This window comes from Chlorocebus sabaeus, chromosome 18, assembly GCF_047675955.1.
Source record: "Chlorocebus sabaeus isolate Y175 chromosome 18, mChlSab1.0.hap1, whole genome shotgun sequence".
In the NCBI taxonomy this organism is placed as follows: domain Eukaryota; kingdom Metazoa; phylum Chordata; class Mammalia; order Primates; family Cercopithecidae; genus Chlorocebus; species Chlorocebus sabaeus.
In genome coordinates, this window is record NC_132921.1 from 43,128,369 (window position 1) to 44,281,801 (window position 1,153,433).

General features: G+C 36.7%; 1 long non-coding RNA gene and 2 other non-coding genes across 3 annotated transcripts; 2 read left to right on the top strand and 1 right to left on the bottom strand.

Moving 5' to 3' along the window:
* Positions 1 to 150,830: 150,830 nt before the first annotated feature.
* LOC103222513 (uncharacterized) lies at positions 150,831 to 707,182 on the top strand. The gene is made up of 4 exons (XR_005234775.2): positions 150,831 to 150,922; positions 151,472 to 151,503; positions 366,664 to 366,819; positions 705,340 to 707,182. It is a non-coding gene; the product is annotated as an uncharacterized lncRNA (long non-coding RNA).
* On the top strand, positions 220,653 to 220,758 carry LOC119618650 (U6 spliceosomal RNA). The gene has a single exon (XR_005235025.2). It is a non-coding gene; the product is annotated as a U6 spliceosomal RNA (small nuclear RNA).
* A 159,554-nt stretch (positions 707,183 to 866,736) lies between the features above and the next one.
* LOC119618745 (U6 spliceosomal RNA) lies at positions 866,737 to 866,840 on the bottom strand. Its single transcript, XR_005235105.1, has one exon. It is a non-coding gene; the product is annotated as a U6 spliceosomal RNA (small nuclear RNA).
* Positions 866,841 to 1,153,433: the final 286,593 nt, after the last annotated feature.

Sequence of the window (1,153,433 nt, forward strand, 5' to 3'; positions counted from 1 at the left end):
GCATCCAGATTCATAAAGCAAGTCCTTAGAGACCTACAAAGAGACTTAGACTCCCACAAAATAATAATGGGAGAGTTTAACACCCCACTGTCAACATTAGACAGATCAAGACAGAAAGTTAACAAGGATATCCAGAAATTGAACTCAGCTCTGCACCAAGCAGACCTAATAGACATCTATAGAACTCTCCACCCCAAATCAACAGAATATACATTCTTCTCAGTACCGCATCACACTTATTCCAAAATTGACCATATATTTGGAAGTAAAGCACTCCTCAGCAAATATAAAAGAACAAAATTTATAACAAACTCTCTCTCAGACCACAGTGCAATCAAACTAGAATTCAGGATTAAGAAACTCACTCAAAACCACTCAACTACTTGAAAACTGAACAACCTGCTGCTGAATGACTACAGGGCACATAACAAAATGAAAGCAGAAATAAAGATGTTCTTTGAAACCAATGAGAACAAAGACACAACATACCAGAATCTCTGGGACACATTTAAAGCAGTGTGTAGAGGGAAATTTATAGCACTAAATGCCCATAAGATAAAGGAGGAAAGATCTAAAACTAAACCCCTAACATCACAATTAAAAGAACTAGAGAAGCAAGAGCAAACACATTCAAAAACTAGCAGATGGCAAGAAATGACTAAGATCAGAGCTGAACTGAAGGAGATAGAGACACAAAAAACCCTCAAACAATCAATGAATCCAAGAGTTGGTTTTTTGAAAAGATCAACAAAATTGATAGACCACTAGCAAGACTAGTAAAGAAGAAAAGAGAGAAGAATCAAATAGACACAAGAAAAAATGATAAGGGGGCTATCACCACCGAGCCCACAGAAATATAAACTACCATCAGAGAATACTATACACATCTCTACACAAATAAACTAGAAAATCTAGAAGAAATGAATAAATTCCTGGACACACACACCCTTCCAAGACAAAACCAAGAAGAAGTTGAATAGACCAAAAACAGGATCTGAAATTGAGGCAATAATTAATAGCCTACCAACCAAAAAAACCCCAGGACTGGACAGATTCACAGCCGAATTCTACCAGAGGTACAATGAGGAGCTTGTATCATTCCTTCTGAAACTATTCCAATCAATAGAAAAAGAGGGAATCCTCCCTAACTCATTTTATGAGGCCAGCATCATCCTGATACCAAAGCCTGGCAGAGACACAACAAAAAAAGAGAATTTTTGACCAATATCCCTGATGAATATCGATGCAAAAGTCCTCAATAAAACACTGGCAAACCGAATCTAGCAGCACATCAAAAAGCTTATCCACCATGATCAAGTGGGCTTCATCCCTGGGATGCAAGGCTGGTTCAACATATGCAAATCAATAAACATAATCCAGCACATAAACAGAACCACAGACAAAAACCACATGATTATCTCAATAGATGCAGAAAAGGCCTTTGACAAAATTCAACAGCCCTTCATGCTAAAAACTCTCAAAAAATTCGGTATTGATGGAACGTATCTCAAAATAATAACAGCTATTTATGACAAACCCACAGTCAATATCATACTGAATGGGCAAAAACTGGAAGCATTCCCTTTGAAAACTGGCACAAGACAAGGATGCCCTCTCTCATCACTCCTATTCAACATAGTGTTGGACATTCTGTCCAGGTCAATCAGGCAGGAGAAAGAAATAAAGGGTATTCAATTAGGAAAAGAGGAAGTCAAATTGTCCCTGTTTGCAGATGACATGATTGTATATTTAGAGAACCCCATTGTCTCAATCCAAAATCTCCTTAAGCTGATAAGCAACTTCAGCAAAGTCTCAGGACACAAAATCAATGTGCAAAAATCACGAGCATTCCTATACACCAATAACAGACAAACAGAGAGCCAAATCATGAGTGAACTCCCATTCACAATTGCTTCAAAGAGAATAAAATACCTAGGAATCCAACTTACAAGGGTTGTGAAGGGACTCTTCAAGGAGAACTACAAACCACTCCTTAACAAAATAAAAGAGGACACAAACAAATGAAAGAACATTCCATGCTCATGGACAGGATGAATCAATACTGTGAAAATGGCCATACTGCCCAAGGAAATTCATAGATTCAATTCCATCCCCATCAAGCTACCAATGACTTTCTTCACAGAATTGGAAAAAAACTACTTTAAAGTTCACATGGAACCAAAAAAGAGCCCACATTGCCAAGATAATCCTAAGCCAAAAGAACAAAGCTGGAGGCATCACGCTACCTGACTTCAAACTATACTACAAGGCTACAGTCACCAAAACAGCATGGTACTGGTACCTAAACAGAGATATAGATCAATGGAACAGAACAGAGCCCTCAGAAATAATACCACACTTCTACAACCATCTGATCTTTGACAAACCTGGCAAAAACAAGAAATCGGGAAACGGTTTCCTATTTAATAAATGGTGCTGGAAAAACTGGCTAGCCATATGCAGAAAGCTGAAACTGGATTCCTTCCTTACACCTTATACAAAAATTAATTCAAGATGAATTAAAGACTTAAATGTTAGACTTAAAACCATAAAAACACTAGAGGAAAACCTAGGCAATACCATTCAGGACATAGGCATGGGCAAGGACTTCATGTCCAAAACACCAAAAGCAATGGCAGCAAAAGCCAAAACTGACAAACAGGATCTAATTAAACTAAAGAGCTTCTGCACAGCAAAAGAAACTATCATCAGAGTGAACAGGCAACCTACAGAATGGGGGAAAATTTTTTGCAATCTACCCATCTGACAAAGGGCTAATATCCAGAATCTACAAAGAACTTAAACAAATTTACAAGAAAAAATAAAACAACCACAACAAAAAATGGGCAAAGGATATGAACAGACACTTCTCAAAAGAAGACATTTATGCAGCCAACAGACACATGAAAAAATGCTCATCATCACTGGCCATCAGAAAAATGCAAATCAAAACCACAATAAGATACCATCTCACACCACTTAGAATGGCGATCATTAAAAAGTCAGGAAATAATAGGTGCTGGAGAGGATGTGGAGAAATAGGAACACTTTTACACTGTTGGTGGGACTGTAAACTAGTTCAACCATTGTGGAAGACAGTGTGGCAATTCCTCAAGGATCTAGAACCAGAAATACCATTTGATCCAGCCATCCCATTACTGAGTATATACTCAAAGGATTATAAATCATGCTGCTATAAAGACACATGCACACGTATGTTTATTGTGGCACTATTCACAATAGCAAAGACTTGGAACCAACCCAAATGTCCATCACTGATAGATTGGATTACGAAAATGTGGCACATGCACACCATGGAATACTATGCAGCCATAAAAACAAAAGAGTTCATGTCTTTGTAGAGACATGGATGAAGCTGGAAACCATCATTCTCAGCAAACTATTGCAGGGACAGAAAACCAAACATCTCATATTCTCACTCATGGGTGGGAATTGAACAATGAGAACACTTGGACACAGGAAGGGGAACATCACACACCAGGGCCTATCGTGGGATCAGGGGAGGGGGCAGGATAGCATTGGGAGAAGAGTTGGTGGGTGCAGCACACCAACATGGCACATGGATACACATATGTGACAAACCTGCACGTTGTGCACATGTACCCTAGAACTTAAAAGTATAAAAAAGAAAGTTATCATAAGACTCTACACAAAGAGGCCAGGAAGAAAACAATTAAAAGGAATTTTTAACTTAAAAAAAAGGAAAAGGAAACCTGAATCTTCAAAAATGAGTAGTAAATCTGCCTGATCTACATCCCAAGGGAAGACCTGGGCATTATCAACACGGACAGAAAAAAAAAAAAAAACCTACCCTCTGCTCTGGAGAGAGACACTAACTATATGTTTAAATGCTCTTTGCTATACATTTTAGAAAAGATAGTCCAGAATAAATGCAGCCAGTGCCTGTGCTTCCAAGGCTGTGGAAACACTGGAGACCCATAGAGAATTGTCTCCCAAAAGGTGTTCAACATACTTGCCACTTCTACTTCATTTGGTCCTATGTCTTTGGGGAAAGACTGAAGGCATCATTACCATATATATTGCCCAGGCTGTTGTAGGGTTATTCCCCACAGAGATCCAGTATCTCCTTCAGTTAATGGAATGCTGTAGAAAAAAAAAAAAAAAAATGGATGTTGTCTGGAGTCTTGGTAAGGGAATTATGACTTTTACTGAGACAGTAGGTGTTGCCTTCCTGATTCCCGTACTTGTATTTTTATTTCTGTATACTTCAAGCAATATTCTCGGGAGCCTATCTATCTAGCCCTTAGGATGGCTTGCAGTATGAACCATCTCTATAGCTCTCAACAATTATGAACAACTGGCTGTCACTGTGACTTTGCTGCATATGATGACAACTGTACCCAAGCATTTTCTGAATGTTGAACACTGACACCTGACATTTACTGAATGGGGCTACTATCAATTCCATTGTTTTTAGTGAGTTCAGTTATATAACAGTACCTCCTACAGTTAGCCCTGTTTCTCAGAGGACCACCCGCACTTAGCTTCTTAGTGATGCTAGTGTCACTGTCATAAGTGAATTCATTGTTTTGATAAGCCGAGTGTTCCTCTCTGTGTCCTCCAACAAAGCATGGACACTTTCAGGTCTTTCTAGCTTTAGGTAGCATATTCAGTTTCTGAGCCTCTTGATCCCCTTTTTACCCATCTCCCACAGTAGTAGCTTTGCCATTCCTAGGTCATTTGAAATGGGCATTTCTGTTTCCATCTTTCTGAAATTTATCCTACCAATATGTTAGCACTATAACCCAGGGTCCTTTCTAGAGTGTTAAATTCTTTTTTTTTTTTTTTTTTTTTCCTTGGAGACAGAGTCTCGTTCTGTCTCCCAGGCTGGAGTGCAGTGGCGCGATCTTGGCTCACTGCAAGCTCTGCCTCCAGGGTTCACGCCATTCTCCTGCCTCAGCCTCCCGAGTAGATGGGACTACAGGCGTGTGCCACCACGCCCGGCTAATTGTTTGTATTTTTTAATAGAGACGGGGTTTCACCGTGTAGCCAGGATGGTCTCAATCTCCTGACCTTGTGATCCACCTGCCTCAGCCTCCCAAAGTGCTGGGATTACAGGCATGAGCCACCACGACCAGCCTCTTTTTTTGTTGTTTGTTTGTTTGTTTGTTTTTGAGGTAGAGTCTCACTCTGTCATCAGGTTGGAGGGCTGGAGTGCACTGGTGTGATTTCAGCTCACTGCAACCTCCACCTCCTGGGTTCAAGCAATTCTCCTGCCTCAGCATTCCAAATATCTGGGACTACAGGCACCCGCCACCATACACGGCTAATTTTTGTACTTTCAGTAGAGACAGGGTTTCTCCATGTTGGCCAGGCTGGTCTAGAACTCCTGACCTCAGGCAATCTGTCCCCCTTCACCTCCCAAAGTGCTGGGATTACAGGTGTGTGAGCCACCATGCCCAGGCTGGAGTGTTAAATCTTGTATTATCAAATAGTGCTACTATTTCAATAAAGTCTCATTTATCCAACTTTATGTTCTATCCCCTGTAATCAACACTATCACATCTGTCTTGTACATACTCTCCTAGCTCCTGCCTCTATGAAGGCTAGGGTTTTTAGCTCTGTCAAGGTAAAGTCCCTTTCCTCTCCTGATAGTCCCAACAGTTCCCTTAATGTTGTGACTTAATTATTTCTGCCTATTGGTCAGAAAAAGAAATTAAGTAAGATCGTGTTGTCTTTCAAGGCAGAAGCTCCTGCATTATCTTCAGGCATGGAAAGTGTTAACCTTTAGCACAGAGTGGACTAAATCTGCAGGCAAAAAGATTCAGAAGAATGAGAGGATTCACATTTGAGTGCCTCAACTCCGATGTCTCCATCCTCTTCTTATTGGCACACTACTTCCATTTATCTCTACTAAAATTGAGAATGTAACTCTGCTATGGTTATAATTCAGTAAGACACCTGATCCTCAGCCTTTCCTGCTGTTGTGACAAGAGTGCTGTCTGGAAATTAAACTTAGCCTTTGATTGGTGTTGAGTCACTTTCAGCCTTTTGTTGTTTTTCTCAAGATATAAATTGCCCTAAGCACCAACCATCAAATTTCATAACCCTTATAATGATCATTTCCCCCATATTGTTAGGGCACTGTTTGCTCACTCCTTTCTGTCAGTTTCAGTTCATCTCAGTTCAACACCTATGAAAGTTTTAATAGTTGCCCTAATGACCATACCAGAAGTCACCAGTTTTTCTACTACTACAGGTGGTGGCCTTATTGTCAGATGATCCAGTGCTTCAGAATCTCAATTTTACAATGACCTTTTGTTAAAGTCATTCCTGGTATCCACTGTCATAGGTTGGTTTTTAAGCAAACAGACTCCGAGATGGAGAATACCCTTGAGACCAATACTTATGAGTGAGTGAAAGAAGCAGGATTTGGCAAAATTTGGCCTGCAATGAAATTATTAAAAGGCATTCAATTGACCTTTGTAGAATTCTGGAGGTGGGTTTGCTGTGTATGGTTATCCAGATTTGAGGCAAATGAAGTAGTCTTTTGACCAATCATTGGATGGCAAGACCTTGAGGTTGGGTGGTCTCTTTGGACCAAGACAACCTCTAAAGTGTCTCAGCTGAAAACTGCCAGTCATTGCCTGTGTCAATCCCATCTCTGGGAGTGAGTGCTTCTTTTGTTAAGGAGAAGATCTAGGTAACACAACACAGCATATATGATAGCAATAAAATAATTGAATCATATTATATGGCATAAAAGTATACCAAGTATTACAGAAGCAAACTAATTAATAAATTTCCAAGTTCCTATAAGACTCTATCCCTTCACTTTTGTTCTAGATTCTACACCCTGTTGTCAAAAGAACTTTGTGCCTGTAATTATCCTTCCCAGCCCAGCATCACCACTGTCACTCTTTTATCCCTAATGACTGTGTGAGCTCAATGAGCACGCAAACATACTCTGGTATCTTCTATCAATTAGGGAAGAAAGAAGAACGAAGCAAAGCAAAAGGTGTGGGGGAAAAGAGAGAAAAAAATAAAATTTAAAAATCTTCTGAACATACATATACTTCTTCCAGCATTTTTGTCTTTCTCTGCTTCCTTATATAGGAACATTCTTGAAACAGTTATCTAAAATCTGTCTCCTCTTCCTCCGCCTCTCTCTTACTACCTTCTTCCTTCGGCCTATTCTAAAGAACTGATGCCACTCCATGACAGTAAAACTGTTCTTATGAAACTCCCTAACAACTAATCTATTGTCTGTATTAATAATTTCTTCTCTTTATTTATTTTGAGGGTTACTCTTGATACTTTTCTACCTGATATTTACATTCATTCTTTAGGAAATATCGTCTAATCATCTGGCTTTAAACACCTTCTACATATTCTAAGCACCCAAAGCTCTATATCTAGGTCTGACCTCTCCTGTAAGTTATAGAACTCTTTATTCTTTCATCTGCATGGTATCTCCATTTAGATGTCTACTGAACACCACAAAGTTAACATGACCAAAATAGAACTATTGCTATCCTCATACAAATGTTCCTTTTTTTTTTTTTTTTTTTTTTTTTTTTTGAGACGGAGTTTTGCCCTCGTCACCCAGACTGGAAAGCAATGGCACGATCTCAGCTCACTACAACTTCTGCCTCCCAGGTTCAAGAAAGTCTCCCACCTCAGCCTCCCGAGTAGCTGGGATTACAGGCACCCACCACCACACCGGGCTGATTTTTGTATTTTTAGTAGAGATGGAGTTTTATTATATTAGCCAGGCTGGTCTCGAACTCCTGACCTCAGATAATCCACCATCTTTGGCCTCCCAGATTGCTGGGATTACAGGTGTGAGCCACCGCAACTGGTCAACTAATTCCTGCCAACTGTTTCTTTTCTTCTTTCTTTTTTTTTTTTTTAAAGCAATGGCATCACCATTAAACAAGTTGCTTAAGCAAAAAATCCATGTGTCATCCTTTATTCTAGTTTTTCCTTTTTTCCCATACCAAGTCCAGTTGACTTTCTCTTCCAAATCATAATGCAGTATCTTCCAAGTTTTATGTCTTCTCTGTGACCATCTTAGTTCAAGCCATCCTAATCTCTTAGAATATTTTAATAACCTTACTGTCAGACCATGTTCCTCAACTTTTGCTCCCTCCTATAAATTACTCCATGCACAAGATGATTCAAGATTATTTTGGAATTTTCAATCAGATCATAGACTTTCTTGACTTAAAATATTTCAATAGTATTTTTTGCAATTAGAATAAAATATAAACTCATACCTTGGAACACACAGATCCAGATAATCAGGTGATACCTATCTTAGCTATGCCTCACTTCTTGCTTCTGGCTTCTCTCCAGTTGGAACCATACAGGCCTGCAGTCAGTTCTTAGATGACCCGATACATGTTCTTTCCCAGAGTCACTGCACTGGCTGTGCCATCTGCTTTAGATTACTTCTCAGTTTGGGCCACTGCAAGTTCTATCTTATTATTAAATGTTTTTCAGTCTCTTGCTCAAAAAGCGCTCTCATGATCACCAATATAAGCAAGTTATCTCATTATACTTTATCATATTACACTGTTTATTTTCTGCATTTCACTCATTAATATCTGATTTTATTTTATGTATTCTGTTTCTCTCTAATACAACATAAGCTCAGTTAATTGATACTGTCCCTGAAATATTTACTGTCTCATCTTCACTGCTTTAGAATGTGCCATACACATAATAAATACCCAATATTCCTTGTAGGAAAGAATGGAGACAGGAAGGCAGAGGGGCTTACAAGAAAAAAAAAAAAGAAAGAAAGAAAGAAAAGAAGAAAAGAATAGAGATTATTCACCAAGTTTTATTTGCTGAAGTTAGTTGAAGTAAAAGGCTAAAGTAAGGTACACATCATTGCGGATCTTGAAATACGCTTTATTTTACTGCCTTGAAATTTTTTCCTGTAGAATTACACTAAAGATTTTCAAAAAGGGACTATTTCTGGCAATTATCACATTACTATATTGTGCATGTAAATGTTGCTATGTTCATTGAAAACAATGGATATAGCATTGCATTTAAAGTACTTATCAAGTTAAAGCACCTATGTTTTGAATGTGATTTCTTAAGTGTTGGGTTTCTGCGATCAGGGATGACATTACATTTTTTTTCTTCTGTTCAACTAACTGACAAGTAAGCATGTTCAAGAAATATTTGCTTAAAACTAAAGGATTATAAATGTAAACAACTTTTCCAAAGTTTTCTTTTTGAGAAATATCCTATACAGTTTGGATTATTTTTCTGCAAAATTGAACTTTTTCTTCTTGTAGGGTAGAATGAATTCCTGCTAGACTGACAGTCATGCAGGTAACAACTATAAAGTCTGATCATGTACAATCATACACACACAATTCCTGAGATGAAGCAGTTTTGGGAAGAGATTTGACATTTAGAAGGAACCATCACAAGGTATTAGAAAGACAACTTAAGGTACAGGGTAATTAGAATAACTGAAACTCCTTTAAAAACCTTTGTCTTTTGTGTTGGTAAGAACCACAGGACAGGAGCCAGTGCAACCACAGCACCCCACTATCCATCCACTCCAAAAATGAAGAGGAAATCCTGGGAAGAAGGCAGTTAAAAGTGTGTATATGAACTCTGGCCAAGTCTCTGTCTGAACCTTTAACCATATTTTTTGGGGGGAAAGGAGAACAGAAAAAAATTGTCTCAGAGCTGAAGCTAAAATAACAACAATTTGAGCAGTTACCTACTGCAAACAAGGCAGAGCTTGCAGTTTGATATTAATCAGGTTAATTGCCTTCTAAAACAAGAAATGAAAGCATCCACATTCATCAGAGGAATGTAACTGAATCTACGGTCTCAATAGCATAATATTTACAATGCATCTGTGTCAATGTGTCACATTCATTTGGCTATTAATATTTCTCCATATTGTACATCAAACACACAAAATAACTAGCCAATAAAGCTGTTTTTCTTATGATCATTGACTTGCTGAGGACATACTGTTATATTTTTTTTCACATAGTGTAGTTCTCACTTAAGGGATATATTTTATCCAGTTTAACTGTCCATTTTCTTTTCCTTGAGGTTTTCTCTACACCCAGTACTATGGGGCTGAAGAGTTACTGGGGACTTATTGGCCAAGCAGACATATATTCCAGCGTCTTTCAAAGACTAGAACATAAAAACAACCAAATAGTTCAGAACAGACTAACATTAATCATCTACATTTGCTCTCTTTCTCCCTAAGTCTTCCCTTTTATTTAAAAGTCCCTCCTTGCTGTGTGGAAACCATAACAGAGGAACAACTACAAAACATGTTAGCCAAGAGGACAGCAATTTTTTTTTTTATGAGAAGGCAACAGGGAAGTTAGTGAAGTGTGTTCATAATCTTAATTTGAGCATTTGCTACAAAGAACATTGTAACATGACTGATGAGGAAAGCTTTAAGCCTGGTGGCAACCAGCTTTTCTACCAATTTCAGAATTCCGCTAAGCAAGACATTGATAGGTATGTTGAAAATGTGCAGGGTTAACTGTGCCTATTTTCTTTTAAATTACCTCCATAGCTCCATAGATAACAGCTAACTGCTTATGTCTGATCAAGACACATTAAATATGTTCATCATACTTAATGAGTTGATGTTTCCTCTGTGATAAAGGTATCAGCCAATTACTCAACTAGTTTTTTTTTTTTAACTGAAGATAGATGATGATAGATGGATAGATGATAGGTTGACAGATAGATAGATAGATAGATAGATAGATAGATAGATATTTTAACAAAAAGACAAGTAATTAACACATATAATGATAGGCTTGATCTATTCTCAATTCCATATCACAACAGCTTTTTCCAAGCATTTACCCAGTGGGATATTAAAGAGCATCTCCTGGGTTTGATTGCTTAAGGTATATGTAATTATGTGATTGTCTGTATAATTAAGGTGGTGAACAAGTAGGTTAAAATATACCCTGATTTTGATTGCATACTTTTCAAAGAGGGGCTTTTAAGCAATATCCCAAGAGAGGCCTAATATAAAAGCTCAAAAGAAGGTGTTCTGCATGATGCCTATGGGAGACATGATGCAAACTCAGACAGCAAGCCTCATACTTGTGCGGTCTCTCATGTTGCTGTGCTACAATGTACCAACGATCATTTGCTCCCTTAAAAATCACCCTAAAACTTAGTAACTTCGAACAACAGTCATTTTATTTTATCACTGTTCTATGGGCCAGCAATTTGGTCTGGGTTCAGCAGGGTGTTTCTTCTGTTGTTCTATTCTGAGATCATTTATGTGACTGTACTCTACTATGAGTTAACTTGGAGATGACAGACTTAAAAAATATACTCTTACAAGGCTTTATTCCCTAGAAGACTAATTCAAGCCTCTTCACATTATAGCACCAGGTTTTAAGAGGAAGAAATAGAGGCCAGAAGGTTTTTGAGGCCTAAGCTTAGTAATTGTAACCAATTACATCCACCTAATTTTATTTGTCTAAGCAAGTCACAAAGCCATTCCAGAGGGAGTGAGAAAACACACCTCATATCAAAACCACATTGCAGAGGGCCTTGTGTACAGGAATAGGAGAAATGTTAAAAGTCATACTTAAAGTTTACTACAAACAGAAATTCTAATTTTCTACCACCTTGTCCTTCCCATAATCTTCAAGACAAATTCCTCTTAAGTTCTCACAGAACCCAATAGGAGAGAAAAATTCTACAGGAGAAACAGAAACAAATAAGAGTTCAAAATAAAAACAATAAAGTCAAAGTATTTCTTCATATATCCTCTGGACTATTCAAATTTAGTACTTATAAGACCTGTTTTTAAATTAATTTCTATTTATTTGAATAAACATACTCCAAAGTGTTGTAGGTTTAAGTTCCCTTCCTCAACCAAAGAATTCAAATGTCCTGGAGTCGAACTCTGGACCTGTAGTATATTTGTTCTATAAGAAAACATATTCCCAACAAAGATTTTCCAAATTGATTTAAACACTTTTCTTCTTGGTTCTGCCTGGATGTTCCCCTTTCACTGAATCATTTTCTTTTGTCCGTTGGGTTCCTTCCAAACCCCACATCCACCTCTACCTCCTAATAATTAACAAGACAACTTGTTTAAAGGCTGATATATTTATTTCAATAAATTCTCAAGAACTCCTTCAGCATGTTTTTGAATTTCATTCTTTAAAGCACAGATAATCCACTGATCATGTTTATATAGCACAGCTGTGTATTTTTATTACCTGGTAGTGGATATTGTCAGTGCTCTATTTGGATCTCCTTGGATCCTTTTTAATGTTTGCTTTATTTTGCTTGTAATGGCCTCTTTTCAGAGAAATATCCTTGAAAAAAGGGGGTGATTTCCTGTCCTCAGAGAGAATGGGAAGTACCTAGGAGTTTGGATTCCTGGGGCAGCCCTTGGCAAATAATGCAATGGTATGAAAGTTCAGCTCCCTTGCCTGTAGAAGTGGCCAATCTGAGGTGTACTTCATACACTCTAATCCCCCTATAAATCAGGCTGAAGTCACCTTCTGCAGTTCTTTGCCTAAAACTGTACTGTTGCTTGGAGTCCTTCCCTTTTCCACTTAGCATCCCTCAAGCTCATCTATTTCTCCCAGGAATACATTCCCTAATAGATCACACTGCACACAAATGCTTCTCTCAGGTTTCTGAGTAATCTTACCTCAGATAATGAGCCAAAAATCTGCATACTATTCTGAACTTTAAAAAGTTATCTGTTCTCAACCCCATTTCTGTCATTTTATTAGCTGTATTAGACTGATTATACCTGATGCTCCATCTTTTGTCTACGGCTGTTTAGAGTTGAATTTTATGATCTGTGCAAGCTTGTACCCTAATACATATGCTTTCTTTTTAAATATGATGTTAGATAACCTCTACTTAATACTCATAAATACTCTAGAGTTACTCCCAATGTAGCAGAGAAATTTTGCTGTATCATGTTAAATAACCACTAAATCATGTGTTACATCAATACATGAAAAGTAACTGATTGAGTTAAACATTAAGATTATTTCAGATACATGAAATAATCCTCCAGCCTAAAATATTTAATTCAAACTCAGAATTTCTGTAAATCTGTCCTTCCTAGGATCTTCACAGAAATATTCAACAAAGGTTCATGAGATTTCTTTTTTTGCAAATTCATTCCATAAATACTGGTGCTTATTGTTTGCAAGGCATAGATACAAGTTGGCTATAATGGGCTTTATCAGTGCTTATGCAGTTCAGCAATAGCAACCTAGAGTATTTCTAAACCAGTGCTATGGGCTGTCAAACATGATCAGACCAGTCAGTAATAGATGTTCCTAGTTCACTATTAATCTCATCAGTTGGTTGGTCAATCAGTAATGTAAAAGCATAAATTGAGTGCCTAGTCAGTGCTAATTATTAAGGCATTGCAAGCTTCTAGGAAAAAAAGTAATCACAGTATTTGTGCTAAGATAAGAATTTTACTTAACTTTGAAATAAATAATATATCAAACAATAATAATCGAAATAATGATTATGTGAAGTCTTTAAATTCTTTTGTATTGATGATAAGTGTTGGAGTTTAGAAGAAAAGTAATGAGGACAGAATTATGGACATCTTCACTGAGAAGTAGACAAAAATAGTGTGTTGGGGGTTCCCAAGACCACCCACAGGCTTCACAATTTTCTGAAAGGACTCCTAGAACTCAAAAACACTCTTATATTTGTCTACCATGGTTTATTACAGTGAAAGACTACAGATGAACATCAATTAAGGGGAAGGCCCATGGGCAAAGTCCAGGGAACACCAAGTACATGTTTCCACATGTCCTCTGGAGGTGTGCTTAGTCACCCAGAGACAATGTGTGACCATATTTGTGCAGCATTGCCAACCAGGGAAGCTACTCATGCCTTAGTGTCAAGGGATTTTATCGGGGTTCAGTCTTATGGCCATGTAGCTCCTACATGTCTGACATTTAGTCTGCTTAGACTCTGGACTACTTTTCCCTCCAGAAAAAAACACAAGCATTTACCAAAAACTACATTATCAGAATGAACTTACATGGTCAGATTGGTCTGCTTGACTGAAGACCTCAGGCATACCAAATCAATCTTATCAGGTAGAATATTGTCCAAGCTCACAGATTATCTCCCAGGAGCTGGTCACTGAGGATTGCCCTCCCTTTGGAAAGTCCAAGGTTTGAGTAACCCAGGCTTGCTGAGTGAATGCTTTCCTGCCCAAGTAGCTTGGCAAGGAAAGCTTGTAAAAAAAGTGATCAAAGTGCAATTTCAGCTTGAAACATTTAGTTTGACACGTCAATTACTACATATTCCACCATCAAGAGCATATCCACTGGTATTCTGCATTTCTGGAAAAATAAAAATATATATTAATGTTGCAGAAATCAGTTACAGGACTAGGTGGATCTGTGAATGGGGTGGGTAGGAAACTTGAGAACCCAGTTGTGTTTCTCTTATTTCAATGTAATAAACCTTCATGAATTTCAGTTGTTTCATTATATCACTTCTATCTTATTTACTCTATTTCATCAAATCTTGTTTTTAATATTTTGTTCTTTTTAGAAGATGGAACATTTGTGTCTAGCAAGTTGACATCTTATAACTGATGAAAATCCAAAGTGTGGGGTACATGAAACAAGCTCTTTTGGCTTCAAAATGTGCCACTCTCAGCTAAATCCTAAGCTTTGTCTCTATTTTCTGGTCTTCAAAAATATACTAGAAATGCTATTTGACAAAGGAAAGATAGTCTAATTCTGTAGGAAGAAATAAAATAAGAAGATCCTAGTGCCATTAGGGGCTTTACATATTTAATATGTACACATCTTATAACTTTTCAAATAAGAAGTAGATTCTGAATTAATAAGACTTTAAGAAAAAAATTAAATTCAGCAATTTTAATGGTCATATTTAGGTTAGCATAACTAAGTAATCCAATAACAAACAACACAAATGAAAATATCTTGAGCATTTAGTCTGTACATTTTATATGTGATAATTAAAAAACAAATGTCAATGTAAGCTGGCAGCATGGTTTTGTTTGTTTTTTGTATTTTAGAGATGGGATCTTGCTTTGTTGCCCAGATTGGTCTCAAACTTCTGGCCTCAAACATTCCTCTGACCTCAGCCTCCAAATAGCTGTAACTACATGTGCATTTCACTATGCCTGGATAGGAGCTTTTTTTTTTTTTTTTTTTTTTTTTTTTTTTTTTTTTTGAGATGGAGTCTTGCTCTGTCTCCTGGGCTGGAGTACAGTGGCGAGCTCTTGGCTCACTGCAACCTTCACCTCCTGGGATCAAGCAATTCTCCTACTTCAGCCTCCTGAGTAGCTGAGATTACAGGTGCACGCCACCACACTCCACTAATTTTTGTAATCTTTAGTAGAGATGGGGCTTTGCCACGTTGGCCAGGCTGGTCTTGAAATTTTGACCTCAGGTAATCTGCCTGATTCTGCCTAACAAAGTGCTGGGATTATAGGCATGATCCATTGCACCCAGCCCTGACAGCACTTTAATGAAAATAATGTACAGATACTTCACAAGGCCAAAGGAAAGAAGGGAAGGGATGGAAAGGGGAAGGGGAAGGGAAAGGGGGAGGGGAAGGGGAAGGGAAAAGCAAGGGAGGAGAGGGGAGAGAAGAAGGAAAGGGAAAAGGGAAAAGGAAAGAAGAGGAGGGGAGGCCAGGCACGGTGGCTCGTGCCTGTGATTCCAACACTTTGGGAGGCCTAGGTGGGCAGATCACAAGGTCAGGGGTTAGAGATCAGCCTTGCCAACGTGGTGAAACCCATCTCTACTAAAAATACAAAAATAAAGTTGGGCATGGTGGCTCACGCCTGTAATCCTAACACTTTGGGAGGCTGAGGAGGGTAGACCACCTGAGGTCAGGAATTTGGGACCAGCCTGGCCAACATGATGAAACACCATCTCTACTGAAATACACAAAAATTAGCCAGACGTGGTGGTGCACCTGTAATCCCAGCTACTAGGGAGGCTGAGGTGGGAGAATTGCTTGGACCTGGGAGGTGGAGGTTGCAGTGAGCCGAGATCACGCCACTGCATTCCAGCTTAGGCAAAGAAGGGAAGGGGTAGGGAAGGGGAAGGGAAGGGAAAGGGAAAGAGAAGGGAAGGGGAAGGGGAAGGGAAGGGGAAGGGAAGGGGAGGGGAGAGGGAAGGGGAAGGGAAGGGGAGGGGAGAGGGAAGGGGAAGGGAAGGGTAAGGGAAGGGGAGGGGAGAGGAGGGGAGAAAAGAAGGGAAAAGGGAAAGGAGAGGAGAGGGGAGGAGAGGAGAGGAGAGGGGAGGAGAGGAGAGGAGAGGGGAGGGGAGGGGACGGGAGGGGAGGGGAGGGGAGGGGAGGAGACAGGTAGGCATCTCCCAGTATAAGATAATAATCACATCTGTTGATTGAAAAAATATAGAATGGCCTATTGCAAGAAATTATATTTATTAAATTTATCTTTATTGTAGTAGTCATATTTATAAGCATTTGGGGGGGTATTTTTTTGTAGAAACAGGGTTTCACCATGTTGCTCAGACTGCTCTCAAGCTCCTCAGTTCAAGTGATTCACCAGCCTCAGCCTCCCAAAGTGTTAGGATTACAGGTGTGAGGCACCATGCCTGGCCTATTTATACATATTTAAAGGAAACATGTTGAAAGTATATTCATTGTTTAGTAGATACATGTTTCAGTGTGTATATAGAGCTACATGCAACTTTATTTCCACAGTCTTCCTAGCATCTAAAAACCAAAGAATGGAACCACTACCCTTGATTAATCTACCTTATCACTTAACTCGATAAAGTTTAGTAAATCATTATTCCCTATGGCATGATGTCTGTAATTGAATTAAATTCTTTACTGTCTCACAAACATGCGATACTGAGTACTGACTTCATGGCTTATTTTGTGCTTTACTTCCATGTAGTATTTATTCTCTCTATAAATTCAAATATTATGCAAGTTAAGACCTATTACCATTTGTGATACCCTACTAGATTGTTTCAGTTTTTATTGACTGTTTAAAAGGTAAATTATCATAAAGTTTAGATTTTATGATATATGCTTTAGCAATTAGACCTATCAAGTTAAAATAATTATTCACTATAGTTTTACATGGTAGTCTTCTCTAAAAATATAGAACAGGATCCCCCAACCCCTGGGCCACAGACCAGTACCAGTTCATGGCCTGTCAGTAACCAAGCTACACAGCAGGAGGTGAGCAGCGGGTGAGTGAGCAAAGTGTCATCTGTATTTCCAGCCACATTACCACCTAAGCTCCACCTCCTGTCAGACCAGTAGTGGCATTAGATTCCCACAGGAGCACAAAACCTACTGGGAACCACACATGCGATGGATCTAGGTTGCAAGGATCTAAATTCTTTGCTTCTTATGAGCATCTAATGCTTGATGATCTGTCAGTTTCCCATCATCCCCATATGGGTCCACATAGTTGCAGGAAAACAAGCTCAGGGCTCCCAGTGATTCTATTTTATCGTAAGTTGTATAATTATTTCATTATATATTACAACGTAATAATAATAGAAAGAAAGTGCATAATAAATGGAATGTGCTTGAATCTCCTACCCTGGTCCATGGAAAAACTGTCTTCCACAAAACCGGTCCCTAGTGCCAAAAAGGGTGGAGACCACTGATCTAGAACATGAGTTTCAAGGTCTGTAATTATAACTTCTACTTGTTAGGTCTTCCTTCCTTTAATACCTAATTTCATTCCTGATGCAGAGCACTATTGCTTTTCATATTGCTACCTATGAGGAAATCCTCAGAGGATGTTTGTTTTTTCTAACAAGAGTTGAGGGTTTAAAATATACTTCTTCTTCCACATAGCTTCTTGTTTAGAATTCTCTTCTTTTTGAGTCTACTAGTCATAGAAAAACTGCACCTGGTCTACCCTCTCCAATGGTAATCTTGTTCTCAGGTATTGATGTCTCATCATATTTCTTGTCTGTATTTTCCATTTGGAATTAGATTTTATTACATTCCATAATTCTTCATCTTTTTACACATTTTCTGTTTCTCTAACTGGATTAAGTTAAAGCATAGAGTCAGAGACTATGTTTTATGCTTTTAAATATTATCTGTAGCAACTAGCACAGTTATGTAAGAGGAAAGTATACTCTTGAAGTCAGTCAATGGTGATGCTAATGAATAGACACAATGAATATAGAAGATTATACATCATAGTATATGACATGGAATTTCACAATTTAATGAATAATAAAATTTATCTATTATAGTCTATTAAATGAAGCTACACACAAGAAAATATCTAATTTCTTGGTAGGCACAGGTGCATTATATAGTGGTGAAAATAATCAGTAAGTTGTTTAATTGTTTTAAAGAATGATTCATTTTCAATATTTTCTTAGGATTACTAACAAAAGGAGAAAGAAGCAAATAATTCTCATAGATAACAATATTTTCTTTCTATATAATAACATAAGAGCCTCTCAGACATGGAAGTCGGTCTGTAATTTTACAAATAATGACTTCTCCAGCCAAGAGACTCTGCTTTAGGCCCAACTGTGACCTGAAGTCTCTGGTGAAGAGGAACTACGCTTGCTGGTAGTGTCACACTGCTTGGATTTTTCCGTATCTTTTTCACACACCAAGATGGTTTGTCAGTGCATTGTGATTGTGTGTCAGGAGACACCTCATTACTGGTCTGCATGGAGACAAGAAGGAAGTGAAGGAGGCTGACATGGTCTGCATTAATTACATAGCTATCTGTTGTTCTTGCAGCCATCCAAGCATATAATCACTTAAGTAGAGTTTCACTCAGTTAGAAGTTGCAGACTCTTGTTATGTTTTAGCAAGCTGATTCTCTATCATAGCACAGTCAGTACTTTTATGTAAAGCCTGACAAAGAGCAACAGTGGCTACAGACCTTTGTTTTCTCCCGGCACTCCGTGCCATTAGGATGTTTTCAGTGTGCAAATACAAGAGAGGAGGTCATGGATTGTGCCTTTAGAGCCAGAGTTAACTCTTCTAATCGTACGAGTCAATTCTGTTTCCAACCAGAAATTTGATCCAACCGGAAATTTTATCCAACTAGAAATACGTTACACTAGATATAAAAAAGAGGCTCATCTATTTTTACATTATTTTTTATTAATTAAAGACATTAAAGGTAATTAAAACTTCTTTGAAGAATATATAGTTGCTCAAAAATCACTGGTGGAAATATGAGATACAGTGGCACCTCATGACGAATGGCAGTCTTTTTCATTCACAAAACGGTGTTGGCACTCACAGACTTTAGCAACAATGAAAGCCAAAAGGGTTTCTTTCACAGAAGAAATAGTGTATCAGTCAAAACGAAAACAAATCATGAAAACACATCTCTTAACATTTTGGAAATTCACATTTACTTTTTTCAGTTGAGTATACCCTAAGTTATTATTGGGAGCCAGTTACACCTGGAGAAAGCAAAGGTCAGCTTGAGAATAAACCTGTTAAATGGGGAGGCCTGAGGAAGTGGGGCCCCAGTGCTATTCTACCTAAACATAGTAGCAACAATGTATGACATTTGTACAGTCTCATTGAATCAGAGCTCAAAGTGCTTATCAAAGGAGAGTTAACACTCATCAATTAACCCATCTGGCTGCCCCTGTCTATGGCTCTAAAAATTAAGCAGCAGTTTCTTCATTACACACATTTCTAATTGCATTTATTACACTAATTAAGCATCCCTTGTGCTTTAATTAAGTGCACAAATGTTGGGGCATAGGACCCATCTCCCCCAGAATGGGAGACCATCACCTCCAAACTGAAAGGATAAACTTGAGATACTTAATAGCACTTTAAATAACAAAGATTTGGTAAAGTTTGAAAGGGAGAAAGAAGAATTCGATCTGAGAATCCTGATATTTCAGACACATACAAATAATAAAAATGTTCAAGTGTATGTATCAATCAAGAAATATTTACTAAGGTTTATTATATGCAAAGCACTGTGATGAAGAAAGTAAGGATGACAGATAAGCATAACCTACTCTGAAGCTCAACTTTTGGAGGAGGAAATGCTAATTTCATTATTGTATTTATGTCCCCAAACACACTCCAAAAATATATGAGGCAGCTTAGAAGCTAATGTGATCAAATAAAACAAATGAAGAAATGAAGACCTCTAGGGGAAGAATGAGCTAATTTAAAAATATTTAAACCCTCTAGAGCCAGAAGGGAGAATATATGAAAAGTGTGAAAGAGTTGGAATCAACAGTACCAAATCTCGATGTTTTATGAGTATTTAATTCAATTATCCTCTTATGGTTATGTTGGGGCACATTTATCAAGATTTCAGCAATTACTGATTTTTGTGACATTAGCCAGTTATAATGTGCAAAAAATAACTGCTTCTGGTCCTGCACTCTGCAGCAAATCAGAGAAGCAGAGCACCTAATTCAATCAAGATGTTGTAGTTAGAGTCAAAGTCATTGCTTGAATATGGGAAGACGTACCACAGTAACCATCCTGGACTCTCTATCTCCTAACTACTTCATGGACCAGAGGCTTAGAAACTTCCAGGTAGCTTGTTAGAAATGCAAAATCTAAGATCCCAGCCAAGACCTATTGTATCAGTCTCTTCACTTTAACAAAATACTTATGTGATTGACACACTTGTGGTTATGCTCCATGACCATTGCTTACTCTTCTCTATGAGAGGTGAAAGGGTTGTCTGCTTTGAGAATGTAGGAGAAGAACCTGAGCGTGTTTGCTCCAATACCTCTAGATTGTTCTTTGGCTCCCCTATGTGTAGAGAGGGTACCTTTTGCTCTGTGTTTCATCATGATGTCAACTTCTTGAGACAGATTCCTGTTGAAGAGTTCTATGGTAAATCAGCTTTGTCCAGGATAGACAGTGTCAGTAAAGTACTAAAGTGCTAGAATAGCAAATTAGGAAATCAATGCAGAAACAATTTTAGGTCAAGTGTTCCAGTCAGCTTTACTAAATAAATTGATTGTTTTATTCTCTGTGTCTGATCCCTATGAATGATTTTTAGACTATAACGGTTAATGGATGATCCCAATACTTTTTGTTTAAAAAACCAGCATATTTTTGGCCAGGCACAGTGAATCACATCTGTAGTTTCAGTACTTTGGGAGGCTGAGAGAGGACGATCACTTAAGGCCAGCAGTTCGAGACCAGCCTGGTCAACAAAGGGAAATTTCATCTCTACAAAACACTTTAAAAATTAGACAGGAGGCCTGCACCTGGAGTCCCTGCTACTTGAGAGGCTGAGGCTGGAGAATTGCTTGAGTCCAGGAGTTTGAGGATGCAAAAATATACTACATGTATTTTTTGACAGCTCTTAACTATTGCATTTTTTTCCTACTACTGAGTTATTTGTGACTTCCACTCTTTTGTCTAACTGGCGATGTCCCCCAAGAGATGTCTATTTCCTATTTCATTTGATAGGACTCAGATTTTTTAAAGATGACCATCTTTCCACCAGATCACCAGGAATTATAAAGCTTTCAAATCTCTTTAACCATTCCTTGTATAACTTATTTTTTATTTGTGCAACCACAATTTAAGTAATTTCCATAAATATTTCTAAGTATTTATTCCATATCTACCCAAAAGTGATAATGTACACTAGAGATAGATGTGAGAACATGTATTCGGCTATCTTATATAAGAATGTTTCCATTTTCCTCTTACCTACTGATGTTACTTCAGTAATAGGAGAATGTAAATATAGCTCCCTTTTTTGGGAATAGTATTAGTAAATTCAAATTAGTATAATTTAGTAACAACAAGGGAACATCTTGATTGGGTTTAGTCAGTTCTGAGTGTTCGATCTTTAGCTGTGAGTTCATAATATTTTAATATAAAGGAAGACTCAGCTTTGCCTAACCCTATGCAAGACAGTATACCCATCAGGCTTTGCAGGTCTGCCTCATAGTCAGTGTGGACTTTCTACAATCAGAACAATTCCTTTGGCTAACTTAGCAAGAGCAGCACAATTTCCTCCACAACAAAATGGTCACATTTCAAAGAGGGGGTCGGAGTATCTGGAGATATCCTCTTACATTTTCTATTCACAGGGTAGCACCAACTCCAATACCTGCTAATAACTAACTAAAGAAATGTAAAAACACAAAAGGATTCAATGCGTTTTGTTTGAGGGTACATTGCAGAGAACACATCATAACGCTGGTCAGTTTGGGTAGGACTGAATATGCAGTGTGAATCCACGTTACAGGAGCAGATGCCCAGTGGAAAAAATGCTTAGGAGCTAAAAGATCCTGAACTATAAAATATTCAGTAATGGACTCCGGAGGTGTGTGAAGAATCATACATTAATAAGGATTAAAGTCACTTTGAGGTGATTGCATAGAGGGTGCCTGTTTTTATATGGATGTAAGTTTTCAAGTAAGTTAAGAAAATACCTAAGAGAACAATTGCAGGAATGTATGCTAAGACTAGGTTTAGCTTTGTAAGAAATTGCCAAACTGGACAGGGTGTGGTGGCTTACGTCTGTAATCCCAGCACTTTGGGAGGCCGAGGCAGGTGGATTGCTTGAGCCCGGGAATTCAAGACCAACCAGAGCAAGATGGCAAAACTTTGTCTCTAGAAAAAAAAAAATACAAAACATTAGCCAGGTATGGTCGTCATGCACCTGTAGTCCCACTTACTCCGGAGGCTGAGGTGGGAAGATAGATTGAGCCTGAGAGGTTGAGGCTACAGTTAAGTTAAGAAGGAGCCACTGCACTCCAGTCTGGGCAACAGAGTGACACTCCCCCTCAAACAAAACAAAACAAAGAAAACAAACAAAAAGAAACTGCCAAACTCTTTTCCATTGTAGCTGTACTATTAGTGTTGTCACCAACCATAAATGAAAGTTCCTGTTCCTCCTAATTTTCTCTAGCATTTGGTATTGTTAGTACTTTAGATGTGACATTGTAAAAAGTATGTATTCATATCTTTTTTTAAAATTTTCAATTCCCTAATGACATATGATAGTAAGCATCATTTTATAGGCTTATTTGCAATCTTATATGTTTATTATTAAACTGTCTGATCCTATCTTTTGCCCACTCTTAAATGGTTGTTTGTATTTTTATTCAGTTTTCAGAGTTCTTTGAAAAACATAGTGACAATAGTTAATAACAATGTCACTTGAAAATTGCTGAGTAGACTTTAAGTGTTTATGCCACATATAAGTATAGAAAGTAATACATGTTAATTAACTTGATTTAGCCATTCACCAATGTATACATATTTCAAAACATCGTGTTGTACACTATATATGTGCACAATTTTTGTCAATTAAATAAATAATACTTTTTTTAAAAAAGAATTATTTGCATGTGTTGGACACAATTCCTTTATCAGATATGTGTCTGGCAAATATTTTGTCTGAGAGTCTATGGCTTGTCTTGTCATTCTTTTAACAATGACTCTCACAGAAAGGAAGATTTTGATTTCAATAAAGTCCAACTTATCAATATTTTCTTTCATGGATCATGCTTGTGATGTTATATATAAAAAGTCATAACCAAACCCAAAGTCACTTATATTTTCTCCTGTATTCTAGAAATTTTTTTGTCATGTGTTTTACATTTTGGTTTCTGATCCATTTTGAGTTAATGTTTGTGAAAGATGTAAAGTCTGTGTTTAAATTATCTTATTTATTTTTTGCACATGGATATCCAATTAATTCAGCACCATTTATTGAAAAGATATCCTTTCCCCATTGAATTGCCTTTGCTCCTTTGTCAAAGATCAGTTGACTATACCTCTATGGATCCATTTCCAAGCTCTCTATTCTGTTCTATTGATCTATGTGTCTATTCTTTCACCAATATAATGTTGTCTTGATTACTGAAGCTTATTGATAAGCCTCGAGGTTAGTCAGTGAATGTCTACAACATGAAATAATGGGCTAATCAACTCTCCTTGGTATATTCCTATGAGGACATTCATAAGTATCAGGGTTTGGAGGTCTTTTGTGGACACTGTAAGAATAAATAATTGTCTAAAAATAAATACTCAAGATAGTACATCTTAGGAAATAAACTCCTCTTTCAACCCATGTAAGCGAGTTTGTAGAAACACTACATTTTGCTAGCCTCCTTTTGAAAATTCCAAAATGGAGGAAATATAGTGTTCATATTTATGACAAGGAACTCAGAACTGAGTCTTCAAGATAATTCGATAAAATATATGAAACACAAATAAGACTTGGCAGCTGAAACCTTTTCTGCTTTTTTCTGGGTTAAAGTCTCCCTCCTGAAGTAGTAGATACCAATTGTCCTGCAAAGCCCACTTGAACACTTAAGAGATGAAGGTGATTAAACTAAACTTACCCCAATGGAGGGTTTGGCGTCAGAGAACAATAGCAAGTTCTAGTACAGCTGGTGGTGGAGCATCGCTTTTTTTCTCTGAAATGTCTCTTATCTCGCCCCATCCTCCATAATTCCATTCTGACTACCTTGGCCCTCAGATCCTCACGTTATGGGGTATGTCAGTCACTCCCTAACCAGTTTCTGTCTTGTCCAATTTTTCATTATAAATAACAACATATTTTCCTTCTATAATAGAAAACTTTGATTTCACTTACCTTTTCTTCTTCTTCCTTTTGGCACTTTGGTTTTAATTACCTTTTTTATGGTAGAAGCCTTTATTTTAAGATGGATTTCAAGTCCTTTAAGTTATTTGATCCGGCTTATCTTTCTCATCTCTTCTCCCATCACGGTGCTAAAGGTGTTTTATTCTCTAGGTACATAGGACTTTCTTATGTCCACTCAAAACAGTAGGAATAACACTCAAATCCCCAAGCATTTGCTCTTTTTCTAACAATCTACACCCCCATTCTTCACTATTAAGATTTATCTCAAAACTCACATCAAGCTCCCTGGTTGGACCTGTGTTTCTTTAGTGCATTTAGATTAAACACAATGTGATGTAAAAAAACACACATGATGGTGCTTGCTCTTTAACATTTGGGAAAGTTTAATTTTCTTGTTTTATCATATGTGTACTTGTCTGTCTTCCTAGGATGAGACCTATAATGAAGAGCATATGTTTTTTTCAATTTTTTATTACAAAGATCTAGCATATGAATGCATGAGGAATGAATGAATGAATTCATCAATGAACAAATGCAGTAGTATTGGTAGATCTATTTTTCTCTCTTTAATTGAAGGAAGCCACCATTAGTGTTTCTCTGTTCAGGCAAATACAAAAAAAAAAAAAAAAAACCCGTATTTCGCAAGTTGATCATCTGTGCATTGTTTAGGCCACAGACAACTGCAGGGTTTCAAGTCTGCCTCTTCCTACGAATAGCAGAAGCAGGAGGAGTTCGCATTTCTGCGGTTCACCTTCATTGAGCAGATGCTTCAAATGAGAGAATATTTAAAACTTGTTAGTTATAATTTACATTGTATTACTCCAAATAAAAACATGCATTATCAAAAGAAAAATTAAATGATCATTAAGTTAAATAGCTACTTTGTCATCATTGTGTTGTTTCAATTTTATCAGTGCAAACTAGCAAAAAAATTAATTTGTACAGAAATCAACATATTCATTTTGACCATTTTACGTGCATATCTTCATATTGAAATCATTTAAATAAAAACAACACTATGGGGTTAAGGTTTGCTTTAGATTTAAAAACCACAGAGGACTACAACCTTCTTTTACAGGATGTAGTGACTGAAGTTCAAAGAATAGCTTGTTCAAGGTCATTCTTGAGCTCTGACCTGCCTGGCTTCAAGAGGGTAAGGCTTTGTGATTCATTCATATGTACATGGGCAAGTAGGAAAAGATGTTTATGTGATACTCATCAATGAACACCAGAAACATGTAAGTGAGGAATTATGTGAAGAGAGGGAAATGTGTATGTTTTTGGATAAAATACTAATGAATGGGATTAGACAACTGGGTTTTGGGCTCTGGAATTTTGGCTTAACCCCTGAGCAATTATTTAATTTATGGAGGCATTATTTTACTCATCCCTTTTCATTTTTCTCCCATTTGTTCTTCTCTTCCTTCTTATTGCCCCTATCTTTTACTATCAAACGCATAGTTCAGGCTCCATCTCCTTTTAGCTCTTTCTTGACCTTTACCCTTGTTAAATTTCTTCTCCCCTCTAATTTTATAGTACATAGAATCTAGAAAACACAAACAACTCTTATTTAATTTATTTTATTTTTTAATCAATCACTTTGAGCAAGGGTGTTTTAGAGGGACTACAGAAACCAGTATTCTGTACTGTGAAACAGTATTTTCTAATTGATTCATGTGTTACCTTGGTCTTCTAACTTCCCTTAAGGAAGCATGTATTTTCTGTTGCTACAACACTTAACAGAAGGATAAGTTCAGTTGGAAATCTGATTGATTGCTTCTGTCTTCCTTGTCTAAAGCCTTTTAAATACTGGAGGTACTTCCATGCATCTCACTATGGAGGCCAATTAAATGTCATTGATAAATTACACTCTTCTTGATTTTTTGCCCCAAAATAACCTGTCCCCTAATCTCTTGACCCCTGTTCCCTACTCTGGATTTCATTGTCCCTGAGACTTGACTTCATACCGAGCTTTTGACATCTGCTTCTTTTTTTTCTGTTTGATTTTTAAAAAGGGTTCTTCCATTTCTGGCTTTATTGACTACATTTTCTCCCCTTGGGTTCTTTATGCTTCCCAGGCCTTCTTACAGATTTATTTCTAAATATTCCATTGTGAGATCCAATCTATAGAATTCCCATTTGGTTAGTTAACCCCTACCGGAAATAGGATTCCACCAATGTCTGCACTTACAACAAAAGCAGAGAAATCCAGGTATAATAATGGAGAAAGACCAAGGAATAGAAGTATATGTAAATTCATACTTATTTTTTTTTAATCTGGATTTTTCAAGGGGTGATAGGATCATCAGAAAGAACCAGAAAAAGATGTATGGGGGAATTCTAGGAAAAGCAGTCTAAATAGACAGTGTATTTGTATAAAGGATTTAGTAGTTAGTGTTGAAAATGTGGACCGGAACAAAATTACGAAAGCTTGGTCATTCTTTTCACAGCCTCAAAAAGTATGGGAAATTTTTTGTTCCTGAAGGGCCATTTCCATTCCTGTGAGTTCGCCAATTATCTTAACATTTCAAGCTGGCTCTTTGGACCTTGAATAAGAAATTCTAAAGTTTGTGAATAATTTGGAATGTGGTTTGCTAACTTTTTTTTTTCTTTTTTATCTTGTAGGAGGGTGAATGTACTTCTTGCCATGATTCACTGTCTTATACTCCTTCCTTGTTTCCAGAACAGTAGTTAATAGCTACAATGCAATCAATATTACTTTACCCTCTATAGCATCTCCCATACAGGCAATATTGCAAACTGCTTTTTTCTTTAAATAATACAGTAACCAAGTTAAATAATAAATAATAGCCCAGAGAGAGGGGGGAAAATGAATGTTGTGTACAAAGGAGGAAAAATCGGCCTTTCTATAGGATTTGAAAGGAAGTTAAGAGTTTATGAGGTAGAGGCCCAGGAAGATCATATATCATGGGAATAACTGTTCTCTGTTTCAAGCTTTCTGGAATCTTCCTAATTTTATGAAGGCAGTTTTGAAATGTCACCTCAAAATGATGAGCTTTTCAAGGAATATGAGAATTTGCCACTAAAGTAACATAGTATTACATCATGGAAAAGAAATGGGCCTCAATTTTAACTCTGGATTTTGAGTACAGAATATAGTTTTATAAGAGATATCAACTAGTATTTAATGTCTCCTAAATTGTGTGGAAGGCTCTTGTTTGACAAAATGCAATTAACACCAAACAATGGATCTGATGAATATACTAAAGAATGGTACAGAGAATCAATATTAATATTCTTCCAAACAATGCATAATGATAGAAAGCCATGGCCCAGGCTCTTACCTGCTCAGGTTGTTCTGCCAGCTTGTTATATCTATGCAATTTTTGTAGTGCAAAACTCTGTTCATCCTTTGGAGTTCAGTTCAGGTGAAGTCTCCTCTGGAATGAAACTCCCAGAGGAATTGCCCTCTCACCCCTAGTTCCCTATCCCCATTCATATTACTTCCATTGAGGACTCTCTCAATAGAGTCTGGTATGATTGCTGTTATTTTTTGCTACTTCCCCTATTGAAGGCTCACCACTAAATTTCCCAGTTATTTAGGCATAATGATTGCTCAATGACCCTTCACCCTAATGAAAAATCAGCTGAAGACAATAGAGTTTAAGTCCAATAAGTGATGAAGAGATATAGCTCTGAGAATGTGAGCAGAAATTTTGACTGCAGGATCTTGCATTTTAAAAGGTAATATGTTTGTCAAAGGCCATTGAGTGGCTATTGAATACACTCACAAAGGACACATTTCCACCTGTGCCATCGCTGATTAGGAAAAAGTCTATTATATATTTCTAAGTTCTGACTCCTGGATTTATCAAAGGAATTAGTTAAAGAGCTGAGCCGTTCAAAATTATTTCATATCATCTGTGAAACACCTTGGATAAAAGTGGAATGAATGGTTTTTTCTCTTCTTACCCAAGGCGGACCATCTAGGGTCTTTCATCACCCTCATACTGTCTTTTTCATTCAGGTTAAAATCTAAAAGAAAAAGAAGTACAACATTCAGAATCCCCAAGATGCATATGTAAATCCTAGTAGAAAATGCTCAGTCTAAGGTAAATATAATTTAGCCATTAATATCGGATTCTCAATTGGAGGGTATTGTTAGGAGGGATTTATGCTATATTTGTTTTAGTCAGAGAGAGTATGTGTTTACTCCGGATGCGATGTAGGTAAAGAAATGAAACAATTTATTTTTCTCATGCATATTGGTACTTAAGTTTGTTTTCATTTCAAAGAAAAAATGAAAGTTTCCACAATCAATTTTAAGCTCATAGAGGTAAAGAATATGCCATATTTAACTTGTATTTTCAGGGTCTAGGACAGAGAATATCACATAGTAGGTAGGGACTATGTTAAGAAAATAATGAATAAATGGAGTACATAACTCTAGACCTCAATTGACTATGTTACCTACCTCAAAGATTTCTGGAAGGAAAAAAAAAAAAAGAAGAAGAAGAGTGCCCACAATACCTAACTCATTCTTTCCTATTGGTCCCAATTCTCTTCTCATTGTGCACATTGTCCCATCTTTGAGTAAGCACAGGAGAAGGACAAGCACCAACAAAGCTGCATGCAAAATGTGAAGGCTCAGTCTATTTTCCTTTTATTTATTTATTTACTTATTTTAGAGATGGAGTCTCACTCTGTTGTGCAGGCTGGAGTGCAGAGGCATGATCTTGGCTCACTGCAACCTCTGCCTCCTGGGTTCAAACAACTCTCCTGCTTCAGCCTCCCAAGTAGCTGGGACTACAAGTGCATGCCACCATGCCTGGCTAATTTTTGTGTTTTCAGTAGAGATGGTGTTTCACCATGTTGGCCAGGCTGGCCTCGAATGCCTGACCTCATGATCCATCCTCCTCAGCCTCCCAAAGTGGTGGGTCACCAGTGAGTTAGCTGCACACCAGAAGCAATCAGGAAGTTAGTACCTCTTAATGATCACACGAGATGTGAGAGACTCCAAGAGCTCCAAGCACTCAGAAAATGGAAATCTGCAGGCTGTAGGGGCAGGTAAAGCATTTAAGCTGGGATCTACTCCACTGTCACTCCTTTTTTAGCTCTGTAACCTTGTTTGCTAATCGAGGCACTCCAAGTCTCCTTTTTCTCATCCATGAAAGCAACAGCACAATACTTGCCGGGCTAAATGTCTAAGGTTGTGTGGAGATCACTGAGTTAGCTTATCTAAAAGTAATTTGAAAATCATAAGCACTAGTAAGGATGTAAATGATTATTACCAGTTGAGGAGGTTTCAAGGGGAATCTGTAGCGTTTGAATATGAAGGGAAAAAAGGGTGGGCCTGCATTGAAAGCACAGAAGAAACATCTGAGCAAACCTCTGGGATACAAATAAATCTTCCCATGTGCAGAATTTAAGAGTAAGGTGTTCTAGTAGGTGCTGAGGCAGAAGATGTGGGGAGCGTGAAATTTATGGGGGATCTTGATTTTGCTTTCCTTTTTTTTTTTTTTTTAACGCATCTGCTCTCCCAACCCCTCCATTGTAAATCTGTCAATGAAAGGCAACTGTGTCAGAGATACAGAGGGCCAGTTTCTGTCCCATTGGTTAGAACATGGGCTCACTATTACTTAGTAAAGCTATTGCTCTGAATCCTTTATCTGGCCTGTTATTCAATCTAGCTGTATTCAGAAAAAGAAATGCAGAAGAGAAATAGTGGGTTTTTCATCCTTGAATGGGTGTTTTGTCAAAGGCGCAAACCTATAGCTGAACTGTTATAATGATTTTCCAAATCCACTCTAGGATTTTCCATTAGTATTCATTTTCTCTTCATACAAATGGCTACCATCTCAAATAGAAAGAGTTGAAAAAGTTCCCTTCAGATGAAAAATTCTGCCTGAAGCCTGAACACACAAACTTTCATAATTTATTTTAGAAAAGAAGGAGGAAAGCTACAAAGTTTATATAAAAACATGTATGATTATATACATATATATACATATATTAACTTGCATGAAAGAGAGATTTCTCTCTGGCACAATGACAGCTAGTATATTCTAAAGAACTTTAGTTTGCCATTGATGAGAGACTAGGAAGAAGAATATATGTGTTCGTGAGTGTCCATGCATGTCTCTAAATATGTATGAGTTTTGGGGGCAGGGAGGCAAATAATGAAACAAAAGAAGTAGTATCAGTTTCTGAATTCTAGTGATTTTTAGAAAGTAGAGTAAATGCCTTTAACAAAAAAAATTACACATTTGTGATTTGCTGCAAACCCCATGACCAGCAAATAAACAGATAGTCATTTAAAAAATACACAAGGCAGCCTACGCTAGCAGAATAAGTGCCATGAGAATGCTAGGAGGATATCTAGTTTAAATCTTAGGTTAATCGTTAAGTCTCTCTGATCTTCAGTTTCCTTATCTATGAAATCACTGGAGTAGTTTCTACTCTTGTTGCCTGTCTTAAAAGGTTGTTTTGAAGCTCAAGTGAGATATCACATAAAAGCATTTGTAAATTGATAACAGATATTCAACTTTTAAGTGAAATGATATTTTGGGGTATATCTTCATTCACTGAAATTCTGCTCACAACAGTCACAAAATCCTGGTCCTTGAAAGTTAAGGTGTTAGAGAGGGTAGTTTCATAAAGGATTTGGCTGCCATTAGGCAGTTGTGGCAGCCAGCCTCTGAGATGGCCCCAAGTGATGCCTGCTTCTTACCCTTATGTACAGGGTCATCCCACATTGGACTTAGGTTGGTCCATGTGCCAATAGGTTATGATGGAAGCAATGGTATGTCACTTTCTACATTAGGTTAGGAAAGGCATTGAGCCATTGAATGTCATATGTAAGGCTTCTTTATGAAGCTTCAGGGCTTAGGAGGAAGATGTAAAAATTCTTTATAAAACATAATAACAGTCAGCATTAGCTGAGGGCTTACTATGTGCGTGGTCCCCTACGAGGTGTATTACAGAAATTGCCTCATTAGATCCTCACATCAACTTGTACAAAAAACATTAAAGTGACATTAAGTTTCCTTGTGCTTCTCTGTGCCCTTTCTATTAGATCTTAGCATTGGGTCTGTTTTAGGACAGGAGCCTCTATTCAGAATTACAGCCCCCTTTTTTGTAGTTGCCAAAGAATTAGTTCCAGGATATAGTATATTGTCTCTTTCTTTCCTACAGACAATTTTTCTTTTAACGTTGTATTGAAAGCAAAAGTGAAAATTACAATCATATAACATGAATGCAATAACTGTATTGCTTTTAGTGAAAGGGCTATTTGTTCCAGTGGGGATGTTTGTATCAGAGAAAGATTTGAGATGCAGTTTGAGCTTCCCAGAGAATGCCTTTATTAGGATAATTCCAAAATGGAAAAATAAAACAACAACGTTGTGCATTTTGGAATAGATGCACAGAAACGCGCGCACACACACACACACACACACAAACTTTCTTTCATCCTTCTTTGGGATAGGAAGGATGTGTATAAGTTTGTGAGAGCAGAGGAACATTTATCATATAGACAGTGGATGGGTCATATTTCAAAGTGGAGTGTTCCAGGAGGTGCCTCTTCAAACTTCATTTCTCAATTAAATGGGGATAGGAGAATTATGGGCATTAATCCTCTTTGAGCTGAGACAGGGATTAAAACAAAAACATGTTTCACCTAGTCAGTAACCCTAGGAATCCATGAGACCTGAGCTGCTCAGATCAAATTTATTTTGAGAGCTCATTGAAGTATTTAAGCTCCCCTTGATTAGATGTTATAATGATCAGACAGAGAAGTACAATGATCTAAACTTTGCTAAGAGCTTGACGGCATTACCAACCTAGTTTATTCTCAGACATGTGACAATTTCAATAATTTATTCATTTTAATTTGGAAAATTATTTGCTCTAGAAAAAAGACTTACATGAGGACTGATGTTCAATTTGTTTTTCGTGTTCTTTAAATGCTAATGATATGTATTAGTTTAAAGGGCCTGCCCTCTCACTGAATCCCCATCCTGTGATATATGATATAATTACAGTGGCAATTGATCTTTGACCGAAATGTTGGTAAAATGGAATGGAAGTCGCTTTTCATGTGCCAAGGTTACAGTTAAGGACAAAGGAGCTTGCTCAGGCTTAGAGATTGGCTTACAGAGCTCTGCCTAACTCCAGATATTAATTGCTTGCCTTTTATAGTCATCATGTTCACCTACCTGAACATCAAGAAGGGAATGAGGGAGAGCAAAAATGACTCATCATGAGAAGATGGTTAGGCACTATCTGAAAGAAGTCAGAGGCAAGAGCAAAGCTTGTCAACGTGGTTTGGTTTTGGAAGCTTATGGAGAAACTGGTACAAGCCTCACAATAGATAAGAATGACTGAAAGTTTTCTGCATCCAGAATGTGGAACCCACAAATCAGAAGACTGCACTCTGCTCTGCTGCTAAACCTTTCTGAGCCTCTGCTTCCTTTATTCTAAAATGGTGTTAATAATAAATGAGCTGCACTCCTTATGAGATTCGTAAAGAATCCATGATTGCTGGAGAGAGAAAAACCTAAGAGGTCATAGAGGAAACTTCTTACATTGTAGGTCAGCTCAAAGGAAACTTGAATTACATACATCATTATGGCTTCAGTAGTTCAGTAGAAACCTTCAAGCATAGCCAACTGAAAAGTCTTTCAGTTTTAGCAAGGTTGAGACTTGCCAATCATTTATACCTAAGGGTTGATGCTTTATGTCAATTCTTTTTCTTATACCTGCTTCAGCTAGAGAAGCCTTTGGAAATACTCAGCACCTAAGGGGAAGGGGACTCAGGATATAGGCGGGGGTGAGGATAGCTATATCCTACTAGTATGAGTCCAATTAGTGGCTCAGTACATATGATGCCTCAATCTTCCATTGACCTTACATGCACTTCATTGAGCCAATTTATCAGGGTAATCTATACATTTCATTGAATATTGATATGTCTAACTAGATCACCCATCATGAAAAGGAGCAACCCAGTGTTGAGTAAATGCAGGGTTAGACCTATATCTAGAATAGTTAATAAAACACACCTCATAACCGTAACAAAATATGAAGGGAGAAGTTAAGAAAAGTAATGGAAGTAGAATTTTTAATTGTATAATTTTTCACACTATTGGTTATTCAAAAGACTGTCACTGTGCCAATAAGATAAGTGCACAAAAACTGGTCCAAATGAAGTCAATGAAGAATTTGAGACTGTCTGAGTAACAAATAGTTTACTAGAACAGCTGAGGAGCCAAGGCCAGTGTTTGCCTCTGCACTATAAGAAAAAGGCTGTTTTTGGAGCCACACTAAAAATACAAAGAATGTCACTTCTGAATACAGAACATAATTTTTCCCCTACACACACTTACACACATAGCTGAGTGGCCTCCAATCTTCTACCAGCCACAAATATCTTTAGAAAAACTACCTCTTTCCAATATTTTGCTGATTTCGCCTCTCTTTTCTGTTGAGGAAGAGCTGGAGAACTAGCTGAAGGTCACTTCAGATTTTCCAAATCAATGATTCATTTAGCAATGTAGTCATGGCTTAGAAAGGCAGTTGCATACCCGAAAATGAAAGGAAATAGGAGATTTCTGCAGCCCCAATGGGATCAGAGTGAGCAGCCCATATTAGTCAAGAGCCTGAGCCAGGATTTGAAAAGACATGCTACTGAACATTGAGTAAGCCAGTTTCGTTTGATTAGACAATGAATGCTTACTTAAGAATATTTGCGCTAATGCTCTCTCTGATTTAAGTAGGTTAGACCTGAGTTCCCAACTCCCACTCATCTGTTTCCTAACAAAAAGCATCACATAAAAGAAATTAGCCATGATTTATTTTTAAAAGTAAAGACTATAGTTTGCAGGAAAACATTTATAAAACTTGGTGAAATTTTGCAATTAAACAGGTAGTAGGAGAAAAGAAAAATAATAATAAATAAAAATAAATAAAACTTGATGAAATATATAAGACCTTCTCCAATGATTCTATTGTTATAATAAATATTTTAATAATTTCCAAAACAGTGTCTGACCCTTTAGAAAGCATATGTTTATCACCATCTCTGTAGAAGTCATATTAAAAAGTATTCCTGGGGAAGAGAGTAAAAATTAAATTTTTAAATTAGCATGCTAGAAGTAGGTAAATAAATCAGAAGTGCATCTTTCTTTAAATACTAAATACATAGCTGTAGATAACTCACAAAAACAGACATGGAATACTTTATAGAAGACAATATTTTATAAAGTAGCTGGTATCAGCTTAGCATTCAAAGATTTCCTAGGAAAATGATACTGAAATGATTGTAATCAGCAATAACACTGACTCTAATACTAATAGCAAAATTAATAACTTCTATATTTCTCTCTGCCAGAGAAATGTATTCGCTAAAAGTAATAAGTAGAAATGTCTATAAGTGATTCTGAGGAAAACAAAGTATTCTGACTGATGAAGAAAAGTCTTAATGAAATATTGTTTTGCATCCATTTCTACAACATTTTAACAAAAATTGTGCATACATTTTAGCAACTATATTAATCACATATGTATATATTGAGGTAGTATTTTATAAAATATTATAACATAATATTTTGTTTACAAAATTTTGGTCCGAATAATTCTACATTAAATAAATATATTGGTCAAAATTTCTGAAAAATCTATCTGGATTGCAAATAAGTATTTAAAAAATCTGATGGTAGTATTTTATGAGGAGTTTTAGTCTACCTTACCTTTACTAGTAATTTCCCTTGAGGTTCTGGAGTATCATATCCTTTGGCTAACCACATCACTCAGTTTCTTCCTGCTGTCAATCTCTTCCCTGCAGCCATGTAAAACCCCTGCACTCTCTCCCTCTTTTTGTATACATATAGATGGTTCAGTGAAAAGGTAAATATATAATTGAAAGTTAGAACTTGCTTCAATGTGAATAATTGGTTCTATTGATCTAAATAAACTGACCTATCTGTAAGTTCAAAAACTAGATGTAGAAAATAAACTCACTTAAGCCATTTTTTGTTTGAAATAAAACACATACTTATTGTAATTTATGCAAAACAGTCAACTGAATTTAAAGAATTATTATTCAAATGGCTACTACATAGGTAGGACCACACTAGCACCATCATGGCATTCTGAATCATGCAACCGAAACAGGATGCGGTTCTACACCCAAATATTTGTACTTGGTTTAGAAACAGGGAATGCATCTGTGTAATAAAGAGCAATATAAGGCAACGCACAATTAAGTACCAATATGTCTGGGTTAGAGAAATAAAAACAACGAGATATCAAAAGAGAGAACTATTTTTAGACAAAGAAATCAGAAATGTGTCTCACAGGGACTTTGTAGTAGCATGTATATCCTTTCCTCCTAAAATTATCCCTTTGCTGTATCCATCTATGTAGCTTCACCAGAAGTTGCCATGTGCTTATGTAACTCAGCTTTCGGGAAACAGTATACTTGACTGTTGGATGACCTGTTATCAGCGCTGGACCAATACATCCCATTACCTGCCAAAAATATTTGAACTTTAGCTCAAGAAAGTTTCTGGAAGTTTGTAAAAAGAGGTAAAGGCTCCACTTTATACTTTGGGAATTGTTGGTGGATTTGTTTCTCTTCCTTAGATTAAAGAAATGTAAGTGATCATGCTGCAGAAAAGACTGAGGAAGGATTGAGAATCTATTTGGAATCTGAGTCCCTTTGTTTAGCTATTCTTAATGCTAAGTCAAATTCTTCTCCTTGAGTTCTATGTGACTTCTCGTATCTTTATGAAATGTCTCTTTCTTTTGAATTTAGATTGAGTCAAGAGTCTTTAATTTGCCACAAAAACCTTAATACAGAAATGAATTGGATTTTGTTTTTCAGTTCTAGTGCTTTATTCTTATTAGGAGTATCATGATCTATGAAAACTGTTTGGCTGACATGTATTATTATAGTTAAGTGACATATCCCAGGCCATTTTGGAGTCTCCTCTGTACAACAGACACATGATATATTTTAGTAATTCTGACAACACCAAAAATTCTCTAAGAATTTTGAGAATGAAGATGCATAGCCCGGCATCATCTTGGTACTGACGTTTGAGTGATAACTTCCTGTATTTGTTTCATTACTTAAAAGTAGAAAGTTATACCGTATTCAAGCAAGTCACAAAAAAGAGCAATAAAATACCAGTGATTGATTTTTTTTTTTTAATCACACAGGAAGACATATTTGTTTATTTTGGTTTTCTATAGGTCTATGAGATAACATGTCTTAAAATTACTAATAAAATGTTTTTAAATTATTACAGTGTATAATTTTTAGTAAAGGGGAGAAAGTCTAAGAATGACTTATCCAATGAGGGCGCATTATTTATCAATCTATTCATCTATATTTAATAAAAATCTCAATTTAGCTTTACAATAACCCCATTTTATAAATGGAAATATGTACACACATAGAATAAAAGTGTGCTCCAAGCTTATAAACAAAGTGGCAGATGTATCACTAGAATTTAGATTTATTGATAAAATTCATCATTTCCACCAAGCCATATTTAATTCTTCTTTAAAGTCTTAGAAAATTTTTAAATAATAATAAAATAAGAGTAAGTATGAAGTTTGTGATCTACTAATATGTAGTCTTAGAAACAAATTCTATTTCTTATAGTTGATAACTAATACTTGATTTTGGGTTTCTAGAATGAAAGAATGGTCCAGTTAGGAAGAGCTTCAAGGGGATAAACTACATCTGTTCTCTTAGAAACGAGAAGCTGGAGTCTAGAGCTCCTCCTCTGTTTATGTTACTTTGCTAAAATAATCAGTGGCTGGATAATCATGTGGATAAGTTCAGCATTTCCCAGAGTAGTACAGCCAAGCTTTTATCTCCCTCTCGGCTTTAAACCTCAAAGGGGTTTTCTTCCTCAGGTTTGTGACAGTGAATCAGTCTCATACACATAGTATTTGTTAACTATGTAATTCATGGATTGTCGTTCTAAGGGTGGAAAATAAAATGATTTGAGGTTAAATGTCTTATGTCAAAAATCACAGATTTAATAGATTCCTAAGAGAGTATTAAAGCAGTAGGAATGCAATTACCTTTTTTTTTTTTTTTTTTTTTTTGAGACGGAGTCTCGCTCTGTCGCCCAGGCTGGAGTGCAGTGGCCGGATCTCAGCTCACTGCAAGCTCCGCCTCCCGGGTTTACGCCATTCTCCTGCCTCAGCCTCCCGAGTAGAAAAAAAATGCCTGCCAAACAATAAAATCTGTGCATTTTCAACCCGTACACCTTGCCAAAGTTGATTCATCTGAAACATGTATGTGTGTGTACGTGTGCTTTGTGTGGGGTCATTGCTCATATTTTGTGTAGGGCAGCATATAAGAGCTCCCGGCAAAGAGGGACCCAAACTATCAAAGGTGTAAAAGCAAAATAATGTAAGAAGTATTTAAATAGTGGCAAAGAACCAACTATTTTTAGAAAATAAGTTTTATGTAGAAGAAAAAGAAAAAGTCACATAGGAAATGGAAATGGCACCGTGTTTTTTGCCCTTTGAGTATTGGACAAAATTTTGTACTTAATTTGTTAGCAATATAAGTAATCCGTGGCTTATAAACAGAGAAATGATAAAGATAAATCTGGAATGAATACATTATTAGATAGATTGATAAGGAGGTTGACTACAGTGGGAAGGTCAGTTCACAGACTACTACAGTTATCTAGGTAATAGCAATGGGAACAGAAAATAGAAGAATACATAGAACTTCTAGTTAAAGGACTTCATAGGATTTGCCAAGTTCCTTCTTCCCAGAATCTTAGACATTTTGCATAACATTCTGAAGGGAAAACAAAATGAGACATCCTCATCACCACCAACAACAAAATCCATTGATTCCCTTAAGTTGCTTATGTAAGTCTACACTACTACTTAGAGGCACACAGGCCTAGAACTCAAGATTCTAAATTGTTTTTCCCACAAACTTTTTGGTACTGCTTCTTCAAGACGGCCTTAAGTTTGCTAAGGTAGTTTTTCATTGTTAACCTATCAAACTTTTTGATATCCAGACATTTAATTTAAAAAAAAAAAAAAAACACAAAATTGAACACTTTCCTGAGAGGACTGAGTATATTCTTTCAGAGCAGCTCTCTGAGAAAGTGAGGCAAGCTATTCCCCCCTTGAATGTTAGCAAATAGAAAGCTACCTTTAATTCAACCTTGTGTCCTTTGAATAACTGTTTTGTTATTTCAATAAAGGTCAGAAGGCTTAATGCACAGAGAAAGGTTTGCTCAGGATTTTTTTCTTTTCTTAAATGAACACAAATGCAAACTTTGCTCATTGGTGGCTTTGAAAAACATGATTTCCTCAACCAAGAAACAGTTGTGATCTTTAATCAGAGAATGAAATCCAGAATATTCTCGGGAAGAGACATAGCCTTATTTTAGTGCTGCCTTTTGAGGACTTCAGCCATGCCTGGGATGATAGATGAAGAAAAAAAAAAATGGTGTTGTTCCTGCAGAAAAAAAATGTGTTATTTAATATCTAATTTTGGGTTGAATTACAAGTACCATTTTATCACTATGGCTATGTAGTTTAATTTTGTGTGATTTTATTGTTTGTTTTATTTTTTAAAATGAGGTCATTAGTCTGAATTTCAGGCTACATAATATGATTTTCTTTCTACATAAGGATACAACTTTCTCTCTACATAAGGATACAACATTCTATCTCAGGGAGGATATGCTATATCTATTCATGTTGATCTTTATAAATTAAAGCAAATGTCCTTTTGCTCCCTTTCTATATCTTGCTAGACATTTTTTCATGCATGTATCCAACTTACTTTTTTTTTTTTTTTTTGACGTGGCACGTATCTCTCTCTTCCAGATAGCTATTATCTCTACTAGCTGGTATCTATTGTTTCGGGACTAGTTGAGAACTTACATTCTTCCAGTTATTTTAAAAGTAGAATGTTAACTACTGGGAGACATTGCTGTGTAAAATCAACAATAATAAATATAAATAATTGCAGCAATACATGTTTGTTGATCATTTATGAAACACTAGACTGTATTAAAAATGCTTGGCAAATATTATTTCATTTAGTTATTAAAAAACACACTAGAGCATGCACTCTTTTTACCCCTATTTTGCAATGAAGTCAACGTAGAGAAAGACAGGTGAGTTTAGGCAATCCCCTCAAGGCCATGTAGCTTGCAGATGTATTGCTGTATGTTTTTTCACCCCTAGTCTCCTGTCAGCATATTTGGAATCCACTCTAAGAGCCTGCTGAGATGCTAGAAACAGCCCTACGTGCCTGCACGTTTTGAAGCAAGGCATAGTTTATTGATGAACACAAACCCATCAAGGAAATATCTTCCTGAATGATGAAAGACTCTTTTTATTTTATGTGCAGTTTCTGGAGTTTACGTATGTGGAAATATTACACAGTCAAATTTAATTTCTCAATTTAAATAGAAAATCAGTAAAAGAAAAAGACACTTTAACAGTCTTTAACTTAGGTGTACATTTGAGGGTTTTTTCCAAACTTCACTTCTTTCCTCTTTTCATCAATTACAAAGAGAGCTAATGTCAATGAATTAGTTTTTGTTTTTATGCAACTGATTTAATGTTGTAATTTTGGAGACTCAAGTAGCTTAATGTAAACCCTGTCATGATATGAAGGAAACTGATTTCTGATCTTAAAAGAGCTGAACTGCATGAAAGGGAAAATAAAGTGCAGCTTTGAATTAAGATTTTGGTCACAAACCTTCAGACTATGGAATTCCAGTTCCATTTTTGGTTTTGGTTGTCTAGTGCTCCAAGCAGGATCAAAGACCTCTTCCCAATTTCATTTTTAATGAGCTACTTCTTAAAAAGTAAAGCCTGCTGCACTCCTGGGTCTTCCATGTTGGGACTCCCCCATGAGCTGACTCCAGCTTCTCCAATGCCACAAAGAGATTTGTGTGTGATCTGTGTGTAGGCCAGCTCACAACCAACATTACCCCAAGTACCATGGACACACGTCCAGAGTGGCCTCCATCTGCATTTAAATTCCAATGTTCAGAACTTGGAAACCCACCAGAATAGACACCAGTCTGCCCTGGCATTGATTTTGGAGTTCTTAGGTGATTTCCATCCAAGATCCTCTCTGGCAAAGCACCACATGCCCTCTCTCCTGCCAAAGGGAAAGGGAAAAAAAATTTTCACCATGAACAAAGCGAGGCAAAACATTGTCAAAATAAACCAAAACCCTGGGACAATAGGGTTCTATTAAAAATGTATTCGTATGTGAGCATTCATTAATCCTTGGTAATTTGTGGCTATTTGAAACTTGTCACGTTATTTAGTTGTGCACTCATACATAAGATTAACTGTAGAAACCCATGAGTAGATTAGGATGCTTTTTTTTTTTAACCCACACTTATGCTTTTCAGTCCATTTTGTGTTTTTCCATTTTTCTTTGAAATAACATTTTAAAATATTGTTAATTGGATCACAGCACTCTATAAAATGAATAATTAGATAATCCCAACATGATTTGAATTGTGACCAAAAGGAAATCTCATTTTGCTGGATTCATTTTTTCATATGGTAAAATTGGAGAATGACAAAGAATGAATTGTGAAGAACAAAAATAGATGTGTGTGTGTGTGTGTGTGTGTCTATGTGTATGTGTGTGTGTGTGTGTGTGTGTGTGGGAGGATAGGAAAGGTTGGTTTCATTCTTCCAAAATTTGGTAACAGATGCCAAAATCTGAGGCAACAGGAAGAAGAAAATAATGAAAGCATGACAACATTCTACATAGAGGGTTCTCTTAGATTCACAAATCCTGTTACTGTTCCAGCTCAAAGTGGCTTGCAGTTCAGCAAACAAGAGAAACCATTTTAAGGACTAGATTACAATTCATATCTACAAACCATTAACTGAGCACTGTACACCAAGAACCATGATAAACCTGCCTGTCTCAGAATTGCAACAAACCCTTGCTGTCAGACTTTTTCAAATGCTGTTCCTTTTCTTTCTGATTAGAACTCACTTCCTTAAGCTTGCCGTCTTTTTTCCCAGCTGCTACCTGCACTCTTCATTTAGGTAACTTCTTCTCAGATGCCAGGATTCAGCTTAGCGACCACATTTTCTGAAGACATTTCCTTGATCCCTTCCCACTTGCCAAATATCTTTCCTCTGTGCTTCCAATGTATCCTATAGTTTCCTATTTGTGTCATTTATGACATTGTATTATGACTACCTATTATCGTATTTGTCTTCACCAACAAAACAAAAATTCTGTAAGTCAGCAGCCATAGGCTATCTTGTTTACAACTAGTACCTCAGTGCCTAGCCTAATATTTGATATATTGTGAGTTAGGCCAATATTTTTAGTCTAAGTGGAAAAAAAATTTTAAAAAGAATGCATCACACAGTTTATCTTGGAACTGATGATCTACTCAAGCCATATAACATGACCCTATATTCACAGGGAAACTGGAACACAGACTACACACACTAGAACTGCTCTACTTATATTTATTCTATCCACCACAGGTCAACAAAAGCCAGAACTTCTTCATTTTTCTCAGGCTTCACCAAGGGAAAGCTGGCTTTAAATCATTGCTCCCAAGGCCCTTACGTGATTCCTGATTCTTGTGTATACTGCTGGTCCATCTGCCAGTGGGTTTGCCCAGCCGTGTGGCTGAGTCATACTGTTTGAATCTTTACTTCAGTGCCTCCTTAAAGCATTTATCCTTCCTTTCCATTGTGCAGTCTTCCCACTTTCTGTTACCTCTCTGAAAAGCTGCTGTGGGAGCTGCCTCTGCTCTCATTTGAGGGCATCACAAGTCTGGCCCCATAGTACTGGTATGCAGAAACACAGTTTCCTTCATGCCAATATTGCTCAAGATGCTTTTGAAACATTTTCGGGGACCACTTCAGTGCTTCTTAGGGAGGCTATCTTTTTATTTCAGAAAGATTTCAATAACATCCAATTCTTCCCTTACAGAAGTTCCATTGAGGTGAAGCAATGATGCAAGGCTTTTGGCAACCATTCCCCAGCTCCCAGCCACACATCGCTCCACTTACTTTGAGTGACAGCCTCCAAAGAAAAGGTAGGATTGGCTAATCCCCCAAAAGGAAAGCTGGCAAATGCCATCCTGGGGCCTGATATTTTTTTTTAAAGTAGCTCCAATGACATTTTAAAAACAATTATGAAGGGAAACAACCAAAATATATTCCCTATAGATTTATTTCCAAGTGAGTGAATGCCAATAATTCTCTTCTGTTTCATGTAAAAGTTTTAGAAAAAGTAAAGTTGGCATCTCCTGCACATAGAAAATTTACAAGCACATGTATGTGATATATGCGCACGTACACACACACACACCCCTCATGAAATGTAAACATCTTAGAAAGAAAAATATACTTTCACACACTAATCCCCAAGGAAGTTACTCCTACTTGATGCAAATACAGCCTAATAAAACACTTCATTCAGATACTACTATAATTTAGAGATTATGAGACCACATTAATGGGAAGGTTAGAGAAATTAGAAGTAAGTGGTTATTTTACCTCTTAATGTCATGTTTCTTAAGGTAGCTCTTTAAATAGTTCCATGAGTTTTTCCTTAAATGAACAAAGATCACTCATATAGAGACATTTACGCTGGGAAATGTTGACAAAGGAAGCAGAATAATGCAAATAGGTTCCTCAAGAACCTCCTTTGTATACTATGAAGAATGAAGCCTCTTACAGAGTTCTTGTTTCCTCCGTAACCTTGTTTATCGCTCTCTTAGCTTTTTGATCTGTGTTTTAGCTCTACTGTTTCAAATGCCTCCCAAACTACTTCTTGAAGAACCTTCCTCACCCTGTCATCCCAGGTCAGGTGAAACCATTTTGATCTATACCCTTAAATAACACTGTATTTCTCCACAGCACTCAACAGAATTGTGAGTTAAATAATCATTTGTTTGCTGTTTTCCATGTGCTAGACAATAAAGCTCAATGAGAACTGGGGTGGCAGATATCTGGCTTGCCACTATAATTCCCAACATAGTTATATGTAGGTTTTCAGCAAATACGTCGAATGAATGAGTGACAAGCCAATATCCAGGTGTGTTTTGATCTCCGCATACTCCCTCTAACATGTTCATGGTTCCATCAAGGCAACAATAGGCTTTCCCATGTCTCCTGCCTTCAGAATTATCAAGATTCATCTTTAGTCTCAATGATTCTATGAGTTTCATATGGTTCTTTCCTCCAGAATGATTTTGCTCTTCTCAAGTTGTTTGCATTGGATATTTTGCACTGTTACTTAATTGTGCACTCACTATTCATTTTTTTCTCCCATTAGTCTGTCATGGTATATGTTAGTCCATTCTCATGCGTGTAATAAAGACTTACCTGAGACTGGGTAATTTATAAAGAAAACAGATTTAGGGGACCTACAGTTCCACATGGCTGGGGAGGCCTCCCAATCATGGTGGAAAGTGAAGGAAGAGCAAAGGCACATCTTACATGACGGCAGGCAAGAGAGAGCATGTGCAGGAGAACTCCCCTTTATCAAAACATCAGATCTCATGAGACTTATTCACTATCATGAGAGCAGCACAGGAAAAACCCACTCCCATAATTCAATTACCTTCCACCAGGTCCCTCCTGTGACATATGGGGATTATTACAATTCAAGGTGAGATTTGGGGGGGACAGAGCCAAAGCGTATCATGGTACTTCTTTTTTTCTATCTTTTTTGATGGTTCTAAGACAAAGAATATATGATGTAGGAGAAATACAAACACACATACACACACATGTACATGCACATACACAAACAGAAACCTGATAGACAGATAAGTGTTATCTTGGTGATTTTGTCTCATACTGATGCCCTGAAGTTCCCACTGGCCATTTATTAAACTTAAAGATGGTTTTAACATCCTGGGAACACCTCACTTTCTCCTCAGAATGGCATTTTGGCCAATTTAGCTATGCTAAATGACCTTGACTATATTCAATAAGTACTCCTATCATCCAATTATTTTCCTTCTCTCAAAAAAAGAATCACTTTCACAACAAAAGGTAAAACAGGGATGTGTTCAACCAATTTATATTGAACAAATGAATTATGGCCTACATATCTCCAGCTGTCTTTTAAATACATATCAGATATAAAACAAATAGAAGGAAGTACTTGGTTTTAAGTGCTATAATCCCATTGACAAGGTGGCCTATGATATCAAGGTTTTTGAGAATATATCAGCCAGGTTGGACTTGCTTATGTAAAGGTAAAAAACAACTCCCAAATCTCAGAAACAAACGAACAAACAAACAAAAAACAGTAATGTTTATTCCTTACTCATGTTATTTGTCAACCACGAGTTAGGTGGCTCTGTTTTTAACATACTCAATCAAGAGATTGTCTGAACAAGGCTTCTATGCTGTGCTTCTGATTCCAGAAGTGGGAGAGACGAGCCAGGAAAATGCACACCTTGGCCAAAGAAAAGTCAAGACAAACCTCAGAGGGGATGGGAAAAAAATGTGATGTGCCTGGAGGAAAGAAAACAGGAACCATTTAGAGCATAGCACTAATGTCTAGCACAGAAGGAAATTGCTGAATTTTGCAATGTAAATCATAGATTTTAAAAGAATAAAAGAACTAAGGGAAAGAGGGAAGACGGACTTTACAAAACAAAAAGGATATAGATCTTTGTGGTCAAGAGAGAATACATTGTAAGGCTTATTTTTAAAGGATTAAACTAGTAATGAAATGTAAATTATCTAATTCTCAAAAATTTAAGGGGGAATAAATAGTTGCAACTTGAGAGACTTCAGTCCTGAGGGGTCCTGAGATTTCAGTACTTTAAACCAGTGAGGAAGGTACATGATTTCAGGATTTAATGCCTGGAAAACAGACTGGAAAGGCAGTCAGAGAATCGTTGCTAACACTGAGAAGAGTGGTGTCAAATCATAGGATGCAGGCACGGAATCTGGAATTTAATTGAGAGGCGCTAACTAGCACAGTGGAGGGCGCTGGCGAGCATGGTGCTTCTGCTAACTCTCTCTATTTGGAGTGACTCCTCGCTTTGGTGGACTGGTAAATGATATGAACCTTCCAGGAGGAGCGCTTGCTGGCCATAGTGAGGGGATGTGTTCCACCCCAGGCTGACTGATAGGATTCCCAAATTGGAGGGCAATTTGAGGTGCTTGCCAGAAAACTCAGGCAGAAGACAAGCTGGATGGAGAAGGAAAACCTGGTGGTGTATGTGTGCGCATGCACGTGTGCGTGTGTGTGTGTGTGTGTGTGTGTGTTTACATTAAAGACATTTGCAAAGTTTGTATAGGAACTAGTTGTGTGCTAGGTTGATATTTACAAACAGCTGATCAGAAAATCAGATCAAGAGAGGGGTTCATGATAAAGAAAATATTTCTGTAATTCATAAACCACACATGGAGTACAAGGAGGATAATTAGGTAAAGATATCTAAGAATGTGTTTGCCTAGGGAAACCAAGCATGCTGAATTAAGTGCAGGGTAGTAGAGAGAAGAAAAGATGAAGACACATCAGATGTCTTTAAAGCAGAGGATGAAGCTGAAAAACTCTGAAATTTCCAAACAATACCGGTTGGGACAAGCATTTTCTATACCGAGGGTGTCCAATCTTTTGGCTTCCCTGGACCACACTGGAAGAAGAAGAACTGTCTTGGGCCACACATAAAATACACTAAGACTAATAGCTGATGAGAGAAAAAAAATTGCAAAAAATTTTTTAATGTTTTAAGAAAGTTTACAAATCTCTTTTGGGCCACATTCAAAGCCATCCTGGGCCACATGTGGGGCACAGACTGCAAGCTGGACAAGCCTGATCGACACCAAAGACAAAAAGCAAAGTGCTCACACAGAATCTTCTGCAAGACCAAGAGCACTCTGGCCTCTAACTCTGCTATCTCCAGTTATTTTCCTCATGGTTTACATGAAGCCGTACCACTCTTGTTGAGTACCAGATATTTCTCTATGCACATTTTTCCTTCAAAGGTTGCTATGGAGTCTGACTTAGGTTTCCCATTGAGTTACCCTGGTAATTTTCCCAAGGTCAGGTAGATGTCAGATATAGTCTTTGAGAAAGTTACACACCATAATTGTAACCCTTTTTGTGCTTTACTTGCCATTGTATCTCTGCCCAGATGATACCAACACCCTCAAATTTGCCTTCCCATGTGTGTAGTATGAGGTTTCCAGAAGCATCCTTCCTTATTTCTATTTAAAATTGAACTCTTAGTTGCTCAGTCATCCCAAATTCCAATGTCACCAAGTGAGTTTGAATGCCTCAGATGGCGAGGGGAAATTTTTGACTTCATTTTTTTACATATATAATTTATAAATCTCTACCAAACTTTTAACATTTGCATAAAATATTCTGGCACAAATGTGGCAAAGTTATTTGTTTAATAATCAGTGATTGAGGAATGACTGTGTTCCTTGATTTGTGCTTATTGGTTGAATAGATGTGAGGAATCCCATCTTTCCTGTTGAAGGGTTCACAGGCCAGTGTGGAAATCAAATAAATGGACAAATTGCTGCAGTTCAGCAAGTTCTGTGAAAGAAGATAGTGATGGTGAAAATGGTAAAATCTCCTGTAGCCCACAGCTACAGGACCCCAATAACGGTGCTCTCTGGGGTTCCACAGTGTAACTGAGTGGACATACTAGTGATCTGATACTTTTTACATTACTCAGGCTACTGTGAAGAAAGACTCATTTTGTTGTTGTTGTTTTGTTTTTTAGAGACAGGGTCTAGCCATGTTGTACAGGCTAGTCTTGAACCCCTTGACTTCTGAGTCTTCCTGCCTCAGCTTCCCAAGTATCTAGGACTACACACAGGTGTGAAGAATAACTGGTTTCTAACTTCCCTCTTAACTCTGCTCCCTCTGATTAATTTTAAATCTCACCGGGCCTCAGTTTCCATTTGCATTCACACAAGGGCATTGTTCTTCCTCTAAGTTCTGTTGGAAGGAATAATTAGGGGAGGCATTGAGCTTTATCAGAGAGCCTCTACATCTGGATGCCATACATTCTTCTGGGGGCAGCCTTGCCTCTGCAGTGAGCCAGGGCCCTACCTGGTTTCCTGCTTTGCTATTCAATGGGTTAAGATGAAACAAAACAAAATAAAACAAAACAGAAGAACAATAACAACAAAGAAACCCACAGGCATCTGTGTTGACAGAACAACAGTGAGATTCTTGACTGCAGAGGTTTCTGAAAACCAAGAGGCCAGGAAAAGTGTGACTTATACACCATTGGTTACATAGTTTGGCACAAGATGGGAGATGAAAGAACACAATCAATAGTCTGTGTAATTGTTGATTACCAGTGCTGCTCATGGCAATTATATTCCTGAGATGGTCAGGAAAATTGTATTTCTCTAGAGAAAGCTGCTTGGGAGTTATTTCATCTAGTACCCATATTGATACTATAAAATAAGAACTATGGGATACAAAAATTAGAAAATCATTGTTTAATCTCAGGGTTTTGTTATTTCTTCTCTTTCTTTTTTTTAAAAATTTAGCATCAATGTAAAGGATGAAAAGATTATGACTGACAGAGTTGTCTGCACTCTTATTTGCCAATATATTGGGAAGCAACAGTAAGGAATTCATCTTCTATTAACTGGACATAAAGACTGTTGGCATCTAAAGTGTTATGCCCAGGAAAGTAACACTGATGAAAAGGTTTGTGAGAGTGGCTTTCATTAGAACTTATCCAGAGGGTGCTGACATAATAAAGGCTAGAGCCTCAAGTTTCTCTGTTGGATTCCAAATCTGGAAAGAAATCAATCCTCTCTTCCTTTTTTTTTTTTTTTTTTTTGTTCTCTCTCTCTTCTCTCCCCTCTCTCTTCCTCTCTCTTTGTCTATTTTGTCCTGCAGAAACCGTGGTCTGTATGCATCACATCTTACCCAGTGACTGGAGAGATCTGAGCCCTAGAAATTCTGCTGAGTAACCATGGTGATTTTCTTTTCTGACATCCTCCCCCTCGACTTTCACTGACCGCACCACTAGTTGCTGATATGTAGAGCCACTCCTCCTGATGAACTTTATAAACTCTGACTTCCAAAATCTCCCACTGCTAATACCACCAGGATTTGCATAGTGCATGTTTCAGGGCAGGGCCATCATGCTGGATCTCCCAGTGGAACCACTAGGTTTTCCATCCAAGTTACCTAAATTTCAGAACATTTTAATTTGACGAACATTCATTAGATGCTTACCATAAGCTGAATATTGCATTTAAATGCATATTAACAGTAATTTACATATTTTTAATTAACATGTATGATAATGTGTAATAAAGTGTAATTAATATATAATATTGATAAGATATATTACACTAGAGATTGCAAATCCAATGCTTAAGAATAACAGTCTTAGCAACTGTTTGATTATTATATGGCTGGTGTTGTATAAAGCACTCTATATATTAGTGCATTTCATCTCCACAACATACCAATGGGACAGTTCATATTACTATGTTCTTGTTTCTCATGAGGAAATTGAGGTTTAAAGAGATTATATTTGCAGTCATATAGGTAATAATTGTAAAGAAGACTCAAACCCAGAGCTACTGCGAAGACCATGCTGTCGACCACAGTACTCTCATCTTTGCTTCAACACAGGTATCATGCCTCTTCTCTGTTTAGTTATTATGTGCTCCAACTTCCCGATGTGATTATGTCATTATTCTGTGAGTGCGGCCACAGATGCTGCTGCATTCACGTACTTCTAAATTATTGTAGAGATTCTTAGGTACAATCCCATAGCTGGGCTCACCTGTTCCTCATATTAGCTTGCAAAGTGTCACTGTCCTGTTCCTAGCTCTGAGCCATTCTAGGGCATGGTGACAGTAGTTGTCGCTTCAGGAGTCTGCATGCCATCTCTGTTCTTTACATGCCATAAAGATGGCACAAATCCCCTATCCAGTTCAACTAGCTTCTGCTTTTGAGAAGTCATCAGCTGCCAAAGCCTCCTGTTCCAGCTTAGTCAAAACCCAAGGACCAAAGAAGTCATCTGAACCCCAGATTACTCCCTTGGGACCTTTGTTCTTTATATTCCAACCTTAATCTGGTGGCCAGATCAAGAATTAAAACAAAATTCTAAGACACTACTATGCTTCACTGATGTCTACATTATCTTGCTCTCCACAGCAGAACTTTGCTAAAGTATTTAATTTATATTCAAAGTAAAAACCACTCTGTATAGCAAATACGGAAACCTATTTAGTAAACCTACATACAAATTGAAACCTGCTCCATCCTAGAAGTTTCTACTGTACATATCTGTCACTCAAACCCTAAATAGCCTCCAGATCATGCTTTATGGTTGAAGTCCTTAAGAGGTACCGTCTGTGGCATGGCCAGGGTAGGCTCCTCCTAGAAAAACAGGCTGTACAGTAGCCCCGGGGCATCTCTGCTGTTCTGTCATCACTAAATCCTGCCTTCTTGCCTATGGCTCTGATTTTCCTTTTTCATGCAGGGTTCTGCCTATAGGGTCATAATGTCTAAGAATATTCCCTACGTTCACCTTCTTCACTCACAATAGCTGACAGTGAACTTGTATATAACCAATAACTGATGCTAGGATTTTAGTATGCGGTCTCTAGCAAACAGAAATATTTGGGCTCATTATGATTATTTTACTGCACAGGTTCTCAATTTTCTGTCTCCCCCAACATAGTAGGACTGGGTTTTGTGGGATCCTGAGAACTAGCCAACTGAATATCTCTTTAAGGAAATCAATACAATATTATGAACAAAAAAATCACAAACAATATTTTTTAATTAGTATTTATTTAGTATAATGAAATAAATCAAAATAAACTATAATTTTTAAAAGTGAAAAATTCCACAGATATTACTATATAATGGTATAAATAACACTGATTTCCTGAAACAAGTACATAATATTTTAATTTTGAAAATATTTTTGCAATCTTCAAATTAATGTATTATGTGATTAATTTTGTTTTGGTGTACAGCTTATGTAACGTTTGTAGATACATGTAACTACAAACAAAATTGAGATTCAGAACAGTTAATAATACCCCAAAATTTCCTCATATTATTTCTTCATAGTTAAAACTATCTCTCAACCCTAGTCCCTAAAAAAAAAAAATGGTTTGTTCTCCTTTCATGTAATTTACCTTTTGCATAATGTCATTCAAAGGAAATCATATACTATTAAAAACTTGTCAGATTGACTTTTACCACTTAAAAATAAATCTTTCTGGCTGGGCACGGTGGCTCACGCCTGTAATCCCACCCAGCACTTTGGGAGGCCGAGGCAGGCGGATCACCAGGTCAGCAGATCAAGACCATCCTGGCTAACACGGTGAAACTTCGTCTCTACTAAAAATACAAAAAACTAGCCAGGTGTGGTGACCGGCTCCTGTAGTCCCAGCTACTTGGGAGGCTGAGGCAGGAGAATGGCGTGAACCTGGGAGGCAGAGCTTGCAGTGGGCCTGAGATCGGGCCACTGCACTCCAGCCTTGGCGACAGAGCAAGACTGCATCTCAAAAAAAAAAAAAAAAATCTGATTCATCCAAACTGTTGTACCTATTTACTGTTCAGTTGTTTTTATTGTTGAGTAGTATTCCATTGCAGGGATATACCCATAGTTTATCTCTTCATGTTTTCTCCACACTTGTGCTTATATACTATGCATAAGATTTTATAATATTCTCTCTAAGATAATAGAACATCAGACTTCCTTCTAACAAGATTGAACTTTCATTTTTACTGCTGTAGTTTTGAAAAATGTATTTCAGGGCAGGGTGCGGTGGCTCATACCTGTAATCCCAGCACTTTGGGAGGTCGAGGCAGGTGGATCACCTAAGGTCAGGAGTCCTGGACCAATCTGGCCAACACGGTGAAACTCCATCTCCACTAAGAATACAAAAACTTGCTGGGTATGGCGGTGTGTGTCTGTAATCCCAGCTACACATGAGGCTGAGGCAGGGGAATTGCTTGAACTCAGGAGGCAGAGGTTGCAGTGAGCCAAGATCGGGCCACTGCACTCCAGCCTGGACAACAAGAGCAAAACTCTGTCTTAAAAATAAAAAAAAAAGTAAAAAAGAAAAAAAGTCTTTCAGTTTTATCACGTTGTTTCTGGTGAATTTGAAAAACATTTTCAGATTGCTATCAAAGTTGGGGAAATCTCCATCAACTTTCCTTCATACTTGAGCAGTACAGTTTGGAAGAATTTTCTGCTGATTAGCTCTCGCTGCACACATTTCACTCGTTGATTTTCCTTCAGTTGCCCAATCCTTTGGGTGGCAGGAACTGAACAGCACATTCATAGGACAGTCAGCCCTTGACCCTATGCTTTCATCTTCACAAGTCCCTCAAGTCAGCACAGTGGGAAATTGGAATAGTCCTGGACAGCCATGAATCCTCTGAGCTGGTAAGAACTTAATCATCCATAAAAGGATTGCAAATCACTAACCGTATCCCGCTATATCAATCCAAATGTATCCTCAACTCAACTTTCCCTTAGCTCAATGCAAATTTGCCTGCAGCCATTTTAATGCCATCTTGAGAAAGAGCAAGTGTGATAGGGAGAAAAACTCAAAGTAGAAATAGATAATGGTCTTAATGGAAGTTCAAATATCTTACTCTGCAAATTTGTGAAGCTCAGAGGCTTTATTCTTAACCATTCTACTATAGCTGCCCTCCATAGAGACTGGGCCACAACATTAAATTCTGAGATCTGGTTGGTTTTGAAAAACTCATTCTAATCCCGCATCTCTCTCAGAGTTCCTGTCCTGAGGATGGGAAATGTCAGGAACTGCGGAGAATAGTATACTTCTAATTTCTCTCTTGGGTTTTAGAGAGTGGTTCTCAAGATAAAATTCTTACATGCATTCTCTGTTTTCCCAAGTCTCCCTTAGGGTTTCAGCTGGTTCCAATCCTATAATGCTTGTTCCCCACTCAGTCCATTTCACAGAAAAATATCTCATTTTTTCTCCCCTGAGGGTCTTAGGAATATTCTCCCATGTGCTCCTGAATGAATTATATTGGTTTCCCAAGTTAATCCACAAAATATTCATTGTTGATTATCTCTGTCAGGTATGTAGCATGCCAATGTTGTCAGTGGACACCACACAACACTCTCCTAGAAAACCAGCACCTCCAGGGGACTTCTGTGGGCTGCAGCCACCTCTCCTAGCTCTAGAAATGTTTCTAAAGGGGTCTACAGTGAAGCTATCTAAAACTTAGTGGTGCTGCTATACTGACGTAAAATAGAGAAATGTCTTGTTTCTTGTCGATGGACAATGTGATTAATTGTTTTGAAAAATCAAACCATCAAACAACAGCACAAACATGCTAAGGTGCTAACAACCTGACGGACCCTTGTAAGTATAATATTTCCGTTTCCAGCTGAGAGGGGTAGTTTTTAGAGGCAATTATCTGATCCTTATTTCCCCAAGAGGGATCCTCTAATTCTAGGAAGCAGCTTCTATACATTATTAAGATGGATGGAATGTGGTCTGAAAGACAGTAAGCCTTCTGCCCAGTGATGAAGCACCATGCAATCTGTGGGTGCATGACTGTTCATTGGAAGGGAGCCCTATAATTATGAACTTTAGGACACAATTTGGTCTTATACTTGGTCTTATTATGTTCAACATGGAAATAAGTAATCAAATGTATTACATTTGTGAAAAAAAGAAAGTTGAAAATAATAATATACTCTATGGTAGAATTAATAATATAAATTATTAATAAATTTTGGAACCAATAATTTTACCTCCAGCACTGATTCTAGGGAAAATAATCAGTGATGTGTACCAGGATGTACAAATGCTATTTATTAAATAAACATTGTGAGTAGTAGTTGCTGTACTAATTTGCTGGGACTGCCATAACAAAGTAACACAGACTGATGACTTAAACTGAAAGCATCTATTTTCTCACAGGGCTAGAAGTCCTAAATGAAGGTGTCAGCAAGATTGGTTTCTTTTGAGCCCTCTCGTATTGGCTTCTATTTGGCTGTCTTCTCTTTGTGTCTTTATTTGATCTTTCCTCTATTTGTTTCTGTGTCCTGATCTCTTCTTATGAGGAAACCAGTCATATTAAATTAAAGCCCACCCTAATGTCCTCTTTTTTAAGGTAATTTCCCCCTTAAAGACCTATTTCCAAGTACAGTCATATTCTGATATACTGAGGTTAGGATTTCAACATATAAACTGCAGTAGGGGACATGTTGAACACATAACAGTCATATAATGGGAGACTCATTAAATTCATTTTGGTACATTGTACTTGATACTCTGTAGCCACTAACAATTATGATGTTTTGTGCATAGCTATGGGCATAAGACAATGTTCATGGTAAAGAGTTAGTTTTAAAAATGTGTTATAAGTCAGGCGTGGTGGTTGTGTGCCTGTGGTCTTACCTACTCAGGAGGCTGGAGTGAGAGGATCACTTGAGGCCAGGAGTTTGAGGCCAGGCCACAGTGTGCTATGATTGTGCCTGTGAATAGCCACTGCACGTCAGACTGGATGACATAGTGAGACCCTATCTTGAAAATACATACACACACACAAAGTTGTTAAAAAGTTGAGAGTATAATATCAATATTATCAAATTAAAATAACTGTTACCTTATCTGCTCATGAACACCTAATTCCTTAAAAAAACCTGTCAAAACTTTCTGCAGGTTGCTTCAGAGCGATCCACAGATGCTCAGTTAAAAGTCAACATTCAAGGTGTTCTCCATGCCTGGCCAAACAGGGTCTAGGCCTGCCCTACTGGCCATGTAGTCTCTCCTGCTGTTTTCTTTCAGGCAGAACTACTTGCTTTTAGAAGCCACCACTCTTCTTGGCACAATGGTGATGCTGCCGTTCTACTCTAGGCCTTGCGTTGCACCCTGCCCTGCTTCTTCTCTCTGTATCATGTCAAGCCCCCAGGCACTGCTTGGCCCTAGTGTTTTCCTGATACCCTCCCAAGACCCTGCAGCATCAGGCAACTCTTGGAGGGCCAAGGCTGAGCACCATCCTATGGTGAAGTGGGAAAGGGTGTCCTGTTCCCATTGTGTTGCCAGTTAAGTTGCTTGGGTTCTAATAGGATGCAAGTTTGTAGGTGAAATAGCACTTGCTGTGCTGGGCGCAGTGGCTCATGCCTGTAAATCTAGCACTTTGGGAGGCCGAGGTGGGTGGTTCACCTGAGGTCAGGAGTTCAAGACCAGCCTGGCCAATATGATTAAACCCCATCTCTATGAAAAATACAAAAAAATTAACCAGGCATGGTGGCAGGCCCCTGTAATCCCAGCTACTTGGGAGGCTGAGGAAGGAGAATCACTTAAACTCTGGAGGTGGACGTTGCAGTGAGTCAAGGTTGCACTAGTGCACTCCAGCCTGGGCAACAAGGGTTGCCTCAAAATACAACAAGGCAACAAGGGTTGCCTCTGTCTCAAAATACAAAATAATAATCATAATAAAAGAAATAGCACGTGCTGTTTCTAATTACAGATTTTCTGTTTCCTACAGCTTCTAAACATGAGTCAAATGGAGATTAGGTTGGGAGACAACTCTAAAGACAGGAAGTTCTGAAGGATTTCTAACTATTAGGTTGGTGCAAAAGTAATTGCAGTTTTTGCCATTGAAAGTAATGGCAAAAATCGCAATTACTTTTGCACCAACCTAATAGTTTGCACTAAAGTGCCTGGGTCTGTCATCGTTCCAAGAGGTTACAGACATCTCCTAAAGCTTTATCAGATATTTCAAATCCCTACTTAAAACTAAGTTGGGATACCTGATGTGTATGTGTGTGTGTTTGCATCAACATTTGTTGTAAATAATACAAATTATAATATGGTCATATATTCAGGGCATGTGTATGTACAGATACAGATATTTATGCAGAGAGAAGGAGAGAAGGAGAAAGACAATTACTAATTTCTATTTCTTATGGGTTGTATAATTATGAGTGTTTCTTTCTCTCTTGTTTGCCTTCTTAGTTTATATACTTTTTTAAGATGAATTTATTATTCACTCAATTTTTTTAACTCTCTAACATACAGGGGAAATAATGTCAATAAAGAAGGAATAACAGGAAAAGTTCAACAGGTCAGAACTAATGTCGATTTTAATAGATTTAATTTTAAAGTTCTAAGTTCTATTAAAAATTATTTGCATTCATATACACAGGAAACTCTGGTCTATTTCCAGATGATATGTAATGGTTCTGAGGTTTTTCATTGTTCCTAGAAGAGAAAGAGTCCACATCCAAAGGACAGTCAGTACGGGATGCCTGAGTTTGTGTGCAGTGTCCTCTGTTGTGGATGCAAGAACTCCAGCCATCATTAACTTAAAGAAGAGAGGACTTACACATCTTAGTAGCTTTCAATATCTGACAGGCTGCCTCATGAAATAAAGATAAGATGGATTTATTGGATTAGATAGGTTTATCTAGAAAACAAAACTAAGGCCAATATTTTCTTCATTTTAATACAAATATATTGACCACCTACTCAATGCCAAGCATCGATGATAAGAAGAATAAAAACAAAAAGAAGGCTATAGAAGCAGGTATCTCTCAATACATTTTAAAATGATATTATGAAAACTTTTAGTCACAGAACAGGCTGATTTTTTTTTCAAGTGGCTTTTAATATAGTGAGTCTCCCATCCTTAAAATGTTCTGAGTGAGGCATCTCCCAAGGATGCAATATCAGGAATTTCTGAATTCAAATAGCCTAGAGCTATGATTCTCAAACTTTAGTGTTGAGCAGAATCACCTTGAGGACTTATTAAAACTCAGATCCCTGGGTGCTCCCCATAGATAATTTGCATTCTAATAAGGTCCCAGGAGACACTGATGCTGTTGATCCATGGACCACACCTGGAGGAGCAATGGCCTAGATGTGAAAGAGAGGGTGTACCAGGTTCTTCCTTGCAAGATTAGTCATTCTAAGACTACAGTTAGAAAAGAATGTCACCCTTCTCAAATTTATTTACTTCAGCTCACTGCAAAAGAAAAGATGGTTGAAGAAAAGAAACAATCTGCTCAAAAGCAAAAACTACCCAAAGTGATAGACCTGTTTCTGGGGCAGTGAGATGTTAAGAAGAAAAAGTTTCAAGCAAGCCTCCCCTGAAGATTCTTGTAAAATGGTTTCAAATATAATTTTTTTTCAAAGATCTCCAATTACACTTTACACAGCTCTTAGATTGCACTGACAAAGCTTTAAAATATGATGCATTTACTCCATGCAGGCAGCAGTCTCTGGAGCCGAAGCCTCAGCGTTAGTGATGTGTCGCAGCTGGTTTCAGGGCTGCGTTGAAAGCTTCAAGCTTTGGCACGACCGAGCATTAACTCAGCATTAAGCAGAAGCTTTGACACTGGAGACTACAAACTTGGATGGATTAAATACACATTTTGGATATCTTACAAAATACTAGCATTAAGGGAGAGAAGGAGATTGTTAAAAAGAGAGAGGAAGGAGGATATAAAAAGCATGCAATGTAAATGAGAAGAGACACTGGTCTGGTAAAGCTATCTTAACCTTTAACACAGCTCCCTTTTCTTTCGGACTTTAGAACACTTACATCCATCTTTTCAACAGGAGTGGCTTTTTGAGATATTTGACTGTGTGTGCACTTACCATCAAAAGACAATGCAAAAATTATCGATAATATGACAAACTCTGAACTAGCAGATTTTATTAAGAGATTCAGGCCAGTTGGAGCCCAGCTTCTGGCACCAGAACAGCAAAAAGTCACCATAAAGTAAGCATTCAATATATTTGGATAGGTTACTAAAATATAAGTAATAAATAATGTCTTCTAGTTCTAACATGCATGTAACTTTTTTCACAATTTCACAGATATTGACTCACCATAATCCATGTGTTAGATCAGCATTGTCTCACCCATTGCCTTCCCCAACACATTCCCTTTTAAAATACATATATGTATAGTATCCCAGAGATTTAGTTACTTGCCCAAGGTTATATAGAGGATTAAAGGAAGCACCAGGGCAAAATGCCAGTTTTACTAAAACCAAGTTCTCAGACTTTCTCTCGCGCTATGCATACATCAGTTCTAATTCCCAGTTCTACCACTGTAAATAAATTCTACTCATATATTTAAACTCCATATTCGATGAGAACCCTTTAAAGATTCTGGAGAATCTCTTTGTAGAAATATAACATAATAGCGATAAGCAGCAATAACCTACTATTCTCAGCATCCAATGTTTTAAAAGTAGGAATTTAAAAGTTTTCCTTTGGAATTGCCCAACTAGTTTGCCGGAATTCCACTTCAACTCCAGAGTACATGTATCTGTTAAATATGATTTTTCTTTCTTTTCCTTCCTTCTTTTTTTCCTTCCTTCCTTCTTTCTTTCCTCCCTTTCTCCTTTCCTCCCTCCCTCTTTCTCTTTCTATCTTTCATTTTAGTGGTAGTGTTGAGGACAGGAAGTTCTAGATTAGGTTAAGAAACTCAAGTGGACTAAGGAAACAAGTCATGCTATCAAATTTTCCCTGTGAGACTGTAAGCATGTCTTAAGTAAACAGCTTCACCAGCTAAAAGAATGTGTTGGGATGCACATGTGTATTCTGTCAACTTAGACTATGTAAAAATTCTAACACAATTGTTTGCAGGTATTAATTAATCCAGTCATCTGATTGCTTTTTTGCTGGCCCAACACAATGACAAATTAGGTTTTTATTACTAAATTGCTTGGAAAATATCTAGATATTATGCTAATACAGTCCCAGATACATTTTCTTTTTTATATTTCTTCAACCTCCAACAATTATTTATCAAACATCTACCCTTAAGTTCCTGAACTATAAAGTTGATAGATATGGTCCTTATTTTCAGTAAGTTTGGAGAGTGGGAAGGAGACACACGTATGTCCGATTATGTGCAACAAATTGTTACCAGCATCTAATAGAAGTTGGTATGATCTAAATGATTTTGTCCCCCGCAAAATGTGTATATTTAAACCTAATCCCCAATGCAATAGTTTTAAGATGTGGGGCTTCTGGGAGGGCTTTACATCCTGAGAGCAGAGCCCATATGAATGGGATTAGTGCCTTTATAGAAGAGGCCTAAAGTAGCTTGTTCAGTGACTTCACCACATGAAAAAATAACAAGAAGTCACCATCTGTGAAGCAGAGAGTGAGCCCTCATCAGACATCAAATCTGCTGATGCCTTAATCTTGGATTTCCCAGTCCCTATAGCTGTGACAAATAAATTTCTGTTGTTTATAAATTACTCAGTCTAATGTATTTTGCTACAGCAGCCTGAATGGACCAAGACAGAAGTTTATATCGGAAGAAGTGCTGCACAATGAAGAAGTCATTGTTATCGGGGCATGCTAAGAAAACTTGTATAACAGATGCAATATTTTATTGAAAATCTGTAAGAAAGAGTCCAGTAGGGCATAGCATATTGCATACAGGTATGGGTTGATAGAAATCTAAAAGGGTAAGACACAGATTTTGTCTATTCAATCTCACCAATGAAGATAATGCCACTAGGAGAACTTTGACACAGCTAGGTGGCTGTTGTTGCAGAGACTCTCTCTATCTTTGCATTCTAATGAGTTTAGAGAGTTGTAATGTTCTTCTCCACCTACCCTTCATTTAGGGTTGATCGACACATCTGATATCACCACAATATTACAATATTATTGAAAATGAAAAAAGGTTTAGGGGCCTGGTTGATGCAGGTGGGTTATCTTAGAATGAATTTAATTCACAATTCTGCTTCTTCACTCTGCTTATCTAACCAAAACGTTATTTGTAGGTATATTTAAAAGTTAAACCTGTGGTAAATCAAATATTTCCTGGTAGATAAGCCTATCATGGCTAGGCTGGTCCACAGGAAATAGATTCATTGGTACATCATAGGAGAGGATACACCCCTAGGCCCATACCTGGAAAATAAGGTGACAGATAGTAGACAGAAAGACCAAAGCAACTGGGCAGGAAAGCAACTGGCTTCAGGAACAACTGGCAAGTGAGTGTAGAAGAGCAGCAGGGGGCACAGGAAACACACACAGTGAGCATGAAGAAGCCTGGCAACAGATAGTTCTATCCCCAGGCCATTCTGCAGACCTCAGGAATACTGGCAACAGCAAGCCAGGTTTCCACTCCAGAAAACTGAACTTGTTAAGATCACCTAATCCGGGACAAGACCTAGGGAATGCGAGAAGAGGGTAAAGCATTCGTATGAGTTTGTTCTATTCATGTGGCCCCTCATGTAGTCTGAGTAGTGAATTCAGGAGGCAGATATGATGCCTGAAAGGAGAAAATTGAGTCTCAGGAAATCCAGACAGAGAACAGTTACTGGGCCAGGAGCAAAGCTAAGGATGCTAGGTCATTAAACTCCAGCCCAACACTTCCAAAATACCTTGTGACAAAAACTGACTGTCAGAACCCTATAGGGCTGTATCTCTATCTGTGGGGATGTGTGTGTGTTTCTGTACCTGTTTCAGAGGGGTATAAAAAGTGGGAGGGGTGACTGAAGATGGCCTGGTTATTACATTACCCTTTAAGGTTTTAAAATCCGGTGGCATTTATGACAATCATATTGTGATCCATCTACTAAAACATAAAAACATGGAGGCCTAATCTCTCTAGGTTTAGGATGCAATTCCGTCTCTGGAATATCAAGTAACGCAGTACCGAATGTAAAGACTGTCTTTGACTGAGGACACTCTGGGAAACAATTTTCCGCTGCATGTTAGCCTATCTGTAATCAAAGTGTGTGTGTATCTCTGATTTTTTTAATCCCTTCACTTCTTTCTTTCTCTTTTCCCTCATTGTGTCCTTACTTCCCCCGCCTCCCTCCGCCGCAAAACACTTTTCTCTTGCCTATGGAGATGGGAACCAAAAGGAAATTGATGCAGTGGCGGGTTTAATATGACATTTGAAAAGTGACTTTTTGATTTTCAATTAACCTTGCACAAAGAGGAAATATTGAAATTCGCCCCTTTGTTTTTGGCTGGATCTGCAGGCAGACTGGTTGGTACCAAGAGCTGAACCGGGTTTTGGGTGGGGCGATAGGGAAGGAAGAGGCAGGTTGAGGAAAGTAAGAGAAAATCTGGCACCTACCAAAGTGCTCTGCTTCTATTTGCACAAAATGAGACAAGACTAGCCTGTACTAATTACTCTCAGAAGGGGGAAACAGGTAGGAGAGAAAATGCTCTTGTCATTTGTTTGACTTAATTGTATGCTTTTATGAGCCTTCTGGCTGGAAGGATTAAAGTTACTTTTAATAACACTTCCTTTCAGAAAGAATGTGGTTTGAAGTTTCCCAGTAGGGCCTCCCAGTCAACAGCAGGACCCTTTCCCCAATCCCTGACCCCTCCCCTTTCCCCCTCCCGCTCCACCCGCGCCAGTCAACCCTCTCCCCCTTCCCTTGTTTGAAAGGCCCATTGTTCTGTTTGTAGAAGAAAGAGATGCTTACACCGTAACATAAAACAATAAAGTTAACTCCGTGAGTCTCCTCTTTCCGGATTTTCTATGCAATCTTTACTAAAGGCAGTAGTATCTCCCCCCGCCTACCCCGCCTCTCCGCACCCCCACCCCCCACCCACTTCCTCCACCACCCTATTCCCTGCACTCCCCCCGCCCCGTCCGCTCCTTTTTGCAAAAGGAAACCTTGAAAATCATATATGGAAAAGAAAGTAGCTTGACGCTTTGGACCTCATTAAGCTGCGTGTGGACACCAGCGCGGTGACAGCGACAAGGTTCCATAAACACACGCATCGCAGGTGATTAGGGCAGCCCGCTTCCGCTGATGGACCTTCCCCTTTTTGTCTCTGTTCTTGCAGGGTTTCTGCTCCTTGCTCCCTGGCTGTTTTCTCTCGCTCTCTTTTTACCTTCTCACTGTTTTTGTCTGTGTTTCCTTTTGCTCTGCGGTTTCCACCGCGCCAGTCTCGACCCCGAATGGCATAGGCAGGGTCCCCCGCGGCAGACCAGGGGTGTTGCGGGCTGCTGGGCGGGGTGGTCGGGGGACCGCGCGCTGCACGTGCAGAGTCGCCCGGACGGCTGCGAAAGGACAGCGGCGCACCCCGCCCGAGGCCCCAGCGATCCATCAGGGCGGCTGCATGCTGGAAGACGCTTCATCTCATCCCTAGATGGCAGCAGGATTCTGAAGCTGGCGCAGCCCTGGGCAGCCCTTTCTTGTCTATTTTCCTGAACAGATTGCCAGGGGATACGGCGGCTAAACAGCCCGGCGCCTCCCCCCGAGTGCAGCTCAGACCGAAGTGCAAGCCGGACTGACGCCTCTGGCCAGGCTTCTGGGGTCAGATCCTGAAGCTTGGACACCACATTCTCTCTTTTTGCACACAGATGTGCTACTGTGTAAAAATAAACAAACAAAAACAGAGGAGTTCAGCTTCTTGGAGAATGTGTCATGGTCAAGACCAGTGATTCTGGACGGTGACAAAAGTCCTGGAGGCCTGAGTGCACAGAGGACACACGCACAGATGCACATGAACTCATGGGGAAACACTGGTTTTCTCTACCAGGGACCAGGCCGGCCATGCAGGAAGGCAGCAGGATGTGAAGATTGAGACTTTAGCTCCAGCTTCACTACCATCCTGCCGTGTACTTTGGGGGAAGGTTCGTTCTGTCCTTGAGCCTCAGTTATTTCATCTGTAAAACTGGGGTTATTATAGCTTTCAGCTCTGTGTACATACAAAAGACTGTTAGGATTATCAAGAGGAACAAAGAAGGGGGGAAAATCACTTTGACAGGAGTAGGTTCACTGCTGCAGCTTTTGGCCCAGAGCAGGCATTTTTCTTCAGAGGAAACTTCCAAATGGTGCTACATTATTTATTTTGATCAGCCAGATATGACTTATTTGAAAACAAAGGGCAGAGGTTGTTTCACACCTTAAAAGCTGAGGGCTTTTGTCTCCAAACCACTTATTTGGTCCACACCCAGTCCCTCATCATGGACTTTGTCATCCCTTGGAAATCCTTTACATCAGAAATCTTTATCACCAGAAACTACACACAACAGCCCAATAGCTGCATCCCCGAGGGCCCAAGGATTAAATAGGAAAAGCTGAAACAGCTCTGGTTGGAGTATGCTATATTGGAAGAAGTTACTGTTAACATGGCATCTAACATACTGTGTGAGTCAGAAAATTTTCTCACCAAGTCTGACTCAGAGGAAAAAAAAAATCAAAGATTTTTTTAAAATCCTCATATTACGTACAGTACATTTTGCTTGTTTTCTATGAGTTCTGTTCTCTTCTAGCACCATGGCAACCTTTGTCACACAAGGAGCAGGAGGACAAAGGTGACAGATGTTTACCTCTTTATTTTGTCTGGGGTCTTGTTTCCTTCACTCTTACCTGATTCAAAATTTCAGCAAATGTACCAGGGCCAGAAATACTTCATCCTGACCCTGATCCCAGGAATTTTGTAATATGTGTAAAACCTTAAGTAACTTTGATTATTTACACCGAATAAAGTAGAGCTTCACAGTCTACAACTTTGCTTACTGGGGGTTTTATGGGACTCAAAGTAAAGTCGTTTCAAACTGATAAGGAGGTGGGACAAGGGGGAAAACAAGAAGAAAATATTATACAAAAGTCTAGCTATTGTTACCCTTCCTTTAAAACATTATGCCAAAACACGGGGCAGAAAACGGAGTCGAAAATTTTCGGTCATTTGACTACTTCCCCTGTTCTGTTTGAATATTAGGACTAATTTGAACTATTATTAGCTCTAGCCTCCTGTAGCATCAACCCCAGAATTATTGTCACATCAGTAATTCCAACAGTCTCATACTATACTGTTGATTCCCACATCACCTCATCTTATAGCTTTCTAATAGTCTCTCTCATTCCGCCAATTCTTCAACCTCATAAAGTCCTCTGCTTTAATGATCCTCACACTACCCTGAAAATCAGCTTCTCATTGTTCCCCACCTAGCTCTTGCCATAAGCCTTGCCAGCCTGACCCCTAAGCTGAATCATTCTAACTAAGAGCCCCCCGCCAACCTTCTCTTGTGGAAAAAACATAACCCTAACTGGAAACTTCTAGAGAGGATAGAAAAAGATCAAAACTGCAATCTGCATCCTTTCCTCCTAGAGCCAGAGAGCAAGACAATGTTGGTGAAAATCATCCAGCCTTGCTTATTTGTTGTCAACAAATTCATTGCAAACAGTCTTAGATGGACCTTTTATGCTGCCTAATATTTTACTTATTCTTGATTATTTATTTTTCACTGGTTATTTTGTTTATTTACCCATAGTGATTTTTCTTTCCTGTGATCTTTAGTGAATATGCCAAAACATTGGCCTTCTCTTCAAGGTTTTTACCACCCAATACACTCTCGTAGCAGGCAAGCCCCTCAACTACCTCACAGAAGAATGAAAGCCACTGGGGAGAATGGGCCTCATCACTCTGCTCCCCATTAAAATGTTTATCTACCTATACTGCTTTCTTTACTTTCTTTCCTCCGGTCTCAAGGGAGAGAAGCCCTTTATAGTAAGTAGCACTCCATCTAAGAATTCTCTCCATTTCCTTTTTTCTCATTTCCTCTAGGAGAGAGATTCATCAGTTCTTCTCCCCTGTTCTATGTCTTTAATCACCCACTCTGACCCTCAGTTTTTTCTTTCTATTCCCATTCCCTTCTCATTCATGTATTAATCATCTGTCATACTCTCTAGACGACCAGAAGTGCTGAACCACAGTCATGTGTCACTTAACTACAGGGACACATTGTGAAAATTGCATTACTGGGCAATTTCGTTGTTATACAAACATCATCATTTTCCTACACAAACCTAGATGGTTTAGCCTACTACTCACCTAGGCTAGAGAGTATGATCCATTTGCTCCTAGGCTGCAAACCTTTAACGCATAATACTGTACTGAGTAATGTAAGCAACTATAAAATATCGGTAAGCATTTGCACATCTAAACATACGTAAGCATCGAAAAAGTATAGTAAAAATACTCTATTATTATCTTATGAAACCACTACCCTAGCTATGGCCTATTGGTGACCAAAATGTTGTTACGCAGCATATGGTGGTAGTTGTAGAATCACACACACACACGTAACACACACTCCAGTCCTCTGCTACACTTCTCTACCTTTGTTCTTCATCCATGTCTCTGTGATGTAGAATGACTTTCTGACACTTTTTTTTTTTCCAGATTCTTGCTCATCCTTTAAGACTCAGGCTCAAGGATCATACTCTAAAGAGTAAATGTTTCTTAACATCCAACATAAGCTAAGATCCTTTTATTTTGCCCTTGCAAAGAGTACATACCTTTTGATAGCAGTCACACACTCATTTTATCTCAATGTAATTTATATTTAACACACTAGACTATGAGCTCCTCAAAGGCAAAAACTATGCCTTATTCGGCTTTATTTTCTTGGTGCCAAATGCTGGCCCAGGCATATAGTCTTAAACTTTGTTTTATATGAATCAGTCATATTGCCTTCTATACCTGTTGCCTTATAAGAAAAACATTTGCTTACATCAGCAGAATAGAGTTCCCTAAACTCTATTCTGTGTCATCAGGCCCCTCTGCTCATTTTGGCTGTTTGGACTGTACAGTGTACTAGTTTAAAGACCAGCCAACCTAACTGGTCAATTTTCTATAAGATGGACTAACAGAGACAGCTCTTCTGAAACAATCATGATATAACCAAGGGGTCTTTCAAATTTGAAATGGATGCTGTAAAGGAGGAAGATGGCAGCAGAAGCAACAACTTAAAGGTCAGGAGACAACTAGAAGCTAGGAAACTAGAAGAGTTATAATGATCCTTCAGTTAGCTGAATTTCAAGAGCAGAAGTAATAAACGTGTATTTAGATTCAAAATAATAATCCATCTCAAGTTCTCATAGAAAGTGTCAGAATGGGGACTGGAACCTAGGTCTCTTTCTATTAAGACCAGTGCTGTTTCTAGTTCAACTTACCTGTTTTGTTCATTATTTTATATAATTTAATGGGCAGTTTTAAAGTTAGGTGTAAAATATTCAGGCCTTACCTAGTAAGAAAGAAAGGAAGACAGATATAAAGTAAGGAAGAAAAGTTTAAAAATAACCATTGAAATAGAAAGGAAGAGTGTGAGTTTGGCAACTATGCTATTAGTTAATGCACTATAAATTACAGAAGGTGGATTTTTTTAAGTTAAAGAGCTCTGAATAAAGAATATAAACTAATGATCACAATCTATTGGTGTTTACTACAACCAGGCAGTCAGAATATCTCATCATCATCATCATCATCATCACCACATATACTTAATGGTCACTACTCAAAGAACTAACATGTATAAGATCTTCACAATATTCCCTTGAGTGGTTACTATAATCATGCAAACATTAAAAATCAGAAAATTGAGGCACAGGAGCTGAGTACATTGATTAAATTACACAGTCAAAAAGTTGAAGGCTAATAAATATACATTTATTCACATGAATTATAAAATTTAATTGTTGTAGCAATTTTTAAAAGGAGTAATATAATCATATTTTATAGTTATATAGCTATCATTTTATAAAGGAGAAATCTGAGAGATCAGTTGCATAACATTTTGTGCTCTTTGCTAGTATGACCCTATTCTATCTGATATAAAAACACATGTCTTGTCCAGGTGTGGTGGCTCATGCCTGTAATCCCAGTACTTGGGGATGCCAAGGCAGGAGGATCACTTGAGCTCAGGAGTTTGAGATCAGCTTAGTCAACATAGTGAGAACTTGTCTCTACAAAAAATCAAAAAATTAGTCATGTATGGTGACATGTACCTGCTGTCCCAGCTACTCGGGAGGCTGAGGTGGGAGAATTGCTTGAGCCCAGGAGATCAAGGCTGCAGTGAGCTGTGATCATACCACTGTACTCCAGCCTGGGCAACAGAGCAAGACCCTGTCTCTAAAATAAGAAAAAGAAAAAAATCCACATCTTCTCTAAAGCATATTATGCTTCTGTCTTGCATTTTGAATAGTGAGGAATAAGTAGGATGTTACTATGAGCTAGTAAATTATCTTCATATATGATTGGTTTTATTCACATGTAAATAATGTTTTTAAATCTTCCTTAGGAAAAATAATTTTGAAAATAAACTTGTAGCTCCCAGTCTGCTGTGGATCTTCAATATCACATCAGAGAGGAAATTTGCCTTTAGACTTCTCCTGTTACTCCTTTAGTTGTAGTTTCTCATCTCTCCCAACCTCCCAAAGTCATCTGTTCAGATTTTTTCCTTAGACAATAAAGTTATTATTTCCTTAGAAATATTTTTGCATCAGGGTGCCTCCTAAGCCTTGAATTAAAAGAGGACTCCTTGAGAAGACAGTAGAACCCTGACTCTCTCTCCTATATGTACGGATGAGGATCATGGGGTAACCTGAAACAGAGCAACAGTGATCAGAAAAAAACCCTCTGCAATGTATTTTCTCAGTACCACATATACGAGGCAGTAGTCACTGACTGTTCTTAGAAAATGCTAGTGAGTAACAGTTTCTATTTGTTGAGAAGCTTAGTAAACTTGCCTTTCTGTTGGCTGAGGGGGATAAAAAAGATTACTTTGGATAGCGAGGCATCGGTTTCTGGATATAAAGACCAAACTGATGTTTTTCTCCACCCACTGACAGGGAAAGTATCAAACTGTTCCCTAAAGTAAAATGTCCGGAAGGAAAGAGAATCTAGACTGGTATCCCAGCCCCAGTTTATGAGGCTCTAAGATTCTCAGGAATGTCTGATTTTTCTGTAAGGATTCGTTGGTTGTGCATGAAATGGTATGGTGAAAAGAATGGAAAGAAGGAAGGAGAGAGGGAGGGAGAAAAGAATGAATCTAATTCGAGATACTTCTGCAGACTGGGCAAGATCTGGGCTGCAGGAGCATCCCGTGAACAAAGAGAAATACTTCACTGAGTTAGAAGGCCCTGTCTTACAGAGTGATGCCTCGAGGCCAAAAATAAACAAACATAAGCAGAACTAATTCATTTCTCCTTGGCCACTTGGAAGAGAATTGAAACACTTCAATGGATAAATTCCCATGTCCTTAAGAAATTACAGAAGGGAAGTAGGTGCCAAAAAATATTTGCCCTTAAGCGGGATTGGGTGGGCAGTTGGATTAACTAAACACAATCAAAAATTGAAGTGTATACCAGTTCTGAATTTGTGGAACAAGTCATACTGATCATGGGTTGAAACCATAGGGATCCCCTCTTGATGACCTAAATAGCCCCTGTATACAAATGGATGTGTCTCTAGTGTAGGAAAAGGAGTTTTAGGAAGGAGCTCTAAAATCGCAACACAAAGGAGACCAATCCACTGCTGGCTTCCAAAGCCCTACTGCCTATATCAAGTACTGCCTTGAGCCATGATACTTGTCACCAGCAGCTCCATAAATATCTCTCAGTATTTATTTTTATGGTCATTTTAAAAATACTTGTTTGATAGGTTGGAAAAATTAAGCCTTATAAAGGCTGAGGGAAAATGTCTTTAGTTTCAGCACAATTCAGCCACAATTCAGCCTATGAATTGTGTTGGGCATATCTGACTGAGAAACCTCTGTTGGACCCACCAGCAACCTTTACGTCCTACAGCATATGGGTCCTAAAACATTCTTCCTCCATGAAAATTACCCTAGGTTTAATATTTCATCATCTTTGGATTATTTTCCTCCCTGAATTTCTGTAATACTTGTTAGCAGTGTAAGGGCCAAGGGAAACTCCACTTTCACCCTCTGAAAGTTCGCTGAAAATCAATGACAAGAAGCTGACTAATAGGAGAAACAGCACACACATTTATTAACATGTACATGGGAGTCTTCAGAATGAAGACACAAAGATACAAGGGAAATTGTCTATTTTTGTGCTTAGGTTCAACAACATATGGACAGCCATGTAGTAATATGATTGGACAAAAAGGACATGATCTAATGCTACTAGATCTAATGGGGAAACCAGCCAGGCTTGACCATCTAGATTCTTCTCGGCCTCTCTGAGCATGCATTCTTCCTTTCTCGGTATGGGGCAGGACCCTCTCTCAAATTGGGTTCTCATGTCCTACAGCCAAACAAGGTAGATCAGATAATTTTTATGGCCAGTTTTTGCAAAGAAAGGCAGAGGGAAAGTTAGAGTCATATTTTTAGGGTTTTTGGCTGGCTTTGGAAAATAGGGTTCAGGTTTCTATGACCCACCTAAAGGAAAGGGGATTCTAGTTTCTATGGCTAACCCTGGGGAAGAATAGGACTGAGAGACAGGAGGGCAGCAGAAGGTGACAGGAAAACTTTTGCTTCCAAGGCTTTCATTTTGGGGTATTGTTTTCTGAGTTCCAACAGCTGCAATATTCATCTTGTCACATTTTTATATGCCACTCTACCCTGTTGTTTGATAGTAAGTATAGGGAATCTTACAATCTTAGGACAATGTAAAGTTCTTAGCAAATATACCTAATGCAATGTTTGTCACATTTTTTTCCCAAAGATCACTGGAATCCCTCAGAGAACTATAGGTATTCTATGGGGGAAAAGGGTGATGATGTGTGCTCTTTTAAAGATTTTGACAAGCTGTCTATTAAAAAGCAGCTGACTTTCATTTGACTTACACATTCATAATTTTAACCCTTTCTTTTTTCCATAGAAACACAATTTTTAATAGTCACAAACCAAAAGGAAAAACAACTTTTTTAATGTTTTGTTCAACAATACAAATAAAAAATTCTTCCCAATGTTTTCAAATATAGAAGATGGATTAATCGGAACTTGAGTGAAAATGGTGGAACAACCATATACGTATTTGAAATTGTTATTGTCCACCTGGAAAGATGTCATTTTGTCGAAACATAGAATTTTACTCCTGGTCATCTCTGTTCAATATTCTTATCAGTGTTAATGTACCAAGAATTACTTTAAAACTGTAGATAGTACAATGTCATACCATACCTTCCACACCACACCAAGATATTGGATTTCATTTCTTCCTTCAAATGTCCCTAGCACTTTTTTGCCTCAGGGAGTTTGCACCTGTTGTTTTCTTTACACAAAATACTCATTCTACTCATTCAGTTCCTCCACTGCCTACCACATGTGACAGGCAGCAGAGGTGCTGGATGTATAGAATTCATGTTTTGTTGCCATTCCCACCAAAACACATAAAATGCTCACATAAATGCTTCAGATATATCCTAGCTGTCTTCCAGAGATTAGGGAACATATTTGTATATAAATGAATATTAAAATGGTGATGTCTACTTGTCAATTGAGTGAAGATGATGCTTGTATCAAAATGGTGACATCTGGGCTGAAATTTGAAATTGGGATTGCATACGATTTTTGTAGGCTAAAGATTGAGGACACTTATTTGGCCCACTATACTTTGGACTAGCCCATGACTCAAATATTTTATAAAGTTCTGACTGCCCATTTTAAAAAATGGGCATGGATAAATGGGAGTACACAGAGAAAAAAATCAATTAATAGTAAAGTACAGGATACATCACATAGGGCATTGCTGAAGGAATTGGATGTTGAACCTGAAGAAGAGAAGGAGACATGTCATGACGGTTTGTCACCATGATATCATGATACCCATAGAGAAGAGAGATTAACATTATTTCTTGAAGCCCCAGAGAGAATTTAACAGAAGGCCATTTGGTAGAAATTACTGGGAGAGAGAACTGGCCTCAGTATATTAAGATCCTTCTGTGGACTACAGTGAGTAAAACACAAAATAAAATACTGGAATCCCTGAGTCTGGAAGGAGTCACATGAGGACTATGTGACTTTCTGCCTAAAACTAATAGAGGGCAGCACTGAACTGGGTGCAGGACACAAATAGATAATCTAACCTCTTGTCAAATTCTCAGTGGTTTAGAGTGGCAGAGATTATGTTTATGCCTTGTTTTGTTTTCTCACTTGTAAAACTTGAGTGAGGATGATAATTATAATAACACTAATAAAAATAATAATAGCTACTTTATAGACTCCTAATAGAATTATATATTGTATGTGATACAGAGAAATAAAAATAGTAATAATTAACATTTATCAAGCACTTATTAGAGCTAGGCACTGCACTAATCATATTTTGTTCCATAAATATTTATTTGTTGAATTGAATGCATTAAATATGGTTGTTGATGTTAATGTTTTATACTAAAATAAATAGATGACCTTAATTGAATGATTATTATATCGTATAGATCATGATAGATTCATTCTGACTTTCTCTTTTTCCAAGTGTCATTGCTCACTCTGTAGAGAGACTGTCCCATCAGCAAGAGCAATGTGCCTGGGTCTTTGCAACAATGGCGAGAAAAGGCTGTAAACCCACCATAGCTATTCACACTTACACAAGCAATAACTGCATATTTCACATATAGAAATTGGCCCACAGTATAGGAATTAAAAACATTAAATAGGAATTGGTAGGCTAGGTTCTAGTCACCTATTTGTCATCAACTTGTTATGCCACCTAACCTCATAGGTTATGTGTGCACATGGGAAATGAAAGTTATTTATTTTTGCCTATTTTATTTCTATTATCTATTTTAGAGTCAATATTCTCTTTTCTCCTTAAAAAGTGACTCTGTGATAAAGTTGAAATTTTTAAACTTTATAGTTGCTTTAAATGGGAATCCAAAGAGCCAGCAAATGAATCCTAGGACTGGAAGATTGGTATGGGAACAAATTTATGCAAATGCAATACATAGAGTAGATTGGAGAGAGTCCAGTGCCTTAAGAAGAAAAATTATAAGACAAGGGAAGCAATCAATTTTGCAAAACCTCGTTTCGTCATTGGGTAAAAGACAATAGGATTTCTTACAGATAAGGAGTTCTGTGGTTACGTGTAATTTTTATCTATTCTCTTGTCCTTGTAGAAACTAAATATAAGCACAGGAGTCCTCTCTTCCCTTTACTTCTGAGCTAGTTTTAAATTTTCTTGCTAGGAAATACAGTCTGTGGTGGCGATGCAGTGGTGCAGAGGAGGGAAAGTTCTGGTACCGGCAGATTTCTGAGGAGCTTTAACAAAGTGCCAAAAGGGTTTATTGTGCAACTCTTCTCACTGTGATAGTTCCTCTCCAGCCTGATTACAGAACCACCGTCAGAACACAAAGTCATCGGCTGCAATTAAAAACAAAAATAAAGCCTTGATATTTGAAGAGAAGTGTACACAACGAACAAGTAGAAAGAAAAAAAAGAATATAATTCATGATAATTGAATTTCTATTTTCTGTGAGGAATTTAGGGACTTTATAACAATTCTATGATTTAAGTGTTACTATATCATTTTTAACCAGAGGAAACTGAAGTTCAGAAAGACAAAAATGTTTCCTGAAGTCACACCACTAGTGAGGAACAAAGGTAGAATTTAAGCAAAGACCAGCTCGTGACTACTCTTCCCACATACTGTTGAAATATAGTATTGTTCTCAAACTTTTTAGCAGCCATTCTTATTTTAATAGACAGTTCAATTGAAGAAGCCAATTATTCTTTAATTCTGAATTAAGTGGAAACTTTTTAAAATTAGTAGTTGGGACTATAAAATAGTAACTAAGGCATTGCCTGTAGTATGGTAGCAAAATTATCTAATTCCCAATTAAAGTACAAATGAAAAAAATTGAGTAAATTGATATCTTGGGTTTATTTTCACTTTTCTCACTCCCATTTTTTGAGTTATTTGTATCAGAAGCTGGTTATGACATTATTATAGACTACAAAGTATTACAGCTCTAAATCTAGAAGCTCTGTAACTAAATGATCAGATTATTGTCCCAACCTATCAATAAAGAAGCTAATTGCTTCAAATATGGTGACACTGGTAGTTACAGAATTAACACATTAATTCTGAAGATCAATGATTCACCAAATACTTATTGAAAACTAACACTTTTCTAGGCACTGGATATACAGTGGTGAATTGTAAAGACAATGATACCGTTCAACTAGAAATTATTTACTGATACATACTTTGCAGAGAATTAAAATGGAAAAGTCCTAAATTATAAGAAGGAACCAGCAGTGTAAAAATTAGGGAGGAAAGCATTCCTGACACATAAGGCATCAGGAATAATGAGCCTTAAGATGAGAACAAGATTGGCATGTTTCAAGAACAGAAAGAATGCTCTATGGCTTAAAAGCATTGGCTCAGGGGAGAGGGCTATTAGATGAGAGCAAAGGTAGACTCAGGTAAGATTATATGGGTCTTCATAGACCAGGGTCAGAAATTTAGATTTTATTCTAAATACATTGAGAAATTGTTAAGATTTTAAGCAGGAGAGACGTGATCCACATTACAATGTTTGCAGACTTCTTGGTCTGCTGCATGAGAGGATAGACCAAGAAGGAGCAGAAAGATCAGTCAGGAGATAGGGGATACCACGTCTATAGATGAGACTGGCAGAGACAGAGATGGAGTGAAGTCGACAGACAAGATATAATTTGGTGACAGAGTCAGCAGGTCCTACTTGTGAATTTTATGTCAAGGGAGAGGGAAAGAGAAGAATCAAAGGTGCCTTTTTGTTTGGCGTGAGCAATAGGGTTGGTTGACTGGTGAAGTAGGTAGCTGGGGAAATGAGACAAATTGAGGAAAAAGGAGATTGAGAGTGAGAGATGGGGAAGGTAGTGAAGAGTTCTGTTTTGAACATGATAAATTTGAGATGCATATTAGGCATACCTTAGAGATACTCGCCTGGAGAAGGGGGAGAGGTCAAGGCTAGAGATACAGTTTAGGAGTCATTATCATATAGATGAATTTGAGGCCATGGGAATAGATGAGATTACCTATGGAGAGGAGATAAAGGATCCCAGGAATGAGCCCTAGGGCACCTGAAAATTTTGAAAGCAGTATTTTTCCTTAAATAAATATCTTCCTATTTAACTAGTAGATTTAATTTTAGTAGTTTTCTATGAAAGGGTAATAATCCAAAGCAAAGCAATTATTATTTTTTCTTTGAAATTTTCTCTAATCCCTATGCCCTAAAGGCTATATATAAAGTTATAAGTAGTTTAATGAGAGAAATATGAAAATGTAGAAATAACACAATTGGTTTAAGCAGGTCTTCTTGATGATTGCTTTGCACTTGATAGCATTTCTATCTTTGGACATTAACTGTCATTCAGCCTTTCCCAATAATAGATTGTGATTGTGCATATTATACCTCTCCAAACTCAGAAGGAAGTGTTACGTTCTGTACCCTATGAACTATACCCTCATGAGTTTAAACCCTGTCAAAAGTACAGCTAGGGAGTACCTTTGTCACTGAGCAATTGCAGCTGAGTATTACTAAAATCTTCTTTAAGCTGCTCATTGAAGAGTACCACGGTGCCATTTCCATACTAAGGAAGTCCCAGTTCTGAAGCGCATTGTTATTATGCTGTATCAATTCTATGGCCTGCCAGCTGCAGGTTTGAAATAGCTGCACTCTGTGAAACCCAACTTTTAAATCCCAGAAAAGGGAGTTAAACCTTTTATTGTCCTAAAATGGACCAATGTGATATGACAGAGTAAGGGGTCTTTCTGATGGTGCCTTCAAAATTACCATCCTCAATGTTCTATGTGGGAAATAAAAGTCCAGAAGAACTTTTCGAAGGCAGGCTTTTGGCCTGCATCTCTTGAACAAAATCTTTTCAGTTTCTTCCTGGCCGTATACATCATGATCCATGATTGCTTATCAACCTGTGTTGGGAGAAGGAACTATTTATTTTATGAAGGTGCATATCTATTTTATGTGCAGGGCTATATCAAGTGGTTGAATTGCAGATGTAGTTTATGATTGATGTTAATAACATTGGTTGCTAGTTTTTAAATATCTAAAAGTGTTGCATAAAATATAATACTTCCATGATTGCACAGGAGAGAGTGTAGAAAACTCAGCTGAATCTATTTCTAATTTCAAGTCAGATTTGTGTCCTTCAGTATACTCCTCAACACCCCACCCCACACTGCCACTCCCTTTTGGGACTGTTTTTATACACACACACATATGCACACACACAGAGACACACAAACACACTTCTCTTAACTTTTCCTTTCCAACTATTTATACCTAACACCTTATTCTGACTCTAAAAGTAATGACTAAAATCATCTTCCTGGATTCTCCTTTCTCCAGGTGAAGGGTGTAAACGTTCCTGCTCCTGTAACCTGCCTTCCAGATCTGCTTCCGGGTCTGGGTTCTAATACTATCATGATCTTATCTGTGCTGCCTTTATTTGCAGACTTCTCTCAGGTTTGATGAGGATGTTCTTACCATAGCCTAGCTCCTCTGGTCTTAAAATTCCCTGTGATCCCCTTCCTCTGTGATATATATTTACTTCCTTCATCTTTGTGTTCCTCATTATCTCATTAAATTTTCTCATTTAACACAATTTCCTCATTAAATTTTCTCATTTAACACAATTTTATGATTCACCTGTCTTTGGATAGTAAACACACTTTTATGTCTGGCTCTAGAAAGTCAAAGTCCCATAGAGAGGAGAAGAATTCTCTTCACTTCCTTTAGGACACTCACTTGAATTCACTGCAAATGAAAATGAGAAGGTCTATGACAATATTTTCCTAAAGCATATACATTAATAATGTGTCTGATTTTCTATTACGTTTAGTAAAATAATTATCCATCTGAATGTTTCTTTTATTATTCTTATTATTCATATGCTTTTAAATATGATTTTAGGTTTCCCTTTGAGGATTAAATGGCTTAAAACAAGAAAAGTCTTGAGCATCTTTTTTTTTCTTTGTACATCCTTTGTAAATCCTTATCTCATTGATCTTTCCAAAGTAGAGGTGATGACCAGTAGTATTTCTTCCATACTGACCTTCCACTTCCTATGCCAGTTTTCAACTCTTTACAAGTAAAGAAGTTAATAAAGGAAGAAGAGGAAGCTTTCATGCTGCCAACTCTTAAGCAATTTAAGCTGTGACTTTACTAACCCTAAAGTAAATGAAGCCAGATCCAGTAGCTGCATGATCAAATGCTGTTACAGGATAATTTAGCCCAACTGAATATTACAGTAATGGGGGGAAAATATATTCTGTGCACATTGAAGTTTCTACTTCTTCAGGAGAATTAAATTGCTGAATGATGATGTACCTCACTGAAAGTATCTCAAATACATACGTTCAGAAGACTAATATAACCAGCAAATATAGGGAAAGATATGAGAGATATAGAGGAGTTGAATACATCTAATATAAAATCATATTTTATTAGTCTGTGTAGGATCACATAGTTATTTTCCATATTTTCAAAGAAGAGAGAAGAGAGATTACAGATACTTTTCATATATTGGCATCTTAAACAATTGTGTGACCCAGCATATGTAATTCTCCCAAACATATATGTTTCTAAATTAAGCAACTACTTATGAACTGCATCCTATATTTGAACATCAAACCATTTCCATGGTAGATGGGATGGATCAGTAGTGGGTGTTCAGAGGACATCCTAGCAGATGCTGATCAAGATCTGTCAAGGGTCAGCATCCAGATAGCAATTCCCCCTTGAAGGTTCATAACATGTTGACTTAATTCAAGCAGTTATGGGATTTCTTGTGTGTCTCTAGAACTTCATACATTAGGATTCTAACTTCTACTGCTTCCCAAATTCTAAGGTTCATCCCTAACTTTATATTGACTATCGCATAGGAAAAGTCCCTCCCATTCATCCATGTACCCATCCATCCATTCATCCATTTATCCATCCATCCGTTTATCGATCCATCGTCTATACTAAAGGATTATTTATTGAGCAGCCACTCTTTGTCAAATACATTGCTAGGTACATATAAACATATAAAAAATTTTTGAAATGGCCCTTTGCCTCGTATAATTTATCAACATTTTGCAAAGCTTACCTGAAATTCTCATTTTCATTATTTCTCCTTCTATTTTTTACCACATGAATATTATTATTTTTTATGGACATAATTTTCTTGCTCTAAGAGTTCCCTTGTTTTTATTTCATCCACTTGCCACTTTGCTTACTCTAAATCGTAACTAAGGATTGCCTAGCCTTTCATATTGTCCAGGAGCACCACTTCTCACACACCATTTTAGCAATGAAAATCTCTCCTTATGCCCTTCATTTCCTGCCCGTTTTTCAGTCTCTCTTCACTCGCTACAAAAAACAAATATCCCAATTTTATTTATAGTTAGATGTTTACAATTAAAATGCCACACTTCTTGTTAAGTTTCTTTAGTAATATCATTCTCTGCCAAAACCGTGGTAGCTGTAAATGAGGTTTGAAACTCATTTTTTTTTCACAGACCAAACAGAACCTAAATTTATGTGCACAATTGGTAGCCAGTTTTCTTACTGCTGTAAACAAGATACAATCAAGTGTTCAGGGACACGTTTCACCTTGATGCCTGTTTACCCAGTGGCGATTTGCTACCCTTCTTATTCTTTTTGTCCTCTGCGATGTTCTGTTGGCCCCCTGTTTCCTCGTCATAATCATCATCATTTCTATGAGTCTCAGGTATTCCAAGTTTAACTATCAAACTCAGTATTTCTAGACACAAAAGCCAGAGTCCCTGTGACTATGTCACTTTCTGTATTAGCAGGAAAGAAAATAAGTAAGAGAATATGAGTGAGTTGAAAAGAAACACTTAATAGAGTGCTTATTTAAACATATTCTAAAATATGTTTGTCTACTTGACCTAACTACTGACTTAAATGCAATAAGAAGGCATTTTAACACCATTAGTATCTGGATTTCTGCCAGAGAAAGCTCCTTGCTTTATATCCCCTTAGGCTGTACTGATGAAACTACCTAAAAATGGGGTTTAATAGCACTTAATTCATTTTAAATGCTAAAGCAACCAGTAAAGTGTATCAGATGATAAAAAAAGAAAAAAGACTCCAGAGGTTACAGAAAGTATTCCAGCCTAGACTTTCTTGCTTATATATAAAGTATATCGTGTTTTCTCCTGGAGTCATGGTGAAGACTTGTCTTTCACTAGGCAGTGATTCATGACAGACATTGTTTTGCTCCAAAAACAGTGACATTGCAGCTTTCACTCATATGTTTTTCCAGACATCACGGTCCAGTTCTGGTGCAGATATGGCTTATGTTGGCGGCCTTGGTGGTGGTTGGGGTAGCAGCATACTAAAATTCTTTCCACTCAATAAAATTAAGCAGTCCAAATTTCAGATGCAAACTGCTCAGGGACAAGATGCTAAGTGTTTCTAAGTGTTTTGTTGAGAGCCAGTGTTTAAGTAAACATTACAAATTATGGTTGTCTAGTAAATAACGTAGACTGAAACCCTTGAGAAATTTATTATTCATAATATACATCATTTTGTCAGCTGGATCATGTAGCTTTTTTCTCAAAGAAATTGATGGAGGTTTCGGTTTGATCGCTGGCACGGAACAGTAAGTGCTTTTCAAAGACTCAGGCAAGGGCAGGGCGTAAGAGTCTTCCAAGCTAAATCTTCATCAGAAAACGCAGTACAGAGAGGCAACCAGGTAGCCCATTCTCCCTGTGCATGCTTTGACAGGGTGGTTTGGTGTTTGGTGGGCTCAGCCACAGCATCTTCATAAGAATATATGGTTAGCCCAGGTTTTCTTTTATTGTATTTGCCCTAAGGAGCTGCATAGAAATTATTCCACAGAGCCTATGGATTAGTCACTTGGGTAGAATTTTTAGCTGAAAGTGTTTCTTTCCTTTCAAGCTCTGTCATTTTAATATGTGTGTGCACATGCACAAATTTATGCATGTAGTAAAGTGAAATAAAGTTTAATAATACACTAATTTCTAATACTATCAGGATGAATTAATGATTGAATCCATTTTTTTCTGCTATTGTCTTGTACAATGCCCTCTCTGCTCATATTTTTGTTTTAGCATGTATGAATATCTGATTCTACTCATGAAATTGTTCACTTATGCAGTGAATATTCCTCGAGCTCCAGCTGTGAACCAGCCCTGTGCTGGGACCTGGAGAACAGGTGAGCAGAGAAGTCAGTCCACAATTCCAATGCAATAATGTACATACTGTGGTGCCAATAAAAATAGCACTTATCAGAAGCGTAATGAAAAGACACTTATCTCAGCCTTTCAGGTCAGGGAGATCTTCCTGAAAGAGGTAACCTTTGAGCTGAGTCTTAAAATAGGAAATCTACAGTGAAAAGGAAGACATTCTCCCAACAGAAGGAAGAGTGTATTAAAAGTCCTGGAGAAGAAAGGAGAGGCCATGCAAGAGATTTGCACTTCACTGGGCCTGCCTGGAACTCTGCATTTGCTTGCAGATGAGGCAGAAAATGAGACATTAGAGAACGTGAAAGATGCTGGCTTTGGTACTTGTGGAAGAAGAAAAGAGTTCTATGTGGTAGAGAAACTAAAAAGAACTTTCTTAGTAGCCTTTGTGGGTCTGGGAAATCAGTTTTCAGTTTTCTTATGTGTAAAATGAGATATTTGGACTCTACAATCACCAAGGCCCTTTCCAGCTTCAAGATTCTGTGATTCTGTGAATTTTTGTTACCTTGCAGGAAAACATGAAAGTATTCATGAACATGCAAGTCAACATTCTCTTTTCCAGGAGACAACAGTTTCATTGAGATTTATATTTGGAAAATTGCTATTGTGCTAACCATGTTTCACAAGCAATCATATCATTAAATTATTGAATGGTGTCTCCTATTGGTATAAGGGAAAAAATAATTACAAATACATTGTATTTTTAAGAATAGTTCAAGTCTTTAGGAATGTTCTTTAAGAATAGTTCAATTCTTAAAGAAAATATGAGCCCTCTCGACTTGTGCTTAAAATTTCTTAGCAAATTGAAGTGTTAATTGAAGCTAGTTTCCTGAAATGAAGGGCAAAATATTTTAGGTAAAATACAGTGGTAAAAATTCAAGTAAATATTAGTCATCATTATTTTTATCAGAGTAGAAACTAGGCCAATAACTTTTAACTTTGAGAGTATTTATAAGAAAAGAAAAAATGTAACTTATAAATTTGTTTACTTTGTTTGTTGTGGAATAGAACTTCAAGTGTGCTATATTTTCAGCCTCACCCTTATTAGTAATTGCTACCTTTTTATTAACTGAAATTCGAATCAACTTAAACATAATTATATGTAGATATAGACATGTATATCCAGACATATACTTTTTTCCAGAAATATGTGATAACCATAAATCTCTAACATGACTACATATTTAATTAATGAGCTTTATCTCATAACCCTTTCCTTAAATCCTTTAAGAAGAATTGAGTAGTTTAATTATTTGAATACGTAAATGGAAAAAAAATTTTTAAAAACACAGGGGCCCTGCGTTTCCTATTGAGAATCACATTGCAATAACTATAAGGAGATGGAAATACATTTTGGTGGTGTAGGGCCATCTAATTAAACTTACCAGCCATACTGAACCCATTAATATCCTGTTTTTCAAGTATCCCATATTGTATCAGATAGTCTGGAAATTTTCAGAAAACCAGTCTCCCTCAATTACAATCAAATTTTATTCACAAATATTTGTGATGTGACAAAAGTTTGCCGACATGGAGTTCAGTGTTGAAGTTACAAGAGCAAAGGTAAGCCAATCCTTGTTTCCAAGAAATTCATAGTTCCATGGGGATGGCACCCTGTAAATTAGCAGTGATAAGATTTGAAATACATGCAAATAGGAAATAGGCTTGAGGTTCTTTGAAAAGTTACATTGGAAGGCATACAACCCTATTTGTGAAGGCTTGGGAAGATCCCCAATGGGAATGATTTCCAAGTTGAGATACATTGAAGAAGGGGAAGTGAGAGAAAGAGAGAGGAGTTTGGACCTGAGAAATATTAGTGTTTCTGTGTGGAGGAAGGGAAGAGCAAAGAAGCCAGAGCAAAAGCAGCCAGAAGAGTGATGGGAGATGCATGCAGCTTGAGTTTACAGAAGCCTAGGACAGGAGAAATTTCTGGCACAGAATGATTGTCAAATTTGAAGCCTATGGAGATAATAGGGAGAAAATGATCAGAAAGCAAATGATGGATTCAGCAATGACAATGCCATTAGTATCATTGACAGGGGTTATTCCATAAAATGATAGGAATAGAGCCCAAGGACAATAAGTTGAAGAGTAACTTTGAGATGAAGAAAGGTGATAACTCTTTTTTATAGTTATAAAGAGAAAAGATGTAGTTGGGTGGAAGGAGGAAACGGTCCTGTTAGTGTTTTTTTGTTTTAAATGATATGAGAGTCTGAGTATCTTTCAATACCAATGGAAAGGAATCTGGAGCAACTGTCAAGTAGAAAGAAATTCAAGAGAAGGCATACTTGACTAAAGATTGCTAATACTATAGGGGAGAACGCATACAGTTAGGGATGAGCATTAGATGGGAAAGGGGAACTCTTTCAAACACAAAGAATGATCTACTGAAAAGCTATCTTATGGGGAGGTGTTGCAAGGTGATGGTGTTTTAATCTAACAGCTTCTGTTTTCTCAATGATGTTGCATATGGAGCCAGCACTGGAGTAGAAGGAATTAAATGTTTGAGAAAAGATATTTTAAAACAATACCAGAAATGGTACATTTATCTAGTAGCACAAAGGGCCTAGTTATGACTGGAAACCCTGAATGTTAATATAATATTGACTAATTTTTTTCAATAGTGTTCAGAAATAAGCTATAGGAAAAGAAGGACTCTTGAATGGATAACAGTGTTGCTATGTTGAACAACAGAAGCCTGATCATATGACAAGAGACAGGAGTCAGGATTTATATGATAGATAGGAAAAAAAAAAACCCTAGATAGGTGATCATACTAGAGTATCAATGAGATTGAAGTTTAGATATATTGGCAATAATAACCAAGCAAGAGAGCCAAAGGGCATCAGATTGGAGCGTATTAGAATTTAATATTTTATAAATAGAACAGGTCAGCTTTTTGGTCTGATTTGGTTTGGCTTGATTTTGGTTTTATTGACAAAGCCTAAATTTTGGTCATAGGAGTAGATGGCTAAAATGTAAGCAATTATTTTCTGAGATGAAAATGTTAAGGAACTAAAAAATGAGTATGTTGGATGACTGGCCTTGATGTCATTTGGGACAATGGCAGAACTGTCTCCTTCTCCAAGTTCTAACAATGAGCTTAAAAAACTGGCAAAACCCCAGAGTGTGAAGGCTTGTAGCTACTCACTGTAGCACACATCACTGCTCTCTCACTGTCAGCCAACATTGTTCCATCGTTTCCTTTCACTGCTTGCTGTGGGACAGGGCATCTGCAACTTGCAGAGGAAAGGTGGCAGAAACAGGCATGCAGATAAGATGCTAGGAAAGTTACAACTCATCTGGACAAACATACCCAGTTTGAAACAAAACTCCAGGAGTGGACAGATGACTGATTAGCCAAAATGAAGTCTTTGAAATGTCCCAATGGATGAACAGAGAGCCAAGGGCAGAAGGCAGATTGGGACCCGGTTCTCTCTAGAAAGACTGTCTTGATGTGGATTCTGAGATAATTCTATTCTGGTAGGAAAGGACAATTGAAACATTTTAGTTCCCAAAACACTGACCATGGGTAAATTCTGTGTTTCCCTTACTTTCATGTCATGTTTTCCTCTCACCCCTTCTTCTGTCTTTCTCACCCTGTCCTCCCTTTTCTCTCTCTGTCTACCCTCTGTCTCTCTCTCTCTCTGCCCTTCTCCATACTCTTTTCTTTCTATTTCCTATCTCTTCCCCTATCATAAAAAAAAAAGCTTCATTAAAGTTCAGGAACAGCCTACTGTGGCAAAGAAATCTCTGCAGAAACGTTTGTTGCTGGGCTGTGGGCACTGCCTAGAAGTGTCCATGGTGCTGTCTGTCTGATTCAAGATGAACCAGCAGTTCCAGTTCAGCCCAAGGCCAGCAGGCTCTGTTTCCAGAAGTACCCTTTACCCACAGTGTTCCTTTCATTCTGCCTGCCCATGACCTTTCAACAAAATATAATTCTGCAGAGCTGACTCTGGTAATTTTTTGCCCAACCTGTAAGTATCATGTAGACACAGGAATGCATGCTCCAATGCAGCTGAGGCTGCCTGCCTTCCTCCTGTTTCTGCTGCTTGGCCTTTGCTCCTTGACTGCTTGTATGTCCCATTGGAATGGTACTTATCCATTTCCTTCACAATAAAATAAACTGACTCCGCATATGATTGTCAAATTCTGAAGGCCTTGGCCAGCTAGAGGTTGCCATCAATTGTCGAGCAGCTCATTGTAGGACATCACCGCTTCCTTATTTCAGATGAAGTGGCAACAGGAAGGAATTGGCAGGAGCGCTTTTCTTTCCTCTTTGTGGGAAAGATGAAAAAAAAAAAGAAAGAAAGAGTGATACCTTCATGAATCATGGAAGTTGTCTTCTACTATGCCAAGGAAATTATCTTCTCTACACTATCCATCAATACCATTGACCTTTGTCATAAAAAGCAGTTCACTTATATCTATATCCCATTAAAAAGCATCATCTTACAATCACTTCTTCAGTACTATTAAAGTCGTGTCAAAAAGAATCATTGACTTATTGTCAAACACATCCAACCTTCCACATTAATGTACCTAGAGACACCTCACTAATCAGCAGGCAAACAACGCTAGATATCCAGGAAGCCAGGGGAGCCAGGGGGAAATTTCTCAGATCTCACTCTCTCTGGCTGACCTGTGCATTTGCTTTCTATCCTACACATTGGCAGAGTTGATAATACTTAGTTTAGTCACTTCAGCGCATATAAATTTAGAATAAATACTACTTTTTCACTTTAGCAGTTCAAAATGTGTTGATGACAGAAATTCTGTTGTGTTCTAGAGGGTGCAAATAAGTTTTCATGTCCCCTCTGGTCCTAATATAGCAGTGGGCATTAAATGGGTGCCAAATGACGTGTGTTGAATGTATCTTTTGGTGAAATTAACTGGAAGCATAGGACTGTTAGCTTGCCATGTGGCAGAGATTTGTGTGTTATTCATATAACACAAATTTCCAGGAAATAAAACAATTTTTGGCTTGGTTTGGTCAAGTAAGCTTCCTGCTTTAAAAGGGACATAAAAGTGGGGCTTTAATATACATCAAATTGAAATATTTAGATAGGAATAGGAAGGGAGTTCCAGATAGGAAACTATATTAAGGAAAATCTAAATCTAGAAGAGGGAATACACAAGGAGGTGGGAAAAATTATGGAAAGAGAGACTTGTCTAAGGTTGGATGCATATTGGTGATAAGAAGATATATTTTCAAATGGGGAGAATATTTTAAAATATCTGACTTCCAGACAAATATCTTTTGATTTTCTTCAAAATGCAGAGAGTAATTTTCAGAGGTTTTTGAGCACAGGAGACAAATAATAAAAGGAAAGAGTGATTTGGGGTTATTCTTCAGGTAAGCTGGATCCATGAGACATAAATGAGATTGCTGCAAAAACTGCCAGAGTAAGGAGATGAGCACATGGATTTTACTTGGAGAGGGATGGAATTGATAAGATTTAGAAATAATTAGCTCATTGAACATGTAGAGTTAAGACACTATGTGCCACTTAAACCCAGAATTCTATTCAAGTTTTCCTTCCTTCCTTCCTTCCTTCCTTCCTTCCTTCCTTCCTTCCTTCCTCCTTTTCTTCCTTCCTTTCCCTTCCTTTCTTCCCCTCACCCCTCCCATCTCCTTCCCCCTCCTCTCCTCGCTTTCCTTCCTCTCTCTTCCGTTCTCTCAAAGGCTATGTTTTGATGTAGCCAATGTATGTTGGCTGAAATTGACTCTCCTATCCAAAATGAAAGGTGCTGGTATGATCAGAAATCAGATGGCAGACTGAAAAAGGCAGACATTCTGAAGTCAGAAAGACCTTGTCAGAAGTCCTGCCTCTGTACAGGATACTCAGTAGTTCTGTGATGTGGCATTTCTCATATTTTTGTACTCATTATGTCTAATCACTCTGACCTTACAAAGTGTGTGATGTGTGTGTTTAGGCACAATCATCAGCAATCTACCTTCACTTTTCCAAGTCCCTTGGTCACCCACAACTATTCAATTCCATGACTGTTTCCCTTTTTGAAATGTATTTTTACTTAGTTTCTGCATCACACACTCATGGCTTTTATCTTAACTCAATGACCATACAATGCATACAATCTCAACCCAATTGTCTGGGTCACCTATCCTGGTTTCAAACATTAAATGGTAGAGGGAATGAAGGCTAGGGCCTGAGTTCTCCTTTGTTGCTTATAATTTCTCCCAAACTATTATCCAATTCCATTTACATATGGATGATTTTCAAATGTATATCTCTCCCTCTCATCTTTACTTAGAGCTTAAGATCCCCTGGACAACGGTTTTTATCATAGCTTAAGTGGAACTTTTGATATACCCTCCAAAATCTGCTTCTCAACAAGTCCCCTGGGGAAATCAGTAAATGGGTCTACCATTGAGCAACTCCAGCTAAGAAACTGAGAGAAATATTTACTCTTACTTCTTGTAGCCAATCTATCAACAACTGAAAATGAAAACCAAAACATTTCCCTAATCTATCTGTGTTCTATGTCCATTTCTATCATCTTACCTACCTCTTTTTTTTTTTTTTTTAACCTAGACAGCTGCAGTAGCCTTTAACTGGATTTTTTGCTTCTACTTCATAACCCATTCTCTGTGTCATATCCCAGAATGAGCCTAGAAAATGGAAAGTAGATCATTGTTTCAATTCTCCCATGATCTCACTTAACAATGAGAATAAAATACAATTCCTACCACAGATTTTATAACAGAATCTTGACTCTGTCTCTTGCTCTCCTTGGATCACTATGCTTAAGTCACAAGGGCCTTCTTTCTATTCCTTTGAAATGTCTATCTCTCCCTGCTCCTAAGTCCTTTTCTAATAACCCCTTCCTTTGCCTGGAATGCTCTCCCTACACACCTTCAGTGTCTGGGTTCTCCACTTAACCATAGCCTAATCAGAAAAGCTGACCCATGTCTACACAGCCTAAAATCAATGCTAGTAAGTAGCTGAAGACTTGCTATTAAAAGTGTGGTCCAAGGACCACAAGGCATCACCTGCAAGCTTATTAGAAATACAATATCTCAAACCTCACCCCCAAAGACTACTGAATTGAATCTGCATTGTAACGAGATCCCCGAGTGATCTGTGTGCACATTAAAGTTTGAGATTCACTAACCTAGCACACCACTCTTTGTTTTTCTTTTACCACTTACATTTCCAGAGTTTCTCTTGTCTGTCAGTATTTATTTGTATGAGCTATACTTCTCCACTAAATATATACTCCAGTAGAGCCTGGGTCTTGTCTACTTTGCTTACCTCTAACGTGCTCAAGAACAAGAGTAATCCCTGACACTCTCATAATGTGTTGAATTAATAAAGAAGTATCTACATTTGACTGAAGCTTCTCCAAAGCCATACTCTTTAAGGAGGGGAAGAGTTGAGACCCAAACTCTTTCACGCACTTCACAACTCCTCAGTTTATGAAATAAATTATGCCTCCTTTTGGTAGGCTGAAAGAGTTCCACAATCCAAAAGGTGATTTGCCTTCAAACTGAATTGGGATTGAATGGAATGTCAGGGCTCTTTTAGCTTTTTGTTCAAGAATGGCTGTAATAGGAGGGTTTCTGAGTACTGTCCTCAGAGTTCTTATGAGTGACGCTGACCTATCAGTGGTGAAAGCTGAAGCTGAAGTTGTGTTTACCCCTTTGGCAAAAAAAGTGAGTTTATATCACTGAGATATTGCCATGTAAAGAATGCACTATAGCAGGATAGAAAACAAACTGGCATGGGACGGAGAGTGGAGTGCAGGTTGTGAGGAAATTAGGAAAGAGGAGAAGAAAAGGTAAAGGAGAATATCTCATAAGTGGGTGACAGAAAAAGTTAATTCCCTAAAGCTATATGTAATTTCATAAGAGAGAAAGGATGGGAGTGGTGGCTCACACCTGTAATCCCAGCTCTTTGGGAGGCCAAGGTGGGCAGATCACCTGAGGTCAGGAGTTCAAGACCAGCCTGACCAGCATGGAGAAACCCCATCTCTACAAAAAATTAAAAAGTTAGCCGGGAGTGGTGATGCATGCCTGTAAGTCCAGCTACTCAGGAGGCTGAGGCAGGATAGTTGCTTGAACCTGGGAGGCGGAGGTTGCTGTGAGCTGAGATCTTGCCATTGCACTCCACTCTGGGCAACAAGAGTGAAACTCTGTCTCAAGAAAAAAAAGAGAGAGAAAGAGAGAAAGAAGGCACAAACCTTTCCTTCCCCAGCATTATTTTGTCTCTCTGTCATCATAGCACGTTTTAATTTATCACTCCACACCCAAAAAACCAAGATTATTGGAAGAGTGAACCATTGAACATACAACGAGCTTTTGTTTACCCAAGCAATGACTTGAACTCTGCAAACAGTGCTAAAATACACATATTTTCCTTTTCTGCCTTCCTCATGTTCTCTTGTACCAGTACCTCCTCTGGTTTTTCACACAGAACTCTTCATTGCTGGACAGCTTACATCTCTGCAACAGAGAAGAACTAATTAGCAGTACCCATAGTCTTAAATTCAGAATTTTTATAAAATAACTTAGATGCATTGGGGGCCCTTCTCTTCTATAAAAGCATGCAGAAGGCGAATTTGATGTATGAAAAGGAGGGCTGAGGCAGAGATGGCCAACTAGAAGGAGCTATGGTGTGTGAGTCTCACAGAGAGGAATGAAAGAGGCCAGTAAATACAACACCTTCCATTGAAACAGATCAGGAAAACAGCTTTACCCAGGGAAAATGCAGAAAAGCAAAGCAGGGCGATGACCCACTCGGGAGCCACATGAAGCCAAGGTAACCTCTCTTGCCCAGGGAAGTGGAGAATGAATCTGTGATCCCAGGAAGTCATGCTTCTTCCATAGATCTTTGCAACCCTCAGGTCAAGAGATCCTCCTTATGAGCCACTTCACCAGGACCTTCAGTCTGACATAGAGAGTTGCATGGAATTTTGGCAGAGCAGTTGCTCAGGCATATGTGGAAACTAAGGAGCTTTGCATACTCTGGTTCTGGGCATCCCAACAAAAGTGACCGCAACTCTGGCAAGGCAGAAGGTTGGACCTCTGTACACACCCCTAGGAAGAGGAATGAGTTCAGGAGGCTAAGCAGCAATGGTCTGCAGGCCCTACTTCAGTGGTACCCCACAGAATAAGACCCACTGGTTTGGAATTCCAGCCAGCCACCAGCAACAGTATTGTGCCTACATGGGACAGAGTTCCTGAGGGGAGGGCTGGATCACCATCTTCACTGTTTGGGCTACTCAGCTGTTCCAGCCTGTGGGCTTTGTGGAATTCAAACCAACCTGGCGGTGAAAGGGATGCCCCAGTACAGCACAACTGTTCTACCAAGATGTGTCCAGACTGCTTCTTTAAGCAGTTCCCTGATCTGTTCTCCCTCACTGGACAGGACCTCCCAACCTGGGCCTCCAACCACCCTCACCAGTGTTCTTCAGCCAACAGAGGTCTGAAAACTTCCTGGAACAGAGCCTTTAGAAGGAGGGGCAGCCCACCATCTTTGCTGTTTAGGCGACTTAGCTGTTCCAGCGTCTAGGTTTTGGACAGCTCGAGCTGACCAGGGGCCTGAAGCTGTACCCCAGCACAGTGCAGTTGTTCTACAAAAACATGGCCAAAATGCTTCTTTAAGTGTATCTCTGATCCTGTTCCTCCTGACTGGGTGAGACTTCCCAGCAAGGGTCTCTGTGTTGACACCTACAGGTGCATTCAGGTCAGCAACGGCTTCATACCTAACTGGGACAGAGCTCCCAGAAAAAGAGATTGGTTGCCATTTTTGCTGTCTAGCAGCCTTCACTGGTGATACCTCCAGGTACTATAGAATCTGAAGCGACTGGAGACTGCAGCAGACCACCAGAAACCCACAGTAGCCCTACAGAAAAGTGGCCAGACTGTTAAATGAAAAAAATTAAAAGGTCAGCAACCTCAGAGATTGAAGGTAGATAAGTCTACAAAAAATGAGAAATAATCAGCACAAGAAAGCTGAAAACTCAAAAAGCTAGAGTGCCCTCTTTCCTCCAAATGATCACATCACCTCTCCAGCAAGGGTTTGGAACTGAGCTGAGGCTGAGATGGCCAAAATAACAGAAGTAGAATTCAGAATATGGATAAAAATGAACTTCACTGAATTTAAGGAGCATGTTGTAACCCAATGAAAGGAAGCTAAAAATTACAGTAAAACCTTTTAGGAGCTGACAAACAAAATAGCCACTATAGAGAAGAATGTTACCAACCAGATAGAGCTGAAAAACACAATACAAGAATTCATAATGCAATCACAAGTATTAATAGCATAATAGACCAAGTGGAGAAAAAGGTTCTTAGAGCTCGAAGACTGTCTATCTGAAATAAGACAAGAATTGAGAAAAAAAGTGAAAATAATGTAGAAAACCTCTGAGAAACATGAGAAATATGAGACTATGTAAAGAGACCAAACCTACAGCTGATTTGTATACCTGAAAGTGATGGGGAGAGTGGAAACAATCTAGAAAACATATTTCAGGATATCATCCATGAGAACTTCCCCAATCTAGGTAGACATGCCAAAATTCAAATTCAGGAAATATGAATTATCTGATTGATAAAATTCAATACCCCTTCATATTAAAAAAAATCTCAATAACCACAGCATTGAAGGAACAGACCTCAAAATAATAACAGTCATATATAACAAATCCACAGCCGACATCATACTGAATGGGCAAAAGCTAGAAGCATTCCCTTTGAAAACTGGCACAACACAAGGATGCCTTCTCTCACTACTCCTATAAAACATAGTATTAGAAGTTCTGGCTAGAACAATTAGTCAAGAGAAATAAATAAAGCACATTCAAATAGGAAGAGGGGAATTCAAACTATCCCTGTTTGAAGATGACATGATCATATGTCTGAGAAACTCCATCACCTCAGCCCAAAAGCGTCTTAGGTTGACAAGCAACTTCAACAAAATCTCGGAATACAAAATCAATGTGCAAAAATTGCTAGCATTTCTATACACTAACAAGAGTCAAGCTGAGAGCCAAATCACAAATGAACTCCCATTCACAATTGCCACAAAAAAATAATAAAATACCTAGGGATACAGCTAACTAGGGAGGTAAAATACCTCTACAAGGAGAACTACAAACCACTGCTCAAAGAAAGCAAAGATGGCACAAGCACATGGAAAAATATTCCATAATCTTGAATAGGAATAATCAATACTATTAAAATGACCATATTGCCCAGAGTGATTTATAGATTCATTGCTATTCCCCTTTAACTACCATTGACATTCTTCACAGAACAAGAAAAAAACTATTTTAAAATTCATATGGAACCAAATGCCAGCCCAAATAACCAAGGCAATCCTAATCAAAAGAACAAAGCTGGAGGCATCATGCTACCTGACTTCAAACTATACTACAGGGCTACAGTAATCAAAACAGCATGGCACTGATACAAGAACAGACCAATAGAACAGAATAGAGAACCCAGAAATAAGACCACAAGCCTGTAACTATCTAATCTTCAACAAACCTGACAAAAACAAGCAATGGAGAAAGGATTCTCTGTTCAAGAAATTGTGCTGGAATAACTGGTTAGCCATATGCAGAAGATTGAAACTGGATCCCTTTCTTACAACATATACAAAAATTAACTCAAGATGGATTCAAAACTTGAATGTAAAACCCAACACTATAAAGAACCTGGAAGATAATCGAGGCATTACCATTCAGGACACAGGAATGGGCAAAGATTTCTTGGCAAAGATGCCAAAAGCAACTGCAACAAAAGCAAAAACTGACAAATGGGATCTAATTAAACTAAAGAGATTCTGCACAGCCAAAGAAGATATCAACAGAGTAAATAGACAACCTACAAAATAGAAAATTTTTGCAAACTATGCATCTGACGAAGGTCTAATGTGCAGCATGTGCATGTGTAAGGAACTTAAACAAATTTCCAAGAACAAAACAAGCAATCCCATTAAATGTGGCCAAAGACATGAACAGATACTTCTCAAAAAAAGACATACATGCGGCCAACAATCGTATAAAAAAAAGCTCAACATCACTGATCATTAGAGAAATGCAAATCAAAACCACAATAAGATACCATCTCATATCAGTCAGAATGGCTATTACTAAAAAGTCAAAAAATAACAGATGCTAGCCAAGTTGTGGAGAAAAAGGGATGCGTATACACTGTTGGTGAGAGTGTAAATTATTTCAACCATTGTGGAGGACAATGGGTAGCAATTCCTCAAAGACCTAAAGACAGAAATATCATTTGACCCAGCAATCCCATTACTGGGCACATACCCAAAGGAATATAAATTGTTCTATTATAAAGACACATGCACACATATGTTCATTGCAGCACTATTCACAATAGCAAAGACATGGAATCAACCTAAATGCACATCATTAATAGACTGGATAAAGGAAATGTGGTACATATACACCACTGTATATATGCAGCCATAAAAAAGGACAAGATCTTGTCTTTTGCAGGGACATGGATGGAACTGGAGTCCATTACTCTTAGCAAACTAACGCAGGAACAGAAAACCAAATGCTGCGTGTTCTCACTTATAACTGGGAGCTAAATGATGAGAACACATGGACGCATAGAGGTTAACAACTCACACTGGGACCCTACTTGAGTGGGGAGGAGGAGAGGAAGGAAAGGATCTGGAAAAACAACTAATGGGTACTAGGCATAATACCTGGGTAATAAAATAATCTGAACAACAAACTCCCATGGCACAGGTTTACCTATGTAACAAACCTGCACATGTACCCTTGAACTTAAAACAAAAGTATTAAAAATAACAACACCAAAAAAGTATAAATAAACGCAGAACTGCAAATGTAAAAGATTAGCTCTGGAGTGAAAATGATCAAAGAGAATGCCATAATCTGAGAGAAAAGAAAGAATGAAAAACCATGACAACCAAAGAAGAAAGCGATGCTTGTCTTTTGAGCCCATGGTTCTGACTGGTCTACAGAAATTCTGCCATTCTATCCTAGCCATTGGGCTCTATCCTCAGGTAAAATCATTGGGAGATTAATCAAAGCTATCCAGAGTGAAGACTCATATTCTTTTGCTTGAAAAGAGAATTTGAATATCTCTATATCTGCATAATTTGTTTAATGTCTTTATATTAGTGAAATATAATGTCTTTTCTAATGATTATAAGACAATTATAAGGAAATTAAGAAAGTAAAATAAAACATAATATGGATTTTAAAATGACAGCCTATTTCTTCAAAGAGATAGGCCACATGATCTTTCCTGTGCACCCCCAACAACAGGTTTAATTAACTTCACACCTGCACTGATGTCTTTCCAGATGTTTTAACTCCTATGTTCATATTGAATAATCGTATCAATTACTTTTGGACTAGTCTGTGATATCTATTTGAAAAATGAATGCAGCCATCTGCACAAGTTGGATTTACACATACGCGCAGGCATACACATACAGGCATCATGTACACATGCTATAGGAAACACAGGAGAGCAATATTAAACTCAACTGAATGCTTTTGAAAACTATCTGTTACGATCCTGAAACACATTTCACTTTGTTGAGACACTGGAAAGGCAAAGATAGTGGTGGAAACAAATAATAATAATAATGATAATAATAATAAACAACAAATAGCAAATCTGGTGTTTTCCAACTCAAGAAGCCAGAGTTGATTTTAGAAGTGGCAGAATATATAAGCTGCTCCCAATTTTATTCAAGCAAAATCTCCCATCCTTGCCTTTGTATATGACTGGCCTCACACTTTGCAGTTACACACCAAAGCCCTGGGGAACTAGGGTTTTAGATCAGTGTCAGAGCATTTATATTTAAAAAAAAAAAACCTTGAAAATGCCAGCTCTACCCCAGCTAGGATTGCTTCTCCTGTGTTCTGCAGTTAGAGTTGTCAACATCAGTAATATACATGACGTTTGAACTTCTTCCAAGTGACTTGCCCACAAGCTCAGTCTCCTGAAAAATTTCAGTGTCTGCCCACCTGCTGTTCAAGTGTAGAGAAGAGATGAAAGATATTTTCTCCCGAAATTAAAAAGAACATAAAAACAAACAATTCCGATTGAATACCTTGATTTTTGTCAAGTCCTCCTCTGTCCCTTCTTGTCGATTTATCTTCTATAAGTAGTTAATTTCTTGTAACACTCTCTTTAACACAAGTAGATGCATAGGAAGACTGCTAGGATACAATTATGATGATATGATACCTAAAATATATTTTTGCACCCAAGGCTTTTTTTGATGGTGATAAAAATAATTGTAACTATGTTCATAGAAAGAATCAAGGAAGCCAATCTCACTCAAAGGAACTGATGCACAAATGCTAGTGTTTTGCTCATTAAAAAAACAAGAAATTTTCCTGTGCATTCCCCATGAACAATTTTATAAAAGCCTTTGAACTACCCTAAATTTACTAATTTATCTATCCATTCATTCATTTATTTATTTGATTTTTGTTTATTTATATATATTTTTTCTGTACTACTACTTTGGGGGATGATATGGTTTGGCTGTATCCCCACCCAAATCTCATCTTGAATTGTATTCCCCATAATCTCCATGTGTTGTGGGAGGGACCCGGTGGGAAGAGACTGAATCATGGTGTGGTTTCCCCCATGCTGCTCTCGTGATAGTCAGTGACGTCTCAGGAGAGTTGATGATTTTATAAGCATCTGGCATTTTCCCATTTGCACTTCTCTCTCCTGCAGCATGTGAAGAAGGATGTGTTTGCTTCCCCTTCTGATTGTAAGTTTCCTGAGGCCTCCTGAGCCCTGCAGAACTGTGAGTCAATTAAACCTCTTTTTTTTTTTTAAAATAAATTACCCAGTCTCGGGTATTCATAGCAGCATGAGAATGGACTAATACAGGGGATATCATATGATCACGATAAAAGGAATTCAAAAAATGCATCTGCCTACCCCACTTTCTGCTCTCAAATAACATATTTCATTTTTTTGCAGGGAAGATTAGATATATACACAGAACAGGTAAAATAGCAATGCACTGGTTAAAAATGCAATAATATAGGCATAAGAGGTGGAGTATTATGTGTAAAAATGATGGCTGAGGAATGACTGAGGAATGATCCAGAGATATTGTATAGGCAGAGTAATCAGGTGGTTGGGAAGCTTTCACTGGGCATTTTATAAATAGCTAGGTGTTACAAAGTTAGAGAGAAGTTGGAAAGACATTTTCCATGTGGAAGGACAACATGAGCAACTGGAGGGAGGTAGCAATGTCACACATGGGAGGTGGGAAAAATTAATGTCATGATGAAATTCCTATATTAGCTTAATTAATTCATTTGCTATTAATACACAGGTCTTCCTCTCTCTCCCCAAATGTTTCTAGGACATTTTATTTAGACTGAAAATGTTGGTTTGTTACAATAAAGACATTTTTATAGTTCAAGAAGTGAGGAATGCGAGAGAGAGGAGGAGACCTCAACTACTCCCTTGTGAGGAGCAATTAGGGCTGGGATTCTTTCAGATGGAGAAATTCTGGTCATACAGTACCTCTAGGAATCACAATGACAATAATTTGTGGCGGATCTTCTTTTTAGTTTTCTCTTTGTTTATTCCCTCAATCTTTGCTTTTCTGTACGTCTGGTCTTCTCCATTTATTCTTTGTTTCTTTACCTTGTCCTCTTATTTTTCATTCTCTATTTTGCTGTGTCTCCTTGCTTATGTTTTCTATAAAATCTTCTTTGTCTCTGTTTGTCTTTTGATATTGGTTCATTCACAACTGCTTACTCCCTGCTCTAACTCATCAACCAGATAGAGTGTAAGCTCCTTCTCACCACTAATTTCTCTCCCTATAGAATCCAATTGTCCCAGCTCACTCACCTAAAGCTTATATTTCATATTAGGCTATTCATGTGTTGCTGCCCAGTCTAAGGACTGGCTGCTTTTGAGTCTGGAGCAATTCCCATCCAATAAGGCATATCTAGGAAGTAAGTGCTTGCTTACTTTATGTAGGAAGTACATGCTTGACATCATTAAGTGTTTGCTTGCTTGGAACCTAGAGTTGGGGCTCCTCCCTCAAAAACAGCTGTGAGCAAAACAGTTTTCTTACAGGATACTGTGGAAATGAAGTAAGTCACAATGACTGACATATCAAATAGAAAGTGTAAAGAAAATGTTGAATTTATACTCTGTTTCAACAGAGATGGATCATTGGTATAGTAAGGAATTTATTGGAATATATGCTATGCCACGGATAGCATCAATAAAAGTACCTACACTCTATGTTATTAATCCTTTATTTTATTTAATATCTAAAACAATTTTGCAAAGTAGTTAATGTTCCCATTTTAGAGATGGGAAAACTGAACCTCAAATGCATTAAGCACTTTTCCCAAATGAAGTAACTAGTAATTGATGAAACTTGGATTTTAATGTATGTTTATTAGACTTGAAAGAATTGGTCAGTCTTCTGCTAGCATTCCCTACCTTCCTATTAAAAAACTTTAGAGAAAATTTAATTCAGTAAGTTGGTGACTTTATACTGATATAATCAAACATTTGATTAACCAAATAATTGATTTTGCTCTCTCACTTACTTTAACCTTGGACAACATTGGGTAATACTAGTTAATGTTTGTCAAATGTGAAACTAAAAACAAACACTTGTTGCTACTAACTTTAATTTTAAAGTGTCCTTTTAAAGTTTCTATTGATTTTATTTTCTCCATGTATGTCACTAATGATACTGCTTAATTCATATATTTATTTACGGTGAAATTTTTAAAAATGACTTTTTACACGTAAGGGCACCATTATCCTAAGCAAAACATATAGTAGTTAGTAGTAATAACTTTTCTGTTTAAGGGACGACGTCATGTATTTATAAAACTGGATCTGGTATTACACCATCCATTCGTTGTATGAATAAACTAAAACTTATTTGTTAATGATTTCAGTTTGAAACAGAAATGCATTGAGTACTTACTTGGGTACAGCTCCTTCCTAGGCACTGTAGAATGTCAAAAGTGGTATTCATAACGTCTGGCCTCAAAGTATTTTAAGCTGATTTCATGTGTGAAATATACTCAAAATTGACAGGGAATACAAATAAGGCATAATGTAAGCAACAAAATAAATAGCACAGAAAAGGTGCACAGTCAGAGTTCAGAAAAATGTGTCAGTGTGGTCTGCAAAAAAAGCAAGGAGAATGTGATGGAGTTGGTGATGGGAAGCTCAAGATACAGAATTAAAGGAAGATAAATACATAATAATACATCAAAACTCATTTAATGTATACGCTGCTAAATCCTAAGCATATTTTATAGTGAAAGGTGCTGAGTCAAATTAGTTAGGATATAGACTTTATTCTATTTTTAGTCCCAAAAATATATATTATGAAATCACTTTATTTTTAAAAATCACATTCCAATTAATTATCATATTCCTGTCTTCCTCCTCATTTCTACAACAAAGAAAAATTATTTGGTCATTAATAGCTTCTCTATAACAGGTGTCTAATTACCTTAAGAACACTAAGATTTGCTGGAGTAATGAATATATCACTCATATCTAGATTTGATTTTGAAGAGTACTTTAGCCTCTGTGATAAGTGAAATAACTCTCTGGCTTCCATCATTAAGTTTTTGCTTGCATGGTACCCAGAGAATGTGTGTACCAAGCTTTGTTCTTTTCTTATTTTAATTGTACATGATGATGAATGATTAGGGATCAAAGTCTATATTAGTCTTGCCTGATCAATTCTGTAAAACTGCTTAGGACAACAACCTGTCAGTTCCATTCTGGCCAGCAAAGCAAAGTAGAAAGAAGAGAACAAACAGGCCATTGACAATAGAAAAGATGCTTTTTCCAAGGGTGGGAGGAAATCTATTTAAAAAGGACTTTTTTCTTCTTTTAATATATTCTAAGTATTTCATGGACCTTTAATTTTGTTATGTAGCTTTTGGCTTTCTGGACTCTGAAAATGTAAGCTCTTTTCATTATCTGAAACCTACTACAGATTTTACTTTTTGTTAACTTCTTTTAGCATTGGAAGAAGTTAAATTCAAAAGATTTATTTTAGGCAAAAAAGCTGGAGATTTTAGAACTTTTAGTATTTGTGTATGTCATTAAAGTTAACTGAATGTAAAGATGTTGGTATAAACCCCAGAAGGCATTTAAATGTTTATATTGCTTGGGATTTGGGGAGGGGGGGGCTTCCTTTATCTAAGGATTTTTGTCTTTCAGCAAATTTGGTATACTTTCTTACGGTTTCTTTCTCATTCTATTGTGAGAATAGAATGTTCTGTGTTCTCCATAGAACTCTGATTACACTTATATTAGACTTTTCTCATTCTATCCTCCATGACTCTTGACTCTCTTATCTTTATTATCTCTCATTTTCTGAGCTGTATTACCGAAACAGAAAACAAATTAGTTTGTTTCTTCAGATTAATTTTCCATGTTTCCAATTTTCCCTTTAGTAGTGTCTAATCTTCTTCTCAATGCATCTATTGAAATTTGTTTTGAAATATTTCATTTATTTCTCTAAGTTTCATTTACTTTAAATCTAGCTAACAATATATATATAATCATATATAAACTTTAGATTCTTATTCTTATTTTCAAACATCTTTTTATTTAAATATATTAAACACAATTATTTTCTATTTTTGTCTGATAATTATAATAACTGAAATATTTGATTTCATTGGTCATTTGTTATTTTTAACCTATAGTGCTTTGATGTATATTTTATGAGTAAATATATATATGTATTTTTTGTACTATAAACTGCTTATTTTCCTTGAAACATTATAAGTGGAAAATCGTGGGCATTTAATAACATAGCATTATGTTATTGATGAATTACATCAATAGAGGTAGCATTATGTCATATATGTCATTACAATTCTTATAGTCATTAGAGAGGGTGTGTGTTGTGCACGTACTATTAGCTAAAAAAGATTTAAAATTAAATACTCTACCTGAGGTTTTACAGACCACAGAAGAAAAATAAAATAAAACCAAAAAAGTAACATCTATAATAGCTGAATTTTGATTATTCTCCAAAAAATAAAACACACACACGTATATTTGCATGTATATATAATATATGACATATATAATAAATGACACATCTATACATATGTCATATATGTCATATGACAATATCCTACATATCACGTGTACGTCGCATGTTACATATGTCACATATGATGCACACATGACACAAACATGCCACACAACAATGAAGCATATATGACATTTGTCACATGTCATAAACGACACATCCATGCCGTATGTATGTAAAATATGTGCCATATTATGTCACATACAAAACACATGACAGGCATTCACACGACAGACATACATGTCATACACACATACATGTCACACATGACACATGACACATATATAACGATTGTCACCTGAAACGTGATGCATTCATGTCACATGCAAAAAGACACATGATACATATGTGCCACAAAAAAAACACATGTGGCAATACATGCCACATGTGCCATACATGTGACAAATAAGGCACATACATGTCATGTATACATACATGTTTATAGGGTGCCCGTGACACATATCACATACATGTCAAGTATGAAAACATGTATGTGAGACATGACATGCATGTCACAGGACACACGACACATATATGACACACGCCCATGACGCATGGCACACATGATGCAGGTGGCACACGAATGACATACATGTCATGTATATGTCACACATGACTCATGAATGTTGCATGATACATACAGGACACATACACATCACTTGCTTGTCACACATGACACACGTGACACATGTGGAACACAGGTGACATTGTATATGGCACATGCATGTCACGTGTTACACTTACATGGCACATATATAGCACATACACTTCACATATGTCATAAATGACATTAATAGGGGACCCTCAGCACATATCACATGTCACAAATGATACACATGACATGTGAGTCATATTAGACACATGACTTACATAACACACGAAACGTACGTCAGTCATGTGACATGACATGTCAATGTCAGTCATGTGACATGACATGTCACACATCACATATAACATGTCACATGGGACACATAGCACATCGTATATGACATGTTGCATATGACAAACGAGACTCATGCATGTCACATATATGATGCGTGTTAGGTGAGGTATATATGGTACTTATATGACACGTTTCACATGTCACATGTTATATAACACATGCATGTCACACAGTTGTCCGATGACATAAAATGCGCGTACATGTCACGCATAACATTACTCATTTATGACAAATACATGTCACATAAGACACATGACAAATACATGCCATAAAATTCTGACACACGAGACATACAGGCCACGCAGGACATGCATGACACGTGTCATGTGTGACACATACGTGTCACATACATGTCACACACGGCACATATATGTCACATGTATGACACAAAATGTCACATGACACATATGGCAAACAGAACAATATGCCTATATTACACATGAATCATGTCACAGATGCGTAACACACGCAACACATACACGTCACCTGCATAACACATGTGAAACATATCCGTGTCACAGAGGACACAAGAACACGTATCACAAAAGACACATGTGACACACTTGTCACATGCATGTCACACATGACCAATTCATGTCACATATAACACATGTCATATATGAATGCTTGACATGTAAGACATGACACATGCTACCTGTAACACACGGAACAAATGCCCCATATTCCTGTTACATATGACATGGCACACCACATAGAACATAAATGAAACACGTCATATATAACATCGGTTTGACGTACATGTCACATAACACATGTTGCATATGCATGTCACATATGACGTGTGACACATGCATGACACATGATACATAGATGTCAGATATGACATGAAAAAGTCACACATGACATGTGATATGCATGTCATATTCATGACAAATATTGCACATGATCACGTAGGACACAAGTGACACACACGTGTCCCTTGCACGTTTCGTATTACACATGCATGACACATGCATGTCACGTCACACATGACATGCATGCCCATGAAACACGTCACACATAACAAACACCACAGATGTATGGTACATATATGCGATATATAACACCGATGACATACATAACACCTACATGTAACACATGTCACATATGACAACTGTGGTTTACAGAACACTTACATGTAACACGTCATATATGACACACGTATGGCACATGTATGGTGGATACACGTACGACATGCATATTGTATACTTGTCACAGATGGCACATGGATGCCGTGTACATGCTACATGTGATACACATACATTATAAGACACATGACATGTCACATGTGACACATAATTCATATGACGTGCATGTTACATAACTCATGTAACACGTACATGCCTCGTGTGTGTCACATGTGACACAGATGACAAGGATATATGAAACATGTGTAACACACATGCCTCATTTGACACGTTACATGACACATATGACACTTCACATACACATCACACATGGCACATACATTTTTACATAAACATTGTACGACATACCATATTCAACATGCGTCACATGACACATACATGTCACGTGTATGATACATGACATGCATGTCACATATGACTTATTGTTCTATATGACACACATTTTGTCTATAACACATATGACACACATTTGTCATGTATGACCCATATAACACTTGTATGACACACATCACATGCATGCCACATGTCATATTTCACAGTTATGTTACATATGTCACATGACTCCTGTCATATATGTCACATAAGATCCATATTTGAATTTTCATATTTCACATATGAAAAATGACATACTTATCACGTCTTGTATGACTAATGCATGTCACACATGACATATAACAAATATGTCACACGACACATACATCTATATGTCATTGTGGCTTATTTGTATCATATGTGACATATGTGTCATGTGTGACATGTCATTTTTGTCTTGTCATACAGTATTTCACACATGACCCGTATGTCTTATATGACACGTGCCACATATGGGCACATATGTAAAACATCTCTATATATTTCCTTCTAACCAATGCCAAGTTCAAGTCAGGCACGTTTTCTCAGAATCTTCTTTTGTTAATTAGTGGACCTCTTTGGGTTCCTACTTTTATGGAGTGGTTCACTTTTAGTGGTCAAGTTGACACTCCACCTTGAATCAGCCTTTTTTCGTTTCTTGCTCTTATGCCTTAGGCATATATTAGACAAAGCTGAAATATTCAGAGTTACAATCAGGTTTGAAACTCAATTACTTCCGTGGTGTCTAATTTTCACTTCATTTGGAGGAAAACAAAGTTTTAAAGTTTTTATGTAATACTTTAGGTCTTTTCTTTTTTTAATTCAGGAGGGTCACCATGTTATTATTTAGGAAAACGAGATTACATTTGACAATAGACCAAATAATCTACTTTTTTTCTTAATGTAGACATCTGGGCTATATCCAAAGTTGCTGTCTTAATTTGTGAATTAGAAAGAGATCCCTTTGAGCCAAATGACAGAAGGTCCCTGGAGAAATTCTAACCAGCCTCTGTACTGAGGTGAAGCCTCGGGGAAGTTCACCACGTTTGCAGCACTGAAGAGCCTGGCCCCTCCCCTTCCTGTGTGGAACTTGGGATTCCAACCGCAGGCGGGAAGCGCTCTAGCTGGCGGATCTGGCCTTGTGAGGGATACCTATGTCCCCCGACTTTTATTTCCTTTTCACCCAATAAACCCTACTTTACTTACGCCTTAAATCATCTGCGAGCCTAAATTTTCATGGCTGTGGGACAGACAAGAACCTTGTCTTTAGCTGAACTAAGAAAAAGTCCTGTAACATCTTTTGGCGCGCAGTGTCCGGGCACCAGAAGCGGTGAGTGAAATGGAGACTCAAAACCTCTCACTGTTGCTTGACCTTTTCCTTCCTTTTTTGGGACCAGCCGGTGAGCAGTGGCTCCCCTCCACCCGCCACCCTCTGCCGGGATGGGGAGCATGGCTCAAGGCTCCCGGGGCAGCTGGCTGTCATTTTCCGCCATGAACAAACAGCTGGAGCTTCCCCTTCCCCGCCAAGAGATTCAGCTCTATCCACCAGTAATCAAACTTTTCTCCCTGGTGGAGAAACCACTTGCGTAAGAGTCAGAGTTTCTTCCCCAGGCATTTTAACACTGTTTCTTTTCTTTCTCTTTCTCAACCCCATCAGCAAGTGAACTTTCACATTTTTTTTTTTTTTAAATTGTGGAAGATGTTTTGCTAGGCCAGCCCCTGCCCCCAAACACCCAACTATCACTGTTTATATTTTCTGCTGAGATTTGGTTGTGAAATCAAGTCTCCATCTTGCTTTATATCCTGGGGGCCTTGGCCGGTAACCACTTGGCAAAGCTTTGTTTGGCAACCCTGCCATAGGGGATGAGCCCTCTCTGGTTTGATATCTGCGTGTTTTCCTAGATCTGTCTCTTAAAGGGCCCCACCGAGCAACTGGGTGTTCTTCTGCCTGTGTGTGTACTGTGTGTGATGTCTGTAAGAAGAGCTCTGATTAAGTTGAACTAAAGAAAGACAAGTGCTTTGATCAGTATTTTCTAAGGGAAGTTAAAAGCCGTTTTACCTTTCAGCTCACGTGACTTTATTCTTTTAGAAATAAAAACAGCCCTAAAGACTATTAGTAAAATGCAGGTCAGATGCAAGGTTTGCTAAGTGTTTTGAGGTTACAAACTGCTTTTTGGGTTTTAAGAACTATTTGGCTTGCTGGCTTCACAATTGGTAAGGCCTGGGAACATATGGAATTAACCACACCCTTAACTAAGAAGGCAAATCTTGGCTGTAGTTAGCACACAATTAAAGCAACTTACCAAGTTTTACCTTAAAGTTAAAAATTGCTAGGCTACTAGAAATGGATTTACATACAAGGTGTGTAAAAACAGTAAAATGTGTTTTTTAGTAAAAGATTATACGAAGAAATGGAAATGTAAACTTTTGCCTAGGGTTAAAGAATTGTTTTGCATTAAATTAGGAAAGCTGAAGGTTCAAAGAAGTGGTGGAAGAATTGCGGAAATTAATCTTTTAGAAGAGGTTCTCTGTGTGAACATATTGACTAAATTCAAAAACAGAGTATTATATGGTTTTCTGTAAATTGAGCATTGAAATAAAAGCATAACAAGGTTTTCCTAAGGCATTAATCTGTTATTTGGCAATATTTGCAAAGGTTTATAAGAGGTTTTTTCTTCCTTAAAATTTCTGTGTCATCATTTTGGCAAAACAGTAACTTATGGTAATCTTGAATTCTATTTTGTAATATCAAGTGTTTGAAACCTCGAACATTTAACAGCCTTCCCAGAATCAAACTTCAGTTTCAAAATTGTCTTCCCTGGTACTTGGCTTTTTGAATACTTCAGAGCATCCCTGAAGTGTCCAGAAAAGAGAGGTAAATAGGATTATTTGACATGTTTAGCTACAAGGGATTGCCAAAATGATGCTCAATTTTTCTTAGGTTATGTCTTGGTGAATAATGCTAATATATGTTTCAAAATTGTATGGGATTTCTAAACTTTGAATGTCTGCATATATACTTAATTAAGGTTATGATTAATTATGATTAATTAACGTTTTTATGTTATTATAAACCTCAGAGATAATCAAACTTTTTGTCAATTGTGTTTCTAAGTGGAACTACCCTGGGCATGTTATTCACAACAATTGTTGTCTTGTTTTATTTCTTTTCAAAAGATGGTTTATAATAAGCTATAGGACTGTAACAGGTGCTCTCAAATACAAGCTTCAGATAACTTTGGAAATTGTAACATTGGAATAAAGGAAAATGTACAGGACTCATGAAGAGCTGAAATGTTCATGAATATCAAGCAGAACAACAGTTAGCTGAATGGACTGAACTCAGCTAAAGAAAACTTTTTGACGTTTGATTAGAATATTGCTGATCCATGTTTTATTTTTCATAGTCAAGGGAACTTATTTGAACTATTTATGGCTTTTAATAATTAAGCAAGGTGTGCCCCTATGGTCAAGGTTGGGAGTGTGTTTGTTTCTCTCTGCCTGGGTCCTCTAGAATTTGGAAACTGTGAATACGCTTAACTTACGGCAATATAGTTGTTTGCATCAGTGCAATAAGAATCCATTTCCTTTTGCAACAGAATGCAAATGGAAGAATTGGTTATTTTACTAAGGCTTTGATGGGAAGGCATGCTTCCCTTTAAGGAGTCAATATCAGCTTACTAAGGAGTCAATATCAGCTTACAGAACTGATAGAAGCCCAGTGGGGAAACTGGCCTGCTACCCTTGTCTGTGCAGTCTCTGTACAGGGTTCCTGACCTGTGGTCAGTAAAGAATGTCACTTTCTAACAGGTCTAGGAGCTCCCAGTTTATCTTGGGACCTTAAGAAGAGAGGATCATCCAACTCACAGGTATTTGAGGATGCAAACTCATGGTGGGGCTTGACTTTAAAAAGTCTTATCTGAGATTCCTTGTGGAAGAGAATTCCATCAAAGCCAATCCAAAAGCCCTATGTAGAAATAATTATTCTTGCTGTACTTTATGCAAATAATGAGACCAAGTATAAAGCTAAAGTCTATTTAAACAACTCAGTCCTATGATGATCTATTTTTTTAAAAAACATGAGGAATAGAGAGAGAGGAATCATATTTCAAAACTTCTATTTGTCATTAATTTCTAAACTCATTACTTGTTTTTAAGTTTTTGCCTACATTTTTAGACTAACCCTGCTTGTTCGTGTGAACCAACCAGCAATCTCTGGTTGCAGCTCAAAAAGAACAAAAGGGATGGTTAATGTAGAAATCCAGATTAATATTTTAGTTCTGAGCAGTTATTCTGCAAATCCTGCCAGGTGATGGAATAAATAGGGTCCCCAATACCCAGAGGTTTCCATTTGGTAAAGTAAAACCAAGGGAGGTAACCAAAGCCAAGCACCATGCACCCAAATCCTAGCAAGCAGAACTATGGCTACCAGTTAGCTGGGTGTGTCACATGACATCATTTTCTCTCCTTTGTTAGTGGAGGACTCAGTTTCAATTTCACCTTAACGTTTGGCTTATGATATGCAGTCCATGCAACCCCTCGAGATACATTTTTTTTTTCAGACTCAATTCCAAGCTTTGGGTCGAAGTCCTAGGAAAATATACTGGATTTGAGGGATCCAGAGGCAAATGACAACAGAGATTAAAAGGCACAGCACAGGTGAATGTGGCTGATTCCTGCTCATTAAGCCAACCCCAAGCTTTGTGTTTCATGGATAAAGGCCACGTTAGTATCCACAGCATAAATGGAACATATGATTCCCACCCTCTTCACCCCCTTGCTTCTTGGGTGCGAGCTGCTTTGACATTCATGGCAGCACCTGCCAAGATCACTGGAACTCAGGGATGCGAGAATGGAAGAGGGAAAGAGGATGCTCTTCTCTCTCTCCCTCACTTACCTCTGGATATCTGTTATAAAGAAAAGGGAACCAGGGGTGACTGCTCCCCTCTTTCTAGACATGTAGCCATTCATTTTCAGTCTGTACCCCTTTAGAATGCATTGTGAAACCCTGGGGCTTCTTTGAAAAAATGCCTTCTTTTTATTCCTTTCTCCTTGGTCCCCTCTTCCCTGATAGGTAATTGTGTCTCTGTACTATGCTGTTTTCAGATACATCTTCCAAACTGAAAAGAGTTAGTTTCCCAAACCTTAAACTTGTTGGCTTAAGATGGGGCCCAGGGGAAGGGAACCCAAAAGCCCAAGCCGGCAAAAGGATAAAAGTTTTTTTTTTTTTTTTTTTTTAAACCAGTCAGGCTTTTGGCCTCCCTCTCCCTGTGCAAACTGGTAAAAGGCCTCGGGATCTTTGAGCTGTCCTTACTCTTCCCCGTGTTTCATTTTAATACTTGTTTTCTAATAACCTGGTTTGTCTCTTCTTGCCTTCAGGCCATCAAACTCCAAACAGTCATGCAATGGAGCCTCTGACGATGGCCCCTTCTTCTGGGAACCTTTAGATAGGGCTCTAAGGGAACTCTGATTGCCGTTTCCCCAAAACAGTGCCCCCTGTCAGCAGGAAGCAGTTAAAATTAGTGTTCATCCTTATCCTTAATCTAATGGCAGTTAGATGAACTTTAGAGGGGGAATGAGAGAGTCCCTGGAGAAACTCCAACCAGCCTGCCCACTGAGGTGGAGCCTCAGGAAGTTCACTACATTTGCAGCAGGAAGGAGCCTGGCCCCTTCTCTTCCTGTGTGGAACCTGGGATTCAAATGGTGGGCGGGAAGTGTGTAGCAGGGGACTCTGGCCTTGCGAGGGATCCCTGTTTCCACTTTTCACACAATAAAACCCTGCTTTACTCACCCTTTACACAGTCTGCGAGCCTAAATTTTTGTGGCTGTGGGATGAACAAGAACCCCATTTTTAGCTAAACTAAGGAAAAGTCCTGCAACACCTGGGTGCTGACTTCAGAGGCCATCAATTGGTTAACCAGAGTAATCCTAAAGATCTGGAACTTGTGTTCATAAAACCTGTCCCTGATCACCAGCCTCATTACATCAGCACGAAGGGAAATTGTTCTCCCCTTCATCCCATATAATTTTTAAATCATCTTGGCTGAGATTTCTTCCTGCATGACTTCACTTGATGTAAAAATTAACTTAATTTTCACCTTTTAAAGAAAGTGAAAAGATCAGGGATATTTAGGCCATGACTTTGCCAGTGAAAATTCCATTTCTTCCTAAGTATGACTTTTGTAGAGATACAACCTGAGAAACACCCTTTTGGAATGAGAAGCAAAATACTGAAATATATTCATTCAGTGGTTTCTTGTCATCAAGGATATAATCTAAACTTTTACTTTCTCTGCTATTCAATATCCTCAAACTATATAATGTTATTCCTACCTTTCTTTCCCTTGCCCTTTTATTCTTGTGTGCCTACCTTTTAAATAGTGATAGATTGATATTTCTCTGAATATGCTAAGATATTTCTTGACTCTTTCTCTCTGAACATACTTTACCCTCCTCTTCAATATATCAAACTCTTATGCTCCAACGCCTATCTTAGATGCTTATTTGGTTATGGATCCTTCCTGAATTTTCTTTCCATCCTCTATTTCTCCAAAATTCCCAGTAGAAGTTAGGTCAGATATAGCTGTTTCCATTTTGTGAACCATGGCATTTTGTTCAGGAAAAGTCACAACGGCCAACATTAGTCTTTACATTCAGTTAGTATTTATTGCTGAGATTGACTTGCTAGCTGGACAGCCAGAACTAGCCTTTCAGTAGTCAGAATTACAGACTGAAAACAGGCTCACCATAGACAGCTGACTTCATATATCCACAGCCGAATATTTAGCCCAGTGATAGGTTTTTGAAGGATTTTTTGGTTTGTTTTTTGATCTCCCCATAAAATCACTACATTTCCAAATGAGGCTTCTAACCAGACATCTGAGTCTGTTTTCTGTTCTTGACATTGTGCTTGTGTTATAGTGCTTGCTTCTTAGTTGTTATTTTTTACTTTGTTTTCGTTTTCTATTTGTTTTGCTTTCTCTGGTATTTTGGTTTAAAAACAAATGACTTGCTCTTATGTGTTTATGGGGTAAAACGAACAACAAAAACTACCTTGAAGAAGGCTGCCCATATTTGCAATCATCTTTAGGCCCACATTCTAAATAGAAATGAAAATTGAACAAATGTCTGGTAGATACTTGTCAATGGTGGGAGTGAGGATGCGCTTGCAAAGGAAAGACTCAATTGCTCATTGGGCTGCTGGGCAGCAGCAGGGCCTGTAGGGTTTGGAAAGCTTGGTTGCTGAAAGCTGGTATGGGGAACAAATAGACATTTTTGTTTGAGTTGCCTGGGTGCTGGGAGGCATCCGAATGAATATGAGGTGATGTTCAACCCCATTGTGTTTATATGAATACACATTACCATTTCCCGCAAGGAAGCTGATAACAGCACCATGATGCTTTGCTATAAAATCAGTTGAAGATTTTCCTGCACATTTTACTCCCTTTAAAATGGTTCAGGAACAGACATAGGAAATGTCATTGCCCCTCTGTAACATTCTCTTTCCCCAAATGAGAACCCATTGGAACACACTGTAGGGGTGTTTCACTGCAGAAAGCTTGGCATAGACAACTGGAGCAAATGAGGGATTTTCCTTTAAAACCAGCAGGTTTGTGGGTTGTGTGTGGTGAGGGTGGGGTGTCATTCATTTTTTTTTTCTCCCTGTATCTCTGTGTTAAAGCTTACAGAAGCAGATAAAGAGCAAGGGGATTTAATTATGCATAAATAGAAGACAATGACGAGTACTTAGGAGTGTAATTAGTTGTGGATGTAGATATATGCATCCTTGTAGATATATTTTATTTGCATAAGAATATAAATGTTCAGAAACACACGTGTGCAGGACATGTGTAAGACCTTTGGCAACAGAGGCACATTTAGAGGTTAGCATGGTATTTTGCAGATACCTTGAGTTAGCACTGAATTTGCTTTAAAAAAATGAATGAAAACATGTTCCAGTTAACTACAACAACAGTAATATTGAACTTCTTCTGTAGCAGACTAACAACGTTTAAATATATCCCTAAAATATTTTTAAAAGTAAAAAACAAAAAAGAAAGAAGAAGAAAAGTCTTAGAGCTATGACTAGAGTTATGTTCATAATTTAATTTCCTCTGCTTCTAAGCAGTCCAGGGGTTGAATCTAGGGATATATTGATGCAATTGGAAAGTAAGATCATGTGACTTGATGGTTAAGGTTCTGGATAACAAATATATTCCTCTCTTGTACATATTTTATTAAAGAAATATCAGTATACATTGTGCTTGCTTAAGAGGGTGAATTCCTGTAGCCTGGACATTTCTGCATTTTTCATAACCATCCTTAATAACCTGTCCTAGTATTTAATAATAACCCCTTTCCTGTCAACAGTTATTGCTCAACCTAGATCACGTACATCTCTCCCGTTTTCCTCCCTGTTCATTTCCTCCTGTTCTGTCTTTTGTAAAATTTTGAAGATAGTTAAGCCTTCAATTTTCATGTATAACTGATCATATTTTGTCATTGTTTTTCTCATCTCAGGACAGATCCCATGAAAAAGAAGTCCAGCCAGTATTTTTCCAGGGTTGAAGAAGTTCTTTCACCATAGAAATAGACAAGCAAGGCTCAGTGACATTGGTCATTAAAGGACATTTAGCTGACAGACTTTCAAGTTGCTTAAGTAGTAAAAATGGTTCGTTGGTGACAAGAAAAGTTATTAGGGACATTAAAGAAGATATCAGTGAATCAGAACTAAGAATGAGTTGGATGATATAGGCAGGAATACAGGGAAGAATTAGATTAGGAACATCTTACTTGTATAGACAGGTCATAATGAGAAAAGCTGATGGAGAACTGGGGTTGGCAACCAAAGAAACAAAGGTTAAAAGGCTACATTTGGAGCTGGAGGGGCTGAGAAAATTTTGTGGCTGAAGTTTGCTTGAAGATGGAAGCAAACTACAATTTCAAACTTTACCTGAGCCTGTGCTCCCTATTCTTTTGTGTTCAACTAACTACAAAGAACAATTCTCTTCTCACGTATTTTGAGATATGGCCCATCTCCCTTCTTCCACATAACTCCAGTAAGACTCATGAACCACTTCTTCACCTATCTGCCTCTATAACAACGCAGGCCCTCTTTCTCTTCCTTGAACTGTTTTTCATTAATGACCATTCTCCATATTAAAAAACCTGATTGTCCAGTGCATTTTGTCTTTCACACAACAAGACACATATCTTTGAAAAGTTATCAGTTAAATGTACGTAGATTTATTGCTCAGTGTTACTCTCATCCAGGAAATAATAATTATGCCCTAGCCCTAAAAAAGGAGGAAGAGTAATTCAGGATTATTAAAATCTTCATCTTTTATGAAAGAAGTTTCTTCTAAGTCTGACTGAAGAGACAGAACAGTGTCCCAAAGCCAGGTGGATTGCTTAGTCTGGATCCTGATTCACCCCCAATTTCTACAGCATAGATAGATATGAGTAAGTAATATGGGATGAGAGATGGTTCTCAACAAGGATAATTGTACGTTCTAATTTGAATGTCCTTTCTCCTATAATAAGGATATAAACTACTGTGCCAGATAAAGCTACAGAGTTGATGGCCAGACTTTAGATTACGAAGCCCCAAAGAGTCTGAGGGTGGAGGTGAGAGAATTGATCAGCTGTAGGATGAAGAGCTTCAGGCAACAGAAAACTACAAATCCACCACCTTCACCAATCTATTTTGTTCAACTTGAGAGGCTTTTGAGAGAGAAGCAGCATCTAGAAGGGGCAAATTTGCTTAACATGTAAATAGATTGTGATTCAAGATGCTCAGATTTTATTCCTGAAGAATCTTATTTACTATAACTGTGCAGGACCCTCCTGCCCTAGGCCAGAACTAGCACCCCTACAGAGTCCAATTCAAAAGTGTCCCAACCTCCCTCAACTTGGTCACCCAGTCAGCCCTGAGCGCTGTCAGAATTTCCTGGGTGTCTTTGTGTTTTCCTTTTACAGGTCGTTCAGAGTGACCTTGAGGAGAGACCACCAGTCTAGAAAGTGAATTTGGTAGGAACTGGAAGCTCATTCGTTTTCTAGAGATGGGTGTAAACTTACTTACCCTCACACCACACTCAACCACTACTCCAACTTCAATCCCCAAGTAGGCTTCTTCCTCCAGTAAGATCTCAGTGTATCGCCTTGAAGTATACCTACATTTCACTGACTTCCAGCAGTAGAGAGTCTGTTATACTCAACCAATTCTCGTCATCATGTTGTGTTTTATATTACTAATTTGCCACATTGGATTAATTTTAGAATAGGCAATATATGTGCACATAAGACCACAAAACAAAATGATAAATATGCAAAAATATGTACAGTTAAAGTTTCTATTGCTTCCCTGCCCCTAATCTTTGTTCTGCTTCCCAGAGGCAAACTCAGCTTACAATGTGTTTTAGGCATATACATGGAGTGTGTGTGTGTGTGTGTAAAAAAAAGAGATGTGTATGTGTGTATATATATGTGTGTGTGTAATTATTACAAGAGATATTTGCATTTCTCTTTTAATGAATAATTACATTTTCTAATGTCTGTGACACCTTCTCAAATAGACAATGGCTAGTAAAAACTTTCAGGAGATGTATATGTGTGTGTGTGTGCACACATATATATCTCATGAATATATAGCTCCTGAAAGTTATTTAGCTATAACATATATATACACACACACACATATATACACACATATATATCTCCTGAAAGTTATTGCATTAGCTCATATTTATATGTGACATCTCTGATACATTTTATAAGGAAACATTATATGTTATACTGTCCTCTTTGTTCTATACTTTGCTTTTTGGTTTATTAACCAATATATATTGAACATCTTTTTAAATCCATTCATAAAAAGCTACCCCATTATTTTGAATAGCTACAAAAATTCATCAGATGAATGTGCCATAATATAGTTTGTGTGTATATATGTATGTATTTTTGTGTATATGTATATATGTACATATTTGTATGTGCCAAATATAAACTATCTGTACATGGACTTGTTTTGCTTATGAATCATTCTTGCCTGTGTGCCTATATAGCTGTAGGATAAATACCTTGAGAAGTAATTTCAAAGCCAAAGAGTAAATGTCTTTGTATATATGACATGTAATGCTAAATTGCCTTCTCTACGTGTTATACAATTTTACAATGCCCCAGGATATTTTCCCTCATATTTAAATGACACACTGTGGAATTAGCTTTGTGGTCTGAGTATACAAATAGTTAAAATATTTTTGTCATATGAAATTTACATTTATCTTGTAATGAATAATTACTTTTTCTAATGGTTATGACACCATCCCAAATAGACAGTGGTCATCTTGAATTTCAGAATCTTCCTCTGTATTACCCTCTCCCCCTCCACGGCATCTAGCCCATGGCTCTGTATGTGGAAGGTATTCAAAATTGTGTTATTAATAAATTGATTCTACGCCAAGCTTTGATTGGTTATCACCAGCATGTGAACTCATTGTGCCTGATTTTCACTCCTTTCTGAGTTCCCAAATTGGTCTCATTAGATAAAAAACAGAAAATGGTTCTCACCTACCCCTCTATGCTATTGATATATAATAAGGAATGTTTAATTGGAAGATAAATATAAACTCAGTTTTATGTGTCAATAGACTAGAAGAAGATGTATGCAAATGAACTTCTTGACAGGATAGAGGGCTTACAACTTCTTTGGATGGGACTTCTTCACTTGTGAAGCATATTTTCTCTCAAGGGAGGAAAACAATATTTAATTCTATTTTTTATTTTTTATTTATTTTTTATTTTTGAGATGGAGTCTCGCTCTGTCGCCCAGGCTGGAGTGCAGTGGCTGGATCTCAGCTCACTGCAGGCTCTGCCTCCCGGGTTCAGGCCATTCTCCTGACTCAGCCTCCCGAGTAGCTGGGACTACAGGCGCCCACCACCTCGCCCGGCTAGTTTTTTGTATTTTTTAGTAGAGACGGGGTTTCACCGTTTTAGCCAGAATGGTCTCAATCTGCTGACCTCGTGATCCGCCTGTCTTGGCCTCCCGAAGTGCTGGGATTACAGGCTTGAGCCACCGCGCCCAGCCTTAATTCAATTTTTAAAAAATTAAATAAAATGGTCATATGGTTATCAAAGGGAGACATACTTCAGATTCTGAAAGGATGATGAGTTACTCTAAAACAAGTAGCTTTTGAATAAATTGTAACTGCTTCTGATGAGATATGGGGGAGGGAGTGAGTTGATGTACTAGTCTAATGAGCAATATTGCTAAAAATCCATTCTAAAGATCAGGGTGTGTTCACGGCAGGTAGTTGAGTCAAATATTCACTGAGGAGTGTATTACCTCAGTAAATGCTACTGGTGTTGGTTTATTTTTTCATCAACCCTCAATAACCCCAGGAGATAAGAAAACAGGTAGGGAAGAATGATTATTTATTGTGAATCCTTAATCTACTAAAATACCTTTTTGTCTTATTTCATAATGATCATTGGTTTTTAATTTGACCAAATTAATGAGATCTAGTTCTCCTGAAATCTAGGTATTTTCCTACTCCCAACTATGTGTTGCAACTTTGCATAATATTTATAAAGAATTTATAGAATGTTTAGTAAGTGACTAGTCCTGAGGTATTTACTGTAAAAGTACGAGCAAAGACAGTTTCTAGATTTAAACACAACAAAGGGACATTGCATGCTCATATAAAACAAGTATGACCTCTCTAAGGCAATGAATGAAGTACTCATGTTTCTCAACTAGCTCCAAGTCCTCATTTCCTTGTTTCCATTCTTAATTTCCCCAAGTACCTAGACAGAGTTCATTCAATTCACACAGTTGTAAGATCATATCCCACCCACTATGCTTACTGTGTAGCATCCAGCAAATTAATTCGCTTCTCTGAGCCTAGCCTTTCCTTAGGTGTGATTTGAAAATAAATAAGATATTCCTCCCAGGTCTGTAAAATATATGTACAAATATATTTTACATATGTTATTTAAGCATAACATATGTAAAGCAGTAAGCACATAGTAGCTATGCTGGAGATTTAAGACTTCAAAATTATCACTTGAAATGGCTGCTACTTCACGGTCCTCAGTTAATCATTTAGGTTTCCATTGTCTCTGATTTCCATGATCTTTCTTTCCTTAGAATCCCTGATGTCAGCACTCTAGTTAGGCACATGTACGTGGCCTGTGATTTCTTCTCCTTGCTCACTCTGTTTGATATAGCAAGATTTATCTTCCTCAGGTTCTGCTTTCAGAGTGGCACTACCCTGGCTCTCGTTTCCTGCTGAAAAAAAAGTGAAGCCCCTAAGTATCTAATAGTTATCAAATTCGGGACCTGACAGATATGTCTGTTTTATGCTTGCCTCTTCCCCTTCATGTTGCCTTTCCTCAGTCATGCTCAACTTCTCACCACATTGTCGTTCTGTATGCTTCCTCTATTGAATCTTCTTTTATAATAAACTCTCTTTATAGCCTACACACCAGAATCCTATCAGCCTTCAAATCTACCTCAAATGCAACTTCTAACCATCCTACCTCACTCACATTTCCATTTCTATAACTTTTTTTACACCCTTCTTAGTTAGAATGCTTAACACATACTTCCTTAGAATTATAGCTAGTTGTTGTCATTCTTTATTTCTGCATAATGTTAGATTTTACTGAAAGAAGAGAATGAATATTTTCGGGAAGTGGGGGACTAGATTTTATTTGCCTTGAGATGCAATGTGGCACAGTGGCTGAGAGGAAATTCTAGATCAGACTGCCAGAGTTGCTATTCTCAATTTGTATTTTATTATTTGTGTTTAACAAGTTTGTTATCTTCAGCTCAGTTGCCTTAACCTAATTAATTAATTAATTCAACAAATAAATGAATACATAATGTATTCAAAAAATGTATTCAAGCAGCTACTATGTGCTTGAGTACAATGATGAACAGACTTCATAAGCCTGTGACTTAGGTGTTTACACAGGTCCCCCAAGTTTAGAAGGCCATGCACTTGGCTTAATGTTCTGCTGTCATTGTCTTGACATTTTTAGTATGTTCTCAACATAGGACCCCATAATTTCAGTTTTTACTAGACTCTAGAAATTATGTAGCTGGTCCTGATAGTAAATAAGATAAATATGACCCCTGTTCTTATGAGGAGACTGAATATAAATAAGCAGATGAAAAAGTAAGAAAGGGAAATATCAGACAGTGATAAGTGTTATGAATAGCTAGGTGCAAACTTTAAATTTGGTGGTGAGCAAAAGCATCTCAAGGTTACATTTAAAGCTGAGATTTGAATGATGAAAGGTACTCTGTAAAATGCCGCAGAACATTCCAAGTAGAGAAAATAAGTGTGAAGATGCTAAGGCAGGGATGAAATTGAAGACTTTAGAAAACATTTTTTTTGGGAAAGAAAGAGCAAGGTAGAGAATGATCAAGCCTAAAGATTGGTCGTGGCCAGATCATTAAGGCCAGGATACCAGGGTTTGCATTTTATTCTAAATGTGATAGGAAGCCATTATAGAGTTTATAGTGAAGACATTAAATTTGATTTATTTTTTAAAAGATCACTGTTTTCAATTATAGCGAGACAGAAATAGAAGCAGGCGTGCCAGTAAGAAGACTACTGCACATGTCTAGACAAGCAATGGTGGTGGATTGAACCAGGACAATACACAAGCAGCTGGAGGGAAGTGCAAGTGTTTAGGATATATTTAGGAGACAGAGTTAAGAGGACTGCTGACAGATTGGATGTGGAGGATGAGAGAAAGAGAGGGATCCAAGATAATAACTGTATTTTTGATGGTCATGTCATTTATTAAAATAAAGAAAATGGACAAAATTAATTTATGGAAAGATATGTATTCTCTTTCCATACAGAGAATGTGTTCTCTCTTAGGTATCATTGTGGGTAAGTAAAAAGAGAAAATGAGTATCATCACTATCAAAAAACAGGGGTAACAACACCCACCTCATATGATTAATATGCCTATTAAATCAGATCACGTATGTAAAGAACTTGGCCGCATGCTTGCCACCTAGAAATGCTCAGTATATGTTACTTATTTGTATTTCTAAAATGCATAGCCAAGTGGAATTGTATATTACAAATCAGAGAACTTCATAGGAGTGAAAGTAGCTCTAGAAGGTCAAAAGGAAAGCTGGAGGAAAGAATAGAAAGATTTTTAAATAAGATTTTTAAATGGAAAGATTTTTAAATAAGAGACAGCAGGTGGAAATTGTCCCTCTCTTTAATACATACTTTTTACTCATTAATACCTTCATACGTCTATGGGTCTCTTGTTAGGAGTGTTTCTCATAATCCAGGAACTGAAGATACAGCTCACACATAGTGAAAAATAAGCTGAGTGCAGTGGTGCACGCTTGTACCCCAGCTACTCGGGAAGCTGAGATGAAGGGATTGCTTGAGGCCAGGCATTCAAGGCTGCAGTATACTATGATTATGCATGTGAATAGCCACTGCACTCTAGCCTGGGCAACATGGTGAGACTCCATCTCTTAAAAAAGGTGAACAATAATAGAAAAGTATGCAGCAAAGAGAAAGTTCACATTCCATGATATGAGAAAGCAAGCTAAGTACAAGCACTCCTTCAACTAGTCTATAATTGGACCTGATTCAAATTCCCATTGCTATTCCCATCAGTGAGAAAAAAGGCCCATCAGTGAGATCTGACTTTATTTTGGAAGTCACAATATTCTTATTGTAAACATGAAGACTAGATTGAATAGGTAACATCTCTGTTTAAAATGTCCTGATGTTTTCCACATGTATAAGCTATTCTAACCTGTAGCAAGTCTCTAGAAAAAAAACTGTTTTAACATATTAATATCATTGGTTGGACAGTGTGGCAGGAAACAGTTACTCAGGACTGGACTTGCTGTTAAGCCAACAGAGATTTGAGTGACTTTTGATGTATCATATATCACTTATTTATTCATCTTAGGATGTGGAAACGGCACCTTGAAGAATTCTAAATCTTATAAATCATATATCATAGCATATGCAAGCATTTGTTGTCTAGCATAGAGATTGCTGACAGTTATTAAAATATTTAAAATTTTTATCTTTAAATACCATCTAAATATTGAGGTGATGAACCTGTTCTCAAGTGATAGCCTTGTTTTCTAGATAATATGTTAGCATAATTTGGAGTATAAAGTAGTGCAAGGGAACCCTCCTTGGACATCAGAGATGTGGCTCTAGCATTGTCTCCCATTTGTTCCTAAGGCTCTGAATCATTTAAGATCTGTAGAATGGATGTAAAACTATGCTTTTCTATCACTCTTGTACCAGATGAGAATTTTTTTTAAAAAAATTCAAAAGAAAAGGAAAGAAAAAAAACAGTGATAGTGAGTGCAATTTGTAAAGACAGAGTTGCCCACAGTGGAAAAGATTATTATAAATCACATTTCTGCTGTCCAGAGATCTTCCCCGGGTCTCCCCAAATTCATTTTCTGCTGACTGTAGTTCTTCTCAAGTATTTTCCCTGCAACACACTCACCAGGGTCCTTTGCATTGTCTCCATTCTATTGCTCTGCATAGGAAACTAAAAATACATATCTCGCAGATTTGTGTTATGCTAAATGATCATTTAAATGCTCAGATCGGAACCCCTGGAATTTTCCATCTGCCTTTCATCTGCTGGGCTGGTTCTGAAAGGGCACTGCTGAGAGCCTCCCTGCGGGTTGGCTTTGCCGGTGGGTGTGATTGAAAATCTGTAGCTACCACTCGCAGAAACAGGGTAAGGGGATAGTTAAAAAGGACAAAAATAGAGATCAAAAAGATATAAACATACATCATAGTTTGATCTCAATATCATTTTTTAAATAATACATTTGCACATTTTCAAGATCAGCCTCTCTGGGGTTTCTTGCAGGGGACAGGATATTCTTGCAAGTTGCAGGAAAGCTGATCTAGTTTTAAAGAAAAGGGTAGAGGTGGCAAATTGCCAATTAGATTGGGGGCAGGCCTGGGGTAGAAGAGTGGAGATGGATGGTCTTAATGTCCAGAAATTCATATTGATGACAGAGAGAGAGTGAAGACACACTTGAGGCCCGGGAAAAAGAAAGCATGCCAAATGTAGGAGGTGAAGCAAATCACACACATGCATTTTGTTTTCGCTCATAGAAAGAACACCCCCTCCCAAACGTGGAGATCGTTATACAGAATGTCCAAGGCAAATTAAGGAAAATAATTATTGTAGCTGATGAAGCAGAAACCCTATTAGAGCTAAATGCTACTTCACAGTACTCAGTGGTGGAGGTTCTGAAGTAAGTGCATTTTTCAGCATCTTTAGTGAGTATATTAAATTAAGTTTTTAACCACTTTTCTCCTCCCCTTTATTTTGCTTTCCACCTTCCTCCCCTTTGTGTAGTTTCTCAGGCAGGTGGGACAGGGTTGGAGTTTGTAGAATGTGCTACAAGAAAGAAACAGCTGGAAAAGAAATCTATTCCCCACCTCCTTTCCCCTAAGATGAAAAATAAATAAAAACTGAGAGGCACGATTAATGGGGAAGGGCTGGGGCTTAAAGTGACAAGGAGTGACCTGTCACTGCAGGAAACTGGGCAGAGAAGAGGCTATTGAGAAGCAGAGGGAATTCTTAAGTTTGTCTGACTTGTTTTCTGTTTTTCCTCAAGGGGGCTCTTGCAACCTGAAAAAGATTTCCTTTATCCCCTAGTTCCCATTAGTTCTGAAGAAAACAGGTCTGGGACGCCGCATAATTGCTGTTGATTTGGGATGTACATGTTTCCCTACTTTCTTAGCTTATGTAGCCCTGTTTTTTTTTTTGGTTGATATTATTTGTTAGTGCATTTTTCTGTATTATACTTGCTGTTTTTTAATCCATAATTTGTATAGTTCTCTAATTAGATGACAAGTTTTTTGGGATAGGGTATTGAGTCTTATACTGCTTGTATATCCCATGATGCTCCAGCAATATTTGCCATTATTAATCATATGATAGAGGTATTAGAAAAGAAAGAAGCAAGTTATTTTTTGTTAACCACAAATATTGATTTTTTTTTTCTTTAAGGAATTTTCTTATGTAAAGGAAGCCCTATGGATGTTCTATGATCACTCACTCTCACATCCATAATGGGTCAAGGTCAGTAGTCTCCGGAACTGTTTCGGCTTTACTTTATCTAGCCCTCTGTTAACCCAAATGCATAATTTTTGTGCCCACTTCACCCAGGAAAAGATAAGGCTTCCACGCAGGTCCTTCCTATCCCAGATGGATGTTCATACTCACCAGCACATATTATCAATGCCATGTGTTCATGTACTCCACCGTTGGTAGGTATATGGAGAGGAACTCTGTTGTAAGACGTCAGTTTCTCATTTCAGAGTCATTATCAAAGCTTTACACATAGCAGCTACTCAATGTCTTTTTTTTTTTGGCTGGGGAGGGGTCTCACTCTGTTGTCCAGGCAGGAGGACAGTGGCATGATCACCACTCACTGCAGTCTCAACTTCTTGGGCTCCAGCAAACCTCCCACCTCAGCTTCCCATCTACCAGGGGTAACAAATGTGCACTAGGAAACCCAGCTAATTAAAAAAAAAAAAATTTATAGCAACAGAATCTCCCTATATTGCTCAGACTGGTCTTAAACTCCTGGGTTCAAGTAATTCTCCCCACTCAGCCTCTCAGAGCTCTGGGATTGCAGGCATGAGTCATCGCACCCAGGCTCAATAAGTCTTTGATACTAATTTTGATGATTGAAAAAGGGTTTCAGATTAGATAATTCCACAAAAATTGAAATACATGTTTGCTAATAAGCCTCAACTCCTCCCAACCCCCACAAAAAAATCTGTTAAAGTGTTTCCATCAGCTGCAGTGAGTGCTTGCTTCCCTTTGGATACTTCAGAGGGATACAGATAATTTGAATTCTGTAGAGGGGAATGCCTGTTTCCTTTTTGACACTTTGCTGTGAGATCATGGAAAACTGTAAGTTCAACTTCAACCATCATTTAGATCAGATCGGAGTAACCATAGTGCTCCTGAATTTGAATGACTTCTAACATTGAGGCTTACTTGGTACCATTCCTCACCCTTAAGTGTGTTTTACATGTTTTCTTGTATTTATTTCTTACAACAACCCTATATGGCAGCTACTATTGTTATCCCCATTTTGCAGGTGGAATAATGAAGCACGGAATGTTAAATAACTTGACCAAGATCACAGAGCTGGTAAACAGCTGAGCAGAAATTCAGTCAGTCAGTTTGGCTCTGTCACTCAGGTCTTTAATCTACACACAACACATCCTGTGGTTGATGATTTGTTGCAAGGATCAAAACCAGTATTATATAAATTGCTATAGTATATTAGATTTCCAAAGATGGTATGAGGAATACTGAGGGTGCTTTAAAACAATGAAGGTGCTTACCAAGCTGGGCCATACTAAGCTCCCACTCCATCTGACTTTACTTGGTCGCTAACTGAAAATCCGAGATTTTCTCCTCACCATTAGCAGAGAGAGACTGTGGCAGCCACACATGCCTTGTTCAGCCCATTGCCTTCTGAGGACTGTTGTGGCTATTTGCAGGAGTGACATGTTTCTCCCTGTTCTCTGTAGTGAGCCAAGAGAACTGACTCTCAGAAGGCGTTCCAAGCTCTTTGTGCAGTGGTGTTTAAAATGCAAGATCCCTGTCTGAGAGAGAAATGACTTGAAGAGTGTTAATGCAAACCCCCGTTCTGCTCTTCAAGCAGCTGTGAGCCTGGCAGACCCCGTAGGCAGAGAAGGGACTTGCATGGGCCATGATGATACATATTCAGCAGCGAAGAAGACTTGATTCTGCACCTTGCCGGTTACGGCTGCCAGATTGTGAGCGATCGATAGAGAACTTTGTTAATGATGTGGAATTCACTTCTGGCATGCTCTGCAAAATACATATGCAATATATTATTAGTGCCCTCAACAACAGGCCTGTCCAGATGTGATTTAATTCAAAGCCTGATTACCTTTTTCTCTTTTTACTCTTATAATTGGAATGTTGTTGATCAGATTCTGCTTCTAATAAAAATGGCAAAGCATGCAGGATTTTTCTGAAACCATGTATTTGGCAGCAAACATCAGAACATCAGAGAGTGGAGGTAATGGAATGACATTACCAGTGGACGAGATGTTACTGTAGCTCTGGGGAGAGCAACTTAGAGAGTCCTGGAGTCCACATTTTTAAGAAACACGGCAGGGGATGAGGAGGAGGAGAGGATTATCTTTGGACATTATTAGAGAAGATATATTTATATAGATTCCTTTCCAAAAGATGAATCCAATCATCATCCCATAGACAAATGTGGAGTCTTAATGGCAAATGTTGATTTAATATTTGAGTCTGAGTCTTGCAGTAAAAAGACTGAATTGCATTAGAAGAGCTGGACTAGAACTGGGTAGACACGGAAACCTAATACCACAGCAAATAAATCTGGCAGTGCAATTTAAAGCTGAAAAGAAATAGAAAGATAAATGATGTCATAAAAGATTCACAGGGGCGTTTTTAACTGAACTGCTAAATATTTAAAAACAGAATAGCCAAGGCCATTTTGTATTAGAAACCCAAATGAGTGGCTCTATCAATTTATTACATTTAGTCCACTCAGTGTTTATCAAGCCTGTTCCATCTGAAAGGTACTGTACTAGGCACTGGGATGTTACTCAAGGAGATTACTGATTAGTAGGGGACATAAGGCAAGTAATAAGTTTGGAAAAATACTTTGCTGATGAGGCATCTTACATTGTCATTCCTGCAAGCCTATTTTAAGAAAGAAGTCTATACTCTACAGTATAGACTTCTTCTACTGTATAGAAGTATATTGTAATAGTTGCCTCCAACCAAGTTCCTGTACCTTTTGTTAAATGACCCAATGGCCCTTGGTGTAACCAGGGACAGCCAAAGACATTTGTGTATCAGCCATCATTAAGAGGTCAATGACTTACCGTTGAGTGACCGTTCCATATTGGATAAGAGCGAAGCCACCCCATCAGCTCAGGTTTTTTAGTTGGAACGCGAGTTCAAGAAAGAGGGTATGGAAGCAGGACAGTGGTAAAAGCACAATGCAAAAGGGTAGGGATTATTCCTAAGAAACTTACTCTTTGTGACAAACCAGAGTTCATATCTGGTGGGCCCAGAGTGCTACCTTATGATCCACCACTCTTATATTCATAGAAAACAGATTTTCCCATGGAAATTCATACTGCATTTGGACCTTGATGAGGAAATATGAGAAGTGCATGAAGTGGTACTAAGCAGAGACATTTTTAGCTGTTAAGGAGACTGCAATGGGAAAATCATTTGCCTAAGGCCCCCCACAGAATTTGCTGACTGAGGAGTAGGTTGATATGCTCAAGGCTGCTGTTATTAAAAAGGAGTAACAACACATGCGAAAGGATCCTAGAATCACAGCAGTTTCTTTTTTTTTTTTTTCTGAACATTTGCAAACTTTTAAAAACTGGAAGACTGTTTTAATAAAACTAGATCAAACTTTTAAAAGGTTTGAGCTACTTGTCTAGACTTGACCTGAGCGGAATAAATCATCAATGACTATGTCAAAGCAAACACCCTTTACTTAACTCCAGCCACCACCTCTGGTGACTTCATGTGTCACCCTGTTTTATTGTTCAGGGTGTATCAACATCGAAAGACTTGGAGTGTAGTTGAAAGAACTGGCCACTTAAGTAGTGGATATGCTTTGAGGGACAAAAGGGAGACTCCACCTGTCCTCAAAATAGCACAGTTTCATCCTATATTAGAGAGATGATCTCCTGCGTTAAGAAAAATAGAAATATCTCTGGGAAGAGATATTTTATCTCTCTCTCTTTTTTTTTCTTATCCATTGGAAATATTTTATCAGATTTAGTCTATCAGCAAACCAGGCCTATAAGTACATGGCAGGGGGCCATATGCAGGGCCTGTGATGTGCATGGGCAGACCAGGCTGGTAGGGAAGAAAGGCAGAGATATCAAGTGGGGGACATGTGTTTGCCCTGGGGCTCTGTTGGCCTGGAATTTTGTTGTAGGAGGAAGGCACAAAAAGTAGAAGAATGTTAGACTGGGCACGGTGGCTCACGCCTGTAATCCCAGCACTTTGGGAGGCTGAGGTCGGAGGATCACAAGATCAGGAGATTGAGACCATCCTGGCCAACATGGTGAAACCCTGTCTCTACTAAATAGAAAAAATTTTGCTGGGTGTGATGGTGTAGTCCCAACTATTTGGGAGGCTGAGGCAGGAGAATCGCTTGAACCCAGGAGACAGAGGTTGCAGTGAGCCAAGATCGTGCCATTGGACTCCAGCCTGGTTACAGAGTGAGACTCGATCTCAAAAAGAAAGAAAAGAGTAGAGGAATGTTGAATACAAGTTTCACTCATTTTTAAATGATGCTCAGGGCTGCTCATGGTATGAGTTTTCACAGATGAATATTTAAAATAAGTGTCTTTCTCATTTTTATACCTCACTCCTTTATCCAACCTTGTTCAGACTGAAAACATGCATCTTCATATTTGCTTCCCAACCTTTAAAAATCTATTGTCGGAAAGAATCTTAGGGCATTCGTTAATATTTGAATGCGAACTCCTTGTGGCTTACCCTACATTTGTTTCTGGGCACATTTGTAACTAAATGGCCCAATTTTTAAGATAAAGGAATATATTTCTAGTCATGCAAAATCATCAGAATAGGGCCTTTGAAAGTGACGTTGTCTTCCTGGTTGCCTCAATGTACCCAACAATGACAGGTTACTCTCACCATGCTTCAGGCAGGTTCAAACTTTACCAGGTTCATGGTAAACCCTTCTATCTCCTTCTCCCCAGGCTCTTCCTCCCTTATTATGGGAGGCATACAGGCCAGAACTGCAGACCTTGGCCTATACATGAAATTATTCTGTACTTAAATTCATGTATTCCGGAAGGTAAAACTCTAGTTCATTAAAGTGTGTTTCATAATAACACCTCAATCTGAAACATTTTAATAAAACCTTTAAATGACTAGATTTATGTTTATTTTAGATTTATGTTTATATGAATAAAAAAAGAAAAAGATAAAGACAAGAGGGAGGAGGAGACAGAGTAAAGCATCGTGATTGCTGAACTTAGACATAAGAAGAAAAATAATCGCTAAGCTGTGTCTCAGGATGAAGCCTCATTTGACTACCTTTGACATCTTCTTCTGATCTTATAATGTCTGAATCAGAGTGATGCATAGAGGCCCTGCAAGGTCTTATATTGGGGAAAAAAAAAGGAAAACAGAAAAAGAAAAAAAAATCAAAGATGTTTACAAGCCTCTCCATGCTGAAACCTGGAAGGAGACTGGCACATCAAAGTAATGTTTTCAATATCAAATTATGCCATTGAAAAATGTTATCGTCAATGACCTAGAGAATTTAATTCATCAAATTTCTCATAATCTTATTAAGAAGTGTAGGCAGTGACCCTTTGATTCTCTGGGTTGTATTGAAAATAGAAAGGCTCAGTGTCCTGAGAAAAATTATGGTTAGCAAAATAATCACTCTGATATCTACAGAGGTTCCTTGAAAGCCACTAATACCTTTGATCCATATTTTCCATGTCACATTTTTTAAAGCATATATATGTATCTTGAAAAGCAATACTGTGATTGCAATCATGTGCAGTTGCCTAGTAAAGAGTTACACTTTTAAAAGCTGTTTATGTCTAAGAAATCTTGGTTACTTCTTATTTATTCCATATTGCTACTTTTCTAAATCTGAACAGTGGTTATAAAAAATCACAAGAATATAAGAGAATAGTGAATACTTGAAACTACCTTTTTATTTCATTATTCTACCACACCAAATTATTCTATTATAAAACTACCAACTAGTTGGGTATATTTATACCTGTTTGTTTTCCACACACAATACTAAGAAAATTATGCATAAACTTGCTTCTGCGCTGTTACAGAAAGCATGAGTGATTTTCCCCTCACCGACTTGGACATTTTGAATGCTGTGAGATAAAGGTCTAAAAACTGTTTCTCTTCCCTAAACCATAAAATTGAAGACATTGAAAAGTTCTGCAATCATGTTATATCTAGGTGACTGACTCTGGAAATGCTTCACCAGCTTTACTGGAGGTGCTTAGTCAAGCAGTGGTCAGAGACAGCTCTACCATGTTCTCAGCATTCCTTCCCTTGAAACCAAGAAACCTAAGGAACAGGCAGCATACAACATTCAAATAGGGCTTTTAAATCTGACTAGGTCAGTGGTTAGTGATTTAAGTAATGTGAAGCTTCTGTCAGTAGTGACCTCTTTCTCTAGGCCAGAACTTGGCAGACATGCAGGACTTCCACACCAGTGTTCATGTACCCTGGCCCTAAGATGGATGGGGTCTGTGCATGCAACATCTCTGCAAAACAAAATGTAGTTTGAGGAAGCTGAGCCTGCGACATTCACCAAATCTCTTCTGCTAAGTGGAATTTATTTCACTTAAGAGTGTCCACCTAAGACACCCAGAGGACCCAGAAGCGCAACCCAGAGGTAGGGAGATATCTTTACTCCTTCTGAGTAGTTCAAGGTACTGGCCCCAAAGCAGAAACCAACGTATAGGAAGAGACCTCAGGTAATGGAGTGGTTTTGCACCCTTACTGCCACTGTTTTACCAAGCAATTCTTAAAACTGTGATCGTGATGCCTACAGTAATTTACTGATCCATATTTTAAAATAATCAATTGTACCACATTGTAGAACACCAGGGAACATCATTCCCACTGTGACCAGAGTGACTAATGCTGCCTAAGGTTATACAATCCACAAGCCAATGTTGGGGCCCTGTTGGCTCTTTCCCCTACATATTTTAGGAATTCTGGGTTCTTGGTTGTACACCACCAAAAGCTATCACGTTTTTAAAAATCAAGTTTACTATCGTAAATGTCACAACATTAGGGAACAAAACAGGGTTCTTTAGAATAGCAAGTACGTAATTTTAAGAAAGACAAGGATAATGGTGGTGGGGGGAGGTAATCATTTAAAATCCATAAGTGAAAAGCAGATATTGCATGACTGACTTGATCAAAGTTGTCAAGAAATTAGGGAGTAAATAAGTAGCTAGAGGAAAGTTATTTATGACCTGAACACAAGGACAATGTCTTTCTCTCCCTCTCCTCCTCTGTGAGATATCCTTACCTTGTTCCTTTTATCAAGAAGACATTACATTCTGTTATATTTCCACCTCCCACATTGTCCTGTTTACAGTTTTAATTTTTTTTTTCCAAATTCACCTGTGACTCCCACGGAGTCAAGTCAGAGGTTTGCACAAATAAAAAAAAAATAAAAATACTTCAGCAGACTTCCAAGAATTTATAACTCTTTACTAAAATATTTTCCAGTTGGTGATATCCGTATTTGACTTGATATCCTCCTCCATAACTCCAGGCTTCTGGTGGTATTTGCCAGGAATCACTGCTTTCACAAACAAAATCTGTATATAGGGGAGCATAAGACAAGGGTTTAATCTCAAAAGGGCCTTATCTTTTTCTCACATTTTCTCTAATACACAGCTTGGTGGTATTTGCAACCTTTAGATCATAAGGGAAACACATTTTTGCCACATAGTATACTAGAAATACCCATGGACTTGGAGTCAAGTGGGAAAAGATATGTATTAAACTTGGCATTATGACTCTGGAATGCCTTATTCAAACACATGCACGTCTGTGACAACAAAAGATTTGTTTCTGCACAACCCCACTCTGCATTCTTCTTTTCAAAATGAAAATGCCACACACAATGCTTCTGAGAACACAAACTTCACTTTATTCATCAAATGATAAGATACAACTTTGAAAATAACAGAAAGAGAGGGAAAGAGACAAAAAACTGGGGGTGGCGGTTGGGGGGAGGGCATACTAGATGAATCCAAAGACATTTATTCAGTTTTGCCTGCAAATATGCTGATGGGAGTGTTCCTAGGGGTCTGTTTTTCTATGAGTTTATATTTCTTTGAAAAAGGACACTCTAAACTATGCGTTTGCTTTTTGAGGGCAGTAGACATTGCGATAGGAAAGCCTGCATTTGTTCTGCTTTTCCAATTTTCCATGGTGTGACATTATGCACAATGATAGGTTTCAGGGACTTAGCAAAATGTGCGGTTGTCCTCAGCAACTTGGCCTTCCCTGCCTCATAGTTTAGAGCAGCATGGAGTTCAGTATACACTGTCCTGTATCACACCACCTGCCTGCACAATAAAATCTCCCCACACCCAGGCAGAGCTGGGGGAGGAGGGATTGTTCTTTTCTTTCTCTATCTGTTCACACAGTTTTTGTTGTGTATTTATTCCTGGGGTCTTCAAGGCAAGGTCCTGGTGCTCTCTAAATCACTAAGGCACATCCATTTTTGCGGAAATCTGGTGATTCTGCTGCATACCTGGTCACTTCTCCCAGCTGTCACTTCCTTTTTTGACAGAGGCTGAAACCTCATGAGACAGGGCCCTCATTCAAATTTGGATGGAATTAAATTACTTTAGTCCAGACAATGTATTTTCATGCTGTGAGTGGATGCAATTCCTCCAACTAGCTTGGTGGCATACAGACTGAGATGGTAAAATTCTACAGATAGTTTTGTTGTTGTTTTTTTTACTTTATCCTTTTATTTTCTCATCCTGTTGGGGAGCATGGAGGAGTACAAGGAGGAGTCAAAGAGAGAGGTGAAGATTTTTGTTTGTTTTTATGTATGTTGCAGGTAATTACCTAGCCTACCACTTAGATTGTCACCCAAAGGCCACCTCTAGCTTGGTACAGAGAATACACCACTTAACAAATTTTCTTTGACCTGCAGGCCCTTGGCCTTTTATGACTAGGTCGATGGTATTTCCTGAGACAGCTGTTACTTTCAAAGGTGACAATCTTTTCTCTCCCTGCAAGATAAGTTTAGATATGTATATATGTTGTGGTTTATTCTCCAAAAATTCCAAGTCCTGCAGTATCAACTTGTGCCAAGCAGTCATGTAGAAACATTTCAGACTTTCTCTCTGGGAAATGTCCCTATGCCAGGTCAGGGTGGCAGAGAACAGTGCTGAGGATGACGGAAATTGGATGTGTCTTTTGAATTAAGAGTCAGACCTCTCCTCCAAGCAGAAGAGGAAGTAGCTGCCATGGGTGGTGTGTTAGTCCATTCTTGTATTGCTAGGAAGAAATACCTGAGACTGGATAATTTATAAAGAAAAGAGGATTAATTAGTTCATGGTTCTGAAGGCTGTGCAAGAAGCATAGCATTGACATTGCTTAGCTTCTGAGGAGGTCTCAGGGAGTTTTTACTCATGGTGGAAGGTGAAGCTGGAGCTCGCATGTCATATGGTCAAAGCAGGAGCAAGAAAGAGAGAGACAGTGCATGGGTGGAGGTGCCACACACTTTTAATTGATCAGATCTTGCCAGAACTCACTATCAGCATCAAGACAGCAGCAAGCCATGAGGGATCTGATACCGTAATCCAAACACCTCCCACTAGGCCCCACCCCCCAGTATTGGGGATTACAGTTCAACATGGTATTTGAGTGGGGACATATATCCAAACTATATCAGGTAGCCACTGCCTGAGAACAGAGAAAAGGTGGTGACATGTCAGGGACATCTGAAATATCCCCTATTTTATATAGACCTCTCCCATAGACTGGCTGATGACCCACTGTCCACATTTAATGAGTCTTTGCTTAATTTTAAGCAATAATACAAAAGCCATATCATTGTGAAGGCGGGGAAAAGGCAGGAAAATACCATAGCATCTTTTTCTTTGGCGTTTATCTGTCTGGGAATGAGGTGCCTCCAGTTTGAGAACGGGCCCAACTACAATAGGAATGGAGACTGTGGCGGTCACTGTTCCCCTCCAATGACTATAGCAATGACCTTCATGGTAGATTTCCTAGATGGTAACAATGGTCACACAAAGACAGGAATGTTCCCAAATATCACATTATTTTCAAATAACTCACACTTTATTATTGTTTAGATACTATCATGTTGACTGGGAGAAACTTTAATCATAGTTTCTTGGGATCCACCTCCTATGACCCTCACTTCCCTAGGGTTGTGCCAGTTTTTGGCAGGTCTTGTGACTGAAGAATAGTTTTTGGTTGACGGCGGCTTAGATTCTTGGATGTTAACCCACAAAGGTCGCTATTGAAATGTCCCTTGTTCCTGCCTGCATGGCCTCTCTAATTTCCAGATTTCATCTTAGGGTACAGTAGTCTTTGCTATTACTTTACCAACAAGGGCATGGTCAGCTTGGAAGGCTATAAATGTCCTTTTTGATCCAGTCACAGTCATTCTTTCTGTGATATTTCCTTATTCTTTCAGGGATCTTCTCACTGTGACTCAATCACACCCTTGCTCGGCCCTCTTCCCCCTTCCTCGGCCCTCTTCCCCCTTCCTCAATCTATTGTATCTTTTATTCTTTATGACTCTTTGAAGCAGAAAGATCCTATCCCAAGTCGTTAGGTTAGAATGTTCTGGAGTGAGATTTCACCTTCCTTATTTCAGCAGTTCTTTCTGCTCTCTTCTCTGAACACAGAGGCCTTTGAATGGGAAAGAAAGGGGAAGGGAAAATATAAAGAGGCATAAAGAAAATATGAACATCGAAATACAATTTCTCTACTCAGGCCTCCCTGTATGTGTCTGCAGGATGGTAACTATACACTGGCCCATGGCCAAGGGGAATGAGTGTGAACAAAAATCTAGCCAGGCCTTAGCTTGCCATGCTGCATCCACCAAGAAGGGGCATCTCTTACCAGTTCATATGAGGTGACTTATGACCTATCAGTGGCCTCGTTCAGTCTACATCCACATCATCAGGAATTCCTGAAAGCCAAGAGGAACTTTCTATTCCTGGTGCCTTTGTCAACACACATCAGCCTTCTTTGGTCTTTGATCCAGTCTCTCCTCTAACTGAGCATAGATATCATGAATAAAAGAATGTGAGTTTATATTTGCCTAGTTCTGGCCTTGATTTTAGGAGAGCTCTGTTTGTGGAAAAGTGTATTGGTGTTTCAGGAAAAGAGAAGGTCATGACTGAAGGTGCGGACCACATTTTCTGTTAAGAAATGCCTTTTTATCCAGTGAAACAACAAACTATAACCTGGGCTTGGAAAAGGAATGTTCTCAAAAAATGACAATGACAGCTCCAGCTTTAATTCACTTCTCTGACTCTGACAATAAAGTGACAAATGAAATCAGTGACTGTCTTGGAAATAGCTATTGCTTTGGTGGTTAAAAATGCAGCCCTACACACCAATAGAAACGTGTCATCAGAGAAAATGGTTGCTCTTTACCAATTTTTCATTTATGTATTGAACTTTGTATTTACATATGAAACACTTGTTTTAAGGACTCTAGCAAATGCAAGTGTTTCTAAAAAGCAGACAGGTTACTGCCATGAAGTAGAAACATACTTTATGGTGGTCACATTTATACAGTGGAGAGTGGTAGGGACAGAGAAACCTGGAGAGGCATGCTAGGCCTAGAAACTTTCAAACCACAATGTTAAACACACTTTTGGCCAATATTAAGGGTATATTTGGGCCATGTTACTGCAATTCCTGCTTGAGAGGATATTAAGTTAGGAGAAGGAAATGAACATGACTATGCACATTCACTGTTATCAGGCACCTTAACAATCTACAATGTCTTCTCATTTTGTAACTGGGTAAGTTAAGACTCTGAGAGATTTTGTGACTTTTCTCAGTTGACCCTCTTCTAATGGGGCAGAGCAAGGGGTTGATCACAAAATAAATGTGCTTTTAATAAAAATATCATTTACACTGTCATGCTGCCTGCTGTAGAGACCTTATCGTCTTATTGAAGAGTAGAGAGGTATATATATGAAAAGATGGGCCACTTGGGTGAGTTGCAGTGAGAAGACCAGAGGTAGACAAGCTGCTTAAACTTAGGGTGGGTAAGAAAGGTTTTACTTTTTTCAGAGGTTGGAAGGTGGTCAAGAGCACATATATAATTGCATGAACAAATGCTGAAGTGACCACAAATGTAGGTACTAGTGCTGAAAGCTTGTATTTGGAGAGGAAGGAAGAGAGGTGGTTAAGCAAGGTGTATTGGGTAAAAGGAAGAAAGAACTATGTGTGATCTTTATTGGAAAATATACTTTAAAAATCATTGTTATTTCCAATCCATGAATAAAACCATAATTTGCTTCATCACTTCCAGCTTTAAAACTATGACTCTGTGATTTTATCCAATAACATTTCAATAGGTAAACTTTCCATAACTGTGTAAAACAAAGGAGTTGTTTTCTGCTCAATATGACTACTTAATTCTAGTTTATGTCAATGGGAAGAGAAGTGGAAATAGAAGAAAATGCGAAAGTGCAAGGGATTCTGATTTTGAAAAGCATTTGCCAGTGTTTCGTGGAATCTTATGGAAGAAATTAATTCAAATTGGCTTGGATATGAGCCTTGTCATATGCGTCAAAGACTCTCAGAAGAGTCCAAACCAATAATGATAAACAAGACTGTGTCTTGCTGGGAGGAGGTGGTTGTTACCGTGCCAACGGCTACATTTTCAAAACAGCAGTAATCAGTTAATTGCTCTAGTGTGTACCACACCGTGGGGAACCCTTTCAGGGTTAGTTAGACTGCACAGAATTTTACAACTTGAAGGTTTAAAAGACAGGAAGAGAAGAGTTTTGTTGTTGTTGTTGTTGTTTCTATTTTATTTTATTTTTTTAAGATTCAATAACACTTACCTAGCTTTGAAAATAGCCACAAGCCTACTAGAGATACCAAGGGGGTAACCCTGATCATCATTACCTGAGATCATGGAATATAGAGCTCTTACAATTAGATGAGTTTAGATTTAATGTACTAGCCTTAGGCAAAATAAAGTAGTAAGTTGTTGGGAATTTTCTCCAGTGTTTCCATACTTCTTCCTTCTCACTAAAATAGTTTCTATTTGTTGAGAGCTAACAGAACTAATAGAACACACTACACTTTTTCTACTAATTTAATCCTGAATATCCCTATAAGGTAGGTACTATTATCATTGCCATTTTACACATAAGAAAACTAAGGGTAAATGTCTTCCCAATCCCATAGCTCTTACATGGTGGAGACAAGAAGCAAACCCAGAAAAAAAAAATCTAGAACTCAGGTACCTAATTTCTGTAAGACACTAATGGCCAAAACAACCTGCTTGACTTTTCCTGTATATGTAATGGCTTTATTCTCTCCCACAATAAAACATTTAAAAAATAAATTCTGAAAGGGACAGATAGGACTTAACGTGCATGCCACTATAGTAACTTAGTATGAATATGACCTCTCTCAAAATCAGCATTTCATATAAAGATTAGAATCTTACATTAAATAAGTGAAGTTACTTTTACTGGTGAAACTTAAAGTATCACAAGCAATTTGTGTATGAGGGGCGTGGATGAAGGAATAGTGCTTTGAGATGGCAAGGTATTCATAATATGGGCCACTCCAAGGGGCAGCATTCATTGGCATTACACAGGAATGGCACCCATGAAGATGGGCATTATGGCTGCCACGGAAGTGGGCAATATGGCAGCACTGTTCACAATGCCTTTAAAATCGTGATACATAAGCTTTGACTTAGCCCTGAGGCTATGATTCTAAGACAATTGTTTCCTGCTCTCCTACTACCATTTACCATATAGGACATAAGCAAAACAATATTGAAAATACTTCAGATGCACCTGGAGTATGAGTAAAACCATAGGAGAAAATTAAAAATAATGTTTTTTTCCACCCCTGTAGAATCTGATATTTTTAAGAATTTTATTTTTTACACTAAATATAGTAAAATTGGCTTTTTTGTGGTGTACTGTTCTGAGTTTTAACACACATAGGTTTAGGTTGCCACCACCACAATCGGAATACATAACAGTTTTAGCAACCTCAAAAGTCTCCCTTGCACTGATATGTTGTCTATTACTCGTGTTTTGCCTTCAGGTAAATGGATTAAGACATTTATATGACCTCTGGAGACTGGCTTCTTTGATTCAGCATAATTCCTTTGAGATATATTGATGCTATTGCATGTATAATTAGTTTGTTCCTTTTCATTAGTATTAGTATTATTAGTATTTAAGTGTAGAGGCATACCACAGTTTATTAATTCATTTGCTGAAAACTATTTGGATTATTTCCAGTTTGGAGCTATTATGTACAGGTCTACCATAAATATTCATCTACAGGTTTTTGTATGAACATATGTTTTCACCCAGGGTAAATGCCTAGAGTTGAAATTGCAATGGCATATGATAAGTGTATATTCAACTTCATGAGGAACTGCCAAACAGTTTTCCAGAATGGTTGTACCATTTGAATCCCATCAGGAATATATGAGAGTTCTAAGTGTTTCACATCCTAGGCCAGCAATTGGTACTATCAGTTTTTTGCTTATAACCATCCTAATATCTGTGGTTTTAATTTTCATTTCTCTAATGACTAATGATATTGAACATCTCTCATGTCATATTCATCTTCTGTATATCCTCCTTGGAAACATCTTTTCAAGTACTTTGCCCATTTTTATTGAGTTGTTTTCTTAATATTGAGATTTGATAATCATGGTGATATTAATAATTTTATACTTTTTTTTTCTCCAGTACATAAAGTTAGGAGTATATGTGAATAATTTTTTACATAGTCTGGAAATATGTTGCGTTTCAGATATGTGCTTTCTCCGTGTCTGGAATTTGTCTTGTTCTTCTAACAATGTCTTTCACAGAGAATAATTATTTTTTAAATTTTGATAAGGTATAACTTATTTTTTCTTGTATAGACTGTGTTTGTTGTCATATCTGAGAACTCACTGCCTAACCCAAGGCCACAAAGACTTTCTTCTGTTGTTTTCTAGAAATTTTGTAGTTTTATGTTTTATATTTAGATTTATGAATCATAGTCAGGTGTGGGGTTTAGATTGAAGCAGACTTGCTGTTTGTTTGCTTATTCATTTACTTGTGGAGGTCCAGTTTTCTCAAAACTATTTTCAGAAGATGATCCTTTATTCATTGAATTGACTTTCATCTTTGTCAAAACCAATTTGCTATACTGTTGATTTATTCCTGGACTGTATTCTGTTTCATTGATTTATGTGACTTTACCTTCATCAATATCACACTCTTTTGATTTTGTAGCTTCATAGTGGTTGTTAAAATCAAGTTGTATGAGTCCATCATCTTTGTTCTTTTTTTCAAAATTGTTCTGGCAGTTAAAGGTCTTTTTCCTTTCCATATACATTATAGAATCAATTTGTATTTTTTAAAGTTATATTTTTCTGAGATTTTACGTGGAATTGCATTAGATCTAGGGATCAATTTGAAGAGAATTAACTTCTGAACTATATCAAGTCTTCTAATCTATTAACATGATATGTATCTACATTTACTTATGTCTCCTTTGATGTCTTTAATTAGTGTTTATAATTGTCAGGATACAAATCCTATACCTGGATGTATATTAGATTTATACCTAAACATTTTATTCCTTTAAAGCTATTGTAAATGGTATTAATTGTAAGTTGGGTTTTCAATTTGCTTTTTAGTAGATCCAATAAAATTTCCCATAAAGACAACAGTATAATTTGTGAGTAGTTAATATTTTTTCTTTGCTCTCTGTACATCTCATAGATTTGTTTTTCTTGCCTTATTGCACTGACTAGATCATTCAGTATGATGTATAGGAGTTGTAGAGCAAACGTTTTTGTCTGATTCCAGATCTTCGGGAGAAAGCATTCAGTTTTTTATCATTTAAAATGTCAGCTGTAGTTTTTCTGTGAATGTTCTTTATCATGTTGATGACATTCCCTTCAATTACTAATTTGCTAAGCGTTTTTTCTATCACTTATGTGAGTTGTTTTCTCAGATGAGTTTTCTACACCGATTCATATGTGCATGTGGTTTTTTTCTTCTCTATTCTGTAACTATAGTAGATTACATTGATTGATTTTCAAGGATTGAACTAGCCTCACATTTTCAGGATTAATCCCACTTGATGATGGTGTATTATTCTTTCAAATATTGCTGCGTTGATTTATTAGTATTTTGTGTCTATGTTTATGAAAAAAAGTTAGTCTTTAGTTTTTTTTGTTGTTTGGTTTTTGGTGAGTTCTTTCAGGAGGATGTATGGTTTGTGTTTGGTCTTGGTGTCAGGATAATCCAGTGTCATAAAATCATTTGGGAAGCGTTTCTTCCTATTTCCTGGAGGAAATTGTGTAGACTTGTTATTAATTCCTCTTTAAATATTTGGTAGCAATCACTAGTGAAGCTACCTAGTTCTGGAGACTTTTTAAAATAATAAATTATATGTAATTTTTATTGATTTTTTTTTTTTTTAGATACAGGGTCTCACTCTGTTGACCTGATTGGTCTTAAACTCCTGGGTTCAAAGGACCCTCTCATGTCAGCCTTTCAAAATGCTGGGATTACAGCATGAGCCATTGCACTTGGCTGAATTTATTTTTTAATAAGTATAAGATTATACATATTATCTGTATCTTCTTGTGTGAATTTTGGTAATATGACTATCATAAAATTGGTGTACTTCATCTAGGTTGTCATTTAGCATAGAGCTATTTGTAATTTTATTTTAATGTTTGTGCAGTTGGTAGTGATATCTCCTCTTTTTTTCTTGATTCTTATGATGTACGTATTTTTTTCTCCTTAAAAATGTTGAACATGGCTAAATGCTTATCAATTTTATTGATCTTCTTTTAAAAATTGACCTTTGTTTATTTTTCAATTTCATTGATTTGTGCCCATTGTTACTTCCTTTCTTGTACTTGCTTAGGTTTATTTGCTCTTTTTAAAAAAACTGTTTCCTTGGATAGAAGATTAAATTTTTTATTTGAAATATTTCTTCTACTCTAATATAATAATTTAATGTTATAAATTTTCTTCTAAAAATTGTTTGGCTCAATACCACAGATTTTGATATGTCGTATTACCATTTTCAATCAGTTCAAAATATTTTTTAAATTTTCCCCTGAGACTTCTTTTTTGAAAAACACAGATTATTTAGAATTGTTTTGTTTTGTTTCCAAGTGTTTGGAGGTTTTTAATTTTTCTTTAAATTATCAATGTCTACTTTAATTTCATTTTAATCAGAGAACACATGGTATGATTTCAATTATTTTAATTTTATTCAAATTTGTTTTATGAAACCAGAAATATTTTTTATTTTGATGAATGATCTATGAGCACTTAACAAGGATATGTATCATGTTGCATTGGGTAGAGAGTTCTGTAAATGTCAATTGCATCTCATTTATTGATAGTGTTAGTTAGTCCTTCTACATCTCTCCTGAATTTTTGTCTAGTAGTTTTGACAATCTTTGAGAAAGAGATATTAAAGTCTCAAAATATAATTGGGAATTACTCTAATTCTGCTTTCAGTTCTAGCAATTTTTTCTACTTGCATTTTGAAACTCATTGTTTGTTGCATATATATTTTGGATTGCTGAATTTGGGGTAGATTAATCCTTTTATCTTTATGTAACATTGTTCTTTATTTCTCGTAATTTCCTTTGCCCTGAAGTCTACTCTGCCTTATATTAATATTCTTTTGATTGCCCAATTCTATTTATTAGAGTTTGCATGGTGTGAGAGTGTGTAGTAAGAAATATATGTTTGGCTTTTGATCCTGGTTCCTGACATAGAGCTCATAAATTCCTTGGAATTTCCTGGGTGATAGGAACATCTTTTATTCTAATAAGGTGGCTCTTAAGGGGTTCCTAGATAGCCTGAGGATTGGGACTGGTTGCCAGGGGAACTAACCATATGATTAGAAGATTAAAACTTTCAGCCCCATCCCTCAACCTCTGGGAAGGGGAGAGGTACTAAAGGTTGATTTGGTCACTAATGGCCTATGATGTAATCAGTCACACCTGTGTAATGAAGCCTCCATAAAATCTCCAAAGGACAGAGTTCAGAGAATTTAAGGATTACTGAACACATCGAGGTGCCTAGATATTTTTGGCACTGGGAGATGGCATGGAAGATTTACCCTCCTTTCCACATGCCTTACCCTGTGCATCTCTATCATCTGGCTGTTCATCAGGATCTTTTGTAATATCCTTTATAATCAATCAGTTCATGTGTTTCTCTGATTACTGTGAGCTGTCTTAGCAAATTAATCAACCCAAGGAGGGAGTCATGGAAACCCTGATTTACAGCCACTCAGTCATAAGTGTAGGTGACAACCTACTACTTGTGATTGGCATTTGAAGTAGGGGGCAGTCTTGTGGGACAGAGCTCTCAACCTGTGGGATCTGATGCTATCTCCAGGAAAATAGTATCAGAATTGAATTGAATTATAGGACACCATTGTCTTCTGGAGTGATAGTTGTTAGTGGGGTGAAATCTCCACACATTTAGGTGGCCAGAGGTGACCTAAATTCTGTATTGAGAGTAGGAGTAGGAGCAAAACAGTTTTTTTTAATTCCTATTGCAAACACATGTTATATTTTAATTTCTAACTTTTTACTTCTAACTTACTTATATCATTTTATTTGAAGTTAGTTTAACATAGGCAGCATATACTTGAGTCTTATAAAAATTTATTCTAGTAATCTCTGTTTTTTAATTTAAATAGTAAGTTATTTGCATTCATATTATTGATTTGTTTGGATTTAGGTCTACCGTGTTATTATTTGTTTACTGTTCATTCTCCTTTTTATAATTGTTTTCTTTCTTTTATGACATTTTGAATAATTTGAATACTTTTAGTGTTCCTTTTAAATGAGTTTATTGAGTTTGTTAACATTGGTTTGTACATATTAGTGGTTTCTCAATATTACAATATGTATATTTAACATTTTAGAGTCTATTGAGAATTAATATTTTAACACTTCAAATTAAATGTAGTAAATTTACCACTTCAAATTAAATGTAGTAAACTTACCACTGTCTACATTCTTTTTCCCTTCCTCCTTCATGTTGTAGTTGTCATTTATATTGCATCCACATACATTGAAACTTCTTTACATAGGCCTGATATAGTGGCTCTCATTTGTAATCTCAGAGCTTTAAAAGGCCAAGGCAGGAGGATTGCTTGGGCCTAGAAGTTTGAGACCGGCCTGGGAAACATAGTGAGAACTCATTTCTATAAAAAAATACAAAAAATTAGCCAGGTCTGGTGGCATGCACCTGTAGTTCCAGCTACCTGGGAGGCTGAGGTGAGAGGATCCCTTGAGCCCAGAAGGTCGAGGCTGCAGTGAGCCATGATCACGCCACTGCGCTCCAGCCTGGGTGACAAAGCAAGACTCTGACTCAACCAAATAAACGTACAAACAAAAAAGAAACTTCCTCAGGTAATATTACATATTTTTTCTTTAAATAATCAGTTTTTAAAATTTAAGAAGTAGAGAATACACGAGTATATTTATTCTGATAGTTATTATTTATTCTGTTCCTTATTTTCTAAAGTTCCAAGTCCCCCTCTAGATCATTTGCCTACAATGTGAAAAATCTTTTTTTTTTTTTTTTTGAGACGGAGTCTCGCTCTGTCGCCCAGGCTGGAGTGCAGTGGCCGGATTTCAGCTCACTGCAAGCTCCGCCTCCTGGGTTTACATCATTCTCCTGCCTCAGCCTCCAGAGTAGCTGGGACTACAGGCGCCCGCCACCTCACCCGGCTAGTTTTTTGTATTTTTTAGTAGAGACGGGGTTTCACCGTGTTAGCCAGGATGGTCTCGATCTCCTGACCTCGTGATCCGCCCGTCTCGGCCTCCCAAAGTGCTGAGATTACAGGCTTGAGCCACCGAGCCCGGCCGAAAAATCTTTAACATATTTTTAGAGCATATCTGCTGAAAATTAATTTTCTTTTTCTTTCATCTAAAATTATTTTTATTTCACCTTCATTTCTAAAGAATATTTTTTTCCTGGAGATAGGAATACTGATATCTAATTCTTTATATGAACATTTTATAAATTTTATTCTGCTTTCCTATGGTATCTATGGTTTCTGATGAGAAATCCACAGTTATTTGAATCATTGCTTATTTATATGAAAGTGTTATTTTCCTCTTGTTGCCTTCAGGATTTCCTTTTTGTCTTTAGTTTTCAGAAATTTGATTATGATATGCCTGGGCATGGATTTCTTTGAGTTTATCTTCTTTGGGGTTTGACGAACATTTTGAATTGCATTCTTCATCACATTTGGGAAGTTGTCAGTCATTTTTTTCTTCAAATGTGCTTATTCTTCATTATCTTTCACCTTTCCCACTGGAACTTCAATGGATGCCAGACTCTTTTATATTATCTAACAGGTCGATGAGGTTCTGTCATTTTTTAGAATTTTTCTCTGTTGTTTAGATTGGATAATTTTTATTCCTATATCTTCAAGTTCATTGATTCTTTTCTCTGTCATTCCCATATGTCATGGATCCCATCCAGGATTTTTGGAAATTATATTATTTAGTTCTATAATTTCCATTTGTTTCTTCTTTATATCATCTCTATCTGTGCTGAGACTGTTGGTTCATGTAATGAATGTCTGTCCTTACTTCCTGGAGCATGGTTATAATAGCTGCTTTAAAGTCTTCTAATTGTCCCTACATCTGTGTCATTTCTGGATTGGTATCTGTCAATTATCTTTTCTCTTGTGATTTGAGATTTTCCTCATTCCTTTTTATGCCACATAATTTTGAATTTCTTACTAAACGTTTTGACAATTATGTTATAATAGCCTGGGTCTTGTTTAAATCCTAAAATCAACATTGTTGTCATTTTAATTTGATTTGGTTTGTTTTAGCACGCATTTGGCCATGTTACATTTGGGATGCAAGTTCTGATCTGCCTTTTGTGGGCTTGGATCCATTGTCCATTCAAGATTGTTGAGCATTTTCATTGTTATTCTGATTAGTCCCACGTGTGCACAAACCAATGGCCAGCCTGAGACCTGGATGGAGATCTACTCTGTATCTCAGTTCTCAAAGCCTGAAATTCATTATTTATAGTTGAATTCCTGCTACACTGCTGGCTTTGAAGATGGAGAAGGGATCACAAGCCAAGGATTTAGGTGGTGTCTAGAAGCTGGCAAATGTAAGAAAACGGATTCTCTTCTAAAGGTTTTAGAAGGAAACCAGCCCTATTAACACCGTGACTATCAGCTCAGTGAAATTGGATTTGGACCTCTGGCCTTCAGAACTGCTTTTGGAAGTGAAGCATACCCAAGTTAATTTGGGGAACAGGAGGCTGAAGATGAATAGAAATGAAGAAAAATAGACATAAGCAGGTTGAATAGCAAATATGAAGCAATATGCCAGGTTATAAAATAAATAGACAAGTAGGTACTGAAGTCACCCAGCAAAATGTTAGGAACTTGAGTGAAGAAGAGAACCCAAAGCACATCTATATCTAAAATCTTGACTAAATAAGGTAGACTGGGAGGTGCTCAGCTCAAATGGCAAAAGCTTCAAACGGGCAAAAATTTTTACAGAAAGAACAGGTAATTATTTAGAAGATGTACTGAGACCCAGCGTAAAAGCTGCAGACCCAAATTCCCAGCCTCAGATGCACAGAGAAATGGGCTCTGGTGGTAAATGAGAAACATGTTTTAGCCATATCATGTTGGATGAGATATGGTGAGGTCAGATTCAGATTAAGAGAGATCAGATAGAGATTTACAGTTGTTTTTAATACTCACAGTTCCCTGCAGAGAGTGCATCCATATGACACCGGGTCGTATGAGTACGCCCTTGGGTTGATCACAGGACAGAAGAAGAATAGGGGAAACTATGGCAAACACCTTTATAGTGGTGTCCACAGGAAGGAACAGGCAAAGCAGGGTAAACAAGTTTAGGATTGGTTAATTCCAGTAATTTCAGCAGCCTCTGGGGCATAGACACTGTCTCTGGTTATCTGGTACCTGGCACTGGGGATGATTAGGGCTGTGTTTAGAGTCAGAGCCTGACATGAGAGGTGGTTCAGGTTTGGAATTAATGGGCTGAGCGAAGGGGGAAACTGATTGACTTCCAGCCAGGGATCAAAACTGGGTCAAGACAGCATTAAAACAAAACGAAACAACTATATTGCAAAACTGTGTTATTGTCTGTGCTCTAAATACATCATTTTAAAAATCCAGGCTGGGCATGGTGGCTCACACCTGGAATCCCAGCACTTTGGGAGGCCGAGGCAGGCAGATTGCCTGAGGTCAGGAGTTTGAGACCAGTCTGGCCAACATGGTGAAACCCCCCATCTACTAAAAATACAAACAAAAAATTAGCCGGACGTGGTGGTGTGCACCTGTAATCCCAGATAGTCGATACTCAGGAGGCTGAGGCAGGGGAATAGCTTGAACCAGGGAGGTGGAGGTTTCAGTGAGCTGAGGTCACACCACTGTACTCCAGCCTGGGTGACAGAGCAAGACTCCGTCTCAAAAAAAAAAAAAAAAAAAAAAAAAATCTATCAGACCGTGTTATAATAACTTAAGTGCCTTAACCAAACTACTGAAATGTATTTCCTAAGAAAGAGAACTTTTTTATTTTGGATTCTCATATTACAATGTTTTAATAGTAGGTATGTTTTTATCCACTATGTATAAAGTGAAAGAAATGTCACATTTCTTTATCTTTTGAATGCAGTCATATCCAGCTCAGAAACCTCTCTCAGGAGTATATGTGTGGGAGAGACTTCCCTCTGGGCAGTCCAACATTACCAAAGTTGAGCTTCATTGTAGGACTCATTGTTCTAATCAACATGGTCCAGTAGAAATCAGAGGCATCCACCTCTTTCACTGCAGCTCCCAATGGCATGATGATTAATGCTCAGTGTCCAGGCATCTGTTCCCAGACCCTGCTGTGACTGGGTACTACTTCTATCCTGCATGAGCATTATGGCCAGTCACAGAACCCACTACCCCTCTGTTTTTCCATGGGCTTAGAACTCAACTGTCTCCCAGGCTGAGAGCAGTATCTTTCCCTAGAAATATCAGCCCACATCTCCCTAAAGACAATCCATCAATATTATTTCAATCACACATACAAATCAATGTTATTTTGAGGGTTTTTACGTTTGCATTTACAGCTTTTTTTTTTATTATGATTCAGAAATACAAAAAGATGTGAATTGACCTCTGGGATAAACGACCTCTAAATATAATAAGATTCGGCTAGAGTTCCTGGGAGAAGGAAGGGATAATTTGTACTTTTTTATGCATTTTAGGAAGAAGAGAATTTTTCATTCATTTTCACATAAGTACACAGCAACAAAAGAATGGAATAATAGTTCATTAAAGAAAATATTATAGTGAGGTGATAACTCATTCCTTCAGCATGCACATTGAGATGGGGTTGTAAAATTTATCTAAGATTTACAAAAGTTACTACATGCGTGCAGTTTGGTCTTGGTGAGGGCGGGCAGAAAAGCCCAATGTGCCTCAGAACAATGTACTGTTAATGCTTCAAATACACTCCAAATACATCATTTAAAAAATAATAAAACATTTAAAAATAAAACAAAAAGTTAATTCTTTTCAAAACAATAGAGGAACACTTAGTGTTCTCAACTATTGTTTAAAAAGTTTATACAGTTGGGATCAAATAAAAATAAATAACTTAGTACAGATCACAATTAAACAGTATAGTAATTTTATTATGAGTCAGTTTGCTTTCATGTTTTCCTCAAGATCCCTGAAGAACCTAATGTAGGGGTAGATAAGAATCATTTATAACCAGCACTTCTACCAAAATTCAAAAATAAAGATACTCATAATTTTCTCAGTACAGTTGGCTTTTGAACCACATATGTTTGAACTGCAAGAGTCCACTCATATATGGTTTTTATTCTGCCTGTGCCACCTCTGAGACAGCAAGGCTAACTCCTCCCCTTCCTCCTCTTCCTTAGCCTGTTAAATGTAAAGATGAAAAGGGAAAACACCTTTATGATGATCCAGCTCCCCTTAACGAAGAGTACATTTTTTCTTCTTTACGATTTTTTAGTGACATTTTCTTTTTTCTAGCTTATTGTATTATAAGAATACTATATATGTATATATACACACATGCACACTTATATATATACAAAATATGTGTTAATCAACTATTTATGTTATTGGTAAGCCTTCTGATCAATAGTGGGCAAGTAGTAGTTAACTCGTGGGAGAGTCAATTTATATGTGGGTTTTTGACTCTGTTGGGGGTTGTTGTCCCTAATCCCTGCATTGTTCAAGGATCAACTGTACCCAAAACAATTAACTTTTGGGGAAGCACCTATTTTCACTCCACTTTAGCAAATTTATTTTAACTTCATTCAAAAATATGAGGTTTTGTAGTTAGATATCGCAATGACCAACTTCAGTCTAATCAGTATCTGTATAATTCCATGTTTAAGATATGTAAGGTCCAAATTAATGAGATTTCTTACATATCTCTTTTAGGCACATTATTAGTTTTCATTTCAGTTTATTTACTTTTGCTTGTATCAGATTATATATGTTCACCTGCACTTGTGAAATATTTTCTCTTTTCAACCAGGAAACTTAACTTTACATGCAAAAATAATACGATGTTGAATGCTTAAGTTGGTGATACATTATATTCAATGCAATATACTTCATTTAAATTCTTAATGTAAAGCAATTTATAAAACAAAATATTGTCTTAATCTTATAAAGTTAAATACTTTACTTTTTTATATATTCTTTATTTAAATTCAAGTTACATTTATCAGTACTAAGTGAAGAAATTGAATATACATAAAGGATTTCAACACAAATTTATAAAGCAAATAGTCAAAATATCCTACAATTTTTTTCCTTTTGTTTTCCCTTCATCAACTCTTATTTTACCTTCTTGAGGACATGTGCAGGATGTACAGGTTTATTACATAGGTAAATGTGCGCCGTGGTGGTTTGCTGCAGAGATTAACCTATCACCTAGGTATTAAGCCCACAATCCATTAGCTATTCTTCCTGATGCTCTTTCTCCCCCACTCCAACAGGCCCCATTGTGTGTTGTTCCCCCTATGTGTCCATGTGTTCTCATTGTTCAGCTCCCACTTATAACTGAGAACATGCTTTATTTTGTTATCTGTTCCTGGGTTAGTTTTCTAAGGATAAAAGCTTCAAGCTCTATCCATCTCCCTGCAAAGGACATGATCTTCTTCCTTTTTATGGCTGCATAGTATTCCATGATGTATATGTACCACATTTCCTTTAACCAGTCTATCATTTATCTGTATTTAGGTTGATTCCATGTCTTTGCTATTGTGAATAGTGATGCAGCAAACATACACATGAATGTATCTTTCTAATAGAATGATTTATAGTCTTTTGAGTATATACCAGTAATAAGATTGCTGGGTCAAATGGAATTTCTGCTTCTAAATCTTTGAGGAATTGTCACATCGTATTCCACAATGATTGAACTAATTTGCATTCTCATCAACAGTGTAAAAGCATTCGTTTTTCTCCACAACCTCTCCAGCATCTATTGTTTATTGACTTTTTAATAATTGCCATTTTGACTGGCATGAGATAGTATCTTATTGTGGTTTTGATTTGCATTTCTCTAATGATCAATGACAATGAGCTTTTTTTCATATGTTGTCTGCGTGAATGTCCTTTTTTGAGAAGTGTCTATTTATGTCCTTTGCCCACTTTTTAATGGAGTTGTTTGCTTTTTTTGCATAATTTGTTTACATTCCTTGTAGACTCTGGATATTAGACATTTGTCAGATGGATAGATTGCAAAAGTTTTCTTCCCTTCTGTAGGTTGTCTGTTCATTCTTATGATAGTTTCTTTTGTTGTGCAGAAGCTCTTTAGTTTAATTAGATTCCATTTGTCAATTTTTTCTTTTGTTGCAATTGCTTTTGGTGTTTTTGTTATGAAATCTTTGCCCATGTCTATGTCCTGAATTTTATTGCCTAGATTTTCTTCTAGGGTTTTTATTGTTTTGGGTTTTACATTTAAGTCTTTAATCCATCTTGAGTTATTTTTTGTGTAACATGTAAGGAAGGGGTCCAGTTTCAATTTTCTGCATATGGCTAGCCACTCCTTCCAGCAGCATTTATTAAATAAGGAATATTTTTCCCATTGCTTGTTTTTGTCAGGTGTGTCAAAGATCAGATGGTTGTAGGTGTGTGGATTTATTTCTGAGTTCTCTATTCTGTGCTATTGGTCTATGTGTCTGCTTTTCTACCAGTGTCATGCTGTTTTGGTAGCTGTAGCCTTGTTGTATAGTTTGAAGTCAGGTAGTGTTTTGCCTCCAGCTTTGTTCTTTTTGCTTAGGATTGTATTGGCTACATGGGGCTCTTTTTTGTTTCTATGTGAATTTTAACATAGTTTTTCTAATTCTATGAAGAATGTCAGTGGTAGTTTAATTGGAATAGCATTGAATCTCTTAATATAAATTAAGTATGGCCATTTTCATGACGTTGATTCTTCCCATCCATGAGCATGGAATGTTTTTCCATTCGTTTGTGTCCTCTATGATTTCCTTGAGCAACGTTTTTTTTTTTTTTTTTTTTTTTTTTTTTGCCTTGAACAGATCCTTCAGTTCCTTTGTTATCTGTATTCCTAGGTATTCTATTAGTAGCAATTGTGAATGGGAGTTTATTTATGATTTGACTTTCTGCATGCCTGTTGTTGATGTATAGGAATGCTAGTGATTTTTGCATATTGATTTTGTATCCTGAGACTGCAAAAGTTACTTATCAGCTTAAGAAGCTTTTGGGATGAGAATATGGGATTTTCTAGTTGTAGGATTATGTCATCTGCAAACAAAGATAATTTGACTTCTTCTCTTCCTGTTTGAATATTCTTTATTTCTTTCTGTTGCCCGAAGGCCCTGAACAGTTTCCAATACTATGTTGAATAGGAGTGGTGAGAGAGGGTATCCTTGTCTTGTGCCGGTTTTCAAAGGGAATGTGTCCAGCTTTTGCCCATTCAGTATGACACTGGCTATGGGTTTGTCATAAATAGCTCTTATTATTTTGAGATAATAAGTATCTTATTGTGGTTTTGATTTGCATTTCTGTAATGATCAGTAATAATGAGCTTTTTTTCATATGCTGTCTGCATGAATTATGTGCTTTTTTGAGAAGTGTCCATTTATGTCCTTTTCCTTCAATAGCTGGTTAATTGAGAGTTTTAACATGGAGGGATGTTTAATTTTATCAAAGACCTTTTCTGCATCTATTGAGATAATTATTCGTTTTTTCTTTAGTTCTGTTTATGTGATGAATTACATTTATTGATTTGTGTACGTTGAACCAACCTTGCATCCCAGGGATGAAGCAAGCTTGATCATTGTGGATAAGCATTTTGATGTGCTGCTGGATTCAGTTTGCTGGTATTTTATTGAGGATTTTTGCATCCATGTTCATTAGGGATATTGGCCTGAAGTTTTCTTTTTTGTTGTTGTATCTCTGCCAGGTTTTGACATCAGGATGATGCTGACCTCATAAAATGAGTTAGGGAGGAGTCCTTCCTTTTTAATTGTTTGGAATAGTTTCAGTAGGAATACTACCAGCTCTTCTTTGTACATCCGGTAGAATTCAGCTGTGACTCCTTCTGGTTCTGACTTTTTTGGTTGGTAGGCTGCTTATTACTGCCTTAATTTCAGAACTCATTATTGATCCATTTAGGGAAATAAGGCACATACAGACCAGAGTTTTTTCTGGTGCAGTCTTGGGAGAGTGTATGTGTCTAGGAATTTATCTATTTATTCTAGATTTTCACATTTATGTGCATAGAGGTGTTTCAAGTATTCTCTGATTGTTGTTTGTATTTCTGTGGGGTCAGTGGTGATATCCCCCTTATCATTTCTGATTATGTCTATTTGATTCTTCTCTTTTTTTCTTTATTAGTCTAGCTAGCAGTCTATCTATTTTATTAATTTTTTCAGAAAAAACAGCTTCTGAATTTGTTGATTTTTTTTTTTTTTGGAAGTTTTTTTGTGTGTGTGTTTCTGTCTCCTTCAGTTCTGTTCTGATTTTGGTTATGTCTTGTCTTCTGGTAACTTTGACATTTGTATGCTTTTGGTTCTCTCGTTCTTTCAGTTGTGATGTTAAGGTGTCAATTTGAGATCTTTTTAGCTTTTTGATGTGGGCATTTAGTGCTATAAATTTTCCTCTTAACACTTCTTTAACTGTGTCCCAGAGATTCTAGTACATTGTCTCTTTGTTCTCATTGGTTTCAAAGAACTTCTCGATTTCTGTCTTAATTTCATTATTTACCCAGGAGTCATTCAGGAGCAGGTTGTTCAATTTCCATGTAGTTGTGTGGTTTTAGGTGTGTTTCTTAATCTTGAGTTTTAATTTGACTGCTCTGTGATCTGAAAGACAGTTTGTTATGATTTCAGTTCTTATACTTAGGAATGTTTTACTTCCAATTATGTGATCAGTTTTAGAGTAAGTGCCATGTGGCAATGAGAAGAATGTATATTGTGTTGTTTTGGGGTGGAGAGTTTTGAAGATATCTATCAGGTCCATTTGATCCAGAGTTGAGTTCAGGTCCTGAATACCTTTGTTAATTTTCTGTCTCCATGATCCATCTAATATTGTCAATGGGCATTAATTTTCCATCATCATTGTGCTGGAGTCTAAGTCTCTTTGTAGGTCTCTGAGAACTTGCTTTATAAATATGGGTGCTCCTGTATTGGTGCATTTATATTTAGCATAGTTAGCACTTCTCAGTGAATTGAACCCTTTACCCTTATTTAATGTCCCTTGTCTTTTTTGCACTTTGTTGGTTTCAGGTCTGTTTTGTCAGAAACTAAGGTTATAACCCTCGCTTTTTTGTTGTTCTTTTCTGTTTGCTTTGTAAATTTTCCTTCATCTCTCTTTTTTTTTTGAGACGGACGGAGTCTCACTCCTTCGCCCAGGCTGGAGTGGAGTGGCACGATCTCAGGTCACTCCAAGCTCTGCCTTCTGGGTTCACACCATTCTCCTGCCGTAGCCTCCTGAGTAGCTGGGACTACAGGCACCTGCCACCATGCCTGCCTAATTTTTTTGTATTTTTAGTAGAGATGGGGTTTCACCATGTTTGCCAGGATGGTCTCGATCTCCTGACCTTGTGATCCACCCACCTCAGCCTCCCAAAGTGCTGGGATTACCGGCATGAGCCACCATGCCTGGCCCTTCGTGTATTTATTTTGAGCCTGTATGTGTCTTTGATGTGTTATGGGTCTCTTGAAGACACCACACCAATGGAGGCTGACTCTGTATCCAGCTTGTCATTCTGTGTCTTTTAAGTGGGGCATTTAGCCCATTTACATTTAAGATTAACATTGTCATGTGTGAATTTGATCCTGTCATCGTGATATTAGATGGTTATTTTGCAAACATGTTTATGGTGTTGCTTCATAGTGTCACTGGGCTGTGTACTTCAGTGTGTTATTATAGCAGCTGGTAATGGCTTTTCCTTTACATATTTAGTGCTTCCTTCAGGAGCTCTTGCAAGGCAGGGCTGGTGGCAATGAGTTCCCTCCCCATTTGCTTGTCTGAAAAGGATCTTATTTCTCCTTCACTTAGGAAGCTTAGTTTGGCCAGATGTGAAATTCTGGGTTGGAATTTTTTTTTCTTTAGATTATTGAATATTGGCCTCCCATCTCTTCAGGCTTCTAGGATCTCCAGTGAAAGGTCCGCTATTAGTCTGATAGTGTTTCCTTTGTAGGTCACCTGGCCTTTCTCTATGACTGCCTTGACAATTTTTCTTTCATTTTGACCTTGGAGAATCTGATTTTTATGTGTTTTGGGGTTGATCTTCTCATGAACTATCTTACTGAGGTTCTCTGCCTTTCCTGAATTTGAATGTTGGTCTGTCTAGCTAGTTTGGGGAAGTTCTCCTGGATGATATCCTGAAGTATGTTTTACAAGTTGGTTCTGTTCTCCCTGTCTCTTTCAGGGACCCTAGTCAGTCATAGGTTCAGTCTTTTTACATAATCCTGTATATCTCAGAGGTTTGGTTTATTCATTTTCATTCTATTTTCTCTACTCTCATCTGCGTGTCTTGTTTCAGAAATGTAGTCTTAAAACTCTGAGATTCTTTCCTCCTCTTGTTCTATTTGGCTATTGATGCTTGTGATTGCATTGTGAAGTTCTCATGTTGTGTTTTGCAGCTCCATCAGATCATTTATGTTCCTCTTTAACTGGTTATTCTGGTTATCAGCTCCTATAAATGTCTTATCATGATTCTTACCTTCTTTGCATTGGGTTACAACATGCTCCTTAGCTCGGTGAAGTTCATTATAGCCACCATCTGAAGCCTACTTCTGTCAGTTCATCCATCTCAGCCTCAGCACAGTTCTGTGTCCTTGCTGGAGAGGTGTTGCAATCATTTAGAGGAGAAGAAATACTTTGGCTTTTTGAGTTTTCAGCATTTTTGTATTAATTCTTTATCATCTTTGTCAACTTATCTACCTTCAGTCTTTGAGGTTGCTGACTTTTGAATGGGGTTTTTGTGGGGTCTTTTCGTTGATGTTGTTGCTGCTTTCTGTTTCTTTTTTTCTTTTGTTGTTGTTGTTGTTTTTCAGTCTGTCCTATCTTCCATAGGGCTGCTGCAGTTTGCTGGGGTTCCACTCCAGACCCTAGTCACCTCACACTCTCCCATACCTGGAGATATCACCAGTGAAGGCTACAAAACAGCAAATACGGCAGTCTGCTGCCTCCTCTGGGAACTCCATCCCAGGGAAGCACCGACCTGATATCGGCCCCAAGGCTCCTGTAGGTGTCTGGAGACTCCTATTGGGAAGTCTCACCCAGTCAGGAAGAGAAGGATCAGGGACTCACTTAAAGAAACAGTCTGGGCCGGGCACGGTGGCTTATGCCTATAATCCCAGCACTCTGAGAGGCCAAGGTAGGTGGATCATCTGAGGTTAGGAGTTCAAGACCAGCCTGGCGAACATGGTGAAATGCTGTCTCTACTAAAAAGACAAGAATTAGCCGGGCATGGTGGCATGTGCCTATAATTCCAGCTACTTGGGAGGCTGAAACAGGAGAATCGCTGGAACTTGGAAGGTGGAAGTTGCAGTAAGCTTGAAATCAGCCACTGCACTGCGGTCTGGGCGACAGAGTGAGACTCCATCTCAAAAAAAAAAAAAAAAAAAAAAAAAAAAGAAAAGCCGCAGTCTGGCTGCCGTTGGCAGAGCAGGTGTGCTGTGCTGAGGGGAACTTTCTTCACCCAGGCTCCCCAGACATTCCAAAGCCAGCAGGCTGAACTGCAAAAATGGTGTCTGCCCCCCGCCGCCTTCAGTGGCTCCATCCCAGGGAGAGATCAGAGTTCTGTGCCTAACACCCTGGCTGGAATTGCTGAACTTCCCATGGGGACATTCTCCTCCCACCTGGTGAGGAGAGATGGATTGGGGTCTCACATAAAGAAGCAGTCTTGCCATAATCTGCCACAGCAGCTGTGCTGCGCCATGGGAATTTCCTCCCAGTCCGGACTGCCCAGACTCCCTGGAGCTGGCAGGGTGAAACGGCTGACTTGAGCCGCAGAAATGGCAGCTGTCCCTCCCCCAGAGAACTCGTCTCAGGCAGTCTCCAGTCTGCCGCCACTAGCTGGCTGGCCAGTGGGTCTTTAACTTGTGAGCTGCAGAGGTGCCATGGGAGTGGGGCCCACAGAATGACACCGCTTGGCTCCCTGGCTTCAGCCCCTTCCAAGGGGAATGCACAGAGGATCTCCTATCTCACTGGAATTCCCAGGGCCGGAGTATGCAAAACCTCCTGTCTCCATGCATGCCTGAGCAGCCAAGAATCCACACAACTCTATGCTTCAGACCCAAGGCCTTGGTAGCATGGGGTCATTAGGGGATCTCCTGATCCACGGGTTGCAAAGATCTGTGGGAAAAGCATGATTTCCCCGGGCAAGGTCGCACAATCCCTCACCACCTCCCTTGGCTGGTGTGGGGGCTCCCCAATACTTTACTTTTTACATGTATTTTCAAAATTCTTTTATGAGCTCTAAGAAGGTAGAAAATAATCATGCTACTAGATTAGATGAAAATATTTATGTAGAAATTGAGCCATTATCTATTTAGCTCAGATCCATAGAAACTGACATTCCCACAAGAATGGATTGTGGTTAGAATTCTGGAAGAGTAAGAACTGGTGAATACCTATGCTTTGTAAAAGAAGATTTAATTGTTTCATTTGCTTTAACAACATGCCTAGGATTGAATAGTGAGGGTGTACAAAAGCATCTTTGGGGCATTTTGGTGTCTGAAGATGGTGGGGAATGCAGTGCCTGTGGATAACAGAATTCAATTTTTACTTCAAATAATCTGGAAACATTCTGATCACCTCAGTCACTATTTGAGGACAAGAACAATGAGCTGGGAACCATGTGGGAGAATTGCAGCTGCTGAAGTTCTGCTCACAGAACGAGTTTTTTACATTAATAACAAGGGGTTTCACCATCAAACTTGCGAGTTGCAAGACTGGTTTTCTGAGTGCATTTTTAAAGAATACCCATTGGAGATATTTGCTACACAATGTACCATAATTTGACATTCTTTGAAGCAGCCAACAGCAGAGAAGGATCAGAAAGATACAAACTTTTAAGACATTGCTCATTCTAGCTTACTTTGAACTTTAAAGCCTCTTTTTCAGTGATAACAGAGTCTACAGTGGGCGATCAAACTTGGAAATCACAGCTTGAAATGCCCATCCAGATGAAGTCGTGCAGAAAATGAAACAAATCTGGCAGAACAAGACTGTGGTCAGAGAAACAAGACAATGTCAAAGGAAAGGGCAACAAGTAGATAATCAGGACCAATTTCTTTTCTTTCTTCCAACTCCCTCTTGCTCCCATGACCCAGTTTCCTGTCCAAAGGTAGGGATCCTAAGAGTGTACAGAAAAGAGTCACATGCAGACCAGATTTGAAATATGCAGAGAATTCCGTGGAGACTCTGATGGCTAGGTCGCTCACTGTAGCTGCACACCCACATCCAGAAGTTCAAGGAGACATCTCTGGGATAATAAAGATCTAGGAAGTATGTAGCTGCCATATATAAGTCAGAGCTTCAGAATTAAGCCACGTGATGATGAAAGATGTCTTGGTCCTCCTAACTGATTCAGAACATCTATGTATGTCTCTCTTTTCACCTAAATTATACATTTGTTGAGACAAGGAGTTATCTCAGAGCTCTTAATGTTACCCCCAGCACCTTGTACTTATGGGGCATTTGATATGTGAATTTATTTTAGTAACCACTTTTGCATGTATGTGTGTATCTGTGTGTGTTTTGTTGTTATTTGCTAACGAGAATTTAATATTAGATGATAATTTTTCCCAATTAACTGGTATTTATGGAGTTTTAAGGGTTTTTTTTTTTTTTTTTTTCTAGGCCACTGAAAACCTTCCAACCCATGAAATTTTTTCTCATCTTGCCCTATCTAGCTACATTTTGAATATTTCCTTGGCAACAATCATTAAGAATGAGTCATTTCTCTAATTCTTCTTTTCCAGGGCACCGTTGAGCTGTTGCAACTGTTCTGCTGGTAAGTACTTTTATGTGCTTGAGAGAAGTGGAGTGGAAACTAATTTTTCTGTGACCCATAATTTTATAATTTGTATTTTTGAGAAATAATCCATTTTCAAAGTGACTCTCCCTTAAGTCTTCATCTTTTGTTCTAACTTACTTCCTGTATTAGATTTGTCTTAAAATTAAATGAAAAGTGGAAGAGAAAAAAATAGTAAAATCTCAGAAGTAAACATACAGCTTCTAAAAATATTAGAACTGGGGACAAACTTGTTTGATACCTGGCAGCATAATCTTAGAGAGGTTGAGTGGCTTCTTTAACATAACGTGGTTGTCTGCTAATGGTTACAACAGAATTCAAAATTCCTAATTATTCAGTGTATTATCTAGTAACTGATAGTGGCTAATTCATGCCATAAAGTAAGTAGAAAATGTAAATATATATTAGGTACTAGAAAAACAAATTCTACTGAGGATGGTTTTATATTTGCATGTTATTATATTATAGAATACAATTATACAAAAAATGTTTATAATACAATTTCATATAATTTTATAATAGCATTTAATGTTAAATGTGCTTTCATATACATTATCTTTTGCATCTTTTTTCCCATGAAATTTATATATTTTTATTATTCCCAGATTAAACCTCATAAATATAAAATGGTTAATAAGTGATGAATCTGAGATTTAACTTTGGTTTTTAGTTTTTTTTTCTCTAGGAATCATGCCCAAAGACCCAGATTTCACCAGTTTTCTGGTGGAACAAAGTCTGTTAACTTTTATTCATGTTCATGTCCTTGAATGGCCTATGTCCACATTCTTTCTTCTCAGGAGGTAGAGATTAGTTCTCTGCAGACTCCACAGCTAGACTGTGCATCTAGAATTATTTAAATGAATGTGTGAGGTGGCATCAACCCTTGACTTCATTCCAAACTGTAGCTGACCTACACTTATATTGACCTTATTCTAAACTGGTCTATTTTTCTAAGTGAATTTAATATTATCTGTTAAATTTGTACAAATAGTTGGCTAGATTTTTTGTTTTTTCTTTGTAAGAACCAAAAGAAGTAAACCAACAGAAAAATAGATAGAAATGAATAGAATTATATTTCTCGAATTTCACACTGAGTGGGAATTCATTTAATACATTTAATGGGTGTTGTCTTTGTTTTGTTTTGCTATCACAGAACACCTGAGGCTGGGTAATTGACAAAGAAAAGACGTTTATTTAGCTCATGATTTTGTATGCTGGGAAATCCAAGAACATAGCACCACATCTGACTTGTTTCTGGGGAGGGCTACGTGCTGGATCAAAACACAGCAGAGAAGTGGAAAAGTGAGTGAGTGTGTGCAAAGAGATCATGTGGCAAGAAACAAAGCAAGACAGAATAGAGAAAGCAAAGCTCACTTTTATATCAACTTGCTGTCTAGTAACTAATACAGTCTGTGAGAGCAAGGATTCTTTCACTCCCTTGGGAGGGCATTCATCTATTCATGAGACATCTGCTTCCATGACCCAAATATTTTGCACTAGGACCTACCTCTCAACATTGCCAGACTGGCAATTAAGCTTCAGCATGAGTTTTTGTGAGGATAAACCCCATCCAAACCATAGCATTCTGCCCCTGGCTCTCTATAACTTGTCTTTCTCAGGTACAAAATATAATCATTCTATCCCAATACTCAAAAAAGTCTTATTCCAGTGTCAACTCAAAAGTCCAAAGTCCATGTGTAAGCCTGTAAAATCAAAAACAAATTATTTACTTCCTAAGTTTAATAGTTGTACAGTCATAGGGTAAATACTTCTGTTCCCCAAAAAAGAAATTTGTCCAAAGGAAGGAGTAATAGACCCCCACAAAAATCTGAAACCCAGCAGGGCAGACATTAAATTTTAAAGCTCTAGCGCAGTCTTACATTCCATGTGCTGTCTCCAGGACATACCGGAGCAAGGGCCAGATGTCCAAGGCCTCAGGGAATCCGATACCCATAGCTTTGCTGGATGCACCCCATGTGACTACTCACAGGTTAGAGTTCAGCGCCTGTGACTTTTTTCAGGCTAGAATTATACCCTGGCACTTTTACAGTTCTGGTATCATGGCAGCAGCCCTTCTTCAATAGCTCCACTAGGCTCATGGCTCTATGGTGGCTCTGGCCCTGTGACAGGTTTTCCCTGGGCTCCCAGGATTTTCAGTACATCTTCTGAAATCTGAGTGGAAGCCACCAAGCCTCCTTAGCTCTTGAATTCTGTTCATCTGCAGACTTAACACCATGTGAAAACCACCAAGACTTACATGGTTTGCACTCTCTAGGGTGGTAGTACAAGTCATACCTGGGACCGTTTGAATAATGGCTGCTCCAAGGATGTGAGGAACAGTGTTTCAAGGTGGGGCAGGGTAGCAGCAATCTGGGCCTGTTCCCCCAAAAATGTTTTGTCCTCCTAGACCTCTAAGCTTGTGATGGGAGGGGTAGCCTTGAAGAATTTTGAAATGCCTTCAGGGCCTTCAGGGCCTTTTTTCATTGTTTTGATGTATAGCACCCGGTTCCCTTTTATATATGATAATGTTCAGTAAGCAGTCTACTTGGCTGCACCTTTGGATTTCTCTTGAAGATAGTCTTTTATTCCCTATCAGACAGCCGGACTGCAAATTTTCCAAATCTTTTTGTTCTATTTCCCTTTTCTCTAAAAACTCACTATAAGTAGTTAGAGGTAACAATGCAACAGCCTGAGCACTTTCTTGTTTCAAAATTTCTTCCACCAGATGCACTATTTCATTACTCTTAAGTTCAGCCTTCCACAAACCCCTAGAGCATACACAAAGTGCAGCCAAATACTTACCCATAGTTAGAAAGGATTAACTTTCCCTCAGTTCCCAGTAAGTTTTTTATTCATTTCCATGTGAGACTTCATTAAAACAGACTCTGTGATTTATATTTCTTTATTTTTAATATTTAATTTATTTTAATTTCTGTTTTACCATCTATAATTCTAGCAGCATTTTGGTCACAACCACTTAACCAATTTCTAAGAAGTTCTAAACTTTTCCTCACCTTTTTGTCTTTCTCTGAGCTCTCACCAAAGTCACCCTTAATGTTGTATTATTGGCAATTCAGGCTTTTTGTAGTCTGCTCCAAATTTTTCCAGTCACTGCTCCTTAACCAATTCCAAAGCTGCTTTATAGTATCTTTATAGCAGCATCCCACTCCTCAGTATGAATTTTCTCTCTTAGTCTGTTTTGTGTTGCTATAACAGAAAACTTGAGGCCACGTAATTTATAAAGAAAAGAGATTTATTTAGCTCACAAGTCTACAGGTTGGGAGTTCAAAAGCATAGCATCTCATCTGTCCAGTTTCTGGAGAAAACCATGTGCTGGGTTGAAACATGACAGAGAAGCAGAAGAGTAGGCAGTCATGTGCAGAGAGATCCCATGGTGAGAAGGGAAATAAGAGAATATCCAGGAAGCCAAACTCATTTTTATCACAACCCAAACTCTGGTAACTAATTTAGTCTTACAAGAGTGAAAATGCACTCACTCCTATGGGAAGGCATTAATCTATTCAAGAGGGACCCGCTCATGTGAGCTAGATACCTTCTGTTAGACCACACCCTCCAATATTGCTTCACTGGCCATTAAACTTGAACATGAGTTTTAATGGGGACAAACCACATCCAAACCATAACAAATGTCATCTTCCCTAATAGAATTCTTCATCTGAGAGGAGCCATTCACAGTGTATTTAGAGAATATTAAATACTTATGCATTAAAAATTACAATAAAATATAATCAGATGAAATTCAATGTTGACTATTCCTAATTTTTCTCTTTTAGGGCCAAAATTCATGTTATCAGAAAATACACTATTGGAGTCCCTCTGGTTTGAAAACATTGGTTAAAATATTATTGTCTCCTCTAAATAGTTGTTGAGTACCTCATATGTGTCATGCACTGTGAGAGGAGTAGAGAGTCTGAAAGAGTTTCTGCACAGCGCTATCTGTTCAGGGGTGGTGGTAATTATTCCTCTTAAGGAGATTAAGATCTTTCAAAGAAAACAGAGACACATATAAGCAATTACTACATATTGTGGTTAGTGATATGATATAATACAGCAGGGACTCCAAAAGAACCCAAAGAATAGACACACAATCCAAAAAGGGAGAAAAACTGCAGAAAAATTTCTGGAAAAGAAGACCCATGCTCAGAAGCCTGGGGGACTGTTGGTCATTCTAGCAGAGGGATCACCGTGGACAAAGTACAAAAGGCATAGACAAACTCTGAGAAAATAAAAGGTATTTCAATGAGTCTGGAGTGCAACACACAAGGAGGAAAGTGGTGCAAATTAGATAGGACTAGACATGGGGGAGATCTGACCTAAATAGTGATAAAGAATAGAATTGGAGATATTCAGAAGGTGGAAGTGAGAGGACTTTCTGATTCATTGGATATTAGTGGCAAGGCAGGAATCTAGGGTGAGCTTTACGTTTCTGACTCAGATAGAGGATAATTTGCTGTGCCCTTGACTGGGAGTGGGAATGTGGTAGCAGGGAAAAGAAGGTCATTTCAGAAAGTAAAAGTGTGCAAGGATTAGTGTTACTTGAATTGCCCCAAAATATCCCCAAGACAAGCAAAGGGAAACCATGTATAAACATGTCTTTATGCCCCACAGAAAACATTTTAAGAGCTTCATCCAGCCTATGACCTGAAAGTGTGTTGTAGAAACGTGAATGTAGATATTTGGAGTCATTCACATAGGATTATTCTACCATTGCATTGGAAGGTGAAATGTTAGCATCTTTGTCTTAATAAGAGACATCTCTCTAAACACAAGTCTACCTTTTCCAAAATATGGGTAAAGCCCTTGTGTGACTCCCAGGCACAACAGAAATCAGATATATTATTGGCAGGAAACCAGCATAAGTACAACCCCACAGACCCACAGAGTTTGTTGTTTTTGACACTGCTTCTTTGGACTCTAACATCCGCTTCCCATTCCTACTAAGAGGTTGTCTGGTCCCTGAGGCTTTTCTGATCAACCCAATTGAACAAGCTAGTCTCCATCCTCTGAAGCCATGAATAATGTATGTCATTCTTAAACCTTGAGCATGGATTTCTTTGTGTTGTAGCTGCTTTTTGTTTTTCAGTTGTATATGTCTTGCCTGTCTGGTAGCCTGCTTGCTCTTTGAATCGAGTTATAATTTCTATACAGAACTCATTGGATCTTTATATCTGGCCATATAATAGATATACAATTAGACAGAGGATTTGCTAAATTATTTTTTTAATGATGCTTTATTTTTGGGCACTCATACTGGGAAATGTCATCAGTACTTCATATAGTTTCTTTAAAAGGTAACAGTTTTAATGAAAATACCAATCAATCTTCATGGCTGTTAAAGGGCATTGCTACTGTGTCTTAATAAATTTAAATGATGGGATGTTCTTTAAGAAAATCTTGCTAATAGAAGAAGCCTAGTTATTTCAATAAAAGTAATAGACAATGTTCTGCTGTAAGGAACAGAATTAAGAACCTAATTATAGTTCAACTATGCAGTAGTAGGCTACCCAATTTATAAAATTGATGTGTTTCAACAGGCGTGGCGTTTTCTACTCTGTGTGAGTGCGTGTGTGTCTCTGTGTGTCTGTGTCTCTCCATTTATAGCATTAAACTATGTTTTACTTTAATTTGAAATAGCTCTATGTTAAGAGGTATTGTGTGCTTGATGCTGTGGGCAGGCTGGTAAGGATTTTGGCAAAGGCATATTCCTAAAAAGGGATTGTAACTTTATTATTGCACTATACCTCAAGGCCCTAAGACGTAATAGAAATAAAATAAATTTAATGTATTAAAACATAAATCCATTCTGCCTACCTTATACTTTCCTGAAGTAGCCAAATATTCAGGAGGGGATACTTAGAACAAAAAAGGAGAACATGTACCGAACAGGCCAGTGAAATAATAAAATTCGGAACGACATTCACTAGGTCAATCTGCCACCAAATGTTTGCCAATTGACCACTTGGATGTTAGCTTTATATTTTGCACCATTGGGATTGCCAGGAAGGCAAAAAACAAACAAACAAACAGTTTTTTTCCCTCAAAAATCTATATAGCATTTCTTGGGTATTGATGCTGATAGAAAGCAAAAAATTGTATGTAAATAGTATAAGATATAGAAAGAAATTAATATTAATTGAGAATACATTAAGTGCCAAGAAAAAGAAGACCATTTAGTTCACATACGCACTATAATTAAACTTTATCCTGAGGAAACTGAAACTCATTTGATTAGGTAAGTTACTCAGATTCAAAAAGCTTGACTTTTGTGCTAACTAGATTGCCTCAGTATAGGAGCTAAACTCTACAGAAAGGGAAGCGGAAGATACCATATACACTGATATTAGACAAATCTGAATTTGATCAAAGTCCCTTGTTTTTCCAATTAAAAAAAGAGCCAGGTGAAATATTTTACCCAATTTAAATAATTAAATGCAAGATTTGGGGGCTGTAACAGAAATATTCAAAAGTCTACTTAAAACAGTTTAATTTAAACTTAGTATTATATGCTTTTTTAATGTTACATATTTAAAATGTGTTCATCTGGTGATATTGCAGTTTTCCACTCTCAATTACATGAAAGAATTTTATTTAAACTACTCTTGGTCATCTTTAGTCTTATTAGCTTCACTAGAGCTACACATTAAGTCATTGGATACACTTCAGTTTTCCAAGGCTTACTATATTTATGGATGTCTAATATGTTTGAGATAGAGTAATTTTTTGTATATAAGTATTTTTACTTTCAAACAATCTCAAATTTTTGCAGGTACAATGCAGCATATTTTCTTTTCTTTAACTACTTGATAGTAATTTTTTATTAGATTCCCCAATACCCTTTGGTAACTTCAGTGTATATATTTTTTTTATGAAAAAGGCATTTTTCTATATCAGGAGTCAGTGAACTGTGGCTCATAGGCCAAACCTCACCTGCTACCTGTTTTTGTAAATAAAGTTTTATTGGAACACTTCCACATTTGTTTACATGTTGTATATGACTGCATTTATACTACAGTGGCAGATTTAAGTAGTTGTGACTGAGGCTGTATGGCACAAAAAGCCTAAAATATGTACTCTGGATCTTTACAGAAAAAAAATTGTGTGACAATACTTGTCACACATAATACAGTACAACCATGAAAACTAGAAAAGTAACATTGCTGCATCACTACTTACCATCTAATCTATAGACTCCAGTCAAATGTCTACAATTGCCCCAGAAATATCCTTCAAGGAATCTTTTTCATTTACCTTCCATGTCTCTTTAGTCACATTCAATCTACAATGCCTCCATGAAAGCCTTTCTTTGACTTTCATGACATTGACACTTTTAACCATTGTAGGCTGGTTATTGCAATTTGGGTTTCTTCTGAGGTTTCCTTGCAATTAGAGTCAGGTTATGCATCCTTGGCAGGACTATCACAGACAGACACACCTGCTGGGTCCTTCCCATTGCACCTTGCATGTGTGCTCAGTTTGATCACTTAATTAGAGTGGTGTCCAGCAGTCTGCTCCACTGGGATATTACTTTTCTTCTCTTTATATTTATTAAGTATTGTGTATTTTGACACAATATATTTTAATATATATAATATATGATATTTATGTATTATATATACTACATTTATATCTTATATAGATATAATTTATTATATATAATATAATAAATGTATTATATAATAATTTATATATGATATTTATATATAAATATATTAATAAAATAATTTATTATATTATATATAATTATATAATATATAACAATAATTTATTATATAATAATAATTTATTATACATAATATATATTATATATGTGTTTATATATTCTCAGAGTATGTATATATGTGTTTATGTGTACTTATATACATGTTTATGTATATACGTGTTTATGTGTACTTTTTAAAGAAGGTATTTGTCTTAAACTGAAAATTATCTCAAAAGCAAGATCTTTTTTAAGATTAAAGAAATAACAGTTTGCTTATTGTGGCATTTCAGACACTGAGACAGGTGGTACATAAGAATCATGAAGACTAAAATATCAAACCCCTGTGTCATTTAATGAATCCTTTTAACTTCATTAAGTGTATGTTTAATGATCCCTATTCATGTGGCTCCTGTTATTTTCAGCCTGTAAGACAAATACATGAGAACATGTCTCAACATCACCATACAGCTCTAAAGAAACTCCTGTCCTCAAGTCTGAGCCTTCTGTGTTTTTCTTTTTAAACTTATACATACCCATCACTTCCATTACCACCTCTCATAGATAACAGTTGCTCCAAAAACATTTGTTAAATAAATGACCAAAGAATGAACAAATGATTATACACATGCTATGACTGGTCTTACAAGCCAGCATACTATATTTTGCAAAAGTACTTCTGACTAATTCTTTGGAAACTATATGTTGCACACACACTTGAGGGTTATTGAAAACTGCTATATAATTAAAAATATTGATTCATAGAAACATAAACCTAGAAGGGACAAATAAGCCAAGTTTCATTTGGTCTGTGTCTACTGCACTTTAAAAGGGAAGTTTATTTTTAAAAATCAAATAGGTTGTTTAGCATCCTACAAAATAAAAACCATTGACTAGATTATTTTAAAAAATCAATTCATTATCTTACATCTGGGTAGACACACACTTAGAGATTTCAGACAGGTAAACTAAAACATAAGCACACACTCAGCTATATATCCTGAGATGCCCAGGGCCTAGCAAGCACACAGCATTTCTTTGTTAACTCTTTGGTGAGGCTTACACACAGGAAGTTAAGCCTAAGTTTTTATATATTTTTTCTCTTTATCTCTCAAAGATATTTTAAATTTATTCTTCCTACCTAAATTCTGCCCTAAATCAGAAACATTCAGGGAAAACCAATCCACAGGCATTTTCTTTAACTTCTCCTGTGTTTCATCCATCTGTGAGCTAACTAAAATGAATTCCAAAGGCTTGGAAAGGATTAGGTTAAGATATAATCTTGAAAATACTTAATAAACATAGGGAACTGGAACACATAACATTCAGCCAGGAATCCAACTGACTTCGACTCAAAGTGGCCCCCTACGATAAGCCTACAGACTTGCAGAGCATGAATCCACAGATTTGATTATATTATCCCTCCATTCCCCTAGCCACAGGGGTAAAGCTTTTGCCTGCATGTCTCAGTGCCAATCCAAACAATGATATGACTTACCACTTACAGCCATGGCGCGTATTCCTCATCAGAAGGCTTTATGAATGGGAGCTCATTAATCAAGCAGTCATCCCAAGAGGCAGAGCAGAGGCAGAATCTGAGCTTGGAAGGTGTCCGGAAACTGCCAGGTGCAGAAGCAGGCATTTACTCGCTCGTTCATCAGTGCCTGGGTGTCAAAAGGGCTTTCTAAATAACTATGCTGACTAACGCTCCAATTCTAGTTTCTGCATTTCTACCTATTTCACAGCCTGTGCCTATCAGCTCCAAGACAGATCCTAACCTTTGCCTTTAGACAGACATCCATTTGAAATCCATCTTTAGCAAATATTAAGTTTGTGGGTTTGGACAACTTAGTTGAATGTTTTGATGATTAATTTTCTCATCCATAAAACTGGGATCTTTATTTTCTGGGGTTGCTGAGAAAATTTTATAAGATGACATAAGCAAAGAACCTACCAGGGTCTGATTACATGGCTGGCTTTCTATTAATTTTTTAAGAAAAAGTGTGTTATAATTGCTTTCCTGAGGCACTCTCATTTCTCCCTTATTTTGGTCACATCATCATCATCATATCTCTTTTATTGAGTGTGACTTTTTGCCATCCTATTGCATGTGTGGGGAATGTGTGTATGTTTATGTTTGCATGTATATATGTACGCATAGCAAATTGCCTTTATGTATACATAGTTAAGAAACCTGGAAGGGACTATGATTTATGTGACTTATTCATGTTAAACAAATAATATTCACATTAACTCTGTGAATACATATTGTTCTCATTTTACAGCTGAGGAAACCAAATCTGAACGAGATTAAGAAACATGAACAGTATCAAATGACTAGACAATAATATCTCAGCTGAATTCAAATCATCCTTTTTAACTCCACCATCTACCTGCTCCATCTGAGAATCACTAGCCACTCAATTAAATCACTTAACATCTTATCTTAGTTGCTCATTTCATTTGGGAGCAAGGAGAACAGGGTTCTCGTTCTTCAGCCAATGAGCTGGAGAAACCTGGACAAATAATTTAATTGCTTCAGGCCCAATGTCCAATCACTGAAATGTAAGAAAATAAGAAATAATCTTTAAAATTCTTTCAGTTAAATAAAACACTGATTCTTAATACGTATCTGAAAATATACTAGAAACTGAATGTGCAAATTAGGATAATGAATTGCACTCTAAATTTAAAATGCAGGAAAAGATGTATTTTATTTCTTATTTATACATATATATTATTTCAAGAATTGTATATATCAACATACTTTCTGTATAATAAAAATGTGTAATATATGTGTTTTGGCCCTTGTAGTATACAACCATTTTCCATCAAAATGTTCATCTAAACATTCACAACCACTCAGTGAAGAAGACATGGCAGTTGCAATGCCCCTTTTGAAGATGAAAACACCAAGTCATTGAGAGTGTGAATGAGCTCATGTTTGTGAATATAGTGTGTCTTCCTTAGGACTCAATTACTCCTACAGTGAGTTGAATAGTGTTGCCTCCCTCCACACACATAAAAAAGCCTTCATTTCCAACTGAAATTTCCTAATGTGACCTTATTTGAAAATAGAGTCTTTACAGATGTAATTAATTGATGTAAGATGAAGTCATATTAGATTAGGGTGGGACCCTAAATCTAATGACTAGTGTCTTATAAGAAGAGGAAAGGAGACACAGACACACTGGGAAAGAGACTATATAATGAAGGTGGCAGAGATTGAAGTGATGCAACTGTAAACCAAAGAATGCCAAGGGTTTCCAGCATCCACCAGAAACCAGGAAATGTAAGGGAAGGATTTTTTCCCCAGAGCTTTCAGAAAGTGCATGCCCTGGTGACACATTGATTTCAGACTCCTAGCCTCCAGAAGTGTGACAAAATAAATTTCTGTTGTTATAAGCCACTCAGTTTCTGGTATTTTATTACATCAGTGCTAGGAAAATAATACAAATACCAGAAGGTAGAAGTCTCAGCACCATGTTTTCTGATGATGTGAGCCTAGACTAGAGTGAGGACAATGAGGATAACACAAGTGAATAGATGTAAAGAATTTATTATTTCCTTCCACAACCATGTACTGAAGTGACTGGCATGATCTAATACATGATTTTAAGAGACTGTTAAAACAAAGGAACAAAGTTGGAGGCAAGGAAGCCAGAGGGAAGACTACACAGCAATGCGTTAAAAAGATTATGGTGGATAGATACAGGTGAATAATGATGAAGACGCTGAGAAGGTTGCTTAATTTATAATATACTGGTGTCAAGTCATGGGCATAAGAGAGCCGCAATAATAGAAGTTTAAGTTAAGAGAAAGGAGGTTTGAAATTGAGATTTTAGAGGGGTTAGGCTATTGATGGTGGTTTCGACAATGGCATTAAATGATTGAAGCAAGATGGAAGAAGAAACATTTGAAGTACAGAAGCAAAACAAAATAAGTCAAATTTTTAAAATTTCATTTTACTATGGTAAGAACACTTAACATTCAATCTACGCTCTTAACAAATTTTAGGTGTACATTATAGTATTATTGATGATAGGCACAATGCTGTACAGCAGATCTCTAGAGCTTATTCCTCTTGTGTAATTGAAATTTATGACCATTGATTAGCAATTTCCCATTTTCCTCTCCCTCAGCCCCTGGTAACTACCATTCTACTGCTTGAGTCTCTGAAGTTGGCTATTTTAAATAGTTTCTGTAAGTGGAATCATGCAGTATTTGTACTTTTGTGATTGGTTTATTTCACTTAGCATAATGTCTTTGAGATTCATCCATATTGTTGATTATTGCAAGATTTTTTTCTTTTTTAAGGGTGAATAATATTTCATCGTATTCTTCTACAATAGTCCCTGAATATGGCTGAATAATGTAAGTCATCTCTTCCTCAGCTTCTAAAGGGCAAACACTGTGTCCTAGTCATCTTTGCATTACTCATACTTGTCATAATCCTGTTACTAAAGAAGTTACAAAGTGCTTGCTGTAGGATTAAATTATTAGAATATTATCTATGTCTGATTAAACTGATTTCTAAAAGAGTTTCTACTTCAAGTAATTAATGATGTGCTAGTGTTTTAACACTTGTGGTGTAACTGGAATTAGACAAGATCAATATACTTACATACACACACACCCCTACTGATTCTGCACTTTGGAAGAGCACAATGTAATTTCCCAAAGTACATAAAGCAGAAAAGGAGGTAGTGTCGCTGTCTGTGACCCAAGGCACAAGGATTCTGCTGTCAGCATGAGCTTTCATGGAAGAAAAAGGGGTTGAAAGCCACTTTCTCCATAAGTAGTATGTTTATGTATTATTCACAGTAGCAAATAATTGCAAAATGTCAACATTTCATCTTCCTCTTAAGAGCTTCTTTAGATTAGTGACCTAATTAACCATTAAGAAGAAAAGGTTTTTTAAGTGTAAATATGAAAAGAGAGAGTGTTTCTTAGCAGCAATTTGTGATCTTAAAATGTCACAGGCAGGCACATCACGGAGGTGCTACCAACCAGCACTTTTCAAAATATGACTCTGTGTCAAAAGCGTGTGCTGTGGATTTGTATTTTTTGTCTTTATTCTGAAACAAGCAATGCAAATATAGATATGGTTGCCTGAGAGATTTCCTTCTCCTTTTGAAAACCCTTCAACATTTTCTCTGACAGCCTAGGAAAGGTTGTTTTTAATCTGTTTAATATGAGGCTGTATTCTCCACAGATAATGACATATTTTCTCTTTCACTTTCTGAGCATATACATAGGAAAAAATACAGAAATGTCTCTCCTAACACATACTACATTTACATATATATACACACACCCCCCTAAACACAACATATATACATTCAGTGCACACATACAACACACATGCACAGACACACAGCATACACTAATATACAACCCAAATATGCATACATAACACATATAACTATGCGCACAACACACATGCACACATTTATATGCTGTCACATACATACCACATGCATACTTATATAACCATAACATCTTCTACATGCACACAATCAAATGGCATATTTACATATGAATTTTAAAGTCATCTCCTTAAGTCCTGACACACATGTCAAGATGTGACATCTCCTGGGAGATCTCAGCTGGAAGCATTTCTTGAACAGTCTTTCTGACAATTGACAGTAACCTGACCTTTTATTCAGACAGCCCAAAGGGACCAGGAATGAGCAAGATACATAAAATGGGAAAACACAAACAAACATCTACAACCATGTAGATTTCTTTTAAAAAGGTCCAAGTCAGCTTTAAATCCATTCTACCTGGCTTGCATCTCATATTGAGATAATGAAGTTCTGTTATCAGAAACAAATATGTTTTAAGAACCTGCCTCTCTTTTGGGGGTGATGATCAAGGCAGAGTCTAGATTATACACTATATTATGCAAATCAACATAGATAAAATTACTTTGCGCTGTTTTATTACAGCATGAAATTTCTAAAATGTTCTTAAGTAGTTAAACTCCATCTCAAAATGTCCTTCCATTGTTACACACACACACACACACACACACACACACACACACACACTCTTTATAAATAAACCTTTTAAGAGTGTTTGCTTTTTCTATTTTTGTAACTACTGCCTTTGTAATCACCAAGCATAAATAGTGGGTGCTAATAATTTTTTGATGAATAAATTAATTCAACCTTAAGAATAAGAATTCATATTTAATTAAAGCATCAAATGGTAACTATAATATGTAATCTATTTAAAAACTACTGAGACCTTACTAGGAGCCAGGCAATATGCAAGACCTTACTAGATGGAAAATATGAGAAAATCCTGCCCTGCAAGAGCCTTCAGACTCTTGGGAAAGACATAATATTTAACGTTAGTGCTAGGATAAGGGAAGGCACAGAATACTGCTAGAAAAACGGAAGGGAAATCTAACCAAACTTTGAGAGTCAGGAAACTCTTTCTCCATCTCAGGTCCTTCCTTCCTTGCTGAACATAACTTTATTTCCAGAAGCAGGTACTTGAAGGCCTATGATCTGAGGCAAAGAAAGCCATATTGATGGTGAGGAATCAGAAATACACATTGTGGTATCGCAATGTCTGCAAAGGCTTGAACTTCCATTCTAAGCCCACACTTTGTGGCAATTTTTGACAGGAAAAAAAATAAACTGTTTAAGAAGCCATTTCAGATCTCAGTTTGGATGCTGTAACAATAATTCAGCTGTGAGACCAACTTGACTTTGTTGGAATTAATGACATCCCTCTATTTCTTTGCTGTGCTTGTATGAGTCCATTTTAATGCCTTTCTGGGTTAGGCAAAAGTTATATTGACAGAAGGCAGATCATGGCTTTTTAGAGAATCGAATGAGGGCAAACGTTATCTACAAATGGGTATGAGGGAATTTGGGGCCATGATAGCAATACAGTATATTCTGATTGTATGGCTGCAGTTATACATCTTTATGTTGTGTTCAAATCTCACATAACTATATATTTAAAAAGGTAACTTTTTTGTTACCAATTTATTATTTTATTTCAATAGGTTTTGAGGGAACAAGTGATGTTTGGTTAGATGAATAAAATCTTTAGTGGTGATTTCTGAGATTTTGGTGCACCCATCTCCCAAGCAGTGTAAGCTGTACCCAGTGTGTAGTCTTTTATCCCTCACCCCCTCCCACTTTTCCCCCCAAGTCCCCGAAGTCCACTGTATCATTCTTATGTCTTTGCATCTTCATAGCTTAGTTTCTACTTATGAGTAAGAACATGCGATGTTTGGTTTTTCATTCCTGAGTTACTTCACTTAGAATAATGGTCTGGAGTTCCATTCAGGTGGCTGCGAATGCATTATTTTGTTCCTTTTATGGCTGAGTAGTATTCCCTGGTGTGTGCGTGTGTATATATATACACACCACATTTTCTTTATCCACTCTATCTGACTGATGGGCATTTGGGCTGGTTCCATATTTTTGCAATTCGCCAATTTTGCTGCTATAAACGTGTGTGCAGGTTTATTTTTCATATAATCACTTCTTTTCCTCTAGGTAGATATTCCCCTATTTCTATGCCCTGTCTGTGTCCCTGTCTTAGATCTCCAGCTCTCATTGAGGGCTTCAGTTGCTGAGAACATTTTGCATGTATGTGTGAATATATCTGTGTATGTCTCTGCATGTGCATGTGTCCTTGTGTCTAGATGTCTGTGTGAGTGTGTATGTGCATATGTATGTGTATGGGTTTGTACTAAAGCACTTTGCTCATGACCAAGTGGTTCCAGCATGTGCCTTGAGTGACGGAGCAATGCTCACTCCAGAAGTCACTGGATTGCTCTGGTTCAGACACTGGCACTTCCAAAGGTTAGATAAACTAGTTTGTGCCAAGCCATCTCTGTGGAAAGGATGATCTCTAGAAACAGCAGAAGGAGAACATGTCTCTATGAGATTGAGTACACCAGCAACTAAAGGGACTGAGGTCACACACTCCACTTCTGAGCTGATGGCCACACCCAACTCTTACAAAAAATAACCTTTCTCTCCTGCACTCTTAATAGTTTGGCCAATTTTATATGGACTTGTGCTATTCCTTTACTTTTCAGCTTAAGCCTATGTATGACCCCCAAGGCCATGAAAGCCCTTGGCTGAGGGTGGTATTTTCAGGAACTCCACCAGTGAAGCAGAGACTATGTATTGGACAACACTATGTGCTCCTAATGACAGGATCTTATTCAAAAGACAAGTAAATATTGTTAGAAAATTCAGGCATAAGTTTGAGTGACAATAGTGACAAGAGGAAAGTCTCAGCCACTGGTCTAGCAAGGTTATCTATGATAGCTGCTTGTTGCAAGAAGCATCAATTGAGCGAGTTTACATGTTCAGTTCTGATATTTTCTCTAGAAGATATTATTTTTTTTCCTCTGAATTTTAGGTAAGAGACAAAAGACCATTTGGGATGGCACAGATGTTGTTCTTCCTCTTAGGGTTCCCCATTGGTTGTTTAAATGGAGATTACAGTGGGCCCCTAACCAATGTCATCATTTCATGTTTCTTTGCTCTCAGAGAGGTTTGGTAATCCTTGATTTGAAGGTGGTACTATTTATAGTACTATTCATATCAGGAGTAAGGAGAGTCATAAGATGCTGAGGATTGGGGGGAAAATGAGCAAACAAAAATGCAAGGAAAAGAGTTCAGATGTACATATTAGAAATTCTCTGGGTTCTGTCTCTTAAAGAAAAAGGAAACTTATCTTTCATAACTTGTAAAAAGAAAAAAATAAAAGAACCAAAGTTCTTGGCCCAATAGCCTCCTAGCTCTACCATCTAGAGAGGGCTCTGTTTGAAGTTGTGATAGCCCATGTGTGGAGTAGATAATGTCACTATCCACGAGAAAACAGCAATGGGCTGACTTCACACACGCTCCAGACTCCTGTAACCAGGCAATGTATAAGCAGATCATGCAAGTAAAAGATTGGTGAATCCCAACAGCAGAGACTGCTTTTCCCCTTTACTGAGTAAAACCAGATGGAATAATCCTCACATAAAAAGCAGCCAGAAATTCTGTACCAATTGCCTGAATCCTAGTCAGTTTTTTTTCCCTCATGGTTATGGTGTACTTCATTCTAATTTCAAATCTAATCTGTTTGGTTACTGAGCAAAACTAGGTGACTCCTCTGAACTCCTGGTCTGTAGCAAATGAGGGAAGATGTCCTCACTGAAAGCCCATTTTCCCTCCTATCAGCAGTGATTAAACTGTCTCTTATTACATTCTATTAGTTACTGCAGAATGTATGTCAGTTCCTAGGTTAGTTTCAACAAAACTCATCTCCCCAGAGATTTTCAAGTATGAATTCCAGCAATCATTAATTCAATTTACAGTTTATGGAAGTGAGACATTTAAAACTATGCTTCTTGTGGAAACAGATTCCCAAAGCAAATTCATTCTTGTAATAAAATGTATGTCTTTTTGAAATGATTTTGCTTATATTCTTGTTCAAGCAATTTTCCTGCCTCAGCCTCCCTAGTAGCAGGGATTACAGGCATGCACCACTATGCCTGGCTAATTTTTATACTATTGGTAGAGACGGGGTTTCACCATGTTGGCCAAGCTGATCTCGAACTCCTGACCTCAGGATGATTTGGCCTCCCAGAGTGCTGGGATTACAGGCGTGAGCCACTGCACTCGGCCTGAATTTCATTTTGCAAGGGGTGCAACCCTGTTGATTTGGGCACTGAAGACACTATATTTTCTGTTCTAGCAAAAACTTTACACCAAATCTGTCTTTTTCTCTTCACCTCCGCTGATGACCAATTCAGCCATAATCACTCACCTCTCAGCTGGGCAACTTCAAGACCATTTCAACCAGTCTCCAGGTTTCTAATCTTGGCAACATACCAACCATTCACCATAGAAGCAATTACTTAGAAACATGTAACTTCCCTGCCTGAACCTTACCAATGACTTCTTATTTCCCATAGAATAAAATCCAATGCCATATTTTGTACACTGCTAGCCTCCCAGGCCCTCTGGTGAATGATACTCTACCTTTTCCATTGTATGCGCTCTTCCTGGTTTTCTCTGCATTTTTCCAACAGGAACTCATTAGTTCCATCTTTAGGCTTTCCACTTGCTATTGCCTTTGCCTGAGCTTAAACTTTCTGGCTCCTCTGTACCATGCAAACTGGAGGTCAAATGCCCTCTCCTCAGGGAAGCCTTCTCTGATCTCCCATTTGACAGTAACTTCTCAGCCAATCCCTGTGACATAACCCTTTGCACTGTCTTTGTAGTACTAAGGGCTATTTGGAATCATGAGTACACAGGCAGTGACACCTAGCCATGGTATTCTCTCTATAGATATTTTAGGAAATTTGATCTGAACTTTTATCATTGGATTATAACTTTATTAGTTATACTATTAATCATTTGATATATTGTCTATATCTAAGGTTCATTCTAGCCACATAATCCCATGGTTGAACATAGAGTTATTTGGAAAGATTTTAAGACACAATGTTTTCCAATAAAAAAATTCTAGTATGCTGTCAAAGCATACGGCTTGCACTAGGCAAAGAATAACATGATTGTGAGCATAGAACAGACCAGGCTCCTAGCAATATGCCATAAAAATTTGCCACTCCACTGATATGTGACCTTTATAGCTTGTAGCTTTTAAAATCATACTTTTACCCAGTGCTGCATGTCATGCTCATTAAAGTAACAATTAACCCTATAGACTGCTGAGTGGCATTAGTATCTTTTACAAGAAAAGCACATGATTTCATTTCATGCAAAACAAATATAAAAGGTCATGCAAATAACTCAACTGTTTTCTTTCTATAAGTCACCATATGAGCTGGAAGAAAACCAGCACAACTTAATTCACAGGAACACAAGCCAACAACTTCATAAGGAAGATAGAGGTGAAGGAAATAGAGGCATGAAAATTTTACCTGTAGGGTGACACAGTAAAAGATACAGAATTGGGTTCCAGCAGCCATGTCTGAGAGAGATGGATAGAAATCCTCATCTGTGCAGGGATGAAAATTCAAACATCCCCAGACTGGATGGATTTATCTTGCTACTTTGTTAAGCAGCCTTGCATTCCTGGGTCATTCGCATTTGCATTAATGACTCTATATTAATGTAATAGCTTTATTACCACACATAACCATTATTTGATCATCCAGTTCACAAATAGGTGTTTCTGTTTCTAATAATAATAAAACTGTTTGAACTTGAAGATGTTGGAGTTAAGCTAACAAGTCCAGCAATAGTTAAGAAAAGACTCATGAATGAGATAAAAGGAAATATTTTATTTATAAATAGTTGAAATAGAACTCTACTGTATACTATCATTTTTGTAAAAATGCAAACACAGAGAGGTAGTTGCATCTTTCAAACCTGACATTCTTTAAAAATAGGTATACTAAACAGCATGATAAAAACTTAACTATGGTGATATATGTTCAAATTCAGAATTGTTTTCTTTTCCAAGTGGTGAAATTGTGGAAAATATTCTCCAAGACAGATAGAAGATTTCTAATTGACAGATGCCTGTTATTTCCTGTAGCAATTATCTGTTGTGGGAATCTTCAGACAATTTAGCACATAATTAAAATTGTATATAGAACTATTATTTGTTTAAGCTCAGTTTTATGGATGGAGTTAAAATATTAATAACATTGTATTGTTATAAAAACTTTTAAGTTCACATTGTGTAATTTCCCATCTAATATGAAGTCACTGTATGGTATAGATATAAACTGTGGTTTCTTTTCTGCTGTAATATTTCTAGTGATGGGGTCATCATCATCTACCAATTTATGTACTTCTAAGTACTTTAGGGTTTTTGGCATTGAAAATCGAAGTCCAATAGATTTCTCTGCAACCCACTCTTTCTGCGGTCTGTGAGAGTACTCTACTCCTCTTCCACATACAACTCTCCAACTATTTAAGGACCTGTTTTGCAGTAAGCATGTCAATCATTCCTTACAAGACAGAGTTTCTTGTTTCTTAATTACAAAACTAGTCTCCATTTTCACCTCTTGTCTGAATACAATTTTTAGTCTATTTGATTTGTAACCAAAATATGGTATCTGGAATTGAGTGAAGTTATTTAACCATGGTCTGTGTCCCTTCTTTTTTAAGATGCCATAATTCTATTAATGTAACCCAAATTTTGTTAGTCTTTACATAGTTACATACTTTGTCATTGGCTCATATTATTTTGCAGTCAAACTGTCTTTTATTATTTTTCTAATCATAAGCATGTAACTCTTGCAAATCTCCTCACCAGAAGGTGGTGACTGTGCTTAATACAATGCCCAAAGGAGCCAGGATGTGTTTTCCTCATCCCTTCTGCCTAGCATAGCTTCATCTCATTTCCCACACTGTATATCCACTGAACATTTTGCTCCCTAATTGTGTTTGTGCAATTTATTCTTATTTACATACCCAACATGATTGCCTACAGATTCTATCTGCCTCAATCTTACTGGACTTTTAAAGCTCATATCAAGTGTTTCCATCCACATCATATTTCTTTTTTTATTTTTTATTTTTATTTTTGAGACAGAGTCTCACTGTATTGCCCAGGATGGAGTGCAATGGCAATATCTCAGCTCACTGCAACCTCTGCCTCCTGGGTTCAAGCGATTCTCCTGCCTCAGCCTCCTGAGTAGCTGGGACTACACGAGTGCAACACCATACCTGGCTAATTTTTGTATTTTTAGTAGAGATAGGGTTTCACCATGTTGGCCAGGCTGGTCTCAAACTCCTGACCTCAAGCGATCCACCCGCGTTGGCCTCCCAAATTGTTGGGATTACAGGTGTGAGCCACAGCGCCTGGCCCCATGTCATATTTCTTGGTGAGAATAGTCCATCATGTTTTATTCTGTCCTCTGAATTTTCATAGCTGAATAATCCATTCCCTTTGAGATTAATCCCACACAGTTTTGTATTGTAATTGAGCTTTTTATAAAAAAAATGTACTCTGGCAGTCCAGCTAGGACATAAAGTGTTTGACAAAAGAAATTTTATTCTTTCAATTTTTCTAAATATACCTAATGAAGACTCAGGAAATTCACTCCATGAATACTTTAAAACTGGTAACAAAAATGAAAAAAAAAATATTGTCTATCACTGTGGCTTGAAGAAAATTAGACTTGGGTTTCCACCTTGAAGGAACCTTGCCATATATTTATGAGACCTTCTCTCATTTCATGATAATTTGATCTTTGCATTAAATGCTGGTCTGCAGAAGGGATTACAGAGAGAGAGAGTAGTTCCAGCACTGTTGCAAATTATCTATTCTGTTCATTATCAAAAATATAATGTTGCTTGTTGGGCATTGTTTAGATTTTTGTCCCTTGGTATATATATGCCATTTGATAGGTTTTAATGTAGGAATATGTTTTGCATAATGTAATTATGTCTTGCATAATTCTGGCTGGATTCTGGGTATTTTCTTTTTTCCTAAAGATTCTAAATCTTTATGTATGATCTTCTCTAAAAAGCACAAAATATATGTGCATGTGAGTCCCTGTGTGTCCACATATATGACATTTATTGAATGCCTACTGTGCACCACGCACCCTCTGCAGGATTTACTGGGATTGCTTTCACTTTGTAGATTAGGAAAGTGAACCTTGAAGGAGCTAAATAATTTCTTCCAAGGTCACACAAATAATATGGGGTGAAGCTGAGATCTGAGGTTCACATCCTTTTTGTCTTTCTTGACTTTTTTTTCACTCTGCTATATTGTTGGGACAGTGCTAAGGGAGAGAGAGGAAGTTACAAAGTTAGTTTATTATTAATAAAAATAATTGAATTTTAAGTGTGTATTTTTAGACCCAGGTTCTAATTTCTAGAAACCCTGAGGAATCAAAGGTGATTCCAACACAGTCCTTGTACCTTGTAGGCACTAGATGTTAGTTGAGTGTCTTAGTCATGCGGGCTCTCTAAGCATGGGTTTACAAACTACTTCATGGGAATATTTATGACCAGGTAATGAAATTCTTCCTTACATTACTGGTTATGATACTTGCAAACCTCAAATGCACTTGAATGGATTCAGAAATTGTAGGAGTTAGAATCCCACGTGGTATTCTGGTTAGGAAGGAAGCAGTAGAATTTTCAGCACACATTTCTAGTGCCTTTTCCTGTGCCTCATCGACCTTTCTTTCAAAGTAGGCAAGAGCATGCATTAACCCAAGCTGGACTTTAAAACCTCCTGAGAAACAGCCACACACTGGCACTGGATTGGCCAGGAGTCTACTTAAATTATACCTATTGAATGATGGAAGAGTAGAAAATATTCTCCAGTCTCTTTTTTTATATAGTGATTTGAGGTGATAATGTTTTATTTTGATTTATTTGAATTTCAACATTTTAACTACTTAAGACCAAAATAGCCACATATTTTTATTGCCTTTGCTTTTGAGGATGGCTTTTTTGAAAACCTGTCTTTGATGCGGGGCCGGTTTCCCTCTCCCTATGGGTGGGGTTTTAACACCACAGTTTTCTACAGCCACTCTGAAGGGAACCAATAAATCTCAGCAAGTTCACAAGGTTTCCCATTCTATTAGAGAAAGAGAACAAAGGAACAACAGAATTAGAGACAAATGATTTGACCGAGTGCCACGAAGAAGGTTCACTAGAAACTAAAGGCAAACCTATGAAACATTCACCTGAAAAATGTTTGCATTTTTATAGAAAGGTCTGTTCTGGATGCAGTGACTGATGTGTGGGGGGTCACAATGACACCAGTGAAATGGCATCCTTTGTTCACTGAAGCTGCCACCCAAACAACCTGAATTTTAAGTCTCTTTCATTTTGAAACACATTTTCCCTTTTTCTATGAACAGTCATCAGGAGGCTTAATTAATGAATTAGTATTTGTAGAAATCTTTGATATTCCAAGATGAAAGATTTTGCATAAGAGTAAAGCATCAGCACCAGCAGTAAAATGTCCTCTTGATGACAGAATGCGTAAAGTGCTAGGCTGGAATACATTTGACAACTGCAATTAAAGGGGCTTGATCCTGTTTTCCTGCTCTGTTTTTATCATGTACATTATTCTGGAGGATATGAGGCTAATAGGAAAGGTAGATTCTCATTGGCCAGAAATTGTGGATACCCACACATTCCCCAGCGGTTAAAGCAGGTGGGAAGTTTATGGGCAGCCTCTTTCTAGGGCAATAAAAGCTTCTTTTATTTCAAATTCTCTTTTTACACCAGTTGTTATTACTCTGAAAAGCTCCTGGCATTTGGAAGGCAATAAGCAGGGCATAAAATCCATTCTTTCCTGAACAGGTCCCATTCTTAGGACCACTTTTAAACTGACTAGTTTACAGCAAAGAAACAGACAGCCAGGTCTCCTGAAAAAGCTCTCAGGAAAAGCAGTGGACTGGAGACCTGCTAACTACCTGAGTACAGTACGTGGGTGATAGATGAGTTACCAGTAGCATCTATAGCGATTTTCTTACCCTACTGAAATTCTCTTGATCTGAAAAATTAAGTTGACAGAATTCATGTTGTTGTGGACAGAGGAAATTACTTCTAAGTCCCCATAATCTGCAGGATACCTCTTTCTTGCTTTAGGATTTTTTTGACAAAATCCAAGTTCTAGCTCCTTCTCTAGTTAGGGTATTGATGGAAGTAAATGCAGAGTTGGATTAATATTCAGTGCCTTTCCAGGGCAGTAGTTTCAGTGTTTCATCAATAAAATGATAGCCTATGTGATATTATTTTAGTGTAATAATCAAATTAAATCATGTCTCATTGCATATCCAAGTATCTGTGTCAACATTTCTGCACGCCCTCCCTAAAGTCAGTCTCTGTCTTCTTTTCTAAGAGGGAATGGTTACTCTCATCTCTAAGGGAGGCTGAGCCAATGAAACTGATCTCATTTGTTTGGGCCTAACATGGAATGAAATTCCGGCCCATGAAATATGTATGAAAGTCCACTGCTAAGTTTCTAAAGAGAATTTTATGTTGGTTAACAATAAGCTTAAGACAGGTCCACATCTTGCAGTAAGCAGCCGGACCAATTTCAGAACCACAATGGAAAATTTCTCAGAATAAAGGCAACTCCTAGGTGAGAAATAACTTGGGAACTCGGTGTGAATTTGGACTGATTGCTAGATTGTGCCATAAATTGGGTCCTGTTCACCTTTTCTGAATGATAATGGTACAAAACTACTTACTGAACACAGTTGCAGAATTACAATTACTAAAAGAAGTATTTTTTTTTCAATTTAGTAACCACTTTAGTAGAGAAAATTATATTAAATTTGTGAAATGACTTGCTCCAGCTGGCAGGATATTAGCCCCACTTTCTTCTATAGGTTTTTTGCACAAGACTGATAAAATTTACCTGCCATTTTTGTTTTTAAGTATAGTTGGGCAGCTTCCGACTCCCTTCTTCTGGGCAGAGAAAGTGAAAAGTATGTTTCTGAACACAAGAGGTTAACCTGCTATAAAAGATGGATCAGGGGAAGGATTTAGGGCAAGAAGTATTTGTATCTTCAAGAGAACTGTAAATTATTTTTCAAAAGAGCATTAATGAAGGAGTTGTCAAAAGACACAATTGATAGAGCCACATAGGGAGCAGGGCATGTGGCCAAGGATATGGTCAAGGTACTATTGATGGGGAACAGAAAGAATCCCTGCACCTACTCTAGAGCTGGTGGTTGGCCCAAGACCATGGTTTCTCAGTGTTTTTTTTTTTTTTTTTTTTTTTTTGAGATAGAGTCTCGCCCTTGTCACCCAGCCTGGAGTGCAATGGCGTGATCTCGGCTCACTGCAACCTCTGTCTCCCGTCTCCCAGGTTCAAGTGATTCTCCTGCCTCAGCCTCGTGAAGAGCTGGGCACCCAACACCATGCCCAGCTAATTTTGTATTTTTAGTAGAGATGGGGTTTCTCCATGTTGGCCAGGCTAGTCTCAAACTCCCGACCTCAGGTGATCCGCTCGCCTTGGCCTCCCAAAGTGCTAGGATTACAGGCGTGAGCCACCGCGCCTGGCCTCATGGTGTTTTTTGTTGGAATTCTTAATCTGACAGTGTAATGTGAGTTGATTTTCTTTCTCTTAATTTAAATTGCCTCTCACAATAGTGCTTTTGATGATTCCAAATGTGGCTATTCTATAGAGTTCTGCAAAAACTGATTAATAATTACTAGCTTTAAAATATATGTCCAACCCCTCAAAAATTTTTTATACTCACAAAACAAATTAGCTCTTCATAAGCAAAGGGATATAGTGACAGCAGTTTCATTATTAGCATTGAATACACACTACATCAATGACCATGTGGTTACATGACTTAATAAACTTAAATTTTGGATAGTATCTCAAAGTAACGTATCACCTAGGAAGGCTTGTAGTTAATCTCTACTGTTGTCAGTTGGAGACAGATAAAGACCAGGGCCCCTAATTCAGTGCCCTATTGATGAGATGGATATAACTCTCGAAATTTCTCCAAGAACTGCATTTTGAAGGTGTCTACGTACTGGATCCCCACCTCATTTCACCTCCCCACATGAGATTTTCAGAAACGGATCATTCGTACATGACAGCTAAAATGTGGTGTGTTTGAATGTCCTCAGATGCATGGTTAGTTTGAAGAAAAGAAGAAAGAGATAATTTGGGAAATACAGCCACACAAATGAATAAACAAGGAAATTGTTTCTACTTATAAGGTTGAATATAAAGCAAAATGGTAATTCTCATAATTTATTATGCTTGTCAATTTGATAAATTTTCAAGGAGGATATTTATTTATTTTAAACAAAGCCTTTGGTCAATAAGTTTATTTATCTACTAGTTTATTAGCATTTATATCAAAATTCTGAATTAGAACACTGTTTTTTATTGTATATTTTGCGGTCTACAATATTACCTAGGATATCTTATATTTGAAGTTGTTCTTCCACTCCAGTCACCAATGTATGTCCTTCCTCAAGCTCACACTTCTTTCTTCTCCCCATTGTGGGTGGTTGTGTGATATTTTACTCTCTCTAGCCTGCTCTTTCCTTTTGCCATCTTCTCTCTAATTCTTCATTTACTCAGTTTTCTAAGGCTGTTAACATATCAAAGCAGCATGCCTGTCCTGGAGAGTTCATATTTTAAAGGAGAAGATATTTAGGCTCAGGAAACAGGAGAGTAAAACATAGGAGAGATATGCTCAATGCCTCTGAAATCACATTCTATAGATGTTAATAAATGAAGAAAAATTTCTTCTTCAGTTCAAGGTGTATTTATGTGTTTTCAGTTCATAAATTTTTACCTCTAGTCTTATTAATGCATTCTAATAATGCTGAGACAAGAAAGTAAATTTGCATCACAGTATGAAGATGAGGAAATATGAGCCCTCAAGATGATTGTTAGAGAATTAGCAGCCACCTGCCAATTTCCTTAGGACCTAAACCAAGTGTTTTAATTTGAAATTTTATGATTATCTGTATATTTTAAATCCAAACTAGAGACAAATACTGGAGATTCTACCTCACCATAGTCTGTATTCACAATGCACCTACCTGTCTTCTTTGAGACATACGCAGATAACTTAGCCATCAACTTTTGTTTTCTCCAAGTACAATGATGACTAACTCACTGCTTTCTCTGCCCCTTGCCAACTTTCAGATTCTTGTTATAGAATCCCCTGGGAAAATCTGTGCTTCATACATAAGTGATTATCAAAGGGGTTAGTTGTTAATATCTTTATCATAGTTAAATAAATAAATGATGGCAGAAGCACAATGAGCACTAGGAAGCTAGTTTTTCACTATACATTTTGCAGTCTACAGTATTACCTAGAGTATCTTATATTTGCAAAACAGGTTTTCATTACTTCTGAAACTCTTTCTCATATACACACAACTTTTACAAGAGTAATACGTAAAATTTAAGTTTAAATAATTACCAACCTATTGTTATTATGGAATGCCACTCTTCAGTTAAGAACTGGCTCTAAGTAGATGCAGTAAACAATCAATGAAATAAAGCTTCTGACAAAAGCAGTAAAAGCCAGTTAATGATTTTAACTTCCTAAATAGGTTTCTGCTTTGGGGCTTAGAATTTCTTGACTCAAAGCCAAAGTTGGTTCTGCTTTTATCAGAATTGATATCGTTAAACCTATTTTAACAAGAATATTTTTGTCAAATCTTAAGACAGGCCATGTCAGAATAAGAGTTTAAATATATTGGCTGGAAGATACATCTCATTCTCAGTAATCAGCCTGTATTCTAGAAGAAGAGTTATGATTTGTGGATATTTATGCATTTGTGTAAACAGGTATATCTTTAGCTTATTATTCTTGTTTTATTTGGGATCTTAAAGGAATTAGCAATAATGGTTATATTTCTGATAATATTTATTATAATTATCAAATATATAGTACTTATCATCTCCAAAACAGTTTTTAATAAATATACCTTCAATGCATTGTGGCATAACATAGGCAATGACAAAATTTCCATTTTATAATTATTGAAACCTGGTCCCAGGGCAAGTTATTCACTCAAGGTCACTGCAATATGTTGGGGACTTCACGCTCTGACAGACTCAGAAGGTTCCAGGAAAAGCAGAATGGTTAGCTCTGCATATTTCAGCATGTTAGATGAATATTTTTAATTTATCTTCCATATTCAGGGATGTGTTTACTAAGTGGAGACTCTGGGACAGAAGTTGGGGAAATGGAAGTATTATAAATAAGTTCTACTCCTCAATATCGATTGTCAAGACAGACTTACACAAATAAATGAAAACAACCAACCAAACAAATACAAAGCAATATGACCACAACCATAAGAAAAGCATGTATAAGAAAATTATCCCACAATGGATGTACCCTAGGAGATCAGAGAGTACTTCATTAACGATGTGATATTTGTGTTTAGTGCTCTAGGGGGTATGTGGTTGCTAGGTAAGGGTTGAGGGAGAGTGAACAGAGAACATAGCATGCCTGAAGGCAGAATAATAAATGAGGGATCCATAGGACTATGGAAGTGCCTTGGTAAGGTCTGAAAATTGGGCAGAGAACAAATCATTAAAGGACCTACTTTACTGTACTAAGAATATAAAGTTTATTTTAAAGGCAATGGTGACAACTCATTGCAAGGAGAGGATCCATGGTGAGGTACTGGGAAATTATTAAGCTGGTACAAGACATAAAGTGGTTCTAGGTTAGAACACAGTGTGTGAGAATAGACAGGAAGAGGCAGATTCAAGAGATGATTAAGGGAGATTAAAGGATTGAGAGAGTTTGGGTGACATATAATTTGCTCGCTAAACCAAGACACTTTGGAGAAACATGAAGGATGCACTACTAATAATTATGCCAGAATAAAAGGCACAAATAAGGATTATCCTGGACCACCAAACACATATGGTCACCCTGATCATAGTACAGGTCATACTTGCAGAGCCTTGCCTGATACAGGATCAGGAAGACCAGAGAAAAGCACTCTTATTTTCCTTTTTAGTTGTTTATTTTTAATATTTTTTCGAGACAGGGTCTCACTCTGTTTTCCAGACTGAAGTGTAGTGGTGCAATCGTGGCTCATTGTCATCTCAACCACCCAGGACTCAAACCATCATCCCACCTCAGCCTGCTGAGTAGAAGGGACTACAGGCCCACACCACCATGCCTGGCTAATTTTTTTTTTCTTTTGTATTTTTGTAGAGACAGGAGTCTTACTTTGCTGCCCAGGCTAGTCTCAAACTCCTGGGCTTCAGTGATCCTCCTGCCTCAGCCTCTTAAAGTGCTGGGATTGCAGGCCTGAGCCACTGCACCTGGGCCCCGGATGTTTTCAATGCAGAACCAATGTTAGGGACCACTGGATTAGAATACAACATCCTTGAAAGAGTGGTTTATTTTCTAAATGTCATTGTATGTGTTCAAGTTCTTAAGGCATTACTTTATATTTGGTAGATACTCAACATTTTTTCATCCATTGTTTGGTAAGCAAGGCACCGAGTCCCTTCAGTTGAATACATACAACTCATTTGTAATTGCCATATTAATTGTGTGTATGCATATGCATGGTGTTAGGATACTTGAAAGAAAATTCTTTTAAGTGGTTAAACAGACCTTTATATAATCTTGTTTACATGAGTAATTTATTTAGCAAACTCTTTTTCATAGATAGTGCAAGGGCAAACTTCAGTCCCACCACCTTCTGAATTATCACAGTGTCCATATTAGTGAGGGTCCAAATTAATGAGTTTTCAGAGAGCAGATTGTTGAGCTGTCAAGACTGCAATGCTGATAGTGTTAATGCAGGGCTTTTTAATCTCAGGGAATAAATGAAGTTTTCCTAGATGGCAGCTGATCTACAAGATATTTGTATTTCATACCACTAATAAATGTTCATTAAAACATGTTTCATTATTAATTATAGAGACCAGCATTCAGAGCTCCAGTAAATTGTATCCCTATTATAATAAACGTATTTAATTACAGAAGTTCAGTAGTAAAGCTTATTTTTGTAAAGCAGTTTTATTAGGTATGTCATATGGTTTAAAAACCACAGAAGCAGACTTCATAATGCATCAAGACTGTTTAAACATACTGAAGAGGAGATTACTATGTTATGTGATAACTGATCTTGAATTTACAATTACTACTTTTTGTTATATTTTATCTAACATTAGTCTTGTTAAGGCATCATGAACTGGCCACTGGTGTTGAATAAATGATAGGCCTTATCCACTCTGTATCTTTGGTACCAAAACATCATCTGTGGTTTTCTGCATTTATATCTTGGCCCCTCATTGTTAAGCCATGGTAAATCACGGCTCCCCAGAATGGAAATCCTGTCTGGGTATCTGGGTGCTTCTACATGGTAAGAACCTCCTCTGAGGAATGTACTCTTGGGATGGTAGCTACTGTACAGCAAATAAACTTAAGGCTTACTGTATACATTATAGTTTTGTGCTAATAGGGAATGTTGACAGTTTTGAGCTAGAGGAAACTGAGCCCCCATAAGGTTAAATGAACAGCTCCAAATTGTACCACAAGATTAGGCTAGCAGATGGGGACAGAATCAGCACAGAGCGGCAGCATTTGTACTGTGCTTGGGAGATTCAAAGAGACAATGAGTTATACCTTGCCTCTGCTACCTAGAATCTTGTAACCTTGGTCAAGCTATTTCACCTCTAGGACTCAGTTTCCTTATATACATGATGGTTAAGTCCTATCTGCCTCACTGGCTTGTCAGGAAAAGACCTACCACAGTGTCTGGCACCCAGGAAACCTCAAAATATACTCCTTTACTTTCCACCAGAAGCTAGATTTCTCGGTTTGAGGACCCGTCTGTTTTTCATTGGATCTCAGCTGCTATTCCTCATTTTCACTGAGATTATGTTTTAGATTTATTATTTGTTCCCCAATGGCATATCTAAGAACAAATTCTAATGAGGGTATTTTGAGATGCTGGAAAATGCTGCTTCATGATATTGCAAATGCTCTACTTTTGAGGTGGGGCTCAGGATTACATTAATCCATTGCAGAGCATATTAGGGGAGAGGCTCATAAATAAAAAACTTTTAGCTAAGTGAGTTCTAAACTTCCCTTCGTATCTGAGTTTCTGCGGTAATATTTCCTTGACTTTTAGAATAAGATAGGACATTTGATACAATTTGGTCTGACCCATTCACCCAGATCTCCTTGAGGACTGGAGGAAGGTCTCATTCACTTTGTCCTTCCTCTACTTGTAACCAAGCCAGACACACAAAAGTTAAAAAACATCTATATTGCATAACTGAGGAGCCACTAAAACCTAGAGAGGTAAAGTGAATTGCTCATGTATCTACATACTTATTTGCAAAACTTGGAATCATCCCCTCACATCTATATATAAAAAGGACCAGTAGAATATTGAATTATCTATGGGCTCTAGAGGTGCATATTGATAATTTGAGCTGCTATTTTTTCAGCCTAGTCTCATTTGATCCTCAGTGTTCAGATCTTTGCATCCCATATGTGAGGGTTCGTTAGAGTATGTGTGTGTGAGTATGTATTTAATAGATTGGTTGACCTTCCTGGGAAATGACATGTAGGTATCATTTTTTTTTCCTTTTTTTCAAGGTCAGAAGTTTTCCCAGTTGATTTCAGTTTGTTGAGAAATTAAGCTGTGGTTTATCTGTCTCTTGGGCATGATAGAAGCAAGGTGACATAAAAATAAACAAGGAGAGGGTTTTCTTTTAATAAAGCTACACTCCTTTTACCAAAAGGCTATCTTAAATTTCTGTACTTTAAACTAAGGTATATTTTACCATAAACTTTGAGGGATTTTTGTGGGTTTTTTTCCCCTCTTTTCTCCTGTTTTGGCTCCAGGGAAGAAATAATCCCATTCTTGAGCCTTGTCTGTGAGTGGCTTGCTTCGGACATAGTGGAAATAATTAGCAGGAAGAAGTATCCAACAAGAAGATTAGTCATTCATATGAGTAAGAATAGCATCTGTAGTGACCTGATAAAAATGATACAGACCATTAAATTGCATACATCAGGGCACAAACTGATCACCAGCTGGGGTCAGAAAGAAATCTCCCCTCCTGGTATAATTTTGTACAATTAAGCAAATTTTTTTTTTTTGCCATCTTTTAGAACATTGATTTTCATCTAGGCTCAAAAACAAACTTCTGGATCTTGATTGTCTTCCTGTCAGCATTTCAAATGACTTAAATGCTCAAGTTTGGTGCTTAAATATCCACTGTCCTTACTACACACCCATGTCACATGGGCTTCCTGTTTCTGTCACTCCAGTCAATAGTGGAGTGGAGCTTTCTACTCTCGTGCTTGTCCTTTTTATGGCCAATGGTACTAATCAAGGAAATGGATGGCCAAAGTTTAATATGTAAGTTTGTAGCTAAGGGTTGGTGTATGTTCTAAAGCTGAACTAAAATGTTCCTGTATTCCTTCTTTCATGCATATGATGTGCCAAATAACTAAGAAAATATTGATATATTAATTATTTAATGATGTCCTATATGAAAGACATTATTCTAGATACCAATAATATAGCAATAAATACGACAATTTGCCTCATGGAGAAGACAAACAATTAAGGACAATTAGAGATGCTAAAACAAACAAAAACTGACAGAAGAAAAAGAAAGAATGGACAATCAATAATAATGGATTTCAATAATAGATTGATTGAACAAGCAGGCAGAAAGATCAACAAAGAAATAGAAGAGTTGAGCAATACTATAGCCAACCAGACCTAACAGATCCGTATGAAAACAGCAACAGCAGAGTATATTCTCCTCAAGTGCACATGGAATATCCTCTAGGATAAACCATATGTCAGGCCATAAAACAAACCTCAATAAATTTAAGAGGATAGAAATAATGCATGTGTTCTATGAGCACAATGGAATAAAGTTAGAAATCCGTAACAATTTATTTGGGAAATTTGTAATAATGGAAATTAAATAACACATTCGTAAGCAGTCAATGGTTACAAAAGAAATCAGAACATTTGAAAATACTTTTAGATGAACAAAACTGAAGGCACAAAATACCAAAACTTATAGGATGCGGATAAAACAGTGTGTACAGGGAAATTAATAGCTGAAAAACCTATGTTTAAAACAGAAGAAAGGCCCCAAATCAATTACCTTCGTATCTACTTTAACACACTGAAAAAGAAGAACTAAATCTAAAGGAGGAAGATGAAAGAATATAGTAAAGATTAGAATGAACATTAATGAAATAAAAAATAAAGAAAATCAATGAAATTAAAAGCTGGCTCTTTGAAAGATCAATGAGGTTGGCAGACTTTTAGCTAGATTGATCAAGGAAAAAAGAGAAAACACTCAAATTACTAGAATCAGAAATGAAAAAGAGCACATGACTACTGACATTACAGAAATAAAAAAGGTTATAAAGGAATACTATAAACAATTGAATGCCAATAAATTAGATAACTTAGATGATGTAGACAAATTCCTACAAAGATACAAGACACTGAAACAGCCTCAGTAAGAAATAGACAATCTGGATAAACCAGTAACAAGTAAAGAGGTGAATTAGTAATAGAAACTACCCATAAAAAAGTTCAGACCCAGATGCCTTCACCAATGAATTCTATACAACATTTAAAAAGAATTAATAGTAATTCTTCACAAGCTTTTTCAAAAATTACAAGAGGATGGAACACTTTGCAATTATTTCTGTGAGGCCAGTTTAACCCTAACACCAAACAAAGCAAGATACTACACAAAAACAAAAATGACATCCAGGTATCATTTATGAATATGGGCTCAAAAATTCTCACAAAATACTAGCAAACTGATGCCAGCAATAAATAAAAAGAATTATACATCACAACTAAGTGAGATTTTTCCCCCATAATGCACAGTTGGATCAACATAAAAAAAAGTAATATACCAAATCAGTAGAATATTAAAAGGAACATAAAACCATATGATCTTAATAGATGCAGGAAAAGCATTTGGCAAAACCAATGCCCTTTTGTGATAAAAACACACAAAAAACTAGAAATGGAAGGAAACATCCTCAAACTGGTAAAGAATATCTATGAATAACATAGGACTAATATCATATTCAGTGTGAAAGACTGGATGCTTTCTCCCTGAGATCAGGAGCACAAAAATGTTTGTTCTCAACACTTTTATTCAACACCATACTAAAGGTTGTAGCCATAGCAGCTACACAAGAAATATAAATATGGTTCTAGCCATAGCAGCTACGCAAGAAATACAAATATAAAAGCATCAAACTTAAAAAGAAGTAAAACTATATTTGTAGATGGCTCAATCTTGTATATAAAAATCCTAAGTAACCAGTAAAAAAAATAGATTATAACTATAAAATGAGCTCATTGAGATTGCAGACTATAAGGTTTATATACAAAAATTAGTTATATTTCTTTGCCGTATCAACAAAAGTGCAAAACTAAAATTAAGAAAATAGTTCCATTTACAATATCATCAAAAAGAATAAAATATTTGGGAATAAATTTAGCAAGTTAGTATAAAACGTATACTCTGAAAACTGCAAAATGTTGTTGAAAGAATGTAAAGGAGGTCTAAATAAATGGAAAAATATCTCATATTCATGGATCAGAAAACTTAATGGTGTCAGGATAGTAATAATCCCCGAACTGACCTACAGATTCATTGCAATTTTTGTCAGAATCCTAGCTGACTTCTTTGTAAAAACTGACTAATTCAAAATTCACATGGAATTGCAAGGGACTCAGAATACCCAAAACAGTCTTTAAATAGATTAACAAAATTACAAGACTCACACCTCTCAGTATCACAATGTGTAACAATAGTGATCAAGACAGTGTGTAACTGGCATAAGTACAGACATATAAATCAATGAAATATAATTGAATACAGATGTAAACCCACATGTTTATGTTTAGTTGATATTCAAAAGATGTGCTAAGATCATTCAATGAATGAAAGAATAGTTTTTTCAAGAAGTAGCTATGAGCCAAGTAGAAAACCACACATGAAATAATGAAGTTGAATCCTTCCCTAACACCATAGGCAAACATTAACTCAAATGGATCAGCGCCCTAAATGTAAAGGCTAAACTATAAAACTCAGAAGAAAATATAGGCCTGAAATAGGTAGTTCTATTGAGAAAGAAAGTAGATTAGTAGTTGCTTACAACTGGGAAGGGGAGGTTAGGTGATAGAAAAAAAGGGGAAAATAACTAAAGATCACAGGGTTTCTTTAGGAGATGATGAAAATGTTCCAAATTGACTATAGTAATATTTGCACACATCTGTAAATATACTTAAAACTTAGAATTGTACACTTAAATGGGTGAATTTTAAGGCATATAAATTATATCTCAATAAAGCTGTTTTATTAAGCCAACAGATAAATACAAATTTGTCAGATGGGTTGAGTTTTAGACAGATAGTGATGGAGATGAGTCACTATTGTAAATGTGGGAATGGCTTGTTCTGACATAGTTACTTACTGTGAGGTCCTATTTTCAATATACATTAGCACTGTGCTCTTATTGTTCAATATAGAAAGATCTCTTCTCATTTCCCTTGACAGATGTGGTAATTGGCTCCTCTGAAGGATCCATGGAAATGAGATAAAAGGAGACTTAGAGTACTCTTCTAATAATTAAAGATTTATCCGTAATCTTCATTATAATGAAAGTATAATTCGGATTATACTACCATCAGCCCATTTCCTCCTCCACTTCCTTCTTTTTTCTACTTTTACTTCTCCCTTTTGCCTTATATAATCCTCCCCTTACTTTCTTTCCCTTTGTCCACTTCACTCCCATGCCCTTTTAGCTCTCCCTTTCATTCTATTTGACTTTAGTTTCTTCATTTTTAGCATCAAAAATAAGTGAAAGTCAAAATAGGAAATATACTTCTGTACTATCAGCCAAAAGTCCCTTCCTTCACTTTATAGTTTTCTTTTCTTATCAAAGTAATTTGGTGATGTTAATTATATGGATAGTTCCTTGTGTGCTTCCTCATTACATAAAACACAGTCATAATTATAATCCAGGGTTTCTCAGCCTCAGCATTATGGACATTTTATGCTGGATGATTTTTGTTGTCATTGTTGAGAGAAGCTGTGCTGCACATTGCAATGTGTTAAGCAGCATTCCTGTTTTCTCTGTACTCGCTCGACCCAGAAACATGTCCGCCTACAGCACTGGCAATCAATAATATGTTCAGATATTGTTCAGTGTCACCTGGGGGCAAAGTAACTCCTTGTTGAGAACTCTTACAAATCAAACCTGAAGATATCTTTTTTTGATCAACTCACATTGCTTCTTTGTTGTAGGTTCTTTCACTCTTCTAGAAGAAAAGTAAACTTTGGGATGGATACATCTAAAGGTGAGAGAAGGCCGGGAAGGTGGCTTACTTTCGACTTTATCTTTATTATGGGATACAGATCCAGTGACCCTGTGAACAGGAGTGGAAATTTTCACTTCAACATTTGGACCGTATTCCACATAAGATAATTATGCTTTATCATCTTTGACTTTCTTGATGAAAATTCAACAGGGACTATCTTTCCCCATTGTTTCTCAGCCCCAACGCATAGTTTCAACATATATTAAGTAGTTTTTTGTTTCATTATAGAGCTAACTGGCATTCAGCATTTGAAAGAATTGACACAAATCTGGGCAAAGCATACTTAGATATGTCTGTTATAACTGCAGTGATGGGTTACCTAAATGTAAATAACGAAATAGCCCATAGTCTCTCCAGGACTTTATTCTTTGTCTGGCTATCAGTGGCATCTCCCTTTCTACCCATTTTATTTTGATCATCAGGATAATAGACACTACTGTGTACTTATTTTGTGCAAGGCAATATATAAGGCACACAAATTTCAATAAAAGATGGTAAGGAATGGAGCCAGCATTCAAGCACAAGACATTAGGAGAGCAGAGAGGGCAGGTGCGACCTTCAATATCAGTTATTCCCTGTACCCTGCAATGTTGTATTGGGATCAGGTCTTCAAAACACTTCTTGAGTATCCAGTTTTTCAAGGAAAATGTTGCCTCAAGGAAAGTAGTAACAATAAATTAATCCCATTTCATTATTCACACCATTTTAACTACTAGAAATTTTATTTTTTCTGGTATGATAGTTTTCTCTGTAAATTTTTCAACTCTTATTCATACTGGATCTCACAGAATAAGCCAAATTCTTCATATAAATAATAACTTTAGGCATATTTGAACCTATTTGTTGTGGTATTTCTATCTCCCAGCCCACATTTTTCCAGGTTAAAATCTTGTCTGCCCCCATTTCTTAGTTGACTGGCATGACTCTTTGCTCCATACCTTGGCCTTACTTCAAAGATTTTTTTCAGTCTCTTAAGTGTGGGGTGCTCAGATTTCAACACAGGACTGCACTTGCCACCTGACAGCAAATTGCCCCCAGTTGCTAAAGACAGAAAAACCTTAAGGCACATGTGCATAGGGCAGGGCCACCTCTGTAAAAGTCAGTCCAGCAACTTCTCCACCCATGAACAGAAAATAAAACAGAGTTCCCAGGGAGGGCAAACGACCAGTTTTTCTAGAAGCCCTACAGCTTTTTAGCAAAGCTAAATCATCCCTGAGATGAGGATAAATTCCAGCCCCTAGCATCAGTAGGCATATGTGCAAGGCCTTGCTATCCCTGAGTGCAATTGTCGAGCCAGCCAGGCAAAATATGTCCTTTGGGGTTGGAGTATGGAAAGATCAAATGAGTAATATTTCAAACATTTTTTTCTTTTGAATTAAAATGCATGGTTTAAGCCATATTTCAATTATCAGCTTGACATTACTCTTTAAGCAAATGACTAGAGTTAACAAGAGAGCTACTACATTTTGAATACATTGATTTTCTGCTTGGTGTAAACTCTAAATAGCCGATTAGAAAGCTGTGAATCAGACAGACTCAGTGCACCTAACACATCCTGCAGTATATTACAGACCGGAAACATTCGGATCTTTGAAGGTGAAATGAATTAAAAGCACATGATTGTTACAACTTCAATACATAAATAGTAGCGACATACTAGCTCTTATCTGGCAATTTAAAAAATAGTCCACATTTTGTTATGCACATCAACCTAATGCATAAAACTACTGAGCTTAAAGGTATAAAGATACACAGATTTATTTTTCAAAAATGACTGTGAAATGAAATGAATACTTAATTGAACAGTTTCCAGTTAAAGAATATGCTGATGTGGCCCTCCATTATTTTCATAAGCAGCAGGATATTTCCACCGCCGTGTCTCTCGCTTATATCTTGGTGTGACACTCTGGTTGTCCACACTGAGCTTGGGCCTCCATTTTATTGATCACAGGAAGAGCTCATCAGCTTAAATAGTATTATTTGAATTAAGAATTCGTTGTCTTTTCTTAGGGGTGTTCCTAGCACTGACAGTGTGACCTTGGAGAAATGACTTCACCTCTCTGTATCCTGAGTTTCTCTACCTAGAAAATTATATTAATGAAATGATAGCACGTACCATGTCATTGAGAAGGGTAAAAGGTGATTGTAACAGCTCGGGCTTGTTGTTGCAATTATAATGTCAGTAAAAGAATCCTTGTCATGTTTCTAAGACCTCCTCTTTATAAAACCCTAAAAAATATATTTCACTATATTTTTGTTCTGAAATTTAAACACGATAATAGAATTGAGAAACTGGAAGGAAACTTTATCTATTGATGTGATTATTTAGCATATAAATTGCATTTATTGATGCAAAGTAACTCCCTGTAATTTTTGCAAGCTGTTTTCCTCACACAAATCCAGGTATCAGATGGTCTTTGAGCTCAGAAAACTCAAGCATGGCAATTTTAAGCCAAGCACAGTGAGTAGCAGCATACAAAGATGGAAGCAAATCTGGAAGAAATATTTGTACCTTCAGCTACCTTAGTGGCAAAGACAACCTTATTCTCAGATGAATTGTGCCTTTCCTTTTACCTTCATTGGCCTTTACCCTACTTCTGGCACACCTTCGAGAGCCACTGTCCACTGTCAGATGTAATGACTTTGTACCACTTCTTTCTTCCCCAGTAGAGCCAGTGGAGTGTTTCCTCCCATCTAGTTTTCTCAAGCAGGGCCAGGAGCTCTAGAAATATTGATGTCTCTCCGTACTACAATATAACTCAGAAATCCAGTTTCAGGAATATGAAAACATGTTGAGATTTTAATAATTAAAAAGAAAAAACAGAACAATGATGCACTGCCCTTCCTATAGGCCATTTGTATTTTCCTACAGTTGAACAACCTTTAAAATCAGATTTCAAAATCTGGGGGAAAAGAAAGGAGCCATTTTATTGGAGCAATGAATAATCTGCATTTACTTAAAATCATGCTTTTCATGCAGGTGTGAATTGAACCTCAGGTGTTAGGTTAGCTATGATATTACCTTAATAGAAAGGTTAGTGATAACTCAGCCCAGTCCACCTTGCCAAGCTCCACTTCAGGAATTAGCCATGCTCTACTTGGTTGTGTTATGTTTAAACTGCCTTTTGTTTCAAAGATAGCTAGAGACAGTTTAGAGAATATAGCAATGAAAGTGACCGAATAAATGGAGATATTTTATTTGGGGATATCATATAATCAGGCTCTTCAGTCTGTAATAGTCAAAGCTGAATAGACTCAAAGTCTACAAGTCTATAAAACTGAAAAGAATAGAGAGAATTGAGATGGTCTTATTCATCAAATTCCAGAACAAAGGGTCCCCTTTGAAGCTTAAAAAAGGAGGATTTAGGATAAATGGAAAGAACTATTTTTTTTAACACAGTGGGGGATAAACTTATGGAGCTCATTATCCAAACTTTGCTATTCATTAAAAATATAAATAGACTCAGACAAAGATTCATATCTGAATAAAGATCAGTAATGGGTTACTAAGGAAGGTCTGGTTTTAGTTTAATGGTGGAGAGCCTTTGCCTTATTTTCATCCATGTCTGGTTTTAAGTTCTAGCTCAGCCCACACTGGAAAGATGACTTACCCTTCAGTGTCCCAGTTTGTATTAGAGGTAATAGTACTTATGTGTCCAAATTATTGGAATAATTAAATGAGATGAGGCACATTAACTTCATTGTAGCACATGATGATGATGATGAAGAGACAAAGGAGATGAAGGGGATGGAAGAGATAAAATGGAAGAAAAAAGGAGATGAAGAGGAAGAGGATGAGGAAATGATGAATGATGGTGATAAAATCTTTCCAGGTTAATGTCTCACCATTCTCAGTGGCATCTTGAACAGCATATTTCTGACATTTGCAAGAGAATTCTACCCAGCAAATAATTATACTGTACAGAATACAAATAGGACACCATTTGAGAAACACAGATTTAAATCATAGATCTGCATTGAGGAGAACTATTCTATTCATACCCTCTTAGTTATAGGTTACTAAGCTCTTTTGACAAAATTACACACACACATGCACCCACACATACGCATATACGTGTGGACAAACACATACATACACACACTTAGACTTGTTGGTCCAATGAATCATTAATTTAGTAACAGATTAAACATTTAAGTTTGTAACTTGATTTAACCAGGAAGACCAGCTAAACTAATTGAACAATTTCTGCTTTTTTAAAAAAGGCTATCTTTCACTATAGAGTAAACTCTGAGACATTTTCCCTTTGAATTGTGTTTTCACTCTCCTGTATTTTTAGTATCTTCTGGAGCTCTGAAAAGCCAGACAACAATGAGTGAAAAGAAAGTAATTCCATGTAAAACACCGAAAAGCACTGTTCTGTACACTCTCAGCCTTAGGTTTGTGTAAAAATTGGAGTCAAGCATTTTCCTGCATCCTCTTCAGCCCTTCCTGAGAATGGTCTGAAATGAAGTATACTATTTCTGATGGTTCACCAGTGATCATGCTTTGCTTTCCATGCTTGAGACGGCTTTTTTACCCTTCTTTTTTAATTTTATAATTTCTGATTTTGTTATTTGCTCATATACCATATGGCTCTTTTTTTCTAAAAATATATGTTTCTACCTTTTACCCTCTGTAAAACCAACGACACCTCCACAATTCTTTCTCAACAATCAATTAAAAAGACTCACCTGAAAAGGCCACCCCTTCACACACACACACACACACACACACACACACACACACACACACACAATCTTCCTCTCTTGTCCTCTGGAAAACACATCTCTAACTCGCATTGTGGTGCCTTCACACTTCAGGCTGAGGTCTTGACACTCAATCTGCATAGCTCTTATCTGTCCTACACAGGAGGAGGCAATGGGGTCTGGGGGTCAATGGAGAAAATATTTGTTACAGTTCAAAGCAAGCCATCTTTTTTTTTTCCTTCTCTCTTTTTTTCCCCTTTCAAGATAAATAGAAGTAGAAAGGACAAGCAGTTTTGATTAGCATTTAAAATGTTGTCAATTTTTAATGAAAGCATAACCTCCAACCATCAACTTCACACAAACTGGAGACAAGGTTGCAAAATGAATGCTAATATATTTGGCACACTTTCTCACACTTGTCCTTCCATGAACTTTTCTTGTTGCTAATTTGTTATGTCAGTCCATATTAGTAGGTTTCAAAAGTCCAAACTGGCAAGTGTGGTGACCCAAAGAGAACCAGTCTTTGGAAGATCTTTAAATTGAAACATAGGTAATGGGCAGTTTACTAGCTGTACCTATAGTCCTGTAAATGTGACTATATTAACCTGGAGGAGTTGCCAGGTTTCAGGAGTAATCTTCAGAGTCTTTCAAAATCCACTTCTTAATGTGACATTTTTATTTAGGAAATAAATGCTTGTCGGTCAGTTAACAACATTCATTGCCTGCAAATAATATATTTACCTATCTTCTATTGATGAAGCCCAAAATTCCAACATGATTGCATGATACAGTGATTTCCTTCAAGGAACTTACATTTTTAATAGCAAAATGAGGAAACGTACATGAAAAGGATATACAACCACTTGGAAAATATATACATAATTAGGAGAAGATCAAGAGCGAACTGGGAAGGGAAATTGATAATGATATTGTTAGGGACCATATACAACTGAATGTAGATTGGAATGTCTTTCTCAGAACAACCAGCTATAACATGAGAGAATGCAGGACAGTCTGCTCTCTTACTGATAAATTTACTTCGAAGTCGCCAGGTAGCAAAATAGATATATCAGGTTATCTCTGATAGCAGCACGTATTAGTCCATTTTCACACTGCTGTAAAGAAATACCCAAGGCTGGGTAATTTATAAAGGAAGTAAGTTTAATTGACTCGCAGTTGCACATGCCTGGGGAGGCCTCAGGAAACTTACAATCATGGCCAAATGGGAAGCAGGCATGTCCTACTTGGCAGCAGGAGAGAGAAGAAAGCAAAGGGGGAAGAACGCCTTATAAAACCATCAGATCTTTTGAGAACTCACTCACTTTCATGAGAACAGCACGGGGGGAACCACTCCCATGATCAAATCGTCTCTGTCCCTCAACATGTGGGAATTATAATTTGAGATGAGATTTCAGTGGGGACACAGAGTCAAACCATATCGTAGCACAAAATAGAGAGGGAAAACAATGAGTCATATTATACAACAAAAAAAGAGAGAAACATTTGATTATTGAGAGCTTTGCTTAAATCTTATTTAAAAGTGAAGGAAGGGAAAATAAACATACTCTTAACATATGGTCCTTCAATCATGCTCCTAAAGGTGTTGGAAACATGTTCACATGAAAACTTGCACACAAATATTTATAGTGTCTTTATTCATAATTTTCCAAACTTGGAAGCAATCAAATGCCCTTCAGCAGGTGAATAAATATATAAGCTGTGGTATATCCAGACAGTAGAATATTATTCAGCTCTAAAAAGAAATGAGCTACGAAGCATGAAAAAACATGGAGGAAACCTAAATGCATATTACTAAGTGAAAGAAGCCAAACTCCAAAGGATACATATTGTATGATTCCAATACGACATTCTGGAAAAGGTGCAACTATGGAGTCACTGAAAACATCAGTTGTTGCCGGGGGTTTACGGGGAGTGAGAGATGATCAGGCAGAGCACAGATGTTTAGGGCCATGCAATACTCGGTATTATACTACAGTGGTAGAAATATGTCATTATACAAAATATACCAAGAGTGAACACTAACATGTAAATGATGGACTTTGGCATACTTTCTCACACTTGTCTTTCTGTGAAGTTTTCTTGTTGCTAATGTGTTATGTCAACCCCTATGAGTGATGCGGGGTGGAGTCAGGGAAGTGCTGGGAAGGGAAGGGCGTAGTCCCTGGCTAGGGCTCCACCTCGGGCCTTTGCCCATAGAGGTAGGTGAGAATAGGCATTTCTGTTTTCATGCTCAAAAGTTGCATTTCCCAAAACCACCCTGGCCTGCCATGCCCCCGTCCTGTGCCTATAAAAACCCCAAGACCCTAGTGGGCAGAGATGCAAGTGACTGGACTTCGAGAGAAACACACCAGCCCAAAAAGACACAAGTGACTGGATGTCGAGAGGAACGCACCAGTGTAAGAGCACACTGACAGGTGTCTGCAGGCTAGCAGGCCATCAGCTGGCAGAATGATGTGGAGTTTGGCCAGGGCAGTCGGAGGAGAGCCCAGCTGCTGAGCAGCCTCACTCCAGAAGAAAACCACCTTCCTCTTCCATCTCCCTTTTGGCTCTTCCATCTGCTGAGAGATACCTCCACTCAATAAAACCTTGCATTCATTCTCCAAGTCCATGTGTGATCCAATTCTTCTGGTACACCAAGGCAAGACACCCCGGCGTACAGAAAGCCCTCTGTCTTTGCAATAAGGCAGGGGGTCTAACTGAGCTAACACAAGCCGCCTATGGTTGGCTGTACTGAAAGTGCATACTGTAACACATGCCCACTGGGCTTCAGCTGTAAACATTCACCCCAGACACTGCTGTGGGGCTGGAGCCCCACAACCTGCCAGTCTTCATGCTCCCTCTAGAAATGTGAGCAGCCGGACACCAAAGAAATGAACCACACCCTCATCGCATGCCCTGTGAGGAGGATAAGGTGACACGTTTCCCATTTCATTAGTAGATTTCAAAAATCCAAACTGGCAAGTATGGTGACCCAAAGAGAATCAGTGTTTGGATGATGTTTACATTGAAACATAGGAGATGGGCAGTTTATTAACTATACCTGTTGTCCAATAGGTCCTATATGTACCTACAGGACTTTAGTCTCCCTGGGAGATTATGATGTGTCAATGTTGGTTCATAAATTGTAACAAATGTACCATTCTGGCGGGAGATTGATAATGAGAGAGGCTATGCATGTTAGGGTGGGCAGGGGTACATAGGAAATGTCTGTACCTTCCAGTTAGTTGTGCTGCAAACCTAAAACTTCTATAAAAAGACAGTGAAGTCTTTAAACAAAAAGAAAGTGAAGAAAGTAAGTCAAATTATTTTCTACTGCAGGAGTATTTAAAAATACATGTATTGGTTAGGCAGAGTGGCTAACATCTGGAATCTCAGCATTTTGGGAGGCCAAAGCAGGCAGATGACTTCAGGCCAGGAGTTCTAGTCCAGCCTGGCCAACATGGTGAAACCCTGCCTGTACTAAAAATACAAAAAAAATTAGCCAAGCGTGGTGGTGCACACCTGTAATCCCAGCTACTCGGGAGGCTGAAGCACATGACTCCTTTGAGATGAGAGGTTGTAGTGAGCTGAGATTGCACCACTGCAGTCCAGCCTGAGGGACAAGGCAAGATGCCGTCTCAACAAATCATAATAATAAAAAATAAAAATATGTATATTATTTAGGTTAACCCGGGTTTACTGTTCTCTCTCCTTTCTCTCTGCTTCTTTCTCTTTCTTGTTTTTATTCACTGATATTTTCTACAAACCAGAATCCTGTTTTAGGGTCCGCTTGTGGCAGATAGTATATGAGTTATATAACTTGGGTAGATTTAGTGAAAAAGGCCTTAAATGCAAGATGTTACTTATTCCAGGGCTTTTAAAAAACTTTTCAAATTTTATATATATATATATATATATATATATATATATATATATGTAAAATTGTATGTATGTGTATACACATACATATACATATATATACACACACATACATATATATATGTGTATATATATAAACACTTTGTTTTGACACAGGGTTTTGCTCTGTCACCCAGGCTAGAGTGCAGTGGTGCAATCATAGCTCACTGTAGCCTCCAACTCCTGGGAATAACCAATCCTTCTACCTCAGCCTCCCAATTATTCTAGTACTATTAATAGGAAGTTCACATTCTCAGTTTTTATTGGGAATGGAGCTTGAGGAATATTATTTTATTCAGGTGTGTGGCATGATACTTTATCTTGTTGATCTATGTAGACCTATGGATATTAGCTCATCAAATGTAGTAAGTGCTTATTTGCTGTGTGCTTATGGATCTCAACAAGGATATGTGGTTCTTTCTGAGCAAATATACACATATTCACTCTCTTAGGGCCTATTCTTTTCAAATTCTTTTACCATCTTTTGGGAACTGTTTTATACTCTGGAGAAGGCTTTTCCATTGTTGTCATGGGAGAGTTTTCTATTAGTGACTAATCTTAAAAATAAAACACCTTGTCAAAAATAGAACTTAATGAGCTAGCTCTTCATTTTATTATAAATTGAAATATGCAAAGCAATAGAAAGAAAATCAAAGATTGAGGCTCTTAACACTGTAATGTGCCCCAGCACACTTTAAAAATAATAGTCTCTTAAAAGTATACAGTCATGAAAGTAATAAAGATAAGCGTACAATAAAAATAAGCATATTTATATTGCCATTTTCAGGCTTCTGTTTTTAATTCTAAAGTGTTAATGTATTAAGTGTCTAGGTTAATTTAGGCAGAAACACACACATACACACATACATACACACATCTTTATTAAAAATAGGAATTGCACACAAAGATAAGATGGAAGAATTAAAACTAAAGGTCATGAAATTTGATCATCTCCATATTTAAGGTTACTCTAAGTACTCTGCAAATAACAAGGTGCTTTAATGCCACGCTTGCACTTTCATCTCATTTAATGTGAAACCTGTGAAAGATTGTTCCTGAAGTCATTATCTTCAACTGTTGAGAGCATAGATCATGACTAAGTGACTGAAGTGCCATGGGAACTCTCAATGGGATCCTGCTCAGGATCTGATATATGTCTCTTGGTATCCATCAAACTCAAATGATGTGCAAAAGAAAAGAAAGACAGAACTTTAATTTTTATGTGTGTGGAGATTTCTTCCTGCTTTTGAAATGCAAGCCCAAGATAAGTTGGTTGAGAAACTGGTGTCCAAGAAAATTAAAAGGCAATTTTAAAAAGTCATGTGAGAGAATTTTTAAATATTCCTATGAGAAAATGTTTTCTGGCTCACTCAAAAGAATACATATTGCAAACATTTGAAATAGTAAAGGTTTTGTGAATCATACCTTACTTATTTCCACTTTTTAAATTTGGTTAATCTATGTAACAAATATGTTCTGAATATCTAATGCTCATAAGTGTACATAGAGGAATTTGCCATAAAATAATTTTACTTTAAGAAAAGAGGTAGCTGGCTTGAATGATCAGAGAAAGCAGTTGAGATGAACTTTAGAGAGAAGAATGTCTGAGGAGTGATTTCAAGGTTAAAGAATCATCTCAGTAAATCTACGAAGGGGAGTCTACAGGATTGCTTATAACCAGTAGAGATTATTAATAGCAGAAAATAGTGTGCCTCTGAAAAAGTAGGTGGGGACTACTTTAGTGGATGAAGGCTTAAAAATATGGGACTTAGGGTATTGAGAAACCACTGAAGGTTTTGAGGAAGAAAATGACACTAGTCAAAGTAATTGGAAAGGACAACTCTTCCAGAAGCATATACATGATAAGGTGGAACGGGGAGAGACTAGGGCCAGAGAAATTCATTAAGAGGTTGTTAAAATAATGTGAGGCACAGTACAATGGGGATTTTAACTGTTGCAGCCATTGGAAAGACACCAGGGAGAGCACAATTTACATCAAAGGAAGATTCTCTAGACTCTAACTGAGAAAAGTTATGGGGAAATGGGAAATGTCTGAGTCAATATTATCCAAGGCTCAAAAATAGGTAACAATGAAAATGAGAGATACTTTTCTGTCTCTGTGAGGGAAAGAGGAAAAATTATTTGATTTAAATTTCAAGTGTTTTCAGTTTGCTTTGTTCATACCATCTGAAGGTAACTGTACAACAGCTACTCGTAAAGTCAGGGTTGGGTATTAGATCAACAGTCTCCCCTGGATATTCACCATAGAAGTCCTCTGAATAAAGAAGGCAATCAGAGAGAGAAGATATTACCACAAAAGAGCATAAGCAAAAGATCAGAGAAAGCAGGCCATAATAGACTGAATAATGACCCCCAAAGATATCCATATATTCATGCTTTGAACCAGTGGTTGGTACCTTCTAGGACAAAAGAGACTTTTCAGGCTGGGTGTGGTGGCTCACACCTAAAACCTCAGTACTTTGGGAGGCTGAGGCAGGCAGAGCACTTGAGGTCATGAGCTTGAGACCAGCCTGGCCAACGTGGTGAAACCCTGTCTGTACTAAAAGTACAAAAACTAGCCGGGAATGGTGGCACCTGTAATCCTGGATATTCTGGAGGCTGAGGCAGGAGAATCGCTTGAACCCAGGAGGTGGAGGCTTCAGTGAGCCTAGGTTGTACCACTGCATTCCAGCCTGGGCGACACAGTGAGACTTTATCTCAAAAAAAAAAAAAAAAAAAAAAAAAAAGAGAGAGAGACTTTATAGATTTAATTAAATTGAGGATCTGGAAAAGGGAAGATTATCCTAGACTATTCTGGTGGGCTGTAAATGTAATCACAGGTGTCCTTATGGAAGGAGGCAGAAGGAGATGGACTACAGATGAAGAAAAGGCTATGCGATGATGGAAGCAAAGATTAGAGTGACGCAGCCACAAGTCAGGGAATGCTGGAAACCTTTAGAATATGGAAGAGTCAAAGAATAGATTCTCACCTAGAGCCTTCACAAGGAACCAGCCCTGCTGACATCTTGAATTTAGCCCAGAAATAACTGATTTCAGACTTCTGGCCTCCAGAACTGTAAGAGAATAAATTCTAATTGTTTTAAACCACTAAGTTTGTGGTATTTTTAAAAAATTATTATTTTTTACAGCAGCAAGAGGAACTTAGTACAAAGAGGTTACATAAAGTACATGAAAGAGTCAGGCATGGTGGCATGCATCTGTAATCCCAGCTACTAGGAAGACTAGGTGGGGAGGATCACTTGGGCCTGGGAGTTTGAGATCAGCCTGGGCAACATACATTATAACAAGACCCCTATATTTGTCCATTGTCACACTGCTATAAAGAACTACCTTAGGCTGGGTAATTTATGCAGAAAAGAGGTTTAATTGACTCACAGTTCCATAGGTTGTACAGGAGGCGTGGCTGGGGAAGCCTCAGGAAACACAATCATTGTAGAAGCTGAAGGGGAAGCAAGCACATCTTCATGTGGCGACAGGAGGGAGAGCGAAGCGGGAAGTGCTACACTTTTAAACAACCAGGTCTCCTGAGAGCTCCGTCACAACAACAGCCAAGGGGAAGTCTGCCCCATGATTCAATCACCTCCTACCAGGCCCTCCTTCAACATGTGGTGATTACAATTCAACATGAGATTTGGGTGGAGACACAGAGTCAAGCCATATCAACCCTATTGCAAACAAACAAAAACCTTGCAGTTTAAATATGTATTTATATGCTACGTATATTTATATGCCATATATATTTATATGCTATATATTTAGCATATATATGCTAGGAGGGGGAGGAACATGTATATGTGTGTGTGTGTGTGCATATATACGCACATACAGTAGAAGTGGGAGAAGAGGGATGAGACTGAGAAAAAAGAGTAAGAGGTGAATCAAGAGTGTTCAATGAGTCATAGAAATAAAGACAGGAGAGAATTTCCAAAGAATATACAGCTTTGAAAAGTCTGTATATTCAAGACTTGAAATTTCTGAAGAAAGAAATTCTTTACTTCTCAGATAGGAAGTTTGGGGTGCAGGAAGGTGGAGGGAGGCAAGTGCAAGAATTTTAAACTGAGTTGGGTTCTTCCTCAGGTCCATGGAGAAATCAACTTTCCAGTGTCCCAAGAGCAACTCTCTTCTGCTTTCTCGTGTTCAGGAGAAAATAATTTTCAGTGTATCTTATTGGGCTTCAAGCCTTTTATAGACACATTTGGAGGCAGCATAAATATGGTGGGGATCTCTTTGGGAAGATTTTCATATGAGCTCCAGTAAGCTGGTGAGCTAGGTAGGCTGAATTTCTCTGGTAAACTGTTAGTTTCTGAGTCATTTTGTTTGAAGTTCCAAGAAGGTGGAGTACAAACATTTTTATACCTAACTGCATAATTCCTTTACAAACCTTTATATTTCAGAAAATAATAGTTTAGGTGCAGACATATAAACATATACATTTTATTCAGTAATTATATGACAATAAATAAATTTACATAAACTCAGCTATATAGATCTCTGTCCATGAGGTTGTCCTGGCTTCCTACCTAATCTGACCATGAGACTGAGGAAGGTTTATATCCACAATGAGTCTTTCAGTTCTTGATGAATCACAATGTTTGTTTATATTTAATCATAGCTGATAGTAACAGCTGACAGGAAGACCTGAGGAGGGAAAGGTGAAAAAAAATCTAAAGCAACTCAATCCTATTTAACAAAGGAGAAAAAAACAATCTCCTTTTTTAAAGCAGATAATATTTTTTCACATACAGATGGAGTGAACTGAAGGTTATTCTGCATATTTTTATAAAGTGAATGAAGTTACAGAGGTTGCATTTATTTCCCTTTGAATACAAATCCTAAAAATGTTTCCTGATAAGCCTTTTTAATTTAAGATACCAGAGTGAATTACCCTTTTACTTTTTAGCATGAGAATTGTGTGTCCTAGCATTTTTAAGGAGTGGGAGATACTGTCTCATAGTCCAAAACTGCTTTTAATTGGGTAGAAGGTAGATGTGAGAAGGCAATTATGTCATTAATGGTCTTAGTCATTGGGGATGAGCAGGAACAAGATTTGTGTGCTTCCCTCGAAATACCATCCCTCAGCCAGCGATGCATGTGCCAAGCTCTGGTGGACAAATGATTGGATTTTACTGCATGGGAAACCCTTCACTTCTGTATATTTGACAAGGAAATTATTTCTTCACTCAAACAAAGCAGAGCAAAGCAACGTTACATCACCAGCCTGAACACAGAAATATTTTCTTCTCCATAAATGTCTTTAAGGAACTATGGATTCCTCAGCCAACCAGTTCTGATGGGTTACAGTTGAGGATGTTTTCAAAGGAATGCGTTTGTATTGATGCACTAGCTTTGGTGTAACCATGGCAACAACAAGCTTCTCCTCTAGAGTCTTAATTTGGGAGAGAGCAGGGAAAATAGCGTGTGACCTGGGAGACACTCTGATTTCAAGCTGGGCAGGGAAGAGGAAGCCATGGCTCTTGCAATTTGTCCTTTTCATACCTCATGTTACAGAGATAGACCCTGAGCAGCCTCTGAGTTTTTCTCCTTGTTTTTGTCATTCATTAGTGCTCCCAACAACAGACTGAGTTCTAAGCAGTGTTTGAAAAGTGGCAGGTAATGTTTCAATACCCCCAGTCCGCTACCTTGCTTCTACGTAGACTTAAAGCTGTTAAAATTTAGAATTAAACTCTCAGGCCAAGGCCCAAGGGCCAAGGTCCTCGAACCAGTTGCTCCACACAATTTCTTATTTCTTCACACCCTCCACCTCTGCATTGCCCTTCTCTCCCATACAAATACATTCCAGTCTCCTTTGTGACAAGCTGACCTAGGTCCTGATTCCAGGAACCTTGAGCACTTGTAAATTACCTCAGTCGTTAATTCCTCACCACTCAGCTATATGATTGGTTTTAGTTCCATTCTACACTTTCCAAGTTCCACCCTCATTTCTAGCCCATGAATGGAGCATGGCCCTCCCCTGCTCTGGTGGTTCCCCACCACCCCCACTGTGAGATGTCTGGTCAGGCAAGAATACAACTGGATGATGACAGTCTTCCTGTTTCCTGAATATCAGGTATTGTCTGGGTACGCTGTGTGTGGAGTGCATCTCTTGGAATAAGGTCTAAGAGTTTCTCTTGCTGTTGGCATTGTGGGTACAGTTGTCTTTGCCTGGAAGCCAAGTTAGGCCAGAGCCTGGGGAGTGAGCTTCTTACACTGAGGAAGGAGGCCACTGTAAGTCTGTCTCCTGTCTGTGCTGCATCTCCTCCTGACAGTAGCTCTCCTCTGCAACATGTACTTTGGGGAAGCAAAGAAGAGTGATGGATGGTTGCTTGGGTCAGGAATATCCTAGGTGGAAGAAAAAGGCTGCTCACTTCATTTTACCAGTATCACAGTAACACAGTACAATAACTTTGTTTGAGAGTTGTTGGCTTGGGATGGAGAAAGGAAGAGGCTAGTGCCAATGTGAGCCTTGGGAAGCAGGACTAGAACCAATGCTCAGTCTGACAGTGGATGCAGAGGATGACAGAGACATCACTGGGCTAGCCTTTCCATTATCCTCCTCTTCCACCTCAGCAAAGGCTTTTCCCCTTTAGGAGCAGGGATAGGTGGCTATGCACCACTTAATTGCCCTACATGCAGATAATTTCTATGTACTCAGTGAACTATCTCTGCACCATTCCAATGTGCAGATTTATTTCTATCATTTTATCTAAAGTGCAACATTTCCAAGAGCTGATTATAAGCATGTGAAAGAAGCCTTAGTTGCTATTTTTTCAAACTCCAATCAATTCACAGGGATGATTAGATTCAACTATTGAGGGAAGAGTTGACGTAATCTACCCAAACGTGTTCCTGAGTCATCGCTGAAAATGTGTGTATCCACGGACTGATGTATCCTGCCTTGTTGTTTCTTTCCCTTTTAATTAGCAATCTTCTCCTCTTGTTTTTTTTTTTTTTCTTTTTCCCTCCCCATCCATTTAAGATTTCTATCATGGAAAATATCCCTGCAAGCAGTCACCACTATTTGAATCGTGAAATCAGCAGCACAGCAAACATGGTTCTTAATGAGGTGAGACCTGTTGTCTCCTCAGTCTTATAAGAAATATTTGTGCACATATATATTTTAAATGTTAGGAAAGATTGTATGTAAAAGGCATATTGACTCCACCTTTTACAGATTGGAAAAATTGGTGCAATTCTGATCCAACATACTACTTTTTCAAAGGATCACTTTATAGCCATTTTCTTTTTCTATTACTTCATTATTCTTGCTTCTTTATTTAAACTCTTTGCCATGCAAATATTTAAGCCTTGCTCAGCTAATGTAGTGATTTTTAAATGTTTTAATGTTCCATTTGACATTCCTGCTGGTCCCATTTCTTGTGCTGAAAATGTATTAATTCCCATATCAATATATATGTATATACATTTTTTGCCAGTCAGAGGTACAAAAAGATATTTTCTGTGCATACATTAGAGAAGTTATTACAAGTAGATGATAGAAGAAGAGAGAGAAAGGAGGGAGATAAAAAGGCAAATAAAAAATTGAGGAAAATATAAACCAAAAGCAAATTAAAGTTGGAATTTCAACATATGGAAAGAGCAAGAAAGGTGGAAGGAATTCTCAAGGTAAAAGAAATGTATGAGGAAAAAAGTGAAGTAAATTTAGTGACAGAAAAAAATAAAGAGAAAAATCAAATCGTAACCAAATAAATCATCCAAGTAAAGAGGAAAAGAATCGGGTTAGGAACTGACAGGAAATCATAAATGAAAACATCAAAGAAAGTGGACTGCTAGTGCTGGGTCATTTCAATTGAACTAAAAAGCTCTATTTCCTATATTATCAGCCACCCTTTTTTTTCTAATTTTACCAAAAATATTATCTTCCATGTATTATTCTTATTAATGTTCTCTTCATTTCTGTAGGAGGCATAAAAATAACAGATGAGTGTGGGAACATAAGCTGTGTGGTTAGTGAGGCAGGGGTGATAATTAGAACATGCTGTACTATGCAGTAAACAGAGCTATTATGAACAAGAGAGTTCTTTGTAGAGTGTTTAAAAGAGGATGGAAATAATATACTTTTCCTTGACTGGCTTAAAAGCTCAGCTGGTTACTACCCTGAGAAATCAAGAAAACGGTTGGAGTTAATCGGTCAGTGGATTTGGACTCTAGTTATATGCATCTACAAATATTACTGATACATGTCTTATGCCATATAAAACTTTTCCTTTCATGATTCCTTTCCTGTCCAAAATTTTAGTGTTTGAACTAAATCTCAACAAGTTCTACTCAATAAACCTTCATAATTTTTGAAACCATTATTTAAGCTTGTTTTTTAGTAATTTTTGATGATTGTGATTTTGAGTTCTCAGAATGTGCAATACTATTTGTAATTTCTGATCTTACCTTGAATCTCCTAGTTTCATTTGCATTCATCTAAGTTAAATAAGTCTCTGATTCGGGAACTATACCTAGTCTTTACTAACTATATTAGTCAGGGTTCTCCAGAGAGACAGAACTAATAGGCGATAGATAGGTAGGTAGGTAGGTAGGTAGGTGAAGAGGATTTATTAGAGGAACTTGCTCACTTGATTAAATGGAGGCCGAGAAACCCCATGATTGGCCATCAGTAAGATGGAGAACCAGGGAAGCTGGTAGCATGAGTTCAAGTCTAGAAGTTTCAGAACCAGGGAAGCCAATGATATCTCTCAGTCCAAGGGTGAAGGCCTGAGAAGCTAGGGGGCCACTGGTGCAGTTCCTAGAGTCTGAAAGCCAAAGGAACTAGAACCAAGGAGGTTCTCACAGATATACCTGGAAATAATGCTATATCAGCTACCTGGGTATCTCTTAGTTCACTCGAGTTGACACCTAACATTAACTATCACACTAAGTAATTCTAATATGATTATATGACTGTATTTGGAAAAGTTTTTTTCAAAGCTACATCAAATTTATAAAATACTACAAAATGCTTTTTCTTTCTTCATAATACCCCATAAACCACAATTATATTTAAAAAAAAAACCTTGCATTATATTTTTTGCCATCTCATCTAGGTCAATGCTCCCCATTTTTTTCAGATGCAAATTCTCTTAGTTACTATAAAATACTATAGTAGTGTTTGACCCCAAACAAATAGAAGTGGTACAAAGTAAATAATATACCATTTATTCACTAAATGGTATAATTTGAATATGTCCCTCAAAATTCACAAGTTGGAAACTTAATTGCCTATATAATCGTATTAAGAGGTGGCGTTTTTAAAAGGTGATCGATTAGCTCATGAGGCCTCTGCCCTTATCAGTGAATTAATGCAGTTATTACAAGAGGGATTCATTATCATGGGAGTGGGATCCAGAAAAAAGGGTGGAGTTCTGCCCAATTTTCTCTCTCTATTTGACATGCCCACTTGCTCTTCTGCCATGGGATAAATCAGTACAAAGGCCCTTGCCAGATGCTGACAACACACTCTTGGATTTCCCAGCCTCCAGAACTGTGAAAAATAACCAGTCTGTGGTATTCTGTTATAGCAGAAAATGGGCTAAAACACTAACAAACCCCAATAATCCAAAAGTATGCGTAGTACTCATTTTGTAAAATTTCTTTCCTTGGTAAGCATTGGTTAATCACTTATTTGGTTTAGTCACCATGGTCTGAAGATAAAGTGATACAAATATGTACTTTCTTTGACCAAAAGCTCTGGGAAAGAACAGTAAGAGAATTATACTCACCAATGCAACAAACTATAAACTAGGTCTGAAAATGGTTTAGCAACATGGATAACAGGTAACAGTTGCAGATGGCCTAGTAAGAGAGGGTATACTTTAACTGACAAGTGGAAATGCAGAGACAGATCTCCAAGTTACTTTTTAAACAAGGAAATAAACATTACTGCCTTCAAATGCAGAGTTTTAAGGCCTGCCACTTGTAAGAAGGAGTAGAGAAATTCAGCCTGATTTTATTGAGGTATTCGTGTATGTGGCCAGGGGATAGGAAGAGAAGTAAATCATGGTCCTTACCTCTACAGAGCTGACGGTCTTCCAGGAGTGGTGGAGAACGACTTTTAAGCAATCAAGCCCACTGAAAGTAGATGGAGCTAGAGTAGAGGCAGGTACAGAGCATCACAGGCCCAGAGGAAAGATGATAGGTTGTCAAGAATGAGGTGTCTTGGAGATTCACTCAATTTAACTGGTCTCCTGATTTGTTTCCTTGCTTCTGCTAATTGCCTTTATGATCTATTCTCCACATAGCAGTCAAAGTGATCCTTCTGAAAACTTAATGCTAGTCATATTATCCATTGGCTGCAAATCTTACAGTGGCTTCTATCCTCCTAGAACATAATTCAGAAGCCTTAGCCTGGTGTCACATCCCCTGAGATCTGGCCTCTGACAACTCTCCAGCTGCATTTTCCTTTTATTTTCCTTTTTTTCTTTTTTTTTTTTTTTTTTATGTTGGGGATAATGGAAAACTTTCCCTTTGGCCTCTTGAAAGTTCATTGAAAAAAAGCAGGTTAATAGGAGAAAAAGATACAAATTTCTTAACATGTATAGGGGGAGAACCACAAAGTGAATACCCCAACTCCCCAGTCAGGTACAGAAGCTAATATATCCTTTCTCATAGGGGAGAGGGAGATGGAGAATGTAGACTATTCTTTTGAGGGGCAGTAAGTGATTATTAGGGAGAATGAATGAACCAGGGAGACAGAAATTAACTTGCAAAATGATTCTCCTTGGAATTCGAATGAATCCAAGAGGCAGGCATTATTTTGTGGAACAAATTATAAGATCTTAAAGAAAGGGAAGATAGTTGACACCTTTATACCACCTTGAGATTACAGAAAGAATAGGGTCTTGGATTATGGCAAGATAAGTTATGGTAGCAAAACAGGTTATGGGAGGGAGAGAAGAGGAGGACCGACTAGCAAAGATGGTCTTGTTAAACAGATGAAATTTCACAGGGAGCATCCTCAGAGAGAATAGATGGTAAATGCTTCTTTCAGACCTTTAAGGTGTCAGAATCTCAATTAATATTTCCTAGATCTAGAAAAGATGGGGCCTTCAGAGAAAGTCTGGCTGTATCAGTGCAGATTTTCTTTACAGTTGCAAATCTCCCCTACAAAAGACAGCTTTTCAAAATAACCATCTAGAAATATGTCAAATATATTTTGAGGTAAGATATTTTAGTTTTTATTCATGACTAAGAGCCTTTTGCTACTCCTCCAGTTCAGTTCATTTATGCTGTTGCGACCTTGCTCTGCATTCCTGCTGCAAGACTAACCTTCCTTTCACTTTTTTTTAGGTGTCTATTCAGATTTCTCCTACTCGGAGATAACTTCCCTAACCAGAATGCTTCAACAGAATTCTTCTGTCCCTTCTTCTTTCTCTATCCCTAAAACTGTTTTCTCTTTTTTTCTATATCCTTCATTACCACCTAATGTTATTTTATTTATTAATGCGCTTGCTTCATGTCTGTTTTTGAACATAGAATGCAAGCTCTGTGACAGCAGGGATTTGTCAGTCTTGTTCACTGAAATATCCCCAATCTCTAGAATAGTATCTGTCACATGAAAGATCTTCAATAAATATTTTTGAATGAATGAAAGAAATTGAAAGTGAATTTCTAAGAAAAATTGTAGTTAGTGGTTAAAAATGATTAGCAAATAAAATTTTCATTTAATCTGGATCTTTTTCCAAAAATTAACACTTTCTTTCACAAGTCTTTCCTCACAAGGTGGGATTTTTAAAAGACATTTAAGCAAATTCTAAGTGTTCATATTAGAGGAGGAAATCCATGCATTAGGCACAGATTTGGATTCAATGAGCCCAAGGTCCTTCTGATATTAATGGTTCATGATTCTGTATACATAAAATTAACCACAAGAGGCCTATGGTCTGACACAGGATATTTAAAACTGTTTCAGAAGACAATCATTTCTTGGGGCGTTAATTTTTGTGATAAATAAAGAGTGATACAATCACATTCTAAAAAATTTGGATGAAGTAAATTGAAATAAGCTCCTTGATAGAATGAACTTAACCACGAATGGGCATTGTTAATTTTGAAAACAAGAATAGTATGTATAACATTAACCAGTTTATTTGAATGTAAATATATTTGTTACAGAACAATTTATATACTTTAGGAAACACTTTTTCTAACAAAGCTAGTGAAGTTGATGGGACTTAGCACATGTGCAAAGTGTAGAAAATGTGTTCTCTGCTCCACATCTTGGTTTTCTGAGTACCTTTCCACCACCTTTCAGTGCCTTCTTACCTAAAGCAGCTCAGAATTTCAACCTTCTCTGTATTTCAGATATTATGAAGAGCAATCCGATAAACATTTTCCCCCACCCCCACCTGCCTCCCAGTGTGGTCTGTGTAGGGGAGAATAAATGTGGGCTCAGCTTGGGGACAGAGTTCCTCTTGGTGGGGAGTGGTCACCATTCCACTTATTTTTGTTTTCCTGCACCGAGTCTGACCACTCTGCTTCTCCTCCATTACTGTTAACAACAGCTGAAATAGAAGGATTGCTTTTAGTAGTGAAGATACAATGAAATGAATTTGGGAGCCTTGCCAAACATCTCCTCTTTCTGAGCCTCCACTGAGATTTTTTGCTACCAGCTATGGAGAAGGTCAGGAGAGAAAGGCATGATGATAAACTCACTTGTAAAATTGTTCTAACAAAGCATCTGTGAGCTACTGCTTGATCAAAATGACAGACATCAATCAGAATAATAACTTCAAATATGAGATTTTCAATTAGTGAGTGAACATAAATAAATGTGTCTGGAAAATCAGCATAAGGAATTTTAGACAGAGACAGCCCATACATAACAAGAGAGAGGAGGGCAGCAGGGAAAAGGTATACTATTCAGCAAATGTAAAATAGCCCCCCAGAACACAGAGTCAAAGACCTAGAGAAATCAGCATGCAGATCAACAAAGACCTATGCACACTTATCCTTGAGTGATGCTTTTGAGCTCATGTACCTTATTAGAGGTCTGCAAAGAAGACTATCTTCCATTTAATAAGAGGCAGAATAAACCTTCTTGGGATGCTTAACATCGTTTCCCAGACCTCCCTTACCAAATGCAGTAAGTTAGACAAATTATCAAAATAGAAAGTCTAGCACACAGAGGGGATACTCTGTTGGGAGTGTGAAAGAAAAAAGAAGAATGTTATGAAGGTCAGAGAATTTTCCAAAATGTTGACTTGGGCTTTTCAACAGACTAAATAATCCAGATCTTACCCCATGGTGTCTGACAGCAGAATAAAAAGTGATTAACACAACCAAGACCTATAGAGGGCAACAGGCTTGCTTTTCAAGCACAAACAAGGAAGGAGAAAGGAGATGATGCTTGGCTGGTGGTGTGTATCACACACTATACAGCTACTGTAATTATAACAACAACGGTAACAAAATAAAACCTTCCAAACTCTATGTATATTCCACCTTTCATCAGAAGGTTATTGTTATTTCGAACAATAACTCATTAGTCTTTACAATACCCTTGTGAAAAGAGTTAGGTATGTATATGTTATTAGCACTTTGCATTTCCATTGTATTTGTCCTTTAAGGAGCTCCAAGTAGGGTTGGATTCAGACTGTAAAGCAGAAACCACTGCAAATTGATAGATGGTTTGAGAGGAAGGTTTTGCCATAGCTGTGAATGGGCTCTTTCAGCAGGGGAAAAAAAAAATAAAAAAAAAAGAAATAAAGTATTTTGTGGAAGGAAAAGAAGGAAAAAGGAAATGAGTAGGTATCTGCCTTGATGATTCTTTGATTTTTTTTTTTCTCCTATCTGTGTAACAAATTGCTCTAATTCCAGCCACAGAACACTTGGTTACACTGAGGGGAGTCTCAACCCAGTTGTCCCATCTTAAAGAAGTAGAAAGCTGACTTTTAGTTCCTTTTCTTCCATAACTAGTCTGGTGTCCCTGTGTATTTCTCTAGTTTTTGGTAGCAAGTAACGTATCATGGTTCAAGAAACTCCTTTATTTTATTTAATTTATTTTATCTTATTTTATACAGTCTTGCTCTGTCACCCAGGCTGGAGTGCAGTGGCTTGATCTTGGCTCACTGTGGCCTCAACCTCCTGGGCTCAAGCAATCCTCCCACCTCAGCTTCCTAAGTAGCTGGGACTATAGGCACATGCCACCCCACCCATCTAACTTTTGTGTTTTTTGTAGAGACGGAGTTTTGCCTTGTTGTCCAGGCTGGTTTCGGACTCCTGAGCTCAAGCGATCTACCCTCCTTGGCCTCCCAAGGCGTGAGCCACAGTGCCCGGCCTTGGAAACATTGGCATTGCTCATTTCATGCTGAATGCCCACCCTCCTGGGTAGACACTCTTGGCCCTTAGCTGGGAAAAGCAGGTGAGGGCCTGAAAGAGTTGAATTATAACCACTGTAGACATTCTGCTTTGTATCTCATGCTACGCTTTTCTTAAGGAATTTTGCCTCACTGGTGTTCAAATTAAATGATCCTTTCCAATATGCAACTTCTCCAGGAAGTTTCTTAGATATTTCTTGTGATCTCAGCTTCTTAACAAAAAAAAGAATGAGAAATGTTTAGAATGATGCAGATGAATCCTCAGTTTGGTTAAATGGTTTTATCAAATATTCAGTAAGAATTTTTTAAACCCTATGATTTGAGGATACAATGTAAGATATATAAAATAATGGACAACGAAACAGCTCAGGATTATCATATGTACAGAAATAAATGAATATAACCAGTAATCAATGATCTAAGCTAATATCATAGTCTAATAGGAAAAAGAGTTCTTGGAATATGCTTGCAAATTCTCATATGTCCTTGGAGAGTTCTTTCTTTTTGTGATGCTGTTTCTGACTTGAGAAGTCAGGTCATTCTTTTAGACTGTACTGATTTATGATTTCTTTTTTATTATGTATCATGAAAATTTTAAAACATGAAGAACTGTGTTCTATTACCCAGATTTATCAAAAGTAAAATTGTTTTGAGGACTATAGTGTTGCAATTTCAATTGAAATGACCTTTACCATTCTAACTTATTTTGCTCTTTCCTTCCCCTGGGGTAAGCACTATCTTTTATTTGGTGAGTATCTTCACATTTGTGCCTTTATACTTTTATTATTTGTGCATATATCCATATACAACACTTAGGATTATTTTGCATTTAAAAATTTTATGCAACAGGCATTTTACCATGCAAATGAACTTACTTTTTAAGCCAATATTATCCTTTTAAGATAATTTTGATAATGTAGATATTGTGTTTTGATATTTATAAGAGTTTTAATCAGGCAATATTTTAATTAAATAGAAGTATGTACAAAAGTAATAAACGATGTCTCTGAATGAACAAGTTGGTATTAACACATGGAAATCTTTTTGCTGTATTTGTTTAGATTTTTCTCTTCCTTACTTTTTCTTTAATACTAGGAAATATGACCGATAGAGTAAATCTTCACCTTTCATCCCTTTCCTTCTCTCACTCCCTAGATGTAACCATAACTCTGAAGTTAATATGTGTCATTTCCATGCATGTTTTTATAATTTTATTAATATATCATTCTGCAAATAATGGGAGTATTTATAATATGTTATCAAATTCAACTATATTTAAAATATTCATACATACAACAAGTTTGAAATAATTTTACAGTGAGCACCTATATATCTTTTACTTAGACTTATCAACATTTTGCTGTTCTGGCTTTATTACGTACCCATTAATACGTATTCATTTTTGGATGCATCTCAGACTAAATTGCAGAAATCACATGTTCTTTCGCAATTGCATTTTTGCTCATTATATTTAGTTGATTTATTTCAACTGTTGGTAAGTAATTGATTAAAAGAGTAAACATTTACCTATATCTACTAGTGATTGGAAATTATATGGACTATAATTTTTCTCCGTTATTAACAATAGTGAAATAAATATAATTTCACATCATTCCTTGTGTAACTGCATAATTTTTAAAAATCATGTAGGTGTAGAAATTGAATGGCAGGTCATAGAGCATGTGTGATTTTACTTTTCCTGTATGTTGGTAAATTGCTTTCCAAGATAGCTTTACCAGTTTATATTTATATAACATGTCACTATTAAAGTTCCCATTTACCCACAACCATCCAAACTCTTGAAGTTGTCACTTTTTAAAATTCTATCAATCTAATGACTTTTAAGTAATCAAATAATCACACGTTTTAATTGACATTTTCCTCATAAAGGGTAAGGTCCGATATGTTTTTATGTTAGATATTTGCTTTTGTTCTTTGTGGAACTTTATGTTCAGATCCTTTCTCATTTTTCTATTGCAAATTTATTTTTCTGATTGACTTACAGGCATAAATTATATATCATGCATTGTAAGCTAATGTCATATATTCACTGTCAATACTTTTTCTAGTATGTGGTTTTTATTTTGTTTGAAGTGTATTTTTTTCATATGAAACTTTAATTTTATACGTCTCTAGTTGTGTTTTTTATATCTTCTTAAAGGTGTTCTTAAAATTTTTAGTACAGTAAAATTTTTCCAGTATTTTCTTCTGAAAGTTTCTAAGTTCAGCTTTTAGCACATAGGCCTTTTCCATGTGAAATTGATTTAGGTCTATTTTGTAACTCAGGGATCTATATTTATTTTTTACCAGTGAATAGCTATTTTCCAAATAGTATTTACTACATTGTCTCCCACTGGCTTTTAATAGCTCTTTTGTCATGCATCAAATTTTCACATACAAGTGGGTCTCAGATTGTTTTTCCATTCTGCTCCATCATTATAATATGTCTCCAATGCTCCAGCATTACAGTATTTTAATAAATCTTGGTAAATAATAAGACAAGTTTTTATTCCAGCTCCTTCTTTCTTTTTCTTCTAGAGTATTCCTTGTCCTTTATCCTTCCAAATAATTCATGGGTCAAGGTCTTCAAAACACTATTTTACAATTTTGTTTGTAATTAGATTAAATTTTTGTGAAGTTACAGTTAAAATCAAAATATTTTATGCAATTAACAAAATCTTATTAGATGTTCTTCAATATTGTAAATATTTCCTAAATTTTCATCTGTCATTTATGATATCTTTTGTTAGATTTATTTGTAAGTTCCTTTTCGCTGTTATTGTCATTTTAATGGTATCTTTTGTCATTACTTTACAGATGCATGATTGCCAAGGTGTAAGGCTGTTAAAAAAAATCATAGTTTTTTTAAGATAAATCTTATCTAGAGCAATGTTCTTGCTTATGCTCATTCACAGGTTATAACAGACTGTTCTTTGCAACCAATATGGCTTTATCGTTAAGTTTTCTGTCATCTGTTTAATTTGCCAATTCATTAGCTATTCTTTGTCAACTTAAGGATATGCTCTTCTATTCTCATGTTGCTATAACTTTTTGTTTATCATCCGTAAGTGCTTTATTTGATTCAATTTGTTCTTTGTATCTATTGAGATATTCTTAATATCATTGCACTTTAATCTGTTGATAAAGAACAGTAGGTTTTCTTCCATTAAACCATCACTGCATTACTGGTATAAACCCTAGTTCTTTTATTATGGTGCTGAATGTAGTTTTTAAGTTTTTATTGCGTTTTAATTTTTATATTCATGTTCATGGTAACATTGGTCGGTCATCATAGTTTCCTACATTTTTCTCACTCAGTCTTAATAAAAGTTCTCCTGGCTTTATAAAACAAATTGGGTATCCCTGTAAGACAGGGCTTACATATGCCTGTAAATCAATCTGAGTATAATACGTATAAAACTGGTCAGTGAAAAAAGGAAGAGGGAATTGTTGACTGTTACTTCCATAGTCTGTAATACATTGATTTTATTTACTCTTTCTCCTTGAATTTATTTTTGCAGTTTATAAGTTTCTTTCAGATTGTCCATTTCATTTTCACCAAATGTATTGGTATAAAGTTGTTTATACTTTTAAACTATGATTTTAGAAAATTAATACTCTATTTATAGTTCTTTTTATTTGTAATATTGTTTAGTTTAGCAATTTTTTATTTCTTGAACAACCTTGCTAGAGTTTTAAAATCCTTTTGTTAATTGTTTATAGGAAAAAACTCAATTTTATTATTTATTATATTGTTGAGGTTTTTTTGTTGCCCATTTCACTTGTATATGATTTAATTGTTATTTTTCTCCCTTTTACTGTTTGTATTAATTCTATTATTTTTCTGGCTTTATCAGTTAAAAGTTTACTCATAAATTGCCAATCTTTGTTTATGTTAAATAGAGAGTTTGGAAGCATATATTTACATTTATGTTTAAATTTAAATACCATTATAGCACAAAAAGTTTATTGATTTATTTGCTAATTACCTCTAAATACTATTTTATTTCTCTTTTTCCTTTAATTCAGAACTTATATAGGTTTATACACTTAAAACATTAGAAACTTTCTTCATTATCCAATTTTACATTGTTGATAGCTAAACTTACTAAGATGCTGTCAAAAAATATGGCTGATATGACATTAATTATTTAAAACATAGGCTGAGTACAGCGGCACATGCCTGTTACCCTAGCACTTTGAGATGCCGAGATGGGCAGATCATTTAAGCTCAGGAGTTCAAGACCAGCCTAAGCAACATGGTGAAACCCCGTCTCTACAAAAATTACAAAAATCAGTCAGGCATGGTGGCACACACCTGTGGTCCCAACTACTAGGGAGGCTGAGGTAGGACGATCACATGTGCCCAGGAGGTTGAGGCTGCAGTGAGCTGAGGTTATACCACTGCACTCCAGCCCAAGTGACAGAGCAAGACCTTGTCTCAAAAAAATAAATAAATAAATAAATAAACAAAATAAAATAAAATTAAATGTGTAGAAACTTCTTTTCCTTCTTAGAATGTAATCAAATTTTTAAAAACTGTTCCATGTATATTTGAAGAGGTCTATTTTATAAACATAGAGTTTTACAAATATTTAGTAAAAATTTTGAAATTGATTTTTGCTTCATATATTTTGACATATTCATTCCTATAGTTCTTATATATTATCAGAATTGCTCCTTTTATCACTATATCACTACTCTCTGCTGTCTGACGTATGTTGTATGACATTAATGTTACTATATTGTTAATAAAGCCTTCCTTTGGTTTTTGTCTTTCATATTATCTGTTTTTTAATCTCTTTTTCTCATTTTTAATAATTCTGTGTCACTTTGTTTTAATGTATCTTTTAAAACAGCATAAGGATTTTAAGACTGTATCACATTTTCTTATATTAATAAGAAAGCTTAATCTCTTTATATTTATTGGAGTTATTGATATATTTGAAATATTTCTATCATTCCTAGTGTTTTCTGTTTATGATATTTTTCTTTTTTACATTTTTATTTTCCTTCCAATATTTATTTAATTATCAGAATTTCATTTATTTCCTTTGTTTTTCTTTCTTCTTCTGGTTTGGAAGCACTGCATTATATTTATATTATTTCAAGTGTTTAGCCATAAATATATAGGTACATTATGCATAGATGATAATGTTACTGGAAGGAAGGTCATGAGTGGGAGTTGTCCAGGTCCTTGGTGTTTTGAACAAAGGACTGAACAAAACACACCAACAAAGTAACAGGAAGGAAGCAGGGAAAGCAGGAAGCAAGAAAGCACTCCACAGGGTGGGAGTAGGCCCTAGCAGGCAGCTCAAAGGGTCTGGGTACACAGTTTCCTGGGTTTTAAGTACCCTTTTTGAGGTCCCTTTGGGCTACCCCTGATCTGGATAAAGGATTTGGTCCATGGCTAATTAAAGACTGAGGTGAACTGGTGCCCTATGCAGATGAAGGGATGACTTATCCTTGGCCCGCTGCCGATCCAGGGCACTTTCCCATTCCTTCTGTGATGTGGTGAAAGGGGGAGGGTTGCAGAGAGAGTAGCCTTTGATCCTTTGTTACTTGGACAGCGGGAGATGAGCTTTAGGAAGTTGGTCTTAGTTGGCTTTAGGTTCCCTGTGCCCAGAACCAGGTGCTTCCCTTTTGATCCAGTTTTCAGAAATTATCATGAATTGGCCTTAGATTCCCTGCCTCTCAGACCTTGGTGTTTTCCTTTTATTCAGCTTTAGGAAATCTGCTTTTTTTGCTGGTCTTTTTAAACTTTGATATTCATTATTTTATCTGTCTAGGGGTCAATTCCCTTTTGTATATCCCTTTTTTAAATTTTACATAAACTTTCAGTTTCTAGACTTGAGCTTGAATTTCTTCAATTTGAAAACATTCAGCCACTGTGCTTCGGATGTTGCCTTTTCTCATTCTGTTTAATCTTGTCTTTAAGAACCGCCAGTATAAGTAACCATGTTCCAAGGCCACTTGCTGCAATAAACATGTAGCCATGATAGCTACAATATCAAAAGGAGAGAGGGTGAGGTATGCATTGACTCACCTTGCCATCTGGACAGAAGTCTGTTTTTCTCTGTAGCATTGTTTCTCCTGTTGTCTGGTTAGGACAACAAGGATTTTACAGAATGTAACACCCATCCTTTGTCACTGTTTCTAATTGCTGTATCCAAGATAGGGTGCTTGAAAGAACAGGATGCTGGCTTTGATTCTGATTCTTCCATTTGCTGCAAAGGGATACTCTGCTCTGAAACAAGATGCTACAACAAGGTGTTCTGATGAGCATAGGACAATACCTGGGTTTGTGTCCATTTCCACATCTGTAGTATAGACAAGCATTATTTCTTAAATAATATGACTCTTACGGCATTAAATAGGTTGATATTTTTAATGTGCTTGAAAGAATGTTTCCAGGTTCTATCCTTTCTTTCCCACACACCTCTATCATCTCACACTCCATAACTTAAAAACATTATTTCCTAAGTATCTCAAACCCCCATCTGCTGTCTACCCTACCTCTGCTTTAGCTCAGACTTCGTTATTGCTCACTGGACTGCTGTAATACTTTCCTAAACTGCCTTCAAGCCTCCAGCTTCATCACACTTGAATCCATCCTCCACAATGCCACCAAAATTCTTTCTGCACTGCAAATCTGTTGACATTACTACTATTCAGAATTTTCTGGTGGATTCTAATCGCTGTCATGTACCTTAGTGTTACCTATTTTAGCTTCTGGCCTTGTTTCTGCAAACTCCTCTCAACCTGTGATTTTCTACTTACCTCTCTTTTCGGTTCTCTTGATCTGTATTCAGTTCCCTAATTGTTTATGTTCTCTCTGTCCTCTGCTTGTGTCCGTGTTGTTCCCATTTGATATACCCTACCCAACCATGGCCACTTGGCTAATCATCACTCATTTCCCAAAGGTCAATGCCAGCAGCTCCTCTTCCTGACAGTGTTTCTACTCTCAATCCCTAGGATGAGGTCGAGAAACCTTGTTCATGTTGGATAAGTGCAGATACTATGGCACTTACTCCTCTGTATTGTGATTTTGTCTCAAAGATCATTTTGTTGCTTCTTTCATTGATTCTAGAGTGAACTCCTTGAGGGTAGGAACTAAATGCTTCTAATCTCTGTGTCCAAAAAGTAAACGCTTGGCACAGTGAGACAGCTTAACAAATATTTGCTAAACTCATGAATAAGTTATTCACTTAATGAATTTCAATAAATAATTCACATTGAGGCTTGTGGAATAAAGATGGCTATTATCAATGAATTAGGATCCTTTAAGACTTATTTTTAATATTACCTTATACTTTAAAAGGTGAGAAGTGAACACCCACCTGCTGATCAGCAATTTGCTAGCAGGCATATTGAGTCACATAAAGGATGTAAGATAATTTGGGGTACTCATGATGCTGAGACATTAAAAGAAACAGTTAAATTTTTCTATAGTAAAACACAGGTTGTTATTTTGAGCCTTAACGTCCCCAACAATTTTGTAAAATTCTTATTATGTTAGAGTCCTAGTCTTTTTCATCGATCTACTCCCTTGAAGTAAATGCTTAAAAAAGATATGGCCACCCCTACCTCTGCCTGCCCACCCACCTTTGTCACCGTCACCTCTGTAACCTCTAATACAGTATGGTCACCCTTAGCCTTTTGGTTCATGCATTCTATTCCTATTAATTTCAGAAAATGGCAACTGCCAAAGCAATAAGAGTGAATTTAATTTTAAAAATGCAATCATGTTCTGGCTTGTGCTGAACTGGACTTGGAAGTATTTGTGACTGTGATTTAGCATTATTTCTGGGGAGAGAGTCTCCCTGTTTAATACTAATAGTCTTCCCAGGAAGTTTCATTAGAGTGAACTGCAATTTTTATTGCTCAGGATTTAACAAACTCCAATCTAAAGTCTCAGTGCCACTTTCGTCCAGCCTCCCAGTCTCAGATGAAATTCTAAATTCTAACAATGTCAGCCCAGGACTCAGCGCATCACCCAAGTTTCTTTGCTAAATCTCATACACCAGAGACCTCACGCCTCTTCCCTTCTCATGAGCACCTTTCTCCTGAAATTTCTCTGCTCAACACTCCTGACAACAACCTGTCTGCAGATGCACCAACAGCTGCTCCTGCTGAAAAATGGGCTTGTCTGTCTCACGGGGGCTATGATTTCTGGCATATGCATGCCTCCTACTGTCTGTTTGGTTTTAAAGCAATTTTCGGCACACCTGCTTGCTTGAACTTTACTGACAAGCCCTCTTAAGAGTTCACTGAGGAAAAAAATATCTGTTTCCTAGGTACTTCCCTGTAATTCTAAATTTCACTTTAAATCTCCCAGTAAAGTGTTTACCCCTGTGAATGGAGAGACAATCTGTGTTGAGATGGTCCCGCTGCCTCAGGCAGGATCTCATCAGCTCTCATATCACAGCAGATAGAGAAAGGGATGATCCATTAGGGCAATAAGGCCAACTTGTTCCTACCACCAAAATTGCTCCTTAGAGTGCATTTGCTACTGCCATGTCCAGTCTGGTTTTTACTGTCACCTATGAAATTACATCTCACTTAAAAAATTCTCCAGTTGGATGGTTCTGCTCTTTTGGTTTTGACTCTACCAGCTTTTTGTTTGTTTGTTTTGTTTCTTTTTTTTTGAGTCAGTCTCTTAGAAATACCACTCAGTTCATTTTTACTCTAGTGTCTAGACTTGCCTTACAGGAGTTCTCCATAATGTTGCCCTTTTGATTATTCTCTTTAAGAGTCACCATTTAGTCTATCCATGGGTTATGCAAAAAGTGGGTATTTAATCTGATTGTAAACAACAAACCAACAATTGAAATACAAACAGACTGGTTTTTTTTTCTCTTCTTTTGGTTTAGGGGCCTTGAACTTAACGTAATTGTCTCAACGTTCCAAGGTAGTGCCTGTGTGACCATAGCATTGCTCAGTGTCAGAAACCACTTCTGATTATTTCTCCTGTGGAACTGGCAAGTGCTCTCAATTGTAGCCAAGGTTTTTAGGTCCACCCATCTCAAGCATTGCAAAGCAAGTGAATTTGGGAGTAAATGTACATTTCTGAAGCAGGTTCAAGTCAGCTAAACTTCATGCAAAATAATGAGCAACAGTGGTCTACATGCAATTGTAGGAAATTTCACTAATATCATGAAGGTAATGTGAGTATGGTTCATGAAAGATATCTCAAAACCCAAACCAATAAGCATTATAAAAGGAAGTGATGGGTGGACATGGATGGACTTTTGGACTTAGAATGCTGTCACAATGTCCAAATATATATATATATTTATATACACAGACACACACACACACACACACACACACACACACACACACACAGGAGAAGCAGCAAGACAGAGTCCACACAAGACAAAAGCCTTGCATATAGAATGTGGCCAATGATGTGATCGTTATTTAAATAAATATAACTACTAAGTGTCATATTTACTTAAACACTGGACGTTGGTATACAGTGATGCAATGGATATTATTATCCCTGATGACTTCTGTTATAATCAATGATGGTCAAGCTACTCAGTGAATCAGTCGGGATATGAACTCAGGCAATTCTGATTTTAAAGCCAATGCTCTTTACATTCTGTCTGAAGGCCCCTGTGGCTTCCATTTCTAGATAAAGCATAAGGTAACCTCAGCCACTAAAATCATGTTGCCATTGGTGCCGTCTCTCATTCTCTCTTCATCTTCTTTTATTCTGTTTCTGTGCCTGTACAAAAAGCCAGCTGCCCTGGGAGTGGACTCTGCAAGGACACCAGATGCATTCACACTCCAGCTCTGCTTCATGCGTGCTCTATGAAACCTGGGCAAGCAAAGTAACCTCTTTGAAACTCATGTTTGTCATCTGTAATGTGGGAATAAAAATCTTGAACTAGGCCGCTGAGAGATTAAGCACCCAGTAGACAATAGGTGTGAAGCAATTATTAATTCCCTTCTTTTTCCCTGTCAATTTGCTGGCTCCAGATTGGATACAATCTTCCTGCTTTGACCTTGAGTCTCCCTCCTTACAAAATTCAATTCCATTTACTGAGCATCTGAACATAATTGGCACCTAATGAATACATGTTCAGTGAGTGAAAGACCTCTTCAAAGCTCAAATATCCTCAGGACTCCGAAGCCCTGCCTGAGCCTTGTGAAGATCTCTGTAACTGCCTTATATCCCCACATTGGTTTATGCACATTCATTATCATTTACCATAATGGCTTCTAGTTTTTCCTAATACATCATAAGTTTCTCAAGAGCAAGGACTGTGTCTTACTTTTCTTTGTAAACTTAGCTATTACAAGATATCCTGAATATTTGACAAATTACTATTTGGAAGATTTAAATTGAATCATTATTCTAATATCAGTAGTTAACACTGATTAATCTTGCCTGTAATATTAATTCCTGGAAGTATTTGAAAATATGATGAAGGGAATAAAAAGGTTAGTGCTCACTTCTGCAGCACATATACTGAAAATAAAACAATACAGAAGGCTGGGCACAGTGGCTCACGCCTGTAATCCCAGCACTTTGGGAGGCTGAGGCAGGTGGATCACGAGGTCAGGAGTTCAAGACCAACCTGACCAACATGGTGAAACCCCTGTCTCAAAAAAAAAAAAAAAAATACAGTAAAGTTTAGTATGGCCCCTGTCCAAGGATGGCACACAAATTTGTAAAATGTTTCATAGTTTTTGCCAAGATATGGAATCAAACTAAGTGTTTATCAGCAGATGAATAAATAAAGAAAATATGGTATATGTACACAATGGAATACTATTTAGTCATACAAAAGAATGAAATTCAGTCATTTACAGCAACATGCAGCAATATGGATGAGCATGAGATATTATGTTAAAGTAAAATAATTCAGGCACAGAAAGGTAAATATCACATGTTTTCCCTCACGTACAGAAGCTTAAAAGGTTAATTTCGTAGTACAGTTTAGAATAATATTTATTTATTTATTTATTTATTTATTTATTTATTTTTTTTTTGAGACAGAGTCTTGCTCTGTCGCCAGACTGGAGTGCAGTGGCACGATCTTGGCTCACTGCAACCTCCGCCTCCCAGGTTCAAGCAGTTCTCCTGCCTCAGCCTCCCAGGTAGCTGGGATTACAGGCAAGCACCACCACGTCTGGCTAATTTTTGCATTTTTAGTAGAGACCGGGTTTCACCATGCTGGCCAGGCTGGCCTCAAACTCCTGACCTTGTGATCTACCTGCCTCGGCCTCCCAAAGTGCTGGGATTACAAGTATGAGCCACTGCGCCTGGCCCATAGTCTAGAATGATGGTTATTAAAAGCTAGGAAGGTTTGGGTCAGAAGATATGGAGAGGTTGGTTAATGGAAACAAAATTTCAGCTAGACAGGAGAAATAAGTTCTAGTCTTCTAAAACATGATAGGGTGACTAGCAACAATTTATTTTTTATATATATATATATACACATATATATATATTTTTTGTTGTTGTTGTTGTTGTTGTTTCTGTAGAGATGGAGTCTCACTCTGTCACCCAGGCTGGAGTGCAGTGGCACAATCTCGGCTCACTGCAACCTTTGCCTCCCAGGTTCAAGCAATTCTCCTGCCTCAACCTCCCGAGTAGCTGGGACTACAGGCACATGCTGCCACACTTGGCTAATTTCTTTTGCATATATATTTTTAATAGTTAGAAGAGAGGATTTTGAGTGTTCCCAACACCAATAAAAGATACATGTTTTAGGTGGGGGATATGCTAATTACTCTAATTTGATCATTACACATTGTATCAAAATATCACTCCAAACACCATAACATATGTAACTATTACGTGTTCATTTAAAAATGTACCATTAAAAATGGTACCAGTACTTTGGACAATAATTTCACAGTTTCTTTTAAAATTAAAACTATAGTTATCATATGGCCTAGAGATTCCTCTCTTATGTATTTACACAAGAGAAATGAAAACATGCCCACAAAAACATTTATATATAAGAATGTTTATTGCAGTTTTGTTCATAATCAAACGTAAACAAATTGCAAATATTCATGAACCAGTGAACCAAGTTGTGGTATGATGATGCGATATGTACTCTTTAATGAAGAAAAGGAACAAGCTACTGATACATAGCATAACATGGATGCATTTCAGAAATGTTATGTTTTGTGAAAGAAGCCAGACATAAAAGAGAACATAGAACATACTTTATGGTTCTCTTTATATGACATTACAGAAATCAAAGCAGCAGTTGCCTCAGAGATGGTATGGAGTGGGATATAGTGGTAAAGGGTAGGAAGGGAATGCTGTAGGGTATGAATACACTATGTATCTTCATTGCAGACTGATTATGTGGGTGTATACATGTCTCAAAATTCATTGAACTATATACTTAATTGAACTGTACACTGTATTTTATTGGATGTAAATTAGACCTCAATTTAAAAGATAATACACAATTCAAAAACAGAAGGATCTATGGAATAGATCTACAACGTAGAGCTAACCAAACTAATATACTCATACTCTGATGATCACCTAGCCAGAATATGGGTATATTAGTTTGCTTAGCTCTATGTCATAGATCTATTCCGTATTTGTGCAAAAATTATATTTTGATCAGTCTCACGTTTAATGATTTAGACCAAAATGTGTTCGGGTGGATAATGTACAGATATCTGTGTGGTAGGTTGGTTTAGAAAATGAAGCATTTTAAAAGGCAAATGACTTCTTTAATTAATCATGTAGTAAATATTGTCCATAAGATACATGCACATTATATATATACATAATATATGTATATGTATATATGCCTATATAATACATTAAAAAATATATTTTCTTTGATCGTCAACAAGCAAAACAAAATAAAAGAAAACATACCCCCCCTACCTGGTGAGGGCTCTCACATTCTCATGTTTGGGATCTGGCTGGTGGTCCTGGTGTTGCTGATTTTTTAGATGGTCCCTGAAAGCAGATGCCTCTGTCTGTTCTTTCCTTAGGAAACTCCAGAATAGGATAAGCTCAGAAAACCACCACTGTGCCCTGGAAGACATAAATTAGCTTCGGAATAGGGATAGGGCTCATTTAGCTCCTTTAAAAGGGGGCCTGCCAACCTCATCTAACTGTTTTAAGAATTCTTTGAATGGTAAGAGCATTGCATAAACAGGAGCATTCATTGCAATATCGGCTTTGACCTCAACTCAACCCTCTTCCCTTTACAAAACCACTGAAGAACGTTTTACTCCATTTATAAAATATGAAAGGGACCTTTTAAGGTTGTTACTTTCTCATTTTCCCAACTCATTCTCTTCATCCTGTCCCTGGTGGCTCAGGACAACTTCCTACCTTGCATTGCCTCTCATTTCATTCACCTCTAACCATCCCCTTAGATGTTAGCTGATAATTACATAATACCTTTACTGGTTCTCTCAGGCTTGTTTTCAGTTTTAAATTAATTATGAAAGTCCCTCAAGTAGCATTTAACCTCACAAATGTGGCCCTGCCATCCTGGGACCCCCTGAGGAAAGTGGCTGATGGCTTTGCCCATTCAGAAACTTGGCCATGCCGAAGGGACACCCTGTCTCTGATAGGACAGCAGTTCTTTTTGGGCTGAGCCGAGGGTGGGACATGACAGAAGTCAAGGCTGATTTCTATTTCCCTTGAAAACACTGGTCAGAATGGAGAGGCTGCCCCATTTAGTGAGCTTGGGAGGATGACTCATCCCTGGGAAAACTCATTACTTTCCCAGAGCCTTGATCTGTTCCCAAGTTCTCCTTTTTTATGGCAAATATAAAGTGGTTAGAACTCCCACACACTTTTCCTTCAGTGTCTCTGAAAATCGTTCAGCCCTGTTCAGGATTTTGCCAGTGATGAAAAGCTTATCCTACATATTTTCAGATAGCAAATGTCATAGAATGCACATAATGTGACTACCTATTGCATTGACATTCGTATTTATTACTCAAAAGCGAGTCATTTCTGAGGGAGGGAGACTGGTTTGCTCTGTAATGCCCTGAGACAGTCCTGTATCTCCTGCTGCGGCTCCTGACAGATCTTATAAAAGATCGTAAATTACTATCTGTTGAAATATATGAATTTAATGAATTCCATTAATGCACACCTGCACGGAAGAGATTTCAGGAGCCCAAAGATATGATCAGTCAAACAGCTTTAATAGTTATTAATTACAGAAGCAGACTATTTATCCCCTGCCTACATAGAAACCTGCAAGTAGTGTAATACTCACACTTCAAGGCTTTCTGGATGGAAGAGAAAATGGGCTTTGGTTGAAAGGATCAAATACTTATTTTAGCTAATGCATTTACATGCTGGGACTTTTATATTTATATATGGGAGAGCGGTCACTACTTTTGTATGTAGATTTTTAAGAAATTTAATATCATGAGAGGGTTTTTTTTTTTTTTTTTTTTTTTAAGAGTTTTAAAAAAAGGCTTTGGCCAGTATTTAAAATAGGCCACTTACTTTTGCTTCTACATGCATGAACATCAAAATGTGTAGATCAAAACCTAAACTAACCATTTAGGAAAGTCCAAATCAAAGTGTCCTATGTAGTATTGATAATACATCCATTGAAATGGTTGGGCAGGTGGCATACATGAGGTTTCCAGGAAGAGTAGCCTTGATCCAGTTATCTACGTTCTAGGGACAAAGATCTCACCATCTTTACCTAGTCATATGAATAATGACAGAGGTTAATATTTATCACGTTATATGCTTCATGGAAACTCTATAAAAGAAAAACGATTATTCCCCTTTTATAGATAAAGAAATTAAGGCATAGGAAGGCAAAGGATGCTACCCTTGATCCCACACATAGGGTTTGAAAACGAGGTGCCTAATGCTTGACTCCACACCCTTAACCACTGTGTAATGCTGCCTTCCAACCATATTAAAAGACTGCCACACAAGACCCTATTTCTGTTCCTGTAATAATGACTATCTACCTGGATGCAAACATTGTGACACCAGGTAGATAGAGGCACATGCCCTAGAGGAGGACAGAACACTCCTCAATATAGAATCACAGTCCCGAAGCCTGCAGGATCTGATGACACAAGCAAAGTCAGAGGGCCAAGAACCATGTCCAAAGACTGACTTCACTAAGATTCTTCTCCAATTACAGAACCAGTACAAATGTCTGCATTCTAGGAAAAGGATGTCTGTCCTCAAGGCTCAGCAAAAGTAAGAGTCAGAGGTGGATCATTGTGATGTACAGCCCTGGCCACTCTCCTGCATGTTGGATTCCATATCTGGATATTTAACTGGATAGCCTGTATCAGATATCCCTTCTCTGATATTTCTGTTGCTCAGTAAATTGATCATCCTATCCCTGGACCCATTCTACACTGTAGTACTTGTATTTTCGCATTATATTTAGCTAAGAAAGCTTTTCTCCCTGTTGTCTGCCTATAAATTCACTCATATTTTAAGAACCACATCAAACATCACCTCCTTCATAAAGTCTTTTCTTTCTCCCCAGGCAGAATTAAACATTCCCTTTTGTGTCTCCCTGTGTATCCTGCATATACTTCTGTCATAACAACTATAGTGTTTTATTGCCCTGATTTGTTTACATGACTGGCTTTCCTTACTATATTGAAAGGTGCTTGAGAACAAGGGCAACTTGATTAGCCTCAACATTCTCATATGTAACTAGCATAGAGTAGGTGCCTAGAAATTAGTTGTGAATGAATAAATAAATAAATATATAGTCATAGAAATGCAGGAAATACATTTTCAGGTGATGTGGGAGAGAAAAATGTGATGGAGGACTTTTTTACTTCTTTCAAGAGCTGAAAGAATATACCTGGTTTATAAACAAATCATTCCTCTTTCAAGAACAGCCGGGTAACTATCTCAATAATTGAAGGACATATATTAGAAAGGCATTACATTTTCTATCGACATTTCATTTACTGTCTTTTATTATGTGCCCATACAGCTGCAGTAACCTTGTTCTTACTATACTGGTGATTGGGAAAACAATTTCTATGCATAAAGTTTCTATCTGTACAAATATGGCTTAGAGTAGGTGGATATAGGGGATGTAGTTCTTGGTAATATTTGTGAGTTCCCCAAACTTACCTTTCTTGGCAAATGTCCTTAGAAATCATTGAATGTGTTGTATGTTATACTAAGTAGTATCACATCTATGGGGATAGCATGTTCCTTTTCATAAATATAGGGGTGGGTTTTTGTTTTTTGTTTTGAGACAGAGTTTTGCTCTTGCCACCCAGGCTGGAGTGCAATGGCGCAATTTCACCTCACTACAACCTCCGCCTCCCTGGTTCAAGCAATTCTTCTGCCTCAGCTTCCCAAGTAGCTGAGATTACAAGCATGTGCCAACACACTCAGCTAATTTTTGAATATATTTTTTTAGGGGAGAGAGGGTTTCACCATGTTGACCAGGCTGGTCTCAAACTCCTGACCTCAGGTGATCTGCCTGCCTTGGTCTCCCAAAGTGCTGAGGTTACAGTCATGAGCCTCTGTGCCTGGCTGGGGTGGGTTTTCATATTCTTTTATTTGACCAGAAAATTAATCCAGTAGAGGAAGCCAGAATTGTATTACTATCCATAAAACAAAAAATATGGCTAGTAATGAAACCAGAACCAGCACCAGCACCTGGCAGTGCTGACTTCACATTCTATCATTTTCAATATTCAAAATGATTTTTCCAATGGAAACTATATGGGAAGGGAGCACCACTGGCCAAATTCAGTGCACAGTTTAGATAGTAAACATATTTGGGCTCAACATGATGAAGAATGTTCTCAATTCATAGGTGCTTATATCTGAACTGTATGAAAGTGAAGAGCATTTTTGCATGTCTGACTACTTGAAAATTTCTTATCTTCATGATGGACATCATTGTTGTGACCAACATTGCTAGCAGTTTTATAGTATTGCACAATTCCTGTAACATTTTCACTTACATCATCCCGCCTAATTCTCAGAAAGGCCATATGAGATAAATATTCTAGTTATTCTACCCATATTACTCATGAGAGAATTGAGGCTGAGTAATTCAGGTGGTAAGCAGCATGGTTTGCTCTTCATCTTACGTATTCTTGCTTAAATTACATGCTTCTTGTGTACCTGTTGTATCCTCAGACTTTGCGAGGGGAGTTTTATGCCTTTTTTCTGGCATTCTCCCCCTGGGAGGATGCCTAAGTCACATAGTCTTAACAATATTTCTTTTTTTGAGCATCTGTTTAGGCAAATATATATGTCAGTTACTGTAGGGAATATTAAGATAAGGAGGGCACAATTCTGTCTTAAAGTCACTAATTTGTTGGAATAATTAAAAAAAACAAAATAAATATTTTCAAACTAAAATTAAAGACTACTGTGGCAGGAGAAAGGTAAATACTCTTAAGATATGAACTGCAAGAACTGTGGAAGTTAAAATGAAGTGATAGTGCATTATTCTCTTGGGATCATGGATCTTTGCAAATGAATAAGACTGTACAAAGGTTTGTGGTTTATATTATGTTCCTCATGGATTTAAGATCTTCCCATGGCTTCCCATTGCCTATAGAATAAAATCGAAAAATCTTCCACATCCTGGCCTCTCCACCTTTCCATCCTGATTTCTAACCACGACAGGACTCTCGCTGTACAGCATTTCTGACATTTCCCTAGTTAGAACACACCAGAAAAAAAATGTTATTTTCCATATCTGTTGCATTGCTTATTCTTTGCCTGTAATGGCTTGACTTTGGTTTTGCCTTTCTTAGAAATCCCAGGCTAAGAGTTACCCTCTCAAAGATACCCTCCAGCAAGGCTTTTGGAGAATGTCTGGCTCTCTGTGAATATGCCTTGTCTCTACTTCCAGTGTAGAGTTGTTGGTCATCCATCCATCTCCCTCACTAGAATGTCGGCTGATTCAGATATGTGAGGGAAAAGGACTTTAACTTATTTGACCTTTATAAACACATCACTTTATAACTTATTTGACCCAATATCTATCAAATGTTTGTTGAACTAATAATGAACAAATCTTAGAGATCATAGAGGGCAACTCTATTGTTAAATCAAACACATTAGTTTCAAATACATAAATTTATGTACATTAACCCTAATGTTGAGGTGGCTACTACTTCAAAAACTAACAGTAAACTCAAATTACTTTGTAATTTCTTGATTACTTTTATATATATATATGACACTTTAGAAATAATGAAAAACAGTAATAATACTCTCCGTATGTTCTTTCTTATCTAGAATAAACAACCATTGTTCATTCTACTATTTCAGGCATGATATAGCTACATACATTTTGCTTCACTATTCTCTAGTCTCAGAGAACTTTGCCAGGGCTCCATTTCAAATGGATTTCCTGGAGTCTGCTTGTAACACTCCTGAACACTTCGCAGAAACAAGGAGAGAAAAGTCAGAATTGGCCTGGAGCTCAGAGCCATCATAACATTGAGAAAGGGCTCAGAGGAGTCTTCTAAAAGTGAGAAGGGTAGATTATTATATTGCATTATTAATATGCAATGGATATGCATTTATTCATGTATGGTTGGCTCTACCTTTTCAACATTAAATTACTTTCTACCTTATGAAAACTTAGTTCCAAATGCTTTTCTGAAGTGTAAATTGTCTAGGGAGAAAAGATGGTTCTGTTAGGTTGGTATTCGAGGCCAGCCCTAGGTAAAATAGTGAAGCAGATGAAGTTTTTTTCTTGGAATCCTTCCATCCTAAATGAAAAATAAAAGAACAAACATAAAGCAAGCCCACTCTGCTAAAGTATCAGTGTTCTCATGTTACTTCCTTTGTCTATCATTGCTACTGAATGCATATCCCTTCCCTAAACTATTGCCACTGCCTGCCTGCCCCATACATATGCTACATACGTTATTGCATGTACACTCTTTTTTGAGGTAAGGATAGTACAGGAATATACCATAATAGCAAACTATTTTAGATCTCAGAGAGTTAACCCATAAAACATTGTTTCTTCCTCATGCAAATCTGCTGTAAGTCCAACAACTCCACAAGGAAGTCCTATGACCAGAGCAAGTCACACGATCTAATTTCAAGGAGACTAGGAAATGTGGGAGAGTTCCCCAATATTTAGTGAGCAGTAAACTATCTATGCTTCATTCTTTATCTCCAGCATTTTCTTAAACAGCAGTAGGCAGGAAGCAAAACTAAAACGAATCCAATAAGTCAAATTAAAACTTACCCAGTCATAGCTCTACTTTCTGATGGAGACCAGGGCAGACAACCAAACCAATTTATTGCTTCTATTGCCTTCACTCGCTCATATGTTTCTCAACATCTTAAACAGATTATATTTTTCACTGTTACGGGTGAAACTGTGTTTCTCCAAACTTCACATGTTGGAGTCCTAAACCCCAATAACTCAGAATGCAACTATGTTTAGAGATAAGGCCTTTAAAGAGGTGATTACATTGAAATGAGGACAATTGGGTGGGCCCTAATCTAGTTTGGCTTTTAAAAGAAGGAAATTCAAATACACAAAAACCACATATTCTCCTGCACAGAGGAAAGATCACCTAAGAACATAGCGAGTGTGTGGCCAATTGCAAGAAAAGGAGAGGCCTCAGAAGAAATCAACCCTATAGACACTTTAATCTTGGACTTCTATCTTTCAGAACTATGAAACAGTAAGTGTTTGCTGTTTGAACCACTCAATCTGTGGTATTTTGTTATGACATCCCCAGCAAATGCATTTTCAGCATGCCACTGTATCGGATGGGATGGGCTAAGTTACATTGTAGAAACAGCTACATCCAAACTCTGTAGTTGAAACAGGTTTATTTATTGATCCCTGTCCTTTCATAGACCAACTCTATGTGATGTGATACTTGCTTAAATCCAGACTCACAAAGCTTCCACTATCTGAAATACTAACAGCCAGTCTGATGCAGGAAAAACAAGGCACCAAAGTAGTCTTTGGCATCTGCTTTCTTGTCTATCGCACTGGTTTAGGCAAGTCACCAGGCCAAGTTCAAACCCAAAGGAAGCAAGGAGTGTAGTCCTTCCCCTTGCAGGAAGAAGGAGAACAGGACCATTTGTCAACAGCCCTGTGACTACACTACCACACCTCATGAAAGAGGAGGGTAGTAATGAAACATCTACAAATTTGGAGGGTGATAAAAGAAGGTAATTTAGTGGTCCATTGACACTGATTATTTGCTGGCAGCATGGTATCATAGAAAGCATTCTGGGTCAGGTATATGCCACCTCTGTGAACTGAACCTAAATCATTTATCTTCTTTCTAGACAAGTCACTTAAACTCTCTAAGTCTCACTTTTTTTTTTCCTTATTAAAAGATGGAACAAAGATAAGCACCAAAGATCTTTCCAGCTTTAAAATTCTGAAATTTTATAATTTTTTATGTGCTTTCTCTGTCAAGTTATCAACATACTTTTCCCTCCCTCCCTCCCTCCCTCCCTCCCTTCCTTCCTTCCTTCCTTCCTTCCTTCCTTCCTTCCTTCCTTCCTTCCTTCCTTCCTTCCTTCCTTCTCTGTTTATACTAAAAGTACATACATACTGAAGACCTACTGCACACTGGCCTCTGAGTAAGATACATTGAAAAAATGAAAAGATGCTCAAGCTTCGTGGTGGTTACTGCTAAGAGAGAGAAAGAAAGAGAGAGAAAATGGACACACACATGAGTAATTACTCTCAGCCATTCAATCAAGAGAAACCAAAGTCTTTAAAAATAATCAGAAAAGCATTCGTTGAGGCTTCAGTAGGTAATGAATCTATGCTTAGCAAATCAGGAAATGATTCATAGTGAAAATATCAATAGCTATAAACAATATGAAGATTCTCTAGGAGGAGAGACTCAAAAAAGCAAAGCAAGGAAGAGTCTAAGTCCGAGGGCTGCAGGAGGCAGAGTGACTGACTGAAGTCCAAGCTTGGTTTGGAGGGATATCAGGGAGTTAAATGGAGAGACAGAATGGGATGGAGTCAGATAGTGGGGAACCTGTGGATGTTATCTAGAAACGGACTGGGGACCCTCACAAGTTTTATAAAGGAAAATAACCTAATGAAAACAATGGAATTGATTTTGTGAATACTTAAGAACAGCAAGTAATAACAATGTTAAGAATGGTATGAAGAAGAAGAAACTGTGGTCATTTAGAGCAGAAATATGTTTTAAAGCACATTAATTGCTTAATAAGCTGCCTCATGTGTGTGTGTGTGTGTGTGTGTGTGTGTGTGTGTGTGTGTGCGTGCGCGCGCGCGCGCAGAAAACCTCTGTGGTTGCTGCAATTGTTAATTTTACACATCCACTTGGCTGGGCTATTGTGCCCATTGTTTAGTCAAACACTGGTGTAGTCTAGTTGTTACTTTAAAGATATTTTGTAGGTGTGATTACATTTATAATCAGTTGGCTTCAAGTAAAGATTATCACAGATAATGTTGATGGACTTCCATTAGCTGAATGCCTTAAGAGCAAAAACCTGAGATTTCCCAGAGAAGAAGTAATTCTGCCTCAAGACTGTAAAATAGAGATACTGCTTGGGTTTTCAGCCTGCCAGCCTGCCGGCCTTCCCTACAGGTTTGACTTGCCATCCCCCACAATCACATGAGCTAATTTCTTTCTTTCTATCTATCTATCTATCTATCTATCTATCTATCTATCTATCTATCTGTCTGTCTGTCTGTCTGTCTCTGTCTATCTATCTATCTATCTATCTATCTATCTATCTATCTGTCTGTCTAGTTTCCTGTTGGTTCTGTTTCTCTGGAAAACTCTGATTGAAACTGGTGGGAAGGGAAAAACAAAGGGAGAATCTTCCATCCAGTGCCCTGAGAGCAAACCTAATTGTGTCTTTACATCCCTTGCTAAGACTGACAGATATGATTTAAATTGTTTTTGGTAAGTGACAAGGATCGATTTCTGAAACGTCATTTCTCACAGGAATTCCTCCTCTTTTGCACAGCACTCTTTGCTGCAATGTTTACTTTGCTTTTCTTTTAGTGTCTTAAACTGCCACTCATATGTTTCATTATTTAAATTTTTACATGTTTATATTCTGTCTCTCTAACCATATTGCTGCATCGTGTACAAAATCTCACCCTGCTCCCAGCCCAGTTCTTTCAGATATGTTTGCTGATTTGATTTGAGAACACTTGATCCAGAATTTGAGCTCTTGGAATGCATCCTGGAGACTCTCCCCCAAGTCAGGCCCAGGGTGGCACTGGCAGGATTGGAGAGGGTATGAAATGGTTTGGATGTGTATCCTCACTCAAATCTTATGCTGAATCGTAATCACTAATGTTGGAGGAGGAGCCCATTAGGGGGTGATTGGATCATGGGGGTAGATTTCCCTCTTCTGTTCTCTTGATAGTGAGTTTTCTTGAGACCTGGTTGTTTACAAGTTTGTAGCCCCGGGCCAGGCACGGTGGCTCACACCTGTAATCCCAGCATTTTGGGAGGCCAGGTGGGTGGATCACAAGGTCTGGAGTTCAAGACCAGCCTGGCCAACATGGTGAAACCCAGTCTCTACTAAAAATACAAAAATTAGCCAGGCGTGGTGGCAGGCACCTATAATCCCAGCTACTCGGGAGGCTGAGGCAGAAGAATTGCTTGAACCCGGGAGGCAGAGGTTGCAATTAGCTGAGATGACGCCACTGCACTGTACTCCAGCCTGGACAACAAAGTAAGAGTCCGTCTCAAAAAGAAAATATAAAAAAGACGTAGTCCCTCCCCTTTGCTCACTTCTCTCCTGCTCTAGTTATATAACATTGCTTCCCCTTCTGCCATGATTGAAAGTTTCCTGAGGCCTCTTCAGCCATTCTTCCTGTACAGCCCATGGAACTGTGAGCCAATTAAACCTCTTTTCTTTATAAATTATTTAATTTCAGGTATTTCTTTATAGCAGTGTGAGAATGGACTAATTCAGAGAGGGTGTTTGCTCCCTGCTCTTCATCCACAGTAGCTGCTCAAGGAGGCAGGAAGGGCTTCCTCAAAGGAAAGGAACACCCATCTGTCTCGGTAGATCACAGAACCACTTCTACCGTTCCCCATGAGTGCCCTCATCTCACTCTGCATGGGATAAGTGATATGACTGACAACCGAGAAGCTCACCCAATCCATTTCCACAGACACTTCAATTTGGACTACAGTATAATCATAACCCAAATCAGATTGAACAGTTTCTTGTCTCTCAAATAGTGAATATTCAGACACAAAAATGATCAATTTAGCATATGCTCTTTGTCTGTCTTTGCCTTTGTTTGCAAACTTTTCCCAGGCAAATGTGTTAACAAAATTTGTAGCAAACGGTATCTAGATCAGGAGATTAGAACAGTCTTTCTTTTAAAAAATAGATTCTTCATCCCACGTGTTGTATCAAGGCATTATGAAAAGCAACAAGCTTTGCAATACAGAGCGAATTAAAATAATTTATTGTTGTTCTAAACTTCCTGCAAATTATCTGTGCATGTTGTTTCCTTAGGATATGTGTTATTTCATACTGATCAAGTTCTGCTTCTGACCGATTGTAAGAATGTAGTCTCTGTGTTACACATCAAGTGCCACAGTATCAAGAAGATAAAATGGTTTTTGCTCTTTGTTTTGTTTTGTTTTGTTTGTCTTTATTGTTTTTGTTTTTGTTTTTAGCTGACAGGACAGCAAATGGCTCAATGGAGAAAGTTCTATTTGGGTGGAATACTCAAACACAGGAAAGGTTTGAGCAAAGTATGTCCAAAAACACTCCTCCTTATTTTCTGCCTCAAAAAAAATCAACTTTCAAATTTCTTATCTATAGCAAGTTTAATGTACTTGCTTGTCAAACAGCTACAATAACAATAATATTTTCTTGTTTCAAATAATGGAGAAGGAGCCATATTTCTTTATGATTAGTTCATGTCTTGTTTAGATCCCCATCCAAGAATGTAAAAGTCCTAAAGTCTGAAGCCAAATTTTAACAAGATAATATTATCTTGAAGAGATTCCCAGAGTATGGACATAGTAGACAGAGTTAGAATTAAGCTCCAAGATAAGGTGATAGAGAAGTTTTGGGAAAAGTTAACAGAACTAAATTTGCACAAACAGTAAGAAGCATCTCAGCACAGAGACCAATTACAGTAAATTCCATATGCCATCCTGAATTCAATGTTTGGCTTGACCCTGACTAACATTCCCTTATGCCCTCCTTTTTACTTCTTAAATTGCTATGTTCTTCAAGGACCTGCTGAGGTCTCCTCCGAGCATTTTAATGATTAACCCCTTTGGACAGAATCATTCATTCATTTATCAAATATTTATTGAGGGCTTAATATTAAAGTCCTCTTACAAACACAGGCTGCATTCCATTCTAGAGTGTTTCTGTTCATTTCTTGTGTCTTCTTAATAAAAAAGTATATATATTCTCCCTGGAGTGGGGCATGTTATCTTATCTGGATCCCTGGAACTTTACAATAGGGATCATTATTCATCTCTGCTTTTAACCCTGCTCCAGATTCCGGGAACACTTGTGCTCCAGGAGGCATTAGAAAGAGGCAAACCCCTACTGGTTCACAAAGTATCAACATTGTTTGGACCTTAGAACTTCAGTTTCTTCTTTGTTCGTGGATTTATTGAACACCTCTCCTATTCCAGAGATGAGGATTGTAGTGGACATATAGAAACGGAAGATACATAGACACATTTCTCATTCACGGATGTCTAATTAGGTAGACAGGTAAGGAAAGGCATGATTTTTTTTTTTTTAATGTGAAAGGTGGTGAGACAGCAGAAGAACACTGTAATTTCCATGGTAGTATAAGAGGAGAAGGCACTTCAGAAATTAAGTCTGTCCAGAAAACATTTTTTTTTCTCCTGTGCCCTAATATAGCTGGCACTTCATGTTGTCAAATGCCCTTGAAACTATTTGTGTTTCTGTCTTACTCTGAGGATCCATACCAACTCTCTGTCACTTATTCCTCTCCTTTTTGCTTCTTCCAACTTCATCAAGTTTTATCAGTTTGGATCATACCTTGGTTCTGACTGTTAGCTAATGCTTCTTGCACCCAATTTAAATTTTCCCAAATAGAATGATCTTCTGGCTCACACTCATGTCCAAATGTGGCTACAGAATTCATGGCACATGTCTTTTGGGTTCTTTATATTATTCTGTCAATTTATCAATATTGTGTGCATCGTCCCACTCCACATGAGTCTGTAGAAAGCCTTTGGCATTGGCGTGTATTAAATACAATGTTTTAAAAAATATATCTGTTATTTCACAGAGTGTAAAGATGATCAGAATTTGAATCCTAGGCTGCCTATCTTTTGAAATCCATCTTTATATATTAGGAGAGAAATATAAAAAAAGAGAGCACATGAGGCAATCATACATTATTATTAGCTAGAATATTAGCATCTAAACTTTAAGTTAAACTTTCATCCTCTTGTGCCTTGTAGGCCCTCACGGACATCATTTGCTTCTCTAACTCTAACTACACAATAGGTAGGCCTAGGGGTTTACTGAATGTCCCAGTACAAAAAATCTTCCATCCCTTTGTTCCACCTGACATCCAAAGGGGAAGGGTAACCTCATGTGAAAGATACCCTAGGATCCACTGGAGCATATTCATGTCATTACACGAAAGAAAGCGGAAGAAAATTCTAGAAGGAAAACATAATGCATAAAGAATTAAAGACCTAAAAGGATAACATTTCTGCTGTCTGGATCTGTTCGTATTCACCTTATTTTTCCCATTAAAATACTTATTCAAATATAATCACTATTTGGGCTTCTTGAAGATTAATTTAATTGTTAATGAATATCAGAATCTTTCTCTTCCAAAAGAAGGCTGCATGTTTAAGTAGATTTGGAGAGAGTTGTCTGTAGAGGGGAGGAGAAGGGAGAGAGAGAGAGTAAAGAAACACTGTGGTTCACCCAAACAAATACAGTATTTCTCTCAATGTCTGCCTTTGGTAGTGGTATGTCCACTGATCCTCTTCTACTTATGTGGCACCTCAATGGCTAGAATAGAACCAAGAACTAGGAAAATGGTCAGGAAAACCTCTAAATAACCAGCACACTGTACATTCCTGAGATCACATACCATCCCAAGATAACCACTCCGGCCTTCAATCTGGGTCTTTACTTCATTACCCAGAGATCAGAAAAGGATGCATTATACCCATCATTTGATTTGTTACTTTGGAAAGTTTATGAAATACTTTACATAAAGTTTTCGAAACAAATTATTTCAAAATATTTTCAAACAATGCACAAGACTAAAATATTTTCAATTTAAAAAAGCCGTTTAAAAGAAAAAAAGATAATTTTTAAAAGTATTGTATACGCGTTTTTGCCGTGTTTCATATTATTAAAATAGTAATAAATATATTTCTTAGTGTGCATGGAATGTTAAAATCTCAGCCTATGGGAGGTATGAGGCTGAAGTCAAGCACTACATGTTGGGAGATGAGGTGTTAATTATCATGACCTAGTCATTAAGAGCTTGTGTTTAGGCTTAAAACCTGGCTCATCACTTATAAGCTCTGAAACTTTGGGTAAATTACTAAAGCATGCTCCGTCAAACATACTTTATATATATTTTTAAATGGTAATGATTATACTCTCCAATTTATGGATTATTATAAAGATTAAGTGAAATAATGTATACAAAGTGTTTAGAACAGTGCTTGGCACAAAAGAAGTACTTAATAAATATTAGCAATTTTATGGGATTGGCCCTTGAGGAGCGTAACTAGCAGCATTCATTTTGATGTTTCATGATGTGTCATTATCTCAGGCTTGCTTCAGGCCAATGTCTGTGTCTGAAGGTGTCCAGCCTTGCCTGCTGGGGCATGTGGTAGGAGGCCTTAGGCAGAGGCAGTAATGGCCATCAGGTGGATGGCAACACCACAGGTCCAGATGGTCCTTTGGCAGAGGGTCACATCCATGGCTGGAAACCCAAGTGATGGGGTCCAGCTCTCAGGGGATGGTAATGAAACCCTGATTAGTAATCCAAACTGAATACAATGATGCTTGGGGGAAGGCTGTGGCTTGGTAAACAAACAGATGTCCGAGTCTCACTCTGCACACAAGAAGCACTGGGCCATTGGCAGTGGAGACAATCCTACTCCCCACTGTGTCTCCATGATGATGCTATAATATTCTGCATTTGGGGGCGCCAATATTGACTCAAAAACTGGATTAGGCTAGGCCTGCAGTTTGAAGTGTCTGCAGGTGAGTGAATTGGGAAAAAGCCATTTTAGAAATTACAATGGTATTCAAAATATTATCTCATATATCTTCCAGTTTAAAAATGTCAGAGTTGGATAGGGCCAGGTTTAGAACCTCACTTGTTTCTTCCAGGGCTATCAACTATTCCTCCTTTTAGTAGGGGTGTTGCCCCAACTGTGGTTTTGTATATATTGAATACTCCAATGTATTGGAGTAAATGCTGTAAAGTGGACTATGCTGTAAAGTGGACTAAGCATTGGGCTACTTTAGACCTAGCCAAGATTGCTACACAATAGTGCTCCATAAATGATTATTGATTAATTCATAGATTGCTTTATTGTAGCCTAATTACCTCATTAACTGTGTCCACTTGTGCATGTAATAATTATGGCTTATGGAGAATGGTGATATTTAAACATTTTAAATGTAAAAATTAAGTTGTAATTGTAGGGTAGTAGAAGAAAAGTATACTTACACTGATAACTCTGCAAATTTTTTTTTTTAAATTCTTTAGTCAATATTTTATGGGTTTAGGTATAATTTATTCTGTGAGTCTCATGAAGTTCTGAATGGCAGTATAGTGAGAAAGCAGTCATATAGATACATGTCTGGGAGAGAATGTAATACATTAAATCCCAAAGTAGATAAAACAGACACAAATTTAAGACTGTTTCAGATAAATTAATTTGTGATGGCTCTGTGGTAACAGTTTGTCATAAACAGGGTTCTTGTTGCAGACAATCAAATTCACTTTTTCTAGTTTAGACAGAAAGAAAGAGACTCTCAGCCGAGCTTCCAGAAACACCGTGAGAATATTGCTCCTCTGCCATGATCAGGTAGTCACCCAATCAGGAAGATGCCACCTCCTGTGCCACCAACTCTGCTTGATCCAAAAACGGGTTCTCTGAAACTTCCACTTTCCCCACAGAATTCAACTACAATCAGTTTTGTAAAGGAACAACTGATTGACGGAACCTAAAAATCTCTTCAGGGGCAAGGAAGCTCAAAAATACAGTTTCATTAACTCTTTCATTAAAATTCTGTCCTGGGAAAGGAGAACTTACACTGCATGGAAACAATCCAACTATGGAAGGGTATTTTGAATTGTTCTGAATGTGGAATATTCACTTCAGAAGTCAAAGAAAGATGTAGACATTAGACATGTTTTCTCATCTGCATTTATTTCATGCTCAACAAAACATCCTCTAAAAGTCCATTTCTGTCCTCATCATAGACTAGACTGAATAGACTGTAGTTATCTAAAATCTACACAAAACTTTTTGATTAAAAAAATGCCAGATATCACTTTTGTTGTTGGTTTGTTATTGAATGCCTCCAACAGTGCTCTGAGAGAACTGGGAATTTGGATGTGAGCCTTCTGCTTTGGAAACCATATGAATTCTGATTATATCATCATCACATTATTTTTAAAGTAAAATCCTGAATCTTTATCTTTGACTGTAGGCATCAGAAATATGTTAAACTGAAAAGCAATATATATGTCAAGCCCATTCTTACCATTATTATTTTAGTACTTGAAAATATTTCTACATGTATACACAAAGCAATGTAGAAGCTCTTTAGTAACTTTGATAATCTGTCTGTTGCAAATTATGCACACAGTGTGATACAATGCAATGCAATTGCATTGCACACATTTCTTTGTTACACAATGCAATAAAATAAACCTTTAAAACTACATGTTAGTAAGAGTTTAGCATTTGCCACTTGATTGCCCAATTTTATTTTAGCTGTAAGCCAAATATTATGTTTAAATTAACATCCTTATTTTAGACAAAATTATTTAGATTAATGGTTCTCAGATGGGATGTTCAGGATGTTAAGCTAAATTGGGGAATGGCACCATGATATAAAAATGGAAGAGAAGTAAAACAAGTGTGAGGACAGAGAGCTATAGGTAATAAAGCTAAAAAGTGAATTATATGATGATATAAATATTTGTGGTAGACAGGAACAAATCAGGTCCTATGTATTTTATCAGTCAATATAAACTGAAAAACAAAAAACATGTTACTTATACAATTCATAGTGTTAGAAATAGAAATTCTAGTGTTGTCACGTGGGTTGCGGCAAATAGTTAACAAAGAGCGAATATAAGGTAATGAAGTCTTCACCCTCCCATCTAAACATGCATTTATTTACAAGATTTGAGATTTGTAGATGTCAGCCATCTGAGTGACTTCTCAATTGGAAGCAAGTAGAAAAGTCCTTAGACCTCCAGAAAGACGTACTATGAATTAGGATGAAAAGTCAGAATAAGGTCTTCTCTTAAAGGCTGTGTCTGCCTGGAAAAGAAGTAGCAACAAAAAATGCAGCAATCTTTACTACTCCACATCCTACCAGCCCTGCCCTCCTCTCTCTTTGTATTTTTTGCTAATACAAATTTTAAAATTGCAAACTTATGTCTACCAGAAAGCTGTAGATACAAGGCGAAATTCATCTTGACAATGTCTCTTACTTTATCTACATTAATAGAGAGAGGATCAGAAAGAAGAGAGATCCTGATTCCAACTATCCAGATGATTATCTTGCCACTTCCTACTTCCTATGGCAAACAAACAGAGCTGCTTTTTTTTTTCTCCTTTTCTCACAAGTTCCTTTCTTTTCTACTTACCCAAATCCCACCCAGCCTTCTTAACTGAGCTCACATCTCAGTGATTCTATTCTTTTCTTATCTAGTTCACATGTTCAAGTTCTACTTCTTTGCCAAATTCTGCGAGCATTTAAAATCTATAGCTTACAATTCATTACTTAATATATAATTTACTCTTTGTTGTTGTTTCCTGTATCTTAATCCTCTTTCTCCACTTAACAAAATTGCAAATAATACAAAGCTGTGTGAGACAGTTAATCACAGGGAATCAAATTACAAGAGGCAGGAGTAATGAGTCCAAGATACTATGCTAAATTTTGATAGCAACAAATGAAAAGTCTGGCCTTGGCCAATGACAATTGTGTGACATGAACTATGGAGTGTCCTTATGGAATTATGTGCACTTTAGATCTTTAAACAAAAATAAAACGATACAATTCCGTGCTTAGGAGCAAAAATGGAGTTACATAGGTAAAATAGTGATGAACATATTCAAAATAGTTTATATTTAAAAACTAGGTCTCCCATTTATTTGTCATTCAGTCATTAAGCATTTACAATGCCCTGCAAGTTTCCTTACATTAGAATTTAGGAATGTGTAGGTGGACAGTGAGTTGTCTCTCCAGTCGAGGATCTCGTACACTCCTGTGCAAACTAAAGACTGGTTTACAGTATGAGGAACACACAGTAGAGACATGGTCAAACTGCTAGGTAAAAAGCAAAAGCTCAGTATTAGTCATAAATGGGCAAATTGTAGTGGATAAATGCTGTGTGCAAACTGAGGTGGATTTCAAGATGCATAGTTCTGGAAAGAATAAGGGAGATGGTAATCCTATGGTCCTTAGGCAGTCAGGCCAGAAGAGGGATGCTTTTATATTCCAAATGACATGTATTATAAAAGGAATTAGGATATCATGTACTCTGAAGGTGGTCACATGAAATTAAAATGAATTGTGTAATAAAAGATGATAAAAGAAGAAAAGACATAAAGAAGAAGTTAAGATGATTATACTTACATACTTGAAGGGCTCATGTAGGAAAAAATATGTTTATACTTAATCTGAAAACATATACAGGACAAATGGGACTTGCTGGAAAAATGGTAAGGAGGCAGAATTTGGCTAAATATTAAGGAAATTGTTCTAACAGAAAAACGTGACCAAAATTAAAATGTGCTGCTTTTAAGAGAGTCCTGAAGTAAATGACGCATTTGTCCAGTTGGAATTTTATTGCATCATATCTGTAGTTTTTTTTCCATACCTAATAACATGATAAAGATTTTGATTTTGCTTATTATAACTATAATTATTCTCATAGTACTTATTAAGAACCTATAATATTCTAGGTATCATATTTGACAACTTAACATGACCGATGGAAAGTCACCAGTAGGCCAAGATAAAAGATATGGAGAAGGGAACTCAAGTAGTAGATGTGCACTCCCAAAAGAGGTACAGGCTTTCTAGGTGCTCTAACAGGCTTTCCAGGTGCCAGCAAGCGAAGTACCACAGTGAGGGGCCTGGAGTCCCATGGTGGTGAGAGAATTCTGACTCCATGTTTAGTACTGAGAAACATGTAATAAACAAGATGGCTAGCTTTCATCATTACCACAATATTGTAGGGTGCAGGAACTGTGAGCCACCATAGAAGACCTGGTTCTGAATTGATTGTGGATAAACTGTAATAGAATTAAAATTAAAATTAAAATTTGACAGCCAGTCTCCATAGCTAGAGAGGTACAGAAGACAATAAAAGAGGATCATCAAATAAAAGAGGATCATGAAGTTTACCCAAAAGATGTCATAAACAAAATATTTAAAGTAAACTAACAGATTGGAAAAAGATATTTGAAATATCCACTGGATAGAAACTTGCCAAATACACATGGTGGCTGAATGACAAATATATGGCTAGCTCTGATTGCCAGTATTACAGATTTAATTTCTTAGGTATGAGAGCAAATCTGATTTTTTTTTTTTTACAAAAATAAGTAAGTATGGCAATTTACTTATTGCTAATTTGAACAGTTGGATTTAAAAGTTTGATATGGTGCAGGGAAAATTACTGCTCTGCACTATTGGCTAGTGTAGGCTAATACAGTCATTACTCTGAACACTGATGCACTAAAAGAGTAGTTCATTTGCAACAATGTGATGTGTCATAATATCACTAAGATATTTATACACACATAAATTAAAGTCAGAAAATAAATCAGTAAACTTTCTAGGAAAAAAAGTTAAAAAATTTGTGGCACATTTAAAAAATCCTTAAGCTTCAGATATCTAACATAGGCAACTCTAAACATTATTTCAGTATTACTTAAAATTTCACCCTACATAGACTCAAAGGGATAAGAAATTGTTTCCTTAAAGTATACTTAAAGTATTTTCTTCTAAAGTTTGGTAAGTGAGAAAAAAATGGTTTGAATTATTTTATTTACCTTCTACTCTTCCTTCTAGTCTTTATAGTCCTTCTAGTCTCTGTTATGTTGAGATTGAAGATGATTTATCATGGATATTGTTGCACATGATTTTGCAGTTTTTTCTCTCTGTGACATTTAAAGGTAGCAAAGTTGAGATTCCACTTTTAATTCATCCTCACGAGATATGAAGACTTCTCAAATGAGACTTTTTTTCTTGAAAGACTCTGGCCTAAGCTGAATTAAATAACTAAAAATTAAATATAGCTCTTAATGCTTCTAAAGATTAGCATTGTGATATAATCTAATTTCTATTATTCTCCTGTTTTATTAGCATTTAAATTTTCATAAACATTTGCTGGCTTAAAACGGATATTATGTTCTTGTTAATGTTATCTATCTAATGCACTCTCTCTTACTCATAATAACTGCTAATATTGTTTAACTGTTTGAAAGTTCTTAATAATTTTTGTACAGCAAATTAACAGCTTTCAAAATCAGCATTATTTCAACATTTTATTATTGAAACACATAAATATGCTTATATTTCAACAGCCCAAAGAAGCCCATGGAGGTTTTTATTCCAAGTTACATTTAGACTGCTTTCCTAAGTTTGAAAACGAATACTTAATAAGTATTCAGATGTTAACAGCCAATTTGAGGGCTACACCTTGTTGGTATACCTGCTGTCACTGCCTTGATTAGAGATTGTAGGAATTTGAGTGGTTCTACCTCCATTGAACAGGCAGATGATGAAGGGGCCAGAAAAGAAGAAGATATTTGTTACTCTGTCTTTCAAAGTCTGAAGCCAAGGCTGAAACCAAGTATATCTTTTCCTGAGTGCTGAGGCCAAAGTTAAACTTTGTGGCATCTCTGTGTAAAGAATTCCTAGATACAATTAAGAAAAACAGAAAAATGACCAAAGCCTATCAACAACCCCCAGAGGGGAAAACTGGAATCGCCAATAAACCTATGAAAAGCTACTTAACCCTGCCAGTAATCAGATAATGAAAATTGAAACAGCAATGAGATGTCATTTCATACCCATCAAGTTGGGAAAAAAAATAGCAAAAAATATCACACATTGGTGAGAATACATGTAAATGGAGCGCTGCAAGCAATTTACTAGTAAACAATAAATGTGATGATTCATATTACGTGGCAACCAGCTGTTTGATTTATAGTCTATGTGCTAAATGAATACTTGCACATGCACGCCAAAGATAATACATAGGAACTGGGTAATATCCAAACAAGGAATGCTATATAATGACTAAAAAAGAATAAATGGAATCTACATTTGTCAAGTTTGATAAATATAAGAAGAAATAATAATTTTGAGTAGGAAAAGCAAGCTGCCAAATGATATCTAACACAAGATAACATTGATCTAATATGTTAAGACGTTAAAGGTTGCCAAATATGTCTTTTGTGGCTACAACCACATAGTAAACACAAAGAAAATGCTTAGGAAGATTGCATAACAATCTTAAGATGGTGATTATCCCTGCAGAGGGGGCTAAGTCTAGCTATCCCGTTACTTATAAAATGATCTGAAAAATAAAATCTCTGGGAAGCAAAAAATATTTAATCTCCTCTTTTTACAGATGAAGAAACTAAAGTTTACTTTACAGATGAGGAAACTAAAATTTACTTTACTCAGTGACGTAACTGCCCAAAGATTTCATAAGTGATTAGTGGTATTATAGGAATTTGAGTCAAAGGATTTTGGTTCCAAAGCTGGCACACTCAATTATTACCATACATTGTGCTGAATGATTAAGCACTGATAAAACACTGTTTCTATTTATTGTTATAGAGGTGATATGAATCTATTCTAGCTGACTCAAAATATATTTACTAATAGTATCCTCAGGGTCCCAGAGTTTTAACAGAGGGGAATATTCAAATATTTAGTTCCAATGAAGGAAAATATTCTTTTAATGAAATTAACAATCTACTGTGGACCATAAAGTACAACTGATCAAACCAGGGATTTGGTTGCTCTGATAATCAGTGTAACTGTATAGAAATTCTAGCCTGGCATTTCTCTGAAAATTTATGTGACTTTCCAGATCCTGAGAAAATTGAGTCAAGGAGTCAGAAAAACAGGGAAAAGTATTACAATTCTGTGAGATTTAAGGTTTAACAATCAGCATAGAGATCTTACTGATTCAAAGGAATCTGCTGATATCACATTAAATGCAAAAGCAAGAAACAGGACATTAGGAATGGAAGGATAATGTTGACATTTCTGGTAGTGAGGACAGGAGTGCCTAAGAGAGAAGTGGTCATAATATAATCAATTGCTCTTGCTTATAACTAGTGCTGTAAGTATGTGTTTATGGGCCTGTCTGCTGGAAACAATGAGTGATTCTTGCAAATAAAATAGATATTAATAAGTTTATATGCATTATATTTATTATACAAATTCTACGAGTGATGTTCCAGCAAATAAGTTTTGAAAGCAAAATAAATCCTTCAGTTGGCAATTTTGACATGACTGTGTGTGGTATTCTTAATGATGCTAGGAGATCTGAATGTATCAAAATTATGTTTGCTGGTGTTTTCCTGTCTTGAATATTTGATATAAGCCAAAATTATATATTTTAAAAATATAGGAAGTGACAACAATAAGAAATCATTCTTCTATGGATTATATAAAGTTTTAGAGATTTTTAAAGGAAAATATACAATAATAAATGTATAGTTTTACATTTTAAAATCTGCAAATAAATTATGAAAATATAGAATATCTTAGAACTTTAGGAATTTCTGAGGATTCTTGATAATTTTGGTGTATTATTCCTAGATCCTGAAGATAAATGTCTGTTTGGAATTTGGCAATACTAGGTTGTAATGTGCAGGGTTGTGACTCCTTTGCGGGGGTACAAAACTCGACTATGCTTTCTGAGTCCATGCATTCAACGCTATGTTCTCTAGAAAATGTAGTCTGTTAGACTTACTGTATCGCCCAAATCAGCACTGGTAGGAAATGAATTAAATGCTATAAACTAGAAAGACAGATTGCTGGAAAACTATGATACACCTATGATTAAAGTCATACTGATTTTATTGTCTCCACTGTATTGACTGAAATGTTTCACATCATGGCACCATTTGGTGCAATGAGGAATAATTGGAATAGATCTGAGAAAGTTAGCCTTATTGATGAATAACTATTCCTGAAACTGATTTCACAGTATAGTATTATCATTTGAGTCTCCCCATATTGTATATGGGAAAGCACAGGCTCGGAGTGGCTAAGTTTCTGACACAAATTCCCCAATTTCTACTTTTCTTTAGCACTCTCAGCCATTCATACAATTAATCATCTAATGAAATATGAGCACAGTCGTTGAATCAAATATTTCCAGAGTTGGGATGGCTCATTTTGTTATACTTTTAACTAGTGGTTTCTATGAATTCAGTGCTATCTAAATCAATCATTGACAAACTAAAACCTTGAAGAGGGTGCTCCTCATATATGTTTACCATTTCTATGACTGCAAGATCAGAGCGATCATCCATGCAACCATAGGTTTTAGACACTTTCAAACAAATGACTTAGATTATTTAGACAAAACCTCATGGTTCAACAGCTCCTTTTCCAGGGGATGAAATGGTGACCTTCGTGTTACAATGAAGTTTACACTGGGCATGATTGTTCCTTAGAAGCTAGAGCAAGGAGAAGGAATGATTTCATGAATTCCATCTTAAACACAGAAAACAACCTTCTACTCTGATGTAATTAGAACATTAATTTCTTAATTAGGAAATTAAGGTTATTGAAATTGAGATAATAAAGTAAAAAACAGAATCCATTTTCTTTATTTAGATGTCTGACAAAAATAGGATGATGGCACATCCATTGTGTAGTATGTTTAAAACAAAATCACAACAAACAAGTTTTCTGTGTCATTTGTGGTAATGCCTGCCTTGTTGGATCTTGAGCAGACTACTGAGACCTCCAAATATTTTGTATCCTCCTGTCTATAGTTGATGGCTACAGTCTATTCTTTCTCTCCTACTTTGAAGACCTTCCATAATCTACTTATCTATTCCATCTAATCCCCTTTGGTCTCTCAGAGAAAGTAGTATCAATGAGACAAATACCATGGCCTTTGATTAGAATAATTAAACTTTAATCACACAATGATTAAGCTGAAAAACACCTTAGTATTATCAGTTTCAACCCCTTGAATTTTTAGAGTTACAAAATTAGATCAATGTGATTTGGGGAGTACTGTATATTACCTTGAATCCATAATCCTTTCTACTTAACAGTAGATACTCTATTGATACTTATTTTCTTCCATTCTCTTTATTTTGATATATTTGAGCATGTCAGAAATCCAACAAGCATTTTTATTCCCATTGCTAACTATTATATTTTATTTGAAGCCCCAATCAATCTTTAAAGAAAAACAAACTTCAGATAGATATTTAATTGCACAAAAAAATAGCAAATAGAAGGCATTGATGAAGATATAACACTTCAATATTGTTATAAATCATCAAAAATATGCCGGGAGATACATTTCACAAAATGCATTTAAGTGTAATAAGCTTTTCTGAGGTATTCAATAGAGAATATTTTCATTTTCATGAATATGTTTAATTTGTTATATTCTCTCAAGTCAAAGTTAATTCTTCAATTAGAAAAAACAAGTTGTGCCCTGCAACTTAATTTTTTAAAACCAACGTGTTGCATTTTTTCTTTATATCATCCATCGCTTTTGTAACAGTACAATGACATGTGTAGCTGTTTGTTCTCTATAAGATCTGTATGGGCATTGTCTTGTCTGAAATCGTTAATTTTGAAATAAGTAATGTAATGCAATGGTATCAAATTATAGGAATATAAGTTAATTTTTCTATCAACAAAAAATCCTTTAATTTTCCATTGCAGTTATAGATTCAGGAGATATGTGGGGTTAAATTCAAGCTTCTATTGAGTGAAGATGTCTTAATGGGAGTATTACTCATCATGAATTTATTGAGCACCTATTACATGCCAGATTCTGGGTCTCAAAGAACACTTTTTCTATTTAACCATAAATTTAAATAATACAACATAGATCAGATTTAAATAATGTCATGAGTTGAACCGTGTTTCCCCAAAAGCTATGCTGTGTTCCTAACCCCTAGTACCTATGAATGTGACTGTATTTGGAAATAGGGCCTGCAGATGTAATCAAGTTAAGATGAAGTCATATTAGATTAGGGTAGGTCCTAACCCAACACAACTGTGGTCCTTATAGGAAAAGAAGAGATACAAACACACAGAAAGGAGAAAACACCATGTGAAGATATTTGAGTTTGTTAATAAAAAATGCTTTCAAACTCATGTACATATTTAATATATGGCAAAGATAAAAGGCAGAGATTGAAGTGATATGTCTAGGAGACAAGTGACCCAAAACATTGCCTATAAACACCAGAAGCTAGGAGAAAAGCATGGGACAGAATCTCCCTCAGAGTTTCTAGAAGAAACCAACACTGCTGAGGTCTTGATTTCAGATTTGTAGCCTCCAGAAATATGAGAGAATTTCTGTTGCTTTAAGCCACCAAGTTGTGATCTCTTGTTACAACAACCCTAAGCAACTACTATGAAGAGTTAGTGTGGTGTGGTAGAATCTACACTTGGGCAGTAGACAGTTGGGAGTTTGTATACCAGTTCTTCTACTCAGTGGCTGTGTGACTGGGCAAGTTATTTAACCACTTCTACCAATTAGTTTCTTCATTTATAAAATGAGGATTGTTATACATAACCTAAAACTTGCCATGAAAATTAGAGAAAAAACATAAAATACCTAGTACAGGCCAGGTGCGGTGGCTCATGCCTATAATCTCAGCACTTTGAGAGGCCAAGGCAGGCAGATTACTTGAGGTCAGGAGTTTGAGACCAGCCTACATGGTGAAACCCAGTCTCTACTGAAAATACAAAAATTAGCTAGACATGGTGGTGGGTGCCTGTAATCCCAGTACAGTAGGGGCTAAGGCACAAGAACTGCTTGAACCCAAGAGGCAAGGGTTGCAGTGAGCCAAGATGGAACCACTGCACTCCATCCTGGGCACCAGAGCAAGACTCTGTCTCAAAAAGCAAGCAAGCAAACAAACCTAAAACAGTGTCCAGCAATTATATATATATATGTATGCATATATATATGTGTGTATATATATCACAATTATATATATATATATTCAATATTATCATTGTTATTACCTAAAGCATTAGACTATTGGCAACTGTTGTATTGTTTAAGATTACAGTTGCAATGTTTTTATTTCACTTTTATCTTACATTGTGTGAACTACCACAGGAAATTGAGATACTTAATATATACTTCTTTGATTGATACAATAATTTTGAAATCCATCACAAAGGTAAATATCAGATGCCTAAGCTGTCTTCTTTTTTCATGTTTTAAGAAATTGGGACAAAATAATTGTTCTGTAATATTAATTTGTTTTGAAATGGACAAAGTATGAAAAGTATGAAAAAGTTTCAACTGGGCTTTGACCAGGAAGCATATGATGCAGAAGTCATCTTCTAGATAGTGATGTGCCTCATTCTCACTGATTGTCCAAGAAACTAAGCAGCAATTGTCCTTTATAGCATGAAGATCTGTCCATAGCTCTTTAAACATGTCTTAGGAAGCTGAATGAAACTCAGCATTTGTTAGTAGTGCTTGCTCATTAGTTCCTTTCCCTCTTTGCAAATAAGATATTTAATATTCATTGGGGAGGACTTCTGTCTTATCTTGATTGATCACTCTTTATCTACTGGGGATAATTCGTGTTGGTGAGTGAGAAACATAGACCCGTTTATCTTTACATCATATCTTTCGCAAATTAAACTAAAAATGTAGAATTTGCACACTAAAATGGTTCTACTGTGGAGCAATGTGGCTATAAAACAGCATGCTAACAAGCATGACATGATGAATGGAATAATAAACTGCCATGATTTCCATTTTACCTCCCAGTAGATCTCAGGACTCTCACCTATTGGAGACACAATAACAATACTCCGGGAAGCTCAGTAAACCATCTTAAAGGCAGCAACCCTCAGCAGGCCCAGGATAGCTGTTTAGCTAAGAGAGGATGAGAGACACTGGGCCTCACTACACATCATTTCCAGGTATTTACTCCCACTGCTTTAGAATGCACGGCCTGACAACTGCCTGGTGTGCAATATTGGTAGGGAGTGGGCACAATGTTAGAGAAAGAAGTACTTTGAGATAGTGTGATACAAAAGTCAGGGAGAAGGACTAGGAACTTCTTCCAACCTTCCCAAGAAAAAAGAGCCAAGGATGAGTTGTTCATTCCTTTCCTGTCTTTCAAGGTACTGTTTTAATAAAGAGTAGGAAAGTCATAACTTTTGAGAGATTTTAAATTTGAAAAGATTTCCCAACATAGATGAAAATCAGTTTAGTAAACTTCTCTTTTTGGATTCCATCTACACTCTATAGGAAGTCAGGACTCCAGAAATGTGACATATATGATGATACATATCCTTAAAATTTCTTCATTGTACTATGGATTTTTTTTTTTTCAATTGTAAGCTAAGTTCTAAGTTCTGTGAATCTACTGATTTTAAAGTCTGTGACTCACACTGTACCATACGGAGTTTGTCTTTTCTGCTTCCCCAGGCTGCTAACAATCTAAATTCCTCACATGATATCTCCCTGTCATCTCTAAGTTGTGCACCTGCCTGGCAAATGTCTTTACTTTCCTAGAATACTAAAGGTATTTGTTTAAGCTTTTTGAAAGGGAAAAAGAAAGGAAAGAAAGAAGGAAGGAAAGGAAAAAAGTAAGAAATGAGAAAGAGAGAGAGGAAAGAAATGAAAGAAAGAAAAAAGGGAACGAAGGAAGAAAGAAGAAAGAAGGAAGGAAAGCAAAGAAAAAAGAAAAAGGGAAGGAAAGAAAGAAAAGGATTGGAGGGAGGAAAGGAGGGATGGAGGGAGGGAGAGAGGAAACAAGGAAGGAAAGAGTAAGAAAGTTAAAAAGAAAACTGTTTGTGAAAACATCAGTTGTAGTGTCTAATAGATTCACAAAAAATACTTTAACAAGTTGATGTCAAACATATAAACTTACCAGCAAATCAAAAAGTACTCTGTTGATATTCTTGATACAAGTGACTTGGATCAATAAATCTTATAAAAAATACCGTGTTCTGGGTACTTCCCCTTTTAACCAAGATGGAGTAATTATAATTAGATTTATTCTTCTATCAGAAACAACTATAGACATAATTTATCTTCCCAGGAAGCTCAGGATCAACCTAGGAAGAAGAACAATCTCTGACATATGGGAATCAAATTACATAAGCCCTTGATTGCTCCTGCGTGTTGCTGGGAGAGTTTCCAAGCTATGACACAAAGTGTAAGAACCCAGAAAGAGCTTAATAGACTTCTTACGTTGAGGAGATAGGGCTGGAAGTCCAGGTAAACGAGATGACTAAAAATGCAGGGCAGAGTTTCTGAGAGGTGAGAGCTATACAAGAGAGAACTTTGGGGATCTGCTAATGAAACAGCTATGGTTTGGATATCTGATCTCTCTAAACCTCATGTTAAAACTTCATTCCTAATGTTGGAGGTGGGACCTAGTGGGAGGTATTGGGTTATGAGGGTGGATCCTTCACGCATGGCTTGGTGCTGTTCGCAAGGTAATGAATGAGTTCTCATTCTATATTAGTTCCCATGAGAACTATTAAAAAGAGCCTAGTACTTTTCCTCTCTCTTGCTTCCTCTCTCACCCTATGATCTCTGCACAAGCTGGCTTCCCCCTTCACTTTATTCTATGAATGAAAGCAGCCTGAAGCCTTCCCTAGAAGCCAATGCTAGTGCCATGATTCTTGTAACTGCCTGCAGAATTGTTAACCAAATAAACCTCTCTCTTAGTCAATTACCTAGCCTCAAGTATTTCTTTGCAGCAACACAAATGGAGTAAGACAAGAGCCACTCAAGTATTCAGCTAAGTACTGATCAACACATGAATGTGAAGTAACATTCTAAAACTAGGGAAAGACTTATCCATAGGATTAGAACAAACAACCAGTAAAGGCCATACAGGGCCAGGAATAGTTTGTATTGTCACCAGCCAGAGTAAAATTTATTAAAATGCACAGGACCTTAGGTAATGAAGGGCCTTGCCTCAGAGGTAGAGAAAAATCAACCCTAATATCATGTTTTACTTTTTCTAACTGATAATCTTAAAAGGAAAACCTGAAAGTATCATAATGTTTCCAGCTGACTCTACTCTGTTCCAGAACAAAACCAATAATATTTATAGGAGTATAGCAATTTTTGGTAAAAATTAAACAAGTTATAATCTATAATGTCTGACATGTTGACATGTATTCAAAGCAAGTTAAAAAGCAAGAAAATAAAATTCACAATGAGGATAAAAATTAATCAATGGAAGCTAATATAGAAATTACACAGATAATAGAGTTAGTATAATTGGACACTAAAACAGTTCATGTTCAAAAATCAGGATGAAAGATTGAACATGTTAAGTAGAGATGTGAGAGACGTAAACGCAGTCTAAATAAAACTTCTAGAGATGAAAATTTAAAAATCCATAATGAAAAGTATGCTAGATAGGATGAATGGCAGATTAAACAATGGAGCAAAAAGATTTGAAAATTTAAAGTCATTGCAATAGAAACATTTCAAAATGAAAAAAAGAGTACAAATAAAAAGAAGGGAAATGGGGAACAACACACACTGGGGCCTGCTGGGTGGGTGGGCAGGTGCAAGGGCAGGGAGAGCATCAGGACAAATAGCTAATGCATGCAGGCTTCATACCTAGGTGATGAGTTGATAAGCGCAGCAAACCACCATGGCTTATGTTTACCTATGTAACAAACCTGTACATCCTGCACATGTACCCCAGAACTTAAAATTAAATTAAATTTAAAAAAGAAGGGAAAAAAGTGAACAAAGCATAAATGAACTGTAATTGGAATCCCTAAAAGAGTCAAAAAGAAACAAATAATTTGGAGAAATAATGGCCATATATTTTCCAAATTAGATTAGACAAAAATCCAACAATCCAAGAATTTCAACAAACCCTAAGCTCTTTAAATTGAAGAAAGCTAGCATGTTACATCATAATGAAATTGCTCCAATGGTTAATTGAGTGAAAATCTTAAAAGTAGCTAGGTGGGGGAAGGGGGTGGTATATTTTGAATGGTGGAACAAAGATAAAGATTACAATGAATTTCTTGTTGGAAACAAGAGAGAAGACAGTGGAGCACCATCTTTAAAATAATAAAAGAAAAAATAACCTGGAAACAGTTACTGAATAAAAATATCCTTCATAAATGAAAGGGAAATAAAGACATTTTCCATTATACATTTCCATTATATGCAAAAACTCATCACCAGCATACTTACTTTATAAGAAAGTTTAAAAGAAATTCTATATGCAAAAGAAGTCTGCCTATACACCAAAAAATAAAGAAGATTGAAAATAGTAATTTGTTGAATAAATTTACATACCATTTTTTTATTACTTGAATATAATTAAAATATGCTGGAATGTTTATAGTAAAAATAATAATATGTTATATGTCTTATATGTAGAGGTCATATATGTGACAAATGTAGTATACAAGCCAGTACTCAATATAAGAAATAATACAGTTATAAGATTCTTATACTGTATGGTGTAATATAACTGGAAGAAACGCTATTATAAGTTAAAGTAATCCTAACTCTAAAAAAACTCGAATATCACAAAACAAAATTACCATTGACAAAATACAAAAGGAGATAAAATGGCATTATAAAAAAAAAAACCCAATTATTCCAAAAGGATGAAAAAGAGTCACAGGAAACAGTAAACATATCAGCCAAATAAAAAATAAGCAGAAATTTGGTAGAGTTAAACCCAACCATATCAGTAATCACATTAAATAATTTAAACAACCCAACTAAAAATAAGAGATTGTTAGTTGGATGAAAACGCAAGACAAACCAATACGATACTTCCAAGAAGCTCACTTAAAATAAATAGACATAAATACATTAAGAGTAAAAGGATGGCAAAGATATACCATTTTAAAAGTAGTCATCATAAAATATAAAGAGCTTTATTTCCTAATGATAAAGAAGTCAATTCAACATTAGGTAACAACAATTACAAATATTTAGACACAATAAACACTTCAAAATGCAGGAAGCAAAAACTGATATAATTGCAAAAGAAATCTACATTCTTTGCATATGTTCTGATATTCAATACTCTTTTTGCAATAATTGATACAGCATTCATATGTGAAATTAAAAAGCATATGAAAGACTTGAATAACATTATTTACCAAAGTGATGTAACTGGCACTTATAGAATACTCCACTGAAAAACAGCAGAGTGTGTGTGTATATATATATAATATATATAAAATATAGTATATATATTATATAGTATATATATTATATATACACATTATATATACACATTAAATATATATATTTATGTAATATATAATATGTATCATATTGCATATATATGTGTATATATAATATGCATAAAAAATGTATGTGTATATATATAATACATTTTCAAGAGCCTATGGAACTTACCAACATATACCATATTCTGAACCATAAAATAATTCACAATAAATCTAAAAAACTTCAAGTTATAGAAAGTATGTTATTAGACCTCAGTAGACATAAACTAGAAAACAGTAAAAAAAAATTCTCTGAAAAGCTCCCAAATATTTAGAAACAAAATAACAAACTTCTAAATAACACAAATGTCAAAGAAAAAAAACAAAAGCAAATTTTAAAATATTTTAAGTGAATTAAAGTTAAACATGACATATGAAAACTCATTAAAAGTACTTAAAACAACATTTAGAAAAAATTATCAAGCTAAATACCTATATTAGATTTAAAGGAAGATCTAAAACAGAAACCCAAAGTAAGTAGAGGAAAAAAATAGAAATATCACAGTGAAAGTCTAAATACAGAATGGCAAAAATAAAAGAGCAAATAAATAAAACCAAAAGTGGTTTCTTGAAGAAGATTAATAAAACTGGTATATCTTTAGCCAGACTGGTTGGGAGAGAAAGAGAGTAAGGAGAAAGAGAAGGAGAAGGAGGAGGAAGCAGAGGAGAAGGAAGACGAGGAGAAATTACCAATATCTGAAAAGAGATCAATGTAGATTATAGGGATTTTAAAAAGACAATAAGGAAATATTATGAACCACTGTTTGGCAACAAATTCACCAACTTAGATGGATTGAACAAATTCCTTTGTAGAAGCAATCTATCAAAGTATTTGTGTAAAAATGTATGTTTATTTGAAAAGCTAAAATAGTCAAAACAATTTGGTGAAAGAACAAATTCAGGTATCTTACACTAGTTAGCTTCAAGGCAGTATAAAGCTCTAAAAATCACAAAGAGATTAGAATAAAAAAATCCAGAAATAAATCCACATATATGTAATCTAAAGCAATTTATTAATTAGTCTTTTCAATAAGTGGTGCTGTGGAAAATCTGGAATTAAAGACTAACTCTACCAAATGTTGGAGAAGATAGGGAAGAACTGGACACATGGGCATGTAAAATGCTATAAACAGAAAAGACTAACAATGTTGGAAAAGACTAACAATGAACTAAAATATTGAATATACAACTACATATAATCTAGGCATTACTCTTTTGGGTATTTACCCAAGAGATATGAACGTGTATGTCCATGGAAACAAAGAGACTTGTATTCACATATTTACAGTTTTGTTATTATAGTCAAGAACTAGACACAACCCAAATAATCATCAGTAGGTGACTAGATATGCAAATTATAGTGTATCTACAATGTAGAAAACTACCCATTAATTTTCCAAATGAACTATTACTACATACCACAGATGGATAAATTTCAAAAGAATTATTCTCAGTGAAAGAAGTGACACAAGAAAGAGGACCTACTGTGTGATTCCGTTTATGTAAGATGCTAGAAAATCCAAACTAATTTATAATGACAAAAAACAGATCAATAGCCTTATGAGTGCTATGGAGGGTGAGGGAGGAGAGATGAAGACTGGCAGGTGGGAGAGATTACAAAGGGGTGTGAAAAACTTTTATGAATAATGTATATGTTTCTTGATTGTAGTCTTGGTTTTCATGGATATGTACAAACGTTTAAAAAATAAAATTTCACAAGTTAAATATATACAGTTTATCCTATGCCAATTACATACTGTGATTATAATTTACTAATTCTAATTTACTGTTTTTATAGCTAATTTTTACTCTTGTTATAGCTAACTTTACTGTTGTTATAGCTAAAATTATTTGGCATAAAAGGCTTTTTGTGTTGTACATGTTAACATTACCTAAAAATAATATGAGTATGTGTAGCCATCCTTGTATGTTATGTCTCCCTTTTCCCTTACAATAGCACTGTCAATTAACCTGATTTTTTTCATTTACTCTAAAATAGAATTAACTCTCTTTTTAATTTTTCTTTGAGTTAGATTAATGTTCTAGAGCTGCACTATCCAATATAGTAGCCACTGGTTACACATACCTATGTAAATTTAAATTAATTATAAAAATATTTTAAAACAGTGCTAAATCAAATCATCCACATTTCAAGTGCTCAGTAGTCAGTTGTGTCTGGTGGTTACTATCTTGGATACAGCAGATATAGAACATTTCCATAATCTTAGAAAGTTCTATTGCACAGGGGTGATGTTTATTATTCAATCGAAAGTACAAGAAGCATAGTTATTAGTTCGAGCTCTACCTTGAGACTGAATAGCTCTTGTGTAAATCAGAAAACCTTAGTCAGCCTCAGTTTTTTAATTACCAATATAATAGAATCAATTTTCATAAGGATTCTTACAGTGATTCTGAGATCCCTGTGTATTATCGGAGAAAATATTTATGGGTACTTTGGGACACCAACACGTGTCTCTCACACCCTATCATATAAACATCTGCCATTTCTTTTATACATTTTGTGTTTAGTGTTTGTAGGAAGAATGGGTAAATAACATCATTGTATCTTCCTTGCCCATCTAAGCCATCACCCATCTTTGAGGCAGAATATTATGAAGAGCAGAGACAACGTGGGTGGGTCACAGTTGAGACAGATTGGAAGAGTTAGTTTAGGAATTGAATATATTTTTTCCGTAAAGTTCATCTTTTTTTAAATTTTTATTATTTATTTATTTATTTATTTATTTGAGACAAGAGTCTCTCTCTCCCAGTCTGGAGCGCAGTGACGCGATCTCGGCTCACTGCAAGCTCCGCCTCCCGGGTTCACGCCATTCTCCTGCCTTAGCCTCCCCAGTACCTGGGATTACAGGCACCCGCCACCACGCCCAGCTAATTTTTTTGTATTTTTAGTAGAGACGGGTTTCACCGTGTTAGCCAGGATGGTCTCGATCTCCTGACCTAGTGATCTGCCTGCCTCGGCCTCCCAAAGTGCTGGGATTACAGGCGTGCGCCACTGCGCCTGGCCAAGTTCATTCTTTTTTTTTTTTTTTTAAATTTTGAAATGGTTTTTTTCTATCAGACCTCTCTTCCTACCACCCCCTACTTTCCTTCCCACCATCCTGACTTTTTTTTTTTTCTTTTGAGACAGAGTCTTGCTCTGTCACCCAGGCTAGAGTGCAGTGGCCGGATCTTGGCTCACTGCAACTTCCGCCTCCCACGTTCAAGCAATTCTCCTGCCTCACCCTCCTGAGTGGCTAGGACTACAGGTGCACACCACCACGCCCAACTAATTTTTTTTTTTTTTTTTTTTTTTTTTTTTTTGTATTTTTTACGTTTTTACTAGAGACGGGGTTTCACCATGTTGGCCAGAATAGTATAGATCTCCTGACCTTGTGACCCACCCGCGTTGGCCTCCCAAAGTGCTGGGATTACAGGCGTGGGCCACCACACCTGGCCCCATCCTGACTTCTATGAAGGTGATTCCTAATCAGTTTTGGTATTCAGCGACGTCATCATCCCTTCAAGGTCACAAGGACGTTTCACTGATACTCTAGACAAAGTCAGATCCGTCCTGTTACTCCTTGTACTTACTCCTTGAATTATTTCTAGTCTGGTTAAATAACACATATTTGACTATCTCAAGTAGATTGTTCAGTTGAAGAGGGCAGGGAACTTATTTACCTTGAACCTCTCTATCCCTGGAGCCTGGCTCAGTGCCTGGTACATAGTGAGCACTTAATAGATTTGTATCAAGTACAAAATAAAAGAACTTAAACACTTAATAGATTTGTATCAACTACATGTATTCCATTGGGATATGACAAAGTACTCCTAAAAAGAGCCACTGGCAGTTCTCTTATAGGAGTTCAAAGGCATCATAATATTCTTCTACACATTTTTTGAGATCTTACATTAGCTCTCCTGACTTTCTGTCTCCAGGGTTCTTTTGACCCCCTGCCCATACCTCCAATTACTGCACTTCCTGCCCCGTCTTGTAAATCATTTTTCTGATGTTCAGACTGAGATTCTCAAAGGGCACACTGAACACATTGTCTTTTGTAATCTTTTAGGCATGTCACAGGAGTTATATTCTTTTTTTTTTTTTTTTTTTTTTTTTTTTGAGACGGAGTCTTGCTCTGTAGCCCGGGCTGGACTGCAGTGGCCGGATCTCAGCTCACTGCAAGCTCCGCCTCCCGGGTTTATGCCATTCTCCTGCCTCAGCCTCCGGAGTAGCTGGGACTACAGGCGCCCGCCACCTCGCCCGGCTAGTTTTTTGTATTTTTAGTAGAGACGGGGTGTCACCGTGTTAGCCAGGATGGTCTCGATCTCCTGACCTCGTGATCCGCCCGTCTCGGCCTCCCAAAGTGCTGGGATTACAGGCTTGAGCCACCGCGCCCGGCCAGGAGTTATATTCTTAATAGATTTTAGTTCATAATATTTATGTAAATATAATGTTATTTGCCATTTCTAATCTAGAAAGAAAAGTTAAGGTGAATTCATAAAATCCTTGTGGTGCATTTGACTTCTGCGGCTTATCAAAACGCTTGATTTCAGAAGCAGATCAAAGCAAAAATGTGCAGTTTTCATATGATTTCAGAAGCTGACCAGAGGTACCAGAGATGGGTCAATTTCATAAATTTACACTATATTAAACAAAGCGTTTGAGTGGGAATTGTGTGACCTGGGAACACAGGAAGCCATGAGTTAAACATGGATTCCTCATGAGCCATCATTTATTCTTAAAGGGTTTTTAAATAAAAGTGAAAATTAATCCCTTAGTCCAATAGTTTAATGTGTGGTGACCTCTTCCGTTTATTTTTTAGTAATATTATGGAAAATTTTAATGCAATCATATGGGTTCCTGTTTCTTCATCTAGTGCTGAAATACTGAAGATGAACAGTATAGTGCAATGATATTTTACTAAATGAAATTAGTTCAAACCGGGCACGGTGGCTCACGCCTATAATCCCAGTACTTTGGGAGGCTGAGGCGGGTGGATCACCTGAGGTTGGGAGTTTGAGACCACGCTGACCAACATGCAGAAACCCCATCTCTACTAAATATACAAAATTAGCTGGGTGTGGTGGCCTGTAATTCCAGCTGCTCGGGAGGCTGAGGCAGGAGAACTGTTTGAACCCAGGAGGTAGAGGTTGTGGTGAACCAGAGATCGGGCCATTGCACTCCAGCCTGGGCAACAAGAGCGAAACTCTGTCTCAAAAAAAAAAAAAAAGAAAAGAAAAAAGAAATTAGTTCAAAATGTTTTGATGAACTAAAAGAGCCTTAAGAGCTTGAGCAATGGGTAAGGTTTGGGTTAATAGCCTCGGTATCTTTCGGAAAAACATCCTTTATTTAGAAAATATATTTCACACACTTTATATTTTTTTACATTAGAAGTGATCTCATAGTTTTAATTGTGCAAACCTGGTTTTTCAATTTATTTGTAAACTCTTCAAACACCAGTCCCATATCATCTCCTCTTACATCTGTTAAGTTACTTAACACAAAGCAGAGTATAAAAGAGAGATTTAGTCAACGATTTTTAAACAGCATTAAAGAGTTACCTTCTGTGACTAAAAAAGTGTATTTTAAAAACTCTTCATTTTAGTTCTGCTCTCCCTAAGTGAGATTATTTTCTTCTTTGATTTTCATGATTTTTTAAAGCAAGTACTCTATACCTATTGCCCTCTTTTCTTCAAGTAGTGTTTGCTAAACAACGTGTATAATTATGTGCAATTTCTTTTAACCCCTGATACCTGGTTTTCACAATCATAACTCTCAGATAGTTTGCCCATAAAGGAAAAGATAATAATGCCTGCTTTTCTTAGACAACTGAGAGAATCAAGTAAAATTGTGAATGAAAGATGTTTAAAAGTCTGAAGTATTTTGAAAATAATATAGACTGGGGGAAAAGGGGATATGAATCCAGAGAAAATATTATGAAATAGAGGCCAGAGACCAGATTTCACTGGCTTTCAATATTAGCAAACATAAAAATGTGACACATCAGGCCAAGCTCTCAAAAAAAAATGTAATACTTTAGGCTACTTTGGAATGATCTCCATTAATAGAGGCTGTAATCCCATATTGAAGGAAAAGCCAGTCCAGTTTCAGTCTGGGTAGGCAAACGTCTCTTATATATGCATGTTTCAAAATCCCACCTTTCAAGAGACAAATAGAGAAACTGGTTTTTGCCCTGAGGGTGGCCATAACAATTTTAATGTATCAATTTTCTAAAAGGATTTCAAGTTATAAAGGCCACCCGTATAGGAATGAGGCTTGGATATTACTTCATATGCAGGAAGTTTGAAGATAATGGAGTATTTAGTTTTAAGAAGAGAAGACGGAGATTTTTGATGATTTTCTTTAAATACATATAAGTTACTATATTTATTCAGGTTGTAGCTTGTGGTCAGAGAATTTTCAGAGATAGTTATAATACATAGAGAATATAGCAATTTCAGCTTAATTTAGAAAGAAAAGTTTAATAAATGGAACTGCAAGTGACTGTCTCAATATGAGCTGTCCATCCCTAAATAGGTGAAAACAGACAAAATATTAATGTAATCTTTTGTATTGTACAGATCAACCTCCAAATGAGTAGGTGAGCCAAATAAACTCCATGGTTTCTTCTAAAGATAAGACTTAATGTGTTCTGATGAGAACACTCATGGTAAGTCTTGTAGCTCAATGTCAGCTCTGTGTTTTCCAAATATTAAAAGATTTTGGAGCACTGCAAATTACACCCAGAACAAAGTCTTAACATTCCTTTTAGTTTATGAACAATCCTACCTGGCTTATTGCAATATGTGCATTCCTCCTTGTGATTTAATCAACACCATCTAAAATGATTATTTACCACCTCCCAAGATACTTTATTTTTGGATTACTACAATTGTTGGACATTGTGTTCTTAGTCTACTGAACCTAGACCAGTGAGTTCACCTTCTTGATCCCCAGTTTCTTTTATCTATAAAACAAAGTGTTTACTTCCAATTTCTGTGCTTGCAGCATAAGTCTAGTCACCATCAAATGCTAGCCATCTATTTAAAGAAAACTGCCATGCTTCGGTTTTAGAACTCTGTTTTGGAATTCCTCTCAGAGTCAATTTATGAGCAGCACAAGAATATAAGTCTCATTAGGTTATAATCAAATCTTGTTTTTAACCAAAAACTGCATTACCCAGCTTGATCACTCATCTTATTCACTAGACTTGGCTCTGAATGACTTTTAGCTATTTCTAAAAATTGAATCCATCTGCAAGAGATGAAGATTTACCACTATTGAGGCTTTCAAAAAAAAAATGTGCTACAAGCTTTGAAGAAAAATCCAAAAGAGGAATTCAAGCAGTGTTCTAAGTTAGGGCTCCATCATTAAAATAATTGTATAATTGCCCAAGGGACTGCAATCATTTCAAGGTATAAGTTCTGATACAAAAAGAAAGTGGTGATATTGCATAACAGTCATATTTTATTCACATAAAATACTAAGTAATAATGGCAAGCAGCATGTGAGTGAAAAGGAACAGAAGTCAAGGGGCAAGGGCTGGTTATCACTTTATACTGAGATAGTCAAAGAAGGTTGAATGGAAAAAATAAAATCTGTTCTAGATTTTGAAGGGTGTATAGATTATTAGCGTCCATTATTATCTCAACTTTAAAACTGCATTTCGTTTCATTAGACAGCAATAGTTGGTAACACTAGTGTCTTAGTTATTCAGGCTGCCATAACAGAATACCTCAGACTGGGCAAATTATAAACAACAGATATGTATTGCTCACTGTTATGGAGGCTGGAAGTCTAAGATCAAGGTACTAGCAGATTCAGTGTCTGGTAAGGGCTTGTTCTCTGCTTCAAAGATATAATATTTTTGCTGTGTCCTCACATGGTAGAAGGGGCAAAAAAATCTCCCTCACTCCTCCTTTGTAAGGGTATAAACGAAAAGTATCAGAGACAAGTCTCAATCAATTTAGAAAGTTTATTTTGCCAAGGTTAAGGATGCACCTGTGACACAGCTTCAGGAGGTCTTGATGACATATGCCCAAGGTAGTCAGGATACAGCTTGGTTGTATACATTTTAGGGAGACATGAGACATCAATCAGTACATGTAAGATGTGCACTGCTTTGATCTGGAAAGGCAGGATAACTCAAAGTGGGGTGGGAGGAGGCTTCCAGGTTATATGTAGATTTAAAGATTTTCTGATTGGTAACTAGTTGAAGGAGTTATTAACGTAGAAAGGAATTTCTGGATTATAATAAGGGATTGTGCAGGCCAAGGTTTTATCATGCAGTTGAATCATCCAGGCACAAACATTCAGACCATAGCACCTAGTGACCTCTCACTCAGGGAAGTTAAATTCTGAAGAATTAGATAAAAGACAGTGAAGCTTTGCCTAGGAGGGATCTGATAAAGCCAAAGTCAGGGGCCAGAGTTCTCAGTAGGATGAAGTGTGTGGGCAACCAGAGGGATGACCTTTGTTCTCTCTGCTTCCCTGGCAACATGTGCAGTTCTCCTGCCTATCAGGGTATTTTCCTAAAGAGGTAAAATCTCATCCCCAAAACAACTGCCACCACCAAGACTGCCCATAAATGATATCAATAAGAAACTGAAGCAAGGTCTGTTGTGCTTGTCAGGGAGGTGGAAAAGGACTTCTGGGACCCAGACACAGGATCATTATCTGTTCTGAATATCTATTTGGTTCTTAACCCCTACTTCCCTACCCAAATTTACAGGGTTTTGCTTTGCTTTGTTTATTTGTTTCTAGAAAGATGCTATGAGATACTATCAAATAGGACTTTTAATTCTGACTTTTATAACCATACCAGAATAATGGCTACCAAGTGAGAAGATTATCAGGCATTTAAAAATCTAGAGATGGGTTCACAAAAGAAGATTGGAGATGATTAAAATGACCTTCCTTCACTTAGAAGTGTCACTCGAGTGAAATCTATTTGCTTTTTCTATGCCTCAAACAACACAGGGATGGAGAATGTCAGTAAACCAGTGTGTCACATGTAAGAAAATCTCTCAGTGCCGTAAAGGTCATTTGCAACTCATGTGCCTTGATATTTGCCTTCCAGAACACTAGAAGTAATAACATATTCCACTAAAGAAGTTTAATCATATTAATTAGAATTTAGGCAGATCAAAATTTTTTAACCTAGTATCTGGAAACTGAAAAATACATAATACAGAAAACAGATAGTTGGTGTCACTTTCCATAGATTCCATAGTGAATCTATGTTTGCTAAATTATGGTTAAGAAGTTCTTGAAAAGGAGATCATAACTTACTGTAGAATAGTTTCACCTCATTAGAATTCAGTTTAGCACTCTGGTATTTTTTTTCTTGGCCCTTTTACCAAATTCTTAATCTGTAGAAAGTATGTCAAAAATGAGTCAATAACAACGCTTGCCACTGAAACAGGAGACTCAACAACAAATACTGCCCAACTGTCATTGTTTAAGCTACAGTTTACTTATGAGCAATTGAATCTCATTATTTCAGCCAAATTATGTTTTACTGCAGTGGGAAGCCAAAAAAAAAAAATAATAATTTAAACTGTTTTTTTTTCCCTACACTTCAGACTTTAGTGATATGGAAAAACATTGAGCTCTCAAGAAAACAGAAATGTCTTTTTACCCAAGAGGAATATCCCAGGAATAATAACCAGGAAGTGTTATTGATCTAGAAGAGAGGAAAAAAAATTGCATTTTAGCCAGATCTTTATCATCCATATAGTTACTCAGAGAGGGACTGTTACAATACAGAAAATAAACAATGGATACTTTTGAAAGTTGTATGTGTTTAACAGAAAAATGCAAAATGTTTTATATCTTTTAGAATATTTGTCTTACTAAATGTCTAAGCATTATAATTAATACTAATAAAACTACTTACATTGAGTGTGGCAATGCACTAAAATATATGCATGGATTATCTCCTTAAACTGTTATGAAAACACTGTGAAGTTCTACAGATGAGAAAACTGAGACTCCAAAGAGTTGAATAATTTGGTTGAGGTTACCCCCTCAGGTAATAAATGGGTTACACTGCTGTTTTAGTAAGCTGGAATATAATTTGAACTGGCTTAGAGTTAAAAAGAAAATCAAAACAAAACAAAAGGAATGTATTATTTCATGAGCCTGAGCAATCCCCAAAATTTATATTTTAACTGGGCTTTTACCTGAGCTTTGCTAGTCAGAATTGGGTAGGTTCCATTGCAATAACAAACAAGCCCCTAATCTCAGGGACTTTGAACAATTAAAGTTATTATTTTTTTTTTCTTTCCTAAATATACAAATGTAGGTCAGCTAGAAGCTGACTTACCTTAGGAAAAGAAAGTATGTTAGACTGATCCTCTTGAAACTTCCACCCAGAAGTGAAATCCATCCTTCTATTTATTCTTCTTTAGATACAACACATTTTGTGGCCATATCTAAACTCAAAGTTATAGGGAACTATTTAGTGAATAGTATTTATGCAAATATTCTGAAGACTTCATTTTGAGACACAGATACCACTTTTTTGATTCTGGACTAATTTTTTCATTAACACTTTACAAACCTGCCTTTGGTTTTTCTCTATAAATTTGGATATCCATTATTGATGCTGAATTCATCCTCCTGATTTCTAGATACAACAGAAATTCTAACTAAGTTCTTCTCTCCAGCTAAGAAGTCAAAAGGCATTTCCTGCTCAATAATTCAGTTGCTTTTATTGTATTTGTTAACACTCAACTTGTTCAAAAATCATTCAGTGTACCCCTGATGTACAATAAAATTTGATACTTTTTAGAAGCCATTCAACAATCAAACAGGGCAAAAAAATATATATATATCAAGAAAGTTAACTTTATCATCTCAGCAGAAGACAACTACCAACTATTTTCTGAAAGTTTGTATATAAATTAATTATTTGAAAATCTTTTCTGTTTTTCCATTGGGATGATATTAATTATAGTGATTGACATTTCTGGAAGACTATTCCAATGCCTAATTAACTCTTAGGCTGTGTGTTCAAAACAAAACAATGTAAAAATAAAACAGTATAAAATATAATACCTTTACTACACTAGTAATACAATAGAACAAAGAATGTAAAATTCAAATAATGTATTTGTTATGTGTATTTTATGCTAACATTGAGCAAGCCTTGTTAATTAGAGAAGAACGAAGAGGTAGGTAGAAATTTTGCTGATATTTCAAAGGGTACTTATGGGCATTTCCACGGGTTTAAATGTTATTGGTAGTGGATCTCAATTATTCCTAATTGCTGCTTCAAATTGTATGATGTCCTTGCTTTAGTACAGGTATATCAGAAACAATACTTTAAAATTTCAATTTATGATTAGCCTATTGTTGGAATCATGATTGCAATAATGAGAATGAGAATAAAAAAGTTAATGAGTAAGAAAAAAAAGGAGAGAGAAAATGTACTGTGTTAACTGGGACAGAGTTTTAACAGATAGAAGGGGAAACAATAAAATTGAACTGGATGTTTTTACATTGTGAAAAATTGTCTCATGGGAAATACCTGAACTATTTCTGGAAAAATACAGAGAAGAAAGAAAAGATGTGGTCTGTGCATGATCCATTGGAAAAAAAATAAAGTTGAGGTGGTATAAAAACATTTGAGTCAGAGAAGTTATATAACCGAAGATGGGACAAAAGGGGAGAATAGAATCGCTTGTTGGGTTTTTAAAGTAATGAGGCTGAGTGGGACTTGAGGTTGTGAGGTGACAGGAGGAAGTGAGAAGATAAAGGAGGAGACAGAATGAGCTAAAAAGGAGACTTAAACATGTTTTTGTTAATATTTAAGAATTACACAGGCTAAATGTCATCTCCCCACTTAAGCTTCCTGAAGATGGGGTAGGAATTCCCACCCCACAGTCATATCCTTTTTAATGGACCTAACCCAGAATCTCTATCTGCTTTTTATCTGTGGATCAATTATCTGGCAACTTTCTGAATAGCTTAAGTTTTTTGGACTTCACTACTTTATGCTCTCATCCCCCTTTTTCTTCTGCCTCACACCAATCCCTCATCAGACTCAATCCTAGGGAATGTTCCCAGAGTAGATCACAGATTAGAAGTAAAATATTAACAAACACAGAGGCAGAAAAAGTTGGAATGGCAGGGGTTCAAGGAGGACAGTGATTTGATTCAAAAGAATCAAGTATGGATGAGTGACTACTTCTGGGTCAGGCACTATACTATGACATTTCACATATACAATTTCTGTTTAACATCTAGTCAGTGTTTTAGTACTTATGTTCTCAGCAGCCATAGACAGGAGCTAGAGAGCTAACTGGCACAGTCTCAGGTTCAAATCAGAGGAGGCAGAAACCAGAGTAGGATGATGACAGGTGGAGACCGCTGGACGGTCAGCCTGAGGGTCAACTCTGGGGCCTAAAAATGTACCTTTTGTGTCCCTGTCTTTTCCCACATCTCCCACCTTGAATACCCCTTGAGGAACAATTACATATCAAAGCTTGTTCTTAAAGCCTTCATCATGTTGGAATGTAAGGGAAAATCAGCCCTAGGTGCCAGCAGTGTAAGAATACCAGGTAATTTCTTTTTAATTGAACCCCTAGGATAAGTAAATTCATTTATTTATATATTATACAGCCACATATTGAGTATCTTCTACATGCCAAGCACTAGGTTAGGCTTTATGGATACACGTTAATAGGTGCTAAGTGGCACACTGGAATTTCAGACATTAGTCAAGAAACCTGCGTTTGGAGGATGGAGCTAGCAAGGGCTTCCGTATCCTCTGAAATCAGAGGGCAATACCTTATTTCTCAACTTCCACTTTCTTGATTACATGTCCAAGGACATGAATAGTTAAAAACAGTAAGTCCAATTGCCCCATATACATTGGCTATACCTGAAACAATGGAAGAAAAAGTACATGAATGAACTCTGAAGGGAGAAGGCTATAGGGAGACTCACAAAAGCTTAAGGAGTCCATACAGCAACTGGCTCACACAGATGCAGGAGGAACAAGTCTACACTACAGGGAGTAAGTCTAAACTTTAAAACTAGAATAGACCTTCTTCTAAGAGTTTGGTAACAAGAATAAATACATGAATGAAATATAGTTTTATCCAATAGTCAGAAATTCAAAATATCATTTTATATATGTTTAAGAGCACATATATGTTGATGAGTAAGAATCTCATGACATTTTAGACAAAGCGATATCCTGAGACACCCTAGTTGGTTCCTGGATCGTAAAGCTATGTGTTGGAGCTCCTGCGCAACAGGGGCAGTGGGAAGGAAAGCCTAAGAAGCCCAGGAATGGCTGCATGAGAGTTCAGCTCAGCCTGAAAAGGTCATTTGGCAGGTCTGCTCTGTTCCAGCAATATCGCCTATCTTCTTCTGTCTTTGAATTGTATCCCAAGACATTCATTCTTCTCCCTTAGCAATATCCACAACCACCACTGCCATTTACTCTAGAAGTGCAGGTATTTCCTAGGAGGAGCAGCAAGCTGATGCAAGTCAGTCTGAGATGGCGAATTAGGTTATCAGAGAGCTATCCTCCCAAAGAGCGAGCTCGCCTCTCAGAGTAAGAGACAAGGCCAGGAAAGGCCAGTCTTGGAGGCTCTGCTGAGAGGCCAGCTTGCTCTCACCGGGCTTCTTGTGTCAACTAAGCTAACATTTGAAGAAAGCAGGCAGATCACTAGCTCACTGGTTCTTCAAGGCTAGTCCCCAGGCTGGTGGCATCTACATTGCTTCAGAACTTCATAGAAATGCAAATTCTCAGGCCCCACTTCACAACTGCTCAGTGAGAAAACCTGGGGTTGAGGCCCAGCAGTTGTGCCTGCACAAGACTTCCAATTTATGTGCAAGGTAAAGAGACACAAAGCAGGCATTTCTACTGCAGGGCCACCGTGTATTTAATGAGTTTATGATGCTTGTCTGAAATCATGTTTTGATATCCTGGAGGAATGGGCTAGAATAAAAGTTTCTAATGCTGAGGGTTGGGTGGGGTGTGTGAGGTGGAGGGGGAATGTGTGTGTTGTTAAAGAAAGCTCAGAAACAAAAGAATAGAAAAGGAAGGGATACAAACATATTACCATTTTTAAGTTTAGCCTTAGTTTGACTTCAGTCTTTTCCATGATAGAACTTTACACTGGTGACTGTGAGGTTGCAGATGTGGATTAAAACCGCACTGGGGATGATTTTACCTGACTTTTTGTTTGTTTATTTGTTTGTGTTTGTCTCTCAAGGCAGTAGCAGCAGGCTAAGCTGCTTCCCCATTTGTGAGTTTCCTTCCACCCCAATTTGTGTTTTTCTTTCTTTTTGTAATGAATTCTGATGTACTTACATCCTTCCAGGGATTAGGCCTGACAGCGACAGCCCACAATAAAGTGAGCACGAGGTCACACAACAATATATGAAGAAGAATGAACTATAATTAAGCCAACATAATTGCATACAAGCAACACCCTCCAAAGTAGGGAACAATAAATCTTTGGCTCAAAGTAATGAGGAAAGGGAGATGAGAACATTGAAACAGCTTGATTGAGCAGTCTTAAAGCTCATAGTGAAAGAAAAACACATAACAAAAATTGTCTTGGGTTCCTAATCCCAAGAAACAAGCCTGTCCCCCAAAGTGCAAGACGTTTACTTTCTAAGCTGCATCATTATTGCCAAGCACTTAATTCCTTCCTTGTTTGTTGTTGGATGAACAGTTGGCCCTACCTTTATTACTGGAGCCAGTGTTCAATTACCAGGGTAATGGGAATGTTGAAACCTAGGTTTAGATTCCTTCCTGGGATAGGGGGTCGTCTCGAGAGACCACTCAACACGGGAGTCACAGCAGAGAGATTTATTACTAGCGTGCTAGGGTCCTCCGCACAAAGGTGGCAAAGGACCCCGATTGCTTGTTACAGGTAGTTTATATAGGCAAACACCACCGGTTCAAACAAGGCGCGAAATTCAAACAAAGCTTAAGGCGCGAGATTCAAACAAGGCTTAAGGTTCAAAATGATTGGAGCCAGCTATGGTGCGAGCAGGGTGTGTCTTTTCTGATTGGTTGGGGTGGGCTCGTATGAGGGGTTTTTCCTGGAATTATTTTTCTGTTTGCGTTCCGGGGATATTGGGTGTTTACTAAGGGGCCATCTGGTGTTGAGTGGGTCTGAGTGGGTTGTTTTTCTAAGTTTCAAAATGGCCTAACTTAAGTTTCTAATTTTTATTAAGTTTCTAATTTTTATTCCTTTCAGGAAGAGCCTTATCAAGAATACCAAACCTGAAGCTAATCAGCACAAGATTCAAATTAAGTCACAATTCATTCTGTTTATTAGTATTTTCATTCCAACAGCCGGTTGAACGTATACTTACTTTGAAATGATTTTTTAAACTCCCCAGTCCCTACAGAACAGAGACAGGTTTGTGATCAAGTACATTTTCTTACTGCAAGTCATCTAGAAAACTGACCTGCTCTCAGAGAGGGTGTGTGACTATGAGGAACTTGGAAGCCCACACGAAAATGAATATGGTAGTTACTTTTTATCTCTTACTGGTGGAGGAAAAAAGAGGCTATAATATTGTCAATGATGGAAAAAGAACAGAGATGAGAACTTTCTTCACTTAGAAAGTATTTGACTACATGGAGATCCATAGCAAAGGATGATTTAACTTTGACTGAGTCTATTCCTATACTATCCACATAATAAAAATATTAATAATTAGGACATTAATGAACTATAACTTAATCACTGAGAAAATATTTGATGAGTTTTTACTAGGCTCCTGAATGTGGCCTAGTCATACACAAGCAAGTCATGATTATCAGTTCCTTTCCCAAAGAATAAATTTTACACTGTGGAGATGGGTTGGATCAAGGGTAAGACACATGGCAAAATCATAGAGTAGTTCAATTATGAGCTATAGATTATCAAATAATAGGGAATCATACAGAGAGAGAAATTACTGTAGAACAGAGAAGCTGTAAATATGGAAAAAGAGTTGGACTTCAACTTAAACGCTTGGCAAAACAGGAAGGAACCTGCTCCCTACTTCTTCCTTGTACTTTTCCTGCAAACTGGGCAGCAAGTTTTCATTCTACTTTAAAACTATTTAGACCATAATTACACCAAGAATTGTATACTATCATATTTGCCTTTTGTAGGCCACTGAGGACATCATTTGTAACTCAGTTCTTATCAATTGAGAAACTGGTAGAAAAACGAAGGAGACTAGATGGAACCTTAAGAAAGTGTGCCTTTTTAAAATGTCCCTACATGGAGAAAAAGACGAAAGAGAGAAAAGTACAGAAGAACAGAGATGAAGAGAGAGAAAAGTAGTGAGAAACAAAGAGGCAGAGAGAAAGGAAAGAAGTCAAAGTATCAAAGGAGAAGGAAAAAGGAGAAGGGTGAAAACAAAACAAAACCAAAACTGAAAGTTGAGGAGAAAAAAAAGTCAGGATATTTGAAATGTTTCAGAATTTTGTGTGGATTCTTACATTTTAAAAATACATTCTGTGTGTGTGTGTGTGAGTGTGTGTGTGTATGTGTGTGTTGGTGCTCTCTAACAGATCTCTAGCCCTACGAGTGATTGGTTTTACAACAGTGATTGGCCAGTTATGTTTGAAAACTGGTCTCATGTGGGAAAACTTGCTCTGCTCCCTGTACCAGAAAGAGCAGGGTCCTGGAGCCAGAGTTCAGGGCAATGAAGAAGAGTCTTGTCAAGAACTCTTAAGGCTTCATGACCCTGCATATTCAAGTCAATAGGTTGTCAGATACAGTGTTTGGTACCTACTAACCTATTGACTTGAATATGCCAGGTTAATATAAGATTGTATTTGGCCCAAAGTGAGTTGACTCCAAAGCCAGTGGCCATAGACTAGAAAGCCAGAGAAAAATGAGGTTGTAAGAACAAAGGAATTTGGGGGACCCTCTCTTACCCTAGAAATGGAGCAGCCATGTGTTGGAAATATTTGTGTATACTAATTAAATACATATTATTTATTTTTACATCTTTTTTTGCTTAATTCAGGAGGGGAAAATGTGCATTATTTAAAAGAACCAGACAGAAGGAAAACATGAAAAAGAAACCATTTGTATTCAAATCTTGGCAAATATCCAACTAGCAATAACTTGAAGATTTAATATTATTACATGCAAAAAAAATAAAGCCTAATGCTCATCCAAGCATATTTCAATCAAAGCTCTCTCTGGGAACATTCCTACTGACAATACAATTTCGTGCAAAATAAACAATAAGATGCAAAAACTACAGTAAGCAGTTTAGGAAATTACATATCAAATATCTTCCTAAGAGCCTGGGGGTCTTATAAGCAGAAGTTTTGCCTAACAGGTCTCATTGCATATGCAGATTTAAATAATTCACTTGTTTAAGAAATCTCCTATTCTCTATTTACTCAAGCACTTCAGCAGTAGGTTGTTGCTGGCAGTCATGCCATGAGTCAAAGGGAAAAAAGGTTATTTTTCTAGTTTTGAAGGGAGTGATTTGAAAATAAGTAGTAAGCCTAGGGTTTTGCGGTAAAGTCAGGTAACAATAGTATATTCAGTGAAAATATGTTCTAAGTGTGACTTCAGAAACCAGGGTAATTGCATTTGTCCATTCTCACACCGATATAAGGATACATTCAAGACTGGGTAATTTATAAAGAAAAACAAGGTTTAATGGACTCACAGTTTCACATGGCTGGGGAGGTCTCACAATCAATGGCAAAAGATGAAGGAGGGGCAAAGTCACGTCTAACATGGTAGCAGGTAAGAGAGAGTGTGCAGGGTAACTGCCTTTATAAAACCGTCAGATCTCATGAACACTCACTCACTATCATGAGAACAGCATGGAGGTAACTGCCCCCATGATTCAATTACCTCCCACTGGGTCCCTTCCACCACATGTAGGGATTATGCAAACGACAATTCAAGATGAGATTTGGGTGGGGTTACTCCCAAACCACATCAGTAATTCATACATATATGTAAGCATAAACACTGAATATTTGTGTGGGTATGTTTAACTGCCTAGCCAACTGGATAGCCTATCTGTCCCAGTATGCAGGTAAGGATTCCCAAAAGAGATGTTGTCCAGGTCACAAGAACAGTGAGTATAGGTCAGCACTGGAATTAGAAAACAAGTCTTCTAAATGTTGGTTAGTCTTTTCACTACACAAAACGACCACAAATGGCATTTGATATATACATAAAAATACATATATACACACACACACATATATATAATTTATACATATGTGCTTAGGCTTATACATTTATAAAATCTTAAATTTGTGTCTGTGTATCCTTTCAGACTCCCAAGTTATTTAGACTTTGATTAAGTTGAATAAATCTTCAGTTCTCTCATGCATTCACATATTTTCTCTGATGATTTGGCCAATAATAGCATAATAAAATAAAAAGACAACAATAATAAACTAACCAGATCTTCTCCAAAAGAAGAAAGTAACAAAATCAATGTCTGCAGCCCAAGTAGTAGTGAGGTACCTATTCACAGTTTTTGGTCTGAGGGTCTATATTGAAATGATCTTGGTATGGACAGGATACAGGGAAATACTGGGTATAAGAGGATGGTTCCCTGGCAAAGGCCTCACCCTCAAGCCTGAAAACCCATGGCCCTAAGTGAGAAAAGGCGTTCCTATTTTTGCACCCAAATGTTGCCTTTTGGCCCACCATGACCCCTCTATCCTGTACCCACATAAACTCCAAACCCCAGGCTCCACAAACAGTAGAGCAGCAGAGTGGCATGGCAGAGAAGGAGAGAAGAGAGGAGGCATCTGAATGTTGAGAGGAGTTTGGCTGGGGACAGTCAGAGAGGAAGTAAGCAATGGGAAAGTCAAACTCAAGGGAAAAATCATCTTCCCACTCCATCCCCTCTTCAGCTTCACATCTCACCGAGAACCACCTCCATCACTGAATAAAATCCCAACATTCACCATCCTTCAAGTCTGTGTGACCTGATTCTTCCCAGACACTGGACAGGAATTCGGGATGCACTGGGTGTGGGAACTCAAACAGGATGTTACACTGAGTTTTCACTGAGCTGTTTAACATTTAAGCCATTCCTGAATGGCAAGGCTAAAAGAGCACTGTAACATCCCTAGACACTGCCACAGGATGGAGCCTAAAACCACTCGCCTAGACTCCTGCACCTGCTCACCTGCATGCTCCCCCTTGTATAAGGAGTTTGAGCATGGAATGGCCAAATAAATGAGCCACAGCCCTGTCTCATGTGCCATGGGGGTTAGGGAACTTTCCTGTTTCAATCTGATTATAAAAATTCTTAAACTTTAAAAAGATGCATTTTTATTTTAGTCCTATTTTTAAAAAAGTTTTAAAAAAATCATGTATTGAAGACAATATAAGAACACTTTTTACTAATAACCTCTATTTCAGATAAATATAGCCCACAGAGTCTAAAGCATTGTTGATAACAAAAGCACGTAATAGAGCTAAACTTAGTTGAATGTGTTCTTTATGATTTCCAGGCTCTATCCACACTTTCAGTTTTTCTCTATACAAATCTCACAGATATTTGAATATATCTACATTCTTTATTTAAAAAAAAAATACACTGTGCCTAGGACAGTGGGAAATTCAAAGTAGAATAAATGATCTTGCTCTAGTAGAGTTCAGAGTCTTAATGGGATAAAGTGTCCTGTTTAGATGAAAAGTTAACTTTCAGTTCAAAGCCGTATGCCATTCAGCCAAAAGAACATCTTAGAGGAAAAGCCAGATTGTTCTGGGAATCAAGGAAGCTTTCCTTGGAAGATGGACTTGTGAGGAATAGATACTGATGAGAAATGTGAACTTTCATTTGAAAAAATTGTCTGAAAGGATGAAGGCTAAATTGTTAACAGCAATTTCTTCTGATGAGATTTGTGCAATTTTGGTGTTTAAGTGAGAATAGGCTTAAAGTTTGTTCTGTATATGTCTGCAGTTATTGAGGTTTTTCACAATAAAATATATAGTTAGATGTTACTGGTGTCATTATAAGAAAAATAATGTTAGGGTTTACAGACTGGGTGAACAAGTTGAACAAAGCAAGAGGCTAGATAATTACATACAAGTATCAGAATGTTGAAGAAAGTATGGTACTTAGAGTTCATGGTGACAGGAGTAGAGTGTGGTGATAGGATGGAGTTTAAGAAATGTTATACTATAAAATTGGGTCTGAAACTCATTGCCTAAGGTAAGTCACATGATGGCCGATGTTTATTCATTTAAACAGTCATCATGATTTTCAACAAATATGTATTCAGCATCTACTCTATCATTGTTCTTGGGGGAAAATAGCTCAGCTTTCTTGGAACATGCATTTCATGGAGAAAGAGGGGAAAGTAAGTAAATCAATGGTTAAACATTTTAAAATCAGACAAAGTTATGTTCAGTAAGGAAAATTAAGTCGGATGTGAAAGAGATGAAATGTGTAGCTACCATTGCTGATGGCTCAAAGAAAGTCTGTCTCAGAGGATGATATGAGCTATGATATTAATGATGATAAATTATAATGAAAAAAAAAGGTTAGGCCTGGCCTAAATAAGGTTTAGGTATTGACCAAAATATAATCAATCACCCATGCATAGAGATATAACATACCAATTGAAATCACAAGGCTTCTCAAAAACCTTAAAAATTGGTTTTGCTTTCTCTGACAACTATGTGGACCTAATTAAGGGCAAACTGCTCTCTCAATGGCCTTCATTCAATCAGCTTACTCAAGGGAAAACAACAACAACAACTAAGAAGGCCAATAAATAGCAAACAAATACAGGACTCTCTTTCACAGATAGTCTGCAGTTTTCACTTTTAAAAACTCATCCTTTATCTTTGTTTGGAGAGATGATCTATACAGGATTGAGCTCCCTCACATAGGTGCATATTCAATTACCCTCCAACTAAATATCTTTGAGTCTTTCCTTGACAATGCTAAAAAGAAACAAATAGGCTAAGAAGAAATGCAGATATCAGGAGGAGGCACATTCTTGATAGATGAAACAGCTGTATATAAGTAGTAAGGACTCTACCTTAGAATAATTTGTATTCAGGTAGAAACTGAGAGTGGAAATGAAGCAGATTAGTTTGGGGTAGGAAGAGGTGTTATCCATAGTCTTGTTTTGGCTACAGTAAGCATGGATACACTTCAGATTTATATATGGAGAGGGCAAGGATGTAGTAAAATGTTTAAATTTGGCGTTCTGAAAAGAGAGAAAATAAGGATATCTGAATTGAAGAATCACAATATATACAGATGCTTTTTAAAGCAATGTGACTAGATGATGTGGAGGGTAAGGGAAAGAGCATGTTGAGGGAAGAGATGGGAATCTACATTCATTTGTAACAGCAACAACATTACTCAGAACATGATTACCACTTAAATCTTCTTTCTTTTTTCTTTTCTTTTTTTTTTTTGAGACATAGTCTCTCTCTGTAGCCCAGGCTGGAGTGCAGTGGCGTGATCTTGGCTCACTGTAAGCTCTGCCTCCCGCCTCCCGGGTTCACGCCATTCTCCTGCCTCAGCCTCCTGAGTAGCTGGGACTACAGGTGCCCACCACCACGCCCGGCTAATTTTTTGTATTTTTAGTAGAGACAGGGTTTCACCATGTTTGCCAGGATGGTCTCGATCTCCTGACCTGGTGATCCACCGGCCTCGGCCTCCTGAAGTGCTGGGATTTGAGGCTGAGCCACCACGCCCGGCCGATTAGCACTTAAATCTTATGTAACCTGTGTGAAACTGCAAGCCAACGTGAAAACAGGTTAGTTAAATCAAACATAAAGTTACCTTTGTCCTATTTCCATTGGAGTTAACACAATACAAGTTTTGTTCTTCATCCTCAGGCTTACATGATTTAAACTAATCATTTCATTTAATACATAGTTAAGTGTATCCTGGCATAATAATTATCATTAATCAAACTTAAAAGGAAATGTTTTACCAGCCAGAATGCCTGTTTGTTACTTGGAAATGAGGATTTATTCTGGCACAATATCTTTAACTAGCTGTCCAGATGTTAAAATTGATTTCTGGCAGATCTAAGCTGAGATCTCAAGGCATATAAACCCCTAATTCTTACTGCGATTGGTAAGCAGTAATTCTCAATTTCTTAAGTTAATTAATTAATTCTGCCAAGAAAAGTGATCTTGGGATTCAAATAAACGTGACTTTGAATCTGAATACTATATATTACTGATGACTTTAGCCAAGTTACTTAACATTGTATGAACAATTTTCATACATCTAAAATGGTAGTGATAATGCCTACACTCTAGAATTGTTGTGAGAATTAAATAAAATAATAGATGTAAGAAGGGGTTAAGTATGTGACTGGCACATAGTAAGGGCTCAGAAAATGCTATTATTTTGTTAAAGTCAGAAAAAAGGAAACGTACTATCAGGGATTCAAACACTTGGAAACAGTTTACAAATATTTAGCTTCTTTAAATCTTGCATTGTATTTTAAAACTGTGTGCATTTTAACTTTTCCTCACAGCAGTCTGTTTGTATTAATATGAAATTCTCCATCAAATAATAGGTCATATTGACCTTTAAAGAAAAGAGTACGTAAAATTCTACTTCCTACCACCTAGAACACCATGCTTCAAAACAAGATGCTGGGATAGAGGAAAGCTCATTTAACAGTCTTAATATTGTCAGTTAGTATTAATGTAACATTCATATTTGTGAGAGAGAACACTGACTCCCAGATGAAAGAATGAAAATACCCTAATATTTGCCATATTTACCCATCTAAATCTTATGATCTGAATCTCAGTGACCTTTATTGATCAGTCATAGTAACCCTAGGAATACAGGAGCGAAAGTTTATTAAAAAGTTTTAGAGCAGGAATGAAAAGAAGTAAAGTAAACATGGAAAAGGGCCAAGTGGGTGACTTGAGAGATCCAAGTGCTCTCCATCCGACCCTTCACTTGGGGTTTTATACATTGGCGTGATTCTGAGGTTTGCATTTCATCTCCCTTGTTTTTTCCTTCGGGCCAGCTATCTGCACACACGTGCAGTGGTCTGCCAGCACTTGAGAGGGGCTGCATGCACAGTGTTTACTGAAATTGTGCACATGCTCATTTGAAGTATTTGAGGTATTTTTCCCTTGAATGTTCCTAGAGGAAGGTCATATACCAATTAAACTCTGCCATTTTGCCTTTTACTGTGCATACTGAAGCCTGCTCACCAAACTCTTGAGATCTTAGGAAGCTACTGATAACCAGTTTCGCGTGTTTTCAATCTTTTGGGAGACTGCCATTTCCTGGCACCAGCTGTGACTGATTATTATTTTAGAGAGACAGTGTAACGACTGCCTATCACTGGATGGTTGCCTGATATTCCGGGGTAGAAGGCCCTCTCCTGCTGTACTCATGTCTGCCTAGCTACCTATTCTAACATTCCGTGCACCTAAAGGATGAAAATGAAGCACAATTAATATAATTGGAGAGTTTATTTGGGCCAAGGTTGAGGACTGCTATCCAAGAGTCATAGATTCAAGTAGTCCTGAATATATGCTCCTATTAGCATTTGCAGCAGTTACAAGTGGTTTTTCAAAGAAAAAATGAATAAGAAGTTAGAAGCAGTTCCTAAAATTTTTTAAAATAAGATATATTGTTTATTGAAATAATAAGCTATTGATTATTATTGTTTTTATCATGAAGAAAATAGGAACATGAAGAAAATAGGTGAGAGTCACATTGTACAACTTGGGGTAATATTTTAGGAAGTTTATCAGCTAGTCTGGAAACTACACAGAAGGAAAGAAAAAAACCAAATGCCTTTAAACAATTACCCCCCAAGCATGGATGTGTGGGATGGGAGGGTGAGTGAAGTCTCATGTTCGTGGTTCTCTGGGCCTGAAAAATGTTACATACCTCACATTCCTCAGACTACTCTGGGGAATCTATAGATAAAAATTGGGGCAAAAAGGAACATTTAAATTCACGTCTGAGCTGGAGAGTAGAGAAAATGGTACAAAGAGACTCACATAAAGAAGGATGCACTTAGGGTTTGGGTTTCTATTCCACTCACTGTTAAAATATGCTCTTGGCTGGTGGACAAAATGGACTTCTCTCGGCTAACTGAGGTGCTCAAGGTTAAAACAGAACCAGGCAGCCAAGGCTGGGTGAGGAAGGGATCACACACTCTGCATTCTTGGAAAAAATGTTTTAGAAGTGTCACAGGACCTCTTTCTGCAATCAAAGTAAACCAGTTTCTGTTATTTATCCTGAGATATATTGCTGGTGAAAATTCCTCAGCTGACCACCCACAGACCACCTAAGCCAGCCAATAGAGTCTTGTGATGTCTTGCTTAAAGGCCATCCAACCTAGAGTCTATACCTGATTCCCCTTCATCCTATGGTTTTTGCCTTAATAATAATTTTCTACTCCTTGAACCCTCTTCGGTGTGTATTGTGGTTTGCACTGAAGGCTGAATCTCCCCAATCTGCAGATTGCTTTCAGAAAATAAGGTTCTCATTTTGCCTCTGTAAATCTCATTGGTATATATTGTAGGGGCAAAGAAAGCTTCCCCTCTGCCCTCTAAAGGTTTGCTGAAAATAAATTGAAAATAGGCAGATTAATAATAGAAAAAGGCATGTAGCATTTATTTAATGTGCAGGAGCATGAGGGAATCACAGGAGAATGATGGCCCAATAACTCAATGAGGTCCAGATTATTTATATAAGAAGGGACAATCAAGGTTTTAGCAATTTTGAGGGGTAGTAAATGATTTTTAGGGGGAATGAATGGACTCAACAGACAAAAATTAACTTGGAAATGATTCTCTTTGGAATTCAAATAAGGCTGAGAGACATTATCTTATAAAAATGTCCCTCCAGGTATGGTTGCATTCCTGTCTTCTTTTCTGTGATAGGTAATGAGATTTCCGAGCGGGAGTGGAGGGCAATTGTGTTCTCTTTGGCAGGTCCAGTCTTAAAGTAGATAAGGAAATTTCAGAGGAAAGCCTAAATCCTGTGCTTTGGAAAAGCATATTGTCATATTTTAGGGTATTGTTTTCTGAACCTCAATAATAGGCACACAGATAATTTTTCCAGTGAGGACTCCACATTTTAAATAATTTATTTAGCAATAGGCTTTTTGACATTTTTACTAATCATAGGTATATACTCTCCAAATTTTTTGATCAGCACAAGCTATATCACGTCAACCAGAGTTATTCCAATGAGTTTTACTTTACACAAAGCAAAGAAGCCTGACATTTGATCTAAGTCTGGGCAGGTTGTAGTTACCTGAAAAAGGTTTTAGTTTAGTGTTTTCTTGTTTGTTTGTTTTGTTTTCAATATTACAGACGACTTGTGAACCTTTATCACTTAGGCCCATGGGTCTAAAGACCATATTAGAATGACTGACCAGCAGTGAATCTTTCTCCTCTGGTAGCCAATATTGAAGGATTTGGAAGTGGTGACATGTCTGGTATTCAAGCCCTAGGAGATGTCTGAGAGATTGATCAAAGGAGCAGTGGAAGCCTGTCTCTTGTATGCCCCAATTTCACAGAATACCTCTTTGTATTTTATAGTCTTTTACTATCTGTTGTTGCACTTAGCATAGAATTGCAAATTCCTATTGATTGATTAAACCAATTTAGACTGGTTCACTTGCAGATGGCCCAAAGGGAAAAACAAAAAACAAACAAAAAAGGAAAAAAATATCTAAGTTATTTCACTTCAAGGGCCTCTGAATGTGTGTTGCAATACAGAGAACAATGATCTCCTCTGTCACGCAGTTTCTTTTTTCAAGATTCCTTATAGGTTGTTACTGTTTTCCACCACCACAGTTTATAAATAGCAGAATATGAAACAGCCAGTTGTTCTAGTAATTTGCAGTTTCAGACCTACGTCTTAATGCCTTTCCCCCCAAGTCATTAATTACAGCACAATGGATAAAAATCTCAAGCACACACCTCCTCCAGAGGACTATGGCTCGTTTCATAGTTCAGGAAAGGGCAGAGCCAACTGTCTTTTCTTCTGACCCTTATGAATTGCATGCACACCCAAGCCAACTTGACCTCTTTATCTAAAATCTTGAAGTTGTGACCCAGGGAGGGCCTGTGAAGACAAGATCTATAATGAATGTGTGACTTAAATATGCTTATACTATGATTGACTTTGTGGTCACAGTGGCTAAAAATGATATAGTTTAGATTAGAGCCCCCACACAAATCTCATGCCAAATTGTAACCTCCATTGTTGGAGGAGGAGCCTGGGGAGAGATGATTGGATCATGGGGGAGGACTTTCCCCTTGCTGTTCTCATGATACTGAGCAAGTTCTTATGATATCTGGTTGTTTAAAGAAGTGTGTGGCAACTTCCTCTTTGCCCTCTTCCTTCTTCTTTGGCCATGTAAGATCTGTCTGCTTCTCCTACACCTTCCACCATAATTGCAAGTTCCCTGAGGTCTCCTTAGCCATGCTTCCTGCACAGCCTGCAGAACTGTGAGTCAATTAAAACTTCTTTCTTCAATCAAACTAAACCAGTTATCAGGTACTTCTTTACAGTAGTGTAAGAACGAACTAACACAGAAAATTGGTACCAGGAAATAAGGTATTGCTAAATACCTTACCTGAAAATATGGAAGGAGCTTTAGAACTGGGTAACAGGCAGAGGTTGGAACAGTTTGTGGGGTTCAAATGAAAACAGGAAGATTAAAGAAAGTTTGGAACTTCCTAGAGACGTGCTGAATGGTTGCAACCAAAATGCTGATAGTGATATGAAAACAAAGTCCAGACTGAGGAGGTCTCAGATGAGATGAGAATTTTACTGGGAACTGGAGTAAAGGTCACTCTGCTATGCTTTAGCAAAGAGGCTGGTGACAATGTGCCCCTGCTCTAGGGATCTATGAAACTTTGAACTTGAACATGATGATTTAGGGTATTTGATGGAAGGAATTTCTAAGCAGCAGAGCATTCAAGATGGGGCCTGGCTGCTTCTAACAGTGTATGGTCATATGCATGATCAAAGAGATTATCTGAAACTGGAACTTATATTTCAAAGGGAAGCAGATCATAAAAGTGTAGACAATTTGCAATCTGACCATGTGGTAGTGAGAGACAGGACTAGCTGGAATTTCCTAGGCTGACTAAGAATCCCTAAGCCTAGCTGGGAAGGTGACCGCATCCACCTTTAAATACAGGGCTTCCAACTTGGCGCACACCTGACCAATCAGAGAGCTCACTAAAATGCTAATTAGGCAAAAACAGGAGGTAAAGAAATAGCCAATCATCTACTGCCTGAGAGCACAGTGGGAGGGACAAGGATCGGGATATAAACCCAGGCATTCAAGCTGGCAACAGCAACTCCTTTTGGGTCCCCTCCCCTTCTATGGGAGCCCTGTTTTCACTCTATTTTACTCTATTAAATCTTGCAGTTGCACTCTTCTGGTCCGTGTTTTGTTATGGCTAGAGCTGAGCTATCACTTGCTGTCCACCACTGCTGTTTGCCACTGTCGCAGACCGGCCACTGACTTCCATCCCTCTGGATCCAGCAGGGCATCCGCTGTTGTCCTGATCCAGGGAGGCACCCATTGCCACTCCCAGTTGGGCTAAAGGCTTGCCATTGTTCCTGCACAGCTAAGTGCCTGGGTTCGTCCTAATCGAGCTGAACACTAGTTCCGGGGTGTCAGGGTTCTCTTCCATGACCCACGGCTTCTAATAGAGCTATAACACTCACCGCATGGCCCAAGATTCCATTCCTTGGAATCCCTGAGGCCAAGAACCCCAGGTCAGAGAACACAAGGCTTGCCACCATATTGGAAGTGACCCGCCACCATGTTGGAAGCGGCCCACCACCATCTTAGAAGCTCTGGGAGCAAGGACCCCCTAGTAACAGTAGAAAATAAAAATCCATTTTTGGCCAGGTGCAGTGGCTCACCGCTGTAATCCCAGCACTTTGGGAAGCCGAGGTGGGTGGATCACGAGGTCAGGACTTCCAGACCAGCCTGACCAACAAGGTGAAACCCTGTCTCTACTAAAAATACAAAAATTAGCTGAGCATGGTGATGCTTGCCTGTAATCCCAGCTACTTAGGAGGCTGAGGTGGGACAATCACTTGAACCTGGGAGGCAGAGGTTGCAGTGAGCAGAGATAGTGCCGTTGCATTCTAGCCTGGGGGACAGAGCAAGATCTGTCTCAGGGAAAAAAAAAAAAAAAAAAAAAAAAAAATCCATTTTCGGGGGAGGAATTCAAGCCAACTGCAAAAATTTGCATAAGTGAACAGGAGCCACATGTTAACAAACAAGACAATGGGAAAAAATGCCCCAGAGGCATTTCAGGCTGGGCACGGTGGCTCATGCCTATAATCCCAGCACTTTGGGAGGACAAGGTGGGCAGATTACTTGAGGTCAGGAGTTTGAGACCAGCCTGGCCAACAGGGCAAAACTTTGTCTTTACTAAAAATATGAAAATTAGCTGGGCATGGTGGCACACGCCTGTAATCCCAGCTAATCAGGAGGCTGAAGCAGGAGAATTGTTTGAACCTGGGAGGCAGAGGTTGCAGTGAGTCAAGATCATACCACTGCACTCCAGCCTGGGTGACAGGGAGAGACTTTATCTCGAATAAAAATAAAAAAAGCCGTTTCAGATTTCAGAGACCTTCACAGCAGCCCCTCCCATCTGAAGCCCAGAGGCCTAGGAGGTTTTGTGGGCCGGGCCCAGGGCCCTGCTTCTCTGTGCAACGTTGGGACACTGCTTCCTGCATCCTCGCCACTCCAGCTTCAACAGTGGCTAAAAGGGCCCCAGATGTACCTCAGGCCACTGCTCTAGAGGATTCAAGTTGTAGGCCTTGTTGACTTCCATGTGGTGTTAAGTCTGCAGGTGCACAGAGTGCAAGTGTTGAGGCTTGGGAGCCTCTGCCTAGATTTCAGAGGATGTATGAAAAGCCTGGATGTTCATGTAGAAATCTGCTCCAAGGGCAGATTTTCCTCTGCTTCAGTGCAGAGGCAAAATGTGGGTTTGGAGCACCCCCGCCCCCCCGCCACAGGGGCACTACCTAGTGGAACTGTGAGAAGAGGGCAACCATCCTCCCTCCTAGAGGAAATGGTAGATCCACTGACAGTTTATACTGTGCACCTGGAAAAGCCACAAGCACTCAATGCCAGCCTATAGTATCAGCCAAGGGGGCTGTACTCTGCAGAGCCACTGGGGTGGAGCTCCCCAAGGCCTTGGGAGCTCCATCCCTTGCCTCAGTGTGGCCTGGATGTGAGACTTGGAGTCAAAGGAGATTATTTTGGAGCTTTAAAATTTAATGACTGCCCTGCTGGGTTTTGGACTTGCATGGAGTCTGCAGTCCCTCTGTTTTGGCTGATTTCTGCCATTTGGAATGGGTGTATTTACCCAATGCCTGTACCTCCATTGTATATTTGAGTCTGCAGTCCCTCTGTTTTGGCTGATTTCTCCCATTTGGAATGGGTATATTTACCCAATGCCTGTACCCCCATTGTATATTTGAAGTAATTTGCTTTTTATTTTACAGGTTCATAAGCAGAAGGGATTTTGCTTGACTCAGATTAGACTTTGAACTGTGAACTTCTGGGTTTATGCCGAGGGGGACTGTTGAGAAGGGATGATTGTGTTCTGTAATGAGAAGGACATGAGATTTGGGAAGGGCCAGGGGCAAAATAATATGGTTTGAATTCATGTCCCCACCCAAATCTTAGGTCAAATTGTAATCCCCAGTGTTGCAAGAGGGGCCTGGTGGGAGGTAATGGGCTCATAAGGGTGGACATCTCCTTTGCTGTTCTCATGATAGTGAGTGAGTTCTCACAAGATCTGGTTGTTTAAAAGTGTGTAGCACCTCCCCCTTCTCTCTCTTCTTCTGCTCCAGCCATGTAAGATGTGACTCCTTCCTCTTCACCTTCCTCCACAGTTGTAAGTTTCTTGAGACCTCCTGAGCCATGCTTCCTGTACAGCCTGCAGAACTGGGAGCCAACTAAACCTATTTTCTTTATAAGTTACTCTGTCTCGGGTGGTTTTTTATAGCAGTGTAAGAACAGACTAACACACCTTTACAGGAAAAACATCTTCACTTAAAATATAGCAGGCAAAAAGGAGAAAATATCACTTGGGAGTCAGTAACAACAACAAAACAACAAACAAGGCAATGTTTCTGTCCATCTTAATATTAATTTTTCAACTTATGAATATTCAGAAACATAGAAAATATTTCCAACTCAAGCCACACAGTTCCTTCGGTCTTGGGCCATAACTCTGATAAAAATCATACCCCTATTTTGGGAAATAATTATTCTTCTTGGCAACAACAGCTCCACATTTGGAGGGGTAGTCTTATGGAGAGGTTTCTTGATGGTCCACTTTAGTGCTATCAGCTACAATTATTATATATTCAGTATTATCTTTACATCACTTCTTGGAATTATGAGATTTGTCCCTCTATTTTCTAATGATTGAATGTATATTTTCTCCATTTTTTAAACTTTTAAACTTGTTAAGGCCTAAAGGTATGGAAAGTAGCACTTTATTTCCTAAATCATGTCCTCCAGGATTGCAGGAACATAGTCTAACTTCAACGACTTGATCTACAGGATTTAGAACAATTTCTTAAATGCCCACTCCAAGTGTTTATTTGACCATGAATTTTCAGTTGTGTTTTAGAGCCTTTACTAGGGTCTGGGCAAAAAAGAGAAAGAAAGCAGAATGAGACCTTTTCTCCCAACATAACCAGAGTATTTCCACTTTCATTATTTTACACATTGGGCTACATATTTGAAAATTAAAAAATATATAACCACTAGTCAAGAACACAAAATTTTAGTTCTTTTATTACATAATATGCATTTATTTATTCCATACATAGATATTGTTTTTTTCAAGGTTCCATTTATATGCAATAAAGAACATAAACTAAATAAGCAAACCTTTTTTAAATTCTTCCCTGGCCCATGCCAAGGCATAGCCTGGAGAGTGTTCCTTTTTCGGTGTCCAACAGCATGTTTTTTCCTATCCTCCACATAGTAACGTGAATTCTTTGGGGGCAAAGACTTTGACATTTTTCTTTGTATACATAATATCCATCAGAGAGGCAGAAACTAATAGGGGTGTAAATCAAGGAGCCAATTGAATTTGATCTAATCTGAGCAGAAAACCTCAAGAAATGATGTAAATTTTACTTAAAATAGGTAATCAAGTGGGAGAAAGACTTTCCTAATCATACAGAGATTGTATATTCTCTCCACAAAAGATTCTGTGAAAGACAATTATTATATCTTTGAAATAGTAGTCCATTGCTACTCAGCTAAAGACCTGATTATCTGAGTGATGAATTGATTCTTTCCTTCATTCTTTTGACAAATACTCATTACAAGCCTGCTATATACATAAGCCTATGCTAGGCACTGTGGGTGGAGGTGGGGGATGCTACAGAGATAAACTGTAATGTATATTTCTGAATTTCACAGAACATAAATGAAGAAATAAGACCTACATGGAAACAGCATCAAATTATAGCTCAAGGCAGACTATAGATGACCAATTAGTCCTAAGAAGAGAATATACTCCAGGAGGGTTCAAAGGAAGACAGAATGCCTAGGAACAGGAGCTTCCCTTGTGGAGTGGAGTCTGAGGGAGGTTTTTAGAAATAGCTAAGGTTAAGAGAGGCAAAGACATGTATGTGTGTGCGCCTATGTGGAGTTAGGGGATGCAGAGGAATCCCGAATAGATGGGGAGATGCAGATTGCTGTAGCCAAGCTCAAAATGAGCAAGAGATCATCAAAACAAGTGGAGTAACCTGCTAGGAGCAAAGGGTTCAGGTTCAGTTGCTTAGTCTGCAGCTAACTAATGAACGTGTTGTATGTGTCCAGTACTGTTCTAGACTTTTTGTGGGTTACCACCTCCTTCAAACATACTCATTAGAAAAATGAACAGGTGCACGCGCACACACACACACACACACTCACAATGTGTAACAAAAACGCTCAGGTTTCTGCATCTCGCCAAACAACAGCATAGAAAACATGAGCGCTGTGCTTCTGCAATAAGAAGAAAGCAGGAAAGAAAATGTTAAAACGTAGATGGAAGTTATTAAACATTGATATGGGTTAGCAGGGGAAGATATGAAATCTCTTCTTTTTTTGTTTGTTTTTGGTTTGATGCTCACCTGCCTACCCTGGAGGCAAGGAATGGAACTTTCAAGCTCCTTTTGTATAATTCTAAGAAATCGCAACAGAATAACCCCAGGATTTCTGGTAATCACACACTGATTTTTCTGAGTTCTCATCCTGTGACAGCCCAAAATGCTAGAGTTGAAAACAAAATTTGGGGCAGGCTCATTTTGTAAAAGAGGAATCTTAGAAGCAGAGAAGCATCTTTCTTTGTTTTGGAGATTTTCTATCGTATTATCTGAATCCATATCAATAAGTGCTTATTCTTTTGTTTTGATTGGCATGGCCAGCTACAGTTCCTGTGGCTGCCTTTGCACTCCTGTTTCAATCTGAGGACACACAGACCCACCCAGGAACCACACCCTGGATGCTAGCTGCTGCCTGTCCTCCAAAGTGGGGAGATAACTTTAGATTTGGGAATTTCAGAAGTCATCTGGCCTCTGTCCTCCTTGGAGATAAGGGCTTTTACTATAGTAATTTTCAGGCTGGTTTGCTATGCAATTGAGTTGTTATTTTGGGGTGTTTCCACCTGTAGAGTGAAACTGCAGTGAACCCAGATAAGGAAAATATAGGAAAGTGTATACATCCTTGAGATTGCTACCTTACTCTCCATCCCATGTATTGATAAATTTCCTCAGCCTTTTTAAAGAAAAAAACAAAACATAAGAAAACAAAGCAGTAATCTACAATTTGTTCTTTTATTTTGACTGATTTAAACTCTAAAATCAACACCATCCTGTGTGTTTATTTGTATTTTCTCCCCTTTTATCTTTTGATATTAATAAGTAGGTCATCTGAATGTCCTAAGAAAAAGTAAAATGGACAAATTTTGCATTTGAATTTTTCAGTCATTTTTTTCCCATCTATAAAAACATCAGATGTTCATTCAGACTTAGATGTAAACATTTAAAGTGTTAATGAGTCAGATTTTGCATTTTAAATACAGAGATCAATTTTTAAAAGAATAGGCATTTCCATGATGGAATATAAGCATCACTAATGTTTTACTCCAATATTTCTAAAATCAGATGGAGTGGGCAATCTGCTTGCCTTTCAGGCGAGAGAACTAACATGTCTAATGCTCAGTTGGACCAAAACATGTGTCTGCTGGAGTTTGCTGTCTGTTTTTCACCCTTAAATACTCAGTCTCAGTAGAGAAGTAGAGCTGTCTTTCAGTTAAGGTGCATGGATAGTTCTTTAACTCTCATTTGCCTGTAATTTGTTAAAAAGAAACGAAAAACTAAAAGAAAAAAATTCCAGACCAAAAACAAAACAAAAACTTTATTTAAAAAAAAGGAAGGCTTTCATGGGCTGGAATTTAAGACAGTTTAACTTGTCTTTTTCTTCTTCCATTTCCAAATACGCTCTTTTTTCTTTCTCTTTCTTTGATTTCTCCTCTTTTCTTTTTCTTCACATATTTTTTTTCTCCTCTCTTTAGGGTGTGCTGGTAAATGTTTAGCAACAAACTCTCTGAAAAACAAATAAATAAATAAACAAACCTGATTTGTGTGTGTGCGTGCGCCTGTGTGTGTGGTGTTGTGATTTCCGTGGTGTAACTATACTCGTATCATGGCTAATTTGACTTATGTGTTTAGATGTCAGTGGACTCCAGCACACCACTAATTCATTTTCTCTCTCTGTCTATCTGTGTCTGCCTCTCTCTCTCTCTCTCTCTCTCTCTCTCTCTCTCTCAATCATACACACATACACACCTAAAAAGCCATTCATCAGAGAGATAAAGGGATGAATAGAGAAGAAAACCTTGCAAGCAAAGAATATGTTCAAGAATTTCTCCACTTATTGAAGTATCATTTCGGTCTCCTGGTATCTGAACTTTGGGGCCAGCAATATTCTACTTCTTTTCCTGTTGAGTTGGGGGAAAAATTCAGATCTCAGCTGGGTTCTCACAGTTTTGTTTCTTCTAAGAAAAAGTGAGCCCTAGAGAAGAAGAAGAATCTCAACAATTTGTGTGTGTGTTTTTATTAGTGGCTTTGAGATTCAGAACTTTTGTTCAATTGCCACTTTTATATATATATATATATATATATTTATATATATATATAAATTTTATATATATATATTCAATTAATATTCAATTAATATGAGATCTTTTCCACTGTGACAATTATTTAAAAGAAGCTGCTTATGAAACAAGACCCGCAAGAGTTCAGTTTTGAAGAGAGCAGAATAGAGAATTGTCTAGGTTAGATGTGAAAACGGAAGAATGGGGTGAAAAGGAAGCCAGTGAAAGTTTTAGTATCAGGACATAAAGCAACAAGAGACCTGCAAGGCAAAAAAAAGAGACACCATAGAGATCAAATTGTGCCAAAGTCTCACGTTTGTCTTTTATATATATATATATATATATATATATATAAATTTATAAATATATATAAATATATATAAATTTATATATATAAATTTATATATATAAATATATATATATTTTATATATATATATATATATATATATGGTTTTCATACCATTTCCCGCACCCCCACCCCCACCCCCAGGGAGTTTTAAGCATGTTGAAATGTGCAAGTTTTGCTCTCAGTATTCATTTCCCACTGGCTTTCTTTCTTTTCAATATATTCTCCTTTGCCTTTTCTCTTTCCTTCCTTTCCCTTCTTTTCATTTTGCCTCTCTTTCAGTTCCCTCTCTTCTCTATTAATGTTTGACCAATCACCCTTTATCTTTGCTTTTTTTCAGTTCTCTTTCTAGCTTTCTTTTAACCTCTGACATCAGCTTTCAAAAAATCTTCAGACAAGTTTCTCTTACATAACATCATGAAATAATTCCCCACTGTAATGCATTGAATCATTTGGAGTAAGGAAAAAAGTCATCAATGCAAATAATGAGAATATCCCAAATAAGAAATGAAGCTGTGGGATGAGAGGAAATATTCAACCAAAACTTTAAGTTTGAGTCTAAGTAAATATAACTGTGGCTGTCATTAGCCTGGGTCACCACATATTTCTGCTGCCTTTTCCTGGCACATGATATACACTTCTTTCTCCTCTTAAGTTGGTTAGGACCATGGCACACACTTTGCCAGGTAAAATGTCAGTGGTAGCAAAATTACCTCAAGACAAATGTTGCAACAACTGATGTCATGATAATATACAGTGTTCAAGGTGTGGGGCTTAGTCAGCCTGAGTCCCAGGGTGAGGATAAAGCAGGAGAAAAACTCCAGAAGACTTGCAGTGGAAATGTAGCATGGGCAAGAAATGAAATTCATTTTAAGCCTAGGAGATTTGGAGGTTGGTTGTTACACTGTATATAACATACCCTATTCTGAGGAGTACAGTAACCAAGAGGAGAAAACATAAAATAAGCTATTGGCTTTCAGAGATAAGAGTGTAGAGGCTCAAAAGAAAATGAGAAATGAGGTTAAATTATTGTCACTTTAAGGAAGATTTTCCCAAAAGTGTAAAAGATGGCTGAAACTAATCCTGTATTTTGGATGAATGCAGAAAGTGCTAATTCCTGTTGTCCATGGACATGACGTATTTAAGATCCAAAAAATACTTCAGAACATTTGCAAATGTTGCTGCAGCCAGCCAAGAGGAAAATGTGCCCTGTCAAAGTGTTTTCTTCCATGATTTGGAAATCATTGCTAGATCTAAGCCAAGGACTATGTCAACCTGGACTGTTATGTGAACCCATTACCCTATTACCACAGGGGATAGGCAACATTCATTCCCTGTTTTCATACTTTACTCACTAAAAATTATCAGTTACCTTTTTGAGACTAGACTATGGACTTTTGTTTTTATTACAGTCAATGGAATATGCTAAGAAGAACACCAACAGAAAATCAGAAAAATTAAGTATCTGCTCAAATTCTGTCACTAAGTAACTGTGTTGTTTTAGGTAAATAAACCAGAGCTTCAATTTTTTCATATGTAGAATGAGGGATAGTTTCTAAGATCACATTCAGATTGAATATTCCTTGATAGCAAGTATGAAAACCGCAACTTACAACAAATACTAATAATTGATCCTCCAAATGACTCATTTGCTAAAGGAAGTCTATTCTACACTATTCTATCAGGGGGTTACCAGGAACCCTGAAGGGCCTGTAATTTTACCTTTTTTGCAGGCTAACAAGTTTACCTGCTATATCTTCATGGATACTGGCAGAAGTCAAGACATTCCTGAGTCAGAGACAAATGACTTTTTTTAAATACAACAACGGCAATAGTGAGAATATCAACATTTCTTATGCTGGTTCCCTAAGTTCCAGTTCCCACAGAGTGGGACCCCTGCACACACAGTGGGTTGCATTTTAGGAGAAGCATTGTTAGTTTAGGGAAGGCAAATCTCTTATAAAGAACAATAAGTAAGTCTGCTATTACCGCCAGAAGGAGGTATTATCTTTGTTACACTAGGTAGGAAGCACTGACTGCTCTTTTCTTTAGAGGATGGGTGTCCAACTTTTTGGCATCCCTGGGCTACGCTGGAAGAAGAAGAATTGTCTTGGGCCACACATAAAATACACTAACACTAACAATAGCTGATGAGGTTTAAAAAAAGATCCATGTATAATTTCTGTGATATTCATCACCAAACGTAAGCAAAAAAATCCTCACATTCAAAGGGTTGGACACCCGTGCTCTAGAGGGAGACACTATCTCTATTTGCAAGACAGTAAGCAAACCTGCTGTTTCTTGGGGGAGACACTAGCTCTATTTTTCTAAAGCAGTTCACTACACAAACATCTTTAAAAAGGTAATCCAGAACAAAGACAATCACTGTGTTTGCTTGTAGCACATGCAGAAATACAAGAGACCCACTGAGAATTGTCTCCTAAAAATATGCATCCATTTTTGTTTTCGAGATGGAGTTTTGCTCTCCAGGCTGCTGTCTTGCCAGGCTGGAGTGCAATGGCATTATCTCAGCTCACTGCATCCTCAGCTTCCTGGGTTCAAGTGATTCTCCTGCCTTAACCTCCCTAGTAGCTGGGATTAAAGGCATGTGCCACCATGCCCAGCTAATTTTTGTATTTTTAGTAGAGACAGGGTTTCACAATGTTGGTCAGGCTGGTCTCGAACTCCTGACCTCATGTGATCCACCTGCCTCGGTCTTCCAAAGTGCTGGTATTACAGGCATGAGCCACCACACCCAGCGTATCCATTGTTTTTATACCATCTTGGCATGTAGAACATTTTTTTCCATGAGTAAGCGACTCGATCAACCACTTTCATTAATCTGACCAACAAAGGAGTCAAATCTGTTCAAATTATCTGATATAGCATTCAGTTAAGGTTTCTACCAACAGGATTCCAAGAAACAGCATGATGTCAGTCTGTAGTAATTGATTTCAGTGATGTCCCAAAGTTCTTGTTGCCTACCAGCTGAACAAAGACCGTAAACCTTTAGGATTTACCTTAGAAACTCAGGTAGCTTTCTCCTTAAGTTTTGTATTGACCTTTCCATTTGATGCAAGATATGAATGCAAATACAGTAGAAGGTATTAAGAGATTACACATATACCACTTTGGACTGCGTGGAGGAAGTGTATGAAAATTCTGTCATCCCCAATGATAGCTAGTGACTAGGGGCTCACCTGAATGCCTTCTAAGCCCAACATGGTGTTATTGATCAGTTCAGGTACAGTCAAGCACAATTTTTACCCTAACTGTTCTAATTGAATGGCCCCTATTATAAGGATAGTGCCCAGCAGGTGCACATAAATAAAAAGAAAAGATAGTTATTTCTGTAGTAATTAAGGATAATTCCATACCCAAATATGATATATTTTAAAACCATATTTGCTTATGAAGTTGCTAGAACAATATATCATAAATGATATATTTAGTTTAGTATCTAAATATTATAATTTAAAGTTTCTTTCTGCTAAGTCTGCTGAGTAAAAATGTTTAGCCCCTAGGCCCCTTTATTTTAAAAATATTATTCACAAAAACATCATCACAAAAGGCCTTATCTACAGGCAGAATAGGTGTTTCCCCACACAGTGTGCAGATAAGCCACTCTGATCAGAAGAAATTCCTGCTATTTGCTTGCCATGATGTCTGAAATTCCCACCATTAGATATGTATTTTTTTAATATAAGGGAACGATTCCTGCTCAGGCAAATATTTATAGGCAGAAAAAATGCTGTCAGTCAGTGTTTATTGTCTGCAAACATTCAATTAATATGAGATCTTTTCCACTGTGACAATTATTTAAAAGAAGCTGCTTATGAAACAAGACCCGCAAGAGTTCAGTTTTGAAGAGAGCAGAATAAAGAATTGTCTAGGTTAGATGTGAAAACGGAAGAATGGGGTGAAAAGGAAGCCAGTGAAAGTTTTAGTATCAGGACATAAAGCAACAAGGGACCTGCAAGGCAAAAAAAGAGACACCATAGAGATCAAATTGTGCCAAAGTCTCACGTTTGTCTAATAATAACCTTTTAGGTTATAAGGACTTGCTGAATGATTGGAGGCTGGAAGCAGAGCTTTTTCTGTGATGGAGTGTACCATTAAAGCATACTGGCTCCGTTTATTTCAGAACAATGTTGACCAAAGTCCAATGAGATCTATCAACATCCCATCTCTGCTGACTCATTTAGCTGTAAAAAGGGGCTCACAAATCAATTCAAAGTAAGAAAACAGGGACGGTGCACAAAATAAAGGAGAATTGAAAGAGATATCAAGTAAGACTTCTAGCACCCTTTAAAAAATTACATACCAAAAAATGGAGGGAAAAAAACTGGTTTGAAAATCATTTTTAGGGGGGTATCTATGAATGCAAGACTCCCATGCCAGGTGCATAATAAGCAGAAGATATATCCTTTCATCTCTGAAAATGATAAATGGATGGTTGTAAAATTGTAAAATCTGGAAATGGTTTTCACTACCACTGCCTGAGTACCTGGCTTCTGCATCTCAGCATCCACAGCCCAGATTTTTATATTCCAGAAGCTAAAGGAGGCACGCTGGGCTCAGCTGTCAGCCTGTGTTGACACCACACAGCAAAGGCTGTTCAAATGGACAGATTTTCACTGGGATTATGCCTAACTCAATCGTTAGTCACTCACCCTTCATGGCTTATCTGTTTTAATTTGTTTATCTTGTTTGGTCATTAGTTTTGTCTAGATTTTATATTCATTATTCTGTATCGTATCTCTGACATTTCAGTTTAGGAGGTGATTGTTTACCATATACATTGATTCTCCCAGGCCCTCAAATATTCCACAATCGATGCTAACAAGATAGTAACTACAAACAGTCATTATTTGGCTATTTTGGGACACATTCTCCATCTCATTTTAATGCATTCTTATGTTTCCAGTCTCCTGGGGACTCTCACATATTCCTTTTGAACCTTTACTCTTTAATGCTACCCAGACAGAGTCTTTGTACCTCTATGGAATGAATAAATACAGACTATCTCGGGTGATTTAAATCTCTCTCTCATGTGCCTTTAAAAATGCACACTTTGCTTTTATCAACCCCATGTTTTGAACTTTCAAGAGAAAACACTGCAACTGGCATAGGTTCTCTTATCAGCCTGTATTATAGATGAGGGGACCAAGTCCGGACAGGCTTGTCTTCTAGGTTTCTAACAAGTCACAGACACAGGCAGAATGTATTATGGATGGTGTAGATCATTTGTCTGGTCTGTTTGCTATTGTAGTTTTTGTTGCTAGTTTATCTATTTACTGCACCTGGAGTTTCTATGTGGCCTTTAATTGGGACTGAGCAGGGGAACTGTTACTCCTGAGGCCCAAGTGTATTTACACAACAATGAATTTCCAGGGCATTTGCTAACTCTAGTACAACCAATACACTAGTTGTAAGGGAGAAAACCCAAATACAAGAATAATAGTCCCATCTATATCCTTTTTTGGGCTCCTTTGGCTTTAATTGACGTGTGTGCTTTTTTTCACAGTAGAATCACCACTGGCGTAACTGCTGTTGTCCCATGGCCCAGGAAGCCTGTGAAGGAGGCCCCTCAGCACATTTAGATATATCCTATATATTGGCAAAATATGTGCACTATATCTCTTCTCTAGTTTGTGTCCTCGTCTTGCAAATTTCATATAATATAATAATACAGGTAAGCTAGCTTTAGATGGCAATGGTTTTATTAGTAGACCTGAAGCATGTTCTGCCTCATGCCAATCTAAAAATATTTTACCTATTTATGTCAAACTGCTAAGACATACTGACAAAGCAATACATGAGAAATGTGACTGACTTCTGCGGGATCGTATAAGTAGTCAAGCACCTCCAGCAGAGTGCCACACTGACCAATACAAAGTCTCTTACATTGTGTTTCATTGCACTATGCACTGAGATTTGTATGTTTAGAGACATAAGATGGAGTAAGGGTGGGAAAAAGGGAGTCCTTCTCCTCAGTGTCATGTGAGGCCCATGCCCTGGTGGTTTAATTTTGAGCATAAATGAGCCACCTATCCAAAGGCAAGGTTTTCTTTTCAATATTCTGCTATTATCTCTCTTCACAATAGCCAAAACACAAAAACATTTTCAAGGAAATGATAAACCCCAAAGTAGAAGACAACTCAGTGTATAAGTAATCTAGATTAACTCTGTCAGATATCTAGTCCAGGGAACAGAATATTGAACCTTTAAATAAATACACAATAAAAATAGCACACTCTTACTATAGGGTTACTGGACTGTAGCAGTAAATGAACTGAATAAAATTTTATGGCTTCTTAACATGCTGAGGTTTTTGCAGTGTCTTCCATCTTGTAGCTTAACAACATTTTGCAGTCTGCTATCAGTGAAACTAATAGTGCAGATGAAAATTTTATGAAAAATGGGAAATCTACATTGGTTTTATATTATGTCAGTGAAATGAATAAAGATCATATTTTGGCATTAATAGCTTATGGTGGGAAAAGGAGTGGGGGCTGGTCGCTCCATTTTGGGCCCCGGAATTGATATTTTTTAAAGAGTCAACTGTAATTATGATATTTGAATGTCATTATCATTAAACTGATGAATTATTTAGAAAGAAGGTGAACAAAGCAAAGAGTTCCTCAGTGTGTTCATGCATTTTACTTGTATTTTGCCAGTTGAGGTGCTTCTTTCAGAGGGCGGTATTAATCTCACGGATGGTGCAGATATGTTGTGTTATTATTTCTCTCAGCAAGGTCAAAGTTTTCTACCACAGAGCATTTGAGGGTAGGAATAGAGGAAGGGTGGAAGAAAAACTGTGAAATAATGAGTCGTATTACAAATGCTGATAGAAAATAGTCTCTACCCTTTGAAATTGATTATTTTATATCTTCCATTTGAGTTGGTATAATGAACTCTTTTTAAACCTTCTGGTCTCCCACCATGATTGGCTTGAAAAAGGCTTTTTTGATAAGCAGGCACCATGATTTGAAAAAACCATTGAAATTATATCGTGTGATAGGAAAAATATTAAGTGTAAGATACAAACAACTTTGCCTGCGAACTTTTTCCTTGAACCAAATGGCAAATTAATAATGAACGACATTTATTTTCTCATTTCCTTCTCTTACATCCTCTCTCCAGGAAATAACATTTGCTTGTCTATAGTGCTTTTGTTCCTTAGGAGTCTGTAAAATAATTTTCTTTCTAGAGCTATTTGCAACCTTAAGTTTCATTTGCCTGGCCTGAATTGGTAAGTTTCTGCTTTTGAGAAGAAACTTGTCACTTTGAGTCCTTCACGCCAATTTTTGATTGATACTTATTGAGTAATCAAAGTACATAATTTTGTATGGCATACAAGATGGAACAGACAGAGTTTTTTACTTTTGGATGTTATTGTTAGCAGAATATCATACTTAAACTTCGTCCTACAAAATGCAAGTCAATATATTTTTGTGTCCTGTAGATTTTCATTCCTTTCCATAGTTTGTAGTATGAAAACTTCAGTTGAATCACATGCTGGATGATCTTACTTGGTCATGGAAATCCTTACTTTTCTGAAGAATCCCATTTATGGTTCCAGTAATGTGATATCTTCCAACTCCCCTTATATTTCTCACTTTTCTCTTATTGTGGAGCTGAGGACGGTTTTAACGGGGCTTCCCTTTGACTCAGTGTCCAGAAGAGAATAAACAAGGAGATGCATGGTTGTAGTAGATTTTGAGGGTATGATTTAGGGTAATCAATAAAGGGTAATTTTCTCCCAGGTTTCCTCTTTTCAGTCCAGTTCATCTAGAAAAGAATAAAAAATTCACAAGCAATGTCCTGTCTAGTATAAACAATATGCACTATCTTTCCTGCTCTAAGATTTGAGGAAAATGGAAATGAAGGTAAGAAACACTCAATAGCTAGGTAAACACTAAGCCAGTATAGCAAGATTAAAAGTGAATTGTTTTATTTCATTAATCTTTTTGTGGATTTGTTTTTCTTCTTATATTTTAGTCTTAAAAATTCTGGAAAATATTTTTCCCTTTTATATCTCAAGAAAATATCCTATAATCACTTTCTGTTAAGGTAATTTCTTGATACTTAAAAAGTATTCTTGTGCCACTTTTGTTTCTGCTCTGTACTTGCTTCATCTGTTTAACCAAGTTATTTTTTCTCTAGTGCTTCGAATATCTTGTGTTCACATATGCGCAGATACACTCACACACATACAAATACACTTATAACATGTAAATATTAAAGAGAGGCTAGTCAATTTATTAATTTATTCAGTGTTATTTGCATTGAATGAAGGAGATTTTATTTTCCCCAATAATATTTACATTTTAGACTGTTTAATTTACAATAAACAGTACAAACCAGCCACACATTTCATTCATGTGTGAATTTTTAAATACTGGAGCTTACACAAATTAACAAATGATTAGCCTTTACTGAAGAGTAAAAGCTGAATATTAAGAAAGTAATAATATTTTATTCTTTGTTACTAAACATGAATTCCTATAAGATCTTTAACTCTTATTTTTGTGTCTATCTTTTTTCTCTGAATTTTACATTAATAAACACATTCTAGAAATTTCATGTTGTCATCCAGTTTTGATTTTAGATTTGATACAAGGCTAGTTCTATCTATCTTTTCAATAAAAACACAACCTCCTACTAAAATCAGAATACTTTTCACATGGAATACTCATCATTTAGTCCATAAGAACCATATAAACATACACTATGTTTATATTCTCCTGGATAGCTTATATTATGTATCCAGTACCTCAAATTGAAGTATTAAAAAACTGTCCTAAGAAATAATAACATTTTGATTCCACTTATATGGTTTGAGTTTATTTATTTGCTTATTTACTTACTCAAGCATAGTTTAGTGGAACAAATTTTAATTTTTTTAAAGTAGTAAGAATTGATTGTTTTAACTGGAGAAGGATAAAAGAAAATCCAAAATTCTTATTTACTTCTTATACAACTGGATATGGAGTAGGGAGGAGGGATACAGAGATTAGGTGTTTCCTTCTGGAACATTTCAGAATCAGAGTTAGAAAAAAGCATTTCTTGGGATTTCATCAATCAATATTTACAAGATTTCCATGAAATGGTTAGAACTGAGACGCCATGCTGAACAAGTCAAATGTGGCTGAAATTCACCCGGGGACGAATGTTGCAGGTATTAAATTATCCATGGGCTCCAGTCAAGCAATTCAATACTCAATCTGCTCAAAGCCCAAGGAAATAAAAATCACATAAGGAATTTCAGTTTGAAAGAATATTTTCTTTTTAATTTCTGACGTACAATGGCAGGCCATCTGACATCATGTCACATCAGCTTAACTCCCTGGCTGCAACAAACCTGTTGTGCCATATCAGTGGGGGAAATGTACAAAGAGATTCTTGTCCTCAATCAGATTTCCCTGGTATCAGTCTGGACAGCAAGCAGTCAATCCCAATTGAGCAGGCAGATGGAGACAGAGCAGATTAATAAGTGGATCCTCTTTATCTGAAGAGCTGGCAGGCATCATGGTTCGCTAGGCACCTGAGTTATATTTTTAAATAGGTCAGCACATCGAGCGTTTACAAAGGGGAAATGGAGTTAGCTGGAAGATTGGCACCAGTGGGGAGCACAATGTGGGAGGTGGAGCTCAAGGTGTGCTTTGATAGAGTCTGAGGATTTGGGACAGTGGAGAATGAAAAATAACGAATTGCTGCCCCTTGTTTGATGAAAATTGAATGAACCATAAAAAGCACACAGAACATAACTGGGTAATGTCTCTGAACCTGATCAGGTATTTTAGTTTCTAAAACTTCCAATAACATCATCACTGCCTCTACACAACGATCATCAGGGCAAACTTCAGGCAGCTTGTTTCTTTATTTTGTACCTTTTATAGCATAGGATCCTCTGGAAAACACACACGAATTAGGAGAATTAGACCTTCAAGGCAAGGAAACAGGATCTATAAGGTTTAGCTATAAAACAATAAAATCTCTATAAGCGTGTGTGTGTGTCTGTGTCTGTGTGTGTGTATGTGTTAGCAAACTTAGTAAACTGTCTTTAAATCAGGCCCAGAGGAAATATAATTTTGTTTTTAACTGAGACAACATATCAACCAACATGTAAATAACATAAACTAACACTCCTCCCAGTGTGACAAATTTTATTATATCTATTCATTGATAATGTTTCTTAAATGAATTTAAAATTCAGTAACACATTTATAATGATATACAAATTTTTTCAAATAATATTTCATAATATTCCTTACAAATAGAACTTTTTATGCCCTCATCAACAATGTGGTCATTTGCTTACATTTTGAATATTAACCTATCTCAACTAGGAAATTTTAGTACCTAAAACAAACAGGGAAATCTTGTTGATACACTTTCCAAGGTGTGGATTATCAGGAATGGAATTATAAAGAGGCCTGAGTTAAATTCTTAACTGCAGTCACAGGGTGGTCCACTTAAAATATTCCATTTCAAACCTTCATCCTAACATATCAAAGAAGGCCAAGGAACATAAATGAGGATTCATGATTTAGCTACTAGTTTGTATGTGAATGAATAATGTTTAATGTATAAACAAGTATTTTTTCCAACTTTTAAAAAGTGTACCGTTTGCTGGCCGGGCACGGTGGCTCAAGCCTGTAATCCCAGCACTTTGGGAGGCCGAGGCGGGCGGATCACGAGGCCAGGAGATCGAGACCATCCTGGCTAACACGGTGAAACCCCATCTCTACTAAAAATACAAGAAAATTAGCCGGGCGAGGTGGCGGGCGCCTGTAGTCCCAGCTACTCGGGAGGCTGAGGCAGGAGAATGGCGTGAACCCGGGGGGACGGAGCTTACAGTGAGCCGAGATTGCGCCACTGCACTCCAGCCTGGGGCACAGAGCAAGACTCCGTCTCAAAAAAAAAAAAAAAAAAAAAAAAAAAAAAAAAAAAAAAAGTGTACCGTTTGCTTTTTACTTCTTTCTCTTGGTAGTAGGGGAGAATTCTTGGGACTGTGCCACATTACCCAGATTGAACAAGGCAAGATCGAGTGATTCACACTCACAGGGTTTGCCTCAACACTTTATTTGACAGCTGGAAGTCAAACTCCATTTGCTTGTGTTGTTTCCAAGAGTAGATAAAAAAGACATTTGAAAAGAATAATTTGGGACCTCTAGGGAGAATAACGTATTGATTGAGATGAAGTGTGCAAGGCTACAGGAGCAAATTTCTCCTAAAATGAGATTCAGGAAAATTAAGTAGCAAGGGAGCAATGAAGTAACAATAAATGCTTAATTTGGAAAGGTTTTTAAAGTTTCCCAGAGTTTTTTGAATCCTCTGATCTCGGTGTCTCAGATTTAGTCAGTGATTAAATGATTATTCGATATGACAATACAGTGTGGTAGGCATTTCCTCAATAACTTGTGTGGGAACAGCCATTTTCTCATCTTGGAGGAGAGGGAAATAAACATGGGGATTAGGATGTAAGAGCAAAATGATAGAATTCTGGATTTTCTTTCAAGTCCCTTGAGGAACCAAAGAAAACTGAGGATGTAGAAACAGTCTTAGCAATCCTGGAACCTGAAAAAAGTAGTCAAGTGGCCACTGGAAGGCTGCAGATGTTGTGGAGCAGAGATTATGGGCCAGACAGATACTATAGATCTAGGCTGGGTGGCAGGACTGGAGATAAGCTTGACAAATTGGTTTTGGGGAAGCCTGGAAAAACTGTTGGATCTGAAAGTGTTTCTCAGAGACCTCAAATTAGCAACCTAAGTACTTTTGTCTGTCTTAAATTCTCTGCATGCCCAGCAGGAAATCTCTCCAGTGTTTCTGGTTCTTATTATCCTTACTTTTCCCACACTCTTCCTCAGGAGTGTAGCTGTAAAAAAATGTTAGCCAAATGATTCTGCCGAAGGGACAAAAGGACATTGATCTATGAACAACGTCCAATTAAGGGTTGATTATATCTCTGACGATGGATGTGGGTACACCTGTAGATACCAACAACAATGAAAAAATGTAACCATGTAGGTTTTAACAGAAAATAATAAAAAGAAAATAAATTTGGAAGTTAAAAAAAAAAATTTCCTTGGGAGGCCGAGATGGGCGGATCACGAGGTCAGGAGATCCAGACCATCCTGGCTAACACGGTGAAACCCCGTCTCTACTAAAAAATACAAAAAACTAGCCAGGTGAGGTGGCGGGCGCCTGTAGTCTCAGCTACTCGGGAGGCTGAGGCAGGAGAATGGCGTAAACCCGGGAGGCGGAGCTTGCAGTGAGCTGAGATCCGGCCACTGCACTCCAGCCCGGGCGACAGAGCGAGACTCCGTCTCAAAAAAAAAAAAAAAAAAAAAAAAAAAATTTCCACTGCCCTAACATAACACTTTTCATTTCTTGAAGTCTTCATTCTTCAATTCGGTTCAGTTTATTAGACAAAGAGTGGGCCCTGTGACAGGGATAGAAAAATGAATAAGACACTATCACTGTTAATAAGAAATTTCAAATTTTAAAAACGGGAAGAAAATTTTCATCTATAATAAGCATGATATATTAAGTATTGTATTATTCATTTGAGAAATGGTGTAAGAAAAAAGAGGAAGCGGATATTGTAACAATTTCTTATAATAGGTTAAAATATTTTTCATATTGTACATAGACTTCAAAAGTATCAATCTTGAGAGTTTCATTGTGGGACTTTACTAACATTTTCTTAGATATTTTCCTGTTTGTTGTATATAACGATATTTTCAAAATTTTGTTAGTATATAGTGGTACTAAACATTTTTTAATATATTATTTTTCTCTTGTATTATATCTTTACACTCAATTGACATGAGATGACTACTATGTCAAAAGATAAATAAGCACATATTAACTTTTTTTTCTATGAAGAATCAGATATAGATCCATTAAAATCCATCTGGCTTTCTTTAATTTCTCTAAAAATATGCCATACCCCAGTAAGAACTGGTTTGTTACTCATAAAGGAAACATGGAAGAAAATTCTGAGGTGACTTTGATAAAGTTCTACTAGAATTTATTTTATGTATCTGGATACTTTCACTCTTAAAACAATTTTGCTAGTTTTCTCTCTTTGTTTTGTCTTTCATTCTCTCCAAGTTTTAGCTTCTCTTGACTTTACTAATCTAGTTAAAGTTAATGTTTTCTCCTTACTGCTCTACTCAACAGTTCCCCTCTGAACAAATACTCAAAACTTTCTCTGCTCCTTCTATACAAAGTGAATTCCAAAAACACCTTCTCTCAGCTTAATGCAGAACTTAGTTCTTTCTCTCCTATGGACAGCTCAGTAGGGCAAAACCATAGATGAGTTTAACAGCTGGCATACATAAATCTGGCTTTAGAGGTTGGCATTCACTCTGCCTTATTCCCAGTAAATGTGTGAATGGCACATAAGTGCTCAGTACATGTTAAACATCAAAAAATATTTTAAGAGAATTTCTAAACTTACCATTTTCGGTCAGCTAACAGTCATATGACAGCACTTCCTGTGAAAAAAGCCCTTTAAGTTGCTTTCATCTCTCAAAATTCCCTTCCCCATCAATTCACCTGGTTCTCCTTGTCCTCCTCAGAGTGTGAGTGAAATCACTGGATCAGAATATATACTTCTAATAACGTATCTTTATACTGAAAGTATTTGTAATTATTCATCAATTTTATTCATGTGTATGTGTAACATAAGCATGTGTAAGTATACAGTTGACCCTTGAACAACTCAGGAGTTTACAGGCACCAACCTTTCATTCAGTTGAAAAGTCACATATAACTTTTGACTCCCCCAGAGCTTAACAACTAATAGCCTATTGTTGACTGAAAGCTTCACCGATAACATAAAACAGACAATTAACACACATTTTCAATGTTATATGTATTGTATACTGTATTCTTACAATAAAGAAAATACAGAAAAGAAATGTTATTAACAGAATTATATGGAAGAGAAAATGTATTTACTATTTATAAAGTGAAAACGAATCATCATAAAGGTCTTCATTCTCGTCTCCATGTTGAGTAGGCTGAGGAAGAGGAAGAAGAGGAGGGTTGGGTCTTGTTGTCTCAGGGTAGCAGAGGCAAAAGAGGTGAAGGAGGTGGCAGGGGACACAGGAGAGGCAGGCACACTAGATGTATCTTTTATTGAAAAAAATCCACGTGTAAGTGGATTCACACAGTTCAAACCCATGTTGTTCAAGGTTCAACTGCATATTCAGTTCAAACTGGCTTTAAAAGAACATGAACATAAATAAGAAAATCCCACAGGAAAAACAGTACTGGGTTAAAAAAAACAAAAAACAAAAAACTAATCTTTCTCAGTCTCTTTGAACACTTTTCAAAACTCTTTGTCCAACAGTAATGTGTCCTTCATTTTTTTAAATCCATAGAACTCATTATCATAATATTTGGAAGTCATTACATACATATATGTATATATACACACACATTTGTATGTATATAACTACATATATAAGTAATATATGGGATGATATAATCACATACATTAGTTATAAATGGTTTTGTGTAAATTATTATCCTCATATATATGAATATATTTGAAGGCACATATTTTTGAAATGTTTAGAAGCTCCTGAGAACAGAGGTTTTCACTTGTATATCCCTTGTATTCCTCTCAGTTATTAGAAGAATACTAAGTAGAATAGATGCCAGCATATTAATTGGTTTTAGGAGTTAGATATATAACTAAGGTAGCCTTTATTCTATTGTCACAAATAGCCCTTAGATTGCATTTTCTACTGATAGATTCCCTAATTATTTTATCATTATTCACAACCCGTTGGAAGACCACAAAGAAGAAACATGTGTGTTTACAAGGGCTAGTATTAAAATTAGAGCACCAGAAAAGGTTGTTACTAAGAAACAAGAGGAAAAGTCTCATGGTGTGATTGGAATCAACTCTCCGATCCAATATTGAGCAGAAGTCAGAGCATAAAAGCATGCCTAAGGCCCTGCCTCTGTTGCATCTTTAATCAGAAAATGTGGCAACCTCCTTTTTCTTGCTAACTACTGGTCTTCACTTTCTTCCCAGCATAAAAGTCCACTTCATTATTTTTTCTTTGTTTTTCTTTGATAAATGATTCCATTTTCCCCAACTTGGTCGGCAGAATGGCCCACATTAAACGTTCATTTGTTTAAACTAACAGAGTGTGGTCAGCTGATTCCCGTGGGAGGAGAGGAAGCCAAACAGGTCTAAAATGGCATCATTTAAGAACACAATCAATTCATTATCTTTTTCATAAAGTTCACATATGTGCACATTAATCATTGTGGCGTGGCACTGGGCAGGAAGTTCTTACCTAAGCAAGTTCCACTCTACAATATATCTTTAGTGTTTAATGGCCTTTGCAGCTTAGATTTTATTGTGTGCTCACTCATCTGTTGTTTTATGAGCCAGTCTGTGTCTTTGTGATGAACTGATTAAGCAACTGATTTTGAAGTTAAATTCATAGGCAAATCGACACTCCATCCATATCTAACTAAGGATTTTGGCCTATTAGGATCTTGTCTCTTCTCTAGTAAATTAATGTTAGAGGTAAGGAGAAGCTTCTGAAAGAACTTAAGGCTGTTTAATAATTAAATAACTGACGAAAATCTGGAAGGTGACTGAAAAGGACGTTAAGGGAAAAGCCTAGTGGCCATCTTCACATAGGTACAGGGTTGTGTATGTTAAAGTGAAAAGTAAAGTCATCATGCACTGTTGCAGAGATCAAACAATAGTCCTATGGAAAAGAATGAAGGCAAGATAAGAAAGAACTTTCTCAGCACTCAGCAATGAAACAAATGAACTAAAGAGCTAAAGTCAAAGGAATGATTCCAGAAGAATCTAAACAAATGAACTAAAGAGCTGAAGTCAAAGGAATGATTCCAGAAGAATCTGCGCTATGATGGGTCAAGGATATTGAGGTGGATCAGGTATTTGCTCTTGAGATTGGACTATGTGACCTTCCCAGAAGTTCACTTTCTGAGTATTCTTACTTCTCACCAACCAATCAATCTGGTAAAATAACCAGATTGGTTGTTTTCTCTCTTCTTTTTCCTCTTTTTCTTCTTTCTTAATTTCCTCCCTCCATTCCTTTTTTTCACGAGTTTCTTGCTCAACATAAGCCTTTTAATAAAATGAGTATTTACTATCTTACATATAAAGATAGTCACAACTATAAGTGTTCCAGTGATGTAAACATAAAATTCAGACCTTTATACACTTCCCTGGTCAGCTACCTTTCCTGACTACTGGGAATCCACTCTTCAAACTAACTGGCTTATATTATCAAAATTCAGAAGAGAATATCTAATTATTTTTTTCTGAATGCAAAATTAAAAATTGCTTATTTTTTTGTTTCAAAAGTAAGCCTACATTTTCAGGTTATATATATTTAATAGATAGAATCCAAGAAAAGAAAAAAAAGAAAAGAAAAAGGGGCATTTCCAATTCATCCTAAAACATGCCAATTTCAGCTTTATGGCTCACCTAGAGAAGATCGTAGAATCTTTTCAAAGCCTTTAAAAAAATATGTTAGCTAAACAATATTCCCTATGTCCTTCGTTTAATCTAATTTGAGTTTCATTGGATATGCAAAATAGTTTGTTTCTTATAAAGATTTCTCCTATATTTGCAGATTGCAATTAAATCACTCCTTAGCCTTCACTTCTCTATATTAAATTAAAACTGTATCTCCTCCCCAGCACTGTTTTATGCCAGCTCTTTAAAGATTTATGCTGCTTTCTGCTGAATTCTTACTCAAAAGTGTTTCTATACAAGATTGGGTTGAATTCTTTACATGCTAAGCCCTTCTAAGATTGATGTATATCATCATCTATATTTTGAAAGTTGAGGAAGAAGTTAAAGAGGAATTAGGCCTGTCATCATTAATAGACTCTGAATCATGGCAAAGATTAGAAATCAGGAGCTCATACCACAAATAACAGTGAGAAGAACAGCAACTTCATCACTCACCAGTCACCTAACAGGTTGCCCTCCAATATCATCTTTATTTTATAGCACTATATTTCTTACCTCTGGGAATCTTTGTGAAATAGATGGGATGATCAGCTGGGCTGTGATGGATGAAACCATGTTGATTGCTTGTTTTCCAAGATTGAAGACTCTTTGAATGTTAAACCATACCCTATCAGTGGCAGACAACTCTAAAGTAGCTCTATGATGCCTACCCCACCAACTCCTGATGTTCATACTCTAGTATAATCTTCTCCCTTTGAGTGTGCATGCAATCTGTGACTTTCTTCTAACCAGTAGAATATAGCAAGGGTTATGGGATGTCACACCATGGTTATGTTATGTTATATATTATGTCTTGCTAGTGGATTTGCAAGTCAATAGGCAGTTCATAACATAGAAGCAAGCTGCTATGTTACGAACTGCCTATGGAGAAGACCACATAGCAGGGAGCTGAGGAGTAAAGAATGACTTTCAAGTGACAAGCAGCAAGAAGCTGAGGCTCTCAGTCATATGATCACAGGGAATTGCCAACAATTAAATGAGCTTGGAAATATATTTTTCCCCAGTTGAGCATTCAGATGAGAATGCAGCCTAGCTGAAACATACCTTTATTGCAACTTTCTGAAACCTAAGCAGAAGACCCAGACTTCTGATCCACAGAGACTGTGAAATAATAAGTATGCATTATATTAAGCTGCTAAGTTTGTGGTAACTTTTTGCATAGCATAGAAAACTAATATGCTGTCTTTCCAGATGAGACAATTGAGGCTATTGACTGCAATAAAGACATCTTTCCAATAAGCTCAACAAAGAGACCAAAACTCAGAGCTTCAAGACTGATGATAAAGTGTTTTGTCTATTTTTGTGTTTGTTTTGTTATGTTATTATAAGAAGAAACACCACAAGATAATCTCAGGATGAAACTCTGGACAGAAGGAAATGTAGGAAGAATGTCTGAGGTTGCTGCAGAAATGATGACAAAATGTTCTGGATTATAATGAAACTATGGTTTTATTATAATTCTAGAAGAAACTTTTAAATTCCTATCATGAATATTGGCCCACTTTTCAGATGGTTGTTTTTAAAATAAGAGTGAAAACATGAACTATGTCAGCATTTTACATACATGTATATATCTCTCAAATATTTTATATGGACATTTCAGCACTGGAAAAAAAATGAGAAAGAAAAAAGGAAGGGAGGAAGGAAGAAAGAAAGCCAATTAGGAAGGAAGAAAGGAAAAAGAAAGAAGAAAAGAAGTAGAGAGGAAGAGAAGGAACAAGGGAAGAAAGGACAGAGAGAAAGATTTGTAATAAGAATTATTCCAATAATATATAAAATACAATGGTCTACAAAACACTATAGCCAAGTAGTTACTTTGACTTTACATAAATATAGAATATTCACATAGAGCAAATTAAAAAAAAATAGAAATTCCTTATTGTATGTTATGGACATTATCACATTTAAATTAATATATATTTCTTTAAAATAAGCTAAAAATAAGTAAGTCACCTTTGCAGAGGTTCTACCACAATGTTCACAACTTCTGGATTCTTCTCACATTTTAGTTTATCTGAAACTTCTTGTAGAGTTTGTGTTACCAGCTACCCGCAATGAACACAGTCATTTAGATTTAATATCTACAGACTCCAAAATCATTTCTCGTCTTATAACTGTCTACCTGCAAGACTGGTACATGCAATCCTTGGTAATCAGCTGTAGTTAACTCTGCTCGCTTTATACAGAAAATAAAAGGGAAAGATTCTTTCATAAGCTTTGACACGCTACACTAGGCCAGTCGTCCTCAAGGCCTTCAGGAATAGAATTAAACACTTTTGACAGTGGTTACGCATGATTTCTCAGGGAGAGCAACATTAGTCATGAATTTTGCAGCTTATTACTTGCTCAGATTCCCTGGAGGGCTCAGACACTGTGGTAGATATTTCAGATATTGAGGGTCCCTCATACCTATCTTGGATAACCAAGGTTTTCTATGTGTGTTATTCCACCTTAAAATGCCCCGCTTCCTATACTTTCTCACTCTTTAACATTCACCAGTAGAAAATTCTTCCTCTTGTAGAGTGTTAGGTGATGTTCATTGTCAAAACCAGTACTCTTCCCATATTTGTCTTGATTTCCTCCTAAATGAATCTACTCAAACCAGCCTCCCACTTGGAATAGTCACTCCACTTTTCTATTTTAACTCATCGTATACAGACAACTGTCAAAGGAATGCTAAATTTGAACTTCACATGAATGCTCAAACACCTTCACATTTCAAGGTTCGACACTCGCCTTTCCTCTTCCATGTCTCTTTGTTGACCAACCTTGATGACCCAATTCTCACAAATATTTTTAATCTTGAATTTCAGGATCTATTTGAGGACTCTACAGTATTTCTCAAATATCATAATAAAAGTATTGTTCTCATATTGTGCATAGGTGTGCTTTGTGTATAACTATGCATCTGAAGGAGCCCAGAAAATTTCACCCCAACGTATGGCATCCCGATATGTGATTATTTTAAATTAAAGGCCCTTGAAGGTCGGCAGATGCTAAAAGTTTTACTCTGCTATTCCCTTATCTACCTTAAGATGGTCCCACCAAAGAGAACATGATTGCCTCCTTATACCCTCTTTGGAACTGGATTCTCTATCACTGGTAGAAGACTGAAGAATCTAACTACACCTGTATAAACTTTTTCAAAAGATAATGTCAAATTCCAAAGAGAATCATTTGCAAGCTAATTTCTGTTCCCCAGGTTCACTTATTCTTCCTAATAAACATTTTACTACCCCTCAAAATAATTGCCTACATTCCTCATCTCCTCTGCCACTATGAAGAGGGGTATATAATCATCTGACCTCACTGGGTTGTTTGGGTAATCACTCTCCTGTGATTCCCCCAAACTTGCACATTAAAGTAAAATTTGTATTATATTTCTCCTGTTAATCTGACTCTTATCAGTCCATTTCCAGCTAACTTTCAGAGGGCTAAGAGAACGCTTTTCTTTTTTGAACCCACACAGGCAGAAATAAGGTTTCAATGACTTTTTAATACCCACAGTCAAACAATATTGTATTTTGTTCATAGTAAATACTTAATACATCTACCATAAAATAAATAAGTACTTTAATAAAATAAATACTTGCTAATCACCAGTTAAAAACCAGTGAAAATCCAGTTCAAAACCAGTGGAAATTCTAACTCTTACGTGTAAACAGTTTAAAAAGGTACATTTGTTTTTCACAACTATATGTTGAAAGGCAATATAGCAGGCACTCAAAGTTCCCAATGCTAAATGTGGAAAATGACTCCCCAGGTAAAGGTAGTGAAGAAAATATTGTAAAGAAATAGGACCAGGTCCCTAGGAGGCCAATAAGGTTATGTAGCCTCAGCCTCATGATTCAGTGTTTGCCAAAGAGATCATCTGAGTAACAAATGTAAAAGAACAGCTGCAAGTTTGCATGGGGTGGAGGTAAATTTAGGTGTGAAAGAAAGCTAATTGCTTTAGTGTGTGCCAAACTTTTCAGGTGCTAACAAGATCCTGCTCAAAGACCCTGGGGGAGCTGGAAGGGGATCCCAGAATGCACTTGAACTCAGTTATTGACTTGTATCCTAAAATCAGTCATAATAAAAAAAAACAAAATACAAAGCCAACTTTAAAAAGACCTTGAATTTGAGTACAAGAAGAAAAGTTAATCTGCCAAATGTTAACCTATATAGATAAAATACATTTCATGTAATTAATCTACATTAACTCAGGGGAAATGTAGATTTAGTCTAAACCAAATGCTTTGACCAAAGTGGATACTTAGGACAAGATTTAGAATTTCTAAAATCTCTACTCTTGTCTGGAGAGTAATGAATATGTTGGCCGCAATTGCCACAATGTTTTGGGAGAAGAAGTTTCTAATTTCAGAAATAAATTAAAAGTTATTTCAGTTCTTCATTGTCACCTTGTAATGCATACATATGCTTGTGTGTGTGAGAGAGAGAGAGAGTGTGTGAGTGTGTGTGTGTAAAGTTTCTGGCTAAGAATCATATTAGAAAGCTTCCAGTGCTCGATTATTTATATTTAATGGGTTAGCCAACTATCAGCTTATAATTCTTTGAGATGATAAAGAGAAAAGCCAAAAAATAAAAGAAAATAATAGATTTGTTTTTAAGGTGATTAAATTCTTTGACAGCATCTGCAACCTGTTTCCACTGGTTGTTTTACTGTGGGCCTAGTCATATGAAGCATTTCTGCTTATACTACCACAGGTCAACTATGGGTTAGGCACAATGATTGGACTGATGAGTTTCCAACTCTGAGATCTTTAAAAAGTCATAAATTTACCATGCTTCCTGGTATCAGCATTAGACTAGTTTCAAGCAATAGCACAAATAGGTGTTACTCTTCAATTTGTTTGTCTCCTATGTAAATGATCCACTATCATTTGCATCAGTTCTTTGTTTGTAACAGATACAGATACTCAGTCGGGTATAGTGGGCAGTTATAAACCTGGAATTTTAAAAAGCTAACATTTGAGCCTGATCTCCTACAATATGAAGCATAAACTGATACTTGCGGAATGACTAAAACATTCTCCATAATTTTTCTAGAATGTTTTACTTCCCTTATCCATTTGCCCAACTTCTTTCTCTACCTTTGGACAAAAATCATTTCTTAGAAGCAGTCTTCCAAGATTCTCCCAGTCCTTATTGTTGCATAGTATTTTGATTACACATAAATTATAACTCACCTCCAGTGATAGAGCCGCCTATATTTTCCTATAAATCTCTGCTAGTTCCATATGGGACTTTCCACTCCTCAGACACAGAACCATGCTTCTCAGACTCAGACTCCCTGGATTCATGAAATGTCAAGGCACTCAGACAATTTGTTTTTCTTTTTCTTTTTTTTTTTTTTTTGAGACTGAGTCTCGCTCTGTTTCCCAGGCTGGAGTGCAGTGGTGCGATGATCTCGCTCACTGCAACCTCTGCCTCCGGGTTTCAAGCAATTCTCCCACCTCAGCCTCCTGACTAGCTGGGATTATAAGTGCACGCCCAGCTAATTTTTGTATTTTTAATACAGACGGGGATTTGCCATGTTGGCCAGTCTGCTCTTGGACTCCTGGCATCAAGTGATCTTCCTGCCTCGGCCTCCCAAAATGCTGGGATTCCAGGTGTGAGCCACCATACCTGACCAATCAGTCAGCTTTCCTTCCTTGTAGGCTTCTGTACTCATCCCTTCTTTCTCCTCTATAGTTTTCTTTTTCGCTAAGTGTGATGTTAGTCGACGGCACATTTTTCTTAGGTCTTGCTTTCTTGTGGCTTATAAATTCAAGCTCATACATCATTTTCATATTAGGAATTGTATTGTTTTTTAGGAAGAGAGAGTTAGGAAAACAAAAATAAGAATCACATAAGACACACTTCTTCTAAATTCTAAAGCTTTTATAATTATGTCCATTCTTCTTTTCTTTCTGCTAATTGTGTTGAGATAGGCTCCTGGCATAGGATTTAATTTCTAAGAGTGGGGATTACCAAACTCCCTGTTGATATCCTGACTTGGCTTTGCGGGAGGTGTTGTAAGCCCTCCACTTTTGAAGGCCTCATTTTTCACCTCTTGTCTTAATGATGCAATCAATGATGCTCTCCTTGTTACCAGTGATGAATTCTATTTTTGAAAAACATTCAAGTTCTACTCAGCTCTGCCTCAAATTGGGAGATTCATATCCGAGCATGTCTTCATTCCTCTTTAACATGTGTAATTTTGAAGAGGAAGGATCAGGGGGTTTTGTATTTTGTTATTATGTTGTATACTATAGGTTTACTGTATATTTACTCAATAATGTTATTTGGATGTACTAATTTTCCATAAAAGATATATGTGAGATGGGCTGGGGGCGGTGGCTCAAGCCTGTAATCCCAGCACTTTGGGAGGCCGAGGCAGGTGGATCACGAGGTCAGGAGATCGAGACCATCCTGGCTAACACGGTGAAACCCCATCTCTACTAAAAATACAAAAAATTAGCCGGGCGTGGTGGCGGGCACCTGTAGTCCCAGCTACTTGGGAGGCTGAGGCAGGAGAATGGCATGAACCCGGGAGGCGGAGCTTGCAGTGAGCTGTGATCGCACCTCTGCACTCCAGCCTGGGCGACAGAGACCCCATCTCAAAAAAAATAAATAAAAGAAAAAAAAAAAGAGAAGATGTATGTGAGATGATATCCAGGTTTTCTCTTATTTCTGTGAAAATACTTTGCCTTGAGAAACAATAATACATGACTGATGAATATGGTAATATGATAGAACTTGGAAAATGAGTAAGAGCTCTCTGTGGGGCATACATGTGATGGCTGCCGTGGTGGTGTTAAGAAAGAAAAGATACTTGCAATGATTCTTAGCTCACCATGAAGAATTAGAGTAAATTTAGGTTTGTTTTTTACCCTCTGAAAATTCCAGGACACTAAATAAAGCACATGCAAGCATTAACTGTTTCCTAGGGAAACTGTTCATACCACTGGGTTGCTTACTAAAGATTCAAAAGTAAATCCTATACAGTAAGTTTGATTCGGGGCAGGTACGCAATATGTTTCTTGATAGACTAAAACTAAAATATCTGGGGAAGATATTAGGAATATGAATATACGTATATAATGTTATGCTGTATACTGATACCAAGGATCTAATGAAAAAATGATAAAGTAATATTCAGAAAAGGAGTGGGGTTAATTAGGAAAGGCTGATTATACCCAAATCTGATTTTTCTATTGGATCAGTTTCCAATTCTTTCCTCACTGGAGATGAAGAACAGCTGTCCTTCTTTAAAGGATCTATTAAAGATGTCCTTCTTTAATAGACCATCATATTTCAAACACAATTCTCAGAGCACCCTTTAGTCTCCTCTTTGCCAAGCTAAACAATACCACTTTCTTCAACTTTTCCTGTGGGACCTGTTTACCTTTAAACCATAGAGCATACACTTGAAGAATATTGTCTTTCATAATGTCCAGCTTAAGCCTGCTAATTTTAGGCAAAATTTTAAAAAAATATATTTTGGCAACTATTATGCCTTAGTAATTAATCCACTCTCAAGAAAATAATACTTGCACCATGGATACATATAAAAGACAGTTTAACTTGAAAGATGTCTACTTAGATCTCTTGTTCTAGACATATCCTTAAATATGATTAGATAATAAGGGTTATAGTTGACTTGTCATCACAGTTGCCTTTATGGGTCTTAGTAATGGTCATAAGCGAATGTACCATATGGTGATCCGTATGGGGTAACAATGGAAATAGGTCAGCCAATCAACTGACTTTCTTAATTTAGAAGCTGATTTCTACCACAAGGCTTGAATCTGAGACCCCTGATGCTGTTCTTTAAGGGAGCATAGCCCAACCTGGAGACAGGAAGTAGGTTTTATTCCATCTGCCAAGTGGATTCCTTGACTATTTTCATGAGATGCAATGTTTTCTGAGGCTGCTTCCATGCTTAGCAGGAAAGCAAATCATCATTGATTAACAGTGTCTGCCATGCACATGGCCAAAGAAAATGACATATAAAATACCTATTTGTCACATTGGAATAGCAAAGGGACACTATTGTGAGGCATAAGCCTGAATTCTGGATCATTCCAACATAACTTTATGATCTTAAGATGCTTATCTTACCTTTTTTAACCTCAGGTGCAATAAAATGGAAATATTATTTTAACTTCCTGAAAGCAGTGTGAAGAACTAGAAGTCTTGAAGTTACTTAAAGCGCCAAAACATATGATTCTGTGTGTTGTTGAAGAACATTGCTGACTCAGGTTTCATCAACTCAACCAAGAGACTTACAGCTGGCATTTTGCCATCATATAGTCTTCTTGGCTGAAAGTGACTATTTCCATTATTGAATCCAATAATTTATTTCTGGCCCAGCTAAATCTAAAGTTACATACTAAAATATCAAAAACAGTAAAACAAGGTGGGAAAGAAAAATAACTAGTACAATTGCCATTTGATTACTACACTCAATTTTGGTGGTTGTCAAAAACAGTATCTAATTTACAGGATTTTATATTTAAGCATCTGGCAGTTTGATTAATTTGATTAATTAATTTATTAGAATTCTGTCAAGTCTGCTGCACCATAACTCACATAAAGAACTAAACAATAGAATATAACTTTAAAAAGAATTAAGGATGTCATGATTTGAGGTTTGATATAATTAAGTTCTCACCTGGAAAAGGCAAAATAAGGTGAAATTAGAAAATGAAGAGGCAAAAATGTAGATTTTCAAGCTAAACACGCATTGCAAAGATATTTAACAGATGCTTTATTTTAAGGCATTAGGTTTTATATATATTCTGAAGGATGCTATAACAGGTAATTGATTTTGTTAAAGGAGTATGTGTTGGGAAATGCTTTCTTATATTTTGGGGCTGGTCTTTGATTTCCAGTTAAAAATGAGGCTGCTGGAACTTTTGGATACTGCTTTCTGTTGGGCACTCAAGTGTGCTAAGTCCAGCAGGACCCTCATGGAGAAAGTCTGCTAAAGAAATGGGTCATATCCTTGGGTCAAACATTTTCCTCTAGGGGAGGGAAATCAATCTATTTGCTGCACTAGTTGTTATGCAATCTGCTATCTGGACATCATACCGCTGATATGTTGGAAACATCTCTCAACTGACAGCTTTCCAAACTAGTTTTTCTAGCTATCCAGCTGATGAGCTTCCAGCCACCCCACATTTTCCTGACCTCTGCAATTTTGCAAGCAGGGGCCTAGTGAAGTAATCACCTGACCTCAGCAAAACCATTGTATAAAGGGAATTTTGTTAACATTGTTGTCAGCGCAGCTGGATGGACTAACTGCTTTCCTTTGCAGATTTGAAGTCTGTGAATTCCAGCGGCTTGAAATAGTGTTCCTGGGTTCTTGCTGGCATGTGGCTGTGTCTGCCTCATGCTTCTTTCTTAGGTGGTTAAGAAAACTTCCCATTTCTGAAAAAATTCAGAAGCATGCACAAAAAGTTTCCATGTGGCCTCTTCCATGACAAGGGATTGCAGAATTAACCTATCATTTCAAAATTAAGGTAGGAGAGTATGCAAGGGGAACAGAATTCTCAATTCTTCTTGAGTGCCCATTTCAGGTGTGAATGCTTGTTAGGTCTATGTGAGCACTTGAATAGAGATTGCAGAAATTGACAAGTTTTATTTTTGCCTGCATAGATGGTTTATTCTGAGGCAAGATTTTCATCCAGAACAGTATGATCTTCTCAGAGACTTTGCAGGTTTTTTTTTGATATGTAGTTTCACTCTTGTGGTCCAGCTAGAGTGCAGTGGCACAATCTTGGCTCACTGCAACCTCTGCCTCCTGGATTCAAGCGATTCTCCTGCCTTAGCCTGCCGAATAGCTGGGATTACAGGCACCAGCTACCATGCCTGGCCAATTTTCTATTTTCAGTAGAGACGGGGTTTCACCACGTTGGCCAGGCTGGTCTCGAACTGCTGACCTCAGGTGATCTGCCCACCTCAGCCTCCTGAAGTGCTGGGACTACAGGCATGAGCCACCACGCCCAGCCGAGACTTTGTGTTTTGAATGATCTCACATTTATCTTGAAATATCTTTTATATTGATTGAGCACTCCCCAGACACAGGAGTGGGAAAGGGAATATACGCTGGGGAGGCCAAAGCAACTCCATCTTGGATGCTGATCTGCCATGTTGGCTTCTCATTAACCCCTGTTCCGAAAAGTCCTCTAAGATTTCCGGTTTATCTGTTGTTCCTTGTGTAAAACCAGGTACTTACCATAAATCCTACCCTCAGGCGAAACAACCATGATATTATCATACTTCAATTGTCCTACGCATCCCTTCTGAATCATCCTTCCCCTGTGGTGTATAAGCCCTGGATCTAGGGAATAATGGTAGAAGGTTCCACCCTTTTGTTTCACCATCGCCTGAGACACAGACATGGCTTCTGTTAGTAAGTCTGTATTAAATGTTTCTTTCTGAGACATGTCAGCCTCTTTCTTCAGTCTGTCAGCTTCCTTGGACTTTGAGGGTAGGTTTTTATTGACCTGCCCAACACAGAACACACACAAACTGAAGGCAGAGGAAGAAAGGTCCGGAGACCCTAAGGTTTTTTGAAAGAGTAAAGAGTTTTCTCTGGTTTATTGGGAGGTGAGGGAGGGGAAGTGAGATCCTAGACTGATGGCATGGTACTATCAACCTTATACGTACTTGACATTAGTGTTTGTGTTCTCTTATCATCCTCTTGTGCCTCATCTAAATTCCAAAGTCCCAGCTGTTTTCCTTTTTTCAGCACCCTACTCAGGCCAGGCATGCTTTCTTATGGCTGCAGATGAACAAACAACTTCACTTTCATCCCAGATCCAATGTTCCCGCCCTTCAGTTCTGACTTGCAGCTAGATTTTACAATAAGAGAAGATCTGATTAACAAATAACCTGTAAACAGATGCCTAGCTACCAGTGACCTGGAATTATAGATCTTGATGAGATGTATATCTCTAAAAAATTGGTAGAGATGGAGATACCTTAATAGAAATAATGGGTGACACAATCAGTCTCTGGTGCTATGGGGTGGAGGAGATGATTGGTCAGAAATATTATCCTGATGTTCCTCAAATCAATATACAAGTGTCTGTAAAATTACAAAGCACTGTGCAGTGTTGTTCAACAAATTCCATGTACAGCAATCAAGGAGTGCTCCTTAAGATGGAAATAAATAGGTTTTGCATCTAATAAATGGAATCTGCCTTTATCGTAATCGGACATGAAGTGAAACAAACAGAAACAGATACATGAGAAACAAAGAGGCTCTCACAGGCAGCTTGATGACATGCGTGGGTGTCAGCGGACAGTGTAGCCATTCAGTGCCAACATGGGGAAGTGAGGTTTGACCCCCTATCTACCACTCTTGTGTGGTTCTGAATCATATGGGCCACTGTGCAGAATTACTACCAGTACCAATGTGACTACATTCTAACTGTATTTGAAAGAATCTCCAAACCCAGAAATGTTTTACAGTCAAACAATTGTTCTCTGTATCCACTCCAAGTCATGACAACCTGTGAGCTCAGGGACATTGAGGCACACACCTGGACAAAGAATCCTTCTCAAGGAGTCAAGAGACTTTCTGCAGGGCTGTAGGTCAGTACTGGGAAATAATGTCCCTCTTGTTTTTCGTCTTGACTTTTTGAAAAAAAGCGTTACTGAGCAAGTATGTCTCTTCCCACAACAGCAGAAGATGCATTTTTCATACAACTTATATTTGGTTTCAGTACTGAAAGACCAGAAGCCTTGAGCTCTCTCTTCCCAAGACCACACTAAATGAAGTGTCTCGGATGTTATTTTTCATACATGTAATGTTTCAATGAAGTAATGTGCATGAGTTGCACTGGTCCATGGACCTATCTGTGGTTATTTGCTTCTGCAGTCATTCCAAGGTAAGTCTCCATGAAATAGTTTCAGCCTCTTTGTAATCCTGGCCTGGGTTGAAGTCATCTCCTTAATATTTGGTCCTTCACACAGCTTATTTTATTAATTGCAATTAGCATGTGTAGATGGACTCTGCATCCTTGCGTTAAACTCTTCAGCTAAGCAAATAAGAACATTTGCTGGATGCCCACTGTGAATAGAACATTCTATTGGAAATGGTGAATTTGTAGACAAAACATTAAAAATAACAAGAACAAATAAAACCCCACACTGCTCTCCTGGAGGAGAGATGCTAAAGGTGAAGATCCTACTTCAAATCATAATCAAAGCTCTAATAAAAACTCATCCTCTGGAAGTTGATTCCTCTACTGACTGAGACTTTCTCTCAGTCATTCACTGCTTTGCAATTATAGAGCGTGCAAGTTTCTCTGCTCACTTCTCACATATAATACATTTGATGGACTGATAATTATTGGTTTGTGCCTGCTACCTTTCCACTTATATGGTGATTTCTGAGAGCAGGAATCTAGTACTAACACCTTCTGGTATTCCTTACTATTGGCACAAGGCCCCACCCAAAGGATTCAATAATGCTTTTTGTCAAAATGCTACAAGACAGCCACTTTTCAGATGTAAGATCTCAATTTAAATGGTGCCTTATCAATGAGTCCTTCCTGGGATATCTGTCTAAAATATTGCCATCCTGTTAGTCTACTCTTAAACATCCCAGTTATTTCCTTCATAATACCTCTTTTGTAATCATTCATGTGCTTCTTTATTTTCTGTTCAACCTACTAGACTAAAATCTCCATAAGAATAGAGACTTTACTGGTTCCATTCCCTACCGTACCACCAGAGTTTAGCTAATTTTTCAGGGCATTAAACAAAAATCAATAAAAATTTTGAATGAATGAATAATATTATGTATTTGGATTATCAAGATGATGAAGTTGATGGTGATAGAAGTAACCCTTTTCAAAACCTCTCTTACATGTAATACATTAACTATAAATGAGCTTCTGGTCCGTATTCTTTAAAGGCAAAAGTTTGCTAGAAACAATTAGTGTATTTAAAGAAGGTAGAAAATTATGTAGTTATTGATGAGTATATATATAAAAATAATGTTGACTAGGGGTTATTGATCATTAAGTTCCATGGAAAAAAAAAGCTGATCCAGTCTGTATAGGCTCTGGCCAATTGGCATTGGCCTGGAGTCAAGGTATCTAGGAGTGTCCCATTTAAAAATGACCAAAAAAAAAAAAAAAAAAAAAAAAAGTGATACAAGGAACAGCTCTATCAAGACCAATTGTCTTCATTTAGATTTTTGTAGCCCATCAACCATCTTCATATTAGAAATACCTCTCCTTTTTTCCCCAAATACATTTGATAGACATAATTGTTTTTCTTTCATGCATATTCTATACTTGCTGCCAGTTAAATAGCTACACATGTGGGTTTCTTGCCAAAATGGTCCCATTATTAGATCCTAACTGTGTAACCAAGCACTATGACCCATGTATTTGGCAGTAGTCTGGAGATTTTCATTTCTATCTATGGCAAATTGAGGTCAAAGGAAAAGACCTGGAAATTTCATCAACCAAACACATGTATTCTTTCGTTTATTTCCTTGGTTGTGTATGCATACGTTCACCAAGGTTTTTACAGTGTTTTTGGACTAGCATAGACAAAATCAAACAGAAGTCTTAAGGTTACGCATATGTGGCCATTTTCATTACTGGTCTGTTATCAACATGACCTCAGGAAAAGCCAATGGGCTGAGTCATTGATTGCCTATTGTCATCAAAAGTAATCAGTTAATCAAGATTAGACACTCAGGGGGCTTTTAGGATAAAATGAAGTATAAGAAATTTTTCTAGAATCCAAGGAACTCACAAATCATGGGCTAGGGATGCTTTCTTGACCAATCAATACCATGGAATCTATAATCATAGGCCAGGAAGCAACATTAGAAATCATTGTAATCAAATCCCTCACTTTATAGCAATGCAAATTAAAGCCCAGAAAATGCAGGTGAGTTGTTCAAGGTTATTAAGTGTGCCAATGGCAGAGTCAGATTCAGGGCCCTTGACTCCCTACCGGTTAACAATTTAAAATAAATTAATTGACATCAACTGAACATAGTATAGGAACTGGGACAGCACCTTGGGGAGGACAAAAATGCTCAGGAGCTGACAAATAGAAACTAAGAGAAAGAAATTACAATAATAGCCACCATTTATTGAGAAGCTATTATGTGCAAGGCACATCACTTGCTTTTTTATAAAATGATCCCTAGTACTCACAACAGCCCTGCAAGGTAGATATTATTCATGTTATTTTCCAAATGAAAAAACTGATTCAGTTAAGTTAATGAAGTAGCCAAATGTCACAGAGTTAGAAACAAGATTCACACTGAGCTATGCCAAACCGAAGCTCATGCTCTTTCTGCTAAACCAGATTTTCTTGAGGGAATACTGATGGTAGGGCCATGTTTAGTCTGACCAGATAGCTCAACTAACGGAAGCATATGAGGAATATGTACAAATAATCTAACTGGACATGATTGTGGGATACTTTACATCCTGGACTAATGAGTTAGGACTTTAATAGGAATTTCCTGAGTCACATTTGAAAATTGGTGCTTCGGGAAGGAAATTCATGTCGTGAAGGCTGTATGATCAATTAGTTGGATGATTGATAAGGACATGAATACAAGTAGTAAGGGTTTGATTTTTTTGTATTTCTTTTTCACTTGCTTCCTCAAAACACTCAGAACTATTCTGGCAGGAGGATTTGAAAAGTGATCTCAAGTCCTCAGAGGCATTTTTCCTTCCTGCACAGCCAGCATTGATTTTCAGCATGTACTTACTTCCAGCAACTGTTTTGATTGGACACACATCTGTTCTGATGAAAGTGCCCATGCCACAGCAGATGTTTCAATTTTGCATATGACTCCTGTGTATATATAAAATAAATCCAAGCCATCCCAGCCCTACTTCATCATGTGTCTCTCTGAGCACCTCATGGTTCAACGTCTTCATTACTAAGTCTTTATTATATGTTAATGTAATATTAGTATTGCACAGGGCCCTGAAATTTTAAATTTTAGTCAGAAGCCTCCCCATAGGTAGAACAAAGGTATCCTTCAAAATGAGAGATGAAGAGACAGAGAGAGATTGACTAAATGAATGTGAAGTTCTATCATTTCTTCTTGTGAATCAAGATTGTCGTTGGTGGTAGTTTTTCCCAGCACAGCACATAAAGCTGTTCAGCATTTTGCTCATATCAGTCATTCACTCTGGATCTTTCTACCCTTCATTAACAGGCATCAGTCATTCCTAACCACTAGAGACCTCTTTGTCTTTTCTGCTCTATTCGCAGGAACTCCCTTCTCTCTTTATACTACCGTGGAATCCTATACTTGAACATCTCAGAACAATTACATTTTATGGCTGTTGATTTCATTGTATGTTTTCCCTTTAAACTGGAAATTTCTCATCAGTAGAAATTTTGATTTTAAAATTAGGTTTGCTTTTCAACCTACAACAGAATAGGCACTGCTGTATAAATGTTTCCATAAGGAAATATGGAAGAAAGGAAAGATAGAAGAATGGAAAGGGGTGGAAGAAGAAATCAATATCTATATGTTGCGGAATTACATCTACAAGTAGTTGTGGTTGTTTTTTCTGGGACTTATAATTTCTCAATTTGTGGTTGATAAAAAGAGTGAGATCGATTGTGTTACCTCAATGTGGAGACCAGGTCTATGGCTACCTCTTCTACTAACAAAGAAAAGCCTTTCCAGAAACATGTGGATTATTGGAAACACCAATCATATGAAAATACTGAATTAATAAGAGTCCTGACTCAAGTAGAATTTGGTCATTGTTTAGGCTAAAACCATGATCACTTTTAGCTATTACACAGTATTTAGCAAACGGCTGGAAACATGTGTCTTGAGGGAAGAGATGATAATTTAGTCATTATATTGTTTAATCTCTGGGCCTAGCACAGTGTCTGGATTGTAGAAATGGTGTTTGGTTTGGTTTGGTTTGGTTTTTTGAGACGGGGTCTTTTTCTGTCACTCACGCTGGAGTGCAGTAGCATGAACATGGCTCACGGCAGCCTCGACCTCCTGGGCTAAGTGATGTCTCCACCTCAGCTTCCTGAGCAGTAGCTGGGACTGCAGGTGTGTACCACCATGCCCAGCTAATTTTTAAAATTTTTTGTAGAGATGAGTGTCTCAATATGTTGCCCAGGCTGTTCTGAAATTCTTGGGCTCCCACCTCAGCCTCCCAAAATGCTGGCATTACAGGTATGAGACCCTACGCCCAGCTTGAAACTTTTAAATCAATATTTGAGTAAAATGGTGTTACATATTATGCTTATTGACTTGTTTCTGGTTTTGTTACCAAGTAGTTCTGTAATCCCTGCAAGCCTGTTTCCTCATCTGTGAAGCAGAATGAATATATGTCTACCTGTTTTTGTTATCCTGAAGATTATCAGGGTAATACACACACACACACACACACACACACACACGTTAACATGCTTAAGAAATGTGAGATACTATTAATGAACTGAAGTAAATAAACTAATTCTCCCTGTAAAGAATAGCAATTTTCAGAGTGCATAATGAGAAAGAATTGTTGGTAAGTATTATGTAAGTTGAGGCTGAGGGAAATTACCTTTTTCTCAGTTTTGCCTCTCAAGCTATTTTCATGCTTTATCATTTTTAGTAACTCAGTTAAAAGTTGTCTTTTTAAAATGCCTTCTTATGGTGTTGTGATCTGGCCTCACTTCACAAATACTAATTGAAAGAGTCAAGATATAGTTATAGGAGGTCCAGATGAATGGAGATGGGTCACTAGTAGAAGACAGTTGACTTTCTCCATGGGAATCTATCCCTGAAACAAAGGGACTATCACTTCAATAACCCATAAGCCTCAGTTAGTCACTAAGCAGACATATTTGAGAAACATGCCTTATCAATTACTTCAGGAAATAAGTATTTTTTAAAAATGAAAATTTATTAACTTATATCTGATTGGATAGAGTACTTTAAAGTTTATCATCAGAAAACTACCATTGACTGTTGGTTTATTCATTTGGTTTAGCATAGCTCTAAAGAAGATAAAGTTGTGGGTTAAGTTCCTAGACAAATACTTTCACATTTTCTCAAGAAGGAAGACATTCTCTCTGTGTATATCTGATATTAATCAAAGGAGAAACCAGGATAAGAATAAGAATGGTTATGGAAAACCGGTTGCCACTTGGAAAGGGAATGAGGAAAAAATCCTCTCTAAGTTCTTCCTTTGTTCCAGGCACTAGCCTTGGTGATACATCTACATTCTTTCATTTAATCCCTTTAAGGGAGAAATCTGAATCTTCATACTACGGAGTGGAAAATCAGGGCTGAGTGAGCCCAATTAACTTGCCTAAGGTAACTCATCTGCTAAGTGCCAGAGCAGATATGGAAACAAGTAGTGTTGGACACTTGCTGTAGTAATACAGTGTTACAGCTTACACAGGACATTTTTCTTTTGCCCCGAGAACTTTTCTCTAGCTTCTCCATTTTTCTTCCATCTGTAATGGACTGACCTACCTCTTTTCTTTTAATGTCTCCTTGGGATATCTGTGTTCTTAGAAGATCACTGCTTTTCTGAGGGTGGCCTGTTTACTGTGACACTGTCCTTGTGGATCCTGGTAACTTCTTCCTCTTGTTGCCCTTCAGGCATAGGGCTGATAATAACAGCTGCTTGACAGCTAATTCCAGGTCCCTCCCCTACTTACACTTCCTCTATACCAGCCCACATCTTGGTAATTAGATTCTCCTGGAATTATTCTAATTTGTGTCCTTCATTCCTTTTCTACTGGGATCCTGACTGATAAGGTGTATCTGGAATGTCTTCCTTGGATACAAAAGTTGCATTAAAAAAAAAAGGCAAAGTAGATACTTTGTCCCAAATTCACAGAGCCACAATTTTGTCCTAAATCTACGTATTTTGAAATGAATCAAAGTTTAAAACTGGTTGTGACTTAGGAACTCATAAGGAAGAATGACTGCTCTCCTAGAACGGTGTTCCGCAGACAAGAAGCATGCTGTGACTTTTAATCATGAAAAATGCATTCACTGCAGAAATTCAACACTAACTCCATGAAGTTTATGTAGAGAATGTTTTCAGTCAACAAAACACGTCAGAGCAGTGAGTAAAGTTTTAGAGGAAAGGCAGAGTTTGGGGATGCTGGGGGAAATACAAATTTAGGATCATACATTTTAAAATGTCAGTATCAGACTCCAACAAATAAACGTATCCTTCAGGAGTTTACAATGAAGTAGGAAAATCATTTAAATTACTGTTAAATGCTTGTGAGAATTACTTGCCCTATAATAAAATCAAGTTCTTAAGAAACTCATTGGAAATTTTTTGTTGGTGGTGGTAAAAATAAATAAATAAATAAATCGTCTTAGCACAAGCTATATGTTTCTTGGTGAAAAATGAAGGAATAAAGAGGAATGGTTCTTGGATAAGCTTATTTTTTCTTGTTTGTTTATTTCTTATTTTCTCTTTGTTAAACAAAAAGGCTCCAGATAAAAGCAAAAGCGTTAAGTAAAAATTATGAGAGCTTATTTGAAATACAATTATTAGTTTCAGGGCACCCCCATTAAGCAAAAAAATAAAATAAATAAATAAAGGTGGTTTTAAGATATGCAGATTGCAATTCTAATTCACTTATTAAGGAATACATATTTCTTTCCCTTTGAGGATTTAGACAAAGTCACATGCAGAGCTCCTTAAAGTGAAGAAGGAAAAATTTCTTTTCTTAGATTCATGTCAAGAAAGGTAATAATGTTTTACACTTCTTAGAAATGGAACCACATGCTTTAGAGTCGGCCTGTTAGTGGTACAAGGCAAGCATGTTACAGCAGCAAACCCATACGTATCTGCAGCAACCTCAGTTCGTGCCTCCTCAGAAGAAAGAATTGACTGAGGGGCATAAGTCAGAGTGGGAGACCAAGGCAAGTTTTAGAGCAGGAGTAGAAACTTATTAAAAAACTTTAAAGCAGGAACGAAAGGAAGTAAAGTACACTTGGAAGCATGCCATGTTGATTCCTCGAGAGGTCAAGTGCACTGTCTGACCTTTGACTTGGAGTTTTATATGTTGGCATACTTCCAGAATCTTGCATCTCTTCTCCCCTGATTCTTCCCTTGGGGTGGGCTGTCCACATGCACAGTGGCCAGCTGGCACATGGGAGGTGAGCATGCACAGTATGTTTACTGGAGTCGTACATGCTGACTTGTGGTGTTCTTCCCTCACCAGCTGAATGTCCTTAGAAGGTCATACACTAGTTAGACTCTGACATTTTGCCTCTTAATGCACATGCTTGAGCCCATGTGCCCAACTCCTGAAATCTTATCAAGAAGCTCTGATCATCAGTTTCAAGAAACTTCTGATCATCAGTTTCAGGTTTTTCTATCTGATGGGAGACTGGCTTTCCCTGGAGCTGGTTGCAACCAATTATAATTTTGGCGAGGCAGTTAACAACTGCCTCACCATCACCTGATGGTCGCCTAACATTCCGGGTGTGGGAGCTAAGGGATTCCTCTCCTGCCCTGCTCATATCTGACTAGCAAACTACTGAAATAAGTCTACCTGAATTGGAATCCTGATTCTGTCCCTTATTGTTTCGTTGACTTTGAATAAATTACAGAAACTCTGTGACTCAGTTTCTTTTCTGTATAAATGGTATGGCACTGTTAGTGAAAACTCCATCGCCCTGATGTGAGAATTAAATACAGTTACATGTATAAAGCACGTTACACAATTCTGGCAAAAAGTAAGTAGGAAATACGTGTTAGCTAACATAGTTATCAAAGAGGGTGACCTCACTGGATTACACTGTCTATTATCATCTTGTGGTAGAAAGAACTCTCCAGCTAGGTCTCTTGCCATTTTCTGTTCCATCCTGGCAGAAAAGTGCAGCTACACCTGACCTGCCCCATATCCTCAGATGATTGGCCACCTAAGGTCTTCAGCTGCTTGAGGACACTAACAATGTCTTTCTCATGTTGTTTATCCTTGTGTTTGACCTGAAATGAAGGATCATAAATAAGCCTGCATTAAGTTGATAAGCCTCCTAAAATGTCAAGCTAGTCTTTTAGGTGTCTCTCCATTGGCTAGTTTGCTAGAATTTTGCTATCACAAATGATTTGGTGAGTGTTATCAATTTCTTTGACCTAAACAAACAAACACAAAAAACACGAAGAAACTAAAGATGAAAAATATAAAGGATAAATAACATGATAAGGAAGAGGAATGGCATAGACAGTTCTAGCCCTTCAGTTATTCCCACTAGAATCATTTTTATGTATATGAGGTGCACATGAACTGGAAAGTACTGGCTCTTCAAAACCAGCCTATGTGGGACTGCATTTGGGTGAGCTGACATCAGGCAGATTGGGCTTTTGTTAAATTCCCTTTCTTAAAAAGCAGATCTTTCCCTGTTCACAGGTTTAACTGTTGTATGGATCCTTCCACAAACTGGGTTTCAAAGTTAGAGGACAGAAAAGTGTATGAGATGCTTACCCTGCATCTTGGCCTAAATAGAGTGACCGTTGTTTATCCTCTCTTGAGGTGTGACTCTGTATCATGAGATGCAGCAAATATTGCCTTACAAATTTGAGAGATTGCTGTGAATTGCTAATGTTGTATCCATCCCATACTTGGTGACTCTGCAAGGATCTTATTTGCTCCTCACTTCCTGAGGAGGTAACTGTGTTGCACAGGTATTTGTCCATCCGACTTAGCAATAGCCTGCAAGGTCTCTTGTGACATGAATAATGTCCCAGAAATCCAAACCACTGCAAGGCCCCACAATCAGCAGAGCATTTGTGGTCTTGGGGCTGGGCCTCAGTTCTGCCTGGGACTTAACTATGTAAATAAATGCTGAAAATGAGATTCAGAGAGCTTAATATTGCATTGAAAGAAAGGCTGGAGCCAACGTAAGCTCCAGACAAGCTTTCACTCAGAACTGCAATAAAATTTGACCATTTCAACTTTTATTTCTCATTATTTGTCAGAAACATGAAATAGTTTACCAAGAAAAAAGAAAACAAAGGAAAAGAGATGAGAAAAGACTAGTCCATATCCTCTCTGAAATCCTGTTCAGAGGATTTGCTGCAAAGGCGTTCCAACTTCAAATAAGACTGATTAAAATAAAATTACTCACTCTCCTGACCCATAGCAAATTTCATGAGCTGCAATTTGTCTAGTAGTTGAGCTGTGAGTACAATCTGATTGGCTATAATTTAGGTTTATAGTTCCTGCTTCTTTTTTTCTCAAACACAGTAGAATCCAGTGATCCTGAAATGAAGAATTAGAAGGGAAAATGGAGGATTTAGTATAAGCTAAGAAGAAACGGAAAGAAAAAAATTAAAAATATGATAATACTGTTTGCTTTTCTAAAAGCTTGAATTTGCAATATCTCTGGAGCTTTGCAAGAGAAAAATGTCTTCGCATTTGCATTTATGCCTTCCATCCTAAACTACCTCGCTGTTTTTGTCTTGCTAGGTTGCCCTCCTTTTTTTTCTTTCTATAGTCTTTGTTTTCCTTCTCTTTGTTTCCATCTCTGATCTCTAGGTCTATAAGGCATGAGAGTTCCCTATAGTGAAAATGCTGAAGACCCATAGTGCTAAGAATCTACAACATAACACCAAGGGAAACTGGTTCTTTCTTTCCAGGATCTGCCACTTTCACCTCCTTGCAGAATTATCAGCACTCTTGGTGACAATGTGGTATCTTCCAAAGCCTGGAAAGCTACATTAAGTTCACGGCAAGCTCCGCCTCCTGGGTTCACGCCATTCTCCTGCCTCAACCTCCAGAGTAGCTGAGACTACAGGCGCTCGCCACCACACTCGGCTAATTTTTTTTTTTTATTCAGGCGTGAGCCACCACATCCGGCCTGCAAATGCCTTTGACTTATTGTTGTCATCCAAGATGTTGGAACATCCAGAAAGAGAAATCCATGATAAAGCAAAGAGAAATATCAGCTAACAGGTAATTGTTTAATTTTCTCTTTTCCAAGCAAAACCACATACTTTACAAATAGAATGAGCCCTCTTTGGCCTTAGAACATCAGTCCTGCCATTCTGTCTCTGAGATGAGTTAGAGTAAGGCATCTGGTACAGGAGGTAGAGCAGAGAGAAATCTGGAATATAGGTGGGTGTTTTGACTTCTTAGTAATGCATCACTGTGACTGCAGAGGAATTATATACAATTTTAGCAACAGAATTTCCAACATTCTTTTTAAGGTGTGGAGACATTCTGACTCTTCTCTTTCCTTACCGGACCTTACTTGCTAGCAGTGTGGGACCAAAGGGCTTCCTTAGCTGTAGTGGCTAACAGCACGTGGATGTGGGCACCAGCTCAGCTATGGTGACCTCCTCTGGATACTGCAGTGTAGTGAGTTCTTATAAGGGGGGGAATTGGCAAGGCCTTCCTTGTGTCTCAGGTAAAGACATTTGTGACATTTCTTCTGACAAATACAGACTTTTAAAGAAATAACTCCAGTTTTATTTTATCACCATGGAAGTATATAATACATAGTAGATGCTCCATTAAAATCTGTAGCAAGGTGAATAAGAAAGCAGAGGCTCTGTTCTGTAGATTGTGTGTCTGTCAATAGGGAGAGTCCCAAATTGGTCTGCATACTTTTCATTGCCAGGGAGACTTAACAGACATCAGACCGCCTGCTTCCAGGACTTCTTAAAACCATCTAGTTTTAGGAAAACAAAGCCTTGACCTATTCTGCCAGAAAAACGGAGTTAGGAATTTCTTCCTCTTCACCTTTGCTCTCTAAATTAACAGTCTGTTTCTATGGAAAGAAAACAGACTTTGAGTTTACTGTGAGCTAGATCTGAATATTGGCTGTACAAGTTGCGTGTTAACTTGGACAAATTGCTTTGCATCTCTGAGGCTTAGTTTTCTTTTCTACAAAATGACAATAATAAAATCTACCTTGCAAGAATGTTAGGAGGATTAAACAAAATGAGGTATCTAAAACTCTTGGTACCTAGTAGGATCTTAATAAGTAGCACAGTTATGTTAGAAACTTATATGAAGAACGCTTGGCACTTTTCTGCAGAAATCCCTCTCCTAATTCACTTATTCTCATATATTGCTTAAGGCCACCTTTTTTTAAAAAGGAGAAATTTTATTAAATTACCAATGCTTATTCCAAAATATACAATCATGAGAGAGTCTAAAATGAGAATCAACCATTCTTATGTGTTCAGGATTGCCATAGAGTCCCATTAATATTTAGGGGAACACAGAAAATTGATTCCAACTGCAAGTCATTTAATGTTTTTATTATGAAAAGATTCAAACCTATGCACAGGTAGATAATGAACCCTATGTACCCATAAGCCATCTTCAGGTAGTATGGAAACCCAAACCCTGGTAACCTCATAGGATACTCAATTTCCTTCTCAAGTTAATAAAGATGACTTCTGCCCATATGCTTGTTATGTAGTTGAGAAAACTGAAGTTCATAGGGATTGTGATGTGTTCACAGCCTATTTCAAACTGAAAGGGAAGTCCAGCCCACGGCCTAGATCTGATGCCCACTGCACAGCATTTTTCTATTCTAACATTCCCTAATGGATAAAGGTGGCGAGAAGTGCCAAGAGGAAAATAAATCTGCTAGTTTGGTTAGTATCTCTTTGACTATCCTCTTATTGCAATATTCAAATTAATTAATGACTTCTACATAAACAACCTGTTTTCTAGAAAACTTTTACTTCGTGTAACCCAAAAGATAATCCAGATTTAAAAGCAGACAGTGTTCATATTACTTAATGCAAAAATGCAAAGATGAGGTGATACCAGTTCCCCTAATTAGATGATAGTTTGAGGGGAAATTTTTCTCAGTAGCTGTTTTCTTTAGTCAACAGGAATGGTAATGTCAGGTGAAAGAATTCCCTAGTCTAGATCCCTGTTCATTACAAGGAGATGGATAGCTTTGGGCGGGAATGCTCCTTTTAGAGTTTTTAAAACCCAAGAGTATTTTGGATGTTGGGAAGACTGGACACCAGAGGGTGCTAAAGAGCTGCATAATTTATTTCTGGGCCTTTGTCCACCAAGTTTTCTATGGTAACGGGGGTCATCTAGTGTTGAGAGAAGAGGTTGGATATGTTTGGTGTGAGGGGATGTGTTCCCTGGCTCAAGGCTTTTTTGGTGGTGTACACCCACCTGGAGCCACAGGCCACATTAATGAACCGCAGCTGGGCCATGCTCTTGCTGCTGACTTGACTGTTGGTTTGGTCAATCCCATTGATTGTAAGGAAGTCAGCTGTTAAAAATAGAATGAATGGTGCTACCACCAGCTCTCTAGCCATTTACAGGCGCTTATAAATAGTGAAAATGACTGCCCAGAGGCTGAGTCTCCAGGCTTCTTTTAGCTTTACTTTGAATTTGCTGCTTCTCGCTACATCGGCAGAAGAGAGGACTTGAAAGAGCTGAAAACAGCCCAAGCTGCTTATGTCTCTCAAGAAAGGAATTATTAATTAAACGTCAACTCCTGTGCATTAAGCTTCTTTTGAAAAACTTCCCTAAATTCATGAGATTTCAGGTTTGGTGCTTTTGACCTGCTCTGCATTCCTGGTACCCACCCTTCTGCTTCTCAAGAACAGATTACCCCCTTTTTACCTCTGAGATCAAGTCCATACTCTCACTTGAATGTAATTACTGAATGTTTACCATGGTGCTCAGCACCATGTAGAGTGCAAATAATAACAGATTCTGACCTCAAGGACCTAACAATGACTTAAACGTAGGAAACCATGCACTGAGCAATACAGACTCTTCTACAAGCTGCTGGTTTGGTTGGTGAATTGAGTGAGCACACTGATAGGAACTCAGTCTAATTCACATTAAGAATATGGAAAATGTATGTGTCTGTGGATACACACACACATATATATACATATGTATATATTTTCCATATTAATGTAAATTAGAATGTGAATTATATTCTAAACATATATACCTGCATGTATATGCATACAAATATAAACGATATATGAATATTAATTTGTGTGCATTGAACACTAAATAAAATATAATTTTGAAAAGTTTTGATCTCCATAGTCTGTTATCTTCCATCTAATTACTTAATATTTCATTACATAGCCATTTAATTTTAAACTGGTAATGTTCACATTTTAATGATTTTATTCATAAAGTACACTCTTCACCACTCATTCATTCATTCATTTTTGAATTTAACACATGTATGGGCCCCCACCATATGCTGGACCCAGGGTGAGAATCTGCCTTAGGATGCAATGAGTAAGATGCGGTTCCTGACCTCAAGGAGCTGACAGTGCACCTGGGGAAACAAACAGTTACAGAGATTGCAACAAGCCCTAAAACAGAGATACAATATGGAATGTTAGAGAAGAGACGGAGGGCTATAAACAGCTGATGCATGGCGTCAGATGAAACATCTTCAGGAAGGAGGTGGCATATAAACGGAATCTTAAAGGAGGAATTGAAGTCAGGTAAAAAAGCAGAGTAGGAATATCTGATTGAGGGAGGGATCGACGTGTGTGTCCCAACAAGGTGACGAGAACTTGGTAGTTTGTGGGAATGAACATTAGTTCCAGATGAAGATATAGTGTCAGGAGCTAGCAGAGATGAGGCTGGAGAAACAAGCAGAGAGGATACACCATAATGTGTGTACCATCCTACAGGGTTTGAAGTTCATGCTGTTCGAAATGGGGAGTTGAAGCATTTTAGAGAAGCAACGCGTAGAGTCACAGATGTAGTTTAGAAAGGTCACAGCTGGATAAACTGATCAGAAGAGGACAAAGTAAGAAACAAGAATATTACTTAAACAACTGTATCAACACTTCAAGCACAAGTTAATTGAGAACTACATTTAAGTAATAGTGGTGATGAAGATGAGTAAATGTTTGAGAAACATGGAGCTCTCTGTTGATATTGATGAACTCTGGAGCATAAGCAAGAGGTAAGGAGTCAAGAATGATGCCGTAGACTTGAATCAGCACATTCTCTGGGTGATTGCTGGTGGTGGTCTCTTGGAAAGATGAGGCCACTGACCATTTGGAAGGTTCAATTTTTGGATGAAACTTTTCTTCTCTGTTTCTACTAATTATATCTTTGAATTCATGACTTAACAAAATCTTATCACCAAACACGTGCCTCTCACTGTCTGTGTTATTCTAGTGTGCAATACAGACAATCTGTGGTGTAATCGTTGAAGGTTTAATGGGTCATGTGTCCACATCAATAGGCTCACAAAGAAGAATCTTCTAATTGGTGCTCACTTGCACAGCAGGATTTGTCACTGGAATACTCTATTTAGGGATTGTGTGATTTCAGCTTAGGGTTTGGTTTCAGAATGGGTGATTATTATTATTGTTTTTTAAAGGCAACCATTTAACCATAAGATGAGAATCTTCAAGTAGATTTCAAGGTTGTTCCTAACGGACCACCAAATAGCTTTTTTTTTCATATGCCACCCTAAATTCTTACGTGTCTCTGCCGATTCTCACTCAGGTTATTGAGTTTCAAAGGGAGGAAGAAAAATAAGTTAAAATCAATAATGGCATAGAAATGTTAATTTCAGTAAACAACCATTTATTCACAAACCCAGATAAACTCATGGTGTGGGGAAAAAAAATTTAAGTTTCTCTTTCTCTTTTTCTTACAATGCAGTTGGAGAATTCTTCCATGTAGCATCAGCACCTTTCAGCAGATAGCAGTCTCCTCCAAACCCCTACATCACATTTCATTCCACCTACACAGCCGCTTTGTCTGCTCAATTCTCTTTTGCTGGTTCTGTGAAGGGGTTAATAAGATGCACAAAATCAGAATCAATTTTTTTTTTTTTTTTTTTTTTTACCTCCTTTGAGTAGAACTCATAGATAACTACTCTGGTTTACTCAAATATTGAGCTGGCTACTCAAATATCCATTAATGCTCCCTAAATAAAAGTTTTCTCATGGTAATATGAAGAATTTTTAACTTACTATTAAAAAAGACTGAAATGTATTAAAAATTGTGTAAATCTTATCAAGTATTTTCATCACTGTTAACATCTCGAGAATATTTTACACTTATCCCCTTGTCTCCCTAAAATGTATTAGAAATTTAAAAAGAGAAGTAGATGTGTAAATGCATTTGTGTATGCACATCTTACTAAAAATGGGAACATACCCTAATTCTACTTCTTATCTACTTTTTCCCACTCAGTAATATCTGAAGACACTTCTCCATGACAATAAGCATATAACTGTATCATGATTTAATGGCTATGCAGCATATCACATGTGTGGGTATACTATAATTTATTTACTCAGTGCTCATTTGTAGGTATGCAGTGTTTTGCTAAACTTTTGCAACTGTACACTATGATGCCATGACTAAATGTATAGATTTATATTTGTACCCTTCTTAATATTTATTAATCTATATTTATACATCTATAAATGTATAGATTTATATTTGTACGCTTCTTAATATTTTTAAGAGTAATTTCTAATGGTGAAATTGGGAGTCAAATTATATGCATAGGTTTTAAAAGTAGATTACTTGCCAAATTAGCTTCTAGCAATATTGTACCCATTCACTGTTCGTGAAGAGTACAAGAAAGTGAAAACAAGTCAGGCATTGGCTCTCACCTGTAATCCCAACTATTTGGGAGGCTGAGGCAGGAGAATCTCTTGAGCCCAGGAGTTTGAGGCTGCTGTGAGCTATGATCATGCAACTGTATTCTAGCCTGTGTGACAGAGTCAGGCCCTGTCTCTAAAATAATAATAATAATAATAATAATAATAATAATAATAAGTTTTAGAAAGAAAGAAAGTGAGAACGTATTCAGTTTCCTTGTACTTTCACAATGTGACACAAAACTTGGTTGGTCTTTCTATTACTTATTAAGTCGAATATGAAATAATAGTTTACAGTTTCTTCAAATAATGGAAGTATTTATTTAATCTTTTCATTGTATTTTGTCCATTTATCTTTCCTCTTTTGCAACTGATTTATTTTCTTTGTCTCTTTCTATAGGAGCGTGATAAATATGTTTCCCTTGGACATGTCTATTCGCTCCTGGACAATCCCATGGTGTTCAAATTATTGTGGCTTTGCCATATGCTTATAAATAGCAAACATTTCACAAGAGATGTATACTTTGCAAAGTTTTGAAAGAAATAATCAATTAAAAAAACTCAGGAGGCCAAATTTTTACAAATTACTCTAATAAATTTCTAAATTTTCTCTATGGTTGAGTTTTATTTTTTCATTTAAAAAATCACTTTTGAAGTCAATTTTGTCATTTTCATTTTCCTAGTACATTATTGTAGTTATTCATATTTCCAACATAATTTTCACAGGATTTGATGAAGTTCTTTCTTTTGACTAGTTTAATTAATTAAATCTATGCTGTCTTTCTTTTCGATAATTCTTAAATTTATGTACTATTAGGTTTTAACACTTTTATTGTTGGACAAATTGGAAGTTTATGTATTTTTTTCTCTATGCAAAGAACCTCTTTCTGGTTAATTTATCTATCAACTTTAATTTTCAGAGACTTATAATTAATTCTAGCACTTTTATTAAACTTATTAATTTTTTTGTTTAACAATAATTGTACTTTTATGCAATTCTATAGTTTATTTCAAGAGCTTTATCGAGGCGTAATTGACAATTTATATTTAAAGTTTACAGTAAGACATTAGACGTGTTGTGACATAAGTATAAACCTAGGAAGCCATTACCACAGTCGAAATAAACATATCTATCCTTCCAAAAACTGCCCTTATGCTTCTATATCCTATTGCATTTCTTTCCTTCTGCTTTTCCCCATCCTCTATTGTTTATCTCTAGGTAATCACTGATCCACTTTCTGTCACTTTACATTTCCTATAACTTTATGTAAGTAGATCATACAGTATGTACCTCTTTTTGCTTTTTCTTCCACTCAGTATAATTATTTTGAGATTCATCTGTGTTGTGGCATGTATCAGTGATTTATTTCTTCGTATTACTGAATAGTATCCTAATGTATGTATACATTACCGTTTGTTTATCCATTTATCTGTTGAGGGACACGTATGTTGTTTCTAGTTTGGGTTGTTACAAATAAAGATGCTATGAGCATTCATGTACCCATTATAGACACAAGCTTTTATTTTTCTTGGGTAATTACTTAGAAATAAAATGGCTGAATAATATGTTAAATAATATTTTTTTTAACTTTTTAAGAAATTACCAAAGTTCCAAATGATTGAATTATTAAAAATCACCTTAACAGTGTTCAAGAGTTTCAGTTCCTCCATATACTCATCAACACTTTCTATGCTCGTGTTTTTAAACTTTGGCTATTTTAATAAGTGAATAGTATTTCACTGTGGCTTCAATTTGCATGAAATTCTACATTTTTATGTGTCCTAGATATTCTGTGATTTTTTTGAGATAATAATTATTAAAGAAAATGAAAAATTCCTAAAGTTAGATGTTTACTCATTCTTATTAGATTCTAATTATTATATAATATGCTAAGACTATAATTTGCAATGTTGTTAATGGGGATGATAATGGTATTTACTTCAACTGATATGATAAGAGTTATGAACCTAAATACGATAATTATATAAATCACTTAGCACAGTGCTGGAAATATAGAATCACATATGAATGGTTTCTGTGATTGCTGTACTTAGGTAATACTCTTAAGGGTAAATCTATCTTGCTTATACTGGGACATTGAATAGAAAGAACTGAATAATGTGAGAGGAACCCTAAATTGCCAATCTTGAAATTGGTTATTCTGTATTTATTTATTGATAGATAACCCCAGAATATCTCTCAACAAGACTCTCAACACTATTCCCATTTTCTTGAAAGATTAGCTTCAGTATTACACGTAGAACCCATCTGCCTTGAAGCATCATTAGAGCCCATGGATTCCATACTTAAATTTCATTTAGAATGATAAAAGAGTCATAAAACAATAGTTGCATAAATGTAATGACAAAAATTGATATGCAAAGTATCACTTGTAAAATATCCAGAACTGAAAATCATAAACATGTTCCTTTAAAAATTACATTTCCTGGCCAGGCGCGGTGGCTCACGCCTGTAATTCCAGCATTTTGGGAGACCAGGGCTGGCGGATCACGAGGTCAGGAAATCGAGACTATCCTGGCTAACACGGTGAAACCCCCGTCTCTACTAAAATTACAAAAAAAATTAGCGTGTAGTCCCAGCTACTCGAGAGGCTGAGGCAGGAGAATGGCATGAACCTGGGAGGCGGAACTTGGAGTGAGCCGAGATCACGCCGCTGCACTGCAGCCTGGGCGAAAGTGCGAGACCGTCTCAAAGAAAAAAAAAAAAAAACCTCTACTTTTTTAATGGCAACATAGACTTATGAGTACCCGAGAGTGAATGATTATATCCACTTAAGAGGCCTTGCACAAGTCAGACAGAAATTCTAGGTCTCCGTTTCCTCATTGTTAAAATGATGATGTGCTTACATGGTTTCTTTGTCTTTATTATTATTATTATTATTATTATTATTATTATTATACTTTAAGTTCTAGGGTACATGTGTACAACGTGCAGGTTTGTTACATATGTATACATGTGCCATGTTGGTGTGCTGCACTCATTAACTCGTCATTTACGTTAGGTATATCTCCTAATGCTATCCCTCCCCCCTCCCCCTCCCCACAATAGGTCCTGGTGTGTGATGTTCCCCTTCCTGTGTCCAAGTGATCTCATTGTTCAGTTCCCACCTATGAGTGAGAACATGCGGTGTTTGGTTTTCTGTTCTTGTGATAGTTTGCTGAGAATGATGATGGTTTCCAGCTGCATCCATGTCCCTACAAAGGACACGAACTCATCCTTTTTTATGGCTGCATAGTATTCCATGGTGTATATGTGCCACATTTTCTTAATCCAGTCTGTCACTGATGGACGTTTGGGTTGATTCCAAGTCTTTGCTATTGTGAATAGTGCCACAGTAAGCATACGTGTGCATGTGTATTTATAGCAGCATGATTTATAATCCTTTGGCTATATACACAGTAATGAGATGGCTGGATCAAATGGTATTTCTAGTTCTAGATCCTTGAGGGATCGCCACACTATTTTCCACAATGGTTGAACTAGTTTACAGTACCACCAACAGTGTAAAAATGTTGCTATTTCTCCGCATCCTCTCCAGCATCTGTTGTTTCCTGACTTTTTAATGATTGCCATTCTAACTGGTGTGAGATGGTATCTCATTGTGGTTTTGATTTGCATTTCTCTGATGGCAAGTGATGATGAGCATTTTTTCATGTGTCTGTTGGCTGTATGCATGTCTTCTTTTGAGAAGTGTCTATTCATATCCTTTGCCCACTTTTTGATGGGGTTGTTTGTTTTTTTCTTGTAAATTTGTTTGAGTTCTTTGTAGGTTTTGGATATTAGCCCTTTGTCAGATGAGTAGATTGCAAAAATTTTCTCCCATTCTGTTGGTTGCCTGTTCACTCTGATGGTAGTTTCTTTTGCTGTGCAGAAGCTCTTTAGTTTAATTAGATCCCATTTGTCAATTTTGGCTTTTGTTGCCATTGCTTTTGGTGTTTTAGACATGAAGTCCTTGCACATGCCTATGTCCTGAATGGTACTACCTAGGTTTTCTTCTAGGGTTTTTATGGTTTTAGGTCTAACATTTAAGTCTCTAATCCATCTTGAATTAATTTTCATATAATGAGTAAGGAAAGGATCCAGTTTCAGCTTTCTACTTATGGCTAGCCGATTTTCCCAGCACCATTTATTAAATAGGGAATCCTTTCCCCATTTCTTGTTTTTGTCAGGTTTGTCAAAGATCAGATGGCTGTAGATGTATGGTATTATTTCTGAGGGCTCTGTTCTGTTCCATTGGTCTATATCTCTGTTTTGGTACCAGTACCATGCTGTTTTGGTTACTGTAGCCTTGTAGTGTAGTTTGAAGTCAGGTAGCGTGATGCCTCCTGCTTTGTTCTTTTGGCTTAGGATTGTCTTGGCAATGCAGGCTCTTTTTGGTTCCACATGAACTTTAAAGCAGTGTTTTCCAATTCTGTGAAGAAAGTCGTTGGTAGCTTGATGGAAATGGCATTGAATCTATACATTTCTTTGGGCAGGATGGCCATTTTCATGATATTGATTCTTCCTATCCATGAGCATGGTATGTTCTTCCATTTGTTTGTGTCCTCTTTTATTTCACTGAGCAGTGGTTTGTAGTTCTCCTTGAAGAGGTCCTTCACATCCCTTGTAAGTTGGATTCCTAGGTATTTTATTCTCTTTGAAGCAATTGTGAATGGGAGTTCATTCATGATTTGGCTCTCTGTTTGTCTGTTATTAGTGTATAAGACTGCTTGTGATTTTTGCTCATTGGTTTTGTATTCTGAGAGTTTGCTGAAGTTGCATATTAGTTTAAGGAGATTTGGGGCTGAGACAGTGAGGTTTTCTAAATATACAATCATGTCATCTGCAAACAGGGACAATTGGACTTCTTCTTTTCCTAACTGAATACCCTTTATTTCTTTCTCTTGCCTGATTGCCCTAGCCAGAACTTCCAATACTAAGTTGAATAGGAGTGGTGAGAGAGGGCATCCCTGTCTTGTGCCAGTTTTCAAAGGGAATGCTTCCAGTTTTTGCCTATTCAGCATGATATTGGCTGTGGGTTTGTCATAAATAGCTCTTATTATTTTGAGATACATTCCATCAATACCGAATTTATTGAGCGTTTTTAGCATGAAGGTTGTTGAATTTTGTCAAAGGCCTTTTGTGCATCTATTGAGATAATCATGTGGTTTTTGTCTTTCGTTCTGTTTATATGCTGGATTATGTTTATTGATTTGCATATGTTGAACCAGCCTTGCATCCCAGGGATGAAGCCCACCTGGTCATGGTGGATAAGGTTTTTGATGTGCTGCTGGATTTGGTTTGCCAGTACTTTATTGAGGATTTTTGCATCGATGTTCATCAGGAATATTGGTCTAAAATTCTCTTTTTTTTTTTTGTTTCTCTGCCAGGCTTTGGTATTAGGATGATGTTGGCCTCATAAAATGAGTTAGGGAGGATTCCCTCTTTTTCTATTGATTGGAATAGTTTCAGAAGGAATGGTACCAGCTCCTCCTTGTACCTCTGGTAGAATTCGGCTGTGAATCCGTCTGGTCCTGGACTTTTTTTGGTTGATAGGCTATTAATTATTGCCTCAATTTCAGAGCCTCTTTTTGGTCTATTCAGGGATTCAACTTCTTCCTGGTTTAGTCTTGGGAGAGTGTATGTGTCCAGGAATTTATCCATTTCTTCTAGGTTTTCTAGTTTATTTGCATAGAGGAGTTTATAGTATTCTCTGATGGTAGTTTGTATTTCTGTGGTGTCAGTGGTGATATCCTCTTTATCCTTTTTTATTGCATCTACTTGATTCTTCTCTCTTTTCTTCTTTATCAGTCTTGCTAGTGGTCTATCAATTTTGTTGATCTTTTCAAAAATCCAGCTCCTGGATTCATTGATTTCTTGAAGGGGTTTTTTGTGTCTCTATCTCCTTCAGTTCTGCTCTGATCTTAGTTATTTCTTGTCTTCTGCTAGCTTTTGAATGTGTTTGCTCTTGCTTCTCTAGTTCTTTTAATTGTGATGTTAGGATGTCAATTTTAGATCTTTCCTGCTTTCTCTTCTGGGCGTTTAGTGCTATAAATTTCCCTCTACACACTGCTTTAAATGTATCCCAGAGATTCTGGTATGGTGTATCTTTGTTCTCATTGGTTTCAAAGAACATCTTTATTTCTGCCTTCATTCTGTTATGTACTCAGTAGTCATTCAGGAGCAGCTTGTTCAGTTTCCATGTAGTTGAGCAGTTTTGATTGAGTTTCTTAGACCTGAGTTCTAGTTTGATTGCTCTGTGGTCTAAGAGACAATTTGTTAAAATTTCTGTTCTTTTACATTTGCTGAGGAGTGCCTTACTTCCAATTACGTGGTCAATTTTGGAACAAGTGTGATGTGGTGCTGAGAAGAATGTATATTCTATTGATTTGGGGTGGAGAGTTCTGTAGATGTCTGTTAGGTCCACTTGGTGCAGAGTTGAGTTCAATTCCTGGATATTCTTGTTAACTTTCTGTCTCGTTGGTCTCTCTAATGTTGACAGTGGGATATTAAAGTCTCCCATTATTATTGTATGGGAGTCTAAGTCTCTTTGTAAGTCTCTAAGGACTTGCTTTATGAATCTGGGTGCTTCTGTATTGGATGCATATATATTTAGAATAGTTGTAATGGCCTTCTTTGTCTCTTTTGATCTTTGTTGGTTTAAAGTCTGTTTTATCAGAGACTAGGATTGCACCCCCTGCCTTTTTTTGTTTTCCGTTTGCTTGGTAGATCTTCCTCCATCCCTTTATTTTGAGCCTATGTGTGTTGCTGCATGTGAGATGGATCTCCTGAATACAGCAAACTGATGGGTCTTGACTCTTTATCCAGTTTGCCAGTCTGTGTCTTTTAATTGGACCATTTAGTCCATTTACATTTAAGGTTAATATTGTTATGTGTGAACTTAATCTTGTCATTATGATATTAGCTGGTTATTTTGCTCGTTGGTTGATGCAGTTTCTTTCTAGCATCGATGGTCTTTACATTTTGGCATGTTTTTGCAATGGCTGATACCAGTTGTTCCTTTCCATATTTAGTGCTTCCTTCAGGAGCTCTTGTAGGGCAGGTCTGGTGGTGACAAAATCTCTCAGCATTTGCTTGTCTGTAAAGGATTTTATTTCTCCTTCACTTATGAAACTTAGTTTGGCTGGATATGAAATTCTGGGTTGAAAATTCTTTTCTTTAAGAATGTTGAATATTGGCCCCCACTCTCTTCTGGCTTGTAGAGTTTCTGCTGAGAGATCTGCTGTTAGTCTGATGAGCTTCCCTTTGTGGGTAACCCGACCTTTCTCTCTGGCTGCCCTTAACATTTTTTCCTTCATTTCAACTTTGGTGAATCTGACAATTATGTGTCTAGGAGTTGCTCTTCTTGAGGAGTATCTTTGGGGCGTTCTCTTTATTTCCTGGATTTGAATGTTGGTCTGCCTTGCTAGGTTAGGGAAGCTCTCCTGGATAATATCCTGCAGAGTGTTTTCCAACTTGGTTCCATTCTCCCTGTCACTTTCAGGCACACCAATCAGACGTAGATTTGGTCTTTTCACATAATCCCGTATTTCTTGGAGGCTTTGTTCATTTCTTTTTACTCTTTTTTCTCTAAACTTCTCTTCTGGCTTCATTTCATTTATGTGATCTTCAATCACTGATATTTTCTTCCAGTTGATTGAGTCGGTTACTGAAGCTTGTACATTTTGTCACGTAGTTCTTGTGTCATGGTTTTCATCTCTATCAGTTCATTTATGAACTTCTCTGCATTGGTTATTCTAGTTATCCATCCTTCCATTCTTTTTTCAAGGTTTTTACTTTCTTTGCGCTGGGTACATCGTTCCTCCTTAGCTCTGAGGTTGTTCGACTGAAGCCTTCTTCCCTCTACTCGTCAAAGTCATTCTCCGTGCAGCCTTTTTCTGTTGCTGGCAATGAGGTGGCATCTACAGAGGCAAGCAGGCCTCCTTGAACTGCGGTGGGCTCCACCCGGTTCGAGCTTCCTGGTGGCTTTGTTTACCTACTTAAGCCTCAGCAATGACAGGCACCCCTCCCCCAACCTTGCTGCTGCCTTGCAGTTAGATCTCAGACTGCTGTGCTAGCAATGAGGGAGGTTCTGTGGGCATGGGACCCTTCGGGCCTGGCATGGGATATAATCTCCTGGTGTGCCGTTTGCTAAGACCCTTGGTAAAATGCAGTATTAGGGTGGGAGTTACCTGATTTTCCAGGTGTTGTGTGTCTCGGTTTCCCTTGGCTAGGAAAAGGAATTCCCTGCCCCCTTGTGCTTCCCAGGTGAGGAGATGCCTTACCTTGCTTCAGCTCTCACTGATTGGACTGCACCCACTGACCAGTACCGACTGTCTGACATGCCCCAGTGAGATGAACCTGGTACTTCAGTTGAAAATGCAGAAATCACCCGTCTTCTGTGTCACTCACTCTGGGAGCTGGAGGCTGGAGCTGTTTGTATTCAGCCACCTTGGGCACCCCCCTCCGCCCCCTGCTTACATAGTTTCTACATACCCTTAAAACTCTGGTAGTTTATGATTTTGTGGGCTTATGTGCCCTCCTTTTAGATAAGAGTTGAAAAAATGCATGACTTGAATAGAATTTCTTATTCCTACAATTTGGAATAGTGGCCAGGAAATGTAATCCTTTAGAGGAAAATACATAAAGAAATCCTGGAAGAATTGGGTCTCTTAGCCTGGAGAAAAGAATACTCAGGGAGGGTTTCTTATGATCTCCTGAGGCATTTTCTCAGCATCTAAGCCAGAAGTCTTTGCTGCTTCTTGTTTAGGCCATCTATAAAGGAAGTCATTAATATGGCCTGGTGACAGCTTTCTTTCTGCCTTACTGAGGCTGTCAAATGTTTGTGGAATACGCTTTCCCATATGTTTCCCTGGATCTGGGAGACAGGAGGTGTAAGTTCGTGAATCACCGAAAATGAGGATTCTCACTGAACAAAAAGAAGGAACACTTTTGACCGAACCCTGAAGTGCCTGGGCCAATAAACAAAACCTTAATTAATGTACAAAAATATGTCTCTGCTTTTGAATATGTACATCAGAGCCTTTGTTCAGTTAGACAGTGGATTATACCATTGAGATCTGGACTGCCCTAGTGTTACACACACACACACACACAACTACTATTATTGTAGTAAGAACTCTTCTCATAGTGAACACCTTGATGCATTTAACCACCTCCCTCAGAATTTTTTTCCTTTATCCATTTCACAAATGTCCTCGTAGAGAATGCTATATAGCCCACACTAGCCTAAGCACCTAGGATATTGGCAAGCAAAAAACACATGTTAGTTGTACTCTTGAAGCTTATGTGCAGGAAAAGTAATGACTAAACTTTTGCACAATTTAATGTAAAATTATTGTAAAAATGTTGTAAATGGAAATGGAATGGTGCTACAGGTGTCTAATAGAGGGAACCAACCTACGGATATAAAACATCATGAAGTAATGTTTGCAGTGGGTTCTGAAGGCTAAGCAGAAGTTATGGTGAAACAGAAAGGAGACTATTCCAAGAAAATGGAACAAGATGTTCTCGGATCCCGCAATAAGAGGGTAATTTAATTAACCCAGTGTGTATGGCAGACATTAGGTGCTAGCCAGTACCCGTTTATTCACTCATTCCAAGAGTCTACCATGTGCCTAGATGTAGGCACTGTATTCTGTGCTGGGAACAGGGTGATGAAAATGAAAGACTGGGTTTGGGACCTCATGAAAATCTGAATCTACGAAAAACATACCTATTAAGTTAAGTCACATGAAAAATAGGTTAAGTTATAATTATGAGAAATCTCAAAAAGGATGTTACAAGACACCCTGCTGTGGGTATAAGGCACAGTTGTGATATGGAATAGAAAGAATACCTTGGTGAAATGACATTTAAGTTGAAGTGTGCAAGATAAAGAAAAAAGGGTTGATTATTCCAAAAGCAAGAAGAATCGCTTTTAGGAAGGGAAACTTATTGATTCAAAATTGCTGAGACAAGAAATACCTTGGTGCACAAGTGGAAAAGAAAGATGGTCAGGGCAGCTGGAGAAGGTCAAGAGAGCTCGTCTGACTTTGAGAGCCAGGTAAGGTCTTATTTTAGTGGCACTAAGCAACCACTGAAATAGTTTAGAGGGCAGAAGAGAGCAGATATAATGAGATTTATATTTTCAGAATATTTTATGAGTGCTTTGTGGAAAATTTGTTAAAATAGGCAACTATGGAATAGGTGATCAGAGTGGAGGCTATTGAAGTTATCTAGATGAAAGAGGAAGGTAACTCGGAATAGAGATATAGAGCAGGAGTGAATCTGATACATGTTTAGAAAGCTGATCCAACTTGATTTTGACACCATGACCCAGATCCAGGCCCCCTTTTGCCAACACAAATAGACGATAGCATGTATCACATTCATTGAGCTCTCTCCATCATAGTATTACACAATGGAAAGGTAATTTTCCTACCAGTTATTGCTCAGTGAGTAAATATATTATGCTTCATTACAGAAGTGTCTTGCAAACATGCTTATATTAGTGTGCTAAAATTAAGTCATATGGTGCCCTACCACTTTTAAATAGGAAATACATTTTATCAGTAGAGATCAATAACGCCATAGAGCATGTTTAAAAAGTAATGTGTTTGGCAGTAAACATCTTCCATAAAACAAGAAGGATATGTTTCTATTTCAATAAAAATAATTTAGGTCAGAGACAGAAGAGTACTCTGATGAGAATTTTTAAAAATTCAATAGTTAAAGGAGGTAGGTTAAGAAGATACTGAGTCATGAAATGAGCTAAGGACCTTAAAAACATCCAGTGCTACTGCATGGGGCTCTGCAAATTGTTCATCATAATTTTCATGATTGGCCCTCCTAGAATGGGGCAATATGCAACTTGCCCAGATATTTGTGGCTATCCTGTTCTGCCTGTGCCCTATGACAGATCCACCTGTTAAATCTTCTAATTTCAAAAGGTTGGACTATATTGCCAGTACATGCCAATCTAGCTCTACAATTCTGTGATTCCAACCCAATATTTCTGTAGTTGAATATAGGCAAGTTCTTAAGGTGTTCAAGGCATATTTTCTTTCTAGGTGTGGGGTAGACTTCTGTTCATTCATATGTTCTTCTAAAAGTAATTTTAGCCAATCTGGGAGATTTAGTGAAACTGCATATCAGACTTACTTTCATTAGTAAACCTCAGCACAACCTCACTTTATAATCCTGTGGTGCATTCAGGTATGCTTTGTCTCTCTGAGTCCTAGATTAGCAAGTGTTTACATGATGAGGTGTCAGTAAATCTGCCAACACAAAAATGTGCAGTCCTCAATCCTTGAACTCAGTTTTCCATACAACTTGACAAGAGGTTTGCTATGAGACCAAAATATATTTTCAGCTGTTACAGACAGCCCTTAAACATTTGCAGCTTGATGCAGTTGAATATTCACACTGTGTTTTTAATTAGGCTAATGTATGCTTGCTCCAATGTATAATAAAAGACATAATCCATAATTATAACCCCTTTGCACTGCTTCATGTCAGAGGAATTGGTAAAAAAAAAAAAAAAAAAAAAAAAAAAAAAAATTCTTGTTCTCTCTTTCAATTTGTTAATGGGATTATGATGAGCAAAAAAGGCCTGATTACCATGGCCGAGCAGACATGTCTCAGCAAGGTGAAAGGATTAATACTACAGGTCATCAGTAATTTAAAGATGTCAATTGCCAAGCTCGTCTATGGGTTTCTGAGAAACCAGAGGATCTAGAAAATGTTTGCTCCTGAGAGGCAAGCACGTTAGTCACCCTTAATAAGTTCAGAGAGAAAACGTGTCATCCCACAACTCTGCAATTCAAAACTATGCACCAATCAAAGAGTACTGTTCCAATCATGAATCTACATATCAGGACAAAAAAAATATAAGTGAAAAAGAAAATTGCTTTGCAATGAATTAAGTTTAGAATGTATTCTATGTAATGTGTTCTACTTTGATCTTCATGGCTGTTAGCATTTATTATAATATACTGTTCTTTGACTTTTCTTGTGTAAGATTTTTTTTCCCCCTAAATGGATTTTAGACTCCACGCAGCTAGAGTGTTCAGCATGTAGAAGTGGACATTGCTCTCTGTGGGTGGAGCACACATGCTCGTTGATTATTATAATGAGAGTAAACCCTATGTTTTAATAGATATTTATGCCAGGAAAGGTCATTTAAGTTAATCTTAGTAGACTTTAGGGGTAGCTATATTAGGCAGTTCTTGCATTGATAAAAAGCAACACCTGAGGCTGGGTAATGTATAAAGAAGTTTAATTGGCTTACAGTTCTGCAGGCTGTACAACCATGGTACCAGCATCTGCTCAGCTTCTGGTGAGGACCTCAGGAAACTCCTACCCATGGCAGAAGGAGAGGCAACAGGAGTATGTCACATGGCTAGATAGGGAGCAAGAGAGGGGAACAAGTGCCACACACTTATAAACAACCGGATCTCTGGTGAACTCACTCATCATCACCAAAGGGATGGCACTAAGCTATTCATGAAGGATCCACCCCCATGATCCAAACACCTCCCCCTGAGCTCCTCTTCCAACACTAGGAATTACACTTCAACATGAGATTTCAAGGGCCACATATCCAAACTAGATCAATAGCTTTGTTTTTTAAAAGAAATGTATAAAATTAAAGTTCATGAGCTATAATACGAAGTATTTAACCTTATATCTTTTGCCATATATGTTTTTGTCCTCTTAATTCTTTGAATAAAGAAACCATGGCAGTCAGGTGCAGTGGTCTGTGTCTGTAGTCTCAGCTACCTAGGTAGCTGAGGCGGGAGGACCGCTTGAGCCCAGGAGTTTGAGACCAGATTGGGCATCACAGCGAGACCCCATCTCTAAAAACAAAAGATAGAAAGGAAAGAAAGAAGCTACTAAGGATGCTTGCCTACTTCATAATTATTATAACCTCGCGTTCCACAAGGATGACATGATGGTGCCAGCAGTCCTGGGATGGGCAGAATTGGTGTCCAGAGTCTCAAAAATAGAATCAAAACAAAAATTATCCTATTCTCAATCTAAGCCAAAATCTATTCCCCAATTGGTTAGGAGAGAGAAAGTTCTAAACTCCTGTACAAATTATTTTGTTAAATGATCTCCCCTTTTCCCAGTGACTGAGATGACTTTCTTATTAGGCTAGAGGACAGCAAGGGCATAAAGGGAAGCCAGGTGTAAGCCTCTGTTTATGCTATGGGAAGGAGAGCATGATGCACACTGGAGATGAATGAGTACAGATAAGCTAAACACTGGTTCTTTGGAGTATATGTTTTAAACCATTTCTGTTTAGGTAAATAAAATTCTGAAAATAATTATTTAAAAATAAAAGAACAGTAATTTAAATATCTTAAAGCCAATAAACCAAGCAGGTTATATTTTATTGATTCTGACACTTTATAAGTAATAATAGTTCCCTTTTCTAGGACTGTTTTTCAGTTTCCTTTGATGTATCTTTGTTGTCTTAGAGGAAAATAAAAGAGCAAAATTGTGTGGGTTTTTTTTGCATTAATTTTGTCAATACCGTCTGTTCGCTTTATTACACAATATAAGAACAATTTAGCCATTTTTAAAAAGAAAGTTACGTTAACAATTTTAGGTTATTGCCTTTCTTAAAAAAAAGTTGAGGGACCTAATAAGGAAATACATTTTATTACATTTATTATTGATGCTATAAAACACAATTTTAACAGCCAGAAAATGCAATGCAATTGATCATATGTTAGAAATGCATTAATTTGAGTTACTGTATTTTTCATATGTAATTTGAAATTATGTATAGACATAAAAATGTCTTATTGCATGGTATAAATCTATGCATTACTATTTCATTACATTAAATTAAAATCATGTCTATAAGAGATTTTCCCTAAATTCTCTAGTATCTGACATAATTTCCTGGAGGACGCTTTCTTAGACTGAACTGACCACGGTCTATTACTTGGGGTAATTTTCTTCATAGTTCCAGCTCTGGTCTATAGTTTGCTGCTTTTGACCTATTGTTTCTAGAAACAGTCACCAGACAAAAATAATGTCATTCATAAAAATGACCATTTAGTAGTAAAAAATAGAGGACTTTACTGAGGACAGAATAATCAAACACGAGACAGCAGTTTAACAGCCCTTTTTAAAGGCCACTTTGTTTTCAGAAAGGAGATGCTGCCTCCTAGTCCATCTCCATCACTCAGCATGTCAAGCAGTGGTGGCAAAGGAATGTGTTCCCCGTGTGTTTGGGTTTGTCTTGCACAACTAGCTCAGCTCAGAAGAAAAGGGCACCCTCTTATTGGCAGAGTCAGAAGCAAAGTTTTCAGATCACTTTCCAAAATAATAGCATCTTTTTGATTCAGTTATAATGAAACAATCAGTATGTTAACAAAATATCCTACTTTTCACCATACATGGGGCCCAAACTATTTGTTTGCAAAGTAATTGCAGCATGTATGCATGAGTGTGTGTGTCTGTGCTCTTCATAGCCCAAATGTTTTAATTAGTTCCTCATCCTGTCTTGGGCATAATTTCAGGAACATGGTTAGGCCAACATTGCACAGATCTACATCCCTCACCCGAGCTGTCAAATGTAGGATCATCTTGGTATCTCAGATTCTATCTCTGTCTATCAGAAACTTTCCTCAAGTTAAATTTTTAAGAAAGTGGAGTTTCTTTGGCTTCCAACTACTAACTGAAGAATGCTTCATATTTTACAGTTCCTTTTTCATGTGATGATGCAGTCTCCTGCTCAGGTTCATAACCTTGGAGGTCATCTTTCATCCTGAACACCCTTTGATTATAAATTTACATCACACAAATCTCCTTCTATCATCTCCAGAACATAGCAAGGCTGTGACCAAAGCTGTCGCAGGAAGATGCCAATTCAATAATTCATACTGTTATTATATCTCGGCTGGCTGCAGTAATTCATCCTAGTTGTAATGCCAGTAACTCTCTCAGCCCTGTATTTTAGTATTGCTGAAGAAGTCTCCCATCTCTTGCCAGTGCAGTGGCTCTAACATATCTGATCTATTTGTCTAAATCAATTGAATTATGCATCTAAGTGGCTCCATTCCATTAATTATTTATGTAGCTTTTAGCACCTCTGCCTAAATTCTTCAGTAAAGAAATACAGTCAATGGTTACAAGAATTGGGGGGTTACCATAACCTGAGAAGTACTCCAGGAAAGCTGAATGTTGACCCTATTTCTGTGAAAAGAATTACCTAGAATATCGCAAAGCAATCAGAAACATAAAAGAGAATAAATGTCAAATCAACGTGATTAAAAGAAGAATCTGAAAGTGCAACTCTAATAGAATAAAAGAGATCTAGCTGAAACTGCTCTTCAAAATTTTGAAGTCTTTACATTAAGCCAAGAGGGAGAATAGAGTGATAGGAAAATAGTGTATTTTTTATTCCATTATTCAAGAGCTGCCTAATATGTGCTGGAGAAACTGGAGAACCAACAGTTAACAATATAGACGAAGTCCTTTCAGCATTAATAGAAGTGAATGAATGAAGGGGCAATTACTATATGATCACACTTTACCATACCTGACTCTGCCACCTAAAGATGGCAATACCTTGCCACAGTTTGAGAATCGCACTCTCACTTCTTAATAAGCCTAACAGAACATTCTCTTTTGTCCTTGTGGGAGTTTCCTACTCACTTGCATCAAGGCAGAATATGGGCAAACAATTGCCTAATTGTCTAAAATAAATGCAAGTTGTCATGTTGTATTCAAGTCTATCAGAAGAAAGGGGCCAACAAATGAGGAAGAGAAAGGTAGAAACGTTTTAAAATTCAATTTGTGTCAATGCTAAGCTTAATATGCTGTGTAGCAATGGGAAACAAAATAATTTATAGAGAAGAGATGAGTTGGTAAACATTTTCTTTTTGATGAAGGTTTGTAGGGAGCCTTCAAGAGGAGATTAGTTTTTTCTATTATAATGCCTCTGAACACCTCAGTGAGAACAGGTTTAGATAAAAAATTTAGTAATTTGTTTGATTGTAAAGTGTAGACAGCTCTTTCAAGAAGTATGAATAAATATTAAAATAGACAAGGTGGAGTCAAAAGAAATAACATGGTTCAGAGTGAAATTTTCTGGAATAGGAGAGAGCTGAGCTTTGCTGTACTTTGACAGAGAGAAGTTGACTTGGAAGAAAAATGACAAAACAAGCAACAGTGAAACACAGTCCTACGTGAGTAGTAGAAGTATCACCATGCAAAGATAAGATTGAACAGTAAACTTGAATGTTAATACAGAAAGGGTTGGTTGGGATGGAGAAAGAATTAAAGTGGGATTTCAGGGTGGAATTGAGCTCCCCCTTTCATCAGATGTTTCAATATCTCATTAAAGAAAGTTACATGATATTTGCTGAGTATTGCATAAATTTACATAAATTTATAGTGGGCTTATAAAGAGGAGATGCTTTGACACAACCAGAGTATATGTAAAACTTTCATGTGAAATGTTTTAGTTAACAGTTTCTTTGCTGACCCTGCTAGACACTACAAGAAAACACATTTTCAGAAACATGTCATTTAACAATGCTGGTTTAATGAAGTCATCCAGCTGAAATTTACATAAGTTGTAAGTCTTGCAGTGAGGTGACACTTCAAGGAAATGTACCTGTAGCTATAAGCCATGTAACTATTTGATGTGGTGTTTATGTATAGTGAGAGAATCCAAATTCTAGCATGAGCTTGTAAAATAATGACCATCTCTTAACCTCTTCCTATCTTACACAACTTCAAACCCTGCGTTATGTACACACTCTGGAACTCCTCTTTTATTGCCCAGGAAATTTTCTATATTTATTAAATATCTTTGGAATAATTTGTACCTCTTCAACTACCCCAAACTCTTAGCTTTCTTTTAAGAGCACATACTTATAACCTTTAAGTGGCAGTTTTTCATTCTTCCAGGAGCATTCTCCAGGACCAATAGTAAGCTCACTGGGATGCAACACTTATACTAGCTCATCCTCCTGAGGCCACTTCCCTGAGTTCACTTTCTTGGAAGCCATTTCCAAATTATACCACCCTCATTGCCTGTCACTATCACCAATGATGTTCAAATCACATCCACAAAATCAATGAAGGTTTTAATAACTTTCTTGCTACCCATTCTTATGTCTGTCACAATCCCAAGAGAATTTAATATTCATAATTATGTTCTTTTAGTAACTCTGGGCTTTCAGTGTGATTCCAGTTGAATTTCCCATCTGCTACTACATTGGTGTTCCCAGGTTAGGTATACACCTTGTCTTGAAGTATTTTTAAGCCATCTCTTCAGTTCATCTCATACACTGTATGCACAGTAATATACCTAACATCCACGATCCTATTATTACCCCCAAATGTCCTATGGATCTCCAATATATTAGAACACATTAGTGATACCACTTAGCAAGGAACCAAAGGCCCTTGGCAATTTTGTTTTGACCTTTCCTATCCACTTCCCTCAAAACACCTTTTCCTCTAGAAATAAGGTTTTTTACTTTATGTTCTCTGAGTAAATTATGAACTTTCATGCCTCCATGGCTTAGCAGATTTTGTATTTTTCCATTAAATCTAAGCTTTTCTTCATTTTTCTCTCTTCCTCTATTCTGGTTCTTCTGGACTGGACTTTAATGCCTCACATTTAACCTTTCTCAGATCTCCACTTCTATCCTAACCACACTTGTGCTTCATTGTGATCTCACAGAATATGGCTTATGTCTCTCTCTTCCCTTTATTATGGTGAATTTATAAATAAAATAAGCGTGCAATACTGACTTAGTGATAACCTCCCTTGACCCAAGCTTCCACATTTATGAAATAAGAGAATTAGAATAGATAATACCTAATTCCTTTTAGCTCATTTTTTTTTTTATTATTTCAACAAAACAGACTATCAAACTTTTATCATTTCATGTCTACCAACTACTTCTTCTAAATAGTTTGTATGGCACTTGCATTGAAAGCCTGACCAGTTTCTGTTTGTTGAGAGTTTGTTGTATACAAAGCACAACATGAGGGGTACATGTGTGTGTATGTGTGCATGAAATCATGGGCCATAACCTCAAATGATTAAAAATGATTAAAACTGATTAAAAATCAGTACAATGTAATTATCTGTGCTATCTCATTTATGTGGACTCACTGGTTTTACAGACACTGCCAATTCTTTCTGTAAAACATACTCTGGAGTCCTACAGCAAAATAAAACTCCTATACCAATTGAATTGTATATTTCTCAAGAGTCAATTGTGTTCATCAACAAATTGACTCACACTCATTTAACCTGATACTCAAATTTCATATTTAGTTGTTTGATATATTGATGTATGTTTGATAAACTGATGAAAGATATATACAAAAAGGGAGTTAGTGTTTCTACGGAAAATAATTTAATTTGAATGTCTGTCATGAACATACCCTAAAGTGACCCCCAATGACTCATGCTCTTATATAATCTCTCACTTTTAAGTGCAGGGAAAACCTGTGACTTGCTTTTAACCAATGGAATTTCGCAAAGGTGATGAGATACCACTTTCTTGATTAGGTTGTGTTGTATAGTAAAAGTGGTGGCATGTTTCTCCCATGATTGTATATTACATAAGATTCTGCTTAGCATACTGAAGATAGAGATTGTTCTGCTGGCCATGAAGAAGCCATGTTTCTCCATGTGTTGGAGAAAGGCATTTGGCAGGGAACAGTGGGCCGCCTCTAGAGTAACCTCTAGCCAACAGTGAATAGGAAACATGGAACCTCAGTCAGAAAGCTAGAAGGAAATGGATTTGGCTAAGAAACTGAAGGAGCTTGAAGGGACTCCTCCCTAGCTGGGAATTAGATGAGAATGCAATCCGGCAGACATCTTGATTGCAGCCTTGAGAGGTTCTGAGAAACCAGTTAAGTTGTTCCAGGAGTCCTGCCCTATGAAAACTGTGAGGTAATCAATGTTGGTTGTTTTAAGCTGCTAAATTTACAATATTTTGTTATTCGGCAACATAAAACTAATACAATGCCGTAGAAAGGCTCCTTAATGTCAATGTATTAGTCACGAAAAAGAGCCAACACATAAACTTGCTGTCAAATTTAGTCAACGCAGGACAATAATAAATGTTTGAGGGGGTAAAAACTATAAATGTCTATAAAAAGTATTCCTACATATGTAGATTCTCATACAAATATATTTAGAATGTTGCTCCATTTTAAAGAATCTCTCTATATAATACAGAGACGTTTATTCAAGAAAAATAATGATAAACTGCAATCATCAGTTTTATATTCAAAAGATTTGTCAGTACTAAAAGATAGAATAATTATTTTATGTATATCTGTTTTAGGTTAGCATAAAAATTGAGAATATATCCTTTAAAAATTATTTCATACTTTAACTTTTTCAATTAGCAAACCAACAGGTATTGATTGCATTGCATTAGTTTTCGCTACACAATAATATGTAGGTTATGCATCACTATAATATCCCTTTTTACAGACATTTGTGTGGAGAGGAGAGAAACTCTAGCTGAGACTGTCAGAGAAGATTTCACAGAAATGAAGGCATTTAATATTGACAGTGTGTAGGGAAGGCCAAACGGAAATGCCTTCAGTAGAGTATGCTGGTGAAGTCCCAGCAAACAACATACTACAGTGTCAAATGCAATGGTAAGATACAATAACATGGGTTTCAGAAATGGTGAGACTCCAGCTTGAGAGTAAGGAGTCATTAAGTAATCATCAAACAAACGTGAGTGGACTTGAAAGTGTGTTCTTAGTCTTAGGACTCTGTCCTTCAGTTTGCAGGAAATAGCATGCTAAAAATTACAAAAATATTGAATCTATTATGTTTTTAGGCAAAATAACTGGGAAGTTTATCTATAAATGTAGCTAGGACTCAAGCCAATTCCTGAAAAGGATAATTTAAACAAAAGGACATCTCATAATCTGAGGAAGGAGCCCCCTAATATTATTCCAAGTGGGAAGAAAATTAGAGTGATGCTTGTAATGAATCAACCTACCCACGTGTCTACTATTGAAGAAAGCTCAGTTAGCCAAAAACTCCATTAAAAAGTATGGTATATAACCTTTGGTTATTGAAATTTTTATTGCTGCTATATTATCCTTACACTGAATGCCTATTATCCCAGCTACTGGTTCTCATAGGTTTTTGTTAGCAGCTTTATCATGTTGCATTTTATACTACTTAAGCAGGCCATGATGATATATTACAGTCAGCTGAAGTGTAGAACATTCTTAGATTTATTTTGACACCTAAAGCAACTTTTCATTAGGCTGGTAACAAGCCATATAGATGCCATAGTCCTAGCAAAAGCATCATTAGGATGTCGAAAAAGTGCTGACATAAATGTGGACATTCTCAAGAACATGTTTAAGAAACTGATAGGGTGGAAGCTCTTAATTTTCTCAGGTAGCAGTAGGGGGAAAATCTATATGCAAATGGCAAAGCAAGGATGCCCATTTTTCTTTACAGAAGAAGTTCCCATTATGTACTTGTAAGAGCTCCACCCTCCCCTGACTGACTTTTCATGAAATTACAGAGTGTGCTGGGACATTGTTTGAGCAATATCAAGTGCCTCCAATAGCTGCTTTGCCTTTCTTGAAATGGCACAAACATTTCATGGGATGCATAAAAGCCTTAGGATAAGGTAGGCAGAGGAACTCACTGAAATGTATTATTTAGTAATGAAACAGAAACAAAAACAAACCCATGCAGTTTATAATAAATCTCTATATAAATTTATTTCACCATCTAAATGAGGGATAAGAGGGTGCAATCCCCATGGACTGCATTCCACCATTAGTTACCAACGTGAGGGCATTCTCTACATATTACTGTGCAACAACTTCTACTAGAATTTCTGTAGATGTGGAATTAAGAGGGATTTGCAGCCTACCAGATGCATTGTTTTAATAAAGTAGGGTTTTTTCCATAATTTAAGTGAGATTGTTATGGATATATATATATTTCATAAATGATCTGCCAGAATGAATTAAATGTGTAAGACAGAATAGCAGTATCATTGAATACGCAGATATTCATGTTGTGTAACAGCAGTCATGGTTGTCCGTCCAAACTCCTCCACAACCCTATCCAAACTGAAAACCACTTGTCTCAATTGCCCTTCTTTTGCTAAGTTAATTTGGTCATTCTCCAACATTATTAATATTCCTTCAAACTTTGAGTCATGCTCATTTTTTTCTAGATCATTTCCCCCTCCACTGTGCCTAGTTCTTTTCTCAAAACTTAACAGTTTTGAAAAATCATTCTATTTTTATTCTCACTATTCTCAGTGTAACTCAATTTGAAGAGTTTTTATTATTTAACACTTACCATTCCATAAAAAAAGTTCATCAATTTTCTTTGTGAATGATTTGTCATGCTAAATATAGTACATTCTTAATGGAAGGAAGGTAAGGAATCACTTCGCTCACTTAACCCCCTCCTCTTTTTCCCCCAGAACTTCAGCAAACTACTTATTCTCAATTGTAATAGCTATTGGTAATAGCAATTAGTGATTAGCAGCTGATATTAGCATTATTGCACTATTCTGATGTTTTTTACCATACTGTAATTTTTTTGACTATGTTTGTTGGTACATATATAGACCCAGCCAGAGCACCATTGACAATATCTCTCAGTGTTTAAACACCACAACTTCAGGTCATTTTATCTGTCATGATAAACCTAGTATGCTGTATCATCTCTTCAGCTGTAACATAACTAGATAAATCAATATAATATACTCAAATAAGTTTAAATTTCTTGTTAAAATCATGTATGAGAAGGTTAGTCATTATCTATACTAAATGTTCACTCATCCATTCATCTTTTTTTTCCCCTCATTTCAGGAAATTAACCAGAAAATTAAGAGAAAGATTACTTGACACAGAACAAATGAAGCACAAATGAGATCTAGAGAAACACATCCAAGAGATACAGGAAGGTGTGAAGGGCATTAAGAAAATCCTTCTATGTGCATTTTGTTTTTATGATCTATTCTCAGTCTCTGTATACAGTTCCATGCAAATATCTTGATTCTCATCTTTCATTGAGTTCCATTGTGGTTGCTTGCTTTAGTTAAGCACAAAACCACCATGGTGTTGGCCTTCATGTATTATTTTTCCAAAGCGTAAGTGCCAGAGCTAATGCATGGCTTATAGTAAGTTCTATTTCAACTATGTGAAGAACTTATTCTTTTAACACATCATATGCATTCATAATATACAGTTTTTAAAAGTAGTTTATTTATTGGGAAGCGGTATATCAAAAGCCAAGTAATAGCACCAGTAGATGCCCTCTGATCGCTCAAATGTCCTCCTTATAAAGGATGCTTTTGGCCATAGAAACAATGACTTTCTTAGATAAATCTGAATCACTACTGGACTGCCACCTTCAATAATTTGTTTAAGGAAGAAGTCAAGGAGCTGAGTCAAATCTCAGAGCATCTTATGAGCAAACCAGTTGGTTATCATAACAGTTCCCGCTAGAGTCCAAGATTAAAGATTTAGTCTTTTGTCTTTTCTTTTTCTTCTAATTTATTCATTATGTTTCCTAACAAATGTTATAAGAAGTTTGGATCTGCTTAAAATGGATTGTTCTTCTGAAGATTGTTACATCAAAATAATATTTCATTCACATAGCCAAGTTTCCAGAAGAGGGGGCTGCTTTACTGGTTTGTATGCTTTATCTTGCAATTAGAACAATGTAGAGGAACCATAACCCCAAAGGGGGGAAAAACAAGCTTATGGGATTGCATATGTTTTTACTGAAAGAAACTAGGAAATTGAAACAAATAACAAATAAAAATGGTTTAGAGGCATTAGAAAGGAAAAAAAAAAAAAAAAAAGAAAAGAATTGTGAAAAGAAAACCTGACCAGTTCAGTTTTCAACCGGAAATAGACTGACCTGAAAGAAACTTAATCCCAAACCTAAATCACTTCAGTCTCTGGTCAAAGTAAGGTAGTATAGAATTACTAACTCCTATATAGTCTATAGTCATGGGAATTAAATTTAAATATTTTCTTGTGGCAAATAACATCTCCTTACACCTCAAAACATACAAAGGCTAATACTTAATAGAAAATAACCTGAAAAGTAAAAGATAAAATAGCAGGAGTTAAATATCAAGAGAAGCAAAACTTTAGAAACAAACTCATATGGTATTTATGATAGACTTAATGGTCATAAATTGTAAAGATGTACGTTTAAATATTGAAGAAAAAAATAAAAAAATTATGGCAGAAAACCAAAATACTATAAATATGAACCATAAAGAAAAGAAATTCTATACCTGAAAAATAAATAATTTCACCAAGGAATTGGACTATACACACATGCATATATACCTGTAAGTAGAAATTTTAGAAATTAAAAAGACACAAAGTCAGGAATTCAATAGATAGGATTAATAGCATATTAGATATAGGAGAAAAAAGGATTACAGAACTGGTCATTGGAAATTAAACTAATTAAAGCTCAAGAAGACTCTTGAATAGAATAATAAAAAGGATCATAAGAGGTATAGGAGACGTGGTAAAACACTCTCACATATAAATAATTGAAGTCCAGAAAAACATAGGAAATAAAATGGATTAGAAAGAATATTTTGAGAAATTTTGGCTGACACTTTTCTGAAATTGTTTCAAGATATCAAATTCCTGTTTCTGAAAACTATAAACATCAAACAGAACAAATGCAAGAATAAAAGAAAAACTACCTATAGCATATTGTAATATCAGAAAACCAAAGACAAAGAGAAAAATTATAAAAAAAAAAAAACAGAAGGGAAATACAGTCATTATTCTCAAAACACTAATAATAATACATACAGTTAATTGAAAGAAGAAATGATGACAAGAGCTAAAAGAATATAACTTGCAAGTTAGAATTTTATATGAAGCAAAAGTATCCACCACAAATGACAGTAGGTATTGCCAACAGATCTGCCTAAAAGATGTTCTAAAGGGACTTGTTTGGGCAAAAAGAAAATTACCTGAGGTGTAATCTAAAAATGCAAAAGGTACAGAAGAACTCTGAGAAGGTAAACCCACTGATAAATCTAAATTTTTATTGATAGTTAAAGCAGGGAATCAACATTTTTGGTAATGGGCCAACAAATCTTTTAGGATCTGTTGTATATTGTTCATTCTTCTTTTAACTTTAAAAATAATATTCTTAGTTCATAGGTAATACACAAACAAAGAGTTAGAGTAGGCTCATGTGCTGTAGTTTCCTGAAATGTGCTTCAAAGCAAAAACAATAATATAGTGTGGAATGTAAAATATATGTAGAATCACAGTATTAAAAAACCAGACCACAAAATGCAGACAGAAAAGGGGCATTAATGTAGTTAAATGTTCTTGCATTTTCTAGTTAAATAGTAAACGTTCCATTATAAGTTTGATTTTAATAAGATTTAGTAAGATTTTAATTTGAATAAGATAAATGCTAAAAATCTCTAAGACATAATAACAAAAGCATATATAATTAATAAGCTACTACAGGTTAAAATAGTATAATAAAAATACGTATTTGATTAATTCAAGAGGAAAAAGCAAAAAAACAAAAAATTTGTGGCATAAATAGAAAATAAATAGTAAAATATAGTTTTTGACTCCCCACATGTCAGCAATCATGTTAAATATATAATTTAAACTCTAATTAAATCACAAAGTTTGTCATACAATATTGAAACAAACCAGAAAGCAATGAACTAACTATATGCAACATAGAAGAAATATGTCAAATACAAACTTAAAGAAGAGTTATATATGCAAGGATGAGACCTCCACTTGCAGATAGAATGTAGAAAATTGTAGCAAGTGATGGATTTGTCAAAAATAATTAAGAAGACCAGACAAAATGCTGAAATATTCTGTATGATAAAATGAGAAATTTGTGGAAACAAATATTACAGAGACTAAAACTTTCTCATAGAAAAGGTAAATCAATAATCTGAACCTTTTTTAATTGGAGGCATTTTGCAATTTTGTGCATGAAATAGAGGCTCAGAATCTGGGCATGAAATGGCAAAAGATGACTGCTGGGGTACAGAGAACTCAGAAGAGGTGACTGCAATTTCAAAGTATATGTACATAAGTCTGTGTGTGTGTATGTGTGAATATATAATATACACAATACAAACATATATACATACCTATGACATATATACCTTTATAAATATACATATACATTACACACACACACACGCATATATACATCTCTCTATGTAGTTCCCATTACTGGTATTCTTTATCATGTAGACTCAAGCTACTGTATAGTATTCTTTTATTTCAGCCTTGATCCTATTACCATTTATTACTAAGCAAGTCTTCTAGCAAAGATAATTCTCAATTTTTGTTCTTTTGGGAAAGTTATCATTTTTCCTGTATTTTGAAGAATAGTTTAGGTTTAAATAGAATTCTTGGTTTACAGTCTTTGTCTATCAGCACTTTGAATATGTCATTCCATTGCTCTCTGACTCCCTGGTTTCTGGTTAGGAAGCAGCAATTAATTTTATCGATGTTCCTTGTACATCCTTGATCATATCTCTCTACATGCTTTCAAGGTTCTCAGTAGACTTGGTCTTTTAATGTTTCATTATAATGTATCTGGGAGTGATTATGAATTAATCTTTCTTGAAATTTGTTTAGTTTCCTGAATGTGTATGTTAATGTTTTTCATCAAATATTGCAAATTTTTGTTTGTTAATACTTTATATATATTTTTATATTCCTTTCTTTCTCTCCCCTCATTCTGTTATTCCAATTTTATGTTATGTTGGTATACTTGATTGTGTCCCCTGCATATCTGGGTATGTTCATTTTTAATATTTCTTTATTCTTTTTTTTCTATTCTTCAGAGAGAATAATCTCAATTGACCCATCTTCATCTTCACAAATTCCTTCTTCTGCCAAAGAAAATGTTCTATTGAGCCCTTCTAATGAATTTTTGATTTCAGTTATTTTAATTTTCAACTTCAGAATTTCTATTTTGTTCTTTTTTACACCATAAAAAAATTAATATTCTCTATTTGGTGTGACATCATTCTTTTTTTTTTTCTTTTCCAGACGCAGGGTCTTGCCCTGATGCCCAGTCTGGAGTGCAATGGCAAGACCATAGCTCACTGAAGCCTCAAACTCATGAGTTCAAGTATTTCTCCCACCTCAGCTTTTTGAGTAGTAGCTGAGACTACTAGGTTCCAGATATGATGAAGTGTCATCATAAGACTAATTCTTTGTGTTTTCACTTTTTGTAGAGATGAAGATCTACTTATGCTGTCCAGGCTCATCTTGAAATTCTGTCTTCAAGTGATCCTCCTGCTCTGACCTCCCAAAGAGCTGGGATTACAGGTGTTAGACACCATGCCCAGACCCTTTGTTTCTTAAGACACAGTATCTTTTAGATTTTAAGCATATTTAAAAATAGCATTTAAATTATCTGCCTCCTAAGTGTAACATCTGTGCTTCCTCAGGAATTATTTACTTTTCTTTTTCTCTTAACTTTTTTTTTCCTTATGTATGGGCTATATTTTCTTGTTTTTGTATTTGCATGTTTCATAATTTTCTTTTGAAAATTGTACATTTAAAATAATACAATATGAACACTCTTTAAGTCAGATTATCTTCTCTCAGGGTTTGGTGATAATGGTGCTGGTGGTGGTTGCTGTTGCTGTTTGATTGTTTAGTGACTTTCTAAACTAATTGCACAAAATCTAATTTTTTTGTGATATGTAACTACTAAATACTTAGATTAACTTACCTAGTGGTCACGTAGTTATTCAACAGTGATTTCTTTAAATTGCTGGAACCAATTATTCTCTCAATCTTTGTTGAGGGGTTCTGTGTAGATTGAAAACTCTACCTTAGTCTTTGCTTCCTCCTTGAACAGAGACATTGAGAGGTGAGAGCTTAGGAATTCCTGAGGTCTTTTCTAAGCCTGTGCACAACCATGGCTGTCCACACCATCCCGTTAATGTGCATGGGATTCTAGAGTGCTAACAATATGTTGGCCCTTTTAAAAGTATGCTATGAACAGCTCATTTTTTAGTTTTCCTTTTAAACGTTTTGCCAGCTTTGTTTTTTGTTCCAACTCTTATATCCATCTCAGGCAATTGTGTTGTTAAACAATTGCTGCTGATTGTTTTTAACAAATGCTCCCAGGGAAAATGGTGTTTGTACTGGGTAAAGTCTGGGTTAGGTCAAATAAAGATAAATTCTGGAAGTGGGTTTTTGGAGAGAACTACTAGACAGCACAAATAATGGTTCTCTGAGACTAGGGCTTGAGAGGAGCTCTGATGTCATTCTGGCCCTTTCAGTGACTGTCAGGCTGCTGGTTGTCCTTGTGATTGGAAGGGCTATTCATCTTCAAGAGCTCGGGGGAGAGAGATGTTAATAAGGAAAGTTAAAATGTCACAAAGCATGCTGTTATTACCAAGATTCAATCAGTTTTCTTTAATAAACACTCCCCAACTTTTTCAGTTCTTTGATTAATATCCAGAGTTCTGAAAAAGTTGATTTAATGACATTTAGACAATGTTCTCATTGCTTTGTTGGATAAATTTTTTTTTTGAAATTTTTCTACTCACAAGATTCAGCAATTCCTACTAACCTTGCTCTGCTTAAGGCCAATAAACATTATTCTTAGTGATGAAATAATACAAGCTTTTCCCTGAGATCAGGAAATAAAGCAAGGATCCTCACCTTTACTCTAAATATTTGGCATCATGTTAAAGTACCTATCTGATGTATAATGCAAAAATAATACTATGAAAATTTTCCTTATTTTATATATATGCAAAGAGATAAATATAAATGGATTTTTATTATTTATGCAATAGTTATGTTCTATGAGGTCATTATAAACACTTAATCAGCAAATATTAAACAATTGCTTTTAGGAGAAATATGAGGCTAGGTTCCTAGGAGCCTCTGCCCATGTTAGTTTTATGATTGATCAGTATATAACATAGTTTTGTGTGTATTTCGATTTAAAGACACGCTATTAATAATAATATTTACCACTGGTTTATTACATGGAACCCAGATCCAGTGGCACTATAACTGGTGCCAGAAGAAAGCTTATATAACAGTGGATTTTCTTCCTAAGGCACATCATAGCCTTCCTCTACTTAGGAGCACCAGACAGCACTTCAGCACTAGGCTTGGAGCCCATTTTATGCAATCAAATCATCAATGGAAAGCATAAAAATGCAAAAAAATGTGGCATAAATAGACTGCAAAAAGACACTTTTTTATAGTGTGTGACCTGAAACAAGAAGATAGAGCTGGGAATATGTGTGTTGGTGACTCAAATTGTTCACCACTCTGTGTTTGTTTGCAAATGGCCACAAAAGTGCCATTAATATTGATTTTACGAGTATAGATAAAGTAGGTAGGTTTATAATTATTGCATACGTGAATAATGAAATTCAATTATACAAACACGCGCACACACACACACACACATATATATATATAATTGTTTGTTTGTTTGTGACAGAGTTTTGCTTTGTTGTCCCAGCTGGAGAGCAGTGGCATAATCTCGGCTCACTGCAACCTCCGCCTCCCAGGTTCAAGCAATTCTCCTGCCTCAGCCTCCTGAGTAGCCGGAATTACAGGCGACCGCCACCATGCCTGGCCAATTTTTTGTATTTTAGTAGAGATGGGGTTTTATCATGTTGCCCAGACTGGTCTCAAACACCTGAGCTCAATCAATCCGCCCCTCTCGGCCTCCCAAAGTGCTAGGATTACAGGAATGAGGCACCGCTCCCAGCCACACATATATATTTAAATTAACTATATGAGTTAGTAAGTAAAATTAGGAAGGTTTCTAGATACATGGTTGATTTGCAGAAATCAATTGTTTTTCTAAATAACAGTAAATGGTAATTTGAAAATATTTCAGAAACATACTATTTTCTATGGCATCAATGAAAGATCAAATACCTGTAAAGAAATCTAATAAAAGATGTATAAGTCCTTGTCAGAAAAGTATAAAATACTATTATGGTGATGCACTGAAAGAGTCGATATTTTAGAGTTGATTCTTTGTAATTGATGCATAGATTTAATTCAATTATGTAACCAAATTTCAAAATTTTAGTAGTTTATTTTTGTGAAAAATGACAAACTTAAAAGTATGTGTGAAAATATGAATGGTCAAAAAGAATCAAGATTAAGTTGTAATGTCAACTAAGATGACTGTTCTGCACAAGATAATCAAGGCTTCTTATTGGAAAACCAAATACCACGTGTTCTCACCTGTAAGTGGGAACTGAGCTGTGGGTGCACAAAGGTATGCAGAGAGGCTTAATGGACATTGGAGGTTTGTTTAGAAGTGGGGAGGTTGGGAGCAGGGTGAAAGATTAAAAACTACCTGTTGGGTACAATGTACACTACTCAGGTGATGGGTGTACTAAAAGCCCAGACTTCACTAAACAGTTAATCATGCATCCAAAACTACTTATATCCCTAACGCTATTGAAATTTTAAAAACTAAAAACAAATCCAGAGTCTGGTTGTGTGAATACACATCTCATATGTAATGAAAAAATATATATTAAAAATATAAAAAATCAATCCTTCTTGGAAAGCTACAGTAACTATTGAGGATCATGTGATATTAGCAGAAAATTCGAAATTAAACTATTGGAATTGGATAGAGAGTACAAATTCGTATTCACACCCAATTTTGTAAAGATAGCACCACAGAACAGACAAGAAGAGACAATCTTCACTGAATGAACCAAATTGATAGGGCACATTAAAATGTAAAACTTGGCTTTATTAAATGACAACATCGATAAAGTAAAAATACAAGCTACAATGTGGGAAAATATACCTGCAGTACATACATTTAACAAAGCATGTGTATCCATAACATATAAATTATTAATGTATACATTAATAATAAGAAAAACAATTCTTATAAGAAGATACATTTATAATGAGAAAATAAATACTTACTTTGTAAATAATAAAAAGACTGTCAACTCACTAAAAACATGAGGAAAAGACTAAGTAGGTAAATCACAAAATAGTACATCTGGATAGCCAATAAATATTTTTAAAATAGCCTTCACCATAATTAGAAATGATGGTGCTGGGCACGGTGGCACACGCCTGTAATCTCAGCACTTTGGGAGGCTGAGGCGAGTGAATCACTTAAGGTCAGGAGTTCCAGACCAGTCTGGTCAAAGTTGTGAAACCCCATCCCTACTAAAAATACAAAAATTTTCCAGAAGTGGTGGCACACACCTGTAGTCATAGCTACTCAGGTGACTGAGGCAGGAGAATCACTTGAACCCAGGAGGCCGGGGTTGCAGTGAGCCAAGATTGTGGCACTGCACTCTAGCTTGAGTGGCAGAACAAGACTTTGTTTCAAAAAAAAGATGAAATTAAGCTATAATAATAGGCCATCACAAACTCACACAATGGCTACAATTTAAAAGAGTGACAACTGGTAAGGATGTTGGACTGGTAGAACTATAATATACTTCTGGAGAAAATGCACACTTGAACAACCATTTTTGGAATCTACCCAAAATTATCTGCTAACCTGAATAAATGCCTACTCAATACAATAGCATTTCTAAGCCTAGGTATCTACTCAACAGAAATACATTCATGTCTACGCCTAAAGAAGGATAAATGATATGCACAGCAATATTTTTTATGAGAGCCCAAAGCTGGAAGCTACTCAAATGTCCATTAACAGTAGCAGGGATTAAAAGAAAAAGTGTTTTATTCACCAAAGGTGTCATATATTACAGATAAAATGTGTTGCAGCTACAAGCAATGCCATGGATGAATTTTGCAAACATTGTAGTGAGTGAAAGAAACTAGACCTTAGAGAGTGCATGTTGTAACACTCCATTCACATACAGTTGAAAATCAGGCAAAAGTACTCTACTCTGTTAGAAGACAGGTCATGGTTTTCTTTTATGGAAAAAGGAAGGCAGCGATTGAGAAGGGCATGGGGAGAGCTTCTCTGATATTGGGGAATTTTGTTTCTTAAACTTGGTAGGGAATATGTGTGCGTGTTCATCTCTTAGAGACTCATTGGCCTATATTCTTACAATTTTAGTATTTTGAGTGTGTTTTATTTGAACAATTATTTTTAATCACCTCACACAATTTAACGGGCATGCTTGTAGGACCAAGTTCTGCACATGAGACAGGGTTAGGTGCTATGAGTGCAAAAATGAGTAAAACAAAACATCTTTCCTTAAAAAGCTTAGAGCCAGCTGGACGCAGTGGCTCATGCCTGTAATCCCAGCACTTTGGGAGGCCAGGGAGGGTGGATCACCTGAGGTAACGAGTTTGAGACCAGCCTGGGCAACATGGTGAAATGGTGTCTCTAACAAAAGTACTACAAAATTAGGGGAGCATGGTGGTGGGTGCCTGTAATCCCAACTGTTGGAGAGGCTGCGGCAGGAGAATCGCTTGAACCCAGAGGCAGAGGTTGCTGTGAGCCAAGATCATGACTGCACTCCAGCCTGCGCGACAGAGCAAGGCTCCGTCAAAAAAACAAAAAACAAAAAAAACCAAAACAAAACAAAACAAAAAACAACTTAGAGCCTGCATGCTAGGGCAGAAAACTGTTCTGCTTTATTCGGCTCCATAATTTTATTTTCCTTCAAAAGCAGATATTTGGCTACGTACAGAACTCAACACAAAAGCTCAAGAAAAATTACTTACCCGACATAGCTCTTAGTAGCCTGTTGTCACTCAATTAGGGGGTGAATGTAAGTGAAATAAATTTGGTGGCATTGAATGTACACATTTGGAGAAGTATTTGTATCAGAGAAACCAGGTATATTCTCAAAAGGTTACAATTTTTAATTTCCAATATTATAGAGGATAAAATCAATGAGTAATGGAAAACTCTCTCTTTCCATTTAATCATTAGTTATATCAAAGCTTCTATCCACGTTTGTAATTGAAGGATGATGACACTTCCTTATCCTCACAACTTAGCTTGAGCTTTTGCATGCTAGAAATGAAAAGAGTGGCTTGCCTTGTTACATAATATTCACTGCCTTAAAAATAAAACCATCACTAAGAAAAAATATGTGTATGTTTCACTCTGAATCAGTTATTAAGGGAGTTGAAAATGTGTATTCTGTTGCTCTCAACTTACACAATATTGACTAAGGCATGGACCGCGGGCTTAAGTGCCTGGGTCCGTATCCTGGCATTTTCACTTACTAGCTATGTTGCCTTTAGCCAGTTACTTATCCTCTGTCTGTCCCAGTTTTCTCATTATCAAAATAGTGGTAACAATAGTAGCTATCTCCCCAGACTGCTGTGGGGATTAAAGGACTTGGTACATGTAAATACTTGGAAAAAAATCAAATAAAGCTATGATTATTATATTTTGTATGATATTACTTAATGTCTGGAAAGAAGACATCATCTAGCAAAATAATTGTCTCATTCACACTCAGTATCATTAAGTAACCTCAGAAGGAAAACCATGACACAGGAAGATATCGCCCGTATTTATTGTAAAATGGCTAGCCACAAAGACATCTTAACTCTCAACATTTTGTAAATGAAGAAAACAACTAAATATCCACAAATCAATTTTTTCTTTTGACATAAATGAATTACTTGAAAGGGTAAAGCAAAAGAAAACAGAGTCCCAAATTATTTCCATGTAGTAGGTGTGATACTGTGAATTGCTGTAGGAGGTGGTATTGGGTCTTTGCTTTCTTAGTAAAGCAATGTCAAGTAGTAATTTATACTGAAAAACCACAACATAGAGTCAGTAAGTCAATCCTAGGATTTTGTTCTAGATAGAGTTGCGATTTTATAAATCAGCATCATTGTGATATTTATTTACAGAATCTCACTCTGTCACCGAGGCTGGAGTGCAGTGGCGTGTTCTTGGCTCAGGAGCAATCTCTGCCTCCCAGGTTCAAGTGATTCTCCTGCCTCAGTCTCCCAAGTAGCTGGGATTACAGGTGTGCACCAGCACATCCGGCTAATTTGTGTATTTTTAGTAGAGTCGGGGTTTCACCATCTTGTCCAGGCTAGTCTCAAATTCTAGCCCGTCTTGGCCTCCCAAAGTGCTGCATGCCCAGCTTATTGTGATATTTATAGGTGTATTATATATTTATTTAAAATGTGTTAATATTTGTGTTAGATATTTAGATACGGAGCTTGGGTAGGTGTTATAAGGTTTCCATTGGAATGTGAAAGAACATATAAATATTGGAATAATTGTTTTTTTGTTTTATTTTTGACCAGGATCAATTACGAGGACTATTGAAGTGAATATTTTCAAAAGATATTAACTTTATTACATTTTATAAGCATATGTAGAATGTAATCCTTTCGTTAGTTTAAATGAAACAAGCCCCAGCCTGATTAAATCACCTGGCAGAGGTCATCTAGATAGCCAGAGACGGAGTTGAGACTCATATTTTCACCACCTGTTTGTAAGTCTTGGCTTCTTTCCCCTTCACTCTGCTAAAAGTCAGAAAGAATACAACTACTGAAAAATGGTGTATAGTGGAATTAGATGACTACTAAGGTCTTTCATTCCTGGGCGTCTAGGAAATTCAGTAGACAATTAGCAATAATAGTTTCTGATTTTATCAGAAGGAAAATACCCTCAAGTCAGCATCCAACCATACGTTTAACCTTGATCTATTAAATTCAAAATATATCAGTAGCAGCTGGAAGCAATCCAAAGATGACTGAGTAAAGGTTTTGTTCTCAGAGATTTGCAATGATATAGCAAGCCAATGCCCTTCTTTCCAGGTGCAATGATTTTCGCCACATTCTGAGTTGCTAAGCCCTTTCCTTCTAGCCCTCTTCTCTTTCCCTTCAACCCCTCTTTTATGCTGCAATTATTTTTCTCTCCAATTACACTGCATTCTCATGAAGCTTTCTTTCTTCTGTTTGGAATAACAAAAATAAAAGCTAGAGTCGGCTTGCTTTCATGATTGACTGCTAAGGTAGTGAAACAAACTGAATGTCCAAAGGAATTGTGTATTATTGTATATTTGGTGGCACATGCAGAATAATTCCTTCAGATATTTTAAAAAGGAGAACATTTAAAATGTACTGTTAGAAAACCATTACCTCTTTCTGGTCTTTTAAATTTTTCCTGGGTTTTCTTTCCCTAGGGACCTAGAAGCTTCTCCATGTTTCCTCTTAGAAGATCTTGAAAAATTATTTTAAATCTTCTGTTTCTTCCTTAAACCTTTTAAACATTATTTTCATGTTGATATATGGTTAATACATGTATTTTTATCGTCCCCCCAGCAGACTTATGTATGTAGTTGAAACCACCTGTACTACTGGAACGAAGCACCTTTACAGAAGAGGCAATGCAAGTTGTATTAATCACATGCATAGAATGAATTAAGATTATGCCAGCTGCAAAGAAGAATGTTGGTTCACTATTTTTCCTCTGGGCATGTGAGTATTTTATACTATATAAATTATATATATATATATGTGTGTGTGTGTGTGTGTGTGTGTAGATAGATAGATAGAAAACACATAAAATATAATTCCTTACCCTCTGGGTAAGGAAGAACAGTGAGGAGGATGATAGAAATCAAATAAGCTCCTTTGGCTTCTCTATGTCTTCCTGTGTCCAGACTTCTAGGGTTCTCTTCCATACATCCAAGCGAAAGTGTTTTCCCTAATGCAGACTGCCTGGTGTATGGTTGAGAGTAAAAATGCCTCTGAAGGAGGCACTGTAGTTGTTTGCAGGATATTATTATATTATGTATGTTATATTATTCTAGACTCTCCCTCTAACTTTCTGAGGTTAAAACTTGAAATAACCGCTTTGATTTGAGGTATTCTTATCTGCTGAATGGAGTGAATATTACTATTTCTTTGCTTATAGGCTTATTGTGAGAACTAATATGAAGTAGAATGAGAACACTTGGAAATGAATAAAGAATACACAGATTTAGAGTGTTATCAACACTATTTCTTGTAATGATATATTCTGAATCCCCTCATTTCAGATTTATAATAACCTTAGTTCTTCATATGTCCCCAAAAGGGGTATGGCAGACACTTCCAAGTTTTACATTGAAGTGATTCACTAAAATTTTTGAATTACTACTAATAATAATCATATACTGTTCATCTCTCCATCTCTTTAAGTGCTTATCACAGCACCTGGCACATAGTAGGCACTGAACATATATTGGTTAAATTTAATAAACAAATTTCTAATTGCAAAAGTGATTTCAATATGGAGTAAAAGACCACTACAACAGAAAACCGAATCAATTACTAGTTGTGATGTATTTTCAGGTCAAATTTGAATACATTTGAAAACATTTTTGACTCCCCATAAAAATAGAATTGTGATCAATTGTTTCCTAGGCAAACTACAAAAAAGTCCAAAACTGTTGTTAAGGTACATGAAACAATCCTCTCTGCATTGAAAGGCTTCAGACTTCTTTGCTCATTTAGTTTGTTTTTGACCGTTTTCCGAAGCATGCCTTCTGCTTTCAAGAAAATAACCACCATTTGTCATTATGGAAATTCTCTCTTTCCCTTATAATTATCTCTAACATCCAACTCACTTTTTTTGTATGCTATGTTAAACAGATAATCAAGATTATAAATTCAGTGTGGTTCTTAGAAGGATGTACTTTATCTCTGAGGGAGGTTCTTAGAAGGATGTACTTTATCTCTATGAGGTTCCTTTGGGTACCTGGATTTTGTGACATCCTTTTGCTTGACTATAAATGTTTAAGGCCTATCCTACTCTTAGGCTGACTACCCCTGGAAGTAACATAATAAGTAACCTTGGGATAAATATATTATTATTATATATGTTCTGATCAGCTGTGAATTCAGTTCTTGGTCATCTACATATATATTAGATGTGTGTAAAATAAACAATTATGTTTCTAAATTTGTTATAGTATTCAAAGCTAAAAATAATATATTTTCTAACAATATTGTAATTTTATGTTTTGTTAGGAGTTTTCATCCAATATTGACTGAAAAGATCAATAGACTATCTCAGCATGTTATGCTGTGCATTTATTTTACTGTTGCCACTGATGCAATAAAATTAAATTACAGTACTTCATCAGCCCATACTATCCTGTACTTAATTTACTTACAGTGTCATTTCCAACAATATCTGATAGATCCTGTGAAAATAAAGAAAATTCCCTATCGAATGAGAGAAGTGGGAGTCAGTGGGAAACAGAAGGAATAAGATGTTGTGCAGTATGGAGGAGAAATACGTGGTCTCAGTTCAGTGTGGTGGCAGGGTGCATGTCTGTTTCAACCACCTTCGTCATCCTACTTCAATTTTGTATTTGATACCCAATGTCATTCATATCAGCATTCTTGAAATTCCCAATAAAAACATTATTGTCACTATCAAAATTAAATTGTAATTCAAATAATGCAGGATGTCTTTGCAAGAGCTTCTCAAAATATAAAGGATATTACCTGCTTTGGAAATTATGTCTGGAACCTAATGTTTTCCCCTTTGTGTGCAGTAATTTATTGGAACAGAACAGTGCAGGATATATTGGTGCAGATTTATTCATTAATTGATTCATGCATCAGACTACTAATTCAACAAATATTCATTTAATGTTTTTAATTTACTTTATGATGTGTTTGGTCTTGGGGATAAACTCAATCTTGTAGCCAGAAAAGTGGCACTATCAATTATAAGACAATAGCAGTAGATAATGAATTTAATAGAGGAAAATGCATTGTTGTCTGCCTAAGAGGGTCAATATTATAAAGTATGTGTTGATTGGCTAAGTTTTTAAGAAAGGATAGAAATATCCCAGCAGGAAGAAAAGTGGGAAAGTGTATTCTAGAGAGAGGAAACTGGATGTACAAAAATCATGTAGGTGTGAGAAAAAGAGAGATACACTGGGAACTCTAAGTATTAACACTTAGGTATTGTTGGAGCCTGGTACATAGTAATTGTCAATAAAATATCACATTGTTGTTTTTGTCATGCAGTGCAAGGGGGTGGAAAGCAAGAAAAATGCCTAAGCAGGTGCAGTATCAGCCCTTTTATTAATGGGATTGCTTCCCATATTAAAGGATGACTGAAGTTATTCCTTTTTATTTCATGTTAAGACCATGATAAAGTCAAGGTGACTTGAAAAAGCTATTTAATTCAAGTTCAGTTTTTACAAAAAAAAAAAAATACATAGAATTAGATTCATATGCATTCTCCTTCTCCTCTTCTTCCATCCTCCCCTTTTTTCTTTTCAGTATTTGGATACAACCCCCATCTCTGACTTTGACCTGATACATTTAGAAAGAGCTCAGATGTGTTTGTGAAAATCTAAGATAACATGTCAGCTTTATATGGGAGTGTTCAGGACAAGGCAGAGAATCTATTTTTTTATAGTATAAATTAACAGACTAATTGCCCCAACAAATTTCCAAATTATTTCTTTTCTTGCCTTTTACCTAATACCTTAAATTTTACTCTAGTGTCCTAAGTTCCCAAATACCACTCTCTGGCTCCACTCCAATCTTATCTGGGCTCTCTCTCACCAATTTCTCAGGCTTATTGGTCTGTAATCATTAGTCTCTTTCTTTCTGCTCTTTGTCAATGCCTTGCAAACTTCCACTCTCTGCCCTCCACTGCCCCAAGGGCCCAAGAGCTTGGGCAGACTTGTAGTTACACCACACCAACTTCTGCCTCTAATCCTGTCTGCATCCAGCTTTGGTACCAGAGTCCGTTTTTTTGATAATTCTCTTGCCAGTCACCTCAGTGCACTTCTTCTGACACCTCTCCATCACACCAGATCTCAAAAACATTAGTCCTGGTTAATGCTACCTTTTCCCACTCTTTGTTAGGGTTTTAGAACCACTGGAAAAAAAGACACATGTATGATGATTTGTGTCATTATCGATATGGACAGAATACAGAGAAATACTGGGTAGAAGAGGATGGTTCCCTGGCAAAGGGCCCACCCTCAAGCCTGAAGACCTGTGGCCCTAAATGAGGATAGGCATTCCTATTTTCATGGCCCAAAACTTGTCTTTTGGCCCACGATGTACCCCCATCCCGCTCCCATGTAAACCTAAGACCTTAGCGGACACACACACAAGTGGCTGAATTGAGATCAGCACACCAGTGGACCAACAGACCAGCAGACAAGCAACAGCAGAATAACGCAGCAGAGAAAGAGAGGAGGAAGGACATCTGAACACTGAGGGAAGTTTGTCCTGGGGTGGCTGGGGAAGAGTTTGGCAGCTGAGTGGCCTGACTCTGATCACCTTCCCACTCCATCCCCTCTTCTGGTTCCCCATCTATCTCACTGAGAGCCACCTCCACCACTCAGTGAAACATTGCAGTCATCCTTCAAGCCTGTGTGTGATCTGATTCTTTCAGGACACTGGGTAAGAGCTCAGAATACAGAAGGCTGTCACACTAGCCCTCTGCCCTTGTGATAAGATAGTGTCCGTTGAGCTGATTAACACACAAGCCATCTGCAGATGGCAAATATGAAAGAGCTTCATAAGACACACCCACTTGAGGTTTGGGAGTTGCAGACACCCACCACTAGACACTGCCATGGGGCAGGAGCCTAAAAGATCTCGCACCTGCCTCTGCACCTGCATTTCTGCGTGCTCCCCGTAGGCGTTTGAGTTGTGGGGTCATCAAGCAGGCAAGCCACACCCCTGTTGCACGTCCTGTGAGCAGAATCAGGGAACTCTCCCATTTCATTATAAATTCGAGTTATGGAAACTAAGCTAGAAGCTTCTATGTTTCAGATTTTTAAAAACTCTTCATGTGATTTCTCCCCTCCTTTTTCCTCTTCTTTTGTAAATAAGTGGAAGATTTCATTTAGTCATCTATGTTTACTATTGAAACTCTGGGAGTTAAAATAAATAATATCCTTGTCCTGTGAACTTTTTATATGTGATCAGGAAAAAAAAATGGCTCTCTCTTCTACATTGTTCTGTTCTGCTTCATTTACAGGTATCTACAGAAGCCAACTGCTATGTGGTTTCATGTAGATTCTCTTACCCATACTTTCACTTGATAGGGGAACTCAAGTCTCCAAGAATTGCATAATGAAACACTCTTGCTTTTTTTCTTATGGCTTTCTGTTAGATAGAATTCTTCACCGAGCAAAAATGACAACATGCTTGACACTCAACTATTCTCTATTTCACATACTAGCTGTACGAGCTGGACTTGGATATTCTGAAAATATTTCAGGTGAGGAGTGGAAACAAGGATTATGACATTTTTCTGACCATTGTCAACTTCAATTTCTTGGCTGCTGAGACATTTAGCTCTCTAAAGCTAAACTTTGGAATTTATTTTCAAGTTCAAGAGAATCTAAGTAATTTGAGACTCAACTCATCTGGCTTTTTGCCAAGGCTTAAAAATCACAGTCCTTGAATTAAATGTGAACTGTCCTGAATGCACTCTGAAAAAAGGTTGAAGTACCATAAGAACTCAACGTACTTCATTGGTAAGAAGGGAAAGAGTCATTCTAGAAATTTTAATGTGTTGCCACCTTCAACAATACTGCTCCACTAAGTCAATTTCCACTTTCCTTTTCAAGCAATCCTTTGGTAATAATCTCCCCAATTTGCCAAGTTTTTTTCTGGAATACATACTTTGGTACTTACTATGCCCTCACCCTGAAATGATCTTTTCTTCCATCTTGCTTAATCTTATTTGTATGTGTATTTAAGAAGTTCTTCTTTCCTTGAAGTTATATTTCTACCAGGCAGTATATCTGAAGTTAATATTTTATGTTGAAAACCTTTTATCGGCCACTTGATAAAAGGATTTCAACATAAAGTAAATAAGTAAAGAGTATTTAAATATTCTTTAATAAATAATTTCCTGTAATCATATGTTATAAGTATTAAGAAGTTTTTCTTGATTATCATTGTAATTACTATAGATTATATTTGATCAAAATGGTCTAAATACAGTGTTAAATTTTGGTAAATTATTATTTCACATATAAAAAGTAAAATATTCTTGGAACCAATGTATGGCATAAAAAAGCCCTTATTTATAACTTTTTTCAATTCATATATCTAATTATGAATATTAATTATTTCTAGAATGAGGGCAAATTCATGACCAATTCTCTTCCCAGTTTTAGTCTTAACAGACAGCTGGGACTCTCTCCACCCCTACAAGACTAAGCATGATAAACCTTTTTCAGGTAAATAAAACCAGCTGCAATTAGGTAATTCATTGTTCGCAGGATGTGGAACCTACAAATACCAAGAACCACCTTTTCTCATCTGCAATTTTCTCCACAGTGGATTGCTTTGAGTGTCTGTGGATTTTGGTATCCATGTGGGTCCTTGAACCAATTCCTTGTAGATACTGAGGAATGACTAGGAATAGATGGGGATAAACAGATTTTTGTTATGTCAATGCCTTTCAGTCCTTTGACTTCCTTCTAATTTTTAAGCAAAGAAACAGAAAATCAGTTGATGACCTAGCATTAAAAGTTGTTAATAATCTACACTCCAGCAATTCAGTTAGTCCTTCCTCAATTTTGTTTCAAGCTACGATCACAGAGAGAATAGATTCCCCTTTATCAAGTAAGATGCACCTAAAAGTTAAGGAAACAAAGTTACCCACAGGTCAAGGGTTCAGGGCCTGGGTGGCATGGCAAATTTCTAAATTCCTATGGCTAAACTCCCTAACAATAGGAGCTATCAGCTCTGATTTACAACCTAGATCACTACAACTCTGATTGGTCAGAGGACCAGATCAGCCTTACGAGCATTCTTTTGTTTTAGATAAGCTGTTGCAGACAAGTTCATCTTCTTACATAAAGAGCCAACTTCCACCTCATTTTAATGCTGAAATTCCTCCCCAAAGTGAACATGCGATGTACCTTACCTACATAGCTACCCATGCAATGTGCTCTGTTCCTCTCAAAAATTTGTATAGCTTTTCTCCCAAACCTGCTGAATATGTATGATACTGGCCCTGTGAGGCATAAAATCCAACCTGCCCTTCCCCTCTTCAAAGAGAGAGCACATTTGGTCCACACTGGAGACTTTCTCTTCCTGACTTGCAAACTGATAGTGCTGATAAAGCTCTCCTTTCTGCTATTTAGACATCTTGGAGGACTTTTGGATGACAAAGGTAAATGTTAGAAACTTGATTTGTAAAAGGATTTCTTAGTCATCAGAGTTATTCACTTTCTCAACCTAGAAACTATCAAAATTTTGAATTGTCCTATTGCTTGGTGACCTGGAGGCAGGTTCTGATACTTCACCTTACTAAGATAATATGCCATAGTAAGTCTTTCTTTTTTAAAGTTACAGAATGACTATTTTGAAAGGCTAGATAGAAAAAGAAAGCCTGGGACAGAGATCAGCTTCAGGACAGATGACATATGAACCACTGAAGATCTGGACATTGGTATCCAATTCAGCATAACGTTAGGAAATATATCATCCATGAGAAGTATAAGAATTTTAGCAGCAAGACTTTTGCATATATCATACACTAGTCTGCCTCCATAATTCCCTTTCTCACTGTGCATCATAATTACCGCATGCTTGTGTCTTCACTAGAAGATGCATTTCTTGAGGACAGGGTCTGTGTTGCTCAATTATCTCTGGTTTGCAAAGTGTAGCACGTATTTCATCAATGCTTGTAGAATGAATGCAATCAAAGAGTAGATTTTTAAAAATGACCAAGAAACTAACCTTTCTGTGTTACTTCCCATTTTGTGCCTTCCTAAAGAAAAAAATTCCCTTCTGGATGAAAGAACACATGATCTATCCCAACTTGATTATAAATTAGTTTAATACTTCACTTGCTGAAAGCAGCATGTAAGATTAAAATAAAGAGGACGACAAAGGAATCCTCCCAAATTGTGAAACAAGTTTACAAAGAGGAAGATGAGAGACAGATATGGCCAATTTTATCATTGGACCTTGAACACACCCTGTAGTGGAGATGAAGTGAAATAGCTAAGGGCTTACTAGCATCCTAGGGTAATGGAGTCAGAGAAACTGAGAAACCTTGAACTTAGTATTTTCTGAAGTGCTGGGGAAAGATAAAATCCCAATTAAAAGGTAAAAATGATACGCAGAAATTAAAGGCAGTTTTCATATCTGAAACTGCAAATTCATGGCAATAAAATTCTTCCTTTTCCCTGCCTGAGATCATTCTTTTTAAGGTGAGTTCATTCTCTTATAGCTCGAAGGCTGATCTCCTAGGATGATAAGGTTCTGGTTGGATTTCCATTGCAGTAGGATCAAGTAGAGGACCTTGTAAAATTAACGTTCTCTGCTGCTCTGAAGATAAGTACTTGGCTGACCCCAGAAGTGCAAAGCTGATTGTAAACCTCACCTTCTTTCCATATCCCAATGTTGAAAAAAGGCTGAAATGGTGAATTATTCATCTTGCAGTGATAAGGAAGGTGGCCTTGTTGGTAAGACTTTGTGATGCTATCACCATCCATTCTCTGCATGGAAACCGATCAAGCAGTTTTACTTTGTGTCTATTTCACTTCAGAAGCAAACAAAAGAAACTAATTGAGGTCAAAGTGTGAAGGTTCAATTGGAGTAACTTGGGTCATTTTTTTAAGGTCTGATATTATGTCATTGGGTATATTGATTATATCCCAAATGCAAGGTTCTCTGTGTGGAATTTCTTTATTTCCACCATCTAGCTAGTCAGTTAAACTACCATGATTTATTGTGGACCAGGGAAACCACCATTAATAAGCCTTTCTTTACAAGTACATTAGCCTTCAGTGTACCTGAAATTTGTGATTTCAATTCCCCCAATTTTTTCAATCCCCCTTCTTTCTCTTTCAGGGGTGTATGTATACCCATCACTAAAAAAACTTTCAGTAATTTATCAGAAACTTATTACAAAAGTGTAACTAGTCAACAACATCAACCCTGAGCACAGGCCTTGATTAATGGCAGCATATTTGGATCAAAGGGAGTCAGAGAAGAGGCAGTAAACTCAGGGGAGGACTTTAGTTGTTATCATGAAGAATCTGGGATAGCCTAGAAACATAAGAAAGAGGGACCTTTTCAAAAAACATTTATATTTAACAAAAGTTAAAGTCTTCAGGTAAACTAAGAAAATAATTCTTCTGACACTTAACTTCCTGCATCTATATAGGAACATTATTTGTGTTTCAGAAGCATTTTATAGTGCACGTAAAACTAACCAATACATTTTACTACCAATTCATAAGGCTGGCCTTCCTGGCATCATTCATTCATTCATTTATAAAACAAATATTTATTTTGGTTATAACATGTGCAAAGCACCATGTAGATACCATAGAAATCAATACAAATAAGACATGTTTTCTGTCCATAGGCCAGGGATATAATAAGCAAGCAGTTGAAACTCAAAAATACTGTGCTGCAATACAAAAATAATTGGGGGAATGCTGTGATATTTAGGACTGTCTGCGTATACCAGGGAAAGTTTTACTAAAACTGTTACATATAAGTGCATTTTGGTGGTAAAATTTAGATAGAAATGTATAACAAATAAAACAACAATAACATAATGTTTTAGGACAATGAGGAGGGGCATATTATAGGTAGTACGTGCATTTCATCCTTGCCTGAGTGTCCGGTATAAGGAAAACAAATGGCCATAGAGTGGGTTAGTTGGATAGGTGGAATGTCCATGTTTGTGTGTTGTGCATAGAATTTAATTTTATTCTGTAGGTGATGGGAAGCCCTGAGAACAATGATCAGAATTGGGGCCCAGCCACTCACCCCAATCTTTTCACACAACTCTTGTTGCTCTATGCACAGGCATTTTCACTCTTCATACAGGATCTGGTTGCCTTCCTTTAGTGTTTGTGTTCTTTTCCCCGCTGGGTGTATCTCACATTGTTCAAGCAAGCCATATATACGAAATATATACATATTCACTATTTTATATTTGCCTAAATCTACTAGTAGGATGGGATGGGACACACGTTGTGATTCTCTGAGTCCATGTCAGAATGTTATGAATATAGAAAAAGTGCTAAGTTGGGAATGGGATGGGGTGAGGCACAAACTGGAGAATGGAAATAACAATGAAGTGTAAGGGTGGATTTTCAATTTTGAAGGACATAATTACTGCTAATGATTTTTTTCCTTCCTTGCCTTCCTTCTGAATAAGGGTCTCTCCCCCACTTAATAGGTTTTAATCAAATTTGAGAAACACTGACCAAGATTCACAGAGGATAACATGGCTAAGCCCTTCCAAATCCATCTGGTTCTCTTGAAAAGTTTCTAGTCTACTTCCTGACTTATGCCTGCTAGTTTTTCCTCCCTACATGGGAGACGGTACAAGTTTCCTTGTTACCCTGGCAGGGTGTGCGATGTGGGTAGGACTTGCTTCTTCAGTGCCCCGCTGCTCAAACCGCTAGGGAAGCATACGGATGGGCAGGGAGCCCCAGGGCAGTGTCTAGGGGTGAATGTTTACAGCTGAAGCTCCAGTGGGCATGTGTAACAAGGTGCTCTTTTAGTTTAGCTGTCTATAGGCAGCTTGTGTTAACCAGTTCAATTAGACCCTCTACTTTGTTGTAAGGACAGAGGGCTGTCTGTAGCCTGGGTTCCTGTCTTGATGCATTGGAAGAATTGGATCACATCTGGGCTTGGAGAATGAGTGCAAGGTTTTATTGAGTGGAGGTAGTTTCCAGCAGATGGGGGAAGCCAGAAGGGGATGGAATGGGAAAGTTTCCCTTGGAGTCGGGCCATTCGGTGGCCTGGGCTCTCCTCTGACTGCCCTAGCCAAACTCTGCATCGTTCTGCCAGTCGGTGGCCTGCCGGCATGCCTGTGCCTGTCGGTGTGTTCCTCTCCATTTCCAGCCGCTTGTGTATTCCTTGCTGATGTGCTCCTCTCGACATCCAGTTGCCTGTGTGTCCACCCGCTCGGGTCTCGAGGGTTTTTATAGGCACAGGATGGGGGCATGGCGGGCCAGGGTGGTCTTGGGAAATGCAACACTTGGATACAAAGGCAAGAGTGCCTGTCCTCAGCTAGGTCCATCGGCACAGGTCCGAGGATGGAGCCCCAGCCAGGGACCCGCCTTTCTCTACCCAGCACTTCCCTTCCCCTGTCCCATATCGCAAGGGGCTCATCTTTGAACATTTTAATCTTACTTTTATGGTACATAAGTACCATTCATCTGGACTTCTTCCAGGCCTTAACCGTCTGCATTATTTTCCTGACATTCTACCATTACTGTTACTCCCATTCCTGAGTCTCTTTAGTGTTTTACCTGTCTTGCAGCTGTGAGACTTTCTTTCCATGAAACCATCAGTAATTGATGATTTTAGAGGTATAGGCTTAAATCTTAAGATATCTAGGAATATCACCATAATTGTAAACTTTTAAAAATAGTTCAGAAAACTATTGCTTATGGTTTTTTGACCAGAAGGCTTATATCTGCAGCAAAAAGTTATAGAAAAAATACTCAAATTGACTTAAGTAAGAAAGGGGATTTGTGGTCTCACATAAGTGGGAAGGGCAGGGATAAAGCTGGCTCCAGAATTTGCTTGACTCAGTAGCTCAAAGGTGCCAAGGAGACAGTTACTTCTGGGCTTTTTGCTTTGTCTTCTCTAATGTTAGTTTACTTTCATAATGGCAGAGTGTCTGTAGCAGTTTCAGACTTCATATTTTCACACCAAACTGACTGGCAGAGGTGCTGATTGGCTTTAGGGCACCGAGCTTTTAGCTAAAGCCGTAGATCAAGAGAGTTTTCGTGTCGGGGAATCTTTGTCTCTTAGTGAAAGACTTCCAAGCTCTGCCCATCTCCAAGGCCCTTGCTTTAAAGGTGTTTATAACAATGGTAACCTCTGCCTTTAGGTGATTCACAATGACAGATTCTGGTGCAGAGATACTGATAATTTCCTCTTGTCCCCAAACTGCATCTTCATGAGGGGTTCAGTTGTCCTGTTTGTAGTCATAGAATGAGGCCCCCACTAAATGGTACAAGATAGCAGTACACATGACACATGATACTGGTCAAATGAGACTGGCAAAAGTTTATTAGTCACATAACCTACAGCCTGGGAGTGGAGGAAACACATGCTTTGTCCATGCAGGGCACACAGGGCACCACAAAGCCCTTACCAACAAGGCCACCTTCCTCATCACTGCAAGATGAATTATTCACCATTTCAGCCTTCTTTCAACATTGGGATATGGAAAGAAGGTGAGCTTTACAGTCAGTTTTGCACTTCTGGGGTCAGCCAAATACTTATGCTTTGTCCGTGCAGGGCATGCAGGGGCTGCACTTGAGAGCAGAGTGAACCAGAAGGGGATGTGGGAGGCAGGCTTTGTAGAAACGAGAAAGTGAGCTGCCCCTCATTCCCATGGGAGGATGTGATTGGCTTGATTGACTGATTTTGAGGTCTAGCAGGGAGGTGAAACCCGATAGGTTGAGGACTGGCTGGAATGCAGTGGATCCGATAGAGCCGGGAATTTTATGAGTGGGGAGCTTTTCCCAGTGATTCGGGACGCATCTGACTAGAGCAGGAGAACTCCTATTTAGGGCTTTGGGACCTTCTAAGGACTGAAGATGTCAAAAATGTTAGATCTTACAATACAGGTGGCTGTCTGTTAACAATGATGTTTTCTTTTTCTTTTTTTCCCTCTGTTTTCAAAATGGCCAACATCAGGCTAAGCTTATACCTTTGTTTCTTTCTGAAGCTGACAAGAATTCCATTATACTGCTCCTTTTTTTCTAGGCAATAGTTGTGCTCGGTATGTACTTCTACTACATAAAAGTTCTGAGTCAAACATTGTTTATGCTATCAAATAATAAATATTTAAAATATCCCAGACTGGAATATTGAGACTTTCTCTCTCCTACATTTTATATTCTCTGGCTAGCCCATTGAATATTTTGGAGCTAGTAATTTGCAATATTTCATTTTTGATACATTTTTCATTGAGATATTTTGTTGCCAGGAACAGAAATAAACTCTTGGCAATTTAGGCAGAAAAGAAATTATGAGATATTAAATAGCTTATAGAATCAAAGGGAATTCTGGAGAACCAGCAAGAACTAAAGAAGTCTATACAGAAAAACACAGGCACATGATGGTACAAGAATAGTCTTGACCTCAATACTGCTGACCCTTTCCTGGCACCATTATCGTCACAGGCCCACTAAAAATGGGGTTTCTGCTCAACTCCTTCTATTGTCACCAGACTTCTGAAGACATCGCCACTGTAAAAATATTCCGATTGTCTAGCCTTTTATTCTTAGCATATATTAGAGTCATTACACACATAAACTGAATACACCTCAAATGTGCAGCTCAATGAATTTGTGCAAATCTAGCCACCTGTGTAAGCAGAACCCGTATCAAGTTGTTGAAGATTTCCAGCACTCTAGAAATCTTCTTCAATATTCCTTCTTCACTACTATTTTTCTCTTCATTTGTACTGCATTAGTTTTTGTTGTACTCATTATTTAGCTTTATGTAAATAAAATCAAATGTATATACACATGTTGTTTTTATTAACTATCTGTGAGATATAACCATTTTGTTGTTATATATACCATTTGTTAGTCATTTTTAATCACTGTATATTATTTCACTGTATTGATATATCACACTATATTTGTTCTTCTACTCATGTTTCTTTAACACACCACCCCTCTTTCCCCACCTCCAGTTTTTTTTTTTTCCTTTTCTGAATGAAGCTGCTATGAATTTTATTGTACCTGTCTTATGCTATACATTTATACTCTGTTCCACGATAGGCAGGTTTGTGCAAACCTACCTCCAAAGGCTGAGGGAGTTGAGAAGCTGAAGAAAGAGGCTGAGAATTCCACTTTCACTGGAAAGGTTAGCTAAGCATCTTTATGAAGGGTTATCTATGCTGCAGGCATTGTTTAAAGACCTTATTCCTGTTCACCTTGGTATGTGGGGGTCAAACGTCGGTCATCATTGTGGTTTTGCTTCAAGAAGGCATCACTCATGCCATGCAACAGGCTGTTTTCCCACACCCTCGTTTCTGTTGGGGGCATATCTAGAAGTGGATCATATAGTATGTAGATGTTCAATACTATTCGCAAATAAAAGTAGTTTTCAAATATGCTTTTCCAATTTGTATTCCTACCAGCATTGTAGGTGTTCAAGGTGCTCCAAATCCATTTCAAAAAAATAATAGTTAGATTTTTTATTATTTTTAAATTTTAGCCATTGTAGAGGGTGTGTAGTAGCACTTCTCCTTGGTTTTGATTTGCATTTCCCTGGTGGATAATGATGTCTAGCACTTTTTTATAAACTTAGTACATTTTAAAGTCCTCTTTTATAATTTTTGCTGGTTGCTGGTGTCTTTTGCTCAATCTTATCACATTGCCTTTTCTTTAATTCATAGAAGTTCTTGATATATATATATATATTCTCATTTGGTGGTCTTTGTTTATATCCATGAATATTACAGAATGAACTGGATATCTATACATGTAAAAATAAATCAAGACCCCTTCCTCACAGAATATACAAAAGTCAATTCCAAATAGGTCATTGGCCTAAGTGTAAAAGACAGTACAAAATAATATAGTAATATGGGAAAATATATTTGTGACTTGTAGTAAGCAAATATGTTATTTTAAAATTTACACTATAAAATCTAACACAACTTTTTAAAAAAAATGTTAGTTGAACTTCATTAAATTAAAAAAAAAAACTTCTATTAATCCAGGAGCATCTTTAAGAGATTGAAAGTGCAAGGCACAGCATGAGAGAAGGCATTTTCATTAAACAAATATGTCAAAAGAGTCACATAGAAAACATACCAAGTGGCCAGGCATGGTAGCTCATGCCTATAATCCCAGCACTTTGAGAGGCCAAGGCGGGTGGATTGCCTGAGGTCAGGAGTTTGGGACTAGCCTGGCCAACATGGTAGAACCCCGTATCTACTAAAAACACAAAAATTAGCCAGATGTGATGGTGCCTGCCTATAATCCCAGCTACTTGGGAGGCTGAGGCAAGAGAATCACCTGAACCTGGGAAGTGGAGATTGCAGTGAGCTGAGATCGTGCCACTGCACTCCAGCCTGGGCAACAAAGCAAGACTACATCTCAAATGTATATATATACACACCTACATATATATACATATATACATATGTATATATGTATGTATTTGGAGGTGACATCCACATTATATTAATTATCATAATGCATAAAAAACAGATAAAAAACAAAATCACAGCTTTTCTTTAGCCCATCAGAATAGCAGAATATTGGGGTGGCAGTGCAACCCAATAACCTAAAATTCTAAGGTGAAGAAGTTTCTCCAAGGAGAGCTAGAGCATGTGATCGCTTTTGCCTATGGCAGAGCATGAAGAAAGAGGCTTCTCGAAGCCACAAAACAAACAGGTAAGAGTAAGCTAAAAATTTAAAGAACCCTTGGCCACCAAAGGCCAATTGTGGCTAGTAAGTAAGAAATTGCCAGGGGCACCTGACGAGGGAAATCCGTACTCACTCTTAAAGTCCTCCACAGGGGCCTGTACTGGTTGCTCAGGAGCAACTTTGGGGCAGAGGTGGAGACTGAGCAAACTGACTGATGGTGCAAGTGCTGATGGGGCCTCAAGGGAGGGGCAGGTACAGGACATCTGTGGGCTTTGTGCCCCTTTTCTCCCATGAAGTGAAAGCTGTAGGCCCTTTGGTGAGGAACAGAGAAACTACTTGTCCACAGGCACAGGCAGTGAAAGTTGTCGCTGGTAGGTGGGTAAGAGAAATCTCTCCATTCCAGAGGCGGGAGCAAGAAGTTTTCTTGAACTGAATCTTTTATTGAGAAAGGTGTGCTACTGCTGAGTAAGGGGAGGGGAGGAGGGCTGGACCAGAATGCAAGACCTGCCAGGTTCAAGGCAATTGGGCTGCCACAGGGAGGTGAGGCAGGCAGGCTGAGAACCTCCCATTCTGAAACTGGTGCACACGCCTTTCTAAAACTGAGGTTGGGCCAAAATGGAGAAACCCAGGCCAGGTCAGAAGCCAGCTGGTATGTAGGCCACAGCAGTCACATGGAGCATGTAGATTTGCAGTTAGAGTTGCCTGATGGGAGGTGTTTTCACCAAGATTCTCCTGTGCATATTTAGAGATGAAGCATCTAAAAGGGAGATAAACTGCAACACCCTTTCCTTCTCCTTTTTAAAATTTCTTCTCCTTGTGTCTGCAGAATGCCAGCTCCAGTGTCCTTTCTCTCTGAAGTCTTCTACTTTATCTACAGACTGTCTTTCTTTTGTAGTATGGTGGATGGACCTCTCTCAAGCTTTCTTTGAGCTGTTTCTAATATTTGCATCTCAAAAACAGGACTTGTATACAATTCATCTTTGAAGTTTCTACAGTAAGTGGCATTGGTGTTATCTGTCATCTATTGATCAATTTATAGTAAATGAGAAAATGCATAGGTACGTAACTTTTGGCAATTTTCTTAAAATTTCCTACTTTCAGGTTTACAAATTAATAATACTCAAAGCCCTGTCTTTGTAATATATTAATAGCTCTTATATATCTGTGGGTCTTCATGCCAATGTCTGGACTCCTGATTTTATGTCCTCTGATTTTTTCAAGCATTTCTGATAGGCCACTGTGAATTCCAAGAAGTCCTGATGTAGCTATTGTATTAATCTGGATTCCCCATGTCCTTGGAGACCCATCCACACAGACACATTTTTTCCCATTTCTGCTCAATTGCAAATGATACCAATGCAGCCAACTTAGAAGGTAAGAAAGAGAACTCCTGCAAGGTGTCAAGGTGTGTGTTGTGGGGTAAATAAATGAGAAAAATGAACAGGTAATTAGGCATTAATCTTTTCCAGTTTTTGAAGTAAACATAGATCATTCTTATTTCCTCTTGATGAGGGGACATTTACACAGAGACATTTGCTGGAGTATGCTGTCTCAAAGAGGTACTTTAAGATCATAAATGTTCACAATTCCAGACTAAAAAAGGGGCAGGCTGATGGTGAAGCTAAGTAAGGACTGTTGACCAGTGAGTGAGTCACAGGTCCTGCAGTGCTGCATTTTTTTTGTCAGGTCAGGTCACTCTCTAGCTGGTGTCAAAGTGGTAGCTCTGGCCAAGTGCAAATAATGTTGCCTCAAACTGATTTTGAGAGAGGTCGTTAGGGTTCCCCCTTCTTATGTTGCATCTAGATATAATCTGATTTACAGAGAAGCTTCTGATTACAGGAAGCTGCCGAGAAAGTGAAGACCTACTACCTTATTTAATCAGGGATGAGTAGATATTTAGTATTGAGTTGCCTAAGTAAATCCAATGTAGTCAGTGCTTCTCTGGTCAAAGAAAAACAAAACAAGCAAAAACAAAACAAAACACCCATAACAACTCACTAATCCTTAAAAAAAAACAAAAACAAAAAAACTATGCCACTCATTTTCACATATAGCATATACATATAGTAACTAAGCTAAAATTTTGTATTGTGTGAAATATTACATAAAATATTATATGAAATATTGTATCTGTTCAGCCAGATTTATATTTAAATTTCACAAACTTTAACTGGAAAAGAGAATATGGTGAACTCTCACAAAATATTTTTTGGGAGAGTCTCTATACTTGGAAGTATTGTCCCAGGGATTCCTTATGAGAACAATGGAGTTGTTCTTGGCTATGTGAAGTTGACTGAGTTTAAGACTGGTGCACATGTAGCTGTAGATATATGTATTTATGTTTTTTTTTTTTTTTTTTTTTTGAGACGGAGTCTCGCTCTGTCGCCCAGGCTGGAGTGCAGTGGCCGGATCTCAGCTCACTGCAAGCTCTGCCTGCCGGGTTTACGCCATTCTCCTGCCTCAGCCTCCCGAGTAGCTGGGACTACAGGCGCCCGCCACCTCGCCCGGCTAGTTTTTTGTATTTATGTGTGTGCATTTGCTTTCCTCCTAGTTTAAAATAGAAATTCTCTGGGAATTTACTTTAAACCAATTCTAGTTACAAATTCATAAGGAAAATATATTCATGCTGCTTTAAAAAAAAAAAATGTATCTTAGGCCAGGCCAGTGGCTCATGCCTGTAATTCCAGCACTTTGGGAGGCCAAGGTGGGCAGATCACAGGGTCAGGAGATCGAGACCATCCTGGCTAACACAATGAAACGCTGTCTCTACTAAAAATACAAAAGAATTAGCCGAGCATAGTGGTGACAGGAGCCTGTAGTCCCAGCTACTCAGGAGGCTGAGGCAGGAGAATGGAGTGAAACCAGGAGACAGAGTTTTCCTGTGAGCCAAGATTGTACCATTTCATTCCAGCCTGGGGGATAGAACGAGACTCCATCTCAAAAACAAACAAACAAACAAAATCTTAATGAAAATAGTCTTCATCAAAAAGTATCTGTGGGGCCGGGAGCAGTGGCTGATGCCTGTAATCCCAGCACTTTGGGAGGCAAAGATGGGCAGATCACCAGAGGTCAGGGGTTCGAGACCTGCCTGGCCAACATGGTGAAGCCCCATCTTTACTAAAAATACAAAATTAGCTGGGCGTGGTGGTGGATGCCTGTAATCCCAGCTACTTAGGAGGCTGAGGCAGGAGAATTGCTTGAACCTGGGGGTGCGGAAGTAGCAGTGAGCCGAGATCGTGCCACTGCACTCCAGGTTGGGGGACAAGAGCAAAACTCCATCTAAAACAAAACAAATAGCAAAAAAAAGTATCTATGAATCCCATTTCATTCCCCACAATACAGACCCTTTACTCTCCTAAGATAGTGGAGATGAGTATATTGAAAACATGCATTAGTTTACAATTATTGTCCTGATGATACTTTCAAAGCTCAAGTAGCCTGTATTTCCCCTCTTTTAGAAAGACTAGTTAGCAAAACATTGAGCAAGAAGACTTGAAATGACATTAGTGAGTATGCTCTGTTTTGTACCACTAGCCTTTGCCTTTGAGATAAAACATCCACATGATTATTCCCTTCAGTTCTGAATTTTAAACTCTGCACCAAACCCTAGAATTCTTTGGAAATTCTCCCCTAAAAGAATTCTGCAGGATTGAATGAGTTTTGTGAGTTTTGTCTTCCATAATCTTAACCTTCCATGATCCCATTCTGTCTTTGTCCTTAACGTCTGGCACTGTGATGATCTCTCAGGCTTAAAAAAAAAAAAAAGAAATGAGCTGGCAATCTACTACTTATTAAATAAATCTAAAATATACTTTCCATGGATGTTTTACAAATAGAATAATTGCAATTCTTCCTCTACCTCCCCCACTTCAAACAAGGCTTTTACATTATTTAGGTCTTCCTTGCATATCAGTATTTTTTATTCTTTTTTTGTTTGGCTTATATGTCTGACTTTGAAGATCTATAGTTCCTTTCAACATTCAAGGTCTTTGGGCCTCTTACCTGTTCACAAGGCTATGTTATTGGAATTAATATTAACCATCAAAGCTTGCTGAATTTCATTGACAGTAGCCATCATGTAGTCAGCTTTGTTTAAATGCTTATTGCCCACATTGTCTTCTGGTTTTCAGCGGCCTTCTATCTGTATGACCAAAGAAGTTATTTGATTAAAAACCTAGTTGTTCTTCAATGGTGAAATTTCATGTCTCTGAAAAAGCAGATCTAGGATCACTTGTTTACTTTTTTAAAGATCATAGAGGATTGAGCAATGTATTATCATCTGTGATATAACGAAATTTAGTATTAAAAACAATACACTACTTTCAAAAAAGAATAATTTATTTTTTAAAAAGACAAGAAACTTGTCAGACTGGTGATATTTCAAAAGATGATTACAGATTCCCAAGTGGTTGGGGAAGAGGAGGTAAGACATTAAGCACTAATTTAATTCCCCACTCATTCATTTACTCCCTTATTCATTCAATTTAGTTTAAATATTTCCTGAAAACTCATGGTAGAAGACATTTTGCTAAGCACTGTGGGAACCACAAAAATACAAGGAAGAAGAAATTAAGAAAAGCAGGAGAGAGAAGGGAAAACATGGAATGATAATTAACATTTACTGAGTAGACCTCCATTGCTGCTTTTCTAAGTGTTTTTTGTTTTTTGTTTTTTTTTTGAGACGGAGTCTCACCCTGTTGCCCAGGTCATCTCAGCTCACTGCAACCTCCGCCTCCCAGGTTCAAGAGATTCTCCTCCCTTGGCCTCCAGAGTAGCTGGGAATACAGGCATCTGCCACCATGCCCAGCTAATTTTTTTGCATTTTTAGTAGAGACGAGGTTTCGTCATGTTGGCCAGGCTTGTCTGGAACTCCTGACCTCAGGGGGTCCACTCGCCTCGGCCTCCCAAAGGCTAGGATTACAGGCATGAGCCACCGCACCCAGCAAGTATTTTTAATAAACTACTTTGTGCCAGACGGGTTTGTCCTTTGAAGCCATTAGGCCATTTAATAAAAATACACCCAATACATTGCTATTATTATCATTAGAGTAAGAAGGTGAAATTGAGTGCCATAGCAGTTACATGACTGGGATGTGATAGGATGAGGATTATAACCCTGGATTTTTAGTCTGAAGTCCATGTGCCTTCAGGCTACCTCCTATTCTTCCTCCTACCCATGTCAAACCAATAAACAATAAACAGACACTTACACCTTCTTCGCACAAGACATTTGAGATTTATTCCTTTAAGCTGGTTTTGCTACTCACAGTTGCAGGCAGCCTGAGGGCACTTGAGGTTCAGTGAGTTGCAGTCAGAGAGGACAAGGGTTGCTAGGAAAGTAAAACAGGAGGGGCAAAAATATATTTTGTCAGATCTCCAATTCTGACTAGAGTTAGTTATAAATGCCCTCTTCTCATTCCTTTTTCTCTCTACCTTTGGTTCTCCCTCAAACTGTAGTTGGTGAGTCATCTCCTCTCCATCCCACCCATGTACTGAATGTTCTTGAATATCCAGTATGTGCCAGAAATGGTGCATATGCATTCCAGCAGGAGATATTACATTAGATGAATGCTCAGGTAATTCTAGTGTCAGAGGGAGCATTCGGGTTGCAGGCTCAGAATTAATACAGGAGTACATAGGGAAGAAGGAATAAAAGTGGAGACTGTGAAGACCCAGCTTCCTAACCTGCTTTTGGGGCAATGTCACTAAAATGTGAACTTGACTCAGTGGTAGGAAAAATATTTTCAAAGAAAAGGCAGGAACTTGGTTCTTTTGGTTTTGCCTTGTGATTGTATTTCTTCATGTATGTGTATCTGGGTTACAGACATTGAAATTGCTTTATAAGAGGAAGCAGAGAGAAGGCCTTTGGCCCTGAAAGAACCACTTAACTCAAGCTTGAGTGACTAAAAGAAAAGCCAGGCAAAGTCAGTGGCAAAAGGTGATTCTCCAGTAAGGGCTGTTTGGAGAATTGTGTCTCCTTTCTGTTTCTGTACTTCCCCGTTCTCCTTTTTCTGAACTTTCCCAGATCTGTCTTTCTCTTCATTTCTATCATTTTATTTCTTTTGCTTTCTATATCCTAACTAGTTTTTATAGACTGAATTGCCCATCAGTTCAAAGAGAGTAAACTTTTAAAAAAATGATTTACCAGGACAATCAATGTTCCTAACGAGATCATATTTACTGATACAGTGTGTATACATGTGTATGCACACATATATTACATTTATGGGGTCATGTGAGAGCACAGGACCTAGACAGAGCCCAATATCAACCTTTTTCTCTAATTAAATTGATTGAGCCATTTGCTTTCAAATCTGTCCTTTCTTGTATTAATGCCTATGTTCATTTTGATCCTTCATTCTACACAGCCCTCCTATATACTTAACTCCATTGATAAAATGCCTAGCCATCCTCAGAGGCCTAGCTCAGAGACAGTAAATATTTATTGAAGGATTTGTTGAATGAATACAGTGCTGTCCTCCGAGATGAGCTCTCATTTCCCTTCTCTATATGCTTAAAGATTTCACAATAAACAGAGAAACTTTATGGAAAGGAGTAAAGAAGAATAGTTCCCAAATATTCTAGTGATGGGGCTGCAACATCTGTCACTCATTCACTTATTTATCACACAAGTAATTCCAACTGACTATGCCGTTCTTCCCCTTTTAAGAATGGCTGCTCATTCTATTCCCCAGTAACTGTAAACCCAGAAGGAGTATCTGCCTATTACAAAAGATATTCATAAATATTATAGGCATTTGGGAATAATCTTCTGAACTAGATGACAGAGGAGGTTGAGAAAAGGAAGAAATAAAGGAGCCACAATCATTGGGTGATATCCTAGGGAATATAGGAAGACAGTGCTAAATCTGGGAATGTCTTGGATTGAAGTAGATAATAGACAGTATCTCTTCTTTCTATAAGAATATCTTGGTAACACCTTTGGACAAAAGATACATAGAACTGGATCAGTGAAATGGATGAGACCAATTCTGTATCTCTGATGATGAATTTAGTTTTTGCCTTTGCCCTCTTTTGCTTTCAGTCTTATTTAGACAGGAGGCCCACTGAACCGAAACAGGCATCAGCCACCCACCATACAGAGCGGGGTGTACTGTCACTGCTATATAAATTGACTTCTTCTTCAGGATAATAACAGTATAGATCATTCCTCTCTTCTGGGATGGCAAATCTCATGTCCATTTATAACATTTTGGACATTCAATTCAGTTTGCATCTTCCTATTTAAACACCTTTGCATTTGTAATAATACTAATAAACAACTGAAGATGGTTGACATATTTCACATTTGAGACATGGTTCTCAAAAATCCCAGGTGGAACTTTCTCTCCTCATTCTTTACTATGTTGTGCAAATATCATCAGGATGATTTGCTGGATGCTTATTCCTTATTTTTACTAATAGGTGGAATTTGGTCTTTGTTTTCGAAGGGAGTCTTTCTATTCCCCAAGTTAAATTGTCAGAATCATTGTTTATTCTATCATATATTTATGCACATATATTAAGATAATTACTAGAGAAGTTTCTTAAGTTTTGATAATATTTTATATATGTTTGAAACCCTCATACCAACTCCAAATGGTCTGATCATTTGAATTAAATTACAAATTACCCCAGGAAAGGTAGTTTTCTTACATTTTTCCGTATAAAAATATTTTTGTGTATAATAATTACTCTATATTTTTTCTTTATCCAAGTAATGGCTAACACTTTTCCGAACTACCACCAACATTTTAAATCATGGAAAATTCTTAGCATATCTCTTTATGAAGTTGAAACAATCAGTCTGATGTAAAAAGGCCTATGAACGATGATTTGATATCAAGCAGGCAAAAGCAACTTCTCATGCTATTTTACTGAATTGGAATCATGGTTTCAGTAATACATGGTGTTTGTATATAAATATCCTGAAGTTCTCAGCTGGAAAACAAGTCACAAACTATTCTCTATAAAACATCAGGCTACCTAGGGACCATTTTGTAGGTGTATACATCACCCAAAATAATCATTTTTTAGAAGGAAAAGGAAACATTACTCTGGATTGTATATGCCAACATATGTGTGAAATTGATATGACTTTTTTTATTTCTTGCTTTGCTAAATAAGTTGTATGCTTAAAGCATCCATATGTATTTACTCTTAAAGCATTTTAAATAGGTTCAGGATATTCCAAAAATGATGATGCAGTTTTTCCCTGTTGCTAGCACTAAAAGACAGCATGGATCAGGGGAACAAAGGTAAAGGTATTCTCTCTCACTCTCATTAGAAAAGATGAGATGATTTGAGGCACATCAGAGAAACTGCTGGATATATCAGTAGAGAGATAAAATGTAGAGTGTTTTGACTATAAAATAGGAACCTGGCTTGGGTTTCAAAATTTCCCAGTCTGAACCCTGCCAGGTGACAAACAATAGCTAACTCTTAATTTTATGCTCCTCAGTGTATGTTCAACTTCTGTTGCAACTCAGCTGCTCAACACAAAAGGCACAGTTGATAACCTGGTCTGCCTCTGTATTGCAGTGAAGTCACAGCTTTATAAAGTGACAACTGTCATTTTAGATTCTCACCAGGGAGAATAAGAAGAAATTAATCTTTGTCAAGTTTAATGTTTCCCCTTGTTTTATTGTTATTATAAACCATTCTGTGGAAAGGAAAAGTACAGTTTCACCACAGGTTCATCAAACTTGAAGCTAAAGGTTAAATAAATTTCTCATAGTGAGCTCATGCAGAGGGAGAAGACACACACATCTCTATATAACACACAGATTAATCTGCATTGACTGGACACCTAGCTTTATTTGGCAGCTCAGTGTTTGTGATTAGAATATTGAAAGCCATATATCCATTTATTGAAAGTAGTAGGAGAAAGTTAGCATTTAAATTTCTATCTACTGATTGGGTATGGTGGCTCATATCTGTAATCCTAGCACTTGGGGAGGCCAAAGCAGGCGAATCACTTGAGGTCAGGAGTTTGAAACCAGCCTGGCCAATATGGTGAATCTCCATCTCTACCAAAAATACAAAAAATTAGTGGGGCGTGGTGGCTGGCACCTATAATCCCAGATGCTCCGGAGGCTGAGGCAGGAGAATAGCTTGAACTCGGAAGGCAGAGGTTGCAGTGAGCTGAGATCATACCACTGCACTCCAGCCTGGGTGACAGAACAAGACTCTCTAAAAAAAAAAAAAAAAAAAAAAAAAATCTGTCTATCTACCTACCTACCTATCTATCTGTCTATCTATCTATCTCTCTATCTCTCTATCTATCTATCTATCTGACTATTGAATGAAGTATATACCATACAGCAAGCAAACATGCCAAAGGCTTTATAATTTTCCATGAATGATTATTTTTGAGAGATGTTAGTGAAAATTATCACCTCTACTGTCCTAACATTGTATTTGAAATGTCTGATTTTGGAAACATGGGGATTGATAGAATTACATTTTTGGAAGAGATCTCAGAAATTATTTACTTTAATTTTCTCTTTTTTTACCTACAGAAATGAATGGCTGCTAAAGTTCATGGATCTGGCTGGGGAAAGAGGGGGAACTGGAGTTAGTACTCCCAATTTCCTAGTCAGCTCTCCTTTTCTTGTAATTAAGAGAGATTCCTATCACTAACTCCAGCATGTCTAAGACCTCAGATGCTCACTTAAAAGGGGAGCACTTTCCATTACTATTCTTTAGAATTGTAACATAAAATAAATTTGCAGATATTTTCAATTATGACAACTGGCTAACAAATACGTCTCTGAGGGATCAGGATGTAGAATGGACATCTGGATAATTACGGTGCTAGAAGGAATGAGGGGATACTTATTTTTGCTTTTATTCTAGATGCAAGGAGAAAACACTGGTTAGTGAAGTCTTATACTTTCAATATGGCACACAACTATGGTATGCATACTCATTAGTATGCTTATGTGTATTTTCTGACCAACACAAAAGAAGAAAGCACTAAGCTTATTTTATTTATGTGCATATTTGCTTAGCCTTTAATGTTCCTTTGAAAACACAGTTAATAGTTTTTGCATCATACTGCACCAACCAGAGGGAACAGAATCAGGCTGCTGGTTTGGGAGAGATCGTCTAAGATTAAAATCTTTGACTATCCCATTGGTTTATTTCTCAAGTTTTTCTGCTTCCATCCCAATCAGTGTGTATCTGTATAAAAAGTAAATTAATTCAGCTTTTCTCAGCCTAATCACAGTCCCCAAAGACCATATAAGGACTGTCTGAATGAAATAACTAGCAAAGTCAGTAAGGGACACATCCGGGACCCAGCCTTTGAAGCGTAAGAATCAATTAAAAATGAACAAATACTATACTGAGTGAAAAAGTTGTTCTAACTTAACTCAGTTCAAGCTGTAGTAGATGGCATCAGGTAGTAAAATCAAGAGAAGGAAAACCTCCAAAGGTTCTCAGTTCTGGCTACTTAAGGGTTCTTTGTAGGTTAATCACAAATCTCCACGTTTGTTCAAGCTAATCACAGGGCCTCTGCTCTGTGTGCAAAATGAAGGGGACAACCCAATCCTGTAGATTGAAGAATTATACCCCCATATTAAATAAAGTGGATGTTCCTTTTAAAGCTGAACCTTGTTTTAGGAAGTCCTCATTTGGGAACCCACTTTCCAGCTCCTGAGACAAGACCCCGTGGGTGATTTTCTGTTGCAGAGTCCAGTGTCATCAGTACATTACTCCTTTCAAAGGCCCCAAGGCAGAGCTCACTTCCTGATCCTACCTCTTTCTACCCAGGAATAATGCACAACCTTTTTGACCCGTAGTTTTCTCATGTGTAAAACAAAATCATTCCAAAGATTAAATGAGGTGAAAGTAAAAATGCTTAGCACAAAAGAGCCTAAGATAGGGCAATGAGTGTAATTTGTTATGGGGTTAATTCTCTATTCCACATAGCTGCTACCACTCGTTCATTCCACATGGGCTTCTTTCTGCTCATTTCAGATGACAGGGGTGATGCTTTCTTCCTCTCTCATGTCTTTTTTGCTGTCCAAAGAATATACCCAGGGGTCCTTTTCATATAAATCCAATTATAGCAATTTCCTAATGAGAAAAGATTTTAGGAGGCAAAAATTACCAACAAATCTGGGGACCCAGCAATTTTACAAGTTTTCAGAAATACTATTACTAGATCTATCACTCTCTTACATTTAAAAAAATACCTTACCGTGTCTTACCACCAGTTTTCTTCTGTGATAACAAAATCATTTTGAATGTGAGTCTGCTTTTAAACCCTTGGGCATAATATACAGAATAGGCTTAGTTATGGCTAGTTATTTCCTGGAATATAGCATATTTTACTGATCCTCTACCTTCAGCATCACAGAAATTTCATCAAGCATTTTTGGGCTAATCTTGACAATCAAAGCCTAAGCTCGACCGAGCAGTTCTCTTTCAGGGCAACCCCAAATACCAGCAGCCTCACCTCAGAGCACTTCCCTGCTCAACAGGAGAATGTGTTCCTTTGTCCTTTGTTACATCCTTTCCCCATTTCAGACAAAAGGTCCTGGTCATTTTTGCAGGATCTACTATGAGACATTATTGGAGAAGGAAACATCTCTGGAGGGCAAAAGGCAGTACACTGATTCTTCCACCTGAAGAAGGTCAGGAACTAGAACTTGCACTAGAGCCAGCAAGGAAAACATTGACATTAGACTGTAGCACCTCTGGTTTAACTTTTTTAAACTAGTTAGTATTAATCTAAAGTTTGAGGAGCTGAGGCACTGACCAGGTAGAAGGGGAGGTCTGGGTAGGGTAGGTGAGTGACCTGTGAGCAGCCTGGCTTCCTGATGGCCCTGAGCAGGTGGTTGCCTGCTCTGCCTATCCAGAGTTTACTTCTTTCCAAATAAAGAATCCAAACCAACTTCTTCCTTCAAGAGTTCAGCCTTAAGTGAGTGTGTTCACTCCTTATTCGCCTTTGTAATCTGCCTTTCATGAGATTTCCTCTCATTCGGCAGAGTTCTGTGACTGATTTGCCTTTATTTCTTGGCAGCAATCAGCGTGTTTCCCTGCAGCTCAGCAGAAGTGCAAACCTGCTGCCTCCTGACTTTTGAACTGGAAACCAGGCTTTCATGGAGGTCCTAGGGCGAGCTATGCACTCAGCAGGTCCCTGGGAAGATTACAGAGTCCGGAGATGACACCAATGATAGGGCTGAAGATGTTAGCAAGCAGCAGAGACTTCTTGGCCCAGGGAGTCAATACAACACATTTGAAGTTTTCAGCCTATGCACACATTGGTATTGCATTAATAAGAGAACATTGTGATGGGGGAAAAGATAGCCAGAAACCTAAAGTTTTGCTGAAGCGTGTTCTCCTACAACTGGTTAATTAAGAGTGGGAAGAACACTCTGAAGTGTTTGAGTTCGTGTACCTACAATTATTCACCTTAACTTTATAATACGTCAGACAAGAAAATGATGTATTAGAGAAATTCTAGGGGAAAAAAAAAGTCATTTGAATGATTTGAATGCACTTTAAATCTTTTAAAACAACACCCACAGTATTTGAAATTCTACATTTAAAAATTTGTCTGTAATTGACTAATACCTGTGTGTGTGTGTGTGTGTGTGTGTTTTAATTCACACTCTCCCTATGGCCTAAGATTAAATGTACCATGAGGACAAGGATGGCATCTGGCTTGTTCACTTCATGTGGCCTGGAACTGAAGCTCTGAGACAGTAATGAGAAAACAGGGGAGAGTTTGGGTAGGATAGATGAGAGGTAGCTGTGCAATGCAGCCAACAGGAGCTCCTGGAGTTGCCTCATGAGGAATTGTCTGCCTTGTTTGCTTCCTTCCAAACAGAAAATAATACGACTTATCTTACTACTTCTTAGAGATTGCAGCCTAGGGCATAGAAGGGGCTCAGTAAATTCATATTCCCTGAATGAAAGCTACATAAGTGAAAATGGCACTTTGTACAGAGGTAAGCTCAGCAATCACTGAGCTAAGCACTTCATTCCTATGCACCAGGGAAGCTGCTTCTCAGCAAGAATGCAGTTGCTTCACTCTTGGGAGACTGTTGTCCTGTTGTCCAGACTCCTATTTCTGAGTCTTTCTGGCCAACTGAGTTGGTTTTCTTTCAGGTTCGTAATAGCTTTACCTGCTTCCTCTCATCTAAGATCAAAGTCTCTTCACTTTCAAAGCTCTGAAATCAGTCTCAGATACCAAGTAGGAATGGAAGTCACTTTGTTTCTTCTCACATGGGTTTTTCCCTTCCTCCTCTTCTTATTCTTCATCGTCGTCTCCTCCTCCTCCTCCTTCTTCTTCCCTTCTCCTTCTCCTTCTTCTCCTCCTCCTCCTCCCTCCTCCTCCCTCCTCCCCCTTCCCTCCCTCTCCCCCTCCCTCTCCCTCTCCCTCTCTCTCTCTCTCTCTCTCTCTTTCTTCTTCTTTGAGACAAAGTCTCATTCTGTTGCTCAGGCTGAAGTGCAAACATAGCTCACTGCAGCCTTCACCTCCTGGGCTAAAGCAATCCTCCCACCTCAGCCTCCTGAGTAGATGTGACTACAGGCACATGTCACCATACACAACTATTTTTTTTAATGTTTTATTTATTTTTTTGTAGAGATGGTCTCATTATGCTGCCCAGGCTGATTTCAAACTCCTAGCCTCAAGTGATTGTCTCATCTCAGCCTCCCAAAGTGCTGGGATTACAGGTGTGAACCATGACGTACGGCCTCTTACATGGATATTTTATCCTCGGAATTTCCCATGTGACTTCCCGTCTCCCCACAGCTTGGTCTTAGGTATCAGTGGTCTGCAATCTCTATCATTTTGCAGTTCTTAGGCCATCTTGTCAAAATCAGGTAATATATTACAAATCAGTAAAAATCAAGAAGACAATGCTAATTGCTCCTCTGAGTCTTTTGAAGAAAGCAGATCCAGGTGCCCCAGTGAAAATCACTGACCTCCTATAAACCACTTTGTTTCTCAATTTAAACTTCCCCTTTCCCACCTCTTAAATTCAGAGTAGTAAGAATGGTGTTTCTGACCAAAAACAAGCAAAAAGCAAAAACAATGCCAAAAACCAATCTTCAAGCAATCACCAGTTTCTGAAATAATATCCAATTCATCAAGGTAATCACTCAATTCTAAAACTTCCTGATCTTTCAGTTTTTCTCATCTCCTACTATCCCAGTATGCTGAGCCATCAATATAGCTTGGATAAATTCTGTAGCAAATTATTTATTGCTTTCTTCACATCTTCTCTGACTCTGAGTCTATGCTCAGTCTTCAGCCAAGACATCTAGAAAACACCAGTAAGATCATATCACATCTCTCCTGCCATGCTGGTGTAGCCTGTCTCACCAGTTTCACATCTGCCCACTTTTCTCATCCCTCACCGTAACGCAGCCACACTTGTTTCCAGCATTCCTTAGGACAAAATAATCTCTTTTCCACTCCAAGGCCTTTGCACACATTCAACCATAAACTGGGGACACTAGTACTCGATTTCTCCATGTGATGCCTTCCATTCTTCTTTGAAATCTCATGAATCACAGCAGAGAAGCTATTTCTATTGTTTTACTGTCCTGGACAAATTTTATCTATATTCGTATGTACTCCTCCAAACCTTTATTTATTTCCTATCACTGCACTGTTTTCATCATAGCATTTATCACAAATTGCAGTTATTTTACTTACATATTGTCTTCCTCACCAGACTCTAAACTCAATGAGGACGAAACATTTGATTTTTCAATATTCTATGGCCCACACATAGCATTGTGACCAGCACATTGGTGTTTATTAAACATTTGTTGAATGGAGAAATGGATGAATGGATGAATAAAATTAAAATCTAATTTTATTTTATGGGTATTCATGTGGTTTACCTGTAATTTGCATCATTCAATTTTGAGTCTCATAAAACAGTATAACATTTTATAACCTGGTTTTGGAAGAATTCCCACATTCCTTGATTAATCCAACTGAAACATCTCTCTCATAAAACGTCATGGTTTTCAAATATTTTTAAATTATTTTTCGAGTTCTGAATACTTGTATACATGACTTGACAAATAGGTGAAGTATACTTTTCCATATATATAATTATTTAAGGGACATTAGGGTCTCCTCTTTTAGGGGACGTATTGCTTAATATTACATTTCTAGAGAAAGGGCAGTGATTAAAAAGGGAAAAGGGACTACTAATTTCTTTTTCAACACTTCTATGTGTGTGCCAAATAACACTGGACTCTCTGGTTCTCTTCACAGAAGATGCAAAATGTATTCCAATCTTTCACCCAAAAGGAAAAGAAATAATGTATATTTGATCAAATACCAATTTGTATTGCCTTTCATTGTCATTAATATAGCAGTTGTAGATGGAACCAATCATTCCAATTGTGAAGAGGAAGAGAGGGGAGGAGGAAGAGAAGGAGGAGGAGCAGAAGGGTTGCTTTTCTGCTGCCATTCCTTCTTTCTATTCAGTCACTATATTCCTTTCCTGTACCTTTGCTTGTCCTAGGTTTTCATTTGACAATTTTATTTCATGAAAATCTTGTTCTCAAAGAGCACTGAGATAGATTTTCATGACTTTGGCATTAGGAAGAGCTGAGATGGAACATTGGTTGTGCCACTTACCAGCTTTAGACAGTTTCGTTTTCTATAAAATGCTCTCATTAATATCTATCTTCCTGTATTGTTGTGTCAATTAAATGAGATGTTGAATGAGCAGCAAATCTAATAAACCTCAGTAAAAATTTACCTATTTTTACTGATAGATATGTCAATGTGAGATCCAACTATCAGAAAATAACTATCCACAAAATAACTAATGACAAATTTTACTTATCAGGCATCACTATGAAAAGATGTTGGGGTGGAAGTTCAGGAGCTTAATTAGGTAGTTCATTTGTTCTCTAGCCCTTTCAAGAACTTCTTAGTTTTTTCTAGACATTCTCTAGACATAACTTCAACCTAACTTCATGTGCACAATTAAGCCTAGAGCAGTTTGTTTGACCGAATTGGTTATTCATAGATAAAAGGTAGTTAATAGGATATACTCTTACCTAAGAAGTCACATATTTACCTAAATGGATGGACCATAGTTGACTACAAACCACAGATTTTACCTGTGACATTAGTTAATTTTGGAGTTCATGCTGTAATTGTAGAGATCCTTTGCTCAAAAGTAGGAGACCATGTATACAATTGTTTATGGGTGATGGCCCCAGTCTATGATCTTGGTTTCCTATATTCCTTTGGGCAGGGATGGAATAAAAATGACAGTGCAGGATGGACCATACTGCCATTCATTTACAGTATTTAAATGAACGTCCTGTCTTTGTACTTATCTGTTATTCTTGGCCCCTAAGGACACTGGGCAGTATGAGGTTCTAAGTCACAATTCCATTCACTAAGTGTGTGCTGGAGCTTGTAATGAGTTTGTCTAAAGGCTTTCACACCTCTGCTTTCCATAGAAGGTTCATTTACCTTTCTGAAACAGAACAGAGCTGTTTTTAGATTTCCCTGATTTCCACAGACAAGTCACTCCTGGGAGCCTGCTGTAGAAAATGTTCGCTAAGGCACATTCTTAGCTGACTGGCTGATGGGTGAATAGGGAAAAGCAGCTAGAAAGCCCATGTCCTGTATGCCTCGTCCCAGCCTCAGAGTTATTAATTGTACATCACAGCATTCTCTTTCCTCTAAATACATGTCTAACTCCTTTATTAAAACTTCATACTAATTACTTCCATTGCATCCCTCAATGGGTTGATTCCATATGCAATGTATTAATTACTCTCTCTGCAAAGACTCCAACATAAATTCCTCTGGTGCCTGTCCCTTATTGCTTCTTAAAATTATGTCCCTTCATTCCCTTTCTTGATGATAACTTATTCTAGTTGCTTTCCCTCCTGCTCTGCCTTCATCTTGACACAGCAATTATATTGGTAGGGGAGATTTTCAGCAATGTATTGCCGAAAGTGAATCCATATCTTTGCATATATTCCTTTTTATTTCAGCAAACCCTAAGGTCTGCTGAGCATTTTTTGACTGGCTACTGCCTTTCCAGATCTTTGAAAGCTTGTAGACATAAACGGCTAAGATCAGAATCTTGAGTCATCATAATTGGACACAACTAACCTCCAGTATTAATGAAAGAGAGAAAGGCTAGGGCTATTGCCTTAGGAAGGAGGAAAGAGCATGAGGGAAAATGGAAGACAGATGAGAAAAAGGAGAACACTTCCTGGTGATTAACATTTCATAGGTTTTTACTCTTAAAAGGCAAGAAACAGTCATTGTAACCCCTTGGATTGATTACAGCAGACCATATATTCTGTCCATGGTGATAATGTGCATCACTATATATAAAATTAGAAAAGGCTCAGCTCTAGCAACAGAGCATCAAACAAATGTTCAGCTTTTTGCAATTATTTAATTCCTTTGCACTCAAGAAGAAACACAGTATTTGACTTATTTCAAAAATATATAGTTACCCTAATGACCCAAACTGGATGTTTACCTTGATCACATATAAATAATTTTAGAAAACTGAGGGTGTAACCACCCGATGGGTTCACCTTGCCCGCTGCTTAGATAGAACCGATTTATCAAACAGGGGAGTTGCAAAGGAAAAAGAGTAATTCATGCAGAGCCAGCTGTGCGGGAGACTAGAGTTTTATTATTACTCAAATGAGTCTCCCTGAGCATTTGGGGATCAGAGTTTTTAAAGATAATTTGGCGGATAGGGGCTTGGAAAGTGGGGAGTGCTAGTCGGTCAGGTTGGAGATGGAATCATAGGGGGTCAAAGTTAGGTTTTCTTAAAGTTAGGTCTTCTGTTCCTGGGTGCGATGCCAGAAGTGGTTGGGCCAGATTACTGGTCTGGGTGGTGTCAGCGGATCCATTGAGTGCAGGGTCTGCAAAATGTCTCAAGCACTGATCTTCGGTTTTACAATAGTGGTGTTACTCCCAGGAGTAATTTGGAGAGGTCCAGACTCTTGTCCAGACTCTTGCGGCCAAAGGCCTCATGGCCCCCAAACCATGACATCCAATCTTGTAGCTAATTTGTGAGTCCTACAAAGGCAGACTGGTCCCCAGGTGAGAAAGGGATTTTTTGCTGAAGGGCTATTATCCATTTTGTTTCAGAGTTTAAACTATAAACTAAATTCCTTCCCAAGGCTAGTTCAGCCTATGCCCAGCAATCAACAAAGACAGTTTAGAGGTGAGAAGGAAGATAGGGTTGGTTACGTCTGATTTCTTCCACTGACATGATTTACTCAGTTATAATTTTGTAAAGGCTATTTCAAGGGACAAATATGACTTTCTGTTAACTGTTGATTGGTTTGGAAATGTCCCATGGTTTTTGACATTTAGAAACTTGTAAAGTTTTAAAGACCACTACTGTGAAGTCTTGATTGTCATTTTTTCCTTGTAATGCAGGTTGAGCTATAAATGCTATTTCTTGTAAAAACTAACACAATATGGTCAGGATGTGACCAGTAGTCCAGAGGGTAATCTAGCCAGATGGGCATGGGGGAATAAACCATACTTACTATTCCTGTTGGCTTTGGAGCCATATAAAATATCAAAACCTATCACAGCACATGACTGGAATGAACAGAGCCTATTTCATAATTTATTAAATGAATACATTGCCTGCCTTATCTACATTTTAAGGATCCATTGTTTGATGATTATAAAACTTTAACACTAGGGAAATGAGTAATTATCATTGGCATTGGTCAAATTAGCCATTGCCTAATTGCAGACTAATCTTATATTTATATGTTACTTTTTTCCTTCTTTATTCCAAAAATATAGCTGCAAATTGTTTACTTTCAGGCAGCAATTGTTTGCTTCTATTTTGATTATTCTATTCTATTCTATTCTATTCTATTCTATTCTATTCTACTTTATGATTATTTCTTTGATGAATTAACTAATCTTATTTAGTGCCTGAAGCCTACAAATTAATTCTAAGAAGACTAGAAGATTTTTGGAATTATTGTGGAGCTCACATTTAATTACATGGAGATAGTTATTCTCTATGTATTCTGTGAAATAACTAGACATTTAAAATACCTCCCCATAGATCTGCATCTCAAAACATGGGGCTGATTTGAAGGAATGCTTCGTAAGAATTTGGGGCTGGAAATGGGATCACCATTGCTTTATTGATGTTATATGCCCGAGGCAACCTTCTAGAGAGTTTTTCTGTGTTGTATTTCACTATTATAACTCCATCATGGTCAATTAGCAAGACAGACTCCTGGCTTTTAGGCTCGAAAATGAGGCTTCTTGATTATTTATGTTTCTAAGATGTTATTGAGTAATTCAGCTTAGTAAAGATCTTCAATGTGTTCCATCATGATGACTGTAAATCCAGGTGTTAATACTCTCGGATGGGCCATCATCTCACTGGAGATACCTAATAAAGCAGCCATTAACCGACTGTATATGGCGATGTAAACTATACTGCTAGCTGAACTTCCCATTACCAAGAGTACCACTGTGGAGGTGGAGGAGATTATCTAAGTAGGGACTAGCCATGATCATAAAGAAACCTCAGAAACAAAGATGTTTCCTTTACCCAGGGAAGTGTATATGCATAAGGAATCAGGCCTGAAAGGTAGGTATGAAGGAAAGATTTGATCTATTACACTATAAAATTAGAAGGATAAATTACTTTCACACTGCAGGCATTAAGCAGGTGTTGAATGCAGTAGCTTCTACAGATGCTGGTTTGCCCCAGAGGGTATTCAGTTATTTTCCCTTTGGCAAATCTAGCATCACAGAGGACTGGAAAATCAGACTGCGGAGGCAAAGGAAGCTTGTTCTTCCACCTAGAAGGACATCAAGAAAAACCTCCTCTGGTATTATGAATATTTGTGTCAAAAGTTATCATTTAGCTTTATGCTTTTGGAGGATGGAGATAAATAAAGAATCCCAATGTACTGAACAAAATGGCATGTGGAGTATTCAAATAATGACCAAAGGCTAAATGTGTCCCTGCAGTGATAAACTCCAGTCTTGGGTCCTCCTTTTACAAGCTGTTAGGGATTAGTTACTTCACTCTAAGTCTTAGTTTCTTGACAGTTAAGAAAACTGAGATCAAACTAAGTTGAGATTGACAAAGACAGGGCTTATGTGCTATCATTGTCTCATCCCATACCAGGCAGACATTATTTATTACCTTTTTTTTTTTTTCTATAATCGAAACCCAGGGGTGGCATCACACATTGCTTCACAGAGCTGCTGCTTGCCACGTGAGCAGAATTGGAATATGGGCGTGGGGGAGGGAATTATTTTGGCTCTAATTATAGAACTGTGTGATCTGGCTCTGTGGTCTTTTCAGTTCCCAGTCTTAGTGATTAGCAAAGTTATTCAATCTTCTACCCGCATGGAATTAGAGGGCATTTCTCATATTATTAGAGTCTCTGTGCCTGAACAAGTCTATCTCATGTGGGCACCGTCTCTTCTCCCTCTTATTTTCCTTCTTCATCTTCCCCTTCTTTTAAATAACTTCTCATGTTATTGAACTCAGGGTACCAAAATCTCTAACTCAGAAAAAAAAATTATTTTAATTTAGTCTAGGAAAGACACTGTTACTTTGTACTTAGTAGCTTGAAATATTTGAATATTTCCCATCATTAGGTGGCTTTTCTACACTCCTAACCATCAAGAGTAACAGACCAACTCTGGGCTAAACACTGTGGGAAACTGAAAATGTAAGCTGAAAACACAGGCTATGCCTTACAGGAGTTTATAATCTAACAGAGGAGAGAAAAATATATACAAAACACCCCCAAGGAAACATAAAGTACTATAACAATATACAATCTTTAAAATAGCATCTATCCTGCAAACTGTTGACAGATTAATCTTCCCCAAGCACTGCTTTTATCATATCCTCTGCCTCTCAACAACCTTCACAGTCTTATTTCTTATTATATTAAGTCCAAAGTCCTCTGCTCTTTTTCAGGACATCTTTAATAGGGCTTCACCTGATTTATTCAAATTTATGTCCTACTCTTTCTCCGCCAGCCAGAATGTCTCCAGATCCTTGGTCGTGATGACTTTCCCAGTTCCTTTGTGGAAAGGATAGTTCCAACCCAACCTCACCTCTCAGCTCTTGGGAATATTACCCATCATTAAATACATATATTAAAAAATAAAATAAAGGTCAAATCTGACTTCCCCTTTGAAGCTATTTCTTAATGGCCATATTAATTTTTTATTTATCTGAATACCAAGACAGTGTCTACAGCTTTTAAATGTTTATTTTGGGAACATTTTCCTCATTATCTGAGTGACTGTGAACTGAAAGTTGCTAGTCTCCCTAAGCCTGGTTGCCTGAATGATAAAGTGGAGAGAGTCCTCACAGAATTACTGTTATGGTTATAGATGGTATCTTTAAAATACTGAGAATATGGCTTGACTAGTTAGTGTTGAATAAATAGCTTTAAAAACTACAAAAACAAAAAAGTAGAACAACATTAATATAAAGTTACTTTTATTTACTGTCTTCACAATATGGACACATGATCAAGATTATACTTGCGTGTGTGTGTGTGTGTGTGTGTGTATGTGTGGCTTCACATTGTCTATCAGAGATGCTTAATAAATATTTGATAATTGGTCGAAGTTTAAGTTCAATTTTGAATTTAGAGGCATCATTAATATAGTGGATGAGAGGCTGTACTCTGGAAGATTCCTGAGTTCACAGTCTAGCTGTTGCCCTCACCTACTGTGAGGCCTTTGGCAAGTAACTTCAACTCTATTCCCTGGTTTTCTCATCTATAAAATAAGGACAATAGTATCTATTTTGCAAAGTTGTTATGAGGATTATGTGAGTTAAAATTTATAGAGTTAATATCTTTAATATAGCAGATATGTGCTTAGATGGTGATTTGTAAATAGCAAGTTCTATATCAATATTAATTAAATACATTTCTAAGTATATACGACTTTCCTTGACCAGCCTTTCAGCTCTTACATCTTTTATGACTCCCTCTTTATCTCATAATTAAAATGTAAGTATCTTACATTCCATATTTAAATTGTGATAATTCTTCTAATAAATATGTGATGTAGTTGAACAGGAAAAATGTATAGATTATTTGATGCAGAGCATTTTCCAAAATTATGGAGTTAAATTACCAACAGGTATATCAATGTGTGGCAGAATACATTGGCCCTCACTTGTGTGTAAATTTACCTCAGATAATAAAGATTTACTGCAGAAAAACTTGAGAAAGAAAGGAAGAAGAGTAAAACATTCCAGCAGATCCTCTTCAAGGCTGTGTGGCACCTGGAACCTCATTTACAACCCTTATGGATGGAAGCAATTGTTAGCATTTATTTTTGGTTAACTCTAGATATCAGATGGAATCTCCTGTGACTCAACCACAAGACTTAGCATAGCCCCTCACCAAAGTTTGCCTGTGACTTCACAATAATGCTGTCCACTATGGTCATTGAATGTTCTCTCTTTCTGCTAATACCACTTCTCTGGTTATTAGCACCGAATTCACTTTTCTTCTGTTTCCTTCTAGTAATTTCTTACTCATGGTTCTACTTGATACCTTTTCTCTCCACATTGCGTTGACTATGCCATGCTGCTGTATTGATCCTTCTCTCTGTGTACTGCATTCACACGTTCCAACAAAGAATTGATCAAAGAGTTGAATGCATGACCAGTCACCACTATAAAATGCCCTCGTGGGCAGCGCTTTCATGTCTAGTTATCTCATGAGATGTTGGACAACTTTGATTTGATAAACAAATCAAAGTTTTCTTCTGTTCAGTGACTTTTCACCCCTTTTGCATCAACTGTGCTCAGAGAGGCAGAGAGACATGTCATAACCCATTCCATTTGTGAGTAAGGGGCCTTTCACAAGGAGTCTGGGGGCTTAGCAAGCACTCAAAATAGCAGAGACTTATCTTCAGTATAGTTAGTCCATCAACTTCTAATGAGAAAGTAGGTCATTGACAGGCTAAGACTTATGAGCTAGGGGCACAGGGAATTCTGGAATATTCTGTGGAGACAGTTGGCCTTCAGTATACAAGGATTCATGCACTCATGGAACTATGTCTTTGTAGAAGAAAGCAGACTATTTTAGGATAACATGATGGAGAGTTAAACTCTTAGAGCTGGTAAAGATTCTAGGCATTTGAGGCATTAAAGAGGAGTTACAGAAAGCAGCTTAAACTTGGTCACAAAGGCCCATGCCCTCCACTCTTCTTTTCTCCACATCTCTTTTTTGATTTTTCCATCCTCTGAAACTTTTTAAATTTCTTTTTTCATTGTAGTTCTGAGAACTAGGATTCTTAGATTAAAAAGAAAAATTATTTTGTTTCCACAGCAAGGTACTGGGCCAATGAGTTTAGACATAAAACACTTACTGACTTCCTTCCCAAATTAGAAATATGGTCAGCATGTTAAAAGTATCTTTGAAAGGAGAAGCATCATATTAGAAGAGATATACAATATATTTGTGTAAAAACATTTGAGTAAGCCAGACCAGAGGTACATGCAAGCCTGGGGGTGTACAAAGCAAGATGGGGGTGTACATTGTTCATCAAGAGACTGATGTGTCAGGCAGTTCCTTCAGCTCAGCGATGAGTATTGGAAGCAGAAAGAAGAATCACCTGGTTCTTGGGGAGCTGAACAGTTTTTGAATACATATTTTTTTCAAGCCAGGAGATGTCAAGGACATCTAATCTGGAGCACTGTGTCTCACTGCTACTTTGCAAAATTGCTCTTCAGTTTTGAACTAATGAGTATGCATGCCCAGGGAGAAACAGACAGAAAATGCAAATTATATTATTTGTAAAAATAATATATATTTGCATGATAATATACAGAGATGTGAGTGTTGGTTCAGGCTATCCCTCACACAGGCCATATGACCTTTGGCAACTGATCGCCATCTCAGGTCTCCAGGAAAGCCAGAAGAACTACTACATTGTTTCAGCAAGTCCTCTGGTTTCCACAGTGAAATGATTTCATTAATCTCTAAAAAACTAGGGAGAGTTAGGGCAATTCTTAACAACTCTTAACCTTGAATGGGAATTTTAAGGATACTACAAAGTGGTAGTATTTTGTCATGGTCTGCTGATTTATTTCATGTGCTCCAGTGGTTTGGTCAGTTTTACAAAAGACAGCAGCAGTTTCAAGTGCTAGACTTAGAAAGTCTGCATTTTCTCTATACGAAATCCTAGGTCTGTATGACAGCCAACATGTCAAACCCTTCGTCTGAAAGGACCTTCTTATTCTGTGTGTTTCTGTGTGTATACACATAGGTGTCTGTGCTTCACTAATTAGGTAGCTGAGGGACTGGAGGGAGGAAACTTGTCCAAGAATATTGAGTGATGAACAGCACACACCATTAAAGTAGGTGGAGGGAGTACTGCACACAATCTCATGACCTTTTTGGTTGAATTAGGGGCCCAGAAACTCTTAGCTGAGCAGCTCTGACTATGCTTGCATTTTTTCAATTCAAACACTGAAAACAAAAATGCTAAGGGGGCAAAACCACTATTATATTTATTGTTTGCACATCTGGTGGTGGGAGGATAAATTTTGAAAATGTCCTAATAAAAATTGAAGGGAAATGAAGTAACATCCAAGGAAAAAAATGTTGTTTCCAGATTAAAAGCACCTCGTTTACACCAGCTCATTCTAGATGCACAGCTGGTTGCCCTGCAACAGCCACTGTAACTCTGTAATAGCCTCCCTTGTAGGCTGTGTAGCCTGTCTGCTTTGCATCCCCTGTGGTGCCTTAGCCCCTTTTTACTGTTTCCGTGTTTATCCCAAGGAAAAGTAAAAGAGGAGACAAATATACTACTTTTTTTTTTTTTTTTTTGAGAGCACTTGTGCAGTGTGAAGCAACATATCTACGCTGCCTAGTTATTCAATTGGGAACTATAAGACTATACTACATGCCATAGCTTGGCCTAACTTTTATGGCTCAATAAATTTGGGGTTTGTTAATGGGTCTGCTATAAAAGATTAAAATTCACTTATAAATATTGATTCACAGTCTATTATATTAGGATTATCTACAGATTAAAAATGAAAACTATGTTAAAACAACATTAAAACATTAGATTCAGATCTCTGCCTGGCACAAATCATCTTCAGACTTGAGAGCAAAAGGAAAGAACAGAGTAGCTATTATTTTGTTGGAGAGAGAAGAAGAAGAAATCTTCTTAATATCCTGGTCCAATATACATCCAGTTAAAGGGTCCTCTGATAAAAATTTCTTCCCGTCTTATCCGATTCAGACTTTCGTCATTGAAGATAAACAATTATCATTTGGAGCAGAGTATTTTACTTACAATGTAATGGTAATGATCAAAAACAATGTCACATATTTTTAACTTTATGCTGCCTAACATTGGCCATTTAACTGACTTTGGTTATAGAAACACACTGTGTTGACCTGTCAGTGCCGGGTATACAGTCACAGGCATCAGAAATTATGAAACTCAGTCCTCATTTACTGAGCTTTTCTAGTTTTACCCTCACTTTTTATGGTTAGTAAAAACACGTCAATCTTGTGTTTATTGGTCAAACATCAAGTTGTGGGTAATAATGCCTGGTATTTGTAAAGCAATGGGTACTTTCAAAGGAGAGTTTGTCTATGCTGTCCTGATGACCCTCACCATGTTTCCATGAGGTGGGTGTGGTTGTGTTTAGACCATGATATAGATGAAGACATGAAGCAGAGAGAAGAGAGAGGCTTAGGTCAGCCCACCATTCCTTGCAGCTGCTGGCCTTCCTCCTCTACTCTCTGCGCCCTTACTCCCAAACCTGGCTCTTCCCAGCCCATTCTCATGTTTTCAAATACAAGTTCAAGAGTTTGTTCTTTGTCAGAGAAACTAAAGGAAATGTTTTCTCTAAAATCTAAAACTTCATCAGGGAATTTCATGTGCTGCGACTCTTGCCAGGTTAATATTATTCTACTGACAACTTATTTCATATGATAAACATGAAAACATGACTCCAGGTCACTCAAGAAGGGTTTATTTTCATTTTTTGCATGTGTGCACTTTAAATCTAGACTTCTAATTTCATATTCATTAAACCAATCATACAGAATCTTTCCTGGATTTGTGTGTATGTGTATGTGCACATGCATGCATGTTTGTATGTGAACAAGCAGGGGAATAACAATGCAACATTGTTATGTTACTGGCATAATTTTGTTTTAGGTAATTTTAGTTATTCAACTAATATGCGAAAGTGTTGCTGTTATGGTTTGGCTGTGTCCCCACCCAAATCTCATCTTGAATTGTAACTCCCATGATTCCCACATGTCATGGGAGGAGTTCCCCTGCACAAGCTCTTTCTCTTTGCCTGCCACCCTCCATGTAAGATGTGACTTGCTCCTCCTTGCCTTCCACCATGACTGTGAGACCTCTCCAGTCATGTGGAACTGTAAGTCCAATAAACTTCTCTTTCTTCCCAATCTCAGGTATGTCTTTATAAGCAGCATGAAAATGTTGTTTAAAACAACAAATATTAAAAAGCTACACCTGAGGAATAAGTTTCCTTTAACCAATCATCCCAATTCTGGCCCTCTACAGAGATGTCAGTTACTACTATGTATTTCTACATGTATGTTTATGTGTATTCTGTCCCTGCTTGCTTCACAATAAAGACATTGTATTTTGTGTAGTATCCTGACAATTTAGTCTTATTTTTACTAAAAAATATGTCTTGACAATCTGTAAATCTATCAACTTATCTCTCTATTGATCTTCTTAGAGTATGCCACAATACAAATACAGCACAGTTTTGAGTCATTTCACTGCTAAATTAACATTTGTATTATTGCCAGCCTTTCCCTGCTATAAAAAGAGCCAGGGTGAACATTCTTCTACATGACTCACTTTGCACATGTGCATGTTTTTCAGAGGCTGAATCTAATAAGTGCTGGTGCTAGATCACAGGATGTGACGGTTTTTAATTTAAATAGTTACTGCTCAATGGAATCCCCATCAATAATTGCCCCAGTATACACTTTTGCCAGTTCTATATGAAAGTACACTATGCCCCACACAGTTACTAATACATGATTCTAACAGACCTTCTGATTAAACACTTAAGAATAGTTGAAATAACAAATGTGAAAGTTATAAGCACTAAAAGTCGGCTATTATGTTTAGTTCCTGAGGTTACATTGAAGCGACAAAAGCATACTGGAGGCTCAGATGGGGAGAGCAGGGAGGAGACAGTTACATCCTAGAATGTGAGTCTGAGCTGAGAATGTTTATCTGGAAGAAGAGATTTATGAACAAAAACATATGACTGTCCCCAGATGTTTTAAAGACTTATACAGTAGGGCTCCAAGCATGTAAAACCAGCACCAAAGTACCAAAGAGGAAAGAACAGAGGCATGTTAATATGAAGCCAATGAAAGGCCCTTCACTTTCATGGGCCAAAATGTGGGTTTCACATGTCAGGGTCCTTCACCTGCATGGGCCAAAATGTGAAAAAATCCATGCAATTGTTCGCGTGATCATATTCTTTTGTAAAATTTGAAAGTAAGATATTTTTACCTCAGTAGGTTAAGACCATGTTTCCCCTCCACCCCCCAACTCTGACATCCATTGTATCAAATTAGCCCTTGTGTCATGTAACTAGAATGGCTGAAGGCATTTTTGAAATTTGGTAAGGGGAGGTGATTTGTAGCTACAGTTGACATGGATTTAGTGGGATATATTTATGTGGTGCACAGTTTCTTAGGTGAAAGGTTAAATTACCTCCAGCTAAGTTACATAGGTTAGTAAGTATAAGACTTGAGTTTGTGGAACTCAAATGCAAATGAATGTAAAGCTCTACTGCTTATGCATCATAATTCAAGAACTGACTGTCATTTCCTTAGCTTTAAAGACTGATGGACTAGAAGTCACTATCCAACGTTCAGCTCTCCTTCCACCTCCTTGCCTAGCTCCAAAGAGTGTGTCCCTTCACCCTTTGGTGCTCTCCACTCCACCCCATTCAAACTGTTCCCGTGTCTTCTCCAGGTCAGACCTTTGTCATACTCTTCTCTGTCTGACATGACTTTTTCCTTTACATCTATACAGGTTCTTATTAATTTCTTGATGGTTTGACATAAAGTACAAACATTGATAAAGATAACATACAACTCTCGAAAGATCACTACCCAAGAGATATTTACTACAAATTGGTCAGTGTGTGTCATCAATTCAAAGAGGATATTGTGTTTGTCACTGCACACATGCACACAAACATACATACTTTGAAATGCCCTGACATCTTACAGCTTGTATTAAAAAAAAAAAACTGAGAGATGTTTACCCAAATTTGACAACAATCTTAACAATTTACATGACATTACCGACAAGTTAAGATGCTGAAAGAAAATTTAATAAAGCATCAATGATTAAAAACACATTTCTGTCAACCTTGCTAAAGGTAAGACTGAATGATCTTCCTATTCACTCCATAAAAAAATGATGCCACAAAATCATTGTCATATGGCAATGTGATCAAAGGGCCAGCGGTCAAAAAAATTTTTTAAAAAATGATAGATTATTAACTGCTAGGCAGTAAATAAATAAACATATTATAATAAATATAAATATACTATTTTTTCTAGATTTTAATAGTTTTCAAAATGTGTAATGTATTATAGTTTCATTTATCATCTTAAATAAATATTAAGTTGAATACTTGATTTTGTATTTATAATTTTTAACATTTTCCTTAAAACAGGTCTTCAAAATTTATAGACCTGTAGCCCCACAAATCTTGAACATTTTCCTCAAAAAGGAATTACATTTTGGTAATTTTAAAGGATGTGCGTTGCCCCCTCTGGAGTCAGTGAACCTCATATATCTGGAATCAAGTAGAGGCTAAGTCTTTATAAGTATGGAATTTTAACAGAAAAATTTATGAAGCACTTGAGGGGTCAAAGTTTCATGACTCTTTTAGGGTTGCTCTATCTGTCCATTTCTCCACATGAGAAAGATTATCCTAAGAGAAAATGTTGATTAGACCCAGTGGCTCTTTTCACATATTAAAAGGAAAGAAAACGAAGGAGAGAAGGAAGGGGTCGGGGAAGAGGAGGAGAAGTGGGTAGAGAAGGAAGAAGGAAATAAACTAATCTTACGTCTGTATCCTGGTCTTCCTAGATTGAGATTAAAATTCTCATTCTGTAAAATAATATAGATTATAAAGATTGATTTGTGACTGTATAGAACAAAGGTGCCCATGTAAGCATACACAAAAAACTACCAAGAGCTCTCTTTTCCCCAATTTAGACATTACTCAGGATTCACAAGTTCAGAGTAAAGTAGCACCCTGCTTCCCTGGCATTCAGTATGACTTGCCTTTGGCGAAATGCTACTTTTTATATTAGGGAAGAAAAAAAAAGATTTTTCCAAAGCATGTTTGAAAAGCCCCAAGGGCTCTTGAATATCAAATAGCTCATATTAAACAACATGGATGATTGAAGTGTAAATGAATAAAAAAATGCATTTTTTTTTTCTTTTTCTTTACGTTAAATGTCTTCAAAAAGCTAAGAGAAGAGAGGGCTAAATATCTGAAAAAATATTCTGAAGTGTTTGATGAACAAAAACCAAACTATGCTTATCTATGCACACAAAATGGATGTGCATATATAGAGGCATGTGGATATATGTGTAAAGACAGAACTAGGTTGTATTTATTTTAGAGCCCGAAAAGGCTTTGATGATGACAATTTTGAGTACATTTTGATAGAATGGGAGGTGGTCTGTTCTGTTCTGTTTAACTATGAATAACAATGTACCATTTCAAACCTTTTTATTGAAAATAGTATTTGCAACTATAGTAAGTCAGACTCTCAGGTTTGATTTTCCTTATCACTATTATCACCACCATTCTCCTCCATTTTGCCAGCAATACTTTCTGGCTTTCTGATTAGATGGAGGCTACAACTGATTAGCAGGTTGGACACATAAATGCAAACACTAGCTTTAGCTTTCCTATCACAAAGAGGCCGGTTCTCCATATGAAGCTAATGGTAAGCATGTAGGTGTGGAAATGTACACACCTTCACTGGCCCACATGTATTAAGATAACATACAGAAGGCACATTCATTGCATTATAAACCCAGCTGAAGTTCAGGTACCCAGAATTGTACAAAGATTTCTTAATTCTTAGCGTTTTTTGGAACTAGCATTATGCAATGTACTTTGAGCGTTTTCTTCTTTTCTCTTTTTAAATCATGTGCATATTAAGTATGGCATTGGATAGAAAACAGACACATCTAACTTTTGAGTCATGAAACAAATGATGGACAATTTTAACTCATCAGAGTATATATGCATATTCAAGATTAGCCTCTGTCCAAAATGTCTCACGTTTTAGTCACTTTGAGAATTGTCTTGACCACAAGTTTAAAGTTTCATTTATGTCTCAGAGTTTTCATTAAGTTCCTCTTTTTTTCTATAAGCTAAAATGAATGTTAATCTTCTTGTTCACATCAGAGAAAGCATGAGTGCATTTCAAAAATGTGTGTGGGTGGTTTTGGTTTTCACAATGACTGGAATTGAGACATGGTACAAAGTGACAGGGGTCAGGTAGATATTCTGCAAGGAGCGGGGTGATCCTTCACAAGAAAAGATTTGTTTGCAGTTCAGGTTATTTTCATACATTCCATTGGACATTCACGTAGGTGAAAAGGCAGTTTATTAATACCTGAGGCTAGAAAACAACTCCACTTTAGATTTTAAACTCAAAATATTTTCCCCAGTGATAATATGTATGAAAATGTACAGAAGTCACATCTTACATAGAGGGTGGCAGGCAAAGAGAGAGAGCTTGTGCAGGGGAACTCCTCCCATGACATGTGGGAATCATGGGAGTTACAATTCAAGATGAGATTTGGGTGGGGACACAGCCAAACCATATCAGCAACATGTTCACATATTAGTTGAATAACTAAAATTACCTAAAACAAAATAATGCCAGTAACATAATAATGTTGCTAATCCCAGCACTCTCGGAGGCTGAGGCAAGAGGATTGCTTGAGTCCAGGAGTTTGAGACCAGCCTTGGTCAAACAGCAGAGACCCTGTCTCTACAAACAAATACAAAAATTAGCAGGGTGTTGTGGTGTGTTCCTGTAGTCCCAGCTACTTGGGAGGCTGACGTGGGAGGATCACTTCAGCCAGAGAGGTGGAGGCTTAAGTGAACCATGGTCACACCACTGTACTCCAGCCTGAATGGTGGAGCAGGACCCTGTTTCAAAATATAATAATAGTATTCCACATGATTAAGATCATGCAGTATTTGTTTCACTGTGCCTGGCTTATTTCACTTATCAATATGTTTCTCCAGCTTCATCAGTATTGTTGCAAATGACAGTATTTCATTCTTTTTTATGGGTGAATATTATACCACTCTGTATATGTACCACATTTTCTTTATCTATTCATCTGTTGTGGACACTTACATTGATCCCACATCTTAACTATTGTAAGTAGAGCTGCAGTGAACATGGGAGTGCAGATATCTCTTCAACATACTGATTTTATTTCCTTTGGTTACATAGCCAGTCATGAGATTGCAGAATCATAGGGTAGACCTATTTTTAATTTTTTGGGGAACCTCCAAACTGTTTTCTGTAATGGCTATATTGCTTCAATCCCACCAACAGTGTATAAGTATTCCCTTTTCTCCACATTCTCACCAACACTTTTTTTCTTTTGTCTTTTTGATAATTGCCATTCTAACTGGAGTGAAGTGGTATCTCATTGTGGTTTTGATTCTCATTTTCCTGTTGATTAGTGATGTTGAACTTTTTTTTTATACACTTGTTGGCCATTTGTATATCTTTTCTAGAGAAACATCTATTATGGTCTCTTGCCCATTTTTTAATTGGGTTATTTATTTTTTGGCTGTTCAGTTGTTTAAGTTCCTTAAACATTCCGGATATTAACTTTTTGCCAGATGCATAGTTTGCAAATATTTTTTCTCATTTTGTAGATTGTCTTTTTACCCTATTAAGTTGTTTCCTTTGCTATGCAAAAGCTTCTTAGTTTGATGTAATCCCATTTGTTTATTTGGGGGTATTTTTGCTTTTGCTTTTGAGTTATTTTATTAAGAAAAATTATTCCCCAGCCCAATGTTGTGAAACATTTCCCTTGTTTTCTTTTAGTAGTTTAACAATTTCAACTTTATATTTGCCTTTAATCCATTTTGAGTTGATTTTTGTATATAATGAGAGGTAGAGGTCCAGTATCATTTTTGGATGTCCAATTTTCCCAGAACCATTTATTGAAGAGACTCTCTTCCCCAGTGTGCATTCTTGGCATCTTTGTCAAAAATCAGTTGGCTGTAGGTGCATGAATTCATTTCGGAGCTCCCTATTCCGTTCCATTGGTCTGTTTGTCTATGTGCTGGTACTATGTGTCTTGGTGTAACTATAGTTAGTAATATATTTTGAAGCCAATAATATGTTGTCTCCAGCTTTGTTCATTTTGCTCAAAATTGCTTAGGTTGTTTGAAGTTATTTCTCTCTCTTGCCTAATTGCTCTGGCTAGGACTTTCAATAATATGTTGAATAGAAGTTGTGAGAGTGGGCATCCTTGTTCTGTTCCTGAGCTTTTCCCCATTCAGTGTGACATTAGTTGTAGGTTTGTCAAATGTGGTCTTTGCCATGTTGAAGTACATACCTTCTGTTACTAGAGGAAACACAAAATCAAACCATGTTTTTTTTTTCTCTGTTCTCACTCACAATGACAATAAATAGAGAAGACTTTGGTGACAAAATGTGTAGGAGTTTTTCCCCACAAACCAAGTAAGCAATCAATTCTGCAGCAGTTACCAGCTGGGTGTTCTCCAACATGATTCTAACACTATCAACCTGAAGATAGCATCAGATTCCACAGAGTGAGGGCTCAGTCCCCAAGACTGCCTCCCCTTCAGACACTAGTCACAAGTCTGGACTTCTAGAACATCTGACTAGTTTCAAGTTAGGGTTCCCACAGCCACATTTTTTGGTTCAATTAATTTGCTAAAATGGCTCACAGAACTTAGCAAAACATGCTTATCATTTTATTCTAAAGGATATTACAAAGGATACAGATAAAGAGATACATAGTATAAGGTATAAGGGAAGGGGCATGGGGCTTCCATGCCCTCCCTAGGCCTATCACCCTCCAGGAACCTCCTGATTCAGCTTTGCAAAAGCTCTCTGAATTCAGTCCTTTTGGATTTTTATGGAGGCTTCATTACATAGGCATGATTGATTAGACCCTTGGCCATTGGTGATTAAGTTAACTTTCAGCCTGTCTACCCTCCCCAGAGATTGGGGAATGGAGCAGAAAGTTTCAACCCTCTAAGTCTGTGTTGATCCCTCTTGTGACTAGCCCAATCCCGAAAGGTACCCAGGGGCTTCCAGCTGTCAATCAACTCTACATAGACTAGAAGTCAGATTTATTAAGTCTCTGAGCTCTCAAGGATCTACAATTATTTGATTCTGCCACCTTTCCAGTGTCCCTTATTCCTTCCCCATGCCCTCATTTTCTTCCTTACTTGAGATTCTTATTTTATTATCATTTCCTTGTTTACTCTTTCAACTCTGTTGATCCTCTTCCTCTTTATAATCACTTGGCAAAATCCAAAACTGGGTCAAATCCAGCTCCCACCCATTCTGACCACTAGAGCAAAAACTAAACCAAAACCAAAAATATATACGTAACCCTGATGACTGATATCACTTTAAATTCATGACCACCAACCTCGCAGGGATCCTTGTTATTGAGTGGCAAGGATAAAATATTTCTGTTTCTCTGCTTCCTGTACTCGAAGCATGCTTCCTCCAGATATCACATCACTTATTTCTTAAACTATTTCTCTGCTCAATAGCACAATATCAGTGAAACCTAACTTGATATTTGTACTTAAACTAGTGCACACCAGTCTTGACAAGCATCCCATAACCCCGTTTTAGTTTTCTCCTAACCTTATTACTGTCAGATGTGCTGTGTATTCTACTTATTTGTGTAGTGTGACTCCTTTAACTACATTCACAAGTAAGTTTGATGAGGTAAAGGTTTTCCCTAGAATGGTCCATAATATACATACATTTTTGTTTGTATGATTGCCAAATATCAGAACAGGGCTAGCTTCCTAATATGAAGAGATGAATTCTCTTTCTCAAGCCATTTCAATTGTTCTTTGGGTCCCTCAGTCTCAGGAAACTTCATGAACCATTTCATTTTCAAAAATACCATAAGAAGTTAAAGACTTTCATAAAAATGTTATAGATGTCTGTTTGCCATATTGTAATGCAATCACTTTCTAAATTTGTTTATTCTTTTCACTATAATAATCTATAATCCACAATGCACAAATAAACTCCCCTAATAAATAGGGGGGACACTTTGATGATGCTTTACTGCTGTTTGCATATTTATAGCATTTTGTGATCTATACCATTACCAATTAATTTGCATGCATTCCAATTATTATAATTATTTTCTCTAATATTTTGCATCACTATTTGAGCTTAAGAAGTTGTCACTAAGTATTTTACATGTATTATATAATACATATAAAATTATATAATATCTATTATTACTATTATATTATCATGGGGGAAAATGAGGTATCTGTCTGCGGAGGCATAGATGGCACAATGGGATGTGTAGAAGTAATGATATGAGCAATACCAAAGAAGTGAAAAGGCATATCATTTCTACAAGGCAGTGATTCTCAGGGCTGGAGCCCCAGAGAGGGAAAAGATTCCAAGGAGAAAGGCCACACTTAATCAGGCTGTACCACGGGCAGTTCCCAGGAAGTTACCACAGAGTCAAACATGAAAAACTTGGCAACAGAAAAGTCCTTAAGTTAAAGGGAAGGAAAGGAGAGAAGAGGAGAGGCAGAAGAACTAGAAGACTGGAGAATACAGCCAGAAACTATAAACTGAGAATTGAATGAAGTGAAGATTCAAATTTACAGTAAAAGGAGATCATGTAAGGAAAGGAAGGTTTAGGATAGATTTGGGGCACATCTTACATTCAGCAACTGTATTACTCTTTCCAATGGTGGACAGCCAGATCCGATTAGATGATAGAATGCTGTCTTTATTGTATTAGAATCATACTGGGTTCACGCTGTTTTTGGAAGATAATCATTAATGAATGTATGAGCACTACCACATGCCTAGGACTAGAGAATGCATTAAAGCTTTGATAAAGAAGTATAATGACAGCATCTTTCTTCATAAGAAGCTTATAATCTAGTTAAAGAGAAAAGGCAAGCTTTATACGGGACATAATCAGCAAACTAGCTAGCATATAACATAACACATTGCATGATAGGAAATAAGCTAAACTGATTATCATAGTTGGCAGGATCTAAGTTATAGGGCATTCAGAAACTCCCCTGAGAAGAGATAGGAGAGATGGTTCAGATAATAAGGTTGGTCCTCCTCCCTAGAGAGGGATCACCAAGCCAAGGGAGGAATAGAAAAATCTTCACCATGCAGATTAGGTTTGATATTCAAGTTGCTGCATGAGAAGTGACTGTGTGGGATTGAGAGCAGGGCTTCTAGGCAACAGTTATTATTGGAAACTATCGATTGAGTCATTGTTCGGAAAATGTATTCAAGACAATGAAGGGTCACCAGAAACGGTCTAGGATGGTGGAATGACAGGAACTAGATTAGCAAGTAAGAAATGATGTGAATAGATTGAACTGTGGGTAGGATCCTGAAAATCAATGCAACGTGGTTGTCATGCTGCAGCTGACTGTTCCATAGGTGATGAAAGAGAAAAGGAAGTCCCAAGTAGGACTGGTCAAATATCATTTAATGTTGGAACATGTGGCCCTATTGTACTTCCAGGATTGACTCTCTATGATTTGGTGATGATATAAGGTTGAGTTGTAAGTCGTATTCAATTTTTTAAAAAGAAAAAAAAAAATAGATAGGCAAGAATGAAGGCAAGAATGGACACTGACTATGCAGGCCAGATAAAAGCTCAAAGGTAAAGACTGTTGTGGGCTAGAGTTGTAGGGAAATATCTGTGAGGAAACATAGCTTGATGTTAGCTTACAAGGTTGAGTGGAAGCATAAAGGCTACAAGAGTAGGGCATAGAAAAAAAAAACCTCTTAGGTGGAGAGCAGGTTATAAGCATTTTCAAATAAAACATGGACGAATATTAAAACCAGCATGACCACGAAATGCTGAGAAGGCTTAGCTAGTGAGCAACAAAGGTAGCCAGATTGCTGATTCATTTTCAGGCAGATCTAGTTTGGACCTCACTCTGCTTCAGTTCTTATCAGTCTGGCTGGGTTAGCCCGGTGCTCAGGCAGGTGCATAAAAACTCCTAAAGTAAACCCATACACAGTCATTAGGAAAATGAACCAGGTCCCTGGGGAAGCATTGTGATATACAGTGTCTGAGCTTCTCCAATATCCTTATGTAATAAGGTGCCTTATAAATGTTATTAGCTTCAGGTTTTATGGCAAATTTTATGCCATTTTGATTATGATGCCGCTGGATGACAGCTAGTTTACGTTGCTTAAACATCCTCCGTATCTAATGTCGAAACCAAACTAATTAGCTATAACCATGAAAATGGCTGTGTCATGTGAAAAGGAAAGTATGTAGAGTAAATTTCTTTACCCCAGGATGGAGACTGTTATACAATGATTACCTTCAATTTTAAAACATTTACACAAGCTAAAAGTCACAGAAAGGAAATTTAAAAATGAGAATGTATAACTGTTGTTTTCTAAACACATTTTTATTTGTAGCAGGCATTCATGGTCCAAATTCTTTAACGGTTTATGGCCCAATGAATCACTTTCTCTTGGTCACCAGTTCCATGTGGTTGTGTGTTTATTAATGTTTCCTGATGGATCATCAGTCCATATTTCTTTAGAACATCCTTGACAACATATTCAGAACATTATTTAAGACTCATTATTCACTGAAATAAAACATGCAAAAGCACAAGTTGGGTAGTGGGGATATTTTATTAGTGTGTGCTGTATTCTAAGTCCCTCATCAACATAAAACACTGTAAAGAGTCTATAAATCTAATTAAGGGCATTAGAATAAGAAAAAATCACAGAGTATTTAGTAAGGATAGGCAAGCCTTATGCAGAAGCAAATTTTTCATTGCAGTCATAAATGGCAATTGAAAAACCTTCGTTACTTTTTAACACTTGAATACAGAATTGGCGGAGATGGTGTTTATCATTAAACAAGCATAAGCAACAGAACCAGGTAAAGGCTACTACTTCTTTTGTTGTAGTGACTAAATTTTTATCTAGGGAAAGCTAACTTCAAAAGATCAGAGGCACTAATTAAAAACCTTTTCTTATATTATTTAAAAAGATACTTCTTCAAAAAATATTTTTCCCTTTGTTCATTGACAAGGAAATTGACCATGTGGGCCTCCAATGAGCTGGGGATGGAAGTGGGTGGGTGGGTGGGGTGAGAAAATGAGAATTGCTCTGGTTGTAAGAAATGCAGTAAAGGGGTTAAGGGCCCAGACTTTCCACACATACTCTATCACACCACAGATTTGCCTTGTTTATATATACGTGCGCGCGCGCGCGCGCGCACACACACACACACACACACACACACACACACACACACACACACACACAAAAACAGAGTCTCACTATGTTCGCCAGGCTGGAACTCATACCATGATCAAGCAGTCCTCCCATTTTAGCCTTTGGAGTAGCTGGGACTCCAAGGCATGCACCACTGTACCGACTCATTTTTACCTTTTTAAAAATCAGAGGTGGCAAACTCATGGGCTATGGCCTGGATATGGCCCACAGACATAGTTTACCTTTAACAACATGTTAATATCTTAAGCCAACATTTGAAAAGTAGGAGATTTCGCATAAAACTTCCATTTTCTGGCTTTTTGTGAAAATCTGGCAACACCGAGTGTGCATTACGGTATGGCAATGGACCGCTGCCCCCTAGAGATGGGTCTGGGCTCTCTAGCCAGCTGCCATATCTGCCTCTCTCTAGTCATCCCCAATCTGGCTTTATACATGGTTTTATGAGCTCCCTGACCTTGAAGGGGCCTTTGCTTCAGGAAATGAGAGACTCTTTGACCTACATTTGATAGCTGAGAAGGAACACTCCACATAAATCTTCCCTGAACAGAGAATATTGGTTACTAGTGACCCTGTGACTCCCCATATAGGGGGATGTAGTTGGAAATTTCTTTCCAAAGAGAACATAATATGAACAGTGGGAGTCCATTCTGCCATTGAGGTCATCAGGCCTTATTGGATTCTTTGTCAGTAACAAAACCAAGTACCTAAACTTTAGAAAACTAATGAGTAAATGCAATCATCAAACAGATATCTATTGAGCCTAAGTCCCTGGGCCACAATGACCTTTTCACAGGGTGATTAAAATGGAAGTTACCTAATTAGTTTAATTTTAATTCAAGGCTGCTTGCCCTTAAAATGTCCTGCCTCACACAACTTTCTGTGGTCTGGCATTCCACAGAGAGTGATGTATCCCTTGAGATAATTATTCCTCATGCTGGAAATGAACTCCATTCCAAGAGCAAGAGAGTTTATCTGATGTTGTCTGGTGGATCTCTTTTGAAGAGAGTAAGAGTGAGTTCAGGGAGCCTCAGGCAGAAAAAAAAGTGGGAATTAATGAGGAGGAAAAAGAAGCATTGAGAGGAAACTATGTGGTATCCACTACAGTGAGCCAAATTTGCTCCCTCTATCCACCTAGTTCTGTATGGCCTTGAGCATTTTACTTAGTACCAGACACCACCGTATCCCTGCCCACTGGGGATTGTATTTAGGTTGCTCTAGGGCTTACTAGAGAGTAACTGGGCTTACAGAAGTCATTTATGTTTCCCTTCTTTCTGCAGCCCAAATGAAACAGAGGAATCCTATACACCTTTGCATTCAGTTTTCTCACTGCCAGCCATTGACACAAGTGACTTGTAGAGTACACATATGTATGAAAAACAAACCCCAAACCATATCTCAACACTAGGTCTTCCTGATTCTGTTTATTTATTGGAGCATTCTGATTGGCCTTTGACAAAAAAAAGTCAAGTGAGAAAAATCACTGAATGCCATTTTTTAATAATATCCAGATAAGCATGGGATAAGAAATTAAGTGAATTAACTTACTGCTTTATCTAAATTAGCACATGGCTACCTAATATGATCATTTTTCTCTCAAATTCAGCAGTTCAATTGTCTTGGAATTATATATTCATCGCTTGATGCTCTTTCTTTCATTTCTTCTAAGAAAGATGCCATCATAAGCAGTTCAGTAAGTTCTAAAATGACTAAAGCAAAGCCTCGGCCCTCAAGGAACTTACCCTACTGTGCTGAGAGAAAGTCCATGTGCAAATTGCTGTAACATTCAGCAAAATATATCAAGAGCCATGTGGTTGGCCCAAATATAAAAATAATATTTTTAAGGAAGGGCAGAGCCTATCGCAATGCCTGGCACATAGTAAACCATCAGTAAATGTGTGTTGAACAAGTGAATGAATGACTGACATAAAACTATTTCCAACTGGTTTAATCAGGTAACACCTTACTGGCTAAAGTCTGTGCTGTCTATAGAGGCTAAAATTTTCATAGATGAAGACAGGGTAGATAAGAAGACATTCTGGAGATAATGACATGTGAGAGAGTGTGGGAAATATTTGAGGAGAATGAGTAGGTAAATTTGGCCAATGAAGAAAATTAAAAATATTTAATGGAATAGTAGAGCTCTGAGTGGGGAGGTAAGTTAGAGATAATTTGTGGATATTAAAGTTGCATTATGTGAAACAAACCTAGCTTGAGAACACTGACAAGATCAAGCTTTGTATCAAATCTGTATTAAATGATCTGGGCAACAGCATACCTGACATCTAAACATGTTTTTCTGCCTGCATTCCTCCTTTTCATGACATCACACTGTCAAAAGTCAAAAAAAAAGAAGCATGCATGTATATCAAATCAACCAGAAAAGACATACGGCTAGAATATACTTTCTATACCCTTTATTTTCCCCCACTGCATTATCTGTTTTATTTTAAACATTCATCAATTTAATTTTTAAAATTGTTGTAACTTAATTCTTCAATGCCTATGCTATCTTCAGTGTAGGTAATCAAACTGGGCAACGACTGTGAGGTAGCCACAATAAATTGAGTATGTAAAATATTCCATTTTTCGCTAATTATTTTATTGTCAAGCAGACATTTACACAAAATGATTATCGATTGTTTAAGGGGCAATTTCCCAAAACGTCTTTTAAGTCTGTTTTTCCCCCTGACTTGGTGATTTTACTGTTCTATTAAAAGTAATTAAAAATAAACCTTCAAAAGATTAACCACTTAAGTCTTACTTTTGAAACAAAGCAGAGAACCTACTTATAGAGGAATAAGTGTAGAGGTAGACACGCAAAACAGGTATTTGGAATTTTACATGCCATTTCTCACCATCTTTTGTTATCGTTCCCAATTATAATAGAAAAATTTAAGAATGCATTCACAAATACTCAGAAGTTAGCTTGGTAAGCTATTCCCAAACTCTCTGGTGAGATGTCCCTTTAGTTGCAATAATTGGCACCACTCTGTTGTTTTATGAAGATGGGCTGTCTGTCCCTGGTTGCAGTCTTGTCAGTGAAATGTTTAATGGTTTTCTCTTGCTAGAACAGGGCCCCAGTGAGAAATGAGACTCTTGTGCCACTTTTGGAAATAAAGAAACGGACTTCTCTACAGTTTGCCTCATACTTCAGCAAAACAAACACACACCTTATGTGTAACTTACACAATCTTATGAATGAACCAATTACAAGTCTACTACTTACTTTTGGCAAAAGAATAAGAACCTTATAAAATCATGTGCCCCGGACATTCTTCCAGTATCAGAATATACTGCTGTAGCCCGCACTACTATTTTTTCTCTCTTTATAAATTTATTTATTTTTATTATTTTTTATCCCATTTAACAATACTTTCTCACAGAAGATGGGTGCACTTTCCAACAAGGGATTTAATGAATAGAATGCAGAAATGTATATATTTGTCTTTCTTTTCATTGCCTTAAATAGTTTCCCCTATGTTTAATTATTTGAAGTGAAAGTTCTACTTTAAATAAGTATTAGAATTAACCCAATGAGAAACACAATTTCTCCAAAAGGAGAACAAGAATCCCGATTGCAATATATCCATTAAAATGTCCCCACAAACTGTTCCAATCTAAATTATCTCAGACTGCTGTGTCTTTCCAGCCTTATTGATTTGAAAAATAACAAACAAGTATAAATGACATTTACAGCTCTTAATTGGTGTCATTAGCGGTTCTTATTATTCTGCAGGACAAGCACTAACCCTTTATTGAGAATTCAGTGATGCAGGTCTGCTTGGGACTCATCAGCCTTAAAGACAAGTAATAAAACAGCTGAGTGACTGACTTAGAGCCCTATTCATCAACAAAGGCCACAGGCAGCTGGGCCCTATTTTCCCTTGATTTGTTTTATGCAGTTATTTAGACCTTGGAACTCCAAAAGGAAAAAGGCACAGCAATGGAAGGAACTTGAATTGATTTCTCATGCCCTCTGGTCTCAGTGATCCTAGGAGCAAATTTTAGGGTTATGTCTGAGTCTCCAGTCTTTGCTCCTTAGTGGTTTCAACTAGATACAACAGACAAACGGACAAACAGTGGGTGAAGATGGGAACTTCCTTGCTCTTCTTGATTTGAAGTCATCTTTGACATCCACTAGGTTCTATTGAGGAGTAAATGGCTTACAAAGAAGTTTTGCCTTTTAACAGGGCTCAGGATCTACCTTGGGCTTTCCAGGTTCAGCCACTCACTGACCATGGGAAGATGTTAGGAGACACATGGCTTTCCTGTCTCCTTGAAGTCAGAACTGGCTTTCAGCTGGGCCATTAGCTGATTCCTATTAAAAGAGACTCAACTTCCTTAGCCTTCTTATGATTCTCAGCCTGGTGAATGGACAGGAGACACCTATATGGGTTTTTCAGGGCAGGTCATCTCCTCAGGCTTTGAGAGCTCAGTGACCTCCCTGTGCAATGATCTATGGCTCTCACACTCTTTTTCTTGTTATTGCCTTTTGATTTAATTTGGGCTTGCCATTTGTTCAGTTATTGATGTTCTACTTGGATAGCTATGATGAATATATGTTTTGTTTTGTTTTTATCTTTCATATTAACTGCAAGGTGATTGCTTCTTGATATCCAGGTAGCTGTTTCTTGTTATGTTAAAACACACACACACATGCACACACACACACACACAGAAGGGTGACAGAAAATATTCATCCTTCAATCTTGTAACCCTGTCTCCATGGCATTGACTGAGTAATTCAATGTAAATAGTTGTGCATAAAAACCTAACAGTCTATGAATCTATGATTCCTTATAAATGAGTTGCACAATACATATGTGAGCATTTATCTCTCTTAATTTCATAATTTATTTGCTGCAGAAATCTCAGCCGAGAAACAGTATCTGGTTTTCATCCACAGCCTGCTTTTTACCTAGTTGCATAAGCTGGACTGTATGAAGCAGAAACTAGGTCAAGTAGCACATGCTGAGGAAGTGGCTCCATTAAAACCTGGCGCCTGCTCCTCCATGTTCCTCCTCAATGCCCCTCTTTACCATTAGACCCCTGTGCAATATGATTACTCAGCCTTGCTCTCAAACTTTATTGTGGTAGCTCGCAATCTGCTCAAAATGACACATTCAAATTAATAATCCAGGAAGTTAAGAAAAAAAATACTACATTATCTATCCAGTTCATATTATATGAGACTGAGAGAGAAATGTATATATTGAGAAATCAAGGACGATTTGATTAGCAGGTTCAACATGTCATTCAAATATTGAGAAAAAATATGTATGTTTCTGATGAGTAATTTATATTCATTTCCTTACAAAGATGACAATTTGATGTAAATTTCTGCCCAGCAGTGAGGTGTTTACATTCCATAAGGAAAGGGTGGATGTCTTTTTTCATTTTCATTTTCCTGCCAAAACCAAGCTTAGAGTTATATGTGTTGCATGCTGGAGCCAATGTTATGACTTGTCTATGTAAAACAGGGTATAGGTGACAAATGCAAGCTGTTGTGGGCTTCCTACTGTGAATCTGTGAGCACCCGAGATTCTGCACTCCTCTTCTGGCACTTAAGCTACATAAAGCAGCACTCCTCAATTAGGAGGGCATGGTGACCAAGTGTGGGTCTTTTCTGCTCTCATGTGCAAAGGTCAATATGGGTCAGAAGACAATCTTAGTAATAAAAATGTCAAGTCTCCAAATACGGTCCTTCTGGTCTTTCCTTCACTGATGCCAGCAGGGTAGGATGGGTCTTATTTACTCCTGCATAGCACTGTATAGCAGCCAGCTGTTGACAGTCATCTCCAGAGAGCCAGGAAGCAGGACTGGTTGTAAGCCATCCAAACAGGCACAGCAGAATGAGCAAAAGGTGGGTTTCTGCATCCGAACGTAACTCTTTGTTCTTAGTCCTCAACGATATTTTTCATATATTTGCTGTTCAGTTGACCACCCCTCTTTTCTTTGCTTAATTTACTATAGTTAATGTTTATGTATTTCTTAAGACCAGCTCCATAATATTTATGTACCATTTATGTAGATGAAAAGAGACACATATCAGGTGATGGGAAGGGAGAAATGTCTTGGTTGCCCCAATATACTGCCAGCAATTCTGCACTTTCTCAAAGTTATACCTACCCAGAACTTGTTAGTCCTTCTTAAGGATTATTTTTACTAGCAATTACTATCACTACAACTTCTATTTGCTGAGCATTTGCAGCGGCCAGGTGCTGTGCAGATGACTTACATACACAATTTCGTATAACCTTCACTGAAACACAAAGGTGAGTGTTGCAACCCTTAATGAAGAGATGAGAAAACTGAAGACTCACAAAGATTACATGCTTTGCCCATTGTCATGCCATCGGTAAGTAACAGAGGCCAGATTTTAAAGCCCATGCTCAAATTCAAAGAGCATGTTTTTTAAAATTTATTTTTATTTATTTATTTATTTATTTTTGATCATGATTCTATTGGACTTCACCTTATTAGAAACATGTGAATGTTTGAGTACAGAGACAAGATGGTGGCACTCTGCAGATTCTCACAGGGAGCCTAACCCAAAATGGCTTGGGCAACTAACTTAGTTTTACTAGTCTCAAGTGTTAATGTTCGGGGGAACATTGCATGCCTATCACCTCAGGGCTCAACTGCATCCTCTCAAATGGAGGTGGTGGTAAACTGGTGGTAAGCATTTATGTTTAATCATATGCTGTAAACTCTGAAACTTGGAGGAGATGCAGACAGTGGAAATCAGCCTCCAGCTTCATCATGTTGTTGAGAGGGCAACTAACTCTAGAGGGACACTTCTTACGTCAACACATAAAAAAAAGTGGTTAGATATAAAGGTGGGAGGAAGCCAGAAGTTGATGATGGAAGCAGGACCATGGAGAGTTTGGGGAAGTGGTTCTCAACTCTAGATATCCAGTAGGGTTACCCGAAGAGGTTTTTTTTTTTGTTTTTTTGTTTTGTTTTTTTTTAAATTCCTATGACAGAGCACCATCCTAATTCAATAGAATCAGACTTTCTGGGGGAATTGGGCGTGGGTATCTACACTTCTGATGCGGAGAGGTCTGAGGACTACTGGTCCGGTGAATAGAGAGATCTGAGGACTGCTGATCCGGTGAATAGCTCTTTCAAGACAGAAAGAGCAAGGTCTTTGGGAGGCAGAGGACTGTAGATAAATTTTACTGTTAGAACCTTCTCTTGGGCCGGGTGCGGTGGCTCACGCCTGTAATCCCAGCACTTTGGGAGGCGGAGGTGGGCGGATCACGAGGTCAGGAGATCGAGATCATCCTGGCTAACACAGTGAAACCCCGTCTCTACTAAAACTACAAAAAATTAGCCAGGCGAGGTGGCGGGTGCGTAGTCCCAGCTACTCAGGAGGCTGAGGCAGGAGAATGGCCTGAACCCCGGAGGCGGAGCTTGCAGTGAGCCGAGATCTCGCCACTGCACTCCAGCCTGGGTGACAGAGCAAGACTTCTCAAAAAAAAAACAAAAAACAAAAAACAAAACAAAAAAAAACTTTCTCTTGATTTCTCATCGTATCCCAAAACATAAGTGAGTACACACACACATATGCACGCACACGCTTATATCCTTTGTGATGTCTTCTTTCTCCTGTTTCCCCTTTTTATCACCAAAAATTATACGAGAATATTTTCAAATAAATTCATTCATTCTAATTGTAAATGGCAGATGATTTGATACCTTTCCAGAAATACAAATTTGTAGGAGAGATGATGTTCATATGCTGAAATTTCAAGCATCCAAAAATATAGGATTGTAAAAACTATTTATTAGAAAGCACAAAATCACATTGCATTGACATTCATATATGGGTAACCTATGCAAATTAATTAATTGACTACAAAAAGGATTTACTTGGAAGAGAAGATGATGAGTTCAGTTTAAGATATTTCAAGTTTGAGGTTTCCATGGGAGATTGAAATGGAGATTGTGTGGGCTGATCAATCTTAAGAGAGAACTCAGGACTGATGAACATAGCATTTCAAACTATGGGTTTCTAATCTGATGAATTAATGGCAAAATATCTGTTCTACCTAATCCAACTTTTCTTTTGGAAAATAAATACGAGTTTCTCAGTGACTGGCCCTTTACATGGTAGCTTCTTATTTTTGTATCATCTTTCAGTGAAACTGTATAATCAACCACACTAACATACTCCATACTTAAACACCAAACATTATATACAGTAAAGACATAAACATCATCTGGCACCAAAGAATATTCATATATCTAGATCTACATGGCGTTTCCACAGTCTTGGTTACTAGCTTTTGAAAAGGGAGGATTCTAATTAAGGTTCCTCCCTGCATATTTCATTACAATGGGTGTAAGGCTTTTCTGCCAGGTTCTTCAGGTCTTCAGACATTCACAAACCTACTTAGTTGTGGTAAGAACTAGTTTAGAATCCCTGAAGGGCCAAAGTGAAGATTTCCTCTGATGGAAAAGTATACTTTAAACGGCTCAATAGAGGATGTCAACTCAGCAACATTTATTTCAGTGAGCCAATGTTACTTTGAGAATGGTACTAAACCCCTTCTTAAAACAGATCTTGATCTTTTGGATTGCTATGAAAAGCCAAAGTTGAGCAAGAGAAGGCTGAGTATGTATTGCTTAATGCAAACATTCAAGGGAAGCAGACAATAGATTTCTCCCAACTTGTGCAGCAAAAAAATGCATGAAACCTGTTATTGACAGACCATCGTAGGGAAAGGTGGGTATTTATGATATTTAGACACTATGACATTTGAGCCTTATTATTGTACAGGTAGTACCCTATTTTAAATGCTATGTCCTCAGAACAAACACATGTGAAGAGTGAAAGAAAGACAATCAGGAGAAGCCATATTTTAATATTTGATTTTTTTTGTTTATAAAATCCTAACCTCAAAGGAAAGGTGTCATTTACCCCAATGTCATTTCAATTGATTATTTAGAAGAAAGTACAGACAACCGGGATTTGTGAAAACCTGGGTTTTAGACCTGGCTTCCTCATGGACTGACTTGGTGACCTTGGACTATTTACTTAATATTTCAAGACTTCAGTTTTCTCATCATAAAATGAGGGAATCAGACTAAATGATCTCTAATATTCCTTTCAGCATTAACATTCTGCAAATTTATTCTTTGAAGATAGGAAACCTCAAATGAGCATTTGGTTTAAAGTGTGACTGGTTTTACAATCAGATTTATTGTCTATGACCTATTCAGAATCCAATATCTACCTGAGGGATTCTCAACTCTGGCTTCAGATGCCACAGCATTTTGAACTTTAGCACTGAGAGACTTAAGCAAGTTTCTATCCTGACTTTTTCTTTAATAAATTAGGGAGCTGGCATCAGTGAAAGGAAATGGCTGGTTAAGGCTACATAGGCAGTAGCCTGAGCTGGACACAGAACTGGAATATTTTAATTGAAAATCAGCACTCCATACAAAAATGTTTATTTAAAATGTATATGTGAATGTGTGTGTGTGTATATATATGTGTGTGTATATATATGTATACATACATGAGATTATATGATGTGTGTATATATATATCTAAAACCTGAAACCCAATTCTTGTATTCACCTGCATTTTAAGGAAAAGTGTCAAAGTGAAGTGAAGTGATGGTTGAAAGTTAGAAGTGTCACAGTGGCCAGGTCTAGTAGTCTTATACCTCCAAAGTTGCATAGACAAAATCTACAATTGATAAATTAGGAGCTGATCCAATTATTTCATATTGTTGTTAAAGTTCACATGAATTAATCATAGCTTTTCACTCTATCAATTTTATAAGTCTTCTCAAGTAAAATCCGTGAAGGTAGGGCTACTGTTTCTCTCTTTTATGATTTGCCCTGCACCTGAATTAAGGCTAGACAGCCAAGGATTAAGGATAGAGATCAGTTCTGGCACAAATCACCCTTGCAAACTTGAGCAAATCACTTCCTGTCTCAATACTTTCTCCAGATAAGTAAAACAAGGGAATTGGAATATAATGCATACTTTAGCTCTGAAATTTCAAGATTCCAGCAGATGGATGATATAGATGGACAGATTAGATAGATGATAGATAGATAGATGATAGATAGATAGATAGAGATGGCTGTTTTTTAAAATTAAACTAGATATTAACAAAAAGTCAAAGAAAATGAGGAATTCATGTTCTCAGTTTATGAGATTTTTTTCCTCAATTTTTCTTCCCTGATATGCAGTAGGAACTGGTTAAATTAGAAAACTTCAAGTTATAAATATTTAAACTGCTTTTTTACAACATGAAGCTTAGATGCAAAGGCGTTAAGCACTTTAAGAAATAGATTGAAAAGAAATGTCATTATCTTGATTTTCTGAATTGATTTGCTTAATAACAATACTTAGCATTTATATAGTGTTCTGTATTTTCAAATTGCTTTATAATCATTAATCAGTTAATTCATGCAACCTCTCTGCGAGGTCAAGATTATTATCCCAATTTTACAGACAAAGAAATTGAGATGTGGAGAAATTAAGTGACTGGCCCAAGGTCATTGAGGAAATGAGTGACAAGCTCTGGTTTAAAACTATGAGACTGAGTCTACACTGGCTGAATGAATTGTAGAATTGACATAACTAACTGAATAAGTAAAGAAGAGATAACCATATTCTCCAAAATAGAAATTTGATTTAAAGACGGTCACTTTCTAACTTTGAATTTTCTAAATGCTTTGTTTCCTGGTAGTTATCTTTTCATATATAGAAATAAACTATAAATCCAGATGTAAAAAAATCTAATTTGTAATGTGTTGTTCTCATTGTAACACTCTACTCCAAGCTTGCTGACCTATTTTTGCTCTGCAAAGCTTTTTCTTTAATATTTATTTGAGAAGTCCTCAAAACAGTCCTGTGATGTGTTGCATTCTAATATTTTCCCCTCCTCTCATGCCAATTTATGGGAGGAAAGTGGAAAACATCTGGACTAAAACAGTATTTTTGACTTCAAGCCTGGTGTCCTTAGTACTACACCACTAAGCTGAATAAGATGGGAGCTAAACATGGAGTACATGTGGACATAAATATGAAATAATGGACACTGGAGACTACTAAAGGGGAGAGGGTGGGTGCAAGGGCTTAAAAACTACCTTTTGGGTACTCTGCTCTCTACCTGGATGATGGGTTCAATTGTACCCCAAACCTCAGGATTACACAATATACCTTTCTAATAAATCTGCACATGTACTTTCTGATTCTAAAATAAAAGTTGAAAGAAAAAAAAGAGAATTATTTTGGTAGACCAGATAGATTTTTCACTTGGTCCTCAAAAGGTGAATCACATTCGGATAAAAAGTATTATTAAGGTAGAAGGAATATCTGAGTGAGAAGAAAAATGTGAGGCATAAATAGTCTGGATGTTAGAAGTTTTCAATACAGAAATCAGGCTGCATAGAAAGATGGTGCAAAAGTGTAGGAGATAAAACATAGACCAGACGGGCAAGGTGGTTGGTGCACATCTGTTGCTCTAGCTACTTGAGAGGCTGAGGTGGGAGGACCACTTGAGGCCATGAGTTCAATGCCAGCCTGGGAAACATAGTGAGACTGTGTGTGTGTGTGTGTGTGTGTGTGTGTGTGTAAACATACATACAATACACGATGAGGCTTATTAAGCACATTATAGCTGGATTCGTGGCAACATTGGAGACTTTCAGGTAGCAGAGTGGAAAGCCATTCACCAGTTTATTGATTTCTCTCAGTTACTGCTTACTGTTATTTTCTCCACCCTGTCTTTACTATTTTATAGTGAAAACAATGCTTGAAAGAGAGATACTTGAAAGCTTCTAGGCTTTTCCATGCTTTAAGTAGCTCTGGAACCTGGGACAAGTTGCTTTTGTTTTCTGGACTCAATTCCCTCCTTAAACTAGGTGGAGTAGAGGCAGGAAAAATCGGATCTGAGCACCGGATAGTAGGTATTGTGCTCCATCTTGTCCACTTACCTTCTCATTCAGTACCAGAGAACATTAGAAGGTAGTTGTTCTTTATCGATGAAGAAACAAATATTCAGAAATGTTCAATAATGTTTTCAAAGAGGTGGCAGAGTTGGTTTTTGAAGGTCTAAATAGACTTTAAAACCTTAGTTCAAGAATATTTATCTGGCATCCACCTATTTTAGAATAATAGAAAATTAAGATAAATTTAGGATTAAAGAAAATTAACTGAATAATTAAGTAAACCACTGGTCCTTAAATGCCTTGCACATTAGAATCACCTGGGAATCTTAAAAAACTACCATGCCTGACTCCTACTATAACTTATTCCTTTCCTTTCTTCTTTCCTTTTTCCTTTCCTTGTTCCTTTCCTTTCCTTTTCTTCTTCTTTCGAGATGGAGTCTCGCTCTGTCGCCCAGACTGGAGTGCAGTGGCGCAATCTCCACTCACTGCAAACTCCGCCTCCCGGGTTCAATTTACTCTCCTGCCTCAGCCTCCCGAGTAGCTGGGACTACAGGCCCCTGCCACCGCACCCGGCTAATTTTTTTTGTATTTTTAGTAGAGACGGGGTTTCACCATGTTAGCCAGGATGGTCTTGACTCCTGACCTCGTGATCCGCCTGCCTCAGCCTCCCAAAGTGCTGGGATTACAGGAGTGAGCCATGGCGCCCAGCCCCCAGCAGTAGGATCTTTCAAAAGTTTCCATGTGGTCAGGCGCGGTAGCTCGCGCCTGAACCCCAGCACTTTGGGAGGCCGAGTTGGGCGGATCACCTGATGTCAGGAGTTTGAGACCAGCCTGACCAATATGATGAAACCCCGTCTCTGCTAAAAATACAAAAGTTAGCTGGGCGTGGTGGGGGGCACCTGTAATCCCAGCTACTAGGGAAGCTGAGGCAGGAGAATCACTTGAACTCAGGAGGCGGAGGTTGCAGTGACCCAAGATCACACCGTTGCACTACAGACTGGGCAACAAGAGCATAACTCTGTCTCAACAAAACAAAACAAAACAAAAAAGCAAAAAACAAAATAACCCCACAAAAACAAACAAACAAACAAAAAACAAACAAAACAAAACAAAAAACTCCCATGTGTCTGGAAACCAAGGAAGTAAGCATATGATATTAAACTCATCTGAGACTTGTAGCAGCTAGCCATACTCAATATTAGAAATGAAAAAGACCTATTCTAGTTGAGAATTTTTTTAAAAAATCTTTAATACATTTAATATTGTCTATTTGCTGACTGGTATGATGATGATAAGATATATTGAATTCCTTAAAAAAAAAAAAAAAAAAAAAAAAAAAAGGAAACTATTTCACCTGACTCATGACAGTCTCATTTTCTTCCTCTGATCCTGTTTTTTTCCTCTCTATATCTATCCTATTTCATTCTGTCTCTGCCTTTCTACATCTCTCTCTTCATGAAATGGAGATCAAATTAGAGTCATCTTAAGTTCTGATAATTTTGAAAATGATCCCCAGCAATAATAATCATTCTCAATATCCCCTCAAGCCCCGCTCATGAGTGGGGAAAAGCAAACACTTTGAAATTAGACACACCTAGGCTGTAATTTTAATTCTACCAATTACATAATTGTGTGATCTTGAACAAATTGGTTAACCTTGCTAAACCTCAACCTCCCTACTTGTAAATTGAGAAAAAAAGATATTTAACTCATGGAAAAATTTTGGGGACTAAATAAGGAGGACTCATATGACTCCGTAATTCCAAACCTGGTATGCCCTGCTTAGTTCATTCCGCATCTTGTCACCAAATAAGCTGTTCAAAGCAGTAATCTCCTCCTTCTGTGACACTGTCTTTTCCACATCGTTTGGCATTAACTAATTTTTTTCATGCCATTTTGTCTCTTTTCAGACTTACCTTATTGTCTATTATTGTCTCTGTTACCTTTTTTTTTTTCACATTTTACATGTTTATATTTTGTGTGTGTCTTATTCAGCTACCTTGTCTCTGCAAATAGTTGATACGTTATTTAATGATAGGAGGATATCATGTTTGTTTGTTTGTTTGTTTTAATTTACTCCTCTAGCCTCCTCCCATCACATCTCTTTCCTCTCTCTGCTTCTGGGCATCATATGGATCTCAACACCTCAGAGGATCTGCATCTACAGCTAGGGAAATACATGAGAAACACAGTTTATCATCATATTTTCTAAAAAGCAACGAGGTTCTCATTATGGGCATCACTTCTCCTTTTGGTCTTAATGACAAGAATTTAAGACAACAGGGGTTTGGGAAGATTATCTGAGTCTGCAGAAAAGTGAGAAAAATCCATAGAATCTTTTTTTCTATGGCTATGCTCAAACAGGACATTGATAGCTTGATGTTGAACACAGCTGCTTCTTGATGTTAGGGGGCAATGAGACTGGGTGCAAATCCTCCTCATGGCCCTACAGCAAAAAAAACCTGATGCCCTAAAGCATCGGATTTGCTCCCTCCATCTTAGCACAAAACTTCAAATGTTGTTTGAATTTAGAATTCTTTTAAATCCAGCTACAGTGCATACCTGGAAGGAGGCAGTGAATTTCAACAACTGACATGTACTGTTGTCTAGGGAAATTTACCCATCTTTCATTTCAAATTTTCTGGCTAACGTTTTCATTCAAAATTCTTTATTTGAAATTTATGGGTAAAATAAATTGAAATTTCCCAGTTTCTGTCCCTATATAATGAATATTTGTATTGCATAATGCATTTTCATATCATTTTCTTTCTGGACACTGGAATCTGGAATGTTCTGACTCTTCTTTCTATTTATTCAAATCCTGCTGAGCCTTTAAACACCATTTCAAATATTCCTGTGAAGACGTTCAAAACTCTAGCAGTTCTCACTGATCTCCTCCTTTAATCTGTTATAGCAAGAGTGTGCTGCACCACAACAATTGAACAATTAATTATTATATGATATTTTTGTGCCCTGTCAACTCCTATTTTCTACACTGCATATGTTTTAGTTTCATGTGTCAGCATTGATTGGAAGATTCTGAATGGCAAGGAACTTGTTTTCTCAACATGCATTCTCTGTAATTATCTATTTATAGAAGGTACTCACAACTTTCATGCTTATTTATTGATCTTCAATGACTTTGGTTTTGGGGAGGAGAGGAATGGAAATAATTTTAAGAAAGAGAAGTTGGACTGCAGAACAAAGGGCAAATTTAATGAAATCTGGATTATTTACATACACATTTACTTTATGAATTCTCTAAGGCATTTGAAAATCTTATTCTGGTCCTCTCTCCCTTGCTTTTTTCTAAGTCCCCTTCCTCTGTTGTTACTTAGTACGTGCTTTGGGAATGCAAATTATTTCTTTGACATTAGACCAAAGCGAAACGTAATTAGAGAGGGAGATCAAAGATGCATCCTTTAATACGTCTCAAGGCCAAATATGAATGATTTCTGAATGATCTGCTATTTTACCAAATTGTGTCACACAGATAATCAAAAGTTATGCTCCCACATTTAATCTTCCATTAACCCCCGCATCTTGAGAAGGATAGTGTTGAGTCTGTCCAAAATAGTATTGATCTCCTTTAACTCATTGCAAGTGGACTCTGGTTTGTCAGATTAAGACTTGGTCTGAAAGCTAAAGAGCCTGGGGATATTTTAAAAGACATAAACAGAAATAAAAAGTGAAAAGCAATAAAAAAACAAAGCACTGACTAGAATCACCAGCTCTCATGATGCCTTTGGAATCTCTTTGGATTGGCAAGAGGGGGAAGTATTCATAGCAGTATCAGGAAGGAAGGACTATTCTGCATAATTTTCTGCCTGGCTTGGCCTTCCTACTTTGATGATAAAATGGTTTGCTGAAGTTGTGATGCTTAATGAAAGTATACTCAGTATTTTGCCTTAAAGGAAAACAAAATATAGCGTGGCACATCTATTTTAATCTTCATGTAAAAAAAAACGCTATAATAAATGTAAATGAGAAGACCCTTTTCCTGGCCTCTTTGTATGTGATAGATGGGAGCAAACAAATAAAATTGGGCTGGATATGTAATCTCACCAATTTGGGAGGCTGAGATGGGAGGACCATTTGAGTTTGAGACCAGCTTGGGACAATATAGCAAGACCCCATCTCTACAAAAAATTTAAATTTTTCTTCAAAAAAATTAGCTGGGTGTGGTGGTGGCATGCACCTGTAGTCTTAGGTACCCAGGAGACTGAGGTGGGGGGGATCACTTGAACCCAGGAGTTTGAGGCTGCAGTGAGCTATAATATGCCACTGCACTCCTGCCTGAGTGACAGAGCAAGACCATGTCTCCAAAAACAAAAATCTAATTAATTAATTAATTAAATTTAATCAATCAATCAAGACAAAGAGAACCTTATTTAGAGGTAGACCATACTTTGTAAATCAAGTAATCCAATTCCCTTATTCTGCAAATAACATTAACTGTATCCTAGGGAGGAGAAGTGATGTGCCTAACATAACACATTCTATTCAACTTGGCAGAAATATGGCAAAAACTGAAAACAGTGAGTTTTCAATTCATCATTCCTTTCACTACATTATCATGGAAAGAATGAATTTTGATAGAAGCAGTGGAGATTGTGGGAAGTATTTTCAAGGAACATGGGTGTTTTTTTCAGAAAAGCTTTTCAAAATATACATGTATAATGAATAGGCTGGCTCAATAGGCAGGTTAACAAGAGAGGAGACATTGATTAGATAGCATTTTACATGTCCTTCTACCCCAGAAAGGAGTTTCAGAATCATCTGTTTTGAAAGTGAGTTGGTTGAAATATCAGAAGACTTCAGAACTGATTCTATGTGCCAGTTTGAGGTAAATAGTTCCCCATTTCTGTAGCATGTTTCACTGAAGCACCTCACTTCCTAAGTAATGTCAGACTGGCGTGTAAAATGTTCAACACCCCTCCTTGCACCAGATTTTGTGGCTACGTGATATGACACTTCAGAGGATTAACCAGTTCTCAAATTTGAAGAGGCTGACACTGGGTCAAGTTAGACCTGAAAAACTTCACCATCCTGGAATTTCAGTAATGAACGTTGTGTTGCCTTCTTTCCCAGTGATTTGGGAAAGTTGACTTACTATTAGTTTCATTTCATAATTCATTAGTTTGATTTGATTGAGTGTCACCAAGTTGAACATCTGGAGACAGATGAAAGGTATATGAATAACAATCACATTTTTATGGGATAGGAAAATAAAAATCTATTTTGGAAAATACAATGGTAATGAGCTGCTCTTGCAACTGTGTAAGTAAAGGGAAGCAAAGCATGTTCCACATTGTCATAAACCCCAAAAAGTAGCCTGAACGGAAATATTTAGAAGATTCTACCTGGCTATATCTTCTATCTTGGTACTTTCTATAAGTGTGTGAATATCTTCCTAAAATAGATAATTGATTATATATTATGTATATAATAATACATGTACATTCATAGGTAAATACACACATCTAGATTTTGCAAAGATTTTTATGAGGTGAACACATTAGTAAAATTTCTTCTACATACTGATTTTTGCTTTAGAATCTTAAAGAAGAAGAGAATTGGAAAATCTGCTGACTATACTATGATTGTGCTGTCCACAGTGTCAGCCAGAGAGTAGAACCTTGTGCACACTCAACTGATGTATAAGCACATATCATTTCTTTCTTTAAAACATTCCAGTGGCTTCCAATTATACTTCAAATAATTATCTACTCCTTACTGTCATCATAGAACTTTACCTCATCTGGACCCTGCTGATCTCATTTCAAACCATTGTCTCCTGTTATTTATCCATTAGGCCCATGGAATTTTAAATTTTTTTTTTTTTTTTTTTTTTTTTTTGAGACGGAGTCTAGCTCTGTCACCCAGGCTGGAGTGCAGTGGCCGGATCTCAGCTCACTGCAAGCTCCGCCTCCCAGGTTTACGCCATTCTCCTGCCTCAGCCTCCCGAGTAGCTGGGACTACAGGCGCCTGCCACCTCACCCGGCTAGGTTTTTTTTGTATTTTTAGTAGAGACGGGGTTTCACCGTGTTAGCCAGGATGGTCTCGATCTCCTGACCTCGTGATCCGCCCGTCTCGGCCTCCCAAAGTGCTGGGATTACAGGCTTGAGCCACCGCGCCCGGCCTTAAAATTTTTTATTGAGCACTACTGCAACTTGTTCCTATGTTAGGCCTTTCATCTCTGCTGCTCTCTGTCTGGAACTCTATGGCTCCAGAAATGTTATGCCTAGCTCCTTCATACCACTTCTTCTTAAGAGCCTCTTCAGACCACCTCATCTAAAAGAGCCCATGCATCTCAGGGATTCTTCTCTGTCATCATCCTGGCTTCCTATCTTCACAAAATTTACCTTTTTTCTTTTTACATTTTATTTACTTTCACTCTTAAATAATAATGCTAATAATTATTATTTTTACTTTTATGTCTGTCTTGCTCAATAGGATCTGAAATTTCTGAAATCAAGGTTATTTTTTCCTCTTTATTTCTATATCCATAGTGTATGGAAGAGTGCCTGGCACAGAGTAGATCCCAAATAAATATGGATAGAATGAATGAATTCACTGAAATATGGGATTACAAAGATGAGAAAGAGCAAACATATCTACATTTCAGAGCAGCCTATAATATCACATTCAATATCTCTCACTCTTTCTCTCTCTCATTTTAGTAGGGGAGAGTGGTAAGGACTGAGCTCCTCTCTCTGCTGAAAGGTGGAGACTCACAACAAGTAGGGGAATTAGAAATAATAAATAAGAGGGGGGAGCAAGATGGCTGAATAGGAACAGCTCCAGCCTCTAGCTCCCAGCACGAGCGACACAGAAGATGGGTGATTTCTGCATTTTCAATTGAGGTACCGGGTTCATCTCACTGGGGAGTGCCAGACAATAGGGGCTGGTCAGCTGGTGCAGCCCGACCAGCGAGAGCTGAAACAGGGCGAGGCCTCACCTGGGAAGCCTCACCTGGGAAACGCAAGGGGGAAGGGAATCCCTTTTCCTAGCCAAGGGAAACTGAGACACACAACACCTGGAAAATCGGGTAACTCCCATCCTTATTAGGGTTTTACCAAGGGTCTTAGCAAATGGCACACCAGGAGATTATATCCCACACCTGGCCGGGAGGGTCCCACACCCAGGGAACCTCCCTCATTGCTAGCACAGCAGTCTGAGATCTAACTGTAAGGCAGCAGTGAGGCTGGGGGAGGGGCGAACACCATTGCTGAGGCTTAAGTAGGTAAACAAAGACTCAGGGAAGCTCGAACTGAGTGGAGCCCACCGCAGCTCAAGGAGGCCTCCCTGTCTCTGTAGACTCCACCTCTGGGTGGAGTCTGACCACTGTCTGACAGCTTTGAAGAGAGCAGTGGATCTCCCAGTACAGAGGTTGAGATCTGAGAATGGACAGACTGCCTGCTCAAGTGGGTCCCTGACCCCTGAGTAGCCTAACTGGGAGACATCCCTCACTAGGTGCAGACCAACAACTCACACCTCACATGGCGGGATACACCCCTGAGACGAAGCTTCCAGAGCAAGAATCAGATAGCAGCACTCGCTGTTCAGCAATATTCTAGCTTCTGTAGCCTCTGCTGCTGATACCCAGGCAAACAGGGTCTGGAGTGGACCTCAAGCAATCTCCAACAGAAATACAGATGAGGGTCCTGACTGTTAGAAGGAAAACTAACAAACAGAAAGGACACCCACACCAAAACCCCATCAGTACGTCACCAGCATCAAAGACCAAAGGGAGATAAAACCACAAAGATGGGGAAAAAGCAGGGCAGAAAAGCTGGAAGTTCAAAAAATCAGAGCGCATCTTCCCCTCCAAAGGAACACAGCTTATCACCAGCAACGGATCAAAGCTGGATGGAGAATGACTTTGATGAGTTGAGAGGAGAAGGCTTCAGTCGATCAAACTTCTCAGAGCTAAAGCAGGAACTACATACCCAGCACAAAGAAACTAACAATCTTGGAAAAATAATGGAAGAATGGATAACTAGAATAATCAATGCAGAGAAGGCCATAAACGAACTGACAGAGATAAAAACCATGACATGAGAAATATGTGACAAATGCATGAGCTTCAGTAACTGACTCGATCAACTGGAAGAAAGAGTATCAATGATTGAAGATCAAATGAATGAAATGAAGCGAGAAGAGAAGTCTAGAGAAAAAAAAGAAAAAGACATGAACAAAGCCTCCAAGAAATATGGGATTATGTGAAAGGACCAAATCTACATCTGATTAGTGTGCCTGAAAGTGAGGGGGAAAATGGAACCAAGTTGGAAAACATTCTTCAGGATATCATCCAGGAGAACTTCCCCAACCTAGTAAGGCAGGCCAACATTCAAATTCAGGAAATACAGAGAACACCACAAAGATACTCCTCGAGAAGAGCAGCTCCAAGACACATAATTGTCAGATTCACCAAAGTTGAAATGAAGGAAAAAATGTTAAGGGCAGCCAGAGAGAAAGGTCGGGTTACCCACAAAGGGAAGACTGTAAGACTAACAGCAGATCTCTCGGCAGAAACTCTACAAGTCAGAAGAGAGTGGGGGCCAATATTCAACATTCTTAAAGAAAAGAATTTTCAACCCAGAATTTCATATCCAGCCAAACTAAGATTCATAAGTGAAGGAGAAATAAAATCCTTTACAGAAAAGCAAATGCATAGAGATTTTGTCACCTCCAGGCCTGCCCTACAAGAGCTCCTGAAGGAAGCACTAAACATGGAAAGGAACAACTGGTACCAGCCATTGCAAAAACATGCCAAAATGTAAAGACCATTGATGCTAGGAAGAAACTACATCAACTAACGAGCAAAATAACCAGCTAATATCACAATGACAGGATCAAGTTCACACATAACAATATTAACCTTAAATGTAAATGGACTTAATAGTCCAATTAAAAGACACAGACTGTCAAATTGGAGAAAGAGTCAAGACCCATCTGTTTGCTGTATTCAGGAGACCCATCTCACATGCAGAGACACACATAGGATCAAAATAAAGAGATGGAGGAAGATCTACCGAGCAAATGGAGAACAAAAAAAAAGCAGGGGTTGCAATCCTCATCTCTGATAAAACAGACTTTAAACCATCAAAGATCAAAAGAGACAAAGAAGGCCATTACATAATGGTAAAGGGATCAACTCAATAGGAAGAGCTAACTATCTTAAATATATATGCGCCCAATACAGGATCACCCAGATTCATAAAGCAAGTCCTTAGAGACTTACAAAGAGACTTACACTCTCATATAGTAATAATAAGAGATTTCAACACCCATTGTCAACACTAGACATATCAATGAGACAGAAAGTTAACAAAGATATACAGGAATTGAACTCAGCTCTGCACCAAGCAGACCTAATAGACATCTACAGAACTCTCCACCCCAAATCAACAGAATATACATTCTTCTCAGCACCACATTGCACCTATTCCAAAATTGACCACTTAGTTGGAAGTAAAGCACTCCTCAGCAAATGTACAAGAACAGAAATTATAACAAACTGTCTCTCAGACCACAGTGCAATCAAACTAGAACTCAGGTCTAAGAAACTCAATCAAAACTGCTCAACTACATGGAAACTGAACAAGCTGCTCCTGAATGACTACTGGGTACATAACAAAATGAATGCAGAAGTAAAGATGTTCTTTGAAACCAATGACAACAAAGATACAACATATCAGAATCTCTGGGATACATTTAAAGCAGTGTGTTGAGGGAAATTTATAGCACTAAATGCCCACAAGAGGAAGCTACAAAGATCTAAAATTGACACCCTAACATCACAATTAAAAGAACTAGAGAAGCAAGAGCAAATACATTCAAAAGCTAGCAGAAGGCAAGAAATAACTAAGATCAGAGCAGAACTGAAGGAGATAGAGACATAAAAATCCTCCAAAAAATCAATGAATCCAGGAGCTGGTTTTTTGAAAAGATCAACAAAATTGATAGACCACTAGCAAGACTAATAAAGAAGAAAAGAGAGAAGAATCAAATAGACACAATAAAAAAGGATAAAGGGGATATCACCACTGACCCCACAGAAATACAAACTACCATCAGAGAATACTATAAACACCTCTACGCAAATAAACTAGAAAACCTAGAAGAAATGGATAATTTCCTGGACACTTACACTCTCCCAAGAATAAACCAGGAAGAAGTTGAATCCCTGAATAGACCAAAAAGAGGCTCTGAAATTGAGGCAATAATTAATAGCCTACGAACCAAAAAAAGTCCAGGACCAGATGGATTCACAGCTGAATTCTACCAGAGGTACAAGGAGGAGCTAGTACCATTCCTTCTGAAACTATTCCAATCAATAGAAAAAGAGGCAATCTTCCCTAACTCATTTTATGAGGCCAACATCATCCTGATACCAAAGCCTGGCAGAGACACAACAAAAAAAGAGAATTTTAAATGAATATCCCTGAGGAATATCAATGCAAAAATCCTCAATAAAATACTGGCAAACCGGATCCAGCAGCACATCAAAAAGCTTATCCACCATGATCAAGTGGGCTTAATCCCTGGAATGCAAGGCAGGTTCAACATATGCAAATCAATAAACATAATCCAGCATATAAACAGAACCAAAGACAAAAACCACATGATTATCTCAATAGACGCAGAAAAGGCCTTTAACAAAATTCAACAGCCCTTCATGCTAAAAACTATCAATAAATTAGGTATTGATGGAATGTATCTCAAAATAATAAGAGCTATTTATGACAAACCCACAGCCAATATCATACTGAATGGAAAAGAACTGGAAGCATTCCCTTTGAAAACTGGCACAAGATAGGGATGCCCTCTCTCACCACTTCTATTCAACATAGTGTTGGAAGTTCTGGCTAGGGCAATCAGGCAAGAGAAAGAAATAAAGGGTATTCAGTTAGGAAAAGAAGAAGTCTAATTGTCCCTGTTTGCAGATGACATGATTGTATATTTAGAAAACACCATCATCTCAGCCCAAAATGTCCTAAAGCTGATAAGCAACTTCAGCAAAGTCTCAGGATACAAAATTAATGTGCAAAAATCACAAGCATTCTTATACACCAATAACAGACAGAGAGCCAAATCATGAATGAACTTCTATTCACAATTGCTTCAGAGAGAATAAAATACCTAGGAATCCAACTTACGAGGGATGTAAAGGACCTCTTCAAGGAGAACTACAAACCACTGCTCAGTGAAATAAAAGAGGACATAAACAAATGGAAGAACATACCATGCTCATGGATAGTAAGAATCAATATGTGAAATTGCCCAAGGAAATTTATAGATTCAATGCCATTCCCATCAAGCTACCAATGAGTTTCTTCACAGAATTGGAAAAAACTGCTTTAAAGTTCTTATGGAACCAAAAAAGAGCCCGCATTGCCAAGACAATCCTAAGTCAAAAGAACAAAGCAGGAGGCATCACGATACCTGACTTCCAACTATACTTCTAGGCTACAGTAACCAAAACAGCATGGTACTGGTACCAAAACAGAGATATAGACCAATGGAACAGAACAGAGCCCTCAGAAATAATACCACACATCTACAGCCATCTGATCTTTGACAAACCTGAGAGAAACAAGAAATGGGGAAAGGATTCCCTATTTAATAAATGGTGCTGGGAAAATTGGCTAGCCATAAGTAGAAAGCTGAAACTGGATCCTTTCCTTACTCCTTATACGAAAATTAATTCAAGATGGATTAGAGATGTAAACATAAGACCTAAAACCATAAAAACCCTAGAAGAAAACCTAGGTAATACCATTCAGGACATAGGCATGCGTAAGGACTTCATGTCTAAAACACCAAAAGCAATGGCACCAAAAGCCAAAATTGACAAATGGGATCTAATTAAACTAAAGAGCTTCTGCACAGCAAAAGAAACTACAATCAGAGTGAACAGGCAACCTACAGAATGGGAGAAAATTTTTGCAATCTACTCATCTGACAAAGGGCTAATATCCAGAACCTACAAAGAACTCAAACAAATTTATGAGAAAAAAACAAACAACTGCATCAAAAAGTGGGCAAAGGATATCAACAGACATTTCTCAAAAGAAGACATGCATATAGCCAACAGATACATGAAAAAATGCTCATCATCACTGGCCATCAGAGAAATGCAAATCAAAACCACATGAGATACCATCTCACACCAATTAGAATGGCAATCATTAAAAAATCAGGAGACAACAGGTGCTGGAGAGGATGTGGAGAAATAGGAACACTTTTACACTGTTGGTGGGATTGTAAACTGGTTCAACCATTGTGGAAAACAGTATGGCGATTCCTCAAGGATCTAGAACTAGAAATACCATATGACCCAGCCATCCCATTACTGAGTATATAGCCAAAGGATTATAAACCATGCTGCTATAAAGACACATGCACACGTATGTTTATTGTGGCACTATTCACAATAGCAAAGACTTGGAATCAACCCAGATGTCCATCAGTTACAGACTGGTTTAAGACAATATGGTACATATGTACCATGGAATACTATGCAGCCATAAAAAAGGATGAGTTCGTGTCCTTTGTAGGGACATGGATGCAGCTGGAAACCATCATTTTCCGCAAACTATCGCAAGAAGAGAAAACCAAACACTGCATGTTCTCACTCATCGGTGGGAATTGAACAATGAGATCACTTGGAGTCTGGTAGAGGAACATCACACACCGGGGCCTATTATGGAGTGGGGGGAGGGGGGAGGGATGGCATTGGGAGTTATACCTGATGTAAATGATGAGTTGATGGGTGCTGATGAGTAAATGGGTACAGCACACCAACATGGCACAAGTATACATATGTAACAAACCTGCACGTTGTGCACATGTACCCTAGAACTTAAAGTATAATAAAAAAAAAGAAAAAAAAAGAAATAATAAATAAAATGCTTGTCCACTGACATTTTCTTTTACAAGGATTAAAGTTCATTATTTGACTCAGGCAAGTGGACTCCACATTTATTATTTAATACTTCTGTTCATATGATTATTCTTAAATTAGTAGGAGGTGATGTAGAGGCCATCAAGATTTTAACAATATTCCTAGTTGTTGCTGATGCCCTCACATTTTGGAAAGACTCTCTTTCCTTCTACCTTATGACACCTATATGCAACTGTCTTCTCTGGTGTTGTGTTATAAGGAAATACCTTCATTGAAGTCTCATATGTATTCATCTGTTGATGTGAGCTATTATAGAGGTAGTGTCAGATGTCTCAATTAAATAATTAATAGCTCTTGAGTACCTTTTACATTTCTTTCAATATGTTGAGTTCTAAGTGTTAAACAATTAATGGCATGGATTCTAGTTCAAGTAACTAAATGATATTGTGAGGAAATAGGTTTATAGGATACAATCAAGTAACTGCACAATCAAACTGAGGGCTGTACAAACCTAGCTCATCCTTCCTTGCTGTTTTCAAAATCATAATCCTGAACTAGATAGACTCTGAGTTAGGATATAGATGACTGAGCTTACTTTAAAAGTTGTGTGTGCATGTGTATATGTGTGTGTATGGGTGTGATTTGTACTGAGTGTAAGAGTGTTTGGATTCCAACCATGGAGCTATATAAAACAAAGAAGACTGAGCTTGGCCAAAGTTAGAAATCAATTAGTTCCAAGGCTCACTTATTTTAATGTTTTCTGGCCCCTTTGCATCAGTTTCCCCATTTCTAATCTTGAATAAACTTTAATTATGAAGTTATAAAGAAAATCACCGAGAATCAAAATCTTTTTGAAATAAAAATATAAATAATAATTTGTGATGTATAAACAATAAGATGAATATGATCAAAAGTAGCCGTAAAGTTTTGATTTTGGAGGTGAGGCTGTTGGTGGTGTCTGAAAGGCTGTTTGTATTCACATGGATAGAAATGAGTGAAGACATCACCTAAAGGAGTGAGAATGATGAGCATGCTACTAGTAGTGACAAAATGATATAATATGCCCTTTTTGAAAACTTCATTAAACTATATATTTTATTCATTTAACATTTATAAAGCACCTTCTGTGCATATACTAGAATATCAAGAAAGGCAATGTGGAAAAAGAACATGAACTTCAAGGTCAGATTCAAACATTTGCTAGATTTTTTGCCAGTTTTATGACCTTGGCTACTATATTAGTCTGTTCTCACGCCACTAATAAAGACATAGCTGAGACTGAGTAATTTATAAACGAAAGACGTTTAATTGACTCACGGTTGAACTTGGCTGGGGAGGCCTCAGGAAACTTACAATTGTGGTGAAAGGGGAAGCAAACATCATTCTTCATGTGGCAGCAGGAAAGGAAAAGTGCCAAGGAAAAGGGGGAAAGCCCCTTATAAAGCCATCAGATCTCATGAGAACTCACTCACTATCAAGAAAACAGCATGAGGGTAACTGCCCCCATGATTAAATTACCTCCCACTGGGTCCCTCCAAAGACATGAGGGGATTATGGAAAGTATAATTTAAGATGAGATTTGGGTGGGGACACAGACAAACTGTATCAGCTACCTTACCTAATTTCTCTAAATCCCATTTTTCTGTCTATAAAATGGGAATTATAACATCTACCTTTCAGCTTTAGGTAAAATAAAGAATATCTTCTATCTTGCTCAGTACTTGGCATATTCAAAACATTGTAAGAGGACAGGCATGGTGGATCATGACTGTAATCCCAGCACTTTGGGAGGCTGAGGCTGGCCGATCACCTGAAGTCAGGAGTTCAAGACCAGCCTGGCCAATATAACAAAACCCCGTCTCTACTAAAAAATAGCTGGTGTGGTGGTAGGTGCCTGTAATCCCCAGCTACTTGGGAGGCTGAGGCACGGAGAACTGCTTGAACCCAGAAGGCGGAGGTTGCAATGAGCCGAGATCCCGCCACTGCACTCCAGCCTGGGCGACAGAAAGAGACTCCATCTCCAAATAAATAAATAAATAAATAAATAAGAAAGAAGAAGATGAAAAGAAAAATTATAGGTACTTCACCCTAAGTTGCAGGGAGAATGATTGTCTCCTAAGTCATACATTAATTATCAACGTGTATTTAATAAAGCTGTCATCACCATATCAAGTTAAGGATCATCATGGTGTGATAGCACACATCACAGAACGTTCCTTATCTTAGTTACTAACAGCTACAATCCCGCTTCTCAGAGTTCAATTGCATTGAATTTATTTTTAAAGGGTTAACTGAATACTGCTGTGGGCCAAGCCACATGTTCACAAAGGAGCAGACAGCATTCTTCATACTGAAAAACAAATAGTCATTCATGAGGAACCAGGACCCCCAGTGAATACCAAAATTCATGACTGTTCAAATCCTACAGTAGGCTCTGTTGCGGAACCTGTTGATATGAAAAGATGGCCCATCATATCCACTGGTTCTGCATCCTGTTAATACTGTATTTTCAATCTGAAGATTGGTTGATCCCAGAATGCGGAACCCCAGATACAAGGGCCAACTGTATCTTCCTTAGTTGGAGAAACAACTGCAAATCAACACATAAATCAGGTAGTTAAGAGAATTAGAATATGATTAAGTCTCTGAGTGAGGGGTACAAATTTACAAAGGGGAGAAAGATTCCTGAAGGACATGGGTCTCGAACTGGTACGTGAGAGATCGACAACAAATGGGTACGCAGAAAGGAGAGTATGAGGGAAAGTAGGAGGAGAGGGAGAGAGGAAACATGGGAATTTTTCAGGTGACGGAAACTGCCAAGTGGCTGGAAATGTGTGTGTTCTGACTGCAGGAAGCAAAGCAGTTAAGTCTGACTGTAATGGGAGGAGTATAGAGGGAGACAAATTGGATAAGTAAAGTTAGGGTGACATTTTAGAGGGCTTTAAAAGCCAGGCTAGTGAATTTGGAGTAACTTCTCCATGAAATATAATAACTAACCTCACTTTGCAGATGAAAGATGAGAATCTGGGGTCAGTCAATCTCCTATCTCCAGTGATTGGTTCTAATGTTACAGTTCCCAGTCACACCAGTGAAATGCACAGCATTCAGCACTGTAAAGCTATCACAGGTAGGAGGCCCAGAAATAGCACCTCTACCTGAATATATTTAAAATATAATTTGAGTTCTCAGGTATTTTATTTAAACACTACTTGCATTGTTTGTGAAAAATATGGGTCTCTCTGTAATAGCAACAGGATATCCAGAAGAGAAAAAAATACTAATCAAGCTTATGTAATTCTATCTGATGCTCTTATCCTTCAGATAGTGAAAGTCTGATGGATTAAAACAGCATAATAGACTTACAACCTTTACAAAACTCCATGGGATGTTTCTGGGGTGAAAATCAGCAATTTCGAATTCTGGTGAGCAGCAAATATTGTTTGGGCAGACTTTTTAATATTTCTGGTCCTCAGAAACCTAATCTTTTCCCATTTGGGGGTGACAGTGACCTTAAATCAGCTATTCACAATCTGTTGGCAAGTGAAATCAAAATATATGCTTAGACAACCTTTTTTTTGCACATCTTCACAGGGGGGAGAAAAATAATAAAAGGAGTTCTCAGCCCAGAATATAAACTATGCTGACAATTACAACTCATCCTGCCTAGACATTTCCTGTGCTAAACTCCACAAGGGGAGTAATGCAAAGCTGCCTTGCACATGGAGAAAAATCAATTTCATAAGAGATATATCTTCATGTGTCATGATCCAGTGTATGATTGTGGCCTTTGATGTCTATTTAGCTGGCAGCAAATTTACAGCCATAACTTTTAATTCCCAGCAATGAGTGCAGCAAAAATAACTTAACAGTTAAATAGGAACCTTGTGCTCATTGGGTGACTGTAATCAACTGCCAGGAATGACCTTGAAATTGGACATTCCTCTCTGCTTAAGCACCATTAGCAATATTTTTCAGAAAACCAACCATTTAGCTGGCTGGCAAAAAAAAAAAAAAAAAAAAAAAAAAATGCCAATAAAATCTACTCTTGGCTACTCTCTAAATTGCATTATACTATCTGTTCACCAGCTGAGGGTGAAGAGCATTGTATATTAAAAGATTTTCATTGTGTAATAATGTGAATACCAGCAGCAGTAATTATAAAATCAATAATTCGTAATAAATATGTCCTCCTTATATAATTACTAAATGATTGCAAAACCAATATTATGCACTAGTTAGAATGGTAAAGGTTGCTGTTAAAGACTTTCTATATAACACATTATTGTTCAAATCTTAAACACTCTTGGTCAAATGAAGCAAAGCTTTACCCTCATCAGAAGCAAACTGGATACTCTTTCTTTTGAAATTACTAGGAAGTATTTGATTCATGAAGAAGTCAATTATTAGATTAAAATATCTGTCTTCCACTTGACTATGTATGGGTACCTCTACTGCCTTTTTTGTTTTGTATTGGGTCATTTTTTTAACCTCAGTGAAGGTATATGTATGTCCATTCATAAGCATCAGGAATCCATTTATTGCCATTTCTCATGTCATATAAAAAAATCAGACACATAGGAATATTATTATTAGCCCCTATTTTTCAGTTCAAAACTAAGGCAGCATGTTCCTGTTGGAAAAAAAATCAACAAAGTTCCCTTCCTGTAAAGAGGGAGTCTTTTTGGTCTTTGATGGCATTCCTTCTCCTGAATTGTCCATAACCCTGTGAGGTTACTAAGAAAGAGTCACTGATGTTTCCTACTGGTCCTACCAGCACCCACTGTTGAACACTCACTAAAGGGACCACTCGAAACACAGCACCACTGCCATCTGAAGATGTGGAGGTTAGTCTCCTAACTGTGCATTCTCTGTACAATTTTCAGATAGTATTTAATGTTTGTATTCATTAAGTTCCTACTCTACATGCAGCCAGCTTTGTGTTGGACACCATAAGGGAAAAAGGTCAAGAAACAGAGAGAATATGAGATTCTTACATTCAGGCAGTTTGTTTTCTAACTGAGGACACAAATGTTTCAGAAATGTTCTAGAAGAAATAATTTTTATGTCAGAGACTCTGTGAAGGTGGTCTTGAACTTCAGGAAGATAATATTAATTAGCCCACCTAAGGAAAACTTGTATATGACCACATGATACAAAAGAATCTGATCTACACATACCCAGATAATGTCAAAATCAAAATGGATCCTGTGGGCTACTAGCCTTGACAACTCAAATATGCATCATGGATTTCATATTTCTAGGGTTTATTTCTCTGACCATTCAGCACTAACCTGATAGCTCACCTTCCTGGCCTGCCATAGAACAGAACAGTCATCGGCCCTCACAGTATTTTGTCATATCCTTTTACTTATTGCATTAGTCATGGTTTTCTAGAGAAACAACATATATCCTGTTTGTCATCTCATTCTCTCTCTCTCATATATGACAGAGAGAGACAGAGCAAGCAGGTGTGCACTATTTTAAGGAATTGGCTCACATGGTTGTGGGGGCTGGGAAGCCCCAAATTTTTACGGCAGGTCAGTAGTTTGGAGATTCAAGGAAGAGTAGATAATGCAGCTTCAGGCCAAAAGCAGTCTGGAGGCCAAATTTCTTCTTCGAGAGAGACCTTAGTTTGTTTTCTTTTAAGATCTTCAGCTAATTGAATGAAGTCCACTCGTGGTATAGAGGGTAATCTGCTTTACTCAAAATCTACTGATTAAAATAAATGTTAATCTTATTTATTTATTTATTTATTTATTTATTTATTTGAGAGGGAGTCTTGCTCTGTCGCCCAGGCTGGAGCGCAGTGGCAGCATCTCGGCCCCTGCAAGCTCCGCCTCCTGGGTTCACGCCCTCCCCTGTCAGAGAGGGGGTTTCACCGTGTTAGCCAGGATGGTCTCGATCTCTGACCTCATGATCTGCCCGCCTCAGCCTCTCAAAGTGCTGGGATTACAGGCGTGAGCCACCGCGCCCGACCAATGGATAACTTTTTACAATGTTCCACTAAGTTAGAGGTTGGCAAAGAAAGCACAGATCTGGCCAGGCGGTGAGGCAGGTGAATGGCGTGAACCCGGGAGCTGGAGCTTGCAGTGAACCAGCACTCCAGCCTGGGCAACAGAACGAGACTCCATCTCAAAAAAAAAAAAAAAAAAAAAAAAAAAAAAAAAAAAAAAGCACAGATCTCCACCCAGTAAATAATTCATTAGTTGTAGGCACCTTTTTTTTTTTTTGCTATAGGAACTCATTCTGTAACCCAGAGTAGAGTGCAATGGTGTGCTCACAGCGCACTGTGCCACTGTGCAACCTTGAACTCCTGAATTGAAGCAGTCCTCCCACTCCAGCTTCCCAAGTAGGTAGGACTATTAGCATATACCACAGTGCCTGGCCAACTTGTAGTTTTTCATTTACTGTAGTAACAGGGTCTTGCTATGTTGCCCAGGCTGACATCAAATTCCTGGCCTCAATTGATCCTCCTGTCTTGGCCTCCCAAAGTGCTAGGATTACAGGCATGAGCCCACTGCAGCAGGCTGGAGGGACTTTTGACACGAATTCTCTTCAGAACTGTTCATTTTATAAACGATTAAACAGAGAACAAGAACTGTTGCCTAGCTTCCTGTAATCTGTATGGTACCTGGCACAATTTGGGGCTCACCTGTTCATTTGTTCTTCTTCATTCAATAAATATATATCAAGAGATAAGTCTTAAATGGAATTCCCATTTCTAATCTAGTCTTGTGACATGATTTATATATAAACATAACATGAGTGACTATAAAGCAACATGATGACTTGTTGGTGTCTAATGGAAGAAGAGAGATGATCATAGCAAAGAAACAGTGCCACATATTTCTCGTTCTTTGCTTGGTCTGGTGCAAACATTTGTAGTGAATAGAAGGATATGTGGTTGTTCCATGCCATTAAAAACTGAGTGACTAGACTCACTATTTTGGGAAAGTACATTAGTAAAGCTCTTTATAAATGGCTATTTGACATCAGTTTTTGAAATTTAAATATCAGATTTTGAATATTTATAATTTTTGTTCCAAAAATTTTATTTCTAATAATTTAGACTACAGTAATGCGTATTCACACACCTAAAAATGTATCTGCAAGCATGTCCAATGCATTATTTTTGTCACTAATAAAAAGGGAAACAATGTATATGTTTATCAGTAAAGTATCAGTAATTATAGTATAACTCTACTCTAAACCACCATTCAGCAAGTGTTAAGAAGGATGAGGAATATTTATGTATTTTCTATGGGAAAGAGGTCCAAAATTCCAAGACACATTTTTAAGCAAAACAAGAAGTCACAGAATATTATATGGAGTATGATCTTTCCTTTCCTTTTTTTTTTTTTTTTTTAAAAAAAAGGTAGTCTCATAAATCTAAATATATGCAAATGACTAGCAAAAAAAGTGTCAGGAGACATAGCAAACTCCTTAACTGTTATCACAAGGAATGAGTAGGATGTGAGTAAAATGAATATTTTGTATTTTAATTTATATTTATCTGTATTTTTGAATCAATTAAAGTTATTGTTTTAACTACTTTATTCACTTTTATTGCTGTGTAGCTTTCCATTTTATAAGTAAATACAAATATGATATTAAATGAAAAAAAGAAAAGAGACAGGCATATACTATGGTACCAGTTTTATAAAGTGTAAAAGCAATGAAAACCAAACTCTATTGTTTAAGAACACATACATAGTAGGTGAAGCTATAAAGAATAACAAAAACATAGTAACCACAGAAGCTAGGGTAGCAGTTTGCTCCAGAAAGGACGGAAGATATTTTTATTTGAAAGATGTAAACAGGGTGGGGAGTGTCTGGCATGTTAGCAAATATTCCATTTCTTTGATGTGTTGCAGTTTCTAGGTGTCAGTGTTGTAATTATTAGTGCCATTTACATAGATATTTAATGTAGTTTTCTGTCCACATGATGTATTTAAGAATAATATGCAGGAAACTATAACTGTGTAATATAAAGAGAATAAAATAAAAGTGAATGACCACTGTTTACAGAATTAATATAAATATGAAAGAAGAATAAGCAGGTATGTTAGAGACTTTTTCAAGTTTTACAGAACTCAAAAGTATTTTTGCATACAGGCATCACTTGGTTATCACAACAGCCTGGTAAGATATTTTTACAGATGAGACACAGACACTCAATAAATCAGAGACATTGCATAAAAGTCTGCCCCCTCTTCTAGGGTGATTTTATTATCAGAGGATGCCCCACTCCTATCAAGTTCTTTCTTTTCTTCAGGCCCAGCAGTGAATCTTGAGATGCAAGAGTCTGCTCTATCGCCCCTTACAGCTGACTGTATCCGAGAGGGTGAGAAATAATGGTTCCCCAGGCTCAACAATTACAGCCTTCAACAAAGAAACACTGAGTATTAACAAAAATCACACCCATTTTTGATTGGATAACAAAATCACAAAATATGCAAAACAATTATGTTACATTTTTGGTATTTAATTGGGCATGATGTTAAACTTTATTTTACTGCATATTAGTAATACCAGAGTTAATAAAGGTTTTTTAAAAATAATCTTAGAAACTCAGTTATTTGCTTTATATATATTATCAAATTTAATCCCCACTATCTTGTGAAATTGTTTTCTCCATATTACAGTGAAAGAAGATAAAGCAAGAGATTTTTGGAAAGTGGCTCACATTCCAGTTACTAGGTGGCAGAACTGGCTTCCACAAGTGTGTCTTTTGCAAAGTTCCACCTTCTATAGGAACCCCAAACTATTTGAAATGCATCCCATATTACCCATAAAACAACACTGTGGATTGAATTGTGTTCCCCACCTAAATGCATATACTGAAACCCAGACTCCGAATGGGACTGTATTTGGAGACAGAAACTTTAAAGAGGTAACTACAGTTCAGTGAAGTCGTATGGATGGATCCTGTATTACTTATTTCTCACACTGCCATAAAGAAATTCCTGAAACTGCCGAATTTATAAAGAAAAGAGATTTGATTGACTCACAGTTCCACAGGCTATACAGGAAGCATGGTGACTTCTGCTTCTGGGGAGACCTCAGGGAACTTCTAGTCGTGGTGGAAGACCAAGAAGCAGCAGCTATTTTATATGGCATGAGCAGGACTGAGAGAGATGGGGGAGGTGATACACACTTTTAAACAACCAAATCTCATAGTAACTCACTCATTCACCATCACAAGAACAGCACCGAGAGTTTGGTGCTAACCCATCCATGAGAACTCTGCCCCCTTGATCCAATCACCTCCAAGGCCCCACCCCCAACACTGGGAATTACAATTCAGCATGAGATATGGTGGAGAGACACAGCCAAACTGTATCAGCTCCTAATCCCATATTACTGGTGTCTTTATAAGAAAAAGAAGAGACACCAGTGATGTGTCTCAGAAAGCTTGCAATTATGGCGGAAGGGTGAAGGGGAAGCAAGCATGTCTTCACGTGGTGGCAGAAGAAAGAAAGTGAAGGGGGAAGTTCCAAACACTTTTAAACCATCAGATTTCAAGAAAATTCACTCACACTCTTAAGAAAAGCAAGGAGGAGATCCTCCTGCATAATCCAGTCACCACCCACCAGGTTTTTCCTCCAACATTAGGAATTATATTTCAACATGAGATTTGGGTGGGGACACAAAGCCAAACCCTATCACTGGTATTTTTAATAGAAGGGTAAGTTAATTAAAAATTTATTTTATGGAAAATAATTTAAACATTAAAAATGTGTGTATAATGAAATATTAATATAATTCTACTCATCTTGTTTGCCAAGAACATGTCCCCAAAATATTCTCTTTTACCTTTTCTTGCTTATATTTTCAGAGATGTTGAATGTATACCTAAATGTGTAGTATGTGTATTTACTAAAATATAAAATTATTATTTATATACTTTCTTCTTTTGCATTTTAATTTAGGCATATGTCAGAGATAATTCAATGATAACACATTATGTTTTAAAGATATTTTAAAGTTTTAAACGACCTTTTAAAAAAATAGCATGTAAGTATATAAAGAAATAGAAGAAACACCAGTTTAACACCTATTCCTCCCAAACACACACTGTATTTCTTGTAATTATTTTCCCTACTATTTTTTTCCTATTCCTTACACGATAATGTATGCTGATACGTCTTGATTCATACATTTCGAACACTATATCTATTGGCTATTCTTACTGGAGAGGAATGCCTTAGCACTCTTCAAAGAACTATTACTTGCCCTTATCCATTCTCCCAATGTGAGTATTTAGTTACTATACAAAATTTATAAAATAAATTACCCCAATTCGAAAAATCATGACAAAAATAGACAAGGTTTAATTAAAATTGTGCAAATATTGTATGTTGATTGGCCAAGTATTTTATCATAATTTTTAGAGTAACTTTTTGTTGCTATTTGTGTTATTATATTAACTGACTTTTACATTTTTATTATTTTCTTTTTATTCATATTTCTATAAAGCTACTATGTACCTATCAACAATTTTTTCCAAGTGCAGAAACACATCACATAAATTGCCATTTTTCTTTCTTCCTTTCCTCCTTCCTTCCTCTTTTTGTTTTCTATATATATGCATGAATCTATCTTTCTAGCTATCAATTATCTATCTATGTATCTATGTATCTATCTAGGTATCTATATCTATCTATCTATCTTCATCATCATCATCATCATCATATTCATCATCATCATCATTAATGTTGTATAGACTATCTTTGTCATACCTGTAACATTTAAGGGTTGTTTCTCTTTAGGCTTCTGACTTGATTGTTATTCTGGAATTCTGTTGGCATTTATTCATGTGGGAGTATCTATTTACTGTATCTTACACCTTCTTTCTTCGTTTTGATCTATTTTTTTATTAGTGCTTATCCTCTAACAGCTTTCTAAGACAGTGCAAGGGATATACATGTGGAGTACTTACATGTCTCAAAATATCCTTGGCTATTGAGGATCTAAAATAGCTAAGGATAATTTTCACACAGGTCTTTGGAGCCTTCCCTCTACTCTCTGCTACTTTCCAGTGTTGCTTTGGAAAAGTCCCACTTCTTCTATGTGCAATACTCCCCACTCTAGTTTAATTGATTCTTTTTATGTCTGTTGTATCATAATATTTCAGTGCTGTGCTTCATTGCACTCATGTCCAATGCTTACTCAGAAAATGTTGTCATACTCTTCGGCCTTGTAACTATTGAATTGGAATATTTCTAAGAGTCTTCCCTTCTGACAAGATAGCACAGTCTAGAATAACTCTTTTGAGAAACGTGTACTATGAAACTATTGAAATATATCATGAATAATTGTAAAAAAAAAAAAAAGACTTAAAGATGGATCAGGCTTTAGGAGAAGTCCAGGAGTTCATTTCAGACTTGTTGAGTCTGATCTGTCTGTGAGACTTCCAAGTAGAGATGCAGAATTATCATTTAGTGATGCACATTGGGAGTGACATGAATGGGAAAAGCAAACTTCGGAATTAGCACCTATGAGGCTTTAAAACTGCAAGCCAGAATGTTATCATCAAAGAAATCAATGTGGTTTGAGAATAGAAAAGCATTAAGGACTGGGTCCTGAGACACTACAAAACAAGGGATCAGCGAACGGAAAAGAGACTGAGAAGGAACAACTAGGGAAATAAGAGAAAAACTAAGAGAGTATAGAGTCCTAGAATCCAAGTAAAGAACATAAATAATGAAGAAGAAAATGTTCACCTGAGTCAAATTCCACTGATTGGTCAAGTAATGTGAGGGCTGAGACTTTACCATTTATTGTTGAAGAAAATGGTTCAGTAAAGAACAATAACACAAAATAGGATTTATGAGAGAGAGAAGAGAGTTGTAGAAGCCATACCCCTAAGTAAGTATACAAAAAAATAATTAATGTAAAAGACCTGAAATTGGTATCCGTAGAAAAGCCTGCTTTGCAATATTGGTCCTGGCATCTGGGAACCCGTATTAGAGAGGATTCTATTTATAGAACTAAAAAAATGCCTTACTATGTCTAAACTGTTTGAACAAGCAATGCAGTTTATGCTGAATACCAGCTTTCCTTCTGGGACTATGGAATTTTGCTATGTATTAGGCGTAAGGTGGCAAAGTGACTTGCCCTCATGAAGACATGGGGCGCTGAGTCTCTAATGAGATTCCCTAGCAGACAACCTTTCACATGTGTTGACTTACATTGTTGTGGGAAAACTGAAGTGCATCCTGTGCATCCATCCAGTTTGAGAGGACTCTCATCAACTTGCTTCTGGTTTCCTCTGGACGTTGCTTCATTCATCCTCTTTATTGTTTTTGCTTTTTTATAATTTCATTATAATGAAACTTAGTTAAGAATATAATTATTAAAAATCATGTCCCAGACAGTAAGCAGGGTAGGTTTTTCATTTGATATGTCCCTGAGTCAGCATAGATATTGTAGAGTACATGTGAATAGTAATGGTGCCTGGACAAATACACTCTAGTGTTCCTTTCAGTTTCCTTCTGTGTAGCTCAGAACTAGCAACACATCACATCATAACACAATGCCATCTTTTAAAACATATTGTATATCTTTCTTGCTTTCTCACTAGATAGAAAGTTTTTTTGTGACTTGAGTTTTTATGCTGCCTTTGTGTGCTTAACTCTACCTACCACTTTACAGAGATGTGCATAATTCTCAGTGGGTTTTTGTTGGTTGCTTTCTTGTGAATCCATTAATATAGTTTTTAGCTCTGAGCCTTTACTTGGATTCTCCAAAAATCATTCACAAGAAATGAAGCCCGGTCTTAGCAAAGCAGAAAAGAAGGCATCAGAGCAGACCTTTGATATTCTTCTATTTTCCTCTGCTCAAATATGCTTTCTCCCTTGTCTGCCCCCCTTTCGCCTATGCAGTAGATTTTCTTTCACTGTCACTTAACTTCTCAATGTCCTCAAACTAACTGCACTAACAGTGCTGGCCCTCTTGTCATCACCTTATCCTGCATTTTTTTCTATCCTTTCTCAGACTTTGTACCAGCATATGCAAAAATTTCTATCATTTTTTAAATTTTCCTGGATGTTTTATAAGTTATCTGTTCTTGGGTAACAAGTCACACCAAAATTTAGTGATTTCAAAGAACAAATACTTATTTCTCATGAGTCTATGGGAAATTGGGTGTGCCTGTTGACTTGACCAGGCTTGGCTGATCTTAACTAAACTCACTCTAGTATATGTGATTCATTGCTGGGTTGCTGGGGGCTGAGTGGTCTATGTGGCCTCCCTCACATGCCTGGATGTTGACTGGTAGCCAACTGGAATCATGGGGTGAATAGGTTCCTTGTCTTTCATCACCCAGCAGGCCACTCTGGGCTTGTCTACATCAGGACATAAGTGTTTACACAAGGAGAACAGACATACCCATAGGCCCTTCTGGCCCAGTCTTCAAACTGGCTTACTGTTACTGCTCCTGAATTCTCTTGGTCAAAACACCTCACAGGATTAGTTCAGATTCAAAAGGTGAGAAAATAGATTATGCCTCTTGACTGGAAAAGTTTCAAAGTTTCATTGCAAAGCAGTGTTGGTAAAAGGAGGAAATAATTGTAGCCATTTTTATAATCTGTTTATAACACTGTGCCCTTTGGTCACAATTATTCATATCCCTCCCACATTAAAGAAAAACATACCCTCTCCCAACACACTATAAAGGCCTCATTTCATAATGATCTCACACTTGAAGTTCAGGGCCTTGTGATCTCCATTAGGTCCAGAGGCAGGTTTTATTGTGCAACTTTTATTAGTTTCTATACTTATGATCAAAAAAGATAAATTTTCCATCCCCCCTTCACCCATCACACTCAATATACAATTGTGACACAGGGACAGGAAAACAAAATACATATTCCTGTTTTTTTTTTAAACGGTCGTTAATCCAGAGCATTCCTGAAGTCCCACTGAATCAATATTTCAGGATTTCAAAATCAAGAATAGAAGTATGCCAGGATTATTAGTTCTCAGCTTAGACAAGTACGACTTCACTTTTTCTGACTCTGTGTATCAAAGCAATCTACAAAAATAGCGCAGACTGAAAAACTGGGGAAATAGACTATACTTCTTGATGGTGAGAGTTGCAGAATCTCATCCATGGCTACGTGGACAAAAGCAAGAAGGTAATTGCAGCTTTTATTTTTTTCTTTGCAAAATCTACCATAAGGAGTTTCTGGGTAACAAAAGCACAGCTGATATGTTCATTCAACTGAAAATAACTATGAGTAATAATGTATCCTGACTTCATCTCATTTGCATTTAAACTAAGGACTTCAATATCTTAACACTTATTTAATAAGTGGAGAACTCACGGTCTCATAAACCGATCTTACATATTCTAACTCCATATTGTTGTCTACATGCATTTATTTTCTTTTTGACTCAATTTTATCCTTTTAAAAAATGTTTAAGGTAATACTTACTGCTGGAACAAACAAACCACCAAATCTCAATGGCTAAACCAATAAAATGTATTTCTCACTTTTCCAATGTCCAGTGCAGACATTTGGCAAACAGCGTTTTGTGTACTGATTCAGGAACTGGGACTGCTTTCAGTTTCTGATTGCCTTTCCCTCCATCCTATCTCCTAGTGAGAAAAGGTAAACGTAGAAGATACACTGTTCCTAGCTTATATACAATTCTGCTGATGAAATTTGTGCAGGACCCTTTCCCTGGGAGGTTGGAAAAGTGCCTTGATTAGGTCTCCTTTGGCAACGTTTCCTGTGCATTGTCTTGCAAGGCCCTTGGCTCACACCTCTGGAAAAATGTTCACAGTTCATTGTCCTACTTGGCCACAGTAACATGCAGTGTTCCTTAGAATCCACGCAATTTTTGAAACCCTCTTCCTGATAATGAGATTGACATCCAATGTTGTTTTATAATTTGAACACCTAAATCATATTTTAGTCCAGGCTTCAAATTCTTTGACAATACAGTTTTCTAAAATATTAGCAGGTTTTATATGTGCTGTTTCTAGACTTTTCATTGCACTAGTAATTACACCCACAGTTCTTCCAATCTAGGTTCCAGATGTACAGTTATTATCCTGACCCTATAAAGCCCTTATTTGTTTCTTCTCTTTTAACGTCTGTTTGAAAACCAGCCAATTCTCTCCTGAACTCACCTCTTTCTTGTAATAACTTCGCTAAAGGCCACAATTAGAAACTCACTCACTATTCTGCTGCATCTTTCCAACCCCTTCCCCTAGAGCCACAAGCTCAGTGGGCAGGTTCTTCCTTCCAAGTTATTGCACATGGCAATTTTACCAAATATTTTGCTGCCAGACTACTGTGTATGTTTTCTTGCTGCTGGCTAACACTACACTAAAGTAAAAAACTAAAGGTTTTTTATGGTGACAATGCCTAGCTTCTATTATCAATTTATTTATTGCTTAGTTTAGTTACACTAACTGCTATTAAAAAGCAAAACCCCCTATCTCAGGGCTTGACACCATTAAGAGTTTATCTCTAGCTCCAGCCAATTGCAATGTAAGTGTTTGGTTGCCAGCCTTCTACATCTGATTAAAAAACCCTGGGTCCATTTTTTTTTTTTTTTTTTTCCGGGATGGAGTCTTGCTCTGTCACCCAGGCTGGAGTGCGGTGCATGATCTCAGCTCACTGCAGTCTTTACCTCCGTGGTTCAAGTGATTCTCCTGCCTTAGCCTCCCAAGTAGCTGGGGATACAGGTGCATGCCACCGCACCTGGCTAATTTTTGTATTTTCAGTAGAGACAGGGTTTTTCTATGTTGGCCGAGCTGATCTTAAACTCCTGGTCTTAGGTGATCCACCCACCTCAGCCTCCCAAAGTGCTGGGATTACAGGTGTGAGCCTGGGCATACTTTTAATGGGAAATATAAAGAGGTAACATACACTAGACCCTTCAAGTTCTTATGAAGTACCCACATCGAAGAAATTTCTAGTTCTTGGAAGAAGTTACCTCCACCTACACATGCCTTCTACCTTAGTTCAAAGGCAATGAAGTGGTTGGACTTAGGAGGTTAATAGGTTAGCACTTGAGTGTACCCACCGCTTCTGTTTTCTTTCCTCCACCCCCATATGATTTGGGTTCTCTTGCTAAAACTTTCAGCATAGTGCTGTGCCTCTCAATATTTAGATGTATGTGTATGCGTGTGTTAGTGTGTATGTGCATGTGTGTGTAAGGGGTATGTGTGAGACAAGGAAAATTTCCTGTATCTAAGGAGAGGAAGGAAATTGAGAAAGCTTCAATGCGCATCACATGGCAAGGAAAAGAAACCCAAGACTGTGTCACTGGCCAGAGCAACAGTGAAGTTCACTCCGGACTGTGTTCTCCACTGAGAGCAGAACCAAAGACATGGCCCTGAAGCTATAACCTGAAAATGTTTTTTTCTAATTTGTATTTCTTCTTGATTTTGACCTGTACATGCCTCAAATTTTTGTAATATTTATCATCTTTGTCATTAATTTGGCAATTCATATAGATTAGCATCCTTGTTAAATATATTTTCAATTATTTGAATTGTCGGGTTGTTTCTTAAAGGTTGTTACCTAAACTAATTCATATCCCCACAAAATCTAGCACAATTTTTTGCCATGGTAGCTATCAAGTAATTTTTTTTTTATTAACTTACCAGTTATTCTGAGTCTTAGGGGACACACTAAGAGGTTTTTTGTTGTTGTTGTTTTGTTTTGTTTTGTTTTCTTCTCTGGCACCAAATGCATGTTGTCATTTTCCAACACCACTTCTTCAACTCTCTTACACCAACGGGGTGTAAATTTAATTCAGTTCTGAGGGTGGAAATTTCATTCAGTTCTGACACTGTCTGTCTAGTGTCAGATCCCACAAGAGTTAATGTCAGATCCTACAAGTTAAAGGGCTCAATCCCATAAGACTGTCCCCATTTCAGATGTCAATTGCATGTCCTAGACAACTCGTATTTCTGAGTGACCAGCTATAAATGAGGGGCTTCCATACTCCCACTTTGGTCTCAATAATTTACTAGAACAGCTCCCAGAACTCAGCAAGCCATTTTACTTATATGTACTGCTTTATTATAAAGGTTAAAACTCAGCAACAGCCAGAGGAGATGCATAGGGCAAGGTATGAGGGCTGGGGTGCAAAGTTTCCATGCGCTCTTCTAATGTACCACTCTCCCAGACCTCGATGTGTTCACAACCAAGAAGCTCTTAGAATCCCACCTATCATTTAAGGGTTTTTATGGAGGTTTCATCATGTAGGCATGATCAATGATGATGATGATGATCATTATTATTATTATTGATGTTGTTGTTGTTATTTTGAGATGGAGTTTCACTCTTGTTGACCAGGCTAGAATGCAATGGCACTATCTCAGCTCACTGCAACCTCCCCCTTCCAGGTTCAAGGTTCTCCTGCCTCAGACTCCCAAGTAGCTGGGATTACAGGCATGCACCACCACACCGGGCTAATTTTGTATTTTTAGTAGAGACGGGGTTTCACCATGTTGGTCGGGCTGGTCTCGAACTCTTGACCTCAAGTAATCCACCTACCTCAGCCTCCCAAAGTGCTGGGATTACAGGCGTGAGCTACCACGTGCCCATGATCATTTATTAATCAATCTCCTACCTTTCTGCCCTCCCCAGAGGTTGTGTGTGTGGCTGAAAGTTTCAGGTTTCTAATTAAGCTTTGGTCTTTCTGGCAACCAGCTGCCATCCTGAAGCTATCTAGGGGCCTGTCAAGGTTGGTTTATTTTGAGAGATGGAGAGAGAGAGAGAGAGCGAGAGAGAGAGAGAGAGAAAGAGAGAGAGAGAGAGAAAATAAAGGAACTCTGGAAATTTCAACAGATTTAGGTGCTCTGTGCCAGGAACCAGAAACAAAGATCAAATATATATTTCTTATTATATCACATCCTCCTACTTCAGTTGGTAAGTAAAAGGCAAGATATATTCTGGATATTGAGAAGTCTGTTTTTCTGTGTAGAGAAAAGTGAATCTGATTATATGCACACTATAAACAAGACAGTATTTTTCTAATAGACAAAGTGTACTCAGTAAATTAAAAGGGCTGCCACTGTGCTTTCATAATTCTTAGCCTTCAAAGTGAATGAAATAGAATACAGTAAGTAAATAAGCAAGTAAATAAAATCAACAATAAAATCTTTATCACTTCTGTCTAGAAATACATCTTTCATATTGTGATTTTTTTTTCTCTAGTTAATAGTGTCATTTCTCCTTTGTGGAATGATCTAAGGATGGGTCTAACAAATGTCATTTTAAATAGAAGGGTTTTTGTTTTTGTTTTTCTTAAGAAATTAATCAATAAGTATATGAATAAATATTTATTTAAGTTATACATCAACAGACTGGATGAACCAAAACGCTACTTTGTGAAGTACTTTGTAAATGCATGAAACCTCATTATTTCACTTATTTGGAATGATTAGTCCATTCATACTTGCTGGAATAAAGTTAGCACTTACTTTGACTATTAAAGTGAAATTGACAATGTTAAAATTTTTAAAAATATTCGCTTTTTTATTAGTGAGGACCATTAGGATTACCTCTTTAGCAGCACAAATAATATTAATGGGTCATTAAAAATGGCTCCTCTAAATAGATAAGTATGTCTTTGCTTTGTTAAAATCTTAAAACTTGTTCCAAGAATTCCCTCCAACTTTAGAACAGCATCACTTTCTTACTCTATACTAAACAAAGGTTTTCTATATAAAAGCTTTCATTAAGTTTTTGTTTTTCACCTATTTAATAGAGTAAATTTACAGGGTTCTACTGGGCTGCACTACTATTTGTGAAAATTAATCATTTTTATATTAAATTTGTAGATTGTCACTTATTTACTGGCCTGGGGCAAGACATGTTTTACTTTTCTTATCCCAGTATTTAAGAAGTTCCGTAGAGTAAATGAGTTTCTAATATTAGATATTCTAGAGAAGTGAAGGAAGAAACGATTCTGTGAGCTGGAACATAAATGGTTTGTCTGTGTTAGGCTGCATTAAACTATACTCAAATGGAAGTAAGAAAACTTACTTATAGCATGATTTTGTTTGGCAAAATGACAGGAGTTACAGGAGTTACAGGAGATGCATTATGTGGGATTTTTGGATACAGAAGTACATGAAAAAGATTATATGTCTTGGATGCTCTTCTACCTTTATTTTGCTTTTTTTTGGTCATTACAAACCCTACCTCCTATGACTGTATGTATATGTGTTTATTGCCTGTACTTTCATATTACAACTAACAAGCCTTTGAAGGCTTAATATGTCACTATTCCTGAAGACTATAACTGGGGATTCATATAAAATATGAATACTAAGACAAAACATGTCAACCTTTTTTTTCTTAATAAATCTTTTTTTTTACACAAGTTGATATTTACAGAAAAATGGTAGAGATGAAACTGGGATTCCATATGCCTCTCACTCATCTTCCTTTATTACTAACATCAATGTTCCTTTATTATGATGCATTTGTTACAATGAATAGATTAATATTGATGTATTATTATTATTAACTAAAATCAATATGGTATGCATATTTCCTTAGTTTTAATATAATGTCTTTTTTTCTATTCAGTCTATAATATTGGAGTTAGTCATCATGCCTCCATAGAGTCCTGATAGTTGTGACAATATCTCAGACTTTTCCTGTTTTTCATGATCTTGGCAGTATGACAAGTACTGGTCAACTGTTTTGTAGAATGTTGATGATTTGGATTTGTCTGGTGATTTTTCTCATGATTAGACTGGAGTTACAGTTTTCGGAGGATAACTACGGAGGTAAAGTGATATTCTCATCACATCAGACCAAGATTATGTACTAGCAACATGACTTATCAATGTTGATGTTGACTTTGTCCACCTGGTTGAGTGGTGTTCATCAGGTTTCTCAATGGGAAAGTTCTTTATTGTCTCCTTTTGCATAGTGTTCTCTTTGGCAGGAAATCACTATGCATAGCCCACACTTCAGAAGTGGGATTTTATGCTGCAGCTCTTCGATGAGAGAGGATCTGCATGGATTATTTGTCATTCTTCTACATGGGAAATTTCTCTTCCTCTCAATTTGTTTGTTTATTATTTATATAATTATAAATTCATGGGTATTTACTTTATACTTTAGGATATTTCCCAACAATATTTATTTTGTTTCTCAAGTTGTTTCAAAAATAGTTATAAGAGCTCTTTCAGTTGACTCCTATATTCCTTTGATATACACCCAGTATTGTGGGTCTTCTTTCTTTGGGCTTTTCTTTCTCTTTCTTTCTTTGATGTACAGCCATCATTGTGGGTCTTTCTTTGGGCCTTTTTCTCTCTCTCTTCCTTTCTTTCTCTCTCTCTCTTTCTTTCTTTCTTTCTTTCTTTCTTTCTTTCTTTCTTTCTTTCTTTCTTTCTTTCTTTATCTTTTTTTTCTTTCTTTTTATCTTTCTTTCTTCTTTATTTCTCTTGTCTTTTCTTTCTTTTTGTAACTCTTCTTTTCCTTCTGACATTCTAAGATGCTCCAGGTTCATCTTGCATATTTACTGCCTCCATCTTTATATCAGTTATCTGCTTTGTTGTTGTTGTTTTTGGAGACAGGGTCTCACTCTGTCACCCAGGCTGGAGAGCAGTGACATGATCTCGGCCCGTTGCAACCTCTGCTTCCTGGGTTCAAGCTATTCTTGTGCCTCACCCTCCCAAGTAGCTGGGATTACAGGTGCACGCCACCACACCAGGCTCATTTTTTTTTTTTTTTTTTTTTTTTTTGTATTTTTAGTAGAGACAGGGTTTCACTTTGTTGACCATGCTCGTCTCGAACTCCTGACCTCAAAGGATGCACCTACCTTGGTCTCCCAAAGTTCTAGGATTACAGACGTGAGCCACTGCGCCCAGTCCTTGTTTTTTTGTGTGTGTTTGTTTACTAGTTTTGTTTTTCAGTTTTTGTTTAATTGTAGAATTACATTAGAATCCAAGATTTGGACACTGGAGTGTTCATTTCTATTGAAATGTTGTTGTTTGTATGTCACCTCAGAGCAAGAAAACATGTATGTGTATACTAGCCCATGTGAATGCATACATCTAAAAATACTTGCATATGTAATTATCTGTATCAATATTAAAGTAAATGTAAGTTCAAACTGATATCTCCAACTCGAATCCTTTTTTAAATTATACTTTAAGTTCTGGGGCACATGTGCAGAACATGCAGGTTTGTTACATAGGTATGCACGTGCCATGGTGGTTTGCTGCACCCATCGACCTGTCATCTACTTTAGGTATTTCTCCTAATGTTATCCCTCCGCTAACCCCTCACCCCCTCTGACAGGCCCCAGTGTGTGATGTTCCCTTCCTGTGTCCACGTGTTCTCATTGTTCAACTCCCACTTATGAGTGAGAACATGCGGTGTTTGGTTTTCTGTTCTTGCGATAGTTTGCTGAGAATGATGGTTTCCAGCTTCATCCATGTCCTTGCAAAGGACATGAACTCATCCTTTTTTTGGCTGCATAGCATTCCATGGTGTCTATGTGCCACATTTTCTTTATCCAGTATATCACTGATGGGCATTTCGGTTGATTCCAAGTCTCTGCTATTGTGAATAGTGCAGCAATAAACATATGTATGCATGTGTCTTTGTAGTAAAATGATTTATAATCCTCTGAGTATATACCCAATAATGGGATTGCTGAGTCAAATGGTATTTCTGATTCTAGATCCTTGAGGAATTACCACACTGTCTTCCACCATGGTTGAACTAATTTACACTCCCACCAACAGTGTAAAAGTAACGTGATGCCTCCAGCTTTGTTCTTTTTGCTTAGGATTGTCTTGGCTATGTGGGCTTTTTTTGGTTCCATATGAAGTTCAGTTTTTCTAATTTTGTGAAGTAAGTCAATGGTAGCTTGATGGATATAGCATTGAATCTTTAAATTACTTTGGGTAGTATGGCCATTTTCACAATATTGATTCTTCCTATCCATGACCATGGAATGTTTTTACATTTATTCTGTCCTATCTTATTTCCTTGAGCAGTGGTTTGTAGTTCTCCTTGAAGAGGTCCTTCACATCCCTTGTTAGCTGTATTCCTAGGTATTTTATTCTCATTGTAACAATTGTGAATGGGAGTTCATTCATGATTTGGCTCTCTGTTTGTCTGTTATTGGTCTATAGGAATGCTTGTGATTTTTGCACATTGATTTTGTATCCTGAGACTTTGCTGAAGTTGCTTATTAGCTTAAATAGGTTTGGGGTTGAGACGATGGGGTTTTCTAAATATACAATCCTGTCATCTTCAAACAGAGACAATTTGACTTCCTCTCTTCCTATTTGAATATCCTTTATTTCTTTGTCTTGTCTGATTGGCCTTGCCAGAACTTCCAATACCACATTGAATAGGAGTGGTGAGAGATGGCATTCTTGTCTTGTGCAGGTCTTCAAAGGGAATGCTTCCAGTTTTTGCCCATTCAGTATGATATTGGCTACAGGTTTGTCATAAATAGCTCTTATTATTTTGAGATACATTCCATCAATACCTAGTTTATTAAGAGTTTTTAGCATGAAGGGTGTTGAATTTTTTCAAAGGCCTTTTCTGCATCTATGGAGATAATCATGTGATTTTTGTCATTGGTTCTGTTTATGTGATAGATTATGTTTATTGATTTGCATGCGTTGAACCAGCCTTGCATCCCAGGTATGAAGCCAACTTGATCATGTGGATAAGGTTTTGGATGTGATGCTGGATTCAGTTTGGCAGTATCTTATTGAGGATTTTCACATCGATGTTCAATAGGGATATTGGTCTGAAATTTTCTTTTTTTGTTGTGTCTCTGCCAGGTTTTGATATCAGGATGATACTAGCCTCATAAAATGAGTTATGGAGGATTCCCTCTTTTTCTATTATTTACAATATTGTTTCAGAAGGAATGGCACTAACTCCTCTTTGTACCTCTGGTAGAATTTGGCTGTGAATTCGTCTGGTTCTGGACTCTTTTTGGTTGGTAGGCTATTAATTACTGTTTCAATTTCAGAAGCTGTTATTGGTCTATTCAGGGATTCAACTTCTTCCTGGTTTAGACTTGGGAGGATGTATGTGTCCAGGAATTTATCCATTTCTTCTAGATTTTCTAGTTTATTTGCGTAGAGGTGTTTATAGTATATTTGTATTTCTGTGAGATCAGTGGTGATATCCCCTTTCTATTTTTTTATTGTTTCTATTTCATTCTTCTCTCTCTTCTTTTTTATTAGTCTGGCTAGCGGTCTATGTAGTTTGTTGATCTTTTCAAAATACCAGCTCCTGGATTCATTGGTTTTTGAAGAGTTTTTTTGTGTCTCTATCTCTTTCAGTTCTGCTCTGATCTTAGTTATATCTTGTCTTCTGCTAGCTTTCGAATTTTTTCGCCCTTGCTACTCTAGTTCTTTTAATCGTGATGTTAGAGTGTCAATTTTAGATCTTTCCTTCTTTTTCCTAAGGGCATTTAGAGCTACAAATTTCCCTCTAAACACTTCTTTAAATGTGTCCCAGAGATTCTGGTATGTTGTGTCTTTGTTCTCATTGGTTTCAAAGAACATCTTTATTTCTGTCTTAATTTCCTTATTTACCCAGTAGTCATTCAGGAGCAGTTTGTTCAGTTTTCATGTAGTTGTGTGGTTTTGAGTGATTGTGCAGTTTTGAGTGAGTTTCTTAATCCTGAGCTCTAACTTGATTGCACTGCGGCCTAAGAGACATTTTGTTATGGTTTCCTTTCTTTTGCCTTTGCTGAGAAGTGTTTTACTTCCAATTATGAGGTCAATTTTAGAATATGTGTGATGTGCTGAGAAGAATGTATATTCTGTTGATTTGGGGTGGAGAGTTCTTTAGATGTCTCGTAGGTCCGCTTGGTCCAGAGTTGAGTTCAAGTCCTGAATATCCTTGTTAATTTTCTGTCTCATTGATCTGTCTAATATTGACAGTAAGGTCTTAAACTCTCCCACTATTATTGTGTGACCTGATGGAGCTGAAAAACACAGCACAAGAAATTTGTGAAACATACACATGTATCGATAGCCAAATCAATCAAGCAGAATAAAGGATATCAGAGATTGAAGATCAACTTCATGAAATAAAGCAAGAAGACAAGATTAGAGAAAAAAGAATTAGAAGGAACGAACAAAGCCTCCAAGATACATGGGACTGTGTGAAAAGACCAAATCTACATTTGATTGGTGTACCTGAAAGTGACGGGGAGAATGGAACCAAATTGGAAAACACTCTTCAGGATATTATCCAGGAGAACTTCCTCAACCTAGCAAGACAGGCCAACATTCAAATTCAGGAAATACAGAGGACACCACAAAGATACTCCTCGAGAAGAGCAACCCCAAGACACATAATCCTCAGATTCACCAAAGTAGAAATGAAGGAAAAAATGTTAAGGGCAGTCAGAGAGAAAGGTCAAGTTACCCACAAAGGGAAGCCCATCAGACTAACAGTGGATCTCTCTGCAGAAACTCTACAAACCAGAAGAGAGTGGGGGCCAACGTTCAACCTTCTTAAAGAGAAGAATTTTCATCCCAGAATTTCTTGTCCAACCAAGCTTTAATACTTTACTATTTCTATCATTCTAGCTTTCTCCAAATACTTATCTATATACTTTCATTCCAAGACTGAGACACCTGACTCCTACTACCCTTGATGCATTTATTTGTGTTCATTCTATACTGAGCAACTGCTATATATAGCAGTGTAGCAGGATCAGAATTTTTAACTCCGTCCTTGTGAAAAACAACTTTCCTGACTATTATAGTGTTTATGTGCTGCTTCATTGCCTTTAGTTTTACACATTCCCCTCATTTCAAAAGTAACTTAAGTCAGCACATCCTGCCTACCATATGCTTTTGAGTAAGCTTTTTCATAAATTTGTAATACAGTTATATTATTTTGTCATATTCTTCGTTCTATTCTGTTATTCATCCAAGCTCATAAATATTTTTAATATGCTTGCATTATGGTCCACTCTTCTGTTGTAAAGTTCAGTGGGATTCGACAAATGTATAGTGTCATATATCCACATTATAGCACCATACAGAATAGGTTCAGCACCCTGGAAAATCATTTGTGCTTCAACTTTCTCCTCCTTCCTCAAAACCCCTGCAACATCTATTTTTATAGTCTCTAGAGATTTGCCTTTTGCAGAAGGTCCTGTAATTTTAATCGTATAGTATGTATCTTTTTCAGACTGGCTTCTTTCACTTGGAAATATGCACTTAAGATCTATCCATTTATTTTCATGGCTTGCTACCTCTTTTATTTTCCTGTTACTGAATACTATTCTGTTGCACAGTGTACCACAGGTTACATGTGTATCTATTCACCAAGTAAATGACTGGTTGTTTCTATTTTTTCTTGATTATTAATGAAGTTGCTCTGTGTGTTTGTGTGCAGGTTTTTATGTGGACATGTTTTTGAATTACTTGGGTAAATACCAATGAGTGTGATTGTGGTATGGCATGGTAAGACTATGTTTAGCTTTATAGGAAACTGCCGAACTGTCTTCCAAATTGGCTGTGCCATTTTGCACTCCCACCACTAATGAATGAGAGTTTCTATTAATCTGCTTCTTTGCTAGCAATTGGTATTATAGGTCTTTTAGATTTTAGCCATTCTCACAGGTTTTTGATAGTATCCGATTATTGTATTCATTTGTAATTCCCTAATAGCAAATAAATGTTGAAGATCCTTTGATGTGTCTCTTGCTGTCTGTATATCTTCTTTGGAAGTATCTTTTTAGATTTTCTTTCACATTTTTAATTATGTTGTTTGTTTTTCTATTGCTTAATTAAATGTTTAGTCTATTCTCACACTGCTATAAAGGACCACCTGAGACTGGGTAATTTATAAAGGAAAAAGGTTGAATTGACTCACAGATCAGCATGGCTGGGGAGGCTTCAGAAAAACTTACAATCATGGTAGAAGGGGCAGCAAACAAGTCTTTCTTCGCATAATGGCAGGAAGGAGAAGTGCCAAGCAAAAGGGAGAAAAGCCCCTAAAAACTATTAGATCTAGTGAGAACTCACTATCATAAGAACAGCATGAGGATAACCACCCCCATGATTAAATTACCTCCCACTGTGTCCCTTCCATGACACGTGAGGATTATGGGAACTATAATTCAAAGTGAGATCTGGGTGAGGACAGAGAGCCAAATCATGTTATTATGAGTAACATTTCTTTCTTAGATATGCATTTTGCCATGTTTTCTCACATCTTTAACTTGTCTTTTTATTCTTTCAATAGTGTCTCTAACAGATCAGGGTATTTTAAATTTAATAGACATTGTCTTGTCTTTTGTTTTTTATTTCATTGGTCATGCTTTTTGTGTTTGTCTGAAACTTCAGTGCCAAACCCAAAATCACCTATATTTCTAAGTTTTCTTCTACAATTTTTATAGTTTTTAATTTTATATTCATTTTATTTGACATTTGAGTTAATTTTTGCAAAATATGGATCTATGTTCCTTATTTAAAAATATAGACCCACAATGGTTCAGTACAATTTTTTGAAAAGACTACCCTGTTTCTTCTTTGCTCCTTTATTATTGTAACATACAAACAAATGTCGACTATATTTGTTTAGTTCTGTTTCTGAACTCTTTCTTTTGTTTCATTGTTATTTGTCCATTCTTTCACCAACATCACAGTGCTTTGGTTATTAACTTTACAATAAGCCTTCAAGTTGGATAGTGTGAATCCTCCAGCTTTATTTTTTATTTTCAGTCTTATGTTGGCTATTTTATTATGTCTTCTGCCTTTCCGTGTAAATGTACAAATGAGAGCGTATTTTCTGACTTCACAGTGAGAAAGTGATGGGAACCCTGGCAGTAAAACCTATAGTAATGTCCCCTCCTACTCACCTCCCCCACAAGCAAAAAAACCCTTGCATCTCCCAGGAGTTTCTCACTGTGACACTAGTATTTGTCCACGCTTAGCCTCCAGCAAGTTGTCAAAACTACCATTTTAGTGATGTCACCAGTTTATGACTCAGGTGATCTCACCAGTGACTTTGTATTAAATTTCTCTATATATTTTCGATTTGCCAGTGACCCCAGTTTTCTGATGAATTCAAAAGTCATTGAATTTTAGTTTGTTCAGTCTTTTCTGTTTTTGTTGTTTTGAGAACGGGAGTGTTAATTTCTAAGCTATTTGCATGTAGGATGTAAAACTAGAAGTCAGCACGTCAACAACTTTACGAAGAAAAGTGAGTTCATCTGCTTTTTCAAGAAAATATTCTTAGCTTATTGTGCATGTCTCATCATCACTTTAAAAGCATTCAATCAGTATCTCTACCAAGTCTTACCGTGTGATTTTGGTCAAGCAAACACTATCTTATTCTCAGTTTTTTCTGTGTCATCACTACATACAGAAAATGACATAAAAACTTGTAATTACACAACTTAAAACTTTTTAATTCTTGTATAAAAACACATTAACTTATTATGAATAAAAAATAAATCTATTTAAATATAAAAACAAGTCAATACTTTTCATATTCTTAAATTATCAAAAGTCTAAGATATTATCAAATGTAACTAATTTTCTTTTTTCTGAATCATTTTCATAAGCTATATTTTCTGGTTGTGGCCCCTATTTGTTATGTTATCTAATGTATAATTTTCTTTATTTGAAAAAGCATACCTAATGTAGTAATTACCATACTTAGACTAATTCAGGCAACAAAATTTTATCTCAGGAGGGTGTTCTTGAATTATTATTATTTTTGGCACTGTCCTATGTTGTTTCTTTGGTTTTCTTCTTTGAGGACTGCTATAGGTTGAGTTAAATATCTATGTACTTTTTTCTGATATAAATAATATATGTCTAAAATTGTAGGACTTTATAAGATTTCTTTAGGTATTTCCTTTTACATCTCTCAAATAAATGGGATTTATATTTTAGCACATCACTGAAAAAATAGCCATCTCTTAGCTAATAGAATACCCACAATAGAAGATTCTGAGACATAGAGTCAAGAAGTGGAGTAATTTGTAATGCCTCTGAATCCCCTGTTTAAGAAAAATATAGCAACAAGAATAATGGACATCTACAAAAATATTATGTGGTAAAATAGTCCTGTCAACTCCCAAATTATTCTAGAGAACAGCACTGTAGCAGGTTCCAGACAAGAGTAAGTGGAGAGAAGGCAAAAGGGGCGTCTAACTGCCCTGAAAAGAGGCAAATCCCTAAATAGCCAGAAAATATTCACTAAGAATGGCGTGAACAATCTAAGAAGAGACACATCTGCATGGAACAACTACAGATACAGTTCACAGGCGAATACCAGAGAATCAAGAAAAAGTATTCAGGGTTTGGAGTTGTGTGAGTGCTATGAACATACAACATATAATTAATGAAGTTCACATCAAGAACAAAACTCTTAAGAATAGAATCCAAATGAGCAGGGCAGTGATACTAGGGGCAAAGGAAAGAATGTGTGGATAAAAGCAGGAGAAATGAGTAGAGGAGACAGATCTCAGAATGCCCATGGTTATATACTTTTCATTTTGTTACTTCCATAAAACAGAAGGCAGATTGTGAGAGTTATGAAGCTAGAAAAGCCATCCTAGCTCATGTCCCAATTCTAGAAGAAAAATAATTTTAATTTAAAAACAACAGAAAAGTTAGCAGTCACATATCTTTCAATACTCTTTAAGAACAAAAGGAAGTAAAATGTAGAATAATGTCCATAGAGACAATGAATGTGTGCCAGAAGAAGTGCAATTGAAACAGATTTTTAAATATTTTAAAATGAGGTTAGATTGGGCGCAGTGGCTCATGCCTGTAATCCCCACACTTTTGGATGCTGGGGTGGGCAGCTCAGTTGAGGCCAGGAGTTTAAGACCAGCTTGGACAACACAGTGAAACCCTGTCTCTGCCAAAAAATACAAAAATTAGCTGGGTGCGGTGGTGTGCACCTGTAATCCTGGTTATGTGGGAAGTTGAGGCATGAGAATCACTTGAATCTGTGAGTCAGTTTGCAGTGAGCCGAGATCACGGCACTGCACTCCAGCCTGGGTGACAGATTGAGAGCCTGTCACCAAAAAAAAAAAAAAAAAAAAAAAAAAAATTAAAATAAAATAAAACAAATAACATAAAGTAAAAAGAGGTTAAATAAATTAAGAGAATGATAGAATCTATGAAAGGAAAACATGACTCAAAATTATAAACCCAGAAATACGCTGATTTTAAAAAATAAAGATTTGAAGATTAGTCAAAACTCAAGATTTTTTAAAAATAAAACATCTCAGAAATAAAAAAATCAAACTAGAAAGTAAACAAAAGTGAATGAACACAATGAACAATGCCTTTGGATAAATAAAATATGGAAAGTCAAAAATTCAAAAGAAATGAAGAGATAACTTGAAAGGGTGAGAAATACAGAAAGTAGGCTATAGTTTACCATACACATAAAAATACTTTATAAAAAAAATCAAATACATGGGATAGAAGAGAACTAACATTGGTAATTCAATTACAAATATCTGAAACAAACAAACAAAACATAAAGATACAAGTCAAAAAAGCATGGTGTGTACTAGAGAAAATTGGTACAGGACACATTCTAGTAAAAGTATTGATCCTTAAAGGAATGAAAGAAAAAATCACTTAAGAAGCTAGACACACACAAAATGGAGTCCATTAAAGGGAACATAATTTGTATTTCATCAAATCTCCAGAAGCAATATTTTAAGACACAACTGTAGAGTAGCATATTTATGAAAGTAAATGTGAACAAGGGATTTTATATCCAATGAAACTGATTTTTTCAGTGTGAAAGATATGGACAAACTAATGAATGTGCAAAATTTTATTTATATTTTAATATGAATGCTTTGAGGAATCTGCCAGAAATCATTCTAAAAAAAAAAAAAACAAAAAAACTAAAACTAAAGATAAAGCATCATAGAACTAGAAAAATATATTCCAAAAAATAAAAAAGGGAAGACAAAATTTTTCAATTGTAAATCCTGATGAATTAAGAAACATCATTATAAATGATTTGTATTACAAAAAATGACAGTATTACATACCTACTGTTAGAAATGCATAACACCGTCTCTAAAGTATTCTTTCCCAAAAACATTGAGTGTGAATGTGATCAAGTGTCTTTATCTAACTTCAGTTTACAGAAAATTCAGAGAATAGAAGCACATGTTGAACAACACCACCGAAATGCAAACAGCGAGCAAATCCATACTGTGGTAAGCCCTACAAAGAAAAAAAAATCCAGTGAATAATGACTGAATATTTATTGATATTAAGAAGTCATTGCTAATTTATTTAGGTTTAATAATATAATTAAATGTATAGGTTCTGAAAAGGTTTTCTATTTTTTGAGGTGCATACTAATATTTATAGTTTCAATGGCAAGATGCCTGAGATTTGCTTCAAAGTAATCTTGTAGGGAAGTGTGTAGGGGAGATAGAAGAGATCCATTTGGCGATGACTTGAACTTGAGTGATAGGTATATATGAGTTTTTTTTTTCTTTGGGTGTTTTGTTTTGTTTTTCAGACAGAGTCTCACTCTGTCACCCAGGCTGGAGTTGCAGTAGCACGATTTCGGCTCACTGAAACCTCTGCCTCCCAGGTTCCAGCTATTCTCCTGTCTCAGCTTCCCAAGTAGCTGGGACTGGAGCCTGCCACTGTGCCCGGCTAATTTTTGTATTTTAGTAGAGGTGGATTTCCTCTTATTGGCCAGGCTGGTCTCGAACTCTTGACCTTGTGATCTGCCCACCTTGGCCTCCCAAAGTGTTGGGATTACAAGTGTGAGCCACTGTGCCTGGCCAATTATGAGTTTATTACAGTAGTCTTTCTACCAAAAAATACAAACAAGTAGATAAATAAAAATTAAAACAAAACAAAACAAAAAAACTACTTCCAGTGATTGGGGGAGCATAAGAAATCAGGTATCATCTGTTGTTTAATTTTCTCATAGCTAATGAGCTCTCCAATACATTGAGTTAAAACAAATAAACAGAAAAAAAAAAAAAAATGGTAGAGGTGGCATTCCCATACGAATCCTCGTTAGGTTCTCTTAAGAAACCAATTGAAACTCCATGCCCTTCTTAGACTGGCCTTCTTTCAAATATGTGCATGCACATATTACCTTTTTCTCAGTACCAAACTTCTTCAATTTCCTTATTTGTCAACCGTGCTCTTGTAGTTGCTTTTCTCTGAATGCAATCTACTTTGACCACTCCTCTTTTTAAATGTATTTGCTTATATTTAAAAACAGAAGTTCTCCCATTTTCATGTCAGAATGCAGTTAGACTATTGTTTGTTTGACCTGTATATAATACTTCTAATTACCTCTGACAATATTACTTTTCTTTTTTCTTGTAGTGATTGTTTCAGACTAGGGTACTTAAGATTACAAACTGCTGGTTTCTTTTATTGGTTCTTGAATACAAAGAAACCAACAGCGTAAAATTTTATATTCAAGAGGCCACCATCTATGCTTCTGAAATATTTGGTGTTTGCTTAAAGTGACATTTTTTGAAAATCAATAGTTATTAATTGCAAAAAAAGAGATGAAGATTAATAGAGTATATCTTTTGGAGTGAAAACTTCATAAACACTAACTGCATAACTGAAATTTGTCATGAGTGTGCTCTCCTCTCTCAGGATAGAAAATATATCTGATCTAATTTTTGATGAGTAAAAGCTGTTTACTTCTTACCAATTAATGGTGGGGGCTAGGAGAAACAAACTAACGAACAAGTAAAAATAAAAGAAGTAGACGCTCTTATTTTTCCCTGTAATGGCTTCCCCTCTCACTGCTAATCCAGATTCTCAATGTCCATTTAATGCCATTTCAGATTTAACTCACTTAAAATCTTTCCTCATCATGGTAATCTATGAAAATCTGACTTTTTAAAAAATTTCCAGCTTTTATTTTAAGCTCTGGGGTACATGTGCAAGCTGAGCAGATTTGTCACATAGGCAAACATGTGCCATGGTGATTTGCTGCACAGATCATCCCGTCACCCAGGTATTAAGCCCAGCATCCACTAGCTATTCTTCCTGATTCTCTCCCTCCTTCCACCCCCTACACTTCAACAGTTCTCAGTGTGTTGTTCCCCATATGTCCATGTGTTCTCATCATTTAGCTCTTACTTATAAATAAGTGAAAACATGTGTTACTTGGTTTTCTGTTCCTGCATTAGTTTGCTAAGGGTAATGGCCTCCAGCACCATTCATGTCCCTGCAAAGGACGTGATCTCATTCCTTTTTATGGTTACATAGTATTCTGTATGTATATGTACCACATTTTCTTTATCCAGTCTATCATTAATAGGCATTTAGGTGGATTTCATGTCTTTGCTATTGTGAATAGTGCCACAATGAACATAAGTGTGCATGTATCTTTATAATAGAGAAAAATCTAACTTTTAAGGTTAGTTCAGTACTATAAGTTTTTTTTTTTTTTTTCTTATACTTTAAGTTCTAGGGTACATGTGGATAACGTGCGGGTTTGTTACATATGTATACTTGTGCCATGTTGGCGTGCTGCACCCATCAACTCGTCAGCACCCATCAACTCGTCATTTACATCAGGTATAACTCCCAATGCAATCCCTCCTCCCTACCCCCTCCCAATGATAGGCCCCCGTGTATGATGTTCCCCTTCCCAAGTCCAAGTGATCTCATTGTTCAGTTTCCACCTATGAGTGAGAACATGCAGTGTTTGGTTTTCTGTTCTTGCGATAGTTTGCTGAGAATGATGGTTTCCAGCTGCATCCATGTCCCTACAAAGGACACAAACTCATCCTTTTTTATGGCTGCATAGTATTCCATGGTGTATATGTGCCACATTTTCTTAATCCAGTCTGTCACTGATGGACATTTGGGTTGATTCCAAGTCTTTGCTATTGTGAATAGTGCCACAGTAAGCATACGTGTGCATGTGTATTTATAGCAGCATGATTTATAATCCTTTGGATATATACCCAGTAATGGGATGGCTGGGTCATATGGTACTTCTAGTTCTACATCCTTGAGGAATCACTATACTGTTTTCCATAATGGTGGAACTAGTTTACAATCCCACCAACAGTGTAAAAGTGTTCCTATTTCTCCACATCCTCTCCAGCACCTGTTGTTTCCTGACTCTTTAATGATCGCCATTCTAACTGGTGTGAGATGGTATCTCATTGTGGTTTTGATTTGCATTTCTCTGATGGCCAGTGATGATGAGCATTTTTTCATGTGTCTGTTGGCTGTATGAGTGTCTTCTTTTGATAATTGTCTGTTCATATCCTTTGCCCACTTTTTGATGGGGTTGTTTGTTTATTTCTGGTAAATTTGTTTGAGTTCTCTGTAGGTTCTGGATATTAGCCCTTTGTCTGAGGAGTAGATTGCAAAAATTTTCTCCCATTCTGTAGGTTGCCTGTTCACTCTGATGGTAGTTTCTTTTGCTGTGCAGAAGCTTTTTAGTTTAATTAGATCCCACTTGTCAATTTTGGCTTTTGTTGCCATTGCTTTTGGTGTTTTAGACATGAAGTCCTTGCCCATGCCTATGGCCTGAATGGTATTACCTAGGTTTTCTTCTAGAGTTTTTATGGTATTAGGTCTAACATTTAAGTCTCTAATCCATCTTGAATTAATTTTCGTATAAGGAGTAAGGAAAGGATCCAGTTTCAGCTTTCTACTTATGGCTAGCCGATTTTCCCAGCACCATTTATTAAATAGGGAATCCTTTCCCCATTTCTTGTTTTTGTCAGGTTTGTCAAAGATCAGATGGCTGTAGATGTGTGGTATTATTTCTGAGGACTCTGTTCTGTTCCATTGGTCTATATCTCTGTTTTGGTACCAGTACCATGCTGTTTTGGTTACTGTAGCCTTGCAGTATAGTTTGAAGTCAGGTAGCGTGATGCCTCCAGCTTTGTTCTTTTGACTTAGGATTGTCTTGGCAATGCGGGCTCTTTTTTGGTTCCATATGAATTTTAAAGCAGTTTTTTCCAATTCCGTGAAGAAACTCATTGGTAGCTTGATGGGGATGGCATTGAATCTATAAATTACCTTGGGCAGTATGGCCATTTTCACGATATTGATTATTCCTATCCATGAGCATGGTATGTTCTTCCATTTGTTTATGTCCTCTTTTATTTCACTGAGCAGTGGTTTGTAGTTCTCCTTGAAGAGGTCCTTTACATCCCTTGTAAGTTGGATTCCTAGGTATTTTAATCTCTTTGAAGCAATTGTGAATGGAAGTTCATTCATGATTTGGCTCTCTGTTTGTCTGTTACTGGTGTATAAGAATGCCTGTGATTTTTGCACATTAATTTTGTATCCTGAGACTTTGCTGAAGTTTCTTATCAGCTTAAGGAGATTTTGGGCTGAGACGATGGGGTTTTCTAAATATACAATCATGTCATCTGCAAACAGGGACAATTTGACTTCTTCTTTTCCTAACTGAATCCCCTTGATTTCTTTCTCTTGCCTGATTGCCCTAGCCAGAACTTCCAACACTATGTTGAATAGGAGTGGTGACAGAGGGCATCCCTGTCTTGTGTCAGTTTTCAAAGGGAATTTTTCCAGTTTTTGCCCATTCAGTATGATATTGGCTGTGGGTTTGTCATAAATAGCTCTTATGATTTTGAGATACGTTCCATCAATACCGAATTTATTGAGCGTTTTTAGCATGAAAGGCTGTTGAATTTTGTCAAAGGTCTTTTCTGCATCTATTGAGATAATCATGTGGTTTTTGTCTTTGGTTCTGTTTATATGCTGGATTACATTTCTTGATTTGCATATGTTGAACCAGCCTTGCATCCCAGGGATGAAGCCCACTTGATCATGGTGGATAAGCTTTTTGATGTGCTGCTGAATCCGGTTTGCCAGTATTTTATTGAGGATTTTTGCATCGATATTCCTCAGGGATATTGGTCTAAAATTATCTTTTTTTGTTGTTTCTCTGCCAGGCTTTGGTATCAGGATGATGTTGGCCTCATAAAATGAGTTAGGGAGGATTCCCTCTTTTTCTATTGATTGGAATAGTTTCAGAAGGAATGGCACGAGCTCCTCCTTGTATCCCTGGTAGAATTCAGCTGTGAATCCATCTGGTCCTGGACTTTTTTTGGTTGGTAGGCTATTAATTATTGCTTCAATTTCCGAGCCTGCTATTGGTCTATTCAGGAATTCAGCTTCTTCCTTGTTTAGTCTTGGGAGAGTGTAAGTGTCCAGGAAATTATCCATTTCTTCTAGATTTTTTAGTTTATTTGCGTAGAGGTGTTTATAGTATTCTCTGATGGTAGTTTGTATTTCTGTGGGGTCGGTGGTGATATCCCCTTTATCATTTTTTATTGCATCTATTTGATTCTTCTCTCTTTTCTTCTTTATTAGTCTTGCTAGCAGTCTATCAATTTTGTTGATCATTTCAAAAAACCAACTCCTGGATTCATTGATTTTTTGGAGGGTTTTTTGTGTCTCTATCTCCTTCAGTTCTGTTCTGCTCTTAGTTATTTCTTGCCTTCTCCTAGCTTTTGAATGTATTTGCTCTTGCTTCTCTAGTTCTTTTAATTGTGATGTTACGATGTCAATTTTAGATCTTTCCAGCTTTCTCTTGTGGGCATTTAGTGCTATAAATTTCCCTCTACACACTGCTTTAAATGTGTCCCAGAGATTCTGGTATGTTGTATCTTTGTTATCATTGGTTTCAAAGAACATCTTTATTTCTGCCTTCATTTCGTTATGTACCCAGTAGTCATTCAGGAGCAGGTTATTCAGTTTCCATGTAATTGAGCGGTTTTGATTGAGTTTCTTAGTCCTGAGTTCTAGTTTGATTGCACTGTGGTCTGAGAGACAGTTTGTTATAATTTCTGTTCTTTTACATTTGCTGAGTGCTTTACTTCCAATTATGTGGTCAATTTTGGAATAAGTGTGATGTCGTGCTGAGTAGAATGTATATTCTGTTGATTTGGGGTGGAGAGTTCTGTAGATGTCTATTAGGTCTGCTTGCTGCAGAGATGAGTTCAATTGCTGGATATCCTTGTTAACTTTCTGTCTCATTGATCTGTGTAATGTTGACAGTGGGGTGTTGAAGTCTCCCAGTATTATTGTATGGGAGTCTAAGTCTCTTTGTAAGTCTCTAAGGACTTGCCTTATGAATCTGGGTGCTCCTGTATTAGGTGCATATATATTTAAGATAGTTAACTCTTCCTGTTGAATTGATCCCTTTACCATTATGTAATGGCCTTCTTTGTCTCTTTTGATCTTTGATGGTTTAAAGTCTGTTTTATCAGAGACTAGTATTGCATCCCCTGCTTTTTTTTGTTCTCCATTTGCTTGGTAGATCTTCCTCCATCCCTTTATTTTGAGTCTATGTATGTCTCTGCATGTGAGATGGGTCTCCTGAATACAACAAACTGATGGGTCTTGACTCTTTATCCAGTTTGCTAGTCTGTGTCTTTTAATTGGAGCATTTAGTCCATTTACATTTAAGGTTAATGTTGTTATGTGTGAACTTGATCCTGCCATTATGATATTAACTGGTTATTTTGCTCGTTAGTTGATGCAGTTTCTTCCTAGCCTCGATGATCTTTACATTTTGGCATGTTTTTGCAGTGGTTGGTACTGGTTGTTCCTTTCCATGTTTAGTGCTTCCTTCAGTGTCTCTTGTAAGGCAGGCCTGGTGGTGACAAAATCTCTAAGCATTTGCTTATCTGTAAAGGATTTTATTTCTCCTTCACTTATGAAACTTAGTTTGGCTGGATATGAAATTCTAGGTTTAAAATTCTTTTCTTTAAGAATGTTGAATATTGGCCCCCACTCTCTTCTGGCTTGTAGAGTTTCTGCCGAGAGATCTGCTGTTAATCTGATGGGCTTCCCTTTGTGGGTAACCCGACCTTTCTCTCTGGCTGCCCTTAAGATTTTTTCCTTCATTTCAACTTTGGTGAATCTGGCAATTATGTGTCTTGGAGTTGCTCTTCTCGAGGAGTATCTTTGTGGCGTTCTCTGTATTTCCTGAATTTGAATGTTGGCCTGCCCTATTAGGTTGGGGAAGTTCTCCTGGATGATATCCTGAAGAGTGTTTTCCAACTTGGTTCCATTTTCCCCCTCACTTTCAGTCACCCCAATCAGACGTAGATTTGGTCTTTTTACATAATCCCATACTTCTTGCAGGCTTTGTTCATTTCTTTTTCTTCTTTTTTCTTTAGATTTCTCTTCTCGCTTCTTTTCATTCATTTGATCCTCAATCGCTGATACTCTTTCTTCCAGTTATCGAGTCGGTTACTGAAGCTTGTGCATTTGTCACGTATTTCTCGTGTCATGGTTTTCATCTCTGTCAATTCGTTTATGGCCTTCTCTGCATTAATTATTCTAGTTATCAATTCTTCCACTCTTTTTTCAAGCTTTTTAGTTTCTTTGCACTGGGTATGTAATTCCTCCTTTAGCTCTGAGGAGTTTGATGGATTGGAGCCTTCTTCTCTCATCTCGTCAAAGTCATTCTCTGTCCAGCTTTGATCCGTTGCTGGCGATGAGCTGTGTTCCTTTGCAGGGGGTGATGCGCTCTTATTTTTTGAATTTCCAGCTTTTCTGCCCTGCTTTTTCCCCATCTTTGTGGTTTTATCTGCCTGTGGTCTTTGATGATGGTGATGTTTTGATGGGGTTTTGGTGTTGGGTGTCCTTTCTGTTTGTTAGTTTTCTTTCTAACAGTCAGGACCCTCAGCTGTAGGTCTTTAGGAGATTGCTTGAGGTCCACTCCAGACCCTGTTTGCCTGGGTATCAGCAGCAGAGGCTGCAGAAGATAGAATATTGCTGAACAGAGAGTGTACCTGTCTGATTCTTGCTTTGGAAGCTTCCTCTCAGGGGTGTACTCCACCATGTGAGGTGTGGGGTGTCGGTCTGCCCCTAGTGGGGGATGTCTCCCAGTTAGGCTACTCAGGGGTCAGGGACCCACTTGAGCAGGAAGTCTGTCTGTTCTCAGATCTCAACCTCCATGTTGGGAGATCCACTGCTCTCTTCAAAGCTGTCAGACAGAGTCTTTTGCGTCTGCAGAGGTTTCAGCTGCTTTTTGTTGTTGTTTTTGTTGTTTAGCTGTGCCCTGTCCCCAGAGGTGGAGTCTACAGAGACAGGCAGGACTCCTTGAGCTGCTGTGAGCTCCAACGAGTTCAAGCTTCCCAGCCGCTTTGTTTATCTACTTAAGCCTCAGCAATGGTGGGCACCCCTCCCCCAGCCTCCCTGCTGCCTTGTGGGGAGATCACAGACTGCTGTGCTAGCAATGAGGGAGGCCCCGTGGGCGTGGGACCTTCCCGGCCAGGTGTGGGATATAGTCTCCTGGTGTGCCCGTTTGCTAAGATCCTTGGTAGAGTGCAGTATTTGGGTGGGAGTTACCTGATTTTCCAGGTGTTGTGTGTCTCAATTCCCCCAGCTAGGAAAAGGGATTCCCTTCCCCCTTGCACTTCCCAGGTGAGGCAATGCCTCGCCCTGCTTCAGCTGTCGCTGGTTGGGCTGCAGCAGCTGACCAGTGCCCATTGTCAGGCACTCCCTAGTGAGATAAACCCAGTACCTCAGTTGAAAATGCAGAAATCACCGGTCTTCTTTGTCGCTTGCGCTGTGAGTTGGAGACTGGAGCTGTTCCTATTCGGCCATCTTGCTCCGCCCTCCAGTACTGTAAGTTTTGACATGATTCCATAGGGTATTAAGTTAATCTTTAGTGATTCTATATGTTTATGTCTGGCTCCCCATTGAGATCATGAGCCCTCTGAGGGCAAGATTACCTGGTGCCCATCAATCTTTGAGTCTTTCTTCTTTGCATGTGCTCTTTGCTCTAGTCGAAATTGGGTATTTACTAGTTAAGTATACCTTATTGTTGGATTCCTGTCTCTGAAGCTTTGTCCTAATTTTTTTTTTTCAGGTAGAAACATTTTACTCCCCCTTTTCTGCTTATATGTCTGATCTATAAATTTATCTCATATCTCTCTTGCTCCAGAAGAACTTCTCATTTTATCACACAGAATTCACTACGATTGCAGTTATTATCTGTATAGAAATCAATTATATTTTGTGTTTTTATCATCTCTTGTGTTTTTTTGTGTTGTGATTTTAATTTCCTAAAATTGTTTCTCATCTCCAAAATGCAAAGATTATTTCTTTGATTTGTTATATTCTCCAAATACCTAATACTGAGGAATATAAAGTATGCAATTTATAATTGATAAATTTAATTTCTTTAACATGAAACATTTCATATAATAATGATTAAACAACCAGTTTATCTCAGGCCTAAATACATTGTACAGAGAGGTCAATGTTAAGAATATAAGAAAGTGTGAGGTGGGGAGTAATGAGTCTGGAACAACCTTTTAGAAATAAAGGAGATGGACAGAAGTGGGAAGATAATACATTTCTTCCTTTCCAAAGGCAAAATGAAGGTACCTGACTCAACTGAGAAAAATGGCTTGATTTGTGAGAGGAATAGAAAATTATAGATAAAAAGTAGATAAAACCTGAATCACTTATGTATAATAGTAGAAGAAAAATTGAATTCACAAAAAAGAAATCAGGAACCAACTTAACATTCTCAGCCTTTTAGTTACAGGTCAATACTTGATTACTTTCTCATCATTTACTTAGCATTTATTATGTACAATATATGATTCTAGGCATGGTGGTGCTTCAAAGATGTACAAATCATGGCCTTTGTCTTAGAGGGCCTTACAATTTCCTGATGAGGCACCGATGCCATCTCTGTTCCATAATACTTTCTGTCAAATCTTGGATTAGACACTTTGCCTCTCAGATTTCCATGTCCTTCTTCAGTAAAATGATGGTGTTGGACTAGTTGAGCTTTTCTTTTCTAGTAGTCTGCAATTGGATGAAACAAGTGGCCCAGTCATTTTCCTTCTTAAGATACTTCTGCCCCTCCATACCCCTAAACATTTGTTTGTTGTCATAGACAAAGCTTTTAACACTAAACTGAATCTGCTAAGAGGATGAAATTTTGACACTCACCATACCTACTGCCAAAGAAAGAGGAAGCCTCCAGGAAGGCTAACTGGGGTACTTGTCATTCTGCAGGCTTGGATGAATAAAAAATTAGGTGATACCCAGCGGGAGGTGTAGAGGGCTGTGGGTGAATCATTCAGGAGATGGAAGTGTTTTGGAACCTGCCAAGAGCAACCTGGTAGTTATCTCAGTGGCGGGAGTGAAGCTTGGGAGGGAAAGCCTTGTTGGAAAGAGAAGCATACATGTTGGAGAATAGGTGTGTATATACCTGCAGTGTACACAGGCAGAGGAAAAGTGTTGTTATGGCATCAGGATGCACCTGTGAAATGTCACATTGACATCTCTAGCTTCCTCTTAACGGTACTAGAAACAAGATTTCTCCAAAACCTGCAATGCAATCTATTGTTTTGGTTCTCATTTCTCCAGGTTCTACTAACAATTTTTCGGTTCTAGTTCATATAATAACTCTCTCCCCAAGTTGCAGTGGTCAGTCTCTGGTATGTGGAAGAACCTGGATAAAAACTTATTTTGTGCAGCTCCAGTTTCTGCATTTTACGTTTACTCCTTTCTCTCTCCCCCAAATCAAAACAAATGTGTTCCTCCCTTCTTTCCAGCCCATGATAATCCGATATATTCTCAGAAATGCAACCCCAATTTTATGTACGATGTTTCTATTCTCTTTACTCTCACAATATAAGGCACATCAGATATAATTTTTGAAGGGTGAGAAGCAACTGTTTATGGTTGTTTTAATCTATTTCTTCATTTTGGTTATTTGCTAATAAAGTCTTATGTTATTTTAGGGTTTATTGTGATTTCCCAACTAGTTAATAAGTATCTTGAGGGCAGATGGCAGGTCTTCTTTTTCTTTGTATCAGTGGCAGCACCTTGTATTGTCTGGGGGGCACATATGAGATATGTAAATAATAATTTTCAAGAGCTCGTTGGCTTGATTTTCTCCGTTAAAAATAGAGAGCCTACTACTCTAGGAAATCTTATGTTTGATTGACTGCCACAAAATGGACTGGACAGATTTTAATGATGTCAAGTCATTGAGAAAGGTTTACAAGGGTCTGGGTTAACCTTTTTTATTCCTTTAAAAGGGCAGATTACCTCACAGGCCACGGTGCAAATGTCAATGACTCACTGCATAAAATTGGGTCCAGCTGGTGCTTGGCTTAATCATTAGCTCTGGAGACTGCTAATGAAATATTGATCCCAATATAACACACTTTGGGAAACTGTGTAAGTTAATATCTGCCCCATAATACATGTGGGTATATTAAAATCACTGGGCTGTGAAATGTGCAGAGAGAGAAGTTCATGGCTCTCTTCAGCTTCATGAAAACGAGATTCTATTTTGTTTTATGGGGTTCACCCCTAAAGCACAGTTTTCTGTGGGTAATATATTCAAGCACATCAAAAAACCAAACAAAGTAGAAAGTTTGAGAAGGTTCATATAACACCAATGGTTCTGGATCAGACCAATATCTGATTCAGAACAGAATGTTATCCGATGAGGTTCACGTTCTCTTTAAGTGGTGGACTAACAAATTCGTGGACTAAATGGTATTTTAAGAGATCATGAAGCCTGATCTGCAGATAGAAAGCTGTTAAGTGTCTTTAGGGAAAGGATTAGAGATAAAAGATGAAGCAAGTACATGTTAATAACTTTCCATTTTTGAATTCTAGTCCCTTCCTGAGGACGGGATTTTTATTTCTAATCCAGCAAGAACATTCCCTGAATAATAATCTTCACCAATTTTTTTTTTTTTGTTTGTCTTAGCTTGAACCTGTTTCTTTATCTTGATTCAAATAGATTTCTATCCAATACAAATACTGGCAAAATAAATGAAGTAAAGTAAATGCAGAATGGACTGAGGTGAGTTGGCTTGGTCAATAGTGTAGCTTTACTCATCATAGAGTGAGAGTCAGAACATGCTATTGAAGGTGAAGCAGTCAGTTAAGATACTACTTGTCATCTACTGAGGTACCAGTCACATGACCACTCTTGGAAAGGTTTTGTAGAACTAGAATCGAATTAGCAGGAACACAGACTCTATTGATTACTCTTGGAGTCCTTCAATAAGGTACAACAAGAGAGAAACAAGCTGTGCACTGGAATTTTTTACTATTAATATAAGCTAATACAGAAAATCTGGATTGCCAGATTAAATTTACCCAATGCCAGAAACACATCATCTCACTAGAAGTTAATATTGATATTATTTGATTTCTTCTCCGTCTATAAATTAATATTCTCATCTAGAAATGCTAGTGAACTGGCAAATAGTATAGGAATGTTCAGGAGTAGAAAAAAGTGTTAGGAAACCAAACCTACCAGGGTCTCTCTTGAGTAGCTCCTGCTGCACCCTCCTGCCCCCAACTTCACTTTCCATTTTAAGTATACCCCATGACTAAACTCAAAATGCTACAAGGTGGCCACATTCTGAAAAGAAAATACAGTTTGATAACACAACTTTAGCACTTTATCCTGCAAGCAAGTCTTAAATCTAATGCAACTAAGCATAGAACAAGAATGGGCAGAGCCCTAGTAACAGCTGCAAATCAATTGTAGTTATGATGCTAACAGATCATTACACAGTTTGGTAATCAGGGCTCAGGGATTATTCTGACCAGCCAAGAAAGCTGGAGTTAGCTTTTAGAAAATAGAGTCTCCAAATTATAAAATTGGTGGTAAAATAAAGTTTATGAAAGTTTCATCCCCAGAAAATTGTAAGCCTGGAAAGCAGAGTTCCAGAATTAACTTAAAACCATTAGGACAAGGAGTCTCAATCCCTGCAATAGTACAGTTTGACCTAAATACTAAGCATGCCAGGAAAATTTGGACATGAACTGCTAAGTCAACAACATCCTCTACCAGGACATTCTTGGAAATCTTCCTCTCAGACCAAGAACAATCCTCTGAAGACAACAAATATATGATTTTTAAAAAAGTATTGGATAGCTGACCACGGAACTCATTTCTGTAATAAATAAATGAGACAACCTAAGGCTGTCTTTCAGCATCCTTGGTTCTGTCATTTACTTTTCTATGAGTGCCTAACAGAGTGCAATTTATTTTAACTGGTTGCTCTTTGAGATTTATTTTCTTTGCCTTGTTTATTAAAGAGGTGGCATATAAGTGCACACATATGCTATATTTTTTCTTTACAGCTATGTTTTTGATATTGGAAGACTTAAAACTTATGAGTTAATGCCATTAATTATAGGATAGGGTGAAGTTACATCTGTCTGGCTCCTGTCCCCACTGTAAATTGTACCCCATCAATATAATTGACATTCAAAAAGGTGGCAGATAAGAAGATTGACTAAATCACGTTCAGAGAGAAACCTTGGTATGAATTGTAGAAGAGTGTGTGATTATTCAACCTTTTCGTAAAGTATACAACAGAAGAGAGGAGTGGACAAGAATCCAAAATAAAGATGAGTCATGTCATCTAATTAGAAGCATCCTACCACCATCATGACAATTCTGAAATGTTGTGCTTTATCTGTAACATTTAGGTACATGTTTAATGCAATTCCCACTACTTACCATTAAATTAAGCTGACTTTAGGGAGATAATCTCTGACTGTCTGTGGCATTTTGCATCCCTCGTATATGGTTGGATACCCTTGTTTGAGTTGTTGGTGGTGAAATTACCAGACTTTTGATTCAAATAGCTTAATTGCAAAGGTTTCACTTGGGAGATGAGTTGTCTTGAGCAAGTTTCTTTCCTACTCTGATTTTCAGTTTTAACATCTCTAAATGTGCAGAAAGTATCTCATCCATATGATTGTTAAAATAATGAAATGACGTGTTGTATGCAAAACACATAGTACTGTACAGTGCTTAAAACAAATATGACACTTGGTGATTGGTACCATTAATTCCATCCATAGTTTTTGGCTTCCTTAGGGAAGTGTCTCCAATACGTAGGCATCCATTTTCATTAAGGACCAGTCTCAGATGATATGCTTTTGAACACAAATAACCACAAGGTTGCCCTAGGCTGTTTCCAAAATGCTTGATCCACTGTCTATATTCATTGTAATCTGACACCCATTATGTAAGACTTTTACATGAATATTGATCCTATTGGGTTATATTGTAAATCATTTGGCATATTGAAGCAGTATGGTAAGGCAAGCTACCCTGTAGAAGGGAATAAGTTTTCCTCTGAAGAAAATAGAATGTTTCCCATGTTAAGTCATCTGAAAAATAAACAGAGCCTCAAACTGGAAACAAAAATTCTGAAAATAATACTTTTGTAGACAAGATGAGTACTGTAGTGTCTCAACTTAGGGTCTCTGGCTTTGGATTTGAAGGATGGAAATAGGCTTGAGGACAGACATTCTTTGGGGATACAGCCAGATGATTCTCTCATATAAATACTGGCCATGAGTAGGCACAATGTCTTTTCACTAGATTTCCCTCAGTTGACTTGCATGTTACTTCTAAATCTACCTCTCTTCAATAAATTATCAGTAAAATTTTCCATGCATGCTTAGATGTGAAGGACTAGGTGGGCTCATTCTTGAACTGCATGGGAGCTATGACACTGAATTCATCCAGATGATGGCAAAGGTGCTCAGGAGAAGATCCCTAGAGAAATAAAATGTGTTCATCAAGCAACACTCCTTTGGTGGTGCCTGTTGATTTAGTTATATTAATAGAGTCAGCATGTTTTCTTAAAAAAACAATCTGTACATTTCTCAGTCTCCTACCTTCCAGCGTGACTTGGTCAACCCTAAGGCTTTCTTGCTAAAGCATGTATCTGCAAAAGCTACTCAGCTCCTTTTTTGAACGTAAAAACTTTCCTAACTCTGAAACTCTTAAGATATGGTCCATGTGACTCACAATCGTAAAATGGGAAAAACATAATTAGCACTTTTCAGCTTCAAAGAAGATGAAAAACACTGGCTAATTAAACTTTCCAACACCTCTCCGGTACCAATGTAGTTATTTCCCTTTTCTGGACAGGTTAAGATACTTATTCAATGAAGGAGCTGTATTAGCTGCTCCTCTCCTGCAGGGCAACAATAAAATCTTTCTCCACTCAGCAGGGGTCTAGACACAAAGTTAAGTTTAATCAAACATTTAATCAGCATCACTTTACTGAAAAGCTGTGTGCCTTACTTTGTGCTCTGTGGTTGCAGGGAAAACAATACATAATAAGACAAAAAGCAAAGTATCAGCATCTCCTGTCTTTGGAGAGTTGAACATGAAATTGAACAGAGAGCATTCAAACATTATACTAAAAATAATGCAAATGAGAATATAATAATGTATAAAATATCCTTTTATCAGACTGCCTTTTTGTTCTTCATTCTGGGTACTGGGTACATAAAAAATATCTTTCTGGAATGCAAATCCAAACACATTGCTCTTTTGCTTCTTTCATTATTTTGTAAGTTTCAAAGAATCTATTTCACACACCTGGAGTAATATTAACTAATCTTTGTGATCTTGGTCACCATCTACCTATTTGGGTAACCTTCCATGCCCACATTTGTACAGCAAGCCCCAGCCCTAGAAAATTTCTTTCTAATCTAGACGTGTGCTTTCTTCTTTTAGTGATCCCCATACCTGTATGATCATGCCCTCTTCGCCCAAAATGTTTTATCTTCTCCTCTCTTGTGAATTCCCTCTCTTCCTTTAAGAATAAGCTCAAAGGTCACATGTTCCCTGATCCTTTAAGTATATACACACACACACACACACACACATACACAGCTTCTTTTTCTACTCATTTATTGATGGGCATTTGGGTTGGTTCTATATTTTTGCAATTGTGAATAGTGCTGCTATAAATATGTGGATGCAAGTATCTTTTTTGTATACTGACTTCTTTTCCTCTGAACAGATACCAGTAGTGGGATTGCTGGATCAAATGGTAGTTCTACTTTTAGCTCTTTAAGGAATCTTTACACTGTTTTCCATAGTACTTGTACTACTTTACATTCCCACCGGCAGGGTAGTAGTGTTCCCTTTTCACTGAATCCACACCAACATCTATTTTTTTTTTTTTTTTTTTATTATGGCTGTTCTTGCAGGAATAACATGGCATCGCATTGGGGTTTTGATTTGTGTTTCCTTGATTATTAGTGATTTTGAGCATTTTTTTCATATATTTGTTGGTCATTTGTATATCGTCTTTTGAAAATTGTCTATTCATATCCTTAGCCCACTTTCTGATGGGGTTGTTTTTTTCTTGCTAATTTGTTTGAGTTCCTTATAGATTCTGGATATTAGTCCTTTGTTGGATGTATAGATTGTGAAGATTTTTTCTCCCATTCTGTGGGTTGTCTGTTTACTCTGCTGATTGCTCCTTCTGCTGTACAGAAGCTTTTTAGTTTAATTAAGTCTCACCTATTTATCTTTGTTTTTGTTGCATATGCTTTCGGGTTCTGAGTCATGAAGTCTTTACCTAAGTCAATGTCTAGAAGAGTTTTTGCGATGTTACCTTCTAGAATTTTTATAGTTTCAGGTCTTAGATTTAAGTCCTTGATTCAACTTGAGTGAATTTTTCGATAAATGAGAGATGAGGATTCAGTCTCATTCTCCTACATGTGGCTAGCCAATTATCCCAGCACCATTTGTTGAATAAGGTGTCCTTTCCCTGCTTTATGTTTTTGCTTGCTTTGTTGAAGACCAGTTGGCTGTAAGTATTTGGGGTTATTTCTGGGTTCTCTATTTTGTTTCTTTGGTCTATGTGCCCATTTGTATACCAGTACCATGCTGTTTTGGTGACTATGGCCTTATGATATAGTCTGAAGTCAGGTAATATGATACCTCCAGATTTTTTCTTTTTGCTTAATCTTGCTTTGGCTATGTAGGCTCTTTTGTGTTCCATATGAATTTTAGGATTTTTTTTTTCTAGTTCTGTGAAGACTGATGGTGTTATATTGGTGGTAATTGCATTGATTTTGTAGAATGCTTTTGACACTATCGTCATTTTCACAATATTGATTCCACCCATCCATGAGCATGGGATGTACTTCCATTTGTTTGTATCATCTGTGATTTCTTTCAGCAGTATTTTGTAGTTTTCCTTGTAGTGGTCTTTCACCTCATTGGTTAGGTATATTCCTAAGTATTTGGTTTTTTTGTAGCTATTGTAAAAGTGGTTGAGTTCTTGATTTGAATCTCACCTTGACTGCTGTTGGTGTATAGCAGAGCTGCTGATTTGTGTACAATAATTTTATATCTTGAAACTTTGCTGAATTTATTTATCACTTCTAGGAGCATTCTGAAGGAGTCTTTAGGGTTTTCTAGGTATGCAATCATATCATCAGCAAACAGCAACAGTTTGACTTCCTCTATACCAAATTGAATGTTCTTTAATTCTTTCTCTTGTCTAATTGCTCTGGCTAGGACTTCCAGTACTGCATTAAATAGAAGTGCTGAGAGTGGGCATCTTTGTCTTCTTCCAGTTCTCAGAGGGAATGCTTCCAACTTTTCCTCGTTCAATATCATGTTGGCTGTGGGTTTATCATAGATGGCTTGTATTACATTGAGATATGTCTATTGTATGCTGATTTTGCTGAGGGTTTTAGTCATAAAAGGATGCTGAATTCTTTCAAATGTTTTTACTGTGTCTATTGAGATGATCACGTGATTTTGTTTTAAATTCTGTTCATGTGGTGTATCACATTTATTGACTTGTGTATGTTAAACCATCCCTGCATCTCCGGCATAAAACCCACTTGATCATGGTGGATTATCTTTTTGCTATGCTGTTAGAGTCAGTTAGTTAGTATTTTGATAATGGTTTTTCCATCTATGTTCATTAGGGATATTGGTCTGTAGTTTTCTTTTTTTGCTATCTAATTTCCTTGTTTTGTTATTAGGGTGATACTGGCTTCATAGAATGATTTCAGGAGGATTCCCTCATTCTCTATTTTGTGGAATAGTATCAATAGGATTGGTACCAATTCTTCTTTGAATGTCTGATAGAATTTAGCTGTGAATCTCTCTAGTCCTGGGCTTTGTTTTGTTGGTAATTTTTTTTTTTAATTACCATTTCCATCTTGCTGCTTCTTATTGGTCTGTCCAGGGTTTCTAATTCTTCCTGATATAAGCTAGGAGGGTTGAATTATCCCAGGAATCTATCTCCTCTAGGTTTCCTAGTTTATGTGTGTAAAGGTGTTCATAGTAGCCTTGAATGATCTTTTGCATTTCTGTGATGTTGGTTGTAATATCTCCCATTTCATTTCTAATGGAGCTTGTTTGGATCTTCTCTCTTCTTGGTTAACTGTGCTAATGGTTTATCAATTTTATTTATGTTTTCAAAGAACTAGCTTTTTGCTTCATTTATCTTTTGTATTTTTGTTTGTTTGATTGTTTGTTTTGATTTCACTTAGTTATGTTCTGATCTTTGTTATTTCCTTTCTTCTGCTGGGTTTGGGTTTGGTTTGCTCTTGTTTTTCTAGTTCCTTTACGTGTGACCTTAGATTGTCTATTTGTGCTCCTTCAGACTTTTTGATGTAGGCATTTAAGGCTATGAACTTTCCTCTTAGCACTGCCTTTGCTGTATCCAAGAGGTTTTTATGGTTGCATCTCTATTTTCCTTAAGTTCAAAAAAATTTCAAATTTCCATCTTGATTTCCTTGTTGACCCAACAATCACTTAGGGGCAGGTTATTTAATTTCCATATATTTGCATGGTTTTCAGAGTTCCTTTTTGTATTGACTTCCAATTTTGTTCCACTGTGGTCTGAGAGAGTACTTGATATAATTTCAATTTTATTAAATTTATTGAGACTTGTTTTGTGGCCTAGCATATAGTCTGTCTTGGATAGAATGTATATGCTGAAGTTGTTGGGTAGAACGTTCTGTAAATATCTGTTAAAGTCCATTTCTTCTAGGGTATAGTTTAAATCCCTTGCTTTTTTGTTGATTTTCTGTACTGATGACCTGTTTAGTGCTGGTGCTGTCAATGGAGTATCAGAGTCCCCCACTGTTATTGTGTTGCTGTCTATCTCATTTCTTAGGTCTAGTAGTAATTGTTTTATAAATTTGGGAACTCCAGGGTTGGGTGCATGTATTTTTAGGATTGTGATATTTTCCTGCAGGACAAGGTCTTTTATCATTATATAATGTTCCTTTTTGTCTTGTTTAACTGCTGCTCCTTCGAAGTGTTTTATTATTATTATATTTTATTCTTTTATTATTATTATTATTATTATTATTTGTCTGGTATAAGAATAGCTACTCTTGCTCACTTTTGGTGTTCATTTGCATCAAATGTCTTTGTCCACTTCTTTACCTTAAGTTTATGTGAGTCCTTATGTGTTAGTTGAATCTCTTGAAGGCAACAGACAGTTGGTTGGTGAATTCTTATCCATTCTGCAATTCTGTATCTTTCAAGTGGAATATTTAGGCCCTTTACATTCAAAGTTAGTATTGAGATACGAGGTACTATTCCATTCATCATGTTATTTGTTGTCTAAATACCATACTGGGTTTCGTTTGTTTGTTTGCTTGCTTGTTTATTGTATTTTTGTTTTATAGGTCTGGTGAATTTCATGCTTTGAAGAGGTTCTGTTTTGATGTGTTTCCAGAATTTGTTTAAAGATTTAGAGCTTTTTTTTTTTTTAGTAATTCTTGTGGTGCTGGCTTGGGAATGACAAATTCTCTCAGCACTTGTTTGTTCAAAGAAGACCGTATCTTTCCTCATTTAAGAAGCTTAGTTTTGCTGGATACAAAATTATTGCCTGTTAATTGTTTTGCTAAAGAAGGCTGAAAACAGGTCCTCAATCCCTTCTAGCTTGTAGGGTTTCTGCTGAGAAATCTGCTGTTAATCTGTTAGGTTACCTGGTGCTTTTGCCTCACAGCTCTTAAGATTCTTTCCCCTTCATCTTGACTTTAGATAGCCTGCTAACTATGTGCCTAAGTGATGATCTTTTTGTGATTAATTTCTTAGGTGTTCTTTGAGTTTCTTGTATTTGGAGGTCTAGACTTTTAGCAAGCCTGAAGAAGTTTTCCTCAATTATTCCCCCAAATACGTTTTCCAAACTTTAAGATTTATCTTCTTCCTCAGGAACACCAATTATTCTTAGGTTTGGTCATTTTATGTAATCCCAACCCTCTTGGAGGTTTTGTTCATTGTTTTTATTCTTTTTCCTTTGTCTTTGTTGGATTGGGTTACTTCAAAAACCCTGTCTTCAAGCTCTGGAGTTCTTACTTTTGCTTGTTCGTTTCTATTTCAGACAAAAAAAAAAAAATCTTTGAAGCAACAGCAGTTAAAAAAAAAAAAAAAAAGAGGAACATTATATAATGACAAAAGACCTTGTCCTACAGAAAAATATCATAATTTTAAATATATATGCTTCTAACACCTGGAGTTTCCAAATTTATACGTCAAAAAAATCTGACTTTCCAGTACATTTTGCATTTCTCTAAGTGTGTTCTTTATTTCCTGAAGCTGTGATTGTTTTTTATTTACGCTATTTCACTGAAGATTTCTCCCCTCATATGTTGTATCCTTATTATTATATTTTTTTATTTCCTTAAGTTTTACTATGCCTTTCTCTGGTGCCTCCTTTTTAGTTTAATAATCAATCTGATTTTTTTTTTTCTGGCAATTCAGGGATTTCTTCTTGGTTTGGATCCATTGTCAGTGAGCTAGTGTGTTTTTTGGGGGGTGTTAAAGAACCTTGTTTTGTCATATTGCCAGAATTGTTTTTCTGGTTCCTTCTTATTTGTGTAGGCAATGTCAGAGGGAAGATCTGGGCTCAAGACTGCTGTTCAGATTATTTTGTTCCCTTGATGTAGTACTCTTACCCTTTTCCTAGAAATGTGGCTTCCTGAGAGCAAAACTTCAGTGGTTGTTATTTTTCTTCTGGATCTAGCCACCCAGCAGGGCAACCAAGCTTTGGGCTGGTACTGGGGGGTGTCTGCACAGAGTCTGGTGGTATGAACAATCTTCAGGTCTCTCAGCCATGGATACAGCACCTGCTTCAATGGAGGTGGTAGGAGAGTAAAATGGACTCTGAGAAGGTCCTTAGTTGTAATTGTTTTATGAACTAGTTTTGTGCTGGTTGGCCTCCTGCCAGGAAGTGGTGTTTTCAAGAGATCATCAGCTGTGGTAGTATAGGGCAGGATCAGGTGGTGGGCAGGGCCCTAGAACTCGCAGGAGGAGATAACCTTTGTCTTCAGCTACCCGGGTGGATAAGAAAAGACCATCAGGTGGGGGCAGGATTAGGCGTCTCTGAACTCAGACCCTCAGACTCTTCTTCAGTGGGGCTTGCTGCAGCTGCTGTGGGGGATCGGAGTGTGGTTCCTAGGTCAATGGAGTTATGTTTCCGGAGGAATTATGGCTGCCGCTGCTGTGTCATGCAGGTTGTCAGGGAAGTGAGGGAAAGCCATCAGTTACAGGCCTCACCTAGCTCCCATGCAACCCAAAAGGCTGGTCTCACTCCCACCTTCTCCCAATCCCAACAGCACCGAGTTTGTTTCTAGGCAGTGGGCAAGCTGGGCTGAGAACTTGCCCCAGGCTACCAGCTTCCTGACTGAGAAAGCAAGCAGGGCTTTCATGCTTCCCTGCCAGTAGAGTCTGCACAGCAGATTCACTCCTTCCCCCAAGTTCTGGTCAGGAAACTTCATGTTCAGTTGGAATTGTTACAAAGTTTAGCTGGAGGTTTCCTTCTTGTGATCTTTTCCCAGTTCCCCTGGCAGCCCTTCCCAAGGACCCCTGTGAGACAAGTCAGAAATAGCTTCCCTGGGGACCCAGAGAGCCCGCAGGTCTTTTCCCATTGCTTCCTCTACCCTTGTATTTCACTTGACTCTCTAAACTGTCTCTGCTCCAGGTAAGGTCAAATCCTTCTCCCATGATCTAGACTTTCAGGTTCCCCAGTGAGGGTGTGTGTTTTTGGGGGTGGATGATTCCCCTTTCCACTTTCACAGTTTGGACAATCACAATATTTGGGCTGTCTCCCAAGTCCTGCAGGAGCAATTCGCTTCCTTTAAAGGGTCTGTGGCTTCCTTCGGCTTTCCTGGTATATTCCTGAAGTAGCTCTTAGAGCAAAAGTTTATGATGTGAGTCTCCACACACTGCTCTCTCTGTCTAAGTGGGAGCTGCAACTTAGCCCCGCCTCCTATCTGCCATTTTTTCCCTCCACTCTCCCTGATGCTTTTTCTAACCCTGCCTTCCTTCTACTCCTGCCTCCTCTAAGTCCTCTCTGCACGAAATGTAAATAAAGCAAAATAAAACAAAGTAAAATGGTTATTATATTTCCACATTCTACTGTGATTTTTTTTCTCTCTCTCTCTAGTTAGGTTATAAATAAGGTCATAGCAGAAATCTGGTTTTATTTATTTTTATATCTCCAGATTCTGGCACGGTTTCTGAAAAATTGAACTTATTGCTTAATGACAAATTTGCTATCCAGGCACATCCTGACACTTCAGTCTTCTCACTGTACTGTATTTTCTTAGTAATTGTGCCCTGTCATCCCAGGGCCTTTGTATATGCTGTTCTCTTGGCCTGGGATAACTTTCATTTCTCCTGCATATTATCTGGCTAATATTTACTTATACGTCAAGACTTAGCTTCTCAGCCAAAGTGACATGCCACTCAACAGCATTCTGTGAGTAAATTAGGACACATCTTATGTCCTTTTATAAAAGCAGTGCACGGACATCCATATCAAAACCATTTTAACTTTTTATTCATTTCCTTATTTGAGCCACAGTATGGTGAGCTTGCTGATATCAGTCATTGGTCTTACTGATTTTGCTCACAACTTAGCACACAACTGATACTTTACATTTGGTGAGGGAAAAAACTAACTAAATGCATAAGCTAAGTGAATAACAGATTCACCTGTGTTTAAGTAATATGAGTTTTCATAGAAGAGGGGTACATTGAATTAATTTCTTAGTGATGGAAGCCATGTGGAATGCAGAGAGAGAGGGAATTATTCCATCTGGAAGAAACAACAGCAGAGACTGATGTGATAATTCATGTCATTGCTATAGGAGCCAAGGAGAAACCACCCTTATCTTTAGAAGGAGATTGATTATGTAGAAATGTCCAAGAAAGTTCATAGATAGGTATGTTGAAATAGTTAAGAAAGAGCCAAGGAAAACACACTCTGTTAATTAGTTTAGGCAAATTCTCTAATTTACATGCCTAAAAAAAAAAGTTTAATTTTCACTCCTGGGTCAGTCAGCAGTGGCTCAGCCACTGGGGAGATACTTATTACTCCACTTAGACCTTCAGGAACCTGGGTTTCTTTCATCCAGCAGCTTAACCATGTGCTAGGCCTATAACATCTTGATCAAGTCTACACTTGCTTCTCTGTATTTGGTAGTAGGTAAGTTAGGAGAGAAAGCTCGAAGGTAATGGGAAGGGGGTCCTAGGATTTAGACCTGGAAGAGGCATTCAGCACCTCCACTCACATTCCACTACCCAGAGCTCAGTTATATGCAAACACCTAATGTTAAGGGAAGCTGGGAGACACAGCACACCTCTGTTGCTTGTGAAAAAAAGAATTGGGAATTAAGAAGCCTTTAGAATTACCTCCGCTACAAACATAAAATAATTTTATTTCATGTAATAGAGAAGAGGGAGCCCAATTGTCATTTGCCAGTGGAAAGACAGCAGCATGAAAGGGTGCTAAAGGAGAACCAACCTCATGACAAAGCTCAGGAGAAAGGACGAAAGGATGAAGAAAACTAAAGCAGGGAAAATCATATAGAGTTTCTACAAGTTTAATAAAAATTATCACATTAACACAAATATTGAATGAGTTTGTAGGAAATGGAAGTGGGGGCCGGTCCATGTGCAGTAGCCCTGTGTTCGATGAATGACTCCTGTCCAGTGCTTTGGTCTTTTCAGGAAGGATAAAAAAATTTAATTAAAACATCCAAATTAGGCTGGGCATGGTAGCTCACACCTGTAACCCAAGCACTTTGGGATGCTGATGCAGGCGAATCACTTGAGGTCAGGATTTCAAGACCAGCCTGGACAAAATGGTGAAACCCCGTCTGTACTAAAACTACAAAAATTAGCCAGGCGTGGTTGTGGGTACCTGTAATCCCAGCTACTCGGGAAGCTGAGGCAGGAGAATCACGTGAACCCAGGAGGCAGAGGCTGCAGTGAACCGACATCACGCCATAGCACTCCAGCCCTCCAGCTGGGGTGACAGAGCAAGATTCTGTCTAAAAAAAAAAATTCAAATTATGTTGGAAGCCCTAGAATTGCAAGTGGAGTTACATTTTGGCAATATCTGACCTTTTCGGAGGAATGATACTGTAAAAAACATTCAATTTAAAACACGTGCAAATATCCAAATTACATAGGTATACATATATGCACATAAATATATATTGCATTTAAAATATATACATATGTAATATATATGTTTATACTACATAGACATTTATTTTCAAAGAAGTCATATAGTAGTAGTTGTGCAAGTGCCACCTATGCTCATATCACTAATGAAAAAACTAAAAGTGCTTTGTCACGCCCAGTATTCAAAATTGGTTCATGGCTGGGTCATGATGAGAACTTTGATCTCCTGATAACCAGCACAATGCACGTCCCATCCACTGGTCAATTAGATTGTTATTGTAAGGGTACCTTAATAGGATTATAAGTAGATATCATTTTAAAAATTATTTTTCCAAATGCTTAACATGTTTTAATTTCAACATATTTTATTGTGATTTTTAAGGACACTAACGCCGAGATAACAATATCTTGAAGGTACCATGGCATAAGGTGGTAGAGCTCAGATTTGGAATCACATTTCTGATGTAAGTTCACATGAGTTGTTCTGTCATGTACAGGCTTAGGAATAGGGTTCTCCTGAAAGTAAGTACCACACAGTGCTTACTATGAATTATATCACAGATATCATTTATAGTGACAGGGATTTGGGCTCATACTCTGATTTTCTCTTTTAGTAACTGTGTAACATTGGGGAAGGTAAATATACTTTTTGTACCTCGAATTTCTCAAATGTAAAAAATATTAGTGCGTACTTTATAGGATTGGTGTATTGACCAAAGGCAATGGAACCAGTAATGTCCCTCTTAGAACAATGCCAAACATTAAATAAGAGCATAATAAATTAAAATATTATTAAAGATAGTTGTATGTGCTCATAAACATCAACAAAAATGCCTTTGACACTGAGCTTCCTTATTGGGAACGGTGTGTCAGAACCTCCGCCTTTTGTTTTGCAGGATGTCTTCCTAGTTACCCTATTACAGAGACTCTCAAAGTGTGGTTCCCAGACCAGCAGCAGCAGAAGCTGGAAACTTGCAAGAAATGCAATTCTCTGGCCCCTACTGAATTAGAAACTCTGGGCATGGGGCCCAGCAATCTGTGTTTTAACAAGTCCTCCAGGAGAGCCTCAGGCATTCTGAAGTTTGAAACTAATGCTCTATTGGAAAGCAGAACTATGAGGATTGGTCTTACGGTTTCTAATATTTATGGTTTCTGACAACTTGGAAAACCTAAAAGAAGAGCCTCTTGTCCCTTGAGATCTATCTTGGCCATAACCACTTACGAATCAGCAAGCCTTCAGATAGCTTGAATTCAGTCCTGCCCAGACTGAAAATATGAATGACCGTGGAGGATGTTGCTGATTTTAATATGGTAGGTCAAATAGATGTTGCAGGGCTGAGGATCAGGGAGCTGTGCTTTTGCCTTATTTGTTTCATTAAACCACATGAAGAAAGGCAGAGTGGGAAGTCTGACAGTTTCAAACATCAGAAGGAGCATGATCATGTGATTGCTTCCTTGATCTCAACATCTCTGTATCTTTTCTACTACATTATTTTTTTATTTGTTTGTTTTCCTTTAGCCCTTGAAAAACTCCAAATGCTACTCCCTTGAAACTATTGATCTCATCTTAAGTTTTGTAGTGATTTTAGAGACTTCATTTGAAGTATAATATCAGTGGGTCTCAATAAACGAAGTTGACTGTTCAAATCCAATTTTGGCTTCAGATGAAGCCACTTTGGAAGTTAATTTTCTTAACACTGCTGCACATGAATGAGTAGTGTTCAGTTTTCCCTCCTGAAAGACCATATAATCCTATGCAAAAAGTACATGCCTTCTCTTAACATGATTTACAGCCTACTCCTTGAGGACTGTTAAACCTGTCATCCTTGTGTTAAGGTGCATTTTGACTTCGTTTTATTTTTTTTATTGAGATGGAGTTTCACTCTTGTTGCCCAGGCTGAAATGCAATGGTGCGATCTCAACTCACTGCAACCTCTGCCGCCGGGCTCGAGCGATTCTCCAGCCTCAGCCTGCCGAGTAGCTGGGATTACAGGTTCCTGCTACCATGCCCAGCTAATTTCTTTTATTTTTAGTAGAGATGGGGTTTCACCATGTTGACCAGGCTGGTCTCAAGATCCTGACCTGAGGTGATCCACTCACCTCAGCCTCCCAAAGTGCTGGGATTACAGGCGCGAGCCAACATACCTGGCCGCTTTTTGAGGTAGATTACATTTCAAAGGTCATCAAATTAGCTGAATGAACCTGGACCTGTTTGAGCCACATGAATTAATCCCAAATATATTATTCTTGATTCACAGATCTCTTCTGTGACAGAAAAAAAGAGTGAGAGGTGGCTTTCAGAATTAGCAGCAGTGGAATGATTCAGGGGAAGGGCCCCAGGATTTTTTAATGATCAGTCAACTACTCATTATGGCAAGAACCATTAAGTCCCTGAGGGAGATAAATGCCTAGAAGTGAGGCAAAGGAAATCCTAACTAGCTGGGGGTTTTGGCCCCAAACATCCAGGTGGTCTCTTGAGAACTGGACTAGGCCACATTAAGTCACAAAGCTCTTGCTTAAAAGTCATGTAGCTGCTAATTTGCCTCTCTTGGAGGTTAAGTATTTCTTAAACTTAATAGTAAATCAGATGTATTGGCCATGGAGAAGGGAATGTGCCGTGTAAAATACATTTATCGGGACTTAAATATCAGAAAAGCCAATTCAGAAGATGTGAGATGAGTTTCAAGAATTATTTACCCAGTGCCTCAGGGTTCTTTGAGGTAGATGGTTAGCGCATTAGACTATAGCCTTCAAGATTTTGGCACTGCAGTGGTATAGAAAGAAAAACAAAAGAAAGAGCACAATAAAAAGAAAAATAATGGGAAAAATCACTTGCCTTGATGCCAGAGCAAAACACTCTTAGTCCACTCTCAGGCAGGAGGCAACCCCTGTGAGCTTCACAGCTCCAGCTCAATGTCCTCACTCTTCTCCCATCACCTATTGTCCTTGAACTCATCAAAGCCTTGACAAAAGGAATCTTGAGTTCCACCTCATGGCCAAAGAAGCCTCTATTACAATTATGTTTATTTTGCCTAAGGCCAACTACTAAAACGTACCAAAAAAGAAACCAAAATGTAAACATTGAATGAGTCTTTTTGCTATCACAACCAGCACTTAGGAAACTTTAGTGGAAACCATTAGAAACAACAAAGAGGAAATGTCAAAGATGTTTGAACTGTGCCTTCCACTGACAGTTCGAACACACTGATGTTGGAACATATTCACCCGAATTCTTTTTCCTGGATCCTTGTCTTTGCTGTCTTTTGGGAAGAGTTTTTGTTTCTTATAGTTACAGATCTTTGACTTCAAGAAGTGCTAACTCAATTTAATTAAAATAAAATGAAAATTTTCTAATTCAATCTTTTAAGAATCCAGATTAGATTAAGTAGGGCTGAAGCCTGACTTTTGACTTGGTGGCCTACTTTTTTTTTTTTTTTTTTGATGAAATAAATTATTTGTCTTTGAGGTGCCTGGAACTCACCTCCTAGGAAAGGCTCTGGAAACAATAGAAAGAGCATATATTTGGTGTCATAGTCAGATGGGCAGGCTCTTTTTCTCACCATTAATTGCGTAGATAGCTCTGTAAAGAAATAAACTTTTTGTTACATCAACTTTCACATCTGTGAAATGAAAGTTGAAACATGCTAATTTCAATGGGCTCTATTGGCATCAAATGGATATGTGGACCAATTTAAAACTACAAAAATTATATCACATTTTTATTATTAAGAAACATCAGATTTCTAAATAAGATTTTTAATTCACCTGTAATTTCTCTTTGTATATGTTCTAGGGAAAGATTAGACCATTTATTCACTTCAGCCACATGTAGGTAAGCTTTACTTCCTTTTCCCCGAATACATTTATTTATGGAATAAAATCACATTATGTTAAATATGCTTTACTTTTGCTATGTTTCCTACCTTTCTGCTTCTGGTGCTTCTGCTGCTGCTGCTGTTCTTCTTCTTCTTCTTCTTCTTCTTCTTCTTCTTCTTCTTCTTCTTCTTCTTCTTCTTCTTCTTCTTCTTCTTCTTCTCCTTCTCCTTCTTCTCCTCCTTCTCTCCCTTCTTTTTCTTCTTCTGCTTCTTCTTTCTCTTCTTTTGCTTCTTCTTCCTCTCTCCTCATTCTCCTCTTGTTGTTGTTGTTGTTTTTCTTCATCCTCCTCCTCCTTCTCCTCCTCTTCCTGCTCTTCCTCCTTCTCACATAGGTCTCAGTCAGAGACCTCACTTCTGAAATTACATTTAGGGCAGAATTCTCTTTCTAGTTGGCTCTGTGTCTTCCAATCACATGTATTCTTTCACATGACAGACTTTTATCGAGTATCATTTGAGCTGGATTTAGTTCTAGGGCTGGAATTCTAAGAATAAAACAACACATTTGTCCTCAAGAAGTTTATAATGAAGTGGAGATCGAATATGAATACCATATAGTGGGCTATACTGTGGTGCACAGTGCCCTGTGGCAAAGAGAAGAAGACACGCATCCAGTCTATCCCAAGCAAAGGAAGTCTGCTAGGTGAGGTTAAACTGCATCTTGAAGGAAATCTTGAACAGAATCTCCATACTAAGGAAAGAAAAAAGAAAAGATGTATAAACATTGATATAAGCCTATCCCCCAAAATGGCTTATTCAAATAGCTAGTCTTGTTTATTGAATTGAAAGTAGTTTAGTATAATAAGCAATTTAGTGCAAGTTGAGAAGCAACAGGGAATAAAGCTGGAAAATCAGAAGAAAGAGAAATCATACAGAGTAAAGCAATACCATGCTATGAAAGTTGGTGTCCATATTGGAGGTAATGGGAAATAATGAAGGATTTTTTTTTGTAATATAAGACTTATATTTAATAACTCACTGTAACAAGATAATGACTTGTTTATTTAGTTTTTATTTATTTTTTGTGATGATATTAATAGGTGATCCACAATACATTTTCCTAATATCTTGCATATAAGATCAGAAAAGCCTAACAGAGTTTATAGTTTATTCATTTAAATATCATCATTCAAGGTTAAAGTACTGGTTGGTGACATGTTAGAGAACTATTAGGCTGGTGCAAAAGTAATTGCGGTTATACTTTTAATGGCAAAAACCACAATTACTTTTGCACCAACCTAATAGAAAAATTTACATATACACAATTTTGCATGAAATTGTTGAGATTTTGATGATCTGCCAGAAAGGAGATTTTACTTCTTCCTTAGTAATAAATACAGCCTTATGTTTGTATACATCATCTAATGATATATTATTATTATATGGCTGTGATCCCAACAGATTGTAACAGAGCTGAAAACTTGCTATGGCTACTAATGTCTGAGCTTTCTTAGCAACATAGTACAACGTATTATGCATGTGTTTGTGGTGGTGCTGGTGTAAACAAATCTAATGCACTGCTGGTCATATAAAAGTCTAGCACATACAATTATGTACAGTATATAATATTGATAATGATAAATGACTGTTACTCGTTTATGTATTTACTATAATTTTTTTGTTCTCTTAGAGTGTAATTCTTGTATTTTTAAAAAGTTAACCGTAAAACAGCTTTAGGAAGGTCCTTCAGGAGGTGTTTCAGAAGAAAGCATTGTTGTCATAGGAGATGAAAGCTCTGTGCATGTTGCTGCCCCTGAAGTCCTTCGAGTAGAACAAAATGTGGAGGTGTCAGACAGTGATATTGATGATCCTGACCCCGTGTAGACCTAGACTATTGTGTGTGTTTGTGTCTTCGTTTTTAACATAAAAGTTTAACAAGTTAAAAAAATTAAGAATAAAAAATAGAGTATGGAATAAGGATATAAAGAAAAAATATTTTTGAATACTCTACAGTGCGTTTGTGTTTTAAGCTGTGTTATTACAAAACAGTCAAAGTTAAAAAATCAATTTAAGTTTATCAAGTAAAATAGGTATAGTAAGCTAAAGTTAATATGATGGAAGAAAGAAAAGTAGCTTTTAATAAATTTTATGTAGCCTAAGTGTACCGTGTTTATAAAGCCTATAGTTGTGTGCAGTAATGTCCTAGGCCTTCACATTCACTCACCACTCACTCAGTGACTCACCCAGAACAACTTTCAGTAATGCAAGTTACATTCATGGTAAGTGCCCTACACAGGTCAGGTGTATCTTCTTCTTCTTTCCTTTTTTTTTTTTTTTTTTTTTTTTTGAGATGGAGTCTTGCACTATCACCCAGGCTGGAGTGCAGTGGCGTGATCTTAGCTCATTGCAGCGTTCATGTCCTGGGTTCAAGCAATTCTCCTGCCTCAGCCTCCTAAGTAGCTGGGATTATAGGCACCTGCCACCACACCCAGCTAATTTGTTGTATTTTTAGTAAAGACAGGGTTTCACTATGTTGGCCAGGCTGGTCTCAAACTCCTGACCTCAAGTGATCCACCTGCCTCGGCCTCCCAAAGTGCTGGGATTATAGGTGTGAGTCACTGCACCCAGCCAGGTATATCATTTTTTAGAAATCTGTTAGACCATATTTGTACTGTAACTTTTCGGTGTTCAGATACGTTTACCTACACAAGTACTTACCATTGTGTCACAATTTCTTCCAGTATTCAATACAGTAATATGCTGCATCAGTTTGTAGCCTAGGATCAATAGGCTGTACCATGTAGCCTAGGTGTATAGTAGGTTATACCACGTAGGTTTGTGTAAGTACACTTTATGGTACTCTCACAACTACAAAATCACCAATGACAAATTTCTCAGAACGTATCCTCATTGTTAAGCAATGCATGACTTTACCAATATAAAGTAGTCTGCTTTTTTTCCAAGTATGTCTCTACAAAAGGAGACACACAAACATGTATGTGACCTCATCACCGCATATTTGACCTGGATTCTGTCCGAACATTTCTCTTACGCGTGAATCCTCAGTCGAAAATATTCCTAGGCCAAATAAATAGATACACATTTTCCTCTCTCTCGCTTCACTCACTCAGGCTGCAAGCTGGCTCATTTGATTAGCATAGTTGAAGATTATCCTCAGGTTAAAAAAAAAACTTGAACTTTTTCAAACGTGTGCAGATGTTTTATTTTTTTTTCTAAAAATAAGTCCATCTCTTTCCAATAGATCCCTGATAGGCATTGCATTTTTTTACCCTAAATCAATTTAGCCTTAAGCTCAATTTTCCTCAGTTGAATGCTCATCTTGATAAACTCCTTAGGGCTTGATCCCTAGAGAATTTTGTTAAACCTAATTTTATTAAAACTTAGGATATAAAAACCTTGTTTGCATAATTATCTATATTAAATATTTCTACCTGTTTCTTTAGAGACTTCGCTGTAATCTCCCCATTAAAAAAAAAGAAAAAAAACTTTACTATATTTTCCAGGATTTCAGACTTACTGTTAGAACTAGGAAAGTCTAAAAAAAGAGAATGTGACAAAATTTAAAAAACTGAAATGAACCAAAACTACATGCAATCCATTGTGTTGGCTAGATAACTAGAGTTATCATTTTTGTCATATTGGGTAAAAAAAAAAAAAAAAAAGAAAAAAAAGAGCTCTTGTTTCTCTTTTCCTATAAAGGTAAACTAATAATACCTGTCCTATTATATCACACACACTTCTGAATAATGAAGGTGGTTTTATTTGAAAATACTCATGAGGTTCCAAAATGTCACATGTATAAAAATGTTATTATGTTCTTCTTATACCAAGAAGTCATGTAAGCAGGAATTGTGTTAGAGCCCTTTTCCAAGTCAGCTTACTGATGGGCACTTATTTCAAAGGTAGCGCGTGCCTACCACTGTGCTAAGTGCTTTGAGATGGTCTTAGTCTTTTCTCACAGTGAGTGAGCTGACTTACAGCTCAGTTTCTGCACCTGACCAATTTAAAACAGGAGATCCAGAAACTGAACTCTGAAGTCAAAGGAAGATGAGTCACCTTTCTATCAAATCACCTCTGAGTCAAACTACTATTCACAGTGTGGGCGTTGTCTCTCCTTAAGAAAATCATGTGCTGTCTTCTACCAATGCAGATTGTGGAGGCTCATAGGCAGAGGGCAAAAGAGGATAAATCTCTGTCTCAGTGGGGACTAGCCGTGCTAAATGAATGAGGTCTTTTCATGATGCAGAATGCCATCTAAGGGAGCTGTTCTGGAAACTAAGTATGAAGACTCTCCAATGCTCTTCAGATGATGTCAGATAAATTTCTCCTTCATGTAGGAGAAACTGCAACAGAGTTATATACTGGCTGTGGAGTTTGCTGTGTACAAACTTGAAAATCATGCTGTCCCCTTGGCATATATCATAAGTATATTACAAAATAATCAGAGCAGAAATACGCAAATCACCAAAGTCAGTGATCATAGAGTGATTGGAAAAGATAATATATCCCAAGAAACAATGCTTACAGCAGAATAGGTTAGCCAGAGATAAAAGTAGAGTAAAAGAGACAACATTTAACATTGTTGAGGTCAATCAAGTATCCCATTTTCCTGATAAAAACTGCCTTTCGTATACAGGTATCAGAATCTGGTGTTGTTTCCTGTGTGAATCTTGCTCAATCTCTCTTCCACTTCTCTCACAAGCCTGTCACTGCAAATGCAATCACATTAATGGTATCACTACTGGACGTCCACCACAGTACCCACCTGTGCTCACAAACAAGTCTCTCAACTACCAGTTAGTTATTTGTGTCTTCAAGGCCATACCACCACTGCTGAGCATTCGGCTATCACTTCGCAGAACCACATGGTTTCTAGAAGGACTATTGTAACTTTCACTATTTTCTAGCATGCCTACTTGGCGCCAGCCTTCCACTTTGAATTCTATGTATATTGCTAAGTTACATGAATTTCACTGGTCACTTCCACATCTCCTGGACACAACTATCTTCGCACAGTATTTTTTCCTTAGGAACTGCTGCCAATTTCTTAGATCCCAGTGGGTCACGGCAGCAGCCCTGATGTGTTACAGTCACAATTTATAAAATGTACTCATGTTTAAGAGAATTGTTTAATGGCATTTGTATTGTCCTTTCTTCAGAGTGCATGGCTAGTCACTCTTTATAAATCTTTCCATCTTTATGAAGGTTCAAATGATAGAATCCCACTAGTTTCTGTTGTTCTTCACAATCCTTTCTGAAGCCTTACTCAAATTTAGGTCCGTTCACTTTGAATTCATCGGCTTCTTTATTACGAAGATATAGTACACTATTGTAGAAGTAGCATGGCCTACGTTCTCTCTGGGTTCTATCAATCTGCTGGGTATCTATCAGTCTGCTCTGGATTCCAATTCTAGCTCTTGCACTAATTATCTATAGAACTTTGAAATAGTTTCTTGATTCTTTGAACCTCGTTTTTTTTCTTTAATCTGCAAAATTGGCATAATATATGCTGTATTTAAAAGGTCATTGTGAACACTTAACCAGATAATATCTGTTTAGGAATTATGACAATGCTTGGCTAATGGGAAAAGCTAAAAGTTTGTAGCTCTTATCATCATTGTTGTTAGCTGTATTCCCCTGCTCTATCCTACAAGCTTGTTTTTACTCCAAAGCAGACCTCTGTGAGACTTCCTGATTATAGAACAAGCAAATTTACTCTGATGGGTTGGTGACCTAATGTGGTGCTCTATGGGATGGTAAATAAGAAAGACTGGGAAGAAAAACTTTTATAGCAAAGACTGAATATCAGAGGTAAAGTATGAGGTTCTGGCTCTTCTGATGAAGTTAGCTTTAGTAACTGTGCTAAAGTGGTCTAGAGAAGCTTTACCTGAATGGGTTTGGATTCAAAAATCCTATTACTCTGCCCCCACCCCATCACACCAGCAAGAATGGAAATGGCCTATTTTATTACAAGCTAATTACTATTCACTTTTTATCAGCCAACAAATCGATTTGCACAGCACTTTTTAAAATTCAGGAACTGCAATATGTATTTGTTGAAACAAAGAGGGTCATTACCAAGTCCTATTATCCATCCTGCTGGCTCTCTCCTGGGTTTTAATTATTCTGGCCATGAGTAGATATTGGATAGGAAGGCAGGTCACTGAGGTCCTGCCAGTTTGAGTCATGGTGCTCCGTCTTTCTAAACCCCTGTCAGCCACCTAGTCTTCCTCGCCTTCAAGACCCAGCAATGGTATTAGATAATAGCGAGTCACTCCTACTCCTCCTTCTCCTCATCATCATCCTCAATTAACCAGCACTCAGCTCCCAGTAGTGCAGATTATGAAGCCAGTGAGTCCCTGGGGTTTGGAGAAATTCTAAAGGTCTAGAAGAAGGAAGTGAAGGAGAGAGATAATTGTCAAAGTGAAGCCTCAAAATTAGCAATGTGATTCTGTAGGTCTGCCAGAACACCTACCAGCACGTTCGATACCCAGCTGCAATTGTTTTGAGTGACTGCCTCAGGAGAGAGGAGTTTGGCGTTACGGCTCTGTTTGGTGTCTCAGAAACCAAAGCTAGTAACAGTAGCTGACAAGGAGAGAGTAATTAAGGTAGACTCTGACTGTAAAATGCTCCTTAAAAGTATTAGCACACATCACCTTCTAATATACTACACAACATATTTATTATGTTCACTGTTATTTTTTCCTTTTGCTAAAATATAAAGGTCAAAAGACAGAGCCTTTTGTTTGGTTCCCTAGTGTCTTCCAAGCACCTAGAAGAGTGCCTAGGACATAGTAAATGCTGAATAAATATCGGTTAGATAGATGCACCCTATTCATTCTCCTAAATAATTAAAGCAACTCTTTAAAGAACATATCCAGTCTATATTCCAAACCCTAGGTTTGTCATTTGTGGGTCTTGTATTGAAATGGTAATAAAGTAATAGAATAATAGTTTAATGCTTGCTTCCAAATTTTACTCCTAAATATGAAGCTAAGCCGATTTTTCTTCTCTCTTCAGCTTTGTGGAGAGTTAGGGGCTTGCTGAGCCCCTCATCATAATCTCTTTGACTATCCCCATCAACCTCCTTTAAGTCTTTACTTAAATTTGTACTTTTGCCACGTTTCTTAATCCCTCTTATAATCATTCCTTATATTTGGTACAATGTCCGATTGTATCGGTTCTGAATGGTTCATGCTTTTGGATATGGATGTCTAGTTTTTCTCTCTATCTGAAGATTATTCTATCTGAAGAGAAAGAGAAGTCTTTCTCCCTCTTCCTGTATTTCCCTCCTCTTTCTCTCTCTTTCTCTCTCTCTCTCCCCACCCTTTCTCTTTCTCTCTCTCTCTCTCTCTCCTTCTCTCTCTCTTTGTCTCTCCTTCTCTCTCTCCTATTGCTCAGAAGACTAGCATCAGTGTCAAGTAGACTTCCACACAGTTTTTGCATTGTCTCCCCTGGGAGCCTACCCTGAGCTGTGCCTGACAGGATAGAGGAGGGAAACGTGAATTCTGAATGTTGATCGTTGCAAAAAATCACAAGAAACTTAGTCTGTTTTATTTTGATCTTTTAAAGTGCAATAACTCCTCTATATCTTGCAGCAAATTGAGTATGAAAAGCAGGGACTTTATGTTCATCTAAGTCAGGGATCCATTTTTGATAGAGTCAAAATCATGATAAACTCTTTATCCACTGATACTCCAGTTCTGGATATAAGAGTGGCTCATTATTTTCCTAAATTTATATCTCTGGTTACTTCCAAATGAGGTGAAATCTTTCCCCTTTAATGCTGTCTCTTGAAAGCAATAGTCTTTAAATGCATTTAATGCAAAAATGCAATTATTGATGCTCCATAGTAGCCTGTAACCAAAAAGAGATTCATTTTTATACCCACTTTTGAGTTCACATTTGCAGTTACTTAAGTCAATCAAATCCCTGTGCTAGCATTTGAAGACATAGTTATAAAATTAAATGCATGTGCATGCATGCACACAAGTGCTCACATACACACACACCATTTATAAATAAAAATACATGTTTATCCTTTAAATCATTTATTATTTAAATGCTGTTTAATTAGAGCGATTTGATTGACAATGATAGCACCTATATGTCCCCATTTTGTTTCATATATCACTTTTTTTTTTAACATTAAAATATAAGGATCACTATTTTGTAGGGGAGAAACTATACTAAATATTTTGGACTTAAAAAATTTGTCAAAGCATATGTAAATTGTAAAAATTGATTTATTTTATTAAATAAATGATAAAGTGAAGTGAGTTTTTAAAAGTTTGTCCTCTTTCTCGTTTACCTAAAATTATTTTTTAAATATATCTATGATAATAAAGGAGAGCCTTTGATTTCAAGGTATAGATGTGAGTGTGTTAAGTGATTAGAAATGCCTGAGAAATGCGTGCTGTGCTTGTGTTCTTTCTCTCTACCATTATTTTACTTTCGAATAAGTGCCATCAGCTACCTGTATCTTTACTGAGGCTGACTCTCTCTGGGCAAACCTTGTCAGGATGTATGTGTAGGTAGAAGCCCTCCCGTATTTTGTGAGCAGAGCAGCCCCGCACATGTGAGACAGTTTTGGCTTATATTGACTGCGACAAGCCTAACAACCTTGAGTGATTCAGATGCCATCTCCCTAATTTAACATCTCATCCAATTTGTGAATGAAATGTAGCTTGGTGCTTTTGAAGTTTTGAATTAATGGAAGAAGAATAGGAAGCTGCCTAGAAGGCAAAATGTTCAAGTAATGGCTAGGTCTATTAAGTTGTCTGGTGGTGTTTGGGGATTCTCATTAACTAGGGTTGAAAAGGTTCTAGGCTACGTTTACCTTATCTCCCAATCTCTGTGGTGTCATACCTTATTACTATCCATTTTTGTATTGTTAGACTAGTCCTGTGGTACAAGTGAATTATGAATTCAACCTTATTTCCCTTTCCCAGATGTGTGGTGGATTAGACACAATTCTATTTCTCCCTGAGGGTTGTTCTAATGTTCCTAGATATGGTAAATCTGCTTGGTTTCCTTGTTTTGTTTTCAAATAATCCTGTGAAAGATCTGTTAGTAATGTTTACATGAGATACAGCTGGAGAATAAAACCAAAAAGAAAAATTATAATGCTGTGAGATAAAGACCTTAAACTTGTAGAGATCTTAAATTCTTTTTTTATTTTTCTTGAGTAAAGGGCCTTCTTTTATACTAGACTACAAATTCAATAAGAATATAAAATATGCCTTTTTCATTCAGGACTGAATATTCAATACCTAGAAGAGTGCTTGGCATATCGTAAAGGTCAAAAACCCTCTTAAATGAGTGAAAAAAAATATGTATATATGTATATCTGTATAAATATAGATATACTAGTGTGCATGTGTGTGCATATATAAATAAATGTGTAAGTGCTTCCTAAGTTAAACTTGCACCTAAATAGGTATCTCATTTAAAAAAGAGAGAGACTAGTTGGTACAGATAGTAATCGTCTAAGAAGTTTTTATCAGAGTTAAGAGATCAAATGGATACTGAAATATCTATTGAAGATACTCTCTATATCAAGAATTCCATGGGGGAAGTGTAGCCTGCCATTAAGTGTCTTCACTTAGAATTTAGTATTATATATGTGTGTGTGTGTATATACATATATAAATAAATACATGTAATACATAAAAAATGTATGTAATATATATGTGTGTGTATATATACACATATATATGTATATGTCTATTCCAGGGATCAAATATGTGGTCAAGAACAATTTCCTTGGTTTCACTCTAAAAGGAGAACCATATCTTTGGTATACAAGCCTCGGGCCTCTTTTCCATGTTTCAGTAGACCATGGGCAGAGCTGTTATAAACGGTGTTTAGTGAATGAATATGAGATCATGGAAGTCTCATAAGAGAGAATGTTTGCCCCAACTGAGTTCCCCAGAAAGTAGAGTTCAAAGCAGCAACTAGCAAACTATTGTGTTATTTATCAGTAGGAAAAATTTTATAGAACCAGGACAGAAGAAAATGAAAATTAAAAAAAGGAGAGAGAGCAAATACATAGTGCCTAATGGTGCTGAATTCTGCTCTCCCTCAAGCAAAGCTGTATTTTGTAGGATGGCCTTCCAAGTCCCAACAAACCATTGCTAATCTCAGGTTGGTAGGTCTCAAAGTTGGAGAGAGAAAACTTGACCCCTTGATTACTATTTTCTTATATGTCAATGACTCACCCACAAGAGGTGGTGCATACAAAATGCCTTTCAGAGTTGAGTCTATGCAGAAGCTAGGTGGGAATTCAGCATCTCAGTCTACAGTGGCATTGGTGAAGCCCAAAGTCTCAGTCATGGTCATTATCTCAACCACGGGTTGAGAGTCCAAGTGAAGGCAGTCTGATCTTATGCAGTGCTGGTTGCTGGAACGATGACTGGGAGAAACAACTGACTCAGGATTCTGGAGACAGGTGAAGCTAGGAGGCTATGAGGTGGTACCTAAGTAGTGTCTAATTCCCTATGGGAATTACTGATACATCAAGGAGCCCTGGACCAAATTTCTTTGGAGGAATGCCTCAAACACATGATCCAGGAGAACTAGGCGATAAAAATAATTCTGTGATGGTAGAGAGGCCATAAAAGAAAAGATGCAGGAAAATGTGACTCAGAAGTCAGTCAAGAAAAACAATTAAAGTTTGTGAGACACATTGAGTTAGTGAAAGGATGTTCTTTTGCGAGAAGAAAGTACTCTGTGATGGATATTACAATAAGGGTCGGCAACTTTGTAATTATTGCTTCAATCTAGTATTCTTGAAAGTGCCCAGTATACTACTGTTTATGCAGATCTGACACTCAAATGGCAGGAATGAGGGATTCCCAAAATGAGAAAGGGAAGAAAGCATGAAAGGAAACAGTGAAGAAAGGCAAAATGAAAGAAAGAATTTAAAGGTTAAGGAAAATTAAACTCAAACAAATCCTCTTTCTGTTGACGAAAATAACACTATTAGCACTTTTAACCTTTATTTTAAAAAGTAGATCATATCCTGAGAAACTGAATAAGTATTTGTGCTTGTAAAAGAATGGAAGTAAATGTAGATATTGAGGGACATTTATTGAAATCCAGGTAACATTCATCATATGCTACCATGGAGCACCATTGAAAAATAAACATCTGTGTAATTCCTGTAATTCCTGGAAGGTTTCTCTCATTATATATGCTTAACAAGTCATTAGTAGATTTTCTTTCAAAGTTTGCATCATATTACATAGTGTTAATAGTACCTAAACTGATGGAGAGTCATCATAACTTATTCTAAAGAGTCCCACAATTTCTCAGAGAAAAAATTATAATTTCAGAGATTCAGGGTGTTGAGAACTTACCAATATAGTTTTTCAAGCTTTACCAATACCCCTTAAGAGACCTTGAGCTTATTGACTAAAGGTGGCATTCTGGCACCCAATACCATTTCGCTATCTATTTGTTCAACAAATATTTGTTGAGCTCTGTGTCAGGCGCTATGCTGGGTGACGGTGAGACAATGGAGAACAAGATGTACATGCTTCCCAATCTTATAGAGCTCATATTTCAGTTGGGAAGATAGACAAATACAAATAACCTGAAATACATTTTAGAAGAGTATAAATTCAGTATGTACAATGGGAGAAATAAACAAGGAACTGAAGGTCAAAGAGTTTTTCTGAGGACCTAACATTTAAGCTGGAACATTAAATGTAAGTAGCAGTACACCCGTGGAGAGCGACGGAGAAAGTGTTTCAGCAGAAAAGGTAGCATCCAGTGTTTTCTTCCTTGAGAAAGAAAGAGCATTAGGTGTTTCAAGAACTTAAAGAAGTTCAGCATGGCTGTGGCATAAAGAGGTCAAGAAGGGTGGCTTACAATAACGAGAAAGAAATAGGGTGAAGTCAGATCATGCCTGGCTGGTCAGACCATAGTAAGAAATTTAGGTTTTAATATAAGAGAAATGGGAGACCACTTAAATGTTTTGAGTGGATTAGTAGCTTGATTATAATTTAGGAAAATTACTCTGGCTACTGAGATATGAATGAAACAGGGCCAAGAATGGATGCATGGAGACCAGTTAGGAAGCTGTTGGCATTAGTCAAGGTAAGTGATGGTGGCAGTTTAAACTGGGACACTATAGATTAGGAGATGAATCAATGTTGCAAATAATAATCAAATAGTAGAAAGAGATGTGTGCCATAAAATCATTCGCATGTACTATAATGGGAGATGAGAGAACAGCAAGATTATGTTTGATTTACGGCAAAATATGGATATAACAGAAGATAATTTGAGAAGATATGGTATTTGAGCTTCATATTACAGAATTGGGAGATGGAGGAAAGCCATTCAAATACAATAGACAGTATATGCCAAGCTGCAGAAGGAGAGGGCACAGCCTTTGAAGGCCTATTGAGCACTTCTATTTGAGTGGAGGGTGGGCTGGAAAGGGCACGATGGAAGATGGGTTCATGAGGCAAGTGCAACAAGAGTGTAGGGGACTTCAGTCCTGGGTGGAGGTGACAGGTCATTAAGCAAGGTGGCATTGTGGCCATAACTTTGCTTTTGAAACAATGGAGAAGAGACAGCACTGGATGAAGTTGATTCTATGGATGATAACAGAATTCATTAAATGACTGAGTATGCAGTGCAATGGTTCTGAGGTAGGAAGATGGAGGACTTGTTCCAAGAACTGAAAGAGGGAGTGCATAGTTAGGAGCAGATATGCAAAAGAAAATGATGACTCTAGCTCCTTTCATTTTTCACATATTTAATTCTTTCTTTGCTCTTCATGTTTTTGAAAGTCCTTGGTTGTGGGACAAAAACCGTTAAAGCACCATTCTCCCCAGTCTAACATGAGTTTGAATATATATTTCGATTTGATACTTCAGCCACGTATGTTCCTGCACCAGAACAAACTAAAAATATATAGCTGCTAGATTGGTAGCAACCATAGTAAATCATTTGTAATCTGCACTCCTAAATTCCTAAATGTAATTAATGCACTTGAGTTCAAAGTACTTCTTCACTTACATACTTACTCTATTTTGTCAGTGTCTTATTGTGAAAATCTCTTTATTCCCAATTATGTTGACAAGATTATAATTTAAATAAATAAAAATAATAAGTAGTTTACAATCCTGTTTTTTAATACTTTGTAGCTGTATCTGTTTCTATATTTATCCTGAGATCTTATATATATTATATCTACTATATATAGTTTATATTATATATATAAACAATAGCCATTATTCAATGAAGGTCTGTGAAGTAGCAGGTTTGGCACTAGCTACATTATTTAGATTACTTGTAATTCTTATAAAAACTGTAAAATGGAAATATTTTCAAACTCACTTTACTTCTTAGAAACTAACGTTCTGAAAAGTTAAGCTGCCAAGAGCACATATAATTAAATCCTGGAGTTTGCATTTACCTCCAGGTTTGTCTGATTCTGAAGCCTGTGCTTCCTTTTTCACTAAAATCCTTTCAACCAAAATGTTTTAACTGACCTAGAGTAGTGGTTCTTTAAAATATTGGTCTCTGGATATCTTTTATACTCTTAAAAAATATTGAGGGCCCCCAAAGAATGTCTGGTTATGGGGGTATTACGTCTATGAATATTTATTGCATGAAAATCAAAACTGGATGTTTAAAATATTTATTTATTTATTCATTCACAAATAAATAATAATCCCATTATGTCTAGCATAAATATCTTGTTTTGTATGAAAAAATAACTATATTTTGCATAACAAGAAAAATGTAGTGATAAGAGTGGCATTATTTTACGTTTTAAAAATCTCCTTACTCTCTGGCTTATAAAAGATGCCTGGAATCTCAGATCTGCTTCTGCCACTGAGCTGCAGGATATGTTTCTTTGTTGAGGTATATGGACAAAAGCAATCCTTACTCAAAGAAGTGTGAGGATGAATAAATATGAGTTACAAAAGGGAGGGGTATGTTAATAGCCATTTTGGATAGGTGTAGATATAACTATATATTTTTTAATACTATACCAAAAATCGACAAGTTACATATCAAGGTTGGGTGCAATGTGAAATATGAAATCATACCAATAAACTTACCATACTGTTTCATTAAATTCACTGATATATTTTGTATCTTGAATTAATCTTTTGCTCATGCTTAATTTTGTAATGTTATGCATTAGTCATTTGAAAAATATTGGTTTCCTGAGCTTTGCAGATCTTCCAAATGTTCATAAATTTATTCATTAATATTATCACTGATTCTATCAGAAAAGTCATTAACTATTGGGAAGCAGTTCTGTGCATGGTGGCAGAGTTTTCTACAATTTTAATTTTTGCTAGAAACCGCAGATTTGAGCAATGGCAAAAACTACTGTCCATTGCTTTATTTTAAATAACAAGTTCTCATAGTTAATTTTATGAGACAGTGTCTACTCAATACTCATGTCTTAATAGCCATTGTTTTGTGCATGTCTTTCAACATCTTTCAAAAATGACATTCCATTGTTTAAAAAAGTGGCTAGTTCAGCTTGCAACTCAATAGTACACGTCTTTTCCTTGAGACCACCACTGTGTTTGGTATGCAGCAGAAGTGTTCTGTGCATACCACTTACAGCATACACTCAAGATGGAACTTAATTAAATTAATAATTTTTACTACTTCTTTAAGGACATTCTTAGGTAAAATATGTTTGTTTGTTTGTTTTTCATCTAAGCTTATGTGGCAATGAGTAATACAATGACTACTATAGTTTGGTGCCACTGCCTTGTTACACATATTAAGACATTGTCAGTTCTACTCACTATTTCATTTATACCATTGGTGCAATTGTCAGCACAATCAAAAAGGCCAACATTACCTTAATTTTTAAATGAAATAGTTGGACTCTGCACTTAGCCTGAAAAACGTCTTGGATACTTCCAGGGATTCAGACTCCACTTGAAGACCTGCTGATCTGGATCACAGTTTTAGCCAGCTGAACAGAATGTATCAATATTTGCCCTATGCATTTTGTGGTGTTTTCCATTCCAGCATTATATAAATGTCTCTTGAATTTGACCCTTATTTTCGATGGACTGTGAAATTACATAAAACAAATTCATGTAGTATAGAGATATAAATGCTGCCCTGGTGAGATTTTTTAGCAATGCAAAAACTTCAGAGCTGCTTCTTCCTCTAAAACCACTTTTTATTTCTGTTAAAAAGGAATCAGCTTCTATTCCTATGCCCTTTCCTTCTGAAATCCTTGCATGCTTTCCCAAATATAATATTTAACATTTCAAACTGTTGAAATAAGTTTATTTTGTTGTTGTTGTTCTTGTTTCCAGAACACTTGCTTAGCAAGCCTTTGACCAAATTTTTTAATAATGGGCTTAACAATGTTTGTTTTTCTTTTCCTCTAAAATTTTTGACAAACATCAACTCAGCCTAAAAGTGAGCAGAATACATAGGCTGACTCCTATGGGAAAATAGCTATGGACTTTCTGTTGGAAAAATAAATAAATAAAAAATAAAAAATAGCTGTGGCTTTTCATATGATTATACAGGCAGCAAGAACCAGCATCCATAGAAATATCTAAAACTTGTCAGATGACGAAAATACATTGAAATCAGTCTTTGCCTGTTGTATTACAGGACCTTACATAAAGAAGATGTAATTATCTGGTTAATGAACATTTTGTTTTTGTTTTTCCTGTTCTCTATTCATTGTAACTCAGAATTAGTCCAAAAGATTTAAGATTTCTTCACCCTAAATTCCCTTTTTCTTTCTCATCTGATAAATACTGTTGATAACCAGAGTTTTTTGTTGTTGTTGTTGTTGTTTTGGTTTTTTTTGAGATGGATTCTCACTGTGTCATCAGGCTGGAGTGCAGTGGCGTGATCTCAACTCACCGCAACCCTCTGCCTCCCAAGTGATTCTCCTGCCTCAGCCTCCCGAGTAGCTGGGATTATAGGCGCATGGCACTGCATCCAGCTAATTTTTGTATTTTTAGTAGAGACAGGGTTTCACCATGTTGGCCAGGATGGTCTCGATCTCTTGACCTTGTGATCTACCCACCTCAGCCTCCCAAAGTGCTGGGATTATAGGCATGACCCACCGCGCCTGGCCACCAAAGCGTATTTCATGTAGTTTCTGAACATCTCTCCTCTGCATCATAATAACAGCTCACTGCGGCTTTGACCTCCTGGGCTCAAGTGACCTGACTTTATTCAGATATGCAGATATGCTCCAAAGAATGTGCTATTTATTAAGATAATCAGACCAACTTCTTTCCAGTTTCCTGGCATCAGAATCTACATATTACCTCTTCCTTCCTTTCTTCCCCTTTGCCTCTCCCCCCTTCCTTCTTGACTCCCTCTTTATTTTTTGAAATAATTTTTTCGCATGTTGCAGCCATTGCAAAGTTGAAACATCTCTCTTTTTCATGAAAAATGCAGCTTTTTGAAATTTTGTCTTAGAGTTGTAAAAAACAATAAACTTATACTTTTGAATTTACTTTTATATCAGATGTAAGTGGCAATGCTAGCTATTTTTCTTGGTTTAGCGAAACCAAGTTCATGCCAAGGTAGTCACTGTCTTCTTTTAGATTTGGCAGAATCTAACACACCGTTTCTTACACGTAGTAGGTGGTCAGTGAATATTCTTCGAATGAATTAAATTTTGAAGGAAAGATATCCAGGTTAAGGAACTCCTTCTCAAAAAAGAAAGGGTAGCAAGAAAACATGAACATTTGCACAAATGCATATTTCACATTCAGAAACAAGTTATTTTTAATTTAATTTTATTTATTTATTTATTGAGACAGGGTCTTGACCCAGGCTGGAATGCAGTGGCACAATCATGACTCACTGCAGCCTCAACTTCCTGGGCTCAAGCTATTCTCCTGCCTCAGTCTCCCAAGGAGCTAGTATTATAGGTGCACATCATCACACAGAACTAATTTTTAATTGTTTATAAAGATGAGAAGGGGGTAGGATGCCTCATTTTCTTGCCTGGGTTGTTCTCAAGCCCTTTGCCTTAAGTGGTCCACCCATCCCAGCCTTTCAAAGTGTTGAGATTTCAGGCGTGAGCCACCATACCTAGCCAGAGCAATTTATATTTGTATGCTGTGGAATAGCTCAATTCTATATTAGAGTCTGAGATATATCTGGGAGAGATTTTCTTTTATGTCTGTTCATATTGTTTATATTTTCAGATTTCCAAGGAGGTAAAAAAAAAAAAAAAAAAAAAAAAAAAAGAGAAAAAAAGGGGAGCACATTTGTCTCTAAAACACACACATTTGTTGCTTTGTCCTACTTATTCAGAACAGATTGGTTGCCAATGTGTAGGAAGCTGCTTCATCTTCATACACAGATTCAACATTTCAATTTCTGAATAACATTCATACTGACCATAGAACAATTCCTTATTTATTTTAATGCTATTTTAACCACCATTACGCTCGGCGTCTGAATCTGTATCATCCTACAAGGTACCAGAGTAATCTTCTCAGTTTGGTTATATACATATACATATAGATATACATATACATATACATATACATATACATATACATACATATACACATACACATATATACACATATATATTCATATCTATGATATATAGTATTATACATTTATAAAATTTAAACATGTGCAAGGTTAAGCTAAATCAACAAAATAAATGTATTTAAACCAATGCTAAATATTATTTTCTCTAATTGACTATATCTCTCAATAAAGTAATCTGAACTGTTAATAGTCCCAATTATCTTACAAAAATAACATACTTCCCTGGCATTTTTTAAAAAGTTGCTTTCAAAGATTAGCAGACTGGGATTCAGAGTGATTCAAAGAGAAATTACCCTCTGTATTATTTGTACATGATTTCAAAAGGAATTCATTGAATATTCCATGACTTCTCAAACTTGAAGTGGGACAAAATTGCCGGTATTTCATATGGACTTTCTCCTCTCTCTTTGACCTCAAATCTTTCTTTCTACCACACACTTCTATACATTTCCAGATACCACATCTGTTATGTGAGATTTCCCAATCTCAACCCTGGGAAGATCAATTGATCTCTGTGATGACTTATACACAAATTATATATTTTTACCTTCTCAAATTATATGTTTCTACAAGCATATAAAAATATAGACTATTTATATATCTATGTTGGACCAAATATTTTGGAGAAAAAATTATTTGCATATATCTCTAAGAGTGTGAATAATTGTATATTCATTTTATCTGCACGCTTAAGATATACATATTTATGTATACATATGAACAAACATAGTACTTTGTACTTGCCTCAAATACAGTAATTATTCATGTTACATATCAATTTTTATCACATAAAAATCCATGATTCTAAGTTCCTAGATGTAAATTAAAATAGTCTTTCTATTTTTTACAGTCACAGTTTCTAAAATAGTTTCCTACACAGAATAGGTACCAACAAATGTTTATTGCATAGAGTTGCCAACTTCATTTTGCATTGCAAACACATCTCTCCCACGCTTTTAGAAGAATCATTGAATTCTCAAAATCTGAAATTCGAAGCCAAGTCTGTGTGTGCACTCAGCATTTCTTCAGAGTGATGTACCCAGTTTCTTGTACGGTACTCATGTGTTGTCTTTTTTATCAAGCCCATTTTGTTCCTATAAATAGATCTACAAATTAGCATAAAAAAGAAAATTTCTCTTATTTCTCTGAATCTAGATGGCTTGACCCTACAGGTCAAAATGGATGTCTCTCTATTTTAGATGGAATCCGGGGACATGTGGTGTCTTGACCCCCATGACCACTCTGAACATGAAGAGTGGCACTGTTCACTATCTCAACGTACTCTCCCACATTGGCTTCCGTGGCACCACTGTCTCTCATTCTTAGACTCTCTTGACACACATTTCTTATTTGTTCCTTTGCAGTCACCTCTGCTTTTATCCAGCCCTTTAGTGCTGGTCACAGTAAGTACTCTAGTTGTGCGCCTCTCATGTACTCCCATAACTGCATCAACTCTATTAACCATGGGCTGAGTCTTTGCTCTCCTGCATTACAGAAGCTTCTCCTGCATTACAACAGCATCTGCTTCCATTTTATTTGCTGGAAAAGAGTCAAACTGTCATCTCTATCTGTGAAGGGACTAGGAAATGTAATATTGTATGTATTTTTATTTATTTATTTATTTTTGTTGAGACCAAGTCTTGCTCTGTCACCCAGGTTGGAGTGCAATGGCACGATCTCAGCTTACCGCAACCTCTGCCTCCCAAGTTCAAGAGGTTCTCTTGTCTCAGTGTCCTGAGTACCTGGGATTACAGGTGTGTGCCATTCATGCCTGGCTAATTTTTTGTATTTTTAGTAGACATGGGATTTCACCATGTTGGCCAGGCTGGTCTCAAACTCCTGACCTCAAGTGATCCACCTACCTCAGCCTCCCAAAGTGCTGTAATTACAGGCATGAGCTACCATGCCCAGCCTATTTTTTTTGAAACAGATTCTCACTCTGTCACCCAGGCTGGGGTGCAGTGGCATGATCAGAGCTCACTGCAGCCTCAACCTCCCTGGCTCAGGTGATCCTCCCACCTCAGCCTCCCGAGTAACTCAGGCCACAGGCCTGTGCTACAAAATATAGTATTTTTAATTGAAAACATCTGCTATCTTCAACAGATTTTTACGATCTCTTAAAAAGGAAGGAAAGAATGGATATTATGATAAAGAGAACGTTGAACAACTATGGTCACTAACTTCATGCAAAACAACTCCTTTTCTTCACGTGAACACTTGATAAGTCCCCCTGGCCAACTCTGTCAAGTTCTATTTTTGTGCCTTATGGTTCAAGCTGCTTCATAAAATGGTTGCACCTACAGCATAAGACCACATTTATGACTGCCTGCAACACATTACAATAGATCTGTCTCGACGGATTTTTGTCATGGCCTCATATACTCCTGTTCTTTCCTCATGTTATTCCCTTTTTTGGAATGTCTTCTTTCTTTAATCCCATTTCAAGGTCTAGCTCAAGTCTCAACACTAAAAGAATGACTTCAGGTCTGAACTGATGGGTTTTTTTGGAGATTTATTAGATGTAGGTAGTTCTTCTTTTTGTACATTTCATGTCTTTTATTTTTATTTCCATAACTAAAAAGTTGTTAAGGGCAAAGGTAATGTTTTATACCTGTTAAGATCTGCTGTAGTGCCAGTATAGTTTTGGGAACAACACAGTAGGTGCTCCAGAAATTTTTCATGACCGATATAGTGAAAAAGGTAAATGTAAACCTGGCATACTTTTTCGGTGTTACAAATAACAAATGCGGAAGGTTTTTCAGTATTTTGATATAATACATTTTAGTGTGGGTTTTTTTTGTTTTTTGTTTTTTTTTTAAATAAACGCTAGAATTGAGTTGCTGACATGTAAGTATACAAAAGTCCATGGGAACTCAACAATAGCTTAGATTTGTGTAGGGAGATTTATGTAATACAAAATATCTTTGTGAATTTTCTTTATAAATCCTCTTCTAACAGTCTTTATGATAACAATAGTAAAATACTTTTGGAATAACTAAGAACATTTTGTTTTGTGATAAGAAGTTAAAAAATAAAACAGAATAATGAATAATCACCTATATCCTTACAATCTTACAAATAATTGTAATTCAATGTGATTTAGTAAGAAGACTTTGAAAACTCCACTGGAAAGTGGGCACAGTGGTTAATACCTATAATCTCAGCACTTTGGGAGGCTGAGGCGGGTGGATCACTTGAGGCCAGGAGTTCAAGACCAGCCTGGGCAACATGATGAAACCCTGTCTCTACCAAACTAATAAAATACAAAAATTAGCCAGGTGTGGTGGTGCGCCTTGTAATCCTAGCTATTCGGGAGGCTGAGGTACAAGAATTGCTTGAATCGAGAGGCAGGGGTTGCAGTGAGCCGTGACCATACCACTTCCCTCCAGCCTGGGTGACAGAGTGAGACTCTGTCTCAAAAACAAACAAACAAAGAAAAATCTCCACTTATATCTCAGTTATCTTCTTACTTGAGGAAGGAAAGATTTGGTAAGTGATAGTAGTGACATTTATTATATGGTTGAGAGATAAGATGAAAAAGCAAAAAACAATGATAATTATTGGTTTCAAAAATATTTACCATGTTAATAATAAGTATTTTGGAAGTTTGTAGTAGACGCCTTAATGTAATAGAGAATACTTATAGACAGTTAATTCATAATGCCTGGCACACAGTCAGTATGCAATCTTTATATTTTCAACAAAAGTATAAAGGAGGGTTTAAATTTTCTTTGTCGTTCTATTAAGCATTTTCAATGTTATCTTGTGGACAGAGAGTTTGGTCTGATATTAAATTTTGTTGATCTTTGAGATTTCTTGTGTGCTGTTTGTGCCAGCTACATTGTAATGCAGGTCCAGGTATATTTTAAGTAAATCTATATTTTTAATTTGATGAATGCTTCATCTCACATGATAATTAAGTCAGATTTTTAATGTCTTCATCAAATCATCTACATTCTTGCTAAACTTTTAAAAAAGCTATACAGAGACATAATTGACATACAGTAAAATTCACATCATGTAGAATTTACTAAATTTGATAAATTTTGACATGTATACACCATGAAATTATCACTACGATCAAGATAATGAATATACCTATTACCCCTAAAAGTTTTCCAGAACCACTTTGTAATTCATCCCTGCCCTTCCCTTCTGCTTTAAAGCAACCACTGATCTTCCTGTCACTATAAATTAATTGACATTTTTAAGTTTTATGTAAATGTAGTCATACAGTAGGTACTCTTTTTCATCTGGCTTCTTTTGATCACAGTAACCATTCTGAGATTCATTCATGCCATTGAAGTATATAAATAATTCATTCTTACTTATTGTTGAGTAGTATTTCACAGTTTGTTTATCCATTCACCTGTTGATGAACATTTGGATTGTTTCCAGATTTTGGCTATTAAAATAACCTACAAGGAACATCTGTGTGAAAGCCTTTGAATGGATGTATGCCTTCCTTTGGGGGCAAATACATAGATGTGGAATGGCAGCATCATATAGTATATGCATTTATAACTTTTTAACAAAACCACTGAACAGATTTCCAATATGATTGCATCATTTCGTATTGCCTCCAACAGACTAAAAGAGTTCCAGTTGTTCCACATACTCCGTCATTGGTATTGTCAGGCTTCTTAATCTTAGCCATCTTACTGGTGAAGAGTTGTAGCTCACTGCGATTTTAATTTGTATTTCCCTAATGATTAATCATGTTGAACTTCTTATCATGGCTTGCTTTCAATGTGTACATCTTCCTTGGTAAAATCTTTTGCATATTTTGTGTTAGGTGGTTTATTTTCTTACTGGGTTTTGAGAGCTCTTTATTTATTACTTATACTAGTATTTTATCATGTATATGCTTTGCAAATATTTTTTTTTTCTCAGACTTTGGCTAATGTTTTTATTCTCTTAATAGTGAATATCAAACAGCAAAAAAACAGTAACTTAGATAAAATCCAGTTCAATTATTTTTTTATCTTATGCTGTTATACCCAAACTACTTTTGTCTAAACCAAGGTTATGCAACTGTATCCTGTTTTCTTCTAAAAGTTTTATAGCCGTAGGTTATATATTCAGTTTTGTAATCTACTTTGAATTAATTTTTTATATGGTTGAGGTATGGATTCAAGTTTAATTTTTTTGTACATAGAATTTCTAGGAATTCTAACAACATTTGTGAAAAGTTATCCTTTCTTCATTTAATTACCTTTACAACTTTGTCAAAAACTAGGTGTGTATATATGTGAATGGATCATTTTTCTGGACTCCCAATTTTGTTTAATTAATCTATTTGTCTGTATTTGTGGCAATACCACACTGTCTTAATTATTGTATAATACCACCATCATTTGATTAGCAATGTAGAAGACTTGAAATCAAGGAGTGTTTGTACTCCAACATTTTTTTTTTAAGAGACTCTGTTGCCAAGGCTCCAGTGCAGTGGTGCAATTTGATCACAGCTCACTGTAACCTTGAACTCTGGGCTCAAGGGATCTTCCCACCTCAGCCTCAGCAGCAGCTAGGTATATAGGCACGTGCTACCCTGCCAACTAATTTTTAAAATGTATTTTTAAAATTATTTAAATATATAAATATGTTATTTTAAAATAAATTATTATATATTATGTTATTACATAAATAATAAATTCATTTTAAAATAATACATTTCCAATTACTTAAATCTTCAATTTTTCTTTTCTTTAATTTTTTGTTTTTTATGGTTTTTTAAAATTTTTATTTTTATTTTACTTTGAGTTCTAGGATACAAGTACAGAATGTGTAGCTTTGTTACATAGGTATATATGAGCCATGGTGGTTTGCTGTACCTATCAACCCATCATCTAGGTTTTAAGACCCACATGCATTAGCTCTTTGTCCTAATGCTCTCCCTCCCATCACCCCCAACCCCCTGATTGGCCCCAGTGTGTGTTGTTGCCCTCCCTGTGTCTATGTGTTCTCATTGTTCAACTCCCAGTTGTGAGTGAGAACATGTAGTGTTTGGGTTTTCTGTTCCTGTGTTAGTTTGCTGAGGATGATGGTTTCCAGCTTCATCCATGTCCCTGCAAAGAACATAACCTCATTCCTTTTTATGGCTGCATAGTATTCCATGGTATATATGTACCACATTTTCTTTATTCAGTCTATCATTGATGGACATTTGAGTTGGTTTCATATGTTTGCCATTGTAAATAGTGCTGCAATAAACATACCTGTGCAGGTGTCTTTATAGTGAAATGATTTCTATTCCTTTGGCTATATCCCCAGTAATGGGATTGATGGGTCAAATGGTATTTCTGGTTCTAGGTCCTTGAGTAATTGCCACACTGTCTTCCACAATGGTTGAACTAATTCATACTCCCACCAGTGTAAAAGTGTTACACTTTTTACAGTGTAAAAGTGTTCCTATTTCTCCACAGCCTCACCAGCATCTATTGTTTCTTGAATTTTTAATAATTGCCATTCTGACTGGCATGAGATGGTATCTCATTGTGGTTTTGATTTCCATTTCTCTAATGATCAGTGATGTTGAGCTTTTTCCATCTGTTTGTTGACTTCATAAATGTCTTCTTTTGAGAAGTGTCTGTTCATATCCTTTGCCCACTTTTTGATGGGGTTGTTGTTTTTTTTCTTGTAAATTTGGTTAAGTTCCTTGCAGACTCTGGATATTAGATCTTTGTCAGATGGGTAGATTGCTAAAATTTTCTCCCATTCTGTAGGTAACCTGTTCACTTAGATGACAATTACTTTTGCTGTGCTGAAGCTCTTTAGTTCAATAAGATCCCATTTGTCAATTTTGACTTTTGTTGCAATTGTTTTTGGTGTTTTTGTCATGAAGTCTTTGCCCACGGCTGTGTCCTGAATGGTGTTAACTTTGTTTTCTTCTAGGGTTTTTATGGCTTGGTGTTTTACACTTAGGACTTTAATGCATCTTGAGTTAATTTTTGTATAAGGTATAAGAAATTGATTCAGTTTCAGTTTTCTGCATATGGCTAGTGAGCTTTCCCAGCACCATTTATTAAATAGGAAATCCTTTCTCCCATTGCTTGTTTTTGTCAGGTTTGTCAAAGATTACTTGGTTGTAGATGTGTGTTGTTATTTCTGAGGAATCTGTTCTGTTCCATTGGTCCACATGTCTGTTTGATACCAGTACCATGCTGTTTTGGTTACTGTAGCCTTGTAGTATAGTTTGAAGTCAGGTAGCATGATACCTCCAGCTTTGTTCTTTCTCCTTAGGATTGTCTTGGCTATATTGGGCTCTTCTTTGACTCTATATGAAATTTAAAGTAGTTTTTTCTAATTCTGTAAAGAATGTCAGTGATAGTTTGATGAGAATAGCATTGAATTATAAATTACTTTGGTCAGTATGGCCATTTTCACAATATTGATTCTTCCTATTCCATAAGGATGGATTTTTTTTTTTTTTCCGTTTGTTTCTGTCCTCTCTTATTTCCTTGAGCAGTGGTTTGTAGTTCTCCTTGAAGAGGTCCTTCACATCCCTTGTTAGCTGTATTCCTAGGTATTTTATTCTCATTGTAGCAATTGTGAATGGGAGTTCATTCATGATTTGGTTCTCTGCTTGTCTATTGTTGGTATATAGGAATGCTTGTGATTTTTGCACATTGATTTTGTATAATGAGACTTTGCTGAAGTTGCTTATTAGCTTAAGTAGGTTTTAGGTTGAGACGATGAGGTTTTCTAAATATGCAGTCCTATCATCTGCAAACAGAGACAATTTGACTTCCTCTCTTCCTATTTGAATATCTTTTATTTCTTTCTCTTGCCTGATTACCCTGGCCAGAACTTCCAATACTATGTTGAATAGGAGTGGTTAGAGACGACATCCTTGTCTTGTGCTGGTTTTCAAAGGGAATGCTTCCAGCTTTTGCCCATTCGGTAAGATATTTGCTATGATTTGTCCTAAAAAGCTCTTACTATTTTGAGATATGTTGCATCTACACCTAGTTTACTGAGCGTTTTTAACATGAAGAGATGTTAAGTTTTATCAAAGGCCTTTTCTGCATCTGTTGAGGTGATCATGTGGTTTTTCTTGTGGATTCTGTTTATGTGATGGGTTGCTTTTATTGATTTGCATATTTTGAACCAGCCTTGCATCCTAGGGATGAAGCTGACTTGATCGTGTGGATAAACTTTTTGATGTGCTGCTGGATTTGGTTTGCCTGTATTTCACTGAGGATTTTCCCATTGATGTTCATCAGGGATACTAGCCTGAAATTTGTTGCTGTGTCTCTGCCAGGTTTTGGTATCAGGATGATGCTGACCTCATAAAATGAGTTAGGGATGACTCCCTCCTTTTCAATTGTTTGGAATAGTTTCAGAAGGAATGATACCAGCTCCTCTTGTTATCTCTGGTAGAATTTGGCTGTGAATCCATCTGGTCCAAGGTTTTTTTTTTTGGTTAGTAGCCTATTAATTACTGCCTCAATTTCAGAACTTGTTATTGGTCTATTCAGGGATTCAATCTCTTCCTAGTTTAGTCTTGGGAGGGTGCATGTGTCCAGGAGTTTATGCACATATTTTTAGATTTTCTAGCTTATTTGCATAGGTGTGTTTATAGTATTCTCTGAGGGTAGCTTGTATTTCTGTGGAGTATATGGTGATATTCCCTTTATCATCTTTTATTGTGTCTATTTGATTACTCTCTCTTTTCTTCTTTATTATTCTAGCTAGTGGTATATTTTGTTAATTTTTTCAGAAAAAAACAGCTCTTAGATTCATTGATTTTTTTGAAGAGTTTTTCATGTCTCTGTCTCCTTCAGTTTTGCTCTGATATTAGTTATTTCTTGTCTTCTGCTCACTTTTGGATTTGTTTGCTCTTGCTTCTCTAGCTCTTTTAATTGTAATGTTAGGGTGTCAATTTGAGATCTTTCTAACTTTTTCCTGTGGACATTTAGTGCTATAAATTTCCCTTTTAACACTGCTTTAGCTGTGTCCCAGAGACTCTGGTCCATTGTCTCTTTGTTCTCACTGGTTTCAAAGAACTTCTTGATTTCTGTCTTAATTTAATTATTTACCCAGGAGTCATTCAGGAGCAGACTGTTCAATTTCCGTGTAGTTGTGTGGTTTTGGGTGAGTTTCTTAATCCTAATTCTAATTTGATCACACTATGGTCTGAGAGATTGTTTGTTATGATTTCAGTTTTTTGCATTTGCTGAGGAGTGTTTTACTTCCAATTTTGTGGTCAATTTTAGAATAAGTGCCACATGGCACTGAGAAGAATACATGTTATGTTGATTTGGGGTGGAGAGTTCTGTAGATGTCTATTAGGTCCACTTGATCCAGAGCTGAGTTCAAGTGCTGAATATAGTTGTTAATTTTCCATCTTATTGATTTAATATTGACAGTGGGGTCTTAAAGTCTCCCACTATTATTGTGTGGGAGTCTAAGTCTCTTTGTAGGTCTCTAAGAACTTGTTTTATGAATCTGAATACTCTTGTATTGGGCGTATATAGATTTAGGGCACTTAGCTCTCTCTTCTTGTTGAATTGATCCCTTTACAATTATGTAATGCCCTTCTTTGTCTTTTTGATCTTTGCTGGTTTAAAATCTGTTTTGTCAGTGACTAGCATTGTAACCCCTGCTTTCTTTTTTGCTTTCCATTTGCTTGGTAAATTTTCCTTCATCTCTTTATTTTGAGCCTATGTGTGCCTTTGCATGTGAGATGGGTCTCCTGAATACAGCTCACTGATGATTCTTGACTCTTTATCCAATTTTCCAGTCTGTATCTTACAATTGGGGGATTTAGCACATTTACACTTAAGGTCAATATTGTTGTGTGTGAATTTGATCCTGTCATCATGATGCTATCTGGTTATTTTGCACACTAGTTGATGCAGTTTCATCATAGTGTCATTGTTCTATATATTTTGGTGTGTTTTTTCAGTGGCTGGTACTGGTTTTTACCTTCTATATTTAGTGTTCCCTCCAGGGGTTCTTGCAAAGCAAGACTGGTGGTGACAAAATCCCTCAGCATTTGCTTGTCTGGAAAGGATTTTATTTCTTTTCTGCTTAGGAAGCTTAGTTAGGCTGCATATGAAATTCTGGTTGGAAAATTCTTTTCTTTAAGAATGTTGAATATTGGCCCCCTCTCTTTTCTGGCTTGTAGGGTTTCTGCTGTGAGATCCACTGTTAGTCCGATGGATTTCCCTTTGTAGGTGACGTGACCTTTCTCTCTGGCCGCCTTTACCATTTTTGCCTTCATTTTGACCTTGGAGAATCTGATGACTATGTGTCTTGGGGTTGATATTCTTGCAGCGTATCTTAATGGTGTTTTCTGTATTCTTGAATTTGAATGTTGGCCTGTCTTACTAGGTTAGGGAAGTTCTCCTGGATAATATCCTTAAGTGTGTTTTCTAACTTGATTCCATTCTCCCGGTCTCTTTCAGGTTCTTCAATCAATCGTAGGTTCGGTCTTTTTACATAGTCCCATCTTTTTCGGAGGTTTTGTTTATTCCTTTTCATACTTTTTTCTCTAATTTCGTCTGCATATCCTATTTCAGCAAGATGGTCTACAAACTCTGATATCCTTTCTTCCACTTGTTTGATTCAGCTATTGATACTTGTGTATGCCTCATGAAGTTCTTGTGCTGTGTTTTTCAGCCCCACAGGTCATTTATGTTCTGCTCTAAACAGGTTATTCTAGTTAGCAGCTCCTGTAACCTTTTATCTGTTCTTAGTTTCTTTGCATTGGGTTAGAACATGCTCCTTTAGCTCAGCGGAGTTTGTTATTATCCACTTTCTGAAGCCTACTTCTGTCAATTCATCCATCTCATCCTCCATCCAGTTCTGTGCCCTTGCTGGAAAGGTGTCTTGATCATATGGATCACAAGGAGGAGAGGCACTCTGGCCTTTTAGGTTTTCACAGCTTTTTTCATTGATTCTTTCTCATCTTCATGAGTTTGTCTAGTATCAATCTTTGAGGCTGCTGACCCTTGGCTGGGGCTTTGTGGGGACTTTTTTTGTTGATGCTGTTGTTGTTGCTGTTTGTTTGTTTGTTTTTCTTGTAATGGTCAGGCCCCTCTTCTGTAGGGTTGCTGCAGTTTGCTGGGGGTTCACTTCAGGCCCTATTCATCTGATTTGCTCCCACACCTGGAGATGTCACTCAAGGAGGAAGGCTGGAGAACAGTAAAGATGAGTGCCTGCTCCTTCCTCTGGGATCTCTGACCTTGAGGGGCACTGACCTGTTGCCAGTAGGAATGGCCTTATATAGGGTGTCTGACAACCCCTTTTGGAGGGTCTCACCCAGGTCCTTGAGCCCCTGGCTGGAGTTGTTGGAGTTCCTGCAGGGGGGCCCCGCCCAGTGAGGAGGGATGGGTCAGGGTCGGGCCTGAATAGGCACTCTGGCTGCAGTCTGCACAGCTGGTGTGTTTGGCTGTTGGTCATAGCTCTTGGGACCAAGCCGTCCAGCTTCCCTGGCTCCACTAAGAAAAAAGAAAAAGGGTGGCCTAGAGATGTAGAAATGGCTGCCGCCCTTCCCCCACTCTGGGAGCTTAGTGTGTTAGGCAGCTACCAGTCCCAGTGTTGGCTGTTGCCTCTCTCCCAAGGAGCTCAAAGGGCTTAGAGAGCAGGCAGCCGCAGCTCTGGTGCTGGCTGCCCCCACCCTGGGAGTTTGTTAGGCTTAAGCAGATTCTAGCTGAGTGGCTGTTCAGAATCTGCTCTGCTCTGTAGCTGGGACCCTAGGCCCTGGTGGCGTGGGTTCACGAGTGAGGTCTTCAGATCTGTGGCTTGCACAGCTCCATATATAAAGCATGCTTTTCCAGGCTGGGTAGCATGCTCACTCACCACCTCCCTTGGCTGGGGCGTGGGGGGCTCCTCTGCCCCATGTGGCTCTCAGGTGGGCAGCCACATCACAATGCTCTTCCTTCCTCTCTGTGGGTCACACCAGCTGCATAGTCTGTTCTGATGACAGAACCTGGATACTTCAGGAGCCTGTGCAGGATTTGCACGCTGTTATGGTTCTTTTTGAAGGAATCCTCCAATCACGCTGCTTTTAGTCGGCCCTGAGTCTTCAATTTTCATAAGTGAGACTTTGAAGTTTTTAGTATACATCATAAACATATTTTGTGAGATTTAAACCTAAGTATTTCATAATTTTTATGGTATATAAATGGGGTATGTTATTAATTTCAATTTCTGATTTTAAAAATATTTTAGTGTATAGATATACAATTGATATTCATATATTGGTCTTTAATTAGTCTTGCTAAACCCATTTAATAATTCTAGCTTTTATTTTAAAGATTCCTTTGCATTTTTCTTCATGAAATACAGTTTTAAATATTCCTTTCCAAACTGAATGCTTTTTATTTCTTTTTCTTGCCTCATTGCATTGGGTAGAATTACCAGAACAATATTGAAATGGAAGTTGTGAAAGCCAGTATCTTTGCATTTTTTATCTTTAAGGCAAAGCACCCAGTCTTTCCCCATTAACTATGATGTTAGCTGTAAGTTTTTCATGAAACTTCATGCAGTTGAAGAAAACTAGGAGGTGTTAGAATTTCAACATATGAATTTCAGGGGGGCAGACATTCAGACAATAACACTGGCTCTATGTAAGCACTGGGAATCTAACCTCTAATTCTCTCTATCGGTTCTGTCTCCAGACTCTGGATATTTTCTTCTACATACACACTTATCATTAATCAGCTGAATATTTAAATGAGACTCTGCAGTTTCCTCCAAAATTCAGCCTTTGTACAGCTGTCTCCCCTCTAGCTCTCTGTGCTATATATTCTAGCTGTTTTGGAATCTTAAATTCTTTTTCTCAACTCTGGGACTCCACCTAGAAGATTCCTCCCTGTGCATGTTGTCTGGAAACTCTTTTAGAGCAAAAAAGCTGGGGCAATCATAGGGTTCTACTCATTTTTCCCCATCTCTCAGGGATCACTGTACTTCTTTACATGATGTTCAATATCCTAGTAATCACTTTTTTTCATATATTTTGCCCATTTTTTGGTTATTTCAGGTGGAAATGTAAATCAGTCCATGTTACTCACCTCAGAGAAGAAATATGATGTACTCTTGTTGCTTGCCTACTTACTCTTTATCAATTTCTATGAGAGGTATGATTTTCTATGACTTTTCATTTTCCAAAATCTTGAATTTCCATTACATATTCATGTGTATATATGTGTTATATTATAATGTACAATAACTCATAATTATTTTTCTAATGGCTTCATGTTCCTGAATGACATAGTAGTAGTAACAATGCCTCAAGCTATAAAGCATATTTTTAAATATATATGATTGTGATTTTTAAAATTTTTTTTAATAATTGAATTCCATTATCCTAACAAGAATCTAGTTTTCAGGCAAGCTTTTATTTAATCTCTTTTGGCTTTATAGACAGCAATACATTTCTGCTTCCATTTTCTAAAGTGTTTGCTTGTGAAACATGGGATTTGGAAAATCTGAGTACAAAATTGTCAGGGAGAAGTAAAAATCTCTGATAATATATCACTTAATTATGATTTCTACATGAATTAATGCTGATCCTAGGCTTCAAGAAAACAAAGATTTTTGTCAGATTTTAAAATAATACATTGGTGGTGTCATAAACAAGGTGTGTCATAAATATTCATTGAATGAATGAGTAGATAAATGGATAAAGAAAGAAATTTAATATTTAATCAATAAGATAATGATTAATAATGTGGTAAATTGTGAATGGTTATAAATCTAGGAAGCAATCATTTGTGGTGTAAGTGAAATATTTCAAAAAGCAACTTTAAAAATTATGGTAAAGATAATTGATTTGGCCAGTAGTCAATTTATAATACATATTGGAAATACATTAGTCCTGTTTATAAATAAAACAAATAAAGTTGGCAATTAAAGTTATTGTCTGCTGGCATAATGTGATAGATGCCTGTAGTTCTAGCCACGTGGGAGGCTGAAGTGGGAGGATAGCTTGAGGTCAGAAGTTTGAGTCCAGCCTGGACAGTATAGCAAAATCTCATCTCTAGTAAATTTTAAAACTGTATAAATAAATAAATTTATTATTTATATAACTTCTGTTGTCTTCTTTTCACCAATCTAAATTTTCCAACTGATAGAAATTTGAAGTGTAGGAAAAAAAATATTTGGTTCTTTCAGCCTTTAATTTTGCTTTGTAAACATATCTATTTGAGCATAGTTGAATTGAACGTGATGGTAAATACAATTGTTTCACATCAATAGGGTTTGGAGAAAAATAACTTCCCATGGTGACATTGCTGAAGTGTCTATGGGGCTCTGTTTCTATCATTGCCAATAAAGAGAGTAGACACTTTAAAAGCAAACATTACTGTAAATACATCAAATTAAAGAATTACGTGATGGGACTTTACAGTTTCTTTACAGTGAAGAAACTGAAAGCTTATCAGTTATCCATAGCTTTACAATTATCTAAATACTTGATACTTTGTAAACAGTGTAATTTTCTAGTTGATGGTCTTTTTTGGTATTCATCTTGATACTTAGTATATGAATTCCTTCTTGAAGGAAATATACAGTAAGAGAGGGAGGTAAAGAAGAACAACAAAAAAAAGTATACCTATGCCTATTTATACCTAGTTAGTACATTCGTTTAGTAAATATTCACTGAGCACAAATTAGACATAGATATATATTTCTCAATGTTGGGAATTCATCAGTGAACAAAACAACAAATAAATAATATACATAATAATTAAGTTGATTATGTAAACATTAAATAATATAGATTATAGGAGGTGACAAGTACTGCATAAGTAAACACAGCAGGTTAAAGATCAGAAGTGCTGGAAGTAAGAGGGTGGCCAGGGCAGGCCCAAAGAAGGTGATTGTGAAGAAAAGACTGGAAAGCAAAGAGGAAGTGAATTTTGTATATATCTAGAGGAAGTGCTTTCAAGGTGGAGGGAATACCCAATACACAGCGTCAAAAACAGAAATGGAAGTGATTGTTAAGGAAACAAAGGAGGTCAGTAACGACTTCAGTAAGTGAACAAGGGTGGAAACATTTGAAGATGAGCTCAGAGATAAAATGAAGGGCGAGTTCAAGTAAGTCTCTGTGAGCCATGTCTAAACTTTGGATTTTATATTAATAAAAATAAAGGGTCCACTGCAGAGCTTTGAGCACACAAGTTGTTGCCTTTCCTTTTTTACAGGACAACTCTAGGTGCTGAGTTGAGAATAGTCTGTGGGTGTCAAGAGGGAAACATGGAACCAGTTAGGAAGCATTCAACCATGGCATTACGTGTGGGGGGAGACATTTGAAGCTGCTTATCCAATAATAGCTCTTCGAAAAAATAGAGATAATTTACACCTGTCCAATAAAAGAACTTATTTCTATACTTCAGTTTTCCATTTCCTCCTAGTCATGAAAATTAGTTCAAATATTTAATGGAAATAATAAGCAATTTTTCTCTGTGATCCCCATAAGCCTATTTAAACTCCCAATGAGAAAATATTGACTGTTGCCAGATATTATTTTTTTATCATTGTTTTGCAAATTGCTGCTACCTTGTATTGCAATGGAACCGAACAATATTCAGAAAAAAGGTGGAGAAAAGAAAAAAAAGATAATTAGTTCTGTCTTTATTTAAATTAAGTTAAAATGACCATTTTGTTAATTCAGAACATAGGTGAGGCCCCAACGATGTTTTTACCATTAAAGTGCATATAAAAGAAATAAATACCAGTCTCTGATTTCAAAGATATTTGTAATTTATCAGGGTAAATGCTGGGTTACAGTAGGAAGAGATGTTGTCTGGATAATGAAATGACTCAGCAGGTGGCATTGCCTGTAGAACATATAACAAGAACAAAACCATGGACACTAAAATTGTGTGGCATGTTAGGACTTGAACACTAGATACATCAAGGTGAAGATAAAATTGTGAAGGGAAGTTGGTGCCACACTGGGAATGCCTTCAAGACTAAGCTAAGTCATTTAAACTTTGTTCTATAAGTAATGGATAATTAATACAGATTTTTAAGTGAAAAAAAAAAAAACAAAGTGGTATCATTATAAGACATAATTTGAACAGTGCTTCAGGAAGAAAATGCCAACTACAGAGTTCAAGATCATCAAAAAACGGAGGTGGCAGTGAGTATAAAGAGCAAGGAAATGAAAAGGCCATAAACAAAACAGGTCAGTGTAATGTGTTAAGGGAAAGGTAAAGAGGACTTGAACCAAAGTGGGTGATGGTTTGAACTGAAAGGATGAAACAATTTATTATAAATTTACTATGTATCAGGCTAGATGATAAGTGCTTTCCATACATTTACATATTTATTTCTTTCAATATGCTTTTGATATACTCATTATTTTTCTGAAATTTAGAAGGCAAGATTAGAGAGGTTAAGTGACTGCTTAAAGCTCTATGGCTAAAAAACTGTCAAACCATGGTGGTCTTAAGTCACAATCACAGTATCCTGGCCTCTAACCTTGTTGCTTCACTATGTCTCAAGAAGTAGGATCACCAGGCGCAGTGGCTCACGCCTGTAATCCCAGAACTTTGGGAGGCCGAGGTGGGTGGATCATGAAGTCAGCAGTTCGAGACCAGCCTGGCCAACATGGTGAAACCCCGTCTCTACTAAAAATACAAAAAAATTGGCTGGGCGTGGTAGCAGGCACCTGTAATCCCAGCTACTTGGGAGGCTGAGGCAGGAGAATCGCTTGAAACCCGAAGGTGGAGGTTGCAGTCAGCCAAGATTATGCCACTGCACTCCAGCCTGGGCGACAGAGTGAGACTCCCTCTCAAAAAAAAAAAAAAAAAAAAAAAAAGTAGGATCTATTAGATGTAATATCTCACCCTAAGAAAGGTAGACACAAGGACTAGGACTAGAAGGAAAGAAGTAACCTTAATCATGTGGAAAATGCATATTTTTAAGAGATAAGAGGTAGAGATAAGAGATAAGAAAGTAGAACAGGATTTGATGGAAAGGTAGGAGGAAGGTATTGTGTCATGAAAGACTGGAGCTGAGAGAAGTTCCTAGAGATGGGGACAGTAATGAGTAATGCTGAAAGTTAAGGAGTATGAGAAAATAACGCATACGTTGATTGTTAAAGACTCATTGCTCTTCTTGAAAAGATTACCTTCTAAGCCAGGTGGAGGAAAAAATTAGATTGAAAAGACCTGGTAGACAAGACTGTACGAGATAAGAAAGTACATGTCAGAGGCTTCACTTTTTATTTCCCAAGTTGAGTCATGAAAAGTAGGGAAGACTAATGGAGGCAAATTGAAGGAATATGAAGGTCAAAACAGTTGTGGGTATTTTGCCATAGTAATGTCTTCATAAAGAGGTTAGTCTTCGGGTGCAGTGGCTCATGCCTGTAATCCCAGCACTTTGGGGGACCAAGGCAGGCAGATCACCTGAGGTCAGGAGTTTGAGACCAGTCTGACCAACATGGAGAAACCCCATCTCTACTCAAAATACAAAATTAGCTGGGCGTGGTGGTGCATGCCTGTAGTCCCAGTTACTCTGGAGGCTGAAGCAGGAGAATCGCTTGAACCCGGGAGGCAGAGGTTGCAGTGAGCCAAGATAGCACCATTGCACTCCAGCCTGGGCAATGAGAGTGCAACTCTGTCTTAAAAAAAAAAAAAAAAAAAAAGCCTATATTTATATACAAAGGAAGGTATTGATAGGTAGAAAGAATAAAGACCATAGATGGTGTGGAAATTTCTGATGGAGTAGGTTCCCTAACTGAATAGAAAATGGTAAAATTATATGAGAGTTACAAATGAATTCTTTATCTTTGGTAAGAAGAGAAGTGGCAGGGCTGCATCTGAATTACATAAAAAAGAGTAAGAAAGGTGAAAATATAAAAAAGAATTAAATGATTAAGAACATGACCTGAGAAGCAAGGCAAGGTCAATAGGAAGGAGAGTGGTCACTCTTCATAAGAGCAGCATTTTAAAATCATTTCTACTTACATTTATACGTTAGATAATATTCCTTCAGGTCCATAAGCCATCCACTCAAAGTTGTTGCCCCTTAAATAGGCACTAAAAGTAATTATAGATGCCACAGATTTTCGTCTAACCTAAACCTTACACAATTCAAGAACTGACCAAAACATGGCTGCCACCTTTCCAATTACCTTATGGGACTGGACATGATAACTGGCAGTCACAGGACCTTTGATAGACATTTTTTCCATTATGGCTTATAAGATCTATCTTGTTTCTTGACTTGAAGTTATTTCCACTATGAGGGCTTTTTTTTTTTTTTTGGTCTTTTTTTTGTAAATGAGAATTGAAATGTTCAAAATTTTCACCAAGCCATGAAGAATTCTATTTTTCAACCAAACTCCCTTTTTTTTTTTTTTTTTTTTTTTTTTTTTTGCGAGCAGGACACATAAAATTTAATTTCCTGACCTCTTCTGCTGATGTATAGCAGTCATTTTTCCACAACATTAGACTAGGTAATCTGTTCTTAGGGGAACCTTGTCAAGCCTGACTGATATTCAGCATTTTTCTTTCTTTTCCTTATTTCATATTTTATTTTTTGCTCTTTTTCCCCTTCATATTTTCTGCAGTGGAAATACGGTAATAGTAATAAAACACCTAGGAAAAAATAGAATGTATTTACCAATCCATGATGCTAAGCTGAAGCAAGAGAGAAAGGTCATGTTTTCCATTCCTAAAAGTAAAGTGAAATAATAAATTTGCATCTTGAGAAAAATCCATGGACTCCACTAGTAAGATCCCATCTGTAGATTGTTTGGATAATGATTTCATTTTGGAAGATGAATTTCAGTGTCTGTGAAAAGTACTAATATGATGACAGCTTCGAAGACCAATATCTTCTATTAATGCAAAGAAGACACAAGAATAATACTACTGGGTTTTCTACTGTCCTGTCAAAATTAGTCACCACATTTATTTAAGGGGACTGTGAGTATGCCGCCTTGTTTCCATGACAAGGCTGAGCACAGCACCAAGAGCTTAGAGTAAGCGTGCTCTCAATGGTCATGATAATGTTAGGCTCTTCCTGTTTTCATTATTTATCCTGGGGCCCATCAAAGAAAGGAACACAGTCCACATGTTGTCATTTTCTCTTTCGACAAACAAGACACTGGACGGCTGTCACATTGGAATAACTTCTACTCACAATTAATTTGTATCTGATTCAAATAACTGAGGTGAGAATGCAATGAGAAAAGCCCATTCTCGTTGCCTAGAGGCCTAGGCCAGATTTGCCCAGAAGGTGGTGAGCAATGAACTGGTGCAGTTGGTTGGTACAGAGAGTGCATCTTGTAACATGATAAGCAGCATTAAGCATTAATTGAGAATTTTCTGTGATTCTGGCATTATAACAGATACAGTGGAAGAATTTTACAATTTTGTTGGAGACCTATTTATAAAAAGATAACACAAAGCCATACACTCTCAGCATCAAATGGGTGATACTGACAGTGAAAACTATAGGTCAGGCATGGTGGCTCACACCTGTAATCCCAGCACTTTGGGAGGCCGAGGCAGGCGAATCACAATGTCAGGAGCTCAGGACCAGACTGGCCAACATGGTGAAACCCCGTCTCTACTAAAAATACAAAAATTAGCTGGGTGTGGAGGCGCACGTCTGTAATCCCAGCTACTAAAGAGGCTGAGGCAGGAGAATCACTTGAACCTGGGAGGCAGAGGTTGCAATGAGCAGAGATTGCACCACTGCACTCCAGCCTCGATGACAAAGCAAGACTCCATCTCAAATAAATAAATAAATAAATAAAATATAGGCCAGAGGAGGGAGAGCCCAGTGGGTACCCTGAGGTGGTCAGAAAAGTCCTCAGGGTCTTGAAGAATGTATAAGAATGAGATAGGTGGGATATAAGAGGAGAGGTTTCCTGGACTGATGGAGTGGCACAAGTGAGAGCACAGCAGACCAGCAAGTACAGGGGAAATAAGTCACGCCACCAATCTGGTCACAATACAGTCTTGCATTGTCAAAGTGCCCCCCAATTCCCACTCCATGTACTTCCATATTCAATTAAGATATATGTAGATAAATGCATATCCCATGTAATCTCATACAATGCAAGTGATTTTTAAACTCCTAGTTATATGAATTGGAGATCCATCTCATTGAATTTCACTCAATTATTTTATTTGGCTTTGTAGTCCAGGTAACATAGTGTGTCTTCTTTTTCCTATAAGAATATGTTGAAAACTTTATTATATATAATGCCACATATTCTGTTTTTATATACATTGAAAAAGGCAGTTAGTATTGCATTAGCTAAATAGAACTATAGCATTTAAAATAATATTAGCCGGGCACAGTGGCTCACGCCTATAATCCCAGCGCTTTGGGAGGCAGAGGCAGACAGATCATGAGGTCAGGAGTTGAAGAGCAGCCTGACCAACATGGTGAAACCCTGTCTCTACTAAAAATACAAAAATTAGCTGGGCATGGTGGTGCAGACCTGTAATCCCAGCTACTCAGGTGGCTGAGGCAGGAGAATTGCTTGAAGCTGGGAGGCGGAGGATGCAGTGAGCCGAGATTGCACTCCTGCCTGGGTGATAGAGCAGGACTCTGTCTCAAAAAAAAAAAAAAAAAAAAATTAATGGAGTTTAAGTACACTGAAATCTATGTAGAGCACTGGAAATATAGAAAAAACTATCCCCAATGTTAAATATGGTTTTTAACGAAAAGATTTGGGTTTTAGGCAAAATTGAGATATGCAATATACAAAATGCAAATGAAAAGCCAGATGAAGAGTTACACAGAGCAATGTCCAGAAGAGTCTGAACTCAGTAGCTTCTGTCCCCATGAGTTAGTGCGCACCACCCTCTTAGCATGTGAGTGTCTTCACCAACTCACAATCTGTCCGAACCCCTAAATTTAGGGTTTTATGGTAGTTCCATTTTGCAGGCATGATTGATTCAATAATTGGCCATTGGTGATTGAATTTCCAGCTCCTCTTACCTCCCCAGAGGTGTGGGATGGTAGGGAGTGAGGCTGAAAGTTCTAAACCTCTATTCATTCTAAACCTCTGGCAACCAGCCTGCATCCTCCAAGAGTTACCTCATTAATATAAACTTAGGTATGGTTGAAAAAGGCTTATTATAAATAATGAAAGATGGTAATCTCACTTCTATCACTCAGGAAGTTGCAAAGGTCTTAGAAGCTGTGTACATGAAACCAGGGACAAAGACCAAAGACCAAATAGATATTTCTTATTTTATCATATCACACAGCTTCTGGTTTTTTGGTTTTGGGATTTTTGTTTTCCTCTCATTTTCTTTTTCAACATTTAAAAAAACTGGACACCTGTGAATCTAAAGTAAGTTTTCATCCCCAATCTCTTTCCCTCTTGTCTAATTATCCACATTCTGATATATGTGGCACAAGGCTACCTTTTGGACACAGCAAATTTGAGATGAAAAATACTTAATTCAAAAGTGAAGAATATAATTTTTTTTCTTTGAGGTAAGGTAACTAAACTATGATTATTGCTACAGTAAATGAGAACCGAGTCCAAATATAAGTTGGAAAATAAGAATGAACGGTGCCTGGTATACTGTAAGTACTCAATATTAGTTGAATTACTGAATGAATGAATGAATGAATGAAATTCATCTATAACCCAGTTGCAATTAGTTTTGCTTGCTTCATAGTCCTAAATAACTTCAGAGATTTCCAGCAACTGTGTTAACTTCAGAGCTTTTTATACTTCAGCCAGTACCTGAAGTTTCAAACCAATGCAATCTCTAAAGGGACGTATGGAGAAACTGACGCTCAAAGAAGAAATGTTGGATGATAAATTCCTGTCTTTACGGCCAGAGAACAACAAGTCTCAGCTGTGTCAAACTCCCATCTACTGTGTAAACCCAATGAACCAAATGAAAGAGCAGAAACTGTCAGAATGATGCTCTGATAAGGAATAAGAAAGGCTTCTTCAAAAAAAGTCCATTGCTGGAACAAGACAGTTTGTCGAGGGTGGGTGGAAAAGAAGAAGTTGCCACATAAAACAGCAGAGCTCTGAGTTTAGATTTAAAAGTCTCCATGGTTGGAAGTGTTTGGGACTTCAATTGACAATGTATTCCAAAGAACTCTCCTCTGGCTTTGATGAATCGTGGAATTGTCTCCTCATATACTCATTACCACTTAAAAAAAAAAAAAGGAGATCTGACAATCCCAGCAATCGTCTTTAGCTTCTGTTGTTTTCCATTAGCAACAGGAGCATATTCTTTTAGTGAAACACAAAAGCTGGTATCCCAGGCTACCGCTGCGCCATGCAGCATGCAGGGCGATTCACTCATTCGGAGAGACGCTCAGAAAGATGGTTAGAGACTGTTTTAGCACTTTATTTGTCCCAATTATCTGTTCCTGCCTATTAGGGTGAATAGAACATCATGGCATTGTTTATCACGGGCTTTATATTTGCTAATAACACTGTTGTTTATTACCGCAAACATGCTGTATGCAGTCAGCTCCGCTTCTGTTAATCCCCACTGCTCCAAGTTCTGTTTTTTTCCTTTATCTTTTTTCCTACCCAAGACAAATTAGATCCCACAACCAACTAAGTTTCCCACAGCTTCTGATTGTAAAGATGCCTTCTTGAATTGGGCTTCAGGTTGATTGGTTTCAGGCTGAAAACCCTAAAGAAAATAACAGGGTGATACTTACATGCAGGAATGGCTCTCTAACCATATTTCAATGGCAAGTGCCTGCCTGGGCATTTCCTTCCAGGTGCTCGCAGCCTGAATTGCTCTAGTTCGTGTAACCGTCAGAGAAAAGAATGCAGCAAATAGTTGCCATTAGATCATTTAGACTTCCCCAAAGTCCTCTTCTTCCATACACTGTTTTATACAAACATATCCAGGGACTCTACATAGCCTGAGGCCTGCTGAACGTGCTTTTAAAAAATGCCCCTCATTTGGGCGTATGGGAAAGATAGTATCACTGTAGTCTATTATTCCCCGGACCACAGAGAAGTGCAAGAATTCTGTGTTGCTTCCTCAGCATAAGGTTGCTACATTTCTGTACTGAGATCTTTATTTAATAAACAATTAAGGTAGATGATTAATACCTAACTAGAAGAAGCAATTTCTTAACTATGCACATAGTAAATTACCTTTTGGGCCATCCCCTCCCTCTTGGAGGGTATGTGTAATATGGGCTACTTAAAGATGTGCAGGTCGTGATTAGAATACGGCAGTGAGGAAGACGGATCTTGTTAAACTAGAGACAGATGCTACTCGACATATGATGAGGTTACATCCTAATAATCCCATCGCATTTAAAATGTTGTAAGTCAAAAATGCATTTAACACACCTAAGCTACAAAACAGCATAGATTAGCCTAGCCTACTTTGCTGTCTTCAAAATACTTATATCAGCCTTTAGGTGGGCAAAATCATCAAACATAAAGCCAATTTTATAATAAAATGTGAAATATCTCATGTAATTTATTGAACACTGTACTAAAACTAAACGTGAAAAACAGAATGGTTGTATAGGTACTCAAAATATGGCTTCTACTCAATGGGTTCTTTCTTTCTTTCTTTCTTTCTTTCTTTCTTTTTTTTTTTTTTTTTTAAGATGGAGTCTCACTGTGTCACCCAGGCTGGAGTGCAGTGGCACGATCTCGGCTCACTGCAACCTCCGTCTCCTGGGTTCGAGCAATTCTTCCACCTCAGCCTCCCAAGTAGCTGGGACTACAAGGCGCCCACCACCACACCCAGCTAGTTTTTTTATATTTTTAGTACAGACGGGGTTTCACGGTGTTAGCCAGGATGGTCTCGATCTCCTGAGCTCGTAATACGCCCGTCTCAGCCTCCCAAAGTGCTGGAATTACAGGCGTGACCCACTGCACCAGGCCCTCAATGGGTATTTCTTTTGTACCGTCGTAAAGTCAAACAATCTTCAACTGAGTCAGAGTAAATTAGGGGATCTCCTGTAAATAGATTAGTAAGAGAAACCAAAAAGAATGCTTTGGAATACTTTGTTGAAAAGTATGTGCTAATTTACTGCAGATAATCAGAGACATTTATGTTTCTAACTGATATTAAAATATAAGTTAACATGCTTGGGGAATACATGTTTAGGTTTTTGTTGTTGTTATTGTTTTAATTTGCCACGGAAACATATGTTTATAGAAGACCAAAGGAGATCCCTGTGGAAGTGGAAAAAAAAATCTGTTTTTTAGATTCAGACAGTGTCTTTTACGCTTTGGAATCTTCATTAAGTTACTTAGTACTTTTTGGATTTCAATTTGCTTATTGTAAAAAAGGGGACAAAAACCATCTTATAATATTGTGCTAATTAGAAATAACTAATAATGATTAGAAATTATAAATACTTGAGTCTTAGTAGAAGCCTTCAGTGGACACTTCCATCTTACATACTTGAAATGGAGATGTGGAAACTGAGTAATAGTTCTACTAAACTAGCTGTCTTAACAGCATGAATCGAGTCTAACAATATACATTTAAATATAATCTGTTTTACCAGCTTGAGAAGGTGAAACAGAATACTTTTTAAAGCTCAGGTTATGAAGGACAATAAGAAGTTCTTCATGAATAAAAGAAATAATACAAGAAGGAAACAAGAAAGTAAGGTACAATTCAAAAGTATTGGGCATGAGGCAATGGCCATTTTAAAAGTTAGGAGAGTGTTGTAATTTGAAGTAGCTTGGTCAGAATACCCCACCCACAGAGAAAATTGATAAAATCGGAAAACAATATTTAACAACGAATTGTGGAATTTTGGAGTATATCTACTCTTGAAATATTGATTGTAGTAGGCTAGGATTTGTGAATTTGAAGCACTTCGCCTGAGAGCACTTCTGGTTAGCAGGCCTCAGAGCCTGAAAGACAAGGTATCAGACGGCAAAGTTTAAAGATGGCGACATAGTCAGAAATTTAGTAGTGGACTCCTTCAGGCAGAAAGCTGAAGAAATGAGTCTGAAAATATGAATATAAAAATCTATCCATACCCTTGGTTGACAAACTATAATGTGAGAAAGGAGGACAATTTCTAAAGAACTTAAGGACAGAAGAGTAGCTGGAAGGTACAATAATTATATAGAGATTCAGTAGGCAGAGTTTGGAGTTGAATCCAGAAACTTAATTTTTTTTCTAACACAGAAATCATTCTTCAGAGGAAGATTAGAGAATTCAGAGCTTCTGTATAATGTACAGAATCCAAAAAGAGAAATTAAAACAACAACAACAAACATAAACTCATAAAAACACTATGTATGTAAAGAAAATGAGAAAATGTGACTTGTATTTAGGGAAAAAAAAAAGTCATCAAATGAAAGTGACTCTGAGATCACCCAGATGGCTAAAATTAACAGAAAATGGCATTAAATCATCTGTTATTAATATGACTAAAAGCTTTAAGAATTATGTATAAAGGATGAGAGAAAAAATGAAAATTCCCAACATAGAAATTGGTTGAAACTACAAAAAAAGAACAAAATAGAAATTCCACAGGTGAATTTATAATAGCTAAAATACCAAATTAATTGAATGACATTAAGAGTAGATTGGAAATGACAAGGAATAAATATACTTGAAATTAATGAAGTTTACTTAATTTGGAAAAGAAAGAGAAAAAAAGTCTGAAGATAAATATCAGACTTGCAGAAATCTGTAGGATAAGTAGTCTAGCATATGTATAACTGAAGTTTCAGAAGAAAACAAAGAAAAAATAAAACAATAAAAATTTTGAAAAAAAGAGTCTGAAAATTTACCAAATTTGATCAAACTCACCAATTTCCAGATCCAAGAGGCTTAATAAACCCCTAGCATGAGAAATACAAAGAAAAATCACATGTAGGCCCATCAAAGACAAATTTCTGAAATCCAAAGATAAGAAAAGACTTGAAATGACTTATAGAAAATGATGACTGACATAAGGGAAACCAAGCAAATGATTGCTGATCCTCAGGATTAAAAAGGGAGACCTGAACACCGTGGAGGACCTTTAAAATACAGAAAGAAGTTAGAAGTAAAGCAGAGAGCCAAGAATTATACGCAGAGAGAAAAATCCTTCCAAAATAATAATGAAATGAATACATTTTCAATAAAAGCGAAACTAGCCCTCAAAAACGAAGATGAAATAGATGAAATGCTTTTCAAATAGATGAAACCTAAGAGCGTCATCAGCTGCTGTTCAAATAACACACAGAAGAGCACCAGCTGAAGACTTGAATCTATAGGAAGTGACACCAATCACTGAAAATGATAAATAGATAATAAATATAATATTTTAAAAATTATTTTTCTAAATTATTTGAACAAATATGACTATTAGAGCAAACAGCATAACACGGTGTTAAAACACTATAAACTTATTAATGTATTGTATATGGTAACACCACAAAGAATAGGGGTGATAAATAGAAATATGCTATTGAAAATTCTCATGTATCACATGAAAAAAGTATAATCCAATTCTGAATAGGAATAGTATAAACTGGCCGGGCGCGGTGGCTCACGCCTGTAATCCCAGCACTTTGGGAGGCCGAGGCGGGCGGATCACAAGGTCAGGAGATCGAGACCACGGTGAAACCCCGTCTCTACTAAAAACACAAAAAATTAGCCGCGTGGGGTTGCGGGCGCCTATAGTCCCAGCTACTTGGGAGGCTGAGGCAGGAGAATGACGTGAACCCGGGAGGCGGAGCTTGCAGTGAGCTGAGATTGCGCCACCGCCCTCCAGCCAGGGGGACAGAGCGAGACTCTGTCTCAAAAAAAAAAAAAAAAAGGGGAATAATATAAACTAAAACATACTTAAGTTTTGGAGAAACCACTTAAAATTCAAAGAGCTAAAGAAATATAATTAAACCAAAGGAGTCAAACTGTAATATTATTTATTTATTATTATTATTATTATTTGAGACTGAATCTCACTCTGTCACCCAGGCTGGAGTGCAATGGTGCGATCTCAGCTGACTGCAGCCTCCGCCTCTTGGGTTCAAGCGATTCTCCTGCCTCAGCCTCCTGAATAGCTGGGACTACAGGCTTATGTCACCACGCCTGGCTAATTTTTGTATTTTGAGTAGAGCCTGGGTTTCACCATGTTGACCAGGCTGGTCAAACTGTAATATTTAAAAAAAGATTTTAAAAGAGACAGAAATGAAAGGAATTAAAAACCAAATATGTAGTTACTTCTGGTTTGCTGTTTCACATGTAAGGAGTTTAGAAGTCATGACTTCATCCTAAAAACGAGTAAAACACTGAACGAATTTAAAAAGTCAGCTTCATAGAACCAAAAGAGAAGTGAGGTCACAGAGCAAGCTGCTGTTTCTCAAATTGGAGAGACAGACAGGCTGGTAAATAAAATTAAAACATACCTGAGCAGAAACCTTTACGGGAACCAGTGCTATAGTAGTAAAACCTGAACTGTAGTTGATTAATTACTAGAGTCTAGGTGTGGACAAATCTGAGTTAAAAACTTCAGGAGGCTGGGCATGGTGGCTCATGCCTATAATCCCAGCACTGTGGGAGGCCAAGGCAGGCTGATTACTTGATACCAGGAGTTCAAGACCAGCCTGGACAACATGGTGAAACCTCGTCTGTACTAAAAATACAAAAAATTAGTTGGGCATGGTGGCTCTTGCCTGTAGTTCCAGCTACTTGGGAGACTGAGGTGGGAGAATCACTTGAGCATAGCGGGAGGAGGTTGCAGTGAGCAGAGGTCATGACACTGAACTCCAGCCTAGTCGACAGAGTGAAACCTTATCTCAAACAAAACAAAACAAAACTTCAGGGAAACCTGGTCATGGGGAAGGAGGAGGTACATGCTTTCGTGAGTTTTGCCTCCAAGAGATCAATAACATTCTCATAGTAAATAGTAGAGACTAATCCCCAGCTCTGGCAGGGGGAGGGAATAAGAAACCTTTTCAAAATATAACAGAGCGCTATGTTTTTTCTTCACAAGGTCTTCCTTCAGGAAAAACAAGTTAACCAGGGCCTAGCTTGGTGGGATTTTATCTAACTGACCTGGAGGAAGGGAAACAAACTCCAGCTCACTCCAGTCATGCTGTTCCACCTGAGAAGGAAACAACAACAGCAACATCAACCACGATACTGAGAAACACCTGTGAAGTTCACACTCCAGAGGCATAGGCACACTAAAAATCAGACTTAGTCATAAGACTCTAAAACACACCCCCTGCCTCTGCACTTCACCACCACATTATTAAAGGCATATTTATAGCAGTTCTTTTTACCTGGTACATCATGTCTGGCTATCAAGAAAAAAAATTACAAGGCATACTAAAAAGCCAAAACCACAATTTGAAGAGACAGAGCAAGAATCAGAACCAGAGGTGGCGAGAATGTTGTAATTATCAGAGAGGAAAGTTTAAAACATCTATGATTACTATATTAAGGACTCTAATGGATAAAGTAGACATCCTGCAAGGATAGGCAATGTAGACAGAGAGATAGAAATCGTAAGAAAGAACTAAAATGCTAAACACAGAGAGAGAGATACTGTAATAGAAGTAAAGAATATCTTTGTTGAGTCTATTAATAGACTAAACACAGCTGATAAAAGAATCTCTGAGAATGATTATATACTCATAGAAACCCCCCAAACTGAAAAGCAAAGAGTAAAGACTTAAAAAACAAGCAAACAAACTATATCCATGAACAATGGAACAACTATCTAAAGGTATAACTTACATATACTGGCAGTATCAGAATGAAAAGAAAGAGACAGAAAAACAGAATAACTATTTGAAGCAACCATGACTGAGACTTTCTCTAAATTCATGCCCAACACCAAAGCGAAGATCCAGGAAATTCAGGTAATACCACGCAGGATAAATGCCGAACAAACAAACAAAAACAAACAAACAAGCCCACCTTAGCACACCATTTCAAAGTTTAAAAAGCATATCAGAGAGCAAGAGTAAATCCTGAAAGAAGCTAGAGGGGGAGACAAACAAAAGCAAACAAAATCTTATCTATAGATGCAAAAAAGATAAGAATGACAGCTGTTTCCGAAAACCCATCCAAGCAAGAGACTGGAGTGAAATAAATAGTGTTGTGAGAAAAAGAAAAAAAAAAACAAAAAACCAACCACTAACAAATTTGTTGACAGTAGGCCTGCTTTGTAAAACATGTTAAAAGAAGTTCTTTTGGAGAGATAAAACATAATATAGGTTCAAAGTTGATCTATATAACGAAAGGAAAAGTATTAAAGAAGTAAAAAGTGAAGGTAAAATTAAAAACTTTATTGTTTTTAAATTTTAAATTGATCTAACATATAATAGTTTGCTGAAAATAATCTTAGCAACAATACATTTAATTACATATGTTTATTTATAACATATTTGCTGATGTATACATAAAACTACTGACAGAAATGATACAAGGAAATGGCAGGGAGGAATTGTAATTATTTTGTTATAAATTATGCTACTCATGAAGTGGTACAGTGTTATTTGGAAGTGGGCTTGAATTAATTGCAAATATATATTGCAAATTCTGAATAGTCTCCCAAAAGGTTAAAAGAGAATAACTGATATGCTTAGACAAGAGGAAAAAAAAAATCGTATAAAATACTCAATGAAAATTCCAAAAGACAAAGAATATATACAAAAAACAGAAACAAAGAAAAGGGCAGCATATAGAATACAGTAACAAATGTGGTAGATATTAACCCCATTAAACCAATAATAATTTTGAATACTAATGGCCTAAATGTGTTTTCATTGTAATATCAATTTAAAAACTGAGATTGTCAGAGTGGATCAAAGACCAAGAGCCAACTATGCATTGTCTACAAAAAAAAAAAAACACTTACAATCTAAATACATATATAGATTAAAAGACAAATAGGAAAAAAATGAATGAAATAACAACATGGTAAATCTATATCCAGTCATATCAATAATTACATTAAATATAAGTGGACCAAACATGCCAATTAAATACAGAGATAATCATATTAAATAATAATTTAAAACACAAACACAGATCCATCTCTGTACTATTAAAAGGAAGAATATTTTAAATACAAGGGCAAAAATGAAGTGGAAAAGAAAAATGAAAAAAATCCACCAAACACCTATCAGAAGAAAAGTGCTGGCAAGGAGTTATCTAAGAGATGAAGAGGGACATTTTTCAAAATGTAAACAACAAAAAGTGTCTGTACTTCAGAATACAAAACGAAATCGAAATGTTTACATGATTAATTGCAGCGATTCATGGTTCAAGAAGAAACAACTAACAAAACAAAAGGGAAAACAGACAAACCCTCAATCATAGATGGAGATTTTCAAATCCCACTCTGTCACCCAGGTTGGAATGCAGTGGTGTGATCTCGGCTAACTGCAACCTCTACCTCCCGGATCCAAGTGATTCTCGTCCTACCTCAGCCTCCTGAGTAGTACAGGTGTGTGCCACCACACCCAGCTTAATTTTTTTGTATTTTCAGCAGAGTCAGGGTTTCACCATATTGGCCAGGCTTGCCTAGAACTCCGGATCTCAAATGATCTGCCCACCTCAGCCTCCCAAAATGCTGGGATTACAGGTGTGAGCCACTGCTCCTGGCCTGGATAACTGGCTTTTGATTTTATTTCCTCTATTGATTTCTTTTTTAAAATTTCACTGATATCTCCCCTAATACTTATTTTGTTTTCCTCTGCTTGATTTAGGCTTAAGTTGATTTTCTTTCTCTAATTTCCTTAGATAAAAGCTTATATCGTTGACTTTAGATCTCTCTTTCTTCAAGTGTGTATCCAGTGCTATAAAATTTCCTCTAAGTACTACTTTTGCTGCATCCCACAAATTTTGATAAGTTGTATTTTAATTTTTCTAAAACTGTGTTTTTAGATTTTTTTCCTTCAGGGTTCTTTTTTTGACCTTTGGGGTGTTTGTAGGTATTTGTAAGCATGGCTTTATTTTTATTTTATTTCCTTTTATTGTTATTATTTTAATTTAGAGAGTGAGTTTTGTTGTTTTGCCCAGACTGATATCAAACGCCTAGCCTCAAGTGATCCTTCTGCCTTAGCTTCCAAAAGTGCTGGGATTACAGGTATGAGCCACTGAACACAGCCCATAAGTACATTTTTCAATTTATAAATATTTTATACATTTTCAGCTACCCTTCTGTTATTGATGTCTAGTTTAACTCCATTGTGGACTGAGAATATATTTGTATAATTTCTATTTATTTTTTAATTTGTCAGTATATGTTTTATGGCTCCAAATATGGTCTACCTTGGTGAATATTCCAAGTGAACTTGAGAAGAATGTTTATTTCAATGTTTGTGGATATAGTGTATTAACATCAGTTAGATTCAGTTGATTGATGTGGCCCTTCAGTTCAACTATATTATTATTGATTTTCTGCCTGCTAGATCTGTCAGTTACTGACAGAGGAGTGATGAAGAGTCCAACTACAATAGTGGATTCCTTGCAGTTGCATTAGTTTTAGCCTCATGTATTTTGATGCTTTCTTGTTAGGAACATATACATTAAGGATTGTTATGCCTTCTTGCAGAATTGACTCCTGTAACATTATGTAATTCTTTCCTTTATTTCTCACAAGTTTCTTTGTCCTAAAGTTGACTTTGTCTGAAATTAACTACTCCAGGTTTATTTATTATTATTTTTTTTTTATTTTTATTTTTTTTGAGATGGAGTCTGGCTCTGTCTCCCAGGCTGGAGTGCAGTGGCCAGATCTCAGCTCACTGCAAGCTGCGCCTCCCGGGTTTACGCCATTCTCCCGCCTCAGCCTCCCGAGTAGCTGGGACTACAGGCGCCCGCCACCTCGCCCGGCTAGTTTTTTGTATTTTTTTAGTAGAGACAGGGTTTCACCGTGTTCGCCAGGATGGTCTCGATCTCCTGACCTCGTGATCCGCCCGTCTCGGCCTCCCAAAGTGCTGGGATTACAGGCTTGAGCCACCGCGCCCGGCCCTATTTATTATTATTAGTAACACTGGCATGGCATTCCTAATTTTTCTTTAACTCTTTTTCACTAGTTGTGGTTTTAATTTAGCATTTTATATGATTATATTTTCTCTTCATTCTTCGCATATCCAATGTTCGTCTTTTAAAAATTTGATTAGTGGTTGCCTCAGAGTTTGAAACATACATTTACAATTCATCTAAGTCCTTTTCAAATAATGGTACATCACTTCACTCATAGTGCAAGTAAATTATAACAAGAGTATTTCCAATTCTTCCTTCTGATCCTTTACACTATTCATGTAGTTCGTTACACTTACTCATGTAGCATAATTATCAAATACATCGTTAATGTCATTATTTTGAACAAACTATTCTATTTTATATCAATTAAAAAATTTTAAAAATTATTTAACCTTAATTTATTTTTCCTCTGACACTCTCCCTTTTTTACATCAATCCTGGTTTCTGATGTATGTTATTTTTCTTTCTAAAGAAGAACTTCCTATTACATTTTTGCAAGACTGTCCTATGGGTAATAAATTTCCTCAAATTTTGTCTATCTGAATCATTTTTCTTTTAAAAAGATTATAGTATATATTTAAAGTGTACAACATAATGTCTTAATATACATATACTTTTTTGTGATAATGGCACCTAAATCTACTTTCTTAGAAAACTTTCAGTATACAATATTAACTATAGTCCTCACACTGTGTATAAAATCTCTAGATTTAATCATCTTACCTAACTGTAAGTTTGTACTCTTTTACCTACTTCTTTCAATTTTCTTCCCCTCCTTGGTCCTGGTTGCTACATTAATGCTATTTGTTTCCATTTATTCTACTTTTTTAAGGTGTTACAGATAAGTGAAAGCGTATATATTTGCCTTTCTAGTCTGGATCATTTCACTCAGCACGATGTCCTCCAGGTCCATTCATGTTGTTATAAATGTCAATATTGCCTTTTTTAAGGCTGAATAATACTTTTTATCTAAGTGATATATATATATCTCTATGTAAAAAGATATATATTTATCTATCTTACATTTTTTATCCATTCATCTGTCAATGAATAGGTGGTTCTTTAAATATCTTGACTGTTGTGAATTATACTGCAACAAACTTGGGAGCCCAGACGTCTCTACCACATGCTGATTTATTTTCTTTGGGTATATACTTAACAAAGGGATTGCTGGCTTATATGATAGATTTTTTTTAATTAGTTAAAATCTTCAATGTCATTTTCCATAACGATGCACCAGTTTACATTCCTACCAACTAGTGTACAAGGATTTCCTTTTCTCCACAGTCTCATCAGCGCTTGTTATCCCTTAACCTTTTGGTAATAGTCATTCTAACAGGTGTGAGGTGATATCTCAGTGGGGTTTTGATTTGCATTTTCCTGATGATTACTAATATTGAACACTTTTTCACATACCCGGTGACGATATTTATATCTTCTTAAAAATGTCTATTCAGGTCCTTTGCTTATTTATATATCAGGTTGTTTATTTATTTATTTTTCTATTACATTGCGTGAGTTGCTTATATATTTTGGATATTGTACTTGTTATATATATGGTTTGAAAATTTCTTCTCCTCATCTGTATGTTGCTTTTTCATTTTGTGATTTTTTGGTTTGTTTTGCGTTTTCTGCTTGTTTTTTGGCTGTACAGAAGCTTTAAGTTTGACATAGTCCTACTTGTTAGTTTTTTCTTTTTATGTGATAGCCAAAAAATTCTTGTCAAGACCAATATCAGGAAGATTTTTTCTCATGTTTTCTCTAGAAGTTTTATGGTTGCAGGTTTTACATTTGAATCTTTAATCTATTTTGAGTTGATATTTGTGTATTGTGTAATGTATGCATTGTTTCATTCTTCTGCATGTAGTATCCAGTTTTTGTAACACCATTTATTGAAGAAACTTTTTTTTTCTCCCATTGTGTCTTCTTGTTGGATTTGTCAAAAATTAGTTAGCCATATGTGCTTGGGTTTATATCTGGGCTCTCTATGCTGTTTCACTGATCCTTGTGTCTATTTTTATGACAATTTCATACGATTTTGATTACCATAGCTTTGTAATATAATTTGAAATCAGGAAGGGTGGTGCCTCCAGCTTTGCTCTTATTGCTTAAGATTGCTTTGGTTATTCAGGGTTTTTGTGGTTCCGTATGAATTTTATAGTATTTTGAAAAATGTCTGTGAAAAAGTCATTGGAATTTTGATAGTGATAGCATTGCAATTGTATATCACTTTGGGATATTTTAACAGTATTAATTATTACAATCCATAAGCATGGAATTTTTGTTGTTGTTTGTTTGTTTGAGATAGGGTCTCGCTCTTGTAGCCTAGGCTGGAATGCAGTGGAGTGATCTCGGCTCACTGCAACCTCGTCCTCCCAAGTTCGGGCAATTCTCCTGCCTCAGCCTCCTGAATAGCTGGGATTACAGGCATGCACCACTACGCCCAGCTAATTTTTGTATTATTAGTAGAAACAGGGTTTCACCATGTTGGCCAGGCTGGTCTTGAACTCCTGACCTCAGGTGATCCGCCCACCTCGGCCTCCCAAGATGCTGGGATTACAGGCGTGAGCCACCACACCCAGTCAAACATGGGATATTTTTTATTTACTTATGTCTTCTTCATTTCTTTAATGAATGTTTTATAGTTTTCAATGTACACATCTCTTATTTCTTTGGTTAAATTTATTCCTAAGTATTTTATTGTTTTTTGCTATTGAAAATTGGATTTCTAAAATTTTCTCTTTCAGATAAAACATTATTGGTGTAAATAAGTGCAATTGATTTTTTCATGTTGATGTTTTATTCTGCTACTTTATATAATTTATTTATTTGTTATAAGTTTGTGTGTATATGTATGCATGGAGGAGTCTTTATAATTTTCTACACATAGAATCATACCCTCTGTAAACAGTGATAATTTCCCTTTCTTATTTGAACATCTTTTATAACATGTTTTAGTGTGATTGCTCTTGCTAGTACTTCCAGTACTACATTGAATAGAAGTGGCAAGACTGAGCCTCCTTGCATTGTACCAGTTCTTAGAAAAAAAATCACTCAGTAATTATCTATTAATTATAATGTTAGCTTTGGTTTTTTTTTTTTTTTTTTTTTTTTTTTACATAAATGGCCTTATAATGTTGAGAAAATCACCTTCTGTAACTATTTTGTTGAGAGTTTTTTATCATGAAATAATGTTGAGCTTTCTTGAATGCTTGCTCTGAATCTATTGATGTGATCATGTTGTTTTACCCTTCATTCCATTAATGTAATGTCACAATAACACAATGTTAGTAATGTAAGTCAGCATTATTATTCCATTTATATGAAGTTTTGGAACAAGCACAACTTTCCAAGGTGAAGAAAATGAATCCATCAGAATAGTAGCTGGCCTTCAGTTGGGAGAATATATGGTGAATGGATGTGAGAACATTCTAGGGAGGTAGAAATTTTTTTTTTTTTTATTGTGAAAGGGAGTGGGGGGGGGTTGTATTGATGTTTCCATTTATCAAAATGGTTCAGTTAAGATTTCTATGTAACTATATGTAAATTTTACTTAAAAAGAATTTTAGGCTGCTGTCTATGGAATAGATATTCTTTATTCCTTTACTTTCTTAATAAACTTGCTTTCACTTAAGAAAAAAGGAAAAGAATTTTAAAATCAGCCATAAAATATGTATAGAAGGTAGTTTGACATTCTGCACCAATAAAATGTAAAAAAAAAGTTATTTGAATGAACAAATATCATAGAGAGGAAAAAGCAGCAAACCAACTGAGATACACAAATGAAATAAGCCTTTTCTAAAGAGTGGTCAATCTGCATTTCCATGAAAGGTAGTAACATTTTATATTCTATTATACTGTAAAGGTAATTCATGCTTTCAGCAGAGTCAAGTAAAACTTTTAAAGGCTTTGAGAAATGAGAAACTGGCTATATAGATAGTGATAAAGAATGAGATTTTTGTTTAGTTTTTATTTGTTTGTTTGTTTTTGCTGACAATCATTTAAGGTGATACCTAGGGATGGAGTGACTACAAAAGGCTGAGAATGGTGTTTACAAGTGTTAGGAAATTTATTTGGGATCAAACTGGGATCAAGTCTCTCTGACCCTGTGACTCTGGTGAATTGCTTCATTTATTTTAACCTCCCTTATTTCACATACAAATGGATGATATTTCTACCCTACAGCATTGTTAGTGGAAAGAATATACGTGAAAGCAGCTAGGATAATGAACAGTAGCAGAGTAGAGCTCAAGGTTTTATGAACCAGATTCTATTGAAATATGAAGTTAAACTGAAAGTGAAAAAAGAATAAAATTAATCCCAGTTAAACTTAGAAAAGAAGTTATATATTTGTGTTAGATAAGCCCCCAAAGAAAGAGGATTTAAGAAATTTATGGAGTGGAGTGGGGGAAATAACAAAAATTAGTATTAGTTATGCATCAATTTTATTTGTTAACCATCTCTTATACACTAGGCACTGTTCTAAGCTGGGTAATTATAATGATGAAGAAAACAAAGTCCTTAATTCATGGGGCTGGTATTCTGTTAGGTAAAATATAGTACTGAAAGCCTCAGATAGTTCTGTATCAGTATGCAACATCTGGGTAATAAATTTAAAAGTTTATCTGATTTTTTCAAAAGACGAGGAAGTGATTGTAGTGATACAGTATTCTTGGTTTTCACATTGATGAAATGGAAATCTCATTTCCTATTTCTTCAATACCCAGAATAGTTTGTAACACAGTGAGTATTCACTGAATATCAGATAAATGAAAGACTCATGGAAAAATACCTCTTTAGAAGTCCATACAACTAAGAAGGGAGGAATTTTACATAGATAAGCGTTTTTGCACTAGAGAGACACATTTTGAAAATACTCACCTCTTCCCATGTCAGTTCCTTTAAGCTGAAATAACTGAGTCCAACTGATAATTGTTAGACTTGTAATGGCTCTGGGATAAGTGTGATCCTAGTAATCTACTGATTTTCCTTCCTTATTCACTTGTGATTCAAGCTAAAATATTAGGCTTCTGACTGTTTTTACCATGTGTTTCTATTTCCTTCTTTCAGGCCTAAGCTTTTTCTGAATTCCAGCTTGTTCATCTGTCTTGAATGTCTTTGAGTTTCGCTTACCAAGGAGTACTTATCTCTGACTATTTCAGCCACCATGTGAAACGTGGTTTCATTGTGAATTGTATGCCCAGATTCTAAAGGTAACCTCATATGACTTTGAGGGTTGCCATTATAGACTCCTGTACAACCCTCTAAAAAAATCACCTTTTGGCAACAATTTGACATTATGACTAAGTTTACCACTCTTTTGCTCTCCAGACACTGTAGTCTGAACTGCTATTTCCCCTACCAGCCTGCCCCCAGTATCTTATGCTAAGTCCTGTTAGCTGCAATTCTCAGCACACAAACTCAACCCTGTTTCATGCAGAACTACGGAGCCTCCACAGTCTGGAACACTGTGGATCACTGTCACAGGAAGCAGGCAAGCTTCTGCCTCGAAAAGTATGTGCAGTCTCCTTTCAAAGGTGGGGATCAAAGCAAGTCACATGGCCAGGGAGCAGAAGGCAGAGAACTGAACGTATTTAGTGATCACAACTAATGACTGCCAGGATGAAAAGCTGTTCATGATTTGCAGTTAAATAAAACATGTAGGGTACTGTAGGTGCTTGCTTTTTATTGTTGTTTTGTTTTTGTATGTGTTTGTTTTTTAATGGCAAACAAAGACATAACAACAATAAGTAATTTTGTTGTGCATAGAAACGAGACAGCTAAGATGCCACAATGTGAACAGCATTGGAACCAATCAGAGAATGGATAGAAATAACTTCTTTTTCCTATTTGCTTATTTTTTCCTAAATTTTGTATAATAAATTATGAGATAAATTATTTTAGTAAGAAAAGCATACATATATACACACAGGTTAACACACATACGTTTCTCCTTATAACAGCTCTAATGAAGAGAGAGTAATATATGTATTATTTTAAAAATGTTTCCAAGCTTGAAACAATCTTTCAGAGTTGAAGGAAGATCCCAACCTAGGATTAACATAAAATGATAGAAGCTTTTTCTTATAATGAAATAATAAAAATGAATGAAACAATGCTTAAATAAGGATGTATTAGGAAAACTTAATGGCTTTTTATAGCTATGCTTGAGACAGGGTGGATTAATTTAACATTAACAGAAAACAGCAGTACAGAAAACTCCTTGCAATCTATATTGCTGCATTCTGTTCAATTAATGATAATTATTTTAAAGCATGAAAGAATAAAACATATTTGCAAAAAATATACTAAAATCAAACATTTTCTAGAGAGTTTGTATTTACCAAGATTAAGTTAAATATCTTTGTCATCAAGTATTGCACTTCAGGGTATTGAGGGAATTTGCAGATAAGGGTATAAAATTAATATTGGTGATCTATGAAGAGTTTTGGAAATGGGAAGAGGAGATGAGAAATTAAAGTGGTCTATCAATATTTTCCCAAAAAAAACCAAAAATATCATGACTAAAGTGATTTGTGGGTAGAGCAAAACATTAAAAAGCAATGGTGGGTCTCATAGCTTTTATTTTCTGTTTTTTTTCCCCTAAATTTTGACAAAAACGTTTATGATTTCAAACCGGCAAATTCAATTCCATGTGCTGTAATGTTTCTACTCATTATCGTTGTGTATGTCTTTATGTGACATTGGGATATCAGAATCTTAAGAAGGGTCATGGGCAGAATGGGCCTATTGACATGTTTTCCCTTATCCAAAACTATTAGATTGGTACAAAAGTAATTGTGGTTTTTGTCATTAAAAATTTTTTTTTGCACAACCTAATATAATTGTGAAAGAGAAGATGTTGGATTTTATAAGCTACAAATAAGTGACTTTGATGTTAGTCTCAATATTTATCAACATCATATTTTTCATTATATTTGTGCTTCTTAATATAAATCATTTAGTTCAACAAAAAACAAGTAGTTCCAGATTTACCTTCTTTAATGCTATTTTTACCTATTGAGTAGATCAGATGAGTAGTGTGTATGCACTTCAGCAAAATATTTTTCAGCTCTGGGCCCTACATAGCACCCTTTAAGATAAATATGAAGATGTGGATTGAATTATTTTGAAACTGATTATAACTGACTGATGAAAAGGATTCTGATTAAAGTGATTAATTTTAACCTGGTAGAGGGTATTTCCTTTTGTTTCCAGGTCTCTATCATGAATCCTAGCTTTTTGTGCATTTATATTAAAGTACAGAAAAAGGTCAGTAATGGCATTCTGATCAGATTAGTAGATGACAGCTAAAAATAGGTAGAAAAAATTGTATGATAATAGCCAATTCAAATATAATAGATGGATTCTGATTAGACGTATTTAATAAAAATAAATGTTAGGTGGAATTCCCTGCCCTATCTCTACCTATTTTAGAACCTGTACAGTTTTGAAAAGGGCTTAATAGAAAATAAAAGAGAAAATCTGATGTTTTGATTTTAGGAAAATGATCACTTAACTCATACTTTACTCTTTCTGGAACCAGTCAACTAGAATCAGAATATTATATCTCCTTTTAACTACTACATTGCTGGGAAAGTGTTTATAAATACTGAAAAGGTGTGAGTGGCTCAGCACTAAACTTTACTGTAACTCAATAGAGGAGGCAGAAAGGCTAACACTGGAGAATCAGAGTCTAAGGAACACAGTGGAAATCTGAAATTATTTGAAGAACTGTGATGTGGACGAGATGTAGCTTCTATAGCTATATGTAAGAGTGAGGAGTCAGACTCACAAAAGGAATATAATTTTAGTTCAATGAAATTTAAAAATTAATAATTAACATCTAAAATTGAATCATCTTTCTTAAAAGAGAATGATATTTTTCATTTGTTGTGGGTTTTTTTTTTTTTTTTTTTTTGGTTTTTACGAAGTATGACTACGATTTATCAATGATGGTGAAGAAGAAATTAAACATCCAGTGTAGTAAATGTGGTAGGGTAGAGAGAGAATTTGTCATGTGTAACTTATATCGGGGTCCCAGAACCACCCGCTCCTCCATTGCACACAGCAACAGCAGGACATGGGCAGTGGGCGAGCATTACTGCGTGAGCTCTGCCTCCTACGATAGATAAGCAGCGACGTTAGATTCTCATAGGAGCAGCAAACCCTACTGTGAACTGCGCATGCAAGAGACCTAGGCTGAACATTCCTTATGAAAATCTAATGTCTGATGATCTGAGGTGAAGCAGTTTCATCCCCAAACCATCCCCCAACACCCAGTCCGTGAAAGAATTGTCTCCATAAAACAAGTGCCAAAAAGTTTGGGAACTGCTGACTGATATAATCTCCCCAATCATGTAATCCTCTTAGAAGTTTTACAATTTTTTCTCCCGAAGAGCTCAACTGACAATTTGAGAAGAGATGCGGAGGCTTAGAATCATTGTTTCGTAACTGGTATAAGAGGAACCTGAAGGTTGAATAGTATGCTGCAAATGACAGAATATACTAGTATAAGAGCAAAAGTTGGATTTGAGGCCTATGAATTTCCAATGGTAACTTAAAGAATATGGCTGTGACTAGTACTCTAAAAGTGAAACTGCTGAGCTGTTGAACCAATACATCTGGTTTGCCTTTGAAATTTAAACCCATTTTCTCCCTGTAAAGTCTGATATACTGGGAAGTAAATAAATGACTTACGTTTGACTACAAGGAATCCTTCTAGGTTGATAGTATATTCTGTATATTTTGTAATTTAGAACAGTAATTCTGATCATTTCCAATAAAATGAATCATTCTAAATTACCAGAGACTTGTATTCTAGGGATGCTATAGCTTCTGAATGTGAAATTCTAAAATACCAGAACATAAGCTAGGGCCACCTATTCTGGAGCAAACCTGGAGTAGTTCTGCTTGGGGGAAGTAAATTCCTACCTTCGGCCAATCACTAACACGTTGAAAACTCATGAAAACTCGTGTGACTTCTATAAAGATGTTGGACTAGCATTATCAATAAGAGTCTGCCAACTCTAATATTTTGTTGTTTTTCATGAAATTATTGGCTGTCATGATCTGAAATGAAGGTTACAAATTGACCACCAGTGGACTAGATCTGCTTCACAGATATGCTTTCTTTGCCTCTTCCCTCCATATTACTTTTAAGCAAATTGAATCAGACAATATTAACAATTAGGACTATCTTGCCACCTTTGCTGTTTAATCATCTAATCTAATTGAAGAAGTGACAAGCCCATCATATTCATAGGTCACACCATATTCAATTGGAGGGGATTATACGTGGCTTCTACACCAAGGGAAGAAAATCTATAAGCTATCTTAGAATTCTGCCTATTGTAGAAAGAAACATTTAATTTTGAAGATTTAGAAATCATGTTAGCGATTAAATTCCAGTTCCTTCTCTGAGCATCAGTTTCATCATCTGTAAAATGAAGATACAGCACTGTTTTATTTCTCTCTAATTTGGTCTTGAGCTCTCTGGAGAGTGGCTATACCATATAGCCCAGCCCTGACAAGGTTTCAGGGGATTTAGCTGCAGACATTTACAAAGTGCCTTTCATGGACATGTTTTTATCCAATGGACAGCCTAATGCCTAAGTATTCAACCCAATGCCTGTGTCCAACCTGGACTAGGTATCCTTTTCGCAGGAAATTTGTTCATACTGCTAAATGTCCATGTGGCTCTTGTCTGACCTATTTCCAGTTTACTTATGCTAAATTAGCCACTCTTTAAAAGAGTGCCATTGTCTATGTAGACCAAAATGACAAAGGCATCTCTCAAACATCCTTTCATCTTGTATTATTTTTACTGGTTGAATCTCTATTTCTACACTAGAAAACTCATTTTCCAGAATCACCTACATAAATTCCTTAATTCAGCACAATTATCAATTAATTTACTAAAAAGATAGTTTGTATGATCTTTTGCTTTAAATGCAATTAGATTCAAATGTGAATTGTATGCAATACTGAAAAGAAAATAGCCCAGATAACAATGATTATTCATCGAGTTACCATGAAATATGGAGTGGATCCTGCAATTACTAGTGTAACTCCATCTATCTACATGGTAATTCACAACAATGCGAAGTTCTATTGGCCATTTGTAGGTTGATACGGTTATGTAGTACTAACAGATGTTAAATTAGTTTATAAGAACACCTAGGAACAACTGTAGCAGCAGATTGCTTGTAAGTAATAGGCAAGATTACAAAATTCAGATAACATGGAATGCAATAGGTTTATACTGAGACAAAGAAAAAGTACATATAAATATTACAGACAAGGAGTGAAATGGACCAAATTAAGATAAAACTAAAATAAATGGGTTCAATATAAGTAAATAACATTAATAATAAAGATAGCGCAATAGTAATTTTCCTGCTAGGGAACTTCCACGCATCTTTCATGCATTTTTGAGATGTTTGCTTTGAAATTCATGATGGTATTTCTTACCTATAAATGTATATATCACATACAGAAGATTAGCATTTCATGAAAAATAATGAATACATTTTACCTGGAAATTAGAATATTGTAGAAGTTTCATATTTCCTCTCACTGTATTAATAAGGCAATAAAGGTAATCAATGAAATTGAGATATTTCAATCATATTCTGACAGAAATGCTGGTGCCACCTTAACCACAACCACATAAGCCACACTTCAGTATAATGAGGCTGGATTTGATTTCACTTTATTTATCTTCAAAGGCTGTGCTGTTTAATAAGAACTACAACAAAACAAATGCCAAACAAAAACAAAAACCCAGTAGCAACAAAAACAAAAAATAAGGAAGTATTCATTTCTACCCCCAGAAGTTGTTTTAGCTCACATTAGTTTAAATAAGATTGAAATTTCTCAACCTAAATTGCAGATAATTTGAGATAAACTTTGATGTGATGGAGGATATTTTTGAAATAAATAGTATTGTGGTATTTCTCTGTAAAATCATATCAGAATCTTTAATGGAAAAGATGTATACATGCTGAAAACTGTTAATTAATAAGCAGTTTTTGATTCCTTATTTTGTAAAGGAGGGAAGACAGATTGGTGAGAAATTCGAAAAAATGTGTACAGAGTATATTTTAAACGGCATTTTAATTCTGTTCAGTAAAATCATTTATTACTCCGGCTACAAAAGAGCCAGCCCTGTTGATTCTCAATGCTTTTTAATGCATTGTGACTAGCATTACAATGACTGATGCAACACAATGAGTGGAGGAAAAAGTTCTCTCTCCCTCTTCCTCTCTCTTGCCGATCAATATGCTGGAAGAAAATGTCACAGACTCCATTGAAGGTAATAGGTTTAGATCACCACTACACTTTCTATTCAATGAGCTGAGGCTGTTTGGGCCATTTCTGTTGGAAAATTCACCTGTTTGAAAAGATTCATTTTATTCAATGCAGTAGAACAAAACAGCAGAGCAGTGAGCCTGCTACACCTCCAGCTTACGTCGTCCCTTTTTTCTGCTGCACCCGCACTCCAGTCTTGCCTGTGTAGCCAGATGTAATTGAAATATATGAAAACTTCAGAAGGCGGGCCATTGAGAAAGGTAGTAGACAAAGCAGGCATGTCATTTTCTTTGTTACCTTCCCTCTACTTTTCAGCACTCTTTCCTCCCATTGTGTGCTGTCTGCAGTGCCTTCTTATGCTGTCCTACTGAAGAGATAGGACTAGCTAGATTTCCTAGGCCGACTAAGAATTCCAAAGCCTAGCTGAGGAAGGGTGACTGCACCCACCTTTAAACACAGGGCTTGTAACTCAGCTCACACCCAACCAATCAGGTAGTAAACAGAACTCACTAAAATACCAATTAGGCTAAAAGCAGGAGGTAAAGAAATAATCAAATCATCTATCGCCTGAGAGCACAGGGGGAGGGGCAATGATTGGGATATAAACCCAGGCATTTGAGCTGGCAGTGGCAACCCCGTTGGGTCCCCTCTCGTCATATGGAAGCTCTGTTTTCACTCTACTAAATCTTGCAACTGCACACTCTTCTGGTCCGTGTTTATTCCGGCTGGAGCTGAGATTTCACTCACTGTCCACCACTGCTGACTGCGGTCATTGCAGACCCGCCACTGACTTCCACCCTTCAGGATCCGACAGGGTGTCCAGCTGCGCGTCTGATCCAGTGAGGTGCTGCCCATTGCTGCTCCCTATTGGGCTAGAGGCTTGCCATTGTTCCTGGGTGGCTAAGGGCCCGGGTTTGTCCTAATCAAGCTGAATACTAGTCGCTGGGTTCCACAGTTCTCTTCCGGGACCCAGGGCTTCTAATAGAGCTATAACACTCACTGCATGGTCCAAGGTTCCATTCCTTGGAATCCGTGAGGCCAAGAACCCCAGGTCAAAGATCAAAAGGCTTACCACCATCTTGGGAGCAGCCTGTCCCATCTTGGGAGCTCTAAGAACAAAGACCTGCCAGTAACACTACAGGGCTTCTCTGAAGACCTCTGTCATAGTGCTTTATGAGGTCTGCTCTTTGCAAGAAGCCCTGGCCTGTAGTCACCCCATTCCTTTTTTTTATTGATGTCTGGGACAAGTCCTATGATCCATGACTCTGCTAGGAGATTAAAATAATACCAGACCTAGATTCAGATGTTAATGCAAATACTGGGGAAATGGTTATCCCTTCCAGATACTCCTGCATATTACAAAACTATTATCTTATCCTTTTTTTGATTTTTTTTTTTAATTTATTTATTATTATTAAACTTCAAGTTGTAGGGTACATGTGCACAACGTGCAGGTTTGCTACATATGTATACTTGTGCCATGTTGGTGTGCTGCACCCATCAACTCGTCATTTACATCAGGTATAACTCCCAATGCAATCCCTCCCCCCGCCCCCCTCCCCATGATAGGCCCCGGTGTGTGATGTTCCCCTTCCTGAGTCCAAGTGATCTCATTGTTCAGTTCCCGCCTATGAGTGAGAACATGCGGTGTTTGGTTTTCTGTTCTTGTGATAGTTTGCTGAGAATGATGGTTTCCAGCTGCATCCATGTCCCTACAAAGGACACAAACTCATCCTTTTTTATGGCTGCATAGTATTCCATGGTGTATATGTGCCACATTTTCTTAATCCAATCTGTCACTGATGGACATTTGGGTTGATGTTTTTAAAAATTTCATTTATTTATTTGTTTGTTTTGAGACAGTCTTGCTCTGTTGCCCAGGCTGGAGCGCAGTGGCATGATCTTTGCTCACTGCAACCTCTGCCTCCTGGCTGGAAGTGATTCTTGTGCCTTAGCCTCCCCAGTAGTTGGGATGACAGGTGCACACCCCCACGCCCAGCTAATTTTTGTATTAAATATTTTTGGTAGAGACAGGGTTTCACCATGTTGGTCAGGCTTGTCTTGAACTCCTGGCCTCATGTGGTCTGTCTGCCTCAGCCTCCCAAAGTTCTGGTATTATAGGCCACTGCACCCTGCCCATGTTATCCTTAATGAGCACCTTCTCCAAGAAGCTTCAGAGGATACACTTTTGGGAGAAGGAAACAGTCTATCCCATATTTGTATAGACCTAATTTGAAGATGTTTGGCAGCAAAATTATGGCCTTTTTTCTCACCTAATAATCAGTAGTGTAGAAAGGGTATTTTGTGTGAATGAACAGGAGTCTTCAGTGAGTTCATAAACTCCATCAGTCTCCCTACTTTCAGCTTTTTTTCATCTAGTATTTTTAAAAAACCGTGTAAAGTGATTAACAATTGCGGTTCCAAACTCTCTTTCCAAATAGGTTATTATCCCTAAGCCTGACTTAAAATAATACTGGAACCAAAAGTGGGTAGGAAATTAGGCTTTGCCTGTAAAAGTTTTATATTCATACTTTTTAAGATTTGTCCAAGATGTTTCCATTCCAGAGACTGAAGACAAAATCATTTGTCTGATTTTGTTATTTGTTTTTAGAGGCAATCTTCTTGCATAGTAGTTAACATCTGAGGTCAGACAAGGTATAGGTTTTAGGTCTCAGCTTGTTGACTTATTAGAAGTATAACCATGGAAAATAAACTGTTAAGTCTTAGTTGCTTCATTTACCAAATCTTAGAAACTGTTAGGTATTTAGGGATAAAACACCAAAGTTGGTGTGGAGTTGGGGGAAACAAGTGTGTATATAGGCCTGGTGCGGTGGCTCACGCTCTGTAATCCCAGCACTTTGGGAGGCCAAGGTGGGAGGATCACCTGACGTCGGGAGTTTGAGACCAGCCTGGCCAACATGGCAAAACCCTGTCTCTACTAAAAGTACAAAAATTAGCTAGGTGTGGTGGCAGACACCTGTAATCCCAGCTACTTGGGAGGCTGAGGCAGGAGAATTGCTTCTACCTGGGAGGCAGAGGTTTCATTGAGCTAAGATGGTGCCACTGTACTCTAGCCTGGGTGACAAGAGCAAGACTTTGTCTTAAAAATAAATAAATAAATAAATTTTAAAAATGTATGTATATAAAGCATTTAAAGTTCTTAGCAAATACCTTGTAAATAACTATTTTTAATTATTTTACTACTGTTATGAAGGAAACGATTAGTTAATATGATCTAGTCCATAATATGCTTATAAGAATCAGTTTTTTAGAGTTCCTTCATCTGATGAACAATGGATTATCAGATGGAGTTTGGAGTTTAGAGTGTTCACATTAAAAAGCATAAGCAGAATGGCAAAGAGGAATATGGGGAAATGGAGGCAGACTTGACATTGTCCCACTTTCTCCCAAGATAGACACCCGTAGGGTATTTATTTATGGGACACATTCCAGCCATTGCAAAATGCATTGAACTTTGTTATTAAAAAGCACTGTGGCATTATCATCCTATGAATGATGTTTATGTTGGGTAAGAATCATTAAAAGTTCAGATTCCAAAACTCTGGACATCCTTAGGCCCTCAAATTATTTAGTCAAGCAAAGAGAATTCTCATGCTAATGAGGGCAAAAAATTGGATTCCCCAGTTTACAGAGTATAGCAAACTGAACAAAATTGTCAGCAGAACATTTAAATTACTTTTTTGATAAGCTTGGCTATTTACAAATCATCAGACAATTACATCTTCCAAAAACTATTTAGCATCAATTCACTCTGCCTTTTCAACAGTGCACTTGACTAATTCCAAATAAATTGAAAAAAATTACCTTGCAGATTGCAAGAAACTGACCAAAAACAATTGCTAGGGTTTTAAATTGTATATTGTTAAGCAAAAGAGTTTTCCTTTGCTTCATCACCCGTGTTCCAGACATTAACCCATTCCGACAGAAAGATAAACAATGAACCTAACACCTAAGACGAAGCTCCATCTTAAGAATCCCTATGAAGCAATTTTCATGAACTTTGAAATGTTGCATTTAATGACATGAGGGGAGATCATTCTTTAACATGCCCTGGTCCTGCAATTTATTATTATTAGCCATAGTCTTCTTACTAAAAGGGAAATTAGAACTCATAGATTGAGGCCAATATTTAAGGGATCCAAATCTATGCCCTAAGAATCAATTATAGCATTCTCCAGCAAAGCAGTGAAACCGTAAAAGTTGATTCCGCTCCCTACACACTCTCAGAGATGCTCAGGACTCCACTCCTTACCACACCTATTGAGCTGTCTTACAAAACCAGCCCTGCGGAAAATATCTGCAAGGGAGAATTTTCCTCCTGAAATAGCAGCGCTTGGACAACAATTCCTCAGTCCATCTAAGAAAGTACAGAGGGCAGAGAGCAGTGCTGACTCTAGTGGATGGAGCTTGATAAACGCTATTTCAACATCCACAGATCTTAGGTGTATATGCAAGCATGAGGGATGGAATATTTTCTATTCAGATACGGGGTACTTCTTTTATTAAAATTATGTCTTAGTCAACCCCACAATGGTTGACTAATCTGGTTTTTAATCAGAGAAGGTTTATTATTATTATTATTATTATTATTATGTTAGCTTCAACATTCCTTAAGAAGAAAATTAAGACTGTTCACTTAAAAATAAATAAAATGTAATTTAAACTCAAGTGTCGGTAGTAAATAAGTTCATGCTTTATCTTTTTGTCTGGACCCTCTCCTGGCATTCTCTAGTTACCTTGGAAATGATGGCCATGTCTATCTGAAGACTGAAGTGATTGCACCAAGAAGTCATAATAGGCAGATTTCCTTCAGTCAGTGCACTGCCTTCCATGTAACCTTGTCTTTGAACATTTATGCCTTTTTTGAGCTGGACTAAACTGGTATGGTGTGGTAAATGATATGGTAAACCATTAAGATGATGAATTCTTCTGGATCAAAGAGGTGGAAATGTCAAAAGCCTGTTACCAAAATACCAGGGGTTCTGTCTAGGTTCTGCTGTTTAACGCACAGAAAGCCAATCTCTGAGACAATTAGTATTTCCAGGGAAGAAGGCTTTCATTGGATACTGCAGTAGAAGAGAACGAGAGATAGTCTCAAATCTGTCTCCCTGACTGACTGAAATTGGGGTGTTTATATAGCGAGGAAGGCAGGAATTAAGGAGAAGTATGGAAGCAGTCATGATAGATGAGGAGTCTAGTGTCTGGTTGTTTGGTTGCAGTGATCTCAAGAGTTTCAGTTCCTTGCCTGTGGGTTGGTTTCCTGGGAAAAAAAACTCAAGAGACAAATGTAAGTTTCAAGTTTTAAGACCAGGGAGCGTCAATTTCTATGTTTGTTCAAAAAACCTTAAATATTAGTTATATGGGACAATGGGTGGGTTTCATCTTGATGGATGTAATGTATATTAAAGATGTTTTAAAATCCAATCAAAGGAGAAAAATTCATGAGGTACTGCAAGTGGAGATAAAGCTGCAAGTAAAAGGCAGATATAAAGGTCATCGTCTTCTGTGGGTTTTATTCTGTTCCCAAAAAAGAGAGGCTTCTGAGGGGTAGACAGTTTTTAGCTAAACAATACATAACACTTTCACCCTGTAAATCAAGGTTTCGTGAGGACTTTAGGAAAGGTGAATAGATTGCTATTGCTCCAGTTCGTTTCTTCTATCAGAGGGATGGCATTATAGGACAGTGATTAAGTAAAGACGTATTAACAGTCCAGTGGCCAAATATCCTCCACTGAGGACAGTTTTGGACAAAAGTAATTAATTTGATTTACAACAGCTACTGGTCCTAGAATACACTTGGGACTTTTGTGTCTCTGTAGTTGTTAAAAATTTTCTTAAAAGATAAAGAAAACACAGACACACGTGTTAACCCTTTGTTATTTATAGTACAGTTGTCATTCTTATCTTGGTAGTTATTTTATCCACTATATGGTTCTAGGTTTAATTTCCTTCAAAAGTCATAATAGTCTTTAGCTGAAGTGCTTACAACTGATCATTAATTTAGCTTCAGGGCATGAATACTAAAGAAAAAAGATACCAATTAAATTTCAATTGGCTATTTTTTAAAGCAGCAAACAGCAGAATCCCCATTTCAATTTAATTAACTTGGGAGAGGAAGTTAAAGGAACAAAAAAGGTGGACTTCAATATTTTATACTTATACATACTGTTTTGAAGAAATTTTTCTAGAAATTTTTTCTATATAAACAGGAATTAAACATAAAAAACTATAAGGAAACAGAGAGTGCTGACTACACAGGATAATTACCATTGCCATTATTATAAATTTGTATTATATTTTGCCACAAACCCAAGCAATAGTCTCTGTGATTGTGAGGAATACTCGATTTTTTTCTTGTTTAGCTTCAAGCCACCTGGAATGACAGAGGTCTGTGCATCCCATACAACTTGAAAATTTTTCAAATTATTCCAGGGAGAAATGAAAAATTACATTTTTCAGTGCATGAAAGAGAGGTTATTCCTCATAGAGGAAAGACTATTCCTCTCTTGATGGAATGGTGAAGTACAAGAAAGGGGAAGAAAAGTAATGCAGAAAAATACTTTCCTTTAAGCCATTTTCTCCCTTTCTTTTTGCATTTGTTTTCCTGCCAGGCCACAACCAGCTTTATGTTTAGGTAAAAAATTCAGACCAACCAAATAATATAATATGAAGGTTGCAGATCTCTTCTTTTACCTAAAACAGTACTGTAAATTTAACCATTACTGCCATATTTTCAGAACTCTCTAAATGCAAAAATCTAGAAGTGTAAAATAGTAATAACTTAAGGTGAATTTATCTTATTGGATTCCTAAGGGTATAGTAAAGATCTGAGGGAATAGTTTTGTTGTTCATAGGTTTAATGGGATATTTACCTGTAAGGTGCATTACTTTTTTGAGAGTAGTGGAAAGAGGCACAAAGTGAAGGTAATTAAATTTAGAGGTGAAGAAATCAGCAATAGTACAGTTGAAAGATTTTATCTCTCTCTCTTTGCTTATCTGTCAATCAATAATTTTATACCTATTTCTATGAAGAAAGAAGAAAAGGAAATTTTGGAATGCTGTCTGTATGCATTAAGCACATATGGAATTGTGGATAAATTGATTTATTTAGAGATTAATAATAATCACAATGTGAACCCACAGTCAATAATTTTACATACCTTCTTTCACATTTGGCAGAATTACAATTTGAAGACAGAACTCAAAGACTTTAAGTTTTGTTATGAGAAGTTCTGTTTTCATTGTCATAGCCTAAGATGGTCTTGCTTCCTTCAGGACCATCCAGATAGGTAGTACTAGAAGATGGGCTCCTGTCCCATTTTCGTCGTAAGGCTGTGACTGGGGTAATTGCCTAAGCTCCCAAAGCCTTACTGACCCTATTCATATTATTCTTCAAGTATGTATTGAGCCTTGTTTTGTGCTAGGTTGTACTCTAGGTACTGGGAATACATCCGTGGACAAAACATACCACCTGCTAGTCAGGGAAGAGTGTTAACAAATGAATTAACACATAAACATATTCCAACATGGGAAATTTATGGAGAAAAGAAAAGTTAGGTGAGAGGATTGGCTGTCATTGTCTGCAGTTTCATTTCGGGAAATTACCAAAGGCCTTCCTGATAAGATTAAAGTAGAGAACTGAAGGACTCGAGGCACTGGAATGTGGGTGAGTCCTGGAAGCTCCAAAGCCCACCATGGGGTCACTGAGGAGAAAAATGTATCCAGAGTGCAGTGAGTGAAGGGAAGAGTGGTAGGAGATGAGGACTGAGAGGTGGGGGCTCAGGCAGGACATGGAAGAGGAAGGTCGAATCCTACCCAATGGGCTTTGCAGCCGTATAAGAACTCTGCTATTACTGAGCAAAAGAAGAGAAACTCTTGGGCAGAGAGTGAACGTGATCTTTATCTAATACAACGTGAATGATAACAATACCTAGATCCCTGGATTATTATAAAGATAAAATGAGATAATGCTTGAAAAGTCAGCACATAAAAATTGCCAATCGGCTTCATCAGTGCTAGCTACATCTAAAAACACAAACTGTAAAATCTGTTCCATAGGCTTCTCCACTTTCTTAGTGTTCTTTTCAGGTTGGGCTTTACCTCCCAACTAATCTATAAACTCCCTGAACACAAGCTCTGTCTTACATCTTTCTTTGTAATTTGCCCCAGTAGCTGATTTAAGATTTATGTGAATTGCTTGATTAGCATAAACAAAAGCAACAAACTGTATTAGGCATCAGCTCCTAATGCAAGCAAGCCTTATCACTGGTGAGAAGAGTGTGAAAACAAGGCTGGGAACAATCTCTTTGTAAAGAATTAGAGCAGTCCATTCCCTGCCAATTACTCATTCAGACCCTTATTCCTGAAAGTCTTTTCTTACTAATTTCTCTCATAGTATCCTGGGAAATAATTGGATATAATTGTAAACAATATGATTTAAGATTGTTTAATAAGACTGTGAATGTAAAGAAATAAACCTAAAGTAAATATTTATATTTTTACAAACTTAGTAAAAAAAATTTTTTTTTTTTGGCCTCCATTTCAAAACTGTAGTCTTTAATTTGAATTTTCTTTTTCTGAATCAGGCCAAAATATTTGTTGAGTACTTATAGCAGGTTCAGAAGGGCTGAGAGCATGCAGCTGGCCTCTCTCTTTCCACATGTCAACATGAAAGAACAATGAATTTGGTTCTAGGCTCAGCTTTGCTACTTTGGGCAGCAGAACCTAAGCTGCACTTTAGTGCCTGGTTTGTTTAACTATAAAAGCAGGTATCAAGCATATGCTATGTAATGAATCACAGGGATGTGGAGGTAACCAAGCATGGAAAAATATATAAAGCTACTTCTTAAATTGTCTCAATTAGTCTGTCACCATCCCCCCTGAATATATGATCATTTATAATTAGGGGGGAAAAAAGTGAAGTCAGTAAATTCTGACTTCTGTCAACTGACGAATGGTGAGGTTCAGACATTTGGAAAGGAGAGCTTTATTTCTCATAAATGCTTACAGCCTGCAAGGTGGCCATTCTGACAGGCTGGGAAGCATAGCCTCCAGTCAGAAATCTGAAACAGAAACTAAAGTGAGAGGTAAAGGGAACAGGAATTTATGCTAAGTGGGGTGGCTGATTATACATATTCAATAAACTATAGGAGGAGTCATGAATATTTATAAAAGGAGAAATGTGCTTCATACCCTCCTGGGTCCCATGCACAAAAAATGGCTGTGTAACCTAGAACCCAGGGTGGAGTTTTCAGCCCTCTGATGTCAAAAGGTGAAGCACAGGTCATGAAAACCCTCACTGCACATCTTCCATAGACTGGCCAGAACCACCCTGTGGCAGATGGTGTCTTACCAGGAAGGAATGTTGGTCAGTTAGTGTCAAAACTGCAAAAAGGGAAGGGCAGCCTCAGGAGGCTGGGTAATACCAGCAGTGGAGCTGGTGTTTCCAAAGGGTTGGTTTCTGTTTAGCCCTTAGGGAAAAAAGCCTAAAGGCAGTTAGGGAGGGAGGAGATATAATAGGGTGCATCTGGCCTGGGGCGGTGGCTCACTCCTGTAATCCCAGCAGTTTGGGAGTCCAAGGTTGGAGGATCACTTCAGCCCAGGAGTTCAAAATCAGCCTGGGCAAAATGGTGAGATTTTGTCTGTACTAACAATAAAAGATTGGCTGGGTATGATGGTGCATGCCTACTGTTCCAGCTACTCAGGAAGCTGAGGTGGGAGGATAGCTTGAGCCCAGGAAATGGAGGCTACAGTGATCCATGAATGCACTGCTCCATTCTAGGGGACAGAGCAAGATCCTGAATAAAAAAAAAAAAAGTCGGGGAGAAGGGAGGCATGTCTGACCTCTTATCCCTTCATAGCCGGAAACTTGGTTTTCAAGTTTCTCTGGGGTCTCCCTGGCCAAGAGAGGGTCTGTTCAGTGGGTTTGGGGGCTTAGAATTTTATTTTTCTTTCTTAATAGTACATTTTAAAAATGATTAATATGAATTGTAATGGCGAGGGAAAGCTAAGTGAAATAGGCAAGTTTTAAGATGAACTAAAGAGTCACAATTTTTTACTTTGCTCTGCAGTTTAATATCAGGCTTTTGGTGAAGTCACGGGTCTTCCTCCTCAGCTTCATTTAACTTGCTACCTTTGTCTTCGTTTTTGGTTTTTAAATCTTTTAAAAATTCCAGATGCATATTACATCCCATGTGTTTTATTAATTTAGCTAAGATGATCCTATTTGCTCTTTTACTTATTTCTCATATTTTTTTTCCCTTGGATATTATTGAATATTCCTAATTTTTCCCCTCCTGAATCTGAGGAGGAAATTCAAGGTTGCACCATCTATCACATTTCCCCTTAGAAATTCCTCCCGGAGTCCTGGTTTATGCGAGCACCATCTACTTCTGGCAGCCATTTTGCACTTCATGCTTCCCTTATTAATGTGCTAGAAATGTAGCTGATTGCCTCTGTGGCCCCTTAATTAAAGACAATTAAAAGTTGCTGGGTTACCATGGGGATGACTGATTACCCAGAGGAGTTCACATTTGAGAAGATGAACCCTCAATAGTCCTCTTGCATGAGAAACAAGGACTTAGCCCTCAGGCCCCTTTATTTCATTCCCACAATACTAAGAAGTTACCTAAGCTTTTATTAAGGCTGAAACTCCAGGTCCCTTTTCATACTGCAAAACAATTTATTAAGTGTCTCTTTATTCCCCTCTCCCAGGCCTCTTCTTAAATTTGTTATGACAGAATGCTAGATAGAAAGGTACTTAAAAAGCTAGTTAAACAAGCTAAGCAAACCAGCTCAGCTAACTAGAATCATCACAGTTCGTTTCATATCCCAGATCTGGAGAGGGAAACTTCCCCGGTCCTCTTGCTTCCAGCCCAGTTTTTATTAACTAGTATGCAGATTAATGTAAACTGTCCCTGACTCATGGCCTCAGTCCTGAGTTGGCAAAGGCAGGGACAAACTGCTGGTTTGCTATTTCTGGATCAGTCTTGTTAATTTTGTTAGGATGACTCCCTGAGTTTTGATAATTGGCCACTGTAAGGAGAAGATGAAGAAAGCAGAGGTAAAAAGTGAAGACTTCCATTTAGTCTGGTCCTTTAGAATGCCGATAACTGACTCGATTCCTTCTCCTAGTTCTTACATTACATGTTATTTTTATTTATTTTGCTTTACTGAGCACCATAGTCTGATGCCTGATCCTATTTTCTTCAAGTTTGCCATAGAGGAGAATCTTCCTTGAAATGTCACTGTTATCTCATGAATCAGTAATATGTTTACACGGTGCCACAGTTCCTGCTGGGGATCAATTGCTCAGCTCTCCCAATGCTATCTGACAGGCTAGGTCTTCTACTGACTCCAGCTGGACCTGTTCACTGAGTGGCTGCCCCACTCCTCTATCTGGTTCTTATCTACTCCTAGCACATGAAACCTCCTGAAGGGGAATCATCCTATACCTTGTAAAGTCCCAAAAGATTTTGCCTTAATTAAGTTACTGAGAAGATGTTAAACTGCTTTTGCCTTAAAAGACAGTTCTAAGGCAAAACTGTGGACTCATCTCCTGTCTGTGTAAGGAACTCACACTTCCTCATTTATATGGCTGAGCATCCAAGACTTTGGTCCTTGCTGTTTTCAATGGATTCTATCCTCAGGAGTTCTAGGTAGTTTCTCATGATGATTATGGATGTCTAGATCATTAATCAAGACCAAGGCGACTCCTCTGTTCTAATATTTGTCCTCAGCTCCTGCAGCAGCACTGATCCCCTGTGGAAGACAGACAAATACATCTTTCTGGTGTAGAAGATTATCAGTATGATTCGTACCCTTAAGGAAAGATCTCATATTATTGAAACAAATATTTTATTTGATAAATTGAACTACAGAATAAAGCACTTGTAAGAAACCGTACTTTCTGCAGTGGTTCTTTCTTTCTCTCGTTTCCTTTTTCTTTCCTTCCTTCCTAGCTGTCTCCCTCATTCTCTTCCTTTTTTCCTTCTTTCCTTTCACTTCCTTTTTTTTCTTGATTAGAATTCTAGAATTTCTACTTAAGTGCAGAGATTCCTACCATCTGAAATGCCTGGTTTCAAAGGGAGAGAAGAGTAACCCACATATTTTTTTCAATCCAAGGGAAATAATAGAAAGACTTGTGCCTTACATTTCTTCCCATTCTTCCTACGACTATATGTTATTCACAAAAGCACATGGCACTTGAATTCTAACAAAATTGTGATTAGTATTAAAGTGAGCTTCTCAAATGCACTCTGCACGTAACACTCCAACAATTCATGATGGATTTGCTGCCTTAAAAATAAAATAATCTTGATAATTTTTAAAACCAATAAGCAGAAACTAATTTCAAGAGCCTGCTTTGTGTGTTAGATTCGGAGCATAGCACTTAGTGTTTTCCTCAGATAATGGCAGCATAATAGGTGTGAAAGGCTGACAATTTGGACTTTGTGGGTGGTCAGGAAGGGGTCACTCATGGGGCCACCTGTCCTTTGTTCATGAGCAGCACAGCCATGTTTCAAGTAGTCCTGGGGTAAGGTTCCCTGGCACTGTGCTCTCAGCAGGATGCTAGCCTGACCTGTAGAGACCACCTCCGAGAGTGTGTGTAGTTCACTTTCCGGGACCGGCTCTGTCCTTGATCTCCGTGCTGTGACTGACATCAAGGTGACCAATTAGTGAGCACCATGATGGTGTTTTCTGTGATGTTGTAAGGGCACAGAGGTCACAGGCGATTCAAGCCCAGCTAAATCCCAGGAGGCTGCACAAACCATGCCTCTGAAGTCTGACTTCAACACAGCATCCCGCAAATGAAGGTATGGCTCCTTTTTTGAACTTGACCGGGAACCTGCTCACTGAGCAGGTGCCTGAAATGCAGCTGCTACAGCAATTTTCAATAGCAAAGACATTTACTGATTGCCAAAACCCAGCTTTACCCTGAGACAAGGTAACCTGGGTCATTCTCAAGGGGAGATGAAGGCTGAATGACTAGGAAGAAAAAAATAGCTTTCAGGGTTTTTAGGGTTTAGGGGCTAAACTGTACAGTGAGTGAGTGACCACCTATCAAACTTTTCTTTCAACTTCCTTCTCCACTACATAATTTGTCAATATTTATTTTATAACAGGGTAACAGTCACGGAATCTTATTTTGTTTCTTGTTAGAATTTGCAAAGAGCTTTGCCATTCTAACAACGTTCTGAGTTAAGGGGATTAATTGTCTTCAAATATCTGATGAAACAAATTGAGATTTCTAGAAGCTCCTAGCCTGTTCTTTTCCACTCATTTGTATTCTTTGCCCTGTTTCGTTGGCAACTGCATAGGGCCTGTTCAGTCAATCCAGAATGAAGAATTGGCTGTATCCCTGATGGAGAGGCCAAAGGTCTCTGCACCTGCAGGATGGGCTGCTCTGGGATAGTAGAAGGTAGGAACAGGAGGCAGCTATGATTATTGAGTCTGGCAAAAGAAAGATCAGAGATCATCAGCTGGGCACAATTCAAACTACAGGCCAATGGTGAATTTTTTACCTGTAGACAGAACAGTTCTGTCGTCTGATTTATTCTACTGAGCTGTATCTTTGGTAGAATTGTCAGATTTAGCAACTAAAAATATAGGCCATCAGTTACATTTGGGTTTCATATAAAAAGCAAATAATTTTCATATAAGTATGTTGCAAATATTACATGAAGCACATGTATACCACACATACATATGTGCATATATCTACACACATATGCATACGCATGCATATATATATGTGTGTTTGTGTGTGTGTGTGTGTGTGTGTGTGTGCTTCATTTATCTGAAATTGAAATTTAGTTTGCTGTTCTGTAAGTTACCTGGCAACCCTAGTTTCTGGGATCAGAAACTGACACAGGCATAGAGACCAAAGAGCTGGAAGGGTTCTGACACCAACTGGTAAAAGTGGCCAAAATTCAGTCAATGGTGGGGAGTAGGGGGAGCCAAAGGTCTGGATAAAGGGAGACACTGGTATTTCCAATGCTGCTTTATGCCACACACAGTGCTGGATTTTTCTCTTTGTTTGTTTTATTCTCAGTAGAAAATGTACAGAGAAATGCAATCAAACTATTCAATATAACGTGGGTGTCACCTGACTTAGTAGCACGGTTTATAGCATCCTTCTACTTTCTGTTTGCATCACCTCTTCCTCTGGTGTTGAGATCCTGCATAGGTTTTTATTTGGCTTCCACACTCACCCAGACATGTTTTGGGCATTTCTCTCCCTAGCACCACACAAAAAAAAGAAATTTGAAATCTGTTCCATGCCCTCTATCTTCTCAGTTTCTTATAAAGTGGTTAGAGCTAATTCTGTAGACTAAGTCATGCTGTCTTGATGGATGGTGGTAGTTTAAATTACCAACACACATGAATAGGGCCTTTAGGGACTTTATCTTGACTTAGTGGCTAAAGTGTGAATCTCTAGCAGTTAGGGAGAGGATATTTTCCAATAGAGAGCCTCTTCCTGTTTTTAAAGTCATGCCATATTGAATATTGCTTAGAAGTAGAGATGGCTCTATTTTCAGAGAATGGGAACAGTTTTGGACTCTTGGGTTACATTTAGGCTAACTTTCAAATGATAGTCTGTGTTCTCCTGGAGAATTAACACATAGCCACTACCTACCCTGTTGCTTAGGGCTGCCTTGTGAGTTTTGATCTCACACATTTCATCAAATTCTGAAAAGCAGCCTTTCTCAATCCTGATGGCAATATTCCAAATCACTTCCTGCCCTCCCCCAACTAAAAATTAAAAAAAAGAGAGAGAAGAAAGAAGAAAGAAAAGGAACACTCACTGAACTCACTGATATATACCCTAAAGCAACACACAAGAATCTGGTTATAATATAAACACAGCTCCATGATTTTCAGATGAGAAAGGCTATAAAATGTGCAAATGCCAAGTGTCATTATAATCACAGAGTTTGTCTTGCTAAAGAAGCTCATAATTTCTCAGACATTTACAACAGCTATTTCTGCCCCCATGGAGATGAGTTATAATCAAATGCAACCACAGGCCATTGTCTCTGAGCCAAACTCCAAGGCAACCTCCATTAAAAATTACCAGCATTTTTCATTTGTCCTTATTTTCTGTATGGATTATATCTGGGGAGCAGGATACCAGACCAAAGCACTGCACTATCTAGTGAGGCTGTGCTGCTACCAGATTTTAATCTAAGAACATACTACTACTATGATTGGCATTTGTGTGAACAAAGGAATGATAACAATTTACAGCTGAAAACCTCTTTATTTTCCCTCTTGACTATTTATACTTGCTCTTCTCTCTCCCTATTTCTTTCTGTCTAGTTTTCCCTTCCTATGTTTTTCTTCCTGTCTTATTCTCGCCTCTTCTCTCCCTTTTCTCTCTTTTTTCTCTATTTCTTTCTGTGTGTTAGTGCTGGGACTCTTATTGTTAATGCCAGAGGACTCTTCTTGAACTGACAACTGAATTGCCAGTGTGAATTTCCAGTGCTCTGGTTTATTTTCATTCAGAGTTGTTTTGGTAGGATTTCAAACTGTATTTACAAAATAGGAGAAAACGAGCCCATTAATCTCCTTTGCCTTCTCATTCTAACATTCTCACTTGCTCTATTTCTTCAAACTCTTTTTTTCTCTCTCTCTTTTTCAGAAATAGACTTTGAAAATAGACTTTGGTACTAATAAAATTAAGCTGATAAAGTTGCGTCAACTGGAATCCCAAGATGTGTAGGGTCTGATTATCATCCCTACTCCTGTTTTGTGATCATTCGAGTCTCCCATGTAGGTGAGAGCCCTGTAGAGACGAGAGGAGAACTTTGTACAGGATGCCACTTTTATGTGTAGACCTTTAACCCAGTTTGTCCTTCCCCACATATTTCTATAGCTTTGTCTTTTACTCTCCCCCTTGTCATTTGATCATTTTTTTCTTATTCAAAGGCTTCATTCCTATACTGCCAATTTACTTCTTGCTACTGGATCATTTCCATCAGTCTCAAGACATGTTATAATCTTAAAAGGAAACAAACAAACAACAGGAACAAGAAGCAATCCTCCATTAACCCACATTTCACTCCAGCTACTGTCTCATTTCTCTTCTCCCTTTGTGGCAAAACATTTCAAAACATTGTCTATATTTATGTGTTTGTGTCTTTTATGCACATACCCTTTCATGCTATTCTGAACCAATAGTCATTCCCATTACACCCAAAACTATTTTTGTCAAGGCCACCAGTAAGTTATTAAATCCAATGGCCAATTCTTATGACTTTGTTTATCTGTAGAAACGTACTCAGTGTGGACAACTGGAGACTAACAGTATAAAGAAAATAAACTTTTCATAGAAAAGAAGGCTTGATTCAAAAATAATGAGTCAGTACTGGAAGAATGAGGTGAGTTGATGCCTTAAATCCTAGTTCTTGTTTGGTGCCCATCGACTGAGAATTGAGACAATGAATGTAGGATTGTAAAATTGGAAAAGTCAGAAGCCAAAAGTACCATTTTAATGATGTTGCCATGGGACACTGCGGGTACAATTGTGGAACAGTGGCACTGGAAAAACTTTTGCAATAATGATTATAACATTAAGGATGGCATCTCCATATTGGTGATGCTTGAACGTTGTTTTGCAGAAGTACTTATGGAATCAGAATTAGGGGTATTGTTCATTTGCTTAGAGCGATTTACTGATTATTTTATCTATGTTCTTCAGTATAGTGCATATGGCCTATTTCTTAACCCAAACAGATTTAATAGCATGTAAACCCATTTATTGCAAGATTGTGTATTGACACTTGAGAGTGTTGCTGCTTTCTGGGTTGCTGAATTGTCACAGGGAGAGCTCACAGGGAGAGCTTTAGCTTGCTATCCATACTCAGGAGTTCTGTCTGTGTTTTTACCCTTTTTCTTCTCTACTCTGATTTGGTTGTCATTTCGTGTTGTCAGAGTATTTATTGCTTCTAATCTATTGTGAACTGAGAAAACAAAAACAAATGTGCTGAAATTGTGTCTAAAATAAGCCAAAGAAGATCTGATTGAAGACCATATGTCTTAGTCTGCTTTGTGTTGCCATGACAAAATACCACAGATTGGGTAATTTACAAAGAACATAAATTTATTTCACACAGCTCTATAGGCTGGGAAGTCCAAAATCAAGTTGCCAGTGCATTTGGTTGTCTAGTGAGGGTTTGGTCTCTGTTTCCAAGATGGCACCTTGAACATTGTGTCCTCTAAAGGGGAGAAATACAGAAAGCAGGATAAAAAAGACAAACTACCTCTGGCAATCCCTTTTAGAATGGCATCTAATCCCATTCATCAGGAAAGAGCTGTCATGACTCATCACTTCCCAAAGGCGACACTTTCCAATACCGTTGCATTCGGGATTAACTTTCAACATTATTTTGGAGGGGAAGAAGCGTTCAAACCATAGCACCATGAGAATGACAAAATAAAGTTTGAATTTTTTTTATTTTGAAACAGAGTCTTGCTCTGTAGCTCAAGCTGTAGTGCAGTGGTGCAATCTCAGCTTACTGTAACCTCCACCTCCCAGGTTCAAGGAATTCTCCTGCCTCAACCTCTGGAGTAGCTGGGACTACAGGCATGCACCACCATGCCCAGCTAATTTTTGTGTTTTTAGTAGAGACAGGATTTCACCATGTTGGCCAGGCTGGTCTTGAACTCCTGACCTCAAGTGATCTGCCCACCTTGGCCTCCCAAAGTGCTGGGATTACAGGCCTGAGCCACTGCGCCTGGCTGAAATTTTTGATTTTTAAGACCTTTAACTTCTCTAATCTGCCTAGCTAAGCACATATTCCCTTACTTATTTATATCATATGTAGTTTCATGCCTAGATGTTTATGTCCCACTCAGTATCATAAAACTGACTAGAGATTAAGTATTTAGAAGAGAATTCCATTCCAACTATCAATTTCACCTGAGTTCTACAACCCAGGTTAATCTCCCATCCTCTCAGGTACTATTGCTTTAAATGTCTAAAATGTATTGGCACATAGTACAGCCCTCCTTATATCTTTATCTTTCTCTAAATTTACACAGTCTCTGGAAGTAATTTATGGGCACCTTGAGGTCAGAAACCAGTTTCATCTCATTTCATTTTATTTTACTTTGTTTTAGGTATTTATATCTACCTTGTTCTAAAAAAAGATTTAAAGTGACTAAAAAATTACTCACAATTCTAAAAAATAAATGCATAAAGAATGAAAAATTAGGAGGACAGAAAGTCATGGTAGAAAATAAGATGAATTCAAGGGTGAGATTGATACATACAAGTGTTTGCTGTGAGGTTCTCTGCAATGTTCTAGATAGGTTATTATGCGTCATCTTTCTAACAGCAGACTCAAATATGAATTCTTGGTCAGGCACTTGGTTTACAATAGATATAACACAGATAAACAAACAATAACGTCCAGTTGCTCAGGGAGAGCCTACTTATTTCTCATTTTCAGAAATAATGTCTCTAGGGGTCTTTATAAACCTGACGCTGTGTCAGGTAGTGAATAAAGTTTTTTTATTTGTTTGTTTTTGTTTTTGTTTTTTGAAATGAAGCCTTGGTCTGTTTCGCAGGTTGGAGTGCAGTGATCTGATCTCGGCTCACTGCAACCTCTGCCTTCCGGGTTCAAGTGATTCTCCTGCTTCAGCCTCCCAAGCAGCTGGGATTACAGGCATGCTCCACCACACCTGGCTAATTTTTGTATTTTTAGTAGAGAGTGGCAAAGTTTTTAACAGCATCTCCACATTAAGTATCAGCCAAAGAGTTTCGTCTAGCTGTTTTGTATAATGGCCTTAAGCTCAGGCTAAGGCACACGATCAAGAATTAGATTTTCTACATTGTTATGCTCACATTGATTCAGGCCATTGATATAGACAATATTCAAAGGAAAAACAAGCTGCAGGATGCCTCTGGAATAAGCCAGTGCACAAATTGAACGCACACATATACATACTCTGTGAATGTTCGTTTCAGATTAGCTTGTGCTTTTATTTGGCTCTGGGAGTAAATGGGACATTTCTAATGAGTGCTCATCATTTTGGCAGCCAGACTACTCACAGATGATATGAGCCGCTAACCACCAGGGACAATGTTTGCCCAGATGTGACTCTATCTTATGCTACAAAGCATTGTAAATGTCAAACCCCTGGTTGGTATGCAATTCTCCGTTTACCATACACAAAGCCTGCTGGAGAACAAAAGGTGCCAGATATGGATGTGTAAATCATTATAATGGGACCAACAGATCAACAACATCCCCCCTTAGAAATAGGATGGCCTGAGGTCACGCTTCTTAGATCACTAGCCCCTTTTCAAAATGTCCTTTTTTGTTTGTCCTGTTTTTCAAGAGGCACCACGGGCTTTTTGTAATTAAAGTTGTATTGATTTTGTATTTTTAAAAAAGAATTATAAAAAGACTAGCATGAACCAGAACAAAGGCAGATAATGGATGGTAAACATGAGGAAAGATAACAGTCCAGCAATGCGCTCGTAATAATTCCCATATACCTGCTTTCCAAAGTTGATTCAGATGCTACTTTGTTTTAAAAGCTATCCTGTGTACCAGCAATTTTCAGCAGCGATCCTAGGCCGTTACTTAGGTTGATTATAGCAATTTTGCTACATCACGATATAGCAAATTGCTTTATTTTTGCTATATCATGCTATATTATGATTGCAGTCTTTTTATTTTCCAAATCTTTAATTCATTTTAAAAGAAAGGTTTATCCCAGGATGGCAATACAGTGGTTGAAGCTGGTGGCATGAAGATAAAATAACTCTTTAGAACTTCCGGATTCTTCATTGTTCTGGCATTGCTGCCCACCTGCAGAGGGGCAGGCTGACATATCTTCTGAAGGCATATGGAGGTAATGGTTAACTCTGCTACAGTGAAGACCAGGGCAAATTGGGTGCACTAAAGAGAAAACCTTGAGCACTTCTGCAGCTTTGCATCTGGAGTCTGGTAGGACCCTTCAGTCCCTTTTGGGACATTAATTATGATGTGTAATGCTAATATCAAATCTGTGGATAGACAGAAGTCATCAGAAAAAGTATGCCAGAAATCTCCCCAACTCCAATCCCCTGAAGATGTCTCCTGAGTTACATCTGTGTTCTCACCAGGATATGTCAATGGTCTAATCTTCTCAGTCTGTGGTCGCACTGTATGTCATCTGCCATGTCCTTCCTATCTCTCTTATTCTACTTCACTGACTCACGTCTTCTGTCTGAAGAACATTTGAGGGAGCCTTAGCCTTGCTTTCACTCCCATGACCAACCAAGACAGTGCCACATCTGGGGTGGTAGGATCTCCTGCCATTTCCAAAGCCACTCAACTGTATAGTTTTCCATCTAGGCTGTTTTCCAAGAGAATGAGGATATCACCCCTCTCTACCACACTTCATCAACATTTCTCATCTTGACCTCTATAGGACTGCTGTTTCCTCATTTGAAATCAGTAACTTTACTAACTACACTTGGGCATCAGGTCATGTAACTCAACTAAGGGCAGAGATCAGGCTGCTGTCTCTGCTTTCTCTTCTTTTCTGCCCTTTTACTGCCTCCCCTACCTTACTCCCCAGGGACTCATGCACAAATACCCTCTCCATTTCAGTCAAAACCTAAAGTCTTTTGCAAATCAATTTGGATAAATGAACTGGTGTGATTTGAATCTCAGTTTGTGCAGAAGATTGAAACTAAAGAGAAAATGGGATGTTAGATTAGCAATGGTTTCCATACAGCTATCTGGTGCTTACCAGCTAGCATGCATAATGCGGAGTTGACTAAAACAATCAGATGGATTGCTGGAATAGCTAAATGAAAAGGATTGATGTGACACTTGTGTAAATTATAGGGGGGAAACTTTAGCACTTTGAGTCAGGAAACCTGTGATCTAGTTACAGCTCTACTACCCACTAGTGGTGAGACCCTAAAAAATATAATTAAATTTTCTGAGCATAACCTTCCTTTTTCTATTAAATGCAATAAAATACACTCTCTCGAAGTCACTTCTTGCTCTCTGCATCTAGAAGAATGAACTCCTATGTGGATTCTTTAGTACAAAACAAGGATATATTCATTTTCTAGATATAGCTTTGAAACCTTCCTAGATCCTTAGGAGAAAGCCCATAGGCAATCGCTAAATCAATATTTAAGGAATATCTGCTTCACCCAAGGCCTTATGCAAAACACCATGAAAAAACCAAAGGCTCTTAGGACATGGTCTTTTCTGTAAAGTTATTTTAAGAGATAAAAGAGCCATGAATGTAAATGAAGTCAATCTCTGACTTCTGTGGCCAAGGGAATGGAGTATAGTTCTCTGTACTTGCATGGGATGATGTGACAAGAGAGGTTCTGGGACTGGGAATGGGCCATGCTAGGACTCTGGTAGAAGGAGGAAAGTGTGCAGCCGTGTTGATAGGAAATAATCAGTAGAACAAATTGGGGGTGTCTCTGCTGGAGGTGGTTTTCCAGGAGAAAGCCAGGCTGGCTGGCGGCAGTTCTGGGATTCTGAGGGAAGACATTTGGAGTTCATCCCATTCACTCTAAGGAGCAATCAGAGGTTTCTGTTTTTACCAGGAGAGTGAACAACTGTATTCTGGAGATAAAGGTTTCCCTGTGAAGAGTGAATGTTGATTTCATATTAACCTTTAAATTCTGAGGTGATGCTGCGAAAATCTGACTTAGAAAAATAAAGGAATGACATCACCAGAATCTTTTAAAAACATCTATGAAGGTAGTTTGAAAAAGCTCATGGGGAGTGTCTTCTCGGGGAGAAAGAGATGAAGAAACAAACATGAATATAAACTCTACATTTGGTTTGTGCCTTGAAGCCATTGGCATTAATTAAGATTCTATGGCTTCCAAACAATTATGACATAATTAAAGTAAGATTCTTTCTACAGTAAAACGATAAGAAATGACTTTTAGAAACCATGGGAACCATTAAAACGGCACATCAGTATCAAAATGAGCAATATTTACTCGTATTAGCACTATTAAAATGCCTTTTGAAGACAAACTTGGGCAATTATTACTCAGAAAAACTCACATTTGGAGATATAGAGCAGTGATAATTAATTCCCACACTCTATATATCTCTCTTTTTTGTGTTTGACAGAACAGAGTCTTTAAGAGATTCTATTTTAATGGCATTGAATTAGCAAGAAATTCAAACAGAGAAAGGGCACTTAGCAGGAGGTTGGTATTCAAGGAGACCCAGCCTTCATTATTATTATTATTATTGTTATTTTTATTATTATTCTTACTCTTTTGGAGGTGCTAAAGCTCCACTTGTGGGATTGGAACATGCACAAATAAGTTCAGTCTCTGGCTCATAAACTTTCTCTAATGGATGTAGCACACCCTTAATTAAAATGGACAATGCACAGCTAAGCTGGATGATTATGCAGGTCTAATAGATGGAGCACTGGGGACTTGGGTCATTGGTTCGGATCAAATGGTGAGCCTGTGTCCAGCTGGTCAAAAGCATCTTGCAAAACAAAGCCCTTCCAGTGAATTTTGAGGCCCTAAATTCTGAACTGGCGAAAACATTACTCCAATTAAAGACAGCCTTAGTAGAGGTCAAAGATGGCTTATTTTCTTTCTAGTATATGTGAGTTTAAACACATGCACAGGAGGTGTGTATGTGGAGGTGAGGAATAATTAAAGTGAGAAATAGACAAAAGACTGTGAGGAATCGTTCATTTCCACTCAGTGGGACCATCAGATTAAATCATGGTGGCCCTTAGGAGAGATGTACTTAAGGAAGAATGGGAACTTAGGTGCCACTTACAGCCCCCAATCACATTCCAGCATTTATTTTAAAGACTATAATGAGACTGCTTCTGAAAGAGAAAGCAAATATTCTCCAAAAGTGTTAATTATTCTAAAATAGATGTGGAATATATAAAATAAAAGCGGGATGAATGAGAAGGGAACAGACGCTATATACCTTGAATGGAATCTGGTTATGTTCTTTTTTTTTTTTTTTTTTGAGATGGAGTCCCACTCTGTCACCCAGGCTGGAGTGCAGTGGTGGGATCTCGGCTCACTGCAACCTACGCCTCCCAGGTTCAAGTGATTCTCCTGCCTCAGTCTCTCGAGTAGCTGGGATTACAGGCATGTATCACCATGCCTGGTTAATTTTTGTATTTTTAGTAGAAGAGGAGTTTTGCCATGTTGGCCAGGCTGCTCTCAAACACCTGATCTCAGGTAATCCACCCGCCTCAGCCTCCCACAGTGCTGTGATTACAGTCCTGAGGCACCGCGCCCAGCCTGGTTATGATTCTTTAAAAATATACATGGAAGGGACTAGAAGACATAACACCTGCTACTCTCAGTGACCAGTTATGAGGCCTGTCTATGTGCTGAAATTTCCCTGATTTTTCAGTTTTGTAAGGGCTGAATGAACTGGTCTTAACAATTGTGTATACAATTTTAATGCTATACAACATGAAAAGGAAAGCACATTTTATATAGTTCTGAAGGCAAGTTTTAAAGTAAAGTAAGACATTCGCAAAGTCATCTAAGACTGCCAGTGTTATAACTATGGTAGATTTTTAGTTAATTGTTTTCTGTGTTTTAATGTTGCTGATGTCAAAAAGGTCACCAGGTTGTAGAGAAAATAGTCTTAGATTTCAAAAGTGAAGAATCCAAACTAAGGAGGTGTTATATCAGATCCTAAGCTCTCAGAAGGGATAGCTGGGAAGGCAACAGCACTCAGCAGGCAGGGTGGAAGGTGGAATGCCTCCCTGGAAAGTTGGGTGGTGGGTTTGGTTACTAGTGAGGAGCCAAAAACACAATTCACATTTGGTATATGACTTTTCATGGTTGGAATGACATTTGTGTGCACGGTTTTCTGCTTAGACTTTAAGTTCCTAGGAGGCAGAAGGCAGGTCTGATGAACTTTTTGTATATAGGGCTTAGATCTGCCCTTTTTATACTTGTAGGATCTCTGGGCTCTTTTGAGTTCAGATTTCAGAATGACTGGCCCTGTAGAGACAGAACCATTTTGGAAACAGAAGGAGTACTGATAGTGATGAAATGAAGAAGGCCTATTTCTTGATCTGTAACTATTCACAGCTTACTTGAGGAAAAAAATTGTCTACATGAAAGAAATAGAGAACAATGATGATCAGGCTAAAAGCCTTTACCTGTTCAGTGGAGTGTCTTTTTCACCTGTTCTCACTGATAATTGTTCTCCCCCACCACATTATCTTGCCTATTTTCTTATTTGCTTTACGTTCCCTTTTCCGTCTCTTGGAATGCCTTCTTTCCTACTCTCTGCTGGTCCATTTTATCCCACTTGGAATTTTTACCTTCTTCATGCTCCTATAGTACTTAGAAACCATACCCCAAAGTTAATTCTTTAGTCATACACTCATCTGACTTACCCTATAATTCTTTTGTGCCTGTTAGCTTTGTCTTCCTGGGGATGTTAAAGCCTCATGGATGGCAGAGTTTCTCTTATACTTTCCTGTGGCATTGCACAACGTTGGGCACATAATTTTTATGACAGATAGATTGCCACTGAATAAATACTTTTACAGAATATTTACAAATATAGAATATTAATTAGGTTATGCTAGGCTAGCCTATGCTAGGCTATGCTGAGATAAGAAACAACACACAGCCTGGGGCAGTGGCTCACACCTGTAATCGCAGCACTTTGGGAGGCTGAGGCAGGTGGATCACCTGAGGTCAGGAGTTTGAGACCAGCCAGGGCAACATGGCGGAATCCCATCTCTACTAGAAATATAAAAATTAGCCCGGTGTGGTGGCGCACGCATGTAGTCCCAGGTACTCAGGAGGCTGAGATGGGAGAACTGCTTGAACCCAGGAGATAGAGGTTGCAGTGAGCCAAGATCATGCCATAGCACTCTAGCCTGGGCGAGAGAATGAGACTCTGTCTCAAAAAAAAAAAAAAAAAAAAAAAAAAAGGAACAACATACAAATTTCAATGGCTTAAACTAGCAAAGGCTTATTTTTCACTCACCCAAGGTTTCCTGCGAATCCTGCTGTCTGTAGGACAGTTATCCTCCACACAGTAGCTCAGTTTTACATTGCATTCGTAGCATAGAGGCAGAGAAGGGTATCATGCCGGAGAGTGTTATACACGTGATAAAATATTTCCACCATCTCTGCTTACAGTTCACTGGTTAAGGAGAATCATGGGGTGATGCCAAGCCCAAAGATTTAGGAAGGGACCAACCCTTTGATGGCGCAGAAAGAGAAGAGCCAGGAATACTGATAAGCAGCTCTAGTATTTTCACATATAAAAACTGGTAGCAGACCTCAAACAGTGAAAAAACAAGCACTTAGGATTCTATAAAGAGCACTAAATGCCAGAAAAACTGATGAAAATAAGCCGGAGAAAGAATTCAGAGGGAAAAATACGTGTCACGTGATTTTGGTAAGTGAAGTTGAGGAATGATGTTTTTGGTATGATGTTTCATTTATATTTTAGAAAACAAAACCAAACTGATTATTACATTGAGGGTGAATCAAAAAGAGAGGAAGGCTATATCGAGAATATGCATAAAAAACTAATAAACATATTAACAAATGAAATAAGTGTGACATTTGATGACAGCAAGACAGGTTGCAAATTAAATTCATGAAATAAAAAAGAAAGCCTTATGTGAAAAAGCAAAGTAAAAAAAAAAATGGCTAATTAGATGGTAACATAGACTTGGAAGGAGCAGCATCTGACAAGGAAAGATAAGCAAACACCTTGAATTATTGAGTGTATACAAATCAGCATGTCTCCACTCATTCCTGTCAAGGTTACCAGGAGCCAGACAAAGAGATGAATGACACACACCTTCATTATTTAGGCCAATTCTCTGCTCTGGCTGGAGGTGATTGGGTTGCCCAGATAAACCATTTAATGTTTATCCCCAAGCAGTGGGCCACATAGCAATTTATCTCATTTGGTCTCTAAAGGAACTTAAAATAGAGAGAGAAAGACCATGAAACTGCCAGCTCTGTTATCCAAGCATCTGAACTCTGCATCAGATTGATCTCTGACCATTTGCTTGATTGAACTGTTGCTTACTATATTAGCATATTCTAAATGTTAAAAATATTTTTATATATGTAGATGTGGCCAGAAAGAATACCTAAGTCTGGGGGGAGTGCCTCTTGGAAAAAAGTGAACCATTCTATTAGGTTGTTTTGACACAATATACCATCTCTGGGATAGCTTAAATATAGACTATTAAAAACAGAAGTCTGTATCCCCAGGAAACAAACCTGACAAAGCAATTAGTCAAAACACAGAATATTTCTACAGCCAAGTCAGTCATGGATGACATTGCTTATGGGTTACCAAACAGTGAAATAAACACTAATACAATTTTAGAATGTGTCAAACATACAGATTTCTAGCACCATTTAAGCTAATCACACCAATTGTTGCCTATATTCTCCCTTCCCCCTTTTCACTGTATGTTGACTTTTACTTTGTAGAAAGTGTCTTTGTCTAGCAGTTTTTGAATGTCTCGCTAAAACTATTGGCTTTGGGATTTTTATCTCCCTTTGCCTCCAACCATAATATTTTATGGCTTTGGGTGTTAATTAATTGTAGTTCTCTTTGCATGTGAAGGCATTTGGAGATAGTTCTGCTGTTTTAATTTATGGCTTTTTCCCAATTAAATGGAAAATCCTGGTTGGTAAGAGACATAATTTTCTTTGTGTTTGTATCCTACCCCTGACACACAATTCATGACACGGTGCCTTCTACATCATAGGCACTCCATGAATGTTTGTTGGGGTGCATTGAAAAGTCAAGCCCATTGTGAGTAAAACCACATCCCGATAACTTCATGCCATGCACATACTACCTTTGAGCTATCTTCTTTCCATAAGGCCGATTATTTATTTCCAATGACACAGGTAGCACCTCTTTTGGGCTTATTCCCAAAAGAGACCCACAGAGATATGAAGAAAGAAATCTTTGGCTCTCCTTTGTAGGTTGGCCATGTAGGGTTTCCGCATAAAAAAGTTACAAACCACTAGAGACAAAATTTTAAAAGCAGCAAAATATGTGGTTCATATCATATCAGAAACATTATGGAAGTTTACTTCAGGAAGAGGTTCATGCAGACTGAACAGGAAACTAGAATTCTTGCTAGTGAAGCCCCCAGTTAGAAACTCATCTCAGCCACATGTTCACAGTCCAATGTCAATGTCCAGCCATTCTCAAATATGTCAAAAATAACATTGGCGGTAGTATTTAACTATAAAGGAAAAAGAGACCTAGTTTTCTTTGAAGGTTATATTATTAGCAGTCATATTGAGAGAAGAAAATACCAAAAAAAATAAAAATAAAAAAATAGCACATGAAATTGTGGAAGAAGCCTTCTGCATCACTTATTACTTATGAGTTATTCAGATTCTAAGTGATATGTAAACACACACGTATGACCTCAAGAAATCTCTCTTTATGGTCAAGAAGACTAATGAAGGAAAGTTTTTAGAAACAGTTTTATCACAGTCAAACCCACAAATCCTGTGTTAGTTCTATCTCCCTCCTCCATAATATCTGCTAGTTAACTGTGAATGGTGTAAGCTCTGGCCAAGTATCATCATTTCAGATCTCTGAAAATGAACATTTTGCACCTTTTGTGTGACAGATTTTTTAACACTGCGCTTTGAGGAAATGTTTATAGAATAAATTTTACACTGATTAGATTAATAAGCATTGTCTCTCATGCCCAAATTTTCTAAATAAACACAGCTCATTTATATAACACTTTATCCTTAGAATTAAAAAAAATGCTTGTGCTTACATTAGTATATACAGTCTGTCTTCCGTACGTGTAAGTTCTGCATTCACAGATTAAATCAACCTTGCCTCAAAAATATTCGCCAAAAAAAATGGATGGTAGTGTCTGTGCTGACTACATACTGGCTTTTTTCTTTTTCATTATTCCCTAAACAATACAGTAGAACAAGTATTTACACAGTATTTACATTCTATTAGGTATGAGAAATCATCTAGAGATGATTTAATGTGTATGGGAGGATGCGCATAGGTTATATACAAATACTATGCCATTTTATATAAGAGACATGAGCATTCGCAGATTTTGATATCTGCAGGGGCTCCTGAAACCAAACTTCCCAGATATCAAGGAACAACTGCGTTGATAACTAGGTTGGCATTCAAAAGAATAGATATTCTTGGAACTTTTTAAGACAATTATCAAACACAAGCATAATTATATTTTAAGTAAAACTGTGTGTCTCTCCATGTCTCACACTTTTCTGATTCTGTGTATCCTTCAATGGCACTGCTTTTGAGACTCTATTACGCATATCCTATTCTCCCTCCTTGATAGTAGATTCTTTAAGGATAGGGGCTGTGGATTCCTCATCGTCTTTGTGCAACACCCTGTCTTCAGCAGTATTAGGTAAATCCTTGCTGAATGAGCTGATCCAAGTTGGTCTGTGGTCTTGACTGATAAAAATCCTCGATCAAAGTTGGTTTTCCTTCAAACATAAAAAAAAGAATGAACAAAGCTGAAAACATTGCTTTGAGTTGAAGAATGCCTAGAGCAGAGAAGACAAATTAAAAAATGAAATTATCACCACACTCCAGCTGTTTCTTCTTCACCTGTTATGAACCTTGGCTTAGAGAAGAAAAGGTAAATGTAATTTTTCATAAGGGATCAAACATACCCTTTTCTCCTATTAGCTGTATTCTTGGGTAGAATAGTGAGGCTATTTTTTCACTGAATTGCACTTTGGCTTTGCATTCTTTTTCTTCTGGACAGGTTTACTAACGTGCTTTCAGGTGACTGATACAATAACCTACTAGTCTATGGCAGTGGGTCCTAGCCCCACTCAGTTCCTGAGGCCCATTTGCTCCATGGTCTTTACTTCAACAGGACCAGCTGCCATTGGCCTCATTTGGTGAGCCGGTTGCTCGGTCATAACATCTGTGGAATCCTATGGCGGAACCCCTAGTATGTGTCTCATGTGAGGTGAAAATGCTTCTATATCAGATGATGGACCTTGTATTCAGGAAGTACAGTGTGTCAGTCCATGAGCCCTCTTACTTTTTCAGTTAAGCTCCAAAGCTTCAGGGATAAAGGTAATAAAAGACCACAATGGCTGCAGAGGATTGAGTAGCCCTCCCTTTTTATTTTAGTCAGCACTTCTGGTTTATTGCACCTTGCCTTCCTAAAATTGTGAGCTTTTCTGTAGCCTTTTAAAGATATGCCATCCTGCCAGCTGGCTGCATGGTCGGTTCTCATTCTTTATCTACTCTTTAGTGGTTTTATTTTTTTCTTAACCTGGAAACTCTATGGAATGAATCCTGCTTTAAGTTATGTAACTTATTTGTGTATCTTTTTAATGAACCAGATCTGCATGGAAAAATACAAAAATAGCTGGGAGGAAAAAAAAAAAAAGCAGAAATAAACAAAACAAAACAAAAATCCCACACCTACTTTTTCTCCAATTAGAGCCAACAGTTTACCAGCATTGGAGCACATTTCTGGCACCAGCCAGCCTGTGTTTGTTTTTAATACCACTGTGCCTTGTCATATAATATAACAGCTTTTTATTTTCAATGATATTAACTGTCTGTAGGGAGAAAGAGGCAGAAGACCTCTCCAGGACCTGAGAGTCTTATAAATAAATGAGTTTTTTAACCTCTGCTGTAATACAGATATCTTTTCAATATAATATTAAGACCCTTTGTGACAGGATCTGTCATTTTAAATGCAAAAACACTATGCACATGGAATAAAAATACTTACTTGGCAGATGAAAAATATTTATGCTCCATTTTTACTTCCTGTGGCTGACAGTACAGAATTCTTTGTTGTTTTACCCTGTTATAATCACAGGGGATAAATGAGAAGGAAAGACATGGCCAAGCTATAATCAGGTGGGTGCCAGCAGATTGAGGGTAAATCTCATTGCCAGAAACTCTTGGAAAGCCTCATTTCCTCAACCCTCAGTCATCTTCATCAAAAAGTATAACATAACTGGACATCTCTGGAAATACTCATGAGTTCCAGGAAGTTCTACATAAACAATGAAAATTATAATAAGCATCAGTAGGCTTCTCATTGAGTTCACTTCTTTCCCTCTCAAAATATCCTTCTTGCGGAAATAGAGAAGACTTCTGATTAACATCATAAACATCAACCAACTGCAGCATTTGCTGGGGTATGGAATTGTCAACACTGGGTAATTTGGCCAACACTAATAACTAGACATTTTTGGAGAGATACTATGTAAGAAGCCCTGTACGTGATACTATTGTGGATATAAAAAGGTATACCTGCTCTGAAGAAGCTTATATCAACCACATTTAAATAAAATTTAATATTCCCCAATTTAAATACATATCAAATTTTTGTGGCAATTCAAAATCGAAACAGAATATTATGTGTATCACACAGTACCAAATGGTTAGTACAAATGTGTATTGTGAGATTGGAGATAAGTAAGATGTCTGTGTTCTTTAATCTGTGAAAATTTAATAATAAGATCAAAAAAGAATGAGAAAAGTTAAATTATAAGAATTGGAGGGAGTCTCTTTTAGCCAACTCTGGCTCAGGAGGCTGCCTGATTCTTAAAATTAAAAAAATAAATGTATTTGACAGATGGTAGATGGATGGATAGATAGATAGGAGATGACCATTTCAGATGGGCCATTGGGCACTTTTAAAGGATGATGGTGTGTTCTAATATAGTGATTAGCTTGAAATGACAATAATGGTAACAGCTAATATTTTTTCACTAAAACTAAGTGTATGTAAATTCAATATCTTTTAAAATTATAGTTATTATTTATGATACTTTTGATAGAGTGAACTAGATTCAGTTAATTAACAGTTATTTAATTACAACTGAGGAAACTGAGGTTCAGGTAATTTAAGGGACTTTCTCAGTAATGCAGGTGGTAGCAATACTTGTTTTAGAACACAGAACTTCTTTTTTTTTTTTTTTTTTTTTTTTGAGACAAATCTCACTCTGTTGCCCAGGCTGGAGTGCCTGGTGTGATCTTGGCTCACTGCAATCTCCACCTCCCAGGTTCAAGCAATTCTCCTGTCTTACCCTCCCCAGTAGCTGGAATTACAGGTGCACGCCACCACGCCTGGCTAATTTTTGTATTTATAGTAGAGGCAGGGTTTTGGCATGTTGGTTAGTCTGGTCTCGAACTCCTAACTTCACGTGATCTGTCTGCCTCGGCCTCCCAATGTGCTAGGATTACAGGCAGGAGCCACTGCGTGTGGTCAGAACTTCTAATTTCAAAAGATTTGGCATCTAATACAGTGCTGTTTTATATCAAGAAAAAAGTATAATAATAATAAGAGGAGATGAAGGAGGAAGGGGAGAAGGAGAAAAGAAAGGAAGTGGAAAGAGAATAGGGAGGGGAGGAGGAAACAAGAGGAAAAGAAAAAAAGGACGAGAAGGAGAAGGAAAAGGAAAAAAGAAGAAACTGCTGCTACCACTGAGGCCATCACCTTGTAGACATAGAATATCAAAGGCCATTAGCTACAGGGAAATTCCAGAGGACAACACAAGAAAAAGGAGTCAAACAATCAAGCAGAACACATCTGTTTATTACTTTTTTCTTGTTTTTTTTTTTTTTTTCTTTTTCTTTTGAAGAGTTGTACTGCGATTATTAGCTCTTTTGACTAGATGTGATGCTAGACTGTCTTTGGTCCATTCTCTTTTGTTATCTTGGAAGAGAATAAATGAGGAGTAGTTCTCAGTCATTGCAGCTGAGGCATCACGACTGTAATGGGATTAACAAGATGATAATTCACATTTTGCCAAGACCACAAACTAATAGCAGGTAAGTCAACTGATGCTGCATGTCATTCAAGCCCTGCATTCATGTCTGCAATGGCCCTTTGCTTACTGGAAATGGACAGATATTTTGCAAAGTTGTCACATAATCCTAACTACTACATAGAAACACTAAACATCAAACAAAATCAAAGTCAGGAGACACGTAGCACAGGCTGTTACAATTTTCACCACTACCCTTTCTCCATGCTGATTAGCTCCCCATAAAGCATAAGTCCATTATTGAAGTGAAATCCCCTATTTTCTGGACGCTGGAGTGCGTGTTGGTTATACATTGAGAGTCGGAATCAGGTTCGTGGGTTTTAATCTTGGCTCCAGCACCTACATAAATGGTGGTTTTGGGTAAATTATTTTATATTTCCGTGTATTAACTTTCTCACCTGTTAAATGGGAATAATTGCAGTGCTTACTTTCTGCATGTATCTAAAGATATAAACAATATGTGAAATATATAGCACTAAGAACAGTGCTTTGTACTTTGTAGCTCGAAATTATTATCTGCTATTACTATTTGGTTGCAGCTTTTCAAGACACCCGTTGCAGCCAGAGAATGGAATTGGGGTAAAAATGTCTGGGATCCTCTGAGTCTTATATCCACATCCCCAAATAAGAATAGGAATAGTACTTACCTCTAAAACAGGAATAATGTTGGCATCCCTACTCTATTAGGTAGGGCAGACAATGTGAAAGTCATGTTAAGCCCAGGTCTCAGGGGCTGAACACGATTGTTCATTTCTTGCTCCTGTAAGAGTCCAGTGTAGATGTTCGGTGGGAGGCTTTCCTTGCTGACTCATGGCCCAAGATCCCTCTGTCTTTTGGTTCTGTCTTTCTGCCTTCTTTTATGATACCCACACTTTCTCACTCCTGTAGGTAGGTGGGAACAGGGAAACACGCAGATGGATTTATTGGGGATTTTTTTTTTTTTTTTTTTTTTTTTTTTTTAGTTCACGTTGTAAACAAAAAGAACTCTAAAGACAAGCATTTAGCAACTTCTTGTGGCTTAGGGACAAACTCAAGCCATTCTCTACATTCACACTTTTCGGTTCTTAGAACCACAATAAAAAGTTGTAAGGAGAAGAAATAAATTTTGGAAGGCTTTATGCTAGTTTTTCCTCTGGGGCCTGGTACTGTCTGACGGGGCTAGTCCTGGAAGAATAACTATTTTTCAAGCACCTCTAAGAATTTTTATTCTAAGGAAATATTTAATTAAATTAGTAGAGTTGCTACAGCCGCCTTGACCTATGAGCATGCACACTGGTTCATTGCTTTGGCAACAGCTCTGCTGGCCAGACCATCTTTTCACATAGAGCTGATGCTAGGGGTTCCTATCTATCACATGGCCTCTGTAGGTCAGGCAGTGCTCCAAGTACTTTATATGTATCAGACCATTTCCCGACCATATGCTTACAAAAACATTTGAAGGCAGGCACTACTACATTCATTCCTATTTTATAGAAAGTATGCCCCAAAGAGAGGATTAATGTTTCCAGAATTGCAGAGACCTAAGTGGCCAAGCTGAAAATCAAACCTAGGCAGCCAACAACTGAAGGCCATGCTCTTAATCCCCCTACTATTCTCTACATTATTGCAACATCAGCGATTCTCCCAGTTTTGATTTTATGATACATATGGACAAAACCTCTCCTCTCCTTACTGCTTCTGTAAATTATTTCAAAATCCGTATTACTTAGAGGTAAAGAGTCTTTTAGGGCTATTTCTGCTGAATCCCTGCGTCATACCTGCCCTCCCCACCCATCTTCCCTTCTCCAAGTCAAACTGCCTGGGTTTTCCAACCATGTTTCAAACAAGGCAGTGATCTGCTTTTGCCATACTTCTTGTCCCCGAGTTGTCAATGCCTCTTAAAATGTCCCAGCAAGGGATATGAACAGACATTTCTCAAAAGAAGACATGCATACAGCCAACAGACACATGAAAAAATGCTTGTCATCACTGGCCATCAGAGAAATGCAAATCAAAACCACAATGAGATACCATCTCACACCAGTTAGAATGGCAATCATTAAAAAGTCAGGAAACAATAGGTGCTGGAGAGGATGTGGAGAAATAGGAACACTTTTACACTGTTGGTGGGATTGTAAACTAGTTCAACCATTATGGAAAACAGTATGGCGATTCCTCAAGGATCTAGAACTAGAAGTACCATATGACCCAGCCGTCCCATTACCAGGTATATACCCAAAGGATTATAAATCATGCTGCTATAAAGACACATGCACACGTATGTTCATTGCAGCACTATTCACAATAGCAAAGACTGTAAATTATTTCAAAATCCATATTACTTAGAAGTAAAGAGTCTTTTAGTGCTATTTCTGCTGAATCCCTGCATCATACCCACCCCTCCCCACCCATCTTCCCTTCTCCAAGTCAAATTCTGCAGCCATAAAAAGGATGAGTTTGTGTCCTTTGTAGAGACATGGATGTAGCTGGGAACCATCATTCTCAGCAAACTATTGCAAGAACAGAAAACCAAACACTGCATGTTCTCACTCATAGCTGGGAACTGAACAATGAGATCACTTGGACTCAGGAAGGGGAACATCACACACCGGGGCCTATTATGGGGAGGGGGGAGGAGGGAGGGATTGCACTGGGAATTATACCTGATGTAAAGGATGAGTTGATGGGTGCTGACGAGTTGATGGCTGCAGCACACCAACATGGCACAGGTATACATATGTAACAAACTTGCACATTATCCACATGTACCCTAGAACTTAAAGTATAATAATAAAAATAAAAATAAAATAAAATAAAATAAAATAAAATGTTGCCCCCAAAATTAAAGAAGAAAATAACTCTAAAAATGATCCGACTAGACCATAATGACTTGGGACTTCTGTCTCCACAGATTTTTCCACTAAATCACCTTCTTCAGTTTCAAGAATGTATTCCTTCCCAGCAGCTGTGTGACAATGAGTTTGTGGTTTCTTTTATAGACTTACAACCTGCTAGAAACACCACACTCTCCCCTTCTTGCCCTATCTTTCACTCTTTTTCCAAACATTTTGCTGAGGAAGCACATCAGATTTTAAATTTTAGCTTTGGAAATAAGGCTTTCCATGCCAGACAATATTTTGTACTTTATGCTTTTATGAATGCCTAAATGATTCCTTTACCACAATGACCTTTCTCAAGTTTTAGGTTATTAAGGCAACTTTAAGTATCCTTCTTTAAATTACTGTACTCAAATGTAATACTAAATTCAAGCTTATTTTCAGCAGTTAAAAATTGGAAAGAGGTTTTAAACTTACTGAATTTGGCCTTTTAAAGAAGACAACAATCAAACAAGCAGTCAACCAATTTTCTATTTTCCAGGACTCAGATTGCATTGGAGTTTTAACTCAAATGTCTGTAAATGTCATCATGGAGAGAGACTAGAACATCTGGTTCTGTGACATCCTGACTTACTCTGCTGTCTTCCAGGTGGGAGGGGAAAGGAGGGTTTTGAAATGCATTAACCTTTTGTAATTATTCATCTATTACATAAACCCTGGAAGATGGAGCTGATTAAAGCTTTGTGGAATCCTATACAATCACTTTGTACCCTTTATCGGTTTGATTTTATTGGGTTTCTAGCCTGAGGAAACTAAATATCTCTCTCTCTCTCTCTCTCTCTCTATATATATATATATATATATATATATATATATATATATATTTATGAAACAAAACCCCGGGAAATCTAAGGAAGTGACAGAATGAGGTGTGCTGTTAGTCCTTTCTCTGATTTCTTATATCATGCCTTATTTTATTCTCCTTTGTGGCATCATCACACACCAGGTTGTATCAGTCAGATCTCTGCAAAGGGACAGAACCAATTGATACAGCCATAGCTATGGCAACATAGCTATCATATCATATATCATATCAAATATATCTATAGCTATTATCATATGTATGGCTCTAGCTATAAGCTATTATATCATATATATCACATATCACATATGTCATATATCTATAGCTATAGCTATGAAAATCTTCTGGAGGTCCAGATAGAAAGAAAATAATTCTTCTAGCTATAGGCTATATGTCCTAGCTATAGGCTATATGAGAAGTCCATGACAAGCCACCTGCCAGTTGGAGCCCCTGGAATGCTGGTACCATAATTCTATGGTACCAGCATTCTGAAGGCCTCAGAACCAGAGAAGCCAATGGTATAATTCTTATTCTGTGGTGAAAGGCTGGAGAACTCTGAAGGCTGCTGGTAAAAGTCCTGAAATCCCAAGTCTGGAGAGCCTGGAGTTCTGATGTCCAAGGGCAGGAGAAGGAGAGTCTCCCAGCTCCAGGAGACGGGAAATTCTTTCTTTCTTTCTTTCTTTTGTATCTGGGCCCCCACCCGAATGTCACCCACATTGAGGACGGATCTTCCCCATTCAGTCTACTGACTCACATGCCATTCCCCTCTGGAAACACTCTAAAACATACACCCAGAAGTATGCTTTACTAGGTCTTTAGGTGTTCCTTAATCCACACCTGAAACCTGAAATTAACCGTCTCACAGGTATACTCTCTTTCTATTTCATTAATGCAACTCTCTTTTGAATTATCTCTTTCTTATAAGGCTGGGAGTGGTATCTCATATAAAGTCATTATTAGACAAATGTCTGATTGCTATTTAGTTGTCAATGCCTTCTAAAAATGTTGCACTCAAACTTCTCAAAAATAAACAAACAAAAAATGCTTTAGAAGTATTTAATTCAACTAGAATTTCCCTGAGCTCATTGTTTGCTGAGTCTCCCTTATCTCAAAGAAAAAGTAGACTACTTTTAGAAACTCCTTGACACTTAACTTTTTGCTTATATTATAAATTCAGAGCTTTCTAGAAGCATTGCTCTTTATCCTCTTTCCCTCCCTTTCATGCAGTTATTAGAATGTTAGATTTTCAAGTCAACAAACGTGCCTTATATGTTCTCATAGCTCCACTGTGTATCAAACAGACCCAGGTACATACCAGGCACTAAATGTGAGCTTTTGATTCCAGTATTATGGAATGTTTACCTCCACAAATTAGTATCTTTAGAAATTCTGTCAGCCATGCTTTGTTGTTGTTGTTGTTGTTGTTGTTTTGTCTAGCTAGTCTTTAGTCTCACAAATTCCTGGAGTCACATAGTGTTGAATTTTTAAAATTCTACTATTTCCATAGACCAAAACTGTCCTTGGTATAACCAACATCAGTGATAACCTGACTACTATGGCCCAAGTACCACAACGTCATGCACAGTGTCAGTTGTTCTATAGACATTGTCTCTAGTGACTGGCAGCCGGTTCCTGTCATTCCACTTTCTCATCCACCAAAACAAAGAGTGCATACAACAAGCCACAGGGTTTGCACATCATTTCTAGAGTTTCCATAACACAAGCTCCCGTTTTCATTTGCAGTAATGAGAAAAGCTCACAACAACAGCTCTTGCCACTTCCCTCATTGTTCTTGTTTGGAAATGGGCTATAAAACTTTACCACCTCATCATTATAGATCACTTTAAAAAAATAAAATAAGATAAAATAAAATCTAATTTACATTTTGTTCCAACTGGTTTTCTTGACTGACAGTTGTCCACAGCTCAGTGGCTGCTCTGTTCAGTGTACTTTAATTTTGAGCTTTCAAGTATTTCGGAAGCCCATTCAGAAGTAAATTCTCAGAGAAAATTGAGCTCTGTCATGGATGGATTAGTACTATAATAGTTGGTCACATATCTTGCATGAAACCTTTCAGAAGCAAGGCAAATGAGAAGGAAATGAAATTCATTTCATACTTCTTCAAGCACGCTAAGAGACTTTCTCTCCAAGTAATCTGTGAAGTAGCGCTGGTTTATTGGAGGTTCGCATAACTACCATTACATTATACCTTGTCACAATCTCATGTATTGGGTGACTGCTTTTTCTGAACGGATGGTACCTGCAAAGTGCTCTCTGAAGGCACTGAACAGAGAGTGTCGTTTCTTTCATCAAAATGTATAGGTCTAGGGAATAGCATAAATAAAAGTACTTGAGCTAAATTGGACCATTACAGGTCAGAGGTGAATGAAATCTGAAAAGCAGATATGTGGGGGAGTCATCACATTGGCTTTTTGATATATTGATAAACCAAAGACCAGAAAGGGAGGGTGACTGGAGGAAGGAGTGAGAAATACAGAGAGAGAAATTGACAGAGAGAGAAATAGAATTGTTGCTAGACATGCCTCTTGGAAAACAAGGAAAGCTTTATTACTTTTAGCAATATTGTAACGTAGTATTTTGTTACTTTTTCGATGGCAATAATGCCAGCATTTCATTGGAAAGTATGTGTGTTGGGGGGTGCATATCATTTTACCATGTGATAAGCACTTTTCATATGTAGCAAAGACACATTGTGTAAAATTAGGAGGAGAGAATGCAAGTTTGCATGTGAATTTTTTTTGATTAATCTTTTTTTTTTTTTTTTTGCTTTTCAGCAATGTTATTTATGAACAACAAAATTATAGAAAAAGTGAGAAAAAGGTCAATTACCAATTATTTTCTGATGAACAACAACAAGACAAAAAATGGTGGGATTAATTTATTTTCCCCTGACAGAATTGATTGTTTCTTCAGGTTCTGTGCAACTTGCAGACTCATTGAGGGTGAACAGAATGTGCTGAAAAGCCTGACTTGGTAGCTCCAAGGAACACACCTCAATGTAGAGAAAGCAAGAATTCGAGATGAGGATTTTAATACCTGTCTCAGTTTTGCCTTACAGATGAACCACAATGAGTCTCAAGCAATCTGAGTTGAAGTAAGTTGGTATTAAGCAGGAGTGGTTTGGCCATGAGTATAAAAATCTGGTCGTGTCTTACCAGTGGATGAGGTGGCAACAGCCTGTGCTACCTGGTTTGGGAGAGGGTGAGCAATACCTCAGTCTGAAAGGTGACATGTATTCCCTCAATGGAAATCACTGAGTTCATACTCTACCATTAACGGCTTTATCATTTGTCTTCCTCAAGGCTGTCAGAGAACTAGTAACTTGTCTGGAAAGGAGTATGCAGGTATAGAAAGAAGAGAGTTTGAAAAAGGGAGTGGGTGGATATTAAAAACCAATCTTATCAGTCACATTTTGATGTAGGTCTGCCATGCAGGAACCAGTTACAAAAATATTTTTTAAAAAATTTAAAAAAAAAACACCAGAATTTACCCATTTTTATCCACTAGCTTTTGCTTAATTTAAAATTGTTTGGAGAGGTAATGGTATTTTGTGTCAACCAGAAAGAATGCAGTCTCTCGGATTATCCACATCTGCACCTGCCTTGCAGTGGACTTTCCCTTTACTTTCTGGATTTAACTTTACATTGCTTTCGGACACAGAGGCATTTTTGTGAGCTGCCTCCCACTGCCTACCATTGTGTCTTCCTCTAATATGGGCTACCATACCATATCTCTGCTTATGTAGCTAGTCTTCCAGGTTAAACAGACAGAATTACATCAGGTAATATTGTAACACAAGTCAATTCATCAATCAATTAATCAATCAATCCTGGGATATTTAGGAACAGTTTCTAGAAGCAAGCCATTTGGGGTGCTTGCTAAATGCTATTATTATCTCACATATTCTGATTCTGTAGTGCCTTCTTCTGTATTAGAGCTTTAGACCATGCATTTTTAATAAGTCCTTGGTGATTCTGGCCCCAATAATTTGTAGACTTCCTCTAGAATGACAATTAATGATGATTAATGGTAGGACTCAGGAATCTAGAATTCTAATTTATAAACTCTATAATCCTTAGTCTATTCATAGACAAAATGAAATAAACTATTCCTGCCATGTCATTTCACAAGGGTATGTGATTCACTAATGCTCACAAAAAACTTTGAAATATACAGTCACTAAATATGTGTTGAGTGAGTGTTAAATAAATTAATACCAATACAAGCTGTTATTAGTGAAACACCTATTATTGCTAATATGCAAAAATCAAATTGTGTGTTGACTATTCCACATAGTGTTAAGACATTTAGGGTATAACAATGTGTGTTGTATGTCTGTGTGTTGAGAAATCGTCAATATGAGGAATGTTGGCCTCAATTCCATTTGCTGTTTATTCACCCAAGTGACCTAAGCACTTGGACAGTGGGGATATTTGGCTCATCATAAATCATTTAACATGGAAGCTAATTCTTTCATAGCTGAGCGATGTTTTAGAGAAACAAACAAAGAAACAAAAGTTTTTAGTGAAAATACTAGTAATATTTCTCTGAGCTTAATGTGTTTGACACCTTATATTTGGAAATCCCAGCGGAAAACACAACAGGTGGGCCTTTCCAGTTCCTTTTAGACTTTAGCAGGATGATTGTTTTCAGTTGTGATGTATCAGTTGGCCAAGATATCTAATAGTTAAGTCTGTAGGGTAATAGTAGACATTTACGTGACTTTTGCTACTCTCCAGGTAGAAAGTTTTCTGTCACATGCATCTTTACTATCAGGAAATTATCCCTAGCCATGCAAAGTCCCTTCTTGCTGAAATGTTGTAAGTCTATTCACAGAACAAACTTCCACTAAGCAATATTTTATTCATTTTGGGGAATATAAGCACAAGATAGTTTTTAAAAACACATTAGAATGTACTAGTATCCACCAAAAAAAGTTATCTTTTTGCAAATACTTGTGAATTTTTGCAAGTATTTTTTCCCAGCTAGGAAATGTCACTGCAGCTGAATTTTAAATCAGGTGTTCATATTTCTTTGGGGAGTTTCAGATCAGCAAAAAAATGGAATATTTACAATTTGGTGCATAATTCATTTTCTGTGTGTAACTTGATTTTTTTTCCTCTTTTTTTAAAAGGCTGAATTATGCTGAATTTTGGACAAAAATGGAGATCATAAATTATTAAGAATCATTCCAGAGGCTGGAATAAGTGGCTTCTTATTAGCATCATTATCATTGTTGCTAATAAAAGAACTTAGCAGGAAAGGAAACAAAAAATAGGATGTAAGATTGCTGACAAAGGTGGCTTAATGTTTTAGTGCTTGCATGTTTATCAGAACCCATGTGGGACAGGATTTTCTTGAATCACCAGTCTGATCTGTCTTTTCCAGCTGCAAAACCCAGGGCACATTTCAGGGCTGTCAGCCTGCTTTCCCTCTCCCAGAAAGGCCTGTGTTCAGAGGGCTGGCAGGGCGATAACATCTTTTAGCAGATAGGTGTGAAATCAAGGCAGGTTTTCATAACAACTCCTATTCAATCTGGCTTGGAATCCACTGGAGTGGCACTGGACTCTCAAAATTCCTCAAGTTCTTCCTTTAGGCTTGCTGACATATGAGCAAAACAAGAGTAAATATCTTAGCAGGTAGTTTTATCTTAATATTCTCATTATTTTTCCTTTGGACCCAGGATCCCAGCTCCAAAACCTCTCCAGCACCAGTGTAGTTCCTCATATGGAATCCAATCATTAGTCATTCGTGACTTTTTGTGAAAGTGTTATCCTTTCAAAAAAAGGTTAACCGGCTTTCTAGGGAGCATCCACTGAACTGCTCCCAATCATCAGTGTTCTTCTATTTGCTGGCTGTGGCCTAGAGCTCATGAAGTCTGGTTTCAGTTCCTCTCACTGCCGTGTGTGCCACAGGGAAGGTCTCCTGGTGAATGAAACAGAGGGTGGCTAGGCTACATTTCCCTGGGGGACAACTCTCTACTCCCTCCACATAAAGTGCTGTAGGTCCAGCAGTCTTCATGAAAGATTAAGGACATTGCCACAAAATGAAATTAGACTATGTGAGGAAGATAATTTTGAATGTCTACCGACAGAAAAATATGCCCAAGTGGAAATGGGCAAAAAGGCTTACTGTATTGTCTTTCACTGGAGTGTTGGACATTGTCTAACAGATCCTTCAGTGATCTGAACCTGTCAGGATGTGTACCTTTGATTGTCTTTCTGTTGATGGTGCTACATTACAATTTTGTAGGGGAAGAAGTGAAGTTGTAGAACACTGATATTGATACAAATTATTCTCCTTCATAAGAATACAAATAATTTTTGTCAACTAAAGATATCATTGATTTCTATCCTGTAGAAAAGATGAGTCTAAACATCACATTGTATTGTCCTATAGACTATTAATACGTTTTACATCTGTCAGCAAGTTCATTCATTATTGCTGATTATATATTTTTATATATATATATATCTGTTTTTCTAATATTTATTTCAACTGACCTCAATATCTTGCTAGCTTCTCATTAATTAATGGCATGAATAAAATATTTGAAGCATGTTCATTTTGTATTTGCCTGAGAAAAATATTTTAACTATTTCAAAAGTATAATTTAGCATAATGATTAAGACTTTTCTTAATATCTAAGAGAAAAGCTAGAATAAGCTAAAATCACCTTAGAAGTTTTACTCATGATGTTCCCTGATTTCCAGTATAGCTCTCCTCCTTTCTCCCCAATTTCTGCCTCTTTGGCTTTAGGAAGTCTCTCTTTTAAAGTACAGATTCTCTTTTTACCTTGTGGGAAATCCATCCAAGTACTTTGGCAGTTATTATATGTAGCTGAACCGTCTAAGTTGAATATTAACATTTTAAGTAGAATCCTATTAAAGATTTTTCATTGATTTAACTTTCAAATTCTTAGACAGTCTACTCTCTGGAATGCATGCTTGTGCACACACAAACACGTACATTCCCACCTGCACACACATACACATCATTTTTCTAAAGAAAAACATTAACTGTCATAGACAGCAGCTCTGCAACCTAACTTTTCCTAAGTCATAAAAAGGAAAAAAAAAAATTCCTAATTGAATAATAAGTTGAAAAGCTAAAATGGAATATACATAATCTATTATTAAGAAAAATGGCATAAGCTTCTTTCATTTAAACATTTTGCCTTTTTGGACCCACCAGGAGTAAGAAATTGGCTAATTATTGGCTCATATGCATTTTAAGGACTCCTTTCTTAGCTGCACAAAGAACAAATTTGTGTAATGATAGCTACTAAGACCAAATTTTAAATCAAGGCACCATTTTCTCTTTATTCTCTGGATGTAGGAAGTTAGATAGTTTCATTCTCTCAGTGTTATAACAAAAGATAAAAAGAGAAACATTTTAAATACCAGGGCATAACAAACAAATTGAGAATATATATTCATGTCTTTTTCTTTTATTTAATAAGGAGAGTAGAGAAGAACTTAAGACATATCACAGTAGTTTGTCTCTGTGAGTGTTGTAGATAATGGTCTAATCCAATGTTACTCAAAGCATGGTGTTGAACCATAGAAACATCTGGGAGCTTATTATTTATTTATTTATTTTGAGACAGAGTCTTGCACTGTTGCCTGGGCTGGAGTGCAATTGCTTGATCTCGGCTCACTGTAACCTCCGCCTCCTCGATTCAAGCGATTCTCCTGCCTCAGCCTCCCAAATAGCTGGGATTACAGGTGCCCAACACCAAGCCCAGTTGATGTTTTTGTATTTTTCATAGACATGGGGTTTCACTATGTTGGCCAGGCTGGTCTAGAACTCCTGACCTCGTGATCCACCCATCTCAGATTCCCAAAGTGCTGGGATTACAGACGTGAGCCACGGTGCTCGCCCTGGGAGCTTATTAAAAGCACAAATTCTTAGGCTCCACCCTGGACAGACTGAATCAGAATCTCTGGGGGTGAGGTCCAGGAATCTCCTAACAAGCCCTCCAGGTGATTCTGATGCACTCGCAAGTCTGAGAACCAGGAACCACTGAACTGTGACATAAGTTTTCCTAATAGTGAGGAGCAAAGATAAGGATTAAAAAAAAACTACTGCACTTAGGGGGTAAGTCAGGGCAGTGGCCTAATATGAGTAGGTCTCAGACTTTCTATCCATTCTTCTACTCATAATTTTACCTAGTAAGTTTAAGTGGTTGTCTATGCTATACACTTATTCTCTACATAGAATGTGCTTTGAAACGAACCCCTATTCTAGAGAGAGAGCGAGAGAGAGAGAGAGAGAGAAAGAGAGAAAAGTTTTCAACCTTCTAATTTTGCACTTGGATTTAATTATTATAGGATTTGCTTTATTTTCAAATTATTTCTTGAATCAATTATATAGTTTACATATGGAGAGAAGGGGGATGCTATGGTGGAAAGCAGAAAGAATTGGCCAAGAAATGGCAGACATGCCTTCTTGCTTAGTTTCTAGTATATCCTCATAGTCACTTTCTTTCTGTGTGCTTTTGCTTTCCATTTATACAATAACGGTAAAAATGTTTGAAGAGCAAATAGGAAACAGTGATTGAGAAAACATACTAAAAAATAAAATGCAAAATAGAGAAAGAGGTATAAAAGAAATAAGATTAACTAGCAAAATAAAAATTAAAAATAAGATACATTAAGAGATAAGATAAAACAAAAATAAAAAGAAAAATATTTAAATTGGATTATCATGGTAAAATAAAGTAGTAAAATTGTTAACTTTATTAATTCAGAAAAACCACACATTTAATATTGAAAAGTTAATGTTATTTTTTATTGGTAGTTGCAATATTAAAAACCAAGGATTAAGAGCTATAGGTAGAGAGGCATTATAGCTTATAGTTAAGAAGATAATTTGGTTTAGATAGGGTGTTCGCATTCTAGATTTGTGATTTATACCGTGATAATAGGGGAATTTCAAAGTCTGTAAGACTTAGCTACATAATTGATATGATAGCAATAATTGTGGAACATTTTCTAGAGGCACTTTTTTACTTTAATGAGATAACATGGCGAAACACAGCACGATATGCAGCTCTTAGTAAATACCAAATTAATGTCAACTTTCATTTTTAAAATAAACAGAGGGCTTTTCTTCATCTTAGTCCCTCTCCTTATCTTTACCCTTCTCTTCCCTTCAGTGGTAAAGTCATTAGGTATGGTGAGTAAGGTAAGCTTTCACACAGAGGCTGGGAAGAGTCTTGGATGGTTCAGAGGGAGTGTCAAAATTCAAGTAGGTTTAGTAGTGCATTCTTCAAGAAAGGAAATTCAATGTGGGAAGTCAGACTTCAGCAAAGACAGAAGGCCATCATATGTGTTGGTGGCCTGGTATGTGTGTCAGAGCATAAGCCAGATAGGGGGTCCAACTATACAAGGGCGTATACCAGACTGGGTGTCAGAACCCAAGGGTGGTGATGAGAGAATTCACAGTGTCAGAGTCTAAGCAAGATTCAAGGTGCAGCTTTTGAAGTCTGAACAGAGTGAGCAGTGGAGGTAATTCCACACAGGGTGCTAAAGCCCAGATGGGATGATGTCAGCTTCTGCAAATGGGTGGTGAGCATGGCAATGGTTTTATATATACATGCACATACACATATATGTGTGTGTGCATGTATATATATGATAATAAAAAACTGGTTTCTCAGAGTCACAGAAGTATATTTATTTATATGAAAAAGAGTTTAGGATATACTGGTTAACAAAAAAAGTGTACAAAACACTTTCTACAATATGATGAAATATTAAAAACAGATAAAATATGCAATGAATCCTTTCTGGGAGCATATACTAAAATATCAATAGCATTTTAGTGTGGTGAGTTAGTGATCTTATTATTACCTTTCTTCTTCATTGTTATTTTCTTATTTTCTACAATATTCATGTTTAATTTTTGTAATATTCAAGTTTGTTCAGTCATTTACTGAGTATACCTCATGCTTTAGAAAAGCTCTGGCTGTACACATATGAATATTATCTTCCTTATCTTTGAGGAGTCCAGTAGACACACATTGTAAATTCTAAAAGAAGAGATGCCTGTATAAATATTTTTAACAAAGTAAGCTTAGAGTAATGTTAGTTGTCATCACATTCTTATAGCTAACGCATAGTCAAATATAAGATATTTTCATTGACAATTAGACGTATCTGTATATAAGTGGTCAGATGGACCCTGACCGAGAAAATATATTTAAATGAATGTTAGACTTTATACTACACAAAAGAGAGATAATGACAATGCAAACAAATTTTACATTCCTGTTGACTTAGAAAGAATAAATGCAATAATAACTCATTAGTAGCTATTTTTGATACTTCTAGTCTTCAATAGCTTTTCTGTAAGTATATGATAAGTTTGAAAGTTGAATCCACTGTTGTAGAAACAGATAGCTCGGCATGCGTAGGCCAGAGCAAGTAGAATCACCTTTGGTTATGTCTATAGGACATAAAATAAAGTGGAAATTTGGGAGTTATTAAGATCTAGTTTGATCTATGTAGATAACCAACCCAGATAATAAGTCCTTTGGGTGAGTTATTTGTACTGAATTATCTGGTTTGGCTATATATATGTAAACATAGATCAAATTAATAGGATAATTGTCAAACTTGTTCTTCACCTTGTGGTGTGTGGACTTGCTCTCAGGACGTAATAGGTACTCTGGGAGAATCTAGCTCAAAACTGAGTAAACAGGAACAATAACTAATGGAGATGTTGCTGATCTAGGAGAAAATGCAATGTATTATGACTGAGTCTAGTAATTGGGTTTTTGGAACCAGACGTTCTGAATTGTTAAGGCTAGTTGGTATTTAATGACATTTAAAAAAAGTTGCCTAACAGTTCTACAAATACAAATGTGGAAATGACAGCTTTAATTCTGATTTATGACGGAAGAGATAATATAAAAAACTAATATTTTTAAATGTACAAGTAAAAAAGAAATGGACACTATACAGAGGGCAGTTAAAACACAACTTTAAATAGCCTTAGTTAAAATTTTATTTTTTATTAGATAATTGCCCTTCGGAAGGCTGACTGACAAAAATGAGTTTATAAAAAAAAGTAATACATGAATATAACAATTATGCTCTCAGAAAATGACATTTATCAGCATTTGGATCTCGTTATGTATTCTCAGCAAAACACAAAAATGAGAGAGACTATAAATTATAAGGTAAAGGCAAGATTTTCCATTATAGAAAATTTAGAATATGCAGAGTGAGTGTTTCCAAGGCAACTGCCTATGTATTACTCTGCAAATAAACATGAGGAAAAGTTTTGCAAGTATCATTATTTGAGATATGTTATTTGAAAGATATGATAATACAAATATCTAAATATGCTCACCTCCATTTCCATACAGTAATCCAAGTTCACATAAAACCGCTGCCGTGGGTACAGTCCTCGTGGGAGGTGAAAGTAATGGGAGAGAAACAGCCACTGAGCTGACAGTAAATCAACCAGTCAAGTTAAACATACTTCCTCTACACCTACTACTGACTGGCATGCTTTTCTAATAGCTGTGGGAAGATGCAAAGAATAAGAAGAAATACCTCTTGGATTCAAGGGACTAATGGCTAGGTAGGAAACTGGATCTAAGCAACAGGAACATTAGCTCATACCAGAGGGAATGTTTGGCAAATGCTGAGGGAGCCCTTTGGGGTAGCGAATGGTGCTCCGTGTATGCTCTCTGGAGCAGCAGCAGAAAGATCATCTAGGAACTCATTAAAGTGAAAATTCTCAGGGCCCACCCCAGATTCCAAATATTAAACTCTAGAGGTGACGCCAAATGCTGTGCATCTTAATAGGCTCTTCAGGTATAGACAATAAATCACAAGAATGGTTCAAATAAAAGGGAATCACTAAGTATATATAGTTATGAGAGAGAATGATAAACGTGAGCTGAGGCTTGAAAGATAGAAGGATATCAGGATCTGGGAGCCTGAAACAAAGAGAATGCATTCCAGTCACAGAGGTTGATGTGAGAAACAATGGCACTCCATGCATGTCCCTGTTGAAGTCATCTGTTAAATTGTATGCATCTCTTCACATGCTTTTGTCCTCCAATAGACCGTAAAATCACTACAGACAAAGAACAAATTTTAACTTTCTTTTTTTTCAGTGTTTCACACATAAGGAGTGCTCAAAAAACAGGAAGAGAAGTAGAAAATGGGTCAGCAAGAGGAGAGGGGAGAAGGAAGGAACACATGTACATAAGCTCTGTGTTACGGGGAAGAGCACATTGGATTTAGAGCCAAAATATACTATATTTAAATGATATTTATAAATCTTTCTTACCATATGACCTACAGTATTCCTTTATTTTCAGTTTTGGTTTTCTCACCTACAAAATGACAGAGACAAATTCCACCTCAAAGATGTTGGTGCAGAATAGACTATAGTACATAATTTAATGGTGTCTGGCATTGTGTCTAGTCTGTGATGTGGCACAATAAATATTTATTAATACCAAAATAGTGATTTTTCCTTGAACGGTTGAGGGCATGGTGATCTAAAAAACTGACTTAGTGTCCTCTAAATATTCTTTCTTTATTTTTTCTCTATTCCTTTAGTTTTTACACTCATTCCTTTTATAGTCTTTCGCATGCTTATTACTTATACTTTCATCTCTGGATTCCTATTGAACAAATTTCCCTACCCATTTTCCATTTAAATTGCTAACATTTACAGAGCCCTTACTAAGTGCTAACAAAAGGGCTAAATATTTTGCAAGGATGATCTTATTTTAAAATTACAATAGAGGGATCATTATTATTTCTATTTTGTGGATCAGAATCCAGACTTTTATAATGATTCAAAAAAGATTTCCAGCATCACACAGTTATTATATGCTGGATGAGATTTGCACCCAGGCAGTCTGAGCTTCGAGACAAGTGCAGAACCTTCACATTACGCTGCTTCAACTCCACAATATTCCTCTATGCTCTAGTCTCTAGTAAGAAAATGAAGTTCGCAAAAATAGCATCAAATTATTTTAAATGTCTGTAGTTGTATCTCATTTAATTTTCGAAATATCATCTGTTTGGCTTATGTTGCTTTGCACCTGCAGGGCTCACGTAGGAACCTGTGAACTCCTTTGGAATAATGCCTTTACAATGTACTTACATGTCTTCATGCCATCCTTCTGTAGAAAATGGGAGGCATTACAAGAATGTGGTTACATTCTTAAACCAGGTAGTAGTTTCTGCGCCACCTTTCCCTAATAAAAGGTTTGTTTGTTTGTTTAAGTGAGAGAACTATCAAAATATAATCACATTTATAGTACTCTGTTTAACTAGAGAGAGGGATTAATAACATATTTTAAGTAAGATATCCATCCACAATAAATGCATTTTGAAAATGAAACATTTTGTACTTAAATGATAAGTTTTGGTGTTCTGGAAAATTCAGTTATTTGTAACTCTTCCTTCCCGAACAATGCTCAATAAATGACAACTTGTCCACATCCCTTTTTTGTGGGGCTATTGCCTCAATTATCTGTACAATCACCTCATTTTGTAACTTTACTTTGCCCTGTGTAGGGCATTGTCCTGGTTGGTAATTGTGTGGACTATTGTTTGCAGCACATGGATAATTATGATGCTGTGAACATCAATTTGTCGTATTGTGGCGCATGGCCCGATTTCCCGAGGGACATGATGATAGCTGTGATTCTCCTCAGTAGGGGGTGGGATGTTGCTCAGGGCTAGGGCTCTGCCCAGTAATTCCCTCTTTACAAGTAAGACTATACATAGTACATCTAGAAGTCCTTCATTATAGCATTTGTTTTCTGCTTGTTAACATCATTTCACGCTGGATGGGCACTAGTGTAATTTTCCATTTTGTTTCATCAAATTGAAGGAAGAAAGGAGACTGTCTTGCAAGTCTTTTATTTTATAGACAGTTGGTCATTTCATTAACACTTTTCATATTCTTGTTTGTCATGATGACTGACGATAGTAAAAAGATTTTCTCTCCATTAACTTATGAGAGAACAGCACATTTATTTATTTATTTATTTTTGGGCTGAGAAGTATTGATCGACCAAAAAGGACATTTATTAAAATGTAACCAGCATCTTGGCACTTGCAAGTGGTGCACACTTTAACCGATTAAATAGTCATGAAGAAAGAAATCAATACATCTTGGATTCCTCTACTCTGGTCTCTGCCAGCAAAGTGGCCTCACAAATTAAGAAAGAAATAAACAAATGTGTTTACACTGAACGTTTAAAGCACTTTGCACTTTAATCAGGAAATAAAAGGACATTACTACTATTGGTTGGGTAGGTGGTTTGGATGTGGTTACCTTTGTACAAATCTGATGAGAAATAAGAAATCTACGACTAAACTTCCTGACCACGATTGGAATGAAGTATGTCTATGGGAATAATGCAAATGCAGTTGGTTCTCCTATGAAATACAAGAGGAAGGTCATTCGAAGTCTTACAGGACCAGAAGCTTATTGAGTTATTGTTTGTTTTGTTTGTTTGTTTGTTTTGGTATTTCTAGTTTACATGGCCAAAGTGTTCCAAATCTTTGATCTCTAGGGTCAGATAATTTGATGACGCAGGAGTGAGGCAACATGCCAGGATACAAAACAAATATATATTACTAATGTCAGTGGCTTCTGAAATCAGTCACGGATAATTTCACACTAAATTCTAGAGTCTTAGTACACAATTCTTTAAGTATCAGTTCACATTTTCAGATGTGTGATTCAGAGATGAGGTGATCATCAACTAACAGAGCAGCTCATTTTAATTTCTGACATTGTGAATTTTTTGAAATGCTGTGATTATTTGGAATGATTTGTTATAGGTCTGTTAAGATCACACTAATTCTTTGCATTGATTCTTGTCAAATTTCATCTTCTTGGTTTTTAGTCTTACCATTTTAGTCTATGGTGGTGGTCAATATCCCTGCCAGGTTTGTGTCATTTGGACATTTGAAGAGTACCACTGAAACGGGAAAAGTTCTCTTATCCCCCTCTAGGGTGTGCAACAGGAGGGGTGGCTCGCTTCTTCAGTGTCCGCTTCTCAAACTGCTAGGGGAGAATACAGACGGGCAGGCTGTGGTTCTTTAACCCCATGGCAGTGTCTAGGGGGTAAAAGGTTACAGCTTCTGAAGCCTCAGTGGGCATGTGTTACAGGGCGCTCTTTTAGTTTTGTACATTGGCAGGCAGTTTGTATTAACCAGCTCAATTAAACTCTCTGTCTTATCTCAAGGACAGAGGGCTTTCTGTATCCCGGTTCTTGCTTTAGAGTATGGAAAAGTTAGATCACACGTGGCCTTGGAAAACGAGTGCAAGATTTTATTGAGTGGAAGTAGTTCTCAGCAGATGGGGGAGCCAGAAGGGAGATGGAGAGAAACTGTGGTTTTCCCCTGGAGTGGGGCTATTCAGTGGCCACACTCTCCTCCGACCACCCCAGCCAAACTCCAGGTGGTTCCCCCTGTCCGTGTCTTGCCGGAGTCTGTCAGTGCCTGTCGTTGTGCTCTTCTTCTGGTGTGCTCCTCTCGACGTCCAGCCACTTGCGTGTTCTTTCGCTGATGTGCTCCTTTCAACGTCCAGCTGCTTGTGTGCGTGCCCACTAGGATCTCAGGATTTTCATAGGCACAGAATGGGGGCGTGGTAGGCCAGGGTGGTCTTGGGAAATGCAACATTTGGGCAGTAAAACAGAAATGCCTGTTCTTACCTAGGTCCACGGGCATAGGCCCGAGGGTGGAGCCCTAGCTGGGGACCCGATCTTCTCTACCCAGCACTTCCCTGCCCCCCTCCGATATCACCACCATTCATCAAGAGAATAGGGGAACACCAGGAACAGGGCTTTACAAGTCTCCAGTATAGGGGCTAACTCATTATTAACTTTAGCTCAAAGTTATTTGACATTATTACATACTTTTATCATGCTTGATATAGAACTTATTTTCTCCAAGATGAGAACAGTTTTCCACTTAAAAAATAAAACTGGAACCTTTAATATATAATCCAAATGTATACACACAAGTATAGAGCACACAATCCAGCATTATGTACTCAACTTATTTATTAGAAGCTTTTTAATCTCAGAAAGGGATTATAAAGGTATTTTGTTGGAGTTGGAGGGTATTAGAAAGACACAGATTGAAAATATTACATTCTCAGGGAAACTGGGTACTAGTGAAGGCTTCACTGTACACAGTCCACATCTTCTATGTGCTTATAAGACTGCCTGCACCTATTCCTCTGGGAGGAAATGGCCTGTATCAGGCAGGAATAGACTGTATTTATATTAGCACAGATGAAGTGGACATAATGACTTTTGGTTAATCACATTTACTTAGCCTTGTAAAAAATGGCCACCTTAACTGTGACTTTAAAGTGTTTACATAACATAATTTGTGAAGGTTGCATTTCTTGATTTTAACTCTGGTGTTATCGCTTAGTTGTTACTCTTCATCTACCCTCCCCCTGCCTTCCATTATGTCTACAAAGGGAATGTCAAGCCTGAAAGTATGAATAGAGTACTGATATGGTTTGGATGTTTTGGCCCCTCCAAATCCCATGTTGAAATGTGACCTCCAATGTTAAAGGTGAGCCTCGTGGGTGGTGGTTGGATTGTAGGGGAGGATCTCTCATGAATGGCTTGGTTTGAACCTTGTGGTAATGAGTGAGTTATCCGTCTATGAGTTTGTGTAACATCCGGTTGTTTAAAAGGCCTTGCCGGAACTTCCTCCTCTCTCTCTCTTGCTCTCACTTTGCCATTTGATATACTGTGATATACTGGCTCCTCCTCCACCTTCTGCCATGATTATAAGCTTCCTGAGGCCCTCACTAGAAGCAAATGCTGGCACCATGCTTCCTACACAGCCTGCAGAGGCATGAGCCAAAATAAACCTATTTTCTTTGTAAATTACTCAGCCACAGATATTCCTTTATAGTGACACAAATGGACTGACACAAGTACTGTCTTCATGTCACCACATTCTACATGCATCTTCTACCTTCCACAGTGTGTTCCTGGACAGTGCTGCCATACAGGACAATCTACTCCCTGACTCCTATAACAACCTCCACTGCACATTTCCCCATGTAATTATATTCCCATTGGATTAATTATTTCTTGTTTTTCATATTTTAAAATCTTGTTCTCCAGCTAGATCATAAAATTTGGGGGAGAAAAACATAACAAATGTTGGTTATATTATATTCCTTGATACACTTAGCACATTTCTGGGAATACACAGGTTGAGTATTCCTTATCCAAAATGCTTGGGACAAGAAGTGTTTCCAATTTTGGATTTTTTTTCAGATTTTCCATATGCACATTATACTTACAGGTTGAGCATCCTGAATCTGAAAATCTGAAATCCAAAATGCTCCAACATTTTGGCCTTTTGAGGGCCAACCTAATGTTCAAAGGAAATCTGCTCATTAGAACATTTTGGGTTTTGGATTTTCAGATTTGGGATTCTAAACCTGTAGTATATGTTGAAGAAAATATTTTTTTCATTTGAATTCAATTTTATATCATCATGTTTAGGTGTAGATTCTTCATTCAAATTCTTATCCAAGTAAATTCTTTAATTTTAATAAATTAGGAAATGTCAACTTCATGCCTAGGTTATCCTCTAACCTTGGAATTATATACTGCTTGTATACTTTATTCTATCTGTTATAATTCTCCTGGTAAATAATGATATTGTTGGAACTGGCTTCCATCTCACAATACTAAATAATAATATATACTGATTGTGCCAGTTCTGAAACAGATGTATCAGCTTTATTCTAAAAAATAAAAATAAAAATGATTTCTCTACTTAAAATAGCAACATTTGCAATATGTGGTCAAGGATGAGAGATGTATATCTTACCAGTGAAGAAACAAACTGTAAGGTAATTACCAAGAAATAAAGAAAGCATAAAGTAGTTACAAGCACATCATATGGTCTTGCATTAAATTCAAAATCATCTTACATGAAAGAGACTTGTTAATTTAGATCAATTGAAAGAAATTGTGCTTTGACTAGGACAGATGATAAATGTAAGGATATCATTAAATGGCCAAAACAGTATATGAAAATAAATTCCAACTGTTACTGGTTTCTAAAGGACAGTTGAACTAACCAAAGAGGAAACAGAATTTCCATATACTTTGGACCAACTTTTTAAGTCAACCAGGTAACGATGAATAAAGTAGGGGACCAAAGAGAAAAAAATGTACCAAGTCCTGAAATCAGTAAAGATCTCATAACCCAATGAGATATAAAGAAGCAAAACAAAGCAAGAAATAAAGTCATTAAACTCAAAGAACAAGCTGAGACAGAAGGACTGTGGAGATAAAGGGGAAATATGAACAGAGTGAGGATCTTATCTCACTTAAACAGAAGAACAATAGAAGCAGGCTGCGTTTCCTTTTCTACTAGATAGAGTTAGGGATGAAGTGCACAGATAATAAAGGAGCCAATGACTATTGAAGGTTTTCTATTGTTAGGTTCTCCATGAAAGCTTTTTCTGGCCAAAGTTAGTGGTGGGTGTGAGTGTGTTGTGGGGGGTGGGTGGTTGTGTAAGAATGTGTGTGTGCTTGGATGCATGCATATGGAAATATTCTGTAATATTTAGTAGGATTTAGTGTTACATTTTTAAAGAAATTCATGTAAACCAAATGCAGTTTACAGTGTCGCTTACAAAAAATATACAAGACTTAGAACAGCAGACTGGGTTTAACTGGCCTTAGGCTTCAATTTTCATTCTGGGTTTATCCCTCTATGCTGTCTTCCCTTCCATGCATAACTATTTTCTGTCCACATGTATTTGTTTCCCTTTCCACATATAACTTTATTTCTATCATAAAGAAGTTCATTTTGGGGGATTATATTTTCTGTATTCCTTGTCAGTGAGGTTGGCTGTCATCACTTGTCCACTTTTTCTCAAGGTGAAGAATTATAAACTCATCCTAAGATATGCAAGTCTTTTGGTTTATTTAATAGAGTCCATATTACAAGGGTTTTTCAGAGAAAAAGAAACAATATAAGATAGATAGATAGATAGATAGATAGATAGATAGATAGATAGATAGATAGATGGATGGAAGGATAGATAGATAGACAGAGGTATGGACATATATATCTATATGGTCATATCTATCCATCTCTCTGTCTATAAGATGTATGCCTCTGTGTGTGTGTGTATGTGCAATCCATATATGTAGTTAGACAGCTATAGCTATAGATACAAGAAGATTTGTTATGGCAATTAGCTCACAGAATTACGGAAGTTGTAAAGTCTCACAATATGCTATCTGCAAGCTGGAGAACCAGGAAGGCTGGTGGTGTAATTCAATCTTAGTTTGAAGGCCTGAGACCCAGTAGCATCAATATCCAAAATCTGAGGGCAGGGAAAGATGGGTGTCCCAACTTAAGAAGAAAGAGAGAAAACTTAACCTTCCTTCACCTTCCTTTTTGTTCTATTTGGATTGGATGCTGCTGGCTCACATTGGTGAGGTAGATCTTTACTCAGCCTACTGATGCTAATGTGAATTTCTTCCAGAAACAACCTCACAGACACAGCCAGAAATAATGTTTTAACAGCTGTCTGGGCATCCTTTGGTCCACTCAAGGTGACACATAAAAGTAACCATCACAAATTTCAAAAGTGGAGTGACCATGAATCTTTTACAAAAAGTTTCCTGTCAATGAATTTCATAGTACTTTAGAATTTCAAGAATGATGTTGCTATTTATTCAATGGAAGAAAAGACTATTGAAGAGACACAAGCTTATTTCAAGTACATCAGGTGACTAGGTTGAGAACAGTTGTAGAACAGGATTCAGATAACTGCTTATCTAATTCTTCTCTTTGTGTAGCTACAGGGCCTCATGTCTGGGACTAGGACACCAACTCAGTTGGGGATTCAGTTTTACCTGTGTATCTGTAGTTAGATCGTGCCCCACAAAGCTCAATGGAGTCATGACTAAGTGGCAACTAAATGATTATTTCCAAAGATTTCCTGTAGTTACATGTAAGTGTGGCTACTTACACAACATAAACTCCAATCAATTAATATTTTTTATTCTTGTCTTATGTTATTTGTTCTGCAATGGTTGCTAAAGGAGTAACAAAGAAATGTGGGAAATTGTTTGTACACAAAGCAAGCTACATTCTTCCAAAGGGAAAAGGTTGTATCTAAATTAAGTGTAGATGCTTGTTCAACAGAGGCTTAAGAAAGAAGAAAATCTTGTTTAAAAGGGCTTCATGGTCTTCCAGTAACATCTTAGTCATAAACTTTCCATGACCCTTGCTTTTTAATTTTAATTTAATGTAAGTTTCTCCTTTTCTTCTTTCTGATAACTCAATATTTTCAATGTGTAGGATGTGTAGTGCTAACACAATACAACATGACTTGCAATGCAAGATTCAGACTCATTCCAGTGATGTGTGCATAAGGCATTAAATGTCATTGAATCACATAATGAGAGAGTTATTCTCTTTTCAATTCTGCTCCAATCCTGCTGGTTATGGGAAGATGAACGTCTCCTTTGCAAGTTGGGGTGTTTTATTCCATTTTCTGTTGCTATAACTGAATACCACAGACTGGGTAATTTATAAAGAAAAGAAGTTGACTCAAGGTTCTGGAGGCTGAGAAGTCCAAGAACATGGAAGTGGCATCTGGTGAGGACATTCTTAATGCATTCTGGAGGGCATTACATGGAGCGAGGGCAAGCATCTGCAGGTCAGCTCAGGCCTCTCTTTCTCTTTTTAGAAAGCCACCAGTCCTGTCATAGAGACCCCACCCTGATGACCTTATCTGATCCTAATTACACCTAAAGGCCCCACTTCCAATCAACATATGAAATTGGATATTAAGTTTCTACCACATGAAATTGAGGGAACACACTGAAACCATAGTGAGTATTCCTTTTTAAGAAAATTGGAGTAGATATTAGACTCCAATCTTTAAGCAGGCAATAGATAAGAGCTACAATTTTAGAATACTATTTTATTTTGTTGGTTTTTTTTTTTCTTGCTCTAATATCTTAAATTTAGGGAAAATTTGCACACAAAAAAATCTATTTATTTGATTAATTTCAAGGATATGAATTTTTCTGATTAAATTGTTTTATTTAAGTCAAGCAGAAAATTTATAGTAATGGAAAATAAATAGTGTGGGTGGCAGGTGAAGTTATGAAAACCTCACACCAACCCACGTCCTTGCAATTTATGTCATCTTTCTTGTAGAGGCTTTCTCGGAAAACATGCAGCCTGATTGGCCTCCTTACCCCTAATATTTTCTTTAGTCTTTTAATATATCCCCATATATAGTGCTCAGTAAATGAGCTGGATCCTTGATTGACACATATTTATTGTCTGGGGTAGATATTTACTTAAGTAGTGAAAGTGAGAAGGATTTGAATCATAAAGAGCAGAGAGGGGGCATTCTAGAATAGTAAAATGGGAGCATCCAAGGTAGAGATACCAGCATCTCTACATTTTGAGTTAAGGGAGTAGTACTACACCAACCACTGATGTTCTGGCACTCAATGTTCTTAAAAGAACAACAGGAAAAAAAATTAAATAGATAACTAACAGTTCTCAATGAACTGCTTGATGCATGTTGTTTTACTTTGAACCCGCCCTTAACCTTGCCAAACATTTTTGCCTAGTCATGGTTCACAGATGCTACCATTGGCTACAGGGCTTCTCATCACCACTACTTAGATATTAATATCATTTTAGCCCATCTGCTAAAGCTAAAGCAGCCTTTCGTGCACTTCTTTTTTTGGTATGCTTCCAGATTCACAGAAACACCATGTCTTGATATTAAATCTAAGTTATAATAGGTTTTGAAGTTTTACTCATCAATTTTCCTGAAAGTACACATAGGACACCCTGGTTATTTTCCATGCTCAGACCTAATGCTCAGAGTGGCAAGTAAAGATAATGCAATGAGTTTCCTTTGGTAATAGTTAGCATTATTTCCCAGTACCATGATCTGCCCAATTTTCAACATAATGTGAAAATCTTAACAAAACAAGTGATAAAAGGAGAAAAACCATAACACCAATAAAAACCTCATGCTTGGAGGATGTGTTTAATAGTTCTAACATGTATAACATTAAAATTTTATCAACAAATCAGGGAAAGGACATTTTGTACACAGAAATCAATTTACCTAGCTACTATCTGCAAGACTTGCTTGTAATTTATTTTGTCTCAAAGAATACATTGCTTTTAAACCTAATTCTACAGCATTTTAGAGCGTATGAAGAGGGAAGGGATATGAATATTTTTGCTCAAAGCGTAAGGAAAAGATTTAGAAGACTTCCAAGTATTACAGACAAAAAATAAATATTTTGGTGAAGTAAAATGAAGTTTTGTGGCACCAATTTTCTGAGTGATTGTGTCTTTGTTTAAAATTGTTTCTACATTGTAAGCTGCTTTAATGCTTTGTCTGAAGAGTCAATCTATTGATGAAAGAAAAGCATATAGGCCACAGGGTAAGTCAGGTTGAGGAAAGCCAAATGTAGTGGCTAAGATTATGAACCATTATTTCTACATGAGCACAATTGGAGTGGTCCCTACCGTTTTCTATCTAGTAAGACACAACAGCAATAAAAAACAATAAAAAGGAAAAAATCCCCACAACGTTGTAAGTCACATAAACCTGAGTTTGAGTATCAATAGCAATACTTATTAATTATGTGACTTCGAATGTTACCTCTAAATAGACATTATTATATTATCCATTAAATATGGAAACTTGATTGCAGATAAGCCATGTGATTTTTTTCAAGGCTTAAATGATGTAACAGTTGAAAGCTCCTAGCATAATGTCCAGACCTTTCTGGGCCACAATAATTGCTAGTTGATTTCTGACTTTACCTTTATTATGAGAGTGCTTTAGACCAGATAAAATCCAGGAGTCCCATGGCTGATGAGATCTCAGTCATTGTTGTTTTCCTTCAACAGTGAGCTAGCTTCTGCCTCTCTTACCATTAGAGCAGTGTTACTCAAAGAAAAGTAACCCCCATCAAGAGGGTGAGGGACCTAAATGTAATATCTGAATGTAGCACTTCCATGTGATGTGGCCCAACCAGCCATTCTGGTGCCTTCTATGCTTTGTCATAACTTGTTCTATACTCCAAACGTAGTCCCTCAGAGTGGTACAGGCGTGTAGTGATTTTGCAGAGCATAATAGCTATGATAGAAAGCAAGTCACTGGCTTGCATAAAGTGTCACAATAGGGAGGTAGAAGATCAATAATAATCTCACAGTTGGCTAAAGGCTTTTTATTTATGTGATGTTGCTATAGCCCTGTTATAGGAGTGAAGAAGGAGTCCCAGTTCACAAGCAACTTAGGATTCTGAAAGAGAAACCAGGTACAAAGAGCTAGAAACCTTTGGGAAATACACTTAGGAAGGCAAACCAATGGAGCAGTCAGTCCAGAAAATCTCTGGTGGAAGGGAATGTCGGCATTGGATTTGATAAACAGGGATAGGTTGGGAGGTTCTGGTATTGAGTTGACACTGAAGCACCCCCTCTTAACTTGAGCAAAGGTGCACAAGGTGTTCAGAACAGAGGTGCCCAAGAGAGAAGTTAATCAACTATACTTGTGAGAAACAAGCTTGAATGTTAAAAAGAAAAAAAAATGATTAAAAATAAATTAATGTAAAAATAATTTAAATTATCTTAGAGTGAGTTAAAATATGCTTCAAAGCAATTATTTCAATTTTGAAATAAAATTAAATTAATACTAGACCTTTAGGCCTATTCTTTCTTGACATCACACATATACACTCACACACAACTTATGTATGCATGGATGTATATATACCTACATACACGAATATGTGAATGTATATACATATACATACATATATACACACATGTACATATATGGGATTCCTGGCACTACATTTGATTTTGCATGCCAGAATCTTATATTTATATATTACATTTGTCAAAGTGATTTCACTCTTCTCTTTGTGAGTATTCCTCACTAAAGAAGCTGCATGAATGGTGTGGTAAATTTGTGGCCAATGAAACAAGAATTCTTGGGTGTGACCTCTAACATTGCTATAGACTATGTGACACTGGGCAAATTACTCAACATTTTGTATTTAAGGTTTCTATGAAATGGCAATAATAAAAGTACCGATGTTCTATGTTTAGTACATTAATTGAGCTTATATATATATATACACACACACACATACACACATATATATATAGTACTCAAAATAGGATCACTTAAGTAAACCTTAGTTCCATAAACACTGACTGTTACAGTCAATGTTATAACATTGCTATAACTACCAAAGCTATAACTTTCTATGGTAGGTAGGTGTGATATGATTATCCTGGTTTTATTAATAAAAAGCCTGGTTGGGAGCTGGTTATTATGAACTCGATCACTTGGCAATATATGACTCTACAGTTAGGAATAAAAAAGGGGAAACTTGTAAGAAAGCATTTGAAATACAAAAAGAAAGAAAATGAGGCATCTCTATTGATGTTGAAAATATAGTATTTGTAGAAAAATGAAGAAGGTAACCCAGTGGATTTGAAAACTCAGCCACGTTACTGTACATATTTGAATTGTTGGCCTTCACATGTCTAGAGGTGGGTGAAGCAGCTGGGGCCGTGAGCACAGCTGCATGTTGGCAGACTGGCCAAGGGCAGCCCCAGGCTGCACAGAACCCTGCAGAACTCCTCTCGGTCCATTCTCCAAATCTCATTGCTGCCTCGAAGGCAGAAGGAATTCTCAGGATGATGGACGTTGGCTGATTATAGTTTCGGTTTGATATATTTACATCCTGCACACCCCTGATGGTTACTGTTGTTTGTATAAAACCACACTGATGAAGAAGGATCCTGACATTGGTTGGCAGGTACAGGACAGCCTAGAGGGAAAAACATGGCGGAGAGCCAGCTCAGAGCCCCTCAGCTGCTGCCTACTCTGTGCCTGCTCCTGCACTCAGGAATGAGAATTTGAAATCATGACTGGGAAGGTGAAAAAATGTGTTTCTATCTCTATTTTCCTCTCAGGTATGGCTGGAGACCAGAAAACACCAGGAGTATACACTTTCAGACAGACAACACCATTTGCTAATATCCAGAAATGACTGAATTCAGAGTCACAACCTGTTTCTATTTCTGTTTTCTCTCTGCTTAATTTTATAAAGGATAAGACATTTTCTGGGTATTTCTATTGATTGCTTTGCCATTTTATATATTAACATTTCCAAAAGAAAATGTTATTTTGAAGGTGTCCATAACAAATTTGTATGGTAAGTACTAGGTGAGACAAAAATAAGTAGGTTGTGTTTTGAAGCACTTCTATTGTTTTGTAAAAAATATAGTTGGTCTTTCATACAGTTTTTTAGTACAGAGCTTCAAAAACCTTTGACATTTCCTAAGTAATAGTAGTGTCTTGTTATGCTAATGAGGTGACTTGTGGGAACCCCTAACTAGCATCCCTATGGGAGGCCGTTTGTCAGAAAAACCAACCACATGATGAGAATGTTTTAACTTTTGGCCTTATCTCTAGACCTCCAATGTGGGAAGATGCAGGAGGAGCAAGGGATTCAGCTCAACCACCAATGGCCAATGATTCAATCAACCATGCCTGCATCATGAAGCCTCAATAGAAACTCTTGAACAGTGAGGTTTGAGAAGCTTCTGCATCTGTGACCATATCAATATCCTGGGAGGCTGGCACACTCAGGGAGGGAATGGAAGTGCTGTGCACCCCTCCTGCATATATTTCCCTACACATCTTTTCCTTTTGGCTCTTTGTGAGTTGTATTCTTTTTTGTTGTTGTTGTTTTTGAGATGGAGTCTTGCTCTGTTGCCAGGCTGGAGTGCAATGGCGCAATCTCGGCTCACTGCAACCTCCGCTTCCCTGGTTCGAGCTATTCTCCTGCCTCAGCCTCCTGAGTAGCTGGGACTACAGGTGTGCACCGCCACACCAAGCTAATTTTTGTATTTTTAGTAGAGACAGGGTTTCACCATGTTGACCAGATGGTCTTGATCTCTTGACCTTGTGAACCGCCTGTCTCGGCCTCCCAAAGTGCTGAGATTACAGGCATGAGCCACCGCGCCTGGCCAAGTTGTATTCTTTATAACAAAACTGTAATGTTAAATATAGCAGTTTCCCATGTTCTGTGAATCATTCTAGTGAATTATTGAACTTTAGGGTGAAATGTTGTGGAAATCCCAAATTTGCAGTCTTTCGGAAAAAAAAGTGAAGTTAACTTGGAGATACCAAAAACCTACAACTGAAGTCTGAAGTGGGAGCAGTTTTGTGGGACTGAGTCTTTAACCTGTAGGGTCTCCACTAACCCTGGATACTTCATATCAGAATTGAAGGACTTTGTCTTTAACTTGTAGGGTCTGTACTAACTTCAACTTAAACTAAATTGTAGGACATCCCTTTGGTGCCAGAAAGTTGTTGTGGAAAACATGAATACATTTAGTTTTTAACAATTATTGATTTATTCTGAAAATCTTTGCTTGAGTACAACATCACAGGGACTTATACTATCTGGTACACACTTTAGGAAATCATTTGATAAAAACTGCTTCCATATACTTAATATTCGGTATCTACCTTATGTTAGGCGCTTGTGAATAAAGCAAGAGGAATAAAATGTTTAAATGCAGGTGGACGTTTTATTGTTTTATTTACCATCACAGCATTCCCAGACCTCTTCTTGCTTCTATTTCTAGTTTTCTCTTGAAGTCTTATTTCTTTAGAATTCTTTAGAAACCCAACTCTAAAATCCCTGAGTTGACAAAAATTATAATGAATCCATTGGTTTTGAAGTAGGTGTAAGAGGGCTTGAGGGCTACTTATTTATTATTTTTCTTAAGTGATCTTGAAACAAGTCAGGGCCTAGATCAAGTTTTGCCAACACAAATCATCAGAGATCAGTCACTGAACATACAAGAATGAGGCAGTTTGTGAAGTGAACATGTTTATTTCAAGGAGAGAACTCTTCTCCAGCACCAATCGTTACTAGCCAGAAATCCAGGCCAAATGTGGGCACCTCTTCTAATTTTTTAAGAGAGGCAGAAATTCGATGTAAAATCCCACTTTTCTTCTAAATTTAGTTGAAAAAGATTATGTGTGTGGACAATAAAATTTAAATAAAAAAGGATGTCTGTCATTTGAATTTGGGCCACCATCTGTGGTTTGCAAAGATTTTCTCTTGGAATACAATACTGTTCATAATGTGGCCCCTGACTTTTCTTCAGCCATATTGCTAAAAGTCCAACCTATTTATACTCTTTTTTGTTTTTGAGACTGAGTCTCATTGTGTCACCCAGGCTGGAGTGCAGTGAGCAATCTCCACCCACTGCAATCTCCACTTCCCGGGTTCAAGCAATTCTCCTGCCTCAGACTCCCAAGTAGCTGAGATTACAGGGGCATGCCACCACTAATTTTTTGTATTTTTAGTAGAGATGGTGTTTCACTGTGTTAGCCAAGACAGTCTCGATCTCCTGACCTTGTGATCCGCTTGCCTCGGCCTCCCAAGGTTCTGGAATTACAGGTGTGAGCCACCGCGACCGGCCCCAACCTATTATACTCTTAATGTTACTGAATTACCTACACTTCTACCTATATTTTTTTTCTTTATTTTTCTTGGATGCTTCTTGGGCTCTCATAACATCTAATGACCTGCTACATTTGTAAATAATTTTCTCAAACACCATTTCCTTTGTGAAACTTTTGCTAACTCATTCTTACGCCTCCATGATAAGGTTTGCCACTTCCTCTTTGTACAGCAATCATATATTAAAATGCTTCTATCATAGTCTCATAGCTTATATTGAATGCGTAGTTTTAAACATCGATCTTTCTGTAATGGACTATGTGAAAATACCAACAATGCCTGGTATATAATTGAAATGTAATAATTTTGAATGAATGGATGAATCAAAGAAGAGGGATATAATGACCAGTTAAATAGTCCATCATTGCCTTGATTTAAGCTTGACCTCCTTAGTATGCCACATGAAATTATTTTTGTATGATGATCAACAAGAAGATAATTTTTTTGTAGTCGCTATCCTTGACTGGTTATATAAATTTGTGTAAGATAATTAATGCTTTATATTTATTATTATTATCAATTTTCTTATCTGTGAAATAGTGATAATAGATGCCTTCTAGTATTGTTTTAAATGTTTAAATAATAGAAGTAGTACTTCTGCCACAGAAGGGTGATTTTCTACCTGCTACTTTATTTATCACCCACCCAAGCCTATGCTATTTGCCACTACAAGTCCTCAGTACAACATTTACTCAGCTATATTGAATTTCCTTGTTGTTACCACACAACGTGTTTATACACACAGATTTCTACATGCTGGTTCTTTCATCTGAAATATGTTCCACCCCTTTTCCAACTGGTGAAGTCCTACTTGTCCTTCAAGGCTTACTTCAAATTCTATCTCCCTTTCATCTCCCAGGGAGAGTTAACTTTTCTGTACCTTTGGGTTAACACTAGGACACAGCTTGGTACATAATAGGTGGATAATAAACATCAGTTTATCATATTACTTTCTTTCAAATTCTGAGTTATCCAAAGGTAAAGAGAATGCTTCATTTCTTCTGGAACTCTGTTGCCTTACACAGTGTAAGATGCCATGTATAAATATTCATCTGATGAATGGATGAGCGAAACCAAATTGGACTTTGGGAACTGAAAGGTAATATTATGGCTACTCTTGGCTGGCAGCACATTTTTTTGTTCCTGGGGAATTCTCTAGAGAATTAAATCCTCCACAGCTTTGTACTTACCAGTAGATATAATCCCTTGTTTACTAGCAAATGTATTTGTAGTTTCATTCAAACGTATTATATTTATGATTACAAATCAAGAAATTGTGGGCCTTACTTTCCTTATTATACCGGACTTAGATCAGTATAATCTGTAAGGTAGGTATCCAAAGTTAAGCACACTTTCCATTTCTGATAATGCCTATTAAAAAAGGAAGTAGGTCTAAAAACAACGTGTTTCAATCCTGAATGTGTATTTCCAAAATGACTGAGAAGATTATCTTTTTATTTGAACATAAACACACACAAACACACATACATACATGATTCTTGAAATATGCAGTTATATCCCAATTGTGCTATGTAACATGAACTGACAAAAAAAGAAATGTCAAAGTCACTCCCCACAGTTAACAACTTAAACATAGAATTTTCTTTTCTTTTTTTCTTTTTTTTCACTCTTGTCACCCAGGCTGGAGTGCAGTGGTACAATCTAGGCTCACTGTAACCTCCACCTCCAGGGTCAAGCAATTCTCCTGCCTCAGCCTCCCGAGCAGCTGATATAACAGATGCCTGCCACCATGCTTGGCTAATTTTTGTATTTTTAGTGGAGACTGTGTTTCACCATGTTGGCCAGGCTGATCTTGAACTCCTGACATCCAGGGATCTCCCCACCTTGGCTTCCCTAAGTGCTGGGATTACAGGTATGAGTCACTGCACCTGGCCAATTTAAACATATAATTTTCTACAACTTTATCATACAGTCTTATTTATGTTGCTCGAAGTTTCCAGTTTTTTTAAGTTTCAGGGTCATGTGCCTTCAGTGTCAGCATAGCAATCCTTTGACCCACGTGTATGTCAGTATTTTGATCCATACTAGGTTCCCCTGCACACCACTTTCCAAGTATTTCTGGGGATCTCTCTGGGATGATTATGCATCCAAAAAATCTGACCTGCTTGTCATATGGATCCAGACATCTAGGCGTTTTGCTTATATCACTGCTCTACTCCTTGAAGGACATCTGTAATCACGTTTTGCCTGGTTTCTTCTTTCTGTTTATCTGTGTTACTTCTCAGTCTGGAACATCTCAAGACAGAGTTAAGAACAGGTCACAATGGACAAGAAGATTTCACAGATCTGAGGTTAACAGAAGGGAATTAGAAGGCATGTAATCGAACCTACTATTGACTACTAAAATGACTTTTGCTAGAGGTATAGGTCATCCTCCTTCTAAAAGTAACTCTTACCAGCCACTCCTCCACTTTGCCTAGTGGTTGTCATACCTGGTAGGAAGGTATGCTTTTCCCTGACACTTGTGCCTCTAACTATGCTCCCTTACCCAGAGTTTGCGCTCTCCTCTCTCACTTCTCTGAGGACCAATGGGAATAGGAAAATATACTTTCCTTATTTTTTTCCTCAATTAAAGTCTGCCTTTCAGGGAAAAGCAAATCTTTTACATTAAAAAATTAATTGCATCTTTTCTAAAAATTCTCCAATTCAGAAGATAAGTTTTATCTTCCTCGGATAAATAAATGACTCATTTAAGTTGCTTACCACTCATTTCTCTAAAACAATGGTCTAGCTCAGTTTCACAGATGACTCCACACCTTTGTTTAGAACAACTAAAAAGTTGCTTCAGTTTTAAGAAGCAGTTTTAGCCCCACCATCACTGCCCACATCTCTGCCCTTCCAAACCGAAAGCCTTCCAAAACACTGTGCTTCATATTAAGTTACATAATCCTATTAAACTCCTAAAATTTGTATTTAATAGGGAGAGACAATCAATTACACATTTGAATCAATGAGGACAGACACAGAAGAGTTATTCTAGTGTTTACTGCTACAAGAAAATAAGAATTATATTTTATTGGAAATACAAAATGAGAAAGTTAAATATTCTTTCTTATAAAATTATTCTGAAAAGTACAGTGCAATGATTTTACATACTCCTCCAATGATTTCTAATGAGACTATAATTTTTGTGGATTTTTCCAGAAGAATTCAAAATGTGCTACTGTCCATGTAGTTTTACTTGAAAAACTCCCTTGGAAATTAACAATAAGGCACTGACTGGAGCTGAATTTGCAAATGTTTTAGGAAGAAACTTTACTGTAGACTATCCTTGATGCATCAAAATATTTAAAGCAAATGGCAAAGGTAGTGAGCAGTTCACTCTCATGCACATGAATATCACAGGGAGAGGGCTGAATGTTCAGGTGAGTTTTACTAAAGGCAATAACTGTAAGTCAAATGTTGCTCCATAGTTTCTAATTACAGTTTGTAATTTCTGGAGGTTCAAACTCTGATAACTTCCTATTTCTAGGCACTGAGCTAAATGGCTTTGGAAATGGTATTATAGTGAGATTGAAAACTGGAGCTATTAATACATATTTGCATGTTATTTATGAAAAAACTAATAGAAATATGATGAGAAATTACAAATAACAATAATAAAATATGGCATTATTACTATATCATAAAGTTTTATCATGTTGTTGATTTGTATGTGTTATCTTTGAAAATGAATATTAAACATTATGTGATTTAAAATCAGTTGCACAGCTGTCACTTGTGTATTAAAATATGGGACTGACAGCAGAATTCAAGAAACACCTGTTTCTGTTCACATCATTTCTCCAGGATAATTATATAATTTTTATAGTTAAAATTCCAATTCTGAAACACTAGATGACACAAAAAATTTGTGGAGAAAAATAAAAACACAAGATTCCTCTTTTTAAATATTCTGTTCGTTATAAAAATAATCCACGTTTCCTTCAAGAAAATTAGAAAAATTTAGAAATACAGAAAGAAGAAAATTCAGAAATAAATGAAGTTCAAAATTTGAGGCATTTCATAACCCTAATAGTTCTGCTTCATTGTTTGCATTTGCCTGTCTACAGCATATTTTGTTTGACAATGAACAAGTTATATACAGGGTTTTGGATAAGGGGCAATACAATGGTTATTAATCTATTTTTACTTTTAAAGATCATAAAGTATCTCTGGTAATTTAACCTTTGTTTTTAAAACCTTCAAATTATTTCAAAATTCCTTAGATTTTGTGGAGGGGAAAAATTATTTTTCTTTATAATTTTTCTGATAAAAGAACCACGTTTATGATTCTAGAAATGTATCAAAAAGAAGATGTATTTGCAGTTCTAAGCTTTGCCCTGGTGCTATAGAAACAAACCACCCTATAAAGTATAGCTCAAGTGAATTTTGGAGTTGAACATCACAAAATATACAAGTAGACCTAACACATTTTATACCTAGACCTACCTGATCTTGGCTTCTTAATTTTTTTTCAGACAACACCATGATAATTGAGTACAATTTAAAAACCCTTTCCATTATCTTTGCCTTTAATTACCTCAGAATATTTCTGTATTATCTTATAATTTGAAATACAAAAAGACTTGTCATGAATTGATGCAGTATAACCTTAATTATGTTATCTTCAAGTATTTTGCGTTGGAGAGGACAAGTCTGGCATAAAACAACCTGATTCTTTTTTCTTGATTCTATGTGGTTATTTGTGAAAATGTTTTATATTTTTGTAACTAAAACCATTTTTCAGTATCTATAAAGGTGTAATTTCTTGTTATTGATTTCTTGGTACTGAGTTTAAAACTCTTTTATCTGAATCTGTATACTCATCCCTTTTCCTCTCATTCAAGAGCAATCCCTTCATTTTTATTTTTAAGGATTTTAAAATTTATTACTTTTATAGTTTCTAAAATCTTTCTTTTTAAAATACTTCTATTGCAAATATCTCTCATCTGTCCATCTATATCCATTTATTTACTTGTTATATATTTTGAATGAGATTTTCAAATTCATGCTATTTATAAATTATATTCTTTTCCTCTGTGAATATATGCCTTTTTGCATGAACAGTTTATTTTTATTACATCCTTAAATTAGTTTTTTCTATTTAAAAAATTTAATGTATTCAATTTTTTCCTCTCATTTTTTTAAAATTTTTTATGTTCTGCCTATATTTCACAGGGAACAAATAATCTTACAAACTTTTGATATTTTCAGTTTTCTAAATTTTGTAATGGCTCTTGCAATAGGTAAGTTTTAAGAAGTCTTCTTCAGTTTTCAACTGTGTGTTTGAACCACTCGAAACCATTTAAACAGAAATCATTCATCATCACTCATGAGTCTATGGTTGCCTGTGGGTATTATCTGACATGGAAAGGGATTGACTGGAGTATATTGGGCATTTATTGTATTTGTGACTAATTGGCTGGCTCAGACTTACTTTTCTGGTGGTGATGACAGATATGCAAGAGGGAAAGCTAAAGCACACAAGTCCTCTTAGGCCCAGGCTCAGAAGTGACACACCATCTCTTTAAACTCATTCTATTGGCCAAATAATCAGGTGGGGAATTACACTTTTGTCCAGAGCAAAGTCAAAGGGTGGAAAAATACATTCTGCCTTTATGGAACACATTCTAAAGTTGCATGGCAAAGGGCATGTATATAAGGTGAGGTGAAAAATTCGAGTAAATAATGAAGTCTACCAAGAGTCTTACCTTTATTTAAAAATTCGTATGCAGTTTTCTTTTCCTTATAGTAAAGCACACCTATGAGTTTTTCTTTTAAAAATTTATCTTTGATCAAAATATAATATAACCAGATTAAATGGTTACCAGTAGATATGTTGTGTTAATTGACCTTAGCTAGAGTCAGTGTCTAACAGGCATTCATGTAATGTGGCTTAGTGGAACTGAATTGCAATTGTTGCCATTCTTCCTTACCTGGCTCTCTGTCTCTCAAGATAGATGAGGTTCCTGTGATATTCTAGAGCCCAGAATATTCTGCTTCTAGGACTTTTGCTGTTGTCATCTTGCTTAAACTATGTTTAAGAACAGCATCTTCCAGAATGTAATGTACCTCCACCGTCTCTCTGTGCTTCCTACCTACTCATCACATTATCCTTTGCTCTTTTATTGTCTATGACTTGCACATTTAAAGCAGATGTAAGAAACGATATATTGTTAGAAAAATTGAAAGAATAAGAAAACTACCCAAGGTTCTATCTTAAGATAAATAGGAGTTGCAAAGAAAGTGGCAGATATGCAGAAATTTTGCATTTTGAATTCAAAATGAACTTAAATGGAATAGGATGAAAGGTTTTTCTATATATGTTAAACAGTCTCTCTAGCTGCTCAGCATGGGCTCAATACTATCCAATACTTCATAGGATTTATCTTCAGATACTAATATTTGACTGAATTTTTCAATCCTAGCTTTAGCCATAATTGTGAATTATCATCTTTTCTGGTGCCCTCATAGGAATTATATATGTAATTTGAGAGTGCCTATATAAGAGGCTATTTTCCAAACACAATTTTAAAACAGTAGTCAAAATCCATAAAGGGATTAAGTTCTGACTGGCTAAAATGAGCTTAATTATTTGACTAACATATTCAGAGTTACTTGAGTGGTATGCTTCTTAAAGGTATGGAAAAGGCTTTCCCTGTCCCTCATATCTCCTAGGACAGTTCACAGTAATGTCCATGAAAAATCATATTAAGACCTACCAGTACAAAACTAGCATTAAAGCATGAACAAATTTACTGTAGAGATCATCTTTGAATAATGGGTGAGGTGGGGGGCAAAGAGTGGATATTGTCTCAGGGCAATGAGCAGTCAAATAATGTTCATAGCAACTGGTAAGGTTGGGGTATATTCAGTCAATAACCATGTTAAATTGTTAAAATATCTCTACATATAGAAAAAGAGTAAGATTATGAGATTTCTTATGGTGTCCACCACGTGACTAGAATATAGGTATTTTAATGGCCTGGACTACTATTGGATGTGTTCTAGGTCAGGATAACACAACAAATGTTTGCTGACTCCATGAAATCAAAATTATGTTGTACTGTTGTACATATTCTCACAGAGTTCTTCCATTCCAGTGCTGTTCTAGCTAACAGGATATAACATATCAACCTCATCTTAATATCAAAAGGTCAAAGTATGGTTTCAGCATTTACCATACCTATCAACTTTGATCACAGAACCTGAAATTTCTGTTATTAGTCATTGAAAAATGGTCACCACGATGAAATCAAGGACAAGTGTTGGAAGGGTAGGTTTAGAATGATGATAAAAGTGGACTAAGCAGGAAAAGGGAAACAGGGAATTGATATAATTCAAGGGTGGTTTAACATAAGGAAATACATTAGTACAATATCCTGCATTAATACAAAAAGGGGAAAAATACATGATCATATTATTTCACATAGGAGGGGCATTTGACAAAATCCAACACCCTTTCATGGTAAAAACACTCAAAAAACTAGAAAGTGAAGGAAATATTCAACATGATAAAGGACATTTACAGAAACCCACAACTAACTTCGCAGGATATTTATAGAAACCCACAACTAACATCATACCGAATGCTAACTGAAAGCTTTTCCCCTAAGATTAGAAAGACAAAGATGACCACATTTGCCTCTGCTATTTAGAATTTTACTGGAAGTTCTACGCAGAGAAAGTAGACAACAAAAATAATAAAAGGCAACTGAGTTGGAATGAAAGAAGTAAAACTACCTCTATTTACAGATGACATAATCTTACATGTAAAAAGTCCCAAATAATTTATAAGAGAGTTACTAGAGCTAATAAACAAATTTAGAAAATTTTTAAGTTGCAAGATCAACACACAAAATCAGTTGTGTTTCCATACACAATGAACAATCTGAGAAGAATATTGAGAAAACAATTGCATTTATGATAACATTCAAAAAGATAAAATACATGGGAATAAATGTAATCTAGGGGTAAAAGATATGTACACTGAAAACTATAAAATGTTACTTTAAAAAGACAGCATAGATAAATAGAAGTTCATTTTATGTTCATGGGTTGAAAGACTTAATATTATTAAGATCTCAATAGTACCCAAAGAAATCTACAGATTTCACACAATTCCTAGAAATATTCCAAAAGCCTATTTTTTTTTTTTTTTGGCAGAAATGGTGAAGGTGATTCTAAAAATCCTATGAAATTGCAAGGGGAACTAATTAGCCAAAACAATCTTAAAAAAGGAGAATATTGTTGGAGGACTTACATTTCTCCATTTCAAAATTTACTATAATGCTACATTAATCAAAACAATATATCATTGCTATAAATATAGCCATAGAAATCAATGGAATAGAATTGGGAGTCCAGAAACAAAATCATACACATATAAACCGGGCACGGTAGCTTATGTCTGTAATCTCAGCACTTTGGGAGGCTGAGGTGGGCGGATAAGCTGAAGTCAGGAGTTTGAGACCAGCCTGGCCAACATGGCAAAACCCCATCTCTATTAAAAATATGAAAATTAGTTGTACGTGGTGGTGCACACCTGTAATCCCAGCTACTCGGGCAGCTGAGGCATGAGAATCACTTGAATCCAGGAGAAGAAGGTTGCAGTGAGCCGAGATTGTGCCACTGCACTTCAGTCTGGGCGACAGAGCGAGACTGTCTCAAAACAAAAAACATACACATATAGTCAATTGACTTTTGACAAAGATGCAAAGTAGATTTATTAAATGTAAAAGGAAAGAATAGTCTTTTCAACACATTTTGCTGAAAACTGGATATCCACATGTAAAAGAATAAATTTGGATTTCTACCTCACATCACATGCAAATATTAACAAAATATGGAACAATGACTAAATATAAGAACTAAAATTATAATAATCTTGTAAGAAAACATAGGCTATATCTTCATAACCTTAAATTTAGCAATGGAATTTTAAATATGACATATAAAGCATAAACAAAAAAATTAGACTTCATCAAAACAAAAAATACAACTTTTATTTATTAATACACATTATCAAGAAAGTAAGATGTCCTACAGAATGGGAGAAAATAGTTGGAACTCATATATCTGTAAAGTGTTTGGTCTTCAGATTATATATTTATAATTCCTACGATCTGACAACAAAAAGACTAACCCAAATGAAGAATAGGCAATTGATTTGAATAGATATTTCTTGAAAGAAAACATAAAAATCACCAGTAAGCACAAGAAAAGATGCTCAAGATCACTAATCACCAGGGAAATGCAAATCAAACCCACCATACTACTTAACACCTACTAGGATGGCTATAATAAGGAAAAAAAGGAAAATAACAAGTGTTGGCAAGGATATGAAGATATTGGAACCCTTTTGTACACTGATGGTAATGTGATAGGGTGCAACTGCTGTATAAAACAGTTTGGCCATTCCTCAAATAGTTAAACACAGAATTCTCAGACACAAAAGAACAAATATTGTGATACCATGTATATGAAATACAGTCACACATAGCTTAATGACAGAGATACACTATGAGACATGTGTTGTTAGGTTATGTTGTGTGAACACCATAGAGTGTATTTACTCAAATCTAGATGGTTAGCCTGGTACATACCTAGGCTATATAGTATAGCCTATTGCTCCTAGGCTACAAACCTGTGCAGCATACTGTACTGAATACTGTAGGCAGTTGTAACACAATGGTAAGAATTTGTTTATCTAATAGAAAAGGAATTAAGGTGAGGTGAGATAAAAATACAGTATTATAATTCTGTAGAATCACTGTGGTGTATATGGTTCATCACTGACCAAAGTGTTGCTATGTAGCACATGACTGTATACAGAATAGGCACGTTCATAAATACCGCAAATAAATTAGAGGTTTCTAGGAGATGGGATAAAGGGGAGTGAAGAGTTGTTATTTAATACATACAGAGTTTTTGTTTTAGATGTTTAACACGTTTAAGAAGTTTTGGAAAAAGTGGTAAAGTTTATACAACATTGTGAATGTAATTACACTGAATTGTACACTTAAAGATAGCTAAAAATGTAAAATTTTGTTATGTATATTTCAGCATAATTTCAAAAATTACATAGTAAATTGGATTCTAATAATATGCCACTTTATAGAGCAGTTACTCCTTGATAACAAGAACCTAACAAAGTGGCTGATTCAAGAAAGGTCTTGAATTTGGTAAGTGTAAATTAGTAACTGTCCAGTTATAGAATAAATGAATGACTGTGTATATGATGATTGTGATATTTCTATATAAAGGAAGTGGGTAGGTGTATATGGATTCCTGGTATATCTACAACTATAAAGACTATATGATACCATGCATTTTGCAATTTGCCTCACATAATATTTTTGGAAATTAAATTATATTGTAATAATTTGGAATGCTACATAATATATATTCCAGAATTGAACAGTAGAGAAACTGATACATGAAAAAAATTATTTTATAATATTAATCATAAGATCCCATATTAATATATTTGCTAAACTTTTCTCTAATAAAAACAGCTTTCACATATTTAATTTAATCCTACAAATAACTGCATTGGATTAGTTGGTTATAAATTATTACACTCATCAAAAACAAGAGTAAGCTAAAGTCAAGATAAATTCAGCGATTTATCAAAATCTTTTAGTAAATTAATGGCAGAGGTAGGGTAAGAACTCACATAGCTAAAATTAAGATAAGTTGCCGAGAAATTCTAATCCCAGAGTCTATACATTAACGGAGAAGGTTGAGTATTTATGAATCTCTGTGAGAGGCTCTGTGAGATGGCCCTGTTCTCAAGTACCCTTTCCCCTAAGGAGTTACCTTATGGCTGGCATGTGCAACCATCAGAAAAGACAGCGATCAAGGGATGGCTATGGCATGCAGCACGTAGAGCTAATAAACAAATTTTATTTGGAGCATATACAGAGCATGCTTCCCTCAGCAGCTAGTATGAGCTACAGTGAAAAACTAGCCATTAACTGGTGTTCCCTGAGCAGTCTAATTCTCCCCTTCAGGATCTGTGGCATATTAGGAAATGGGGAATCAAAAGGAGTGGCGATGCAAATGTAACTTTCACTGGGGAAGTCTGTGTAAAATGGTTTCCAGGTACATGGGTTTGAAGTGAGGCAATATGTTAAATCACTTAAAGCTAAGTATGAAGCCTTAAATTCTAGGATGGAGGTTTAGGAACCACACCTTCAGGAAATGCTCTATTCTCTGAGGCAAGGAGCAGATACAGTGATTAAATCACATCATTTCCAGAATCCAATTGTCTGCTTTCAAATCCCAAACTCAGTCTCCCAAGTCCTCTGCCACAATACCTGACAGAACTCCCCATTGCCAGGAATGATTGGCAATGGTAGGAGTGTCTACTCTTTTTCAACATAACTGCTTTTTGACTCCTCCTCTTCTTGTTTTCACTCCCCCATGTCTTCTCTCTTACAGCCACAGTGTTCCATCAGCATGCTCCCTCCTCTTTTTAAAATTTTTTCTTCTTCCTGTCTTCTGTGTCATTCTGTATTTTCTTTCAATAAAACTTTTGTCTCTTGACTAAACCATATGTCTCCTTTCCCTTCAGTTACAATGCTATGCAAATCTGCCTCACCTAGGTTGTACTTTGCAGCTTTTACTATAATTGATTGCACAATAAATATCTCATGATGCTATTTGTTGACATTCATGCCTCCAGTGTGGTTGCATGTTCTCTTGAGCAGTTACACCGAGACCATTCACTAATGAATATGATTCTCGCCATATGTGATCAGGAACATCCAGAGCAAGTTTTTAAAAATGTGCATAATATCTATATCATATCTTATTTTGAAATGTTTTCCAATCTGATGCTTTTTACCATCTAATCTTAGGCCATATGTCATTAGACCTTGGGATACATTTTCGTGTGCTTCTCTCTCTGAAATGTTCCTGGCTATAAACTAACTATTCTAAAATCTGTGATTAGGTGCAGTGTTATATAAACCCTGGCCAATATGAAGGAAATGTCACTTGAAGATAAGTCTGGAAGATGAGGAGTTAATGACACAGAAATATTCGTCTGGCATTATTACCCTGAAATAAGAAGTAGACAATACAGCCAAAAACAGCACACCTGAACCAACAAACTTCTTTTTTAGTCAACTTCATTAGAATCGAACAACATAAGTTACACCCAAAAGCTGCCTCTCTCTGGGTCTTGGTTTTGGCATCTGTAAAATGAGAAGGCTCAGATCACATGTCTTTATACTGTACTCTGCAGGGTGCCAGAGGTCTTCAGGGGTTGCTCAGGGTGCTGGGGGCGAATGAAGAAAAAGAGATGGTGTGTAGGCACTTGGCTAAAGACAAAGTGGAACTGAAATGCCACCCAGAGCGGTTTTTGTATATTTTGGTCCCCAGTAAGGTGCCTGTATTAGTCCATTCTCACACTGCTATGAAGAAATAGCTGAGACTGGGTAATTTTTAAAGGAAAGAGGTTTAATTGACTTACAGTTCTGCATTGCTAGGGAGGCCTCAGGAAGGTTACAATCATGGTGGAAAGCAAAGGAGAAGCAGGCACCTTCTTCACAGGGCAGCAGGATGCAGTCAGTGCAAGCAGGGGGAATGCCAGATGCTTATAAAACCGTCAGGTCTCATGAGAACTCACTATCACGAGAACAGTGTGGGGAAAATTGCCCCCATAATCCAATTACCTACACCTAGTCTCGCCTTTAACATGTGGGGATTATGAGGATTACAATTTGAGGTAAGATTTGGGTGGGGACACAGAGCCAAACTATATCAATATCCTTTGATAAAGATCACTATTTTTAAAAGTTTGTAAACTACAAGTCAAAATAGTGCAGCAGACTTTGCCTAACCATGTAAACTGAAATAAATTGCTTTACATTAAAATATTAATTCATACTATTTTTTTTTCCAAAAAATGCTGCCAGATGCCTCTTTTGTCTGCCGTATTCCAGAGCATTAAACATGTGAGTAACTGACTGCCTTTCTTAACCTCCCTCTCTGGCCTATGTTCCAGTTTATTATGAAGGAGAAAGATAAACCAATTCCAATCCATCTATCCCAATGCTATTCACAGCCAAGCAATAACAATTATCTCTGTCTTTACATTTTCTCCCATCTATTGCTATTTCTTGTACAGTAATGAATTGTAACAGCTACTTCTTGCTGACTTTTCTCCCATATAATTAATGTCCTAAGATATTCTATTTACTGGTGAAGCAGTTTGAATCAAGAAGTGATTACTTTTAGGGTAAACAGAGCTGCTAAACCCTCTCCACAAACAAAGCTGACAGCAGTTTTATTTTTAAAATAATCAAATTGAAATCCCCAAAACATTCGAGTTTGGAACTTCTTATTTATTATGTGTATGTAGACATTTTATGTGTGTGAAAAGTATATTAATATTTAGAACAGACAATAGAAAAGCACATAGATCTCTGGAAAGAAATGGCTTACAAAAATCCATAACAATGTGACCCACTCAGGCTTTCTTGTTAGGCTTCACTGTAAGCCTTCACATCAGGTGAAAATAACAGAGAAGAGAGATTGTTTGTTTAAGAGCATAGATTCAATCCTTGAAAATATCAGAATTAGATATTGGACTTTCTGTGGTGGGGAGGAAAAAAAATTGTCTGGAATCAAGACTCCCATAATCTTTGAATAGAAAGAAAGAAAAAGGAAATGCTATTGCCAAAAATGTTGCAGTGTGGAGTTTAATCTAGCCAAGAAGAGGTCTCAAGGTTTCATTTTCCCTATATTGAAAGAAGTATTAGCCATAGCATTAGTCACAGCTATCAACTGAATAATATATGTCACTGGGTGACCGGTCGATTGCTCTGATGACCACATCTTAAAGTCTAGCCATTGTTTTTATAAGTGCCACAGTACCAGTCCCAGCTGCACATCTCAATGGATTCCCACTGCTTCAGGATTCCATGCCCCTTCCAGTGCATCCTTTTTTAGTATTGCAGGCTTTTGCCTTCGGCCTGTACTTCAAACACATTCCCTCAGATTTCTGTTCTATTAGGGATTATTTAGTGGTATCAAAGCAATTCTCCAAACTTGAAACTTCACGGTAGTTTTGAATTTCTTTCTCTCTTGACTTCTCTAATTCAATAGTTAATTCATTTTGATTATTTTACACATTTTTCCCTTTCCAATCCTGTCCACGTTCATCTTTTCATTACCTCAAATGTGAATAGAAAAATGACCTTCTAAACAACCTCCTTGTCAATATGCATTGCCCTCTTCACTTCATGCAATGCCTCACTCCTAGATTAATCTGAAATCTTCTCTAATCAAGCATCAGAACTAGTGACATTCAGAAAATGGAGAGATTATTGACAGTAGAGCAGTTAAGGAATATAACCCTGAGGAGATGGGCCTTAAAGTATGAATCGGGAGGATGTAGATAATCAGAGCAGAGGTTGGAAACCGTCCTCAGAAAAAGGAAGCACATCAAGAAAGCCATGGATGGTGAGCTTCAATAGCGCTCCTTGGATTGTTTCCAACCCTTCTAGCTGCCCTGACTTAACGCAAATTCAACTCATTTACAACTCCCTGACAGACATGCTCTTTTGCAAGGACAGAGAAAAGGTTTGACAGCGTGGCTTTTTTGAATGCCATCATTGCCCCCACATGCGACCTTGTCATATTTGCATATTGCTTCACAGGGAATCCGAACTTATTTTCTAAACTATATCCTCAGCAACAGGTACACTAGTCCAGTCATACTCCACATACCATAATTCTTTCCCATTGATCATTCTGTTGATTCATCTACAAGTTCCCTTTTTCCCAGTTCTGGTCTCTAACCTTATGAAATTTTACTCCAGACGGGAATTTCCTTTCACCTCGCTGTTGTTCTACACTAATCAGGCAAAATGAATGAGCTGCCTTATATTGTTAGTTACTTTTTAACATTGTTTTATGCATATATCAAGCTTGTCTAACCCACAGCTCATGCACGCAGCCCAGAACAGCTTTGAATGCAGCCCAACATAAATGTGTAAACTTCCTTAAAAAATTATGATTTTTTTTGCAATTTTAAAAAACTCATCAGCTATCATTAGTGTTAGTGTATTTTTTCCAGCGTGGCCCAGGAAAGCCAAAAGATTGGACATCCCTGCCATATATAGTTTTAAATTATGAGACACCTTGGTTCACTAGCTATTTGTAATAGGATAAAGGACGAATTCCCATACTCTATACCTTGTGTGTTACTGAAAAACCAAAGTAAAAGTTTCCAAAAATTTGTTCTTAAAGTAAAAGGTGAATAATTAAATATCTCAGGATGTATATAGTAACATAGACTACTGTATGTTGGTGATAAAGAATTCTAGCAGTTCAGTTGATCAGTCTAGTCAGTTGTTTAGATGAGTTGCCACCAACAAACACATTCCTACCAAGAACTTCACTGTTAGTCATAAATCTAAATGAACTTATAGCTTTTAAGACTATATATAGCCTAACTAAAGGTCTAATTTTTATTTTTTAAATTTTTTTGATACCAAAATAAATTACTTCTGGAAAAAGTGTTCTACAGGCCCAATTCTACAGTTTCTGTAAAATTGAGACCAGCCAGCTTGTGACTGGTCTCTATACGTATGCAGTTGCTCCACTAAGCCTAGGTAAGTAAAATAATGGGCTGAAAACGCCATGAGCTAGACTTTAGACAGCATCGATGAGTAGGAATAGTCATTTATCATGGATGATTATGACAGCAATGGATATTATAAGCAGGAAGAAAAAGAACTGGAAAACTGGATTTTAAGATTTTATGAAGAAATGGACTTTAGCCACAAACTTAGGCTATGTGTCTTTAGTCCTGAGGATAGAATTATTTTCCTAGTCATAGTGTTTTCCTTCCTAGGGGAGAGATGATCATGAGTTTCCGGAAGACAAGAGGGAATTTTGGCTGTGAACATGCGTCTCTATGTGTAGTAAGGATTAAATCAGGTCAATTTGATTACCAACACTAGGATGCATAAGGGATTTTTATTTCATCCTTCTTTATCTCATATTATCCTAGTCACTTATACAGTATCTTGTACGTAGATGTAAAAATAAGTACATTGTTTTCATTGTTGAACTATAATTTCTTTTGCTAAGTTATTCTTAATTATCACATCTATCCCCACCAAAATAAATAATAACTTAGGCGTTAGAGGTGTGTCTAGAGAGGGACTCATTAAACCATCACTGGTTGTCATAGTCTGTATCATGCAATCAATACTAGGGATTGCTGGCTTGGACTGTGAAGCAGAAAACGTGGGATGTGGGCCTCCATCTGCCATTTGGCAAGTGTATGATCTTCATGAAATCATTGAGCTTTTATGAACCTCTTTAGCTGTTTGGGAGGTTTGGTCCAAACAATTTCTCCTTATTCCTTCCATTTCGGCAATTTTGATAATCCATGAAAATAGTACGAGTGTGATTTCAGGAGTCTATATTTTGGTGAGGAAGTCGCATGAACAATTTTATGGCATGTTATACTACATTTGTTTTCTATATTTACCGTGTGTGTGCTAAATCTGTTTGACATAGTTATACCTTTTAATATCAAAGTCAATTCACAGTTCTTTACAAACTAATTTTAACCTATTTTTACAGTTTCTTAGGGTCACCAGTCTTTAATGTCTTCTGTCCAGTCAATATGGTTCCTTTACCATTTTCAAGTTAAATCTCACTATACCTCAGTTGTGGCAAGTACTGGGTCATTGGCTTGGAGCAGTCATCCCACTTAATTCATCTAATAACTGTAACAATGGTTAAATCGTTATTAAATCACAAAATTGTTTATTTAAAATATTTATTTTGAAATTTTGAATGAAAGATTGTGTTTATTTTGTAAACATACACAGTGCTTACTCTTTGCCAAGCACTGTTCTAAGCCATTTGCAAATATTACAAATATTAATTCCTTCATTTTATTTCTTAAGGTAGTGAATACGTAGTTCTGCAGTAAAATATTGTCTTTTATTACGATGCCTTTCACATCTAATGTGTAAGGGTTCTGATAAATGCCATAGTATTCATCTGTGCTTACAAAATGATTCACTAAGAGGAACCATAAAACCTTGGAGCTTCCCTTTATCTGCTTATCTTCTATGTACTCTCATTGAGTACCCATGTGAAGAAGATCTCCATATATAGAGAGAGAAAAGCTTGCCTCAAATCTTGGAAGATCAAGAAAACACTCATAATACAAACTTTTTTGAGCCCAAAATGGGAAGCATAACTATTCATAAAATATTTCCTTTGCCTGTAACATATGAAATGTTATTTTTAATATTGCAATTTTATTTATCCAATATGTGTTGACTTATCTAAAATAAAATTTAAATACCTCTGTATTTCAGTTACAGTTTTGTTGAGCTCTAACTATGGGCAAGTCACTTGCTAATCTTTGAGTGCCTATACCTTCTGTAAACTTAAAATCTAGTGAGTTGAAGGCATCTGCATAACTATGGCCTAATTCAATAAATGAAGAGTGTCATAAAGGAAAGTGCTTTGGGAAAGAAAAGAAGGGACACATTCTATGGTGCTAAAGAAAGACGAAAAAAACCTGCAAAAAGGTGCTAGCATTTGACCTGAATTTAGAAGGGTTAGTGTATAGGAGGAAGTAGGATAGGAATGTCAGCATTGAAGAAAAACATCAAAGCGTGTGTTCATGAGGTAGCTGACCCTTTGAAGGAAACATAAGTACCCAGGTCAGATGTGGCCAGTAGAAGTGTGAAATGGGTCAGGTAAGATAAGACCAAAGAGCTTTCCTTGGGCCAATTTGTTTAGGACCCTGGACTTTATTCTATGAGCACTGGGACATTATTCTACATTTGGATTAGAAATGGAATCACAGGTTCTCCTTGCACTCCTTGGAGGTCCAGGAGCACAAGAAGGAATGTGCCTACAAGGTTAGAATTTCAAGCATTTCTCACTAATTCTCAAATGTGTAAGAATTAGCTTATCATATTTCTGGCTAAGAGCAAGCACTATCAGTGGAATGGGAGACAATTTTGGAAGGAAAAACACTGCCTACATTGATTATATGCAGAAATAGGGGAGCATGGGCGTTACAAGAGACCTAGGGGTCCATGGTAGAAACTACTGAGTGAAAAGTAACCCAGACAGGAAGGCTGGTGGGGCTCTGCTTATAACCCTGGCCATTTCCGTTGGCATCAGCTTTGTACCTATGTGCTAACAGTTCTTAAAAGACTCTTGAGTAAACTGCTAGTACTCTCTCAAAACAGTGCTCATTAAATGATATAAAAAAGTAAACCACACCAATAAATTAAAATAAATTGACAATTTTATTAATAGGCTTATTCTTTTGATTCATTGTTCTGGTGACTGAGATAGAGCGAACATAGGTGGAACAATTCATTTCACAAAGGAGAACACTCTGCATTGTCACCTTCAGATCGACTTACAGGCAGAGACTGACTGAAGGCAAAGGCAGATGCTAATATCTTTCCCATGTAGGGTTTGTTTTGCAATGCTCTCATTTGAACTGATTAAGTGTCATTATTAAACAAGCTGAATGAACTTCGCCTGTATGGAAAGGCACATTGAGCATCCATACTAACTCTTTTGGTTAGTATAGATCTTCATCTGTGGCTCATGTATCTCATAGATTATATATATGTAATGCCATAAAGAAAGAGAAACAAGTAGTGACTCCATTCACATTTTCAAACTCACCACATTTATGCTCATATTAGATGCTATCTCTTAATTAGGTCCATGAACAGGTAAAACTATTTCTATTACCACAGGTGTATTTTTTTTCTTAACTTTTAACTTTTCTCTGACTTAACAGAGTAATCCATGTTTCTTTAAAAAAATTGGAAATACCAGAATGAAAATAATCAGCAGAAACAAAGCAAATCACACACAACATATTAGCCTGAAGAAAAATAAATTGTGGAATACTTCACAGGTTGATCTTAATATCACACTTTCACTGAAGTTATCCTCCATTAATATAAGCATTTACTAAATATTTATTGTGCAAATTTTTTGTGCCAAACATTGTGTATAGATGACTATAACATATCCCTGCATTTTAGGGAATTACTGTCTGGATAGAGAGAAAGATACATAAAAAACAGTTTACAGCACAACGTAACATATGCTATGATACCGGTATGCTGCTTGCCAGGATCGGGGCATATTATAGAGGCGTGAGGCATTCAGATATCATGTGGGCTAAGATGCAGGGTCTCTGGAAGGATGATACACAAGTGATTCATGCCAATTTACAAATCCTAGTCATGTTTCTAAAAGTAAATCTTGGTTTTGACTTAGAATTATATTGTTAGCTAGATTCCATATACCTCATACCAGGTTTGGTCATATGTAATTATTTAATGTTTCCAAAAGTGAAATTCATCCCTAGCATATCTTAGAATATTCAAAGAGCATTCCACAGGCTCTGAAAGCCATTATGCCATTTGTGGTTGCTTTACTTATCAGAAAGGGATTGCTTTACTTATATGTAACCAGATATTAAAGAACAATTTAAAGCATGGTTGTAGTATCTTCACTTCATTAAAGATAAGTCAAAGAGTAATTTTAAAAGGACTTCTACAAAGAATGTAACAGTTCTATAGGATTTAGAAACAAGAATTTCTCAAGGGCAGTGGCATATTTATAAGAAAGAGCAGAGTACTTGGCAATGGGTGGAAAAGAGAGACTAGGTAACAGGTGGAAGGTAACAGATATGCAGCTTTTCTTGGTACTATGGAGGAGAGAGAGAAGCATTCACTTTCCTCCAAGTTTTTTCAGACTTCTCTACCAGCAGCAGACAAGTAATAATTTTAGATCACCTACTGCCAGCTGGAAAAGATCTGATTAGAGATTGGATTGGCCTAACGAAGACCCTTTCCATCTCTCAGCCTCAGCAGTTCTGCAGGTCACATTGATTTCTTTATGGGCATGTCAAGTAAAGAGATACCCTGTGCATAAGGAAGAAGCAGGTTCACCCTGAAAGACTTGCATTTGAGGCCAGAGAGCAAGTCTTGCTTTCCAGGGCAAGATTAATAGATAAGGGCAAAGCGCTAAACAGTCAGGCAAATCCACAGCCATGAGTCTCAAGTGGAGAAAAGTGGAATCAAAGGCCAAGGGAAATCACACTTAGCCAAGTTAAGGGTAAGAGATGTATCAGAGCAAGGCATTCTAAAGGCAACTGGAGACTCAGTCCCAGGACTGAAGTCATACCCTGTGAGGCGGCTGCCAAACCTTTCACCACAACTCTTGCTTGTAAAATGGAGAGAATGATGCCAATGTACAAATAAACTCAAGAGAATCATAAACACAGAGAGCTTGTTGGAGCTATATAACCCTTTGTAGCAAAGTTACTATCTAGGGATAAGAATGGGAAAAGCAATAAAGGAGGGAGAAACTGTAGAAAACATAGAAGCACTTAATAGCTATATATTGTCAAGCTACTGAAGTCAGCTACAATGATAAATTGAATTATCCTAACAGTGTGAAAAATTTCTTCCACAGTGCAGACCCAGTATATATTTCTTATCTGATTTTCCATAATTTTCTCTATAGACCACACGATGTCCTGAAAATTCTTCCACAATATCTAACCAACACTTTCCAGAAAAACTTCATTTCTCCCCATGTACCAATGTTTTTGGGTCCAGCCCAATTCCTGTCGCTTCAGTGAAGCCTTCTTTAATTTTACCAATAAATAATAGCTCTCTTTTTTGAATACCTTTGGTAGTTATTATTTGAACAACTTACTTGGTGGTTATGATGTTAACCCATATCTCTCTCAACACAATTCTATGCCTCTTGGTGGTCAGACCCATGGCTCATGTAAACCCTCAGAAAACTGAATATATTGAAATTGTGTATTAAAAAGAGCAAAAGGGATTGACTATCAATTTATCATGATATTTTTATTTTGGGCCATAATATTCAAATAAATTATGTTTCTATAAATATCTATAAAATTTATTTTAAATTTTATTTAAGAAGTTACCTTATGTCTTAACCTCATTTTAATTATTATAGATGCAAAATAGAATTACAAAACTTATGACTGGACATCTTTTCAAGATATTCCCTGGCTTATTTCCTTATCATCATAGAACTCCTGATGTACTTAGTATGATGTCTTGTTCAAAATACCTGTTAATAAACATTGGTAGAGGATGGGTCAGATGCAATCCCATTGAGAAACAGCTCCTGCTTGCCCTGATGTTTTATAAAAGGCTAGACTTGCCATTTGTTGTGTGAGCAGGACTTCATTGCCTGAACAGTCTTCACTCGCTCCTCAGCTATAGTGCTCTGGACTGATCTCCACCTTTGGTTCTCTCCTTATACCTTGCCACTTTGGTGTCACATCCTTTATTATGATTCCCAACTACAAACCTGCCTGTTTTTTATGCCTCTGATTCCAAGTCCTGCTTCTGGTGGTCAGAACTCCATTCAGAGGGGAAGAAATAGAATTCAGGTAGGTCTGTGGAAAGGTGATGACTGGTGCAGGCTGGGGCTACAGGCTGCTGAAGAATTACACATGATGAGTGCATGGTTGCAGCAGAGAATCACAGGATATTCTGATACCCACACTGCTGACCAATCTTTAGGCTGCCAAAAAAACAGCAGCAGAGTCCCGTTCCTCCTCCAACGTCCCTCAAGCACCCTCTGCTGAGAAAGGTTAACATTGTGCTGCTGTGAAGCAGAAATGCTTGAAGGAATTCCAATTACTGCAAATCATGTATTGAAGGGTGAATTAGAGCTGAGAGAAAATACTTTGATAACTGGAACAGCCCTGCTCCCATGTTAGAATAGGTGTTTATCTCATATGCAATAGGTGTTTTACTCAGGAAGTGTACGTCAATTGATTTTTTTTTATGTCACAAACTATTTCAACCACATTAGTGAATACCTTTTGCTTAATTAAATTGAAAAATTAATAGAGACAGGGAAAGACAGAGAAGAGAGAGAAAAAGAAAATAGAGACTCTGAATGAATAACTGTTTTTTTCTCCAGAAACATACTTTTATATATTAAATTAATAATGGCTAAATTAGAATGATTAAAAAAGAAGTTTGGGCGTATTACCATTTAAATGCTCTTATTTATATAAAATATATATAAATGTATGTAAAATGTAATATATTCATCATGTATCAATATAAATATTTACTATCAGAAGACTGTGAACTTTTTAATACAACATAGATTTTGAGATTTATATTAATAATAGTAAAACTAAAAACCTAAAACAATTGCTAAAAATATAAGTATCTGTACAAGAGCCATGGGAAGCACAGTATTCAGGGCTCGTCTATGATCAAGCAATGTAAAAAGAAATAATGCTGGAGAGTACATGAAAAATGCAATTCTTATTTAGGCAGTTCTGATATATATATAGCAAGGAAGTCAACGTTTTCCTGTTTTAGTCTGTTTAGTGTTGCTATAACAGAATACCTGAGACTGAGTAGTTTATAAAGAAAAGACATTGATTTAACTCATGATTCTGCAGTCTACAAAGTTTAAGAGCCTATTGCCACATCTGGCTGACTTCTGATGAAGTTCATGTGCTGGCTCAAAACATGGTGGAGAAATGGAAAACAGTGGATATGTTAGGCTGTTCTTGCATTTTTATAAAGAAATAACTGAGACTGGGTAATTTATATGAAAAGTGGCTTAACAGGCTCACAGTTCTACAGGCTGTACAGGAAGCATGGTGCATCTGCTTCTGGGGAGCCCCTCAGGAAGTTTCCAGTCATGTCAGAAGGCAAAGGAAGGGTAGGCATGTCACATGGTAAAAGCGAGAGCAAGAGAGATAGAGAGAGAAAATTGCTAGGGAGGTGCCACATACTTTTAAATGACCAGATCTTGTGAGAACTCACTATCTCAAAACCAGCACCAACCATGAGAGATCCACCCCCATTATCCAAACACTTCCTTCCCAGGCCCCGTCTCTAGATTTGTAGGGAGACAAACATCCAAACCACATCAGTGGGCATGTGCAAAGAGATCATGTGGCAAGAGACAAAGCCAGAGAGTTAAGGAAACCAAACTCACTTTTTAAATAACTTGCTCTTGAGGTAACTAAACCAATTCCACAAGAACAAGAACTCACTCACTCCTGTGGGAGGACATTCATCTATTACTGAGGGATCCACTCCATGACAAATACCTCCCAGCAGGCCCTACTGCCCAACACTGCCACATTGGAGATCAAATTTCAACGTGAGTTTTGGAAGGGAAAAACCCAAACCATAGCATTTCCATTTTGGCCTAATTTTCCCATATTCCTTGTCTCTTATATCAGGAACAACCTAACTCAAAATGCCTTGTCCTCTACTCCCGATCTACTTAGGTAGTCCAGCACAGCCACCTCTTCAGTTGAAGTAATTGTGAACTTTGTTCTTTAAAGTCAGAATTTTTAGGTTTTCCAAGTTTCTTTTATGTAAGAAAACCTTAGAATCAATCTCAAACTAATCAAAAACCAATCTTAATTATGTCTTCAGTAAAGTAGGTGCAATTGTAGAATAGGGTGGTGATTTGGGATCTCTCTTATTGTGTCAGAATTAGCAACTAGGCCTTAAAACTGGGGACAAATCAGTGTGATCAGTCAAGCCTAGTTTTATAAGGGACACAATATAAAATTAGGGCCAGGGACTATTCAGAGCTTATTGAAAGATGGCAGAGTGAGCTCTCCTACCACTATCCCTCTCAGCAAGCCTCTGCCTCCTGTTAACATCAGAAGGTTGTAGAGGGAAGACACCTGATGGAACAGGAGTGTATGGAAGTGCAGGGTATGATGAGAGGTTACTCCTTCCTTGCTCCATCAAGGGGATGCCAAATGAGGGGGAGCCTCATGAGGATTACTTGCAGATACTGGCATCTTACCTGAGAGGTAGAGTTGCTGAGCTGCGCAAACTGTAGAAACACACAGTAGAGAGGAATTTGGTAAGGGATTTCCTATCTTTTAAAGTGATTCCCAGAGTTTGGTGGTCTATATGAATATGGACAGACTAATGCTGAATTTTCGCCTGCAAGTTTCTGAAGGCAATAGATTACAAAAGCAATTTCAAGAATACTGTGACTGGGGACTGTACCATAGCTTTATCTGAACACACTGAAGATAAAGAAGACAACCTCCTAGTCTCCAGGGTTTCATGTGAAGGGACACAGAGATAAAGGATAGGACCAGGTCATGGGGGAAGGGCTACTAGTGACAGCAAAGGGAGGCAGGGCTGCTCCCCTCTGAAGGGTGTCTTTGATGACAAAGTGGACCAGGATAAAGTTAACACAACTCCAAAAAGCAAGCACACAACACACATTTACATGAAGACTATAGTCATTTTTGCTGGAACGCGTTAAAAGATGTTTCTCCTCCCCTCTGAGATGATTGAAAACCAAGTTACATAAGAAAAGCTCTACATGCCTGATTATCCCTTCTATCATCCAACTCTTGAAAGGGAAACAAAGCATTGTCCCAGAGTAAGATCAGGCTCCAACTCCCCAGAGGAGACCTGGAGCAGGAGGAAGAGTAAAAGGACAGGCACCAATCCTCCACCTCTGCTCCAGTTTCCTTGAGTCACAACCTGACTGCCTCTAGGGGAAGGGAAAGACATGAATTTTAAATCAAATCAGAGTTTGGAACTTTTAATAGGTATGAACTTTTAATATTTGAAAGTGATCAAAAGTTTGAACAAAAAGCTGTGAGATCTGTTTGAGGTGTTAGTAAGGGATGGGGCATTGGACAGAATATAGTTGAAGTCACTGACAGGAGAAAAATAACATTTTGTATTTACTCTCCACTGAATTGAAGCTTCTTAATAAACTGGTTGCAGCAGCCTGGCTTGGAAAACAAATGAAACAGAAAAAAACCCAAGGCATACAGGTCTAACTAGAAACAGCAATAGGAGAAGGGACAGGTGAGGTGTGAGTATGGGGAATGAACTGGACGGGTGGGCTTTGGATCTATAGAGGCAGTGAGCCTAAAGATATAAAACTCTAACTCATCTAAAGTAATTACTTATGTGTCAAACTTGAACCAAGGCTTTGGGCTCAGGCTCAGTCTAGTTTGTGTACATCCCTCTGCAAAATGGAGAAAGGAGCCCTGGGAGAGCTCATTTCTAGTAGAACTATCTGCTGCCTACAGGTACTGCCAAGTGAAGTGGTTATACGTTCTGTGGTAGTCACGGCAGACACCAACCAACCCGAATGGTTGCAGTTAACTGCCAGGAAAATACCTGGAGCATCAGGAGAAGAGGAGCTAGTCAGAAACGTTTCTCTAGTCACCTCCCTGACATCTCATACCAACTGCACGAGCGCTGGGAAGGGGCAGTTGTCTGAGCTGCTTTAATATGAAGGTTATAAGGTACCAGAATTCTGCCTTTAGTCCATTAGATTGAGAGGTGTTGTGCAGCTCTTTTCACCTTCTCTTAAATAGTTATGCCAAATACTCATCCAATCTCCATATACTGACACACAGTTAGACCCTACTGACAGGCATGGCTTCTGAAGGTCAGTGACCTCCTTGATAAGGATCTATAATCTGGACATAATCTCAGCATCTCTAGTTATTGCCACCAACATATTCTGCACCTATTAAAAAACATTTTTCCCAACTTTCCCTTTATTTAATTCAAGCATTCTTTGGATTTACTAAACATGCTTATTAATATCAGATATATTGAAGTATCCCTGAAAAATCCAAGACCCTATTTAAAGGAAGGCAATAGAAGTGTATAAATTATAAAGTGATCGGAGAGAAAAATTACTGGAAGACAGTCTTCCAAAAGTGAAAGACCACAAACTATTTGAGTCATTGGCAAAACTCTTTGGTATTTTCCTGGACTTACCTGCTAGCATATATTTGGAATCCTAAATAATTTGCTATGCAAAAACAAAAACAAATTTAACAAAAAATACAGTTTTGCCTCGCTAATATCCTTATGTATTTGCAGCAGCTCCCCCATTTTATAGGTTTGTAGCATACTGCCTCTTGTCAACCTGAAAAACGTTTTTTTCAGAGCTGATTTTCCCCATCTTTAGCCTGAGGAACAGAATACTATCGGTCTGTCTTCTCTCACTGAGTAACAAGCAGTGGAGTTGTGTCAGCTATAAGGGAATGTATACTGTAAACCATAAGCGGCTATGGTTTATGGTTTACATTATACATATAGCATCTATTATGGAATACAGGTGAAATTGATTAAAATATGATTTTGTTTTCTGCTAGTTCATGTGTGCTTTACACACTGGTTTTTGTGTGCTTTGCATGTATTTTACATAGTAAAGGTCAAAGGAAAAACGGAAGAATATTATATTATTTTAAGGTAGATGTTTAACTTAGTCCTTAGGAGTTCCACTGCAACCTGAGAAGGTCTTTAAAGATTGGAACAGGCTGCTGTTGCTGAAATTCTCCCTGCACTGTGTTCTTTAAAGGAACTGATATTAATTCAACCTTCAAGGATGAATGACCAAAATCTTTAGGATCCACTTCTTTGTTAGATGGGCATATAAACACAATAATGAGGATGAAAGGGACTACTCAACTTAAGACAAGGCAGAATTTGGGGTATTATTGAGATGAATGGCTGAACAACATTCTGTTACACCAAGATTAAATCTCAACACCCAGAACAATTATCTCTTCAGTACGGGGCATGAAATAAAATTATTCAACTATTATCAAAAAACAAAATGCCATAACAAATACACTGACATGGTGTTTTTCATCCAAATATCGATTATATTTCTCAGAATCAGTATATCCTGTAGTAAAGAGGTCATACAAAACATTTGTGTTAAGAATTCAAATATTCAGTTAGATATTTAGTTTTTCTCTCTTTATATTTCATCCCTCCCTAGTCTCTCTCCCTCCTCTTTTCCACTGTGGTCTTAATTTTCTACATCATTATTTACAGGAGCATTTTATACAATCTATGACACATTTGTGCTTTTTAATTTTATAGTTACAGTGTCATAACTTATCAGAATCTTCCACATACGTTTTCCCCTTACTGTTGTTTATGAGATTTTAACCATGTTTTATATATGGCTCTATTTTATTCATTTTAACTTTTGTATTATGTTGTTTTAATTTATATATTTTATCTGTTCTGCTTTTATTTTTTAGTTTCCTCTATGTTGACATATATATATGTGTATATGTATGTGTGTGTATATATGTATGTATATATAAAGTTTACCCATTTTCATACCTGTAAATTATTCCACTTAGAATGGCCAACAATTTGCTTATCCATCATAGAGTTGATGGTATTTTTATTGTTTTTAGGTTTTTTAATTAAATTTATATTATTTCAAACCATGACACAATAACCGTAGTTGAGCATGTGTCTCTGTTATGAAATAGTCTTTATCCATTCGCCACTGATTAGCAGTAAGAATAAAACTTTGATTAGATTTTACAAACAGCATAATTTTATTTTACATTTCTTGAGGGTGGGGAGACTTAGCAGATGTTGACTTAGCATTTATTGAAGCAATATCTTATCATGTTATTTCCCACTGTCCAATTCTACAATCAATATACACATTTGTCCATATTTTAACATCTTTATAATTTGGATATATTTTATAATTGATGGCATCTTTCAAAATCTTTGCACAGAGGGCAATTGTGACAGAAAGTGTGCTACGTGCCTTAACTTAATTATTGCTCCAGTTGGTATGACAGGATAATCACTATTTACTCAAAGTTTTCATCACTACTTTAGGAATCAATTTCAGAAAAGAATATGGGTCCCAATAGTTGTCTGAAAATATTCAATTGATAATTTTTCTGGTAAGATCAACAAAGTGCCAGCATTAAAACTTGGAAAATGGGTATCTGTGGCTTGGGTGAAAATCCTGGAGATAATAGTGAAGCGCTTTTTAAAGAAATGGGAATTACCACCACTCTTGATGATACAGTGGATGATATTGTAAAGAAAAGCATCAATATTGATGACTCTAAATGGAAGAGTGATTCAAAAGATTTATATGATAAAATGAGAAAACATTTTAGTAATACCTTAACCAATTTATTTTACTCATATTTTTATTTATATTAATACGTAACATACGTGTGTGTGTGTGTGTGTGTGTGTGTGTGTACCTAAATGAACATAGAAGAGTACTGATAAAATCAGGTATTTTAAGTGTTGATATCTGGTATCAATCTCACGTTTCAAATTTGTCTTGATATTCAAAGACCTTAGTTCTACCATGTGAATTTTATGGTAAATTAGGCCTGTTGAATTTCTTTTGGCAGTCTTTCAATATACATTTATAGGAGAAATTCAATTCTATATGTTTTCCTCACTAAAGTTTTATAATTTTTCCTGTGAAGTTCAGGTATATTTTTGATAAGTTTATTCATAGTTACCCTAGATATTATATTTTTATTTTAAAGTGTATTATTTAAAAATTATCTTTCTAATGGCTGGTATACATGAATGACATTTATTTTTATGTATTGAGTCAGAAATAAGCAGCTTTGATAAACTCTTTTATTAATTCCAACTATTGATTGTCTTGGAGTTTTTGTATGAACAATCATAATGATGATTTTTTTTTAACTTTCTGATCTTTTAACTATTTGTTTTCCTTATATGGCTGCAATGACCAAAGCCTCCAGTACAGTATTCAGTTGAAATGGTGAGAGTGGACATTCCTTTTGCTTTTAACTTTAAAGCTAAGATTTTAAAACTTTTAAAGCATTAAATGTAGTGTTTGTTTTACAGTTTTGGTGGATAGTCTTCTTAAAGAAAAGGTTTATTAAAATTTTCTTCTTTCACAAAGGGTAGTTGAATATTATTAAACACTTTTCAGCATTTATTGAGATGATCACATAGTTTTTTTCTTCTTTGATCTGCTAAGTGTTGAATTTCACTAATAGATTTTCTCATTTTAAAACACTTTTATATTCCAGGGACATACTCAGATTGGCATGTGTATATGTTTGAACACTGCAATAATTGGTTTACTTCTATGAGAAAGGCTGTATATTACAGATGAACTCAAGTCCTACTATTTTGTTCCAATACTGGATCTCCCCCTTAGTGGCTGGTTACCTTTGAGTGAGTTACTTAACCTCAATGTGCTTCAGTTTCCTCATATATAAAATAAGGATGATGAAAATACTTGTTTCTCTTTCATAAGAGTAATACAAGATTTACATGGCATAATCTTTTATTCATTAGAGAAATGACTAGAATGTGGAAATCACCACAGAATCATTTCTTAATTTAAAGTAAATTATATTTTCCTTGGAATTTTAGTTAGATTTACCTTTATACATTTCTCATCTATCTTTTTCTGGTTTGAGTAAGAGATAATAGTAAGCTTTTAAATGATTTGAGAAGTATTCACCCTTTTTTAATGGCTGTATTGTTATAATTGGCGTAGAAGTTGCCTGTATTTAAAGTGTATAATTTGATGAGCTTTGAAATATGTATACACATGTGAAATCATCATTACTAACAAGATACACCCCTCTCCCAAATTTCCTTGTGCCCCTATGTAAATTGCTTCCTCTAAACCCCCTAGGTATATCTGTTCCCCAGGCAAAATTGATCTGCTTTCTGTTACCATAAATTAGTTTAGATTTTCTAAAATCTTGTATATGTGCAATTATATAGTAGGTATTATTTTTCGTTTTTCCTCTTTTTCTGAACACAGTAATTTTGAGATTTATCCATGTTGTTACCTGTCTCAATAGTTAATTTTTTAAATTCCAAAATGGTTATTTTATTATATGGGACATACTACAATTTGATTAATCATTCACCTTTAGAGGAATGTTTGGTTTGTTTCAAGCTTTCTGGCTATTACAATAAAGGTTATATGGACATTGATATACAAGTCTTAGATTTCATTAGATCATTGATTAGACATAAGATTTCACCATTTCTCTTGAGTGTTTGGGGTACCCATCACCCAAGTATTTACCATTTCTGTGTGTTGGGAACATATCAAGTCCTGTCTTCTAGCTATTTTGAAATATAATGTATTGTTGTTAATCACCCTACTCTGCTATAAACCATTATAACTTGTTCCTTCCAAATAACTTCTTGTTTGTGCCATTAACCAACCTCTCTTCATTTTGCCCACCCGCATACCTTTCCAAGCCTCTGGTATCTATCACTGTACTCTATCCCAATAAATTCAAACTTTTAAGTTCCTACATAAGAGTGAGAACATGCAATATTTGTCTTTCTATGCCTGGCTTATTTCACTTAATATAATGACCTCCAGTTCCATCCATGTTGTTGCAAATGACAGGATTTCATTCTTTCTTATGTTCAAATAGTATTCTATCATGTTATATACACAACATTTTTCTTTTTTGTTGTCGTTTGCTTCTAAACTTTGAAACTCAGGGGTACAAGTACAGGTCTGTTACACAGGTAGATTTGTGTCATTGGAGGTTGTTGTACAGATTATTTCATCACTCAGATATGAAGCCTATTATCTATTAGTTATTTTTCCTGACCCCCTCTCTTCTCCCACCCTCCCCGCTCAAGTAGGCCACAGTTTGTATTGTTCCACTTCTATGTGTTCACTTGTTTTCGTCATTTAGCTCCCACTTATAAGTGAGAACACGTGGTATTAGGTTTTCCACTCCTGCATTAGTTTGCTAAGGACAATAGCCTCCGGTTACATGCAAGTTCTTGCAAAATAATCTCATTCTTTTTATGGCTGCATACTATTCCATGGGGTATATATACCAATTTTCTTTATTCAGTCTGTCATTGATGGGCATTTAGGTTGATTCCATGTCTTTGCTATTGTGAACAGTGATGCAATAAACCTACACATATATGTATCTTTACAATAGAAAAATTTGTATTTCTTTGGGTATGTAACCAGTAATGGGATTCCTGGGTTGAATGGTATCTCTGTTTTTAGGTCTCTGAGGAACCAACACACTGTCTTTCACAATGATGGAACAAATTTACACTCCCACCGACAGCGCATAAGCATTCCTTTTTCTCCATAATCTTGGCAGCATTTATTTATTTTTTTACTTTTTATTAATAGCCATTCTGCCTGGTATTAGATGGTATCTCATTGTGGTTTTGATGTGCATTTCTCTAATAATTGGTGATGTTGAGCTCTTTTTTCATATGATTGTTGACTGCATGTATGTCTTCTTTTGAAAAGTGTCTGTTCATGTCCTTTGCCCGCCTTTTTTTTTTTTTTGAGACAGAGTCTTGCTCTGTCTCCCAGGCTGGAGTGCAGTGGCCGGATCTCAGCTCACTGCAAGCTCCGCCTCCCGGGTTTACGCCATTCTCCTGCCTCAGCCTCCCGAGTAGCTGGGACTACAGGCACCCGCTTTGCCCACTTTTTAATGAGGTTTCATGTTCTTTTAATGAGGTTCATGTCCTTTGCCCACTTTTTAATGAGGTTGTTTGTTTTTTCCCATGAACATTTAAGTTCCTTACAAATGCAGGATATTAGACCTTTATTGAATGTATGGTTGGAAAGAATTTCCTCTCATTTTATAGATTGTCTATTTACTCTGTTGATAGTTTTTTAATGCTGTGCCAAAACTCTTTAGTTTAATTAGATTCCATTTGTTAATTTTTGCTTTTGTTGCAATTGCGTCTTTATCATGAAATCTTTGTCCATGTCTACGCCCTGAATGGTACTGCCTAGGTTGTCTTTCGGGGTTTTTATTTTTGGGTTTTACAATTAAGTCTTTAATCCATCTTGAGTTAATTTTGTTATATAGTGTAAGGACAGGGTCCAGTTTCAATCTTCTGTATATGGCTAGGCAGTTATCCCAACACCATTTATTGGATAGGGAATCCTTTCCCCATTGCTTGTTTTTGACAAGTTTGTCGAAGATCAGATAGTTGTAGGTGTGAGGTCTTATTTCTGGGTTCTCTATGCTGTTCCATTGCTCTCTGTGTCTGTTTTTGTACCAATATCATGCTGTTTTGGTTACTGTAGCCGTGTAGTATAGTTTGAAATCAGGTAGTGTGATACATCTTTTTATGTCTTTTTTCTTTTTTCTTAGGATTTCTGCCAGGCACGGTGGCTCAAGCCTGTAATCCCAGCACTTTGGGAGGCCGAGATGGGTGGATCACGAGGTCAGGAGATCGAGACCATCCTGGCTAATATGGTGAAACCCCGTCTCTACTAAAAAAATACAAAAAACTAGCTGAGTCAGGTGGCGGGCGCCTGTAGTCCCAGCTACTTGGGAGGCTGAGGCAGGAGAATGGCCTACACCTGGGAGGCGGAGCTTGCAGTGAGCTGAGATCCGGCCACTGCACTCCAGCCTGGGTGACAGAGTGAGAGACTCTGTCTCAAAAAAAAAAAAAAGAATTGGTAATGAGGATTTCCTTGGCTATTCAGGCACTATTTTGCTTCCATATTAATTTTAAAATAGCTTACTGTAGTTTTGTAAAGAATGTCAATGTTAGTTTAATGGGAATAGCATTGAATCTATAAATCATTTTGGGCAGTATGGCCATTTTAATGATATTGATTCTTCCTATTCATGACCATGGAATGTTTTTCCATTTGTGTCATCTTTGTTTTTGTTTGTTTGTTTGTTTGTTTTTGAGCAGTGGTTTGTAGTTCATCTTATAGAGATCTCTGACCTCCCTAGTTATCTGTACTCCTAGATATTTTATTTTTCTTGTGGCAGTTGTGAATAGAAGTTAGTTCTTGATTTGACTCTCAGCTTGACTGTTGTTGGTATTCAGAAATGTAGAAATTTTTCACATTGATTTTGTATCCTGAGAGTTTGCTAAAATTGTTTATCAGCTTAGGACACCTTTGGGCTGAGACTATAGGGTTTTTAAGATACAGAATCATACCATCTGCAAATAGGGATAGTTTGACTTCTCTTTCTATTTGAGTGCCCTTTATTTCTTTCTCTTGCCTGTTTTCCCTGGCCAGAACTTCTAATAATATTTTAAATAGGAGTGGAGAAAAAGGGCATCCTTGTCTTGTGCTGGTCTTCAGTGGGAATGCTTTCAGCTTTTGTCCATTCAGTATAATGTTGGCTGTGGGCTTATCATAGATGGCTTTTATTATTTTGAGATATGCTCCTTTAATACCTAGTTTATTGAGAGTCTTTAAACTGAATGGATGTTGAATTTCATCAAAATACTTTTCTGCATCTATTGAGATAATCATGTGGTTTCTGTCTTTAGTTTCTTTATATGATGAACCACATTTTTTGATTTATATATGTTGAACCAACCTTGCACCTCAGAGATAAAGCCTACTGGATTGTGGTGGATAAGCTTTTTGATGTGTGGCTAGACTTGATTTGCCAGTGTTTCATTGAGAATGTTTGTATCAATGTTCATCAAGGATGTTGGACTTAACTCTTCTTTTTTTGTTGTATATCTGACAGGGTTTGGTATCAGGATGATGCTGGCTTATTATTAAGAGAATGAGTTAAGGAGGAGTCTCTCTGGCTCATTTTCTTTGGAATAGTTTCAATAGGAATTGTACTAGCTTGTCTTTGTACATCTGACATAATTCAGCTATGAATCCTTCTGGTCCTGGGCCTTTTTTGGTTGGTTGACTATTTATTACTGCCTCAATAGCAGAATTTATTATTGGTCTGTTCAGGGATTCAACTCTTCCTAGATTAGTTTGTGAGGGTGTATGTGTCCAGGAATTTATAAATTTCTTCTAGATTTTCTAGTATATGTACATAGAAGTGTTCATAATATTCTCTGATAGTGGTTTGTATTTCTGTGTGGTCAGTGGTAATATCCTCCTTGTTGCTTCTGATTGTGTTTATTTGAATTTTTTTCTCTTCTCTTCTTTATTAGTCTAGCTAGTAGTCTATCAATTTTATAAACTTTTAAAAAATAATCCAACTCCTGGATTTTTTGATCTTTTGAATGGGTTTTCTTGTCTCTATCTCATTCAATTCAGCTCTGATTTGGGTTACTACTTGTCTTCTGCTACCTTTTGGATTTATTTGCTTTTGGTTTTCTAGTTCGTTTAGTTGTGATGTTAGGTTGTTAACTTGATACCTTTCTAATTTCCTTATTAAGGCATTTTGCTCTCTAAATTTCCCTCTTAACACTGCCTTAGCTATGCCACAGAGATTCTGGTACATTCTATCTTTTTCCTCATTAGCTTCAATGAACTTTTTGATTTCTGCCTTAATTTCATTATTTAATCAAAAGTCATTCGTGGAGCAGGTTATTCAATTTCCAGGTAATTTAATGGTTTTGAGTGAAATTTTTAGTCTTGATTTTGAATTTGATTGTGCTATGATCTGAGATACTGTTATTATTTCAATTTTTTACATTTGCTGAGGAGTGTTTTAGTTCTGATTATGTGATCAATTTTAGAGTAAGTGCCATGTGTTGATGAGAAGAATGTATATTCTGTTGTATGGGGTTGGGGAGTTCTGTTGATATCTATCAGGTCCATTTGATATAGTGTTGTGTTCAGGTCCTGAATATCTTTGTTAATTTTCTGTCTTGATTATCTAATACCATCTGTGGGGTATAAAAGTCTCCTAATATTATTGTGTGGGAGTCTAAGTCTCTTTGAAGGCCTCTAAGAACTTGTGTTATGAATCTTAGTGTTCCTGTGTTGGGTGCACACATACTTAGGATAGTTAGATATTTTTGTTGCATTGAACCCTTTGCATTATGTAATGCTCTCCTGTGTCTTTTTTGATCTTTGTTGACTTAAAATCCATTTTGTCAGAAACTAGGTTTGTAATCCTGCTTTTTTTCTGTTTTCCATTTGCTTGGCAGATCTTTCTTCATCCCTTTATTTTGTGCCTATGTGTGTCACTGCATGTGAGATGGGTCTCTTGAAGACAGCATACCAATGAGTCTGGGTTCTTCATTTAAATTTTCAATCTGTGTTTTCTAATTGGGGCATTAAGTCCATTTAGATTTAAGGTTAATACTAACCTTTGATTTGATCCTGTCATGATGTTACCTGGTTATTTTGCAGACTTGTTTATGTGGTTTCTTTATACTGTCTGTGTCTGTGTACTTCAGTGTGTTTTTGTAGTGGCTGGTAACTGTCCTTCCTTTTAATATGTAGTGCTTCCTTCAGAAGATCTTGTAAGAAGCAGGTCTAGTGGTAACAAATCTCCTGAGAATCTTCTTTTCTGAAAATCATCTTATTTCTCTTTTGTTTATGAAGCTTAGTTTGGCTAGATATGAAAATCTGGGTTGGAATATTTTTTCTTTAAGAATGTTGCATATTGTCTCCCAATCTCTTCTAACTTGTAGTGTTTCAGCTGAGAGGTCTGTTATTAGTCTAATGGGCTTCCCTTTGTAGGTTACCTGACCTTTCTCTCTAGCTGCCTTTAACATTTTATCTTTCATTTTCACCTTGAAAAATCTTATGATTATGTGTCTTGGAAATGACATTCTAATGAAGTATCTTACTGGGGTTCTCTGCATTTCCCAAATTTGAATGTTGCTCTCTTTAGCTATGTTTGGGAACTTCTCAAAGATGATATCCTAAGAGGTGTTTTCCAAATTGGTTCCATACTCTCCATCTCTTTTAGGTACACTAATGAGTGGTAAATTCAGTCTTTCTACATAATATCATATTTTGGAGATTTTCATTCATTCCATTTTATTCTTTTCTCACTATTCTTGTCTGCGTGTCTTATTTTAGAAAGGCAGTATTCAAGTTGTCAGATTCTTTCCTCCACTTCGTATACACATTCACTGACCACTTCCATGGGTAGAGGAGGTTCTCTTGGCTCTGTGTTGCTCCCAGGTGACATGTCATCCTGCATTGCTTTTCTCTGTTCTCCATGGATTGAGTCATTTCCTTAATTAGTCTCAATGTGATACCTGGATGTTTCTGTTGAAGGTGCTGTATATACTCACCCTTTTCATTCCTCTCCATGAGAGCCATGCACCTAAGCTGCTTCCAGTCAGCCATCTTATGACTACAACATTTTTCTTATCCATTCATCTGTTGATGGATATTTTGGTTGATTAATATATTTGCTCTCATAAGTAGTACTGCAATAAACATGGCATTGCAGAGATCCCTTTGATATACTGATTTTGTTTCCTTTGGGAAAATGTCCAGTAGTGGGATTGCTATATCATGTGGGACTTCTATTTTTAGTTTTCAGAGAAATCTTCAAAATGTTTTCCATAATGGTTGTACTAACTTACTTTCCCACCAACAGTATGTTAGCACTTTCTTTCTCTGCATTCTTGTCAGCTTTTCTTATCTTTTGTCATTTTAATAATAGCTGTTCTAACTGGGGTGAGATGATACATTATTGTGGTTTTGATTTTTATTTCCCAATGATTAGTGATATTGAGCATTTCTTCAAAATCCATTGGTGATTTGTATGTCTTCTTTTGAGAAATGTCTATTCATAGCTTTTGCCCACTTTTTAACAGAATGATGATGATGATGATGATTTGCCATTGAGTTGCTTCAGTTGCTTAAGTTCCTTGTAAATTCTGTATTTTACTACAGCCATTTAATTTATTCTGAAGTCAAGTAGTGTGATGCCTCCAGCCCTGTCACTTTTTGTTCAAGATTGCTTTGGGAATTTGGGTTCTTTCTTGGTTCCATACAAATCTTAAAATGTTTTGTTATTATTTCTGTAAAAAATGACATTTCTATTTTGATAGGGATTGTGATGAATCTGTAGATTACTTTGAGCAATATGGTCATTTTAACATGAGTAATTAGTTCAATCCATGCACATGGGATAAATTTCCATTTGTTTGTTTCCTGTCCAACTTATTTCATCAACATTTTTGTGTTTTTTTCTAGTAGAAGTCTTTCACCTCTTTGGTTAAATTTATTCCTAAGCTTTTTTTTTTTAAGCTATTATAAGCAAACTTGCCTTCTTGATTTCTTTGTCAGCTAGTTCATTGTTGGCATATAAAAACAATACTGATTTTTTTTAAACTTTATACCTACAAGTTTATATTCTACAACTTAACTGAAATTATTTATCAGATTTCAGAGTTTCTTTGTATAGTCATTAGGTTTATATATATATAAGATCATGTCATCTATAAAGTGGGACAATTTGACTTTCTCTTTTCCAATTTAGGCGCCTTTTATTTCTTTCTCTTTCCTGATTGCTGTGGCTATAGCTTCCAGTAGTATATTCAATGACAGTGGTGAATATGGTTGCTCTTGTCTTGTTCCAGTTCTTAGAGAAAAGACTTTAAGCTTTTCCTCATTCAGTAGAGTCTTAGCTGTGGATTTGTTACATATGGCTTTATAATGTTAAGGTATGTTTCTTCAGTACCTAGTTTGTTAAGACATTTTTTTCATGAAAGGATGTTGAGTTTTATCAAATTTTTTTTCTGTGTCTACTGAGATGATCATATGGTTTCATCTTTCATTTTGTTGATATGACTTGCCACATTTCTTGATTTGAGTATGTTGAACCATTCTTGCATCCCTGTTATAAACTCTTCTTGATCATGGTGTGTTATCTTTTTGATGCATTTTAGATCCAGTTTGCTAATATTTTGTTGAATATTTTTACATGTCTATTTACCGGGAACATTGGCCTATAGTTTTCTTTTCTTATTATGCTCTTGTCTGTCCTAGTTGGCTTGGGATCTCCAAAGTCCACAGGCTGGAATGGCTAAGTCACCCAAACAGCAAAGATGGCAGTCCATCCCTCCTTCTGGAAGTTCTGTTTTAGGGAGTTTTGGCATCAGGGTAACGTGAGCCTGGTAGAACAAATTAGGAAGAAATCTTTTCTTTTTCGTTTTTTAAGAACAGTTTGATAAGAATTGTTGTCAGTTCTTCTTTGAAAGTTTGGTAGAATTTAGCAGTGAAGCCATTCAGGCCTGAACATTTCTATGTTGGGAGACTTTTTATTATGGATTCAATCTCATTACTCATTATTGTTCCGTTAAGGTTTTCTATTTCCTCTTGATTCAGTTTTGGTTGGTTGTATGTGTCTGGGAATTTATCCATTTCCTCTAGGTTTCTCATGTTGTCGGTGTATAATTGTTAATAATAATCTCTGATGATCTTTTGCTTTTTTGTGGCATCAGTTATAATGTCTCCATTTTCACTTCTAATTTTGTTTATTTGGGTAATTTCTCTTTTTTTCTTTGTTAGTCTACCTAGTGGTTTATCAGTTTTGTTTATCTCTTCAAAAAACCAACTCTTCATTTTGTTGATGCTTATTATTTTTTAGTCTACTTTGTTTAATTCTGCTGTGATAAATTTTGTTAATATTTTTATCCTACAATTCTGGGTATTTTTTTATTTTCTAGTTTTTTGACCTGCACTATTAGATTATTTATTTGAAATCTTTTTATTTCTCTGATGAAGGTATTTATTGCTATGCACTGTCCTCTTAGCACTGTTTTTTTTTTTTTTTTTGCTCCATGTCATAGATTAGTATGCTTTTTTTTGATTTTCATTCATTTCAATATATTTTGATTTTCTCCTCAATTTCTTCATTGACACTCCTGAGTATTCAGGAGCACATTGTTTAATTCCCATGCATTTGTACCATTTCCAAAGTTCCCCTTGCTATGAATTTCTAGTTTATTCCATTGTGGTCTGAAACATACTTGATATAACTGATTTTAAAAAAATGTATTAATATTTGTTTTGTGCCCTAACATATGGCTTATCCTGGAGAACGTTTCAGGTGCTGATGAGAATGTCATATATTATGTAGATGTTGGTTGAAACGTTCTATAAGCGTTAGGTCTATTTGGTCTAATATATAGTTTAAATGCAATGTTTCTTTGTTACTTTGTGTGTAGATAATGTGTCTGATGCTGAAAGTTGGGTGTTGAAGTTGTCAACTATTTTTCATTGAAGTCTATCTCTCCCTTTATGTCTAATAATATTTGCTTTATATATATATGAATGCGTTAGTGCTAGGTGCATATATTTATAGAATTATTATACCTTCTTGCCAAGTTGATCCCTTTATCATTACGTAATGACTTTTTTGTCTTTTGTCTTCTATTATTATTTCTGATTTAAAGTCTGTTTTATCTAAGTATATCTACTCCTACTTGCTTTTTTTTTTTTTTTTTTTTTTTTTTTTTTATCTTGAAACAGAGTTTTGCTCTGCCACCAAATCACCCAGGCTGTAGTGCAATGGCACGATCTTGGCTCACTGCAATAGCCGCCTCCCAGGTTTAAGCAATTCTCCCGTCTTGACCTCCCAAGTAGCTGGGACTACAAGTGTGTGCCATCACACCCAGCTAATTTTTGTATTTTTAGTAGAGATGGGGTTTCACCATGTTGTCCAGGCTGGTCTCAAACTTCTGACTTCAGATGATCCACCTGCTTCAGCCTCCCAAAATGCTGGGTTACAGGCTGCTTCTGGTTTTCAATTGCGTGGTTTATCTTTTACCATCCCTTTATTTTCAGTGTATATGTGTTTTTACAGGTGAGATAGGTTTCTTCTAGGAAGCATAGCATTGGGTCATGTTTTCAATCCATTCATCCAGTCCACATCTTTTAAGTAGAAAGTTTAATCTGTTTACATTTAAAGTTATTATTTATATGTGAGGGCTTTTTCCTGGCATTTTATTATTTGATTTCTGGCTGTTTTGTATATTCTTTCTTTCTCTCTCTCTCTTACTGTTTATCATGTGGCTTGGTGGTTTTCTACAGTGGTAACTTTTTAGACCTTCCTCTCCTCATTTGTGTATTTGCTCTATCAGTGGATTTCATACTTCCATGTGTTTTCATGATGGTAAATATTGTCTTCTAGCTTTTAAATGTGCAGTTGCCTTAAGTATTTCTTGTAAGTCTGGTCTAATGGCAGTGTTTTCCCTCAGCATTTGCCTGCTTGGGAAAGATTTTATTTCTCCTTCATTTATCAAGTGTAAGTTGATGGTTATAGTATCCTTGGCAAATAGGTTCCTTTTTTTTCCTTTCAGCACTTTGAATATATTCTACAATTATCTCCTAACCTGTAAACTTTATGTCGAGAAACCCACTGTTATTCTGATGGGGGTTCCCTTATAAGTGACTAGAAGCTTTTCTCTTGCTTTTTAAATAATTCTTCATCCTAGACTTTAAAAGTTTGACTATAATGTGCCATGAAAAACATCTTTTTGAATTGTATCTACTTGGAGATTTTTGAGCTTCCTGTATCTGGCTGTCTAAATCTCTTGCTAGACTTGAAAATGTTTTAGCTATTATTTTGTTCAATAAAGTTGCAATCTTTTTATTTTCTCTTTACCATTTGGAAAACTGGTAATTGTTTCAAAATACCTGTCTTAAAGTTCTGAAAATCTTTTTTCTGTTTGTTCTAGTTTACTGCTGAAGCTTTTGAATGTATTTGTAAAGTAATTAATTTTTCAGTTACAGGACTTCTCTTTGGCTCTTCTTAATGATGTATATCTGATAAATTTCTTATTCATATCCTGAATTGTTTTCCTGATGTCTTTCTATTATTTATCTGTATTCTCTTATATATCATTTAGTTTCTTTGATATCATCATTTTAAATTCTTTTTCTGGGATTTCATAAATTTAATTTTCCTTTGAATCTGTTGCTGGAGAATTATTGTGTTCCTTTGCAGGTATTATATTTCCTTGCCTTTTTATATTTCCTGAGTTTTTACATTGACATCAGTGCATCTGGTGTAATAGTTACTTGTTCCAGTTTAATGTATTTACTTTTAAGGGGAGGACATTTTTTTCTGAAAATATATTTTGTATTGGTTTGGTAGAGTACTTTGGCTTTGATTTTGGATACATGGAGTAATATAGTCTCTATATAATTTCTTTGGCTGTAAACAGTGTTATTGGTGTTTAATTTCCTCAGCGGTATAGGGTGTGGTTGTTAGTAGAGGCTGTGGCATAGTTTTGGTGGGGATAGGAATGCTAAGTGGGCCAGTCCTTAAGCCTCAGTGGTGGCAATGTCAAGCTGAGTATGTCTGGCCTTGGGGTCTAGGAAGGTATATGCTGGCACTGGTGTTAGCAGGACAGGCAGGCCAATTCTTGAGTGTCTAGTTGGCTTGCTTGTGTGCCAGTAGTGATAGCATTTGGCTGGGCGAGCATGTTCTTGGGCCCCTTGGAAGCAGGCATGTTGTGGCAATGGCAGTAGCAGTGGAAGGACAAACTTCTGACTCCCAAGTAGTTCTTGCTAGCATTGGAAGTGGCTGAGATAGGTTGGAGAAGGTGGGGGGTGGTGGGAGACAAGTCCATTGGCCTTCAGGTGGTACATGAGGGTGAGTACCAGCTGTGGTGGTAGCAGCAGGTCGAATGGGCTGAACTCTTTCCCTCCAAGCAGAGTGCTCAAGTGCCAATTGTGGTGGGGGCTAGGGAATCCCCAGACCTGCAGATGGCATGCTCAGGCACTAGGGACATAGGAGCCAGGATAGGTAAACATGTTCCCCAGCCTCTTTATGGTGCATGCAGTCACTGATAGGCAGGAGGAGTGTGATCTCCAGGCTCCCAGAGAAATGTTTGAATGGAGTGGCAACCACTGTGCTTCTTCCCAGCTAATTGGGTGGGTAGGGTTGTTTCAGTGGCAGCAGCTGTAGAAAGATATCTTGGGAGCACATGCTTTGACCCCAGAGAGTGGCTGTGGTAGTTTAGCCTGTCCTCACTGTGCTTGTAAATATATGGTAGCTCCACTGCTGGGAGCAGCAGGATTGTTGCCTGGGGCTTGTGCTTTGACTTACTTTTCAGGGCTGCATTTTTCTCTATGTCTATAGGCATGAATGGGAGAAAGAAACTTCTTTCAATTCCTTCTTGCTGACTGCTGTGGGTAGGAAAGCTTATCTTCAGGGCACAAGAAATACGCAGCAGGGCTCCACTGCTGGGGTAGTGGACTTGCTGCCAATGGTAACACTTTGACCTTGGCAGTATCAATCAGCTGTAGGTGGAGAATGTCAATTGGAGATGTAGGAGCTGCTGGGTCTCATGGAAGGATGTAGTCTGATGGGGGCTGAACTTTCAAAATTGTGCCTTGCTGTAGCTACTTAGGACTTGGAGGGAATGTGGGACACGGCATGAGCTCCCTCTCTGAAGTAATTCCAGCATACAGTCTCCAGGCAGCTCTCTATGTTAGTCTCAGGGTCCACAGGGGTTGAGAGGTGCTCTTATGGCTAGAATTACAGAAGTCTCTAGTGGGAATGTGAACCAGTGGATCTCTCACTTACCCTTTTCTCAAATTAGGGAGCCTCTCCAAAGGTCCCTGCTGATCCCAGCCAAGCAGGCTGCCTCACTTCCCTCTCCTTCCTTGCTTTAGATAGTTTCTGTCACTGTTCTGTTGAATGCTATTGTTCTCTCATAGATAATCTATTCAAAATGGAATTATCTACTCAAAATTTTGGTTTTTCTTTGTGGAGGAGGAAAGTAGAAGACACCAGATACTTCCAGTCAGCCATCTTGAACTAAGCCTATTTACATCATTCTGCTTTTTGTTTGGTTGGTTGGTTTTCCTTTTTCTTCCCCCACTTCTCCCTCTCTCTCTCTCTATTTTATTTTATTTTGGGTGACATGGCCTTGCTGTCTCCCAGGCTGGACTGTAGTTGTGTGATCATGGTTCACTGTAGCCTCAAACTGCTTGGCTCAAGTGATCCTCCCACTTCAGCCTCCCAAGTAGCTGGGACCACAAGTGTGCTCCACCATACCTGGCTAATTTTTAAATTCTTTTGTAAAGACAGAGTTTCAGTATGTCACTCAGTCTGGTCTCAAATTTCTGGCCTTAAGTGATCCTCCCATATAGGCCTTCCAAAGTGCTGGGGTTACAAGTATGAGCCACCATGCCCAGCCCCTCTTTACATTCTTATTATTGAGTTATAATAGTTCTGTAGAAGTTCTTTGTTTAAAAGTTCTTTATCAGGGATATACTTTGCAAGTATTTTCTTTCAAGAAAAATTGAATTTGTCTTTATGTTGTCAATAGTGTCTGTCAAAGAGCGTAAGTTTTTAATTTTGATCAAGTTTAATTTATCAATTTTTCTTCTATATGTGGTTCTTTTGGCATTAAATCATAAAATTTTTATGTTGCCTAATCTCAAACTATAAGAATTTTGCATTTAACTCTATGATTAATCGTGAGTTAATTTTTGTGTATGGTATGAGATAGGATTAAAATTAATTTATTTGCATGTAACAACCAAATTTTTCAGCACCATTGTTTGAAAAGACTCTACTTCCTCTGCTACATTGCCTTTATGCTTTTGGTGACAATCAATTCTGCATATATTTATGGGTCTAGTTGTGGATTATATTTTGATCATTAAACCTGTCTATCTACCAATACCACAGTCTCTTAGTTGTATAAGTCTTAAATTCACTTTGTGTTAGCCCTCTCACTTTATTTATTTTTTTTGAAAGTTGTTTTGGCTATTCTAAGTTCTCTGAATTTTTAAGATTTTGATTTAGCTTGCCAATTACTGCTAAGATTCTAATTCCAATTGTGTTGAACCTACAAATTAATTCATAGAAAATTGATTTTGAAACAATATTAAGTTTTATGAACTATGAGTGAAACATACCTATCCTTTTATTTAGGTGTTCTTTAATATTGCTCAGCAATATTGTGTAGCTTTCAATTTGCAGTTCTCACACATCTTTGTTAGATTTACCTGTAAGTATTTCACATTTTTTGATGATACGGTAAGTGGTAATTTTTAAAATTTAAATTATCACTCTTCATTGTGGGTATATAAAATAAAGTTGATTTTGGGGTATTAATGTTGTGCGTAACAGTCATATTAAACATACCCATTAGTTCTAGTGACACTTTATAGATTTCATCAGAATTTCTTCATATTTATTAAATAAAGTTTTTGTTTTTTAAATCTGGATTAATTTTATTCCTCTTTCTTGCTTGATTGCACTGGCTATAACCTCCAGTACAATGTACAATAGATGTTAAGAGGTTACATTTCTGTCTTGTTCTTTATCCTAAAAGAAAAGCAGTCCATCTTTTACCTGTAAATATGAGATTGTTCATAGATGTCTTATATCAGGATAAAGAAGATTTATTCTATTTCCAATCTCCTGACAGTTTTTATGAGAACCTGAAGTTGGATTTTGTCAACTTAATTTGTTAAATATGCATATGAGCTTTTATTTAATTTATTAATTTGGTGAATTAAATGGTTGATTTCCAAATATTAAACCAACCATTAATTATTGGTAAAAACATCCACTTTATTATGATGTATTGTCATTTTTATATATTGCAGCCTTTGCTATAATTTTGTCTTAAGTCTTTACATTTATAAGGGATTTTATGTGATTTTTATTTATTTATTTGTGATTTCTTAACTTATTTTAGCTTTAAAGTACTATTGAAAATATTCAGTCACTCTCAATTTTCTGAAAGATGTGTAAAATTGTTATTAATTCTTCCTTAAATGTTACAGAATTCACCAATGTGGTCATCTGGGTCTATAGCATTTTTTGTGAGAAATGTTCAACCTACAGGTTTAATTTTTATTAGAAATGGGATTATTTACTTTTTCTCTTTGATTTTCAAAATCTTTTGTACTTTGTGTCTTTCAAGGAATTTTTGCACTTCATCTAAGTTTATAGGCATGAAGTCGTTTATAATAGCTTCTTATTATTTTTAAAATAAGTATAAAATCTGTATTGATGTTCTTATTTCTCCGATTGGTAATTTGTATCTCTTTGTCTTTCTTTCTTCCTCTTTCTCTATCTCCTAATACGTCTCAATAGAATTTAATTCATTTTATTGATATTCCCAGAGAAACAGCTCTGGTTTGTTGTTATTGTTATTGATTTTTTCCTCTTTCTCAGATTTGTAAATTCATGGTTATTGTTTTTTTCTTTTGCTTATTTTAAAAATAAATATGTTTTTAAGGTAGAAGCTGAGATCATGAATGTAAGAGCTTTTCTTCTATTAATATGATTTTTTAGTACTCTAAATTTCCCCTAAAATACTGTACTAGTGACATTATACAAATTTTGATATGCTGTAATTTGATTATCATTTAGATAAAATTACTTAATGATTTTCATTTTTTTTCTTTATTCTGAGTTACTAAAAACAAGTTTTGGGTTTAAGAGAAGAAAAGTGCCATTTTCATCACATCATATCAGTGATACAAAAACTGTCACCAGTACTCACGATTGTTGATGCTAACCTTGATCGTTGGCTGAAATAATGTTGTTTATTCAATATAAAGTTATTATTTTTTTCTATACTGTACTCTTTGGAAGGCAATCACTATGCATAACCAACACTTATGGAGTGCAAAGTTATACTCCACCTCTTTGGAGGTAATCTACCTAAACTATTTAGAGTTACGTTTGACAAAAGATATTTCTATACCCTGATCACAAATTTATTTATTAAATTATTAATTTATACCAGTATGGACTTATGGATAATTATTTTATTCCCTGAGGTATAACCAAATACATTTGATTTTTTTTTCACTCAATCATTTTAAATTCTGCCAGTTTTTTTTTTTTTTTTTTTTCACTTTGTTATTCTGGTCTGACAGATTCTGCTACTGAAAACTCTTTTTAGTTTGTTCCTGTGTCTCTTTGACATAGCCCACTGCCAAAATGATTATTTTTTAATTTGCATGCTTAAGATTCACTCTTTGTGCTATAAAGGATTGTGGGTTTTGAAAAATGTATAGTGTCATCCACAATTACAATATCACAGAAGATACTTTTACAACCTAAAATATCACCTGTACTACACCTATTCAAGCTTGCATACCTTCCCACATCCTCCTGGCGACCATTGATCTTGGAATCCTGTAACCTTTTACATAACAATAGATATTTAAGATTTAGTCACGTGTTTTCATAGCTTGATAGTTCATGGCTTTTTATCATTAGATAATATTCTACTTTATGGGTATATCATAGTTTTCTTATTCATCACTTACTGAAAGACATCTTGGCTGCTTCCAGATTATGGTGGGGATGAATAAAGCTACTACAAACTATCACATGCAGGTTTTTGTGAGGATATATGTTTTCACTTCAGTTGGTTAAATACTTAGAAGAGCATCAACTGGATGGCATAATAAGACAATGTTTAGTTCTGTAAGAAATTGCCAAATTGTCTTTGAAAATGGCTATGAAATTTTACATTTCCACCAGCAATTATTGAGCATTTCTGTTGCTCTGCATCCTCACAAGAAATTAGTCTTGTGAGTTTGTGTGTGTGTGTTATGTGCATGTGTTTTGGTGTTTTGGCTATTTCGAAAGGTGGGTAGTGGCATCTCATTGTTGTTCTAATACCTAATTCTCCAATTACAAACAACTTTGAGCATCTTTTAATATATTTATGTACTATCTGTGTATTTTGTTTGGTGAGGTCTCTGTTCTAATTTTTGTCCATATCTTATGGGGTTGTATGTCTTCTTATTGTTGAGTTTAAGGGGTTTGGATATAAATCCTTACTTACATGCACAATCCGAAAATATTTTCTCCCAGTATGTGGCTTGTCTATTTATTCTGTTAGTAATCTCTTTCACAGAGCAGAAGTTTTTATTTGTAGTGAAGTCCAAATCTATATTTTTAAATTTTATAGATCATAGTTTTGATTTTCTTTCTAAAAACTATCGCCACATGCAAGGTCATGTAGATTTTCTACTAAGTTTTCTTTTAAGTATTTCATAATTTTGCATTTACATTTATGTTTACAATCTATTTTTGGTTAATTTTTTGAAAGATGCAAGGTTTGTTTCTAGGTTCATTTTTTTCACATAAACATATAGTGACTCCAGTTCTATTTGTTGAAAACACTGTATCTTTCTTCCATTGAATTACTATTTCGTGTGTGTGTGTCAAACATCAGTTACCTATATTTGTGTGGGTTTATTTCTGGGCACTCTATTCCATTCCATTGACATATGAGTCAATTCTTCTATCAATAACGTGGTGTTTTGATTACTATGGCTTTATAATAAATAATGAAATTGGGTAGTGTTAGTCTTCTATGTTTATTTCCTTCAGTATTGTGTTGGCTATTCTAATGTCTTTTTGACTCTTCATTCAAACTTCATATCAGTTTATAAAAATTCACAAAATACCCGGTTTGGATGTTGATTGTGATTACATTGAAACTATAGATCAAGTAGGAAAAACTGATATGTTAACAATGTTGTCATCTAATTCATGAACATAGAATATATCTCCAGTTTATGTCTTTGATTTTTTTCATCAGAATTTTGTATTATTCACATGTAGATATTATACATATTTTGTTAGTCTTATATCTAAGTATTTCCTTTATTTGGTATTGTAAATGACATGTTTCAATTTAATTGTTTATTACTACAATTTAGAAAAGCAATTAAATTTTGTATATTAATCTTGTATCCTGCGGCCTTGCTATAATTGCTTAAAAGTTACAGAACTTTTGTGTTCATTTGCATCAAGTATCAGTTAACTAAAATTGTTTATAATTTATTTGTTGTTCTTGCAAGAGTGTATATTGAAGAACATAAATTTATATTTCTACTATCAGGAAAATAAAGACTTAAAACATATCTCTTACTCATGAAACCATTCGTTTAGTAAATCTTGCCAGATCATCTGCATGGCACAATCAACGTCCCATGGAAAACAGATTGTAGTATGTAAGACTCTGGATAGAAAATCAAAGGAGTTACCAGAGACCCAGTATTTACTCTATAAAATGAGGTAGTCTTAAGTCATTTTCACTAAAGTATATTTTACCTTTAGTACATAAGAATAGCAACATTCAAAGGCATTTCTAGCTGTAACATGATTAATCGCAGTTCAAAGACTAATGCGAGACCATACACATCTTAATAAACAGTCTTTCTATATATAAACTGGGAAATGTGTGACCTAAGTAAACAATTCTATTGCTTTCAGCATTATAAACAAACCAATAAACAAACAAACAGATCAAAGCGGCACATAGCTGGTACTGTTCTATACCTGGCCAATCCTTTGCTCACATTCTAGGTGACACCATCGCTATTACAGAAAGAGGATGCCAAGAATCACCTTTTCTCATTGTATCCTATTGAAAGAGTGTATTCATGAACAAAGACATAAAACTCTTCTGAGAGGGTATGCCTTGGGGAATTTTTTACCTACTAGGTGGACTTAATACCATAAGAAACATTGATAATATATTCAGGATAGAAGTTAAAAAGTGAATAAAATACTCTAAAAACCATTGAATATTAATCAGGAGGCCACAATTAATCTTGGTCTGTCTTTAACTGGTTTGAGGACTTTGAACGATCATTAAGCTTTCTGGGTCTCAGTTTCTTCATCTGTAAAATGATATGCTTGTGTTAGATCGTTAAAATCCCTCTACACTTAATCTATTATTTCGTGAAAATTAGTCCAATAGGCTAAAATTTATTTTGATCAAAGGGAAGATGACCTTAGAAAAGCAGAGTGATGAGGGAGAGGTCGGGGCTTAGTGCTAGATGTGTTCATCTACAGCAGAACAGGCTCAGGCTGCAAGTATTGCCAGGGAGGTGGAACTGGGAGCATATGTAGCATGTCCTTGTTGTGTAACAAGTGCTTATGTTAAGAGTAAGCAAAAAGTCTGAATGAGAGATTTCTAATTGAGTTCCAATATTTTATTTAAAAAAAGGTGACATGAAAACGGTATCAGAAATGGTCAGTTTAGGAAATTGTATACTCACAAAACTGTAGAGCTGGGATTTAGAAACTAGTGTTCAAATTATTTTATGTCTATGAGTTAACTGAAGCTCAAAGAAGTAAAATAGCTTGCCCAAATTTACTAGGCTAACAGTGGGAGATTAAATGGGCTACCATGTAAAGTTATATGATTTTCTCATTTAAAAGTGGGGTGTTAATTCCTAGGAGAAGGGAAATCTCAGAAATTAATATACAATTTACATTTCATACATATGCAGATAATCTTATGAAATCAACAATGAATTATGGTGCCTCTGTAGGTCTACCCGATGTGTGTTTTGTGCTGCTGATGCAATAAGATTAAAAACAAAATCAGAGAAATAGTATTTCATATCTGCTCCTTTGTATCTTGTAATATCCTTTCTGGTCAAGCACCCTATCTCAGGAGCAGGTATTGATTTTTTTCCAGCTTTACTACAATGCTTCACCCTTACCACCTCATTCCAATAGCTTCTAGCTTGTAATTATAAAATGTTAAAGGCACAGTAAGTTATGTAGTTTCTTGTGCCTGTTTAGTATATTGAAAAGCTACCCACAGATTATTAGGAAAATCACATTACTAATAATAATGCATTTGGGGAGAGAAGCAGTACCACTTGCTTGTATAAACCATGTCATGCCTTCCACAAAGAAAAAGGTGGTTTTTTTTTTTTGTTTTGTTTTGTTTTAAGACAGGAGCTGGGTGTTACTCACCACTCAATGCATAAAATCCCATTTCTTCTGCTCTCAGTTCTGTGCTGCTAAGATTCTTTGAACCTGTGTCTCAAGGTGGGAAATCTAAAAATTCACCCTATGGAACACCGTGTTTTTTATGTCAAATTTTCTATTTCCTACTCCTACGTCTGTAACCAAGTGGTGCAGTTACTATTTTTCCTATCTGTGAAATGGGAAAAAAATATTTTCTCTAATCATCTCTAAAAGCTTTTATCAGGGGAAAATATGAATGCCTGGAAAGAATGCAGAATTTGGTATTGTTTTTTTCTAAGACATGATTTTCAAACGTATGTTTGTATTCCATGGAGGGACATTTTACAAATAACTTTAAAAAACCATGAATATTATTCCTGCTTCTTTGTCTGAATAAGAGAAATAGACTGATGTTTTTGTATTTTTGTAAGAGGTAATTCTATGGTTAAGAAAATGGAAGCATGATTCAGAAATTATGAGCTGGTCTTTCCTAACTAAAAACTCTGCTAACTTCTCTATGTGGGCTTTCTGCGAGTAGGTTTCCATTCTATCGAGAACACAGGGAACTAAATCTCAAGGATGGTTTTATCTATTAATAGTGCTCATTTACATTCTAGGGAAACCTGGATTCTTGACATTTTGCTGGGGAATCACACCATTTACAAATAATAGCAAGCTAAGAGAAAATAAATGTACAATCTCACTACGGCAAACAAAGAGAAGCTTTGCCTATGTTGTGAAAGCATCTGAACAAAAGTTAAAAAAATACATTTAATTATCCAGATATTTACAGTACATTTCAATGTATGTATAAAAATCAGAAATATGTAGATGACATTCTGTTTTCTTTTTCTCATCCAGGCTGTGTTTCAGGACTTTCTGCCGTGATGGAAATGATCCGTATCCATGCTTTCTAATATGCCAGCCACTAGCCAAAGGTGACCATATGATACTTGAAATGTGGCTACTGCAGCTTAGGAACTGAGTGTGTAGTTTTAGTGTTTTATTTATTTTATTTTAAAAATTTTTGATTATTTTATTTTATTTTTTTGTTGTGATAAGAACACCACCTTAGATCTATCCTTAACAAATGTTTATGTATGCAATGCAGCATTGTTAACTATAGGCACGGTGTTTTACAGATCTCGAGAACCTATTCATCTTGCAAAATAAATACTTTGTACCCACTGAATAGCAACTCTCCATTTCTCCCTCCACCCAGCCCCTGACAGCCATCATTCTGCTCTCTGCTTCTATGAATTTGACCATTTTAAATAGTGCATATATGTGGAATCCTACAGTCTTTGTCTTTTTGTTACTGACTCATTTCACCTAGTGTAGTATCCTCAGGGTTCATCTGTGTTGTAAAATATTACAAGATCTTTTTAAGGCTAAATAATATTCCATTGTGTAAGTTTATGCCAATTTTCTTTATTCATACATCTTTTGATAGACATTGAATTTGTTTTTCTTTTCTATCTTGGCTATTGTGAATAGTACAGCAATGAACATGGGAGTGCTAATATCTCTTTAAGATCTTAGTTTCAATTCTTTTGTATAAATACCCAGAAGTGGGATTCCTGGATCATCAGGTAATTTTATTTTCAATTGTCTGAGAATCTACATATTATTTTCCATAGCAGTTGCACCATTTTTCATTCCTACCAAGCATGTATACTTCCAATTTCTATACATCCTCATCAAACCTAGTTGTCTTTTTTTTTTTCATAACCATCCTAACAGATGTTAGATGATATCTTGTGGCTTCAATTTGCATTTCCCTGATAATTAGCAACATTGAGAATTTTCTTCATAGACCTGTTGGCCATTTGTATGCTTTTTTAGAGAAATGTTTAAGTTCTTGGCCCGTTTATAAATTAAATTTAATAACCCAGCTTCATTCTGTTTTTGTGTTTTTTTTTTTCTATTGAGTTGTACAAGTTTCTTATATATTTTGGAAATTAACCTCATATCAAATATATGATTTGCAAACGTATTTTCCAATTTTACAAGCTGTCAATTCACTCTCTTCGTGGTTCTCTTTACTATATAGAATATTTTGGTTTGATGTAGTCCCACTTGTTCATTTTTGCTTTTATTCCCTGAAAGCATTGCCAAGACCAATGCAGTCTTTCCTTATATTTTCTTCTAGAATTTTTAAAGTGTTAGTTCTTATTCTTAAGTCTTTAATTCATGCTTAGTTGACTTTTGTGCAAGTTATAAGATAAGGGCCCAATTCCATTCTTTTGCATGTTGATATCCAGTTTCAGAACTATTCACTGAAGAGCCTGTCTTTTCCCAAGTATGTATTCTTGGCACCTTTGTTGAAAATTAGGTGACCTTATATGGCCCGGATTGATTTACTTTTAAATAGCCTCATGTGATTAGTGACAACCATATTGTTCAGGTCACATGTAGATGTTTGGTTTCAGCCTGTATTAAAACTTCAAAAAAACTTTTTGAAAATAATCCTACCTAATGGCTGATTAGACAGTTGTTGCTTTCTCTTAATGATCTTTCTAATTTCAAATTCAGGAAACAAATTACTGTAAGAATGAACCCCTCTCTGATGTTAGTTTCATCATCTAATCTGATTATGAAACACTAATCCCTTTGAAAGTAGCTACTTTTATTTACTTAATGATTATAATATTTATTATTTTCAGTATAAAATTACTATTATGCTTCGCCAATAAAAATAAAATGAAACTTGACAGAAAGACTCTCTCAGCACGCATATAATCTTACCATTAAATATTTGTGATATGCAATGGGAAAATCATCCATGACTTCACAGACATGTAGCACACTAGAAGTACCTACTTCCCACACCAGACGCCTTTCAAAGCGAACCTCTCTTCGGAATGCAATTCATCACAGTTATCCCAGGTCACCTCATGTTCCTCTGTGTCATTTCACAGGGGAACACGACATGACATGGTGTAATTAAAGGAACGCAATGTGGTGGCTCCCATTAGAAAGAAAGGACGTATTTTCCAGATCAGCTCATAGGTCTTCACTCCAGCTGCCACGGAGAGGCTCAGAAGCTTTTGCGATGAAAGCTGGCCAATCTTGTGTGTTCAAATGTACAAGGTCTCTACATTTCTGCCCATTTCTATTAAAAGCCAAGTCAACCACTGTCAGAGAGTGTTACAGACCTTCTCCCTCAAGCTGTGATCTTGTCAGATCTCATAAGCCAAACAGGGTTGGGGCTGGGTGCATACTTAGATAAGAGACCTATTAGGGGAAAATAAAGGTATTCTGGGTTGAGGACAGGGAGCTGTTTTACCTTACCAGTCCAAGCAGGATTACCTTGTGGCTAATTCACTCCTGTTCTAGTACCTTGGCCTGTGAGCCTAGACTAGAAATGTACTCATGTATCACACATTGCACTCTCCTTCCCAAAGTTGGAAAGAACCTTGCCTTGCTTTCCTGGCTCTGTTCCAGTTCAGCTAATTGCTTCCTCTCGCTTTAAATTCCCCCTGCAGTGTCTATTGAAGGCTGTCTTCTTCATTTATGATTCTGAACTGTTGTGCCATGTTGCCGTGTGCTGGCAAGCAGCTGTTGCTCTCTACTCCAGCTGTGGTAGAATTTTTGTAGTGGCCAGAGTGAATTGTACACATGCCATACTCAACTGAGTAGAGGGAAGTCGTAAAGTCCTGGAGCTCATCCCAATGATGCATGCCATTTCAGTGAAAAATTATTCTATATAATCATATAGATGCAAATGCAGATATATACTCCTACAGTCTAGACTTGTTAACTCACTACCATCTGTCTGAGACGAATTCTCAAATGGAAGCCAGGGTGATGAGGCAAAGTGTGGGTTGGAAGTTGTGAAGTTGGAAATCCTTATTTTCATGAGTTTTATTCTTTTTTTTTGGTTTAGCAAGAAAACTCTAATTTAAATCAGTCATTGAAAAAACTTACCCATGTTGGTTTGTAGAATTTTCTTTAAACATCATTTCTCTATTTATTGATTTTTAAAAGGAGGCACTACTTTGCCATTGATGAAAATAACTTTTAACACACAAAGGACTGCAGAGAATAAAATGTTTTAATCGGACACATATATGAAGACCTGGGAAATCATTTGAAATGATTCTGTTTTGGACATGGGTTTTCTTTAGCCCCTTCCCATTCCCTTTTTTACCCCATTCCCAAAATAATCATACACTATTTGGCTCATTGGAAATTTCCCACTCTGATACCACCTTATTCTAATCTGCACTTCCTTGCCCCACCACAGCACCACATGCCCTGAAGTAACTTGTTTATCCATAAACTTTTCCTATTTTTAAAACCTCCATTTTCTCATTGACAGACAGTTTAAGAAGAAACAGTCTGCTTAAAATAATTTTTACTAAAATGAGTATAATTGTGTTTGTCTTCCTGGTCTGTGGTCTTTAATCCAGTTTAACACACCCAGGCAAGGACTTGGGGCCACTATTGCAGTTACTTCATTACCCTCTTCTTTGTTCCAGATCTGTTCTCTGTCAAATCAAATGCAATGTTCACCAAACTCTGAAATCCAGGTGCAGGATGCCTCACTGTAATTACATCTCAGGCAGTTTAGACTTGTGTTTCATCTCCTTGGCTGTTGAGTCTTGGGTTTCCACTTGTTAAGGCTGGACTTGGTTAACTCCTCTGATTCTCCTCACATCAAGAAGACAGTTTCTTTCTGTAGAAAGCTGCCCTTGCCATGAGCCACATGGGAAGGGCTGAGAAAGGCCACTTTTGAAAGCCTCCTATTGAAGTACGCAGCAAAGGGAGAGAGGGAGGAATAGATTCAGATGGAATTGCTTTGAACTCCTCCATGCATATTTACATTTGAAAAAAAGTGCTTGGAACTAAAAGTCAAGAAATCTATTTTCTACTACAAAATTTTATTTATTTTCTGTGACTTTAGGTAAGTCAGCAATCCCTTTAAATGAAAAATTTTTAATAGATTTAAAAACTAAAATTTGGCATTACTAGAAGTTATTTGATAGTTCTTACTACATGCAGAAATTTGGGGGCCATAACAGAGACAGATGCTTATCCAGATATGAATGTTTATGAGAAGTCAGAAACTTAATGAGCTCCATGTCCTCTATTTTTAAGACACTCACTCAATTGCTCAATTCCTTCTTTGGAATTAACCAATTCCAAAGCAGGGAGCCTGGTAATATTTACGAAGCATCTAGTATTGATAGGTTCTTTGTACATGTTATATCACTTTACCTCACCACAATCTGTTACAGTAAATATCATTTGTTGATGCTGAAGCTGAGGCAGAGATTTTAAGTAACTTGCTCATGGGAGTTCATAAGTGTGAGGAGAATGTTTGAATCCCAGTCTGTGAGTCTAATGTCCTTTCTCATTCAGGTATGCCACACCACATCTTGGAATTTCTCTTCCTCTTCAGACATGAATCTACAAGGAACACTGTACTTGTTTATACTGATACTTATTTGACGAGTGTCATTCACATATTAGAGAATCATAGAATTCTAGGATTGCAAAGTTCTTTAAATGCCATTTGGTTCTGCATTCTTTCAAGGTTTATATACTTTATATAATCATGCTATATAAAATGAACTTAGAAGTCTAAATAAGAGTATTCTTTATCAATAAATAATGTCTTCTTTGCCAAGTTACCTGACCAGCAGGAAATAGAGAACATGTGGCTACCATGCTCCCTGAAACTCACATAGAACTTTTTGCAAGATCCATTATTTTTTTCTTTCTAAAAATAGAGAATCGCCGGGTGCGGTGGCTCACGCCAGTAATCCCAGCACTTTGGGAGGCGGAGGCGGGCGGATCACCTGAGGTCAGGAGTTCAAGACCAGCCTGGTCAACATGTTGAAACCCCATCTCTACTAAAAATACAAAAATTAGCTGGGCTTTGTAGCAGGCACTTGTAATCCCAGCTACTCAGGAGGTTGAGGCAGGAGAATCGCTTGAACCCGGGAGGCAGAGGTTGCAGTAAGCTGAGATTGTCATTGCACTCCAGCCTGGATGACAAGAGCAAGACTTCATCTCAAAAAAAAAAAAAAAAAAAAAAAAAAGAATCATTAGGAATAGAAATTACAAGTGCTATGAAAGAAATAATTCTGAGGTAGTGTTTTCATTTCACAACAGGAATGTGTGCATATGAGTAAGACCAGACTGGAAAAAAAGTTTGAGTTTTGGTTTGCACTTCCCTAGTCTTAGGAAGCCATGATGTTGTGGCTTCATTATCATTCAGTTGAACCAGAGTGGAGGTATGTGACCCAAGCTCACTGCACTTTTGGTAGGTTAAACCTAATTATCCAAACTCTTCAGACTATTTAGCTTTCTGATTTGTGCCTGAATTTGGATGTCCACTTTTGGAGTTAGTATGAATATCTCCCACCCTCTCTTTGAATGGAAGTAATCTTCGTGGCCTCTCAATGACATTGCCTTACTTCCAGGCTGGTCAACAGGGTTGAGAAATCCACCTTTTGTTTCTGCCTATGAATTCTACTGATTCTTTAAGACCTAGTTTCTTCCATGGATTCTTGTCTAACCTCACCTGCACAGGCTGCTCTCTCTTACTTCTGAAGTCCTGTTTAGACTTATATAGACACTTAAACTCATAGTTTTAGTTCTCTGATGTGCTATTTTCTTTTCAGCATATGTTCTTCAAGGATAATTTCTACTTAGTGTGAGTGTGAATACTTACTACCATGGTAAACATTATTGCCATGGTAAACATGCAGAAGGTACTCAACACATGGTTACCAAATGAAAAATACACTTTTTTTTTTTTTTTTTGGAGACAGAGTTTCCCTCTTGTCACCCAGGCTGGAGTGCAGTGGCTTGATCTCAGCTCACTGCAACCTCCGCCTCCCAGGTTCAAGCAATTCTCCCACCTCAGCCTCCCGAGTAGCCACTGTGCTTGGCCAAAAGCTACACATTTTACTTACATGTCTGTAATCTCTGAATACAAAGGAAGACTTAAAATGGGAAATCTGGCTGGGCATGGTGGCTCACACCTGTAATCTCAGCAATTTGGGAGGCCAAGGTGGGCAGATTACCTGAGGTCAAGAGTTTGAGACCAGCTTGGCCAACATGGCAAAACTCCATCACTACTAAAAATACAAAAATTAGCCAGGCGTGGTGGCAGGTGCCTATAATCCCAGCTACTCAGGAGGCTGAGGCAGGAGAATCACTTGAACCTGGGAAGCAGATGTTGTAGTGAGCTGAGATTGTGCCATTGCTCTCCAGACTGGGTGACAAGAGCAAAACTCCATCTCAAAAATAAAATAAAATAAAAGACAGAAAACCAATTTAAATAGGAGAGATATTCTAAACACAAACCCCCCTTGTTTTGTTCAATGTGAGTGCATCCTACTGATAGTGACAGAAGGCACAGAAATTCTCGGCAGACAGTGGCATGTCCCTGGCAAAACCCCACCTTCGAGCCATAAAGCCTGGAATTCACAGTCCAAAGTGAGAACTTCCATCCCTGTGTTCCCACTCTTTCCCAATTGGTTCTTTCTGAATGTCTTTTTACCAGTTAAATGTTGCCTTTTCCAAAACCACCTATGGCTTGCCCTGGCCCCCATACTGTGCCCATATAGACCCCAGACTCAGCTGGCAGAGGGAATAAGCAGCTGGACATTGGAGCGAGGTGACTTTGAGATAGCAGCTGAATTAAGCAACATGACCTCAGAAGAAAGAGGCAGAGAGGTGGCTTGACTTCAGATAAGAGTGACCTGCTCTTCCCATTCCCTTTCCAGCTCCCCTCTCCACTGAGGGCTGATTTCATGGCTCAATAAAATTCTTCGCATTCACCATCCTTCAATTCATCTGCATGACCTCATTCCTCTCGGGCATTGGACAAGAATTTGGGATGCACTAAGTACAAGTACCCAAATAGGTTTTCACACTGGCCTTCTGCCCTTGCTGGCAGAGGACAGCCATCTCACAATGAGGCAAAGGGTCCACTGAGCTGATAACACGCTGCAACTGTGGACGGCAGAGCTAAGAGGGCAATGTAAAAAGTCCTCTGGGGCCTTGGGATCACAGGCACCCACCCCCACCTGGATGCTGCTGTGGGGCCTGCACAGAGTTTGCTCCTGCTGGCGCTAAAACTGCCAGCCCTGCTCCTGCACTCGTCTACACACCCCCTCCAGTGGTGGATCAAGGCAGACCCAGAGAATGGAGATTGCTCCTGCAGGCACTGAAGCTGCTGGCCGGTTCCTTCAATTGCTTGCTCTGGTTCCTGCACTCGTTTGCTCCCGTGCTCCCTCCTGGGAGAGGTTGAGTGGGGTGGGTTGAGTAAATTGGACACCCCTGTCCTGAGTCCCACGAAGTGGTCAAGAAAAGATCTTGCATCACTATGTTCAATGAATTCAAGAAAGGTGTTGCCTGGTGCTTCAAAAGCTTTGGTGAACATCTAACCAATAACTGCCCCAGTCACTGAGAGAAATGATCCCTGGTAATCTGAGTGGTATATTTCTTTCTGGATCAGACTGTCTATTTAATCACTTTCCAACAGGCTGTTCTATTCACATGTCCACTTGATCTACATTAATTATTTTAACCGACATCCTTGTTAAGTGAAATTGTTTTTCCTAGCCAGACTATAAATAGCCTCCACCTTATTCATCATTTATCTCTTTAGAGATCACACTGGCTGCATTTATAAAGAAAGAAAGGCACAACTTGGCCAAGATACATGAAGCAGCCCACTCTAAGGGCAAAGGAATTTCACAGTTATTGGAGAGACACAGCTTATGCTTTTTGTTTGTTTGTTTGTTTGTTTTGACAACAATGCCCAAACAGGGCATTGGCTTTCCTTTAAGTGTGAAAGATTGCTTTTTGTAATGTTCTTTTACTGCTTTCCAAGAAGGAAGGAAATGAGAAACACCAGTAATATTGAAAAGCATCAGAAATAACTAAAATTAATAAAACCTCATCTTCTATCACCCCTTCTCATCCACACACTCCCACACACAAAGTAATTAAAGGTTGAACTTTATTTTAAAAGAAAAGAACTAAAGGGAATAAGCTTACTGTGACTATGTAAAAGGGTTAGCATTAGTCAACTTCTCGTTATCTTCAAAAGAACCAACAGCTGAAAAGGAGACGAAATTCACTATAAAATATGTCTGAGATCCTAGCACATATTATTGCTATTTCTGCTGATGTATTAAGATCCCTTATGTCAGTCAGAGCTCAATTATACTACAGTAGCAAACAATCTCACAATTCAGTGGCTTCAAAAGGTGCTTATTCTATGTCTCCACCTATGGTCAGCAGGGTGTTCTGTCCCATGTCATCCTCAGGCAGACACCAGGGGAGACTTCACTTTTGAACACTGCTGGTCATCTGCTAGGGTACAGGTTAGGTAGCAAGTTGCATAAAGATTTGTAAGACTTTTGTCTGAAAGTAGCATCACTTCTGTTAACGTTTGATTAGCCAATGTAAGTCACGTAACCTCAACTAAACTCAGGGATGCAAGAAAGTGCAGCCTTTCCATGTTCTTAGAGGAAGAGTAACAATAGCAAACATGTTGGCTGAACAACATGAATGAGTTACACAAATCATTTCTCCCAGCATTGAATCTGCATTTGTAGTTTTCTTCCTGCATGTCTTTATTCCACAGGAGAGAACATCCGAAAATCCCTTATGGTCAAGCTCTAAGTCCAGCATTTCTTGGGAATGCAGAGTGGCTCTTATGTTAGGGCTGGATATGGTTCCTTTTGACCTGGACACTTATGAATTTTAAAAAATGGCACTTTCTATGGGCATCATATTGACTATGCAGAGGCTGGCCACCAAAAAAATCAATGAGGTTGTCACTTTCTCTTGTTAAAACAATTTTGCTGTCAAAATTGTTTTTTCACTGATCTTAATTAACAATTGAATTCCATGGACCAAAAATCAGTCTCCTTGGTTATGTGGCAATTACGTATTATGACTTTTGGGAAGATGCATTAAATAAAATAAAGGCAAAAGTACTCTATTTGACCAAAAGAGCTTTACAGACCTGAATATTATTCTAGTTTTTCTCTTGAGTAGTTTTTTCAAATGGTTTTAATGTTTCATTCTTGTTTTTCATATATAGTGGTCTACAACGTGTGTGTGTGTGTGTGTGTGTGTGTGTGTGAGATGGGTGGAGAATAGGTAGGGTGGATGAAAACTTAGTTGGATCATTTCTAACATTATACAAGTTAATAATGTGAGTTTTAGAAATTTGAAGTCAGTAGCTAGAATTATTGTGACTACTCTCCATCATTTGATATTACTACTCCCATTTATTCTTATTTTCTCAGCTTCTTGTGGTCTCAGATTTTATTCCTCAGCTTTTCTTACATCCCTCCTATCTATTGCATGTAAAATTTCAGAGTGAAATGAATCCTAGAATTTTCCCGTTAAAAAAAGCTCAGACTATTATTTCACAGGTTTATTTCAAAAAAATGAAAGTTTGCATATTAGTCAAAATTCTTTCAGTAGCAAGCAACTGATTCCTGACTCAAACTAGGTTACATTGTAAAAAGGCATATATCAGCTATTGGTCTGTATCAAACCACATCCAAAACTCAGTGGCTTAAAATAACAATAATTTATTTTCATTCAAGAATGTGTGGGTCAGCTGGTCTCAGTTGAACAGCTCAGCTTTAAGCTGCAGATATAGCTGAGCTTGGCTTCTTACTGTGGGTTGGGCTTATGTCTGTTCCATGTATATAAATTATGAAGCTCAGGCTGAAAGGATAAGTAATGCTTTTCATGGTGACAAAAGAAGCAGCAGAGGACAAACCCAATGGAGCAAATATCTTTTAAGCCATTGTTTACCTCACATTTTTTAACATCCTATTGGCAAAGCAAGTCATAGGGATTAACTCAGCATGAAAGTAGAGGGAAAGTATATCCCTCCCATGAAGGTGGTAGAAGGGGAAAACATACTTTTGAGCAGCAATCTCATCTTCCACAAAGGGCGTTATATTGGTTCATGTATCAGGGCAGTCCAAGGGCAGTAAATCAGACTGTGTGCACAGCCAGATCCAGGTCAGATCATTGCCTTTCTCTTTCTCTATTGCTCTCCCTCTGTCCATGTCCCATCTCTGATGCCTCAGTATGATGATTTTATTCTCTAGCGAGTATTCTAACATGGCTAAAAATATAACCTCTGGTAGTTTGGGGGTTATTTTCTATGTGCTATTTTCTAAATGCATAAAAAAGACCTTTCCCCACCTCAGAATTCATCTGTCAAACCTCAGAGAAGATTCTGATTGATGTAGCTGAAGGTCAATACCTAGTCCATATCAGTCACTAAGGTCACACGAATGACATGTAGGATTAGCAAACCTAGACTAACCCATTTGTTGAGAGAATGGGGTATAAGATTTGACAGTCTCAATAAAGTCACTTGGAGTTGTAGTTGGATGGTACCATATAGGCAAATTGGGTGGTTCTCACGTGCAAAATATGATTGATATTGAGTAAGCAGAAACATTAGATGCTCACTGCAGTAATAGTGTATAATTAATATGCACACATTTTACATAAAATATTAAGTAGATGGTTTCACAAAAACACATAGACATGGAATGGAATTTAGTGGAATTTACCCATTTACAAACACTCAGATTAACCCTTTATCTGTGTTTTCAGAGAGGGAAACCATTCTCTAGGTTCAGAGCTCAAAGCTCACTTAATTCTTATGTGAGTCTTAAGATTATTTCTACTTTACTTTTAGATATTCAAAGAGAATAATATCAGCCTTTTAATTAATATATTTCCAGTAAGATTCTGATAAAAACTACTTAGTTTCCAGAGATTTTAGACATCATATAATATAGCACCTTCATTTAAAGAGAAGGAAATGAAGGCTTCAAGATAAGAAGTCAATTTCCTAAAGTTGTAGTTACATATTGACAGAACCCACCAGACCAGATCACGTCAGTCAAAATAAACAAGCAAAAAAGAGAACAAAAAAGAAACTAATTTGGAATTAGATTCATCCAGACCCATTACCTAAATGGATCACATTACCAGGAGATTAGGGAGTCTCCTCTGCATTCCTTAATTTATAGAAGCAAACTATCCGTTTTGTATTAGTCTGTTTTCACACTATTGATAAAGACATACTTGAGACTGGGAAGAAAAAGAGGTTTAATTGGACTTAGAGTTCCACATGGCTGGGGAGGCCTGAGAATCATAGTGAAAGGTGAAAGGCACTTCTTAAATGGCAGTGGCAAGAGAAAATGAGGAGGAAGCAAAAGCAAAAACCTCTGGTAAAACCATCAGATCTTGTGAGACTTATTCACTATGATGAGAATAATATGGGAAAGACCAGACCCCATGATTTAATTACCTCCCTGTGGGTCCCTTCCACAACTCAGGAGAATTCTGGAAGATACAATTCAAACTGAGATTTGTGTGGGGACACAGCCAAACCATATCATTTCACCCCTGGCCCCTCCAAATCTCATGTCCTCACATTTCAAAACCAATCATGCCTTCCCAGCAGTCCCCCAAAGTCTTAACATTTCAGCATTAACCCAAAAGTCCACAGTCCAAAACCTCATCTGAGACAAGGCAAGTCCCTTCCACCTATGAGCCTGTAAAATCAAAAGCAAGCTAGTTACTTCCGAAATACAATGGGGGTACAGGTATTGGGTAAACACAGCCATTCCAAAAGGGAGAAGTTGGACAAAACAAAGGGGCTACAGGGCCCATGCAAGTCTGAAATCCAGTGGGGCAGTCAAATTTCAAAGCTCCAAAATAATCTCTTTTGACTCCAGGTCTCACATCGAGGTCACACTGATGCAAAATGTAGGTCCCCATGGTCTTGGGCAGCTCTGCCCCTGTAACTTTGCAGGGTACAATCTCCCTCCTGGCTGATTTCATCGGCTGGCATTGAGTGTCCGAGGCTTTTCCAGGTACACGGTGCAAGCTGTCAGTGGATCTACCATTCCAGGGTCTGGAGGACAGTGGCCCTCTTCTCACAGCTCCACTAGACAGTGTCCCAGTAGGGACTCTTTATGGGAGGCTCTGGATCCACATTTCCCTTCCATACTGCCCTAGCAGAGATTCTCCATGACGGCCCTGCCCCTGCAGCAAACTTTTGCCTGGGCAACCAAGCATTTCCATATATCTTCTGAAATCTACGCAGAGGTTCTCAAACCTAAATTCTTGACTTCTGTGCACCCGCACACTCGACACCACATGGAAGTTGCCAAGGCTTGGGGCTTCCACTCTCTGAAGCCACAGCTGGAGCTTTCTGTTGGCCCGTTTCGGCCATGGCTGGAGCAGCTGGGACACAGGACACCAAATCCCTAGACTGCACACTGCGTGGGGACCCTGGGCCCAGCCCACAAATTCACATTTTCCTCTTGGGCCTCCAGGTCTGGGATGAGAGTGGCTGCTGTGAAGGTCTCTGACATGACCTGGAGACATTTTCCCCATAGTGTTGGGGATTAAGATTAGTCTCCTTGCTACTTATGCAAATTTCTGCAACTGGCTTGAATTTCTCCTCAGAAAATGGATTTTTATTTTCTACTGCAAATTTTCTAAACTTTTATGCTCTGTTTCCTTTTTAAAATGGAATGATTTTAACAGCACCCAAGTCACCTTTTGAATGCTTTGCTGCTTAGACATTTCTTCCCCCGGATACCCTAAATCATCTCTCTCAAGTTCAAAGTTCCATAAATCGCTAGGGCAGGTGCAAAATGCTGCCAGTATCTTTGCTAAAACATAACAAGAGTCACCTTTGCTGAAGTTCCCAACAAGTTCCTCATCTCCATCTGAGACCACCTCTGCCTAGATCTTATTTTTGATATCACTATCAGCATTTTTGTCAAAGCCATTCAACAATTCTTGAGGAAATTCCAAACTTTTCCACATTTTCCTGTCTTCTTTTGAGCCCTCCAAAGTGTTCCAACCTCTTTGCCTGTTACCCAGTTCCAAAGTCACTTCCACATTTTCAGGTATCTTTTCAGCAACGCCCCACTCTACTGGTACCAATTTACTGTACTAGTCCATTTTCATGCTGCTGATAAAGACATACCCAAGACTGGGAAGTAAAACTTACAGTTCCTCATGGCGGGGGAGGTCCTCAGAACCACAGTGGGAGGTGAAAGACACTTCTTACATGGTGGCAGCAAGAGAAAATGAGGAAGAAGCAAAAGCAGAAACCCCTGATAAACCCATCAGATTTTGTGAGACTTATTCACTACCACGAGAATAGCATGGGAAAGACCAGCCCCCATAATTAAATTATTGCGCCCCCCCCCAGGTCCCTCCCACAACCACAAGGGAGTTCTGGGAGATACCATTCAAGTTGAGATTTGGGTGGGGACACAGCCAAACCATATCACCTTTCTAGACCATGTTCCAACTACAGAAGAATGGAAAGTCTAGTCATCCCAATTTTCCACAATTCAGAGATTAGCAGAGATACTCAAATGAGTACCCTGCTGCCCCATGCCCAGAGTTGTAAATAAGTGCCTACCCCTCAAGCTCTTCAGACTCCATCAAGCACTTCTAGATAGAGCCATGCCTATAGTTGGGATTTGACAAAATTAACCTCAATCTTTACTTTCGTGATTTAGCTCTTGTAGGATGTTTTGGGATGAATGGAAGGTATGCAAAACAGAGGATCAAATTGAAGAATAAGTAAGTTTAGTCAAATAAGGAGTATATGTGTTTGAGTGAGAAAATCACATCATAGGCATCAGAATGGAATCTGTTTCCTCTCTGGGAGGGCAGGCATAATACCAAATGTGTGGTATACATATACCCACCTGACAACTTTTAGAGAATAAGAGGGAAAACAAAGACGTTTAGTTCAGCTAGAGTGTTAGCTGAATTGTATTCTGTTCCTTCTCACTTTGGCCAGAGCCAATTTAAGTAGATCTTCATTTTCTTCTCATGCTCCATTTCCACCAAATGTCTTTTCAGTTCAGATAAAGCCTCTCTCAGCCAGACTTTACTTCTGTCTTGCACTGGCATAATTACAGAAAATTGCACTGTTTGCTCAATTTTTGCAAATTGAGCTAATGCAAAACTATGTAAATTATTTACCAAAAAGAAGCAAAATCAAACAAGTAAATGGGTTTGTGCTACGCATTAAGGGAGCACAGTGGCACAGCCGGCATCTTGGTTCCAGAGCCAGCTTGATGAGCTCAGCCCTGGGCTATAGAGTGGGACTACTATTGCCTGGCTCTGGTGAGCATTAGAAGGGGCATTCCTTTCCTGCCACTTCAAAATCTTAATCAACTTTTTTTTCAAACTCTTGAGTTAGCTGAAGGATTTGGAGAAGTCAGTATTTTGCAGTCTGATTAAGGCAAAGTTCTACTACTGTTTCAATTCCTTCTCATTCTTTCCACTTCCTACTTTGTCTTGCCTTTCTCTTTTCCCTTTCCTCGTCTCCTCCTCTGTTATACAACACTTGGTGCTCTACAATAATGATTAAGAGTGCAACTTTTAATTCCACAGTTTTGTTTTGATTTAATTTGTTTTGTTGTTTTCTGAAAGATATTTGTACTTGAGTGGACTTCATTACATTTGAAATACCAGTTTTCTAGTTGCGTGGTCAGTACAAGCCTCAAAAGTGTCCTGGTGGCAGTGAGTGTTTCACTCACACGTAACCTCTCAAACCCACACGCCACACATCCTGTCTACCTAAATCAGCATTTATTGTTTCCATAGCTGTCTTCTGTTCTTGATGACTGTTGGTCTCTCTCCCACACTTAACTTTAACAAGGGGGTATAGAATTATGAAAGAATGAATTTGCAGCTGACATTGAAAACAGATGTTTGATCATAGATTTTACATTCATGTTGGTGCTGGGAAGAGAAGCTTATCTTTTTATTTCAATTCATGTTAATTCAATTGTCCACATCTTTCAAATTCTTCTAAATGTCATGTGAAGAAAGAAATTATATGTAAGAGAAAGAAGCCCAAACCAAATAAATATGGTCTATAGTAATAATATAATGGATCTAGTTTACATGTGGTCTAGGGGTTCAGAAAAGGAATGAGTTGGTATAGACTTATGGATTCTAGTAATTTTAAAAGGTACAATCATAACAGTAGTTATTCAGCATGTACTCTGCAATGCATACAGTGGTGAAAAAGACAAACATGACCCTTTCATGAGAAAAACACAGAAGAAAGTGACCTAAATTAGATTTGAGTAACAGGTAAGGTTGAATAATTATACCAGAGGTTTAAGGGTATTACTAATAGAGACAATGGTATGATAAAAGATATTGGAATGTGAGGGAATTTTTCAGGGTCTCTGGACAGGAAGATCTGTCCGGAAAAATAAAAGTTAACTGTGTATATGTGGGTCACACACACATTCACATTCACATTCTAATTTACACACACACACATTTATATATGTGTGTTTATGCGTGTGCTTCAATATGTAAAAGGCTTAACATTTTACATAAGAAGGCAATGTATCTGATTAATTAGTGGGTTAGGAAAACTAATCTTGAGAAATCCTCACTTGATTTTCGTGTTTTCTTCAGTGTCTGGTTGCTTATGATTTTTTTTTCTATTGCTACAACATTAGCAACTTTAAGATTCCTTTTTGAAACTAATGACCTATATGTACACAAAAGTCATACAACCTAAGATCCCTTGCTATGTTTTATGGACCAGAGATTGTTTTCCTTCTCTCTCTTCTGCCTATCATGTTTGTAGAAATCAAAATAAAGGAAACAAAATATAAGCTCTCCTAGGTTACTTATCACATGTTGTCAAGGATTTGGAATTTTGTTCTGATGTACATTGTCAATCTGAGAAGCACAGTTGAGGCAAAAACTTCAATGAATGCATTATATTTCATTCAAATTCAATTTGAAAGCTCTTCTAGAAATGGTTGATCCCTTAAGTAGTTACCGTGATTATTTTAATAGTTGATATTTAAGATATTAAGATAATATTTTGGGATTGGTTTTAATTAGTTTAGAAGTGACATTCATTTATGGGACATTAAGACTTTAACCCTCCAAGTATATTGTTAGAACTGCTTTACAAAATTCATAAAATCTCCAATCAAAAAAAAAAAAGCAGTGATTTTGTTGAACCTGGTCATCTCAATTTCAGCATTCTCCTCTTACACATAATCTCTTTGTTTTGATTATTACTGCTTCATTTGTGCTATTTTTATATTGATCGTCTTTCTTTAAATTCTTCTCTAGGTCTTTTGCTAACCCGTGATTCCTTGAGGTTTGTGTTCTACATTTTCCTCTTCTCTCCTGAAACAGTTCCTTCAAACAGTCTCATTGATTGTCACGGCTTCAACTCTGAACTCCAAGGAGATGACTAACAAATGTGACAACTTGTTATAATCTGACTAATTCTCTGCATTCCATTTTTTCTCTCAATCTGCCTGCTGTTACTATCTTGATGTGTGACCATCTACGCAACTTCAAATAAAATTTTCTTGCAAACATTTTTCTTCCTATTTTCCAACTTTTTACTAATGAAAGTTTCACTCTTTTAGTTAACTGGACTCATAGTCTCAGAGTCATATTTGATTATCTCTTCTTTTTTGTCAAGATAAATCAATGTTATTTAAAAATCTTTCTTTTTTACATTGTTTGTTGTTGTTGATGATGTTCACATCCAATAGATTTCATTCCCTTATTGTACCTCTACTTTAAGCCCCTAGCATCCTTTATAAAGTGATTCTACAAAGTTTGATCTCTGTACTATGCTCATTGGCCATTTCACTCATGACTTTGTAAGAGATAATTCTCTTTTACATAAGACTCTACCCCAATTCTTGGTCAGCCTGATTATGCAATAAATCGAAGTGTCTATGACTGTGAGAAAGTTTAGAATCACACTGGGAAACATCTTTGACAAATTTAGGGGATTTGCCTCATTTTACCTTTCTTTTAGTTTCCTGTTTAAATTTTCTCCACTCACTTTTGAATTTTTAAATTGTATTTAATAATGTTTTTAAAATTTCTGAAAGATTTCACAGATCCAGATACTCCAATCATCTAACGCCTTACAACAGACCACATCAAATATTGTGGCAATAAACAAAACCTGCCATTTATTATTATGTGTCAAGGTTTTGGGCGGTGGATGACTAGAACCAGTTAGGTGGTTCTTTGTCAGGGTGTCTCATGTAGTTGTAGTTAGATGATGGCTGGGGCTGCAGTTGTCTCTGAGTCGTCCTTATCACATTTTTAGCATCTGATCTGGGAAGATGCCCATGGCTGATGGAGGAACAGCTGGAAGTCCTCAAGCGTTTCTCTTTATCTCCATGTGTTTTCTCCAGCATGACAATTTCAGGGTAGCTGGACTTCTTATGGGATGAATCAGGGCTCCAAAATTGCATATATTGAGAGAAAGTCAGGCAGAATCTGTCAGGTAGAATCTGTATCACCTTTTATGACCTAAACTCATAAGTTACATAACTCAACTTCTGTACCATCCTATCAGTTGAGGCAGCCGTAAAGGCTGACTCAATTTAAAGACGAACCAATGTAGACTCCACCACTTGATGGTGGAGTGGCAAGGTTCTGGAAGTTCATGTGTGATGTTAATGTTGGAAAATACAATCTGCTATACTGGGTTAAAGTGTAACATATGTAAAAAAATTTTTTTAAATAATGTATCTTGTCACCTCCGGTGTTTGTTCCTACTAACACAGCCTGCTAAAGTTTAATTTTCCTATAGCATAACACTTATCCTATAGTAATCTTCCAGTTAATAGACAAACATTCCTACTTTTGTGATGTCTTTGCATCTTGTGATGAAAAGATTTCTGTGGTTAAAAATTGTTAAAACATTTAAATAGCCTTCTACACTACAGGACTTGTACACGTGCATTGTGAATGTTCAAGAAGGACAGATATCACATAAATGATTTTCACAACAGTTTATAGAAACCTTTTTTCAGTGTCCCTATTAACATTTTTAGTGCCTTTATTCTGTAGGATGTACTGTGGAAAGCACTGATCTATACTACCGTGTCGCAGTTCTGTATGTACAGAATAATCACATATTCTGCTAGTTAAGCCACACACTTTTGAGAGACTGGAGGTTGCTATTAATGGTAATAGACATTAGCCATTCCAGACACCCCAGCGTAAGGGTCACTCTACTTAGGTGGCATTACAGGCTCTCCATGCTGGTGCCTAGCTAGCTTTACAACCTCTTTCTCCTGTCCTTAGCAGCCCATTTTTAATCTCTTGCTACTCATAGGCTTTTGGACACAGCACATACTTTTTATTCTCTGTGCCTTTGTATTTGCTTACCTCTAAAACATTTCCACTCCCATTTAGAACTTTAAGAAGTTCTCCAGTGAAAGGTAAAAACCTTTCAATGAACAATCATACCGCTTCCCCAAGGCAAACTCTGTTCCATCCTATATTATAGCCAACTATGATCTAGGCTTCCTCTTTCCTTTACATTGTGAAATGCATGTGTTTAGGGATAATTTTTTACAGTATTGAATTGCTAAGCATTACGCTATATCATATCCAAACTAAAGAAAGTTATGTATTTCTCCCATATTCAATATATGCAGATATGTATTGAAATGTTAGAAGTTATTTTTACTCTAACATAACTATTTAACAATGGTTTTATGGATCAACTATCAGCCTTTCCTAGTACTGGATGTCAAGGGAGATTTGAATGAAGATGTTTAAATCTTCAAAAAGGGTAGAAACACACACATATGCTATGTTGAGTTTATGCAAGTGTTCAAAGCAACCAATCAGGTTAATAAAAATATACTGACATTACGACAATTGGCATAAAATCTAAACAATTATATTGGTATTATCATAGTTTTGATTTATAGGAAAGATAAGAGAAAGGGCAAATAAGAAGGGATGGGCTAGACTATTTAGAAGTGTGACAAGAAGGAGAGGATTGACATACTTTAGATAGCAGTGACATTTCCTACCTCTCCTTCATTATCTTAATTATAGTACCTTTCATAAAGACAGTTGCTTATTTTCAAGTTGGAAAAGAGGAATATTTTCCAATATCCTATACTCAACCTTAACTATAAGAAAACTGAAGAACGAGAATATTTATGGATGTCTACTTTCCCATTTTCCCACAAAGCTTTGGACAACCACTGTGTTTAGTTCACATATGGCTCACAAGTTTATCTTTACAATGTTGGGTCTATCTCTGAACCCCTAGATGTTGAAAAAGAACTCACTTTTGAAAAAGAATAATGAGAATCGGAAGATTTGAGCTGCTGGAGAGCCCAATGGCAATGATGGGAGAGGATACAGGCAAGTGATAGAATCTAGAAAAAGGATAGAAAAGAAAGACCTACATAATTAAGTTGGTTTGAAGGCAGCAAAGATACTGCGGTTGCTGGGAGCCTAGAAACCTGACAGAAATAAATACAAACATGAACAAAGTAGGAAGAGATGCAGAAAGCTAAAGAAATGAAGTTTACATTTTAAAAAGGATATGAGATGCTTAGTTTGAGGGAAAGAATGACCTGACTATTAGAAAGCAGGTTGAGTTTCCTTGTCAGAAACATTCAGAATTCAGGGCAAAAAAGAAAAAGCTATGAGAAATATTTGTTATAGGAGTCTTTATATAAGGGACATTGAGCAATATTGTTAATAATATATTTACCAGCTTTATTTATAAACAAAAGAAGTATAAAATTAACACATGATCAGTGATTATCTTGATTGTCAGAAAAAGTCAAGAGTTAAATTTCAAAGTTTCAGTCTATAGAGACAAATCTATAGGGAAAATAAACAAATTTAGTTACAAGAAAAACTATTGTTCAAATTCTCATGTGCCTTTTACCCAGTCATCTGGATTCTATTTTTAATTCAGTATTAGGCCATCCTAGACCCTGGATCCATAGTTTAATGGCGAAGCCTGGGACTCATAGTCCAAAAGTTTTTCAAATTCTGAAAGCTGAATCCTCCTCCTGTTTCTCTTATCACTCATGGCTGCCTGTCTCAGCAAGTTAATCCATTCCTCTATTGAAATTAGTAGTTATTTTATAATATGGTAACTATAATTATGAATTATAAGATAACTCACATATATATCTTCAGGTGAAGACAAATATCTCTATAACCCCAGATGTGTGTCCAATGGTCTTCTCACCTGCCATCTCCTCCTAAATATTTCAAAGACATTTTAAACTCAATATGGTTAAAACTAAATTTGATAAAAATCATATGATTTCTTACCTCTCCAAATTTATATAATCTTGAAACTAGGAGTAACCCTGACACTAATGAGATATGTTTGATACCCATATCTCTTTTATCCCCTTATTTCTCTTCATACATACACCTACTACTTTTGCCCAGGTTGTATCCTTTTTTCTTTTTTTTTTTTAGTCTAAGACTTTTATATTAGCCACTTTACTGTTCTACCTGTATTTTTCTCTTTTCCACTTTGACTTCTCCATATTCTAGATAATCATATTTTCAAAATGAAAATTTGAATCATATTCTCTTTCTGCTTAAAATCACTCTAATCTCATTGTTCTTAAACTCTATGTGGCATCCTGAAACTTGGCCTTCAAGACCTGGTATGATGATATCCACTTTAGGAGTTCCTCTTCAGCTTTATTGTACAGTTTAATCTATCCCACGTTTTCTGTTTCAGAGTCTGTAGTCTTCTCCTTCTCCTTTCAAGCTCCATGCTTAAACCCCATGCATCTCAATGTTGGCACATCTTATACCACCAATATGAAATGTTTTTCTCTGTCATCAGTCATTGTTTTCATAACTGTTCAATTGCCATTGCTTCAAAAAAGTGTCCCTAACTTTCCAGATTGCGATCAAACAAATACTCCTGAAACTTATGAAATCAAGCACTTCAACTTTAGAGTATTGTCAATGTTACAGTTTTACATTGGTTTGTGTGGTTGATAACATTTGTCTATTTTACTGGCATAAACATTCTATAAGATCAAGAACTCTGTTTGCTTTTGTTCATCGTTGTACTGCCACTACCTCAGACTGTACTTGGCATATATTAAGCATTTTGTGAAGACTTGTTACCTGGATAATTGTATTAAACAATGAATCAAAAGGTACATCATAGCCCAGATAAACACAAGTATTGTATCTTTTTGCTCTTACTAGAAATATGGTGAGAGCTCAGTCAATATGCATGATATTAATATAAAAAGTAATTAATTGTTGAGGTTCTTTTTCAGTAAACTTGAAAGGAATGCATTATTCCAGTGAGGATCTTCTGGACAGTCAAAGTTGATATGCAATCAAGGGCGTCAGACTGTTTTCAAGTTATGCTATACAAACTTAGAGTGAGGAGGCAATAGAAGAAAGAAATGCAGCAGGCCAGAGTCAGTTGGCAGTAATGAGGAAAAGAGCAATTGCCAACAACTGCACTTTTCAGGGAGACAAAAATGTGATCAAAACCATTAAAACCTCAGGGATCAAGTCAGTGTGCTTGCCAGTCAGCAATCAAATCTTTATCCAGTGTACCAGAAACACCACTGGCAAGGTACCAGATCCAATTTGTATTTGGTTATGAAGTGTCTTCATTGTTATCAACCTTAGGAATGTAATATTTCACCTGCCAATTGTCCTAAAAAAGTTGTTCAACGGAACATCCAGACGAAAGTCCCTGCCATCGGTCCTGAGACAGATAATGCAAACACAGATTAGGAACCCCAGAACACATGTATCACTGAACTCTCTTAAGTCCCAGTTTTGTGTTAGGCACTGAACTATTTTCTAGGGTGTGTGTATTTGTCAGGAGGAGGGGGCAGTTGAAGGAGGGAGAATTAAAGTCCTTGTCTTTAAAGAGCTTTTTAAATCTTAGCATTAAATAATCTCATCTTCCTTCTGAAACCTGAAGTTGACTAAGAAATTTACAAAGGGTTTACCGTGCCCCATGCATTGTTATAAGTGTTTCATGTAAATTACTTAAGTTAACCTTCATGACAAATCCATATGATAGATATCACTATCTCCTTTGAGAAAATTAGGAAACAGGGGCATTGGGAGTTTATAAAACTTGTCTGAGGTAGGAATTGTACACAATCTGTGTTACTGCAAAACCTGTGTGTCAGTCACCACAGGATTTAGCCTCCAACCTCTTTGCCAACTGCAAATATAAGCTATACTATACATTTGGTGGAAATCTTGGGGAACATAATCTAAAAATAGTGGTTCTGATATATCATGTGATGCCTTACATTTATGTATTAATTCAATGGTATGCACAGAGAAGAAAAGCAAACTAAATATTTGAGTCTCATAAGATTTATCTCTGTTGATTTTCATAAACACAAGTAAAACAGATACAAACACCTTAGCTATCTATATTATTTTGCTCATGGTGGAATCTTAAGTGAAGTTATTCACAATTACCTTAGTTGGTCTTGTAACTTGGCAAGCACTCATGCAATCTCAGTTTGTCTCTGAAGCAGAAATCAAACTACAGTGTAGTTAAAAACCTATGGCTACTTTCTACCAGGTTGATCTTTTTTGGACTATTTTAGTTTGAAAGTAAAAGGTGGCATGTCCCTCCTGGTCACCAACACATAGTTATTATGGGAACGGACTAGAAACCAGGTATTAGTACGTGGGATGTGATGGTACAGCATTGTAGAGCTAGAGAAATAGTAATGACAAAATGATCCCATTTTGAATGATTCAGGAGATTCACCAAGAGAAGTCTGGACACACTACAAAATCATTATTATTTCTGGGTAACAGTGTTAGGTACCTGAAGTCTTCATTAGCTCACTGCCACTAGCCCCTGAATATGAGTCTCTAGTGAAGAACTAGAAGAGACTAGAAAAGCCATGTTTACTGAATTATCTTCATCATCATCATCCTGCTTGATATAATTTTTTTAAATCTTTTGTTAAACAAGGATCTCATGACTCAGTAAAGTGAGCTATAAGTTGTATATTAACTATGGGACCTGAATGTCCATTTGATATATTCTTCAGACCCAGGGGAGTCTTTTAACTTCTTTGGTTGTCTTCATCAATGGTATTCAACACCTCAAAAGCCTTACATGCTTATTTAAATAGTTTGAATGACAAGTGATAGGGAGTCAACAATAGCTTTACTTAGTGGCTTCAGGAGTGAATTTAAAAAAACATATTCTTATCTCTCCCCACCCACTTTAGCTGCCCCATTTCTTTAATGATACATAGCCCACAATGCATTTTTCTTTGAGAAGCAGAATACCCATGATTTATAATGATATCTGTATAAGGAAGATTTAAGTCAGCATGTGTCCTCTGCAGTGTTTGCTTTTTTGTACATTGTTTTTCAGTTTTGAATTTTTTAAAATTTTTTTTGGTAGATGTTTAAGAAACATCAGACATCTATAAGACAATACGTAGATATTGTGTGTGTCCGGGGTAGGGGGATGGGGTAGTGAAAGGGCTTCCAGTGTCCCTGAAATCACACAGCAGACAGACCCACTTATCTGCCAGTGACTGACTAGCTGGCACTGTAGAGGGGGGACAGGCAGAGAGAGATAAAGTGGCTCTCACTCGATGCACTTGTACCTAAGCCTCCAAATGACACCCACAACATCCTTTCCATGCAGCAGGCTCCCTTGACATTAGAGAAAATATCACCGATACCAGCTTGCCATATGGGCATCTCCAGGCAGGGCATCTGCTGTGTGCTGTGGCGGCACATGGTGGAGACAAGAAAGGTTTAACATTTTTTATTAGTGTATGCCATAGACAGTTGAACTCCATTATAATGTCTGCAGGAAGACTCTGATCCATTCCATTATCACAGTGACAAAGAGAAAGGATGGCTCATGATTCCAGAAAGGTCAGAGAGAACTAGTATTCAGCTGTAAGCACTCAGGGTATGATGATAATAATGGGAGAAAGGCTTTAAAAGATGAAGTTTACAGTCAGATGAAAATTAACATTTAAAAAGAAAGCCTGATCTATGAGATATCCCTATTCCTCTCTATTTCTTTCTCCTAGAAATTGCTGGTTGTTAGTGCATTTATATAAAAATATGTTCTTTCTCCTTCAGAAATCCATATCTGCTCTCTGATTCTTCCCACACTGAAGTATTAGAAGGAGATGCCTGTTGCTATGGGAGTGATTTCGATGTCACAAATGGAAGATAATTGTTTCATTGTGTGATTAAACAAAGGAAGGAAATGAATTGGGAAGGGAAAGCAGGTGGCTTATCTGTGTTTCTGGCTATAGGTAGCTAATTATTAATCCTTTGGCAATCCTGGGAATAACATTAATCATAAGAAAACTCCTGGGGTACAGAAGTGAATGGGGTGTGTTGTGTACTTGAACCAGAATTCACATTTTACAGTGACATGTCTAAAATAGTGACTAAAAACTACTTACTTGTTTCAGAACATTATCTACATGACTGACAATAAATTCGGACAACTGGTTGCTCCCTCCTGAAAACTTCTCTGATGAATAAAAACCTCTGTGATATGTGTTTACTCTCACTCATCCACTTCATTTTTTTGACAAAAAGGGGTAAAAGGGTCATCTGAATTCATAAAGTACTTCCCCCATCATTACATGGGCTGAAGGAATAAGCGTCAGAATTACTCACACAAATTTTCCCCCTCTCTTCACTTGAAGCCCTCACCCTCATCCCAGGATACCTCTTTTCATCTTTTTAATTTAATAGTCAGGAGGTACTGTGTGAAGTGAATCTAATGTTAGGCGTTTGAGACTCTGCAGCTTTAAGATGACTGAATCAAGTCTATATAGACTGCAGTTTCCACCTAATCAAAATAAACAAAAACATGTTAGCACTGTTTGTTGCAAACAAATTAAATCTTAAAATGAAGATATCACCCTAAATCTCACCCTCATTATTTCATCTTAAATTGAACTTTCAGTATCAACCCTAATGTTACCAGCCTTTCTGGCCAGTAACCAGTTTATCTGAGTTCATCATGACCAAGGGTGCTATGCTGAACCTGACAGGCATACAACTGCTGTATCCCTTTGACTTTTGTCCCATGTACTCAATAAATTCTTGATCTTACAATCCTCCTCCTCCACTCCTATAATGAGATGTCCATCCAGATAAGATGATGCTCTTGCTGCTGAGATAACTGCTCAATCCAAAGATATTAGTCCTTATTGCTCTAGAGCAATATTTAATACTATGGACCAATATCTTTGTTTTCATTTTTTTCTCCCTTATATTTGCATTAGTATTCTCTCCTTTTACCTTTCTAGACATCTCTTGATGTATTCTCTCACCATTCATTTATTCTAACCATACTCAAAATATATGTAGGACTTTAAGTCCGTCTGTTTTTTTCTGCTCTTCTCTCTACATATTTTGCAAAGAAAATGGCATTTATATGTTGCCCATCCATGGTTACATCTACCATGTATTTCCTCAAACCATGTGGACCCTCAAATCAAAATATCAAGCTCAGACATCTTGGTTACACTCTGACTTCGTACAGCCATCACTACCTGAGTATCACATGGGCAGCTCTTATGCAGTTCAACTCCTATATGAGTTCATTAATTGAATAAGAACTTGACTTTCTCCACGCTCAAAGCTTTCTTACCTTAGCAATCCCTTGTTTCAGTGCATGGCCAACTTATGTCATGATTTGCAAAGTCCAATTAATTTCATATTCTGCAGGGAAGAAAAAGGAAGCAAAAAAAAAAAAAAAAAAAAGTAGACCATAACAAAAGCAGATAGCAAGAGGGCCAATTAAAAAAAGTATATTTGTAATTACATTAAATATAAGTGGTCTAAAGTAACGGCAGAGATTGTAATGCTGAATAAAAAATGTAAATTAAAGTTAATGGAACCTGGTTGAAAGACACGGTGAGTAAAAGGACCTAAATAGCTTAAAAGTAAAAGGATAAAAATACGTATGTCATGATAAGATTAATCAAAGGGAATTGAAGAGTCATGGTTAATATTTTATATTTTATTTTTGAATAACTTTTATATTTTATAAATATTTTATAACACATTTTCATTGGTGTTTATTTAATAGTTTAAAATTTGTCTCCTCTTTCCTTTACATATGCTCTCCTGGTGCAAAGGTATTACTAACAAATAAAAGACTGCTTCTGTTATACAACAATAAATTTATTGAACTAAAAGTTGAGACTGACACCTGGACATTTTGGGCTCCTCATATCTCTGAATAAACACGCAAATAAATGAGTTACTCTACTGGCAGAGGTAATTGATCCTGATTATCAGAGGAAAATTGAGTTGCTATCTATCACAAAGTAAGTTTAAGGTACAGTATGTCCGGAATATAGAAGATTCTTCAGAGCATCTTTTGGTACGGTCATTTCCTGTAATTAAAAGCAATGGAAAACTACAGTAACACAGTTTAAGCAGAATGTATAACTGCCGTAATCTTCCAGCACTAAAGATTTGGGTAACACCACCAGGTCAAGAACAAGGTACAATCATATGACCTGCTGCAGAAATAAAGGCAGTAATGATAACAAACATTTCGACTTTATTTTTTTATATCAGTATTTTCCTATTTCTTGCCCATTTGAAATAAACTTGGGAAAATAATTATTTCTTTAAAAAAATGCTACACTCTAAGTTTCTTTTGAAATCGTATACCCAAATATTTTCTACATTTTTTAAACTTTTGAATTGGGTCCATGCTATTGTTGGTCTTTTCACTGTGCACTGCAATTTTTTGTGTACATTTTTCTCTCCTACTGTTGTGTTTGCTCTGGGGCGAAGATCTAACACAAATACATGTGAATCAGTTACTCTTTTATTGAAGTGAGGTTTTACTAATAAAATTATGATTCATGGTCACCCTTCTGATATCTGAGCTCTTGTCTGCAATTGGTCATAATTTCTTATGCACATCTTGCTGCCAGAGACATCAGCCCATTTCTTGAGCAAAATTTCTGTTTTTGGGGTCTTAGTGTAGAGTCTTGCAGGAGGTCTTATCGGGTTCATTTTCTGCATGACAATTTTAGGAGAAAAGCATTGAGAAATAGAAAAGGTGAGAGGGGGATGGGACAAATAGAGTTCAATTTTCTTATCAATCTGCAATACCACAGTTAGTCCCAATCTAAATATTCCATCTCTCCTCTGGAGTTGCTGTGTGTCAGATCTTTGATATTGAAATACCAATTATGTGACCCAAGAAAATGAAACATCTGTGGTTAAGGACAACAATTAAAGGAGGTGTTGTGAATAGTTAGTCTAAATACTACAGTGTGAAATGGACAAACAACAGAATCACAACACATTGATGTGAGGGGTTGTTGGCTGCATGTCTCTAAACGTAGCACTTGCCTACTCATAACCAACTTAAAAAATGGTTGCTTGTAGTAGTTTGCTAAGCAAGTTTGAAATACTTAACATTCACATACACAGGTGTGAGCGCATGCACTCATACACTCACCCATACCCACCCACCCACACACATATATATACATACACATATATGTTACATGTCATTTTCCAACATAAATTACTAAGTATGCAGGTCTGTTCATAAATTACTGAATTTTTGAAGTACTATCCTTCTCTTACATTGACTCAATTGATCTTTTTAGCTAAAGGTATAAAGATCTTCCTTTTAGCCTAAGAATATTCAGGAAAAATTAAGAATAGATATAAACCTAAGTGGTTATTTAACATTAGAATTATCTGGGGAACTTCGAAAAAATATCTTTGCCTGAGCTTCACTTCTAAAGGTATAACCCAGGAATGAGTGTAGGCCTCTCAGATTATAAACCCTATTTCCTGTTCCTTTAATTTCTGGTGAAATTTAGGATAGATCTGATTCCTTCATCTCTAAGTTAAGAGGCTGGATTATGTTAAATACAGAAAAGAAATAGTTTTCACAAAGGTTAACTGTATGATTTGGAGCTCTAAATAAAACAGAACAAAACCATAAAGCATGAGGAAAAAAAAACATACAGAATCTTTTCAGTGATTTTAATGGGACAAAATACCTGGAAAAAAGGATTTGACAGCCAGTATCTTAGGCAATGCACCAAAAGATGAGTTCATCAATTTTGCAATAAAATCAAGGTTATTAAGATAGAAAAATTATTAATAGAGATGAAGAAGATGTAGAGAGTATTTACATTAATGAACTGGAGGGTAAGGACATTTGAATCACATGGACTTAGGTAAAGGAAAAAGGAGCAGACATACTATTGTTAAACTTCCATAGGCTGTCCATGCAGAAAATGGATGTTGCATCTCACATTTGTGATGTAAAGTATGATTAGAGAGCATTAGTTTCTGCTTTCCTTTTTGAGCTAATAATTGCATGTCAGACAACTGCTTATACTTTCTGTCATGATTTCATACTCTAGAAGGTAGAAGATAAATATTAGAAAATTCCCAGTGGGCCTACTAAATCCTATCATTTATACTTCTTCTCTTCCAAACAGCAAGGCTGATACTGACATGAGACATGACGTATCCAAGCCCTTTTGGGATCAATATATGGTTCCATCATGCCTCCCCGACTGACTGTTCATCTAAACCTATTGATGTTTTCCTGTCCTAAACACCAGTCTTCCTCATTCACATACCTTAATTCCCTCTCTTACCTCCATGAGTAAGACTGCTGGTAACAGAGTTTTGCACTACAACCCAGCGCCAAACACTACACCTCTCCACCAATTTGGCAGCATGCATATTTAGAATCCTCTAGAACTGTCGTTCTGCTATGATCATAATCACCTGACTTGTTGTCGTAGCAATAAAGCTTAGCCTGATGGCTGGATCCCATTTCCTGTTGACCTATCATCCCTAGTCATGATTGTCTGCCTGCTTGTATTTGTCCATTTCCTCATATATGTGTTCCTTTGACTTTGGGGTAACATCTGTTTGCTCAATATGTAACTTCTCTTTTACCTTCCATCTTCAACCTAGTAGTTATTTAATCTAGGTGGTGAAATGTGCTGTGATGATCTCTGTTTGTACCTTAAAAACTCGTCAGCCTTTTTTTCTATCCATGTCTCCTAGGGGTACAACCAATTTTCCAGTCTTGGCCCCTTATCTGTTGACCAAGCTAAGGCAGAAACCAGCTAAATTCTGGATTTAATCTTGAGCAACATAAAAGATCAGCTTTTGAAGTGAATCTGCTTTTATTCTTGGCAAAAGTTCGGAGGAGACCAACCAGAGTGGTGACAAAGTTCTTCAACATCAAGCCAAATGTAATACAAGGAATTATGGATAGTGCTTAATCTAAAATAAAGAAATTCCACATCTCTCTAAAAAGTTATTGGCTTCAAGAATGAAAACAAAAGAAGCATATTTGTCTCAATCCAAACATAGACACCAGAAAGACAAACCAGGACTATACAGCAAAGTAGCTTGCAGGATAGTACATTGAAAAATGTAATTGTGCATAAATCATGCACAAAGTAGGAACCACAAATTCTGTATTTGGCAAGGCTTCCATTCCTTTGCATAATTCTTTCATTTTCTTCTTGCTGCTTCCATTCTCTTTTCATCGAATAAAGCTGTATAAAACAAAGACATAAACTGTATGCAATTAAAATGAGAAAATAGCTGAAAGGAATGTATTGATAATTATGTTAAAATCTATACCATAATTTTTCTTGCATTGTTAGGCATCTACTTTGTCATGTGTTGACGTCAGCATCTCAGTTCTCTCCAACATCTGAAAGCTTTTTTTTTTTAAGGCAACTTCTTTTAGAGTGAACAAACTTATGTACCACTGAGTTGACAAAGGTATATCTATATCCTACAGAGAGAGACCTCAAGTAAACCTCCAGCATCCATCTGGACTTCCATGAAAACAGAGCAATCAGTGAGAGGCAGAGCTTGGAGGAGACGGTTTCCATAGACTGAAGCAGGTGCTGAAGCAAAACTCACACTTGCAGGATTGCAAGAGGTTGACCCAAAGAAGGAAGGACATTGACAGCTACGTTGTTGTGGAGACCCTGAGTCAAGTGGGTTTGTCTGGACAGAGTGTGTTGCCTTTACTTATAGGGAAGGCACCAGACACAGATAGTCTCAGGGACATTTGTTCTAGCCTTTCAGTATCCTTTCTCTTAATTATCTCACCTCATCCATGAAGCTGGTATGTACGATTTTTCCTTTCTTTCTCAATCCTTTAAAAAATTAAAGCCCTAAATCTCATTTCCACTGAGGTTTTAATGTTTCATTGTAACTTAAGATAAAACCTTTCTCTGATGTTAAAAATATTAAAGAAAGAAGCAGTATGGCATGGTGCTTATGAGCAGAACTACATAGTTCTTTCTGAAGACAAATCTCAGACAAAACATTATCTCAGTGATCAGCCAGGTTAAGCAACCTTTTTAGTACCTCAATTATTCCATTTATAAAATTGTAATAATGATAGCACTAACTTATAAGATTGTGGTGAGGATTAAGTCGGATAATACAAAAGAAGCGTTTAGAGAATTACCTGGCATTATCTACCATTTATTGAATTTTTATGGTTAAGAAGAATAAGGAAAAGCAGAAGAAAAGAAAAAGAGAAAAAATAGGAAGAAGGAAGAGTGGTAAGTTCTAATAAATTACAACAAATGGTAATGTAGAAAACATTTGTTAGCCCTTAATATAGGCCAGGCACTGTGTTCAATGCTTTTAAACCTCATTACTGTTCTTTGAAGCGGATAACATTATTCCTTCCATTTTAAAGATAGGAATCCTAAAGACGACTTTGTCAATATTATTCATGTTATAAATGACAGAATTTGACCAAGACAATAGAGAATGAACTCTTAATCACTGTATTGTTTTATTTTTTGAAAATAGATGTTAAGTTCTTATTAAATGTTAATGAATCACATCAAAATAAAGCCAATCAAAACTGACAGCAATTTATTTGTATTTCGTGCTTTTCTTCCCCCTCCCCCTAGTGGGATATAGTGGGAAAACATTCGAATAGGCAATGAAGATACTTGTGTTTGGGCTGGGCATGGTGGCTCACGCCTGTAATCCCAGCACTTTGGGAGCCTGAGGTAAGGAGTTCGAGACCAGTCTGGTCAACATGGTGAAACCTTGTGTCTACTAAAAACACAAAAATTAGCCAGGCATGGTGGCACGTGCCTGTAATCCCAGCTACTCTGGAGCCTGAGGCAGGAGAATAGCTTGAACGCAGGAGGCAGAGGTTTCAGTGAGCCGAGATCGCGCCATTGCACCTCAGTCTGGGCAACAGAGCAAGACCCCATCTCAAAAATAAATATATAAATAAATTAAAATAAAAAGATACTTGTGTCAGTTGTTAATTTGTTGAGAGATCTGTGTGTGACACATGAAAGTGGATTGAAAACATGTAGAATACCATACACATGAAAGATATAACACAACATTTTGCAGGGACTGTTGGGGAATTTGGTATGCTAATGGTATCCAATCCTATTTACTTTGCACAAATCTGCTGCTTGAATCTTACACCGCATAGACTTGAAAAGATAAAGCAGAGATTGAAAATGTTATATTCCAAACATTCCAGATACTATATTCATTAAAAGTATATCCTCTCTGCTTCTCTCCCATTAACTATTTTTCGGCTGCTTACATTCCTCAGTGTTTCTCAGTCAGGTGAAGCTTCCTGTTGTCTTTGCATCCAGCTATATTGTCACATTTTCTCCTGGATTAGCAGCATCCAGAAGAGTACAGGCACCTAAGGAGATAGAAAATCTACTTCAAGGAGCTCCTGTGTATAATTGTTAAAGTTCATTATGGTGGCAATGGAGAGAAATAGAGCATTCATAATTTGGTTAAAGAGGAACTTGAACATCAAAGCCGACTACTATGGTGAAAGCAATGTCAGAGCAATGAGGTTTGCTCTGCTGTGGAGTGGCTTGTGCACCAATCAACACACCCTTATGTAAGCACTGCATAGAGCGTGTCCAGGGCAGAAAGCAGCAATTAGATCAAGGTTTTGTCCCCCCAGGGAGCTAAGTCACAGAGTCAGAACTGAGTCAGAATTGGTGAAATTAGGAAGTAGACACTGTTTTTACAACTCATCATCTCCTCATTTTTGTTTTTCTACTTATTTTTCCCCATGTTCCTGAAACTAGTGTCTCACATTGACCTCACAATCCACAGTCCTCCACTGAGTCTGGTTTCACAACCTTAGACCAGTAGCTCATTTGTCTGGCCTTTGTCGTTTAACTTGCTTTGTGTCATGTACTATCATTAAAGGCAGCAGCCCCCCACCCACCCCCAATCAGGAGAGGTGGCCTACCTCTCTGATGCTCCTACATAGAAATTGCTATTTATTAAGCACTGGAAAATGTGTATATTTATGGTTTATTAATGATATTTTACAAATAAGAAAACTGAGATTCTCATTAACAAAGTGACTGGCCCTACATTACATAATCAGTAAAGTCAAAATTCAGAATCACACCAAACCAAATGCAAAACCTAAGCATTTTTTTCTGACATCATGTTTGTTTGCTGTAAATAGGCTGTGTAGACACAATAATGCCCTCTTTCCCCAAACATTTTAGGAAAAGTGCAAAGTTCATTATTCTGTAGGTGTAGATTGGTTTCTGGAATTCAGCATTAGTATAAGAAATACAGGAAAAAGAGAAAAGAAAAGAAAAAAAAAGACAAAGAAGGAACCAGCATGGGAAACAACCTATTCTCGTATTTTAAGTAACAAGCTTTGATGTTTCAGAGTATTTTCGTTTTGTTTTGTTTTGAAAGTCATAACCTCTTCACTGAGACGTACTATTTATTTGCAATGATGTAAGCCAGAAAATCTCTGTTCTATACATCGTAAAAGCATGAGTTAATTTGGCAAAACTCGTGCAAGTGTTCTACACTTTCTTGCTCCTGTTTTATTTCTGTTGTCATATTCCTGTTTTTTTTTTTCCCCCCACTGAGTTTCCTAAAATGCTGCTTCCAACCCCTCCTATGACTCTGAAAATAAGTGGCATTTAAAACCTATAACTGATTAATCAATTCTTTTTTCATATCGGGAATGGGTTTGGGACAAAAATGTTTCCATCAAAAGAAGTTGCTTGTTTCTGCCTTTTCCCTTCTTGAAGGTGTGTGTGGTGATGGTGTATTCTGGAGCCTTGAGATGGCATTGAAACTGACAGAGGGTCACACAAGACTTGGGTACAGTGTACAGGGGAGGTAAGTACCTCACTTTATTATATCAGCATTGCAAACAAGGAAGGGAATTATCTTATATTCTACCAAACTTGAACTTCTTGAATAAGTAACTTTTAGAGAAAATAAAGAACTTCAGAAGTTTTGTAGCATTTTTATTGAAAAAAAAAATCCATTTTAATACTGAAATAATTCCTCTGCAATTAAATGGAAGATTCTTTAAAGGATGTTTATGCTAGGGGTTTTATTGTGCTAGCAAACTAGTTTCCCTTTTATGGCTTATCGCAGCAGAACAAGGAAAACCCTGCCTAGCAAAATGCTTCCACGTGCCAAATGACACAGTCTAAGGAGCTTTCAGGAAACCAAGAAATCTGATCGCTCCTGGGGGTGTTTTAATACTTTAAATACAAACATCATTTAAGCTTTGCTTTCTCACTGCTGACTGTCTACTAGAATGAGAGTTCAAAATGTATTTTGACGGTCATTATTTTTCTCAGCCCCTATTAGCACTCAAAGAATTTTGGCTAATAAGTAGTATCTCAATAAATATTTATAAATACTTATTTTGTACCAAGCTCTTAGCAGGATATTAGGAGAATACATAAATGTAAGCATATTTGCCTTTTAGAGTTGTGAAAATCAACAAGGTATAAATAATGCTGTTTTTAAAATGGAAGCAATAAGGAGAGTGTCCAGAAATTGGTCCAGGGAAGACACATTATGAGAGTGCAACCCAGGGTGGACACACATAGCCCATCTCCCAGATGGGAACTTCGTAGCAGAGGAACCTGATGTAGTTGGAATCATGAGCATTTGGAATAGTGTCATTTGGACCATGTAACATAAAAGAATGGCTGCAGTGACTTTTTTTTAAATTTAAACATTATGTCTGTGTTCCCTATTCTAAGAGACGAAGTGGTTTGCCCAAGCTCCCAAGCAGGATTAGAGATCGGGTCTTCTGACTCTGAGGGCTATGCTTTTTGTGGGTCCTCCATTTTTCCTCTTGTTCACATTGCCAGCAATATGTAAGGAGGATTTTGGCTGATCCTCAGCATGGAGACTAGCACAAGCCTAAGCTTCAAAATAACTCAACTTGAGTTGGCTTTTAGCTCTGATTGGAGCCACTGTGGCAATGTGCAAGTTGAAAGGAAATGAGAGCAATCCTCTTACAGGGGACCAGATAGAGAGCACAATGAAAGCATCTAGAACAATCCTTGGCATAGACTTACTATTCATGTCTATTTTTTGTTGTTGTTATGTGAGCTAAACCATACTTACCTGTTTTAATGGGATTTTTTTGTTTAGGTATATAGGGATGGGAGACTATCTTTCATCTCAAGAGTATCAGTTCTCTCAGGACCCATGAAAAGAGTAAACATAAAGTGTTTAAAGGATATTAAGATTGTTTATTAATAATTATAATAATAATACATTATTATTTATACAATATATATTTGAGAAATACCTACTTTGTGTCAAGTATTTGGGCAATAGGAGAGAATAAGACAGTGAGGTCTTTATACTAACTGCTAAAAAGTGATGTTAGAATTAATAAATGAGTATGATAAGAGAAACCCCTGGACTCTGTAAATACATAAAAGGGGAAGCTACCCCAGATATGGAGTAAAGTGGGGCAATAGGGAATGATTTTCTGGAAAAGAATCTTTAATCTGAAATCTGAAGTAGGCAAAGCAGAGGAATTGGAAAGACAGAAAATGCTCCAGTCAGTAGAAACCCTAGGCATAATTGAGGGACAAGAACATGAAGAGGAAGAACAGGCTCTGTGGCCTGCACACAGATCAGGCGCTACCATTCTGCCCGCAGAATCTCTATTCTAGGTCTTTCCATGCCAAAATCAAAGTCTGACTTCAGCAGAAGAGGTCAGAAGCCAAGACTCGACTATCTCTGTGCCACTTACTCTTAAACACATACAATTGTATTTTAGTTCAGTGATGTACAGTTCCACTTGCTGCCCCCTCAAGCTGAATGGAGCCAAAAGTTTGTGTCTGGAAACCCCTGGAGGGGGTCTCTATTTATTACTCTCAGCCTCTGCTACTTGCACCAGTCGTTCTGCTAAAGGTTAGCTTTCCTATTTGACCTTTTGCCTCCCATCCAAAACCACGTGGCTTGACTTTACTTTTTAATGTGTTGCCCAGCAGATAAAGTAGTTATCTTTACCAACTGTCTTTCAGACATGAAGAACAAGGGTACTTTTAAATAATGAGATACAATGCGATTGCAGTGGTACAACATGTATCAGCCAGAGATACTATCCCCTCATTGATGACTAACAAAGTTGGTTTCACACCCGGTCTCCAGAATGCCTCCATCAAAGGGAAATTGGAAAATGGTCTTGAAGAGGAAAGAACCGGCTCCAGTCAGGATTATCTTCTGCACAACTAAGGACTGTACCTCAAAATGTTTCCTTTTTCACCTGGACAGTCCAACACCAGGGAGCAAAAGAGGAAAAAGTGGAGAAGACTATTTCTGCTGGGCTCCAAGAACCAGAGTGAGTTGTAATCTTGCTTTGTTAGCATCACAGAGAAGTAGACGTAGATACAAGTGGTTGAGATAATGTGCGTCATATCGGAATATACCATGGAAGGAATTACTTTGTCATGCTTCTCTATATCCTGTTCAATGAGTAGGACCCTGACCCTAAACTGAGCCCATGTCATTGATTCTTTGTTAGAATGGGGTCTACTTTAATGGTTACTGAGTTGGAGTGGAGGCAAAGAGTTGGGAGGTCAACTACCTCAGCATTCAAAAGCGCTAGCCATAAAGTCTATGTATAAGTGCGTGTATGAGAATGTATATGTGAAACGTTTGCTATAAACCTTATTAATAACAATGTGAATCTTTAGAAAAATCCTGTGTGTGTAAAAATCGCATAGCCTATATCTGTTTTGATCAGCATCATGACCAAGAGATTAAATGGTACTCTTGGTACAATACATCTTAACTCTCTCACAGTGAAGATGCGTTATGTATGCCCCAACTCAGGCAGCAGAACACACAGGGGTGTTTCCCTGTGACATTCATATCCAGGTTAGGATAATGTACGTAGGAGGAAAGAAAGAAAACAAATAACAATGATTTCACTAGTACAGGAAAAACAACAACAACAGCAACAAAGAAAGCCCTGAAGTCAACGACACAAAAACCAAATCAAAATCTACCTGACTCACCAACTCTGTTTTCTTTATCTGTGTGATTAATTTTCTCCATGTACATTGTATAGTTAGCTTTATCCACAGTAGCTACATTCGTGTTTAAAATAATGGCAGTATTTAAGGACAAAAAAATACACACTGATTATCGCATTCCCCTTCATAAAGGTTACTTACTGAGTGGAGCAGCACGTAGACCTGTAGACCCATTTTCTGTGGCAAACCTTAATTATTCTACTCCCTCGCAAGATACCACTAGTACTTAAAGCATATTATTTTAGAATAAAGGTTTCACTTTGCCTAAGCATTAAGACTTAAAAAAAACATTTAACTTTGACATTTCATTTATAGGCATTTTAATTATCTGGATGGTTTCCTTTAAATGCTAGATGTAGGCAGAGAAATTTTATACTTGTATAGAAGAAAGTGCTTCCAGGACTCCCTAATTTTCATGTGTTATGAATTTTAATGCCTTATGCGGGTCAGGTTTTCATAGCCATGAAGAGGGAATACATTGACCTTAAACTATTGTACAGTCGTAACAGTGTTTTTAGTCTGTGTTTGTTATGGGCAGATAGGAAATATATTTTGTTTATGTTTTCTTTTTCAAAAGTTCTTGCAGCAGAAGTAACAGAGCCCCAGGCATCTCAGAAAGGTCTCACATTTTTGCTATTTTCTCTTTTTATTTATTTATCTATTTGATGATGAAGTAGCAACAAGACAGACTGGATCTGCATCGTTTAAAATCAATGGAGTACTACCTAGCAAGTAAGTGTGGCTAGGCTGGCAGCGGGCCTTCCCTGCAGAAAGGACTACGGTGCAATGCACATAAAATTGGTTATCTGTGACCTCCACTTTTCTACTCTCTGACCCCACTCCTTCAAGATCGTTTCTCTCAGGTGTCCAGAGTCCCTCTTGCTCCTCGACACTCAGGAATTTTACTTGGCTGCCCTACTCAGGCCTTTCTTCCCAGGGTGTCAATCCTGACTATGCGTTTCTTGTGTCTTCTCCTACCTTATTACAACTTAACCATCCTCTCTACTATTATCTCTCTAATGTCTTGACCAGTGATATAGCCTATGGAATCAGAATAAGCTAATTAGGCATGTATACTATCTCAACTACTTTTTCGGTTATTGCAGATAGGGACAAGTGAATGTATGGATGGATGAAAAGAAAGATGCCAGAATATTGTTTCATTTGTCATTATTCCCAGACAATACATGCCCTTCAAGTTTGGGTACCTGGAGGCACAACAGTTCTGCTATAGTAAGTGATTCACCAATGGTGTATTTTCCAGTTCTTAGCAAGGATATGTAGGGCATCATCTGTGCAGGTAATCAAATGTTCTTAAAATAATAGCCTGGCCTGGCTACAGTCAGGTTGACAAAGTGACAATTTTGGTTATTAAGACAATGGAAGCCAAATTTGTGATTGTGCACAAATAGCTTAAAAAATGGGCAATCAAATTTTTTTAGTATGATAATATAATATTTTCCTTTCTTTACTTCCAGAGTGCATATATCCTGTACCATAGAATTTGGTTCATGGTAAACACCTGAGATTTATTATTCTCCAACAATTTGGGCATGTAAATATTGTCTCTTCCGGGTGATCTCTTAAATTGCATCTTTTGTATCCCCAAAGTATCCAGGACAGGGCTGAGCATGTGGCAAACCATTAATGAATACTCGCTATGAATACTGTTGGACTCCCTTTGTGTTTCAAAGTCCCTGTGTGTCATGTAGGCCACTGCCAACAAGCTTACCATGGCCCTGCAACTGCACATTTGCATCATCCCAGGGAATCCATCTAAATGAAGTCTTCTGAATCTTAAAATAAAACTGTGCCAGGTTCTTTTATGACGAAGTTAAACCACAACCCACAAACTTTAGTAAAATGGAATATTTTTCAAGGTCAGAAAAATCCAGGAAGGCTCTGTCCCCCACCTCCTGAACCCCCTCCCTGGACCTGGAATGGCCATCTGTTGCTCTGGCAGATTTACAGTTCATTCACACTGTGAGTGATAGGAGGAGGAAGTGAGCAGAGCTAATCAGAGCTAAGTAGTTAACGAGCAGAAGGCTAACGAGCTGGTGAGTTTACGAGCTAAGCAGAGAGTTAATGAGCTGCTGTTTCCCACTACATGCAAGCAAATATATCTTTCAGGTGATTGTTTACATTTAGCATTCTTAGCCGATGTCCATAATGACATAGCTATGTCTTTGACGGTTCCCCAAACGTCTCAATTTAAAGCAAATTCAGCCATACCTTCAGCCTAGTCTTATGCACCTTCCATACTACCTGTGTGACCTTGAAATGAAGCCACCTTACTTTTTGACTCAGGGTGATGACCATTCCATCATGTCTTTTTGCATAAATACTGTGGTCATTTACATAAAATTAATGACCATTATCTACAGGGCACCCATTCTGTACTAATTAATAGGTATAGTACTAATGATGTAGGAGAATAACAAAATTTAAAACATTAGTTTCCATCCCTCAAGAATAGGCCATCTAATTGGGAAGAGACATGAAGGACAGTTGAACAAATAAAGTAGAGTACTGGGTATAGGTGATGATTGTTACTAGGAATTCACAGAGATCACATTGTATAGGGGAGCCCAGAGAGGGCCTGAGGGATCAGGGAAGACTGTGCTTTTTCTGGGCCTTGAGACTGAGGTCAAGTGATATATTCTAGAGATGATATTCTAGAAGAGAGAAAGGGTAAAATCATGGCCTGAGTCGAAAGTGGCTAATTATGCAACAATTACCCCAAATGTAATTTTGCATTAATTAACTGTGAAGTGCTCCTATTGCCACCTGTGTCTGAGTCAGCTTGGCAGAATTGCTAGCAGAGGGGGCTCACCCGAGGCTGCAGGAGAGCAGGCCAGGTTAGATGAGGGCTCGATGACTCACCCTGCTATGCATGTGGAAAAACATGTACAGTATGGATTAGTGCATTTTAACTTTCTACTGTGGTTGAAATGGTGATTCAAAGTCTTCCTCAGCTATGTGATTGGCAAAGAAGAGCTAGGTGCCGTGTTGCTTCTTATCATCTAAGTTGGTGGTTGTCAAATAGGGATGATTTTTGCCTCCCAGGATTACATTGGAGAATATCTGGAAACATGTTTGATTGTTACAAATGAGAGTGAAGGCTATAGCCCCCACAAGGAAGACTTATCTAACCCAGGTACTAATAGTGTCAAGGCTAGGAAACTCCACCTAAATTTACACCTTGAAAAAGGACCATCTTTTTTTTCTCACATAGTTTGAGTCTCACAATGGTTCCTTTGTCGTTTTCAGACGCTTCTTCATTTTGTTTGCTACTTACTTGTATCCTCCAAATTTGTCATCATATCCAATTTTTAACCATTTATTTAACTAATAAACATTTCTGTACACAAAGGGTGCAAGCCTTGTGTTTGAAGTTGTAGAGAGGAAAAACTATAAGTTGGTTGTGCTATTCCTAGAGTTAGAGACAAAAAATCTGCACTCTCAAAGATCGAAGAGCAAGAGTTAGTTACCAATTCAGATTGGCAATGCAGTTGCACACCATGATGTTTATTTATATACTAAATGAATCACAAAATTGCATTTAGATGTAACAGTTCCAGATTTTTGCAAGAGACTCCTAAATGACCTTTTTGTCTTCTGATTTTTCTTCTGCAATCTTTCTTCATTAAAGAAAAATTTAATTGAACCTATTCTAAGGCAATGACTGTTCTCAACACCAAAAATAAAAGTGGTGAACAGGGAAAGCAGATGGGCTCATAGAGTTGATCTTAAATGTGAGCAGCAAGAAACAAACAAATAAAAAATAAAGAATGTTTTTAAAATAAGTGCTAGGACAATAAACAAAGCAGAGTGAGAGGAAAGAGAAAGGGATTATGGGGTGGAGGGAGAAGGCTGTTTTAGAGAAGTGGTTAGGTTAGGTCAGGTCAGGGAAGCTCTCATTAAGCGGGAGATATTTCAGTAGAGACCTGACTGGGGACAGACATAAAAGCTTAAAATAATCTGAGAGAAAAGAATTCGGGTTGATAAAACCTCAAGGGTGAAGGATTAGATAGGATACTAAACAGGATTGAGGTGTTCACCAGTGGCAAGAAGGCCAGTGTGGGTGAGTAAGGGATAGGAGATGATCATGATCGAAGACAGTGAGCAAGGGTTGCCATAGAGGAGGGGTCCACAACTCCCTGGGCCACAGACCAGTACCAATTGTCCTGTTAGGAACTGGGCCTCACAGCAAGACGTGACTGGCTGCAAGTAAGCCAAGCATCATCTGTGCTTTCAGCCGCTCTCCATCACTGGCATTATCACCTGAGCTCCATCTCCAGTCAGGTCAGCAGCGGCATGAGATTCTCATAGGAGTGTAAACCCTACTGTGAACTGTGCTTGTGAGGGACCTAGGTTGCAGGCTCCTTAGAGAATCTAATGCCTGATGATTGGTCACTGTCTTCCATTACCCCCAGATGGGATCATCTAGTTGCCCGAAAACAAGCTCAGGGATCCCACTAATTCTATATTCTTGTGAGTTGTATACTTAGTTCATTATACATTATAACATAATAATAATGGAAATAAAGTGCACAATTAATGTAATGCACTTGAATCATCTGCCTCCCTGCAACCACAGGTAGAAAAATTGTCTTCCACAAAATCAGTCCCTGGTGCCAAAAAGATTGAGGACCACTGCCATAGAGGATTTTGTGAGTCAAAGAAAAAAGGTTAGATTCCATTTAAAATGGAATAGCCAGTTATTGAAGAATTTATGCTAGAAGAGTTTCATTAAAGAGTTTACATTTTAGAACACTTTTTCCAGTTAATCCATGTTTAAAAATGTGTTGAAATTTAAGCATTACCAAGATGAAAGAGAATGGGGGAAGAGTAAGTCTCTTGGCTGGTGAAGTACACGATGAGATCACAAAGATTTTTTTATTTTCAGATTTGTTAACTTTGAGAAACTTACAGAACTTTAGACTGCATGCACATGCCATTGGATTCCTCTTCCATTCCATCCAGTTGTCACTTCCCCCCACTGAAAACGAATTTTTTTCTATATCATCTCATTCACTATAGTTTTCAAAAATTACTGTCTCCTCATTTATTGTCAACTGAATAAATTTCAAGTTATTTAGAATGGCATTAATGTTACCCCATTGCTTTTGTCAACCTGATTACCTTTTTTTGTGATGCCTGTTTTCATAATTATTAAATAACTCATCAAATCAAATGAATTGTAGTTGCTCATATGCTGCCTGTGACTTTTATTTGCTCAGGAAGTATGTTTTTCTTGATATCTCTCTCTTCAACAATTTTTCTATTTTTCCCAACTTTGCTCAAGAATGGCCTCTACTGGCAAGCATTACACAACCTTTCCTTCTTCTAAATTCTCCACAGTTTTGAGTCAGTGGGGCTCTTCTTACTTATTCCTTGCTCTGCGCTCCAAGTCTCTTGAAGGCAGAGACCATTATGCCTGTTTTATCACCACTACTTAAGGGGAGCTGGGCTTGGTTCCTTGGACGTCTTTTTTTTTTAAATATAATATTTTGTCTAATGACTAGTCAGGAAAATCATAGAGAAAAGAGAAATTGATGTGCTGCTGAAAGATAATATAAGATTTGGATGTGTAGGGAAAAGAGGAAGATATGATTATGAGGGAAACAAAGAGAAACTTAGATTTGTGAAAGTGAGGTGTACTTGCAGAATGACCAGGGAGAACACAGAACATTTCTAGAAAGACAGTTTTGGTTCAGATTATATAGGATATTAAACAGTAAGCTGAAGAGTATTGAATTTTTATACTCTATTTTTCCGCCTTCTTTTACTTTAAAATAGGCTGTCATAAAATGTCACATTGCAGCCAGATGGAAGCTGAAACTGAGCACCTTCAAGAAGCTAAATAGATAGTTGTCATTCAAGATGGTGTCAGAGAGCATGGATCCCAATATCTTACATACAAGAAAATTCTATAGGGCTCACAATAATCTGAAGCTAGTGAACATGACATTGTCGTAAAGGAAACCCTGAATGCACTCTGGTATTCAAAGTACAGATAGAATAATGGCTTGAAAATAAGAGTTGGCATGTAGGCCTGCATTAGATGTGAATATATAGGGATGGGTTTAGAGAGCATAGCCTGGATGTGTGAATGACCAAAAAAGGCTGAAGACCAACTCTCTAAATTAAAATATTATTTACAACCAGTAAATACTCATCTATTCTGTGCTATATCAATTCAATCATTCATTTCAAACTTATGCATTATTTCCATGTGTTAGGCACTGTTATAGCCACTGGGAATGTGGTAGTAAAAACAAAAAAAAATTAGAGACAAAAGTCTTTGAGCCTATGGAACTTATACTCTGGGCAAATGGGTCTGATCCAGTGAAATAATTGTCATCAGTAGTCAATAAATCTCCACAGAGGTTTTCTTAGTTTGCAATTGAATCCAGGCCATTGCTGGCATCACTAGAAGTGTAGTTCAATCTCTAGGGAAAACAAAACAAAACAAAAACAAAATAAAAACCTGGATTGGAGGTTAGTCTCTACTGTAGAAAACCCTGTAAGTGTGACTCTTAATACCTACGGGGCATAAATATCAAGAAGTAGGAGAGAATGTAGTAGCAACTTAAGTATTTAGGTATATACCCATACTGAGCCTGGGGCAGTCAGATTTATTTTATATCATACCTCCAGCTGGGAATGAATAAGAATTTCTATAGGGATGAAAATGAGCTGGTTGAAGACTCCTGTTTTCATGTGATAACTGGTGAAGTGGCAGTATTGGATGGTGGTCTCATACATGGATTTTACCAGTACCTACATCTGGTTTTAATTACTCATTGCTTGATGTTAAACGATTTATCTAAAACCCCTAAATTTTAATTATCTGTTTTGTACAATGTCCTTGCTTCACAGAAGTGTATGTACATGTGTATGTGTGCGTTCATACTCATGTGAAAGAGAATGACATAAGATAATTTATTTAAAATGTTATAGGCCAGGCACAGTGGCTCACACCTGTAATCCCGGCACTTTGGGAGGCCAAGGCAGGTGGATTACCTGAGGTCAGGAGTTCGAGACCATCCTGGCCAACATGGAGGAGCCTGCTTTCTACTAAAAATACAAAGAAATTGGCCGGACGTGGTGGCGTATGCCTCTAATCCCAGCTACTCAGGAGGCCGAGGCAGGAGAATCGCTTGAACCCGAGATGTGGAGGTTGCAGTGAGGCGAGAGTGCACCATTTTACTCCAGTCCAGGCAACAAGAGTGAAACTCCATCTCAAAAAATAATAATAATAAACGAAACAAAACAAAACATAGTAATGGTATGGAATCTGACACATAACAAAACTCAAAATTGACAGCTCTTATTCTATTTTAGTAGAGACAATTAATAACAATAGAAACAACTGTAATATAATGAGATTGGCCTTGAAGCAGTGAGAGATTTAGAAGATGAGAAAGATGTTAAGGTTAAGGGAAGTAAAAAGGGAAGTTTGATGGATTGTGGACTGCACACAATGTAATCTTTCCTGACTGGGGAAGTGAAGGTGCGTAGACCTTGTGTCATGACACAGAGTTCCATTCATAGAAATACATAAAAAGACAGTCCCCTGGGAGAGTTGTGACCAGGATATTTGATTTGCATATAATCAATTAAACCAACTGCCTTCAATTTTCTCATATGTAAAATGAAGATAATATTAAAATTTCTCCCACAAGATTATCTTATGCAACTTTAAAACCTTGAGGGTTAAAGTGCCCATCCTGATACTTAATCTGTGATAAGTACTCAAAAATATTTATTCATTGAAACCTGTTTGGAGTTGGATAAAAAGAAAGATAATTAAGGGGAGTATCAGTTTTTGACATAAAGCAACTGTGATGGTAAATTTTATGTGTGGCCTTTGCTGGACCACAATGCCCAGATATTCAGTCAAATGTCGTTCAAAGATTGTTCTGGATGTTTCTTGGAAGGTGTATTTTTGGATGAGATTAACATTTAAATTGGTGGGCATTTAGTCAAGCTGATTGCCCTCCAGAATGTGGGTGGCCATAATGCAATCTGTTGAAGATCTGAATAGAACAGAAGACTGACCTCCCCTGAGCAAGAAGGAATTCTGCCAGTCATACTGCCTTCATACTGAAACTGCAATTCTTCCCTCGGTCTCCAGCCTGGAGATTTAGGATTTACCATGCAAGCCTTCATGATGTGTGAGTCAATTCCCCAAGATAATTTATCTGTCTCGTCATATATATATACATATATATAGTCACTATGTATGTATATATGTGGGTTGGTTCCCTTTCTCTAGAGAACCCTGAGTAATACAGTAACTTGAGTGTTATAGTCTGAGAGACAGAATTTCCAGCAGCCAGCAGATTGTCTTCTTTCTTTGTAGACCTGGGAGGCAGTAATGTGGCAAAAGACTGGCAAAAGTAAGAACAGATGTTGATGAGTACTGGGATAAAGATACCTCCCTAGCCAAAGGGTTTCCCTGAAGAAGCATTGGTAGATAGCAAATGACAGGGCCCTACTGGGAGAATAATTATGTATTGTTTGAATATATGCTGAAAGTTTTTATAACTCATAGCAAATTATTTGTTCATTCCATAGTTAAATTTTGCTCTTCTTAATTCAAGTTCATAGTTAAGAGAACTATTTCAGATACATATTTTTAATTGAAATGCTTGAATTGAGTGTGAGTGGAACTTAATGGCATTTTAAAACTTTTTATGGTATCTTTATTTTAAAGAATTCTGAAGTGTTATTATGGACTGAATATTTGTGCCCCCCTAACATTAATGTTGAAGCCAAAACCCCCAATGTGATGACATTTGGAGGTAGGGTTTTTGGGAGTTAATTAGGGCTAGATGAGGTCATCAGGGTGGTGCCTTCAAAAGGGATCAGTGCCCTTATTAGAAAAGACCAGAGAACTAGCTCTCTCCCCACCTCATGATGGCACAGAAAGAAGGCAGCTCTCCTCAAGTTAGGAAGAAAGCCCTCTGCAGAAATTGACCTTGCTGGAACCCTTATTTCAAACTCTCAGCCTCCAAAACTGTGAGAAAATAACTTTCTATTGTTTAAACCATCTAGTTTAGGGTACTTTGTTATGGCAGTCCAAGTCAACTAGGACAAGCATGTCATCAATTTAAAAAATGACATTTTAAACTAGAGCAATGAAAAATTCCTATAAAATCATTCTTCCATCTTTTCGTATTATAGTGTAATATTTGTCCATGTACATGGACATTTTTAACATAGCTGTTGATCATAAAATTGCCCACATTTGAAGTCATTATCCCTCTGATAACACTAGGTAAATCAAGTAAGTGCATGACTTACAATTATGCAACAATCTTTTTAAGCAGAATTTTATGAACATGTGGGACCCAACTGATATACGGTTACTTAAAAATTTAATTTATCTTAACCCAGTAAAATTTTATGATCACAGATAATGATATGATGAATAATAAAAAAACCACCATATATATGCCCTGGATGGTATCATATGCTAACATTTGCATAAATGATGTATGTTAACTCCATTTACATAAATGGTTTAGATAAATTGTGACTATTACTATAATTAGGTGTATTAATAATGTGTGTCTGGTGGCAATTTTAATGGAGTCTGTTTGCAATTGGTGACCCTCAATTTCATCCTCTTTTTACTTTTCCTTCAAAGCAGGATTAAGTATCTATCTACCCTTAGAACAGAATGAAACACACTGACTTTCAAAACCCTTTTCAAAAAATGTAGTCATTAGATGCTCCTCTTTTATGGCAGGGACATAGAATTGGAAAATGTAACAACTTACTTCCCACAGGTTTTAGGGAAGTGAGAAAGAGCCCTGGGCATGGCTCACGGGAAGTCATTGTGAACCAGCAGAGCCAGGGACTATTGCCTGAAAAGTCACGAATCCCATGACCAGTCAAGACTATTCTGCCAGGTGTATGCTGCAAGGATGCTGCAACTAGACGTGGGCTGGTCTCTCATTAAGCTCGACTAAGGTCTTGGTCAGGCTGCGAGTTCTACCCTCGGCTTTGATCTGTGGTCATGGATTCCCTGTCATGTCACATTTGCATAATGAGTGGAATATCTATTAGTAATAAACCTGAGAATATGAAACAAACACAGTTGCACAGGGAGCATTCATACTTTGTAGATATAACATCTTAGTGTTAAAAGGGTTAGGCCTTGGTGTTTCTGAGAGGATCTAGGAAGGAAGGGGTTTGAGGTAGAAATTAGTCATCAAATCAAAGTGCTAGAACAGAGTCTCTCTCTCTCTCTCTTCCTCTTTCTCTCTCTTCCTCTTTCTCTCTCTCCCCTCACCGTGTGTGTGTGTGTGTGTGTGTGTGTGTGTGAGAGAGAGAGAGAGAGAGAGAGAGAAAGATTACACAGTAGAGAGGGTCTTTTTTATTTAATCTATTCCTCTCCTTCTGGCTAGGAAGACAATAGCAAATCATGAATAGCAAGTATTTATTTCATTTGCGATGCCTTTCAAGAAAGATATCAGTCTCTTCATATGATACATAAATAACAATCACCCCTCAACTGCCCCACATGCATTTTGATACTTGTTTACAATGATTAAGACCCTTGACTATATAGTTGTATTTTCTAACTTTATCATGAAGTTACGCAGTGTTGGAAGATAGCTGGAAACTCAAACTAGATGTTTTTGGGGAAGCAGCTGCTATATATCCAGAAGAGTGTGAAATATTTTCTCTTCTATCTCTTACCTTTTCTGTAATTTTCTTAACTTCTGGTTATAAAATGATTAATAGAGGGTACCCTCTGAATCCTCAGCTCTTGGAATATCCTTGGTCCTTGGAACTTGGTCAAGTGTAAAAGAAGACACATAAAAGAAGCAGTCAAAATGTGGTTCTGCAAGATACGAAAAGACATATATATATATATATATGATTGTAATTATACATATATGTATGCTTGTGTGTGGGGGGAGGTGTATACACATACACACATGCACACACACACACATCGATAAAATGGGAAAAAAATTGTGCCTGGTGTGCCTATATTACATTTTGTTTTTTAAAAAAATCAAGTAGAAGGATGTGTGAGAAAGCTTTTAAAAGCTCTGAGACACTATAGAGATGCAAGGGACTATTATTTACACTAGAGTTTATATATATACATACACACACACGCATATAGTATGTATAATAATTATGGAACAAAACAAAGTGCAACCTGTTCTTGCCTTATGCAACAGAAGATATAGAATTATGCTGGAAAAGTTGGTAATTACATAGCATAATCTATAAATGCTAGAAGGAATAGGGGAATGAATGTAATATAGGGAGGGGTGCTGCAGTTTAAACATGCTTTCATTTATTCTAAAATTAACTCTAGTGTAAATAATAGTCCCTTGCATCTTTACAGTGTTTCAGAACTTTTAAAAGCTTTCTCACACATCCTTCTACTTGATTTTTTTAACCAGAAGGTAATGTAGGCACTGCAGGCACTATTTTTCCCCAGAACAGTTTAGTGATCTGTACAAGGTAAACGACTAAGACAGGATAGAGCTACCTCCCTGTAAGCCAGTATCAGTATTTATTCAACTGTCCAGTGTATTCCAGTCGGAAATAATCAAACCTGTCTGACTGCCTCACAAAATTTGGTCATTAGGAAGAGATTAACTTAGGTGGTTCATATTAAAGCATGGAGTTTGAATAGTTAGGTTGTACACTAGATTTAATAATTCTTCAATTGCGGAGATATGGACCCTTTGAGGATCATGTGATATTTAATTATTTATCGTACAGGTCCACCAGTAAAAAGCTAAAGAAAGGAAACCCCTTTTAAATAATCAAAGAATATGAAAAAGGTAATAAAGTTTAAGTATGTGGAGAACACAAATATATACACATGTACACTACTAGTTTATGAAAGCTGGTACGTTCTCCCTCAACATATGCTGTTCTCCCAGCTCTCAGTTGAATGCCTTATTTTTAAAGGTTTCAGAATAATTGCTGAGGCTTTCCCCCAACTTGAAGGACACAGTTGGCAGCACTTGTTGGAACACCTGTTCAGAGCACATCCAGGTTCTAAGAGCCTCTCTGCTGGGAAGTGATTTCAGGCTGTGCTTCTCAGTGGGAGGTTTCCTGCTGAGAACTCGTTGAAAAATCTCTGACATTCAATTGCAAAGCACTTGTTTACTGATGATGATGTTGTTGTTATTGTTGCTGTTTCAGTAACATCTTCCTCCATTAGTGTTTCATAAAGTCGAGAAAAGGATTCATATCCATGCCTTCAGCTCAACCCAACTGAGGCAACTCAAGTTATATCAAAGACTCTGAAACTGCTTGGGAAGAAAAGACAATGGAATATATAGCCGTTTTATGGTCACTTTCACTTTTTAAGGGAAACATTTACTTTTTAAAGAGATAATTTAATTCAATAATACTCAAAAGTTCCTTTGGACTTTACATTTTTTTCCTGAGAACAGTCACCACCTTCTGTCCTTGCTTCGGTTTAACCTGTGGTTCATCTCTCATTTGCTGAGTAAGAGCACAGCCTTTCTTGCACATGTACTCTTGTGGCCTTCACGTGTTACATGTTTCTTGCCCTTTTATCCTGAAGCTAAAATTGTGGATTCTTCTTATTCTCTAATCAACACAGAAGTTCTCTGTTTTAAAGCCCATTTTGATCATATTGTGAAAGGTAATTTACTCTCTTCCTGGATGATGATGATGATAATGATGACACATCTAAAACTTCAGTGGTATGTGACAGACTATCAATTGAACAATTTGTAAATATTACCACACTTAGTTTATAAGACACACCCATGAAATACATTGTTGTCTCGTCCATAAGATCGGTGTGGAAACTGAAGCGTAAAGGGTTGATTATCCATGTTCACCCAGTTATGAAGTGGCAGAAACAGGCATTAAAGGACAAATCTCTCTAGAGCCAAAACTAAGCTCTTGATATTTGCGTTGTTTGAACTCTGAGCCTGTTTCATGAAGGCAAAATTTTAATGGTTCCTGTATAAATCAGAAAAAGCTAGACTCTACACATGATACTCACTCAATGACCCGGTGGACAGAGGCTTCCTCACAACACATGACTATCCATGGAAAATGCAGGAAAAGAGGAGGAGGCAAGATCTGCACAACCTCTGAGAGCATCTGTCCAGGTGTGACTCATGTTACTATATTTTATAGGCAAGAGCAAGTCCCACAGGCAATCCTATCTTTAGTGGCATGGGGAATAGTAATTTGACATGTACCTACAGGGAAAATAGACCTGAATTTCTGTAAATAACCCTCAGGGTACCCACCATGCTTTGTGTAACTCTTTTCTCAAAATAGACTTGTTTCTGAAACTCTTTTATAATAGCTGCCTCATATGTTCTTCTATTATTTTAATCTCTAAGTTCCTGAAGTTCACTTATTTAGGAAACCTCTTTTCATACTAATCGGAAAAGTAGGTTTATGTTAGATAGTATTGGGTCCTACCTCAAATGCACACAGACCTAATTATTTCTTCATTTGGATTATGATGAAAATGGGACTTATAGATATGAGATGAGAATAAAATCACATAAAAACATAAAAGTGTCTAATGTGAGCCTGAAACACAGTAGACACATGGTAAATGTTAGAATATATCTTGATGTTAACTCATCTTTTTCTTTTCATTCTGTATTATATCCCACAAAAGTTAAAGAACATGATTTTCTAAAGTCCTTTCTAACATATTATTTTTATGAATTTAAGAATATTTACATCACTGGAAAAAACAGTGATGCAGACGGTTCAATATTTAAAACTCTAGTAAGGGACATCTGTAATTCTAGTCTTCATTAAAGTCCTTTTAACTACAATAATTCTCTATAGAAATAAGAACAAGAAATTATAAAATAGAGGTCTTATGTTTACTGAGTTGTCACTTCTAAGACAAGCCACTGATCCTCACTAACAGCACAGTTTTCTCTTCCCATGGGGCATAAAATAGAAAAAAGCTTGAACATTAGTTGTAAAAAGTCAATTAACTGTCTTCAATTTCTGGGAAATACAGTGTGAAATTAATGCCCAAACATGAGATCAAGCAGCCAAATGCAGATGGATTTTACACACATACAGGAAAGGGGAGACGTTCTTTCACATACTCCCTCATTCAGGATCTTCTCATTTCACTTTAGTTCAAAAATTTCCACGTCACGTATGTTCATATCAGAAGAGTGAAACCTACTATGACCATGATAAAAATTGTACAGATGTAAAATAATGTGACTACAAATCTATTATTTGCATAGCTTATTTATTAAAAATTCTGAGTCATTCTAACCACCGTGTAGTAACTTTTCAGGTACTTATTATTAGAAAGCTGTTATTTTACAGTGGGTGACTCAGGACTCTTTGGAGTTGGACACTGCGGTTACTAGATCTAGAGCTTTGAAATTTGTATCATGTGCATTTGTTTAACATTCAATAAACAACCAGTGACTTGGCAGCTGCTTTGAAAGCACCAACTAAGTAAAAAGTACTGAACTAATAACTACAGGATACAGTCTAATTGGGAATATAAAGGTGATACATGGCAAAGAAATCCTATTAATACCAACACGAAGAAATCTTGGTTCGTCTCAGAGGTTGTTTCTGGCTATGGCTCAGGGCATGGAGTCATCTGCTCTGCATTTTGTTTTCTCAGATTCTCTCTAACATATATGCCTTCATACCTGGGTCTCAGGACACTATCTCTGGACAAGCTGGCTCCAACTTACCCTCAATATGAATGTCCTAGATGTTTTTCAAGGGTTTATTTGTTTTGTTTGATATATTTCCATTAGCATGCTATTGGGGTAGTTATCCACTTAACCACAACATCTAAGCCTCCATTTTGGACATTTCTCTCCTTTTGGCAAAATAGATTATTGTTTTTCTAACCCACGTAAACTTCCATTACTTAGGGGCATTTGTAGCACTCAATGCAGAGTCTGTGCTTAATCAACCCTTGTTAAATCACTGGTAGGAAAATATTGACCAACAATAGGTCTTGACTCCCAGAATGACCCAGTCTTCTGTTCTACAAGTAACCACCTCTGTTCCTTGTTCAGAATCTCTCTCGATGATTTACTATTGAGATTTTTTCCCATGGGAGCTTTTTTGTTTAGAATATTGTCACTATCATTTCGTTCATTTTTTAAAAATGCATGTAAAATATAGGAAATATAGCAAAAGCAATTCCTACAAGGGAGAGAAGACAAATAGCCTAGTATATAAAGTCTTGTAGATCTTCCAAAGTAAGTTGCATTTGTAGAGGCAGATCCACCAGAGTATAGAATCCCTTTCTACAGCAATACTAGAGGAAGTAACAGTTTTCCCAACAGTTCAGAAGCCAATAAATTCAGGCTCACTAGTTATAAACTCCCAGAGACAGGGAGTATATCTTCTTTTCCTTCTGACATACTTAGTAGTGCATCTCAAAGGACAATAAACACACTATAAGAGATCAGAAAAAAAAAAAAAAACCCAAACAAACAAAAACAAACAAACAAAAACAAAAAAACAAGGAAACAGGATAGAGGGGGTTGAAAGAAACTACATTATTTCTAAAATGCATCCTCAATGGGAAGTTACAGGAGGAAAAGGTTACTCTCTATGCACTGTAATGGAGGTTTCTTTATCATTTTCCCCCTTTTTCCACCACTAAGACTCCAGTCAATGCTGGTTAAGTCAGTGGTTATGCTATTAATTAAATTCCTGTTTGCCATAAACCACTGGTGCCTCAGATAGCACTGCGATGGAAAATGCATATAAATACATAATGGAAAAAAAGAATCCTCTCTAAAATCTAAAATAATTAGTTAATATATTCTGATATATTTAATGAAATTTTATTTTCTTTTGGAATAGTAGCTAATATTTTTGAAAACTCAAATACTCAAGAATCAAAAATTTCCAAGCAGCTGTTCACCCATATCTGGATACACGAATATACTATATTGTAAAAAATACAACTTTCTTGTATTTATTAGAAAATGAAAAAAGGAATTACATGATATCCAGGATATGAGAGATTCCCTGAGAGATGTCCCTGTCCTTAATGAGAAATCACAGAGAAGGCTGCCATCGCTTGCCTGGACGCCTGGGCTTATCAGCAGGTCTCAGAGTTTAGGCTTCTGCGATATTGAGTGAAGATTGTAAGCCAGATGGGCCACAAATTCTGTCAAGCCTTCTTGGCAGCTGTTCTCATTACAAAAGGCAGCCAGCCTTTTCCAAAAATAAGAATGTGAAGCAAATTGGGCTTATAGACCCTTATAATGCAATTGCACGCAGAGATAGGGGCCTGAGCGGGCAGGCAGAAATATTATTGATGGCTGGTGAAAACAGGGAATAAGATGTTATTAAGGCAACTCAGAGATAGATATCGATAGCTAATATAAAGGCTTTATTGGTTTACAGGCTCTAGGAAAAAGGGTTCATAGCTTCAACCCTTTACTTTGCTTTTAATTTCACTGGAGGTGCAAAGTTTATGAATAAAACATATCTTCACTCATGATTCTGATATTAGTCACTACTTTCTCTGTCCCTTGTTCACCAGGAGCAAGAAAAGTACATTAACAACATGAACCTTAGAGGTTTTTTCTGGGAAAGGGACTTCTATGTATGTGTTGGAATGAAGAGGGCCCATTTTCTAGATACATTGAAACTCAAAAAAAAAAAAAAAAAAATTGCATTAAAAAAATTTTCCAGAACAAGATACTAAGTTATAATATAACACCCCAAATAAACTACATGATAAAAGAGAAAGTAACTTTCATGACACAATATCTCAAATTGGGAGACTTCAGGAGAATCATCAAAGGTCCCCATGAGTCATACTTCTAATGCTTAAAAAAAACATGGTTCTGAAATGATATTGACTTGAGAATAGGGGATCAGATGGAAGAATTAATTATTAGTTTCTTCAGACTTCTCATATTACAAGTGAGACAGATCCTTGGTTCCCATCTGCCAGGCATTACCATGATGATGACAATTTTGTTCAGTTTCTTCCATTCTAATAGAAAATAATAGCTAAAGTGCATGCAAAACTAACTAAGCTAATCAACCACCCATTTGATGTGCTATTATGCAATCACTACATTTTGTTTCAAAGTATTTATAAAAATCAAGGGTGATGCAATCCAGTCTGTATTACAATTAGAAATAGAGCTCAATTTGCACTAATCCTTTCTCTCTTTCCTTCTTGCACTCCCAAAGAAATGTAGAAAGCATAAAGATAATATTCTTAGCTTATACCTGAAAACAACTCATTGGATCAGGCTCTGCAATTTGAGAGAATGTGTTTATCTGTTGTATATCTCAGACTGGGTCAGGAATATATTTTTAACTAGAAAGCCCCTTGTGTATTGCTTATAGTCCTCCATGAAACTGTTGGGACACTCTATAATTGTCACTTGAGACATGTTCTTCACACACATCACAGTTAAATTATTGCCGTGTATGCTTATGAGCACTTGACTAATATATCACATATCAACTCCAAGAATATCTATACCACGTTAAATTATCTGAAGAAAACATGAGAACTTCAGGCAGCTTTTTTTTTCTCATTACTATTTAAGTTTGGTTGAAATTTTATAAGAATTTTATTTTTCTTTTAATTTCATCAGAAAAATATATATTGTTCTTTCAAACTAATCGCAATGCTTTGCATTTTCAAATTTTTTTTTTTTTTTTTTTTTTTTTTTTTTTTTTTTTGAGACGGAGTCTCGCTCTGTCGCCCAGGCTGGAGTGCAGTGGCCGGATCTCAGCTCACTGCAAGCTCCGCCTCCCAGGTTTACGCCATTCTCCTGCCTCAGCCTCCCGAGTAGCTGGAACTACAGGCGCCCGCCACCTCGCCCGGCTAGTTTTTTGTATTTTTTTTTAGCAGAGGCGGGGTTTCACCGGGTTAGCCAGGATGGTCTCGATCTCCTGACCTCGTGATCCGCCCGTCTCGGCCTCCCCAAATTTTTTTTTACAAATTGTTTTATAATGACTGCCAGTTTTTAGATTTTCAATGAGTTTGGAACTTCTGTTTCTATTTTTGTATGTGCAAAGTCGTAACTGGTGTGTTTGTGGTTGTGTGTGTGTGTGTGTGCAGATGTGGATTTCTTTAATGGTTGCTGCACTTATGTCATTTCCAACAACTAAACTATAAAAAAATCCAAATATCTGGTACCTTTTTCTTTCCAGCTTTACTGAGGTATGATGGGCAAATAAAGATTGTATATATTTGAAGTGTACAACATGACTTGATATACATATACAACGCAAAATGATTGCCACAGTCAAGCTAATTAAATGTCTATTACCTCACATAGTTATCCCTTTTTCTGTATGTGTGGTGAGAACACATAAGATATACTCTTAAAGCAAATGTCAAATATACATCATTATTTACTATAGTCATCATACTTTATATTAGATCTCCAGAACTTTCTCATCTTAAAATTGAAAGTTTTTACCCTTTGACCAACATTTTCCCCATTATCCCAACTTTCACTATGTGGTAATCATTATCCTACTCTGTGTCAGTAAGTTCAATTTTTATTGATTCCACATATAAGTGACATCAGCCAGTTTTGTCTTTCTGTGCCTAGCTTATTTCACTTAACATAATGTCCTCAAGGTTCATCCATGCTGTTGCAAATGGAAGGATTTTATTTCTTTTTTAAGACTGAATAATATTTCAATATACGTACCAAATTCCTTTTATCAATTCATCTGTTGGTAGACACTTAGGTTGTTTCTATATATTAGTTATTGTGAATAATGCTGCAAAGAACATAGCGGTGCAGGTATCTCTTCAAGCTAGTGATTTTAGTTCTTTTGGCTATACACCCGGAAGTTGAATGGCTGGATCATAGGTAGTGCTATTTTTAATTTTTAAAGAAATGTCCATAGTATTTTCAATAATGACTATACCTATTCATATTTTCATAAACAGAGTACAAGGGTTTCCGTGTATCCACATTCTTGATGCATGCCATCTTTCGACTTTTTAATAATGGCCTTCGTAACAGGTGTAAGGTGATGTCTCATTGTGGTTTTTTATTTGTACCTATCTGATGATTAGTGATGTTGAAGAATTTTTTATATATCTTTTTATATTGACCACTTATATGTCTTTTTATATTGACCACTTATATGTCTTTTTTGGAAAAATGCCTATATAGGTCCTCTGCCAATTTCTTAATCATGTTTTTTAATTATTATTATTTGCAATAATATTATTTTATTTGTTTGGTTGGTTTTTGTACTATTGAGTTGTATGAGTTATTTGTGTATTTTGAATATTAACCCTTAGCCAACATAGAGCTTGCAAATATTTTCTCCCATTCTATAGGTTGCCTTTTTATTTTGATAATTGTTTCCTCTGCTGTGAAGAAACTTAAGTTGATGTAATGTCATTTTTTAAAAATTTTTGCTTTTGTTGCCTGTGTTTTTGGAATCATATTCAAAAATCATTGTCAAGCCAATTTCAAGAAGCTTTTCTCCTATGCTTTCCTCTAGGATTTTTATAATTTTAAGTATTATATTTAAGCATTTCATCCATTTTGAGCTGCTTTCTTTGTACTATGGTAGGAGATAAGGGTCTTTGAGTTTATTCTTTTGCATATGGATATTCAGTTTTCCCAACATCATTTATTGAAGAGACTATTCTTTTTTCACTGTGTATTCTTGGCATTTTTTGTGGGAGATTAGTTGACCATATATTGTGGGTTTATTTCTGGGCTTTCTATTCTGTTCTGTTGGTTTATGTATCTTATCTGTTTGTGCCAATTGCATAGAGTTTTGACTACTATCGCTTTGTAATAAAATTTGAAATCAGGTAGTGTGATGCTCAAGTTTTATTTTTCTTACATAAGATTGCTTTAGCTATGTGAAGTCTTTTCTGCTTTCATAGCAATTTAAGGATGGTATTTTACTGTTTTTTTGAAAAGTGACATTGGAATTTTGTCAGGAATTACAGTGAATCTGTGATCACTTTGGGTAATATGGATGTGTTAACAATACTAATTCTTTCAATTTATAAACATGGGATATCTTTTCATTTATTTTGTCTTCAATTTGTTTCATTATTTTTTTAGTTTTCAGAGTACAGAGTTTTCAACTTCTTGGTTAAATTTATTTCTACGTTTTTTTATTTTGTTATAAATGAAATTATTTTCCTAACTGATACTCAGAGAGTTCATTGTGACTGTATAGACTCACAACCGATTTTTGTGTTTTGTATGTTAATTTTGTGTCCTGCAACTTTACTGAACTCATCTGTTAGTTCAAACAGTATTTTTGATGGTGTCTTTAGGGATTTATACATATAACATCATGTCATGTGCAAATGGAGACAATTTAGTTATTACTTTGTGATTTGGATGCCTTTTATTTCTTGTTCTTGCCTTTCATTTCTTGTTTCTTGTGTGTGTTCCTTGATGTTTTGTGTTGCTATCTTTATATTTGAAGATACAGTTACCTCCTTCAGTCTTTACTGACTGGTTTTGGGAAGGAAAAACCTTTACCAGTCAGCCTGTCTAGGGATTATGTGACTCTCATTGTCCTTTTCTGTGAATCTTCTCATTCCACTCTTCTTATTCCTTCTGGGAGAAAGAGGAGAGTTCTTGAGATTGTATGTCTTTTCTGAATCCCACAAATCAGGCATGGTTTTGAGAATCTTTCATTTATTTTCCTTAGCCAGTGCCCTAAAATGTTTGTTTTTCTACCTTCTCCTAATCTCGCATTATTTAGCTGAGTGACTGCATGTGCTTATAGGCCATCTGCAAAAGCTTGTACTTACCATTTGCGGGCATATGAGAAAATTCCGCCATCCATGGGTGGGAGGAACACAGTGTGTCAGGAGGCTCTGTGGCCATTTAAGGGGTCCACAGGCAAGCCAACTCAAAGGGATCATGTGCGGGCCTCCTGGTACAACTTATGAAGTAGTCGGTAAGATATGCAGCCCTTTTTGGAGTTCCATGACCTGATGGCTAAGTCCCTTCTTCATATCCCTGATTCAATCTCTAGCGGCCATTCAGTCATGAAGATTTCCTTAATATTCTGGATAGATTGAGAAAGAGATAGTCCTCTTGGGTAGCATCTGCAAAGCTGTGGAAGACAGGAGCTCACCCTCAAAGCTTGTATTTTCTCCCATGGAGGAAATTACAGGTTAGAGGGTTATCTCTTGGCATTGGGTTGTGCCACTTGAGGAGATAGGTGACATGGGGAAAGCGAAACTGTTATTCTTACCCTTTTCAATGGGTCTATTCTTAGATTTTTTTCATTCCAGTGGTGTACTGGAACTTCTCTGCTGAACTCCCAGACTCCCAAAATGGCACTTTCTTCAGTGAGTAGCTGTCAAAATCTGTGTACTTTGGAAAGATAATGGTAGAAAGTTTCTATTTTGTCATCTTGCTGATGTGACTTCTGTTTTAAACTATTTAGATAATAATAGTCACTGCATTGGTTGGACTGGCAGAGATAGCATATTATCATCACTTTTATTCCATCTAAGTCATTTAACTTATATTAGCAAAAATCTGTAATATTTAATTGACTCATTGTTCTTTAAAAGTTCTAATAATTCTGGGTTATTAAGGTTACTGCATCCAAATAACTAAACTACTTGGAAGTCCTTTATTCTCTGATGACATAACACTGGTCATTAAAAGTGTCACCAAATAGTTAAATGCAATGTGTATATTAAGTTTAAGCTCACTTCAATAATTACTTCACTTATGTGTGTATGACTGACTATCAAAGAATTCTGAGAAATAATTACCCAACATTGTTTAGAGTATTTTAGCCTAGACCCTCCAGATAGATTGCAAACTCATGGAACAGAAGATTAACAATTTTAACTTTGAAATTTTTTATTTTTTGTTCTTTTTATGATGAAAAACCTAATAGTAAACTGTATAATTATCAAGTACAGAATATGTATTATAGTGATTGCTCATTTTCACCTGCATTTCTTTAATGGAAACTCCTCAGACCTTGACCTTCCACTATTGAGTGTTATCTGGCACTGAAAGAGACTTGTATTTCTTCTTTCATCTAACTATTGGTCCTGCTCACACAGACTCAGTCTTTTGTAAAACATATCCAATAAAATAATTGGAACTGAGTAAGTGTCTTTTATAAGAGAACAGGGTTGTAGTGGAAAAGAAGGGAGTATATCAGATAAAAAAGGGAAACATATCTATTATGCAAAGGCATATCCTTTTTTCTTTGCAATGTGAGCTTAGGAATGGTATAAAATTATAATAAAAATTATCATGTCATCACATGTAAGCCAACAGAGAAGCACCTTTTGTTCTGATAGTTGCTTTATTTCTTCTCCCAGTGACTCCAGGGAAACTGCTCTTGCTTCCTTGCTCTATGCTTCCTGGCTCTTTGACCTCATTTTTGTACCTTGTAGTGTCTATGTCCAGAGGGCCACTCAGGGGCATAGGATTCCTTTCGTACTTTTCTGCTCTGTGCTGTCAGGTCTTCTTAGCATCAAACGTCATGTTGCCTATGAATTGGCAATTGTTTTACTTAGAGATTTGGAACAGACAGATTATTGAAGTATCGAATATGAAAGAAAAAGCAGAAAATACGTTGAGTATGGGAGAAAAAACAGAAAACACATTTTCATCTTCCCTATTCTTGCTGATTTACAGATTTCCTTAATTACATTGAAGCCTAATAATTTATAGACAATATCACACAACTCTTGCATTTTTCATTTTCACTGCTACCCTCCAGGATAAAAGTTTGGTCCAAGTTTCATTGAGTGGGAATACTGTAAGTCAAACACTACTCTAGGTACGTTTTGCATATAAATGTTAAGTAAATGAATACCAGATTTCCTATGCCACATATCTAAACACTTATTTTTAAATTGAGGATTGGAGATTCCTCACAAATGCTTGAAATCTTCATTGTTCTTGCTCAGCAAAGATATTATTGAATTTGAATACAGAACAAGTTCTGAGAGTTTCTTAATGTTGCTTCTTTTAAACTGAAAAAACTATTTTTCATATTTGACTAAAATTAAACTTAATGTCTTTAATGTGCAAAAAGTTATCTGATTTTTTAGAAAGATCTTAATAAAAATTAAAATGTGTAAGTAGAACATAAAAGAGTATGAAAAAATGGACATTCTAGATTATTTTAGATCCACAGTAATACTGCCAAAAGAAAAAAAAAACCTCTAAAACTTGTTAATATTTTCTCAGCAGTCCTTGCAAAATGAATGAGAAGATCAAGTGAATACTTGCTCTCAGATAAATAGAATATAGGAGGGCATGGGTTTACCTATGAATATTGTTATAGAGAACAGTTTTTTGGTTGTTACTGAAAATAAATTATACTTAGATTTCTTCGAATTCTGGTTTTATTATGGCAGAGAAATAATATATCTGCCCCACCACAAATGAAAACAATAAAAATAAAAAAGTATATATTTTTTGTGATGAATCTAGGAGAAATCTGTAAATCCGAATCACAATGTAGGAGAAATGATTATCATATGCTTAGCAATGGGTGCGTTGAATGAGAATAGATACTGTCAAGGGTTCCCTATGACCATGCATTATAAGGTGAGCTGAAGAAGAACAGAGCATTCGCTCCAGAAATGGGACAATGATGACTGGAATAAAAGCTCTGTATTTGAAATAAGAGGTTTTGGAGTACACAGGCTGACTGCTGAAGATTCTTGGAGCCCCACTTGGCATTATAAAATAGCGGAGAGAGAAAGATATAGTTCACTGATGTGATATTTTTGAAGACTCTGCCTGTCACTGCAGCAAGGTCTAAGAGAAACTGGGCTTTTGTCAGCAACCTCATAGCTGCCCCACTTTGTTATGAAGAAAAGTGGTAGATTAACTCTTTTTCTCTGACTTTTTCATTCTCGATCAGTCTTTATGGGTTTCAGTCTCTATCTTTCTCATCTATATAGTCAGATATATGTGCACAGGAATTAATAATAATATGACTTTAATGAACAGATAGAAGAATGCAATTCATTGAAAAGATAAGAATAGGACTAATTTTCTTCCAAAAATCAGATACATTTGTAAAAATGTATTTTTGAACAAGTTCAGAGATTTTAACAAAATAAATACTCAGTATAAATACAAGTCCATGAAAAGATAAATGGTTTTGAGAAAGAAATACTAAAATAACAAATAAATTTAATATCTTAGGCAAGATCTGGAAAATACAAATGAAATGAAAAAAATAGTAAGTTCAACACAGGAGAATGACTACCATGGAAATCATAGCCAGTAAGATAAGAATAAACCTAAAAGGGAGATTAAAATTAAATTTAAAATATACAATTGAAAAGGACTGGAGATATAAAGGCAGATATGAAAGATAGGCAAAGTAAATAATATAAGCATAATTGATACCCCAGTAGAAAAACAACCAATAAATAATAAAAAATACATAACTGAAGAAAATTTCCAGATGAAAAAGAAAGCCTAAAATCTAAAAATTGATAGGGGAAATTATTTCCCAGGGAAAATTGGTATATATCACTCCAGAGATATGCTCTGGCAGTATTATTGGACTTCGAAGTTAAAAAAGAAACTTAGTGGCATATAGGCCAAAAAAATTAGAAAATCATCTCCTATGTAAAGGCAGAAAAAGTAGACTGGCTCTAAACTTCTGCACAGCAACATTCAAAGTTAGAAGATGGTAGAGTACTTTGTACATTGTTCATATTTTCAATACGAACAATAAGAAAATTTCTTTTCTTATTTCACAACGAGAAAATTGTCAGAAGAATGAAAATTTATTTTCATTTAAAACTTTATGTATGTGCAAAGGCAATTGATAGATCAATATTTTCAGGCTATAAAGTGTTCAGACAATTGTATCTTATGAAAAAAGAAAAACTAAAAGTAATATTCATCCAATCTAGAAGCAAATGGATAAATTAGTAAAAGAACAAGTAAAGAACACACAATATATTTAAAAGTAACACAAGGAGTAAAACAACTGTCTGAAGCCAATGAGCATTAGATTTAGGATCCCTCCCTTGCAAGTGCAACTTCCAAGGCAGGTGTGTATGTCTGTATTTCAGGGCCAGGGACTCCTAGCATTGTGTTCACATGTTCATATATTTTAAAATTTACAAACAACAGATATAACTACTACGGTTTAGGACTTCCATCTCTACTTCAGCTTCCCTTTTGACATTTTTTTTCTTCTGTTGAAAAACCACAACCACTTTTGGGAACCAGCTAAAGGGAAGCTTACTTGGGAATAATGTTTAGTCGGGGTTTTATATTATATACTCTTGTGACTCACTGTCATTTCCATGGCCTATGGTGGAAATAACTGATTCCTATCACCCACTATACCCAGTGTCAAGTTACAATGTTGTAAAGCCACAGGACATTATATGATAATGAAAATGAGCAAGCACCAGAGGTGACCTGTTAGCAAAAGAGAACAAGGTTTGAGAGCTAGAAGCTAGTCCTTGAAAATCCTTAAAATTATGAAACATTCTATCAATACCTAGTCAAAAATGCATGTTTTCTCACATCAGAAATACACTCAATATGCAGTATATACAATTAAAAATGCACTGTGCTAATTTAGCTGGAATCATGTGAAACAGAAATTCTATGTGGGTAGAGCATTAATCTGTATCAATGCTACCAGCAGCAAGTAGGTCTGTGTGGGAAGTCACACTTTAAATCATTTTTTAGTGTACATTGTGACATATCTTGGCCTGATGTCTGAGGGTTCCAGATAAAACCGAAAGGAAAATGGCCACCAGTGCAGCAAATGACACATAAATGACAAACAGGTTAACATGCGTTTTCATTTAATGCAGAGTTTAATCATGGCGTGAAGAAATTTAAAATGCTCTGATATGTTACAGCTTGTTTGGATAAATGTGATCCTAAATTTGATAAATATGCAATAAATTTATTTATCAAATTAAAAGTATGTAATCAATAGCAAATTAGGAAACTGCAAGGAATTTTCTGGCTATAAAAAATGCATTGACTATTCCAGAAAGTAGGCTGAGTTATAGTTTTGTTCATTTTATAGGAAATATAAAATCATTGTCATATGAAAAGATGATCAAAGAGTATACTTCACAAACATAAAAGGACAAAAGTATTTTAGTGGCACATTTGGCTATTGGTAAAAATATACAATTTCTATAGATTTTGGGATAACAGTATTTACTTGATTTTTGAGATTTCTTATTTGTTTTGATTTCTCAGTCAAAAGAAAAGTACATTTACTCTTTTAAATGTACTTTTTCAATACTAGTTTTAGATTTTCTTAATTAATGAGGGATATATTTTTTATGCTTTGAGCACTACCAAACCCAGATCTACATTTTGGTTATAGAAAACAAAATCTTACATCATATGAATACTGACAATGTGGAAAAAACAGATGGTCAGAGTCTGCGTACGTAGGCTGGCTCAGCTGTCATTTTTGATAGGTGAGGGTCAATAGATATTTTAAAAACCTTATAACTCAAATTATAGGAGTATATTATTGACAGTCATGACTACAAGAATATAACTTTCTAAGAATGAATATATAAAGTGTGAATGAAGAAAAAAGCTGTAAAAATGAACAAGGATGGTTCATTTACTTTTATCTCATGGTTTGGTGCCTAAAGAGTTATTGATAAAGTTGGAAGACAAAAGGCAAGACATAGAAGCATAAGAATATTTAAAAATCTTTGAAATCGTTTTCATATGCATTTATTGAACTTCGTATATTTTAGGGCAATATTAACTTTCAATGATGGGAGGGAGAATGTGGGATATGGGGAAATTTAGTAATTTGTTGTTATTTGTATTAGGGTGCTAATAAATACCCCTTGGAGAAAAAAGAAATTAAAGCTATAAATAAAATATATAAAATAGACTTTATAAATATACAAATACCGAACAAACAGGAAAAACACACCTGTCAGACAGATATTTATGTATTAAGGACCGCTGAAAACTGAAATTGTAACAGAAATTTCAATTTTGAATGAACATTGCATGGAATCTCTTCAGAAAATATAGTTTGAATTCAATTTATTGGGACCCTTCTTAGTCTAATTGCTACAGATGAAGTTTTCACAAACAATGCAACTTTCCAAAGGTATATAATGAATCTAGAAAAAAATCTCTGATTACTACTACATCTTGTAAAATTATAGATAAATTTTAGAAACACTTTTACCTCAAAAGTGGGTACATTGCATGTGCATTTTGCACGTGTGCATCAAAAATGAAAAACAAGTATTCTATTTTGTATGATAGGATGCTTTTCCTAGCCAGCCATCTCAGGGTAATATAAATTGGATTCTGTTTGTATTTATAAAATAAATAGTAAATGCAGTTGCAAATATTTGGAAACCTATCCAGTGAGTAAAGCAGAATAAACCCTTACCTTGGTTGGGGTTTCAGTTTTAGGGCTGAGTGAATAGTTATTTTGGAACCATGTTAACCAGTAATAATAGACCTGTGTAAGAAGCAGACAGAAATGGAAGGATGAATAACGATTTTTTTTTTCCTCCGGCTGAGCTTCAAGAAACAGTCATTGTTTCATCCATGACATTCCTACATGATGACTGTCCTATCACACCTACTTTGAAAAATCCACATCAAAGTCAATGCAAACAGACAGAAAAATTCACCTTCAAAACTCTTGAACTAAATCACAATTTGCAGGGCGATGTGTGGGAGCAGTCGTCTATTTATTTCCAATTACCTGCGAATAGCAAGAAAAATTTGCTTCCAACATTCTTGTACCCCAGCTGGTCCTCAGCTTTCTGGGATGTGACATCGAGGGTCATTAAAGCCAGAAGCACTTGTTTTTCAGGAGATCGAACTAAATGTTTCACTGTGCTGGCTGCTGTTGGCTCAGCTGCTACTTGCTCTGGGTGTACTTCAATTTCTCTTTTCATTTTAGATTTCAGTCTCCCCTTTTTCCATTATACTGAGTAATATATAACTCTAAATGATTTGTGTAATGGGAAACTGATGTTATGTATGTACTTTATTGACACAGCTGCCCAACAAACAGCTTGGCCCATATCTCTAAGTGATGTAATTTATTGTTCACTATCTCCCTCTCACCCACATATAATGGTAAATGAAAGAAAGGGAATGATATGTTGTAATATCAACTCTTTCCCTAAACACTTAAATATTATCCAAGCCCCAATAATTAAATCTGAAGCATGTAGTTCTTTCCTCTTGGATTTTCAGGTCCTGAGATATAACTTCCATTGCAATACAACTGTTCACTAGCTTTGGTGGTTCCTTCTCACCCATCAAGGGGACAAGTTGAGGCTCAGTTATCATCATTGTGTTACCAAAGAGCCAGAGGCTACCTTGGAGAGTATTCCCATATCCTTTACTGAGGAGGTGAAGTGATACATCACTCCTTTCACTCAATATAGAAACCTTTCAGCATCCCTTATGGGCCTATGGTGATGATGAGAAAAAAACATTCTTCAGTGATATGTTGGAAGAAATTGTCACTTTGTGTTTTCAGTTTGTATCTATGAATTATACTTATGATGCATTGACTGGCTAATGCCTATCAGTATCTCCCTAGCACAGGACAAATAAACTTCTGTTTTCAAATAAATAAAATTTTATATTGAGAAAGGTTTATGTGCTTAAATATTTGTGTTAGAACAGTTAACTAATTAATTTATTTAATTAAAGTAAGTATAAGGCAAGAATCAACCTTGGTAATCAAAAGTGTAAGTGCTAGCATTATGTAACATTTGCCAGAGATAAAAAAAAAATGTTACTTTGTGTGTCTGGCGATTGGAGGAAGTGGAGGATCCAAGAGCTTATAATGAGGATAAAAATTATCCATCAAAAGAACCAATATTCTTATAGACTAAAAGACCAAGCTACAATTCTGCTGGTTACTGATAGATTGTATCTACTTGCTCTGAATTAAATGTCTCCTTAAAAACTTATGTTGAAATTCCAGTATAATTTTCACAGTATTAAAAGGTGGGGACCTTTAAAAGATGATTAGGTCATGAGTGCTCATGAATGGATGGATGCAGCTATCATGGGAGCTGTTTAGTTAGCATGAAACAACTTGTAACCAAAACAAGTTTGGCCTGATTTCTTTTTTTCTCTGTCTCACATGCCCTCCACCTTCTACTCCTTCACCATGAGATGACCCTCATCAGATGCAGGTGCCATGCTCTTGAGCTTCTCAGCCTCCAGAACCACAAGCCATATAAATCTTTCTTTTATAAATGACTCAATCTGTGCTGTTCTATTATAGCAGCAGAAAATGGACTAAGATTTTACTTGATCTGAGATCGTATGTGTATTATTTTGTATGTGAACTTTGTTTTATGTATAAATATATCTATACGATAATGAGTATTTTGTGTATATTTTGAAGTATTAAAAGAAGAACACATTGAACTTTGCAGAAAGAAATCTAATCTGAAAAAACCCTGCTTGGAAATGAGATGTAAAAATAAAAATACTATGTAAACGGTAATATGTTACATATGTGCTAATAATTGCTATTGTTATTGTATTTGATATTGTTATTATTAATGCATAGTAAAATGATCATTTTCTCATAGAATTGTGAGCCACTTCTTTAAGTAGTTTGCTGAAATTTAATTTGTCCTACATTTGAGTGTTACAGTTTTGACTGTGAGTGCATGGCCCCTCTGCAGTTCCTCAAATCCTTAGATTAGATTTAGAAAACTTAAATTTTTCTAGTGCAATGGAATCATTACTAAAATATCTTGGTTATTTTCCAGAAGCTTTTATTTTAGGTAAATATGGATAAATTATTTTTATTTTTATTTTTCACAGTTTCCAAGTTATAGGATATGCTTTGAATCACCAATGCACAGTCAAGGCAGACCTTGGTCTACCTTGGATAAAATTATTTAATTATTTTCAATAGAGCATCTATTTTTTCCCATATATTATCAATCCACTGAGTTCTCTATGTTACTTTATTCAATCAATATATATTATATATTATTACTCTGTGCCAGGCACTCTACTACCACTGCAAATAAAGCTGTGAACAAACAGATACAGTCTGTCTTCCTGACACATTGAGTCTAATAGAGATATAATTAAATACCTGTTTTAGTCTGTTTTGTGTTGCTATAAAGAAATACCTGAGAATGGGAAATTTATAAAGAAAAAAGGTTTATGTAGCTCATAGTTCTGCAGGCTGAGAAATTCAAGAGCTTGGCCTTGGCTTCTGGCAAGGGCTTTCATGCTGCATCAAAACATGGTATAGAAGGTCAAAGGGACACGAACATTTACGGAGAGAAGCCTGAGGGACAACCTGGCTTTGTAACAACCTACTCAAGGGAACTAATTTATTCCCATGAGAACTAATCCTGTCTTGCAAGAGTAAAAATTCGCTATCTTTAGAAAAGCATCAAGCCATTTATGAGGGATCAACCTCCATAGCCCAAACACCTCCCACTAGGTTCCACCAGCCAACGCTGCCATACTAAGGATCAAATTTCAACACAAGATTCAGTGGAAACAAGCAAAGCATATTAAACCATAGCAATCCCCAAATGCATATTTTAACCCAATTACTATTAAGTACCACTTGGGAAGAGTAAAGAGTAGAGTAAAATAAGACAAACTGGATGTCTGGTAAAGTTAGAACAAGAGAGACGCAACTGGCTAAAAGCAGTTATTAGGTGAGAGTGGTGGAAATAACAGGTGTGAAAGTCCTAAGGTAGATAAGAGCTTGCAGTGCTCAAAGTTAGCACAGAAAGGTAAAGAAAGGCTTCCTTAGCAAAAACACAGAAACAGCTTTGATTTTTTTCTTGGTGAGATGAAAATCAATAGCGATTACAAAGGAAACTTGAATGAAATTAGGAGTGGTATGGAAATAAAAATGAAGGCATTTCTATCAATAAAATAATAATTGTATAAACTAAAATGCAGTCTACCTTCTGATTCCCTAGTGATGGCAGTGGAAGAATGTCTACTGAGGCCAGATATATTTTGGAATAAGAAGATACAGTATTGACTACAGATTGAATATGAAGAATAATGGAAAAAGCATTTCAGTACTATCTGTTAAGAGTCACAGATAAAGTGAAATGTACTGAGATTGGGAACACTGGGGAATTATAACTGTGGAGCAAGATCAAAGGTTTATTTTGCATCTCTATTTAGTTTGAGATGCCTCTGAGCTATCTTCATGGTGCCAGAGATGTGCATCCATTCCTCATGTAATAAAGTCCAGAAAGACAAAGTCCAGAAATCCTGTAGATGCTGCCCAACCTCATCAGTGTCCGAGACTTCTTCAATCTTTCTTCTGTTCACATATTGTTTCTTTCATCCTCATGGCCATATTATGTTCACAAATGGCTAGTCTGTCTCCAGTTTCACATCAACATTCCAAATAGGAAGGAAGAAGGAAAAAACAGAAAGGAGGAAAGTGAAGCAAGTATATCATGAAGCGTCTTTTCCAGCAATTATCCATAGATTGCCAATCACAATTCCTAAGCTTCAAAGGAATGTGTGTAATTTTTTTTTTTAATTAAGCTGGGTACATTGTTTTCCTAAACATTCTTTCTCTCTCTTTCTACCTCTATTTTTTCTCGCTCTTTACTGACTTAGTAAAAAAAGAAGAGGGAAATGGATATTAGAAACGCAACTATCAGAATCTGCCACAGATGTCGTTTCTGATCTGAGTGAGAATACTGTCAGTGGTGAAGTGGAGGCAAAAGTCAAATTTAAAACTTTAGAGAACTAATTGGAAGAGAAAGTCTCGGTAAAAGCAAGCCTGGGCAGAAGCTTGCCTGAGAAGAAAAGGAGAGAAAAGGGGCCATATAAATGGATATAGAGGCAAATCCATTCATGTTTAAATGTGTAGGAAATAACTTTTGTTTTTTCTTGCTCTGTATGCCCTTGACACCTGAAACTTGAGCAGCCATTCAACAAATACCTGTGAAATTAATGAGTAGTATTGTATTGAGATCAATGATTTTTTTTTTTTTTTTGGTCAGCCTTTCCCACATGTAGGCACAAATAATGTAAAAAACAAAAATGCTATGAAATGCATGAAATGGAACTGAAATGTTGGGAAGCATCAGACCATGAAGAGCTATGTAAACCCTGCTAAGGTTTTTTGTATTTTAACATGGAAATTATGAAAATCAATGAAGGGTTTACACTAGCACAGACATGATATTTACAATTTTAAAAGGACTCTCTTTGGGTCCAGGTAGAATTGGAGGTGGAGAGTGAAACTGGAAGTCAAGAACTCTGTATCTACTGCAATAGAAAAGGTAAGAGATAGGAATGCATGGAATGTACTGATGATGGTGACTTGAACTTTCTATGTTCTTTATTATATAATAGAAATATTAATGAAGAATAATTTAAGTGCTGTATATGTGCTAGTCATGATTCTAGTGCTTTCTGTCATTTATATTACAAATAGATAATATAGATACTTATATAAATCAAATTCCAATATGTAACTACCTTTGATTAAGTGACATATAGATAACAACAAATCACTGCAAGTTCTTGCCAAAGCCAGAGCCAGGATTTAAACTCAGGTCAATCTGGCTGAAGAGCCTACTAGCTCACTACATACTTCAATAGGCAGCAGCGTTATACTGTGGCTTAGGGCCAGGTTTTCTTTGTGCATAGTGTAGCAATTCAGAGCCTGCAATTCTGAGCTGACACGTCTGTGTTCAATTCCAGCCTCCATCCCTTCCTCATTGTATGAACATGAGTATTTGTTTACCAACCACTCATTGCATCAGTTTTCTATTTTGTAAAATGAAGATGATGATAATAATATCTAACTCATAAAATTGATATGAAGATTAAAAGAGTTAATATTTATAAGTCCTCTTAAAGTAAACATGACATATAGAATAATATAGGTCTTATTTAAATAAAATAATTTTTTTCTGTGTGCTAGCATTTAAACCCTCTGTGCAAGTATTACTTTAATGAGCCTTATTCACTCATATATTTTACTTTTAAGTGGATATGAAAAATTAATATTTTATTTGACTGTGTCCTTTGTTTTTCTATGTCAACTTTGACTTCAGTTCCTCAATTGACTTAATAGCTTCCCAAAATGAAAGATATTTAGTATTTCATGCTAGTCTACAAATTTGGATTATCTTGAAATTGTGGCAAACAAGCTTTCTTTTACTTTAATTGCTCATGCAGGTGTGGGGAAATAGTTTTTATACCTTGGGTAATTCTCATATGTAACTAGCCTACATGTAACTAATATTTTCTTTTAACTCCTTCTGTTAGTAGATACTGTGTCATTTTTCTCAGAAATTGTCTTGTGAAAGCAAGACCCAGAGAGAAAATGAAAGTGTAAGAGAAACAAACCTGTTTCATTGCTTGGTTTTTACTTCTAACAAACAGAAAAAGAAGTTACTTCTTCTCTGGCTGAAACAGTTTTAGCTGAGACCTGAAAATTACATTTTATGTTGGTTATTGCCACTATTGAAAAGTTCATCATTTTTTTTTCTCATGTGACAGTAATGATGTATCTGCTAAACCAATAATTAATCTAACTATAAGAAAACAGTACCCAAGACTACCTGAGACATGCCTGTAAGTACTGGGATGGATGTTAAGCCAGGCATCCAACTAGAACTGAATTTCAACACTCTCAGCTTCATTGTGATAACTCAAGATTTTATCAGTTACTTGGATCTGGTATTGGGCAGATTGTTGGGCTGTTATCTCCAAAGCTACAAGCATCCAAGAAAATGGGAAGTTTCTTTAAAGACCCAACACAATTCTTACTCTCAATCAGGGTATCTGTCTGGAAAACGTGCATTCGTGGAGTTGGGGAGGGTTATCAGGGAGTATGGCTGAGATTCTTTCTGTACATATCCTCATGCACTTATGGTCTCGAATCATTCTCTATCTCTTGTCTAGATCTATTGATATCTTTTTGTCTTGGACTACTGTCTCCATGGTGACAGCCATGGAAATAGCAACATTGAAGAGAACTTTAAACTTTAGTAAATTCATAGGGAAGGAAGATAGAGAAGGAGACATAGATGTTAAAGGAAAAAGAGAAATTTTTTTATTTTACATTCACACCACTACTAACACCAAATGTCTGGAGTTTTTATACAGGAAGCATTTCTCCAATTTTCCTAACACCAACCGGGTATTTTACAATTTAATTCGATTCTGTTATGACCTACCTGAAGTTGTGGTCAGATCCCACAAGTTAAGGGGTCAGTTTCTTTAGACTGCCCCCATTTCAGATGTCAATCACAAATCTGGGCTTCCAGTGCTTTTGATCTACTGGCTATAAATTGGGGATTTCCATGATCCCTTCCCTTGGGTTTAATAATTTGCTGGAATACCTCACAGAATTAAAAAATAACTACATTTACTAGTTTATCACAACTGAGAAATTGCCAAATGAAACAGCTGCATAGGGCAAGGTATGGGAAAGGGGAATGTAGTTTCCACACCCTCTCTAGGTGTGCCTGGCTCCCAGCACATCTATATATTCATCAGTCTGGAAGCTTTTCAAACCAAAATTCAGGTTTTTACTGAGGCTTAATTACATAGGTAAGATTGACTAAATCATTGGTCATTGGGAATCAACTCAATCTCCAGCCCTTCTCCTCTCTCTGAAGATAGGGGGACTATAGGGATTGCTGAAAGTTCCAGCCCTTTAATCACATACTTGGTTTTCCTGGCAGCCATTTATCTCCATCCTTAGGGACAGTCCAAAGGCGAGCTCATTAACAGATGCTCAGGTGTGTTTCAAAGGGGCTTGTGATGTATTGCAGAAGACACTCCTTTCACCATTATCTCTCTGAGCTATCTCAGGAAACTGGGGAGAAAAAAACCCCATGTATTACAACAAAATATGCTTCTATAACTCTTGTCAATTAGGACATTATATGAGTTTTAGAAACTCTGGCCAAGAGTTGGGGATAAAAACCAAAATATGTATTTATTATAATATTTACAGATGTTATGATTTGGACCTTTTCTGTTGCCTAAGCATTGAGGAGTAAAGCCTTCAAAGCTCACAAAAATGGGTTGTCAAGCAGACTAAGGGTATCTGAACTGGAAGAGACTGCAGATAGCAAGATAGAAAGATTTGAACGCATGCTCACGTAACAAGATTTTTTTTTTCCTGCATGTGAAGACTAGATGAAATTGAGGTTGAGAGAAGGAGAGGTGATGTAGTGAAAAGAGGCAGGTTTGGATAAGAGGGAGTTACTGGGGTGGTTGATCTTAACAAAAATGCCATATTCAAAGCAGAAGAGATTTGCCTGGTTCACCCTTTTCCCCACCCAAAGGCCAATAAGATTCTGAGGCACCCTTCCTATAATATATGAAAGCTACTCTGTTTACTTTTTGAATGCATGCCTAGGTTTTAGATTTGAGTGCTACCCCTGTGCCTATCAGAGGAGAGCAGAGAAATAGAAAGAAATGGCAGGACCTGGAGAAGGAACAGCTTCTTCACTATGCAATGGCAATAAATTTTCACTGAGGCTAATGCATATACTTGAAAAAGTATCCTGGATTGAGCCACACTTCATCTATGTGGACTACCCCCTCGTTGAAATGACCAGAGCAGCAGAATAGACTGAGGTCGATAAAAGCCATACTATGTACACATCTTGTCTACTTACTGCGACTAGAACTCCAGTTCAAGATTGTACTGGAGAGAGACAGCAGGAAATAGGATGTAAATTGAGTTTAAGATTAAAGTATTAAACTGGCTTGAGTTTTTATTGCTGGATCAACTGGAAAGTTACAGTTTCCGCCGAAGATGTCATTAAAGGACAGGAAAAGGAAGATTTAGGAAAGCAGCATTGAAACCAGTGGTTGGGGAAAACATTCATATTTATACACTATTGCATAATTTAGAATCATCAATAAAGTGTTGCTATATAATATGTATCATATATGTAGTAAAAATTAGTCTTAAATCTTCTTGTTTATTTGAGTGTTTGTTTATTTTCTTTCTCCTTCCACTAGATTATAAGCTCCATTAAAATCCCCAAAATAAAATAATTTTATAGGTATGCTGCATTAAATCAGCCTAACAATGGTAAAATATAAAAAGCAAATTTTCTCAATCCATCAATGTTTATTATTATACATTTAAATTTCTAAGAATCTCCTACTCTTCTGCTGTCCTGAGACTTAGTAATTCAATTGCTCATTTCCCCATTTATTCACTCAATAAATATGTATTAAACTTCATGCACATTGCAGTTTGTTAGGTAGTATGGGGACTGCCCACAGACTTAGAAACAGATTTTTCCAAAGAACATAAAATCCGAGCTGGGCTAACAAGATGGAATTCAACAAATCAGTTGAGAAGAAGGTGTAAATTGTCAAATGAAGTTGTATTTACAGATGCTGCTAGCTTTTCAGAAGATGGTAGGCTGGTCAGATGCATGGTTATCAAGGAAGCAGTAACAGACCTGTGGAGTGTGAAGAGGGAGTGGAAGTTATTTGCATCAGGTTAGGAGAAGTGAGGAAGTAGAAGAAATAAGTTGGTGTCATTAATGAGATTTGTGGGCCTCTCCAAGTAAACCATTAGTTATGTATAGGGTCTAATAGCAGAGGACCTAGAAAACAGGACTGAGAAGTTTGACTTAACTGCATGGAAAACCTTGTACCATCTTTCCATAGGAAATCCACAAAACACAGAATTAGGATAAAGACAATGAGAAGAGACTGCTGGAAGCCAGCTTGGATGTGTTTAAGATCAGGATTGGGCCTAGAAATTGGGGTAAGAGTCAGGATTCAGGTGGAGGTAAGCTGCAGGTGGTAGAAGTACATAGAGGTAGAAAAACAGGCAGTTGTATTCTTCCTTCTTCCAATCACTATTAGAAAGCTAAATTTATAACCTTGGTCATAGGATTTCCAATATAATTAACATGATTTTAGAATGTCATTGGGGTAATAAACAGATAACAGTGATTCTAACCCAAATTTCCTTAGCTGACTGGTGTAAATTAAGAAATTTAGAGGGCTATGGAGAAGAGTTTTTCTCCCCATGGTATAATCCAGGAGATGTGTTAATAAAAGACTGTTACATTTGATGTAAACAATAGGGGCCGTATTCATGGAGTTTGCAACTTCTGTGGTTTTGTGGCTCAGCCACTGAAACATCTACAATATGAACAAAGTGAATTTAAGACCTTTTCATGTCGCTTTCACCCTTAAGAAAAGCTCAATAACTGCTGATCAATATGCTGTGCAGAGCTCCTTCCTGAAACTGCTGGATAATTTTTACTGCAGTTATAATTATAACATTTACTCATTTTTTGGTGTAATTACTGATGTTCACAGTAGCTCAACTTGAATATTTCAAAATCATTTGAATATTAATTTAACATATATTTCTTCTGTTTCTTCTTCTTTTATTTTTAGCTGCTACAGTTGCTTCCTTTCTAGAAGGAGCCAAGGAAATGTCACTTCTTGGAAGCCTACCTTGACCTTTGCCACCAAATGATGAAGTTGTACCACATGAATTCTTCACTATCCATTTGTCATTGTGATATTGTGATACAATAATAAATACATATTTGGTCCTCATCCTGAGCTCCTGGCACAGAGCTCCTAAAATGCTTGGAATTCCTGAGTGACAGGGGTGAGAAGAGTGTCTTTTATTATTCATGACAAATCACTTTAAACCATACCTGAATTCATGCTAGTGAGGTGACTGTGGAAGGATGGGGTCTCCTTGCCAGAGAAATTAATCATGTGATTAGAAGGTGGAAGTTTAGTTCCAATCCCTCCCCTCCAAGGAGAGGAGCTGGGAATTGAGTTAATCACCAATGGGCAATGATTTAATTAATCACATCTACATAATGGAAGCTTTATAAATATCCTAAACTATGGGTTTAGAGAACTTCCAGGTTGGTGAATGCAGTGACATGCTGGGAGGGTAGTTCCTCCCACTAAAGCTCCGGCACTCAGGACCTTTCTAGACTTCACCCTATGTAACCCTTTAAGGTAGGAGGTGGGACTTGACTCCAGAGGTCAGGCTTGGGCTCCAAATCAGATTGAAGACTAGCTGAAACAGGGAAGAGGTGCTTTCGCCACTGCCACGGCAACATTCAGGAGCTACCGCCCCGTTTCATGGCAACAACTCGAAGACCCAGAGGTTACCACCCTTTTCCTAAAATATTCTGCATAATCTGCCCCTTAATTTGTGTGTAATTATAAGTACATACCAATATGACCACAAAACTGCCTCTGAGCTGCTACTCTGGGCACATTGCCTGTGAGGTAGTCTGGCTCCTCAAGAAGCAGTACGTCTGCTGCTGCTACAAACTGCTGCTTCAATAAAAATTGCTGTCTAATGTTACCAACTCACCCTTGAATTCTTTTCTGCAGGAAGTCAAGAACCCTCCTGGCCTAAGCCCCAGTTTTGGATTTGGGGCTTTTCTCCTGTTCTGCCTCACCTTCCTCAGGCTGTTTATTGGTACCTTTATAATAGTTTTGTTCTTTTCTTTTCTTTTTTTCTTTTTTTTTTTTTTGGAGGTGGAGTTTCACTCTGTCACCCAGGCTGGAGTGCAATGGCACCATCTTGGCTCACTGCAACCTCCAGCTCCCAGGTTCAAGCGAGTCTCCTGCCACAGCCTCCTGCGTAGCTCATATTACAGGTATGTGCCACCATGCCAGGCTAATTTTTTTTTTTTTTTTTTTTTTTAGTAGGGACAAGGTTTTGCCATGTTGACCAGCCTGGTCTCAAACTCCTGACCTCAGGTGATCCACACACCTCGGCCTCCCAAAGTGCTGGGATTACAGGCCTAAGCCACCAAGCCAAGCCCCTTTATAATAGTCTTTGTAATAAACTAATAATAGGAAAGTGTTCCCCTGAGTTCTGTGAGGTGTTTTAGAAAATTATCAAACCCCAGGAGGGGGTTGTAGGAACCCTCAATTTGTTGCCAAGTTAGAAATGTGAGCAACATGGAGACCCTCTGCTTGTGATTTGCTCCCAAAGTAAAGAGGCAGTCATTTGGACCTCCGTCCTTCATCTGTGGGTGTGCACTAACTCTAACTAGTGTCAGAGTGAATTAAATTGGAGGGCACCCATTGGTGTCTGCAGAAAAGTAGATAATGTCTTTTTGAAGAAAATTCATACATTAGGTGTTAGAATTTTGCAAGTAGAGTAACATTTTTCCATTTAGTCATTAATTATGGAGTGAAATGTATAAATTTCTTATGTTGCTTTTCAATCATTAGTTTTAACTCTGTATATGCTTGTGAATTTAACCAAATTTTAAATTATTTGAGAGAAAAAAGGTGGACTATCAATTACTGTAGCCAGAAAGCATAGTTGTTATTTTTTTAAAAGAATATGCCTGAGTTGTGTAAAATATGGCCACTTTTCCTTGAGTCATTTTCACTTGCCTTACAGAGACAGCAAAGGGGGCTAATTTTCTTTTTGTAACGCTACTCAAATATTCACACACCGTCTGAGTTGTCTAAAACCTCTCTCTTTTTCTCCCACAAAATTACCTACTGAGTGCAATGTCCATTATTTGTGTGATGAGTATAATTGAAACCCAAACCTCACCATCACGCTATATATCCATGTAACAAACCTATGCATGTACCCCCTGGGTCCCCTGAATTAAACATTTTAAAAAAATTTTTGTTTCCTAGCAGTAGCTTTATGAATCTCTTCTCAGATACTTTCACTTGCAGCCATCCTGTGCTCTGCCTGAAAACCAAGACACTAGTTTCTGCAAATATGTTAAATAAGCAGTAATCTTACCCAGGTAATACAATGACATAGTGACTTAATAAGAGAAATTATGTCAGACATTTTAGAAAAATGGTTGTATTGGGACAAGTTTTGTTACCAATAAAATCCAGTTGTATTGGTAGTTATCTACTTCACAACCTGTACAGCTTAAAATCTTGGTAATCCTAAAAAACCTTTATTTACAGTGCTAATATAAAGCTCTTTAAGTTAGTTTGTAGAGTGTTTCTTTTTAATTTTTGCAATAATGCCATTCTCTTTGCACCGACTTTTCCTTCTGATGAACAGAAAAGTGTGCACAATAGGAAAGAGATCCACGGTAAAAACAAACAAAAACACAAACAAAAACAAAAAAACAAAAAAGAAAAGAAAAATAAAATTAAAGTGTGGCAATTAAGGCCCCAGAGAAGCAAATATGGATTGCTGCCTACATTAAAATGTTTTTGAGGGCACACTGGCTCACACCTGTGCTTTGGGAGGTGGGAAGATTGCTTGAGCCCAAGAGTTAGTTTCAGGTTGTGGTGAGTTATGATCATGCCACTGAACTCCAGCCTGAGAGACAGAGTGAAACCCTATCTCTAAATAAAAATGAAAATAAAAATAAAATGCTTTTGGCTCAGAGCAAATCCATCTGGTGTGAAATAGCAATCTATAAGTAGTATGACAGAAGAAGATGACCCTATACCACTTATAAGGTGTCCACTTATTTCTTATAACTCTGCTGATCTTATACATACCAATGCACAGGGCAGTCATTTACACTATGCCTTTCCCCTGTGTGATACATTCTGTTGGGCTAGAAAAGTGACTTATGTGACACACAGTCTCACCTTAACTGCACGACATAGTGCTTGGTAATTAACAAACAATCCATCTGCTCATCTCTTTTAAAGAATAATTTTCATTTCATAACAATTCAAGTGTTTATTTTTAAATCAATGATCTGAATTAGATGCTCCAGGAGGAATTGCAGGACTTCAAAATACAACATGCTGGTAAGATAGAGATGAAACCTACACAATTGTTCTGTAGAACTTGTATTTATGGCTTCTTTTAATAAACATAGAAATTGATCCTCCCAGTGTTAAAACTTGAGAAAGTTGCATTTGTCTTTTTTGAGTTCCTTTCTCATGAAATCACCCATCAGACCTCCCAGATAGTATTAAGGAGCTAAAACTTATCGGATCACCACATCTGGGCAATAAGGAGCCAGACCCCTCACTTACCATGATTGTCTATCCAACCACCTGCTTCCTATTGACCAACTCCTCTTCCTTACTTCTCCCTAATTCCTGTTTTCCCATACATGGTTACATTCCTTCCCTGCTATATAAACCCCTAATTTAGTCAAGGAGATGAATTTGAGACTGATCTCCCTTCTCATCAGCTGCAGCAGCCAATTAAAGCCTTCTTCCCTGGCAATAACTTTTATCTTTGTGATTGGCTTTCTGTGTGGTAAGCAACAGGACTTAGACCAACCCTCTGAGATTTTGGTAAAAGAGATAGTTTTCCTGTTTGAAATGATTTGATCTAAAATAAGAGAGTTCTAGAATGTTCCTCAAAGTTTCCTGTGACCTCCAAGTACCTTTCCCCACCATTGACCAAATCCAAATAATCCTTCAATAACATATTTTGATAGTCAATTAGTCAATTAATATGTTGTGTGGTAGCCAAAATAATTGCTCAACTTTGTTCATGGTTCTAAGAACAAATTTCTGGCCATCCCACACACTTTGCTCAAAATGTTATTTTTATTTCTTCAACTATAGAAATGTAAAAAACAAAGCACAATGTTGGAAAAAATATATCAGTTCAATATAAATGTTTATATAAAAGTTGATCACTAAACTCCATATCAGCATTCAATGGTTCATACAGTTTATTTCTGTAAAACTGCCAAATCTTATTATTTCAGATGTTAAAATAGCCAAAGCAGATTGAGAATTTAGCCCCTTGGTGATGAATTCAGTCTGTAAACATTCAGCCTGGTGGTACTGTCTTTAATGGTGCAACTAGTGAAGAATGTGGGTGGAAAGAAAGGTCAGAAGAAGGTTACTGACCCTTGATGAATTTGCTATAATCTCTTCTCAGCAAGAGTATGAAGTGACTATTATTATCTTAATAACACATATGAGAAAAGTGATTTTTAAAAATCTTGTGGTTTACTAAATATTACTCAAATAATGATGAATGGTTAATATCCAAAGCCCCTAATTGATGATGAATCTGCTCTTTATTGGCTAATATTAACTGCTTCAATTTTTCCTGGCCATTTATACGTGCATTTTTCTCATTTACATCTCCAAGAAGATTTTAAATTTGGTTCCTTGTTTCTATATTATGTTTGATGTAACAGAGATCTAGAAAAATTCTGAAACTTGATTGCTAGCAAATGATGGGTTGAATTTGAGGCCAAATCTATCAGATTTTACTCTGCTAGTATGTCACACTGTATGCCACCCACAAACCAACAAGAAGGAAATGTTATTTCCTGAATTTTTCGAAATGATTGCAGTGTTACAGATTCATGATCATGGGCACAGCTTTCTTAAGAAGTGTGAAAAATACACCATTTTCTGTTTTAGAAAAGAGACTATAAAACATAGAAATACTAATCTAGTATATTAGGGCCTAGAATTCTTATTCAGATATATTATCTTGTATGGTTGTTTCTATGTTATCACATATGATAAATAAGTACTTTCATTTTATTCCTTTTGTTTTGTTCCTTTTAAATTGGAAAAATAGTATGTGATTAATTCAGGAGCATGTTTCTGCTCAGTTTCATGGTTTTCTGGGACCAGAGGCATTCTCTACCAGGGAAGCACCAAAGCAATCAATGACTTCACAAAAACATGACTATGCCCCATTGCCATTCATGTCAAAAAGAGATGCTTGTAGTGTTAGCAATTCAAGTACATATACATGCAAATTTATAAGAGCTGCTATGCTTTAAGCCATCTTTAAACAACGTATATTTTCCCCTCTACCATCACTTCAATAATGAATTCAATAATAAGTTGAGAACTAATTTGTTAAAATGGTACCTTCATTTAATTACACTGTAACTCACTCAAACTTCAAGTCTTCATAAGAGAGAAATATGCCTTCTTTTTCTTCACTTCTGTGTAGTTACTGCAATTCTGTTTCTTCTCTTGAACTACAGTCCTATTTTTACATACTAAGTTCTCTTACCCTCTATTTATCTCTGCCTCCTTCACAAATAGGGTCTCATTGCATATTCTCTGAAACTTCCTTACATTTGTCATTCCATTGATGTAAACGTACTATTAGTCAATTCAACATTCAAGGTGAGTTCATAACACTGACTTACAGAAGAGCATTACAGTGTTTTTTGTATCATTCTCAATCATATCCTCATTTTTTTGCCAACATTGTACATTGAAATACTCACAATGATGCATAGATCCTTTTCCTGAGAGGTTACAATGCAGGGTGAAATAAGAATACTTTCTGGTAATATATTACATGTCACACAGTGATTTCAAAGCACTTTGTTAACAAAGAAAGATTATTATCATCAATTTAATGGAGACTGAAACACACAAGTTAAATGACTTTTTTCAAAGTTGAACAGAAAGTAAGTTACTACATTATGAAGATAATTCATATTCTTGTCATTATGGTGTTTAATTCTATCTACTGGAATACACTTCCTTTCAGGCTGTCTTCTATATGACAATTTACTGCCCACTTGGCAGAGCAGAGGCTCAAAATTCATGAATATGAGAATCCGCCTGTATGTAGGCAGCATCTGGGTTTATCTAATCCGTATGGTGACATGGTTTGTCTGGTTGGAGCCAAAGTGGAACTGGTTCACTACATCTGAAGCTGCTCACATTTTCAAATGTGCATAGTTTTAAAATTTGGATAAAAGAATATAGTAAAAAACTAAACAAGATTAAAAATAAAAGAACAAGCACACATTTCATCAACTGAAAATCAACACTGAACAAATTTTGGTATTACTCTTTTTTTTATTATGTGCATATGCACATAGGTGTGCATTTTAAGAATTAGGATTACAATTTATATATCTGTGTCTTTAAAATTTTCACATAATATTATTTATGAGTATTTAAACATTAATGAGCACTTTTCATAGTATTTTAATGAGCCACTTTTAATGGGTTCTTAATTTTCATATATATGTGTATATGTATACATGCATAGTTATACATAATTTATTTAAGCAGTCCACTACTATTGACCATTTCTGTTGATATTTACTATTTATTAAAAACTTTAAAATTTATTATGTGTTCATCAAATTATCAATTTCTTCCTTCTGGACTTGCCATTTTTTATCTTGTTTAGAAATATGCTATCTTCAGGTAGCTGAGATATTATCCTATATTTTTTCTAAAAAATGTGTTTGCATTTATTTTCAGTAATATATTTTTTAATTTTTTTGTTCTAATGTTTATGGATATACAATAACTATCATTGCACACATTTATGGGATACATGTGATTTTTGATAGAAGCATCAATGTGTAATGATCAAGTCTAGATGGGATGTCCACCATCTTAAACATTTATTCTTTGTGTTGGGAACATTGTAAATCTACTCTTCTAGTTATTTTGAATTATACAATAAATTATTGTTATATAAAATAAATTATTGTTAGCTATTGTTGCCCAGTTGTGCTACTGGACACTAGATCTTATATATTCTGATGCAGGATTTTTCTCAGTTACTTTGCCAGCTGGAACCTCTGGCTGGCAACACCCCTGCCCATGCCTCACTTGGGCATGCTACCTGCTGCAGGAGGTGCCCTGCCCACTCAGCCTGCCCAGACCAAGATTGACTTGCACACCAACTCAGCCCATGGCTGGGCCTGGTGTGCCCCAGTTCACCTGTGTTATAGCTTATACCCACATTTGGCGATTCCCAAGCTCTTGTTTTGCATCCAAGAAGAATGAGGATACACTGAAAATCGAAGAGTAAGGAGGGCAGAGAAGAATTTTATTGAGTGATGGAACACCTCTCAGCAGAGAGGGGATGCAGAGTTAGTCCCCCATCCCTGCAGTTCAATGATTTCTCTTCCTGGGTGGCTGAGTCTGGGACTTTTATGGGCTCGGGATAGGGGAGTGCATGCTGATTGGTTTATGAGTGTGCAAAGAATGGCTAAAGCAAAGGTACCACTGAAAGGTGGGCACAGCAGTGTAGAAAAGCAATTAGAAAAGGGTAGGTATATGTAAAATATGTGAAGTGTGGGGATCAGTCAGAGGAAAGCACACCAAATGGGAAGACAGGTACTCAGTCTAGTCCATGGATTTGATTTGTAGCTTGGCTTTCAAGCTTTAAACTGTCTCTGGCTTGGAGATTGGGTTTCATGGAGACTTACCCCTATCTACCTAGGCATTTGTCTACCTCCTGCCACTGTCACTTCTATCTTACTACTTTTATACCTATTAACTACTACTTCTATAACCTCCCTAATGCCCCCCAACTACACTTCTCAATCTCTAGTAGCCACCATTTATAATGGTGGTAATTATAATAATTTTTTAACTCCCACAAATGAGTGAGAACATGTGATATTTTTCTGTTCCTGATTTATTGCACTTAGCATAATGTCTTCCAGTGCCATCCATTCTTTTTTAATGGCAGAATAATATTACATTGTACATATATCTACACACATTTTCTTTATCCATTCATCCATTGATGGATACATAGAATGATTCCATGTCTTGGTGATTGTGAATAGCACTACAATAAACATGGAAGTGCAAATATTTCTTTGATATACTGATTTTCATTCTTTGGATATATACTTAACAATGGGATTGCTGGATCATCTGTTAGTTATATTTTTATATTTTTGAGAAACCTCCATATTATTTACCATAATGGCTGTACTAATTTACATTTCCACCAAAAGTGTATGAGAGTTCCTGTTTCTCCTCATCCTCACCAAAATGTGCTATCTTCTGTCTTTATGTTAGTAGCCGCTCTAACTGGGGTATGATGATATTTTACCGTGATTTTGATTTGCATCTCCACGATAATTGGTGATTTTGAGCAAGTTTTTAATATACGTGCTAGCTTTTTGTGTGTCTTCTTTTGAGAAACAGCCAATCAGATTTTCTGTCCATTTTTAAATTAGATTATTTGTTTTTACTGCTATTGAGTTGTTTGATTTCATTATATGTTCTGGTAATTAATATTTGTCAGCTGAATAGTTTGAAAATATTTTCTCCCATTCTGTAGGCTGCCTCTTTACTTTCTTGATTGGTTCCTCTGCTGTGCAGAAGCTTTTTAGCTTTATGTGATTCCATTTGTCAGTTTTGGCTTTGGTTGCCTGTACTTTTGAAGTCTTACCCAAGAAATCTTTGCCCAAATCAATGTCCTGAAGCATTTCCCCAATTTTTAAAAGTAGTTTCATAGTTTCAAGTTTTACATTTTAATTTGATTTTTTGGAAAGTGAGAAATAGGGGTCTAGTTTCCTTCTTCTGCATATGCATGTCCAGTTTTCCTAGCATCATTTACTGAAGACTGTCCTTTCCTCAGTGTATGTTCTTGGTGACTTTGTGAAAAATGAATTGACTGTAAATGTGTGGATTGATTTCTGTCTATTCTGTTCCTTTGGTTTATATGTTTTTATGCAAGTATCATGCTGTTTTGATTACTATGGTTCTTTGTAGTAGAATTTAAGTCAGGGAATGTGACTTAAGCTTTCATCCTTTTTTCTCAGGATTGCTTTTGTGGTTTCACATGAATTTTAGGATTTTTTTCGATTTCTGTGAAGAATGTTATTGGTAGTTTGACAGAGATTTCATTAAATCTGTAAATTGCTTTGGATAGTACAGACATTTTAGCAATATTTCTTCTTCATAAGATTTACTCCATTTGAAATTTATTTTTATTGATGTAGAGTTACATCAAACAAAACCACTGGCACTGGGAGCCAGGTGTAATATATTTTTAAAACTTTCCCAATTGATTCTAATATTCAAGGAGCGTAAAGTATGAATGCTTCATATAAATAAAAAATGGGAAGTTATGTAAATATAGAAAGTAGTGATCTTTTGTCAAAATGTTATTGATATTAGTATGTACATTTTTCTCTATTGTATAATTTTTTGGCTAAAACCTACAAGCTTTAATACTTAATAATTTCAGTATATTTTATACAAAACTTTTAGGTTTTAATTTTTAATTTTCTCATTGACAAAGTGTTTTTTAAGAGAAAGTCACCCATTTCCTAATGGTAGGTCCTTTTTGAAGTTAATTTCTGATTGTGTAATAGTTTTTTTTATTTTATTGCATCAAGAGCAGAATAAATAGTTCAATAATCAATCAATTATTTTAACACATTGGATTTTACTATTATTTTATTGTAATCTAATATTTGATAGGATTTAGAGAATGTTCTTTTATCATTTGAAGGAGTGGTGTGTTCTTTAATATGATGGTTTAGTATTTAGTATATACATTGACCAAATATATCTGATTTACTGTGTCATTTAAGGCTTCTATACCCTTAGTTGAATTTTGTTCAGTTGATATGTCCTGGATTGAAAAGAAAAATCTTATTTTGCTTGTTTGTGTGGTTTGTTTTGTTTCCTTTTCCTTTTGTATTTTTTAGTTTAATCATTTTTATTTGAAGTGTATTTAAAAAATCATAAATGGGGTTTCATAATCCAAAGTTGAAACATTTATTTTTCATAGCTTCAGAATTTGACAAGAAATTGTAGACCATGCTTTCCAAATCCAGTCTTCTTCGCTATTTTTCAGACTTCTGAAATCCTGTATTAAACTGCTCCAAATCCAGTCTTCTTCGCTATTTTTCAGACTTCTGAAATCCTGTATTAAACTGCTTCTTTCTAAATGTACAGTTGTTTCCTTTTCTTTATGAAAGTTTCTGCCTTGCTATGTGCTGCATATATATTAAAAAATGTGATAAACTAAAAAGTATACCTTATACCTTCTTCATCTCATTTTCTGTGTTTTTGTCTGTATTCAACTTTATCTAATTTGAAAAACATAATTTCTTTTTTTCTTTTTCTTTATATTTGCCTAGTAGAACTTTTGTCATGTCTACCTACACTTTTAAATTCTTTATTTTCGTTTCTTAACAATTTAATTTTAGGGATACTTTTTGCTCTATGAAATAGACTGAGATTTTGTTTTGTGATCCAATCAGTAAGGAGTTATGTGAGATTATTTATAGATAGATATGAAAAAAGTTGTGTTTTTTTTTGTCTCAGTGTATATTGTTATAAAATATATTAAAGTCTTTTACTACACATTTTTTTCCATCCTCAGTTATTCTGAAATTCAGAAAAATTTCTTTTAGGCTACGGTCATCTTAATATAATGTCCTTAGCTTCTGTTTCTTTAGGTAGTATCCTTTGGTTTCTTAGAATGAACAACCTGAAATGAGCTTTTATCCTGTTTTTAATACTTCCTACTCTCCTTTCCAATCTATTCTGTAAATCACCTTTCTTAGTATTTTCCTTTGTATTTTTAAATATTCTTTAAAGTCTAATACTTATTTTATTAATTTCTAGCGGGGTCTTTGAGTTTTGGTTATTATAAGTGAGGCAATGAAAAGGCTTATTCCACTTTTCATCTTTTAAACTAGTTCCCCATTTTTGTTAGCTGAGTAATTTCTACCTTTACAGATAGCTGGCATTTAAAATTATATTCTATCACTTCTTTTCCCATCTAAGTTTTTGTTTTGATGTGGCAGTTCTTCTGTGGAGATACCTTCCAGGAATCTCCGAAAACTCTGACCAATATTTTTTCGTTTATTTTATGTTCAAAACAATAGCTTTTGTCCTTGAGAAAGAGTTTATTGGGACATAAAAATATGGGGCCCCACTTTACCCTCCTACAGTACTTGTGAACAGTATTCACGAACTCTGCATTGATTATTACTGTAGAGAATTCAGACACATCCATGAACGTTTTCTTTGTGTGTGTAGTTACCTAAAGAATACATTATTTATCTATGAAGTCCAACTGACATAGGAGACCAGCATGTGTTATTTCCCTGTTCTGACAGGATGAAATAAAAGAGAACTGGGCAAAACCAGAAAATGGTGCTGAAGGCATATTATATTTGCCCCTGATACTCATCCCCCTAAGAAACTCCCACTAGTGCCATGACAGTTTACAAATGCCATGGAAATACCTATTAGCTACCATGCCTTTTCTAGAGATTTCAGAATAAACCACCTCTTAATTTGCGTATAATTAAAAGTGGGTACAAATATAGCTAACCAACAGCCCATATGCTGCTACTCTAAGTGCGCTTTCTATGCTCCCTGCTCTGCACGGAGTAGCTACTGTGCTGTACACTGCCCCTTCATAAAGCCTACACTCATCTGCTGCTGGCTCACTCTTAAATCCTTTCCTGAGCAAAGCCAAGGATCCTCCCATGCTAAGCCCAAATTTTGGGGCTTTCCTGTGTTGCATCATCAGGTGCCCAACAAGAAAGCAAGAAGTGAGAGAGTGGGTGAGGCAGTGATCTGGCAATCAGTAAGATGGCAAGAGATGATGAGGCAGTAGTTGAAGCTACAGAGCTGTAACCTGAACTATGTAACTCTAAAGAGCTGCCAACACTGCAGAGCTGTATATTAACCAAAGGTTCTTCCGAGGGCCATTTATTTCCTGGCAGAATGACAGAACTCAGCAAATAAACAAGTGGCTGCAGTGCTGCCACTTCTTGTGGGACCCACTGCTCTGGCTGGCAGGTCAATAGTCTATACATAGATTCCCTTGTGGCAGATGAGCCCACCCATATCAAGGGAACCCGGTGGAGACATTTACTGGGACCCTAGGTTGGAGACTGGCCAGGGCCATTTTGACTCCTGAAGACAGGTAAGTGTTCCCCCTGCCCTGCCTTTGATATTGAAGGAAACAGCATACAACCCCTACTGCTGCTTTGTTCAAGTCAATTTTTTTCTGGGATTTCCAGACCCCTAACTTGACAGACGACTGCCTGCAGCAACAGACAGGTGGCCACCTAAGCACTTTCTTTGGTGTCTCTATTTCTGGATGTGTTCTCTGGTGGTTTGGGAACTACAGGGCACCCTTTGTGCAATTCTATTTACCCTTTCCTTCTCTTCCTTCATTAAAAAAAAAATGAGATAAAAGAAGTTTTTAAAATCAAAATTACCATAATAACCACCTTACTCATTTTCTGGTCTATAGCTTTCCTTGGATTAACTAACAAGGCAAACAAAGTTTAGCCATGTAGACAGGTGTTAATCTTGTCAAAAATAATTTGAAATTCCGTTATTTTTTATAAAGTGGTGAGTTTATATTGCCATCTTACAACTAGAATTCTGAGGTAGATGCTATTGAACCTTTGTGTGTATGTATATACATTTAGGTATTTTTATGTGTATGTATGTGTATTATATGTTGTATCTAGCATGCTATCAAATTGCTTATAAGTAAGTGAATACTCATAAATTAAGTAAGCTCATATGCTTTTCTAGTTTATATGAATCGTGGGTAAATAAAATTGATTTTTAAATTATTGATAAAAATATAAATGTCTTCAGAAATACACAAATAAGACTAACTTAAGATTGTAGGCTCAATAAAGACAGATGAATCTTCTGAGTTATTGACAAAATAGTCATATGTTCAACTTTAAGTGTCGTACTTAGTGGTTTACCTAATGTTTAGACTTTAAAAATCATTAACCAGGATATAACTTTCAGTGATTATTAGCTTTGTCTAATATTGCATTTTTTTCATAAACAATTTCAGTAAACTCCTAAAAATTAATAATGATAAATTAGGTAAATGAAATGAGATAAATCCTTATAGATGAACTTTTTGTGTAATTTAAAATTTTTAACTTGTTTTGGATGCTTACTGAGTGTCTGGCTCATTGACACTTAAGAGAGGATTTTTATATGGGAAAGCTTCTTTTTTTTAATTATTAAATGTTTCTTATCTATAAAATATTAACATCTGAAAGACAGTTTAGAATTCCTTGTTTCCTAGGTTCATATAAAATGTGCCAAAGACAATGTGTTTTTATTGAGAAAAAGAACAATTTTTTCTATTTCAACATTTATTGAAGATTGATTTAAATTATGGACTTTAAAAGATTATGAAATCAGGTAGAGTAGGGGATAGAAATGTGAAGAAAATTGTGGATATAAAGATGTATTTTTGGTAAGGAAAGATAGAAATAAAAGAGTAATTTTAAACAAGAAAGTATCTTCTACAGTGACATGGTTTTGCTGTGTTCCCACCCAAATCACATCTTGAATTGTAGTCCCCGTAATCCCCATGTGTTGTGGGAGAGGGACTTGATGGGAGGTAATTGAATCATGGTGGTGGTTGCCCTCATGCTGTTCTCGTTATAGTGAGTGAATTCTCGCAAGAGCTGATGGTTTTATAAGCCACTTTTCCTGCCTCTTGCTCATTCTGCTTCTCCTTGCTGCTTCCATGTGAGAAGGGATGTGTTTGCTTCCCTTTCTACCATGATTTTAAGTTTCCTGAGGCTTTCCCAGTCATGCTGAACTGTGAGTCAATTAAATCTTTTTCCTTTATAAATTACTGAGTTTTGGAAAGTTCTTTATAGCAGCATGGGAATGGACTAATACATATGGTAAGTTATTTTCCTAGAGTAAAACGACTGGTTATTAAGAGATAGTATAGGACAAGTCAGAAAGTCCAAGCATATCATAGATAACCTGTGTAAGTTCTGACAATGTTTGTGAAGGGCAATTTGTGAAGAAATTTTGTGTGTGATTAAGTTGACTGAAATTATAAGGGAATTGTTTTTGTTTTAATAGTCTTTGTAAAGACTGGTCTCCTATATTAAAAACAAGTTTTCTCAAAGTATTGTGAACGCCTGAGATGATAACTCTCTATTTCAGCTTTTTCATCAGCTCCCGAAATTTTTTCCACTCCGATTCTAACTATTGCTATGGCCTGATGCTGAAATATTTTTATCTTAGAGGTCCATAAAAGCAATCTTTTTCTCCAATATAGCTTGGTTCTAGATTATTGGTTATTTGAAATGTGTACTTTTATTTTTGCATTTTAGATTTTGACTCTCATATTGCTTAAAAAGGATTTTAAGGGTTAATGAGTGCATTCCCACCCTCATTCTCATATGGCCTGGAAAATTTAGTTGACTATAAGAAACCTGAAGAACTAACTTAAGACATTACAAAAAACAGGGGGTCAGACTTGCATCATTATGCCCCCCATTTTGGAATCAGGTCAGGTTCAAAAGGCCCTTTGAAAAGATGAGATGAAATATTACCTCCTCCCACAAGGGAAAGAATCAACTCCCCTGTTCATCCAGGGAATTAAGCTTACTATAAACTTGGAAAGAAGTATCCCCTGAGGATTAATTTCAACCAAAATGGGAAGGCCCTTATCAGATATTGTTAAATACTTCCACTACTGTTTAACTTCTGGGGATCACTAACTGGGCACACTTGTCCAGAATATGTACATTTGCAAATTGGTGGAAGATCTCCACACCTATTTAAGATAACTAACATTCAGCCAGAAATGGTAAAATGATGCTGTGGGTAGGCATAAAAGCATACATTTTTCTGTTCTTTCTAATTGTAATTTTTTTATTCTACTATTCTAGACAGTTTCTCCCTGGTAAAGACCTCTTTTATCCCTGCTGTTGGAATTCAGTAAATGGATTTCTAGTCAGTCTCTTGGATTTTACCTCTTCTAGGACCTTTAATAGCTATCTTGTTACAACTAATCATTAGTTCTTGCTTATTTAACCACTTATTAAAATTTGTATCATCTATATCACAACAATTCAATGTAAAGACACTGCTGGCACATCGCTTCCAATGTGTCCTGTTTTCTGATCTGGAAGACAGACATCCTGCCTTTGGGTCCCTTAGATCCATAATCCAAAGGTTTATACTCCTCCAATGCTGGGCTGGGCCTACCCTCAGAAAATCAGCAGGCAGCAGTTAGAGAAGACAGACCTTTGCCCTTCTACAACCCTTTAAGATTAAAGAGGAGTATATAATCTGTGACGGGAGAGGGAGATAGGAGACTGCCAGTACTTATTTCCTGTTCTTAACAGGATGAAATGAAGAAACCACCTGAAACCAACAAATGGTAGCAAAGGCATCCTCTAGTTGCACTCATTGCTCATCATCATAAGATCCTGTCACCAGCACCGTGACAGTTTACCAATGCCATGGCAACACCTGGAAATTACCATGTCTTTTCTAGAGATTTCTAAATACCTTGCCCCCTAATTTCCATATAATTAAAAGTGGGTATACATATAGCTAGCCAATAGCCCATACACACAGGGTACACTACCTATGAGTTAGCCCTTCTCCACAAGAAACAGCCACTTTGCTACATACTGCCACTTCAATAAATCTGCTTTCTTCAACCATCAGCTTGCTTTTGTATTCTTTGTTGAGTAAAGCCAAGAACCCTCCTGAGCCAACCCCAGCTTTGGGGCTGCCCTGCTTTACATTGCAACAACTTTTTTTTACATATTTAAATTTACACTTATATTAACCTGTTATTATGAGCCATTCTGAGTCAACTTCACTTTGCATATTACATGAACATCTTTTAGATGCAAGGCTTCTTTCATTTCAGGAAAGATTCCTTAACTTATATATTTAAGTATTTTATTTTGCTTTATTATTTTGATTTCAGTTGGATATTCCTGTTAGGGACACATGGTATGTTATTCTCTTTACTCTTTTTTTTTTTTTTTTTTTTTGAGATGGGGTTTCACTCTTGTCACCCAGGCTGTGGTGCAATGGCACAATCTCGGCTCACTGAAAACTCTTCCTCCTGGGTTCAAGCAATTCTCCTTCCTCAGCCTCCTGAGTAGTTGGGATTACAGGCATCTGCCACCACATCTGGCTAAGTTTTGCAGTTTTAGTAGAGATGGGGTTTCACCATGTTGGCCAGGCTAGTCTTGAACTCCTGACGTCAGGTGATCCACCTGCCTCTGCCTCCCAAAATGCTGGGATTATAGGCATGAGCCACTGTGCCTGGCCTAGTCTTCATGTTTTCTTACTCTTTTGACCTTTATTTCTTTTTTAGCTTGTTTTTTTTTTTTTCTCAATTATATTACTTGTAGTTTATAATGCAATATCTGTGGGATCTATTTTCCTTTGCACTTGTGTTAGTTTAGTATTCATTTCTCAAATTGCTTTCTTTCCCCCCTCTATTTCTTCAGTTCTGTAAGTTTTCCTTTCACCCTCTCATTTGGCCTGTATACTGCCTCTTGTTTTCCGGTATTTCTATTCCTGATTTCCTGTCTTGGTGTTTGGTCTTCTGTCATAGCTAGAATTGCTTCATGTACTTCAAAAATTAATATATAAAATTCTTGTTAGAAATTTATTTTGTGTACACTGCACACACACACACACACACACACACACACTCAGTGGCTACATTTTCTCCTAATTTCATTTATCTTTCCTTACTTTGTATCTTCTGATGGTTACTGTCTTTAGTCATTTTTATGGTAATACAAATATGTAAATGATATGATTTTTTTGCAGAAATATCAAAGGCAGATGATCCCTATGGAAAAGGTTGAGAAATCAAAGAAGTTGTCACATTTATATCTTCAATGTTGTCCTCCCCTGTAGATACAGGGATAGGTACTTCCTTAAGAATATGGTCCCCAGGTTGTAATCTCACTTAAGTACATTCTTCCTCCCACCAACATTCACCTGACTCCTTCCTTCACTGGCTATTGCATCAAATAATAAGACCTTTCCTTCCTTCTCTCAGTCTTGGGCCTCTCTTAATGTTTTCTAATTCTAGCTCTTCTCATCATTCATGCTCTGTTCAATCCTGGGCCTGATCACAGAAGTGCTAGTCAAGGTGAGGCCTGGACCTTTGGGTAGCGGTTACTGGCTTGTCCTTTCGGAGATCTGTTACCTACCCACCTCCACCCCACTGCAGCTGCCTCCTTTGTTCCTTTCTTGTCACCCAGCTGTAGTCTTCTGCCTTGATTCTGCTGTTGTTGGTTCTTTCTGGCCCACATACATACAATTAGAGGAACATATTTTGTTTGTTTGTTTGATTTTTATACTTTTTTGTCATCTAAATTTAACCTAGGTTAAAAGAGTGTCTGTCTTTGTATGTGTGCACTTGCCTGTCCTTGTAGCACTGCAAAGGTTTTAGGACACTAAATAGTAAACTTCAGAACTAAGCTGACTTTATTTCTAGTATATCCTCTCTCTCTCTCTCTCTCTTTCATGAAAGAGTTTTGCTCTGTCACCTGGGCTGGAGTGCATTGGCATGATAGCTCACTGAAACCTCCACTTCCCATGTCCAAGCAATTCTCATCTCTCAGCCTCCCAATTAGCTGAGATTACAAGCATGTACCAACACACCTGGCTAATGTTTGTATTTTTAGCAGAGACAGGGTTTCACTATGTTATCTAGGCTGGTCTCAAACTTCTGGTCTCAAGTGATCCACTCTGCTTGGCCTCCCAAAGTGTTGGGATTACAGGTGTGAGCCACCACACACGGCCCCTAGTGGACCCTCTATTTAAAAAACAATCTTCATATATAATATAAAACTGAACACATCATTACCTTATTAAAATATCTATGCATTATGAAGAATTAAATGTGAAGTAACACTTAGATGTGCATGAAAGAGGTGTGTCTTTCTGGTGTGTGTTAAACTGTGGAATGTTCAACCTTAGTAACCCTGGACTATGATTTTTAGTGATTGAAGTTAATTAGGTGTGCTTCTTCTTTAATTTTTACATTGAAGGAAACATCTACCTTCTAAACTTATAAAAATTCTATAAGTAGTTACATATTTTTCTGGTAAGGTAAAATAATTCTGTGAGAGAAAAAAGTGGAACATTGATTTTGCAAAAGGGGAGTTTTAAAATAAAACCTGATCAAGAATATAACAAGGCCGATTTATCTTAGGTTCAGTTGGCACAATGTCTAGATTAGCACAAATTATTTTTCAACTAAAGCCAAACATACTGGACATAGATACCAAATGGAAAAAGTAAGTAATATGCTGAAATTTCTCACATAAAGACATGCTGAGTTTCTTTGTTGTGTTTTGTTATCTTAAGTTGGATGACAACTAATTGTCAGTGAAAATGTTCAAAGTCCTCAACATATTGGAGGTAATAGAATTTTACAAAATGTTTCTATATCTTGAAAGAAAATAGAGTCATTCTGTAGGGAAGCTACTTAGCTTCTTTCAAAGTTTATTCAAAACCTTAAGGTTACCATTGAAATTAATCAAATGAAACTTAAGTATTACAATGAAATGTACTTATATTAATAACCTCAGAAAAATGAATTGTTACATTCCATATGAAAGCAAGACTCATAGTGGAGCAATTGTGCTATTGACCTTAAAATGTTTGTTATGTGGTCAAGCTACTGATACAATTTTATAAGCAGACAGTTTCAGAACAGAATTAAATATTTAAATGCAACTGTATTGGTGAGCTATTAGAAAGGCAGGGAGAGATGTAGGAAATCTTTTCATCCTACTTGAAAGAGAGTAAAGCTATGAATGTTTACATCTTACTTTGCTTTTGTTTGGTATGTACATGCTGGAAACTCAAGAAAAATTCATAGTTAAAAATTTTTCACACATTAGGAGAAAAAAAATTAGATATTTGGATATATTTTTATTTTATTATGAAAAGCCTAGGCAAAAATTAGCCAATATTGATACTGAAACTGAAAGCTATGGCAGAAACACACACTCTAAACAACGCACGCACACAAACACACACACGTATACAAAAATGATGGCTCCTCCAGAAGCTGTTGCCAGCTTTATTTTCCCAAGAAGATGGGGAAAATATCATGAGTTTTTGGCTTCTTCCTCTATCCTCATCTAAATCCAATCTTGCAATCATACAGAAGGAATTTGGAGATTTTCAGATCTGTGAAAGTAAATATGAAGTCTCTGAAATCTTTGTGTAAGAATAAAATGGTTGGTTGCCAGTGAGAGATGGAAGAAGGGAGCTGAAAAATGTGCATTCCATAACCAAGGACTTCTAGCTAAAGAATAAGAAAAGTAAGATCTTTACACTTGTGTTTATTTCTTGCCCCCAAATTGCCATTAGTGTATCACTACTCACCACAGTATTCTAGAAGCAGCTGAATCAACTTACAACAGACCAAGGAGGTCCTTAGGGACTAGTTAGATTAGGGCACAGATTTCAACAGATTCAGAGGAAGACTCTAGTTTCAGAGAGCTGTCTTGTCCCCAGAACATACAGCCTACGGTCCAAGGCAGTGTTCTTTGTTTCATTTTGTTTGTAAGATGAACACCTCTAACTTATTAAGGGCAGCATTTTCTGGTATGTGTTGGCGAAAGTGGTTGGAGAGAGCTGGTGAATGGGTAGCACTGAGGCACAAACCCTAATACCAGCCAACTTAGTTGACAGCTCAGGAAAACAGGTCAAGACAACTAAAAGGTGGAAGTGCTACATAAAGACAGAAAACCAAGTAAGCTATGTGTTATGGCAAAGAATTAATGAGATGAATAAACAAAAATCTCAATAGACTTTATCCACAGGAAGATATAGAAAGATATTGGAAATATAACTTAGGCCAAACAGCTAAGCATAAAGAAGGTCTATTGGAGATGCTGGGTGTCTACAAAATTTAAAAATAAGGCCAAAATGTGATAAAATAAAACTAAGAGAAGCTTAAAGCATTGAATGAACACTGCCAAGAAATGAACTTAATCTATTTAGTGAGAGAAAAAAAAAGCATAGTAAAATATTGCATATTTTGAAATGAAGCAGAAATGAGTTGTAATATTAGAGTACTGCTAATGAATAAAAATAGACTATACTCACCAAACAAAAGCTAGAGACATAAGTTTGCATAGAAAGGAAACATCTGTAAGATGGGTAGTTCATAAGAAATACATCAAATAAAAATAATATAGAAAGCTTGAAAATGACCAATTGGAAAAAATATAACAAGATAACATTAAAATGTGCAAAAATATGCAGCAATTTTATGTTAAACAATACAAATTTTTGATAGAAGTTATAAATATGAATGAGTATTCTATATTAACAAAGTAAATAATATAATCAAGAAGATATAATTAACATAATTATCATTAGCATATAAATACATAACAAAATAACTTAAAAACCAAAAAACTGACAGCACTAAAGACGAAATAGACAAATCAGCAATTCTTGCTTGATATTTTGTCATAAACTTTACAGAATCTGAGGGATTAAACAGAGAAAATGTAATAAACATATTGATTATTGGAATAACATGATTAAGAAGAACAAATATTCTACATATTTGTTGGACATAAAGTAATAAATATTTCTAAATAGTGTATTTACAGTCATGTTTTTACATACATAAAATTTTTGTCCAACAAAGACAACAGTCATAATTTCCAAGAATACATGGAGCATTCATGAACAGTAGCTGTGTCTTGACCTACAAATGATACATCAAAAATTCCAAAAAATGGAATAGTTTTTCTCATGCATTCTCCGATCAGCATACAATGGCCTTATTAATTAATAGGCATAGTCTAGCATTAAAATTATATGTAAATTTAACTTGAAATTTTACTACTACACTTTTGAGTTAAAGAGCAACCTAATTCCAAAAGAAACTATAAAGATCTTACAGAAAATTGACTTATAATTACTTATAATTATATATATAATTACTAACATATATAATATATTATATATAATATAATATATTTATAATATTATATATATTATATATATTATATATAATATATACATATATTTGAAATGGAGTCTCACTCTGTCGCCAGGCTAGAGTGCAGTGGTGTGAACTTGGCTCACTGCAACCTCTGCCTCCCGGATACAAGCAATTCTCCTGCCTCCACCTCCCGAATAGCTGGGATTACAGGTATGCACTGCCAAGCCCAGCTAATTTTTGTATTTTTAGTAGAGACAGGGTTTCACCATGTTGGCCAGGATGGTCTCGATCTCTTGACCTCGTGATTTGTCTGTCTTGGCCTCCCAAAGTGCTGGGATTACAGGTGTGAGCCACTGCACCCAGCCTTGAATCTATTAAACACAGTTAAACCGGTGGTACATACAGAAAAATTCATATTTAGCTATAAAAAATACAAAAAAAAAATCCAGAAAGACAGAAACTAAATAAAACATTATGAAAAGATAACAAAGGGAATCATAAGGATAAGGGCAGAATTCAAAAGGTTAAAAATTTCAAGATTATGGAAAGCCAAACTGGTTAGGGTTTGGGTTCCCTTTAAGACTAACCTTTCAGCCATCATTTAGTGAATTTAGTGGATATGACAGAGTAAAAAGATAAATAATAGACTGCAAAGAGATATTCCAATGCCTAAACTCCATAAGGAGTTAATATTTAAAAATATAATAAATAGCTCAAACAAATTAGAAAAAATCAGAAAGCAAACAAAAAATGGACAAAATATCTGAATAGATAATTACTACTAAAGTGATCAAGAGTTCTGGAACAAAAAAGTATTTCTCACTAATAATCAGATAAATATACATTACAACAATGTGATACATTTTGACACCCTTCAGACTGTTGAAAATAAGTTACTCAAATACTACTAATTTGGCTAACTTGCAGAGAAAAAGGAAATTTCATGTGTTGCTAGTAAGAGTGTAATATGATACGTCCATTTAAGTAAGCAAACTAGCCATATTTAGTGAAAATGATTGTGCATACCCTATTTCTTTTCTTGAGGAAATATGCTGCAGAGAATCCCCTGCAAAGGAACTATAGATGAATTGGTTTATCACAGCACTATTTGTGGTTGCAGAGAGTTGGTTACAACTGAAGTGACCATTACAGGAGCTGGGGATATTGTTATTGCCAGCGAATCCATATGAGTCTGTAGCAACTTCAATTCTTGCCTCCTCAGAAGAAATAATTTGACTGAGGGGCATAAGGCAGAGTGAGATACTGAGGCAAGTTTTAGAGCAGGAGTGAACGCTTATGAAAAAGCTTTAGAGCAGAAATGAAATGAAGCAAAATACACTTGAAAGCAGGCCAAGTGGGCAACTTAAGAGATCAAGTGCCCTGTTTGATCTCTGACCCTGTTTTATATGTTGGCATACTTCGGGGGTCTTGCCTCCCTTCTCCCTAATTCTCTTGGCATGGGCTGTCCACATACACGGTGACTGGCTAGCACTTGGGAGGTGACCATGTGCAGTGTATTTACTGGAGTCGTACGCATGCTCACTTGAGGTGTTCTTCCCCTACCAAATGTTCCTAGGTCATACACCAGTTAAATTGTACCATTTTGCCTCTTAGTGAACATGCTTGAACCCACTCACCCAACTCCTGAGATCTTCTCAGGAAACTGCTGATCACCAGTTTCAGGTTTTTTTCATTAGCAGACTGCCTTTCCCTGGATCTGGCTGCTACAAATTACTGTTTTAGTGAGACAGTTTACAACCATCTGACCATCACCTGATGGTCGCCTGACATTCCTGGTGGGGTTGGGGAGCCTTCTCCTGCCCTGCTCATGCTCATGCTGACCTACTGTAACTGTATGAGCGACATTAGATCTGTGTATGTGTGCATGCGTGTGTAGAATCTGTGAAAGGAAAATAAACCTTGGAACCCCCAAATCACTAAGCCAAAGGGAAAAGTCAAGCTGGGAACTGCATCAAGTACACCTGCCTCTCATTTTACTCCTAAATAAGATAGCTACAAATATTTTTTGTTTGTTTTACAATAAGCTACATACCTCCCTCACAATTTGCCCACTAGGAAATACCTTGTGGGCCCCATGATCTTTACTGTAAAACGGTTCCGTTGAACGTCACTATGACAATGTATATCAATAGCTTATCTTCACAGATGCCGGAAAGGACAGAACTCTAAGTCATCTCTCGGCTCACCTGAGACAAATGCATATCTGATTGTTTCCTTTGATGTAAAAATGCAGATTCACTGAGCTAAAGGAAGGCATAAGTGTCAATTCCTTTAATCGTCTCTTACATGTAAATTATGTATTTGGTGAAAGGCTGATCAGAGATTCAGAAGATTCAACCGTTTGGTTTCTTATTTACCCACACCTTTGTAGAATTTCTTCCTTTTTCCCCAATGTCCACGTTTTCCCTTTTAAATATTGAATCTCTCAAAATCATATTTGGAGAAGGCACAGACCTACTTCTTGGGTGCATGTCCTTAAACTTGGCAAATTAAACTTTCTAAATTGATTGAGACCTGTCTTAGATACATTTTGGTTCACAAATCCATGCATGTAATGAAATATTATATGTATTATTATGTTAGTAACAAAATCCCAGATGCTGTAACAAAATCCCAGAGACTGAGTGACTTAAACAACTGAAATTTATTTTCTCACCATTCTGAAGGCTAGAAGCCCAAGATCAAGGTGTCATCAGGGACAGCTTCCCTGAGTCCTTTCTCCTTGGATGACAGGCTCTCTTGTTTATTATTCACATTGTATTTTCCCTGTGTACACCTGCCTCCAACGTCTCCTCTTCTTCTTATAATCCACCAGTCATATTGGATTTGGGTTTCATTTTAACTCAACCATCTCTTTAAAGACCTTTTCTTCACATACAATTACATTCCAAGGTACTGGAGATGTAACTTCACCAAATAAGTTGTAGGGAGACACAATTTGGTCCATAACATAAAGCAGTTAAAATTAGATGCTCCAAAGTATGTCTGGCAACCCAGATAGAATTTGAAAACTGTTGAGTGAAAAAATATAAGAAATATAATTCTACCTATAGCTCAATAAGTTTTTTTGATAATTTACAAACACATAGACAATAAATAATTACTATATGTTGTAGAGAAGGCGTATATGTATATATACACACATATATATGTGTATATATATGATATTTGACATAAAAGTTGGAGCCAATGAAAGAGTGATAGAGTAGAACTGAAATTTGGGTAAAAAGAGAATAAACACTTAAAGAAATGGCCTTGTACAGACTGATGATGATTGCATCCTATAAACTGAGGAGTTTGATAAAATCAACTTTCAAAATTGAGGTTAAGATTTTTAAAGCTGACAATAAAGTGTGTGCAGATAGCTATGTTGCATAGACTTACATTACATTCACATTTGAAGGCATTTTTAAACGTTTAGTTGACACTGTCACAGTCATTATTAATTTTATTGCTGTAGTATCATTAAACTACATAATAATTATTGGGTTTATACAGAGGGGACACAAACAGGTAGAAGGACATTAGTTTTAGAAAAGAGGTTGGACAGAAGGAATAAAATAAGAGCCCACAGTAGACACTGGGGTACAAGATTAACGTGTGGTTACAACAAAACTAAATTGACATCAAATTCTGTTGTTGCAGGGGTGAATATTCTTACAAAGAAAAACACGGTAGCAGAGTCTGTTGCTGGACTTGTTTTCATCTATAAGAGCTGGGGAGCTAAAGGATAATAGAGGACATTATTTAGAGCCAACAGCATGGAGAAGAAGAACAATAATATCTTCACCTGAATTTTTGTCTGGTATCCTGGCCAAACTATATGGGTTGAATAAATTCAAAGCTTGACCCTGAGCTGTTAGAGATTATTTCATTTTTCCCCTACAATAAAGAGAGTTCTGTTTATACATAGCATTTAAATACAGATAATCTCACTGGGGCCTCTACCTCAAAATGACTTTATGTTCCAGCTAGATTTCTTTCTATTCTTTTTTTTTTCGTACAAATTAAGCATAATTTGAGCTTCTTTGAGTTTCTCACCTAAACATTTAATTCTTTGTGATCATGTAACAAAGCAATTATTATACATAATAGCTACTACTCATTTGTGAAATAAATAATCATTGATTACCTACTGCGTACCAGGAAATATCCTAAAAACAAAATATTAAAGACACGCTGTCAATAGTTTATCTCATATTCTTATAAAACAAATAAACTAATACAAACATAGCATCATTTCCAGCACTGAGGAAGGTGTGTTCTAGTTGAGAAGCTGGTGGTAAGTCCAACTGGAAATGTTTTGGAGGCAACTGGCTACATATGTCAGAACCTTAGAATGCGGCCAGGCTATATAAATTTTGAAGTCATTTACATCTGAGTGATGGTGAAGCCACAAAAGTAGATTAAATTGCTTAAAGAGAGTTTGTGGAATACTTGATTTAACATTAACTTCAATTTAATTTAATAACTTGGTTGTTTATAATCCATGTTTGTAATATATTGTTTATGGAACCATCTTACCTGTTCATGACTTAATAACTATGAAGTGTATTTTTCTATTTGGATTTTGTTATAATTTATAATGGGAAGCAACATTATGCCATAGAAACAACCTTGTCTTTCCAAACATGCTGACAAGGATTGAAATCTAGTGTGACACTTGATTTCTGAGTGGATACAATGAGGAACCCAATGTAAAATGCATAGCACCTACTTTGAATTAACAGTGAACATTTTATTAAATATTATCAGATTTAGTTCTTTGTAAATTTGCCATTTGTGTGGACATGGAACAATAATTTGATTACAATCAATAGTTATGGATTATTGTAAGATATTGAGTGCCTCAATAAGAAACCAAGATTTTAATTGACTCTAAACAAAGAAAACATCCAGGGGCAAATGAGACAGAAAAGAAAGGGTTCTGTATTTCCATCCTCCATGAAGCATTATTGTTTCTTCCCTTCCTCTGAACTTTTGGTTATTCTTGCTCTGAAGCTCAGTCAAAAAGCCTGTGATTTAGGCTTTTAGTGCCTCTAGAGTCTACTAGGAGAAAATTATGCCTGGCATGATAGAAAGAAAATGGATTTAGAAATCAAATCCTGTTTCAGGTCTTAAACTCATGTTAACACACCATGAACTGAGAGGCATTACTACATTCTGGGGGTCTTCAGTTTTACTATCTGTAAACGGAGGTTGTATATATTTGCACTGCATATGTAATGGAGCTGTGATGAGAACAAGATAAAATGAGTATATACTAAAGTGGTATTAAAAACATGATATTATACATTTACTTATACTTAAAGGGCCTATTACCAAGTTCTTCTCAGTATTTTAAAACAATATGAGAATGTCAACACTTTATTTTATTTCATCTAATTAAATATGCTGTCATACTTGCCAAGAAATGAGACTGACTCTACTTGCACATGGAGCTTTTCATCTCATTTTTTTTTTTTTTTGCTTTTTTTCTGTGTTGTCATCGGTCTATGATTACTTTTTTTGCAGTCAGTTTGCACAAATACTTCTTTTATATGAAGTTGTGCTATGAATTACTGAAATTTATAATAATTATACTTTTTTTTCACTGATTCAAAGGTACTATTACTTAGAAAAAAAGCACCATTATTTTATGTTGAACTAAGGAGACAAAAAAAGCATGAACACTTAAACTCCAACACACCTCAATCTTAACTTCGGAGTTGTTAAAATTTCAAGAACTATGCCTATAGGGTATGTGGTAAATGTTAATAAATGGTGTCTTAAATATGTATAACTATTATAATTTAAAAATCAGTTTTTGCATACATTGTCTCATCTCACAATGGCAGGATATTCATATTTCCCTTGATACAGAGCGTTGGAGGTCAGGCTTGGTGGCTCATGCCTGTCATTCCTGTGCTTTGGGAAGCCAAAGCAGAAGAACCACTTGAGTTCCAGGCCAGCCTAGGCAACACAGGAAGACCTCATCTTTACAAAAAGATGAAAATAAGTAAAGTGAAGTTAGCTGGGCAGGGTAGCATGCACCTGTAGTTCTAACTATTCAGAAGGATGAGGTGGGAGTATTGCTTCAGCACAGGAGTTTGAGGTTACAGTGAGCTATTGATATAGGAGTTAAGAAAAAAATCACTTAGGCAGAGAATGAGGGTATAGAAGTCCTTGCCAAGGCTTTTCTTTTTAATGAAAAGCAGCCCCAAATCATTTTCTAACAAAGAACAGCCTGTAAAGTCGAACTGCAGACATAGACAAGCTGGGAGCTTACATAGGTGAATGATGCCAGGTACTAGGAACTAGACATGTTCAAGATGGTGGCTCCATCTTCTCCTCTGTCAGCCACATGTACTGTAAGGAACCGATAAGATGGCCCCAGTCAAGTGGAGAATTCATTTGCATAATAAGATTAGAGTGGGGAGACCAGCCTTCCCCGAGCTCTATGTAAACACCACACCTGATTGAGCCAATCTGTGAGCCAAATGTTAATCTGACACTGCCTCCTCAAGCTGGACTGTAAAATCCCCCACATCTACTGCCAGCCAGTCTTCCCTCTTGGAAGTGATAGGTGACAATGTGCTAGCAGCCCTCACTCTCAGCACCTCCTCCGCCTCGGCGTCCACTCTGGCGGCACTTGAGGAGTCCTACAGCCTGCCACGGCACTGTGGGCGCCCCTCTCTGGGCTGGCTGAAGCCGGAGCCCCCTCCCTCTCCTTGCTGGGAAGGGTGGAGAGAGAGGATCCTGCCGGACCCAGGGTTGCGAGCCAGGCTCGCGGGCCAGTGCGAGTTCCGGCAGGCGCAGGCACGATGGGCCCCACACAGGAGCGGCTGGCCAGTGCCACCGGCCCAGGGTAGTGAGGGGCTTAGCACCCGGGCCAGCAGCTGCGGAGGTTGCGCCGGGTCCCACAGCAGTTCCGGCCCGCCAGTGCTGCACTCAAATTCTTGCTGGGTTTAGCTGCCTCCCCACGGGGCAGGGCTCCGGACCTGCAGCCCGCCACGTCTGAGCTCCCCGCCTGGAGTGGACCGCTCCCCCGTGGTCCGTTCACACTGCTGCACTCTAGCCTGGTCAACAGAGCAAGATCTTATCTCCAAAAAAATAAAAATAATAAAAAATAAATTAAAAATAGTGAAACTATAATTTACAAAACATAATTTACATAACATCACAGAGTATAGTATATTTTGGGAACAACCCAGGTTTTCTTGTAAGGGATTTGGTCTTTCTTTTGTATCATGGTTTTTTTTTTTTTTTTTTTTTCTTTTGAGACGGAGTCTCGCTCTGTCGCCCAGGCTCTGTGCAGTGGCACCATCTCGCCTCACTGCAAGCTCCACCTCCTGGATTCACGCCATTCTCCTGCCTTAGCCTCCCGAGTAGCTCGAACTACAGGGGCCCGCCAACATGTCCATTTATTTTTTTTGTATTTTTAGTAGAGACGGGGCTTCACCGTGTTAGCCAGGATGATCTTAATCTCCTGACCTGGTGATCTGCCCGCCTCAGCCTCCCAAAGTGCTGGGATTACAGGCGTGAGCCACTGTGCCCAGCCTGTGTCATGTATTTTAATGGAAAAGTGAGAAGATACAATTCGACAGTCACAGAAACTTGGAAGTGAAGGGAATAATTGAGGCACTAGTTTACCTCTCCACTAAGGCAGAGATCTATTCTATTTAGCAGTTTATTTGCTGGCTTAGATTGAGCGCTTCTCCCAATATTAAAGTTTGACTTAGGCAATTAGTATGACCCAGTGAATAGAGAGATTTAGGAGTCTATCAGTCATGATGAAATGAGAATGCTACTGGAAATACACGCATGCACACACACACAAACACACGTATCTTAGTGTGGATGCACTCAATCATATTTTTCACAGATAACCACGAACAAAAGAAAGATGGTGAGATAGTCGAAAAATATTAAGACCTGAAGGCATCTATAAATAAAACAAACACAGACTGTTTGTATCTTGCTCACAGAAAAATTCTGATCTCACTCAGTAGTTTTTTTTTTTCTAATACCCAACATGAATTGTTCTTTATCAAACAGAATATTAAAATTACTTCTCACTGTCTTAGATTTAGGTGAGGAATGAAGCCAATAGATGTTACATTTCAAATTTAGACTGTGATACTGGCAGCAAATCTTCTTCACATAGTCAGTGACAAACTGGCACAACAGGAGGACCTGCCCCTTCCTAAACCTTCCATAGCAATCCTTAAGCAATTAAATAACAACACAGCAAGAGATCGGGGGCTTTTGTCTTGAGTACCACCCACACTGTATTCAGCTATGCCTGACCCAATGTTCTCCCCATGAGCTGGCTGGAGAAACTCATGTTATACCTGTGCTCCAGTTCTGTTTTTGAAGCAGTACCATGTAGTATTTACAGTCTTTTCCTCACTGCTTAATCACTCACTATAGATCACAATGCAGAATATCCAAAAGAGATGTCTTGGTTTTATCCAAAATATAGGAGGCATAAGAAACAGGCTAGAACAAATGCAATCAGAAGAGACAAAGCAATCAAGAGAACTAGATCATGTTAGAACTGTATGAGAGGGAATTAAAGCTATGATTGATATATGAAGCTTTCAATAGAAATATTAGGCAACATGTGCTATCAGATGAGTAATTTCAGAGAGAGATGAAATCTATCCAAAAACATTAAAAATATGAGAAATAAAAAACAATGAGAGTGATGAAGAATTGTTGGCTTTTTTCCATGAGTTTATCAGTAGATTGATCTGAGTTAGAATTAGTGAGCTTGAAGATGGGACAATAGAAGCTACACAAATCAAAACACAAAGAGATAAAATGCTTAAAACACTATAACAGAGCATCCAAATATGGTGAGAAAATGTTAAATGTTCAGACATATTTGAAATTGGAACCATGAGGTGTAGCAAAAAAGAGAACAGAAGAAATGTTTGAAGAATAACATCCAAGGATTTGTCAAAATTAATTACAGACAATAAAACAGAAATCCAAGAAGCTTAGAGAACATCAAATAAAATAAAAACAAAAAACAAGCAAATAATCGATTTGGAAAAAATACAACTAGCTATATAAAAAAATATAAACTGCTAAAAGCAACAAAGAGAAAACTCTGAGGGCAAACAGAGAAAAAAATACACATTGTCCATGAAAAAAAAAAAAATGCTAACGATTACAGCCAATTTTTTTTTTAGAAACCATATAAGCAAGAAGACGATGGAGGTACCTGTTTAAACTCTTAAATAAGAACAAAAAATAGAAAGCAATTAAATAACAAAAACTCTTTTTAATCCAAAGTGGTACAGTTAGCGAAAACATTCTTCAAAAATTAAGGAGAAATAAACTAATTACTAACTGACCTAAACTACTCTTCAATCAATGGTAAAGGACAAAATATATAATGCCCATCAGCACTGTGGATCTGCACTAAAAATCAAAGAGAGTTCGAGAACGAATTGATCAATGAAAAATAAAATTCATTTTCTTTTAATTTTTGATTAATAGATGAGTGACTTTCAAAAGCAAAAATAGCAAGAAGGTATTGTGTGCTTACAACATATAAAAGTTAAAAAATGACAACTATTACACAGAGGCAAAGAGGGAATCATTACGAATGTAATATTGTAAAGTCCTTAGATTACATATAAAGCACTATAATTTTATCTTAATATAGATCATTAATTGTAAAAAATATGTATAAATAATAACTACAAAGCAGACATAGAATCAAAAAGTATTCAACTCAACATAAAGCAAAAAGAAAGGAAGATAAACAAATAATTAAAAAAAAAATTACACGCAACTGGCCAGGTGCGGTGGCTCACGCTGTAATCTCAGCATTTTGGGAGGCTGAGACAGGTGGATCACGGTGTCAGGAGTTTGAGACCAGCCTGACCAACATGGTGAAACCCCCGTCTCTACTAAAAATACAAAAATTAGCCAGATGTGGTGATGCACGCTTTTCATCCCAGCTACTCAAGAGGCTGAGGCAGGAGAAGCGCTTGAACCTGGGAGGCTGAGGTTGCAGTGAGCCGAGATCACGCCACTGCACTGCAGCCTGAGTCACAGAAAGAGACTCCATCTCAAAAAAAAAAAAAAAAGAAGACACATTACTTGGATAAATTTCAAAGCTATGCTTACAATTTGCATATTCTATAATTCCATTAATATAACATTCTCATAAAGACAAACAATAGTGATGAAGCACAGATCAGTCATTGCCAGCTGTTAGGGAAAGAGAGAGGATGACTATAAAATGATGTATGGTATGATTTTTTTTAGAGAGGTTTAACTGCTTTTCATTCTAATTGTGTTGGTAATTACATAAATCTATAGTTATGTAAATATTTATAAATTATGTAAATATTTATAAAAGTAAACATCCTAAAAAGTAAAGCTTTTGGTATGATAATTTAGAAAATACAATTTAAATATAAAAAAGATACAATAAGCGTATAACAGAGTTGAGCATGTGTTATCAGAATACATCCTAGGGCCATAATTTCATACAAGTATAGAAATTGATAGTGGTGTTACTTATAAAGTGAAGTGCAGCAAAGTTTCCCAATTGGGTGGTCATGAGTAAGAAAATAAAGAAAAATATTCTTGATTTAAAGAAGGTCATGCATATGTGAAGACAGGAAGTAAAGAGCCTGGGCCATTCATGGATTTGTAAGTAGTTCTATATGGAAGGACAGTAAAGTGAAAGGGAGGAGAGCAGCGAGTGGAAGTGTACAGAGGTCAGCTCAGGGAGAGCATAAAACTTATCCAAAAGATCTTATTTTATCCTGAAAGCAATGGGGGAAATCCTGAAAGATTGGAGAGCTGGAAAGGAACATGAAGAGTTTAATATTTCAAATGAGCAATTTGGTAAGAAATAAGTGCTTTGCAGGATACAGGGGTGATATGGTTTGGCTCTGTGTCCCTACCCAAATCTCACGTTGCATTATAATTCCCATTGTTGGAGGTGGGGCCTGGTGGGAGGTGACTGGATCATGAGGGTGGTTTCTAATGATATAGCACCATCCCCTTAGTGTTGTCTCATGATTGAGTTCTCATGGGATCGGTTGTTTAAAAGTGTGTAGTATCTTCCCTCGTGCTCTCTCTTTCTCCTGCTCCAGCCATGTAGGATGTGTTGGCTTCCCCTTCACCTTCTGCCATGATTTTAAGTTTCCTGAGGCCTGCCCAGTCATGTTTCCTGTTCAGCCTGTGGAACAAACTAATACAAGGGGGAAGGTGGTCCAGTCTGTAAAGTAGCATGAGAGATTTTTTTGTGGTGATGGGAGAATTGTATATCTTGAGTAAGATGGTAGTTAAATGAATGCATATGTGTGTCAAAACTCAAACAGTATACTTAAAAATGGGTGCAGTTTATTGCATGTCCAACGTACCTCAATAAAGTTGATTAAAGAATACTATAGGGCAATTAAAAAGAACAAGTGCCTCATATATGTCACTACAGGGGTGGACCTCATAAATGTATTGAATTTTTAAAAGGTTATCTATTTATAGCATGTTGAAAAAGTTAACCCCTGTTACTTAAGTCAAAATAATATTTTTTTTTTGAGAAATAATGATCCAAAGGGTCATAAAGGAGGTTCAAGTGTGTTAGTGATCTGGAGATGTACTCATAATTTGTATGTTGTATATAAATCTGTTATACATAAGTTTTCAACTACAAAATAAAAAACAAAAAGGATGGTTGGAGAACTCTAGTTGGTGTATACAATACATGAAGAAGGAAATTAACTATATCACAGATACATGACATAAGCTCACTGAAGCGGAAGGAAAGGAAAGGAACTCATCTAAATACCTTGGTAAAACAATATTTTGACTAAATACTGTTAGGCTAGAAACATTGTACACAAAAAAATTTACTCTTATGTTTAGATTTATTTTTCACAGGGATACAGTTTAGCAGTTCTGACTACATTTATGCAAGGTTTGAACAAGTAAATATATTATAGATAATGAGAACCAGTTTTGCCCTTGTAGGAGCAGTTAACAAAAAATAAGCAAATAGAAAAAGTGACAATGAATTCTGAGGTGGTTTTTCAGAGTGGGAGATATCAGAATAAACTCATGCTTCTTTTAAAAGATAGATGATAGATTAGATAGATAGATAGATAATAGTCAGATAAAGTAAACATAGATTGTGTGTACACATGGGTATGTATAAATACGCACATTCCCTACCATGTTGGCTGAGAGGGTTTAAATTAGTTAAACCTCAGGAGAAATGAACACACCATTTGTTTTCTGAAGGCCATTTTCCAGGACCTTTCTACTTGATTTTTGCAGCTTTTGTTTCTGTCTTGGCAATAAGGGTTTTACCAGTGTTAATAGTTAGAAGCAGAGGTATGAGGCTCTAGATGTGAGACAACATTGTCTCTTAGGGATTTGGTTCTATTTAGATCCATGGCCTCATCACCCTGCTTATCTCACCTCTGAAATTATTACTTGGAGCAATTGCGGTTCAATGTTGGAGTGCCTCCAAATGATCAATGCTTCAAGCCTCAACCACATATTTGCCCTTCCTCAATTATGGATTTTTAAATTAAAGGTTTATAATAGCAATACAGCCTTTGTGCAGTTGTCTTGAACCTGAGAAATGTAGTATATGTAATGACAAGATTTATTGCCTAAGTAAACAGGCAAGAAAGTCTATAATGAACTGCAGTAATCCAGCCAAGATGTAATGGGGACATGAATTAGTGTCTCATTCTCCTCTTGAAGACAGCAGAGGTTTCGTGCTTCAGAAAAGAAGACAGTGAGAATTACTATTGTTATTTAAAATGGAGTTAAGATGAGCATTAGAGTTAGAATTTGATGTTGAAAATTTTTCTGAATTTTTAATGAAAATTTCTGTTAAGCGTTTATTTCTTACGTTTAGTATATTAAATATACGTTTAGTATATTAAAGTTAGAAGAGAGGAGAAAAAGAAAAAAAACCTTTCCCACTTTCAATGTCATTTTCTAACAATTTAACTGCAAGACATTCAGACACTCAAGACTGAGTGTCAATTGACTGGAAAGAGCTTCCTTTTGGTCAGGGAAAAATAATTCATATATCAATGTTATCTTAAGTGATTCCTTTGAGTGATGATATGTAACCACCTGGGAACAAAGAAGTGAACCCTATCGGACTATGCAGCACATTTATAACTAGTTTGGGAGAGCTGAGCCATGATTCCAAGTGGTGTGCCCTGCATAAAATAAGTCCTGAAATTTTCTTTTCTTTTCCTTTTGTTTTGAGACAGAGTCTCGCTCTGTCGCCCAGGCTGGAGTGCAGTGGCGCGACCTCGACTCACTGCAAGCTCCACTCCTGAGTTCACGCCATTCTCCTGCCTCAGCCTCCCGAGTAGCTGAGACTACAGGCACCTGTCACCACGCCCGGCTAATTTTGTTTTTGCATTTTTAGTAGAGACGAGGTTTCACCGTGTTAGCCAGGATGGTCTCGATCTCCTGACGTCGTGATCCGCCCGCCTCGGCCTCCTAAAGTGCCGGGATTACAGGCACAAGCCACCGCGCCCAGCTGAAACTTTTTTTTGAAAGTGTCCTAATAAAGTAATGTAAAGTTCTAGGTATTTTAATAGTCCATAAGAACCAGACTGACAGGAATTTGTAACTTTTTCTTATAACGCCATTCTCTTCTGGATTTGTAAGTTTCCGTCAGGTACCAAGCAGCTAGCTCTCCTCCTGTGCCCTTTTCTGGGTTCTCAGCCACAGGATCTCCTGTGTCAGCAGCAGGGAGCAGAGAATGGCTGACAGCATTGACGGGGAATAGTCAGAGCGTCTGGGTGGGAGCTAGGGCAGGAGATACTCTGGAATAGTTATTTCCTAAAGCTTCACGTTCCACTCAGAGGCAAGCTATATATAGTGTAATCCATGAGTGTAAGCAGAAGAAAATTTCTCCATCTACTTGCCACTTCCGGAAAATTTCAATTTCACTTGTTTTTCACTAGCCTAATCTCTGTCCTCAGGTCAATTTTCTGAAGAGCAGATTACATTAGGCTAATGGAAAACAAAGTGAAATTGAAATTTGCATTGAGTCTTTCTTTTCTTGGTTTCCACAGGTTTGCATGAAGGGGATGTGATCAAGGGCAGAGCTAAAATAGTTAAAATAGTCAAGACTGTCCAAGAATTTCAGTTACCCATATAATTTTCTTGTTCCTTGATGGTATGTTGTTGGGATTTTTTTCATTAAAAAATAGAATCCTTATTGCATACAAAAAAAAATGGTATGACTCCTGTGTTTGAATACTGGCTCCTCCCCTTACTAATTGTGTGACTTTGAAAAATTTCATCTCAATTCTCTCATCTTAAATCAGGGAATAAAAATAATATCTATCTCAGAGAGCTGTATGCGAGGAATAAGTGGGTTTTATATGTGTAAAGGTCTTCTAAGAGTGCTTGACACACAGAAACAGTAAATAGTATCTATTTTCAAACAATCATAGTTTTTACATTTGAGTTATTTTCTTTGCAAATAACATAAAACACAATCAAAGGTGACTTATAGAAAGGAAAAAAAGTCACTGGATCACAGAACAGTACGGGAGCATGTATGCATTCAGTCACAGCTTGATGTAGGATTTCAAATCATTTCCGCAAAATCTGATTTTTGTCTTTCATGTCTTGGGCCTACAAACTCTGCAAATATTTCACTCTCATACATGTGTTGAATTTAGTCACAGAATGGCTGTTAGTTCTCAGGGGTGCATGCTTTCCAGTTGATATCAAGTGGAAAAAAAACAAGAGACTGTGTCCCAGCATTTTCAGCTAAAGTTTTATTGCAGGCCAGTTCTTGAGCAAATATTTGAAGTTGAGGAAATGCAACGCTGATTGGCTTGTATCTAATTCATTTCATTTGTCTCTGAGGTAGAGTCAGGGCCTCTGTAAACATATGAACAGATGTGGACTCAGGGTAAGGAACAGGATAGTTCCAGAAAGAGATTGAGGAACCATTACCCAGAAGAGGATGTGTCTGCTAGTTGGCAGAAACAGATGATACCCATAACAACTGAGAAATAAGAACATAGCCAGAAAGAAATAAGATGATAATCTCAACATATGCATGAGATTCATTGGAATGAGAAGGTAGAAATTTAGAACAGTGTAGAAATGATGATGGAAATAATAACAGGATAAAAATTAATAGTGAATACTATGCTTTCATATTCAAGAATGTTTTCCAGTTTTTTTTAAAAAAAACCACACGTGCAATCTTATTTTTTCTGTGCAACATCCTGTGAGATGTCCGTGCCATCATATTTACCATTGTACTTCGAAGGAAACTGAGGCTCAATTTTATTAAACAATGTTTCCTAAGGCTATACCAATGACTAAGAAGAACTAAGATTGGGACCCAGATCAACTAACTTTTAGTCTCATACCACTTTCATGATATCTCTCTATTTTATTAGAGCAGTTTAACCAGTGGTTCATACTCTGAGATGTCAGAAGGAAGGTTTACCTATATTAGGTATTGACACCTTAGCAAGATATATGAAGTGGGTAGCAATTGGTAAGCACTGTCTGTTTGATGCTTTAGAATTATGCTGAGGATACAGCTACAAAAATCATGTCACTCTCTCTAGAGTGGGCAAAAAAAAAAAATCTTAGTTAGTGGAAAAAATGATTAGAGTTAGAAAGCTGCTCACCAGCTCTAATGGTCTCAATTTTGTTCACAAAATAACTTATAAACCATTCATACTATTCTACCAGTACCTCTTTCTCTTGATTTATAATCTCTTTTTTATGGTTTCAGAATGGAATCAATGGTCTGGAAGAGCACAGAAGGGTAATGTTTCCCAGAAGAGATGATGTTAGAAAAAAAATGTGCTACCCCTGCAGCTTTTGATGCACTTTCTCATTGGTCTACAGGTTGTTTTCTTTCTTGACTGTGATCTGGAAATGTACCATCAAAGGATCTCAATAAATGCTCCAATGTGTGACCAGCTAATTTTATTAACATCAGTTCTCTATGAAATGATGCTGCATTTACTTGGTAACAGAAGGGAGTGGCATGAATGAGAGACAGTGGACACGAATCTGTGACAGAGAGAGGAGCTACCACCTATGAAGACTGATCATCTGGGTTTCACATTTCTCTGTGAATGAACAGTTTTGAAAGACTAAGGCTCGTGTATCTGTTCTCCTTTAAAAGCATTGCCTTCCTAAGGGAAACACCCTCAATGTATTCATTTTGTTTCAGTTCTTTGTCTGGAGCTGTTGCTCCAACTGCTTTAATAAGACAATTTTTTTTTTTTCTATCATCCACAGTGTCTTTTCCAGGCCTCTTTTGAATTAATAAAATGCATTTTCAAAGTGTTTTGTTGGACTTAGAAGTGCTCTTATAATCCTCCACAAAGTAAAACTAACCATAACCTCATGAACCATTTGATAAACTAGTATGCAGTTATTCCAAAGAGCTATTTATTCATTCATTAAGCCAATTATTAAGCCTTGAGATACATAATTACCTGGAATTTAAGAGACTGTATTCGCATTGCTCTTACCAAAAACTATCACCTCAAATTTCACTTGCAAGTTACTGTCTTCCTTGCTCAAGACAGTTATTTGTGATAACAAAGAAGTGTATCGCCTTCTATGTAAAAGAGTCTAACCGCTTGTCAAAATCCATAGTATGTTTGTCACTCTTGCCATGGGACACAGTAACGGAAAGTAATAATAATTGCTGTTTTAAATATATGATTTATATCAGCTTTTGCCTTAGGGTAATTTAAATAAATTATGCTAAAATAGCAAATTTTCTCTTTGACTTTTGTCTGGTTGTTATAAAAAAGTTAAAACGATAAATTAATTATCATCTACTAAACTCTTATATCATGTTAGGATTACATTCTAAGGATTGAGAACTTATATCATTTGGTGAATTCTAAATGCAAAGATAAAGCTCATGCATATGTTGTGATTTCAGATACTGAAATACAATGATCAGACTTTTGATTGTGGTGTTAAATTATGTTTAATTTTTAGAAACTGAAGAGAAGACCTCCTAAACTTTTAGACAGCAGTGTCCTGAATGCCACAGAAGCCTGTATGATGGCCAAGGTGGGAAGCATACTCTCTAATGATTGAAACTAATCCCTGCATGTTCCAGAAATGACTACCAAATGTTGTCAGAAGCATCTATTGTATTGTTGCAGGAAGAAAAAACAAATTCACACTTGACCAACCAAAGGTGCAACGAGAACCATAAATCAATGTGAGTCTGGTCTCTGTTCTTCCAGCATTTGAGCACAGCTCTCTGGCAATTCTTATGGTTTATGGAAGTTATCTTTTTGTCCTACCCATTCATGTAGGAAACAGATTTTCATTAAGTGCACAAGGATGTGGACATCTCTTTCTTTACCTCTCCCCCTGCAATCCCCTCCATGGTAGCAAAAATCATAGAATATTAAAACTGGCTGCCTTCTAGTTCAGAAGCTCTTACTCACCTGAGACTGTGTGCAAAATGATTGTGCATTTGTGATTAATACCTTTTTTCTTTTTTCCAGTGGAGAGGATCCACAGATTTCATTTCATTCGAAAGATCTCTCCAAAAGTTCAGAATGACTGGTTTAATTCAGTGCTAATGAATCACAAAAGAAGAGAGGAACATAGATAGATAGGTCTCAACAGAGACAGTTTGTACCCACAGCCTGTTTGAGGCAGAGGCACAACTGCAGCTCACGTCTTCCTCACTCTAATACTGTTAGATAAGTATTGTTGCTAATACTGTTGCTACTTTGACATGTCTTGGAGGACCGTGCCAGTGGCAGCCCAAACAAAATAAGTGAAAGAGGAAGAAAGGGAGAAATGGAGGGAGAAGGGGCTGGAGAGAAGTATTGGAAGCACAATGCCTCCAAATGTACAGGCTTCAGAAGCTTGTATCTTCTATTGTTAGCATAATCTTTCATTATTTGCACATTCAGCATTCAGGGTTATTATTTAAATTAAAAATTCCCTTCCTTTACAGAGAAAAAAATTAAGAATTGGTTTTTCTGAAGGTGGCTCTAGGCCCTCCCTAAAGCTAAAACAGACGCTAAAATTGTAACTCTATTAAATGGAAAAGCTATTGATAAAAATATTAATTAGCATATAGTGGTCAGCTACAAATAAATATATTTTTAAATTTCAACTTTTAGTTTCCCTCTGTCAAATTTCAAAACTCATCACTTTCAAATGCAAGATAATATATCAAATAACATAAATATAATATATGCATACTTTGGAAAATGAACTCACATGTGTAAATATGTATATTAACACATATATAGACAGGCATATTTGTCTTAGGAATTGATTAATGCATGCATACTAAATTCTGGTCATAACAGCATATGATTTATGTGTTATATGTAGGTAAATTGTCATTTACTCAGAAGGTGGTTAACCCTACCACCTTCTCCTCCCAATTTTTGAATCTTTTTTTCTAGAGAAGCGAATTTCAAAGCTTAAACTCAGAATTTATATTAGAATCAAGTGAAACTAATGTGGTTTTTCTGCAAGTACTGTTTTTTCTGCAATTATTGAATCAGTAATTGTAGAAATTTTTCTGAAATTACTGAATCAGTATCTCAGGGAGTAGTCCCAGAAATCGGAATTTTGGCAGAAACTCCACAAATACTACTATTGCATACCAATGTTTGACACCCACCGCATCCCTTCAGCAGCTTTCATATGCCCTATCCCTGTAGGGCACTGTCACCATTGAGGAAGAGGTTACAATCTGATTTGTCATAATTATTGAAACTCAAGTTCATATTATGCTAATGAAAAAGAAATTAAAATACGTAACTTAACAAAAGAGAAAATTAATGCAATACTGACTCTTCTTTAAAAAAACACAATGCTACAAAACACAAAAACAAATAAAAATCCCTGAAATTGGGCCTATTTCTTATCAATTTTATAACAAAGACATAATGTTTTTGTTTTCTTGTTTTTAAATAGCTTTATTGAGGTATAGCTGATATTCAAAAAATATACATTTTAATGCATACAATTTGATGAATGTAGACATAGCCATACACCCAATAAACCATCATCATAATGAAAGTAATAGACATATTCATCACCTCTAAAGGTCTCCTTATGCTTTTATTAAACTGTTTTTGTTGTTATAAGAACACTTAGCAAAGTTTATACTATTTGGGGAAAGAGACAAATATTGTTACCTGTCCCTATTTCATTTAGCATTTGTAAAGGTAAGTTTCATTTTGTTTACTTTTTCCATCAATAAAAATGTCATTACTAGAAAAGATTTATAAGGTCATCCCAGTAGGTTTATTCACTTGAAAAACAGCTTAGCTGTTTTAAACAACTTATAGAGGTGGTCAATCTCTGTCCTTTAAATGTCTTAAATTACAATTACAGGAATGGATATAGCAGGAAGTAATATTACTTAAGTGATTCCATTTATCAACCATGTAAGAAATTGGTATTTGACTACTCTCTGACTGGATTCATGCAGCAAGCAATGTTATGTAAAATCATGATTTAAATCTATCTATCTAAATCTGTCTATCTATCTATCTATCTATCTATCTATCTATCTATCCATCCATCTATCTACCTACCTACCTATCTAGTGTGCATGCGTGAGTGTGTGTGTGTTGTGTATAAGCAACTACTTGCAAAATCCAAAAGTCAGTTTTCAGTCTTCTTACTCAGCTTTCCCATATCATTTTACAGAACTGGCTACTCTTTTATGTCTGAAATATTTGTTTCAGAATTTTTGAAACCACATTCATCTGGTTCTCCTCCCACCCCACTGGCTATTCTGTCTTAGTCAATTTTACTTGTGCCACTTTCTCATTGTGACCTCGAAATGCTCTTTATCTATATACATTCCTTAGGTGAACCGATCCAATCTATATCATTTAACTGCCAAAACATGCTTCTCACATACAAATTTCTACTGCTGATTGTGAGCTCTCCCCTGCACTCTATACTCATATATCCAATTGCCTACTTACCATTTTTTCTTGGCTGACAGTTCAAGCATCTCAAACTTCATTGCAAGTAAACAAATCAACAGAAATATATTATCTCCAAATACACTTTCTCTTCTCTACACTTTTCCACTGCTAGTAGTTGCTCAGGTCCAAAACGTAGTGTGTTCCTCAATTCTTCTCTTTCTTCACACTACTCTTCCCATGGCCTTTTCCATCAGCAAATGTTATTGATACTGGCTTCTGAATGTTTACTATATTCAACAGTTTTTTCAATTTCTAGCACTTTCACCTCTGACTAAATCACCATTATTGTTCAGAGACTACTGAGATAGCCTTTTCTTTGTTTTCTGGGTCTACTGTTGCACTCGTGTGTTCCACTCGCCACATAACAGCCAGGGCAATTTTATTTTACTTAAGATCGTGCTATTTCCATGCTTAAAATTACTCTATGGTTTTCAAGCATGTGTAGAACAAATCCAAACTTCTTGCCATGATATTCATGGCCGTATAGGATCTCACCCTTGCTTACTTCTCCAATATCATTTCCTAATACTTTGCCTCTCATTGGCAATGCTGTAGCTCAAAGACGAACACTCTTTCCTACTCTGATAACTGTGAGTCTCATCACAATTTGCACCACTTGGTCCCTCTGGAATTATACTTCTTGGATCCCTTCCCATCGTTAAATATTAACACAAATGGTATCAGTGCTGATTGTAGAGCAGATCATCCATTACTATCTCATACCACTTGATATTCTATTTGACTATTATTTTATGACTTAATTGCTCTTTAAACTCATAGTTTTTATTATTGTTCAATTCCTCACAAACCCCTATTATAATGGTTCTTGCTATGGGGCAGAATTTTCTTTTATTCAACATTGACTCCCATTATTTAGATTAGTGCTTATATATGATAGATACTCAATGAATAATTATTGAGTGACTATATTTATCATTGTCCCTCACTATGAAAAGAATTTTCATAGTAAACCCACTATAACAAAATTTGGCTTAATCAAAACTCTGAATTAAGTATAAAAATGTAGATATAATCATCTTCTGATTTAAACCAAACATCTAAATGTTAGGGAAAAAGTCACAAAAGGCAACAGATATCTCTATAGTAATTTAATAAAATGTTTAAAAATAAATCTAATTCCATGAAACCTTTTCAAAATAATGACCCTGAGGCCTTGTGAAATTTATAGTGATAACACCTTTTATTTTGACCTTGACTCATCTATTTAAGGTAAGCAAAAGTATTGGGAAATTTTGAAATGTGTTTTGATAGTCAGAAGAAAAATGTGTATTTTCACCCTTACTGATAATTTTGTTTAAGGTGTTACTGTAGAAAGATGGTTCTACAGAGTATTTTAACTGTTGTTTAAAGTCCCATAACTGTTGTATCAGGTTATTTTTATCTTTTCATCTGAACAATACTCAGGCGCCCCAGCAGCAGTAAGAAAGGACCTGACAAGAGCATCACTGTGGCAAGTCTGTACCCCAAACTGTTGTGGCATTGATACCAGGTATATTAGCTCATTCTCAAGCTGCTGTGAATAAATTCCTGAGACTGGGTAATTTATAAAGAAAAGGGGTTTAGTTGACACACAGTTCCACACGGCTGGGAAAGCCTCAGGAAACTTAAAATCATGGCGAAGGCACCTCTTCACAGGGTTGCAGAAGAGAGAATGACTGCCAGCAGGAGAAATGCCAGATGCTTTTAAAAAAAAATCAGATCTCATGAGACCCACTCATTATGAGCACAGCATGGGGGAAACCACCCCCATGATTCAATTACCTCCACATGATCCCGCCCTTGACACATGGGGGTTGTGGGGATTACAATTCAAGGTCAGACTTGGGTGGGGACACAGAGCCAAACCATATCATCATGTTTACTCCAACCAAGTAGTGTGGCACACACCCATCTGACAAGTAGTTAGGCAGATACTTGCAGAAGATACTCCATCCAGACAGTTACAGCACAGCTGTGATTGATTAGAACTAGCCCTAGATATAAGTCTTATCACTTTTTAAAGTGCGTTTATTTTCACGGGAAAGCAAATAATTCCAATAAATAAAAATTGCTCATTTCAGCCAGGTGTGATGGCTCATGCCTGTAATCCCAGCACTTTAGAAGGCCGGGGCAGGGGGATCACCTGAGGTCAGGAGTTCAAGATCAGCCTGACCAACATGGTGAAACCCCCTCTCTACTAAAAATACAAAACATTAGCCAGGCATGGTAGCAGGTGCCTGTAATCCCAGCTACTCAGGAGGCTGAGGCAGGAGAATTGCTTGAACCCAGGAGGTGGAGGTGGCAGTAAGCCAAGATTGTACCACTGCACTCCAGCCTGGGTGACAAGAGCAAAAATCTCCATCCAAAAAAAAAAAAAAAAAGGCTCATTTCACCTACTTACCCAGATTTACTTAAACATAATCTTAAAAATAGTGAAAAAAAAATTGTTTTTGTCTTCTAAACAAACGCTCCCAAAATTTTGGCTGTAAGAAGTTAAGGTTACAAGGTCGCTCAAGGTCTCATTCTGAGAGGATATTAAAAAAAAAAAAGTGGGGGGAGGACTTTGTAAATCATGTAGGTTACAGAACTGAAAAGAGAATCCTTTGAAGAATAGGTCACTGGTTTTGATATTAGGGAATAAGGTATCAGATGCACTTTGAGGAACTGTAACCTAACCAAGCAGCTCACACATAGTGGTTTCCATTAAAAAGTTGCCATTTATCTTATCATGGTGAGTTTATCTTACCATGAGCTGTCATTGAAAGGATAGAGAAATACTATGACTTACTACAGCACAGTAGATATCAAAAAAAGACAGATGGCAACTTTTTAATGACAGACACTGTTCTCCAGGCCTTATTCACATCTCCAAATTCAGGAGCAGCCACCATCAATATCAGCCTTTGAGACTGGGCTGAAAGGAGACACTGATAGAGTGAAATCTGTATTAGTATTATAATCTGGAAGTCTTGGGGAAAATTTGCTTTCTTTTGGAATTACTTTTGCTTTCATTGAAAAAAAATTAGCATGATGATGAGAGACAAATTTGTATTTTAATGTTTTCATTTTAACATTTTTAACAATGTATATTTTAATAACATTAGTGAATTTTAAAAATATGACTTCACAGTTAAAAGCCTACAGTTTTGAGCCACATACACTTGGAATCAATCTACTTTTTTTCTGTTTCTCATTTTCCTCATTTATAATGTGGGAAAAAAGAAATGTTCCCATCTCACGGGGTTGTGTTAAGGACTCCAGAAGATAGGGAATAGAACAATAGTGCTGTTATTGTTTTTGCGGTTAGCATTAACTAATGACTTCCATTGTACTTACTGCCGTATTTAGTGAATCAAATATTAACACTCTAAGAAAAGTAATTCTATTAGTGTCCCCCAAACAGAGGCACATTTCAAAAAATTTGATTCTTAAATCAGTCAGTTAAATGCCATACACCCGTAAATTCCAATTCTGCACTCAACGGCAGGCAATTTTTAGTTCTTTTGTACACTCAAGTCCTGATTAACCATTTGGAGAGAACTTTCCTTACTTTCATAGTCTTTCCATTTGGGATAGCTTAGGGTCATGTCTCTTTTTCTTGACCCCTGAGAGCACTTGTTATTCATGCACACATTTTGGTCCTTCTTTATACATTGCATTCTATTGTTCTTTATCTGAGTCTTTCTTTCCTAACTAGATATAGATTATTTGAAAGTGAATATACATGACATTTTTCATAGGCTTTCATAGGCTTTAATATTTTAACTTAAAATAATATACATTAATTTACATAAACTAAATTTATAATGCTATCATTATATGTGGCTTCCTTCCACTCCTCAATCGAACAGTGTGATGAAGAAACAAAATACTATGCTCAAAAATTGCCAACCCTGTATTTTAGAAGATGACTTCCCCAGAAAAACCACTTATCCTTTCGGGGCCTTGGTTTCATCATCTGTTGAATAACAAAATTGAACATGTTACCTTAAGATCTCTTCCAGATTGAATATTATTGAATATCATTTAATTAAATTTGACAATATTTGGAATATGCTCACTAATTTCAACATGCATTTCAAGAAAGTGGACCAGCGTATGTTCTAACCACATGTAATGGCATTAGCCATAGTCTTAATTTGAAACAAAGGTAAAAAAACAGACTGCATGACCACTAGTCGTTTTACTTTAAGACAGAATAATACTGAAAATATTTAAAACCTGAAAGTCATTTCCTGTTAGACTGCTTTTCATTTCCTTCAGTGTTTCACTCAGAGAGTTTTTCTTTCTCCATTTATCAGATGCTTAAAAACTCTGAAGAATGAAGTTAACTAATTGTCCATTAGATGCCATGGATCTTTCGTCTATTTAAGGATGTCTCCTTGATGCAGTTCGTCTCATTAGACAGAGCTGTGAGCTTTGCTGTGCACTCACAGATGGGATCCTGGCTTCTGCAGCAATGGGCACTTAAGCTCCAGGAAGCCCTGTTTAGACAGGGATGTTTTAATAGAGCAGTCCACATCCAACCTCTCACTCTTGTCTAAGTACCTGCTGGTGATGATCACTTTGCTTCCTGCTGCTCTAAGTGGAGTCATTAAAAGAAATGCAAGTTTCAGCACGATTGGAAGAGGGTGGAAACTTCCTTCTTCATGAGAAGGTCAGCTCCATCAAGCGTTTTACCTGTCCACCTCCATTAATTTAATCGTTATGAGAAAATCAGATAACCTTATTGTTGAAGTGTCCTAAGAGATTAGTAAGTCTATTTTTCTTCCTAGCAGTTGAAAACAAAAATTTGGAAAGTTAATAATCTTTCTTGCTTTTTAATTTTAAAATAATAGTGGGACTATTATAGTACTCTTCAGAATATATTTCAATGTTTGATATAATTAAATTTTGGAGATACTTTTTCTCCAACATCTCCTCAGCCCTCTATCCTGTGGCAATAGAGGAGACAGCGATAGTTTTTTAAATTTGCTTGAGATTATCGTATAAGAAGTGCAATGAAAGAGAAAGAAAAAATGGTAAATGAGTGATTTACACTATTTATGACATTAGTTTTATATGCATGCTTTCAATTAATTGTACAGGTATTTTTCAAGTAGTTATGGACATGGAGCTATGCTACTTCCTGAGAGATGTCCGAAAGACTCACCTGCATGACATCTACTCTCATTCTTCAAATGAAATCCATTTGGATAAGATGAGACAAATATATATAAAGAATATAAGGTATAATTCAATATAAAACAAGCAGAGCAAAACTATCAGCTAGCATACAGTCAGGTACTACGTTTAGTATCATCAGTTACAAAAATAAAGCCTGCATCTTATATTTGCCATAAGTAGACAAGAGATTCAAGATATTATGATTATTTAGGTTAATGTCTCATATAGAATTTTGGATTTTAAATGATTTTTGAAAAAGCAGGAGAGAATTTTTAGGTGACAATTGCAATGAACAGAAGTTATGAACTTCTTTAATTCAGGGATTGTAATGCAAATACTCATCTGGGAAGAGCTCTCCCTCTTTATCTGGCTCCTGAAGGACTTTATCACTCATTATCCACAAGGTCCCTATGCCCATCTGTTTTATTTTTTTCTTATTTCAATTGTATATTTATAAAATTGCACCCTACACTTTCAATAGCCTCAGGGTACAAGCACCAATAAAATTTCCATTGATTAAAGTATTAAAATACATGAAAAGAAACAATAGCCAGCAGCAATAATGATTAAACACATAAGTATCAAACAAAGCAAAATTATATTAAAAACAACAGTCCCCTCAAATCTATCCTTAAAATGGAGCAGGCTTGCTTATACTGTAGGAAAAATTAGGTGAATTGTAACTATATACAACATCTCTGGCTGTAATATATAGTAAAACTCTCGTATTATTATTTGACTTAGTTTCTAAAGATTCTTGGTATAATTTCTTTCGCCTTTATGTGCCTCCATCTCATTAGCTATCAAATAGGAAGGACACTGTTCATCATAGAAAAACACTGTCTCCTAGGAATATTGTAAGAAAGAATAAAATAAGAAGTTTAAAACAACTTAAAAAGTGGATCAATACAAATATTAGTCATTCCTAACCATTCCTATCATTCCAATATTTTTGGAATATCTAACCTTTGCCTGTGACCTTACTCTGATAATAGAGTCTGTATTTTCAGAGATGCACTCTGTGGTTGCAGATGTTAAATGTCGTACATATAGGAATACTTATGGCTTTATCATTTTGTAAATTCTTATGGCTAATGATGATATCAGAGGTAAAAATGACTCTCCCTTCCCTGACACACTTCAAATGTTGCTTGGCACATTTATAAAGTTCTTATTGCCTCAATAGAGACTGAATTGTACCAACTTTGCATTACAAATTCAACAGCCAGGAGCATGTGTCTACCTAGGCCTGTAAACACAACTCTAAAAATGAACCTATCTTCCAAGAAGAATACCGGTCTTATTTCCTTTCAAGCCTTAATTTCCAAACTCTAGGAGACTATTGTAGCTTTCACAAATGCTTAGCGGACACTCACATGCGCAAACATACACACAGCATTTGCCATTCAGAATGTCCTGGAAAGAGTAAACATCATTGTTTTTTTACCCTCATTGCAAAAGTGTACTGGAAAAATAATTCAACAAAAATCGGATCAAGTATGCATGCTATTTAGCAACAACAATAATGACAGTAGAGGAGGTTAATGATTTTTATGTTAACTTGTAATCAAAACACTGGAGTTCTCGCTCTTTGTTGGAAACTGGTGAGGTGGTTACCGTGCCAGTGGCAATCATGAAACATTGCAAGAGTAGGGTTTCATAAGAATGTCTTACATACTGAAGCTATTCTTCAGTATGTTGAAGGCACTACAAACTCAGATGCATCTCTACTGACACTTATGATGTATCTTCTGGTTAAAATTAATATATATTATATAATTCTAAGATTGTACTGAATCTGTTAGAAGCAAGATTATATATAGTAAATGTGTCTTTAGATGCTTGGCAAATTTTACTTAAGCTCTGAGTTCTTATAGCAGGGACATAGAAATGCACTGCTGTAGAAGGAGAGAGGTCTAACATGTAAGGTTAATGCCATATAGGTGAAGAAAGTGCTTTCATGTAAAGAGGATAAAGAAGCTCTATTGCACATACAACTGTATCTTCATCTACAGTAATAAAAACTGAAATCTTAATTTTTTGTGCTTGCATAAGTCTTTGGGTTATAGTTACTTTTACTACATTATGAACATACCATGATACATTTAATAAGAGAGAGATTTATTGAATGCCTGTTAATGGAAGTTATTATTTCAAAATAGAAGTCATAGTAGTAATTAAAAGATAAGACTCTCATCTGAGGAGGCAAAAAATGTACAGACGCAAATATATATTACATCAGGTGATGGTAAGTGTTGGGAAGATAACTAAAGTGTTGTAAGAGAATAGAAAGAAATGGAGATGGGAGAAAAATCATTTTAGGTAAATTGGTCAGAGATGACATTGTGTAGAGATCTGAGAAAGTGAATAGGTATTTGTGAGAAGACTGTTTTGTGGGAGAAAATACATTTTTCAGAACTCTACAAATATTCTTGGGACTTTTATGAAATAGGAATAGCCAATCAAATTGAGGTGAGTGAAGAAAGTTTATGATTTCAATGCAAATTCCTATAGCCCCATATACATTCTGAAGACTTTTCATCTCATTGTCTGATTTTAGTTTACAACACTCAAGTACATTACATAGCACGATATTGTGAATATTGTCCTACAATTTTCAGATAACAAAATCTGAGTTTCCAATATTTATTTTTATTTTCCAAGCTGCTGGTGTAAGGATGGCAAACCTTGAAGCTAAGTTTATTAACTTCACATTTAGAACTTCTTCCAGTACACCACACCTTTCCAGTTGGTAGATTACTTTCCACTCTAGAAGTCTACATCTTTAAGGATTTATTTTTAAACAGCGTATATAAAATCTTTGTATGTTCATACAAATTGTCACAGTAACATATAAATAAAGAAAAATGATACATATCAAAAATAAAGCTTTTGTATAATAGAATATGGATAACAAAAGACTCAAAGAGAACATAGGCCTTTATGAAAAAAGCAAATTTTTTAGGGGAAATATACATTTGAATATTTATTGTCCATGTCAAATGCCATAAAACAAAGGGCCCCACGAAGGAAGCTTCAGGGGCAAGTAGGCAAAAGACCACTAGACAACTTGAAAATAGTGCATTACAAGATGTTTAGGGCCTCTAATGAAAGCTTAGCTCAGAGAGACCAGTTGTAGCTATAAAACAGCTCTTAAATTCTATACAGTAAGAGGCTCTGCATCCAGATGATGTCCGGAAAAAGCAATGAAATAAAAAATACAATAAAAATACTATTACAAAATACAATACAAAAAAATACAATTAAGAATTCAGCAATGAAATGAAAAAACTCAGAAAAATGTAAATACAATAAAATACCCATTTTATTTGTTGTTAGGAAGAGCATCCATTAGTAGCCCAGTCACTCCATTAGTGCATCAACAGCGACAATAATATCTGTACTTCCTCATAATGGCCTGACTCGCCTACTTTTTGGCAAACTCAGCCAACTCATAGCAAAATGTAAAACTGACTATATTTGTCTAACTCAACCTCACCCTTACACACTTTAAGAACACATACATGTGTGTGCACATACACGCATTTGCCTCTATTTGTCTGTCTTCCATTTTCGATATGAAGTATTCTTTGCTATGTATTCACTTTCCTTAATCTTTCATCCTAATACAAGAATATGAGTGACAATGGCTATTGGTTTAAAAGATATACTTTCATATGCAAAATATATATTGTCCTCACAAATGTGAAACTACTTTGTACCCAAGTAAATTAAATTGGGATATTAGTGTGCAGATAAAGGGGTGTGTGTGTGTGTGTGTGTGTGTGTATCTGAATGTTTCTGGAATCTCTTTAATAAATAACTTGTTTATAAAGCAATGACCTGTTGTTCTTCTGGAATGTGTAGTTTTGTTCCTTTAGGCAATGCTCTGAAAGGAGGGGTAGGGGGAGGGGATTTTTCTGCCCGATGAAATACGCCGCATTGAACAAATCCAAGAAACTTTGGAGAGGATTATATACTCCTGACGGCCCAAATGTGATAAGTATATCAAGATTTAGTGTCCCTTTATTAGTTTCTCTTACAAGAGAATACCACAGCTGCCAAATCTGAATCATTACCCTCATTTTTCCTGATATAATCAGTATGAAAATGGTGACTACTTGGATATTGCCTCAATGTGAGCTTTTCTAACTGAATAAGGTAAGATCAACCTTATTGTATCACTCACTGATTAGAGTTCTGATTAATGCTGCTTCTTTTATTTTCATTCCCCAGGTTGAGATCATGCATATGCTCCTGAATTACTGGGCCCAGCACCTGTCTCAGAATCAGGCCTTTTCTAATATGTTCGCCAAGGGTTTGGGAAATGCATAGGCTTCTCAGAAAGTTTAATTACTGCCAGTGTCTTCTCTTTCATCCCTCATTTACTTCTCACAACTTTAACTAAAAATAAATAAATAAAAATGCCCTAAAACTGCAGAGTGTGTTTATTTCATTATGTTGAACAACATCCTGGTCCAAACATCACTGGGTCAGCAGCTCTAAATACAGACACTTTACATTTTCTATTCAAACACTTTTGAAGAAAGAAGACAGAAAAACACTGAAAATTCACTACCCCCCAAAATTCAACTGACAGAAAATCTTTTGCTCTTATCTGAAAAGATTTGGCATTAAGTATACAGGCAATTGAGCTGGGTTGAGAAAATAATAGGTGGCTCTCTCGTTGTTCACTTTTCTGAAAGGAATAGTCTTGTCCCCTGAAAGTAGAATGGGGAGAAAATGTCTCCCCCAGAAGCCTAGGAAATATAACAGATAATAAAGTAGCTTCTTGTCCATTGCAAGAGGATTACTTTTTTAAATGGAAGATTACTGTACACTGTGGGAGACACAGTATCACTGTTGTCTAATGCTCATTATAATACTTTTTTTACCTGAAAAAGAGTAGTAAGTATAGTAGAAATTTCAGACTGAGTAATTGCAGAGAATATGCTGTGCAATATATACTTTCTATAGAAAAGTCATTGAAAGTTTTTTTCTAAGTGAAGCATTTTATGACAGCAAATAATATAAATACAATTATAATTCAGAAAAAAAGAAAATTTTTTATTTTATATTAGAGGTTGACAAACTATGGCCTGAAGCCACTACATATTTTTATAAATAAAGTTTTATTGGAAAAAAGTCATAGTCATGCCTTTATGTATTGTTTATTACTGTGTTCCCACTACAACAGCTGAGTTGAGTAATTGAGGCAGAGACCATCTGGCCCTCAAAACCTAAAATATTTACTGTATGGTCATCCATTTATAGAAAAATTTCGCCAGCTCTCCTCTTCCTTCTTATATAATTAAATTATGCAAAGATGATTCTAAATTCAGAATGTTTAGAGCTTAAGGCCTCTCTCCCCCACCCCCATTTCTTTCTTTTCTTTCTCTCTCTTTCTCCCTCCATCTCTCAGTACTGTATTTAGTACGTTAGATTCATTCCTAGGCAGACTTTTTCAAAAGGGTGACAAAGAAACTACCACTGGTAGTTTAATATTCTTACTATCATGTTAACAATACTGCAGAAAGCAAAGTGTCTTTTAAACATGTGAAGCAGAGCCCATGGTGGCTTCTGGCCTGATATGGCTAATATTTCCATCCTTGAACTATTTACAGATACCAGGGAAATTGAGTAGTGAGATTTGGCAGGTCTGCATTACACATTGTCTCATTAGTGGCATGTGCAGAGTAAGGCTAATTCAAACGTCATACATGGAACATGACTGCTATGGACTTATGGAAGAGTGGTAGACCAAGGAGAAGTGGGGCAGATACAAAACATGTCCATGTCAATGGTGATGGAGAAGAAAGAAGAGTGCTGGTAACTCAGCATGCAGAGGTTTGTGGATTTTGCTTGCTGTGAAAGGGTTAATCTGATTTCTCGTGTGTTTCAGTCCCTCAAACCTTTAGACCCTGTATTTGAATGACCATTCGGTACTGTCGATTAGACAACTGGCCCTCCTGCTATTACAATAAGAGAAGCTTGAAACCAGGATCAAAATGAAAAATGTGAGACTTGCTCACCCATTCTAGATACTGACGGGCCTAATGTCTGTATATTTTTGTACTGCGTTAATATAGTCATGCAAAATAATAATTTTTGAGTCCAATTATGATAGAGTCATGTCCTGGTTTCAGGTGCTCATTATAACATGAGAAAACGTGAAGAAACAACTTATATGACTATAGACAAATTCCCAGCAAATTTATAGTAGCTTCTAATTGTTCAAAGGCAGTGAAGTCCCCGTAAACTCTCTGTGAAAGAGAAACATATGCATTCTGAAGTGTCAAAGTAAGAGCATGCTATGATTTGAATGTGTCTTCTCCAAAATTCATGTTAAAACTTAATCCCCATTGTGGTGGTATTAGGAGGTGGGACCTTTTGGGAGGTGATTAAGATATGAAGGCTCTGCACTCGTGAATGGATTACCACCTTACAAAAGGGCTGAAAGGAACTAGATTAGGCCCTTTTGCCCTTCTGTATTCCGCCATGTGAGGACTCAGTGTTTCTCCCCTCCAGAGGATGCAGCAACAACTCACCATCTTGCAAACAGAAAACAAGGCCCTCAGCAGACATGGAATCTGTCTGCATGTTGATTTTGAACTCCTCTGTCTCCAGAACTGTGAGAAAGAAATTTCTGTTTTTTATACATTACTCAGGCTGTGGTGTTTTGTTATAGTAGCACAACAGACTAAAGCAGAACATATTTCTGATTTACTAAAGTTTTCAAAGAAAACTTTAGAGATTTGTATGCTGTCATAACAGTATGCTACGTGAATATGTTAAATAGAAGAAGAACATCTCATGGACAGAGTGAATTAAGGTACAATGATCCGATATAAAAATATGATGAAATAAATGCAAAGATAAGGAATAGAAATGAAACAGGAGATTATTGACCTAAGAAATATCAAGATACTATTTAAAAGAATGAGCTTTGAGGTTTTACAAATCTTGCTTGATTTCTAGGCTTTTGTGTTATTTAATGTCACAAAGCTAGACAGCTTCAGCTTTCTAGAAAATCAAAATATGTATAGTAACTACTTAATAATTTAAAGTTAAGGTTAAACTAAACTGTCTAAATATATGTGTGTATAAATATATACATATATGTAGAGAAACAGAGAATGTAACAAAAGACAAATTACAACAGAAAGAAAAATAAATCATAAAATATTTAAGAATATAGTCACAAATAAAATCAAACATTAATTATTAAAACAAATATACATTAATTAAAATTTACTTACAAAGATATTAACTCTCAAATTGGGAAAGGAAGTATGGCTAAGAGGAAACATTATTTTAAAAGGTGACATCATAGAGTTGAAGTAAATGGATAATATCCACTGGGTGCTATTAACCATAATAAAAATAAAATAGCAGTATTATTTTTAGACAAAGTAAAATCTAAACCAATTTCCATTAAAGTACAATGAAAAGAGTCTATTAACTCTCTCTCTCTATATATATATATTTATACACACATCTATAGATGGTTTAATTTAACCTTAATTAAACACTTAATATATACAAAATGTTTTTAAATTTATAAAACATAAAAATTTATATTTTATATATATATGTACACACACACACTGATATGGTTTGGCTATGTACCCACCCAAATCTCATCTTGAATTGTAGCTCCCACAATTCCTACATGTTGTGAGAGGGTCCTGGTGGGAGGTAATTTAATAATAGGGGTGAGTCTTTCCTGTACTATTCTTGTGATAGTGAATACAACTCCTGAGGTCTGATGGTTTTATAAAGGGGAGTTTTCCTGCACAGGCTCTCTTGTCTTGACTGCTGCCATGTGAGATGTACCTTTCACCTTCTGCCATGATTGTGAGGTCTCTCCAACTACGAGGAACTGTGAGTCTATTACACTTCTTTCCTTTGTAAATTGTTCAGTTTAGGGATGTCTTTACCAGCAGTGCGAAAATGGACTAACACACACAAACACACATACACACATAAAACATGCATATATCTTTCATACATGATAGTCATGCAATTTTATGTACCAACTCATTTATCAACTATATATACATATATAAACTCTATAAAATACGAAACCCTGAGAAACTCAGTCTGTATAAAACCTCAAACATAACTCCACTAGCATTAGACGTATAAAGTATATGCAATAAATATTCAATATGGAAATAGATAATTTAACATAGTAATTTAAAAAGAGTAAAAGGCTTCCAGACACAAAGTAAAAAGTGCTGGATATAGCTACTCACTATAAACAACCCACCTGGACTAAATGCATGAAACTATTTTTAACTATTGGATGACAGAAAGCTTAGCACTGTGATCCTGGGTAGAGGGAAACAAATAAGGTGAGCTCTATAGTCACTTCAGTTTTTTCTGGTGAGTAAATTTGAAACTACGGAAGTATCCACAACATTTCCAAATGGATGGAGAAACGTACTCAGCCTAGTGATGCTGCTGAGTTGAAGAGTTGGAGATTGTAATTCAGAGGCTGAAGGAGCTGGAACACTGTAGACAAAAGAGACAGAAAGCATGGACTATTCAAAGATCTCCAAAGTGAGTGTAAGATCCTGTTGGGTTTTTGCTAAGTACTGCATCACGTATAGAGTGCAACTTCACAAAGCTGGTGAAACAGATGTCCAGGGATGATATGCTTTGTAAAAAATATTTTTTTCCCTTCAACACTAGATGATGCAAGGAAGTCTGACATAGCTTCTATTGAACATTGCATTTGTGTCCTATTCTGGGCATAAAGTAATAATGGAAATAGACAAATTATTAATAGAAATTAAGGAGAATGTTTCATAACAAAGAAATATTGACAGTAGTAAAGGTATAAAGACCTAACCAGGCCGGGTGTGGTGGCTCATGTCTGTAATCCCAGCACTTTGGGAGGCCAAGGCGGGCAGATCACAAGGTCAGGAGATCGAGACCATCTGGATAACACAGTGAAACCACATCTCTACTAAAAATACAAAAAAATTAGCCAGACCTGGTGGTGGCTGCCTGTAGTCCCAGCTACTGGGGAGGCTGAGGCAGGAGAATGGCATGAACCCGGGAGGCGGAGCTTGCAGTGAGCCTAGATCGTGCCACTGCACTCCAGTCCGGGCAACAGAGAGAGACTCTGTCTCAAAACAAAAAAAACAAAAAAAACAAAAACAAAAACAAAACAAAAGAAAAACGTAACCAAAGATATATTATATACACAAAATTATAATTTAAGTTTTAATACCCAACTGTCAGTAACTGATAGAATATTCAATATGTCGTATATGTTCAAAAAAATTTGAAAAGAACTATCAAAAACATACCTAAATGACATTCATACACTACTAAATTCAACAATGCAAAATACACAATCTATTTAAATGCACATGGAAAAGTCCCAAGGTAGTCCATATACTGGGCCATAAAATAAATCTCAATAAATTTCAAAATCATAAAAAATGTATAGTTTGTTTATGCTGACAAAGAATATTTGAAAATAAGAACCTGTACTAGTCCATTCTCCGGATGTCATGAAGAAATAGCTAGTGAGTAATTTATAAAAAAAGAGGTTTAATTGACTCACAGTTTTGCATGGCCAGGGAGGCCTCAGGAAACTTACAATCATGGCAGAAGGGGAAACAAACACATTCTTCTTCACATGACCGCAGGAGAGAGAATGAGAGCCCAGAGAAGGGGAAGCTCATTATGAAGCAATACAATCTCATGAGAACTTACCCACTATCATGACAACAGTCTGGGGGAAACCATTCCCATGATTCAATTAACTCCACCTACTCCCACCCTTGGCACTATATGGATTATTAAAATTCAAGGCAAGATATAGATGGGAACACAGAACCAAACCATATCAGCAACACATTTTTAAATAATGAATGGGTCCAAGTAAATTTGTAATAAAATAAAGAAAATAGTTTAATGTAAATGATACTAAAACACAATATACCATAATTTGTGAAATGTTGCTAAAGCAGTTATTAGACATTTATAGTTTAAAATGTAAATATTAGAGCAGAAAGAAGTTTTACAATTAATGGTCTAAGCTTTCAACTTGAGGATTTAACAAATATCAAATAAACTCATAATAAGTAGAAAAAATAAATAATAAAAATATAATAAAAACAAGAGAAAAATTAATTAATTGGCAAATGGAACAACAAAAGAGGAAATCGAAAGAAGCCGAAATAATTTTAATATAAAAATTGATAAAATCTGGAAAAAAGGAATAGAAGAAGAAAAATAAAAATTTTAAGTATTAGGAATGAAAGTGAAAACAACACTAGAAAACATAAGAGTATTATAAGAAAATGATACATCAGACCAAAAAAAGCACAAGAAAACAGTTATTCTTAACAAAAGATTTGCAAAACTAATCCAAATCTTTATTTTACAAAAAGGTGTCAAAGCAGTTCATTAGAGAAAGAAAAAAACAAACAAACAAAAAAACCCATAGGATGCCTGAAAAACTGGGTATGTGGATCAAGGAAAGTAATGAAACTCAATTATTTACCTAGCATCATATACAAACATTAATTTAACACTCATCATAGATACATTTAAACATGAAAGCTAAAGCTATAAAGCTTCTTGAACGAAGTATAGAAGAATATTACATAACTTTGGGGTAGAGATTTTTTGCAGAAGAAAATAGAGGGTTTTTTGCAGAAAAGAGAAAAATGAACTAAGCTCAAAAGAAAAAAAAACTAGAATATATAAAAATTAAATATATCTTCTATTCCAAATAAATCATTAAGAAAATGAAACTGCAGACCAGATTGGGAGAAAGACAGTATTCTTAAATACATGTGACGAAAGATTTTTTTACATCAGAATATACTGATAATTGCTATACCTCAAAACAAAGACAAAAATCCAAAAATGCAAAACACTTGTGGACATCACAAAAGAAGACAAAAGAATAGCTGATAAGCAAACTTAAAGGAGGTTAATATTGTTAGATATCAGAAAATAGTAAATTAAAATTACAATGAAATATCACTTCACGTCAACTAGAATTGATAAATACTGGAATCTAAGTACCAAATGCTCTTGAAGAAATAGAACGTAGAACCTCATAGTTTTTTGGTGGGAGTTACAAATGTTGAAACAGCTTTGGAAATCAGTCTAAAAGAGTTTATTTAATTTATTTTTTTATTTTTTCTTGTTCGTATTGATTTGTTGTTTGTTTTAGTAAACTTAAATATAGTCATGCCAATCTACTCTTAGTGGATAAATGAAAACATACATCCTGAATGATACTTTATTCATAATAATTCTAAACTGGAAATAAAAATACTAATACCCATCACCAAGAGAATGGAAAAAATACAATTGTGGGATATCTGTATGTAAGATATTCACCAAAAATTGCAAATAAAAAGAGAATGAATTGTAAATCAATGCAACCACATGTACGAATATCAAACGTTACGTTTGGCTAAAAAAGTCAGGCACTGGCCAGGGTGCGGTGGCTAACTACTGTAATACCAGCAGTTTGAGAGGTTGAGGTGGGCAGATTACCTGAGGTCGGGAGTTCAAGACTAGCCTGACCAACATAGAGAAACCCCATCTCTACTAAAAATACAAAATTAGGCAGGCATAGTGGTGCATGCCTGTAATCTCAGCTACTTGGGTGGCTGAGGTAGGGGATTTGTTTGAACCCGAGAGGCAGAGGTTGCGGTGAGCTGAGATTGTGCCATTGCACTCCAGCCTGGGCAACAAGAGCAAAACCCTGTCTCAAAAAAAAAACAAAAAACAAAAAACAAAAAACAAAAAACAAAAAAAAGCCAGGCACTAAAGAGGACTCAATTTATAAGAAGTCTTAGGTAAAACTCTATGCTAATATAAATCAGAGCAGTTTTGGGGAATGAGAATTGCTTGAAAAAAGTGTACGAGGGAATGTCTGGGTTGATAAAAATTTCCATACTTTTTTTATTTGTCAAAACTCATCAAATAACATTATTTAACAACTGTTCATTTTAAATTGTGCAAAATTTACAATAGATAATCCGACAAACAAATGGGTAAATAAATGTAAATAAACAAAACAACATTTACTCCTGGTGACTGTCTCTTTCTAAAGGAGAGCATTCTGGGCAAAAACAGTTAAATTGTTTAACTTGAAATTCCAGGTGCATCACTTTGAACTACAGCCTTAGCAAGTTACTCTATTGTTCTTTGCAAAAATTTTCTCATCATCTCTAAAATGGGACTAAGAAATGATTAAACATACATCAGCAATATACAATAGAATTTATCATGTCAAAAACTGCCTATTACTATTTTTTAAATGACTTTTAAACAAAACTAAAAATAAACATATATCAAAATGCACAAAGTTAGGCCAACATATCTTTACGATTTTATATACTTTCATTATTAATAAAAAGAAAAAGTACTAAAATACAAAGAGCAAAGAATACTGAAATAAACATGTTCCCAGGAAGCTTAGAAAATAAGATAAGATGACCTGATACACAAGAAAAACAAAATAAATTAATAAATATGTAAAGTTAAAATAAGAGGTAGGTAAATTAAATTCAAAAATTTCTTCTTTAAAACAAAGTAAAAATACACAAAATTAGGACACTTTAATGACAGACAAAATAAAAATAATCTATAACATGAAGTTTTAAAATAATATAAAAAATATGCATATACTTCATAATATATTTACTAAAAATTTGATGTTTTTTAAAATATGTTAATTTCTGGCAAAATATAAATTGTCAAAAGAAATACAAAAGGTAAATAATGCAAAAATTCACAAATATATAGCAATTTATTATAGATTTAACTTCTTACAAGAAAAGACAGTGTATCATTGAGTTAATTCAAATTGCTAAATAGGAAATAATTTCCTTAAGATTATTTGAGAATATAAGAAAATTTTAAAACTCTTCAATTAAGTATTGAAACTTAAATTACATAATCATTTCTGTTTTTATGTGTATATTCAAAAGTTTTAATGAAATACTTGAATAATTTAACAATATATCAGTTGAATCATTCTGGAGAAATAATCTTAATTCCATAATTACTAGGACATTTAATATTATAAAAACTATTTTATCATTTGAAAATCTTAAAAAGCACGAAAAGAAGAAATATAATATTTATATTTTTAATATATTGCTATTCAAATAGTATTTACATATTTATATACAGTGATTTTTAACATTATCTAAAACTAAATATTAAATTAACAACTTTTAAAACTAATAATATGAGTAAATCTTGCCTCTCAATATTTGAGATATTAAATAGGTTATATATATGACATGACAATAATTAAAATAACAATGTTATGAAGAAAAACATAGACTGTTTTTCTAAAACAGTCATATGTGTTTTTCTGTGTTTGTGGCATAATATAAAATGAAGATAAAATTCACCATAGTGAGAAGTAGAATTAAAATTTAAGAAAGCATCTAATAGAAAAGTAAAGTTAGAGTCATATTTCAGACCATATTAGAAAACAAGTGTGTGGTAGGTTAAAGAGAAAATTACATCACAAAATTATTTGAAATATAAACAGTAGAATTTACAGATAAAAACTGATCTTAAGAATGACAAATGTTAAGGGTGTGAATACACTATATAAGAAGATATTAATATGTTTACTACTCCAAAAAATCTCTGTACTTTAAAACTTGACTCAATAATAAAAGCCTAAATGAAAAACTGTGGAAATATTTTTAATATATTTGACAAAAGTTTATAAGTAAGAGACTTTAGAAATTAGAAAAGTCTAAGTTGATTAAAAAATAGCTTAAATATTTCAGTAAAAACTGGAAATTCCTAATAAAATATAATAAATTAATAATCGAAATAGGTAAATTAGACATTTTTATGCATTAGAAGAGGCACAGTAAAGGTACATTAAAAAGTTTTTTTAATCCCCTTTCAATGAAAGAGTAAGTTAATATACTGTTTCAAAATATCTATTTTTCAAGATAAATCAAGAAATTATAAATGATAATATCCTGAAAACTCATGATTTTTTTTTACCAGGATTATATAAAAATAATAATCAGACATATGGAAAAAATTAATGTACAAAAATAACAAGTTTCATATTTATTAACAATAGGAAAGTGAACCAAATAAGTGATGATTAATATTGAAGTGGTTGAATAAATCAATAAATAAATCATGGATTACTGAGTAGTTAAAATCATGTGTTGAAAACCATTTATAAACTTGGAACATTCTCACATTTCTTAGGGGTAATCAATATATTAACATTTAAATAGATTTGATTATACCATATGAAATGTCCAGGGTTTAGCTGCTTTTGATCAAAAAATGATAATATCATAAGATTCAGTTTCTATAGAAATTTTAGAATATTTAATGATAATTAAAATATAGCTCAAAATATTTAAAGAATTTCAAATTGTTCTGAAACAGATATTATTTCTATATTAGTAAAATAATTTACACTGTATACCCTGTTTCCAAAATGAGGTCATTAACATTTACACGTGCACTCTGGTGTGCTCTCGCTCTCACACTCTTTCCTCTCTCTCTTCCTTACACACACCACACACCACACCACACACATATAAAGATATTTGGAAAACCCAGTCTACTCAACAAGTCCTATATGATTCACACTAGGTTAATTCTTTAGAAAATTCAAAGAGCAACAAGTCCGGGCGCGGTGGCTCAAGCCTGTAATCCCAGCACTTTGGGAGGCCGAGACGGGTGGATCACGAGGTCAGGAGATCGAGACCATCCTGGCTAACACGGTGAAACCCCGTCTCTACTAAAAAAAAAAAACACAAAAAACTAGCTGGGCGAGGTGGCGGGCGCCTGTAGTCCTCGCTACTCGGGAGGCTGAGGCAGGAGAATGGCGTAAACCCGGGAGGCGGAGCTTGCAGTGAGCTGAGATCCGGCCACTGCACTCCAGCCCGGGCGACAGAGCAAGACTCCGTCTCAAAAAAAAAAAAAAAAAGAAAATTCAAAGAGCAACAAGTCAAAGAGTACAAGTCACATATTCTGGTAATTTGCTAGGAAAGATTAAGCATATAAATGTAAAATATTAAATTAATAATCTGTATTTTACTTATATTTACATCAAAATAAGATGGGTAGATTATAAATATTTACATAAATCTATAGATGTAGAAAGAGACCTTTTACTGAGCTTGGGACTTGAGTTTGTTCCTGAAAAATGAAATCTGGGTAAGTAGAGGTTACAAAGAGTTTCTAACAGAAGTATTTGGTTAAATCCTTAAGAAACTAGGCAAGATAACATAAACCCATAGATAAAATCTATTCTCTGTACATATGCTCTGCCAATGGCGGGTCAGCAGAATCATCTTTTGCTGTGAAAGATGGCATAGTAATTGTGGGCCCTTCAATAGTAACATAAAATGCAATCATGAAGCAGCCTCCAGAACCAGTCAGCTGGAAATGCTGAGATGTATTCTGCACCAGAAAATAGCAGCTGTCTTAAAAACAGTTTCTTATTGATTAGAGAGTAGGGCAGGCCATTTTTAAGGCTCACTCCGTGGAAAGTTTACCATGTTGTTTGTCATCATGAAAATGTGTGTGGTTTGTTCCAGAAAAAAATTCTTGTAACAATAGAAAAAATGTTAGGATTAAGAATCCAGACACTTGCTTTCTTTCTGTCGCATATCAACAATAAACCTGTTTTATAATACCTCCCCATCCCAGGTATTCTAGGTAGATTTACCATCTATGGCTGAACCTGTATCTCCATCCTTGGTGACTTCCTGAATCACCAAGACTGCATTTATTCTTTATAACCTTACGAATCTACACTATACCAATCAAACAAGCTCAAGGAACTGCTCCTCATTTATACCACAAATCTGCACCCCAAACACATCTTTTTCATCGCCATAAGTAGACACCTTGTTTTCACCGAAGACAAAAATGTAAATATTATCCTTCCTTCCACAACGAATCTCTCGAGAGATACAGTCAGTTTTTCCTTCACATTATAAATGAATCCACTTCTCCCCATCTTGACTACTATCATATCAACATATTTCCTAAAAGACTACAGTTGCCTTCTACTGGGTTCTCTCTTTATTGCGCCTGATATTCATTTTCCATATAACATCCAGACTGATCTTTTAAAAGTGAAAATAAGATTACATGATCATTTTAAAGCATCTAATAGTTTCCTATTATCCTTAGGATAAGATCCAAACAACTAACCCTTGAATTACAGAATCCTTAAAAAACCTTTAACTCTATCTGCAATCTCATCTCATGCCACTTTCTCCTCCTGTCTGCATTCTAGTACTCTCTAATTGTATTGTGTCCCTTAAATTTATCAAGCTGTTTCCCTACCTAGGCTAGATATTATGAGGGTTCACCACTATCCAGTTCTTCTCTGACTAAGCATGTTAGGTTTCATTTCTAAGCCCCCACTTTCAATTGAGGAGAATGTTTGATAAGATCTAGCCATAAGATGAAAGCAGAAATGACACCTAAATTCCAGGCCAATTCAGACAAAGCCTATATGTGGTTCCCTACTTTCTCTTTCCTTGCTTTCCCATCTGTAAAGGCCTTGTGTTGCACATGGCACAGCCAAAATATCAGTAGGATCTGAGTCAGGTGAAGCCTACACAAGATTCTAAGTGGCTTGATGAAACAACATTTTCCAACGCCTGTTGCATAAGCATTTGAGAAGTAATCTTTTACATGTTAAGCCATAATCATTAGCTTTCCCTAAATAATATATTGCCTTAGGGTCTTTGAGCCATTTTCTTTGCATTAAAAAGTGCTCCCTTTTATCAGTCTATTCCTTACTTCTTGTCATTTAGTATCTGGTTTAAATAATATTCCATCAGAAATATGTACCTATGATTACACAATCAAAGTTAGCCCCACTCCTATCCCACACCCTGACATTCTATATTTTGTCACTCTTTCCAAAATTGTCTACATAACTTTATCTGATATTTTTCTGGTCCATTTGTTTATCTGTTTGTTTGTTTACTCTCTGTCTCCCCTTACTCTCAATAAAATAACCTTCAGTTTTGTTTGCTACTTTACCTCTAGGAGTTTTCTTGTAGCTTGGAACACAGAAAGTGATGAACAATACTTCTTGAAATATTTGTCATATTAGTGATTATTAGTTTTCTCATTTAGTATTAAAGATTCTTACTTTATGATTCTATTTTATGACATTAAATTAACAAATACATAAATTCAAAAGGTCAGTAACTACCTGAATAGTCAATTCAAGTAGTTTCTAAAATCTTATGAAATTATATATCTAGGTTTATTGGAAGAGGTACAATAGTATTTTTCATGTGTATTATTTAAACTTTTATATTTTTTATAGAAGAAAAGTATATTCTCCCAGAGGTGCTTACATAAGTAACACAGTATAATCATTTTGATATTTGAATAATAATATCAAAAGAGCTTCTTACAAGCCCCAGAAAGTATCCCCATAAATAAAGCCATATTATGCATATACCTTATGTGCATGATGCCTGAAGGTACCTTAAAGGGATACTACAGAAAGTGTGAAATTGTCGAAAGCCTTTCATTTCTGAAAGCATCCAAGGCAAACATCAGAGATAAAGATCACTTGAGCTATGTTTGTCTGCCTCATGGAGTTAATTAAACGCCAATATTTTTTTCTCTTGAGAAGCTCAGAATTAGATTCATATTGTCCTCTGAGGAAGACAAGATCATCAAGTATGCTTGTCACATCGTATAGGCCTCCTATCCTTGTGTGTAATCCCCAGGAGGTATTTTCCGTTTACATATTTTTCAACTATTATATAAGGTTGCAATTTTTAAATTACTGTATATATTTATCAGAGTATTAAATCTTGCAATTTTATATAACCTAAAAATAAAGCAGATTTTTTTGGTTTAATGTTAAAATTCAATCTACATCTTTTATTGATGATAACACTATATTTTTTTACAGTGTACATACTATGTATGTACTTATAAAATGTGCTAGGCGCTATTGATGATAGAAAAGAAGTACAACACAAAATCTTGTTGTTAAAGAAAACTTAAGGCTATGAAGTTAAATTTAATTGTATAAAGTCATAGGACCCCAGTATAAGCTAGCATATATTCAAGGGTGTTGCTGAAGGCAGGGACACTTTCAAGGATGTCATTAACAATTGTTAAGATTTATAGGGATAAAGATGAAGACATATATAAAAAATTCTAAGTGATAAGACAAATATCCTAAAAAGATTAAAACAAAACACAGTTTTATGAAAGGTAGCTTCAAGAATACCATGAAGTATGTGAAATGTTATACCATTGTTTCAAATGAAATGATGTCATGTAAAAACTACTGTAATAGTCCAGTTATCTGGACTTCTGTTTCTAGCCAAGATGCAGAAATAACCAGACTACTATCTACTACAGATTGCATGTCCCATCCAAAATTTGTGATGAGATTTAATTGCCATTGTAACAGTATTAAAACATGGACACTGAAGATGTGACTAGGCCAGGAGGGAGGGCTCCATCCTCATGGATGGCATTAGTGCTGATATGAAAGGGCAAACCTGACCCTTGTTGCTCTTTCTTTACTCTTCAGCTTTTCTGCCATGTAAGAACAGTGTGCCCTGCCCTTCACACCTCCACACCCACAGCAGAGGATGCAATGTTCAAGAAACCATTTTGGGAACAAAGACTGAGGCTTCAGTAGACATAAAACCTTCCATTGTTTTATCTTGAACTGCCCAGCATACAGAACTACAAGAAATAAACATCTGTTCTTTATATATTACCCAGTCTCAAGTATTCTTTATAGCAGTACAACATGGACTAAGGTACTAACCCAAATGATCTTCACCCCCAACCAAAAAGAGACAAAGTTAAGGGTAAAACAGTTTTTAAGACACTGGACCTTAAGAAATAGAGGATAGTCTTTTCTTGACAGATTAGGGGGAAAGTGAACCAGGGGATTTATCCCCAGATTACTTTATTGGGAGAATTTCTAGTCTACAGTACGGGGAAGTAAAATTCAGGCAAAGCCAGACAGTCATCTTGAGTGAAAAATACAGAACTGAGAGTCCAGGAAGACTAAAGCAGCTGGTGTTTTCAGGACAGAGTAACTCAGATTTGAGACAGAGCAGTGAGAGAATTCTAACTTCTGCAGATGTGATTATTCAGCAGGGTACAGTTTCATGCATGTATGTCAGGTAACTACTTGAGTCCAGAAAAAGAACCACCAAAGGCCAGGCTCAGTGGCTCACGCCCGTAATCCCAACATTTTGGGAGGCCGAGGAGGGCAGATCACCTGAGGTCAGGAGTTCAAGACCAGCCTTACCAATATGGAGAAACCCCATCTTTACTAAAAATACAAAAATTAGCTGGGTGTGGTGGTGCATGTCTGTATTCCCAGCTACTCGGGAGGCTGAGGCAAGAGAATCTCTTGAACCCAGGAGGCAGAGGTTGTGGTGAACCAAGATTGCACCACTGCACTCCAGCCTCCTGGGCAACACGAGCGAAACTGCAACGCAAAAAACAAAACAAAACAAAACAAAACAAACAATCAAACAAAGAACCACCAAAAAGAACCAAGGGAACAATAGGAGACACTAGCACAGAGCTGAACATGGTTTCTGTTTTTACCAAAATGAATGGAAAATGTCCTAATTTGTGCAACACTGGCTAGAGTAATAAGAGGGGTCTGGCCTCTCAGTTCACATTGCTGAAGTATTTCACAGCTCTGGTCCCACCCGACATGTTAGAAAAAGGCCAAAACAATTCAACTATTTATAAGTAACTTAAATTGTGCTAAAAGAAAATTCAAAAATATAGTTAGCACCACAAAAATGTATTCATAATAGCTGTTATTTAATCAAAAATTGTTAGGCACACACACAGAAGCAGGAAATTGTGATCTATAATAAAAAGAAAAAACAACTAATCAAAATTGACCTAAACTAATGCTAGTGAAAACCTTAAAACAGCTAACTACATCTTTTCAAAAACTAAAAATGATGTAAGGTATTTTTGAAAAAGATACAAATCAAACTACTAGAGAGAAAAACAATAATAGCTAAAATTAAAAATAAACTGGAAGATATTAAAGACAGATTAGATATTGTAGATAAGATTAGTGAATTTCAGCACATTAAAATATAAATTAAAAATAATGAAAATGGAGAAAAGAATTTTACAAATGAGCACAGAATCAGTGACCTGTGAAAGAATTTCCAAAAGACCGTTATATATATAATTGGAGTCCACAAATACAGAGAAGGGAGGGGAGACAAAAATATTTTAATAAATATGGCCAATTTTTTCCAGACTTAACATAGCCATTTTTTCCAGAAAACTACAATACTGCAGATTTCATTAACTCAATAAACCTTAAGCGTACAATAACGTAGACTACATCACAGTATATGAAAATCAATGTTCTCAAAATCAATAATTAATAGAACTCTTCAAATTGTACAGAGAAAGAAAACCCATTACATGCAGAAAAACTATTATAGGATGTCAGACAATATTTCTAAAACAATGTAAGCCAAAATAGATTAAAGCAGCACCTTTAAAGGGCTGCAAAGACAAAAACAAAATACCTACCAACCTATAATTATGTATCAAGTAAAAATTTTATTTTAGAATACAGACAAAATGAAGATTCTTTTAAATAAATAAAAACTAAAAGAATTTATCAATACCAGCCCCTCCGTACCATAAATGTTAAAGGAAGCCCTTCAGGAAGAAGAAAAATGTTAATGAATTAAGATATGTACTACCTTTCAAATAAATGTGAAATACCAAAAAATAATAACTATATGAATTAACATATAATCATTATTTCTTACCATTTGAATCTCTTTTAAATATAACCACTAAAAATTAACAATGTATTATAGGCTTTACAGATATGTGAAATAAAATGTGTAACAATGGAATGAAGAATAGAAAGTAAGATTTGGATGTGTACTAATATAAAGTCCTTTGCTTTATAAGTGGTGTAGTATCACCAGAGGGTAAATTGTGATGAGTTAAAGACACACTATAAATCTTAAAGAAATGCTAAATGGCAGAGAAACATATAAACACATAAAACTGGCATAGTTAATCAGGTGGCAAATTAGATAAAATTAAAAAATAAACAGGAAGGAAAACAGGTAAAAGAAGAAATAATAGGACAAATAGAAAATTAATAGCAAGATGAAGTATTTAAACTTAAGCATATATAATCATATAAGTTTCAAATAATCTAAAGACATTACTAGACTGAATAAAAAGATAAGACTTGACTGTCTACTGACTACTAGAAATGCACTTCAAGAGATTCCCAGGATAAAATATGAAAGTAAAACAATGAGTAAAGGACATGATAATAATATCAAAAAAAAAAAAAAAAAAAAAAGGCTGGAGTGCCATTATTAATATCAGACAATGAAAATATCAAAGGAAAATGTTATCTGGGATAAAGAGGTCATTCTATAATGACAAAGGATTCAATGTATTAAGAGGTCACAATAATGGCAAATGATTATATGTCTGATAGCAGAATTTCAGAATATTATAAACAAAATTGAAAGAACATCAAGAAGAAGTACATACCTCCACAGTTAAACTTAGCTATTTTTACATCTCTCTCTTAATAATTGACAGAACAAATTGACAGAAAATCAGTAAAGGTATAAAATGAACAGTATTTAACAACTTGACTTAATTGACATTTATAGAATGTGCCAACCAATAAAATCAGAATACACACCTAGACCATATGCTGGATCATTAAAAGTAATAATAATAAAATGATTTAGAAACAACCTCTCAACAGATTTAAAAGATTTAAAGTCAAACTAATTGCATACTCAGATCACAATGTAATTAAATTACCAATTAATAATACAAAGATTTCTGTAAAATCCCTAAATATTTGAAAAGTAGATAACATATTTCCAGATAATATATGTTAAAAGAAAAAAATAAGCAAAAATAACTGAAAGTATTTTGAACTGAGTTAAAATGAAAACACAACATATTAATATTTATGAAGTTTCATGGACACTTTGTAACGATTAAAGAATCAGTTCATTACAAATATATAACAACCCTAAATCTCTGTGTCCTCAATAACATAGTGTCAACATGTATAAAACAAAAATAAAATAAAATATTTTTTCAAAAAAGATAAAACAGTAAGTCCGTGATCGTAATGGAATATTTGAACATTTTCTTTTCAGTAGTCATTAGAGAAAGCAAACCAAAAAAATCAGTAAATTTATATAGAAGATTTGGACAATACAATTAACAAACTTGATTTTAATGCACAAAACAATGACAGAATGCATCTTCATTTCAAGTGCAGATGGAATATTCACAGAAAAAGTACCATATGCTGTTCTGTAAAGGAAGATCAAAATGTACATATTTTTAAATTAAACATATTCATCCTCTGATATGTCATCACAGTGAAATTAAACTAAAAATCAATAACAAAAACATAACTAGGCATTGATCTACTGCTTAGAAAGTAAGCAGTATACTTCTAAGGCACCTATGACTCAAAATAAATGAGAAAATATTTTATCTATATGTAACTTTATAACATGTATATACTATACACATTACAAATACGTATTTATAAATATATAATGTATAAGAATATTTTCCTTTATCTTACTTGAAGTATTTGTATAATTTTAGAAAAAAATGATAAACTGCTTTTCAAAATTAATAAGATCAACTCTTCTTCTGTATCCCCTTCAGTGCAGTGATGTGACTAACTTGTAATATGGTTAGATGCATTTTTCACAGTCTGCATTCCATCTTGCCTTCTCCCAATGTCCTGATTGACACTTTCTTTTGATGTTCTTGCTATAAAAGCTAACATTTTTGGCGTGCAGTTCTATGGGTTTGACAAATGCATAGACTCATGTGCATACCATTGTAGTACCACAATAATCAATTCCATAACTGCAAAAATGTTCTTATATTACCCTTGTAGGCAAACCATTTTCCTACCCCAAACCCCAGGCAACCACTCATATGTTCCCTATAGTTTTGCCTTTTACAGAATAAATAAAATTCAAATATGTAGCTTTTTGAGTCTAGCTCCTTTCACATAGAAATATACACTTAAATTTAATCCATGTTATGTGAATTACTAATTCTTTCCTTTTTATTGCTGAATGGTATCCTATTGCATGTATGTAAACAAAATATTTGTGTATTTACCTGTTGAAGGAAATATGGGTCATTTCCAGTTTTGGGTAATTATAAATAAACCCGCTAAAAGCATTAGTGCACACATATTTTTCAATTCACATGAGTAAATATCTAAGAATAGGATTACTGAGTTGTATGATAAATGCAGGTTTAACTTTAGAAGAAACTGCTAAACTGATTTCAAATGTGGCTGTGATTTTCTATACCAGGCAGCAGTATATGAGAATTAGATTTATCCTATATTTTCAACATCACTTGATATTGACAATCATGTTAAGTCATTTTAATACATTTTAATTTATTTCTGATTTGTGCTGAACTTTTTTTAATGCTGGAACATGTATATTTCCATCTATCTTTTCTAGTTTTGTTTCTGTTTATGTATTTTGCCCATTTTTAATTGAGTTGTTCAATTATTACTGAACTGTAAGAGTTTAAAATTTCTTTAGTAGATATTTAATTTGTCAACATTTTATTCCAGTTTGTTGACTTCTAAAATTATTTGAATAGTAACTTTAACTTAGAAAACATTTTTAAATTTTTAAAAATCCAATTAAACTTACTTTATAAATCATATGTGACATATAGAAAAACTGTTTACCAGACTGGGTGTGGTGGCTCATGCCTGTAATCCCAGCACTTTGGGAGGCTGAGGCGGGTGGATCACCTGAGGTCAGGAGTTCAAGACCAGCCTTGCCAACATGGTGAAACCCTGTCTCTACCAAAAATTTAAAAATTATCCAGACATGGTTGTGGGTGCCAGTAACCTCAGCTACTTGGGATGCTGAGGCAGGAGAATCATTTGAACCCAGGAGGCGGAGGTTGAGGTGAGCCGAGATCCTGCCATTGCACTCCAGGCTGGTTGCTGAGAGCGAGACTCTGTCTCAAAACAAAACAAAAAAACTGTTTACCCAACCCAAGAGCCCACACATTTTCTTCAACATATTTTCCTAAACTTATGGTTTTACATTTTGCACTTAAATTTATGATTGTTTTAAAAATTTGTGGTTTGTTTAATTTTTCTTTTTAAAAAAATTTTCCTTGGGATTACTTCTTTTTCTTAAGGTTATACTAAAGCGATATTTAAATTTTTCAACATTTTTCGCATTGTTCAGATTACCTTTCTGATTGCTATCTAATTTACTTCTGTTATGGTCTGGTTAACATATTTTGTAGGAATTCTACTATTTTAAATTTGTTATTGTTTATATTATGGCTCAGAATGTGGTCTAACTTGATTAATTTTCATTGAGAAGTTTCCTATGAAATATATTCTGCTTTTGCTGGGTGGAATGCTTTATAGATGTAATTTAGATCTACTTTGAAATTGTTGCATAGCCTTTTTAGATCATAAATAATTTTTTCTAATTATTTTATCAGTTACTGAGACAAAAGTGTTAAAGCCTTCACCTATAAATTTGGATTCTTCTGTTTCTTTTTTTAGTTTTATAACTTTCTGCCCTAGGCATTATGAGGTCCCTTTGTTGGATGCATGCATAAGTAGTCTTTTTAGAGGACTGACCAATTTTTTACCAAGTAATCTCTTAATTTAGCCCTGATGAATTTCCTACTTCTAAATTCTACTTTATGTGCTATTACAATACTTCCATAAGCTTTCCTCTGGAAAGTGTTTGCATAGCATAACCATTTTCATACTATTACTTCTAACTTATCTATTTATATTTAAAGCTGAATCCTTGTAAACTTCATGTTCATGGATTTTATTTAACACACTCTGACAATCTCTGCCTTTTATTTCATGTATTTAGACCATTTATATTTAATGTCACTGTTAATATAACTTGATCAAAATCCATCATTTTTCTTGATGTTTCCATGTAATGTAAATTGAGAATTTTAATGACTCCATCTTTTCTTCTCTATTGACTTATTATATACAGCCTCCATTTATAATTTATTTTTGCCCAAGGGTTTACTTTATTAATCTTTAATTAATCCAAGTGTGTATTCACAAAATATAATACTGCTTCATGTCCACATAAGTACTTTACAACTATATGTTACAACTTCATTCCTTATCATTCTTTATGCTACTTTTGTCATACAAGTTACTTTTTTGATGCTATGAGCACATACTACATTGTTATTGTTTCTAGATATGCATTAACATTTCAGAAAAATTTAAAGTAATAAAAATTATTTTACTTCATTTGTTTTCTTTCCAGTACTCATCACTTTTTAACAAAATGCAAAATTTCAGTCTAATACACACACACACACACACACACACATATATATATAATATTGTTTTTCTGAATAACTTTACTTATTTATAGAATAATTTTTTCTGGGAAAGTGTTTTTGAAAGATATTTTCACTGAGTATAGAATTCTAAGTTGACTTTGGTTTCTGTTTTTGTTTTTGTTTTTCATTCAGCAGTTAAAAAGATGTTTCTTTGTTGTCTTCTGGTTTTATGACCTCTGGCATAAAATATTCTGTAAATCTTATCTTTGTTCTTCTACATATGATGCTTTTTTTTTTAATCCATCTACCCTCAGGATTTTCTTGGAAGTTTCATCAGTTAGAAGATATATTATATTCAATATTCAGGTTGTTTTAAAAAACAGTCTTTATTCTGCTTAATTTTTCTCTGAGATTTTTGAATATGTGGTTCAATATTGATGTTGATAAATTATTTTATTAATGTTGAGAAATTCTTGGCCATTATTTTTCTCAAATAATTCTTCTGCCTTGCTCACTCCTATTTGTAAAGCTATTTGATACAGGCTCCAGGCTTTAGATATTCTTTTCTTTCTTTTTTTCCTCACTCATTTTTCTTACTATGTTTCGGTTTGGAAAATTTTTATTAACTTGTCTTATAGTTCACTGATTATCTCCTCCACTTTGTTACATCAACTGGTTAACATATCAGATATTCTTCGTCTCTGTTACTCTTGTTTATTTCTAGTATTTTCATTTAATTTTTCCTTACAATTTACATCTCTCTGCTGAAATTACTTATCCATCTCAATGTTGATATCATGTTCATCAATGTTTTATCATATTAATCATACTTATTTTATGTTTTCTCTCAGCTAGGTCTAATATCTTTGCTCTCTTTGAGTTTTCTTTTGATGACCGTTTTACCCCTTGGGAGTGTGCTTCATTCTTCACTTTTTGCACACCTCCTACTCTTGTGGAGAGCAAGACATCTTAGTCAGATAGCAGGTGACAAAGGTACATTGTTTGCTTGTTTGTTATTCTTGACCTGGAAATGGACAAACCTTCCTTCGGTCTGGCTTTTCAATAGGGGTTTGAGTTTGTCTAGTTAATATTCAGGCAAGTTTTAGGTTTATTATTGCTATGGTTGCATTCACTGCACTACTACCTTCTAATTTCTGTAGGAATAAATTTGTATTTAGGGTAGTTGTTGATTTGCCAGAGTAATAACTGTTCGGCACCATACCTTAGGCACTACCTTTGTGCTTTTCCTTCAAGAAGGTTTTTGGCATTTTCTTGCTTTTCTTCTGTCCATTCCCCTAGAGTGTTCTGCAGCTGCTTTTTATTTAAAGCATGTTATCTCGATATAAGTTTAGGGTGATGTGGTTATTTTTTGCTGTTTTTTTTCTTAATTTTGTTTTATTATACTTTAAGTTTTAGGTTACATGTGCACAATGTGCAGGTTTGTTACATATGTATGCGTGTGCCATGTTGGTATGCTGTATCCATTAACTCATCATTTACATTAGGTATATCTCCTAATGCTATCCCTCCCCCCTCCCCACACCACACAACAGGTCCTGGTGTGTGATGTTCCCCATCCTGTGTCCAAGTTTGATTTAGTCATGCACGGTGTCTGACAGTGTGATCATTTCACTTCTTCCCCTCTCTCAATAGAGTTCCAGGTACAGCATATATTAATTTCTCTCTTTCAGGCACAGGGGCCTTTTTCTATTGACTTTCCTCAATTGCAATTAATTTTGACAATTTTCTTTAAAAATATTGTGTTTTCTGTACCTCTTTTCCCAGATTGAAGATTAGTTTCATAAAGGAAAGGAGATAAATATCTGCGTACAGCTTCTTACTCCTCCTTCCCTGCCCTCTACTAGGTCTGTGTCATAATGTACACTTTCTTAGAGCTGTTAATATGTTCTGTAAGCATCTGTGTGGGGTGTGTGTTTTTTATATAACTACCAAGCTGTAGGGTATCTAACCTTAATACTTTTCAAATAAATTTTTACTATTTCCTTTAATTTCACAAACTGGCTTTTCAGAAAATATGTTTTTCTCTAATTTGTGGACATGTAAACTGAGGCTCAGAACACTAGTTTAGTGATGTGTTCAAATTTACACAAATACTGATTGACATATTCATAATCAGGGTACAATATATCTGATCCATTTATCAAGTCATTCAATCATTCATTCATTAGTATGTACTAAGAAACTATTATGTATCATGTTCCAGAAGGTAAAAAATAAAGTTTCTCTTTGAAAAGCTTATTTCTCTCACAATATTGATACCTCTGTTGTCAGGTCTTCAACCTAGTTTTAAAACTGTTTTTTACCTTGATTTGAAGTCAAAAACAGAAGGCTATACTTTTTTTCATTGTTCTATATTCATTTTGAGTTTCTATTAAAACAATACCTAATTTTAAAAGGCAGAAACTAGCAGTAATTTCCTTGATAATAGTAAGCATATGGAATAATGTTAACTGACAGGAAGTGAGATTCAATGTAAAGTACAACAGTGGCAGAAGTAAGAGCTAATCTATTGGAAGTTCTTGGGTAAGTCTACATATTCAGAGCCAACATGTCTGAGACAGGGCCAAAATAAGATGCTAGATTGAAAAATATGAAAATTAATGACAAGATTAGTAAACTAGAATGAAATTCTTTGTGCCTTGCCTCCTCAGAATACTGGCTGGTTCCAAGACTGGACCCTAATTTAATTTACTAATTTTGCCAATCTCTTACGTGACAGAGAGGAAATAAGAAACATACTCCAGGACAGAAGGCCCAAGCTACAATAAAATAATGATAATAATAATAATAATATGTATTGGTGGACGGAATAGAACAAAGAGCTGAAAATATTTTTCCATACAAAAGTGTGACTTTCAACTCACTTTTTGGGCTCCACTTAGTAGAAGTTACAGCCTGATTAACAGCCTAGAATCAAGGCAACCATGGTGAATAAATGACCTGAACAAAAATAATTTCAAACCTGGTGTGACACAAATATATATATTAAAAGGGTGTATAAATAATCATTGTAAAGTGTATATATAATATATACAGTATATAAAATGTATATATTTTATATAATGCATGTATTATATGTATTATACATTAATATAATATGCGTTGCATATTATAATATGCATTATGTATTATATCAAATATAATATACATACATATGTATATATAATATGTATTATATATTATATGTACATATACATATATGTTAATATACATTATATATTATAATATGCATATGTTATAATATGTATTATATGTTAGGTATTACAACATGTAATATTATATGCATAATTATAATTATAATATGTATTATACATTATATATAATATATACATGTACAATATACATGTATAATGTACATGCACATACACATATATCTCATATTATATATAAATTTATATATATAAATTTTTATGTGTGTATATGTACACAGAAAATTTATAGACACAAAGTGTACATGTAAACAAACAAAATATATATATATACACATACACATTTATCTTCAAGAAGTGTCTTCAAATTACGTTCATTACACATCTGTCCATCATGTTCACACTCATGGTCATTTTGCAATTTATAGAGATACAGAAATCATGAAGGCTTTTCTTGCATGACATAGGATAGATAAGAATAAAACACTTGTTTTATTTCAAACCATTCAAGTTTATAGCTGTTTGGATGTGCAGGACAACTGGATGAGGATGATGGTGTTTACCACGTCTATGCCAATTTTCATGGGCCAGAAACTGTGCTGAATGTTTTCTATAAACTGTACAACTTAAAAGTTATTGAAATCCTAAGAAATATTTTTATTCACATTTTATAGATAAGTAGACAGAGACTAAGATTATGCTACTGTAACTTGTATATGAATGATCCAATATTAATGCACACATTTCTGTCTCTTGTATTTACTATTAGTAATCAGTGCCTTGCACATTCTCAGTACAAGTTCTCAGTTTGTAACTTCCTCAACCAAATCAATGTTTTGTCACTTGTTAAGACACTTAATACCTAACATCACCATATGTATACACAACAGATATCAAAATATTTAAAATACATATGTTATCATTACTGTCTTCAAAGTCTTAGAAGAAAATGATTAGTTGCAAGAGAGCTCTTCTGGGCCAATCATAACAAACATGATGAAAACCTTTAACAAGTGCATCTTGATTGGGGAAAACATAACAGAATTAGTGGGAAAACAGAAAGTTAGGGTAGCAAATCATATACTTGTTAAAGTCATCATTGTGGATTTTGTCATTAACTACTTATGTGATATAATGTTAGGGACAGCATTGAAGACTGCCAGACCTGCAGATGTCTTCTTCACAGTGTAAGACCTGAAATTTCACTTTCAGAGTACCTCATAGTTCCACTTAAAACTTGATAATTGGTAAAATGAAAATCTTCTTGAGGGGAGTGATGTTGAAATTCTCTAAGATGAATAATCTTGAGACATTTCCTACAGGACAGCTTTTGAAAATAAGATAACATAATCATTTGGAAAATTTAAACTAGTTGTTTATGGGTGGGGAAATGGATACAACAAACTTCTAGATATTTTTTTATGCCTGTGGCCAAAAATCATTTTATCAAAAGATTCAGTTTTCTTCCAAATCTTCCTGTAAACAAAGACAGAATCCAATTCATGCCTGAAGTCTGGGATTTGAATTAACTATTAATATAGTTTATATAATTACTGGCTAAACACAAAAGTAGGTAGAAAACAGGTTTATTGTATATGAGAATGAATTAAAGGGGGAGAAAAGACTTTGGTCAATGTTTGGCTTCACATGTTTAATTATTCATCATATTCATTAGAAAAACAGGTACTTTATCAAATAGCTGGGTGACTAAATTTTAATTATACTCAAAATAAACAGACTATAAGTTGCATGAGTGAAGTGATCTTCATTGACTTGTTCACCTTTATTTACTCCTGTATTTCCTATGCTTACAGCAGTGTCAAGTACATGTAACCGTTAGATGAACTCTATATCAACATGGCCCTAGATGTGGTAATTATTCTCCAACTTGCTGGCACTTGCTGAGCATGTGGTCTTTATTAGTCTGATGATAATACCAATCTCACTGGATTGTGGAAAAGATTGAGGAGAAGTAATACATGTTAAAGGTTTAGTCAGGGTCCGATCCATGGTAAGCACGTAACATGTTTCAATTAAAGAATTTTTAAAATTTTTAGAATTCTATTATTAGTCATATGTCTTTTAATTTCCAGTTGCTTTTATTATTTTTCGTTGATGCTTCAGTTTGTTGAGAAGTGTTCTCAATACTATTGATCTGCTTTTACCTTGATGACCAAATAAATATTTATTAAATCTCTACGTTCAAGGACATATCCTAAGCTCATGTAGTCATGATAAGCTCCTGCTCAGTCAAAATCACATATATAATTTCTCAATAAAGCTAGAATAAACTTATTTATTTGTTCCATTCCCCCCCCCCCATTAACTACCCTACTGGGATAAACATTTTTAATATGGAGGACTTGAGAAACTTCCCCAGCCTATGAGAATTTCATTCATGTTAATCCAATAAAATCAAATATAACCGCTCACGCCTCTAATCCCAGTACTTTGGGAGGACAAGGCGGGAGGACCATGAGGTCAGGAGATCCAGACCATCCTGGCTAACACGGTGAAACCCTGTCTCCACTAAAAATACAAAAAATTAGCCCTGAGTGGTGGCGGGCGCCTGTAGTCCCAGCCAGTCGGGAGGCTGAGGCAGGAGAATGGCATGAACCTGGGAGGCGGAGCTTGCAGTGAGCCGAGATCGCCCCACTGCACTCCAGCCTGGGTGACAGAGTGAGAATCCGAAAAAAGAAATATACAGAAGAGCTTGTAGGAAAAAAAAAAAAAATTTGACATACTATAACCGCTAAGAACTAGTAAGATTGAGATTAATTGGAGTCACAATCTCAAGAATTCAGAAAAAAAATGAAATAATTCAATCCAGTATCGGTGGTTACAGATCTCAAAATAACTCATACCCATGCTGTGAGTTACAAACTTTCCACATTCCTGTTGCATTTGACGTCAAGTAGCCTCAGCCTTTCCCTTATGGTTCTGTAAGAAAATACGATTTTATTCTATGCCCTGGTGAAGTTCCCTTTCAAATCCAGGCAGCAGACAAGATGGAATTGCTGCATGACTCTCTTCTCCTTAAAAACGTATTATCCCCTAATGGGTATATCCTCACCTTCCAACCCTTCCCTAGGAGAGAACAGTCTGTGGCATTTTAGAAATATGTGCTGTAAATTGGCAGGCACAAGCACCCTAAAAGACTATAAAATAAACATGAATCCCCTTTGAAAAAAACTTTATATTTTCATCACATCCCTTGTAAGCTAACACACTGCACTGTTTACAGTCTTCCACTACAATATATTTTGAAACGATTACCTTCTTCTGAGTCATTTGTGTCATAATGCTCTCCATAGGTACCCATAAAATGAAAATGTAAGCCGTTTTATTGGCCACACTACATCTTAATTGAAAATATTAAAGGGGATCGCTCTCCTACTGATTTTTTTCTCTCCATTTAATTGGCTAATCATATGATATTTTTAATGGAATAATCGTGAAAGAAAATATGAATCTAATTTAAATTCAAACTGGATTTGGGATATTTAAGAGATTATCCCAGAGTAGCAGAGGGTGCATGAGGCAATAAACATCTGTTCATTCCTGACCACTAGCCTTGGTGTTTATGAGCTTGGGGCATATTTATTTTCAGGAGACATGATTCTCTACATTTGAGCTTCAGCTGTTTTACTGCTGTGTTTTTAGTGAAAAGTTTTAAATTTATCAGCAGATTTTTGTATATTTTTTCACTTGTCTCCTTGCATGTATATCCAAATGCAATTCTGACAAATGAGAAATTGTTCCAGGGAATCACTACACCCTACCGAGAGGAAGCATTCAACCATTTATTTATTATTGGCTACGATTTAGTGTAAATAGATGAACCAAACCATGTAACAGCAACTGAGCATGTCTCTGTGTAACATCATCATGGACTTAGTGATGGAAAATTAAATATTTCATTCATGCATTCTGTCAAGTGCTTTTGAGTATCTACCATTGTTATAGCATAGGATAAACTACTCTAAGTTAAACAAAGAGAAGTCTGAACAGCATTGGAGAGTTTAGAGTCTAGTAAGAGAGATAGAACCTACTTTTGTGTGTAGAATATTTCTGCAGTTTTAGGCATTTAGGACAGTAATACAGACAATGACACACACAAGGATATAATAAGCTCATTAAATGAATGGTACAGATGATAACTGATATGTAAATTCAGAGAACAGACACAGACCATAGTGGACTCAGGTAGCCAAGAAGGTGTTCAATCTAGCATATTGGCTTTGAGTTTCATATATGTAAAATCTGGAATTTTGATAAAAAGAACTCGGAGATGGTACAGGGTGTATAAATTCTCATGGATGGCTAGCTAACAGTAGGAAACAAAACCTACTGTATATCAGGTGAAGTTTCCTCAGCCCTATCAAATTGTGAGTACAAAAGAGTTCTCATTAACAGCACTATGGCATATATAATGGCTTTCCATCTTGTTTCTAATACAAGTTGAAGTCTGCTGCAAAGATTCCTAAAGTATATTTAAGAATCTACAGGTGGCATCTCACCCATGTTTATAATCATTGCTTTGTTGGGAATTTTCCTTGAGCAAAGCTATTGCTTCTCTAAGTCTTCCAATACTTTCTCCAGTTTTCATAGTCTTACTTTTGGCACTCCCATTGCAACCCTGGGCACAGTTATTTCAGCCAACTCTCTGCTACACATCATTATCTCTTGGGATGTTTTGCTGCATACTACTGGTAAGAAGCCATACGCAAAGAAGCCTATGGTGTCCCAACTTCGTCTTTTTCCAAGGTAAAGTGGGGCCTACTTCTCTCCACTTTGCATTACACTCACTTAGAAGAATCTCAAGAATATATCATTTATATTCTAAAGACCTCAAAAGCTTTTGGTGAAGGTACTCTTCTATGTTTCTTATGCCTTCCACAATAAGGTTCCTGAAGCCTCAGGCATTAAGCCAATGGGTTCTGGGCCATCTGTTTATTTGAAGCCAAAGCTTTGCTCTGGATGAGCTCATCAAACTGGACTTCTCACCCTCAGATTAGTTTCAATCAGGTTGATATTTTCATTCTTTTGTAGAAATACATTTCTGTGGAATCTTTCAACAGATTACCAATCCTATGTAGTGAAGCCTGAGGACTCACAGCAGTATTTAACACTTGCACTTGAGATAATGTGCAAAATTTAGTATTTCACTGGAAGCACAAGACATTGATGCATACCAGACATTATCTTTCTGTTGGACGTATATTTTGTCAACTGAATTATTCTTACAATAGTCTTTAATATATGAATTCCATTACAACATAAGGAATCTATTTTGGGCCCCTTTGGGCACTTCCAAGTGATTTGTGTGAGATTACAAACCAGCTTCAGAGACTGGCCTTCATATTAGCATTTGGTTTGAGAATAGTTACAAAGAAATGCATGTGATTTTAAATGGCTTTAGAGAACTTCAAGGAAGAAGAGCAATGGCAATTTTGGAATTGTACATTACTCTATTAAATAGCATATACTCCATCTTTGACTTAGATCCTTTACTGCAGAAAAGAAATACATTGGACAGGGGTTTAAGCAACCAAACTGTTATTGATTGTCGGTGGTTTAAATTATGATCTTAGTTCACTGTAGTCCATGGCAAAATTTCTTCCCAAGGTGAATGCCTCATAGAATGACCATTCATTTTAATTTGGGGCCAGGATTTCAGTGATATTCTTCCTCAGAACACAGAAAAATAAGTCTTTAGAAATAAAAAAAAAAACCATATATATTGGGTGAGGGATGAAAGTTAGTTTAAGTGAATCATGAGGCAGAAAGGAGTAAGCAACTATGGTCTGACACCTCATAATATTGTTTTTATTCTTTTATATCTAAGGTCTGTTATTTAATGTCCTTTGTGAAACCAAGGCCTTGGGAGGGGTAAATATAATAAACTTCTTAAAAGGGGGTTACACGTAATAATATTCACTTAACTATTCACCCTTAATATTTACTTAATTTTCACTCTTTGGATATTACCACCACTAACCTCATCTGACAATTTAGATAGCCTAGCTGGAAGTTAGGGGGTGTGGTTTCATTCCAGGTGAAACTTAAACTTATGTTTCTCTGGGCGTACATTTTTCTTGTCTGGTCCTTAGTTTCTTCGTTAGAAAATGAAGACAGAAAACCAAACACCGCATATTCTCACTCATAGGTGGGCATTGAACAATGAGAACTCTTGGACACAGGGGGGGAAACATCACACACCCGGGCCTGTCGTGGGATGAGGGGAGGGGGGAGGGGGAAGCGATAGCATTAGGAGATATATCTAATGTAAACGACGAGTTAACGGGTGCAGCACACCAACATGGCACATGTATACATATGTAACAAACCTGCATGTTGTGCACATGTACCCTAGAACTTAAAGTATAATAAAAAAATTTAAAAAAAGAAAGTGAAAAAAAAAAGAAAATGAAGATTATTGAATCTCAGATTCAGAGGTGTTCTACCCTAAGATTCCATGATGCTTTGATTCTTGACTATCATATTAGCTAAGAACCAACTATAATAGCTTTGGTGTCTGCCCCATAAGAACTACATAGATGATTAGAGCATGAACTTTCTGGATCAGTCCAGTATATTTATTATTATTTTCTTTTATGTTGCATGTATATATTTTTCCTGGTCTGCAATTACTTATGTAAAAATTTGGGTTGACTGTGTAGTGGAGCCACTTTTCGAAGTGCCTTCCTGATTTCTTAAAATTTTGTTTTCTGTTCACTGATGCTGTTGTGAAACCCAGGTTTTGTGTGACTTTTTTTTATATATGTCGGCTAAATTGATTTTTCTACACTCTATATTCCTAACATTTGATACATTCTAGAGATGAGACAATTTTTAATGCCCACACCTCAAGGCTGATGTATATGTTTTCTGCTTTGTGTATGCTGTGTTTAAAAGTTATCTGGATATAAGTTTCATATTTTCAAAACCTCAAAGTATCATAATGATAACAACAGTGGAATAAAAATTCCAATTTTATAAACTGTAAGATTTTAGGTTTAGAATGTTAAGAAGATAATATGAAATGCCATTTGTAAAGTCTCCTGGCTACTCTTAAAGTTCAAAAATTTGAGATCCTGAGGTTCTGATTTCTTGTCAGTCCATGTAATCAAGCAGTCTTCCATTTTCGCTATAGTATACATGTATATATTGGGGAAAATTAATATTCTCCCTTCTTTGAACCATCTCAAATTTGAAAACAGAAGACACATGGCTTTCTAGACCCCAGAAAGGGTGAGAATACAGATAAGTAATTTCATTTAGCAACAAATGTCCATAATTCTAGCGTACAAAGCAAAGGGATTCTCTTCCAATCAGCTTTATGGTTCTTTAGCCCATAACTCCATATGTGACTGGGCACACTATGGGACATTATGAAGATACATTTTCTTTTTGTATATTTGTAGTAATTATTATTCTGAAAAATATATGCTTTTGCCTTATTGTATATTAGTGCAAAGGTATTTTTGATCAAATAAAATGTGAGGCTGGGCTAGAATATTGCATGACCTACATATTTTAGCCACACATTTTACTCTCTGGATTCCCAGCATACTTCACTGGGACTCCTCTTCCTGAGGCTGATAACTCAAATTGTGTAAATATACAATATAACCCAAGGAAACAATAAAGAAGCGGCAGAGAAAAGGGTAAAGATCAGAACCCAGGGGGCTGCTTGTACTGAAAGATTATATTAATGAGGAGTAGCCAAAGAATACAGAGTAGTAGAGTTATAGAAGGAGAACAAGAAGACTTTCATGAGATAAAAGGCCAGGGAGAAGAAAAATTTAAGAGATAATAGTGTCGAATGCTACAAATGGTAAAGATTTTAAGGACAAGAAGAGCACAGCAAATCTAAAAACTTGGAGAAAATTATTTTTGTACTATCTCTGGGGAAATACGACATATTTCTTTGAATTATTTTACCCCTACTACAGCACACTCAGCATAATATAGGGCAGTATTTTGTATATAGACTGAGTTTATAACCACCTGCTGAGAGGAAAATTGACAGTCAAATGTATGACAAGTTAACTGATTATTTCTCTCTTTGGAACACAATGGAGAAATTGTACAAATGAATGAAAATTAATTCTTCAGAATTTGGCCCTAAGATACTCATCCATAAACATTAAAATTTGGTGCACATCCTATGTCTTCCTTAGACAATATCATTACATAACCTCTTTTTAATGGTGGACACTGCCTCCAAGCCTCTCACTTACACTCGCACATACAAATGACCCACCTTCTTATGAAGCTCATTACTATATTGAAACTTTATAGGACATGAAGTGACAGAAAATTTAGAGTCCCCCACTGTCATTATGATCACATTAATTAAGCAATAAGACCCAGCAGTGCAGGAACTACTTTGTGCTAATTCATATCTTGGGATGAATGTTCAAAGTGGTGCTTGGGAATGAAGCCACAGGACTCCCATTAATGTCATGAGGCTATGTGGATTAATGCCGGACACCTGCTCCTCAGCTCTGCCATTGCTGTTAACAAGGAGTCCAGGCTTAACTCCTTGTGGAAATGTGAGTGTTCCCCACATTTCTTTTTAAAGCCTCTGTTCAAGACCATGTGAATTGCCAACAGGTTTTCGTCATATTAAAGATATAATTCAAAAGTTGTAGGTAAATTAAAATGTGAAATTAGAAAATAAGTCATTTTTGTGTAGACATGTTATTGGTTTCATGAGAAGACATACTATAATGATGTAATATTAACATGTTGGTATAAGCAAACAAAATAGGGCTGGAGTAGAAACCCATCTAAGGATATATTTGGAATACATTATAGGTTTAAATAAGAATATAGACTTCTAAAACTGGGAAATATAGCAGGTGCTCCAGATACAGACAAGTGAGTTTCAGAATCTGGAAATGTATCCATCCAGTTGATTTTCAAATTCCATGAATCACTAAGGAATCTCAGCTTTAGGCAAGGCTGTTTTATTCACCTATGTTTTCTACCCCTGCTTTACTGTCGGTGGCTTTGAATCAATTTGTATTAGTAAAACTTCAGAGAAGTTTTACTCTAATTCAGGGGTTCTCAAGCTGTACTCTCTGGACCAACATAATCATTATTACCTGGGACTGTGTTAGAATGCAACTTATGATGCCTTATGACAGATATACTAAATCAAAAACTCTGGAGGTGGCCCATAAATATTTGTTTTAATAAGCTCTCTGGGTGATTTTGAGAAATGCTAAAATTTTATAAACAAAGCTAGAATTGAAGCAATAATATAAATGCTGTTATTATTTATGCATAGACTCTGTCATTTGCTTTGTCTATGAGAGAGAGAATTTTGGTTATGGGCCCTCTAGAAAACTCTTTTAGGTGTTTAGGTTAAATTTTAAAATTGCTTTAATTTTAGTAGGATTCAATAAGTCAGTTTAGCTCTCTCTACAAAATATGCCCATCTGGATCTTCCTAGATTTGTACCCTCAAAGGTCTATAGACACCTAGACAAAAGGAAGATGTCTATAACTCTACTTAACTTGGCCTTAAAATATGCAATTACTGAGCTCATCATCATGTTAGTATTGTTTCTAGTTCATCTCCTACCTTGTACCTTTTTCTGGCACAGTAAATGCCTGTCTTGATCCTGAATACAAACAGTAACTTTTTTTTTTTTTTTTTAATCTGGTCACTGGATCCTTGCCTGATATAATCTACTTCTGACCCTTTCTTGATACATAGTTTCTATAGAACCAAAAATGTACCATTCACTAGTAAATTTATCTGAGAGATAATCAGCCCCAGAACTGAACTTCCAATCCTATTTTACTGAATTTCTGAATATAGCTCTTTTCCTGAAACATTTTCATGCCCCATTGTTCTGTTAAGATCCTCACTTTGTGTTGAATTTGCCTGATATTGGCTGCTTGTCTGGGCATGATGTATAAAGCTACTCTTTCTAGACTCCATGTCGAGTCTTCCTCCCTGCCTATCTCCTACAATAAACCCTGTCTCCACTGCTAGACCTTCCCTGTGCTTATATCCATATCTACCCTTTCCCATGCAACACTACTCCATTCTGATTAGATCTTGTTATTAACCCCAGCTTCCGTAAAGGACTCTCTCCATTGCCTAGCTAAAATAAAGAGAACTATTACCACAGAAGTGTCAAACTGTATCTCCATGGACAAAGTGTACATTCCCATCAGGACTACCGTATTCATAACACGGAGGCTAAGAGTTGAGTTATGAAATCAGACAATATTGTTTCAAAACATAGCTTAAGTTCTTGATAGCTATGTGATTTCAGTAAGTTGCTGAATCCCCCTAAACATCACAGTTTTGCTTTTTTTTTTTTTATGTTCTGCAAACTAATAATAATACTACCTTTGACACGAATTTGTTGAAAAGAGTGAAAAAAACAAGGAGAGAGCACCTGGAATACATTAGTCTCCAATAAATGTACATTACTGTTGTTACTTCATTCATTTTCTGAGGATACTCAGGTGATTTACATTGTGGTTCCTGTTTTTGAGACACTGACAATGAAGTAGAGGCAATTAAATCAATCTTTAAATAGTAATAAGTATTAACAAAGATGTACAGATAAATTATGTATTAGATTGAGGAAGCAATATTTTTGACTAGGGGATTTGGGAACAGAATCTTGGGGGTATTGGCATTTAACTTTGTCATGAAATTTGGGAGTGATTATCTTTTCAGCAAAGCTGAAAACATAACAAGGGGTGACATGAGGGGTGGGGATTACAATTGATCCCACATGCTAAACTATGTATTGTTAAGGTACTATGCAATTTAATACTCACAGCAAAACAGCTTTACGTTTTATTATCTCCTTAAAGATGAAGAAACTGAAAGCTTAAAAGTCAATGTGAATAGGGAGGGTTGAACAAAAGGCTGGGAAGTTATAGCCAGAAACCAAAAAGGAGTCTTGGAGTCCAAACCGTGGTTTAAATCACAATTTCCCTTTTGGTAGCCTGGAAAGAACAAGCAGGTAACCACATCTCTCTTTGAATCCCTTTACTAATGAGGAACTCATGAGTTGATTTATCCTATCAATGGAGAGTTCTAGTTTTCTAAAAATATTATTTATAGAAATACCAGTTCTCTGGTTACTCTTGATTCTCTGTCTTTATAATATTATATTAGAAAAAAAAAAACAGACAGTCTAAGGCTGAATCCTTGTGACTGTAGTTGTAGAGCTCAGTCAGATGTGTACTATCTGAAGCAGGACGGTTTTGAGGGGTTTTAGAGTGGAACAGATTAATTTGAATAAGATGCATAGCATTTATTTTTCAGAGAATATTTGGTGCAGCACTATAGGGTGGAATAAATGCAGCTAATATATTCATTTTCAAATTAAATCATGTATTGCACACAACCTGTATGACACAGGTGAGAGAAAAACAGAATGGTAACTATTGGATGTACATGAAAAAAATCTGTTTAGGTGCTTTATCTGTTAGGATTGTATGCATTAAAAATAAATTTTATGCATTAAGAAAAGTGTTTGAATCAAGAAGAAAAGGAGCTAGAATGGAATTAGATTGTGTTTTAATCCAAGATATAAATTGCTTCAAACTGAATTTTAAAATCACATTATTATACATTATGATCGTTCTCATAATCCAGTTTAAATATGAGTTTTATTCATGCCAGGATATTTTTATGCCTTTTTGCCTCTCCTAGGCATTCTTCAAGGTTCATCTGATGCCCCAATCCCTGATTTGTTAAATATTCTAGTCTCTATGTGATTTTCCTCTTTATAACACTTATTTTCTATCCCACAAAATCTAATAACAGATTAAATATAGTCTAGTTTTTCTCCAGTTTTTGTATGTGTTTGACTTTCTTCCCTAGATGACTATAAAATAATCTTTGAAAACAAAAGTTATGTCTTGTGCTTTTTCTCTGGATTTCAGTAAACATTTGATTGAATGGTGGAATTGATGGATTGAAATTGTGTGTGTGCAAAAAGAGTATGTGTGTATGTTTAACTTCTCAGTACATAAAGAAAGAAAATAATGCAGAGAGAAGTAGAATTCCAGCAGAACCTATTACAAAATAAAGATACAAAGTGGTATAGTTAGTATACATTATATAAAAACACAGGGGTGGCTAGATTTCATTATTTTTAATAACTATCTTTGAGATTGTGAACCATACCCCCTGCAATCTTGTTTGTGAATGTGTTTGCTTTTGAAACTTTTTTTCTCACAAGATTGACTTTAGCATTTATTTCAGGCAGTGTGCAAATGAGAACAACCTTGGATTTATGGTAGTACTTTATGGATGTGTGTGTTTATAGCTCTGGTTCCCAACTGAAGGGTGTAGTGGTGGGAGCATGGGATTCCATCTTCTTGGTGAAACCATTTCTCATCATGAAGAGGAATACTATGTGGTAGTTAATTTTTTGTGTTAACCTGACTGGCCCGCAGGCATCCCTGAAGGAAAGTAGTGAAGGGAAATATTCCTAGTGGGCAGAAATTCAGGCAGTATACCTGGTCATTCACTTTGCTTGGAAGAAGAAATGGCTAGATGTTTGATTATATATTGATTCATGTGTTTTGCTCAATGGTTTGGCTGGATTGTCAACAACGTGGAAGGATCAGGATTGGAAAATTGATGACAAGAAAATTTGGGGAAGAAGTATGTGAATAGACACCTTTCTGAATGGACAGAAATCATGAAGACATTTGTGTCTCAACTTAATGCTTAACAAAGGGTGAGGTCAGCAAAGGGGCATTTTAATAATCAAGTTGTTCAGATTGCCTGTTTTGTTGATTCCAGTCAGTCTCTTTCCCCAGTAACACCCATCACTGCCCAATAGGCTAATGAAAAAAAGGACAAGGATGGAGACTATGCTTGAGATCAGCTACATAGACTTCTACTCACTAAGGTCAATCTGAGTATTGGCCACTTCTAAGTACCAAATCTGCCAGCAGTGGAGACCAACACTGAGTTCCCAGTGTGGCACTATTTCCTGGGGGGATCAGTTTGATTACATTAGACTGCTTCTATGGTAGGAAGAATAGCATTTTGTATTTACTGGATTAGACATCCTGGATAGAGATTTGCCTTCTCTGCACACAATGCTTCTGCCAAAATTGCTGTTCATGTACTTAAAGAATTCCTTCTCCACCATCATGTTATACCACACAGCATTGTTTCTGATCAAGTGAATCACTTCGCAGCAAAAGATGTAGGGCAATGAGCTCATGCTCATGGAAATCACTGGTCTTATCACGTTTACTACCACTGTTTTAAATCAGCTGGTTTCAAAGAACTGTGGAATGGCCTTTTGAAGACTCAGTAACAGTGCCAGCTAGGTGACAATATCTTGCAGTGCTAGTCCAAAGTTTTCCAGAAGGTTGAATATGCTTTGAGTCAATATCCAATATATGCTATTCATTCTCCTATAGTCAGGATTCACAGGTCCACGAATCAAGGGGTCTAAATGGGAGTGTCACTACTCACTATTATCTCTCATGAACCACTAGCAAAATTTTGCTTCCTTACCTTTTGTTATCTTATCTTCTCCTGGCCTAGTGGTCTTGCTTCCAAAGGAAGGAATAGTTACTAGGAGCTACAACAATAGTTCCATTGAATTTGTAGCTGAGAACACCACCCAGCCACTTTGGACAACTGCTTCTAAATCAATAGACAAAAAAGGAAGTTATTGTGCTGGCTGAGGTGATTAATCCCAAATACCAAGGGAAAATGGAACTATTGCTCCACAATAGAGGTCAGAAAGAGTACGTCTGGAATACAAGAGATCCCTCTGGGTGTCATTTAGTATTAGCATATCCTTCAATTAAGGTCAATGGGAAATTCTCACAACTCAATTCAGGAAGGACTACTCATGGCCCAGGCACTTCAGGAAGAAAGGTTTACATCACCCCACTTGGTAAAGAACCACAACCAGCTGAGGTGCTTGAACTAAGCAAAGGGAATACAGAATAGGCAGTGGAAGAACGTACTTATATTGTAAACACCAACTACAACCAAGTGATCAGTTACAGAAAAAAAAGACTATGATTGTCATGAGTATCCCTCTTTATTTTGGTAGGAACGTGTGTCTGTGTGTATCAAATAGTTTTCTTCTCTCTCGCATTTTCTCATTATGTAACATAAGATATATTGGCTATATATCATAGTATTTAAGTATTGTTCATTTTACATCATTGTATTTAAGTTGTGTAATATCAAGGAGAAGAGTAAACATTACTCAAATACTTTATCTTCTCTCCTGGAGAAGGTGTTACTGCATTTCAGATTGCGCACAGGATAGTTGTATCAGGTTAGCTAAAATTATGACCTTGTTAGCACCTTTATTTGGAGTTTAAGTATGCTTTGTAAAGTTTTATCTGGGTGCCAAATTGACAAGTGTTGGACTCATGATTAATTTTATGTGTCAGCTTTACTAAGCTACGGACCGCCCACATATTTGGTTAATCTTTATTTCTGTTGTATCTGTGAGGGGCTTTTGGATGAGATTAACATTTGACTTGGTAGACTGAATAGGGCAGATTCCAAATGTGTATAGGCCTCATCTAATTTTCTGAAGGCCTGAAGAGAAAAAAAAGGGAGAATTTTTTTCGCTACTTGATCATCTTTGAGCTGAGACATTGCTCTCCTGTCTTCAGATTTGTGCAGAAACTGGCACCATCACCTTTCCTGTTTCTCAGATCTTTGGACCAGGGCTGGTACTATACCAGTACAATCACAAGCTGCAGATCTTGAACTTCTCAGCTTCATTAATTACACAAGACAACTCTCTCTCTCCTTCCATATATATGTGTGATATATAGTCCACTAAACTGAAAGTTAATAAAATGTATTTTATTATATATGTGTACGTATATAATATGTACATATACATATATACAAATCTATGTGGATATATATGAAAGAAATAAATAGATATTATATTACATATATAATTTTTTTTTGTGTGTATATATATATGAGTATGTTTGTAAGAGAGAGAGGAAACATAGACTAATACATACTGATTCCCACTTTATGATTCCCAATAAAACTGATGAACTCCAGCCTAATGTCCCTGGGACCAGAGGTTAATTTTTCTAGGGGTTGGTACTTACCATCAGGTGACTTTGTGGCTCAACAGAGGATCCCTCAATGAGTTCTTCTGCCTCCTCAGCAGTCTGTCAAAAAATTTTACTCACCTGAAGTCTTGAATAATCTTTTTCTCTTTCTTTTTCTTTCTTTCTTTCTTTCTTTCTTTCTTTCTTTCTTTCTTTCTTTCTTTCTTTCTTTCTTTCTTTCTTTCTTTCTTTCTCTCTCTCTCTCTCTCTCTCTTTCTTTCTTTCTTTCTTTCTTTCTTTCTTTCTTTCTTTCTTTCTTTCTTTCTTTCTTTCTTTCCTTTCTTCTTTCTCTTTCTTTTTTCTTCATTTCTCTTTTTCTTTTTCTTTCTCTTTCTTTGTCTCTTTTTCTTTCTCTCTCTTTCTTTTTTCTTTCTTTCTCTTTTTCTTTCTTTCTCTTTCTTTTTTCTTCCTTTCTCTTTCTCTCTCTCTTTCTTTCTTTCTGCCTTAATTTTTCATTAGTTTGGTTTTTAATTTATTACTTAGCTGATAATATGTCTTTCTGAACATAATTCAATAAAATATATTTGTAAAGTAGGGTGGAATAGTAGAGTCATCTTGCTTCAAATACTTGAAAGTATAGAAAATTTGCACTTGTACATGTATGTGTTTGTGTTAGACTTCTTATGTGAAAGTTAGTTCTACTGAGGACAGGCTTCCAAGAGCCTGTTACATGCATTAATACACACCTACATGAATACATACACACATTTAAATTAAGGATATTGTTGAATTTCATTTTAGATTAAAAATAATTTTTTATTTTCAGAATTTAGGTCTAAAGAAAGTTTTATAAGTGCTTTTAGATATGTCTCTTTATTTATAAATTAGATCAGAAAGACCTAGCAAAATCAATATTCTTTCCAAGATTGTACAATTAGTTCTGGGGTTGAACTAAGAGCTCTTGAACCCTGATTTATCTTCTTTCCAATATATCATGTTATGTCAAACAAGAAGTAATTGACCACTTACTAATATGTCTCAGGTGTTATTCTATGTTAAGAGAGAAGTATGATTGTTTCTTTTAAGGGTCTTACAATGTAACTGGGTGAATTATAATAACTAACATTTTCTCACACTTACTATATGCCCACTGACATAAATGCATTTTGTAAGTCTTCAATTTCCTTACAAAATAAATCCCATGTTCAAATGAACACACTAATGTTCAGTCTGGTAAACCAAGAATTCAGAGTAAAGGAATTGATATTGAATCCAGTTTCTTTTCCTCTCATCACATCGAGGTCTCTCAACTCTGGCCAAGAGTTAGTTCCAAATAAGGGAACTTTCAATGCTCAGGAAAAAAGAAAAAAAAAGAGGGGGTTGCCATTTTTCTTTTACTCTTGAGCTGGGCTTTTAGAACCGATGAAAAAAGAATAAATAGAAGGAATTATGCGTGCAAAAGAAAGAGCCCTGCTGTCTCTCTCCAAGTTGAAGACATATTAATACTCAAAGCTAGAATATGTTCACAGTGTCTTGTAAGAAGTACGTTTCTATTTAGCTTGTTGTACCTCCCTTATGTAACCTGTGCTCATGTAAGTCCCAGACCCTTGAGAGAGTATGATCACATTGTGTTGATTTAGACCAAACCATATTGCCTTTGCACTGGGCAATGGTGCCTGACCTACTACAAAGTAGGAATACTTGATTGCAAACATGCTGCATCCCATATATAAATGCATACAATAGCTTTCACTTAGGCAAATGTAATGAAACCAAACCTGCCATGAATTTTCTCAAGCCAAAAATTGTCTTGGGGTTGAAGAGAATCAATTTATAATTTGAAGAGCAATTATTTGAGCCTCTAGATTCCCAAAGGAATGAAGTTGAACAAACAGTTACAGCAAGAAAAAAAATGAAGCATTTCACCCTCTCCTCACATCTAAGCTTGAACTTCAGCTCTGGGGCATAACTCAAGATTTGATATTTAAGTGTTTCATTTGCAGCCAATTAGGCCTAGGATTAGATTCTTCAGCCTTCTTGCATATGAAGACAATAGTATGATTCCCAGCAACCTCATTTCCACTCCCTCAGCCCTTCACGCATTCCTTCAGCAACATTGCTGCCTTCATCAAAACAATTTCATTTGTACTTATGAAAGCGTTGCAGCAGGTAAGCGGAAGGTACAGAACAAGCTTAACCACTGTAGCTTTTCTCCCATCTGAATATCGCGAATCTTGTATCTCACCGTGGTGTAAGGTCTCTGATTACATCAACCTCTCCAAATTATGCTGAAATGAAGGCCATTCAATTTGCTACAATCAGTAACTTTCGAAAAAGCCCACATAATTGATTTCACAGTAATATAGGTATAGGTGACTGAGAGCCTCAGCTTCATTTAGACAATGTTTTCTTTCATTCCAAAGTGCAGTATTCAATAGAAATCAAATTTTTTTTCCCCCAACAGTTGGCAGCTAAGCTTTGGCACATATAAAGGTTTTTTTTTCTTTCTTTCTTTTGTGGTGCAGAAACATGAAAATTGAAATTAATGCCCAGGGTGATCTAATAGAAGTCGACAGGCTTTAGGTGAAATAAGTTCTTTTTGGAGCTTGCCCTGATGAGGATTTCAGCCAGCAGGCAAGAAGCCATTCTGAATGCCATTCAGATGTCCAGCAACATTTGTTACTGAGGTAGTTTCTCAGCACCCAGCCAATGGAGAGCTTAAATGTGTACGTGGCAATTATCTCAAATGCCACAATGTACTGTTTGCCTACTTATAGCGTGATCTTGTTTTCACTACTTTTTTGACCTGTGACTGCTAATGCTCTCCACTGTTTTCAGATGCACATGTGACTTTGAATCAGCTGAACTTCCTTCTCTGACCTTCAGATGGATAACAATGCATGTGGAGTTCTTATTTTGCTGCCAATAATGGGAACTAGCTGCCAAATTATGAAGGAAGAAGCAAGTTCTGACCCAAAGAAGCTTGTCATCAAATACTCTCTGACTTTTCATTTGGGAGCTAGGCAGGTTATACAATTTTAAATTCATGACTTTAGTAGGCAGACATTTGGTTGAGAGTAGGAAGAAAACATACTGTAGCTTGAGAAGCTGACAACCATAAATTCACAGCCCAGATATAACTGTGGCACCTATATGGCCTTGGGAATGCCATTTATTTTCTCTGAAACCAATTTACTCATCTGTAATATTAATGTGATACTTACTTCATAAAATCATTGTGAAAGTTATCTCCTCAATCATTGATATTCCTGATTACTCTAGGATATGTATTGGGTCTTAGCTGGCTGGTCCTACACAATCCTCTGAACCTGAATTTCTTCCACTCTAACATTGGAATTATAACAGCCCTTCCAGTTCTTAAGAAGGTGAAATTAAGTCATTTCTATCAAGATTTTTACCATGGTATCTGGCATTAATCATAAAAGATTTCATAGTTGCTGTTATTGTAAAATTGTATTGTATTGTTCCAAATCTCCTTGCTTGATGACTCAGTGAGTATGAGTAAGCAGTGAGTAACGTTATATACTCAAATTCTAGAGTTGCAAATCATATTGTGCACTACATTTTCAAGGCAAACATAATACAAAAGAAAGCATGTTCATTTAACTTATGATAGAGTCATAATGTATCATTTTTAAAGATTATTTTTCCTTCGGATACTGGAGGCTTGAGAAATCAATTCTGATAATTTGGGCATTTGCAGAAGTCATGGTTGGCTTTGATCCAATGGGACTGGGAGGCTGATGGCAACACAATGAGCAAGTTCGTAAAACTTCATCAAGGTTTAAAGAATAAGCCAGCCTGTATGCTTGTAATCCCAGCACTTTGGGAGGCTGAGGTAGGCGGATCACCTGAGGTCAGGAGTTTGAGACCAGCCTGGCCAGCATGGTGAAACCTCACATCTACTTTTAAAAAATACAAAAATTAGCAGGGCGTGGTGGCATGCACTTGTAATCTCAGCTACTCCAGAGGCTGAGGGACAAGAATCACATGATCCCAGGAGGCTGAGGTTGAAGTGAGCAGAGATCACGCTATGGCACTCCTGACTGGGTGACAGAGCTAGACTCCATCTCAAAAGAAAAAAAATAAATAAATAAAAAGAAGAAGAAGAAGAAGAAGAAGAAGAAGAAGAAGAAGAAGAAGAAGAAGAAGAAGAAGAAGCAGCAGCAGCAGCAGCCAGACTGTGTTGTAACTTCAGTATCTTCCATGAAGTGGAACATTTATGATAATAAAAGTGCCCTGCATTTTCCCCTCTCATATAGATTTTGTTTTGTCTGTGTACCATCATACTTTACCACACACAGCATCTGAAAGTACACCATTGTTTCTTATTTTATGTGTTATTTTTAACTCTAGTTCTTCTCCAGTTACTTTTAATATCCACCACATTAAAAAGACATTAGTCTCTATATATGACAAAGATAATTTTATTATCAAAAATCTTTATGTGGTTATGCAGTATCCATAAAATAGAAGCTATAAGCTAACAGCGAGATTTATAGGATATATTTCATAGATAATCTAGGAAACAAGTGCAGAGAGTCATTCTTAAAAGGACAAAGTTTAATATGGCCTTACAAAAAAAAAAATCCAAAACAAGACTTCTGCATTATTTAATATTAGTCTGTTATTAACCTGAAGGAAAAAAAAAGGAATGCTAAGAGTATCAATTTTGCCTGCTGTAAATAACAATGGTGCACATATTTAATGAGTTGTTTACAAAAGGTAACATAGTAATTGTAAATAAAAATCTACCACGTCACATCATTAGAAAATAAGCTTTTGTTTTACCCAATAGCCTTAATGTAAAACATTGCATGAGTCTCATGACCAATGACTTCAGGGAAAACCACAACTGATCTCCTTGGATGCTCAAAGTGGAGACTACTGAGGTGAGGGAAGTAAGATTACGGGCAAAAGACCAGCAAAATCCAATCAAAGATCTTATTAACCATAAGGAGACTATTTTCAGGTGATTCTACTATTCATTCACTCATTCATATATTAACATAACAAAATAGTTTTTGAAAATGTGTATTGGTGAGGCATCTCAGGTTTTTAAAAAGTAGTCCAAAAATATTTGACTAAACTGCATGATTCATATGGTTCAAAAAAATGCTTTGACCTTCAAAGTAAAATCAGAGATAGTTCATAGTAAAGAGTCACACTAGATTTTCAAAATCATAATTTTAAAATTTCAGAACAACATTTTTATTTGGAAAATATATAATCTTCCTCAGTGAAAAATTTGCTAACATTTCAAAAAGTTGTTTCTTGGTCTCACCTGGTCACTAATTTGCATAAGTTATTTTCTTTTTGTTCCTCCAGATACACTCTTCACACTTCCCCATCACACTTTGTGCCACAAGGAGCTAATCTTCATGAAATAAAGGAAATGGCACTAGCCTTCTGGCTTCCTGTTGGGCTTGGCCAATAGAAATTACCTATAGATGACTAGAGGGCAGTGGAGTGTTGAACTGGGATATTCATTCTTGCTCCATCTGACCAAGTTGCCACAGGTTGGCTGTGTTCTTCTACCAAAGGCTACAACTCCTGCTTGTGTTCCTCTCCTATATCTTGCCTTTTCAAGTTAAGATGAAAATCAATTAAGAGAGCACCATCTCTTACTGGTTTCTCTTAATCCTGCTTGTATTTTTGTACATAGTCCTTTATTAATCTCTCCTCAATTATCCATTTGAGTACACCATCTGTTTCCTGATGGGACCCTGAGTGATACCCTGAGGTGGGCGATGCTGATTCTTCCCAGAGGTATAGCCTCCCCCAGGTTGTCCAATCGACTGGCCTAAATTGACATTCTGAGATGCAAATTAAGAGACAAATGAGAAAATACTCCCAATAGCAAAGTAAATCAATCTGGGCTCTAGGAAGTCCTGGAGTGGGAAGGATGGCCAGGAGGAAAAGAAGTGACAGATTGTCATCCCATATGCACATACCAGGCATCATTAGAATAGCAATTTTATAGCTTGCTTTTTCACTTAACGTATGATTTAATCATTTTGTCATATTCTTAGGGATTCATTGTAAACATAATTTTGACTACATATTATTCCAAATGATGGACTAAGTTTTTAGGATTCATAAATTCTGGAAATATAAAAAACGTCTTTCAATTTTATTTGCTGCTCTCTTTCTCCCATTCCTAGCATGCACTGTACAGTTGTACATGTTGCAGATCTCCTGTAAAGCAGCCTCAGTAGGTGAATGAATGCATAAACTGAAGTTTTCGCCAAAGATATCTGCATTCATTCTAAGCACTCCTACCTAAGATTCAGGTGACTTTTCCCTTTCCCTTGTTTCATACAGTTGGGTCAATAGCTTTAGGAAAGGTCTAATATTCTAGATTAGTCACATTTGTCAGTACATTAATGATATATATGAAAGGAGGTTTCTGTGATTTACCTTACAAGAGTGAGCAGTGGAAGGAATTACAAACACAATGGTAGGTAGAAGTGAGTAGATTCTTTGGAAGATTTTATAGCATATTTTAAGGTAGTCAGATCTCAAAAAGAGAGGTTTCTGGGTGCAATGTGATTGTCTTTTAAACCTGTGTCTAGCACAGAGAGTGGAACTCATGTCCAGGATATCAGAGACTGGCCGGAGAGAGGAAACATAGGCAATGGAACATTCACATCCAATTGTGAAGAAAGATAGAATCAATAAACAAAGTAAGAATTTTTAGAAGATAGTTTGGGTTATCAGCTGTAGAAATTCCCCAATCCCTTAAAAAGGAATGGAAAGATTATCCCACAATTGTTTAAAGGACCAAAATTACCTATGACCATGTATAGCAACGTTTACGTAGTTGAGTATAAAAATGGCTCGTCTCTACTTCTTCTCGTTTACTAGGGCTAAGCCAGGCATCCACTGCTTTGAGATGCTGGCAATCATTAGTCTTCAGGTTCCTCGACATGCAGAGACCTCAGCACATTACCATTTTGACACATAACTATCCCTCCCCCATGGGGAATCTTTCTGAGTGTGCAAAGCTAGTTAGACAAGTAAACCTTCTCCTATGTCAATCCCATTTTTAGATACATTTGAGAGTTGTTTAAATAAACAGGTCGCCCTCTATTCTGGAGGCTTTGACTTTAGAAGAGTCAATAATAAAAAAAATCTTGTGAAATTTACTTCCACATCCCACTTGGGTTCAGAAAATCTGGCCTTTTCTGTGCGTCAATCTATGAAAAAAAATTTAAGAGTTGTTTGTTGTTGTTATGTGTGGTTTTTGAGCATGGGAGTGCAATTATAAACTAGCCAGGAGATATATTTCTACACAACAAATTTGAGCAGCATTAAAGTTTATGCTGCTTAAATCACTTCAGATTGTGGGATATTCACATCTCTGAATTTTATGATAATGTCAAGAGAGCGTCTGGTGAGTCCCATTAATTTTTTTGGTATTGTTTAATTTTACATGAGTAAATATAATTACTCCTTTTGTCATGAAGAGCAAGTTCTAATACCAATTTATAATTCATGGAGCTAATTATGTTAACGAGGAGGCAATCTTTCCTCTGCTATCTCCCCTGTAATTTTAAAGGATTTTGATTTTTTCCCCTTTCCTCTACAATTTCTCTTCCAGCTATGAAAAGGAAGTGTACACAATTCATCTGTGATATAATTATTTACCATGGCAACAGTTTGTGAATGGGATTGGGAAGTTGAACAGAAGGAGAAAGCAGCTTAAGGGAAACAGCCTAAAAAATCCTTTCAAGACAAGTGAAGAGGCCTTTCAGGTGGGAACAGTTTTTGTCTTCGTGACATTTTAAGGAGGAGCTTAGGTGTGCCTAACATTATAAAAACTGTTGTTGATCCTAAAATAAAAGAGTCTATTTTCTACAGTTGCATTTCAGAAAATCGCCTTGATTAAGAGAGTGGCAGAAAAGACAAATCCACATTTTTCACCTGCATTTGAATTAACAGCCCCCAGGAAGACAGAACAAAAGTGTTTGCTGCTGTATTATCAAATGGCATTGCCAGAAGACCCTTGGAAAAAGGAGGCTCCAGTTCTTTGTAGTCCTGAGACCAGTAACAACCTGGAACCCCACTCATCAATACAACCTCTTTTCAAGGGTGACTTGATTGCAAGGAAAGTAAAAAATAAATAAAATCTATCTTAATCCAGTGGTAAAATCTTTGGGCTTCACCAGAGGCTGCCACAAATTCTTTCCCCATCTTCTCTGTTCAATGGGACATTGATCATTTTATCCCCTTTTGTATAATGCCAATCAACACAATCAATGTATTTCCAAAGAACACTAACATGCATATTAACAATAATATGAAAACGCAAGCCACCATCTCTTAAGTGTTTACAGGCTTATGTGCTTTTGCTCACCTGTGAGAAATGTTACTTCTCTTTTTCTTATAGTTTTCAGTGATAACTAACATATAACCCTAGCTGAAGCATTCTTGATTGCATGATAAAATTACCTCTGTTTAATATTCCAGGATGCTAATTGCATCAAGAGTTGTGGGAAGAGCTCACAAGTAGGAATTGCATGAGTAGAAGACTTCAGACAGCTTGACCTCCTCAGAAACATATATAAGCAAGTAAGACTGGAAAGATGTCTGGTGATACATGTTAGAATAAAATGGTTTTTTTTTTAAAAGAAATAAAGTGTTTCTGCTGAAGTACAGAGTTCCTACATTTTAGTTGCAGAACCAGCAGCCCAGACGCACAACCTCATTGTGGGGTGGTCACATTGGGTTAAGCTTTTGCTGCTGCTGCATGTGCTAGGCCGCCATTTGAAAATACCTACGGTGTGCCTGGAGCCCAGTACCAAGACTTGTTCTTGTAATATTTACTTAAATTGAATTGAACACAGGCTGGTGCAAATTAAACAAAGAAAGATAAAGATATATATTTTCCTTTCCATCTTTCATAGTTCTCTAGGAAAAAGGAATTGGAGCCAAGATAATGCAATCACCTTTCAGACTATTTAGCTTGATTAAAGAACTTTGAGGAAAATTTACACTAGAAAAAAAAAAAAACAACTTTAAAGACCATTTTTAGAAACATATATTTGAAAGTGATAAAATAACTCACCCCTGTCTAATAAAACAAATAATTATGAGCCTGTGATTTATTCCATTGTCCTTTCCTATTGCATCTGATAGATTTAGGATGACAAGAAAAGCGTCACAAAGTTTCACAAAATACTAGAACTGGAAGAGAACTTTGAGGCTTATATTCCCATTTCCTTATCTTACTAGATAAGAAAATTGAGTTTCCAGGAGGTTAAAAGAGCAGCTTTAGGTCTCAGAAACTTCTTACCTCCAGAGTTTAATTGCTCATCCAAGCAAGGTGTATAAATAGGACATACAGAAAGGACTTCAAAATCAAACACAAACACTGGTGATACAAGAGTGAGAAATTGTACAAAAATTTGGAGAAAGAAAAATCACCTGTGCTGGGGAATCATGGGAGCCTTCACAGAAGAGGGGGTGTTAAACCACACATGATGTGTGAAATTGAGTTTTGGGGAGAAAAAGAAGAGGTTTATTTTTCAATTATAGGAAAGTAAGGACTGTCCCTCAGTTTGCCATGAGCCGCCCCAATAATAAAATCCCTTATTAGTTGCAGCTTTGCCTTTTTGCCTTAGACAATAAACAAGTGAGGTTACTGTCTTAGTCCACTTCCATACTGCTACAAAGAACTTCCTGAGACTGGGTAATTTATAAAGAAAAGAGGTTTAATTGACTCACAGTTCAGCATGGCCGGGAAAGCCTCAGGAAACTTACAATCATGATGGAAAGCAAAGGGGAAGCAAGGCACCTTCTTCGCAAGGTGCCAGGAAGGAGAAGTGCCTAGCAAAGGGGGAAGAGCCTCTTATAAAACCATCAGATCTTGTGGGAACTCACTATCATGACAACAGCATGGGGGAAACTGCCCCTATAGTCCAGTTACCTCCACCTGATCTGTCCCTTGACATGCAGGGATTATGAGGATTATAATTCAAGATGAGATTTGGATGGGGACACAAAGCCTAACCATATCAGTTACTCTTCCAAAGTAAAAGTAATTAATGTCCACTGGAAAAGAGAAACTACCCTTAATTTAGTCTCTGCAACTAGGAACAGTTGAGATATATGACTAACAAATTAGTTTATTCATTTAACCACGCTCTATCTAAGCAAACCAGACACCTGATTCATTACTGTTGAGATCATCATTTCAGCAACCACAGTGTCCAAGCCACTACTTACTCTGTCACTATTAGTTTATAATAGGCATAATTTTAGCCCCCTTGATATATCTATTTTTTGTCTCTCTTCTAACGTTGCTATATAATCTCCTTATGAAATTATTCATGTTCTTCCCTTAGATATTCTCGTTCTGCTACCTTATCACCAAATTTCTCAAATTCAACTGCTTTTCTAGACTCTTCCCTCTTTGGAACTTCCTGCTTTGTACAAGAAACCATCCTTAAGGTGCCCATTCTATTATTCCACTCTGTAGTGGAAGAAAAATGAGTTACGAATTTATTCACACTAAATTGTTTTTGTCCACAAGTGATTTGAAAAGTGCCTCTTTGGGGGCATTTTCAGTCTTGACAGTGGCTTCCTCTAAGAATTAGAAGAGCAGGAAAACACAATTGCCTCCTCTAAGGTGAGCTGTGATACCAACATGTAATCTTTCTGGTGGGAAGTGGCAGGTGGGCAGTGGGAGTGGTGTTTACCACTGAGATTGAACAAAAGAGAAGAGAGGAAGCAAGGATTGGCAGAGCCCATCTCAGCACCACTCAGGAGAAAAAGAATTGTTCTAGGACCCTAGCTATCTCAGCGCATTAAGATAGTCCTGGATTTGGGGAAGGTAACCCTTGGCCACACCACCCTATCAGTAAGGAGGTGAAGACTTAGATTCCTTTTTACTCCCCTTTTTCCTGTTCCTTGAACACAAGAATATCTTCTTTTCACGATTGGGCTGGCTTACCTGTAATGTCTGCACTGGCCATTTGGAATTTGAATATTCCAAATTTTGCTGCATTATGATTTCTCAATATATGCTACCTAAATCAGCATTCTGTTTCCAAACATAAATCCTACACATTTAGTGGATGCGAGTGTTCTGTGAGTGATGGGAGCACAATCTGCTGACAGAAATCAGGCTTCAGCACCAGCAGGACTGAAAGTCAGTTTCAGGTCCAGAGCAGATCCCCAGAACAATGAATGCCACCGCTCGGGATGCCTCCTGGCTGAAAGCCTGCTGATCGTTCCTAACAAAATTTTCACTATGTTTTTATCTATCTTTGGCTGTTTGAGAATTTTTTTTTCCAAGAAAAAAAAGATGACTTTTTAAAGGAATCCTTGGAGGCACAATGTTTTTATTTAAATTGATGCTTTTTGATGACAGACTTTTATACATTGAGGCAGATTAGTGGTAAAGATAACTCTGATCAACCTTTGATCAGGTTGATTCCTGGGGCACAGCTAATTCCTAGTGCTCGGCAGCACTTACTCTCTCTGTACATTAAGTTGGCTCTGGTGATCACTTTACCCTTCTGCGAACATGTGGCTCGAGATTCCTGAAAATCTTAGATGGAGCCTATCGTGCCAGACATCTTTCTGGGCTAAAAGGGGTGAATATGCAGACTGGGCTCCTGCAATAACCAGAAGCTTCCTTGCCTTTGGGTAGGAAAAAATAGGGGGAGAATATTCTTACTGTAATCACAGCTCGTCTGTCCGCAAATCAACAGTTCAGGGCCACCCTGTAATTATACAAAAGTGACCTTCTGTGAAAAATTTCTCTGGTCCTTTCCCTGACCTCCAGGTAAAGGGGAAGTGGTTGTTTAAGTCTCATTGACCATCTATGTCCATCCCCATCCACAAAGAAGTCCTTACCACGCAGCAACTTGGGCTGTAGCAGTTGCAAAATGGTATTTCTCAGTCCCTTCTGTGTCCAGATGGCTGGTTTAAGCATCATGAGGTGAAAGGAAAAAAAAAGGAAAACATTAGCACAGACAGAATCGTAGCTTGTTTGCAGAAAATTAGAAGATGCGCGCTTTGATTCCTCTGCTTCTCCCTGTCCCCACCTCCAAATGGCTTAGAATTAAAATAGGGACAAAAAACATCTCCAGATTTATTTGGCTCTGCCATATTAACCATAAAAAAGATCTAGCCTGTTCCAATCTTAACCCAGCAGTAAACTATAAATCCAACTTCCCCTCTCTGCTGGGGAAATAAAATCCAAATACAGTAGCATCCAAATAATTATCAAGAGTTGAGCTGTGCTGGCAGGGTGCAATGTACAAGATTCAATTTTAACTAGTGATTACAGACCGGCAACCTTCTAGCCCTGAATGTCAAACGGCCATGTCACTTTCTCCTGTCACGGAGTATGTCAGGACTCACCGCAGCCTGGTGACTTTTCATCAGAGGTAATGAATCTTGTACTCCTGAGATGGGAAATGTCACAGTGCCTCCATCCCCTCCTTCTCCCTCCACCCCCACCCCTCATTCCCTTCCTGCCTCCTGGCCAGGTCCTAATAATTAGGAAAAAGATGTTGTTTGTGACATTGCTTTTCCCATCCGCACCAGGGCCCTGCTGCTCTCGATTTACATTGTGCGGTCAGTACTCAGCTTGCAACCATACGTGGTGAAATGGCCACCTCAGTAGACAGTTTATGGTGCTGGAGTCTCATGCATCATGTTCTCTTGTCCTTGAGCAATAAAAAGGAAAAGCAGTTAAGCTCTGACCTTACAGCCTATATGGTTTGGGGCTCCAGTCTAACTCCTGATAACTTGCCTTTAAATCTCATGAACTTGGTACCTTTTGTTTCTGACCTTTCTGCTTCTGAGATGCCATTTGGGGCACGAATGAGGATGGAACCTAGATCTGCATGAGTAGTGACAGGGAAAGAGGGTGTGTGGTTTTCAATGATGTCTCTTAACTCTGAAAGTTTGGTATCCAACATAAAATGAAACTGGACATTTTATTGTTGTTTATTTTTGTTTGTTACCTAATGAAAAAACAGATGATAAAAATACAAATATAACCACTGCTTTTGAAAACTATTGACTATCTTAAACTTTTAACACTGGGATCTTGGAGGCTTGGAAGGAATATGTATGAATTAAATAAGAAAAAATAAGTGTATCTATGTGTACTAAGAACATTTCCTTTACCTTTTATACATTTCATCATTTTAAAACACACTGAGTATCTATCATGTTCAACATAATATGCTAACCTTTGAAAGATATAACATAGCAATGTACAGCTTGATTCCTGCCTTCACTTAATATGAGCAGGACGACACGTGCCTGGTAGGTATAAAACAAGGAAATATGTAGTAAGTGGAAGGATATAGTCTGTCCTGTCCCACAAATCACAGTTAAACTCATCCCAGATAATGGAAAAGACACAAAGCCAATATAATCTGAAGTCACAGAGTCAACCTAAGAAAAGGCATCAAAGAAACACAATATGTGTCAACACAGTACAACACTGGATGTTAGGGCTAGGAACATCTCTGCATTTGGCTGTTGTAATGAGGTATCCCATATAACACAGCAGTAAATTATAGCTGAGGTCTGTTGACCCACTGTCATCGAATGAAAGTCAGATGAGACAGAAAAATCAAGGCTAATCATGGTGTCAAGAATGGATCCAAAGGACCTGCGGGTCAACTTGTTTCCCTTGCTAAGTAGGCACTTTGTTGTTTTTCTGAACATCTTAGTGCTCTCTTAGCAATAAAGATTCTAGGAGAAACACTCAAACCTAATGTACCAAGGCCATGCAAAGAAAGTTTATTATTTCTAAATTGGAGACTCACCTGCCTGCCTTCCTACCTTCTTTCTTTTCCCCCATATGATGTTCCAGACTTCAAACTAAGCCCAAGAAATGAAACACTAAGCAAGACAAACAGGATCCTTGTCATAATATAGCCTAAAACTTGGTGGAAAAAATGGGCAAGTTTCCAGGCAATTAGAACACAGCGATAGGAAAATGAGAGAGGCTGCCACATGCTAATGGAGCCTTAATAAGGGTACCTGCCCCAGACCAAGGAGAGTAACAGGGAGAGCATTCCAAAGGATTCTCAAAAGTAAACAGAATGCCTTTTTCCTTGATTCTCCAGGGAGCCATGAATCCCTGGATACATTTGAGCTTCTTTTATGAGGTGTAAAATCTCCTCCCTCAGGCACTAGAATGGGTGTCCTCACTGAGAGAAATGGAGGATCCCCCTGATTAACACCAGTGTCTTTCTGCTCAGTGGTTAACTGTGAAATTTAGAGGAGACGTTCAACGACAAAATGGGGCTGCATTTGAGGCAAGTACAATATTCTGATCAAGATTTCATGAAATCATAACACAAAGCATAACATACCTTCTCCTTCCTTTTATCTTCTCTGTGCCATTACAAATTTATTAGGAATTAGGATTGGGCAGTAAACTTAGGCATTTTTCTTTAAACCATCCCTTGAAGTATTATAGCAAGTTGATTTTCAACTTTATTCTCCTTGAATCTATATTTTATTTGTTTTTATTTTATGTTTTAAATGTATTCAATAATTGAAACCCTGACATGTGGCAGGCAAAGTTCAAGTCGTTGGGGGATCCAAGAGTAAATAAAAACAATAGTTCTTTTTTTGTTGCATAATTAGCAGTCTAGAAGGGGAGACAGATGTGGATACATAATTACATTGCAATATTATGCCTGTTTTGATATGGGAAGCAACGAATTGTGCTAGACATTCTCCATACACAAAGTGTGGGATTGTGGTCCAGCAAAGTTTATGGATCTTAAACAACAACAACAAAAAATCAAATGTAGATTAGCCAGTGTATCTATTTGGTTTAAATAAGCTGCAAGCTGCCATTTCAAAATACAGAGGTGATTCTCCCCTGACAATTAGGGCTATTTTTAGCTTCACAGGTGGGGGAGATGCAGCTCTGGTCCTGGGATGGTCCTGGATAGTCCTGAAGTGAGGGAGGGTACAGGTGTGGCTAACAAAAAGAATGTTCCTGCATGCTCCCTAATTGGACAAGTTGTATGACAGGCACATATATTTGGGAAAGCCTCTTTTGAGTCAAACTGAATTAAATTGCAAATGTTCTCTTTTCATCACCAACCCTTAGTCCCTGGTCTTATCTTCAAGTCAGATTGATTGAAATGCATTTCCCCTGAGACAGAGACGCCCTGACCAATGAAGCTGAGAGGATAGGTGAGTATTTGTACAGGAAATCACCAAAGGAACACAACCTCCTTGCAGTGCAGGTATGTCTGGGATGATGTTGAGTTGGCATAGAAATCAAACTCTAATTAGCCATGTCACAGGAAATTATTCTAAAGAGAAATTATTCTGTGTGAAACTATCATGCTAGATGCACGTCATTACACATCTGTCAAAACACATACAATGTACAGCATAGAAAGTGAACCCTGATGTAAACTATAGACTTTAATTAATGGTAATGTATCGATATTGGCTCATCAATTCTAACAAATGCATATACTAATGTAAGATGTTAATAATAGGGGAAACTCCAAGTAGTGGGTTGATAAAGGTATATGGGAAGTCTCTGTACCTTTATTCAATTTATTCATAAACCTAAAAGTGTTTTAAAAATGTCTATTTAAAAAATGATTTTTTACTGGGTTATACTCATGTAATCAATCACTGGTCCTCTTGCTAGTCATGAGCTATGAAGTAGGGTCCATGTTTTTAATTTTTAATTTTCTATTGAGTTACTTAATGAACATTTATTGAATGAAAACAAGAATATTAGGGTTTTAGAAATAACTTCTTGTTAAAAAAATATGAAACTGAGATGCATAGGAATCCAGACAAAAGAGGATGGCTGCAGTGTGAAAGAGATGTCAGCCTGCTTGGTGCAAAAGTGGGGTTCATTGGACAGCATAAAAGTGCCTCCACTTGACTGGAGAAGAACCAAGATCTTGGTCCATGGCTATGGAAATGTGCAAATGTAGCTCCTTCTACCTCTCTACTCAAGGTCCTGAGATTACCTTTTCTGGAATGTCCATATAGCTACATTCATCTTATTATCTTGAATTCTGACAAAAAAAATCTGAGAGTATACAGAAAAAAAAAAAAAAGCTATCATACTTGAAGCCAAGAAATACCATCATGAAAATTCAATTTAAATGCAAACTTCATAAATTATGTTTCAAATAGTCCTAAGAGGACTAATTAATAATTGCAAAGTGCTTTGAAGATGGAAAGTGCTAAATTAGCGTCAATATTTATTTATTAATAATCAGAGAAGGTGATGCTGCCATCTTGAACTTGCGTCTTTTACTATCAAGTGCTGACTACTACCATGATTTAACCCTCTTAATTGCCCTCTCTAGCCACTATTGCCATGTGGAAATTCTACACTTTATGGTTGTGTTTAGTATTTCATTATTTTAAAATATTGCCAGTTCTATGTATATGATTAGAAAGAATTTCTGCACCTTTCATGCAGGAAAGCTGTGCTTTACAATGGCACCTGACAAATTTGACATCATATAAAAACAAGCTGGGGCACAGTGGCTCACGCCTGTAATCCCAGGACTCTGAGAGGCTGAGGTGGGTGGATCACCTGAGGTCAGGAGTTCGAGACTAGCCTGACTAACATGGAGAAACCTCGTCTCTACTAAAAAATAAAATACAAAATTAGTCAGGCATGGTGGCACATGCCTGTGTGATCCCAGCTACTCAGTAGGTTGAGGCAGGAGAATCACTTGAACCTGGGAAGCGGAGGTTGCAATGACAATGAGCCAAGATCACACCATTGCACTCTAGCCTGGGCGATAAGAGCGAAACTCCATCTCAAGAAAAAGAAAAAAGAATTGCCCTTAATAATTAGCTCTAAATACAGTGACCATCACAAAGTAGGTGCTCAGTGACCAGGTTTGAGTTGCTAAATAAATAAGAAAAACAACAACAACAAATTAGTCTCTTTTATACACATTGAAATGTTAACTTTAGACACACTTCATAACCATTTGTAGCATTGGGAAACTTGCTTCATATGTATATATTGAATCTAAAAAAAGCTACCATTTTATTCATTTCATGAATGCTGGTTTGTAATTTTCACCACCATATATGTTTTCTAACAGTCCACATGTAAGTTCTTACTTCCAATTATGGTTCAAGGTATGCCTGTGGAAAGAAGACTATTGCATGCACTGAAGGTGTGCTTTACAAAGGTACCTAAAGAAATTGACTTTCATATAAAAAGAAGTTACAATTCGTAGTTAACAAAAAAGCTCAACAAATAAATAAAATGTTAAATATACCTGAATAGCTATCATACAAGCTCAAATATCAAGAGGGTTTCTTGGATTTTAAGTGAAAGTTAGCTGTTTTGTATTGTCCAGAGTGGACATGTTGTAGGAATTGCTAGCAGAGCTTGGAGGCCATGACTCAATTTCTGTCTTTCAGTCTCTCACTAATTACTAACTACAGAGAGTTAGGACTGTGGTGTGGAAGATGCTCATCTGCACCAGTTGGGTTTTTTGTTTGTTTCTTTGTTTATAATTTCAACTGTTATTTTAGATGCAGAAGGTACACATGCAGGTTTATTACATGGGTATATTGTGTGATGCTGAGGTTTGGATTATAAATTATCCTGTCACCAAGTTAGTGAGCATAGTAACAAATAGGTACCATAAAAAACCTACCCAACAGATTTTTCAGGCCTTGCCTCCCTCCCTCTTTCCCACCTCCAGTGGTCTCCAATGTTTATTGCTCACATCTTTATATCCATGTCTAGCCAATTTTTAGCTGTCACTTATAAGTGAGAACATGTGGTATTTGATTTTCTATTACTTCATTAATTCACTTGGGATATTGGCGTCCAGCTGCATCCATATGGCTGCAAAGGTCATGATTTCCTTCTTTTATGGGTGTGTAGTATTCCATGGTTTACAAGTACCACATTTTCTTCAAAAGTCAAAAATAACAGATGCTGGCAAGGCTGCTGAGAAAAGGGAACACTTATACACTATTAGTGGCAAGGTAAATTAGTTTACCTACTGTGGAAAGTAGTTTGGAGATATCTAAAGAACATAAAACAGAACTACTGTTGTACCCGGCAATCTCATTTCTGTGTATATAGCTAAAGGAAAATAAATCATTTTCTCAAAACACACATGCACTCGCATGTTTATCACAGCAGTTCTCACAATAACAAAGGTATGGAATCAACCCAGCTGTTTGTTACTAGTCAGAAATCACAATCCTCTGTAGGGAAGAGCAGCTATCTGTAGTTGACTGTACATTGGGACAAGGATTATCACTCAGAAAAAAGGGAGCTGGCAGAAGAAAAAGGAACAGCCAGTAAAATTTTACCTAAATGAGATAAAGTTGTAGTCTTCAAAACCAAGATTTAAATCAATATAGAAAGGAATGAGTAAGAGGAATGATACGTGGACCAGCAGAGAAATTCCACTTTGAATATGGCACAGTAAGTCCTGTTTGATAGGAAATGCTGAATGCCCTGGCTTATTTATTGAACAAATAAATATACGTTAAGCACCTGACATTCAAAGCCCAAAATTTGGCTTTGTGTCTGACACACTTACATGTTATTGTGAAGATTTGAAATGCTGTTTGTTCTTGAAGAATGCTCACCAACCCAACAGTATTTAGATGGAGACACTCAGCATATGAGTGACAACACAACCACCTGCGAAACCTTGCCACTTCCATGGGGCTTTGCTTAGTTCCTCAACACATATTCAATAACTCCCAGATAGTACTCTTTTGGTTAAAAGCCCTCAAGGATAAGAGAAAATTAAAGGTAGCTAAATTTTTTAAAGGTAGTTTTGTACATATTGAATGCAGATGTCTTGGTAGAAAACTGATCCTGCAGAGAGCAAGAAACCTATATGATCATTTCTATATGGGCAAATTAGAGAGTGTACAAAAAGCTAAGCATGTCCTCTTTGTAATCAGCAACGTTTTCTGGTCTAAAACACCATTCATCTATTACGTGTGACAGGTTAATGCAAATTCTAAGTGACGAGAATACAATTGTAATGACATAGTTGTTTATTTGTTTTTCACGTGTATCTGATCTTATTTATTTACCAGATTATACGTTCCTTAAGGATAGGGGCCAATTCTAACTTAAAATTTGTACATATTGCCAGATACACACTCAGAACAGACTATGGTTGGCCCATCAATATAAAATAGACAAGAAACAATATACACCAGTCTGCAGCTAAATTCTAACATCAGTACTACAGATGCATGAAAAACCATGAGAAGAATCTTCAGTTTTACTATTTTGAAAGATGCTGATGCTCCACTTCTTAGTATGGAATTATAGGATGAAATGTATGTGTAAATCGAGGTTTAATTCCTGAAGCCAACTCAAATTGTTCATGATAAAGACAATCCTATTAAACTTATTGTCCTATCTTCATTTATACTGTTGTAATGTTAGTGCCACATCCATAGCAGCTGGGTGCTGTTGGTGGCTATATTCACATTAACAGCCCAATTATTCTCTAAATATTCATTGCTAATATATTTGGGAAATAACAAGGCATCTTTTAACTGTCTGCTACTTCTACTGCAAATATATTTTCTTTCCTCTGGTTTCCTATATATCCATCCTATTGGTTAAGAGGTGAATTGCTCTCAAACAGACATTTTAAGAATTTTTTTTATGGTTTGGCTTTTCCGACACACTATTCCCCCACATATTTGCAAGCTATGTACAATGGTTACCTATACTCTGCAGAACATGGCACCACATTCTCACCACCTCCCGCCCATCTGTGAGGTAAGGCAGGGCAGGTGAAGGGAAGGGTGCTGTAAGCTGCTCTAAAATGTCATCAAATAAATTACTTGTGAATGTCAACATTATGTCTCAGCCTAATTCCTAAGAGATTATATTGAAATAAAGTTAATTGAAATTCTCTGGAATTTTATTTTAGGAAGAAGCATTGTTTCAGTCTGAGGTACATTTTTGACTATTTTAATACCTTCTACATTTTACTGCACATTTTTCTAACCGTCCTCAAATCTTTACCACCACATTCATGTTTCCTACTAAATAAGAGCCCTTACCCATTGTCTGCCATCCATTTTGCAGTTTTAATACTGAGGATGTTTCCTTCTAGAGGGAAATCAACTACCTTAAACTGCTGGATGTTTCACCTCTTATGTCCTTTATACTCCCTTCAGTTATGTTCTCGTTCTTAACTCCTAAGCACTCTTGTTCATTCTCGTGTTTTCATTTTAAAGTTATGTTTCCTTATAAAGGCTTGTTGAGTTTTCCAAGAAGGTAACTGTCAACCTTGGAAAACTTTCAAAGGTTGGAATTATGTCCTATGATTTCATATGTTCTATCATATCTGGCACAGTCCTGGGCATATTGGAAATGAGCATATTTTATTAGACATTTGATTGATTGAATCTCTATGGTACAGAGCACACCAGAGACAATCATTATTTCAATTTGTTGTGGTTCTGTGCTTGGTAGATAGGTAGTCTAAGCACAGTCAAGACAGAATTCTGAATACAGCATAAGATAACTACCTAAAATTTTTGGAAATTATGTGATTTAAGTTATAATATAGTTTCTATTATACTTTACAACTTCATACAGATTAACATGCTTTTTTTCTTACTTTTCAAAAAGAGAACAACAAAAATAAATAACATTACAGAGGCATAAGAAAATTGTGTGGTCTCTCTCTCTCTCTCTCACACACACACACACACACACACACACACACACACCTGCCTGTATATATCACATAAACTCCACATGAAACACTGAGCATCTTTGTTGGGGCTTTGACAGCTAAATTAAATTAAGTTAAATCAAATACCTTGCATTGTATGTTTAAGTTGCCATTCAAGTAGTACAGATTTTTCTGCCTGTCATTTAGAATGAATTCAGTACCACAAGTTTTCCATTGAATGAACAGAGCTAACTGAGGGTATCCAAGAAGAAACCTTCGTAGATAATTGGCTAGATCTGGGAGCTAGTGTAGCGGAACATGATTCCAGATTGAATCAAATTCTGGAGCTTTCCTTAAGAGAGGACTGAAGGATGAAAGGGGAAGTTTATATGCCAATTAAAAAATGATTTGTAATTTCATTTTATCAAACGTTATTATTTTTGCCTGATATGCAAAAGATTTCATGAATATAGTTAAGAAAACTTGGTATCTGGTTTTATATATTATGAATTAGAACAAGGGCAATTTTCTGGAAATTGGAAGAACAATCAGGATTCTGTCTTTCAATTTTTTTTTATTTTGAAAGAAAACTATTAGCTTCATGGAGACGTTGACAGAATTGTCACCATAACATTAAAAATGCACAGAGAAGTCCTAGGCTGAAAGTTATCTCATATACAATATAAACGCTTCATTGGCAATACAGAGATTAAAATTATTTTAAGTCCAAGCAAATATCTTTGTATTTGATGCTAAAAAATTAAATACAATTACACTTAGTAAATCATCAATTATTTTTCATGTTCATGGATATATCACTAAGATTAAAATTGGTCTCTTTTAGTATCTACCCCAGGTGTTCAGTTTTTCTTTCTCTCTTTCTCCCTCCCTCCTTCTGTAATTCCTTCCTTTTCTCTTTCTCTCTCTTTTTTCTTTTCTCTTGGTCTCCATCCACTCATCCTTTTTTTATTTTCTCATCATAATCTCTTTACATTTCAACCATGTATTGTGTTCCCCATTTATATTTTCTTTAATTTATACTTTGGTTTCTATTATCTGTCTACAGCTACACAATATCATATCTAAAGGCATAAAAGCAGGCATATTTAAATATATCTGAGTGTTCTGTGACTGCGAAGATATTTATCATAAATTATTCTGCTGGCATACGTCATATGTGGTCTATATTATAAAATTTATGTTTTGTTTATTTTTTTGTAATTTTAAGGCTAGGTACCTCCATGTTCAAATCACAGTTTGATTCTTTAGCCTTCTTCCGTTCTTTAGTCACTCCATCAAATGCTTATTTAACTCTATTTTCTGTCAGATCCCAGGTTCCTTTGAGGGTACTGTCTTACTCATCATTGGATTTTCCATAACATTTAGCATAATGCATTGTACATAATGTGTGCCTATTGTGTCTTTGATAAGTTAATGAATCATTTATGTTTGATTTCAATGGATAAGATGAGACCAACGTTTCAATTGTAAATATTCTTTTCTATTTTTCCTATAGGCATACTAAGGTTACTAATATAGCATACCCTGAAAACTCAATGCAACTTTCTGTTCTATGTGGCAATGGAATTCTGTTTTTCCCTAAACAACCTCAGTGTCTACTTTTGCTGCTTGTGGCCAAAGAACAGAGGGTCTATAAGGCCTCCAGAGAATTTCAGAGTTTCATTCACTATAGTCTTTGTGAATGTCACACTTAAATGTTGTTCAGTGCTCAGTATGACAGCCAGAGATGTAGAGTCTTACCCTCCCTCACAATTCACCCAACCTCACAATTCAGAAACCAAGTTGGTACCAATTGACCTTGCCTGGGTTGTGAGCTTTGTAGCCTGTGTTGCACACTATTGTTGTATGAGACATTTTCTTCTCTTACTCTGTGCACTTGGAAGTTAGAAATGAAGACATTTCTAAATTGTTAGAACATTGAAGACATGACAAAGGAGAAAGCAACAGTTCTTCTGAGTAGAATAACTCAGCCATGTATAATGGGAGCATGGGGTGTTCTCTCTATGAACATAAGTGACGTTCACAGAATGACCTTTCCCTTGGCAAGATGCCTAAGTGGAAGACTCTATTATAAATGAAATTCACTGTAGGTGTATAACCCAACACATTAATGAATAGAATTTTTTAATGGCATTGTTGTCTAAGGAAACGTCCAGAACTGAGCCAAAGGATCAGCAGTGATTTATGGCTCTTGTTAATTTTTAAAGACGACTTAAGGAATAGAACAGTATCTTCAAACTATTCCGGGAGAACATCAATGGAAAGATTTGGACTTGTAATTATGCAAGATAACTTACCAGATGGCCTAATTAAAAATACTTTTATTAAGTAAGTGCTCTTATTTGACAAACAAACAAGTGTTATTAATAGGAATTTATTTTCTAGCTACCCTCAGTACTTCCAATAAATGGAAACTCTTTCTTATCCCCTGCCATGGACCATGATAGAGCTTACTGGAAAGTTGTCCTTGTCATCTTTCTTCTCCGGTGTGCTCCTCAGAGGTATTGAGGGTTGCCTTGATTATATTGGCTCCAAAACTAGGGTTTAAAATTCTTTTTTTTCTATCTACAGCCATAGTCACAGGGTATCCTTTCTAGTCCAAAAGTACTTATGCTGCCACTTACAAAACATTGACACATCTTTCTTCTTTTCTCTTTCTCCATTAAATGTAAACTCACCTCTCACTTCTCTGCCATTTGCCAGGTTTCTTCAAAGGTAGTACCTTAGTTGTCATTGAATTTTCCATCATATTTAGCACAAAGCATTCCAAGCATTCTTGGTAAATACATGAATCGTTCATATTTGATTTCAATGGGTAATAAGTGGGATGAAACTCAAATTTCAAATTCAAATATTCTATTTTATGAAGTATCTCCATGCACAAAAGCCCAGCTGTGAACACTAGCCTCTGTCTCTTTTAATCACCGCCACCATTTTCAGTTGATTTTTTTCCCCAGCAGATGTTTTCATGCTCCAGTATTCTCTAGCACTTCACACACCTTGCATTACAACTACTTTAGCTTGACCAACAATTCTTCTCCCTCAATGTAACGTAAAATTTCACTCTGGCTTGATACACAGAGATGCAGCTGGAGAAATGCCATTTGTTCTTCTTCCCATCCCTATAGGACTCTAACCATCAGTTTTATGTTTGGGAAAAATGTTAAGGAATGTGGAGTCAAAGGAGGTTTGGACATATAACTTTGAATAAGACAGTCATGGTTGATATAAATGAAACCACGATCCAAATGGGATATAGAAGTAGGGGGAATGAGTGATATATACCAGGAACTGGACTACATCACTGAAATCCCAGAAATTTAAGAAGGACAAGAGCAAAGGGAAGTTAATAAAAGCAGATGGACAGAAGGGAGGCCTGGATAGATTTTGAAAACCATGTTGCTGTCAACACTGAATATTTTGAGTAGACACGATTTTATACACCAAACATAGGATGGATTTAAGCACCAATAAATCACCCACAAGTACTTGTGAAAATATTTTTCAGGAGCACCATATGTATTCTTATAAGAACTGAGGAAAATGACTGGGGAAATATTTATAGAAGCAGGAAATCACAAAAATAAAACCTGAATTTGAGATTTTTTGAGAAACAACATCTAAAATGCAAATAGAAAACCTAGTAAAATGTTTTAGCTTTTCTGATACTCACTACTATCATTATTTTTTATTTTCAATTCCACTAAGTCATTGCAATTAGTTACATTTAGAAGAAGAACTGCGAGTTTAATAATGGAATTTGGGGATGGTCATGTTCAACTTTGTCCTGAGACCCAGTCAAAAAAGAAAAAAAAAAAAAAAGACAAAGCAGGAGAAAGGGCTATTGACTGAAATCCTGGCTTTCATTTGTTTCTCATGTTCCTACTGCTTTATTATCAAATGGTTTAAAAACTATTAAAACTATCATGATGTACTTTGTGTCTAGGTAACACTAATAATGCCTCCTTGCATTCTACCTGTTCAAACTTATCGCTTGTGGCTCTCACTGAGGACATACTGTGTACCACTGCAGATGCAAAAAGTGTGATGTATTTCTTAATTTTCCAAGTACATAACACGATCTCTGGTTGAATATGGTGATAAAGTACCTGCACTTGCCTCTATTTCTCTAAAATGTGGGAGAATAAAAACAGAATTAAATCCATAAACCTGACCAGCAAAGAGAATGGGAGAATAATCGTTATCCAATATCAGATTTTGAAACACTATTGAGAGATTAAAAAATGAATGGGAATGATACATTTGAACAAAGACGGTTGAGGAATCGACAGTCAAAAATTAACATAGAAAGGAATGGTAGGAAAAGAGGGAGCTAATCTTTCAAGCAAACCCCAAAGGGTTTTGGAAAAAATTGGTAGTCATAGAGGGTGGAATTACAAAAGGGGTGCAAAATTGGTAGGGGAGAGTAGAGGGTCTGATTAAAATTTCGTCCCTGGGACAAGAAGCCAATCAGCTCTCTGCTCCTCTCTTCTCTCTCCCACGTTCCTGGATATAAGAAGGATACAAAAATGTTCACATTGATTCTAACCAAAATAAAACCAAGCAAAATGACAATAATCATTATAACGCAAATAATGACCTCTTCATTTAAAAAATGTAATGTATTGATTGGGTTGGACTAGAAGCACTAGTGAGTGCTGGTATCACAGAATAAATTTCTTCCTGCTTTGGCAATCCTTTATTAAAAGCCTGGCGTCTTAGTGATTTATATGCCTAGCTGGCCAGGTCAGATTTCTGATTGAAGAAGAAATATTGTGGGGAAAACAAGCTTACCTACACAACAGTAGAGAGCATTTAGTTCAGTACTTGGAAAAGTCAGCCAATACCTCTTGTTTTAAATATGCTAAAAATAACCTATAATCACTCAGGAATATAAAAAAGCAGCACCAAATTGAGAAAATAAGTACATAAAACAATTATTGTGAAAACAGAAATAACTCACGAAGGAGAAGAAACTCAAAAAGAAAATCTATTCTTTTCAGAGAGATTTGAAAGATACCACCAAAAAAAAAAAAATCAATAAAACAAAGTGAAGGAGCTCAATATGAACATAGAGGAAAATGGACAATGAGTCAGAAAATATGACAAAATATACAATGGGTAAAATAAAACCTGAGATAGCCAACATCTAATAAATGTGAGCTCTGGGAGAAGAAAGTGGAAAATAGAAAGGAGGAAATAAGCAAAATAAAATACAGGAAATATTTGCATATTAGAAAAAATACATAAGTTTTTCTATTTAAAGAGGACCTCAATTACACAAAAATCATAGATGGAAAAAAATCAAACAAACAAATCTCCTACTCCTAAAAATATCATTAGGCAATTTCAAACATACAAAAAAAACCAAACAAACAACTACAAAAAAAACACCCATCTCAAACTGTGCCAGTTGCTGTGGCAGAGGAATTATAACTTTGCCTATAAATGCCCAGATCTGATCATGACTCTATTTCCTGTTCTTCAATTCATTTGCCAAAAGTGGTCACCTGCCTGCATCAAATGCACAAGGTCCAGAAAGCTCAATCACTGCATGCGCGTATAAGAGAGAAGGAAAAATTATTTGGTAACAGCACCCAAAAATGTCTGCAACTATTGTTTCTACATAACTTTATTAAAAAGTATGTGCATAGAGATCTAGTATAATGAGTGAAAATTGAAAAAAATATGGAGAAACATGTTAATTTTACAAAGAGTAAATCAAAAGATATGGGTAAGAGCTAAATTATATGCTACATGTATAATATCTATAAATAACATAAAATGTACAATTTTGACCATTTTTAAGTTTGTGGTTAGGTGGCATTAAGTTCATTCAAAATTGTTGCGCAGCTTTCTCTACAGTTCATCTCCAGAACCTTTATCTTCCCAAACTAAAACTCTATAATCATTAAATGACAACTTCCCATTCACCTCTCTCCACAGTTCCTAGCAAACATCATTCTACTTTTGTCTCTATGAATTTGTCTACTTTAGGTATAAGTAGAATCATATAATATTTGTTCTTATGTATCTGATTTATTTCACTTATCCTAATGCCTTCAAGTTTCATTTATGTTGCAGCATGTGTAAAAATTTCACTCTTTTTTTAAAGGCTGAATAAATTTGAAACACTTCCCAAATTCCTCATAAATTTGAAACACTTCCCAAATATGCATGCCATCCTTGAGCAGGGGTCATGCTAATCTCTGTATTATTTCAATTTTATGGTATGTGCTGCTGAAATGAGCACTAAAGATTTTTTTAAAAATTGTTTAATAACAATGATAAGCAACTGAAAATCTAATAATGGAGAGGAAGATTAAAAGTAAGGGTCATATAAATGGGTTTAATATTTACCTTCAACAGATAGGAAATGGTAATACCTATATGTTATAGATCAAAAGTCATATTAGTGCCTTGGAAAAGTTATGAATGTTACCTCTACAAGAAGCAAAATTTTTGAAAAAACAACAAGGAATTACCCTTAGAACAGGGACTAGGTAGTTGTAAAGATAGAGCAAGAGAAAGATGTTTTTATTTTAAGGTATTCTGCATTTTTGGTTTTATTACATACACACACACAAAAAAATTATAAGCAGTGTCTCCAACTACACTACTACTTAATAACTAGAAGTGTAATCCAGTACTCTTCACATTTAATTGTATTTTTATGACACCAGAGTGCCTCTCCCAAAACACTTTTATGAAGACTCTGCCAACCTGAAATAATCAAAAAGATCAGAATTCAGATTATTCAAGCAAAAATCTGGGGACCGCCATTAGAGAGACACAGACTCCAGAGAAATGGGGTCAGTGTTCCAAAGTTAAAAGTTAGGTTCTTGCTTATATAGGCAGAAAACAAAGAAATTTGAGAGGAATACAAAATGTTCTATACAAGATTGTCTTATGAGTTACAACAATTTAATTAGTACAGTCTTTTTCATACAGTTCATTTTCATTTCCTTTCCAGTTTGAAAGAGTATACATAACATTCCATCTAAATACAATACAATAGCCATGAAGTCTTTGTGTGGGACCGGTGAGAGGGAAATTAATCTATAATGAAGATCAACAACAATAAAGGGAGAAAGGATCTTCCCCAGAACCCTTCAGTCATTTGTAATACTTTACAAAATAGTGAAGGCAAGAAAGAAGGCTTAATCTATAATCAGAGAAACAAAGCTACAACTGCCTTGGTTACAACTGCCTGTCACATAAACCAGGCCCCGTAATCATGTTTCTTGAAGACTCAAAATAATTTATACTTCCAACAGCTTAGATTTTGATTCACTTATTTTCACAAACTGTATTGCCATAGACAACAAAGCCACATAGAAAAATACATGGAAATGCATAGCAGTAGCCTGACTCCAAAGCTCCCCTTTTGTCCTTATCTTCATGTAGGACTCCTCATATTACTGATGTTATTCTTTTTCCATAGCAGTATCATTTTATAATGATAAAATAACTGCTGCTACTACTGTTTATAAAGCTAAAATAACTGCTGCTGCTACTGTTCCTTTTAATGAGATCTATATGCTTCTTTTTGCACCAGCCTTGTTACTTACCTGTGTTTTGGCTCAGAAAACAATACCATAAAATGAAAGCCTCAGAAGCAACCTCAGAAACAAAAGTTTTTCTCCCATTCTTCCTCGAGGTTAGCCATAGAAACTGAAATTCATTTTCTCCATGGCGGGCCATAGAAACAAGGGTCTCTTTCCCCAAAGCCAGCCAGAAGACTTAAGAACATCACTCTCCCTTTCCCTCCACACTCTCTGTAAAAGCTTTGTCAGAAAGAAATTCTTTAACCTGCCTTGTTTTACTTTGGGTCATAAGATCCCTATTCCAGTGAGAGTCCTGCCCCATACCCAGAAGGAAAGCATGCTCAGAGATGCCAAGAAGTATCTCCATAGACAGACCTTGCTGGGTTTCCCCAGTCTATGAGCATTAGATCCTACCCTTTTTGTCTAATCATATTTCTACATAGCTGTCCATACTTTGTTGGACATAAGCATAAAAACGAACAATTTTCTCTGTATTTTTGGGTCTTCATTCTGAAGGATCCCATGTATACATGTTAAATGAATTTGTGTGCCTTCTATCCAATTAATCTGCCTTTTGTGAGTTGACTTTTTGGAGAAACTTCAGAGGGCCAAGAGAAGAGCTCTCCCCTGGCCCCTATATTGGAATGTGTATGAGTTAACTGAAAGCGTGCTAGCTTACTTCCCTATCTACCCCTCAAATTTTTTCAAAGGCCCATTCTTGTTCAGTACAATTTCCACATCAACCTCAGAGCTCACCTGACTGTGTCAGGGAAAGGCTTCCACAACCAGAGACTTGTGTAGTGACCCTGACTTCCATTATAGCTGTGTAAATAAATAGTGCCTATGCATTCTCTGGCGCCCTGCCCTTTTTTTGGGCCATCCAGAGACAGTCACACCTAGTTCATGTTTATCTTCCTGACTATTTTGAAAGCCTGAGCTCCTCTTAGCAATGTTACCTTTGTCAGAAACTTACAATGGAGCTCTCGAATCCACAAGAGGGGTGCATCCTCTGTGTGGTTGCATCCAGGCAGCTGAGACAGAAGCACATGAACCCCAAATTTTGACAGATGGAGGGAGATGTCGCACTACATCCCCAAATGGACTAGAGAAATTATTTAAACCAAGTCCATACTCAGTTTTACAGAGAAAATTATGATGTTTCAAACAAATAAAAAGAACCCTTCTGATCTGAAACCCACAATAGGGTTTTCTCAAATATGTGTTTTTTTCTCCTTAAAGTTTTATATTTTGATGTTCTTCTGATGTCAATTATCATCTTTGCTATTAATAATTATTGCAAAGGCAGAACCTTGGTTTGGAAAGGTGATGAAGGGTAGCAATAGAATTTTCTATGTGCCTCACCTGTCAAACCACATTTTTGGGATTTTTTCCAGTTCTAGCTTCCATACATTAGAAAAGAAAGCTAGAAACTTCTAATATAAAATCTACCATAATCATGTGGCAATTGAAAGTTATATTAAATACGAAATACTTAAGGAAGCTGAGATGTGCAATCTGGAAAAAAGAGGAGTAAGGACACAGTGTAATTGAAATGTGTTAAATAAGGAGCTAGAGGCATTTGTGTATGTCCAGTATATCGAGTCCTGTAACCAAACAGAACTGGGTTCGAGTTTTAATTCTCCACCTTTGAGTATTGTGGCCCTCACGAGGTCATTCTAACACTCTATGTTTCAATCCTTCCTTCTTTAAAATAGGAGTAAATCATAATTCCTATAACATATAAGTTTTATGGTGATAAATAAGAACTTAGACACATGTAAATTTTTATTACATGCCTAGCACATAGAAAAAAAGTTCTGTTACTCATCAGCATCATCATCATTACAATTACTACTCTCGTCATACATCATTATTATTATTCCAAAGGGGAAAGTAAATACTAATGAATGAATGCCCTAGCTCGATAAAAGGCTTTCTTAACAAATGAAACAACTTAACCATGGGATGGAGAGTTCAATGAAATAATGAGCTTCCAATGGCCATCTCACAGGAATTCTGTAATTAAAAGGAGTTCTTGCATTAAGAAGTAGGTTACACTTGATGATCATTAAGGTCCTTCTTACCTTTTAGATATAATGTAATGATTAAGTTCACACAGCTCATTAGTGACAATAAGTTTAGGGGTATCAGTGTGGTCCCAAACTGTTCTTTCTTCTAGTTAGTGAGGAGAGAGGTTGATCAGGGAGTTCCCAGTCACTATTCTGCACAATGCTGCCAAACAAAGTTGTTTCTTGCAGCCCACTAGCAGGCAAGCCTCATTCTCCTTTTCTTTTTTCATCACGAAAGCCATAGGAAGCAGAGACTGCCTGTTCTTCCCCGTACTCCCCCAAGAAAATGACAAAATGACATTCTTTCCCACTCTCTGTGAAATGATTTCTGTTAACAGCTCTGGAAAATGCTGCAAAGATGTGAGTGAAATGATGGCAGGATTTGTTGACAAGAAGGCAAAATGAGGGAATTCAGAAAAAAAATCACCCACATTAGTGGCTGAGGGTCCTGTGGGTTCCATATGTTCCTTTCTCCTCGGGCCTGGGATTGTCTCAGAGTCATCTCCAGGGGATGGCAGTCTTATTGTAAATGACTCAGCCAATGGGGATTCTAATAGAGTCTAATGGATCTCACTATTAACAATTTTTTTATGTTCAGCCTAAATTTTTCCTTTGATTAATTTAATCTATTTTTTTCATTAGATGATGGCAGTAATTTTGAAACAAAGGGAAGCACGCACATTTGCAAGAAAGACATTGTAAATTCTGCATAGGATGCTTTTATTTTTGTAGCAACACAGGGTATAATAAAAAATCTTTCAGGTCTGGGAGGAGTGGATCATGCCTATAATTTTAGCATTTGGGGAGACCAAGACAGGATGATCAATGGAGCCTAGGAGTTTGCCATCAGCCTGGGCAACAGAGGAAGACTTCATAGATACAAAAATTTTAAAAATTAGCTGAGGTTGAGGGATAAGGGGTAGAGCACACTTGCAGTCCCAACTACACTGGAAGTCAAGGTGGGAGGATCACTTAAGTCCAGGATTTTCAGGCTACTGTTAGCTATGAGGGCAACACTCCACCCAAGCCTCTATCTCTGAAACACACAAAATAACCTTGGACCTGAGAGTCTACTGGATGAGCATATTCCTGTTCTCGAGGCTGTGCTTAGAGGAATCCAAAGAAATGTTACCTACCCATTCAAATCAGGCCAGTTTGCCTAAAATTCAACCTGCTAAGCCTCACTCCAGACTATTCTAGACTTTTTGTTGTTGTCGTTACACTACAAAATCCTTGAAGTTGTTACATGAACTAGCGAGAGGATCAATGAAAAATATATCACTCTAGGGGGAATAGTCAGTAGGAGATAGGCATGGGCATTTGGGTCAAAGTTTTGTGGTTCGTGACTCTGCCATGATTGTCTTAGGCACATACTCATCTCTCAAAGCCTCAAATTTTTGTCCTATAAAATGGCCATGATAATCTGTACTTCACAGAGTAGATCCAAAGCAATTTTTCAAAAGTCCTTGGCATAAAATGTGGCAGAAGTCTAGCGCTCAATAAAGATTAAAAATAATTATTTCTTCCTTGTTGTGAATTAGGTTATCATAGATATAAGTGTGAGATTTGAGAAAGATTTATTGAAAATGTTTTAAGGCTACTGAAATCAGGCAATAATAGGCAGAATGTAATTAATTATGAATTTACATGAGCCTGAGGAAAGGGAAATCATTTAAGAACAAAGTAATAAAGTGGGATTCCAGAAAATTCCAGGGTGGAAGGAGGATTAAAACAAGAAATTTGCATTTCAGGTAGGAAACACATGGAGCTTTAAGCTGAGCATGGGGTAGTGAAAAAGTTATCTGATTTAAACAAACACCGGTATTGAAAAATGAGTAGACAGAAAAAGAGATGGAATAGGTGAGGAAGGACCAGGATGGCAAGTGTATAAGAAGCCAGGCAGGCATCATCAGAATCTGAGACATTCCATTTTGCAAATGCTCGTGTCTCTTGTGAAGAAGCCACTGGTATGTATCCTAAGAACTATTACAAGTGTATTACTTTGTGTCACAGGCATGAAATGCTATGCGTCTAATATAAAAGCATTCAACTTGGAATCAGGAGATTTGATTTCAAATCTTTTTTCTGCCAGAAAAACCTAGGCAAGTTATTTTAGTTTGCGTGAGTCACCTAATTTCTTTGTGCCTCAAATTTTATCTGCAAAATGGGTACAATGCTAGTGCACTGCCAATAATGATGTTGTAGTGAGAAAATAAGGTAATGTATGGAAAGTGTTTCACACAGTTTCTGGGACAAAGGATGATCTCAGTAAATGTTGGATTAAAAGAAATTCAAACACACAAAAACTCTTAGCTCAGCAGGTTAAGCCAATCACTTTAAATGTAATCATAGCTCACAGAAAAGCTCCTAAAATAATGCTAGTGAAATTCTCCAGTGCAGTGGCTAGTAACTGATTATGTTGACTGTAATGGATATGTGGAAACGAGTATGATGTTGGGGCAGGCTTTTTGCAGGATCGACCTATAAAATTTGGGATATGTGGTTTCAGTACACAAACACAGGTGCTTAGCACATTTAGCAGAATGGAATTGAATAACATAACGGAGTATGAAGTACCAGAAAAACATTTCACAGGTGTTACATGGTAAGTGGCCATTGAGAGATTTTATTAAATGATGTTTGAACAAAAATAGTTTGCTCCACCAATTTTCTGATGCTTGCACTTTCTGATAATAATCTAACCACATTGTTCCTGACCTAGACAGAGCTCACCTTTCCTGGCGCATGTTTTTTCTTATCATTCACCAGACATTTCTTGCCCCATGAATATGATTGGTTGGACTTATTAATTAACCACACAAGTGTTTTGCTGAAGATAAAATTCTAAGATCTGTTGTAAGGCAACTAATATCCTCATGTTTTATGTAATAAAATCATTGATCACCAATATAGAGCAAACAATGTTTATCTGAATCCGTGTCCACCAACCATCCCTAACTCCCGAAGGATTTATTCATAGGGATAATACTTACCTATAGGAAATTAGCTGTGTCTCTGCTTTGCTGACTCTGGCCAGTAATGCCTTGTGCAAATGAATTTAGAGATTTTCTCAGCTTGTGTTCATATGCTACAAAAGGGAAATAGCCCAAATTGCACCTACTTGGGCCTGAATTATCGACTTCAGCTTTGAAGTGCAAATGAGCTGAGTGAAAACATACTTAGGCTGCAACACAGAAACTATTCTTACTAGCTCACTGATGGTGTATTAACTGTCTTGTATGGAAAGCCTTGCATTGCAATGGATTTGTAGCCCTCTGGTCCAATTATCCTACAGATGAAGGCAAACACCATCCACTGTATGAACCAGTCAATAGTGGTTTTCTTATAATTATTTACTTTCTCTTTTTTCTTGCAATTCTAGTTACTGGATCACCCATAAAATAGTTCTTTCATGGTTTATTGGCCTTGCTACTTCTAAAGCTAGACTTATGGACTTGAGTTAAGAAAATAAACTGCTATAAACAACTTCTCAGTAGGCTAAAATCATTGATATTTATTGTGAATACAAACTCTGTGGAAACTTCTAATCACCATAATTCGTCTGTATAAAAATAATCCTTGACTAAATGAATATATCTGGAAGGAAAAATGAACAGAGCATTTACACAGTCACACAAATGTCATGTGTGAACAAATTATTAAGGAATTTTCAATATTTTGCAACTTCAAAAACAGCATTTTATGGAGCCTAAACATGTATGATTGATTTTCGAAAATAATACTAGAAATTTTGGTAAATTTTTCATGAAATCATAGATATTTAAATGAAGAAATACACTCTCTGTTCACCACTCCCCAATTGTATCATCTTAAATCCTGTTTCAGGCATAATTGAGAGGCTCTGCATCAAGATGTCCCCAGAAAATCTCCCAATGATGTTACTGTAGTAGAATTTATTTTTGAGGAATGTTTGCTTCTCTGTTGCAAGAGTGACAGAAAAGAGCATCCATTTATGTTAAAAGTATTATACACATTTCTTTTGTAAGATGATGAATTTTAACAAATCACTCCTTTGTTTTTACTACACTTCCAAGAGAAATTTAAATATCCTAGAAATAATGCTTGGAGCTTGTAGAGAGGAGAGAAAGGAATCAGAATGAAAGAGGGACAAATAAGGTTGCGTCCATTTTTCCTTTTGCAGACTCCCTTGTTAAAGACAGTATTTATATTATCCCAAGAAGTAAAATTCTTTGTGAGAATTTTAAAATACTGTCTTTAACAAAGACAAAAAATTAGAAAGTATTCACCTTTTTGTTTTTAAACACAAAGCTTTTTTTCCCCCCAGAAATGGCCCTGGGGGATGTTTGAATGGAGACTCTAACCTTGTGTCCCCCAATAATAACAAAAGATTTGGTCTGAGAGTAATGAAAGGTAGAAACACACTTCAGAATGTCTAGCACTTTACCCAATAACTTTAGCCATTTCTCCCACAGCATATTCATGCATAGAGGTAAGAGAAGAGCAAGATTCGTTTAACTGATTTCCACATTCCTCACAAAGAACAGAACAAAGAGGATTTGCTAACCAACAAATGAACTAATCAAACTCCAAATAATTAGCAGGTATCAGTTCAATGGTGCCAAAGTTTGAACTCCTTAATAAAGGGGTAAAATTATCATGTGATGGGAACCAAATGAGAAAGAAGGAAAAAAGATGAACCCATTTGACTATAAAATTGTACCTGGGCCATTCCCTTAGATCAGATAGACCTAAAATCCAACTTTTCGCAGCTTTAAAATGGTTTCAGAAAAGTTTTTATTATTATCATTGTTCAATTTCATGCATCTCTGCACTTGAACTTCCAGCCAGGAAAAGGAGTCGAACTGCCAGAAACACTGTGAAGAAGCTGGGTTTTTTTGTGGCATTTCCAGTCAATATTTTCAGGCCCAGGAAGTTTGAAGGCACATCCAAACTTTTGAGTACTAATATGATTTGAACCTCTGAGTCTTCTGAGATTTTTCTTTCCCAATCAGAACGAAATTATGAGCTAAGGAAGTTAAAAAATGGAACACAATTTCAGAAGTCATTTTCCGTACTGGATTGAATATCTCCCAATTTCTGTTATGTTTCTTCTCTACTCTGAACATTAAATGTAATATCTATAAAACTAATTATGATGTGTACTATCAAAAGTGACCGATGTTTCTTGTGAATAACCTCTTTGTGAAATTTCAATCTCTATTTCCACGAGTATTCAGTTTAACAAGGAAATGTATATGCTTAATGATCACTATAGAACAGCTGTGTTCTATACAGAACATATTAAATTATCATTTAATTTATCTGGCATTATAAGGGGTATTTTTTCAGATAATCAAAAACTAGTTTCTCAAGTCAAAAATGAGCTCATTTCGATATAGTGTGATAGAGATCTTTCTAAGCTTTTTCATCACAGAGAATGCTAAACATCATTTAACCATTGCTTGATAACTCACAGTTACCACTATGATTATTTCAGTGCTATCTGAAAATACATATTTTGTTTTTAGTCTGAATATTTTGTAAAACACTTTATTGTTATCATCTATAATTTCTTGCAAATGCCAGTCTACCTGATTCAAACAAAACTTCCACTCCTTCTCTAATTTCAAACTTAAAACATGTTCTGATAAGAACAAGCAGATAATCAAGCTCAGTGTGTTAAGTCAAAGTCATTATGTGTTGAAAGGAAAGTCCAAGTACCTGCCGTTGATGCTGGAGTTTTATGACAATTAATTTGTGTTGTCGGAGGATTTCTTTTTTTCCGTTTATTTCTAGAAATGGGTTTACATTCCTGTGAGACAGGATTACTGCAAGAGTAATCTCTGCACACATGTATTTAGCAAATATATTCATCACTGATGTGCATCTTAGTTAGGACACTGGTGGTATAAAAGTTATTTTACGCTTTAGAAAAAGAAATTGAGCCTACATGCACAAAGACAAAGAAGACAGCTATCTGCAGAATGTGATTGGAGTGACGCTGGCGAGTTCACACCTGCTCCTGGATATGTTGTGTAAGGTCATTTTCAGAATAGCCTCAGCATATTAAGCATAGCATTAGACTTTCTCCACATAGAAAGTCATTATCTTCAAAAAGTTAAAATAATCATGGAAAGACTGAAGTTTCTGGAGTCAGCTTGAGTTCCAATGCAGGGACAAAAGTTTTCTAGATTTTTATCACAAGCAAATAATTTAATATCTACTATTAACATTTTTTAGGATGAAATAAGTTAATTTGTGCATTAATATCAGTAAGCCCTATACACACTCTATATATATCAGACGTTGTTCTGAATACCTTACATAATGAGTAATTCAATCTTATAAGAGTTCTATAAAGGGGTTTCTACTGGCACACACCTCAATTTCACAGCCAAGGAAATTGAGGCACAGAACTTAAGTAACTTCCAAGATGCCACATGGCTAGTAAGTGGAGTAGTCAAGATTTGTACCCAGTGAGTGTGATTTTAAAACCTATGTTCTTAATCATCAACGTATACTATAATTAGGAGAAAACTGAGTAAGTTTTAAAATGATTAATGGTCTCTTAACTACAGAAGGAAAGGGAGGTCTGCCCTGTTATATTGCCTTCTTTTGTGACCTGCTGAATATGTTTGTCATGCTGATCAGCTATCTCCTTGAAATACTTGGGATCAAAGCCAAAGGGAACTGAACACCTTCTGATAAAGCTTTTAGGTCTACTGTTGCCGTTAACATGTTGTGAGGAGCAGGGGAAAGACAAGTTCAAAGTGGAGAAAAGCAAAGAGGAAAGAAAAATGATTCGGAGATTTGCAGTCTGAAGACAGTATAAAAGAGGCAGGCACTCTATCTAGAGAAACTCGTGGGCAGAGACGTGAAGTGAGAAGATTGCTTGGGCACAAGGAGAGGGATAGAATTTGAGATTTCCAAGAAACTGAAAATTCTCCATTAGGTAAACCTTTATATCCTTCTCCTCTCCATCTGTGAAATGATTATGGTACCAGAAATGATCAACAAATTTGACATTTCATCTACACTTAATTGTACCTGGCAGAGATGTCTCTTAGTATAAATTAGGTCAGTTTTGTGTTTTAAAATATATGTATTGAACTAACTAATGATTATACTATATATTTACATTGTTTAATTTGTATTTTGAGGAACAAGGCTAGGTATAATGAAGAGCTTATTATCTTTTACTTTTATGTGTAAAAGATAAACACACATACAAAAACTCACACTACCTATAGTGTGAAATTATTACAAACCAAAAATAAAATAATTTATATAAATGTGTGTTAGGAATATAAATAATGCTGCATAATTGGTACTACCTCAATGAGATTCTTCTCCTTCACAGCCTTGGACAATACATATCTATATGTGAAAAGTGGCTCTGTGTGAGCTTTTAAGAAAGCATATCACTATCCGAAACTAACATCCAGAACTTTACCTAACTCCAAGGACATAAATCATACTGTTGTCACTCTAGGGAATAAAAATTGCATTTTGTAAATGCAGTGTAACATGTTCCTTCCTTCTTCATCACCATCCTGATCAAATAACTGTGAAGAACATGACAGTAAAATCATGGTCACATGATTGACTGATCAGGAAACAAGACTTATATGTATTTTTCAGTTCTTTGTCTTACTTTTGTCCTCAAACCTTATTTATTTCATGATAGGTTTCCAATTTACAGTGGGTCTAAGGGTAGCTCAAAATACATAAACATAATGACAAGGGGCCCACATCACAATGGGTATGTCTAATATCTGGGATAATATATCTTTAAAAATGGAACATTTTGTTTATTTTATTTGGAACATGTATTTTGAATATTTCATTTATTGTCAAATTCATAGCAAAAGTCAGGAAAGCACTTGTTAAAAGACATTAGTTAAAAGGAAGTTTAAATTTTGTTTATGAAAAAACTATATTCAGTCTTTGACATGTGGTGTTGAGTTTCTTTTGTCTCTGATAAATTTTAAATGGTTTATTTTATTGAGGGCATTTATTTTTTATTTTGAGAGTCTTAAGATAAATAGAAAAAGGTAAAAACAAGGCAGTGTTTTAGAAAGCACACTAGGCTGAATGAGGAGACTCCTGGATTATAGACTCTGATTTCTACAAATGTACTTAGTGCCTGACTTTAGTTTATTCATATATCAAATGGGGCTGATAAGCATGTTCTCTCTGACTTTGACAGCCGTTGTGAATATGAACTCAACTAACATCCACAGATCCTTTTTTCAAACATACTAGGAATGAGGAAAATAGTAGTCTGTAATTGTCATTATTCTTAATTCCCAGATCCCAGCTCAGCTACTGACATATAAAAATAGCCAGTAACGGAATGCAACTGTGTAAACAAACAAAACATGCAAACAAATAAGAAAACAGTTTATTCATTTAAATGTCTTGGGTAAAATGACAGTTTCAATTCTGGAGTATTATTATCAGAATGTTTTTAAATAAATGCAGCATTTCTGATGCATTCAATAATAAATTTAACATACTATTTCTAGCTATAGGTTCCAGGGAAATCATCTTAAAGAATAAACAACATTTCATAATTAATAGATCAAACTAATACAATGGAAAGTGATGTGTCTAAAACATTTGGGAGTGATCGATGAAGTTTTCCAGACCTTCTTCTGAGAACCTAATCAGACTCTGAACATACTGTGTAAGTTTGATTTTATTACATGTTTTACCTGCCCTATTCATGATTCAGACAATTACAACATTGATTCCAAATAAGGGAAATATCATGGAGGGAAATAGTTATTAGACTTAGTAGAGTTTTGCTTTTTTGATATTTTCATCCGAATTGTAGTCCTTACAGCAAGGAGAAGGTACCAGAGAAAATGTATAGATGATGTAATAAAGGATGAAAGTCAGTATTCTTCGTGACCTCTTCTTTCCTTATACTCTCACCTGTATAGGTTTCCCTATCCCATACTGACACATTTTGCCTCTCCATTGGGTTTCTAAGAACCCATATCCACAGTCTACCTTCAGACCAAACCAGTTGTGAAATGGCTATTTTCCACATTGGCCCCAAGCAGACTGATGGGACTAATGAATCTATCAATTTTAGTAGATTTTCTGCCCACAATGGCTATAGAAGCATAATTTTGTCAGACCAGGGTTAGTATAAAACTACCTCCGTATGAAATACAATACTGAACTTAATGGAACAATTTTATGTCTTGATTGTTTACTGTATTTTAAACTGTCTTCAGGCATTGTTTTTATTTTATTTGGTTTGATCTGGCCATTAGCTGGCAGCCTCAGCAATCCAGGGGCTATTTGGTATATATTGGCTCTGACTATATAAGAAACACTAGAGGATCAAGTCTGTTAGGCAAGTGAAAGAGAGTTCGGTAGCTGCATTTTTGGTGTAAAAGTATGTTAAAAAGCCTCATGTTCTCACTCACAAGTGGGAGTTGAACAATAAGAATACATGGACACAGGGAGGGGATATCACACACTGGGGCCTGGCAGTGGGTGGGGGAGCTAGGGGAGGGATAGCATTAGGAGAAATAGCTAATGTAGATGATGGGTTGATGGGTGCAGCAAACCACTATGCCACGTGTATACCTGTGTAACAAACCTGCACGTTCTGCACATGTACCCCAGAACTTAAAATTTAATCATAATTTTTGAAAAGTCTCAAAGGTGAAGTATTGCAGGAAATACAGCCAACCAGGTTGACTTTGGTTATTCCAGAGCTTCTCAAATCAAGAGAAGCATATTACAATAAACCTGGTATCTTCCACAGAAGTAAATTACTCATTCCAGAAAAGACTCATTTTCAGTGGACCTTTGATCATGAACATTCTGTTAGAAATATGATTTGCTTGGTCAAAAATATATAGCAATTATCTATCATCTGTCTGACCTTGAAATTTGATGGTCCTGTGGCCCTCTGAAATGAAGGAAATTTGGTGGAAAAGAATTGTAAACCATTGCTAGGGAAACTAAAAAGCTAACAATGTTGAAACTATTCTGTGCCTAAATAATCTTGCCTAATGTTATACTTATGGCTGAATTCATAACGGATCCTTATACAATACAATTGCCTATCTTCAAAGTTCAGATGTTACTTTGTAATGGCAGAATTAATTTCCTTGATTGCTAATCCATCACACCTAAGTGTGATACATGTGGTATCAAACATGGGTATTTCTGCTATCATTAATTGTGGCATATTGTCACAACTGATAAAGAAATGCAGTAAGAGGAAAAGAAGAGAGGGCCTGGTATTGGCAGTTTAGCCTTGTTTTTCCATAAGCCATGGCAGGTACAGCCAGAGTCCTCAAAATAAAAGGAGGGGGCCCTTGCAATTCTCACAAGGGGAAAAGACAGGCATCCAGAAGCATCAATCACTGGGCGAGCCTTGCTCTCCATTTGCAAAGCTGTTGTTTATTGTGAGATAATGATTGATAAGGTCTAAACAAATGCTCTGAGAAATCACCGAAGGTGCAGGCTCTTAAGAGTGACATTTGGCCACAGGAAATCTGCAGGGAACAGGCCAGCTGGCAATGAGGATACTGAGGAAATTAACACAATGCATTTAAAAGAAGAGCAAATAATAAACCGTTGATTAAATGACAGTAAGGTAAAATAGCAGTTATGGATAACAGGTAGACTATATGCCAGAGAGGAAAGAAAATGGGAAGGAATTGGGACAATATTAACTATTTGGGTAGATTTCATTAAGAAAAGGATAGACTATATGCCAGAGAGTCAAGAAAATGGGAAGGAATTGGGGCAATATTAATTATTTGGGTAGATTTCATTAAGAAAAGGGCATCTTTTAAAGCAGTCACTTAATAAAAATGGAACGTTCAGTTAGAAGGGCAGAGGATTTAAGAGATAAAGTGTAAATAAAAGGCGTAGGCTTGGAAATTTTTGTTACGAATATAGGCACAACTGGAAAGAGAAAAGAATGTGAATTATTGATATACATGTTTTACTCCATTAAAATTAAATGAAAGAAGGATCAAGAAACGCAGGAACGCTTGTTTGCCAGCATCAGGATCATGGGCTCTTAATGCAATCTCAGCATCCAGGTACTACCGAGAAAGCTCTGCAGGCTGAGGACGCGTAGATAAACATGCATGCCATTGACAGCATTTTCCTTTTTACTAGAGAAGAGAAGCATTGTGCAGATCAAGCTCTAGGTCAGAACTTTAATACAGGGACTAACTTAACACAGGCTAAAGACGACCTTTCTCTCAGGTACCCTGTTTTTTCTAATACCCACTCTTCAGTTTTGATAGCTTTCATCAATAGCAACAATCAGCTCAGCTGTTCTCAACCAATTTCACCTCATCTGTGCTTTAGGCATGCATCTCTCTGAACAATCCTTTTCATTGCTATCTTTTGCATATGGCATCCCTTTTCTCCGCCATTTATTCCTGGTATTGCTCTGCATTCCATGCTTCTCCCAAAAAGCGATACCAAGTTTCTTTAACCAATCCCAGCATTGTTTTATCTTCTTTACATGAGAAAGTGTGGCACCTACACATAGAGCTATAAATGTTGTAAGAGTTAAGCTGCATAAAACTTGGTGCATAACTCCTGGCTCAACAAATATACCTGTCTTCTGCTGTCTTACACATTTCTTAAAGTATTGTGGTTGAGGTGTTGTAATGTTGTTATGAGACATTCTATTATGTGGACATAGAGCAAATGTTTTTATATAAGAGAAACAGAGGGGGTTCTATTTTATTTTAAATCCCTTTTCTGACATTGTTGTGGCTAGGAGTTGACCCTGCTTGTCCACAACAGCACATGGCGTCGTATCTACACTTACTACTATGCCTTTTCAGCATGTGAGGTCTCAGTTTGTCCTGTGTGGATGAGTGCTAATGGCTGTGTTGAAAGCCATCTTAAGAAAGAGTCATGAGAGGGAAGGCAACATGTCCTCTGAATCTTATGTGGAAGCTCACCCATCAAATGGTGGTGAGAAAATGGAATGGAATTTAGAATGTATTTTGCCTCATCAAGTCTAAGAGAAATTTCCTGAAAATAGCAGGGGTATTTCTGTTTAACAAATTCTTGTTCCAGGCCTTTCAATAAGAAAACAAGTAAACATGAACAAATACATACTAATACACATCCTGCTGGAAAGGAGTAAGAAGGAAGTCAAAATCATGCAGGCAAGTCTAAGAAGTTTTTGCACAAACTTCAACTTCTTCGTGTGTGAACTGGGGGGAAAACTCACTTAATATTTTTGAATTACAGTGGGTACACATGGTAAATAAGCACAATAATTAAATCAACATCTTCTTACCAGCACAGCATAAGTTATTGAGAGAATTAAATACAGTATTTTTCATGAAAGTGCTTTGGAAATTAAAAAAATAATAATTATTATGAAGAAAGGAGGAAAAAGGGAAGGAAGAAAACACAGTATAGGCATGAATTTTTTTATTGTGCTTTGCAGATAGTATTTTTAAAAATAAATTAAAGGACTGTGACAATCCTATGTTGAGCAAATCTACTGGTGCTATTTTTCTAACACCATGTGCTCACTTTATATCACACTGTAGCAATTCTCGTAATATACCATATTTTTATCATTATTATTGTATATCTGTTATTCTGATCTGTGATCAGTGATTTTTGTTTTTTCTCTTGTAATTGTTTTTGGGCACCGTGAACCCTGCCCAGAAAAGACAGCAAACTTAATAAACATTGTATGTGTCCTAACTGCCCCACTGACCAGCAGTTCCCACTTCTTTCTTCCTTCCTTGGGGTTCCCTATTCCCTGAGACACAGCAATATTGAAATTAGGCCAATTAATAACCCCACAATAGCCTCTAAGTATTTAAATGAAAGGAAAGGTCATACATCTATTTATTTCAATCAAAAGCTAAAAATGATTACATTTAGTGAGGAAAACATGTCAAAAGTTGAGACACTCTAAAAGCTAGGCTACTTATACCAAACAGACAAGTTATGAATACAATAAGAAAGTTCTTGAAGGAAACTAAAAGTTTTACTTCAGTGAATACACAAATTACAAGAAAGCAAACAGCCTTATTGCTGATATGGAAAAAGTTTTAGTGGTCTGGATAAAAGATAAAACCATCTATGGCATTACCATAAGCCAAAGCCAGATCTAGAGCTAAGTCCTAACTCTCTTCACTTCTATGAATACTAAGAGAAGTGAAGAAGCTGTAGAAGGAAAAAATTAGAAGATAACAGCACTTACTTTGTGAGGTTTAACAAACAGTCTCCATAGCATAGAAGTTCAAGGTGAAGAAGCAAGTGTTAATGGAGAAGCTGCAGCAAGTTGTACAGATACTCTAGCTAAGACCATTGATGAAGGTGAGTACACTAAATAATCTATTTTCCGTGTAGATGAAACAATCTTCTGTTGAAAAAAGATGTCATCTAGGAGTTTCATAGCTAAAGAGAAGTCAGTGCTTGGCTTCCAAGCTTAAAAGATAGGCTGACTTTTTTGTTAGGAGATAATGAAGCTGGTGATTTGAAGTTAAAGCTTATTCACCATTCTGAAAATCCTAGAACCCTTAAGAATGATGTTGAATTTGCCCATACTGTATAAATGGAATAACAAAGCCCAATGACAACACATCTATTTACAGCGTGGTTTGTTGAATATTTTACGCCCACTGTTGAGACCTACTGCTCATTAAAAAAAGATTCCTTTAAATTAATTATAGCTCATTAACAATGCACCTGGTCACCTAAAAGCTCTGATGGAGATGTACAAAAAGATGAATGGTGTTTTCATGCCTGCTAAAACAGCAGCCATTCTGAAGCCCATGGATGAGAGTAATATTGAATTTCAAGTCTTATTATTTAAGAAATACATTTCATAAAGCTATAACTTGCATAGACAGTGATTCCCCTGATGGATCCAGGTAAAAAAAAAATTGAAAATCCTTCTGGAAAGAATTCACCTTTCTGGATACCATTAAGAATATTTGTGATTCATGGGAAGATGTCAACATATCAACATTTACAGGAGATTGGAAGAAGTTGATTCCAACCCTCATGGATAACTTTGAGAGATTTAAGACCAGTAGAGGAAGAAACTGCAGATGGAAATAACAAGAGAACTAGAATTAGAAGTGGATCCTGAAGATGTGACTGAATTGCTGCAATCTCATGATAAAACTTGAATGGATGAGGAATTGCTTCTTATGGATGAGCAAAGAAAATAGTTTCTTGAGATAGAATTTATTCCAGGTTGAACGTGAGGGCAATCTAGCTGAGATCTGTCACCCCATTGATTGCCAGGGTTGATTTGACTGATGTGGCTGGTTAAGTCTTTCTCCTGCACCACTCCATGTCCATCCCTCCTGAAGCTGTGCACTGGGTCAAAGTAGATGACCATCCACGATAGAGGTGGACTGGTCTTCAGTCAAGGGTGTACAAGTAGCTGCACTTCCCTGCTGGAACTTCCAAACAAACTATCAAGAATTTATTCCAAGTGAAGATGCAATGAAAATTGTTGACATGACAACAAAGGATTTAGAATATGATATTAACTTAGTTGATAAAGCTGTGGCGAGTTTTGGGATGTTTGAAAAAAGTTCTACTGTGGGTAAAATGCTATCAAACAGCGTCTCATGCTATAGAGAAGTCTTTTGTGAAAAGTCAATTTATGTAGTAAACTTCATTGTTGTCTCATTTTAAGAAATTGTCATAGCCATCCTAACCTTTGGCAACCCTGATCAGTCAGCAGCCATCAACATCAAGGCAAGACTCTCTGCCAGCAAAAAGTTTACAACTTACTGAAGGATCAAATAATCATTAGCAATTTTCAATAAAGTATTTTTAAAGTATGTACATTGTTTATTAGACATAATGCTATTGTACAACTAACAGACTACAGTATACTGTAAACGTAAGTTTTATATCTAATGGAAAACCAAAAAGGTTGTTTGACTTGCTTTATTGTGATACTCTTTTTACAATGTTGGTCTTGAACTGAACTTTCAGTATCTCTCAGGTATGCCTATATAAAACCATCAGTTAAACATAGTTAATTAAGCTATTTGCTCTTACATACTCAGCTAAACAACAAAATAAGTAAGGAAAAAAAATGGAAGAAGATATGATAAAGACTGTTGAAAGGTTTCACCAAATCCTTTGTTCTCTCTTTCAGAGGAAAGGAAGGAAGGAAATAGGGAAGAAAGGATAGAGGAGAATAGAGAAGCTTCCTCTCAGAAGGAAATAGGGAAGAAAGGATAGAGGAGAATAGAGAAGCCTCCTCTTAGACTCCACTTTCCAGCCTTCCAGTTAAACCTGGCTGTTTTCTGGAGTTCTGATCTACGGAATGAAGATGGAAGAGAGATGCACCAACTCCAGTTAGGTCCTTTAAAAGTCTTCCCTACTAGTGCTGGAGTTATCAGTGAACTGACAACTTCATTCAGCAACAGAAAATATTGAACAAGAAAGAAAATGTGCTCACAGCACAAACATAGCTCAGTGACGAAAAATTATTACAAAATCTTGTGCAAAGTAAGGACAAATTAGACCTCAGCCTGTGCCAAAACCATATTGGGAGGTGGAGGAAAGGAGCGGCACAAAACATGCAGCACATAAAGCACTGAATCTCCACCTCCAGCGACAGAGAGGAATCAACACAGTGAAAATTGCCATCAAGTTATAGTACTAGAAGTAGATTATTTGGAAGTATGTAGGTTAAGAAAATCTAGCTAAAAGGGTAAGAATCTGTTGCCCAGGGAGTAGAAATTGGGAACATAAAGGTCCTATAATTTCTCATTATAATTCTTATACTATGATTTGACTTTCAAGAGTTACCTAAATATATTAATTATTTTAAAATACTTTTTTTAAAAAATGAAAAAATAAGGTGAAGGAAAATATTATAGCATAAAAAAACATCTAAGGCACTACAGTTGAGGATAGGTGCACCAAAGACCACTTACTGGGGTTATAAGATAGATTCCAGCCTCCCCAAAAGGAACAACTAGACAACTTAAATAGTCATACAATTATCTTAAGGCCAAATCTTATCACACAGATCCTGAGTAGTAATCCTGGCTCTGCTGTAGGTTTAAACTTGACCTTAAGTGAGTCTCCTTTCTTTCCTGACTCGTCAAAAATAAGTAAAATAAAATAAAATAGGGTGCAAGGGAAATAATGCACCACGAATTTCAAAAACTGAAAAATGGCTTTGCCCACTTAAACAGAATGAAAATAGTCCTGCTGATTGCCCATATCCAATGTCAAAATATTCCCAGAATTTTCTATTAAGAAAGTTTTCTAGGGAGTTTTATTTTACAATGACTAAGGAGCCTCATGAATTCAGTAAAACCCTTAACCACATCCAATCTTCCCAGGCTCCCTTTCATTTAGTTCATGGATGTTGGCATCAATTGAACAATATTTTGACCTTTTTTAAAGGGCAAATATAATACTACATCAGCTTGGTTTGCTGAACTTTAGACTCCTCTGAATTGGAGAGTATTTGGGAGCTCCTGGGTAGATTTCATATATAATGTCATGGCAGAATTAATGATTCATTTCTTGTAGGAATTACAAAGCTTTCCTTTTAAAAACAAGTTAAAATATATATAATTTAAGCTTGAACATTCATACCTATTGTTGAATCAGCAGCCCTCAGGATAAGTAGAACTAGATTGAAAAGAAAACAATGATTGGATCAAGAAAAATATGCAAGATCAAAGGCATATTGTTCACATTTTTAGAGAAAGAACAGGAGTGGCTCTAGGCATAAATAGAAAAGGGCTAGCACTTATCAGCAATTGAAAATAAATTTTTGTGACCCTCTCACTTGATTTATTCTTTTCTCTCTGTCCAAACTCAGTGTCTTATCCTTGGCATTACAGATTTTTTCCTAAAGTAGATTTTCCCTCATTTAAATTTACTCTTTGAGTATCTCATCCCATTGAACTTTGAACACTTCAAAGTGAAATACAACCATTATGATAAACTAATTATCCTCATCTTCATTGTGAATATCATCTAAATTCATAGCTCAATTCACAGGATATATCATTTAGTCCTCACAATCAACCTGTGAATATTGGTGCTAATAATCTGTTCATTTTGAAGTTGATGCTGGTAACATGTATACAATTTTAATTATAGTATCTGACATGTTATAAGTACTTAATAAATACTAGCTATTAATTTAACATTATTTTATCATCTTCCATGAAACAGTAGAGGGAAAGAAACTGTGTGTTTAAGGAAGAGACAATTCTCCCATTTATGTAACCCCGAGATATATTAAAGGAAGCACCACATGTTCAAATCAGATGTGAAACAGTTCTAATTATAACCAGTAAATGGGTCTTTATTGACACTATTGTTTAAAGTTCCAGGTAAAGTAAAACGAAGACAATGAAGAAATAAAGAATACCATCTTTAGAAATAGTCTGATCTGGAAGTGAAGCCATACATGTGAAATAAATTAAATTTTAAAAATACAAGAGGAAAGACCAGAAGACAAAAGAAACACCATCCTATAGCGAATACTTGATTGATTAACAAGTGGAAGATAAAACAACATTATGTTCAGGAGGAGAAGCTGCTGTGGAATCAAGTGGCATGGGAAACATACATGAGGGAAAGAAGGGAGAGCTGAGCAGGAACGTGCAGCAGCTCTGCGGTTTGTAGCTCATTGGTGGTATGTGAGCTGGAATGTGAAAGGAGCTTATCTCTGTGGCTCTGGCTCTGCTGCTGTGGAGACCCTCCTGTACTCTGTATCACCAAAGCCCACTTCCTTTTTTCTTCTTCATCTTTTTTTTTTTTTGGACAGGGTCTCACTGTCGCTGAGGCTGTTGCCCAGGCTTAGTGTCTAACTCCTGGGCTCAAGCAGTTCTCCCACTTTGGCCTCCAAAATGCAAGGAACACAGATGTGAGTCACTGTGCCTGGCTCCACTAGAGTAGCAGCAGGCTTATCTTAGAAGCCAAAACACTCATGGTGAAAACCTCAGAAGAACCAGGCAAAATGGTTGTGGAGGACTCTCTAGCCAAGGGATGGTAGTTGCTGACTTCTTTTTGCAAAAAGTAAGCTTGTCCTTGATGGTAGTAGAGAGAAAGGAATCCTCTAATCATCTGCTGTAACACCACATGATCAGTTCCATACTAAGTCTCCTCTTCAAAAGGAGAAGCGATGGCCCTTGATTACAGGGAGTTATGTTAAGCCTCTAAGACCCATGGGAAAAATAAATATATTGCTACGGAGTAGGGATAATATCAGACTTTGCTCTGTCCCCAGCTAGTGTTTGATACTGGATGAGTCCTTTCTGTCCTGTTTACTCTTTTATAAAGTGAGAGGTTGAGTGAGTTGTTTCTTGGCATCCTCAACTATGTCAGTCTTTAAATAAAACTAAGTGTGATACGTAGCAGCACGAGGGACATTTGGCTCTTGGGGTTAAAGAAGATAGAAATGTATAGAGGATGGTTAAGAATATTGTGATTACTAGGGATTTCTGCCGTAAAAGTTGTTTGGTGCCGTTCCTTCTGAAGGTAGCTAGCAAATGGGTGCAAAGGAAGCTGGGAGTACACCATTCCAATAATTACATGCTTTGGGAATTAATTTCTGTAATTATGGTTATTGCCTCAAGTCCTCCCATTTGACTAATATACGTTGCAGCCACACTGCCCTCCAAGAGACCTTTCTGTCTTTTCACTTTATGCACATACCAGTGTGCCAGGGAGTAGAAATGTCTTTGGGAGAGACACACAGTGTGAGAGGCTGGTTCCTTGGGCCGCAGGAAGCTTTGGCATGGTGGAAGTCACTGAGACAAAGTTTCTAGCCTTACTCATTTGTCCATGGTTTACATGCCTTCTCAAACTCAAACCTCAACCACATCAAAGTCTAATATTTTCGACAGAAAGAAATAAAATCACAGTCCAGGAAAACTTCACAGAAGGAAGGAAAAAAAAGTGTTGCATTTTCAGGACGTAACAGCCAACAATTATTTTCTCTTAGTTATGAAGCAGAAGAGAAAGATAAGGTAATGAGATTTGGAATTACAGGTCTCAACAAAATGAGAATGAAACTGTATTTCATGGACCAATTATGACTTGCACTGTCCTACGCAGTCTCCCAGGAGTTCACATTGTCCCTCTATCTACGATGCCTCAGCAGCAGGCAGTGTCCATGCTCCTTGGATACGCCTCATTCTTAATCGCAGCGAGCTTCTGCCGGAAGCCCCCACTTCCTCAGTGGTTGGCTCAACTGTAACCTAAAGTGGCAAGAACAAGCCAACAGGCTAGGTAGTTCTTTGTTATTTGCTTTGGCACAGTCCTGCTTAATGATACCCATATAAGACATGGTATGGGGGTATGCAGAAGAGGACGGATCAAGGACATCTGAACATCTACTGAGTGCCAAATACTATGCAGGCACTTAAAAAAGTTATTTGATTTAACTTTCTAAGATTATTTTCAGGCCGGGCACAGCAGCTCATGCCTGTAATCCCGGCACTTTGGGAGGCTGAGGCAGGAGGATCACCTGAGGTCAGGAGTTCAAGACCAGCTTGGCCAACATGGTGAAACCCCACCTCCACTAAAAATACAAAAATTAACCAGGTGTGGTGGCAGGCGCCTGTAATCTCAGCTACTCAGGAGGTTGAGGCAGGAGAATTGCTTGAACCTGGGAGGCAGAAGACTCAGTGAGCTGAGATCGTGCCATTGCACTCCAGCCTGGGTGACTAAAGCAAAACTCTATCTCAAAAACAAACAAACAAACAAACAAACAAACAAACAAAAACACATACAGAAAGAGAAGCAGGCTGGGATGAAATTCAAAGAAATTAATTTGGTTCTATCTAGACATCTCCATGACAGAGAGTCTAAGATTTTCCTCCTGTAGCTCTAAGAAACTGAAAGGGAGTAATAACAACAAATACACTGTAGAACTAATTATAGGCCAGAGGCCATTTTACATGCTTTACAAATATTTTATTTGTCTATATTAACTCATTCAAATTTCAAAATAACCCTATGAAATGAGGTGCTATTATTATCTTCAGTTTTATGGATGAGAATATTGAGGAATATATAGGAATTTGGTGGAGCTGGGATTTGAGCTAGGCAATCCAGTTCTAGAATCCATAATTCCAAACTGTATACTACACTCATCAACTGAGACACATAATTTTACATTTTCTCTTTTATACTGAGAATTGTAGACATTCCTTGAGAATAACAACAACAAAAAAAAGCTTAGCATTTCCTGGATATTTCAGAGTTGAGATTTGTGGAGAGTTGGGAGGGTACAATTACACATTCATGACAACCTAGCTATGACAATTCTCATTCAAAGCAATCTTAAGCTATATGAATTAATCAGCAGAAGTATGTGGGGACTTAGCCTAGAAAATTTATTCAGTAGCTTTGTGACTCAGGGAAGAATTATTCTGTGTTTCAGTATTCTCATTTATAAAATAAAGGGTTGGCATAGGAGATACCACAGTCCTTCCAAACAGACCACTCCACATTGTAATGTCACAAGGCATGTTTCAGACTTAGGTTCCTACATACAATATTTGTACTTTAGTAATCAACAATACCTTCAATGAGGGAGATCAATAAACAAGAAAGAGTATAAAAGAGTATAGAATCAGAATAAAACAATGATGCCTGAGCACAGTGGCATATGCCTGTAATCCCAACACTTTGGGAGGCTAAGGCAGGAAGATCACTTGAGCAAGTCCCTGTTGATATGGTTCAGCTGTGTACCCACCAGAATCTCTACATGTTGTGATAGTGATCTGGTGGGAGATAATTGAATCATGGGGGCAGTTACCCCCATACTGTTCTTGTGGTGGTGTGTAAGTCTCACAAGATCTGATGGTTTTATAAAGCCTTTATAAGGTTTTATAAAGGCTTTATAAAGGTTTTATAAACCCTTTCACTTGGTTCTCTCTTTCCCTTTTTGCTGTCTGCCATGGAAAACGTTATATTCACCTCCTGCCACGATTTTGAGGCCTCTCCAGCCACATGGAACTGAGTCCATTACATCTCTAATTCTTTGTATGCCTTTATCAGCAGTGTGAAAACAGACTAATACACCTGTCTTTACAAAAGTGTTTTTTTCTTTTTTTTTTTTTTAAGGTAGTGAGGCATGGTGGTGCCTGCCCACAATTCCAGCTACTTGGAAGCTGAGCTGAGTGGATCACTTGAGCCTAAGAAGTTGAGGCTGCAGATGATCCCCACTGTGCTCCATCCTGGGTGATAGAATGACACTCTGTCTCAAAAAAAAAAAAAAAAAAAAAAAAAAAAAGAAGAAGAAAAAAAGAAGTGATGAGGTCAAACCACCAAGTTAAATATATTTCTTTCTGGAGATAAAATTTGATGTAGGTATGTCAAAAGAGTTATTCAAAGAGAGATATATGTAAATGAATTCAACATAAAAATGTATATTTAAGATCTAGGGATCATATATAGGGGAGAATTCATAGCAATAAATAATTTTAAGTTGAGAATTCTTTAAGTTCTATCTCAGTATCGTAGTGAACCCACCTTAACATCCCAGTTTTTCCAGAATATAGCACCCACAATTAGAGATGTGGCATTGTCTATCCAAAGATAATCTCCAACCTGGTAATATATAAGTGCTTGCATGCAAGAGAAACAATCTTTCCACAGGCTTACCTAATGTTAATTAGATAGTTAGGCAGATAGAAGCAGGGCAGGAGAGTCTTCCCCCATCCGCCCCAACCCCAACATGCCCCAAGAATGCCAGGTAACCATCAGGGGATGATCAGGTAGTTGTTCAACTGTCTCTCTAAAATAATAATTGGTCACAGCTGGTGCCAGGGAATGCAGTCTCCCAATAAATGGAAAACACCTGAGACTGGTGATCAGTAGCATCCTGATAAGATCTCAGGAGTTGGGTCAGTGAGTTCAAGCATGCACAGTAAGAGGCAAAATGGCAAAGTTTAACTTTCCTCTAGGAATGCCCAACTGGTAAGGGAAAAACACCTCAAGTGAGCATGTGCACCACTTCAGTAAACACACAGCACATGCAGCCCCTTCCAAGTGCTGACAGGCCACTGCTCATGTGGACAGCTCACCCCAGGGGAAGAATCAGGGGAGAAGGAACACAATATTGGAAGCGTGCCAATGTATAAAACCCTAAGTCAAAGGTTAAATGGGGCACTTGGATCTCTCAAGTTGCCTGCCTGGCCCTCTTTCAAGTGTACTTTACTTCCTTTCGTTCCTGCTCTAAAACTTTTTAATAAACTTTCACTCCTGCTCTGAAACTTCCCTTGGTCTCTCTCTCTGCCTTATTCCCTTCAGACATTTTTTTTTTTCCCTTTGAGGAGGCGAGAATCAAGCTGCTGCAGACCCATATGGATTTGCTGCTGCTAATACTAAGATTTCTCTTAAGAGTATGAAAAAGACATTATGCGGGATGGTGTGTCTATGTAAAGGGTCCATAGAAGTCAGCAATATTTATAGGGAGGATCTGAATGTTTTGGTTAAAATACACTAAGGAAAAATACAGTATTGTACTCTCTGATGTTTTTGCAAAAAAAAAAAATGCCCTTCACGAAGTCATGTTTGAAACATCCCAAATCTATCTTCCTAACCATGTCCAGAATGTGTCACGTCTGCCAGCCTGGCATCTAACTGTGATTCATTGGAATGTGTTGGAGATACGATTTTTGTGGGACTCAAATAAAAATCAGATTGCCCCCATCCCTTATATCTATATCTCTCTGTATACATTTGGCTTTGACATTCATCAAATTATTCTGTCCTAACAAAGCTTTCTTACACAAAGTAATCTCAAGCGACAGTGAATAGCTATGTGTATAATATGAAAGGAGATGAATGGCTAAGTAGTCAGCTTGACAGTATCGCTGAAATCTTTTATTGCATATATTAGAGAGTTAAACATTGCAATCTGCTTTTCCTGTGAGACCCAATGAGTAAGGAAAAAGCCAGGTTTACTCTGGATTAGACTGGTTTTCCTTTGTTTTCTTGCCAAAAAAAAAAAAAAAAAAGTCTTGATTAGCTTATGGAAAGCAAAATTTGCATCTTTGTGCTTAGAGGGGTAAAGCTTTCCTGCTAGAAATCCATTTTCAGAAGGATCCTCTTGAGCTACATATTTCATCTCACTCTTCTGTCTCCTAAATTAAAAACAACTTTATTTTCATTTCTGATTTTGTCAATGGGAATTTTATCCACTTCATGAGAATGACTCATATATGAAACCTACACTTTGGAGAACTGCTGAATCGAAGGGTTTTTTCGTTTGTTGTTTGTTTATCTCACTCTGGAAGCAGCTCTTTGCTCAATCCAATTTTCCTGGACACGTCAGCCTCGACACACTCTTACAAATGAGATGAAAATAAATGATAACAATGCCCATAATAATAGCAATGGAGAATGAAGAGGAGAGAAAAGATTCCAGTTCTCAAACCACCACTGATAGTCTGTGACCAAAATATCGGCACATTGGAAAAAAAAAAAAAAAGTGTTCATATACACATACACATGCATATATATAAACAAAAATTTTCGTGACACATACCACTTCATTTTAGATCGGAGTGTGCTCCATGGGGAAGCTGCAAGAACTCTTCTAGCCTTTCTATAATTTTCTAGAAATTTGACTAATTTTCTTAAAATAACTTACCCCTAATTAAGCATATTCTGACTCCAGGTACTCTGTGATTTCTGGTTTTTTGTTTATTTCCTGAGAGCAAAAAGAATACGGCATTTTACATTACTACAAAAACTGTAACACCAAATCCAGGATTAATTAATTAATTATACTTAATAAAGCTTGTAAAGTATATGTAAGTTGCCAGATGCATTGTATTCTAAGTTTTTACTAACTATGACTCATCTGATGCTCATAAAGCCCCTGTGGGGGAGGTGTAATTATTATGCTCATATGAGGTACAGGGAGGTTCAGTTACTTATTCAAGTTCATACCAGTAGGAAGTCTCAGGGCTTCCCTTGAACCTACACAGTCTGGCTTTGGAATCTATTATCTTAACCACCCTACTACAGTCAGAAACTAGAAATCTATACTGAAAGACTAAAATATAAAGAATAAGTATCAGAGGGCAGGGCGCAGTGGCTCACGCCTGTAATCCCAGCACTTTGGGAGGCTGAGGTGGGTGGATCACGAGGTCAGGAGTTTGAGACCAGCCTGGCCAATATGGTGAAACCCTGTCTCTACTGAAAATATAAAAATTAGCCAGGCGTAGTGGTGGGTGCCTGTAATCCCAGCTACGCAGGAGGCTAAGGCACGAGAATCGCTTAAAACTGGAAGGAGGAGGCTGCAGTGAGCTGAGATTGCCACGCACTCCAGCTTGGGTGAAAGAGGGAGACTCTGTCTCAAAAAAATAAAAAATAAAAAAAATAAAAAAGAGTAAGTATCACATTGGCTAGAAACATTATGTGAGACTGACAAGTCTCATGAAGAGTATCTCCTCCATTATTTGGAATTATACTGTTAAACATTCATTGTAGAGTTATAATATTATAGAATTAAAAGACAGGTGAGAGTTTACCTGCTGTTCTGGCAGATAATAAACTGAGAACTACAGCCGTTGAGCAACTTATACAAGAAGATACGACAAATAAATTGCAGAACTAGAGCGCTATTCTTGTACTTTGTTTCTAGCAGAAATTTCAAAAAGGAATCATGTGGGAATAAAATAAATCTTAATAATCATATATTTAAGAGGAACAGTTGTGGCTATTTCACACATGTGAAGATTGCCTTTCTACCTCAATCATTCATAAATACTGCACACTACCAAAGCAGGCTAATTACATTTTTTTTTGGTGACAATAAAAGATCATGAAGACAAATGCAAAATATTCTAGAATGAATGGTTCATAAACAGTATAGAGAATATTTCAAAACACAATTTTACTTCTAACTAGGAACTCTGAGAAGTTATCATACTTTCCCATCTCACTTCATCCATTTTATGTTTTTAGATTTTTATATTTAACTCTTGTAAGAAAACAAAGCACTATTAGTGAAAAATTAGGAGGGAATGTATTCCAAGGAGGTGAAAAGAAAGAAGAGAGCAAGTAACAAAGCTGATAAATCAGAAAAATCTAATCCAGAGATAAACATAATTACCTTTTTTTAACTTTCCATTTTGAACTATAGACTCCCAGAAATTTTGCAAAAATAGTAAAAAGAGTGCTTACATATGCCTCATCCAGCTGCCCCCAATATTAACACCTTACATAATTATAGTAGAAATATTAATACCAGAAAACAAACATTGTTACAATACTATTTACAAAAATGTAATCCTTATTCAAATACCATTTTTTCCTACCAATATGCTTTTTCTATCCCAGGATATTACATTACATTTCAATGTTATTTCTTATTTTTCACCTCTAATTTATAACATTTCTTTGATATTTCCTTTTCTGTCATGTTGTAACAGTGTAAAAAAATGTCTATTTTGTAGAATGTCCCTCAATTTGATTTGCATGACTTTTTTTTATGGTTATGTTGAAGTCACGCATATTTGGCATGAATACCACAGAAATAACATTGTGTTCTTCCCAATGCATCTACCAAAGAGTTCATGATATCAATTTGTCTTACTGTTGTTGATATTAACTTTAATCATGTGATTTTACTCACGTCTGCCTGAGTTTCTTCACTGTGGAGATACTAACTTTACTTTTGTAGTTAATAAATATTTGTAGGTAGATATTAAAAAAATAAATAAATAAAAGCCTTGTTTCTCCTCAAGTTTTCACCCTCTAATTTTAGCATCCATCAAGGCACCTTGTCTGCAACAGTTATGCTCTATTGTTTACTTGATGCTGATTTTCTATTTTTGTTTTGTTTCTACACCTGTTAGTAGAAAAGTATCGGAAGAAATTGTCTCTTCTTCCTCATTATTTAATTACTTATTTATACCATAATAAACTAATAAGTATTTGTTTCGTTAATATTCAGTTTTTTTATTACTTATTTTGTTGCCCAAATTGTTCCAGCTTTACCCATTACCAGCTTCTTCAGGTTGGTTCTTATATTCTTTAGGCAAGTGCCTGTCCTTACTAGAGAACTCTCTTTCTGATTCGCCAAGATGCTCCAGGCTCATCTTTAATTTGTCCTGTCCTAGAGCTAGAATCAACCACTTCTCCCAGGAGTCCTGGAATATGCTGTTTAGCAATCAAAATTTGTATGCTACATGTACTTATCACTACTGGGATATTATTGGCTCTATGCCCTCTTGACAAATATAAGAAATATTTATTGATATACTAATCCCCAAAATACATACACCCGTCTTTCTTAAGAATACGTGTTTATATGTGTATGTATATATACATACACATATACACACATACACACATACATATATATACCCATACACACAGATATATTTGTATATATATATTTATCTAAAGAGATCTTTACAGATCTATATATTCAGATAGTTTGGTAATAATTTAAAATAGTTCATAATTATAAACAATGGTGAAAATAATTTATGCAAATATATTTGTATATTTGTAGAGTTATAACTCCAGGGAAGATACCTAGAAGTAGGATTTCTAGGCCAAAATGGAAGTATTATTACTTTCTGGCAGGTATTTCCAATTTGCCTTCAAAAAGGCTGTATCAATTTGTGAACCAAAAACCAAACAGCCACATATTAACCATAACTGTTCCCTCCACAATTTCGAACAGTGTTGTCACATTTTAAATATTTGTCAGACTGATGTTTTAGAAATGGCATTTCTGTGTTGTTTTAATAAGAATTTATCTAATTATAAATAAAAATAAAAATTTATTTCATAAGTTTGAGGTTCAACTTAATCTCTTTTATTTCTGAACTGCCTATTCATATTTGCCACCATTTTTCTATTGGTTTTTGGATCTCTGCTCCTGCATTTTAAAGGTGTTATATATTAAGGGCATTAGCCCTTTGTAGGTGGGTCTATATTGTGAGTATTTTCTCCCAAGTGGTCATTTGCTTTTTGAAGTATAATAGTGTTTCTTTTCTTTCATCTTTCTATTTACAGAAATTTAAATTTATCAATTTTTTCATTGTCTCTGGATTTTCTGTCATAGTTGGAAAGCATTTCCCTGAACAAAGTTTAAGGAGGACTACATCCATGTTTTATTATGGTACTTTCATAGTTTATTTTGTTTATTAGATCCCTAAACTGTTTGGAAATTATACTCTCATGGACCTAATTTTGTCTTTTTACAAAGGGCTACTCAGTAGTTTCAGCATTCTTATTAGAAAATCTCCTTCTACCTGAGTGATTTGAAGTGGCATATAATAAATCCCCATATATAGTTGAGTCTATTTCTGAGCTTCACATTCTATTTATTTATGTGTATATTCATGCACAAGTATTATCAAGGCCTAATAACATACTTTTATTTAGAGTAAGGACTAGCTCTCCCCTGTAATAGACTGAATGGTGGCCTCCTAAAAGATATACTTATGTTCTAATCCTCTGAACCTGTGAATACCATCTTCTGTGGACAACAATTGAATATTGCATTATGTGACAAAAGATGCAATTAAGTTAAAGAGCTTGAAAGGAAGAATTTACACTTGCCTACCTGGGTGAGCCCTAAACGATAATACATGTGTTTTTATAAGAGACCAGCACAGACAGTTGTGAAACAGACACACAGAGAAGAGGGTGATGTACAGACGAAGCAGAAAGATTGTTCCACACATCATAGAATTCTGACAGTCAACAAAAGTTGGAAGAGTAAAGGATCTAATTCTCAGAGCCACCTGGGGAGTACATCCCTGTTGATGCCTGGATTTCAGATCTATGGCCTTCAGAACTTTAAAAGAATAAATTTTCATTGTTTTAACACATCTAGTTTGTAGTTATTATTATTATTATTATTATTTTATAGCAGCCATAAGAAAGTAACATAACTCTTACAGTTATTATTTTCAGTGTTTTCCTAGCTATTCATGCACACTTTTTTCCATATGAATTTTAATGTCAGCATTTCTGAGACCATAAAATATTTTACCGGAATTTCTAATTAAAGTTGTATTTTAATTTTATAAATTAATTAGAAATAATCAACATTTTTATAATGTTAAATCATCCTATCCAAGAGAAGAGGATACTTTTCCACTTTTCAAGTCTACTTTTCTGTTTTTTAGAATTAAATTATTTTGTATATATTTACTTTTTTTGTTAATTTTATTTCTGGGTTTTTAATCTTTTTTACTTTCTATTATAAAATGTGTTAACATCATATTTACACAGAACAAAAAATAAAAGGATTTCAAGTATTAAATTTTTATTCAAGTAATTATAAAATAATTTAAGGCTACTTTCTTTAAATATATAAAGTGTAAGCTGGAAAATATTTGCAGCAAAAAAGTCTAAGGAATGGTACAGCAAACTAAAAAATGAAGCAAATGTCATTTCTAAAAATATTAGATGTAATAAGTAAAATTATATGTTTATTGGATCCATTTAATAGCCTATTAAACACAGTTGAAGAGAAAATTAGTGAAAAGTAATGAAAAGCAATAGAACCTAGAAAACGTCTCATTTTCGGAATGTAGCACAGAGATACAGACACAAAAGGAAAATAACAAACCTAGACTGAGATTTATGAAGGATAAATATCTAAGCTATGCATAATTGGCTCCCTAAAACAAGAATGGGGAAATATCAATATTTAGAGACTATGGAAGAAACTTTATCAGAATTTAAAGACAAAAATGTATACAAATCATAGCAATAGAAATTAAAAGAAATCCAAAGCTATATACATATTAGAATAAAACTTTAGAACAATAATAAAAGGAAGATAAACTCAAACTGATTTAAAAAAAGCATGAAAAGACATGCTAATTTCTAAATGATAATCATGAAAAATATAAAACAGAAATGAGAATTTTAGTATGTTCAGAGAAAATAACTTTAACTTATAATTCTACACCCCAAAAATACTGTTGGTAAAGAAAAGAGATAAAGATTTTTTTCTCATGCATGAAAATGGAATTTGTCAACTGTAGACCCTCAGTGAATTAAAAACTTCAGTTATAAGAAAATTGAATTTAAGTATAAGTTCTGAAAAACAAGAATGAACAACAAAGAAAATTATTATATCTTTAAATCTAAACATCATTGACTATATAAAACAATAATAATTAAAATGTCTTGTGTGAGTAAGTCAAGACAGAATTTAATTACACAAAACCAAAATATTTAAGTATGAATACAATGAATAAATTTGATAAAACTTTGTGTTATTAAACAGTTGATTTTTTTGCTTTAATAAATGTTTATGCTTTAATAAATTGATTATTTTATGTCTAAGTAAGTTAAGTGTCCTAGAATAGCCTCTAAAATAATAAAAACCAAAGTTATAAATTCCAGTTAGCAATGATAAAAGAAAATAATTTTTTAAATTAATGTGAAAGAAAGCAAATATGAAAATAAAATAGAAGAGACAAAAGAGAAACAAAATAGGATTAACGAATGGTAGACATAAGTCCAAATATCAGGAATGACTATAGATATCAATGTAACAAAAAATGCAGCTGTAAAATATCAGATTAGATTTTTAAAACCCAGCTTTGTGGTTTACATGCTCCCCTTTCAAATCATAAAAATATAAATAATCCAAAAATGAAGCAATTAAAATTGTTATACTGGTTAACTACTAGACAAAATAAAGCTGGCACTGTTATATGAATATCTGATAATATATGTTATGTTAAAAAGCATTATAAAAAAGTTTAGGCTGGGCATAGTGGCTCACACCTCTAAGCCCAGCATTTTGGGAGACCGAGGTGGGTGAATCGCTTGAGGCCAGGAGTTTGAGACCGGCCTGGGCAACATGGTGGAACCCTGTCTCTACTAAAATTACAAAAATTAGCTGGTCATGGTGGTGCACACTTGTAATCCCAGCTACTAAGGAAGCTGAGGCACAAGAATCACTTGAATCCAGGAATCAGAGATTACAGTGAGCCAAGATTGTGCCACTGCACTCCAGTCTGGGCAACAGAGCAAGACTCTCCCAACCCACACAAGAAAAAAAAGTTCAAGAGGACCACTTTATGATGGAAGATTTAATGATTGTATGTTGGTGTACACTTAATAACATCGTATTGAAATGTATAATACAAATATTAGCATATGTACAGGAAAAAGAAAAAATATAATAGAACTGTGTTAAATTTTAGAATATTTAACATAGATTTCTTAGTAATTGATGAATTAAATAACAAAATCATTAAATATATAAAAGATTTTAACAATCTTGGTGTAAAGAATTACACACAGTATACACACACAGACACACACATACCTACACATATATACACACAGACACACATATGTCATATGTATATGTGTACACACGTACATATAATGCATGACATATATGACTTACACAGTATGTGTCACTTTACACTTTACCTAACAACCAGAAAGTAAATAATTTTTACGTGCATGTTTGAAATTTTACCAAACAAAATCACCACACAATTTAACAAAGGCACACCTCAATATCCTTTAAGGGCACTGAAGTTAAGTTTAAACTAATTACTAATAATATAGAAAAAAAATTACATGCATTTGAGTATTAAGAAATACATGTCCAGACTTTCAGTTTCATGTTCAACATTTACTCATCATTTCCATCCTTACAACAAGAAAAAGTTCAGCAGGTTTTCTTGGACCTCTCAGATAACTGAGGTCATGGGGCAAACTGTCACTCCACAATTTGGAGAAAAGTTGCCTCTAGGGAGTACAGGATCTGAGAGTTGCTTACCTAGAGCAAAAGCTGCCAGATGCCATAAACTTGTAGAACATGGAATTAATAAGTTTGGTGAATTGCTGTAATCTATGTGTGGACTGGCTAGAAAGAAGCTCCTGGAAGCTGTAGAGTTTTATTGTTTGTTTTTTGGTAGGGGGACAAAGGCAGCTCAATTATCTATGCTTTTGCTTCAGGATATACTCCAGACTTTTGCAGGGAGGATCCAAATAAACCCACTATGTGATGCCCACAGAGAAGTGGACAGAAGCCATTGTGAAACACCACCCATCCCCAGATGCTTCTCCCTTATAAGGACTTAACCTTTAGGAGGAAGGACTTTGCCAGAGGAAATACTAAAATATCTTCCAGGGAAGGCAACTCTGTCCCACTCCAGGCCTTCCTCTAGTCTTTTGGTCTCAACTAAAAGAGCAAACAAGCCCTAATCATCAGGGAATAAAGGGTCAAGAAATGAGATTGGAAACTCTGCAGTCAGGGAAGGGAATGGGGGTAGGGTGGGAGAATTGAAGAGAGAAACAGAAACACTTGTGAAAGCCACATCCCCAAGTCACAGGACCACTGGGCACCCATACTTGGAATCAGAAAATTGGTGAACATCCCACCATCACCTCTCAATGGATGCTTTTGTTAACGTGGTGATATTAAGAAGCTTTCACTTGGATCACATCTGAGAGCTTCAAGACATAGCTTCTTTCTGAGAAGCAGGATAAAGGAAGCCCTAAAGACAAAAAGAGAAAACAATTCAAGTTCACGAGTAGAATTTGAAGATTTTGGCGCTTATAACTACAAGAAACAATATACACAGCCTTTTATATCAGACAATAAATTTAAAATAGCAATTATTAATATATCAGATGCTTTACTGAAAAGCAAAGTAGACAACACTCAAGTCCAGAGGGATGACAGTAGAGTAGAGAGAAGAATTATAAAAATAAACCAAAAGAAATTTCTAGGAAACACACATACATACACAATAACAGAAATAAAAAATGTTTTTCACAAACTCATCAGTAGACTTGACACAACTGAAGAAATAATCAGTAAACTGAAAGACAAGGTAAATAGAAACTGCCCAGTCTGATGCCAAAAAGAGAAGAAAATGAACATAATATAAAAGAACTATGAGACAGTATTGAAATAGATAACATATGAATAATCAGAATAACAATGAGAAAAAAAAAACAGGGCAAAATAAGTATCTGAAATAATACTGGCCAAGAACATTAGGAAATTAATGACTGACATCCAACCACAGACCCAATAAGCTTAAATAACACCAGTCAGGAGAATTAAAAACAAATACACACACATACACACAAACACACACACACACTCCTTCAGACATACTGTATTCTAAATTTGGAAAACCAAACTCAAAAAGAAAATCTTGAAGGCAGTCAAAACAGTTAAACACCTTACCCAGAGGAACAAGAAAGTAATTACATCTGAAATCATGCAAACAGAGTGTAGCTAAATCTTTATACTGTCAGAAGAAAAACAAAACAAAAAAAAAACCCAACCTACAAATCTATATATAGTCAAATCATTTCACAAAAGTGAAAGAGAAATAAGGACTTTTCCAAACTATTTATTTCTCAGATAAAAATCTAAGGAAATTCATTGCCACTAGAAATGTTAAAAGAAGTTCTTCAGAGGAAAGGAAACTAACATATGTCAAAAACCGGCATTCATATAAAGAAAGGAAGACTGTTAGAGAGGAAAGTAAATAAAGATAAATTATTTTTCTAAACTTTAATTAACTTAAAAGATAACCACCTCTTTAAAGTAACGATAACAATAATACCTTGGGTATTTGTAGAATATACATAAGTGAAACAAATGATAATCATGTCAGAAGAGACAAGAGAAGTGGAAAATAATATTATCATATGCTTACATGACAGTGTAATATTAACAGGAGGTAAAATTAGTTAAAGTATGTGCTACAAACCCTAGAAAAACCACTAAATAGGTGTCTTTTTAAAACCATAAAAGCTATGCTCAAGGTATAAAATAGAATCGTATAGAATGCACAATTATAACTAAAGAAGATATTAAAAGGGTCATTAAAAAGGAGAGAGAGAGAATTAGGAACAAGATGGTGGATAGGAGACAAGGATAATGTGCAACTCCCACTTGGGCAGGCAGAACAGCATGTGGAGACTCACACTGTGATCTTTTGCTCGAAAAATCACAGCAGGAACATACCAGGAAAACCAAAAGAATTAACAAATCCTTTGGAAGAAGTGACATACCACTGCAAATTTCACAAAACAGGTAAAAAACTGTGAGTTCCCAAAGTGTGAGAGGGGAAAACATGCCTCTGAACACATGTCCCTGCTGGGGATCTGAAAATCCAGATCAAGAGAGAAGGATTTAACCTTACCTATACCCGAAATATATTTACAGAATCACACAAAATATAAAGGTAGAAGCAGCAGAGGGAAGTGCCTTGCACTCCCTGTCTCCAGCTAGAGCCCAGGGAAGCCATATCTGATTACATCTCACAGGGACCCTTAGGAAGGCAGCCAGCAGAACTGGGAAGGGGTCATGAGGCAAAGGACGCTCCCAACTGAAATTGGTAGTGATTTTGACTGGGCATAAATTTTCTTGAGCAGATTCTGGGGACAAGAAGGAGCTTCTACAGATACGAGTGCAGGAGTCACTGATAGAGTGGGCAGATGGGGTGGGGTGAGGTCTAAAAGTCGTGCTTGCTTTCTCAGTGGGGAAGGTCACAGCTTGGGGCAAGGTCTGAGCTGGGTACTGCAGGAGCAAGACCAGTCTCACCAAATGTATGGGAGCTGGGTGAGGCCTCTTGCTACTGGGTATCCCCCACTTCCTCAGTGAACAATATGACACAGCAGAGGCTGCCAAGCTACCCTCTGGAACATAACCCATTGGCCTGAGAACCACGTCCTCATCCCCAACAGTGGTCGTGGCAAGCCCCTCCCATGGAGAGTCTGAGCCCAGACCTGCCTAACCCTGCCTTCACCTGATGGTATTTCTCTACCCGTCCTGGTACCAAACACAAAAGAGAGGTTCTTGGGAGCTTTAAGAGCCCGCATATCTGAGAAACCAAAATACTTACCTTAGCCAAGTTAATGCAAGCTTATATCCCCCTACTACTACCGCAGCTGGTGCACTCTTCAAAGTGCCACCTACTGGCTGGAGGCCAGCCAACTCAGGCCAATACAGCAACTGACAACAGAATAACCCTGGTCTCAGGAAGGAGAAGACAACACCTAATTCCACCTCCTGCAATATCCTGGCTAATCAGAGGCCCTGAGTATGTTCACATGATGACTTCACTGCTAATATAACCAGCATTTGAGAAAGCCAGCACACTAAACACACCTACAACTGAGTACTCTCACAGAGTCTACATCACTTCTCTTCCACCTTCACCAGAGCAGGTGCTGGCATCTGTGACTGAGAGACCTGAGGACAGAACACATCACAAGACTCTTTGCAGACATTCCCCAGCACCAACCCAGAGACTGGTAGCCTTGTTGGGTGGCTAGACCCAGAAGAACAATAACATTAACTGCAGTCTGGCTCTCAGGAAGCTCCATCTCTAGGGGAAGGGGGAGAGCACCACATCAAGGGATCACCCTGTGGGAAAAGAGAATCTGAGCAGCAGGACTTGAGTTCCAGGCCTCTCCACTGAAATACTCCACCCAAATAAGAAGGAACCAGAAAAGTATTTCTGATAAGGTGATAAAAGAGGGTTCTATAACACCTTCATCAAGTTGAGCAGGCTGAAGAGGAGGAGGAAGACGAGACGTTGGTCTTGTTTTCAGGGTGGCAAAAAATGGAAGAAAATCCAGGAATTATAAGTGAACCCATGAGATTCAAACCTGTTTCATTCAAGAGTCAACTTTGAGGGAGAAAGCATCAGTTAAGACCAAGGAAATCCAGGTCTTAGTTTGACTTCACTGCTTGCTTGATCATATTTAACCTCATAGTATGCCAGTTTATTTTAACTCTATTTTTTTTTTTTTTTTTTGAGAGGAAGTTTCACTCCTGTCATCTAGGCTAGAATGCAATGGCACGATCTTGGCTCACTTCAACCTCCACTTCCCAGGTTCAAGCGAGTCTCCTGCCTCAGCCTCCCAAGTAGCTGATATTACAGCCACCTGCCATCATGCCTGGCTAATTTTGTGTATGTTTAGTAGAGATGGGGTTTCGCCATGTTGGGCAGGCTGGTCTCGAACTCCTGACCTCAGGTGATCCACCCACCTCTGCCTCCCAAAGTGCTGGGATTACAGGCATCAGCCACTGCACCCGGCCTTTAACTCTATTAATAGAAAAGAATCACATTAGTTTGATTCATAGTATTACTCAAATGATTAACCTCAATAGTGATTATGACAGTTTTAAATGTATAACATGCAATATTAATTTAAATAATTTGTTTAGACAGTGGGGGAAGCTGTATTGGTGAACCTTAGAAAATAGGGAACGCGGGGTGGTGTGGTGGTGGGAGTAACATAAGGTTAGAGGAAATAAAATTTGAAGGGTAGAAAATAACTACAAATCCAGGAACAGAGGTAAATCAGTCCATCTATCTTTTTAAAATTACTGGTGGTGGAATTATTGTTTCAGGAGAATTTTAGTCATACTCCCTCCTTTATTCACATTCACTGTCTTTGCCCATCATGCAACAAATGTTCAGTTAAGCAAGAGGTTTCAAGAACACCAGCAAGAATGCTTCCAAGACACAGAATGCAAAGGCAACTCCAGCATTCAGTTTTCAAGATTTAATTCACTGAAAACTCCTTGAAAAACAGGAGTTTCAATAAACACACCGGCAGCTCAAGCAATTTCAGTGATGGAGGTATTGTTTTGGAGATTGACATGTAGCTTATAAGTATTAGATGGAAGGATCATAAAAAAATCTTTATTAAAAAAGGAATTAATGAAAAACTAATTAAAGTTTTATAGCAAACTTTCCCCGCAGCTGGAACTGCCAGTATTCAGACCTGGAGACTAAGCGGTACCAAGGGGCCATGAGGAAGACACAGCAGTAATGACAGGGGGAGAGATCAGTAGAAGGATAGACAGATCAGGTCTCCAGGATCAGTTCCAGGCTATAATTGTGATAAGCAGCCTTAGTTGCAGACTGTGGGAACCCAGGGAAGGTATGGGTGGCACCAGCTTTCTTGACTTGTTTAATCCATCCCAGATTATCAGTCCACAATGGCTGACTGCACCCCATCCACTTAAAAAGAAAGTTTGTTCAAAATTCTCTCTGCTGCACATTTTCAGCTACCAGTTTATAATTTTCCCATTATCCACCCCCCTTTGCTTGAGAGTGACACACAACACACCTATAGGGAAGTATCTAATGGAAAAATTGTTATTTATTCACTCACAAATTCATTCATTTGATACTCATATTGCAAGTGAGAGACTAGGTATGATTTAAATAATACAATGTTAAAAAAAAAAAAAAAAAAAGGCAGTCATGGCCTCCACTCCAAAGAAAATTTGGTTTGAAAATAGTCAGTTAAGGAAGAAGTGTTTTAAATAATGGAAACTTGTACAACTTTATGCTATGGCTGGCCAGCATTACTTCCAATCTCAGCCTGCTTCTCCCTTGCTCACTTCCCACAATGGGAAATATAAAGTCATGCACTGTGGCTGGTCCTCTAACCTCTTTTGCAGCTAGGAGAGGCATGAGGTCCAGTTTCTGATAAGGAGGTGAAAGAATAAATATCTGGTAGTCTTCTTTTAATTTCCTGATAATAAAAGAAAAGACACAAGAGAAAGCATGCTGGCCCTAGCTCCTTCCTTCTTTCTCTGCATTGAATATAAGTGTACAACTGAAGGTGAGTCAGCCATCACGTGACCTTGGGCAACAAATAATAGTCAAATGCCGTGGTGTGATCTGATCATGATAGCAGAGCAAAAAAATAGAAAATGACTTTGTTTTTATTACTACACAGCAGGTGAACCAGTGTCAGCAGATTTTCTGTTATGAGTAAAAAACAAACCCCTTTTTCTTGTGAATACTGCTCACTGGTTTGTTGTTGCTATTGTTGCTTACACCTGATAATTAGAAATAGATCTCTTAAAACAAAATAGCTTTTCATGTTGGCTACTTTGAGGAGGACTAGTTTTTTCAAATGGATATGTTTTAGTATGTTTGATTAAAAAACAATGTCATTACATTATATTACCTCAAATACCAACACGCCTTTTACCAACAGAGCTCCATGTTTACAATCACTGACTCCATAGCAGTGAACAAAGTATCCATGACCCCTAAAATAGTATTGTAAGTTGTATTAAAGACATAAGAAATTAAATGAGTATTTTATTCCTCTGCTTCCTCTGTTGAACAAAGATTCCATGGCCCCCAAAATAAATATTTTTGTAAGTTGTATTAAAGCCATAACAAATTAAATGAGTCTTTTATGCCTCTGCTTCCTCTGTTGACGGTCTGCAGAAATTTGGAATTGTGTTTTTACGTTTCTTCCCTATGGCACTGCCCCTATTAACTCAATAACTAAATTCTGTTTAAAAGTGTAAGAAAGTTTAATTTTGAATATAAGTGTTTTCTTACTTTGTGTATAGAACACAAAAAAAAAAAAAAGAAAAAAAGAAAAACCTGCACCCACCACTCATCTTGTACTTATTAGTATTAGTTCCAGGCCCAGTGCTAACTCAAGTATTTGGAGAGGCTGGTCCATGAATAATAATGTCATCGAAGCACAATAATTAACAGAACAGGAGAATGCTCCCGGAAGGGGAGACACAGCACTGCAAGGGGAGAGAAGCCCTCGCCTTTCAAACGCATCTGATACGGATGCTTGAACTTTGATTTCTAAAGGTGGGGGCGAGGTAAAATGAATTACACTTTATTAGCAATGTGGAGGGAGACACAGCCTCCAGTCTCTAGAGAAGCAGCCTTTAATTGTTAAACTCCCAGTATTCTCTGGTGGATGGCAAGCCGGATTCGCTGTCCTGATTCTGCTGAACACAGGTAGTACTTTTTTTTTTTCCATGGTTGGCTATAATTTTTTTCTCCTGTCTTTCATCATTATTGCTTTTATTTATTTATTTAACTATATGCAGCACTGCTCATACATAGAACACAGAGCTTCGTAGCCACATTGGCAGCTGATAATCACATGCCCGTCTGTTACCCTACAGCGCCCAACTGCAATTCTGGTTAGGCAGCATCCCCAACTAAGTTTGCTCCCTCCTCTCAAGGCCTCATCTATAAAATGCAAAGACACAGAATTATACTTAGTGCTAGGTGAAGAACAGGATTTTCCCTGTGTTACTTACTTTCATGCCATCTCCCCACAAAGTAGATTTTAGGCAGCCTGTAGAATTTATAAGGAAATACGTATTAGATGTAGAGTTAGGTTTAGGGACAATAAAATAAAAATAAACACATATATTAAATAAGGTAAATAAAAATAATGAAAATAAACAATATGTAAACTTGGTATTCTGAAATATGTACAAGGAGAATTTGTAAAACTTCTTGGAAAGATTAACAAATATATATCTGTGCTACAAGTAGAAATTCAGGAAAGGCATAGATGAATATTCTACTAGATACAGAATTCACAAATAAAATAAGACTGTCAGTTCATTTCTCAAAGACCTAGAAAGAATATAGAACAACTATGATTTTCTCATAAGTTATACTGTGCTAGTTCCAATTCACACAAAAAAGGGCCATGATATAGACCTTAAAATTGAACGCAATAGAAAGTGGTCTCAAAAATTGTATCTTTTATTATGTTTTATTTTTATTTTAGATTCAGGGTGTACACGTGCAGGTTTCTTACATGGATATATTACATAATGGTGGGGTTTAGGCTTCTACTGAACCCATATCCAAATAGAAAACACAGTACCGAATAGGTAGTTTTCCAATCCTTGCCCTCCTCCCTCTCTTCCTCCTTTTGGAGTCTCTAGTGTCTATTGTTTCCATCTATGTATCTCTGCATCCGTATTGTTTAGCTCCCACTTATAAGTGAGAACATGCAGTATTTCATTGTCTCTTTCTACATTAATTCACGTAGGATAATGGCCTCCAGTTCCATCCATGTTGCTGCAGAGGACATGATTTTATTCCTTTTTTGTGGCTGCATAGTATTCCATAGTGTATATGTACCACATTTTCTTTATCTAATCCACAGTTGATTAATAAGTAGGAAAATTTTCGAAGTAAGTCACTCTGGCCCTCAGAAAATCGCAAGCATGTATCTGTAAAATCTGTAATTTAGGTCATATATCTTGGTGAATCCTTTGTGATAAATTTCATACAAACTTTATCTCTCAATAATTAAATGAATAAATGATTTTAAGCTATGGGGATTTTAGATAGAAGCCCAATACATTTTGAAGGGAGTTCGACAGGAAGGTTGATTTATTTTTTCAACATATAATCTGGAGCCAATCTTTCAGGACAGGGATTTTGCAGCATAAAAAATTAATATGACAGATTATTGACAGTTAATGATACTAACACCACATTATCAGTTTTTATGGAAACAATCAACTTAATGTTTTTATAGATTGATGGAAGGAATGGGGGTGGAGAGGGTGGAAATAGAGGCCAGGATAGTACAGTACATTATTCACACATATAAATAATTGTTTTAATCATGCCATAGTTTTGCTCATACAAAATTATTTCACAAGAACTTTGGTACTTATAAAAATATTAACGTTCCAAAAATGCATTAACATTTACTGCTATCAATATATGATAATAGTTACAATGTAAAGCTTTATCCAACCATGACTCACTCTTTGCCCCTGAGCCTCAGTCCATCTTTGATTCCACAAGGCACTAACGTATCACATAGCCTTTACTAATTCTCATTCCACAGAGCTGCTAACCCTACTTAAGCCTATTTGCCCGCATTTGAACATGCTAGGATCTCTCCCTTTTTTTTTTTTTCCAATGTCTATTCACTGGATGATTATCTTCAGTGTTTATTCTCTATTGAGTTGACCACAGTTGCTACCCTTCTCAGGTGCACCTGTGACTTCCTCAGTGAAGCCTCCAACATTTCCTTGTACTCCAGTGGCATTTTGTTCAATAGCTATTGGAACTTTAAAAATCCTCTATTGTAATTGCTTATATATTGTATCTTCACTATATGTTATTCTCTTTAATTTTAATGTTGAAGAACTTATCTTTGAATTGGCAAAATGAAACAGAAATTATAAAATATGATGGTTGCTCTAAATCTTTTATAAAAAGGAAAGAAGAAAGGAATGGATGAATGAAGGAAAACAGTAAAAGTCAGTGGGATCTTTTCAAGGAATGTCAAGAATCAACTTTCCTGTAGGAAGAAAATGCAGGTGGAGTGAGAGAGACTCTTAGGGCCTCTAAAGTCATGTAGCTTGTCCCCTCCACTGCCATGTATACTAGACCCTGACCAGGAGCATTATCTCTTTCAATGAAGGATGGCATATTTCTTTTATCTAAATCACCAGACACCAGATGAATAATAAGAGTTTTCATCTAAAGCCAACTATTTTCTTATGGCACTGTAAGAAACCCAAAGAATCACTGGCATTGGGCAGGTGGAAACTACAAGGAAAATGATAACCTTCTAATGAGAATGAGTATATATGATTGGACATAATGAAATGTTTTTAGGTACAGTCAGTAAAAAGACATTGTAGAAAATACAGTTCAATGATATGGTACAATAAAACGTTCTGGTTCCAACCATTAACCAACTTCCCTCGAAGTAAAGACATCTCCACTGGATGACTGGCCTTGAATTAGGCCATCCGTATAATGCACAGTGACATAAATTGCCATTACAAGCAAAAGAACATTTACAAAGTGGGACATGGGGGAATAGTCACAAAGCTGAAAGGCTAAGCCTAGGAACTTTTTGTCTGATGGAGATAATTTTCATAAAAAGACAGGGAAACCACAAAGAATAATTGACACTTCTAAAAATAGATGTTAATAGTAACATTGTATTTACGTGTGCTACTATTAATTTTTAATGTATTTATATTCACAAAAGAAATCAGGCTTTTAAAAATAATTAAATCATAATATTTGACATTTATTATATTTTTCAAAATAACATATATATCATTTTCATTGGGAAAATTTATATTTTGATTTTAATGCCTGAAAATAATTGCATGTTTATAACGAAATTTATTTGACCCGTTGGGAGGATGCTTTTGATGACTTGCCTTTTTGTCATACAGAAACTTCAAAATAAATCTAGCTTACTTTATAAGATAGAGTCTGCTACTACCATATAAATCAAAGTTGAGGTGAAAGGTAAGAGCAATTTTTAAAACCCTCACATTTGTGAGATATCTATCAGGTAATTATTGATTATTATACTTTGTTATTCTATATCTAAGCTTATGTAAGCTTCATGTAATCATGAAGATAATCTGACAAGGTACGTATCCTTTCAGATGAGGTGTGTTAGTCTATTTGCATGACTATAAAGGAATACCTGAAACTGGGTAATTTACAGAAAAAAAAAAAAAAAGAAGAGGTCTATTTTGGCTTACTGGACTGCAGACTTTACATGAAGAATGGTGATAACATCTTCTAGTGAAGGCTTCAGGAAGCTTACAATCATGGAGGAAGAGGAAGGGAAGCTAGCATGTCACATGGTAAGAGACGGACCAAAAGAGAGAGGAGGGGGTGCCAGTCTCTTTTAAACAATTACATCTCAAGGTGAACTATGAGAGTGAGAACTCACTTATTACCATGGGAATGGTACCAAGCCATTCCTGAGATATCTGCCCCCATCACCCAAACACTTCCCACTAGGCCTACCTCCAGCACTGGAGGTCACATTTCAATGAGATTTGGAGGAGGCAAAACATCCAAACCATATCAGGAGATTAGTGCTCAGAGAGGTTAAAAAACAAACCCAAGATCTAAGATTTACTATGTGGCTAATCCAGCATTTGCATACTGGTGTTTCTGGCTTCAAACTGCATGTTTTGGCCACTACCGCTACTATATTTCATCCCCTACATGTTCAAATGAGATAAAAACTTTCTCCTGTGTGAGAACAATGGAACAAGTGTGCAATCCCTCATATTCCTTGTTCTTTCCACTGCAAGACAAATCTCAGGACACAACATGTAAAAGAGAAGATAAGAACAAATATCAATCCAGATATCTCTTTCCAAACTCTATTAGAGTACTTGGAAGCAACACAGACATTTTTGTCCTCACATAGACATGTGTGTTAACGTTTTCCCTAGCATTACTGGCAGGAGGAATTGCCTGAAAGATTTCATGCAAATCTTGGGTGCAATCTCCCAATCTTTTACTGCTATGGCTCCAGGGAAGTAATAGCGTTATTCTAGCTAGCCAGGTGTTAGTTACCTGCCCAGCTCAGAGTATAGTTCAAGGGGCCAGTGTTTCCTTTTCTTTTATCTCCCATTGTTTCTTTTTTATCATCAAGATGTCAAGTGAGGAGTTCTAGCCTGTGGTTGGTCATTCAAAGTCCTTTATTACTACATATAGTGTTCTTTTTGGTTGTTTAATTTTATATTTATAATTAACATATAATAATTTACATATTTTGGGGATATATTGTGATGTTTCAATGCCTGTATACACAGTATAATGATCAAATTGGGATAATTACCATATCTATCACTTTAAACTTTTATCATTCATTTGTAGTGACAATGTTCAAAATCTTAGCATCTAGTTATTTTGAAATATATACTACATTTTAATTGGCTAGTCACCGTGCTGGTAGTAGAACACCAAAACTTATTATTTCTGTTTAACTGTCATTTTGTACCCATTGACCAACCTTGTCAGGTCCCCCTCTACCCTCACTACCTTTTCCATCCTCTGGTAATCACTATTCCACTCTCTACTTCTATGAAATCAACTTTTTAAGATTCCACATATAAATGTGATGATGTGTTATTTGTCTTTCTGTGCGTGGATTATTTCACCTAGAATAATCCTGTCAGTTTCACCCACAGCACTGCAAATGACAGAATTTCTTTCTGTTTTATGGCCAAATAGTGTTCCATTTTATATATATAGACCACAGTTCCTTTACCCATTCAGCTGTATATAGACATTTAGGTTCATTCCATATCTTAGTTATTGTAAATAGTGCTGCAATACGCATGAGTGTTCAGATGTCTCTTTGATAAACTCATTTTATTTCCTTTGGATATATGTTTTTTTAATGGGATTGCTGAATCATATGGTAGTTCCATTTTTAATTTTTTTAACCAACCCTCATAGTGTTTTTTATAATGGATGTACTGATTTACATTCTCACCAACAGTGTATAAGAGTTCCCTTTTCCCTGCAGTCTCACTAGCATCTGTCATTATTTTGTCTTTTTGATAATAGCTGGTTTAACTGGAGCAAGGTTATATCATATTGTGCCTTTGATTTGCATTTCTCTGATGATTAGTGATGTAGAATATTTTTTCATATATCTGTTGGCCACTTGCATGTCTTCTTTTAATAAATGTCTATTCAAGTGTTTTGCCTATTTATAATTAGATTTTTTTTTATTGCTACCAAGTTGCTTGAGTTCCTTATATAATCTAGATATTAACTCCTTGACAGATAAATAATTTGCAAATACTTTCTCCCATTCTGACTAAGTACCCCCTCAAATACTGGGAATTACAATTCAATGTGAGATTTGAGTGGGGACAGAGAGTCAAACCATATCACTAGACAACATTTATTTCTACTTTTTAAATTATATTTATTCTTGTATTTGGAATTTATTACATTTTTTCCTATATATCAAGAGTAATTTAGTTTGCTATGGCATCCACAAGAAAATAACATAGACTAGGTGGCTTAAAGAAGAGAAATTTATTTTCTCACAATTCTGGAGGCTGGAACTTTTTAGAGTGGGATGCAGTATGGTTGCGTTCTGGTGAGGGCTCTTTTTCTGGCTTGCAGATGGCCACCTTCTTTCTGTGTTCTCATGTGGTAGGGACAGAACTCTAGTTTCTCTTCCTATTCTTATGAAGTCACAAGTTCTATTTCATAAGGGCCCCACTCTTATAGACTCACCTTCCATAATCATCTCCTTAAAGACCCTGTTTCCAATAGAGTCACACGGGGTTTAGGGCTTCAATGTATTAATTTTGGGATTATGCAGTACTCTCCATAGCAAATGAATTTTGTTTTAGGCAGGTTTTCCTGGCATGTTTCATCAAATCGTCCACTTTGAACCCTCTCAAAAAATTAACACTGCAAATTTGATTGTATAGTTATGAAATATAGGCTCAAAAATAGCTTCAGAAACACTGTGATGCCAAAGTAAAATTTTCGTAATGGAGGCTACTGCTGCTAATCCTGTCTCACAATAAATGTGTTTTTTGTTTGTTTGTTTGTTTGATGTTGCCAACATTCAAAGTTAGACACATGGGTGTTTGTTCAATTCCACTCTACTCTAGCACTGGTACCATTTTAGCACATTGATAGAAAGATAGGGGATGGCAGAAAGAGATTGTGTGTGTGCATGTGTGTGTTACACACACACTCCTGCCTGAATAGTGTAATATAAATGCAAATAAGCTGACTGATTGACAAAGGAGTCCTTGATTAAATACCATAGGAGAGCAGAACTAAAACGTAACTCTTATTTTTTGAAACAACAGTTTATAATTCAAATAATGCTCTTCTAATCAAAGCACATGAAATGAATCCAAATTGTAATTCTGATAACCTTTATAACTTAGGCCTAGCCAGTAAGATGAAAAAATATGGAAAACATGGCTCTAAACTCCCGTAGGCTGCAAAGGAAATTATTCACTGAGGATAAGAGAAGAAAGCTGTCTTTCAAGCACCTCAAAATATTATTCAGTCAAGTAGACCAGGCAAATACAAGACAGGTAGCATTCAACACAACCTCTTATTCATATTTAAAGGGCAACTGGGTCAAAGCTAAGATCTCTGGCTCCAAGATAAAAGGATTTCAATTTTCAAAAAGTGTTCTGCAAAGAAATTACAAAAGAAGAAGATAATGTTATCAAAAGAGATTCTAGCATCTTTGTTGGGCCCTAAAGAAAAAGTCTCTAAATCACCATTGTGTTTTGCACTAGTGCGGATTCTGTTTCAGCATGACCAGATCCCCAGATCTACTGCTTCAGAAAGCAACAGGGCCAGGTCTATATAAGAAGGAGAGGGAGCAAACTTATTAAAGGAGAGGGTAACTGAAATCTCTGAGGGATTTCTGCTGTCGCACGGGTGAAATGATTAACCCTCCATGCCAAACTCAAATACTTTACTTTTTTTTTTTTTTTCTACAAAAGAAGTACCCAGCAAGTAGGAGACACTTTCTGGAAGCCCTCATAATACCAGTTAAGGAAGCTGCTTAATCCAATGGGCTCATAAATTTCATAGCTGAGTTTGCAAATAGATGTAGTTATAATTATAAGATTTAAATGAACCAGTAGTCTGAAGCCTTCAGTGACTTGGAGGCTTTCATGATGCCATCCACCTGACAGTCTTCTAAGGAAAATGTAAATGTACAATGATCCCCACAGTGAAAGTCGAAGCTATCTAGCCAGCATGGCCTTGGTGAGTACCTCCATGTGGTTCCTCATGGTCCAGGCACTGTGTAGCAGCACCAAGGGCAGGGGGAAGAAATGACCATCCTCCTCACTTTGTTTATTGTGCAGCTACAGGTGAAGCTCTGAACTGGGAAAAGTGCAGCCACTAATCTTTTGCAAAAGAAGTAACCAGCCAGACCTACAGGTCCCTAGAAAACAATAAGAAAAAGAAAATTGCCATGAACCATGAGGGTGTCAAGGGTGGTTTAACAAAATATAAAAATGAGGTTTGGCCTGGACATTGGAGAGCAGCATGATCTTCTGTAAGAGAAACCCCATGGGTAATGGAATGGAATGTAGTGCGATTTTACTTTGAACGTAGAATTAGCACAGGCTGGAAAGCAGTTTATGTTACGTAATTAAGAGCAATAGCTAAAGCAGAAGCTATTGCTAGTATGAAGAGCATTTTAAGGCTTTCAGTGAGAATTCAGAATTCAGTGCTATAATTGAGAACTACTAGCTTTTGAAAAGGGGACTGCCATTCATCAGGGAGTATTCACAGGAAGGACTGGTAAATTTTATCTTAGAGTGGATGGGTAGGAAACTGAAGGGGTTAAAACAGTTTCTCCAGTTCAACCTGCCTTAATTTTGACCTCAGTTTGACCTCTTCTTGCTGTGAGATCCAGGAAAAGTTATTTAATCTTTCTGAGCGTTAGGTCCTAATATATAACATGGGACTATTAGTAGCCTCCATGTGTTTCTAGGGTGTAGAGTAAAAATATATCTACAAAGAAAGTCAACAAACAAATGCTTCAGGACCCCTTATTTTCTCCATTGTCCCTAGGAAAATCTCTAGCAATTTTGTGTCCATAATTTTCTATCTGGTTTTCTAAAGAGGGATCCTCAATTTGTATAAGTTTTAAGCCCCACAGAATGTAGACTCACCCTATGTATGTAGGGCATTTAGCTCATATAGAATTCACCCAGAAAATAATAATTATACATCAAAATTATATTAATGTTCTCTATGTTTCTTTATGATTGTCATCCTCTCCTTATGAAACACTTGGTAATTGTTAGCAATAGATGATCTAGCTAAACTCTTTTGTGCTTCTGGAAAATATGTATCCACTTCTTTGTGAGAAATAATGCCAAATTTGTGTGTTCTCTAGCATTTTCTTTCAAATAAATTAAAAATAAATTTTGGAAAAAAGAGAGAAATATTGTCAAAATATTTATAAAATAAAAAAGGTGCTTGTAAGTATTTCATTTACAATCTTTCCAGAGGTAAAAACATTTAGGGTGCTATTGCTTAATCTAGGTAATCAATGGTCAAGAAAACTACAAGAGAGAAAGCCCCTTCAGACATGAGTTAAAAACAAGTTAGACTTTGTTATAGGTAGACAAAATGGCTCCTACCTTTCCACTTCAAATTGATGGGTGTGGGATCCAGCAATCTGAATTTTAACAAGTTCTCCAGGTGATTTTCATGCACACTAAAGTTTGAAACCATCAAGCTAGAAGAATGGTATCAACCAATTCAGTTGGTGTGCAGAACAGAGAAATGCTTGGAGCTGTGACCCAGTAACCAAATAAAAACAAATAGATAAAGAGATAGGAGGAGACTCCGAATAAATTGATGCCACAAAATCTAAAATACCAAAGTTCAAACAAGGAGGTTGAGGTTCAACAAGTGACCAGTGGACAGAGACATCAATATTTATAGACTGAAAACATGTCCTATTGTTTTAACATCCTAGAGGCCACTGTTGATCACAAGAAGGAACATGCCACTGAGTGCTTGGGATGCAAGTCAGACTGCAGTGGGCTGATGAGCAGTGACGTTGAACTATAAATGTCTAGGTATTTAAAAATGTGTGGATCCACAAAGAATAGAAAGATGATAATGTGGGAGAATTGTTGAGTCAACAAAGAAAAGACTCCCCCCATTAGAATAAATTTGAAGATGTTAATATATACTAAGAGAAGGGGTTAAGTCTTTAGAAAAGAAGACTATAGTGGCTTAAAAAAGAGAGGTAAGAAAGGAGAAATTTTAGGAAATTTGTCTAATAAATTGGTGGTCCAAAGATTGCAGGTAGAAACACACAAAATAATTACAAAACACTATTTTAAATATATATACACCCACTCATATATCTACAGATATATAACACAGGTTTTATATGTATGTATGTATATAAGCTTTTTTGGTTGATGGAGAAATCCTGGTATCTCCTACCAAGTGAAGTCCATGAGTGATTTGTCCTCTGGTCCTGCCTCAGTGCCCACATAGGTTCCATTAACTTGCCCATTTTGACACCCACCCAAAGGGGCATGTGTGTGTCTGTGTGTGTGTGTGTGTGTGTGTTTGTGAGATGTACCAGATTTTGAAAAGGGAAGTTAGTATTAAAAGATGAAAAAAGCGGCCAGGCGTGGTGGCTGATGCCTGTAATCCCAGCACTTCGAGAGGCCAAGGCGGGTGGATCACGAGGTCAGGAGATCGAGACCATCCTGGCTAACATGGTGAAACCCCGTCTCTACTAAAAATACAAAAAATTAGCCGTGCGTGGTGACGGGTGCCTGTAGGCCCAGCTACTCGGGAGGCTGAGGCAGGAGAATGGCGTGAACCCGGGAGGCGGAGCTTGCAGTGAGCCCAGATGGCACCACTGCACTCCAGCCTGGGTGACAGAGCGAGGCTCATTTCAAAAAGAAAGTTGAAAAAAGCATAGTCCATGCCGTAAACAAGATCAAATTAATATATACATATGTTCACAGTTCCCATTTATTCTATATCCTGCAATAGATGTTGAAATTACATTTAGCCTAATAATTTGAATAACTACGTAGTATTATTTGAGATAGTCCCAGAAGATTTATCTGTCTCAGCATATCTCACCTACCTCTAAGTGCCAGGTGAAAGTCCCTCTAAATTCAAATAATTTCTGGGAAAGCATACCAAAAAATAGAAACCATGAACTACTTTCGTGAGCAATTTTCATCTGTGCTTTTCACACCCCACTCCCCCATCACTTTTTATTGTGGCCCAAATCATAAAGCCGAAGTAGGATGATAGGGAAAGGGTGTAAATTAATAAAGTTCAGGTTTAGATCTCTAGCTTCCTAAGTTCATGAATATTTTGCAAAAGAAACACTGCGGTGTAAAGAGTTGAATACTTTTACTGTCAGTTGTGGCCCCTTTATTCAAGTCTTATTTTCACAGCCCCATCAGTCCCAGGTGCCATCCATCTTCAGCCAGAAAGATTGCTTTATTACCACATTCATCAATTTGTACTCTGGGCTTGTGTTAGAAGTGACTTGGAAAGACAAAACTGTTACCTTAGTAATTGAATATGAAAGTCTTATTAGGATCCACTTTCACTAATCTGATATGAAAGTCACTAATGCAATATGACTTAAACACTGTATAAGCAACAATAAATTCTGATATGATATGAATATTAATACAATGCAATGGGATACTGCTAATATGTTAATGTGACGAGATACTACTAACAAGACATGAGGATCTTGATTGAAAAAATTAATATTACCTCGCCATAATTCTCTGAAACTGCAGTCACCAGTTTCCAAGATAGCTCTTGTCTAGATTTTAGAAATAAATCATTTGCTTTTGGAGTCATAGGCAAAATAAAACGTCATATTATTTGGATATTCCAGGTTATGAAATATTTGTGAATATGGTAAATGATTGCTGCTTGCGTTCTTCTTATTCCAATTGTGTGCATCTATTGATTAAGTTACATAAGTTATATAAAATGCAAGTTAACAGTGTCTCAGACATCAATATAGACTTATCTACACTCTTGGAGGAAAGATAAGGAAAAGTGGTAAGGCACGTGAGTACCCCCATACAACACCAAACAGGCAGATAATCTGTTACTCATTAAAATATTATGATTGTGTTGTCTCTCCATTTTCAAACTTTTTGCACTTCTTCCTAAATAAGTGCAATTCTGGACTTGTATCTGTTAGATTAATGCCACTCCAAAAAAGATGCAGGGGCAAGCTAGTGAATATTTTATCGTAAATCATGATATGTGAATGACCTTCTTTTCACTCTAAGTTTTGAAAAGTTTTACTGCTTCAATTCTGTTTAATAACAGATTAAATTATACAATATGTCAATATTATATGTCAACAGACAATTTATATATGATTTATATATATAACAGACAATATGATATGTCAACAGACAAATTATACAATATGTCTCAGAACTCATAATGACAAATGTCAAGATTCCAGGGCTGAACACCACTAGTACAGATATCCAAGGAGTGGCCCAAATCTCCACTATTTAGCTTAGTCTTGTAATTATACAAGTTAGCCATAATACCTTTAAAGATCTAGTAAATTAAAATAAACATTACCATGACCAATTATAAATATTTGAATTGAGAGTTAAGGGGTTTTTTTTTAATAGGATGCCTCATAGACAAACAAATTGTGTAAAGTCTTGCCAATCCACGACTGCATAAAATTTCAAGGCATAGGGTAGCTGGGGCAAATATTAGCATTTCTAAATCAGTTTATTTTACTTAGAGATTTTTTTTAACAAGAAAATATAGCCACAAATTATAGAAACGGACTCAGTGGAGGCCTGGGAGTGAGGGGATTGTTACATAATTGGTATATTTTTGTGGTAGTAATACTTACTTAATAGGTCATGCATAATAAGGAAAGGAAGTGAATTCTAGGTCCAAAGAAGTAAATGAACTGAAAAACATTGGGTCTGCTGGTTGGTGGTGACATTTATTGTTGGCACAGGTAGAAGCTAAATTAAGCTAACACATAATTTCATAAACTCTGATAAATCAAAAATGTTAACACAATTTCTTCCGCATTTGCTGAAAGAAAATTGAACCCTAGTTAGCATACAGTAACAAATGCTTCCTTCTCATTTATCTATCATCTGGATGAAACTAGGTGATATCTACATAATAACAACAAATTGACATTTTATTTATAATAAAAACAAAAAATTAATGATAAGGGAAAATAAATGTCTCTTTTTTAATTGAAAAAAAAAAGAAGTGAATTTTTAAGAGGATTAAATTAGTTGATTATTTTATCCACTACTGCCAATTTCAGAGTGGCTAGAACTGTTTAGTAGTTATGGCAAATTCTACAATTGGTACATTATTTGATGTATATTTCTTACTGACTAAATATATCTAATTATCAATTTGAATTGTCAGGGTGTATATATATTATGATTATTTACAATTGCAGGTCTTTAGATTTGTTGACAGTTGTTTGATGGATAATTTGATGTATTTGGGTTTTGCCAGGGATCCTCCTCATGGTGAGCTTGCACTTCAGCTGTTAGTATTTTGATCCTGTAGCCTCCCATGAATGGCAGCAGCACTTCTCAAACTCCCTGCTGTGTCTTATGAAGTTGACATACATATTATCTAGTAAAAATAGTGTTTAAAGTCCTGGATCATTTTCTTCTTTTTGTTCTTGGCCTAGTCATTCTTTACTACTTTCTTTTATATATACATCATTTCAAATATATATTATATAACAATATAAATTACACATATATGTATTATATATTATCTATGATACACAATTATGTGTATATAATTTATATATGTAATTATGTATCTAATTATGTACATATATAATTTGTATCTATTTAAATTATTATATTATATATAGATATATATACAGAGAGAGAGAAATGTACACACATAATTTTGAGCTATTTAGTTTTTCTAAATGTGAGGAATGCTTCAAATTTCCAAGCCTAATGATAATGGCTCCTTCATGTCTCTTGACACTTTTCTTTTTTTGCACAGTTTCTGTGTCTTTGACTTTATATGAAACTTTCTGAAAAATTTTATAGGCAAGGTTTTTTACATCATTAATTTTCTTTTCTGCTGTGCCCATTTTCTACAAGATGACACAAATTGAGTATTTAATTTTTATTGTCATTTTTATATTCAAGCTCTCTAGTTAGTTCTATTTTCCTGATCCCATTTTTATAGATGTAATGTTATTTCTGATCCTTCCCAGAAAATTTGTTATGTTTATGTTTTTATGTTTTGTGGAGTATTTCCTTGGCTATAACTTATTTAATCTGTCAAAATTCACTGTCTTTGTTAACAAATTGTAGGGAGTTTTCATTTTGTCAGCACTTTTGTAGTTGTAGTGCTTTGTACTTCTATTTGCTGCATCTTTGGATCATGCTGCCTTCTTGGGGTTATGGTCCAGAGATCCTGCTTTGTCTTGCATTCTACAATGCATGCAGACAGAGTCAGAAAGGGGAAAACCAGACTGTCAGTTAGTGGTTTGGTTGCCTTTTATTCCCCGTAAAGCATCACCAGCACCTGGAGAACTGCTTCATCTCCAGTCCGAGATCCTGGAGTGTGTGTGGCTTCTTGGCGGCAATCAGCTCACAACATGAGGGCAGTGGGGTAATCGGTAACCATGTCTCTGACTGCTCTAATTCTGACACCCCAAATGATCACTCTGCTTAATGCCCCTCTCCTTCGCTTGCTCTAAGCTCCACCAGTTGGGAAACAGCTCTCTGCATGTTTCTGTTACAGGCTGTCTTCTGCTTACCCTGGACTGTGGCTTCCTCTTCAATCCTATCCTCTGTTTTTCTCCTTTCATGGTTCTCCCATGGTTTCCATTCCTCTGAGGTCACCACACCATTTTTACCGTTATTGGTTTATTTTCTTTTTATTAATCTGCTCCACTATTTTTAGGAAGGTGCTATGAGATAAATATTCTGCAGAATAAACATAGTACGTCTTCTTGAAATGAAAAATCTCTCTAGATAAGAATGATTTCAAGAGGTGAAAGTAGATAAGGGTGTTTCTGGGTAGACCAGAACACCTAGAAAACATAGACCTAGGTGAGTCACTACAGTGGGAGACACTGAAAAGCAAGACTTAATGTGCGGAAACAGAGTGCCAGGGGCCTGGGGAGAAAAGGCTGAAAGGAAAAGGTGAGAGAGGAAGGTAGAGAATTTACACTGGTGGGAGTTTTTTGTGATCAGAGTCAGAGCCACCGTTTTGTTTCTGAATATGAGAAAAATGGTAACATGGCAACAGGCAAAGTCCTTGAGTTTTGTTTGTTTGCTTGTATTTAATGCAGTTTCCATTTCATCTGTAAATGATGTCTCAGCTGGAGGATACTGAGATTGATAATACTTAGTTATAAATTAGCAGAAGGACTAACCAAGTATAGTGAGATGGAATCCAAATGCCTGGACTATCTAGTCTTAAGAAAGGCAGTGAATATCAGAGCATTCACTGACCCACATATTTTCTATCTGCCATGACTACAGGCTCCCACAAAGTCTCATGCATTGAAGTTTCATTGCCTCCATTAACAATTAAATAGTAAGTTTTCACTGACTGTAAGGCACTAGGTTAGGCATTTTTGAGGATAAAACATGAGCAAATTGTTGTTCCTGTATTCAAGAAGCCTACAGTCTTGGAGAAAAACTGTTATGCATAGTAAAAGTGATAATTTTAATTTTAAAAGGCCAAGAAGTTATACCACTTTAGATGACACAAAAATAAAGTCTAAAGAATCACTGTTTTAGAAGTGGAACATTGCAAAGAGAAATACCTCAAATAGAGGCAAAGCAATAAGAAAGGCTTGGACATATTTGGGGTACAAGAGTTTATTTACTCAGGCACAGAATTCTTTAGAGAGAAGAGTGTGCCAGATTTTAATGTAGAATAAACGTAGTATGTCTTGGACAATTTCTTGCAAATCCTTGAGTGTCAGGCTAAATACTTCTAGCCTGATTCCTACCCAGTTTGAAATCAAAATTGATGGATCCTTATACTGAAGACTGGAAATCTGTGAAGCAAATATTGACCCTATCTCTCTCTAGCTCACCTCAACTCTGGCGCACCCAAAACAGGGGGCTATGGTGAGCGGTAGTTAATGAGTTAATTCCATGCAAGGTGATAGATGGTTGGATTTCTCACTTTCACTCTGTTGAAGTAAGGTGAGTGAAGGGATGAAGGCAGAAGATGTCTTCTCCATACTTAGCTGTGGGGGAGGTTCCCAGTGTGTGGGTTGTTGTAGAAATGCTTGCATGCATGTAAGAACTTTGCTGATGAGAGCACAAAGTACAGTTTGCAGGGGTAGCAGGGTAGAGTAAATTATTTCTATGCTGTATTATAAGTTTGAGTTAATCAGGTGCACAGAAGAAGAAAAATGGCACAGTTGAAGGACTGAACTTCTGGATTCAGAAGAGAGAATTTAATGAGGCAAGATTCCACATCTGGCTAACAGTGCACAAACTATCATGGTCTCGGTAATGGTCCCAGCTCTTGAATTCTCCCCAGCCAACCCCACTTGCTTCAGCACAATAGGCACTTTGCACCCTCAGGGATCAGCCTCCTCCATGACCATCTCCACCCTCTGGGAAACGGATTCATTCCCACACATCACAGCTCTCAAATGTTTCCATCCAAGGACATGGTCTTGGAACCAAAATTAAATTCACCAGGAACCATAATATATAATGTAAATAAACTCAAATTTAAAGCGGAAACACTAATGCTGTTAATTTCTATTTATCTTTGCAAGCATTTAATAAAGAATACATTTTGTGGTTTTTTTAGACAACAACAAAATAAAAGTTTGTTTAAATGTTGAGTAAGATAGAAAACATAATCATAGTGATGGGGACTTGAATCTAACACAGGGGAAAATTTTGGCTACATTTGCTAAGGTTCTAACTCACCTTCCTCAAACACAGTTGAGAAAACTGAAGTTTGGATAATATCAGGATTGTTGTCAGATTTTTTTGTTTGCCTGCTACCAAGTTGTATAAAATAAAGTGTTCCCTTTGATCACTGTAGAAGGTAAGAAGAGCAACATTGGGCCAAACGAATAAGAAATGTTTCTTCAGTATTTCTAATTGTTATTCCTGTACAGTATATAAATCTACCAGAATTAGCATTGTCTTCTAGAGATATAAGTTGTATTTCAGTAGCAGGCAACTTTGTAGATAATTTGCCTACTGCTTATCATAAAAATTAAATGAGATACTGACAAATGTCAAATATTTATGGTCTTGTAAGAACCATGAGTAACTACAGTAAAAAGAACCTTGAAGTTAACAGCCAAGTCTAAACCATGCGCTCCATTCAGAATAAATCACTATTTCAAACTAAATTAAGAGTTTTTCTACATCTTATCCTACCCACAGCAGGTGAAATAATTGTTTCTGGTATTCCTGATTTACAGATAAGGAAACCAAGGCCTAGAGGATGACATATGGTGCAAAGTCATAGGTCTATTATGTAGTGGAGCTGGAATTTGAGGCCAAACTCTCAGACCCCAGAGCGTGTATTTTAAACCCAATTCCACACAGTCTTCAAGAATTGGTGTTAAGCAGTTGAATGAGAAATGTTGGTCAAAGGCTCTCTCATGCTGAGAATACAAGACTTCCTAAGCTGATAAGAAGATAGAGGAGAAAGAGCTGAAACCCAAGAGAAAACAGTTTTTCAAATAAAATCCCTAACATATCTCTCACCCACCAACCAAGGTCATGATAAAGCTTGATCTGTAGAGCAGGAGGCCATAAGATGAGTTAGCCTAGTGCTAACTCTTCATATTTTCAATCTGACAGTAGGTCAACCATGCAAACTAGGGAAGTTCCAATCAAAAGTCAGTATGACATACCAGAGCAGGGCTAGGTAGAGAGGCACAGTCATGACCAGATCCAAAAGAGATGCAGTGTTTTCTAGTTGCCAAGGGGCCAAATAAACTAATTGTAGTTGGAGGATTTGATGGTAAGCCATGAGAACATTGCTTAAGTTCATCTGTAAAATAGGAATAATCATAGTTCTTGTACAGAATTTTATAAATTCTAAATCAGATATAATTCTTGAAAGCACCTAACACATTGCCTAAAGCTGTACCCAGACATCTTGTTTAAATTCTTGCTCTCACAGTGTATTTGTTTGCTTGTTTTGGTGTGAAGCTCATATTCCACTTCTTGAATACATGGAAAGGGCAAAGGGACTCGTGGCCATTGAAATCTGAGGGTAATATGGGAACAAGTGTGAGCGTGAGTTGGGTTGGCATCTCCTAGGCACAGCCTTGGAAAGTCATTTGGCAGGAGGAACTGCAAGTTTTACACTTCGAGAAGCCAAGAAGAAAATAGACACGGAAGTGAAGGAATCATTGTTACATGTGACTCCGTGAGAGGAAGATGAAAGCCGAGATCACAGGAAATGCAGCAGGCAGTAGTTTGTTAAAAATGAAAAGTAACTAATTTTAGTTAGAAACTTTCTTTGGCTGCAATTACGTTCGTCTGAAACTAGTTGTTGATTCAAAGTCAAACGTCTGTAGTGTTAAAATTATTCATGATATGAAAAAAATCACCCAAGTCTCCTGCCTATATAAATATGTATGGAGGGATGCAGGCTGTTTGTATGCACAATAGGATAGCAGTGGCTAAAGCTTTTCTCCCATAGTGATCTCCCATAACCACCTACTGCTAAGTCATTTTGTAATGCAGTAGTTCCCCATTATTTGAAGTTTCACTTTCCACAGTTTTGATTACCTATAGTCAACCGTGGTCCAAAAACATTAAATGAAAAATTCCAGAAATAAACAGTTCATAATTATAAAACTGTACACCATTTGGAATAGCCCAGGGTATGAATCCTCCCTTCGTCCAGTGTCTCCACTCTGTCTACCCTCCTGTCCATGAGTCACTTCATAGCAGTCTTGGTTTTCAAATCAACTGTCATGCTATTGCAGCACCTGTGTTCAAGTCACCCTTATTTTACTTAATAATGGTCCAAAAACACTAGTATACTCTGCCTACTTTATAAATTAAACTTTTTATAGGTACATATGTATAGGCAAAATCATAGCATATGCAGGGTTCAGTACTAACCACAGCTTCAGGCATTCACCAGAGGTCTTGAAATGTATCCCCCACAGATAACCTGGAGGATTAAAAAATGTGTCAGAGCTGAAATACCAGCTTAGTCTTACAGAGATGTTGCTTTAGGTAAAGTGTAAGAAGGAACAGACGTAAAAAGGTTAGTGTCACACATTCTTCTCTGCAGGACTTCTCCCCTTTCCAGAAAGCATTTAGTAAAAACAGGAGTCTGTGGAGTGCAGAGGGGAGTGAGGGGTCTGCAAGTACTATACATTAGTCTGTTGAAAAGCAGGTTGGAGAAAACATTAAGGCACATGGCTTCAAATAGCAAAAGGACTGTCTCGTATAATAATTAACTTTGGTTTTCTTCAGAAAGCAGAATAAGAATGCAAAGAAACAGAGAATGAGTTCAATATTTTCTCAGAATAACTTTCTAATGAACTCCTCAAGACAGAGCAAGTATTAGGGGAATGTTGAGTCTCTTGAGATTTGCAGTCTTCAAATGACTTTCATGTATGATCTCTTCACACAGAAGCTCTAGTGTGATCCTTGCCTCAGGTAGGGAAACCCTTATTCCAGACTTTGCAATGTAACTCTGTGCAGAACCCCAACGGTGCCCATGCTTACTGGTCATTCTGAAGGCCATTCTTCATGACAGGAAAGACCAAAGCCAAGTCAGTTATTGTGAAATTCATCACTGTCATACACATAAAAGAATAGGAGTTTTAAAGTTCCCCACAAGATCTTCCCTTTCAAATTTAATGAAATAGAACAAAACAAGTCCAGTTACCCATATCATTTATTTGTGTTTCTCCATTCACCAAAGGCAGCCATGATTCTGATGCTTATATATCTGTGTGTGGCTCTGTCTGCCTATCTATCTATCTATCTATCTATCTATCTATCTATCTACGTATCTATCTATCTATCCATCCATCCATCCATTCATCCATCCACCCATCCATCTATCCATCCAGCCTCCTGTGTGCTTTTACATTTTGTCTTTGTCTATCAAATTTTCCGTAAACAATGTACAGTACCATTTTGTCTGGCTGAAAAATGTATGTAAATTTTCAACTTCTTTTACACAGCATTGTTTTTAGATCTATTTATTTTAATACAAATTGATCTACACCATTCATATACTGCTTCATTATAAGAATAATGTTAGCTATTTTTTCTTTACCAGACTGATAAGCAAAGCACACTCTCCCATGTATTTTTCAGTTTTCCACAGTGTTGCAATAAACATATTTGTATGAATCTCCATCAGCACATGTTCAGACAAATGTTTTCTAAGGTAAGATGCCAGAAATCGGAATATACATATCATAAACTATAGACAGTTTTGACTTCCCTGCATTTCATCCAATCACTCTGCAAAATGGTGGTACCAAAGTACAGTGACATTTGCAATTTATAAAAAGTTTTTACCAAACATGGTTATCAGATTTATGTAATTTTGTTCATCTGATAGGTATGCAATTTTAGAGCTTTTGATTTAAATCTCTCTTATTATTAATAAAGTTAGGTGGTGTGGTTTTTGTTTTTTGTTTGCTGGTAGATTTCTTCTCTGAATTGCCTATTTAAGTCCTTTACTTATTTTAAAACACCTTTCTTAAGGGATTGTGAATAATTTTATATGTTCTAGATAATTTATATTAGTTCATTGGGTAGTCATGCAGGAACAGCTCATTATTAGTTTATTGTAAACAAAAAATCAAGTCTAACCTTTGTAATATATTAAAGTTTTATTTAAAACATTATCTCAAATTGTTATAAAGAAGATATTCTCATAGATTTTCTTTTAAAACTGTCCATTTTAAAAAATATTTTTACATTTTAATCAATTTGAATGGGAGTAGAATTTTCAATAAGGAAAGTAAATTGTCACTATCCAATTACTAAATTGGCTGTCATTTTCCTGCTTACTTGCAATGCTTCCTATGTCACATAAAACATTCCTATATTGTACTCTATGTGTTAATGCTTTGGCACTCTCTCATTTGGTCTACTGTCTATGACCTATCATACTGTGTTAATAACTTGTTTTAAAATAAATTTTTCTTGGCTTGGTCCCAATTATTAATTTTTCCAAAATAGTCTTGACTGTTTTTAGTGGTAACACTTTTCAAATAAATTATGTGATCAGTTTGTCAGATTGCAATGGAAAAATTGTTGGGAGATTTAATAAAATTGCATGCTCCTTATGGATACATTTATGAGAGAATTTTCATAATTGCTATAGTAAAAGCTCCCACTGATAGAGTCGGTGTATATCTCTCCAGTGATTTTGATACTATTATATTTTCTCAATAATTTTTCAAAATTGTTTTTGTAAACTATATATCTTTTGTTAGATTTATTTCTAGGTTCTTTGTAGATGCAATTATAAATTGCTATATTTTTAGAAATTAACATATTTAATCATTACTTGAGTGTGGAAATATTACCAATTTTTCTTTATATTGATCATTTTGATTTCAATAACTGTACTGAAATATTCTATTAGTTAAGTGGACTGCTTGTGTATTCTCTTCCCTTGGATATTTTTTGCCAACAATTATAGGATCTATGAACAATGAATATGTTATTTTGTCCTTAAATTACTTAGAATTTTAATTTTACTTAGAGCTTCCTTTTAGTTCTGTCCAGTTCTCTACTGAAATGAAGAGCAGCATTGCATTCTTCAGTCATTTCTATGAACTCAAAAATTGTTTTCTAAAAATCGTCTTTGTATTTACTAGTTATTTATGGTCTACCAACAAGTTCCTCAGAGAATTATATTTAAAACCCTCAAATAGAATTTTAGAGCTTTCCATTTTCCTTTTATTTCTGTCCATTTCTTTTCTGGTCTTTTTTCTTTTTTTTTCTTTTTTTTTTTTTTGAAGATGTGGTCTCACTCTGCCACCCAGGATGGAGTGCAGTGGCATGATCACGGCCTACTGTAGCCTCTGCCTCGCCAAGCTGAGGTGATCCTTCCATCTCAGCCTCCCAGGTAGCTGGGACTACAGGCATGCCTCATCAAACACAACTAATTTCTGTACTTTTTGTAGAGACAGGGTTTCTCCATGTTGCCCAGGTTGGTCTCAAACACCTAGGTTCAAGTGTTCTGCCTGCCTCAGTCTCCCAAAGTGCTAGGATTACAAGGTTGAACCACCCTGCCCAGCCTCTATTTCTTTTGATACTTTGTTTTTTAAGATTGTAATGTGTCCCTTATGACTTAAATATTTTAGGGTTGTACAATCATCTTCTTTAATACTATTTTACTTTATTTTTCTTTTCTTACAGAAAGTTTTGGGTGATATTTTAAAAGTTCCTCTAGATTTCTTCTGGCTAGTCTTTGCCAATAGGTATCTTTTCAATCATTGTACTTCCAAACTTTTTCTTGGTTCTTCATGTTTTACATTTCACTCATATAAATAGCATGAAGAACATTTTTCCTTGGGTTGTAGCCTGCAGGTCCCAGTTTTATTTTAGAAAATCCCAATTCTTAGTTCTCATTTAGCTCAGGCCTATGGCATTGTCCCTTCTTTATGTAAGTAGATTAAATTCCAAGGTCTGAGCTGTTATTGGCCCCCTTATCTTCACTGCTTTCTCTTTGCTTTGGGAAAGTGAATATTTCTCTTTCTTTTGTACAAACTCAGCCATGTATTAAATATTTTTGGTCATATTTTATTTCATTTTATATAACATGCTGTAGTGGGAGAATGTCAGCACTATTTTAGTCCACCATTTTGCTAGAAACAGACCACTCCAGACCCAGTTCTATTTTGAAATTACCCACAGCCTCCTAAATCATACTTTCCATCTATAATTAGACTTATTGCCTGGTGATCAGACATTTGGGTTAACAAAGAACAGTTAAAAGCCTGAGGCTTGGCCAGGCATGGTGGCTCACACCTGTAATCCCAGCACTTTGAGAGGCTGAGGCAGGTGACGTCAGGGGTTCAAGACCAGCCTGGCCAATATGGTGAAACCTCATCTCTACTAAAAATACAAAAATTAGTTTGGTGTGTTTGCACACCCCTGTAATCCAGCTACTTGAGGGGCTGAGGCATGAGAATTGCTTGAACCTGAAAGGTGAAGGTTGCAGTGAGCTGAGACTGTGCCACTGTACTCCAGCCTGGGTGACAGAGTGAGACTATTTTATCTTATGGCAATTTTATATTTTAGGGTCCTTTTTTTGTACATACTCAACTTGATACTAGTAAGTAAAGCAGATACACACTATATTTGCTATTTTATAGATGGCAAAATGGAAACTTAAAGAGTAGAATGAAATGATTGAGAACGAAAGTCACAGTCTCTCCATCTCTCAGTCACAGACCTCGTCACTACACAGCACTTCTGGCATGCCATGACTCATTGCATTTAAGACTGAGTCAAAAGCCTGTCTATCCTAACATTGGAAGCCATGGGGAAATGGTGAGTAAAACTGGGAAATGGAAAACATCACAGTCCAGTGGGATGTCCCACCAACTTGGAAGTCTATTTTTAATTTTTGCATTTACAATATACTCAAATAAAGCTTAAGGTTTATTGAACCAAATTAAGATGATTTTATATTCACCTATTTGGGAGATTGTCAAAAAGACGTAGTTATGGTAGAGAAGATAGAAATATGTTTAACTTTTTTTTGAAACTCATTAAACCTCAATAGTGTATTCATTCTTGTTATTAACAAGAATTAGAAAATTTGTACTGTGAAAAATAAAAATTATAATTTATCATTGGTAACATGCTTTTTAACTTATCTTATAATTTTTACTTGAATTGTTTAATGTTGCAATATAAATATCCTTGTCTAACAAGGATTGCTTAGTGACTGATTAAGGCAATCAGTCACTAAATCATGTCTCGTTTGTTACTTGAATGTTCACTGTGTTCAGGTTCTTGGTCTAAATACTGAGGAATGTACAAAGAAGAATTGAGCCTGATGCCTACTTTCCAGGCTCTTAAAACCCAACAAGATTAATGGGCGCCTATAGTCCCAGCTACTCAGGAGGCTGAGGCAGGAGAATGGCGTGAACCCGGGAGGTGGAGCTTGCAGTGAGCCCAGATGGCACCACTGCACTCTAGCCTGGGTGACAGAGTGAGGCTCTGGAAAAAAAAAAAAAAATCCAACAAGACAACTTATTTTATGGATATAATTTATGTAATCATATTATTATTTAAGTTTCTAGTTAAAAATCTACTTTAGGACAGATAAAACTAAAGTCACAAAAGTTCAATGGAAAGCAATAGTAATGCTATCCATGTGGAAATAAGGTTTCTATGAGAGATTAAAGTTCTCTCATAGAAATTCTTATATGGTTCTTTTTCTTAAGTGATGAGAAAATTGGTGATGCCCCAATATTATATGGGTTATCAAAGATACAGAGACCATTAATGATGACGTGGACAAATCTCAAGTCTTCTGAATTGTCATCCAATACATCTACTAAAATTCTTGTTAATGTATTAATAAAGGATAAAATATATAGTATTTAACAAATTTCTAAGGAAACATGTACATGTAATTTAAAATGATATAGTTTAGCTATTATATTTCTGAGTTTCAAACACAGGCAGAAGAATCACCCTAATATGTCTTTGACTTTAAAACTTGAATAGAATTCCCCATATATGTCATTGAAATCACACCCTAACTGAGTCACCTTAACAACCAGTAATCCATCTCAATTGTAATGAGATGATGAGGTCCATGCCTTCAATGGCGGAAATGTAACTGAGACCATTTGTGTGGTACTGAAGCTGCAGCCACTGGCTTTAGAGATCAGCTTGATAGCATTTTCTTCTCAACTCCACATTCAGTTATGTCATATAAAATCAGCTATGGTGGGAGTATTTACACCGTGGAAATTAGCAAAAGCTACAAATCAGAGATAAGTTTTGTTTGTATTAGATCTGTTTGCTAAAAATTTACTAGCACATAATTTGACTTTCTATTCCTTCAATAGAAGATGGAATCGAATTAAGTCGTTCTTTAAGACCAGCAGGATTAGAGCTCGAAGACCTATTTCCTCACCCTCGTTCTGCTGTGGATGGACCAAACCACTGGCATAATCAAAAGCAGCAAACAAACACCATCAGAGGTTTTCCCATACCCAGCCAGGGTGAAAATGTAATTAGTAAAAAATGCTAGGCGAGAGCATTGTGTGACCAGAACTATTCAATCAGAAAGTGCTGATTGAACATATATAAGCACAATCAAAGCCTTTATTTAAATAGGGGTTACAGTCCTAATAAAACACAAAGGGAAGTAGGGGCATAGGCCTCCTCGACAGGTAATGAAAGAAAAAATTAAACTCATCCAATTACATCTGGGGAAAAATCCATTACCTATAACAGAGAGAGGACTGCCCCAGGAAAATTCAGATGCAAAACTAATAATGAAGGCACACTGTCCTTTCAACAGATTCTAAATGAGCTCTAATTTTCTTATATCCACCATTCCCAAACTATATAAATTTCAACTAAGCAGAAAAAAGTGACATGCTAGCACAATTGTTATTCCAAACAGGCCCAGCTGCTTGCTCACCTTAATTAGACCTAATCCCAAAAGGGAGCCAATCTTTCCTTATTTTCTTCTATGAGCTCACCTGATTTCCCTCAACTTTTCTTTTCTAATAGATTTTGCTGTAACCTTTCAGCAACTGTCGTTTTAGATACTCTCCCAGGAATCACAGTATCTCTGGTTCCTTGGCCAAACAGAACTTGAGCTTGTGAGGCACAGAAGAAGAGAAAATTGGGGTGCTGATCTGAAGGCAGAGTGTCTGTAGGAGAAGTTCAACTTAGTCGCCCTCCTTTAAATCCCTTGCTATCTAGTGTGCATATGTGTACATATATTTCTGTAGATATTTGGAAATCTAGCATGACAGAATTAAATACATTTGAAATCATCTTGTCCTGCCCTCTATTGTGTGACTTTTGAAATGGCTTTCAGATAAAATGGTGAAAATTTTTTCAGGGAACTGAGGTGGTCTTATAAGTTGAAAAGTAGTTAACCCCTTAAAAGCCTACAACCTGTGAAGGAATTCTGCTGCTGTCAGTGGTATTCAGTTTTGTTGGGCACTAAACTCTGTGAGAACTTAAGATACCTCCTAAAACCACTTTTATCTCTAATGTGACCAGTGCAAGCTGGAAGTGTTCCTTAAATGTTGTAAAGAGAATTTGGCTTCAAGTCATAGAAACAAAGTCCTATTTGATATTAGAGCTGGAAATGAATGTGGGTATGCTTCCAATGAAAGGAATTTATCCAAGGTATGTTGGTTATACATCAACTCAGTAAATACTTGCAGAACAACAGGGTGGACCAGTGGATGCTTTTGGTTTTATGAGCTGTGTATGAGTACAAAAACCCTTCTCTCTCTCTCTCAAAACAAACAAAAACAAAAAGTCATTTTGAAATAAAAGATAGGACTTAATTTATCCACACAAAACAAAGTAGAAATTAGAAAATGTGGGCTGGGTGCGGTGACTCACGCCTATAATCCCAGCACTTTGGGAGACCAAGGCAGGCAGATCATGAGGTCAGGGGCTCAAGACCAGCCTGACCAATATGGTGAAACCCCGTCTCTACTAAAAGTACAAAAATTAGCCAGGCATGGTGTCACGCACCTGTAGTCCCACTACTCAGAAGGCTGAGTCAGGAGAATCACTTGAACCTGAGAGGCAGAGGTTGCAGTGAGCCAAGATCACACCACTGCACTCCAGCCTGGGTAACAGAGCAAGACTCTGTCTGAAAAATAAAATAAAATAATAAAATAAAATAAAATAAAATAAAATAAAATAAATTAGAGAAAATGTTGTCCACTATTCCATACATGGTAGAGAAGCATTGACCTAGAGAAATTCAGAGAAGGAGCAGCTGCCCATGGGCTGAGAAGACCACAGGATTTTTCATAGAGTAGGTACAATTTAATCAAAACTTTGAAAGCTCAGTAATATTTAGAAAACATTTTGGAAAATATATAGACAAAGCACTGTTAGATAATCCAATAAAAACCTGAAAGCATATATATAAGCTTCATGTGCTTCTAGAAGAGTGAAAGAAATTAACAAACTTTTTTTTCTGACCATGCAGTCTGCACTGATCTCTTAACTAAAAGCTGATAGTACTTATTGCTCATCTGATGTATATTCCTATATTGTCATTCAAATCTTGAATCTTTATTCCAACATTTCATGCATATATATCATGTCTTCTCAAATAGCAGCAAACTCCTGAGGGTAAGAGAAGCATATAATATTCTTTATGTTCCCACAAATACATTATGCATTCCCATATCCCCTAATGTATTAGATAAGTAGAAATAGCAATATAATCTGCATTGATTAAAGGATGAACACAAGGAGATGAAGAAAAGAAGGAAAGAGAAGATATGGAGAAGGGGTAGAAAGGAAGAAAGGAGCACGGTTGTCCAAGTGGATGACATGAAATTGGAATGTACAACCCAGACACGGGAAAGGTTGCTTTCTTCTCCAACCCCAAATGCCTTTGCCTGCCCTCATCAGCTTGACAATAATGCTACTATGAGTTTGACTGAACAACACCTATTTTCAAAACACAGCCTGAGAAATTGGACACAAATAAGTGTTCACTAACTGAAAAAGGTACCATTTAAGAATAAATCCGGCAAGAACTGCCACCTCTCTATCCCCACACATTTTTAGTGGAAACCCCTGTATTTATTCTCTGTTTGGTGAATTTGAGGAATATCTTTATTAAGGAAAACAGCGAAGCCCAAACCAGATGCCTCCCAGCTAGTTATTTTTATAAAAGCAGTTACATTTGGGCAAATGCCTTCATTTCGGTTCCATTAACAAAGATCCTCAAAAACACTACCACGCATACTTCATTTTCATGTCTTTTTCTTTTTCTTTCTCATAGTGTCTCTTTTCTGAGCGTGCAGTAATAACATGCTGTAAGTGTCACCTCTACAAAAGCATAACTTCAGTTTGGGCAAGTGTAACTATTCCCAGAGTAAGTCGCCAGACAGGCATTCGCTCAAATTAGCTTTAAAAAAGTTGTCACATCTGTGTATGTGGGATGTCTTTGGAGTGTAGAAAGAAACAAAACAGAGAAATTTATTCTTTCAAAAATCTGCCACTGCAAATTCCTGCCATCCATTCTCATGCTTTTTGTTTTTTGTTTTTGTTTTTAAAAAAAGGCAGTTTGTGCTAATATGGGGGTGGAAAGAGCAGTTAAAGGAAAAGAGAGGGAGAGGCTGACAGATAGAAAGAGAGAGACTGGTATTTTCCTAAGATTCATCAGAAAAAAATACCCTGCTATCTGACAAAACAGAATAACAGAGCACTCCTCCCCCGAAGCACAAAAGGCTTTGGAAGGCAGATGCAGTGCTCTCAGAAAAAGACATCCAGTCACCAATCGGGAAGGAAGAGAGGTAGAAGCAACAGTTGAGACACTCATACATATTCATGACACTTGCAACTACAGCTTCTTGATTTTAACCTAGCAAAAGAACATTCAGGACACAGCTCTACCATTTTCAAGATCATTACAAAGGCATAACAACCTACTGATAATTCACTTCTTATCTCACATGATCAAGAAATAGAAGGTAGTATGAAAACTGATCAACTGGACAGCTGCTTTGTCAAGGATAATGGGTGTTACCTTCCCACTGTCATCCTGGGTACTCATCAACAGATGTGTAAATAGTTGGTCCTGTGCTAGATACAGTGATGGAAAGCATGGTCCCTATGCTTGAAATGCATTTAGTGTAGTTGAAAAGGCCAAGCACACTTGAAACAACAACTGCATATAACAAAACAATCCATAGCACATACTAAATTATCAAATCCAGAAGGAGGAAATCATCATCATCTCCACCAAGGGTTTTTATCACATTCCCCATTCTCCCATACCTATGTTGAAAAACAAAAACCAGGAAATAAAAAAGAATACTGCTCTCAGAAGATTTTTTGCAGTCTGATAGTCCTGTCTTGAATTATTCAGAATGCAGAATTATGCAAAACCTATAAGAAGAATTGCTCTTTCAATAATCATTAAATGAGCACCTTTTATCTTTTACGTGCTCATATATATGAGCAAATATATATATTTCTCCATACATATATAGAGAAAGAGAGAGAGAGAGAGTGATCTCCCCCCATCCCCCTTCTTTCTTTTCACACTGGGCTAGAATGGATGTGTCTGAGAGGAGACCTGGAAGTTAGGGTGAAATTGATTCTTGCCAACCACCCCACCCCACTTCACCCGTACCTATAATAAAACAGTACATTATCTCTCGCAATGGTAGAAGAGAATAATGCAATGGATCTTGAAAGGACCTCCCTTGATGAATAATTGAATTTTATTACTCCACTTCAATATCATTTTCTTATAAATGCTATCCTCTAGCCCCCAGACTTTATCATACACCTTTATAATTCACTTTTATCACACTGCATTTTCTCTTCATTATCTAAACTCTAATTAAATAATCAATAAAGTAATTATTTGTTGAAAGACCATGTGCCCTACTAGAATATAAACTCATTGAAGGAACAGACTTCATCTCCTTCATTTCCCTATTATTAGCACCACAAAGTGTGTTTGAGAACTCTACTTCCTTGACAAATATTTATTAATCGAATAGAAAGGCTTAGAAGGTTGTTTATATAATTAGTTTACCAATTTTTCGTAAGCCAGTAATTCTTAGCCATCTCAGCCACATTACCTCTGTTTCGTAAGCCAGTAATTCTAAAATTCCCCTTACCATGTGTTGCCCTTCAATTTTTTGATCATTAATTACATTAAATGTTAAGAAAAAATATATTCAAACTCTCATTTGAGGTATTCTTAAATACCACAAATTCTAATCAAGGGTTTCGTAAGTTTTCAGTATGCACTTTTTCAAACAGGCTGTGATCAAACGCCTCAGTGATTCCACTTCTATAGTCACATTTGTTCTACTGAATAGTTTGGATATTTTTCTTGAAAGAAAATTTAGCTTTTCTAAATCTCATATTTACAAATATGGGAATGAAGATTCTGAGACCATAAGTATTTCCCAGTAGCAAAGACTGATAATGTATAATTACCTACAATGTGTCAGGCTGATTAATAAGCAAGTTGAAACCAAAATGTAAGCTTATGAAAGTTTACAAATTTCTTGAATTCTCAGGCCCATGGTATTTCTCCAATCATGTGTTTTTGTTTGTTTGTTTGTTTGTTTTTAAAGGGCGAATAAGGCCAAAAAAAAATGAAGAAAATCTTTGAGATGTCTTCCCTGAGAGCTAACTTGTGTTCCTGTTGTTTTCCCTTCCCAGTTTGTCTGATAGTTACAGAGTTTCTTCTACCCTTAACCACTCCCTGCTTAAAATTTACAATGTTCTAGGGAAGAAGGGCTGCTACGACCATTCTAAATCAGAAAAATGGGGTAACCACCTTCAAGTAACCTCTGCCTAATCACAGAGAAATACTAACTCCTTGGATTATCCTGAGAAGTCAATTCAATCAAAATATTCAAGCCATTTGAAAATGAAGAGACAGTGAGAAAAGAGAATTTATTTTCATCTTGCAATTGTCTATGTTTATTTTTAAATTATTTTCAAATATTGTTCTTTGAAAGGTTTTATTTTAAAATTGATTTTAAAATGTTGAATTTTTAGTCACTTCGATACATTTTGGATTACTGAGAAGTCTTTGATTTTTGACTGTCTTATTTGTTAACAAAATAAATGACCTATGTATATGCAGTACTGGTCTCTGAAATTCAGCATTACATTCAGAGCTTCATGAAGACAAATCATGAAAGACAACCCATTTGATGTATTCATACACCATACAAAACTATTTAACATGATTGTTTTTATGTTTGTTACACGGTCACAAATAATATTTCAACCATAACTCATGGACTAGCAATCTTTGATGAAGTCAACAAATATTTAATGAGTATGCATCATATATACTGTGTATACACACTCTTTGTGTAAACCACAAGGAAACTTACAGACAAATTTGACAATGACCGCTTCATGTTTACTTTATTTTCCCTTTGTACCAACTACCTTATTTTTTACATTATTTTTTAAAATTTAATTTTTTAATTGACACATAGTAACTATACATATTTACAAGGTGCATTGTGATGTTTCCATACATTAATGTATAGAGTTCAGATCATGGTAATTACCATTTTCATCACCTCAAGCATTTATCATTTCTTTGTATGGGGAACATTCAGTATTGTTCTTCTAGCTATTTGAGACTATACAGTATATTACTGTTAACTATAGTCATCCTTATAGTGCTAGAGAAGAACATATTCCTCTATCTAGCTGTAATTTTGTGTCCTTTAATGTATCTCTTCCTATTTCCTGTTTTCTCTTATCTTTCCCAATTTCTAGTGTCCTCTCTTCTACTTTTTATTTCTATGAGATCAATTTTCTTATTCTTCTTGGTTCCTTGTTAGTTACCTCAAATCTTTGGAAGAATCAGGGAAATATAATTTATAGATACATAAAATGAATGGCTATGCAACTGAGATTTTCTTGAGCCAATCCCAGTTTAAAATATTCCGCCTCGCTTTTGTCTCAAAAGGTATCAAATTATCTACGACTGTCCATTTTAAAAAATAAAAAATTAAATGAAGCATATCAGTAAACATAATAATTAAAATTTTGATTCGTTTCTAAACTCAAAGGCCATAAAAAGATGGGGCGTTATGGGCCAAAGATATGCCAAATTTTCTCATGAAAATGGGGCCTTGCCAAAGTGTTTTATGTACATTCCTTGTGTTCAGAAACCTATCTACTTGATTTTGGAGTCGGGATCCTTTTATGTGACCTTTGGGATGGTCCACCATGGGCAGGAGAGACCTTAAGTATTGCTGGTCCAGCCAGACAACAACAGATGAAATATTTGTCTGTACACACATGTATCTGTACTTCTTCTAATATACACAGGTCATTCGAAGTCTGACTCTTAAAAGTGTATATGCTTAGAGGAATTTTAATGTCGTTAGATTCACAAATTGTGAAAAAGAAATCCATACTGAAACCACACGTTCTGGTTTGGGGTTTCTAAAATATGGTCATTTTCTCCATTTATAAAGGCAAAAATGCAGACATTTTTACACAGTATGTTCTGGGGAAAAATCAAGTTTTCTAGAAGACAGAAACTGTAACAGAAAGAGAGCTAGAGAACTATGTAGATGGGTGAAAATTCAGAGAAACACACATAGATGTTTACATTCTTCTCTGCACCAAACTGCCAAAAGAAATAAGGGGTCTTTTTGTTTTGTTTTTTTCTACTTAAAAGGGAATATGAGAGTTATTATATTTAGTAGGCAAGATATTCACATAAGCCAAGAAACTCAGGTGAACCTCTACCTCGCTCTTCAATTTCATTTATGTTGTACTTATGAAGTTTTTATACTTTTCTTTGTCTTTGTCTTAGTGATAGGAAATCTTGTTTTCTTATTGTTTGCTTTGTTTGGTTTTTGTTTATGTTTTTCCAGATGTGACATTACACAGAACTTGGTTTTACGTTCCACAAAATCTTGCCAATTTTACAGAGATGGCAAGTGGACAGAGAGAACAATATAAGCAAAATGTCCAAATATTAATGAAAAAGAAAGTCTGGTAAACTTCTGTAAGATAAAGGCTAAAAAGCTATTGCATAATTTTTTTTAACCAAATGTTTTTCTTTTCTTCCTGAAGCAGGTAGTTTTTACTAAGCAAGAAAAAAAAGATGGGAGCAAAAACCAGTATTTGTGCTTGCCTGCGTTTTGAAGGAGGCCTGCAGTTTTCAATTTGTATAAATTTCCAAACTTCAGTATTAGATGCAGCAGAAGCTAAGGCATCAATATGTCCAATGTACCCAACATGAAACACATCAGAAATCCATAAAACCAACACAGTGTCAATTTTGTTTAAATTATTGCCCTTCAGCATTTGAAGTATCAGTTGTATTTAGTAGCACAGGATAGGGTAAGCTTTTTATTTTCCTGTGACTCAATGCAACTTTTATTTTGTGCAGTGTTCTCACATATCAAGTAAATTGTGTTAGCCATAGGGGGAAATTTCTGAGAATCAAAGAGAAATGCATGTTTCATAATCATTACTGGAGAATGAGAAGAAGCGTTATGATGTTGAAGAGCTCTGCCTTTCCTGAGAGTTCATAAAATCAGGACTCTAATTCTAGTTCTCTAATAAACTAGGCACTGGGTTGACCTTGACCAAATCTCTTCACTGCTTGGAGACATCAGGGTTGTTATTAAAAAAATTAAGTTGGGGGTGCATGACTTACTGCCTGGGACTTCCATTATGTAAATGCCTTTTAACTAAGAGGAAAAAAAGGAAGAAAACACCTTTGAGAAAGTTATTATTTTTTCTTTTTTTCCAGTCTCCTCATTCAAAAATGATTTCTAACAAACCTAACATTTTAGATTATAGTTTACATTATTTATGGTATTTTGCTATGATTTTTTCCCACAATGTAAAATATACATGTTTTGGGAACTGTCGTTTAACCTTATTTCATCATTTATACTTAGCTGCATTAACAATTACAGCACATCTGATGCAACTAATTAAATAAAAGCAAACTCATGTAAGGTTTCATTATTATTATAATCGATTTGTAACAGAGTAATACAACCATATCTATTATTTTGTTGACAAAGTAAGTTAAAATTTTTCTTATTTTTCTTGCATGCTTTATGGATAATTTCTCACTTCTTGGAAAAAGAATCTCAGTTATTTTGGCTTTCTGCATGGAGAAAGATTTTAAATTAATGCATTTAGGACCTTCTTTGTTTCTGTTGTGGTTAAATGTTTAATTGAAAAAGAATAATTTATAATGCCTAATTGCCTTTTTTGAGATGAATTATACCAAATTAATACTAGAAACGGACTGGAAAGTCACTACAGTGTCCTTCCAGACTAGGTCGCTTGATTCAAACAGTGCCTAGCAGAACATTTGGGTGGGGAGAGGGGTATGCTAATGGGCTAGGCAAGGGAGTTAGGAGGAGAATAACAGCCTTTCTGCCAGTCACTAGAATGAGCATCGCCTGGAGCACAGCAGCTAATGAAGTCAGGTAAGCTTCTCCATCCAATGTGTATACATAGCAGAGATAAAAGGCAGTTGGGGCAATTACCTTTGCTGAAGTTCATGGCCACAGACTCGGCCCAACTTTCTAGCAGCCATCATGAACATTCAAGTGCCAAGTCATCAGGAATCTCACGAAAACATGTTGGGCACCAAGGCAGATCCACGGAGGCAGTGAAAATAAAGACATTGACTATGAAATCTGAAATTCAGGCTCTGATCTCTGTATTGCCTCCCTGTGCAATTTTGATTTAGAGTTCAATCAAAACTTAAATTTAAAACATAGCTTGCTTATTTTTCAAATCAGGAAATGATAGATGCTCAATAAATATTTGATGGTTGATTCTTATTTCATGTGTCCAAACAAACAAACAAACAAAAAACACAATCTCTTTTTTGTTTTCATTCTCTGTACTATTACAAGCATCTCTAGGACTCAGTTGTCCATGAAAACTGGGCCAGGGGATAAATCTCAATCAGGGAGACCCTGATGTTTTTCAAAATAACAGTTCTCAAACTCTGGCCCATTATGTGTGATTCAAACTGCATCTGAGTTCTGGAAATAACCAGACCTCAATAAATCTTAAGATGAATGTTTCGTACAAGAGGCCCCTTCTACAAATGGGCATTGCTTGTTCCAACTATCTTAAAGGATGAAGAATAATCCTTTTCACTTTTAAATTCCATTTATCCAGGCTAGCAGTAAAAAAAAAAAAAAGAATAAAAAAAGTTTACATATATATGTAAAGGAATGTTACACTTGAATAGGTTTTAGTATTAACAAATATATGAAAGCAATAATTGTTACCCTTAAAAAGTTAATAATTTTAACAAACAATATTCATTTAAAGAAACAAAGTGTATGAAAGACTATGTACTCTATGTTTAGTGGAAAATTATTTTTAAAACTATCTAACATGAATGAGACATGATCTCTCCCTTTGGAAGTAAAATCTTACAGTAAAGGCCGGACGCGGTGGCTCACGCCTATAATCCCAGGACTTTGAGAGGCCGAAGTGGGCGGATCACGAGGTCAATAGATAGAAACCATCCTGGCCAACATGGTAAAACTCCATCTCTACTAAAAATACAAATATCAGCCGGGCGTTGTGGCACGTGCCTGTAGTCCCAGCTACTCGGGAGGCTGAGGCAGGAGAATCACTTGAACCCAGGAGGCAGAGCTTGCAGTGAGCTGAGATTGAGCCATTGTACTCCAGCCTGGTGACAGAGCGAGACTCTGTCTCTAAATAAATAAATAAATAAATAAACTTATAGTAAAATGTGGAATGCAAGGCTTAGATCATATACAAAGGTTAATGAAATGGTAAGAAATAACAATGTTGGGTATAGATTATATCATAAGATAGTGTCTTAGTAATTAATAAATTTGTGGTTCTGACAACAAGTACTACATGGGTCATACAAAGATGAGATCACTGTGGGCTGAATTAATCAGGACAGATTCCAAGGAGATAATTTAACCAGTCCTTGAAGGAGATGTAGAATTTTAATGAGTAGATAGATTTGTTACAGAAAGTCATCTATGACTGAGGGAACAATATTAGCACAAAGGAGTGAAATATAGACACACTCCATGGACAGTAAAGATTTGAGTTGAGTATTCATTTATTCTGAAGGTAAACAGGAGAACTTTGGGGAAAGAAAATAAAAATTATTACCAGATCCCTTTGATTTTCTACTCTTTGGCATTTGAACTCTATGCTATTTGTGCAAACCCTTTAGATTGCTTGCTCAGCATCCCTGACCCATTTTTCTATACCAACCAAATCCCTAGTACTGTTCTACCGTCCACCTAACCAATGAGATTCAGGGAAAGCTGAGCACAGTCCGATCCCTCTCGTCAGTGATGGGTTCAGGCATCCAGGCTCCTGCGAACCAGTGCGTAGTGTGCACAGGCATGGCATTTTCCTCACAGTTATCAGTGATCCTGAGAGAAGACAGTTGGGCAAAGTTAAATCAAACTGAGTGAGAGTTTCTATTCCAGAATTAAAGGACAGCATTTTTTTTTCTTGTCAATTTGATGAAGAGAACATTTCCCTAGTCCTGGTTTTGTATTTTTTTCCACATATATATGCATATAATGAAAGTAAGTTTCAGCCAAAAACGTACACAAAGATGCAATGGCACTGATGGTATCAAAGAAAAGAGAAACATGGTCCCTACTGAATCTTCAGTCTTTCAGTTACATGAGCAGCTTACATATCACATTATTTTTAAACCTTTTTAAGTTGGGTTTTTTGGTGGTGGTTGTTATTTGCAGCCTAATACATTCCAGTTATGAAGATTCAGATATTTTCAGGAAGTTAACAGGAACTAAAAATACCAGCACTAAGTAAAACAGGTTGCAACCAAAATCTTATCACTATAGTTTAATAAGAATAGTAGGGAAGTGGGCAATACTTTTCCCAAGGAATTTTGCTAAAAAATTGTGAAAAACAACAAATTGAAACAGCCAGGAAATAAGAACTGATAGATTCTCACAGTTCATTGCATCGTGTCTTTACTCTATGATAACGAAATTCTGACCACAGACTTCCTGCTTGACACAATCAACACAGGATTTATTCCTTTTCCTACCTTTTGTGTGAAAACCTACTCTGTACTTTATGTCCTTCCTTACTGGATCTATAGTTGACCTGATTCTCAATATGGGGATCAGAATAGCTAGCCCACTGGGGCAAGTAAGACACATTCCTGAACTTGTCACAAGTTGGATAAGTCTATTCCACTGATCAGTCAGTTTTATAAAATATACAAGAGATAAACACATCTTTGAGTTAAACTAAGCGTTCAACTGGTGACAAGTGTCACCTGCTCATTCAAATGATGGAGTATATTCATTAGCTGTATAAAATCTCAGTGGCTTTCAAGATCAAAGGTCTATTTCCTGCTCAAGTTGCATACTAGGAGCAGACCTCTTGCTGCAGGTTGTTAAGAGGTCCTATGTGACTCTGAGGGCTTCTTCTTTTCAGGATTAAGATGGAAAATGAAACCTCACAATGTCTTCCAAAACTTCTGCTCAGGTGTGGTATATGCCATGTCCACATATTATTTACCAAAGCTAGATATATACAGACAAGGCTAGCATTAAAATTGCAGCATGGCAAGCAGAAATGCGTACTCCTGTTGCTTGAAGGCAGCAGGAAAAGTTCGAAACGATTGCACCGTAAGCTACAGCTAGTCAGTTATCCTTTTTATTACCATTGAGAGCTCCTGATGTTTCAATCAACATGTTAAGACTGGGAGTAAAGCTATAGGAAAGACTTGACTTCTTTTCTCAAGAGACTCAAAATCTAGCATTAAGATTTGCCAAATATCTTAAAAAAATGATTGATTTAATACGTGATTTAACTTTAGTTGCCAATGTTGTATGTATGCAGTAGTTGATTATTACTCAAAAGTATATTATTAACATTAAAAATTAAAGTTAGACACTTTAATTGCTATTATTAAAAAGTAAAAGGGAAGAGTCAGTAAAACAATTTTTAAAAATCCCTCTGGGCTTTTTCCTAGTCAAGTTTCCCTTGTTTTCAATTATTGATAACTACTAGCTCAACAAGTGATTGACAAGTACAGTAACCTTCAGCAAGGCATAACTAAAAAAACTAAAGTGTACATTTTTAATATGGCAATTAACCTCAAGTGTCCTTGAAAATGAACAATTTACTACAAAATTAATAATAAACTAAAATATAGGCAGACTGTAAACATTTCCACCCATTAGCTGTGTTCAGCAGTATCAGTGAAGTGCAGAATTTCCACATAACCTACACACATTCTCCCATATCATCTCTGGACCATTTATAATAGCTCTTTATATAATCTCTAGATGACTTAAAATACCTAACACAATGTAAATGCTATGTAAATAATTTTACCACGTTTTAAAATTTGTATTGTTGTTTTGTTATTTTTGTTTTGGTTTGGTTTATTTTGAATATTTTTATTCATTTTTTATTGAATCTATTGATGAGGAATCTGTGGATATGGAGGGTTGACTGTATAGACACTAAATGAGATTATGAGATTTTTCAATTGTCCTAGTTGATACCTTAATCCATCCTAACAAGGGTTAGTGTATTTGAATTAATGAACTGAAGTCATAGTTTATTATTTACTTAGTCACCCAGTCAGTGTACTGGGTGACTAAGTCCCACTAAGTCTGTGACTTAGTCACCCAGTAAACTAAAAAGCAGGATATCTCTTGGACTATTTCTTTAATCCATTGTGCTAACTCTTGGTATATAGATAGAAAAAGACTTTGTCCCCAGACAGCTTGGCTGTCCTTGCCCTTTCTGCCAAGCCTGTCTACTGCAAACTTACCATCTGAATTCCCAGTTTAACCCAATCTCTAAACTAATTAGAACTCAGCCTGACTATACTTTGTAGGCTTTTCTTCCCCATTAGTGAGGGGCTTGGAAGGCAGTCTGCTATTTCTACTTCTGGGTTCTGGAGAGGGTGGGGTAAGCTACCTCCCATGGATGTCCAGGTGATCATTTGTCTGCATATTCTACCTTCTCAGGAGCTTCTACCCATGACTTTAATGTCCAGCAATCTACAGCTGTCAAAGCCTGGCCCTGCAGCCAAGGCAGCATCTCCTGGACCTTGAAATCATCTGTGTTATTTCTCTTAATTCCTCATCTTTGGGACTGGACCTTAACTTGACTTTGGTATACTTCCGTCACACAGGGATTAGAAGTCTTTTCGATGTTGAGAACTGCCCAGAAGTTCTGGGCCTGCGCTTTCCACTATTGTCAAATTCTGCTGTCCTTGGCTTTCGACACTAGTCCAGAAAGATACCGTTTTCTTCCTTCTTCCACCAAAACCTGAGCACTACTTTATTATTTAGGTTAGATGAATCTTCTCTTCATTGTAGTGCTCTTTCTTCCTTTCCTATTTTATCCCAATGACCATTTATTACTCCTTCTTTAAAACCAGACTTCCAAGAATGCCTCAGTCCAGGACTGTACAGACACTGACACTCTACTTTTATGCAAACAATTTTATATTTTAAATGTTAGAGAAGAAAGAAATCAGGAACACTAATTATAGTGAGAATTGAGATTTCTCAGGTATAGAGAAGGCATAAATTTAGTTTGGTAGATATTACCAAACAATGTTCTAAAATATTTGATCACTTGACACTCACAACAGTGTTATAAAAGATTTCCACTTGATTGACATTCTTGGCAACCCTTGATGTTGTCTGTCTTTTTAATTTTAGCGCTTTGACCAGTGTATTCTTCAATTAGAGTCACCTGATATCTTATTTCAGATAGTTATTAGACTTTTGAATATTTTCATTGTGAAATGCCGGTTAATATATTTTGTCAATTTTTGTTTGAGTTGGTAGTCTTTATTAAAATGGATTTGAAGATTTCCATGTAAATTCTGAATATTTGTTTTTTATTGGATGTATTGGATGTATATATTGTGATGATCTCCTCCTAGTCTGTGACTTACAGAAGTTAGCCTTTTGCAATATGACTAAAGCTACCTTTTTTCTTAAAAAGAGACCACACATCTTGTTGAATAATATAGCAGAAGCATTATACTAATGTTAACTATGTCATGCTTAATTTTATGTGTCAACATATTTGTTTTATGTATTTGGCCAACGAGCCAATGGTTCAAAGCTATCCTCTGTGGGATTATGACTGATTGCCTCTAAATCAGAATCTTGCCCAGGTGAAACAATAACTGTATCATGTTGGGTAGAATTATGACCTTGTTAGTGTCTTTGTTTGGAGATTAAATATGGTATAAAGAGGAGGGCATTAATGCCAGGTTTACAAAGGGTGGACTTGTGATGTTTCATTTTATGTGTCAACTTAATTGGGTGGAGATTTCAGGTAGTTGGTAAAACATTATTTCTGGGTGTGTCTCTGAGGTTGTCTCTGGAAAAGATTCACATTTGGATCAGGTGACTGAGTAAAGAACAACCTCATCAATGCTGTTGGGCCTCACCTCATCCATTGAGGGCCTGAATAGAACAAAAAGGTAGAGGAAGGGTAATTTTTATCTGTCTGCTTGAGCTGGCACATTCATCTTCTGTCCTCAGACAACAGCATTCCCAGTTCTTGGGCTTTCAGAACTTAAATCGTTGGTCCTCAGATTCTGAGGCCCTGGGATTTGGGCTGAATTACACCAATAGATTTCCTGATTCCCTAGTTTGTGGACAGCAGATCATGGAAATTCTCAACCTCTATGACCATGTAAGTCAATTCCTATACTTAATTTCTTCTTGTTAATTTTCCTATATATTTTATTGGTTCTGGTTCTCTGGAGAACCCTCACCAATACAAGATAATTTTGGCAAATGAAAACATTTTATTTTATATCTGTTATGATTATGAGGCTAAATCGGGAAAGTTTTAATTATTTTCCTTCCTCTGTCTCATTCACCTTCATGCTTTACAGGGAGAAATTCTTCAGTAAATAAATCCCTGACAATCAAGAGTTAAAGTTAATGAAAGAAAACAGAGAGGCCAACAGAGGGATTCAATAAACTCAGGTTCCCTTGGGCAAGTATTAAATTGGGAAGAACTCTACAGTGAGGAGAAGTACCCTCCGAGGCTCTAGGTGCATGACCCGTGGGCCTTTGAAGGGTTTGGAAGGAGACTAAGGTCACCGTTAAGTTAAATAGAGAAAGAGGTGGGTTCATTTAAATAAAGTAAGAGATGTCTCTGCTGATTTCTCATCTAAAGGAGTTGTGGAGAGTCATATAGTCACACTAACTAGAGTAAGGTAAAGAATTTTTCTTGCTGGTGACTTCCTTCCTTCCTTTCTTCCTTTCATTAAATAAGTTGTATATTTTTCTGCCACCTACTTCTCCAATACTTTAGGAGATTAAGGAAATAGTAATGCACTACACATGAAATAACATCTGAACTACTTACTTATATGTTTAAAAAGATATTTCATTCTGGGGAGTATTAAGGACATGTCCACTATGTAATGTGGTGAAAACATTAAAACGTGATTATTCGCTTCCCAGGAGCTGCGATTTGGTGAGCATATGTGCATGTCTATCATGCTTATGATGTTTTCTGATACACAGTTCCAACATGCACCACGTTGTCTAATGCGATGTTTTTAATATGTCCTCCTCTTTTTCTTCTCTAAAATAGAACACAAAAAAGAGAAGGACAGATTCAAGGCAGGCACAACAAATGCTCTTTGGGTTTGTGATTTTAGGAAAGCAAGCACCAGACAAAGAAAAAGACTATGACCAGATTAAGAGGTTTGTCAGAGCACATTAAGGAACACTGGAGTTGCTAAACTCTCACAAAGAAAACAAATAGGGCAGGCATGCTATAGACTTCAACATCAGACTGTTAAGTGTCTTTCAAGTTATAAACATTCCAGCCTGATCATAAAAGTGTTCCTGCAATCAGGTAAGCCATCTATGCTGGTGAAGCAGGGCCCAGCACTTTTACATGCAAACACACTCACATAGGCCATTCAAGTGGGTAAGAGGAGAAAGGAAAGCAAACAACAAAACTTGTTTATCGGATTCAAGTTGAACCATCTGTTGTTAATGATTAGATCTTCAGCTTCCAATTTTCCTTTGAATGTTATTGCTCATTTCTAGCAGGGCACTGCACTGCTGCTTTCCCCTGTGTGTGGATTCTAAATAAAATACAACTTAGATTGAAAGCCTGTTGGAGGAAGAAATCATGGTTAATGATGTCTGGCAGGTTTTCCTTTTGCCCTGAAGGAAAATTCAAGGACCTAGGTCAAGAAAGAAGTCAATTCTTGGCTCATGATGGTTTGATAGGTGTACTCTTTGGGGCTCAATTTGTCCAACTGAAAATGGATATTGTCATTTCTGACTTCCTATAGGCTGACGCTAGATAAAAATTAACGACTTTTTTCCATCCACTTTTGTCGAAAAAGTCAACTTTGATGCAAAGTTTATAAAACTCATTTCAAATTTCTTCTGTGGCAATAAACAGGTTGTTGGAATGTTTCTTTCCTGGAGGGTTTTATGTCTTTGTAATTGTGGTTTGCAGGAGTATCTCAAATCACCATTTTTCATAGCTCCTATTCACCATTTGGAATTGGTTGTATCGATTGCAGGTAATTATAATTGTATTTGTCATGCTGCATCAACTACATATGGGAGACATGTGAGATTAAACAATTCCAAATCTTGAAAATAATATCTGACAGAATATGTTTTGTGCATGTATGTGTGTGTATGATATTGTGAGCAAATTCAACTTAAATGCTCCCAAATAATGATGTAATTCTCTCTCTTTCTGGCCTTTTATATGTATTAAGTAAACTGACACACACTTTCTGGTCTTAAGAATATATGCACATTCATGCACACACGCATATATAATAGGGAGGGGGCAAATAGTTTGGCAAATTGAGAGCATTCTTTTCATATTCAATATACATAATACAATAGATATTATATAAATATATACCCACATAAACTCATTATATATAAACACATACTTATTTACACAGGCATACCTTCAGATATTCAAGGTTCTGTTCCAGACCACCACAATAAAATGAGTCAAACAAATTTTGTGGTTTCCCAATGCACAGAAAACATATGGTTTTTCCATATTAGTTTACTCAGTGTGCAATAGCATGATTTCTAAAAAGAAGTCCATACCTTAATTTAAAAATATTTTATAGCTAAAGATGCTAATGAACTTCTCAACCGTCAGTGAGCTGTAATATCTCTGCTAGTGAAAGGTTTTGTCTTGATGTTGAAGGCTGCTGACTGATCAGGGTGGTGGTTGCCCTGGGTTAGGTTGGCTGTGATAATTTCATAAAATGAGACACAATGAAGTTTGCCACATTGATAGATTCCTCTTTTCAGGAAAAATTTCTCTGTAGCCTGTGGTGCAGCTTAACAGCATTTTACCCACAGTAGAACTTCTTTCAAAATTGAAGTCAGTCCTCTCAAAATTTGCCGCTGTTTTATCAACTAAGTTTGTGTAATATTACAAATCCTTGGCTCTTATTTTGTTCTGAGCAGTAGATCTCAACAGTGGGCTTAAAATATTTAGTTAACCATACTGCAAAAAGACATGTTAGCATCCAGGCTTTGTTGCTGCATTTATAGAGCACAGGAAGAGTAGATTTAACATTATTCTTAAGGGCCCTACGATTTTCACGCATTAAATTAACATTAACTTCAACTTATTACCAGCTGCACTGACCCCCTAATAAGAGAGTTAACTTGTCCTTTAAAGTTTTGAAGCTAGGCATTGACGTTTCCTCTCTAGCTATGAAAGTCTTAAATAGCATTTTTTTCCAATAGAAGGAAGTTTCTTCTATATGGAAAAATCTGTTGTTTAATGTAACCACCTTGATCAATGATATTGGTGAGATCTTCTGAATAACTTTCCGTACTTGCTGCTTCACAGTGTACTTTTTATGGTGATGGCATCTTTACTTAAATCTCATGAACCAATCTCTACTAGCTTCCAACGTTTCTTCTGAAGCTTCCTCATCTCTCTCACCCTTCATAGAACTGAAGAGAGGTAGGGGTTTGTTCTGATTTGGGTTTTGGTTTCAAGAAATGTTGTGGCTGGTTTGATCTTCTAACCAGACCAGAGAAACTTTCTCCATATCAGCAATAAGATTTTGTTGTTTTCTTACCATTCATATGTTTGCTGGAGTAAAACATTTAATTTTTTTCAAGAACTTCTTTGCAGGTATGACTTGCCTGTTTGGCCTAGCTTTTCTCCTGTCTTGGCTTTCAACAATGCTTCCTTACTAAACTTCATCATTTCTACCTTTTGACTGAAAGTTAGAGACATGTCACACTTTCTTTCGGTTGAACATTTAGAGGTCATTGCAAAGGCCTGGGGCCACCTGATTGTCTGACACACAACAATATCGAAATTAGGCTCATTGTTAGGGCCTAATTATGTCTAATTTCAATATTGTTGTGTGTCAGACAACATGGTGACCCTGGGAGAGGGAGTGAAACAGAAAATGGCCATTTGGTGGAGCAGTCAGAACGCACACAATATTTATTGATAAAGTTTGCTATCTTATGTGTGTGTGGTTTGTGACATCCCAAAATAATTATAATAGTATCATCCAAGGTCACTCATCACCGATCGTAACAGATATGATAATAATGAAAAAGCTTGAAATATTATAAGAATTGAACGTGTGACACAGAGACACAAAATGATCACATGTTGTTGGAAAAGTAGCATCAATATCCTTGCTCAAGCCACAGTTGCCACAACCTTCGATTTATAAAAAACTCAATATCTCTGCCAAGTACAATAAAATGGGTGCAGTAACACAAGGTATGCTTGGACACATTAGACATTATACACTATATGTATACATTTATATGTAATTATATATATTATACATACATGTGTTTGTGTATATATAAGTTGTATATATGCACACTCACACACCTCTACATACATTCAATATGAAATGATGCTCTGAATTTACCATACTATCTATTTGCATCCTGCCTATATACTCGTTTTTAGTATGCATTTATGTACCTATATGTGTGTATAAATAAATATATATGTATATATAAACAGTCACATTGAGTGAGATTTAGAACACCTAAGAGAACTGAGGGTTTTGAAACTATTGACAGATTTTCCCAATAACTAGCCAACAGTAGAATTACCCTGACCCATTTTGGAACTATTTCTCTTAATCAATTCAGCCAACAAGTCACAATAAAGAGCACATAAATATTGAATACAGAACTTAGAGGTGAAATATCAACTGTAACTTTTGACGTTAAATTTTCAGATTCCATAATTTTAATGATCCTATAATTCCAATATTTGTACTTTTGTGTCAGGCATATCTATGAAGTTTGCAAGGATAAAAGTAGCAAAATACCGAGACTGATTGTTAAAAATTTGCTGACTCATTGAGCAGACAAATAAAAGTGAATCTAAAACAAAACATGAAATGCTAACAGAAAACAATCATGAAAATGTTATGACGTGGCTACAGTTTCCAGCCTATTAGCAAAGTTGTGTAATAACTATTCAGCTACTTGGAATAGTGATCAGAGGGCATGTGGGAAATCAGAGAAGACTACAGAAAGGCAGTGAGAAGGGAGCTAGCCCTTAAAGATCAGATGGAATGGGCCAGGGCAGAAAACGTGACTGTACTGTCTCTTAGTTATTGAAACCCACTCTGGTGCAATTTTGAGAGACAGACTATGTCATGTACCCATGACTGGGATGCTGACTCAGGCTGGTGCCCATGCAATGCCCCAGTAAACTTCTGCTTCCACTCTCTTCGAATGCCATTTGACAATTTCTTCAATCCCTTAAATCTTTTGCCTCCTGTCTATTTTTCTTAGTCTAAATGAATGACATTATTTCCGACTGTTTCATGTTTTTTGTTCCTGTAGTTAAATTCAGACTTTATATAAACATAGTTTTCTTAGAGTGAAGCAAAAGAAATAAGACATTATTTGTTTAGTTGGACATAAGCTACATAATATATTGTTATGTAGTAAAAATTCGAATAGGATTATGGAAATGGCCTAAAGAATTGTAAAGAAAATTCACGAACATCGTCCGAAGGGAACACTTAGTATAGATTTTGTCAGGTGTTTATTCCTAGACCAGTCATACACATCTATGGAAAAAGAAAAAGCTTTAGATAAAATAAATGTGGCAAAGTTTATGCTAAAAAAGAACAATTCTCCGGGCCCGGTGGCTCACACCTGTAATTCCAGTATTTTGGGAGACCAAAGTGGGTGGATCACCTGAGGGCGGGAGTTTGAGACCAGCCTGACCAACCAATATGAAGAAACCCCATCTCTACTAAAAATACAATATTAGCCGAGCGTGGTGGCACATGCCTGTAATCCCAGCTACTCATGAGGCTAAGGCAGGAGAATCACTCGAACCCGGGAGGCAGAAGTTGCAGTGAGCTGAGATCACGCCATTGTACTCTAGTCTGGGTAACAAGAACAAAACTCCGTCTCAAAAAAAAAAAACAAACAGAAAACAACAACAATAACAATTCATGAATCAGGCAACGCTCAAAATTGCGAAAGGTTCAGAGAGCTTTGTTCCAGCAAGTTTTCACAGGCTGAATGCAGAGGTAATTTACCTGGTTGGCTATAGCTAGGCATCTGTCTTATTTGGGTCTGGTCTGGTCAGATCAAAAGCACCTAATTGTATAACCAATTGGCTGTTTGAATGTTTGTTGTTGGTGGAAACTCTTTTGTTTTGTTTCGAAGCTCTTTTGTTTTATTTCTGTAAGTCAATTACAGGAAATGACTCCAAGTTAAGTTTCAGTTTGCTTAACTAAGAGCTCCTATTACAAACTGTCTCGTGTAATGGCCTCCTTATTTGCTTTAACAGAATGATGTTATATGTTACAAAAGGATCCACCAGAAGCCTTTATGTTATAATCACGTGCATTGGGGTTGATTGAAGAACTCCAAGAAAAGAATGCCTAAGACAAACCTTTTGTGAACTTCACTTCCACGAGGTTAACAAAATGCAGACCCTTTTCCACTATATCAGCAGTCTGCCTACCTCACCCCTGCTGAGTCCTAGCAAAATGAGGCAATGATTGAGAATACTGCCAAGCCAAAGTGTGAGCTGTGAAGGAAAACCTCCAGCCTCTGCCTAGAAATGAGACACAATTCAAAATGTCCTTCCCTAACTCTAAACTGCAGCTAATTTCATTGTAGAGCAGCGGCTTTCAGCGCACAGTCCCAGGACAGGCAGCATCAGTATCAGTTGCATCACCTGAAACACATCACCTGAAATTCTCAGACCCTAACCCCAACCTACTGAATCAGAATCTCTAGGGCTGGGACCTGTAACCTGAGCTTTAACAATCTCCCTAGAAGATTCTGAGATGAGAAGTCTTCTTCCAAAGATTGAAGGTTTTTCTCAATTGCAGGGTTCGCGGTCTCAACGGACTTCAAGGAATGAAGCCCTGGACCGCAGTGGTGAATGTTAGAGCTCATTAGAGAAACGCACAGACCCAAAGAGTGTGCTGTGGCAAGATTTATTAAAGCAAAAGCGAAAGTAAAGCTTCCATGCGGCGGAAGGGGACCCGGAAGGGTTGCCGTTTCTGGCTTGGGTGTCTCAGGCTTATATCCCCTTATGACTCCTCCCCTTTTCCTTTTTCTGTCCTATAGGATTAGTTTATTTTCTATCCACTTGCGGGTTGGTGGGTCTGCTTAGTTAAAAACATCAGGCTGCAGCTAGAGCTTAAACTCCCTATATGATTGGTTGAAGTTTCAATACCTTAGTTTGCAGCTGTGACTCATTTTGGCTTAGGGGAAAGCCCCCTTTGATTGGTTGAAATTTCAATCCCTTAGCTTGCAGCTATGACTCATTTTGGCTTAAGGGAAAGTTCCCTTGGGGGAAGTCCCTATTGACCCAGGAAGTCCAGCCAACTTAGCCACTTAGTCCCTCAATTCTGATATATGTCAAAGGTTGATACTACTCTTCTAGACTCTAGAATCTAGAATATTGTTATCTTTTCAACGTGGTCCTGAAATACAAGTTGATTAAAGAAATTTGAATATTACCAATTTAAAAAAATGGATTAAATGGATGTTCTAAACTTGTTGAATGAGTGTGCCTCTTATACAGGGCATCTGCAAAAGTTTGTACTATTTGCTGATTTAAGAAAATTGTTCAAACAATTCTGAATTTCTTCACTTCTCTTTGCACACATTTGGCTTTACTGCATACCAGGAGCTCAGATTGTCCGGGATGGGAAGATGAAAGGTTGGAGACTTAGCCTCAAGAAACTCTTAGTTTGATGTTGAGAGGCAGATGCTGAAGAGAGGAGGCAAAAGACCTAGACAATAATAATTAAATTACAGCAAAATGCCAGCAATAATGGAAATGCCATTAAGGGAGGAGGTGAGGAAAATAAAGCAGCTAATCCTGTTGAGAAGTAGTTCACAGAGGCTTCTCAGAAGAGTTGGCACCTGGTCAGTAAAGAATAGTAAGTAGAAGTCGAGTCAACAACACTGGGGGTGGGGAGTGGGGGTACATTTCAGAAACAGGGTAAGCAGAGGAATAAAATTTTAAAACTGGTATTTGAGAGGTAGAGGAAGTAATGTTTCCAGCGAGGAGGCCGCAGAACTTCATGGGCTGAAATAACAAAGGCTTTGCCCACCACACTTAGAAGATTATGCTGAACATGGCAAAAATACTTCCTTCTTGGACAGGACACTCTGTTGTTCTTATTCCCCTCCTGGGCATATGTCCTAACGTAATTTATTCAACACTACCCTTATTGGAGGTTAGCTGTGCATTGAAAGGTGACAGGTTTTTGTTGGCCCTGAGGATCCTTAGCAATTAGCAGAAGCTGGGTAATCTCAATTCCCCTTGAGTGTCTCTTGATTTCACAGACCAGGAAAGGTCTGAACTCTATTTTCTATATTTCCATAAATGCTTTCTGCAGAGCTCCCTTCCAGGTGGTATTGTGGATGGAGTCTGAAGGAGAAGACAAGTTCCAGATAAACCCGACCTCATATTTTTAGAGAAGAGATGGATGAAAAGAGATGGACAGAGAGGTGACTATCCAGACAAGCCCTATGCACTAATAAAAAAAATTTTCAACTAGCTCAGTTTATTCTTCTCTTATTGTTCTTGTAGGGTAGGCATTTAAAATTTTATCTTTGATATCATCTCACATCTTAACCTTCAGGAAAGGTAACAGAGTTTTTCACAAATTTGATTCCTTTGAACTACCAAGACAGACAAAAAAGTAATGACATGAAACACACAGTGTCAATGAGAATTGATGGAATATAAATGGGTGAGGACAAGCATGAATACTACTCTCCCTATCACACACATACACACACACACACACACACACGTCACACCCCTCGAAAACAGGACTTGAAAGAATATGGTAAACATAAATGTAAATTAACTTAGAAAACTAGTTACATAAAAATTAAGTGACTTGACTCATATTTCTCCACTGAAATACTCATTAATAGCAATTGCAAACAATTGATTTATTGGTTTGCATAAATAGTCACCTAATAATTCATATAAATTCATTTTAATTGTGAATTTCACAATTGTCCCCTTCTTAAGATATTGTGGGCATCCTAAGTGTATCAAAGTGTGTATATTGACAGTGCATTTGTCTGCTCTATCTTTACTTTCAGCTAAAGATTGGGAGAAAGAAGAGGGTAATGAAATCTGTAAGAGAATCTTGAAGAGTGGAAACCTGTCCACCTTTTCCCCAAACCTGGAGAGAAAATCTGGATGACTTTAAGCCAACCTGAAGCTAACTCCTTCTCCCTCCTTGTGCCCCGACATCCACCCTAGAAGGTCACTTCAGTTTCCTTGCTTTCTAAGATTTAACATCACGCTGGTGAGATTCAAAATGTTTATGCTCCGAGCGAGGGAACCTTTTTCATTGTTTGCCAATCTGTGTCAGATTTAATCTAGGTCTGTAAACACCAGTGCATTTTCGATTCTGATGCAATTTCCTTTAATTTACCCTACAGAGGAGCCTTTTTGTTGTTGTTGTTTTCTTTCCTTCCTTTTTCTTCCTTTTGGTAATCTAAGAGTAAAAAGTCCCTGAACCAATTGGTCAATCGATTAACAAATTAACTGCTAAATAATGGATTGGGCTTTGTCTACATGGTGACAGGGTGCCCAGAATAAAATATGTCTCTACAATACTTCTTTGAACACATGCCTAACAAAGCAACACTTGCTTTTCCTAACTAGTTTACACAAATGCCTAGAAACCAAATAGAAGAACATGGACCGATAATATTTTATCATTCATACAAGCTGAACAGAAATGGGCATTGCATTGAGAAATGAACAAAACTCGTTTTCTCTCGAATTAAATTTTAATGTAGCAGAACTTTACATGATCCTTTGAACATAAATAAATGCAGGAAGACAACAAAATATTTCCCACTGCTAATTATACTATTTATACTGAATATGGTGTAAAAGTACATAAGAAATAATGTTACTAAATAGACAAAAATAATAGAGTGAAAGAAATTGGAGGAAGGAGGAGAGAATGACAGAACCATATAATGAAGTTTGTGTTATGTAAGAATTATCCTCCAAAATTTTTCAAGTCTTGGGTATTTACTTAACGGCTTTTAGTCTGGAATAATGATGATATGAATAATCATCTGAAGCCAAGGCTGTAGCTTAGAAACCTAGTCAGAAAGGATGTAAGGAAAAAAGAGGGAGCTGTATATTAAAAGGAGGATGCTTAGGAATGCTCTTTACTGATAATATTCACATGACTTCTAAAAAGAACATCACAGCAGAGAACAGGTCTCTTTCCCCAACCCACATTCTCCATTCATTTTGGGTTGTTCAGACTGATGGTTTTGAGGCATGTATGTGGATGGATTTAGATTGGAAGCAATTCCCAAATAACCAGTTTGAAGGATTTGCACAAACTAGATTTTAAGTTGTATTTACACAATGCAAAAATCAGTTGAATGTTGGGGACCCAGGTTGGTAGGCAGTTGGTTGGCTTGGATAACCAGAAATAACCTACGAAAATATTTCCTTCTTTATTAAGTGTGATCCATTTTTATTCAGGAAGTGTTATTGATTAACTATATGCACAGCCCTGTTTTGAATGTGTGTTGTTGGGGGCCGTTTGGGAGTCATCCTGGAAAACCACTCATAGAGTCATATAAAATACATTGGAAGATAAGATAAATGGATACAAATAAATGAGAAAAAATACCAAGGGAACGATCAAGCATTTGATTTTGGTATTGGTTTGATTGTGGTATTGGTAGACTGGGTTAGGGTGGAATGTAAACCATTTTTAGACTAAAACAAATTTGGAATTAAATATTAATTATCAATAATTATTTTTCAAGAGAATAACTGGATTACTTGACAATATTTTATTTTAGTGTGCTTGAAGGGAGTGGAGTGCTAATTAGAAAGTTCAGAGTTTCCAGGCTGAGAATGGGAGGCTGATATCCAGAGAGGACAGCCTGGCATTGAGGGTGTCTCTCCTGCTAAGGGTATTTGCAAGTTCTGAAAGGTGAGAGGTAGAACTGAACTTTGACAGACTTTCAGGACTAAAGGCACATGAAAAGTAGTGCGTGTGTGTGTGTGTGTGGTGTGCGTGGGGCGTGTGTGGGGCGTGCATGTGTGTGTAAGAGAGAAGCTAATAAAAGCAATAAATACACTTATAGGTTGATAAAAAAAAGAAAGAAAAAGAGAGAGAAGGTATCAATGTTCATAAATAAAACAGAATATCAATACAGATTCAACAAACATTTAAATTATCTGAGGATAGATATTGCAAACACATTTTTGCTGATTTTAAAATTTAGATAAAATGGACAAAATTATAGAAAAAAAATAGCATCCACCCACATGGACACAAGAAGTACTTTAAGTAAATAAGTTGATTCAATAAGTAAAATGAAAAACTTGTATGGTGTAATGACTTAATTTTATAAAGTACTTAATGAAGAAATAATGTCTGTCTTCTTAACAGGATTCAAAAACACTACTGTAAAGGAAAAGGTTGACAAATTTGGTCAAATGACATTATAAAAAGATTAAAAAGGCAAGTCACTGCATGGAAGTTGATATAATTGATGAAAATCTTGATTTTAGAATGCATTTAAAAATCTAAGCCATTCCACAATGTGTATATATTTTCAAACATCATGTTGCATATGATAAATGCATATAATTGTATGTCAAATTTAAAAATTAAAAAATATAAATTAAAAAATCTAGAATATTTCCTCCAAATCAATGAGACCAATGCTAACAAGTCAAAAGAAAGGTTAGCTAGGGTATTTGGTATTTCACAAGAGAAAATACAGAAATGAAAAAACAAAATTCAACCACATTAAAACTGAACGGAGGGTTAAAATCAAAATAAGACATTATTATGTTGTCACATAATATCGAAAACTAAGAAGAATGACAATATAAAATATTAGCATAGAAAAATGCTGCATATGGAACTCTCCTGTGGTGCTAGTAGAAATGTAAATTAGTACAAATCCTTTGTCAAACTGTTTGGCATCATTTAGTAAAGTTGGAGATACATATTTCCTGAAACCTGGCAATTTCACTAGTATAAACCCAGCAGAAATCTGTGAACATTTGCACTAAGACAAGTGTATTAAAAAACATTTGAAGCATCATTTTCATAGTAGTCGAAATACAGGAAACAACCCAAACATTCTTTAATGGTAGAATGGACGAGTAAATTGTGATATGTCACACACAATGGAAGAGCAGGCAGCACAGGAAGTAAATGGACTATGGCTACATCCAAAAGCATGGATAAGTTTCACAAATACAGTACTGAGTCAAAGATCCCAGACACAAAATAGCACATGTTGTAAGATATGATTCATGTAAATGTTAAAACATAAACATGTAAAACTTAACTATAGTGTTTAGTAATCTATGCTTATCTGATAAAACAATAAAGAAAAGTGACTATGGAACATCAGAATAATTATTACTTTGGGGGAGCAAGGTACCGTGGTTTGGAGGAGTATGAGGGCTTTTGGAGTATGAGTTCTATTTCTTGATTTGACTATGTCATGTTATATAGGGGTTTATACTGTGATACATCTATCATACTTATAAACAATTCATGCTTCATCTGTGTGTATTATAACACACACTTATGATTTAAAATAAATATATATAATTTTAGGATTTAAATTTCTATATGGTGGAAGGCTTTGTAAACCTTAGATTTTTTTCCTATATCAAATGGAGATAAGAACTTCTATCTACAGTTTCTAAGAGATGCGAATGAGATAAATTACCTGACACAGAGCATGTACTCACATACTACAAATATACTTTTTCATAGAGGTGGAAATTCTCATATATTTCTCATATATGGGAAAATTAAATGGGACAGCAGATACGTTAAGGTAGATGCTAAAAGATATGATCTAGATTTCCTGTGTTCAATTTTAAAAGCTGATTAATTCAGTCAAGCACATGCTTGGAGGAACATCTATCGAGCATGTGTGAATCATTTCTGTGTTGGGTAGAATTGTATCTGAAGTATATCTAGAAATGTATCACGATACTTCATATGGAAAAGAATGTTGACATGGAACATTAAAAGTTATCTGTATGCCAATTCTAAGAGCAGCCCAAAAGGAGAAAGATTTGGTCCAAAATCTTGATTCTTTATTTAGCACATGTGGCAGGAAAAAAAAAAAAAAAAAAAAAAAAGGCAAAAGTTGTGGATGCATCCAATTATCTTTGTCATCTCTTTTTTATCTCATTGCCCACACACAATCGCTCAAAAATTCTGCTGGCATTAACTTTAAAATATAACCAGGATCAGGCTGGGTTCTGTGGCTTATGCCTGTAATCCCAACACTTTGAGAGGCTGAGGCGGGTGGATCACTTGAGGTCAGGAGTTTGAGACCAGGCTGGTCAAGATGGTGAAACCCCATTTTGTATTTTGCAAAAATACAGAAATTAGCCAGGCATGATGGCAGCCACCTGTAATCCCAGATACTCGGGAAGCTGAGGCAGGAGAGTCACTAGAATGCTGGAAGCAGAGGTTGCAGTGAGCCAAGATCATTTAGTGAGCCAAGATCGTGCTGCTGCACTCCAGTCTGGGTGACAGAGGGAGGCTCTGTCTCAAAAAATAAATAAATAAATAAATAAATAAATAAATAAATAAATAATATATATCTCCAGGATTTCATCATTCTCACTATCTCCACTCTTTCCCAATGCCAGTTGTATTTTTTTTTTTTTTTTTTTTTTTGAGACGGAGTCTCGCTGTGTCACCCAGGCTGGAGTGCAATGGCCAGATCTCAGCTCACTGCAAGCTCCGCCTCCCGGGTTTACGCCATTCTCCGGCCTCAGCCTCCAAGTAGCTGGGACTACAGGCGCCCGCCAACTCACCCGGCTAGTTTTTTGTATTTTTTTAGTAGAGACGGGGTTTCACCATGTTAGCCAGGATGGTCTCGATCTCCTGACCTCGTGATCCACCCGCCTCGGCCTCCCAAAGTGCTGGGATTACAGGCTTGAGCCACCGCGCCCGGCCCAGTTTTTTATACTTTTTATTTTAAAGCTTTCCCTAATTGCTCTCTGAACACTTTCCTTTGGCCCCTGCAGTTTACTCTTCATACAACAAAGTGACCATTAAAAAATAAAATAAAATAAAAACGACTCAGAACTGGTCAAGCTGGTAAATTCTCCTCCTAAAACTGCCTAGAGGCAATGCCAAGGTCCTTACATGGTCTACCAGAACCTTGGTAATCTACCACAGCCTTCTGCCCACACCCTGGGGTAGGCCCTCTTGCTCTTCCTCAAGACAAGCCTAATACACTCTTCCCTCCGGGCCTTCTCACTGCTTTCTCTGAGCTTTTCTTCCTCCAGATGTCTATGTGACTCATTCCCTCACTTTCTTAGGTCTCCTCCTAAATGTCACCTTATTAGAGATGATCACCCTGACCACCCTCATCTAAAGTGGCCGCCCAAGTCACCTCTGTCTCACTGTACGCGCTTTGAACCTACCCATTCTCACTGCCAGACATTCTATAAATTTATTTACTCACCTGTTCATTGTCTGTCTCCACAACTGCAGGGATTTTTTTTTTTCTGTTTTGTCCTCTGCACTATTGTGCTGAAACCTAAAATAATACTGAAATGTGGTATGTGTCCCCCAAAATGGGTTAACTTGTTAACTCTAGAGTGGATTTCAAGAAATCCACCGAGCTCTGCACAAGTACACTATTAACCATTTATTTGAAAACCCACCTTACCCTCAATTCAAACTCATTCTTGCATCAGCTGAACAATTCTGAATTTATTTATTTCAACTAAAGTGACCTCATTTCTTCTCTTTACTTGTGTCCACCCAGCCTCCCTTCAACACACACAAACACACATGACAAACCTGTCTACCTAACTATGATATAGATTCCTACTGAAAATTTGTAAATTCCTAGCAAAGGTCTTCAAATAGAAATAGCATTTCAAGCAAGTACTACTCTCTTAAGGAGTGACCACTTAATGAATCACCACTGACCAAAGTGGTCAGAGAGGCCAGTCTCAGATATGTCGTGTTATTTTAACGCACTTGCAAATGAGCACATTAATATTAACTGGCAGATTGCACACCTTTCTATTTGTGTAAAACTGATTTGGGGAAACTACACAAGTGGGAAATGTTAGGAGAGTTTCCACAGTCTGTCTTTCTGCAAATCAAGCCATTTTGGGGTTATTACTTACATGATGTTAGAACATCTGATTTTCAACTTTTCTCTCCCTGATAAAAAGAACTTTTATGAATAAAGCTATACTGACATTTTGCTTCAGGAAATTTAGTTGATAAGCAACTCCCAGGCTTAATTCAGAATCATTTCAGTAAATAGAAGGTATGGTTCTAGGAGGAGATTGCTGAAGTCACACTAACCTAGGTGTTTCTTACCCACTGCCTTATCTGGAATTAGAAGATGTATTTCTTAATGGAAATGGGTACTCTGAAGAAATCTCAGCATGCCCATTCAGTACACATCATGAGAAACTCTGTTGACAGGTTCACAACTTAGAACATGAAGCATCCCCTGACCTCACATTCTGGTTCTCATTGTTGAAGCACCCCTCACTTCGGCTGAAAATGACTTGGTCCTTTCCAAACACAGGTGTTTTGAATGTATGACAGCAGCAGGCTCAGAGGAGTTCCTCTTAAATGAGCCTGCTATGCTTTCCTTCTTGCCATCTCATTTCCTTCTTTTCTTTCCTCTTGTTTTCATCCTCCCCTTTTAAAGACATCATTTCTTCCCTTTATTCATTGCTCCTACACTTTCTCTTCTGTTCTTTTCTTTTATGTTTTACACTATGGCAGTAAAGAAATTTATACTAAAATGTATATTCGAAATAATAATGTATAATTTTTAAAAATCTGCTTCAATGATAAAGGGAAGATAAAATATGAATTAAAACTTGTCTATCTAGTTGCCATGACTTGAGTTTTAAATTTGCTTTTGAGATTTCTTGAAACTGAGGTAAATAGTTGAATAATCATTTATAATTGTTGAAATAAGTTGAAAATCACTTATAATCTGAACATCAAAGAAGCACATTTTTAAAAAGTATTGGTATATATTTTTCAATTGTATAATGTTTAATTATGTCTAGTAGATAGGTTAATAGCTAAACTGTACATATTATTTTATATTCTAGACCTGAATTCTAAAAATAATTTTGCCATTGGCTTTGTGTAGCCATATGATGAATAATATCAGGGACAATATACTTTTTTTGGAGAATCCAGGCATGTTAGCCATCTTTTCCTTTAGGGCCTTGGCTCTCATCTGGGGCACTCGTAAGAATAACATGGGTCGATCTTTGTAAAAAGATTGCAGGGCTCAAATCTAGGCCCTACTGAAATCACAACCGTCAGCAGAGGATCATGCTTATGAAATTTCCATTATCTTTCTGGACATTTTTGAAAACCTACTTTCCAATAAGGTAGTTATAAAAATGCTATTTCTTTCTGCCTTCGAGTTTAAACATTTAAAAACTCCATTGCATTATGTTAAGAAAAGATGACGTTATATTTGCATCTCAAAACTTTGATCTCCATTTTTGTGAGCACCCCCATCCATAAGAAAACTTGGCCTGTATGGCCTCATTTTATGTATCTTGAGGCTTCTTGGGGCAGCAACAATGGTATGTACAGTGAGTGAGGCATGTATAATCCTTGATCTGACCTTCTGCAGTGAACCAGGTTTGCTTTGAGAAACAGTCTATTCTCACTCAGACTTCTCATTTCACAGTTGAGAAAACTTCAGTCCTAGATATGCCATGACATGTCCAAAGTCAAAAGAGTTGATAAGAGCAAGGCCTGGACAAAACCCCAGGAGACTGGATTCTCAGCACCATTTCCTTGTCATTGCTCCACATGGTCCCCGTGGCCCCTGAGCACCCTTCTTGCACTCAGCTCCTTTCAGCAGGGAGCCCTCCTCTTTCTGCAGGTGCGGTATCAGTTGGCTTCTATCATAGCCTCCCTTTGTCTCCTTTATTCTCCTGCTCTTTGAACACCCTGAGAGAAAATATGTATTTGTTCTCCTCATTTTGCATTTGTTTCTCTACTTCCTTCAACTCTGCCAGTGTGATTCCTGCTGCTATCTGTGAGGGGCTTTCTTTTTCCCAACATTTGAAATATCTTTGTATAACTCAGAGAGCCATGCAAAATTTCTCTATTGAAATTCAAAACCCAACCAGGCTGACCTCATTTCAAAATAAGACCAAATCTCAAACCAGCCAGTTTTAATCGAACCATTCTTTTATATATTTTTATTTATTTGTATGAAAAAAATATGTTTTTCCTGTGGACATTTTGTATCTGCATGAGGGATTTGGGAGTGTTAATGAGAAAGGGGTATGATAATGGCATACATTTGCATAGCCATTCACAGCCTCAACCCTTCTGCAAACATCATTCCTTCTAAAAAGTCTGGTAAGGATGTTGGGCAAATTGTATGACACCCCCAACCTCCCCCGCACACACAACCCACCCCCCCCGCACCCATAGATACATGCACACTTGGTAACTGACTCTTTCAAGAACTGTGAAATGAGTTGCCCAAGATCTCTAGGTTGTTAAGTAACATATATACTTATACATACACAAATTGACATAAACTCAATCAGTCTTATTTATTATGAAATCGAGACACCCAGTATAACATTATGAAGCTTGGGCTATCTTTTGTAAAAAATTATTTTCTTTTTTTTTTTTTGAGACGGAGTCTCGCTGTGTCGCCCAGGCTGGAGTGCAGTGGCCGGATCTCAGCTCACTGCAAGCTCTGCCTCCCAGGTTCACGCCATTCTCCTGCCTCAGCCTCCAGAGTAGCTGGGACTACAGGCGCCCGCCACCTCGCCCGGCTAGTTTTTTGTATTTTTTAGTAGAGACGGGGTTTCACCGTGTTAGCCAGGATGGTCTCAATCTCTTGACCTCGTGATCCACCCATCTCGGCTCCCAAAGTGCTGGGATTACAGGCTTGAGCCACTGCGCCCGGCGAAAAAATTATTTTCTTTTAATAAACATGTTGTACATATTGGTGGGATACAATTTGATCTTCCAATATATATCTATGTTGTAACTACTCCAATCCAACCAAAATAGTTAATGTATCCATCATCTTATGCATTTATTATTTTTTGTTGTGAGAACTTTCAAAAGCCCCTCTTCTAGCTATTTTGTAGTATGCAATATTTTACTGTTAACTAAAATAGTATATTACATAGTCATCCTACTATGCAATAGAACACCAACATTTATTTCTTCTTATTGTGATCTTTCACTGTTATCCCCTTTCCCCTCCCCTCAGCAGTCTGTAGTAACTCTTGTTCTACTTTCTGCTTCTATGATGTTAACTTTTTTCCTTAGATTCCACATATGAGTGGGATTATGCAGTGTCTGTCTGTCTGTGTCTGGTTATTTCACTTAGCATGTCCTCCAGGTTCGTCTTTACTGTTGTTGTAAATGACAGGATTTCATTCTTTTTATGACTGAACAGTATTCCATTTTGCATATATACCACCTTTTCTTTATCCATTTATCTGTTGTTTAACACTTACATCGATTTCATGTCTTGGCTATTGTAAATAATGATGCAATAAATATGTGAATGCAGAGATCTCTTTGACATACTGATTTCTTTTCCATAATGGCTGTACTAGTTTACAATCCCACCAACAGTGAGTACATGTTCCTCTTTCTCCACATCTTTGCCAACACTGGTTTTCTTTTGTCTTTTTGAGAATATTCATTCTAACCAATAGATTGAAATAGTATCTCGTTATGGTTTTGATTTGCATTTCACTGATGATTAGTGCTGTTGTACATTTGGGCTATCTTTTATTGGGCCAGCATCTATGGATCTCAGTTAATTTGGGGAATTCACTAAGTAGCACTTTGGTGTTAATTCCTCATAGGAGAGAAGTTAATGGCAGAATAACATAAGAAATAATAGATTTATTTTAAGATGCACATTCTTAACAGAGTTCCAATGTTGTTTGTATTGACTCTTCTCTTAAATTAAGACAGGGAGCGAGTCGTCTCCCTCAGACTGGGAACATATTCTGACTTGTCAGCCAGTAATCATACCTGGCGTGTTAATTGGGATTTCTATGGCAGTGGTGAGTTTAGAAAGGTGCTCCTGACCCACTTCTGATCTATGAGATCTTAGAGAAAAGCCAGTTAGGTGCTTTGGGCAAAGTTGTCGTTGCTCCTAAAAATGTTACATGAAAGAGATGTTCCTTCTTCTTGTTGTGGATTCCAGATGTAAAACCTGGAATACAAAAAGCCATTTTCCTATTTTCCTGAAGGAAGAATGAATATGCCACTGAAATTTCTGTTACTTGCAATCCAAACACCCTAGCTGATTTCTGTTAACTTTCCCTTTTCAGGGAGAATTTCAATCCAGATATCTTCTGCCATAACCAAGAGTCAGCACATCATAATCTAGCCACACTCAGACCCATGAACAGGATCAAAAAGACACATTTTTAGAATTTAGAATTAAGAAAATCAGGAATTCAGAATTAAGAAAATCAAGAATTTAGAATTAAGAAAATCAGGATGCTCTGCTATGGGATTCATTTAAATATTATGTAAATTGGGACATAGAAGATCCAAGATAAACTGTCCCTGTTCAAACTAGAGTTATTTGAGAATTCAGACTAGGAAAATCAAAGGTGGTTGGCCAGAAGTGGGAGAGAGAGAAATGGCAAAGCTGGTGCACAGACAAAGAAACGTGAGATAAAATACAGTACTTGGCACTTCTTAGGTACTCAGTAAATATGTGTTGAGTTTTAATGTAGAACGTCAGTTTCTTAGATGCTTTCACATTTTTAAATGTATATTGCAAAAGTAAACTCTGGGATCATAAGACAGCTATTTCAAAAAATTAGATTTTTACATACCTTTCCTATGAAATATTTCTAAAATTAGTGTCTGGATTGGCAGCTTTCTTCTCGACCTTGCTCATAGAATCATAGCCAGTTCAAGCTCCTCACACGAGGGCCAGAGCTGCATTTGTGTCTGCTGGGACTCTGCTTCAGGGGACACACAAACAATTCTTGAAGGACAGTATCGTTAGAAATTTTTTTATGTATACTGAAATAATATCATGAAGGATTTTATTCTCACAATACCAAAGACATTATAAATGAAGTGTATAGATAGAAAATGGGTATCAAAATATCTATATGATGACTAAAGACAGATGACCAGATAGTATCACATGTAGACAATATTTTTGTGATAAGATTAGACTTGTTAGAGAGGTAATAATCATACTCATTATGAAATGGGTTGAATATTAAAATTTAAAGTGTAAAAAGTACATTTAGTTTTAAATTGATGCACATTCTTGGTTTAAAGACTCCTCTGTCTATGTAGAACCGTTCCCTCATTCCCTACATGTCCACCACCAACATATCTTTCTATTGCTTTTAAGGGTATCAAAAGAAAGGACAAATGGATTAAAAGCTCTAAAAACTGCATGGTGATGTTCTTTTAAATTATGTAAACCTCGTTTTATGTAATAGTGTCACTGAACAAATAATCAGTTGGCTGAGGAAGATTAGTGGCTGTAATTATTTATTCATTTTAAGGTTTGTTATTAAGCCTTCCTTTTGCTATTTGTGGCCATTATATGATGAAAGATCAATACAAAGAAGATGAGAAAGTACAGAGATGATGGTTAATTATCAGAAAGGAAAAAGGTAGGCAGATGCCTGGCTTCCTGCTGATAATCCCCTCTTCTTCTCACAAATGTTTCTCTGGTTAACATTTTCCTTGGCTTGAAACAACAGAAAGATAAGCAGCTGTCCTATTCCTCTACTATAGGTCAGCATCTTACACTGGAGTGGTTTTTATTAGGCGGTCGGTCTGTCCTATTGGCTGCTGAACTCCAATGCCCAGAATGTCACCTAGCACAAAATAGGCACTCAATACATATTTACTGAATGAATAATAAATGAACAAGAAACACATTGAAATGCATCATATCCCATCTAGAAGACTCAAAATTCACATTAGTATTTTCAATGCCCTGAGAAGTCCTGCAGTAAAGGATCTTGCTTGGTTAGTTTCTCCTTGAGATCACCAAATAAATTTTTTTCTTACAGTTGTTACACTTGTAACAAATGTATATTTGTTACACTTTGTTACACTTCAGGGAAACACATTGAGAGATATTTTTGTTACACTTCAGGGAAACACATTGAGAGATATTTTTGAGACTATTTTTCCAATCATGATATAATATTATTATTTTGGTAACCTAAAGATATGTTTTATAATCATATGAAAACATAATTTCCAATGAGAAAAATTACAGTACAAACTGGACTGATTAGGACATCACCAGTTGTCTTGCTTGTGAGTCTACAAAAATAGACCCTTTTCAAAGACTTCAAATGTTGCCTTCACTACGCATGTGGCTTTCTTCCTCTATTGACAGTAAAACCAGAGCTATGGTATAGCCTTGGTTCTGGGAAACGGCATACGTGGAGGAGAAGTCTTCAAAGATTAAAAATGTCTTCGGGGCCGGGCGCGGTGGCTCAAGCCTGTAATCCCAGCACTTTGGGAGGCCGAGACGGGCAGATCACGAGGTCAGGAAATCGAGACCATCCTGGCTAACATGGTGAAACCCCGTTTCTACTAAAAAAAAAAAAATACAAAAACTAGCTGGGCGAGGTGGCGGGTGCCTGTAGTCCCAGCTACTCGGGAGGCTGAGGCAGGAGAATGGCGTAAACCCGGGAGGCAGAGCTTGCAGTGAGCTGAGATCCGGCCACTGCAGCTCCAGCCTGGGCGACAAAGGTCTTGGGACACACACAGATACACATGCATACAAAGAAGAAATTCACTTATCTTTTCCTATGATATCTGAATCACATTGTTTTTATCAATCATAAGGTCAGAAATGTTTCTGCTCATAGTTATTTGCTCATGTAATTAGTTCTATTTTCAGTCCCACTACCCATTTATTGCCCTGTGTCCCTCACAGTAGCAGGCACCTTAGCCATCCTTGATCTCTATAGTGACTTAGTGCTGATTATTTCTGGGCACATGGTTTATGACTACATTTTCTTTTATGTATTTTTGTTATATATTCCACAATTAACACACTGTTTTAAAATCATTAAAAAAACCCAAATGAATATTGTATATCTACTTTTACAATAACTTAAAGCTATAGATTTAGACTTATCCGCACACATTATATGGACCCATTCCTAAAAGGAGGGTGCTACAAGGCTTTTCCTCAGGGCTTTGCATTCATCTCTCCTGAATAACCCCGCTCAAAAATCCCTATTATTGATCTAAAGAGAGGCCAGTACAATTGAAAATGGGCTGCTCCTTTATCAAACAAGCCAGATCTCCAGTGCTGGGCTAGCAGGAGCAAAGAGGTTAAAGGAAGTTTTGAGGAACTTTAAAAGCCATATAATAGTTTTTAAAAGTCAATATATTTTAAAAATTAATATTAATTTTTAACATCTTATGAGGTCTTTGGGCAGCATCAAGGGCCTAGATAAGGTTGCCTGGTCACCGATTTACAGTGGTCTCAATCTGCCTTGATGTATAATTTTGATTTTACCCAGCAGCATTATTAGCTGCAGGGTTAAGAAGCAAAGATGAGTCATACATCATGAAGTAGGTTCAAAGGTATATGCCTTATGAAACAATACAAAAAGTCGGCATTTTAACGATTTACTCTTCAACAATGGAATTTATAAAGGCCTGTTTAATTAGACAACAAAACAAGCCAATCACAGTATCACTGTGTTTTTGGCTAGCCACTGAAATTTTTAGGGCCTCAGTTTCCTCCTCTATTACATGGAAACAACAGTACCCACTTCATATACTTTTTGTGAACATTAAATATTGTAACTTATGTAAATTTCTTAAAGGTGCATTGGTCATATACCAAGCATTCATTAGTATCACCTTTCAAAATTTTCTGCTTACATACAAATCCTGGCCATTTTATTCTCAGTGATATAATGAAGATCATCACACTAATTAAACACTAACAGATGAGAATGCCAGTCTAAATAATGAATCAAAACCAAGCGTATGTTCATTTGCAGCACTATTCACAATAGCAAAGACATGGAATCAACCCAAATGTCCATCAGTGATAGACTGTATAATGAAAATGTGGCACATATACACTGTGGAATACTACACAGTCATAAAAAAGAACACGATCATGTCCTTTGCAGGGACATGGATAGAACTGGAAGCCTTTATCTCCAGCAAACTAACACAGGAACAGAAAACCAAATGCCACGTGTTCTCACTTATAAGTGGGAGCTGAACAATGAGAACACATGGACACAGAAAGGGGAACAACACACACCAGGGCCTGTTGGGGAAGTGGGAAAGGGACAGCATCAGGAAAAACAGCTAATGCATACGGAGTTTAACACCCAGGCAATGGGTTGATAGGTGCAGCAAATCACCATGGCACATGTTTACCTACGTAACAAGCCTGCACATCCTGCATATGTATCCCGGAACTTAAAATACAATAAAAATTTTAATAAGATATTCAAAATATTCATTTCATTATAATGAAAATAAAAAATACAAATATATGCTTTACTGAATTGTGACATTTGCCTCCTTGCTGTACTCTGTTCAGGCTCTCAAGTTTCTACTTCGTTTATCACTGTAAATGAATAGTCATATCACTTTGATGATCCCTTACTTTGCCTAATAAGCCCAACTGCCTAATACATTCCAGATTGTTCAGATTATATAAGCATGGTTGTTTTTTGTGTTCCATAATGTGTATTTTGATCTTAAAAACTGAACTAATCTTTTATTTGGAGTTTTTCTCTTTTTTCAGTGTTTCATGTTTGTGATTGTTGTGTGTTGTTTTTAGCCCTTTTGTTTTAGGAGGTGAGTATACACATAAAGGCCTGACCTCAAAGCAGGAACAAAGAGAGTGCTTATTTTCTGTGGTCTGTGTTGTGTATTTTTGTTTTTATTAAAGAACTGAAATATATAGCAAACAGAAATTACTCTGGAAGAGATGCACAGTGAAGAATCTATAAACTCTTTTTGTTACGTGTGTGTGTGTGTATACATACATATATATATTATATATATATATGTTTTGGTTTATTTTTGAGATGGAGTCACACTCTGTCACCCAGGCTAGAGTACAGTGGCACAATTTCAGCTCACTGCAGCCTCCGCCTCTGGGGTTCAAGCGATTCTCCTGCCTTAGCCTCCCGAGTAGCTGGGATTACAGGTGCGTGCAAGCATGCTTCGCTAATTTTTGTATATTTAATAAAGACAGGTTTTCATCATGTTGGCTAGACTGGTCTCAAGCTCCCGACCTCAAGTGATCCACCCATCTTGGCCTCCCAAAGTTCTGGGATTACAGGTGTGAGCCACTGCACCTGGCCATATTACATGTATATTTTTATTAAATAGCCAGAAAGCAGGTTTATTTTTTCCCAATCACTGCCTTTACCCAGACATTGTAAAATCTCTCTTTTCCATCATGCCCATGATATTTCTGGTCAATCTAATCACCTGTCAAACATTTAAGTTCTAGAAAGCCCCCTCTCATTTAGTGTCAAATTTAAATCTCATATGGAACTTAATTCTCCTTTCCTCTCACTCTCCGTGAGGTAGATGAGCTTGAGACCTAATGATTAGGAGCATAGAGGAGTCAGAGTGTAGGACATGATATCCTCCACTTTTTCTTCCTTTTGATCTCTATTCCCCAATTGTGAAGAAGAGGGAGAAGAGAGGCCGAAAATGGCCAAAATATGGTACACTGATTGCCTCAGTGTAGCAGGCATGCAGATGTCCATTCCACTGTATGACTTGAGTGTGAGTTCTTTGCGGAATCTTACTGGAACTCTTCACTGCATAGTTTCTGCTGCCAGTGATCCTGTGTGTTGTGACCTCACCAGAACTTCTCCGCTATAGGCACTGTAAGTCTGTCCAAGAGCCACTTGTTGCTGGAATCTCCTTGTCCATTGGCCAACTCTTTTGGGTTGGGTACTGGCAAGATGGCTCAAACATGACTACCTTTCATACTTTCTCTTCAGCCAAGAGATACTCATATACTCGTGCCAAGCCAAATAGCAGGACTGTAAGCCCTTCATTAAGGCCCCTTCTCTCCAGTCTGTCCTCTCCAATTTTCCCTGCATAAATAGTCACAGAAACTCAGCCCACACATATGTCCAACAGATTAAAAAAGAAAGAGATACCCCTTCTTCCTGCTATGTCTTCCTCTAAGTGAATCCCTTTGAGCCCTTTAGCACCATACTTTCAGTGAGGTAGATGCATAGCCTCCCATTTTCCCTTGACTTAAGGTAGAGACAGAAGAATCCCTGCACTCTTTTTCTTACTCACATCCTAAATAACTCCCCCCAACCTCTCTTTCTCTTTCATATAGGCTGAGGGAGGACAGTAGAGAATATGTGATGGGAGAGTAGCTAACCCTGCTCTTCTGTTTCTAAATATGATCTGCAAGGGTTTCCAAACCCCCTAATAGTTACATGATGACTCTTTTTCTGTCTGTTTTTGGCCACTTGACAATTCTTGGACTACAGAAAAAGTCCTATTGAATATCCAGGTAATCACTAATTAAATAAACAAGCAAACATAACAATTACTGTATACCGATAGACATACACATATAAATGTACCTATTATCTGTACACATATACATACATATGTGTATATTTACTTTTTTTACAGAGGAAGAGTTCTCTGTTGAACATTGTACTATTGAATTCACCTTATAACTTTCAAATGGGAAGCGCTAATGAAATCAAAGCCATAGGTTAGTATTTAGCATTTATATAACACTTGTATTTGCAAAGTACTTTAGAATAATTCAATCCTTAATACCCATAACAGCTCTGGGAGGGAGGCCCAGTTATCATCTCCTTCATAAATGAGGAAAGGGAGACCTGGAAATGTTGCGTGACACACTCTGATGCTGATTGGTGGCAGCCACCAATTAAAGCACAAGGGTCTTGACTTAGAGGAATGCTGTTCATCCTCTGGGCCCTAAAGAATGAGATTTCTTAATAAACCCGTGAGTCATGGAGAAGAGGCACAGGCTGACTGTGATTTTACTAGGCTGTTTCCACTGCATCTCATTGATGGCTTAAATCATCTTAGTGCCACCGAACTCTTTTCAGCAATAAAATAAAAAGTGTATTAAGTGCTAAATTCTGCCCATAACTGGTATTTCTCATTGACTGCAAGTTTATGGAAGTTGTCAGCTTCAGAGACCAGCTTATATGAAGGCACTCCAGCCTCTGTAGGTAGATGAATTGAACTAGTCAGACATGATGAGGATAAAATTAACAAATTTACCAGGCTTTCGGAGCTGAGGCTACATTTGCCAGTTTTCATACTCCAAGACCATCACCCTACGAAACCCCACATTCCACAGCAGGGGTATTCATCTTCTCACCTTCAGACACTGTTACCTACATATCTCAGTTCTAGTCACAAACTTGAGATCACTATAGCAACCAATTACTATTTATGTTGCTAAGACAGCACGCAGAGAAAGGGGGAAGCAGGATGTGCTTACTCATTTTTATGTGATCTCAGTGGAGGAAGGATAAAATGCTGATTCCAGTTTCCAGATTCCCATTGATTTCTTCCATCCTAATTTATATTCACATTTGTCTTCTCCACAGGTAATCCACTTGATGGCAAGGTACTTATGGTATCTATAATAAATTCTACAATTGTTAATAGTGCCAAAAAGAAGTAAAAAACAGGAGAAATAATTACATTTTCTGGCATGCTGGCTTATTTCAGGATTATTCCATTCTCAAATATCCCTGAGCTTCAAAATTTGAGCCTTCATCTAACATTTTCTAAAGCACCTCAGGCTCACAGGAAATACTCTCTTCCTCTTTATCAAAATATAAACAGTGCCATCAATTTTTTGCTATTTATAGTTTGGTTGCCTTTTAATTTCCTCGTTTTAATTGTAAGTGACTCAAGAAACAGAAAGAGATCTCGTCATAAAGTCTGGATCAGAGTTGGGATCAAATTCCAGCTGTAGTACTAACCAACAAAGGAGCCTCTGCTAAGTTTCTACCTTCCTTGGCTCCTTTTCTTTAAGACAAGCACAAGAATCCATGCCTAGAGCCAGAGTGAACATCTTGGGACCAGTGTAGGGTAAGTGCTCATTAAAATTTAGATCTTTTCAAGTAAAGTATCTTTATATGTTTATATGCATGTCTTTGTGTGTATGTGTGTTTATGATCTACATTAAATATTTACTCCTTTACAAACCCTAATTCTTAGAAATCTTTCTATACTAAAAAGTGTGGGAAGTGATGTCCAAACCTTTTCTAGTATGATTGTGCAGCAAACACATCCAAGCATACGACACAGAGGTTTCACAATTGCATGGCCACGTGGATATCGTGTTATCAGCAGTCACTAGCAGGATTTACAAAAATCTCCCTAAGCAGGAAAACTTCTCCTCAGGTTCATCCTTGAAACAATTTAGCATCCTTTGGAATTAATGAAATAGACTAAGAAACTATTACTCTGAAAAGCTAAGTGTCTATGTAGTTTGGATAAATTGAGTAAAGAATTAAAATTTTCCTTCCATTCAATTTGTTGTAGACTGTTTTAATGGCAAATAAATGGTAAAAGCTCTGTTTGTGGACCATATAGGAAATGGAGCAATCTTCTTGGTCTGGTCTATTTGACTTCCCTATTTGATTTAACAATTCTAGTAAGGGAATTAGTCAAATGAATTGACAAATTACTTAAACGAAGTTCAGTTCATATCTTAGCTACTTCAAGTAGATATTCCCAGTGGACCACTGCCTGTATAATTCACATCAGAACATTGTTTCTTCATGAGTCATAAGAATACATGACTCTACCCTGTATGTCACCTCCCCAATCTGACTGTAAACTCTGAAGTCAGCTCCGAGTTCCCCATCTCCTGTTTTCACTCTCTGCTCCCCTTCACCCTACTGTCTATAATAGCATTATTATAGATACTGGTAAGGTGGAATATTTATTAAATAATTGGTAATGCCAAAACAATGCAATAACAAAAACAATAAAATAAAAGTAAAGTTTACTTGGGCTAAGTTGATGGCGATAAACAACCTGTATTATTTTGCTAAGTAATTTCTTTGCCTGTTTTTCTTCCTTATGTAGAAATATAAGGCTGGGCACTGTGGCTCACACCTGTAATCCCAGCACTTTGGGAGGCTGAGGTGGGTGGATCATTAGGTCAGGAGATTGAGACCATCCCTGGCCAACATGGTGAAACCCTGTCTCTACTAAAATACAAAAAATTTGCCAGGTGTGGTGGCACACACCTGTGGTCCCAGCTACTCCGGAGGCTGAGGCAGAGGAATTGCTTGAACCCAGGAGGCAGAGGTGGCAGCGAGCTGAGATCATACCACTGCACTCCAGTCTGGTGACAGAGCAAGACTCTGTCTCGAAAATATAAAATAAAATAAAATAAAATAAAATAAAATAAAATAAAATAAAATAAAATAGAAATAGAAATATATTCTCAATATTTTGCCATTCAATATATAAACATGGTGATGTGATTTTTTTTTCTCCCTGGACAAGCAATTTCAAAGGTGGAATGATGGAGAAAGCATTAAATATTTATTTCTGCCAACTACTTTATATAAGAAGTTGTTAAAAGGCTTTACAATTATTATTCTTAACAACATCTTGGACAGCTGTAGACAAAAAGTAAAGATTTTTAAATGTGAGATTTTTCTTAGTTTTTTTTTTTTAATAGTAAGTAATCATCTATTTTAAATTGTGCCTTTCTCTTCTAAAGACCAACTATTTTGATTCTAGAACAATTTGCTCCCTCCAAATCTCCAGTGACAAAAAATATGATGGAATTATGCAGTTATACTCATAGAAGAATGAAAGGCATTATCTGCCTATGAAAATCCTCCTAGACCTATTATAAAATCAAATCCAGGCAAATTAATTCAATACAATCAAAAGTAACAAATTTATTTTAACACCTACAGTGCACAATGCCATGTGTGAGACTTGGTGAAATACACAAATATGAAAAGTACACAGCCCCTTCCCTTAAGAACCAATAAATCCTTTGGGAGACAGCATCTAAATAGGTGAACAATTTAAATAGCTTTAAGAGATGAAAGTACCTATAGAAAATATATTGAAAGATGGCTGAATAGGAGCAGCTCCAGTCTGAAGCTCTCAGCGAGACCAATGCAGAAGGTGGGTGGTGCCTGGTTCATCTCACTGGGACTGGTTAGACAGTGGGTGCAGCCCATGGAGGGTGGACCAAAGCAGGATGCGGCATCGCCTCACCCGGAAAGCGAAAGGGGCCCCTAGCCAAGGGAAGCCGTGAGGGACCATGCCATGAGGGAAGGTGCTATCCAGCCCAGATACTACACTTTTCCCATGGACTTCACAACCCAAAGACCAGAAGATTTCCTTGGGTATCTACACCACAAGGGCCCTGAGTTTCAAGCACAAAACTGGGCAACCATTTTTTGGGCAGACACCAAAATAGCTACAGGAGTTTTTTTCATACCCCAGTGGCGCCTGGAATGCCAGCAAGCCAGAAACATTCACTCCCATGGAAAGGCGACTAAAGCCAGGAAGCCAAGAGGTCTTGCTCAGCTGATCCCACTCCTACAGAGTCCAGCAAGCTAAGATCCACTGGCTTGAAATTCTCACTGCCAGCGCAGTAGTCTGAAGTTGACCTGGGACACTAGAGCTCAGTGCGTGGTGGGGCGTCTGCCATTACTGAGGCTTGAGTAGGCAGTTTTCCCCTCACAGTGTAAACAAAGCCTGGGAAGTTTGAACTGTGCAGAGCCCACTCAAGTACCACAAAGCCGCTGTAGCCAAATTGCCTCTCTAGATTCCTCCTCTCTGGGCAGGGCATCTCTGAAAGAAAGGCAGGAGCCCCAGTCAGGGGCTTATAGATAAAACTCCCATCTCCCTGGAACAGAACACCTGTGGGCACAGCTTCAGCAGACTTAAAAGTTTCTGCCTGCCAGCTCTGAAGAGATCAGTGGATCTCCCAGCACAGTGTTTGAGCTCTGCTAAGGGACAGACTGCCTCCTCAAGTGGGTCCCTGACCCCCATGCCTCCTGATAGGGAACACCTCCCAGCAGACATCAACAGACACCTCATACAGGAGAACTCGGACTGGAATCTGGTGGGTAACCCTCTGGGACAAAGCTTCTAGAGGAAGGAGCAGGCAGCAATCTTTGCTGTTCTGAAGCCTCTGCTGGTGATACCCAGGCAAACAGGGTCTGGAGTGAATCCCCAGCAAACTACAGCAGATCTGCAGAATACGGGCCTGACTGTTAGAAGGAAAACTAACAAACAGAAAGCAATAGCATCAACATCAACAAAAAGGATGACCATACAAAAACTTCATCTGAAGGTCACCAACAGCAAAGACCAAAGGTAGATAAATCCACAAAGATGAGGTTAAACCAGCACAAAAAGGCTGAACATTCCAAAAACCAGAGTGCCTCTTCTCCAAAGGATCACAACTCCTTGCCAGCAATGGAACAAAACTGGACGGAGAATGAGTTTGATGAATTGACAGAAATAGGCTTCAGAAGGTGGGTAATAACAAATCCTCTGAGCTAAAGGAGCATGTTCTAACCCAATTCAAGGAAACTAAGAACCTTGATAAAAGGTTAGAGGATTTGCTAACTAGAATAATCAGTTTTTAGAAGAACATAAATGGCCTGATGGAGATGAAAAATACAGCACAAGAACTTCGTGAGGCATACACACATGTCAACACCCAAATCAATCAAGCAGAAGAAAGGATATCAGAGATTAAAGATCAACTTAATAAAATAAAGTGTGAAAACAAGATTAGAAAAATAAAGAATGAAAAGGAATAAACAAAACCTCCAAGAAATATGGGCCTATGTGAAAAGACCAAACCCATGTTTGACTGGTGTACCTGAAAGTGATGGGGAGAATGGAACCAAGTTGGTAAACACTTTTCAGAATATGATCCAGGAGAACTTACTCAACATAGCAAGACAGACCAACATTCAAATTCAGGAAATATAGAAAGCACCACAAAGATACTCTTTGAGAAGGGCAACCCCAAGACACATAATCGTCAGATTCACCAAGGTTGAAATGAAGGAAAAAATGTTAAGGGCAGCCAGAGAGAAAGGTCAGGTTACCCACAAAGGGAAACCCATCAGACTAATTAATAGCAGATCTCTCTGCAGAAACCCTAGAAGCCAGAAGAGAGTGAGGCTTAAAGAAAAGAGTTTTCAACCAAGAATTTCATATCCAGCCAAACTAAGCTTCATAAGTGAAGAAGAAATAAAATCCTTTACAGACAAGCAAATGCTGAGAGATTTTGTCACTACCAGACCTGCCTTACAAGAGCTCCTGAAAGAAGCACTAAATATGGAAAGGGAAAACCAGTACCAATCACTACAAAAACAAACCAAGTTGTAAAGACCATTGACACTATGAAGAAACTGCATCAACTAACAGACAAAATAACAAGTTAGTATCATAATGACAGGATCAAATTCACACATAACATTATTAACCTTAAAGGTAAACCAGCTAAATGCCCCAATTAAAAGGCACAGGCTGGCAAATTGGATAAAGAGTCAACACCCATTGATGTGCTGTATTCAGGAGACCTATCTCACGTGCAAAGACACACACAGGCTCAAAATAAAGAAATAGAAGAATATTTATAAAGCAAATGGAAAGAAAAAAAAAAAGCAGGGGTTGCAATCCTAGTCTCTGATAAAACAGACTTTAAACCAACAAAAATAAGAAGACAAAGAAGAGTATTACATAGTGGTAAAGGGATCAATGCAACAAGAAGAGCTAACTATCTTAAATATATATGCACCCAATATAGGAGCACCCAAATTCATAAAGCAAGTTCTTAGACACATACAAAGAGACTTAGACTCCCACACAATAATAGTGGGAGATTTTAATGCCCCACTGTCAATATTAGACAAATCAACGAGAGAGAAAATTAACAAGGATATTCAGTACTTGAACTCAGCTCTGGACCAAGTGGCACTAATAGACATCTACAGAACTCTCCACCCCAAATCAACAGAGTATACATTCTTCTCAGCACCACATAACACTTATTCTAAAATCAACCATATAATTGAAAGTAAAACATTCTTTAGCAAATGCAAGAGAACGGAAATCATAACAGTCTCTCAGATCACAGTGCAATCAAATTTGAACTCAGGATTAAGAAACTCACTCAAAACTGCACAACTACATGGAAACTGAACAACCTGCTCCTGAATGACTAATGGGTAAATAATGAAATTAAGGTAGAAATAAGTAAGTTATTTGAAACCAATGAGAAAAAAGACACAATGTATGAGAATCTCTGGGACAAGGCTAAAGCAGTGTTTAGAGGGAAATTTATAGCACTAACTCCTCACAGAAGAAAGCAGGAAAGATCTAAAATTGACACCCTAACATCACAATGAAAAGAACTAGAGAAGCAAGAGCAAACAAATTCAAAAGATAGCAGAAGATAAGAAATAACTAAGATCAGAGCAGAACTGAAGGAGATAGAGACACAAAAAAATCCTTAAATGAATCAATGAATCCAGGAGTGGGTTTTTTGAAAAAACTAACAAAATAGATAGACTGCCAGCCAGATTAACAAAGAAGAAAAGAGAGAAGAATCAAATAGATACAATAAAAAATGATAGAGGGGAGATCAGCACTGATCCCACAGAAATACAAACCACCATCAGGGAATAATATAAACAACTTTATGCAAATAAACTAGAAAATCTAGATGAAATGGATAAATTCCTGGACACATACACCCTCTCAAGAGTAAACCAAGAAGTCGTCAAATCCCTGAATAGACCAATAACAAGTTCTGAATTTTCAGCAGAAATTAATAGCCTACCAATCAAAAAAAAACCAAAAACCAAAAACCAAAAAACAAAAAATGCCCAGGACGAAATAGATTCACAGCTGAATTTTACCAGAGGTAAAAATAGGAGCTGGTACCATTCCTTCTGAAACTATTCCAAACAATACAAAAAGAGGGAATCATCCGTAACTTATTTTATGAGGCTAGCACTATCCTGATACCAGAATCTGGCAGAGACACAACAAAAAAAGAAAATTTCAGGCCAATATCCTTGACGAACATCAGTGGGAAAATCCTCAATAAAATACCAACAAACTGAATCCAGCAGCACATCAAAAAGCTTATCCACTACAATCAAGTCAGCTTCATCTCTGGGATGCAAAGATGGTTCAACATACACAAATTAATAAACATAATCCATCACATAAACAGAACCAGTGACGAAAACCACATGATTATCTCAATAGATGCAGAGAAAGCAATTGATAAAATTCAACACCCCCTCATGCTAAAAACACTGAATCAACTAGATACTGATGGAACATATCTCAAAGTAATAACAGCTATTTATGACAAACCCACAGCTAATATCATACTGAATGGGCAAAAGCTGGAAGCATTCCTTTTGAAAACCGGCACAAGACAAAGATGCCCTCTCTCACCACTTCTGTTCCACTTAGTATTGGAAGTCTGGCCAGGGCAATCAGTCAAGAGAATGAAATAAAGGACATTCAAATAGGAATAGACGAAATCAGATTAACTCTGTTTGCAGATGACATGATTGTATATTTAGAAAACCCCATCGTCTCAGTCCAAAAACTCCTTAAGCTGATAAGCAACTTCAGCAAAGTCTCAGCATACAAAATCAATGTGCAAAAATCACAAGGCTACCAGTAACCAAAACAGCATGATACTGGTACAAAAATAGATATATAAACCAAAGGAACAGAACAAAGGACTCAGAAATACCACCACGTATATACAACCATCTGATCTTTGACAAACCTGACAAAAATCAAGCAATGAGGAAAGGATTCCCTATTTAATAAATGGTGTGAAAACTGGCTAGCCATGTGCAGAAAACTGAAACTGGACCCCTTCCTTACACCTTATACAAAAATTAACTCAAGATGGATTAAAGACTTAAACATAAGACCTAAAACCATAAAAACCCTAGAGGAAAACCTAGGCAATGCCATTTAGGATATAGGCATGGGCAAAGAGTTCATGACTAAAACACCAAAAGCAATGGCAACAAAAGCCAAAATTGACAAATGGGATCTAATTAAACTAAAGAACTTCTACACAGCAAGAGAAACAATCATCAGAGTGAACAGGCAACCTACAGAATGGGAGAAAATTTTTGCAATGCATCTGACAAAGGGCTAATATCCAGAATCTACAAGGAACTTAAATTTACAAGAAAAAAGAAACAAACAACCCCATCAAAAAGTGGGCAAAGGATATGAACAGATACTTCTCAAAAGAAGACATTTATGCAGCCAAGAAATAGATGAACAAAAACTCATCATTACTGGTTATTAGAGAAATGCAAATCAAAACCACAATGAGATACCATCTCACGCCAGTTAGAATGGCGCTCATTAAAAAGGTCAGGAAACAACAGGTGCTGGAGAGGATGTAGAGAAATAGAAATGCTTTTACACTGTGGGTGGGAGTGTAAATTAGTTCAACCATTGTGAAAGACAGTGTGGGGATTCCTCAAGAATCTAGCACTAGAAATACAATTTGACCCAGAAATCCCATTACTGGGTATATACCCAAAGGATTATAAATCATTCTACTATAAAGACACATGCAAACATATGTTTATTGCAGCACTATTCACAATAGCAAATGCTTGGGACCAACCCAAATGCCCATCAATATTAGACTCGATAAAGAAAATGTGACACATATTCACCATGGAATACTATGCAGCCATAAAAAAGAATGAGTTCATGTCCTTTGCAGGGTCATGGGTGAAGCTGGAAACCATCATTCTCGGCAAACTAACACAGGAACAGAAAACCAAACACCACAAATTCTCACTCATAACTGGGAGCTGAATAGTGAGAACACATGGGCACAGGGAGGGGAACATCACACACCAGGGCCTGTTGTGGGGTGGTGGACAAGGGGAGGGACAGCATTAGTAGAAATACCTAATGTAGATGATGGGTTGATGGGTGCAGCAAACTTCCATGGCACATGCATACCTATGTAACAAACCTGCACATTCTGCACACGTATCCCGGTATAATAAAAAATATAGAAAAAGAAATAATATTGAAAAGTGCAATGTGACTCTAAGGCCTGAAACAAGACAGTATAGACATTAAACAGATACAAGCTCAGACACGGGAAAAATCGTTTCAGATGGGGAGCGCTCAATTCAGTCATCCTTTACAAGCATTTCTTAAAATTGCACCATGTACTCCCTCAGGGAGAACTCTGTGGAAGAGAGAGGATTAGAGCTTTGCTTTGTGGAACATGTACTGTACATACCAGTAGCTTGGAATTTATCACAGAATGCCATGTACTATTGCTCGTGTTCTTAGAATTGTATCTAATACAACAGTGTCAATAACAATAGCTACAGTTTACAAAATCCAGACATTATGCAAAAGGTGCTATGTACATCATCTCATTTCGTTCTTACAATGACAGCTTGTGGTTAATATTTCTAAATCCTATTTAAGAAGATAAATTTTGGCTTACTAAGAAAATGTAATGATCTCAACATAGCTTGATGGTAGTAGACCCATGAGTTCAGAAGCCTATGTGTATTGCCTCAAAGCCTGTACTCTTAACCACTTAGTTTTGGAGCTTCCAGAACTAGATTATGCATTGTGTGATGGCAGAGTCAATGCATCTGGTATCTCAATAATCTTCACAGTGATTGAGTTTGAATCTGACAATTGACACTTATATTGTGTAGCACTGTTATTAGTTTATGCAGAAATAACTGAGACTTTGGGAGCTTTAAGAAACTATAATTCAAACATATCTAAATTAGATGAGTGGCTTCTTAATGTAAAGATGCCCTTTTATGAGTGACATATGGAAGACTTTGGCTCTATCTTAATCTGGCTATCAGCCCTTGGAAAAATATTTTACATATTCTATCCTGCAAGCTTTCATCTACAAAATGAAGATAATAATAATACCTACCTAATGATGTTGTTGTGAGGATTAAAAGATAAAACCTATGTCAAGTCCTTGGAACTCTGCCTAATGGGTAATAAGTGATCAAAAATATTAACTATTATGACTATTCTCTGGCCTTCGGAGACATTTATATACTTTCTGTAATGGAGAAATTTAAAGGTTGATCATTAGCTATTCCTCAATAACTTTTCCATGCAGAAGAAATGATCTGAAATGCAAGTCAGGGTTTGCAGAAAAATCGAGAAGTGAAAAAGCCAGACACAGAAAACAAAACAAAATTTTAAAAACAGTGCTGAGCGGCATCTCAGAGGCCCTGCCTGGGGTCAACTACTACCCTTAATGAATCTGATATAAAGTTGGGAGATGAAAATGAATCCTTTCATTGCTGAACTTCCCAAGGGCATTTGAGAATGGAGTTCTTTTTAATGTTTTTTTTGTGTGTTTTAGAAAGGCTGTGTGTGTGTGCATACTATGTATTTTTGTGTGTGCGTACATGTGTGTTTAGCACTTGTTTTTGCTCTAGAATCTTAAAACATGGCTAGTATCTTTTCTTTAAAATTTGTTCTAAATTGTTTTTGAATCATTCTATGTTACTTAAGATGCAAAGGGAGGAAGTTGAAGTTGGCTTTTGTTTCAGTGGCCTTGTCATTCAGTCTCAAGACAGACATATTTTTGACATGGAAATCTTCAAATGAAAAATCAAGATGTATTCAGCATTCCATATCTTACCAAGACATTTTTAACCTATCCCAAAAGTGCATTTCACTACAAGGACTACAAAACTTCCTCAAACGAGTTTTTTTACACTTAATAATGAACCAAAATAACAGATTGAGAAAATGTATTGCTTTTTCAAGCCATAGAAATGCAGATTCATTTGTTTCTCAATATTAATCAATTAATCAACCAATCCTATATCAAAATGTTATATTGATGGCTTATTGAATTCATAACCTTGAACTTTGTTTTGTGAAAAAGGGCAGAGAGAAAAGAGGCTAAGAGTTGTTGATCATGAGAAAACTTGCTTATGAATAACTGTGCTCTATGGGCTGTCTATTCTAGAAGAGGGTTAAGATAAGACCAAGATAACATAAATCAGTTTTCTCTGGCTCTACCTCAATGTACAATCAGAAGAACTTCAAATCTCCTCTCTCACACTGCACTCTGTTGTTTGAGAATCCCTGACAAGCAACAAATGTGTTCTGAGGTGCCCAGTCTTCTGGGTTAGTACTTTGCTGTGGTTCATCCCGCTGTGTCCCCTTCAAGCTCTGGCTATGACCTTCTGGCCATAGCCTTCTGCCTTCTCAGTTTCCTCCTTTAATTACTTCTTAAAACATCTTCACAATACTTCTGACCCTTTTAAGGCTTTTATCTCTACCTACACTAACACTAACAATCTCCTTCTTGTCATTACTTTTCTCTTGATCTGGTTTATACTCCTTGGTCTATCATTCCATCTCTTATCTGCCCAAAAAATCATATCAAAGACATTGATTCCTATTTTCAACATCTTCCTTGATTCCTAGCTTTCCCTCATACCTGACATCCCACAGATCAGCTAGTCTTATCAGCTATAACTTTAAAATATATCTGAATTATAATTATTTCCCCAAACTATCATTGTAGCATTTATATCCCGTCACCATTTTTCTATGTTTTGAACCATAGTAAAAGTCCCCAAATGAGCATCTCTCAATCTGATGACTGCAATAATTTTTAATAGATATACAGTCTATTTTATCCACATGAAACTTATGCTACTTTTAAAAGACATAAATCTCATTATGCCATGCTTGTCTTTAAAGCTTTTAGTAATGCCCTGATTTTCTGAGGATACAGTTCATTGTTTTTCCCCTGCCTGTGCTTCCACCCTTATTTTTGTCATGTTAACACCACTCAATTTGGCTATGGTTAACTTCTTTGAGTTGTCTAGAGATGTTATGTTCTCTCTTCATCTTGTACCAGTGAACATTCTCTCCTCTACCTAGAGTAGACTCCTTGTAGTCTGTCTCCTACCATCCTTAGGTTGCAACTTAAACTAAGTTATTCTAGAAAAGTGCCCCTGTGCCCACTGCCCACAACCAAGCCTGCATATGGTGTACCTCCTATGTGCTCACACAGTGCCCTGTACATTCCTTATCATTATACTCTACTATTATCAAATATTTGCTTGGTCTATTTTCCTCAACACTAAAATAATAAGGCAAGTGTCACTAACAACATCTGGCAAGTGACTGGCCTATGGAGGATGCCCAATTAATATCAGAAGAATGAATGAACACTGAAAAGTGAAGGCATGTGCCTCTAAGGCTTCCAATGCCCTATCAGTGAAAATGATGCTCCTGGTGAGGACAATGATGCCACGACTGTCACCTGAGAACACTAATGCCCAGGGCTGAAAGTGTAGCACCTGCCGAGCACGTGACACCACTGCTACCATTGTGGAGTCTGTGGACACAGACTGAGAATCTTCTCAGGTTGTCTGGCACATGCAAAACCCTTCTCAAAACAAATTAAACAGATCTCTTTAGTTGTATCCCCCTCTTGGCTCATTCCTTTCTAATTCAGACATAATTCAATGAGACCTGGAAAAGAGAATAGCTGAGTGGCAGATGTTAAATAATTAATTGAAGATTATTTCCTATCTTGCTATCCTTGAACCTTTCTTGAACACCCCATTTTGTCTTCCTAAAATTAGTCCTTATGAGAATGATACCAATTGTCACATGGAAATAAATTCCCACGTTTTTAAACCACCCATGCCCCTCTCCAATCCAATAAAGAAGTATAAGGTTGAACACAGATCAAACTTAAGTTTCCTAGTACATATATTACAAATCTTGTGAGTCATATACTATAGTCTCCATCTTACTGATAGGGATAATAAAAGCTCTGAACATATTTCCACACCTTAGAATCATTCCTGCATTTTATACTACCTTCCTTCTGAGGCAAAACAGAGGAGTTTTAAGATATGAACTAATAGTTTATAGTAGGAGGTATCCATTAAGAAAGGTTCAAGGATACATGGATACTAGTTTTAGATCTGCTCCTAATTAGCTCTATGGCATTCAGCAAATCGAAGGTCTCAGTGAGCCTATTTCCCTCATTTGTAAAGTAATCTGGTCCTATTATACAATTATTAAATTCTCTTTTTATATAAAATTTAATGAAATAGTGATCTCTTTCCTCTAAGACACAAAAATCCGGAGTGGTAAGGCTTAACAAAGAAACAACAATACATGATATAATTAAGAGCTCTTAAAGTTAAAACTACAAAGAGACCTGGGATAAGGAGAGTGATTAGAAAAGTAAATATTAGAGTTACAGCACATGAGTCTTGAGTCTGCCTTGAATGAAAGATAAACTATAAAGTCACAGAACTTATAATAATTAGCTTTTGGAGTCTAATTTTGCCAGTCACCCCGCCCCCCAAAAAAAAGAGAGAGAGAGAGAGAGAGATTAACATAAATAACATCGATGTAGCTAGCAATCTATTAAAATAAAGGATTTAGCTTAAAGATTTAACATAAAGACTTGGTCCTTAAATTGGCAAACCTTCACCTATCAGGAAACTCAGCTGTACACAATGACTCATGTCTGTGGACTCTGGATAGTTATGGCTTCACTGTAATAATGATAACCACAGTGCTGGCAAAGAAAAAGACAGATGCATCCAACTTCTAGGCCTTCCCATCTCTCCTCCTGATTACTCTTGCTTATTTTGAGCATCGACAAAATGGGGTGGCTGTTATCATAGATCTTTGCATAGCATTGATTCAACTGTGTGTTGAAACAAGCCTGCTTCTGTGTAATTCATTTATATCACTAGCTCATACCTGCCTCTTTCCCCTTCCTTCGATCTTACATATCTCCAAGATGAGCATTTATCTTACTTTGCTCTCCTGTTCCTCTTCTGTTGTCAGTCTAGCAGGTGTTCTTTTCAGATTGCTTTCATTCTTCATTATTCATTTTGGGCCCCTTTCTACTTTTGTGGCCATTTTTATCCTTCTCTTCGTATATACCTCAGGCTTCAAAGCCATCCATTTGTCAAAAACGTTTGATACTATTTGTTTGTGGTTATTTCCCCCTCGAACTAGGGCTTAGAAAATCCACCTGGTAAGCTCTTTCTTGTTTTCATAGGAAGAAAGACTCTCTATGCCTAGGAGAAGTTAGAAATCAGGACTGTCATTTGTGTTCACACCTGCTCCAGGCTTGATCCGATCATTCTTCTTAGGTGGCCCATTTGGTTCTGAACGACATCACCAAATTTTTTCAACTACAAGTCTACATGACTGCATTTCTATACACTGAAAATTAAAAATGATGTGTAAGCAAAACCTCATTTGATCCAGCAATGACTCCTTCATTTTGCTGGTGGGAGGTGGCGGGGGAGGGGAGAGGAAGGAGAAAACATAGTTTAGCAATAAATTCAATTGAAGTGTTTTTAAAACTGCACGGTCCCCAATTTTTCTGTTCCCCAAATTCAGAAGTTTTACTCACTTTAGGCTTGCATCTGGCAAGTTGTTAGTGTTGAGAATCACACAAAAGTAGTTAAGTGTGCAAATACACTTCTTTATGCATTTTAAATTGCTGCTCTTGGATAGACAGTCATGAGAGAGTCACCCTTATCCTTTCAAAGTGAGTTAAAGCCCAGCAGCTGGCTCTGACTTGGAGACAATCTAGTACAATGTGCTGTTGTAGCATCTTCAGGGCAGGAAGATGTGCCTCACCAGCATCAGCAGGTGGCCAGTGACACTACCCAGGCACAAGTGGCACAAACGCTTCAGAATAAATAAAGGGCTCTTGATTAAACTTCAGTTCAAAACATGTCTTCCACATTTTAGGGACTTGTTATATAGCACACTGCCAGAAGATGCAGAAAGCCCTATTTATTTTTTAAAGGAAAACTGATAGAGATCTTAGAGAAAATAATCAATTCAACTTTTCATGTCTTTCTATCCTTTGCACTTTACCTGTATTTGTATTTACGTTGTATCTTTTTCTGAACTATGACTATCAGAAGTTTGTGTTTCTTTGGCTCATTTGGATTCACTTTATCATTAGGAAATTGTGAAAATTTAAAGGTTAGTCTTGTTAGAATCGAGAATAAGTTCTGTGACTTTCGTTTCTATGTGTATATACATACATACACACATACATGTGTATATTTGTATATATTTCTAAATAGATAACAATTTCTTTTTACAAGCTGTAGAATTTAGAGGAATCAAAACCTTATAATACAAAATATAGAATTACAAAAGGAAGACCTAAAAGAGTGGCAGTGTGCACCCAGCACGAATAGTGTGTATGCCACAGCATTTCCAAAGCCTGTCTGTCCTTAACATCATTTTCTAATTGAGCAGTTTGTTTTTCTTTTTAGTGAAATACGGTTGCAGTGTCCCGAGCTTGTAGACTTTTTAACTTTCAGATCTGAATATATGCAGCAGCATGAACTAACTGACAACAAAATTCTTTCCATTTTAAAGTAAATATTTCCAATTTATTTTCTTCTGTAGTTGTAAGTAAACATTCTGAGGAGGAAAAAATAGTATATATTGTCTGATTCAGAAATAAGTTTTCATCATTCAGGGATTTCTGCTGGGCATGTGTTATGTTATCTACACCTCTGAACACACTTCACGTCTTCATGTGTCTATTAGCAATTGGTTCTGTTGATTTCGTAAAATAAATTTTCAAAAGACATTACTCTATTTTATCTAATATTTCTGTAGTTTCAATGTCACTATTCTATACTATGTTTTTATTTTGTCTTATTTAAAGCAGCAGTTGCAATATCTACAACTCTGCAAAGGTGTCTAACTTAACATCATGAATAAGTAAATGTAAACTTTTTGGTAACGGCACAGAGGTGTATCTATTGCTGTGAGAGTTTTTTCATACTTCTTGAAGAGTTCGTCAACAAAACAAAATGTTTTTATCACTATCACTATTCAGCAGAACATCAGATAGTTTTGTAAAACTACATCAGATATTTGAATAAAAGTTCATTGCAAGCCGGGCGCGGTGGCTCACGCCTGTAATCCCAGCACTTTGGGAGGCCGAGGCGGGCGGATCACAAGGTCAGGAGATCGAGACCACGGTGAAACCCCGTCTCTACTAAAAATACAAAAAATCAGCTGGGCGAGGTGGCGGGCGCCTTTAGTCCCAGATACTCAGGAGGCTGAGGCAGGAGAATGGCGTGAACCCGGGAGGCGGAGCTTGCAGTGAGCCGAGATCGAGCCACTGCACTCCAGCCTGGGCGACAGAGCGAGACTCCGTCTCAAAAAAAAAAAAAAAAAAAAAAAAAAAAAAAAAAAAAAAAAAAGTTCATTGCAGTGTTATGGGATGTTCATTCTCTCCTTAGTAAGTAATATTTCTGTAAAAACCTTGTGAGTTGTTTATCTCACTTTATACTTTCTTTTCTCTGCACATTTCTTTATCCATCTTTCAAGACTACAGGGCACAGCACCTCACTGATTTTCTCTGCCCAGATTCCTTTGCCCATTCGTATTTTGTCTCTGAAAGTGCATTACCTGCAGTATGTCAGATGGGAAAATGTTGAGAGCCCCGTAGAGTTACAGAAACTTCTGACCAGTTTCTATTTTAAGTCATTGATAATAGTGTTCCGGAACCCATAGTGCTCAAAAGTTGGATGATATTTTTTCTTTTCATCTTTGAGTAGCGTATTTTCTACAAGCAAAAATAATGAGCAACTATACCCACAGCTGAATAGATAATGTACAACGGTTACAGGGTGTTGATTTGAGGGATCTTGGCACTGCTACAAAAGCAGTGTTAGAAATTGATATTTGGGTTTAAAAACAGGAGAGTTAGCTTTTCAAATTTTCTTCACACTTTTCACATTCCTAAAATTATCTTAATAGCATTTTTAAAATTATAAATACAATATTCACTCAACAAAGCATCTAAACAATAGAGGAAAAGTAATCATCCAACATCCTGCCGAATGCCCGTGCACATTCTCATGATTTGAAGCATCGGGTATTATGGGCACCTTCTGTGGCCTCTGAGACACGTTTATGCACTTGCATTTTTCTATATAGAAATAGTATAGTGCACCATTGAGAAAAATTTCTTTTTCAATGTTCAGAATTGTTAGAAGATAATGAAAGTCTTTCGCTAACACATGCAGAACTCTCTTCCTTCTGTTAAGTGGCCCTAGACTACTCATTCCCCACTGAGGATGTGTTACACTGCAGCTTACCCTTCTGACACTGATGGATGCATAGGTTGCCTCCAATTCTGCATTGTTTCAAAAAACGTGGAGTTGAACACTCTTAACCATTTTTGTAGGTATTTGTAAAGAATAGACAAATGAAAGTGGAATTATTTGCCTGACTCTTACTTGTATTTAAGGTTTTAATAGATACTGCAAATTGCTTTCAACAGTGGATTGACAATTTACTAACTTGCCAATAATGTAGGAAACCTGGATTTGACAAAGTTAAATATTATTGCCCTTTTAATTTGTGCAAATGTAAAGAACTTAAAATGTTATATTATTATTGTCTTTAATTAGTGAGCATCTTAGCCACATACTGAATGTGCATTTTTATTTATTTTTTATTTGACATGCCTCTTCATATTATTGTTATTCTTGCAGTTTATTTTTCTTTTCATAACTGATTTGCATTTTTACAATCAACAGAATCAATAACTCTTTGAATATTAGGGATATTCATCATTTGCCTATTAAAATTGTTGCCTGCATTTTCTCCAAATCTGTATTCATTGACAAAATTTGTTTTTAGTGTCTGTTGCCAATATGAAGTTTCTGCTTGCATTTATCAATCTTTTCCTTCTTTGCTACTGCAGGAAACTTTAAAAGTAGAGATCATCCTGATAATAGTTAAAAACATACCTTTCAATTTCCAGAATACAAAAATTGTTTGCTTTATTTCACGATAACTTCAAGTCTACATGAGTGCATTTCTACATACTGAAAATTAAAAATAATTTGTAAATGAAACCTGATTTGATCCAGCAATGACTCCTTCATTTTGCTGGTGGGAGGTGGTGGGGGAAAGGAGGGAAACGTAATTTAGTGATTGGCTTGAATATAACTATCAGGCATCTACATTAACACATTTAGTGCTGGCTTCCCCTGAGGGTTAACTGTAAACAACATTGGGTCCCTACAGGCAACTGATTTTGCCACAAAATCTTGGATTACCAGGAATCCAATTACACTTTAAAAGGCTATGTGAAAAAAAATGTGAATGTAGCTAAATTGTTTTATAGCCTCAATTTAGATAAATGTAAATGTGGGAGGGGGTCCAGACTTATAGATGCAGTGACTTTACAATCAAGAAGTGAGTTTTTTGACATGAATTTGTGAATCTTAAAACAGGACCATGAGGAGGTAGGACCTACTTACTCTTCAATTTCTATAAATTGTTTAGGCTTGCTTCTCTTGTTTTTAAAGCCTCAACTATTAAATAAGTAGGTCAATACTCCCCTTCTTTTTAATCTATTAAGGAATAAGTTGTTTCTTCTGCCAGAGCCATTCCAATCCCAATTTCTTAATGCTTAGTCAGAAGGAAAATAATATATGAAAAGTCAAAAACAGAACACTCACTAGCAAAGAAAGCACTGAAACTCTGATTCCTGTTTTTATAAATACATACACACTGTTTATATAAAAGGATGAAGGATGAAGAGTATAAAGGATGAAGTATAAAAGGATAAAGGGATAGATAGATAGGTAGATAGATAGGTAGATAGATAGATAGATAGCTCCCTAAAGGTCAAAGTATACTAGATTTTATGTATTTTGCTTTGGAGAACTGTATGCTACTGAAATACTCTAAGCAAGCTTTTTTGGGAAGCTACTATTTTTGTTGTGATAAATCCATAGAACTTAAACAAGTATGATGAGTTGATTTTATAAGATTATTACAACTTTAAAACAATCACTTTTAGAGAGTAAAGACTATATAGTAAATTTGTAATATTTTATACACCACAACATTCAAGGAAATGAAAAACAAAATTTAAAAAGTACAAAAAAATAAAAAAATAACTTTTTATTTATCTACTTATGGGGATTCAGAATGCCTTGGACGTGGAAAGTCCATGTCCTCAGAAACAGTTAAAAAAAAGTACACAGTTTTGTTTGTTTTTGTGTTTTCCCCTCAACACACACATGTTTAGTACAAACTCAAGAAATGTTTACTAACTAAATAATGCACATAATCCCTCTACTGTAATGCTCATATTTTAGCTATTTTACCCTACATTTATTTCTTTGCAGGTAAGATCTCAATTCTTTGAATGATAAAATGTAAAAACCAAAAAGGGGCAACCATAAGCTCTTCCTTTGAACTTTTCAGGTGTTGAAGGCAGGTAAACTGCAAGCTTACAGATATATATTCTTTGGAACTCAGGTAGTTGCCTTCACTTTAGGGAAAAGAAATCAATTTAGAACCTTCTAGATTGAAACTTTGCCCTTTTGTGGCTGTCTTTCCTTTTAGGAAACAAGTTAAAAGGTACTACTGGCCAGGTTAATTGACTTACAAGTTTGTCTTTTTAATAAGTGTCATAAAGTATGTCAGGCTGCTGAAACTTGCTTTCAGTGCATTTTTTTAAAAACTGTTGTCAACCAGATTAAAGTTTATTGTTCACATGTACATTTGGTTTTCAGGTTGTAATGAAAGACACTGAATTGATTTGCCATGCGTAAGAGAAAGGGGTTGTGTCCTTTGCTCTCTCTCAATGTGCCTTTCCCTTTGAGGTCTCCTCCAAACTGTGCAGTTAGCAAAGATTGTCCGGTGCTGGACTTGTCCATGTGCAGAACATCGCTCGCATGCTTTTCTGTGTCTCCATGGAGAGACTTTCTGAAGGACGAAGAGTATTATCTGAGAAGTGTTATCTTATAGTGTCTTATTAATTTGAAAATAAAGTATTTTGAATATAATGACTTGTAAATGAATCTCTTTTTCCCTCAAGGACTTAGATTGTTTTAGAAAGAAATATTTTCTTGTGTTTTTAATTGGCAGATATTCATGTTCATGTAAAGCCAACCTGACCCCCTTTACCCACAAAGTCTCAACCTGACCTTTATAGCTCTGTGTTCCCCTGAATGATTGCTTCTCAAAAGCACCAGACTCAAACTATTTGATAAACAGACTCAAACTATTTGATCTAGCAAGCATTCTATTATCTTTGAAATTTCAGGAACGTGGGAAGGATGAAGACGTTTCCAAACAGTCACTGATGGTACAATTTGCTGTTTGCCAGAACAGTTCCTTGTATGGTTATTCTGGAATTTTCAATCTTCAAACATTATTACTATGATTCTACACATAAATTTTAAGCTGAAGCTTTAGCCTTCCCCTCAAGGCTCAATTTGGCATAAAATATATCTATAAAACATCAACCACTGAACGAGCTGAGGAGCAGGCAGAGGATGGGATAGCTTATTTTCTCAGTCTGAGGAAAGCCTCTGTCCCAATAATCCCTGTACTTTTTCACCCAACTTTGTTGAAGTGAATAATGTTATAACCAAACAAAAAGGATTAGTATCCGAGCTAGAAATACCTGATTTCTGTCCCGTGTCATAAATGCCATCACTTGAGGTTCATTTCTTTGGGTTGAATTATCATTAATCCATATGTATTTGTCATTTTAGTGTCGTCTCTCCACATTAGAATGTAAACACCATGAAAATAATGGGCTTTGCACACTTATGTGTCTCCATTGCCTGGCACAATTTTAATTTCAATAAATATTGGTGGGAAAATGAAGTTTTATCTTGCTGTATGTTAATTATCCCTGAAAAATACTTCTTTGTCCCCAATACTCTAATGAGAAGGGGGTCATCCCGCAACCTTCTCTGTGGATGAGATGAGGGCTGTTGCCACAGGATGGAGCGGGACACTCGGAAGGGTTTATGAGTCACACAGAAGTGACAGATTGCAAAAATTAACATTGCCAACTTCTCAATGTTAATGCAGAAAACTAGCTTCTCAGTGGTATCTAGTTCACAACGAAGGTAGGGGTTGAAAAGCAGAAAGCGAAATCAAAATGCTGTGAAGTAACAGGGAAAGAGTAGCCATGAACAGAAACAGGAGAGAGAGGGGAGACAAATGGAATCAGGAGGAGAACATACATGGCTTGCCAGTGTTCACAGAAGCCATAGTGCCTCCAAATGATTGCTTTGTAGAGTAGCCAGATGGCAGCATATGGAATATCAAGTGAATTTAAGAAAGCTTAAAACTTTTGGAACTAACACGTTAGAAGCAATGGAAATGCCGTATGCTTTAAACTGACCTCTGCTCTCCAAAGCTCTGTGACTCCAGGTTTTCTTTTTGCTCTGGAGCTGATACTGGGTGAGTTCGGCATGGAGGATGCAGGGGCTGTGTGTGTAAGGGGAGTTAGGGTGAGCACACCGGGTAAAGTGAGTCTCTTTGTGCTGGTTATCTTCTGGAACCTTGCTGATGGAGGACCTCACCGTGCCCTTTGGCCATTGCTGAGGCCATACATTATACATTTGGCCCATCTATACAGCGTTGTTCCTGTCTAAAACCAACTGTCCTTCTAGGGCTGGCAGAATATTTGGGGAGCCCTAAGTTAGTGCAAGGCTCAACTCAGCACCAAGCCAGTCTGACCTTTTTGATGCCCTTGGTTCTGGTTAATGGGATTTCTCTTGGTCCTAGGCTAAGGGCTCCTCAGGTTTAGCCCAAGTCTAGTCACTAGTTTCATGGATTCTCACCCCAACCCGTTTTCAACATTTTTTTCTAAGAGTCAAATGCAGCTTCCCAACATCCTTGAAACTCACCAGTCGTATCCTACCACTGTCAGTTTCTCAGTGAAAAGCCATGGTAGTCCCAAACCAAAAGGATTGTTAGGAGCTTCTCTGATGACACCAGGTTTTCTTGATTTCTCTGACCTTATTTTCTATTTCTTAAAGCACCAGATACCATAGTATAAAATGCATGCAATGGCTTGCAGTTCCTATGATCCTCTCTTCATGCACTGTCTCACTTGTCCCCCCATAGCCTTGAGAAGTGGGCTAGGCAGGGCTGTTGTCCCTATTCATGAATTATAGACTAATGGCCACAGGTGACTTGGTCTGCTTCCATATACTTGGCCCTGATTCTGAGAGGCACCCATGTTCTGCCCTCCTCAGTCCCTTCTGATTTAGGAAGAGTTTGCAGTATAGAATGAGATGGGATTACCTAGGGAAAAAGTCATGGAAGAGGTGACTTTTGAATCAATACATTATTCTAGGTGGGAGAGTAGCAGAGACTAAAGAAAGGAAGCAATCAGTGGATTACAAGGTCTGAAAACAAGTGCCAGGGAGGGGCAATTTTGGAGGGGTTTGGGATTCTTGGAGAAGTGGTAAGAGATAAGGGTGGATATATTTAACTTAATAAGCACATGTCTTGGCACGTACTTATTGTGTGTGCATGTGTGTGCGTGTGTGTGCACTTGTGCACATATGCATGAGGTAGGGATGCCCATGAGAAATGGCGGTGGGAAAGGTTCCAGGGCAACAATTCCTTCACAAACTGTCCAGTTAGTAACAGGGAGGGCAGGGTTAGCACAGAAACAGCTCTAGACTTGGAACCTAAAGACCTTGTTACTTTTCAGAGCAGCCACTTGGGAGCTACACAGCACTTGGCAATACCACCTTCCTGAGGCTCACCCTCGTGCCACATGAAATGAATGTGGTAAAATAGCTATTTCAGCAGCATATGCAATTACAGGGCGCTCAACATAAAAATGAGATAATATGTTCGAAAGCACACCGTAAGCTAGAAAGAGCTCTATCAAAATAATATTTTATTCTCATTTTGAGAAGTATTTTAAAAAGCCATGGTAGAAAAGCTAACACACAGGCATTTGCCTGAGCACACTCACATACATGTGAGTGCTTCCCTTGACTGGACACTGTTAAAGTCCCTCATCTCTTTCCCCGAGCTTGGATGGTTGTCCACCAATTCCCTTTACCACCCCAAGGCCTTCTGCCCTCTCTCCCCACACCATGCAGGCCCTGTGAGGCCCTTGCAATAATGCCTTTTAGGATACCCACACCCTTCTTGCCTTCTTTCTAACCTTGCCCCCAACCTTCATGGAAAACAAAGAGCCCTGCATGTTGTTGTTCTCAGAACACAATCAACGTAACCAATTGGAATCTGCATGAATAATTTAACCTCCCGGCAGGGACTGGACAGAATCAGAGGATGCAGCGGCTTCCCAAAATTAATAAAGGCTTTTATAGAGCCATAAAAAGCCATAATTCAATCATTTTAAAAAGGGCAGTGAACACAATGCTTATTAAAGGCTGGGTGCCGCTGAGGAGTATTCAGGGAGGCGAAGAATGCTCACTCAGCAGCAATGGCCCCAACACACGCCCACCCCCTCCTCTTGACAGGCAGATAACCTGACCCAAGCATTTAATAAGCAATATTTACTGATGATTCTTCCCTGACTGGCTTAGTCATGGGAGAGTACTAATAAAGAGGATGATTGAAACAATGGAAGATTTTTTTTTTTTTTTTTCTCTGAACAGTAAGCCATTGCGCTTGGAGTGGAAGAATCATCTATTTCCAAATAGTAGTTACATTTTTTTCTTTTGTCTAGTCGAGCACATTGGGGGTGAATTTTTGCAGGCCTCCCTACCTGAGCTATATTCTTCTTTAAGTAACTTAAACACGACAATTACAGTACTTGCTTTCTCTAGACTCTGGTTGCTCACTTGTAAAAGCAGAGGACAGCATCAGGTGTTAGCTTCTAGATGAAATATTCCTTTCAAGATACCATGCTCCCATAGTCACTGTCCACAGTGGCTCAGCATGCCCAGTCTGGTTGTTGAGATAGCTCCTTTATGACTGCAAGTTCCCCAGGATAAGCCTAAGCCAGCCACACTGTGCTGAGAACTCAAGACCAAGTTTGCACAGTTTGTATACTGCATAAAGGTGATCACAAGAGAGAAAATGGGAGCTGACAATGGACTGCTTAAGTTCAGAGGAAAGAGCATCTTTTAGCAGCTCTTTAACTTGGAGGAAAAGGGATTTTCTTCTTATAAATCACACAATGGTACAATTAATGCTGGTCATGGCCATGGTCAGGTCAATCACCTACTCTTATTCCCTAGGGCTCGGAGTTCTCACGTGTTCAGTAATTTCTCTGCCCAGAGCATGGTGGCAAGGCTGCCTTTTGGAAGGGGCAGAGAGCAGTGGTAGGAAGAGGGCAGGTTAGAACATTGTCTTTTTATCAAAGGGAATGAAGTCTCAGACCCCAAGGATCTCAGCAGGTTTGCTCCAAGCATGTCTGACTTTACAATTTACTGGGACACATGTCCCAGGGCTGCCACAATGAATGAATTTTTAGCAAACAAAACATAAATAAATAACTAGATGTGCAGCCAAGATGGGCTCTCAATGACTTGTCTGACCCACATAGCTCACTGTGTAATTTGCTCTCTCAGCTACCTCCTCAAAACATAAGGGAGTATGTCTTTGGGCACCACAGGTACTAAGTGATCTGTCCATTGCCTAACATCAAATGACAAAGTACTGGTCCTCATATATCACAGCCTTTCTGGCAAGGATTAGGTCACGCTGGGCCAAAGTTTTGCTAATGAGATCACGCATAAACAATAAGGGTTGGCTGACATCTTGTCAACTCTTTCACTGTCACTAGAGGGGCTGAGGTACAACAGTGAGAAACGGAGGCCTGTTAGCTACCCAGAATCTAAGCCAATGAGCAACACTTCACAGAGCTGCTGCTCCTCAAATAGCCCCAACTCTTACTAGCAGAGAAGATAGGTCTATGCTTTCATTAAAGGATTCACCCCTTCTTTTGCCCATTCCAGATACAGTTACTGATGTGTCAGGTCTTATTGGTACTGCTCTTACAACAGGAGACCACACAGAAAAAGTCGCATGCATTTGGAGTTCTTCCCGGAGCATCCACATTCTAATGGAGGTGATGAAAAGAAGAGCAAGAAGGAGTAAAGAAGAAAGAAAAAAGAAAGGGAAGAGCCTTTGGGTCTTTCTGCTTTATACTGTCCTCTGTTAAGACTCTACCTATTGTCTCCTGCAGGTAGGGTCTTAACATAGGACAGTATAAAGCAGAAAGACCCAAAAGTTCCCTATGAGAGGTCAGAAAAGACTGTGGCTATTTCCCTTTTCAACCAGTCACATGCTCTGTTTAGGGCTGTCAATTGTCCTAGTCAAAATTTTTGTGAGTCTGAAAGGAGAGATAAAGTTCAGTTTGCTCAGATTTAATGGTTAAGTTTACTTGTCATTGGTTCCCATGTTGCATGTAATTGGCAATTATACCATTCTTACTATAAAATTTAAATCTTACTTTCATCAACTTACAGTCATGCATTCTTATCAAATACAAATCTCAGACTTTTTTATTGGGTCACAGAGTTATTATATTTATGGATACATATATTATGCATGCATATGGATATATATTATGCATGTGTATGCATATATAAAATATATTTTTTAAATGGAAGTGTTCTCATTCAGTCATTGGAGGTACAAAATAAAGTCACATCTCTTAGTAAGTTTTACATAATAACATCAAACTCCTATTTGTCTATTAGAAAAATGCCTATTTTCCTTTCCAAATGGACTTCATTTGCATTCTTTTTTTGTTTTCGTTTTTGTTTTTGAGAGGGAGTCTTGCTCTGTTGCGCCCAAGCTGGAGTGCAGTGACGCCATCTCGTCTCACTGCAAGCTCCGCCTCCCGGGTTCACGCCATTCTCCTGCCTCAGCCTCGTAAGTAGTTGGGACTACAGGCGCCCGCCACCATGCCTGGCTAATTTTTTTATTTTTTTATTTTTTTTTTTAGTAGAGACGGGGTTTCATGGTGTTAGCCAGGATGGTCTCGATCTGCTGACATCATGATCCGCCCACCTCGGCCTCCCAAAGTGCTGGGATTACAGGCTGAGCCACCACACCGGGCCCTAAGAATACTTCCTATGGCAAATACACATGCAATATTTTGCATATATCATAAAGGTACAAAACAATAAATTTTCACAAGCTTAATGCACTCACATACCTACTTCAAGGTACGAAATCAGAATGTTAGCAGCACCCCAGAAGATCATCTCTTGTTTCCATCTGCTCACTGCTACGGCCACCCCCAACGATAATAATCGCCATCCTGACTTCTGATGACATAACTCAATTTTGCCTTTTTTTGGTTTATGTTATATACATCAGTATATACATAAATGAAATGATACAATATAGACTCATATTTCTAGAATCCTTTACTCAAAAATATGTTCATTTTTTAGTGTTCCATTGTGTGGATATTTTCATTCTGCTGCTGATGGGCATTTAAATATACAGCTTGAAGGTATTATAAGTACTGTTGTTGTGAAGATCCTAGGACATTTCTTTCTGTGAACCTATAAGTGTAAAGCATCTAAGTTGGACTTCCCTGGATTCAATCTCCATTTTCCCTTTGTAATCTGAGGCCAGTTACTTAACCTCTTGGTTTCCTTTCCTAATATGTAAAAACAAACAAACAAAAACAAAAAACAGGAATAACACCTTATCATAATGTTGTCAGTGAGTGAATGGGGAGGTGGGCCCAATCAACTCAGTGAATGTGCATTTTTCTAGGGGTATAACAGTCAGCAAAATGGACACAGTTAATGCCATTGTGGAGCTCTATTCTAGTTGCACAATTGGGTGGGAGAAGTTAGATAGAAAAAAGGCAAAACATATGTAAGCAATGTATATTAGGTAAGTGCTATGGAGATCTATGAATCAGGAAATGGGGATCTGGAGGGATGGGTGATATTAATTTAGGTTGTCAGGGATGCTCTCACTCAGGAGTGGGACATTTGAGCAAATACTAAAGGAAGGAAGACATCTTGTAGATAGATAACTGAAGGAAGAGTGTTCTTGGCAGAGAGCCTGAGACATGCATATGTTTAGTGTGTTTGAAGGGTAGAAAGAAGGCCAGGGTAGGATACAGAAGATCAGAAAGATAAGGATTGCAAAGTGGCGAAGCTGGAGATTGAGTAAGGTCTTGTGGGTCACTAGAAGAGTCTTCCTCTGAAGATGAGAAACTACTGGATAATTTGTTCAAAGAAAACTGTGTTTTCACAACATCAGTAGAAGCTGTGATGAGGATATACTACATGAGGCATGACAAATGAAGAAAACATGAATAATAAGGGTAAAGAAGGTGTAAAGGGGGTATGAACATGTATATTTTACTGTGTGTGAATATGTTGTATGTGTACATGTGTGAGAGAGCTGATCCTATGAACATGAACCATAATAATTAATATTGAGAAAGCTTTTCAGAGGAGGTAGGGCTTTGAGTGTGTATTTTGAATTACAATTTCAACAGAGGGATGGATAGAGCAGGATAATTGATTTCCTGATAAACATGAAGACTTAATATTATTTCCTTTCTTTCCCATTTGAACTAGAATACGCGATGGTCAAGTGATTTACTCATCCCATGCCTCCATGCTGTGAATCCTCCAGAAGTGGCTAAATTTTCACCACACCAGAAAAGATTTAGTTGATAATCATAATCTACCAGTGAAACCACAGGAAATATCACCATCTTCGTCATTATCTTTTTTCATCAATGAATAATTTTCAATTATGTAAAAGCACCAAGGAATGTGGTAGTTGGGGGAATTCTTTGGATTTTAAAAAAATATATTTTCACTCCATTATTTCAGCAAGGGCTAGCTATTCTTCTTGTAAGACCAGTCCACTCAGTTGACTCATTGTTTTAAATTTTCCAATACTTGAGATTACACCTACTTATTTTTGCATTTCACTATTCCCTGTCTTTGCATGTCTGGCTCTGAATCCTAGGGTTCTATTAGAGTGGCTATAGTTAGCATGCATTCCTCACATCTTCCAATTAAATGCAATATTTCCTGGTTTTTCATAGTAGTAGGTTTTCAGGACTACTGTTGATAACGTTTTTGCTTCAATTTATGGCATATTTTACACTCTTAAAACTAGACTTTAAAAAAGTGCATTAACTTTTTGAGATGCTATTTCCCCACATATACCCTGAGGAGCATTTCTTATCTGAATATATAATGATCAGTCGACCCTAGACGTTTGCTGATTTCTTTCCTACATGTCATACTTGGCTCCAGCCCCAGACAAGGTCCAGAATAACTTCTGCCTGCCTTGGTTGCTAAGAACAAAATGTAAAGAGAGCTATTCTCTCACAACATGTGTGTACTGTGCCTCAGTAATTCCAGATTTGGTGTCCTGTCCTTATAAAGCAATTTACATTTCTTTTTAAATTAATGTTCTCTCCTTTGATTAGTCCATCATAGCTGGGGAAAAATTAAAAAGCTTTTCATCTCATCTATATCTTGGGCACATAGACGTATGCCAGTAGTCTGAGATCACTTATCATTTCCCCCATCTGTCATGTATTTTAATCTAAGACATCTTTGTGGAGGGGGTAAAACTGCATACATTTGCTTCTTCAGACATCATGCCCTTTCTCATGCATTTGATTTAATCAATCAGTGTCCATGTGTGGACTGTATAGAACTTCCATGTAGTTTCACAGTCTGTCAGTCACTTCTCATAAGCAAACTGGTCATCAACCCCGAAAGGCCTGGACACCGAGTGGTCTCTCTGACAGTGTCTGGGTTTCCTTCATGGCCTTTACTCCACAGAAATCTTAAAACATCCACACTGATCCCACCAGGACTGTCCTATCACCTCAAGTGGATACTACTTCTCTAAAGCAGGCTATTCATGAGTGTAGTTCAATACAATGAGGAACAGTGAATTGATATACATACATACATACATACACACACACATACATAAAATAAGGTCTTTCCACAGTCAGAGGCAAAACCTGAATAACAAATAGCCCCAGTCAATGTGTGGATGGTAATTAAACCACTTCTTAAAAAGCATAGTAATAATTTTGTACAATTAATACACAGTGAATTAAAAAATAGTTAATAACAATTTCACTTTTTAGTTTTAGTGATATTACCAGGGTATGTAATTTGTTTTTTAAGTCAGTTGGCCAAGATTTGATGAGATTTATATTATTCTAGAATGGTTATGTTGCACCTAGAGTAGAATTCAGTTTGAAAAACCACATATTGAGAAAAACATGGAAAATCTAGAGTGAAACTTCAGAAGAAAGACTCTGAAAACTGCGCTACAAGAGTGATTAAGAGATGGAAGTGATTAGATCCAGAAAGAAAAATCCTGGAAGGTTTTCCAAAATCTGTAGTGCTGTTATTTGGAGAAGGGTGGACGTTGATTTTACCTTACGCCCCAAAAAGAATTCACTCATTCATTTATACGAGATTTATGATCATCTAGGGACGTAATCTGGGGTCTCGGATTAAGTGAGAGGAACATTAGTGAGAGAAGATTGGTTTGGAATAGATGATGTAAGGCCTTCTAAGTCAACGTAGGCACTTTTAGCCTGAATGAAATGAGATGCCCACTGCAGGGTTTTGAGCAGAGGAGTAATGTTGTCTGGGATACTTCCTTTGGCTCATTCTTGATGTTGGGTTGAGAAAGACTATGCAGAGACAAACTTAGCAATGGGAAGAATAGGCAGGGAGCTTTGGCAGGAAATCAGAAGGTTGGTAGTAACTTGCACCATGTAGTCACAGTGACCATAACGATGTGGTATGTAACACCAAGAAGAGTAAGAATGGCTATGCATAGTTAAGGTCTTCAGGCCAGAAGTTTTAGAACAAGAAAACAAGTTTGGAAGAAAACTCAGAGATCTCTTCTTACACTATCACCAAACAACATTCTGGAAAAAATCAGAATGCTATGCCGTGTTCTGTTGTAAATGTATGAGTAACAGTAAAATATGGGCACTTTTCTCAAGGAGATAATATATTTTTGGAAAGAAAAAGACACAAATAATTGTAATGTGATGTGATGCTGGAATGAAAAAAAGGTGCCACATAGATCCAAATGAGCAAATACTACTATTTATTTACTGTAGAAACTTGGATATATGTTTTTCAGAGCATCGTTTTCTCATTTGTAAAATGGAGATAGGATTTTGTATTTTATATGCCTGCTGTGAGAACTAATGATTCAATGGTTATGCAGTATCTACCACTTTCTCTCTGCTGTGACGTCTCAGAACTACCTTTGTTCCCCTCCCTTCCCTGCCCTTTTCACCTCTCATATCCAGCCAGAGAAGGCCCATCAGCCTCCACGCCTCACCCACCCATTTCTACCTTCTGTATTTTGGGCTGTGCAACCCCCCTACAGAGAGGTTCTCTTTCTACCTCCTTGTTCCATATGAAACCTGGCTAATACCTGATAGTGCAACTGCTTTGGAACAATTTTATAATAGACATTGCTCCTTGTCTCAGTCCCCCAAACAGAGGTGTTTCAATAAGTCCGTTATTTACTCTGAAGTGAGGCTGAGAAATGACAAAATTATCATTATTTCTTAAGAACGTACTTTGGGTGTTCTCCCATCCTTAATGTTCTTTGCTGCTGGCCAGTAGCACCCAGAAGACACTTCAGCACATGATGCTTTGTCCCTAGGCAGAGTGGCCCCAGATGTCCTCAACTATAGTTCCCTTGCTTTCGTACCAGGGGATTTTGTACTCAGCAGGTGGTCACTATGAATTTGTTGAATAAACAGGTCTTAATGTTCTTTACCTACAGTCTTTGAGTTCATCCTTGACTATCTCAGAATTGGTGTCAGGATCTCTTCTAGACACTTTCGCTGCATTATTTGATTTCACTGGCTTTAAAGGGCAACTTTTCCAGTCTATTTCTACTTCACATGTCTTAAAGTGAAAGTGCTATAACTTAAACATCCTGAATTTAAAATTCCCCAAAGGTATGTAACATTTGTTCTCAAGTTTAAAGAAAAATAAAGTGAAATCAAACTAAAATAAGTGTTTCTCATCACCTCATGCATCTTGATTACAAGACCTACTCATTATATATTAGATTCCAATGTATGGTGGTTTCACTCTGGGGTTCCACCAAAAGGAATCTGTAGGGGACAACTGTACAGAACACAGAACTGACAGTGCCCTGTTTTTAAATCTATTTTCTTAGGAATGAGTTACTCCTGGCTATGAGAAAAATGATCTCCATGGACCGTCAGAACTCACGAAACAGCAAAAGGAGCCGAGCGCAGTAGCTCACACCTGTAATCTCAGCACTTTGGGAGGTTGGGGCAGGCAGATCACTTGAGGTCAGGAGTTTGAACCTGGCCAACATGGTGAAACCTTGTCTCTACCCAAAAATACAAAAATTAGCCAGGCGTGGTGGTGGGCACCTGCAGTCCCAGCTGTTTGGGAGGCTGACGCAGGAGAATCACTTGAACCTAGGAGGCGGAGGTTGCAGTGAGCTGACATGGCACCACTGCGCTTCACCCTGGGTAACAGAGTGAGACCGTGTCTCTGAAAATTCAAACAAACAAAAAAACCAAAAGGATACCATAAACAAGAATGATTTTCAACGCCAAGACGAAACTTTTCTGATGCCATCACCCTTTGCAATGAAGCCTTCCTTAACCGTTCTCTCAAAACTCCAGCATTTCATTGCCCTCTCTCTAAACTTCAGTGTTCTTGGTACCACTTTATTAATAGTTGTGATCTGTTCACTCTCACAGTAGGATCTGAGTACAGCTAGACAATATCTACTACCACACTTCCAGATTCTCATCTGCTGCAACCACATTCTGTATCGTTTCTAAATCCTGAGTTTCCCCCTTAGCCTTTCAGCCCATTTCCACTTTCCTATACCCAAACAGCAGTCTTTTTTGAGTAAGTTAGCTAGAGTTTTATATATATATATGTGTGTGTGTGTATATGTGTGTGTGTGTGTGTATTTTTTTTTTCTCTCTGTTTGATTGCAACTGAAGAACCCTCCCTGATACAGAGCAATAAGTACGGCTTTTTAATTACGACCTCCACAGGCCTTGGGCCTAGGGGGCATTGTGTAAATGTATATTTAATGAGTGAATGAATAAAAGTGATTTTCGTATAGCAGGAAAGATCAGACAACATAAATGAGCATTCAGACTGAGCTGAAAATGGACCTGCTTTGTCCCTGTTTCCTTTGAAAACACTTTCTCTTCTCCCTGTCAGTTTTTTCCTGCCCTGGTTTCTGGTTTTCAGTTGTAATTTGCTTTAAAGATAATACTGCCATGTTTCTTTGAACTGAAACTATCCAGCAATTTATGACCAAATTTAAGTTTGGCATAACAGGCTTAATGTTCAGCTTTCCATCTGTATTCTGTGCTTGGCAAAAACCCAAGGAAACTTGGGATTTTATGCTCCTGAATTTTATAAACCAGTAAACACAAAGGTATTGGAATTGTATATCTTAGCATGAAACATTTTATCTTGTGCATAAGAAATATCAAATTGCACTGTAGTGTAGGCAGCTCAGGGATTTGTGCTACTTCCTCCGTTTAGAAATGTTCTTTAAGAACCGATGTCTGTAGGAAGTGATGAGAAAACAAAAACAACGGTTTACTTTGTTCAGTGTTCCCAGCTTGTCTAGCTATTTTCACATGGATTCTATCATGTTGTCTTTCCATTGGCCCTAAAATAGTTGGAATTTGTGTTATTATTCCATTTTATAGAGAAGTATGACAGAGCCCTGAAGAACTGAAGTGATCCCAGAGGTCCATAGCTAGTTAATGCAAGCCATGACCAGAATTTAGATTTTCTTTGTTCTAACCACCAAATGTAAAGTTAATTTATTTTGTGATTAATTCATACACTTTACCAACAGAGTTTTATTTTGTAGTTTACTTTTTCACTTACCATGTGCCAGATATGGTATAGGCTCTGGGGACAGTGCTGTGAACACAATAGATGGAATCCCTGCTCTTAGTCTTAATGTGGAAGCAGGTGGGCATGGGACTGAATAATTTCTAACACCTGAGAACTTCGTTTAATCTATTGAAAACCTCAACCAAGTCTATCCTGAATATGGACAACATTGGCCTTAATGGTATAACTGATCTGACCATGATAATGAAAAAGTTGCCGGAGGTCAATCCTTCATTTTATGCATTAAAAAAATCATAATTAAATATCTTCATTCTCTGAGTACGTGCTCTCTAACACGTATGCTTCTGAAAACATGTTCGCTCCTTGAAGCTTTATTTCTGTGACATTGTCAATAATATCATTGTTCTCCATCGCCACTCCTATAAAGTTCAAGTTTGTATCAGGGCATATGATCTTTGTGTAGTCTGAGAGTCAGCCTTACTCTTGCTTCACCTCTGAGACCTGATTATAAGAGCCCAATGTGGGGTTAAGAGGCAACCTCAAGTGGAGAAATATTGAATCAGTAGCAAGATATAATAAATAAGCAAATCTCTTTTAGAAGCTTTATTCCTGGCCATCTAATAATGTCTCCACATTTCTTCATGTTATTATTCTCTCTGCTGCAAGGGGGAGGAGGTTGCTTCTGCAGCAGTGCTGTTCTGCCTTCCCACCTGTTTACATTTACTATATGGCTGCCTAGGGAACCCTGCAGAAAATAATGCTTGTGTGAGCCATTTAGTTGACTACATGTCAAAAAGTAATTTGAATCAAAGAGTCACTAACTTAATTGATGGTGATGGCTCCATCCAAAAACAACCAAAGAAATTGATGTTGTGCAAATTGCACATATATTGCTCTTGAATTTGTGAGCATATTCTTGTTTGCCTTGACAGGATTCAAATTATCTTTTGGACAGCTCGACACATTACTTAAGATGTGCCTGTATGTGAATTTTAGCTGCTAAAGGGGGCAATAACAACCTTTCTGTGAAATTAATTCTCATGACTTCAACTTCATCTTGCCATTTCTTTTACTTATTCCCTGCACATGCCCCCTTCTATTCCATTGCAATTTGTATTTTAACCTCTAAGTCACTCCAGTCACCATGGAATACAGAACTATTGTCTTTGCAGATTCTATAGAGACCTGAGGTCTTAAGAAGCAAAGGATGATGCATTATAGTCAATAGAACAATTTTTAATTCTTCAGATAATTATCCTTTGATGCCACTGGGCCCTATTTTTGAAGTGTCATTGAGTCCCGCTTCAGGGATGGAGATCTTGAGCATGCAAAATAAGCTAATTTCCCAATCAGCCTACACATCTCTGAGAACCAGAAGTTATATCGTTGCCTAAGGAGGCCAGCCTTGCAGCCACTCCTCCAGAATATAAGGCAGAGGAATGGGTCACAGTAAGGAATACACTCAGATTATGGTGTCGTAATTGTCTACATGAGGCTGTAAGACTCTTAAGAATCTCTCTCATCAGTGGTGCTGTCTGAGGCATTTTCAATGAGTGCCAACTCCAGCAGACAGTAAAGGGAAGAGAGTACTAGCTGAATAGGGAAGAAAGCTTCTAGGTATTCTTCGGTCATGGAGGAGCTTTCAGACATGACCCACTGACTCTTTATCATCAGACAAGCTGCAGTTAGAGAAGATTAGTGGTTGTCCAGTATAGAGGGTGGACTTATTGAAAGGTCAGGAGGAAAGGAAATTGGATGTCATCCCCTTTGTTTGGCCTATTTGTCTGCTCCTGGCGATCACCCCATGGAGCTCCAGATATCCATGAAACATAGCTTGAACATCAAAGGACTACATGGTATTCAGGGGTCTTAGTAAATTTTACACTCCAAAAATATACTTGTAGCCAGTTTAATATGTACAGTAACAAAAGTCAGTTTCATAAAAATTAATCTTTATTTCTTTAAAACTGACGTTAACTTTGCTCTGGAGCCTCATCCATGCAGATGATGGAAATTTTGATTTGCCAGCTTAAGCTAACTTTGCTTCTACATTTTCTTTCTGCCAGGAGATAATCTAAATTGCCAGGGAGTAGGAGAGATGTTTTAAAGGTGAGGCATCCACCTTTGATCACTGCTGTGCTGGTTGGATACTGCAGCGAACTCCCATGCACATACAATAGTCTTTCATTTTGGTAATACCTGATAATTGCTTGTAGGTCAAGCTTGGGCAGTTGACTTATCCACATAACTTGTCCCTTGTTGCTCTTATTCTGAAGCCTGGCTTCCTCCCTCAGCCTCTTCTAAGAAGCTGCGCCATCACACACCATACCAGACACTTAGTCCTTTGCTCCCTATAGCTCTCATCATGACTCACAGACACTTCTCAGGTATTCCCCATGCTCTGTGATGCCAAAAGGAACTCAGCTTTGGAAACCAGAGCCCCCTCTCCTCTCCCTTCCTCTCTCTCTCTCTCTCCCCCTCCAGGTCTGCCTGCTGCTGCTCCAGTCTGTCTCAGCCTTCTCATTTTTAATACAAGGCTCTTCCAGAGGCTTTCTCCATGCAAGTCAAAGAAAGAAGGAGAGGGTTCATTGCTATGAGTGTTCATTGACCCTGTGGTCCGGTAACCTCTTGCTCTCCCCTCCTAGTTCATTCTTGGCCTCATCAACTTCACTCCATCCCAGGAAAAAGTCTTAACTCTCTTCTATTCTTCTGTTTCCCACAACCCTACCATTCTGGGATTTTGGAGCATAAACCCTAAGATATACTCAAGATTTACTGTGTAAACATTTAATGTAGCATACTGTAGCTCAAAATTTTAGTTCTGGAATGCACAATTTTGCCTCCAAATTAATTTTCTACCACAGACTTTGCAACATAGAATTTAAACTCAATTTTAAATCTTAAAGCTGGACAATATTATTTGATAACCCGAATCACAAACACTGCTTAGTCTTTGCTCATAAACATGCAGCATAGTTTTCATAGTTGAGAATAGGAAATTGACTGTTTATTTCTGATTTATTTGTCTATATCCCAGAACTACTTCTTTCCTGGTGAGGACCCCACCATATATCAGGGTTTCAGAGATGCAGATAGTGAGTTTGACTGGCTTCGCCCACCCTAAACTTCACATCAATTCTATGGTCTCCTGCATTATCACCCCTTCAATAATTGCACTTACTACAGGCTTGGGTCTCTCCATCTTAGCCTGTGATTTGCTTAGGCCACCTGTCTATGATAGATACTACCATTGTTTATTATGATCGTATGAACAGCCTTCTAGAAAATTCCTCCCACAAATCTGCCCCACTTCATCTCTCAGCAGGACCCCCTATCTTCTACACTGTATCCAGAATGGATCTCTGCAAAGCTCTCTAACTACATGCACCTTATCCATGTAGAATTGAGTCATGATAAAATTCTTTTACTGAAAAAGAAAAAGGAACTTTAACATTTCAACATTATTTGATTCTTTTGGTCATTTAAACAAAGGCTTATCAAGTGTTAATGGCCATATGAACTATGTAGTATCTTGTTAAAATGCAGATTTCTACTCAGTGAGTCTGGGGTGAGGCCAAAGATTCAAACAAGTTCCCAAATAATATCAATTATACTCCATGGACCAAAGGTTCTATAAACTACACATTATTTATTTCAATTTTCTTTGAATATGCCTCACTTATTATTCTATTATCATTTTCTAACAAGTCCCTCTAATTACCCAGCTATTATACTTTTGAGGTAATCCAAAATAAATGGTATTTTTCTTTTATATAAAAATTGCTTAGACATGTATATTTTAATAAAGTTTCTATTTGTTCCTATCCAATCGTGCCTGCATTGTGATTATAAATAATTGTCCATTTAATTGCATAATACAACACACTTCATACAATGTGTTAAAGAAAATGTTTGAAAGCCCTTTCTTCAGCAAAGCCATTTTCTTATGCATATAGTGACATTTAAATGTATGAAAGCAATCCGATGAAAAAAGCACCTTTATTCTAGGTGAAAAGTCACATCAGTGTGAGCATTTGAGTCAACTCTGCGTCATTTACTTTTGTCCCATACACAGGCTGCACTTGTTTGCACCAGTCAGTCCAACCCTGACTGTTCTCTGGTCTAAGATAAGAAAGTCAGAGGCCCTGTCAGCCTCATCTCCACAAGGGGCTGGGATGGCTGCTGCTGCTTGCTGACTCCCCATCTGCCTGCTTTGACCTTAGGTGTGTGTGACCTCCTCAGTCATCGTCTCTGTACTTGGATCTTCCTGTCTTTCTACCCCACTCTCTGGAAACTGCATTCCTTATCCTATCTGCCCACTCCCTTTCAGCCCCTCACCCTGTGCTGCACCTATTCAGACTGGAAGTGGGTAGCTTAGGGTTGGAGAGAGATGGTTAGAAGCAAAGGGATTTAAAGAGAAATGACCAAATATCCAGTAAGTGCCAAATCCTATGCTTTGTGTGACTCTACAGGAAGCTGCCTCATGACTACACAAAACAAACCGAGAGTCCCTTTGCCTGTGAAAATTTGTTTTTCATTTCAAAGGAAATTATGATGGAAAAATGAAACCCATTGTGCCTTTTCTCTTTCAAGTGACATCTCCCAAGCATGATTTGCTGTTTTGCTGGCAGTGAAAAATGCCAAGCACAGATCTAGTCTGTGCACTTTTAAGGCGTAAGACCTTTTACTGGGCTGGAACAACACCACCACAAAGCAAAACCCATCTTTTCTGCCACTGTCAGCAGGCAAGGGCTGCAAAACAGGAAAGGTTTGCATAAGAAAGCGCCCAAACGTTAATCCATTTTTATAACCATGCTTGACCCCAAACTTCTTATGAGCTTCTGAAATATTGAGATAACTCTTTGCTTGCTTGCTTGCTTGCTTGCTCTACCTTCCTTTATAAAATGAAGGTAGCCTAGAAAAAGAGAATTAGCTGATGTCACAATGAAAGTGATACTCTGTTTAGGGCAGGAAAGTAGTGATGCAGGATGGAAGGGTCAGGTGTCTGGACACAGAAGGTCTGGTCACATTGTTACATGAACTTGGGGGAACTCTTAGGAGTCGCTGGCTCATTACTTGTGAAATTAAGGTAACTCAAAGGCTCCTTCCCATATGGAAATCCTTTCTTTCTAGCAATGAGGTCTGAATTTTTTTTAACTGGCAAAGGCCACAACAAAATCATATATTAATAAATAAATGCAGAAATAGATATTTCTCAGAAATTTCCCTCTAATTATGATCAAATCAAACAGGAGTACTTGTTTAGCATTGGTTACCTGGAAATGAGGAAAATTTTTATTTCTTGGTTTCCTGAAGGTCTTGCTAAACTGCTGCCTTAGTAGAAAGGATTCATCTATAATAGAGCCCCTAATTCAGAAATAGATTTTTAAAATGTTTGAGGGATTATAAATTACAAAACTTAAAACCACTTTTTATTTCATCACTGCAATATACAGAAAGACTATAAATTCTTGAAGGAAAAAAAAAGATCAAAAGACACAGATTTCTTAATACATCCTTAACATGTTAGTAGGCAGTTTTTGTTTTTTAACTGCCAGTAATTCTAAGCCAAGGCTAATGGACTCTTGTGTGTGGGGGGGGTGGTGTGGGGAATATCAGAACTACTCCTGTTCGGTGCTGAGAGATAGAATCTTTTAAAATACATCCCTCTGAAAGCTCTGAAATATATACCCTGCACCCCAGGGTAATGATACTGAGAATGATAAGCAACATTTCCTAGGAGAGTCATTTAAGCATGCATGAGGAGTGGAAGCAGAAAAAAAGTATAAGAGCGGGGAAGACCTCAGTGTACATTTATTAAAAAACAGGATAGATCCATCTGCCTCATGCGCGAGTATTCTCAGAGGTTGCAAATAAGAGAAAGAACATTAGAGAGAACGGTCAAAGATATTTATTTTTCAAATTTTCCTTGTCAGGGTTCCACAGAATATTCTTTTTAATATCATAGATTACATTGGGTCACATGCAAGGACGTTGTCAAGCTATGAAGTGAATCCAACTCTTATCTCATTTAACCGAGGGCTTAAAGAGTTTCGAGAACCCTTGATGGTCCTGAGTTGGCAAGCAGTGGAGCAAGTCCTCTGCCTCTGGTGGCCTGGAGAAGCCAGTGGGTTTCGACACCCCTGAGACCCACAGAGCTTCTTTAGTCTGCAAATGGGCAGGTATATGCACATTGGATTAAAACTCTGGTGTGTTTGCTCCTATAATATGTGAAGTGCCCTTTGGGTGGAATGAAACAGAGACAGAGAGGAAATAACATAGAGAAAAGGTAGAAAGCAAAAAGGGGGAAAAGAGCAGAATCTAAAATTAAAATCTAAACTATCAGGAAAGGAACAGAAGCTTAAGCACAGGCTTGCTCAACAAATCTCACATATTAAGTCCCTGAGGAACCTGTTCAAATGTGAAAGAAGTCATTTTTGTTAAATCAGGGGAAGATCTATGTTAAAAATACAGTGGCCACTAAACTCCTACTTTTGGGAGGGAGAGGCAAAGGAAAGTACATTTAATTTATAGAAAGATTTACACAAATTTAGTCACGTTGCCCACTCTTTGGGTTGATAATGGAAGATGTATCTTTGAAGGTTCTGTCCCTAATCAGTTTACATTGATCTCTGGGAGGACAAAGTCGCAAGAGCTGATTGCATCACTTTATAAACAACTTCTGGGCTAGACTGAACATGGGGATGAATCTGGAAGGCTTTGTCTTGTGTTGTTAAATTTTCTATCAAAATTGATAGGTCCCTCTTATGTTGCTAAAATAAATCCATAAAACATGCAAAACGGACCAGCTAGAAAACATATTTCCTTGGGAAATTCAATCTTGGGGACATCACCAAGCCCTTGTAGGTTAAAAATAATGTTCAAGTCCTCTAACCCCAGTCCCTCGGAACCCTGGGAATCATATCCAACACTAGAGGTCCTTCTAAAGCAGAGATGAGTTTTGCAGAGGGTTGTTTTACTGGAGATGAGTCAAGATCACCTGGGCACCTTAATGATTCTAGGGCAGGGGACAGAAAGGGGAGGCTTTATATTTTCTTAGAAGGAAGACCAGTATAAAGCCATTCTTTTCAGGATCCAGCTTTGCTCAGGGTACAGTGCTCAATCCTGGACACACTATTTTGAAAGATAATCTGAGGGATTAAGGGCCCTTCAAAATTGAGTTGTAGAAACTGTGAAAGGATGAGGAACTTCTTTAACCTAAGGATGGGGAGAAGTGGAAGCAAAGTAGTTAAAACCAATATAAGCTGAATTCCGCCACACACCCTCTCTGCAACCTTCCTAGGCATATGCCTGAACCTTATTTAGGTCATTTTTTAAAACTTCTGTGTGGTAAACATTATGGAACATCCTGATATTTAAAGCTCTGACCTAGCTGCTCCCTTTAGAAACTGGCTATTTTTGGATTAGGAAGAGACAAACATGCAAGTTAATTCCATTTACAACATACCAAGCAAAGAACATCTATAAAATAAATAATTGGGGCCTGGTAGCCTCTAAGGTTTCATCTGATGGTGAAAGCTATCAACAAAATATTGATAGTTTTCCCAAACAAACAACCTTGATGAGAACTAGGGGGAGGAGGGATACAATCTGTGGCTTATACTTAAATTTAACTAGATGGGAGTAAACTATAAAATAATTCATAAACTCTTCTGCCAACATCATAATATATTAGCTTAGGCACTGTGATGCCTGTGATGATTTTCTGAGTTTTCATGATTCTCCATCTGTGCCAGACTATACTAGAAATTTATCGGGACATGACCTACGTCAAGCATGGAGTCAGTTGTGAGACGTCAATGCCTATTCAACATATCCAAACTCCATGCCAGACTTCTGGCAAAGTGACTCTCAGGCTGTTTCCTTCCAGATGTCTCAGAATATAGCTATGTTTGTTTATGCAAATTAAAGATGCCTCCTCCTTTGGCAAAGATATCTTTTAACCCATATATTCTATTTGTGTGTATAGGAAACATATATATTTCTTTTTCGATGAGACCAGGCATACATTTTTTTCAAAATAAAATGTAAAAAGATACAAGATAAGTTGTAAATGGATAGCTCTTTTATAATTTGCTTTACATTGACAGAATGGTATATATTTAAGGTTTACAATTTGGTGTTTAGTTCTGCTGATACATTGTGAAGTGATAACCACAATCTAATTAACATATCTATCATCACACATAATGACCGTGTGTGTATGTCTGTCGGTGAATGGGGCAGAACTTCCCTCTTAGCAAATTTCAAGTATACAGTACAGTATTTTAAAATTCTGTGCCTATGCTATACATTCCAACTGCAGAACTTATTCTTCTTCCATAACTGAAACTATGTACCCTGTGATGAACATCCCCCCTCCTCCCCCCACCACTTAGCCCCTGGCAACCATCATTTTACTCTCTGCTTCTATGAGTTTGACTATTTTAGTTCTTTTTATAAGCAAAATCATGCAGTATTTGTCTTTCTGCACCCAGGTTACTTCACTTAGAATAATGTCCTGCAGGTTCATCCATGTTGTTGCAAAAGACAGGATTTCCTTTTTTAAACTTGAATAATATTCCATCATATGTTTATGCCACATTTAAAAATCCATCCATCTGTTGATGTGCTGACTTTGGCAGCATATATCATTCTTTTATAAGTTATCAATTGACTGATGTTGAATATGTAGAAATCTCATAAGTCTAAACGATAATTTGAAAGCCAGAACATGATTTAGCAATTAGCTGGGCCTCTGTGCAACATATACTTGGAATCAGCAAATAGAAGTTATAGTTGTTCTGATGATGCTGTTACTTGAGACCAAGAAGTGCCTATATCCTATTACATCAATCACAATTTCTCCTATTGATTTCCTGAGGCAGCAGCTAAATATATGAAAGTCAGTAGGAGAAAGAGAATCAAAATACCATCCCAAGTACTGATATTTTAGGAAGAAGCCTAATTTGGAATGCAAGGTTTAAAATTTAAAACTAAGGTGGATCTTTCCCTCCCTGCCTTCCTCCCTCCCTCCCTCCCTTTCTTCTTTCCTTTCTAAACCGGTCGCACTCTGTTACCCATGCTGGAGTGCAAGGTGGATCTTTTCTATCTCATTCCATTTGTCGTAACTCTAAGATTAGGCTAACAAACTTGAGACTAACACACCACTCAAGCATACAATCCAAGAAGACTCCCATTAGTTCTACCAATTGCTAATTGTCTAAACTTTGCTCCCCACTTTTATAGTTAGAGAGCCCCCATTTCTGTGTTCAGATCTTGGCCACCATCGTAAAACCATATTTTGCACCCACTCCTTTCCATCTATATGTAACCAATGTACTAAGGGGATATAAGTAGGCATGCCTTGTACAGTTTCTGAAACTTCCCCGAGGAGACAACTGAACATGCCCATTGCTCCCTATTCCCTCTCTTCTGCCTCCATGATGCTAAATAAAATGAAAGTGTGATTGCAGGAGTTCAGACTACCATCTTGGACCAAGAGGACACACCTAGGGATGTCAAACAACAAACTGGAAGAGCTCAAATTCCTGAGAACAACGTGGAGCAGAGTTATCATACAAGCTATGGACTGCATATTTCTTGAATTTGGTGTGAGAAAAAAATAAACATACATATTTTTATAACTTACTCTTAGAGTCTTCATTACTCACTTGTATCATTGACCTATTCCTAACTGACATATTCACCCAAAACCATCTAATCAAAGCAATAACAGAAAGAGTCAGAAACCCAAGGAGTGCCCTAACTCAGAGGACCAATTTTTCCTTTTGATATGGAAGAACAGAGGAGAAAGAATTAAGTCTTTACCTGTTAAAGCAGTGTGACCCTCTCTTACAGTAATTATGGCTTAATCTTACTAGAAACTCCCTCTCTGCTGAAATATTGGTCATCCCAAGGGTCTGCAGAGCAGAACCTGGTAGAGTAAGAGCTTGCTGAAATGTCTTTCCCCTGCAGCACATGCTTACAGTTTGAGTTTGGTTCAGGCAGCTACTCTCCCATTTCTCTTAAGATCCCCTGTCTGTATATGGTGAATGGGACTTACATCTACTTTGGTGTCTGTAGAGAACTCCAGAAAAAGTGACAGATGGTAATTTCTATATGTAATCTTTAATGTTAAGGCATATGGGATAAAGATTCTGATGAAGGATCAGTGATGTTCTTCATGATATATGCTGATAAAATTTGCCTTTGGAGCATGGGGACTCCTGCAATGAGTTAAGCCATGGTTAATATATCCTAAAATTTGACTTCTGATTTCCACCCATACTTGTAAAGGAAAGTCTCCAGGTCTTTTCTGATATAATCCTACAGGTAGGCTAGGGGTTCCTTCTTAGGATGCTTTCAGGACATTTTTTATTTATGAACATTTTCCATGAAGTTGAATGTAATTATTGTTGCTCTAAATTTGCTTGGTCTATTTCTTTCTCCTTCCCTAGCTTCCTTCCTTCCTTCCTTCCTTCCTTCCTTCCTTCCTTCCTTCCTTCTTTGCTTCCTTCCTTCCTTTTTTTATTCCTTTTTAATTTTTATTTTTCATGTCTTTCTATATTCCTCTCTTCAATTACTTCCTTCTTTTATCTTTCTTCCTTTATTGCTTTTGGTCTTCCTTTTATTTTTTATCTCTCTCTTATTTTTCTTCACTCCTTCCTTCCTTTCTGCCTTTCATTTCCCCTTTTCTCTCCTTCTCTTCTGTTTTCCCCTATTTCTTTTCTTCTTTCTTTCTCTTCTTTCCTGTCTTATTTTTCCTGTTTATTTCTTTCATCACTTCCTCTCTCCATCCCTCCCTCCCACTTTCCACTCTTCCTTCCTTCTTTTTCATTTCCTTTCATTTTTCTTTCATCCTAACATTTCTTTTTTCATTCTTCCTTTTCTTTATTCCTTTTTAAATCCTACTTCTAGTACTTTTGTTTCCTCTTTTTTCCTTCATATGTTTTCTTGTTTTTATTCCCTTTTTTTCTTTTTTACTTTTTGCCTTTAAGCCATTTTCTTCTTTTTCTTTCTCCCCCTACATTTTTTTCCACTTTTCTTCTTGTCTCTTTTGGTTTATTCCATAAAGCATTTACTAAGCTTGTGTTGGCCCTATTCGGGTGATAAATGTCATATAAAACACAATTGCTTCTTTAAGAAGACTAACATATAAACACTTTAATCCAGTGCAATAATGTGTACACTAAAGTATGTATAAAATGTTACAGTACAAAAATAAGGAAAAACTTATGACTAACTGGAATGGAGCTAAGTGACACCATAAGTCTGATGCATATGACTTCAAGTATTAGTTTTCAACATCAGCGTTTATCAGATGGCAAATGAAATGGAATCACAAAAGCAAGCAGTTATGCTAAAGCAAGGTGTATTCGGGGAACTCTGAAAATTTTAGTATGAAAGGAATGCAAATAGTAAAATAAAAAAGGCAAACTGAGATCAGGTGTGAAAGGCCTTGTATACTATGATAAGAAACTTAAACTTTATTATGTTGGGATTTAACAGAATAGGAGTGATTTTAAAAAGTGCATATTTTTACAATGTTGCTTTGGAAGGCATGCAGAGGTTAAAGTTAACAGACTAGGACAAAGGTACCATTAGGAGATCACGGCAATAACCAAGATTAGAGATGTCCTCAGATAAAGATCAGCAAACTGATCTTTCTGTAAAGGGCCAGACAATATTTTGTCTGCCTTTATTCAATCCTACTTTTGTAGCCCCAATCATATATGACTCTATACAAGAATGACTGTATATAGTCATTTACACATACATACATAATATAAAATACATACATTTATGCATATACAACTAAATTTTAGTAAAATTGTATTTATGATCATGGAAATTAAAATATGAAATCATTTCCATGTTTTATGAAATATTCTTTCAATATTTTTCTATCATTTAAAATGTAAAAAATGGTTTTAGATAATAGGTTGTATAAAAAGAGTTGGCAGGTCTATTTGTCCTGGAAGCTGAAATTTGTTAACTCCTGGTCTAAAAGGTTTCCACCCAACTATCCGGTGAAGGAATAAAGAGTGTGAGAGAGTTTCTAGGTTGATTTTGGAAGGCAGATTTGGCAGGATTTAGTGACTATCTAGATGAAGTTTATGAGAAAGGGTGTCTAAAATGCTTTCAAATTCCACCTTCAGTAACTAGTAGTTGGTAGAGGTTAAGCATCCTAAGTCCAAAAATCTGGAATCCAAAATGCTCCCAAATTCAAAATTTTTTGAGTGCTGACATGATGTTCAAAAGAAATGCTCATTGAAGCATTTTGGATTTCGAATGTTTTGATTTGGGATAATCAATCGGTAAGTGCATATAATACAAATACTATACAATTTTTAAAAACTTTGAAATCTTAAACGTTTCTGGTCCCAAACATTTCTGGTGAGGGATAATCAATGTTCAATCATAAATAAGGTACTGGTAAAGGCGATGAATGTGAACTTATACAACATGAAGGGAACAAACTGAGAATTAGCTGTGTGTATCTTTATTTTAACAGTCTTAGTTATTTATATTTATTTTATTGGCTTAAAACAAGCTGCACATATTTAGAATGCAAAGTCCAGTTGGTATCGATGTGTGCATACACCCATGACACCATCACTACAATCAAGATAATGAAAATATCCAAACATCAAAAAGTTTCACCTTGCCTATTTCTTAATCCTCCCTCCTATCACCCACTACTCCCACTCCTATCCAATTACACAGGCAATCCCTGATACATTTTGTACCTTTTGGAATTTTATATAAATAAATTCATCAAATATGTATGTTTGTCTACTATTTTTTGCTCCCTATAATTATTTTGACATCCATTCTTGTTACTGTGTCTATAAATAGTTGATCAATTTTTGCTAGTGAGTAGTATTCTATTGAATGGCATGGCACAGATTGTTTACTTATTCACCTGCTGATGGGCATTTCAATTATTTCCAGTTGTGGGTATTGAAAGAATATGGCTGATGGCTGGGCGTGATGACTCACAACTATAGTCCCAGTGCTTTAGGAGGTCCAAGCAGGAGGATTGCTTGAGACAAGAAGTTTGAGGCTAGCCTGGGCAGCAGAGCAAGACCTTGTTTCTACAAAAATTAAAGCAATTACCTGAGAGTGGTGGCATGGACTTGTAGTTCTAGCTACCTGTGAGAGGCTGAGGCGGGAGAATCACCTAAGTCTAGGAGTTCCAGGCTGCAGTGAGCTAGGACTATGCCACTGTAACCCAGGCTGGGCCACAGACCAAGAACCTGTCTGTAAAAATGTGTGTGTGTGTGTCTGTGTGTGTGTGTGTGTGTGCATGTGTGTGTAGAGAAGTAATTGTGTGGACTTATGCTTTCTTTTCTTTTAGGAACAGAAAAGTTTTATGCCATTTAACATCCCTACCAGCAGTGTATGAAAATTCCAGTACTAATATGACAATATTTGGCACTGTATTTGTTGTTGACTTTTAGTTTTTGTCTTTTAATATTAGGCATTCTAGTGGGTGTTCAATGATATCTAATTGTGGTTGTAATTCATATTCCCCTAGCTATGACAATTTTGAGTTTTCTGTGCCTCTTCCAAATAGAAGGATCCAGTAGTTAACTGGGAATTGAGGTTAACTTCAAAGGAAAAGTTGCATCTGGAGATAGAGATTTTCTGTCTGTTAACAGACTATCACATTTAATTCTGGATTTTGAAAACTTGGTGAACATGGCTAACATTCAATATTCAAGCTTGTTTGATATTTATGAATTTTTGATATTGTAAAATGATTTTTCTCTTTTAGAAAATGTCACTACTGGCTAGTCTCATGCCTATAATCCCAGCACTTTGGGAGGTGGAGGCTGGTGGATAACCTGAGGTCAGGAGTTCAAGACCAGCTTGGACAACATGGTGAAACCCCATCTCTATTAAAACACAAAAATTAGCCAGTCATGGTGGTGCGTGTCTGTAATCCCAGCTACCTGGTAGGCTGAGGCAGGAGAATCTCTTGAAACTGGGAGGCAAAGATTGCAGTGAGCCAAGATTGCACCATTGCACTCCGGCCTGGGCAACAAAGCAAGACTCTGTCAAAAAAAAAAAAAAAAAAAAAAAAGAAACAAGAAAATGTCACTAAATATCACTAATAATTTAGTAATCATTTTTGCTCATTTCTTTGGGGCAGAGGCTACGATCATTGATTTAAGAGATGTCAATTTTATTCTGAGACTTGGAATATTTAATACTAAATAGTAAGAGTCAGTAGGAAAGCTATTGTTTTGCTTAATTATATTTAGATTTTAGTACAAAAATTATTGACCTATCCTTAGAAGATAAGCACTGAGAAGATATTAGGTTGTATTAAACATATTTTCTTCATATGAACACAACATTTAATGTTCTGGAACACAAGAATAGCCAAAAGTAAGTATAGTAGGTTTTCTTTGGTCTTAATGTACAAATGGCTAGAAAATAACAAACGTTACTTTTCTAGAAATAGTGTCTCATTGTCAGTTATCCTTATCATAAGTATGTGGAAAAGTGAAAAAAGTTAAATGAGTGAAAGGTAAATAAAATTATATTATTAATGGGTCTCTGTTAGTAGAGAGGGTTGAAAACTACCATAGAATCTTGAGATAATTTTGTTGGTTAGATGTAGTCATTCAGTCCTATATTCCCAGAATTTTGTACACATTCTTTACTTTGTTCTCTTAATTCACAGTTGAACACATAGTTGCTAGCATTAACCCAGCAAGTAATTGATTGGGCCTAAAACAACCTTTTAAAATCCTAAATGGTTTGTTTTCATTCCTGTTTGAATGTATTAAGTTTGGGATTTATTATTACAGTGTAAAGGCATGATAATATGCAATTTCTTTCAAGACCCGAGTACCAGAGATGTCAAGTACTAATGTAAAATTTCAGAACAAAATACAAACTTTGGAAATGTAGACCAGAGCCAGCTTAATGGCTTGTAAACTTCTCACATCTGTCAAGGTTTTAACTATGTCTTAGATGGGAGACTGAATGAAGTTCACTTTTACATTCTTTAAATTTTAAAAGAATTTCATATTTATAGAAAATTTGCAAGTATAGTACAAAAACTTATTTTATATTTTTAATTTAAGAAGAATAATTTTACACATTCATGAGGTACATAGGGATATTTCCACACATATAAAATGTGATGAGCAGATCGGGGTAATTAGTATATCCATCATCTCACACACTTATCACTTATTTGTGTTGGGAGCATTCAATATTCTCATTCCAGCTTTTTGCAACTATACAATATATTATTAACTTGTTAAAGGATACAAAATTACAGCTAGCTGGACAAATAAGTTCTAGTCTTCTATACCAGAGGTCCCCAAGCTTTTAGGCACCAGGGGTCAGTTTCATGGAAGACAATTTTTCCACAGACTGTGGGGTGGGAGTGGGATGGTTTGGGGATTATTCAACCCCATTACATTTATTGTGAACTTTATTACTATTATTACTACATTGTAATATATTATGAAATAATTATACAACTTGTGATAATGTAGAATCAGTAGGAGCCCTGAGCTTGTTTTCTCAGCAACAAGTTGGTCCCATCTGTGGGTAATGGGAGACAGTGACAAACCATCAGACATTACATTCTCATAAGGAGAGTGCAACCTAGATCCATTGCATGCATGGTTCACAGTAGGGTTTGCTCTCCTGTGAGAATCTAATATTGCTCATGACCTGCCATGAGGCAGAGCTCAGGCGGCAATGCAAGCGATGAGGAGAACCTGTCAATACAGATGAGGCTTCACTCACTTGCTGGTCGCTCACCTCCTGCTGCGCAGTTGAGTTCCACATTGTCCATGGACCCATAGCAGGCTGTGGCCCAGGGTTTAGGGATATCTAAACCCTAAACCCTGGCCCAGGGTTTTATACCACTGTAGGATGACTAAAATGTTATAATTAACAAAGAATGATTTGCCTTAACTATTTCCAAATGAGTTGCCACACTGATGCTCCATGATCCCTGAATATGGAAGCCCTTATTTCCTAAAACAAGGAAATTCTGTTCCACGGAAACGCACAGCAATTAGAATCAGAATATTAGCATCACTACAATGCTACTCTCTCATATTCAGACTTCATTCAGCTTTTACCACTTGTCCTACTAATATTCTTTATAGCAAGAGAATTCAGTTCAGAATCACATATTGTATTTATTTTTCATGTCTCTTTAGTCTACTTGTGTTCAAAATAATTCCTTACTCTTGCTAAGACTTTTGTGATCTGGACACTTTTGAAGTCTATGGAACAGTTATTTTGTAAAATGTCCTCTATCAGGGTATATCTGGGGCTCTCATTATTAGATTCAGGTTGTGCATCATTGGCAGAAATATAACAGGAGTCGTGCTGTGTTTTCCCTGCATCCAATCAGGTAGCAACATACTTTCTATTTCTATCATTAATTGTGGTGTTCACATTGTCCAGTTGAAGTGTTTTCCCAGTTTCTCCACTATGAAGATATTATTTTCCCTTTGCAATTTAGTGGTATTTTTAGGAGAACTTATTTGAAGCTATATTAATAGCCAATTTCACAGAAAACATTTTATTATTTATATCATGTAAACTCATGGATACCTATTTTATTTAAGAGGTTGTGACCCCTTACTATCACTTACTTGGAGGTTCAAATTATTCCAGATGTCCCAGTGGAAGTTCACTCAAGTTGGCTTCTCCATCTTTTTGACGTGCCTCAATCATTCTTTGATCACATCTTTACTTTCTGGCAGACATACCAGGTTTCTTCTGTACTTCGCCTGCCTTAGACCTGAAATCAGTCATTTCTACAAAAAGCCCTCATTCCTTTACTTGAATAGTAGTTAGATGCCAAGATACTGGTATCAGGTGTTCTCAACATCATTGCATTATCACTTTTATCAGGCCCTCTGAATGGACAGAGCTGGGGAATTCACAGAAACACACATTTACACACAGGGACACAGATATATGTATGTTTATATATGCATATATATCTACACCTACATACAGGCCTATATAAAACCATTATATATAAAACCATTATGTATATACATATAAAATTATATATATGAATATGTCTTTATATAAATAGGTGTATTGATGGTGGATAGATCTCTATCAATTTGTACTATTACTACTCTCAAGTCTAATAATTAGGATCTGTACCAGTTTCCTCCATTTCTATAATTTTAATTACTTCCTCAACAATAAAAAACTTGGTTCCCATTAATCTTATTATATTTATTTATGTTGTATTTTATGTTGTATTTATTTGACCACATTTTGCATCACCATCTCCCCATTCACCATTTAAAAGCGCTCCTCATTCACTCAGATTCCAACATGGTGTGCTATGCTAGGTGCTGCATAGATGTCCTCCTCATACTGTGAGAACTCTGACACTCCATGCCAGCTGCCACCAAGTGGACACCCTCCTCATGCTGCTCTGGATTCAATTCCACACAGCAGGCGTTTCTCCTGTTTGAATGCCATTCTCACTCTACTTGGGCCCCCAAACCTTGTGCTGGGATGCCTTCATAGATGAGTAACCTTCCGGCCTTATCTGAGCTGCAATGCCTCACATTCAGCTTTCCTGCCATGAGCATGCCCTCGTCACTCCATTAAGGCTCTGAAACCCCATATTAGCCCCTCTCCCCAGTGAATGGTCACTTTGGTAGTCCCAATTAATGGTTTAAGACTGAATTACTCAGAAAGGAAATGCACAGGCAGAGATAAGAGAAAGTGGATGAAGAAGAAAAAACTGAATGAAGAAAGAAAATTTCTGGAGAGAGAAGTGCCAAGTCCCCAATCCTAGCCTGCAAACATAAGAATAAAGAACACAATGTTAAGAACATATGGAACAGCAGGAATGTTCCATTAGGGATGGCAGACTGAAATGGAGTCCAGAGTCCATGCAAGGTGAGCACAGCCACCCAGAGAGAGCCCCACATAGAGGAATGTAAGGGTTGAGATGAGCTGGCGATGAGACATGGAAGGGTTTGGGATGGGCCTGCAATCTCCAGGGTTATGGGGAGAAGCATTGAATGACATGTCCCATGGCTCATATGGGGCCACATGACTGAGAGAACTGGTTTGCAGGTACTGTGATAATCCTATCAAATGGAATTATGAAGAGGGGCAATGAAAACTTCCTTATAGAGAATCTAAATATATCGGGTTTCTAGATGTTTGAGAAAAGATAATTGACCACAAGGAAAAGAGGTACAACCAATTGTGTCAGGGGCAGCTCAGAAGATAGGTTCCCTAATAATGGGAAAAGCAAGAGGAAAAAGAGAGAGAAAATATTCTCCAGGAAAATGCATCAGTTTAATCATCTTCCAGGCACAGGAAATATAAAACCAGCTTATACCAGGACAATCAAGTAGCAATGTTGCTATGTATCTTGTATCTATTCCTTCCTTGTCTCCAACCCTCCAGAACAGAGGAGTGAGAAATATTTTGCAGAGAGTTATGAGAAGATGAACAAGAATGGAAGAAAAGTCAAACACTGTCTCTTTGGATGACAGGCTCGTTCCCGGCAGTAGCCCGAGCTAGAGGACGATGTTCACTAACGTGCTGGTTTCTGGACGAGGCTGGACCTTTCTAAATTGGAAGTGAGGCTGTATTTGCATTGGAAAGTGACAGTAGGACTCTGTATTACTCAAGAGTTACCAGAAACATGTTCATGGGACTTGTAGGAGTCTTCATCCAAGGACAAAATAAGAACTATCCCTAGAGAGAGAGAGAGAAAAAAGGAACGGTGAATTTGTAACTTCTTTGAAAGCATCTTGCTATTTAGTGAAGCTGGTCACACTCACATCAGCTCTAAATTCAGGGGGTCAGAATTCAAATTCTGTCTCGCTGCTTACAGCTCTCTGACCCTAAGCAAATCATTAACCTTCCCAGGCAGCAGTTCCCTCATTTGGATGAAATTTAAAGTAAGTATAAAAATAAGTAATCCATATAAAGAGTTCACTACAGTGCCTGTTGGCAAGTTAGCACTCAATAATATTAGTACTCATGTTCATTACTGTATGTTGCCATTGGCAACTAATTTTATAAAAATGTAAGAAACATAACAACATGTAATTTCACAACATTGTTCTATAAACAAAATTAACAGCTTTTAAAATAGATAACGTACCACTGGGTTGCTAAAAATATTTATTTGTGACTTGATGTAAGACTCTAAACAAATAGTATACAGTTATTGCAGAGTGTCATTAGCCAAAGGACAAGTATGTGTTGGTTGTAAAAAAGAGCTTGCTATACAGAAGTGAAAAGAAGCTTTTAGGCATGTCTTTACAATTACATTTTACTCCCCGATATTGAAGTATTACATATCATGAATAACTTTGAACATGTTAACAAAAAACAACAATTACTTTAATATTTCTCTGTGGTTCAAAACGTGTGGACTGAGGATGAAGATTCTTCAAATTCAGGGTCACACTAAGTTTTGAAATTAATCTCTACCAAGGTAGAAAACAGGTAATGCATTCTACTCTGAAAGAAGGATATTTTTCATAAAATTAGGATAATTGTATGAAATTCTTCCCTGCATTATTTCTCCTTAACACTATTTTTATTTGGTATTTTCAAAAAGAAATTTTTAAAATGAAGATTATTGACATTATTTATTACAAGGGTATACAGTTTGAGGTTTTGGTTTTTAATAATTTTGAATGTGCTATGCTTCTCTGACCTAGTGAAATTACTTGACTGGGTAAATAAATGGATATGTAGATTCAGATGAACTTGGATTTGAAGTCTTCTCTGACACTCACCAGCTCCTTGACCTTAAAAACTCACTTAAATTTCACAGCTTTGTCTTTGAACGAATTCTAATGTGGGCAGAATAAATTTATGGAGTTTTACTACAACATTTTGAAAGTCATCATTCCATCCTTCTTCATGATCATTGGGCTTAACCTTGAATTCCAGTTCTACTTTTTCCTTATGCTCATCTTTATTTTTCAATTCCATTATTTTAGAGTTATCTCCATTCATTCATGCATCTATTCACTCATCCATCCATCTAACCATCCACCTCATTTTTCAAACATTGAGTGACATTGTGTGCTAGACACTGCTAATTCCAGGGATGCTGAAAACGGAGACACAGCTGGTGAGAAAGATCACATAAAAGTTGTTTGCAAGATGTTATCAGGCCACAGAAAAGAGGCACTGAGTCAGTTTGGCTGAAGCTCTGAGAAGCTTCTTGGACAATGAATGGAGATGGGCAGGGCAGGAGTGGGAGATGAGCAAAGATGTGACAGGGAGAGTTAACAGTGTAAGAAAGGACAAAGATAAAGTCTTCAACCCAAGTGGCAAATAGTTCACTACAACTTGGACCCTGGCTTGTGTCCAGACAACTCACCTGAAATGTTGGTCTTTTTAGGTCTTGGGGTCTTCCTTGTCTAACAGAGCTTCCTGGTGATAGACACGTAAGGGAAATCTATTAGATTGCCCACCATGTTGCCCCCCCCCGGCCTCTTTGGAGGTGCCCTGGTGCTCTACCAGACCTTGCAGATGGGGCACATATAGCACATCCTGTTCTGGAAGCATCTCCTTATCGTCAGAGGCACAAATTATCTCAGGTATTGATATTTTCTTGTTTACTTCATAAGGCCAAAATTTATTATCTGGCATAATCCAAAGTCTGGCTGTAGTATTTGTTAGCATATTTTATAAAACTCAAAACTATGCTTCAGATATCAAGTTCTGGAGATTGCTAGTGTTACTTTATTGGCCATAATAATTTACATGGACTGGGTAATATCTTTTGCAGAGACCCATGGAACAAGAGAGAAGACTGGAGGAAAATGTAATTGCTATTCAAGTAAATGCCAAGTGAAGTTAAAAGGGAAGTAGAAATATCTGATTAGAAGCAGAGAGAAATAAGCTAAAACGTGCACATCCTCGAGTTTTTATCCCTCTGGTCAAACTTACATCAACTGTCTCTAGTATAATAATCTCCTCTTTGTAAACTCCTTGAGGCCCAAATGATACTTGGCTCATCATTACCGTATCCTTAGAACCTAACGCTAAAATAAAAATATCCATGGATCTTTCTGATATCTAACATTCATCCTAGCATAACATAGGCTAACATATATCCTTTCATGGCAACCTTGTGATGTACATTGCAGTTTATAATGTCTTTCCTTTTCTCTGTAGCAGTAACAATTTTATCTTCAGAAATTCTACCTGAACATTGTTGCTTCTCAAATGACTTTCCTTAGTAACACTCCTCAGCTTTGACAATCTCTATCTTAGGTCTTCAGTACTTACTATAATAGTGGTAAATACATACTATGTTTATATTATATTTTACAATATAAAATTAACAAACTAAAGTTTATAAACCATTCTCCTGTCAGATAACATATATCAATCCTATGTTTTTGTGTAGGAGGTTAATATCATGTGTGCTTTAAAACTGAGGAAACTGAGGCTTAGGGGAAACAGTAGTTTTCTTATGGGCTGCCAGCAAGTTCAAATTAGACTATGAATTAGATGCTTATTTCTAGAACATAAATCTCTGGACTCCTGGTCCAGTTCTCTGTAAAATGTGTCTCATATTTCTGTATTTGTACTAACAGGGTTAAAAAAAAAAATGGAAGGAAATGCCTTTCCCCAATTCCTAGTATGTGCCATATAGCTTTACATATACTGTGTTGGGACATAGTCTGGCATGCCAAATACATTGGCACCATAATAAAAATTATATAGCTAATGTGAAGGTCTAAATCCATAGTAGCCAACAGGAAAAATAAAACCCAGTGCTTTTAGACGTGTCTTTCCCCAACTTTTTTCTTATTTTCTATTACAAAATACAGACAATAGCATACTTTCTATCAGTGTGGAGACTGAGATGCTCTTACATAATTCAATCTAACCACAGGGTCTTCCAAGGGAAAAATAAATGCCTCAACTGAGGCTTCACTGGTCTACGTTGCATGCAGAAGCATGAAGGATTTCTTTGCTGTCAAACTTTCAGTTGGGGGCAAAATCCCACTGCTGAGAGCCCTGTTACTCACTGCAACACTTCAGATATGATTTGGCACATGGAGTGTTAGGCATCTCTGAGCTGGTAACTCTCCTTCCATGTGCCTAAAGTTTATGCAAGCACAAGAGATGGGATTCTTGACTATCGGTTGGTAACAGATGTGGCGAGTCTGGAGAGCTGACCACTTGTCAGTGTGTCCAAAGATAAAATCACGGCCCTGTCACCAGTGGACCATGTGTTTGCAATTGTGTTTCTGGAAGAGGAAATATGTCTCACTGAACCATGAGGAAAACAAATGAGACAGAAGAAAAAGATTTTTTTGATATACTTATTAAAATAATAAAATGATGTTGTGTTAGTATTTTTTTAAGTTGTAAAGCAGAGCTCACAAAGAAGGGGCTGACAAGCTCATTGTAGTCCCATAATTAAGAATTTGAAAGATACACGATAACAGACGATAGGTATGAAATGTGCTACATTATAAGTGTAACTATAAATACTACAGGAGTCCTAAGGGGAAGTGTCTCTAGGTGCCAAGGTTGGAAGTGGAATACAAAGATCTAACGAAAAAGAGAGATAAGTTACAGATGAAATTTGAAGAACGTTTGGGATTTTAAACGATGATGGGATAAGCAAATTTGGGCACAATGGACCGACTAGTAAAATTGAGTTAGAAGCAATACGCTTTTGGACTAAATGCTTACAGGCCACATAAAGCTTATTATAAAGTGAGTGGAATATGTTCTGCAGGCAACAAGGAGTCATCAAAGTTTGTGGAAAACAGTGTAAGTAAGAAGCGAGGCTTTGTGAAGGTCAACTTTAGAGTGGATAGTTTGAAAAAAGGAGAAGAAATTAAGTCAGAGATATTTCTAGGAAATTATCATATCATCCAGATACAAAACAATGAGTGCTTCGATGTAGCCTATGGTACTAGAGAAGGGTAGAGGAATGCAAATGTCAATAAGAAGGCAGTAGTTACAGATTCTATAGGGCATCGCGTTTAACTGACAGCGTCTGTGATTTGATGTAAACCTGCTACTGTCAAAATCATAAAGTGGGAAAAGTTTGTCTTTGGAGATTTCCACTTTTCTTTCTGGTTCATTCACTCGATAAATGTTCTTTGAATGCCTATTTTATGTGCCAGTCCCACTATCAAATTCTGGCTTCATCTTATTTTTGGTGCTGCAATGGTTCTCTCAAACAAGCTTTGGAAAATGTGCTCATTTTCTTTCACCAGGTTCCTCACCAACACTGCCTCCTACCTGCTAGGTAATAACGCACAGGTTTTAATTTGATAAAGAATTACTATTCCCAGGTAAAGTCCTTCCAATTCTGTTTTGAATACATTCCATAAGGCCCATACAAAGAGCTGAAAAGGATAGATTCATTCCTTGCATCCACTTGGCAAAGTAAGAGGCACTTTTACTTTGTTCACGGGCACTTGCTACAGGCAAAGGCTTCTGATCACCCCTCTACAAATGTTCCAGAATAGCCATGCTACTGAAAAGTTGTAACAGCTTTCACTGCCTCCCTGCTTCTTGATTTTTGTGTAGCTCCTTTGTATAGCTCTGTAAACAATGCAAAGTGCCCCAGCACTGTATAGTCCAGGTTATCACATAGTCTACACTATTTGTGTGACTCAAAGATGAGAAGGTATAATGCATTGTCACTCTGTATTCTTTGAAGATTGTTCATGTTGATTCAAGTTTATTATGAAAATTCTAGGCAAGCAATAACTCAGAGAAAAGAAATTTGCTTCTACAAAAGAAATACTCAGTTGAACTGATAGGAGAGATACCCGATGCACGCAATATTGGGGACAGACTCAGGAGTGGGAGAGATGACTGATAAGCCAAAGTCTCATTCTTGATGATGTCTACATGACATTCTGTGCCTCATGCTGCTGGAAGGACAGGAACACTCCAGCCACTCCATCACAGACAGCAGCTAACTAAGGGTGCCTCTCCACTTCAGCATATGCCTTACAGTGTCCTCTGGTAAGCAGAGCTTGCTCCATTTCTCAAAGTAAAAGTCCTAAATAATCCTTTTGTTTTTGTAGGGTTTTCATGGGGCCAGAACCTCTCTAGTGTATCCTCTCTAAAATCCCCAGACAAGAGGAATGGATTTTTGAGTAGGGGCAGACCTCCAAGCAAACAAACCAGAGAGCATGACTTCAGATGACTCATTTTCCAGAATGCTTGGGGTCAAGCTAAAGCTCTGAAAGGGATGTTTATGGACAATTTGGGGAAGAGAATTCTTGGAATATTATAGCAGTAATAAATAATTCATAATGCAAAAGCCCAAATAAAATAGAAATTATTGTTTTTTTAAATCCAGCGTTTGCTCCAGTTTAGTTCTTTGAGCATATAGAATAGTGCTTGGAGAACAACCAAAGAAACCAAAAGCAGGAATGAGCAAGGGAGAGAGAGAGAGGAGGAGGACCAAGAAGTCTGTATAACAAATAATTTACTGGAAGAAATGCTGTTCTTGCATTAGCACGCCTAGGTGCTCTCTTCTGTTCTGTGGAGTACCTTTATAGAAAAGGTACTGACTAGGTGATCTACCTATGCCTAACATATTTCAGTCTCAAATGAAGGTTGTGTTTAAAAGATAGTGAACAGCTGAACTAATCACGACTTGCTTCGTTTTGTGTGCACTGAACATGTCTGCATTTCTACTCTTCAATACATCATGGTCTTCCTGCCACAGAAACATGGCATAAGAATTTTCCTCTGCCCCAGGGATGCCAGATAAAATAGAGGACAACCCAATAAATTTGAATTTGAAATAAACAATGAATGTTTAAAGTATAACTATGTCTTAAGCAATATTCAAATTAGATTGGCCATCCTGTATTTTCAATTACACTTCGTATTTTGAGATCATTTTAGAAACATATGAATGTGTTTGAAATAACACAGAGTTATCCCATGTGTCTTCTACTCAGTTTCTTCCAATGGCAATAATTTGCACAACTGTAGTACAATATCACAAGCAGGATATTGTCAATTTATTAAAGAAAGAGAACATTCTCATCACCACAAGGATCCCTTTGGTTGTCCTTTTAAACCTATACCTATTTTTCTCCCATCTACTCACTTCTAATTCCTGGCAACAAATCATCTGTTCTCCATTTTTATAATTTTGTCATTTCAAGAATGTTATATAAATGGAATCATATAGCATGTAACTTTTTGTAATTGGCTTTTTTTATACAGTATAATCCTCCGGATATTCATCCAGGTTGCTGTGTGTATGAATACCTCATTCCTTTCCATTTTGGAATGCTATTTTATAATTTGGATGTATCACGTTTGTTTAACCATTCATCCCTGAAGGACCCCTGGGTTGTGTCTTGTTTTGGGTCATTACAAATAAAGCTGCTATAAACCACTTTGTATGGGTTTTTATAAATAGAAGTCTGAATTTCTCTGGGATAAATGTCCAGGAGTGCAATTGCAATTTCTGGATCTTATGGTAGTTGCTTGTCTATGTTTTCTTAAGAAACTGCCCAGTGGATTTTCAGAGTGGCAGTACCATTCTACGTTTCCAACAAGTTTGCATGAGTAAACAAGAATCTCTGTGTGCTCTCCAGCATTTGGCATTGTCACTACTATTTTTTTTTAACTTTTGCAATTCTGATAGGTGTGAAGTAATATGTCACAGTGGTTTTAATTTGTGTGACTCTAAGAACAAATGATGTCAAACTTCTTTTCATGAACTTCTTTGTTTTCACATCCTCTTTGATGAAATATCTCTTTGTATAATTTGCTTATTTTCTGATTAGATGGTTATTGACTGTGGAGTTTTGAGTTCTTTATATAGTCTAGATAGTAGCTTGTGTTAGTCCTTTTGCATTGCTATAAAGGAATACCTGAGACTGGGTAATTTACAATGAAAAGAAGTTAGTTTTGGCTCACAGTTCTGCAGGCTGTACAGGAAGTATGTTGCTGTCATCTGCTTCTGGTGAGACCCTCAGGTAGCTTACAATCATGACAGAAGGTGAAAGGGAAGCCAGTACATCACCAGGTGAGAGAGAGAAAGATGCCAGGTTCTTTTGAACAACCAACTCTTCTGTGAACTCACAGAGTAAGAACTTACTCATTACCAAGGTGAGGGACCAAATCATTAATGAAGGATCTGCCCTCATGACCTGAACACCTCCTACCAGGCCCCATGTCCAACATTAGGAATCATATTTCAACATGAGATTGGAGAGGACAAATATTCGAACCATATCATTCTGCCCCTGGCCACCCAAATCTCATGACTTTCTCATATTGCAAAATAAAATCATGCCTTCCCAAAAGTCTCCCAAAGGCTTAACTCATTCTAGCATCAGTTCAAAAGTCCCAAGACCCAAATCCAAAGTCTCATCTGGAGTTGAGTTATTTCTCCCCATGAGCCTGTGAGATCAAAAACAAGTGATTTACTTCCCCGATATAATAGTAGTATAAGTATTGGGTAAACATTCCTATTCTGAATGGGAGAAACTGGACAAAAGAAAGGGCAACAGGCCTAGCAGAAGACTGAAGCCCAGCAGGACAGATACTAAACCTTAAAGCTCCACAATAATCCTTCACTCCATGTCCCATATCCTGGGCTTACTCGTGCTAGTGGTGGGTATCCGACGCCTTGGGCAGCTCCCCCCGTGTGACTTTTCCAGGATGAGGTTGCAAGCTGCTGGTGTCTCTATCATTCTAGAGTTTGGAGAGAAGGGGCCCCCTTCCCACTGCCTCACTAGGCAGTACCCTGGTGGAGACTCTGTAGGTGGGTGGAGCTCCAACCCCACATTTCCCCCTCTTTACTTCACTAGTAGATTTTGGTTGTAAGGGATCTCCTCCACACTAGGCTTCTGCCCGGGCACCTAAGTTTTCCAATACATCCTCTGAAATTTTTGTAGAAGCTGCCAAGTTTCCTTCACTCTTGCATTATGCATTCTTGCAGGCTTAACACTACATGGTAACTATGAAGGCTTAAGGCTTGTGCTTTTCAAAGTGGCAGACAGTGCTGTGTTTGGAGCACTTTGAGCTATGGCTGGAGCTGGAACAGCCAGAAAATTGGAAGCAGTGTCCTGAGGCTGTGCTGGGAAGCAGGCACCTGGGCCTGGTCCCCAAAATCTTTCTTTCTTCCTTCCTAGGCCTCTGGCACTGTGATAAGAGGGGCTGCCTGAGAGATTTCTCAAATGTCTTCCAGGCCTTTTTCCCATTGTCGTGCCTTTTAGCACTTGGCTCTCTTTTAGTCATACAAAGCTCTTTAGCAAGTGCTTGCTTTTCAGTCTTCCTGTATTCCTCTCCTGAAATGCTTTTTCCTTCTCTATCACATGACCAGGTTATGGCTTTACAATTTTTTTTGCTCTGCCTCCCTTTTAAATATAAGGTCCAACTTTAAGTATTTATTTTGCTCTCTCAACTGAGTGTAGGCTGTTAGAAGCCACCTTATCAACTCTTGAATACCTTGCTGCTAAGAAATATTTTCTGCCAGATTCCCTGAGTCATTACTCATAAGTTCAGCCTTCTACAATGTCCTGGAAAATAAACATAATGTAGCCACACATTCTTTGCTAGAACATAACAAGTGTGACCTTTACTCCAGTTGTCTATAAATTCATCATTTCTATCTGAAACCTCATCAGCCTGTTCTTCACTGTCTATATTTCTACTAGCATTGCATCACAATTATTTAACCAGTCTCTACGAAGCTTAAAACTTTCCCTCATCTTCCTGTCTTCTTCTGAACCCAGCAAACTCTTCCAACCTCCGCTAATTACTCAATTTCACACTTGCTTCCTTATCTTCAGGTATCTTTATAGCAATGCCTGACTCTTTAGTACCTTTTGTGTTAGTCCACTTGTGTTGCTAGAGAGGAAGACTTGAGACTGGGTAATTTATGATGAAAATATATTTATTTTGGCTTATAGTTCTGCAGGATGTACAGAAAGTGTGGTGTTAGCACCTGCTTCTGATGAGGGCATCAGGAAGCTTACAATCATGATGGAAGCTGAAAGAGGAGCCAGCACATCACATGGTAAGAGAGAATAAAAGATATGCCAGGCTATTCTTTAAACAACCAGTTCTAATGCGAACTGACAGGGTAAGAACTCATTCATTACCATGGGAAGTACACCAAGCCATTCACGGTGTATTCACCCCTATGCCCCAAACATCTCCTACCAGATCCCACCTCTAACATTGGGAATCACATTTCAACATGAGGTTTGTAGGGCACAGATAGCCATACCATATCATAGCCCTTTTTCAGATATTTAGTTTGCAAACAATTTCTCTCATTCTATAGCTTTGCTTTTCATACTCTTAACAGAGCATATATATATATTTTTTTGATTTTAATGATATCCATTTGATCGATTTTTACTTTGATGGATCATGCTTTTGGTGTCAAATCTGAAAATACTCTTTCTTGCTCTGTATCCTGAAGATTTTCTTTTATTCTTTTCCTACAGCTTTTATGGCTCTACAATTTACATTTTGGTTTATGATTCAGTTTTAGTTAATTTTTGTTTAATGTGTGACACCCATGTCGAGGTTTACCTTTTTAGTTGTTGTTTTTCCTGTGTGTATACCCATATCTCTAGCTCTATTTGTTGAAAAGGCTATTACTTCTTCCTTTAATTGCTTTGATATATATTTACATATATATGTGGGTCTATTTCTTGGTGCTCTATTTATTCCATTGATGTATGTATTTAGCCTTCCACCAACATTACACAGTATTAATTACGGTAGCTATGTGATGTCTTGAAATTCAGTAGCCTGATTCTCCCAAATTTACTTTTACAAAGTTGTTTTAGCTATTCTAGTTACTTTGCCTTTCCATATAAATTTAGAACAATCTTGTCTATATCTGCAAAGAATCTTTCCAGTATTTTGATTAAAATTTTGTAAAAACTATATATCAATTTAAGAAGAATTAAATTCTTTACTGTGTTTAGCTTTCCAGTTTATGAATATAGACCCTCCGTTTATTTAAATTTTCGATTTGTTTCATCAATATTGTATAGTTTTCAGGATACAAATCCTGTGCTCACTTTATTCTATTTATACCCATGTATTTCATTTTTTTCAAAGGATCAAAAAAGGCATTGAATTTTTAATTTTGGTGTCCATATGTTTATTACCTGTATATGGAAGCATAATTGATTTTGCTGTTTATCTTGTATCCTTCAACCTTGTTGAACTTATTTAATAGTTCTAGGATGATTTTCTTTTCTTTTTATTTATATTTTATTGTAGAACTCTTGATGTTTTCTACAGAAAATCACATCATCTGCAAATAGGGACAGTTTATTTCCCTATTTCCTGTCTTTTATGCATTCATATGTGTTGTATTTGTTTTGTTTCACTGCCTAAAATGTATAGCACTATGGTTGAATAAGAGTGGTGAGAGGTGATATCCTTGCCTTGTTCCTGATCTTAAGGGGGAAGCATGCAGTGAATACTTACAGCATTCACCTTTAGTATAATGTTGACGTTCTGTGCTTTTTATTATGCTCTTTATTATGCTGTGCAAGTTTTCTTCCATTCTTAACTTTTATGTGATTTTTGTCATGAATGTATGCCAAATTTTGGCAAATGATTTTAATGCATCAATTAATATGACCATGAATTTTTCCTCTTTAGCCTGTTAACGTGGCGAAATACATTTATTGATTTTTGAACATTGAACCAGCATTGTGTAGATAGAATAAACTCCTCTTACTCATGATGGATAATTATTTGTATATATTGATGGATTCAATTTGCTGATATTTTGCTGAGAATTTTTGTATTAGTGTTCATTAGAGATATATGTCTGTGATTTCCCTTCCCTATAATAGTTTTATTTGGTTTTTGTATTAGGGTACTAAAGGTCTTATAGAATAAGTTAAAAGAGAGATAGTATCTGGGACATACAGTACAAATCTGATACCATTTTATCCTTAAAAATGCAGTTAAATTATCTATGAAATAGTGATATTATGTGTGGGTCATGGTATTTCTTTGGGAGAAGTTTTAAAATTATGAAGTCAATTTCTTTAATAGATATGAGATTATTCAACTTATCTATTTCATATTGTGTATGTTAAAGTAGTTGTGTTTTTCAAAGAAGAGGGCTATTTGTTTAAGTTGTGAAATGTATGTGTGAAAAGATGTTTGTAGTTTTTCTTTATTAACTTTTTGAGGTAAGAAAAGTCCATAACGATATATAATTTCACTCATGATAATGGAAATCTGTGTATTTCTTTTTTGTTCTTTGTCAGTCTTGCTGGAGGTCTGTCAATTTTACAGATGGCTTTTCAAAGAAGAAAGTCTGTGTTGCATTGATTGTCTTTATCATATTCAATTTTAAGCTTTCTTTTATCATTACTATTCTTTATTTTGCTTGCTTTGTGTTCATTTTGTTCCTCTTCTGGATTTTTGGGATGATAACTTAAAATTTATTAGATAATTTTTGTCTTTCATGTTGTATGCATTTAGTGATACAAATTGTCTTATCAGGACTATGTTAACTGTTTCCCATAAATTTGGTTTTGGTATTTTTATTTTCAATGTGTTTTATGTTTTTTGTTTATCTTGAAACTTCTTTGATTGATGGGTTATTTAGTTTTCATTTGTTTGGAAATCTTTCAGTTATCTTTCTCATTGATTTCTACTTTGTTGTCTGAGAACCCCATTTCAATTCTTCTAAATTTGTTGAGATTTATTTTATGACCCAGGATAGGGTCTATCTGGGTATATATTCCATGTCCACTTGAAAAGAATATTCATGCCAGGTGCAGTGGCTCACGCCTGTAATCCCAGCATTTTGGGAGTCCGAGGTGGGTGTATCACAAGGTCGGGAGATTGAGACTAGCCTGGCTAACACAGGGAAACCCCGTCTCTACAGGAAAATACAAAAAAAAATAAAATTAGCCGGGCATGGTTGTGGGCGCCTGTAGTCCGAGTTACGCCGGAGGCTGAGGCAGGAGAATCGCTTGAACCCAGGAGGAAGAGGTTGCAGTGAGCCAAGATCGCGCCACTGCACTCCAGCCTGGGTGACAGAGTGAGTGAGACTCTGTCTCAAAATAATGATAATAATAAGAAGAAGAAAAATAAAGAAAAGAATGTTTACTGTGCTGTTGCTGAGTGTTCTATAAATATTGAATAGTTACTGTGGTTGATAGCATTGTTGAGCTGTTTTGCATCCTTGATGATTTTTGTCCAGTTGTTTTATCAATTGTTTAAAGGGATGCTGAAATCTCCAAATATAATTTTTGGTTATTATATTTCTTCTTTCAATTCTCTCCATTTTTGTTTCACATATTTGGAAGCTGTAGTTTGGTGAATAAAATTTAAAATTTTTATGTATTGCTGGTGGATTGAATTTTTTATTATTATATAAAGTTCATTTGTCTCTGAATTTTTTTGTTCTAAAATCTACTTTATCTGATATGAAAATATTCACTCTTCCTATTCTTTGAAGAAATGTTTCATGTTGTATCTTTGTCTACCCCTTTACTTGCAACCTGCTTGTATAATGAAACTGGAAGTGATTTCCGTGTAGACAGGATATAATTGGGCCATATTTTTGAACTTACTTTGCCAATCTCTACCTTTAATTGGCATATTTACCTCACTTTTATCTAAAATAATTTTGATGTGTTAAGGCTTAGGTGTGATGTGACATTCCATTTTTTAATTATCTGTTTGTTCTCAGTTTTTTTCTTTCTTTTTCCTGACTTTTGTGTTATTTGAAGATATTTTTAAGAATTCTGTTTTATTTGTAGTGTTTTATAGTTTATCTCTTTGTGTTACACTTTTAGTGTTTGCTTTAGGTACTGCCTTATACAAACATAAGCTATCATAGTCTGGTTCGATAAAGTATAAAATTTTTACCTCGTTTTACATCCCTTTATGCTTCACTGTTTATCTTAGAATTGTCATAATATCTTCTCCACATGGCTTTAGAGCCCTGTCATACAGTGATATAATTTTTTCTTCAACTATCAGCTGTATTTTAGAAAACTCAAAAATAAAAAGAAAACCTGCTGTACTTATCAATATTTTTCCTTCACATGGTCTTTTATCATCCCATGTGTTCTAAGCTTCCTTCCTGAATTATTTTCTTTTTCTTTACAGAACTTTCTTTATAAGTCTCTTCTTAGGTCATATCTAATGGCAATCAATTGCCATCAGTGTCCTTAATCTTACACTGTCTTGAAACCTTCATTGCTGCAGAATATTTTGTGAGGTATAAGATTCTATTTTGATAGTTCTTTCTTGTCACCACGGTCTCTGATAAGGCATTGCAATTTCAGTTGTTTTTACCGTATAAGTAAAGTGTTGTTTTTATCTGAGTACTCTCAAAATTTGTATTACTTTATAGTTTTCAAAAGTTTAATTTTGATGTGTCTTGGCATGGTTTCTTTGTTTCTCAGATAAGGTAATTTCTATTGTTTTATCTTTCAATTCACTATTTTTTTTTTTTTTTGTCTGTCTCTTCCATTCTGCTATTGAGTCAATTCACTTATATGTCAGTTATTATATTTAATTTTAAAATTTCTATTTTGTTCTCCTGTGAACCCTCTTTTTCTTTCATGAAACAGGTTTTACTGGGGCATTCTTGTTTTTTATTTGGTCCATGCGTGTTTATAATTACTCATTGAAGCATCTTTTATCATAGCTGCTTTAAAATCTTTGTTAGGTGCATGTAGACTCTCTGTCTTCTCAATTTTTGCATTTATTATGACCTTTTTATTCAATTCATGAACCTCCTGTTTTTTTAGTATGGCATACAATTTTCAGATAAAACCTGGAAATGTTAATATTTTCTTACGAGACTCTGGATCTTATTTAAACATTTTGTTTTAGTTGTCTTCCTGCAACAGTGTTGCATCAAGAGAAGAGCTGCGACCTTATTACTGTCAGAGGCAGATAGAAGGTACAAGGTTCTTATTCTCTTTGTTGTCATCCAAAACAGTTGGATGGTGGTGATAAGGTATGCACCTCGTTACTGCTGGGTGGGGATGGGAATTTTTGCCATCTATGTGGTCTCCACTGATACCACAATAAAGGATGGCGTTGTTATTGTTGACAGATGGTGAAAGTCCTTCCTCTCCACCAGGCCCCATCTGACACTACATCTGTTGGGACATGGAGTGGTGCCTTGTTATTGCTGGGTGAAGGTGGAGGTCCAGGCTATTCACATTATTTCCACTGATACTATGGGGCAATGAGGCAAGGAGTGGCCTCATTATTGGCCAACACAAATTGAAGTACCATGTTTGTAACTGGCCCTCCCTGACATCACCTTGTCAGAAATATTGAGGCACATTATTATAGCCTCTTGAGATTGAAAACCAAATGAAAGTCCAGGTTCCTCATCCAGCCTTTGCTGGCTGGCAAGGGTAGGAATGAGAATACAAGGTTTTTTTCTGTGATGATTGCCTCCAGTACAGCAGTTATTTTCTAAAGTTTTCCCGTCTTCTTAGCCACTTTATTGGTTCTGTGGCTACAGAGAGAGGGCTTTTACAGGGTCTTTTTTCATCTGTGCACCTTGGCATTTCCAGGTTGGCAGCTTCTTCAGCTCCAAGTCTTGGATGTCTGAGATAAAAAGAAAACTCGAGAACTCACCACCATGTTGTTCCTTGGGTCTGGATGTGCCCACCAAGTCTATCTTCTTTCCACCTTCCAGAGTTTTTTTATACTTATTCTATATATAAAGATTAGTGTTTTGTGATAGTGATATTTTACAGGAAGAATAAGAAAAAGTATGTTTATTCCACCATTGTGAGAGAGAAATGCTGGAGGGGAGGATACCCAGATTGAGCGTGGAAGCTCTGTGCCCTTCCTCCCATAGCTTGACCTATGCCATCTCTTCATCTGGCTGTTTATCTGTATCTTTTGTAATGTCCTGTATAATAAACCAGTAATTGTAACTGTTTCCCTGAGATCTATGAGCTGCTCTAGCAAATTAATGGAGTCCAAGGTGGGGAAGAGTGCGAAAACCCTGACTTATAGCCAGTTGATGAGAAGCACAGGTGAAAACCTAGGGCTTGTAAATGGCATCTGAAGAGGTGGGGGCAGTTTCGTATATCTCAACTCTTCACTAGGGATCTGATGTTATCTACAAGTGGATAGCATCAGAATTGAATTGAATTATAGAATACATAGTTGGGGATGGGCATGGTGACTCATGGCTATAATCCCACCACTTTGGAAGACCAAGGTAAGCGGATCACCTGAGGTTAGCAGTTTGAAACCAGCCTGGCCAACTTGGTGAAACCCCGTCTTTACTAAAATATATGTAAAAATTAGTTGAGTGTGGTCGTATATGCCTGTAGTCCCAACTCCTCGAGAGGCTGAGGCAGGAGGATTGTTTAAACCCGGGAGATGGAGGTTGTATGAACCAAGATCACAACACTGCACTCCAGCCTGGGTGACAGAGTGAGACTCCATCTCAAAAAAACAAAGAAATGAAAAACAACAACAACAGCAACAAAAACCACACAGTTGGTTTCCACTGGAGAATTGCTTGGAGTATGTGAAAACCCCACACACATCTGGTGTTAGAAGTAGTGTTTAGTGATGTCAGAGTAGAAAAAACAGCTTTGTTTTCCAATTTCTTATAATATCCCACTTCTGACACCAATTCTAATCTATAGGGGGAATAAGCATTTTTGGGTTTTTTGTTGTTGTTGTTTTTCCTATTCTCGCACACCACTTATCACAATACTTCTGACACTAAATATTTGGAGAAGCTTACACAAACATCAAACAACTCTTTATTTGGGTGTGTCTTATAGTTCAATTCTATTATCACATCATCTACCAGGAGACAGCATCAGATCCCACAAGTTAAGGACTCCATCACCAAAGAGTGTCCCCAACTCCCATTTCAGATGCCAGTCACAAGGTTCAGCTTTTGATCTGTGCTTCTGAGCAACTGGCTATAATGAGGTTTCCACTTCCCTCCCTACCTTTGGTTCAATTAGTTTGCTAGAGAATCTCACAGAACTCAAGGAAATACATTTACTGGTTTATTATAAACATATATTACAAAACATGAACAGTCAGAGGAAGAGATGCATAGTACAATGTGTGAGAGGGGGAAAAAAGCTTTCATGCTTTCTCTGGACACACCACCCTCCAGGCACCTTCAAATGTTCAGTTTTACAGAAGCTCCCTGAATCCAGTCCTTTGGGCTTTTATGAAGGTTTCATTACTTCGGCACGATTGGTTCAATAATTGACTATTAGTTATAACCGAACTTTTAACACCACTGTTCTCCCCAGAGGTTGAAGGATAGGACTGAAAGTTCCAACCACCCTCTAACCATGCTTTGGTCTCTCTGGTGGCCAGTCCCGATCCTGTAACTACTTAGGGGACCCCATCTCATTAACATACAAAAGACATTCCCACTACTTCAGAAACTGTAAGGGTTTTAGAAGCTGTGTGACAGAAAATGGGAATTGTTACTACAGGTTACAACTAATTAAATTAATCAATCATTTTTTTTTTAGACAGAGCCTCTCTGTCACCCCGGCTGAGTGCAGTGTCACACTCTCAGCTCACTGCAACCTTCACCTCTTGGGTTCAAGTGATTCTCGTGCCTCAGTCTCCTGAGTAGCTGGTATTACAGGTGCCTGCCACCATGCCCAGCTAATTTTTGCACTTTTAGTAGAAAAGACGTTTCACCTTGTTAGCCAGGCTGGTCTCAAACTCCTCGCCTCAAGCAATACGCCTGCCTTGGTCTCCCAAAGTGCTGGGATTATAGGGATGAACCACCGTGCCTGGACAAATTTTTAAATTTAATTATTATTATTATTTTCTAGAGACAGGGTCATGCTCTACTGCTCAAGCTTTTCTTTAACTCCTGGATACAAGCAGTCCTCCCACCTTGGACTCTCAAAGTGCTGGGATTACAGGCATGTGCCCCCATGCCCAAACTTATACACACACATGCACGCGTGCATACACACACACACATTAGAAATCAGAATATCACAATTTATTAAAGTGTTCACACCAGTACACCGGTGCATGACACCTAGATTGGTGAAATGTTATAAGTTCAATGGGTAGAAAATCTATTATTGAACTTGTTTTATCTTAGTTTTTTTTTTATTAGTAAAGTAAATAGAGAAATGATGATATCTCCAGGCAAATGGCAGAAGTATATTGTTTTAAAGAAAGGTAGGTAAAGGGGAAGCATGATTTGAGGTAGGAGAGAATAAAACAATCATAGCAACCACTTGCATTTACTAAAGGGCCACTAGTCAAGGCACTGCTTGACTGCAACTGTCTGTAGACTCAGCACAGCTGCACCTCTTAAAACAAGGTCAGATAAATTAACCAAAGTTAATTTCTCTAAATGACTTTGTCATCAAACTTTTATGTCTTTTCTCTTGTCATAAGTAAACTTTCAGAGTGACTCTGCTTGTATCTCCATAGGCTAAAGGGAAAGACAGGCATAATTTAATTTTTTGTTTTGTTTTTGTAAAGGGCACCAACAGTTCTCTTCAAAACTCAAAGAAGTTATGGGAGAGGGAGAGAGAGGAGTTTATTATCTTATCATAGCACAAACCAACACTTAAAATGATGCAATGTTATTTAATTGTTGAGATCAGCAATAATGATCATTTAATATAAATTTATTTTCCCCAGGAATTTTTCATTTTTATTTATGCTTTCATTAAACGTATTCAATTAGGTTTAAATAATTTATATGTATTATGATCACAAAACAGAATGAAAGTATTGAGTGTCAGTGTGGTAAGAGAGCTGAAAATGCAACAGTTGGTAGTAAAAACTGGTTTGGCATCTCATTTAAAAAAATGTTTTATAAACTAATAAAACAGATCCAATTGAGAAAAAGTTGACCAAGGATTATTAATACTTTTATTCTTGGTAGAGTACACTAACCACTTTCTCTCTTCAACCGTTCACCTCTGTTCCTGGTTAAACTTGAAGCCCTGGTCTATTTGAGGAATTTGAACTTCCCTCCACAGTACTCATCCCATCTCCTTCCTCAAACCAGCTCCTGGCATATTCCCCACAGTTGCAGCAGGATCAGGAGCTGCTAAGAATGGGATTGTTGGGGATATGATTTGTCAAACTCAAACTGTCCGAGAACCTGGTGGATTTGAAGTTTCAAAGAAAAACTAAACCCTTCAGGTTTGGAGTTTGGTTAATAATACAAAGGATTTCCATGGGATTTTTCTTCCAGGCAGTTCAAAGAATTTTATTTCTTAGTCTGCGTTTTTCCTGAAATCAGTGAAAGAGAAAAGAAGGAGCAGAAATTATCAGCCTAACTTTACAAGCCAAAAAATGTTATGCCATTTTCCCAAATGGCAGTGGTTAGAGGAATGACATGAACCGCACTTTATTCATGGCATTGGTGTGGCTCAGGGTCCATGTTAAGAGGATTCCAATTACTAAAAGCTGGGGTGGAGAGTTTATAAATTTTAATGCCTAACTGATCATTAATAACATATTAACTGATCTCCTTCTTATATACAGACCACGTTAAGGAAGAGATACAGAAGATTAAGGTTCAATTACCTCACTAAAGGCCCAGGTAACCTGTTTGTAGAGCTGAATATAATTTAAGGTTTTGAGCAGAATAAACTCAGAAATTTAGAGAAAGGATTTATAGTCATCAGATAAAATATTCAGAGAAAGCATTGCACAAGAGGAAAGGTTGAACGGAGCTTTGAAAGAAAAAGATAATTTAAGCAACATGAAAAAAAGGAAAATTGCATTTGAATGTCTGTTTGTTCTTTAGGTTTCAATGATCCCAGTAGGCTGTAGAAATTCTTGATACAAGATACAAGCTATCCTTTTAGAACAGAATTAAACCAGTTGTTGAGAAGATAGATGTTTGGGCTTAGCTGGTTTTGGCAAATTTGTGGGATATTAGTTGATAATTGTCAATAGTTGAATCTGTGCATGGCAATATTTTGGAAATGAGATGCTAGCCAGGGTATGTTCTTTCTTTCAGAACATGGAGTGTTGTATCCAAGTTTCAGAAGGCACTAGATGAGGGAGGAGAAACATTGGGGACGAGGAGGAAGGTAAAGACAATGAGATCTAACAGGAGGACTGGCTCAGACCAGAAAAAGGAAGTGGCTCAGATGGCAAACTTATAGTTCCCTTTCCAAATATTTGTACTTTAAACTGAGGCAATTATGCAGACCTGCTTTGTAGCATTCACTGCTGTCAGTCACCAGTGCCCCATTTACCCATTCTAATAAATTTCCCCAAATATATCTGATTTTATGTTATCTAGGTGAATGGCCTCTCAGTATTTGTCCACATTGATCCATGTCTCCATGTTCTGTATATCTTTTAACACCGAGGCTAAGCCCAGCCTTTCCAGTAAATCCTCCCATAGCCAACCCAAACTCACATAGTTCTTAGTCTATTATTTCTTTTCTATTGACAACTGGAACATGTATACTAAAACTCTTTTCCGTTTAGAAAAAAACACTTCTAAAACAGCTCATCCTTCAATCTTCCCAAGCTCATGGCTGGTCTTTGATGCGTTCCCTCAAACTAAAGTTCTTCCCTTCTTCATCACTGAATTAAATTCCATTACCTTTTTGCTTCCACATAATTTAAACACATAAGTAATGTAAGGTCTCTAATGCGTTCCCTGAAGATATATTTCTGCATCATAATGTTCTACTTAGATCATAAACTACTCAAGGTCAGTGCGAGTGCCTATTTAACTCTCTTCATGTTCTTCTTACAGCAGCGTGTACTAAGAGATCCTGAATAATTGTCCTCATGAAAAGTAGATGAAGGTGTTTTTCTCCTCAGCATTGGAAAGAAAATCAAGGTTAAATTTAAAACTTATTAGAAACATTCGAAGTTTCATGAGAAAACACTATATTGTACCCAGGTATTTGTATTTCTTTATATCTTGACTCAAGATTAGCTTTCTTTATAAAAACGTTTCAGTAAGTGCTAATAACTACTAAATAGTCAGGTTTATGCCAAAACACTAAAGATGAAGTAAATTTTAATAAAAAATAGAATTGAAAATATAGATGAGATCTTTGCCTTGAGATTCCACAATATAAGAAAAAGTGAAATATACGGAAATATAAAACAAATATAAAAAGAAATATAAGGAACACTGACTTCATATGTAGGGTCACTGGGGGGCTGAGAACAGCAAAGTTGACACCTCATCATATAAATGAGATGTTTGCAGGGGCAAGGTCCACCAAAGCATGTATCTTCTCAGAGTAAGTGCACAGTTAGCCTTGCCATACTAGAATAAGGCAGTTCTCACGTATTCTAGCAGTTGGCAATGTGTATTCTAGAAGCTAAGAGTTCAGTTCAATATTAACACTAATGTTAATCAACTGTGCAGTACCCCTACCCCAGCCAGGTCATTGCAGATGGGATTGGTGGGGTCCCCTGAAAGAATTTATTCAGTCACTTTGCTAACTTCTTCTCAAGCACAGATGATTCACAAGTCAGATATTATATGTATCCACATTGTCTTAGGACATTCAAAGGCATGCCTAGACATAGCAATACACATGGTTTGAAAGGAAAGGCCTGAAACCAAATCAAACATGAGTAAACATTGTCATAGGAAGCTTGCAATTAGCCTGGGTTCACCTATTGTGCTTATTCTATATTATCTTGTAGTATCTTCTAGGTCTTATTCACAAAACTAACTTTTCTGGGACTTGAGTATAGAAGCAGAGAAGAGACCTTATGCACACACATAAAAAATAAAATTTTGACTTTAGGCTTGGGAGTTTCTATGAGTATTGTAACATTTGAAGTAAATCTGATGATGTCGAATGCATTCAATGATTCTCTACTGAAATCAGAATATGGCATTCAAGACTGATTTCCTCTAAACCTCAATTGCTGTCACTCTCCTCTTTTTTCAGAAATTCTAGCCATAGGATCTCCCTTTCACTTCTATAAAACACCACATTCATTTCCAATCCAGGGCATTTGTCCCTGGTGATCATCTACCTAGATTATGTACTCCTCTGTCTGCCTGACTCCTATTCAGCCCGCAGAAAACTGCATGAAGGTCACTTTCTTACCTACACCTTTGATTTTGCTGAGCACCTAAATCTAATATAAAGTAGATTTGTCTTATTACTTTCTTTCAAAGTACAATATTCTTTACCTTTATAATACTCACCAAAATTGTGTTTCTTCAATTTTGTGTTTCTCCCCCTATTGATCTGTTTATAGCAATTTTTCACACTACACTGTAGGCCCTCAATTAATTCACACATAATGGCCACACTGGCCTGTTGACTAAACTGTCACCAGAACTTCCTACTCCAGGCATCTGACTACCTGAAGTGATACGGAGAAGGAGGGTGGAGAGTGTAAGACCACTGACTTTTGAGGTCTAGCTCAGGCCTAAACTCTGGTTAGACGTAGAAACAGAAGACTCTTGTCTCTATCTCTATTCTTGGTCCAGTCCCTGAGACCCATATCTCACCTCTTACAGAGAAGAGAATACAAGCAGAAACAAAACTTAGATCACTGTATTGACAATGGGCTTTTTGAACTGAAGACCGGAGGCATAAAGACAAGAGGTTAGGGAGGAAGGCTTTCTCTGCAGACCCTTGATAGGGGAGCTGCAGTCCAAGGCAGTGGCTGCACCACAGCAGTGACCCAGTGGCTGACCCTACTGTGCTTAATGGAGCAGCCAGGGAGCAGCGTTATCATGGAAGCCACCAGCAGCTCTGGAAGGATCACAGGAATATGAACAAATGAGTTTCTAAGCACAAGGCCTCCCTTGGGGTTCCCCAAAATAACAGGACATTTTGAGGGGCATCATTGATGTATATCCCTTAGCTATGCTTATTAAAATTATTGAATCGATAGTCAAAGACTAGAAGAATTTGAGGATACTTAGGTTCACATTAATGAATGTGACCATTTCCTTAATCTATCATTATTTGATTCTAATACATACTTTTGTTTCATTATAATGTTTACATTGTAATTTTAAAAAATCAGAATGCTTCTTACAATCCATGTCAAAATACACTTGCCAATTTCTCCTAGTGGAACAAGTTGAGATATATTCAGCATGGCTTGGGAATTTACTAACTTAGCTGTGCTTAATGTTATCTGTCCTTCCATTGAATGACTGGCCAAGTCATTGACATTGGTGGTTATTTAAACTTGAATGCCTAAATGTCACAGTAGTTTCAAAAGGCCCATGGTGGATGTAGTGTTGGAAAAAAAAAAAAAAAAAGTTATAATGTAACAGAACAGAGCACAACCTCTTACCAGGCAAAGCAATTCAGGAGGCAGAAATTGCCAAACCTCTGGAATATATTATAACATTTTCATTAGGCCAGGTTGAGCTGGTATACCTGATCAATACTTCATGAAAGAATATCCTTTAGGCTCCAAACAACCATGTGTTATAAGATTTTGGATAAGACTTCAGAGTTTTTCTTACTGTCATTGAGGGGTATTTCCCTTATTGAAAAATATGAATATTAGTTTAACCAGAAATGAAATGCAAACAACTCACTGCTGTTTTATGTGCCTAAAAATGATGTCTGTTGTAAAGCTGTCACACCCAGTTCTCCCAGGTTATGGGGGGCTGCCTGTCCCTGTGATGTTACGTATAACTTTTAATTTCCCAAGACACTTTGGTTTCTGGATGAGGAGAGGTTTCTACTCATATGATATTGTCACATGAAGCTCATATGTTATTTTGTAGATAAATTTGTGTTACAGCTTTGTTAACAGAATAGAAAGAGCATGTTTGGTGAAGACAAGTCTATTTAATTTTCATGTATCCTGTAAAAAGATAAATTGGCAATATGAATGAAATACAATATATGTGTGTGTACATGGGTGTTACTTACTATGTTATATGTGGTTGTCACAAATTCTGGGATTCAACTTTACTACTGAAGTCTTAGGAATACATGGCCATGAGCCAGGATGAGGATAAGATCAAGGTAAGAATGTAGTCTCAGATATGGAGGCTAAGACTGGATGATATCAACAGGGCTCTAACTCAGCAACAAAAGCCTTGAGGTTGAGGCTTAACAGAACTGTCAAGACAAGATTAGGAGCCTGCCTAGAGGCAGATTAAGAAAGGTGCTGACCCAGGACCTTGAGAAAAAATTCTTTTACATCTTAGATCAGAACAGAATCTGGAGTCCAAGAAAATGTGTGGACTAGGTCGGCAGATTTTTGTGGCTCTGATGAAATCTTTCAGCTGAAATGTCACAGAATTTACCTTCTGTCTTCAAGGGTCCAGGGGTCCTCATCAATTAAAAATTGTATTTTCTTCATTTCAACCATGAAACCCTTTGTTCTTTGGAAAATGTTGGTACTATCTTCTCAACCAACTAATTCATTAATTTGTCGATTTATCTATTTATTTGGCATGCATATATGAATGGGCTATTTAGAACTGCCATGTAACTAAAATAAAATCCTTGGTCTCAAGAAACTTAGAGTTAAGTGAGAAAGACCAGCATGAAAATCATGTAAGTAGAGTATTCCTCCATAGGCAAGCTAAGTGAAAGATATTTTATTTCTTAACCATGTGTTGGTATGTTTTTTCCTAAATTTACTGCACTTTCTGCTTTGGATTATTTCTTAAGAGTTAAGTGAGAGTCTGAAAACATTTTTTAAAAATCTATTTATTTGATTTAAGTGTAGTGTGCTGGAAGGAAATTGAAGGTGTGTGGCATAAGAGAATAGCAAGACCTGAGGGAGGGAGGAATCTGTTCCTCTCGCTAACACTGAAGCCTGTCTTACAATGAATATGCAAGGAAACCTTATGGAAAAATGTCTTCACAGATGTGGAAGCCAAGGGCATGGGCCTAGGAATGTTTTCCTACCATCTGTCACCTGGACCTAGAAGATAATTGCTGACTTCTGTGTGAGAAGCTGCTTCTAAATGCAGTGGGGCGGACATCTCTCTTAAATTACCGTGACTGGAAGACCACGACTTTCTGTTGTTTCTGTGGAACCCCTAAGGTCCTGCCTTAGATTAAGATTCCTATTCGATGAATGTGTGCTGGAAATGTCATTATCCTTCTTGACAGACAGATGTCCTGGAAAGACTAATTGCATTCCCAGAAGACAAGGGGGAAAAAAAAACACTTAAATTAAAAATAAAAGCCAGTGTTTCAGTCAGGGATCCAACTTATGAAGAGCAAAGACCAAAGTAAGCATTGTATCTTATAAGCTTATAGAAAAGAGGGGATAGTTATAAATAAATTTACACTTTTCTCTATTCCATTTCATGTTCTTTACCAACTCTTTCTGTCATTCCAAAAGAAAGTCAGGAAGATGTAGCTCTTAATCATTGTTGAATTACTGTCTTTTTATGGTCCATGTAAAATATTCCTTCTCCATGAAGTCTTCACTTACAATTTAAGTGCAGATTAAACTGTATTGATGGAAAAAATACTAATCCTAAAAGATAATTCCTCTCTTCCTCAGTTAGTGGAAAATGGTCATGTTCAATTTAAAGGAAGAAGATGTATGAGTACAAAATATCCTTCAAAGGTTAGCAATCAGATACAACTTGAGTGAAAAGAGGGCCTTGCTGTGGGGAGCCATAGAAAAGTTGAAAAGTAGAAAGAATCTAGTCAATAGAATAGGAGGTAAAAGTAAATTTCAGGGTAGTAACTTCAGCTTGAGCAATGATCCAAAATGGAAGTATTCTAAGCATCCTTAAGAGACCACAAACAGACAGGCCCAGTCATGTATGGTAATGTTTTGGAAAGAACAATCTGCAGTTCACTGGATGTCAATTCCTCATCTGAACCCTGAAACGTTATATTCTGTTTTACTGGAGCTAAAGGCAGAAGCTCAACTAAAAATGATTCCAAATACAAAACGATAGCTATCAAGACAAATGTGAAGCTTCTCCTCCCTTACAATAACTGTAGGTCAACCAGAATGGCATGCGGCAAAGTTCAAATATATTCATGGCCATTTAATGGTAAAAATAGTTTTTGGCATCAGGCAAGACTCTTCTGGTTGTTAGTGACAGAAAAAAACACAAACCTATTCAAGCAAGAAGGAAAATTAGTCATTTTAACCAAACAACACATACACACACAATGGGAAGAGAGTCAGCTTTAATGTCAGCTGAATACAGTTCACAAATTGTGTGTGTTTGTGTGTGTGTGTATATATGTGTGTGTATGATAGAGAGAGAAAGAAAGAGAGACCAAGACAGAGATGCAGAGACAGATATATAGAATTAAAGAAAGAGGAAGAGAAGAAATGATACAGATTTTAGGGCTCATCTTACCATATGCTAAATGTGTATTAACTTCAATCTTTCAGGGCTCTGCACATGGCAGGGGTAATGGTCACTGGCAACTCTGGGGTCACATCCTTATAGCTTGCTATTCAAGGGAAAAATATCTCCTTTATTTCCAGGTACTGGTTAAAAAAAAAAAAAACAAATCCCCAGGAGATGTCTGCCCGACCTGACATATATCCTTTGCTATCCCTGAGCCAATCTGTGTAGCCACAGAAATGGGCAGTTCTCATTGGCTTGCCTGGCTCCTATACTCATTTCTATGGCCAAACAAGTATGTTGTTGTGATTGGAAGCCCCAGTGGAATCATTTGAGACAAGAGGTCTTCTCCAAATACAGTAAATTTAGTTCATCACTGGAGGAAAGAAGAAAGGGAATGGGGAAGACAGAAACAGATTTCCTCCATTATCCCATACAAGACCAAGTTTCCACCTGCAATGGAATGTCTAGTTCCATAGAGTGCACTTGTAAGTGATGATGCCAGGCTACTATATTGCCCTCACGTGTCAAGTCTTTATGTATATTGCTGACTATCTAGACTCCCTTTAACTCTATTCTTTGCTTGATTGCCTCCTTCTTACTGGTTTCATCTTGTGACCCTTTCTACATTTATCCTCCATGATTATGAGTCATAGCGTTCCTCTCAATCAGCCTAGTGTCTGAAAAGTAGACATAGATCTTCGTATACTCATTACTGTTGGCCAATTAAATTGCCTCCCAAGAAGAGCAGTCAATGGTATTTTCCTTCTCACCCACTGACTGTCCCTAAAATGTAACATGTAAGTTGTAAAATGGTATTCCAGATTTAGTAAGTTCTGCAATCTGTAGTTGCACAGACACTGTGTGGCATAAAATTTACTTTTTGAGACAAGGTCTTGCTCTGTTGCCAAGGGTGGAGACCAGTGGCGCGATCTCGGCTCGTTGCAAACTCCAACTCCTGGGCTCAAGCAATTCTCCCACCTCAGCCTCCACAGTAGCTGAGACTACAGGCATGCACCACCACACCTGGCTATTTGTGTGTGTGTGTGTGTGTGTGTGTTTTGTATTTTTAATAGACATGGGGTTTCACCATGTTGCCCAGGCTGTTCTCAAACTTCTGCATTGAAGCAGTCTGCCTGCCTCAGCCTTGGGATTGCAGGTACGAGTCACCACACTAGGTCATAAAATGTATTGGGATTAAAGTGTTGGGATTACAGGTGTGAGCCACCGTGCCAGGCCATAAAATTTATTTTGAAGAGTTTCCTGTGTCAATAACATGTAGCTTTAAGTATCAAGACTGAGGAGTTCTTCCACCACCAAGAAACAACAGTCCAATTTATAAGTAAAAATTCATGCTTTGTTTATCTTTACCTCCCTAACAAAATAGATATGGCCAGTTATGTATACACACACATACACACACACACACACACACACACACACCTATATGTATAGGCACACATACCTATATGTGTGTGTAAATACAAATTCAACCTGTTTAAAAAAATGTAAAAGTGTTTCTGATGCCATGTTTTACAAACTAGAGATGAGTTTTAGGAAGCCGTCATAACATGGCCTTCCCCTCAGCAGAGGATATATCAAGTTTTCAGGTTCCATTCTAGAGAAACTGTCCATGTAACAGGCCTCGGCCCACCCAGTTTGGGTTATAGATGTGAGATATGTTTAAATAGAAATGATTAGCTGTTTTCAGTCACATTAAATTAGTGACCCATTAGTCTGGGTGAGTCTCTAAGAACTGTTATTTTTTCTAAAGCTCCCAAGTTTAGAAACCATTGAGTCATAAGAAGGCAATTAGATCTTCCATATCTAATTAAATTGTCATTTCTGAATACTTAAAACACTTCTGGGCTGTGCCAGCTGCTGCAGTATATACACAGTAGAGGAAATTGGTAAAAATTTCCAGTGGAGTCTCTTCATACTGATTCCTCTGGTCTCAGTATTCTTTTACCCCCATCAAAATATTTTTTCCTGTAATGAAATCCAGGTAAAATGGCACCTTCTCTGACACTATCCCTAGATCTATAGGTTTGGGGTTGCCAGATTTAACAAATAAAGTATAGGATTTCCAGTTAAGTTTGAATTTCAGATAAGTGATTTTTTTGCAAATTTTCATTTACTCATTATTCTTTTATAATATGAGTATGTTCCAAATATCACATGGGGTATCCTCATAAAAAATAGCTTATACGGGATGTACAATCAAATTTCAAAAATTCAAATTTGATTGAACATCCTATATTTTACCTGGCAATGCTATTTTTGGTGTTATGTTACCTTGCTAAGGCTGCCAAAACAAAATACCACAGGCAGGTGTGTTAAAAGACAGAAATCTATATTCTCACAGTTCTGGAGGCTGAAAGTCTGAGATCAAGGTGGCAGCAGGGTCTGTTTCTCCTGAGGTCTCCCTCTTTCCTTAGCTTGAAGATGGCCACCTTCTTGTTATGTATTCGTGTGGTCTTTTCTGTGCAGTTCAGCAGTCCTGGCATCTCTCTATGAGTCCTAATCTCTTTTTACAAGGAGACTAGTCATGCTAAATTAAGGCCCCACCCTTATGACCACATTTAACTCAATTATCCCTTAAAAGGAACTCTCTCTAAACTATATCCATACTATCACATTCTAAAGTCCTGAAGGTTAAGACTTCAACATAAGAATTTTGGGGAAACACAATTTATTCTAAGTATATTCTCTCCTCTGAGCTGACAAGGTACTCAGGTTTATTGCCATTATTCCTTCAAAATCATGTTTTTGTACTGTTCTGGTGAACATATGGACCTATCCCTTCCCAGAGGGAGCTTACATTCTAGATGTGGGAGTCGGTCAACAGAGATATGAATACGTAGGTAGTGCTGATTTTCTTGTGCACACCTCTTGATCAGACTGAGGCTCTAGGTTATTATTCTGAGTTATTCTGTTTCTCTTCTGGTCTGCATATCTGCTGTGTCTCAACCAAAGCCTGGCCTATGTAGGAACCCATTAAGCATTAACTTTGCATATCTTTGGAAACAGGTGCCAAGAGTCCCAAATTTCCAAATTTGTTGAACATGTTCATCCATCTTTTGGGGACACTCTACTAAGTTCCTTTTGTATATGCATCTGCAGTTGTAAAATCATTTCAAATCCAAACTTTGCCTTCTGCTTTGTGTCATTCTAAACTACTTTCTTTTTGCACTTTTAACATCTCAAAACCCAGGCTCCAGGAGACGAGGGAAGAGTAATGCATAGCAAGTGTTTCTGCACCCAGATTGTCTGAAAAGACACTTGGTTGTGTGTTGTCAAAAAATTTATTTATGACTTTTTTTGTTTGTTTTATTTTGTTTCTCATAAAACTGACTGAAGTAAATTAGGATTAGGAAAAAAATGTAAACATATTTTTGGCTAGAACAAAGACTTGACTCCCAGAAATAAAAATAGAATTCTACAAAGTGTTTGACATGTGAGGTTTTCAGAGCCTGCCCATTAAGAGGCCTTAGGTCAGGGGCTTCAATAAAGGAGGATTTCTCTACGTATCACCTTTGTGTTTAGAGAAGTCCTCTTCACATTTACAATCAGTGGGCAGCTATTAAACTTATAAGGGATTTTGTCGCTGCTGTTATTGTTTTCTCTTTTCCTTTAGTAGCTTTCAGTCAGTAGGAACTGCAAGTGAATTTAAAGTAAGAGATATGTCTCTTAAATGCTTGCAATTTCCTGGTTCCTCAGCCCCTAGCAAATGTCTCATTGTGTTTTACTAATATTTACAACATTTTGCAACACAGCTATTTTATATTATTTTCAAGGTTACATTCCCCTGCCTTGCTTTGGAAACTCCTCAAATATATAGATTGATTATCTAGATGTATACAAATGAGACCCTTCTTAGGTTCAAAGACACTCATAAATAAGAGAAATGTGGTATTTTCCTCTTCTACTAAAGTCCTCCAAATCTCATAAGCTTGAGATAGATCTGTGACCTTCCCATCATATAAAGGCCCATATTTAGAAGACAAAGGATGTTTGCTCATTCACCCAAAGCAGTATTATATAGTGAACTCTCAACCTTCCGCAGAAAGAGGATGGGGAAGCTACATAAGATTTGTGAACTATGCGCTAAATTACTATAATATGTCCCCCATTGTGCTTCTACAACAACCTCACTGTGATGAGTACCTGAGTGTAACTAAGGTCATAGACTTCAGTCCCAGCAGCGAAATCACTGAGTGCAAAATTGAGCATACACAGGAGGGCATTCTGAAGAAAGCCTTGTGACTGGGGAGACTGGGCACTAGGGAATGGCAAGATGAGGCCGAGTCAGGCAACTCCGTTAATTGTTAACACGGCTTCCAGTCGATGGTTTGGTTTTTCAGGGAGACCGGGACTAATTTAGATAGATGAAAATAATAGTCTGTGTCACTAGAAACCCTTAATCACAGTATGTTGAGATGAATCTGTAGATAAGATGTGGTGTCCAGGAAGTAGACTTATTTCTGGTATACACAGCAAGAAGCAAAGAAGTATGAAGAAGATTTCCTAAGGGTGCCCATCCAAATTTGTCATTGTGTGTAGGCGTTTACTGTAATGTCCTCTAAGCTTGAAAGAAGTATGAACAATAGGACACTTTCCTGTTGTTCTTTGCCAAACATCATGCAGACTATTGCAGGTGCACAATCTTTTGTGTCCACCTACCAGGGCCTGAGGAACAAATAGATTTCCTCTTATTATAGTTAATCAACAACAACAGCAAAATAAATATGGACACCTTCCTATGTGTTTGCAAAACCCTACAGAAACAAAGGAATGAAACAATAGTGACAGCATAGAAGGAAGGCGATGGCTGTGAACTGAGTTCTGTTAAATTCTCTTGAGTAAAAACGAAGGATTGTGCCTGCATTTCATCATTGTTTTCCTTTACCTTCTTCAGAAAGCAAAAAGACACACTTTTGCTAAGTTTTTCTCAAAATACAAAACTCCAGCAGACATCCGTTGTGTTTTCCACATGGAACACCAAAGACAGATCTGCAGATGTTGCATAATCTCCTCATTAGTTGCAGAGATGCCCTTGAGAAGGGTCACATAGTCTCTGGTATATACCAGATAGGAAAAATAGACAATACTCACAATCCATCAATCTTTGATACAAACAAAATATAAAATATACTGTATGTGGGAATCAGCCCTCACATAGTGGCCTTTTCCTCTGGGCATTCATAGCATACATTTTTAACATTCAGTTGCTTTTTTTTTTTCTGACCTTATAATAAAACAAGCAAAATTAACTGATAGTATGTTAGTGTATTTAAAGGTATTGTCTAGAACAATTTTAACACAATTCAGTGTGTGGTTGAGTTAGCTACTTTTCTCACTGGATTTTATTATTTATATTTGTTTTATATAACACTGAAAGTTTTTTGCTTTAATAGCTCAGTTAATACAGAGAAAATGTTCTAGTGCGCACTAAAAGTTTTCCAAAATCAAAATATATTTAGAGAATGAGTATGACACAAGTTTGTAGGATACATGACACAATAAATTCTTGCAAAGACACCCCATTTCACCTGAGATGTTTATTTGTAATCATCTTCACGTTTTCAATAGTGAGACCAAATTTCCTTCTATGTTGTTTCCTTTCTATTTAGTCCTTTCCAGTCTTGGAATTACAATATTAGTTGGAGAAAAAAATAACCTGTGAACAGTAAACTGATCTTCATGATCCTTTGTTTTCCTAGCTATTTCCCTGGGAGCTATTTTCTAAAATATAACAATGCTCTCCTGTCAAATTCATGCCCATATTTGTATATAACTTCTATTTAATCTTCAGAATACTGGATTTATTTGTCGATGCTCTAAGAACATAGGATCAGAGAATCATAGGTCTTTCGAAATGGAAGAGGTCTTGGAGATCAACTTAAAAATGAAGAGGTTATGTTGTATAGTTCCTTGAATATATTTTTTTCACAAGTTTTTGAAATTTCAAACCCTTTGGGACACTCAGAAACTCAGATTCTTTTGAAAAATATTACATATAGCTATTTACAGAGAAATTTAGGAAGAAGAGGTTTCTTGACGTACAGTTTTTTGAAGAAAACTTTAATTTTTGGAATATGTTTAGTTTTGCAGAAAATTGAAAAGTACAGGAAGCTTCTATAAAGCTGGCACACATTGTCACTTATTTTAACAGATTACGTTAATAAGACACATTTCTTACAATTATTCACTCACTATTGATGCATTATTATTTTAAAAGTTCATCAGTCTTTTCAGTATTCCCTAGTATTTTTTTGTTTGTTTTTTGTTTTTGTTTTGAGACAGACTCTCGCTCTGTCACCCAGGCTGGAGTGCAGTGGTGCGATCTCAGCTCAGTGCAACCTCTGCTTCCTGGGTTCATGCCATTCTCCTGCCTCAGCCTCCCGAGTAGCTGGGACTACAGGCACCTGCCACAACGTCTGGCTAATTTTTTGTATTTTTAGTAGAGACGGGTTTTTCACCCTGTTAGCCAGGATGGTCTCGATCTCCTGACCTCGTGATCCTCCTGCCTCAGCCGCCCAAAGTGCTGGGATTACAGGTGTGAGCCACCACGCCTGGCCCAGTATTCCCTAGTTTTTACCTAATCTTTCCCCCTCCAAGGATTCTATCCAGAATACCACATTACATTTAGTGGTTATGTCTCCTTAGGCTCCTCCCAGCTGTCAGTGTCTGTCAGAATTTCGTTTTTTTTTTTTTTTCCGATGTCTTGCCAGTTTTGAGGTCAGGTATTTTGTAGAATATGCCTCAATCGGAGTTGTCTGATGTTTTCCCCATGATTAGACTAGGGTTATGGTTTTTGGGAAAAAGACCCCAGATCTCAAGTGCCATTTTCATCACAGTATATCAATAGTTCATATTATCAACACGACTTACTATTGACATAGACTGTGATCACCTGGCTAAGGTACTGCTTGTCAGATTTCTCCATTGTGAAGTTACTATTTTTTTCCTGTTAACATACATTGTTTTGGAAGAAAATAACTGTACGCAGTCTACCCTTAAAGAGAAAAAAGTTATGCTCCTCCTCCTTAAAGGCCGAGTATCTATACATATCATTTGGAATTTTTCTGAAAGGCAGATTTGTCTGTTCTCTCCTACTAATAATGTGTTTATATATATACAATTATTTGTTTGTATCTTCCTGGACTTGTGGATATTTATTTTATACTTTGAGTTATAATCCAGTACTTCTTTATTTTGTTGCTCAATGTTTTTGAATTTTGGCCATTGGGAGCTCTTTCCTTATATTCCTGTGCATTTTCTTACTCTCAGTTACTACAAGATATTCCAAGCTCATAATATATGTTTACTGCCCCATTCCTTGGGTCAGCCATTTCTCTAAGGAGCTCTAGTTCTTTTCATTGAAGAATGGTACTAGAAACCAAATCTGGGCACTAGGTATGCATGTTACTACCAGGTGGTGTTGCTTTTGATAGAACAAGAAAATATATGTGTATAGAAACCTATGCATATGAGCATTTCTACAAATGTATCTACATGTAACGATCTATACTTTTAGTTAACAAAACATGAGTTCATAACTGGTATCTTAAACTCTAGTCCATTACCAAATGCTTTTTTGTGTCAACGAATATGATCACACAAGTTTTCTGCCTTAACCTGTTAACATGGTGAATTATATTAATGTATTTTTAAATGGTGTTCATAACTACAATAAATCCAACTTGTTCATGGTGTATGTTTTAAAGTAAGTTGTTAGATTCAGTTTGTTAATTGTTTTTGATGATTTTTGCATTTATGTTCACAATGGTCTCTAGTTTTCTTGTAATGTTTTCTGTCTGGTTTTGGTGTTAGGGTCATGCTGGTCACATAAAACAAGCATAACTTCCTCTTTTATTTTATGAAATAGATTGGTTACAATTGGTATTGTTTCTCCCTTAAACATTTGGTGTAATTCATGAGTGAAATCAACTGGACAACATTGTGCTTATTTTGGAAAGCTATTGATGATTGGTTCAATTTTTAAAATAGATATGGGCATGCTAATTATTTATTTCTCCTTGTAGGAGTTTGCTTTCTAAGGAATTGGTCCATTTGATATATTTGTGGGTATAAGGTTGTTTCTAACATGAATTTAGCATTCTGTTAATGTGTATGACATCAATAGTGATGATGGCTCTTTCATTTATTATATTTCTAACTTGTACCCTTTCTTTAATTTTTTAGCCTAAAGGTTTATCAATCTTTTTATCAATTCTAAAACCAGCTTTTGATTCCTTCGATTTCCTATATTCTTTTTCTGATTTCAATTTCATTCTTTTTTTTGTTTTTATTTTTATCTTTTGCTTTATACCTATTTTTTCCCCCTAGAGTCCTGTGGTAGAAGATTAGATTATTAAATATGAGTTTTTTTCTAATATGTGCAATTAATGTTATAAATTTTCCTCTAGGAAGTGCTTTCTCTGCAGCCCACAAATTTTAATAAATTGTATTTTCATTTTCTTCTAGTTCAAAATATTTTCTAATTTTTCTAGAAACTTTGTTCTCTACATGTGCTCTCTAGAAGTGTGCTGCTTAATCTGCAAAGATTTGGGAATTTTTCACCTATATCTCCATTATTGATTTCTAGTTAACTTCCTTGTGGTCTGAAAACATATTTTGTATTATCTGTATTCTTTTCAATGCTAAGTACTTCATGACCTAGAATGTGCTCTATGTTGGTAAAGGTTTCATGTGAGTTTGAGATGAATGTTCTGTTTTTGCATGTAGTGTTCTATACATGTCCATTAGATCAAGTCGATTAAAAGTGCTACTTAGGTAAATTAGAGTGTTGTTAATACTCTTCCTGCTTGATTTATCATCATTGAAAAATAGAAATCTCTAGATATACTAGTGAGTTTGTTGATTTCTCCTTCCAATGATACCACTTTTTGCTTCCCATATTTTAAAGCTCTTTGTTAGGTACATACACATTAGAGATTGTTATATCTTCTCAGATATATGATCACTTTATCATTTTGTATTGCCCATCATTATCTGAATACTTTTCTTTGTTCTGAAGTCTTCTATCTCTGAATAGAACAGGTATTATTTAATAGCTCCCGTATCTTTCATTAGTTTACATGTTAATGTGTACCTTTACATTAAAATGGATTTCATCTAGATAACACATAGTTGTGTCTAGTTTTTGTATTCACTCTGACAGGTCTGTTTTTAATTCATAGATTTAGACAATTTGTGATAACATTTTTTATTGATATACTTGTTCCGATATCTACCATGTTTGTAAATGTTTCGTTTTGTTGCATTTTTTATTTGTTTGTTTCCTCTTTTTTCTGACTTTTAAAATTTTAATTGAGGATTTTACATCTCCACTTTACTTTCCTTCTTAGCATGTCAGTTGTGCATCTTTAAAGTTTATCTTTCGGGGCTGACATGGAGTTTACAATATGCAGTTACAATCAATCTAATTCAATTTTCAAATAATACTATACAGCTCAAGAGGAATGCCAGTACTTTAAAACAGAGTATTGCAATCTTTTATACAACTTTTGTTATATGCTTCACTTAGTTTTATACTATAACCACAGAATACATTGATATGATTATTACTTTAAGCAAAATTTTTCTGCAAGGTTAATTAAGATGAAAAACAATAAAATATTTTATTGTACCTTCTTTTATTCCTCATCTAAAGCTTTTTCTTGTTTTATGTAATTTAAGTGTCTGACCTAGATCATCGTGCTAATGTCAGCAGATTTGGTGGTGGTTGTAACATTTCTTACAGGGTAGATCTGCCAGCAATGAATTCTCATTTTTGGGGTTTGTTTCTTTGTTTGTTTTGTCTGAGAAAATGTTTATTTCTCCTTCTCTTTTGAAGGGCAATTTCCTGGATTAAAAAATTCTAGGTTTATGGTTTTTTTCTTTTAACATTTTAAAGGTTTTGCTCCAATCTCTCCTTGCTTGCATGATGTCTGACAAGAATCTTCTATGTATTCTTTCTCTTTTTCTTCTTTTCTCCTCTCTTTTCCTTCTTCGTTTCTCTTTAGGGAAGGTAAGTTTAACCACTAGACTTTTTCAAGAATTTTTTCTTTATTTTCACTTTTTTGAAGTTTGAGTATGATATGCCTGGGTGTAATTATTATTATTATTATTTTGTATTTATCCAGCTTCATGTTTTATGAGCATCCTGAACCTGTGGTTTTCTTTCTGGCATTAATTCTGAAAATTGCCTAGTCACTATTGTTTTACATATTTATTCTGTTTTATTTCTTCTTTCTTCTATTTTATTCACACTTAGACTACACTTTTTGAAATTGTCTTACAATTTTTGCATGTTCTGTTCTCTCTTTTACATTTTTTAAAAATTGTATTTCAGTTAAGGAATATTCTATTGACATGCTTTCAAGGTCCTTGATCTTTCCTCAGACATGGCTAGCTATTAATGAGCACATTAAAGTCATTCTTCATGGCCGTTAGTGATTTTAATTTTCAGGATTTCCTTTTGTTTCTTTATTAGTCTTTTCATCTTTGTACTTACATTAGCCATCGCTTTTCCATGTTGTCTACTTTTTCAGTTAGAGCCCTTAACCCACCCATTATAGTTATTTTAAATTCCTTTTGTAATAATTCTAATATATCTGTCCTGAGATCGGGTATAATTTTGATTTGTCTCTTCAGATGATGTTTCTTTTCTGCTTATATCACGACTGAAAATTTTTGTTGAAAGATAACTTGATATCTTGATATTAGGAACTGAGTTAAATAGGCCTTTAATGTCAAGTTTTATAGTAATCTGATTAGAAATTAAATTGTGTTTAATGTTAGCCATAGGTGGAAGTACCAAGATTTTCAAATTATTTAAATATTCTTATTTTTCCCCATATTATCTCTAGATGTTCCTAAAATTCCATTTTAATTCAATCTGAGACTTGCATTATAGAACCTGTAATACATGATATTTACCATGGAGCTTTATTATTATTATGGTGGTAGGGAGTTGCAGAAAGGAGACATTCTACAATATTATGATTAAATCATTCTTTTAGTGGACCTCTGTCCCTTAGCTATGACCTCAGGAGTGTTTTTTCTTCCTTAGGTGAGACAGAAAGATTAACCAGCATTGGAGTTGGGAATTGTACTTCCACCTATGTGAGGTAAGACCCTGAGGAAGTTTTTTTTAAATTTATTTACTGGCAAGTATACATTTTTTATAGAAAGCTGTGATGGTTACATTTTTAGGTCAACTTGGAGGGTGTTTTTGGATTAGGTAAACATTTAAGTCCGTGAACTCAGAGTAGGCAGATTGTCCTTCATCATGTGAATGGTCCTCATTCAATCAGTTGAAGGTGCAAGTAGAACAAAGACCTCTGCCTCCCTGCTGGAGAGAATCCTCCAGCTGACTGCTTTTGGACTTCATTTGCACAGTCGGTCCTCTTGAACCTCTTGAGTCTCCACCTTTTTTGACCTTTAGACTGGAACTGCACCGTCATTTCTTCCGGGCCTTGAGTCTCTCAGCCCAGCAAACGGCAATATAGATTTGGACTCTTCGGCCTTCATAATTGTGTGGGCCAATTCCTTATGGGAATTAATCTCCCTCTCCCTCTCTCTCTCTCTCTCTCTCTCTCTCTCTCTCTCTGTATCTCTGTAGAACTTTCTACATAGAAGCAAAACCAATGGGATATACATATTCTGACCTAATAGTAGATCATACTGGATGTTCAAAATGGTTACTTTCCTCTTCCTCTGCCACAGTCAAAAGGCAGTTTTTTCTCAGCTCTACACCATGATTACCTGGTAGGGTACTTGGGGTTTAAACTCACAGACATCTAAAACCCTCCTACATCTGTAGGCCCAGGAATTTTTCACTCTCATACTAGTGCACTCTCAGCCTCATAGAATTACTCAAAATTACCTTCTAAGTGTTTCTACCAGTTTATGTCTCCAGTGGCTTCTATATCCAGGTAAGCTGATCTCAGCTATCTGCACATTTGATTATCTCTTCTGGTTTTGGTGAGCAGTTTGCCCTGTAACCTCAATTCTCTAATGGGTCCAGGAAAAGTCATTGATTTTTGGTTTGTTCAGCTTTATTTCCTGTTTTAAGGATGAAAATAACTTCCAAGCTCTTTACTTGTTGGAGCTGAAATGATACTTATAGTTTCAATGTTGCCCCTTAGCAACATATGACTGCAGGATAAAAAGCTTGCTTTACAAATAATGCTAACTAAAAAATGTTCTAAATTAACCATGCTTCTGAAAAAATAAATGAAAAATATGTAGACATTCAGCAAATTGGTTTAATCTTATGATTAATTTTTATTACCTTAGAATTTAATTTGGGCAGCAATTTTAGGTGAATATATTTCTATAAGCCTTAGCCAAAGTAAAGTAAAGGATAATCTTTATGTGTGAGAAGACTTGAATTATTAATATTAAAAATTCATTTAGAGTTCAATATATTTAATATAAAAATTTAGGGAAAAATAAAAGAATCTCAGAACACATAAAGGAGTGTGACTATAATTTAATAATATCCATGAGGCATCCTTTCCAGAGAGATAATTCTGACAAGTGCTTCTTTGAATAGAGAGGTTTCCTTTGTTCATATCTTTAAAGCATCCTCTGTCCATAGGACACAAAACAAAACCACCTGAGAAGTAAAGAGTTTGTTTCACCCTTTGTCAATTTACATTTAGTCTCGAGTAGCTCTTCTAATTATTTACTTTCTTAAATTATTTTTTTTTCTCCTAGTATCATCGGTACTTAAAAGATCTGTCATATGGGTGCTGTTCTTTATTTTCTTCTAATACTTAAATAAGCCTTAATAATTGCTGCTGCTGCTGCTTATTAACAACCTCAGTTATCCCATTAATGCATTGATGCAAAGAAGCTGCCTCTACCCTAATAGACATCAACGATCTGTGCTTTGTCTTCCATCAAGGTCAGAAGTTGCAGCCATTGATCATATCCTCCCCCTTAGCAATAGATGGATTGTGCATAGTATCTTCCAAAAGTCTGTGCAAATATAATCGTAACTCCATCTCTTCAGGCATATTTGATAGAGAATAACATTTCGTTTCCTTGACAATGGAGTTTGGCATACTGATTGTCTCTGTTGGTTTGGGCTGCTATAACAAAATACCCTAGCCTTTGTGGCTTAAACAACAAACATTTATTTCTTTCACTGCTGCAGGTTGGGAAATACAAAATCAAGGTGCTGGCAGATTTGGTGTCTGGTAAGGGCCCGCTTTCTGGTTCTCAGATAGCTACTGACCTAGCCCATTACATTTGTGCTGCTATAACAGAATTCTAGAGACTGGGTGACTTATAAGGAACAGAAATTTATTGGCTCACAGCTATAGAGGCTGAGAAGCCCAATATTAAGGTGCCAGCAGGCTCAGTGATTCTAATTCCAAGATGGCATGTTGAATGCTGGGTCCTCTGGATGGGAGGAATGCTTCGTCTTTACACAGCAGAAGAAAAAAGAAGCAGAAAGGGGTAAAACTCACTCTTCTATAACAGCATTTATTCCATCCATAAGGGTAGAGCCCTCATGGGCTAATTACCTCCCAAAGGATCTGCCTCTTAATACTGTTACAAGGGCCAATAAATCTGAACATCAATTTAAAGGAGATAAACTTTGAAACCATAGCAGCCACCATTTTGCTGTATCCTCACATGGCCAAGAGAGAGTTCATCTCTGTTATATCTCTTGTTATCAGGCCACTAATTGCATTGCATCACGAGGGCTCCACCTTGGTGACCTAGTCAACTTCTAGAGGCTCCACATCTATCTACTATCACACTGGGGATTAGGTGTCAACATATGAATTTTAAAATCACACAAACATTCAGTCTATAGCAATAAAATATAAAAAAGGGTGAAATCATCCAAAATACTCTTCTATAAGTACCAAATTGTTTCAAATTGACTATAATTAAAGTTGAAACAATCAAACACAAGAGTAAAGAATAACCTGGGAAGGCCACACCATCCAATTTCCTTTCTTCACCACAGAGATAACTTCCTTATTTACTCATATCTGGGAGTATGAGAGACAGGTTTTGCTAATAGAGATTGAGTACATTGCTATAGGTGTAGACAGGGGACAGCATTAAGTATTTAAAATTGAATTATTATGCTCTAATTTCAAATAGCACAGTTAAAACTGATTATACAAACACCACCCTATGGGGCATTTGCCCCTCTACTTAGCAAATAGTCCTCTAACTATTTAAACAAATAGTTGTTTATTGCTGTTTGAAGATTTTGGGTTGACCATTTTCTCATTTATCAGGGTTTGGAAAATCAGAACTTTTGGAAGCACACTGATGGCTTTCCATCTGCAAATTTTGTGATAGTGAACTTTCCAAAATGTGAGTAAATGATGAGAGCTCTTGTGTTGTGGGATGTCAGGGACCCTGAACGGAGGGACTGACTGAAGCCACAGCAGAAGAACATAAATTGTGAAGATGTCATGGACATTTATTAGTTCCCCAAATTAATACTTTTATAATTTCTTACGCCTGTCTTTACTGCAATCTCTGAACATAAATTGTGAAGATTTCATGGACACTTATCACTTCCTCAATCAATACCCTTGTGATTTCCTATGCCTGTCTTTACTTTAATCTCTTAATCCCGTCATCTTCTTTGTAAACTGAGGATATATGTCGCCTCAGGACCCTGTGATGATTGTGTTAACTGCACAAATTGTTTGTAGAGAATGTGTGTTTGAACAAAATGAAATTTGGGCATCTTGAAAAAGGAACAGGATAATAGTGATATTCAGGGAACAAGGGAGGTAACCTTGAACTGACTGCCAGTGAGTGGGGGGGGGGGGGGGGGGAACGTCTTTCAAATACAAATAGGAGAAATATCGCTGAATTCTTTTTCTCAGCAAGGAACATCCCTGAGAAAGAGAATGCGCCCTGAGGGTAGGTCTATAGATGGTCCTCTTAAGGCGACCGCCTTTTACGGTGGAAGCCAAAGGCATGAAACAAGCCCCGGTCTCCTGTAGTGCTCCCAGGCTTACTAGACGAGGAAATTCCCACCTAATAAATTTTGGTCAGACAGGTTGTCTGCTCTCAAACCCTGTCTCCTGATAGGATGTTATCAATGACAATGTGTGCCTGAAACTTCATTAGCAATTTTAATTTTGCCCCATCCTGTGGTCATGTGATCTCGCCCTGCCTCCACTTGTTTTGTGATATTTTATTACCTTGTGAAGTATGCGGTCTCTGTGACCCACACCCTATTGGTGCATTCCCTTTTCTTTTGAAAATCGCTAATAAAAACTTGCTGGTTTCACGGCTCGGGTAACATCAGGGAACCTACTGACATGTGATGTCTCCCCCGGACACCCAGCTTTAAATTTCTCTCTCTTACACTCTTTACCTTTATTTCTCAAACCAGCCGAGAGGCATAGGAAATAGAAAAGAACACACGTTAACCATCGGGGGCGGGTTCCCCTGATACTCTTGGAGCCTGTATTTCTTTCATTATCAGTACCACCTTTTGCTTCTTTGACAGAGTAAAACATGTAAGCAGCTGCAAATGCTGTGTGTACAAGATATTACATGGATACAACATCAGTCATGTATATCATGCCTACTGCAGTTTTCCAGAAACAATATAAGTTTGTCCTTGAACAATCACCCCATGTAGATGGACTGATTTGGGCACCTAATATTAATACAGGAAAATGGCAAGGAAAGGACAAAGGCAGATCAGTTCCCACTTTTTGAAAGACCCTTGGACATCTTAAAAGTCATGCAGGGGTGAAGGACCTCAAAAAGGCAGGAAGAATAGAGCCTCACAGCCTAAATAGGCTTCTTATAATTTACTCCCCTCTTGACTTTCATAATTACCCCCACGAATTAGCTGCTACTACAATTATTCCTGCTTAAACGAAGAGAAGCGGAAGGCACAGGTATAAAATTCCTTAGTTTATACAATTCTTTAGTTTGCTATGAGGATTGACGTCAAAGTCTTTACTCAGTGTTCTTTCTGCCTAGAAATTAGAATAGAAATTTCTTCACTGGACTCAAGATAGTTGACTTTGGATATTGCAGTGGTCACTGCTAGTTGTCCACTTATATTCATTCTCTTCACTTTCTACATTCTATCAGAGACCTGACGGAACTCAGGAATTATTCCCTCTCCCAATATTACCCCTGTTGAATGAAGGGATGTTGATCTCTTCCCACCCCTAAGGGTAGGGCTCCTTTTCATCCAAGAGCAGCAGGTAATACTATCCTTCATGCTATTTTTCAGTATAGAAATGTACGAATGAACCACTGACTCTCTGAAAAAGTTTTCTGGGTGACTCTGAGAAGGGATTTCCTTTTCCCTATGAGAGATGCTTTAGAAGTAAGATTCTCTCTCTTTTGCAGCTTGCACTTCTCTAAACAATGTTAAAAAGCAGGAAAGGACACTAAGTGGGTATACAAAATGGTGCATTGCTGAGACAGTTTACAAAGAAACAGTGTCAGAGTCCTATAGTATGAGGCCTGAAGATGCTACATTTCTGGATTCTGTGTTGTGTAAAACATCCCTTATGAGTTCAGCCACTTTTAAACAGGTTTCTGTAACTTTTATCCAAAAACTTTCTGATATAATAATATAGCATTTTATTTTTAGGAATGTATATCCAACTATCCCAAACAGGAAGTGATGTTATGTTCCCCAGGATGGCCTTGAACTCCTGTTCTCAAGTGAGTCTCTCACTACAGGATCCAAAGTAGCTGGGACTACAGGTAAACTTTCAGAATTTTATGCAGCCTCTCAATCTGCAAAGCATGAACCACCATTTTCTTCTCATCAAATCATGTATCCTCTTTCTTGATGCTCAAAATCTTCATCACTGGACAAATTTTCCTCCCTAATCTATTCATCTCACTTTGAATATTGAAAAAACAGTGTATATTCATCTTCCAAATGACTTTATGTTCACAATTCCACATAGCTGCTACCAGTTATATGCTGAGTTGGCAGTGTCTTTAATCTGTGTTGGTGTTGCCTCTTCCATTATCTTTTAAGCTCCTGTAGAAAGACAGGCTTAAGTTTCCCTTTTTATTTTTCAAAGCACATAGCATTAGACTCAAAATTCAAAAGCTTTTTATCAATTTATCCTGATAGAAACTGATATAAAATATTCCCATAGTTACCTGGGTGAAGCAAGTATGAAGTTCTTTGGTTTTCTGCTTCATAGATTCAATTCATTTCTTATCATGAAATCTGAATGGGGTTGACCCAAAAGAAGCATTGGACTAATATTCCCAAGATATGAGCTGAGTGGAATCCAAGGACTAACAGGTGTGGCTGTTTTTCACAAATCTCTGTGTCACTTTGACTTTATATTACTTGTGTTTTTTTCTCGTGGTGTAATTCTTCTTTCTGCGCAGGCTAATATGGCCCCATTTTTGTGTCCTTGCATCTGATGTCCCTCCTGACAGATAGTTCACCTTTACTGTCCAATTTGAGACCATCATCTCCTGACATAGTGGTGTCCTATGAAGGCTCACCTTGCTTCCTTTGGGACGACGTACTGTTAATCATCACCGACCTAATAACAGTGATGTTAATGCTGCAGCCATAATACTCTTGTCTCCCTCCCTAGGCCTTCTGGGCTGTTCAGACCGCTAATGTCTTGTTAAAACTTTTTTACTTATTAATTTTATCTGTGACACAGCCTGATTAGCTTCTGAATTACTTCGTGCCTATTTTTAGTCTGCCATGCTTCTATCCTTCACAGACAGTTTAATCTCAAAGTATTAATTCGTCTCTATATAATGCTGACTTGTCTTTCCACAGGTATCCTAAATCTTCCTGTTTTCACTCAAGGCCCATCCACCTTGCTTTAACTTGCATTTCTTGCCGATTACTTTCATTTTTTCTGTGGATGCAGAGAACTCCTTGTCTGGAGACCAAGAGAAAGTCTGGGGTCCATCACCAAACTATCATCAACACATGCAAGGAAGCATATAAGATTATTAAAAATCTGTGATCAACAAGGACTCTAGAAGAATCTAGGCACACTCTTATGGGAGACACTGTTGAGATGTTCTTTCTGTAGTTTAGATGCTCATAAATTCTGTTGTCAAGGAAAACTAACAAATTCAATGGCAATAAATATAAGATGGTTTGGAATAAACATGCTCTGCAATAAACTGTCTATAACCAAGTGATAAAATGTGTGGTCCGAATATTCTGTGCTATGTGTAGACAGAAGGAAGACAGAGTTGTAAGTAGAGGGTTTGTAGAAAACATTAACAGGATTTTGACCAGTGTTATGGTATGAATGATGTCTAATATGCCAGAAAGAAACAAGGAGGAATGTAATCAGGACAGGAAGAACATTATGAGGGAAAAACTTGAGAATGTACTTAAAATAACATGAGTTGGTAAAGATAAGAAAGAAGAGTAACACTTGGAAAGGAGGCATAGAATAAAAGTTACATAGCCATTCTGGGTTGCACTGAATTTTAAGTTGAGGGGCTGGATATATTTATACTGGGACAGGGAGAGGTATAGGTTTAATTTAAAGTCAGTTAGATATAAGTGTTGGGCATCCAAACATTCAGCTGCTGTTGTGAAGCCCCATGGAATCTTTTTCACACAAGACTTGACTGAGAAGTGCATTGATCTATATATATATTTACGTATGACCTATATATGTGCATGTATGTGCACACACACAAAGACATAGCATGCACTCGCGTGGTGTATGTATATATATGAACTGAATTTCCTGAGCTTCCCAATCAATTCCATTGTGTACATCTTTCTTTTCTCCTTTAATTTGGGTCTTCTGGCTAACAGCCTAATTTTCCCACTTCTGATCCAGCCTCCACATACTACCTCCTTCTGACTTTAGGTATAACTTTGTACTCCTGGTCTCATTTATGTCACCTGATGACTTGATCACTCATGTGCAAACCTCTACTCTTTATTCTGGCTCTGGTGGGCCTTTGGGATCTCTAGCCTCTCATTCTATGAGCTGTTTCTGAGGATAGCTCTCCATCTGTTCTGAACTATGTACACAGACAAGATTTGATAGTCAAGGGACAATATTTTGTGAAAGTAAAAATTCACTTCTGTTACCAGGACCATAGAGTAAGCCCTTTAAGAACAAGGATGATAATCTACTCAGTTTGGCATACCCACTCTGCAGTGACTGGCATGGAATGAAAATTCAACAGACTCTACATTCTACATACATGCAAATTTTATTGGTCAATTATACTTTGATAAAGCCAAAAAATAAAATGAAATTAAGAATAAATGATACCAGCTTTTGAGATTAAACAATTTTTATTAAACAGTTATCTATTAGATGAATATGGTCACAATCTTACCTTGTTAAAGTATATTGCATACTTTAGATATGTGCAGAATATTAGTATCAGTTATACCTCAATAAAAGGGGTCAGTGTATGTATTGACAAGCTGTATGACAAAGCTTTACAAAGAAGTGAAAGAAGATAAAATGATGAAAATGTGTATTGTACTGAGGAAACACATAGTAAATGAGTGTTACTAAAAGCAGCAATATGGATTCATGCAGTTGACTTGGATGAGACTGGGAAGTTTTCGCAGAAACACAGAACTAAGATTTAAGGGATAAATAAGAATTTTCCAAATGAACAGGTAGAGGGATGATGCTCCAATCCAGGAAGAGAGGCACGTGCAAAGTCACTGAGGTATGAGCATGCCAGGTGTGCTTAGTATGGGTGGAGCTTAAAGAACGACATTGTCAGTTCCAACTAGCAAATGGTACTTGTAATGGTTAATACTGAGTGTCAACTTGATTGGACTGAAGGATACAAAGTATTGATTCTGGGTGTCTGTGAGGGTGTTGCCAAAAGAGATTAACATTTGAGTCAGTGGGCTGGAGAAGGCAGATCCACCCTTAATCTGGTGGGCACAATCTAATCAGATGCCAGTGAATATAAAGCAGACAGAAAAATGTGAAAAGGCAAGACTGGCCTTCTCTCCCAGTCTCCGTCTTTCTTCCGTGCTGTATGCTTCCTGCTCTTGAACATGGGACTCCAGATTCTTCAGTTTTGGGACTCGGATTGGCTCTCCTTGCTCCTCAGCTTGCAGACAGCTTATTGTGGGACCTTGTGATCATGTAATTTAATACTTAATAAATACACACACACACACACATATATACATATATATAAAATTAGTTTTGTCCCTCTAAAGAACTCTGACTAATACAGTACTGTTGATGAGAGAATATTAGCCTGGGATGTCCAGGCTCATACAGAGAAGTGAAAGTAGAGTAATTGATGAGATCTACTTGGCCAAAATAAAGAGTTAAAAAGGAGTAGGAAATAAGATGGATTTAGAAGAAGGAACAAAGAAAGGACAAGCCATTCCACAGAGAGACAGAGGGTACGAATGAGCACTCCTCTCCCTTATTTAACTTGTGATACCTTTCATTCTTGCTGATAATGCATTTTCAGCAAGTAGATGGTGGAAACATTTATCCTTCTGGAACAAAGTGGGTATGTAGAGTCAATCCTATACTTTACTCAAAACTAAGTGGATTGTGTTGGATTATTCTCAGAATCTGGGCTCTAGCCTGAACCAAGTGAGCTCTCTAGGCAAATCAAGTTTTCCATGTCATTGTTTTGTTGTGGTGGTATTGTTAATAATTATTGTAACTTAATTCAGAATCATTTCCGCATAAACCATTTTGATATTTATCAAAAAAGGTTATTCCTGTTCATCATTTTATGCGGAGAGTTAGGTTTTTGACATGGATTCTTATCTCTATTGGACAGAAAATGAGACTGAGGTTCAGATTAAAATGATTGACTACCATGACCAGGAACATTAATCAGTGAGAACTAAGTGAAGTCTCACTCTATTTACAGTTTTTCCTGTGGCATGTTTAGTCTTTATGCTCAAAACACTGAAAAACCTCCAGAATCCTATGTTTCTTGCCAAGATTTTGGATTAGCTATTTATTTTTTCTGAAACACACAGCTATCATAGAAAGAGAGAGAAAGGCATATTTTAATAAATATGGTTGTTACAATTGCACATTTTCTGGGGAGTATGATAAGCTCTATAATTAGCATGGATGCACAGCCTACTTATGGGACATCTCAATGGTTTCAATAGACTATCTCTTGAAACATTCTTGTCACACATGCTGAAAATAAGGAATATGAAGATTTGATTGGCTTTCTATTTAATGTTTTTATGCTGCTCCTGATAACTTTAAATTATCCTGTAAATTGCATTTGTCTGAAGTGCTGACTAATGACTCATGGCACAGTGGCCTAAGGAACCGGACACTTGGAGAAGTAAGTCTAGGAGAGTTTAACTTAGCTGTGGCCAAATGCAGTTATGGTTAAATTTAGCTCTGAGTTAAATCCTTCCTTTTTTTTCTATTCCACATTAGTAAAATAAGGGAATCTGTTCAACCACCAGCCATTTTGCATTTATCTTTGTCATTTGTTTTGTAACGTAACTTTTAAAAGCCTCTAGTGACCTTGGCCCATAATCTAAGGAGTTCCAAAGACAGGGATTGATTTAGTTTGTGGCTCACTCTCCAAATCTTTCACAGTCCTATCTATATGTGCTTCCACCATCACCTGGTTACTGGTAGCTGAGTCAGCCATAAATTTATCGATGCATCCAGGAAAGTTACCCGGTGCCTGGCTGTTCATTGTTCACTGCCACCCAGCCCTACCCCATTTAGCCTAAATTAATCTTTGGGATTATACAATGAAAATAAATAAAAGTCTCATTGAAAAGCCCCACAACACTGTTTCTGAAGCCATAAAGGACTTAATTAAATTCTATAGTATATATGAAAAAATTTTCAACCTTACTAATTATCAGAGAAATGGAAACTAATACCATAATGAGATAGCACCACATACTAGTCAGAATGTCTATTATTAAAAAATCAAACATAACAGGTGTTGGGGAGGATGCAGAGAAAAGGGAACACTTATACACTGTTGGCAGGAATGTAAATTAGTACAACTTCAGTGGAAAACAATATGAAGATTTCTCAAAGAACTAAAAATAGGTCTACCATTTTATGTAGCAATCCCACTACTGGGTATCTACCAAAAGGAACAGAAATCATTATATCAAAAAGATACCTGTATTTGTATGTTTATGGCAGGACTATTCACAATAACAAACATATGGAATCAACTTAAGTGCCTATCAATGGGTGATTAAAGAAAAATTGGAATATATCATGGAATACTAGTCAAGCCATAAAAAATAATAAAATTGTGTTTTTTGCAGTTACATGAAGAAAACTAGAGGCCATTATCTTAAGAAAGTCAAATACCATATATTCTCACTTAAAAATGGGAGCTAGTAATGTATACACATGGACATAGGGAGTGGAATAATAGATATTGGAGACTCAGAAAAGTCAGAGAGTGGGAGGAGGGTGAGGGATGATAAATTATCTAAAGGGGAACCAACATGCACTATTCAGATGATGATTACACTAAAAGTCCAGACTTCACCACCACACAATATATCCATGTGACAAAACTGCACTTGTACCTGCTAAATGTATAAAAATTAAAATTGAAAAAGAAATTGCCAATATCTAAAAGTCATTGAGAGAGAAAACAACTTTGGGACACAAAACTATCTCACTGCCAAATTACTACTACAATTTACTGTTAATCAGCTTTTTATTTTATAATCATTTTACATTTACAAAAGAAAAACCATGAATATAGTACAGAGATATTCTTGTTGCCTATGCTTTTGAAGCCTTACTCAAAACAATCTTTGCCCAGTCCAATATCCTGAAGCATTTCCCCAGTGTTTTTTTTTTTTCTAGTTGTTTCATAGTTTCAGGTTTTGTATTTAAGTCTTTAAATTTTGATTTGATCAATATACTGTACACCAAGTGTTTTATTATTAACTCACTCATTTTTATTTAATGTCCTTTTTTTGTGTGTTTCAAGATCCAGTCCACAATATCAGGTTACATTTAGTTATCATGTCTCTTTAGGTTCCTGTTGGCTGTGAGAGTTTATCCGAGTTTCCTTGTTTTTGATTACCTTAACAAACAGTTTTGAGAAGTACTAGTCAGGAATATGGTAGACTACCTTTCAACTGGCATTTGTTTGATGTTTCTCACATTGTTACACTAGGTGATTGGAGATTTTGGAGCAAGATGACAGATCTAAAATCCTGTTTCATTATACAACATCAAGAGTACATATCAACATGACACATCATTGTTGATGTTAACCTTGATCACCTGGCAGATGTAGTGCTTATCAGTTTTCTCCTTCGTAAAGTTACTCTTTATTTCCTGTTAACATGCATTACTCTTTAGAAGAAAGTAATCATGCACAGTCCATAGTTAAGAACTACAGGGTTATGTCCTACCTTTTTAAGAGTAGACTATGTTCATAAATAATTTGTAATCCTTCAAGACAGGAGATTTATCTTTTTTCCTATTTATTTATTTATTTATACTGGTATGGATTCATGGCGATCTTTTTTATACTTTGGGTTATAACATAAGACTTATTTATGTTGTTGCTCAAATTCTTCCAGCTTTGGTCATTAGAAATTTCAATGTATCTCTGCCATTGTAGGGGTTTTTCCTTCTCTTTATCTTATTTTCTGAGGCTACAAGATGGTCCAGGATCATATTATATATTTCCTATTTTTCTTCTAGCATTAACCATTTCTCCAATGAGCTCCTGATTTTACTGGAGAATGGTATTAAAAATCAGAATTTGGGTACTAGATGTGGTCATTTGTACTGTAGTGTCATTGCTTCTAAGCCCTCTCAGCTGACAGAGCAAAAAAATGAATATATATAGAGAGACAGACACATACGTACATATATCTATATATAACCATACGTATCTATAGTAACCTAAGCATCAGTTCATATTGATGTCTACAATTCTAATCTATTACCAATGGAACATTGTAGCACCTTCCTCTTCCTGATCTGAAAAGTTCCACTTCAAGCTGAAGAAACTTGGCCTCCAACGTCGGCCATCTATTTATTTAATTATTCAATTCCGGACACAGGCATAGTGGTTTTAGAATTTTCAAACTGTATTATTGGGAAACACACACTTATCAACTCATTTTTTGTCTTTAGTTTTATGGACTCTACTGATTTTCAGAGTTTCTTAGGTTTGCACCATTTCTTTTCACCATTGCTTCATATATTTGTAGTTAAGTTACATTGTTTTGTCACATTCTGCATTCTCCCTTGGTGTCCTCTCACATCCTAAATAATTTTGTTTAAACTTTGCAAATATAATGTTCACTCTTTGTGCTGAAAAGTTCTAAGGGTTTTGACAAATGCAGTGTTATGTGTTCAACACTGCAGTGTCATATAAAAGAGTTTCACTGTTTTAACGATTTTTTTGTGCTTTAGTTGTTCAACCTTCCATATCTTTCTCCTTGTCAACCACCAATATTTTTGCTGTTGTTACAGTTTTGTTTTATTCAGAATGTCAAAAATTGACACCATATGTTATGTAATCTTTCCAAATTGACTTCTTTCACTTAGTAATAATGTTTACAATTTATCTATATATTTTCATCATTTACTAGCTTATTTATTTTTATCACTGAAAGACATGCCACTGCGTGAGTGTACCATAGTTTGTTTATTCATCTATTAAGTGAAATCTTAGTACCTTACAATATTTTGGCAATTATGAAGAAAATCCCCATTCTTAGGTTTTTACATGGACAGAAGTTTTTAAATCACTTCTGTACATACCGAAAAAGGTGATTACTTGATAGTTGGGTAGGTCTGTGTTTAACTTTGTAACAAACTGCTATATTGTCTTCCAAAGTGGTTGTACTATTTTATATTTCTATTGGCATTGAATGAGATTTTGCCATGCTTGACATTGTGACCAATTATTAGCATTGTCAGATTTTTGGATTTTAGCCGTTCTAATAGGTGTGTAGTGGTTTCTCATTGCCTTTAATTTGTAACTCGCTACTGTCAAACGATATTGAGAATCTCTTCATATCCTTATATATTTCTTCATCTTCTTTGATATTTGTTCATAAATTTTACCTATTTTAAAAAGGTTTGTTTTGTTATTATTAAGTTTTGGCTATTCTTTTATATTTTTAATACCAGTCCTTCAATAGATATGTTTTGCCAATATATTCTCCATGTCTGTTGCTTTTTAAAAGTTTTACACATGAGAATTTGTTTTGTTTTCATTCAGTTATTAAAAGACATGTTGGCTCATTCCAATTTGTGGCAATTATGAATGAAGCTGCTACAAATATTTGTGTGTGGATTTGTGTGGACATAGATTTGCTCATTGAAGGAAATAATTAAGAATACAATTGTTGGATCTAAGGGTAAGCTTACATTTAGTTTTGTAAAACAAAACAAAAAAAAAAACTGCTACATTGTCTTTCAAAATAACTGAACCACTTTATATTCCTACCAGCAATGAATGAGTTATTGTTGCTGCATATTCTTGCCAGCATTTGGTAGGTATTATTATTGTTTTAAACTTTAATTTTAGGTTCTGGGGGTACATGTGCAGGTTTGTTATATAGGTAAATTGTGTGTCACGGAGGTTTAGTTTACAGATTATTTCATCATCCAGATAATAAGGATAGTATGCTACAGATAGACCCTCCTCCCATTCTCCACCTTTAAGTATGCCCTGGTGTCTGTTCCCACTTTTGTGTTCATGTGTGCTTGATGTTTACTTTCCTCCTATAAGGGAGAATATGCACTATTTATTTTTTTGTACCTGTGTTAGTTTGCTTAGGAGAATGGCCTCCAGCGCCATCTGTGTTGCTGGAAAGGACATGATCTTGTTCTTTTTTATGGTTGCATACTACTTCATAGTGTATATGTACTAAATTTTTTAATCCAATCACCGCTGAGGGGCATTTAGGTTGATTCCATGTATTTGCTATTGTGAATAGTTCTGTGATGAACATACACATGCATGTGTCTTTATGATAGAATGATTTATATTCCTTTGGTTGTATATCCAACGGTGAGATTTCTGCATAAATGGTAATTCTGCTTCAAGTCATTTAAGAAATCACCAAACTGCTTTCCACAGTGGCTGAACTAATTTACATTCCCACCAGCAGTGTATAAGTGTTTCCTTTTCACTGCAACCTTGCCAGCCTCTGTTGTTACTTCCTTTCAATAATAGCTATTCATACTGGTGTGAGATGGGGTCCCATTGTGGTTTTGATATGCATTTCTCTAATATTTAGGGATGCTGAGCATTTTTTCATATGTTTGTTGTCCACACATATGTGCCTTTTTTTAAAAGTGTCTGTTCATGTACTTTGCCCACTTTTTAATGGGGATGTTTGCTTTGTGCTTGTTAGTTTGTTTAAGTTCCTTATAGATGCTGAACATTAGGCTTTTGTCAGATGCATAGTTTGCAAATATTTTTTCCCATTTTGTAGGTTCTCTGTGTACTCTGTTGATAGTTTATATGTAAAAGTTCTTTAGTTTAATTAGGTTGAATTTTTCAATTTTTGTTTTTGTAGCAATTGCTTTTGGCATCTTTGTCATGAAATCTTTTCCAGGGTCCTTGTCAAAAATGGTATATTCTAGGTTATCTGCCAGGGAATTTATAGTTTTTGGTTTTGCATTTAAGCCTTTCATCCATCTTGAGATAATTTTATATGGTGTAAGGAAGGGGTCCAGTTTCAGTCTTCTGCATATCCCCAGCCAGTTATCCTGGCACCATTTATTGAATATGGAGTTCTTTCCTCTTTAGTTGTTTTTGTCAACTTTGTCAAAGATCATATGATCATAGATGTGTAGCTTTATTTCTGGGCTCTTTCTTGTGTTTAATTGGTCTATGGTATGGTTTGGCTGTGTCCCCACTCGTATGTCATCTTGAATTGTAATTCCCACAACTCCCACGTGTTGTGGGAGGAACCCCGTGTGGGAGGCAATTGAATTATGGGGGTGGGTCTTTCTTGCACTGTTCTCATGATAGTGAATGAGACTTACAAGATCTGATGGTTTTAAAAATAGAAGTTTCCCTGCACACTCTCTCTCTCTTTGCCTGCTGTCATCCATGTAATACGTGATGTACTCCTCCTTGCCTTCTGCCATGATTGTGAGGGCTTCCCAGGCATATGGAACTGGAAGTTCCTTAAATTTCTTTGTTTTGTAAATTGTCCAGTCTTGGGTATGTCTTTATCAGCAGTGGGAAAAGGGGCTAACACAGGCTATGTGTTTGTTTTTGTACCATACCGTACTGTTTTGGTTACTGTAACTTATAGTATAGGTTGAAATCAAATAGTATAATGCCTACAGCTTTGTTCTTTTTCACTAGGATTGCTTTGGGCTATTTGTGCTCTTTTTTGGTTCCATATGAATTTTATAACAATTTTTTTCTGATTCTGTGAAGAATGACATTGCTAGATTGATAGGAATATCTTTGACTTTGTAAATTACTTTGGGCAGCATGATTATTTTAATGATATTTGTTCTTCTAATCCATTGAATGTTTTTCCATTTATTTGTGTCATCTCTGATTTATTTCAGCAGTGTTTTGTAATTCTCACTGCAGAGATCCTTCACCTCTCCGGTTAGCTGTATTCCTAGATATTTTATGCTTTTTCTGGCTATTGTGAAAGGGATTGCTTTCTTGATGTGGTTCTCAGTTTGGACATTGTTTGTGTATAGAAATGCTGCTGACTTATGTAGCATTCATCAAGGATGTCGTAGTAGTCCGTTTTCATACTGCTATAAAGAAATACCCAAAACTGGGCAATTTATAAAGAAAAAGAAGCGGCTGGGCACAGTGGCTCAAGCCTGTAATCCCAGCACTCTGGGAGGCTGAGACCGGCGGATCAGGAGGTCAGGAGATTGAGACCATCCGGGCTAACATGGTGAAACCCCGTCTCTACTAAAAAATACAAAAAACTAGCCGGGCGAGGTGGCGGGCGCCTGTAGTCCCAGCTACTCGGGAGGCTGAGGCAGGGGAATGGCATAAACCCAGGAGGCGGAGCTTGCAGTGAGCCGAGATCCGGCCACTGCACTCCAGCCTGGGCGACAGAGCGAGACTCCGTCTCAAAAAAAAAAAAGAAAGAAAGAAAAAGAAAAAGCAGCTTAATGGACTCCCAGTTCCACATGACTGAAGAAGCCTCACAATCATGGCAGAAGGTGAAGGAGGAGCAAAGTCACTTCTTACATGGTGGCAGGCAAGAGCACACCTGCAGGGGCACTGCTCTTTATGAAACCATCAGATCTCCTGGGACTTATTCACTATCACAAGAACAGCATGGGAAAGATCAGCACCTATGATTCAATTACCTCCTACTGGGTCCCTCTCACTACATGTGAGGATTATGTGAACCACAAGGTGAGATTTGGGTGGGAAACAGTCAAACCATATCGGATATTGGCCTAAAGTTTTCCTTTTCTGTTGTGTCTGTACTCGGTTTTGCTATCAAAATGATCCTGGTTTCATAGAATAAGTTAGGGAGGAGTCCCTCAATGTTTTGGAATAGTTTCAGTAAGAACAATATCAGCTTTTCTTTATACATCTAATAAAATGTGGCTGTAAATATATCTGGTTGTGGGCTTTTTCTGCCTGATAGGTGTTTTATTTTAGATTCAATTTTGGAATTTGTTACTGATCTGTTCCGAGATTCATTGTCTTCCTAGTTCAATCTTGGCAGGTTGTGTGTTTTCAGGATTATCTATTTCTTCCAGATTCTCTAGTTTGCGTGCATAGAGGTATTTGTGGTAGTCTTTGAGATTTTATTTTTTTTCCCTGTGTGGTTGATAGTGATGTCCCTTTTGTCGTTTCTGATTTTAGTTATTTGCATTACCTTTCTTTTTTATTAGTCTAGCTAGCAGGCTATCAGTCTTATCTATTTATTCAAAAAACAAACGCCTGGATTCATTGATTTTTTTTTATGGTTCTCATTTTTCTTCAGTTCAGCTCTGATTTTGGTTTCTTGTCTTCTGCTAATTTTGGGTTTAGTTTGGTCTTTTTTTCTGGTTCCTTAGGTATAATGTTAGGTTGTGAATTTGAGATCTTTCTAGCTTTTTGCTGTAGGTGTTTAGTGATATAAACTTTCCTCTTAACACGGCTTTAGCTGTATCCCAGTGATTCTGCTATGTTGTATTTTTGTTTTTATTAGTTTTGAAGAATTGCTTGATTTCTGCCGTAATTTCAGTTTTTACCCAAAAGTCAGTCAGAAGCAGGTTCTTTAACTTCCATGTAATTGTATGATTTTGAGTGACTTTTTTAATATTAGTATTGATTTATATATTTATTGTGCTGTGGTACAAGAGTGTGTTTGGGATGATGCTGTGGTACAAGAGTGTGTTTGGGATGATTTTGTGTTTGTTCAATTTGCTGAGAATTGTTTTATGGCCAATAGTGTGGTCTATCTTAGAGTATGTTCCATGTACAGATCAGAATAATGTATATACTGCTGTTTTTTGGTGGAGAGATCTGTAGATGTTTGTCAGATCCACTGTGTCAAGCATCAAGTTTGGGCCCCAAATATTTTTGATAGTTTTCTGCCTCGATGATCTGTCTGATACTGTTAGTAGGGTGTGGAGGTCTTGAACTATTATTGTGTGGTTATCTATGTCTTTTCATAGGTCTTTAAGAGCTTATTTTAAGAATGTCGGTGCTCCTGTGTTGGGTGTGTATTATATATTTAGGATAATTAGGTCTTCCTGTGGAAATGAACCCTTTACCATTACATAATGCCCTGTTTTGTCTTTTTTAAATTATTGTTGGTTTAAGGTCTATTTTATCTGAAGTTAGAACAACCACCCTTGTTTTTTTCTGTTTTCCATTTGCTTGGTAGATTTTTCTCCATCTCTTTACTTGGAATCTATGGGTGTCACTGCATGTGAGATGGGTCTCTTAAAAACATCATAGAATCTTGCATCCTTCTTCAGTTTGCCACCCTGTGCCTGTTAATTGGGGAATTTAGCAGATTTACATTCAAGGTTAATATTGATATATGCAAATATGATCCTGTCATTGTGTTGTTGGCCGATTATTATTCAGACTCGATTGTGTACATGTTTTATAGTGTCAATGGTTTATGTCCATAAGTTTTTGTGGTGGCTATTAATAGACTTTCCATATTTAGCACTCCTTTAAGGATCTCTTATAAGGTCAGTCTGGTGGTAATGAATTCCCTTAGCATTTGCTTCCCTGAATAGGTCTTATTTCTTCTTTCTCTTATGAAGCTTAGTTTGGTTGGATATTGAATTCTTGGTTGGACTTTCTCTTCATTAAGAAGGCTGAATATGGTGGGGTACAGTGGCTTATGCCTGTAATCTCAGCACTTTGGGAGGCTGAGGCAGGCAGATCACGAGGTCAGGAGTTCAAGACCAGCCTGACCAACACGGTAAAACTCCACCCCTACTAAAAACACAACAGTTAGCCAGGCATGGTGGTGTGTGCCTGTAATCCCAGCTACTTAGGAGGCTGAGGCAGAATAATTGCTTGAACCTGGGAGGTGGAGGTTGCAGTGAGCCGATATCACACCACTGTACTCCAGCCTGGCGACAGAATGAAACTCCATCTCAAAAAAAAAAAAAAAGGATTCTAAATATAGGCCCTCATTTCCACTGTTAACCAGATGGGGTGCCCTTCGTAGGTTACCAGCCCCTTCTCTCTAGCTGCCTTAAACATGTTGTCTTTCAGTTCAACCTTGGAGAATCTGAGGATCAGATGGTCTTGGGTATGATTGTCCTCTATAGTGTCTTAGAAGCGTTCTTTGCCTTCTTGAATTTGAATATTGGCCTTTTTAGTGAGGTTGAGTACATTTTCCCAGATAATATTGTGAAATATGTTTTCCAAGTTGCTTGTTTTCTTTTCCTCTGTTTTAGGGATAACAAATAGTTATACATTAAGTTATACATTAAGTTATAAGTTAATGTCTCTTAACATAATCCCATACTTAGAAAATGTGGTCATTCTTATTTATACTTTTTAAAATTATTTTTGCCTGATTGAATTATTTTGGAGAACTAGTCTTCTAGCTCTGAGATTCTTTCCTCATCTTGGTCAATTCTTCTGATAATATTTCCAATTATATTATGAAATTTTTGAAGTTAGTTTTTCAGGTATATCAGATCAGTTTGGTTCTTTCTAAAATGACCATTTTGTCTTTCAGCTCCTGTATTGTTTCATTGTATTTTTTATATTCCTTGGATGGGTTTTGACTTTCTCCTGAATCTTGATAATCTTTGTTCCTATTAATATTCTGAATTCTATATCTGTCATTTCAGCCATTTCAACCATTGCTGAGGAACTAGTGTGGTCATTTGGAGGTAAGGAGACACTCTAGCTTTTTGAGTTATCAGAGTTCTTGCACTGGTTCTATCTCAACTGTGTGGGCTATATTCCTTTAGCCTTTGAAGTGGTCCTGTGGATAAGGTGTTTGCTTTTATCTTCTTTGATGTTCTTGAAGGTTTGATTATTGTATATGGTGGGTCAAGTTGATTGGCTTTGTTTCTGGAAGACTTCAGAGGCTCAAGGCTCAGCTCAGCAATCCTGTTCTTTATGCTCTAACTCTGGGGAGCTGATTTTTTCTCTGGCCTCTCAAGTTTAGAAATCTGCTACACCAGAGATGATGAGGTATTCCTGGTCCACTGACCACAACACTCAGCGAGGTGGTGGCAGTGCATCTATGCTTGCTTGCACATGCCAGAAGCCATGGCAGCCAAGCACGGTGCACACATGTCAGCTGGGGTGGTGTACCAGCAGGAAAGGGACTGTGGCATTCCTTTGTGAACTCATTTCTGGTCACAGTAGGAGTGAGGTATTTACTGGTGGGGGAGGTGCTAGGATCCATGTGTGCATTTGCACCAGTGACAGCCATGGCCTGAGGAGGCCAGGATTGCCAGTGTCTATGCAAAAGTTCATGCTGGCTATGGCAGCATAACCAAGTGCCTGTGTGTCAGTGGTTGGGGCACAGCAGGGTGTGCTCACACTGGCAGTGGCATGGTAAGGTTCATGCACACATGCTCATGTAGGATAAGAGAGTTGAGGTCTGGCCAGGCGTGGTGGCTCATGCCTGTAGTCCCAGCACTTTGGGAGGCTGAGACGGGCAGATCATGAGGTGAGGAGATTGAGACCATCCTGGCTAACACAGTGAAACCCTGTCTCTACTAAAAATACAAAAAAAATTAGCTGGATGTGGTGGTGGGCACCTGTAGTCCCAGCTACTTGGGAGGTTGAGGCAGGAGAATGAATGGCATGAACCTGGGAGGTGGAGCGTGCAGTGAGCCGAGATCGTGCCACTGCACTCCAGTCTGGGCAACAGAGCAAGATTCCATCTCAAAAAAAAAAAAAAGAGAGAGAGAGTTGAGGTCCACCCACATGAGTGCACTGGCAAAGCAGTGAGGATTGGCCGTGAGTGACTGTATACCAGGAAAGCAGCAGGGGAACACCGTAACTGCGTAAGGGTAAGTTTAAGCTGGTGTGTGTTGGTGAAGACCTGCCTGCTGGAGCTCTCCTATGGTTGGGAATAATCTTCCACTAAAGAGACTTTGATGAGGGTACCCAGGAAGCACCCTGGTTAGGTATCTGAGGCTGTCCTGTAAACAGGCATGGCCAGGCTAGGGCACAGGAAGAAGTCATTAAACAGGGAGGCAATCAGATCAAACTAGCCTCATCTAGTAGGCAAAACTGGCCTGATCTGTCCAAGTCTGACTGTCACCCTGAGGCTAAAGTTTAGAGGAGCATAGTGAGCTTTGGGTGATGGACATTGCTGACCATGGTTAACTGCAAATGTTCTTACACCAAACTCTCCTGGACCCACATAGACTGGAGTCCTGCCCCTACCGCCTCTCTGAGGATCCCTCCCTGACAGTTCAAGTGTCCATGGGGAGTATGGAGTCTCCTGTTGCCAGGATTCTAGAGGTCTGTGGTGAAAAGGGGCACTCCTCACTTGTTCAACTCACCCCTTCCCCACTAGTCACCCAGGGCCTGGAATGAGTCCTAGGGCTCTGTAGCTCCATGCAGAATTCCAAACTTTCTCCTTCAGCTCAGTGTCTGTGTCCTCCCTCCAACCACTCTCATTGCCTTCCCTCCAAAGATCTGCTCAGAATGTATCAGTCTTTCTGATGTCTTGGTCTCTTGGTGGGAGATGTTTCTCCTAGCTGTGTTTAGTCAGCCATGTTGGCTCCCCTTTTCCTGTGTCTTATTTTTTATTTTCTTAACAGTGTGTTACACAGAGCAGAAGTTTTTAATATTTTTCTTTCATTGGTGGTGTATCCAAAAACACATCACCCAACCTAAGGTCACCTAGATTTTCTTTTATTATTTCTTATAGAAGCATTATCATTCTGCATTTTATGTTTAGGTCTATGGTCCATTTTGAGTCAATTTTTATGAAGGATATAAGCATGTGTCCAGTTTCAATTATTTTGTGGGAGGCAGGAGTGAGGGGATATGGATGTCAAATATTAGCAATGCTATTATTTGAGAAAATTATCCTTTCTGCATTGAATTACGTTTATTTCTTTTGCAAAGACTATTTGCCTATATTTGTGTAAATTTATTCTATTAAATATTCTATCCCATTGATTTACATGTTAATTCTTTTGTTAGGAACATGCTGGTTTGATTACTATAGTTTTATTTTAGTCTTGAAATTGAGTACTGTGAGTCATTCAGGTTCGGTGTTCTTCAGCATAGCATTACTTATTTTAGATATTTTGCCTTTTCATATAAACTTTAGGAAAAGTTTATTATTATCTAATAAATTGCTTGCCAAAATTTGATTCGGATTGCATTGCATTTGTGGATCACATAGAGAATACTTGTCATATTAGCAATATTTGTATTTCTAATCCATGCACATGAAATATCTCTCCACTTTTCAGATCTTTAATTTCTTTCACCAGAGTTGTGTTACTTTTCTTATATAAATTCTGTACGTATTTTGTGACATTTTACCAAAATATTTATTTTTATGCTATTGCTAATTTAATTATTTAGAAAATATTTTATATTTTAATTGTATTTTTTGGTATATAGAAAAGCAATTGGCCTTGTATATTAGGCTTGTATCCAAAATATTGCAATAGTCACCACAATACTTCACTAGTTGCATGTTTTTTGTTTTTTAAACATACTGATTCTTTGGAATTTTATATAAAACAAAGCATTTCTTCCTTCTCAATCTGTGTTTTTTTCTTTTTACTACTTTTTTAATTGCAAGTTAGGACTCTGAGTACAATGTTGAATAACATTGATGAGAGAGGACATCCTTACCTTATTACACATCTTAGGAGGAAGTAACAGTTTCTCATCATTAAGTATTATGTTTTAGGTATTTTTGCAGTTTATCCAGTTGAATAAGTTTTCACCCATTTCTATTTTGCTAGAAATTTTTGTCATTAATGGATGTTGTATTTTGTTAGATGTTTTCTCTGAGTATATTCATAGGATTTTCTTATTTCTCTGCTTTAGCATATTGATGTGGTAGATTACAGCAGTAGACTTGTAAATGTTGAAATAGACTTGTGTACCTGGAAAAAATTCCCCATTTGTAGTGTTTAACTCTTCTTACACATTGTTCCACGTGATTTGTTATAATACTACTTTGCTGAGTATATTAGCATCCATGTTCATGGTAAATAGTAGTCTATAGTTTTCTTATCTGTTAATATTTATCTAATTTAGGTATTAGACTAATATTGGATTCACAAAATAATCTAGAAACTGTTCCCTCTGATTTTTTTTTAAAAGAGATTGTGAGAAATTGGTGTCATTCCACTCTTAAACATTTGTAGAATTCTCCAGCAAAACCATCTGGCCCTGGTCCTCTCTTTTTGAAAACTGTTATTGACTCAATTTCTTTAACAACTATAGGCTTGTTCACACTATCTCTTTCTCTTTGTGTGAGTTTTGATCATCTTCCTCTTTGCAATAATTAGTCCATTTCATCTAGGTTACCACATTTTTGGGCATAGCATTTTTCATAGTATTTCTTACTTCATTATTCTTTTAATATCTATGAGATCAATAGTAATGTCTTCACTTTCTTTCTGATATTGTTAAATTAAGTATTCTCCCTTAACAAACTAGGCATTGAAAGAACATACCTCAAATACAAAGAGCCGTTTTATACAAACCCACAGTCAACATCATGCTGAAAGGGCAAGATTTGAAGCATTCCTCTTGTGAACTGGAACAAGACAAGGATACCCACACTCATTCTTCCTATTTAACATAGTATTGGAAGTCCCAACCAGAACACTCAGGCAAGAGAAAGAAATAAACAGCATCCAAATATGAAAAGAAGAAGTCAAACTATCTCTCTTTATTTATGATGTGATTCTATACCCAGAAAACCCGAAATACTCTACCAAAATGTCCCAGGAACTGATAAATGACTTCAGTAAAGTTTCAGGATACAAAATAAATGTAAAAATATTAGTAGCATTTCTATACACCAATAATGCTTAAACTGACAGCCAAATCAAGAATGCAGTCCCATCTACAATTGTCATGAACAGAAAAAAATAACCAAGAATACATCTAGTCAAGGAGAGGAAAGATCTTTATAAGGAGACTACAAAACACTGCTGAAAGAAATCATAGATGACAAAAACAAGTGGAAAATAATTCTATTCCTATGGATTAGAATAATCAATATAGTTAAAATGGCCATACTACCCAAAGCAATCTAGAGATTCAATGCTATTTCCATCGAACTACCAATGTCATTTCTCACAGAATTAGAAAAATCTATTCTAAATTTCATAAGAAACCAAAAAGAGCTTGAATAGCTAAAGAAATCATAAACAAAAAGAACAAAGCTGGAGGCATCACATTACCTGAATTTCAACTATACTATAAGGCTATAGTAACCAAAACAGCATGACACTCACATGAAAAGAGACACATAGATCAATGAAACAGAATAGAGAACCCAGAAATAAAGTCACACACCTACAGCTATCTGATCTTCAACAAAGTCAACAAAAATTAGCAATGGAGAAAGAACTCCCTATTTAATAAATAGTGCTGTGATATTTACCTACCTAGCCATATACAGAAAAATACTATATCCCTACCTTTACAATAATGAAAATTTAACTCAAGATGTATTAAAGATTTAAATGTAAAATCTAAAAATATAAGAACGACAGAAAGAAATCTAGGAAACCTTATTCTGGAAATCTGCCTTGGGAAAGAATTTATGACTGTGTCCTCAAAAGCAATTGCAACAAAAAACAAAAATTGACAAATTGGATCTAATTAAACTAAACATCTTCTGCACAGCAAAAGAAACCATAAACAGAGTAAATAGACAACCTAAATAATGGGAGAAAATATCCACAAACTCTGCACCCAATGAAATACAAATATCCAGAATTTGTAAAGAACTTAAACAGTAATAAAAATATAATAATTTAATAAAATAATTACATAATAATAATAATTTCATTAAAATGTGGGCAAAAAAACATGAACAGATGCTTCTCAAAACAAAAAATACAAGTGGTCAACAAGCTTGAAAAAAAGCTCAACATCGCTAATCATCAGAGAAATGCAAATCAAAACCACAAGATATCATCTCACACCAGTCAGTATAACTATCATTACAAAGTTAAAAAACAACAGATGATAGCAAGTCTGCAGAGAAAAGGGAGCAATTATACACTGTTGGTGGAAATGTAAATAAGTTCAGCCACTGTGAAAATCAGTTTGTAGACTTCTCAAAGAACTTAAAAAAGAATCACCATTTGACCTAGCAATTCAACTATTATCCAGAAGAAAACAAATCATTCTACCCAAAGAAACACACATTAGCATGTTCACTGTAGCACTATTCACAATAGCAAAGACATGTAATCTGTCTAGGTGTCCATAAATTACAGATTGCATAAAGAAAATGTGATGCATAGATACCATGAAATATCTGCAGTGATATAAATAAACAAATCCTGTCTTCACAGTAACATGAGATGCAGCTAGAGGTCACTATCCAAAGCGAATTATTGGAACAGAATAGTTCTGTTCTCACTTATAAGTGGGAACAGATGCATGTTCTCACTTGTAAGTGGGGGCTAAATATTTGGTACCTATACACATAAAGATGGCAACAATAGACACTGGGGACTATGAGAGGGTGAAATGAGGGAAGAGGACAAAGGTTGAAAAACTAACTACTGAGTACTCTTGCTCAATAGTTGAGTGACAATATCACTTGTGCTTCAAATCTCAGCATCACTCAATGTACCCATCTAACATATCTCTGCAAGCACCCTTTGAATTGAAAATGAAAGTTGAAATTATTTTTAAAAACTCGTTTATTTTCTTAGTTAACCAGAATACACATTTATCACTTTTAGTGATCTTTTCACTGAATCAGTTTTGATATTGTGGCTTTTATCTTTAAATGTCATTGATTTATCTTCTTTTTATCATCTTTATTATTATTCTGTCTGCTTTATGCTTAAATCACTTTTTGTTTCCTAGTTTCCAATGGAGGAATCATATTGCAGACTAGAACCTTCTTATTTTCCAATATGTGCATTCAAAGTCATAAATTTCCTTCTAAGTACCATTTTTACTGAATCACACAGATTTTTGATAAATTGCAATTTTATTTTTACTTAGTTAAAAATATTTTAAAATTTGTTGTTGAAACCTGTTTACCCATGTATTGTTTAGAATTGTCTTATTTAATCTCCAAATTAATGATAAATTTTCAGCTATCTTTCTGTTATTGATTTCCATTTAAACTCTGTTGTAAATGACAACATACCTCTTATCATTTCTATTATTTCAAATTTATTAGGATGTGTTTTATGGGTGAATGTTCCATGAGAGTTTGACAATTTTTATACAATTCCTAGATGGAGTATTTGATAAATATCAATTAGACAAAGTCAGTTGAAAATGCTGTCCAAGTCAAATATATCCTGATAGTCTGTCTTTTTTATCTATCAAATACTAAAAGAGGGATACTGAAGTTGGCAGCTTTAATGATGCATTTAAAAAAATTTCTTGCCATGCTCTCAGTTTTTGGCTTATATATCTTCACAATCTGTTATTAGATGCATGCATGAAAAAGATTGTTGTATATTCTTAGAGAGCATTCCTTTATCATATAATGCCTGTTCATTTCTCATAAATTTTCTTTATTTGAAGGCTGTTTTGTCTGAAATTAATATATCTAATATAGAAGTATATTGATTAGTTTTAGCAAGGTATACATTTCTGTATTTACTTTAATCTAGCTATGGCTTTGTATTTAACTTTGGTGAGGGATGACATAAAGTTGGCTGCTGATTTTGTATTAATTTCTGAGAATCTATTTTTATTGTTTAGACCATTCCCATTGAAAGTGATTATTTATATAGTTGGATTGGCATTTATGATAACTGTAACTGTTTTTTTTCTTGTACTTGTTCTTTATCTTGTCCCTTTTTCTTCCTTCTATGATTTTAATTGAACATTTAGTATGGTTTCATTTTATTACCTCTATTAACTTATCAATTACATCTATTTTAAAAATTATTTTAGTTATTGCCCTAGAATTTGATACTCACAAATGTATACACACACAAATATATATATTATATATATATATGTTTATGTATATATGTATATGTGTGTGTATATATATGTATATAAAGAGAGAGAGAGAAAGGGAGAGAAAGTCAGTCTTATTCTGTCACCTAGGCTAGAATGTAATGGTGCAATCATGACTCTATAACCTGGAACTCCTGGGCCCAAGCAATCCTCCCTCCTCAGGCTCCTGTGTAGCTGGTACTATAGATGCACACCACTATGTTCAATATATATATATTTTTTTAGTGACAGGGTCTCACTATGTTGCCCAGGCTAGTCTGGAACACCTGACCTCAAGCAATCCTCCTGCATCAGCCTCCCAACTTGTTGGGATTACAGGCATGAGCTACCACACCTGCAAGTTTTAACAAATCTATGTCTACTTAAAATAACACTGTACTGCTTTACACTGAGTGTAGGTAACAGAACAGAGTATTCCCAAATCTTCACTCTCAGTTTCTTATGAAAGTTCTGTCATTCATTTCACTTATCCATGTGCTATAAACCACCTATGTGCTTTACTGTTATTACTTTAAACACACATTTGTCTTTTGAATCAATAAAGAATAAGAAAAATAAGATGTCTTAGTTTACCTTCTTTGACCTCTTCTCTGATGCTGTTCTCTTTTATGCAGATCCAGAATTCTGATCTATATCATTTTCCTTCTTGTAAAATATATTTTATTTAACATCTCTTGTAAAGCAGGTCTGCTAGAGATGAGTCCTCTTCTGTGAGCTGAGATTTATGGGCTGAAACTAATGATATATCTCCTGATTTAAGAAAGTAAAGTAAATTCAACATTCTCCTTAACAGGTAAAGAAAACCCACAATCTCAAAATAAGAATAAAACAGTGTAATCCACAAATCACCTGGCATTCAAAAGACCAGGGAAATATCAACTTTCAAGGAAATAGAAAATCAAGAGATGCCAACCATGACACAGATGTTGGAATAATCAAGGACTTTTAGTAAACCACTCTAATATGTTCCAACAAGTAAGAATGGACATTTTTATAATAAATGGAAAATTAGAAATTCTCTGCAAAGAAATAATATAATGAAAAATCAAACTGAAAATTTAAAACTAAAACATACAATAGCAAAAAGTTAGGATACATATTGAATGGACTCAACAGGCTCATGGAGATGGAAGATTAAACACCAATAAACTTAATGATTGATCAATAAAAAAATCCATTCGCAACAAGAGAAAAAAATATTGATGATAAACAAACACATTTGTTCAGCAACTTGTGGAACAATACTAAGATCTAATATTTTTATCATCAAAAGCCCTAAAGGATAACAATGATAGAAGGCAGGAGTGGTTATGTTGATATCAAACAATATAAATTATATAATAAGGAAAACTACCAACAGTGAACTGGGACATTATGTAGGGAAAAAGGGTGAATTCATCAAGAAGACATAATAGTCCTAAATGTTTATGTGTCTAATAGTAGAAATTCAAAATACGTTAAGAAAAAACATACAGAATTGAAAGGAGAAATAGGCTAATCCAAAATTATAATTGGAGTTTTCAACCCTCTTTTCTCACTAATGATAGAACAAGTATATTAAATGAAAAAAAAAGGTAAAAAATAATAAGCTGAATATCACAAGAAAAAAATGGATCTAATAGATATTGATCACTCCACTATCAACATCAGAATACATCTTTATTTTGGGTATATATGGAATATTCACCAAGATAAACCTATTTTGGGGCATAAAAAACCTTTAACACATTTAAAATAATTAAAATTATACAAAGTATATTCTATGGCCAATATGGATTTAAACTAGAAATCAATAACAGAAAACCAACTAGACAATCTAAAAATAATTTTTGAAAATTAATCAATACATTTCCAAACAATCCATGAGTCAAAGAGAACATCTGAAAGGTATTTGGAAAATGTTTTGAACTGATTAGAAAATATAACCTATCTTAGTTTTACTTTTTACCTAAAATAGTTTTCAGAACTTTTACAATATTAAATTTACATGTTATAAAAGAAAAAAGCAGAAAAATTTTAAAAATCTAATATTCTACCTTACTAATTTGAAAAATAAGAGAAAAATAAAATCAATAGAAACAGAATTTTAAAAATTACAAAGATCAGAAGTAAATGTAATTGAAAACAGAATAATAATAGAGAAAATGTATGACACCAGAAGTTCCTTTAAAAAAAATCAAAAAAATATCATTCTACAAAGCCTGGAAAAAGAGAGAAGAGAAATTACCAATATCATCAATAAAATAGAGCATGTAACTACATAATCAGAAATACTTAAGAAATAATAGGGCACACTATGAAAAACTTGATGTCTATAAATTTGATCATTTAGACAAAGTAGCCCAATATCTCAAAACACACAAACTATAAGCAACTAAGGAAAAATAGATAACCTATACTTTCAAAAATCAAAAAACAAAATTAATTAATTTCATACTTTTAAAGCTTTCCAAAAAAGAAAATCTCTAGGGCCAGATTATTTCTCTGGTGAACTTTACTAAAAATGTAAAAGAAGATGTAGTAAAAATTCCATACAATTTCCTCCAGAAAACAGATTATATAATACTTTCCAAATTATTTATGATGCTAGCATTACCTTAATAACAAAACCAGGCAAAGACATAGCAAGAAATGAAAACTGTAGATAAATATGTCTCATGAATATACATACACAAATTCTTCTCAAAATATAAGTATACCCAGTAATAAAAAGTAATACAGAGTTTATTTTAAACATGAAAGAAAAAAATTAGTAGATAAAATCCACCACATTAAAGAACTAAAGAGGAGCAATTACACGATCACCTTAACTAAAGGATTTCTTAAAATTTAACATTGAATCATGCTTAAAATTCTTAGGCAATTAAAAATGGAAGGGGAGTTCATTAAGTTGAAAAAGGTTAAAATTGTTATCTACTAAAATTAATAGATAACAAAAACTTAATGACAAAAGGCTGAATATTTTTCTGTAAGATTCAGGTCAAGGTAAGTATGTTGATTCTAATCATTGTTATTCAAATTCCTATGGGAAGTTTCATCCAGTGCAATAAAACAAGGAAAAAGAAAGGCAAAAGTCATACACATTGGAAAAGGAAGACATAAATATATCCCATTTCACAGATGACATGATGTCTTTGTAGAAAAAGTTAAAGAATTTACTCATGTACATATATACACACATGTACACGCAAGAATACCTAGATTGTGGAAGGCTATCAAAACATTATGCTAAGTTAAACAAACCAAAGGAATGCATACTGTGTGCTTCCATTGCCATGACATTATAGAAAAGAAAAAACAACAGATTGGTGTTTCCAGGAATTAGGATTGGGGGAACTGTGTACCTACAAAGTGGTAACAGAAAGGAAGTTTGAGGTATTATGGTACCTGGTATCTAGATTTTGACAATGGTATTCATTATATGACTCTATACATGAGCCACAACTCATAATAATGTGAACTAAAATTTTACTGTATCTCATGAATAATAATTTTTAAATGAAGAGGTGATGAATGAAAATAATTGATGTGAGAGTCGTTAATACTGAGCATAGAGAAATAAGATTAAATAGACACATAATAGAAATCACTGATTTAAAAAAAAGTAAGGAAACAAAATAAAAACTAAAAGCGGTAATTTAAGAAAACATTGCACAAACTTATGTGTATATATTGATATATATATTTTTGAAATTATATATTGAGAAAACAACATGGTATAATAAAATTTCTGGGAAAATAAACCTCAACTTAGTACAAAAATCACCAAAACATATTCTAGTAAAATTACTAAATTTTAAGAAAAAGTTAATATAAAAAACACTTGGATACCTAGAAAACAAAAGCATGTAATTTATAAGGAAAATAAAATTAGAATACTATTAGTTTTTTTTACAATTTTATGTAATTAAAAAATGAATGGCATATTAAGTCATGATAAAAGAAAATGTGAGTCAATGATACTGTATTCAATAAAACTCTCAAGTAAAAAAGGTACTAAATGTTATCAGCATTAAGAAACAAGGAGAATATTGTTCCAGTGGGCATGTTTTAAGGAAATCTCCAGAAGAATGAGCTTTAGACAATGAAAATACCTACAGAGATATTGACATAAGATTTGGTTGTGAGCAAAAAATATATAGTTATCTGTAGAACTAAGAGTAATTATGGGCTGAGGGGGAGACTATAATTCTAAAGACCATATGTTCTGAAAATATAGAAAAAAATGTAGAGAGAATTAAAAGTGTGTACACAAAACCAGTTTTAATGGATTTTGTAATAATATTGGTGGTAGTATTATTATTATTTTTGAATCTGTGTTCCTAATATGTCATAAATCAAATGAATAATTCTAGCATTGTTTAATTCTATCATCTCTGTTTTTGAAAATCAGGATGTTTTTCAAGGATGGATTCTTCTTGTATGGAATAATAGAGACATAAATATAATTTAAAATTTTAGAATAAAAATTCTGTAGTCTGAAATGTAAACACATGAGGTAGTTTATGTGATATTTTATATATATACTATATATACATATCATTTACATATATGATGGTATATTTATATCAATCCATTAGTAATGAGCATCCTTAGTGTCCAGATTATGGCCTTTAAATACCATTTCTTACTGTAAGAAAGCAGGGATTATTGGAGAAACAGCTAATTCCCAGCCTGGAGTTGGAAATATACAAGATAAGCCTTTTACACTTTGTAATAGTAAACAGCAAGGATGATATCAAAAACTATTGGGATCATGTCAAATGGACCCAGGTACCACCTAAAAACGCTCTCATCAGCCAAACATGGGAATATGCATACTTCAATAATTACAATACTCACAGTGGAATGAAACTCATAAAATATATTTAAATTCATGATTTCATAATAACATTTTTGTAAACTGATCACCTCCAAAGGGTGATAGGGAACTAATTCATTATCTTAGAAACTGGTAAGAAAAGGGAAATAAGAATTTATCCTCTCTTTTCTATAATAACTTGTAGCACTGAATAACCCATGAATAGATGAGGGAATTTGTCTGCTGATAAAAGCATCAAAACTTATAAATAGAAACTGAAATGAAAAAATTAGCATATGCCCATTTTGCAACTCCCATTTAATAAATAGATACAGGGTTTAATCATTAATGGTTGCTAAGTTCATAAAAAGAGAGACAATCAGATGTCATGTGCCTCACATTGGCTTGCCAAGCACTACCTATAGTTTTGCCAACAAAGTCTAATCTTAATCTGATCCTTCATCTGGACCCAGCTGCCAATTTGATGTAACTATAAAGGACTTGTTGAAAGGAATAAAAGGGAAATCCATAGAATAAAGGAAACTTTAAAAACTATTAAAATTAGCAATATGAGAAAGATACAGCATATTGTCTGTCAAGCACATTTCAGTTGTAAATCTATAAAAATGCAAAGAAAAGATATACCATAAATGTCAGAACAATAGTTACGCTTGAAGGAGAAAGACCACCGTAATTGGGAACAGACACATGACAGGTATTTCAGAGGTGGCTGGAAAGGTTATAATTCTTGACCAGAACAATTTGCTTTATAATAACTTACTCAGCTATGTTTTGAGTGTTTTAAAAGTATTTTTAATTTTACTTTAAAATAAAAATGTTTAAAAAATGATTCCAAGGTACTTACCCTCAAAAGACAAAGTAAAATTCTGGTTATATGCATTAAAAAAAATTAGTATTCATTTGAAACTGAATATCTTGAATGTAGAGTCAAAGGACATTTTATTAACAAGTAAATTTGTGAGCACTTGCTTTGGGCCAGGCACTGTGCTATAAATTCTCTTCGTGCATCATGTTCATTTCCTATTCTCAGCATTAGTAGACTGCATTTTACACATGCTGATGCAGAACTGGGTGCAGGCAGCCAGGATGACCTACCCCTAATTACACAATGATTTAATTGACAGAGTCAAGACCTACCCAGGTTGTTGGATTCCAAACCCTATGGTATAATTCATTTCACTATACAAACTCCTTTTTGGAGTCTGAGAGGGCCTTGACTTACAGAGGATACAGATTTAGTTCATGAATACCAGAATACTCCCTTCAACACACTTCAATAGAATAAGTTTTTGGTACTATGCCAAAACATAATACCAAAGTGTTGCCTCTCATTTTTATTTATTGAAACTACCACCGCCCATTTTTCTAGAAACCCTAAAACCTTTAGCACACAGAAACACAACAAATGTTGAATTACGGAGCATAGTCAATATTCTTGGATTATTTTATTCAGAAAATTAATTATTTTCAAGTTGATATTTCTGGAAATTATTATATTTGTGTTTGGTTTGACATAACTGTAGATTTTTCACCTGCTCTCTTGTGAAGTCTGGGCCAGAGGAAAAAAGTCCAAACATTTTATCAAAGTGACAAGACAATGATCCACCATGTATCTTGGCTGCAAAAATATGTTATTAGATTCAATTTATCATGAAAAATTGCTAGATTGTGAGAAGGCTGAAATGGCAGCATGGCGAGAGTACAGCTCTTCAGTACTAATTATCTTAAGAGTTGACCTTCCAGGTCACCCCAAACCCTGTATTAATTCAGGAGGAGAGTGTAGATGGCCAGCTCAGAGAAATCAGAAAATTCAGACGTCAAAATAGAAAAGGGTTCAGCTTAACTCTTGCAAGACTACATGAACAGACCCACATTACAAAGATATTTAGAGCCTCAACAATCTTATACCAAGCTGTCTTGCAATCTTGCTTATCATCTCTCTCTGTACCAATTTCCCTGCCTTACAATGATACTACTATTCCTACCAGAAGTTTTCCTTTTTTCTATCTCTTGTTGCTGTTTCAGACCTTAAGAAAGCCCTCTTTTTCCCAGCCACTTGCTGGGTGAATAATCATTCCTCCTGGTCAGCCTCATCTTGTGGTCTTTCTCCTTAAGGGATCCAAAGGTCTTTCTCTAAACAACTGAACAAGATTGTTCTACACCATAATGCCGTAGCATTTATTGTCCATGCCACATGTTTAACACTTAATGTATACATTTTGAATGTGGCAGCTGAATTTATCCCTCTTATCTCTCTAATTTACTAATTAATAGTTGAATTTATCTCTCTCCCTCGGGTAGCAATTTTTATGTAGAAGTAAGCATAAGTGAAATAGTTGGCTGATTCTTCCATTGATTGTATTCCAAATGCCATTTTGTCTTCCTTTCTTGGCTATCTACAGGCCGCTTTTCTTCCAAGTTTAATCACAGGATGTGCCTGGAAGGCAACACAGGTAAATTAGGCGGCACAGGTAAATTGTGTTCATGCGTTGAATCGTATTCCCTCACAATTCAAATGTTGAAGCCCTAACACCCAGTACTCCAGAATGTGACTGTATTTGGACATAAAACCTTTAAGGAGATCAATAAGTTAACCAGGATAGTAGGCCCTAATCCAATCTGACTAGTGTCCTTATAAAAAGAGAAAATTTGGCACAAAAGACACCAGTGATGTGTGCAACACGTGGACACAAGGAGAAGGTGGCCAATTCAAGCCAAGGAAAGAAACCTCAGATCAAACAAGTGCTGCTGACATCTTGATGTTGGACTTCCAGCCTCCAGAACTGTGAGAAAATAAATTTCTGTTAAGTCATTCAGCCTACAGTATTATATTATGGTAATCCTAGCAAACTGAGACTTTGGAAATTTTTAAAAAAATGTTCTAAGCAAAATTGGGAATCTTTGGCTTTGGTAATTAAGGTGACACAGAGGGTATCCAAGGGAAAACCACTTTCATCTCTTTGTTTTATTTTAAGCCACACAAATCAAGGGACAAATAAACAAAAAGTTTGCAAAGAGACAGAGAGCAAAGAATGAAGCAGGTGTTAGGAGAAGCAGAAATCGGTATCATGGAGTACGAAGAAACAAACTCCTTGGTTCCAAACCTTAGTGAATAGGTCAAACTGCCTTACCCTGTATTCAATAAGAGAGTGCTTGACTTAGGAACTCTCTTTTCTGTGGGAGCTAATTTGAATATTTTCTTTGTACTTACAATGAATAGCCTGGGCTAAGATATCCATTGAGACAGAGGTGCAAAGAAGTTAACACTGATGTGTGTATGAAACTTCAGTACTTGTTTCATCTGTAATCTAGTATACGATTTAACCTTAAATACTAATTTTCAGTTGAAAGTATATTGCTTTATTGATCCCTGGATTATCTACAAGGAACAGAAATCCCTATTTACAGTGGCTAAATTATGAAGATTTGTTTATCTCACATTATAGAAAGTCAAGAGGGATATGGCTGCTGGAATGTCTTGGCAGCTCATTGTCAGGGTGGATTTGCCTGGGCATTTCTCTTATATTCACTACCGCTTGTTGCAACATGACTGCCCTCAGTGTCCAACATCATGTTTGTGTTCAATGGAAAAAGAGGGTCGAGTGAAAGAAGAAAGGCCATGCCAGCTCCATCTGTCCCTTTTTATGCCTGATGGGCCAGACCTGGCTCACAAATGCACTGCTATCTTCAAGAGGGGATAGGGAAACCATCCAGCATCTGTAGTTGGAGGGAAAAAGAGAGATTGGTATGGAATAGACTTTAGGTAGTTCAATCAATAGAATTTTATTAATATAAATTTTAGTACACTGTGAACTTCTAAGCAATCTGTAAATATTTAAGTGTGTGTTTGTATTTGCAGCTTTGGGAAATATGAATTACCAAATTTGCTGTTTCCAAAAGCTGGTGACACACACACACACACACACACACACACACTTACATTTGCTAAATTTCAATTACCAAAAATTTGCGACACTGAATGAGAGATGACAAGGGGCTGAAGAGCTGGAATGAATCATTATTTCTTCCCTTGCTTTTCCCACTCTATGGTCTCTCCTGTTCTTGGAATCACCATTTATCTTCAGAAGATTTTTTTTCTCCTGAAATTCCAGTTTGAGTTTTTCTCTTAGGATCACTGTTGACCCTCATTGTCAGATTTAGGTACCAGTTAGTGTACTATATAACTATACAATGTGTGATTCACTCTCACTCTCTCTGAAAAGCAGAAAAATCAACACACCTTAAATCATTCCCCCCTCCAGGCATACAAAGAGAATCTCTCTTTCAGATTGTGTTAGCATGAGTCTTGTAGTTGACGTTGTTTTGTTCTTTTTTTGCTCAAAAATCAATATAAGTTTAAATCCTATATCATAGTATTATTTGTGATAATATCCGTCGTAGATTACCAGTATAGCTTTTCATTATTATCCTTTAATGCCAAGTGCTTGTGTGGGAAAGTGGCTCTCCTATATCCAATAGCACCAAAGCTTCTTGGTGCTGGGAGTTACCACAGCAAGCCCTACCTTGTTTGCAGCTGCCTGTAGTTTCCATACTCTCTTTCAGTTCTCATTGTTTGCATCTTCTGTCTTCAGTTGGAGGAACAATCTTCCCTTTCTGCTTTATATGGACTGCTCAGTATTTACCTCCATGCCCTTGAAGGCCTTCCTCATTCCCAGTGGTGGATGAAGTCAATGAGAACCCATGAGAACCCATGAAAAATTTTTAGGGATTTTGTGACCCTATTGTTATCATTAAGCACAGCCATAATTAACTTAAAATTAAGTAAACTCTCTTGTAAACCATGATCAAAATACTAAAAACTCATGACTTCCTATTTTAACATGTTTTACTGTTGTCTGTGCTCTTGGGATTGACGTCTACTGTGTTTGCATGTCGTAAATACTTCACCTGTGTGTGGGCTAATGTGCGTCTCTTCCCAGCTCATTATGCAGAGATATCATGGTGAAAGAATGAAACTGGCCAAGGTGAAAGATATTGGCAAATCCTAAAAGTCAGAGTTTGATTGTTTTGTTGATGGAGAAAATATTAAAATGCAGAATAAACTTAAAAGTGTGTCATGTCTCTCAGTAGAACAAAAAACCGAAAAACATATTCTTCCAGTATTATTCTGTTATTCAATTTTCTCACATCATTGATGAATGAGTAAAGTTCAGATGCATATCTTTCTTGTTCCACTTTCATTCTACTCATTATCATAAATGAATATACCAAACAACGTCCATGTCTTAACCACACTAGTTTATCAATTGCAGTGATAGGTTTGATAAGGATCCAAGAGTCAGCAATAATCAACAGTAGGAGTCTGAGCATCAATGGGCTGTAAGAAATTTATGTTAAAGAATATTGTATAGCTTATTATTTTGTTAAATTTTTGTCATATGTCTTTTATATTATTAAGATTTATAGTAAATGTATGCTTGTATATAAATACATACCTTTTTTTTACACAGATAGTTGCTTGGGAAACATTTACAAGCATATCACTGAACATTCCCACCATTTCAGGTCGGGGATTTCTTTTCTGGGTGTTTGTTTTACCCAATACAAGGTTACTATACCCTACTTTGATGAGTAATCACTTATTTGTGACTTCCACCAGGTTTTGAACCCCTAGAGGAGAGAAATTGTGCCTCTTATCTTTATATTATATTATTATTATTATTATTATTATTATTATTATACTTTAAGTTCTAGGGTACATATGCACAACGTGCAGGTTTGTTACATATGTATACTTGTGCCATGTTGGTGTGCTGCACCCATCAACTCATCAGCACCCATCAACTCGTCATTCACATCAGGTATAACTCCCAATGCCATCCCTCCCCTCTCCCCGCTCCCCATAATAGGCCCCGGTGTGCAATGTTCCCCTTCCAGAGTCTAAGTGATCTCATTGTTCAGTTCTCACCTATGAGTGAGAACATGCAGTGTTTGGTTTTCTGTTCTTGCGATAGTTTGCTGAGAATGATGGGTTCCAGCTGCATCCATGTCCCTACAAAGGACAAGAACTCATCCTTTTTTATGACTACATAGTATTCCATGGTGTATATGTGCCACATTTTCTTATATCTTTATATTCTTTCACCTAATGTAAGGACTTAAATAAATACCGTGGATAAATGGATCCCTGTTTCTAGTGTATGGGTGCAGAAATTAATTATCAGGAAATCAGGTCATTGCCTACTATTACACAGCCAGTTGCAGAGCTAGCATTTGAATGAGGGTGTGAGGTAAAGTTGCTCATTTTTGAGTAGAAAAACAAAGGTCTGCAGGATCAAAATTCCATTTTTCTGTAACAGTTGACATGGAGGCAAGGGCACTGTTGGTAACTACTAGAATTTATACTGATAGCTAGCAAATTGAGAGAGCAGAAATGAGGAATTTGATTGAGTTGGGGCTTAGAAAATGATACCCAAAATACACCACTTTGACATACTGAACTAAAGGGGCAGCCTCAAGGTCTCTGTGATCTTCCTTCACTTGTGTCTTTCAAAACTTTTTCTCTCCCAACACACAGAATGAGGCTGTTCACCAAAGTTCCATTATCTACTTAGAAACTGGACCACCCAAAAGAAACACAATTGTCTTTCATCTCTTCCCAGAAATTCCCTTAACCAGAGAAGATTAAAACCCATATCACAGAGTAACAGACTAAAAATTAAATATCACATCTAGAGCCCAGATGGACTTTGTCTCCAACTATTGTTTGTTCTCATGTCCCATGATAATTATTCAATTCCCAAAGAGAATTATGTACTAATCATTGTCTAAACATTGGGACTATTCATTCCCCCTAAAAAATTATTTACTTCTATGTCCACCCTCATCTACCCATCCCCAGATTATATACGCGTCTGTGCCCCATGAGGTTACTGAGCAATTATTCTGCGATTCCCCATGCTATGCATGCCACAGTAAAGTTCTATGTCTTTTTCTTCTATTAGTCTACCTTTTGTCAGTTTATTTTCAGCAAACCTTCAAAGGATAAAGTGGGAAGCTTTCCTTCTGCCCCTACAACTATACTTGAATACCTTTCTAAAGCCTCTGTAATCACAGGAGACAAACACGTAAGATCGGAGTCCAGCAGCTGAGAAGAGGAAAAAGCATACTTGCTTAGAAATAACAAACAGTGTGGTTCACAGTATGTTGGGAAATGAGTATCACCCAGTGATCCTGAAGACACAGGGACAGTAACTTGAATTTGTGGCTGTTTCTTGGAATAGAGTCTGAATCAAAGGGAAGGGTGGATCTTATGATATTGAGATTGATATTTTTGTTTTTGTTTTCCCTCTCTTTATCCCCTTTCCTCCATATCTCTAACTAAGAAGAGAATAAGCAGTAGCCCTAATCTTCACCAGAACCCATTTTGTCGAGTAACAGATTCCTGGAAGAAACTCCAGGTAACAAAGGCAGATAAGCTGCACATTTTTCTTCTTTGATAATAAAATCATTATTTTTGTTCCCTTAAGGACTATCTACTTACAGTAGAATTTAACATAAGTTTAATTTTCTTGTCTAATCTTCCCCTTCACTTGACTAGCTTACATTTTCTGCCCCATTAAAAATCCCTTGTAATTCAAATGGCAGCAACCTGCTTGAAAAGGTCTGATTGTATTGACAACTCTGAAGGAGGGAAAGTCTGAGTTTTTTTAAAAACATTCTCTCACCTGCTACCTCCTGCCCCCATACACAGTCATATAAATTTCAGTTTGTATCTCAAATGGGCACTGTCTTCCTGGATCTTAATTCCTAAGGAGTTGGTTTATTACATGTGCATCACCCTATCAGCTGAACTCTCTGTTGCCCTCCCTTAATTAATTACTGTTTGTAAAGAGCTCAGAAGATGAATGGTGCTATAGAAGTGCTAAGCATCATGATTTCATTGCCTTATTTCAGTTCTTATTGGAATAAAGTTTCATCATAATTACCAGCTTGTTGCATTTGTTACTCAGGAGGGGGAGACATATAGCAGTAATACCTTTAGTAGTTCCATTTCTAAATTTCTGGAGAAGCCACTGAATCTTAGTGAATTCCTGGGATCATTCTCCAGCTTCATACAGTGACTAGCTGTATGAAAACAAACTTCATGAACATAAATCGTATATAATAGGAGAATTTTCAATAGTAGATTAAAATGTTTCTGGAATTTTTATTCAAGTACCTTAGGTTTCTGGCTTTTATTAAATGATTATATGAATCAGGACAATCATTTAATTACACTAAGTCACAGTATTTTCACCTACAAAATGGGTGAAACATTTTGTTCATTTAGTCAATAGGGTCATTATGAGAAGAATCAGGTTAGGTAATATACTTAAAAACACTTGGTAGCCTCAAAAAGACTGTTTTAATATTTATTATTTTATTTTTTGTAAAATAAAGGAGGAGATCAAATTTCTGGAACAAGAACATGTAATGGCGACCTTAAGAAATGTAAAATGTGCTACTCAGAATTTATTTTTCTGGAGGTGAAATGATAAAAGTGACTCTGGCCCATAATTATTGACTCAAAAAGCAGAAGTCCTCTCTGGTTTACATTAGGTAGAAAGAAATTATAATGGGCCATTGGGACAAATAAAGAAGATGGTAAAGAAAGGAGGAAATAAAAGATTACTCAGAGGCCAAAGTTAAGGGAAATGGAGAAGAAAAATGGCACAGACATGAATAGAGAATGTCGGAGAAGTGCCAAACTGAGAGGAAAGAGGATACATGCAGCATTGACTTCTTAGGGCCAGTAATGATCACAGTTATTGTCCTTTCTCTCATCAGTAAGTTTTATATTTGGTTGGCTCTGGCTGAAAGGAAGGCAGAATTGCACTGTGGTTGAAATTGTGGTCTTTGAACTTAGACTTCCTCTGTTCAAATCCTGGTACTTATCAGATATGAAAGAGTTATATTCTCTTAGCACCTCATTCTCCTGTTTTCTGGATTCTGTTGGTGCTAATAAGTCACCTACTGTTTTTTCTTATCTTTTGAAGATTCATTCTCACCCTTCCCCTCATTCTTAGATCTTCTCTTTGTCTTTGTGTTCTCTAGTTTTATTAGACAATATGTAGGAGAGGGTGTCTTGGGATTTCTTGTAATATATTGTGTTTGAGGTTCTTTGGATTCTTGAATTCAAGGTTTGTTAATCATAACTCCTAAGAATCCTTCCTTTAGTTTTCAGATCATAAATGCATTAATGAAGTAGATACATAGATAGATAGGTGGGTACATGGATGAAAAGATAGGGAGAGGATAGATAGATGACAGATAGATTCTAGAGGTGTCACTGTTTTCTACTAGTTCTCTTATTATTATAAACTTGGAAACCATCTTGTCCTATATCCAAGCTGAATATCACCACTTCCCTTCCATATTACAACCAGGAATTTCAAAAACACAGAGAACCCAGATGGCTGTGGTGATCGTATCTTCGTGACTCTGTTTATATTCTCACCTTTCCCCTACTCTCTAGCAAATACTAATTCAGAAGACTTTGAAAAAATCAAAAGTAATTTCCCTTCAAGAAGAAAAAAAAATGAATTTTTCCAACCATTCAAAAGATGAGGGTAAGTTTTACCTTCTGGGAACAGGAAAAGCTGAGGTTCAACTCTGTTGAGCAAACTGTTACCAACAATTGGTGTGATTTTTCACAAGCAATTTATCTTCCTTAAAATTTATAATTTTCTACCTCTAATATGAAGGAATAGAACTAAAAATCTAAAGGCTTCACCCTACTTTAAAAAATTGTATAAATCTTGATTATTAAGACAATGCCTTTAGAAAAAAATATTGCACATTCAAACCACTTAGGAGATACTGCTGCTGACAAGCTCATGTGAAGAAACAAGTTTAGTGGAAGATTTCGGAGTACCTACTATGAATGGGCTCTATGGATGCTCATCCAGTCACTACCGGTCTTACTTTAAGATCCCAGGGCATATGTTCCAGGCTCTGCCCCTGTCTATGTTGCATCCAGGCATTTCTAAACCTAGTAGAAAAAAAGTTATGGCACAAAAGGTATTGAAAACATGTTGTACCACATGTTAAGGTAAAAGGCCTCACCCCACCTATTAACACATTCGATGTTATTCCAGATATAATTATAGATTCAAAATTTTACTTAGAGATATGTAATCTGTAACTAGATTTTGCCTGTCTCGTCAGTATGCACCCATAAATGTCAATAATCAACAATTTCAAATGATTTACACTGACGGCTAAATCCCTTTCAGAAGTTATTATGAGGAGCTAAAAGATTGATAGTTCACACCTATGTAGTGGTCAGAGTCCACATAGATCCCTAATAAGTTTACAACCCCAGATACTCAAGTCTTCTTTTAATGAAGACATAAACCTCTCAGAAATGTTCATGCTTCCTGGTAGCCCTGCTTTCCGTTCTGTCATTTTACTTCTATCAGCCTTGTTTCCCAGACTGATTATTAAATATATCAAATTATGTTACTGTACTGTGGCCCCTCCAATGATTTGCCATTTGGGATTTTGTTGTAGTTTGTGATGAAGCATGCTCACAAAATACCGTTTGATGACTACTGCCCCACCTACAGCAAATGAGAAGCAGGCAAGACACATTTCGGAATTTCTTCTAAAACTATAGGTAATTGTAGTGCCACTTAGACCCTGTTAGTTCAATGCACACCCAGGAAACTCAGTAAGATTTCTTCAGTTTTTAGGTTTCAGAAACAAACCCAAAGCAGAAGTAATAGTCAGTCCTTTAATCATTTACTGCAATTGTATAAGCAACAGGTTAAAACCAGAGAAAGTTTTGACTCCCCTTATTTTATTCTCTGTCATGGAACAAAATGCCTTTTGAGAGTCAGGTAGACTGCACAGATAGGAGAGGAACAGCCACAGGGGTGGAGAAGAACTAAGGGAAGGCAGCAGAGGAGAAGCAAATGCCAAGTAAAGTAAGAACTAAACAATGATTCTATGATTTGGCAACAAGTGTATTGCAGGTTATTTTAGGAAGGGCAGATTTAAGCAGCTTTGGTAAATAGTTGAAGAAGTTCTCAGAATTACATAGGAGAACCAGCTGCTGAGATGAAATTAGAGACTTATAGCCATGGGCAGTAGGGTGCAGTAGAAAAGAACAAGGTGTCAGACTTAGGACAAGATTATAAGACCTGCTTCTAGAGCAGCTTATGCTGTTAAATCACAGAGTGACCTTAAGCAAGTCATTAACACTCACTAAAGTCTTTGAGTCCTCGTCAGCCACAGTGGTACATAGGAGAACCAGCTGCTGAGATGAAATTAGAGACTTATAGCCATGGGCAGTAGGGTGCAGTAGAAAAGAACAAGGTGTCAGACTTAGGACAAGATTATAAGACCTGCTTCTAGAGCAGCTTATGCTGTTAAATCACAGAGTGACCTTAAGCAAGTCATTAACACTCACTAAAGTCTTTGAGTCCTCGTCAGCCACAGTGGGGATCTTTGTCCCTCCTGCCAATGAGAATCAAGGTTGTTATTTAGAGGACTTCATACATGGAAGCCAGTAATGTATGCTGAGAGGATGCCGGGGCACTAGGAGGAGGGCAAAGTTAAAGCTGAAAAGGATGTAAGAGAATAGGACTTACATAAGAGAAGGTTGTGTAAGCATATGCTAAGGAGAAATAATGGAGAAAGAAAAAAAATTAACTTAAAGTAAAATTTAAAAAAAGGAAATGAAAAGACTAACACCAAAAACGAAAAGTGCCCAATAAAACTATAAAGTCAACAGCAGTAGGAGTAAAATGCTGGCAAGTGGAGATACATTATGTGCAGAAGGGGTTCCTGTGTGTGTGTGTATACATATACACACAGACACACACATACATATACATACTATATGATATTATAAATGCATATTTATACATAATACTTAAGCATTCTATGCATTATATAGAATATATAAAAGATAGATTCTATATCACATGTTAGATGTAATATATACATAATATAATCTATAATATACTATAACATATTATATGTAATGCATAGAATTAAATGAGATACACATAGTCATTCACACACATATCAATTGATTCATTAAAGATGATAAGAAAATGCAATTGTCTATCACTAATACTACTTATCACATGTGATCTGGAGCCACTCACTTAAAAACAAAGTCTCCATTTTCTAATTTTAAAAATGCATTTAGCTATTATGAGTACTAAGATATGCACACACACAAGCACACAAATACATGCACACCAAATAGAGTACCTGGCTTACCAACGTTGTTTAATAAATAGCCTTAACTGTCATTTATAATTATCACGGTTACGTAGTAAAAAATATTTGGAGAAATTAATGGAAATTCAAATAATTAGGATAAGAGAGAAGAGTGGAAGGGATGTAAGAAGAATTAAGAGATGACAGTATAGAAAAGCAAGAAAAGAGCTGAATGAGTATTCCTGCAGAAGAGGAAAAGAAGACAGTATGTGCATATTGAGAAGTGGGAGGTATCATTTCATGGGAAGATGTGTGGGAGACAGTGACACCAGAGATAAGAGCAGAGGCCTAGGGAGAGATCACACTGTGAGAATACTGATTATTAATTCTATTGGATGTATCAAGGGATATATTTGAAGTAATTCAAAATCTAGGATGCAAGAAATTTGATATGAGCATTAGATGAGATGATAAATTGAATTTATTATAGAGAAGGTGTCAAAAGTAAAAAGGACCAATACTATTCAGAGAACTTTGTGATGATTCTACTGAATAGGCCAAGGCTAAAGACCCTGTTCACTAATATGAGGATGAAACAGTGCCTATGGGCAATTTTTGTTTAAGAACTAAAATGAGTTACAGCTGTGCAGAGGACATCTAAAGATCAGCTACTGATGAAACTCAGGAAATCATTTAAGTAAAAGGTACAATCAAGTAAAAGATTTAAGATCTAGAGAATAAGTACCAATTGTATAAGGAACTCTGATAGCTTCTGGGGACAAAAAGGACACATCTATCCAGACTACACAAGAAAATAAGAAAAAAGGGACCAAGGACAAAAGACAGACTCCACAACTTTGATGGGAAAAAAAATGTCCATGGAGTTGTAGCATCTGCTCAAATTAATACAGAAAAAATGCTCAGGGTGTTGTTAACATATTCACAAAAGTGTCCCTTCCTTTAATAGGCATCTTTGAGACTGCCTCATTTTGGGTTCTGTGATAATCTCTAAGGATAAAACCCCATTCCAAATAATAACAAACGAGTATATAAATAAGATAATCCTTACATTTAAGAACTTCACAGTGTACTAATACTGTACCACTAAAAACAGCTTCTGGGGTATTAAAGTATAAGGAGGGAGGATAATGAGGATGAAGTGCAGGTTGTGAAATGAAAGAGGGAAAAAAGAGAGAGACAAACAAATGTAAGAACCCAAAGAGATCTGGCAATGGAGAGAGCACCCTCCTTTCTTTCCAAAGAGGTAATTGCTCTGAAGGCTAAGGATGAGGAGCTAAGAAAACCCATCTATAGAAATCAATAGACAGTGTTGCAGTCTTGTCAATGCACCATAATGTTTCAGTCTTGTTGTCTAAGGTAGTACATGGAGTTCTTTGTCTCAGGACTAAGAAAATTAAAGAGCATAGACACAGGGTGAGGTAGGAGTGAAAGTTTAATAAGAGAAGGAAGAAAGCTCTCTGCAGTGAAGAGGGGGTCCAAGAAGGCTGCCCACTATGGGGTCTGGGGTCTTTTATAGACTAGAAGAGGAGGAATGTGCTGACTGGTCTGCAGGCTGTCTTGAAGAAAGCATTACTCAGTTTGATCTGGGACTTTGGTTGGGGACCAATCAGTGGCTGAAGTGAAAGCTTGGGCCAAGACCTTGGCCTGTGACCATTAAGGGTCTTAAGTGAAAGGTTAGGCCAGACCCTTGACCTGGGACTAATCAGGGGCTGAAGTGAAAGCTTTGCCCAGGACCTTGGCCCAGGACCTATCAGGGGCTGAAGTGATGATTCAGAGAGGTTCGGCTTGCAGTTTAAAGTATGCCCAAAAAAGAAAAGGAAGGGACCCACCAGAGCCCAATTATGTATGTGCCCACAAAGGGAGAAGAGACTATCTCCTGGAAGCCCTCTGGTTACACAAAGGATAAAGGCATTTCTATGTTGGGCCTTGTTTCTTTATCTGAGTGGGCTGGAGGTTTCTGTAAGTTTCCTTATATGAGTGGGCTGGACGTTCTTCTATTTAGCTACCAGTGTGTTTCAGGCACAACCCCTGTGTAAGTTTATTCACTCAGATGTGAGGATGAGGCACTGACCCGTGTGTTGAGGGTTCTCTGGGAACGTTTTTCTTTCTGTCTACCTAAGGCAAGCTAGCAAACTCCTCCCAATAGCAGGTATAAACAAAATGAAAGCAACTGGACTAAAGTATATGGAACTGGGTAACAGAAAGAAAAGAGTAGAGGAATGGGTAAATCGTAAATCTCCTACACAATGGGAAGAGGTAGGAATACAGAATGTAAGATGTCTCATTTATACAGTTTACACAATCAACATTGGGGAATATGATTTTAAAAATAATTAAACATCAGTGAATCAGGACAATTGATACCAGCGCCAGATATGAGAACAATTGTGCTCAGTAGCTTTTACTTAGAATATTAGGTGAGAGCGTCTCATACAGCTCAGACACCATTCGTCATCTTATGTCCCACCAAGTCGAGCAGGTGTCACTTTATGATAAAATGTACATAATGGAGCCAGTCTGTCAAGACTCAAGCTCTACCTGACTAGCTGCGTGATCATGGGCAAGTTTTTTAACCCTTTTCTTCTTTACTTACCTCAGATGTAAAATGTGGAAAATAGTTGCAAAAAAAGCACTTAGGATTATGTTCACAATTAGATTACCTGTGTAAAGAACATAAAATGCTTCCGACTTAGTAAATACTCCAAAAATATCAGCCATTCTTATTAGCATCATAAGTACCATAATAAATAATTGGTTCAGAGGTGTAATAATGCCACCAAGGACTTAGTTCTTCATAACAATTTATCCTGCTAGTCTGGAGCTTAGCAAAATCTCCCTGTGGTCAAGGAAGCAGTAGTTCTAAAATTCATTTCTTCAAAAGATAATGGCCAGGATAAGAGTGGTAGTGTCTGATTACTTTCCAAATATAAATCAGGGGATACTCCTCCCCACCTTCTCTTGTTATTAGAGAAAATGGTCTCTCCCAGAAACTTCTCAGATGACTCGCTTATGTTTCTCTTTGCCTAGATATGGCTTATCAATCATTCTTAGTTATTAAGGAGGTCCGGACAGCAAAAATTTGGCATTTTCAGCACCATTTTGGAAGAGGGACTTTTTCATTAAGAAGTAAAGAAGATATAAATGATTTTTAAATTGATAAGCATCAATGTCTACAATATTTTGAAATATAAAGCAAAAGTCTTTTATCATAACTATTATTGATTTTTAAGAATTTGATAAGATTCTTAAATAAGTTCATGTTGAATTTGAAGGAAACCTACAAATGCGATGAGTAAAAACAGAGGTTGTACTGAGTGAAGTAGATATTTCAAGCTACAGAAATATACAGAGAGTACAGATCAAACAAAGGTGAGGGGAAAAACAAGGAAAAATGAGGGAAATTTGTGTAGATAGGGTGAAGGTTAAAAAAAAAGAAAAGATAAAAAAAGGTGAAGTCATTCTCTATGAAGAGCTTAGAGAACCCAATCATAGTGCAACAGAGCAATGTTGGATTGGAGATAGGAACTTATTAGGTTAAAATATTGATAAAATTATTTATTTATGGTTGGAAGAAAAACCTATGCAGTAAAATATAAAATTATAGATTCATACTAGAAAATCTATTTGAGAAATTTAAAAAATCATCAAAAATCGAATATGTTGTTGATGAAGCAAAAGTGTTGTTAATTTTATGGCATTGTAAAAATCTCAGAAGGAACATAAAGAATGATTTTGAATGGATTTCTTGCAGTTGTATGTGGGAAAAAAAAGTGAAATTCCCAGGACATTAAAATAAAATAGATTAACAATTACATTTTATGGCAGTAAAGATTAGAGGCTGGGGACAACAAATACTAATACAAATTCTAGAAACTCTGAAAAGGCTAAATGTTGGATCAAAAAGAGGTGGAATAGTTCTGATTATTGGTCCCAATATAAGTCAGGTGACATATAACAAGAGGAAATGGGATAGGCATTTATTTACAAGCAGCCAGCTTTTATTTGGTAGACAATTTTCTCATTAATATTTCATAAAGTGTGTCAGAGAAGCTGGTGTGAAATGTTCCAAATCTGTGTGTGTATGCTGGCCTGAAAATCTCACAGGACCTTTTATTGTATATCTGTAAACCCTCTCATCAAAAAAAATACATTTGGTAAAAGTACAGCGAACATATTTTGGAAGGAGCCATGTGGCATAAGCTAGAATGAGATGTAGTTTATGTACAGTGCATTACAACAGAGATAGGAGTAAAGCTGTTCCTCAACCTCAGCAGAATTGAGATTTTGGAACAGATAATTCTTTGTTATAGGGAGCATTCTGTGTATTATGGTGTGTGTAGTAGCATTCCTGTTCCTTACACATTGGATATCACCACTTCCTGGCTGTGGCAAACAAAAATGTCTCCAGATATTTTCAAATGTCATTTGGGGAGCAAAATTACTCCCAGATGAGAATCACTGGGATAGAGGAAAAAGGCTACCATATAATAAAGATAAAGTGAAGAAGAACGTAAAGAGGAGAGGGGGAAAAATCCCAAATACTGTAACAGCAAAATGAATAGAAAAGAAGGAATGATGAATACAGAGAAGAGGAATAAGAAGAAAGAAGAAAATAAGAAAAGTGAAGAAGGAATATGGTAATCTTAGAGAAAAAGGACTTGAGAGAAAATATGGTGTATGTAGTAAATGAGAACTTCTTGAAAATATTTTTAAAGTAAAGTTGTAAAGAAAAGTTGAGAAATGAAACAAAGAATAAAAGATAAAAATGAAATTTATATTAGGATATTATGTAATATCATTGTGTGCGGTAGGCATGGAGTATGTTTTCTTTTTTTAATGTGTATTATGCCTCCATTAGGTTTTAGGTCAGATTATAAAGGGGAAATTTACTACATATGGTCCTGTGAAATATTGGGATAAATTTAGAAAACATCTTAGGGATCACCTCTAGGATAAAAAGGATAAAGCATAATATTTTGGTTTATTTAATATTTAATACTTGGGATTTTACCTTGAATATGAAAGAGAATAATAACTAAGATTCTCCTTACCCCTGATAAAGTATAACTGTCCCCCATAAGAAAAAGTAGTGGAAGTCTTAAAGGTTTTTAAAGGGTTGAGGGAAATAGAAGAAACTGAACAAAGCACAGATACCACATGTAATGTATAATCACAGCTGGATCCAGCCAAAGTCTGGAAAGACTGTAGCCATCCATTAGAAGACAAGTATTTGGTTTCCAAAGGTAGCTTAATTTAAAAACTATGCCTAAATTCAAGTAGGAAAAATTATTTTAACAACAGAAAGTGGTCAAGTCCTCATTACAAGAAAAGAGGAAGATGAACTATCTTTGGGGCAGACTATCTGTGAACCACTGATGCACCTATGTGAGTAAGAATCTGGAAGGAGCCAGAATGGTGAACTATTACTGCAAAAGCATAGGTGAGATAGGTGAGGAGAAGCAGTAACTTTGAGAGTATTGTGCTGTAAAAAAAATTGATATGCAATGACTGTGGAAGTTTTGCTGGTTTCCTTCAATGAAAGAAGAGCTGTAAATATGAATAATAGGTAAATATCCTTTATAACAAAAATAAACTTATGAGAATCAAGTGAGAAAAAGGATGTAGAAGTGTGCTAAGTTGAATGCATGATTCGAAAAAGAGATATGTTGTCATCTGGAACTCTAAACTCTCTCTCGTGAACTTTTAAAACATTATTTTTCATACCTGCAAGACATACATGACACATACAGGTGTCTCGTGAGGCAGGAAAAGACAGGATGAACAGGCCTAGAGATTTCCAGTGACCCTCTGTCTACAAGGCCACATAAAAAGGTACAAAAGAAATGAAATGCCTGAGAATGTCTCATCATCCATAAATTTCTGCACACATATACAGAGGTATAATTATTAATGATAACACTAACAAGTGGTATTAATCTCATAATCCTCCACAAACCAGATGAAATGACTTTTGGAGGTCACAGATTTGTTTCTTATCATTATTGTCTTGTATTTCTGAAGACAGTTCTCCAAACTAACACTGACATAGACAGAATTTTCCAAGGCACCTAGATTATAACCTCCCAGTAAACAGAAATATCATATCATTTACTTTATCATCACTATTGCAGACTACTGCTATACTAAGCATGCCTTGGGTATTCAAATATTAAATTTAATATTAATTTAATATATAATATTAGTATTAAAATATTAGACTGAAATGAGTGCAATGAAGCTGATCAGAAGAAATACACATAATGAAAATTGAAACAATGTGTTGATCCACAAGAATTATAGTTTTGCAGCGGCAGTGGATTAAAAATCATTGTGCATGAACTTAATATTCTCAGCAATGTAGAGAAAGTGAACCAAAGGTAAACACTATGGTAAACACTACAGTGAAACAGTACTACTAAACTCCTTTCCCTGTCATTCAATGACTCTTACACTGTGGTTACATGTTTTCCTCTCAATATAATCTTTCATTTCACAACTTGAGTATTCTCTTTCAATCAAAGTTGACTCTCCCCTCATACTTTGCACGAGTTTTATCTGGCATTAGCTCTTGCTTGCAATGCCTTTCTGAGTACATGTATACAAATCTACTTGTCTTTCCAGGGAAGTCACTGACACCACTATCTACATCCAGGTTTTGTAACCTCCTCTAACTCTCAGATGTCTATAGCATGTTTAGTCACATACATATTCATTAAATACTGTATTATTCTCTTCCCTGTGTTTCAGTGTAGCCTTCCCTACTTGATAAGAAGGTACTTGAGGATAATGTCCTCTTTATTACAGCACAAGACTACTATTTAATAAAATTGTATTAATTAATTGATTGCTAGGTCCAAATTTTAAAAGGTGTAATCAATTATAATACCTTATTCTTCAGATAAAATCTACCTTTAACTAGAAAATTTAATCTTAAGAAGTGTACAAGTAGAGATTTTGACTCATGTATTTTGGTGATGAATATTCTGGGAAGATTCTAGTTTTTTAACATAAGAAAAAATGAAAGAAAGCATAGGCAAACCATGTTTTAGATCTTTCCTCTTTTTATCACATAGAAAGAGTTGGCTGGCAGCGCTCAGAATCCTAGAGTCTGAGTATATTGTAAATACAGTCTAAAGGGCACCCAAAGGATTCTCATATTAAAATGGAGAGTGCATTTTTTTTTTTTTTTTTTAAAGAACCGTGCTCCCATAGCCTTCTATTGGAGTCTTCCACAGGGGTTGATAAAAGATTGTCATTAGTCCTAGAACCAGAGTATTTGAAATAGGGAGCAAAAAACCACAGGGCTAGTACAGTTAGATTTGGATCTACAGGTGTTGGTGAAAATCTCAGGTATCTTCATGGTTGATATAAAATGAGTTCTATCTGTCTATGTCTCTCTCTATGTCTCTATCTATCTATCTATCTATCTATCTATCTATCTATCTATCCAATCTACATATCTATTGAATTGTGGAAGTAATATGTTGAAATAATTGAGTGAAGACACTTCAAATTTGAAATTTCAAATGCAATTGCTGTCCTGTCAAGAACTTAGCATATGAGTGGACTGAACCACAACATAATATTAGTGGAAAAATTATTGAAGGAAGTCTCAGTTTATTTCTGTTTACCTGTCTTGTGTACCAATTTATCAACTCATTAACAATTCTCCTAACATTTGTGTTGGGGCCACTGTAAAATCCAACACTAACATTCTTTTTGTCACTTCTTTCTGGACAAAGCTAAGAAATTTGCCTGTAGACCAGGAATATAGCATCCGTCATATTGTTCCCTTTTTCTTACCCCAGATTCTATATATTGTGACCCCAAACTCCATGGAAAGAGCTTTCCAACTCACTGCTCCCTGCTTGCAAGCAATGGTGCATACTGCTCATGATCAAATGGAAGTTTTATTTGTTGCACAATAGTGCAATAGTGCAATAGGTTGTTTTGAAATATGATTTGGGTAGAGTTGAGCATCCCTAGCTGTCTTCAACACACTGGGTAATCACACCATTGCTCAGTAGGCTAAATTATTTTAAACCTTTCAAAAAAATCACTTCTCTGCTATCTGCAGGTTTTCCAGGAACAATCTCCATGAAAACGGCTCCTAATTTAAAGGAAACTAAGGCATTCCTCACCACTGACAAGGAAAATGGCTCTTTTTGGCCAAATCATAGAAATGAGCTTTCTTAAGTACATCGCACCTTTAAAAGCTGACATTATTGCCGCAAAGCCTGAATGGTATCTTGTCAGCATGGAATAACCAGACTGGGCCAAGTTGTCATTTTTGACAGGTCAGTGTAATGAGCAAAAGAACGCTGAGTTTGTCTAAAAGTTTTCACTTGCATCAGCAGGGTAGAGCTGTTTGAGGCGATAACAGCCCTACGTATATGACTCATTAAATGTGTCACATTATCAAACGTTGTGTCCCACACTATCACAGCCACCACATTTATGCTTTGTTTCCTCCCCCAAGTACCCCCCAGAAGTCTTTATATTTCTAATTTAAAAAGAGTACACATTGCAGAGATTTCAGACACTGGATATTAGCTGTGTGTGATTAGATGAATGCCAAACGTTCAGTTCCTTTCAAAACACATCACAGAGATAAATACTAACCTAACTCAATGTAGACTTCTCTCTGGACATTTCTCCCCTATTTTCTGGAATTTCTCTGGTAACATTTTTGCCATTAAGAAAAGAGGGGCAGAGAACTAATAAAAGGAACAAATAGGAATTGGGTAAAATTGACATCTGATGGCCCTTCTGAATTACTGGTGACAGTTGATATACAGGGTGCCTATTTACTCATGCCAAGGAACCTACAAAAAGAGTTACCATTTGGATAGGAAGCACAAATGCAGACATGTGAGATCACCTGAATTCAGACTTGTCAATAGATAGCAAAGCTTGAGGGTTCAGCTTCTTCCAGTGTACCAGCTAGCTGCGATGCCCTCTCTTAATCAGATGCATCAAACAACAGAAAACATTTTTTCTCCACTTCAGAAAAATTCACTTAATGTTCATGACTAATTAAATTCTTACTCTAGTCATGATTAATGTAACAAATAATTACAGCTTAGATCTAATATAGATAGAAGTAATTGTTCTGCCCACAGTGCATCATGACTAACAATTAAACACAGCTTTTAAAGCAAAAGGAAGAACTGAAGAGTGACCTTCACCTGGCTTTATAGCGTCTGTTCTCCTCATTTCTTGTTTCATGGAAAAAGGTTTCTATTTGTTTGTTTGTTCACATTTCTCTTTTATTTGATTTTAGGTAAGCCCGACTTCTTTACACTTCTTGCCACTGGTTCAACTTGTTGGATGCTAGCGTTAGCAAGTGGATCACTATTAGAAAGTTAGTAGAGGGAGGTTATATCAACTGAATTTTCCCCAAGGCTCAAAGTGCAAAAGTGCCCTCCACATTGTCAAAGTGAAACATAACAGGGAACTGTCAAAGCTCAGACAGCAAAGTAACAAATCTGGGCCATGTGTCTGTCTGCTTTGGTACCAGTAAGTCCCATCTCAAGAGAATTTTTTTTTCTTTTATTCTTCAGCCCTAAAGTGGAAGGGACTGCAGCTGAGTTGCTGGAGAGACACTGGGGCGATCTCTGAATATACAGTCCACCACTGCAAGCATTCACAGAACCTTTTGGGGATTCTCACACTGTGGATTAAAAAAATAGTTCTTGGTTTTATTAAATATCTGATAGTATTAGAATTGATAACTTCCTCACATACTTTGGAAAATAGGGGGTGCATGGAATGCTTTACTAAAGATCTGCTTACACAATTAGTGTATAAATATACATATCTATCAACTACTTTGCCTTTCCTTGACAATTACAAAATTCCTTTTTTTTCAAGGCATGTTTAAGCATAAGTTATCTATATGAACTGACACTGCATTCATTAAAATGCCCAGGGAAGGAAACCTCAGATACAACTGTGCTTCAAATAATATTTTTTAATATGGTATTACTAATATTTTTAAAATATACAAGGCCAGTTTCCTGACTTGGTAGAATCTAGTAGACAAATAGACTATTATTTTCCTGTTTAAGAAACTAAAGACATTTTGGATAGATTGGGGAGCCAGAAATAGAAAATTCTATTTGTACCATTTACATAATTAATCTGATACAATTCTTCTAAATATATTCACAGCTATGTAATAATTTATATTGTTTGAATATCTACCATGTAACCAGTTTTTGTTTAGTGATAGTGATTCAATAATTTCTACCTTTTTTATCTTCACTGGATAAAGTATATGTAATTCTAGACAGCATTCAGTTAAACTAAACTCCAACTCAGGCGATGCAGGGCAAAGTTACAAACATAGCGCAAAGCTAACACTGCAGACATCTGCCCTCCTCCACACTTTCAGTGCTTTTTCATAGCAAACTTTGCAATGACACAGTTTTTCTTTAACCAATAATTTTTGGCTAAGTTCCTCTACACATTTTAGATAAATTCTGTCCCCAATAAGAACTAGTTTTGAAGAAACTGGTTGGATGCTAAAATTTAAGCGGTGATAATAATACTGCTAATCAGATACAGATGCGATGTGTTGATCTGAAATTTCTTGGTTCATTCTTTTCAATGAATTCCACATTTTCACTCCATGTATGAGTTCCTATTTCGATTACTTTCCAAGTCTTTCATTTCTTTTAGAATTCAGACCTTGCCTTACTCTAACCAATCTTACTACCCTTAAGCTCCAATAATTCATGTCAATAAGACTTGAAGGATATGTTGTGTGGACAAAATGAATGAGGGGCTTCAAACTCAGAGACTGATATGTCTTGCCATCGTTGTACCTGCAGGGGGCAGAGCAGAGTGCCAGTGATCTAGGAGTGGCTGAAATATGTTCATAACCGATGAGTGGATGGATGAAAGGGTACTGCAGAAGGGAGTTTTATGGTAGATATTTCCTGTGGCCCCTATGGTGCCCATGAGTGCCTTCCATGGTTAATTTTCTATGGTAACATTATTCTATGATAAGCACACAATTCCTCAGCAGCCCGCAATTTTAGAAACTTTAGTACATAGATTGTCAAATTTAACAGGGTCATTGGATGGTCGCCACCGTTTTCAAATTTCCAAAGAGGATTGAATTTAAAAATAGACTCAGTATGTAATTTTTATAATTCAGCCTTTTCTGTATAAAATTTAAAAATATATATATGAAGATTTACAGCCATTATTCAAACTTTTTAACCACCAAAGACACTCTCCTTATTTTATTTCCATATGAGCCTAATTATTTGAGATGCCATCAGCAACTAATCAGAGCTTCTATCTAGTTTAAAAACACAAAGGTCATTCATTATTTGGACAGTAAAATGATATAATTTCAGCCTCAAGCAAATTGACTCAAATGTACTTATTCTTTGCAGCTTCATCATGAGTAAACATATGATTTTTGATAGACTTCTTGAAATGTTGAAAATAACTCGTGAATAGGATCCTCACCCTATCCATTATGACCTTGCAAGAATTTGAAGGATTCAGGGGCTCTAGGTTAGGAATATAACTCGTAAAAGCATTACTTCACGTAAAGATGGTATTTTATGTCAAATCTTTACATATATATATAGCTTACACACACACACACACACAATATTTCTTGGCTGCCCGAAGTGTGAGATTTTCTATGACCCCTTTATTTGTATTCTGTGCAAGCTCCTTTAAATTACTAAAGCCCGTAACAAAGACAAATTAAATTTACTCTGCTTTTAGACATTACTGAAGAAATTCTGTAATCTTCATTTCATTTGGAAGCAAATAAATAATATTTGTATCTTGACATATTTATCAGTTGTATGCTCATTTCAAGCTGATTTTCTGGGAGACTTTAATTTATAGCTCCTATTATTTTGTTTTTCTTTTTAGATCTCAAAATGAATGTCATACCCATGAAAACCACCAGACAGGAAACTAAAGTCTTGTGTTTATTCCAAGTCCCTAAATCACAATGGGACTGGAGGAACGTCATCCGTAGGAGCCTAGCTTTGTCAAAATATTTTAAGAAAATGGAAATCAGAGGTTTCAACAGCGGAACAGTTACTTTACAGTCACTTCATACCACAGGCTTTTGAAGACAGTAGTACCATGGCTACAACCTCAAAATGCTATTTAAAAAATATAATTCCTTTCTAACTTACAAAGCCTCTATTTCTTTCCTGAACTATTCTCCTTTGATCAGACCCACTGGTTTCACCCTTTGAATAAATTTTACAAGTTGCTGATCTGTTTCTTTGTTCAGAAAAAAACACTCTCTCCTTTCCTTCCATCCTTTCTGCATCTTTCTAGACTTTGAAGCTCAGTTCAGTTGTCCTCAGCTCTGCAACACTTTCCTCAACCACATCACACTCCTGACAGTGCCACTGTTTTATTAGAAGTTTCCACTCACAACTGCCAAGAGATCACCTGAGGAATGTGTAAAGAATAATCATGTTTGGGCCCAACCCAGGCCAAATATCTTGGCTTGGAAAATTAGTTTCAATGAGTTTTGAATGTATCACAGGTGAATACAAACAGAGTATCTCTTACTGAAGTTTATTGGGACCGAAAGTGTTTCAATTTTTTTCTTTTTTTGATTTTGAAATATTTGAATATGCCTAATGAAATATGTTAAGGACGCAGCACAAGTCCAAACACAAAATTCATTCTTGTTTCTAATACACCTTATACACATAGCCTGAATGCAATTTTATACAATATTTTAAAATAATTGTGTGCATGAAACAAAGTTTGTATACATTGAACCATCAGAAAGCAAAGATGTCACTATCTTAGCCACTCGTGTGTACAATCTGTGATTGTATGGCATCACCATGATTTCTGACTCTGAATTTATATGCCACCAGTAAGCCAGCATTTTCTTGTCCCTATTGATATATAAGTACTTACCAGTAAAATATATGGCATGTCATTAGTACTTGGAAAAGATGATGTGTTCAGGGTAAATAAGCGGCACAGTAGCATCACCAGAATACCTGTATCAGCTGTTAAACAATAGCAACAACAAACAATGCCAGGCTTTCCAATCTCTACCTACAATATTGTACTTTGATTAAAAGTTTACTGTACATGGTCTTTTATGTTTTCAGGTGAAAAGGAACATCAGATTTAGTGACCAGGAAGTGGGTCTTCTAGTGATTAGGAAGAATTTTGCTGGATAGCTTTTTTAAATGTTTTCTCCAGAACCATCTGCCTCATTAACAATATTTTTTGTTTGGAAGTCTCCCTTTTATTTTGTAAACTGACATAATTTCTTGTTCTGTTGTAAATGCATCCTTTCTAGCACTTCAATAAGCCCATCATACATTTTTACCATGTTGTCTATACGTACATTTTCTGTAGTGTTAGCAATGTTATCTTTATCATCACTGTTTTCATGATCACCTTGATTCAGAACCATTTTGTTTATTTCATCAACAGTCAATGAATGAACAACTGGAGCCTCATTATCAATCTAGAAAACTTCAATATCCACTTCCTTCTGACTGACTGTCTCTGAAGATATATCTTGTGCATATGTAAGGAGGACATACATCATTTTTTTCTCAGTTGACATATGGAATCCTTCAAAGTCACTATCTTGTTTATTATCATCACTGAACATAATTGCACACCAGAGGTTGTGCCAGACATGTGCCAGTCACTGTGTTCTAAGTATTAGCAACAGCATATAGGGCATCTTGCTAAATTCCTTTTGAAAATATTCCACACCCATACCTCTGTTCACTGCTGTTAACATGCTGTTCAAGAGAATGATTTTATATTTACTCTTCATGTATCTAAAGATACTCTCGTCACATGGATGAATTAAGAAAGTTACATTTGGGGAAAAGTACATGTCATAAATATTATTTTGATGAGAATTTCAGCTGGAGGATGAGCAAAACAGTTGTCAAGGAATAACAAAATCTTGTAGTACTCATCTATTCTAGCTTCCTTGCAATGAGACAAGCCTCAGTACAAAATATGCAAGAAACCAATCAGAAAGGATGTCCTTGGTGATCTATGTCTTGTGGTTAACAAAATAATAGAGTGGTAAGAAATTTACTCTTTGAAAACAGTATGGATGCAAACTTATTCTTATCACAGCAAGTTGACATTTATGTAAGCCTGCTGCATTAGCATATCCTAGCACTGTTCCTCTTTAGCATCTTTAGTTCCTGGGGGAACTGTCTCATCAGCTGTACTCTATGTCTTTCTGGAGCTGTAATACCAAACAGTGAGACTACATCAGCATTACAACTTTGTTGCTGTGTCAAATTTTTATCAGTAAACCTTGGCAAACCTATCAATGAACTTTTCCACTGCTTCATAATCAGCAGATGCTTTGTCTCCACAAACCTTTATAAATTTAATGCTGTGTCTTTTCTTGAATATCTACAACCAGCCTGTTGAATATTCACGGTTCCCTTCAACTTTCAGTTCGTGATAGATGATAGATCTTTGCTTGTTTCATGATCAGCATATAATTACGTGGCATGTGTTCACTGCGATGCCAATGGATCCACTCTTTAATACACAATCAAGATCTTCATTTTCACTTTTTGCAGTGTTTTTCTACTTTTCTTTTTTTCTTTTTTATTTTTATTTTTTATTTTTGAAATGGAGTTTTGCTGTTTTGCCCAGGCTAGAGTGCAATGGCACGATCTTGGCTCACCATAGCCTCCATCTCCCGGGTTCAAGAGATTCTCCTGCCTCAGCCTCCTAAGCAGCTGGGATTACAGGCATGTGCCACCACGCCTGGGTAATTTTGTATTTTTAGTAGAGACAGGGTTTCTCCATGTTGGTCAGCCTGGTCTCAAACTCCCGACCCAGGTGATCTGCCTGCCTCAGCCTCCCAAAGTGCTGGGATTACAGGCATGAGCCACTGTGCCCAGCCTTTTCTGTTTTTCATTAACATCTGTTCTTCACTTTCAGCATAGAACTTCAACAGTTTATTCTTCTGCTTATTTAAGTCCCATATAGTGGTCATTCTGACACCATATTCTCCTGTAAGATATTTCACATTTACACTGATGTCTGGTGTCTCCAAAAGCTTGGCTTTCTAGGCTATAGATAAATATAAATGCTTTCTCTTTTTCTTATCACTGTTAACCATAGGGGTATCTTCAGGCCTTTTTGACATTTTCAATGATATCTTCTTACCACAGAGCAGAGAACAAGCAAATGTATACAATAAGTAATATATGTAGGTGGGGCATTGTCTATGTGGGGCATTGTGGGGAACTTGCCATTGGTGCATACAGTCTACACACATGCCATTTATCCCCCTTTTTGGATATACTTTGTAGGGAAATAATGGGCATGCATGGAAAACATATGTTGCAGGTAAAGGGGGCTGGAAGGGTTTTTCTTCCCTTGAGGACACAATGAGCTGTGTGTTGTGCATCTGCATTTTGATTGGTACTCATCATATGAGGTCAGGTGGGGAAATTTCCATCTATGGTGTCATTTTGACACAATTCATTTCTAATTCTAGAGCATTTTGGATTTTAGATTTTCAAATTAAGGATGCTCAAGCTGTACAATGTGTAATTGAGATTGAATCACACTGATCCATACCAATTTTAGATGCACCTATAAGTTGAGATAAGCAGATCTCAGCAGTGATGTCCTATATAACCTAGGAAAAAGGAAAGTTCATCTGGGCAAAATAGTGTAAAGAATCCAGAGCTTTACTCTCTTTTCTCTTTTTCTCCCTATCCTTTTTTGTCCCTCTGTTTCCCTTTTTCTTCTCTAGCAGCACTGATGCACCAATAAGACCCTCTATTGCTACCCAAGAATACAATAGAAAAGTACTTAAAATTCAATATTCTATAAAATGTTTTCCAATTTTAAAATCTGGTGATTTATTTTTATATCTATAATGTAGTCACCAAATACTAAAAACTTAACAACAAATAAAAGTACAAAATACTCCTGACAGCTGTGCTGATCCCACTCTCCATCAAGGCTAGATAATCTCCTGCTTAGTGCCTAAGCAGTCATCATTCTGTGTCCACATTCCAAACTCATCAACAAAATTGTAGGACCTTCTGGGCAAATATAAGGTATGATTCCCCACATAAATCTTAAACACCAGTACATAATTTAAGTAGGCACTCAACTCTGATTGAAATGTTGATAAAAAATGTTATAGACAATTGTGATTAACTTACTAATTGTGCTATTCTTTGCTTATTGTCTGTTCCTCAATATGAACCAATGGTTCTAAACTTTGTGTACATATTGGAAACACCTAGAGGGTTATAAAAAATACTCTATTACCCAATTATTTAAATGCAGAATCTTGGGTCCTGCTCTAAAACAAATGAATCTGAGCTCACATTTTAAAATGGTTCCCAAATAATGCTATATTCTTCAAATATCAAGACTGGCTAGAATCTAGAGTGGCAGATAGCTCTCAAATTTAATAATGCACTAGAGTCATCTGGAGGTCTTATTAAAACACCAAGTTGCTTGGCTCCTTTCTCAGAGTTTCTAATTCAGTGGGAGCAGAATGCTACCTGAAATGATGAGGATTTTCAGGATGAGACCTGATAATTTGAATTTCTGACAAATTCACAGGTGATGATAAATGACATAGCTTGAATATTTGTCCTTTTCCAAATGTCATGTTAAATTGTAATCCCCAATGATCGAGCTGGAGCCTTGTGGGAGGTGTTTGGATCATGGGGGTAGATCCTTCATGAATCGTTTGGGTGATTCTCTTGGTAATAAGTGAGCTCTCACTCTGAGTTAACATGAGATCTGGTCATTTAAAAGTGTATGGCACCTCTTTCTCCAGTCTCACTCTCTTTTGCTCCTGATTTCACTATGATATGTCTGTTTCCACTTTATCTTCCATCATGATTAAGTTTTTTGAGACCTCTCCAGAAGCCATGCAGATTTTGGCACCATGCTCCCTGTAAACCCTGCAGAACTGTTAGCCAATTTCTTTTTAAATTGCCCAGTCTCAGGTATTTCTTTATAGCAATGCTAGAATAGTCTAACATAGAAAACTGGTACCAAGGAGCAGGGCATTGCTATAAAGATAACCTGAAAACGTGGAAGCAACTTTAGAACTGGATAGCATAGAGATGTTGGAAGACTTTGGAGGGCTCAGAAAAAGAAAGGAAGATGAGGGAAAGTTTGCAACTTCCTAGAGACTTGTTAAATGGTTTGTGACCAAAATTCTTGTAGTAATATTAACAGTGAAGGCCAGGCTGATAAGGTCTCAGATGGATATGAAGAATTTTTTAGGAGCTGGAGCAAAGGTCCCTTTTGTTACACCTTAGCAAAGAACTTGACTGCCTTATGTCCCTGCCCTAGGGATCTGTGGAACTTTAAACTTAAGAGTCATCATTTAGGGTATGTGGTGGAAGAAATTTCTAAGCAGGAAAGCATTCAAAATGTGGCATGGCTGCTTCTAATAACCTATACTCATTCATGGGATCAAAGGAATGACTTAAAGTTGGAACTTATATTTGAAAGGGAAGTAGAGCATAAAAGTTTGGAAAATTCACAGTTTGGCCATGTGGCAAAGAATGAAGTTTTTTCAGCAGATGAATTCAAGCAGACTGTGGAGCAATCCCTTGCTATAGAGATTTGCATAACTAAAAAGGAGCCAAGTGCTGATAGCCAAGAAAATTAGAAAAAGCCTGCAAAAGCAATTAAGAGATCTAAGAGGCATCCCCTCTCATCACAGGCCTGGAGACCTAGGAATAAATAATTATTTTGAGGGCCAGGCCAAGGACCTCACTGTCCTTTACAGCCTCAGGACACTGCTCCCCATATCCTAGACATGTCAGATCCATCTGTGACTCCAAAGGCCCAGTTATAGCTCGAGTTGCCACTTTGGAGAATGCAAGCCACATACCTTGCTGGATTCCAAATAATATAAGCCTGCAGGTGTACAGAGTGTAAGATTGATGAATTTTTAGCAACCTTGGTCTAGATTTCAGAGAATGTATGGAAAAGCCTGGGTGTCCAGGCAGAAGCCTCTTGAAGGGGAAGGGCCCTTACGGAGAACCTCCACTAGGGCAGTGTAGAAGGGAAAATATGGGTTTGGAGTTGCCACATAGAATTGCCCCTGGGACACTACCTGGTGGAACTTTGGAAAAAGGCCCACCATCTAATTGAGAATGATGGATCCCCCAGCAGCTTGCCCCCTGCTTCAGGAAAAGCTGCAGGCACTCAACTCCAGCCTGTGACAGTAGCTTCAGTGGCTGCACCCTGCAAAGCCACAGAGGTGAAGCTGCCCAAGGCCTTGGGAGCCCACCCCTCACACCAGTGTGCCCTGGATATGGGATGTGAAGTCAAAGGAGATTATTTTGGAGATTTAAGATTTAATGATTGCTCTGCTCTATTTTGGACTTGAGTGGGGACTATAGTCTTTCTCTTTTGTCAAATTTCTCCCTTTTGGAATAGGAGTGTTTTTACCCAATGCCAATATTTCCATTGTATCTTAAGAGTAAAAACTTAGTTTTAATTTGACATAGTCTTAAGTTGAAGGGTCCTCGCATTCCAGAGGAGACTGTGGGTTTTGAACTTTAAAGTTAATGCTGGAATGAGTTAAGATTTGAGGAGAATTATTGGAAAGGCATAATTGTGTTCTGCAATGTGAGAAGGACATGAGATTTGGGAGGGGCGAGGAGTGGAATAATATACTTTGGATATTTGTTCCTGCCCAGATCTCATGTTGAATTGTAATCTCCAATGATGGAGGTGGGCCCTGGTGGAAGATGTTTGGATTATAAGGGCAGATCCCTCATGAATGACTTGGGCCATCCCCTTGGTGATAAATGAGCTCTCACCCTGAGTTCACACAAAATCTGGTTATTTAAAGGTGTGTGGCACCCCCTGCTCTCTCTCTCTCTCTCTCTCTCTCTCTCTCTCTCTCTCTCTCTCATTCCTGCTTTCACCGTTTGACAATGCTTGCTCCCCTTCACTTTCCACCATGATTGAAAGCCTCCTGAGTCCTCTCCAGAAGGCTAAGAGACGTTGGCAACATGCTTCCTCTAAAGTCTAAAGAACTGTGAGTCAATTAAACTTCTTTTCTTTATGAATACCCAGTCTCAGCTATTTCTTTATAACTCAATGCTAGTATGGCCTAATACACTGAGGTACCTTACTTGTTCAAGGACAACATTTGACAAAATCACACATTTAGAACACTTGTTCTAGAAACAAATAAACAAAAAAACAAAACTGACCTTTCAGCCCAAACTGAAGATATTCTTGTTTAATTTGTCTAGGATACAGCTTGGATATTGAATTTTAAAAGCTTCCCAAACAATTTTCATATACAACAAAATTTAAGACCCACTTGTCTAGACTATGGAATAGGACATTTAAAAAGTAACGAAGTAAAAGTTAAATAATATAAAGTTAACCATTTTAAAATGGACAATGTAGTGGCATTTAGTGAATTCTCAGTGCTGTGTAACCACTACCTCTACTTAGTTTCAAAAGAGTTTCTCCACTTCACTTCAAAGTAAGACCTTATACCCATTAAGCAGTTTAACTTCATCCTCCCACTCCTATAGTCCCTGGTGACCACTTATCTGCATCCTGTTACTATGGATTTGTCTATTCTGGATATTTCATATAGATGGAATTATGCAATATGCAACCTGCTACATCTGGCTTCTTTCACTTAGCATGATGTTTTGGAGGTTAATATATTGTAGCATGTTAGTACTTCATTCTGCTTTATTGGTTAATAATATTCTATTTTATGTACAGGCCACAATTTGTTTATTTATTCTTCTGTTCAAGACATTTGAGCTGCTTCCATCTTTTGGCTGTTGTGAATTGTGTCACTATAAATATACATGCATATTAACTTATTTGAATACCCGTGTTTAATTCTTTCAAGTTTATGCCTAAATGTGAAATTGTAGGGTATCTTAGTCTGCTTTCTATTGCTGTAACAGAATGCCCCAGACAAAGTAATTTATTTTTTTTAAAAATCTCATTTCTGGAGGCTGGGGTGTTCAATACAAATATGCCAACATCTTGCATGAACCTTCTTGCTGTATCATCCTATGGTGGAAGGCAAGAGGGTAAGAGAGGGCAAGAGTACAAAAAAGGGTCCAACTCACTTTTATAACAAACCCACTCTCATGATAATGATGATAATGACATTAATCTATTCATCTCTCATCACCTAATCACCTCTTTTAAATATATACATTTAGTATATATATATTTAGTATATATGCATTTAGTATATGTAGAGAAAGAATGAAACAGAGAGAGACACAATCATATTCTGTTGCCCAATCTAGAGGTCAGTGGCATTATCATAGCTCACTGTAACCTTGAACTTTTAGACTCAAGAGATCTTTTTGCCTCATTGGGTCTCACATCTCAACATTGTTGCAATCTCAAAATTGAAAATGTAGTTTCTAACACATGATATTTGAGGGACAAATTCAAATCATACCATAAGGTCTTATGGTGATTTTATCTTTACTGTTTGGAGAACATCCAGATTTCTTTCTACAGAAACTAAAGCTTCTTACATTTCTCTAAGCAATGTACGACAGTTTTAGTCTCTTCACATTCTCCCTAAATTTTGTTATTTTCATTAAAAAATCATTACTGTTATCTTAAAAGGCATGAAGTTACCTCATTGTGATTTGATTTGCATTTTTCAAATGACTAATTATGATGGCATCTTTTCAAGTACCTGTTAGTCCTTTGTACAGATAGTCCCCAACTTTCAATGGTTTGATTTCTGATTTTTTTGACTTTACACTGGTACAAAAGTGATGTGCATGTAGTAAAAACTGTGCTTCAAGTATCATACAACCATTCAATTTTCCCTTTCAGTACAGTATTCAATAAACCACCTTAGATATTTAAAACTTTATTATAAAATAGGCTTTGTGTTAAATGATTTTGTGCAACCATAGGTTAATGTAAAAGTTTTAAGTACATTTAAGGTAGGCTAGGCTCAACTGTGATGTTTGGTATATTAAATGCATTTTGACTTATGATATTTTCAATTTACAATGGATTTATTGGCCATTATCCCATCATAAGTTGACAAGTATCTAAATATCTCTTTGTATAAGAACAGTTCTTTGCAATTTCAATACCTTTGCCCATTTTTAATTTGGTTGTATGTCTTTTTGCTGTTGAGTTGTGCAAGGTCTTTATGTGTTCTGGATGTTAAACCGTTATCAGACATATGACTACAAATATTTACTCCCATTCTGTGAGGTGCCTTTTACTTTCTTGATAACATCTTTTGATGTACAAACGTTTTACATTTTGGTTAAGTCCAACTTATCTATTTCATCTTTTGGTATCATATTTAAGAATTTATTGCCAAATTTAAGGTAATGAAAATTTACCTCTATTTTTCTTCTAAGAGTTTCATGGTTTTAGCTCTTCTGTGTAGCTTGTTGCTCCATTTTTATATGATTTGAGCTTGTTGTCCAATTTCATTATTTTGCAGGTGTATATTTAATCGTTCCAGTACCATCTGCTGAAGAGACTATTATTTACTTGATCGTATAATCTTGGTGCCCTTGTTAAAAATTATTTGACTATAAATATCTGGGTTTCTTCCTGGTCTGCTAATTTTATTTCACTGGTTAGGCCCATATGTTTGTCCTAAAGCCAGGACCACACCGTTTTGATTGCTGTAGTTTTGTAGTAAGTTTTGAAATTGGGAAGTGTGACTCTTCCAACTTTACTGTTTGTTTTTAAATTTTTGTTTTGTCTATTCAGTACTACTTGAAATCCTATATGATTTGAGGATTGTATTTTTCAATTCTAAACAAAAGAACATTGTAATTTTGATGGGGATTTCATTGAATCTGTAGATTGTTTTGGGTAGTTTTAACATTGTAATATGAAGTATTTGAATATATAAGTACAAGGTGTCTTTCTATTGATTTATATTTTCTTTAATTAATGCCTGCAATTATTGTACTGTTCATTTCGTAATTTTTATTGTACAAGTATTTTACCTCCTCAGTTGAATTATTCTTAAGTATTTTATTATTTTGAGTGCTGTTATAAATATAATTGTTTAGTTAAATTCCTTTTCAGATAGTTCATTGCTGCTGTATAGAAATATAACTGATTTTAGCATATTGATCTTAAATTTTGCAACTTTGGTGAATTTAGCTGGTCTAGTAGTTTATGTGTGTGTGTGTGTGTATGTGTGTATTCTTTGTGATTTCCTATATATGGAATCCTGGTATCTGGGAATAGAGAAAGTTTTACTTCTTCCTTTCCAATTTGGAAACATTTTATTTCTTTATGTTGTCTAATTTCTCTGATGAGAATGTTCAGTACAATTTTGAGTAGCAGTGGTGAAATGGGAGTCATTATCTTGCTGACCTCAGTGAAAAATCTTTCCCTCTTTCACCATTGAAAATGATGTTAACTATGAGTTTTTCATAATGCGCTGTGTTATACTGAGAAAGTTTCTTTACTTTCTACATTTTTAAATGGTTGAAAAACAGTCAAAATAATATTTTTTGACATAGGAACCTTATATGAAATAAAAAGTTCAATGTTCATACTATGTTTTTATTAGAACCTAGCCATGCTCATTCTTCTTCACAATGTCTAAGGCCCCTCAGAGTTAAGTAGTTGTGACAGAGATGATACGGCCCACAAAGCCAAAAATATTTGTTAACTGGGCCTTTCCTGGAAAATGTTTGCCAGCTCCTCATCCAGCCTTTCCGGACCATAAGCTCTATGAAGGCAGGTACTTCTTCTTTTATTTAAACACTGAATCTCTGATACATCATACTATTTACTGTCTAGTAAATAGTACACACTTAATAAGGATTGTTTGAATTAATTGAATCATTCTAAAATCAATGAATCTGGGAAATCTTTAATTTTCTATTACCTACTAGTTCCTGCTAGTTCCTACTAGTCCCTATATAGAACTTAAATAAGCAGAAGAAAACAACAAATAATAAAAAAAAATATAGACATTTTATTGAATCAGCACCAGAGTTTAAGGTATAAAGAGGACTGGCATTACATGTATGAATGAAATTATATTTGTGCATGTGTATCTGTGTTTAAAGAGATACACTCATATACACTGTGCTTGGTACGCAAGTAAGAATTTGATTTTTAGTTGATTTTCCTTCTTGGAGTTAAAATAACTAAAAACTCTAGCATGCTCTACATCATATCGAGTGGTATTATGTGTTTTGATTCTTGTTTTTATGTAAAATTATCATAATCATGTCTGTCATAGGACTTTTGTGACTATTCCTTGAATAGCAAATGTATAGCACCTAGCACAAAGCCTGGACAGAATAATATCGGAAAAGAAACAAAACTACGGATTCAGAATTTAAACATCACTTTGCCGACTTTACTACATTTCTGAATGCAGGAATGAACAACTTTATATTGTAGATGGATATAACTTAAGATTCTGTCTCATGGATCATTTATCTCATGTCATTCAGGGTAGTGGGACGTATTATAATTCTTTGAGGACAGGGGAATCATGTGATACTATAAAGAGACAATGTTCCAATACCAAAGAAGGAGAAAGTTTCTGGCCATCCAACTAAGGGTGACCTTGTAATAATGAGTTAGAAACCTCAGTCTTTTGTAAAGGGTAGTATTAGCATGCCTGAGTCACTCTATTTGTTCAGTACAACATGGAAATATTAGCTTGCCTCTATTTCTTTCAAAGATATGAAATCGGAATCAAATACCTGTGACCATTATTACTGTCAAAAATAACAAACATGTCAGACCCTATGTTAGAAATTGTGAAGTGATAGGAAAGACCGAGAAGGAAGAGAAAGACTGATGACTAGAGGCAGTTGACAGAGCATGATCATTTGTGTGTTGTGGAGGGTGGTAGGGTACGCCTCCTCTCCTGCCTCCATGTGGAGCTCAACATTCTTACACAGATAACGCTGGAAATCATGACTTTGTCTTTTCTCTTCCAGACGTCATGCCCCACAGATGTCTGGAAATGGGAATTTTCACCTCAACTTTTTATATTGAGAGACTTTTTAATCCTGCCTGGGTGTGATATCTGAATGTCTCCTGTCCCTTTCGGGACACAACTCTGCTTTATCAGTACAGTGTGGCCAATTACTTAAGACAGTGGTCCCAAGCTGCTGAACTGTGTTCTGAAGATCAATGCCAGGCACTCTTAGAACATTTACCAGTCCATAGCAAAATTAGAAAAGGTAGAAATAACATAAATTATGTTCTATGTAAAGCTAAATGCATTTGATTTAAAGATAGCCCTGTAACATGAAGTTATTTTCTCAGTATTAAAATGTCCCTTTTGTTCACATCACAGAGGCAAAATGAAAAGTTGTCAAGACTCTGTGAGCACATATCCTCTCTTCTTTGCTTGCCTTCTTCTCTTAACATTCTGCTGGTCTGTAAAATAATTATTCTGGGAAAAAACGATTTAGACATAAGCTACCTTTGGCTGAAGTGGTCATAGTAGTGATGGAACATAATTTAGATTTTTTTTTAATGGACAGAGCAAAAATAGGTAGAGAGAGAAGGTGATGTGAGATTTCCATATGGAATGAACAAGGTCAGAAAAGGTACGAAGAAGGCCTATGTTGGTAAAAGAGTGTGTGAGAAGAAAAGACATTCCATTTGAACAGAATTGAAGTCACATGAAGGGTGGAAAGTAAAGCTGCAGAGGCAAGTTTGAGTCCAATTGTGAAGGAAAATGACTGCAGATTTTTGCACAAGGAGTGATGTGTCTGACAGAGCTCTTAGAAGATTATTTATCTGGAACTAGTGTTCAAAACTGTTACGGTGAATGCAATGTCAGGGAGGCCAGTTTCAACTCTAAGATAGAAGTCCTAATAAGCGTAAGTATTATAATGAACATAAGAAATCACCTAAGAGAGTACACAAGATAAATTCACAGGCCACCCCAAAAACCACTGCCCCCAAATATCTAGAGATTGGCCATATATAATTTATACATAGGGTCCCCAGGAGACAAAAGTTGAAATTTACAACAAGCAATGCAGGCAGACCCCATCCTGGGGCTATACTTGTAAGAATTATTGCCCCACTAGTGTATAAAGAGCCTCTAGGATATGTGTGTGTGCAAGAGCGTGTGTGTGTGTGGAGAGAGAGCGCGCGCGCGCGCGCGAGAGAGAGAGAGAGAGAGAGAGAGAGAGAGAGAGAAAGGAAGAGAAAGGAGAGACTTGGCTCTTAAATAAAAAGGAGCAGTGAAACAGTGCACTTGGCAATACATGTCTAATGCAAAAGTAATACACATTTTGTCTCCATTTGGACTGCACTTCCAGGTAGAGGTTGTGCTCAATGAGAATCAAGTTGAAAATGTTTCTCTGGTCCCATTTAAAAGGTTATACATAATGAGATTTCTGTCGTTGTGGGAAAGTTAAGAATTCTGGGTGACTTGCCAAATCTTTTGATCGCAAAGAGTGCTTTTAATACACATTGCAAAGCATTTGTCTTTGCAAGGTGTAAAATGCCAAAGCTCAGCTTCCTTTTTTAGTGTCTGATACTCTCCATAGCATCATTTATCTTAAATTTCCCAGCAGTGTTAACTCTTTAAGCTCAGTAGCAACAGAGCTATATGTAGATACACATGATTTGAGTCTAGGGATACGTAGAGTTACCTCTGCAGTTTTACCCACACTTGGGATTCAGAGACTATGACAAGCAGCAAAACAATTTGTCTTTTCAATTATGGTACTGTTGTTGAACACCATATACGTTCTCAGGCCCTTTCTAAGAAACATGGCACATGATCAGTGCTCTCAGAAGAGGATGTAAACCCTACGATATTCATAGAATTTCCTAGAAGGGTATATAAGAGACTGGTAATATTGGATGCCTCTGATGAGATAAAGGGAAGGAAGGGAAAGACTCCTTTTCACTATTTAACCTTTAATACCGTATGAGTTTATACAATTTGCTTCATTTACCTATTTAAAAATAAAATATAAAATGACAACTTAAAAAGTTGGTTTGAAGGTAAACATTTATCGGTAGGAAACAACTAAAATGCAACTTCAGAGTGTGTGCCAGATGTTGTCTAGTGTGACATAGATTCTAGGCCCTAGAAAAGGGAAGGAAGAAGAATGAAGACTGGAATAATTAAGGGTGATTTATCCAGGTCTCTTGCACTGCTTGTAGATTATGAATGACGTCATGCACACATGGACCACGGTATTCAAAAAGTCCTGTCATTTTGGGTAGTCCACAAAGGTGACTCAAATACACTCACTAGCATCCTTCTGAAATCTCTGCCCTTGCCCTTTAGGGACGTGTTCTGTGTGCCCACAGTTGGGACAGAGCCTGGGCAGTGCTGTTTCTGTCCATCTTGCTCCTGCCTGGGGTGCATCTCCGCCCACAACACTGCAAGATGTTTAAGCTAAGCGAACACCTCTGCAATTCACTCATTGCTCATCCTGCAGATGTCACAGCAAAGAATGGCCTTCTAGAACTCCAGCTCTGTGCTACACTTTGTCACCTGGAGTTTCTCAGATTTCACAAGCCCTATCATGAAAACAATTTGTTAACCACCTCTATACTGTCAATTACAGCTGGTCTGTTCTCTGCATAAGGCTGGTCATGGAATGAATACCAGGCTGTTCTCATCACTGTTCACTCTTTTCTAACCCTCTTTTCAGAAGCCCACATATAAATTACTGCCATGAATATGGTTTCATGCAAAAATATAACTGGATAGACCAGTTCACCATATATACAAAACATACTTATATATAGACTATATATTTGACATCAGTGGGAGATCGTTATATGTTTTTATTTACAAATGAATCATGCAATGCTATATACTTGTTAAATTTACATTCATTACATTTTATTCTGAAACTTTTATGATAGATGCAGTGCTGGAGAAACAGACCCCAACCCAATGGCACATCCCATGAAATTGATCAGATGGACTTAATTCTCTCCAATTTATAAGGACATGAAAATTAATCTCTTCAAAAATATTGAAAGGCAAGTTTCAAGAAAAGCATTTCACATATGCCAACTGTTAGCACAGCTTTTGTTTTGAATCCTCTTATTTAAAAAACCTTCTAATGGTGTACCGTGGCTCCCATATTTTCCCACAGTTTCACAAACACTTGTTATATTTTGTCTTTTTGATAATAGCCATTCTAACAGGTGTGAGGAAATATTTCATTGTAGTTTTAATTTGCATTTCCCTGATGATTAGGGATGTTAAGCAATTGCATGTCTTCTTTTAGAAAATTTTTATTCCAGTCCTTTTTACACTTTTCAATTAATTGTTTTCATAGCAACTGAATTGTTTAAGTTCTTTATATATTTTAGGTATTAACTCCTTTTCAGATGCATGGTTTGCAAATATGTTCTCCCAATCTGTGGGTTGTCTCTTCACTCTAGTGATTATTCCCTTTCCTATGCTGCAGCTTTTTAGTTTGTTATAATCTTCTTGGTCTATTTTTGCTTTTGTTGCCTGTACTTTGGGGTTCATATCCAAAAGCTCCCCACTAAATTTTCCTTTAGTAGTTTTACAGTTTTCAGGTCTTATATTTAAGTCTTTAATCTATCATGAGTTTTTTTTTATATGGTGTGAGATAAGGGTGTAATTTCATTCTTCTGCATGTGGATATCATGTTTTCCCAATACCATGTATTGCAAAGGCTTGAAGACTCATGGTGGGAATATAAATTAGTACAGCTATTATGGAAAACATCACAGTAGTCACTTCTTATTCATAAATGATAAGTTCCAAGATCCTCTGCAGATGCCTAAAACCACAAGTAGTACCAAATCCTATATACGCAGTCAGGCACCTCCATAGCTACATTTCTGTCAACGATAAACTGTATATACAATACCAATTTCATAAGATTATAGTGGAACTAAAAATTCCTACTATCTACTGATTTTGTAGCTGCTCTAACATTGAAGCACAATGTATTTCTCACATGTTTGTGTTGGTGCTGGTGTAAACAAACCTACTGCACTGCCAGTCATATAAAAGTCTAGCACGTATGATTATGTACAGCACATAATACTTGATAATGATAATAAATTACTATGCTGCTGGTTTATAGAGTTACTATACTATAATTTTTATCATTATTTTAGAGTGTACTCCTGTTTATTTTTTGAAAGCTAACTCTAAAACAGCCTCAGGCATGTCCTTCAGAAGGCGTTAAGAAGAAGACATTATTGTCATATGAGATGACAGCTCCATGTATGTTATTGCCCCTGAAGACCTTCCAGTGGAAAAAGATGTGGAGGTGGAAGACAGTGATATTGATGATCCTGACCCTGCAAACAGAGCATAAAAGTTTTAAAAATTTGTAGCCTGACAACACCATAGAAAAGAAAAACCGATTTTCTGGGGAGAAATTCAAGCCAGCTGCAGAAATTTGCATAGATAAATAATAGTCACCAAGATAATAGGAAAAATGCCTCCAGGGCATGTCAGAGAACTTCACAGCAGCCCTTCTCATCACAGGCCTGGAGGGAAAAATGCTTTCATGAACTGCCCCCAGGGCCCCCTTGCTCTTTGCAGCTTTGGGACCTGGTGCCCTGCAGCTCAGTTGCTTTAGCTCCAGCCATGGCTAAAAGGGGCCAAGGTACAGCTCAGGCCATTGCTTCAGAGAGCGAGAGCCCTAAGCCTTGGCAGCTTTCATGTGATGTTGGTCTTGTGGGTGCACAGAAGACAAGAATTGAGGTTGGGGAACCTCCACCTACATTTCAGAGGATGTATGGAAACACCTGGATGTCCAGACAGAAGTTTGCTGTAATGGTGGAGCCCTCATGGAGAACTTCTGCTAGGGCAGTGTGAAAGGGAAATTTGGGGTTGGAGCCCCCACACAGAACGGTAGATCCACCATTCTGCTTGCACTGTGCACCTGAAAAAGCTGCAAGCACTCAACATCAACCCGTGAAAAGCAGCTGGGAGTGGGGCTGTAGCCCGCAAAGTCACAAGGGCGGAGCTGCTCAAGGCTATGGAAGCCCACCTCTTGTATCAGTGTGACCTGGTTGTGAGACATGGAGTCAAAAGAGATCATTTTGGAACTTTAAGGTTTAATGACTGCCCTGTTGGGTTTTGGACTTACATGGGGCTGGTGGCCCCTTTGCTTTGGCCAATTTCTCCCATTTGGAGTGGGTGTATTTGCCCGATGCCTATACCCACATTTTATCTAGGAAGTGACTCACTTGCTTTTGATTTGCAGGATCATAGGCAAAGGGACTTGCTTTGTCTCAGATGAGACCTTGGACTTGGATTTTTGAGTGAATGCTGGAATGAATTGAGACTTTTAGGGACTGTTGGAAGGATATAATTGTGTTTTGAAATGTGAGGACATTTGGGAGAGACCAGGGAAGGAATGATATTGCTTGGCTGTCTCCCCACCCAAATCTCATTTTGAATTATAGTTCCCATCATCCCTCTGTGTCATGGGAGGGATGGGGGGAGGTAATTGAGTCATGGAGGTGATTACTCCCATGCTATTCTTGTGATAGTGAGTAAGTTCTCATGAGATCTGATGGTTTTATAAGGGGCCTCCCCCTTCACTCATTTTTATCATTCTTTCTTCTACCACCTTGTGAATAAGGATGTGTTTGCTTCCCCTTATCCTGTGATTGTAAGTTTCCTGAGGCATCCCCAGCCCTGCATAACTGTGAGTCAATTAAACCTTTTTCCTTTATAAATCACCCGGTCTCAGGTATGTCCTTATAGCAGTGTGAGAATGGACTAATACAGTGCCTAAAGCCAATAATGCTGCAATTCTCGAGTATATTTTAAGTATTCTCATTTCAAATAAATAAGTCTGTGAGGTAATACATATGTTAGTTATCTTGATTTAGTCACTCTACAATGGGTTTCTGTTTCAAAACATCACATTTTACATAACAAATTACACATTTTTAAATGTTAATCAACAATTGAAGAAGAAAGGAAGAATTAGGTTGGAGCAAAAGCATTACAGTTTTAGTCATTAAAAGTTAGTAATTGTGGTTTTTGCAAGGGAGAGAAAGAAAGAAAGAAGGAAGGAAGGAAGGAAGGAAGGAAGAAAAGAAAGAAAGAAAGAAGAAAAAGAAAGAAAGAAAGAAGAAAAAGAAAGGAGAGAAAGAAAGAGAAACAGAGAAAGAAAGAGAGAAAGAAGGAAAGAAGGAAAGAAAGAAAAGAAAGAAAAAAGAAAGAAAAGACAAGAAGGAAGGAAGGAAGGAGAGAAGAGAAGGAAGGAGAAATAAGAAAACTCTTGAGTCAAACAAACATCTCATAGTAGTTTGATGGAAGAAACATTAATTAGTTTCTACCTTTGTATAAACTCCTGGTAGATCTAAAGCCTAAATAGCTCTGTAAATTTTGTAGTAAATGCTCTTTGCTGAAGTGTGTACAAGGACTGAGTCAGGAAGTGTTGGGTATAAATGGGCAGAAGTTGCCATGAGAGATATAAGAGGAAGATTTACAGAAAGAATAAAAATTTACATTCTTAGCGGATGTTCTGTTGATAGCTTGTAATAGTCTCCTAGGAGGTTTACCTTGCATGTCTGGTATCTTCAGAACAAATAGCCTTAGCTTGCACTGACCTTGATATTGTTATGAATTATTTTAACAGGGCAAAACTTGGAAAAACATCTCTAATGTATTAGATGCCGTCCTGCAAAATGCAGCTTCTGGAATAAAGGTCTTCTCTATCTGTCTGTTTACTGTGTGCTGGAGACATGCCAGGCTATAGAATCCAGCCAACATAAATATGTAGATCATTCTGCCTTTGAACAAGTTGATATCCAAGTTTGGAATTCTTTTCCATTAATATTTGCAATAACTTGTAAATTTTACAAGGATGAGATGCAGAAAGTTATTTAAATATTTGAGGTAATGCTATATATGGAATCAGTAAAGACAACTTCTTAGGGTAGACATACTTCAAAAGATAATGACATCAAGTAATTGTATTGGACCGAGCAAGGTATCCACTAATTTTCAACCTGATTTCTTTATTTGATTAGTAGATGACTTTGGAAAAAACAATTTATTGTGTCTCCTCTCCCAATTTGTAAATTCAGAAAGTTGACCTAAATGACCAAGTAGGTTCCTTTCAGCTTTAAAATTCCATGATTCAATGAATGCAAATGGACTAAGACACCTGAAACACTAAATAGGCAAAATTTAGAACGCATAATTCCTTTTAAAAGTGTCATTGAGGAATGCATGTATAGCAGTTTGTGCTAAGAAATGCAGGGTGGGTACCTGCGCTACCTAAAGAGGGGAAGGACAATAACTAATTCACAGGGCAAAACAAATTTATAACTTTATAAATAACTCCTTTCTGGCATTCGGAAAAATAATAAGCAAACAAGTTTATTTTGTCTGTACATAAAAAGATGTGCATGCCATTGTGTAAGAATATAGTTTTTCTGCTGGCTCACCTAGATTATGCCTGAGCTGTAGCTCTTTCATTCTATCCATGCAGTACAGATTCATGGACCGGTGGATGAGGTAGGATCTAAGGGACAAAAATAATTTACTCCTTACCCAAAACGATTCTCTCTGAATTCTATCATATGTGAATGCATTGAAGACTTTCACAATGCATTTCATCTGTCACTGCAATAACGTATCAGCCTCATTTACAGGAATGTGATTATCACATCAGGCTGGCCAAAGATACTAAAGGGCTGAGATATGGGATAGGGGCATAGTGACAAGTGAGAAAGGAATTTAAAAAGTTTCTACTTCTGAGAATGCCCATTTAAAAGACCAAGTGAAAAACTCAGCAGTGGTGTTAAGAATATCAGGCATAGCAGGAGCATTGACAACACAAGGGATTGGTCTGATGTGGGACAGAGGGTATTGGAAAAAAAAAAAAGGCAAGGCAAATGCCATATGATGCAAACTTCATGAACTCAATGCACCCACTTCCCTTAGGGGAAATGTCCATATATCTTACTTTGAATTCTCTTTTTTTTTTTTTTTTGAGACAGAGTCTTGCTCTGTCACCCAGGCTGGAGTGCAGTGGCACGATCTCATATAACAGCTCACCACAACCTCCGCCTCCCCAGTTCAAGTGATTCTCCTGCCTCAGCCTCCTGAGGAGCTGGGACAACAGGTGTGAACCATCACGCTCAGCTAATTTTTGTATTTTTAGTAGAGATGGGATTTCACCATGTTGGCCAGGATGGTCTCGATCTCTTAACCTCGTGATGTGCCCATCTCAGCCTCCCAAAGTGCTGGGATTACAGGTGTGAGCCACCACATTCGGCCCCCTTGAGTTCTTAGAGTCCTCATTTACTCATATTTTGCTCATTAAAATAGTTTGATTATCTTATTTCCACCAAGGAGATCGAAATGAAAGAATGATACTAGTAAAAGATACAATAGTAACTGTAAGAAGTGGCCCTTAGTATAGTTATTGAAAAAAAGAAGGCAAATTTGTTAGAACCAGACATGAAATCTTGGAAAGTCAGGTGGTCTGGACCACTTGTGGGGCTAAAGGGAGATGAGCCACATTCATAATGGGCCAGGTGTCTTTTTTGTTGTTGTTTAAGATATTCTGCTGTGAATAAATGTTAGGAACTCTTTTTCAAGGTTACTTTGCACTGCGCTTCCTTCTCCATTTTCCTTGCCCTTCTGAGGCTGCTGTGGAGGTTCTAAAGCTTTCCCTCTACCTACTACACCCTTGGGATTGGAGTAGAGTGAAGCCGTCTGAAAGGAAGATATGCCTTACTGTCCCGTGCAGAGACATTTTACGACAGCTGACTCTACACAATTAATTTCTGCCTACTTGTGAGAACCCACATATATTATGAGAAGATAACAAACATTAACCAACTTTTAAAAAGGCAAACAAATGAGCAAATCTTTACAGCATCAAGAGAGTCAAATCAGTAGAAAGACCCATGGCATTGAATAGAAAAAATATTTGTTTTTCACTGAACTGACAGAAACTTATCTGCAGTTTTGGTTCTATGCAGTCAGGCAAGGAATACTTATTGAGCACCTATTGCACTCACATAACGTTGCTTGGGAATGTGAGTTACTCTAACATCTCTTATGCTAAAGTTTCTGCAAAAAGAACATAACCTGTCTAAATAAGCAGGGAAAATAACGGGCTTGTGAGAAATAAATTAACATGCATGATTGGAGTTTTAGGGAGAAAATAGCCAATTCCAGATGAGGCAAATAGGAAATGATTCCCGGATATGTTGACCTTTGAACTTGGCCTTGAAAAATTGCTAGTTATGGGAATTAGGACACACAATATTTTTAAATTATAACATACAACTTAGGCTGTTGGCATTTAGTATTACCCAAATCCACAGGTACGTGAATAATGAAAGTATACATTTAAATCAGTAAATGTATTTCTATCTCCTGTCAACCTCAAAAAGTCACACTTAAGTTGATTAATCATGTACACAAAAATTATATTTTATAATTGAGGAAACCTAATATGTTCATAAGGTGGCATGGCAGGGACATTGTGGAGCAAAAATGGAAGTAGCAAAAAATGTAAACATGTAAAAGGAGATTTGCTGCAGGGATGGGTAACATACCTGATTTTCTTGTTGTGTGACATAAGCCTAATCACCTAACCTTTCTGTGCTTTGGGTTAATTACCCATGAGATAGTGCTAGAAAGAAGGAAAAAACACGATTATAAAGAGTTTAGTTGATTTAATAAAATTCCATATAAATGAGTAATAATTATTAGAAAGCATGTTTAACTAGATATTGATTAAGTTATAGAGTCATATTTGAAATTGCTTTTAGAAATTGTGTCTCTTTTACAGTTGGCTCCAATTTGCTTTGTAAACCTACACATTGTTGTAACCATAAATAAAATAAAGAGATCTCACCAGGAAGATGAAGAATGGATTAGCTGGAAAGCCAAGGTAAAATGTGTCAAGGCTCAGCCAAATGACAATGTAAAGAATAACAAGTTCAACCTTCCTTGAAATACCGAGAGTTACACAATGAATGTGATGGCTCTTTCATTCTGGAGTCAGGAAGAATGGAGGGAGCAGGGCCACACTGTGGTAAAATATCTATGGATCTCACCTAATAGTGAGTCCATTCTGGGCTCTTTGAGATAGGGGAAAGGAAAGTGCTAGCTGGGATTAATGGGAAATTCAGTTGTCTCTAGCCATGGATTACCATGGATGCACGTGTGAGTCACTAATAGGAAATGGCACAGTAAGTCAGAAAAGGTGTGAACCAAAGTGGGCCATCATCTGAGATCCCTTCTCGTTGAGGAGGCAGCCTGATCCCTCACCTATTACGTTTGCTGCTCCTCTCTTAGCACTTTTAATCTGCCTCCCACCATTCTGAAGTTACCCGTGCAGCTCTCTCAAGTGAATCTGGCCATGTATTGAGATCAACTATGTAGAACCCGTGACAGCTTATCTCATGTTCACTGTTCTCTTTATTGCTTCAACCTAATCACACATATTTTCTGTACACTTAACTTGTAGTGTATTATCATGTGACATATTTATGTTGTTTTCTTGTATTGTTACTTAAATCACTAATACACCAGAAGCTTAAAATCATAGAGGAGGTGAAAGACTCCCCAGGGGAAACAGGATATATCATATTCACTTTTATAGTCTACTGGACACAAGGGAAAGGAACATTTCTTAAATATTTCTTCAAAGGTTGAGAGAAGGAATAAATAACTTGTTCTTCATCATGTAGCAGTGTGGTCAACTGCTGTGTGTCCCCAACTTCTGTGAGGGACTACATGAAAAGAGTGAGGGTGGCTGTACCCCTCAGCCCTGGTTACAGCCTGTGTTTCTGGACCCTGAAGCAGCACTTCACATCATAGTGCTTTTAGTTACACCTTCCATAAAGAAGCTTCAAGTAGCTAAACAGTATCCATATTAATGCCTAATTAATCCTACCTCTGAGCTTACTGATTGGGTATTGCAATGCTCAAAATATGCCCAGAAACAGAGGTCTGCTTTGATATTCTTTGTGATTATTTCTACTTTATTTATCCTCACATTGACTATTTTAAAATAGCTCTTATTGTGCAGTTTTTTACTCATATAAATTATATATGTGTATATATGTACACATGTTCATATAAACATGTGTATATATATTATACATATGTACTGACAATGTTGTGTGTCTCCTGAGTCCTGTGATAAGTCCTGGAAAATAGGAAAGGTTAAGAAATAACCCCACCCTTTTGTCTTCCAGAAAATAGCCCCCTGCAAAGGGTCACACCCTTCTTCATATGATTTAGGTAAGACTGACGGACAATAAACACACATAGGCATACATCTGCATGTATCAAATATGCAAATGCACACACATATATATTATAAAATTCACATAATAAAAAAATAAAGGTTTTAAAAATAGCAAATTCCTCAAAAATAATCACCCAATATTAGGCAGACATTTTGTGTTACATATGAAGGGAGAAATGCAGGAAAGGAAGGAGAAAGAGGAAGGTGAGGGAGAATGAATGAGATACAATGCTGGTTTTATTAATTTGGGCTTCTTTTATATGGATGTAATGTTTTAAATGGAAAGTATTCAATCTCTGTTTACATGAATATAACCAATGAAAACAAGTATGACTACAATTGCAAGAATAAGTTAAAAAACTTAAAAACATATAATTTTTCCAACAGATTCTGTGACAATTAAGAAAAACGGATTTTTTAAATTCCGTGTTTCAATTTATGGCAGCATCAATTTACTCTACATCTGGAAAGGAAAGGGCACTAACATTCTCACTTGTCATTATACCTCTCCTCTCCTACTTTTACATATGAAGGTGATATTTTTATTTTGATTATTTCAAATGCGTTGAGATTTAGAGTAATTACTTTTTTAAACTTTTTAATTTTTCCACAGGTTACTGGGGTACAGGTGGTATTTGGTTACATGAGTATGTTCTTTAGTGGCGATTTGCGAGATTTTGGTGCACCCATCACCCTAGCAGTATACGCTGCACCCTATTTGTAGTGTTTTATCCCTTGCTCCCTTCCCATCCTTCCCCCCAATTCCCCAAAGTCCATTGTATCATTCTTACGCATTTGTTTCCTCATAGCTTAGCTTAGCTCCCACATATCCGTAAGAACATATGATGTTTGGTTTTCCATTCCTGAGTTACTTCACTTAGAATAATAATCTCCAGTCTTATCCAGGTTGCTGCAAATGCCATTAATTCATTCCTTTATATGGACAAGTAGTATTCCATCGTACATATATATGCAACAGTTTCTTTATCCACTAGTTGATTGATGGGGATTTGGGTTGGTTCCATGATTTTGCAATTGTGAATTGTGCTGCTATAAACATTAGTGGGCAAGTATCTTTTTCATGTAATGACTTCTTTCCTTCTTTCCTTCAGGATAGAAACCAAGTAGTAGGATTGCTGGATCAAATGGTACTTCTACTTTTAGCTCTTTAAGGAACGTCCACGCTGTTTTCCATAGTGGCTGTACTAGTTTACGTTCCCACCAGCAGTGAAGAGGTGTTTCCTGATCACCGCATCCGTGCCAACATCTACTGTTTTTTGATTCTTTGATTATGGTCATTCTTGCAGGAGTGAGGTGGTATCACATTGTGGTTTTGATTTGCATTTCCCTGGTCACTAGTGGTGTTGAGCATTTTTTCATATGTTTGTCAGTTATTTGTATATCTTCTTTTGAGAATTGTATATTCATGTCTTTAACCCATTTTTTTTAATGTTTCTTTTATTTTTCTGATTTGTTTGAGTTCACTGTAGATTCTGGATATTAGTCCTTTGTCAGATGTATAGATTGTGAAGATCTTCTCCTACTCTGTGGGTTGTCTGTTTACTCTGCTGACTGTTCCTTTTACCGTGCAAGAGCTCTTTAGTTTAATTAAGTCCCAACTATTTATCTTTGTTTTTATCACATTTGCTTTTGGGTTCTTGGTCACGAAATTTTTGCCTAAGCCAATGTCTAGAAGGGTTTTTCCAATGTTATCTTCTAGAATTTTTATAGTTTCTTGTCTTTGATTTAAGTCCTTAATCTATCTTGAGTTGTTTTTTGTATAAGGTGAGAGATGAGGATCCAGTTTTATTACCCTGTATGTGGCTAGCCAATTATCCCAGCACCATTTGTTGAAAAGGGTGACATTTCCCCACTTTATGTTTTTGTTTGCTTTGTCATAGATCAGTTAGCTGTAAGTACTTGGGTTTATTTCTGGGTTGTCTATTCTGCTCCATCGGTCTACATGCCCATTTTTATACCAGTACCACACTGTCTTGGGTACTATAGCCTAATAGTATAGTTTGAAGTCAGGTAATGTGATACCTCCAGATTTGTTCTTTTTGCTTGATCTTGCTTTGGCTATGCCAGCTCTTTTTTGATTCCATATGAATTATGGAATTGTTTTTACTAATTTTGTGAAGGATGATGGTGGTATTTGATGGTGATTGTGTTGAATTTGTGGATTGCCTTTGGCAGTATGGTCATTTTCACAACTTTGGTTCTATACATCCAGGAGCATGGAATATGTTTCCATTTGTTTGTGTCATCTATGATTCCTTTCAGCAGTGTTTTGAAGTTTTCCTTGTAGAGTTCTTTCATGTCCTTAGTTAGGTATATTCCTAAGTGTTTAATTTTGTTTGCAGCTATTGTAAAAACAATTGAATTCTTGATTTGATTCTCTGCTTGGCGGCTGTTGGTGTATAGAAGAGCTGCTGATTTGTGTACATTAATATTATATGCAGAAACTTTGCTAAATTCTTTTATCAGTTCTAGGTGCTTTCTGGAGGAGTCTTTAGGGTTCTGGAGGTAAACGATCATATTGTCAACAAACAGCGACAGTTTGACTTCCTCTTTACAGATTTGAATGCCCTTTATTTCTTTCTGTTGTCTGATTGCTCTGGCTAGGACTTTCAGTACCATGCTGAAGAGGAGTGGTGAGAGTGGTCATTCTTGTCTTGTTGCGGTTCTCAGAGGAAATGCTTTCAACTTTTCCCCACTCAGTATTATGTTGGCTGTGGGTTTGTCATAGATGGGTTTTATTACATTGAGGTATGTCCCTTGTATGCTGATTTTGCTGAGCGTTTTAATCATAAAGGATGCTGGATTTTATCCAATGCTTTTTCTGCACCTATTGAGATGATCGTGTAATTTTTGTTTTTAATTCTCTTTACGTGGCATATCACATTTATTGACTTGCGTATGTTAAACCCACCCTGCATCCCTGGTATGAAAGTCACTGGATCATGGTGGATTGTCTTTCTGATATGTTGTTGGATTCAGTTAGCTATTATTTTGTTAAGAATTTAGATGTCAATGTTCATCAGGGATAACTGTCTGTAGTTTTCTTTTTTGGTTATGTCATTTCCTGGTTTTGGTATTAGAGTGATGTGGGCCTTATAGAATGAATTGGGTGTGTCCCTCTTTTTCTATCTTGTGGAATGGTGTCAAACAGATTGGTACCAATTCTTTTTTGAATGTCTGATAGAATTCTGCTGTTAATCCGTCTGGCCCTGGACGTTTTTTTGTTAGTAATTTTTAAATTAGCATTTCAATCTCACTGCTTGTTATTGGTCCATTCACTGTATCTAATTTTTCCCGATTTAAGCTAGGAGAGTTGTATTTTTCCAGGAATTCATCCATCTTTTCTAGGTTTTCTAGTTTATTACTTTTTAAAACATTTTTAAAAAATTCATCTCTGCATTTTGAATTTGATTCATTCTTTAATTTGCTAGAATTTATATTTGGGATATTTTCTTGTTATTGTTTTCAAGAAAGGCTTAGGAGTATTAAACTTTCTGAGTGTTTTCATATTTGAAAACTGCCTGTTGTTGTCCTCCTTGAGTAGATCTTGGCATGTACTATGATAGTATTATACAGTCACGTAACATTACTATAATATCATGTGTGTGTTGTATTTATGTGGACTACTTTATTCCTTCCCATAATATTTGAGCCATGAGTGCTTTCCCCTCTAAGCTAGGAGTGAGCTAGCCAAAATCTTTAGAGTGTTTTATTTTGACGGTGGCCCCACTTCAGGCAGCTGGATCCTGTAATTCTAGCAGCCTGGCTCTGTTCAACTCCTCATCTGCCCTTTAGATGTTATCATGTCTGACTGACTTTTCTTGTCCTAGCGGCAGATTCATTTTACCAGGTTGTTGGGTGCTCACCATTTCTGTAGACTCTATGGGCTATTTGTTCCACCAGATGTGTGGAGCCAGAACATTCATATCCACCAGAGACATGGCTCTTTCATTCATGCCCCCATTTTGCCCAGTAGTTGTGTCTAAAACATGTCAGTCAAAAGAAGGAATATGTTAGCATATAGTCAGGTTGTTGTATATTTGAGAACAATCATGAGAATTCTCAATATTGTTACTCCTATTCTATTCCAGAATCTTATGTTTCTTTCTCTTGAGCTCAACTCAGGAACTGTATGGCATTTGACTGTGTCCCTTATTCTGGGGTAGCTGTGAGAGAATTTCTTTGGTGATTTTGACTATATTTGGTGTCATTTTTTTAATATCACCTTCAGGAGTCTCCCCGTTGTCTCTGAATCTCCAAGTTTGCCCTGCATATCCAACTGGAAAGTTCTTCATGCTTTCGTGTCAGCCTCCAGTGGTGCACGTTTCTTGCAGGACCCATGGGAGCAATATTTTTTCACTGCCCCTAATACTAGCCCTCCCCTGCCAACAGGACTTCCTTTTCCTGGAGGCTGCCTTTCTCCTAGATTCCTTAACATGGCTAAAGCCCCAAGCATCCAAAAGTACTATTAGGTTATATCTAGTGCTCACAGCCCCTCTGCATACTTATTGAACTTTGTCTCTGGAGAACTAAAGTTGTCCTGCCTGTAGTCAGGATCTCATGAAATCCTTCTTCAAATCAATGTCTTGAGCTTTCTTTGCAGCCTACTTTCTCCTTAAACTCAGACCTAATCCATGTGGCTGGATTAGGGGAACAGCCATATTCTCCAACTCTCTATTATTCAATGTCCTTATAAGCCTGATGGAGAATGAAGAGGACAGGAATCAGATATCAGTGCACCAATTCCTTGGAAAGAAACCTACATCTCAGTTTAATAATGTTATGATAACTATGTGAAAATAATTTATATGTTAGTGTATGTTTGTGTGTATGTGTTAAAATCAATACATGTGGCTAAGTCTTTGTGTAAGTCCATATATTTGTGTATAATGAATTTCTTGAAATAATTAATAGGAATGCCAAATGTTTAGACTTTTTCTCCTAAGAAATCCTAAAGCATCATACTGACAGAAAAAGTGCCTGTATCATCACAGTCTTTCTGTGGTGTCTTTTTTATTGTTTTAATGTTAGCCAATTTAATGAATTAAAAATAAGCATAGTTGATTTAATATTTCTTTGCTTACTAGTAAGATTGGGTATTATTACATATGCTTATTGGAGAGTTGTATATCTGACCCTGTCCTTTATCAATTTATTTTGTTGCTGCGCTTTTTTTCTTATTGATTTATGTATAAGTATTTCTATCTATCAATCTTCTATCTTTATGTTTTGATCATAGTATTCTTTAGGAAAAGTGAGCATTCATATTTGGGTAAGTTATTTTATGCAGACTAATTTTTTTTTTTTTTTTTTTTTTTTTGAGACGGCGTCTTGCTCTGCTGCCCAGGCAGGAGTGCAGTGGCATGATCTCGGCTCACTGCAACCTCCACCTCCCAGGTTCAAACAATTCTCCTGCCTCAGCCTCCTGAGTAGCTGGGACTACAGGCATCCACCACCATGCCCAGCTAATTTTTGTATTTTTAGTAGAGATGGGATTTCACCATGTTGCCCAGGCTTGTCTCGAACTCTTGATCTCAGGTGATCCACCCGCCTTGGCCTCCCAAAGTACTGGGACTACAGGCATGAGCCCCTGTGCCCAGCCTATGTGAACTCATCTTTATAGGTCACCTTTACATCATTCTTATCCCTACGGCCTCTGTCTTCATTTTTTGATATTGTTATGTTTTGCATTTTGTCTCAATCTCCACTCTTAAACCTGTGACTTGTCACTTTGAAACCTTGCTTTGCCCTTTGCCTGATGCAATCCTGGACATCCACCCCAATTTCCATTCTCTGCTCAGAAGTCTTTGTATTTGTCTTAATATCTCTGTTTTAAATGACGGGTTTTGTTTTTCTCTGGGTTGATAACCTCTGGGAAGATAACCTCTCTATTCTATCTCCTCTTCCAGTTTGGTACTTTTATCCAATATTAAACCCCATCCCACAGCCCATTTCCTCTCTTTATTCTCTTTTTTTCTAGACAGAATCTGACATGTAACATTTACATAAGCAAGTGAGTAGTTTTAATGTATTTTGTGCCCTTCCTCTATGTATGAATATTACAGAAACAATGAGACTGCATGCCAAGCAATTTCAGGAATTATAAAACTATGGATGTATGTGAGACAATGCTTGTAAACTTACAATACAGCAATTTTTTTCAGAAGTGAATTAAAAGTTGTCTAAGATAAATTGTCCGTTTCTCCTGCTATAGACATTCCTGACAATTTGCTCATGCTAGAAAGCCAAGAGTCATCCCTTTGAAAATATTACTCATACGAGACATAGTGTCTTCTATTGTGTGTAATTACAATGAATTATTTCATATAATAACATTGGAAAATGATAAAAAATGTTGTATGGCCCCTGTCCCTTGTGTACTGCCCTATCCACATCCATATTGCCTTATAATAAAATGGCAAATGGCTTGTTTGCTTTTTGGTTTGGGTAGGTATGGGCTGAGTTGACATACTCTTGAATTTCATCTATTTTAATCAAATGCTCTACATAAACTTGGCTTCTCTCAGCTGTCTGAGCCCATTACTAAGTTATATATTCCTTTTTCATGGCTCCATCACAGTGCTATAGATTTGAATGACACAAGTCATCTGTGATTGTGCTTGTGAAAGGTTCTATAGCAACTTAAGATATTGTTTTCAGATTGGACCACATTGTGCAACTCATATCCTAGTTCTGCCTTGACTCCCAAAAGGACTTCTTATGTAGATAATAATATATTTGAATAGAAAACATCCAATCCAAAATATTTGCAACACAGTAATTCAATGACTGCAGGTAGAAGATAATTTTCTTATTATTAATCCTGAACAGTTTAGCTCTACAGAATACCTGTGCATTTCCAATATGCGCTCAGTTTCATGGAATTTTTTCTTCTCCCTGACATCTGGTTATTTAATCTTCTGCCAACATTGTGTCTGTAAAGCATATTTTTCCAGCTATGCCCACTCAGCTTTTAGACTATTGATGTTTTCATAGAGAACAGTGCATGTGTGTCAGATTATAGCTATTGATCTATGTTTGTTTGTTAATGCATACAGATGTTTAGACAGTGTTATGGCTTGTCTGATTGGGGATGTATAAATAAAAGGAGGAAAAAGAAAAAATACTTCTTTTTTATATAAATTTCATTGTTGAGTAGACTGTTTATTTGAATCAAAAATGCATTGGAATCAATGTTTCTTTAGATATGAGTTATCTTTTTCCATTTTTCAGTATCAAATGGAAGTAATAGGATGTAGAGCTATAATAGAGAGAGATTTCTATTTTTCAACAAAATAAATCTTTTTTAACCATATTGTGTCAAATTGTCTTAAAAATAAATTTTCTGTATACTCCAACATATTTCTCCCTATTAAATACTGTCAAAAAAATTTTTTTTTAATTCCCACCTATTAAACATTCTTTGCTAAAAGTTTTTAAATATAACACTTGGTTGAGTAATTTTGTTTCTAGTCATTTTCCAGTACTGATTGTCTCTACTTATTCTGTGCAATATTTAGGATGAAGCTGCAATTTAAATAGCTTTAAAAGTATTAATATTGACCTTTACTTTCATCAAAACTAGCAAAAAGCAATGCACAAACATAATGTTATCATCGTGCAATTTTAGTGTGTGGCAGTCTTAAGGCAGATATAAAGAGAAGTAAAGCATGAGTTACTTGAGAGAATGTAAACATGAAGGCCTATATTTAAGAAAACTAATGATCAAACATCCAAACATACAGTAAGTTGCAATTTGAACTCACCACTTCACAACTACAAGCTTTGGGCTAGGCATGGTGGCTTACACCTGTAATCCCAGCAATTTGAGAGGTCTAGGCAGGAGGATTGCTTGAAGCTAGGAATTCAAGACCAGCGTGGGCAGCATAGTGAGACTCTGTCTCCACAAAAAAATTTTTTAAATTAGCAAGATATGGTGGAGCATGACTAGTCCTAGCTATTAGAGTGGCTGAGGTGGGAGGATTACTTGAGCTCAGGAGTTTGAGGCTACAGTGAGCTCTTATCACTTCCCTATACTCCAGCTTGGGTGACAGAGCTTTGGATATCTCACAGAGCTTCCATACCCATGACCTTAAGAAGCATGCTACTGTTGAGAAATATGTGCTTTTTCTGAGAAACACACCTCTTTGACTCAGGGAAGAAACTTACAAAAAGGAAACAAAGTGATTTGCTGAAGACCATATAGCTAATCATTACCACATCAGAACTAGGTCTGAGGTATCCCAAACCCAGATTGCCTTGGAAAATGCTTGTTACTCAAACAAGCATCCAGTACGTTCTAGCACAATATAGGAAAAACTATAGTATACCAAAGGCCTGAGTTTAAATCTGGCTCTACCACTTACAAAAGGTTTGACCTTATGCATGTCACTTATTCTCTTCCTTCATGTCTGAATGAATCTTCAAATCTTTAGGCTGTTTTAAAGATTAAATAAGAAATTTTTAGGAGCTTAAATAATATGCTAAAAACTGAGGATATATCAATGAATAAAACATAATGCCCACTTTCCAGAAGAGCACATTCTTTTGGAAGGGAAAGAAAAGTAAACTAACATTCAGTGAGAGTTTTGATCCATGAATAAAGATCAACACAGGTGTTAAACGAGCACCTGGAGGAGCACCTGCCCACGTCAGGCCAGGTGGGGCTGAGGATGAGAAAAAGCTTCCTGAGAAGATGGTGCTTGCTTTGATTTTGAACAGATACACAGATGCCATTCAGGAAGGCAAGCAGACATTCCAGGAAGAGGGATCCGCAAGTGCAAAAGAAAGAGGCAGATAAACCATAATAATTTTCAGGAACTGCAAGTGATCCCATATATAGTCTCTGGATAGAGAAATGAGAATATTGAGATGAATCATAAACTCTTATAATTATAAACTTTAAAAAATTTATTTTGATGTGTTTGGATTTTATTCCAAAACAAGCATTACCAGTAAAGTATTTTGAGTACAGGATTTTCTTTGAAAGATCAGTTTGATGACACCGTAAAGTATTTACAGTATTAAAACTATGTTCAGACCCAAAGAATGTATTATAGGATAAATATACTTCCTTTGTTTTTATTTTTAAATTGTTCTTGAAACTGAAATCTCTATTTTTAATAGTTATCATATATCCCTCCATTTGTTTTTACTTCTTCACTTTGAACAGGCATATGCTCCAGTTGCCCCTTAGGAAAGTGTGTATATGAAGGATACTTGAGACTCTTCGCATCTAAATCTTCATTCAACCTTCAGATTTATTGACTACTTGCCCAGAAGTAAATTCCAGTTGGAAATAGTTTTCCCTTAGATTTTGGAAGTATATCTGCTTGCCTTCCAGATTCTGGTGTTATCGATCTGAAATTTCATGCCTTCTGCTCTGCAATTCTTTGAATGAGACAAATCCTTTCCTCCTGTGGGATCTCCCTTCCATCCCTTCTCCCCCGCATCTCTATTATTCAGAAAATTCATTAAGATGAGTCTTGACTTGAATTTAATGTGTCTTTTCCATCTGGAAATCTATGTCCCTCAGTTCTGGGACATTTCGTTTTATTATTACGTTGATAACTCCCCTCTCCACCATTCCTCATTTTCTATTTTCTCTCTTTCTGTGTCTTCCATTAAATATAGGAATTTCTGATTTAACCCTTCGATGATCTTACATTTGCCTTTCTATTTTCTACATCTCAATAATTTTGTTCTAGTTTCTAAGATTTTCTTAATTTCAATTCTAACTCTATCCATTTTTATTGTATAATAACTTCTGCATTTTTAAAAATTCTAAGTTATCCTGTTTATACCATTCTATTCTATTTTCATAAATGAGATATTGTCTCTCATCCACCAAATGTAACTTTCCAAGGCAAAGTCTATTCATCAACATATCCTGAGTGCTTGGAACAGTAGCTGGTATAGATGCTTTATGCTCTTGCTTAATGAATATTTGTTGAATGAATGAATAAATGATGCTTGCTGAATCATTCAATTATAGTTTCATTGAAGATTTCTTCAGATTCCTGTTTGGTCTCTATTTCTTTTGGTTTGTTATCTTGTGTGATTTTCTTTGTTGTCTTTCATCTAAAATACTTTACTAAGATAAAATAAAACAAATCACTGGTGAACCTTAGATATTATCCATACTTAAGAGTGAGATCCAAATATGTTGATGAGAAACTATGCATGTCATGGGCAGGGCTAGAGTGGCAGACTCTACCACAATATTATATGATGGGGACTAGGCTATCTCATTCTCTTTGTCTTTTCCAATATCTGCACAACTTTTCTCTAGGGCTGAGGAATTTCCTTGTAGAATAATACTTCCAGTCTTCTGCCTAGGGCCAATAGTCCTCACTTTTAGGATTCTGGGAGTTTGTTAAGGGAAAATAGCTACAGAAGTGGGGAATACATATGTGGTTTATTTTGTTTGTTTCTTCAAATCTTTCATTTTTATCAAGGCATCTCCATCCCTCACCTTTGCCTGTCTCTGAGGCAAGTACATTGCTGTGCATCCTCTCTCAAGGGCAAGCTTTTGTTATTCTTCTGAGTGGAAGAGGAGTCTCTTGACAGCATGGACTTTGAGTTGGAAACTTTGTCTCCAACTGTTCATTTGATAAATGCCAAAAAAATCCACTCTATTTTCAAACCCAATCTGAAACTCCCAAACTTGACAGTATCTGGTACTTCAATTTCTGACTTTTCTTTTTTCCAGAGTGGATCATATTTCTGTGTTTTATACCATAAAAGTAATTATCTTCTCTAACTCTCCAGTCTGCTAAATCAGTTATTACTCGTATAACTGTTTATTCAAAAGTTGTACTTGTCGTTTTAGTTTGATGTTTCCTCCTGTTAAATTTTCTTTGTTTTTGTGGGCTTATTTTTTTTTGCCAAGTTGCCATTGTAATGGAGTTTCAAGAAAGAAGAGCTATAAATGTATATGTTTTTGTTCCAAAACATACAATTAAATTATTATGAACAGAAGGAGAGATACAGAGAAAGAAAACTGGAAATACCACAATTTCTTAGAACAGTTCTTTTGTAAACAGCAAGCACACCTGTAAATTATTTTTTGTAGCAGAGTCATTAATATTGTAGGTATATTTCAAGTTTCTTTTTCAGTACTACTACTGCAACTCTGGTGTGTTAAAAGAGTGATCACAATACCCAAAAATAATTGTTTTCTCTTTGTAACCCTTTGCATGTTCTGTGTCCAGCTGAAACTTTCTGGTACTTCTTTTCTTGTTTTAACCTGGGAGACTCTCTCATATACCTTAAATATAGTAAAAAATATAATTATATTACACATATGTGCCACTGATAGAATTGTTTTAGGCAGCATAGGTGGCTAAATTGAACGGCAGAAGTCTTCCCAAATAACTCGTCATTCTCTCTATTCCAATTCACTTTCCAATCTCACATTTCCTACTCACAGTTTTCCTACTCACATTTTTGTGCACTTTAGGAATTATTTAACTCTGCTTGTCACATATATTAGATTTATTTATGAAGGTTGAGTGATGGAAAGAGACTTCAAATCAGACAGACCTAGATTTGAACTTGAATTTGGCCCTCCCTGCTAGCCACATGACCTGAAACCAGTTATCCAATGTCTCTGAGCTGCAGTTCTGTAATCCTTAAAATGGGAATAACATAGTACATACTTCATTAGGCAGTCATGAAGCATAACACATTTGATAAACTGAAAGAGTACAGCTATAGCTTTTTTTATACATATTAATTTGCAAGTGATAAATAGATAAACCATCAAAAGTTAGAAAAGATGTCTATATTTTGATGAGCCTGTGTAAATACTATATTCAAATATTTCAAATTTGGGTAAGTAACTGAGCTGACTGAAAAATCTCTAAAAATAAGTACAAGATAATCAGAAGAAAACCAGAATGAAAAGGAAATCTGAACTTGTCAG